The following is a 1,153,433-nucleotide window of genomic DNA, read 5'->3' on the forward strand; positions in this document are numbered from 1 at the left end:
AAGATGGCGGTCGGCGGGAACGCCTCTTTATAGCCCCTGTGACGTCGCAGACAGCAAGCCAATCACTGCAATGCCCTTCTCTAAGATGGTGGGGACCAGGACCTATGTCATCACGCTGCCCACACTCTGCGTTTACCTTCATTGGCTGAGAAATGGCGCTTTTCGCGTCATTGAAACGCGACTTTGGCGCGAAAGTCGCGTACCGCATGGCCGACCCCGCACAGGGGTCGGATCGGGTTTCATGAAACCCCGACTTAGCCAAAAGTCGGCGACTTTTGAAAATGTTCGACCCGTTTCGCTCAACCCTAGTGGTTACAATAACAGGATATAGAGAGTACATCACATATCAAATGTTCATAATAAGTCCCCCAAGTAAACAGAGTATATAGTCATGAACCGAAGGTGATCAGCCTCCAGGCCTTGAGAGGTGTCAATATGACAAATAAATGAAGAGACCCTCAAGTTGTTAAACTAAATAGTGGAGAGAACATATGTACATAAATGAAGACAATCCTCAACAAAACAAATTGCTATCAATAGAGCTAATGCTCAAAGAGTGACCCAGAGATATAGCCGAGCACTAACAGAAGTATACAGGGCTCCCTCACAGCCAGATGCATGCTAGTATGTAGGGCTGAAATAGATGCAAATAAGAGAGAACCCCCTCAGCTGTGCAGAGCAAAATACTGCCACAGTTTTACATACAAAAATAGTGGTGCTGCAAATACAACATGACCAGGATACCTATCCCTACAGCGGTCCAAGGGGCCAAAGCCCAACGCGTGTCGCCACAAGAGTGGCTTCGTCAGGAGCAGGTGCCGCAATGTGTGGCCGACCAGATCTTCCCGGAATAAATTTCACAGAGACAAATCGGACTTTACTAACGGAAGAGCCTATAGATGGACTCATCGGGGGAATAAAAGACCTCTCTTTGATGATTTTTGTAGGGTGGCCGAGAGTCATACCGGCCCAGAAATGTCCTCCAGTGATTTTTTATCCTCAGACCCCAGCGATGGGGAAGGTGCAGTCGGAGGGGTCGCAGAAAAACGAGGAGTAAACACAAGAAGGGGGAGAGGTTACAAGAATTGGTCACCCACGTACAGGAGAGAAACCAGGTTCAACAAGAGGAGATGATGGACGATACAGAGGGAATGGCCCAGTCAGGTAATCTACAGATAGTTAATCTATCATCACACGTACTGTCAGAACCAGAAATTAAGGTTCTTTCGAGGGGCCTTTCGTTTTCGCCTATGAACACTCTAAATAAATTTGTATTGGTGAAAGACCTCTACCTTTTTTGTCGTCAACTGACTTTTAGGTTACTCTATGACCAACCCACCTTGTTGGACACATTCCCGGACAACGAGAGACAGGTCTTTCAGGACCTCTTGGAACTTTTGCAAGAAAATGAGACCCCACCATCCCGGGGTAGATTTACCAGACGGCTCCCATCACAAGCAACTCCATCTTTTTCTTTGTTCCCTGCGGTCCAGATATTTTTTGAGAAAACATGTCGGGATATTGAGAATCTGAGACTGGACCCCCATAAGGCGAATAATCTTAGTAGAGAAGAACTTGGGGCTCTGCAAGATCTAAAGAGGAACGATCAGTTCGTGGTACGTGAGGCTGATAAAGGGGGAAATGTTGTCTTGTGGCCACATGATCAATATCTCAAGGAAGTCACAAGACAACTTAGCAATAACAACTGCTATACTATCCTACCCTCAGATCCAACGAGTTTCTTTAAGGATCAGCTCGACAGTATCATTAATGGGGCCTTTCGGGACCATATTGTGACCAAGAAGGAATTGGATTTTCTTTTAACACCGGTTCCAACCATACCTACCTTCTATGCTCTACCGAAAATTCACAAGTCTCTTGAGGAACCACCAGGTAGGCCTATTGTTTCAGGGATAGGGAGTATTTTTGAACGCCCTTGTATTTATGTTGACCATTTTTTACAGCCATTGGTTACTTCCCTGAAATCATTCACTAGAGACTCTACCCACTTACTACAACTCCTTGAAGAATGCGACATCCCTGGCAACACCTTGCTAATTAGTATGGATGTGGAATCCTTGTACACCAGTATCGCACATTGTTCAGGTATGCAGGCAGTATCTTATTTTTTTGAAAAAACTACGGAGAGATATATTGAGCATGATAATTTCATCTTGAGATTATTATACTTTATACTGGACAAGAACTATTTTGTCTTTGATAGAAAGTTCTTCAGACAAGTGTCCGGCACTGCCATGGGGGCTCGTTGTGCCCCCGCCTACGCCAACCTATTTTTAGGTTGGTGGGAGGAGACAGTGGTGTATCAACACCATTTGTTTAGCTCAAGGGTGCATACCTGGCAACGGAATATTGACGACATCCTGCTGATATGGATGGGATCGGTAGAGGACTGCAACCAATTCATTGGGGATCTCAATGTTAATAATCTTAACATTAAACTTACATCTGTGATTTCAGAGACTACGATTGATTTCCTGGATCTGAGACTTTCGATTATGGACTCTAGAATTGTAAGTGGTTTACATCGTAAGACTACGGCTACTAATAGTCTTCTCCACTTTACGAGCTTTCATCCTTTCCATCTTGGAAAGGGTATTCCGAAGGGACAATTCTTACGTGTTAGAAGAAATTGCAGCACAGATGAAGAATTCAGGCATCAAGCAAGAGACCTTTCGGCCCGCTTTAAGAAAAGAGGATACCTACAGAGACTCGTTTCAGGGGCCTTTCAACATGCCCTCCCACAGGACCGGAAACATCAGTTTGAGAAAAAGGTACGTGCCTCTACACGCCCTCTGGCAATTATTACCACCTTTAATAACCAGTGGGCGGACATACGGGACCTTCTCAGTAGGAATTGGGACATTCTCATGACTGACAAAAAGATTCCACCAGTAGTTTCCACTTCACCCTGTATGGTGGCAAGAAGGGCGAAAAATCTCAGGGATGACCTTTGCCACAGCCATTACCAACGACCTGTTATGAGGCTCAATCGAGGGACCAGAATTTTCGGTTCCTATCCTTGTGGGGGGTGCAATATTTGTCGTTTTATGATCTCTCAGGATGGTTTCTCTATCTCAACAGTACCATGTCGGATTCAACCAAAGGAATACTTTAATTGTAGATCCAGGAACGTGGTATATGCTATTTTCTGCGATTGCCCAAAGGTGTATGTGGGGCAGACCACACAGGAATTAAGGAGGAGAATGCAACAGCATCTTTCAAGTATCTCTACGGCATCAAGGGACCGGGCGAAAAATAAGACTCTATCCTCTGTGGCAGCACACTTTTTGGACTATCATCGGTGCAACATCTCCAACTTCAAGGTAATGGGACTGGAAGGAGTGCACCTCAACATCAGGGGTGGGGACATTACCAACCGCCTTTTGTGCTGCGAAACCAAATGGATATACAACTTATAGAGCATGGCCCCAAGGGGCCTTAACGAGGAATTCCTCTTCACCGGGTTCTATAAACAACTATGATACGATTAATCTGGACATTTATGGTTCTCCCTCTCTTTCCTTTATTGATCCTCCTCCTCTGCGTTTTGGTTTCATCCCTCTCCCCCCTTCTCCTCTACATGGGGTTGTGTTACTTTTGTCATCTGTGTCATTTTATGTGATCTCAGGTACTTGGCATGCATTCTTTGGATGACATAAGATATTCTTAGCGTCAGTTCTCTGGGCCTGGCACCAGCTCGCATGTCTCACGTGTATTATATACTTTGAAAATGTTGACATCTTATCTAGGCCCTTCTTTTCCGTAGAATTCATGCTAGGTGGGTAATAATAATTAGACCCATAATTAGACCTGACTTTATCTGGGGTGAGCAATTGGTCATCTGTAAAATTCTGGGTCTTATTGTAATAATTGCAAATATGGGCGGTACTTTGGAGTGATCCCCTCTTTCGGCATTTTGGGAAAGGGGCTCTTTCATTCCTGTCTCTTAGATGTGATGGTTACTTATTGAATAACTCATACGTCTCAGAGGGTCTTTTTGTCATATGGCATTTTCCTGAGGTATCCCCCTGTGGTGGTATATATATATGTGGAAATATTTCCATAAGATTTATTAATATATATATATTTTCTCTTTCCAGTAATTGTCTAGTGTCGTTTATGTATATATACCTATCTCTATTTATGTATATGTTATTATGGGTAATAAGATCGCGGCGACTTTTAATAGTTGGATTAGGGCATATGGTACCATATGTGATATACATACACCCGGCCCAACATTATGGCTATGCTCACATGGCCATCTGTTGGGACCGTCTTACCTTCTTTCAATATACCGATTTAGGTCTATGTGAGCCTGCTGGGTACCATTCTTATGCCTCACATTTATCTTGGCGCAGCGGTCTTGCATCGCATTGTATCATTGTTTGAATATCATGTTCATATAAAAAATGTCCCTTTTTGCTCATATTGGTATCTTCGGCGGCGACACTACCTACTGTGCCTCTCATATACTTATGGTTATGGTTTAAATTTATTTATCACTAGCGGAGCCGCGGCTCCCTGTGTGGTGGGTGTGTTTATCTTTAGGCTTTAGCCCGTGCATTATGCGGGCCACGTCAGTAAGCATTATTACGTTTTTTGGCTCATTATCTCTCCCCAGCAGGGGATTAAGTGCGCCCGGCGCCTGCGCAGTACGTTTTCACTGTATCCATCTTTGTACTCACTGACCTAGGTCCGCGCATGCGCGTTAGGGGCCTATTCGGCCATCTTGGTACTCCCGGATGCACGGGTGTATTTTGTGATCGCATCCGGCATGGGGAACGCCGCTCTCCTGCTCCACCATAGCAAGTTCATGATGCCGCTCTACAGCTGCAGCGGATCCAGTAATTGGGGTATGTGCTAGATGTGTATATAAATAATGGTCGGCCACACATTGCGGCACCTGCTCCTGACGAAGCCACTCTTGTGGCGACACGCGTTGGGCTTTGGCCCCTTGGACCGCTGTAGGGATAGGTATCCTGGTCATGTTGTATTTGCAGCACCACTATTTTTATTTTTGTATGTAAAACTGTGGCAGTATTTTGCTCTGCACAGCTGAGGGGGTTCTCTCTTATTTGCATCTATTTCAGCCCTACATACAAGCATGCATCTGGCTGTGAGGGAGCCCTGTATACTTCTGTTAGTGCTCGGCTATATCTCTGGGTCACTCTTTGAGCATTAGCTCTATTGATAGCAATTTGTTTTGTTGAGGATTGTCTTCATTTATGTACATATGTTCTCTCCACTATTTAGTTTAACAACTTGAGGGTCTCTTCATTTATTTGTCATATTGACACCTCTCAAGGCCTGGAGGCTGATCACCTTCGGTTCATGACTATATACTCTGTTTACTTGGGGGACTCATAATGAACATTTGATATGTGATGTACTCTCTATATCCTGTTATTGTAACCACCATTTTGTACAATCCTTGGCGTATATTTAATACTATATCAATTATGTGCATGTTCATAGAGATATATTCCCCTTCAGTATTGCGAGCTGGGCCAGATACTCAGGTGACCTTTCAGACTTGTAACTACTCATTGTCTGGTTAGGCCAGCAAAATCACACCTGACCTCATTTCAAATTGGATATTATACCTTTGGTAATTATACTAATAAGCATATTTGTATGATACCTATTATACTACATGTCCAAGGGGGGGTTCCTTATTTGGAACCTCTGATGTCTTATTTCTGTTTTTAAATGTTTTTAAAAGTGTGGTGTGTCGCTTTGTGTTTTTGGTTGACATAATAAAGAATTTAAATGTGATTTATATACTACTTGTTTGGTGGTCCCCATTATATATAGTGTGATGTCTTTTTCTTGTTCCTGTTGATGTTTTGTGCACATGATGCGTTTTTTTCCACGAAAAAACGCATCGCGGTAAAAACCGCAGCATGTTCATTAATTTTGTGTTTTTTTTGCGGATTTCCCACTACAAAATGCATTGGGAAGTGTCCGGAAAAAAACGCTGCAAAAACGCATCAAAACCATGGCAAAATCGCGGCAAAAACGCATGTGGTTTTCTTGCGGTTTTCTTGCAGAAAAAGTCTGTTTTTTCTCAGGAATTTTCTGCGAGAAATCCTGAACGTGTGCACATAGCATATAGTGTTTTTTTGGAGTGAATTGTCAGAGAGATAGGTTTAGGGAGTCGGGAGGAGTCGGGACTAGTTGTAATATCAGCCCTTTTCAGGGTAGGCTACAGCAGTTCATAGCACTGTTTGCCAGGCAGGTCTGTGCCAGTGCTGTGCAAGTGTTTGTCACAGCATTTGGTGTAATCTAGCTCAGCCAATCCTTTTGGGCTAGTAGCATTGTCTGATAGTCATCTGAGTAGCCCGCCTGTGAAGCTAGCTATACCGCCTGTGTATCTCAATTTTCACTGCATCTAAGGGCAGTCTCACGCGTCCAGATAATTCCGGTACTGGGTACCACACGCACCGTGCGGGAGAGAGCTAAAGTTTAGCGCTGTCCCCTGCTTCTGGTGCTGAAGCCGCGATTCATATCTTCCCTGCAGCAGCGTTTGCTGTAGAGAAGATATGAATAATCGTGTTTAAAATAAAGCTCCATGTGCCCACCCCCCTCCCTATGGGAGGTGGAGCCGCATATTCATGATTGTAATGGGCGGCCCCACGTGACCGCTCATACAGTAGAAGGTGCGGCCAGGACAGGAAGTAGCGCCAGCCAGCGAGGGAGCTGGGTGAGCTTTTTAATAACAGCAGGGGGTTTGGGGGGGGTTGGGGGTGGGGCGCACAGGGGGTGGGAGGGGGTTGGGCACATGGAGCTTTATTTTAATCACAATTATTCATATCTTCTATACAGCAAACGCTGCTGCAGGGAGGATATGAATTGCGGCTTCAGCACCAGTGGGGGGGACAGCGCTTACAGTAGCGCTGTCTCCTGCACGGCACACGGACTGCACACGGACAAAGTCCGTGTGCGGTACGTGTTTTACATGGACCCATTGACTTTAATGGGTCCGTGTAATCCGTGCGCTCCCATGAACACTGACATGTCTCCGTGTTTGGCACACGGAGACACGGTCCTCAAAAAATCAATGACATCTGCACAGATGCATTGATTTAACTGTGTCTACGTGTGTCAGTGGCTCCGGTACGTGAGGAAACTGTCACCTCACATACTGGAGCCACTGACGTGTGAAACCAGTTGATAGTTTAGGGCCTAGGAGCAGTGTCTGCACGTCAGCAGAGTAGCCTGCCTGTGAAACAAACTACACCGGCTGTGTATCTCAATTTTCCTTTTGATTTACTTTTATAGCGGGATATTTAGCAGATTTTTATGATTGGCAGCTGTCACACACTAAAAGACACTTTTCATTGCTAAAAATAGTTCTGCGTCTCCACATTTTGAGAGCTATAATTTTTCCATATTTTGGTCCATGTGAGATCTTGTTTTTTGTGGGACGAGTTGTCGTTTTTATTGATACCATTTTCAGGCACGTGACATTTTTTAATCGCTTTTTATTCTGATTTTTGTGAGGCAGAATGAACAAAAACCAGCAATTCATGAATTTCTTTTTTTTTTTGGGGGGGGGGGGTGTTTATACCATTCCACATTTGATAAAATAGATAAAGCAGTTTTATTCTTCGGGTCAGTACGATTACAGCGATAGCTCATTTATATCATTTTTTTATGTTTTGGCGTTTTTATATGATAAAATCTATTTTATATAAAAATAATTATTTTTGCATCACTTTATTCTGAGTGCTATAACTTTTTTATTTTTTTGCGGATGATGCTGTATGGTGGCTCGTTTTTTGCGGGACAAGATGACGTTTTCAGCAGTTCCATGATCATTTATATCCGTCTTTTTGATTGCGTGTTATTCCACTTTTTGTTTGGCGGTATGATAATAAAGCGTTGTTTTTTGCTTTTTTTTTTTTTACGGTGATCACTGAAGGGGTTACCTAGTAGGAAAGTTTATAGGTCGGACCGCTACGGACGCGGCGATACTAAATATGTGTACTTTTATTGTTTTTTTATTTAGATAAAGAAATGTATTTATTGGAACTATATATACATATATTTTTTCATTATTTAGGATTTTTTTTTTACACATGTGAGGCTGGTTTCACATTTGCGTTTTTTGCCGCTGCATTTTAGCGCAAAAAAAGCATGCGTTTTTTTTCCTATACTTAACATTAAAGATGAATGCGATTTTTTGCATGCGTTTTGCTGCGTTTTGACAACGCATGCGTCGTTTCTATGCATGCGTTTTGTTGCAGAAATGCAACATGTAGTAATTTCTAGCGGCGTTTTTTTGCCGCAAAAAAACGCATGCTTTTTTTGCGGCAAAACAACGTATTGCTGTCTATGTAAACACATGCATTTTTAAGCACATGCGTTTGCATGCGTTTTAATAGAAAAACACAAGAATACACACTGATAAGCCACCCCCCAACCCTAACCCTAAGCGCCAACATATTCCGCAGCATTTTACAATTAAGCGGAGAAATGTACAGACAATAAATTCAGTACAAGTTACGACAAATTAAACAGTGACATTAGGGGTGAGGTCCCTGCTCGCAAGCTTACAATCTACAAGGAAATGGGGGTTTTTAAATACATCAGATAGGGATTGCATACATTAGTTAGGACTGCTCTGATAAGGGTATACCGTGAAGATTGGTAGAGCAGCTTAGTATACATTTTTTGCAAAAAACGTATCAACCAAATACCCTGTTTTTTACATCTTTTACTAGCACTTGCGGATTACTGCAACATTTTTTCAAACTGAGTGTTTTTGGTTTTACTATTCTCTTTTGTCTTCAGGTTTCTTGGTGGTGTGTGAACATGATCATACAGACTTGTTCACTGTGCAAGTAGCCCATGTGTTCCTGTTTCCATAATTGTTCTCTTGTGTCTACAAGACTGGGGAGTTCCACCACTCCTCTTGGGCTATCTGCACAAAAGCTGTTCTACCCTGTATGCACACATGGATTTTTCCTCTCTGAACCCTGTTCACACAGGTTATATACAGATGATCAGGTTTTTAAATACATCAGATAGGGATTGCATACATTAGTTAGGACTGCTCTGATAAGGGTATACCGTGAAGATTGGTAGAGCAGCTTAGTATACATTTTTTGCAAAAAACGTATCAACCAAATACCCTGTTTTTTACATCTTTTACTAGCACTTGCGGATTACTGCAACATTTTTTCAAACTGAGTGTTTTTGGTTTTACTATTCTCTTTTGTCTTCAGGTTTCTTGGTGGTGTGTGAACATGATCATACAGACTTGTTCACTGTGCAAGTAGCCCATGTGTTCCTGTTTCCATAATTGTTCTCTTGTGTCTACAAGACTGGGGAGTTCCACCACTCCTCTTGGGCTATCTGCACAAAAGCTGTTCTACCCTGTATGCACACATGGATTTTTCCTCTCTGAACCCTGTTCACACAGGTTATATACAGATGATCAGGTTTTTAAATACATCAGATAGGGATTGCATACATTAGTTAGGACTGCTCTGATAAGGGTATACCGTGAAGATTGGTAGAGCAGCTTAGTATACATTTTTTGCAAAAAACGTATCAACCAAATACCCTGTTTTTTACATCTTTTACTAGCACTTGCGGATTACTGCAACATTTTTTCAAACTGAGTGTTTTTGGTTTTACTATTCTCTTTTGTCTTCATGTAGTAATTTCTAGCGGCGTTTTTTTGCCGCAAAAAAACGCATGCTTTTTTTGCGGCAAAACAACGTATTGCTGTCTATGTAAACACATGCATTTTTAAGCACATGCGTTTGCATGCATTTTAATAGAAAAACACAAGAATACACACTGATAAGCCACCCCCCAACCCTAACCCTAACCCTAAGCGCCAACATATTCCGCAGCATTTTACAATTAAGCGGAGAAATGTACAGACAATAAATTCAGTACAAGTTACGACAAATTAAACAGTGACATTAGGGGTGAGGTCCCTGCTCACAAGCTTACAATCTACAAGGAAATGGGGGGACACAATAGGTGAAAAGTGCTTGTTATTTCAGGTCTGGCAATTATAATAAATAGGGATTTTCATATAAAGCTGCATGATACGGTCATCAGCCCGTGTGTTTAAGTGCAATAGTCAAGTATCAAGTGTAGTTATCGTGTGCATGGAGGGTGTGGAGACAGATGAATAGTAGGGTGCAGATTCACATGCAGATAATATTTGGAAGGAGGTAACAGGACAAAGTTAGTTTACTGAGTAGTTGATGTGGTAGGCTTGATCGAAGAGATGGGTTTTTAAAGCGCGCTTGAATAGGTCAGGGCATATCTAAAGAAAAATATAATGCTGTCTACAGAACCTGCAGGGCATGAATCAGATTATCTAAAGCTGACAGTGAATTAAGGCTTGCAAGAGACGTCAAAAGCAGTAAAAAAGTATTTTAGGGATATGTCAAAAGTAAAAGAAAAGTCAAAGGTGCTATAGGATTTTTACAGGATGAAAATGATGAAATTGTAAGAAAGGATGTTGAGAAGGCCGAACTTTTAAATTCCTATTTTGCATCTGTTTTTTCTCTCAGAAAGGAAATGAAACATCAACTGATCTTCACTGTCCTATTAAAGGAGTAGAAGAATCCGGGCTATCTATAAACAGAAAGATAGTGAGGAAACACTTAGCTAACATAAATTAATTCAAGTCTCCAGGCCCAGATGAACTACACCCCAGAGTACTGAAGGAGATAGCAGAAGAAATTTTTGAACCACTCTCCATAATCTTTGAAAAGTTCTTGGAGAACAGGAGAAGTCCCTGAAGACTGGAGAAGAGCAAATGTCGCTAATATCTTCAAAAGGGGAAGAAGGTGGACCCAGGGAACTATAGGCCAGTGTGTCTGACTTCCATATCAGGAAAGATCTTTGAGCAAATTATTAAACAACATGTATGTAAGTACCTGGATAAGAATAAAGTGATTAACCAAAGTCAGCATGGGCTTGTAACTAATAAGTCATGTGAGACTAACTTAATTTCCTTCTATGACAGAATCACTGACTGGGTAGATCAGGGAAATGCTGTAGATATAGTATATCATGACTTCAGCAAAGCATTTGACAAAGTATCTCACACCATCCTTACTGAAAATATTACTAAGTATGGAATGGACAGGGCAACTGTTAGGTGGATTCATAACTGGCTTAGTGATCGGACCCAAAGAGTGGTCGTAAGTGGCTGCACATTCAGTTGGAAGAATTTGTCAAGTGGGGTACCACAAGGTTCTTTCCTGGGCCCAGTTTTGTTCAACATCTTTATCAATGATTTAGATGAAGAAATCGAGGGCACACTAATTAAATTTGCTGATGACACAAAGCTAGGAAGGATAGCTAATGCTAGAGAAGAAGATTCAAAAATATATAAATAAACTGGAGCAGTGGGAAGCAACTAACAGAATGGTTTTTATCAAGGAAAAATGCAAAGTACTACATCTGGGCAATAAAATTGAAAAAAGAATTTACAGAATGGGAGGCATAGGGCTAAGTAACAGCACATGTGAAAAAGACTTGGATATACTAATAGATCATAAACTGAACATGAGTCAACAGTGTGATGCAGAAGCAAAAAAGGCAAATGCAATTCTGGGATATGTTAAGAGAAGCATACAGTCTAGATCAGGGGTGTCAAACTGCATTCTTCGAGGGCTGCAAACAGGTCATGTTTTAAGGATTTCCTTGTACTGCACAGGTGATAATTTAATTACCAACTCATTATTTGTGTAGGTGATTAAATTATCACCTGTGCAGTACAAGGAAATCCTGAAAACATGACCTGTTTGCAGCCCTCGAGGAATGCAGTTTGACACCCCTGGTCAAGATGATGCAAAAGTCATTATTGCCCTCTATTCCTCTTTGGTCAGAGCTCACCTGGAATACTGTGTCCAGTTTTGGGCACCATATTTTAAAAAAGATATCAACAAACTGGAGCAAGTTCAGAGAAGAGCGACCAGAATGATGACCGGTCTGCCAACCATGTCCTATGGGGAACGGTTGCAGGATTTGGGAATGTTTAGCTTGCAAAAAAGAAGACTGAGAGGAGACTTAATAGCTGTCTACAAATATCTCAATGGCTGTCACATTGTAGAAAGATCATCTTTATTCTCATTTGTACAAGGAAAGACTAGAAGCAATGGGATGGAACTGAATGGGAGAAGACACAGATTAAATATTAGAAAAAACATTTTGACAGGGTGATCAATGAGTGGAACAGGCTCCCATGAGAGGTGGTGAGTTCTCCTTCCGTGGAAGTTTTCAAACAGAGGCTGGACAGACATCTGTCTGGGATGATTTAGTGAATCCTGCTTTGAGCAGGGAGTTGGACCAGATGACCCAGGAGGTCCCTTCCAACTGTATCATTCTATGATTCTATGGAATATTTCATTCAGTGATATCTAGGATGTGAGATTTTAGTGTTCCCTTTATTTTTTTTTTGAATAGTTTAATGACTAATAGTATGAGGTAATGCAGTCAGGCACAGTATTTTTGGCCTTGTCAACTAGGGTGTCTGTTCTCATGGGATGCACTTAGTTGGTACTGGGCAGCCTTCCTAACCTAATAGTATGGCAGTCACTAATAGGCTGTAAGCCAGATCCTGAGCATTAACTGTGTGTAACCAGCCACTTTTGTGCAATCAAACTCTCCATGAATTAGTAGGTTATGCAAAATACTGATGAGACAACCACTCACCTGTGTTGCTGCCATCTTTACTATTTGGGTTTGCAGCACCCTGAGAGTGCATTAGTTCGAAGACCTGGGCAGGTAAATACTACTGCCCCCTTTTTTGCTTCAATGGAATAGGCATAAGATGAGCACAACTATGATTTTTTTTTATTCAAATAAAGGTATGTGTCTTTCTTTCAAATAATGGATTTTATTACTGCTTTGTCATTTTGCAATCTAACTATGGGTGAGTCTTATAGACGCTTCTCCATTACTAACCTGTGGTGTTGATGTCAGCCTCCATAAAACAGCTGACATCAACCCCACAACCATTACCACACTTACCACCATCCTAGGGCAAGAGGGAAGTGCAAAGAGCCAGAATTGGCGCATCCAGTAGATTCGTCTTTTCTAAGGCGTCTGGGGGCTACTAGTTTTTGGCTAGGGGAAAGCATTTATGGCTCCTTACCAGCCTGGGGGGCAATATTTATGGCTCTTTACCAGCCTGAGAATACCATCCCCAGTTGTCTGCTTCAGCTTGACTGGTTGTCAAAAATGGGGGTACACCCATCCATTTAAACAAATGGTGTGGGGACCCCTCTATTCTTGATAACCAACCATCATAAAACTGACAGAGGGTTGCTGCCCGCAGCTGTCTGTTTTGCCTGCTCTGGTTATTAATCTGGTTATTATTTATATATTTATAGCACAGATGCCAGCTGATGAATACTCCCATCAGCAGTGTCTGCTCTCGCTGTTATCAATGACAGCAGGTGTAGGCTGGTGGTAGTAGTACTCTCTCATCAGCTGATGCCTATGACCAGAGGTAAACTTTTTGCCATCAGTCACAATTGCAGTCATTTGGTGTGGGAACCGCAGCTCTCTGACCAGCGGTAATGATTGTACCACCGATCAGAGCCGATTTTTGCCATGCTGTTATGCAGATGATAGGGTGGAAACAATGGATGTTTGGGACCCCAATTAATTTTAATGAGGTCTCGGCAAAACTTTTTTTAGATGTTCACTCGAACCCGTCAGACCCGAACATCCATGATTTTGCCCATCACTGTTTTTCTGCCATCCATGATATTGATAACATCATTCTCCAGCATCGCATGTATGAACTGAGTCTTAGTTACCAGTGAAAGGTTCCTCGATTTGAAGACCTTGTTCAGTGACTTCATTGTTGATTTGCCTATAGCTATTCTAGTAAATTAACAAATGATCACTTGAAATGATGAAATAAAATGACTGTATGTCTCCTATACATTGTGATTAAACTAGTCCAGGAGTGAGATTACCAGCCCCCATTCAATTTCTTCTGACAGTAAAATTATAACGTTATTACTTTAATCTTTATTTTACATGGATTTAATTTGTTCCAGTGGTAACTTTGGTTTACTGTAATAAAATGACTAACATTGTTAATTTGCATTTTGTTGAGCCAGCTGCTTCACGGGCACTAATCTCTGTCACAGTGAAAGAATCCGCACAGCATTGAACCAAGGTTAAATAAAGAAAAAAAATAACAGCTGTAAGTCTATGCGCTTCCCAAATACTTCGAAACTGACATTTCTTTTTAGATGCAATGTATTGTGCCTGATAGTCTGTTGGCTTTTGCTCACACAAAACCATACAGATTTCCTCAGGAGATTAGCACATGCTATTTTTGGATACAATTGGTGGCAGACTCTGGAATAACGCGCAGGGTTGTGTCACTAAAAAGAAAATATAGCTGTGAGTCATGATGTGACTCTGTAAACATTTATAAAAGTAAGGATTACATATTAATATTGACTTAGGTTAGTAAATTTCAGAAGTACTTTGTGACATAACCAAAGATTAGAGAAATGTAATGAAAATTAAAATGATCTTTAAAAGGAATTTGTCACCAGGTTTTCGCTACCCCAGCATAATATAAGGGCAGAGTCCCCGGATATCAGTTATGTATCACTTACTGGGCAGTTTTGATAAAATCCCGGTGTAACAGGCCAGATTAACCCCCCGCCCAGAATATACCCGGGGTTAAAGTGGCCTAGGCCAGATTATACCCTGGGTATATTCTGGCCTAGCCCAAACTATACCCCGCTGCCTGTGGCCCCTGCGCGCTGCCTGGGGCCCCATGTGCTTCCTAGGGCCCCTGTGTGCTGCCTGGGGCCCCTGTGTGCTGCCTGGGGCCCTGGGTGCTGCCTGGGGTCCCTGTTATTAAGAATGTCACTCAATGGTTCTCAAAAGCCTGAAAAATCTGATCTACAGTAGCTGGGGTATATTCTGACCTGGAGGGGTATAAACTGGACTAGTCCAATTTGTACCCCGGGGTATAGTTTGGGCTAGGCCAGAATATACCCGGGGTATAATTTTGCCCAGAGGGGTATAAACTGGACTAGTCCAATTTATACCTTGGGGTATAGTTTGGGCTAGGCCAAAATATACCCGGGGTATAATCTGGCCTACGCCACTTTAACCCCGGGTATATTCTGGGCGGGGGGTTAATCTGGCCTCTTACACTGGGGTATAATCTGGCCCAGAGGGGTATAAACTGGACTAGTCCAATTTATACCCCAGGGTATAGTTTGGGCTAGGCCAGAATATACCCGGGGTATAATCTGGCCTAGGCCACTTTAACCTCGGGTATATTCTGGGCGGGGGGTTAATCTGGCCTGTTTCACTGGTTTTATTTTCTGCAGATGTACTAATTCTCTGCATGCTGAGTTTTGTATAAACCCACCTACCTCATCGATCGGCAGCTTCTTTTTTACACTGTGCATAGGCAACAAAGCTGCGAATCAGTAATGGGGACAGGGCTATACAGAGCTCACTGGAGGACTTCATAGCAGCAGATTTACTCGTCTTCTAGTGATAATCTCCTGCTAATAAAAACGATTCTAGCAAAGCTGCAGAAAGTGACACATTGCCGGTGTCCATAAGAAAACTTGATAGTGAAAAGGGGAGAATATACTCAATGCAAATTTAGCCCAAGATAGCTAAAGTACACAATAGTGCTCGTCTATTCTAGATGCTAACCATAACCCTAGGCAATAAAGCAGTTAATAGTCACACAGGAGGAAAGAATAATATACAGACTGTAATACCATTGCTTTCTTCCTAGGGTGGTTTTACAGGATATTTCAGGTAACAATACTGTCACGGGAATAATACATACACTGCAGACTTGTTAAATGTTAGATTCTTCAAAGCTGATGTCTGACCCGTGTACTTGGCAGTTTAGATTTCAGATCAAAGCTAAAAGACTGCCAGAGTAAGTGAGTAGCAAGCTCAAGCCAATCTACCGGAATTACTCGAGTCATGCAACATACTGTATCAGCGCTCATTAAAAGTGCAATGCTCATCTACAGTAGGTTTACTACATTCAGCCGATGATTGTGTAACTAAAGAAATACGTCTTAACTCTTTTAATGCTAAGACATTCATTAAAGGGAATCAGTCAGTAAAATCAGCCACCTCTACTCCTGCTTCAAACCGCATATACAGTGGGTGAAATAAGTATTTGATCCCTTGCTGATTTTGTAAGTTTTCCCACTGACAAAGTCTATTATTTTAATATTGAGAGACAGAATATCAAAAATAAAATGCAGAAAATCACATTGTATAAATTATATACATTTATTTGCATTTTGCAGTTAGAAATAAGTATTTGATCCCCTACCAACCATTAAGAGTTCTCAATTAATCAGTCAGACTTCAACTTCTACAACATGGACAAGACCAAAGAGCTTTATAAGGATGTCAGGGACAAGATCATAGACCCGCACAAAGCTGGAATGGGCAACAAAACCATAAGTAAGATGCTGGGTGAGAAGGAGACAACTGTTGGTGCAATAGTAAGAAAATGGAAGAAACACAAAATGGCTGTCATCGATCTGGAGCACCATGCAAAATGTCACCTCATGGGATATCCTTGATCATGAGTAAGGTGAGTGATCAGCCTTAAACCACACAGGGGGAACTTGTTAATGATCTCAAGGCAGCTGCAACCACAGTCTCCAAGAAAACTATTGGAAGCACATTACGCCATAAAGGTTTAAAATTCTGCAGTGTCCTCAAGATCCTCCTGCTCAAGAAGGCACATTTGCAGGCCCATCTGAAGTTTGTCAATGAACATCTGGATGATTCTGTGAGTAATTGGGAGAAGGTGCTGTGGTCAGATAAGACAAAAATTGAGGTCTTTGGTAATAACTAGTGATGAGCGAGCACTAAAATGCTTGGGTGCACATTGCTCGGGTCGAGCAAATTGGTATCCTCTGGTACTCGGACAGAACAACGACCCATTGTAAGTCTATGGGAGACCTGAGCATTTTTACCACGATCCCCCGAGGGGTCCTTTTAAGGTCTAAAAATGTCTGAAAATGATGGAAACACTGCTGAAATTACATGGGAACATCATGGGGATCACCCCTGGAAGCATTTGTGTCTCTAGGTCACAGCTGTAAACAATGCTGTCAGAGTTTCACAACATTTTTACATGTCCACCAAAAGATACACAAAAACAAAACCAAAATGGATTTTGCTGGGAAATATGTTAAGGAACATCCTTTCCAGGGTAATGACTTGTATATAAGGCAAAATAACTAACCCCAAACAAAAATGTTCCTCCACCACTTGGGCTATGTTCACACGCAGCATTTTTGATGCATTTTTCAACTTTAGCATTGCTTTCAACCAATAGAAATGCATTCACTGGAAAATGTAATTGTAACATTTAACAACCCTAGCTGGCCATGTGTTGTGTGACACACAAGCAGACACATCTTGTTTCATTTATGGAGGTGGGACTCTTAAAGTCACAGAGCCTATTTTTAGAGGGGCATCAGGCGGCATTAATCTTCTTAAAGGTCCATTAAACAGTGGGTCTCCTATACTGTTATTGCCTATGCAGTGAGTGGCTAGGCTGCTAAAATTAGGATGCACCCCAATACCCCTTTCATGTGACGTACAGGAGGGCCTCCTGAAGAAATGTTGCATTGAATGCAAGGCCTGGCCTGACCCAAAGTTACATGCAACCCAATTACCCTTTCAGCAGACGTACTTAAGGCATCATGACAAAATTGTTCTCATTAGAACAAAGTGTGTCTCTCATACTTTTTGTTTATGCATTGAATGCAAGGCCTGGGCTGCACCAATGTTACATACACCCCAATTACTATTTCAGCAGACGTACTTGAGGGCCTCAGGACAAAATTGTTCCCATTAGAAGAAAGTGTGTCTCCCAGACTGTTTGCTTATGCACTGAATGCAAGGCCTGCCCTGCACCAAAGGTACATGCACCCCAATAGCCCTTTCAGCAGACATACTTGAGGGCATCATTACAAAATTGTTCCCATTAGAAGAAAGTGTGTCTCCCATACCGTTTGCTTATGCAGTGAATGCAAGGCCTTGTCTGTCCCAAAGTTACATGCACCCCAATAACCCTTTCAGCTGATGTACTTGAGGGACTCATGACAAAATTGTTCCCATTACAACAAAGTGTGTCTCCCATACTGTTTGCTTATGCACTAATTGTAAGGCCTGTTACATGCACCCCAATAACCCCTTGAAACCACGCACTGGATGGCCACATGAAACAAAAGTTTCCATTATTATTATTTTTTTTTATTACCATAAAGTTTGTCCATGAAGTAAATGCAAGGCCTGGCCCTAATTTGCACGCACCACAATCCCCCTTGTAAGAAACGAGGAGTGTTTCATAAAAATTTTTTCACATTACAAAGGAGTGGTTCACCTATACTTGGAATGCCCATACACTAAGCGGATGGGCTGACAAACATTTCCCCCTGGGGGGTACATATCAACATAGTGGGTAATTTTTTTTTCATGGGCATCATAGACACTTTGGAAAACAGTAACATGGTTTCCTACACAGTTGCTGCTGGGAAGGTGCAGGTTTTTAGTAAAAATATGGTGGATGAATCATTGGATGAAGTGATCAAGAAAAGGGGCATGGTGACGACAGGAATGGTAACGTACAGGATTAATAACAGCAGTGGCTATGGGAGGTATGAGATCCAGGATACAGCCTACAGTGATTAGTCGTTTTTAGCCGGCCCACCACCAATTACCAAAATGTGTTTCATGCTAGTGAGAAGATTGGTGAAACAGATGCGTATGTGAAGCTCGGTATACAAAATGCCATTAAAAATATGTTGTCAAAGATGCACGTGTCCATATAAAGGGCAAAGCACAATGTGTTCGTGAGATGCTGAATTAGAGAAAGCAGATCAGTGTTGGAGGAAAACCAAACAAACTGAAGGATGTTCGTGAAAAATTAAGTTTAAACAGGAGTGCACCACCCGCAACTATCAACACACCCGTGGCACAAGGTTCTTCATCTTCACCTTCACCCATACATATTACCAATAATATCCAAATGTCACAGACGAAAATTATTTGTTTTAGTGTAAAGAATACTGTTAAAGGAATGCCACTAAACGTAGCCTGGGAAACACCAGATTTCCTCTGTATAAGATATGGATGATAATGGTATTGATGACGATTTTATTTTGAAATTTACCACATCCCCACCAAGAAGATAAAAATCACAGCTACAAACAATGTTCAAAAAAGGACGTGAATGTCTGGAAATTAATTTTCTCTTTGGCGAAATTTCCCTCTTACTAAATTGGTACCGAATGGTGCATACACAGCTCTCATGTCTACTCAGCGTGAGATGGTTGAAAGATGATGTATTCCATTTTGTCCATGTGCACTTTCTGAAAGCAAGCAGAAAAGAAGGATGAAATAGTGAGAAGACATGTGATTTTGGTCAGTAAGGAGGTGATGTCAGGTACAGATAGGTAGATCTTTGTGTCATCGGCGTACTGATGATATTGCAAACTATGCCATTACATGAACTGACCCAGGCCAAAGGTGTAGATGGAGAAGAGTAGGGGTCCTAAATCTTAGCCTTGGGGAACACCGAAAGACAGGGGTCGAGGTGAGGAGGTGGTGTGGGAGATGAAGACACTGAATCTGCTGAATGGCAGCAGAGGTCACTGAAACAGTTTGTTGGCAAAGCAAGGAGTACAGGTGAGAGAGACACAGCTCCAATCCAGCAGAGGCAGTGGAACACTGGCAAAGTTCTGGGAGAGTTTTCTCAGACCCTCTCATCTCCCTAGCCTTAAGGCACGGGAGACTCTCACAAGGAGTGCAAAGTTTGGGAAGATGGTGAGGGAGTACCTTGCTGACCATACCAATGTTCTCTGCCATTTCTCTGTGCCTTTTAATTATTGGTTAGCAAAGCTGAACACGTGGCATGAACTGGCTCTCTCTGATGCGCATGTGTGCTGTACTCATGGTCATGGAGCGCACGGCACCTAGCTCTCTGGCGGTCACTGGGCACACGGCGCCTCACTCTCTGGCAATAATACTTTTAGTGATGGGAGCCAATGGGAATAGTCCTTAGCAGCAACAGTGCTCTAAGGATGGAGCACACTGCTCAGCCTCCTATGCGCTGCTTGTCCACACCAAAAATCTCTGCTGTCATGCCCGCTGTCTCTTAAGCTGGTCCCCCTGCCTCTAGGTCACCAGGTCTGTCTGCTGCAGTTCATCGTAGTGCCAGCACTTCCGGTGCTTAGTACACTGTCCCTCTTGCTGTTCACAGGCTGACAGCTGGGGACTCACTCCTGCTATATGTGTTTTTTCCATCAGCTTCTGGTTAGGTTCCCTGTCTAAACATGCCCCCTCTTCCTGGGTAATGAGGCCTGTCTGTTCCCCTATTCCTTCCACTGGGAAACAGGGGATGCAGCCTTGACATTTCCGGACCCGGCGCAGCACAAGTGCCCGCAGCCCGGTCACCCTGAGTCCATACATACAGTGGGGCAAAAAAGTATTTAGTCAGTCAGCAATAGTGCAAATTCCACCACTTAAAAAGATGAGAGGCGTCTGTAATTTATATCATAGGTAGACCTCAACTATGGGAGACAAACTGAGAAAAAAAAATCCAGAAAATCACATTGTCTGTTTTTTTAACAATTTATTTGCATATTATGGTGGAAAATAAGTATTTGGTCAGAAACTAACAATCAAGATTTCTGGCTCTCACAGACCTGTAACTTCTTCTTTAAGAGTCTCCTCTTTCCTCCACTCATTACCTGTAGTAATGGCACCTGTTTAAACTTGTTATCAGTATAAAAAGACACCTGTGCACACCCTCAAACAGTCTGACTCCAAACTCCACTATGGTGAAGACCAAAGAGCTGTCAAAGGACACCAGAAACAAAATTGTAGCCCTGCACCAGGCTGGGAAGACTGAATCTGCAATAGCCAACCAGCTTGGAGTGAAGAAATCAACAGTGGGAGCAATAATTAGAAAATGGAAGACATACAAGACCACTGATAATCTCCCTCGATCTGGGGCTCCACGCAAAATCCAACCCCGTGGGGTCAGAATGATCACAAGAACGGTGAGCAAAAATCCCAGAACCACGTGGGGGGACCTAGTGAATGAACTGCAGAGAGCTGGGACCAATGTAACAAGGCCTACCATAGGTAACACACTACGCCACCATGGACTCAGATCCTGCAGTGCCAGATGTGTCCCTCTGCTTAAGCCAGTACATGTCCGGGCCCGTCTGAAGTTTGCTAGAGAGCATTTGGATGATCCAGAGGAGTTTTGGGAGAATGTCCTATGGTCTGATGAAACCAAACTGGAACTGTTTGGTAGAAACACAACTTGTTGTGTTTGGAGGAAAAAGAATACTGAGTTGCATCCATCAAACACCATACCTACTGTAAAGCATGGTGGTGGAAACATTATGCTTTGGGGCTGTTTCTCTGCAAAGGGGCCAGGACGACTGATTCGGGTACATGAAAGAATGAATGGGGCCATGTATCGTGAGATTTTGAGTGCAAACCTCCTTCCATCAGCAAGGGCATTGAAGATGAAACGTGGCTGGGTCTTTCAACATGACAATGATCCAAAGCACACCGCCAGGGCAACGAAGGAGTGGCTTCGTAAGAAGCATTTCAAGGTCCTGGAGTGGCCTAGCCAGTCTCCAGATCTCAACCCTATAGAAAACCTTTGGAGGGAGTTGAAAGTCCGTGTTGCCAAGCGAAAAGCCAAAAACATCACTGCTCTAGAGAAGATCTGCATGGAGGAATGGGCCAACATACCAACAACAGTGTGTGGCAACCTTGTGAAGACTTACAGAAAACGTTTGACCTCTGTCATTGCCAACAAAGGATATATTACAAAGTATTGAGATGAAATTTTGTTTCTGACCAAATACTTATTTTCCACCATAATATGCAAATAAATTGTTAAAAAAACAGACAATGTGATTTTCTGGATTTTTTTTCTCAGTTTGTCTCCCATAGTTGAGGTCTACCTATGATGTAAATTACAGACGCCTCTCATCTTTTTAAGTGGTGGAACTTGCACTATTACTGACTGACTAAATACTTTTTTGCCCCACTGTATCTGGCCAATCAGTTCTTTAATGCAAGCATCATAGAAGGCATGTTCTAATTTTCAAGAGCAAATTGTACATTACATCCAGAACAGTTTCACTTTGAAGGACTTTGTGGCTCATATCAATCCACAAGATGACACTAGTCTCAAACTTCAAAATTTCAGTGGTAAATCATTTTTCCACAGATAGTTTGTGTATTTTCTGACTTCTGTAATATCATTTGGGTGATAATTATTCATTCCTATTTGCTTCACATTTGGAATATAATGTTGTAAAAGTAAAAGCAAGTTGATGAAGTGTGTGTTAACTCAAATGTGAAACTAATTGTCATCTTTACTATTTCTCCATTGCTTGTGCGGTTAACCACCTCATTGATCTTATTTTGTTTCTTTGGCAAGAAAACAACAGCTTCTTCAATACCACGTGCTTTTCCTATTAATTCATCATGCTGGTAGTAGAGGTGAGATTAGGGATCTACATAACATCTGTGGACTGTAGTCAAGATGACACTGTGACAAAACTCACTGGGGTCTAGCTACCAATTTGACATAGTTTGTGCGCAGCTGAACAGAGTTGTGAGAAAAAAAGATTTTGATTCAATAACATGTTGGATGGATTGTCTAGTGGAAACACCTATATAGTATAAGTCACATCTACGACCACCACGCTCTCCAATTGACACCTCTTGAAATAAAGCCGAAGCGTAAAAATCTCTAGCTTCTGAACTAGAAATTGCAGGGGCTTCTTTTTTATGTCCTAATCCAACAAGTTCAGAATTAGTAGGTGATGGATTTTCAAAATCCGGCCCAGGAACACAAGGCTTCAGTAGTTGCGAGTCCTTACCCCGTGTTCTTCCATGTGCTCTTGCTCTGGCTCTTCCAGTCATGACTTAATCTAAAAGATTTCTCCTTTGTAATCCAGAGGCAGAGTACAACACAGCCCAATCATTCACCCTCTGCTCCTCAGACTTTCTATCTGCACAGTAACTGCCTCTAGGCAGAAGATGATGATGGTGGTAGTAGTTGATGCATTTAAGACACAGTCCTGAAGCAGCCATAACTTGAAACAGAAGCATTTTTACAGAGATATCACACTGTAAAATATGTGGCCCGTGTTTTTATTTTCTCACAAAAAATAGTGTATAGAAGTAAGGTCACAGACAGCAAATACAGTGGTATGTAGCCCTGAAATTACACAATTTGTAGGCCACAGATACATCTGTCATTTGACTGAGATACCAGTCAGTTTAATATGTGACCTGTATGTTTAAAATTTGTACCCCAAAATAGCGTACAGAACTAGGGTAACAAACAACAAAGACAGTAGAATGTAGGCCTGAATTGCCAGAATTTGCAGGCCACAAATAGATCAGATGTCTGACAGCAATACCAGACTGTTCAATACGTGGACTGTATTTTTTTATTTTTTACCACAAAATAGTGTATAGACCTAAGGTAGCAGACAGCCAAAAAAGTGGAATGTAGGCCTGAAAAGCTACTATTTGTAGAGCACAGATAGACAATGAGTCTGACGGAGATAATAGACTGTTGAATACGTGGCTTGTATTTTTTTATTTTTTACCACAAAATAGTGTATAGACCTAGGGTAGTAGACAGCCCAAAAAGTGGAATTTAGGCCTGAAAAGAAACTGTTTGTAGAGCACAGATAGACCAGGAGTCTGACGGAGATAACAGACTGTTTAGTACATGGCATGTATTTTTTTATTTTTTACCCCAAAATAGTGTATAGACCTAGGGTAGCAGAGAGCCAAAAAAGTAGAATGTAGGCCCGAAAAGATACCATTTGTAGAACACAGATAGACCATGCATCTGATGGAGATAACAGACTGTTCACTACGTGACCTGCATTTTTTTTATTTTTTACCCCAAATAGTGTAAAGACCTAGGATTGCAGACAGCAAAAAAGTGGAATTTAGGCCTGAAAAGCAACTGTTTGTAGAGCACAGATAGACCAGGAGTCTGATGGAGATACCACACTCTTCAATATGTGGCCTGGAGTTTTTTATTTTATACCCCAAAACAGTGTACAGAACTAGGGTAACAGATAGCAAAGACAGTGGAATGTAGGCCTGAATTGCCACAATTTGTAGGACACAAATAGATCTAGCGTCTGACAGTGATACAAGATTGTTCAATACATGGCCTGTATTTTTATATTTTTTACCCCAAAATACTGTATACACCTATGGTAGCAGACACCAAAAAAAAGTGGAATGTAGGTCTGAAAAGCAACTATTTGTAGAGCACAGATAGATCTGGTGTCTGACGGAGATAGAACACTGTTAAATATGTGGCTTGGATCTTTGGGGGCCCACCAAAATTGTGTCAATAACTAGGCTATGACACTAAAAAAAATGTTGTAATACTATAATTGTAAAATATTTAGCGCAATGATATGTGATGTGTGTGGGGTACAAAACAGAGTGATAAATATAAGAACTGTAGCTAAATATTTTTTGGCCAGATAAAGATTTTTTTGGTCAGCAAAATAGTGTCCAAAAATGTTGTAAGACACTCCAAAAAATACTACAGTTCCAAAAAAAGGCAAAATTTTTCTGCGCACTCACATCTGATGCCTGGGATGGAAAAAACAGTTTTAAATTGCTAGATTGTCACGCTGTTGTATTAAAATTACCTGGCTGTAGTCTGCAGTGTGACCAAGCAAATAAATGTAGCAAAAAAGGGGGATTGCTTTGTAATAAAATTAGCAGGATTCAGGTGCCAAAAAAATGAATCCTAGCCACAGATACCTCCAGCTAGGTGTATATAAAATAGACATCAGCAGACAGTAATGGACCCTCTTGATGTATGCAGTGAGATTTATATACTCTCATACAGTGCCTGCATGCCTTGCACTGATGTGGATATGTGCACATAGACTCCCCTGCCTACCTAGCACTGCAATCAATATACCCCTTAATTAGCCCTAAAAAGGATTGTTGGTTTACCTGGCTTTGTGGATTCTGTGATGGTAGACCCACACTAACTAATAAAATAACTAATCTGACCCTATCTCAGCAGCAGGTCTAACTACACTAGCTGAGTCCGGACCTGAATGTGCCAAGCAGAGCAGCGTCCGGTCTCTTATAGACCTGATGACGCTGTGCGGCCAGCCAATCACTATAATACAGCAACAAAGGTGGCTGCGGTTTTACAGTGCATGGCAGACAATCCCTGCATGTTTTAAAGAGCCCCATAATTGCAGGGTAGAGACCAGAGCTCCCGCCGAATAATCGCAGAAATGCTCGGTCCTCGACAAGTACACCGAGTAGAGTGATACTCGGGCAAGTAACGAGTAGTAGCGAGCACATTCGCTCATCACTAGTAATAACTCAACTCGCCATGTTTGGAGGAAGAGAAATTATGCCTATTACCCAAAGAACACCATCCCCACTGTCAAGCATGTAGGTGGAAATTACGTTTTGGAGGTGTTTCTCTGCTAAGGGCACAGGACTTCTTCACTGCATCAATGGGAGAATGGATGGAGCCATGTACCATAAAATCCAGAGTAACAACATCCTTCCGTCTGCCAGGAAATTGAAAAAGGGTGATGACTGGGTCTTCCAGCAAGACAATGACCCAAAACATACAGCCAAGGCAACAAAGAAAGTGGCTCAAAAAGAAGCACATTAAAGGTCATGGAGTGGCCTAGCCAGTCTCCAGACCTTAATCCCATAGAAAACTTATGGAGGGAGCAGAAGCTCCGAGTTGCCAAGCGACAGACTCAAAATCTTAACCCCTTCATGACCGAGCCTATTTTGATCTTAATGACCTGGCCATTTTTTGCAATTCTGACCAGCGTCCCTTTATGAGGTAATAACTCAGGAACGCTTCAACGGATCCTAGCGGTTCTGAGTTTGTTTTTTCGTGACATATTGGGCTTCATGTTAGTGGTAAATTTAGGTCGATAATGTTTGCATAGATTTGTGAAAAAAATGAAAATTTGGCTAAAATTTTTAAAATTTTGCAATTTTTAAATTTTGAATTTTTATTCTGTTAAACCAGAGAGTTATGTGACACAAAATAGTTAATAACTAACATTTTCCACATGTCTACTTTACATCAGCACAATTTTGGAAACAATTTTTTTTGCTAGGAAGTTATAAGGGTTAAAATTTGACCAGCGATTTCTCATTTTTACAACAAAATTTACAAAACCATTTTTTTAGGGACCACCTCACATTTGAAGACAGTTTGTGGGGTCTATATGGCTGAAAATACTCAAATGTGACACCATTCTAAAAACTGCACCCCTCAAGGTGCTCAAAACCACATTCAAGAAGTTTATTAACCCTTCAGGTGCTTAAAGGGACTCTGTCACCTGAATTTGGCGGGACTGGTTTTGGGTCATATGGGCGGAGATTTCGGGTGTTTGATTCACCCTTTCCTTACCCGCTGGCTGCATGCTGGCTGCAATATTGGATTGAAGTTCATTCTCTGTCCTCCATAGTACATGCCTGTGCACGGCAATCTTGCCTTGTGCAGGCGTGTACTATGGAGGACAGAGAATGAACTTCAATCCAATATTGCAGCCAGTATGCAGCCAGCGGGTAAGGAAAGGGTGAATCAAACACCCCAAAACTCCGCCCATATGACCCAAAACCAGTCCCGCCAAATTCAGGTGACAGGTTCCCTTTAAGAGCAGCAGAAGCAAAATGGAAGGAAAAATGAACATTTAACTTTTCAGTCATAAAAATTATTTTTGGCAACAATTTTTTTATTTTCCCAATAGTAAAAGGCGAAATTGGACCCCAAACATTATTGTACAATTTGTCCTGAGTACGCCGATACCCCATTGGTGGGGCGAGCCACTGTTTGGGCGCACGACATGGCTCAGAAGGTAAGGATCGCCATTTGACTTTTTCAATGAAAAATTGGCTCCAATCTTTAGTGGACACCATGTCGCATGAGCACTTTGAACCCCCAGGCGCTTCACAAATTGATCCGTAAAAATGAAAAAGTACTTTTTTTTCACAAAAAAATTATTTTAGCCTCAATGGTTCATTTCCACATAAGCAACACTATAAAATGGATCCGAAAATGTATTGGGCAATTTCTCCTGAGTACACGGATACCTCACATGTAGGGGTAAACCACTGTTTGGGCACACGGCAGGGCTCGGAAGAGAGAGAGCGCCATTTGACTTTTTGAATGAAAAATTAGCTCCAATTGTTAGCGGACACCATGTTGCATTTGGAGAACCCCTGTGTGCCTAAATATTGGAGCTCTCCCACAAGTGACCCCATTTTGGAAACTAGACCTCCCAAGGAACTAATCTAGATGTGCGGTGAGCACTTTAAACCCCCAAGTGGTTCGCAGAAGTTTATAACGCAGAGCCGTGAAAATAAAAAAATAATTTTTCTTTCCTCAAAAATTATTTTTTAGCCCGCAATTTTTTATTTTTATAAGAGTAACAGGAGAAATTGGACCCCAGAAGTTGTTGTCCAGTTTGTCCTGAGTACGCTGATACCCCATATGTGAGGGGGAACCACTGTTTGGGCACACGTCGGGGCTCGGAAGGGAAGTAGTGATGTTTTGGAATGCAGACTTTGATGGAATAGTCTGCGGGCATCATGTTACATTTGCAGAGGCCCTGATGTGCCTAAACAGTAGAAACCCCCCACAAGTGACCCCATTTTGGAAACTATACCCACCAAGGAACTTATCTAGATGTGTGGTGAGCACTTTGAACCCCAAAGTGCTTCACAGAAGTTTATAACGCAGAATCGTAAAAATAAAAAATCATTTTTCCTTTCTCACAAATTATTTTTTAGCAAGCAATTTTTTATTTTTACCAGGGTAACAGGAGAAATTGAACCACAATAGTTGTTGCCCAGTTTGTCCTGAGTATGCTGATACCTCATATGTGGGGGTAAACCACTGTTTGGGCACATGTCATGGCTCGGAAGGGAAGTAGTGATGTTTTGAAATGCAGACTTTGATGGAATGGTCTGCGGGCGTCACGTTATATTTGCACAGCCCCTGATGTGCCTAAAAGGTAGAAACCCCCCACAAGTGACCACATTTTGGAAACTAGACCCCCCAATGAACTTATCTAGATGTGTGGTGAGCACTTTGAACCCCCAAGTGCTTCACATAATTTTATAAGGCAGAGCCGTGAAAATAAAAAATATTTTTTTCCCACAAAAATCATTTTTAAGCCCCCATTTTTTATTTTCTCAAGGGCAACAGGAGAAATTAGACCCCCAAAGTTGTTGTGCAATTTTTCCTGAGTACGATTATGCCCCATACATTTGGGTAAACCACTGTTTGGGTGCACGTCGGGGCTCGGAATGGAGGGAGCACCATTTGACATTTTGAACGCAAGATTGAATCAATGGTGGCGCCATTTCGCGTTTGGAGACCTCTGATGTGCCTAAACAGTGGAAACCCCTCAATTCTAATGCCAACACTAACCCCAACACACCCCTAACCCTAATCCCAACTCTAGCCATAACCCTTATCACAACCCTAACCCCAACACACCCCTAACCACAACCCTAATCCCAACCCTAACCCTAATCCCAACCCTAACCCCAACTCACCGCTAACCCTAATCCCAACCCTAACCCCAACACACCCCTAACCCTAATCCCAACCCTAACCATAACCCTAACCACAAACATAACCCTAACCCAAACACAGCCCTAATCCTAACTCTAATTCCAACGCTAACCATAAGGCTATGTGCCCACGTTGTGGATACGTGAAAAGGCACTGCGTTTTACCTGCAGATTTACCACGGATTTCCAGTGATTTTTGTGTGGATTTCATCTGCAGATTCTTATTGAGGAACAGGTGTAAAACTCTGCGGATTCCACACAAAGAATTGACATGTTGAGGAAAATACAATGCAGCGTTTCCACACGGTATTTTCCGCACCATGAGCACAGCGGATTTGGTTCTCCTTAGGTTTACATGGTAAGGATTGGCCGCTGCGGATCCACAGACAAATCCGCACCGTGTGCACATAGCCTAATTCTAACCCTAACCCTAATTCTAAACCTAATTGCAACCCTAACCCTAATTCTAACCCTAACCCTAATTGCAAACTTAACCCTAATTGCAACCCTAACCCTAATTGCAACCCTTACCCTGGTTCTAACCATAACCCTAGTTCTAACCCTAACCCTAGTTCTAACCCTAACACTAGAGGAAAAATAAAAGTAAATATATTTTCTTTATTTTATTATTGTCCCTACCTATGGGGGTGATAAAGGGGGGGTTCATTTACTATTTTTTTTATTTTGATCACTGTGATAGGTTTTATCACAGTGATCAAAATGTACCTGGAATGAATCTGCCGGACGGCAGATTCGGCGGGCGCACTGCGCTTGCGTCCCCCATTTTGGAAGATGGCGGCACCCATGGAGAAGATGGATGGACACCGGGAGGGACACCGGAGCTGGGTAAGTATGTGGGGGTGGGATCGGAGCACGGGGTGGTGGGATCTGAGCACGGGGGAGCAGACAGGAGGGGAGCAGAGCACAGTACAGGACAGGATGGAGGGGAGGAGATCGGTGGCAGTGGGGTGGGCAGATCATGGTATCCAGCCATGGCCGATGGTATTGCAGCATCGGCCATGTCTGGATTGTAATATTTCACCAATTTTCATTGGTGAAATATTATGATTGCTCTGATTGAAAATGAAAGTGAAAAAGTCACTTTCAACAGCCAATCAGAGCGATCGTAGCCACAGGGAGGTTCGAAGCCACCCCCCCTGGGCTGAAGTACCACTACCCCTGTCCCTGCAGGTCGGGTGAAATTACAGTTATCCCTTTCACCCGACCTGCAGGGACGTGATCATTATGTGACACAGCATATGCGTCACAGGTCGGATTGGCACCGACTTTCATGACGCAAACGCTGTCTCACAGGTCAAGGGGGTTAATGATTTAGAGATGATCTGCAAAGAGGAGTGGACCAAAATTCCTTCTGATATGTGCGCAAACCTCATCATCAACTGCAAAAAAGTCTGACTGCTGTTCTTGCCAACAAGGATTTTGCCACCAAGAATTAAGTCTTGTTTGCCAGAGGGATCAAATACTTATTTCTCACTGCAAAATGAAAATAAATTTATATAATTTATACAATGTGATTTTCTGGATTTTATTTTTGATATTCCGTCTCTCAATGTTAAAATCAACCTACCTTTAAAATTATAGACTGTTCATGTCTTTGTCAGTGGGCAAAAGTACAAAATCAGCAAGGGATCAAATACTTATTTCCCCCACTGTATGGGCATGCAGATCTTTGAAATGTTAATCCAGTGACACCATTACATCTTCTATTTGTTTCTGCATTCCTAAGTAATTGGCATTAACATCATATGCCAATGAGGTGTTAAGTGTCCTGGTTGTATCAGAGGACTTAAGAAGCCACTCTTTCATAAAAATGTTTCCCCACCCAGGATAAGCCTTTTTAGCTTCATTGACAGCTCCCTTCCTGGTTTCCTTGCCAGGCACCTGATGTTTCACAGGAAGTGAGCCATCAATCAAGCTGCTAGGCTGGTGCTGGGTGAGGAAATCAGTTTGGAAGGCAAAGGCTTCAGAAAAGCTCTATCAAGCTCCAGAGCACTTTTCAGGGGTTTGCCACTACTTTTGTGTTGATGGTCTATATTTAGGATAGGCCATTGATATCTATTCTGTGGGATTGCGACATATGGCACCTCTGTCAATCAGCTGTTCCTGGCACTAGTGCAGGACGGAATTTATTGCATGCTGCTGGAGCTAAGGAGCTCCAACATCATTTCTATAGTGGCTACTACCATGGAGAGTGGAACTGTAATACCCAGCCATGGCCACAATAATTCTGATGGCGCTAATGTCTTCTGGCAGAATCTGAGCACTTCAAATGAATAGAAGGTGGATATGTAGTACCCTGACACGGGCACTATAGTTCTGACAGAGCTGCGTTTTCTGGCAGCATCCAAGAACAGCTGTTTTAAAGTAGTGGCCAACCTCTTTAACACATGATGTGCATATGAATTCAAATGCTAATTATTCAGGAATGCAGCAATAGATAGAATTTATAAAGGTGCAAATTTACAATTCAAAGACCTGCATGCACATACAGTATATGCAGTTAGGGATGGTTGATCTTATTGACTTATTCAATTTAATGGATCTTTCCTCATTTAAATAAACTCTTTTTCATTTTTATCTGCAAAGGTGTGTTCTGGTTAATTTAGCATGACAGTAAAAAATCTTTACAGTTATGTAGCTGTAAAGTCTACTGCATTTCAGCATCTTTCAGCCACCACTAGTGAGTGGGAACACTAGGAAGTAATTGCATACAGATTAATTATTGGGTTCAAAGAGAGCCGTAAGCTTCTGATCTGCTCCTTGTGCTGCCTGCAAGCATCAAGATTATTATAACTAAGGTTGTATAGTAGTATGTTGTATACTAAGGCTGTATGAAGGAAAGCATTGAATTAGAATTAAAGATAAGGGGATAGTTTGAAATTCGGCTTCGCCAAATTTCCTCCTTCACTGAATCAGCCACGTACACTAACATTTTCAAAATATTAACTGTATGAACCAAGCCTTGTATGAATGTTCATCTAGTCTGATCGCTACTTGGGATCAAGAATGATTTTCCCTCTTTTAGATCTGATTGATTAATTGTCACGAGGCCACTGTTCGTTTTCCCCTGACAGCTTTAAAATGGCTACTATGAACATTCTTGGCAATAGCTACTCCATTTACTATTGTCAATCCAATAGCTGCTACTGCACAGGTGGCGGTGGCACCATCTTGCCAGAGAAAAAAATTGCCTCCTGCAAGACGCCAGCGCAGTAGCATCTATCAGATCGCTGATAGCTGCTACTGCGCAGGTGCTGGCAGCGCCATCTTGCTACAGAAAAAAAAATTGTCTTCAGTAAGATGCCACCGGCTGCAGCAGCTGTCAGATGGCCTGCAGAAGGGAATTTTTTTATTTTTTAACCCCTTCATGACCCAGCCTATTTTGACCTTAAAGACCTTGCCGTTTTTTGCAATTCTGACCAGTGTCCATTTATGAGGTAATAACTCAGGAACGCTTCAACGGATCAGATTTAGGTCAATAAATTCTGCGTTTATTTGTGATAAAAACGGAAATTTGGCGAAAATTTTGAAAATTTTGCAATTTTCACATTTTGAATTTTTATTCTGTTAAACCAGAGAGTTATGTGACACAAAATAGTTAATAAATAACATTTCCCACATGTTTACTTTACATCAGCACAATTTCGGAAACAAAATTTTTTTTTGCTAGGAAGTTATAAGGGTTAAAATTTGACCAGCGATTTCTCATTTTTACAACGAAATTTACAAAACCATTTTTTTTAGGGACCACCTCACATTTGAAGTCAGTTTGAGGGGTCTATATGGCTGAAAATACCCAAAAGTGACACCATTCTAAAAACTGCACCCCTCAAGGTACTCAAAACCACATTCAAGAAGTTTATTAACCCTTCAGGTGCTTCACAGCAGCAGAAGCAACATGGAAGGAAAAAACGAACATTTAACTTTTTAGTCACAAAAATTATTTTTAGCAACAATTTTTTTATTTTCCCAATGGTAAAAGGAGAAACTGAACCACGAATGTTGTTGTCCAATTTGTCCTGAGTACGCTGATACCTCATATGTGGGAGTAAACCACTGTTTGGGCGCACGGCAGGGCTTGGAAGGGAAGGAGCGCCAATTGACTTTTTGAATCAAAAATTGGCTCCACTCTTTAGCAGACACCATGTCACGTTTGGAGAGCCCCCGTGTGCCTAAAAATTGGAGCTCCCCCACAAGTGACCCCATTTTGGAAACTAGACGCCCCAAGGAACTTATCTAGATGCATAGTGAGCACTTTGAACCCCCAGGTGCTTCACAAATTGATCCGTAAAAATGAAAAAGTACTTTTTTTTCACAAAAAAATTCTTTTAGCCTCAATTTTTTCATTTTCACATGGGCTACAGGATAAAATGGATCCTAAAATTTGTTGGGCAATTTCTCCTGAGTACACTGATACCTCATATGTGGGGGTAAACCACTGTTTGGGCACATGGTAAGGCTCGGAAGGGAAGGAGCGCCATTTGACTTTTTGAATGAAAAATTATCTCCATCGTTAGCGGACACCATGTCGCGTTTGGAGAGCTCCTGTGTGCCTAAACATTGGCGCTCCCCCACAAGTGACCCCATTTTGGAAACTAGACCCCCCAAAGAACTTACTTAGATGCCTAGTGAGCACTTTAAACCCTCAGGGGCTGCACAAATTGATCTGTAAAAATGAAAAAGTACTTTTTTTCACAAAAAAATTCTTTTCGCCTCAATTTTTTCATTTTCACATGGGCAATAGGATAAAATGGATCATAAAATTTGTTGGGCAATTTCTCCCGAGTACGCCGATACCTCATATGTGGGGGTAAACCACTGTTTGGGCACTCGGCAGGGCTCGGAAGGGAAGGCGCGCCATTTGACTTTTTTGAATGGAAAATTAGCTCCAATTGTTAGCGGACACCATGTTGCGTTTGGAGAGCCCCTGTGTGCCTAAACATTGGAGCTCCCCCACAAGTGACCCCATTTTGGAAACTAGACCCCCCAAGGAACTTATCTAGATGCATATTGAGCACTTTAAACCCCCAGGTGCTTCACAGAAGTTTATAACGCAGAGCCATGAAAATAAAATAAAAAATAATTTTTCTTTCCTCAAAAATGATTTTTTAGCCTGGAATTTCCTATTTTGCCAAGGGTAATAGGAGAAATTGGACCATAAATGTTGTTGTCCAGTTTGACCTGAGTACGCTGAAACTCCATATGTGGGGGTAAACCACTGTTTGGGCGCACGGCAGGGCTCGGAAGGGAAGGCACGCCATTTGGCTTTATAAATGGAAAATTAGCTCCAATCATTAGCGGACACCATGTCAGGTTTGGAGAGCCCCTGTGTGCCTAAACATTGGAGATCCCCTAGAAATGACCCCATTTTGGAAACGAGTCCACCAAAAGAACTAATCTAGATGTGTGGTGAGGCCTTTGAACCCCCAAGTGCTTCACAGAAGTTTATAACGCAGAGCCATGAAAATAAAAAAAAAAATTATTTTCTCAAAAATGATTTTTTAGCCTGCAATTTTTTATTTTCCCAAGGGTAACAGGAAAAATTTGACCCCAAAAGTTGTTGTCCAATTTCTCCTGAGTACGCTGATACCCCATATGTGGGGGTAAACCACTGTTTGGGCACATGTCGGAGCTCGGAAGTGAAGTAGTGACGTTTTGAAATGCAGACTTTGATGGAATGCTCTGTGGGCGTCATGTTGCGTTTGCAGAGCCCCTGATGTGGCTTAACAGTAGAAACCCCCCACAAGTGACCCCATTTTGGAAACTAGACCCCGAAAGGAACTTATCTAGATGTGTGGTGAGCACTTTGAACCCCCAAGTGCTTCACAGAAGTTTATAATGCAGAGCCGTGAAAATAATAAACACGTTTTCTTTCCTCAAAAATAATTATTTAGCCTAGAATTTTTTTATTTTCCCAAGGGTAACAGGAGAAATTTGACCCCAATACTTGTTGTCTAGTTTCTCCTGAGTACGGTGATACCCCATATGTGGGGGTAAACTACTGTTTGGGCACATGCCGGGGCTCGGAATTGAAGTAGTGACGTTTTGAAATGCAGACTTTGATGGAATGCTCTGCGGGCGTCACGTTGCGTTTGCAGAGCCCCTGATGTGGCTAAACAGTAGAAACCCCCCACAAGTGACCCCATTTTGGAAACTAGACCCCGAAAGGAACTTATCTAGATGTGTGGTGAGCACTTTGAACCCCCAAGTGCTTCATAGAAGTTTATAATGCAGAGCCGTGAAAATAATAAATACGTTTTCTTTCCTCAAAAATAATTATTTAGCCTAGAATTTTTTATTTTCCCAAGGGTTACAGGAGAAATTGGACCCGAAAAGTTGTTGTCCAGTTTCTCCTGAGTACGCTGATACCCCACGTGTGGAGGTAAACCACTGTTTGGGCACACGTCGGGGCTCAGAAGGGAAGTAGTGACTTTTGAAATGCAGACTTTGATGGAATGGTCTGCGGGCGTCACGTTGCGTTTGCAGAGCCCCTGGTGTGCCTAAACAGTAGAAACCCCCCACAAGTGACCCCATTTTAGAAACTAGACCCCCCAAGGAACTTATCTAGATATGTGGTGAGCACTTTGAACCCCCAAGTGCTTCACAGACGTTTACAACGCAGAGCCGTGAAAATAAAAAATCATTTTTCTTTCCTCAAAAATGATGTTTTAGCAAGCATTTTTTTATTTTCACAAGGGTAACAGGAGAAATTGGACCCCAGTAATTGTTGCGCAGTTTGTCCTGAGTATGCTGGTACCCCATATGTGGGGGTAAACCACTGTTTGGGCACACGTCGGGGCTTGGAAGTGAGGGAGCACCATTTGACTTTTTGAATACGAGATTGGCTGGAATCAATGGTGGCGCCATGTTGCGTTTGGAGACCCCTGATGTGCCTAAACAGTGGTAACCCCTCAATTCTACCTCCAACACACCCCTAACTCTAATCCCAACTGTAGCCATAACCCTAATCACACCCCTAACCACAACCCTAATTCCAACCCTAACCCTAAGGCTATGTGCCCACGTTGCGGATTCGTGTGAGATTTGTCAGCATCATTTTTGAAAAATCCGCGGGTAAAAGGCACTGCGTTTTACCTGCGGATTTTCCGCGGATTTCCAGTATTTTTTGTGCAGATTTCACCTGCGGATTCCTATTGAGGAACAGGTGTAAAACGCTGCGGAATCCGCACAAAGAATTGACATGCTGCGGAAAATACAACGCAGCGTTTCCGCGCGGTATTTTCCGCACCATGGGCATAGCGGATTTGGTTTTCCATATGTTTACATGGTACTGTAAACCTGATGGAACACTGCTGCGAATCCGCAGCCAAATCCGCACCGTGTGCACATAGCCTAATTCTAAAGGTATGTGCACACGCTGCGGAAAACGCTGCGGATCCGCAGCAGTTTCCCATGAGTTTACAGTTCAATGTGAACCTATGGGAAACAAAAATCGCTGTACACATGCTGCGGAAAAACTGCATGGAAACGCAGCGGTTTACATTCCGCAGCATGTCACTTCTTTGTGCGGATTCCGCAGCGGTTTTACAACTGCTCAAATAGAAAATTGCAGTTGTAAAACCGCAGTGAAATGCGCAGAAAAAACGCGGTAAATCCGCCATAAATCTCAGCGGTTTAGCACTGCGGATTTATCAAATCCGCAGCGGAAAAATCTGCAGAGGACCAGAATACGTGTGCACATCCCGAACCCTAACCCTAGCCCTAACCCTAACCCTAGCCCTAACCCTAGCCCTAACCCTACCCCTAACCCTAACCCTAACCCTAACCCTACCCCTAACCCTACCCCTAACCCTACCCCTAACCCTACCCCTAACCCTAACCCTACCCTTAACCCTACCCCTAACCCTACCCCTAACCCTACCCCTAACCCTATTCTAACATTAGTGGAAAAAAAAAATCTTTATTTTTTATTGTCCCTACCTATGGGGGTGACAAAGGGGGGGGGTCATTTATTATTTTTTTTATTTTGATCACTGAGATAGATTATATCTCAGTGATCAAAATGCACTTTGGAACGAATCTGCCGGCTGGCAGATTCGGCGGGCGCACTGCGCATGCGCCCGCCATTTTGGAAGATGGCGGCGCCCGGGGAGAAGACGGACGGACCCCGGCAGGATCGGTAAGTATGATGGGGTGGGGGGAGCACGGGGGGGGGGGATCGGAGCATGGGCGGGTGGATCGGAGTGCGGGAGGGGTGGAACGGAGCACGGGGGGGTGGAACGGTGCACGGGGGGGTGGAACGGAGCACGGGGGGGTGGATCGGAGTGCAGGGGGGGTGATTGGAGCACGGGGAGGGTGATTGGAGCACGAGGGGAGTGGACAAAAGCACGGGGGGAGCCGGAGCACAGGACGGAGGGGAGCCGGAGCAGTGTACCGGCCAGATCGGAGGGCTGGGGGGGCGATCGGTGGGGTGGGGTGGGGGCACATTAGTATTTCCAGCCATGGCCGATGATATTGCAGCATCGGCCATGGCTGGATTGTAATATTTCACCAGTTATAATAGGTGAAATATTACAAATCGCTCTGATTGGCAGTTTCACTTTCAACAGCCAATCAGAGCGATCGTAGCCACGGGGGGGTGAAGCCAACCCCCCTGGGCTAAACTACCACTCCCCCTGTCCCTGCAGATCGGGTGAAATGGGAGTTAACCCTTTCACCCGATCTGCAGGGACGCGATCTTTCCATGACGCATATGCTGCGTCATGGGTCGGATTGGCACCGACTTTCATGACGCAGCGTATGCGTCAAAGGTCGGGAAGGGGTTAAATATATATAATATTCATAATGTAAAATAGGCGGCAGGTCACTGAGGAATCAGTGACCTGTCAGAAGCGATCACTATGAATACCTAATCAGAGCATTCACCACATGAAGACCTCCCCACAGGCTGCCCCGGAACACGAGCATATCATTAACTAAAAACTGAAAATAAAGATTAAACAACAACCACAAGACGGATTTCATCAACCCAGGTATCATTTTAATCAGTATAATGGCGCTGACCTGACACTGTGTGTAGGTTACTGTGCACAATCCTGCTGACAGATTCCCTTTAAATAGTGACCAGCCTCACTCAGTGCTAACAGCAGGAAGATACACAACCTTGTAGAATTGAACCCCATAGTTTCTAGACTGACCAGAGCCTCAAATTCCAGGAATAAACAGGGCTACTGAAGAGCCACTCTGCAAAACCAGAGTAGAGGCGATGTTACAGATGGCACAGCTGTCTCACAGTAATGCTTTGAGAATCAGTGTGGGGAAACAAACATCTAGCTGTAACCTTCCTCTCTCTTGTCTTTCCCAGTTGAACTTAATGAATGTTCCATTTCCACTATAATAACTATGTAACTAAATATAAGTATATAATTTGAAATTCAAATTTACCAGCTTCGCCAAACTTTGCAAAAATATTTGATTTGCGGGAAATAAATCTGGTGCAAATTGCAATACTAAAAGCCCCTAAATCAGAGGTCCCCAACTCCAGTCCTCAAGGCCCACCAACATGTCATGTTTTCAGGATTTCCTTAGTCTTGTCCAGGTGATAATTGCATCACCTGTGCAATGCAAAGGAAATCCTGAAAACATGACCTGTTGGTGGGCCTTGAGGACTGGAGTTGGGGACCTCTGCCCTAATGACTGAAAGATATACAGTATGTATAACACTATGAGGTCTCCTGGATGTGTATTGAACTCATTTTGAGCTTTGATCTCTGTAATGATAACACAGCCTTATTAGTGTTTGGGTGACTTCAACCAATCTGGCTAGGGGAAAATGGTGTGTAACTGGTCATAAACAGCAGCCTATTTAACTAAACATTGCAGTTTCATATTTTGTAGGCTACTTTAATTGTATAAAAGAATGCAAAAATTATTCATTTTTGGGGGCAGATGTCTATCTTCCTGATGTTTACACTCAAGTGGTCTAAATTGAAAAATCCTGGCTTTTTCACATGGGAAATGCAAAACGTATTCCTATTTGGGGAGTGTCAAGAGCTTTGTTCTTTGTTGAAGACAAAAGAGATGTACTGTTTTGAATGTCAAGAAGTAGTGACATCTCAACTAGGAATGAAAAAAATATGAATTTTTGATGATCTGCAACAGGTTTTATATTGTCAAAAATAATTAAACAATTGCAAAGTCTTTATATGAAGCTGTCCAAAAATGTTACTTTTTAGGGAAGACAAGCAAACTAGCTGTTTTGAAAATAAAGAACTAATGGCTTGTCATTAAGCCTTTCCAAAAATCAGCCCTATTTTTTGAAATGTTTCATGTGAATGTAGATTCAGGAAGTATATTTCCAAGAATTTATATTGCCTAGCATTACACCATGTTCCAAATTATTATGCAAATTATATTTTTCTCGGATTTTCCTAAATGGTCGGTGCAAACGACAGTCAGTCTAATAAAAGTCATCACCCGTTAGAGTATACATCGAATTTTATTGAAGAAACCTCCCAATGATAACAGTATAATCTCCAAAATTTATAAAAACTCAAAATGCACTGTTCCAAATTATTAGGCACAGTAGAATTTCTAAACATTTGATATGTTTTAAAGAACTGAAAATGCTCATTTGTTGAATTTGCAGCATTAGGAGGTCACATTCACTGAACAAAAAAAGCTATTTAACTCCAAAACAACCTAAAAGGCCAAGTTACATGTTAACATAGGACCCCTTCTTTGATATCACCTTCACAATTGTTGCATCCATTGAACTTGTGAGTTTTTGAAGATTTTCTGCTTGTATTTCTTTGCACAAAGTCAGAATAGCCTCCCAGAGCTGCTGTTTTGATGTGAACTGCCTCCCACCCTCATAGATCTTTTGCTTGATGATACTCCAAAGTTTCTCTATAGGGTTGAGGTCAGGGGAAGATGGTGGCCACACCATGAGTTTATCTCTTTTTATGCCCATAGCAGCCAATGACTCAGAGGTATTCTTTGCAGCATGAGATGGTGCATTGTCATGCATAAAGATGATTTTGCTCCTGAATGCACGATTCTGCTTTTTATACTATGGAAGAAAGTTGGCAGTCAGAAACTCTATATGCTTTGCAGAGGTCATTTTCACACCTTCAGGAACTTTAAAGAGCCCTACCAGCTGTTTCCCCATGATTCCAGCCCAAAACATGACTGCTCTACCACCTTGCTGATGTGGCAGCCTTGTTGGGACATGGTGGCCATCCACCAACCATCCACTACTCCATCCATCTGGACCATCCATGGTTGCTCGACACTCGTCATCAGTAAATAAGACTGGTTGAAAATTAGTCTTCATGTATGTTTGGGCCCACTGCAACCGTTCTGCTTGTGAACACTGTGTAGGGGTGGACGAATAGTAGGTTTATGAATCAAAGCAAGCCTTTGAAAGATCCTACACCTTGAGGTTCAAATGACTCCAGAGGCACCAGCAGCTTCAAATATCTGTTTGCTGGTTTGTAATGGCTTTTTAGCAGCTGCTCTCTTAATCCGATGAACTTGCCTGGCAGAAACGTTCCTCATTATGGCTTTATCAGCAGAAACACGTCTGTGCTCAGATTCAGCCACAAATCTCTTAACAGTACAATGATCACGCTTAAGTTTTCAGGAAATATCTCATGTTTTCATCCCTTGACCAAGGCATTGCACTATTTGATGCTTTTCGGCAGCAGAGAGATGCTTTTTCTTTCCCATGTTGCTTGAAAACTGTGGCCTGCTTAATAATGTGGATCACTCAACTGTCCAGCTCATGCAAATATTAAATGGAGATGAAAATAGAATAAAATTTTGTCCTTTATTAGTGCATCATAAAAATAAGCTGACGCGTTTCAGGCAGTACTGCACTTAATCATAGCTATGACTAAGGGCAGTATTGCCTGAAACGCATCAGCTTGTTTTTATGATGCACTAATAAAGGACAAGATTTTATTCTGTTTTCATCTCCTCCATTTAATATTTGCATGAGCTGGACAAGTGAGTGATTTGTATTTTCATCTGGGAGTTGGCCGGCAGGAACTTGGTGGTGATCTGTGCTCTGCACATGTCTATTGAGAATTGGACTCTAATATGTCTGGTTGGGTGAGCTGATGAAATTCTAGTATTTGCAAGTTAATAATGTGGAACATCATTTTAAAATAGTTTTTTTTTTAATTAGAATCACCTGGAAAATTAATTATCACATGTGTTTGATTGATTTCAGTGATCCATTGAGCCCTGAGAAACAATACCATCCATGAGTATATTTGAAAAACAAAACAATTAAATCTTTATGACACTTAAATCCAATTTGCATAATAATTTGGAACACGGTGTATAAAACACAGTGGGTAGTAAACAGATTTGTTGCTTGTATGGCTCATCAGTGGTGGTCGAAAAAGTTGCATGGTAGAGAATAGGGACTGGACAGGTACAGAGGTGTAGCAGTTTCTGGGCAGCAATGCTGCGTGCACATGAACAAGTGGTGAATGTCACATTCATGCCGCCACATCGACGCTGAATTCACTAAGGACCCTTGAGGCCATACCACCAGACATTGTGTCTTTTCTACTCATAATTTACCAATGTGTACTCTGATGAAGGTCCTTGCTGACTGAAACGTCACACTGTACTACTACACTGTAAATAAACCTGTATATTTCTACTTATCTGTGAGCCAAGTCCTTTGTAATACTATATGGTTTGGGATCCTATTTGTGCATCAGTTCTTGGAGTGCCACTATTATTCTTACCCAGGCTGTATTATGGACACGCTACACCAAGCTGTATTACAGGTAAGGTACACCAGGCTGTATTACGGGCATGCTGCATCAGGATGTATTACAGGCACTCTACACCAGGCTGTATTACAGGTAGAGTACATCATTCTGTATTATGGGCATGCTACATCAGACTGTATCATGGGCACGCTGCACCAGGCTGTTTTACGGGCACGCTATACCAGCTTGTATTACGGGCACGCTACATCACGCTGTAATACTGGCACACTACACAAGGCTGTATTATGGGCATGCTGCACAAGCCTGTATTAGTGGCCCGCTACACCAGCCCTTATTCAAGGCACTCTACATGAGGATGTATTATGGGCACGCTACATCAGGCTCTATTATGGACATGCTACATCAGGCTGTATTACAGGCACGCTACACCAGGCTGTATTATGGGCACGCTGTGCCAGGTTGCTGTGGCACTCTATAAAAGGCTGTTAGGACACTCTAGATAGGGCACCAGACTTTGAAGACAGAATGGCGGTGCAACACATGATCCAACCTCTATACAGGCTGCGTAATGTGGTGCTCCGGCCAATCACAGCCATGCTATTACTTGGCATGGCTGTGATTGGGCTGGGCGTGCCCACAACCTTAGAACTTGTTGATTGGCTGCAGCCTTTTAAAAAGCTTTATTAGACTGCCAAACCCGAAAAGTATCACGGACTTCCGTGACTGGTATGAACCCCGAGCTTTGCCATTCAGGTTCACTCATCCTTAACTGTGGAGTCATCTGTCCATTGCTTTCATTACAGATTTGTCGCTATCTAATAAGAAATCTGTTATTTGGGTGATGGTTGACCGATCAGCAAACAGGTTCATTTTGTTCCTTTAACAGAGTTAATTAATGCTGAGACAGTCTCCAGGTTTTTCATTTCATTTGTGTGATTGCATGGCATTCCTTTTAACATTGTTAGATAGAGAAGTGCAACTAGTCTCCAAATTCTGGAGAGCTTTTTGTAGGAAACTGGGGATTGACTTGTCCTTTTTCTCTGCCTAGCACCCTGAATCCAACGGTTAACAGAAAGGACAAATTAGTCTTCGGAACAAATATTCTAGATTAAATATTCAGGTGTATTGTTGCTGCTTAGCAGGAGGACTAGTATTCATTTTTACTTATTCCTGAGTTTGCTTTTAACAGTTGGGTTAATCAGTCCAGTGGAACCTCACCATTTTTTGTAAACATGGTTTTCATCCCCATTATGGTCAATTTTGTAGGATAAGTTCTAAATGTCCTGGGGAGGTGGCGACCATACCAAAACTTGGGGATGTCTGGTTGGAGATACAAATGAATATTGGGGCTGTTGAGATTTGCCAAAAACTGAAGGCTGGTAGAAAGCTTTCGGTGGGTCCTATCTTTAAAGTAGGTTATAAGGTTTGGTTTATATCCAAAAACATCAAAATTAAAGTACTGTTGGCAAAGTTGTGTCCCAATTTTATTAGTCCTTATGAGATTCTGGAAGTAATCAATCTTATGGCTTTTAAGTTGAAGCTTCTTCCATCTCTTCACAACCCTAACATCTCCCACAAATCTCTGATAAAGGAGTGTGTCCCTTCAATTTTATCTCCCTCATTCCAACCTTGAAATGATCCAGCTGGAGGTGGAGGCAGTTCAGACTTTGTGAGACTTTATTAGACAACTAAAGCGATAACAAGTTCTTCAACAAGAAAAATCTTTACATAGCAAACACCTGGCACACCAGTGAGGAGGATCAATGCGTTTCAACTATGAAGTCTTACTCATGATCTAAGACTGGTAGATCATGAGTAAGACTTCATAGTTGAAACGTGTTGATCCTCCTCACTGGTGGGCCAGGTGTTTGCTATATAAAGATTTTTCTTGTTGAAGAACTTTTTATCGCTTTAGTTGTCTAATAAAGTCTCACAAAGTCTGAATTGCCTCCACCTCCAGCTGGATCATTTCTCTTTTTGTCTTCATTTGCTGTGGGCGCTCACCCCGAACCGTGCTGGGCGTTGGCAGGTCTGGGGATTTCGTCTAAGACCGGTAAGCTGACTACATTCCTTTTTTCTTTAGTCATTCCAAACTTCTCCAGTTTCTGTCAACGGCAGTACAGAGTACAAGGTAGAGAAAGCCGCGGATTCTTGCTGAGTCCAAAATTCCCTCCAGTGCCTTATCCATTCGAAGGACTATGGCCCATAGGAGAGATCCTGGATTCCAGTCCAACCCGTGAAGGCCAAAGGTCTGGTCAGCTCCTTCTATTCTAGGTTTCCTGGGTAACCTGTGGTTTCGGTTGGCACCCCTAGAAGAGGGGGTATTGTCATGATTCCACCATGCTGTGAGTGACAGCTCAGCTTATAGGAGTGTGCTGAGCTGTCAGTATGGTGAGTAACAACCCAATCACCCAAACTGAAACGGGCATGCTGGACTGTCAGCATTATGATTGCCAACCAAGATGCCCAATCTGGCCAGGCCTGCAGAGTATTCTAGGTAGAGCAAAAACAAAAGGAAAAGAAACCCCTTTAATAATTAACCTTTAATAGTATATATTAAAAAATATACTAAAGCTTCAGGTTAGTCGACGGGGAGAGGGAGCGCCATTTCGTTAACGAAAGGTGCCAACCTCCGCTGTTAAGAAGGGTCATTTAGGGTAATATACACTCTATCTTCCCTAGACCTTTACAATTTGTTACTTGCGCCAAATCCTAGGCATACATGGTAAACTTCACTTTTTTATCCCAGATGGCATTTTTCTGGGTTAACCCGTTATAGACCCTCCTATGCCAATTTCATTTTAAAATAGGTTGTTGTTGGTATCTTTATTTATATATATATATATATATATATATATATATATATATACACAGTACAGACCAAAAGTTTGGACACACCTTCTAATTTAAAGTTTGTTCTGTATTTTCATGACTATGAAAATTGTACATTCACACTGAAGGCATCAAAACTATGAATTAACACATGTGGAATTAATTATATACGTAACAAAAAAGTGTGAAACAACTGAAATTATGTCTTATATTCTAGGTTCTTCAAAGTAGCCACCTTTTGCTTTGATGACTGCTTTGCAGACTCTTGGCATTCTCTTGAAGAGCTTCAAGAGGTAGTCACTGGGAATGGTTTTCACTTCACAGGTGTGCCCTGTCAGGTTTAATAAGTGGGATTTCTTGACTTATAAATGGGGTTGGGAACATCAGATGTGTTGTGCAGAAGTCTGATGGATACCCAGCTGATTGTCCTACTGACAAAAATTTGTATTATGGCAAGAAAAGCAGCTAAGTAAAGAAAATGAGTGGCCATCATTACTTTAACAAATGAAAGTCAGTCCAAAAAATTGGGAAAATTTTGAAAGTGTCCCCAAGTGCAGTGGCAAAAACCATCAAGCGCTACAAAGAAAAAAACTGGCTCAGATGAGGACCACCCCAGGAAAGGAAGACCAAGAGTCACCTCTGCTTGTGAGGATACATTTATCCGAGTCACCAGCCTCAGAAATCGCAGGTTAACAGCAGCTCATATTATAGACCAGGTCAATGCCACACAGAGTTCTAGCAGCAGACACATCTCTACAACAACTGTGAAGAGGAGATTTTGTGCAGCAGGCCTTCATGGTAAAATAGCTGCTAGGAAACCACTACTAAGGACAGGCAACAAGCAGAAGAGACTTGTTTGGGCTAAAGAACACAAGGAATGGACATTAGACCAGTGGAAATCTGTGCTTTGGTCTGATGAGTCCAAATTTGAGATCTTTGGTTCCAACCACCGTGTCTTTGTGCGACGCAGAAAATATGAATGGATGGATTCTTCATGCCTGTTTCCCACTGTGAAGCATGGAGGAGGAGGTGTGATGGTGTGGGGGTGCTTTGCTGGTGACACTGTTGGGGATTTATTCAAAATTGAAGGCATACTGAACCAGCATGGCTACCACAGCATCCTGCAGTGGCATGCTATTCCATCCGGTTTGCGTTTAGTTGGACCATCATTTATTTTTCAACAGGACAATGACCCCAAACACACCTCCAGGCTGTGTAAGGGAATTTTGACCAAGAAGGAGAGTAATGGGGTGCTACGCCAGATGACCTGGTCTCCACAGTCACCAGACCTGAACCCAATCAAGATGGTTTGGGGTGAGCTGGACCGCAGAGTGAAGGCAAAAGGGTCAATAAGTGCTAAGCATCTCTGGGAACCTCTTCAAGATTGTTGGATGACCATTCCCGGTGACTACCTATTGAAGCTCATCAAGAGAATGCCAAGAGTGTGCAAAGCAGTCATCAAAGCAAAAGGTGGCTACTTTGAAGAACCTAGAATATAAGACATAATTTCAGTTGTTTCACACTTTTTTGTTAAGTATATAATTCCACATGTGTCAATTCATAGTTTTGATGCCTTCAATGTCAATGTACATTTTTCATAGTCATGAAAATACAGAAAATCTTTAAATGAGGTGTGTCCAAACTTTTGATCTGTACTGTACGTACTACATACATACAGTACATACATACTACATACATACTACATATATACTAAATACATACTACATACAACATGCAAAATACTACATACATACAACATACTACATACATACTACATTCACACTACATGCAATACATTCATACATTACATACAATACATACATATAGACATACAGTACATATAACATAGAGTACATAATCACCAACACTTGTCACCTTGTTCCCCGAAGCCAGTGTCATCTGTAAAAAAATATGAAAATAACAAACAATCAATATACTCCCTGATCCGCAGAAATCCACGAGTGTCCCACGACGATCTCACGTGGAGAACGGCAGCATCCGCTGATGCGACCGCTCTCTAGGGGCTCCAGGAATACAATGACCGGAGGAAGCTATCCTTCTGCACTGTATTCCTCCGCCGCTGTAAAAATATAGTCCCTAGTCACACTTTTGGCATTGCTGTGTGAGAAAACAGAGAAAAACGGCGTGGGCTCCGGTGCAATTTTCTGCGCCAGGGTGGAAAAGCCGATGGCCAGGGGCCAATATTTGTAGCCTGCTATGAATATCAGCCCGCAGCTGTCTGCATAGCCTTTACTGGCTATTAAAATAGGGGAACCCCCCAAAAAATGACGTGGGGTCCCCCTATATTTTATAGCCATAAAGGCTACGCAGACAGCTGCGGGCTTATATTCATAGCCTAGAGAGGGGCCATGGATATTGGCCCCCCGGCTACAAATACCAGTCCACAGCCGCCCCAGATCTGGCACATCTGTAATATGCTCCAATTCCGACACTTAAACCCTCTCTTCCCACTCCCGTGTAGCAGTGGGATATGGGGTAATAAGGGGTTCATGTCACCTTGCTATTGTAAGGTGACATTAGGCCGGGTTAACAATGAAGAGGCATCAATAAGACGCCTATCCATTATTAATCCTAGTGTAGTGAAAGAGTTAAAAAAAAATAAAGACAGCCAGAAAAAAGTATTTTAATATTCTTCATTTAACCATACTTACCATACTTCAACGCCTGCAAAACAACGTAAAATAATAAACCATATACTACCTGTCTGCCTTAGTCCAATTAATAACGAGTGTCCTACGATGATCTCCCCTATAGAACAGTGACATTGGGTAATGTCACTGCTCTATAGGACCTTCAGTGACACACTGACAGGAGACCATGGCTCCTGCAGTGCAACAGTGAGAGGTTACTATGGTTCAGAGTCTCACTTTATGGCAATTGCTGCGTGGGAAATTTCTCACACAGCAATGCCAAAAGTGAGACTAGGGACTATATTTTACAGCGGCGGAGGAATACAGTGTGGAAGCATACCTTCCTCCCGTCATTGTATTCCTGGAGCCCCTAGAGAGCGGTCGCATCAGCAGATGCTGCCTTTCTCCACGAGAGAACGTCGTGTGACACTCGTGGATTTCTGCGGGTCAGGGAGTATATTGTTTGCTTGTTACTTTCATATTTTTTACAGAGGACACTGGCTTCAGGGAACAAAGTGACAAGTGATGGTGAGTATGTACTCTATGTTATATGTACTGTATGTCTGTATGAATGTATTATATGTAATGTATGAATGTACTGTATGTAGTATGTATGTATGTAGCATGTATGTAGTATATATGTATGTTGTATGTATGTAGTATGTATGTTGTATGTATGTATATAGTATGTATGTAGCATGTATGTTGTATGTATGCAGTATGTAGCATGTATGTAGTATGTATGTAGTATGTATGTAGTATGTATGTATGTTGTATGTATGTTGTATGTATGTAGTATGCAAGTAGTATGTTAGATGTATTTATGTAGTATGTATGTAGTATGCATGTAGTATGTATGTTGTATGTATGTTGTATGTATGTTGTATGTATGTAGTATGTTGCATGTATTTATGTAGTATGTATGTAGTATGCATGTAGTATGTATGTTGTATGTATGTTGTATGTATGTTGTATGCATGTAGTAAGTTGTATGTATGTTGTATCTTTGTATGTAGCATGTATGCATTTTGTATGTATGTTATATGTATGTAGTATGTATGTAGTATGTATGTAGGTTGTATGTATGTTGTATGTATGTAGTATGTATGGATTTATGCAGTATGCATGTAGTATGTATGTAGTTTGTATGTTATATGTACTATGTATGTTGTATGTATGTATGTATGCAGTATGTATGTATGTATGTTATATGTATGTGGTATGCATGTTGTATGTTGTATGTATGTTGTATGTATGTATGTATGTTGTATGTATGTAGTATGTATGTAGTATATTGTATGTATGTATGTAGTATGTATGTAGTACGTAATATGTAAATTTGTGTTTTTTTTTACATTCAACACATTAGACGGATGATGGGACTACTACTGTCCCATCATTGGCTAATGTGTCAATCACTGCCATTGTAGCAGGCATAGCTCGATGGGACTTGTAGTCCCATCGGACGATGCCTGCACACAAACACAAAGACCCCTGAGAGGCCCGTACAGACCCCCGGCAGGCCACACAAACCCCCGGCAGGCCACACAGACCCCGAAAGGCCCATACAGACCCCCGGCAGGCCACACAGACCCCCGGCAGGCCTCACAGACCCCCGAGAGGTTCATACAGACCTCTGGCAGGCCGCACAGACCCTTTGCAGGCCGCACAGACCCCCGAGAAGCTCGTACAGACTCCCGACACACCGCACAGACCCCCGGCTGGCCGCACAGACCCCCAAGAGGCCCGTACAGACCCCTGGCAGGCCGCACAGACCCCCGAGAGGCCCATAAGACCTGCAGCAGGCCACACAGACCCCTGGCAGGCCGCACAGACCCCCGAGAGGCCCGTAAAAACCTCCGGCAGGCCCGCACAGACCCCCCACGGTCCCACACAGACACGCAGTCTCCGCCCACGCACTGCCCACACTTTTCCCCTTTCTGGAACTGGATGTCCAAGGAAAGAAAGGGTTTATTTTCATTCAGATATTTGTGTCCCATTGACTTGCATTGGTTTCCGGTATCGGTATCGGCGATATCTGATATTTTCTGGATATCGGCCGATCCAATCCGATCCCGATATTTCCCAATATTGGAAGGTATTGCTCAACAACACTACTGTTAAACATTAAGTAGCCATTTACTCTTTCCCCTTGGTGGTCCACTTCATTACTTATTTCTAACTTTGCTGGGCATCCCCTATATGGCATTTCTGTCTTTCATTTTAACTTGATTTTGTGGCTTTTAAATGGATGAAATAAATTATTATAATTGTTGGGTCTCTTCATGTACCCTTTATGTTTGTGTGCTATACGTTGTTTCACTGTGGGACATGTGCAGTGGGTATGGAAAATATTCATTCCTCTTTAAATTTTTCACTCTTTGTTTCATTGCAGCCATTTGGTAAATTCAAAAAAGTTCATTTTTTCTCATTAATGTACACTCTGCACCCCATCTTAACTGAAAAAGCAGAAATGTAGTAATTTTTGCAAATTTATTAAAAAAGAAAAACTGAAATATCACATTCAGACCCTTTGCTCAGTATTGAGTAGAAGTACCCTTTTGAGCTAGTACTGCCATGAGTCTTCTTGAGAATGATGCAACTAGGGTTGAGCGACCTTGACCTTTTTAGAGTCGAGCCGTGTTTCGCGAAACCCGACTATCTTAGAAGTCGAGTCGAGTGGAATCGGCCGATTATCGCGAAAAGTCAGGTATCGCCCGAAACACGAAACCCAATGCAAGTCAATGGGGGAGCATAGTCGGCAGTGAGTGGAGGCCAGGAAAACACCTACACTGCCCATTTTAATGGCAAAAACATCCATTCTTGTTACAGAAGCTTGTCAATCGTAATTTACCTTATAATAATTGGAAGGCATTTGAAATTGGGGGTCATTTGGCTAAAGTTGTGGGGGGTAGGGCTGGTTCAAGTAATTAGTGGGCCCAGGAAATCTGGAACACGTCACGGCAGTGGAGCAGGGAGAGGTAAGTATTTCAACTTTGCAAGTGCTTTGAAAGTACAGCGGTGTGTTTGCACGGCGGGGGCGCCTCCCACCGGCAGCAACACTTTTGCGTACTATGAGAGGCCCTGTGCCAGTGACGTCGCCAACTAGTATTCCTCCCCTCACCTGATGAAGGAACCTGCACTTTCATCTGCACCTTCCTCTTTGTCCCCGTGTAAGGTGGTATGGTATGCGGGAAGAGGAACCTGACTTTCAGCAGGGTCACAATCTTGCTGTGTAGCGTGCACGGGGAATTTTGCGTTATGGGTCAATGTACCAGCAGACTCATCTATCACTGGCTGGGCAATGGGCAGGATGAGGAGGAAACACAGATATAGGCCCAAAGAATAAAGTTGGCTAAATGCAGTTCAAAATTGGTAACACAGGACTAACCAGGGGGCATTGCAGTGGAGGACAACTGGAATGAGAGGCTGACACAGAGAGTAGGCCCAAATCAGTAAGTAGTCGAAATGCAGTTCAAAATTGGCAACCGTAGTAAACAGGCGGCACAGCTTTGTTCAGTGGAGGAGAACAGCAAGGAGTGGCAGAAACGGATAGTAGGCCCCAACCCAACTAGTAGGCCAAATGCAGTCTAACATTAACAACTACTTAACGAGAGCCTGAAAATGGAATTTCAGGACAGGAAACCAGGAGAACAGCAAGGAGCGGCAGACACTGTTAGTAGGCCCCAAACCAACTAGTACGCCAAATGCAGTTGTTCCATTTAACCACTATTTAACAAGAGCCTGAAGATAGAAGCTCAGGAAAGGCAACCTGGAGAACACCTTGGAGTGGAACACACCGTCTCTACACCCCATACACAATTTGTAGGCCTAATGCAGTGTAGTTTCCAACAACTACTAAACGAGAGCCAGAAGATCGAAGCAATGGAGAGGAAACCTGGGGAACACCTTGGAGGGTAACACACCATCTCTCTACACCCCATACCCAATTTGTAGGCCTAATGCAGCGTAGTTTCCAACAACTACTAAACGAGAGCATGAAGATCGAAGCAATGGCGAGGAAACCTGGGGAACACCTTGGAGTGGAACACACCATCTCTCTACACCCCATACCCATTTTGTAGGCCTAATGCAGTGTAGTTTCCAACAACTACTAAACGAGAGCCTGAAGATAGAAGCTCAGGAAAGGCAACCTGGAGAACACCTTGGAGTGGAACACACCATCTCTCTACACCCCATACCCAATTTGTAGGCCTAATGCAGTGTAGTTTCCAACAACTACTAAATGAGAGCATTAAGATCGAAGCAATGGCGAGGAAACCTGGGAAACACCTTGGAGTGGAACACACCATCTCTCTACACCCCATACCCAATTTGTAGGCCTAATGCAGTGTAGTTTCCAACAACTACTAAACGAGAGCCAGAAGATCGAAGCAATGGAGAGGAAACCTGGGGAACACCTTGGAGTGTAACACACCATCTCTCTACACCCCATACCCAATTTGTAGGCCTAATGCAGCGCAGTTTCCAACAACTACTAAACGAGAGCATTAAGATCGAAGCAATGGCGAGGAAACCTGGGGAACACCTTGGAGTGGAACACACCATCTCTCTACACCCCATACCCATTTTGTAGGCCTAATGCAGTGTAGTTTCCAACAACTACTAAACGAGAGCCTGAAGATAGAAGCTCAGGAAAGGCAACCTGGAGAACACCTTGGAGTGGAATACACCATCTCTCTACACCCCATACCCAATTTGTAGGCCTAATGCAGTGTAGTTTCCAACAACTACTAAACGAGAGCATTAAGATCGAAGCAATGGCGAGGAAACCTGGGGAACACCTTGGAGTGGAACACACCATTTCTCTACACCTCATACCCATTTTGTAGGCCTAATGCAGTGTAGTTTCCAACAACTACTAAACGAGAGCATGAAGATAGAAGCTCAGGAAAGGCAACCTGGAGAACACCTTGGAGTGCAACACACCATCTCTCTACACCCCATACCCAATTTGTAGGCCTAATGCAGTGTAGTTTTCTACAACTACTAAACGAGAGTCGGAAGATCGAAGCAATGGCGAGGAAACCTGGGGAACACCTTGGAGTGGAACACACCGTCTCTACACCCCATACCCAATCTGTAGGCCTAATGCAGTGTAGTTTTCTACAACTACTAAATGAGAGTCGGAAGACCGAAGCAATGTAGACGAAACCTGGGGAACACCTTGGAGTGGAACACACCGTCTCTACACCCCATACCCAATTTGTAGGCCTAATGCAGTGTAGTTTGCAACAACTACTAAACGAGAGTCGGAAGACCGAAGCAATGGAGACGAAACCTGGGGAACACCTTGGAGTGGAACACACCGTCTCTACACCCCATACCCAATTTGTAGGCCTAATGCAGTGTAGTTTTCTACAACTACTAAACGAGAGTCGGAAGACCGAAGCAATGTGGACGAAACCTGGGGAGCACCTTTTAGTGTAACACACCATCTCTCTACACCCCAAACCCATTTTGTAGGCCTAATGCAGTGTAGTTCCCAACAACTACTAAACGAGAGCATGAAGATCGAAGCAATGGAGAGGAAACCTGGGGAACACCTTGGAGTGCAACACACCATCTCTCTACACCCCATACCCAATTTGTAGGCCTAATGCAGCGTAGTTTCCAACAACTACTAAACGAGAGCATGAAGATCGAAGCAATGGAGAGGAAATCTGGGGAACACCTTGGAGTGCAACACACCATCTCTCTACACCCCATACCCAATTTGTAGGCCTAATGCAGCGTAGTTTCCAACAACTACTAAACGAGAGCATGAAGATCGAAGCAATGGAGAGGAAACCTGTGGAACACCTTGGAGTGGAACACACCATCTCTCTACACCCCATACCCAATTTGTAGGCCTAATGCAGTGTAGTTTCCAACAACTACTAAACGAGAGCATGAAGATAGAAGCAATTGCGAGGAAACCTGGGGAACACCTTGGAGTGGAACACACCATCTCTCTACACCCCATACCCAATTTGTAGGCCTAATGCAGTGTAGTTTCCAACAACTACTAAACGAGAGCATTAAGATCGAAGCAATGGCGAGGAAACCTGGGGAACACCTTGGAGTGGAACACACCATCTCTCTACACCCCATACCCAATTTGTAGGCCTAATGCAGTGTAGTTTCCAACAACTACTAAACGAGAGCATGAAGATCAAAGCAATTGCGAGGAAACCTGGGGAACACCTTGGAGTGGAACACACCATCTCTCTACACCCCATACCCAATTTGTAGGCCTAATGCAGTGTAGTTTCCAACAACTACTAAACGAGAGCATTAAGATCGAAGCAATGGCGAGGAAACCTGGGGAACACCTTGGAGTGGAACACACCATCTCTCTACACCCCATACCCAATTTGTAGGCCTAATGCATCGTAGTTGCCAACAACTACTAAACGAGAGCATTAAGATCGAAGCAATGGCGAGGAAACCTGGGGAACACCTTGGAGTGGAACACACCATCTCTCTACACCCCATACCCATTTTGTAGGCCTAATGCAGTGTAGTTTCCAACAACTACTAAACGAGAGCCTGAAGATAGAATCTCAGGAAAGGCAACCTGGAGAACACCTTGGAGTGGAACACACCATCTCTCTACACCCCATACCCAATTTGTAGGCCTAATGCAGTGTAGTTTCCAACAACTACTAAACGAGAGCATTAAGATCGAAGCAATGGCGAGGAAACCTGGGGAACACCTTGGAGTGGAACACACCATTTCTCTACACCTCATACCCATTTTGTAGGCCTAATGCAGTGTAGTTTCCAACAACTACTAAACGAGAGCATGAAGATAGAAGCTCAGGAAAGGCAACCTGGAGAACACCTTGGAGTGCAACACACCATCTCTCTACACCCCATACCCAATTTGTAGGCCTAATGCAGTGTAGTTTTCTACAACTACTAAACGAGAGTCGGAAGATCGAAGCAATGGCGAGGAAACCTGGGGAACACCTTGGAGTGGAACACACCGTCTCTACACCCCATACCCAATCTGTAGGCCTAATGCAGTGTAGTTTTCTACAACTACTAAATGAGAGTCGGAAGACCGAAGCAATGTAGACGAAACCTGGGGAACACCTTGGAGTGGAACACACCGTCTCTACACCCCATACCCAATTTGTAGGCCTAATGCAGTGTAGTTTGCAACAACTACTAAACGAGAGTCGGAAGACCGAAGCAATGGAGACGAAACCTGGGGAACACCTTGGAGTGGAACACACCGTCTCTACACCCCATACCCAATTTGTAGGCCTAATGCAGTGTAGTTTTCTACAACTACTAAACGAGAGTCGGAAGACCGAAGCAATGTGGACGAAACCTGGGGAGCACCTTTTAGTGTAACACACCATCTCTCTACACCCCAAACCCATTTTGTAGGCCTAATGCAGTGTAGTTCCCAACAACTACTAAACGAGAGCATGAAGATCGAAGCAATGGAGAGGAAACCTGGGGAACACCTTGGAGTGCAACACACCATCTCTCTACACCCCATACCCAATTTGTAGGCCTAATGCAGCGTAGTTTCCAACAACTACTAAACGAGAGCATGAAGATCGAAGCAATGGAGAGGAAATCTGGGGAACACCTTGGAGTGCAACACACCATCTCTCTACACCCCATACCCAATTTGTAGGCCTAATGCAGCGTAGTTTCCAACAACTACTAAACGAGAGCATGAAGATCGAAGCAATGGAGAGGAAACCTGTGGAACACCTTGGAGTGGAACACACCATCTCTCTACACCCCATACCCAATTTGTAGGCCTAATGCAGTGTAGTTTCCAACAACTACTAAACGAGAGCATGAAGATAGAAGCAATTGCGAGGAAACCTGGGGAACACCTTGGAGTGGAACACACCATCTCTCTACACCCCATACCCAATTTGTAGGCCTAATGCAGTGTAGTTTCCAACAACTACTAAACGAGAGCATTAAGATCGAAGCAATGGCGAGGAAACCTGGGGAACACCTTGGAGTGGAACACACCATCTCTCTACACCCCATACCCAATTTGTAGGCCTAATGCAGTGTAGTTTCCAACAACTACTAAACGAGAGCATGAAGATCAAAGCAATTGCGAGGAAACCTGGGGAACACCTTGGAGTGGAACACACCATCTCTCTACACCCCATACCCAATTTGTAGGCCTAATGCAGTGTAGTTTCCAACAACTACTAAACGAGAGCATTAAGATCGAAGCAATGGCGAGGAAACCTGGGGAACACCTTGGAGTGGAACACACCATCTCTCTACACCCCATACCCAATTTGTAGGCCTAATGCATCGTAGTTGCCAACAACTACTAAACGAGAGCATTAAGATCGAAGCAATGGCGAGGAAACCTGGGGAACACCTTGGAGTGGAACACACCATCTCTCTACACCCCATACCCATTTTGTAGGCCTAATGCAGTGTAGTTTCCAACAACTACTAAACGAGAGCCTGAAGATAGAATCTCAGGAAAGGCAACCTGGAGAACACCTTGGAGTGGAACACACCATCTCTCTACACCCCATACCCAATTTGTAGGCCTAATGCAGTGTAGTTTCCAACAACTACTAAACGAGAGCATTAAGATCGAAGCAATGGCGAGGAAACCTGGGGAACACCTTGGAGTGGAACACACCATCTCTCTACACCCCATACCCATTTTGTAGGCCTAATGCAGTGTAGTTTCCAACAACTACTAAACGAGAGCATGAAGATAGAAGCTCAGGAAAGGCAACCTGGAGAACACCTTGGAGTGCAACACACCATCTCTCTACACCCCATACCCAATTTGTAGGCCTAATGCAGTGTAGTTTTCTACAACTACTAAACGAGAGTCGGAAGATTGAAGCAATGGCGAGGAAACCTGGGGAACACCTTGGAGTGGAACACACCGTCTCTACACCCCATACCAAATCTGTAGGCCTAATGCAGTGTTGTTTTCTACAACTACTAAATGAGAGTCGGAAGACCGAAGCAATGTAGACGAAACCTGGGGAACACCTTGGAGTGGAACACACCGTCTCTACACCCCATACCCAATTTGTAGGCCTAATGCAGTGTAGTTTGCAACAACTACTAAACGAGAGTCGGAAGACCGAAACAATGGAGAGGAAACCTGGGGAACACCTTGGAGTGGAACACACCGTCTCTACACTCCATACCCAATTTGTAGGCCTAATGCAGTGTAGTTTTCTACAACTACTAAACGAGAGTCGGAAGACCGAAGCAATGTAGACGAAACCTGGGGAACACCTTGGAGTGGAACACACCGTCTCTACACCCCATACCCAATTTGTAGGCCTAATGCAGTGTAGTTTTCTACAACTACTAAATGAGAGCATGAAGATCGAAGCAATGGAGAGGAAACCTGGGGAACACCTTGGAGTGCAACACACCATCTCTCTACACCTCATACCCAATTTGTAGGCCTAATGCAGCGTAGTTTCCAACAACTTCTAAACGAGAGCATGAAGATCGAAGCAATGGAGAGGAAACCTGGGGAACACCTTGGAGTGCAACACACCATCTCTCTACACCCCATACCCAATTTGTAGGCCTAATGCAGCGTAGTTTCCAACAACTACTAAACGAGAGCATGAAGATCGAAGCAATGGAGAGGACACCTGGGGAACACCTTGGAGTGGAACACACCATCTCTCTACACCCCATACCCAATTTGTAGGCCTATTGCAGCGTAGTTTCCAACAACTACTAAACGAGAGCATGAAGATCGAAGCAATGGAGAGGAAACCTGGGGAACACCTTGGAGTGGAACACACCATCTCTCTACACCCCATACCCAATTTGTAGGCCTAATGCAGCGTAGTTTCCAACAACTACTAAACGAGAGCATGAAGATAGAAGCTCAGGAAAGGCAACCTGGAGAACACCTTGAAGTGCAACACACCATCTCTCTACACCCCATACCCAATTTGTAGGCCTAATGCAGCGTAGTTTCCAACAACTACTAAACGAGAGCATGAAGATCGAAGCAATGGAGAGGAAACCTGGGGAACACCGTGGAGTGGAACACACCATCTCTCTACACCCCATACCCAATTTGTAGGACTAATACAGTGTAGTTTCCAACAACTACTAAACGAGAGCATGAAGATCGAAGCAATTGCGAGGAAACCTGGGGAACACCTTGGAGTGGAACACACCATCTCTCTACACCCCATACCCAATTTGTAGGCCTAATGCAGTGTAGTTTCCAACAACTACTAAACGAGAGCATTAAGATTGAAGCAATGGAGAGGAAACCTGGGGAACACCTTAGAGTGGAACACACCATCTCTCTACACCCCATACCCAATTTGTAGGCCTAATGCAGTGTAGTTTTCTACAACTACTAAACGAGAGTCGGAAGACCGAAGCAGTGTGGTCGAAACCTGGGGCACACCTTGGGGCGGCAGACACCGTTAGTAGGCCCTACCAAAGTTGTACCCCCAATGCACTTTTAAAATTCCTAGAGGCTGAAAACAAGACTATTGACGCTCAGCTTTTTTCAAAGGAACACAGCTGAATTGAGTGGCGCAGACAGACACAGGTAGTAAGCCTTAAACCAAAAATGTGGCTCACTGCAGCTTAAAAAAGTTACAGGGGTACACAGGCAGCATTGCTCTGGGCAGTGGAGGACAATTTCAATAGTGGACCGCAGACAGACTTTGTACGCCTAATATTAAAAAAATGATGCTCTATGCAATTAAAAATTGGTTCCAGGGGTCCACGGGCAGCAGTGGTGTGGTCAGTGGACGAGTATTGGAAGGAGGGACCGCAGACAGGCATAGTAGGCCTAACATAACAAAATTAGGCTGTAGGCACTTTAAAAATGGTTCCAGGGGTACACGGGCAGCAGTGGTGTGGTCAGCGGAGGAAAATTTGAATTAGGGACTGCAGACAGACTTTGTAGGCTGTCCCCTGTGGACCATGCATCCAACACATTAACCCAGGTGCACCTTTCAACTGTTTGATTGCCTGAGTGCTATGACAATGCAGACCTTTTCATGCCGGTGGAGGGCTGGGATGGCTTTTCTCGCAAAAGAAATGTCGACTGGGTAGCTTGAGCCGTGGTACAGCGTAGTTCATCTGGGCTTTCTAAATATAAAACAAAGAAAAAAAGGAGGCTACATGCACTTTCAGCTGGGTTCCAGGGGTACACGGCCAGCATTGGTCTGGTCAGTGGAGAACTATTGGAAGGAAGGACCGCAGACAGGCTTCGAAGGCCTAACATAAAAAAATTGGGCTGTAGGCACTTTATAATTGGTTCCAGGGGTACACGGGCAGCAGTAGACAGGTCAGTGGAGGCCTAGTGGAAGGAGTGACCGCAGACAGGCATCGAAGGCTTAACATAATAACAGATGGCTGTAGGCAATTTTAAATTGGTTCCAGGGGAACACGGGCAGCAGTGGCCTGGTCAGTGGAGGCCTAGTGGAAGGAGTGACCGCAGACAGGCATCGAAGGCCTAACATAATAACAGATGGCTGTAGGCAATTTTAAATTGGTTCCAGGGGAACACGGGCAGCAGTGGCCTGGTCATTGTAGTAGTAGTAGAAAGAACGGACCGCAGACAGGCTTCGAAGGCCTAACATAAAAAAATTGGGCTGTAGGCACTTTATAATTGGTTCCAGGGGTACACGGGCAGCAGTGGTCTGGTCAGTGGAGGCCTAGTGGAAGGAGTGACCTCAGACAGGCATCGAAGGCCTAACATAATAACAGATGGCTGTAGGCTATTGGTTCCAGGGGAACACGGGCAGCAGTGGCCTGGTCAGTGTAGTTGTAGTAGAAAGAACGGACCACAGACAGGCTTCGAGGCCTAACATAAAAAAATTGGGCTGTAGGCACTTTATAATTGGTTCCAGGGGTACACGGGCAGCAGTGGTCTGGTCAGTGGAGGCCTAGTGGAAGGAGTGACTGCAGACAGGCATCGAAGGCCTAACATAATAACAGATGGCTGTAGGCAATTTTACATTGGTTCCAGGGGTACACGTGCAGCAGTGGTGTGGTCAGTGGAGGCCTAGTGGAAGGAGTGACCGCAGACAGGCATCGAAGGCCTAACATAATAACAGATGGCTGTAGGCAATTTTACATTGGTTCCAGGGGTACACGGGCAGCAGTGGTGTGGTCAGTGGAGGCCTAGTGGAAGGAGTGACCGCAGACAGGCATCGAAGGCCTAACATAATAACAGATGGCTGTAGGCAATTTTACATTGGTTCCAGGGGTACACGGGCAGCAGTGGTGTGGTCAGTGGAGGCCTAGTGGAAGGAGTGAACGCAGACAGGCATCGAAGGCCTAACATAATAACAGATGGCTGTAGGCAATTTTACATTGGTTCCAGGGGAACACGGGCAGCAGTGGCCTGGTCAGTGTAGTAGTAGTAGAAAGAACGGACCGCAGACAGGCTTCGAAGGCCTAACATAAAAAAATTGGGCTGGCTGTAGGCAATTTAAAATTGGTTCCAGGGGAACACGGGCAGCAGTGGTCTGGTCAGTGGAGGCCTAGTGGAAGGAGTGACCGTAGACAGGCATCGAAGGCCTAACATAATAACAGATGGCTGTAGGCAATTTTAAATTGGTTCCAGGGGAACACGGGCAGCAGTGGCCTGGTCAGTGTAGTAGTAGTAGAAAGAACGGACCGCAGACAGGCTTCGAAGGCCTAACATAAAAAAATTGGGCTGTAGGCACTTTATAATTGGTTCCAGGGGTACACGGGCAGCAGTGGTCTGGTCATTGGAGGCCTAGTGGAAGGACTGACCGCAGACAGGTATCGAAGGCCTAACATAATAACATATGGCTGTAGGCAATTTTAAATTGGTTCCAGGTGAACACGGCCAGCAGTGGCCTGGTCAGCGGAGGATGATTGTAATGAGTGTCTGCCAGTTAGTAGTCCAAAACAATACATAAATGTGAATGTCTCACATTAAAATCCAGCGAAAACACTAAAGGGTGCAATCTTTAGGTACAGGGGTGGGATCCTCTGCGTTGTTTCAGACCTACTAATTTGGCGCAAAGTTTTTACTTGGGTAAATAGAGGACACTGCCCCTGACTATGTTAAGTACCATTATACATGTCAACACAATGGTATTGTCAGTGGCAGGAATGGAAGGATGTCAGTGCATAGTCTAAACATTGGTGGATGTGTGAGAGATAATTGTGGAAGTGGCAGAGCAATGTTTGACCTGGGGGTGGGTGAACTCTCTTGTGGACGGCAGTACAGGCCCAGGGCCCCTCATGTTACAACAGTGTGTCTGACGTTGGGTGCGCACCACCACCGCCAGAGACAGTTTATTGTACTATGAGGGACCCAGTGGCAGTGCCGTCGACCAAAAGCGGGCACACCCACCTCTTCAGACAAACAGCACTCTCACGGGTGCTTGCGCCAAGTCGTGATACCATGGCCCCGTGTGGGGTTTTTGGCCATTTAGGGAGGTGTAAACATGTCGTATGCTGGACAATCAGCTGCAGCAAATTAGACATTAGAAAAGTAATTCACAGTAGTCCACAGGCAAGAGCTTTTCGTAGGAAAGCTAGGTGTCTGCCGGGCAAGGTGGGGCAAAAGAATTCGAAATCCAGTTGTGGTTCATTTTAATGAATGTTAGATCATCAACATTTTGGGTAGCCAGACGAGTCCTTTTTTTCGGTTAATATTGAACCTGCAGCACTGAATACTCTTTCTGATAGGACACTAGCTGCCGGGCAAGCAAGCTCCTGCAATGCATATTCTGCCAATTCTGGCCAGGTGTCTAATTTTGATGCCCAGTAATCAAATGGGAATGACGTTTGAGGGAGAACATCGATAAGGGATGAAAAATAGTTAGTAACCATACTGGACAAATGTTGTCTCCTATTACTTTCAATTGATGCAGCAGTACCTGTCCTGTCTGCGGTCATAGCAAAATCACTCCACAACCTGGTCAGAAAACCCCTCTGTCCAACGCCACTTCTGATGTGTGCACCCCTAACACTCCTGGTCTGCTGCCCCCTGGAGCTCGTGTGAGAACGATCACGGGCGCTGTGTGCTGGGAATGCCTGAAGCAAACGGTCAACAAGAGTTGATTGTTTGGTTGCTAATATTAGTTCCAAGTTCTCATGTGGCATAATATTTTGCAATTTGCCTTTATAGCGAGGATCAAGGAGGCAGGCCAACCAGTAATCATCATCGTTCATCATTTTAGTAATGCGTGTGTCCCTTTTGAGGATACGTAAGGCATAATCCGCCATGTGGGCCAAAGTTCCAGTTGTCAAATCTGCGGTTGTGATTGGTTGAGGGGCAGTTTCAGGCAAATCTACGTCACTTGTGTCCCTCAAAAAACCAGAACCCGGCCTTGCCACGACACCAATTTCCAGTGGCCCCGGAAAAGCTTCCTCATTAAAAATATACTCATCCCCATCATCCTCCTCGTCCTCCACCTCCTCTTCGCCCGCTACCTCGTCCTGTACACTACCCTGACCAGACAATGGCTGACTGTCATCAAGGCTTTCCTCTTCCTCTGGTGCAGACGCCTGATCCTTTATGTGCGTCAAACTTTGCATCAGCAGACACATTAGGGGGATGCTCATGCTTATTATGGCGTTGTCTGCACTAACCAGCCGTGTGCATTCCTCAAAACACTGAAGGACTTGACACATGTCTTGTATCTTCGACCACTGCACACCTGACAACTCCATGTCTGCCATCCTACTGCCTGCCCGTGTATGTGTATCCTCCCACAAAAACATAACAGCCCGCCTCTGTTGGCACAGTCTCTGAAGCATGTGCAATGTTGAGTTCCACCTTGTTGCAACGTCTATGATTAGGCGATGCTGGGGAAGGTTCAAAGACCGCTAATAGGTCTGCATACGGCTGGAGTGTACAGGCGAACGTCGGATATGTGACCAAAGTCCACGCACTTTGAGGAGCAGGTCGGAGAACCCAGGATAAGTTTTCAATAAGCACTGCACCACCAGGTTTAAGGTGTGAGCCAGGCAAGGAATGTGTTTCAGTTGGGAAAGGGAGATGGCAGCCATGAAATTCCTTCCGTTATCACTCACTACCTTGCCTGCCTCAAGATCTACTGTGCCCAGCCACGACTGCGTTTCTTGTTGCAAGAACTCGGACAGAACTTCCGCGGTGTGTCTGTTGTCGCCCAAACACTTCATAGCCAATACAGCCTGCTGACGCTTGCCAGTAGCTGGCCCATAATGGGACAACTGGTGTGCAACAGTGTCAGCTGCCGATGGAGTGGTTGGTCGACTGCGGTCTGTGGAAGAGCTGTCGCTTCTGCAGGAGGACGAGGAGGAGGGGGTGCGAACACCTACAGCCAACTGTTTCCTAGACCGTGGGCTAGGCACAACTGTCCCGAAATTGATGTCCCCTGTGGACCCTGCATCCATCACATTCACCCAGTGTGCCGTGATGGACACGTAACGTCCCTGGCCATGCCTACTGGTCCATGCATCTGTTGTCAGGTGCACCTTTGTACTCACAGATTGCCTGAGTGCATGGACGATGCGCTGTTTAACATGCTGGTGCAGGGCTGGGATGGCTTTTCTGGAAAAAAAGTGTTGACTGGGTAGCTCGTAGCGTGGTTCAGCGTACTCCATCAGGGCTTTGAAAGCTTCACTTTCAACTAACCGGTAGGGCATCATCTCTAACGAGATTAGTCTAGCTATGTGGGCGTTAAAACCCTGTGTACGCGGATGCGAGGATAAGTACTTCCTTTTTCAAACCAGAGTCTCATGTAGGGTGAGCTGGACTGGAGAGCTGGAGATCGTGAAACTTGCGGGTGTGCCGGTGGACATGGCAGACTGAGAGACGGTTGGAGACGGTATTATTTCCGCCGGTGCCCTAGATGCAATATTTCCTCCTACAAAACTGGTGATTCCCTGACCCTGACTGCTTTTGGCTGGCAAAGAAACGTGCACAGATACTGCCGGTGGTGCGGAAAATGGTGGCCTTACAGTGACGGAAGGGATGTTGCGTTGCTGACTAGCTTCATTGGCCGAGGGTGCTACAACCTTAAGGGACATTTGGTAGTTAGTCCAGGCTTGAAAATGCATGGTGGTTAAATGTCTATGCATGCAACTTGTATTGAGACTTTTCAGATTCTGACCTCTGCTTAAGCTAGTTGAACATTTTTGACAGATGACTTTGCGCTGATCAATTGGATGTTGTTTAAAAAAATGCCAGACTGCACTCTTCCTAGCATCGGATCCCTTTTCAGGGATTGCAGACTGAGCTTTAACCGGATGGCCACGCTGTCCTCCAACAGGTTTTGGCTTTGACACGCGTTTTGGGCCAGATACGGGCCCGGCAGATGGAACCTGTTGTGATGTTGATGCCTGCTGCGGCCCCTCCTCCACCTCCGCTTCTGAACTACTGCCGCCTGCACCCTGTTCCCCCAGTGGCTGCCAATCGGGGTCAACAACTGGGTCATCTATTACCTCCTCTTCTAGCTCGTGTGCAACTTCGTCTGTGTCACCGTGTCGGTCGGTGGTATAGCGTTCGTGACGGGGCAACATAGTCTCATCAGGGCCTGATTGTGGATCAGTACCCTGAGAGGGCAATGTTGTGGTCTGAGTCAAAGGACCAGCATAGTAGTCAGGCTGTAGCTGTGCATCAGTGCACTCCATGTCAGAATCTACTTGTAATGGGCATGGCCTGTTAAGTGTTTCACTTTCTAAGCCAGGGACGGTATGTGTAAAGAGCTCCATGGAGTAACCCGTTGTGTCGCCTGCTGCATCCTTCTCTCTTGTTGTTGTTTTTGCTGAAGAGGACAAGGAAGCGACTTGTCCCTGACCGTGAACATCCACAAGCGACGCGCTGCTTTTACATTTACCAGTTTCAGAAGAGGAGGCAAAAGAGCTAGAGGCTGAGTCTGCAAGGTAAGCCAAAACTTGCTGTTGCTTCTCCGGCTTTAAAAGCGGTTTTCCTACTCCCAGAAAAGAGAGCGTTCGAGGCCTTGTGTAGCCAGACGACGAACCTGGCTCCACAGCTCCAGACTTAGGTGGAATATTTTTTTTCCCACGACCACCAGATGCTCCACTACCACTACCATCATTACCAGCTGACAATGAACGCCCACGGCCACGACCTCTTGCACCAGACTTCCTCATTGTTTTAAAAACTTAACCAAAGTAACTTTATTTGTTGCTGTCAAACAACTTACACGGTGACCTATAACTTTAATATGATTTCAATATCCCTTTACAGGTTGGTGAGACCACAAGGAAAATCAGGCACAATGTTACACACTCTGTTTTCTGTGGCACCAAATCACAGAGATGCCACACACGCAGGACTGTCACTCAAGCACAAATGTCAATATTAATCTCCCACTGTTTTATTTATTTATTTATTTTTTTCAGGGAGACTTTAGAAACAAAATTAAAAAAAACGATTTTTTCAGGAAGAATTTAGAAACCAAATAGAAAAACAAAAAAAGGCTTTCTATGGTCCACTGAGTGAGAGATGGCACACACAGGAGTCAGGAGAGGCACACAAGCCCAGAGGCCAATATTTTTCTCCCACTGATTGATGTAGTGATTTTTTCAGGTAGATTTTGGAACCCAAATCAAGCAAAAAAATAAATAGGCTTTCTATGGCCCACAATTTGAGAGAGAGAGAGAGAGAGAGAGAGAGATGCCACACCCAGGAGTCAAGACTGGCACACAAGCAGAAAGGGCAATATTAATCTCACACTGTTTTATTTATTTATTTTTTTTCAGGGAGACTTTAGAAACAAAATAAAATAAAATGATTTTTTCAGGAAGAATTTAGAAACCAAATAAAATAAAATGATTTTTTCAAGGACAATTTAGAAACCAAATAAAAAAAAAAGGCTTTCTATGCCCCACTGAGTGAGAGATGGCACACACAGGAGTCAGGAGTGGCACAAAAGCCCAGAGGCCAATATTTTTCTCCCACTGATTGATGTAGTGATTTTTTCAGGTAGATTTTAGAACCCAAATCAAGCAAAAAAATAAATAGGCTTTCTATGGCCCACTGAGTGAGAGATGGCACACACAGGAGTCAGGAGTGGCACACAAGCCCTGAGGCCAATATTTTTCTCCCACTGATTGATGTAGTGATTTTTCCAGGTAGATTTTAGAACCCAAATCAAGCAAAAAAATAAATAGGCTTTCTATGGCCCACTGAGTGAGAGATGGCACACACAGGAGTCAGAAGTGGCACACAAGCCCAGAGGCCAATATTTTTCTCCCACTGATTGATGTAGTGATTTTTTCAGGTAGATTTTAGAACCCAAATCAATCAAAAAAATAAATAGGCTTTCTATGGCCCACTGAGTAAGAGATGGCACACACAGGAGTCAGGAGTGGCACACAAGCCCTGAGGCCAATATTTTTCTCCCACTGATTGATGTAGTGATTTTTCCAGGTAGATTTTAGAACCCAAATCAAGCAAAAAAATAAATAGGCTTTCTATGGCCCACTGAGTGAGAGATGGCACACACAGGAGTCAGGAGTGGCACACAAGCCCTGAGGCCAATATTTTTCTCCCACTGATTGATGTAGTGATTTTTTCAGGTAGATTTTAGAACCCAAATCAAGCAAAAAAATAAATAGGCTTTCTATGGCCCACTGAGTGAGAGATGGCACACACAGGAGTCAGGAGTGGCACACAAGCCCTGAGGCCAATGTATTTCTCCCACTGATTGATGTAGTGATTTTTCCAGGTAGATTTTAGAACCCAAATCAAGCAAAAAAATAAATAGGCTTTCTATGGCCCACTGAGTGAGAGATGGCACACACAGGAGTCAGGAGTGGCACACAAGCCCTGAGGCCAATATTTTTCTCCCACTGATTGATGTAGTGATTTTTTCAGGTAGATTTTAGAACCCAAATCAAGCAAAAAAATAAATAGGCTTTCTATGGCCCACTGAGTGAGAGATGGCACACACAGGAGTCAGGAGTGGCACACAAGCCCTGAGGCCAATATTTTTCTCCCACTGATTGATGTAGTGATTTTTTCAGGTAGATTTTAGAACCCAAATCAAGCAAAAAATAAATAGGCTTTCTATGGCCCACTGAGTGAGAGATGGCACACACAGGAGTCAGGAGTGGCACACAAGCCCTGAGGCCAATATTTTTCTCCCACTGATTGATGTAGTGATTTTTTCAGGTAGATTTTAGAACCCAAATCAAGCAAAAAAATAAATAGGCTTTCTATGGCCCACTGAGTGAGAGATGGCACACACAGGGATGGCACTCTAGCAGAAATGCCAATCTTAATCTCCCATAAAAAAAAAACAGGGACTGTCCTACAATTACTATCTCCCTGCAGTAATCTCAGCCAGGTATGGCAGGCAGCAATAAGGAGTGGACTGATGCACAAATTAAATAAAAAGTGTGGACAAACAAACAAGATAGCTGTGCAGAACAACAGGATTTGTGCTTTGAAAAAAGCAGTTGGTTTGCACAGCGGCGTACACACAGCAATGCAGCTATCACGGAGCCTTCTAGAGCAGCCCAATGAGCTACAGCGCTGAGAAAAAAAAAAGTAGCTTCCACTGTTCCTGCACACCGAAGGTGGTGTTGGACAGTGAAAATCGCTACAACACAAGCGGTTTGGTGGTTAATGGACCCTGCCTAACACTATCCCTGCTTCTGACGAAGCGGCAGCAACCTCTCCCTAAGCTCAGATCAGCAGCAGTAAGATGGCGGTCGGCGGGAGCGCCCCTTTATAGCCCCTGTGACGCCGCAGACAGCAAGCCAATCACTGCAATGCCCTTCTCTAAGATGGTGGGGACCAGGACCTATGTCATCACGCTGCCAACACTCTGCGTTCACCTTCATTGGCTGAGAAATGGCGCTTTTCGCGTCATTGAAACGCGACTTTGGCGCGAAAGTCGCGTACCGCATGACCGACCCCGCACAGGGGTCGGATCGGGTTTCATGAAACCCGACTTTGCCAAAAGTCGGCGACTTTTGAAAATGAACGACCCGTTTCGCTCAACCCTAGATGCAACAAGTTTTTCACACCTGGATTTGGGGATCCTCTGCCATTCTTCCTTGCAGATCCTCTCCAGTTCTGTCAGGTTGGATGGTGAACATTGGTGGACAGATATTTTCAGGTCTCTCCAGAGATGCTCAATTGGGTTTAGGTCAGGGCTCTGGCTGGGCCAGTCAAGAAAGGTCACAGAGTTGTTCTGAAGAAACTCTTTGTTATTTTAATTGTGTGCTTAAGGTTATTGTCTTGTTGGAAGGTGAACCTTTGGCCAAGTCTGGAGTCCATAGCTCTCTGGAAGACGTTTCATCCAGGATATGTCTGTACTTGGCCGCATTCATGTTTCCTTCAATGACAGCCAGTCATCCTCTCCCTGCAGCTGAAAAACACCCCCATATCATGATGCTGCCACCACCATGTTTCAATGTTGGGATTTTATTGGGCAGGTGATGAGCAGTGCCTGGTTTTCTTCACACATATTGCTTAGAATTGTCACCAAAAAGGTCTATCTTCGCCTCATGAGACCAGAGAATCTTATTTCTCATAGTCTGGGAGTCCTTCATGTGTTTTTTAAGCAAACTCTATGTGGTCTTTCATATGTCTTGCACTGAGGAGAAGCTTCTGTCAGACCACTCTACTATAAAGGCCCAACTGGTGGAGGGCTGCAGTGATAGTTGACTTTGTGGAACTTTCTCCCATCTCCCTACTGCATCTCTGAAGCTCAGCCACAGTAATCTCCAACAATTGCTCAGTTTGGCTGGACAGCCAGGTCTAGGAAGACCTCTGATGATCCGAAACTTCTTCCATTTAAGAATTGTGGAGGATACTGTGGTCATAGGAACCATGAGTACTGCAGAAATTCTGTTGTAACCTTGGCCAGATCTGTGCCTTGCCACAGTTCTGTCTCTGAGCTCCTTGGCAAGTTCCTTTGACCTAATGATTCTCATTTGGTCTGACATGAACTGTGTGCTTAAGGTACCTTCACACATAACGATATCGTTAAGGATATTGTTGCAACGTCACGCTTTTTGTGATGTAGCAACGATCCCGCTAATGATATCGTTATGTGTGACAGCGACCAACGATTAGGCCCCTGCTGGGAGATCGTTGGTCGCTGGGGAATGATCAGGACCTTTTTTTGGTCGCTGATCACCCGCTGTCATCGCTGGATCGGCGTGTGCGACGCCGATCCAGCGATGTGTTCACTTGTAACCAGGGTAAATATCGGGTTACTAAGCGCAGGGCCGCGCTTAGTAACCCGATATTTACCCTGGTTACCATTGCAAAAGTAAAAAAGAAACACAGTGCATACTCACATTCTGATGTCTGTCACGTCCCCCGGCGTCCACAGGGTTAAAACTGCTTTCGGCAGGAGCACTGCTAATGCACACACTCTGGCCGAGAGCTTCCCTGCACTGACTGCCAGTGCCGGCCGTAAAGCAGAGCACAGCGGTGACGTCACCGCTGTTACTGCCGGCGCTGACAGTCAGTGCAGGGAAGCTCTCGGTCGGAGCGCATGCATTAGCAGCGCTCCTGCCAAAAGCAGTTTTAACCCTGTGGACGCCGGCGGGGGACGTGACAGACATCAGAGTGTGCGAATGTAGTATTTTTTTTTTTACTTTTACAATGGTAACCAGGGTAAATATCGGGTTACTAAGCGCGGCGCTGCACTTAGTAACCCGATGTTTACCCTGGTTACCCGGGTGCTGCAGGGGGACTTCGGCATCGTTGAAGACAGTTTCAACGATGCCGAAGTCTTTCCCCGGATCATTGGTCACTGGAGAGAGCTGTCTGTGTGACAGCTCTCCAGCGACCACACAACGATTTACCAACGATCACGGCCAGGTCGTATCGCTGGTCGTGATCGTTGATACATCGTTTAGTGTAACGGTACCTTTAGAGGTCTTATATAGACAGGTGTGTACATTTCCAAATCCTGTCCTATCAGTTTATTTAAACACAGCTGGACTCCAGTGAATGTGTAGAACCATCTCAATGAGGATCACAAGGAAATGAACTGCATGTGACTTAACTATGAGTGTCTGATTAAAGGGTCTGAATACTTATGACCATGTGATATTTCAGTTTTTCTTTTTTATTAAATTTGCAAACTTTTCTACATTTCTGTTTTTTTCAGTCAAGAGGAGGTGCAGAGTGCACATTAATGAGAAAAAAAATGAACTTTTTTGAATTTACCAAGTGGCCGCAATGAAACAGAGTGAAAAATTTAAAGGGGTCTGAATACTTTCTGTACCCACTGTATAATTTTTATTTTGATTACATGGTGTCATACACTGCTGTACTCATGTACTGCCATGCATGAGGCTGTCAGTGTCTTGCTGACACTCACTGACTGTGACTGTGAGACTCAGTTTATAGATGGATCTCACAGGCCACAGTAACTTGGGGTCATCACAAGACCTCAGGGAACCATGGTAACCATCGGGACCCGCAATTCTCATTGCAGGGGTCTGATAGTTACTAAATGAGTTTTGTGACCTTTTTGTAAAACTCTGTCACATACAGCTGACACCCGCAGGAATCGCCACTTGGCAGCGCTATACTCTTATTCCTCAACATCATTATAAAGCGGCGCTGAGGAATAAGGCCCCTTTACCTCTGCTGTTAAAAGGCGTATAAGCGGTTGTTAAGGGGTTAATCAGGGCCGGCCCGAATGTATAGGCGAACTAGGCGGCCGCCTAGGGCGCTGACCCAAAGGGGGCGCCAGAGAAAAAATAGAAATAATTATAAAAAATCTTTTCAAAAGGCAAAAAGTTTTATGGATGGAAAGAAAAGTGTACATAAATATTTTTACCATAAATTTAACCCCTTCAAGACCCAGCCTATTTTGACCTTAAAGACCTTGCCGTTTTTTGCAATTCTGACCAGTGTCCCTTTATGAGGTAATAACTCAGGAACGCTTCAACGGATCCTAGCGGTTCTGAGATTGTTTTTTCGTGACATATTGGGCTTCATGTTAGTGGTAAATTTAGGTCAATAAATTCTGCATTTATTTGTGATAAACACGGAAATTTGGCGAAAATTTTGAAAATTTCGCAATTTTCACATTTTGAATTTTTATTCTGTTAAACCAGAGAGATATGTGACACAAAATAGTTAATAAATAACATTTCCCACATGTTTACTTTACATCAGCACAATTTTGGAAACAAAATTTTTTTTTGTTAGGAAGTTATAAGGGTTAAAATTTGACCAGCGATTTGTCATTTTTACAACGAAATTTACAAAACCATTTTTTTTAGGGACCACCTCACATTTGAAGTCAGTTTGAGGGGTCTATATGGCTGAAAATACCCAAAAGTGACACCATTCTAAAAACTGCACCCCTCAAGGTACTCAAAACCACATTCAAGAAGTTTATTAACCCTTCAGGTGCTTCACAGCAGCAGAAGCAACATGGAAGGAAAAAATGAACATTTAACTTTTTAGTCACAAAAATTATCTTTTAGCAACAATTTTTTTATTTTCCCAATGGTAAAAGGAGAAACTGAACCACGAAAGTTGTTGTCCAATTTGTCCTGAGTACGCTGATACCTCATATGTGGGGGTAAACCACTGTTTGGGCGCACGGCAGGGCTTGGAAGGGAAGGAGCGCCATTTGACTTTTTGAATCAAAAATTGGCTCCACTCTTTAGCGGACACCATGTCACGTTTGGAGAGCCCCCGTGTGCCTAAAAATTGGAGCTCCCCCACAAATGACCCCATTTTGGAAACTAGACGCCCCAAGGAACTTATCTAGATGCATAGTGAGCACTTTGAACCCCCAGGTGCTTCACAAATTGATCCGTAAAAATGAAAAAGTACTTTTTTTTCACAAAAAAATTCTTTTAGCCTCAATTTTTTCATTTTCACATGGGCAACAGGATAAAATGGATCCTAAAATGTGTTGGGCAATTTCTCCTGAGTACACCAATACCTCACATGTGGGGGTAAACCACTGTTTGGGCACATGGTAAGGCTCGGAAGGGAAGGAGCGCCATTTGACTTTTTGAATGAAAAATTATTTCCATCGTTAGCGGACACCATGTCGCGTTTGGATAGCTCCTGTGTGCCTAAACATTGGCGCTCCCCCTCAAGTGACCCCATTTTGGAAACTAGACCCCCCAAGGAACTTATTTAGATGCCTAGTGAGCACTTTAAACCCTCAGGTGCTTCACAAATTGATCTGTAAAAATGAAAAAGTACTTTTTTTTCACAAAAAAATTATTTTCGCCTCAATTTTTTCATTTTCACATGGGCAGTAGGATAAAATGGATCATAAAATTTGTTGGGCAATTTCTCCCGAGTACACCGATACCTCATATGTGGGGGTAAACCACTGTTTGGGCACACGGCAGGGCTCGGAAGGGAAGGCGCGCCATTTGACTTTTTGAATGGAAAATTAGCTCCAATTGTTAGCGGACACCATGTCGCGTTTGGAGAGCCCCCTGTGTGCCTAAACATTGGAGCTCCCCCACAAGTGACCCCATTTTGGAAACTAGACCCCCCAAGGAACTTATCTAGATGCATATTGAGCACTTTAAACCCCCAGGTGCTTCACAGAAGTTTATAACGCAGAGCCATGAAAATAAAAAATAATTTTTCTTTCCTCAAAAATGATTTTTTAGCCTGGAATTTCCTATTTTGCCAAGGATAATGGGAGAAATTGGACCCCAAATATTGTTGTCCAGTTTGTCCTGAGTACGCTGATACCCCATATGTGGGGGTAAACCACTGTTTGGGCGCACGGCAGGGCTCGGAAGGGATGGCACGCCATTTGGCTTTTTAAATGGAAAATTAGCTCCAATCATTAGCGGACACCATGTCACGTTTGGAGAGCCCCTGTGTGCTTAAACATTGGAGATCCCCCAGAAATGACATCATTTTGGAAACTAGACCCCCAAAGGAACTAATCTAGATGTGTGGTGAGGACTTTGAACCCCCAAGTGCTTCACAGAAGTTTATAACGCAGAGCCATGAAAATAAAAAAAAAAATTATTTTCTCAAAAATGATCTTTTAGCCTGCAATTTTTTATTTTCCCAAGGGTAACAGGAGAAATTTGACCCCAAAAGTTGTTGTCCAGTTTCTCCTGAGTACGCTGATACCCCATATGTGGGGGTAAATCACTGTTTGGGCACATGCCGGGGCTCGGAAGTGAAGTAGTGACGTTTTGAAATGCAGACTTTGATGGAATGCTCTGTGGGCGTCACGTTGCGTTTGCAGAGCCCCTGATGTGGCTTAACAGTAGAAACCCCCCACAAGTGACCCCATTTTGGAAACTAGACCCCCAAAGGAACTTATCTAGATGTGTGGTGAGCACTTTGAACCCCCAAGTGCTTCATAGAAGTTTATAATGCAGAGCCGTGAAAATAATAAATACGTTTTCTTTCCTCAAAAATAATTATTTAGCCCAGAATTTTTTAATTTTCCCAAGGGTAACAGGAGAAATTTGACCCCAAAAGTTGTTGTCCAGTTTCTCCTGAGTACGGTGATACCCCATATGTGGGGGTAAATTACTGTTTGGGCACATGCCGGGGCTTGGAATTGAAGTAGTGACGTTTTGAAATGCAGACTTTGATGGAATGCTCTGCGGGCGTCACGTTGCGTTTGCAGAGCCCCTGATGTGCCTAAACAGTAGAAACCCCCCACAAGTGACCCCATTTTGGAAACTAGACCCTGAAAGGAACTTATCTAGATGTGTGGTGAGCACTTTGAACCCCCAAGTGCTTCATAGAAGTTTATAATGCAGAGCCGTGAAAATAATAAATACGTTTTCTTTCCTCAAAAATAATTATTTAGCCCAGAATTTTTTATTTTCCCAAGGGTTACAGGAGAAATTGGACCCCAAAAGTTGTTGTCCAGTTTCTCCTGAGTACGCTGATACCCCATATGTGGGGGTAAACCACTGTTTGGGCACACGTCGGGGCTCAGAAGGGAAGTAGTGACTTTTGAAATGCAGACTTTGATGGAATGGTCTGCGGGTGTCACGTTGCGTTTGCAGAGCCCCTGGTGTGCCTAAACAGTAGAGACCCCCCACAAGTGACCCCATTTTAGAAACTAGACCCCCCAAGGAACTTATCTAGATATGTGGTGAGCACTTTGAACCCCCAAGTGCTTCACAGACGTTTACAACGCAGAGCCGTGAAAATAAAAAATCATTTTTCTTTCCTCAAAAATTATGTTTTAGCAAGCATTTTTTTAGATTCACAAGGGTAACAGGAGAAATTGGACCCCAGTAATTGTTGCGCAGTTTGTCCTGAGTATGCTGGTACCCCATATGTGGGGGTAAACCACTGTTTGGGCACACGTCAGGGCTCGGAAGTGAGGGAGCACCATTTGACTTTTTGAATACGAGATTGGCTGGAATCAATGGTGGCGCCATGTTGCGTTTGGAGACCCCTGATGTGCCTAAACAGTGGTAACCCCTCAATTCTAACTCCAACACTAACCCCAACACACCCCTAACCCTAATCCCAACTGTAGCCATAATCCTAATCACAACCCTAACCCCAACACACCCCTAACCACAACACTAACCCCAACACACCCCTAACCCTAACCACAACCCTAATTCCAACCCTAACCCTAAGGCTATGTGCCCACGTTGCGGATTCGTGTGAGATATTTCCGCACCATTTTTGAAAAATCTGCGGGTAAAAGGCACTGTGTTTTACCTGCGGATTTTCCGCGGATTTCCAGTGTTTTTTGTGCGGATTTCACCTGCGGATTCCTATTGAGGAACAGGTGTAAAACGCTGCGGAATCCGCACAAAGAATTGACATGCTGCGGAAAATACAACGCAGCGTTCCCGCGCGGTATTTTCCGCACCATGGGCACAGCGGATTTGGTTTTTCATATGTTTACATGGTACTGTAAACCTGATGGAACACTGCTGCGGATCCGCAGCCAAATCCGCACCGTGTGCACATAGCCTAATTCTAAAGGTATGTGCACACGCTGCGGAAAACGCTGCGGATCCGCAGCAGTTTCCCATGAGTGTACAGTTCAATGTAAACCTATGGGAAACAAAAATCGCTGTACACATGCTGCGGAAAAACTGCACGGAAACGCAGCGGTTTACATTCCGCAGCATGTCACTTCTTTGTGCGGATTCCGCAGCGGTTTTACAACTGCTCCAATAGAAAATCGCAATTGTAAAACCGCAGTGAAATGCGCAGAAAAAAACGCGGTAAATCCGCCATAAATCCGCAGCGGTTTAGCACTGCGGATTTATCAAATCCGCAGCGGAAAAATCCGCAGAGGACCAGAATACGTGTGCACATTCCTAACCCTAACCCTAGCCCTAACCCTACCCCTACCCCTAACCCTACCCCTAACCCTACCCCTACCCCTAACCCTACCCCTACCCCTAACCCTACCCCTAACCCTAACCCTACCCCTACCCCTAGCCCTAACCCTAACCCTAACCCTAACCCTACCCCTAACCCTAACCCTACCCCTAACCCTAACCCTATTCTAACATTAGTGGAAAAAAAAAATTTCTTTATTTTTTTATTGTCCCTACCTATGGGGGTGACAAAGGGGGGGGGGGTCATTTATTATTTTTTTTATTTTGATCACTGAGATAGATTATATCTCAGTGATCAAAATGCACTTTGGAACGAATCTGCCGGCCGGCAGATTCGGCGGGCGCACTGCGCATGCGCCCGCCATTTTGGAAGATGGCGGCGCCCGGGAGAAGACGGACGGGACCACGGCTGGATCGGTAAGTATGATAGGGTGGGGGGGGACCACGGGGGGGGGGATCGGAGCACGGGGGGGGAATCGGAGCGCGGGAGGGGTGGAACGGAGCGCGGGGGGCGTGGAACGGAGCACGGGGGGGCTGGAACGGAGCACGGGGGGGTGGAACGGAGCACTGGGGGGGTGGATCGGAGTGCAGGGGGGGTGATTGGAGCACGGGGGGGTGATTGGAGCACGGGGGGAGCGGACACGAGCACGGGGGGGAGCGGAGCACTGGACGGAGGGGAGCCGGAGCAGTGTACCGGCCAGATCGGGGGGGTGGGGGGGCGATCGGAGGGGTGGGGTGGGGGCACACTAGTATTTCCAGCCATGGCCGATGATATTTCAGCATCGGCCATGGCTGGATTGTAATATTTCACCCGTTATAATGGGTGAAATATTACAAATCGCTCTGATTGGCAGTTTCACTTTCAACAGCCAATCAGAGCGATCGTAGCCACGAGGGGGTGAAGCCACCCCCCCTGGGCTAAACTACCACTCCCCCTGTCCCTGCAGATCGGGTGAAATGGGAGTTAACCCTTTCACCCGATCTGCAGGGACGCGATCTTTCCATGACGCCGCATAGGCGTCATGGGTCGGAATGGCACCGACTTTCATGACGCCTACGTGGCGTCAAAGGTCGGGAAGGGGTTAAAAGAAAAACCGTTGAGCTTCAATTTACGCACAGAAAGGAGGCGCTAAACTACGGACGTGAGTCGTTTGCATCGTCTGCTGACAGGTGTTTGATCCCGCGCGTTTATTTTGCTCCTAAGTCTTCAAATGTGGGCAAAGCAAAGCAAACAACCAAAAATGCACACTTAGCACACACTACACTAAGGGGGCGCCGGGACAAAGAGATTCATGTACATTATTTGGGAAAAACAATACAGAATGAGATGATTCAACTGCTAAGTAATGGTATTCAGGAAAAGATTCTTGACGATGTCAAAACTGCAAAATACTTTTCTGTAGTGCTGGATTGTACTTCAGATGTGTCTCATGTTGAACAAATGACTATCATTGTTCGGTTTGTTTCCACATCAGAAGACAAAAAGTTTCAAATTAAAGAGCACTTCTTAGGATTCATTCCTGTTTCTCATACAACTGGAGGTGGTTTGACAACCGCTGTCTTGAACAAATTTGAAGAACTGAAGGCTACGACAATGGGAGCAACATGAAGGGAAAAAACATTGGACTACAAAGACCAATTTTGGCTTTGCTGCTCCCATTCTCTAAACTTAGTCGTCAACGATGCCGCTAAATGTTGTTTTGGAGCAACAACTTTTTTCCTGTTAGTTCAAAATCTCTGCGTATTTTTCTCTTCGTCAACTCAGCGTTGGGAAGTACTCGTGCGTCATTTGCCATCTCTGACTCTAAAAACCTGTAAGCGAAACAAGGTGGGAAAGTAGAATTGATTCTCTGGCCCCCCTCCGTTACCAATTGAGCGAAGTCCATGATGCCCTAATGGACATAGCAGAAAATATTAGTCTCACAGGAAGCTCTGGAAATGTCTCCTGGCTAGAAGCTCAAGGTCTTGCTAAACAAGTTGGAAACTTTTCTTTTGTTACATCTGTTCTAGTATGGTTCAACATTTTGTACGAAATCAATTTGACAAGTAAGTTACTTCAGTCACAAGAATTTGATTTAGCTACTGCTTCTCCACACCTTGACAAAACAAAGAAATATCTGCAATCATTAAGAAGCGATGAAGAGTTTGAGAAGCTGTTAGTTGATGCGAGGGAAATCGCAGAAGAGCTTGGCATACCAGCTAATTTTGAGTCAAGTTCTGCGCCAAAACATTTAAAGAAAAAAACCAGACTGTTCTCCTATGAAGGGAAAGATGAGCCCATAAGAGATGAGAAACAGAGTATCAAAATTAAATTTTACGTTGCGATCTTAGATATTGCTATAAATTCAGTTGATGAGCAGTTCACTCAGCTGAAAGAAATGGAATTGAAATTTGGATTTTTGTACCACATCCGTTCCCTTGAGGGAAAACCAAGCAAATTTGTTCTGGATAAGTGTAAAGCTCTGGAAAAGTATCTTACACACAACGAAGTCAAAGACATCAATGCCATAGAGCTATGTGGTGAACTGCAGGCAATGTCAAGACGTGTTCCAGAAGATTCATCACCAAAAGAGGTTCTTGAACTTTTGCTTAAATCTGACTTGAAAGAAAGTGTCCCCAACCTGGTGGTGGCTCTAAGAATTCTTTGGACTCTGCCTGTGTCCGTGGCCTCAGGAGAGAGAAGCTTCTCAAAACTAAAGCTAATTAAAACATATTTAAGGGCAAATATGATGCAAGAGAGGTTGGTTGGGCTGGCAACAATTTCGATAGAATCTGAAGTTGCTAAACAAATTAATCTTGGTGACTTAGAGTTATCCTTTTAAAAAAAGGCAAGGAAACAAAAATTTTAATTACCTATGGTCGTTTTTGTTTTGTGTTATTGATTACTTCGTATATGTTTGTCCTATACAACTTCTCAGAAGATTAAAGAGTTAGGAGAGAGTTAATTAATCATTGTTGTTGTGGTTTATTTTGCTCCTAAATTTATATCCCAAGTTTTCATCTACTGCCAAGAATAGTAGGGGCGCAACAAAATAGTTTCGCCTAGGGCGCCGTAATCTCTCGGGCCGGCCCTGGGGTTAATTTATGATGGCGCAGTCTGTAACTAATGGTAATGTTTGAGAATGTCGTCTCCACTCAATTTAAGTCATTGACTAGGTCTTCACTTGTAGTTCTGGGCTGAATCCTGGTCTTTCTGAGAATCATCCTTAGGCCGGAGTCACACTAGACCGTAATACGGCCGAGTGCAATGCGATAAAAAATCGCATAGCACTCGGCTCAATGTTACTCTATGGGGCAGCTCCTATTATCCGTTGTTTTCCCGGCTGTATTCAGGATCCGAGTGAAATAGCAGCATGCTGCGATTGTCAGCGTATCTCAGCCGAGAATCGCCAATGAAAGTCTATGGGGGTGAGAAAAAATCGGATTACACACGGACCATCAGTGTGACTTGCGAGAAATACGCACCGGTGTTCTATAGAATAGCCAGCAATTCAGCGCAGTGTACAGTAAAATCACACTGACAGGCTAGAATAAAACAGATAAAATTAATGTCTACACATAGTATAAGGTATCTAATATATAAAGCTGAATGTGTGTGTGTGTGTATGTATGTATGTCCGGGATTGGCATCTGCACCGTCGCAGCTACAGCCACAAAATTTTGCACAGTCACACGTCTGGACCCCGAGAGCGTCATAGGCTATGTTGTGAGGCGAAATTTTAACCCTGTGCTTTCCAATTCACCAAACAATTTTGCCCCTATCTACATAATGGGGAAAAAAGTGAAAGGAAAAGTGTTGGAGGCGTCGAAGCTACAGCCACAAAATTTTGCACAGTCACACGTCTGGACCCTGAGAGCGTCATAGGCTATGTTGTGAGGTGAAATTTTAACCCCGCGCTTTCCAATTCACCAAACAATTTTGCCCCTATCTACATAATGGGGAAAAATGAAAGGAAAAGTGTAGGAGGCAAATTGACAGCTGCCAGATGTGAACAAGGGGGACTTAAAGAATGAGAACGATGGCGCCAAAGAGTATATACCGTACAGTTGCTAAGGTGGGGCCACGACATGGGATACTCACCACACACGGGGATATGAACACACACACAAAATGCGCCACACACTACCACGTGCTTGAACACATATTACCCTCAGCACACATTTCACCACAAATACACCAACCTCGCCACATAAAAGTCGAAACACAAAAGTCGCCACTCAAAACTCGCCACACGCAGAACTCGCCACATGCAAAAACTATGCTCTTGCAAAACTCACCACAAGTGCAAAACTCACCTCATGGAAAACTCGCCACGTGCAAAACTTGCACACGCGGAAAAATTGCCACATGCACAAAGTTGCAACACAAGCAAAAGTTGCCTCACACAAAACTTGCACATACTCAAAAGGCACCACACATAAAACTCGCCATGCGCAAAACTCGCCATGCGCAAAACTTGCTGCACACAACTTGCTACACTAACCTGTCACATGCAACTCGACACACAAAAAGTGGCTACACGCAAGTTGCCACACAAAACTCATCTCAAAAAAGTCGCTACATGCATGTCGCCACACGCAACTCAACACACACAACTTGACAAACGAAACTCGCCCTAAAACACACACAAGTCTGGTATTATCCTTCAAAAATAAAAATCTGATTAATAAGCAGACAAACTACAACAAATGTACCATATAGGAAATACAGCAGCTGTCAGTCACATGACCTGTCTATTATGTGTATGTGTGAGCTAATATATACTGCCAGGGGGAGGGCTTCCTGTTGGCTGGGGATTTATCAGGCTGCCAATTTAGCTTACAAATACTGAGGTAAAAATACTGAGCAAATAACGTGTGAACGAGGTCTAATACAGGAGGAGATGACACACAGGCATATACTATATACAGGGGAGATGACACACTGATATATACTATATACAGGAGAGATGACACACAGGTATATACTATATAGAGGAGGAGATGACATACAGGTACATATATATACAGGAGGAGATGACATACAGGTATATACTATATACAGGAGGAGATGACACACAGGTATATACTATATACAGGAGGAGATGACATACAGGTATATGCTATATATAGAAGATGACATGCAGGTATATACTATATACAGGAGGAGATGACACACAGATATATACTATATACAGGGGAGATGACACACAGGTATATACTATATATAGGAGGAGATGACATACAGGTATATAATATATAGAAGGAGATGACATTCAGGTATATACTATATATAGGGGAGATGACACACAGCAGGTATATACTATATACAGGGGATATTATATACAGGTATATACTATATACAGGAGATGACATACAGATGTATACTATATATAAGGGAGATGACAAACATGTATATACTGAGGTGATGAGGTGAAAATGAGAGGTGTGAGGTGAAAATGAAAAGGTGTGAGTGCAAAATGAGAGGAGTGAGGGAAAATAGTAGAGTGATCAGAAAATAACAGATGTGAGGTTGAAATGACAAGTGTTAGGGGGGAATGAGGGGAGTGAGGGAGAAAATGAGAGGTGTGAGGGAGAAAATGAGAGATGTGAGGGGGAAAATGAAAGATGTGATTGGGAAAATGAGAGGCGTGATGGGAAAATAAGAGAGGTGAGGTGCTATAACTAACCACAGATATTTACTATGCCCAGGCAACGCCGGGCTCTTCAGCTAGTATATATATATATATATATATATATATATATATACAGGTCCTTCTCAAAAAATTAGCATATAGTGTTAAATTTCATTATTTACCATAATGTAATGATTACAATTAAACTTTCATATATTATAGATTCATTATCCACCAACTGAAATTTGTCAGGTCTTTTATTGTTTTAATACTGATGATTTTGGCATACAACTCCTGATAACCCAAAAAACCTGTCTCAATAAATTAGCATATTTCACCCATCCAATCAAATAAAAGTGTTTTTTAATAACAAACAAAAAAACCATCAAATAATAATGTTCAGTTATGCACTCAATACTTGGTCGGGAATCCTTTGGCAGAAATGACTGCTTCAATGCGGCGTGGCATGGAGGCAATCAGCCTGTGACACTGCTGAGATGTTATGGAGGCCCAGGATGCTTCAATAGCGGCCTTAAGCTCATCCAGAGTGTTGGGTCTTGCGTCTCTCAACTTTCTCTTCACAATATCCCACAGATTCTCTATGGGGTTCAGGTCAGGAGAGTTGGCAGGCCAATTGAGCACAGTAATACCATGGTCAGTAAACCATTTACCAGTGGTTTTGGCACTGTGAGCAGGTGCCAGGTCGTGCTGAAAAATGAAATCTTCATCTCCATAAAGCATTTCAGCCGATGGAAGCATGAAGTGCTCCAAAATCTCCTGATAGCTAGCTGCATTGACCCTGCCCTTGATGAAACACAGTGGACCAACACCAGCAGCTGACATGGCACCCCACACCATCACTGACTGTGGGTACTTGACACTGGACTTCAGGCATTTTGGCATTTCCTTCTCCCCAGTCTTCCTCCAGACTCTGGCACCTTGATTTCCGAATGACATGCAAAATTTGCTTTCATCAGAAAAAAGTACTTGGGACCACTTAGCAACAGTCCAGTGCTGCTTCTCTGTAGCCCAGGTCAGGCACCTCTGCCGCTGTTTATGGTTCAAAAGTGGCTTTACCTGGGGAATGCGGCACCTGTAGCCCATTTCCTGCACACGCCTGTGCACGGTGGCTCTGGATGTTTCCACACCAGACTCAGTCCACTGCTTCCTCAGGTTCCCCAAGGTCTGGAATCGGTCCTTCTCCACAATCTTCCTCAGGGTCCGGTCTCCTCTTCTCGTTGTACAGCGTTATCTGCCACATTGTTTCCTTCCAACAGACTTACCATTGAGGTGCCTTGATACAGCACTCTGGGAACAGCCTATTTGTTGAGAAATTTCTTTCTGGGTCTTACCCTCTTGCTTGAGGGTGTCAATGATGGCCTTCTTGACATCTGTCAGGTCGCTAGTCTTACCCATGATGGGGGTTTTGAGTAATGAACCAGGCAGGGAGTTTATAAAAGCCTCAGGTATCTTTTGCATGTGTTTAGAGTTAATTAGTTGATTCAGAAGATTAGGGTAATAGGTCGTTTAGAGAACCTTTTCTTGATATGCTAATTTATTGAGACAGGTTTTTTGGGTTATCAGGAGTTGTATGCCAAAATCATCAGTATTAAAACAATAAAAGACCTGACAAATTTCAGTTGGTGGATAATGAATCTATAATATATGAAAGTTTAATTGTAATCATTACATTATGGTAAATAATGAAATTTAACACTATATGCTAATTTTTTGAGAAGGACCTGTATATATGGCAGTGAGACACACATATATATATATATATATATATATATATATATATATATATATATATTTATATTTCACATAGCGTTAGATAGCAGAAAAGCCTGTAATTCAATTGCTGGCTTTTGCTATTTCCTTCCCAAACCCGACAGGATATGAGACATGGTTTACATACAGTAAACCATTTCATATCCCTTTTTTTTCATATTCCTCACTACTAATGTTTGAAGTGTATGTGTGCAAAATTTGGGGACTCTAGCTGTTAAAATAAAGGGTTAAATCACAGAAAAAACTGGTGTGGGCTCCCGCGCAATTTTCTCGGCCAGAATGGTAAAGCCAGTGACTGAGGGCAGATATTATTAGCCTAGAGAGGGACCATGGTTATTGGCCCCCCCCCCGGCTAAAAACCGCTGCCCCCAGCCACCCCAGAACAGTCACATCTGTAAGATGCGCCTATTCTGGCACTTGGCCACTCTCTACCCACTCTCGAGTAGCAGTGGGATATGGGGTAATAAAGGGTTGATTCAACCAGCGGCGGACACCGCGTTGATGTACACCACCTGCCCATCTTATATTGGAGCGGACTTTACAAGTGTGCCCACTCTATGAGGACTAGTGTTGAGCGATACCTTCCGATATCGGAAAGTATCGGTATCGGATTGGATCGGCCGATATTCAAAAAATATCGGATATCGCCGATACCGATACCCGATCACAGTACAAGTCAATGGGACCAAAATATCGGAATTAAAATAAACCCTTTCTTTCCTTGTAGGTTCATTCTACATGAAGGAAAACAACTAAGAATAATGCAGGATGTATTTGGGGAGGTGGCGGAGACATTAAAGGCATAGAGGTTTAGCCCAATCAAATAGAATAGCAGGAATTTTATTTATTTTTAAAGACGTTCGGAGTTACAAAGATATTGACTATGTAAAGTTCTATTTTATTTTGTCAGATATTGATGTTTCACTATTCCACGCCCTTCCCCTTCTTTTTTTTTTACTTTTCCCACACTTTCATCTTCATCATCATCTTTGACATCATCTTTGACATCAACTTCATCTTCACCTTATTCATCTTCTTCTTCATCTTCTACATTTTTTTTTATTACATTCTTCATATTAATTTTCTTCAACTATTATTATTCTTCCTATTCTACTTCTTCATCATATTCTCATTTGTGACAGGCATTCCCGTAGTTGTTATCTATAAAAGTTTGAAGATTACACCTTCCGTTCTGCCTGTCACAAAAGTTACATTTGTCCGCGTTCAGTTTGGCCTGCAGCATCAGGCTTTATCCAGGGGCACCACGAGGAGGAATGGACTCACTCCCATACACTGGTTAGTCTTCTTCTGCATATAATTTAGATAATATCTTTTGCTCTGATATTAAGTGTTATGCTTAATGTTCTTCTGCTCTTTGGTCTGCAGCCTCTTGTTCTTCTGCTTCTCGGTCTTCCATGTCGTCGTCTCCAGGGTCGTCGTCTCCGCCGTAGTCATCTCCGCCGTCGTCGTCATCGGGGTGGTCTTCAAGGTCGTCATCTCCAGGGTTGTCGTCATCTCAGTGGTTGTCGTCTCTGGTGTCGTCGTCATCTTAGGGGTGGTCTTCCGGGTCGTCGTCTTTAGGGTCTTGAACTTGGAAATGTAGCAGAAGGTACAAGAAGGCTGAGAAAATGCCGAGAACCAGCTGATGGAACTGGAACTCGGATGGCTACCCGAAGGTCAATGAGCCAATGGAACTACCGAGGACCAGCTGACGTTACTGGAACCCGGTTACTAAGCAGGAGGTACCCGTGCTAAAAAGCACTACCAAGGACCGCCTGACGTTGGCGGAACTCGGATACCCAGAAGGAGGCACCTAAGCCAAAGGCTCTGCCCGGAACCAGCTGACGTTACTGGAACCAGTATGGGGAGCAGAAGGTACAAGAGCAAAAGACACTGCCGAGAACCAGATGACGGTACTGGAATCCGGATGGGTAGCCGAAGGTCCAAGAGCCAATGGAACTACCGAGGACCAGCTGACATTACTGGAACCCAGTTACTAAGCAGGAGGTACCCGTGCCTGAAAGCACTACCAAGGACCACCTGACGTTGGTGGAACTCGGATACCCAGAAGGAGGCACCTAAGCCAAAGGCTCTGCCTGGAACCAGCTGACGGTACTGGAACCAGGATGGGGAGCAGAAGGTACAAGAGCAAAAGACACTGCCGAGAACCAGCTGACGGTACTGGAACCCGGATGCGTTGGCCAACTGTGCAAGAGCCAATGGCACGACCGAGGAACAGCTGACGGTGCTGTAACCCGGTTACAAAGCTGTAGGTACCCGCGCTTAAAAGCACTACCAAGGACCGCCTGGCGTTGGCGGAACTCGGATACCCAGAAGGAGGCACCTAAGCCAAAGGCTCTGCCTGGAACCAGCTGACGGTGCTGGAACCAGGATGTGGACCAGAAGGTCCACAGGAGAGGAGAGATCAGCTAGGCCGCGAGGCTGCCGCAGTTACCGAACACCAACAGTCCTACAGGGGGAGCTTGGCCTACTGGCACTACAGAACCAGCCTTGATTGCCAATTCCCGCAGCCCACATAGGAAGCTCCTAAACTGTAGGCACCATGGAGTTGGCTAACCCGACCGCAACACGACGGGGCAACGTATAGGCATCTAAGTGACCTTGACACTACCCGGAACCAGCTGACGGTGCTGGACCCAGGCTGGGCATGAGGGTGTACCCGTGACAAAGACACTGCCGAAAACCAGCTGACAGTACTGGAATCCGGATGCGTTGCCCAAGTGTGCAAGAGCCAATGGCACGACCGAGGACCAGCTGACGGTGCTGGAACCCGGTTACAAAGCTGTAGGTACCCGCGCTAAAAAGCACTCCAAAGGACCGCCGGGCGTTGGCGGAACTCGGATACCCAGAAGGAGGCACCTAAGCCAAAGGCTCTGCCCGGAACCAGCTGATGGCGCTGGAACCAGGATGTGGACCAGAAGGTCCACAGGAGAGGAGAGAACAGCTAGGCCGCGAGGCTGCCACAGTTACCGAACACCAACAGTCCTACAGGGGGAGCTTTGCCTACTGGCACTACAGAACTAGCTTTGATTGCCAATTCCCGCAGCCCACATAGGAAGCTCCTAAACTGTAGGCACCATGGAGTTGGCTAACCCGACCGCAACATGACGGGGCAACGTATAGGCGTCTAAGTGACCTTGACACTACCCGGAACCAGCTGACGGTGCCGGACCCAGGCTGGGCACGAGGGAGTACCCGTGACAAAGACACTGCCGAGAACCAGCTGACAGTACTGGAACCCGGATGCGTTGGCCAACTGTGCAAGAGCCAATGGCACGACCGAGGACCAGCTGACGGTGCTGGAACACGGTTACTAAGCTGTAGGTACCCGCGCTTAAAAGCACTACCAAGGACCGCCTGGCATTGGCGGAACTCGGATACCCAGAAGGAGGCGCCTAAGCCAAACGCTCTGCCCGGAACCAGCTGACGGTGCTGGAACCGGGATGTGGACCAGAAGGTCCACAGGAGAGGAGAGAACAGCTAGGCCGCGAGGCTGCCGCAGTTACCGAACACCAACAGTCCTACAGGGGGAGCTTGGCCTACTGGCATTACAGAACCAGCCTTGATTGCTAATTCCCGCAGCCCACATAGGACGCTCCTAAACTGGAGGCACCATGGAGTTGGCTAACCCGACCGCAACACGACGGGGCAACGTATAGGCGTCTAAGTGACCTTGACACTACCCGGAACCAGCTGATGGTGCTGGACCCAGGCCGGGCACGAGGGAGTACCCTTGACAAAGACACTGCCGAGAACCAGCTGACGGTGCTGGAACCCGGATGCGTTGCCTATTCAAGATTGTCTTCCTAGAGCCCCAACTAGCGGCGTTGGAGGAAAGGGTAAGCAGGGGGAGCAGAGTGTAGGCCGAAGCCTGCACTGGAGGCAGCTTTGTGTCTGCGTTGCGTTTGCAGGACACATTGCCGGCTACACAGCGGGGGAACAGCTGGCATTGCTGAACCCCAATGACACAATGGCGGGTGTTTTTCTCTGTGCAGCCTGCACTTCCAGGCACCAACTGGCGGTGTTAGAGCCCAGGGTCTGCAGGAGGAGCAGAATGTAGGCTGAAACGTAGTAGAACCAATTTCAAAGGTAGCCTTTAACCCTCCCTCAGGTGTTAAAATGTAGAAGAGCCACACCTTGTGCAGCAGTAATGCTCCACAAGTGAAAGGTTGCTCTTTAAATTTTGCTCATTGCAGACGCTGAATGAAAGACGTACACAATTTTGTCCATTATACAGTAAAACTGTATTGGAGGCGTGACTTGTCTTTTTAAGAAAATGCAGCACAGGTGTCCAAAATAACGCCTTGGTGCTGGGCGCAGCCTCCTGAGCGTTGTTATTTGCTGTACAGGAGTCTGCGCTCTTGTTATCCCTTGGCCATGCGCTGTGAGCGCTGCCTGTCTTCTGACCTCATTTCATGTTGGCCGGTGCGGTTAACGATGGCCAGGAATCCCAGACCCGCAGTGTCTTTTCATAAAGTCACACTGCAGGGCTGGGATTCTTGGCCTTGCGCAGTAAATATGTTTGCCGCTCACTCATGTCCTTATACCTGCTTCAGACTGGGCGGCCTCAGCTGATCCCTTATCGCATGCCACGGCCATGAGGCCGCACAGTCTGAAGAAGGCGGAAGGAGGGGAGTGAAGACAGGCGAAGATATGCACTGCTCGTGCCCATCAATCACACCCTCGCAGTCAAAATAAGTAAGACAACGAGGGGCGTTGTGTCGGGCAGGGCAGACGCACAGGCACAAGCAGCCAACCAATGATGTCAGAAGACGGGCAGCGCTACCAAGGGAGGTGCTGCGTGTCATTAAAAAGGAAAGTCACACCTCAGGGACAATGTAATGGTCTGTAATGAGACACATTTTGTAAGTGTTGCGTTCCACGTGGGCAAGGAGAAAAAGTTAGCCACCTTGTACAAATGCAGCATTACTGCTGTACAAGGTGGCTGTTATACATAGAAACACCTGGGGGGGGGCAGGTTCCCTTTAATTTCAGTTCAGTGCATGACGTTTGCAGGACACGTTGCCGGCTACACAGCAGGAGAACAGCTGGCGGTGCTGAACCCCACTGACACATTGGCGGGTGTTTTTCTCTGTGCAGCTAGCACTTCTGGGCAACAACTGGTGGTGTTAGAGCCCAGGGTCAGCAGGAGGAGGAGAGGAGCAGAGTGTAGGCCGAAGCCTGCACTGGTGGCAGCTTTAGGTCTGTTGTGTCTGCGTGGCGTTTGCAGGACACGTTGCCGGCTACACAGCAGGGGAACAGGTGGCGGTGCTGAACCCCACTGACACATCAGCGAGTGTTTTTTCTGTGTAGACAACACTTCCAGGTGACAACTCACAGTGTTGAAACCCAGGGAAACAAAGAGGAGCAAAGTGTAGGCCGAAGCCTGCACTGGAGGCAGGAAAATGTCTGTTATTGTGCCAGCGTGGCTTGTGCTGGACACGTTGCCGGCTACACAGCAGAGGAACAGCTGGCGTTGCTGAACCCCACTGATACATTGGTGGGTGTTTTTCTCTGTGCAGCTAGCACTTCCGGGCAACAACTGGCAGTGTTAGAGCCCAGGGTCTGCAGTAGGAGCAGAGTGTAAGCCGATGCCTGCAGTGGAGCAAGTTGAAAGGGAACCTTTAACCCCCCCCCCAGGCATTTGTTGCTGAAAGAGCCATCTTGTACAGCATTAATACTGCAAATGGAGAATGGTGGCTCTTTAAATTATGCTCCTTGCAAACGCTGAAGTACACACTCATATAATGTGTCCCCTCACACCGTTAAACCATCCCGGAGGTGGGACTTTCCTTTGTAATGTAACACAGCACAGCCGTCATTCCAACCCCCTTGGTGCCGTGCGCCACCTCCTCAACGTTGTTTGATTCTGTCATGGAGCCCGCGCTGTAATGTTATCCCTTGGCCATGCACACTTAGCGGTGCCCATCTTCTGACATCATTTAGATGTCAGGCTGGCAGTGCCTGTGCGTCCAAGCTGCCCGAGAACCAACCTCGCAGTGTCATCTAATGTAATCCCACTGCGGGCCTGGGATCCATGGGCATACGCAGTGCATATCATCGCCTCTCACTCCCCTCCTTCCTGCTTCTTCAGACTGTGCGGCGTCACGGCTGTGGCATGCTATTAGGGATCAGCTGACGCCGCCTAGTCTGAAGAAGCGTGAAGAAGGGGAGTGAGAGGCTAGTATATGCACTGCGCATGGCCATGGATACCAGGCCCACTGTGGGATCACATTAGATGACACTGCGAGATGGGATTTCGGGCAGCGTGGACGCACAGGCGCAGCCAGGACGACAACAAATGATGTCAGAGGACGGGCAGCGCAAACTGTGCATGGCCAAGGGATAACATAACAGTGCAGGGTCCGTGACAGAATCAAACAATGCTAAGGAGGCGGCGCACGGAGCCAAAGGGGTAGGAATGACGGCTGTGCTGCGTCACATTACAAAGGTAAGTCCCACCTCCAGGACGGTTTGACGGTGTAAAGGGACACATTACATGAGTGTGTAGTTCAGCGTTTCCAAGGAGCATAATTTATAGAGCGACCTTTTCCTTGTGCAGTATTAGTGCTGCACATGGTGGCTCTTTCAGTAACAAACGCCTAGGGGGGGGGACAGGTTCCCTTACATTTTAGTTGTGCCAGCGTGGCAGTCGCATGACACGTTGCCGGATACACAGCTGGGGATCAGCTGACATTACTGAACCGCAATAACAGAGGAGCGACTGTTGACTGTGCAGACAGCACTTCCAGGCACCAACTGGCGGTGTTAGAGCCCAGGGACAGCAAGAGGAGCAGATTGGAGGTATTGCCGCACACACAGCTGGGGATCAGCTGACGTTACTGAACCCCAATAACAGAGGAGCGACTGTTGACTGTGCATACAGCACTTCCAGGCACCAACTGGCGGTGTTTGAGCCCAGGGACAGCAGGAGGAGCAGATTGGAGGTATTGCCGCACACACAGCAGGGGATCAGCTGACGTTACTGAACCCCAATAACAGAGGAGCGACTGTTGACTGTGCGGACAGCACTTCCAGGCACCAACTGGTGGTGTTAGAGCCCAGGGACAGCACGAGTAGCAGAGGAACAGAGTGTAGGCCGAAGCCTGATTGGAGCAAGTTGAAAGGGAACCTTTAACCCCCACCAAAGACGTCTGTAGCTGAAAGAGCCATCTTGTGCAGCACCAAGGATGCAAAAGGAAAAGGTTGCTCTTTTAATTATGCTCCTTGCAAACACAGAAGTAAACACTTAAAATGTGTCCCGATACCGTAAAACCGTCCCAGAGGTGGGAATTTCCTTCGTAATGGGACGCAGCACAGCTGTCATTCCTATCCCCTTGGTGCCGTGCGCTGCCTCATCAGCGTTGTTTTAAGCTGTCACACAGCCTGCACTGTTATATTATCCCTTGGCCATGCACACTTAGCGGTGCCCGTCTTCTGACATCATTTAGGTGTCAAGCTGTCAGTGCCTGTGCATCCACGCTGCCCGAGATCCCACCTCGCAGTGTCGTCTAATGTAATCCCACTGCGGGCCTTGGATCCATGGGCATGCACAGTGTGCCGTCTGGGAGTACAGTAAGAGGGCAAGACATGTAGTCTGTCACCATCTGATGGAACCATTGCCTCCTGCTGACTGGAGCCGCCGGTGATGGTGTAGACATTTGGGGCGGGCACACAAACGTTTGCCACAGTTGTGCCATACTGGTCTTGCCATGGGCAGAGGCACTGCTTCTGCTCCCTCTTTGTGCAGAGCCTCCTCCACTGCCTCGACTCACTGGGCTGCTTTGTAAAGCACTAGCAGCACTCCTCTCAGTTGGACTGGAGAAGATGATGGAATTCACCAGCGTGTCGTGGTACTCCCGCATTTTACCCTCCCGGGTCAACGCTGGGATGAGGTTTTTGACGTTGTCCCGGTAGCGAGGATCGAGGAGGGTGAACACCCAATAATCAGGCATGTTGAGAATGTGGTCGATGCGGCGGTCGCTTCTCAGGCACTGCAGCATGAAATCAACTATGTGCTGCAGACTGCCAACTGGCCCAGAAATGCTGTCCCCTGCTTGAGACATGATCTCTGCCTGCTCGTCATCACCCCACCCTCGCTGTACGCACTGACCACTGGACAATTGTGTAACTCCCTCCTCTGGACAGAGCTCTTCCTCCTCCATTGACTCCTCCTCATCCTCATCACAAAGTGGCCCCTGCCTACCCCTTTGTGAGGAACCACGTGGCGCTGACTCTCCAGAAGCTGATGGAAAAGGTGACTCCTCATCCTCCACCTCTTCCACAACATCATCCCTTAACGCTTGCAGTGTTTGGTGAAGCAGGGAGATAAGGGGGACAGTCATGCTGACTAGTGCATCATCTGCACTTGCCATCCGCGTGGAATAATCAAAAGGACGCAAAACCTGGCAGACGTCCTTCATAGTGGCCCACTCTGTGGTTGTGAAGTCTGATCGGCGCTGAATGCGACTTCTTTGCGCCTGATGCAGCTGGTACTCCATTACTGCTTGCTGCTGCTCACACAACCGCTCCAACATATGTAATGTGGAATTCCACCTGGTAGGTAGGTCACATATGATGCGGTGTTCCGGAAGGCGGAATCGGCGCTGCAGAGCAGCAATGCGGGATCTTGCCAAGCTGGAACGCCGCAAGTGAGCACACTCTAGGCGGACCTTGTGCAGCAGTGCATCAAGATCCGGATAGTCCCTCAGAAAACTCTGCACAACCAAATTCAGCACATGTGCCAGACATGGGATGTGAGTGAGGTTGCCAATGGCCAAAGCTGCCACCAGATTTCGGCCATTGTCACACACTACCATGCCTGGCTGGAGATTCGCTGGCACAAACCACACATCGCTCTCCTGCTTGACGGCATTCCAGAGCTCCTGCGCTGTGTGGCTTTGATTCCCCAAAGACACTAGTTTCAAGACGGCCTGTTGACGTTTGGCCACGGCTGTGCTCATGTCGGTCGTAACAGGTAAACGTTCACGGGTTCATGTGGAGGTGGACTGTGACGGCTCCTGCAACGATGATTCTGAGGAACTTGTGTATGAGGAGGAGTCAATGCGTCCAGACTGGATTCCTGCAATCCTTGGAGTGGGCAGGACACGTCCTGCGCCACTCGCACGATCTGTACCTGGCTCAACAACATTAACCCAATGGCCAGTGAGGGAAAGGTATCGCCCCTCTCCATGTTGACTGGTCCATGCATCGGTGGTGAGGTGGACCTTGCTACTGACGGCGTTCAGTAGCACGTGTTTTATGTGTCCCTCCACATGCTTGTGCAGGGCAGGGACAGCTTGCCTGCTGAAGTAAAAGCGGCTGGGCACCTTGTACTGTGGGACTGCCAATGCCATCAAGTCACGGAAGCTGTCAGTCTCCACTAGCCTGAATGAGAGCATTTCCAGTGACAGAAGTTTGGCAATGCCTGCATTCAGAGCCTGTGCTCGGGGGTGGTTGGCCGAAAATGCCCACCTTTTCTCCCATGCCTGTACTACCGATGGCTGTAGACTAGGCTGGTAGTGTGAGGATGACTGGGAACGTGGTGCTCTGGGTGGAATTACACTAGGTCTCTGGACAACAGTGCCAGAGGTTCTTCCATGGCGATCCTGGGAGGAAGCCGGACCAGCTGTGTGTGAGCTGGAGGAAGAGGCAACACGAACTGAAGAGGTGGTAGCTGCCGCTGTTGGTTGGCCTAGGTCTTCAGTGTGTTTTTGTAACTCCACCGCGTGCCTGATCCGCCCATGTTTCCACATATTTGTGGTATTGAGGTTGCTGACACTATTACCTCTTTTGACTTTCTGATGACACAGCTTGCATTTTACAAAACAAATGTCATCTGCAACTGTGTCAAAAAAGGACCAGGCACTGCAAGTCTTGGGAGCGCCCTTTTTGGCTTTTGGAAGAGACAGGCTCCTAACGGGTGCCAAAGTGGAGGCTACAAGCTCCGCAGTCTTCCCCCTCCCTCTCCCTCTTTGGCCCGTTAGGGGAATCTCTTCCTCAGAGCTGCTCCCGCCACCTTCCTGTTCCTCACGCCATGATGGGTCAAGGACCTCATCATCTCCACTACCCTCTGTCACCAACTGCTCCTCCTGGGTAGTCTCGGCAGCACAGTACGCACCAGAAAGCGGCACCTGAGTTTCATCATCAGATGCATACTGTGCTGTGTTCACCGGAGGCACTGGCCCACCCGCCTCTTCAGAGTCAGAGAGACAAAGCTGTTGGGCATCACTGCACACTGCCTCTTCTTCCATTTCTCCAATGCTGCTTGGCTGGCCCCCTGTTTCCAAGCCAAGAGATTCAGAGAACAGAAGTAGAGACGACTCCTGTACTGGGCTCTCTGACTGCCTGGCCAATTTGGCAGGTGGTGAAGAGACAAATGGCTGCTCTCCAGTGGTCTGTGCCTGAGAGGATGTGGCACTAATTGAAGTCGATGCCGATGCGTTAGCTGCCATCCATCCGACAAAGGCTTCAATTTGATCTTCACGCAGCAGCGGTGCACGGCACTCTCCGACAAAGCTGCGCATGAAGGACTGTTCCCTGCTGAAACTGAGTGATGATGAGTCACCGGTGCACGCAGCAGGCACAGAATCACCACGTCCTCTCCCTGCTCCTCTCCCTGCTCCACGCCCACGCCCACGTGCCTTACTCCCTGCCCTCTTCTTCTTGGTTGACAGATAAAGAAAAGCAGAAAAGTACTAAGGCCTTAGTGTGCTTATTCCTGAAATGCTCCTCCTAACAGGTGTAAGAAACACTAATTTTGTAAAGTGTGGACTAGACTTTATTATTGATAAAATGTGGCCTACACAAGTGTTAAGTGGTGTTTGGTGAACTTTACTTTTTTTTTTCTGCAGATCGGGCTACAGAGCGAGTTTAACTCACACGGGGACCGTGCAGACAGCCGTAAGCGGTGCTGCAAGGCCCAAAAACACTCCTCTAGGTTATCCTATGTAGTGTTTTTCCACAATTTAGCTGGAGACGAGTGGAAAGACACTAATAGGAAATTTTAGAAAAAATTTGCAGCAGGCTGCACTATTTGCAAAAAAAGGACAAGTTATTTAACGGTATGAGGCAGTGACGCACCCTGAGCTGAATACAACCGGCTGTGGCTGCACACAGACTACAGGGCGAGCTGCGCTCACACGGAGACCATGCAGACAGCCGTAAACGGCGCTGCAAGGCCCAAAAACCCTCCTCTAGGTTATCCTATGTAGTGTTTTCCACAATTTAGCTGGAGACGGGTGGAAAGACACTAATAGGAAATTTTAGAAAAAATTTTCAGCAGGCTGCACTATTTGCAAAAAAGGACAAGTTATTTAACGGTATGAGGCAGTGACGCACCCTGAGCTGAATACAACCGGCTGTGGCTGCACACAGACTACAGGGCGAGCTGCGCTCACATGGAGACCGTGCAGACAGCTGTAAACGGCGCTGCAAGGCCCAAAAACCCTCCTATAGGTTATCCTATGTAGTGTTTTTCCACAATTTAGCTAGAGACGGGTGGAAAGACACTAATAGGAAATTTTAGAAAAAATATGCAGAAGGCTGCACTATGAGCAAAAAAGGACAATGGATAGAACAGTATGAGGCAGTGTGAACCCCCTCTGAGCTGAATACAACCGGGTATATGGCTGCACACAGACTACAGAGTGAGCTGCACACACACACACACACACACACACACACACAGAGTCCTTGCAGAACGCTGTTAAAACAGCACTGCAAGGCAAGAGCAAGGTGAACACACAGCGTTTGCTAAATTAGACTTGGAAAAGCGCAATGAAGCAATTCGCTATTTCAACTGGCCCTCAGTTAGAACACAGCGTCCTGTCCCTAACTGAAATCACAGCAGAGTGAGCGCAAAATGGCGGCAGCGTTTTTTATAGTGCATCGTGACATCATTTCAGCAGCCAATCACAGCCTTGCCAGTAGTTACATGCCCACCATGCTAAACAGGATGTGCCCACACTTCCATTCATTCCTCATTGGCTGCTGCTTGCAGTTTTGAATTCTGGGAACTTCCGATTCCGGTATCCGATATGTGGGAAATATCGGAATTCGGTATCGGAATTCCGATACCGCAAATATCGGCCGATACCCGATACTTGCGGTATCGGAATGCTCAACACTAATGAGGACTCCTAAAGAGCTCTAAACAATAGATTTAAAACCATTACTCCAGCATTTTATGCCAGTATATACGAGATCCAGTCTTTTCTAAGCCATTACATTGGGTATCACCCTATTTCTTCAAACTATGGTGCAGATACCCAGCTTCTTGCTCACGTTCGAGCTACCTATGCTAGCCATGATTTCTACCACAAACCCGGACCGCTAGGCGTACACGTTAAGTTTACCATTCTCTTACCGGGAATTAATTTCACCTTAGAGGTTCGTTTGAAACCACATCATAGGACCTAGTCTACATCCAGTGATATTCTACACTTGCCGTCATATAAGCAGTCAGTTTACTGAAGAAGGTCTAATGTTTGACAGAAACGTTTAAACTGGACTGCTATTCAAGTAGTAAATATCCATTTCTTAATATCATCACCATTTACAAGTTGAGTGCCAAGTTATTTATCTATTATATGTTTACTGGTGTGGGAAACCTATCTTGAGCACTGACGCAGCTGTGCCACGATATACTTCACTAATAAAGGGTTAATGTCTCCTTGCTATTAACCTGGGTTTAAATAGGGGTTAAATAATTTTACAAGCAGGAGCCTGCTAATGCAGCCGCCCCTGCCTGTAAAAACTGGGGAATGAATGGGAAGCATGGGAACTGTTGTGAATTCTGTTATCGAACTCCCTCCTGTGGTCATGAATGGTACTTCGGCGAGTTCTGTCCATGGACTCCCTCTGGTGGCTGTGAGTGGAGCTGCTGCTTCTGAGGTTCCTTCCACAGGTGACAAAGTTTATTCTTTGGCTGGCTGCTCTATTTAACTCCACTCAGATCGTTACTCCATGCCAGCTGTCAATGTTCTTGTACTGGTTCAGTTCACTCTTGGATCTTTCTGGTGACGTGTCTACTCCAGCAGAAGCTAAGTCCCTGCTAGTTAATTATTTGTTCATTGTTTCCTTGTCCAGCTTGCTATCATGATTTTGCCTTGCTAGCTGGAAGCTCTGGGATGCAGAGTGGCACCTCTGCACCGTGAGTCGGTGCGGAGGTCTTTTTGCACACTCTGCGTGGTCTTTTTGTAGTTTTTGTGCTGATCGCAAAGATACCTTTCCTATCCTCAGTCTGTTTAGTAAGTCTGGCCTCCCTTTGCTGAAACCTGTTTCATTTCTGTGTTTGTGACTTTCATCTTTACTCACAGTCAATATATGTGGGGGGCTGCCTTTTCCTTTGGGGAATTTCTCTGAGGCAAGGTAGGCTTTATTTTCTATCTTTAGGGCTAGTTAGCTCTTAGGCTGTGAAGAGGCGTCTAGGCAGAGTTAGGTACGCTCCACGGCTATTTCTAGTTGTGTGATAGGATTAGGGGTTGCGGTCAGCAGAGCTCCCACTTCCCAGAGCTTGTCCTGTGTGAGTTTAACCATCAGGTCTTTCCGGGTGCTCCTAACCACCAGGTCCATAACAGGGAACGTAGCTACCTAGACTTGCGCTGATGCCCCCCCTGCTGGTATAAACTCATATGAACTCGAGCGTGAGAAAAGATTCAGAAAAATTCCCACGCTGGAGTTCATATGAGTTTATGTCAGCAGGGGGCGCAGCACCGCAAGTCTAGGTAGCTACATTCCCCTGCTTCCAATTCATTCCCCAGTTTTTACAGGCAGGGGTGGCTGCAATAGCAGGCTCCTGCTTGTTAAATTATTTAACCCCTTCTGATGGATTTACATCATGGGACTTGACTGTAATGCCGGAGAGGTATGGGATATTGTTGTTTTCTTATTTTAACTTTGTTTCAGGTGACAAGGGTCTTCAATTGGATTGAGCGTTTAATAAACTATTACAACACCCTGTGTCTTTATTTCAATAAAATATTTTTTTCCTAATGTGTGTGTGTTTTATTAACCATTTACTACTATTGGAATAATAATGGATAGGTGTCTTATTTACGCCTCTCCATCATTAACCTGACTTAATGTCATCTTACAATAGCAAGGTGACATTAATCCTTTATTACCCCATATCCCACTGCTACTCGGGAGTGGGAAGAGAGTGGCCAAGTGCTAGAATAGGCGCATCTTACAGATGTGCCTCTTCTGGGGTGGCTGGGGACAGATGCTTTTAGCCGGGGGGGGGGAGCAATAACCATGGTCCCTCTCTAAGCTATTAATATCTGCCCTCAGTCGCTGGCTTTACCACTCTGGCAGAGAAAATTGTGCGGGAGCCCACGCCAGTTTTTTCCACGATTTAACCCTTTATTTTAATTTTGCACACAGACACTTCTAACATTAGTGGTCAGAAATATGTAAAAAAATAAGGGATCTGAAATGGTTTACTGTATGTAAACCATGTCTCATATCCTGTCGGGTTTGGGAAGGAGATAGCAAAAGCCGGCAATTGAATTACCGGCTTTTCTGCTATCTAGCGCTATATGAAGTATAAATATATGTATATATATGTGTCTCACTGACATATACAGTACAGACCAAAAGTTTGGACACACCTTCTCATTTAATGATTTTTCCGTATTTTCATTATTATGAAAATTGTAAATTCACACTGTAGGCATCAAAACTATGAATTAACACATGTGGAATTATATACTTAACAAAAAGTGTGAAACAACTGAAAATATGTCTTATATTCTAGGTTCTTCAAAGTAGCCACCTTTTGCTTTGATGACTGCTTTGCACACTCTTGGCATTCTCTTGATGAGCTTCAAGAGGTAGTCACCGGAAATGGTTTTCACTTCACAGGTGTGCCCTGTCAGGTTTAATAAGTGGGATTTCTTGCCTTATAAATGGGTTGGTATAAATGGTTAGGACCATCAGTTGTGTTGAGCAGAAGTCTTGTGGATACACAGCTGATTGTCCTTCTGAATAGACTGTTAGAATTTGTATTATGGTAAGAAAAAAGCAGCTAAGTAAAGAAAAACGAGTGGCCATCATTACTTTAAGAAATGAAGGTCAGTCAGTCAAAAAAATTGGGAAAACTTTGAAAGTGTCCCCAAGTGCAGTGGCAAAAACCATCAAGCGCTACAAAGAAACTGGCTCACATGAGGACCGCCCCAGGAAAGAAAGACCAAGAGTCACCTCTGCTTCTGAGGATGTTTATCCAAGTCACCAGCCTCAGAAATCGCAGGTTAACAGCAGCTCAGATTAGAGACCAGGTCAATGCCACACAGAGTTCTAGCAGCAGACACATCTCTACAACAACTGTTAAGAGGAGACTTTGTGCAGCATGCCTTCATGGTAAAATAGCTGCCAGGAAACCACTGCTAAGGACAGGCAACAATCAGAAGAGACTTTTTTGTGCTAAAGAACACATGGAATGGACAATAGTCCAAATTTGAGATCTTTGGTTCCAACTATAGTGTCTTTGTGTGACCCAGAAAAGGTGAACGGATGGACTCTACATTCCTGGTTCCCACCGTGAAGCATGAAGGAGGAGGTGTGATGGTGTGGGGGTGCTTTGCTGGTGACACTGTTGGGGATTTATTCAAAATTGAAGGCATACTGAACCAGCATGGCTACCACAGCATCTTGCAGCGGCATGCTATTCCATCCGGTTTGCGTTTAGTTGGACCATCATTTATTTTTCAACAGGACAATGACCCCAAACACACCTCCAGGCTGTGTAAGGGCTATTTGACCAAGAAGGAGAGTGATGGGGTGCTACGCCAGATGACCTGATGGTTTGGGGTGAGCTGGACCGCAGAGTGAAGGCCAAAGGGCCAACAAGTGTTAAGCATCTCTGGGAACTCCTTCAAGATTGTTGGAAGACCATTTCCGGTGACTACATCTTGAAGCTCATCAAGAGAATGCCAAGAGTGTGCAAAGCAGTCATCAAAGCAAAATAGTTTTGACGCCTTCAGTGTGAATTTACAATTTTCATAGTCATGAAAATACAGAAAAATCTTTAAATGAGAAGGCGTGTCCAAACTTTTGGTCTGTACTGTATATATATATATATATATATATAAATATATATATATATATATATATATATATATATATATATATATATTTATATTTAGACTGTATATATGTTTTTACTAATATTTGAGGCCATGGATCCATTCTATGTCCGTTTTGCAAGCCGGCGAGAAAATCTCGCCATACAGATGCCATACGTATGCCATACGGATGTCACACGGATAATTTGATGCAAGGAAATCGCATCCTCGCACTGCACACGGATCACTGTTTTGTAAACATTTGTGCGATTCTCGTCCGTGTAAAACGGACCGTATTTATACGTTGTGTGTGTCCCCGGCCTTACCCCACGAGATCCTGCATTGTGCCCCAGAGCAAAGAAGATTGACAGTAATCCTGTGTTTCTTACATTTTCTAATAATGCCTTCTCACCCAGCTGCTTGCCTATTGTCCTGTAGCCCATCCCAGTCTTGTGTAGGTCTACAATTTTGTCCCTAGTGTCCTTAGACAGCTCTTTAGTCTTGGCCATGGTGGAGAGGTTGGAGTGTTATTTGATTGAGTGTGTGGACAGGTGTCTTTTATATAGGTAACATGTTTAAACAGGTGTAGTTCATATCTATATATATAATTGTCTAAGGGTCACTTCCATCTTTCTGTCCTTCTTTCTTTCTGTCACGGATATTCATTGGTCGCGGCCTCTGTCTGTCAAGGAAATCCAAGTCGCTGATTGGTCGCGGCCGTGACCAATCAGCGACGGGCACAGTCCGGAAGAAAATGGCTGCTCCTTACTCCCGGCAGTCACTGCCCGGCGCCCGCATACTCCCCTCCAGCCACCGCCAACACATGGTTAATGCCGGCGGTAATGGACCGCGTTATGCCGCGGGTAACGCACTCTGTAACCGCCGCTATTAACCCTGTGTGTCCCCAACTTTTTACTATTGATGCTGCCTATGCGGCATCAATAGTAAAAAATGTAATGTTAAAAATAATAAAAAAACAAAAAACCTGCTATACTCACCCTCCGTTGTCCGCCGAGCCGGCCGCCATCTTCCATTCCCGGCGATGCATTGCGAAATTACCCAGACGACTTAGCGGCCTCGCGAGACCGCTAAGTCATCTAGGTAATTTTGCAATGCATCCTGGGAACAGAAGATGGCGGCAGTCGCGCGCTACAAGGGGCCCTCGGATCGGAATGTGAGTATGTTAGAACTACAAGGGGCCCTCGGATCGGAAGGAGAGTATGTTTATTTTTTACTTTTTAACCTGTGACATACGTGGCTGGGCAATATACTACGTAGTTGGGCAATATACTATGTGACTGGGCAATATACTATGTAGCTGGGCAATTTACTACGTAGCTGGGCAATATACTACATGACTGGGCAATATACTATGTGGCTGGGCAATATACTACGTGGCTCTGTGCTGTATACTACGTCACTGGGCAATATACTACGTCACTGGGCAATATACTACGTGGCTCAGCAATAAACTACGTGGCTGTGCAATATACTACGTCACTGAGCAATATACTACGTGGCTGGGCAATATACTGCGTGGCTCTGTGCTGTATACTACGTCACTGGGCAATATACTATGTCACTGGGCAATATACTACGTGGCTCAGCAATAAACTACGTCACTGGGCAATATACTATGTGGCTGGGCAATATACTACGTAGCTCTGTGCTGTATACTATGTCGCTGTGCAATATACTACGTCACTGGGCAATATACTACGTAGCTGGGCAATATACTACGTGGCTCTGTGCTGTATACTACATCGCTGTGCAAAATACTACGTCACTGGGCAATATACTACGTAGCTGGGCAATATACTACGTGGCTGGGCAATATACTACGTGGCTGGGCAATATACCACGTGGCTGGGAAATATACTAAGTGGCTGGGAAATATACTACGTGGCTGGGCAATATAGTACGTGTCTGGGCAATATACTACGTGGCTGAGCAATATACTACGTGGACATGCATAATCTAGAATACCCGATGCGTTAGAATCGGGCCACCATCTAGTATAGGTAATAAGTGCAGAGTAGGAGGGCTTTTTTAAAGAAAAACTAACAGGTCTGGTAGAGACAGAATTCTTGCTAGTTGGTAGGGGATCAAATACTTATTCAATACAATAAAATGCAATTTAATTACCGTATATACTTGAGTATAAGCCGAGATTTTCAGCCCACTTTTTTGGGCTGAAAGTCCCCCTCTCGGCTTATACTCGAGTCATACCCAGGGGTCGGCAGGTGAGGGGGAGCGGGGGCTGTCTAATTATACTTACCTGCTCCTGGCGCGGGCCCTGCAGGTCCCTGGCTCTCCGGCGCTGGCAGCTTTCTCCTGTACTGAGCGGTCACATGGTACCGCTCATTACAGTAAAGAATATGCGGCTCCACCTCCCATAGAGGTGGATCTGCATATTCATTACTGTAATAAGCAGTAACGGTGACCGCTCACTAGTCACTACAGAAAGAAGCAGCAGCGCCGGGGAAGCAGGGACTGCACAGCGCCAGGAGCAGGTAAGTATAACGGGGAGGGGGAGCGCTGCGCTGTGCGATACTCACCTGCTCCTCGTTTCGGTGTTGCTCTATCTTCAGCAGTGGCGCACAGGTCAGAGGGTGTGGTGATGTGGTTAGTGCACGCCCTCAGCCTGAATGCCAGTGCTGAAGATGGAGCGGCACCGGAACGAGGAGCACGTGAATATTGAAAGTGCCGGGGGCCTGAGCGACGGAGAGGTGAGTATGTGATTTTTTTTATCACAGCAAATGGGGCAAGTGTCTGTATGGAGCATCTATGGGGCCATAATGTTTGTGCAGCACTATATGGGGCCATAACGTTTGTGCAGCACTATATGGGGCCATAACGTTTGTGCAGCACTATATGGGGCCATAACGTTTGTGCAGCACTATATGGGGCCATAACGTTTATGCAGCACTATATGGGGCCATAACGTTTGTGCAGCACTATATGGGGTCATAATGTTTGTGTGGCACTATAAGGGGCCATAACATTTGTGCAGCACTATATGGGGCCATAACGTTTGTGCAGCACTATATGGGGCCATAATGTTTGTGCAGCACTATATGGGGCCATAACGTTTGTGCAGCACTATATTGGGCCATAACGTTTGTGCAGCACTGTATGGGGCCATAACGTTTGTGCAGTACTATATGGGGTAAGTGTCTGTATGGGACCATAACGTTTGTGCAGCACTATATAGGGCAAGTGTCTGTATGGGGCCATAATGTTTGTGCAGCACTATATGAGGAAAGTGTCTGTATGGGGCAATAACGTTTGTGCAGTACTATATGGGGCAAGTGTCTATATGGGGCCATAACGTTTGTGCAGTACTGTATGGGGCCATAACATTTGTGCAGCACTATATGGGGCAAGTGTCTGTATGGGGCCATAACATTTGTGCAGCACTATATGGCGCAAATATCTTTATGGAGCATCTTATGGGGCCATAATCAGCATTTGTGCAGCATTATATTGGGCAAATATGTCTATAGAGCATCTTATGGGGCCATTATTAACCTTTATGCCGGAATATATGGGGCATGTTTTAATATGGAGCATCTTATGGAGCCATCATAAACTTTATGGAGCATCATATGGGGCTCCTGATTCAATATGGATATTCAAAAACACTTAACCTACTGATGTCTCAATTAATTTTACTTTTATTGGTATCTATTTTTACTTTTGACATTTACCGTTAGCTGCTGCATTTCCCACCCTAGGCTTATACTCGAGTCATTAAGTTTTCCCAGTTTTTTGTGGCAAAATTAAGGGGGTCGGCTTATACTCGAGTATATACTAATATTTAATTTAATATAAATATAATATTTAAATATTATACAATGTGATTTTCTGTTTTTTATTTTTAGATTCTATCATTCAGAATTGAAGCGTACCTACAATAAAAATGATCTATTTTCCCAACTCTATGTATACGGTATATATATAAATATACATATATATTTACTGCTCAAAAAATAAAGGGAACACTTAATCAACACAATATAACTCCAAGACAATCACACTTCTGAGAAATCAACCTGTCAAACACCAATTAGCAAGACAACCCCTACAAAGGAGTAGTTCTGCAGTTGGTGACCACAGACCATTTCACTGTTCTCATTGTTTTTGGTTGTTGTTTTGGTCACTTTTGCATTTTGCCATTGCTCTCATCCCTATTGTTACAGTAGCATGAGGTGGTGTCTACAGCCCATAGAGGTTGCTCAGGTGGTGCAGCTCATCCAGGATAACACATCATTGCGTGCTGTGGCAAGAAGTGTAGCTGTGTCTGTCAGCACAGCGTCTAGTAGGTGCTGCTGGAGAAAATAGCACAAATAGGGTCTTATCCAAAATGCAAGTGGTTTAAAACAATCAAATTGCACTTACCAGATGGAGCTATAAATGAAGCTTATAGGAGATATTCGCTGCAGCAGATCCACAGATCCAGTAATGGCCGCCAGATAAATAGAAATTGGTAAGAAAGTGGACTTATTCTGTGCTGCTGAGGTACTGAAGATCCAGGTATAATAAATAAAATGTGGTCTTATTTAACGCGTTTCAAAGTACTGAGACTTCTTTATCAGGAAATATGTAGAAGTCCACTTTTTTCCTCAATTTCTATTTAGCACAATGTCTAGACCATGGAGCAGATATGGTACCAGGAGACAGTTCAGTTCACCTCGAGACATGGAGGGGGCTGTAGGAGGGCAACAGCCAAGCAGCAGGTTCCCTACCACCTCTGCTCAAACTGACAGAAACAAACTCATTGAGGGTGATATGGGGGACCGATGCTTACAGCCCAAACTGCGCAGGTTGATTGACATTTGCCAGAGAACAACAAGATTGGCAAATTCGACATTGGCGCCCTGTGCTTTTCACAGATGAGAGGAGGTTTACTCTGAACACATGTGACACGCCCCCGGATGAAGATACTATCGAAACGCGCGTAGGGGTTTCTGTGGTGTGTGCTTTAGCAAGGTGAATATACTTTTTATACTTACCATCTTTATGTTCTAATCAGGTACGTGCGGATTATTAAGGGATTGTTTATTAAGGCATTATCCAAGGAAGTAGTGTTGTATTTACTACTCCTATATTTATAGCAGCATTGTAACAGTGGATCTCGGCCGAAAAATCCCAGCACACAAATTGATATTTAGGCACATTGGCACTTTAAAAAAATATTTTTTTAATTAAAGTATTCACCCTGCAACAATAATTTAGAGCCTGCATAGCATTGTCTTGCAACAAACTGACTTATAACAGGTTATTAGATCAAGGTCAGCAGCATGTATGTCTCAGGTGCAACTACTAAAAGCACATATCAAATTGTTTTTTTCTTGGATTGGAGGTACTTGCATAATTGTTGTATTATATATGTTTTTTATAAAGTTTTTCTTATGGATCAATAAAAATTTTCATGTTTTGAACTAAACATTCTGTGCCTTGAATAATATTCGTGGAGGCCTTTTTTGGGGGTAACACATGTGACAGAGTCTGAAGACACCATAGAGAACCTTCTGCTGCCTGCAACATCCTCCGGCATGACTGGTTTGGCAGTGGGTCAGTAATGGTGTGGGGAGGCATTTCTTTGGAGAACCGCACAGCCCTCCATTTGCTAGCCAGGGGTACCGGGACTGCTATTAGGTACCAGGATGAGATCTTCAGACCCATTTTGAGACCATATGTAGGTGCAGTGGGCCCTGGGTTCCATCTGATGCATGACAATGTGTTACAACTCTGTTGTCGGGTGTCCCGGGACCAGGGCCTCCTTCCCTTTCCCTTATGCTAGGGGTACCCTAGCTCGCCCTGTTCCCTGGATTACTTATGTTGGTGAAGATGCCAGGGCCATGAACCTTGCCTTAACTCCTCAATTTACCCTCATTATGTACCCTTCCCCCACCCTGGGAAGAGGGGAGTAGTAGTGTACTACAATACACCAACCAGGCTAACAAAGTAATATGAACAGGGGTAAAGAAGAACACCAGACGTACAAATATACACACAAATAACAGAGGGATGCTCCGGGGAGTGGAAGATATGGTTAAACCAAAGTAGAAGAAGAAAGAGAATTATCACACACTCAAAACCTAGCACAGTCACAGATAAATCCACCAACTGCCTACTCTAATAACCACCAACTACCTGCAACCATGCAATGTAGCCCCCTCATAGAGTATGATGCAATCACCCCTCATAGAATATAAAAAATGTAATACATAGAATAAATTTAACACATAGATTATAATGTAGCCCCCATAGAATATAATACAGCCCACCTCCCCATAGAATATAACGTTGCCCCATCAAAGAGTATGATGCAATCCTCCCTCATAGAATATAATATAGTCTCCCTTAGAATACAATGTAGCCACCCAGAGAATATAATACAGCCCACCTCCCCATAGAATACAATGTAGCCCCATCAAAGAGTTTGATGCAATCCTCCCCCATAGAATATAATACAGCCCCCATAGAATATAATACAGACCACTATAGAATATAATATAGCCCCTCCATAGAATATAATGTAGGCCCCCGTACAATATAATACAGCCCCCATAGAATATAATACAGCCCCACCATTAAATATAATGCAGCCCCCATAGAATATAATACAGCCCCCATAGAATATAATGTAACCCCCATAGAATATAATACAGCCCCCATAGAATATAATACAGCCCTTCCATAGAATATAATGTAGACCCCCATACAATATAATACAGCCCCCCATAGAATATAATACAGCCCCACCATAAAATATAATGCAGCCCCCATAGAATATAATACAGCCCCCATAGAATATAATGTAGCCCCCATAGAATATAATACAGCCCCCATAGAATATAATACAGCCCTTCCATAGAATATAATGTAGACCCCCATACAATATAATACAGCCCCCATAGAATATAATACAGCCCCCCATAGAATATAATGCAGCCCCCATAGGGAGTTGACGCTGACAGCAGGCGACTGGCTGGAGGCCCCTGAGGGCCCTAGGCAGCTGCCTGGTCTGCCTGCCACTAATGCTGGCCCTGTTCCTTGCCCATTGTCTCCTACCAACAATTTGTACTGTAGATTATAAGCCCTTGAGGGCAGGGTCTTCTTCCCTCTGTACCAGTCTGTCACCATTAGGTTATATATTTTGAATGTAAACCAGCTTCAAATGTACAGCACTATGAAAATAATGCTGCTTTAAAAAAAAATAATAATACGCATATGCAAAATGCACACAGCAAAAATGCAGGAATGAGTAAAAATAACTAGACAATGGAAACTGTGAACTTGATGAGAATAATATTAGCAGTTGTTCCATTTAGAATTATGCAAATTATTCTGATAAGTGATTATATGTCCATTTGTACTTTGTCTGTTATACATTTCATTAAACTCTTTTTTGTTCTTTTATTAATTTAAATTTATAAGAAGTGTTTCAAGATTGGAACCACTGAGATAGTAATGCAAATGATCTGCTCATTGTGTTGGAGTATTGTGCTCTGTAATAATATAGTATACCAGAATTAATTTAACCCCATTGCTTAGTATTTAATGTGTGCATCTATTGTTTCATTTTTTAATCTAAATTAGTCCATAATTGTTTCTTGAATTATTTACTATATCAAGAAGAGTAGTTCCTATTAAGCAACTGGAAGAATTTGGAGAATTGCTAGTGTGAATTTTATGCAATTACTTTGTGAAAAAAATAATTTATTTTTCTCAATAATAATGATAATTATATCATTGGGAAAAAAAGAGGAAGTCCCTTTAACATCAATGTCCACAATTATATTGTGTAAATCTTTACCAAGTATTTTTCAAAAAGTAAACATTAGACAAACATAAAAAAGGCGCATCTGCCAGGCTGTTCCCACTTGCCCTGTGGTGGTGGCAAGTTGGGTTTATTTTTGTGGGGTTGATGTCACCTTTGTTTTGTCCAGTGACATCAAGCCCACAGCTTAGTTATGGAGAAGCATCTATAAGACACCTATCCATTACTAATCCTATAGTTATAATGTAAATAAACGCAGCAGGAATAAAGTATTTTATTTGTAATAAAAAGAAAACACAATTTTCCTTTTTTATTTAAAAATAACAAACATAGTTATACTCACCTAACATTCATTCTATTGAAGCCCTCATCTCCAGTAATAAAACAAAAACAACCATATCCTTCACCTGTCCAACGTTCTGTCTCACACCGTAATCTTTGTCAGGGGATAAACAGTTTTCAACCTGGACGGTGCCAAGATGTAGCACTCCATTACTAAGCCATGGGCTTAATGTCAATAGACAATACAAAGGCGACATCAACCCTTCAAATATGAACTCCACTTACCACCACCATAGGGCAAGTGGGAAGAGCAAGGCAAAGCACCAGAATTGGCATATCTAATAGATGTGCCTTTTCTGGGCAACTGAGGACTGCTAATCTTAGGCTGGGGACCAATATTCATGGCCTGTTACCAGCCTGAAAATACCAGCCCCCCAGTTGTCTGCTTTAGCTTGGCTGGTTGTCAAAAATGGGGGGACCCCTTGCCATTTTTTTGAAATCATTATTTAAATAATTTTAAAAAGTGGCATGGGGACCCCTATATTCTTAATAAACGGTCTTGCTAAAGCTGAGTGCTGCAGCCCATAGATGTTAGTTTTGCCTGCTGTTTATTTTTCATTATTTATTTAGAGCGCAGGCATGAGCCGATGAGTACTTCATCAGCCGCCACCTGCTCTTACTGTATTTAGTGGCAGCAGGCATAGGCTGATGGGAGCAGTAGCCCCATCAGCCCGCACCAGTGACCGGAGGTAAACTTTCTACCTCCGATCATAGCTGCGGAATCAAGCTGTCATTTCACAGCGTTGTAACAGCGTTGTAGCTGTCTGATTTAATAAAGTAATGATTTTACTGACGATCAGAGCCAGTGTTTGCGGTGCACATAACAGCGTGAGAAAAACCTGGTGTTCGGGGAGGCCAAATTTGAACAGTAACACGAACTTCCTGGTGAAGTCTATGTTAGGGGCTGTGCCCGAACAGTAGCTGTTTAGTACGGACCCCGAACTTTACTGTTTGAGTTCGCCTATCTCTGCACGTAATACTCTATGGATGACAAATTCAATCCAGAAAAAAATACAGTGCTTTTTTGGAGTATTATATACGAGTATCACCAAGCACATTCGCTTATCCCCACTCTGTGTTTGAATCCAACTATGGGGGTTTTATTTTTTTTTTTTTTTGTTAATTCTGGTGTGATGAACTTTGACTCAACCCAAGTATGTCATTTCTTTTCCAGTCTGTTACAGTAATTTGGTCAGAGGAAGGAATTTATTCTATGCCAAACCCCATAGTGTCCTAAATAGCATCCGGAACAAACCTAACAAAACTATTCTGGCTGTCTCCTTAACATAAACTTGTCATATCATGAAATTCTAATACTGTTACTTTTCAATAGTAACTCTTGCCAAGAAAACATCATGTTTGCTTTTAGTATTTACATCCTGCCTAATGATTGGCCCACTTCTAATTCTTGTAACAAATCTGGCAATTGACACGTGCAATATTCTACTCTATAACCTCCAGCTTCACAATTGATCTACGCTTTCTGCAGTAGACTATGGTGAAGATGGAGCCACTCCAATTTATTTACTGTCAATGGAGGACAGTTTGACATCTTCATGCTCTCGAGGAGCATGAGTAGCACGACAGTGAAGATTAAGTAGAGAAAGCTCAGGCATGGGATTTTTTGGGGGACTTAGCAGTGAAAATGGGTGCCAATTAAGCAAGAGGGGTGTATTTAACTGTGAGAGCAGGAAAACAGTGGCATCAACTATGCCCATTAATATACAGCATGGAAAATGATTAGGGACTGATTTTGCATTTATTACCAGTATTATACATATAAATTGGCATCTGACTAACATGATTTTGTTAAGCAATGTTGAGTTTTATTTCTAGATTAGGGGTACAAATTTCACCTACAGGTTCTCTTTACAGTTATGCGTCCCAAGAGCTGCTTGAATTCTGCGATTTTGCTTCAGCTGATTAACAAATTATTGGTCTTGAACCAGTGTTGTGCCTGGAAGCACCACTTCTTTATAAGGTTTGCATAAACCCTTATGCCTCTGAAGTTCTATTTCTATAATATAATGTGGTACATTTATTCTTACATTACGTATCTTTTTATATCTCAAACTAAGTCACACATCTCCAGAGGTAATTAAAAAATATATTTTTTTTATAATATTAAAAAATAAAATACAAGCTCTTGATAAAAAGGAAAATGAAAAGAAGTCAAAAATACAAATTACAGTACAAAAAAGAGGAGGATGAGGAAAAGCAGAAACACTAGCTCATGGGCAGCAAAAAAATTGTGAAAGCAAAAAGTTATTTACAAGCAAGTAGTATGATGACAAATGTCCTAAAGATGTACATTAAGTGTGAAATCACAAATATACATCTATGCATCAAATGTTCACAATAATCACCTTACAAGCTATTTCTATGGTTTATGGATGTACAGGAAGATTAAATTCTCAATAGTGAATATTAATAAATATAACATATTACAAATTTCTGGATAAAACATGTACAGTTATAATATATAAACAGCATAGTTACCCATAATGAAGCATAGGCTTCTTCAGGGGTTGTTCTCTGTTCATAGTGTTCCCCTGATGAAGCCACCAGCAGTGGCGATACGCGTAGGGAGCATCCAGACCCTGTCTCCTAGTGAGTATATATATCATGTTTATTTTTACATGCAGTGGGTGGTGCCTGTGGCTTTAGTTCTGGCGATATTTTGTCATCATCAAAATGTATTATGATATTGTTTATATGTACTGCTGTACCCACAACACATGAAGGGTTTATTGTTTAGCACTTAGCATACATATAAAGTGGATATCTGCATGCTTACAGCTTGCTATGTATGTTTTTGGTATCATTGTATTACTATATATGACAACTGTCAGATATCTATCTTAGACATTATCAAATTACGCCAGGACTTTGCCATTGGATACCTATCTGCATTATCAAGACTCTATCCTAATACATTACGGAGTTACATTACAGGATTATTTGTCCTAGTGGGTCTGGTTTCTATCATGTCCCCATATACAGAGGACATTGAAATTAGTGTGTGTAGGCATATGTTTTATGCTGTTTTTAATGTATGTTTTTAATGTTTAGCACTGAAGTTTGGTCTCAATAAAGATTTGTTTATGTTGAATATTCTGGCTCAGTGTGCACCTCTTTGCGCTTCTTTTTTCTTTTTCTTCCATAGTATTGTACTTATAAGCGCATTGGTAGCACCGGGCATATATGGTGAGAAGTATTTAGGTGGTGCCCGCTCGACTTTCTTTATCTGTTCATAGTGGTGTCATGTTATAGAATGTCTCCACTAGATGACATCTGGCAAGCAGTGATAAGGCGCAAGCGCAGTGGTATTTGCACCAATGAAAGATGTGTTGCTGTCGGTAGTATTGTTGGTGCGTGAAAGTCAATGGAGTTAGTTTAACATCCCAGGTAACCAGGTGTTACAGTGATGTTGCCTTCCTTTTGGGGAGGGTGTTGTCATGCTTGGAGGCAAGGAAGATTCCCTTTAACAGGTAAAGCACCTACATGCAACACATTCTGAATCCAAGACAGAAGGGGGAGCTCTGAACCTGAATTTAGGGGAGCTTCCCCCAGAGATATGTATTCTGGTCTAGAGGAGGAGTTGGTCAGTTGGTAGGAGAAGTAGAAGAGAGAGGAGTGAGAGCAGAGAGTGGGACCGTGCAGCCACATGTGAGCTGCAGCTCCAGGAACGGAAGATAACTTGAAGGGTTGGAATGTAGTGAGCATCTGAGGAAAGGAGCAAAGGAGAAGGAAAAGGCTTAGAGGGGAACTGTGACCGGGCACCGTCTGAGCCGAAGCGCAGGAATCGGCACCAGGAGCCCGAGGTTGTGCTGAACTCTAGGTCTCACAGCAGAACCAGAGGGCAAAGGACTTTATGCAATTTGCCCACAATCACACCTGAAGGTGCAGCAGTAAATGAAGAGCCCAGGTCTTGATAGAGACCCTATAAAAAGGCTTGCATTGCCCACCATACGGGTAACTGTCCCAGGACAGGAGAGAGAGGACTTTGTTAGGAAGCCACAGGCAGCAAAGACCTTGCATACGAGCACGAGCAGGAAGGCTTATGAACCTCACCTGGAAGAGGGATCCACCATTGTCTTTAATGTCTACTAACAGCTAAATCTATTGGTCACTACTCCATGCTAATTCTCTTGGATCTCTCCGCAACATTCGATACTGTGGATCATCAGCTCCTCCTCACTATGCTCCACTCCATCGGACTCAAGGACACCATTCTCTCCTAGTTCTCCTCCTATCTCTCTGATCACTCCTTCACTGTATCTTTTTCTGGTTCCTCATCTTCTCACCTTTCCCTTACTGTCGGGGTTCCTCAAGGATCAGTCCTAGGCCCCCTCCTCTTCTCTTTGTTTGTCCAATAGGGAAGTATACAATCAGTAGATTTGGGTTCCAGTACCATGTCTATGCTGATGACACCCAATTATACACTTCTTCTCCTGAACTCTCGCCTGCCTTTTTAGAAAACACCAGTGATTGTGTTACTGCTGTCTCTAACACTCTATCTGTCCTCGCTGTATCTGAAACTGAACCTGTCAAAAACTGAACTCCTCATGTTCTCTCCCTCTGATAACCTATCTTTGCCTGACATTGCCATCTCCATGTGTGGTTCCACCATTACTCCCAAGCAACATGCCCGCTGCCTTGGGGTCATACTAGATTCCGAGCTTTCCTTCACCCCCCCACATCCGATCATTGGCTCGCTCTTCTGCATCTCAAAAACAATTCTAGAATTCGCCCTTTTTTTACTGTCGACACTGCAAAAACTCATTCATTCTCGTTTGGACTATTGTAAATCTCTCTTAATTGGCCTACCTCTTACCAAGCTCTCCTCACTCCAATCTGTCCTGAATGCTGCTGCCAGGATTTTATTCCTCACCAACCGTTACACCGATGCCTCTACCCTGTGCCAGTCATTACACTGGTTACCCATCCGCTCCAGAATCCAGCACAAAACTATTACCCTCAATCACAAAGCGCTTCATGGCTCAGCCCCACCCTACATCTCCTCCCTGGTCTCAGCCTTCCACCCTACCCGTGCTCTCCTTTCTGCTAATGACCTGAGGTTAGCATCCTCAATAATCAGAACCTCCTACTCCCGTCTCCAAGACTTTTCACTTGCTTCGCCAATTCTTTGGAATGCACTACCCAGCTTAATATGATTAATCCCAACAGTTTTAAGCGTGCCCTAAACATGCATTTGTTCAGACTGGCCTACCACCTGAACGCATTAACCTAATTATCTCTGTGTGGCCTATTCATATAAGTTAAACTAAAATCAGGTTCCTCGCATCATGTTCTCATATAATTTATGCAGTTAATAGCCCTCTGTGTCTGTACTGCTACATACTTAGGCTTTTAACTAGTTCATGCAGCTTTACATGAACACTAGATCCTTACACTATGGCTGGTCCGAACAACGAAAGCAATTGTTATCATCCACCTATTGTGTCTCCTCTTTTTCCTCATAGTTTGTAAGCTTGCGAGCAGAGCCCTCCCTCCTCTTGGTATCCATTTTGAACTGTGATTTTTATAAGCTGTAATGTCTATTGTCTGTACAAATCCCCTCTATAATATGTAAAGCGCCCCGGAATATGTTGGCGCTATAAAAATAAAATTATTATTATTATTATTGCCTCCATACCGACCAGACCACATCACCACCTATTGCTGGTACCCTGGACTGTGGTCTGATTCAACCAGTAAACCAGGTAAAGACGTTACAACCCTGTGTCCTCCATTTATTTGACGGCATCCACCACACCATCCCTGCCCAGCACACCGGGAGCCCTGGGGGACCCAGCTTCACCTGTGGTAAGCAATACCATCTAACTGCCATACCATCACCCCCAGAGGACCCCTATAAGCAGCATCAGTCACCCCTGACCGAGTACCACAGGTGGTGTCACAAACTTTTATTGCTTTACAACTCCCTTTAAAAACTATCCCTTTTATTTGGGAGCCCAGGGCCACGGACCGGGTCACAGCGACCGTGACATCCCCTTTAAGTACTGGACCCGGTACCGAGTACCCCAAGGCCCTGGCTGGCGACTCATTAGTTACTGTGATGTAGTATGCCCACCCACACCCCAGGGGGTGGGCAACCGTGACATCCCCTTTAAGTACTGGACCCGGTACCGAGTACCCCAAGGCCCTGGCTGGCGACACATTAGTTACTGTGATGTAGTATGCCCACCCACACCCCAGGGGGTGGGCAAGAATAGTGCACAAGTAGTAGAAACTCACCACAAATACAAACAACATTATTATGAAGGCCGTGGAGATATTGTGGAAGACACAAGACTAACTAAAGTGAGAATTGAATATTGGGCTAACAAGGGAAATGTACTGCATATGTTTTGTCCAGATGTCAATGTAGAAAAACAGTACAAAGTATACAAAATACATAAATAAATGCCTCTGTATGTAGAAAATATACTGAGTATAAAAAGATAAGAATTATCATAATTATTAGTGATGAGCAAGCACACTCAGTAATGCTTGTTATTCACTCGAGCATCGCTGTACTCGTGGTACTCGGCGAGCACCAAGAATTTCTGGATTTGCTCGGCGGGAGCTCGGGTCTCTGCTCTGCATGATTGGCGATCTTAGAGTCAATTAACATGCACTGATTGTGTGCCACACAATGCAATGTCGCAGCCATCTTTGTTGTGGTATTACAGTGATTGGCTGGCCGCACAGCATCATCAGGTCTATAAGAGACCTGACGACGTCTTGCTGGGCGCATTCTGCTCCAGACTCAGCTAGTGTAGGGAGCTGCTGCCGAGATAGGGTCAGATTTGGGGATTTATTAGTTAGTGTGGGTGTACCATCATAGAATCCACAAATCCAGCTAAAAAAAACAGTCCTTCTAAGGACTAATTATGGAGCATATAGATTGCAGTGCTAAGTAGGCAGGGGAGTGTATGTGGCCCTATACATATCAGTGTAAAGCATACAGGCACTGTATGTGGGTATATAGATATCATTGCATACATCAAGAGGGTCCATTCCATTACTGTCTGCTGCTGCTGCCACTTATTACATACAGTACAGACCAAAGTTTGGACACACCTTCTCATTTAAAGATTTTTCTGTGTTTTCAAGACTATGAAAATTGTACATTCATACTGAAAGCATCAAAACTATGAATTAACACATGTGGAATTATATACTTAACAAAAAAGTGTGAAACAAGTGAAATCGTGTCTTATATTCTAGGTTCTTCAAAGTAGCAACTTTTTGCTTTGATGACTGCTTTGCACACACTTGGCATTCTCTTGATGAGCTTCAAGAGGTAGTCACTAGGGTTGAGCGACTTTTCTTTTTATAGGATCGGGTCGGGTTTCACGAAACCCGACTTTTTCAAAAGATCCTATAGAAAAGTCGGGGTCGGCCGAAACACGAAACCCAATGCAGTGCATTGGGTTTCTAATGGTTCCCAGGGTCTGAAGGAGAGGAAACTCTCCTTCAGGCCCTGGGATCCATATTTAAGTGTAAAATAAAGAATCAAAATAAAAAATATTGATATACTTACCCTCGGACGCGCCCTGGTTCTCACCGGCAGCCTTCCTTCCTAAGAATGAGCGCCGGAAGGACCTTCGATGACGTCGCGGCTTGTGATTGGTCGCGTGAGCGGTCACATGGGCGTCACGCGACCAATCAGAAGCCGTGACGTCATCGAAAGGTCCTTCAAGCGCTTATTCTTAGGAAGGAAGGCTGAGGGTTAGAACCAGGGCGCGTCCGAGGGTGAGTATATACCTATTAGGAATATACTCACCCTCGGACGCTTCCTTCCTAAGAATTAGCGCCTGAAGGACCTTAGATGACGTCGCGGCTTGTGATTGGTCGCGTGACCGCCCATGTGACCGCTCACGCGACCAATCACAAGCCACGACGTCATTGAAGGCCCTTCAGGCGCTCATTCTTAGGGAGGAAGGCTGCCGGTGAGAACCAGGGCGCGTCCAAGGGTGAGTATATCAATATTTTTTTATTTTTATTCTTTATTTTACAGTTAAATATGAATTCCGATACCGATTCCCAATATCTTAAACATATCGGAACTCGGTATCGCAATTCCGATTCCAGATCAGAAGATCGCCGACCTCATGGCCGACCCCACACAGGGGTCGGGTTTCATGAAACTCAACTTTACCAAAAGTCGGCGGCTTCTGAATCTGGCCAACCCGTTTCGCTCAACCCTAGTAGTCACAGGAAAGGTTTTCACTTCACAGGTGTGCCCTGTCAGGTTTAATAAGTGGGATTTCTTGCATAATAAATGGGGTTGGGACCATCAGTTTTGTTGTGCAAAACTCTGGTGGATACACAGCTGATAGCCCTATTGAATAGACTGTTAGAATTTGTATTATGGTAAGAAAAAAGCAGCTAAGTAAAGAAAACGAGTGGCCATCATTACTTTAAGTAATGAAGGTCAGTCAGTCCAAAAAATTGGGAAAACTTTAAAAGTGTCCCCAAGTGCAGTGGCAAAAACCATCAAGCGCTACAAAAAAAAAGGCTCACATGAGGACCGCCCCAGAAAAGGAAGACCGAAAGTCACCTCTGCTTCTGAGGATAAGTTTATCCGAGTCACCAGCCTCAGAAATCGCAGGTTAACAGCAGCTCAGATTAGAGACCAGGTCAATTCCACACAGAGTTCTAGAAGCAGACACATCTCTACAACAACTGTTAAGAGGAGACTTTGTGCAGCAGGCCTTCATGGTAAAATAGCTGCTAGGAAATCACTGATAAGGACAGGCAACACGCAGAAGAGACTTGTTTGGGCTAAAGAACACAAGGAATGGACATTAGACCAGTGGAAATCTGTGCTTTGGTCTGATGAGTCCAAAATTGAGATCTTTGGTTCCAACCACCATATCTTTGTGCGACGCAGAAAAGGTGGATGGACTCTACATGCCTTGTTGCCACCGTGAAGCATGGAGGAGTAGGTGTGATGGTGTGGGAGTGCTTTGCTGGTGACACTGTTGGGGATTTATTCAAAATTGGAGGCATACTGAAGCAACATAGCTACTACAGCATCTTGCAGCGGGATGCTATTCCATCCGGTTTGCGTTTAGTTGAACCATCATTTATTTTTCATTAGGACAATGACCCCAAACACACCTCCAGGCTGTGTAAGGGCTATTTGACCAAGAAGGATAGTGATGGGGTGCTACACCAGATGACCTGGCCTCCTCAGTCACCAGACCTGAACCCAATCGAGATGGTTTGGGGTGAGCTGGACCGCAGAGTGAAGTCAAAAGGGCCAGCAAGTGCTAAGCATCTCTGGGAACTGCTTCAAGATTGTTGGAAGACCATTCCTGGTGGCTAGAGTTGAGCGACTTTTAGTTTTTTAGGGTCGAGTCGGGTTTCGCGAAACCCGACTATCTCAAAAGTCGAGTCGAGTGAAATCGGCCGATTATCGCGAAAAGTCGGGGATCGACCGAAACATGAAACCCAATGCAAGTCAATGGGGAAGCATAGTCGGCAGTGAGTGGAGGCCAGGAAAACATGTACAGTGCCCATTTTAATGGCAAAAACATACATTCTTGTTACTGAAGCTTGTCAATCTTAATTTATCTTATAATAATAGTAAAGCATTGGAAATTGGGGGTCATTTGGCTAAAGTTGTGGGGGGTAGGGCTGGTTCAAGTATTTAGTGGGCCCAGGAATTCTGGACCACGTCATGGCAGTGGAGCAGGGAGAGGTAAGTATTTAAACTTTGCAAGTGCTGTGATCCTGAGCAAGCAGGGGGGCCCACTCGTTGGCATTGGCACTGGCACAGGGCCCCTCAAAGTACAGCAGTGTGTTCGCACGGCGGGGGCGCCTCCCACCGGCAGCGACACATTTGCGTACTATGAGGGGCCCTGTGCCAGTGACGTCGCCAACAAGTTTCCCCCCCCCACCTGATGAAGGAACCTGCATTTTCATCTGCACCTTCCTCTTTGTCCCCGTGTAAGGTGGTATGGTGTGCGGGAAGGGGAACCTGACTTTCAGCAGGGTCACAATCTTGCTGTGTAGCATGCACGGGGAATGTTGCGTTATGGGTCAATGTACCAGCAGACTCATCTATCACTGGCTGGGCAATGGGCAGGATGAGGAGGAAACACAGATATAGGCCCAAAGAATAAAGTGGGCTAAATGCAGTTCAAAATTGGTAACTGGACTAACCAAGGGGCATTGCTTTGTTCAGTGGAGTACAACTGTAATGAGAGGCTGACACAGTGCATTGTGACCTACCACTGTGGTATGTATAATATACATCTTTTTTACGTCTGACACTGATGATGTTTCTATATGCTGTTAGCAAATTCATTTTTCATATGGACTTTGTCCATGGAAATACCAATACACCTCAGTCCGGTCCCTTTGGATTAGATGTGTATGTGTGGGCTTGTGTGGGGGATTGTTTTAGCCTGCCATATTGTGTACCTGTGTCTTTTTATCAATAAAGTTTTTTCTATATTTGCATAATCGGACTTTTTGGACTGCATTCTTTGCTGCTTGTTTGTGTGGTATATCTACATGCAGTTGTCCATTTATGGTCTAGGTCCATCTTGGTGGTTATGATAGATTTGATTTAATGGGATTATTACCAAGATGGATCATGTATTCTACTGAATTGTAACTACTTAACAAGAGCCTGAAAATGGAAGTTCAGGACAGGAAACCAGGAGAACAGCAAGGAGCGGCAGACACCGTTAGTAGGCCCCAACCCAACTACTAGGCCAAATGCAGTGTAATATTAACAACTACTTAACGAGAGCCTGAAAATGGAAGCTCAGGAAAGGCAACCAGGAGAACAACTTGGAGCGGCAGACACTGTTAGTAGGCCCCAACCAAACTAGTAGCCCCACTGCAGTTGTTAAATTCCGATAGGCTGAAAACCTGATAATTGCAGGCAATTTTTTTAAAGAGGACAGCTGTATTGAGTGGCGCTGCCAGACACTGTTAGTAGTCCTTACACCACAAAGTTGGCTCGACGCAGGTTTAAAAAAGGTTACATGGGTACACGGTCTGCATTGGTGTGCTCAGTGGAGGACAATTTGAAGGAGGGACCGCAGACAAACTTAAGGCCTAAAATTAAAAAAAATAGTCTCAAAGCACCTTCGATTATGTGGCAGGGGTACACAGGCAGCATTGGTGTGGTCAGCGGAGGACGATTGGAAGGAGTGTCTGACACAGTTAGTACTCACAAAAAAAAATAGATGTTAACCCCTTCATGACCCAGCCTATTTTGACCTTAATGACCTGGCCGTTTTTTGCAATTCTGACCAGTGTCCCTTTATGAGGTAATAACTCAGGAACGCTTCAACGGATCCTAGCGGTTCTGAGATTGTTTTTTCGTGACATATTGGGCTTCATGTTAGTGGTAAATTTAGGTCAATAAATTCTGCGTTTATTTGTGATAAAAACGGAAATTTGGCGAAAATTTTGAAAATTTCGCAATTTTCACATTTTGAATTTTTATTCTGTTAAACCAGAGAGTTATGTGACACAAAATAGTTAATAAATAACATTTCCCACATGTATACTTTACACCAGCACAATTTTGGAAACAACATTTTTTTTTGCTAGGAAGTTATAAGAGTTAAAATTTGACCAGCGATTTCTCATTTTTACAACGAAATTTACAAAACCATTTTTTTTAGGGACCACCTCACATTTGAAGTCAGTTTGAGGGGTCTATATGGATGAAAATACCCAAAAGTGACACCATTCTAAAAAATGCACCCCTCAAGGTACTCAAACCCACATTCCAGAAGTTTTTTAACCCTTCAGGTGCTTCACAGCAGCAGAAGCAACATGGAAGGAAAAAATGAACATTTAACTTTTTAGTCACAAAAATTATCTTTTAGCAACATTTTTTTTATTTTCCCAATGGTACAAGGAGAAACTGAACCACGAAAGTTGTTGTCCAATTTGTCCTGAGTACGCTGATACCTCATATGTGGGGGTAAACCAATGTTTGGGCGCACGGCAGGGCTTGGAAGGGAAGGAGCGCCATTTGACTTTTTGAATGAAAAATTGGCTCCACTCTTTAGCGGACACCATGTCACGTTTGGAGAGCCCCCGTGTGCCTAAAAATTGGAGCTCCCCCACACGTGACCCCATTTTGGAAACTAGACGCCCCAAGGAACTTATCTAGATGCATAGTGAGAACTTTGAACCCCCGGGGGCTTCACAAATTGATCCGTAAAAATGAAAAAGTACTTTTTTTTCACAAAAAAATTCTTTTAGCCTCAATTTTTTTCATTTTCACATGGGCAACAGGATAAAATGGATCCTAAAATTTGTTGGGCAATTTCTCATGAGTACACCGATACCTCACATGTGGAGGTAAACCACTGTTTGGGCACATGGTAAGGTTCGGAAGGGAAGGAGCGCCATTTGACTCTTTGAATGAAAAATTATCTCCATCGTTAGCGGACACCATGTCGTGTTTGGAGAGCCCCCGTGTGCCTAAACATTGGAGCTCCCCCACAAATGACCCCATTTTGGAAACTAGACCCCCCAAGGAACTTATCTAGATGCATATTGAGCACTTTAAACCCTCAGGTGCTTCACAAATTGATCTGTAAAAATGAAAAAGTACTTTTTTTTTTCACAAAAAAATTCTTTTCGCCTCAGTTTTTCATTTTCACATGGGCAATAGGATAAAATGAATCCTAAAATTTGTTGGGCAATTTCTCCAGAGTACGCCGATACCTCATATGTGGGGGTAAACCACTGTTTGGGCACACGGCAGGGCTCGGAAGGGAAGGCGCGCCATTTGACTTTTTGAATGGAAAATTAGCTTCAATTGTTAGCGGACACCATGTCGCGTTTAGAGAGCCCCTGTGTGCCTATGCATTGGAGCTCCCCCACAAGTGACCCCATTTTGGAAACTAGACCCCCCAAGGAACTTATCTAGATGCATATTGAGCACTTTAAACCCCCAGGTGCTTCACAGAAGTTTATAATGCAGAGCCATGAAAATAAAAAATAATTTTTCTTTCCTCAAAAATGATTTTTAGCCTGGAATTTCCTATTTTGCCAAGGGTAATAGGAGAAATTGGACCGCAAATGTTGTTGTCCAGTTTGTCCTGAGTACGCTGATACCCCATATGTGGGGGTAAACCACTGTTTGGGCGCACGGCAGGGCTCGGAAGGGAAGGCACGCCAATTGGCTTTTTAAATGGAAAATTAGCTCCAATCATTAGCGGACACCATGTCACGTTTGGAGAGCCCCTGTGTGCCTAAACATTGGAGATCCCCCACATATGACCCCATTTTGGAAACTAGACCCCCAAAGGAACTAATCTAGATGTGTGGTGGGGACTTTGAACTTCCAAGTGCTTCACAGAAGTTTATAACGCAGAGCCATGAAAATAAAATAAAAATTTTATTTTCTCTAAAATGATCTTTTAGCCTGCAATTTATTATTTTCCCAAGGGTAACAGGAGAAATTTGACCCCAAAAGTTGTTGTACAGTTTCTCCTGAGTACGCTGATACCCCATATGTGGGGGTAAACCACAGTTTGGGCACATGTCGGGGCTCGAAAGTCAAGTAGTGACATTTTGAAATGCAGACTTTGATGGAATGCTCTGCGGGCGTTACGTTGCGTTTGCAGAGCCCCTGATGTGGCTAAACAGTAGAAACCCCCCACAAGTGACCCCATTTTAGAAACTAGACCCCGAAAGGAACTTATCTAGATGTGAGGTGAGCACTTTGAACCCCCAAGTGCTTCACAGAAGTTTATAACACAGAGCAGTGAAAATAATAAATACGTTTTCTTTCCTCAAAAATAATTTTTTAGCCCAGAATTTTTTATTTTCCCAAGGGTTACAGGAGAAATTGGACCCCAAAAGTTGTTGTCCAGTTTCTCCTGAGTACGCTGATACCCCATATGTGGGGGTAAACCACTGTTTGGGCACACGTCGGGGCTCAGAAGGGAAGTAGTGACTTTTGAAATGCAGACTTTGATGGAATGGTCTGCGGGCGTCACGTTGCGTTTGCAGAGCCCCTGGTGTGCCTAAACAGTAGAAACCCCCCACAAGTGACCCCATTTTGGAAACTAGACCCCCCAAGGAACTTATCTAGATATGTGGTGAGCACTTTGAACCCCCAAGTGCTTCACAGACGTTTACAACGCAGAGCCGTGAAAATAAAAAATCATTTTTCTTTCCTCAAAAATGATGTTTTAGCAAGCAATTTTTTATTTTCTCAAGGGTAACAGGAGAAATTGGACCCCAGTAATTGTTGCCCAGTTTGTCCTGAGTACGCTGATACCCCATATGTGGGGGTAAACCACTGTTTGGGCACATGTCGGGGCTCGGAAGTCAAGTAGTGACGTTTTGAAATGCAGACTTTGATGGAATGGTCTGCGGGCGTCACGTTGCGTTTGCAGAGCCCCTGGTGTGCCTAAACAGTAGAAACCCCCCACAAGTGACCCCATTTTGGAAACTAGACCCCCCAAGGAACTTATCTAGATATGTGGTGAGCACTTTGAACCCCCAAGTGCTTCACAGACGTTTACAACGCAGAGCCGTGAAAATAAAAAATCATTTTACTTTCCTCAAAAATGATGTTTTAGCAAGCAATTTTTTATTTTCTCAAGGGTAACAGGAGAAATTGGACCCCAGTAATTGTTGCCCAGTTTGTCCTGAGTACACTGATACCCCATATGTGGGGGTAAACCACTGTTTGGGCACACGTCGGGGCTCGGAAGGGAAGGAGCACCATTTGACTTTTTGAATAAAAGATTGGCTGGAATCAATGGTGGCGCCATGTTGCGTTTGGAGACCCCCTGATGTGCCTAAACAGTGGAAACCCCTCAATTCTTACGCCAACACACCCCTAACCCTTATCCCAACTGTAGCCGTAACCCTAACCACAACCCTAACCGCAACACACCCCTAACCACAACCCTAACCCCAACACACCCCTAACCCTAACCACAACCCTAATTCCAACCCAACCCTAACCCTAAGGCTATGTACCCACGTTGCGGATTCGTGTGAGATTTTTCCGCACCATTTTTGAAAAATCCGCGGGTAAAAGGCACTGCGTTTTACCTGCGGATTTCACCTGCGGATTCCTATTGAGGAATAGGTGTAAAACGCTGCGGAATCCGCACAAAGAATTGACATGCTGCGGAAAATACAACGCAGCGTTTCCGTGCGGTATTTTCCGCACCATGGGCACAGCGGATTTGGTTTTCCATAGGTTTACATGGTACTGTAAACCTGATGGAACACTGCTGAGGATCCGCAGCCAAATCCGCACCGTGTGCACATAGCCTAATTCTAAAGGTATGTGCACACGCTTTGGAAAACGCTGCGGATCCGCAGCAGTTTCCCATGAGTTTACATTTCAATGTAAACCTATGGGAAACAAAAATCGCTGTACACATGCTGCGGAAAAACTGCACGGAAACGCAGCGGTTTACATTCCGCAGCATGTCACTTCTTTCTGCGGATTCCACAGCGGTTTTACAACTGCTCCAATAGAAAATCGCAGTTGTAAAACCGCAGTGAAATGCGCAGAAAAACCGCGGTAAATCTGCCATAAATCCGCAGAGGTTTAACACTGCGGATTTATCAAATCCGCTGCAGAAAAATCCGCAGAGGACCAGAATACGTGTGCACATACCGAAACCCTAACCCTAACCCTACCCCTAACCCTACCCCTACCCCTAACCCTACCCCTAACCCTACCCCTACCCCTACCCCTAACCCTACCCCTAACCCTAACCCTAACCCTAACCCTAACCCTACCCCTAACCCTACCCCTAACCCTAACCCTAACCCTAGTTCTAACTCCAACCTTAGTGAAAAAAAAAAAAAATTCTTTATTTTATTATTGTCCCTATCTATGGGGGACAAATGGGGGGGGTCATTTACTGTTTTTTTATTTTGACCACTGTGATAGATTATATCACAGTGATCAAAATTCACATTGGAACGAATCTGCCGGCCGGCAGATTCGGCGGGCGCACTGCGCATGCGCCCGCCATTTTGGAACATGGCGGCGCTCGGGGAAGAAGACTGACGGACCCCGCCAGGATCGGTAAGTATAAGGGGGGGAGATCAGGGCACAGGGGGGGGAGATCAGGGCACGGGGGGGCGTCGGAGCACGGGGGGGGAGGGATCGGAGCATGGGGGAGAGTGATCGGTGTGCGGGCGGGTGGATCGGTGTGCGGGCGGGTGGATCGGTGTGCAGGGGGGGGGGATCGGTGTGCAGGGGGGGTGGTTCGGAGCACGGGGGGGGATCGGAGTGCGGGGGGGTTTGATTGGAGCACGGGGGGGTGTGATTGGAGCACGGGGGAGCGGACAGGAGGACGGGGGAGCGGAGCACAGGACGGAGGGGAGCGGGCCACAGATCGGGGGGCTGGGGGGGCGATCGGAGGGGTGGGGTGGGGGCACATTAGTATTTCCAGCCATGGCCGATGATATTGCAGCATCGGCCATGGCTGGATTGTAATATTTCACCATTTTTTTAGGTGAAATATTACAAATCGCTCTGATTGGCAGTTTCACTTTCAACAGCCAATCAGAGCGATCGTAGCCACGAGGGGGTGAAGCCACCCCCCCTGGGCTAAACTACCACTCCCCCTGTCCCTGCAGATCGGGTGAAATGGGAGTTAACCCTTTCACCCGATCTGCAGGGACGCGATCTTTCTGTGACACAGCATATGCGTCACAGGTCGGATTGGCACCGACTTTCATGACGCATACGCTGTGTCACAGGTCGGGAAGGGGTTAATGTCTCGCAAAACAACAAAACCAAAAAAAAAAGGTGGCATACTTAGGTACAGGGGTGGGCTCCTCTGCTGAGTTTCAGACAGTAATTTGGCGCTAAGTATTTACTGGTGTCAATATAGGACACGGACCCTGACTATTTTAACTAGCATCATACATGTCAACAAATTGGTATTGTCAGCGCCAGGCATTGAAGGATGTCAGCGCATAGACTAAACATTGGTGGAGCTGTGAGAGATAATTTTGCAAGTGGTAGAGCACTGTTTGAGCTGGGGGGGACTCTCTTGCGGCCAGCGGTACAGGCCCAGGGCCCCTCATGTTACAACGGTGTGTCTGACGTTGGGTGCGCGCCACCACTGCCAGAGACACTTTATTGTACTATGAGGGACCCAGTAGCAGTGCCGTCGACCCAAAGCGGGCACACCCACCTCTTCAGACAAACGGCACTCTCACGGGTGCTTGCGCCAAGTGGCGAGACCACGGCCCCGTGGGGGGAGTTAGCCCATTTAGGGAGGTGTAAACATGTCGTATGCTGGACAAACAGCAGCTGCAAATTAAGAGATTGGAACAGACAGTAAGACCAGTCCACAAGAAAGACCTTTTTATAGGAAAGCTAGTTGTCAGCCGGGAAAGGTGGGGCAAAATAATTCGAAATCCATGAGTGGTTCATTTTAATGAAGGTTAGATCATCAACATTTTGGGTAGCCAGGTGAGTCCTTTTTTCGCTCAATATTGAACCAGCAGCACTGAATACTCTTTCTGATAGCACACTAGCTGCTGGGCAAGCAAGCTCCTGCAATGCATATTCTGCCAATTCAGGCCAGGTGTCTATTTTGGATGCCCAGTAATCAATGGGAATGACGGTTGAGGGAGAACATCGATAAGGGATGAAAAATAGTTAGTAACCATACTGGACAAATGTTGTCTCCTGTCACTTTGAATTGATGCTGCAGTACCTGTCCTGTCTGAGGTCATTGCGAAATCACTCCACAACCTGGTCAGAAAACCCCTCTGTCCAATGCCACTTCTGATTTGTGTACCTCTAACACCTCTGCCCTGTTGCCCCCTGCAGCTCGTGTGAGAACCATCACCGGCGCTGTGTGCTGGGAATGCCTGTATCAAACAGTCTACAAGAGTTGCTTGTTTGGTTGCTAATATTTGTTCGAGGTTCTCATGTGGCATGATATTTTGCAATTTGCCTTTATAGCGAGGATCAAGGAGGCAGGCCAACCAGTAATCGTCATCGGTCATCATTTTAATAATGCGTGGGTCCCTTTTGAGGATATGTAATGCATAATCCACCATGTGGGCCAAACTTCCAGTTGTCAAATCTGCGGTTGTGCTGGGTTGAAGGGCAGTTTCAGGCAAATCTACGTCACTTGTCTCCCTCAAAAAACCTGAACCCGGCCTTGCAACGCCACCAGTTTCTATTGGCCCCGGAGAAGCTTCCTCATTCAAAAAATACTCATCCCCATCATCCTCCTCGTCCTCCTCCTCTTCTCCCGCTACCTCGTCCTGTAGACTGCCCTGACCAGACAATGGCTGACTGTCATCAAGGCTTCCCTCTTCCTCGGCTGCAGACGCCTTCTCCTTTATGTGCGTCAAACTTTGCATCAGCAGACGCATTAGGGGGATGCTCATGCTTATTATGGCGTTGTCTGCACTAACCAGCCGTGTGCATTCCTCAAAACACTGAAGGACATGACACAGGTCTTGTGCCTTCGACCACTGCACACCTGACAACTCCATGTCTGCCATCCAACTGCCTGCCCGTGTATGTGTATCCTCCCACAAATACATAACAGCACGCCTCTGTTCGCACTGTCTCTGAAGCATGTGCAGTGTGGAGTTCCACCTTGTTGCAACGTCGATGATTAGGCGATGCTGGGGAAGGTTCAAAAACCGCTGATGGTTCTGTGTTGTGAATTCTGTTGCTGAATTCACTCCTGTGGTCACAAGTGGTACTGCAGCTTCTGGGCTTCCTCCCTCAGGTGTTCTGGTGAGCTCGTTGGCTGCCTTGTTATTTAACTCCACCTGATTCTGTCTTCCTTGCTCCTTGTCAATGTTCCAGTGTTGGATCTGAGCTTCTGGATCTTTCCTGTGGCCTGCTGCTCTGCTTAGATAAGTGCTTCTGTGCTTTTGTTGCTGTTTTTTCTGTCCAGCTTGTCTATTCGTTTTTGCTGGAAGCTCTGAGACGCAAAGGGTGTACCGCCGTGCCGTTAGTTCGGCACGGTGGGTCTTTTTGCCCCCTTTGCGTGGTTTTTGCTTTAGGGTTTTTTGTAGACTGCAAAGTTCTCTTTGCTATCCTCGCTCTATCTAGAATATCGGGCCTCACTTTGCTGAATCTATTTCATCCCTACGTTTTGTCTTTTCATCTTGCTAACAGTCATTATATGTGGGGGGCTGCCTTTTCCTTTGGGGTATTTCTCTGAGGCAAGTCAGGCTTGTATTTCTATCTTCAGGCTAGTCAGTTCCTCAGGCTGTGCCGAGTTGCATAGGTAGTGTCAGGCGCAATCCACAGCTGCCTTTAGTTGTGTGTAGGATAGGTTCAGGTATTGCGGTCTACAGAGATTCCACGTCTCAGAGCTCGTTCTATTGTTTTTGGGTTTTTGTCAGATCACTGTATGTGCTCTGATTACTGGCACACTGTGTTACTGGATTGCCTTCATAACAGTACAAGGAGCCAAAACTAATGATTCTCAATAGAGGGAAAAAAGAAGTTCTGACATCAGTTTTTTTTCTCAGCTCTGTGTTCGGTCTTTTTTTTCCCCTAGACATTAGGGTGCTTCAGGACACAGCTGTGGACATGGATATTCAGGCTCTGTGCTCTTCAATGGATAATCTCGTTATAAATGTACAAAAGATTCAAGATACAATTGATCAGAAATCTATGCTAGAACCAAGAATTCCTATTCCTGATTTGTTTTTTGGTGATAGAACTAAGTTTCTGAGCTTCAAAAATAATTGTAAGCTATTTCTGGCCTTGAAACCTCATTCTTCTGGTAATTCAGTTCAACAGGTTTTGATTATTATTTCTTTTTTGCGCGGCGACCCTCAGGACTGGGCATTTTCTCTTGCGCCAGGAGACGCTGCATTGAGTGGTGTCGATGCGTTTTTCCTGGCGCTCGGATTGCTGTACGATGAGCCTAATTCAGTGGATCAGGCTGAGAAAAATATGCTGGCTTTGTGCCAGGGTCAGGATGATATAGAAGTTTATTGTCAGAAATTTAGGAAGTGGTCAGTACTCACTCTGTGGAATGAATCTGCGCTGGCAGCTTTGTTCAGAAAGGGTCTCTCTGAGGCTCTTAAGGATGTCATGGTGGGTTTTCCTATGACTGCTGGTTTGAATGAGTCTATGTCTTTGGCCATTCAGATCGGTCGTCGCTTGCGCGAGCGTAAATCTGTGCACCATCTGGCGGTATTGTCTGAGATTAAACCTGAGCCTATGCAGTGCGATAGGACTATGACCAGAGTTGAACGGCAAGAACACAGACGTCTGAATGGTCTGTGTTTCTACTGTGGTGATTCCACTCATGCTATTTCTGATTGTCCTAAGCGCACTAAGCGGTTCGATAGGTCGGCCGTCATTGGTACTGTACAATCCAAATTCCTTCTGTCCATTACCTTGTTATGCTCTTTGTCATCGTATTCTGTCATGGCGTTTGTGGATTCAGGCGCTGCCCTGAATCTGATGGATTTGGATTATGCTAAACGTTGTGGGTTTTTCTTGGAGCCTTTGCGGTGTCCTATTCCGTTGAGAGGAATTGATGCTACACCTTTGGCCAAGAATAAACCTCAGTACTGGGCCCAGCTGACCATGTGCATGGCTCCTGCACATCAGGAAGTTATTCGCTTTCTGGTGCTACATAATCTGCATGATGTGGTCGTGTTGGGGTTGCCATGGCTACAAACCCATAATCCAGTATTGGATTGGAACTCTATGTCGGTATCCAGCTGGGGTTGTCAGGGGGTACATGGTGATGTTCCATTTTTGTCTATTTTGTCATCCACTCCTTCTGATGTCCCAGAGTTCTTGTCTGATTATCAGGATGTATTTGAAGAGCCCAAGTCCGATGCCCTACCTCCGCATAGGGATTGTGATTGTGCTATCAATTTGATTCCTGGTAGTAAATTCCCTAAAGGTCGTTTATTTAATTTATCCGTGGCTGAACACACCGCTATGCGCAGTTATGTGAAGGAATCCCTGGAGAAGGGACATATTCGCCCATCGTCATCACCACTGGGAGCAGGGTTCTTTTTTGTAGCCAAGAAGGATGGTTCGCTGAGACCGTGTATTGATTACCGCCTTCTTAATAAGATCACTGTTAAGTTTCAGTATCCCTTGCCATTGTTATCTGACTTGTTTGCTCGGATTAAGGGGGCTAATTGGTTCACTAAGATAGATCTTCGTGGTGCGTATAATCTGGTGAGAATCAGGCAAGGAGATGAATGGAAAACGGCATTTAATACGCCTGAGGGTCATTTTGAGTATCTAGTGATGCCGTTCGGACTTGCCAATGCTCCATCTGTTTTTCAGTCTTTTATGCATGACATCTTCCGTGAGTATCTGGATAAATTCCTGATTGTTTACTTGGATGACATTTTGATCTTCTCAGATGATTGGGAGTCTCATGTGAAGCAGGTCAGAATGGTTTTCCAGGTCCTGCGTGCTAATTCTTTGTTCATGAAGGGATCTAAGTGTCTCTTCGGTGTGCAGAAAGTTTCATCTTTGGGGTTCATCTTTTCCCCTTCTACTATCGAGATGGATCCGGTTAAGGTCCAAGCCATCCAGGATTGGACTCAGCCGACATCTCTGAAAAGTCTGCAAAAGTTCCTGGGCTTTGCTAATTTTTATCGTCGCTTCATCTGTAATTTTTCTAGCAGTGCCAAACCATTGACCGATTTGACCAAGAAGGGTGCTGATTTGGTTAATTGGTCTTCTGCTGCTGTGGAAGCTTTTCAGGAATTGAAGCGTCGTTTTTGTTCTGCCCTTGTGTTGTGTCAACCAGATGTTTCTCTTCCGTTCCAGGTCGAGGTTGATGCTTCTGAGATTGGAGCAGGGGCGGTTTTGTCACAGAGAGGTTCTGGTTGCTCAGTGTTGAAACCATGTGCGTTCTTTTCTAGGAAGTTTTCTGCTGCTGAGCGTAATTATGATGTGGGCAACCGAGAGTTGCTGGCCATGAAGTGGGCATTCGAGGAGTGGCGTCATTGGCTTGAAGGAGCTAAGCATCGCGTGGTGGTATTGACTGATCATAAGAACCTTACTTATCTCGAGTCTGCCAAGCGCTTGAATCCTAGACAGGCCCGTTGGTCGTTATTTTTTGCTCGCTTCGATTTTGTGATTTCGTACCTTCCGGGCTCTAAAAATGTGAAGGCGGATGCTCTGTCTAGGAGTTTTGTGCCCGACTCTCCGGGTTTATCTGAGCCGGCGAGTATCCTCAAGGAAGGAGTCATTGTGTCTGCCATCTCCCCTGATTTGCGGCGAGTGTTGCAAAAATTTCAGGCTAATAAACCTGATCGGTGTCCGGCCGAGAAACTGTTCGTCCCTGATAGGTGGACTAGTAAAGTTATCTCTGAACTTCATTGTTCGGTGTTGGCTGGTCATCCAAGAATCTTTGGTACCAGAGAGTTAGTGGCTAGATCCTTCTGGTGGCCATCTCTGTCACGGAATGTACGTACTTTTGTGCAGTCCTGTGGGATTTGTGCTAGGGTTAAGCCCTGCTGTTCACGTGCCAGTGGGTTGCTTTTGCCCTTGCCGGTCCCAAAGAGGCCTTGGACACATATTTCGATGGATTTCATTTCTGACCTTCCCGTTTCTCAAAAGATGTCAGTCATTTGGGTGGTCTGTGATCGCTTTTCTAAAATGGTCCATCTGGTGCCCTTGGTTAAATTGCCTTCCTCCTCTGATTTGGTGCCTTTGTTCTTCCAGCATGTGGTTCGTTTGCATGGCATTCCTGAGAATATTGTTTCTGACAGAGGTTCCCAGTTTGTTTCAAGGTTCTGGCGAGCCTTTTGTAGTAGGATGGGCATTGACCTATCTTTTTCCTCGGCTTTCCATCCTCAGACTAATGGCCAGACCGAACGAACCAATCAGACCTTGGAAACATATCTGAGATGTTTTGTTTCTGCAGACCAGGATGATTGGGTGTCCTTTTTGCCGTTGGCTGAGTTCGCTCTTAATAATCGGGCCAGCTCGGCTACCTTGGTCTCTCCATTTTTCTGTAATTCTGGGTTCCATCCTCGTTTCTCTTCAGGACAGGTTGAGTCTTCGGACTGTCCTGGTGTCGATTCTGTGGTGGACAGGTTGCAGCAGATCTGGACTCAGGTAGTGGACAATTTGACCTTGTCCCAGGAGAAGGCTCAACTTTTCGCTAATCGCAGACGCCGTGTGGGTCCCGGACTTCGTGTTGGGGATCTGGTTTGGTTATCTTCTCGTCATATTCCTATTAAGGTTTCCTCTCCTAAATTTAAACCTCGTTTTATTGGTCCGTATAGGATTTCTGAGATTCTCAATCCTGTGTCCTTTCGTCTGACCCTCCCGGACTCCTTTTCCATACATAATGTATTCCATAGGTCGTTGTTGCGGAGATACGTGGCACCTATGGTTCCATCTGTTGAGCCTCCTGCCCCTGTTTTGGTGGAGGGGGAATTGGAGTATATTGTGGAGAAAATTTTGGATTCTCGTGTCTCTAGACGGAAACTCCAGTATCTGGTTAAATGGAAGGGTTATGCTCAGGAAGATAATTCCTGGGTTTTTGCCTCTGATGTCCATGCTCCAGATCTTGTTCGTGCCTTTCATGTGGCTCATCCTGGTCGGCCTGGGGGCTCTGGTGAGGGTTCGGTGACCACTCCTCAAGGGGGGGGTACTGTTGTGAATTCTGTTGCTGAATTCACTCCTGTGGTCACAAGTGGTACTGCAGCTTCTGGGCTTCCTCCCTCAGGTGTTCTGGTGTTGGATCTGAGCTTCTGGATCTTTCCTGTGGCCTGCTGCTCTGCTTAGATAAGTGCTTCTTTGCTTTTGTTGCTGTTTTTTCTGTCCAGCTTGTCTATTCGTTTTTGCTGGAAGCTCTGAGATGCAAAGGGTGTACCGCCGTGCCGTTAGTTCGGCACGGTGGGTCTTTTTGCCCCCTTTGCGTGGTTTTTTGCTTTAGGGTTATTTGTAGACTGCAAAGTTCTCTTTGCTATCCTCGCTCTATCTAGAATATCGGGCCTCACTTTGCTGAATCTATTCATCCCTACGTTTTGTCTTTTCATCTTGCTAACAGTCATTATATGTGGGGGGCTGCCTTTTCCTTTGGGGTATTTCTCTGAGGCAAGTCAGGCTTGTATTTCTATCTTCAGGCTAGTCAGTTCCTCAGGCTGTGCCGAGTTGCATAGGTAGTGTCAGGCGCAATCCACAGCTGCCTTTAGTTGTGTGTAGGATAGGTTCAGGTATTGCGGTCTACAGAGATTCCACGTCTCAGAGCTCGTTCTATTGTTTTTGGGTTTTTGTCAGATCACTGTATGTGCTCTGATTACTGGCACACTGTGTTACTGGATTGCCTTCATAACAGTTCTGCATACAGCTGGAGTGTACGGGTGAACGGCGGATATGCGAGCAAAGTTTGCGCACTTTGAAGAGCAGGTTGGGTAACCCTGGATAACTTTTCAGGAAGCACTGCACCACCAGGTTTAAGGTGTGAGCCAGGCAAGGAATGTGTTTCACTTGTGAAAGGGCTATGGCAGCCATAAAATTCCTTCCGTTATCACTCACTACCTTGCCTGCCTCAAGATGTACACTGCCCAGCCATGACTGAGTTTCTTGCTGCAAGAACTCGGACAGAAATTCCGTGGTGTGTCTGTTGTCACCCAAACACTTTATTGTCAATACAGCCTGCTGACGCTTGCCACTAGCTATCCCATAATGGGACACCTCGGGTGCAACAGTGGCAGCTGCGGATGGAGTGGTCGTGCGACTGCGGTCTGTGGACGAGCTCTCGCTTCTGCAGGAGGATGAGGAGGAGGAGGAGGGGGGGTTAACGCCTACAGCCAACTGTTTCCTAGACCGTGGTCTAGGTAGAACTGTCGCAATATTGCTGTTCCCTGTGGACCCTGCATCCACCACATTAACCCAGTGTGCCATGATGGACATGTAACTGTTATGGACCTGGTGGTTAGGAGCACCCGGAATGCCCTGATGGTTAAACTCACACAGGACAAGCTCTGGGAAGTGGGAGCTCTGCTGACCGCAACCCCTAATCCTATCACACAACTAGAAATAGCCGTGGAGCGTACCTAACTCTGCCTAGACGCCTCTTCACAGCCTAAGAGCTAACTAGCCCTAGAGATAGAAAATAAAGCCTACCTTGCCTCAGAGAAATCCCCCAAAGGAAAAGGCAGCCCCTCACATATATTGACTGTGAGTTAAGATGAAAGTCACAAACACAGAAATGAAACAGGTTTCAGCAAAGGGAGGCCAGACTTACTAAACAGACAGAGGATAGGAAAGGTATCTTTGCGGTCAGCACAAAAAACTACAAAAAAACCACGCAGAGTGTGCAAAAAGACCTCCGCACCGACTCACGGTGCGGAGGTGCCACTCTGCATCCCAGAGCTTCCAGCTAGCAAGGCAAAATCATGATAGCTAGCTGGACAAGGAAACAATGAACAAATAATTAACTAGCAGGGACTTAGCTTCTGCTGGAGTAGACAGGTCACCAGAAAGATCCAAGAGCGAACTGAACCAGTACAAGAACATTGACAGCTGGCATGGAGTAACGATCTAAGTGGAGTTAAATAGAGCAGCCAGCCAAAGAATAAACTACGTCACCTGTGGAAGGAACCTCAGAAGCAGCAGCTCCACTCACAGCCACTAGAGGGAGTCCAGGGACAGAACTCGCCGAAGTACCATTCATGACCACAGGAGGGAGTTCGATAACAGAATTCACAACAGTACCCCCCCTTAAGGAGGGATCACCGAACCCTCACCAGAGCCCCCAGGCCGATCAGGACGAGCCAAATGAAAGGCGCGAACCAGATCGGCAGCATGAACATCAGAGGCAAAAACCCAGGAATTATCTTCCTTACCATAACCCTTCCACTTGACCAGGTACTGGAGTTTCCGTCTCGAAATACGAGAATCCAAAATCTTCTCCACCACATACTCCAACTCCCCCTCGACCAACACCGGGGCAGGAGGATCAACGGAGGGAACCATAGGCGCCACGTATCTCCGCAATAACGACCTATGGAACACGTTATGGATGGCAAAAGAAGCTGGAAGGTCCAAACGAAATGACACAGGATTGAGAACTTCAGAAATCTTATACGGACCAATGAAACGAGGCTTAAACTTAGGAGAGGAAACCTTCATAGGAACATAACGAGACGACAACCAAACCAAATCCCCAACACGAAGTCGGGGACCAACACAGCGCCGGCAGTTAGCGAAACATTGAACCTTCTCCTGGGACAATGTCAAATTGTCCACCACATGAGTCCAAATCTACTGCAACCTGACCACCACAGAATCCACACCAGGACAGTCCGAAGGCTCAACCTGCCCTGAAGAGAAACGAGGATGGAAACCAGAATTACAGAAAAAAGGCGAAACCAAAGTATCCGAGCTGGCCCGATTATTAAGGGTGAACTCAGCCACAGGCAAGAAGGACACCCAATCATCCTGATCAGCAGAAACAAAGCATCTCAGATATGTTTCCAAAGTCTGATTAGTTCGTTCGGTTTGGCCATTTGTCTGAGGATGGAAAGCCGAAGAAAAAGACAAATCAATGCCCATCTTAGCTCAAAAGGACCGCCAAAACCTCGAAACAAACTGGGAACCTCTGTCCGAGACGATGTTCTCCGGAATGCCATGCAAACGAACCACATGCTGGTAAAACAATGGCACCAAATCAGAAGAGGAAGGCAATTTAGACAAGGGTACCAAATGGACCATATTAGAAAAGCGATCACAAACCACCCAAATGACCGACATCCTTTGAGAGACAGGAAGATCTGAAATAAAATCCATGGAAATATGCGTCCAGGGCCTCTTCGTGACCGGCAAGGGCAAAAGGAACCCACTGGCACGAGAACAGCAGGGCTTAGCCCGAGCACAAGTCCCACAGGACTGCACAAAAGAAAGCACATCCCGTTACAAAGAAGGCCATCAAAAGGATCTAGCCACCAAATCTCTGGTACCAAAGATTCCAGGATGACCAGCCAACACCAAACAATGAACCTCAGAGATAACTCTACTAGTCCATCTATTAGGGACAAACAGTTTCTCCGCTCGACAACGGTCAGGTCTATCAGCCTGAAACTTCTGCTGCACCCGCCGCAAATCAGGGGAGATGGCAGACAAAATTACCCCCTCTTTGAGAATACCCGCCGGCTCAGGAACACCCGGAGAGTCAGGCACAAAACTCCTTGACAGGGCATCAGCCTTCACATTCTTAGAGCCCGGAAGGTACGAAACCACAAAATCAAAATGGGAGAAAAACAGCGACCATCGATCCTGTCTAGGATTCAACCGTTTGGCAGACTCGAGATAAGTCAAATTCTTGTGATCCATCAAGACCACCACGCGATGCTTGGCTCCTTCAAGCCAATGTCGCCACTCCTCGAATGCCCACTTCATGGCCAACAACTCTCGATTGCCAACATCATAATTGCGCTCAGCAGGCAAGAATTTTCTAGAAAATAAGGCACATGGTTTCATCACCGAGCCATCAGAACTTCTTTGCGACAAAACAGCCCCTGCTCCAATCTCAGAAGCATCAACCTCGACCTGAAACGGGAGCGAAACATCTGGCTGGCACAACACAGGGGCAGAAGAAAAACGACGCTTCAACTCCTGAAAAGCCTCTACAGCCGCAGAGGACCAATTGACCACATCAGCACCTTTCTTGGTCAAGTCAGTCAACGGTTTAGCAACACTAGAAAAATTAGCGATGAAGCGATGGTAAAAAGTAGCAAAGCCCAGGAACTTCTGCAGGCTCTTCACAGATGTCGGCTGAGTCCAATCATAAATGGCCTGAACTTTAACAGGGTCCATCTCGATAGTAGAAGGGGAAAAAATGAAACCCAAAAATGAAACCTTCTGAACTCCAAAGAGACATTTTGACCCCTTCACAAACAAGGAATTCGCACGAAGGACCTGGAACACCATTCTGACCTGCTTCACATGAGACTCCCAATCATCCGAAAAGACCAAAATATCATCCAAATATACAATCATGAATCTATCCAGGTACTTTCGGAAGATGTCATGCATAAAGGACTGAAACACAGATGGAGCATTAGAAAGCTCGAATGGCATAACCAGGTACTCAAAATGGCCCTCGGGCGTATTAAATGCTGTTTTCCATTCATCGCCCTGTTTAATTCGCACAAGATTATACGCCCCTCGAAGATCTATCTTGGTGAACCAACTAGCCCCCTTAATCCGAGCAAACAAATCAGACAACAGCGGCAAAGGGTACTGAAATTTGACTGTGATCTTATTAAGAAGGCGGTAATCAATACAAGGTCTCAAAGAACCATCCTTCTTGGCCACAAAAAAGAACCCTGCTCCCAACGGTGATGACGACGGGCGAATATGACCTTTCTCCAAGGATTCCTTTATATAACTCCACATAGCGGCGTGCTCTGGCACAGATAAATTAAACAGTCGGCCCTTAGGAAACTTACTACCCAGAATCAAATTAATAGCACAATCGCAATCCCTATGAAGAGGTAGGGCACTGGATTTGGGCTCATCAAATACATCCCGGTAATCTGACAAAAACTCAGGGACTTAAGAAGGAGTGGAAGGTGAAATTGACAGCAATGGAACATCACCATGTACCCCCTGACAACCCCAGCCGGACACAGACATAGATTTCCAATCCAATACTGGATTATGGACCTGTAGCCATGGCAACCCCAAAAAGACCACATCATGCAGATTATGTAACACCAAAAAGCGAATATCCTCCTGATGTGTAGGAGCCATGCACATGGTCAATTGAGTCCAGTACTGAGGCTTATTCTTGGCCAAAGGCGTAGCATCAATTCCTCTCAATGGAATAGGATACTGCAAGGGCTCCAAGAAAAAACCACAGGGCCTGGCAAACTCCAAGTCCATCAAATTCAGGGCAGCGCCTGAATCCACAAATGCCATAACAGAATAGGACAACAAAGAGCAAATCAGAGTAACGGACAAAAGAAATTTAAACTGTACCGTACCAATGGTGGCAGACCTAGCGAACCGCTTAGTGCGCTTAGGACAATCGGAGATAGCATGAGTGGAATCACCACAATAAAAACACAGCCCATTCCGACGTCTGTGTTCTTGCCGTTCAGTTCTGGTCAAAGTCCTATCACATTGCATAGGCTCAGGCCTATGCTCAGAGAATACCGCCAAATGGTGCACTGCACAGCTTTGCGCTCACGCAAGCGCCGATCGATCTGAATGGCCAAGGACATAGACTCATTCAGACCAGCAGGCGTGGGAAATCCCACCATGACATCCTTAAGGGCTTCAGAAAGACCCTTTCTGAAAATTGCCGCCAGGGCACACTCATTCCACTGAGTCAGCACAGACCACTTTCTAAACTTCTGACAATACACCTCCGCGTCATCCTGACCCTGACACAAAGCCAGCAAGATTTTCTCTGCCTGATCCACTGAATTTGGTTCATCATAAAGCAATCCAAGCGCCAGAAAAAACGCATCTACATCACGCAATGCAGGATCTCCTGGCGCAAGGGAAAATGCCCAGTCTTGAGGGTCACCACGCAACAAAGAAATAATAATTTTTACTTGTTGAACGGGGTCACCAGAGGAGCGGGGTTTCAAAGCCAGAAACAGTTTACAATTATTTTTGAAATTCAGGAACTTAGATCTATCCCCAGAAAACAAATCAGGAATTGGAATTCTAGGCTCTAACATCGGATTCTGAACCACAAAATCTTGAATGTTTTGTACCCTTGCAGTGAGATGATCTACACAAGAGGACAGACCTTGAATGTCCATATCTACACCTGTGTCCTGAACCACCCAGAGGTTAAGGGGAAAAGAAAGACAAAACACACTGCAGAGAAAAAAAAATGGTCTCAGAACTTCTCTTATCCCTCTATTGAGATGCATTAATACTTTGAGCCAGCTGTACTGTTATGGACCTGGTGGTTAGGAGCACCCGGAATGCCCTGATGGTTAAACTCAAACAGGACAAGCTCTGGGAAGTGGGAGCTCTGCTGACCGCAAACCCTAATCCTATCACACAACTAGAAATAGCCGTGGAGCGTACCTAACTCTGCCTAGACGCCTCTTCACAGCCTAAGAGCTAACTAGCCCTAGAGATAGAAAATAAAGCCTACCTTGCCTCAGAGAAATTCCCCAAAGGAAAAGGCAGCCGCTCACATATATTGACTGTGAGTTAAGATGAAAGTCACAAACACAGAAATGAAACAGGTTTCAGCAAAGGGAGGCCAGACTTACTAAACAGACAGAGGATAGGAAAGGTATCTTTGCGGTCAGCACAAAAAACTACAAAAAAACCACGCAGAGTGTGCAAAAAGACCTCCGCACCGACTCACGGTGCGGAGGTGCCACTCTGCATCCCAGAGCTTCCAGCTAGCAAGGCAAAATCATGATAGCTAGCTGGACAAGGAAACAATGAACAAATAATTAACTAGCAGGGACTTAGCTTCTGCTGGAGTAGACAGGTCACCAGAAAGATCCAAGAGCGAACTGAACCAGTACAAGAACATTGACAGCTGGCATGGAGTAACGATCTAAGTGGAGTTAAATAGAGCAGCCAGCCAAAGAATAAACTACGTCACCTGTGGAAGGAACCTCAGAAGCAGCAGCTCCACTCACAGCCACCAGAGGGAGTCCATGGACAGAACTCGCCGAAGTACCATTCATGACCACAGGAGGGAGTTCGATAACAGAATTCACAACACGTAACGTCCCTGGCCATGCCTACTGGTCCATGCATCTGTTGTCAGGTGCACCTTTGTACTCACAGATTGCCTGAGTGCATGGACGATGCGGTCTTTTACATGCTGGTGGAGGGCTGGGTTGGCTTTTCTCGAAAAGAAGTGTCGACTGGGTAGCTCGTAGCATGGTACAGCGTAGTCCATCAGGGCTTTGAAAGGGATGTATGGACCATGGAAGGGATGTAGCGTTGCTGACTAGCTCCATTGGCCGAGGGTGCTACAACCTTAAGGGACGTTTGGTAGTTAGTCCAGGCTTGCAAATGCATGGTGGTTAAATGTCTACGCATGCAACTTGTATTTAGACTTTTAAGATTCTGACCTCTGCTTAAGGTAGTTGAACATTTTTGACAGATGACTTTGCGCTGATCATTTGGATGTTGTTTAAAAAAATGCCAGACTGCACTCTTTCTACTATCAAATACCTTTTCAGGCATTGCAGACTGAGCTTCTTTATCCGGATGGCCACGCTGTCCTACAACTGGTTTTGGTTTTGCCACGCGTTTTTGGCCAGATACGGGCCTGGCAGATGGAACCTGTTGCGATGTTGATGCCTGCTGCTGCTCCTCCTCCTCCGCTTCAGAGCTACTGCCGCATGCACCCTGTTCCCCCAATGGCTGTCTATCGGGGTCAACAACTGGGTCATCTATGACCTCCTCTTCAATCTCGTGTGCAACTTCGTCTGTGTCACCGTGTAAGCCGGTGGTATAGCGTTCGTGACGGGGCACCATAGTCTCATCAGGGTCTGATTCTGGATCAGTACACTGCGAGGGCAATGTTCTGGTCTGAGTCAAAGGAACATCATAGTAATCTGGCTGTGGCTGTGCATCTGTTCACTCCATGTCCGATTCAACTTGTAATGGGCATAGCCTGTTAACTGTTTCACTTTCTAACCCAGGAATGGTATGTGTAAAGAGCTCCATGGAGTAACCCGCTGTGTCGCCTGACGCATCCTTCTCTGTTGTTCTTGGTGAAGAAGACAAGGAAGCGACTTGTCCCTGACCATCAACATCCACTAACGACGCGCTGCTTTTACATTTAGCAGTTTCAGAAGAGGAGGCGAAAGAGCTAAAGGCCGAGTCAGCAAGGAAAGCCAAAACTTGTTCTTGCTGCTCCGGCTTTAAAAGCGGTTTTCCTACTCCCAGAAAAGGGAGCGTTCGAGGCCTTGTGTAGCCAGACGACGAACCTGGCTCAACAACTCGAGACTTAGGTGCTATATTGCTTTTCCCACGACCACTTGATGCTCCACTACCACTACCATCATTACCAGCTGGCAATGACCGCCCACTGCCACGACCTCTTCCACCAGACTTCCTCATTGTTTGAAAAACGTAACCAAACTAACGGTATTTGTTACCATAAAACCAGTTACAAGGTGAACTCAAACTTCTGTTGGATTTATATATCCTTTTATAGGTGGGTGAGACTGCAGGGAAAATCAGGCCCAATGTATAACAGTACACAGCTTCAGTGGCAGACAGATATGCCACTAACAGGACTTACGCAGATGCAGACACTACCAATAAAAATCTCCCCCTTTTTATTTTTTATGGGAGAATATTGAAGAAATGTGGCCCACTCTTATACAGTATATGTTCTGTGGCATAATATGAAAGACAGATGCCACACACGACTGGCACTGAGGCAGAATTGCCAATCTTAATCTCCCACTATTTTTTTTTTATTTATTGGAGAATTGGCAAGAAATCAGGCCCACTGTTAGACTGTATGTTTTCTGTGGCACAAAATGAGAGACAGATGCCACACACAGGACTGGCTCTGAGGCAGAAATGCCAATCCTAATGTCCCACTATTTTTTTTTTCCTGGGAGAATTTTTAAAAAATGTGGCCCAGTATTACACACTAGGTTTTCTGTGGCACAAAATTAAAGACAGATGCCACACACACGACTGGCACTGATGCAGAAATGCCAATCTTAATCTCCCACTTTTTTTGTAACTTTATTGTGGGAGAATTGTCAAGAAATCAGGCCCAGTGTTACACACTAGGTTTTCTGTGGCACAAAATAATAGACAGATGCCACACACACACAACTGGCACTGAGGCAGAATTGCCAATCTTAATCTCCAACAATTTTTTTTTTCCGTGGAGAATTTTAAAAAAATCTGGCCCAGTATTACACACTAGGTTTTCTGTGGCACAAAATTAGAGACAGATGTCACACACAGCACTGTCACTGAGGCAGAATTGCCAATCTTAATCTCCCATTATTTTTTTTTATTTATGAGAGAATTGGCAAGAAATCAGGCCCCCTGTTAGACTGTATGTTTTCTGTGGCACAAAATTAGAGACAGATGCCACACACAGGACTGGCATTGAGGCAGAAATGCCAATCTTAATCTCCCACTATTTTTTTTTCCATGGAGAATTATAAAAAAATCAGGCCCAGTATTACACACTAGGTTTTCTGTGGCACAAAATGAGAGACAGATGCCACACACAGGACTGACACAGAGCCAGAATGGCCAATCTTAATCTCCCACTATTTTTTTTCTGGGAGAATTTAAAAAAAATCTGGCCCAGTATTACACACTATGTTTTCTGTGGCACAAAATTAAAGACAGATGCCACACACACGACTGGCACTGAGGCAGAAATGCCAATCTTAATCTCCCACTTTTTTTGTAACTTTATTGTGGGAGAATTGTCAAGAAATCAGGCCCAGTGTTACACACTAGGTTTTCTGTGGCACAAAATAAAAGACAGATGCCACACACACACAACTGGCACTGAGGCAGAATTGCCAATCTTAATCTCCAACAATTTTTTTTTTCCTTGGAGAATTTAAAAAAAATCTGGCCCAGTATTACACACTAGGTTTTCTGTGGCACAAAATTAGAGACAGATGTCACACACAGCACTGGCACTGAGGCAGAATTGCCAATCTTAATCTCCCACTTTTTTTTCTGGGAGAATTGTCAAAAAATCTGGCCCAGTGTTACACACTAGTTTTAATGTGGCACAAAATGAGAGATTGATGGTACACACAGGACTGGCACTGAGGCCGAAATGCCAATCTTAATCTCCCACTTTTTTTTTCCTGGGAGAATTGTAAAAAAATCTGGCCCAGTATTACACACTAGGTTTTCTGTGGCACAAAATTAAAGACAGATGCCACACACACGACTGGCACTGAGGCAGAATTGCCAATCTTAATCTCCCACTATTTTTTTTTATTCATGGGAGAAATGGCAAGAAATCAGGCCCACTGTTAGACTGTATGTTTTCTGTGCCAGAAAATGAGACACAGATGCCACACACAGGACTGCCACTGATGCAGATTTGCCAATTTTAATCTGCACCCTTTTTTTTTTTCTTCAGGGAGACTAGTGAATAAATCTGGGCCACTGTATTAAAGTATATTTTCTGTGGCAGAAAGTGGCTTGAAGAGATATAACGAAAAAAAAAAGGGACTGTCCTACAATTACTATCTCCCTGCAGTAATCTCAGCAAAGTATGGCAGGCAGCAATAACAAGGAGTGGACTGCTGCACAAAAAAGTCAAAAGTGTGGACAAACAAACAAGATAGCTGTGCAGAAAGGAAGGAGCAACAGGATTTGTGCTTTGAAAAAAGTAGTTGGTTTGCACAGCGGCGTACAAACAGCAATGCAGCTATCAGGGAGCCTTCTAGGGCAGCCCAATGAGCTACAGCGCTGAGGGAAAAAAAATGTAGCCTCCACTGTCCCTGCAAACAATAAGTGGTGTTGGACAGTGGAAATCGCTACAGCACAAGTGGTTTGGGGGTTAATGTACCCTGCCTAACGTTATCCCTGCTTCTGACGAAGCGGCAGCAACCTCTCCCTATGTTCAGATCAGCAGCAGTAAGATGGCGGTCGGCGGAAACGCCCCTTTATACCCCCTGTGACACCGCAGAAAGCAAGCCAATCACTGTAATGTCCTTCTCTAAGATGGTGGGGACTGAGACCTATATCATCACGCTGCCCTCACTCTGCGCCCACCTTCATTGGCTGAGAAATGGCGCTTTTCGCGTCATTGAAATGCGACTTTGGCACGAAAGTCGCGTACTGCATGGCCGACCCCACATAGGGATCAGGTCGGGTTCATGAAACCCGACTTTGCCAAAAGTCGGCGACTTATGAAAATGACCGATCCGTTTCGCTCAACCCTACTGGTGACTACCTCTTGAAGCTCATCAAGAGAATGCCAAGAGTGTGCAAAGCAGGCAATACAAAAGGTGGCTACTTTGAAGAACCTAGAATATAAGACATAATTTCAGTTGTTTCACACTTTTTTGTTAATTATATATTTCCACATGTGTTAATTCATAGTTTTGATGCCTTCAGTGTGAATGTACAATTTTCATAGTCATGAAAATACAGAAAAATCTTTAAATCAGAAGGTGTATCCAAACTTTGGGTCTGTGCTGTATATACCTTGCCCCAGGTATCAGTGGCTAGGAAGAATTTTTTTGGCATCTTAATCCTGATTATTTTATTCCAAAGCAATCCTGAGCCCCCCCTTTTTTTTTTGCTTGTTCACATATTGAAGAGTGTGGTACCTCTGTCAGACGCCTGATCTATCTGTGGGCTACAATTTTAGGCATTTCAGACCTCCATTCTATTGTTTTGGCTGTCTGTAACCCTAGTTCTATTCAGTATTTTGGGGTAAAAAAATACAGGCCATATATTGAACAGTGTGGTACCTCTGTCAGACGCCAGATCTATCTGTGGGATACAAATTTTGGCATTTCAGGCCTCCATTCCACTGTATTTGCTGTCTGTTACCCTAGTTCTAAAGAGTATTTAGTGGTAAAATAAAACAATACAGGCCACATATTGAGCATTGTGGTTTCTCTGTCAGACGCCTGATCTATCTGTGGGCTACAGTTTTGGGCATTTAACGCCTCCCTGCCACTGTATTTGCTGTCTGTTACCCTCGTTCTATACAGTATTTTGGGGTAAAAAATACAAAAATAGAGGCCACATATTGAACAGTGTGGTACGTCTGTTAGATGCCTGATCTATCTGTGGGCTACAAATTTGGGAATTTCAGGCCTACATTAACTTTTTTTGCGGTGTGTTACATTAGTTCTATACAGTATTATTCTGTTTAATTAAAAATGTACAGGCCACATATTGAACAGTGTGGTATCTCTGTTAAACGCCTCCTCTATCTCTAGGCTAAAAATTCTGGCATTTGAGGGCTCATTTGAAATGGTTTTCTTGTGTCTTACACTAGTTCTTAAAAACAGTTTAAAAAAAAAATTACCTACATTCCACATAATTTAAACTGCAGTTTTTACGCACACTGATCGCATATAAGTCTGGTCCAAATTCAGCTATTTGTAGTGAACGTGGAAAATATTTTAGTAGTCCATTTAAAATGGTCAAGGCGCGTGGCAAGGGACAGGGAAATGGATGTGATGCTGATGGTGCATTCAGAGGATGAGGCTGTGGGCAAGCTGAAAGTGGGCCAAAACAAACCCCCACATCTTCTCGATCAACCTTCCTGTCCCAATTACTAGGGGGCCGCAGCACACCTCTATTGAACCCAGTACAGTTTCAAAAGGTTGTTGGTTGGACAGCGGATAATGCTTCCAGTCATTTGCCACCACCAACACCACATCTTCCACATGGTCAATTCTAAGTAGCCATGAGTCTGGACCGCATATTACTCACCCTAATCCTCCTCTCTCCCACCATGCCGAGAGCCCAGAGACAACTGATCCCACACTTGGACACTCTGAAGAGCTGTTCACTTTTCCATTTATAGATTCGGGACTCTCGGCCGGTCCACTTGAAGAAGGGCAAGATGAGATCGCATGTAGCAATGCCCAAATATTTGAGCAGCCTTCGTCACACAAAGGCGACTGTGGAAAAGTGTCACAAGAGGTGGACGATGATGAGACACAATTGCCAGAAAGTCAGTAGAAGGACCAGGGTGCAGATGTGGAAGATGAGGTGGTGGATGATATAGTAACTGACCCAACCTGGCAGGAGGACATGCAGAATGAGGACATCAGCACACATGGGGAAGGAGGCATAGCCCCCCAACAGGCAGGAAGAATCAGTGTGGTGGCCGCAGACAGAAGGCGTCCATCCGTTCTCCGTAACACCAACACGATGGAAGCTGCCATTCCAACTTTTAGGTCTTCCAGAGTCTGGTTGTTGTTTAAAGACTCTGCCGATAACCCCAAACAGGCCAATTGCACTACCTGCCATGCCCGCCTCAGCAGGGGTAGCAAAACTACCAGCCTGACCACCACCAGCTTGATTAGGCACATGGCAGCAAAGCATCTGACTTTGTGGATCAAACCCCAGGCTTCAGGAACTGTGTCTGCGGGTTACAACATTGCTTCTTCCACTGTTTTGCGTGCAAGCCAATCCCCTGTCCACAGTGCATGTGAAGATGCCTCGTGCTCTGCACCTGTCGTTGCCCACAGTCAACTAACACCATCATCATGCACGTCCACATCCTTGTCCCAGCACAGCTTTCAGTTGTCCATACCCCAGTCATTGGAAGGCAAGCGAAAATATGCAGCCAATGCCCCACAGGCCACAGTATTAAGTTCACACATTTCTCTTCTGCTTGCACTGAAAATGTTGCCTTTTATGCTCATGGAGATGGAAGTGTTCCCAAAACTGATGGTGGTGGCCATCCTAAGGTAATCGGCCCCCAGCCGCCACTATTTCTCTCGGTGTGCCATACCGGCATTTCACCAGAATATGTCCCACAACATTACCCATGCCCTCAACAATACTGTTACTGGGAAAGTCCACCTAACCACGGATATGTGGACAAGTGCTTGTGGGCAAGGATGGTACATCTCACTGACGGCACACTGGGCTAAAATAGTGGAAGCCGGGACCCGGTCCAACCTTGGAATGGAACACGTCCTCCCGACACCAAGAATTGCGGGTCTTATGTCAATCAGAGTTGCCCCCACAGTCTAAAGCTCCTGCCCCTCATCCTCCTCCTCTTCAGCCTCCATCTCTGAAATGAGCATATCAGTCACAAGCTGGAAGCACTGCAACACTGCCTCAGCCAAGCAGAAACAGGTTTTTCTGAAGCTATTCTGCTTAGGTGACAAACCGCACAATGCTGAAGAGTTGTGGACAGCTCTGAAAGAGCAGTCAGATTTGTGGCTGACACCACTGAGCCTAAAGCCCGGCATGGTCATGTGTGACAATGTCCAGAACTTGATGGCGGCTCTGAGGCGAGGTAAGCTCACACACGTATCATGCCTGGCCCACGTGTTTAACCTCGTAGTTCAACGGTTTCGCCTGGCCCACGTGCTTAACCTCGTCATTCAACGGTTTCTCAAAAGCTACCCAGAGCTGTCAAATATGCTTGTGAAAGTAAGCTGCCTGTGTGCCCATTTTAGAAAGTCAGCTACATCTTCAGCCGCCCTTGCCGTGCTTCAGCAGCATTTGCAGCTTCCGGCTCACCGACTGGTGTGTGATGTCCCCACGTGTTGGAACTCTGCACCGCATATGTTAGAAAGGATTTGTGAGAAGAAGAGGGCAGTTGTTTACTACCAGCATTAACAAGGTCGTGGATATTCATCTCACACTCCACACATAAGACCTGAGGAGTGGACATGGATGTCAGACATATGTACCATCCTACAAAACTTTGAGGACTTCACCAAGATGATGAATAGCAATGATGCCATAAGTATCGTCACCATCCCGCTTCTCTGCATTCTGAAAAGCTCTCTGCTCACAATGAAAGAGGATGCATTGCAGGTGGAGCATGAGAACATGGAGCAAGGAACCATACAGGGTGATTATGAATACACATAGGGAAAAAGAAAAAGTGATAAAGTTCAGCTCAACAATTTCAGCAGGAGTCCTGTTAAAGGGAACCTGTCATCTGAATTTGGCGGGACTGGTTTTGGGTCATATGGGCGGAGTTTCAGGTGTTTGATTCACCCTTTCCTTACCCGCTGGCTGCATGCTGGCTGCAATATTGGATTGAAGTTCATTCTCTGTCCTCCATAGTAGACGCCTGCACAAGGCAAGATTGCACCTTGTGCAGGCAAGTACTACGGAGGACAGAGAATGAACTTCAATCCAATATTGCAGCCAGCATGCAGCCAGCGGGTAAGGAAAGGGTGAATCAAACACCCAAAAACTCCGCCCATATGACCCAAAACCAGTCCCGCCAAATTCAGGTGACAGAGTCCCTTTAAATAAGCCTGCACAGGGGCATAAGTCTTGATAGATTGTGAATAGAATTCATGCACAGAGTATTGTCCACAGGGAAAAAAATAACTGAACTTTTAATCCAAGTCTTCATGCTGGTGATCTTCCTCTCTTTCTGTGATTTTTTTCCCATACAGGGTGATTACACACAGCCCAGCCTCATGCCGTCCCAACGTGGATTGGTAGACAATGAGGAAGAAGAGGACTAGGAAGAACAGGAGCTACTTTCAGGCGCTATAGATGGTACTACAAGCACAACTGTCATACCATCTTTTCAGTGTGGATGGCCTGAGGGCAGGGAGGAGGAGGAGGATAGCATGGTCAGTCATCCTGTTGGTGATTGCACTGAAGTCTTGCCTGTTAGCAGTCAGGCACTAATGGCTGACTTTATGTTGCGCTGCCTTTCCCGTGACCCTCACATTATTAAAATTTTTGGTGACACTCATTACTGGTTGGTGACACTTCTAGGCCCACGCTACAAGAAAAACTTTCAACCTCTTCTTCCAGAGGCAGAGAGGTGTACTTAAATGGTGCAGTAACAAGGGATCTTGTTGCAGAATTAATAAAAAAATTCCCATCTGAGGACGCTGGCAGCATACATCATAGTTCATTGGACAACTAAGGAATACAGTCGAGAGAGACACAACTCCAATCCAGCAGAGGAAGGGGAACACTGGCAAAGTTCTGGGAGAGTTTTCTCAGACCCTCCCATTGCCCTGACCCAGAGGCGCGGGGTACTGTCACAATTAGTTCAATGTTTGGGAAGATGCTGAGGGGAGTACCTTGCTCATCATTCAAACGTCCACTGTGATTCCTCTGTGCCTTTTAATTGTTGGATATCCAAGCTGGACATGTGGCAAGGACTGGGTCTCTACACCTTGGAGGTCCTGGCCTGCCCTGCTACTAGCGTTTTGTCAAAGCGGGTTTTTAATGCTGCTGGTGGAATTATAACTGATTAGCGCATCCGTCTGTCAACTGAAAATGCTGACAGGCTGACTCACTCTTCTCTTATAAAAATGAACAAGGGCTGGATTGGGCCAGACTTCTCTACACCACCGAATGATAACAGCGAATAATAAACTCCAATACAGTGTCTTTTTTTGGGAGGTGTATTCCTATGCACCTCTTCACACCCACACATGGGTATACGCTTCCTAATTTGGCTACTTGGTGTTATCCTCCTTCTCCTCATCCTCTTTATCCACCACCACTAGAACACCAGGGTGAACGTGTTGCGTGATTCTACAACCACTCTATTTTTTTGCAAGGGTGTTTATGATGCCCGTAAAAATAATTAAAAAAAATGTGTTCCCCCCAGGGGGAAATGTTTGTCAGCCCATGCTCTTAGTGTATGGGCATTCCAAATATAGGAGACCCGCTCCTTTAAATTGGGAATAGATACATGGGAGGACAACCTCCACGTCTCTTCAGACACCACCACTAGAACACCAGGGTGAACGTATTCGATGATGGATGCAACAGTCAGTCTATTTTTTGGCAAGGGTGTTTATGCTGCCCATAAATGATAAAAAAAAATTATGTGTACGCCCCAGGGGGAAATGTTTGTCAGCCCATACACTTAGTGTATGGGCATTATAAGTATAAGAGACCCACTCCTTTATAATAGGAACATTTTTTTACTAGGCCCTCCTCCACATCTCTTTCAAGGGGGATTGGATTGCCTCCTAATTTTTTTCAGGTCTTGCATTCACTGCATAGGCAAACACTATGGGAGACCCACTTTCTTATAATGGGAACATTTTTTCAGGAGGTCCTACTGTACATCTCGTGAAAGAGATATTGGGGTGCATACTAATTTTTGGCATCTCAGCCACTCACTGTATAAGCAATAACAGTCTAGGTGACCCACTATATAATAATGGCCCTTTAAGAATATTAATGGTGCCTAATGCCCCTATAAAAACAGGCTTTGAGACTTTAAGAGTCCCTCCTTTATAAATGAAACAAGATGTGTCTGATGATGTGTCACACACCACATGGCCAGCTAAGGTTGTTGTTATATGTTACAATGAAATTTCCCAGTGAATGCATTTGTATTGGTTGAAAGCAATGCTAAAGTTGAAAACGCTACGTGTGAACATAGCCAAAATGTTGGAGGTACATTTTTTTGGGAGGTCTTTATTTTGCCTTACATACAAATTATTACCCTGGAAAGGATGTTCCTTAAGATATTTACCAGAAAAATCTATTTTAGATTCGTTTTTGTATGTTTTAGTGTGCGCCTGTAAAAGTGGCATCACACTCTGACAACATTGGCCACAGCTGTGACCTCGGAGTCAGAAATGCTTCCAAGAGTCTTCCCCATGATGTTACCGTGTAATTTGAGCACTGTTACCATCGATTTCTAATGTTTTTAGATCCTTAAAAGATCCCAGGGGGGGGGGGGATCACGGCAAAAATGCTCAGGTTTCCCAAAGACTTACATTGGGTTCGTTGTTCTGGTCGAGTACCCGAGTATTCCAATTTACTCGACCCGAGCAATGAGCACCCGAGCATTTTAGTGCTCGTCTATTACTAATAATTATGTGATACATTAGCGGAAAGTGTGATACAGTGAAATACAGAACGCACATATTACCTAGTACAAAATATATTAGACATAACAAAATAATTTACTATGTATCAAGTTATACCCATAAATAATGTAATAATGTAAATGTAGTACTAATAATTTAAAAATAAATAAAGAATAAACATCACAATGTCCTCCAAAGATGATGAAAATGTCCTCAGGGTGATGTCACTGAAGATCTAGAGAAAAGGGCACAATGGAATCAATGGAGATAACACTAACACAATAAAACAAAAAGCACAAAAAGTTAAAAGAAAGAAACAGACATCTTTTTATCTGAATGTGCTGGCAGAAAACCATGTACTGGCTGCAGAAGTCACCGCATTGTTTGCAATAGATGTCTGTAATAGATTGCAGTCACAGAAATATCCGCAATAAATATGTTGTTTAAAAATACATTCTCTAACCTAGCCTGGCTAGATGATAGGCTAATGAAGTCTAACAAATGTCTCAAAGATATCAAAATAATGACTTCCTTTGTATGTTATCTGGTATACAAGGTGAAATAAAAGACAGCAACTATAGAGATAGCTTCTACAGTCCCTTAGGTCTGTCAAATCTATAGATAGTTGAGGAGAAGGCTGCAGGTTTTGTAACTCTTCATTCAATAGCAGCACATCAGGATAAAGAAAAATCTTTTTATGTCTGTTGACCTTTCTTTAGGTTAGGGAAAGAGAATCACCTCTAACCACAGTGTTTCCTGGATGCTACAGAAAGGGACATGGAAGCTCCTCAATGTAATGACCAAGCCGAACCACTTCCTGAAACTCGGCTTACTGGGCCAATGTATGGCAATGCAGGGTAACATTACACAAGGAAAGTCAAGATTTCTGCATGCGTACAGCATGTCACATAAATGGTGAGAAATAGCAAAAGAAAAAATAATTATTTAACTAAGTATAAGAATTAAAAAGAACAGTTTTCCCCAAATCACACTATAGTCTTAACCCCTTTCCGACAGAGTCGGCAATAATACATGCACTCGTCCTGTTACTTATTGACACAAAATGGATTATTACGTTCTCGCGATCGTGCGCACACACAGGCTGTGTGCGAGCGATCGCTACCAGGTGTCAGCTGATTCTGACAGCTGACATCCAGCACTAAGTGCCAGGAGCGGTCACGCACCACTCCCAACACTATAGTCCCCTAAATGCCGTGATCGAACGTGATCACAGCATTCTTGGAGCAGGTAGAGGGATGACATCCTCTCTGCCCTTGGATCAGAGACCCCGCGGCGTGACGCTGCGTCCCGATAGTTGCCATGGTGACCCGATGTCATCATGACGATCAGAGCTAGAGAAGATGCTAGATCCCCTGCAAGCGATCAGCCTGCAAGAAATGATAGTCACACAGAGGGACAAAGTAAAAAAGTAAAAAAATAGTAACATTTTTTTTTAAATAATTGTACAAATATTTTAAAAAATCATAAATAATAATAATAAATCAAAAGATATTGTACCCATAAATAAATATTTGTATGAAAAAAAAAAAAGTACACATATTTGGTATCTGGTTAACCCCTTTAGTGAACATCGTCAAAAGATTCAAAAAAACAATTAAAAAAAAGAATGCTTTATCATCGTAATGCTGAACAAAAAGTGGAATAAAACGGGATCAAAAAGATGGATATAAATAAACGTGGTCAGGGGTGGATTAAGGGTAGCCAGGGCGCCGGGCTGTTCAGACACTGTGGGCCCCCCAGTCATGTGATGGGGGTCATGTGATGGGGGTCATGTGATGGGGGTCATGATATACCAGAACCAGATTATTCCAGAAAAATGGCTGGGCCCTACTCTACTGTAACCTATTAAATATTTGTAAAAATATACAATACAATTTAGGTATATTTTGATTTTTTTTTCAATTTTTAAAATGACCAATATCACATACAAGGAACAAATACCACTGCACCATGACCAGACCACAAATTACAACCACAGTGATCGAATACTATCACATATAAGGAACAAATACCACCGCACCATGTCAAGACCACATATTACCACCACTTGGTGACCAAATAGCACATACAAGGGACAAATACCACAACACCATTTCCAGACCACATATTACCATCACATAGTGACTGAATACTACAATACTGATCAGTAATAAAAAAAACAAAAACACAATACTATCACCATAAGTGCCAGTATTCACAGGAGATTTGTACTTAGTATGCAGTGTCTGTGTAGAGGTAATACCGAGATCACTGGTGGTATTATACACAGGAGCTCTGTATATAATGTATAGGTAATACAGTGATCACTGGTGACATTGTACACAGGACCTCTGTATATAGTACACAGTGTATAGTGTCAGTGTATAGGTAACACTGACTCACCAGTGACGTCTCTAGTAGTGTTGAGCGATACCGTCCGATACTTGAAAGTATCGGTATCGGATAGTATCGGCCGATACCCGAAAAGTATCGGATATCGCCGATACCGATATCCGATACCAATACAAGTCAATGGGACACCAAGTATCGGAAGGTATCCTGATGGATCCCAGGGTCTGAAGGAGAGGAAACTCTCCTTCAGGCCCTGGGATCCATAGTGAGGTGTAAAATAAAGAATTAAAATAAAAAATATTGTTATATTCACCTCTCCGGCGGCCCCTGGAACATCACCACGAGGAACCGGCGTCCGGCAGGCTTCTTTGTTCAAAATGAGCGCCTTTAGGACCTGCGGAATGACGTCGTGGCTTCTGATTGGTCGCGTGCCGCCCATGTGACCGCCATGCGACCAATCAGAAGCTGCGACGTCATTCCACAGGTCCTTAAGGCGCTCATTCTAGGAATTTATCTGAGGAATGATGTCGCGTCTTCTGATTGGTCGCGTGGCGGTCACATGGGGCAGATTGCTGGACACACTGGGGGCAATTCTGGACATACTGGGGCAGATTGCTGAACAGTGTGTCCAGCATTGCCCCCAGTGTGTCCAGCAATCTGCCCCAGTATGTCCAGCATATTACTCCCAATGTGTCCAGCATATTACCCCCAGTGTGTACAGCAATCTGCCCCAGTATGTCCAGCATATTGCCCCAGTGTCCAGCAATCTACCCCAGTGTGTCCAGCATTGCCCCCAGACAGTGTGTCCAGCATATTACCCCCAGTGTGTCCAGCAATCTGCCCCAGTATGTCCAGCATTGCCCCAAGACAGTGTGTCCACTAATCTGCCCCTGTGTGTCCAGCATTGCCCCCAGTGTGTCCAGCAATCTGCCCCAGTGTGTCCAGCATATTACTCCCAATGTGTCCAGCATATTACCCCCAGTGTGTACAGCAATCTGCCCCAGTATGTCCAGCATATTGCCCCAGTGTCCAGCAATCTACCCCAGTGTGTCCAGCATTGCCCCCAGACAGTGTGTCCAGCATATTACCCCCAGTGTGTCCAGCAATCTGCCCCAGTATGTCCAGCATTGCCCCCAGACAGTGTGTCCAGCAATCTGCCCCAGTGTGTCCAGCATTGCCCCCAGTGTGTCCAGCAATCTGCCCCATTGTGTCCAGCATATTACCCCCAGTGTGTCCAGCAATCTGCCCCAGTATGTCCAGCATTGCCCCCAGACAGTGTGTCCAGCAATCTGCCCCAGTGTGTCCTGCATTACCCCCAGTGTGTCCAGCAATCTGCCCCATTGTGTCCAGCATATTTCCCCAGTGTCCAGCAATCTGCCCCATTGTGTCCAGCATTGCCCCAGACAGTGTGTCCAGCATATTACCCCCAGTGTGTCCAGCAATCTGCCCCAGTATGTCCAGCATTGCCCCCAGACAGTGTGTCCAGCAATCTGCCCCAGTGTGTCAAGCATTGCCCCCAGTGTGTCCAGCAATCTGCCCCAGTGTGTCCAGCATTGCCCCCAGACAGTGTGTCCAGCAATCTGTCCCAGTGTGTCCAGCATATTACCCCCAGTGTGTCCAGCATTGCCCCCAGACAGTGTGTCCTGCAATCTGCCCCAGTGTCTTCAGCATTGCCCCCAGACAGTGTGTCCACCAGAAATCTGCCCCAGTGTGTCCAGCATATTGCCCACAGACAGTGTCCAGCATTCTGGCCCACCCGGCCCCCCCGGATTGCCGTTAGCAAAAAAAAAACCTGAGTTCTCCTCACCTGACCTGTGTTCTCCAGTGGCGAGCTCCCTCTTGCAGCGCGCACTCGCCAGTGACTGACAATGACGTCAGACGCCGACGACGTGTGCGCTGCGCCCGCAGCCGACTTCAGCTGCCAGCCTTCAATTGCCTGGCGGATGTTGTTTACTATTGACGTGCGGGCGCGTGCCCGCATGTCAATAGGTGAAACTGCCGCAGTGTCGGCAGGCGCCCGATGAGCAGACGAGTTGGGGCCCAATGCAGGCCCCTTCTGCCCACCGGGCCAATACGCCAGTCAGGGCAGTAATGCCCTGATGGCGGCGGGCAATCTGAGTGGTAGCCCAGGGCCCCCCGCATCACTGGGCCCTGGGCTACCGCCCAGATTGACCCTATTATAATCCGCCCCTGAACGTGGTACCACTGAATACATCATCTTGTCCCACAGAAAGCAAGCCACCCTGTAGCCATGTAGAATTATTATTTTTTCTAGAAAATAGTTTTCATTGTGTAAAAGTGCCAAAGCATAATAAAAATATACATGAGATATCACTGTAATAGTGCTGACCCGAAGAATAAAATTACCTATTCAATTTTACCACACACGGAATGATATAAACACCCCCCCAAAAAATTCTTGAATTGCTGTTTTTTGTTCATTCTGCCTTGCAAAAATCAGAATAGAAAGCAATCAAAACAATGTCATGTGCCCGAAAATGGTACCAATAAAAACGTCAACTCGTCCCACAAAAAACACACCCTTAAATGACTCTGTGTGCCAAAATATGAAAAAATTAAAGGTCTCAAAATATGGTGATGAGTTTTTGCAATAAAAAATTGTATTTTAGTGTGTGACAGCAGCCAAACATAAAACCCAATATAAACCTGGTGTCACTGTAATTGCACTGACCCGAAGAATAATGTTCTTCGAGAATAATGTTGTCTAATCACTTATACCGAACGAGGAATGGTATAAAAGATAAACAAAACCAATTCTTCACCTGCTGTTGATTTTTTCATTCTGCCTCCGAAAGATCGCTGCTATGCTCGGCGCTCTTTTATACTGCTCTCTGCGCTGAGCGCTTACATCGGGGTGTAAATCTCTGAAATACGTGATGCAGACAGAACTCTTGATGGAAAACTCCCTATAATGAGATGGAGGCACTGTGGATGCCGTCTGACCTGTGATCTGTCTTTTTAGGATAGCATAAAAATGCCATAGGCAACAGTTTTGTGCACTTCTGAAAAGAAGGACACCGCTGAACAGAGGCCAGATGGAGTCCAGAGTAACTCTGCTGCCTCATTATAGTGAATGGATCCCTCGGGGGTTTCATCTGAATCACGTCACTCAGAGAATTAGATGGAAACCCCAAAGTAAGTGCTCAGCGTAGTGCTCCGGATAAATGTGATCCCAAACGTTATGTAAAATGTTCCCAATAAAAGCTTCAACTAAATCAACAAAAAAAAGCAAGTCCCCACTCTGGTCTATCATCTGTTAATGGAAATATAGGGAGCTTCCAAGTTACTGGTAGTACAAAGGCTCTGGAAAAGCGAAATGGCTCCTCACCCTCCAAAGGAAATTCAGCAAATTCTCCGCTCACAAATCCAAATGCCCCCTCCCTACTGAGCAGTGTACCTAAACCACATATAGCGTCCACATGTTTGGCATTTCTGAAGTGATGAGAACCCACTTAACTTGGTGCAATTTCTCCTGCTACCCTTATGAAAATGGAGCATTTGGGGCTAAAAACAAATTTGTGAGGAAAACGTGATTTTTTATTTTCACAACTCAACGTTATAAACTTCTGTGAATCATATAAGTTCAATGTGCTCATCACACATATAGATTAGTTTCCTGAGGGGTCTAGTTTCCAAAATGGTGTCAATTGTGGGGGATTTTCCTTGTTTAGGCACACAGGGGCTCTCCAAACACGACATGGAGTCTGTCAATTGTTCCAGCAAATTTTGCATTCATAAAGTCAAATGGCGCTCCTTCCCTTCCGAGCTCTGCCGTGTGCCCAAGCAGTGATTTTCTCCTTCATATGGGGTATCTACATGCTCAAGAGAATTTGCACAGTAAATTTTAGGGTCCATTTTTCCCTTTTACCCTTGTCAAAATAAAAAAAAATTAGATTTGAAGCTAATTTTTTGTGAAAAAAGTAAAATGTTCATTTTTGTTCCACATTCCAAAAATTCCTCTGAAGCACCTGAAGGGTTAATCAACTTCTTGAATGTGCTTTTGAGCACATTGATGGGTGCAGTTTTTAGAATGGTATCACTTTGGGGTATTTTATGTCATATAGACCACTCAAAGTTACTTCAAATGGGATGTGGCCCCTGAAAAAAATGGTTTTGTAAATTTTGTTGGAAAAATGAAAAATCACTGGTCAATTTTTAATCCTTATAACTTCCTAACAAAAAAAATGTTGGTTCCAAAATTGTGCTGATGTAAAGTAGACATGTGGGAAATGTTATTTATTAGCTATATTGTGTGTGACATATCTCTGTGATTTAAGGGCATGAAAGTTTGAAAATTGCAAAATTTTAAACATTTTTGCCAAATTTCCATTTTTTTCACAAATAAACGCAAGTCATATCGAAGAAATTTTACCACTTTCATGAAGTACAATATGTCACAAAATAAATCTCAGAATCATCGGGATCTGTTCATGCTTTCCAGAGGTGTAACCACATAAAATGGCAGTGGTCAGAATATTAAAAATTTGGCCTGGCCATTAACGTGCAAACCACCTTTGCTGGTAAAGTGTTAAGCAATGTAGGCATATTGTAATATATTTCTATACACATCCTCAAAAAACCAATATGAGGAAAGACACGATCATGTTGACATGCAATGATTTAAATAGTGAAGGTGAAAGGAAGCATTTGCGAAACGGCGCTGTTGGGGTGAGAGGACGAGGCATTTGGAACCCTTGCAATTAGCACTTTAGAGGTATTTTATCATCTTTCACCTTCACCATTTAAATCATTACATGTCAACATGATCATAGCAAAACCTTCATTACAAGATACAATACAGACCCAAAGTTTGGACACACCTCATTTAAAGATTTTTCTGCATTTTCATCACTATGAAAATTGTACAGTCATATTGAAGGCATCAAAACTATGAATTAACACATGTGAAATTATATACTTAACAAAAAATGTGATACAACTGAAAATATGTCGTATATTCTAGGTTCTTCAAAGTAGCCACCTTTTGCTTTGATGACTGCTTTGCACACTCTTGGCATTCTCTTGATGAGCTTCAAGAGGTGGTCACCGGAAATGGTTTTCACTTCACAGGTGTGCCCTGTCAGGTTTAATAAGTAGGATTTCTTGCCTTATAAATGGGGTTGGGACCATCAGTTGTGTTGTGCAGAAGTCTGGTGGATACACAGCTGATAGTCCTACTGAATAGACTGTTAGAATTTGTATTATGGCAAGAAAAAAGCAGCTAAGTAAAGAAAAAAGAGTGGCCATTAGGGTTGAGCGAAACGGGTCGGCCATTTTCAGAAGTCGCCGACTTTTGGCAAAGTCGGGTTTCATGAATCCCGACCCGACCCCTGTGTGGGGTCGGCTATGAAGTTGGCGATCTTCTGAATCTGGTATCGGAATTCCGATCCCGAGTTCCGATATGTTTGCAATATCGGAAATCGGTATCGGAATCCATATTTAAGCGTAAAATAAAGAATTAAAATAAAAAATATTGCTATACTCACCCTCTGACGCGCCCTGGTACTAACCGGGAACCTTCCTTCCTTCGAATCAGCGCTTGCAGGACCTTGCGGGGCGCGTCCGAGGGTGAGTATATTCCTATTAGGTATACTCACCCTCGGACGCGCCCTGCTTCTTTCCGGCAGCCTTCCTTCCTAAGAATCAGCGCTTGCAGGACCTTGCGTGACGTCGCAGTGACGTCGCGGCTTGTGATTGGTCGCGCGAGCAGTCACATGGGCGGCCGCGCGACCTATCACAAGCCGCGACGTCACCGCGACGTCACCGCAAGGTCCTGCAAGCGCTGATTCGAAGGAAGGAAGGTTCCCGGTTAGTACCAGGGCGCGTCAGAGGGTGACTATAGCGATTTTTTTATTTTAATTCTTTATTTTACACTTAAATATGGATCGCAGGGCCTGAAGGAGAGTTTCCTCTCCTTCAGACCCTGGGAACCTTCGAGTTTCGGCCGACCCCGACCCCGACTTTTTTATAGGATCGGCCGATTTCACTCGACCCGATCCTATAAAAGTAAAAGTTGCTCAACCCTAGTGGCCATCATTACTGTAAGAAATGAAGGTCAGTCAGTCTGAAAAATTGGGAAAACTTTAAAGGTGTCCCCAAGTGCAGTGGCAAAAACCATCAAGCGCTACAAAGAAACTGGCTCACATCAGGACCGCCCCAGGAAAGGAAGACCAAGAGTCACCTCTGCTTCTGAGGATAAGTTTATCCGAGTCACCAGCCTCAGAAATCACAGGTTAACAGCAGCTCAGATTAGAGACCAGGTTAATGCCACACAGAGTTCTAGCAGCAGACACATCTCTACCACAACTGTTAAGAGGAGACTTTGTGCAGCAGACCTTCATGGTAAAATAGCTGCTAGGAAACCACTGCTAAGGACAGGCAACAAGCAGAAGAGACTTGTTTGGGCTAAAGAACACAAGGAATAGACATTAGACCAGTGGAAATCTGTGCTTTGGTCTGATGAGTCCAAATTTGAGATCTTTGGTTCCAACCACCGTGTCTTTGTGTGACACAGAAAAGATGAACAGATGGACTCTACATGCCTGGTTCCACTGTGAAGCATGGAGGAGGAGGTGTGAAGGTGCTTTGCTGGTGACACTGTTGGGGATTTGAAATCTTTGGTTCCCGCCACACTTTTTTGTTAAGTATAGAATTCCATATGCGTTAATTCACAGTTTTGATGCCTTCAGTGTGAATGTACAATTTTCATGGTCATGAAAATACAGAAAAATCTTTAAATGAGAAGGTGTGTCCAAACTTTTGGTCTGTACTTTACATATGAGCCCTTTGTGGTCATGTGTTCTGTTCCTTGCATTTGTTCTATGGTATCCACTTTAGACTTTTCAACTTAATGGGAATATTTATGTTCTGCTCTATCCACTTACTGATTGATATTATTATGGTGTTTGGATACATATATACCATCCTTGATTGAAGGTTGCTATTTCACTATTTTGAGTATTATATTAGCATGTTCTATGCTGTACATTTTGGCAGTTCCATGTCTTCATCCTCTTTCAATTCCTATTGCTTAGTTCATGCATTTCATTTTATTGTTTAAAATGTAATAAAGACTCATTTTTAAACTTTATATTTGCGATTTATCGTTTTTCCTCATATTGTTTTTTTGAGGATGGGTATAGAAAATTCTTGAATGGACGTTATTGTCTTATTTTCCACAAGACTGTGTTAATTATAATGTAATATATGTCAATATTAGCCATTTTTAAACAAAATGTTCCCTATTTATCCTTAGGTTTCAATTGGAACCATCCTACTGCATGGTTTCAGGGGCCCTAGTTGAACCAGCACAGTGCAATATCAGGAAGCAGTTGTGTGCCTGTGTGCTGGTAACCAAGAGAAAAATTATACTGCTTGATAGGCAGAAAATTTTCCGGGGTGCAGGAAGGAGAGATATACTCCAGTATGGGCTGTATATAGAGGGGATAGAAAGGAGAGATATACTTTAGCTTGTGCTGTTTATAGAGGGGACAGAAAAGAAAGATATGCTGCAAAATGGGCTGTATATAGCAGAGACAGAATGGAGAGATATACTGCAGGATGGGCGGTATATAGAGGGTGCACAATGGAGAGATATACTGCAGTATGGAGCACTGTGCACAGAGGACAAGATAAGTTGAGTTGTATTTGTTGACTGCTACTGAGATTTCAGTGATGTGAAAGTGCAAATGACACTATATTGATACACATTACACAGGATTATCTTCTACGTGAATTAGCAAAACAACATTTTCAGTTTGACATCACTGATCTGTCCGCAGCACAAATCTCTGCACTACAATTGTGAAGAAGCGCAGGACAGTTGTTCTCTGTTAATGATGTAAATCCACACTGCAACTATACTGATGTAGATGGCAGAAGATAACATTGGTCATGCGAGATACTGTACAGGAGCAGAGAATACAGATAGCCGAGAAGGTGAATTCTGCACCACTCATTGTGCCATGTGAATTTGGATGCACAGAAAGGCAAATAAAAATTTAAAAAGACACAAAGGTACAAGAAAGAAATGTTATGTTAGGCTTAGCTAGGATAGTAGCAATAAGTTTGCATGTACTTTGCTTTTAAGAATCAATGTGATTATGTCAATAGTCCTATAACTGTTTCATAGTATGCAGTATATTCTTATTTCTTCATTTTCTGATATTATAGGCTATATGTTATCAGTGTTTGATGTTTTGTACATATACAGCTCATTATCTTTTGAAATTGCCAGGTAGAAGTAGTTCAAAGCAAAAATAAAATGTCTTGTCCGTACTCATAAATGTTTAATACCTTGTGATCGTCTTGCACGTTTGAAGAATAAAATGAGGTGAGCTGGAAGATATTATGGAAAGGATGACTCCAATTTTGTGCATGTTTATTTTTAGACTATCTGAAGTCATCCATCTTTAGGGCTGAAGGTGCAAAGAACATGAAATCATTATGTTCGAAGGAAATTTTCATAGGCAGCATATTTTACTATGCATAATACAAAGATTCTTACAGAATTCCCTTATGTCTCATATATCATCAAAGTCATTGGCCCAGATTTATCATAGCAATTACACCCCAATTCCAGCATAAACCTTTTTGAAGAGTAGCAAAATTTTAGGTTAACTCCTGATTACCCCCAAATATTGCAAATTTTGTCATTTTCGCTCAAGTTTTGACCACTTCTGCCAAAATAAGTGGGGAAGGAGAGAAATTTATGACTAGAGATGAGCGAACCGATCAAGGTTCGTTTCGATTCGCTGAACGTTCAGACGTTCGCCAAACATATTCGCCAAATAGTTTGATGAATGTACTAGAACCCCATTAGATTCAATGGGAGGCTAAACCAAACGTATGTACAACACTATTAGTTGTGACAAAAAACTTCCCAAACAGCTAAAATTAGAGGCAGACACCATGAAAACTGGCATCAATTGACCCACAGTAGAAATTTTCAAATGGCATAGCAGCAGTCAGCCATGGTCCATGCATGAGGTATCAGGGTTTGGGTCAGCATTTACAGCTTTGAATTGAAGTTTAAATGAGGATTAGGTGGTTAAGGGAGCGGTGTCTTCTTAGCTACGAGCCATGATACCTCATGCAACACCTCCATTTTTTTTCAGCCACATTCAGATGGCAGAAACATCAATTTCATACAGTACTATTGATAGAAAAATGTAAGGAAAGTAACACAGATAGTTGACTGAAAGTAAGTGCAAGCCTGCCTGTCTGGAAGCCCTTCTTAAACAAGCAACTCACCAGATGGAGACCAAACTTGGAGTCTCCACATTTCAAAAAATTGTTTGTAACATCTGCAGCAGTAGCAACAGCAGGCATAGAAGCCTCCACAAAGTTGGCACAGACTGCAATAATGGAAGATCAATGCATGACACTAATAACAACACCATCGCCTAGTCTGCCCAGTCTTGGGTGCATAAGTCACTGGAGATCTATGACTTTTTCATTTTGATGAAAGTTAGGCGGTCTACACTTTTCAGGGGACAGACAGATGTCCTTATCTGTCAAGGCACAACCAGCAGCTCTGAAGACACATTCTGTGAGAACGCTGGCTGCTGGGCATGACAAAACCTCCAAGGCTTAACAGGCAAGCTCAGGCCACTCTTCCACTTCTGAGGAAATGCTAAAGTGGCCAGACCCCCTGTGATGGCATAGATATTGAGTTTCAGATACGTCTGCACCATCCTTTCCAGTCATTCGAAACATGTAAGACTTGTAATCTGTTCTGCTGGTGCATGGGCTGGTCTAAAAAATGTGTGAAATAACTCACAGAAATTGCTTATACCACTTACACTACTGCTGCTAATGTTTTTGAAATGACACCTTGGTGTTCCCGCGTTGGACATCTAGAACTGAGATGCACACTGTGTGCCTCACTGCTGCCTTGGGGAAAACCACTCTTAAGATTTTCTACAGGTGTATTTTGATACTTCAGCATGTGCACATCCCTTTCAGGGGGGGAGCATCTGGCAAAATTTGCTCTTGCACCATGGACAGAGTGGAAACCCAGTTTTCAGTACTATTTCTAATCCTAAGAACGCGAGCATGATGTTGAAGATAGTGCAGCAAGAAAGTGCTTATGAAGTCCATGGTGTGTTGGTGGCAGGGTAACACTCAAAGTTGCTTCCTCTATTTCCTTTCACCAACAATGGACAACAGAGAGGAGATCATTATGCTCTTAATCTGCTGGCTGTTGCGCATCCATCACCTGGACCTCCTCCAGTTGTTCCTCGGCTCCAGTACCTTCACTAACAGTTTGTCTGGCACAATGAGCCCCCCTAGATTACTGTAAGTCACCCTCCCTTGGCACCCACCTGTGCAACAGAAGTAAAAAAATGGAGGTATTGTTATACCTTCTGCATCCTCTTCTGCTTCCACCTTTTCCTCTGGGACCAATACCTCACACAGACTATAGTGATAAATAATGATGCTGATGATGGCATTGTCAGCACTAACGGGCTTAGTAGCCATTTCAGAACTGTCCTGAAGGGTGCAGAGTTCCTTCATCTGTACCCACTCCGCAAACGTGATTTGCACCATGTCTGGACTGCGTTGGCCCAGGCTATGCAAAAGGTCATGCTGCACCAGAATTCATGGCTGCTGTCACAATTACTTCAACATGTGCAGAGTGGAATTCAACTATATCGGAACTTCGCAAACTAGACGGTTAACCGGTAGGCTGAAAGATCTCTGTAGCGATGCAAGTTGATGACCTTTGGGGTACGATCGTCGGAAGTGCGCACACGGCAACTGTGCTTTCTGCAGCAGTGCATCCAGGCATGGAAAATGGCAGATAAATTGCTGAACCATCAGGTTGAGGACTTGATCCATGCAAGGCAAATGTTTACCAGCATAGGGCTGCCACCTGGTTTGCATAATTATCGCACATGGCTTTCCCTGGCTCCAGGTAAAGTGGAGACAGTCATTGCTCTAACTCGGCCTGGTTAGCTGTCCACAAATATTGAGCTGTGTGATTGTGATCGCCAAGAAATAATAATTTCAACACTGCCTGATTGCGGTGAGCCATGACTGCACAGTATGGAGGAGGGGGAATTCTATTTTCACTGTTGGGGCAAGGGTTTGATTAAAGGGGAGGTTGATGGTGCAAGTGGAGGCCCCAGAGGAGGTAAAGGCACCAGAAGCAGTGGAGGAACTGTTAGATATACATTTTTTTCCAGCAAATGGGTGATGTTATCTGCGAGATGCTGGTGTAGCGCAGGCACAGCTTTCCTAGTGAAATAATGGCAACTGGGCAACAGGTACTGGGGACTGTGATGGCCATCAACTTTCTTAAACCGATTGTATCCACCAGGTGGAAAGGCAGCATTTTCAAGGCTAACAAATTGGAGATGGTGGAGTTCAGGCTCTTAACTTTGGTATGTGTAGGAGGAAATCTTCTGTTTTGTGACCACAACTATGGGACCAATGGCTGGCTGCTGTGCTGAGAGAGGGTGGAGTACAGAAAACAGGACAAACTGCTGGACTGTGAGTGAGGAGCAGGAGGAGATATTATGGTGGATTGAGAAAGATGTTTTGTGTTAGGTGACACAAAAACAGCAGTCATGTCAACTTCTGTAACAGCTGATGGGCTCTCACTCACCCGAATAAAGGGGGTAATAAGGGGGAATTTTTGTATCTGGAGAACTGTGTGAGAATACTTGACATGGTGATGAATGACAAATAGGCAGCAGGTGTGGTTGATGGGACAGCTGGTGGTTGGCATGGCCTGCTAGTCTTCATTTTAGCACAGTGAGATTCCCACACTAAAGTATTTTGATTGCGCATGTGCCGGTTCATGCATCTATTTGTCGAGCTAATGCGATTTTTGCCTATACTGAGTTTTTTTTTGCAAATTTGGCAGATAACGTGAGTTGGGTCATCCTGTGCAGTTTCAAAAAAAAAGATCCAGGCTAGGCAACCTTTTCAGCCCCAGAGTTGGGGCTGAGGATGCAGTGCTTGTAATGGTTGCATCATTTCCAGTCTGAGTGGGAACCCTCAATGTAACCTCCTCATCTTCCTTCTCACCCTCACCCTGAGAGTCACCCTCCTCCTCTTCCTGCCCTGACACCAAAGTACTGCACCACTGGTATCTGAATCTCATCAAGATCACTTTCACCCTTGGTGGTTAACATCTGGTGATAAGGGTCTGGATTCTGCTGGGACCCTACTTTGTCTGGCCCCAAATCCAACATGAGAAGATTTTGGGCATCGGAGCTGATGCTTTCCTCCTCTGGATTGTGTCAATGTTTTGAGTAGACCTCTGATGAGCATGGAATAGAATGTGTGAACAGCATTGAAGAAAGGCCCATCTGTGGTGGCCCACAGACAGTTGGGTATTTAGAAATTTATGAGGTGGGGGAAACAAGGGTGATTGAGGTACCACCTCTGAGGATTTTACTGTGTGTGATGTTAATGTGGAGGAAGAGGAGGAAAGAGGACTTGATGCAGTGCGTGCCATCCACTGGAGCATATCCTCTTTCTGAGCCTCATCTAAACAAAGCGGACCGCTGTACGACTGCCAAAGAAAGGGAGTGGAGTAGCTCGTCCAGTAAGAGATGTTGTCAGAGGTCTTTGGATAGGACGAGACGGTGTTTGTTTAGTTGAGCTTTCATTAACACCTAACCAACATACACGTCAAACACCAAGCCTATTCTTCCTTCCACCAAAACCTTGCTTTTTCCACTCTTGTTGTGCGTAGCTTTCCCCTCTTGTAACCTGTTGCTTCACAACCTTAAACCCACAGCTGTCTGTCACCTGTTATGACCTGGTGGTCAGGACAATAATGGACCTGGTGGTTAAGAGCACATGGAATGACCTGATAGTTACTGATAATAAAGGACGAGCTCTGGTACGTGGGAACTCTGCTGACCGCAATCCCTAATCCTATCAAACACACTAGAAATAGCCGTGGATTGCGCCTAATGCTCCCTATGCAACTCGGCACAGCCTAAGAAACTAACTAGCCCCGAAGATAGAAAAATAAAGCCTACCTTGCCTCAGAGAAATTCCCCAAAGGAAAAGGCAGCCCCCCACATATAATGACTGTGAGTAAAGATGAAAATACAAACACAGAGATGAAATAGATTTAGCAAAGTGAGGCCCGACTTACTGAACAGACCGAGGATAGGAAAGGTTACTTTGCGGTCAGCACAAAAACCTACAAAAAGACCACGCAGAGGGTGCAAAAAGACCCTCCGCACTGACTCACGGTGCGGAGGCGCTCCCTCTGCATCCCAGAGCTTTCAGCAAGCAAGACAACAATAAAAATAGCAAGCTGGACAGAAAAATAGCAAACCAAAGAAATACAAGCTGGAACTTAGCTTCTGCTGGGAAGACAGGTCACAAGAACGATCCAGGAGAGAACTAGACCAATACTGGAACAATGACAGGTGGCATGGAGCAAAGATCTAAGTGGAGTTAAATAGAGCAGCCAGCTAACGAATTAAAGGGAACCTGTCACCTGAATTTGGCGGGACTGGTTTTGGGTCATATGGGCGGAGTTTTCAGGTGTTTGATTCACCCTTTCCTTACCCGGTGGCTGCATGCTGGCTGCAATATTGGATTGAAGTTCATTCTCTGTCCTCCATAGTACACGCCTGCACAAGGCAAGATTGTTTTGCGCAGGCGTGTACTATGGAGGACAGGAATGAACTTCAATCCAATATTGCAGCCGGCATGCAGCCAGCGGGTAAGGAAAGGGTGAATCAAACACCCGAAAACCCATATGACCCAAAACCAGTCCCGCCAAATTCAGGTGACAGAGTCCCTTTAACCTCGTCACCTGAGGAAGGAAACTCAGAAACACCCACCAGAGGAAGTCCATGGACAGAACCAGCCGAAGTACCATTCATGACCACAGGAGGGAGCCCGACAACAGAATTCACAACAGTACCCCCCCCCTTGAGGAGGGGTCACCGAACCCTCACCAGAGCCCCCAGGCCGACCAGGATGAGCCAAATGAAAGGCACGAACCAGATCGGCAGCATGAACATCAGAGGCAAAAGCTCAGGAATTATCTTCCTGACCATAACCCTTCCACTTGACCAGGTACTGGAGTTTCCGTCTCGAAATACGAGAATCCAAAATCTTCTCCACCACATACTCCAACTCCCCCTCAACCAACACCGGGGCAGGAGGATCAACGGATGGAACCACAGGCGCCACGTATCTCCGCAATAACGACCTATGGAACACATTATGGATGGCAAAAGAAGCAGGAAGGGCCAAACGAAATGACACTGGATTGATAACCTCAGAAATCTTATACGGACCAATGAAATGAGACTTAAACTTAGGAGAGGAAACCTTCATAGGAACATAACGAGACGACAACCAAACCAAATCCCCAACACGAAGTCAGGGACCCACACAGCACCGACGGTTAGCGAAACGTTGAGCCCTCTCCTCGGACAATGTCAAATTGTCCACCACATGAGTCCAAATCTGCTGCAACCTATCCACCACAGTATCTACACCAGGACAGTCCAAAGACTCAACCTGCCCTGAAGAGAAACGAGGATGGAAACCAGAATTGCAGAAAAACGGCGAAACCAAAGTAGCCGAGCTGGCCCGATTATTAAGGGCGAACTCAGCCAATGGCAAAAAGGACACCCAATCATCCTGATCAGCAGAAACAAAGCATCTCAGATATGTTTCCAAAGTTTGTCTGAGGATGGAAAGCCGAGGAAAAAGACAAATCAATGCCCATCCTTGCACTAAAGGATCGCCAAAACCTCGAAACAAACTGGGAACCTCTGTCAGAAACGATGTTCTCCGGGATACCATGTAAACGAACATGCTGGAAAAATAATGGCACCAAATCAGAGGAGGAAGGCAATTTAGACAAAGGTACCAAATGGACCATCTTAGAAAAGCGATCACAAACCACCCAAATGACCGACATCTTTTGAGAGACGGGGAGATCCGAAATAAAATCCATAGAAATATGCGTCCAGGGCCTCTTCAGGACCGGCAAGGGCAAAAGCAACCCACTGGCACGAGAACAGCAGGGCTTAGCCCGAGCACAAGTCCCACAGGACTGCACAAAAGAACGCACATCCCGTGACAAAGACGGCCACCAAAAGGATCTAGCCACCAAATCTCTGGTACCAAAGATTCCAGGATGCCCAGCCAACACTGAACAATGAATCTCAGAGATGACTCTACTAGTCCATCTATCAGGGACAAACAGTTTCTCCGCTGGGCAACGGTCAGGTCTATCAGCCTGAAATTTTTGCAGCACCCGCCGCAAATCAGGGGAGATGGCAGACAAAATTACCCCCTCTTTGAGAATACCCGCCGGCTCAGGAACACCCGGAGAGTCAGGCACAAAACTCCTTGACAGGGCATCAGCCTTCACATTCTTAGAGCCCGGAAGGTGCGAAACCACAAAATCAAAACGGGAGAAAAATAATGACCATCGAGCCTGTCTCGGATTCAACCGTTTGGCAGACTCAAGATAAGTCAAATTCTTGTGATCTGTCAAGACCACCACGCGATGCTTGGCTCCTTCAAGCCAATGATGCCACTCCTCGAATGCCCACTTCAAGGCCAACAACTCACGATTACCAACATCATAATTACGCTCAGCAGGCAAAAACTTTCTAGAAAAGAAAGCACATGGCTTCATCACCGAGCCATCAGAACTTCTTTGCCACAAAACAGCCCCTGCTCCAATCTCAGAAGCATCAACCTCAACCTGAAACGGGAGGGAAACATCTGGCTGGCACAACACAGGGGCAGAAGAAAAACGACGCTTCAACTCCTGAAAAGCCTCTACAGCTGCAGAAGACCAATTGACCACATCAGCACCCTTCTTGGTCAAATCAGTCAACGGTTTAGCAACACTAGAAAAATTAGCGATGAAGCGCCGATAAAAATTAGCAAAGCCCAGGAACTTTTGCAGGCTCTTCACAGATGTCAGCTGAGTCCAATCGTAAATGGCCTGGACTTTAACAGGGTCCATCTCGATAGTAGAAGAGGAAAAAATGAACCCCAAAAATGAAACCTTCTGAACTCCAAAGAGACACTTTGATCCCTTCACAAACAAGGAATTCGCACGAAGGACCTGGAACACCATTCTGACCTGCTTCACATGAGACTCCCAATCATCCGAAAAGACCAAAATATCATCCAAATACACAATCAGGAATTTATCCAGGTACTCTCGGAAGATGTCATGCATAAAGGACTGAAATACTGATGGAGCATTGGAGAGCCCGAATGGCATAACCAGGTACTCAAAATGGCCCTCGGGCGTATTAAATGCTGTTTTCCATTCATCGCCTTGTTTAATACGCACAAGATTATACGCCCCTCGAAGATCTATCTTGGTGAACCAACTAGCCCCTTTAATACGAGCAAACAAATCAGACAGCAACGGCAAAGGATACTGAAATTTGACTGTAATTTTATTAAGAAGGCGGTAATCAATACAAGGTCTCAAAGAACCATCCTTCTTGGCCACAAAAAAGAACCCTGCTCCTAACGGTGATGACGACGGGCGAATATGGCCTTTCTCCAAGGATTCCTTTATATAACTCCGCATAGCGGCGTGTTCTGGCACAGATAAATTGAACAATCGGCCCTTAGGAAACTTACTACCAGGAATCAAATTAATTGCACAGTCGCAATCCCTATGAGGAGGTAGGGCACTGGCTTTGGGCTCATCAAATAAATCCCGATAATCCGACAAAAACTCTGGAACTTCAGAAGGAGTGGAAGACGAAATAGACAAAAATGGAACATCACCATGTACCCCCTGGCAACCCCAGCTGGACACAGACATAGATTTCCAGTCCAATACTGGATTATGAACCTGTAGCCATGGCAACCCCAAACCGACCACATCATGCAGATTATGCAACACCAGAAAGCGGATATCCTCCTGATGAGCAGGAGCCATGCACATGGTCAATTGGGTCCAGTACTGAGGCTTATTCTTGGCCAAAGGCGTAGCATCAATTCCTCTCAATGGAATAGGATACTGCAAGGGCTCCAAGAAAAAACCACAGCGCCTGGCATACTCCAAGTCCATCAAATTCAGGGCAGCGCCTGAATCCACAAATGCCATAACAGAATAGGATGACAAAGAGCAAATCAGAGTAACGGACAATAGAAATTTAGACTGTACCGTACCAATGGTGGCAGACCTAGCGAACCGCTTAGTGCGCTTAGGACAATCGGAGATAGCATGAGTGGAATCACCACAGTAAAAACATAGCCCATTCCGACGTCTGTGTTCTTGCCATTCAGCTCTGGTCAAAGTCCTATCACATTGCATAGGCTCAGGCCCATGCTCAGATAGTACCGCCAAATGGTGCACAGCTTTACGCTCACGCAAGCGTCGATCGATCTGAATAGCCAAGCACATAGACTCATTCAGACCAGCAGGCATGGGAAATCCCACCATGACATCCTTAAGGGCTTCAGAGAGACCCTTTCTGAAGATTGCTGCCAGGGCACATTCATTCCACTGAGTGAGCACAGACCACTTTCTAAACTTCTGACAATATATCTCCGCTTCATCCTGACCCTGACACAGAGCCAGCAAGATTTTCTCTGCCTGATCCACTGAATTAGGTTCGTCATAAAGCAATGCAAGCGCCAGGAAAAACGCATCAACATGACGCAATGCCGGATCTCCTGGCGCAAGGGAAAATGCCCAGTTTTGAGGGTCACCATGTAACAAAGAAATAATGATCTTTACTTGTTGAACAGGGTCACCTGAGGAGCGAGGTTTCAAGGCATGAAACAATTTACAATTATTTTTGAAATTCAAGAACTTAGATCTATCACCAAAATACAAATCAGGAATTGGAATCCTAGGCTCTGACATCGGATTCTGAACCACAAAATCTTGAATGTTTTGTACCCTTGTAGTGAGATTATCCATCCAAAAGGACAGACCTTGAATGTCCATGTTTACACCTGTGTCCTGAACCACCCAGAGGTAAAGGGGAAAAGAGAGACAAAACACACTGCAAAGAAAAAAAATGGTCTCAGAATTTCTCTTATCCCTCTATTGAGATGCATTAGTACTTTGGGCCACCTGTACTGTTATGACCTGGTGGTCAGGACAATAATGGACCTGGTGGTTAAGAGCACACGGAATGACCTGATAGTTACTGATAATAAAGGACGAGCTCTGGGACGTGGGAACTCTGCTGACCGCAATCCCTAATCCTATCAAACACACTAGAAATAGCCGTGGATTGCGCCTAACGCTCCCTATGCAACTCGGCACAGCCTAAGAAACTAGCTAGCCCTGAAGATAGAAAAATAAAGCCTACCTTGCCTCAGAGAAATTCCCCAAAGGAAAAGGCAGCCCCCCACATATAATGACTGTGAGTAAAGATGAAAATACAAACACAGAGATGAAATAGATTTAGCAAAGTGAGGCCCGACTTACTGAACAGACCGAGGATAAGAAAGGTTACTTTGCGGTCAGCACAAAAACCTACAAAAAGACCACGCAGAGGGCGCAAAAAGACCCTCCGCACCGACTCACGGTGCGGAGGCGCTCCCTCTGCGTCCCAGAGCTTCCAGCAAGCAAGACAACAATAAAAATAGCAAGCTGGACAGAAAAATAGCAAACCAAAGAAATACAAGCTGGAACTTAGCTTCTGCTGGGAAGACAGGTCACAAGAACGATCCAGGAGAGAACTAGACCAATACTGGAACATTGACAGGTGGCATGGAGCAAAGATCTAAGTGGAGTTAAATAGAGCAGCCAGCTAACGAATTAACCTCGTCACCTGAGGAATGAAACTCAGAAACACCCACCAGAGGAAGTCCATGGACAGAACCAGCCGAAGTACCATTCATGACCACAGGAGGGAGCCCGACAACAGAATTCACAACAGTCACCTATCACTAACAGTGTTGAGCATTCCGATACTGCAAATATCGGGTTCCGATACTGAGTTTCGATACTTTTGCAATACCGAATACCGGAATCGGATTGGCTGCTGAAATGATGTCATGATGCACTATAAAAGCCGCCGCCACCATTTTGGGTTCACTCTGCTGTGAATTCAGTTAGGGACAGGATGCTGCTGTTCTGACTGAGGGCCAGTTTGAGATAGCGATTTGCTTCATTGTGCTTTACCCAGGCTACTTTAGCAACCACTGTGTGAGAAGCTTTTTTTTGCCTTGCAGCGCTGTTCACAGCTGTCTGCAAGTGTCTGTGTGTGAGTGCAGCTCACGCTGTAGTCTGTTCTGCAGCCACATCTGGTTGTAGTCCGCTCAGCGTGTCACTGTCTCATACTGTTCAATTGTCCTTTTTTGCATTAGTGCTGCTGCACATTTTTCCTGATTTCTCCTATTAGTGTGTTTCTATTTGTATCCAGATAGATTGCGTGCACACAATATATAGGAGTAGATAGAGGAGCTTTTCTGCAGCCTTGCAGCACTGTTCATGGCTGTCTGCAAGGTCTTTGTGTGTGATTGCAGCTCACGCTGTAGTCTGTTCTGCAGCCACATCTGGTTGTAGTCCGCTCAGCATGCGTCACTGCATCATACTGTTCAATTGTCTTTTTTTTCATTAGTGCCGCACACTTAGTGCCACATTTTTCCTGATTTCTCCTATTAGTGTGTTTCCATCCGTATCCAGCTAGATTGCATGCACACACTATATAGGAGTAGATAGAGAAGCCTTTCTGCAGCCTTGTGCCCTGCAGCCCCCGCCAGATTAGTAGTAGCATACTTTTTGGAGCCTCATCCATTGTATTGTAGGTTACCATCCTGCATTGTAATAGCTACAAAAAGTTTGTGATACTATCGATTTTACATCTTTGGGCACATCCAGTGTCTGTCTGTGAAAAAAAACAAAAAGTTAATAAAGTTCACCAAACACTCCACTTTACAGTTGTGTAGGCCACATTAGCTCATATTAAAGTCTAGTCCACACTTTATAAAATTAGTGTTTCTTATACCTGTTAGCAGCTGTTCAGGAATAAGCACACTAAGCCCTTAGTACTTTTCTGCCTATCTTTATCAGTCTACCAAGATGAAGAATGCAGGGAGTAAGGCACGTAGTCGTGGGCGTGGAGTTTCAGCAGGGAGAGGATGTGGGGATTCTGTGCCTGCTGCGGGCACCAGTGACTCAGCATCCCCCAGTTTTACCAGGGAACAGTCCTTTATGCGCAGCTTTGTAGGAGATCGCAGTACCCCAATGCTGCGGGACGAACAAATTAAAGCTGTTGTCGGATGGATGGCAGCTAACGCATAAATTTCAATTAGTGCCACCTCCTCTCAGGCCCAGAGCACTGAAGAGCACCCATCTGTCTCTTCATCCCCCTGCCAAATTGCCCAGGCAGTCAGAGAGCCATGGACAGGAGCAATCTCTACTTCTGTTCTCTGAATCTCTTGGGTTGGAAAGAGGGGGCCAGCAAAGCAGCATTTGAGAAATTGAAGAAGAGGCAGTATGCAATGATGCGCAACTGCTTTGTCTCTCTGAATCAAAAGAGGCGGGTGGGCCAGTGCCTACGGTCAGCACACCTCAGTACGCATCTGATGATGAGACTCAGGTGCCACTTTCTGGTGCATATTGTGCTGCCGAGACTACCCAGGAGAAGCAGTCATTGGAAGAGGGTAGTGTAGATGATGAGGTCCTTGACCCATCATGGCGTGAAGTACAGGAAGGTGGTGGGAGCAGCTCTGAGGAAGAAATTTCCCGAACGGCCCAAAAAGGAGGGAGAGGGAGGGGGTAGACTTGGTTGCCTGTAGCCTCCACTTCGGCACCCATAAGGAGCATGCCTCTTCCGAAACCCAAAACAGGCGCTCCCAAGACTTGCAGTGCCTGTTCCTTTTTGATAATTTTTAAAATTATTTTATGTATTAAATTTATTATATTCTATGAGGTGTGATTGCTTCATACTCTATGAGGGGGCTTCATTGTATTCTATGGGGGCTTCATTATATTCTATGGGGCCTAGATTATATTGTATGGGGGCTTCATTATAATCTATGAGGGGGCTACAGTATATTCTATGGCGGGCTGTATTGTACTATATGAGGAGGGCTACATTGTATTCTATGGATGGGCTACATTATATTCTATGGGGAGCTGAATTATATCCTATGGGGGGCTGCATTATACTCTATGAGGGGGCTACCATATATTCTATGGAGGGGCTGCATTATACTACATGAGTGTGCTGCAATATATTCTATGGGGGTTACACTATATTCTATGGCGGGGCTGCATTATACTCAGGGGGCTACATTATATTCTGTGGAGTGGCTGCATTATACTTTATGAGGTGGCTGCATTATACTGTATCGAGGACTTATAGGGAATACATTATACTAAATGAAGAACTATGGGGTGCATTATATTATGGGAAGTGAATTGTACTACATGGAGAACTATGGCGGTGCATTATACTATATGGAGCACTATGAGGAGTGTATTATATTATATGGAGGACTGAGCAGTGTATTTAATACATGGATGACTATGAGGAGTGTACTATACAATATGGAGGACTGAGGAGTGTATTATACTTTATGGAGGACTGAGTGTATTTTAATATATGTAGGACTATGAGGCGTGTATTATACTATATGGAGGACTATGAGGAGTGTATTATACTATATGGAGGACTGAGGAGTGTGTTATATTATATGGAGGACTTAGCAGAGTATTTTAATATATGGAGAACGATGAGGAGTGTATTATACTATATGGAAGACTGAGCAGTTTATTTTAATATATGGAGTACTATGAGGTGTGCATTATACTATATGGAAGACTGAGAAGAGTGTTATACTATATGGAGGACTAAGGAGTGTATTATACTATATGGAGGACTATGAGGAGTATATTATACTATATGGAGGACTGAGGAGTGTATTATACTATATGGAGGACTGAGTAGTTTATTTTAATATATGGAGGACTAAGAGGAGTGTATTATACTACATGGAGGACTGAGCAATGTATTCGAATATATGGAGGATTATGAGGAGTGTATTATACTATATGGAGGACTGAGTAGTGTATTATACTATATGTGTTATGTTTGCTAATGACAGGTGTTATGAAGGCAATCCAGAGACACAGTGTGCTAAGCGATCAGAGCGCACACAGTGATCTGACAAATACCCAAAAATACAAGAACGAGCTCTGAGACGTGGAAACTCTGTAGACTGCACACCTGATCCTATCCTAAACACAACTAAAAGCGGCTGTGGATTGCACCTAACAACTACCTAGGCAACTCGGCACAGCCTAAGAAACTAGCTAGCCTGAAGATAGAAAAATAGGCCTGACTTGCCCCAGAGAAATTCCCCAAAGGAAAAGGCAGCCCCCCACATATAATGACTGTGAGTAAGATGAAAAGACAAAACGTAGGGATGAAATAGATTCAGCAAAGTGGGGCCCGATATTCTAGGACAGAGCGAGGACAGTAAAGCGAACTTTGCAGTCTACAAAAAACCCTAAAGCAAAACCACGCAAAGGGGGCAAAAAAAACCCACCGTGCCGAACTAACGGCACGGCGGTACACCCTTTGCGTCTCAGAGCTTCCAGCAAAACAAAAGACAAGCTGGACAGAAAAAAAAGCAACAAAATAGCAAAAAGCACTTAGCTATACAGAGCAGCAGGTCACAGGAACAATCAGGAGAAGCTCAGATCCAACACTGAAACATTGACAAGGAGCAAGGATAGCAGCATCAGGCGGAGTTAAGTAATGAAGCAGTTAACGAGCTCACCAGAACACCTGAGGGAGGAAGCTCAGAAGCTGCAGTACCACTTGTGACCACAGGAGTGAATTCAGCCACAGAATTCACAACATATATGGAGAACTGAGCAATGTATTCTAATATATGGAGGACTATGAGGAGTGTATTATACTGTATGGAGGACTGAGGAGTGCATTACACTATATGGAGGACTGAGTAGTGTATTTTAATATATGGAGGACTAAGAGGAGTGTATTATATTACAGTTCAAAACACTAACAATGACATACAAAGCCATTCACAACCTGACTCCTCCATACATCTGTGATATGGTCTCCGTTACCTACCTACACGCAACCTTCGATCATCTCATGATCTCCTGCTCTACTCCTCTCTCATATCTTCCTCCCACAACCACATCCAAGACTTCTCCCGTGCTTCCCCTATACTCTGGAACTCTCTACCCCAACACATCAGACTCTCGCCTACCACGGAAACCTTCAAAAGGAACCTGAAGACCCACCTCTTCCGACAAGCCTACAACCTGCAGTGATCCCCAGCCTACTGAACCACCGCATGACCAGCTCTGCCCTCTCCTAGTGTATACTCACCCATCCCCTGTAGACTGTGAGCCCTCGCGGGCAGGGTCCTCTCTCCTCCTGTACTTGTGTATGCCTTGGTTTACTCCTGTTTATTGTACTTGTCTATATTTGCCCCGTTCACATGTAAAGCGCCATAGAATAAATGGCGCTATAAAAATGTATAATAATAATAATAATAATAATATGGAGGACTGAGCAATGTATTCTAATACATGGAGGACTATGAGGAGTGTATTATACTATATAGAGGACTGAGGAGTATATTCTACAATATGGAGGACTATGGGGAGTGTCTAGTACTACATGGAGGACTAAGGAATGTATTTTAATGTATGGAGGACTATAGAGAGTGTATTATGCTATATTGAGGACTATGGAGAGTGTATGATACTATATTGAGGACTATGGGGAGTGTATTATACTATATTGAGGAATATGGGGAGAGTATTATACTATATGGAGGACTACGGGGCACATTATATTATATGAAGGACTATGGGGTTTGTATTTTGAAATATGGAGGACTGTGGTGCACATTATAATATGTGGAGGACTATGGGGTGTATTATACTAAACAAGCAAAATGCTGCATATTTATTGAGTGATTGGATTTTTTAATGCCGAAACAAAAATCATTGTTCTCAGCAGCACATGGCCGATGTAAACCGTAGATATGCTGCTGATAGCATGATGCTGTATGGGGACAGATTGATCTAATAGTGATTGTTCTGTTCCCATTATTCTTTCTCTGTTGATGTAAAGAGGCTCGGAAACAAGCGAATGACTTTAGTATTGTCGATCACACTTGTTTACGGCCTGAACTCAGCGCATGTAAATACAACAGAAATGCTTTTGCGTGATGCGCAATATGTTAGCATTTGGGTTCCAATTTTAAACTTTTGCCTAGGGTCCCACTTTGCCTAAAACTGGCCCTGCTCATTGGTTTAACCCATCAGGAGATATTTCTTGTGTGGCACCTTGGTAATGAAACACCATTTTATAGGCCACCAATTGAACCAGCCTATATTATTTTTCACGAAGTGGCAGGATTGCTTTCTAAGTACTGATAGATTTAGGGTGGCGTCATGACTTTCCAAAGCTTTTTGCACCTCTCTTTTTTCATGTGTCCAATACTATTTCGCTGTGTCATTTCTCATTATTACACATAACTTCATTTATGGACATCTACGGTTTGATTTCTTGCCTGTGTGGATTACATTGGTTGTTACCCTCATCTGGTGAGAATTTCATGTCAATGGCACCTTTAGAAATGTATTTACTTACAAAAATTGGTGAAGAGTTCAATATTTCCTTTCCCCCAAGTATATATACACACAAATATCTATGTTTATATATACCACCCCAATTTAAAAAAGTTGGAATGCTGCGTAAAATGTAAAGTAAATAAAATGCAATGATTTGAAAATCTACTATAGCCATATTTTATGGACAGCAGACCAATTTTGGGGAGGATTAGGGTAGCTTAGACACACAGGCACACATACATAAGGTTATCTATGCCACCCCAATTCATAAAAAGTTGAGACTCAGTGTAAAATGTAAAGATAATAAGCATGCAATGGTTTGGAGATCATATTTGTCATGTAGTGGGGGGGTTAATTTAAAATGTGCGGGCTGTGACTCATTAGAGGAGAAGTAAAATATAAGGTTAATTTTTACAAGCTAATCCTGTCTATTTGCACTATACAGTGCTCCTCCATGCTTAGCTGTCTTTATCAGATTTCCTTTACCTTATGGAATTCAGGTCATTTTCAAGTATTATGAATGTTAACAGACCGGGAGTATAAATGGATTATTGACTTGATCAGCCCTAAGGTCCCATGCTTCAATAAAGCTAATTAATGTTTAGTGTTTGTATAACATGAGTCTAATATGCATGCCTATAAATTACAGATGCCGTAGCTGGAAATATGTAATTTGTTTTATGTATTTGTAATTTGAAAGTCTAAGGCTGTGTAATAATATTTAGCATGTAATCTCTTACATTTTCATAATATATCATATTATTTCTTAAACTAAGTGCACACTGTTTTTCTGAGCTGACCCTAAAGTACATGTTTTGAAAATAGGCTATGGAATAATAAAGAGTGCACTATAGAGCATTAACCAGATATATGTAGCATTATTGTTGTGATACTCGCTCACCTTGTGGGGTTGAGAGATTGAGAGAAGCACAACTCTGAAAAAATAGTAAAATAATTTCCAGCTGCTGCTACTCTGAGGGTCAGAAGAAATATAACATGGTAAATCAAAGGAAGAAGGACATTACTGCTGCACTACTGGTAAATAAATATTCTAAAAGTGTGGTAAATCTTTTAGTTTAACTCTGTCTGCATTTCAATTTTCCTACTGTTACGCTATGACAGTCTTAGACAGGGGAGGAGGGGCCTCAAACTGTCCCTGGAACTGGTACTCTAACTATCCCTGTCCCGTGGTACTCTTGATGGTAGAGAGGCCCAAGTCTCCAACCTCACTATGCTCCTGTTAATCTGTTGTTTGTCCCTTTCCCCATCACCTGGAGCTTGGGAGAGAAATGTAATGCGAACAAGACACACTAGACAAGACAGGGATAACAGAAACCCTCTATCATACAAAAGCACCAACCAACAATAGGAAAGAGGAAAGGGACAGGGAGGAATAAACTAAATGAGAAAAGGGACCAGGAGATAAACGCACACATACAACAGAATACCTCTACAATGCCATGACTGACTGGCTGTTGCTCTTGTCAATTGATACAAATAATAAGGCTGGAGTCAAAACAGCTGCTTATTGGTATAATGATAGTAGAAGTGCACAAGATGATTTTAAAACCTCTCAAAGAGCAGCATTCCCACAATATAGCCTCTGAATCTATGGCCTTCATGGAAGAGTCATCAGAAGAAAATATCTCCTGCATCCTCACCATAAACTTCAAAGTTAGTTGTATGCAAAACAACATATAAACAAGCCTGTTAAGCTCATGCTCTGACTTTTTAGTACAAGAGTGAATTGTTGGCCCACTATTCCACAGACCAAACTTACCCAAGAGGGGCATGACTAAGCAGCTACCTTGGTCTTCTCTGGAGCCTCTAGTGGTGAGGTCAGGCTTGTACAGCAGGTAGCTGCCAGTTGTGGCACATGGAAGTAGCAGCTGACCCCCAAAGGGACCGGAAGATGTAACGACAGATGCTGGCAGGAATGGCAGGGATACATTCAGGCACTGCTGATTCACAGGCAAGCAGGTACTGGCAAACTTACCTGGTATGCAGAAAGGCAGTTCACGGCCATAATACAAGATGTTGTCAAGCAGGAAATTGCAGATGCAGTCAAGCACAGAAATGAAGGTTCCCACAGGACAGAAGGGTTCGGGTTTGCATAGAACAGACAGGATAAGGATAGGTACAGACAGGACAGACTGGACTAAGTTCACACAGGATGAACTTAGGGACAAGTACACACCAGTCAGACAGAGCCCGATTCCCCCAGTGTACTGTACTTACTATGAAGTAGCAAGTGTACTCACACATGACTAATGTTGCACAGCGACGACATAATTGAAATAGGTACTGGTTCAGACACTGCAGGTTTGGAGATAAGTATTGGTTCAGGCACTGCAGGTTTTAGAGATAGGCATTGGTTCAGACATAGCAGGTGTTAGAGATAGGTACAGGTTCAGACACAGCAGGTTTAGCAATCAGTATTGGTTCAGACATAGGAGGTTTAAGGAAAGGTACAGAGTCAGACACAGCAGATTAGGAAAGGAAGCTGCTACTGCAGGTATAGGGTAAGGTCTGATTCAAACAACAGGATTGGATGAAGGAACAGAATTAAACACAGCTGGTAAGGACACAGGTGCTGATTCAGACACAGAAGGATGCAGAGACAGGTTCAGATACTGACACAGCAGATACAGGGAAAGATGCAGACTGAATACAAACAGAATAAGAGTCAGGTCCTAATTCAGACACAGGTACAGGGGTTCAGTCCTGGGCATACAGACCTAGGGACACCAGTTCAGGCAAGAAAAAATACAGTTATAACAACAAGAAAACGGAGTAGAAAAATCCCAAACAACATAGTAAAATTTCAATAGCTTTATTAAATGCAAGTATACAAAAATTCTATGATCAAAGAATAAAATTTACAATTATGCACCGTAACAGATTGAAAATAAGGAGAGTACTCCAGCAGTACTGGTGTATATGGGGAGCGGAATATGTGTCCGGGGGCAAGAAAAATGCCAGCAGTCAGGAACCTTTCATACTATCCCATTTAATCAGGGTTGATTCCTGCAACCATCCCCGCTGTCCAGGAATAGTACCTCATGGAGTAAATGCTAATGCATAAATCAATGAGTGCTAACCACTATATGCTTACCCATATGGTAATCGGACCGCTCACCCACTGTGCACCAGGAACCCCTTGACGCACGTTTCGCCGCCAAGCTTTTTCAAAAGGGGATGGTGATCGGATGTTCAGATGCCATAATATACACGCTAAACCGGAAATGCCGCTGGGTTCCGGCGCATGCGCACCGGGGTCCGGGCTCCACAACACCAGCGGCCGTCACAGACGTGCGAGTATGGGGCGGAAGTCCGCCGTGTGACGTCATGACATGCGCACACGTCGATTAGCAGACGGCCGCCGGTGGAGTGGAGGAAACCAGACCCAAGGAGCGCACGCGCACCCAAAGCGGCCATTTAAATGAAGGCCACTAGTGGCGGCCATATTGTCAGAGACCTAAATATTAAAATATACTGCCGCGGAAAAAACGGCAGAAATAAATAGATAAAGCACTACTCGTCACCAATCGCAGCAATGCGCTTCAAAAAGTTGTGAACAAAATTACAATAACAACAGGTATTAAGTAGGTGTAAGGTGACAAACCCAGGATGAGAACCTATGTAAATAGGAAAGCCCAAGACGGGCAACTATAATACATAAGAGTGTGCATACGAAGTATAATACAAAATCAACAAAGCAATAAAAAAAGGGGGTATCAAAAAATGATTCCCCAAGAGCAAAAATACTTGTGAATATAAAGATCCAGTGAAAGAATGATGTGCTTAATATATCCACAAAACTTCATCTGTGGTTCTTCAGCAGCGACAAGAAAAGTAGTCTCAAGCAACTTCCGCCAAGCAGCATAGCCGAACTAATTAAAAAAAACAACAACAAACAATCAAAATACAATACACATAAAAATGAAACGGGGGCGCCCCGTATCAATAAATCGAGAGAGGACAGGATGAAGACTCAGACTCTGAACAATACTACAAAATCCTCAGTTGCCACTACAGGCACTATCAACACAGGCGGAGCAAGACTGGCCGTAATTATAAAAAAGGGGCAAAGCTGATAGATTCATTTAGGCCTTTAGGGGCCATGGTATCAAGGGTGACAATCCACCTACACTCACGCTGTGCCAATAATTGGTTAAGATTGCCACCCCTGATACCACCCTGTATTCTATCAATCCCCCTAATCTTAAGGCCACTGGGATCGGAGTTATGGTACTTTCTAAAGTGCCTTGGCATGGTCTTGAGTAAGGACACATCCAAGGCATCCCTACCAGCCATGATGTCACGTACGTGTTCGCGTGTCCTAATTTTCAGTTCCCTAGATGTGAGACCTACATATATGAGGGAGCAGGGACAGGTGGCATAGTACACCACATGAGTGGTATTACATGAAATAAATTCTCGAATTTTGAATTCCCTGCTCCCATCAGATGTTTTGAAGGTCCCACATCTAAGGATATTAGGACACGCGACACACGAACCACACGGGAAACACCCAACGCGAGGGGAGTAGTTTGTAAAAAAGGGTTTTTGTGCTGCCACATAGTGACTACGCACTAAATTATCCCTAAGATTTCTCCCTCTCCGTTGTGTCACCAGTGGAGCCTGTGGCAACTGGGCCGCTAGAATACTATCAGTCTTCAAAATCGGCCAGTGCTTTGTCAAGATTTCCCGCATCCGATCCCAGTGGCAATTAGAGGTAGATATAAACCTAATTTCAGACTTACCCGTAGATCTCTTCTTTTTGGACTGGGTAAGAAGATCCTCCCTTGCTGTAGCTCTTGCTCGTCTATATCCCGCCTTAATACATCTCTGGCTATATCCTCTAGTCCTAAACCTATCAGCAAGGGCCAATGACTGACACTCGAAGCGGGCATTAGTAGAGCAGACCCGCCTCCCCCTCAAGAACTGGCCAACTGGGATGGCTTTAATGACAGAATAGTTGTGTGCCGAGGAGGCGTGCAACAGTGAATTTACAGATGTTTCCTTCCGGTACAAGTCCGTTTCAATAGAACCGTCCTCCGCGACACACAACGTAATGTCAAGAAAATTGATTTTCTTCGGATGCCAAAGGTAAGTGAACTTTAAATTAAAAGTATTGTCATTAAGGTACCGCATGAACGTGGATAGGCTGGTCTCGTCACCGTTCCAGATCATCAACACATCATCGATATACCGATTTTAATTTAAAGTTCACTTACCTTTGGCATCCGAAGAAAATCAATTTTCTTGACATTACGTTGTGTGTCGCGGAGGACGGTTCTATTGAAACGGACTTGTACCGGAAGGAAACATCTGTAAATTCACTGTTGCACGCCTCCTCGGCACACAACTATTCTGTCATTAAAGCCATCCCAGTTGGCCAGTTCTTGAGGGGGAGGCGGGTCTGCTCTACTAATGCCCGCTTCGAGTGTCAGTCATTGGCCCTTGCTGATAGGTTTAGGACTAGAGGATATAGCCAGAGATGTATTAAGGCGGGATATAGACGAGCAAGAGCTACAGCAAGGGAGGATCTTCTTACCCAGTCCAAAAAGAAGAGATCTACGGGTAAGTCTGAAATTAGGTTTATATCTACCTCTAATTGCCACTGGGATCGGATGCGGGAAATCTTGACAAAGCACTGGCCGATTTTGAAGACTGATAGTATTCTAGCGGCCCAGTTGCCACAGGCTCCACTGGTGACACAACGGAGAGGGAGAAATCTTAGGGATAATTTAGTGCGTAGTCACTATGTGGCAGCACAAAAACCCTTTTTTACAAACTACTCCCCTCGCGTTGGGTGTTTCCCGTGTGGTTCGTGTGTCGCGTGTCCTAATATCCTTAGATGTGGGACCTTCAAAACATCTGATGGGAGCAGGGAATTCAAAATTCGAGAATTTATTTCATGTAATACCACTCATGTGGTGTACTATGCCACCTGTCCCTGCTCCCTCATATATGTAGGTCTCACATCTAGGGAACTGAAAATTAGGACGCGCGAACACGTACGTGACATCATGGCTGGTAGGGATGCCTTGGATGTGTCCTTACTCAAGACCATGCCAAGGCACTTTAGAAAGTACCATAACTCCGATCCCAGTGGCCTTAAGATTAGGGGGATTGATAGAATACAGGGTGGTATCAGGGGTGGCAATCTTAACCAATTATTGGCACAGCGTGAGTGTAGGTGGATTGTCACCCTTGATACCATGGCCCCTAAAGGCCTAAATGAATCTATCAGCTTTGCCCCTTTTTTATAATTACGGCCAGTCTTGCTCCGCCTGTGTTGATAGTGCCTGTAGTGGCAACTGAGGATTTTGTAGTATTGTTCAGAGTCTGAGTCTTCATCCTGTCCTCTCTCGATTTATTGATACGGGTCGCCCCCGTTTCGTTTTTATGTGTATTGTATTTTGATTGTTTGTTGTTGTTTTTTTTAATTAGTTCGGCTATGCTGCTTGGCGGAAGTTGCTTGAGACTACTTTTCTTGTCGCTGCTGAAGAACCACAGATGAAGTTTTGTGGATATATTAAGCACATCATTCTTTCACTGGATCTTTATATTCACAAGTATTTTTGCTCTTGGGGAATCATTTTTTGATACCCCCTTTTTTTATTGCTTTGTTGATTTTGTATTATACTTCGTATGCACACTCTTATGTATTATAGTTGCCCATCTTGGGCTTTCCTATTTACATAGGTTCTCATCCTGGGTTTGTCACCTTACACCTACTTAATACCTGTTGTTATTGTAATTTTGTTCACAACTTTTTGAAGCGCATTGCTGCGATTGGTGACGAGTAGTGCTTTATCTATTTATTTCTGCCGTTTTTTCCGCGGCAGTATATTTTAATATTTAGGTCTCTGACAATATGGCCGCCACTAGTGGCCTTCATTTAAATGGCCGCTTTGGGTGCGCGTGCGCTCCTTGGGTCTGGTTTCCTCCACTCCACCGGCGGCCGTCTGCTAATCGACGTGTGCGCATGTCATGACGTCACACGGCGGACTTCCGCCCCATGCTCGCACGTCTGTGACGGCCGCTGGTGTTGTGGAGCCCGGACCCCGGTGCGCATGCGCCGGAACCCAGCGGCATTTCCGGTTTAGCGTGTATATTATGGCATCTGAACATCCGATCACCATCCCCTTTTGAAAAAGCTTGGCGGCGAAACGTGCGTCAAGGGGTTCCTGGTGCACAGTGGGTGAGCGGTCCGATTACCATATGGGTAAGCATATAGTGGTTAGCACTCATTGATTTATGCATTAGCATTTACTCCATGAGGTACTATTCCTGGACAGCGGGGATGGTTGCAGGAATCAACCCTGATTAAATGGGATAGTATGAAAGGTTCCTGACTGCTGGCATTTTTCTTGCCCCCGGACACATATTCCGCTCCCCATATACACCAGTACTGCTGGAGTACTCTCCTTATTTTCAATCTGTTACGGTGCATAATTGTAAATTTTATTCTTTGATCATAGAATTTTTGTATACTTGCATTTAATAAAGCTATTGAAATTTTACTATGTTGTTTGGGATTTTTCTACTCCGTTTTCTTGTTGTTATACGTGATTGTTGGAGTAGCCCTGGTAAACCAGTGTATCTGGTTAATATAAGTGGGAGAGCTTTACTATATTACTCTCAGCCCCATAATATACATGTGCTTCGTGATTCTTTGTTTGAAAGAAAAAATACAGGTACAGGTTCAGGGTCCAGGGCCAAGCATAGAAACCCAAGGAAACATGTTCAGGAAAGGCGTGGACCTGACAATGGACTTAGCAGCTTACAGACAAACTAGACACTAAAGTACATGATGTTGAACATGCACCTCCCAATGGGGAAAGGTGCTCTAAGTACCAGACGCCTCCCAGGTATTGGTTGAGGACATCTCAGGAGCACACTCTTTAAGAACCAGGATGTTATTGTGTATGCACCCTAAGCATGCTGCCAGGAAAAATGCACAGCAAGTAGGGGACACAGAGCTTACAGCATGGCTAGGAGTGGTGAGTAGAGTTGAGCGACCTTGACCTTTTTAGAGTCGAGCCGGGTTTTGCGAAACCCGACTATGTCCAAAGTCGGGTCGAGTGAAATCGGCCGATTATGACGTAAAGTCGGGATCGACCGAAACACGAAACCCAATGCAAGTCAATGGGGCAGCATAGTCGGCAGTGAGTGGGGGCCAGGAAAACACCTAGAGTGCCCATTTTAATGTCAAAACCATCCATTCTTCTTAATGAAGCTTGTCAAGCGTAATTTACCTTATAATAATTGGAAGGCATTTGAAATTGGGGGTCATTTGGCTAAAGTTGTGGGGGGTAGGGCTGGTTCAAGTAATTAGTGGGCCCAGGAAATCTGGACCACGTCACGGCAGTGGAGCAGGGAGAGGTAAGTATTTCAACTTTGCAAGTGCTGTGAACCTGAGCAAGCAGGGGGGGCCCACTCGTTGGCATTGGCACTGGCACAGGGCCCCTCAAAGTACAGCGGTGTGTTTGCACGGCGGGGGCGCCTCCCACCGGCAGCAACACTTTTGCGTACTATGAGAGGCCCTGTGCCAGTGACGTCGCCAACTAGTATTCCTCCCCCCACCTGATGAAGGAACCTGCACTTTCATCTGCACCTTCCTCTTTGTCCCCGTGTAAGGTGGTATGGTATGCGGGAAGAGCAACCTGACTTTCAGCAGGGTCACAATGTTGTTGTGTAGCGTGCACGGGGAATGTTGCGTTATGGGTCAATGTACCAGCAGACTCATCTATCACTGGCTGGGCAATGGGCACGATGAAGTGGAAACACAGATATAGGCCCAAAGAAGAAAGTGGGCTAAATGCAGTTCAAAATTGGTAACACAGGAATAACCAGGGGGCATTGCAGTGGAGGACAACTGGAATGAGAGGCTGACACAGAGAGTAGGGCCAAATCAGTAAGTAGTCGAAATGCAGTTCAAAATTGGCAACCGTAGTAAACAGGCGGCACAGCTTTGTTCAGTGGAGGAGAACAGCAAGGAGTGGCAGACACCGATAGTAGGCCCCAACCCAACTAGTAGGCCAAATGCAGTTTAACATTAACAACTACTTAACGAGAGGCTGAAAATGGAATTTCAGGACAGGAAACCAGGAGAACAGCAAGGAGCGGCAGACACCGATAGTAGGCCCCAAACCAACTAGTACGCCAAATGCAGTTGTTCCATTTAACCACAATTTAATGAGAGCCTGAAGATAGAAGCTCAGGAAAGGCAACCTGGTGAAAACCTTGGAGTGTAACACAACCTGTCTCTACACCCCATACCAAATTTGTAGGCCTAATGCAGCGTAGTTTCCACCAACTACTAAACGAGAGCCGGAAGATCGAAGCTCATGAAAGGCAACCCGAGGAACACCTTGGAGTGTAACACAACCTCTCTCTACACCACGAAAGGGCTGATTCTTAGGAAGGAAGGCTGTTGTAAATAAGCATTGCGCGTCCGAGGGTGATTATATTCTTATTCGGTATCTACTCACCCTCGGACGCGCCATGCTTCTTGATTTGTAATTAATGTTTATTTGCAATGTGCTTTTGACTTACTCAATTATTTTTTTAATTATTGATTTTATTAAATTAATAGTTTAACATCTTATTGGAAATAATTTAAAGGAGACGCGACAGGACAACACTCGGTGGATGCCATATCTGTGTTAACAACTCCAAAAAACTTTCAGTTAACTTCTTGCAGGAGAAAGAAATTGTAGCTGTTGGACCTTTGTAGTACAGTTCCAGATATTTGTTGTGTGTTTGTTTTGATTGTTAAAATGTCTGCATTTGAGATCTCAACACGATCTTATTTTTTATAATCAAATTAATTTTTTAAATATTTTATTAGGTTGGTTCAAGGGGTACACGGGCCGCAGTAGACAGGTCAGTGGAGGCCTAGTGGAAGGAGGGACCGCAGATGCGCCACTGTTTCACCCATACACAATTAGTAGGCCTAATGCAGCGTAGTTTCCAACAGCTACTAAACGAGAGCCGGAAGATCGAAGCTCAGGAAAGGCAACCTGGGGAACACCTTGGAGTGTAACACAACCTCTCTCTACACCACGGAAGGGCTGATTCTTAGGAAGGAAGGCTGTTGTAAATAAGCATTGCGCGTCCGAGGGTGATTATATTCTTATTCGGTATCTACTCACCCTCGGACGCGCCATGCTTCTTGATTTGTAATTAATGTTTATTTGCAATGTGCTTTTGACTTTCTCAATTATTTTTTTAATTATTGATTTTATTAAATTAATAGTTTAACATCTTATTGGAAATAATTTAAAGGAGACGCGACAGGACAACACTCGGTGGATGCCATATCTGTGTTAACAACTCCAAAAAACTTTCAGTTAACTTCTTGCAGGAGAAAGAAATTGTAGCTGTTGGACCTTTGTAGTACAGTTCCAGATATTTGTTGTGTGTTTGTTTTGATTGTTAAAATGTCTGCATTTGAGATCTCAACACGATCTTATTTTTTATAATCAAATTAATTTTTTTTATATTTAATGATGTTGGTTCAAGGGGTACACGGGCAGCAATAGACAGGTCAGTGGAGGCCTAGTGGAAGGAGTGACGGCAGACAGGCATCAAAGGCCTAACATTGGGCTGGCTGTAGGCAAGTTAAAATTGGTTCCAGGGGAACACGGCCATCAGTGGCCTGGTCAGTGTAGTTGTAGTTGAAAGAACGGGACGCAGACAGGCTTCGAAGGCCTAACATAATAACATAGGGCTGGCTGTAGGCAAGTTAAAATTGGTTCCAGGGGAACACGGCCATCAGTGGCCTGGTCAGTGTAGTTGTAGTTGAAAGAACGGGACGCAGACAGGCTTCGAAGGCCTAACATAACAAACTTGGGCTGGCTGTAGGCACTTTTAAATTTGTTCCAGGGGTACATGGGCAGCAGTGTATGGTCAGTGGAAGTCTAGTGGAAGGAGTGACCGCAGACAGGCTTCCAAGGCCTAACATAACAAACTTGGGCTGGCTGTAGGCACTTTTAAATTGGTTCCAGGGGTACACGGGCAGCAGTGGTCTGGTCAGTGGAAGTCTAGTGGAAGGAGTGACCGCAGACAGGCTTCCAAGGCCTAACATAACAAACTTGGGTTGGCTGTAGGCACTTTTAAATTGGTTCCAGGGGTACACGGGCAGCAGTGGTCTGGTCTGTGGAAGTCTAGTGGAAGGAGTGACCGCAGACAGGCTTCGAAGGCCTAACATAACAAACTTGGGCTGGCTGTAGGCACTTTTAAATTGGTTCCAGGGGTACACGGGCAGCAGTGGTCTGGTCAGTGGAAGTCTAGTGGAAGGAGTGACCGCAGACAGGCTTCCAAGGCCTAACATAACAAACTTGGGCTGGCTGTAGGCACTTTTAAATTGGTTCCAGGGGTACACGGGCAGCAGTGGTCTGGTCAGTGGAAGTCTAGTGGAAGGAGTGACCGCAGACAGGCTTCCAAGGCCTAACATAACAAACTTGGGCTGGCTGTAGGCACTTTTAAATTGGTTCCAGGGGTACACGGGCAGCAGTGGTCTGGTCTGTGGAAGTCTAGTGGAAGGAGTGACCGCAGACAGGCTTCGAAGGCCTAACATAACAAACTTGGGCTGGCTGTAGGCACTTTTAAATTGGTTCCAGGGGTACAAGGGCAGCAGTGGTCTGGTCAGTGGAAGTCTAGTGGAAGGAGTGACCGCAGACAGGCTTCCAAGGCCTAACATAACAAACTTGGGCTGGCTGTAGGCACTTTTAAATTGGTTCCAGGGGTACACGGGCAGCAGTGGTCTGGTCAGTGGAAGTCTAGTGGAAGGAGTGACCGCAGACAGGCTTCCAAGGCCTAACATAACAAACTTGGGCTGGCTGTAGGCACTTTTAAATTGGTTCCAGGGGTACACGGGCAGCAGTGGTCTGGTCTGTGGAAGTCTAGTGGAAGGAGTGACCGCAGACAGGCTTCGAAGGCCTAACATAACAAAATTGGGCTGACTGTAGGCACTTTTAAATTGGTTCCAGGGTAACACGGCCAGCAGTGGCCTGGTCAGTGTAGTAGTTGTAGAAAGAAGGGACCGCAGACAGGCTTCGAAGGCCTAACATAACAAAAATGTCAAAACAATGGTATTGTCAGTGCCAGGCATTGAAGGATGTCAGCGCCTAGACTACACATTGGTGAAGCTGTGAGAGATAATTTTGCTAGTGGTAGAGCACTGTTTGAGCTGGGGGGGAACTGTCTTGTGGCCGGCGGTACAGGCACAGGGCCCCTCATATTACAACGGTGTGTCTGACGTTGGGTGCGCACCACCACCGCCAGAGACACTTTATTGTACTATGAGGGACCCAGTGGCAGTGCCGTCGACCAAAAGCGGCCACACCCACCTCTTCAGACAAACAGCACTCTCAAGGGTCCAAGCGCAAAGTGGCGATAGCACGGCCCCGTGTGGGGAGTTTGGCCATTTCGTGAGGTGGAAACATGTCGTATGCTGGACAATCAGGTGAAGAAAATTACGAGATTGGAAAAGTCATTCAGAATAGTCCACAGGCAAGACCTTTTCATAGGAAAGCTAGGTGTCAGCCGGGCAGGGTGGGGCAAAAGATTTTGAAATCCAGTTGTGGTTCATTTTAATGAAGGTTAGATCATCTACATTTTGGGTAGCCAGACGAGTCCTTTTTTCTGTTAGTATTGAACCTGCAGCACTGAATACTCTTTCTGATAGGACACTAGCTGCCGGGCAAGCAAGCTCCTGCAATGCATATTCTGCCAATTCTGGCCAGGTGTCTAATTTGGATGCCCAGTAATCAAATGGGAATGACGGTTGAGGGAGAACGTCGATAAGGGATGAAAAATAGTTTGTAACCATACTGGACAAATGTTGTCTCCTGTCACTTTGAATTGATGCTGCAGTACCTGTCCTGTCTGCGGTCATAGAAAAATCACTCCACAACCTGGTCAGAAAACCCCTCTGGCCAACGCCACTTCTGATTTCTGCCCCTCTAACACCTCTGGTCTGCTGGCCCCTGGAGCTCGTGTGAGAACGATCACGGGCGCTGTGTGCAGGGAATGCCAGAAGCAAACGGTCAACAAGAGTTGATTGTTTTGTTGCTAATATTAGTTCCAAGTTCTCATGTGGCATAATATTTTGCAATTTGCCTTTATAGCGAGGATCAAGGAGGCAGGCCAACCAGTAATCGTCATCGTTCATCATTTTTGTAATGCGTGTGTCCCTTTTGAGGATACGCAAGGCATAATCCGCCATGTGGGCCAAAGTTCCCGTTGTCAAATCTGCGGTTGTGCTTGGTTGAGGGGCAGTTGCAGGCAAATCTACGTCACTTGTGTCCCTCAAAAAACCAGAACCCGGCCTTGCCACGCCACCAATTTCCCGTGCCCCCGGGAAAGCTTCCTCATTAAAAATATACTCATCCCCATCATCCTCCTCATCCTCCACCTCCTCTTCGCCCGGTACCTCGTCATGTACACTGCCCTGACCAGACAATCGCTGACTGTCATCAAGGCTTTCCTCTTCCTCTGGTGCAGACGCCTGATCCTTTATGTGCGTCAAACTTTGCATCAGCAGACGCATTAGGGGGATGCTCATGCTTATTATGGCGTTGTCTGCACTAACCAGCCGTGTGCATTCCTCAAAACACTGAAGGACTTGACACATGTCTTGAATCTTCGACCACTGCACACCTGACAACTCCATGTCTGCCATCCTACTGCCTGCCCGTGTATGTGTATCCTCCCACAAAAACATAACAGCCCGCCTCTGTTCGCACAGTCTCTGAAGCATGTGCAGTGTTGAGTTCCACCTTGTTGCAACGTCTATGATTAGGCGATGCTGGGGAAGGTTCAAAGAACGCTGATAGGTCTGCATACGGCTGGAGTGTACAGGCGAACGGCGGATATGTGCGCAAAGTCCACGCACTTTGAGGAGCAGGTCGGATAACCCCGGATAACTTTTCAGGAAGCACTGCACCACCAGGTTTAAGGTGTGAGCCAGGCAAGGAATGTGTTTCAGTTGGGAAAGGGAGATGGCAGCCATGAAATTCCTTCCGTTATCACTCACTACCTTGCCTGCCTCAAGATCTACAGTGCCCAGCCACGACTGCGTTTCTTGCTGCAAGAACTCGGACAGAACTTCCGCGGTGTGTCTATTGTCGCCCAAACACTTCATAGCCAATACAGCCTGCTGACGTTTGCCAGTAGCTGCCCCATAATGGGAGACCTGGTGTGCAACAGTGGCAGGTGCGGATGGAGTGTTTGTGCGACTGCGGTCTGTGGACGAGCTCTTGCTTCTGCAGGAGGACGAGGAGGAGGAGGAGGAGGAGGGGGTGCGAACGGCTACAGACAACTGTTTACTAGACCGTGGGCTAGGCAGAACTGTCCCAAACTTGCTGTCCCCTGTGGACCCTGAATCCACCACATTTACCCAGTGTGCCGTGATGGACACGTAACGTCCCTGGCCATGCCTACTGGTCCATGCATCTGTTGTCAGGTGCACCTTTGTGCTCACAGATTGCCTGAGTGCATGGACGATGCGCTCTTTAACATGCTGGTGGAGGGCTGGGATGGCTTTTCTGGAAAAAAAGTGTCGACTGGGTAGCTCGTAGCGTGGTACAGCGTAGTCCATCAGGTCTTTGAAAGCTTCGCTTTCAACTAACCGGTAGGGCATCATCTCTAACGAGATTAGTCTAGCTATGTGGGCGTTCAAACCCTGTGTACGCGGATGCGAGGCTAAGTATTTCCTTTTTCTAACCATAGTCTCATGTAGGGTGAGCTGGACTGGAGAGCTGGAGATCGTGGAACTAGCGGGGGTGCCGGTGGACATGGCAGACTGAGAGACGGTGGGAGATGGTATTGTTGCCGCCGGTGCCCTAGATGCAGTGTTTCCTACTACGAAACTGGTGATTCCCTGACCCTGACTGCTTTGGCCTGGCAAAGATACCTGCACAGATACAGCAGGTGGTGCGCTAAATGGTGGTCCTACACTGCCGGAAGGGATGTTGCGTTGATGACTAGCTTCATTGGCCGAGGGTGCAACAACCTTAAGGGACGTTTGGTAGTTAGTCCAAGCTTTCAAATGCATGGTGGTTAAATGTCTATGCATGCAACTAGTATTGAGACTTTTCAGATTCTGACCTCTGCTTAAGGAAGTAGAACATTTTTGACAGATGACTTTGCGCTGATCAATTGGATGTTGTTTAAAAAAATGCCAGACTGCACTCTTTCTAGCATCGGATACCTTTTCAGGCATTGCAGACTGAGCTTTAACCGGATGGCCACGCTGTCCTCCACCAGGTTTTGGCTTTGCCACGCGTTTTGGGCAAGATACGGGCCCGGCAGATGGAACCTGTGGCGATGTTGATGCCTGCTGCGGCCCCTCCTCCTCCTCTGCTTCAGAACTGCTGCCGCCTGCACCCTGTTCCCCCAATGGCTGCCAATCGGGGTCAAGAACTGGGTCATCTAATAACTCTTCTTGTACCTCCTGCGCAACTTCGTCTGTGTCACCGTGTCGTTTGGTGGTATAGCGTTCGTGATGGGGCAACATAGTCTCATCAGGGTCTGATTCTTGATCAGCACCCTGCGAGGGCAATGTTGTGGTCTGAGTCAAAGGACCAGCATAGTAGTCTGGCTGTGGCTGTGCGTCAGTGCACTCCATGTCAGATTCAACTTGTAATGGGCATGGACTGTTAACTGCTTCACTTTCTAAGCCAGGGACGGTATGTGTAAAGAGCTCCATGGAGTAACCCGTTGTGTCGCCTGCTGCAATTTTCTCTGTTGTTGTTTTTGCTGAAGAGGACAAGGAAGTGACTTGTCCCTGACCGTGAACATCCACTAACGACGCGCTGCTTTTACTTTTACCAGTTTCACGAGAGGAGGCAAAAGAGCTAGAGGCTGAGTCAGCAAGATAAGCCAAAACTTGCTCTTGCTGCTCCGGCTTTAAAAGCGGTTTTCCTAATCCCAGAAAAGGGAGCGTTCGAGGCCTTGTGTAGCCGGACGACGAACCTGGCTCCACAGCTCCAGACTTAGGTGCAATATTTTTTTCCCCACGACCACCTGATGCTCCACCACTACCACTACCCTCATTACCAGCTGACAATGAACGCCCCCGGCCACGACCTCTTCCACTAGACTTCCTCATTGTTTTAAAAACGTAACCAAACTAACGTTATTTGTTGCAGTCACACAACTTACACGGTGAGCTATAACTTCAGTATGATTTAGCTACCCCTTTACAGGTTGGTGAGACCACAGCGAAAATCAGGCCCAATGTTACACACTCTGTTTTTGGTGGCTGCAAATTAGAGAGATGCCCCACACGCAGGACTGTCACTGAAGCACAAATGTTAATATTAATGTCACACTATTATTTTTTTTTTATTTTTATTTTTTTCAGGAACACTTTAGAAACCCCAAAAAAAAAAAAAAAATAGATTTTTGCAGGGAGAATTTAGAAAACAAATGTAACAAACTATATGCTTTCTATGGGCACTGAGTGAGAGATGACGCACACAGGAATCAGGAGTGGCACACAAGCCCAGAGGCCAATATTTTTCTACCAATGATTGATGGAGTTATTTTCTCTGGTAGATTTTGGAACCCAAATCAAGGAAAAAAAATATAGGCTTTCTATGGACCACAATTGGAGAGAGAGAGAGAGAGAGAGAGAGAGAGAGAGAGATGGCACACCCAGGAGTCAAGACTGGCACACAAGCAGAAAGGCCAATATTAATCTCCCATTTTTTTGGGGGGTTTGTTTTTTTTTTTTTGTTTTTTTTCAGGGAGACTTTAAAAAAAAAAATAATAAAAAAAATATGATTTTATCAGGAAGAATTTAGAAACCAAATAAAATAAAATGATTTTTTCAGGGAGAATTTATAAAACAAATAAAAACAAAAATAGGCGTTCTATGGCCCACTGACTGAGAGATGACGCACACAGGAGTCAGGAGTGGCACACAAGCCCAGAGGCCAATATTTTTCTACCAATGATTGATGTAGTTATTTTCTCTGGTAGATTTTGGAACCCAAATCAAGGAAAAAAAATATAGGCTTTCTATGGACCACAATTGGAGAGAGAGAGAGAGAGAGAGAGAGAGAGAGATGGCACACCCAGGAGTCAAGACTGGCACACAAGCAGAAAGGCCAATATTAATCTCCCACTGTTTTTTTTGGTTGTTTTTTTTTTTTTTTTTCAGGGAGACTTTAGAAAAAAAAATAATAAAAAAAATATGATTTTATCAGGAAGACTTTAGAAACCAAATAAAATAAAATGATTTTTTCAGGAAGAATTTATAAAACAAATAAAACCAAAAATAGGCGTTCTATGGCCCACTGACTGAGAGATGACGCACACAGGAGTCAAGACTGGCACACAAGCAGAAAGGCCAATATTAATCTCCCACTGTTTTTTTTTTTTTTTTTTTCAGGGAGACTTTAGAAAAAAAAATAATAAAAAAAATATGATTTTATCAGGAAGAATTTAGAAACCAAATAAAATAAAATGATTTTTTCAGGGAGAATTTATAAAACTAATAAAACAAAAAATAGGCGTTCTATGGCCCACTGAGTGAGAGATGACGCACACAGGAGTCAAGACTGGCACACAAGCAGAAAGGCCAATATTAATCCCCCACTGTTTTTTTTGTTTGTTTTTTTTTTGTTTTGTTTTTTTCAGGGAGACTTTAGAAAAAAAAATAATAAAAAAAATATGATTTTATCAGGAAGAATTTAGAAACCAAATAAAATAAAATGATTTTTTCAGGGAGAATTTAGAAAACAAATAAAACCAAAAATAGGCGTTCTATGGCCCACTGACTGAGAGAGAGAGAGAGAGAGAGATGGCACGCTTAGTACTGGCACACAAGCCCAAAGGGCAATATTAATCTCCCTTTTTTTTTCAGGGAGAATTTCTAAAACCCCAAAAAAAAAAAAAAATAGGCTTTCTATGGCCCACTATTTGTGAGAGAGATGGGACGCTCAGGACTGGCACAGATGGCACGCTCAGGACTGGCACAGAAGCCCAGAGGCCAATATTAATCTCCCTTTTTTTCTGGGAGAATTTATAAAACCAAAAAAATATTTAAATAGGCTTTCTATGGCCCACTATTTGTGAGAGAGATGGCACGCTCAGGACTGGCACAGATGGCACGCTCACAACTGGCACACAAGCCCAGAGGCCAATATTAATCTCCCTTTTTTTCAGGGAGAATTTATAAAACCCAAAAAAAAATAAAATAGGCTTTCTATGGCCCACTATTTGTGAGAGAGATGGCACACTCAGGACTGGCACACAAGCCCAAAGGCTAATATTAATCTCCCACTGTATTTTTATCAGGGAGAATTTATACACCCCACAAAAAAAAATACAGAAAAATGAAAAGGCTTTCTATGGCCCACTATGTGAGAGAGATGGCACACACAGGGATGGCACTCTAGCAGAAATGCCAAATTGCCAATCTTAATCTCCCACCAAAAAAAAAAAAAAACAGGGAATGTCCTACAATTACTATCTCCCTGCCTGCAGTAATCTCAGCCAGGTATGGCAGGCAGCAATAAGGAGTGGACTGATGCACAAATCAAATAAAAAGTGTGGACAAACAAAAAAGATAGCTGTGCAGAAAGGAAGGAACAAGAGGATTTGTGCTTTGAAAAAAGCAGTTGGTTTGCACAGCGGCGTACACACAGCAATGCAGCTATCAGGGAGCCTTCTAGGGCAGCCCAATGAGCTACAGCGCTGAGGGGGAAAAAAAAAAAAAAAACTTCCACTGTCCCTGCACACCGAGGGTGGTGTTGGACAGTGCAAATCGCTGCAGCACAAGCGGTTTTGTGGTTAATGGACCCTGCCTAACGCTATCCCTGCTTCTGACAAAGCGGCAGCAACCTCTCCCTAAGCTCAGATCAGCAGCAGTAAGATGGCGGTCGGCGGGAACGCCTCTTTATAGCCCCTGTGACGTCGCAGACAGCAAGCCAATCACTGCAATGCTCTTCTCAAAGATGGTGGGGACCAGGACCTATGTCATCACGCTGCCCACACTCTGCGTTTACCTTCATTGGCTGAGAAATGGCGCTTTTCGCGTCATTGAAACGCGACTTTGGCGCGAAAGTCGCGTACCGCATGGCCGACCCCGCACAGGGGTCGGATCGGGTTTCATGAAACCCCGACTTAGCCAAAAGTCGGCGACTTTTGAAAATGTTCGACCCGTTTCGCTCAACCCTAGTGGTGAGTATGCCAGCATCCCTGCCAGGAGGAGGAGAAGGCATGCAGGGATGCTGGCATTACACTAATGCATTTTAGAAATAAGTCCTGTGGACTGATTAAAATAAGACTCTTTAGTCACAATGATTAAAGGTATGTGTTAGGGCTAGCGGAATGCACCAAATAATAAGATAGAATAAGGTGCGTTCGCAGCCCGGGGTCCAATGTGCAGAGATGGAACCTGCTGCCAAGTAATGACAGACTATATGGCGGTACAATGTGAATACACACACGGGTTAACTTCATCCTGTGTGAAGGAAGCGAACCCTGTTGCGTCACAGGGCCGCAGTACCGCACGTAACAAGACTAATTATTAAATAGCACGAGAGTGCTAACTGTGCCGTACTGGCGGACGCCACTAACCACCCAGACTTGGGCTAAAGAAGCGCACTAATGGCGCGTGGCGCCATACTGGCGGTCACAGCAGTATCGTTTCGTGTGTTAACGCTGTGAGTTCAGCCGGGCGCTAGATTGCAGCCATACACCTTACGCGAACAGTCATACACAAGGGATGGGTTTTTTAAGGAACGACTTGCACTCATCAACACACACACGATTACAATTGTATACTAGCGCATTGCCGTGCGGTCATGCGAACCTTAAATAGCTGCAGCATGTATATGACCTTCCCAGAAGGACCACTGGGAGGCTGCCACAGAAGTTGAGCACCTTCAGGACCTTCCTGGAGGACCAATGGGATCTGCTGCAGTATCTGAGCATGTGACCCTCGATCTCCAATGGGATATCTTGCCCTGGGCATGCTCAGAAGGGGAAAAGCAGGACTTAGTCCCAAAAGCATCTGCTCGCCGCTACCCAGCACTAGCTTCAATGGCAGAAGCAGGAAAAGCAGCAGTAACCCACCCTATTGTTATGAATTGGTGATTCAGAAACACAATGGACCTGGTGGTTAAGAGCACACAAAGTGACCTGATAGTTACTAATAACATAGGACGAGCTCTGAGACGTGGGAACTCTGCTGACCGCAATCCCTAATCCTATCACACCACACTAGAGGTAGCCGTGGAGCGCTCCTGACCAGACCTAGGCGCCTCGGGCACAGCCTGAGAAACTAGCTAGCCCTGAAGATAGAAAAATAAGCCTACCTTGCCTCAGAGAAATTCCCCAAAGGAAAAGGCAGCCCCCCACATATAATGACTGTGAGTAAAGATGAAAATACAAACACAGAGATTAAATAGATTTTAGCAAAGTGAGGCCCGACTTACTCAATAGACCGAGGATAGGAAAGATAGCCTTGCGGCCAGCACAAAAACCTACAAACAACCACGCAGAGGGCGCAAAAAGACCCTCCGCACCAACTAATGGCACGGAGGTGCTCCCTCTGCGTCCCAGAGCTACCAGCAAGCAAGACAAGACATGTTGGCACCAATGACACGGCAAGGAAGGACCTACCGACAATCTGCAAAGACTTTGAAGAGTTGGGGAAGAAAGTAAAGGAACTGGATGCACAGGTAGTTTTTTCTTCTATCCTTCCAGTAGACGGGCATGGCACCAGGAGATGGAACAGGATCCTTGATGCAAACAACTGGCTAAGACGATGGTGCAGACAACAAGGATTCGGATTCCTGGACCACGGTGTGAATTACTTGTACGATGGACTCCTCGCCAGAGACAGACTACACCTCAACAAACCTGGGAAACACACATTCGCCAGAAGACTCGCTACACTCATCAGGAGGGCGTTAAACTAGAAGAAGAGGGGATGGGAAGAAAAACATTAGACTTGAACAAAGAAGATCCAGGAAAACATACTCAGAAGGGAGGTAAGAACATTTCTAAAACAATCCACAGCGAGGAGATTGGAACAAAACAAAATCCTCTAAACTGCATGCTCGCAAACGCCAGAAGCCTGACAAACAAGATGGAAGAACTAGAAGCAGAAATATCTACAGGTAACTTTGACATAGTGGGAATAACCGAGACATGGTTAGATGAAAGCTATGACTGGGCAGTTAACTTACAGGGTTACAGTCTGTTTAGAAAGGATCGTAAAAATCGGAGAGGAGGAGGGGTTTGTCTCTATGTAAAGTCTTGTCTAAAGTCCACTTTAAGGGAGGATATTAGCGAAGGAAATGAGGATGTTGAGTCCATATGGGTCGAAATTCATGGAGGGAAAAATGGTAACAAAATTCTCATTGGGGTCTGTTACAAACCCCCAAATATAACAGAAACCATGGAAAGTCTACTTCTAAAGCAGATAGATGAAGCTGCAACCCATAATGAGGTCCTGGTTATGGGGGACTTTAACTACCCGGATATTAACTGGGAAACAGAAACCTGTGAAACCCATAAAGGCAACAGGTTTCTGCTAATAACCAAGAAAAATTATCTTTCACAATTGGTGCAGAATCCAACCAGAGGAGCAGCACTTTTAGACCTAATACTATCTAATAGACCTGACAGAATAACAAATCTGCAGGTGGTCGGGCATCTAGGAAATAGCGACCACAATATTGTACAGTTTCACCTGTCTTTCACTAGGGGGACTTGTCAGGGAGTCACAAAAACACTGAACTTTAGGAAGGCAAAGTTTGACCAGCTTAGAAATGCCCTTAATCTGGTAGACTGGGACAATATCCTCAGAAATAAGAATACAGATAATAAATGGGAAATGTTTAAGAACATCCTAAATAGGCAGTGTAAGCGGTTTATACCTTGTGGGAATAAAAGGACTAGAAATAGGAAAAACCCAATGTGGCTAAACAAAGAAGTAAGACAGGCAATTAACAGTAAAAAGAAAGCATTTGCACTACTAAAGCAGGATGGCACCATTGAAGCTCTAAAAAACTATAGGGAGAAAAATACTTTATCTAAAAAACTAATTAAAGCTGCCAAAAAGGAAACAGAGAAGCACATTGCTAAGGAGAGTAAAACTAATCCCAAACTGTTCTTTAACTATATCAATAGTAAAAGAATAAAAACTGAAAATGTAGGCCCCTTAAAAAATAGTGAGGAAAGAATGGTTGTAGATGACGAGGAAAAAGCTAACATATTAAACACCTTCTTCTCCACGGTATTCACGGTGGAAAATGAAATGCTAGGTGAAATCCCAAGAAACAATGAAAACCCTATATTAAGGGTCACCAATCTAACCCAAGAAGAGGTGCGAAACCGGCTAAATAAGATTAAAATAGATAAATCTCCGGGTCCGGATGGCATACACCCACGAGTACTAAGAGAACTAAGTAATGTAATAGATAAACCATTATTTCTTATTTTTAGGAACTCTATAGCGACAGGGTCTGTTCCGCAGGATTGGCGCATAGCAAATGTGGTGCCAATATTCAAAAAGGGCTCTAAAAGTGAACCTGGAAATTATAGGCCAGTAAGTCTAACCTCTATTGTTGGTAAAATATTTGAAGGGTTTCTGAGGGATGTTATTCTGGATTATCTCAATGAGAATAACTGTTTAACTCCATATCAGCATGGGTTTATGAGAAATCGCTCCTGTCAAACCAATCTAATCAGTTTTTATGAAGAGGTAAGCTATAGGCTGGACCACGGTGAGTCATTAGACGTGGTATATCTCGATTTTTCCAAAGCGTTTGATACCGTGCCGCACAAGAGGTTGGTACACAAAATGAGAATGCTTGGTCTGGGGGAAAATGTGTGTAAATGGGTTAGTAACTGGCTTAGTGATAGAAAGCAGAGGGTGGTTATAAATGGTATAGTCTCTAACTGGGTCGCTGTGACCAGTGGGGTACCGCAGGGGTCAGTATTGGGACCTGTTCTCTTCAACATATTCATTAATGATCTGGTAGAAGGTTTACACAGTAAAATATCGATATTTGCAGATGATACAAAACTATGTAAAGCAGTTAATACAAGAGAAGATAGTATTCTGCTACAGATGGATCTGGATAAGTTGGAAACTTGGGCTGAAAGGTGGCAGATGAGGTTTAACAATGATAAATGTAAGGTTATACACATGGGAAGAAGGAATCAATGTCACCATTACACACTGAATGGGAAACCACTGGGTAAATCTGACAGGGAGAAGGACTTGGGGATCCTAGTTAATGATAATAATAATAATAATAATTTTTATTTATATAGCGCCAACATATTCCGCAGCGCTTTACAAATTATAGAGGGGACTTGTACAGACAATAGACATTACAGCATAACAGAAATACAGTTCAAAACAGATACCAGGAGGAATGAGGACCCTGCTCGCAAGCTTACAAACTATGGGGAAAAGGGGAGACACGAGAGGTGGATGGTAACAATTGCTTTAGTTATTCGGACCAGCTATGATAAACTTACCTGGAGCAGCCAGTGCCAGGCAGCAGCTGCCAAGGCAAACAGCATCATGGGGTGCACTAAAAGAGGTCTGGATACACATGATGAGAGCATTATACTGCCTCTGTACAAATCCCTAGTTAGACCGCACATGGAGTACTGTGTCCAGTTTTGGGCACCGGTGCTCAGGAAGGATATAATGGAACTAGAGAGAGTACAAAGGAGGGCAACAAAATTAATAAAGGGGATGGGAGAACTACAATACCCAGATAGATTAGCGAAATTAGGATTATTTAGTCTAGAAAAAAGACGACTGAGGGGCGATCTAATAACCATGTATAAGTATATAAGGGGACAATACAAATATCTCGCTGAGGATCTGTTTATACCAAGGAAGGTGACGGGCACAAGGGGGCATTCTTTGCGTCTGGAGGAGAGAAGGTTTTTCCACCAACATAGAAGAGGATTCTTTACTGTTAGGGCAGTGAGAATCTGGAATTGCTTGCCTGAGGAGGTGGTGATGGCGAACTCAGTCGAGGGGTTCAAGAGAGGCCTGGATGTCTTCCTGGAGCAGAACAATATTGTATCATACAATTAGGTTCTGTAGAAGGACGTAGATCTGGGGATTTATTATGATGGAATATAGGCTGAACTGGATGGACAAATGTCTTTTTTCGGCCTTACTAACTATGTTACTATGTTACAAACCAATATAGCAAGCTGGACAGAAAAAATAGCAAACAAAAAGTAACACAAGCAGAACTTAGCTTATGCAGGGCAGACAGGCCACAAGAACGATCCAGGAGAGAGAGCAAGACCAATACTGGAACATTGACTGGAGGCAAGGAACAAAGAACTAGGTGGAGTTAAATAGAGCAGCACCTAACGACTTAACCTCATCACCTGAGGAAGGGAACTCAGAAGCCGCAGCCCCACTCATATCCACCAGAGGAAGCTCATAGACAGAACCAGCCGAAGTACCACTCATGACCACAGGAGGGAGCTTGACCACAGAATTCACAACAGTACCCCCCCCCCTTGAGGAGGGGTCACCGAACCCTCACCAGAGCCCCCAGGCCGACCAGGATGAGCCAAATGAAAGGCACGAACCAGATCGGCAGCATGAACATCAGAGGCAAAAACCCAGGAATTATCTTCCTGACCATAACCCTTCCACTTAAACAGGTACTGGAGTTTCCGTCTCGAAATGCGAGAATCCAAAATCTTCTCCACTATATACTCCAACTCCCCCTCAACCAAAACCGGGGCAGGAGGATCAACGGATGGAACCACAGGTGCCACGTATCTCCGCAACAATGACCTATGGAATACATTATGGATGGAAAAAGAAGCTGGAAGGGTCAAACGAAAAGACACAGGATTAAGAACCTCAGAAATCCTATACGGACCAATGAAACGAGGCTTAAACTTAGGAGAGGAAACTTTCATAGGAATATAACGAGACGACAACCAAACCAAATCCCCAACACGAAGTCGGGGACCCACACAGCGCCTGCGGTTAGCGAAACGTTGAGCCATCTCCTGGGACAATGTCAAATTGTCCACTACATGAGTCCAAATCTGCTGCAACCTATCCACCACAGTATCCACACTAGGACAGTCTGAAGACTCAAACTGCCCTGAAGAGAAACGAGGATGGAAACCAGAATTGCAGAAAAACGGCGAAACCAAAGTAGCCGAGCTGGCCCGATTATTAAGGGCGAACTCAGCCAACGGCAAAAAGGACATCCAATCATCCTGATCTGCAGAAACAAAACATCTCAGATATGTTTCCAAGGTCTGATTGGTTCGTTCAGTTTGGCCATTTGTCTGAGGATGGAAAGCTGAGGAAAAAGACAAATCAATGCCCATCCTAGCACAAAAGGCTCGCCAAAACCTCGAAACAAACTGGGAACCTCTGTCAGAAACGATGTTCTCCGGAATGCCATGTAAACGAACCACATGCTGGAAAAACAATGGCACCAAATCAGAGGAGGAGGGCAATTTAGACAAGGGTAACAAATGGACCATCTTAGAGAAGTGATCACAAACCACCCTTCTTGGTTAAATCAGTCAACGGTTTAGCAATACTAGAAAAATTATTGATGAAGCGACGATAAAAATTAGCAAAGCCCAGGAACTTTTGCAGACTCTTCAGAGATGTCGGCTGAGTCCAATCATAAATGGCCTGAACTTTAACAGGGTCCATCTCGATAGTAGAAGGGGAAAAAATGAAACCCAAAAATGAAACCTTCTGAACACCAAAGAGACACTTTGACCCCTTCGCAAACAAAGAATTCGCACGCAGGACCTGGAACACCATTCTAACCTGCCTCACGTGAGACTCCCAATCATCCGAGAAGACCAAAATATCATCCAAGTATACAATCAGGAATTTATCCAGGTACTCTCTGAAGATGTCATGCATAAAGGACTGAAATACTGATGGAGCATTAGAAAGCCCGAATGGCATAACCAGGTACTCAAAATGGCCCTCGGGCGTATTAAATGCTGTTTTCCATTCAACTCCCTTTTTAATACGCACAAGATTATACGCACCACGAAGATCTATCTTGGTGAACCAACTAGCCCCTAAATCCGAGCAAACAAATCAGACAGCAACGGCAAGGGGTACTGAAATTTGACTGTGATTTTATTTAGAAGGCGGTAATCAATACAAGGTCTCAGCGAACCATCCTTCTTGGCCACAAAAAAGAACCCTGCTCCCAATGGCGACGACGACGGGCAAATATGACCCTTCTCCAAGGATTCCTTTACGTAACTCCGCATAGCGGCGTGCTCAGGCACAGACAAATTAAACAGTCGACCCTTAGGAAACTTACTACCAGGAATCAAATCGATAGCACAATCACAATCCCTATGCGGAGGTAGGGCCCTGGACTTGTGCTCATCAAATACATCCCGGTAATCCGACAAGAACTCTGGGACCTCAGAAGGGGCGGATGACGAAATAGACAGAAATGGAACATCACCATGTACCCCCTGACAACCCCAGCTGGACACAGACATTGATTTCCAATCCAATACTGGGTTATGGACTTGTAGCCATGGCAACCCCAACACGACCACATCATGCAGATTATGCAACACCAAAAAGCGAATATCCCCCTGATGCGCAGGAGCCATGCACATGGTCAGCTGGGTCCAGTATTGAGGCTTATTCTTGGCCAAAGGCGTAGCATCAATTCCTCTCAATGGAATAGGATACTGCAAGGGCTCCAAGAAAAACCCACAGCGCCTAGCAAACTCCAAGTCCATCAAATTCAGGGCAGCGCCTGAATCCACAAATGCCATGACAGAATAGGATGACAAAGAGCAGATCAAAGTAACGGACAAAAGAAATTTCGACTGTACCGTACCAATGGTGACAGACCTAGCGAACCGCTTAGTGCGCTTAGGACAATCGGAGATAGCATGAGTGGAATCACCACAGTAAAAACACAGCCCATTCCGACGTCTGTGTTCTTGCCGTTCAGCTCTGGTCAAAGTCCTATCACATTGCATAGGCTCAGGTTTATGCTCAGGTAATACCGCCAAATGGTGCACAGTTTTACGCTCACACAAGCGTCGATCGATCTGAATGGCCAAAGACATAGACTCATTCAGACCAGCAGGCATAGGAAATCCCACCATGACATCCTTAAGGGCTTCAGAGAGACCGTTTCTGAAAATTGCTGTCAGCGCACATTCATTCCATTGAGTGAGCACAGACCACTTCCTAAACTTCTGACAATATATCTCTACCTCATCCTGACCCTGACACAGAGCCAGCAAATTTTTCTCTGCCTGATCCACTGAATTAGGTTCATCATAAAGCAATCCGAGTGCCAGAAAAAATGCATCAATATTACATAATGCAGGATCTCCTGGTGCAAGGGAAAATGCCCAGTCTTGAGGGTCGTCACGTAATAAAGAAATAATGATCTTAGCTTGTTGAACTGGGTCACCAGAGGAGCGGGGTTTCAAAGTCAGAAACAGTTTACAATTATTTTTAAAACTCAGAAACATAGCTCTATCTCCAGAAAACAAATCAGGAATAGGAATTCTTGGTTCTAACATAGAATTCTGAACCACAAAGTCTTGAATATTTTGTACTCTTGCAGTGAGATAATCCACACAAGAAGACAGACCTTTAATGCCCATCACTACACCTGTGTCCTGAACCACCCAAATGTCTAGGGGAAAAGAAAGACAAAACACAGTGCAGAGAAAAAAAAATGGTCTCAGAACTTCTCTTTTCCCTCTATTGAGAAGCATTAGTACTTTGGGCCTCCAGTACTGTTATGAACTGGTGATTCAGAAACACAATGGACCTGGTGGTTAAGAGCACACAAAGTGACCTGATAGTTACTAATAACATAGGACGAGCTCTGAGACGTGGGAACTCTGCTGACCGCAATCCCTAATCCTATCACACCACACTAGAGGTAGCCGTGGAGCGCTCCTGACCAGACCTAGGCGCCTCGGGCACAGCCTGAGAAACTAGCTAGCCCTGAAGATAGAAAAATAAGCCTACCTTGCCTCAGAGAAATTCCCCAAAGGAAAAGGCAGCCCCCCACATATAATGACTGTGAGTAAAGATGAAAATACAAACACAGAGATGAAATAGATTTTAGCAAAGTGAGGCCCAACTTACTGAATAGACCGAGGATAGGAAAGATAGCCTTGCGGCCAGCACAAAAACCTACAAACAACCACGCAGAGGGCGCAAAAAGACCCTCCGCACCGACTAACGGCACGGAGGTGCTCCCTCTGCGTCCAAGAGCTACCAGCAAGCAAGACAAACCAATATAGCAAGCTGGACATAAAAAATAGCAAACAAAAAGTAACACAAGCAGAACTTAGCTTATGCAGGGCAGACAGGCCGCAAGAACGATCCAGGAGAGAGAGCAAGACAAATACTGGAACATTGACTGGAGGCAAGGAACAAAGAACTAGGTGGAGTTAAATAGAGCAGCACCTAACGACTTAACCTCATCACCTGAGGAAGGGAACTCAGAAGCCGCAGCCCCACTCACATCCACCAGAGGAAGCTCATAGACAGAACCAGCCGAAGTACCACTCATGACCACAGGAGGGAGCTTGACCACAGAATTCACAACACCCTATGCACGGAGTGACACTGAGCAAGACGCTGGGACTGACGTCTCCGTTGAGCAGACTGCACTTCGGCTGGAGAAGAATGGAAGACCGCAGCAGAGATGGTTCGAGATTCCCCCTGTGCAGAGGCGGGAACTCGACACCTAACAGTATGTGTGGAGAAGAAAGGGCACAGACTTTCAGGAAAAAGAATATCACATGAACCTTTAAGCATGGAGGTGGATCAATCAAGTATTGGGGTTGTGTTGCAGCCAACAGCACAAAGAATATTTCATGGGTAGAGGGAAGAATGAATCCTTGTTCACTGTAATTTCTGCAGATTCTTAATGCAAACATACCACCATCTACAAAAGAAAGCTGACGTTTAAAAGAGGATGGTTTCTACAAATGCAAATGATTCTAAACACACATCAAAATCCTCAATACACTGCCTCAAAGGCACAAGCTGAAGGTTTTACAATGGTACTCACAGGCCCCTGAACTGAACATCATTGAAAATCTGCGGCTAGACCTCAAAATAGCAGTGCATGCAGGACAACCATTCATTTCACAGAACTGAAAGAATTTTCCATGGAAAAATGGATTAAAATACCTTAAAGAAAAAATGAAAGACTCTTGGCTGTCTACAAAAAGCATTTACAAGCTGTTTTATTTCAAAAGGCCCATTTTTCTTTTTGTAATTTTTAAAATGTAAAAGATAATATTTTTTTGCTTAAAATACAAAGGAAATATCTCATTTTTAACCTTAAGTCTTTTAGAGATGATTTCATCTTCAACTTGCTTAACTATTCACAATAACAGTAATATTGACAAGGGGTGCTAAAAGTTTTACATGCCACTGTAACTTAGGCACAGCAATAAGTCACAATTGCAATACAGTGAGTATTATGGTAAATGACACACTTAATAACACAAATAAAGTGCATAAAGTACATAAGTGCAAAAGAGAAGAAAGTTATGGAACATGGTCTTTACCTATAGACATTATGAGGACAGTAATTATGGACACCAGAAAGATAACCAAAGGGGGAGGGGCGCGCAGGCACCTCAAATTTTATCTTTAAAGTTGTTACAAATTATAATCACTTTTAAGTAGATGGGATAGTATTTCTGTTTTTAATAGTTTATTAATAAAAGTGATCATTTTTCTATATTTTGGTTGTGACAGAAATAGTTTATCATTTTTAGTCCTACAGACAAGGGTGCTGAAACTCAGCCCTATTTATTCATTCATTTTCTTACTTATTGACACCGTTATGAAATTGTATTGCTCCTTTTTAACATGAGAAAGGCAATAGCCGAAACGCGCGTCGGGGGGGGGACAGGGGTGAGGTGCCAGTCTACGCCGGGATTCTTTCTACACTGACTGGTATGTATATTAGTTTTACTCATTGTGTATGTGCTCTTTTATACAATCCTCTGGACCTGTGTGTTTAATGCAGGTGTTTGAACTTTATTTACTTGCACAGTCACTTTGATTTTTCTGTGATACCTGTCTCGGTTACAATGTGGATATATTTATACTGTAGGCACCTGTCCCCTGTTCATGTAGGTGCGTGCTGAGTACAGCACGGGGATTATTTCCCCCTGTCGTTTTTAAACCTGGAATTATCATTAATAAAGTTTGTTTTACATATTTATCTGGACTTTATGCTGCTTCCTTTCTATTGGTTTTTGTCGATTTGAGTGCAGTGGTCCAATATGGTCCTTTCTTTGGTCCCATTTTTTCTGGATTAAATATACCCTATTTGGGTTCTATTACGATGCTGGTGACCTTACACTGTTCTACCTTAGTGCTCTCCTTTTTAACATGGCAAAGTTATTCAAAATATATTTAATGGACTATTTAATATTTTCAACATTCTTTGAAAAAATATATATTTGATTTATCTTTTTTCTATCATTACCTTAGTATCTATTATAAATGATCTTACCTCAGCTGCGGATAAAATATAAACTGCAAAATAAATGGCAAGATTTTTCAGTTACCCAAGCAGTAAATAAGGACTGACTATAGGAGAATGATCATTTGGAAAGGGATATATTTATGCATTTTTTTGGAGCGAAATATATCTTTACACCGTATCTAAATCCCTTATATAATTAGGAGCCATGGATGAGGAAACAGAGTAAATAATAGTAATTAATCAATTTACAGTTGGGTAAACAGCGATTATTGGATGCAGACTGGCTAATTGCTCACCTTCCAGTTGAATGAAAATAAAGAGCTGGCTGCATGGTACTGACTTAAGGTCAAAAAGATGCCACTGAGTGCATAAGGGTATGTGCACACGTCAGGATTTCTTGCAGAAATTTTCCTGACAAAAACCAGATATTTCTGCCAGAAATCCACATGCGTTTTTTTTTGCGTTTTTCATGCATTTTTGATGCGTTTTTGACGCGTTTTCTGGTGCGTTTTTTGTACGTTTTGTCCCAAATGCTTAGAATAGCGGTAAAAACGCAGAAAATCCGCAAAATTAATGAACATGCTGCTTTTTTTTACCACAATGCGTTTTTTTGCGAGAAAAAACGCATCATGTGCACAAAACATGCAGAATGCATTCTAAATGATAGGATGCATAATGTATGCATTTTTAATGAGTTTTTATCGTGAAAAAAACGCCAAAAAACCTGAATGGGTGCACATAGCCTAAAGCTTCATACATTGGCCTTGGGTAGTGGGAATCCTTACCCATTTTTGGCTTTTAAAAGTTACCAGTAGTGTTGAGCATTCCGATACCGCAAGTATCGGGTATCGGCCGATACTTGCGGTATCGGAATTCCGATACCGAGATCCGAGATTTTTGTGATATCGGGTATCGGTATCGGAAGTGTAAAATAAAGAATTAAAATAAAAAATATTGTTATATTCACCTCTCCGGCGGCCCCTGGACATCAGCGGGAGGATCCGGTATCCGGCACGGCTTCTTTCTTCAAAATGCGCGCCTTTAGGACCTGTGGTATGACGTCCCGGCTTCTGATTGGTCGCGTGCCGCCCATGTGACCGCCACGCGACCAATCAGAAGCCGCGACGTCATTCCTCAGCTAAAGTCCTAGAATGAGCGCCTTTTAGGACCTGAGGAATGACGTCGCGGCTTCTGATTGGTCGCGTGGCGGTCACATGGGCGGCACGCGACCAATCAGAAGCCGGGACGTCATTCCACAGGTCCTAAAGGCGCGCATTTTGAAGAAAGAAGCCGTGCCGGACGCCGGATCCTCCCGCTGATGTCCAGGGGCCGCCGGAGAGGTGAATATAACAATATTTTTTATTTTAATTCTTTATTTTACACTTTAATATGGATCCCAGGGCCTGAAGGAGAGTTTCCTCTCCTTCAGACCCTGGGATCCATGAGGATACATTCCGATACTTGATGTCCCATTGACTTGTATTGGTATCGGATATCGGTATCGGCGATATCCGATATTTTTCGGGTATCGGCCGATACTATCCGATACCGATACTTTCAAGTATCGGACGGTATCGCTCAACACTAGTTACCAGTATGAGACCATCATTGAAGAAAACATTGATTTAATTTAGTTGACTGTTCTTGAAGATTGAATTCATGGACTTAGTAATGAATGGCACTACTGAAACACGATTTCTCTGCCAACACCAAATTTGATGCTGATATGTATTAATCAGGTTTTGTAGCAACACTTTAAGTAGTACACTATCTGCTTCCCACAAAGCACTAGACTCTACATGGATATCAGAGTAAATCAAATTAATATCGTTTACACCTTCATGAAAAATGATCTTGCTTTTATTCTAGTCCTGAATGGCTGAACCTAAACCCATCCCTGCCTCCTTCCCATTAAAGGAGAAAGTGAAATATCAAGTTCTTTTGACTCAGTGAGTTATTTTTATTTCCCTGTATGACAGAATAAACACTTCTTGACATGCATTGCTGCATGTATCTTTTACACCAAAATGAAAAATTATCTTTATTTTATGTCAGTCCTGAAGGGCTGAATCTAAACCCACTTCTGTCTTCCATTATAGGAGATGGTAAAATGTCAAGTTCAGTTGATACATAATGGATGCTTTCCTGAAACGGAAAGTACTTGCAAGCAGCATAATACAAAGAATAGCAGGTTTACCCAGAATCCTTTGCAGTAGGCGGAGCTATGCAAATCATCTCTTTCCACCCCTGTCTAATCCACAGCGCTTGGAACCGCCAAGTGTGCAATGCTGCGGATTAGTTTCTAAATTTACACAGCCAACCAATTCCTACCTGTGGACACGTGTTTCGGGCTTTAGGCCCTCATCAGCACAGGGCTGGAATTGGTTGGCTGTATGGAGTGGGGCTCGGTGAGCAAGCGATACATATATGCTAGCCACCTTAGGGAGAGACCCAAGTTGGGCTAAATGTAGCGGGACGAAAGAGACCGAAAAGCCCTCTACTTAAAGGAAATACATAGTGGATGCTTTCCTGAAACGGAAAGTACTTGCAAGCAGCATAATACAAAGAATAGCAGGTTTACCCAGAATCCTTTGCAGTAGGCAGAGCTATGCAAATCATCTCTTTCCACCCCTGTCTAATCCACAGCGGTATTTCCTTTAAGTAGAGGGCTTTTCGGTCTCTTTCGTCCCGCTACATTTAGCCCAACTTGGGTCTCTCCCTAAGGTGGCTAGCATATATGTATAAGTTCAGTTGAGTCATTCAGTAATTTTTCCTTCCTTATGTGACCATCAGAATAAACACTTCATGACATATACATTTGCGTTGCTATTCGGATAGACAGTGCAGCACCTACATTATGCTCCACCTTTCCTAGTTTTGTTTCTAAGAGCAGACGTATAGTTACTTTGTTTTAATGCTATTAGTATCTGTCTCTGCCCTTATTGTTTGTTATTTACATTACATGTATTGCAATATGGGCAAAGCACCAGAATTGGCATATCTAATAGATGCGCTTTTTCTGGGACATCTGAAGGCTGATATTTTTAGGCTGGGGAGAGCCAAGATTCATGAGACACCTTCCTAGTCTGAGAATACCAACCCCCAGCTCTCTGCTTTACCTTGGCAGGTTGTCAAAAATGGGGGGGACCTCATGTTGTTTTTTAACTGATTTACTTAAATAATTTTAACCCTTTTACCCCCAAGAGTGGTTTACATGTTAATGACTAGGCCAATTTTTACAATTCTGACCACTGATCGTTTATGAGGTTATAACTCTGGAACACTTCAATGGATCCTGGTGACTCTGACACATTTCTTGTGACATATTGTACTTCATGATTGTGGTAAAATTTCTTTGACATGACTTTTTTGAAAACTGCACTTTATCTATTTATTAACCCCTTTACCCCCAAGGGTGGTTTGCATGTTAAAGACCAGGCCAATTTTTACAATTCTGACCACTGTCCCTTTATGAGGTTATAACTCTGGAACACTTTAACGGATCCCGGTGATTCTGACAATATTTTCTCAAGACATATTGGACATCATGGTGGTGGTAAAATTTCCTTGATATTACTTTAGTTTATTGTGAAAAAAATGGAAATTTGGCAAAAATTTTGAAAATTTCACAATTTTCCAAATTTGAATTTTCATGCCCTTAAAACACAAAGATATGTCACACAAAATACTTAATAAGTAACATTTACTACATGTCAACTTAACAAAAGCACGATTTTGGAACCAACATTTAATTTTCTTAGGGCGTTATAAGGGTTAAAAATTGACCAGCGATTTCTCATTTTTACAAAACCATTTTTTTTTAGGGAGCACATCACATTTGAAGTCACTTTGAGGGATCTATATGATAGAAAATACCAAAAAGTGACATCATTCAAAAAACTTCACCCCCCAAGGTGCTCAACACCATATTCAAGAAGTTTATTGACCCTTCAGGTGCTTCACAGGAAGTTTTGGAATGTTTAAAAAAAATGAACATTTAACTTTTTTTTCACAAAAAATTTACTTCAGATCCAAATTGTTTTATTTTACCAAGGGTAACAGGAGAAATTGGACCCCAAAGGTTGTGTTCAAATTTGTCCTGAGTATGCTGATACCCAAATGTGGGCGTAAACCACTGTTTGTGCGCATGGCAGAGCTCAGAACTGAAGGAGCACCATTTGACTTTTTCAACGCAGAATTGACTGGAATTGAGATCAGACATCATGTCGCGTTTGGAGAGCCCCTGATGTGCCTAAACAGTGTAAACTCTCCATAAGTGACCCCATTTTGGAAACTAGACCACCCAAGAAACTTATCTAGATGGTGGTGAGCACTTTGAACCCTCAATTGTTTCACTAAAGTTTATGATGTGGAGCCGTGAAAATAAAAAAAAAACATTTTTTTTCCACAAAAATGATCTTTAGCCGTAATTTTTTATTTTTCCAAGAGTATTCAGAGAAATGGGACCCCAACAGTTGTTGTGCAACTTGTCATGAGTAAGCAGATACTCCATATGTGGGGGGGGGGGAACCACCGTTTGGTCGCATGGCAGAGCTCAAAAGAGAAGGGACACTGTTTTGGAATGCAGACTTTGATGGAATGGTCTGCGGGAGTCACATTGCGTTTGCAGGGCCCCTGATGTACCGAAAAAGTAGAAACCCCCTACAAGTGACCCCATATTGGAAATTAGACCCCAAGGAACTTATTTAGATGTTTTGTGAGAACTTTGAATCCCCAAGTGTTTCACTAAAGTTTATAACGCAGAGCCGTGAAAATAAAAAAATCTATGCTTTTTTACAAAAATGATTTTTTTTAGGCCCAATTTTGTATTTTCACAAGGGTAACAGGAGAAATTGGACAAAAAAACTGTTGTCCAATTTGTCCTGAGTATGCTGATACCCCATATGTGAGAGAAAACTACTGTTTGGGCTCGGAAGGGTAGTAGTGACGTTTTAGAATGCAGACTTTGATGGAATGGTCTGTGGACATCATGTTAATAATAATAATAATAATAATAATAAGAGCCACTGATGTGCCTAAACAGTAGAACACCCCCCAGAGCCTTGAAAATAAAAAATAATTTGGAGAGCCCTTGGTGCACCTAAAAAGTGGAACCCCCCCAATTATAACTCCAACCCTAACCCCAACACGCCCCTAACCCTAATCACAATCCTAGCCATTACCCTAACCACACCCCTAACCCTAATTCCAACCCTAATCACAACCCTAAGCCCAACAAACCCCTAACCTCAATACTCCCCCAACCCTAATCCCAGCTCTAACCATAACTTTAACCACAACCCTAACCCTGACACACCCCTAACCCTAATCCCAACCCTAACCCTAATCCCAACCATAAACGTAATCCCAACCCTATCCCTAATCCAAACCCTATCCATAACTTTAACCCCAACCCTAACCCTAACTTTAGCCCCAACCCTAATCCTATCTTTAGTCCTAAACTGAACCCTAACTCTAATGGGAAAATGGAAATAAACTCATTTTTTATTTTATTATTATTCTCTAACTAAGGGGGTGATAAAGGGGGGTTTGCTTTACTATTTACAATGGGTTTTTATGTTTGGCAGTTGTCACACACTAAAAGACACTTTTTATTGCAAAAAATTGTTTTTGCATCACCATATTTTGAGAGCTATAATTTTTCCATATTTTGGCCCACAGAGTCATGTGAGGTCTTGTTTTTTGCGGGACGAGTTGACGTTTTAATTGGGTGAACTAAAAAATAATTTTTACTATTCCATACATAAAATATCAATCCATATATATCAATTGTTGAGCACACAACCACTGTGTACAGATCTACACGTTTCGATGTGAGTCTTTTTCAAGATCTGAACCATCCTCAGGTTCGAGATCTTATACAGTATAGTTCCTCCAAGCAATGACCGGATCATATGATTTGACTAGGAATAACATAATTTATTAAAAACAACCTGATAAAAATAGGGGGGAAGAGAGAAAGACAACATAGCATATAACTCCTTCAGCACATGTATAGATGTCATTAAATTTCCAAAAATGAAAAATCATCATATAGAATTCAATAACATATTAACCCTTTTCTGACATTAGACGTACTATCCCGTCAAGGTGGTATGGGCCCGTATGACCACCGACAGGATAGTATGTCTAACGCGATCAGCCGCGCTCACGGGGGGGAGCGCGGCCGGGTGTCAGCTGACTATCACAGCTGACTTCCGGCACTATGTGCCAGGAATGGTCACGAACCGCTCCTGGCACATTAACTCCCAGAACACTGCGATCAAACATGATCGCAGCGTTTTGATGGCATAGGGAAGCATAGCGCAGGGAGGGGGCTCCCTGATTGCTTCCCTGAGACCCTCAGAGCAACGCGATGTGATCGCATTGCTCCTACCATCTCCTCTGTCCTCCTCCCTGCAGGCCCCGGATCCAAGATGGCCACGGGGCTCCTTCCGGGTCCTGCAGAGAGGTGGCTTGCAAGCACCTGCTTAGAGCAGGTGCCTGCAAGCCTCCTGCAGTGACTGTCAGATCGCTGATCTGACACAGTGCACTGCAAAGTATCAGAGCAGCAATCTGACACTACAACATGATGCCCCACACTGTGACAAAGTAAAAAAAGTAAAAAAAAATATTTACATGTGTAAAAAAAAAAAGAAAATCCTAAATAAATAAAAAGATAAAAATATTGTTCCAATAGATACATTTCTTTGTGTAAATAAAAGAAACAATAAAAGGACACATATTTAGTATCGCCACATCCGTAACAACCCAACCTATAAAACTGTCACACTAGGTCACCTTTTCAGTGAACACTGTAAAAAAACTAGACAAAAAACAATGCTTTATCATCATACCGCAGAACATAAAGTGGAATAATACACAATCAAAAAGACGGACATAAATAAACATTGTACCACCAAAAACATCATCAAAAAGCGAGCCACCACACAGCATCATCAGCGAAAAAATAAAAAAGTTATAACCATCAGAATAAAGCGATGCAAAAATAATATTTTTTTCTATAAAGTAGTTTTTATTGTATAAAAGCGCCAAAACCTAAAAAATGATATAAATGAGATATCGCTGTAATTATACTGATCCGAAGAATAAAACTGCTTTATCAATTTTACCAAACGTGGAACTGTATAAACACCCCCCCCAAAAGAAATTCATGAATTGCTGGTTTTTGTTCATTCTGCCTAACAAAAATCGGAATAAAAAGTGATCAAAAAATGTCATGTGCCCAAAAATTATATCAATAAAAACAGCAACTTGTCCAGCAAAAAACAAGACCTCACATGTATCTGTGGACCAAAATATGGAAAAATGATAGCTCTCGGAATGTGGTAATGCAAAAATATTTTTTGCAATAAAAAGCGTCTTTTAGTGTGTGACAGCTGCCAATCATAAAACCCCGACATAACAACCCACTATAAATATTACATCAAACCCCCCATTATCACCACCTTAGTTAGGGAAAATAATAAAATAAAAAAATGTATTTATTTCTATTTTCCCATTAGGGTTAGGGTTAAGGTTGGGGCTAAAGTTAGGGTTGGGGTTGGGATTAGGGTTAGGGGTGTGTTCAGGTTAGGGGTGTGGTTAGGGTTGGGATTAGGTTTAGGGGTGTGTTGGGGTTAGGGTTGGAGTTAGAATTGGGAGGAATCCACTGTTTAGGCACACCAGGGATTCTGCAAATGCAACATGTGTCCGATCTCAATCCATACAGTTCTGCGTTGAAAAAGTAAAATGCTGCTCCATCTCTTCCGGGCTCTGTCTTGCGCCCAAACAGTGGTTTGCCCCCACATATGGGGTATCATGGGAAAATACAAAATTGGGGGCTAAAATACCTTTTTGTGGAAAAAAAAGAATTTTTATTTTCACGGCTCTGCGTTATAAACTTTAGTGAAACACTTGGGGGTTCAAAGTGCTCATCACATATCTAGATAAGTTCCTTGGGGGGTCTAATTTCCAAAATGGGGTAAATTGTGGGGGGTTTCTACTGTTTAGGTACATCAGGGGCACTGCAAGCGCAATGTGACACCCGCAGACCATCCCATCAAAGTCTGCATTCCAAAACACCACTTCTTTCTTTCCGAGCTCTGCCATTCGCCCAAAAAGTATTTTTCTCCCACATATGGGGTATCAACGTACTCAGAACAAATTGGACAACAACTGTTGGTGTTCAATTTCTCCTGTTACCCTTGGGAAAATACAAAACTGGGGGCTAAAAATAATTTTTGTGGAAAAAAAAGGGATTTTTTATTTTCTCTGCTCTGCGTTATAGTTTCCAAAATGGTGTTACTTGTGGGGGGTTTCTACTGTTTAGGTACATCAGGGGCTCTGCAAACGCAACGTGACGCCCGCAGACCATTCCATCAAAGTCCGCATTTCAAAACACCACTTCTTCCCTTCTGAGCTCTGCCAGTAACAGTAGTTTTCTCCCATATATGGGGTATCAGCAAACTCAGGAAAAATTGCACAACAAACTTTTGGGGTCCAATTTCTCCAGATACCCTTTGGAAAATACAAAATTGGGGGCTACAAGATCATTTTTGTGGAAAAAAAAAGGATTTTTTAAATTTCACTGCGCTACATTATAAACTTCTGTGAAGCACTTGGGGGTTCAAAGTGCTCAACACACATCTAGATTAGTTCCTTAGGGGATCTACTTTCCAAAATGTTGTCACTTTTGGGGGGTTTCCACTGTTTAGGCACATCAGGGGCTCTCCAAACGAGACATGACGTCCTATCTCAATTCCAGCCAATTTTGCATTGAAAAATCAAGTGGTGCTCCTTCCCTTCCGAGCTCTGCTATGTGCCCAAACAGTGGTTTACCCCCACATATGGGGTATTGGCGTACTCAGGACAAATTGTACAACAACATTTGGTGTCCAATTTTTCCTCGTAACCCTGGTAAAATAAAGAAAATTGGATCAGAAATATTTGTTTTGTTAAAAAAGTTAAATGTTAATTTTTTTTAAACATTCCAAAAATTCCTGTGAAACACCTAAAGGGTTAATAAACTTTTTGAATGTGGTTTTGAGCACCTTCAAGAGTGCAGTTTTTAGAATGGTGTCACACTTGGTATTTTCTATCATATAGACCATTCAAAGTGACTTCAAATATGTTGTGGTCCTTAAAAAAACTGGTGTTGGAAAAATGAGAAATTGCTGGTCAACTTTTAACCCTTATAACTCCCTAATTAAAAAAATGTTGGTTGCAAAATTGTGCTGATGTAAAGTAGATATGTGGGAAATGTTACTCATCAAGTAATTTGTGTGATATATCTCTGATTTAAGGGCTTGAAAATTCAAATTTGGAAAATTGCAAAATTTTCACAATTTTCGCCAAATTTCCATTTTTTTCACAAATAAACTAAAGTAATGTCAAGGAAATTTTACAACTACCATAAAGTACAATATGTCGCGAGAAAATATTGTCAGAATCACCAGGATCCGTTGAAGTGTTGCAGAGTTATAACCTCATAAAGGGACAGTGGTCAGAATTGTAAAAATTGGCCTGGTCTTTAACATGCAAACCCTTGGGGTAAAGGGGTTAATAAATGGATAAAGTGCAGTTTTCAAAAATCAAGCCATATTAGAGTATTCATACATATCAATACTGTTCAATGAGATCCCGTCTTGCATTTAAACCGCACAGAGTGTGTGTATCCAACATGAACATCCAGTAAGTTTCTCTGTCCATTAATTTTTGCTTATATTTACCCCCTCTTTGTGGCTTTATTACTTTTTCAATACTTCTAAAACTGAACCTATTCACACTAGAATGCTGCAGAAGCTGTAATATATTTTGGATTAACCGTATCTGAAAGTTGCCGTCTATCTCTAACTTTCAGTGGACACATAGTATGCCCTACATATTGCAGTGTACATTTAATAATAATCTTTATTTTTATATAGCGCTAACATATTCCACAGCACTTTAGAGACATTATCATCGCTGTCCCCAATGGGGCTCACAATCTAAATTCCCTATCAGTATGTCTTTGGAATGTGGGAGGAAACCCACAGAAACACAGAGAACACATACAAACTCTTTGCAGATGTTGTCCTTGGTGGGATTTGAACCCAGGATGCCAGCGCGAAAAGGCTGCAGTGCTAACCACTAAACCACAGTGCATTGTATCAACTATATCACATTAGAAGTATTGCAATTTATATAATTTTTTATGGAAAAAATCATAGAGTTATAGGCTTTGAAAAAATCATAGCGTTATAGGTTTTAGAGGTATTGGAAAAATATTTTTTTTTCTTTATTTAGGAATGAAAAAAATTTTTTTTTACACATGCTAATATTTTTTTTTTAACTTTTTTACATTGTCCCAGGATGGGACATCACTATCTAAAGTCAGATCGCTTATCTGACACTTTGACCTGCACTGTATCAGATTAGCGATCTGACAGGCAGTGAAGGAGGCTTGCCAGTGCCTGCTCTCAGCAGGTCCTGAGAAGCCACCTCCCTGCAGGACCAAGAAGGACCTCGTGGCCATCTTGGAGCCAGGGGTCTGAAAGGAGAACCTCAGGACAATGTGATCACATCACGGTGCTCTGAGGGAAGCAGGCATGGAGCTCCCTCCCTGCGCAATGCTTCTCTATGCCTCTGCCGGCCTGCGCACTGCAGTATTTTGCTCTGCCCTCAACAGGACAGACAAAGTACACGTGCATCAGAGCCGCAGCAGGAAGACAGGAAGAGGACGTCATCGTATGAAGATAGGAGGTGCTGGACCCGGACCGTGACGCCCATCGGACCCGAACCGCAGCAGGACCGCCCCTGGGTGAGTATAATATGACCTGTTTTTCTTACCTTTCAGGTTACATCGGGGGCTTATCTACAGCATTACAGAATGCTGTATATAAGCCCTTGATGCCAGTGACCTTATCTCATATACGATTTTTGGAGTGACAGATTCTCTTTCAGTTTTACTCTATGTGACTGAAGACTTTTGTATCCTTACAGCACGCACTCTGCATTCTGTCAGGATTAACCGACATTGCCAGTGAGTGATAACAGTTATGGGACAGCAAGTATTTGATCTGCATACATTTCATCATGTGCCAACTAGACATGCTCGACCTCTCAAAATACAAGTAAACTGAGAGAGGCCAAGCATGTCTAGTCAGTATGTGGCAAGAAATATGTAAATTGGTGACTTGCAGTCATGTGATTGGGGTTTCTAGCAGGCAATACTGGTGAAACCTGACAATGTATGGTGCACATGCTGTTAGGATTCAGACTACAGACTTTTATTAGAAGACCGGACAATTTAACAATTTTTTTGTCTTATTTCTGGCCTTAATAATGTGTAAGGAGGAAGACCGGGCTGTGGGTGCTTGCGATATGTCAGGTCCGGAACTGTCCAGTGTTGCCAGGGGAAAAGAATGTGGGACCGGACAGATCCCATGACCCTGGAAGAGAGGAGGTGGCTAAGCCGTGCAGTGAGCAGGAAGCGTGGGAAGTGCTCTCAGTTTCCCGCCAGCGGTGAGAGCAGAGAGAGGTATGCGGCGTGCTTCTCAGTTGCAGAAGCAGTGCTGAGATACGCCCCGGAAGAGCTTAGGTGAACACTCCAGTGAGCCAGTGAGGGATCAGAGCGCCATGAGCCTGGCCAAGCAGAGTGCAGTGTTCACGCGGAGGAACGGGTGCCAGTGGCAGGACCCTAAGGCGCTTTACCCATTGCTGATATATGCACAGCAGCATACGTATGGAACAGAGACTACTGCAATGCTCCCCAGTTTGGCTGCACAGATTTATGGACTAGGAGCTCAGTTGACAAAACTGGTGACCGCCCGTTGCCACCAGATGCTGGACCGTGATTTGTTGGGATCCATCTGGGGACACCACGCCTGCTGTTGCCGGTACTGTCAACTCCGATCAGACTGTATATGGATGAGGATCATAGAAGACTACGATAAGTGCCGTTTAACGATCAGACTGTTGTGTTAACTATTTACTTCCCTTGATTTCTGTTTATTGTCTATTAACTAGTGTTGAGCGATACCTTCCGATATCGGAAAGTATCGGTATCGGATAGGATCGGCCGATATTCAAAAAATATCGGATATCGCCGATACCGATACCCGATCCCAATGCAAGTCAATGGGACCAAAATATCGGAATTAAAATAAACCCTTTCTTGCCTTGTAGGTTCATTCTACATGAAGGAAAACAACTAAGAATAATGCCGGATGTATTTGGGGAGGTGGCGGAGACATTAAAGTCATAGAGGTTTATCCCAATCAAATAGAATAGCATGTTTTTTTTTTTTTTTTAAGACGTTCGGAGTGACAAAGATATTGACTATGTAAATTTTTTATTTTATTTTGTCAGATATTGATGTTTCACTATTCCACGCCCTTCCCCTTCTTTTTTTTCTTTTTTTTTTTTTCTTTTCCCACACTTTCATCTTCATTATCATCAGCATCTTTGACATCAACTTCTTCTTCACCTTATTCATCTTCTTCTTCATCCTTTACCTTTTTTTCTTTTTTGATTACATTCTTCATATTCATTTTATTCAACTATTATTATTCTTCCTATTCTACATATTCTTTTTATTCCACTGTTATTATTCTTCCTATTCTACTTCTTCATCATATTCTCATTTGTGACAGGCATTCCCGTAGTTGTTATCTATAAAAGTTGGAAGATTACACCTTCTGTTCTGCCAGTCACAAAAGTTACATTTGTCCGCGTTCAGTTTGGCCTGCAGCATCAGGCTTTATCCAGGGGCACCACGAGGAGGAACGGACTCACCCCCATACACTGCTTAGTCTTCTTCTGCATATAATTTAGATAATATCTTTTGCTCTGATATTAAGTCTTATGCTTAATGTTCTTCTGCTCTTTGTTCTGCAGCCTCTTGTTCTTCTGCTTCTCGGTCTTCCATGTCGTCGTCTCCAGGGTCGTCGTCTCCAGTGTCGTCATCTCCGCCGTCGTCGTCTCAGCCGTCGTCGTCTCCGCCGTCGTCGTCTCCGCCGTCGTCGTCGTCGTCGTCGTCATCATCGGGGTGGTCTTCCGGGTCGTCGTCGTCGTCATCGGGGTGGTCTTCCGGGTCGCCGACTGTAGGGTCTTCAACTTGGAAATGTAGCAGAAGGTACAAGAAGGCTGAGAAAATGCCAAGAACCAGCTGATGGAACTGGAACTCGGATGGCTACCCGAAGGTTCAAGAGCCTATGGAACTACCGAGGACCAGCTGACGTTACTGGAACCCGGTTACTAAGCAGGAGGTACCCGTGCTAAAAAGCACTACCAAGGACCGCCTGACGTTGGCGGAACTCGGATACCCAGAAGGAGGCACCTAAGCCAAAGGCTCTGCCCGGAACCAGCTGACGGTACTGGAACCAGGATGGGGAGCAGAAGGTACAAGAGCAAAAGACACTGCCGAGAACCAGCTGACGGTACTGGAACCCGGATGGGTAGCCGAAGGTCCAAGAGCCAATGGAACTACCGAGGACCAGCTGACGTTACTGGAACCCGGTTACTAAGCAGGAGGTACCCATGCCTGAAAGCACTACCAAGGACCACCTGACTTTGGTGGAACTTAGATACCCAGAAGGAGGCACCTAAGCCAAAGGCTCTGCCCGGAACCAGCTGACGGTACTGGAACCAGGATGGGGAGCAGAAGGTACAAGAGCAAAAGACACTGCCGAGAACCAGCTGACGGTGCTGGAACCAGGTGGTGGACCTGAAGGCCCACAGGAGAGGAGAGAACAGCTAGGCCGCGAGGCAGCCGCAGTTACCGAACCCCAACAGTCCTACAGGGGGAGCTGGGCCTACTGGCACTACAGAACCAGCCTTGACTACCAGTTCACACAGCCCACATAGGAAGCTCCTAAACTGGAGGCACCCTGGAGTTGGCTAACCCGACAGCACCATGACGGGGCAAGCATAGGCGTCTCAGTGAGCTTGACACAACCCGGAAACAGCTGACGGTGCTGAAACCAGGCTTGGCACGAGGGAGTACCTGTGTCAAAAACACTGCCGAGAACCAGCTGGCGTTGCTGGAACCCAGATGCGTTGCCCCAGTGTGCAAGAGCCAATGGCACGACCGAGGACCAGCTGACGGTGCTGGAACCCGGTTACTAAGCTGTAGGTGCCCGCGCTTAAAAGCACTACCAAGGACAGCCTGACGTTGGCGGAACTCGGATACCCAGGAGGAGGCACCTAAGCCAAAGGCTCGGCCCGGAACCAGCTGACAGTGCTGCAACCAGGTGGTGGACCCGAAGGTCCACAGGAGAGGAGAGAACAGCTAGGCCGCGAGGCAGCCGCAGTTACCGAACCCCAACAGTCCTACAGGGGGAGCTGGGCCTACTGGCACTACAGAACCAGCCTTGACTACCAGTTCACCCAGCCCACATAGGAAGCTCCTAAACTGGAGGCACCCTGGAGTTGGCTAACCCGACAGCACCACGACGGGGCAAGCATAGGCGTATCAGTGAGCTTGACACAACCCGGAAACAGCTGACGGTGCTGAAACCAGGCTTGGCACGAGGGAGTACCTGTGACAAAAACACTGCCGAGAACCAGCTGGCGGTGCTGGAACTCAGATGCGTTGCCCCAGTGTGCAAGAGCCAATGGCACGACCGAGGACCAGCTGACGGTGCTGGAACCCAGTTACTAAGCTGTAGGTGCCCGCGCTTAAAAGCACTACCAAGGACCGCCTGACGTTGGCGGAACTCGGATACCCAGGAGGAGGCACCTAAGCCAAAGGCTCGGCCCGGAACCAGCTGACAGTGCTGCAACCAGGTGGTGGACCCTGAAGGTCCACAGGAGAGGAGAGAACAGCTAGGCCGCGAGGCAGCCGCAGTTACCGAACCCCAACAGTCCTACAGGGGGAGCTGGGCCTACTGGCACTACAGAACCAGCCTTGACTACCAGTTCACCCAGCCCACATAGGAAGCTCCTAAACTGGAGGCACCCTGGAGTTGGCTAACCCGACAGCACCACGACGGGGCAAGCATAGGCGTCTCAGTGAGCTTGACACAACCCGGAAACAGCTGACGGTGCTGAAACCAGGCTTGGCACGAGGGAGTACCTGTGACAAAAACACTGCCGAGAACCAGCTGGCGGTGCTGGAACCCAGATGCGTTGCCCCAGTGTGCAAGAGCCAATGGCACGACCGAGGACCAGCTGACGGTGCTGGAACCCGGTTACTAAGCTGTAGGTGCCCGCGCTTAAAAGCACTACCAAGGACCGCCTGACGTTGGCGGAACTCGGATACCCAGGAGGAGGCACCTAAGCCAAAGGCTCGGCCCGGAACCAGCTGACAGTGCTGCAACCAGGTGGTGGACCCGAAGGTCCACAGGAGAGGAGAGAACAGCTAGGCCGCGAGGCAGCCGCAGTTACCGAACCCCAACAGTCCTACAGGGGGAGCTGGGCCTACTGGCACTACAGAACCAGCCTTGACTACCAGTTCACCCAGCCCACATAGGAAGCTCCTAAACTGGAGGCACCCTGGAGTTGGCTAACCCGACAGCACCACGACGGGGCAAGCATAGGCGTATCAGTGAGCTTGACACAACCCGGAAACAGCTGACGGTGCTGAAACCAGGCTTGGCACGAGGGAGTACCTGTGACAAAAACACTGCCGAGAACCAGCTGGCGGTGCTGGAACTCAGATGCGTTGCCCCAGTGTGCAAGAGCCAATGGCACGACCGAGGACCAGCTGACGGTGCTGGAACCCAGTTACTAAGCTGTAGGTGCCCGCGCTTAAAAGCACTACCAAGGACCGCCTGACGTTGGCGGAACTCGGATACCCAGGAGGAGGCACCTAAGCCAAAGGCTCGGCCCGGAACCAGCTGACAGTGCTGCAACCAGGTGGTGGACCCGAAGGTCCACAGGAGAGGAGAGAACAGCTAGGCCGCGAGGCAGCCGCAGTTACCGAACCCCAACAGTCCTACAGGGGGAGCTGGGCCTACTGGCACTACAGAACCAGCCTTGACTACCAGTTCACCCAGCCCACATAGGAAGCTCCTAAACTGGAGGCACCCTGGAGTTGGCTAACCCGACAGCACCACGACGGGGCAAGCATAGGCGTCTCAGTGAGCTTGACACAACCCGGAAACAGCTGACGGTGCTGAAACCAGGCTTGGCACGAGGGAGTACCTGTGACAAAAACACTGCCGAGAACCAGCTAGCGGTGCTGGAACTCAGATGCGTTGCCCCAGTGTGCAAGAGCCAATGGCACGACCGAGGACCAGCTGACGGTGCTGGAACCCAGTTACTAAGCTGTAGGTGCCCGCGCTTAAAAGCACTACCAAGGACCGCCTGACGTTGGCGGAACTCGGATACCCAGGAGGAGGCACCTAAGCCAAAGGCTCGGCCCGGAACCAGCTGACAGTGCTGCAACCAGGTGGTGGACCCGAAGGTCCACAGGAGAGGAGAGAACAGCTAGGCCGCGAGGCAGCCGCAATTACCGAACCCCAACAGTCCTACAGGGGGAGCTGGGCCTACTGGCACTACAGAACCAGCCTTGACTACCAGTTCACGCAGCCCACATAGGAAGCTCCTAAACTGGAGGCACCCTGGAGTTGGCTAACCCGACAGCACCACGACGGGGCAAGCATAGGCGTCTCAGTGAGCTTGACACAACCCGGAAACAGCTGACGGTGCTGAAACCAGGCTTGGCACGAGGGAGTACCTGTGACAAAAACACTGCCGAGAACCAGCTGGCGGTGCTGGAACCCAGATGCGTTGCCCCAGTGTGCAAGAGCCAATGGCACGACCGAGGACCAGCTGACGGTGCTGGAACCCGGTTACTAAGCTGTAGGTGCCCGCGCTTAAAAGCACTACCAAGGACCGCCTGACGTTGGCGGAACTCGGATACCCAGGAGGAGGCACCTAAGCCAAAGGCTCGGCCCGGAACCAGCTGACGGTGCTGGAACCAGGAGGTGGACCCGAAGGCCCACAGGAGAGGAGAGAACAGCTAGGCCGCGAGGCAGCCGCAGTTACCGAACCCCAACAGTCCTTCAGGGGGAGCTGGGCCTACTGGCACTACAGAACCAGCCTTGACTACCAGTTCACGCAGCCCACATAGGAAGCTCCTAAACTGGAGGCACCCTGGAGTTGGCTAACCCGACCGCACCACGACGGGGCAAGCATAGGCGTCTCAGTGAGCTTGACACAACCCGGAAACAGCTGACGGTGCTGAAACCAGGCTTGGCACGAGGGAGTACCTGTGACAAAAACACTGCCGAGAACCAGATGGCGGTGCTGGAACTCAGATGCGTTGCCCCAGTGTGCAAGAGCCAATGGCACGACCGAGGACCAGCTGACGGTGCTGGAACCCGGTTACTAAGCTGTAGGTGCCCGCGCTTAAAAGCACTACCAAGGACTGCCTGACGTTGGCGGAACTCGGATACCCAGGAGGAGGCATCTAAGCCAAAGGCTCGGCCCGGAACCAGCTGACGGTGCTGGAACCAGGAGGTGGACCCGAAGGCCCACAGGAGAGGAGAGAACAGCTAGGCCGCGAGGCAGCCGCAGTTACCGAACCCCAACAGTCCTACAGGGGGAGCTGGGCCTACTGGAACTACAGAACCAGCCTTGACTACCAGTTCACGCAGCCCACATAGGAAGCTCCTAAACTGGAGGCACCCTGGAGTTGGCTAACCCGACCGCACCACGACGGGGCAAGCATAGGCGTCTCAGTGAACTTGACACAACCCGGAAACAGCTGACGGTGCTGAAACCAGGCTTGGCACGAGGGAGTACCTGTGACAAAAACACTGCCGAGAACCAGCTGGCGGTGCTGGAACCCAGATGCGTTGACCCAGTGTGCAAGAGCCAATGGCACCGAGGACCAGCTGACGGTGGTGGAACCCGGTTACTAAGCTGTAGGTGCCCGCGCTTAAAAGCACTACCAAGGACCGCCTGGCGTTGGCGGAACTCGGATACCCAGGAGGAGGCACCTAAGCCAAAGGCTCGGCCCGGAACCAGCTGACGGTGCTGGAACCAGGTGGTGGACCCCAAGGCCCACAGGAGAGGAGAGAACAGCTAGGCCGCGAGGCAGCCACAGTTACCGAACCCCAACAGTCCTACAGGGGGAGCTGGGCCTACTGGCACTACAGAACCAGCCTTGACTACCAGTTCACGCAGCCCACATAGGAAGCTCCTAAACTGGAGGCACCCTGGAGTTGGCTAACCCGACCGCACCACGACGGGGCAAGCATAGGCGTCTCAGTGAACTTGACACAACCCGGAAACAGCTGACGGTGCTGAAACCAGGCTTGGCACGAGGGAGTAATTGTGACAAGAACACTGCCGAGAACCAGCTGGCGGTGCTGGAACCCAGATGCGTTGCCCCAGTGTGCAAGAGCCAATGGCACCGAGGACCAGCTGACGGTGCTGGAACCCGGTTACTAAGCTGTAGGTGCCCGCGCTTAAAAGCACTACCAAGGACCGCCTGGCGTTGGCGGAACTCGGATACCCAGGAGGAGGCACCTAAGCCAAAGGCTCGGCCCGGAACCAGCTGACGGTGCTGGAACCAGGTGGTGGACCCCAAGGCCCACAGGAGAGGAGAGAACAGCTAGGCCGCGAGGCAGCCGCAGTTACCGAACCCCAACAGTCCTACAGGGGGAGCTGGGCCTACTGGCACTACAGAACCAGCCTTGACTACCAGTTCACGCAGCCCACATAGGAAGCTCCTAAACTGGAGGCACCCTGGAGTTGGCTAACCCGACCGCAACACGACGGGGCAACGCATAGGTGTCTCAGTGAGTTTGACAGTACCCGGAAACAGCTGACGGTGCTGGAACCAGGCTGGGCACGAGGGAGTACCCGTGACAAAAACACTGCCGAGAACCAGCTGGCGATGCTGGAACTCAGATGCGTTGCCCCAGTGTGCAAGAGCCAATGGCACGACCGAGAACCAGCTGACGGTGCTGGAACCCGGTTACTAAGCTGTAGGTGCCCGCGCTTAAAAGCACTACCAAGGACCGCCTGGCGTTGGCGGAACTCGGATACCCAGGAGGAGGCACCTAAGCCAAAGCCTCGGCCCCGAACCAGCTGACGGTGCTGGAACCAGGTGGTGGACCCCAAGGCCCACAGGAGAGGAGAGAACAGCTAGGCCGCGAGGCAGCCGCAGTTACTGAACCCCAACAGTCCTACAGGGGGAGCTGGGCCTACTGGCACTACAGAACCAGCCTTGACTACCAATTCATGCAGCCCACATAGGAAGCTCCTAAACTGGAGGCACCCTGGAGTTGGCTAACCCGACTGCAACACGACGGGGCAAGCATAGGCGTCTCAGCGAGTTTGACACAACCCGGAAACAGCTGACGGTGCTGAAACCAATTTTGGCACGAGGGAGTACCTGTGACAAAAACACTGCAGGGAACCAGCTGGCGGTGCTGGAACCCGGATGCTTTGCCTATCAAACATTGTCTTCCTACAGCCCCAACTAGCGGTGTTGGAGCAAAGGGTAAGCAGGGGGAGCAGAGTGTAGGCTGAAGCCTGCACTGGAGTCAGCTTTGTGTCTGCGTTGCGTTTGCAGGACACTTTGCCGGCTACACAGTGGGGGAACAGCAGGCGGTGCTGAACCCCACTAACACATTGGCTGGTGTTTTTCTCTGTGCAGCTAGCACTTCCGGGCAAAAACTAGCGTTGTTACAGCCCAGGGTCAGCAGGAGGAGGAGAGGAGCAGAGTGTAGGCCGAAGCCTAGTTGAACCAATTTCAAAGGTAACTTTTAACCCCCCCTCAGGTGTTACAAAGTACAAGAGCCACACCTTGTGCAGCATTAATGCTGCACAAGAAAAGGTTGCTCTATTAATTTGTCTACTTGCACACGCTGAATGCAACACGTACACAATTTAGCCCATTCTACAGTCAAACTGTAGTTGAGGCGTGACTTGTATTTTTAAGGAGACGCAGCATAGGTGTCCCAAATAACGCCTTTGTGCTTGGCGCTGCTTCCTGAGCGTTGTTTTTTGCTGTACAGGAGTCTGCGCTCTTGTGTTATCCCTTGGCAATGCCCTGTTAGCGCTGCCCGTCTTATGACCTCATTTCATGTTGGCCGCTGCGGTTAACGATGGCCATAAATCCCAGACCCACACTGCCTTTTCATAAAGTCACACTGCGGTGCTGGGATTCGTGGCCTTGAGCAGTAAATATTTTCGACGCTCACACACGTCCTTACACCTGCTTCAGACTGGGCGGCCTCTGCTGATCCCTTTTCGCATGCCGCGGCCAGGAGACCGCACAGTCTGAAGAAGGCGGAAGGAGATGAGTGACGACAGGCGAAGATATGCATTGCTCGTGCCCATAAACCACACTTTCGCTGACAAAATAAATAAGACGAGGGGCGTTGTTTCACGCAGGGCGGATGCACATGCGCAGCCAGCTAACCATGGTGTCAAAAGACGGGAAGCGCTACCAAGGGTGGTGCTGCGTATCATTAGAAAGGAAAGTCACACCTCAGGGACAGTTGAATGGTCTCAATGAGACACATTTTGTACGTGTTGAGTTCCACGTGGGCAAGGAGAAAAAGTCAGCCACCTTGTACAAATGCAGCAGTACTGCTGTACAAGGTGGCTGTTATACATAGAAACACCTGGGGGTGGGGGGCAGGCTTCCTTCAATTTCAGTTCATGTGCCTGCATGGCGTTTGCAGGACACGTTGCCAGCTACACAGCAGGGGAACAGCTGGCGGTGCTGAACCCCACTAACACATTGGCTGTTGTTTTTCTCTGTGAAGCTCGCATTTCCGGGCAAAAACTAGCGGTGTTAGAGCCCAGGGTCAGCAGGAGGAGGAGAGGAGCAGAGTGTAGGCCGAAGCCTGCACTGGTGGCAGCTTTTGTTCTGTTGTGCCTGCGTTGCGTTTGCAGGTCACGTTGCCGGCTACACAGCTGGGGAACAGCTGGTGGTGCTGAACCCCACTAACACATTGGCTGGTGTTTTTCTCTGTGCAGCTAGCACATCCGGGCAAAAACTGGCGGTGTTAGAGCCCAGGGTCAGCAGGAGGAGGAGAGGAGCAGAGTGTAGGCCGAAGCCTAGTTGAACCAATTTCAAAGGAAACCTTTAACCCCCCCTCAGGTGTTTCAAGGTACAAGAGCAACACCTTGAACAGCATTAATGCTGCACAAGTCTAAGGTTGCTCTCTTCATTTTGCTCCTTGCACACGCTGAATAAAACACGTACACTATTTAGCCCATTATACTGTCAAACAGTAGTGGAGGCGTGACTTTTCTTTTGAAGAAGACGCAGCACAGGTGTCAAAATTTACACCTAGGTGCTGGGCGCAGACTCCTTACCGTTGTTATTTGCAGTACAGGAGAGTGCGCTCTTGTGTTATCCCTTGGCAATACCCTGTTAGTGCAGGCCGTCTTATGACCTCATTTCATGTTGGCCGGTGCAGTTAACGATGGCCATAAATCCCAAACCCACAGTGCCTTTCCATAAAGTCACACTGCGGTGCTGGGATTCGTGGCCTTGTGCAGTAAATATGTTCGCCGCTCACACATGTCCTTACACCTGCTTCAGACTGGGCGGCCTCAGCTGATCCCTTATTGCCTGCCACGGCCATGAGGCCGCACAGTCTGAAGAAGGCGGAAGGAGGGGAGTGAAGACAGGCGAACATATGCACTGCTCGTGCCCATCAATCACACCCTTGCAGTCAAAATATATGAGACAACGAGGGGCGTTGTGTCGGGCAGGGCGGACGCACAGGCACAGCCAGCCAACCAATGATGTCTGAAGACGGGCAGCGCTAACAATGGGGGTGCTGCGTGTCATTAAAAAGGAAAGTCACACCTCAGGGACATTGTAATGGTCTCTAATGAGACACATTTTGTACGTGTTGAGTTCCACGTGGGCAAGGAGAAAAAGTCAGCCACCTTGTACAAATGCAGCAGTACTGCTGTACAAGGTGGCTGTTATACATAGAAACACCTGGGGGTGGGGGGCAGGCTCACTTCAATTTCAGTTCATATGCCTGCGTGGCGTTTGCAGGTCACGTTGCCGGCTACACAGCAGGGGAACAGCTGGCGGTGCTGAACCCCACTAACACATTTGCTGGTGTTTTTCTCTGTGCAGCTAGCAATTCAGGGCAAAAACTAGCGTTGTTAGAGCCCAGGGTCAGCAGGAGGAGAGGAGCAGAGTGTAGGCCGAAGCCTGCACTGGTGGCAGCTTTTGGTCAGTTGTGCCAGCGTGGCTTGTGCTGGACACGATGCCGGCTACACAGCAGGGGAACAGCTGGCGGTGCTGAACCCCACTGACACATCACCTAGTGTTTTTTCTGTGTAGACAACACTTCCAGGTGGCAACTGACAGTGTTGAAACCCAGGGAATCAAAGAGGAGCAGAGTGTAGGCCGAAGCCTGCAGTGGAGCAAGTTGAAAGGGAACCTTTAACCCCCCCCCCAGGCATTTGTTGCTGAAAGAGCCATCTTGTACAGCAGTAATACTGTGCATGGAAAATGGTGGCTCCGAAAATTATGCTCCTTGCAAACGCTGAAGTACACACTCATATAATGTGTCCCCTCACACCGTCAAACCATCCTGAAAGTGGGACTTTCCTTTGTAATGTGACACAGCACAGCCGTCATTCCAACCCCCTTGGTGCCGGGCGCCACCTCCTCAACGTTGTTTGGTTCTGTCACGGAGCCCGCGCTGTAATGTTATCCCTTGGCCATGCACAGTTAGCGGTGCCCGTCTTCTGACATCATGTAGGTGTCAGGCTGGCAGTGCCTGTGCGTCCAAGCTGCCCGAGATCCAACCTTGCAGTGTAATCTAATGTAGTCCCACTGCGGGCCAGGGATCCATGGGCATGCGCAGTGCATATCATCGCCTCTCACTCACCTCCTTCCTGCTTCTTCAGACTGTGCGGCGTCACGGCCGTGGCATGCTATTAGGGATCAGCTGACGCCGCCTAGTCTGAAGAAGCGTGAAGAAGGGGAGTGAGAGGCTAGTAGATGCACTGCGCATGGCCATGGATACCAGGCCCACTGTGGGATCAAATTAGACGACACTGCGAGGTGTGATTTCGGGCAGCGTGGACGCACAGGCGCAGCCAGGACGACAACAAATGATGTCAGAGGACGGGCAGCGCAAACTGTGCATGGCCAAGGGATAACATAACAGCGCAGGGTCCATGACGGAATCAAACAACGCTAAGGAGGCAGCGCACGGTGCCAAGGGGGTAGCAATGACGGCTGTGCTGCGTCACATTACAAAGGAAAGTCCCACCTCCGGGACGGTTGGACGGTGTGAGGGGACACATTACATGAGTGTGTAGTTCAGCGTTTGCAAGGAGCATAATTTCAAGAGCGACCTTTCCCTTGTGCAGTATTAGTGCTGCACATGGTGGCTCTTTCAGTAACAAACGCCTAGGGGGGGGGACAGGTCCCCTTACATTTTAGTTGTGCCAGCGTGGCGGTCGCATGACACGTTGCCGGATACACAGCTGGGGATCAGCTGACGTTACTGAACCCCAATAACAGAGGAGCGACTGTTGACTGTGCACACAGCACTTCCAGGCACCAACTGGCGGTGTTAGAGCCCAGGGACAGCAGGAGGAGCAGATTGGAGGTATTGCCGCACACACAGCTGGGGATCAGCTGACGTTACTGAACCCCAATAACAGAGGAGCGACTGTTGACTGTGCACACAGCACTTCCAGGCACCAACTGGCGGTGTTAGAGCCCAGGGACAGCAGGAGGAGCAGATTGGAGGTATTGCCGCACACACAGCTAGGGATCAGCTGACGTTACTGAACCCCAATAACAGAGGAGCGACTGTTGACTGTGCACACAGCACTTCCAGGCACCAACTGGCGGTGTTAGAGCCCAGGGACAGCAGGAGGAGCAGATTGGAGGTATTGCCGCACACACAGCTGGGGATCAGCTGACGTTACTGAACCCCAATAACAGAGGAGCGACTGTTGACTGTGCACACAGCACTTCCAGGCACCAACTGGCGGTGTTAGAGCCCAGGGACAGCAGGATGAGCTGAGGAACAGAGTGTAGGCCGAAGCCTGATTGGAGCAAGTTGAAAGGGAACCTTTAACCCCCCCAAGACGTTTGTAGCTGAAAGAGCCATCTTGTGCAGCACTAAGGATGCAAAAGGAAAAGGTGGTTCTTTTAATTATGCTCCTTGCAAACACCGAAGTAAACACTAAAAATGTGTCCCCTTATACCATTAAACCGTCCCGGAGGTGCGAATTTCCTTCGTAATGGGACACAGCACAGCTGTCATTCCTATCCCCTTGGTGCCGTGCGCTGCCTCCTCAGCGTTGTTTTAAGCTGTCACGGAGCCTGCGCTGTTCTGTTAGCCCTTGGCCATGCCCAATTAGCGCTGCCTGTCTTCTGACATAATTTGGTGTCAGGCTGTCAGTGCCTGTGCGTCCACGCTGCTCCAGATCCCACCTCGCAGTCTCGTCTAACGTAATCCCACTGCGGGCCTTGGAACCATGGGCATGCACAGTGCATATCCTCGACTCTCACTCCCCTCCTTCCCTCTTCTTCAGACTGTGCGGTGTCACGGCCGTGGCATGCTATTAGGGATCAGCTGACGGCGCACAGTCTAAAGAAGGCGGAGGGAAATGAGCGAGAGCCCGAAGGAAAGATATGCACTGCGCATGCCCATGGATCCCAGGCCCGCAGTGTGACTCAATCAGAAGACACTGCGAGGCGGGATCTCGGGCAGCGCAGCCGCATAGGCGCAGCCAGCCTGACACCAAATTATGTCAGAAGACAGGCAGCGCAAATAGGGCATGCCCAAGGGATAACAGAACAGCGCAGGGTCCATGACAGCTTAAAACAACGCTGAGGAGGCAGCGCATGGCACCAAGGGGGTAGGAATGACGGCTGTGCTGCGTCACATTACGAAGGAAAGTCCCAGCTCCGGGACAGTATAACGGTATCAGTGAACACATTTTATAAGTGTTAAGTTCTGCGTGTGCAAGTAGCTAAAAAAAAAGAGCTACCTTTTCCTTGTGCAGCATTACTGCTGCACAAGATGGCTCTTTCAGTAACAAACGACGGAGGGGGGGGACAGGTTCCCTTACATTTAGGTTGTTGTGCCAGCGTGGTGGTCGCAGGACACATTGCCGGCTACACAGCTGGGGATCAGCTGACGTTACTGAAACCCAATAACACTGGGTCGTATGTTTTTACTGTGCAGCCTGCACTTCTGAGCCGCAACTGGCGGTGTTGGAGCCCAGGAATAGCAGTTCAGGTGGTAGAAAGATGAACACAGCAGGAGACCTGGATGACACCCAATTACTTAATCAGGCAGAGGAGTGGCAAATTCCTGCGAGATCCAAGCCTGGTTCATTTTCAGGAAAGTAAGCCAGTCAACGTTATCGGAGGATAGTCGCATGCGACGGTCTGTTAGTACACCACCTGCGGCACTAAAGACACGTTCCGATAAGACACTAGCCGCAGGGCAAGCCAGCACCTCCAATGCATACTGGCTTAGCTCTGGCCATGTATCCAGCTTAGAGACCCAAAACTTGAACGGGGAAGAGCCGTCTGGGAGTACAGTAAGAGGGCAAGCCATGTAGTCTGTCACCATCTGACGGAACCGTTGCCTCCTGCTGACTGGAGCCGCCGGTGATGGTGTAGACATTTGGGGCGGGCACACAAAAGTGTGCCAGAGTTGTGCCATACTGGGCTTGCCTTGGGCAGAGGCACTGCTTCTGCTCCCTCTTTGGGCAGAGCCTCTCCCACTGCCTCGACGCACTGAGCTGCTTTGTAAAGCACTAGCAGCACTCCTCTCAGTTGGACAGGAGAAGATGATGGAATTCACCAGTGTGTCGTGGTACTCCCGCAATTTACGCTCCCGGGTCAACGCAGGGATGAGGTTTTGGACGTTGTCCCGGTAGCGAGGATCGAGGAGGGTGAACACCCAATAATCAGGCATGTTGAGAATGTGGTCGATGCGGCGGTCATTTCTCAGGCACTGTAGCATGAAATCCACCATGTGCTGCAGAGTGCCAACTGGCCCAGAAACGCTGTCCCCTGCTTGAGACATGATCTCTGCCCGCTCGTCATCACCCCACCCTCGCTGTACACACTGACCACTGGACAATTGTGTCGCTCCCTCCTCTGGACGGAGCTCTTCCTCCTCCATTGACTCCTCCTCATCCTCCTCACAAATTGGCCCCTGCGTACCCCTTTGTGAGGAACCACGTGGCGCTGACTCTCCAGAAGCTGATGGAAAAGGTGACTCCTCATCCTCCACCTCTTCCACAACATCATCCCTTAACCCTTGCAAAGTTTGCTGAAGCAGGCAGATAAGGGAGACAGTCATGCTGACTAGTGCATCATCTGCACTTGCCATCCGCGTGGAATAATCAAAAGGACGCAAAACCTGGCAGACGTCCTTCATAGTGGCCCACTCTGTGGTTGTGAAGTCTGATCGGCGCTGACTGCGACTTCTTTGCGCCTGATGCAGCTGGAACTCCATAACTGCTTGCTGCTGCTCACACAACCACTCCAACATATGTAACGTGGAATTCCACTGGGTAGGTAGGTCACATATGATGCGGTGTTCCGGAAGGCGGAATCGGCACTGCAGAGCAGCAATGCGGGATCTGGCCAAGCTGGAACGCCGCAAGTGAGCACACTCTAGGCGGACCTTGTGCAGCAGGGCATCAAGATCCGGACAGTCCCTCAGAAAACTCTGCACAACCAAATTGAGCACATGTGCCAGACATGGGATGTGAGTGAGGTTGCCAAGGGCCAAAGCTGCCACCAGATTTCGGCCATTGTCACACACTACCATGCCTGGCTGGAGATTCGCTGGCAGTAACCACACATCGCTCTCCTGCTTGATGGCATTCCAGAGCTCCTGCGCTGTGTGGCTTCGATGCCCCAATGAAACTAGTTTCAAGACGGCCTGCTGACGTTTGGCCACGGCTGTGCTCATGTCGGTCATAGGTAAACGTTCACGGGTCCATGTGGAGGTGGACTGTGACGGATCCTGCAGAGAGGAATCTGAGGAACTGGTGTAAGAGGAGGAGTCGATGCGTACAGACTGGATTCCTGCAATCCTTGGAGTGGGCAGGACACGTCCTGCGCCACTCGCACGATCTGTATCTGGCTCAACAACATTAACCCAATGGGCAGTGAGGGAAACATATCGCCCCTGTCTATGCTGACTGGTCCACGCATCGGTGGTGAGGTTGACCTTGCTACTGACGGCGTTCAGTAGCGCATGTTTTATGTTTGCCTCAACATGCCTGTGCAGGGCAGGGACAGCCTGCCTGCTGAAGTAAAAGGGTCTGGGCACCTTGTACTGTGGGACTGCCAATGCCATCAAGTCACGGAAGCTGTCAGTCTCCACCAGCCTGAACGAGAGCATTTCCAGGGACAACAGTTTGGCACTGCCTGCATTCAGAGCCTGTGCTCGGGGGTGGTTGGCCGAGAATGCCCGCCTTTTCTCCCATGCCTGTACTACCGATGGCTGTAGAGTAGACTGGGAGTGTGAGGATGACTGGGAAGGTGGTGCTGTGGGTGGAATTACACAAGGTCTCTGGACAACAGTACCAGAGGTTCTTCCATGGCGATCCTGGGAGGAAGCCAAACCAGCTGTGCGTGAGCTGGAGGAAGAGGCAACACGAGCTGAAGAGGTGGTAGCTGCCGCTGTTGGTTGGCCTACATCTTCAGTCTGTTTCTGTAACTCCACCGCGTGCCTGTGGTATTGAGGTTGCTGACATTTTTCCCTCTTTTTACTTTCTGATGACACAGCTTGCATTTGACAAAACAAATGTCATCTGCAACTGTGTCAAAAAAGGACCAGGCACTGCAAGTCTTGGGAGCGCCCTTTTTGGCTTTGGAAAGAGACAGGCTCCTAACGGGTGCCAAAGTGGAGGCTACAGGCTCCGCAGTCTTCCCCCTCCCTCTCCCTCTTTGGCCCGTAAGGGGAAGCTCTTCCTCAGAGCTGCTCCCACCACCTTCCTGTTCCTCACGCCACGATGGGTCAAGGACCTCATCATCTCCACTACCCTCTGCCACCAACTGCTCCTCCTGGGTAGTCTCGGCAGCACAGTACGCATCAGAAAGCGGCACCTGAGTTTCATCATCAGATGCGTACTGCGCTGTGGTCACCTGAGGCACTGGCCCACCTGCCTCTTCAGAGTCAGAGAGAAAAAGCTGTTGGGCATCACTGCACACTGCCTCTTCTTCCATTTCTCAAATGCTGCTTGGCTGGCCCCCTGTTTCCAAGCCAAGAGATTCAGAGAACAGAAGTAGAGATGGCTCCTGTCCTGGGCTCTCTGACTGCCTGGCCAATTTGGCAGGTGGTGAAGAGACAGATGGCTGCTCTCCAGTGCTCTGTGCCTGAGAGGATGTGGCACTAACTGAAGTCGATGCCGAGGCATTAGCTGCCATCCACCCGACAACGGCTTCAATTTGGTCTTCACGCAGCAGCGGTGCACGGCGCTCTCCGACAAAGCTGCGCATGAAGGACTGTTCCCTGCTGAAACTGAGTGACGACGAGTCACCGGCGCCCGCAGCAGGCACAGAATCACCACGTCCTCTCCCTGCTCCTCTCCCTGCTCCGCGCCCACGCCCACGTGCCTTACTCCCTGCCCTCTTCATCTTGGTTGACAGATAAAGATAAGCAGAAAAGTACTAAGGCCTTAGTGTGCTTATTCCTGAAATGCTCCTCCTAACAGGTGTAAGAAACACTAATGTTGTAAAGTGTGGACTAAACTTTATTATTTTTCAAATGTGGCCTACACAAGTGTTAAGTTGTGTTTGGTGAACTTTACTTTTTTTTTGTGCAGATCGGGCTACAGAGCTAGTTTAAATCACACGGAGACCGTGCAGACAGCCGTAAACGGCGCTGCAAGGCCAAAAAACCCTCCTCTAGGTTATCCTATGTAGTGTTTTTCCACTATTTAGCTGGAGACGGGTGGAAAGACACTAATAGGAATTTTTTTTTTTAAATTTTAAACAGGCTGCACTATTTGAAAAAAAGGAAATTGTTTTTCAAGGTATAAGGCAGTAACGCACCCTGAGCTGAATCCAACCGGCTATAGCTGCACACAGACTACAGGGCGAGCTGCGCTCACACAGAGACCGTGCAGACAGCCGTAAACGGCGCTGCAAGGCCCAATAAACCCCCTCTAGGTTATCCTATGTAGTGTTTTTCCACTATTTAGCTGGAGACGGGTGGAAAAACACTAATAGGGAATTTTTTTTAAAATTTTTAAACAGGCTGCACTATTTGAAAAAAAGGAAAATTTTTCTCAAGGTATGAGCCAGTAACGAACCCTGAGCTGAATCCAACGGCTATGGCTGCACACAGACTACAGGGCGAGCTGGGCTCACACGGAGACCATGCAGACAGCCGTAAACGGCGCTGCAAGGCCCAAAAACCCCCCTCTAGGTTATCCTATGTAGTGTTTTTCCACAATTTAGCTGGAGACGGGTGGAAAAACACTAATAGGGAATTTTTTTTAAAATTTTTAAACAGGCTGCACTATTTGAAAAAAAGGAAAATTTTTCTCAAGGTATGAGCCAGTAACGAACCCTGAGCTGAATCCAACCGGCTATGGCTGCACACAGACTACAGGGCGAGCTGGGCTCACACGGAGACCGTGCAGACAGCCGTAAACAGCGCTGCAAGGCCCAAAAACCCCCCTCTAGGTTATCCTATGTAGTGTTTTTCCACAATTTAGCTGGAGACGGGTGGAAAAACACTAATAGGGAATTTTTTTTTAAATTTTTAAACAGGCTGCACTATTTGAAAGAAAGGAAAATTTTTCTCAAGGTATGAGCCAGTAACGAACCCTAAGCTGAATCCAACCGGCTATGGCTGCACACAGACTACAGGGCGAGCTGGGCTCACACGGAGACCGTGCAGACAGCCGTAAACGGCGCTGCAAGGCCCAAACACCCCCCTCTAGGTTATCCTATGTAGTGTTTTTCCACAATTTAGCTGGAGACGGGTGGAAAAACACTATCAGGAAATTTGAGAAAAAATGTGCAGCAGGCTGCACTATGAGCAAAAAAGGACAACTGTGTGAGGCAGTGTGAACCCCCCCTGAGCTGAATACAACCGGGTATATGGCTGCACACAGACTACAGAGTGAGCTGCACACACACACACACACGCCAGCAGCAGAGCCAGAGTGGGCCCAAGAGATCCAGAAGGAAATACAGCACATGCAAGAAGAGTGGTCCAGCCTAAGAGTAGCCCCTACTGCAACTCCAAATGTGCCTAGAGACTGGACTGCCCCTGAGCCCCACTTGCTAGTTGAACAGCACCAAGGAATGGCACAACACCGCACAGAGAGGAATCTGACTTGTTTCAAGTGTGGGGACCCCTAGCTCGGCGTCATTTAAACTAGTGGGCTCCGTGGCTGGGGGACACCGCCATGAACATGCTGAAAGAACTCAGAACCCTCTTGATAAGCAAGACACAAGATGCTTTTCTGGACCGATGGAGCCCACGCAACCCCCAGAGGAAAGTGTTCCAACAATTGATATGGGTTACCCAGGCCCAAGAAACATCAAGCGAAGGGAAGGTTCTAGAAAAGGAGACAGTCCCTACAGCAGCCAAGCTTGTTCTTGCCTGGTCAGACCATGCTCACGTTGCCAATACGGGCGTGTACGTCTTTCCAAGGGATGGAAGTGCAGATCGAGCCAACCATGGTGGATCAGATACCCTCAGGACTCCTCGTCGCTCAGACATTAGCCACAGTCCATGATGGTAACATAGTGCGGTGCATCAATCTGGGGGAAGAAAATCTCACCCTCTCATCTAAAAGTGGAGTGCTCGGGTGCTGGGAATGCCAGAAGATCTGATACAACCAGACGTCATAGAATTGTTTGCCATGCAAGGGAACTCCTGGACCCTGGCAGTCACGATAACACTGGAGCAAGTTTGAAGCCTGGACAATATCATTGTGTTGAGTTTACAGAAGCATGGCCTGAAAGTGAAGCCCCCAAAATGTCACCTTTTCCATAAGCAAATCGAGTACCTGGGGCACATCGTATCCCCTGAAGGAGTGAGACCTGCACAGGATAATATAGCAGCTGTACAATCCTGGCCCACCCCGAGGACCGTGAAAGATGTTCGGGCCTTTCTGGGGCTTACAGGGTACTACCAAAGGTTCGTGAAGAATTTCACCCGCATCTGTAATCTGCTGTTGGAACTACTAAAGGGAGTGCAGTCGAGTTCAAAGAATCGGACTATCCAATGGGGAGGTTGCCAGGAAGCTTTCCTAGCCTTGTAGATGGCCTTGACTGATGCCCCCATACTCGCCTATGCAGATTTCTCACAGCCATTCATTCTTCACACCGATGGAAGTCTACACAGTCTGGAAGCTGTGCTATTGCAGATGCAGGAAGGGAAGGAATGTGAGCCGGTCTCTCCATGACTCAGAACGGAACCTGGACAATCACAGCTCCGTCAAGCTGGAGCTGCTGGCATTAGTGTGGGCGACGACCGAAAAGTTCACCGAATATCTGTCTGGGTCTGAAGTCTTGGTGCACACTGACAACAATCCCTTAGCACACCTGGAAATTCAAAATTGTGGGCCTTGGAACAACGATTGGTAGCCCACATGGAGAAGTATCGGTACAAGATCGTGTATCAGGCCAGAGCCAAGAACTCGCATGTGATGCTCTGTCGAGAGTGACCCATGAGCGGCCGGGACATGACTGAGATGAAAAGCTAGAGGCAGAGGAGATTCTTGGTTTCCGAGACCTTGCTAGGTCATTGGTGGCAATGCAGGGACAGATCGGAGAGGCGTCTGGGGAACAGGTGCTGGGACGATCTCTGGATGACTGGGTGCAACTCCAGCAAGAAGATAAGGAACTTTCCCAGTTGAGACAGTGGGTGGCTCTGATAAGACTCCCCAGCCGAAGTGAAAGAGACGCTCTGTCCCCGGGGACTCTGCAGATTCTAAGGCAGTGTGAGAGACTCCAGTTGGATGATGGCTTGCTGTGTAGAAAAGTACAGTTGGTGCAGGAGTTGGGGGTCATCTGGCAAGTAGTGCTCCCAGAGAAGTTGAGTGTAGTGGCTATAGAAGCCAATGAGAGAGGGGCTCACTTTTGTCCTGAGAAGATGTTCAAGTGGTTGCAGAAGCTGGTATATCACCCCTGAATGAAATCTGCAGTAGAGGAAGCCTATCAACGATGTCGGAGCTGTGAGCTAGCCAAGCCTCTGGAGCAGGGAACCCCAACGCAGATTATCGTGACTTCAGTCCCTTTAGAGTTGATGATCAACTAAGTGACTGTGGGCCCAGAATATATTGGGTATAAACAATGTTTGGTGATGACTGACCACTTTACCAAGTTTGCTGTGGTGACTCCAACTCGGGATCAGACTACTGAGTCAGCGGTGTAGGCCATCTGCCGAGACTTCATCCGGGTGTATGGTTGTCCAAAGAGGATCCATTCTGACCAAGGTGCTTGCTTCCAAGGATGAGTGATGGAGGAGTTACATTGTCTGTACTGGATTGAGAAGTCCAGGATGATGCCCTATCATCCTCAGGGGAATGGAGCCTGTGAAAGCTTCAATCAGATGCTGATTCAGATGCTCTGCACATTGGAGGAAGATTGGAAAATATGGTGGCCTGAGTATGCGGCTGAATAAGTCTGGGTGTACAACAACCGAGTGCACAGTACAACAGTATACTGTCACAGAGTTACCACGACAGAGCAGTACCAGAAGACCGCAGCATCTGAGGGCTCTTGCGTCACCTCTGAGAAGAAGCACTTCTCCGGTGTATTAAATGTGTTTGTTTTCTTTCAGCAGTACAGGGGTTAATCGGCCATGTGGAAATCCCTGCTTTCAGCTGTGCTTGGTTAGCCACTTCTCTCTCCTATAAAATCTAGGCCTTCTGGCCAGATCCTTGTCTGAGTTAGCACTTGCTAGATAGACCTGAACAGTGAAGAGCGGGTGTCTAGAGAGCTGGAGGAGTTTATTGTGCGACTGTTGCTTGGTTTGTTCGCTTGGAAATTCCTCATCCTTACCTGCCTTATTTTCTTCGCCCGTCCTTCACACCCTGGTGAATACCTCTGTTATTTGTGAGAGTATATTTGTGTGAGTGGAATTTTCTTTTACCCTTGTCTGTGTTTCCCTGTCTGTCGGGTTGGTGTACTGCAGTACACAGTAGCTCCTCTCTTCCCCGGGTGGGGGAAGGGGACAGACCCAGGGCTGCAGTTAGGACACAGGGCAAGGGCTGAGGTCCCGGCATCCTTTCCATCTGATGTTTCCAGGGGAACAGGACGAGTTAGGGCACCCCCTAGTGCCAGGGCCAGGAAAGGTGCCCCTGGTCCCAGTTTACTCACCAGTCCTATCATGACAGATACACTCCGTGTATCCTGCTGTTTGGGCGAAAGGGACAGGAAATCACAGAGCTGGAGTTGGATCCGGAAGAAGACTACCCACGGACGGGGGTGTCTTCCTGGGTCCAAGAACATCAACACCGACTACAGACTCTTCACCGGCTGGTGCAGACTAAGTTTCAGGAACTCCAACACCATGAAACAACGCCTATTCGAGGGACAGCTCTCAAGGCTGGAGATCAAGTGTTTGTCCGAGACAAGCAGCCCCGGGGCAAGTTGAAACATCGACGGGAAAAAAACCATATCGGGTGAAACACAGAGTCGGGTCCTATGGGCCAGTTTATGAAGTTCAACCTTAACAGGAGGAAGGAGCACCTACCCGAATAGTCCATTGCAGCATGTTGCATCCTTGCTTGTTACAGGGTACTGAAGAAGGAGAATGCTGTACACCACTGAAACGTTCATCCCAAGGGTTCTCAACTGTGATGAGGAAGAAACACTCGCCTCGTTCTCAGACTTGGATAGTCCGCCGCCCACCATTCCCAGGGAAGTGTGCAGGCGTGAAACCCCAGAGATCAAGGATTCATCAGATCATGATATATTCCTGTATTCTACCACTCAACCTGAACTACACTGCACTGAGCAGGAGACACCTGGAATACCTCCCACTCATTAAGAACAAAACCAGTATATTTGGCAACAAATTATTCAAGAAATGAAAGAGTGTGAACGTCTGATGAAGGAACGCTCACCAGCGGATTGGTAAGTTAAAGGAGGGTGGAAGTGTAAGGAAGAAGAATGGGTGGCGGGTGCCTGCGTTATGCCGAGTCTGAAACTGTTGAGGCGGCATCCAGTTTTGCCAGGGGGAAGGAATGAGGGACTGGACAGGTCCCATGACCCAGGGAGAGGGGTGTGGCTAAGCCGGGCAGTGACCAGGAAGCATGGGAATGTGCTCAGTTTCCCACTGGCGGTGAGAGCAGAGTCCGCAGTCACAGAGGCAGTGCAGAGTTGTGCCCCAGCAGAGCTTAGGTGAATGCTCAAGTGAGCCAGCGAGAGTTCAGAGCACTGCATGCCTGGCCAAGCAGAGTGCAGTGTTCACGTGAAGGAGCGGGTGCCAGTGGCAGGACCCTGAGGTGCGTTCCCCATTCCTAAAATATGTGCAGCAGCACACATGTGGGACAGAGGCTACTGCAGCACTTTTAGGGACTAGGGGCTCAGCGGGCAAAACCGGTGACCTCCCGTTGCTGCCAGAAGCTGGACCGTGATTTGTTGGGATCCATCTGAGGACACCACACCGGCCGTTGCCGGAACTCCAACTCCTATCAGACTGCATGCGGATGAGGATCAGAGAAGACTACAATAAGTGCCATTTAACTATCAGACTGTTGCGTTAACTATTTACTTCCCTTGATTCCTGTTTATTGTCTATTAGCTCCCTGCGAGGAGATCATTATACAGCATTGTTCTGCAATCCCTGCCTTACTACATTTCTGAGCCTGCTTACAAATGCATATTGATCTTGAAATATACTTACGGTACCTATATAGTCTATAAACTTTTGACTACCTACCATGTGTCCTTACAACTACTTATTTTTCTCATTGTTTGTCATTGTCACCTTTAACCACTTCCTGCAGTGTGACATGCACAAACGTATGTCATATGTGAATATATTGGTTAGGTTTAGTAGCTGTGTTATATTGTTGAATTCCCTCTTCCTGTATCCACTGTGTTAGGAGATGACTCCAGTTTCAGTAGTTTATCCTGAGATGTAGCAGTCAATAGTGACCATGGTTTTGTAATGGAGCCAGTCAGTGACTAATGCACCGAGCATACAGCCATGTGTCCAATTCAACTAGGATGACCTATTAAGACCTTGTCTAGCTTTAGCATCTTCTACCTAGCATTAGAAAGGCTGTAGTAGTTTATACCCTGTACCCCTTGCTAATACGCTTTTGTCTCAGCCTGGGCAAATAGTGCAGTTGCACCCAGACCATTGAGACCAAAGGCCCGAATAGGTCCTTATGTTCCATAGTAAAAGACCATTACAATACATGACACCTGAAAAGGTGAGAGCCCTGTTACCGATGAATGACAGCCGGCCCAAATACCGATACTGCTGTCAGTCAGGTGCCGGCGCCACCCCTATTAGAGAACGCCAAAAGCTGCCGAGAGGAATAAAGTTCATTTCTTCCTGACAGTGGAGCTCTTAGTGTTAGAATTCCTTTAATTTCTTCTCTGTAAGTTATGGCCGCCAGCTGCGTATACAATAGTCCCATATTACATTAGGTGGATCAATCACTTTATCTATGACCAGCTTTACCTCTATCTATCCTTTCACAGGCAGAAAAATAATGACACTTTTTCGTCTAATTATTTATTCATTTGTTCCTTTTATGAAGTTAATGAAATGAATAATAAATGAATGAATACATTTAGGCAAAGTCTGCTATTGAACAAGGCATTTCTTAGCGACTACCTGTAATAACAATGTGTCTGACGACGATTAGAACAGAAAAACTGTTTACGGCGTAGTATAAACAAATAAGAGTAACAATACTTTGTAGCATATTCCCGGGGAATTGTAGCTTCTCAAGGGAAAGGTGCTACTTATTAACTCTAGAATGCATGGGTTCCGCTAGAGGTCAGCAGTGAGCGCTGTCAGTTAATAATAGGAGCAGGCAAGTGTGGCCTGCAGCCATTTGCCTAGGACTAGTGTGTGCCAGCTGAGGACTAGCTCTCCCCCTATCCCAGCCAGCTGCTGGTCCCTTCACTTGCTTGCTTTGCTTCTTAGGAGAGAAAAAGCTGCAGAAGAACCAGGCAATGGGGTTGGCTCTTTCTAAGCTCTTGTGATTGCAAAGAGGGAGGAGGAGTGTGGAGCAGCAGCAACAGCAGCAGCAGCTTCAGCCCATTAAACCAAGGAGACACCAGGAGCTTGTGCTGGCTGCTGCTTATCCTAAGACATTCAAGCAGAAGGGAAGAGGTCACCATCATCACAGCAGGGATAATGCAGGGAAAAAAGACCAGGAGCTCCAGTGGAAGGACAGCTGATGTGCAAGGCAATGAGGCTCAGAGGAAAAAGAAGAAAAAGAAGGCATCTTGCTTCCTAAATATCAAGATCTTCCTAGTATCGGAGTGTGCCCTGATGCTGGCACAGGGCACTGTAGGAGCTTACCTGGTGAGTACAGAGCATGTAGAGGACCTGATGCACAGCCGCCAGGTCAGGTCACTGCATGATGTGATGCCTGTGCACACTCAATACTCTGTCTTCAGGTTTCTAAGTGCTTCATAAGGACAGGGTGACTTGGGGCAAGCAACTATTACTCTGTCTAAAAAGAGACGCATAAGGATGGGTTGGCTGCCAGATGCCACTGCAAAGGCAAGGGGAGTTAATTGAAATTTCTGTGGAAGTATCTGCAGATGGCTATGCAGTGTAGGGGACCCTGGCGTACAACCATATCTCACAGGGCGTAGGGTGAATGTAATGTGATATTTCTAGCATGCTGGCATGAGGCAGCACACTGACTATAGTGTGTACAGATACTTATATGTAGGTCTATTGCCTTGTGTTTGCTGCCTTTGGGACCTCTTCAGTAGTGTCTTCAAAGCCAAGCCTTTCACCTTTTCATACAGGCCATGAAGTAGTTTGCTGCATAAAAGTGTATTCTACGTAGCACTCAGGGTCGCCAACTTGACTTTTTATTTTTTTCTGGTCATCTTTTCAAAGAACATAGACAATATTTTATCACGGACACACTGAATAACCATAATAAATTATTATGATTGTGATACCTGTCTACAGACCATAAATCTGATATGGTGACATCAGCTGCACTCACTGTGTAAAGTGATGATTACCGTCAAAATAATCTGTATAGTTTTTTCAGCTTCAAATAAATCACGGACACCTTAAAAAAAAATGTTTTGGACAGACAGGGCAAAAGAGTGCACTATTTTTGTTGGCTGTCCTGGGATTTCTGGACGGTTTGCACTTCTTATGAGCAGATGAAAAACTGCACCAGCAGCTGCTGCTGTGTAAAGATCTCAGTCCCCCAGTGATGGTCACGGATATTGGCAGACATAGGACATGTCCCTGACTGCAGTGTGCTTATTACTTGTAGGAAGGAGGATTAACAGGAGGAGCGAAGGATGCTAGAAGGATACTGGAACAGCTGCCCGAGTTAGATGCACCTCTGGTACCCAAGAACTTTGCTTATGGCTTTTTTTGACCAAGCTGCAAGCTGATTTCTGCCTGTATGAAGGTACCAGAGGTACCAGAGATGCGATAGTAGTCTTCTTGGACCAGACTGATAATCTTTACGTGTTTTATGACTATTTTGTTTCTTTAAATACATTACAATAGTCCTTATCTTTGTAGTAAAAGAGTCTTACCATTATAGTTTCTCATAAAGGTCACTGCAGTAATGTGAAGGTTAGAATTGTTGGAAATGGTTTTTGGAAAAGCATTGGTGAGGCTACGCATCTGTAAGAAATCTTTTTATGTCTGTGTCCCAAGTTATTGATGGATCTAAAAAAAGTTTTGGTTGATCAAAATAGGACAAAAGTAGTTATTGATTAGGAGTCTTAGGCCACGATCATACTATCGGTATTTGGTCGGTGTTTGTAAGTCAAAACCAGGAGTGGGTGATAAACACAGAAGTGGTGACGTGTCTCTATTATACTTTTCCTCTGATTGTTCCACTCCTGGTTTTGGCTTAAAAATATTAAGGTAAAATACTGACCAAATACTAGTGTGAACATGGCCTTAAGCTAAGGTTATGTGTCAATCAGACCAAATATCGACCAGTTGGATGATAAGTCACCTGCACATATCAGTTATCTGATGATAGCGATAGAAGCTTCTATGAATTATGGGGCTGCAGGTCGTTGAAACACTATTGGGTCATGCCGTCACTTTGACCATATTGTAGATTTCTAAACTAATAGTGCCACTTAATGCCATGTCTGGTAAAGGCTGCATGTAGCTCCAGGACATCAAAAGTCAGGGGTGGGAAACTATTGTTAAACCATTTATATAAAAGTAGAAGGCATTTCTAATACTGAACGAATGCTGCCCATTGCTAAAATATCGGACCCTCTGCATGATATTCAGGAGTAAAGACTAATGTGTGGCAAGCCTGCATGTAGTTATAAACTGTGCCCTGTGTTTCACAGGCACAAAACTACTGTCACTGAAAAAATTCATGGGTGAGGTACAGGACAGATGAAATCCCCAGAAGTATCCCCTTTGTTGATTTGTCATTGCCGTAAGGCCTCTTTTAATACCCTTTAATGCGTCTCTACATGGAAGCTAATAGAAAAAAGGGAATGTGTTAAAGAGAATGCACTTATGATCTGCAAAATTTTGCCAAGTGAGTAGAACTGCTTACTGTAGCTAAATGGCCAGTTTAGTAATTACATAATAAATCTTCGGCCTCGTTGTAAAGTTTGTTAGAATAAAGTCAGACTTTATGTTGGAATGATTCAAGGTAATTGATCTTCCGTATATGCATGATATTCATTAGAGGTGGCCTGTATATTAGCAATGTACTTTATCAATAAACACAAGACTGAGATTAGGCTAAATCACCAAATATTCTATTCCTATAAATACCATAATATTTATTTCTGTATGGCTATGTTCACTGTTGTGAATTCTGTGGCTGAATTCACTCCTGTGGTCACAAGTGGTACTGCAGCTTCTGAGCTTCCTCCCTCAGGTGTTCTGGTTAGCTCGTTAACTGCTTCATTACTTAACTCCGCCTGATGCTGCTATCCTTGCTCCTTGTCAATGTTTCAGTGTTGGATCTGAGCTTCTCCTGATTGTTCCTGTGACTTGCTGCTCTGTATAGCTAAGTGCTTTTTGCTTTTTTGTTGCTTTTTTTCTGTCCAGCTTGTCTTTTGTTTTGCTGGAAGCTCTGAGACGCAAAGGGTGTACCGCCGTGCCGTTAGTTCGGCACGGTGGGTTTTTTTTGCCCCCTTTGCGTGGTTTTGCTTTAGGGTTTTTTGTAGACTGCAAAGTTCGCTTTACTGTCCTCGCTCTGTCCTAGAATATCGGGCCCCACTTTGCTGAATCTATTTCATCCCTACGTTTTGTCTTTTCATCTTACTCACAGTCATTATATGGGGGGGGCTGCCTTTTCCTTTGGGGAATTTCTCTGGGGCAAGTCAGGCCTATTTTTCTATCTTCAGGCTAGCTAGTTTCTTAGGCTGTGCCGAGTTGCCTAGGTAGTTGTTAGGCGCAATCCACAGCCGCTTTTAGTTGTGTTTAGGATAGGATCAGGTGTGCAGTCTACAGAGTTTCCACGTCTCAGAGCTCGTTCTTGTATTTTTGGGTATTTGTCAGATCACTGTGTGCGCTCTGATCGCTATGCACACTGAGTTTCTGGATTGCCTTCATAACACCTGTCATTAGCAAACATAAAAGTACAAGGAGCCAAACTAATGATTCTCAATAGAGGGAAAGAAAAAGTTCTGACATCATTTTTTTTTTTTTTTTTTTTTCTGCTCTGTGTTCACTTTTTTTCCCCCCCCTAGACATTTGGGTGATTCTGGACACAGGTGTGGACATGGATATTCAGGGTCTGTGCTCTTCAATGGATAATCTCGTTATAAATGTACAAAAAATTCAAGATACTATTGATCAGAAATCTATGTTACAACCAAGAATTCCTATTCCTGATTTGTTTTTTGGAGATAGAACTAAGTTTCTAAGTTTCAAAAATAATTGTAAGCTATTTCTGGCCTTGAAACCTCATTCTTCTGGTAATCCTATTCAACAGGTTTTGATTATTATTTCTTTTTTGCGCGGCGACCCTCAAGACTGGGCATTTTCTCTTGCGCCAGGAGACCCTGCATTGAGTAGTGTCGATGCGTTTTTCCTGGCGCTCGGATTGCTGTACGATGAGCCTAATTCAGTGGATCAGGCTGAGAAAAATTTGCTGGCTTTGTGCCAGGGTCAGGATGATATAGAAGTATATTGTCAGAAATTTAGGAAATGGTCAGTACTCACTCAGTGGAATGAATCTGCGCTGGCAGCTTTGTTCAGAAAGGGTCTCTCTGAGGCTCTTAAGGATGTCATGGTGGGATTTCCTATGCCTGCTGGTTTGAATGAGTCTTTGTCTTTGGCCATTCAGATCGGTCGACGCTTGCGCGAGCGTAAATCTGTGCACCATTTGGCGGTACTGCCTGAGGTTAAACCTGAGCCTATGCAGTGCGATAGGACTATGACTAGAGTTGAACGGCAGGAATACAGACGTCTGAATGGTCTGTGTTTCTACTGTGGTGATTCCACTCATGCTATTTCTGATTGTCCTAAGCGCACTAAGCGGTCCGCTAGGTCTGCCGTCATTGGTACTGTACAGTCCAAATTCCTTCTGTCCATTACCTTGATATGCTCTCTATCGTCGTTTTCTGTCATGGCGTTTGTGGATTCGGGCGCTGCCCTGAATTTGATGGATTTGGATTATGCTAAACGTTGTGGGTTTTTTTTGGAGCCTTTGCGGTGTCCTATTCCATTGAGAGGAATTGATGCTACACCTTTGGCCAAGAATAAACCTCAATACTGGGCCCAGCTGACCATGTGCATGGCTCCTGCACATCAGGAAGTTATTCGCTTTCTGGTGTTGCATAATCTGCATGATGTGGTCGTGTTGGGGTTGCCATGGCTACAAACCCATAATCCAGTATTGGATTGGAATTCCATGTCGGTATCCAGCTGGGGTTGTCAGGGGGTACATGGTGATGTTCCATTTTTGTCGATTTCGTCATCCACCCCTTCTGAGGTCCCAGAGTTCTTGTCTGATTATCAGGATGTATTTGAAGAGCCCAAGTCCGATGCTCTACCTCCGCATAGGGATTGTGATTGTGCTATCAATTTGATTCCTGGTAGTAAATTCCCTAAAGGTCGATTATTTAATTTATCCGTGCCCGAACACGCCGCTATGCGCAGTTATGTGAAGGAATCACTGGAGAAGGGACATATTCGCCCATCGTCATCACCACTGGGAGCAGGGTTCTTCTTTGTAGCCAAGAAGGATGGTTCGCTGAGACCGTGTATTGATTACCGCCTTCTTAATAAGATCACTGTTAAATTTCAGTATCCCTTGCCATTGTTATCTGACTTGTTTGCTCGGATTAAGGGGGCTAGTTGGTTCACTAAGATAGATCTTTGTGGTGCGTATAATCTGGTGAGAATCAGGCAAGGAGATGAATGGAAAACTGCATTCAATACGCCCGAGGGTCATTTTGAGTATCTAGTGATGCCGTTCGGACTTGCCAATGCTCCATCTGTGTTTCAGTCTTTTATGCATGACATCTTCTGTGAGTATCTGGATAAATTCCTGATTGTTTACTTGGATGACATTGTGATCTTCTCAGATGATTGGGAGTCTCATGTGAAGCAGGTCAGAATGGTTTTTCAGGTCCTGCGTGCTAACTCTTTGTACGTGAAGGGATCAAAGTGTCTCTTCGGTGTACAGAAAGTTTCATTTTTGGGGTTCATCTTTACCCCTTCTACTATCGAGATGGATCCAGTTAAGGTCCAAGCCATCCAGGATTGGATTCAGCCGACATCTCTGAAAAGTCTGCAAAAGTTCCTGGGCTTTGCTAATTTTTATCGTCGCTTCATCTGTAATTTTTCTAGCATTGCCAAACCATTGACCGATTTGACCAAGAAGGGTGCTGATTTGGTTAATTGGTCTTCTGCTGCTGTGGAAGCTTTTCAGGAGTTGAAGCGTCGTTTTTGTTCTGCCCCTGTGTTGTGTCAGCCAGATGTTTCTCTTCCGTTCCAGGTCGAGGTTGATGCTTCTGAGATTGGAGCAGGGGCGGTTTTGTCACAGAGAGGTTCTGATTGCTCAGTGATGAAACCATGTGCTTTCTTTTCCAGGAAGTTTTCGCCCGCTGAGCGTAATTATGATGTGGGCAATCGAGAGTTGCTGGCCATGAAGTGGGCATTCGAGGAGTGGCGTCATTGGCTTGAAGGAGCTAAGCATCGCGTGGTGGTATTGACTGATCATAAGAACTTGACTTATCTCGAGTCTGCCAAGCGCTTGAATCCTAGACAGGCCCGTTGGTCGTTATTTTTTGCCCGCTTCGACTTTGTGATTTCGTACCTTCCGGGCTCTAAAAATGTGAAGGCGGATGCTCTGTCTAGGAGTTTTGTGCCCGACTCTCCGGGTTTATCTGAGCCAGCGGGTATCCTCAAGGAAGGAGTCATTGTGTCTGCCATCTCCCCTGATTTGCGGCGGGTGCTGCAAAAATTTCAGGCGAATAAACCTGATCGTTGTCCAGCAGAGAAACTGTTCGTCCCTGATAGGTGGACTAATAAACTTATCTCTGAACTTCATTGTTCGGTGTTGGCTGGTCATCCTGGAATCTTTGGTACCAGAGAGTTAGTGGCTAGATCCTTCTGGTGGCCATCTCTGTCACGGGATGTACGTACTTTTGTGCAGTCCTGTGGGATTTGTGCTAGGGCTAAGCCCTGCTGTTCTCGTGCCAGTGGGTTGCTTTTGCCCTTGCCGGTCCCAAAGAGGCCTTGGACACATATTTCGATGGATTTCATTTCTGACCTTCCCGTTTCTCAAAAGATGTCAGTCATTTGGGTGGTCTGTGATCGCTTTTCTAAAATGGTCCATCTGGTGCCCTTGGCTAAATTGCCTTCCTCCTCTGATTTGGTACCTTTGTTCTTTCAGCATGTGGTTCGGTTGCATGGCATTCCTGAGAGTATTGTTTCTGACAGAGGTTCCCAGTTTGTTTCAAGGTTTTGGCGAGCCTTTTGTGGTAGGATGGGCATTGACCTATCCTTTTCCTCGGCTTTCCATCCTCAGACTAATGGCCAGACCGAACGAACCAATCAGACCTTGGAAACATATCTGAGATGTTTTGTTTCTGCAGACCAGGATGATTGGGTGTCCTCTTTGCCGTTGGCTGAGTTCGCCCTTAATAATCGGGCCAGCTCGGCTACCTTGGTTTCTCCATTTTTTTGCAATTCTGGGTTCCATCCTCGTTTCTCTTCAGGACAGGTTGAGTCTTCGGACTGTCCTGGTGTGGATTCTGTGGTGGATAGGTTGCAGCAGATCTGGACTCAGGTAGTGGACAATTTGATCTTGTCCCAGGAGAAAGCTCAACTTTTCGCTAATCGCAGACGCCGTGTTGGTCCCCGACTTCGTGTTGGGGATCTGGTTTGGTTATCTTCTCATCATATTCCTATGAAGGTTTCCTCTCCTAAATTTAAACCTCGTTTTATTGGTCCGTATAGGATTTCTGAGGTTCTCAATCCTGTGTCTTTTCGTTTGACCCTCCCAGACTCCTTTTCCATACATAATGTATTCCATAGGTCGTTGTTGCGGAGATACGTGGCACCTATGGTTCCATCTGTTGAGCCTCCTGCCCCGGTTTTGGTGGAGGGGGAATTGGAGTATATTGTGGAGAAGATTTTGGATTCTCGTGTTTCTAGACGGAAACTCCAGTATCTGGTTAAATGGAAGGGTTATGCTCAGGAAGATAATTCCTGGGTTTTTGCCTCTGATGTTCATGCTTCCGATCTTGTTCGTGCCTTTCATGCGGCTCATCCTGGTCGGCCTGGGGGCTCTGGTGAGGGTTCGGTGACCCCTCCTCAAGGGGGGGGTACTGTTGTGAATTCTGTGGCTGAATTCACTCCTGTGGTCACAAGTGGTACTGCAGCTTCTGAGCTTCCTCCCTCAGGTGTTCTGGTTAGCTCGTTAACTGCTTCATTACTTAACTCCGCCTGATGCTGCTATCCTTGCTCCTTGTCAATGTTTCAGTGTTGGATCTGAGCTTCTCCTGATTGTTCCTGTGACCTGCTGCTCTGTATAGCTAAGTGCTTTTTGCTTTTTTGTTGCTTTTTTTCTGTCCAGCTTGTCTTTTGTTTTGCTGGAAGCTCTGAGACGCAAAGGGTGTACCGCCGTGCCGTTAGTTCGGCACGGTGGGTTTTTTTTGCCCCCTTTGCGTGGTTTTGCTTTAGGGTTTTTTGTAGACTGCAAAGTTCTTTTTACTGTCCTCGCTCTGTCCTAGAATATTGGGCCCCACTTTGCTGAATCTATTTCATCCCTACGTTTTGTCTTTTCATCTTACTCACAGTCATTATATGTGGGGGGCTGCCTTTTCCTTTGGGGAATTTCTCTGGGGCAAGTCAGGCCTATTTTTCTATCTTCAGGCTAGCTAGTTTCTTAGGCTGTGCCGAGTTGCCTAGGTAGTTGTTAGGCGCAATCCACAGCCGCTTTTAGTTGTGTTTAGGATAGGATCAGGTGTGCAGTCTACAGAGTTTCCACGTCTCAGAGCTCGTTCTTGTATTTTTGGGTATTTGTCAGATCACTGTGTGCGCTCTGATCGCTATGCACACTGTGTTTCTGGATTGCCTTCATAACACCTGTCATTAGCAAACATAACAGTTCACATCTAACAAAAATGCTGGAGGTTTGCAGAACACAGTTACAGCAAAGTGGATGACATTTGAACATATCTCATTCATGCACTGAGGAAACATACTGTATCTGTGTGTGAATAGATATGACTTGTGCATTCTAAGGCTGGAGTCACACTCAGCGTAAGACAATACGGTCTGTATATTACGGCCATAATACGCTGAAAAGTCCCCCAAAAAGTGGTCCGTAGCTCCTCCGTAGGCAGGGTGTGTCAGCGTATTTTGCGCATGGCATCCTCCGTATGTAATCCGTATGGCATCCGTACTGCGTGTTTTTCTCGCAGACTTGCAAAACCAACATACGGCTATACAAGGCATCCATGTGTAAAAAAACAAAAAAAAACATATATACTGTCTATATATATATATATATAAATATATATATATATATATATATGTCAGTAGACACATATATGTATATATATTATTACTTCATACAGCGCTAGATAGCTTTAAAGCCGGTAATTCAATTGCCGGCTTTTGCTATCTCCTTCCTAAAACCCGACATGATATGAGACCTGGTTTACATACATACAGTAAACCATCTCATATCACCATTTTTTTTGCATATTATCTGTAACGTCCAACGATGTAAATCCATCTGAAGGGGTTAAAATATTTTGCAGCAAGGAGCTCTGCTAATGCAGCGTTGCTCCTTGCTGCAAAACCCCAGGGAATGAAGGTAAAGTAGGTCAATGACCTATATTTACCTTCATTTGCGGTGAGGCGCCCTCTACTGTTTGTTCCTAGATCGTGGGAACTTTCCTAGAAAGCTCCCAGGCTCGAGTTCATATGAGGACAACCAACAGAGGGCGCCTGCGGAAGGTATGGATATTGTTGGTTTATTATTTTTTTTTTGTTACAGATCGAGGGTCTTCAGTGATTGGATTGAGCTTAGAATAAAATATTACAACAACCTTTGTTTTTATTTCATTAAAATAATTTTTAATAATGTGTTTGTGTATTTTTTAACCCTTTACTAGTATTGGATTAATAATGGATAGGTGTCATAATTGACGCCTCTCCATTATTTATTTGGCTTAATGTCACCTTACAATAGCAAGGTGGCATTAACCCTTTATTACCCCATATCCCACCGCTACACGGGAATGGGAAGAGAGTGGCCAAGTGCCAGAATAGGCGCATCTTCCAGATGTGCCTTTTCTGGGGTGGCTGGGGGCAGATGTTTTTAGCCAGGGGGGGCCAATAACCATGGACCCTCTCCAGGCTATTAATATCTGCCCTCAGTCACTGGCTTTACTACTCTGGCGGAGAAAATTGCACGGGAGCCCACGCCAATTTTTTCTGCCATTTAACCCTTTAATTTAATAGCTAGAACGGCCAAATTTTGCATATACACACTACTAACATTAGTAGTGTGGAATATGCAAAAAAAAAAGTGATATGAGATGGTTTACTGTATGTAAACCATGTCTCATATCATGTCGGGTTTAGGAAGGAGATAGCAAATGCCGGCAATTGAATTACCGGCTTTAAAGCTATCTAGCGCTGTATGAAGTAATAATATATATACATATATGTGTCTACTGACATATATATATATATATATATATATATATACCTATTCTATGTGTACACATTTATTCTACCTATTCTATTGTAAGCTGTCAGTGTGATTTTACTGTACACCGCACTGAATTACCGGCTTTTCTCTCTAACACCGCTGCGTATTTCTCGCAAGTCACACTGCTGGTCCGTGTGTAATCCGTATATTTGGGGCTTCCATAGACTTTCATTGGCTTTTTTTGCGCAATACGGTGACAAACGCAGCATGCTGCGATTTTCTACGGCCGTAGAAAGCCATATAATACTGATCAGTAAAATACGGCAGATAGGAGCAGGGGCATAGAGAATAATTGTGCCGTTTGTTTGGCGAGTTTTACGGACGTATTTTCTGCGCTCTTACGTCCGTAAAACTCGCTAGTGTGACTCCAGCCTAAATTCACAATGTGTTAATTCTTTGATTGGTCCTGAATTTATTGTAGATTTACTCAACTCAATTCAGTAAGGAAGTCATAATTAGAGATGGACAAAACCAAACATTAAAGTTTGCCATCTGTACCAAACACTTACTGTTTGAGCACGGATACCAAACACAGACTTCATCAGGAAGACCATGTTACTGTTCGGTTTTCGCGCATGACAGCGCGGCAAACACCATTTCTGACCAGCGGTGATATTATCCCCGCCGGTAAGAGAGCCGTGGTTCCCATGCTGTCAAAAGACGGCGTGAGCGCTCAGCTGTGATTGTAGGTATAAAGTTTAACTCCGGTCACTTGTGTCAGCGGATGGGACTACAGCTCCCATCATCTGACATCTGCTGCCGCTAATAACAGTGAGAGCAGGAGTGGGTGATGGATGTATTCATTAGCCATTCCTGCGCTGAAAATGAATAATTAAAAAAAAAAACGGCTTGGGTTCCCCTGTATTTTTGATAACCAGGAGTAAGCTGTAACAGCATGCTTCAGTAATCCTGGCTAGCTTCAAAACTGTGACTAAAAGTGTAAAAGAAAAGCACTTGTAAGTAAGTACTATATATGTTCTGGTCACTGGTCAGTCTCCAAGGCAACAAACTATAAACTGTGCTCTGTGGGGTGTCTATGATCTGTAAGACGGCTGTGCTCTGTGGGGCGGCAGTGCTCTGTGCTGGGGCAGTGGGGCTCTATGCTGCGTGGGGGGCTCCACCGGCATTTTGTCAAAGCCCGGAGGCCCCCACAGCTCCATTGCTGCGATGCGGTGGCCTCCTGGAAAATGGCCGCCGGGTGCAGCGCATGCTCAGATTCAGATCTAAGCAACGAGATCTCGTCCCGAGTTCTCATGGAAGTTACCTCCCATCACTGAGGCTGCATTCCCAGCTGGGCTGAACTGCCGTGACCTCAGTGAGATCCCCACTAGAGTTTTTCTCAGGAAGATTTGCATCAAAATCTGCACACTTTAAGAGGGAACATATCAGAAAATGATCCTGTCCCAATGGAATATCGTCTGCACAGATTGCATAAGTCATGCTGCAGAAACAAGTATACCATAGCAAACTCCTGGACAAATTGTGTGCAGTGCTTACAAGCTAAACAGCAGTAGTGGTCTGTCTTCTAGGGAATGAGCTATTAAACACCAGAAAAAGAAAACGGTTAGTATCTCAAAAATGGCTTCAAATTTTGATAAGTATTATGTTGGAAAAGAGCTTGTTTTTAATAAGAACTATCCAGCAGTATTAATCTATAAAGACTCCAGAAATATCCCATGGTGGCTAAGGCCACATCCCCACGTTGCGTTCTGTCCTGCGGGTTCTCCCGCAGCGGATTTGATAAATCTGCAGGGCAAACCCGCTGCGGTTATCCCTGCAGATTTATCGCGGTTTGTCCTGCGGGTTCCGCTGCGGGTTCCGCTGCGGGATTTTACCCCTACTATTGATGCTGCATATGCAGCAATATGCAGCATCAATAGTAATGTTAAAAATAATAAAATAATAATATACTTACCCTCTGACGTCCCGATCTCCTCGGCGCTGCAGGCGGCGGTCCGGTTCCAAAGATGCTGTGCGACCAGGACCTTCGGTGACGTCACGGTCATGTGACCGTGACGTCACCGAAGGTCCTGGTCGCATAGCAAACCTGAGACCGGACGGCCGCGTGCAGCGCTGAGACTTCAGAGGTGAGTATAACATTATTTTTTATTTTAATTCTTTTTTTTTAACACAAATATGGTTCCCGGGGCCTGGAGGAGAGTCTCCTCTCCTCCACCCCGGGTATAACCCGCACATTATCCGCATTACTTCCCGCATGGTGGGCACAGCCCCATGCGGGAAGTAAGCAGATCAATGCATTTCTATGGGTGCAGAATCGCTGCGATTCTGCACAAAGAAGTGACATGGTCCTTCTGTTTTTTTTCCGCAGTAATTCAGCGCGGTTTTTTTCGGGTTTTTCCGCATCATGTGCACTGCAGTTTTTGTTTTCCATAGGGTAACATTGTACTGTACCCTGCATGGAAAACAGCTGTGGACCCGCAGCGGCAAAATCGCCGCGGTTCTGCAGTAAAAACCGCATAGTGTGAACATACCCTAAGTGGTTAGCACTGTAGATCGCAGTGCTGGGGTACTGGATTCAAATCTCACCAAGGCCATCTGCATGGAGTTTGTATGTTCTCCTCATTTTTGCGTGGGTTTACTTCCGAATCCTCTCACACCCATAAGACATAGCAAATTTAGGTTGTGAGCCCCATTGGGGACAATGATGCTGATGTCTGTAAAGTGATGTGGAATTAATGGTGCTATATACAGTCATGGTCAAAAGTGTTGACACCCTTGAAATTGTTCCAGAAAATGGAGAATTTCTTACAGAAAATGATTGCAATTACATATGTTTTGCTATACACATGTTTGTTTGCTTTGTGTGTATTGGAACAACACAAAAACAGAGGAAAATAGGCAAATTGGTCATAATTTCACACAAAAACCACAAAATGTTGGTACCTTTCCAAAATTATAGGCTAACAACTTTGTTTCAAGCACGTGATGCTTATTCAAATTCTCCTGTGGCAAGTGACAAGTGTGGGCAATATGAAAATCATACCCAAAACCAGAAAAAAAGGGAGAAGTTGACTCAATCTTTGCATTGTATATCTGTGTGCCACAGTAAGCATGGAGAACAGAAAGAGGCGAAGAGAACTGTCTGAGGACTTGAGAACCAAAATTATTGAAAAATAACAATCTCAAGGGTATCAGTCCATCTCCAGAGATCTTGATGTTCTTTTGTCCATGAGCCACAACATAATAGAGAAGTTTACAACCCATTGCACTGCAGCTAATCTCCCTGGACGAGAGAGAAAAATTTATGAAAAGTTTCAACGTAGTCCGGATGATGGATAAACTATCCCATTCAAGTTCCAAAGAAATGTAATCTATCCTGAATTTTCAGGGTGTATCAGTGGCAGTGCAAACTATCCGTCGACATTTGAATGAAATGAAATGCTATGGCTGGAGACCAAGACACATAAAAAAGCTAGACTGCAGTTTGCCAAAAAGTATGTGAGTAAGCCAAAATCCTTCTGGGGAAGTGTCTTGCTGACAGATGAGACCAAACTTTTTGGTAAAGTACATCATTCTACTGTTTACAAGAATGGAATGAGGTCTACAAAGAAAATGATTCAGTACCTATAGTCAAATATGGTGGAGGTTTAAAGATGCTTTGGGGTTGTTTTGCTGCTTCTGGCACTGAGTGTCTTGACTTTGTGTAAGGCATCATGAAATATGAAGATAACCAAAAGATTTTGGGTTGCAACATAATGCCCAGTCTCAGAATGCTGGCTTTGCGTTCTATGTCATGTATCTTTCAGCAGGACAATCACCCCAAACATACTTCAAGAAGCACCCAAAATGCCTCAAATAAAAAGGCATTGAATAGTTCTGATGTGGTCAGCAATAAGTCCAGATCTATATCCCTTTGGACACCTGTGGAGAGTTCTTAAAATTGCTGTTGGGAGAAGGTGCCTATCAAATATGAGAAACCTGCAGCAGTTTCCAAAAGAAAAGTGGTCCAAAATTCCAGTTGAGAGGTGTAAGACGCTTGTTGATGGTTATAGGAAGGGATTGATTGCAGTTATTTATTCCAGAGGGTGTGCAACCAAATATTAACCCCTTTACCCCCAAGGGTGGTTTGCACGTTAATGATCAGGCCAATTTTTTCAATTCTGACCACTGTCCCTTTATGAGGTTATAACTCTGGAATGCTTCAATGGATCCTGGTGATTCTGACATGGTTTTCTCAAGACATATTGTACTTCATGATAGTGGTAAAATTTATTAGATATTACCTGCGTTTATTTGTAAAAAAAAAAAAAAATTGGCGAAAATTATGAAAATTTCGCAATTTTCCAACTTTTAATTTTTATGCAATTAAATCACAGAGATATGTCACACAAAATACTTAATATGTAACATTTCCCACATGTCTACTTTACATCAGCACAATTTTGGAACCAAAATTATTTTTAGTTAGGAAGTTATAAGGGTTAAAATTTGACCAGCAATTTCTCATTTTTATAACACCATTTATTTTTAGGGACCTCATCTCATTTGAAGTCATTTTGAGGGGTCAATATGATATAAAATAACCAAGTGTGACACCATTCTAAAAACTGCACCCCTCAAGGTGCTCAAAACCACATTCAAGAACTTTATTAACCCTGCAGGTGTTTAATAGGAATTTTTGAAATTTTTAAATAAAAATGAACATTTAACTTGTTTTACAAAAAATTTATTTCAGCTCCAATTTGTTTTATTTTACCAAGGGTAACAGGAGATAATGGACCCCAAAAGTTGTCATACAATTGGTCCTGAGTACATTGATACCCCAAATGTGGGGGTAAACCACTGGGCGCATGGCAGAGCTCAGAAGCGAAGGAGCGCCATTTGACTTTTCACTGCAAAATTGACTGGAATTGAGATGGGACGCCATGTTGCGTTTGGAGAGCCCCTGATGTGCCTAAACATTGAAACCCCCCTCAAGTGACACCCTTTTGGAAAGTAGATCCCATAAGGAACTTATATAGATGTGTGGTGAGCACTTTGACCCATTATGTGATTCACAGAAGTTTATAACGCAGAGCTGTGAAAATAAAAATTCTTTTTTTTCCCACAAAAATTAATTTTTAGCCCTCAGTTTTGTATTTTCCCAAGGGTAACAGGAGAAATTAGACCTAAAAGTTGTTGTCCAATTTGTCCTGAGTACGCTGATACCCAATATGTGGGGGGGAACCACTGTTTGGGCGCATGGGAGGGCACGGAAGGGAAGGAGCACCATTTGGAATGCAGACTTAGATGGAATGGTCTGCAGGTGTCACATTGCGTTTGCAGAGCCCCTAATGTACCTAAACAGTAGAAACCCCCCACAAGTGACCCCATATTGGAAACTAGACCCCCCAAGGAACTTATCTAGATGTGCTGTGAGAACTTTGAACCCCCAAGTGTTTCACTACAGTTTATAACGCTGAGCCGTGAAAATATAAATCCTTTTTTTTCCACCAAAATTATTTTCTAGCCCTTAGTTTTGTGTTTTCCCAAGGGTAACAGGAGAAATGGGACCCCAAATGTTTTTGTTCAATTTGTCCTGAGTACGCTGACACCCAATATGTTGGGGTAAACCCCTGTTTGGGTGCACGGGAGAGCTCGGAAGGGAAGGAGAACTGTTTTACTTTTTCAACGCAGAATTGGCTGGAATTGAGATCGGACGCCATGTCGCGTTTGGAGAGCCCCTGATGTGCCTAAACAGTGGAAACCCGCCAATTATAACTGAAACCCTAATCAAAACACACCCCTAACCCTAATCCTAACGGTAACCCTAACCACACCCCTATCCCTGACACATGTATAATGTAATCCAAACCCTAACCCTAACTTTAGCCCCAGCCCTAACTGTAGCCTTAACCCTAGCCCAAACCCTAACCCTTGCCCTAACACTAGCCCTAATACTAGCCCTAACCCTAACCATAGCCCTAAAGCTAGCACTAACCCTAGCCCTTACCCTAATGGGAAAATGGAAATAAATACATTTTTAAATTTTTTAATTTTTCCCTAACTAAGGGGGTGATGAATTTGATTTACTTTTATAGCGGGTTTTTAAGCGGATTTTTATGATTGGCAGCCGTCACACTGAAAGACGCTTTTTATTGCAAAAAATATTTTTTGCGTTACCACATTTTGAGAGCTATAATTTTTCCATACTTGGGTCCACAGAGTCATGTGACATCTTGTTTTTTGCGGGACGAGTTGACGATTTTATAGGTAACATTTTCGAGCATGTGACATTTTTTGATCGCTTTTTATTCCGATTTTTGTGAGGCAGAATGACCAAAAACCAGCTATTCATTAATTTCTTTTGGGGTATGTGTTTATACCGTTCCGCGTTTGGTAAAATGGATAAAGCAGTTTTATTCTTCGGGTCAGTATGATTACAGCGATACCTCATTTATATAATTGTTTTATGTTTTGGCGCTTTTATACGATAAGAACTATTTTATAGAAAAATTAATTATTTTGCATCGCTTTATTCTGAGAACTATAACTTTTTTATTTTTTCTTTGATGATGCTGTATTGTGGCATGTTTTTTTAGCGGGAGAAGATGACGTTTTCAGTGGTACCATGGTTATTTATATCCATCTTTTTGATCGCGCGCTATTCCACTTTTTGTTTGGCGGTATGATAATAAAGCGTTGTTTTTTGCCTCGTTTTTTTTTACAGTGTTCACTGAAGGGGTTAACTAGTGGGACGGTTTTATAGGTAGGGTCATTATGGACGCGGCAATACTAAATATGTTTACTTTTATTGTTTGTTTTTTTTATTTAGATAAATAAATGTATTTCTTTAAACTATATATATATATATATTTTTTTTTAGGAATTTAAAAATTTTTTTTTTACACATGTGAATTTTTTTTACACTATAACATTGCCCCGGGGAGGCATCATGTTATAGTTTAAGATCGCTGATCTGACACTTCGCTATGCACTGTGTCATATCAGCGATCTGATGTGCACTCCTGCAGGCTTACTAGCACTTGCTCTGAGCAGGCGCTGGTAAGCCACCTCCCTGCCGGATCCGGATGCAGCCCTGTGGCCATTTTGGATCCGGGCCTACTGCAGGGAGGAGGAGGTAAGAGACCCTCGCAGCAACGCGATCACCTCGCGTTGCTCCGGAGGTCTCAGGGAAGCGCGCAGGGAGGGGGCTCCCTATACTGCCGGAACACTGCGACCATGTTTGATCGCAGTGTGCTGGGGGTTAAAGTGCCGGGGGCGGTCCATGACCGCTGGTGGCACATAGTGCCGGATGTCAGCTGTGATTGCTGACACCCGGCCGCGATTGGTCGCGCTCCCCCCGTGAGCGCGGCCGATCGCTATGACGTACTATCCCGTTGGTGGGCTTACAGGCCCACCCCACCTCGACAGGATAGTACATCTAATGTCAGAAAAGGGTTAAAGGGAACCTGTCAGCAGTTTTAGCGGATATAAGATATGATCATCACTTTTTAGGGCATTCTATAATGCAGTATATCTGCCCCCAACCCGACCTGCAAGATAAGAAAAATTACTTTTATTATACTCACCTGTGGGGTGGTCCGAGGGGTGTCGCTCTTTTTGGTCCGGTGTCTTCCATCTTTTTGCGCTGCCGCCCTCCTGCTTGCCTCTGTATCATCCACACAGTCTCCACGGCACAGCACTCCTGTGCAGGCATTCTTCTCTGCCCTGTTAAGGGCAGAGCAAAGTACTGCAGTGCGCAGGTGACGGGGCTATTTGACCTTTTCCGGCACCAGATCACTGCAGTACTTTGTGCTGCCTTCAACAGGACAGGGAAGTATGCCTGCATAGGAACACAGTGCCGAGGAGACTGTTTCGATACGTCATCAATGCGAAGCAAGCAGGAGGACGGAGATCGTAAGAAGATGGGAGGCGCCAGACCAAGACCAGCGATGCCTCTTACAGGTCGGGTTGGGGGAGGATATACAGCATTATAGAATGCTGTATATCAACCCTGAAAGGTGATTGCCGTATCTTATATCGGCCAAAACTGCTGACAGGTTCACTTTAAGCTAGGGGTGCCAACAATTTTGTTCTTGGGGTTTAGTGTTTTTCTCAGTTCTTTTTGTGTTTTCTACACAAAAAGGAAATAAACGTGTAATTACAATAATTTTAACGGGATAAATATTTCATTTTCTGCATCAATTTCAGGGGTGCCAACACTTTTGGAAATGACTGTGAGTAAAATAATAATAACAATAATAATAATAATAATAATTATTATTATTTATTTATATGGCACCATTGATTCCATGGTGCTGTACATGAGAAGGGGTTACATACAAACAATTTACAGATATCACTTACAGTAAACAAACTAACAATGACAGACTGATACAGAGGGGCGAGGACCCTGCCTGTTGTGAATTCTGTTATCGAACTCCCTCCTGTGGTCATGAATGGTACTTCGGCGAGTTCTGTCCATGGACTCCCTCTGGTGGCTGTGAGTGGAGCTGCTGCTTCTGAGGTTCCTTCCACAGGTGACGTGATTTATCCTTTGGTTGGCTGCTCTATTTAACTCCACTCATATCGTTACTCCATGCCAGCTGTCAATGTTCCTGCATTTGTTCAGTTCGCTCTTGGATCTTTCTGGTGACCTGTCTACTCCAGCAGAAGCTAAGTTCCTGCCAGTTATTATTTGTTCATTGTTGCCTTGTCCAGCTGGATATCATGATTTTGCCTTACTAGCTGGAAGCTCTGGGATGCAGAGTGGCATCTCCGCACCGTTAGTCGGTGCGGAGGTCTTTTTGCACACTCTGCGTGGTCTTTTGTAGTTTTTTGTGCTGACCGCAAAGATACCTTTCCTATCCTCTGTCTGTTTAGTAAGTCTGGCCTCCCTTTGCTGAAACCTGTTTCATTTCTGCGTTTGTGACTTTCATCTTTACTCACAGTCAATATATGTGGGGGGCTGCCTTTTCCTTTGGGGAATTTCTCTGAGGCAAGGTAGGCTTTATTTTCTATCTCTAGGGCTAGCTAGCTCTTAGGCTGTGAAGAGGCGTCTAGGGAGAGTCAGGAACGCTCCACGGCTATTTCTAGTTGTTGTGATAGGATTAGGGGTTGCGGTCAGCAGAGCTCCCACATCCCAGAGCTTGTCCTGTGTCAGTTTAACTATCAGGTCGTGCCGGGTGCTCCTAACCACCAGGTCCATAACACCTGCCCTTGCGGGCTTACATTCTACAGGATTATGGGCAAGGACACAGTAGGTTGAGGGTTGCAGGAGCTCCAGTGTTGGTGAGGCGGTAGCTTCGGTAGTGATGAGGCAGTGGGGGCAGGCTGTAGGCTTTCCTGAAGAGATGGGTTTTCAGGTTCTGTCTGAAGGATCCGAATGTGGTTGATAGTCGGACATGTTGGGGCAAAGAATTCCAGAGGATGGGGGATATTCGGGAGAAGTCTTGGAGGCGATTGGATGAGGAGCAAATAAGTGTGGAGGAGAGGAGGAGGTCTTGGGAGGATCGGAGATTACGTGAAGGAAGATATCGGGAGATTAGTTCAGAGATATATAGAGGAGACAGGTTATGGATGGCTTTGTAGGTCAGTATTAGTAATTTGAACTGGATATGCTGAGGGAATGGGAACCAGTGAAGAGATTTGCAGAGGGGGGAAGCAGAGGAGTAGCGAGGAGAGAGATGAATTAGTCGGGCAGCAGAGTTAAGGATGGACTGGAGAGTTGCAAGGGTGTTAGCAGGGAGGCCGCAGAAAAGGATGTTGCATTAGTCAAGGCGGGAGATGATGAGGGCATGCACAAGCATTTTAATAGATTGACGGTTGAGGAAAGGACGGATTCTGGAGATATTTTTGAGCTGAAGGCGACAGGAGGTGGAGAGAGCTTGGATGTGCAGTTTGAAGGACAGGGCAGAGTCGAAGGTTACTCCTAGGCAGCGGACTTCCGGCACGGGGGAAAGCATGATGTCATTGATTGCGATAGATAGGTCAGGTAAGGAAGATGTATGGGATGGAGGAAAGATGATGAGTTCAGATTTGTCCACATTGAGTTTGAGGAAGCGAGAGGAGAAGAAGGAGGATATGGCTGATAGGCACTCTGGGATTCTGGACAGCAGAGCGGTGACGTCTGGGCTAGAAAGGTAGATCTGAGTGTCATCAGCATAAAGGTGGAACTGGAATCCATGGGACTTTATGAGTTGTCCCAAGCCAAGTGTATAGATTGAGAAGAGTAGAGGTCCTAGAACAGAGCCTTGGGGGACTCCAACAGAGAGAGGGTGGGATGAGGAGGTAGTGTGGGAGTGGGAGACGTTGAATGTGTGGTTGGAAAGGTACGAGGAGATCCAGGATAGGGTGAGGTCTTTGATGCCAAAGGAGGAGAGGATCTGTAGTAGGAGGCAGTGGTCAACTGTGTCGAAAGCAGAGGACAGGTCTAGAAGGAGGAGTACAGAGTATTGTCCATTAGCTTTAGCGGTAAGCAGGTCGTTAGTGATTTTCGTCAGGGCGGTCTCAGGTGAGTGATGGGGCGGAAACCAGATTGTAGATTGTCAAAGAGCAAGTTAGATGTGAGGTGGGAGGAAAGTTCAGAGTGGACGTGCTGCTCCAGAAGTTTGGAAGCGAATGGGAGCAGTGATATTGGGCGATAGCTGGACATAGCAGTTGGACCGAGGGTTGGCCTTTTAAAGGGCCACTGTCACCCCCTCCAGCCGTTATAAACTAAAAGAGCCACCTTGTGAAGCAGTAATTCTGCATTCTAACAAGGTGGCTCTTTTAGTTTTTGGTTCATGTATTCCGAAAATAAAGCATTTTGAAACTTATCCAAAATACCTGTCTTTGTCCATGGAGGCGGGTCCTCACCCTCCCAGCTTGAACCGGTACTCTGCCGTCACTCAAATCTTCAGGGGCTTTTGTTGCCGCCCCCTTCGCGCTGTTTTAGCTTCAAATCCAGCACGTGCGCTGTCTACTACTGTGTTGTGCAGGCGCAGTAAGCTCTGGCCGTCTGACGTCCCAGCCAGGCTTGAAGACTGCGCCTGTGCGGGTATTGCGGCCACCCACCTTGGGAATCCCTGCCCCGCACTGTTTATGCATTATGCACAGTGCGGAGCTAGGATTCCTGGGCATGCGCACTGCGTGTGTCAGCCTGTCACCCAGGTCCCCCGCCTTACAGCGTCTGTCTATTCAGCTGATCGTGCCTCCTCCTCCTAGGAATCGCCGGGAAAGATCCAACCTTGCAAAATTCCTGCACGATCAGCTGAATATATAGACACTGTAAGGCGGGGGACCTGGGTGAGAGGCTGACACGCAGTGCGCATGCCCAGGAATACCAGCCCCACACTGTGCATAATGCATAACACAGTACGGGGCAGGGATTCCCAAGGTGGGTGGCCACAATGCCCGCACAGGCGCAGTCTGCAAGCCTGGCTGGGACGTCAGATGGCCAGAGCTTACTGCGCCTGCACAACACAGTAGTAGACAGCACAGGCGCCGGATTTGAAGCTAAAACAGCACGAAGGGGGCAGTGCCGAAAGCCCCTGAAGATTTGAGTGACGGCAGAGTACCGATTCAAGCTGGGGAGTGAGGACCCGCCTCCATGGACAAAGACAGGTATTTTGGATAAGTTTCAAAATGCTTTATTTTCGGGATACATGAACCAAAAACTAAAAGAGCCACCTTGTTAGAATTCAGCATTACTGCTGCACAAGGTGGCTCTTTTAGTTTATAACGGCTGGTGGGGGTGACAGTGGCCCTTTAACCCCTTTACCCCCAAGGGTGGTTTGCACGTTAATGATCAGGCCAATTTTTACAATTCTGACCACTGTCCCTTTATGAGGTTATAACTCTGGAAAGCTTCAACGGATCCCGGTGATTCTGACACTGTTTTCTCGAGACATATTGTACTTCATGATAGTGGTAAAATTTCTTTGATATTACCTGGGTTTATTTGTGAAAAAAACGGAAATTTGGTGAAAATTTTGAAAATTTTGCAATTTTACAACTTTGAATTTTTATGCAATTAAATCACAGAGATATGTCACACAAAATACTTAATAAGTAACATTTCCCTCATGTCTACTTTACATCAGCACAATTTTGGAGCCAAAAATTTTTTGTTAGGGAGTTATAAGTAGGGTTGAGCGACCTTTACTTTTATAGGATCGGGTCGGGTTTCACGAAACCCGACTTTTTCAAAAGTCGGGTCGAGTGAAATCGGCCGATCCTATAAAAAAGTCGGGGTCGGCCGAAACTCGAAACCCAATGCAGTGCATTGGGTTTCCAATGGTTCCCAGGGTCTGAAGGAGTGGAAACTCTCCTTCAGGCCTTGGGATCCATATATGTGTAAAATAAAGAATTAAAATAAAAAATATCACCATACTTACCCTCTGACGCGCCCTGGTACTAAACGGGAACCTTCCTTCCTTAGAATCAGCCTTCCAGGACCTTGCGGAGACGTCGCGGTGACGTCACGGCTTGTGATTGGTCACTGCGACGTCACCGAAGGTCCTGGAAGGGCTGATTCTTAGGAAGGAAGGCTGCCGGAAAGAAGCAGGGCGCGTCCGAGGGTGAGTATGGCGATATTTTTCATTTTAATTCTTTATTTTACACTTAAATCTGAATTCCGATACCAATTCCCGATATCTTAAACATATCGGGAATCGGTATCGGAATTCCGATTCCAGATTCAGAAGATCGCCGACTTCATGGCCGACCCCACACAGGGGTTGGGTTTCATGAAACCCGACTTTGCCAAAAGTTGGCGACTTCTGAAAATTGCCGACCCGTTTCGCTCAACCCTAGTTATAAGGGTTAAAAGTTGACCAGCAATTTCCCATTTTTACAACTCCATTTTTTCTAGGGACCCCATCTCATTTGAAGTCATTTTGAGGGGTCTATATGATAGAAAATACCCAAGTGTGACACCATTCTAAAAACTGCACCCCTCAAGGTGCTCAAAACCACATTCAAGAAGTTTATTAAACCTTCAGGTGTTTCACAGGAATTTTTGGAATGTTTAAATAAAAATTAACATTTAACTTTTTTTCACAAAAAATTTACGTCAGCTCCAATTTGTTTTATTTTACCAAGGGTAACAGGAGAAAATGGACCCCAAACATTGTTGTAAAATTTATCCTGAGTACGCCGATACCTGACATGTGGGGGTTAACCACTGTTTGGGCGCATGACAGAGCTTGGCACCGAAGGAGCGCCATTTGACTTTTCAATGCAAAATTGACTGGAATTGAGATGGGACGCCATGTTGCGTTTGGAGAGCCACTGATGTGCCTAAACATTGAAACCCCCCTCAAGTGACACCCTTTTGGAAAGTAGACCCAATAAGGAACTTATATAGATGTGTGGTGAGCACTTTGACCCATTACGTGATTCACAGAAGTTTATAACGCAGAGCCGTGAAAATAAAAATTCTTTTTTTTCCCACAAAAATTAATTTTTAGCCCTCAGTTTTGTATTTTCCCAAGGGTAACAGGAGAAATTAGACCTAAAAGTTGTTGACCCATTACGTGGTTCACAGAAGTTTATAATGCAGAACCGTAAAACTAAAAAATCATATTTTTTCACATAAATTATCTTTTTGCCCCCAATTTTTTATTTTCCCAAGGGTAAGAGAAGAAATTGGACCACAATTTGTCCTGAGTACGCTGATACCCCATATGTGGGGGTAAACCACTGGGCGCATGGGAGAGCTCAGAAGGGAAGGAGCGCCGTTTGACCTTTCAATGCAAAATTGACAGGAATTGAGATGGGACGCCATGTTGCGTTTGGAGAGCCACTGATGTGCCTAAACATTGAAACCCCCCACAAGTGACACCATTTTGGAAAGTAGACCCCCTAAGGAACTCATCTAGATATGATGTGAGAGCTTTGAACCCCCAAGTATTTCACTACAGTTTATAACGCAGAGCCGCGCAAATAAAAAATATTTTTTTTCCACAAAAATTATTTTTTAGCCCCCAGTTTTGTATTTTTCCAAGGGTAACAGGAGAAATTGGACCCTAAATATTGTTCTCCAAATTGTCCTGAGTACGCTGATACCTGATATGTGGGGAGGAACCACCGTTTGAGCGCATGGCAGAGCTCGGAAGGGAAGGAGCATCATTTGGAATGCAGACTTAGATGGATTGGTCTGCAGGCGTCACATTGCATTTGCAGAGCCCCATATGTACCTAAACAGTAGAAACCCCCCACAAGTGACTGCATATTGGAAACTAGACCCCCAAGGAACTTATATAGATGTGTTGTGAGCACTTTGAACCCCCAAGTGTTTCACTACAGTTTATATCGCAGAGCCGTGAAAATAAAAAATCCTTTTTTTTCCCCACAAAAATTATTTTTTAGCCCCCAGTTTTGTATTTTCCCAAGGGTAACAGGAGAAATTGGACCCCAAAAGTTGTTGTCCAATTTGTCCTGAGTACGCTGATACCCCATATGTTGGGATAAACCCCTGTTTGGGCACACGGGAGAGCTTGGAAGGGAAGGAGCACTGTTTTTCTTTTTCAACGCAGAATTGGCTGGAATTGAGATCGGACGCCATGTCGCGTTTGGAGAGCCCCTGATGTGCCTAAACAGTGGAAACCCCCCAATTATAACTGACACCCTAATCCAAACACTCCCCTAACCCTAATCCCAACTGTAACCCTAACCACACCTCTAACCTAGACACACCCCTAACCCTAATCCCCACCCTATTCCCAACCGTAAATATAATCCAAACCCTAACCCTAACTTTAGCCCCAACCCTAACTTTAGCCCCAACCCTAACTGTAGCCTTAACCCTAGCCCTAGCCCTAGCCCTATCCCTAACGTTAGCCCTAACCCTAGCCCTAACTCTAGCCCTAGCCCTAACCCTAGCCCTAACCCTAGCCCTATCCCTAATGGGAGAATGGAAATAAATACATTTTTTACATTTTTCCCTAACTAAGGGAGTGATGAAGGGGGGTTGATTTACTTTTATAGCGGTTTTTTTTAGCTGATTTTTATGATTGGCAGCCGTCACACACTAAAAGACGCTTTTTAGTGCAAAAAATTTTTTTTGCGTTACCACATTTTGAGAGCTATAATTTTTCCATATTTTGGTCCACAGAGTCATCTGAGGTCTTGTTTTTTGCGGGACGAGTTGACGTTTTTATTGGTAACATTCTCGGGCACGTGACATTTTTTGATCGCTTTTTATTCCGATTTTTGTGAGGCAGAATGAATTTCTTTTGGGGGAGGTGTTTATACCATTCCGCGTTTGGTAAAATGGATAAAGCAGTTTTATTCTCCGGGTCAGTACGATTACAGCGATACCTCATTTATATCATTTTTTTATGTTTTGGCGCTTTTATACGATAAAAACTATTTTATAGAAAAAATAATAATTTTTGTATCGCTTTATTCTGAGGACTATAACTTTTTTAATTTTTTGTTGATGATGCTGTATCGTGGCTCGTTTTTTGCAGGACAAGATGACGCTTTCAGCGGTACCATGGTTATTTATACGTATCTGTCTTTTTTGATCGCGTGTTATTCCACTTTTTGTTCGGCGGTATGATAGTTAAGCGTTGTTTTTTGCTTCGTTTTTTACCTACGGTGTTTACTGAAGGGGTTAACTAGTGATATAGTTTTATAGGTCGGGCCGTTACGGACGCAGCGATACTAAATATGTGTACTTTTATTGTTTTGTTTTTTTTATTTAGATAAAGAAATGTATTTATGGGAATAATATATATATTTTTTTTTCGTTATTTAGGAATTTTTTTTTTTAATTTTTTTTACATGTGTGGAAATTTTTTTTAAAACTTTTTTACTTTGTCCCAGGTGGGGACATCACAGATCGATCATCTGACAGTTTGCACAGCACTCTGTCAGATCACCGATATGACTTACAGCACTGCAGGCTTCACAGTGCCTGCTCTGAGCAGGCTCTGTGAAGCCACCTCCCTCCCTGCAGGACCCGGATGCCGCGGCCATATTGGATCCGGATGGAGGGAGGTGAGGAGACCCTCGCAGCAACGCGATCACATCGCGTTGCTGCGGGGGGCTCAGGGAAGCCCGCAGGGAGCCCCCTCCCTGCGCGATGCTTCCCTATACCGCCAGAACATCGCGATCATGTTTGATCGCAGCGTGCCGGGGGTTAATGTGTCGGGGGCGGTCCGTGACAGCTCCTGGCACATAGTGCTGGATGTCAGCTGCGATAGGCAGCTGACACCCGGCCGCGATCGGCCGCGCTCCCCCCGTTAGCGCGGCCGATCGCGCTGGACGTACTATTCCGTCCTTGGGAAGTAGGGCCCACCCCACATGGACGGAATAGTACGTCCAATGGCAGAAAGGGGTTAAGGATAGGCGTGATTGTGGCATGTTTGAAAGCCGAAGGGAAGGTGCCAGAAGATAGTGATAGGTTGAAGAGGTGGGTTAGGGATGGGATAAGTGTGGTGGTGAGGTTGGGGAGGAGGTGGGATGGGATGGGGTCGAGCGCACAGGTGGTGAGTTGCGATTTGGAGAGCAGACAATTAAGCGCGCCTTCAGTGATGTTGGATAGGGAGGTTATGGGGTTTGGGCATTCGTCTGGTATAATGCAGATTAAACCCTCTAAGTCTTCTTTGATTCAAGGTACAAAACCCTGGAAAGGATGCTGTGAAGGGCTACTGGTTTATAGTAATATAGATAGGTGGACCTATATTACATTTGGAGAAAGCTTTTGCTCTATGTATCTTTTGAATTACGTGTGTAACTATACAAAGTGCTGTAATAGCAATCATGTGATTGTTACATACAGCTCTGAATGTATAAATGTTTCATGGACAAATTTAAATATTTAATGTGTGGCCTCTTTTATATACATTTGTATATCTGTAGGCTATCATATATCTCTCTTCATGCTATTCCTTTCTAACATATCACATGGCTGTTCTTTTAGCAGACGAGACCAGATGGGAAAAAGTATTTCCCTAATGTGAAAGACAAAGACTGCGGTAATATAATTCTCAAATTCTCCTTATGATTAGAACGTTTCACCCCAATTATCCTCAGGTCTGACAAGATGACTAATGGTTTAGAATAAGGTTATACAATATTTAAATACAGAGCTACAGAAGATTTCGCCTGGTTCACACTGGTAAAGTGACACTTATTGTAGAACAATGAAACTAAATAACTTAAATACTGCTTTCATCATTTTTCCTTTCAGTGCAGTTTTAGCAGTATGTTGTAAGACTATTTTAGTGCTGGAGAGAAAAAGTTATGTTACTATTATGTGTGGACTCTATGGGCCATTGATATTATTTTAGTATTTTTTTGTATGTGTCTCTGTTAGAACAGCAGATTACACACTACGAGACAGACTTTGCAGACACCACGATGATGAAGCATGTGCTTTGATGGTTTTTAATACAATTATTTAACAACGTTTTTGAGGCCTATGGCAATATTTAGAGTCTATGAATTATTGCAGAGTCAACATACTGTAAGTTGCTCTGTTAGTGCTAGCTTTGTAGCTCTAGATAAGGTACCCCTCAACAGGCTTTGCACTAGCTACTCCATCTATCTGGTTTCAGAGGAACCGTTTCTATTTTATGATGCTTTGGTTATATAGTGCCATCATATCCCGCAGCACATTAATGCCATGATCAAGCGACCACGTGTCCCCCAATCATTAAGTTAATGAATATTCACGTTTTTCCACTCCCATAGGCGTGGAGTGACTATTCATTACCGTAATGAGTGGGGAAACGTGATTGCTTGACTGGAAGAGCTGCAAATGTAGCGAGGGTGCGCAGGGAAGGTAAGTAGGATAGTTTTTTTTTTATTGGAACCATTCATACAGGGATAGGGGATAAGGAGCCATGCATACAAGGATGGGGATAAGGAGCCATGTATACAGGAACCGGGAGCGATATATACAAGGACAGGGATGGGGAGCGATGTATACAAGGACAGAGATGGAGAGCCATGCATACCAGGATAGGGATGAGGGGGCAATGCATACCCGGCTTATACTCGAGTCAATAAGTTTTCCCAGTTTTTCATGGCAAATTAACGTGTCTCAGCTTATTCTCGGGTCGGCTTTTACTCAAGTCTATACGGTATTTTGTGCAGATTTTACATGCAGATTTCTAAACTCAAATTTGAAGTTTATTTTTCATAGAAAATCTGCACATACTATGGGTAAAATCATCACTAAATTTGAACATGTCACCTATTTTCTAAGTAAATATAAATCCACAGGTTACAATGTTAGCCTGACATCGTTTTGTCAGACACACTTTAACAATGCCTGTGACTAGTTTCTCCATACTTATATCTGTCATTACCAACAAAGGCTTTTGTAAGAAACATTAAATACATTTCACTAAGTGTGTTCAATAAGTTTTCCTTGTGTCATTTCTCATTATTGCACATAATTTACAGACATCTATGGTTTGATTTCTATGCCTGTGTGGATTGAATGGGTAGTTACTGACATCTGGTAAGAATCTCATGTCAATAGCACCTTTAAAAATATATTTACTTGGAAAATGTGTGACATGTTCAATACTTATTTCACCCTCCATGATTTCAACATGTATTCATGCACTTTTATATGGAAAAATAGACACAAAAAAAATCCCATGACAAAACGATGCCATGCCAGCATTGCAACCTGTGGATTAAAGTGTAATATCTTTTCAACAGAACTTGAAGCAGAATTTGTGGGTCTGCTTCTAGCTCTTTCCTTCTCCTTCCCCTCCTCCTTCCATAGAACTTTATGAGTACCAACTGTTATCGCCTATCCAAGTAATAGAAAAGTTTGTATACACTGAAGAAAGATTTTGCCAGTGAATTGAGAATACTGAGAATGAAAGGTAAGTCCACAAGGAGAAAAGAACAGATTTCTGTAGTGAGATATATTTCTTATTTCCATGTGTACTATTGTTTTATTAAAAAAAGAAAATTAAAACAATGGCTACTTTTGAAGGATCCCTCTTGAAATGTATAGATAAAATCCACACCAAGAAGTTGCATTTCTGCATCATAAATTGGTGTGCTGCAGATTTAAAAAAAAAATGCAAAAAAATCCAGTTTCCTTGTGGGCTTGCACAAAAAAATGTATCTGGATAAGTTGATTGGGTTGATTGTGACATGTAGGATCGCTACTTCCAATAGGTGGCGCTATAGAGTTCAAGTCCTCTTTTTCTCTGAAGAGGCAATTTGCATATCTGGATAAGTTTAAACTCATCCTCTTTACTTTATTTTCCAATTTCCTTTCTTTAAATCCACTATGCAACCTGTGAATTCAGCCTTTGGGCTCGGCTCTCTCGTGTCAGTTTTTCACGCCCCAGTTCTATCCGTGTTTTTCATGGATAGAACTCATACCTATGATAGTCTGTGGGGTAGTTCAAATGTCCAATTTTTTTCCTTGAACTGAGTGGCCAGCACAAAAGCACAGAGACTTGGCCAATATTGATCCAAGTGTTAGATCAAACTTGCCGATACAAGTGTATATGGGTCAGAGGCATAGCTAGGGTTTTGTTTCAGGGGGCGAAGCTTCTGAGTGGGCCCCTAACCAGGTAACCTTGATTATAACTTGGTGACGCACCCTAATAGTGGAGGAGAACCTCAGCAGATGACAGATGTTACTGAAAATAATCTCTATATAAAGACCAATTGTCAGGACTCTGGATTCCCTGTTTTAATTTGTGGTACTTTTCACCCTTTGCCAATATGGTGCCTGCTGCCTCGCTTCTGCTCATGTGATCCACCTTCCTTGTCTTTATAACCCTGGTTCACGTCCAACTCCTTGCTTGTGTATTCTGCTAGAATTCCTGGCTTGTGCTACAAGAGACTTTCCTCTTCAGATACTGCAGCTCCGCCTCCTCTGCAAACCTTCCCAGCTCTCAGTGGGTTCTGTGCTGCAAGCTGTTTTTACTTGTATTTATCTGCAATCTTCTCCTGTCTGCTAGGACACGTAAGCTCTGCCTGCTACAGCCAATCTAGTTTGGTATCCACTGCCAATTTGACTGTTTCTGGACTCGAAGCTCTGCACTGCTTCTGGACTTTTTTCTAGTGACTGCCAAACCTAGTATGAACTGTGTCTTATTATCTGCTTCACCACAGACAGTGCTACACCCATAAGACTTTGCCCGCAGCAAACCTGCAAATGAACTACTCATAAGAAGGACCTTGTTTGCTATTTACTTGAACTGTTGTGCACATGCTGCATCCACGTTTGTGCATATAAACACTGACTCTGCCTGCAGTAGAGCTGCTAAGGCACTTCTCCTGATATCATCTTGTTTGCTGTGTTTGAACTTGCTCACGCCTTGCACCTGTGTTTTATTTTGTATAATACAGACTTTACACTGCCCTTTGGTTCAGCTGCCTTATTTGTCTCAAGCCAAGAGATTTCTGAGTGTACCGCTATAATTGTTACACCAATATTGATATTACTGCCATATGGTCAGTGGTAGATACTAGTCCTACAGAACATACAAGGGATCACTGCACAGTTACAGATGGTGATTTACTGCTGACGTTCTTTATGATGGAATCGTTCATTTTTCCTGTCTTTTCCATTTGGCCCAGACCGTCATGATAACTTCTTCCAGCCACGACTTTGCTGCAGAGAATACACCAAAGACACGTTTCACTTCTCATATTCCAAACATCACCATCTAACCTGCATAACCTCCTCATCCTGCTGATACTCCAATACTGAGCCGCTGCTGCCGTATGTGTTCCTATTACTCCACCTGAAACCTCAATACTGAGCCTATAGACAAAAAAAGCGTCAGTGTAAAAATACCATCTAAACACTGTTGGCGACTCATTAAACAGATATTTACACCAGGAGAACCAAGAGTCAAAACTAGCGAAAATAATTCATAAAAAAATATTTTTTATTGAAAATCAATTACATAAATATAATAATAACCAACATAAATCAATAGTATATGAAAATTATAGCAACTGTATCCTTAAGTACATCCGGTCATCCAGGTACAGAACCGCTAAAGTAACATGACCGTATAATCACAAGTGTCAAGGCATGTATTTACCCACACATGAGCAATGTTACTGTAGATGTGTGGCAATCAACCACAATAGTAAATTGCTGATGGCCGTACATAAAGGTAACCACACATCTCAAAGACGTCAAACAACATAATCTGAATAAAATCAGAATGGTAAATTACCCATGTGTGCAGGACGGTCCCATATCGATCCTGGATCACGTACCCCACGTACGTGATCCAGGATCGATACGGGACCGTCCTGCACACATGGGTAATTTACCATTCTGATTTTATTCAGATTATGTTGTTTGACGTCTTTGAGATGTGTGGTTACCTTTATGTACGGCCATCAGCAATTTACTATTGGGGTTGATTGCCACACATCTACAGTAACATTGCTCATGTGTGGGTAAATACATGCCTTGACACTTGTGATTATACGGTCATGTTACTTTAGCGGTTCTGTACCTGGATGACCGGATGTACTTAAGGATACAGTTGCTATCATTTTCATATACTATTGATTTATGTCGGTTATTATTATATTTATGTAATTGATACTCAATACTGAGCCGCTGCTGCCGTATGTGACCCTATTACTGCACCTACTGTGTGGTTCACTGTGCCCTCTAAATTCTAAAGCACCCCTATTTTTCCCCCTAGAAAGTAATATTGCCATGTGTGCCCCTTTGATAGTCACAATAACCTGAGTTCCCCTATAACAATAAGTGCCCTCCTTACATTTAATAATGTCCCGAGTCTCCGCCCTGTACAGCTCCCTTATACACAGCATGATGCTCTCTAATACACCGTATACTGACTCCTTAGTAGCCTACAAACTGATGGCTCCAACACTGTATGATGGCCCTTTCACTGTAATCCCCACACTGTATGATGGCCCCCTCACTGTAATCTCCACACTGTATGATGCCCCTCTAGATAGTCTCCATATAGTATGATGCAAAAGATCATCCTCAATATAGTATAATACACCAGATAGTCCTCAATATAGTACAATGCACCAGATAGTCCTCAGTATAGTATAATGCACTCCCAATAGGCCTACTCTATATTGTATAATGCACCCCCCTTAGGCAGACTGTGTAGTATAAGGCAGCACCCCATAGGCAGACCCTGCAGTATAAGGCAGCACCCCATAAGCAGACCCTGTACAATAAGCCATTACCCATATAGGCAGACCCTGTAGTATAAGGCCGTACCCCTATAGGCAGATCCTGTAGTATAAGACAGCAACCCCATAGGCAGACCCTGTAGTATTAGGCAGACCCCCCATAGGCAGATCCTGTAATATAAGGCTGACCCCCCATAGGCAGACCCTGTAGTATAAGACAGACCCCCATAGGCAGACCCTGTAGTATAAGGCACACCCCTATAGGCAGACCCTGTAGTATTAGGCAGACCCCCATAGGCAGACCCTGTAGTATAAGACATACCCCCCATAGGCAGACCCTGCAGTATTAGGCAGACCCCCATTAGGCAGATCCCCCCATAGGCAGACCCTGAAGTATTAGGCAGACCCCCCATAGGCAGATCCTGTAGTATAAGGCAGATGCCCCATAGGCAGACCTTGCAGTATTAGGCAGCATCCCATAAAAAATAAATGAATACTCACGTCTCTTCTTCCTGGTTTCTGCGCTGCTCTGAGCGCCCGTTCATCTCCTGGCAGCGGGCAGTGACTTCATCGTACCCGCTGTCAGCATCACGGACGTCAGACGCTGAAATGGGGATGATGGGGGAAGGAGTGCAGCACAGCGCTCCTTCCCTCATCATTGTGGCCAGCTGTATCGGCTAAATGCTGGTACAGCTGACCTTGCAATGACAGGCCCCATAGGGCCTGTGCGCACCGATACAGTTACAGTAGCGTAGCTTCAGGTGGACCCCCTCTGAGGACTGAGCCCGGGGCGACAACACCTTCTGCCCCCCAGGAGCTACGCTACTGATATGGGTAATTGAAAAAATGAGAAAGCAGTTGAATGCCATCCGTGTGCTGCCCATTTTTCACAGACTGTCTGATAGGAGAAGCTGGAGAATTTTATTTCCCCATCCTAGAAAACCTGATGAAACTCAGACCAAACTCTGATGACACTGATGAATATCTGATGAAACTCTGATCAATGATATTCAGTAAACTTAGATCATTTTTCTTATGCGACAAAATATCTGACATCTGAGTGAGCCCTTACAGTGTCGCTCCATTTTCCTAGTCTTCATAGTGAAGGTTTGGTCTCATTTAACAAATGTTTGTTTTTGCACTATACTTCTCATTTTTATTTTTTGAGTCAATTTCTGGTTTTGGCAGTGAACAATGAGCATTGAAAACAATGCCAAGCCGGAATTCATAAAATAATAATTTATCCATTAACCCCTTAACGTCAGCCAATACGCCTTTTAACGGCGGAAATTAAGGGTACTTATTCCTCAGCACCGCATTTTAACAGCGCTGAGAAATAAGGGTATAGCTTCAACCAGCGTTGGAAATTCTCCAAGGTCTTAGCTATTTTAAGTAATAAAATAAAAATATATATATTAATTTCCATTTTTCCATTACGGTTAGGGTTGGGCAAGGGTTAGGGTTGGGCTAAAGTGAGGGTTGGGCTAAAGTTAGGGTTGTGGTTAGGGTTATGGTTGAAATTACGGATAGAGTTGGGATTAAGGTTAAGGGTGTGTTAGGGTTATGGTTAGATTTGGAATTATTAGGGTTAGAGGTGTGTTTGGGGTTAGGGTTGTGATTAGGGTTATGGTTAGGGTTGGGATTAGACTTAGAGGTGTATTGGGGTTAGGGTTGCAGTTAGAATTGGGGGGTTACACTGCTTAGGTACATCAAGGGGTCTCCAAATGCGACATGGCACCGCCATTGATTCCAGACAATTTTGTGTTCAAAAAGTCAAAAGGTGCTCCTTCCCTTCTGAGCACTGCCATGTGCCCAAATAGTGGCTTTCCCCCACACACAGGGTATTGTCATACTCAGTAGAAATTGCACAACAAATTTTGTGGTCGATTTTCTCCTGATACCCTTGTGTAAATAAAAAAAATTGGTTCCAAATGTATTTTTTTGTGAAAAAAGTAAAATGTTCATTTATTCCTTACACATTGCTTTAGTTCTCTTGAAGCACCTGAAGGGTTAATAAACTTCTTGAATTTGGTTTTGCGCACCTTGAGGGGTGCAGTTTTTAGAGTGGTGTCACTTTGGGGCATTTTCCGTCATATTGACCCCCCAAACTCACTTTGATGTGGTCCCTAAAAAAATGATTTTGTAAATTTTGTTGAAAAAATGAGAAATCGCTGGTCAACTTTTAACCCTTCTAAGGTCCTAACAAAAAAGAAATGTTTCCAAAATTGTGCTGATTTAAAGTTGTAAAGTCGACTTGTTGGAAATGTTATTTATTAACTATTTTGTTCGACACCAGTCTCTTGGTGTTAAAACAAAAGGTTTGTTAATTCTAAGCAGATAAATAGTGCATTAGATTGTGCTTATTGATCCACTCAAAAAGGCTCTGTGAACGGGGCATTCAGACTCACCCTGGCCCAAAAGGGAACTGGTAATTCGGAAAACATGGCACTTCTGGAATTCTGGTGGTGCACTAGTTGGATAACCATATCCATCAGCTGTGATGTAGAAATACTTGGCACTCGTATAGGTATGTTCAAAAACTTATTTTTTGAATGAAGAAATTCCAGAAATAAATGAGACGTTTCAGTCAATACCTGACCTTCATCAGTAATCTGGATAGAGGAGATCTGTGTGGCAACACGCTGTGTGGGAGTCTGCAGTGTCCACTGCTAAAGTAGGAAGCGCTTCCTGTCTTAGCAGTGGACACTGCAGACTCCCACTCAGCGTGTTGCCACACAGATCTCCTCTATCCAAATGACTGATGAATGTCAGATATTGACCGAAACGTCTCATTCATATCTGGAATTTCTTCACTCAGTAAATAAGTTCTTGAACACACCTATACGAGTGCCAAGTAGTTCTACATCACAAAAGGGAACTGTAGCATCCCCCAGTGGGTCTCTGAGTAGAAGTGGGCCCCGCACCCTCCTACGTGAGTAGTGCTTGGCACAGTACACTTCATGCACTATATAGTGTCATGTAAAACTTGGGCACCCGTGGTCAAAATTACTGTAATAAAATTGATGTTGGTCCTAATAAATTAACATATGCCTTCAGGGCATTGAACAGAGCCATGACTATAACCTTAGGTGTATTATATACATTTCTCTTTACTAGTTAGCCTCAATTTTGGCAACTTTGCCTTATCTTGTCTTAGGGCAGAATCATGTGTTTGGACAGTTACATTGCTGGATGACCTGAATATTTCCAGACACCAACATGCATGACAGGGCTTGATTTAATGATTGCATGATTTGAACATGTGTATGACAATTTCCCATGCACTATTTATTGTTTTATGCCCACAAAGGAATTATTGATCATTAGGTATGAACTGCTATGCTCATATTATTATTAATATAAGATTTTCTTTGTGAGCATTATATGAGCAGATAAGTCTTCACAGTGACTAATGTCTTTTATGTTTGTACAATACTATGTCACCAAGCACATATCCACTTTGTACTGTATCTGGGCATACTCACCTAGCGCCTTTACCAGTGGTTTTCTCACATTCTTTTATATTTTTATTTTTACTGTTTTTATATATTCATTAAATAAAAATCTATTTTTTGAAACTGGCTTTGTGTAAAGCTTCCTTTTCTTTGGAGATTGTTAATAATCTATAAGCAATCATCCTGCAGAGGAGTGATAAATTATTGCAGTAAGTTCAGCTGAATGTGCTGACGGGTTTTTGCTGGGGCTGTTATGATCACAGTTCTGAGCACATCACTGATCTTGTATTCTCTCACACATTTCCTTTAAAGGAGTAGGCAGTAACGCGACATACAGAAAAGATCTTGACTATTAGCATGCTGAGCAGAAACAGATCACGTGCCGTGCACTTGGAGTTATAAGCCTTATGGGGGTTTCTTGATGTTTCAATCAAGCAACTATCTCACTCATGTAAAAGAACCACAGGCAAGAAGCAAACTGATCATAAGCAGTAGGTCACTATAGCATCCAGCATGTCCTACTGTTTTAATGATAGCAGAGGTTTTGACAGGTGGAAGTGCGAGTGCTGAGATTCCCGATTGTTGAAACAAAGGGCAGAAGTGCCTGGCTGAGCGCTGTACATCTTGTTCATGGTTATGGACTTTGTGTAATCCTTTACTCCTACTGCTCCAGCCTCTGATGAGAAGCGAGCAGAGCTGATCAGAAACAAAGGAGAAAAGAGTTCAGCTGAGCAATTCTGCCCTTCGTTTTAGTGCTTGCTGGGAATCTCAGCATCAAAATCCCCAATGATCAAATATTCTAACATACCACAAATGTTTTAACAAATTTCCGAAACTGAAATTCTTCTGCTCCTGCCGTCTACTAACCTCCCTAAATCTGAAATCTCCCTCTCTGTGTATGGCACCACAATAACGCCTAAGCAGCAGGCGCGCTGACTGAGTGTTATGTTTGACACAAGTCTTTCCTTCACCTCCCATATACAATCTTTTGCCCACTCTTGTCGCCTTCAACTAAAGAACATCTCTAGAATCTGCCCCTTTCTCAACATGGAAACAACAAAAACCCTCACTGTTGTCCTGATCCACTTCCAACTGGACTACTGTAATGCTCTATTAATTGGCCTCCCCCTCACTCGACTTTCCCCTCTCCAGTCCATCCTTAATGCAGCAACCAGGGTCATCTATCTGACTAATGGTTACTCGGATGCCTCTGCTCAGTGCCAGTCATTGCACTGGCTGCCCATTCATTATAGGATCCTATTTAAACTGCTCATTTTCGCCCACAAAGCTCTCCAGTGTGGCATCCCCCTATATCTCCTCCCTCATTTCTGTTTATCAGCCTACCCATTCTCTACGCTCCACAAGCGACTTTCAACTTACAGCAGCACTAATCTGTATCTTTCACTTCCAGCTCCAAGACTTCTCCCAAGTTGCACCAATTCTCTGGAATGCTCTACCACAAGAAATTAGGACTATCCAAAATGTAAACAATTTTAGACCCTCCCTAAAACACATCTGTTTAGGGTGGCCTATCTCATTCACTAATCAAAGTCATCTATCTATATAACCGTCTAAGGGTCACTTCCATCTGTTTGTCTGTCACAGAAATCCCGCGTCGCTGCTGCAACAGGCTTAGTCCGGCCGTGTAACATATGGGCCTCGGAATTTAGGGAGTTGTAGTTTGCTTACCCTCATAGTCCATGTAGTATTCTGCATTTTAACTACATTTCCCAGTGGCAGGGAGTATAGTGTGCAGAGAAAACAGAGAAGTGTCTGCATGGCTGCTATAGGGCAATAATAGTTTCCCTCTATGTCTCGTCCATTTATGGTGGTCTTTGGCGGCCTGCACATGGCACTGAGGTAACTGGGCAGCGGAGTCCCGGAATAAACCCCTGAAGCAGTGGACCCTCATCGTGCACCCGCTGAGCAGCCTGCAAGTGAAGCTGCCGTGTAACATGCGGGTGACACCCCAGGACCCTCTCACCTATCCGAACGCCGACCGGGTGTTCGTCATGGTGAGCGGGTGTCTTCCCTTCTCCCTGCAGAAGACACTGAGGCTGGAAACACACAGCGAGGTTCAGAGTCTAGGAGGTCCAAGTGGCTGATGGGCGAGGGCAGGGTACGGTGTGCAGGGTACGATGGGCAAGGTTCGGTGTGCAGGGTGCGGTGGGAAAGGTACGGTGGGCAAGGTGCGATGTGCAGGGTATGGTATGCAGGGTAAGGTGGGAAAGGTGCTGTGTGCAGGGTATGTTGTGCAGGGTACGTTGGGCAAGGTGCTCTGTGCAGGGTATGGTGTGCAGGGTACAGTGGGCAAGGGGTAAGGTGCTGTGTGCAGGGTATGGTGTGCAGGGTATGGTGGGCAAGGTGCTGTGTGCAGGGTATGGTGTGCAGGGTACGGTGGGCAAGGTGCTGTGTGCAGGGTATGGTGTGCAGGGTACGTTGGGCAAGGTGCTGTGTGCAGGGTATGGTGTGCAGGGTACAGTGGGCAAGGGGTAAGGTGCTGTGTGCAGGGTATGGTGTGCAGGGTATGGTGGGCAAGGTGCTGTGTGCAGTGTATGGTGTGCAGGGTACGGTGGGCAAGGTGCTGTGTGCAGGGTACGGTGGGCAAGGAGCTGTGTGCAGGGTATGGTGTGCAGGGTACAGTGGGCAAGGTGCTGTGTGCAGTGTATGCTGTGCAGGGTATGGTGTGCAGGGTACAGTGTGCCATCTCACGAGGATCTCATCTCCTGATGATTCTACATGATAGGCTCTAGGAGAACTGATCTGTGACTACAGCAGCAGTTGGCATCAATGTGGCTGTTTTTCTCATCCCCCTTTGGCACATTTGTGCCTGTCTGATGCTTTTGTGACCAGATGTGCAATGTTAGTAAAAGGGGATTACTTTTAGGATATGCCGTGTGTATCACATGGGTGAAGGCTATACTGCTGTGGTCTAAGGATGAGCAGATTCTCTCCAATCACCCCGGGAAATTTGGTGAATCAAATGTGCAGTATTATACTCTGAGGTCCAGTGCTATATACCCCTGTGTGTATGGTGGGAGTTCTGCACACCCCTCACCTGCCGCCGTGGTCACAGAGGTTAGTAGGGTGATGGTGCCCTGGGGTCACACTGTGATTACACTGAGGCTAACCCACACTCACAGCACGACGTACATACATACATTTTCTAGAATACCCGATGCGTTAGAATCGGGCCACCATCTAGTTTTATATATATATAGTCCATTCTTTATTTCTATGAACATAATACTTCATCAAACTCCACTGCACCCAAAAGCATTTCAAATACTTGCTGGTGACTACCTCATGCAGCCATTATCTATCCCCCATTACCTCAAGATGGTTGGACCATCATTGCAAATAAACCACTGTACTTTGTGTCACCCCCACCTCATTGTAGATTATAAGCTTTTACGAGCAGTGTCGTCATTACTTTTGCTTTAATTATTGTATTATCTTTAACTATATAACTTATGACTGTCTTTTATGAACCTCTGAATTGTAAAGCGCTGCGGAATATGTTGGCACTATATAAATAAAGATTATTATCATTACTATTATTATTATTATCAATAAATGAGTTACACTTTGGGTTATATTCACCCATGGCAGATATCTATGTGACAGTATTATTTATCTGTATGGAATTTTCTAAATATATATGCTTGCTACAGAAACAATTCAGGTAAATGTAGCAAATGTTTAAGCATGGAAACTTCTGCAACAAATCTGCCACGTGTAAATATACCCTAAAAAATAATATGCAACTAGTAACTTTAAAACAAATTATTAGCAAGAATGTCTCTTTTTTGCTATTGTTACAATATAATGGAGACATGTCTATTTCTTACCTGAATTACAGATCAAAATTTTAAAAAATTGTGCATGAAAAAAACAAAAATAATTTCAATGCATTCCATGTGTCATCTGAGTGCTGTCTGTTTTTTTTACGGTTTAATGGGTAGGAAACGCATACATTTATTATTATACTTATTATTTATTTTTTATTGCATATGAGAAAAATAGTTGTCACACTGCAAGAACAAACGGACTGTCTGTATGAGGCCTAACAAAAACAAGCTGGTGTGCTTGGGAATGTTAGGCTGGAGACACACTAGCGATTTTAACCCCTTCATGACCTTGGGATTCTCCATTTTTCCGTGTTCGTTATTCCCTCCCCTCCTTCCCAGAGCCATTACTTTTATATTTTTTCATCAATATGGTCATGTGAGGGCTTATTTTTTGAGGGACGAGTTATACTTTTGAACAACATCATTGGTTTTAGCATGTGTTGTACTACAAAATGGGAAAAAAATTCCAAGTTCGGTGAAATTGCAAAAAAAAAGTGCAATCCCACACTTGTTTTTTGTTTGGCTTTTTTGCTAGGTTCACTAAATGCTAAAACTGACCTGCCATTGTGATTCTCCAGGTCAGTATGAATTCATAGATACCAAACATGACTAGGTTATTTTTTATCTAAGGCTGGTTTCACATTTGCATTTAAAAACGCAGCGTTTTAAACGCAAACGCATGTAGTGAAAAAACGCATGTAAATGTGTTTAAACGCTGCGTTTTTTAGAAGCATGCATTTTTGCATGTGTTAAAACAAACGTGGCGTTTTGACGCATTTACATGCGTTTTTTCCTGCGTTTGCGTTCTATAAACAGAAATAGCTAGGGTTAGGGTTAGGGTAACCCTAGGGATCCTAACCCTAACCCTAGGGATCCTAACCCTAACCCTAGGGATCCTAACCCTAACCCTAGGGATCCTAACCCTAACCCTAACCCTAGGGACCCTAACCCTAACCCTAGGGACCCTAAACCTAACCCTAACCCTAGGGATCCTAACCCTAACCCTAACCCTTAGGGTTAGGGTTGGGGGGGTGGCTTATCAGTGTGTATTCTTGTGTTTTTCTATTGAAACGCATGCGTTTAAAAACGCATGCAAACGCATGTGCTTAGGCTACGTTCACATTTGCGTTGTGCGGTGCTGCGTCGGCGACGCAACGCACAACGCAAACAAGAACGCATGCAAAACGCATCATTTTGTGACACATGGGTCCTTTTTTGGCATGATTTTGGATGCAAAAAAAATGCAACTTGCTGCATCCTCTGCGCCCTGACGCTTGCGCCAAAAAAGATGCATGCGTCACAAAACGCAAGACAACGCATGTCCATGCGCCCCCATGTTAAATATAGGGGCACATGACGCATGCGTCGCCGCAGCTGCACCCGACGCAGCCCCGCAAAATGCTAATGTGAACGTAGCCGTAAAAACGCATGTGTTTATATGGACAGCAATACTTTTTTTTGCCGCAAAAAAAGCATGCTTTTTTTGCGGCAAAAAAAGCCGCTAGAAATTACTACATGTTGCATTTCTGCAACAAAATGCATGCATAGAAACGACGCATGCGTCGTCAAAACGCGGCAAAACGCATGCAAAAAAACGCATGCGTTTCTAATGTTAAGTATCGGAAAAAAACGCATGCATTTTTTTGCGCTAAAACGCAGCAGCAAAAAACGCAAATGTGAAACCAGCCTAAGTGGTGAAAAAAAATTCCAAACATTGCTAAAAAAAAAAAATTGCGCTATGTTCCGATACCTCTAGCGTCTCCATTTTTTGTGACCTGGGGTTGGTTGAGGGCTTATTTATTGCGTTCCAAGCTGACGTTATTATTGATACTACTTTTGTGCAGATACGTTCTTTTGATCGCCCGTTATTGCATTTTAATGCAATGTCGCAGAGACCAAAAAAACTTAATTCTGGCGTTTCAAATTTTTTTCTCGCTATGCCGTTTAGCTACCAGGTTAATGCTTTTTATAATTGATAGATCGGGTGATTCTGAACGCGGCAATACCAAATATGTGTAGGTTCGATTTTTTTTTTTATTGTTTTATTTTGAATGGGGCGAAAGGGGGGTCATTTAAACTTTTATATTTTTCTTAATTTTTTCACATTTTTTTAAACTTTTTTTTAAACTTTTGCCATGCTTCAATAGCCTCCATGGGAGGCTAGAAGCTGGCACAACTCGATCGGCTCTGCTATATAGCAGCAATCATCAGATCGCTGCTATGCAGCAGAAATGCAGGTTTGCTATGAGCGCCAACCACAGGGTGGCGCTCACAGCTAGTGGGGATCAGTAACCATAGAGGTCTCAAGGACCTCTATGGTTACAATGCAGAAGCATCGCTGACCCCCGATCATGTGACGGGGGTCGGCAATGCGCACATTTCTGGCCTCGCGGATGGAAGCGCTAGTTAAATGCCGCTGTCTGCGTTTGACAGCGGCATTTAACTAGTTAATAGTGGCGGGTGAATCGCGATTTCACCTGCCGCTATTGCGGGCACATGTCAGCTGTTCAAAACAGCTGACATGTCCCGGCTTTGCTGCAGGCTCATCGCCGGAGTCCGCACCAAAGCGGGGCTTCTGACCTCTGACGTACTATCCCGTCCGAGGTTGGAAAGGGCTGAAAATCGGTCCGATTTTGATGTAGGAGAGTCAGAGGACTGCAATTCAAGTGTCATGTGAGTGGCATGCATTTTCTATGCGAGTACAATCCGATTTTTCATACCTGGCATCCGATTTACATCAGCATGCAGTGTCATTGCTATCTGATGGCAATGCTATTTTAACATAAGCTTTTACATACAGCAATTCTCTATGTCATTTGCACATCGTTTTCAAACTAAATATTCATCAAAACTGGGTCATTTACATTCGTTGGTTAAATTGACCAGCTGGTTGAACATTTAACTTTCGATGACCTTTTACTAACCTCCCTGAAAGGATATACTGTATGTACATATATATATATATATATATATATATATATATATACAGTATATATATATATATATTTTTTTTTTTTTTTTTCCTTTTTCTGTATTTTCATGACTATGAAAATTGTAAATTCACACTGAAGGCATCAAAACTATCAATTAACACATGTGGAATTATATACTTTCTATATACTTTATATTCTAGGTTCTTCAAAGTAGCCACCTTTTGCTTTGATGACTGCTTTGCACACTCTTGGCATTCTCGTGATGAGCTTCAAGAGGTAGTCACCGGAAATGGTTTTCATTTCACAGGGGTGCCCTGTCAGGTTTAATAAGTGGGATTTCTTACCTTATAAATGGGGTTGGGACCATCAGTTGTGTTGTGCAGAAGTCTGGTGGATACACAGCTAACAGTCCTACTAAATAGATTATTAGAATTTGTATTATGGCAAGAAAAAAGCAGCTAAGTAAAGAAAAACGAGTGGCCATCATTACTTTAAGAAATGAAGGTCAGTCAGTCTGAAAAATTGGGAAAACTTGTGTCCCCAAGTGCAGTGGTAAAAACCATCAAGTGCTACAAAGAAACTGGCTCACATGAGGACTGCCCCAGGAAAGGAAGACCAAGAGTCACCTCTGCTTCTGAGGATAAGTTTATCCGAGTCACCAGCCTCAGAAATCGGAGGTCAATGCCACAGAGAGTTCTAGCAGCAGACACATCTCTACAACAACTGTTAAGAGGAATATTTGTGCAGCAGGCCTTCATGGTAAAATAGCTGCTAGGAAACAACTGCTAAGGGCAGGCAGCGAGCAGAAGAGACTTGTTAGGGCTAAAGAACACAAGGAATGGACATTAGACCAGTGGAAATCTGTGCTTTGGTCTGATGAGTCCAAATTTGAGATCTTTGGTTCCAACCACCGTGTCTTTGTGCGATGCCGAAATGGTGAACGGATGGACTCTACATGCCTGGTTCCCTCCGTGAAGCATGGAGGAGGAGGTGTGATGGTGTGGGGGTGCTTTGCTGATGACACTGTTGGGGATTTATTCAAAATTGAAGGCATACTGAACCAGCATGGCTACCACAGCATCTTGCAGCGGCATGCTATTCCATCCGGTTTGCGTTTAGTTGGACCATCATTTATTTTTCAACAGGACAATGACCCCAAACACCTCCAGGCTGTGTGTGTAAAGGCTATTTGACCAAGAAGGAGAGTGATGGGGTGCTACGCCAGATGACCTAGCCTCTACAGTCACCAGACCTGAACCCAATCGAGATGGTTTGGGGTGAGCTGAACCGCAGAGTGAAGGCAAAAGGGCCAACAAGTGCTAAGCATCTCTAGGAACTCCTTCAAGATTGTTGGAAGACCAATCCCGGTGTTAGGACTGGCGGAACGCACCAAGTATAAGATGAAATATTAATAGGTGCGTTCGCAGTCCGGGGTCCACCGTGCAGGTGAAAACCTGCTGCTAGTAAATGGCAGCGGTATATGGCGGTGGAAGCGAACCCTGTAAAGCCACAGGTCCGCAATACCACACTAAAGAGTGCAAGCAAGGAGTCAGCGAACTCAATCCCAAGACTCAGGGTTGAAGTCCGTTCAAACTACTTGCGCACAACACCGCAACTGGGTGTGTTAGGTAACTGATAGTTAGAGCACCTGAAGTGCGAACTGTGCCATGCTGGCAGACACCACTAAGCACCCAGACGTAGGTCAGGAAGCACACAGCTGGCACGTGGCGCCGCACTGGCGGTCACAGCAATAGATGCTGATTCGTGTGTGACACATTGAATGGTTATTCGGGCGCTAGATAGCAGCCATACACCTTACGCAAACAGTCATACAATAGGGTAGGGGTATTTAATGAATGACTTGCACTCACTACAAACACACGTATACAATTGTACACTAGCGCATGGCCGTGCGGTCATGCGTTCAGGACCTTCCAATAAAGGACCAATGGGCAGCTGCCACAGAAGTTAGCCCTTTCAGGACCCTCCAGGAGGACCAATGGGAACCACTGCAGCATCTGAGCATGTGACCCTCGATCTCCAACGGGAGATCTCACCCTGGGCATGTGTTGTGAATTCCGCTCTTGGGCTCCCTCCGGTGGTTGTAATGGGCACTTCTGTGAGTTCTGCTCTTGGGCTCCCTCCGGTGGTTTTAAGTGGAATGGCTGCCACTTGGATTTAGCAGTCAGCAGCTGCTTCCACTGATTGTCTATTCTGCTCGGCTATTTAGCCTGGCTCTTTCCTTCAGCTTGTGCCACTTGTCAATGGTTCCTGGTTGGATTCACATCTCTTTGGATTTCCCTGTTATCCTGACCAGTTCAGCAAAGTTAAGTCCTTGCTTGCTCTTTTCTGTCCACAGGTTGTGGACTTATCCGTTCTGTGCTTTCTATGTTTGTCCAGCTTGTCAGTATGAATTAATTCAGTTAAGCTGGAAGCTCTGGGAAGCAGATTTACCCTCCACACCTTTAGTCAGGTGTGGAGATTTTTGTAAACTCTGTGTGGATTTTTTGTAGTGTTTTATACTGACTGCACAGTATTCCATCCTGTCCTATCTATCTAGCTAGACTGGCCTCCTGTGCTACATCCTGGTTTCATTCTGTGTATGTCTTTTCCCTCTCCACTCACAGTCATTACTTGTGGGGGGCTATCTATCCTTTGGGGATTTTCTCTGAGGCAAGATAGTTTTCCTGTTTCTATCTTTAGGGGTAGTTAGTTCTCAGGCTGTGACGAGGTACCTAGGGAGTGTCAGGAGCATCCCACGGCTATTTCTAGTGTTTGTGCTGAGCTTAGGGACTGCGGTCAGTACAGGTACCACTTCCTTCAGAGCTCGTCCCATGTTGCTCCTAAACCTCCAGATCATAACAGGCATGCTCAGAAGGGAAAAAGCAGGACTTAGTCTCAAAAGCGTCCACTCTCTGCTGCCCAGCACTGGCTTTAATGGCAATAGCTGGAGAAGCAACAGCAAGCCTAAGCACAGAGTGAGACTGAACCAGACGCCAGGACCGACGTCTCTGCTGAGCAGGTTTCACTGCGACAGGAGAGGAATGGGAGACCGCAGCAGAAACGGTCCGAGATTCCCCCTGTGCAGAAGCGGGAACTCGACCGCTAACACCCGGTGACTACCTCTTGAAGCTCATCAAGAGAATGCCAAGAGTGTGCAAAGCAGTCATCAAAGCAAAAGGTGGCTACTTTGAAGAACATAGAATAAAAGACATATTTTCAGTTGTTTCACACTTTTTTTTGTTAAGAATACAGTTATAAGAAAAAGTTTGGGCACCCCTATTAATCTTAAGCTTAATGTTTTATAAAAATTGTTTTTTTTGCAACAGCTACTGTATTTCAGTTTCATATATCTAATAACTGTTGGACACAGTAATGTTTCTGCCTTGAAATGAGGTTTATTGTACTAACAGAAAATGTGCAATCTGCATTCAAACAAAATTTGACAGGTGCATAAGTATGGGCACCCCACCAGAAAAGTGACATTAAAATTTAGTAGATCCTCCTTTTGCAAAAATAACAGCCTATAGTCACTTCCTGTAGCTTTTAATGAGTTCCTGGATCCTGGATGAAGGTATTTTTTACCATTCCTCTTTACAAAACAATTCCAGTTCAGTTAAGTTTGATGGTCACCTAGCATGGACAGCCCTCTTGAAATGATCCCACAGATGTTCAATGATATTCAGGTCTGGGGACTGGGATGCCCATTCCAGAACAGTGTAATTGTTCCTCTGCATGAATGCCTGAGTAGATTTGGAGCGGTGTTTTGGATCATTGTGTTGCTGAAAGATCCATCCCCTGCGTAACTTCAACTTTGTCACTGATTCATGAACCTTATTGTCAAGAATCTGCTGTTACTGAGAGGAATCCATTCTTCCCTCAACTTTAACAAGTTTCCCGTTGCCGGCATTGGCCACACAGCCCCAAAGCATGATGGAACCTCCACCAAATTTTACTCTGGGTAAGTGTTTTTCTTGGAATGCTGTGTTTTTTGGCCGTCATGCATAACGCCTTTTTGTATGACCAAACAACTCAATCTTGGTTTTATCAGTCCACAGGACCTTCTTCCAAAAAGAAACTGGCTTCTCCAAATGTGCTTTTGCATACCTCAGTCGACTCTGTTTGTGGCGTGCTTGCAGAAACGGCTTCTTTCGCATCACTCTCCCATACAGCTTCTCCTTGTGCAAAGTGCGTTGTATAGTTGACCGATGCACAGTGACACCATCTGCAGCAAGTTGATGCTGCAGCTCTCTGGAGGTGGTCTGAGGATTGTCCTTGTCTGATCTCACCATTCTTCTCTGCCTTTCTGATGTTTTTCTTGGCCTGCCACTTCTGGCCTTAACAAGAACTGTACCTGTGTTTTTCCACTTCCTTACTATGTTCCTCACAGTGGAAATTGACAGGTTAAATCTCTGAGACAGCTTTTTGTATCCTTCCCCTGAACAGCTATGTTGAATAATCTTTGTTTTCAGATCATTAGACAGTTGTTTCGAGGAGCCCATGATGCCACTCTTCAGAGGAGATTCAAACAGGAGAACAACTTGCAAGTGGCCACTTTAATTAGCTTTTCTCATGATTGCATACACCTGGCTATGAAGTTCAAAGCTCAATGAGGTTAGAAAACCAAAAAAAGTGCTTTAGTAAGTCAGTAAAAAGTAGGTAGGAGTATTTAAAATAAGAAAATGATAAGGATGCCCATAGTTATGCACCTGTCAAATTGTGTTTGAATGCAGATTGCACATTTTCTGTTAGTACAATAAATCTAATTTCAAGGCAGAAACATTACTGTGTCCAACAGTTATTAGATATATGAAACTGAAATAGCTGTTGCAAAAAAAACAATTTTTATCAAACGTTAAGCTTAAGATTAATAGGGGTGCCCAAACTTTTTCATATAACTGTATAATTCCACATGTGTTAATTCATAGTTTTGATGCCTTCAGTGTAAATGTACAATTTTCATAGTCATGAAAATACAGAAAAATCTTTAAATGAGAAGGTGTGTCCAATCTTTTGGTCTGTACTGTATAAATATAGGTCTTTGTATTGCACAGAAAGATAGATAGAAAAAAAGCCGGTAATACATCTGCCGGCTTCTGTAAAATCACTGCAGGAGCCGACAGAATAGAAGAGATGGATTACATACAGTAAATACATTTAGAATAGGTAGATATATAGATGTCAGTGACAAATGCAATTAGTACAGTGTGTGTACAAATTACTGGACATGGATTTAATTAATAAGCGATTATTTAATTGAAAAACGGCGTGTTAGGGTTGGCGGAACGCACCAAATATATAATTTATTAAATGGAATTGGTGCGTTCGCAACCCGGGATCCACAGTGCAGGAAAGCACCTGCTGCTAAATAATGGCGGCTCTATATGGCGGTATATACCAACTCTGTTAGCTTCACAGAGTAACCGCGAGAGGAAAGCTCTGTGCCCTGTTAGACTTTCACAGAGGCACAGGCCAACTACCCAGATGTGAGCAGTGAGTGGTCATGCATGCATACAAAACTCCTCGCCGGAGATGCCAGCATTCTAGGGGCTTATTTCAGCCGGGTCCCTGAACACACTTAAACACAATCTCCTCGCCGGAGGTGCCAGCATTCTAGGGGCTTATTTCACCCGGGTCCCTGAACACATTCAAACACATGACCACATTGGCGCAAAGCATATAGCATAACACGATACTAGCGCATGGCCGTGCGGTCATGCGCAGTTTACATAGTTGCAGCACAGGAAGCTGCTACTGAAGTTTTTGCCCTTTCAGGACCTTCCAGAAGGACCAATGGAAAGTGCTGCAGTACCTGAGCATGTTTTGCCCTTTCAGGACCTTCCAGAAGGACCAATGGAATGTACTGCAGCACCTGAGCATGTGACCGAACATGTGGCCCTCGACCTCCAATGGGAGACCCTGCCCTGGGCATGCTCAGTGTGAGTAAACAAGGACTTAGTCCCAGAGAGGCTCGCTCGCCGCAGATCAGTGCAGGGTACCATAGGAAAGCCAGAAAAGGCAGTAGTGACCCTATGCACCGAATCAGCCCCAGCGAGACGCTGGGAGCGACGTCTCCGCTGAGCAGAGCCCACTGCGGCTGATACCGAATGGGAGACCGCAGCAGACACGGATCGAGATTCCCCCTGTGCAGCAGGGAAACTCGACTCCTAACACGGCGTGGGCTCCCGCACACTTTTCAAAACCAGCAGAGGGAAAGCCATTGACTGGGAACAGATTTTTATAGCCTGGGAAGAGGGTAATACCCATGGAGCTTCCCAAGCTATTAATATCAGCTCACCGCTGTATACTTAGCCTTTACTGGCTATTAAAATGGGCGACCCCCCCAAAAAATGACATGGGTTCCCCATAATTAATAACCAGCAAAGCCTATGCAGACAGCTGCAGGCTGATATTAATAACCTAGGAAAAGGCTAAGGATATTGTCCCCCCCCCCTGGTTAAAACATCAGCAGTCAGCCACCCCAGAAAAGGCGCATCTCTAAGATGCTCCAATCTCGGCACTTAGCCTCGCTCTTCCCACTTGCCCTGTAGCGGTGGCAAGTGGGGTAATAGTTGTGGGGTTAATGTCACCTTTGTATTGTAAGGTGACATCAAGCCTGGCTTTGTAATGGAGAGATGTGAGTAGGACACATCCATTACTAATCCTATAGTAGTTACATGTGAAATAAAGACACAGTCAGAATAAAGTCTTTTAATGAAATAAAACACAACACAGTTTTACCAATTTGTTGTTACTCCTAATCCATGCGACGCCCTCGATCTCCTGTAATAAAAGTAAAATAACAAACCAACAATATACCCATACCTGTACGTAGTTGTGTCCCATGCCGTAATCTATATCTGGGGTATATACAGTTTTCAACCAGGACGAGGCCAAGAGGCGACCGTCCTGGATGAAAACCACTCGTGAATGAGGAGATGCTGCTAGTACAGCTTCAGTGACTGGCGCTGACATCACTGAAGCTGCGCTCCCACACAGCCTGACATGCGCTAAGCTCTGTAGCGTAGGAAAATGCCAGTTCATTTCCCCACGGTCCAGAGGACCACCATGGTCACCACCTATCCTGGAAAGTTTTCCCCCTCCAATATACTAGTGTGCCACAAACAGGAAGTTGATATCACCAACCATTCCCATTTTATTTAGGTGTATCCATATACAGTACATGGCCCACCCTGTATATTATGTAAATTATTCATCTTTTAAGAACATTTACAGTTAAAGAGGATCTGACAGTTGCACAAAAAATTGATTTAAATATCTCGTATAAATCCATCAACCCCCTGAATCTGCTGCTTTTTTACATTTTGTGTTCCGTCACTGCATTGCAGATACAGGTGCTTCTCACAAAATTAGAATATCATCAAAACATTTATTTATTTAATTTCTTCAATACAAAAAGTGAAACTCATATATTATATAGAGTCATTACAAATGGAGTGATCTATTACAGGTGTTTATTTCTGTTAATGTTGATGATTATGGCTTACTACCAATGAAAACCCAAAAGTCATTATCTCAGTAAGTTAGAATACTTTATAACACCAACTTGAAAAATGATTTTAAATTCCGAAATGTTGGCCTACTGAAATTCATGTTCAGTAAATGCACTCAGTACTTCGTCGGGAGTCCTTTTGCATTAATTACTGCATCAATGCGGCTTGGCATGGATGTGATCAGCCTGTGGCACTGCTGAGGTGTTGTGGAAGCCCAGGATTAGGGTTGAGCGACCTTTACTTTTATAGGATCGGGTCGGGTTTCACGAAACCCGACTTTTTCAAAAGTCGGGTCGAGTGAAATCGGCCGATCCTATAAAAAAGTCGGGGTCGGGGTCGGCCGAAACTCGAAACCCAATGCAGTGCATTGGGTTTCAAATGGTTCCCAGGGTCTGAAGGAGCGGAAACTCTCCTTCAGGCCCTGCGATCCATATTTAAGTGTAAAATAAAGAATTAAAATAAAAAATATTGCAATACTTACCCTCTGACGCGCCCTGGTACTAACCGGAACCTTCCTTCCTTCGAATCAGCGCTTCCAGGACCTGGCGGTGACGTCGCGGTGACGTCGCGGCTTGTGATTGGTCGCGCGGCCGCCCATGTGACCGCTCGTGCGACCAATCACAAGCCACGACGTCACCGCGACGTCACCGAAGGGCCTGGAAGGGCTGATTCTTAGGAAGGAAGGCTGCCGGAAAGAAGCAGGGCCCGTCCGAGGGTGAGTATATACCTAGTAGGAATATACTCACCCTCGGACGCGCCCTGCTTCTTTCCGGCAGCCTTCCTTCCTTCGAATCAGCCCTTCCAGGACCTTCAGGGACGTCGCGGCTTGTGATTGGTCGCGTGAGCGGTCACATGGGCGGCCGCAAGACCAATCACAAGCCGCGACATCACCGCGACGTCACAGCCAGGTCCTGGAAGCGCTGATTCGAAGGAAGGAAGGTTCCGGTTAGTACCAGGACACGTCAGAGGGTAAGTATTGCGATATATTTTATTTTAATTCTTTATTTTACATTAAATATGGATTCCGATACCGATTTCTGATATTGCAAACATATCGGGAATCGGGATCGGAATTCCGATACCACATTCAGAAGATCGCCGACTTCATGGCCGACCCCACACAGGGGTCGGGTTTCATGAAACCCGACTTTGCCAAAAGTCGGCGACTTCTGAAAGTGGCCGACCCGTTTCGCTCAACCCTACCCAGGATGCTTTGATAGCAGCACTCATCTTCCTCTTGACAATGACTCATAGATGATGAGGTTAAAGGGCCACTGTCACCCCCTCCAGCCGTTATAAACTAAAAGAGCCACCTTGTGCAGCAGTAATGCTGCATTCTAACAAGGTGGCTCTTTTAGTTTTAGGTTCAAGTATACCCCAAATAAAGCATTTTTATACTTAGCCACAATTCCTGTCTCTAGCCAGGGAGGCGGGTCCTCACTCCCCAGCTCTAACCGCTCCTCTGCCGTCACTCACATCTTCCTGCGCTTTCGGTGCCGCCCCCTCAGTGCTGTGTACGTTTCAAAACCAGTGCCTGCGCAGTGTACTGCTGTGCTGCGTAGACGCAGTAAGCTCTGGCCGTCTGACGTCCCAGCCAGGCTTGCAGACTGCGCCTGCGCGGGCATTGTGGCCAGCCACCTTTGGAATCCCCGCCCCGCACTGTGTTATGCATTATGCACAGTGCAGGGTGGGGATTCCAAGGAGCAGTGAGAGCAGCTGCTGTAATTGCGCATCGGCTCTGACTGACAGCCAGCCCTAATCCTGAGCTGCTGTCAATCGGTGCTGGGGGGGGCGCCATTACAGCTGCTGCTTTAAATATACAGAGTGGTGACTGAAACCATGTTGGCGCCACTCTATGACTGAAAACCGAATACTATCAGGAAGAATAAAGACTCATTTTCTCATGGCGGGTCTAATTGTGGGTGCCAGGCAGATTCTGAACACTATTAAACTGCAGATTAACCCCATATCTGCAGGTTAATAGCGTTTTACCACATGGGAGGTTCCCTTTAATATTTGACATTTATGGCAGATGTACAGGTTGCACCGCACAATTAGGGATATTGCCCTTTGCCAGAAATGAAGTATATACTCGACCCTCTGCATCCATCTGTATGGGATTCCTGAAAACTGCTTAGTAAGCAGGCAACCATTTGTGGGACCACATCTTAGAGACATGACATGGACCAACCTTTTTTACGCGAGGTAGATGTAGAGTTCAGTAAAATAACTGGAACTGTACTACGTAAAGATTTTGGGAATCAAATCATTATGTATAGCAGGAGGCAGTTAAATCCTGTCTTGTGTCTGTCTTTTAATTACACTACATACAGCTGCTAATTCATTGATTAATTAAACCTTCTGGAATCATCGTTTTGTCACCATTTCATAACACAGATGGCGACAGTGTGGCTTGTTCCCTTATTAATATTATTGGAAATAATTCAACAAATAGACTAGACTGCAAACTGTGGATGATTCAACAATCCTGACAAACCCATATGGCATTATTCATCATGTATAGTAGATTAAGCTTCATTTTCAGTTCTTTACTCACCTTCCTCAGGTCCAACACTGAGTTTCTGCCACTTATCTTTGTGTCTGTTAGTGTCTGAAGCGGTGATGTCACATCAAAAGCACTACAGCACATAAATGAGCTTAGCGGATTTGCCTCAATAAATGGCGCCAGCCACTGACCTTATTGATTGGCTACAGGGTTGTTTATGTGAAATCAGAAATGAAAACAGTAAGACACGAGGAGCAGCTGCAGATCCTCAGCTTTGGACCCAGGGTGTGCGAGTAAAGATTTTTAAGCAAGCTGTGCTTGGGGAAAAAGATTTTCTAGAAGCTGAAAACCCCTTAAGGGTGCAGACAGATAGCCATACAACTTGTGAGAGGATCGCATTGCAATCCTCGTACTGGCTGTCTGCTTTTCTGACATGAGCTTGACAGTTGCATAGAAATGCATCACACCAGGCTTGGACTGGCCATTGGGGTAACAGGGAATCCCCCCGGTGGACGCCCAACCTCACAGTACTTTGCATAGTAAACGAGTACAGAAAAAAGCAGCATCTCATCATTCATTAACCAAACTATCCAGTATATTATTACCTAGAGATATAGGTCAATTTGTGAGCGAAGGTAGTGTAATATTTGTATGCAGGTGAAAAGTGGGCCCCAAAGTCAATGTTACTGGTGGGCCCTTGTCACCCCAGTCCAACACTGTATCACACTGTCATGCTCAGGTCAGGAAAAGTGCTGGGCCAGTCCTTGCAGTGTGAAATGATCATCGTACAAGTCATATGGCTGTCTGTCTACGCCGTAAGAATGGCCCTGGCAGAGCTCAGGTGCTCAAGTATTAAGTAGAGTTGTCCATAGTTGCCTCAAGTTTATACGGAATTTGCTGCTCCTTCTCTGGGCTCAGCTCCAGCCGGGTGTCTGTCATCTCCTCAGCTTCTCCAGAAGTCCATGCTACAACCAGGGTTATTTATAACCTCAGTTCATTTTTCTTTGTGTTGTCAGTGCTAACTTCTCAGCAAGTCACCATCTTCTTGCAATTGTTCTCTTTCCCATTCACACCTGGTCTCTGTTGCCTATACTACATTGCTATCCTGTGGTAAATGATTTCCTCGCTACAAATCCCTGTTTGGATGCATTGCTGCCATTAAACATTTTTTCCTGCTCAAATATACCAGACTGCATTTACTTTTCTGTTATATTTGTGATCAGTTATTTCCCTGCTGGAATATCCCAGACTGCATTTACTTCTGTTATACCTTTTATTAACTATTGACTTGCTGGAAGATACCAGCACGGTGGCGCAGTGGTTAGCACTGCAGCCTTGCAGCGCTGGGGTCCTGGGTTCTAATCCCACCCAGGACAACATCTGCAAAGAGTTTGTATGTTCTCTCCGTGTTTGCGTGGGTTTCCTCCGGGTTCTCCGGTTTCCTCCCACATTCCAAAGACATACTGATAGGGATTCTAGATTGTGAGCCCCATCAGGGACAGTGATGATAATGTGTGCAAAAACTGTAAAGCGCTGCGGAATATGTTAGCGCTATATAAAAATAAAGATTATTATTATTATTATTATACCAGACTGAATTCCTCTGATTGTCTGCAGTCGTGCTGAAAGATATCAATTTCCCAAACAGCCAATGCATCCATGTGCATTCACATGCCTGGTCCTGTTTCATCTGTGCTACCTGCTCCACTTGTTTGTCTGTTGTCCTACTTTACACAGTTGTCCTGGTCCTTGCCTATTTACATATCAACTGTCAAGACCCGCTCCGCTGTTCAGTCATCTTTCGTCTCTGTTGCTCACCCGGGCTTATGACTGAAAGAATCCACCTCACCATGTGAGCCCTTAATACATGGCTAGCTGTGGAAGTGACATAACACAAGATATATAGCCAATATCAGAAAAATAGACAACAACATGTTTGTCACCTGAATTGTTGCAGTCATCAGTTGGCAAAAAGAACAGATGTGAGCACTTCATTTGAGTCAAGAAAAGGCTTTTGGCCATGGAGTCCAAAAATGCACTGTTTTTTTCATTATTATTATTATTATTAGCATGCTCTAGTTTTTAGATGCACATTAATGTCCTAAAATAAGCCAACTGAAAGTTTGCTTAAATGTCAAATTCCCTAAGACCAGACCAATGTAACATATGCAGCACACTAAAAGGAAGGTAATAATTGCGTCCCTAAAGAACCAATGAACAAATTGCTGCCAATATCTAATAATGTGTGGAACTAACCACAAAAAATATAATTAACTTTATTCATAACATTATTCATTAAAACATGATTAAAAACAAAACAAGCACATAAACAAGACAATGGGATGAGCCGCAAAGGACTAATTGCACAAAGATACAAACTAAGATGCAGTGCTAATTTGTCAAATACATTGAGGGGTTTAAAATATCCAAAATTCAACAGTCCTGAAAATAAAAAAGCTAATTCACCCGTATCTGAAAATTGTCCACCCACCAAGCCAGAGGAGTGTTTCACACACATCCTCATTAGTAGTTAATGTAACATCTGTTAGGCTAAGTTCACATTAGCGCTTGGGGGCTTTGCGGAGGACTGCATATGTCCTCCGCTAAGCCCCACCTACTTCCACATACTTCTGCATGTGTCTTGCATACTTATCTTTAACATTGGGTATGCAGGACATGCGAATGTATGCAGATGTATGCGGATGCATCGTTTTGACGCGCCCGCCGACCGCACATGAACGCAACAAGTTGCGGTGGAAAATAAGTATTTGGTCGCCTAAAAAAAAGCAAGATTTCTGTCTCTCACAGACCTGTAACTTCTTTAAGAGGCTCCTCTGTCCTCCACTCATTACCTGTAGTAATGACACCTGTTTGAACTTGTTATCAGTTTAAAAAACATCTGTCCACAACCTCAAACAGTCACATTCCAAGTTCCACTATGGTGAAGACCAAAGAGGCTGGGAAGACTGAATCTGAAATAGGCAAGCATGTTGATGTGATGAAATCAATTGTGGGAGCAATAATAGGAAAATGGAAGACATACAAGGCCACTGATAATCTCCCTCGATCTGGGGCTCCGCACAAGATCTCACCCGTGGGGTCAAAATGATCAAAAGAATGGTGAGCAAAAATCCCAGAACCACATGGGAGGACCTAGTGAATGACCTGCATAGAGCTGAAACCACCATAACAAAGCCTACCATCACTAACACACTATGCCACCAGGGACTCAGATCCTGCAGTGCCAGACTTATCTCCCTGATTAAGCCAGTACATGTCTGTGCCCATCTGAAGTTTTCTAGAGAGCATTTGGATTATCCAAAAGAGTATTGGGAGTTTGGATTATCCAAAAGAGTATTGGGAGAATGTCTTATAGTCTGATGAAACTAAAGTAGAACTGTTTGGTAGAAACAAAACTCGTCGTGTTTGGAGAAGACAGAACGCTGAGTTGCATCCAAAGAACACCATACCTACTGTTAAGCATGGGGGTCGAAACATAATGCTTTAGGGATGTTTCTCTGCAAATTGACCAGGACGACTGATCTGTTTACATGAAAGAATGAATGGGGCCATGTATCGAGAGATTTTGAGTGCAAACATCCATCCATCTGCAAGGGCATTGAAGATAAAATGTGGATGGGTCTTTCAGCATAATCCTGGTGGCCTAGCCAGTCTCCAGATCGCAACCCCATAGAAAACCTTTGGAGGGAGTTGAAAGTCCGTGTTACCCAGAGACAGACCCAAAATATCATTTCTCTAGAGGAGATCTGCATAGAGAAATGAGCCAACATACCACCAACAGTGTGTGGCAACCTTGTGAAGACTTACAGAAAACGTTTGACCTCTGTCATTGCCAACAAATGATTTATAACAACATATTGAGATGAACTTTTGTTATTGACCAAATAATTTGCAAAATAAATCTTACCAAATCAGAAAAAGTGATTTTCTGGATTTGTTTTCTCATTTTGACTCTCATAGTTGAAGTCTACCTATGATGTCAATTACAGGCCTCTCTCATCTTCTTAAGTGGGAGAACTCGCACAATTGGTGGCTAATTAAATACTTTTTTTCCCTACTGTATAAGGTAACTGACAGCTACTTGCCAAATTACTAATCATAGTTAATACGCTATGAATAATATATGATAGACAGTCTTGCAGAGTAAAAATGCCCAAATTAGATCAAAAAAAGTTATAGATATGGTATTAAAATAATTTTACCCGAAGACAAAAATGCTGATAGCGTCCACCAGACAGGTAGTACTGTGTCCTTCCACCTTGACCTACATATCGTCTTCCTTCTTCTGGAGGCGCGTGAAGAAAGCTGGGCCTCTTCATAATGCCCTGCAGCTATGACATCTTATGGATGATGATACCTTGTATAGTGGTGATCAGTACCTGGGCCATCACAGATCAGTGACTCCCAGTGGATCACAATTTCTACGGTAGAGTCATTTTCCAACTCCAGAGTCACTTGGTATGTCGCTTTCTTCTAAAGAGTATAAGTTGTTATGATCAGTGGGGTCCTCTCTCCTTATGGCCAGTTTGGTCCTCTCTCTCCTATAAACTATAAGCTCTTATGGTCAGCAGGGTCCTCTCTCTCTCAAACCTGAAGATCAGCTGGATTGTCTTTCTCTCCTCCCCTCCACATGTATTTTATGAGCAACTACAAGCTTTACAATATTGAAATTTTCCCATATTTATTTGCTACAAATAAAATTTGTTGCTGAATTTCTAATTTTAAAACATCATCTCTAGTTACTGTCTTTCTTTTTTTTTGGATTTGACCATTTTGATAGGAGAAGTAGATGGCACCAGATATTCTGGTGCCATTTCAATGTCAGTTTTAATGATTATTCAACTAGTAATATCAGGAAAGCACAAATTTAATTTCAAGAATATTTCACAAAGATATTTCCAAAGAAAAAGTTTAAACTTTTGCAATAAATAGACAAAAAAAAACAACAATTTTTATAAGTAGGGAGGCCTAATTGTCCATGATTTTACACAAGCAGCAACTCAAACATCCGGAAATATTGCCAAATGGAAACCTTTTTCCATTGACTGGTATTTTCACATTTCAATGACTCTTTAGACAGATGTCACTGTTTTAGTGATGAGTTTTGCATCACATTAGATGATGGTTACAAAAGTACTTCACAGCAGGAGAATCTAGTGGAAAGCAGAGTGCTCTTATGGGGGTGCAATTGTCATTATCAGTACATAACAAAGCAAAAGTATGCACAAAGTGTCGTGTGAAAAGCATTACGAGTCTCCTTGAGGTCAACTTCATTTAGAAGATGTGATACAGAACAGCTGTTTTATTTCACGTTTGTTGTATGGTCTCATTACTGAGAGCTACATCTACTTAGAACAGCCCTGCCAGAAAGTCCCCCTGAGGCCAGTACCATTCTATAATATTAAATCCTGTCTCATTGTTAGCGTAATACAAAACAAACATAAAACTGCTGTCCTCGTTTCATAAAAAGGTTAGTGACTAATTTACATTTTCCACTTTTCCTACGATGTTAGCCATTAGAGGAAAGCTGAACTTTTACTCTTCTTCTCTTCTTTGAAACTATTCTTAATGCATGAAGCTCAATTTGTGTGACATTTCCAAGCAAGGTAGCAAATAGTGACGATACAATAAGAGAAAGGGACATCTGTGTTGGATTGGTCTAGACTATTAGAGTAGCCTGAAAGATCATCCCATGTCCCACGGATATGACCTTACAATGGTCCTCAAAAGATCAGTAGAAGAAAACACTATTTGAAGACTTGGGCTACTTTCACACATCATTTTTTTTGTTTCAGGCACAATCCGGCTAATTTTATAAAAAACGGATTTGTCGCAAATAGTGAAAAACTGATACGACGGATCCGTTTTTCTGCTGGATCCATTTTTTGTTTTTCACCCGGGGAAACTTGATCCATTCCCCGGATTCAGCCATTTCTACCTGCGTTTCATACGTTTTTGGCCGGATCAGTCGTTGTGCGGTTTTCCGCCGGACAGGAAAAACGTTGCTCTGGACGTTTTCTCTGTCCTCCGCAAAACTAATTTTTGACGGATCTGGCAAAAAACGGATGACAGCTTGGGACATCAGGCGCAATCTGGCATTAATACAACTCTATGAGAAAAAAAAAAACGGATCCGGCGGAAAAAAAGGATCCATTTTTTTTTTTAATTCACCGGATTGATGCAAAAAACCTGATGTGTGAAAGTAGCCTTAGACTTCATGTCTTGCTGCTGGGAGCAATTTTTATAGGTTAATTCACAACTTATGGAATCAGTATTGAGTTGTTCATTACTGTTTAAAGGCATTTTCCATCACTTAAATATATTCAAGTGTATGGGAAATAAAACTCTGTACTTAGCAACAGCCACTAAACAATGTACATAGCTGCAGTGTTTCAGGCCATTCATTTCTTATATCCATCTGCTGTTAGAGCAAACTCCAGTTGATCAGTGGAAGTGTCGGATGTTGGACCATCATTTATCTCATGTTGATGACCTATTCAATGGATAGTTCCTCAATCTGTAAATCCTTGACAACTCTTTTAATAAAATGACCCAATGAAAACTGAAGTATGCTTTTCATATATAACACTACAGTTTTTGATGTATATATATTAGCCTTTTTCCAGGAGGGAAACAAAACACCTATTGAGGCTATCCACACTATATGGACCAATATTGATCAATATATGAGCCTTGGCGCTTGCCTCAGAATTTTAAGGCAAATCAGTCTCCTCTGCAAGGAAAAGCCTTTGATTTGCAGATAGCTGTTTTACAGTTTTTATCCAGTATCATTATAGTGCAAGTTACTAGTTGGTTGATGAGATTCTTTTGATGGAGATCTACAGGATAAAGTTGTGGAGGGAGCCAAGTTTGAATAGGGAGTCTGACCTCCCAATGGTATATTTACTTCTTGATGTCTTGCCCACATATATGCACACATCTATCTATCTATTATCCATCTATCTATCTATCTATCTATCTATTAAGAGTTAAAAAAGGAAAACCGCACAAAAAACTGAAAAAAGTGGACTTTATTGCCCAAGTGGCGTGGCAAGCAACGTTTCGGATGTAATATCCTTTCTTTTTTCTATCTATCTAACGAGAAAAAGGGGAAGAGCACAGAAATACTTATCTTCGGGTGCAAGGCCCCCAGACAACCAGTCCACCGATCATCCAAGTTTCATAAAATTTCAAAAAAAGAGGCAGCACCCCATTGTTCCAATGTAAAAATGTGCAGGGTTTAATTTACCCACATATTCAGGCAACGTTTCAGTTCACAATGAGCCTTTCTCAAGGCTTTCCCGCAATGTTTCAGTGATGCCAGAAAAAAGTTCACCAAAGATAGGTAAGCTACCAATGGAGTAAGGCATTCTGAAAATGATATTTAATGATTCAAATGTAGAAAAATTCCATCCTTGATTTTAGCTGCAGGAAAAGATTTTGACCAAATCCACTGACAATATGCTTTTGATAGTCCAACAAAATTTGCCTTCTCAGGCAATCTAAGTACTTTACTCCAGCCCCTTAAGGTACCGTCACACTCAGCAACTTTACAACGAGAACGACAAAGATCCGTGACGTTGCAGCATCCTGGATAGCAATCTCGTTGTGTTTGACACGCAGCAGCGATCTGGATCCTGCTGTGAAATCGCTGGTCGGAGCTAGAAGTCCGGAACTTTATTTGGTCGTCAGGTCGGCGTGTATCGTCATGTTTGACAGCAAAAGCAATGACGCCAACAATGTTTTTACATGGGACGTGAACGATAAGTGAGTCACCGTTACGTCACAGGATCGCTCCTGCATCATTCTGGAGCTGCAGTGTTTGACGTCTCTATAGCGACCTAAACAGCAATGCTGCAGCGATCGGCTCGTTGTCTATATCGCTGCAGCATCACTGAGTGTGACTGTACCTTTAGTCAAAGCTTTTACTAACAGTAATCTTTCTTATAGCTTTAGATTATCTAATGGGACCCACCAGGCTGTCCATTGTCCCCACTTCTATTCATTTTAGGTCTAGAACCCCTGTCCAAAATGGTACTGACAAAGGAAGATGGTAGCGGCCTACCGAGATAACCCCCAGCGTAAATAGGTCTGTTTGCTGATTATGTCATTTTAACTTATAGTGACCTCATTAATTCCTTAAGACATGTTAGAACTGTGTTATGAGTTTTCCACTGTATCATTTTACAACATAAACTCTAGAATCATACATTTTAGATTTCAATATGCTTAACCCCTTAGTGACAGTCAATTTGGTACTTAATGACCGAGCCAATTTTTACAATTCTAACCACTGTCACTTTTTTGAGGTTATAGCTCTGGAACAATTCAACGGATCCCACTGATTCTGAGGTTGCTTTTTTGTAACATATTGTACTTCATGTTAGTGGTAAAATTTATTCGATATGACTTGCGTTTATTTATAGAAAAAAGGAAATTTGGCAAAAATGTAGAAAAATTTAGCCATTTTCAAAATTTAATTTTTTGTGCCCTTAAATCAGAGAGTTATATCACACAAAATGGTTAATAAATAACATTTCCCATATGTCTACTTTACATCAGTGTTACGATCGTGGTGCTACGATCCTGGTATGTGTTCTCTGGATTTGAGGAAGTATCCTAAGGACAGTTGTTGCTTCCTGGAGCTGGATACATGTGCAACGGTCATGGCATCTGTCATCATTAGGTGCATGGACTGTGACTATACTGGCGGGAGATACGAAAGCTGTGGGCTAACCAAATGTTGGGAAACAGTATCGCCTAGTACTGGGGCAGGGGGAACAACCAGCCCTGGGTTGTGATCCTGTAGATTGAGGGTATTGCATTGTGGCAATCTAAACGGAATTGCTGTAAGACCATGGACATAAGAAATAAAAAATAGTTGCATCGTCAATCTTCGTAGGTGATTCTTACAACCCACAACCTCAGATCTTTACAAGCACTATTATTTGTCTAAGGCCGCCGTCACACTTACGAGTTTTACGGACGTATGAGCGCAGAAAATACGTCCGTAAAACTCGCAAAACAAGTGGCACAATTATTCTCTATGCCCCTGCTCCTATCTGCCGTATTTTACTGATCCGTATTATACGGCTTTCTACGGCCGTAGAAAATCGCAGCATGCTGCGTTTTTCACCATACTGCACAAGAAATACACCAATGAAAGTCTATGGAAGCCTGAAAAATGCGGATCACACACGGACCAGCAGTGTGACTTGCGAGAAATACGCAGCGGTGTTAGAGAGAAAAGCCGGTAATTAATTGCGGTGTACAGTAAAATCACACTGACAGCTTACATTAGAATAGGTAGAATAAATGTGTACACATAGAATAGGTATATATATATATATATATATATATATATGTCACGGTGCCTGGATATCTATGCTGCAGGGGAAGCTGCACACAGCAGCTGAGCAAAATGCCAAGTTACTAACCTGAACCCACAGGACCTTTGACATGAAACAGAGTGTACAGGTAAGGAACAGGACCTAGACCAAGTGACAGAGTGGGAGGAGGAAAAGGGGGCGGAGCCAGATGCCAGGGAAACAGAGAAGGGACAAGCACTAAAGAATTATCAAACAAGCAGAAGTCGTAGCCAGGAGATTACGAGGTACCAAAACAGAGAGACAGAGGATCGTCAGAAGCAAAGCCAGAGTTCAGTAGCCAGGAACACAAACAGGGTAAAGCACAGAAAGCAACGCTATGCAAACCAGGCACACAATCCAGGAGTCACGCATACAGACAGAAACAGAATCTATAGCTGACAGAGAAACCAGGCTAGGAGCGAGTATAAATACCCCTCCCAATATAGAAAAGAGGCTAGCAAAAATTAACCCTGACAGGACATTAACCATGTCCTGACCATGACAATATATATGTCAGTGAAACACATTAATATATATATATATATATATATATATTTCTTCCAGAGCTAGATAGCTTTAAAGCCGGTAATTCAATTACCAGCTTTTGCTCTCTCCTTCCTAAACCCGACATGATATGAGACATGGTTTACATACAGTAAACCATCTCATATCCCCCTTTTTTTGCATATTCCACACTACTAATGTTAGTAGTGTGTATGTGCAAAATTTGTCCGTTCTATCTACTAAATTAAAGGGTTAAATGGCAGAAAAAATTGGCGTGGGCTCCCGCGCAATTTTCTCCGCCAGAGTAGTAAAGCCAGTGACTGAGGGCAGATATTAATAGCCTGGAGAGGGTCCACGGTTATTGGGCCCCCCCGGCTAAAAACACCTGCCCCCTGCCACCCCAGAAAAGGCACATCTAGAAGATGCGCCTATTCTGGCACTTGGCCACTCTCTTCCCATTCCCGTGTAGCGGTGGGATATGGGGTAATGAAGGGTTAATGCCACCTTGCTATTGTAAGGTGACATTAAGCCAAATTAATAATGGAGAGGCGTCAATTATGACACCTATCCATTATTAATCCAATACTAGTAAAGGGTTAAAAAAATACACAAACACATTATTAAAAATTATTTTAATGAAATAAAAACAAAGGTTGTTGTAATATTTTATTCAACGCCCAATCCAATCACTGAAGACCCTCGATCTGTAACAAAAAAAAACATAATAAACCAACAATATCCTTACCTTCCGCAGATCTGTAAAGTCCAACGATGTAAATCCATCTGAAGGGGTTAAAATATTTTGCAGCCACGAGCTTTGCTAATGCAACATTGTTCGTGGCTGCAAAACCCCGGGGAATGAAGGTAAAGTAGGTCAATGACCTATATTTACCTTTATTTTGCGGTGAGGCGCCCTCTGCTGGTTGTTCCTAGATCGTGGGAATTTTCCTAGAAAGCTCCCAGGCTCGACTTCATAAGAGGCGCCCTCTGCTGGTTGTCCTCATATGAACCCTTGAGCCTGGGAGCTTTCTAGGAAAGTTCCCACGATCTAGGAACAACCAGCAGAGGGCATCTCACCGCAAATGAAGGTAAATATAGGTCATTGACCTACTTTACCTTCATTCCCCGGGGTTTTGCAGCCACGAACAACGTTGCATTAGCAAAGCTCGTGGCTGCAAAATATTTTAACCCCTTCAGATGGATTTACATTGTTGGACTTTACAGATCTGCGGAAGGTAAGGATATTGTTGGTTTATTATGTTTTTTTGTTACAGAACGAGGGTCTACAGTGATTGGATTAGGCGTTGAATAAAATATTACAACAACCTTTGTTTTTATTTCATTAAAATAATTTTTAATAATGTGTTTGTGTATTTTTTTAACCCTTTACTAGTATTGGATTAATAATGGATAGGTGTCATAATTGACGCCTCTCCATTATTAATTTGGCTTAATGTCACCTTACAATAGCAAGGTGGCATTAACCCTTCATTACCCCATATCCCACCGCTACACGGGAATGGGAAGAGAGTGGCCAAGTGTGTTATGGCTGGCAATCAGGCAACACAGCGTGCAGTAATCAGCGCACATACAGAGATCTGGCAAAAACCCAAAACAATAGGACGAGCTCTGAGACGTGGAAACTCTGTAGACTGCAGTACCTGAACTGTCCTCACACAACTGGAAGCAGCAGTGGATTGCGCCTATCACTACCTATGCAACTCGGCACTGCCTGAGGAGCTGACTAGCCTGAAGATAGAAATACAAGCCTGACTTACCTCAGAGAAATACCCCAAAGGAATAGGCAGCCCCCACATATAATGACTGTTAGCAAGATGAAAAGACAAACGTAGGAATGAAATAGATTCAGCAAAGTGAGGCCCGATATTCTAGACAGAGCGAGGATAGCAAAGAGAACTATGCAGTCTACAAAAACCCTAAAACGAAAACCACGCAAAGGGGCAAAAAAGACCCACCGTGCCGAACTAACAGCACGGCGGTGCACCCCTTTGCTTCTCAGAGCTTCCAGCAAAAGATAATAACAAGCTGGACAGAAAAAACAGAAAACAAACTAGAAGCACTTATCTAGCAGAGCAGCAGGCCCAAGGAAAGATGCAGTAGCTCAGATCCAACACTGGAACATTGACAAGGAGCAAGGAAGACAGACTCAGGTGGAGCTAAATAGCAAGGCAGCCAACGAGCTCACCAAAACACCTGAGGGAGGACGCCCAGAGACTGCAATACCACTTGTGACCACAGAATTCACAACAGTACCCCCCCCTTGAGGAGGGGTCACCGAACCCTCACCAGAACCCCCAGGCCGACCAGGATGAGCCACATGAAAGGCACGAACAAGATCTGGGGCATGGACATCAGAGGCAAAAACCCAGGAATTATCTTCCTGAGCATAACCCTTCCATTTGACCAGATACTGGAGTTTCCGTCTAGAGACACGAGAATCCAAAATCTTCTCCACAATATACTCCAATTCCCCCTCCACCAAAACAGGGGCAGGAGGCTCCACAGATGGAACCATAGGTGCCACGTATCTCCTCAACAACGACCTATGGAATACATTATGTATGGAAAAGGAGTCTGGGAGGGTCAGACGAAAAGACACCGGATTGAGAATCTCAGAAATCCTATACGGACCAATAAAACGAGGTTTAAATTTAGGAGAGGAAACCTTCATAGGTATATGACGAGAAGATAACCAAACCAGATCCCCAACACGAAGTCGGGGTCCCACACGGCGTCTGCGATTAGCGAAAAGCTGAGCCTTCTCCTGGGACAAGGTCAAATTGTCCACTACCTGAGTCCAGATCTGCTGCAACCTGTCCACCACATAATCCACACCAGGACAGTCCGAAGACTCAACCTGTCCTGAAGAGAAACGAGGATGGAACCCAGAATTGCAGAAAAATGGAGAGACCAAGGTAGCCGAGCTGGCCCGATTATTAAGGGCGAACTCAGCCAACGGCAAAAATGACACCCAATCATCCTGGTCAGCGGAAACAAAACATCTCAGATATGTTTCCAAGGTCTGATTGGTTCGTTCGGTCTGGCCATTAGTCTGAGGATGGAAGGCCGAGGAAAAAGATAGGTCAATGCCCATCCTACCACAAAAGGCTCGCCAGAACCTTGAGACAAACTGGGAACCTCTGTCAGAAACAATATTCTCAGGAATGCCATGTAAACGAACCACATGCTGGAAGAACAAAGGCACCAAATCAGAGGAGGAAGGCAATTTAACCAAGGGCACCAGATGGACCATTTTAGAAAAGCGATCACAGACCACCCAAATGACAGACATCTTTTGAGAAACGGGAAGGTCAGAAATGAAATCCATCGAAATATGTGTCCAAGGCCTCTTCGGGACCGGCAAGGGCAAAAGCAACCCACTGGCACGTGAACAGCAGGGCTTAGCCCTAGCACAAATTCCACAGGACTGCACAAAAGCACGCACATCCCGCGACAGAGACGGCCACCAAAAGGATCTAGCAACCAACTCCCTGGTACCAAAGATTCCTGGATGACCGGCCAGCACCGAACAATGAAGTTCAGAGATAACTTTACTAGTCCACCTATCAGGGACGAACAGTTTCTCGGCCGGACAACGATCAGGTTTATTAGCCTGAAATTTCTGCAACACTCTCCGCAAATCAGGGGAGATGGCAGACACAATGACTCCTTCCTTGAGGATACTCGCCGGCTCAGATAACCCCGGAGAGTCGGGCACAAAACTCCTAGACAGAGCATCCGCCTTCACATTTTTAGAGCCCGGAAGGTATGAAATCACAAAATCAAAACGAGCAAAAAATAACGACCAACGGGCCTGTCTAGGATTCAAGCGCTTGGCAGACTCAAGATAAGTAAGGTTCTTATGATCAGTCAAAACCACCACGCGATGCTTAGCACCCTCTAGCCAATGACGCCACTCCTCGAATGCCCACTTCATGGCCAGCAACTCTCGGTTGCCCACATCATAATTACGCTCAGCAGCAGAAAATTTCCTGGAAAAGAAAGCACATGGTTTGAACACTGAGCAACCAGAACCTCTCTGTGACAAAACCGCCCCTGCACCAATCTCAGAAGCATCAACCTCGACCTGGAACGGAAGAGAAACATCAGGTTGACACAACACAGGGGCACAGCAAAAACGACGCTTCAACTCCTGAAAAGCTTCCACGGCAGCAGAAGACCAATTAACCAAATCAGCACCCTTCTTGGTCAAATCGGTCAATGGTCTGGCAATGCTAGAAAAATTACAGATGAAGCGACGATAAAAATTAGCAAAGCCCAGGAATTTCTGCAAACTTTTTAGAGATGTCGGCTGAGTCCAATCCTGGATGGCCTGAACCTTAACCGGATCCATCTCGATAGTAGAAGGGGAAAAGATGAACCCCAAAAATGAAACTTTCTGCACACCGAAGAGACACTTTGATCCCTTCACAAACAAGGAATTAGCACGCAGTACCTGGAAAACCATTCTGACTTGCTTTACATGAGACTCCCAATCATCTGAGAAGATCAAAATGTCATCCAAGTAAACAATCAAGAATTTATCCAGATACTCACGAAAAATGTCATGCATAAAAGACTGAAAAACAGATGGAGCATTGGCAAGTCCGAACGGCATCACCAGATACTCAAAATGACCCTCGGGCGTATTAAATGCCGTTTTCCATTCATCTCCCTGCCTGATTCTCACCAGATTATACGCACCACGAAGATCAATCTTAGTAAACCAACTAGCCCCCTTAATCCGAGCAAACAAGTCAGAAATCAATGGCAAGGGATACTGAAACTTAACAGTGATCTTATTAAGAAGGCGGTAATCAATACACGGTCTTAGCGAACCATCCTTCTTGGCTACAAAAAAGAACCCTGCTCCCAATGGTGACGACGATGGGCGAATATGTCCCTTCTCCAGGGACTCCTTCACATAACTGCGCATAGCGGTGTGTTCAGGTACGGACAAATTAAATAAACGACCCTTAGGGAATTTACTACCAGGAATCAAATCGATAGCACAATCACAATTCCTATGCGGAGGAAGGGCATCAGACTTGGACTCTTCAAATACATCCTGAAAGTCCGACAAGAACTCTGGGATGTCAGAAGGAATGGATGACGAAATAGACAAAAATGGAACATCACCATGTACTCCCTGACAACCCCAGCTGGTTACCGACATAGAGTTCCAATCCAATACTGGATTATGGGTTTGTAGCCATGGCAACCCCAACACGACCACATCATGCAAATTATGCAGTACCAAAAAGCGAATAACTTCCTGATGTGCAGGAGCCATGCACATGGTCAGCTGGGCCCAGTACTGAGGCTTATTCTTGGCCAGAGGTGTAGCATCAATTCCTCTCAACGGAATAGGACACCGCAAAGGCTCCAAGAAAAATCCACAACGTTTAGCATAATCCAAATCCATCAGATTCAGGGCAGCGCCTGAATCCACAAACGCCATGACAGAATATGATGACAAAGAGCACATTAAGGTAATGGACAAAAGGAATTTGGACTGTACAGTACCAATAACGGCAGAGCTATCGAACCGCCTAGTGCGTTTAGGACAATTAGAAATAGCATGAGTAGAATCACCACAATAGAAACACAGTCTGTTCAGACGTCTGTGTTCGTGCCGTTCTACTTTAGTCATAGTCCTGTTGCACTGCATAGGCTCAGGCTTACTCTCAGACAATACCGCCAGATGGTGCACAGATTTACGCTCGCGCAAGCGACGACCGATCTGAATGGCCAAGGACATAGACTCATTCAAACCAGCAGGCATAGGAAATCCCACCATTACATCCTTAAGAGCTTCAGAGAGACCCTTTCTGAACAAAGCCGCTAGTGCAGATTCATTCCACAGAGTGAGTACTGACCATTTTCTAAATTTCTGACAATATAGTTCTACATCATCCTGACCCTGGCATAAAGCCAGCAGATTTTTCTCAGCTTGATCCACTGAATTAGGCTCATCGTAAAGCAATCCCAGCGCCTGGAAAAATGCATCAATATTACTCAATGCAGAATCTCCTGGTGCAAGAGAAAACGCCCAGTCCTGTGGGTCGCCGCGCAAAAAAGAAATAATAATCAAAACCTGTTGAATAGGATTACCAGAAGAATGAGGTTTCAAGGCCAAAAATAGCTTACAATTATTTCTGAAGCTCAGGAACTTAGTTCTGTCACCAAAAAACAAATCAGGAATCGGAATTCTTGGTTCTAGCATCGATTTCTGATCAATAGTATCTTGAATCTTTTGTACATTTACAACGAGATTATCCATTGAGGAGCACAGAGCCTGAATATCCATGTCCACAGCTGTGTCCTGAAGCACTCTAATGTCTAGGGGAAAAAAAAGACTGAAGACAGAGCTAAGAAAAAAAAATGATGTCAGGATTTCTTTCTTCCCTCTATTGGAAATCATTGAATCGGGCTCCTTGTACTGTTATGGCTGGCAATCAGGCAACACAGCGTGCAGTAATCAGCGCACATACAGAGATCTGGCAAAAACCCAAAACAATAGGACGAGCTCTGAGACGTGGAAACTCTGTAGACTGCAGTACCTGAACTGTCCTCACACAACTGGAAGCAGCAGTGGATTGCGCCTATCACTACCTATGCAACTCGGCACTGCCTGAGGAGCTGACTAGCCTGAAGATAGAAATACAAGCCTGACTTACCTCAGAGAAATACCCCAAAGGAATAGGCAGCCCCCACATATAATGACTGTTAGCAAGATGAAAAGACAAACGTAGGAATGAAATAGATTCAGCAAAGTGAGGCCCGATATTCTAGACAGAGCGAGGATAGCAAAGAGAACTATGCAGTCTACAAAAACCCTAAAACGAAAACCACGCAAAGGGGCAAAAAAGACCCACCGTGCCGAACTAACAGCACGGCGGTGCACCCCTTTGCTTCTCAGAGCTTCCAGCAAAAGATAATAACAAGCTGGACAGAAAAAACAGAAAACAAACTAGAAGCACTTATCTAGCAGAGCAGCAGGCCCAAGGAAAGATGCAGTAGCTCAGATCCAACACTGGAACATTGACAAGGAGCAAGGAAGACAGACTCAGGTGGAGCTAAATAGCAAGGCAGCCAACGAGCTCACCAAAACACCTGAGGGAGGACGCCCAGAGACTGCAATACCACTTGTGACCACAGAATTCACAACACAAGTGCCAGAATAGGCGCATCTTCCAGATGTGCCTTTTCTGGGGTGGCTGGGGGCAGGTGTTTTTAGCCAGGGGGGGCCAATAACCATGGACCCTCTCCAGGCTATTAATATCTGCCCTCAGTCACTGGCTTTACTACTCTGGCGGAGAAAATTGCGCGGGAGCCCACGCCAATTTTTTCCGCCATTTAACCCTTTAATTTAGTAGATAGAACGGCCAAATTTTGCATATTCACACTACTAACATTAGTAGTGTGGAATATGCAAAAAAAGGGGGATATGAGATGGTTTACTGTATGTAATCCAGGTCTCATATCATGTCGGGTTTAGGAAGGAGAGAGCAAAAGCCGACAATTGAATTACCGGCTTTAAAGCTATCTAGCGCTGGAAGAAATATTAATATATATATGTCTACTGACATATATATATATATATATATATATATGTATAGACAGTATATATATATATTTTTTTTTTTGGTGACACATGGATCCCTTCTATAGCGGTATGTTGGTTTTGCAAGCCTGCGAGAAAAACACGCAGTACGGATGCCATACGGATTACATACGGAGGATGCCATGCGCAAAAAACGCTGACACTCTGCCTACGGAGGAGCTACGGACCACTATTTTGGGGACTTTTCAGCGTATTACGGCCGTAATATACGGACCGTATTGTTTTACGCTGTGTGTGACGCCAGCCTAAGGTGCATTAGCACCTTCACTGAGTGTCTCTTTTAGTTTTAATAATATGCAGGGACTAGAACCATATTGAATTTCGATAATAGTGGTGAGAAAGCTTTTTTCTTTTTTAGCCCCCCACTTTCCAATCAGTCATTTCCTCTGTAGTTATGTTACAAGACACTGATATTATTTTTATTTTGATGTCCTATTCAAAGGTCTCAGAATGTGCATCTCTAAATCAAATTCCTAAGTTTAGCATAACAGCAATGATAGATTTAATAGTGTCCTTTTGCACCTTTCAACATCAATCCTTAAGGTTCTTACTTATACAGGGACTCAATAATTGCTAAAAAAATATATAGACATAATATCACGTTATTAAAAAAAATCCATAATTACAGCTGCATTTCTTTCGCTCCCTAAGCGACTGTCTCCTTCTTTTTGGACATTTCTGCACCTTTGTTGGTGATATACTGTACATGAAATATATGTTATAAATTCCTTTCTATACGATTTCCTGAACATTAATATAGCAGAGGTAACAGCGCAGTACCTAATCCGTGATCTCCGAGTGGAATATAATATTTGTGTTATCTTGTAGCCGTCAGAGATATGTTTATGTACTGATCATTTGGGATGTCCTCTAGTGCCCGCTGGTCCTCTTTCATCCTCCCAGCCTGATATCTGCAGCTAGCGATGTTTGCCCAGTCACTCCTATGCCAGGTTCACTGCTTTCTCTGCAGTGTGAAGACTTTGGTGTCCGTCATGCTGTGGCAGTGAAGTGCGCATGATTCAGCACATTGTCCCAAGCTTGTGTCCCTCAGTAAGCACTCGTTAAAACAATCCCTCTCTTCCTGTACAGTGCGCTGTGCGGAGCCCTCCCCTGTGGAACGTAGTAATGAATGATGTGAGGATCGGGAGCACACAATCATTTTCAGAGTAATGCTGGCAAATAAACAAGAAGTGACAGGAGATTGATGCGGAGGTTTCAGAGCCCTGCTGAATTCTAATGTTCTCTTTTATCTGCCGTAATGAGTAGATTTCCGATCTATCACAGTTTACATCTGCTGGAAATGTTATATGATGTGAATGTTGGAAGCTTATTAAGGCATTTGCTGCAGTGCTAATAGTATTTTTCTGGTCACGGTACATTTTTTCATTCAGCTGTAATACAATTCATAGAAAGCATTTATCTGATGAAGGTTGTTTTTTCAGATCCTTGATGCATGCAGTATCAGTTTATATCAGGGTCGGAAGCTGAGAGCTTGGGGCCTCTGTGCAAGAAGTATGTCTGGGCCCTTCTACTTTTATGGCACAAAGCTGCAGATTATATATACTGTGTGTACAGATAGCTATGTATATATTTATAAATATATATGATTACATAGTTTTATCTCTTATTTATAGTGCCATAACTGATTACATAGCACCCTCCCTTGTTATGTAGCATCTTATCTTGTATATTGCCATCATTACAGAACATACAGTTGTGGCCAAAAGTATTGACACCCCTGCAATTCTGTCAGATAATACTCAGTTTCTTTCTGAAAATGATTGCAATCACAAATTCTTTGGTATTATCTTCATTTAATTTGTCTTAAATGAAAAAAACACAAAAGAGAATGAAGCAAAAAGCAAAACATTGATCATTTCACACAAAACTCCAAAAATGGGCCAGACAAAAGTATTGGCACCCTCAGCCTAATACTTGGTTGCACAACCTTTAGCCAAAATCACTGCGACCAACCGCTTCCGGTAACCATCAATGAGTTTCTTACAATGCCCTGCTGGAATTTTAGACCATTCTTCATTGGCAAACTACTCCAGATCCCTGATATTTGAAGGGTTCCTTCTCCAAACTGCCATTTTTAGATCTCTCCACAGGTGTTCTATGGGATTCAGGTCTGGACTCATTGCTGGCCACCTTAGAAGTCTCCAGTGCTTTCTCTCAAACCATTTTCTAGTGCTTTTTGAAGTGTGTTTTGGGTCATTGTCATGCTGAAAGACCCATGACCTCTGAGGGAGACCCAGCTTTCTCACACTAGGCCCTACATTATGTTGCAAAATTTGTTGGTAGTCTTCAGACTTCATAATGCCATGCACACGATCAAGCAGTCCAGTGCCAGAGGCAGCAAAGCAACCCCAAAACATCGGGAACCTCCACCATGTTTGACTGTGGGAACCGTGTTCTTTTCTTTGAATGCCTCTTTTTTTCTCCTGTAAACTCTATGTTGATGCCTTTGCCCAAAAAGCTCTACTTTTGTCTCATCTGACCAGAGAACATTCTTCCAAAACGTTTTGGGCTTTTTCAGGTAAGTTTTGGCAAACTCCAGCCTGGCTTTTTTTTGGTATCGGGGTAAGAAGTGGGGTCTTCCTGGGTCTCCTACCATACAGTCCCTTTTCATTCAGATGCCGACGGATAGTACGGGTTGACACTGTTGTACCCTCGGACTGCAGGGCAGGTTGAACTTGTTTGGATATTAGTCGAGGTTCTTTATCCAACATCCGCACAATCTTGCAGTGAAATCTCTTGTCAATTTTTCTTTTCTGTCCACATCTAGGGAGGTTAGCCACAGTGCCATGGGCTTTAATCTTCTTGATGACACTGCGCACAGTAGACACAGGAACATTCAGGTCTTTGGAGATGGACTTGTAGCCTTGAGATTGCTCATGGTTTCTCACAATTTGGTTTCTCAAGTCATCAGACAGTTCTTTGGTCTTCTTTCTTTTCTCCATGCTCAATGTGGTACACATAAGGACACAGGACAGAGGTTCAGGGTATGTGCACATGTTGCGGATTCTTTGCGGATCCGCAGCGTTTTTTGCAGTGCAGAAACGCTGCAGATCCGCAATTGATTTAAAGTACAATGTAAATCAATGAGAAAAAAAATGCTGTGCACAGTTCGCGGAAAATCCGCTCCGGAAATGCTGGAGTTTAATAGAAGTAGCATGCCACTTCTTTTTTGTGAATCTGCAGCGTTTTTGTACTCATTCCATTACAGAAAACCGCAGGGGTAAAAAACACACAAAAAACACTGTGGAACCGCACAAAAAACGCGACAAATCCGCAGTTGCGTTCTCTGCCAGGAGAGGCAGAATCCGCACCAGAAATTCCTAAGCCTAATCCACCACGTGTGCACATAGCCTGAGTCAACTTTAATCCATGTCATATATGAACACACTCACAGAAATAACATGGATTCCACATGACACATCTAAGGATATAAGACGTCTGGTTCTATCCATGGAAATGTAAAAGGACAGTAACGTATACTCCTAATACTTGAGACAACAAAGGAAAAAATGGAGTTCCATACGAGAATAATACATACAAATATATTTTATTAATTACATATAAAGAGTAAACCATACATAAACAAAATGGAAGACAGGAGACCCTAGTACAGAAACATCCTAGCCCCAGGCACAAAAAAATAGTGCTAAAACCATGGTATTAGTAAAAAAGCACCCATATATAAATCTAAAGAGAGATATGTTATATACTGTATGTAACTGGCCGACAATAACACACAATACACACCACCATATATCAATACAGCAATTGCTTATATATAGACAAGTGTCACCCACAATAGAGGGAGTATATATACAAGGAAAAATGTGGTGTATACTATATGTAACCAGTCAGCATAAGTGTGCAATATAAATCACCATATATCAATAGCGGTAATTGTCTCCATGTAGACAAGTGTCACCCACATATGGAGGAAACAAAGCCGTTAAAGTGCATATAGAGAGCAAACCATCTTACCCATGGTATGAATGACCAGTGCCTGGGACCCTGGATAAATCCCCCTAACGCGCGTTTCGCGTAGCTTTCTCAAAGAGGGAGTAAAGATATTTCCCAAAGACAGAGTTTTTATAATGGCGCATATACGCCAGCATCTCCAAGTGCGCAGGCGCACCACAGTCCCTGCCGGAAGTGAGTCTCGATCACCCAGCATTCATCAGGGGCGCACGTCAAGGGGAAATCCCCAATTGACGTCACAGACATGCGCACCTGGGAGTCTGAAGCCGGGGATGCGAGGACTCCCAAGCAGGTGTGGAGCGCGTGCGGATGAGAGCCAGCGCGCCACATAGAACATACCCCGCAAGAGCGATCATTCTGCCCATTACTACATCTACGGCCACAGGTGTCAGAGGCTTCAGATAATCCCAAAGCGCATGCGCAAAGAAAGTATTCAATTCGCAGCGCCATATTACTACCAGGGGGCAGAATGAATGAGGAAAAGCACACAATCAAAAACGGCAGGCTGGTCATTAACCCCAAAAGTGCATACTGTAAGGTGAAAATGTGAATGGTAATCAGTAAGTATGACAAATACATGTCATAGAATATATAATACGTACATAAATTATGATAACAATAAGTGAATATAATGATTGCTGTGATGACATAAACTATATGACAACATTAAATAAATATTAAAATACATGAATATTACCAAGGAAACACGTGTATACTATATATAATCAAAAAAAAAAGAAAAAAAGAGAGAAAAAAGCTCCATCAAAAATTTCTTCAAATGTTGTGATGTATCATCTTCTAATGAAAACCGCCAAAACCGCTTGATAGTGTTATTATCCACATTCTTCATTATGTAATATAGCTAAGATGACCATAACGCACAGAATTTGGAAAACAATTCTAGGGATGTAAAAGATAAAGAAAATAGATAAAACAGAAAAAAATAAATTTTTTAAAACATAATTCATAAAAACACAAAAATTATATATCAACCTCTGCACACAACGAGAGGACGTGGGGAAAGGGACCCTCACAGGAAAGGAGCAAAGCTAATTTTCTCGTTTAATCCCACTGGAGACATGGAATCTAATCTCACCATCCATTTACATTCTACCTGTGCCAATAGGCGTTTGATATTTCCTCCTCTATTGCCACCATGTATCTGGTCGATCCCAATAATCCGTAAACCAGTGGGATCGCATCCATGGAAACCGTGAAAATGTTTAGGAATGGTCTTTAGGGCACTCACGTCCGCTGCTTTACGTGCATTCTTGATATCCCTCACGTGCTCTCTCACACGAACACGGAGCTGGCGAGACGTGAGCCCAACATATATTTTGGAGCAAGGACATGTGGCCAAGTATATAACAAAAGTGCTACTACAGCTGATGTGTTGTCGAATCTGGAATTTTTTCTTTGCACCTGATGACTCAAAATGAGTGCCCCTGATCAAATTCTTTTCTTTGCAGGCCAAGCAATCGCCGCACGGATAGCATCCCCAAGTTGGACCTCTATTCGTTGGATTAAGAGGATTACTTGTTTTTGCCACATAATGACTTTTTACCAATAAGTCTCTGAGACTTTTACCCCATTTTGCTGTAAAACTCGGTCTTTGAGGGATGCTTAGTGCCAAAACAGGATCAGTAAGAAGTACTGGCCAGTGTGTTTTAATTATCTCCTGCATACGTTTCCAGTAGCAGTTATACGTAGAGATAAATCTAATATTGTTGTCAGATGTACTTTTTTTCCCTTTTTTATACAGCAGCTGGTATCTCTCTGTTTTTTTGGCTCTGCTATAACCTTGTTTAATGCAGCGATTGCTATAACCGCGGGCCTTGAATCTATCCCTAAGATCCTCAGATTGAGCCTCAAACTTTTGCTCAGTAGAGCAAATCCGCTTCATCCTGAGGAACTGACCAACTGGGATGGCTTTAATAGTATGTGTGGTATGCGAGGAGGATGCATGCAGTAGGGAATTCACCGAAGTGGCCTTCCTAAATACATCTGTATGCAGCATCCCAGCCCCATCCATCTCTATACAGATATCCAAAAAGTCAATTTTATACTTATGAGCCTTATATGTTAGCTTGATGTTATATGGGTTGCAGTTGAGCTGACCCACAAACTCGGTGATACTGCTCTCATTACCATGCCAAATAAAAAAGATGTCATCAATATACCTATGCCAACACTGCACCTGGTCCACAGCAGAGGCCCCATCCTGGTGGAATATGGACCTCTCCCATAGACCGAGAAACAGGTTGGCATAGGCTGGGGCACAAGCTGCCCCCATGGCAGTACCACGTTTTTGCAGGTAATACCTGTCTTTAAAAGTAAAAAGATTGTGGGTCAGAACAAACTGCAACAGAACAATAACAAACTCACAGGTTTGGCCATCCCAGTTGCTGTTCCCCAGGAAGAAGCGGACTGCCTCAATTCCGTCATCATGTGCAATACAAGTATATAATGACTCAACATCAGCTGTTACTAGCCACATGTCCTGCTCCAAAACCATTCCTTCTATCTTTGTCAACATGTCAGTGGTATCCCGAACATATGAAGGTAATGTCTCCACCATAGACTTCAAGTAGAAGTCAATATACTTACAGATGGGATCACACAGGCCATCAATCCCGGAGACTATCGGTCTCCCGGGAGGATTTGTTACATCTTTATGCACTTTTGGTAATAAGTATAAAGTAGGGATTTTTGGAAATTCAACTGTCAATCCATCAAAGATCTTTTTATTGATGGTTCCCTGATCTAGTGCATCCCGTAAAATGCTATCCAGTTCCGACTTGTATGTATCCACAGGACAGTGGGACAGTCGAATGTATGTATCTTTACAATTCAACTGCCTCAGTGCCTCCTTCTCATATTTGATGGTAGGCCAAATGACAACATTCCCTCCCTTGTCCGCCGCCTTGATGACTACGTCATCTAAATTACTAAGTTGTTGCAATGCTCGTCGCTGGGATTTCGTCACATTGTCTTTTGTGACGAACTCTGGGATTTTTTTAAAATCCTCTAAGACAAGTCTGGTAAAAATCTCAACTTGCGGACACAGGAACAAGGGAGGGAACGTCGCCGATTTGGGTAGAATGGATTTTGGGAACATACCTCCGGAATCGGGCTCTTGCTCTTGTAACAACTCCTCCAGGATGGCCAATGTCTCTCTATCAGTTTTGGATGTCAGCCCATGCTCCTCATTTTCCCTTTTATTGTGTAGTCTTTTCAAAATTAACTTGCGGGAAAAGAGGTGAACATCTTTCATGGCTGAAAAATAATTGAATGGATTATTTGGCACAAATGTGAAACCAAAAGATAGCACTTCCAATTGTGCTTCAGTGAGTCTATGGTGGGACAGATTAATTACCTCCAATGTTCCAGATTTCTTTTTCTTATCCTCCGATTGTTGTAATGGAGGTATTTTCCGTTTTGTAGACGCTTTGCCCTTTCCAAATTCTAGTGGTTTAAAACTTGACCTTGTCTGTCTAGCATAGCTTGTTGCCTGTGGAGCATCACTATCCGGATCCTCTCCAGACGTCACAGATGAGAGGGATTCGGTCCGAACTCTAGATACGGAGCGACCCCTTCTCCTATTGTTGTGTCTCCACCTGTAGACTTGATTATTTTGGAAGTCAAGTACATCCCTCTGAAACTTTTTGGTCTTGGTAACCTTAATATCTTCTTCCCATTTGAGAAAGTCCTTTTCTAGATCCTCATTTACTTTTTTAATGGCTTCAGATGTTAGATCTTTTTTCAAAGATGTTTGAATACTATCAATCTCCCTTTCAAGTTCACTAAGCGTAAATTCATTAAATTTAATAAGTAGCTCCATGAAGCCTCTGGAGCAGTTCCCAGCTAATTCCTCCCATCCATTCTTAAACCAAGACAAATCAGTTTCAAAAGAGGGAAAGACCTGCACACGTAGGCCTCTGGGTATGAGTCCCTTGGCAACATATTTTTCTAGAAACCCCTTATTCCACCACGTCCTCATTCGCCTGTGCAGAAGGAGTTTGAGTTTCTGGATCAATTACTGATTTTCTCTGTAGTTACAATTTAAAATCAAACTGGGGTCATCCTTAAAGACTTCATTAATCTGACTGAGCCACGAGGAGTCTCTGGCTCTAAAGTCCATCTGTCTGGAGTCAGCTGCTGTGAACAACACAGAATTAATTAGATATATGAACACACTCACAGAAATAACATGGATTCCACATGACACATCTAAGGATATAAGACGTCTGGTTCCATCCATGGAAATGTAAAAGGACAGTAACGTATACTCCTAATACTTGAGACAACAAAGGAAAAAATGGAGTTCCATACGAGAATAATACATACAAATATATTTTATTAATTACATATAAAGAGTAAACCATACATAAACAAAATGGAAGCCAGGAGACCCTAGTACAGAAACATCCTAGCCCCAGGCACAAAAAAATAGTGCTAAAACCATGCTATTAGTAAAAAAGCACCCATATATAAATCTAAAGAGAGATATGCTATATACTATATGTAACTAGCCGACAATAACACACAATACACACCACCATATATCAATAGCAGCAATTGCTTATATATAGACAAGTGTCACCCACAATAGAGGAAGTATATATACAAGGAAAAATGTGGTGTATACTATATGTAACCAGTCAGCATAAGTGTGCAATATAAATCACCATATATCAATAGCGGTAATTGTCTCCATGTAGACAAGTGTCACCCACATATGGAGGAAACAAAGCCGTTAAAGTGCATATAGAGAGCAAACCATCTTACCCATGGTATGAATGACCAGTGCCTGGGACCCTGGATAAATCCCCCTAACGCGCGTTTCGCGTAGCTTTCTCAAAGAGGGAGTAAAGATATTTCCCAAAGACAGCGTTTTTATAATGGCGCCTATACGCCAGCATCTCCAAGTGCGCAGGCGCACCACAGTCCCTGCCGGAATGTAAGTATGTAGTGTTTGTTTTTTTTTACATTTACACTGGTAACCAGGGTAAACATCGGGTTACTAAGCGCGGCCCTGCGCTTAGTAACCTGATATTTACCCTGGTTACCAGTGAAGACATCACTGAATTGGCGTCACACACGCCAATTCAGCGATGTCTGCGGGAGATCCAGCGACGAAATAAAGTTCTGGACTTTCTGCTCCGACCAACGATGTCACAGCAGGATCCAGATCGCTGCTGCGTGTCAAACTCAACGATATCACTAGCCAGGACGCTGCAACGTCACGGATCGCTAGCGATATCGTTGTGAAGTTGGTCAGTGTGAAGGTACCTTTAGATTCACCATAGGTCTGACAGATTCACCGATAGCAGAGGGTGGATTCTCTGATTCCACTGCTGGGGTGACGCTTGCTGCTTGAACCTGCTGGTGTAAAGTCTCTTCTGGTTCAGGATGGTTCTGAGTCACTTCTTCTGGTATTTCCAACTGGGGAAAAGTCAGGACAGGTATCACTGTGGCCTGATGTATTTGAGTCCAGGACTGGAGAAAATCTCCAAGAACGGTGTGGATTTTCTTGTCTTCTTCCTCCATTGGTTGAGAAGTTTCTGGATTTTCTTCTTTGTTCCTCAGTTTGTCAGGGCATACTTTAAGGTGATCTCTGGATACCGCAGTTGAAGTTCCTCCTCATCTTTACTTATAAGGCATACTTTTGTATTGTCAAAGTTGGATAGTAAGATAGTATATGGTTCTGCTTCCCACTGGTCATCAAGTTCATGCATTCTTTTTTTACGCTTTACCACTTGTTCACCTGGTGACAAGGGAATTGCAGGGGCACATTGGTTATAGTATCTCTTTTGTTTCTGTCTTGCTTGGGACAAGCTTCTTTCTACACACTCATGTACTTGGCGGTACTTCTGTTGTCGCTCATTATCCCAATCTGCATCTGATGAGGTAGTTTCTGGTGTGAGGATTCCCATGTCAAGATCAACAGGTAATTTGCTAGATCTTCCTTTCATCACGTATGCTGGAGTGCAGTTGGTGGAGTTCATTGGAATGTGATTGTACAGCTCTAAAAAGTCTTTCCAACATCTCTGGCCTTAAGTTTCATTCATGCAAAGGCAAGGTTTTCAGTAAGTCAATCATCACTTGGTTCATCTTTTCACACATACCGTTGGTTTATCGGTGGTACCGTGTTGTTCTGATCTTTTTACATCCATACAGGTTGCAGAAGTCCTGGATCACTTCCGCTTCAAAGGCTGGGCCTTGGTCAATAAGCAACTTCTCAGGGTATCAATGTGGTCGGCAAAAGTGTTGCTGGAATGCTTTGGCTGCCGTCTTCGCTGTCTGGTCCTTTACAGGCATGACTACCAGGCAGAGGCGTAGCTAGAGCTTTTGCCGCCCGGGGCTGTTCCCAAGTTTGGCGCCCCCCCCCCCCCCCCGGCTCAATACACACAAAGGTTACCAAAAACGGTTTTCCTGTTTTGTAGAACTTAAACTGGGCCTAATGGTGTCACCCCCACATGCCACACCTGTGACTTAATACCACCACACCATGACCAGGCCACATAGTGACCGAATAATACTACATACAAGGGACAAATACCACAACACCATTTCCAGACCACATATTACCACCACATAGTGACTGAATACTACAATACTGATCAGTAATAAAAAAAAACCACAATACTATCACCATAAGTGCCAGTATTCACAGGAGATCTGTACTTAGTATGCAGTGTCTGTGTAGAGGTAATACAGAGATCACTGGTGACATTATACACAGGACCTCTATATAGTATACAGTGTATAGTGTCAGTGTATAGGTAACACTGACTCACCAGTGACGTCTCTAGGTGAAGTCCTTCATCTTTCATCCAGCACAGACCGCCATCATTCCTTCCAGCCAGGACTCGTTTCTGCAGGAAATAACACAGTTATCTCGAGCTCCGCTTGCAGAACACATTACTTAATTTTTCACAACTTCTACATTACATCACATGAAGAAAAAAAGGTGATATAGTGTCACTCTGCACAGTAACAGGACCGCCCCCCCATTTAAAACAGTATACTCAAAAAATAAAATAAATACATCACTGCAGTAATAATATCCCTTAATTAGCCCCTATGGTAATAATATTCCCCACCCTGGCCCCGTTTCTCATTCCTGGCTCCAGCCATATGTTCTCGCATCCTGCCCTCATGAGTATCCATTCTACCCCATATGATCTCCACATCCTGCCCCACCAGCCTCCATCGTATCCGTCCTGCCCCATGATCCAATCCTGCCCCGTGTCTCCAATCATGCCCCGTATCTACATTCTGCCCATGCCTCAAGTCCTGCCCCCAGTGTGTCCAGCATATTACCCCCATGTTGTCCAGCAATCTGCCCCAGTGTGTCCAGCATATTACCCCCAGTGTGTCCAGCAATCTGCCCCAGTATGTCCAGCACTGCCCCCAGTGTGTCCAGGAATCTGCCCCAGTGTCCAGCCTTTCCCCAGTGTGTCCAGCATATTACCCCCAGTGTCCAGCATTGCCCCAGTGTGTCCAGCATATTACCCCCAGTGTGTCCAGCAATCTGCCCCAGTGTCCAGCATTGCCCCAGTGTGTCCAGCATATTACCCCCATGTTGTCCAGCAATCTGCCCCAGTGTGTCCAGCATATTACCCCCAGTGTGTCCAGCAATCTGCCCCAGTATGTCCAGCACTGCCCCCAGTGTGTCCAGGAATCTGCCCCAGTGTCCAGCCTTTCCCCAGTGTGTCCAGCATATTACCCCCAGTGTCCAGCATTGCCCCAGTGTGTCCAGCATATTACCCCCAGTGTGTCCAGCAATCTGCCCCAGTGTCCAGCATTGCCCCAGTGTGTCCAGAAGTCTGCCCCAGGGTCTCCAGCATTGCCTCAATGTGTCCAGAAATCTGCCCCAGGGTCTCCAGTATTGCCCCAGTGTGTCCAGCAATCTGCCCCATGGTCTACTGTATTGCCCCAGTGTGTCCAGCATTCTGCCCCATGGTCTCCAGTATTGCCCCGGTGTATCCAGCAATCTGCCCCATGGTCTCCTGTATTGCCCCAGTGTGTCCAGCATTCTGCCCCATGGTCTCCAGTACTGCCCCGGTGTGTCCAGCAATCTGCCCCATGGTCTCCAGTATTGCCCCAGTATGTCCAGAAGTCTGCCCAGGGTCTCCAGTATTGCCTCAATGTGTCCTGAAATCTGCCCCATGGTCTCCAGTATTCAGTGTGTCCAGCAATCTGCCCCATAGTCTCCTGTATTGCCCCAGTGTGTCCAGCATTCTGCCCCATGGTCTCCAGTATTGCCCCAGTGTGTCCAGCAATCTGCCCCATGGTCTCCTGTATTGCCCCAGTGTGTCCAGCAATCTGCCCCATGGTCTCCTGTATTGCCCCAGTGTGTCCAGCATTCTGCCCCATGGTCTCCAGTACTGCCCCAGTGTGTCCAGCAATCTGCCCCATGGTCTCCAGTATTGCCCCAGTGTGTCCAGCATTGCCCCAGCCCCAGACAGTCAGACATAAAGAAAAAAAAAAAAAAGTAAAATCCTCACCTCTCCCGTTCCTAGCGCAGGTCCGGTGCGGTGCAGCCAGTCAGCGTCTCTCCGGCTCTGCGACGCTCAGGACAGAGAGGCAGAGCGGCGCGCACAGTAGTGACGTCATCGCGCCCTCTGCTCTGAGACGTCGAAGATTTAAAGGGACGTCTTTTTTTTTTTTTTCTTTCTTCTCCTGCAGCGCCGGCCGCCCCCCGCATTGTGCCGCCCGGGGCGGACCGCCCCCCCCGCACCCCCCTTCCTACGCCACTGCTACCAGGAATCTGGAGTAATGGTCAACAATGGTCAGATCATAGCCATAGCATGACTGGCTTGGAGCTAACTTCACATGATCTAAAGCAACCAGTTCAAGTGGCTGTTTGGTGACTATGGGCTGCAGGGGAGCCCTCTGGCTGTCACAGTCCTTTCTGCGCAGGTTACATGGGCCACACTCTCGGCACCACTTTTCAATGGTTTTTGTCATGCCAATCCAGTAAAACCTTCCACATAACAGGATCTCTAACTTCTTCCATCCGAAGTGTCCTGCTTCATCGTGGTACGCTTCCAGAACCATTGGCGCATCTTGTCTTGGGACCACTATCTGCCAGACCAACTCGTGGGTGCATGGGTCGACATTTCTCCGGCACAGCTTACCGTCGTAAATAAACAGTTTGCCTTTTTCCTTCCATAGCTGTTGAGTCTCTTGTGGAGCATCCGGACCAAGTTGTGAATCTGCTTGCATCAGCAGCTCTTTTACCAGATGGACCGCGGGGTCACTGTTCTGTGTCTCTGCCCATCCATTGTGAGGCAATGGGTTCAGCATGGCTTCTTGTTACTGCGCCTGTTCCTCACATAATGAGAATACTGAGTCGCTCTGGGGCGATGGAAAGCTGGTAACTCTATCTCTTCAAGTACCTCCAGATCTTCTCCCACTTCTAGTAAGTTGGGCATCCTGGACAGCGCATCAGCATTGGCATTCTTGTGCACTGCACGGTACTTGATGGTGAATTCATAGTTGGGCAACCGGGCCATCCATTGCTGCTCCAAGGCATCTAGTTTTGCCGTCTCCCGGTGAGTCAGCGGATTGTTGTCCGTGTAGGCTGTGAATCTTGCTGAGTCCAGGTAGTCCTTGAACCTCTCTGTTACCACCCAGACGATGGCGATGAACTCCAGCTTAAAGGAACTGTAATTTTCGGGGTTTCTTTCCGTGGGACGAAGCTTCCTGCTGGCATAGGCAATTACCCCCTTTTTGCCTTTCTGTACCTGGGACAGTACTGCTCCCAATCCCACGTTGCGGTCATCCGTGTACAGCACAAATGGTTGGTCATTTTCTGGGTAGGCCAGTACCTCATCTCCCGTGAGAGCCAAACTTCAACTGAGTGAAGAATCCCTCCAGTCAAACGGGGTGTTCTTACCCTTGGTTTTCTTAGATTGGCCCACTAACAGGTCTTGCAGTGGTGCGGCTATCTTAGTGAAGTCTTTAATAAATCTTCTGCAGTAGTCTACCAACCCAAGGAACTGTCGGACTTTGTGGATATTGTTGGGTTTCGGCCAGTCTCTGATCACGGTGACCTTGTCAGGGTCTGGTGCTACTCCTTCAGAGCTTACCACATGGCTCAGGTACTGCACTTTGGGTTTCAACAGGTGACATTTAGATGTTTTCACCTTCAGGCCAAAGTTGGACAGCGCTTCAAACACTTCAGCCAGGTGCTTCAGGTGGTCCTCATAAGTCTTGGAGAATACGATGACATAATCCAGGTACAACAAGACAGTTTCAAAGTTCTTGTGCCCAAGACAGCACTCCATCATCCTCTGTCACGTTCTTGGGGCTTTGCACAGTCCGAACGACATGTAATTGAATTCAGAGAAGCCCTTGGTGTTGTGAAGGCCGTCTTCTCCTTATCCACCTCTGCTACGGGACCCTTTTCCATGGTGGAAAAGTAGTTAGCAGTTTTTAAAGCAGCTAATGACTCTTCTATTCTGGGAAACGGGTATGCATCCTTATGTGTAATGCGGTTTATCTGCCTATAATCAACACACATTCTCATGGTGCCGTCCTTTTTCCTGACGAGGACTAATGGAGCTGCCCATGGGCTACAACTATTTCGGATTACCCCAGCCTCCTTCATCTCTCGCAACATACTTTTGGCACACTGGTAATGAGCTGGAGGTACAGGCCAGTACCTCTCCTTAATGGGTGGATGACTTCCCATGGGGATATGATGTTGAACCCCTTCTACCATAATCTAGTGGGTGTTTGCTGAATACCTGCTCATAATCATGGACCACCCGGTAAGCCCCTTGTTTTTGGTGTGGTTGGGTAGAGTCAGTGCCCACATGTAATTTCTGACACCAATCCTCCATTTGTCCTGCAGAGCCTCCGTCCTCTGCCTGGCTGGATGGGAACAAGGGTTCTGTTGCCTGTATTACATTATTATCAACAGTAAACAGTTTGGCAAGTGTGGCATATCTGGTTAGGTGGACTTCTTTGCCTCCACTGTTAAGGACACGTACTGGTACCCTCCCCTTGCAGGCTTCAACCACTCCTTTAGCTGTCAGGATTGTGGGCCTACTATCTGAACACACAGGCTCTATCAGGACCTGGTAATCTTTACCTCTGAGGCCTATTGCTGCCCGACACCATATCAACATTTCACTCCTGGGGGGGTATTGCAATGGGGATTGGATCACTCACTGTGACTCTGCCAATTTCTCCACCAGATAGTTCTACCTGCTGTCTCTGTAGCAGGGCTCTGATTTCTTTTTGCAAGACTCTCTGCTCACTGTGTCTCTGCCATTCCTGCCAGCCCTGTGTCTGTGCCGTACCTGCCAGCCCAGTGTCTCTGCCGTACTTGACAGCCCTGTGTCTCTGCTGTACCTGCCAGCTTTTTTTCTCTGCTGTACCTGTCAGCCCTGTGTCTCAGCCGTGCCAGCCTACTCGTCTGAGTTTCAGCCGTGCTCTTCTGCCAGTCCTGCCTGATGCCTGCACCTGTCCTAGTATTCCTGTTCTCCAAGTGGGATCAGCAGCCACAGCCAGACACCACCCTGGAGTAGCACCTGGCAGCTGCTTGCCGCACAAGCCTGACCTCACCATCAGAGGCTCCAGTGAAGACCAAGGCAGCTGTCATAGTCACGCCCCTTCTAGAGTAGTCTGGTTTGTGGCACAGTGGGGCCACAAACCCCCTGACCTCATGCCCACCAGTCAGGGCATGAGTGTGACATCTTGCAGATTAAGGGCATAGTCCCGTATGCTATCCTGTGTTCTTTGCTTACACCGGAAGAACTTCATTTTTATTTCTGCAGCAGTGCGGGTGTCAAAGGTGATTTTGAGTTTGGCAAAGATCTTCTGCACAGTCCTTTTTTCCACACCTGGCCAGGATTTTACCTCTCTCAGGGCCGCGCCAATCAGTTTGCCAGTTAAGTTGTTAACTTTTTGATGCTCTGTCAGTGAATAGACTTCAAATAGGCTGCAGAGTCTTTCCTTAAAGTCACTTAATGTATGGGACTCTCCGGATTTCTGTGGAAGCCAAGCCGCTCCAGGAATATATGCAGATGCATGTAAAGTAGCTGCGGAAACACCATCACGTGTTTCTCGACTCAAGCAGTGAATAGCCAGGCTTTTCCCCGGGAAGGAACAACCACGGGAAGGGCAGCATCCTATGAAGGAAAGCCACCTATGCCAAGCATGGTATCCATCCACAGACAGCTGTTTCGGGGTTTTTGCCCCTCATCAGTCTGGAGTAGGAATCTGGCTATTAGGAGCAGTGCCTAGTAAAAAGGCTATAAAGGCACAGATGATTGGCCTCGGGGAGACCAAAACATCCAAAACCGCGGAGACACCATCACGTGTTTCTCAACGCAGTGATTCCAGAACACTGCCCCCATCCCTTATGGGAAATATGCAGATGCATGTGGATGGATACCATGCTGGTGTCTCCGCAGCTTCTTTACATGCATCTGCATATTTCCCATATGGGATGGGGGCAGTGTTCTGGATTCACTGCGTTGAGAAACACGTGATGGTGTCTCCGCGGTGTTGGATGTTTTGGTCTCCCCGAGGCCAATCATCTGTGCCTTTATAGCTCCAGGAATATATGGCATGGACAGCGGCATGATGGGTGCCATAGCTGCGGCGGGGTCCGGCCGATTGTTTAGAGCTGCGGGCATTGCAGGACCTGGTAGCGGTATGGGGCCTGCGTTCACCGTGGGTCCTGGGGGCATCATTGGGCCTGCGTGTGCGTCCACTCTGGGTACTATGAGGCCTGCGACCTCCTCCCGGGTCAGACACGACTTTTCCCTCTCGGTAACCTGGTAGAAGCCGGAGTCTGTAGCGGTTCCTCCGGTGGGCAGTCTGCAGCGGTTCCCAGTCCTCCGTCCAGCACTTTGCGGCGTCCTCACTTCTGACTCTGCTGCATGGCGTCTTCACTTCCGGCATTCACCTGGCAGTGTGGCACCCGTTTTTCTTCTTTGCGCTCTTTTCTGCCAGCTCTGCCCACTAAGGTACGTCTCTTCCCCCTTGAGTTACAAGCAGCGCGGCAATGGTAGTTTTCAAACAAACTGTCACAATCTCTGGCACACAGTACCTGGCAATGCCAGGGCACGAAATCCTGTTCATGATGCCAAAAAGATGAGTCGCCCACCAGGGCAGAGTACTCGGTATCAAGTCCGGTCGGCTATTAAAGGGGATGTCAAGGTGGCTGCAACCCGGTCCGTGGCCCTGGGACTCACTGTATAATGGAACGGTCTGTAAAGGGGAATTGTGAATAAGTCTATCGTGACGTCACCTGTGGTGTTCTGTCAATAGGGGGACTGACGCTGCTTTAAAGGGGTCCTCTGGGGGTCGTTGTTGCAGCAATGATTGTGACGCTTCCCACAGGTGAAGCGGGGTCCCCACAGGTCCTAGAGTGTATGGTGATGATGGTGTTTGCCGGTCAATGAGTAAAGGACACAAGTTGTAAAGTCTTTACCTGGTTTACTGTAGTTGGCAGGCCACATTCCAGGATACCGGCAACAGGTACATTAGGAGAAGGGCAGCACGGTGACTCAGTGGATAGCACTGCAGCCTTGCATCACTGGAGTCCTGGATTCTAATCCCACCTTGGACAACACCTGCAAGGAGTTTGTATGTTCTCCCCGTGTTTGCGTGGGTTTCCTCTGGGTTTTCCAGTTTCCTCCCACACTTAAAAAAAAACATACTGATAGGGAATTTAGATTGTGAGCCCAGTCGGGGACAATGATGATAATGTGTGCAAAAAACTGTTAAGCGCTGCGGAATATGTTAGTGCTATATAAAAATAAAGATTATTATTAGGAGTCCAGGCAGCCCGGAAACAAGTGAAATCCCCTGGGCAAGTCAGGTTGGGAGCCTTCCACTGCGTGCTTGCTATAGTCCCTTGCTGTCTGAAATGTCCTAACAAGGTTCTGGTTCTTTCCCCTGTCCTGGGACAGGTACCTGTATGGTAGGCAGCTTGAGCAGTTCGTTCTGGGGTCTCTGCACGGTGACTCCAGGCTCCAGGGTGCTGCTGTACCACAGGCTTAATTTGGGCAGTATCCGTGTAGTTCTGTGCCCTCCGGTTCTGCTAGGTATCCTACAGATTCACACTAACCACGGGCTCCCGGTACCCGTTTTCTGCGCTTTGGCTCCTCAGAGGCCCACTTGTTGCCTCCTTGAGCCCTGAAATCTCTCCTCTGCTCCTTTCCTGTTTGCTATCCAGACTGTCTGATCCAGACTAAACTCACTCCTCCTCCAAACCAGGATCTTTATCCTGGGAAGCTGCCCTAAACAGGGTTTTGAGCTCCCCCTCCTGGCCTGGATTCAGAAGGTGCTGTGTGTGTGATTTACCTGCCAAAGAGATCCCTCTTGTTTCCAGACCTAGCACTACCCTCCCCGAGAGGAAGGCAGCACTACTATATTATCCAAACTCCTGGTGTGACACACTTCCTCACCTCCCAATTCATTATAAGTCCCAGATACTGTCCTCCCCCAATTAATTATAAAGTGTCCTAACCCTTCACCCTCCTCATTATGCTCTTTCAACTGTCTTTAAAAAAAAATTACTTCACCTGAAGATTCCCTTCACTATCACTTCCTTCCTTTTCTAGCTGGGTACTTTCTAAATGTCGCACCTAAGTCATAGAGAAAGTGCCAGGTAGGAAGCTGAAGAAGGCTTCCTATAGCTCCACAGCTATTTTCTACTGTAGGTATCAGAGCTGCAGTAATGCTTCCTATCTGGCACCACTATTGGTGAGAGGGATTGCCTTCATTATAAGCCACCCCTGCACGGCAGGCATGGGCAGCTATTCACCTCCAGGACCCTGTGGAGCAGCACTTGCTACACCAGCAGTATGTCCGCCCCTGGATTGCATCATGGTTTATATTACCAATATGTTGTATAAACTTTTAAATTCTTATTTGCATTAGCGAGTCTAAAAAGCAAGCTCCGTTGCTCATAAGTTCTGAGAGACTAACTTTAATGCTTATGTAACTATATATTCCCTGCAAAGCACATCCAAAAGTATTTTTTTAGAAAGTAAATACTCTGTATTTAACTTAAAATTTATCAATTATTATTTTGGCCGTGAACAGAAGGGTAAATGTGCACATTTTTACCACTAGGATGAGGGGAAAAATGTAATCCCTTCCCGACATGTGTTGTGCACATGTCACAACTCAGGTGCCAGTGTATGGCGCGAGCTCTGGACGTCCAGCCAGCATTTTTCTGGAAAAGCAGCGGGTGGAGCTTGCTCCTATCTCTGTTGTTCAACCATTAAAATGTCTCTTGTCAATCAATGACAGCAACATTTAAATGGTACAATTGCTGCGAGATGTACATGTACCAGCTACCATTGGCCCCATGTAACGTGATTGCAAGGTGCCAATAGGTTATCTTGGCAGCAGAGGGCCTGCTGAAGACCTCTGTCACTGCCATCCTATGAAGCTAGAATTCATAGGATAACGTTATTTTGACTATGAAATAAGGTAGTTTTGTAGAGTATAGAAGAAGCAATCAAAATATTGACTACTAGTAAAAAATAAAAAAGTTTATAAAAATAAAAAAAAAACTTAAATTATGAATTCCCCCCTCCTAGTCTAATCTATCAAAACATAAAATGAATTAACTGGTGTGGAAATTACCTTACGGAGGATGTATTACAATTTCGTTTTATTAGTTAATTGTGATTATGTTTACATTTACTTTATAAATTTAACTGCTGTAATTTTTTTTTCATTAATTTATTCTACAGTCACCTGGGGCTGACATTTTTATTTGCTAGCATTTGAAATTTGGAACATACCCCAAATATCGCAGACACAGGCCATCAGAATCTGGTTGTCTTCTGACTTTATCTCTTATGCTGTGTCCATACAAGCTCTGATCTGTGCATACCTGCAACTTGTACTGGTAAAAAAGTCCTTATAATGTAACGTTGAAGAACAAAATAAGTTATGGCTTTTGGAAGAAGTGAGGAAAAGAAAAAAAGTCACCCAGGAGGGATGGGGTTCTGAAGAGCAGTGTCATGCCTATTTCCAGCTTTTCTTTCTTCATGACAGAATCATGACCGATTGACCACATCTCTAAAGGCAAGAAACTATGATTTAAAAATAGGCGCCTCTGCGCTCTCCCCCTACTGGTTTCCTGTTCATAGGCGGGAGAAGAGGTACATTCTTTCAGTGTCTCAGAAACCAAAGGCTACCAAGTCCCGGCAACATAATGAATTGTGTTACATGAAATTTATTCAATTAAGGCGGGGTTACATTGTGTTTTACCCTCATGTCAGTGGCTCCATCAGGACTTTATATTTGAAGCCTTGGAAAATGAAATTAAGTGATGTGCTGATGGGCAATAATGCAGACTGAGTCATTGACTGTGTTGAACATTATTTTCAGTTGTATCTGTCTATTTGATGTGGGCTTCAAGATACAGTCAACCACATAGTGAGTCTTCCCAATGGTCATAATAAGAAGTGTATTTTCTGTCCAGCACATTTTCCTTGTAATTTATTGCAGATATTTTAGTGACTGAAATTCAATTCTGTTTATGTGAATGGGGCTGTTTCAGATGAATGGGGCGGTTGAAGAATATTCAGTAACAAAATGCACAATGCATGATCTTACCCTAAAAGTGGCACCCATAAAGTATGATGCCAACAAAACTTCCCCCAAAACACAGCATGATACCTGTATAGTAAGTTATTTGTAATGGTTTCAACACTCCAATTAATTAATACTAATTATTGATATATTGATATGGCTTCAATCAGTTATAAAATATGTATACAGTACAAACCAAAAGTTTGGACACACCTTCTCATTTAAAGATTTTTCTGTATTTTCATGACTATGAAAATTGTACATTCACAATGAGTTCATCAAAACTATGAATTAACATATGTGGAATTATATACTTAACAAAAAAGTATGAAACAACTGAAAATATGTCTTATATTCTAGGTTCTTCAAAGTAGCCACCTTTTGCTTTGATGACTGCTTTGCACTCTCTTGGAATTCTCTTGATGAGCTTCAAGAGGTAGTCACTGGGAATGGTTTTCACTTCACAGGTGTGCCCTGTCAGGTTTAATAAGTGGGATTTCTTGCCTTAAAAATAGGGTTGGGACCATCAGTTGTGTTGTGCAGAAGTCTGGTGGATACACAGCTGATAGTCCTACTGAATAGACTGTTAGAATTTGTATTGTGGCAAGAAAAAAGCAGCTAAGTAAAGAAAAACGAGTGGCCATCATTACTTTTAGAAAAATTGGGAAAACTTTGAAAGTGTCCCCAAGTGCAGTTGCAAAAACCATCAAGCTCTACAAAGAAACTGGCTCACATGAAGACCGCCCCAGGAAAGGAAAACCAAGAGTCACCTCTGCTTCTGATAAGTTTATCCAAGTCACAGCCTCAGAAATCGCAGGTTAACAGCAGCTCAGATTAGAGACCAGGTCAATGCAACACAGAGTTCTAGCAGCAGACACATCTCTACAACAACTGTTAAGAGGAGACTTTGTGCAGCAGGCCTTCATGGTAAAATAGCTGCTGGAAACCACTGTTAAGGACAGGCAACAAGCAGAAGAGACTTATTTAGCTAAAGAACACAAGGAATGAACATTAGACCAGTGGAAATCTGTGCTTTGGTCTGATGAGTCCAAATTTGAGATCTTTGGTTCCAACCAGCGTGTCTTTGTGTGACGCAGAAAATGTGAACAGATGGACTCTACATGCCTGGTTCCCACCGTGAAGCATGGAGGAGTAGGTATGATGGTGTGGGGGTGGTTTGCTTATGACACTGTTGAGGATTTATTCAAAATTGAAGGCATACTGAACCAGCATGGCTACCACAGCATCTTGCAGCGGCATGCTATTCCATCCGGTTTGCGTTTAGCTGGACCACCATTTATTTTTCAACAGGACAATGACCCAAAACACACCTCCAGCCTATGTAAGGTGCTATTTGACCAAGAAGGAAAGTGATGGGATGCTACGCCAGATGACCTGGCCTCCACAGTCACCAGAGCTGAACCCAATCGAGATGGTTTGGGGTGAGCTGGACCGCAGAGTGAAGATAAAAGGGCCAACAAGTGCTAAGCATCTCTGGGAACTCCTTCAAGATTGTTGGAAGACCATTTCCGGTGACTACCTCTTGAAGCTCATCAAGAGAATGCCAAGAGTGTGCAAAGCAGTCATGAAAGCAAAGGTGGCTACTTTGAAGAACCTAGACTATAAGACATATTTTCAGTTGTTTCACACTTTTTTGTTAAGTATATAATTCTACATGTGATAATTCATAGTTTTGATGCCTTCAGTGTGATTGTACAACTTTCATAGTCATGAAAATACAAAAAAATCTTTAAATGACAAGGTGTGTCCAAGCTTTTGGTCCATACTGTATATATATATATATATATATATATATACAGTGGGGCAAAAAAGTATTTAGTCAGTCAGCAATAGTGCAAGTTCCACCACTTAAAAAGATGAGAGGCGTCTGTAATTTACATCATAGGTAGACCTCAACTATGGGAGACAAACTGAGAAAAAAAATCCAGAAAATCACATTGTCTGTTTTTTTAACATTTTATTTGCATATTATGGTGGAAAATAAGTATTTGGTCAGAAACAAAATTTCATCTCAATACTTTGTAATATATCCTTTGTTGGCAATGACAGAGGTCAAACGTTTTCTGTAAGTCTTCACAAGGTTGCCACACACCGTTGTTGGTATGTTGGCCCATTCCTCCATGCAGATCTCCTCTAGAGCAGTGATGTTTTTGGCTTTTCGCTTGGCAACACGGACTTTCAACTCCCTCCAAAGGTTTTCTATAGGGTTGAGATCTGGAGACTGGCTAGGCCACTCCAGGACCTTGAAATGCATCTTACGAAGCCACTCCTTCGTTGCCCTGGCGGTGTGCTTTGGATCATTGTCATGTTGAAAGAACCAGCCACGTTTCATCTTCAATGCCCTTGCTGATGGAAGGAGGTCTGCTCTCAAAATCTCATGATACATGGCCCCATTCATTCTTTCATGTACCCGGATCAGTCGTCCTGGCCCCTTTGCAGAGAAACAGCCCCAAAGCATGATGTTTCCACCACCATGCTTTACAGTAGGTATGGTGTTTGATGGATGCAACTCAGTATTCTTTTTCCTCCAAACACGACAAGTTGTGTTTCCACCAAACAGTTCCAGTTTGGTTTCATCAGACCATAGGACATTCTCCCAAAACTCCTCTGGATCATCCAAATGCTCTCTAGCAAACTTCAGACGGGCCCAGACATGTACTGGCTTAGGCTACGTTCACATTAGCGTCGCGTCGCTGTTGCGTCGGTGACGCAGCGGCGACGCAGCGGCGACGCGCCCCTATGTTTAACATAGGGGACGCGTGCGTCTTTTTGCACGCGTTTTCCGACACGTGCGTCGTTTTAGACGCTAGCGTCGGACGCAAGAAAATTTCGTCAAAAAACGACGCACGCGTCGCAAAACGCGCGCGTTTTTGCGCGCGTTTGCGCGCGTTTTTCCGTGCGTCGCCGCTGCGTCGCCGACGCAACAGCGACGCGACGCTAATGTGAACGTAGCCTTAAGCAGTGGGACACGTCTGGCACTGCAGGATCTGAGTCCATGGTGGCGTAGTGTGTTACTTATGGTAGGCCTTGTTACATTGGTCCCAGCTCTCTGCAGTTCATTCACTAGGTCCCCCAACGTGGTTCTGGGATTTTTACTCACCGTTCTTGTGATCATTCTGACCCCACGGGGTGGGATTTTGCGTGGAGCCCCAGATCGAGGGAGATTATCAGTGGTCTTGTATGTCTTCCATTTTTTAATTATTGCTCCCACTGTTGATTATTTCACTCCAAGCTGGTTGGCTATTGCAGATTCAGTCTTCCCAGCCTGGTGCAGGGCTACAATTTTGTTTCTGGTGTCCTTTGACAGCTCTTTGGTCTTCACCATAGTGGAGTTTGGAGTCAGACTGTTTGAGGGTGTGCACAGGTGTCTTTTTATACTGATAACAAGTTTAAACAGGTGCCATTACTACAGGTAATGAGTGGAGGAAAGAGGAGACTCTTAAAGAAGAAGTTACAGGTCTGTGAGAGCCAGAAATCTTGATTGTTTGTTTCTGACCAAATACTTATTTTCCACCATATTATGCAAATAAATTGTTAAAAAAACAGACAATGTGATTTTCTGGATTTTTTTTTCTCAGTTTGTCTCCCATAGTTGAGGTCTACCTATGATGTAAATTATAGACGCCTCTCATCTTTTTAAGTGGTGGAACTTGCACTATTGCTGACTGACTAAATACTTTTTTGCCCCACTGTATATATATATATATATATATATATATATATATATATATATATCATTTCAGGGAGTTTAGTAAAAGATCATCGAAAATTAAATGTTCAACCAAATGGTCAATTTAACCAACGAATGTAAATCATGCGGTCATCTGACACTTATTCTGATGAAGAACCTTTCACATTCAAAGATGAGAGTCAACTAATTTGAACTTTCCCAAAGATGTTATCCTGTTAATTATATGTTAAATGGAGACTGTGAAGTTTCTAGTACGCATAACATAAGCATTTAGAGAAGTTTCAATAGACAGTTTTAGCATATAAAAAGAGGACTGAACTCTTGGGGGGGGAGGGGGGAGCAGACATGCAGCAGGGATTGGAGATGTGATACAGAGATTTCCAGAAAGAGAGAAATTAACACAGAGGCTCATGGACTTGTATCATAATAATGTATGAATAATGCTTGTTTTGATGCACATTTATTTATTTTACTTTATTGCCTTTAGTGACTGTTTTGTTTCTTATCATTTATTAAGTAAATTCAATTTAGTTTACTCAATTTTTGTGTGAGCATTTCTTATTCATCACAATCCTTTGAATCCGTTACAAAACAATACCTCCACTGTGAATTGCTCCATAGTACCCTTTTCGCAAAGAATGATATCCCCACAGTGATCCCAGCACAGTAAGATACCCCCACAGTGACTCCAACACAGTATAATGCTCACCAAAGTTCCTCCACACACTGTATAACGACACAGTCGTTCACTCAATATGTGTGCCCCTGTATAGTCTTCCATACAGTATGATGGCCTGCCACACAGTATAAAAGCCTCTACACAAGCCTCCAGACAGTATTATTGATTCACACAACCTTCCACACTGTATAATCATCCGCACACAGTATAATGGCTCCCGATAGCACTCCCAACAGTTTATGGCCCCCCACATAACCCTCCAAATAGAATAATGTGGGCACATATCCCTCTTAACATTAGCCCTCCAAAGAGAATAACAGCCCTCACAATGTTCTCATTGATTTATAAAAAAAACACCTCCCCCAATCCCCCCGCTGCTCTGGTCTCTGCAGCTTGTGGTCTTAATCTCTGCACAGTTTTGTACAGTGGGAGCAATGTAGTGACATCATCGCTGCACTGCGGTGTCAGAGCTCAGATGCATAGATTCAATGATGGAGGAGTGAGCTGACTTCTCCCTGTTCCATCATTGTACATGAGATGGTGGGCTGGGTGGGCCAAGTGCCGCTCATACACTGCCCCTCCTCCTGACTCGAGGCCCACAGTGGCTGCTTGCTCTGCCCCTATTACCAGTATGTCACTGTTTCTAATTGAAAGTATTGCTCAGTTGTGTTGCATGATGAATGAAAAGTACAAAGGTGTCAAACTAACATGTTCTTTTCTTCTTAGGTTAGTGTCCTGACAACTCTGGAACGAAGGTTCAACCTGCAGAGTGCTGATGTAGGAGTTATTGCCAGCAGCTTTGAGATTGGGAACTTGGCTCTTATCCTGTTTGTTAGTTACTTTGGAGCCAGGGGACATAGACCTCGCTTAATTGGATGTGGAGGAATAGTTATGGCCTTGGGGGCTTTTCTTTCCGCTCTGCCTGAATTTCTTACACACCAATATGAATATGAATCTGGTGAGATTCGATGGGGAGCAGAAGGAAGAGATTTTTGCGCAGTGAATGGTTCCACTACTGAGGATATTCCCGAACAGGATATAATATGCAGGAATACTGCTACTACCAATATGATGTACCTACTTCTCATCGGAGCACAGGTCCTGCTGGGAATCGGCGCTACTCCTGTGCAGCCACTTGGAGTAGCATACATTGACGACCACGTCAGACGGAAAGACTCTTCCCTTTATATAGGTACAGTGAAATCCGTTCATTAAAATCTTTAATTATTGAATACCAATTTGGAAGGATGGTTTTATTTTTTAGAAAAATGTCAAGGGATTCTACTTATTGTTCTCTACTTTTGCTACTATTACAACTCCCAATATTCACTGGTGCAGTACTTTGATATGTACAATTCTTATTGTAATCGCACAAGGTTTGAAATATTGTTCTATAATGTAACGTTTTTTGTTGCCGCATACATATGCTATCAAAAATGAAAGTCAGCAATCTGATTTTTAAATTCGTTGCATTTGAGCCAAATGCTTGCCATAAATTCTGGGAACATTGCGGGTGTATATGCAGAATGTATCAATGTGCCTCAATTCACTAAATGAAAGTCAAAATTGTATGCTTTAAGTATTCATTGATTCAGTAGGCATCAGTTTACTTTTTTAGCATAGTACACTTTCTTGTGGTATTCTTTAAAAAAGAATATTGGAGTTTATGGATGCCACATGCCACTAAAGAAAATACCTACACAATGGTAGAGAATGTAGATATGCACATGAGACGAAGAAAGATCATAATAGATCTGAAACGCGTTGTATATCTATACTCTATATGTTCTTCATATTTGTTGTGGATTATTCAATAAAGCCATATATAATTTTAGTTGGATTGTGGAAGCTGGATATTTTTCTGTTCTCCTCTCTTTACACACAGACCGTGTGGTCCGTACACCTGGTATTGAGTGAGACAGACTTTACTACTACACAGTGGCATGCAACTGAGTTAATATATAGTCCCTATGTACACTGCTGATGGATGGGTCAGACATCATTTAAAAAGAGCCTTACCTGTGTTTTTCTTGCGAATATTATGGTTAGGATTGCAAGTACAAGGTCTGCTTTATGCCTAAGGTGATCTTTGTTACTCATGCTGAATACTATGATTTGCATTTAATTCAAGTAATATTAGACTTTTGCTTTTTCTTTCTTGAGTTAATATAAAATTCTCACAAGTTGCTGGGATTTAGTCCTGCTGATATAAGAAATAGATATAATTTAATTTTACTGAAGCTCTGTTATAGTCCTCTAATCATTTGTATTAAATTGCAAACAATCCATCCTACACAGGTTTATGGTTTGAAACATTGCTATTTTTCATGTCTTGTTTAAATCAATTATTCATTACAGTATTCAATAATAAGATTTGCAGTACAAACAATACTTAACAGAAACAGTGGTGCTAACTGGTGCATCAATTTCTGTTCTTTAACAGGTTGTTGTTTTCTTCTATATGTCTCCTTTATAAAACGTGAATCATACCAAAGTACAGTATGCATCTACTGGAGTTCCAGATAAAGGAAAAGGCCTCCTGGACTTGTGTAGCAGTCAGAAAATTTTTCAGGCCATGTTAAAGCCTTATGGAAATGATCAATTCTGGGAGGTTTCTTGTGTCCCTGAGTCTCGAGGAAGCGGAGACTTATGGAGTTGCTGAAGAATGGGAAGGGCATGGTTGTGGAGCGGGTGAAACATCCAAAGGGTTTGTGTTTGTAGCAGAAATGTTCTAGCGGTCCAGGATGCCGCAGATCTTCCCATCTCCCAGTTGCTTACTGTAACATCTCTTCTTTTCCCTTTTGCACCTGCTTCGGCTACTAGCTGGAGCTACACCTTTGTTTCAGTTCATGCATGCCAGCATTGGTCTTGTTAATTCTTCGGACTATGGTGCCACTAGACCAGGGAGCTTTGGGGTTAATTGTTTGGTTTTTGATTACTCCTTTATGAAAGCCTTGTGATGGGCAGCCTGCTATTTAAGCCCATGAGTCTCTGACATCCACTGCCAGTTAATTAGTTTTGCTATCTGACTTGTGCTCTAGTCTTTGCTTCTGCTCATTTCCTGACTCCTCCTGCTTTCTTACCTGAGCGTGAATTTTGATCATCCTCTTGTATAACATTTCTGGTCCTGATGTGACCCACTGGCTATGACCCTGCTCAGCGACTCTTCCTGCCTCTAGTTCCCTTCTTTGGATGCCAGCCCTCGCAGGAAGCAATCCACTGGACTCCGATGTAATACCAGATCCATGTACAGGGTTTAAAAGGTGAAGGTCCGGGTTACCTATAGAAATTGCCAGATGGAGTGGCTTGTGCCAAGTCTGTTCAAGGCAGCCTTTTTTAGTCTGTGGCCTCTTACAGTCGTGTCACCAAAAGTTGTGAAGTATGATGTACATAATGTTGTCGTAGACAATAGTGGGTGCATTACTAATTCTGTACAAAGCAGAGCTTATATTAGAAATTGTATGAAGACTCAAAGAACATACTTATTAGAGATGATCAAATTGATTTGATACAAATCGAATTAATGTTGAATTTGCAGAAATACGCTGAATGACGAGAATTAGAGCAATTTGCAACTTGATTTGCACAAATGGCCTAAAATGGCTTCAACATTTTACACATTGTAGAGAAATGCATGAGCCAGAAAATGCTCACAGGACTTTGCAGGTGATGGGGCATGGTTCCCCATAATGGCTTGCAGCTACCACATCACATGGCATAGCATAATCAATCATGAGGGACTATTATAGTTTGTATGAAATCAGGAACTATTATGTGGTGAACGTGAATCAAAGGAGGATGGCGCAGCTTACAGCGTAGCGATACAGATGGGGAAATAATGACAGAAAACACTGAATAAATTGAACATATAGAGTATGTGATAGCACAGCAGTGATGAACAGTTACAACCTGTTTACCCATAGACATATATGTTTAGGTTACTTTCATGATACTAAGGCCGTATTAATGAGCCTGAAATGAGTTGGATACAGTCCTAGAGACCTCTTTTTGTCATACATGGCTTTCCAGGGCAAATAAAGTACTTGCAATTTGTGGTAAATTGAATTTCTTCAAACCAATTTTTTGGGAAACATTAGTCGAACTTGGCAACTTCAAATTTTAAAAGATTCGCTCATCTCTACTACTTTTATGTAGGCATTAAATTATGCAGCTCCTTCCATTGTTGACCCTGGTAAATTTCTTTTATATTGGCCAATGAGTTGATTCTTCTTGGCTTCGTGAGAGAATAAGAAAGCTTTATTATGATTGATTTATCTCTTTGAGAAATTAGTGTTTGTAAAGCCTGCTGTTGCTTTCTGTACTAAGTGCAGAATGAGAGCAATTTCCATCATTTGGAATTATTAATAAGAATTGTTCCCCATAGAATGGAACAATTAATATAACAGGGAAAGCTTTTTGTAATGCAGCAGGCGGCTGAACACAAAATAATGTCTCTTTCAGAGATACCGTACTTTTTTTTTCGTTCATTGCAGTTACTTGTTAAATTACAAAAGCCAAACATTAAGTTCAATCTTAATCAGTCTCAAGATTGTTAAGATTATTCCGTCAGCTGTAAAATTTAGATTTTCTTCTTATTTATTTATTTTTCTTTCTTTTTAGCGCTGGAAGAATATAAAAGCTAATGCTCGCTCTTTACAAGACAACACTTTTTTTGCAGTGTTAGACAATTTCTTCAATTACTCAGCTTGTGCTACTACAACGGGCTCTTGCAAATAAAAAAATATTATCATCATGAGGTTGTATGTTCTGTACTTACTTTGCAAACAGCCTTGGAGTGTCTTTGATTATGTTGACATAAAAATATAATTTCTTTAATGTGTATTTAGAGTCTTAGGCATGGCACATAGAGTAACATTGGGCAATGACTACACCTACAGTATTTATATGCTATGATGTAATAGGATTGTGACAGCAATGGCTGTGTGCAAACTGCAGTATTTATACAGTGTGATTCACTTGCTACTTTTCCCAGAAAAATTGCTGTAACTTCTAAAGGAGACTGGACCGTACTGAAATGTGGAGTGTACACACTTTGGATCATGAGAAGTGAGAGTGCAATGATCCTCAGCGACGGTGCTGAGAAACTTCCTCTCTCCTAGTGGTCTGGCCAACTTTTTGCTCCACCGGTCGTTTCCACTACGAGATAGACTTGCTGCACGCCTTTCTTGGCATCAGCAGTTTATGTGTGGTGTTTGTATTTCACTCCTGCTGAATTCCTTCTTCATTTGTTAACAATATACAGATATAGGTTGTAGTTGTGTGTTTTCATTGTAAAAACTTATTCGAAAACTAATCCTTAACCCCTTTACCCCCAAGGGTGGTTTGCACGTCAATGACCAGGCCAATTTTTACAATTCTGACCACTGTCCCTTTATGAGGTTATAACTCCGAAACGCTTCAACGGATCCTGGTGATTCTGACATTGTTTTCTCGTGACATATTGTACTTCATGATAGTGGTAAAATTTCTTTGATAGTACCTGCGTTTATTTGTGAAAAAAACAGAAATTTGGCGAAAATTTTTAAAATTTCGCAATTTTCAAACTTTGAATTTTTATGCAATTAAATCACAGAGATATGTCACACAAAATACTTAATAAGTAACATTTCCCACATGTCTCCTTTACATCAGCATAATTTTGGAACCAATTTTTTTTTTGTTAGGGAGTTATAAGGGTTAAAAGTTGACCAGCAATTTCTCATTTTTACAACACCATTTTTTTTTAGGGACCACGTCTCATTTGAAGTCATTTTGAGGGGTCTATATGATAGAAAATGCCCAAGTGTGACACCATTCTAAAAACTGCACCCCTCAAGGTGCTCAAAACCACATTTAAGAAGTTTATTAACCCTTCAGGTGTTTAATAGGAATTTTTGGAATGTTTAAATAAAAATGAACATTTAACTTTTTTACACAAAAAATTTACTTCAGCTCCAATTTGTTTTATTTTACCAAGGGTAACAGGAGAAATTGGACCCAAAAAGTTGTTGTCCAATTTGTCCTGAGTACGCTGATACCCCATATGTGGCAGTAAACCACTGTTTGGGCGCATGGGAGAGCTCGGAAGGGAAGGAGCGCTATTTGACTTTTCAATGCAAAATTGACAGGAATTGAGATGGGACGCCATGTTGCGTTTGGAGAGCCACTGATGTGCCTAAACATTGAAACCCCCCACAAGTGACACCATTTTGGAAAGTAGACCCCCTAAGGAACTTATCTGGATGTGTGGTGAGCACTTTGACCCACCAAGGGCTTCACAGAAGTTTATAATGCAGAGCCATAAAAATAAAACAAAATTTTTTTCCCACAAAAATTATTTTTTAGCCCCCAGTTTTGTATTTTCCCTAGGGTAACAGAAGAAATTGGACCCCAAAAGTTGTTGTCCAATTTGTCCTGAGTACGCTGATACCCCATATGTGGGGGGGAACCACCGTTTGGGCGCATGGGAGGGTTCGGAAGGGAAGGAGCGCCATTTGGAATGCAGACTTAGATGGAATGGTCTGCAGGCGTCACATTGCGTTTGCAGAGCCCCTAATGTACCTAAACAGTAGAAACCCCCCACAAGTGACACCATTTTGGAAAGTAGACCCCCTAAGGAACTCATCTTGATGTGTTGTGAGAGCTTTGAACCCCCAAGTATTTCACTACAGTTTATAACGCAGAGCCATGCAAATAAAAAATATTTTTTTTTCCACAAAAATTATATTTTAGCCCCCAGTTTTGTATTTTTCCAAGGTTAGCAGGAGAAATTGGACCCTAAATGTTGTTGTCCAATTTGTCCTGAGTACGCTGATACCCGATATGTGGGGGGAACCACCGTTTGGGCGCATGGGAGGGCTCGGAAGGGAAGGAGCATCATTTGGAATGCAGACTTAGATGGATTGGTCTGCAGGCGTCACATTGCGTTTGCAGAGCCCCTAATGTACCTAAACAGTAGAAACCCCCCACAAGTGACCCCATATTGGAAACTAGACCCCTCAATGAACTTATCTAGATGTGTTGTGAGAACTTTGAACCCCCAAGTGTTTTACTACAGTTTATAACGCAGAGCCGTGAAAATAAAAAATCTTTTTGTTTTCCCACAAAAATTATTTTTTAGCCCCCAGTTTTGTATTTTCCCAAGGGTAACAGGAGAAATTGGTCCACAAAAGTTGTTGTCCAATTTGTCCTGAGTACGCTGATACCCCATATGTTGGGGTAAACCCCTGTTTGGGCACACAGGAGAGCTCGGAAGGGAAGGAGCACTGTTTTACTTTTTCAACGCAGAATTGGCTGGAATTGAGATCGGACGCCATGTCGTATTTGGAGAGCCCCTGATGTGCCGAAACAGTGGAAACCCCCCAATTATAACTGAAACCCTAATCTAAACACACCCCTAACCCTAATTCCAACGGTAACCCTAACCACACCTCTAACCCTGACACACCCCTAACCCTAATCCCAACCCTATTCCCAACTGTAAATGTAATCTAAACCCTAACCCTAACTTTAGCCCCAACCCTAACTGTAGCCCCAACCCTAACCCTAACCCTAGCCCTAACCCTAGCCCTAACCCTAGCCCTAACCCTAACCCTAGCCCTAACCCTAGCCCTAACCCTAGCCCTAACCCTAGCCCTAACCCTAACCCTAACCCTAGCCCTAACCCTAGCCCTAACCCTAGCCCTAGCCCTAACCCTAGCCCTAACCCTAGCCCTAACCCTAACCCTAGCCCTAGCCCTAACCCTAGCCCTAACCCTAGCCCTAGCCCTAACCCTAGCCCTAACCCTAGCCCTAACCCTAGCCCTAACCCTAGCCCTAATGGGAAAATGGAAATAAATACATTTTTTTTTATTTTTCCCTAACTAAGGGGGTGATGAAGGGGGGTTTGATTTACTTTTATAGCGAGTTTTTTAGCGGATTTTTATGATTGGCAGCCGTCACACACTGAAAGACCCTTTTTATTGCAAAAAATATTTTTTGCAATACCACATTTTGAGAGCTATAATTTTTCCATATTTTGGTCCACAGAGTCATGTGAGGTCTTGTTTTTTGCGGGACGAGTTGACGTTTTTATTGAAAACATTTTTGGGCACGTGACATTTTTTGATCGCTTTTTATTCCGATTTTTGTGAGGAAGAATGACCAAAAGCCAGCTATTCATGAATTTCTATTGGGGGAGGCGTTTATACCGTTCCGCGTTTGGTAAAATTGATAAATCAGTTTTATTCTTCGGGTCAGTACGATTACAGCGATACCTCATTTATATCATTTTTTTATGGTTTGGCGCTTTTATACGATAAAAACTATTTTACAGAAAAAATAATTATTTTTGCATCGCTTTATTCTCAGGACTATAACTTTTTTATTTTTTTGCTGATGATGCTGTATGGCAGCTCTTTTTTTCGGGACAATATGACGCTTTCAGCGGTACCATGGTTATTTATATCTGTCCTTTTGATCGCGTGTTATTCCACTTTTTGTTCGGCGGTATGATAATAAAGCGTTGTTTTTTGCCTCGTTTTTTTTTTTTTTTTCTTACGGTGTTTACTGAAGGGGTTAACTAGTGGGACAGTTTTATAGGTCGGGTCGTTACGGATGCGGCGATACTAAATATGTGTACTTTTATTGTTTTTTTTTTTATTTAGATGAAGAAATGTATTTATGGGAATAATATTTTTTTTTTTTTTCATTATTTTGGAATATTTTTTTTTATTTTTTTTTACACATTTGGATAAATTTTTTTTTACTTTTTTACTTTGTCCCAGGGGGGGACATCACAGATCAGTGATCTGACAGTTTGCACAGCACTCTGTCAGATCACTGATCTGACTTGCAGCGCTGCAGCCTTCACAGTGCCTGCTCTGAGCAGGCTCTGTGAAGCCACCTCCCTCCCTGCAGGACCCGGATCCGCGGCCATCTTGGATCCGGGGCTGGAGGGAGCAGGGAGGGAGGTGAGACCCTCGCAGCAACGCGATCACATCGCGTTGCTCCGGGGGTCTCAGGGAAGCCCGCAGGGAGCCCCCTCCCTGCGCGGTGCTTCCCTGCACCGCCGGCACATCGCGATCATCTTTGATCGCGGTGTGCCAGGGGTTAATGTGCCGGGGGCGGTCCGTGACCGCTCCTGGCACATAGTGCCGGATGTCAGCTGCGATAAGCAGCTGACACCCGGCCGCGATCGGCCGCGCTCCCCCCGTGAGCGCGGCCGATCGGCTATGACGTACTATCCCGTCCAGGGTCAGATAAGCCCAGGGCACCTCGACGGGATAGTACGTCTAAGGTCACAGAGGGGTTAAAGAGTGGCCAAAGTGAGTTTCTAAAGAAGATTGGGGGGTCGAAATCCACCAACCAAACCATGTATTGAAGCTTTCTTTGATCACAGAGTTATCTCGAAAGGACTGTGACCACAAAGATCACCTGATTTAACCATTTTTCCTTTGGTGCCATTTGAAGGGTCAGGTGTACAGTAACAAATCACGAACATTACAGGTCCTCCGAGAGAAAATACAGCGAGAAATTAGGGCTATGACCCCAGACATCCTGCAGAATACATTCAACAATATGGAATGGCAAGCTTCATTGTGAACGGTGGGCATTTTCAACATCTATTTGAAAACATTAGTTTCTCATGAACCAAGGTATGTACAATCCAAATTTCAGTATGATGGATTGTTTCTTTTAGAAATTACAGCAATTTTTCCGAGTAAAGTAGAATCACCTTATTTAAAGAGAAATATTACTTATTATTGTATGAACTTTAATCATACTGTTTTTATTCTAAATTCAGTGTATATGTAGATTTTACCAGGAAATTTAATTTGCAGCCAGTTTATTTTCTGCGAATTCCATTTTTCTTTTTATCCTTTGTAGAGATTTTAGTGCATAATAAATGTAAGATGTAGAAAAAACCCAACTAATACATTCACAACTCTCCTTCATTGCTCACTGTCCCTCATAGGTTCCTCGGTTCCTCTTGTTACTGCTGCTGTGTGTTGAAACTCCAGGCATCTTCATATATCTTCACACATGAGCCATGACGTCTAGGGCCTACTCGCAACCGAATCTCTCAGCCAAAAATGCGCATCTAAATGGTCACTGTGCACATACTGATGTCATGACATCCCAGGTCTCTGTGCAAGTACATTGTAAGGTCTGACTTCACAATGTACATGCGCAGCAACGTCGAGTGGCCTATTGGTCTTAAAAACCTATGAAATGCATCTAATTGTACTTCAGTAACCATAGAAACATCTGACTAAATGTTCTAAAAACACTGAAGCAGCAGAGTTGGTAAAAAATTTGTATCAGTCTCAAAACTTTTGGTCGTGACAGTATTTTTATGTTCAGTCAGGTAATTATGATGACTCACATTTCTACTTTGCATTGTTTGGTAATTTATCTCTTGCTTGAAAAAAAAAAAACAAAGATCGCTATGTTGACAGATCCTATAATCCTGGGATTAAGGTCAGTTTCACACATCTTTTTTTGCTACGTGTGCTATCTGTCATTTTTATGAAAAGCTCACGGACCCATTACAAAGCCTGTGGCTTTTCACATGCTCTTTTTTTTTTGCCAATCAACTTTTCGCAAAAATAAGAACGATAACAGAGACATGTCCTACTTTGGTCCATGTCACAGATCAAATGACTTTGTGTAAGAAACTGATCACATTTGGATGTCATCCATGTGCTGATTGTATTTTTCTGCTCAATTGGTTGGAGAAGCGAAGGTATGCTTGTTTTTTTTTGTGACGCCCGAGAGACCGGGGTACCCAGCACCGGACCACTGGGGTCTGTCTCTTGAGGGGGATGTCACGGGTGGCTTGACCCGGTGCTGTGGCCTCAGGCAATGCACAGTGTAAAGGGTATCGTGAGGGAACAGGCACTTACTTGATCAGCAGCAGGTTCTCCCAGCGGTGATGAACCCAATCCTGGATAGATGGCTATTGTCCAAATGAAAGACTGAGGCACTGAAACGTTTAACCAGTTTACTTTAACAAAAAAGGATTTACAACCAGTCCTGTCACCGGAGTCTGTATGGGAACTCTGAGTTACTTTGACCCTGCCGGGGTCTTCGCCTCTTATTGTACGCAATATCTGTGTGGCCCTGCTGCTGTATGTGAACTGGCTGCCGGCCCAATCTGTCCCCTCCGGGTCCTGGTTCGACGGGCAACCCGAGTCCTTTTATCGGCTTACCCCCTCCGGGAGTACCGCTGAACTCTGTGTCTGTTGCTGCGTCCGACCCTAGTGAAGCTGATATCACCTCACGTTTTTCCGGTTGCTGTATTATATGTAATGAATACAGCCACGGATCCGGTATCCGTCTTTGTGCCTGTTCTGGGTAGTGATTAATGCTACCCGGTTCTCACAATGTCCTTTTTCTCTATCCCTCTTCTCCTCAGGCCGGTGATTTGGGCCTGGAAACCGTCATAGGGCTGTTAGAAATTCAGCTGTATGACCTCTCACTTTCAGCTCCTTAGCCCAACTGCCCAACTGCCAGTTCTTCTCTCAGACCAGAATGGATCAAGGGGAGTCTCTGGAGCTCCCCCTTCTGGCCGGAGGAGGTAGTGCAGACTTGCTATTTTAGTATTTGTATTCAGTGTCAGTAACTATATTTGTGGCAAATACCTCTAGGGGTGCCACATTCCCCCTTAGTTAAGAACAGTACTCCGGAACTGTGGGACGATAACATTTTGAAATAACAATTAATATGTACAGAGTCTTAAAAATGAAAAGTTACAAAAACCACTCAAGGAAACAAAAATAGAGTTCTGTAAAAAGTCACTTCAAATAGCGTCCATTAATACAGTTCTATCCTTGAAGGTACTAGGAAAGGCACTGCACTTTGTGTCCAAGAATTTAGTTCCATTTTTCCAACGGAGTTATCAATATAACGTCTAAAGAAAGTTCAAAAAGAGCAAAAAGCAAAGTTCAAAAAGCAGTCTTTCCGGATCTTTGATTTAGTGCCTCCGGGCTGATAAAAAGTTCAAGAATATGCAAGAAGTTCATACAGACAAGTCTCTGTAGGTACTGGGCTTAAACGTTGCAGAATGATAACAATGACTATAGTTTTATAGTTGGGAATCTGCATACCTGGCCGGTAATTGACCCTGGGTACTACGCTGTGATCTACGTAACAGCGGTATCTCTCCATGTGGTGTACTACTGTCTACTGCGGATGTAGTATCTGCCCGCTCTGCTAAAGATAATTCCACGACTATGGAGTTGGCAAGTCCACCGTGAATGGGATCACTCTGATCAGGAATCTGTTCTTCCTGGCCTGGAATCTCCTGTAGTACGGGGTTAGCCTCTTCCTGTCTTGGGACTTCTGGTATTGGGTTCGGTGTTGGGTAAAAGGCCACCATGGGAACCACTACTGCACCATGGTATGTTAGTAGGGTTTTGGGAAAGTCTCCTATACAGGTGTGATACATTTCCTCTTCTTTTTCCTTTACTGGTTGGACCTGCATGGGTTGAATAACTTCTGGATCTGGCTGGACAACTTCTGTCTCTTTCAATGCTTCCGGACATAATTTAAGATTGTCTCTTGACACTAGTACAGATGATAAGCCCCCGTTTTTGCTAATGAGACACATTTTAGGATTATCCATTCTTGTTGGTAAAACTGTGTAGGGTACGGCTTCCCACTGATTGTCTAGTTTATTGGTTCGACGATTTCTCTTGAGCACTTGGTCACCCGGTCTTAATGGGGTCGCTAGAGCATTCTGGTTGAAAGTTCGCTCTTGTCTTTCTCTAGTTTGCTGAAGGCTTCTTTCCACACTCTCTTGCACTTGGCGATACTGCTTTTGCCGTATGATATCCCAATTGGAGTCTTGGACTTCTGCGTCTGGTTTCAGAATTCCCATTTCTAGATCGATTGGTAATTGGCCGGGTCTTGCACGCATAAGGTAAGCTGGGGTGCAATTGGTGGAACTCACCGGGACATGATTATACAGATCCACCGAGTCAGGCAATTTCTCTGGCCATTGATTCCTTTCTGCCTCAGGTAAAGTCTTTAGTAGTTCTATTACAATATGGTTCATCTTCTCGCATAAGCCGTTTGTTTGTGGATGATAGGCCGCCTTCCGGATCTTTTTGCAACCATACATATTACAGAATTCTCTGAAGATCTCTGATTCAAAGGCTGTACCTTGGTCGGTGAGAACCTGTTCCGGATATCCATGGGGTCTACAAAAGTACGTTTGGAACGCTTTGGCTGCTGTTTTTGCTGTCAGATCTTTTACGGGTACTACTACCAAGAATCGTGAATAATGGTCCACGATGGTCAAGGCATAGACATAGCCGGACCGGCTTGGTGTCAACTTCACGTGGTCCATGGCTACAAGTTCAAGTGGTTGTTTGGTGATTATGGGCTGCAGTGGTGCTCTTTGGTTCTTTTGATCGTTTCTTCTGAGGTTGCACGGGCCACAATTTCTGCACCACTGTTCGATTGATTTTCTCATCCCGACCCAATAAAATCTTTCTCTTAGAAGTACTTCTAACTTTTTCCAACCGAAGTGACCAGCACCATTATGGTAAGCTTCGAGGACCATCTTGACATCTTGTTTAGGCACGATAATCTGCCAAACCAATTCATGTGTTTTCGGATTGGTGTACCTTCTACAGAGCTTCCCTTGATACAGGAACATTTTGCCTCTCTCTTTCCAGAGTTGATGCGTCTCTTCTGGGGCATCCTCATCGGGATATGCACTTTGCTCAGTTAACAGTTCCTTCACCAACTTCACAGCCGGATTGCTGTCTTGGGTGTCAGCCCATCTATGGTGTGCTAACGGATTAAAATTCACCTCTTGTTGTTTCTGATAGGTACTTTACTGATGATGTTTTGCCTTGGGATGATGGAAGGCTGGTAGTTCAATTTCTTCAAGCTCCCCCGTTTCTTCTTCTACATCTCTCAAGTGTGGCATCCGGGATAGGGCATCGGCATTTCCATTCTTGCGACCTGCTCGATACTTGATCTTGAAGTTGTAATTAGATAACCGGGCTATCCATCGCTGTTCTAACGCACCTAATTTGGCTGTGTCCAGGTGGGTCAACGGATTGTTATCAGTATAGACAATAAATTCTGCAGCAGCCAGATAGTGTTTGAAACGTTCAGTCACAGCCCAAACTACTGCCAGTAGTTCTAATTTGAAGGAGCTATAATTTTCTGGATTTCTTTCAGTAGGCCGGAGCTTTCTACTTGCAAAGGCGATGACTTTCTCCCGACCTTCTTGCTTTTGTGACAGCACCGCTCCTAGTCCCACATTACTGGCATCGGTGTAGAGGATGAAAGGTTGATGGTAATCTGGGTATGCCAGAACCTCTTCTCCGGTTAGTGCCTTCTTTAGTTGTTCAAAGGAGTCTTCCCTTTCATCGTTCCACTGAAAAGGAGGGTTTCGGTTTGAAGGTTTCTTCGTCTGCCCTACCAAGGCGTCTTGCAAGGGTGCTGCCAATTTGGTAAATCCTTTTATAAATCTGCGATAGTAACCCACCAATCCCAGGAATTGCCTCACTTCTTTTGCATTGGTAGGTCTTGGCCAATCCCTTATGGCGCTTATTTTCTCGGGATCCGGTGCTACTCCCTCCGAACTCACGATGTGTCCCAGGTACTGTACCTTTGGCTTGAGAAGGTGACATTTGGATGGCTTGATTTTCATGCCATACCTGGATAAGGCTTCGAACACTTCTGCCAGGTCTATTAAGTGTTGTTCGTAAGTCTTTGAGTAGACGATCACATCATCTAGGTACAGGAGGACGGTCTCGAAGTTCTTGTGTCCGAGGCAGCATTCCATCAGCCGCTGGAAGGTACCGGATGCGTTGCAGAGTCCGAATGGCATGCGATTAAATTCACATAGACCCATTGGTGTGGTGAATGCCGTCTTTTCCTTATCTCTCTCAGCCACAGGGACTTGCCAATACCCGCTTGTTAAGTCTAAGGTGGAAAAATAATTAGCAGACTTCAAAGCAGTCAAGGACTCTTCTATCCTAGGCAAGGGGTAGGCGTCTTTATGGGTGATGTTATTAATCCGCCGGTAGTCTACACACATTCTCATGGTTCCGTCCTTTTTTTTGACAAGCACTAGAGGGGCCGCCCAGGGGCTACAGCTGTCTCTTATTACCCCGGCCTGTTTCATCTCCCTCAGAATATCTTTTGCACATTGATAGTGAGCGGGCGGTATGGGTCTATATCTTTCTTTTATTGGGGGATGGTCACTGGTGGGGATTGTGTGTTCTACCCCCTCTATCCGTCCGAAGTCCAATGGGTGTTTACTGAAGACTTGTTCATATTCCGTCACTAGCCTATACACCCCTTGTTTTTGATGGGTAGGTGTTGAATTTATGCCCACGTGTAGCTGTTGACACCAATCCTCCAATTCTCCGTCTGAGCCGTTGCCTTCCACCTGACAGGTTGGTTCTAAGGGCTCAATGGTTGTGATGGCATTGTTGTCAACAGTATATAGCTTTGCCACTGTAGCATACCTTGGCAAAGTGACCTCTTCCTCTCCACAGTTCAAAAGTCGTACCGGCACTCGTCCCCAGTGTACCTCGACTACCCCTCGTGCTGTGAGTATAGTGGGCCTGCTGTCAGTGTACACTGGTTCTATTAAGGCTTGATAATCTCGTCCCTTAGTACCAATGGCTGCTCTACACCATACCAGAATTTCTGTTTTTGGTGGGATTACAATAGATGTTGGATCACTTACCCTCACACTGCCGATTTCTCCACCTGCAACTTCTACCTGTTGCCTTAACATCAATACTTTTATTTCCCTTTGGAGAACTCTCTGCTGGCAGGACTGGGCAGTTTCAGCAATTTGCTGTAAGACAGAAATAACTTCGGAAAAGCAGTTCTCTAACACATTCATTCCTATCAATACAGTTGGTTCACAGTTCCGCCGGTCAACATCAACAACAATTATACCCTGTTTCTTCAATTCTACTTTACCAATCTTTATGGTCATCTCCCTGAATCCTAGTTTCGGTACCAACTTACCATTACTGGCCCATATATCTAGTTCAACATCAGAGGGCCCTTTATCAATATCTGCATCAGCCCAGTACCTCTTATAAAGGATATACGGTATAGATGAAATCTGGGAACCTGTGTCCAGCAAAGCGTTGAGGGGAATTCCGTCCAGCACGATAGGGATAATGGGTCGTCCTCCGATGTACCTGTCGTGCCAGGGTGTTGGGCCTTGAAAGTTCATTCCTGCGAAGCGGCCCGCATTCACAGGGGATTCCCGTTTAAATCACAATCTCGTGCAAAGTGGCCTGGTTGCTGGCAACGGCGGCAAATGGGCTGTCCATCCGTTTGGTAGCGGTCGCGGGGTCGTCCTCTCCATGTCGGGTATCTCCGGGGTCTCATCCATGGAACATCCTCTCTACGGTTTGCGAACTCTATCTTGGGTACTCTCATCTCCTGCATGGTTTTAGCCATTGAAGCAAAAACATCAGTTAAAGAGTCAAGCTTTTGTTGAAGAGCCTCATTAGTACTGGGCCCCAGGGGCTTAGCAATGGCCCCGGACATAGCTAATGTCACTGGCACTCCCTGTTGTTGAGGTGCCTCTGCCATAGGTTGCGCAGGATCCTGATCCCAAGGTGCCTCTGCCAGCTGGAGACGTATAGCGCTCTCCTTTAATTGAGCAAATGTCAATTCAGGGTTCTTAAAAACAAGCATGCTCACATGCCCCCGGTGAGAAGGGGTGTAGAGTCCCTCCATAAATTGATCTCTTAGCAGTTTATCCGCTCCGGTGTTAAAAATGGGTTCAGCCAGTGTAAGTGATTTAAGGGCTTCCTGCAGGTTTAAGGCAAAGTCTCTCACGCCCTCATTAACTGTTTGTTTGCAATTAAAGAATCGTATTTTAGCTTTGCTGCTGGCAGTGGTTTCAAATGTAGCTTTTAATCCAGCAAATATGCGTTCAACAGTGCCTTTTAGATCAGCTGCCCATGCTGTGACTTCTCACTTAGCATGGCCACTTAACTGCATCATCAGGAGACTAACACACTGAACTTCACCCACGGGGAACATGTTAAAATGGGCCAGCATCTTTTCTCTGAAATCGTCAAGGGTATTAGGCTCACCTTCATACATTGGAAGCCACGGGCCACCTGGGGTATATGGCATCAGCACCGGAATGATGGGCGCCACTCCTTGCACCGCTGCGCTACCAGACGCTCTATCGACACTCTGTCTTTCAGCTGCATTAGCGCCGCCGGGTGCTGCGGCGTCTCCGTGCTGCGACATACTGTGCCCCCTTAGTTAATCCGGACCCTTCCGGTCCTCCGCTTCCGTCGGGACAGTGTAGATTCGTTCTGCTGTGCAGCAGGATTGGTTTTCCCCTTGCTCTGACGTCAGAGCGCTCAGCTTGGTGCCGCCCACAATGACACGCCCCCTGCTGCTCCCGCCCGCCGCGCGCTCTGTAATGGCGGATTCTGAAGTTTTTCAGTTAGACTGGGGCTCAGGTAATGGCGTAGCTCAATTAACAGTCTCGCGCCTAACGGTTATGAGGTGATTACCTCAGGGGATGGCGGCCATCTTTACTCCATTATAACCAATGGGGAAAAGTCACTTTCAATAGTTTTTAATGGGAAATGGAATTTTCTTTAATAAAGTCAATTTTCACGATTTTTCATCCAAGTTTTCAAAGTTTTGGGCTCCAATCACGGCACACAATACCCGGTATATGGGCTGGCTCTATCCTGTTCGTGACGCCAATTGTGACGCCCGAGAGACCGGGGTACCCAGCACCGGACCACTGGGGTCTGTCTCTTGAGGGGGATGTCACGGGTGGCTTGACCCGGTGCTGTGGCCTCAGGCAATGCACAGTGTAAAGGGTATCGTGAGGGAACAGGCACTTACTTGATCAGCAGCAGGTTCTCCCAGTGGTGATGAACCCAATCCTGGATAGATGGCTATTGTCCAAATGAAAGACTGAGGCACTGAAACGTTTAACCAGTTTACTTTAACAAAAAAGGATTTACAACCAGTCCTGTCACCGGAGTCTGTATGGGAACTCTGAGTTACTTTGACCCTGCCGGGGTCTTCGCCTCTTATTGTACGCAATATCTGTGTGGCCCTGCTGCTGTATGTGAACTGGCTGCCGGCCCAATCTGTCCCCTCTGGGTCCTGGTTCGACGGGCAACCCGAGTCCTTTTATCGGCTTACCCACTCCGGGAGTACCGCTGAACTCTGTGTCTGTTGCTGCGTCCGACCCTAGTGAAGCTGATATCACCTCACGTTTTTCCGGTTGCTGTATTATATGTAATGAATACAGCCACGGATCCGGTATCCGTCTTTGCGCCTGTTCTGGGTAGTGATTAATGCTACCCGGTTCTCACAATGTCCTTTTTCTCTATCCCTCTTCTCCTCAGGCCGGTGATTTGGGCCTGGAAACCGTCATAGGGCTGTTAGAAATTCAGCTGTATGACCTCTCACTTTCAGCTCCTTAGCCCAACTGCCCAACTGCCAGTTCTTCTCTCAGACCAGAATGGATCAAGGGGAGTCTCTGGAGCTCCCCCTTCTGGCCGGAGGAGGTAGTGCAGACTTGCTATTTTAGTATTTGTATTCAGTGTCAGTAACTATATTTGTGGCAAATACCTCTAGGGGTGCCACATTTTCATATGTGCAAAATGGATACATGGCTCATATAAACTGATGCAGGGACCAAACATGATACCAACATGCTGAAAAACATGGATAGATTTTCATGTATGAGGCAAAAAGGACATGAAAACCTGGTCTTAAGTTGATGCAAAATCACTAGTTGGCTACATTCACACGTAGTTTTTTAAAAGGAACCTGTCAGCAGGATTGTGCACAGTAACCTACAGACAGTGTCAGATCGGCGCCTTAAAGGTACCGTCACACTAAGCGACGCTGCAGCGATACCGACAACGATCAGGATCGCTGCAGCGTCGCTGTTTGGTCGCTGGAGAGCTGTCACACAGACAGCTCTCCAGCGACCAACGATCCCGAGGTCCCCGGTAACCAGGGTAAACATCGGGTAACTAAGCGCAGGGCCGCGCTTAGTAACCCGATGTTTACCCTGGTTACCATCGTTAAAGTAAAAAAAACAAATGCTACATACTTACCTACCGCTGTCTGTCCCTGGCACTGTGCTTCTCTGCTCTGGCTGTGAGCGCCGGGCAGCCGGAAAGCAGAGCGGTGACGTCACCGCTCTGCTTTCCGGCCGCTGTGCTCACAGCCAGAGCAGAGAAGCACAGCGCCGGGGACAGACAGCGGAAGGTAAGTATGTAGCGTTTTTTTTTTTACTTTAACGATGGTAACCAGGGTAAACATCGGGTTACTAAGCGCGGCCCTGCGCTTAGTAACCCGATGTTTACCCTGGTTACCAGCGAAGACATCGCTGAATCGGTGTCACACACACCGATTCAGCGATGTCTGCGGGGAGTCCAGCGACGAAACAAAGTTCTGGACTTTCTTCCCCGACCAGCGACAGCACAGCAGGGGCCTGATCGCTGCTGCCTGTCACATTGGACGATATCGCTAGCCAGGACTCTGCAACGTCACGGATCGCTAGCGATATTGTCTAGTGTGACGGTACCTTAATACTGATTACAATGATACCTGGGTTGATGAAATCCGTGTTGTGGTTGTTGTTTAATCTTTATTTTCAGTTTTGAGTTAAGGTACCTTCACACTCAGCAACTTTACAATGAGAACGACAACGATCCGTGACGTTGCAGCGTCCTGGATAGCGATCTCATTGTGTTTGACAGGCAGCAGCAATCAGGATCCCGCTGTGCCATCGCTGGTCAGAGCTAGAAGTCCAGAACTTTATTTGGTCATCAGGTTGGCGTGTATCGTCGTGTTTGACAGCAAAAGCAATGATGCCATCAATGTTTTACATGGAGCTAACAACGAGCTACAACGATAAGTGAGTCGCCGTTACATCACTGGATGGCTCCTGCATCGTTCTGGAGCTGCTGTGTTTGACGTCTCTACAGCGACCTAAACAGCAACGCTGCAGCAATCGGCTCGTTGTCTATATTGCTGCAGCATCGCTGAGTGTGACGGTACCTTTAGTGATATGCCCGTGCTTCGGGACGGCCTGTGAGAGGTCTTTATGTGGTGCTCTGATCAGGTATTCATAATGCAGACTGCTGACAGGTTACCGATCCCTCACTGACCTGCCCCCTATTTTGCATAATGAATACCTGTACATACTGAAGAAAAAAAACAAAACTCTTCTGCAGGAAGGTACCAGCCTGCGCAGTAGCAGCTATCGGGTTTGTATAAAGATCCGATAGCTACTATTGCGTCGTCTTGCTGGAGAAGAAAAAAAACCTCCTCCAAGATGCTGCCACCCGTGCCTGCACAGTGGCAGCTCTCAGTAGCAAACACTATGGCTACATGTCACTGGGAGTCTCCGAACTAGCAAAAATTAATCAGTTCATCACTTCACTTCAGCCCACCAAACTTATATCATATGAAACCTAAGATAGAAGCAAAATGAGCATACGCCTTGCTGTAAGTAAATACATAAATAAATAGTAATAATACATATTAATAACATTGGGTACTTAGTAAACACTGTCTTTGAACAAAAAAGCGTAAAAGCCATCCTACTGCAACAAGGTGTCCCTCTATCGGAATGGTCCTATCCTCTATTAAAATCTCACCTTGTGTCAGACCTCGGTTCTGCTCTGCCCCCATCTATATGCATCCCATCTATATTAACCCCTTCACGACATGTGCCGTACTAGTACAGTGCATGTCACGTCTCCTCTTTTGATGTGGGCTCCAGCACTGAAGCCCACATCAAAGCCGCGACCTGTCCCCTGTCTACAGCAGACATGTGCGTGCAATAGCGGCAAGTGGAATCACGATCCACCCGTGCCTATTAACTAGTTAAATGCCGCTATCAAATGCTGACATCGACATTTAACTAGCGCTTCCGGCCATCGGGCCGGAAATGCACACATCGCTGACCCCGTCACGTGATCGGGGTCAGCGATGTGTCGGCATGACAACCTGAAGTCTCCTTGAGACCTCTATGGTTGTTGATGCCGGATTGCTATGAGTGACACCCTGTGCCCAGCACTCATAGCAATACAGGAATTCAGCTATATAGGAGCGATCTGAGCATCTATTCTATGTAGCAGAGCCGCTCGTGCTATGGCAGCTTATAGCCTCCCATGGAGACTATTGAAGCATGGCAAAAGTAAAAAAAAGTTTTACAAAATATGAAAAAAATAAAAAGAAATCTACAAGTTTAAATCACCCCCCTTTTACCCCATTCAAAATAAAACAATAAAAAAATTCAAACCTACACATATTCTTATCACCGCATTCAGAATTACTCGATCTATCAATAAAAAAAAAGCATTAACCTGATCGCTAAACAGCGTAGCGAGAAAAAAATTCAAAATGACAGAGTTGCTTTTTTTGGTCATTGCATTAAAATGTAATAACAGGTGATTAAAAGAATGTATCTGTACCAATATGCTATCATTAAAAACGCCAGCTCAGCACACAAAAAATAAGCTCTTATCCGACCCCAGATCACAAAAAATGAAGACGCTACGGGTATAGGAAAATTGGGCAATTCAGCAAAGTTTTAGAAAAGTTTTTCACCACTTAGATAAAAAAGAACCTAGACATATTTGGTGTCTATGAACTCGTAATGACCTGGAGAATTACATTGTGAAATTGCTGAACACATTAGAAAAGTGAGCATTCCCCTGATGTACTAGAGATTCCATGGTCAACAGGGAGGCTGCCTCATTATTCTTGTCTGTAGTCAGGGATTGGGATATGAAATTGCATGTAGGACTTGCTGATATGTCTTTCTTTGGCATGGTTGGTCGCACTAATGGTAGTTATAAATTAATAGGTAAGAAAAGACTGAAATGCAATTTACTGATGCAATAATACTTAATCTCCCCATTCCTACCAATACCAGAATGCTCAGAGTCAGTTGTAACCAGTGGTAGACCTTATATCGGGCAGACAAAGCAGTGTAAAGAGGCAGTAAAGAATTTCTTGGCATAGTTGTATACCGATGACTTGGCCTTTCCCACTCTAGATACAGTGCTCATACATATGTAATGGTGCAGGGTGGTTAATGTAATGTATTTCATCTGTTAGGGTGGTTTCACATTTGCGTTTTTGTTTTGCGTTTTTGCGGTAAAAAACGCATGCGTTTTTTCCCCTATACTTAACATTAAATACGCATGCGTTTTTTGCATGCGTTTTGACGCGTTTTTGCAACGCATGCGTTTTTTCACTGCATTCGTTTTGTTGCAGAAATGCAACATGTAGTAATTTCAGCGGCGTTTAGCGGCGTTTTTTTGCCGCGAAAAAAACGCATGCGTTTTTTCGCGGTGAAAAAACACATTGATGTCTATGTAAACGCATGCGTTTTATAGAAAAACACAAGAATACACACTTATAAGCCATCCCCCAACCCTAACCCTAAAACACAAACTGTAACCCAAACTGTAACCCAAACTGTAACACAAACTATAACACAAACTCTAACACAAACTCTAACACAAACTGTAACACAAACTGTAACACAAACTCTAACCCTAACCCTAACCCTAGGGATTCTAACCCTAACACAAACCCTAACCCTAACCCTAAAACACAAACTGTAACACAAACTGTAACACAAACTGTAACACAAACTGTAACACAAACTCTAACACAAACTGTAACACAAACTCTAACCCTAACCCTAGAGATCCTAACCCTAACCCTAACCCTAGCCCTAACCCTAACCCTCGGGATCCTAACCCTAACACAAACCCTAACCCTAACCCTAACCCTAAAACACAAACTGTAACACAAACTGTAACACAAACGGTAACACAAACTTTAACACAAACTCTAACACAAACTCTAACCCTAACCCTAGGGATCCTAACCCTAACCCTAACACAAACCCTAACCCTAGGGATCCTAACCCTAACCCTAACACATACCCTAACCCTAACCCTAACCCTAGCCCTAACCCTAGCCCTAACCCTAGCCCTAACCCTAGCCCTAACCCTAACCCTAGGGATCCTAACCCTAACCCTAACACAAACCCTAAACCTAACCCTAGCCCTAACCCTAGGGATCCTAACCCTAACACAAACCCTAACCCTAACCCTAAAACACAAACTGTAACACAAACTGTAACACAAACTCTAACACAAACTCTAACACAAACTCTAACACAAACTGTAACACAAACTCTAACCCTAACCCTAACCCTAGAGATCCTAACCCTAACCCTAACCCTAGCCCTAACCCTAACCTTAGAGATCCTAACCCTAACCCTTAGGGTTAGGGTTAGGATCTCTAGGGTTAGGGTTAGGGTTACGGTTAGAGTTAGCCTTTGTGTTACGGTTAGGGTTAGGATCCCTAGGGTTAGGGTTAGGGTTAGGGTTTGTGTTAGGGTTAGGGTTTGTGTTAGGGTTTGTGTTAGGGTTAGGATCCCTAGGGTTAGGGTTAGGGTTTGTGTTAGGGTTAGGGTTAGGGTTTGTGTTAGGGTTAGGATCCCTAGGGTTAGGGTTTGTGTTAGGGTTAGGGTTTGTGTTAGGGTTAGGGTTAGAGTTTGTGTTAGGGTTAGGGTTAGGATCCTTAGGGTTAGGGTTAGGGTTTGTGTTAGGGTTAGGGTTTGTGTTAGGGTTAGGGTTAGAGTTTGTGTTAGGGTTAGGCTTAGGATGCCTTAGGGTTAGGGTTAGGGTTACGGTTAGAGTTAGGGTTTGTGTTACGGTTAGGGTTAGGATCCCTAGGGTTAGGGTTAGGGTTTGTGTTAGGGTTAGGGTTAGAGTTTGTGTTAGGGTTAGGGTTAGGATCCTTAGGGTTAGGGTTAGGGTTAGGGTTTGTGTTAGGGTTAGGGTTTGTGTTAGGGTTAGGATCCCTAGGGTTAGGGTTTGTGTTAGGGTTAGGGTTAGGGTTTGTGTTAGGGTTAGGGTTAGGATCCCTAGGGTTAGGGTTAGGGTTTGTGTTAGGGTTAGGGTTTGTGTTAGGGTTAGGGTTAGGGTTAGGGTTTGTGTTAGGGTTAGGGTTTGTGTTAGGGTTAGGGTTAGGGTTTGTGTTAGGGTTAGGGTTTGTGTTATGGTTAGGATCCCTACGGTTATGGTTAGGGTTTGTGTTAGGGTTAAGGTTTGTGTTAGGGTTAGGGTTAGAGTTTGTGTTAGGGTTAGGGTTAGGATCCCTAGGGTTAGGGTTAGGGTTTGTGTTAGGGTTAGGGTTAGAGTTTGTGTTAGGGTTAGGGTTAGGATCCTTAGGGTTAGGGTTAGGGTTAGGGTTTGTGTTAGGGTTAGGGTTTGTGTTAGGGTTAGGATCCCTAGGGTTAGGGTTTGTGTTAGGGTTAGGGTTAGGGTTTGTGTTAGGGTTAGGGTTAGGATCCCTAGGGTTAGGGTTAGGGTTTGTGTTAGGGTTAGGGTTTGTGTTAGGGTTAGGGTTAGGGTTAGGGTTTGTGTTAGGGTTAGGGTTTGTGTTAGGGTTAGGGTTAGGGTTTGTGTTAGGGTTAGGGTTTGTGTTATGGTTAGGATCCCTACGGTTATGGTTAGGGTTTGTGTTAGGGTTAAGGTTTGTGTTAGGGTTAGGGTTAGAGTTTGTGTTAGGGTTAGGGTTAGGATCCCTAGGGTTAGGGTTAGGGTTTGTGTTAGGGTTAGGGTTAGAGTTTGTGTTAGGGTTAGGGTTAGGATCCCTAGGGTTAGGGTTTGTGTTAGGGTTTGTGTTAGGGTTAGGATCCCTAGGGTTAGGGTTTGTGTTAGGGTTAGGATCCCTAGGGTTACGGTTAGGGTTAGGGTTTGTGTTAGGGCTAGGGTTAGAGTTTGTGTTAGGGTTAGGGTTAGTATCCCTAGGGTTACTAGGGATCCTAACCCTAACCCTAACCCTAACCCTAAGTATTTATGTTTATAGTGGGTTTTCTAGTTGATTTTGATGATTGGCAGCTGTCACACACTTCTCATTATGCGTTTCAAAAACGCAAACGCAGGGAAAAATGCGTTTAAACGCGTCTAAACGCTTTTAAATGCAAAAAACGCACGCGTTTAAAAACGCATGCGTTTAAACACGTTTAAACGCGTTTTTGCATCAAATGCGTTTGCGTTAAAAACGCTGCGTTTTAAAACGCAAGTGTGAAACCAGCCTTACTGAAACTGACGTTAGAATTAAAGTCGATGCTAATTTTTTAATAAGTCCAAATTTCTGTGCCGATTTACTACTTTATTCATCTTTGTGGTGGTCAGTGGTCAGAGCTCCAAATCTTTTGTATAGATATGAAATTAAATTCTAATTAGTGGCTACCTGCAGTCACCACTAGATGGAGCTCAGCACTTACTGCATACTGTTTAAATGGAATCTGTCAGCTGGTTTTTCCTATGTAATCTGAGGATAGCATGAGGTAGTAGTTGAGTCACTGAATTCAACGATGTGTCACTTTTTCGGGCTGTGTGCTGTTGTTTACTTACAAGTAAGGTTTCATCAGAAGGATATTTTTTACTGCTGGACTGCAGCAGATCATCAGTCCTGGTCCAACCATGTTCCCTCATGTTATAAGAAGCTCATTGTTAATAGACTATGTACATAAAGAGCCTGGTGTTGGCAGAATTAGATTTCTTAGCTCTGCTTCATTATACATCTAAAAGTCCTGATTGTGTCAACCCTGCAATCAGGCTTACTTCCCCTATATTATTCTACTCTCAGATTAAATAGGAAAAATCTGGTCACAGGTTCCCTTTAAATATTAAATGGGTTGTACAATGATCACATATTGATGACATCCAGACCACAGCCAATCACGTGCTATAAACACTGTGCTGGCCGTTGGGAATTGATGATGGTCAGACTCCCACTGATTGGATCGGACAACTCCTTTAAACCCCATTATGCCACACTATCAAGTAAGCTCCTCAGTTCTCTTGAGTGGTTAATGCAGGTAGCAAGGCCTTATTTTACCTTTTTGTTTGATCAATATAGGTTAACAAAAACAGTTATGTTCAAGGGTGAACATTAACTTTATAGGGGGCTTTTTTTTAGTTACATTGCTTTCATTCTAGAAATTTTTGCAACACTGTAAAAAAAATTGTAATAGATGGAAACTTAAAGAGGTTGTCCACTACATTAATATTTATGACATACCCTTAGAATAGGTCATCGATGTCTAATCCAGAGGCCTAGCTAGGGTTTCAGCTAAGGACATCTGAGTGGGCCCCTAAAAGGACGACATATCATTGGTGCAACTTGCGCAGCTGCACATTGGTGCAAGAGGTAAGGGGGCCCATATCTACCTCCAAAAAAAGTGACATTATGCATTTTTAGGAGCTCTTGGGGTGCAAAGGGATCATATATTGTTCTTGCACAGGGGCCCTTTCTGTCTGTGTCCGCCTGTGGCCCCTAACCAGGTAATCATGATTTTAACTTTGGTGGTATAGGGGAACCTCATTAGATGACCGCCCTGTTATTGAAAATAAAAGTCTCTACAAAGACCAGCACTGATATGACCAACTTATGGTGACATATAGTGGTGTATACTGTTATGAAAGGCAATTCAGTACTACAATGGACATAGCGGTCAGAGCACATACAGTGATCTGACAATAACCCAAAATCATAGAACGAGCTCTGAGACGTGGGAACTCTGCAGACCGCAATCCCTAATCCTCTCCAAACAACACTAGAGGCAGCCGTGGATTGCGCCTAACTCTGCCTAGGCAACTCGGCACAGCCTGAGAAACTAACTAGCCTGAAGATAGAAAATAAGCCTACCTTGCCTCAGAGAAATACCCCAAAGGAAAAGGCAGCCCCCCACATATAATGACTGTGAGTTAAGATGAAAAGACAAACGTAGAGATGAAATAGATTCAGCAAAGTGAGGCCCGACTTTCTTAACAGATCGAGGATAGAAAAGGTAACTTTGCGGTCTACACAAAACCCTAAAGAAAACCACGCAAAGGGGGCAAAAAGACCCTCCGTACCGAACTAACGGCACGGAGGTACACCCTTTGCGTCCCAGAGCTTCCAGCAACAAATTAGACAAGCTGGACAGAAAAAATAGCAAACAAATAGCAAAGAAGAACTTAGCTATGCAGAGCAGCAGGCCACAGGAATGATCCAGGGAAAAGCAAGTCCAACACTGGAACATTGACAGGAAGCCAGGATCAAAGCATTAGGTGGAGTTAAGTAGAGAAGCACCTAACGACCTCACCAGATCACCTGAGGGAGGAAACTCAGAAGCCGCAGTACCACTTCCCTCCACCAACAGAAGCTCACAGAGAGAATCAGCCGAAGTACCACTTGTGACCACAGGAGGGAGCTCTGCCACAGAATTCACAACAGTACCCCCCCCTTGAGGAGGGGTCACCGAACCCTCACCAGAGCCCCCAGGCCGACCAGGATGAGCCACATGAAAGGCACGAACAAGATCGGGAGCATGGACATCAGAGGCAAAAACCCAGGAATTATCTTCCTGAGCATAACCCTTCCATTTAACCAGATACTGGACTTTCCGTCTAGAAACACGAGAATCCAAAATCTTCTCCACAATATACTCCACCAAAACCGGGGCAGGAGGATCAACAGATGGAACCATAGGTGCCACGTATCTCCGCAACAATGACCTATGGAATACGTTATGTATGGAAAAAGAATCTGGAAGGGTCAGACGAAAAGACACAGGATTAAGAACCTCAGAAATCCTATACGGACCAATGAAACGAGGTTTAAACTTAGGAGAGGAAACCTTCATAGGAATATGACGAGAAGGTAACCAAACCAGATCCCCAACACGAAGTCGGGGACCCACACGGCATCTGCGATTAGCGAAACGTTGAGCCTTCTCCTGGGACAAGGTCAAATTGTCCACTACATGAGTCCAAATCTGCTGCAACCTGTCCACCACAGTATCCACACCAGGACAGTCCGAAGACTCAACCTGTCCTGAAGAGAAACGAGGATGGAACCCAGAATTGCAGAAAAATGGCGAAACCAAGGTAGCCGAGCTGGCCCGATTATTAAGGGCGAACTCAGCCAAAGGCAAAAAGGACACCCAGTCATCCTGATCGGCAGAAACAAAGCATCTCAGATATGTTTCCAAGGTCTGATTGGTTCGTTCGGTCTGGCCATTAGTCTGAGGATGGAAAGCCGAGGAAAAAGACAAGTCAATGCCCATCCTACCACAAAAGGCTCGCCAAAACCTTGAAACAAACTGGGAACCTCTGTCAGAAACGATATTCTCTGGAATGCCATGTAAACGAACCACATGCTGGAAGAACAATGGCACCAAATCAGAGGAGGAAGGCAATTTAGACAAGGGTACCAGATGGACCATCTTAGAAAAGCGATCACAGACCACCCAAATGACTGACATCTTTTGAGAAACGGGAAGATCAGAAATAAAATCCATAGAGATATGTGTCCAAGGCCTCATCGGGACCGGCAAGGGCAAAAGCAACCCACTGGCACGAGAACAGCAGGGCTTAGCCCGAGCACAAATCCCACACGACTGCACAAAAACACGCACATCCCGCGACAGAGACGGCCACCAAAAGGATCTAGCCACCAACTCTCTGGTACCAAAGATTCCAGGATGACCAGCCAACACCGAACAATGAACCTCAGAGATAACTTTATTGGTCCACCTATCAGGGACAAACAGTCTCTCCGCTGGACAACGATCAGGTTTATTAGCCTAAAATTTTTGCAGCACCCGCCGCAAATCAGGGGAGATGGCAGACACAATTACTCCTTCCTTGAGGATACCCGCCGGCTCAGACAAACCCGGAGAGTCGGGCACAAAACTCCTAGACAGAGCATCCGCCTTCACATTTTGAGAGCCCGGAAGGTACGAAATCACAAAGTCAAAAAGGGCAAAAAACAGCGACCAACGAGCCTGTCTAGGATTCAACCGTTTAGCAGACTCAAGATAAGTCAAGTTCTTATGATCAGTCAATACCACCACGCGATGCTTAGCTCCTTCAAGCCAATGACGCCACTCCTCGAATGCCCACTTCATGGCCAGCAACTCTCGGTTGCCCACATCATAATTTCGCTCAGCAGGCGAAAACTTCCTGGAAAAATAAGCGCATGGTTTCATCACTGAGCAATCAGAACCTCTCTGCGACAAAACAGCCCCTGTTCCAATCTCAGAAGCATCAACCTCGACATGGAACGGAAGAGAAACATCTGGTTGACACAACACAGGGGCAGAAGAAAAACGACGCTTCAAGTCTTGAAAAGCTTCCACAGCAGCAGAAGACCAATTAACCAAATCAGCACCCTTCTTGGTCAAATCGGTCAATGGTTTGGCAATAATAGAAAAATTGCAGATGAAGCGACGATAAAAATTAGCAAAGCCCAGGAACTTTTGCAGACTTTTCAGAGATGTCGGCTGAGTCCAATCATGGATGGCTTGGACCTTAACAGGATCCATCTCGATAGTAGAAGGGGAAAAGATGAACCCCAAAAATGAAACCTTCTGCACACCAAAGAGACACTTTGATCCCTTCACAAACAAAGAATTAGCACGCAGGACCTGAAAAACTGTTCTGACCTGCTTCACATGAGACTCCCAATCATCCGAGAAGATCAAAATGTCATTCAAGTACACAATCAGGAATTTATCCAGGTACTCTCGGAAGATGTCATGCATAAAGGACTGAAACACTGATGGAGCATTGGCAAGTCCGAATGGCATCACTAGATACTCAAAATGACCCTCGGACGTATTAAATGCAGTTTTCCATTCATCTCCTCGCCTGATTCGCACCAGATTATACGCACCACGAAGATCTATCTTGGTGAACCAACTAGCCCCCTTAATCCGAGCAAACAAATCAGATAACAATGGCAAGGGGTACTGAAATTTAACCGTGATCTTATTTAGAAGGCGGTAATCTATACAAGGGCTCAGCGAACCATCCTTCTTGGCTACAAAAAAGAACCCTGCTCCTAATGCTGACGATGACGGGCGAATATGCCCCTTCTCCAGGGATTCCTTCACATAACTGCGCATAGCGGCGTGCTCAGGCACGGATAAATTAAACAGTCGACCTTTTGGGAATTTACTACCAGGAATTAAATTGATAGCACAATCACAATCCCTATGCGGAGGTAGGGCATCGGACTTGGGCTCATCAAATACATCCCGGTAATCAGACAAGAACTCTGGAACCTCAGAAGGGGTGGATGACGAAATTGACAGAAATGGAACATCACCATGTACCCCCTGACAACGCCAGCTGGACACCGACATGGATTTCCAATCTAATACTGGATTATGGGCTTGTAGCCATGGCAACCCCAACACGACCACATCATGCAGATTATGCAACACCAGAAAGCGAATAACCTCCTGATGTGCAGGAGCCATGCACATGGTCAGCTGGGTCCAGTATTGAGGCTTATTCTTGGCCAAAGGCGTGGCATCAATTCCTCTCAATGGAATAGGACACTGCAAGGGCTCTAAGAGAAACCCACAACGCTTAGCATACTCCAAGTCCATCAAATTCAGGGCAGCGCCTGAATCCACAAATGCCATGACAGAATACAATGACAAAGAGCAGATCAAGGTAACGGACAGAAGAAATTTTGACTGTACCGTACCAATGGTGGCAGACCTAGCGAACCGCTTAGTGCGCTTAGGACAATCAGAGATAGCATGAGTGGAATCACCACAGTAGAAACACAGCCCATTCAGACGTCTGTGTTCTTGCCGTTTAACTCTGGTCAAAGTCCTATCGCACTGCATAGGCTCAGGTTTAAGCTCAGGTAATACCGCCAAATGGTGCACAGATTTACGCTCTCGCAAGCGTCGACCGATCTGAATGGCCAAAGACATAGACTCATTCAAACCAGCAGGCATAGGAAATCCCACCATGACATCCTTAAGGGCGTCAGAGAGACCCTTTCTGAACATAGCTGCCAGCGCAGATTCATTCCATTGAGTGAGCACGGACCACTTTCTATATTTCTGACAATATACCTCTATCTCATCCTGACCCTGACAAAGAGCCAGCAAATTTTTCTCTGCCTGATCCACTGAATTAGGTTCATCGTACAGCAATCCGAGCGCCAGGAAAAATGCATCGATATTACTCAATGCAGGATCTCCTGGCGCAAGAGAAAATACCCAGTCCTGAGGGTCGCCGCGCAAAAAAGAAATAACAATCAAAACCTGTTGAACTGGATCACCAGAGGAGCGAGGTTTCATGGCCAGAAATAATTTACAATTATTTTTGAAACTCAGAAACTTAGTTCTATCTCCAAAAAAACAAATCAGGAATAGGAATTCTTGGTTCCAACATAGCTTTCTGATCAATAGTGTCTTGAATCTTTTGTACTCTTGCCGAGAGCTGATCCACAAATGAAGACAGACTTCTAATGTCCATTGCTACACCTGTGTACTGAACCACCCAAATGTCTAGGGGAAAAAAAAGGCAAAACACAGTGCAAAGAAAAAAAAATGGTCTCAGAACTTCTTTTTTCCCTCTATTGAGAATCATTAGTACTTTTGGCTTCCTGTACTGTTATGAAAGGCAATTCAGTACTACAATGGACATAGCGGTCAGAGCACATACAGTGATCTGACAATAACCCAAAATCATAGAACGAGCTCTGAGACGTGGGAACTCTACAGACTGCAATCCCTAATCCTCTCCAAACAACACTAGAGGCAGCCGTGGATTGCGCCTAACTCTGCCTAGGCAACTCGGCACAGCCTGAGAAACTAACTAGCCTGAAGATAGAAAATAAGCCTACCTTGCCTCAGAGAAATACCCCAAAGGAAAAGGCAGCCCCCCACATATAATGACTGTGAGTTAAGATGAAAAGACAAACGTAGAGATGAAATAGATTCAGCAAAGTGAGGCCCGACTTTCTTAACAGATCGAGGATAGAAAAGGTAACTTTGCGGTCTACACAAAACCCTAAAGAAAACCACGCAAAGGGGCAAAAAGACCCTCCGTACCGAACTAATGGCACGGAGGTACACCCTTTGCGTCCCAGAGCTTCCAGCAACAAATTAGACAAGCTGGACAGAAAAAATAGCAAACAAATAGCAAAGAAGAACTTAGCTATGCAGAGCAGCAGGCCACAGGAATGATCCAGGGAAAAGCAAGTCCAACACTGGAACATTGACAGGAAGCCAGGATCAAAGCATTAGGTGGAGTTAAGTAGAGAAGCACCTAACGACCTCACCAGATCACCTGAGGGAGGAAACTCAGAAGCCGCAGTACCACTTCCCTCCACCAACAGAAGCTCACAGAGAGAATCAGCCGAAGTACCACTTGTGACCACAGGAGGGAGCTCTGCCACAGAACTCACAACAATATACCAGTCCTGCGGGACATGTAGAGATTACTGCACAGTTATCAATCTTGCCTTGCGCAGGCGTGTACTATGGAAGACAGAGAATGAACTTCAATCCATTATTGCTGCCAGCATGCAGCCAGCGGGTAAGGAAAGGGTGAATCAAACACCTGAAAACTCCGCCCATATGACCAAAAACCGGTCCCGCCAAATTCAAGTGACAGGTTCCCTTTAATAAGTAACATTTCCTACAAGTCTACTTTACAACAAAAAATCCCAAATGCATATTGTGAGAAGGGAGGACCAATGGAAAAGAGTTTACCATGCACCCCCTAAACTCACTAAATCAGCTCCACAAAGACCATATAGAATTAAGGAGAACAACCCGGAGCATTTGATGAACCAAATATAAACAACGTTTATTCCATAATTGACTACATAAAAAACATACAGTTCAATAGCAATATAACATTAATAGGTAACAAGAGCAACATGACTGTCTATAGAATGCTGAGAAGAGCCCCCATCCCAACCCCACGAGTAGTACTCCACAGAATGGGAGCATACAAGCCCATCCCCCTCAGCAGTAGGGCCTAGTAAAGTGCTGAGTGCAAATAAACGGTCACAAAGAGACCTAGCCCAGGTAAGGCACCGAGTTCCCAAACCACTGTCAAAACATCGGACCCCATCACATGACCACAGAAGTAAGGTGGCTGGTACTGGTGCAGAACTTACCGATCGCAGGGGGAGGGTGGGGAGACGGTCAGGAGGTAAACCCCGACGCGCGTTTCGCGGCAGCACCGTGCCGCTTTCTCAAGGGGATAACCCCTTGCTCTTCTCAGCATTCTATAGACAGTCATGTTGCTCTTGTTACCTATTAATGTTATATTGCTATTGAACTGTATGTTTTTTATGTAGTCAATTATGGAATAAACGTTGTTTATATTTGGTTCATCAAATGCTCCGGGTAAGTCTACTTTACATCAGCATAATTTTGGAACCAAATTTTTTTTTGTTTGGGAGTTATAAGTGTTAAACTTTGACCAGCAATTTCTCATTTGTACAACATCATTTTTTTTAGGGACTACATCATATTTGAAGTAACTTTGAGGGATCTACAGGTCCTTCTCAAAAAATTAGCATATAGTGTTAAATTTCATTATTTACCATAATGTAATGATTACAATTAAACTTTCATATATTATAGATTCATTATCCACCAACTGAAATTTGTCAGGTCTTTTATTGTTTTAATACTGATGATTTTGGCATACAACTCCTGATAACCCAAAAAACCTGTCTCAATAAATTAGCATATTTCACCCATCCAATCAAATAAAAGTGTTTTTTAATAACAAACAAAAAAACCATCAAATAATAATGTTCAGTTATGCACTCAATACTTGGTCGGGAATCCTTTGGCAGAAATGACTGCTTCAATGCGGCGTGGCATGGAGGCAATCAGCCTGTGACACTGCTGAGATGTTATGGAGGCTCAAGATGCTTCAATAGCGGCCTTAAGCTCATCCAGAGTGTTGGGTCTTGCGTCTCTCAACTTTCTCTTCACAATATCCCACAGATTCTCTATGGGGTTCAGGTCAGGAGAGTTGGCAGGCCAATTGAGCACAGTAATACCATGGTCAGTAAACCATTTACCAGTGGTTTTGGCACTGTGAGCAGGTGCCAGGTCGTGCTGAAAAATGAAATCTTCATCTCCATAAAGCATTTCAGCCGATGGAAGCATGAAGTGCTCCAAAATCTCCTGATAGCTAGCTGCATTGACCCTGCCCTTGATGAAACACAGTGGACCAACACCAGCAGCTGACATGGCACCCCACACCATCACTGACTGTGGGTACTTGACACTGGACTTCAGGCATTTTGGCATTTCCTTCTCCCCAGTCTTCCTCCAGACTCTGGCACCTTGATTTCCGAATGACATGCAAAATTTGCTTTCATCAGAAAAAAGTACTTGGGACCACTTAGCAACAGTCCAGTGCTGCTTCTCTGTAGCCCAGGTCAGGCGCCTCTGCCGCTGTTTATGGTTCAAAAGTGGCTTTACCTGGGGAATGCGGCACCTGTAGCCCATTTCCTGCACACGCCTGTGCACGGTGGCTCTGGATGTTTCCACACCAGACTCAGTCCACTGCTTCCTCAGGTTCCCCAAGGTCTGGAATCGGTCCTTCTCCACAATCTTCCTCAGGGTCCGGTCTCCTCTTCTCATTGTACAGCGTTTTCTGCCACATTGTTTCCTTCCAACAGACTTACCATTGAGGTGCCTTGATACAGCACTCTGGGAACAGCCTATTTGTTGAGAAATTTCTTTCTGGGTCTTACCCTCTTGCTTGAGGGTGTCAATGATGGCCTTCTTGACATCTGTCAGGTCGCTAGTCTTACCCATGATGGAGGTTTTGAGTAATGAACCAGGCAGGGAGTTTATAAAAGCCTCAGGTATCTTTTGCATGTGTTTAGAGTTAATTAGTTGATTCAGAAGATTAGGGTAATAGGTCGTTTAGAGAACCTTTTCTTGATATGCTAATTTATTGAGACAGGTTTTTTGGGTTATCAGGAGTTGTATGCCAAAATCATCAGTATTAAAACAATAAAAGACCTGACAAATTTCAGTTGGTGGATAATGAATCTATAATATATGAAAGTTTAATTGTAATCATTACATTATGGTAAATAATGAAATTTAACACTATATGCTAATTTTTTGAGAAGGACCTGTATATGGTAGAAAATACCCAAGTGTGACACCATTCTAAAAACTGCACTCCTCAAGGTACTCAAAAACAAATTCAAGAAGTTTATTAACCCTTCGGGTGTTTCACAGGAATTTTTGGAATGTTTAAAAAAAATGAACATTTAACTTTCTTTACAAAAAATTTAATTCAGCTCCCATTTGTTTTATTTTACCAAGGGTAAAAGGAGAAATTGGACCACAAATGTTGTTGAACAATTTGTCCTGAGTACGCTGATAAACAATATTTGGGGGTAAACCACTATTTTGGCGCATGGCAGAGCTCGGAAGAGAAGGAGCGCCATTTGAATTTTCGATGCAAAATTGACTGGAATTAAGATAGGATGCCATGTCGCATTTGGAGAGCCTCTGATGTGCCTAAGCATTGAAACTCCCCACAAATGACACCATTTTGGAAAGTAGACCCCATAAGGAACTTATCTAGATGTGTGGTGAGCACTTTGACCCACCAAGTGCTTCACAGAAGTTTATACTGTAGAGCCGTGAAAATAAAAAAATCATATTTTTCACAATCATGATCTTTTCAACCCCAATTTTTTATTTTTCCAAGGGTAACAAAAGAAATTGGACCCCAAAAGTTGTTGTGACATTTGTCTTGCATATGCTGATATCCCATATGTGGGGGTAAACCACTGTTTGGGCGCATGGCAGAGCTTGGAAGGGAAAGAGCGCTGTTTGACTTTTCAATGCAAAATTGAGTGGAATTGAGATAGGACGTCATGTCGAGTCTTGAGAGCCCCTGATGTGCTTAAACAGTAGAAACCCCCCACAAGTGACACAATTTTGGAAAGTAGACCCCCTAACCAACTTATCTAGATGTGTTGTGAGAACTTTGAGCCCCCAAGTGTTTCACTACAGATTATAAGGCAGAGCCGTGAAAATAAAAATAATTTTTTTTCCACAAAAATTATTTTTTAGCCCCAGTTTTGTATTTTCCAAATGGTAACAGGAGAAATTGGACCACAAAAGTTGTGGTCCAATTTGTCCTGAGTACGCTGATCCCCCGTATGTGGGGGGAACCACAGTTTGGGTGCATGGCAGAGCTCGGAAGGAAAGGAGCGCTGTTTGGAATGCAGGATTGGTCTGCAGGCGTCACATTGCGTTTGCAGAGCCCCTGATGCACGTAAACAGTAGAAACTCCCAATAAGTGACCCCTTACTGGAAAGTAGACCCCCAAGGAACTTATCTATGTGTGTTGTGAGAACTTTGAACCCCCAAGTGATGCTGTATGGCGGCTCGTTTTTTGCGGGACAAGATGATGTTTTCAGCGGTACCATGCTTATTCCGTCTTTTTGATCGCGTGTTATTCCACTTTTTGTTCGGCTGTATGATAATAAAGCGTTGTTTTTTGCCTTTTTTTTTACGGTGTTCACCGAAGGGGTTAACTAGTGGGATAGTGTTATTGGTCGGGTCGTTATGGATGCGGCGATACTAAATATGTGTACTTTTATTGTTTGTTTTTTTATTTAGAGAAAGAAATGTGTTTATTGGAACAATATATTTTTTTTCTTTATTTAGGAATTTATTTTTACACACATGTAAATATATATATATTTTTTTACTTTGTTCCAGGGTGGGACATCATGCTATAGTGTCAAATCGCTGATCTGACACTTTGCAGAGCACTATGTCAGATCAGCAATCTGACAGGCAGTGCAGGAGGCTTGCTGTGCCTGCTCTAAGCAGGCACTTGCCAGCCACCTCCCTGCAGGACCCAGTAGGAGCCCCACGGCCATTTTGGATCCGGGGCCTCCAGGGAGGAGACGCTCAGAACAACGCGATCACATTGCTTTCTTCCGAGGGTCTCAGGGAAGCATGAAAATAATAAAACGTATTTCTCACCTGTCCGACTATAATCCATTTGTCACACGCCCTAATCCATTTCTGGTTCATCTGAATGCCTTGCTGAAAAGTGGCATGATGTGATCTTTCAGCCTGGCATCCAGGAGACACTGAGCTGAGCATCAGAGCACAGCTTCAATGTCAGGAGGAAACATCAAAGAGGTAACCTCTGCCAGATGTTCCTACTCTCAGCTCACTGTGAGAAGGCCGATTAACTGTGGTAACCTACTGTACATTACGTCACAACTAGCATCGGGACAAATTTCTCTCAGTGTTAGCGGTGATCTAATTGAGGTCACTTCAGTTCATCGGGCCGCTCACAATGAGCTGCTCGTGAGAATCACAGCTTCAGTGACCTGTGGTAACCTCAGTAAAGTCACCGTAGGTCACTGAAGCTGCCCTGTGATGCTCAGCAACATGCCACTATTCAGCAATGCATCCAGTTGTAGCAGAGATGGATTACAGCGTGGGACAAATGGATTATTGTCAGACATCTTGTTCCTCATCTCTATCTTTGAACATCTTTAACCCCTTACCGGCATCGGACGTACTATACCGTCCGATGCCGGCTCCCCTGCTTTGATGCAGGGCTCCGCGGTGAGCCCGCACCAAAGGCGGGACATGTCAGCTGTTTTGAACAGCTGATATGTGCCCGTAATAGGCGCAAGCAGAATCGCGATCTGCCCGCACCGATTAACTAGTTAAATGCCGCTGTCAAACGCAGACAGCGGCATTTAACTACCGCTTCCGGCCGGGCGGCCGGAAATGACGTCATCGCCGACCCCCGTCACATGATCGGGGGTCGGCGATGCTTGTATATTGTAACCATAGAGGTCCTTGAGACCTCTATGGTTACTGATTGCCCGTCGCTGTGAGCGCCACCCTGTGGTCGGCGCTCACAGCACACGTGCAATTCTGCTACATAGCAGCGATCAGCAGATCGCTGCTATGTAGCAGAGCCGATCGGGTTGTGCCTGCTTCTAGCCTCTCATGGAGGCTATTGAAGCATGGCAAAAGTTAAAAAAAAAGTTTAAAAAAATGTGAAAAAAATAAAAAAAACATAAAAGTTTAAATCACCCCCCTTTCGCCCCAATCAAAATAAATCAATAAAAAAAATATCAAATCTACGCATATTTGGTATCGCCGCGCTCAGAATCGCCCGATCTATCAAATAAAAAAAAGTATTAACCTGATCGCTAAAGAGCGTAGCGGGAAAAAAACTCGAAACGCCAGAATTACGTTTTTTTGGTCGCCGCGACATTGCATTAAAATGCAATAACGGCGATCAAAAGAACGTATCTGCACCGACATGCTATCATTAAAAACGTCATCTCGGCACGCAAGAAATAAGCACTCAACCGACCCCAGAGCACGAAAAATGGAGACGCTACGAGTATCGGAAAATGGCGCAATTTTTTTTTTTTTTTTTTTTTAGCAAAGTTTGGAATTTTTTTTCACCACTTAGATAAAAAATAACCTAGTCATGTTTGGTGTCTATGAACTCGTACTGACCTGGAGAATCATAATGGCAGGTCATTTTTAGCATTTAGTGAACCTAGCAAAAAAGCCAAACAAAAAACCAATGTGGGATTGCACTTTTTTTGCAATTTCACCGCACTTGGAATTTTTTTCCCGTTTTCTAGTACACGACATGCTAAAACCAATGATGTCTTTCAAAAGTACAACTCGTCCCGCAAAAAATAAGCCCTTACATGGCCAAATTGACGGAAAAATAAAAAAGTTATGGCTCTGGGAAGGAGGGGAGTGAAAAACGAACACGGAAAAATGAAAAATCCCCCGGTCATGAAGGGGTTAATACATAACACTCCTTAATTTCTATGCTGCATTTCATTCCATAAGTTTTACACTGACAGCGCACTGAGATCACACGTACAAACGGTTAACACATGCATGTCACATATGTACAAATGGATAGCACACAGACTCTGACCACGGATCTCATCAGTACTGGTTTTTCCAGTACCAAAATAACCAGGATGTGTGAAGGAGGCCTTTCACAGTCTAATAAAGAATGACGAGAACACTAAATCAGATAGCCAACATTCAAAACTTGTATTTTAGTGATGTACAGTACCTAGAAAGACTATAACAACCTATTAACAAAAATATTCTCAACTGATATTTATAAATATTGTATTTGATTATATTCTCTCTTCTTGTCTTTTTGCAGTGCACGTTGTGTCTTCTTATTATGAATTATATATCTTACATTATTTATACGTATGTATGGATTCTTCTTGATTTATTTACACATGCCCAGCAACACACCTTTTGTAATGTACATAAATCATTTTTACATACACACACGTAAAACATATTTATTATGTACTAGATGGTGGCCCGATTCTAATGCATCGGGTATTCTAGAATATGCATGTCCACGTAGTATTTTGCACAGCCCATGTAGTATATTGCCCAGTCACGTAGTATATTGCCCAACCACGTAGTATATTGCCCAGTCACATAGTATATTGGCCAGCTACGCAGTATATTGCACAGCGATGTAGTATACAGCACAGAGCCACGTAGTATTCAGTACAGCCACGTAGTATATTGCCCAGCCACGTAGTATATTGCCCAGCTGCGTAGTATATTGCCCAGTCACGTAGTATATTGCCCAGTCATGTAGTATTTTGCCCAGTCACGTAGTATACAGCACAGGGCCACGTAGTATATTGCCCAGCCCATGTAGTATATTGCCCAGCCCACGTAGTATATTGCTCAGTCACGTACTATATTGCCCAGTCACGTACTATATTGCCCAGCCACATAGTATATTGCCCAGCCATGTAGTATATTGCTCAGCCACGTAGTATATTGCCCAGTCACGTAGTATATTGCCCAGCCACGTAGTATATTGCACAGCCCACGTAGTATATTGCCCAGCCACGTAGTATATTGCACAGCCCACGTAGTATATTGCCCAGCCATGTAGTATATTGCCCAGTCACGTAGTATATTGCCCAGTGACGTAATATATTGCCCAGTCATGTAGTATGCAGCAAAGAGCCACGTAGTATACAGCACAGAGCCACGTAGTATACTGCCCAGTCACATAGTATATTGCCCAGCCACGTAGTATATTGCACAGCCCACGTAGTATATTGCCCAGCCACATAGTACCGTATATTGACCAGCCATGTAGTATATGGCCCAGCCACGTAGTATATTGCCCAGTCACGTAGTATATTGCCCAGTGACATAATATATTGCCCAGTCATGTAATATACAGCACAGAGCCACGTAGTATGCAGCACAGAGCCATGTAGTATACAACACAGAGCCATGTAGTATATTGCCCAGCCACGTAGTATATTGCCCAGTCACGTAGTATATAACACTGCCCACACAGTATATAACAGTGGCCACGTAATATATAGCACAACCCACGCAGTATATAGCACAGCCCATGGAGTATATCACACAGCCCACATAGTATATAACACTGCCTATGTAGTATATAGCAGTCACGCGTTATCTAACACAGCTCACATAGTATACAGCAGTGTGGGCACCATATCTCTGTTAAAAAAATAATTAAGATAAAAAATAGTTATATACTCACCCCTGGGATCCACCGAAGCTCCGGCGATATGCGCGCGGCTGCCGCCATCTTCCACTCCCAGGATGCATTGCGAAATTACCCAGATGACTTATCGGTCTTGCGAGACCGCTAAGTCTTCTGGGTAATTTCGCAATGCATCACCAGGAATGAAAGATGGCAGCTCGTCGGACTACAGAGGGTGAGAATAGCATAGGCAGCATCAATAGTAAAAAGTTGGGGACACACACGGTTAATAGCAGCGGTAACGGAGTACGTTACCCGAGGCATAAAGCGGTACGTTACCGCCGGCATTATCCCTGTGTGAGCAGTGACCGGAGGGGAGTATGCGGGCGCCGGGCACTGACTGCGGGGAGTAAGGAGCGGCCATTTTCTTCCGGACTGTGCCCGTCGCTGATTGGTCGTGGCTGTTTTGCCATGACCAATCAGCGACTTGGATTTCCATGACAGACAGAGGCCGCGACCAATGAATATCCGTGACAGACAGACAGACAGACGGAAGTGACCCTTAGACAATTATATAGTAGATTTTTTTTACACATATGTTTTTCATCTACATTATCATTTATGATATCACATTGGTTTATATACTCTTACACTTACCCTCTATTTGTTATATCTTATTTCCTCACTTTATTTATCATGTACTTTATCTAAATAAATGTGTTCATATGATGTCTTGTGCCTTTCCTTTATTGTCTTTTTATTACTGTTCTTTGCCTATGTTTTGTGTGGGCCCGCCCTTTTGTCTTTTGATACTCCACTTGGTTTTCGTTACGCATTTCAACATGGAATACAATCGGATGTAATTTCCTCTTGAAGCATAGCACCGCCTTTCCAATGTGAAATGCAGCCTGGTATTAACTTCCCTCTGGGCATCGCATTCTTTTGAGATGCGCCACCCCGGATGAATGTGACGTCTGCCTCTCTCCTTCCCTGCATTTAGCGTGCCACCAGTGAAACGCAGGCTGATGAACAGCTGGTATTCCATTAATCTATATCCCTTCACATTATCTGATTGGTCAGCTGAGTTCTAGGTAGATCCTGAATCAGTCCATCAAGTAGTTACCTTGTAAAAGCAATAGGCAAAACTTGTATTGGGTTGTAGCATACATGTTATGAGGGTCTGTATCCGATTTGGATTACTTGTATTATATAGTGACTTCAGTGTTCATACAGAATGATGATCTCTGTGATACTATTTTTTAAATATGCATTGCATTATTAATGTTTTTTGCTATTTTAGCACTTTATCATATGTCTTATAGATTTGTTTTTCTCACTACAAAGTTCAAAGTACAAAGTTAATTTTAAAAATCTGGTTTTTCTGTTAGCAGCAATTCCAAATGTTTATATATTATTTTTTTAAGTTTTTATTGTTAACTGGGAAAAAGGAAGATGATTCAAATGTTTTTATTACATTTCTTTTCCTAAGTTTTCATTTTATTTGTTAGTCCCCTTAGGGGACTTGAAGCTGCGATGATAGGATTGCTTGTACTATATAATGCTATACCACAGTATTGCTTTCTATAGTGAAAATCAGGCAGAACAGCACAGAAGAGCCGGGTCGTAATGATCGCTGTTGCAGAGGGTGCAACCGCAACCAGGCCCATGCGGGAAAAGGGTCTGCTGACGCTTGTGCCTATTTCAGTTGGATGTGAGTCTGAGGGTGCACATTCCTGAAATATATTGTGGGGCAGAGACTCGCCTGCTTCCTGTACTGCGGTACACCATTCTGGCCCTCATCCTGGCCTCTTTCTTTAATAATGCCCTCTATCCTGTACTGATGTCTCCCGGTTTGCCACTCTGTTCCATCACATTTTAAAAAAATAAAAAGATTCTTCTTACCTTCCCCCACTCTTAGACGCATGACATCCTCTCCCTCAGCCAAGGAGTGGCATGTGTGCCAAAGTCAACTGCCAGCATCAGCACTGGCTATAGAAGTGGGGGAAGGTAACAAGAAATTAAAAAAAAAATGTGTTGGAAAAGAATGGCAAAGCGGTAGACATTATTACAGGAATGGAGACATTATTAAATAAAGAAGCCTTGCTAAGGGACATTATTACAGAAAGTTGACTAGGATGGGTAGCATTATAATATGAAAAGGCCCAGGGTAGGGGACCTTATTACAGGAATGACCTCAAGAAAGGGACGTTATTGGATGAGTGACATTATTAAATAAAGGGGGGAGGATGGGGTACATCCTTACAGGAGAGGCCCAAGATTGGCTACATTGTAACATAATGGGACGAGGATGTGGTACACTATTACATGGGGACAAACAGTTATGTATTTTTGGAATATAAAATGCTGCAAAGGCCCATACATCTGACTAACCTACAGGTAGGGATCCGGTGGACCATCAAACTCCAGTGGTACCTTTGCAGTAGAGATCACATGACAGGTACAAGTGCATTCAGCAGCCCCAAGCTGTCATAGAAAACCATTGGTTCTTTGTGATCACGTCACAGAGGAACCGATGGATGTCCGGGTTGGATCACGGTGCTTAAATATCACTGTCAGAGGCAGATGTCAGCTATATAATTTGCCCTCTGTGAAGCGATTCTGTGCCCACTCCAAAGGCATTAACATGCTCTATGACGTAATGGTATGTCATGGAGTGTTATGTGGATAAAGGTTGGGACCCAGAGGTATAGCTAGAAGTTCAGCAAATGGGGCCAAAACACATCTGAGTGGTCATCTAGTCTGCGTAACCATGTCTGCAACCCATGCCCTCTAGATGGTAAAATGTCCCCCTAGAAAATATTAATGCCCTCTGTAAATGCTTTAATATGTAATAGTGCTCACATTTTTCCACCTAGAAAGTATTACTGCCCCTTATGTACCCCATTGACAGTTATACCACACTGAGTGTCCCTTTAATGTAGTAATGCCTCTTAAGTGCTCCTTAAATTTTATTATGTCAACTGATGCCTTAACAGTTTCCCCCACAGTATGATGACCCTACAAAGTATGGTGTCCATACAGCTCCCCACAGTACTCCCACATTATATGGCCCACGCAATCCACTATAAAGTATGATGGCCCAGACAATCCATTAAACAGTGTGGTGGCCCTAGAGTAAACACCCTACACACACAAAGTATGATAGACGCCACAGCCCCTACACAACATGATTGCTCCCTCTCAGTGTGATGGCTCACACAGTATGATACCCCCCACATAATACTATGGCCCACACAGTCCATTACACAATATGTTGGCTATACATATATAGTATAATGGCCCAGAGTAGTGCCCCACACACAGTATTATGGATGCCACGGCCCCCCACACAGTATTATTGTTCCTACATAGTACTCCAGCTTTCCCACAAAGTATGATGCCCTTCCACACAGTATGATGAACCCCACATCTTCCCCACACAATATGATGGTATGATGACCCCACAGCCCCCCCACTTACAGCATGATGCCACCACACAGCATGTCAGCATTTAAATTTTCCCACACATTACAATGCCCCCACATTCCCCTATAATTACTGACACTTGAAATTAAGCACTATGAACTCACCCTACCCCAGATTCTGGAGAGTTCTCCGCTACAGTCAGCATCTCAGAGTGGGTGGAGTGCAGTGGCCACACACCAGGACACTGGTGTCTTCTTGTATGTGCTCCTGCCGTTTGGTAGGCAGAAGCCTAAATCATTCTGTGGTCTTCAGAAAGGAGATTGTTAGGGCATAAAGATCATGGTTCTCTGATGTATAGCAGACTTATGCTGTGCATACAGTGAAAAGTGACAGTCACTCCGGGTAGGCCCCACATCAATTGCCCGAGTTGCTTCCCCCCCTAACACCATGATACCAGAGTGCTCAGAGCATTGCAGGTTTTATACATTTTTACATTTTCTATTTGAATCTTCAAATGTTGCACATAATTTCTCATAATTGTGTTGACGATTATAAAGTGGTGGAATTAGTTTTTACCAAACTTTTTTCATTTTGTTGGCATTTTTCCATTTCCTTCCCTAACAATGGATAAAGTGATTCTTTGTTAAAAGACAATGCCCACTCAAATGTTTGTGTTTAAACTCACATTTTCTTACTGTTTTTCACAAAGACTATTTGCAAACATGATAACTAGCTTTTCTCTTCACGAGAAAGAACTTCTATATTCAGATATTTCTCAGTGCTGTACAGCTGTAGGAAAAGAAATCAGATTTTGATGTTTTTTATTAGCTCTTTGCATACAGTATTTGCTCTTTTAAAGATAAATAGGCCCGATTTATCATTTGCATTTTCCGTTAAGAAGACACTTTCCTTTTTTGACTTAAGGTTTTTGGTGACCTTTTTTACACCAAATTAATAAAAATGGGACATATAATTCATGAATTTTGCGTAAAGTTCATAGTTATCTTTTTTGTGTTTTTAACTGTTTGTGACTTTTAAGTGGGAAAAGTCACACGTTTCACATATCACGATGTCATAAAAACTGTGCCAAAATAAGTGGCATAAATAGAATCACTCTAGGGGGAGCTTAATTAAAGTTGCACCAAAGTTTACTCCTTTTTTAAAAAAAAACTCACATTTCAAATATCGATATAAAACATCTGGAAAGGCTTCATTGACGTAAAAATCAGAAAACTAACTAAACTCTAAAAGACAACCTGAGAAAAGGTGCTAATCATTTCATGAATTTATCACAAGTCACTAATTGAAAGTGCAACGATGAATCCGGCCCCTTGAAATTTGGATATTTTAGCCATCATTTTACTTTAAATCTTTGTTGCTTTGAAAATGCAAAGTTCAACTTGACATTCACTTTTTTTCTTTGTTGTGGCTAAAATAGCTCTGTGACTTTGGCAGTTGATGAGTGGATGAGTGACATTTACACATCACAGGAATGCTATAATGGGCATAGTTATCTTCAGTAATAGGAAAATGTTATTTGGAAGCCACGGAGGGGTGTTTATGACTATGGACTAGTTCATAGCTGTGGTCAGTAAAATCTCATTTGCTCTTTGTTTATTGTGTTGTACATTTTGATTCATTCCACATGTTAGCAATTATTTGAAGACATAAGCGCACATGCATAAAAATTATTATTGCATTCAATTTAAGAAAACACAATTCTCTACCATGACACAAATATTAAAATATTTTTCCATGTAGTAGTGTACTGCATTGTTTTACCACAAGACATTAACAAACCTCAAATGGGGTGTCCGGAACTTTATAAAAAAATGTATCTAAGCTCTAACAGGCAGGTAATGCAACTTACCGGCCTGTTGTGTCTGGTGCCATTCTTCCCCAGCACAGATCAGTTACAGACCGCTCCTGCCGGGGATTGAGAAGTCTCTGCTGGCATCACGTCTACAGAGTGGAGGCTTCTTTTCCACTTCACTCTGTCGACAGGGTGGGACTTCCAGCATCTTTCTGATTGACAGCCGGATCCCTGCTTCCTAACTGTGAGCCAGACGTCTATCAAAATGACATCGGAAGTCACGCCCCGTTGCGTCAGCAGGGGCAGCTGAATTCCTGGCATGAGCGGTCTGTGACATTTTGCATCTGGGAAGAATGGCACTGAGCACAAAAGTCAGGTAAGTTGCAATAATTTGATTGAGTTCCCTGGTTGCGCCCACGTCACTGGAATCCCACGCTTGTGTAGTGTGGATTTTGGAGCAGTGTTTGGCGTGGAGCCGACCGTGCCTGTGCAGTGTTGATCAGGGAGCCGCACATGCGCTGTGATGCGTGGAACCCCGCTCAATACTGTGCAAGCGCGGCTGGCTCCACGCTACACAATGCGTAAGCACAGCGCCAAGCGTCACAATGCATAAGTGTGCTCCAAGCACCACGCTGCACAAGCATGGGATTCCAGTGATGTGGGCGCAACCAGGGAACTCAATCAAATTGGGTGGGCATCACACATTAAACAAGACATAATTCAGCAAAAAACTTTATGGTTATCTTGATCTGTTGATGCAAAAACAAATTTGTTGTTAAAATATGCTGTCTTATTAGTTTTACCACAAGGGTGGGTAATGATGAAAATATAAATAAAAGCAAATAATGAATTGCTGCGTTTTGTTCACTTTGCCATCTAAATACCGGGGAAAAATCGTATCAAATAAATGCTATATAGTCAAAACTGGTACTGAAAACTAGAACTCACTGGCTGCTGACGAAGCAATTTTCAGCTGATCGTTAGATTGTCGACACCCCACTTATCTCATATTGATATAGGTCATCAATTGGTAAGTCCCATTCAACAGTTTATGGGATGCATGTCTCCAGAAGCACAAAGCGGGCTCTATGTATAGGCCACTAAAATGACATATTTGCAATTTTCACCTGCAATATCCACTGCACACTAATTGCTAGAAAATGCCAATGGAGTACAACAATAGATACATTTTGTGAATGTCATTTGCAAAATGGGGTCATTAATTGGTTATTTATGCTGTTTTAGCTCTTTAAGGACTGTGAATGGTTCCTACAAACTTGTCCAAGAAAATCTGCATCCTAAAAGCCAAGTGTCATGATTCCACCCCTCAGTGTGTCTGGGATGTAGTTATTGACAGCTCAGCCTTCCAATCTGATACAGGTGTGTGCTGAAGCTGTCAGCGCTTTGATTGACAGCTCAGTCATCCAGTCTGTGTTGATTGACAGCTCGACTATAAAATCTGAAACTGGGAGGTGCTGGCTGTCTCCATCTGTTCATTATCCCAGGTGATTGCAAGGTTGTTCACTGAGTTGTTTTTCCCAGACCTCTGCCTGACATACATTCAGCTAAGTGAAGTTTGTTCTGACCAACCATTTGTTTAACCCCTTCTGCTATGATCGGTTATCCTCCTTGTATTCTGACCTTGGAACTTTACCTGACCACGTTTTTTTCTCTTCCTTCTGTTTATGACATACCCTCCTGGCTTCTGACCTTGGACCCCTTGACTATTCTGACTCACGGCTTGGCTGTGAGAAGTGACTAGGGTCACAACAAGTCCTTTTCTTCTGGCCTTAAACAGCTATTGTATGTGGATATCGGTGTGTTGAAGCGTCACGTCACAGCTTCACATGCAGTCTATTATTGTAGCTGCTCTGTCCAGAGTTGTGTTCGTCCAAGCTTCAGACAAGCTGTCAGCAAATAAAGCATCAATCACCAAATGCATCAGAGCAAGACAGGTGGTTTGAGGAGGTCTCTGCCATCACTCTGCTATCTCACAATCTCAGAGTGTTGAGTGTCCTACTAGGCATTTAAGGGCAATTATGAAAGCAAATACCAAAAAGACGTTTTTGATAAATTTTTGGACAAGAAAAGTGATAATATCAAGATAACCTACTCTAAGGTTCTTATAAGCAACTGAAATTCACAGGAAAAAAACTTAGTATGTTGTAACTGCAAAGCAAAACATACTTTGCATACCATAGAGTCAGACTATGTGGCTGCTATTAATTAGAGATGAGTAAAGCGATTTGATGTAACGTAATTTGAATCCAATTTTTAGGATTTCACTGACCTCGGCAATACAGTATCTAACAATTTGCAATTTATTATTTTAAACATTGGAGCCTGAGAATTATCAAATAATCTTAGGGGTTCCCCATAATGCTTTGCAGCTATCACTTTACACTGTTTAGCACAGCCAGAAACAGGAATCGAGCAGCCATTTTATGGTGAACCTGAATATTTAGAAAATGTCACAGCTCACAGTTTAGCCATAGATCTAGTGAGACAAAACAGAGAAAGAAGATTAGTGTTTGATGAAAAGAGAATAGTGTCATGCACATTTTTCAGGGGAATTGGAGGCTTCGGAGTACTTTTGATTTGTGGAAAGTCAAACTCCCTAGAAAAATTCAGCAAGTCTGGTGAATTTGAACCTAAAAACATGTGCTCATCTCTGCTGTTAGGCTTGGAGCAATGAGGCCCAGCTTAGTTTGACTATATTCCCTTTATTATTTTGTGGCAAGAACATATGTAGGACTTAGGGCTTATTTAAATGTCAATTTTTTGTGTAAGAGTTTCATACATGTTTTTCATGGATAGAACTTGTTACCTACTATTGTCTAAGGGTCTGTTCACATGTCCATATTTGTCATGGACTGAGTGCTCTGTACAAGATCAAGGAAACACGCCTAATTTTGATCCGAGTCAATCTCATAATAATAGTGATGCAAGTCTATTGGTCCGTCAAAAAATTTGTCAGCACTTAATTGCTATCCGTGCGTTGTCCATTTTTCATGAAATATTTTATAGGAAAATCATGGGAACTTTCATCAGTTTTTCTGATATGAAATAAACTGATGAAATTTTGACCAAACTCTGATGGTAAATGCTGATCAAACGCACTGATCTCATAAAGTAAGAGTAAGTTCTCTTGAATCTCAAAATACTGGAACAGTGGGTCCTGTCATGAACTTTGCTATGGTGCCCCTTATCCCCAGTGTCTGCCCTCAAATGTTTTTAATGGCGTATTTATACTACCATTCCATAGAGCAGAAGCTCTAAAGTATACATTATACATTAAATAGCTGATCTCTGTCTCCCAGGGCCCTTTTCCATTTTTTTTGTTTTCAAATTTTCCTATCCTTCTTAAAAAGGTCATAACTTTCTTATATTTACATAAAAATACACAAGTTGTACTTTTGAATGGGACCATTGATTTTACCAAATAATGTATGGGAAAAAAATTCCCAGTGTGGAAGTGTTTTTGTTTTTTTCTATTTACTATGTTCACTTTAGGTAAAACTAACCTGTCAATATGACTCCCCAGGTTATGTCCTTGAGTTATTTTAAGTGTTGAAAATAAATTAATTGGTGGATATAAATTCCAAAATTTGTATGTGGAAAGTTTTTGTCAACATTTTTCGAGGCCTGTAGCATTTCCATTTTTGGTGATCTGGGGCTGGGTGAGGGCTTATTTTTTGTGCCCTGACCAGAAGTTTTTATTGATACCATTTTGGAGTGGATACAATGTTTTGATCGCCTGTTATTGAATTTTATTGCAATACTGAAGCTACCAAAAATGTGATTCTGGCGTTTTGATTTTCTTTCTCGATACGCTGTTTACTAATAAAATTCATTTATTTTACATTGTGATAGACTTTTCTGAATGCAACGATACCAAATATGTGTGTTTTTTTATTGTTTTATTTTCAATGGGACAAAAGGGGGGTGATTTGAACTTTCGTGTTTTTTTAATTTTTTTCATATTTTGAAAAACTTTTTTCTCTTATTACTTTATTTAATAATCCATTGAAGCTGTGATCGTCCAGTTAACTGTGCAACACATAGCAGTGCTGCAGCTGGCATTCACAGGAGTATCATAATGACAGGCATGGTTGTTATCAGTAAACCCTGAGCTGTCATGCCAACTCATCGGTGCCTCGTGTTCATGTGACAGGGCCCCAGATTGGCGACCTTAATGCCACACTTCTGACTGGTTCATGTTAAATCCCGCTGTATAGGACTTACCGTTCCACCGACGGCTGATAAAGGCACATGACAGCTGATTAAATTAGCTGTCATGTCCCAGGAAAAATACGGGCTTAGCGTCGGATCCCACATTAAAGAAATGATGTAAATAAATATCATATGCTGTGAAGGGGTTAAAATCAAAATTTGTATCCGAATAATATATTGCAGTTATAGCATTATATAGCACTGTGTACTTACAATTGCTCATTTTGCCTTTCTAGCCTGATAATTCTTCTTTCTTCCATTAGTTTTATGATATCATGTGATTAAAACCAGATTGGCTGAATTCTTCTAACTTCTATGTAGGAACAGGAAGTCAATTTTCCCTGCATGAGTCATGAGTCACTGCAAAAGTCCCTGGCAAGAGGAGGAGGGAGCAGCTGGGTCAGGAGATAAAGAGGGGGATGATAAATGCAGGGAAAACAGATTTCCTGTTTTTTCATAGAGCAGAGAAAAGAGAAAAATAGCTGGGTAGAAAGGCAAAATGAGCAATTGTAAGTACACAGTGATATACAATGTGATGACTACAATATTTTAAGACAATAAAACTTTGATGGGAGGAGGAAGGCTTCTTTAACAGTAGTGAGCAGATTTACTCCCAATTGCTGCTGTTAACCTTTTGAATGCGCTGTCAATCCCTGATAGCGGCATTTAAGCAATGCCATCCTAATAGAGCAGCACAAACCAATTTTTTAATTCTTTTTACAAAGTTCGGAATTTTCTATCACCAATAAAGTAATAATTTTTCCTTATGCTATATGGTAAAATGAATGCTGTTATTCAAAATTACATCTTGTCCTGAAAGAAAAAGTGAAAACTGTAAAATGAAAATTGGCTGTCTTTAAGGGCTTAATACAAGATGCTCCAACTATGCAACTTGCTCTGCATGGCAATTTTAGATCTTACGTTCGTACCCAAATTACATTAAAGTTTGATGGGCATAATTGAGCAAGAATTGTGACCAGAGAGTAAAAATCTAGCAAGGTTTGACTTCTTGTGGTGGCTAGATCGCGGTTCAAATGTGACCACATAGACATTCACCAGATGCCATGCTTCAGCGTATCACCTCAATCTTCATGTTGTAGTGTAGCCTTCACCAAAGACATTAAGATACAGACCAGTACATTTCTATTGAAGTGAATAAGAACGGTGCAAGGTCTAGTGCAGTGTTCCCCAAGTCCGGTCCTCAAGAGCCACCAACAGGTCATGTTTTCAGGATTTCCTTAGAATTGCACAGGTGATAATTGCATCACCCGGACAGGCAAGCATTCAATGATCTGTGCAATGCTAAGGAAATCCTCAAAACACGACCTGTTGGTGGCTCTTGAAGACCGGACTTGGGGAACACTGGTCTAGGGGTTCCAAATAACAACCATCTGAAACCAACCTAGCATGTTTATAATAGGCTTGTGAAGTTTATATACCTCATTTAGACTCCATTTTCTTCAAAGCATTTCTGAGAAACTATATTCTTTCATAATATAGAAGGAACTGGTGACATAAGCGTCTCATGCCTTGAGTGTATTGTCAAGAACCAGCATTCATCAAAAAAGTGCTGATGCCATTGAGAACTGAACCCTAGGGACTTTGTATGTATGCTGAGGTATTTAACTTTTTTTTTTTTTTCAATAATCTTTGAAGGACAATTATAACTTTGGAAAAATTGTACAGATATAGTCTGGCTTAAAGTTAGACCTTCCTCAGTCAGACAGACTGCAATGTGCACAGGGTTACAGCCAGAAAGGAACGCTCAGGATATGCAGCACATGTTTTCTATAAAGCCCATCCACTTTTCTGAAACTGTAAGAAGCTGGTTTTTTTTTGCACAGCAAAAATATACTGCATCAAAAAGCTACCAAAAACTTTCCGTGGAATCTTATACCAACAAAGATCAACAGTATTTTTCTATTAGGAGACACTGGTTTGCTGGTCTTCTGGTTCTCAGCAGTGAACAATTGCTTTCTAAAGATAAACATTAAAGGCAAGGTCAAAACTGATTTATTCTACTTATTCTTGTATATGTGCTAATTATTCTCATCTGTAAACTGGCAGAGTAATCACACAGATCTGTATCAGCAGAAAAAAATTGTTTCTGATAAAAAAGATCTTTTTTTATATATGTTTCTGTTGGTTTTCTGAATTAGGGAAATATCCAGTAAGATCCAGCTCTTTCTCATTCTATTTGTAATATATCATAAAATATCGTTGTATTTGCTAAGTTATTTCATTCTGTATTGTTTTCCTTTATGCTTACAATTACATGTGTTTCCATAGAAGATTTTTTTCGATCTGAATGCTAAAACTAACTGAAACCATTTGGGCATGAGTGCCGATTCAACACAGGCTTGTTTATGTGAACTGCAAGTTCATTCAGCCCTTGGGATGCTCAATTTCAATGCCAGAACATTGTTTCAGGGCAGTCACTGACACTGTGTAACACTTCATTGAATCGCTGCTGCCTGTTAAGACAGAAAGCATCAATCTTTAGGAGCCTAGAAACAGAATTGTGGGCAGGGGGTGCTTGTAGCTTCAAACTCCAGTCATAACATCATTTTACGTTGCTGAAATATCAAGAAGACACAGATCATGATCAGATCTGAACATCGCAAGGCTAAAATTGGATTTCTATTTTAGTAAGATAATTTATGCCCATATTACTTATTCTACATGATATGTACTTGGGGCATGAATGAATGTTTGCTAGTATGGGAAAAATGCGCAATGAAGAGGTGTCATATGTCCTGACCTGCTATATTGTAGAAACCATACTGTAAGGCCGGTTTCACATGTCCGTATATTTCCGGTGCCAGAAAAAAATGGTACCAGAGATATCCGTGTCTATGTGTCCGTGTATGTACAACATGTGGCAACCGTGTGCCACCCATGTGCCACATCAGTACCACATGGACAGCCACCAGGGAAGAAGCTCTACAGTAATCGCTGTTCCCCGGTGGCTGGTGCTGAAGCCAACTGTCATCATTCTCCCCTGCTCTACTGACGAGCAGAGGAGAATGATGAATATTATGTTTAAAGTACGAATGACAGCAGGTGGTGGCTTTTGGGACTGTTACCCCCATCATCTGACACCTGCTGTCGCTAATAACAGTGACAGTAGGTGCGGATGATCGAGGTATTCCACAGCCGCCAACTGCGATCGTTCGAAAATAAATGAATTAAAAACCCGACGTGGGTTCCCCCCCCCCCTATTTCATTGACCCAACCCCCAGCTGTCAGCTTCTGCAAGGTTGGTTATCAAGAATTAAGGGGTCCCCATTCTGTTTTTTTAATTATTTAAATAAATCATAAAAAAATGGCATGGGGTCCCCCCCCCCCCGTTTTTGACAACCAGCCTTGCTAAAGATCACAGCTGGGGGCTGCTATTCTCAGACTGAAGGGTGTTAGTGACATGCATAGATATGTCAGAGCCAAAGAACGGGCTAAGTAGTTTTCAACCAGGACAGTGCCAACCATCCTGGCTGAAAACCAGAAGAGGACCGCTGAACAACCATATCCCTGACCTATCGGATGTGATGATAAACCATACTGTCCCATGCCCTAATCCATGTCTTCGATATGTGGTTTACAACCTGGACGGTGACATGATGCAACTGTCCAGGCTGAAAACCATGGGAGAATGATATCAGTGACGGGCGGTGATGTCATACAGTTCAATGCCAGTCATTGATGCTGTGTTCCCACACTTTACTGTGAACGGCCCCATGAACTGCTTTGACCTCAAGGAGATCACGGTGAGCACTGTGAGAATTTTGTTACAATAAGACTATAGGGATAATAATAATGAGGGCGTCTTATAGACACCCGCCATTACAAACCTGTGGGCTTGATGTCAACTGACATCGACCCCACAAATATTACCCCACTTGCCACCAGGACAAGACAATCGGGAAGTGAGGCTAAGTGCCAGATCTTATGGATGCACCATTTCTGGGGCGGCTGAGCGCTGATGTTGTTAGCCTGTGGGGGGGGGGGGTCAATATCTCTGACCTATTCCCAGGCTATTAATATCAACACACAGCTGTCTGTTTAGCCTTTGCTGGTTTGAATTTATAGGGTCAAACAGCTTTCTCTTGTATCCCCTTTGCCTATATGACTATACAATGATTGTTTTATCCTAGCCCTGTGATGTTTATTTAATCTATCTGATCTACTTTTGTGAATCTAAATGTAGTCATTGATCTGTATTTGGCTGGTACTTTCTGATGTATCTGGTGCTACTTTTTTCATATCCTCTGACATTTTTTGTTACTTGTTTAGTCACTTATATTGCTACATATTTATGATACATATATTTTGTACTTTCTGTTTTCTTGTGTAAACCTTATATTTTTGCTATCTATTGTATCCTTGGTTTTGAAGAATGCCATATAATTGGCCGAAACGTTAACTCCTTAGTGACTGAGCCGAATTTTTTAAATCTGACCAGTGTCACTTTATGTGGTAATAACTTTGGAACACTTCAACAAATTCCAGTGATTTTGAGATTGTTTTTTCGTGACACATTATACTTTATGATAATGGTAAATTTTGGTCAATATGTTTTGTGTTTATTTATAAAAAATATAAGAAATTTGAGAAAAATGTTAAAAAATTAGCAATTTTCAAACTTTGAATATTTATCCCTTTTAATCTAGATAGTCATAGCACAGCAAAACATTAATAAATAACATTGCTCTCATGTCTGCTTTACATCTGCACCATTTGTAAAATGTTCTTTTATTTTGTTAGCATTTTAGGAGTTTTAAAAATTTAGCAGTAAGTTTTCATTTTTTCAAGGAGATTTACAAAATGTATTTTTTTAGTGACCTATTTATGTTTGAAGTGCCTTTAGGGGTCCCATATATTGGTAAACCCCAAAATGTGATACGATTTTAAAAACAGTACCCCCTGACATATTGAAAACTGCAGTCAGGTAGTTTATTAACCCTTCAGGTGATTTTCAGAAATTAATGCAAAGTGGCATGACAGAAATGAAAATGTGTATTTATACCACGTAAATGCTGCTAACTTCTGAACAGGTTACAACAGCCATCAGACTCAAAGGCCGCTATTTGGCCATGAATTGCCATCGTAACCATCAGGACCACACAATCATGATCTGAGGGAACCAATTTGGATAAAGACACTCTGTTAACCATTTTTATGATGTAGTCACTATTGACAGCAGCATCTAAGGGGTTAAACAGATATGGACGGTGCTAATGCTGATCGTGGCTCATGTAGCAAATTGTCAGCTATAGTGTACAGCTGACAGCTGCTGGATTGTCACCTGTATGCGGAGATTAATCTCTTCTATCTCAGGTCAGTTAAAAGATGTATTGGCGATCATTAAAGGGACACTGTCACCTGAATTTGGAGGGAACAATCTTCAGCCATGGAGGCGGGGTTTTGGGGTTTTTGATTCACCCTTTCCTTACCCGCTGGCTGCATGCTGGCTGCAATATTGGATTGAAGTTCATTCTCTGTCCTCCGTAGTACATGCCTGCACAAGGCAATCTTGCCTTGCCCAGGTGTGTACTATGAAGGACAGAGAATGAACTTGAATCAAATATTGCAGCCAGCATGCAGCCAGCGGGTAAGGAAAGGGTGAATCAAAAACCCCAAAACCCCGCCTCCATGGCTGAAGATTGTTCCCTCCAAATTCAGGTGACAGTGTCCCTTTAAGGGGTTAAAAAATATTGCAAACATTTGATAATCTGTGAAATAAAATTCTAAAATCTCTGTATCATTTTTGAAGTGCCAAATTCACCTTCTACTTATTGTTGCATGGAATCCCATCTGTGCACCATTAATAGGAGTGCCATGCAGCCTTTTTAGGGCAGTCTCACACGTCCAGATAATTCAGGTACCGGAAAAAATCAGTACCGGAATTATCCGTGTCCGTGTGCCCCTACGTTTTTGTGGCACATCAGTGTGGCACACGGGCGGCACACGTGTGCCGCCCGTGTGCCCACTGGGCACCACACGCACCGTGCTGGGTACCACACGTACCAGCATCTGGTGCTGAAGCCCCATTCATATCTTCCCTGCAGCAGTGTTTGCTGCAGAGAAGATATGAATAATAGTGTTTAAAATAAAGATCTATCTTTCCCCCGCCCTCCCACCCCCTGTGCACCCCCCCACCCCCTTTGCGCCCCCCCCCCCCCCCCGCTGTTCTGAAAATACTCACCCGGCTCCCTCGTTCTTCCTGTTCTGGTCGCAGCTTCTCCTGAATGCGGTCACGTGGGGCCGCCGATTACAGTCATGAATATGCGGCTCCACCCCTATGGGAGGTGGAGCCGCATATTCATTACTGTAAATGAGCGGCCCCACGTGACCGCATACAGGAGAAGATGCGGCCAGCAGAGGAAGCAGCGCCGGTGAGGGAGCGAGCCGAGTGAGTATTTTCAGAACAGCGGAGCCACTGACGTGTGAAACCGGCCTTAGCTTGTGTCTGCCCGAGCTTGACACCAAACCCCATTGAAGTCAATGGGGATTCAAACTTTAGTGATGTAAAATGGTTATAGTAAAGGCTAGGGGAATGCAAAAGTCTCTCTCCTGAATTAATATGCAAATTAGGCTTAACTCCTTCACCTTCATGTCATTTTGCGTGTTTTTTTTTAGTTTTTTCCTTCCCTTCTTCCAAAAGCCATAAGTGTATTATTTTCCTTCAATATAGCCATATGAGGGCTTCTTTTTCGAGGGATGAGTTGTCCTTTTGAATGCCACCATTCCTTTTACTATAAAAAGGGAAAAATGAGAGTAAAATTCCATATGAGGTGAAAGTGCAATTAAACAATTGTTTTGTGGGTTATTTATTTAACATGTTTATTATATAGTAAAACTAACCTGGCACTATGATTCCCCAGGTCAGTATGAGTGCGCAGATACCAAACATGTATAGTTGTATAGATTGTTAATAAGTGGTCAAAAAAATTCAGATATTTGTATATAAAATTATTTTGCTTTTGTTGTCATTTTCCAAGACCCATAGTGTTTTCATTTTTTGGGATATAGAGCTGTGTGAGTTTTTATTTTTTGCACCCTGAGCTGACATTTTACTTATACCATTTTTGGGTAGGTACGGTTTTGATTGCATATTATTACAATGTTGCGGTGGCCAAAAGAACTTAATTCTGGAATTTCGATTTTTCTTCTCATTACGCTGTTTACCGGTCGGCCCAACTTATTTGGTATTTTGATAGATCGTACATTTCTGATACCAAATATCTCTATTTTTTTTATTTTTCTTTAATTGCTTTATTTTCTATTGGGCAAAAGGGGGTGATTTGAAATGTTGTACTTCTTTTATTACCTTCACATTTTTATATTAAAAAAAAAAAACTTTTTACCACATTTACCATTCCCCTAAAGGGATGTTAAACTGTGATTATCCGATCACTTGTGCATTCCTACAGTACGGCTATGTATAGCAAAAATCATGATCTCATATGAACGCCGGCCATTGTCCGGCGTTTACAGGGGAATCATAATAATAGGCACAGAGTCTTCCACAGACCCTCGTCTATCATGTCAACCCATCTGTAAAATACGAACATGTCATGAGCACACCGATGGGAGCGTGGAATGACTTGTGCCCTTGTTGGCATGTGTTAAATACTGATTGACAGCGGGATTAAATCAGCCACCGTGTGCAGGGAAAGATTCAGGCTCACAGCGTGTCAGCCCACATCAAAGGCATGAACATGACATATGACGTAAATATAGGTAATATTATGTGGAAGGGTTAAATACAGTATATAAAGGAGCTGGGGAGCAGAAAAAGTGCAACAGGGTCTTACCCGAAATAAAACCTGACAGAATTGTGATCACACAGCAATGTGTGGGTATAAAAACTCGCTGCTGAGGAGTAGATTGTAGATAATAATGCAGTTTTTAATCTATGCATTTCAAAGTATACACACGTCTTCTTCTGGATATAACCGCATGAGGTTCAAAGCTATTGTAGATATGAAACCCCTGTCACTCCAGCTCTATTCCCCGCCCACAGCCACCTCCTCTTGCTTGACTGACCGCCTCTATTCTGTGGGAGGGGGGAGGGAGCACTGGGAGTGGTTTTGCAAACCTACATAAAATATGCTGGTCTCGATATTAGTGAGCAGGAAGGGGGGTCTTCTATTCGACTTTTGTAATGTTCACAAAAAATTCAACACTCTTGGTTATTTTGCTAATGTGAAAATGCAGATTCATGGCCCTGGATGTACCAACACAATTACTGGACAGATGTCGGTGGCACTTGTGCTTGCGGTGCAGTCCTGAGTATTCTGGAGAACTGCACGCTGAAATAGGAAATAACGGGGAGTTCATTCAGCTCAGTTCATTGAGGATCATTTCTCTTGTACGGAGTATATTAGCTCTATGTCTGTTTCCTGTAGCACTTACTAACCATCCGATTCCTGGGTAATGTGTTCACAGCAAATCACATTCCTTTTATTTTAATACATGTCTAATTAAATAAACTAAACTTGTTTTTTTATGCTGGAAGTATTTATCTGTGACCACTATTTCCCAGAAGGGTATTGCTGCGAAGCAGCATGAAATAAAGTGCTGTGGTTTCCTCCATTAGCAGATTAAGGTTTTCCTATTAATTGTATGGATGGAGTATTCTCTTGCCTTGTCAATAAATGGGATTCGCGCTTCTCTATGTGGCTCTAATGTAAACTTTAGCTGAGGCGGCAAATTGTTTCTTTACGCTCATATATTACTATTGAGATACTAACTTTTAAAGAAACACTGACACTTGAATATCTAAGCAAATCGGTGAAAATCTGCTTCATTTCCATTTCATCTTAGGGTACCGTCACACTAAGCGACGCTGCAGCGATACCGACAACGATGTCGATCGCTGCAGCGTCGCTGTTTGGTCGCTGGAAAGCTGTCACACAGACAGCTCTCCAGCGACCAACGATCCCGAGGTCCCCGGTAACCAGGGTAAACATCGGGTTACTAAGCGCAGGGCCGCGCTTAGTAACCCGATGTTTATCCTGGTTACCAGCGTAAACGTTAAAAAAACAAACACTACATACTTGCCTTCAGCTGTCTGTCCTCCGGCGCTGTGCTTTCCTCTGCACTGTCAGCGCCGGTCAGCCGGAAAGCAGAGCGGTGACATCACCGCTGTGCTTTCCGGCTGGCTGGCGCTGACACAGGATGCAGGAGGAGTGCAGAGCACAGCGCCGGGGACAGACAGCTGAAGGTAAGTATGTAGTGTTTGTTTTTTTAACGTTTACGCTGGTAACCAGGGTAAACATCGGGTTACTAAGCGCAGCCCTGCGCTTAGTAACCCGATGTTTACCCTGGTTACCAGTGAAGACATCGCTGGATCGGTGTCACACACGCCGATCCAGCGATGTCAGCGGGAGATCCAGCGACGAAATAAAGTTCTGGACTTTTCTCAGCGACCAACGATATCACAGCAGGGGCCTGATCGTTGGTCGCTGTCACACATAACAATTTCCTTAACGATATCGTTGCTACGTCACAAAAAGCAACGATATCGTTAACGATATCGTTATGTGTGACGGTACCTTAGGGTATGTGCACACGTTGCAGATTTCCTGCAGATCTGCAAGTGATTTACAGTACAATGTAAATCAATGGCAAATAAAAATGCTGTGCTAATGGTGCAGAAAAATCTGCATGGAAAACGCAGCGGATTCAAAAAAGACCATGTCACTTCTTTTGTGCGGATCTGCAGCGTTTCTGCACCTATTAAATTATAGAAATCCGCAGGGGTAAAAACGCATGAAATCTGCACAGAGTCAGCAGTTAGGCTTTGTGCACACGTTGTCTTAGGAATTTCTGGTGCGGATTCTGCCTCTCCTGGCAGAAAACGCACCTGCGGATTAGTCGTGTTTTTTGTGCGGTTCCGCAGCGTTTTTTTGCGTTTTTGGTTTTCTTGCGGATTTGCTGCGTTTTTACCCCTGCGGTTTTCTATAACGGAATGGGTACAAAAACGCTGCAGATTCACAAAAAAGAAGTGACATGCTACTTCTTTTAAACCGCAGCGTTTCCGCAGCGGATTTTTCGCAAAGTGTGCACAGCATTTTTTTTTCTCATTGATTTACATTGTACTGTAAATCAATTGCGGATCTGCAGCGTTCCTGCACTGCAAAAAGCGCTGCGGATCTGCAGATTATCCGCAATATGTGCACATACCCTAAATCCGCAGGAAAACTGCACAAAATCTGCAAGAAAAACGCATCAACTCTGCATCTGCATTTTCTGTAGAATCCGCACCGAAAATTCCAGAGGCAAATCTGCAACGTGTGCACATACCCTTATGAATTTATCCTGTAAGGCAGCTGTATTTCCCCCATAATATCTTTGGTAGAAGGAGCGGATCCATAAAACTAATACTGCTCCCAAATCCGAAGCTCAGCCGTCATAAAAGTGACAGCAAAGCATGCGGGTTTCTGTAGTATAAATTGACTGAGGGTAACTCTTCCCCTTGTAGGATGTCACCTTCACCTTGCTCACTGTGCCACTGACCAGTCAGTAGACACTGTCATAGTAGACCGAGACCATCCCCCATCCCGCTGCAAAGAGAATCATCATATACAGTTGTCAACTTATTCATGCAGTCAAAAGTTTTAAGACTGGCTCAAATTTTGGTTCTCACAAACTTTGATGCTTCAGTGTTTTGGAACTTTTAGTCGGATGTTTCTATCATTATTGAAGTACAATTATAAATATTTCAAAAGTTTTTAAACTTTTAATGATAAATACAAAGACTCAGTGCTGACCTTGATTTTTCAAGACTTCTGCCCTAAGTCCTGACATGCTGGATATCAGCCTTCGGGCCAAATTCTGACTGATGACAGCCCATTCCTGCCTAATCAGTGCTTGAAATTTATCACAAGTTCTGTGTTTTTGTATATCCATTTTTTGAGGCTTGCCTACAGGTTGTCAATAGCATTGATATCTAAAAAGTTTCTGGGCCATGGCATGTCAATGTTTTGTTCACTGAGGCATTTAGTTATCACTTTAGCTTTATGAAATGGTGCATTGTTCATCACCAAATTGCTCTTATATCATTGGGAGAAGTTGGTCTTGGAGGATGTTTAGATATTTATTTATTTTTTTTATTTTTTTTCTCATTTATATAGCGCCATTAATTCCACAGAGCTTTACAAATATTATTGGTACTGTCCCCATTGGGGCTCACAATCTAGAATCCCTATCAGTATGTCTTTGGAATGTGGGAGGAAACTGGAGAACCCGGAGGAAACCCATGCAAACACGGGGAGAACATACAAACTCCTTGAAGATGTTGTCCTTGGTGGCATTTGAACTGAACCACCGTGCTGCCCACGGCCATATCATTCTGTATTTATGACAGTGTACTTAGGCAAAATTGTGAGTGAACCCACTTTCTTGGATGGAAATCATGACATATGAACATCTCAGGGTCTAATTTTTTCTTCTCCAAGCAAGTATTTTTCCGGATGTTCCAAGCAATCTGAAGGGGGCTACAATGTTACTCCAGTCCTCTTGAATCAAACCAATGTACCTTCTACAGAATGCCAGTCTGTCTGTTATTTATGTTTTTCTTGGCGAGAATTGGCTTTTTTCCTGCCCTAAATACCTACACTACTTATATATTAGTCCAAGTAGAGAAAAACAAAAAGTGCACTCACCGGTCTATTTTGCAAAAAGTTATTTATTCAGAACATGTGCGGGCACACTGGGGAGAACGTGGCAAAAGACGACGGCCATTTCGCACTGCTGCGCTTCTACGGGTCTCAATCAACATTGAGACCCGTAGAAGCGCAGCAGCGTGAAACAGCCATCGTCTTTTGTCCACGTTCTCCCCAGTGTGCCGTGTTTATTCTACTTGTTGAAGACATTCTACTTATGTATTAGTAAGTGCATATATCTGCTAAAATAAAGATAAGTGGTCAACCCTTTTTAAGGCTAGTGCAGCATAGCCACTTGTAGTACTAATTGCACAGCATAAAATCACATCACAAGTAATGATAGCAAATATCATCCTATTGAGACCATCAATTAGACAGTCGAACAAATTCCTGCTAGATTGTTGTATGGCCAATTTCATTATCATTATTTGTTTTGTGACATTTGCTATCTTAATGTCATCATGCCAAAGGTCAACATGGTGCCCTAACTGAATAATGTACAGTTGTGCTTTAAATTTGTCTGAGTATCCTTGTTTAAGGTGCACCTGTCAACAGATCAAAAGTGGTAGGTTTTTTGTGCTTACTTTATTACCACTGCTCTCTTGAGAATACAGAATTTTAAATTTTTTATAAATCCACCATGTGGTTCTAGTAATTGGCCTTTTTATTCAGTGCTTTTATGGTCAAAACCAAAGGGTTGTAGCTCACCGGTTCTCTGGGGGTGGGTCTATAGATGGTCTGCAATCTTACCCTGTGAAAAGCGCCCTTTGGTAAAGACTATAAAAATTAACGCTAAGCAAAAAGGCATACATCACTGAGAACATATGGCATATTTAAAAAAAATACCAAAAATCAAATACTCAAGAAGATAGTGGGAATAAAATAAGATCAAAAATTTTACCCTTCTGACCTGGTGACAGGTCCTCTTTAGTGATAGCATAAAAATGTAATGTCCCACAAGTTGATAATGTATGGCCTACAGATGCAACCTTCTGTTTAATACAATTGAACAGATGCAGACAACATTTCTATGGAAGAAATGGCCGAGTCTACTATCTCCGGAAGAACATATGACAAAGCATTTTCAGTAAATATTCTGTTAGCTTAAGTGGTTCTCACAAGGTTTTAAAAAGAGCAGAAAGTGGGATTCACACCAGGTAAAATGAGTTATATTGATCTAGACTGTAAGTAGTGGCTAGCAGCATAACCTCAGATGTATCTGGCACATGCCCTCCAGTTGACTCAGTAATGTGTTTCTATTCCGGTATTACAAATGATAGAAGGTGAGACCTCTCTCATGCCTGATATCCTCTTCTGTCTTGCAAGTCCTGTGACAGATCCCTGCTGAAACAATGTTGTACGTCTCTGTGAGAATCCTTACCTGTGTAATGTGATAATGCAATCACAGCCGTATTTGCTCAGTTTTTATGTAAGCACTGTATTTGCTATAGGTCATGTCTGCCAGCATCTGGTTCCTTTTCCCCTGGGATTTTTACCTGCTCCTGATACAGATTATATCCAAGGCCTCAATATTTGTATCAAAGCTTTCGGAAATTTGGGTTTCAGCATATCCAGATGTGACAATAATTATGTACCATATGATGGCGCTATCATTTTTGCACTAAGAACATTGATATGATGTGACTGGATATCAAATGTTTGGTGACAATTATGTTTATTGGGGTTCTTTTTCCTTACTGTTTCTCACACCATATTTTTGCCTATCAGTTTTTTCTCTTGTAAACCAAAGAACATATAAGACCATATCGTTGAAGTATACCATTGTTTTCTCTGAAAACGTAACGTATAAAACTACAGTCCATTTTTTACAGCCGAGATACGCAGAAAAGTTCCTGAACAGTGCAGAGCTAGTTCATACCGCCATATAGTGCCGCTGTTTGCTAGCAGCAGGTTCTCCTGCATGGTGGACCCCGGGCTGCGAACGCATCAATTACAATAAAACATCTATATTTACTCGGTGCATTCCGCTAGCCCTAACAAGGTGAAATATGCATTGAATTTACTGAAGTTTGTCATTTTGTGATATCGTAATATTAAATGTCGTAAAAAAAATAATCTTTTTAGCTTGTTATATAGTACTGTATATTGTGAAAATCGCCAGGGCAGACTTTGAGTTTGAACAAAATTAGGACTTTTTCCCAAACACAAAATAGGACAAATTTGGTAAGCCAACTTTTCCTGCTAAGGGTGTCCCAGTCAGTTATTAGGTTTAGGGTGCAATCACTTTTTCAAACACGGCTCTCTAGGTGTAGATTTCTTTTTCCCTTAATAATAAAGACCTTAAGTAAAAAACTGCATTTTGTGTTTACTTGTGTTGTCTTGATCTAATATTTAAATTTCTTTTTGTGATTTGAAACATTTAAGTGTGACAAACGTACAAAAGAATAGGAAATCACGATCTCCTATGAACTTCAGCAATTAGCAGACCCCTGGCTATCGTGACAACCCATAGTCGCCGTGCAATCATGTGACAAGCACCAATGGGCATTGTGAACGAAGCGCTCCCGGCCGCCACATCTAAAATACTGCTATCAGTGACTGACAACGTGATTTCACTGGTTAACATCCGTTGGCTGAGCACTGCTCCACCTACGCCTATTAATAATGACTGATTTTTTTCTGCTAGACATGTATATCACAGGCAATCAGATGATCACAGCTTTAAGTTTCCTAAGGGGACAATTATTCTCAGTAAAAAGTGAGAAAAAAAGAGTTTTAAACAAGATGAAAAAATTTGAAAAGCACAAGTTCAAATCACCCCCTATTTGCCCCCCAAAATAAATCAATTTTAAAAAATACACATATTTGGTATTGCTTCATTGCATTAATAAAAGTCCAATCTGTCAAATTTTTTAATTTTTTTATCTGATCAGTAAACATTGTAACGCGAACAAAAATGAAAACTGCAGAATTAAGTTTTTTGGCTGCCACAATATTGCAAATGCAGTAAGAGGTGATCAAAACATCCTACCTATTCCAAAATGGTGTTAGTTAAAGCGTTAGTTCAAGGCACAAATATTGAACCTGAGCCCTCACCCAGCTCAAAGTCCCGAAAAAAATGAAAACGCTACAGATCTTGGAAAATGGTGATACCAGCAAAAAAAATTTCTTACAAATTTCCGATTTTTTTTTTCTCACCACTTAAACAAAAAAAAATAAAAAAATAAAAACGTCATTCAAAAGTATAATCTGTCCCGCATGCGGCTATGGGGATAAAAAATACAAAACGTTATGGCTCTTGGAAGAATCAAGAAAAATCAAAGGCACAAAAACAAAAAAATTGCAAGGTTGTGAAGGGGTTAAAGGATGCGACTTTAATCTTGGCAAACTACCATATGTTTCTGGAATTATTATTTACCAAAAGTTTCCCAAATGTAACGGAGTAGTGATCCCACAGACTGTGCTCGTTATTACTTGTTATAAATCAGGCAGAAGTTCTATATGTTCCATTTCCATAAATTAGACGTCTCTGTTAGTCTGTACAGTCAGATTCTTAGCACTTGAGTGACTTCTGCATCTATCACATCAGTAATTATTGTCTTGATATTGCTGTGTCATGTTTTATATCACTCTAATTACAAAAAAAACTCAGACTTTGTGATCATGGACAAATGTTTCACGCTGTGAGACAGGAAATGAAAAGAAAATTAAAGTTGCACTTATTTCTGTCAAGACCTGACTATTTTGTTCACAGCAGTTCATCTGATTTTAGTGCTGGAGAGATTCTATGAACTTGAATAACCTTTTCCAATTCACAATCATCCAAGCAAGGCAGATGGTATGTAATTCAATGGTTATGGCTACAAGGTGGATTTGCAGATAGGTTGACGGTTCCCTGGCACCTTTTCATCACAGATGAAAGGTCAAAATTTCAATTGACCGGTCACCACCTGTGAAAAATAATTGTGCGCAATGCCTACATTAATTAAATCAAAGTAAACAGTCACCAGAACAAGTGACATTTCTATAGAGAAATAAATGTGTGTAGTTGTCAGGCAATGAGCCCCACATGAACAATCATAACAAAATACTAAAATCACTATACCCTATACACAAGCCCCACACATTACACGTGTAAAAGCACCACTTACAGGTCCTTCTCAAAAAATTAGCATATAGTGTTAAATTTCATTATTTACCATAATGTAATGATTACAATTAAACTTTCATATATTATAGATTCATTATCCACCAACTGAAATTTGTCAGGTCTTTTATTGTTTTAATACTGATGATTTTGGCATACAACTCCTGATAACCCAAAAAACCTGTCTCAATAAATTAGCATATCAAGAAAAGGTTCTCTAAACGACCTATTACCCTAATCTTCTGAATCAACTAATTAACTCTAAACACATGCAAAAGATACCTGAGGCTTTTATAAACTCCCTGCCTGGTTCATTACTCAAAACCCCCATCATGGGTAAGACTAGCGACCTGACAGATGTCAAGAAGGCCATCATTGACACCCTCAAGCAAGAGGGTAAGACCCAGAAAGAAATTTCTCAACAAATAGGCTGTTCCCAGAGTGCTGTATCAAGGCACCTCAATGGTAAGTCTGTTGGAAGGAAAGAATGTGGCAGAAAACGCTGTACAACGAGAAGAGGAGACCGGACCCTGAGGAAGATTGTGGAGAAGGACCGATTCCAGACCTTGGGGAACCTGAGGAAGCAGTGGACTGAGTCTGGTGTGGAAACATCCAGAGCCACCGTGCACAGGCGTGTGCAGGAAATGGGCTACAGGTGCCGCATTCCCCAGGTAAAGCCACTTTTGAGCTACAGAGAAGCAGCACTGGACTGTTGCTAAGTGGTCCCAAGTACTTTTTTCTGATGAAAGCAAATTTTGCATGTCATTCGGAAATCAATGTGCCAGAGTCTGGAGGAAGACTGGGGAGAAGGAAATGCCAAAATGCCTGAAGTCCAGTGTCAAGTACCCACAGTCAGTGATGGTGTGGGGTGCCATGTCAGCTGCTGGTGTTGGTCCACTGTGTTTCATCAAGGGCAGGGTCAATGCAGCTAGCTATCAGGAGATTTTGGAGCACTTCATGCTTCCATCGGCTGAAATGCTTTATGGAGATGAAGATTTCATTTTTCAGCACGACCTGGCACCTGCTCACAGTGCCAAAACCACTGGTAAATGGTTTACTGACCATGGTATTACTGTGCTCAATTGGCCTGCCAACTCTCCTGACCTGAACCCCATAGAGAATCTGTGGGATATTGTGAAGAGAAAGTTGAGAGACGCAAGACCCAACACTCTGGATGAGCTTAAGGCCGCTATTGAAGCATCCTGGGCCTCCATAACATCTCAGCAGTGTCACAGGCTGATTGCCTCCATGCCACGCCGCATTGAAGCAGTCATTTCTGCCAAAGGATTCCCGACCAAGTATTGAGTGCATAACTCAACATTATTATTTGTTGTTTTTTTTGTTTGTTATTAAAAAACACTTTTATTTGATTGGATGGGTGAAATATGCTAATTTATTGAGACAGGTTTTTTGGGTTATCAGGAGTTGTATGCCAAAATCATCAGTATTAAAACAATAAAAGACCTGACAAATTTCAGTCGGTGGATAATGAATCTATAATATATGAAAGTTTAATTGTAATCATTACATTATGGTAAATAATGAAATTTAACACTATATGCTAATTTTTTGAGAAGGACCTGTACACACACATCCCAGGGGTTTGGAAAAATAAAATAAAAATGGCCCATACGTCAAGACGCTATTCACCAAAGGAGACATACTCCTTCCTTGCCTCCGAAACGGATTAATCAAGTGAGGAAGATCCCACATTCGCCTATTACTGCACGTCATCCACCACCTCATCATCAATTGTGGAAGGACCCCCAGCATGGCCCCACTAGGACTCAGGCAACTCCTGCAGCAATCAATCCCATATGGATTTCACCCCCCGAAATTATCAGTCCATCATTCCGGATTTCATTGGCAGCTCAGGAATCAGGTTGGCCACACTGAAATTGACTTCTTCAAATTCTTTTTCAGTGACGAAATTTTAAATATTATTGTGGCCTAGACAAACCTGTATACCCATCAATTATTCACCCAAAATCCCACGTCATCATACTCCAGATGGACCCTTGTAAATGCAGCAGAGCTGATATTTTGTGGAATTGTGCTGCATATGTGCATAATCCGCAAACCAGAGCTTCAATAATACTGGAGTACTGATATACTCTACAGTACACTGGTATTCTGCATTGCCATGACAAGGACACAATTTGAAGCAATCCAAAAAATTTTTACATTATAGTGATAATGTGAAGTGTCCTCCCCGAGACAATCCAAACTTTGATCGTCTATATAAAATTCGGCCAGTGGTTTATCACTTCAGCAGAAAATTTTCTGAGGCATACTACCCCCAAAAGGACATTGCTATAGATGGATCTCTGATTCATGTCAAAGGGAGGCTAAAATTCCGATAATACTTGCCCACTAAGAGTGACAGGTATGGAGTACAACTGTACATACTATGCGAAAGTACCTCAGGGTACACCAACAGATTTAGGGTCTACCAGGGTAAGGACACCAAGAATAACCCCCCTGAATGCCCCCTTTCCTGGGGGTGAGTGGGACAATTAATAATAATCATTTTATTTATATAGCGCCAACATATTTTGCAGAGCTCTAAAATTTGCACACATTATCATTGCTGTCCCCGATGAGGCTGAAAACAGGCTTCAGGGCGAAAGGGTTAAAAAGGTCCGTTAATCTGTTTCAATAGGCTTCACAGTCATGGGGAGGATTGCTGACTTGATAGAAGGCAGTCATTGACATACTCCACAAGGAGGATAAGCCACAAAATGTCATTGCTATAGAAACTGGCTGTTCACAGAGTGCTGTATCCAAGCATTGATGGAAAGTTGAGAGGAAGAGTGGAGAGGCACACAATCCAAGCTGCTTGAGGTCTAGTGTGAAGTTTCCACAATCAGTGATGGTTTGGAGAGCCATGTCATCTGGTCTTGTGTTATCAAGACCAAAGCGAGCGCAACCATCTATCAGGAAATTTTAGAGTACCTTATGCTTCCCTCTGCCTACAAGCTTTTTGGAGATGGAAATTTCATTCTCAAGCAAGATTTGGCACCTGTCAACACTGCAAAAGTACCAATACTTGGTTTAAAAACAACAGTCTCACTTTGTTTGATTGGCCAGCAAATTCACCTGACCTTAACCCCATAGAGAATCAGTGGGGTATTGTCAAGAGGAATATGAGACACCATCTTCAACAATGCAGACGAGCTGATGGCTGCTATCAAAGCAACCTGAGCTTCCATAACACCTCAGCAGTGCCACAGGCTGATCGCCTCCATGCCACGCCGCATTGATGCAGTAATTGGTGCAAAAAGAGCCCCGACCATGTATTGAATGCATTTACTGAACATACTTTTCAGGAGGCCAACATTTCAGATTTTAAAATCATTTTTCAAGCTGGTGTTATATAGTATTCTAATTGTCTAAATGACTTTTGGGTTTTCATTGGCTGTAAGCCATAATCATCAACATTAACAGAAATAAGCACTTGAAATAGATCACTCTGTTTGTAATGACTCTATATAATATATGAGTTTCACTTTTTATATTGAAGAACTGAAATAAATTTACTTTTTGATAATAATCTAATTTATTGAGAAGCACTTGTAGAGTTTAAGAGTGCTGGCCCTACTTTGTATGGGAAAAATATGTTGACAGGTTCCCTTTCAGGATTCAAGAGTCTAATTACTAATAAGTAAAATCAAAGTTGATAGCTTGAAGATGAGGTGAGGAATGAGGGCAAAAGGCTAGTAACTAAACACTATTACTGGCGCTATATATTCATGCTCAGCACATTCTTAGATGTGTGATGTTAGCCTAAGGCTACTTTCACACTTGCGTCGTGCACTGCACGTCGCAATGTGTCGTTTAGGAGAAAAAACGCATCCTGCAAAACTGCTTGCAGGATGCGTTTTTTCTCCATTGACTAACATTAGCGACGCATTGTGACGTTTTGCGACACGTTGCAACTGTCGTGCGACGGTTGCACCGTGTTGTGGCGGACTGTCGGCAGCAAAAAACGTTACATGTAACGTTTTTTGCTGCATTATGTCCGCCATTTCCGACCGTGCATGCGTGGTCGGAACTCCACCCCCACCTCCCCGCAACTCACAATGGGGCAGCGGATGCACTGGAAAAATGCATCCGCTGCCCCCGTTGTGTGGCGCTTGCACAGTATGCGTCGGTACGTTGGGGTGACACAGCGCGACGGCCCTGTACCGACGCTAATGTGAAAGTAGCCTAAGGCCTCTTTCACACTTCCATTATTTGCAATCTGTCGCAATCCTTCGTTTTGGGCAAAAAACGGATCCTGCAAATGTGCTCGCAGGATGCGTATTTTGCCCATATACTTGTATTAGCGACGGATCACGACGGATTGCCACACGTCGCGTCCGTCGTGCGATGGATCCGTCGTGTTTTGATGGACCGTCATCACAAAAAACGTTCAATGTGATGTTTTTTGTACATTGCGTCCACTATTTTCGGCCGCACATGCGCCGCTGAAACTCCACCCCCTCCTCCCCGGACTGCAGAATGGAGAGCGGATGCGTTGAAAAACTGCATCCGCTGCCCACGTCATGCAGTAAATTCACAATGTCCGTCGGTACATCGACCCGACGCATAGCGTCGGACCCGTACTGACTGAAGTGTGAAAGAGGAAAGGGGTTTTCCACTATTCGAACAACCCTATTTCAATCAGTATGTTTGTCCACAGTAAAATCACAGCACTTACACTCACCTCTGGTGCTAGCGGCGTTCCATTGGTGTCGGAACTCGATCTCCTTCGGATTTGTGTCACATTGTTATATGATGTGATCCCTGAGCCCAATCAGCTATGGCTTCACTTTCCACAATTTTGCATTCGGACACATCAGACATAAAGATAAGTGAGTGGCCAACTCTATCTCTTACTTCCTCTTGATATTTCATTCATCTAAAGGTGGGAAGAGTAAAGCCAGTGCTGACTGGCATTAGGGATCGCATGACATAATGATGTGACATGATCCCCGAGAAAGCGAGTGCCGATACTGCTGGAATGGCGCTGACACCAGAGGTGAGTATAGGTGTTGTTATTTTACTGGGGGCAAACATGCTGATTGAGAAGTGGTTGTTTAAGTAGTGGAAAACCCCTTTAAAAAAACCTGATTGTGGAAAATGCTGTTAGGAGATGTATACAGTGATATATGTCTGTCAGCAGTCAAGTGATGGTGATGTAAATTGCCTGACAAAAGGTTTTGCTAGTGTTTCACAATATTGTGTTAAATTTATGTCATGCGAAATTGGAGTCCTGAACCAAATTCAAGAAAAGGTATAGATGAACATATATGTAAATGCCAGTAGCTATTGATTAGCAAATCTGTCAAAAATCAGCATAAATTTGACAAGGAAATTTGATTTATATCAAAGATATTTCATGCAGATTGAATGTTCCTTATTATGATCTATGGACTTTTCAGACCTTGGAGCATAATAAACATAGAGTGAAGAAAAAAACTACTCATCTTGACTCTCACTTGTCCTGCCCCGCGGTCTCTCTACGTCGCCTGGTCCTCCGCGTTTCCTCTTTGGTACAGAAAGAAGTAAGTGGGCACCACTATACTTATATAAATTAAAAATTGAAGTTTGTTGTTCTCTCTAGAGGAAACATGCATATGATGTATTCTCATTTAAACCTCTTGGGGTGATGCAGCTGAAACAATGGATCCATTGTTTCAACTGCATCACCCCAAGAGGTTTAAATGAGAATACATCATATGCATGTTTCCTCTAGAGGGAATAACAAACTTCAAATTTTAATTTATATAAGTATAGTGGAAAATACTCCAATTACAACAAGGTTATGTGTGTGAAGTAAGTGGGCACCACCATAAATCAAGAACCAAATACCGGGGGGTGCTACTAATGTGCCTGAAACATATCTCTCTGGTATATCCATAATTTAGACTAAGAGCTGAGGAACTGACCAAGCTTCAGGCGATCCGTGTTGTTACATCATGAGATCTACTTGGTGCCCATGATTCTTTCAGAGGATGACAAAAGAACAAAGAAGATAAGCAGAACACTGTACAGCACACTGCCAAGATGAACATCAAGGTGAGTATTTAATTTTTTAAGCCGTGTACAATTCAGCAAAATGGTAGCATGCAAAGAAAATTGTTGAAAAATTGGAGAATTTGAAATCTTTGTCAAATTCAAGGTCAATTTAATTCACTTTGAACAGATTAGGTCATCTCAATCTGTATCCCATTTTGCAAGTCAGCAAGGTGTCTCACATACCAGCTTGCCATAGCTTCCAATGATAAAGTCTAATGCAGTTGATCTGAATGTAGAAACAAGATGTCATTCAATTTTTATTGATATTTTTGAAGCAATATTATGATGTCATGTTGGATCAAACACAGCAAACTATAAAAAAAAGGTTTTCTATTGCTTTGTGGGAATGAAGTCATTTAAAAGGCTGAACTGGATGGACAAATGTCTTTTTTCGGCCTTACTAACTATGTTACTATGTTACTATGTTACTATGTAAAAGTCTTCAAAATAACAGTTGGTGACTTGTAAACTTCAGAGAGCAAATAACCGAGAGATTCTATTTATTATCTTCCTTGTGCAGCGGTGAATTTCTGTCACATAATGGAGATCTACAATATCTCATTATCGCTTTGTTTCCTGATTTAATTTTCTTTATTTTTTAATTTTACACAGATATAAAACAGAACATGACTAATCTAATAACCGGAACGACTCAGCATGTCTTGTAGACGAAAGAACACGTCTTTTGTTGTCTGGCTAAAATTATGTTTAACCCTTTCGTAAACGGGAATTTTAGGAAAGAAATATTATTCTTTAATTGTCAGATAATTCATAACACTTATCTTCTTTATTCGGCACTCCTTTGAGGTTATTCGAGACTACTTGAAACTATACAATTGCAGTACGGCATTGCAAGTGGTAGGGTGGCAGAGTAGGATTACTGTACATTCAGTAAAGCAGAGCTTGGTACTTCAATACTTAAAGTGATTCTTTTAATTTTTAAGCATTCTACATTGAATATAAGTAACGTTTCAGCCTCACAGTTTAGACCTTCTTTAGACAAATGGATTGCTTCAAAAAGAAGAATGCAGAAGAATATACTGTAGCAGGTATGGAAACACTTCTGTATTGTGACAAGCGTCATTGTCAAAGGTCTATAATATGAGACCGAAATGTTACGTATGTTTTATTTGGATTGCTTGGAAATTAAAGAAACCCTGTCATCAGGATTTTGCTTAGTAAACTACAGGCAGTGTCAGGTTGGCACCGTTACACTGATTAAAATAATACCTAGGTTGAAGAAATGTGTCTTGTGGTTGTTGTTTAATCATTGCAGTTTTCAGCTAGTGAGATTCTCGTACTTCATTGTCATCCTTGTGGGCTTAAAAGACAGGTCACTGAACCTTCAGGGATCTACCTCTTATCTTAAAAACTGCACTTGCGCAGTTAATATTGTGGTCTTTACAAAAAAAAATGTAACTACAGTAAAATGGCGGCGGCACCTACATAGTAACATCTATTGCTTGCTGATAGATACTATTGCACTACTTTGATAGATGCTACTTCACTGCAACAAAATAGCACCAGTGGTGGCACATGTACAGTAACATCTATCTGCAAGGGATGCTCTTAATCTGGTGGGCAATGCTTGCATAGATTGAGAGCATCGCTTGCCGATAGATGCTACTGCACCTGCGCCTGTGCCATTTTGTTGGAGCAAAAAAAATTTGGCTCCAGCAAATTAGTGTCAGTGGCGGTGCATGCGCAGTAGCATCTATCGGCAAGAGATAGATGCTACTTCTTAGGCGCCGCCACAAGCAACATTTTGCTGTAGTTTTTTTTCTTTTTTTAAAGACCATAATATTAACTGCACAGTATTTAAGATAGGATTGTCATCATTCCAGGCTTAAATGACAGGTCTCTGAATATTCAGTGACCTGTCATTTAAGCCCAGAATGATGATAATCATTTTAATCAGTGTGACTGTGCCATCCTGACAATGCCTGTAGTTTACTTAATAAAATCTTGATGACAGGTTAACTTTGAAAGACTCACATCAGTTTTAACTTTTATACTGCGGTGTGCTTTACTGGGCATACAAATGGTTAACTGAACTTTGTGGTATTAAATGAGCAGAGCTTAGAGCAGTGTTTCACAAACTCCTGTCCTTACGGTGCCCAGGTGATGGAAGAGTCATCAAGGCATTAGGAATTTTCTTACCTGTGCAATACTAAGGAAAACCTGAAAACATGACCTGCTGGGGACTGTGAGTGCTGGAGTTCGGGAAACATTGGCTTAGAAGAATGCATTTGGCTTTTAAACTCTCCCATCAGATCACTGGAATATTCTCATCTAACTCATTTTGTGGCCACAATAGACAATACAGAGATTAAAACAGATAAATGGAGCCATACTTTTAATGAATCCCAATTATAAAAATGTTTTTGGTAAAAATACATATATTTAACCCCTATGCGACATGCGTCGTACTAGTACAGCAGATGTCATGTCTCCCCCTTTGATGTGGGATCAGGCAGTGAGCCCACATCTTTTCCGGCACGTCAGATGTTTTAAACAGTTGACATGTGCCCATACATCGTGATCCACCCACAGCTATTAACCCGTTAAATGCTGCTGTCAAACTCTGACAGCGACATTTATCATGGGCTCCCAGCAATACGCCCAACAGTCACCCCGTAACATGATCGCGGGTCAACGATGCGCTGGCATAACAACGAGAGGTCTCCTGCAGACCTCTATGGTTGTCAATGTCGGATTGCTCTGAGCGTCACCCTATGGTTGGCGCTCATAGCAAGTCAGAAATTCTGCTACATACGGGTGATCTGATCATTGCCTGTATGTAGCAGAGCCAATCGGGTTATGGCAGCTTCTAGTCTACCATGGAGACTATTGAAACATGCAAAAGTAAAAAAAATGCTTTTAAAAATATTAAAGGACTAAAAAATATATAGAAGTTCAAATCACCCCCCTTTCGCCCCATTCAAAATAAAGCAATAAAAAAAATCAAATATGCCAAATATGTGTACCACCATGTTCAGAATCACCTGATCTATCAATATATAAAAAGAATTAACCTCATCACTAAACAGAATTACGTTTTTTGGTCAGCGCAACATTGCATTAAAATGCAATAACAGGCGATCAAAAGTTCTATCAATTCTACAATGGTATCATTAAAAATGTAAGCTCAGCATGCAAAAAATAAGCCCTCATGCAAGCCGAGATCATGAAAAATGGAGGTGCTTCGGGTATCGGAAAATGGTGCAATTATTTTTTTTTTTAACAAACTTTGGATTATTTTTTCACCACTTAAAAAAAAAGAACTTAGACATGCTTGGTGTCTGTGAACTTGTAAAGACCTGAAGAATTATAATGGCAGGTCAGTTTTAGCATTTGGTGAACATGGGAAAGAAAATTCCCCCCAAAAATGTGGAATTGCACTTTTTTTGCAATTTCACCACACTTGGAATTTTGGAATGTATGGAGTGATATATGGGGCTATTATATTTTATGGGGTAATATATGGGGCCCATTATACTGTATGAAGCACTATGTGCCAAAGGGCACGCACTACGAGCTGTGAGGATTCACCAGTTTCTGAGCTATTGTAGAATTTACAATAGATGTCACTCATGTAATGTAAAAAGTATGTGAAATCATTGGAATTATACTATACCTATATTTCTCTGCTGTATCTGTGCATCATGAATCGTGGTATGTGTTAAAAGGGCTCACTGAGACTTTTTTTGCATGGAGCCTAAAAAAGCCTGGAACGGGCCCTGATAATAATACATTATAATATTATAGTAGAGTTTTCAGGAGACAGGTCTTTCCCTAAAGTCAGCTGTATCGTTTGTGTTTTTCAATCCACAGCAAAATACAGATTATTTTGCTCTCGATGCTGTCTTGCAAAATAAGACATAGATAGTAAAGCTTGTAATAATCCTTGCGTTTCTATGGAAAACAGACAGACGCGGTATTATTGATCTGTTGGTTTTATTTACCAGTGTACACCCGTGTAATCTGTCTGCTGTGCAGAAAGCCAGGTCAAGGATAATAATCCGCACCTAATCCACTGTCTAATTTCAGTTTAACTCCTGTTGCTTTCTATCACTTTCCTTAACCTTGGCACAGTCATTTGTCTGTGCTGATCAGGCTTTGTCATAGAGACGCCAGCCATGTCACCATCCCAATACAATTCCTGGAAAGATGTGGTCTCATCCAATTTGTATCTGCGAGGACTCTACAGTGTAAATGGCCTATCAGACAGGACTGCATTCAGCTCCCATTCAGAGCTCTTGTACATTCAGAGGTGTAATAGAATCTTTAGATTGAATGTTCTCATAAGAGAACGCTCTTTGTGTTCTTCATAGGAATTCTATAAAGATGTCTGGAACATTGTTACAAGTTTTAATCAGTTCGTTTTGACTCCTGGAGACTTATTATGCGTGACCAGAGCTGGAGCATTTTCTGTCTCTTGGCTAGAAATTACATTTTCTCAGTCTTGCGACAAGTTTCAGCATCTCAAATTATTATTGACAAGACACACTTAGTCCATTCATCTTTTAAGTCTATGGATCCCAGGGTCCAATATTTTTATGTGTAAAAAACATTTCTCATATTATTGTTGATCGTATTTCATGAATTAAAATTTAACCCAAGAACATAATAAAATATAATAATAAATTCATTTAATAATATATAACTATTTCTTTATTGTAACTAAAATAGTCCCCCAACTTTACGGTAATAATATTAACTTTCGTTCTTCTGCTGTCCAGGAAATTATTATTATTATTATTATTATTTTTATTATACATTTATATAGCACCATTTATTCCATGGCGCTTTATTGAACAATTCGTAAAGGGAACCTGTCTGCAGGATTGTGTTGAGTAACCTACAGACATTGTCAGGTTGGCGCCATTATACTGATGAAAATGATACCTTGTGGATTTTGGCATGCGTTTAGGATCATTTGTAGAAGCCATCCTCTTTTCAACTGTAGCTTTTTTACAGGTGTTATGTTTACATCAATAATTTGTTGAAATTTCATTGAATGAAATGTTCCCCCGTGCCACTGGCTGCAACTCAACCCCAAAGCATAATTGATCCATCTCCATGCTTAATGGTTGGCAAGATGTTCATTTCCAGAAATTCTGTGCTCTTTTTTCTCCACACATAACTTTGATAATTGTGGCCAAAGGATTCTATTTTAAATTCATGGGTCCACAATACTTGTTTCCAAAATGCATAAGGTTTGTTTAGATGTTCTGCATACTTCTGACATTGAATTTTATGGTGAGGAAGCAGGAGAGGTTTTCTTTTGATGACTCTTCCATGAAGGCGATATTTGTGCAGGTGTCTCTGAACAGTAGAACAATTTACCACAGCTCCAGAGTCAGCTAAAACTTTCTGAAGGTCTTTTGCAGTCAAGTGGAGGTTCTGATTTTCCTGTCTAGCAATTCTATGAGCAGCTCTCACTAAAATTTAGCTTGGTCTCCCAGACCTTATCTTGACCTCCACTGTTCCTCTTAACTGCTATTTCTTAATTACATTTCAAACTGAGGAAAGGGCAACTTGAAAACACTTTACTACTTTTTACAGCCTTTTCCTGCTTTGTGGATCTAAATCATTTTCAGTGTGCTAGGCATCTGCTTAGAAGAACCCATGGCTATAGTTTTTTGGCACAAGGTTAGAGGAGGCTGTTTTTGTTTATAAAGCTGGGAAATTTGAATCACCTGGCCTTTCCAAATGACGATAGAAGACCAGCTGTTATGGAAATTTAGTTTGGATAAATCTATCCCTGTGTGTGCTGCGGCCGTTCCCAATTAGACTGAGTATTTTTGAGCACTCAAGAATGAGACTACACAATATTGTGACATTAGTTCAGGACATTTGACCTAAGTTCCTGTTTTCTGGTGTCTGGAAAGTACCAAGGAACCATCTGGCCTAGCTCATGTGGTTAAGTTGAGCAATTGATTATAAACAAGCTGAGTATATAGATATATACGGTATTTGCTTTTATGTGAGTATATATGATTATAAAGGAGTATACATGCAAGTGATATCTATATGATATATATATTTCTATCACAATCCCCTCTTAGATATCACTTGCCCTAATCCTAGCCTCCTCTCCCAGAGCGCTGCAACTATTTTATGCTGCCGGTGAGCTGACGCATGCCTAGCGCATACGCCCCCCTCCTTACAGACTTTTCGCATATAGGTGGCCAGGAGATCTGTCCCTAACGGGGGTTCATTGCAATCAGGTGAAGAGCATGGAAGTAGTGAAACATAAATATCTGACAAAATATAAAAAAAGCTTAATATAGTCATTATCGTTGTAACTCCGAACGTCTTAAAAAAATTGAATTCCTGCTATTCCATTTGATTGGGCAAAACCTCTATGCCTTTAATGTCTCCTCCATCTTCCCCAATACATTCTACATTATTCTTAGTTGTTTTCCTTCATGTAGAATTAACCTACAAGGAAAAAAAGGGTTTATTTTCATTCCGATATTTGTGTCCCATTGTCTTGCATTGGTTTCCGGTATCGGAATTGGCGATATCCGATACTTTTTTGGGTATCGGTCCAATCCAATCCGATCCGATATATCCCGATTTCAGAAGGTATCGCTCAAAACAAGTCAGAAGCTCTTGAATGACTCTTCTCACAGCAAGGAAACTGTAGACATCTGGTCTGGGCAGCAGAGCAAGAGGTCATCCACGTACTGTAATAGTACAATCTGTGGATGAGGTGGTTGCCACTGCTCAAGAATCCCTGCCATCGCTGTTGAATAGATGGTTGGGGAGTTCTTTCCCCCTCTGTGGGAGGACCGTCCAACAGTATTGTGAAAGAAAAAAAGATACTGACAGTCAGAGTGCAGTGGTACAGAGAAAAATGCATTTGCCAAATCAATAACTGTGAAACATTTTGACGTCGCTGGGATTTGTGACAGTAAGGTGTGTGGGTTAGGGACAATTAAGGTCATATTCTCGGTAACATCATTAATAGCTCGTTAGTCATGAACTATTCTGTAAGTGTCAGGGGAACCCTTGGGTCCTTTTTTTCTTAATGGGATACAAAGGGGTGTTGCAGGGGGAATATCTCTGCACTAGAACCCCTGCCTTAACATACTCTTTAATATTCCTGCTCAGGGCCATTGATTTGACTAGACTTAAGGGGTATTGCCTTAACCAAAGAGGTGTGATTACTTCTCTTAATTTATCATGACAGGGGGAATGGGCAGCCGACCCACATCAGATTTTCCCCTTGCCCAAATGGTGTCTGGTACCTGACTCTTTTCCCTGTCCTCAGACATTCTGGTGTCAGGTGTTACTTTCACTACTCTTGCCATATACACCATTTCTGCAATATTACACAAGTGTTTATATAAGTCACACATTAATGTCCAAATATCTATACCCGTATTTGATTGGGTAGAGTATCCCTTAAAAAAAACTAAATTTGATTCACAAAATGTTACCAAAAGAAAATTATATATATAATTACGAAAGATACTGAGTCATAAAATGGGGGAGCACAATGCCATAGGCCACAGCAAAGCACAAGCTTATTCTAAGAAAGTAGCAGCCCTATATAAATCCATAACTAACAGTTCCAAATACAAAAAGAAGGGATCTGAAAAATACCAAATATCAATGCCAGTTGCCTGCAATAAGGTATAAGAAGTGGAAAAGATGAATAAACAGTGACTATGGTTTGAGCCAATATAATGAATGGCTAAAAAACTATATATCATATGAAGACAACCTAGAAATACACAGTAACTATTAGTGTTGAGCATTCCGATACCGCAAGTATCGGGTATCGGCCGATATTTGCGGTATCGGAATTCCGATACTGAATTCCGATACTTCCCGCGTATCGGATACCGGAATCGGAAGTTCCCAGAATTCAAATTGAACGCAGCAGCCAATGAGGAATGAATGAAAGTGTGGGCACATCCTGTTTAGCATGGTGGGCATGTAAGTACTGGCAAGGCTTGGATTGGCTGCTGAAATGATGTCACTCTGCACTATAAAAAAGCGCTGCCGCCATTTTGCGCTCACTCTGCTGTGATTTCAGTTAGGGACAGGACGCTGTGTTCTAACTGAGGGCCAGTTGAGCTAGCTAATTGCTTTATTTTCCTTTCCAAAGGCTAATTTAGCAAAACGCTGTGTGTTCTTCACTGTTCACCTTGCTCTTGCCTTGCAGCGCTGTTTTAACAGCGTTCTGCAAGGTCTCTGTGTGTGTGTGTGTGCAGCTCACTCTGTAGTCTGTGTGCAGCCATATACCCGGTTGTATTCAGCTCAGGGGGGGTTCACACTGCCTCACACAGTTGTTCTTTTTTGCTCTTAGTGCAGCCTGCTGCACATTTTTTCTCAAATTTCCTATTAGTGTTTTTCCACCAGTCTCCAGCTCTATTGTGGAAAAACACTACATAGGATAACCTAGAGGGGGGTTTTTGGGCCTTGCAGCGCCGTTTACGGCTGTCTGCACGGTCTCCGTGTGAGCCCAGCTCGCCCTGTAGTCTGTGTGCAGCCATAGCCGGTTGGATTCAGCTCAGGGTTCGTTACTGGCTCATACCTTGAGAAAAATTTTCCTTTTTTTCAAATAGTGCAGCCTGTTTAAAATTTGAAAAAAAAAATTCCTATTAGTGTCTTTCCACTCGTATCCAGCTAAATAGTGGAAAAACACTATATAGGATAACCTAGAGGAGGGTTTTTTGGCCTTGCAGCGCCGTTTACGGCTGTCTGCACGGTCTCCGTGTGAGCCCAGCTCGCCCTGTAGTCTGTGTGCAGCCATAGCCGGTTGGATTCAGCTCAGGGTTCGTTACTGGCTCATACCTTGAGAAAAATTTTCCTTTTTTTCAAATAGTGCAGCCTGTTTAAAATTTGAAAAAAAAAATTCCTATTAGTGTCTTTCCACTCGTATCCAGCTAAATAGTGGAAAAACACTATATAGGATAACCTAGAGGAGGGTTTTTTGGCCTTGCAGCGCCGTTTACGGCTGTCTGCACGGTCTCCGTGTGAGCCCAGCTCGCCCTGTAGTCTGTGTGCAGCCATAGCCGGTTGGATTCAGCTCAGGGTTCGTTACTGGCTCATACCTTGAGAAAAATTTTCCTTTTTTTCAAATAGTGCAGCCTGTTTAAAATTTGAAAAAAAAAATTCCTATTAGTGTCTTTCCACTCGTATCCAGCTAAATAGTGGAAAAACACTATATAGGATAACCTAGAGGAGGGTTTTTTGGCCTTGCAGCGCCGTTTACGGCTGTCTGCACGGTCTCCGTGTGAGCCCAGCTCGCCCTGTAGTCTGTGTGCAGCCATAGCCGGTTGGATTCAGCTCAGGGTGCGTTACTGCCTCATACCTTGAAAAACAATTTCCTTTTTTTCAAATAGTGCAGCCAGTTTAAAATTTGAAAAAAAAAATTCCTATTAGTGTCTTTCCACTTGTATCCAGCTAAATAGTGGAAAAACACTATATAGGATAACCTAGAGGAGGGTTTCTTGGCCTTGCAGCGCCGTTTACGGCTGTCTGCACGGTCTCCGTGTGATTTAAACTAGCTCTGTAGCCCGATCTGCACCAAAAAAAAGGTTAAGTTCACCAAACACAACTTACACTTGTGTAGGCCACATTTGAAAAATAATAAAGTTTAGTCCACAATTTACAACATTAGTGTTTCTTACACCTGTTAGGAGGAGCATTACAGGAATAAGCACACTAAGGCCTTAGTACTTTTCTGCTTATCTTTATCTGTCAACCAAGATGAAGAGGGCAGGGAGTAAGGCACGTGGGCGTGGGCGCGGAGCAGGGAGAGGAGCAGGGAGAGGACGTGGTGATTCTGTGCCTGCTGCGGGCGCCGGTGACTCGTCGTCACTCAGTTTCAGCAGGGAACAGTCCTTCATGCGCAGCTTTGTCGGAGAGCGCCGTGCACCGCTGCTGCGTGAAGACCAAATTGAAGCCGTTGTCGGGTGGATGGCAGCTAACGCCTCGGCATCGACTTCAGTTAGTGCCACATCCTCTCAGGCACAGAGCACTGGAGAGCAGCCATCTGTCTCTTCACCACCTGCCAAATTGGCCAGGCAGTCAGAGAGCCCAGGACAGGAGCCGTCTCTACTTCTGTTCTCTGAATCTCTTGGCTTGGAAACAGGGGGCCAGCCAAGCAGCATTGGAGAAATGGAAGAAGAGGCAGTGTGCAGTGATGCCCAAAAGCTTTATCTCTCTGACTCTGAAGAGGCAGGTGGGCCAGTGCCTCCGGTGACCACAGCGCAGTACGCATCTGATGATGAAACTCAGGTGCCGCTTTCTCGTGCGTACTGTGCTGCTGAGACTACCCAGGAGGAGCAGTTGGTGGCAGAGGGTAGTGGAGATGATGAGGTCCTTGACCCATCGTGGCGTGAGGAACAGGAAGGTGGTGGGAGCAGCTCAGAGGAAGAGCTTCCTCTTACGGGCCAAAGAGGGAGAGGGAGGGGGAAGACTGCGGAGCCTGTAGCCTCCACTTTGGCACCCGTTAGGAGCCTGTCTCTTTCCAAAGCCAAAAAGGGCGCTCCCAAGACTTGCAGTGCCTGGTCCTTTTTTGACACAGTTGCAGATGACATTTGTTTTGTCAAATGCAAGCTGTGTCATCATAAAGTAAAAAGAGGGAAAAATGTCAGCAACCTCAATACCACAAATATGTGGAAACATGTGCGGACCAGGCACGCGGTGGAGTTACAGAAACACACTGAAGATGTAGGCCAACCAACAGCGGCAGCTACCACCTCTTCAGCTCGTGTTGCCTCTTCCTCCAGCTCACGCACAGCTGGTTTGGCTTCCTCCCAGAGACCTTGTGTAATTCCACCCACAGCACCACCTTCCCAGTCATCCTCACACTCCCAGTCTACTCTACAGCCATCGGTAGTACAGGCATGGGAGAAAAGGCGGGCATTCTCGGCCAACCACCCCCGAGCACAGGCTCTGAATGCAGGCATTGCCAAACTGTTGTCCCTGGAAATGCTCTCGTTCAGGCTGGTGGAGACTGACAGCTTCCGTGACTTGATGGCATTGGCAGTCCCACAGTACAAGGTGCCCAGCCGCTTTTACTTCAGCAGGCAGGCTGTCCCTGCCCTGCACAGGCATGTTGAGGCAAACATAAAACATGCGCTACTGAACGCCGTCAGTAGCAAGGTCCACCTCACCACCGATGCGTGGACCAGTCAGCATGGACAGGGGCGATATGTTTCCCTCACTGCCCATTGGGTTAATGTTGTTGAGCCAGGTACAGATCGTGCGAGTGGCGCAGGACGTGTCCTGCCCACTCCAAGGATTGCAGGAATCCAGTCTGTACGCATCGACTCCTCCTCTTACACCAGTTCCTCTGATTCCTCTCTGCAGGATCCGTCACAGTCCACCCCCACATGGACCCGTGAACGTTTACCTATGACCGACATGAGCACAGCCGTGGCCAAACGTCAGCAGGCCGTCTTGAAACTAGTTTCATTGGGGCATCGAAGCCACACAGCGCAGGAGCTCTGGAATGCCATAAAGCAGGAGAGCGATGTGTGGTTACTGCCAGCGAATCTCCAGCCAGGCATGGTAGTGTGTGACAATGGCCGAAATCTGGTGGCAGCTTTGGCCCTTGGCAACCTCACTCACATCCCATGTCTGGCACATGTGCTCAATTTGGTTGTGCAGAGTTTTCTGAGGGACTATCCGGATCTTGATGCCCTGCTGCACAAGGTCCGCCTAGAGTGTGCTCACTTGCGGCGTTCCAGCTTGGCCAGATCCCGCATTGCTGCTCTGCAGCGCCGATTCCGCCTTCCGGAACACCGCATCATATGTGACCTACCTACCCGGTGGAATTCCACGTTACATATGTTGGAGCGGTTGTGTGAGCAGCAGCAAGCAGTTATGGAGTACCAGCTGCATCAGGCGCAAAGAAGTCGCAGTCAGCGCCGATCAGACTTCACAACCACAGAGTGGGCCACTATGAAGGACGTCTGCCAGGTTTTGCGTCCTTTTGATTATTCCACGCGGATGGCAAGTGCAGATGATGCACTAGTCAGCATGACTGTCCCCCTTATCTGCCTGCTTCAGCAAACTTTGCAAGGGTTAAGGGATGATGTGGTGGAAGAGGTGGAGGATGAGGAGTCACCTTTTCCATCAGCTTCTGGAGAGTCAGCGCCACGTGGTTCCTCACAAAGGGGTACGCAGGGGCCAATTTGTGAGGAGGATGAGGAGGAGTCAATGGAGGAGGAAGAGCTCCGTCCAGAGGAGGGAGCGACACAATTGTCCAGTGGTCAGTGTGTACAGCGAGGGTGGGGTGATGACGAGCGGGCAGAGATCATGTCTCAAGCAGGGGACAGCGTTTCTGGGCCGGTTGGCACTCTGCAGCACATGGTGGATTTCATGCTGCAGTGCCTGAGAAACGACCGCCGCATCGACCACATTCTCAACATGCCTGATTATTGGGTGTTCACCCTCCTCGATCCTCGCTACCGGGACAACGTCCAAAACCTCATCCCTGCGTTGACCCGGGAGCGTAAATTGCGGGAGTACCACGACACACTGGTGAATTCCATCATCTTCTCCTGTCCAACTGAGAGGAGTGCTGCTAGTGCTTTACAAAGCAGCTCAGTGCGTCGAGGCAGTGGGGGAGGCTCTGCCCAAAGAGGGAGCAGAAGCAGTGCCTCTGCCCAAGGCAAGCCCAGTATGGCACAACTCTGGCACACTTTTGTGTGCCCGCCCCAAATGTCTACACCATCACCGGCGGCTCCAGTCAGCAGGAGGCAACGGTTCCGTCAGATGGTGACAGACTACATGGCTTGCCCTCTTACTGTACTCCCAGACGGCTCTTCCCCGTTCAAGTTTTGGGTCTCTAAGCTGGATACATGGCCAGAGCTAAGCCAGTATGCATTGGAGGTGCTGGCTTGCCCTGCGGCTAGTGTCTTATCGGAACGTGTCTTTAGTGCCGCAGGTGGTGTACTAACAGACCGTCGCATGCGACTATCCTCCGATAACGTTGACCGGCTTACTTTCCTGAAAATGAACCAGGCCTGGATCTCGCAGGAATTTGCCACTCCTCTGCCTGATTAAGTAATTGGGTGTCATCCAGGTCTCCTGCTGTGTTCATCTTTCTACCACCTGAACTGCTATTCCTGGGCTCCAACACCGCCAGTTGCGGCTCAGAAGTGCAGGCTGCACAGTAAAAACATACGACCCAGTGTTATTGGGTTTCAGTAACGTCAGCTGATCCCCAGCTGTGTAGCCGGCAATGTGTCCTGCGACCGCCACGCTGGCACAACAACCTAAATGTAAGGGAACCTGTCCCCCCCCCCCCCCCGTCGTTTGTTACTGAAAGAGCCATCTTGTGCAGCAGTAATGCTGCACAAGGAAAAGGTAGCTCTTTTTTTTTAGCTCTTTGCACACGCAGAACTTAACACTTATAAAATGTGTTCACTGATACCGTTATACCGTCCCGGAGCTGGGACTTTCCTTCGTAATGTGACGCAGCACAGCCGTCATTCCTACCCCCTTGGTGCCATGCGCTGCCTCCTCAGCGTTGTTTTAAGCTGTCACGGAGCCTGCGCTGTTCTGTTATCCCTTGGGCATGCCCTATTTGCGCTGCCTGTCTTCTGACATAATTTGGTGTCAGGCTGGCTGCGCCTGTGCGGCCGCGGTGCCCGAGATCCCGCCTCGCAGTGTCTTCTGATTGAGTCACACTGCGGGCCTGGGATCCATGGGCATGCGCAGTGCATATCTTCCCCTCGGGCTCTCGCTCATTTCCCTCCGCCTTCTTTAGACTGTGCGCCGTCAGCTGATCCCTAGCATGCCACGGCCGTGACACCGCACAGTCTGAAGAAGAGGGAAGGAGGGGAGTGAGAGTCGAGGTTATGCACTGTGCATGCCCATGGTTCCAAGGCCCGCAGTGGGATTACGTTAGATGAGACTGCGAGGTGGGATCTGGAGCAGCGTGGACGCACAGGCACTGACAGCCTGACACCAAATTATGTCAGAAGACAGGCAGCGCTAATTGGGCATGGCCAAGGGCTAACAGAACAGCGCAGGCTCCGTGGCAGCTTAAAACAACGCTGAGGAGGCAGCGCACGGCATCAAGGGGATAGGAATGACAGCTGTGCTGTGTCCCATTACGAAGGAAATTCGCACCTCCGGAACGGTTTAACGGTATAAAGGGACACATTTTTAGTGTTTACTTCGGTGTTTGCAAGGAGCATAATTAAAAGAGCAACCTTTTCCTTTTGCATCCTTAGTGCTGCACAACATGGCTCTTTCAGCTACAAACGTCTTGGGGGGGGGGGTTAAAGGTTTCCTTTCAACTTGCTCCAATCAGGCTTCGGCCTACACTCTGTTCCTCTGCTCCTCCTGCTGTCCCTGGGCTCTAACACCGCCAGTTGGTGCCTGGAAGTGCTGTGTGCACAGTCAACAGTCGCTCCTCTGTTATTGGGGTTCAGTAACGTCAGCTGATCCCCAGCTGTGTGTGCGGCAATACCTCCAATCTGCTCCTCCTGCTGTCCCTGGGCTCTAACACCGCCAGTTGGTGCCTGGAAGTGCTGTGTGCACAGTCAACAGTCGCTCCTCTGTTATTGGGGTTCAGTAACGTCAGCTGATCCCCAGCTGTGTATCCGGCAACGTGTCATGCGACCGCCACGCTGGCACAACTAAAATGTAAGGGGACCTGTCCCCCCCCCCCCCTAGGCGTTTGTTACTGAAAGAGCCACCATGTGCAGCACTAATACTGCACAAGGGAAAGGTCGCTCTTGAAATTATGCTCCTTGCAAACGCTGAACTACACACTCATGTAATGTGTCCCCTCACACCGTCCAACCGTCCCGGAGGTGGGACTTTCCTTTGTAATGTGACACAGCACAGCCGTCATTGCTACCCCCTTGGCACCGTGCGCTGCCTCCTTAGCGTTGTTTGATTCCGTCATGGACCCTGCGCTGTTATGTTATCCCTTGGCCATGCACAGTTTGCGCTGCCCGTCCTCTGACATCATTTGTTGTCGTCCTGGCTGCGCCTGTGCGTCCACGCTGCCCGAAATCACACCTCGCAGTGTCGTCTAATGTGATCCCACAGTGGGCCTGGTATCCATGGCCATGCGCAGTGCATATACTAGCCTCTCACTCCCCTTCTTCACGCTTCTTCAGACTAGGCGGCGTCAGCTGATCCCTAATAGCATGCCACGGCCGTGACGCCGCACAGTCTGAAGAAGCAGGAAGGAGGTGAGTGAGAGGCGATGATATGCACTGCGCATGCCCATGGATCCCTGGCCCGCAGTGGGACTACATTAGATGACACTGCAAGGTTGGATCTCGGGCAGCTTGGACGCACAGGCACTGCCAGCCTGACACCTACATGATGTCAGAAGACGGGCACCGCTAACTGTGCATGGCCAAGGGATAACATTACAGTGCGGGCTCCGTGACAGAACCAAACAACGTTGAGGAGGTGGTGCCCGGCACCAAGGGGGTTGGAATGACGGCTGTGCTGTGTCACATTACAAAGGAAAGTCCCACTTCCGGGATGGTTTGACGGTGTGAGGGGACACATTATATGAGTGTGTACTTCAGCGTTTGCAAGGAGCATAATTTTCGGAGCCACCATTTTCCATGTGCAGTATTACTGCTGTACAAGATGGCTCTTTCAGCAACAAATGCCTGGGGGGGGGGGTTAAAGGTTCCCTTTCAACTTGCTCCACTGCAGGCTTCGGCCTACACTCTGCTCCTCTTTGATTCCCTGGGTTTCAACACTGTCAGTTGCCACCTGGAAGTGTTGTCTACACAGAAAAAAACACTAGGTGATGTGTCAGTGGGGTTCAGCACCGCCAGCTGTTCCCCTGCTGTGTAGTCGGCAACGTGTCCAGCACAAGCCACGCTGGCACAACAGAACAAAAGCTGCCACCAGTGCAGGCTTCGGCCTACACTCTGCTCCTCTCCTCCTCCTGCTGACCCTGGGCTCAAACACCGCTAGTTTTTGCCCGGAAGTGCTAGCTGCACAGAGAAAAACACCAGCCAATGTGTTAGTGGGGTTCAGCAACGCCAGCTGTTCCCCTGCTGTGTAGCCGGCAACGTGACCTGCAAACGCCATGCAGGCACAGGAACTGAAATTAAAAGGGAACCTGGCCCCACCCCCCCAGGTGTTTCTATGTATAACAGCCACCTAGTACAGCAGTACTGCTGCATTTGTACAAGGTGGCTGACTTTTTCTCCTTGCCCACGTGGAACTCAACACGTACAAAATGTGTCTCATTGAGACCATTCCACTGTCCCTGAGGTGTGACTTTCCTTTGTAATGATACGCAGCACCCCCCTTGGTAGCGTTTCCCGTCTTTTGTCATCATGGTTAGCTGGCTGCGCCTGTGCATCCGCCCTGCTAGAAACAACGCCCCTCGTTGTCATATTTATTTTGTCAGCGAGGGTGTGGTTTATGGGCACGAGCAGTGCATATGTTCGCCTGTCTTAACTCATCTCCTTCCGCCTTCTTCAGACTGTGCGGCCTCCTGGCCGTGGTAGGCGATAAGGGATCAGCTGAGGCCGCCCAGTCTGGAGCAGGTGTAAGGACATGTGTAAGCGGCCAACCTATTTACTGCACAAGGCCACGAATCCCAGCCACGCAGTGTGATTTTTTGAAAACACACTGTGGGTCTGGGATTCATGTCCATCGCTAACCGCAACGGCCGACATGAAATGAGGTCAGAAGACAGGAAGCGCTCACAGCGCATGGCCAAGGGATCACAATAGCGCAGACTCCTGTACAGCAAATAAGAACGCTCAGGAATCTGCGCCCAGTACCTAGGTGCAAATTTTGACACCTGTGCTGCGTCTCGTTAAAAAGACAAGTCACGCCTCCACAACTGTTTGACAGTATAATGGTCTAAATAGTGTACGTGTTTTAGTCAGCGTGTGCAAGGAGCAAAACAAATAGAGCAACCTTTTACTTGTGCAGCATTAATGCTGCACAAGGTGTGGCTCTTGTACCTTGCAACACCTGAGGGGGGGGTTAAAGGTAACCTTTGAAATTGGTTCAACTAGGCTTCGGCCTACACTCTGCTCCTCTACTCCTCCTGCTGACCCTGGGCTCAAACACCGCTAGTTTTTGCCCGGAAATGCTAGCTGCACAGAGAAAAACACCAGCCAATGTGTTAGTGGGGTTCAGCACCGCCAGCTGTTCCCCTGCTGTGTAGTCGGCAACGTGTCCAGCACAAGCCACGCTGGCACAACCGACCAAAAGCTGCCACCAGTGCAGGCTTCGGCCTACACTTTGCTCCTCTCCTCCTCCTGCTGACCCTGGGCTCAAACAACGCCAGTTTCTGCCCGGACATGCTAGCTGCACAGAGAAAAACACCAGCCAATGTGTTAGTGGGGTTCAGCACCGCCTGCTGTTCCCCCGCTGTGTAGCCGGCATCGTGTCCAGCACAAGCCACGCTGGCACAACCGACCAAAAGCTGCCACCAGTGCAGGCTTCGGCCTACACTTTGCTCCTCTCCTCCTCCTCCTGCTGACCCTGGGCTCTAACACCGCTAGTTTTTGCCCGGACATGCAATCTGCACAGAGAAAAACACCAGTCAATGTGTCAGTGGGGTTCAGCAACGCCAGCTGTTCCCCTGCTGTGTAGCTTGCAACGTGACCTGCAAACGCCACGCAGGCACATGAACTGAAATTGAAGGGAGCCTGCCCCCCACCCACAGGTGTTTCTATGTATATCAGCCACCTTGTACAGCAGTACTGCTGCATTTGTACGAGGTGGCTGACTGTTTCTCCTTGCCCACGTGGAACTCAACACGTACAAAATGTGTCTCATTAGAGACCATTACAATGTCCCTGAGGTGTGACTTTCCTTTGTAATGACACGCAGCACCACCCTTGTTAGCGCTGCCCGTCTTTTGACATCATTGGTTAGCTGGCTGCGCCTGTGCATCTCCCCTGCTCGAAACAACGGCCCTCGGTGTCTTATTTTTTTCGACAGCGAGGGTGTGATTGATGGGCATGTGCAGTGCATATGTTTGCCTGTGTTCACTCATCTCCTTCCGCCTTCTTCAGACTGGGTGTCCTCATGGCCGCGGCAGGCGATAAGGGATCAGATGAGGCCGCCCAGTCTGAAGCAGGTGTAAGGACATGTGTGAGCGGCAAACATATTTAGTGCACCAGGGCACGAATCCCAGCACCGCAGTGTGATTTTTTAAAAACACACTGTGGGTCTGGGATTCATGTCCATCGCTAACCGCAACGGCCGACATGAAATGAGGTCAGAAGACAGGAAGCGCTCACAGCGCATGGCCAAGGGATCACAATAGCGCAGACTCCTGTACAGCAAATAACAACGCTCAGGAATCTGCGCCCAGTACCTAGGTGCAAATTTTGACACCTGTGCTGCGTCTCGTTAAAAAGACAAGTCACGCCTCCACAACTGTTTGACAGTATAATGGGCTAAATAGTGTACGTGTTTTAGTCAGCGTGTGCAAGGAGCAAAACAAATAGAGCAACCTTTTACTTGTGCAGCATTAATGCTGCACAAGGTGTGGCTCTTGTACCTTGCAACACCTGAGGGGGGGGTTAAAGGTAACCTTTGAAATTGGTTCAACTAGGCTTCGGCCTACACTCTGCTCCTCTACTCCTCCTGCTGACCCTGGGCTCAAACACCGCTAGTTTTTGCCCGGAAATGCTAGCTGCACAGAGAAAAACACCAGCCAATGTGTTAGTGGGGTTCAGCACCGCCAGCTGTTCCCCTGCTGTGTAGTCGGCAACGTGTCCAGCACAAGCCACGCTGGCACAACCGACCAAAAGCTGCCACCAGTGCAGGCTTCGGCCTACACTTTGCTCCTCTCCTCCTCCTGCTGACCCTGGGCTCAAACAACGCCAGTTTCTGCCCGGACATGCTAGCTGCACAGAGAAAAACACCAGCCAATGTGTTAGTGGGGTTCAGCAACGCCAGCTGTTCCCCTGCTGTGTAGCTTGCAACGTGACCTGCAAACGCCACGCAGGCACATGAACTGAAATTGAAGGGAGCCTGCCCCCCACCCACAGGTGTTTCTATGTATATCAGCCACCTTGTACAGCAGTACTGCTGCATTTGTACGAGGTGGCTGACTTTTTCTCCTTGCCCACGTGGAACTCAACACGTACAAAATGTGTCTCATTAGAGACCATTACAATGTCCCTGAGGTGTGACTTTCCTTTGTAATGACACGCAGCACCCCCATTGTTAGCGCTGCCCGTCTCCTGACATCATTGGTTGGCTGGCTGTGCCTGTGCGTCCCCCCTGCCCGACACAACGCCCCCCGTTGTCTCATATATTTTGACTGCGAGGGTGTGATTGATGGGCACGAGCAGTGCATATGTTCCCCTGTTTTCACTCCCCTCCTTCCGCCTTCTTCTGACTGTGCGGCCTCATGGCCGCGGCATGCGATAAGGGATCAGCTGAGGCCGCCCAGTCTGAAGCAGGTGTAAGGACATGTGTGAGCGGCGATCATATTTACTGCACAAGGCCACGAATCCCAGCACCGCAGTGTGACTTTAGGAAAAGCCACTGTGGGTCTGGGATTTATGGCCATCGTTAACCGCACCGGCCAACATGAAATGAGGTCATGAGACGGCCTGCACTAACAGGGTATTGCCAAGGGATAACACAAGAGCGCAGACTCCTGTACAGCAAATAACAACGCTCAGGAATCTGCGCCCAGTACCTAGGTGCAAATTTTGACACCTGTGCTGCGTCTCGTTAAAAAGACAAGTCACGCCTCCACAACTGTTTGACAGTATAATGGGCTAAATAGTGTACGTGTTTAATTCAGCGTGTGCAAGGAGCAAAATTAAATAGAGCAACCTTTGACTTGTGCATCATTAATGCTGTTCAAGGTGTGGCTCTTGTACCTTGCAACACCTGAGGGGGGGGTTAAAGGTAACCTTTGAAATTGGTTCAACTAGGCTTCGGCCTACACTCTGCTCCTCTACTCCTCCTGCTGACCCTGGGCTCAAACAACGCCAGTTTCTGCCCGGAAATGCTAGCTGCACAGAGAAAAACACCAGCCAATGTGTTAGTGGGGTTCAGCACCGCCAGCTGTTCCCCTGCTGTGTAGTCGGCAACGTGTCCAGCACAAGCCACGCTGGCACAACAGAACAAAAGCTGCCACCAGTGCAGGCTGCGGCCTACACTTTGCTCCTCTCCTCCTCCTCCTGCTGACCCTGGGCTCTAACACCGCTAGTTTTTGCCCGGACATGCAATGTGCACAGAGAAAAACACCAGTCAATGTGTCAGTGGGGTTCAGCAACGCCAGCTGTTCCCCTGCTGTGTAGCTTGCAACGTGACCTGCAAACGCCACGCAGGCACATGAACTGAAATTGAAGGGAGCCTGCCCCCCACCCACAGGTGTTTCTATGTATAACAGCCACCTTGTACAGCAGTACTGCTGCATTTGTACAAGGTGGCTGACTTTTTCTCCTTGCACACGTGGAACTCAACAAGTACAAAATGTGTCTCATTACAGACCATTACAATGTCCCTGAGGTGTGACTTTCCTTTTTAATGACACGCAGCACCCCCATTGTTAGCGCTGCCCGTCTCCTGACATCATTGGTTGGCTGGCTGTGCCTGTGCGTCCCCCCTGCCCGACACAACGCCCCCCGTTGTCTCATATATTTTGACTGCGAGGGTGTGATTGATGGGCACGAGCAGTGCATATGTTCCCCTGTTTTCACTCCCCTCCTTCCGCCTTCTTCTGACTGTGCGGCCTCATGGCCGCGGCATGCGATAAGGGATCAGCTGAGGCCGCCCAGTCTGAAGCAGGTGTAAGGACATGTGTGAGCGGCGAACATATTTACTGCACAAGGCCACGAATCCCAGCACCGCAGTGTGACTTTAGGAAAAGCCACTGTGGGTCTGGGATTTATGGCCATCGTTAACCGCACCGGCCAACATGAAATGAGGTCATGAGACGGCCTGCACTAACAGGGTATTGCCAAGGGATAACACAAGAGCGCAGACTCCTGTACAGCAAATAACAACGCTCAGGAATCTGCGCCCAGTACCTAGGTGCAAATTTTGACACCTGTGCTGCGTCTCGTTAAAAAGACAAGTCACGCCTCCACAACTGTTTGACAGTATAATGGGCTAAATAGTGTACGTGTTTAATTCAGCGTGTGCAAGGAGCAAAATTAAATAGAGCAACCTTTGACTTGTGCATCATTAATGCTGTTCAAGGTGTGGCTCTTGTACCTTGCAACACCTGAGGGGGGGGTTAAAGGTAACCTTTGAAATTGGTTCAACTAGGCTTCGGCCTACACTCTGCTCCTCTACTCCTCCTGCTGACCCTGGGCTCAAACAACGCCAGTTTCTGCCCGGAAATGCTAGCTGCACAGAGAAAAACACCAGCCAATGTGTTAGTGGGGTTCAGCACCGCCAGCTGTTCCCCTGCTGTGTAGTCGGCAACGTGTCCAGCACAAGCCACGCTGGCACAACAGAACAAAAGCTGCCACCAGTGCAGGCTGCGGCCTACACTTTGCTCCTCTCCTCCTCCTCCTGCTGACCCTGGGCTCTAACACCGCTAGTTTTTGCCCGGACATGCAATGTGCACAGAGAAAAACACCAGTCAATGTGTCAGTGGGGTTCAGCAACGCCAGCTGTTCCCCTGCTGTGTAGCTTGCAACGTGACCTGCAAACGCCACGCAGGCACATGAACTGAAATTGAAGGGAGCCTGCCCCCCACCCACAGGTGTTTCTATGTATAACAGCCACCTTGTACAGCAGTACTGCTGCATTTGTACAAGGTGGCTGACTTTTTCTCCTTGCACACGTGGAACTCAACAAGTACAAAATGTGTCTCATTACAGACCATTACAATGTCCCTGAGGTGTGACTTTCCTTTTTAATGACACGCAGCACCCCCATTGTTAGCGCTGCCCGTCTCCTGACATCATTGGTTGGCTGGCTGTGCCTGTGCGTCCCCCCTGTCCGACACAACGCCCCCCGTTGTCTCATATATTTTGACTGCGAGGGTGTGATTGATGGGCACGAGCAGTGCATATGTTCCCCTGTTTTCACTCCCCTCCTTCCGCCTTCTTCTGACTGTGCGGCCTCATGGCCGCGGCATGCGATAAGGGATCAGCTGAGGCCGCCCAGTCTGAAGCAGGTGTAAGGACATGTGTGAGCGGCGAACATATTTACTGCACAAGGCCACGAATCCCAGCACCGCAGTGTGACTTTAGGAAAAGCCACTATGGGTCTGGGATTTATGGCCATCGTTAACCGCACCGGCCAACATGAAATGAGGTCATGAGACGGCCTGCACTAACAGGGTATTGCCAAGGGATAACACAATAGCGCAGACTCCTGTACAGCAAATAACAACGCTCAGGAATCTGCGCCCAGTACCTAGGTGCAAATTTTGACACCTGTGCTGCGTCTCGTTAAAAAGACAAGTCACGCCTCCACAACTGTTTGACAGTATAATGGGCTAAATAGTGTACGTGTTTAATTCAGCGTGTGCAAGGAGCAAAATTAAATAGAGCAACCTTTGACTTGTGCATCATTAATGCTGTTCAAGGTGTGGCTCTTGTACCTTGCAACACCTGAGGGGGGGGGTTAAAGGTAACCTTTGAAATTGGTTCAACTAGGCTTCGGCCTACACTCTGCTCCTCTACTCCTCCTGCTGACCCTGGGCTCAAACACCGCTAGTTTTTGCCCGGAAATGCTAGCTGCACAGAGAAAAACACCAGCCAATGTGTTAGTGGGGTTCAGCACCGCCAGCTGTTCCCCCGCTGTGTAGCCGGCATCGTGTCCAGCACAAGCCACGCTGGCACAACCGACCAAAAGCTGCCACCAGTGCAGGCTTCGGCCTACACTTTGCTCCTCTCCTCCTCCTCCTGCTGACCCTGGGCTCTAACACCGCTAGTTTTTGCCCGGACATGCAATCTGCACAGAGAAAAACACCAGTCAATGTGTCAGTGGGGTTCAGCAACGCCAGCTGTTCCCCTGCTGTGTAGCTTGCAACGTGACCTGCAAACGCCACGCAGGCACATGAACTGAAATTGAAGGGAGCCTGCCCCCCACCCACAGGTGTTTCTATGTATAACAGCCACCTTGTACAGCAGTACTGCTGCATTTGTACGAGGTGGCTGACTTTTTCTCCTTGCCCACGTGGAACTCAACACGTACAAAATGTGTCTCATTAGAGACCATTACAATGTCCCTGAGGTGTGACTTTCCTTTGTAATGACACGCAGCACCACCCTTGTTAGCGCTGCCCGTCTTTTGACATCATTGGTTAGCTGGCTGCGCCTGTGCATCTCCCCTGCTCGAAACAACGGCCCTCGGTGTCTTATTTTTTTGGACAGCGAGGGTGTGATTGATGGGCATGTGCAGTGCATATGTTTGCCTGTGTTCACTCATCTCCTTCCGCCTTCTTCAGACTGGGTGTCCTCATGGCCTCGGCAGGCGATAAGGGATCAGATGAGGCCGTCCAGTCTGAAGCAGGTGTAAGGACATGTGTGAGCGGCAAACATATTTACTGCACCAGGGCACGAATCCCAGCACCGCAGTGTGATTTTTTAAAAACACACTGTGGGTCTGGGATTCATGTCCATCGCTAACCGCAACGGCCAACATGAAATGAGGTCATAAGACAGGAAGCGCTCACAGCGCATGGCCAAAGGATCACAAGAGCGCAGACTCCTGTACAGCAACTAACAACGCTCAGGAAGCTGCGCCCATGCAAAAAGGTGTTGTTTTCGACACCTGTGCTGCTTTTCTTTAAAAAGACAAGTCACGCCTCCACTACTGTTAAACAGTATAATGGGCTAAATAGTCTACGTGTTGCATTCAGCTTGTGCAAGTAGACAAATTAATAGAGCAACATTTTACTTGTGCAGCATTAATGCTGCAGAAGGAGTGGCTCTTGTTCTTTGTAACACCTGAGGGGGGGTTAAAGGTAACCTTTGAAATTGGTTCAACTAGGCTTCGGCCTACACTCTGCTCCTCTCCTCCTCCTGCTGACCCTGGGCTCTAACAACGCTAGTTTTTGCCCGGAAATGCTAGCTGCACAGAGAAAAACACCAGCCAATGTGTTAGTGGGGTTCAGCAACGCCAGCTGTTCCCCCGCTGTGTAGCCGGCATCGTGTCCAGCACAAGCCACGCTGGCACAACCGACCAAAAGCTGCCACCAGTGCAGGCTTCGGCCTACACTTTGCTCCTCTCCTCCTCCTCCTGCTGACCCTGGGCTCAAACACCGCTAGTTTTTGCCCGGAAATGCTAGCTGCACAGAGAAAAACACCAGCCAATGTGTTAGTGGGGTTCAGCACCGCCAGCTGTTCCCCTGCTGTGCAGCTTGCAACGTGACCTGCAAACGCCACGCAGGCACATGAACTGAAATTGAAGGGAGCCTGGCCCCCACCCCCAGGTGTTTCTATGTATAACAGCCACCTTGTACAGCAGTACTGCTGCATTTGTACAAGGTGGCTGATGTTTTCTCCTTGCCCACGTGGAACTCAACACGTACAAAATGTGTCTCTTTGAGACCATTCCACTGTCCCTGAGGTGTGACTTTCCTTTCTAATGATACGCAGCACCCCCCTTGGTAGCGCTTCCCGTCTTCTGACATCATTGGTTGGCTACTTGCGCCTGTTCGTCCGCCCTGCCTGAATAAAATGCTCCTCGTTGTCTTAATTATTTTGACTGCGAGGGTGTGATTGATGGGCACGAGCAGTGCATATCTTCGCCTGTCTTAACTCATCTCCTTCAGCCTTCTTCAGACTGTGCAGCCTCATGGCCGCGGCATGCGAGAAGGGATCAGCAGAGGCCGCCCAGTCTGAAGCAGGTGTAAGGACGTGTGTGAGCGGCCAAAATATTTACTGCTCAAGGCCACGAATCCCAGCACCGCAGTGTGGCTTTATGAAAAGACACTGTGGGTCTGGGATTTATGGCCATCGTTAACCGCACCGGCCAACATGAAATGATGTCATAAGATGGGCAGCGCTAACAGGGCATTGCCAAGGGATAACACAAGAGCGCAGACTCCTGTACAGCAAATAACAACGCTCAGGAAGCTGCTCCAAGCACCAAGGCGTTATTTTGGACACCTGTGCTGCGTCTCATCAAAAAACCAAGTCACGCATCCACTACAGTTTGACTGTAGAATGGGGTAAATTGTGTATGTCTTTCATTCAGCGTGTGCAAGTAGACAAATTAATAGAGCAACCTTTCACTTGTGCAGCATTAATACTGCACAAGGTGTGTCTCTTGTACTTTGTAACACCTGAGGGGGGGGTTAAAGGTTTCCTTTGAAATTGGTTCAACTAAGCTTCGGCCTACACTCTGCTCCTCTCCTCCTCCTCCTGCTTCAACACGGGCTCTAACATCGCTAGTTTTTGCCCGCAAGTGCTAGCTGCACAGAGAAAAACACACGCCATTGTGTTAGTGGGGTTCAGCAACGCCAGCTGTTCCCCCAGTGTGTAGCCGGCAAAGTGTCCTGCAAACGCAACGCAGACACAAAGCTGCCTCCAGTGCAGGCTTCGGCCTACACTCATCTCCCCCTGCTTACCCTTTGCTCCAACACCGCTAGTTGGGGCTCTAGGAAGACAATCTTTAATAGGCAAGGCAACGCATCCGGGTTCCAGCACCGCCAGCTGGTTCTCGGCAGTGTTCTTGTCACAGGTACTCCCTCGTACCAAGCCTGGTTTCAGCACCGTCAGCTGTTTCCGGGTTGTGTCAACTTCACTGAGACGCCTATGCTTGCCCCGTCGTGGGGCGGTCGAGTTAGCCAACTCCAGGGTGCCTCCAGTTTAGGAGCTTCCTATGTGGGCTGCGTGAACTGGTAGTCAAGGCTGGTTCTGTAGTGCCAGTAGGCCCAGCTCCCCCTGTAGGACTGTTGGGGTTCGGTAACTGCGGCTGCCTCGCGGCCTAGCTGTTCTCTCCTCTCCTGTGGGCCTTGGGGTCCACCACCTGGTTCCAGCACCGTCAGCTGGTTCCGGGCCGAGCCTTTGGCTTAGGTGCCTCCTCCTGGGTATCCGAGTTCCGCCAACGCCAGGCGGTCCTTGGTAGTGCTTTTAAGCGCGGGCACCTACAGCTTAGTAACCGGGTTCCAGCACCGTCAGCTGGTCCTCGGTCGTGCCATTGGCTCTTGCACACTGGGGCAACGCATCCGGGTTCCAGCACCGCCAGCTGGTTCTCGGCAGTGTTCTTGTCACAGGTACTCCCTCGTGCCAAGCCTGGTTTCAGCACCGTCAGCTGTTTCCGGGTTGTGTCAAGCTCACTGAGACACCTATGCTTGCCTCGTCGTGGTGCGGTCGGGTTAGCCAACTCCAGGGTGCCTCCAGTTTAGGAGCTTCCTATGTGGGCTGCGTGAACTGGTAGTCAAGGCTGGTTCTGTAGTGCCAGTAGGCCCAGCTCCCCCTGTAGGACTGTTGGGGTTCGGTAACTGCGGCTGCCTCGCGGCCTAGCTGTTCTCTCCTCTCCTGTGGGCCTTGGGGTCCACCACCTGGTTCCAGCACCGTCAGCTGGTTCCGGGCCGAGCCTTTGGCTTAGGTGCCTCCTCCTGGGTATCCGAGTTCCGCCAACGCCAGGCGGTCCTTGGTAGTGCTTTTAAGCGCGGGCACCTACAGCTTAGTAACCGGGTTCCAGCACCGTCAGCTGGTCCTCGGTCGTGCCATTGGCTCTTGCACACTGGGGCAACGCATCCGGGTTCCAGCACCGCCAGCTGGTTCTCGGCAGTGTTTTTGTCACAGGTACTCCCTCGTGCCAAGCCTGGTTTCAGCACCGTCAGCTGTTTCCGGGTTGTGTCAAGCTCACTGAGACACCTATGCTTGCCTCGTCGTGGTGCGGTCGGGTTAGCCAACTCCAGGGTGCCTCCAGTTTAGGAGCTTCCTATGTGGGCTGCGTGAACTGGTAGTCAAGGCTGGTTCTGTAGTGCCAGTAGGCCCAGCTCCCCCTGTAGGACTGTTGGGGTTCGGTAACTGCGGCTGCCTCGCGGCCTAGCTGTTCTCTCCTCTCCTGTGGACCTTCGGGTCCACCACCTGGTTCCAGCACCGTCAGCTGGTTCCGGGCCGAGCCTTTGGCTTAGGTGCCTCCTCCTGGGTATCCGAGTTCCGCCAACGCCAGGCGGTCCTTGGTAGTGCTTTTAAGCGCGGGCACCTACAGCTTAGTAACCGGGTTCCAGCACCGTCAGCTGGTCCTCGGTCGTGCCATTGGCTCTTGCACACTGGGGCAACGCATCCGGGTTCCAGCACCGCCAGCTGGTTCTCGGCAGTGTTTTTGTCACAGGTACTCCCTCGTGCCAAGCCTGGTTTCAGCACCGTCAGCTGTTTCCGGGTTGTGTCAAGCTCACTGAGACACCTATGCTTGCCTCGTCGTGGTGCGGTCGGGTTAGCCAACTCCAGGGTGCCTCCAGTTTAGGAGCTTCCTATGTGGGCTGCGTGAACTGGTAGTCAAGGCTGGTTCTGTAGTGCCAGTAGGCCCAGCTCCCCCTGTAGGACTGTTGGGGTTCGGTAACTGCGGCTGCCTCGCGGCCTAGCTGTTCTCTCCTCTCCTGTGGACCTTCGGGTCCACCACCTGGTTCCAGCACCGTCAGCTGGTTCCGGGCCGAGCCTTTGGCTTAGGTGCCTCCTCCTGGGTATCCGAGTTCCGCCAACGCCAGGCGGTCCTTGGTAGTGCTTTTAAGCGCGGGCACCTACAGCTTGGTAACCGGGTTCCAGCACCGTCAGCTGGTCCTCGGTCGTGCCATTGGCTCTTGCACACTGGGGCAACGCATCCGGGTTCCAGCACCGCCAGCTGGTTCTCGGCAGTGTTTTTGTCACAGGTACTCCCTCGTGCCAAGCCTGGTTTCAGCACCGTCAGCTGTTTCCGGGTTGTGTCAAGCTCACTGAGACACCTATGCTTGCCTCGTCGTGGTGCGGTCGGGTTAGCCAACTCCAGGGTGCCTCCAGTTTAGGAGCTTCCTATGTGGGCTGCGTGAACTGGTAGTCAAGGCTGGTTCTGTAGTGCCAGTAGGCCCAGCTCCCCCTGTAGGACTGTTGGGGTTCGGTAACTGCGGCTGCCTCGCGGCCTAGCTGTTCTCTCCTCTCCTGTGGACCTTCGGGTCCACCACCTGGTTCCAGCACCGTCAGCTGGTTCCGGGCCGAGCCTTTGGCTTAGGTGCCTCCTCCTGGGTATCCGAGTTCCGCCAACGCCAGGCGGTCCTTGGTAGTGCTTTTAAGCGCGGGCACCTACAGCTTAGTAACCGGGTTCCAGCACCGTCAGCTGGTCCTCGGTCGTGCCATTGGCTCTTGCACACTGGGGCAACGCATCCGGGTTCCAGCACCGCCAGCTGGTTCTCGGCAGTGTTTTTGTCACAGGTACTCCCTCGTGCCAAGCCTGGTTTCAGCACCGTCAGCTGTTTCCGGGTTGTGTCAAGCTCACTGAGACACCTATGCTTGCCTCGTCGTGGTGCGGTCGGGTTAGCCAACTCCAGGGTGCCTCCAGTTTAGGAGCTTCCTATGTGGGCTGCGTGAACTGGTAGTCAAGGCTGGTTCTGTAGTGCCAGTAGGCCCAGCTCCCCCTGTAGGACTGTTGGGGTTCGGTAACTGCGGCTGCCTCGCGGCCTAGCTGTTCTCTCCTCTCCTGTGGGCCTTGGGGTCCACCACCTGGTTCCAGCACCGTCAGCTGGTTCCGGGCCGAGCCTTTGGCTTAGGTGCCTCCTCCTGGGTATCCGAGTTCCGCCAACGCCAGGCGGTCCTTGGTAGTGCTTTTAAGCGCGGGCACCTACAGCTTAGTAACCGGGTTCCAGCACCGTCAGCTGGTCCTCGGTCGTGCCATTGGCTCTTGCACACTGGGGCAACGCATCCGGGTTCCAGCACCGCCAGCTGGTTCTCGGCAGTGTTTTTGTCACAGGTACTCCCTCGTGCCAAGCCTGGTTTCAGCACCGTCAGCTGTTTCCGGGTTGTGTCAAGCTCACTGAGACACCTATGCTTGCCTCGTCGTGGTGCGGTCGGGTTAGCCAACTCCAGGGTGCCTCCAGTTTAGGAGCTTCCTATGTGGGCTGCGTGAACTGGTAGTCAAGGCTGGTTCTGTAGTGCCAGTAGGCCCAGCTCCCCCTGTAGGACTGTTGGGGTTCGGTAACTGCGGCTGCCTCGCGGCCTAGCTGTTCTCTCCTCTCCTGTGGACCTTCGGGTCCACCACCTGGTTCCAGCACCGTCAGCTGGTTCCGGGCCGAGCCTTTGGCTTAGGTGCCTCCTCCTGGGTATCCGAGTTCCGCCAACGCCAGGCGGTCCTTGGTAGTGCTTTTAAGCGCGGGCACCTACAGCTTAGTAACCGGGTTCCAGCACCGTCAGCTGGTCCTCGGTCGTGCCATTGGCTCTTGCACACTGGGGCAACGCATCCGGGTTCCAGCACCGCCAGCTGGTTCTCGGCAGTGTTTTTGTCACAGGTACTCCCTCGTGCCAAGCCTGGTTTCAGCACCGTCAGCTGTTTCCGGGTTGTGTCAAGCTCACTGAGACACCTATGCTTGCCTCGTCGTGGTGCGGTCGGGTTAGCCAACTCCAGGGTGCCTCCAGTTTAGGAGCTTCCTATGTGGGCTGCGTGAACTGGTAGTCAAGGCTGGTTCTGTAGTGCCAGTAGGCCCAGCTCCCCCTGTAGGACTGTTGGGGTTCGGTAACTGCGGCTGCCTCGCGGCCTAGCTGTTCTCTCCTCTCCTGTGGACCTTCGGGTCCACCACCTGGTTCCAGCACCGTCAGCTGGTTCCGGGCCGAGCCTTTGGCTTAGGTGCCTCCTCCTGGGTATCCGAGTTCCGCCAACGCCAGGCGGTCCTTGGTAGTGCTTTTAAGCGCGGGCACCTACAGCTTGGTAACCGGGTTCCAGCACCGTCAGCTGGTCCTCGGTCGTGCCATTGGCTCTTGCACACTGGGGCAACGCATCCGGGTTCCAGCACCGCCAGCTGGTTCTCGGCAGTGTTTTTGTCACAGGTACTCCCTCGTGCCAAGCCTGGTTTCAGCACCGTCAGCTGTTTCCGGGTTGTGTCAAGCTCACTGAGACACCTATGCTTGCCTCGTCGTGGTGCGGTCGGGTTAGCCAACTCCAGGGTGCCTCCAGTTTAGGAGCTTCCTATGTGGGCTGCGTGAACTGGTAGTCAAGGCTGGTTCTGTAGTGCCAGTAGGCCCAGCTCCCCCTGTAGGACTGTTGGGGTTCGGTAACTGCGGCTGCCTCGCGGCCTAGCTGTTCTCTCCTCTCCTGTGGACCTTCGGGTCCACCACCTGGTTCCAGCACCGTCAGCTGGTTCTCGGCAGTGTCTTTTGCTCTTGTACCTTCTGCTCCCCATCCTGGTTCCAGTACCGTCAGCTGGTTCCGGGCAGAGCCTTTGGCTTAGGTGCCTCCTTCTGGGTATCCAAGTTCCACCAACGTCAGGTGGTCCTTGGTAGTGCTTTCAGGCACGGGTACCTCCTGCTTAGTAACCGGGTTCCAGTAACGTCAGCTGGTCCTCGGTAGTTCCATTGGCTCTTGGACCTTCGGCTACCCATCCGGGTTCCAGTACCGTCAGCTGGTTCTCGGCAGTGTCTTTTGCTCTTGTACCTTCTGCTCCCCATCCTGGTTCCAGTAACGTCAGCTGGTTCCGGGCAGAGCCTTTGGCTTAGGTGCCTCCTTCTGGGTATCCGAGTTCCGTCAACGTCAGGCGGTCCTTGGTAGTGCTTTTTAGCACGGGTACCTCCTGCTTAGTAACCGGGTTCCAGTAACGTCAGCTGGTCCTCGGTAGTTCCATAGGCTCTTGAACCTTCGGGTAGCCATCCGAGTTCCAGTTCCATCAGCTGGTTCTTGGCATTTTCTCAGCCTTCTTGTACCTTCTGCTACATTTCCAAGTTGAAGACCCTAACGTCGACGACCCGGAAGACCACCACGATGACGACGACACGGAAGACCACCCCGATGACGACGACGACGACGGCGGAGACGACGACGGCGGAGATGACGACACTGGAGACGACGACCCTGGAGACGACAACATGGAAGACCGAGAAGCAGAAGAACAAGAGGCTGCAGAACAAAGAGCAGAAGAACATTAAGCATAAGACTTAATATCAGAGCAAAAGATATTATCTAAATTATATGCAGAAGAAGACTAAGCAGTGTATGGGGGTGAGTCCGTTCCTCCTCGTGGTGCCCCTGGATAAAGCCTGATGCTGCAGGCCAAACTGAACGCGGACAAATGTAACTTTTGTGACTGGCAGAACGGAAGGTGTAATCTTCAAACTTTTATAGATAACAACTACGGGAATGCCTGTCACAAATGAGAATATGATGAAGAAGTAGAATAGGAAGAATAATAACAGTGGAATAAAAAGAATATGTAGAATAAGAAGAATAATAATAGTTGAATAAAATGAATATGAAGAATGTAATAAAAAAAAAAAAATAGGTAGAAGATGAAGAAGAAGATGAATAAGGTGAAGAAGTTGATGTCAAAGATGCTGATGATGATGAAGATGAAAGTGTGGGAAAAGAAAAAAAAAAAGAAAAAAAAGAAGGGGAAGGGCGTGGAATAGTGAAACATCAATATCTGACAAAATAAAAAAAAAATTTACATAGTCAATATCTTTGTCACTCCGAACGTCTTAAAAAAAAACAAAAAACATGCTATTCTATTTGATTGGGATAAACCTCTATGACTTTAATGTCTCCGCCACCTCCCCAAATACATCCGGCATTATTCTTAGTTGTTTTCCTTCATGTAGAATGAACCTACAAGGAAAGAAAGGGTTTATTTTAATTCCGATATTTTGGTCCCATTGACTTGCATTGGGATCGGGTATCGGTATCGGCGATATCCGATATTTTTTGAATATCGGCCGATCCAAACCGATACCGATACTTTCCGATATCGGAAGGTATCGCTCAACACTAGTAACTATACCATCTTTGTGTAAGGAAACTACTAAAACTGGCAAATGAATGGAATTAAGTGTAACTATAATAGGGCATGATTTACCTGTGGTATAATGTGCACGTGGAAGACCCTGGCGTCCCTCTGCCCCAAGTGTTTATATGAAAGTGGACTTGTGACTGTAATACCCTCAGGAGAGTACTGTATAGTGCCTAGACAGCACTCAACTCTGCTCCCAGCAAATTCATAGGGGTATTGTCACTAACAATAAGTTTGTAAGCACCTCTTGGCTGTCTCGTGACTCTAGTCTTTTCTTGTTTAGTCATAGGGGCTTCAGTCGCTTGTCCCCCTACCCTCACGTATTCCACAGTCTCGTCAGTAATTATGTCTGGCAGTATCAAGTCTTTGTGTACTAGTCCCAGCTGCCCCAGTGTAGGTCAAGAATTCTGTCTATTTCTCTCCCAGCATTGGTATGGTGGTCATCAAGGCAGGACCAGGTCCGGAGGGGACAAGAACAGGGCACACATTTGTCACTGGGTTGTCAGTTTCCTAGTCTGAAGGTGAAGGAGGTGGAAGATTGGTCTGAGTGTCCATTTTCTCCACAATTCCAGCACTTCACTGTTTCTAAGTCCTTAGGTCCCTTACTACGTCTCTACTGTTTTCCTCGTGTTCCAGCATACATGACACGTCGTCTTATTGCCCTAGTTTCTTCAACTCCTGAGCAATCTTCAGGAGGTCTTTGGATCTACATTTCTCCATTTAGGTCTGGCTGTCTGTACTGCGTCTCGTAAGCCTTTTGTCATACCGTCAATGAATGTATTTACAAATATTTTAACATAAAGTGGGTTTACTGGACTGTACCCCATGTCTGCCTTTTTCAGCTGTAACCGTCAGAGTACATCTCTACTCTCTCTCCTTTAGTCACATCTGTAAAAGTCTTAATTTGCATCCTAGTACATCACCTGCTTTGGTGCTCACCAACTCTCTAGGTCTGCTCGGGTGCACTTATACGTCCACCATATTGTCTTTGTCTGTAAAATGGGAAAGGTTTGTTCTCAGGGTCAGCCAATTATTTTAGCGTAGCTAACTAGTCATAGGGCTTCCAGGGATAATACTCCTGTATCTGTCTTACACTACCTGATGTGGTTGGTTCTCTGGTGGTGGGGGTGACATGACATGCTGGTCTACAGCTCCTTCCCAAAAGGATTACTGTCAGCTTACTCCCAAAAGTTAATGTCCCCACTAACCACAATCCTGTGTCAGCTTCTTATGTCACTACATGTGATCTTGTCTGGAGAGGATTCAATGTAATTCACTTAGGTTGGGTTACATCACAGATCATACAAGTATTTCTCCAGTCTGGGTTTGTCTGACCGCAATGTTTACAAGTCCATCTGTCTTGTCTTGGTCTCTGGTTATACAAAGGTATGACCGTAGCAGTAATGTGTCGGTCATAGTTGGACTTTTAAGCATCAAAACATTCATAATACACCTTACTTCTGTCCTGCTGCACTCTCTCAGATGCCATTTATTCACATGCTATTTTCCTCATTTGTCTGTTCCTTTTTGAACATCCAAACATCCATCCACTCACTGGCATTTTCGCCTGTTTCAATATTGGTCTCACATCTTTCACTGCTTCCTTTTTCCAATCTGTACAGCGGTTTTTGGATCCCATTGGGGGCCCTGACTGCACACAGAATAAGTCGCCCATGGCTTCAACTTATCCGCTCAGACACTCACCTCTAAAAATGCCCTTTATTAGTGTGCCTTGCCTTAAACCAGGGTTGCAACACGTGACAAGTCAGAGTGAGTGTCAAGATTTAGCGGGAAAGGTTACACCACCTATTTCCCGATAGACCTAAAGGATTCTAGCGAGCAGGTTACACCACCTACCACTCGGTAGATCAGCTGGCTAGCACAGCTCCATGGAACGGCAAGGTTACACCACCAATTTGCCGTAGGCTGACTGTAGCAGGTTACACCACCTATTACATCAGCCGTGCAGTTGGCTACCTCCTCTGTTGATCCTCAATTTGCTATATCAATCACTCAACTTGAAGCAGGTGAATCTTTTACCAATCTTTTCAATCACTTACAAGCTTCCTCTAAAACTAGGCACAGTTCTTTTCACTTTCAAATTCCAACTTGAACTTACGATATTTCTTTCTACTTCAATACATACAGTACTATTGCTTTAAACACAAATCTCTCAGCGCGTACTGAACCAAGGACAGAATATGCACAGCTCCATATTCTTCAGCGCAGCTGCATGGACCCCCCTTTCTATGGCCCGCAGCACAAGGAGGAGAAAATCAAAAACCATTCGCGCAGGGGTTCGCCCCTCCCATCAAGTATAAACACAGATAAGAGCTTGTCTTACACACACAGAAACAGAATGCAGCATTTTTCAGACTTAATCTCTACAAAACCTTCATTCTCTCGGAATAAAAAACAGTTTCTCTATACAGGCAGATCACTGCATAACTTGAATAAGCTGATTCTGACCGCGTCCAGCCAAAACACATATAGAAACCTATCCAATGTCAAACCACATATAACAAGGGTTTCACTGAATCTCAGATGTAAATTAAATGTACATTAACCCCTTCCCGACCTTTGACGCCACGTAGGCGTCATGAAAGTCGGTGCCAATCCGACCCATGACGCCTATGCGGCGTCATGGAAAGATCGCGTCCCTGCAGACCGGGTGAAAGGGTTAACTCCCATTTCACCCGATCTGCAGGGACAGGGGGAGTGGTAGTTTAGCCCAGGGGGGGTGGCTTCACCCCCTCGTGGCTACGATCGCTCTGATTGGCTGTTGAAAGTGAAACTGCCAATCAGAGCGATTTGTAATATTTCACCCATTATAACGGGTGAAATATTACAATCCAGCCATGGCCGATGCTGAAATATCATCGGCCATGGCTGGAAATACTAGTGTGCCCCCACCCCACCCCTCCGATCGCCCCCCCCACCCCCCCGATCTGGCCGGTACACTGCTCCGGCTCCCCTCCGTCCAGTGCTCCGCTCCCCCCCGTGCTCGTGTCCGCTCCCCCCGTGCTCCAATCACCCCCCCGTGCTCCAATCACCCCCCCTGCACTCCGATCCCCCCCCCCCCGTGCTCCGTTCCACCCCCCCGTGCTCCATTCCAGCCCCCCGTGCTCCGTTCCACGCCCCCCACGCTCCGTTCCACCCCTCCCGCGCTCCGATTCCCCCCCCCGTGCTCCGATCCCCCCCCCCGTGGTCCCCCCCGTGGTCCCCCCCCACCCTATCATACTTACCGATCCAGCCGTGGTCCCGTCCGTCTTCTCCCGGGCGCCGCCATCTTCCAAAATGGCGGGCGCATGCGCAGTGCGCCCGCCGAATCTGCCGGCCGGCAGATTCGTTCCAAAGTGCATTTTGATCACTGAGATATAATCTATCTCAGTGATCAAAATAAAAAAAATAATAAATGACCCCCCCCCCTTTGTCACCCCCATAGGTAGGGACAATAAAAAAATAAAGAAATTTTTTTTTTTCCACTGTTAGAATAGGGTTAGGGTTAGGGGTAGGGGTAGGGTTAGGGGTAGGGTTAGGGGTAGGGTTAGGGGTAGGGCTAGGGTTAGGGTTAGGGTTAGGGGTAGGGTTAGGGTTAGGGTTAGGGTTAGGGGTAGGGTTAGGGGTAGGGTTAGGGGTAGGGTTAGGGCTAGGGTTAGGGTTAGGAATGTGCACACGTATTCTGGTCCTCTGCGGATTTTTCCGCTGCGGATTTGATAAATCCGCAGTGCTAAACCGCTGCGGATTTATGGCGGATTTACCGCGTTTTTTTCTGCGCATTTCACTGCGGTTTTACAATTGCGATTTTCTATTGGAGCAGTTGTAAAACCGCTGCGGAATCCGCACAAAGAAGTGACATGCTGCGGAATGTAAACCGCTGCGTTTCCGTGCAGTTTTTCTGCAGCATGTGTACAGCGATTTTTGTTTCCCATAGGTTTACATTGAACTGTACACTCATGGGAAACTGCTGCGGATCCGCAGCGTGTGCACATACCTTTAGAATTAGGCTATGTGCACACGGTGCGGATTTGGCTGCGGATTCGCAGCAGTGTTCCATCAGGTGTACAGTACCATGTAAACATATGAAAAACCAAATCCGCTGTGCCCATGGTGCGGAAAATACCGCGCGGGAACGCTGCGTTGTATTTTCCGCAGCATGTCAATTCTTTGTGCGGATTCCGCAGCGTTTTACACCTGTTCCTCAATAGGAATCCGCAGGTGAAATCCGCACAAAAAACACTGGAAATCCGTGGAAAATCCGCAGGTAAAACACAGTGCCTTTTACCCGCGGATTTTTCAAAAATGGTGCGGAAATATCTCACACGAATCCGCAACGTGGGCACATAGCCTTAGGGTTAGGGTTGGAATTAGGGTTGTGGTTAGGGTTAGGGGTGTGTTGGGGTTAGTGTTGTGGTTAGGGGTGTGTTGGGGTTAGGGTTGTGATTAGGATTATGGCTACAGTTGGGATTAGGGTTAGGGGTGTGTTGGGGTTAGTGTTGGAGTTAGAATTGAGGGGTTACCACTGTTTAGGCACATCAGGGGTCTCCAAACGCAACATGGCGCCACCATTGATTCCAGCCAATCTCGTATTCAAAAAGTCAAATGGTGCTCCCTCACTTCCGAGCCCTGACGTGTGCCCAAACAGTGGTTTACCCCCACATATGGGGTACCAGCATACTCAGGACAAACTGCGCAACAATTACTGGGGTCCAATTTCTCCTGTTACCCTTGTGAATCTAAAAAAATGCTTGCTAAAACATAATTTTTGAGGAAAGAAAAATGATTTTTTATTTTCACGGCTCTGCGTTGTAAACGTCTGTGAAGCACTTGGGGGTTCAAAGTGCTCACCACATATCTAGATAAGTTCCTTGGGGGGTCTAGTTTCTAAAATGGGGTCACTTATGGGGGGTTTCTACTGTTTAGGCACACCAGGGGCTCTGCAAACGCAACGTGACACCCGCAGACCATTCCATCAAAGTCTGCATTTCAAAAGTCACTACTTCCCTTCTGAGCCCCGACGTGTGCCCAAACAGTGGTTTACCCCCACATATGGGGTATCAGCGTACTCAGGAGAAACTGGACAACAACTTTTGGGGTCCAATTTCTCCTGTAACCCTTGGGAAAATAAAAAATTCTGGGCTAAATAATTATTTTTGAGGAAAGAAAACGTATTTATTATTTTCACGGCTCTACATTATAAACTTCTATGAAGCACTTGGGGGTTCAAAGTGCTCACCACACATCTAGATAAGTTCCTTTCAGGGTCTAGTTTCCAAAATGGGGTCACTTGTGGGGGGTTTCTACTGTTTAGGCACATCAGGGGCTCTGCAAACGCAACGTGACGCCCGCAGAGCATTCCATCAAAGTCTGCATTTCAAAACGTCACTACTTCAATTCCAAGCCCCGGCATGTGCCCAAACAGTAGTTTACCCCCACATATGGGGTATCACCGTACTCAGGAGAAACTGGACAACAAATATTGGGGTCAAATTTCTCCTGTTACCCTTGGGAAAATTAAAAAATTCTGGGCTAAATAATTATTTTTGAGGAAAGAAAACGTATTTATTATTTTCACGGCTCTGCATTATAAACTTCTATGAAGCACTTGGGGGTTCAAAGTGCTCACCACACATCTAGATAAGTTCCTTTGGGGGTCTAGTTTCCAAAATGGGGTCACTTGTGGGGGGTTTCTACTGTTAAGCCACATCAGGGGCTCTGCAAACGCAACGTGACGCCCACAGAGCATTCCATCAAAGTCTGCATTTCAAAACGTCACTACTTCACTTCCGAGCCCCGGCATGTGCCCAAACAGTGATTTACCCCCACATATGGGGTATCAGCGTACTCAGGAGAAACTGGACAACAACTTTTGGGGTCAAATTTCTCCTGTTACCCTTGGGAAAATAAAAAATTGCAGGCTAAAAGATCATTTTTGAGAAAATAATTTTTTTTTTTATTTTCATGGCTCTGCGTTATAAACTTCTGTGAAGCACTTGGGGGTTCAAAGTCCTCACCACACATCTAGATTAGTTCCTTTGGGGGTCTAGTTTCTAAAATGGTGTCATTTCTGGGGGATCTCCAATGTTTAGGCACACAGGGGCTCTCCAAACGTGACATGGTGTCCGCTAATGATTGGAGCTAATTTTCCATTTAAAAAGCCAAATGGCGTGCCATCCCTTCCGAGCCCTGCCGTGCGCCCAAACAGTGGTTTACCCCCACATATGGGGTATCAGCGTACTCAGGACAAACTGGACAACAATATTTGGGGTCCAATTTCTCCTATTATCCTTGGCAAAATAGGAAATTCCAGGCTAAAAAATCATTTTTGAGGAAAGAAAAATTATTTTTTATTTTCATGGCTCTGCGTTATAAACTTCTGTGAAGCACCTGGGGGTTTAAAGTGCTCAATATGCATCTAGATAAGTTCCTTGGGGGGTCTAGTTTCCAAAATGGGGTCACTTGTGCGGGAGCTCCAATGTTTAGGCACACAGGGGCTCTCCAAACGCGACATGGTGTCCGCTAACAATTGGAGCTAATTTTCCATTCAAAAAGTCAAATGGCGCGCCTTCTCTTCCGAGCCCTGCCGAGTGCCCAAACAGTGGTTTACCCCCACATATGAGGTATCGGCGTACTCGGGAGAAATTGCCCAACAAATTTTATGATCCATTTTATCCTACTGCCCATGTGAAAATGAAAAAATTGAGGCGAAAAGAATTTTTTTGTGAAAAAAAATTACTTTTTCATTTTTACAGATCAATTTGTGAAGCACCTGAGGGTTTAAAGTGCTCACTAGGCATCTAAATTAGTTCCTTGGGGGGTCTAGTTTCCAAAATGGGGTCACTTGTGGGGGAGCGCCAATGTTTAGGCACACAGGAGCTATCCAAACGCGACATGGTGTCCGCTAACGATGGAAATAATTTTTCATTCAAAAAGTCAAATGGCGCTCCTTCCCTTCCGAGCCTTACCATGTGCCCAAACAGTGGTTTACCTCCACATGTGAGGTATTGGTGTACTCAGGAGAAATTGCCCAACACATTTTAGGATCCATTTTATCCTGTTGCCCATGTGAAAATGAAAAAATTGAGGCTAAAAGAATTTTTTTGTGAAAAAAAAGTACTTTTTCATTTTTACGGATCAATTTGTGAAGCACCTGGGGGTTCAAAGTGCTCACTATGCATCTAGATAAGTTCCTTGGGGCGTCTAGTTTCCAAAATGGGGTCACTTGTGGGGGAGCTCCAATTTTTAGGCACACGGGGGCTCTCCAAACGTGACATGGTGTCCGCTAAAGAGTGGAGCCAATTTTTGATTCAAAAAGTCAAATGGCGCTCCTTCCCTTCCAAGCCCTGCCGTGCGCCAAAACAGTGGTTTACCCCCACATATGAGGTATCAGCGTACTCAGGACAAATTGGACAACAACTTTCGTGGTTCAGTTTCTCCTTTTACCATTGGGAAAATAAAAAAATTGTTGCTAAAAGATAATTTTTGTGACTAAAAAGTTAAATGTTCATTTTTTCCTTCCATGTTGCTTCTGCTGCTGTGAAGCACCTGAAGGGTTAATAAACTTCTTGAATGTGGTTTTGAGTACCTTGAGGGGTGCAGTTTTTAGAATGGTGTCACTTTTGGGTATTTTCAGCCATATAGACCCCTCAAACTGACTTCAAATGTGAGGTGGTCCCTAAAAAAAATGGTTTTGTAAATTTCGTTGTAAAAATGACAAATCGCTGGTCGAATTTTAACCCTTATAACTTCCTAACAAAAAAAAATTTTGTTTCCAAAATTGTGCTGATGTAAAGTAAACATGTGGGAAATGTTATTTATTAACTATTTTGTGTCACATATCTCTCTGGTTTAACAGAATAAAAATTCAAAATGTGAAAATTGCGAAATTTTCAAAATTTTCGCCAAATTTCCGTGTTTATCACAAATAAATGCAGAATTTATTGACCTAAATTTACCACTAACATGAAGCCCAATATGTCACGAAAAAACAATCTCAGAACCGCTAGGATCCGTTGAAGCGTTCCTGAGTTATTACCTCATAAAGGGACACTGGTCAGAATTGCAAAAAACGGCAAGGTCTTTAAGGTCAAAATAGGCTGGGTCTTGAAGGGGTTAAAAATATCCACAACTCATTCATCCTGGACAATTAACAACAGTTAGATAAGTAATGATACTTATGTGATCACTCATACATACATGCTCATTCAGGGATTGTTGTTTCTTTTCCTTTCACTTTCAGTTGATTTTTACAAGAAGAAAATCCCTTATCTCAATCACTCCACCTAATTCAGCTCAAACTGCGCTGAATAATGTCTTCTGTCACATACAGAGGACCACACCTAACGGAACCCCTAATCAATCAGGCATTTACTTATTTATCCCTTATACTCATTTACTCACCTGTCATCTCATTCAGAGTTCTCATAGACATACATGCATACAAGGTTACATACAAGGTTCACACAGCCTGCCTATTTTGCACTTTGGAATTAACACAACTCTATATAACAAAAACTGCAGCAGTGTCCACTGACACTCTGAAAGCACTTTAAGGCCAAACAACAAAAACCACGGCCCTAATACAAAATACAGCTTCATATAATGTACTGCCAATCCAAAATGACCAAAATAACAACACTGCACAGAGTCTATCCCAACTCTGTATTACACACTACGCAAATACACAACCAATTAGGATACTGACAAATGATACAGATAACAATTATCATCTTATAACTCTATTATTCAACTCTCATACGGACATAAATAGACAAAACACAAAACTCACTGGTGATGTGGATTCTTTGAACCATGCTCGCAGCCTTTTACCCAGAGGTATGGAGAGATCCAGATGAGAGATTGCAAGTGCAAAACAGGTTTGTAAGAATAATATTTCTCACCTTGCTGCAGCTGGTGTTTTGCATGTCCAATCTCCCAGAAGCTCCCCCATATGGATTCCGAATAGGCTGGATACACGGCCCGGTCGGGCGCCAAAACTGTTATAGCTGTTTTCGTTCTGACCAATGTCAGCTGACAGATCACCAGTGAGACCAAATTGTGGAGTTACGCCCGTCATTTTACAAGCGCGCTTGGAGACAAAAAGACACCTCACACATATCCTGTGAGCAAGTCACTTTTATCTGAAGTAATAAAGCAAGAAAGCAATATTTTATACCATTTACAACAAATGTAATTCTCAATGCAATTCATGTAGCCCCCACCATCACCCAGGGTCATGCTGACCTTTAATCTCTCACTTACCAAATAACATGTTGTGACTGAATATGGAGAACATACATGATAAGAAGTATGGTCTCCTTGAAGCGGAGACACTAAGACTACTGCATCAACAGATTCTAGTAATTCTAACAATTAAAGGCAAGAGGCACTTAAAGGCAAACTATTAACCCTTCTATATCACTGTCCTGGGAGTGTGAGGATGACAGGGAGCGTGGTGCTGTGGGTGGAATGACACTGTGTCTCTGTACAACAATGCTAGAGGTACAGCACGGGCAGCACGGTGGGGCAGTGGTTAGCACTACAGCCTGGCAGCGCTGGGGTCCTGGGTTCTAATCCCACCCAGGACAACATCTGCAAAGAGTTTGTATGTTCTCTCCGTGTTTGCGTGGGTTTCCTCCGGGTTCTCCGGTTTCCTCCCACATGCCAAAGACATGCTGATAGGGATTCTAGATTGTGAGCCCAATCGGGGACAGTGATGATAATGTGTGCACAACTGTAAAGCGCTGCAGAATATGTTAGCGCTATATAAAAATAAAGATTATTATTATTAGAGGTTCTTCCATGGTGATCCTTTGGAAGCCGAACCAGCTGTGTGTGAGCTGGAGGGAGAGGCTACAACACGATCTGAAGAGGTGGTAGGTGGCGCTGTAGGTTGGCCTAGGTACTCAGTGTGTCTTTGTAACTCCACCATGGGCTTAGTCCGCACATATTTCCACATATTTGTGGTATTGAGGTTGCTGACTTTTTTCCCTCTTTTCACTTTATGATTACACAGCTTGCATTTGACAAAGCAAATGACATCTGCAACTGTGTCAAAAAAGGACCAGGCACTGCAAGTCTTGGGAGCGCCCGTTTTGGGTTTTGGAAGAGGCATGCTCCTAATGGGTGCCAAAGTGGAGGCTACAGGCAACCAAGTCTGCCCCTTCCCTCTCCCTCCTTTTTGGGCGTTCGGGGAATCTCTTCCTCAGAGCTGCTCCCACCACCTTCCTGTACCTCACACCATGATGGGTCAAGGACCTCATCATCTACACTACCGACTTCAAACAACTGCTTCTCCTGGGTAGTCTCAACAGCACAGTACGCACCAGAAAGTGGCACCTGAGTCTCATCATCAGATGCGTACTGAGGTGTGCTGACCATAGGACTGGCCCACCAACCTCTTCAGATTTAGAGAGACAAAGCGGTTGCGCATCACTGCATACTACCTCTTCTTCAAATTCTAGAATGCTGCTTGGCTGGTCCCCTCTTTCCAAGCCAAGAGATTCAGAGAACAGAAGTAGAGATGGCTCCTGTCCAGGGCTCTCTTACTGCCGGGGCAATTTGGCAGGTGGTGAAGAGACAGATGGGTGCTCTTCAGTGCTCAGGACCTGAGAAGATCTGGAACTAATTGAAGTCAATGCGTTAGCTGCCATCCATCCGACAACGGCTTCAATTTGGTCCTCCCGCAGCAGTGGGGTACAGCGAGCTCCTACAAAGCTGCGCATAAAGGACTGTTCCCTGGTAAAACTGGGGGATGCTGAGTCACTTGTGACTGCAGCAGGCACAGAATCCCCACGTCCTCTCCCTGCAGAAACTCCACGACCACGTGCCTTACTCCCTGCCTTCTTCATCTTGGTAGACTGATAAAGATAGGCAGAAAGGTACTAAGGGCTTAGTGTGCTTATTCCTGAACAGTTGCTAACAGGTATAAGAAACACTATTTTTATAAAGTGTGGACTAGACGTTAATATGAGCTAACGTGGCCTACACAACTGCAAAGTGGAGTGTTTGGTGAACTTTATTTACGTTTTTTTTTTTTCACAAAAAGACACTGGATGTGCCCAAAGATGTAAAACCGATAGTATCACAAACTTTTTTTAGCTATCACAATGCAGGAAGGTAAAGGCCCCGTCACACATAGCGACGCTTGAGCGATTCCGACAACGATACGACCTGTCAGGGATCGCTCAAGCGTCGCTATGTGGTCGCTGGTGAGATGTCACACAGTGCGATCTCCCCAACGACGCAGCAGCGATGCGGCGAACTGTAGCGACCTGTAGCGATCTGTAGAACGATGCTATTTCATGATGATTCAATGGGACGTCCTGTCAGCGAGGTCGTTGGTAAGGTGTCAAACACAGCGATGTGTGCTACCCAGCGGGACCTCAACGATCAAAAAATGGCCCAGGCCATTCCGACACGACCAGCGATCTCACAGCAGGGGCCTGATCGCTGCTACGTGTCACACATAGCGAGATCGCTACTGAGATCGCTGTTGCGTCACAAAACTTGTGACTCAGCAGCGATCTCGCTAGCGATCTCGCTGTGTGTGACGGGGGCTTAACCTACAATGCAATAGATAAGGCTAAAAAAAAAGGCTAATACTAATCTGGCTGGGGCTGCAGGGCACAAGGCTGCAGAAAGGCTCCTCTATCTACTCCTATTTAGTTTTTTGCAAGCAATCTAGCTGGATACGGATGGAACCACACTAATAGGAGAAATTCAGGAAAAATGAGCAGCACTAATGCAAAAAAGGACAATGTATGAGGCAGTGATGCACGCTGAGCTGACTATAACCGGAGGTGGCTGCAGAACACACTACAGTGTGAGCTGCACTCACACACAGAGACCTCGCAGACAGCCGTGAACAGTGCAGAGAACTGTGCACTAGCGCTGCAAGGCTGCAAAAAGTCTCCTCTATCTACTCCTTTATAGTGTTTGCAAGCAATCTAGCTGGATACGGATGGTACCACACTAATAGGAGAATCATGAAAAATGAGAAGAACTAATGCAAAAAAGGATAATGTATGAGGCAGTGACGCATGCTGAGCAGACTGCAACCAGAGGTGGCTGCGGAGCACACTACAGCGTAAGCTGCACTCTCACACAGTGACCTCGCAGACAGCCGTGAACAGCGCTGCAAGGCAAAAGAAAGCTTCTCGCGCAGTGGTTGATAAAGTGGCCTGGGTAAAGCACAATAAAGCTAATTGCTAGCTCAAACTGTCCCTCAGAAAAGCAGCGTCCTGTCCCTAACTAAATTCATAGCAGAGTGAACCCAAAATGGCGGCGGCGGCGACTTTTATAGTGCATCATGACATCATTTTAGTAGCCAATCACAGCCATGCCATTAGTTAATATGCCTAACAGGAATTGCCCACACTTCTTAGGATCCTCATTGGCTGAATAAAATCAAACTGGCTCATTGCATTATGGGAACTTCCGATTCCGGTATTCGATATTCTAAAAAGTATCGGAACTCAGTATCGGAACACCGATACAGCGAATATCGGTCGATAACCGATATTTCAGTATCGTAATGCTCAGCACTACTTCTGACCAATTTTTTTTTTTTGCACATACCGGCTAAAAAAAATTGCATTAAAAAACTCTGTGTGCACAGCCTAATACACTAAGGCAATACATAGAAGCCTTGCCAGAAGTATCATACTTGCAAAGGTCATTCAGGCATTAGCTATCAAATATCAGCTTATTGTCAGATACATTCAACAGGCAGCACGGTGGCACAGTGGTTAGCACAGCAGCCTTGCATTGCTGGAGTCCTGGGTTCAAACCCCACCAAGGGTAACATCTGCAAAGAGTTTGTATGTTCTCTCCGTTTTTGCGTGGGTTTCCTCCCACATTCCAAAGACATACTGATAGGGAACCTGGATTGTGAGCCCCAACGGGGACAGCGATGATAATGTGTGCAACCTGTAAAGCGCTGCGGAATATGTTAGCGCTATATAAAAATAAATATTATTGTCAGATACATTCAACAGGGTAAAGCAAAAGCAGAACTTTTTTCAAGTGAATTACTATTAATGCATTTTTATAAAGGAACAGCTATTGGAATGCTGTTGTTGGAGCCATTCTTAAAAAGTCATTTGCTGGCATCTTGAATTTCTGCCCATGTTTTGGAGAAAAGCTCTTTACTGTAATGCGCTCCCTTCCACTATGCCTGGTTGCTCTGATAGCTTTTAACCTTAATTGGTCCTGTCTTTTCGGAGCTGCTGAGCTGACGCACCTGCTGGGTGTAAAATATGTCACTATCCTTCTTTGGCATCCTTTCTCTCTCACTGAGCCATCTAGTAAAATTGTGTGTAGCAATGAGTCAGGACAAACAGTACGAGCATAATTCAATGGTGTTTCATATGATAACGAATATTTGAACAAAATACATTTTGTTTTATTTGTTCTTCCAATTTTTCACAAAAATCATCAATGCTCACACAAATGTAAAAAACGGCTCTAAAAGTCATCTATTTAAATAGAATAATAGGAGTATGAGATGGATGATGACCTTACAAGGTTATCCCAGCAGGTGATATAATCACAGCTATTTGGCTTTTCTTCAGCAATACACATAATACAGCTCTTACTGTATATGAACAGATATGCAGTTAGTCAATTTGGTGAGGATTATGCTAGAAACCAAATAATGCTATATTTTAAGCATTGTTTACACCAGTTTGTCTTTCTTGGGTTTGTATTAATAAAATCCAATTACAGATGCCATTTACTTCTACGAAATTTATAGAGAATCTGACATGGTGGACATGGTGTTTGCAGAAGAACAGTACAGATCAGAAGTTTCACAGTAGATCAATATATAGTTTTATGAGAAAATATTCAGTATAATTTATGTTCCATTTATCTGCACCCTGCTCTTTTTAGATTTAGGAGTCATAAGGGTGGTCCTATTTATTGATCGACAACTTTCATTACATGACTGTACATTCAAAGATTGCAGCCCAGAAATGTGACGGTCTACACAGGAGCTGGAATAAAACCTCTGCCTATTTTCAGGAAAATAAAAGAGGAGAAGCCAGCGCTGCTTATGGTCAGAACTAGTGTTGAGCAATCCGATACCGCAAGTATCGGGTATCGGCCGATACTTGCAGTATCGGAATTCCGATACCGAGATCCGATACTTTTGTGATATCGGGTATCGGTATCGGATCAATAGGGATGTGTAAAATAAAGAATTAAAATAAAAAATATTGATATTCTCACCTCTCCGGCGGCCCTTGGACATCACGCTGCTAACCGGGAGGCTTATTTGTTTAAAATGCGCGCCTTTAGGACCTGCGAATGACGTCCCGGCTTCTGATTGGTCGCGTGCCGCCCATGTGACCGGCACGCGACCAATCAGAAGCCGTGACGTCATTCGCAGGTCCTCAATTCCTAGAATTAGGAGTTTAGTGAGTGAGAATGACGTCGCGGCTTCTGATTGGTCGCGTGCCGCCCATGTGCCGGTTAGCAGCGTGATGTCCAGGGGCCGCCGGAGAGGTGAGCATATCAATATTTTTTATTTTAATTCTTTATTTTACACATCCCTATGGATCCCAGGGCCTGAAGGAGAGTTTCCTCTCTTTCAGACCCTGGGAACCATGAGAATACCTTCCGATACTTGATGTCCCATTGACTTGTATTGGTATCGGATATCGGTATCGGCGATATCCGATATTTTTCGGGTATCGGCCAATACTATCCGATACCGATGCTTTCAAGTATCGGACGGTATCGCTCAACACTAGTCAGAACGCAAGACAAAAAGTGCACATGCACATATTAATTTCTAACTGTATATCAAAATGAGACATTTAGCAAACAGTTGATCAATTCTTTGTGCCACCCCGCCATGGCATTCTGATAATGGGGCAGTCATACTCTACGTTTTTTATATTCGCTATGCCTTACGGCCTCCTAAATCTGTTGGAAGCAAGACCACATTAATCCTACTTTATAGTATTGTATCTCAAGGCTCAATGGATCACTGAAATCAATCTTAAACACATGTGATAATTAGTTTTCCAGGTGATTCTAATTAAAGGAAAACTACTTAAAAATGATGTTCCACATTATTAAGCAGGCCACAGTTTTCAAGTAACATGGGAAAGAAAAAGGATCTCTCTGCTGCCGAAAAGCATCAAATAGTGCAATGCCTTGGTCAAGGGATGAAAACATTAGATATTTCCCGAAAACTTAAGCATGATCATCGTACTGTTAAGAGATTTGTGGCTGATTCTGAGCACGGAAGTATTCGTGCTGATAAAGGCATAATGAGAAAGGTTTCTGCCAGGAAAGTTCATTGGATTAAGAGAGCAGCTGCTAAAAAGCCATTACAAACCAGCAAACAGATATTTGAAGCTGCTGGTGCCTCTGGACTCCCTCAAACCTCAAGGTGTAGGATCCTTCAAAGGCTTGCTGTGGTTCATAAACCTACTATTTGGCCACCCCCAAACAGTGTTCACAATCAGAAACGGTTGCAGTGGGCCCAGACATACTTGAAGACTCATTTTCAAACAGTCTTGTTTATTGATGAGTGTTGAGCAACCATGGATGGTCCAGATGGATGGAGTAGTGGATGGTTGGTGGATGGCCACCATGTCCCAACAAGGCTGCGACACCAGCAGGGAGGTGGAGAAGTCACATTTTGGGCCGGAATCATGGGGAAACAGCTGGTAGGGCCCTTTAAGGTTCCTGAAGGTGTGAAAATGACCTCTGCAAAGTATATATAGCTTCTGATTGACAACATTCTTCCATGGTATAAAAAGCAGAAACATGCCTTCAGGAGCAAAATCATCTTCATGCATAACAATGCACCATCTCATGCTGCAAAGAATACCTCTGAGTCATTGGCTGCTATGAGCATAAAAGGAGATAAACTCATGGTGTGGCCACCATCTTCTCCTGACCTCAACCCTATAGAGAACCTTTGGAGTATCATCAAGCAAACGATCCATGAGAGTGGGAGGCAGTTCACATCAAAACAGCCGTTCTGGGAGGCTATTCTGACTTCATGCAAAGAAATACAAGCAGAAGCTCTCCAAAAACTCACAAGTTCAATGGATGCAAGAATTTTGAAGGTGATATCAAAGAAGGGTTCCTATGTTAACATGTAACTTGGCCTGTTAGGAGGTTTTGGAGTTAAATAGCTTTTTTGTTCAGTGAATATGACCTCCTAATGCTGCAAATTCAACAAATGAGAATTTTCATTTCTTCAAAACATAACAAATGTTTAGAAATTCAGCTGTGCCTCATAATTTGGAACAGTGCATTTTGAGTTTTTATTCATTTTGGAGATTATACTGTTATCATTGGGGAGTTTCTTCAATAAAATTCGATGTATAATCTAACGGGTGATGACTTTTATTAGACTGACTGTCATTTGCACTGACCATTTAGGAAAATCCAAGAAAAATATAATTTGCATAGTAATTTGGAACATGGTGTATAAAGATGGCTGGGCCATACAAGACAAGCACTTTTATCTTTTTTCACCTTCCGTTCCTTACAAATTGTAAGCTTACGAGCAAGACCCACACTTCTCCTGTACTTGGTGAATTATATGTTCTCTGTTATGTCTGATATTGTCTGTGCATATAATATCCAAATTGTAAAGTGCTGCAGAATTTGATGGTGTTATATAAATTAAATTATTATTATTAGGTGTTGGTAAGGGCTATGTAATGTTATGTTATTTAAAAAAGAGCTTTTAAAACACCACCTTTTATTGCAGCGCTAGAGCTGTACAACTAATCTTCGTTCCTTGAACCTAGTCTCATTCTTACCAGACGCCGTCTTCTTCTGTTCTCAGTGCCGCTCTAGTTGGTCTTCTGCAGTTTGTGACCTGTTTGATCTCTCCAGTGTTTGCTGGGTGATCTGAAGATCACAATTGTATGAGAGCCAGAACAAGGACAGATTGATAGACTTACATTGAGAGCTTGTGATCGTTATCTCTGACTTCTGGTCAGTCAGAAGCTGCAAACACAAGATGGTGGAGCAGGACCAGAGCGGCGCTGGGAACAGCTGAGGACAGCGCATATTGAGAATAATACTAGAGTTAGGATATTAATTTAGGGGCACCACTCCAGCGCTTAAAAAAAAGCTGGAGTAATGCTTTATAATTTAAGACTGAAAAGCTTCTTTTTAGATTATGTTCACACATTCAGTATTTGGTTTGTATTTTACATCAGTATTTGCAAGCCAAAACCACAAGTTGGTAAAAAATGTAGAAGTGGTGCAAGGATGTGAGAAAATAATCAAATAACAGGTACATTCTGCACCACTCTAATGGTCTAGTTGGTCCTTGCTTGCTCTCCAGTCACTTTTTCGTCTTCTTACCATCATTACTGAGGCTTGAGATTGACTCTTCACTGGACAACTAGCAAAGCCAGGGATAGGACTACTAGAGTTGTTGTGCTGGAATAGCATGGAATTATTATTATTTATTATTAAAGCGCCATTTATTCCATGGCGTTTTACATGTGAGGAGGGGTATACATAATAAAAACAAGTACAATAATCTTAAACAGTATAAGTCACGACTGGTACAGGAGGAGAGAGGGCCCTGCCCACGAGGGCTCACAATCTACAAGGGATGGGTGAGAATACAATAGTTGAGGGTAGAGCTGTTTGTGCAAAGGTTTGGTCAATTGGTGGTTACTGCAGGTTGTAGGCTTGTCGGAAGGGGTATGTCTTCAGGTCCATTTTGAAGGTCTCGATAGTAGACGAGAGTCTGATATGTTGTGGTAGAGAGTTCCAGAGTAGGGGTGATGTGCGAGAGAAATCTTGTATGTGATTGTGTGAAGAGGAGATAAGAGGGGAGTAGAGAAGAAGATCATGTAAGGATCGGAGGCTGCGTGCAGGTAACTACCGGGAGAAGGGTTAACACAGATGAATAGAGGAGACAGATTGTGGATGGCTTTGTATGTCATGGTTAGGGTTTTGTACTGGAGTCTCTGGGCAATGGAGAGCCAGTGAAGGGATTGACAGAGGGGTGAGGCCAGTGAACAGCGGGGGGACAGGTGGATTAGTCGGGCAGCAGAGTTTAGAATAGATTGAAGGGTTGCGAGAGTGTTCGAGGGGAGGCCACAGAGCAGGAGGTTGCAGTAGTCAAGGCGGGAGATGATGACGGCATGGACTAGGGTTTTTGCAGATTCTTGGTTTAGGAATGTACGGATCGATGAAATATTTTTGAGTTGAAGACGGCAGGAAGTGGAAAGGGCTTGGACATGTGGTTTGAAGGGGAGATCAGAGACAAGGATTACCCCGAGGCAGCAAGCTTGTGGGACTGGGGAGAGTGGGCAGCCATTTACTGTAATGGATAGGTTCGTTGGGGGGGGTCGCGTGAGATGGGGAAAGATGATGAATTCTGTTTTGTCCATGTTAAATTTTAGAAATCTAGCGGAGAAGAAGGATGAAATAGCAGACAGACATTGAAGGACTCTGGTTAGTAGGGTGGTCATATCTGGTCCAGAGATGTAGATCTGTGCGTCATCAGCATAGAGGTGATACTGAAAGTTGTGAGATTCTATGAGCTGTCCCAGGCCAAAGGTGTAAATGTAGAAGAGCAGGGGCCCTAGGACTGAACCTTGCGGGACTCTGAGAGATAGGGGCAAGGTGAGGTGGTGTGTGAGTGGGAGACGCTGAATGTCTGTTCTGTTAGGTATGATGAGATCCAGGATAGGGCTAACTCTGACGCCAAGGGATAAGAGGGTCTGTAGTATTAGGGAATGGTCCACTGTGTCAAAGGCAGAGGACAGGTCCAGGAGGAGGACAGAGTAGTGTTGCTTGCTATTGGGGGTTAATAGGTCATTGGTAACCTTAGTTAGGGCAGCTTCAGTGGAGTGGTGTGATCGGGAGCTAGATTGTAAGCGGTCGAAGAGGGAGCAAGAAGAGAGATGGGAAGACAGTTCAAATGGAGATGTTATTCCAGTAGTATTGAGGCATAGGGCAAAAGTGATATAGGGCGATAGCTAGATAGAGAGGATGGGTCAAGAGAGGGCTTTTTGAGGATAGGTGTGATTGAGGCATGTTTAAAGCATGAGGAGAAAACACCAGTTGTTAGTGATAGGTTGAAGAGATGGATTAGGGTTGAATTGAAGACTGTGGCGAGGTTTGGGATGAAGTGGGATGGGATTGGGTCAAGTGCACAGGTGGTGAGATGCAATCTGGAGAGTAGAATGGAGAGTCGATCTTCTGTAATGGTGGAGAAGTTGGTTTTGGAGGTGGAGAGTTGGGAGGAAGGGCTCTGGGGGTTGTCGACCAAAACTGTCTCTGATGTTATCAATCTTCTGCTTGAAAAATGAGGCAAAGTCTTCAGCTGAGTTGAGTGGGGAGGGAGGAGGTGATGGGGGACGGAGAAGAGAATTGAAGGTGATGAATAACTGTTTAGGGTTGTGAGACAGGGAGGATATGAGAAATGAGAAGTAAGTTTGATTAGCTGCATCAACTGTGGCCTTGAAAGTAATGAGGGACTGTTTGAATGTGATGAAGTGCTCATTGGAGTTGGATCTTTTCCATCTCCGCTCAGCAGCCCTGGAAGCTCGCCTCAGTTCTTTGGTCAGGCTGGTGTGCGCCAGGGCTGTCTGTTGATTTTGTGAGCTTTGGTATGTGTGAGAGGGGCAACAGATTCCAAAGCTACAGCTACTATGGTGTTATATAGAGCGGCAGCTGCGGCAGCATTGTGTAGGGAACTTATTTCTGTAAGAGGGAGAAGGGATTCAGAGAGTGAGTGTAGATCGAGGTGTTTAAGATTTCTGAGAGGGCGTACAAGTTTGTGGTTGGGGATTGTACCAGATCACTAACTGCTTGGTCATTTTTTACTAAGGTGGTAGTAAAGTCTGCTTCTATGGTAGAGTATCTTTTGGAATATCAGCTACAGTGACATGTAAAAGTTTGGGCATCACAGGTCAAAATTACTGTTATTGTGAACAGATAAGCACATTGAAAGTGAAATGATTTTTAAAAGGTCTAAAGTTAAAGATGACATGGTTCCTTTGTATTTTAGGCAAATAATATTTATATTATAAAATCTTTTTCATTTTAAAAATTACAAAAATAAAAATGGGCTGATGCATATGTTTGGGCACCCTTGGAGATTTGTGTGCTCAGATAACTTTGACCAAGGTTTCAGACCTTAATAAGCCTGTTAGGGTTATAGCTGTGTGACAGAAATATACAGTGTATATATCATATAGATCTCACTTGCATGAATACTCCTTTATAATCATATATACTCACATAAAAGCAAATATATATCTATATACTCAGCTAGTTTATAATCAATTGCTCAACTTAACCACATGAGCTAGGCCATATGGTTCCTTGGTACATTCCAGACACCAAAAAACAGGAACTTAGGTCAGATGTCCTGAACTAATGTCTAAGAATCCTGCTGAATAGCAGGATAAATGTGACAGCTACATTTTAGTTGCTTAATCAGCATTCATATGTGCATTAATCACAATATTCCATATATATATATTTAGATAATCAATAACAGAGGAGCTAGACAATATGGTAATTAACTAACCAGCCCTAACCACCTCCTTTCTATATGCAATTATAAATCCATGTATGTACAATAAATCTTCAGTATTGGTGGAATGTTACTGTCACAATATTGTGCAGTCTCATTCTTGAGTGCTCAAAATACTCAATCTAATTGGGAACAGCCGCAGCACACACAGGGATAGATTTATCCAAACCAAATTTCCATAACATTTGGCGCCCAATGTGGGGCAATGGACGAAATGCACGGGGACCCTGCTGACTGGAGAGACGGAGGTGTTGGCCATGGCCTTGGCTCACGGGACGGAGACTGCGCAGCTCCATAAGTAAGGTAAGAAAATGTTATCATCTTACCTGAAAGTCCCATGTGCCCAATCCAGGGCTATACCTCTTGCCGGTCAGGTGTGGTCACCATCACATTCCCAGGTAGTGTAAAAAGTCCAAGCCTGGGGGGGGCGTTCCCAGAAGTGGATGGAGTAGGACGCATGGTGCCGAGTTCTGCTCCCTGTCAGCCCTAAAATAACGTTTTTTATCTGAAAAGGCAGCCCCAGGACCATAAATTATGGTCAGAAAGACCGCTCAGTGTCCACAGACAAGAATGATGACACTTAATGCCTTCACCATGACCCAGAGACCACTGGATGTTTATTTACAGCCAGACACCTCAGCCTTAGCAACTGCCCATGGAGCAATGGCGCCCAAGGCCACTATACAGGAACAAGAGGACAGCGGCGAGATCCTGGGAGCATTAAAGGGGAACCAGAGGGAATTATGCACAGCGGTGAGTGAAGTATCCCCTGAGACACTGGAGGGTCTTGTGGATGTGAGACAGGAGCAGAAGAGTCTGCAGCCCCCTCAGGTCCACCCCTGCCCCCCTCCCAGAGTTACACATGCAAAAGGAACTTTCCAAGCAAAGCTGTGTACTAGATCAGCCTGCAGCACAGGAGACATCTCCCAACCCAGAGCCAGGTCAGGGCTCTAACTACAGGCAAGATCCATGTGTAGCAGATTCAGAAGGGAATAAAGCTGATGTATCAAATACTCCCTGCCTGTCTCAATTGGCTAGTAATACAGACCAGGAATTCTCTTCAGACTCTGAGTTTACAGCACCTGATGATGCTCATGATAAATGGAGCTCATATATGAAACAACTTCCCACAAAAGCAGATTTTAAATTGCTTATAGCTGAAGTGCGTGATGCATGCAGAGTGGAGATTGCGACTGTAAGGAGGGATATTCAAACTTGTTTCACACAGAGTTGAGACCCTAGAAGATGACAATGATCTAACCCGTACATATAATTCTCAGCTCCATTCCATGGTTATGGCGCAGCATGAAGCAATTTGTGACTATCAAAGACACCTGGAGGATTTGGACAATAGGGGTCGCAGACATAATATTAGGGTTCGTGGCTTGCCAGAACCTCATGGCGAGGAAAATCTTCCTAAGATTTTACAGAATATTTTTAACAAAATAATGGACACTCCTCCTGCTCAACAGATCAAACTTGATAGGGCACATAGAGCACTACGTCCTAAAGGATCATCTCCACTGCCCCGTGATATATGCTGTGTCACAGATTATGGACTAAAGGAAGAAATAATGTTCCATGCCAGGAGAAAACGGAGCATTGAGTTTGAGGGAAATCAACTCCAGATTCTGCCAGACCTGCTGTGTCTGCTACGTCCTCTTCTAACAACATTGAAAGATAACCAAATCATGTACATATGGGGGTTCCCATTCAGCCTTACGGCCAGAAGAAGGCCGCTCATCCACCCTTAGAGTTGCATCTGACCTGCACCAGTTTTGCTCAGCCTTAGAAATTCCGGTCCCAAAACTACCAAACTGGGAACTGACCCCCCTGCTCCACCGCCGTTCCCAGCTTGGCAGCATGTTTCAGCTAAAAAACAGCGTGCCTCCCCCCGGTCCTATCTCAGGAGAAAAACCACCACCCTTCTAGGCGCTGATGGAAAATTAGGAGGATTATTTTGCCATTGTTGTCAACATGAACAGACCCTGGGACTTGTACTACGGATCATGTTATATCTACAGAAATATGACCGCATAAAATAATGCTGCCTTAACCCTGCTGTTCTGTTCGGTCTGGGGAGACCTATTTTGAACTTTGGTATTTTTTGGGGTGTTCAAGATGCTGTTCTGAAACTTGTGGTTGATTGACTTAAATGAGGATGGGTCGGTCGGCCACGGGTTTCAGAGCCGCATCTTGAATATTTTAAAGAATATTGAAGTTCAAAGTCGGTCATTTTTGACCAACAGAACAGCAGGGTTAACTGCAAGGCTGGCAGGGAGTGCAGGAAGGCACTCTAATGGCTCAGACTACTTGAAATCTCCAGAATCTTCTAGTTCGTTTTTTTCCACCCTGTTTTTTGCCCTGTATTGACATTTCCAGTTTCCTGATGTCAGTTCGGGCATCAGAGACGGAATATGGTCAATGGGGGATTTTGACCACGGTTCAAAAAGTAATCAGGCTCTGGACTAGTTTTTGTAGTCTAATTTCAAATGGGGTCACACTTGGTAACGTGACCAAGAGTTTGTTTGTTCCCTACCTTCCCTTCTCCCTTCTTGTCTTCCTTCTTTTCTTTTTCTTCTCCTAGGTAACGGCATCATGTATCTATCCCAGTATGGAGTGGGCAGCTTGGTGGGCCACTACTTGGTCAAGAGAGGGGGTCAGTGGACCTGGGAGGGGGTGAGATATATTGCTTAATCTCGTATATATTGTTTTTTTTGGAGACAATGGCTCTATCATGGTGCGTCTCATGTCATTAAATGTTAAGGGGCTCAACGAGAATTGAAGTCTTCCAAGGCAGATATTGTGTTTCTGCAGGAGACGCACCGTGATGGAACAGGATCCTTCAACTTTGCTAGGGGAAGATTTCCAATAGTATATGCAGCCACCCAAAATAGGAAAAAAGCAGGAGTGGCGATTATGGTAGCTCAAAATTGCCCTTTCCATGTTATTAGCTTGGACTCAGACCCTAATGGACGATATTTGATCCTAACGGGAACTTTGAAGGGAGTCTCTGTGATACTATGTAATGTATATGTCCCCAATTCTGGACAATTACTTTTCCTAAATTGGGTATTGGCTAAATTACGTCAAACCCCATCACATGCGCTATATTTGGGGGTGATTTTAATTTGATTTTTTCAGCATTAAGGGACAGGCTTTCTGTAAGTGGCGCCCCATCCCCATTAACTTTGACTAGACAAATGAAGGTGTTCCGTGCGCTAATTCGAAAGCATGGCCTCTATGACCTGTGGCGTACCTCTAACTCGACAGCCAAGCAATACACATTCTATTCACATCCACACTCAACCCACATGCGGATAGACTCTTTCTTTGGCAATCTCTTGGCTTTGCGAGGAACTGCAACAGCAGACATTGGCCAAATTACGTGGTCGGATCATGCGCCAGTTATACTGGATCTCCACCCGGCCTCCTCACCAAGAAGGGAATGTCATTGGAGGCTAAATTATTATTTACTCAAACATCCAATGCATAAAGCCAAACTCCAAGAACAGTTGGAGGATTACTGTATTCTAAATAAAGACTCTGTCCCTTCACTCTCCTCAGTTTGGGAAGAGCATAAAGTTGTAATGAGAGGGAACTGCATTTCATTAGCATCATACTTAAAAAGAGACAGTAATCTTCAACAGATGAATCTTTTGGCACGTCTCAAAAAGTTGGAACAAAGAATGTCTGTGCAACCCTCTAAACGTACACTTAAAAAAATTGTTGAGGTAAGGGGAGGGCTTAGGGATCTCGCTATCCAGAAAGTTTAAAAAATGATGGTGTATATTAAGCAAAAATACTATGAGAGGAGTGTGGAAAAACGGGGTCAGTGGGTGTCTCGTCCGCTGGCCCGGCTGTCCTTAGCAAGGCTGCATGGACCACGGCTCATACCACTGAATGCCTGCTCTATCTCCCAGTGGGCAATACACTACACAGACAATACAGGGTTAAGGTAAAACAGTGTGGCCATACTTTATTGAACCACAGCACACAATAGCAAACAGAACAATCCCAACATGGCTGGAATTGCTTGATTACATGGGCGCATATAAAAGATCACTGCGTCTCCACGTATTTCCAGTATGACATGATGTCAGAGCTCCCAGGGTCGCTACTTCATCTGTGGATGCACGCACAGAGAAGAGGTAACGACAAGCATAGGGATACGACCAAGAACTGTCCATAGAGTCCATACAAGGTCCAAAGCCAGTTGACACGAGAGTCAGAGCTCCCAGGGTCGCTACTCCATCTGTGGATGCACGCACTGAGAAGGGGTAACGACAAGCATAGGGAGATGACCAAGAACTGTCCATAGAGTCCATACAAGGTCCAAAGCCAGTTGACACGAGAGTCACCACCTGGCTTATCTGACCATCTCCATGGAACCAGGTGAACAGCGGGTCCCAAACCTGGCTTTCTCCAAACATATCCATGGTTCAGAGATGGTCACTGGATCAGATCTGTGTCCTTCCAACCGAAGCCGAAAACCCCTAGGTTGTTTCCTATAGAATCATAGATCAGTGTCCCTCGTGATGGTGCCATGATGAATTGGCTGCAGTCCGTTCTCTTGTCTGTTGGGGTGGTTTGCTCAATGTCTGGCTGGTAGCTCTGTGTTACTTCAGTCTCCCAGGATGTGATCTCTGAGTCTTTTTATACCCAAGGCATGTAAGCTATTTTTAGATTTACCCAGGGTCCTTCAGTCCAACATCAAGAAAAGGTAAACAATGGTGATGGGATTAAGTAGCACTATTAGCATATAAGCACACATCACTAAACAAAGCTTAACACACCCTATGTACAGTCACTATTACAGACTTAGGGTACCGTCACACTATACGATTTACCAACGATCACGACCAGCGATACGACCTGGCCGTGATCGTTGGTAATTCGTAGTGTGGTCGCTGGAGAGCTGTCACACAGACAGCTCTCCAGCGACCAACGATGCCGAGGTCCCCGGGTAACCAGGGTAAACATCGGGTTACTATGCGCAGGACCGCGCTTAGTAACCCGATGTTTACCCTGGTTACCAGCGTAAAAACAAACAAACAGTACATACTTACATTCCGGTGTCTGTCCCTTGCCGTCTGCTTCCCGCACTCACTGACTGTCGGCCGTAAAGTGAAAGCACAGCACAGCGGTGACGTCACCGCTGTGCTCTGCTTTCACTTTACGGCCAGCAGTCAGTGAGTGCGAGAAGCAGACAGCAAGGGACCTGACGGACACCGGAATGTAAGTATGTACGTTTTTTTTTTTTTTTTACATTTACGCTGGTAACCAGGGTAAACATCGGGTTACTAAGCGCGGCCCTGCGCTTAGTAACCCGATGTTTACCCTGGTTACAAGCGAACGCATTGCTAGATCGGTGTCACACACACCGATCTAGCGATGACAGCGGGAGATCCAGCGAGGAAAGAATGTTCCAAACGATCTGCTACGACGTACGATTCTCAGCAGGATCCCTGATCGCTGCTGCGTGTCAGACACAGCGATATCGTATGGATATCGCTGGAATGTCACGAATCGTACCATCGTAGCGATCAAAATGGCACTGTGTGACGGTACCCTTACACAGTATGTTAGATAGTATATCAGTTGGCAAGTATGTCTTCTTGACCCACCAGACATAAAGACTTAAATTCACAATTCACAAGCCAATATACAGATAAAAAGCCAGTTCTTTTGGTTTGAAAAAAACATGGTTGTCTGAGAAATTAAGATACAATCTGGTTTCTTCACAAGGGGTAATAAGGCCCACTCTCTCTTGGCAGCTCATTTGAGGGAGAGATTGGTTCAGGCGTCCCCCTTTGCCATCAAAAATAAACTGAGACACCTCATATATGACCCACAGAAACAAGCAAACATATTTCAGGATTATTATTCCCGTCTATATTCATTACCCTCAACTCTGCCCATAGACCAGATTGATAGATCTGAAAGAGTCAAAACTTACTTGGACTCCTGACAATTACCAACTTTGAGTGCAGAAGCACTTTTAACACTAAACAACATAATAACCGAAGAAGAACTGGAGAATACAATTAAAAAATTGCCCCAGGGTAAAGCCCCAGGACCTGATGGGTTCATATAGTTATACTACAAAACATTCCAGAAAGAATTAAAGGCTTTCATGTTACCGCTCTTTAATTCCTTCATGTCGGGTTCTCCCATTCCCCCCTCTATGCTGAGTTCACATATCACAGTATTACATAAACAGGGGCTGATTGCGCCAGCTATCCTATGTGCCTACTAAATGTCAATCTTAAAATATTTACTAAAATCCTGGCTAATAGATTGAGTTTGCTTCTTCCGGATTTAATCCATAAAGATCAGGTCGGTTTTGTGGCAAATAGGCAAGCGGGTGATAACACTAGACGTACTATAGATCTTGTTGATGTCCTTGAAAGAAATGGGCAATCTGGTCTTCTGCTCAGTTTAGATGCTGAGAAGGCATTCGACTGACTGAGTTGGCCTTTTTTATTTGCGTCTTTACGCAGGTATGGCCTATTGGGTCCATTTCTTCAGGCTATACAAGCTTTATATTCCTTGCCCAATGCTGTGGTTAAACTCCCCCATGTGTCTTCCTCTTGTAGCAATATCTCAAATGGATCTAGACAAGGGTGTCCTCTCTCTCCCCTGCTGTTTGTCCTCTGTATAGAGCCCTTGGCTTCCAAAAAAAGGAATAATCCAGATATCCAGGGCATTAAGGTACAGGAGAGAGAGTTCAAGTTGTCTCTATTTGCAGATGATATTCTCCTAACCATCACCAACCCACACATTTCAATCACTAATCTCCAATCTACCTTGACAGAATATGGACTACTCTCAGGGTACAAGGTAAATACAACAAAGACTGAAGCTCTCCCAATTAACTTACCATGCACAATGGTGGATGCTCTGAAATCAAAGTTCAAATTTGCTTGGAAGGACACCAAAATTAAATATTTGGGTATTTTCCTGACTGGCTCTTACAACTCCCTTTATAGACATAATTTCCCAGCCTTCTTTCAAGAGATTAATGGGTTACTTTCTAGATGGTCTAAACTTCCTCTCTCACTTTTTGTCAGAGCAAATGCGATAAAGATGTCTATTATACCTAAGTTCTTGTACATGGTGGAGGTTTTTCCAGGGCCGATCGCACGAGCGGTGTTGAGGAGGTTTCAGACTGTGCTTCTTAATTTTTTGGTGGGTCAGAGACGACATCGAATATCTAAATCAGTCCTCACATCTCCAAAAACGCAGGGGGGTATTGCCTTTCCAGACATCTGGAGATATTACTTGGCCGTGCACCTTAGAAGGATACCAGCTTGGGCCTCCTTGCGGTTCTTATAGCAAATGGGTAGAAATCGATAAACTTTGGATGGCTCTAGCACATCCCAATTCATTGCTATGGGGAGATGGGAGTACATGCCCCTCAATGCCTCTGCTGGGCTCTATGGCATTTGCAATGAAAATTTGGAGGATAAGCAGCAAGGCCTTTCCATTGATCTCTCCCAATTCCTCTATGATCTCCTTCCTTTTTACACCCTCCATACCTGATAGTCTTACTGCAGGTATGACAGAACCATGGCTTCAAGCACAATTATTTTATTATGCGGATATTGTAGACCCCTTTAATAGAAATATTCTTCCTTTTCAGACTCTTAGAGAGCAGTTTAAACTCCCACATAGGACCTACTTCTCATACTTACAAACCTGCCACCAGGCCTTAACTTTATATAAAAACACAACTTTCTCCAACCCCACTCCCTTTGAGCGACTCTGTAAAGGGAATCCCTCTACAAAGGGTTTGATCACAGACATTTATAGTATACTGTTCACTCCGCCATCAGACCCCCCTCCTAAACATGCTTACATGATAAAGTGGGAGAGATACCTGGGGAGGAAACTTATGCTTCCTATCTGGCAGGTCATATGGTCTAAGGCAGCTAAATTGTCACCATGCATAACACGAAAGGAAAATCAGTACAAGATACTGATGCATTGGTATCATGCGCCGGAGGTTTTACATAATATTTACACTGCCACGTCGGCTAAATGCTGGACATGCCTGGGGGCTATGGGCTAATTGCCACATATATTATGGGATTGCCAGACTATATCCCCATTCTGGAAGAGAGTACTGGGGTTGATTTCTCATGTGTTAGATGTAGAGATTCCTCTGGATCCTGTGACTTTTTTGCTTAATGTTCCCCCCGTGCCCATGACAAAGGGCCCTGCCAGGCTGCTCCTCCATATCCTAAGATCGGCGAAGTGTCTATTAGTCTCATACTGGAAGAAAAGATCAGCTCCCTCCATGAAAAAACTCCGGATGAAGATTAAAGAAATGAGACGTATGGAGAATCTTACGGCCTGTATTAATAATCAACTTGATTTGTTCAATCACATCTGGGCTCCATGGGATGACTATGTAACTAAGCTAACCAACTGATGTTACGTGCCTTTTTTCTTTCTGTGTCTTTTCCCCTCCCTGACTTTTTCCCTATCCCTTCCCTGTACCCCACCTACTCTTAGATGATGCATTAGGTGTTTGCCCTAAGTTTAGTAGGAGCAGCAGTGCAGCGCTTCTCCTCTGCTGCTAGCAAAGATATATCCATTGTAAATCACACTGTCACATCTGTTTTTGCAGTTTCCTGTTTCTGCATTCTGAATAGTGCTAGCTACAGTGTAGCAATTTTTGAAGAAGTGAAACTAAGTGGTATCTATCATTTTTGCTGTGACCTACTTCTTTTCAGATACGTGATTTTAGTGACTTTGGATACAGCAGCATAAGAAAGGGGAAGTTTGTGTGTCTGACTGCGTTTTTAGTTTCAATTTCTTGTACCAACTTTTTAAAGGTTTTCTTTTTGTTTTTTTTGTGTTTTTATATACCAATCTTTTTGAAGTTTTTGTTGTTGTTTTTCCATTTTTGTTTGTTTTTGTTTTTGCCATGGGAAACAAGGTGGCCAAGCAACAGGAGGGTCTTTTACTTTCTGAAGAGAAAACGGCCCCCCAGATAGTGGCAGAACACGAAGGTGTTAAGTACGTGAAGAATTTTAGAAGTTATAAAGTATGTGGGATTCATGAGAATGGCAGAATTCAAGCTGCGGAGTGGCATGATGTTGAAAGCAAAATAAGGGAAGTTAGCTGATGTTTAATTGCTGAATACTAATACATGGTATAAAGTAGCAGCAGAGCTTACATCATTTAGGTGGTGCAGAAAGATATGTGAGCAACCCAGGAAGTGATTTTTATGTGTATAAGACGGGAGATATTAGACATGTGCAGTCTGCTCTCAACAGAATCCATGGTATAGGGAGTTTTTGCACAGTACGTGGCGCGCCCCATCCCTCCCTACAGGGAAAAGGCATCATTGTTCCAACCATGCCCTCCCAGACTGCACAGAGGGGAGGAATTCTCTTCTCTATCCTCCTCTTTCTCTGTCACTCTTTCTCTCCTCCTTCTTCTCTTTCACTCTCCTTTCCTCTCCTCCTCCACACTTTTTGCTTCTCTCTCTCTCCCCCACACCTCTCTACTCCTCCTTCTCCTTCTCCACACCTCTTTCCTCCTTCACTCACCCTTTTTATCTCCTCCTTCTTCATTCTGAAAATCCCACACACACAATGCAGTAGGAAGCCCCCAGACACATCAGGCAGCAGACAGCTCAGCCCTGGGAGCAGAGGGGGGAGGACTGATATCATCATCTGCTGATAATGTACAACTTCAGCACTGGTCAGAGCTGCCTACATTCACACCAACATAGAACTATAAGCCTATGCTTCAGCAAGGGGGAGACCTCCTCACACAAAAATGCAACTTATAAGTCCAAAAATCAGCCAGTGTATGACCCCAGTACATGCTATCACAACTGCTGCTTAGTTCTAGGAAAAGAAACCCAAAGGCACCAAGAATGCAGGTGCAGATAGAGGCACCACCATTACACTATGTGCACTTCACCCCAAGTCAGGTGACAATCTTCCAGACCCAGGGATGCATCCCATGCCATTTTACCGAAGAATGCAGCAGAACCAGCAAACATATGCAGCCACCTGGAATGATCTCTGGGCCATAAATGGAATTAAAAGCAGGTTATGCACTCTGGCCAATCATGAAGGAACAATTCACACTTCCAGCAGAACTAGATGTACACGCTTGGGAGTCAGGGCCACAGCTAATTGAACAGCTCAGAGAGTGGGCCAAAGGCAGATTGGTAGGACAAGCCCTCAGCTTACATGACATGAGCCAAGACAAGACAGAGTCTGTAAAGAAGTTTCATGGCAGAGTAATGCAAGTATTCCAAGACTTGGGCTTTACCATTCATGACCAGATACACAGGCAAATGTTGGCACAGGCCTTTGTGCATGGACTAAGTGAGCCAGTCAGGAAACCACTGATGGTGGTTAGGCCCGGGAACAGGTCAATAGCAGTAGACTGATCCAGCAAAATGGGTCATGTGCACCTAAGAGACTGTTTATTGCCAAATTGCCACCAAAACTGCCGCCAATGTAGTACCACGAAGGGCGCGAGGGAAGAAGAGGCGTACCTTCGTGGGCAGAGCCAGCTGGAAAGAGTGCGAAAAAGGAAACGCGTGCAGCGCTGCTGAGAATGCCGGAAGGGGAGCCAGAAGTAAAGATGCTGCAAAGTGCCGAGCGACACACCGGAAGAACCGCTGCAGACTCCGGAGAGGAGACATCAACCTCAATAAGGTTCGCAAAGTGGAGAAGCTATGTCAGAACAGAGGGAAGAAGTGATGGCAGATGCAGCCACAACCCCTGTAATGCCCCAAGACCTTGGGTTGGTCTCATGGCACCCACAGGCCTTGCCACGTACACACCTGCAGGCCCCATCTTACCACCGGGCCCCGCAGGGCCCACAGTTTCAATCAGCATGCCGGACCCCACTGCCGCTACAATGTCCATCATGCCATTGTCCACCGTAGCCAAACGGATTGAGTCCCAACCAGGAGTACAGAAGACAGCCCCTCTCATGGTGACCACTGACCAGGAAGCGCAACCACACTACAAAGACAGAAGAAGTATCAAGTGTTTCAACTGTGGCAAGTTTAGCTATTTACGGAACCGGTGCAGAGCACCCATGCAACCTAAGTGTTGGTGCAGAGAAACAGGTCAAGGAAGAAGTACAGAAAGCAGTGAAGTACCCTGTCCATAGGACAGGGGTAAGCAAGCCAGGTCCGCAAGAGATTACGCTCCTGACATGCAAAACCCCATCTCCAGGACCAATACCTCAAATTACCCTGAAAGTGGATGGCGTTGTGAGATCTTTTCTTCTGCACACCGGTGCAGCCAGAAGTGTGATGAGACCTGTAGAACTCCCCGATCCCACCTGCCTATCAGAATTCTCTGTGTCTTACATGGGCATTGATGGTCAAGTCAGACATTCCCAGCCTACAAAGCCTCTGAGCGTGTGTACTCAGCCAGGACACCCTATCCTGTCCCAGTTGTGGTGTCAAGGAACTGCCACTCAACCAGCTGGGAGCGGACCTACTGCAGAAGCTGAAGGCAACCACAGTGTATCACTCAAGCCAGGCACTCCATAACCTCGTAAGGCCGAGTATTCCCTGTCCATCGCCTAGAGTCAAGCTGTCTCAGACCAATTGAAGATTTTCCTGGACATAGGTCATATCCCCTGCACATCTCCTTGCAATGCCCCGCTTTTCCCTGTCAAGAAAAAGACTATAAATGGAAAGCCAGCCAAGTTCAGAATGGCACATGACCTGAGAGCTGTGAATGACGCCACGGTGTTTGAAACTCCAATTGTGCCGAATCCGCACACTCTGCTCTCAAATGTGCCTGCCACAGCAAAAGTGTTCACAATGACCGACCTGGCTAATGTTTTCTTCAGTGTTCCCCTTCACCCGGATGACCTTAACGCACCAGGAGGCACAGCACACATGGACAGTGATGCCACAGCGGGGGCAGAACAGCCCTTCACAGTTCACCAAACCAATGTCCACAGTCCTCGCCAACTGGGTCACAGAACACGCAGAAGTAACCCTGCTACAATACATGGATGATCTACTAGTTTGTGCAGTTGACTTTGACATGTGTAAAGCCCATTCCTTGTCTCTCCTACTCTACCTGGCAGAGCAGCACTGCAAGGTCTCCAATAACAAAGTCCAGTGGTGTCTGAAGCGAGTTATGTTCCAGGGACACTGTGTTGCTCACCAGATGAAACACCTGACAGATGACCGAAAGAACACAGTGGAGAAGATGGTTCCTCCAATAATTACAAACGTGCTACAGGCCTTCCTTGGTCTGGTTTTGTATTGCAGAGCCTGGATCCCTGAAGTCTCAGTCCTAATGCAGCCTCTGAATGGTTGCGTCAACGTAACCCTGTTCCTCCTGACAGAAGCAGCCTTCAGCTCGTTCAAGAAGTTAAAAGGCTCTGTAGTCTCAGCGCCAGCACTATGCTTACCTGACTACGATAAGCCATTCCCTCTCTTCCTGATGGAAAAAGAAGGCCTTGCTACTGGAGTCCTGACGCAGCTTCAGGGGGAAAGCAGAGACCTTTAGGCTACTTTTCAGCTCGCCTGGATTCAGTTGCAAGGGGAGCTCCCTACTTCATGAGAGCAGTATTTGCAGCACACGCCCCCCTGGACAGGACTGCTGACATCATTCTTGGATATCCATTGGAAATCCTGGCTCCACATGACATCTCAGCAATCCTCAACCAAACCCAGCAAAAACATCTCTCCACTGCCAGGCATTTTCGCCTCCAGTGCTACTCCTGCCCGACAATGTCACCATCTCCAGTTGCACAGTCCTCAACCCGTCCACTCTACTCACACTCCCAAGGGGGATACAGCTATGGACCCTCAGATCAAAATTCTGCTAAAAATCTGCATGATACCTTCCACAGGGATCTGGATTTGCTCCGGATGGATGACCATGATTGCTTCAGCATCATGCAACAGGAAACAGCAGGACTACCCAAGGTGGCAGAAGAGCCACTGACCCACCCAGAGTTGATCCTCTATGTGGATGGCCCCAGATTTGCAGATGATGAAGGAAGATTCCACATGGGATGTGCAGTGACCAGCAATCAAGAGATCCTGTGGTCCAGAAGTCTGCTGCCTAGTCTGTCAGCCCAGGAAGCAGAACTGATCGCACTGACAAAGGCCTGCCAGATTGCAGAAGGCAAAACTGCGAACATATACACCAATTCAAGGTTCTTGCATGGCATAGCACATGACTTTGGACCCATCTGGCTGCAAGAGACTTCATAACAGCAAGCGGAACAACCGTGAAGCATCATGGAGCCATCAAGGACCTGCTGGACGCACTCCAACTTCCAAAAATGGTAGCAGTACTAAAAGTCAAAGCACATGGAAAACTGAACACAGTAAAGGCACGGGGTAATAACATGGCGGATATGACAGCCAAAGAAGCAGTCAAAGGAAGACAATATGGAGAAGTGGGAGGGATCGTAGAGCCGAACGGCTACTACATGACGACTGAAGACAAGAAAGCTGACCAGATGACATCCTGGAATCTGCTCAAAAAGCTGCAAGAGCAAGCCCCAAAATGACAAGAAGGAATGCTGGATGCGGAAGGGAGTAACACATGAAGAAGGAAGGGTATATTGAGTGGACTACAAACCCTGTTTACCCCAAAGCATGTACCCTATGGTGGTCCAGTGGGCACATGGGCCCACACACAGATAAAAGACACAGATGAATGATCTGATTGGTGCTTACTGGTTCGCTCCAGGGATCTCCACCCTAACAGCCAAGTTCACTAGCAGCTGTTTGACCCTGGAAGAATGGAGATAGTTCCCACACATCATCTTGCCAAACCACTGTACCCCTTCCAGAGGATCCAGATAGACCACATCCAGACGCCGTCAAGTGGGGAATTTGAATAAGCCCTTGTGGTCGTGGACATGTTCTCAGGATGGCCAGAAGTTTTCCCATTGAGGAACCAGTCAGCAAAGACTACTGCAAAGAAGCTACGCTCAGAGATAGCATGCAGATATGGGGTCCCAGAAGTGATAGAGATTAACCAGGGACCCGCATTCACAGCAAATCTCGAACGAGAGATCTGGTCAGCAGTGGAGTCATTACATTTGTTGTAAATGGTATAAAATATTGCTTTCTTGCTTTATTACTTCAGATAAAAGTGACTTGCTCACAGGATATGTGTGAGGTGTCTTTTTGTCTCCAAGCGCGCTTGTAAAATGACGGGTGTAACTCCACAATTTGGTCTCACTGGTGATCTGTCAGCTGACGTTGGTCAGAACGAAAACAGCTATAACAGTTTTGGCGGGAGGACCAAATTGAAGCCGTTGTCGGATGGATGGCAGCTAACGCATTGACTTCAATTAGTTCCAGATCTTCTCAGGTCCTGAGCACTGAAGAGCACCCATCTGTCTCTTCACCACCTGCCAAATTGCCCCGGCAGTAAGAGAGCCCTGGACAGGAGCCATCTCTACTTCTGTTCTCTGAATCTCTTGGCTTGGAAAGAGGGGGCCAGCCAAGCAGCATTCTAGAATTTGAAGAAGAGGTAGTATGCAGTGATGCGCAACCGCTTTGTCTCTCTAAATCTGAAGAGGTTGGTGGGCCAGTCCTATGGTCAGCACACCTCAGTACGCATCTGATGATGAGACTCAGGTGCCACTTTCTGGTGCGTACTGTGCTGTTGAGACTACCCAGGAGAAGCAGTTGTTTGAAGACGGTAGTGTAGATGATGAGGTCCTTGACCCATCATGGTGTGAGGTACAGGAAGGTGGTGGGAGCAGCTCTGAGGAAGAGATTCCCCGAACGCCCAAAAAGGAGGGAGAGGGAAGGGGGAGACTTGGTTGCCTGTAGACTCCACTTTGGCACCCATTAGGAGCATGCCTCTTCCAAAACCCAAAACGGGCACTCCCAAGACTTGCAGTGACTGGTCCTTTTTTGACACAGTTGCAGATGTCATTTGCTTTGTCAAATGCAAGCTGTGTAATCATAAAGTGAAAAGAGGGAAAAAAATCAGCAACCTCAATACCACAAATATGTGGAAATATGTGCGGACTAAGCCCATGGTGGAGTTACAAAGACACACTGAGTACCTAGGCCAACCTACAGCGCCACCTACCACCTCTTCAGATCGTGTTGTAGCCTCTCCCTCCAGCTCACACACAACTGGTTCGGCTTCCTCAAAGGATCACCATGGAAGAACCTCTAATAATAATAATCTTTATTTTTATATAGCGCTAACATATTCCGCAGCGCTTTACAGTTTTGCACACATTATCATCACTGTCCCCGATTGGGCTCACAATCTAGAATCCCTATCAGTATGTCTTTGCAGTATGTCTTTGGAGGAAACCGGAGAACCCGGAGGAAACCCACGCAAACACGGAGAGAACATACAAACTCTTTGCAGATGTTGTCCTGGGTGGGATTAGAACCCAGGACCCCAGCGCTGCAAGGCTGTAGTGCTAACCACTGCCCCACCGTGCCCCACCGTGCTGCCCGTGCTGTACCTCTAGCATTGTTGTACAGAGACACAGTGTCATTCCACCCACAGCACCACGCTCCCTGTCATCCTCACACTCCCAGGACAGTGATATAGAAGGGTTAATAGTTTGCCTTTAAGTGCCTCTTGCCTTTAATTGTTAGAATTACTAGAATCTGTTGATGCAGTAGTCTTAGTGTCTCCGCTTCAAGGAGACCATACTTCTTATCATGTATGTTCTCCATATTCAGTCACAACATGTTATTTGGTATGTGAGAGATTAAAGGTCAGTATGACCCTGGGTGATGGTGGGGGCTACATGAATTGCATTGAGAATTACATTTGTTGTAAATGGTATAAAATATTGCTTTCTTGCTTTATTACTTCAGATAAAAGTGACTTGCTCACAGGATATGTGTGACGTGTCTTTTTGTCTCCAAGCGCGCTTGTAAAATGACGGGCGTAACTCCACAATTTGGTCTCACTGGTGATCTGTCAGCTGACGTTGGTCAGAACGAAAACAGCTATAACAGTTTTGGCGGGAGGACCAAATTGAAGCCGTTGTCGGATGGATGGCAGCTAACGCATTGACTTCAATTAGTTCCAGATCTTCTCAGGTCCTGAGCACTGAAGAGCACCCATCTGTCTCTTCACCACCTGCCAAATTGCCCCGGCAGTAAGAGAGCCCTGGACAGGAGCCATCTCTACTTCTGTTCTCTGAATCTCTTGGCTTGGAAAGAGGGGGCCAGCCAAGCAGCATTCTAGAATTTGAAGAAGAGGTAGTATGCAGTGATGCGCAACCGCTTTGTCTCTCTAAATCTGAAGAGGTTGGTGGGCCAGTCCTATGGTCAGCACACCTCAGTACGCATCTGATGATGAGACTCAGGTGCCACTTTCTGGTGCGTACTGTGCTGTTGAGACTACCCAGGAGAAGCAGTTGTTTGAAGACGGTAGTGTAGATGATGAGGTCCTTGACCCATCATGATGTGAGGTACAGGAAGGTGGTGGGAGCAGCTCTGAGGAAGAGATTCCCCGAACGCCCAAAAAGGAGGGAGAGGGAAGGGGCAGACTTGGTTGCCTGTAGACTCCACTTTGGCACCCATTAGGAGCATGCCTCTTCCAAAACCCAAAACGGGCGCTCCCAAGACTTGCAGTGCCTGGTCCTTTTTTGACACAGTTGCAGATGTCATTTGCTTTGTCAAATGCAAGCTGTGTAATCATAAAGTGAAAAGAGGGAAAAAAGTCAGCAACCTCAATACCACAAATATGTGGAAATATGTGCGGACTAAGCCCATGGTGGAGTTACAAAGACACACTGAGTACCTAGGCCAACCTACAGCGCCACCTACCACCTCTTCAGATCATGTTGTAGCCTCTCCCTCCAGCTCACACACAGCTGGTTCGGCTTCCTCAAAGGATCACCATGGAAGAACCTCTAATAATAATAATCTTTATTTTTATATAGCGCTAACATATTCCGCAGCGCTTTACAGTTTTGCACACATTATCATCACTGTCCCCGATTGGGCTCACAATCTAGAATCCCTATCAGTATGTCTTTGCAGTATGTCTTTGGAGGAAACCGGAGAACCCGGAGGAAACCCACGCAAACACGGAGAGAACATACAAACTCTTTGCAGATGTTGTCCTGGGTGGGATTAGAACCCAGGACCCCAGCGCTGCAAGGCTGTAGTGCTAACCACTGCCCCACCGTGCCCCACCGTGCTGCCCGTGCTGTACCTCTAGCATTGTTGTACAGAGACACAGTGTCATTCCACCCACAGCACCACGCTCCCTGTCATCCTCACACTCCCAGGACAGTGATATAGAAGGGTTAATAGTTTGCCTTTAAGTGCCTCTTGCCTTTAATTGTTAGAATTACTAGAATCTGTTGATGCAGTAGTCTTAGTGTCTCCGCTTCAAGGAGACCATACTTCTTATCATGTATGTTCTCCATATTCAGTCACAACATGTTATTTGGTACGTGAGAGATTAAAGGTCAGTATGACCCTGGGTGATGGTGGGGGCTACATGAATTGCATTGAGAATTACATTTGTTGTAAATGGTATAAAATATTGCTTTCTTGCTTTATTACTTCAGATAAAAGTGACTTGCTCACAGGATATGTGTGAGGTGTCTTTTTGTCTCCAAGCGCGCTTGTAAAATGACGGGCGTAACTCCACAATTTGGTCTCACTGGTGATCTGTCAGCTGACATTGGTCAGAACGAAAACAGCTATAACAGTTTTGGCGCCCGACCGAGCCGTGTATCCAGCCTATTCGGAATCCGTATGGGGGAGCTTCTGGGAGATTGGACATGCAAAACACCAGCTGCAGCAAGGTGAGAAATATTATTCTTACAAACCTGTTTTGCACTTGCAATCTCTCATCTGGATCTCTCCATACCTCTGGGTAAAAGGCTGCGAGCATGGTTCAAAGAATCCACATCACCAGTGAGTTTTGTGTTTTGTCTATTTATGTCCGTATGAGAGTTGAATAATAGAGTTATAAGATGATAATTGTTATCTGTATCATTTGTCAGTATCCTAATTGGTTGTGTATTTGCGTAGTGTGTAATACAGAGTTGGGATAGACTCTGTGCAGTGTTGTTATTTTGGTCATTTTGGATTGGCAGTACATTATATGAAGCTGTATTTTGTATTAGGGCTGTGGTTTTTGTTGTTTGGCCTTAAAGTGCTTTCAGAGTGTCAGTGGACACTGCTGCAGTTTTTGTTATATAGAGTTGTGTTAATTCCAAAGTGCAAAATAGGCAGGCTGTGTGAACCTTGTATGTAACCTTGTATGCATGTATGTCTATGAGAACTCTGAATGAGATGACAGGTGAGTAAATGAGTATAAGGGATAAATAAGTAAATGCCTGATTGATTAGGGGTTCCGTTAGGTGTGGTCCTCTGTATGTGACAGAAGACATTATTCAGCGCAGTTTGAGCTGAATTAGGTGGAGTGATTGAGATAAGGGATTTTCTTCTTGTAAAAATCAACTGAAAGTGAAAGGAAAAGAAACAACAATCCCTGAATGAGCATGTATGTATGAGTGATCACATAAGTATCATTACTTATCTAACTGTTGTTAATTGTCCAGGATGAATGAGTTGTGGATATTTTTAATGTACATTTAATTTACATCTGAGATTCAGTGAAACCCGTGTTATGTGTGGTTTGACATTGGGTAGGTTTCTATATGTGTTTTGGCTGGACGCGGTCAGAATCAGCTTATTCAAGTTATGCAGTGATCTGCCTGTATAGAGAAACTGTTTTTTATTCCGAGAGAATGAAGGTTTTGTAGAGATTAAGTCTGAAAAATGCTGCATTCTGTTTCTGTGTGTGTAAGACAAGCTCTTATTTGTGTTTATACTTGATGGGTGGGGCGAACCCCTGCGCGAATGGTTTTTGATTTTCTCCTCCTTGTGCTGCGGGCCAGAGAAAGGGGGGTCCATGCAGCTGCGCTGAAGAATATGGAGCTGTGCATATTCTATCCTTGGTTCAGTACGCGCTGAGAGATTTGTGTTTAAAGCAATAGTACTGTATGTATTGAAGTAGAAAGAAATATCGTAAGTTCAAGTTGGAATTTGAAAGTGAAAAGAACTGTGCCTAGTTTTAGAGGAAGCTTGTAAGTGATTGAAAAGATTGGTAAAAGATTCACCTGCTTCAAGTTGAGTGATTGATATAGCAAACTGAGGATCAACAAAGGAGGTAGCCAACTGCACAGCTGATGTAATAGGTGGTGTAACCTGCTACAGTCAGCCTACGGCAAATTGGTGGTGTAACCTTGCCGTTCCATGGAGCTGTGCTAGCCAGCTGATCTACCGAGTGGTAGGTGGTGTAACCTGCTCGCTAGAATCCTTTAGGTCTATCGGGAAATAGGTGGTGTAACCTTTCCCGCTAAATCTTGACACTCACTCTGACTTGTCACGTGTTGCAACCCTGGTTTAAGGCAAGGCACACTAATAAAAGGCATTTTTAGAGGTGAGTGTCTGAGCGGATAAGTTGAAGCCATGGGCGACTTATTCTGTGTGCAGTCAGGGCCCCCAATGGGATCCAAAAACCGCTGTACAGATTGGAAAAAGGAAGCAGTGAAAGATGTGAGACCAATATTGAAACAGGCGAAAATGCCAGTGAGTGGATGGATGTTTGGATGTTCAAAAAGGCACAGACAAATGAGGAAAATAGCATGTGAATAAATGGCATCTGAGAGAGTGCAGCAGGACAGAAGTAAGGTGTATTATGAATGTTTTGATGCTTAAAAGTCCGACTATGACCGACACATTACTGCTACGGTCATACCTTTGTATAACCAGAGACCAAGACAAGACAGATGGACTTGTAAACATTGCGGTCAGACAAACCCAGACTGGAGAAATACTTGTATGATCTGTGATGTAACCCAACCTAAGTGAATTACACTGAATCCTCTCCAGACAAGATCACATGTAGTGACATAAGAAGCTGACACAGGATTGTGGTTAGTGGGGACATTAACTTTTGGGAGTAAGCTGACAGTAATCCTTTTGGGAAGGAGCTGTAGACCAGCATGTCATGTCACCCCCACCACCAGAGAACCAACCACATCAGGTAGTGTAAGACAGATACAGGAGTATTATCCCTGGAAGCCCTCTGACTAGTTAGCTACGCTAAAATAATTGGCTGACCCTGAGAACAAACCTTTCCCATTTTACAGACAAAGACAATATGATGGACGTATAAGTGCACCCGAGCAGACCTAGAGAGTTGGTGAGCACCAAAGCAGGTGATGTACTAGGATGCAAATTAAGACTTTTACAGATGTGACTAAAGGAGAGAGAGTAGAGATGTACTCTGACGGTTACAGCTGAAAAAGGCAGACATGGGGTACAGTCCAGTAAACCCACTTGATGTTAAAATATTTGTAAATACATTCATTGACGGTATGACAAAAGGCTTACGAGACGCAGTACAGACAGCCAGACCTAAATGGAGAAATGTAGATCCAAAGACCTCCTGAAGATTGCTCAGGAGTTGAAGAAACTAGGGCAATAAGACGACGTGTCATGTATGCTGGAACACGAGGAAAACAGTAGAGACGTAGTAAGGGACCTAAGGACTTAGAAACAGTGAAGTGCTGGAATTGTGGAGAAAATGGACACTCAGACCAATCTTCCACCTCCTTCACCTTCAGACTAGGAAACTGACAACCCAGTGACAAATGTGTGCCCTGTTCTTGTCCCCTCCGGACCTGGTCCTGCCTTGATGACCACCATACCAATGCTGGGAGGGAAATAGAATTCTTGACCGACACTGGGGCAGCTGGGACTAGTACACAAAGACTTGATACTGCCAGACATGATTACTGACGAGACTGTGGAATACGTGAGGGTAGGGGGACAAGCGACTGAAGCCCCTATGACTAAACAAGAAAAGACTAGAGTCACGAGACAGCCAAGAGGTGCTTACAAACTTATTGTTAGTGACAATACCCCTATGAATTTGCTGGGAGCAGAGTTGAGTGCTGTCTAGGCACTATACAGTACTCTCCTGAGGGTATTACAGTCACAAGTCCACTTTCATATAAACACTTGGGGCAGAGGGACGCCAGGGTCTTCCACGTGCACATTATACCACAGGTAAATCATGCCCTATTATAGTTACACTTAATTCCATTCATTTGCCAGTTTTAGTAGTTTCCTTATACAAGATGGTATAGTTACTGTGTAGTTCTAGGTTGTCTTCATATGATATATAGTTTTTTAGCCATTCATTATATTGGCTCAAACCATAGTCACTGTTTATTCATCTTTTCCACTTCTTATACCTTATCGCAGGCAACTGGCATTGATATTTGGTATTTTTCAGATCCCTTCTTTTTGTATTTGGAACTGTTAGTTATGGATTTATATAGGGCTGCTGCTTTCTTAGAATAAGCTTGTGCTTTGCTGTGGCCTATGGCATTGTGCTCCCCCATTTTATGACTCAGTATCTTTCGTAATTATATATATAATTTTCTTTTGGTAACATTTTGTGAATCAAATTTAGTTTTTTTTAAGGGATACTCTACCCAATCAAATACGGGTATAGATATTTGGACATTAATGTGTGACTTATATAAACACTTGTGTAATATTGCAGAAATGGTGTATATGGCAAGAGTAGTGAAAGTAACACCTGACACCAGAATGTCTGAGGACAGGGAAAAGAGTCAGGTACCAGACACCATTTGGGCAAGGGGAAAATCTGATGTGGGTCGGCTGCCCATTCCCCCTGTCATGATAAATTAAGAGAAGTAATCACACCTCTTTGGTTAAGGCAATACCCCTTAGGTCTAGTCAAATCAATGGCCCTGAGCAGGAATATTAAAGAGTATGTTAAGGCAGGGGTTCTAGTGCAGAGATATTCCCCCTGCAACACCCCTTTGTATCCCATTAAGAAAAAAAGGACCCAAGGGTTCCCCTGACACTTACAGAATAGTTCATGACTAACGAGCTATTAATGATGTTACCGAGAATATGACCTTAATTGTCCCTAACCCACACACCTTACTGTCACAAATCCCAGCGACGTCAAAATGTTTCACAGTTATTGATTTGGCAAATGCATTTTTCTCTGTACCACTGCACTCTGACTGTCAGTATCTTTTTTTCTTTCACAATACTGTTGGACGGTCCTCCCACAGAGGGGGAAAGAACTCCCCAACCATCTATTCAACAGCGATGGCAGGGATTCTTGAGCAGTGGCAACCACCTCATCCACAGATTGTACTATTACAGTACGTGGATGACCTCTTGCTCTGCTGCCCAGACCAGATGTCTACAGTTTCCTTGCTGTGTTTTTGGCAGAAAAGGGTTGCAGAGTCTCACGTGATTGCAAACAAAAGGTGACATTTTTAGGACATTGTATTGCTGAAGGTACAAGACACCTGACTGAAGACAGAAAACAGGCAATACAAATCTCCCTTTACCCAGGTCACACCAGCATCTACGCACTTTTCTAGGTTTGGTGACCTACTGTAGGCCTTGGGATAAGGTCTGCTTCACAAATGATGCACCCACTCTATGACTGTTTGCCATCAGACCCCTACAATCTCACTCAAGAAGCAATTGATTCCTTCCACTCTCTCAAGCTGCTCATTGTGTCAGACATTCCAAACTATGATCAGCCATTTTTCTTATTTTTCACAGAGCAGGGTGGACATGCTACCACAGTACTGACACTACAACATGGAAAGAAACAGAGACCGATAGCTTACTACTTAGCACAATTAGACCCCGTGATTAGAGGGTCTTCTACATGTGTATATGCTGTAAGAGCTGCTGTATAACTGAAAGGCATGTGAGATCACACTGACTTTTTCTTTTTGACAATTTGTTCCCCACGTGACATTAACCCCTTTACCCCCTATGGTGGTTTGCACGTTAATGACCGGGCCAATTTTTACAATTCTGACCACTGTCCCTTTATGAGGTTATAACTCTGGAACGCTTCAATGGATCCTGGTGATTCTGACACTGTTTTCTCATGACATATTGTACTTCATGACAATGGTAAAAATTCTTTGATAGTACCTGCGTTTATTTGTGAAAAAAACGGGAATTTGGCGAAAATTATGAAAATTTCGCAATTTTCCAACTTTGAATTTTTATGCAATTAAATCACAGAGATATGTCACACAAAATACTTAATAAGTAACATTTCCCACATGTCTACTTTACATCAGCACAATTTTGGAACCAAAATTTTTTTTGTTAGGGAGTTATAAGGGTTAAAATTTGACCAGCAATTTCTCATTTCTACAACACCATTTTATTTTAGGGACCACATTTCATTTGAAGTCATTTTGAGGGGTCTATATGATAGAAAATACCCAAGTGTGACACCATTCTAAAAACTACCCCCCTCAAGGTGCTCAAAACCATATTCAAGAAGTTTATTAACCCTTCTGGTGCTTCACAGGAATTTTTTGAATGTTTAAATAAAAATTAACATTTAACTTTTTTTCACAAAAAATTTAATTCAGCTCCAATTTGTTTTATTTTACCAAGGGTAACAGGAGAAAATGGACCCCAAACATTGTTTTACAATTTGTCCTGAGTATGCCAATACCCCACATATGGGGGTAAACCACTGTTTGGGCGCATGGCAGAGCTCGGAAGCGAAGGAGTGCCATTTGACTTTTCAATGCAAAATTGACTGGAATTGAGATGGGACGCCATGTTTCGTTTGGAGAGCCCCTGATGTGGCTAAACATTGAAACCCCCCACAAGTGACACCATTTTGGAAAGTAGACCCCCTAAGGAACTTATCTAGAGGTGTGGTGAGCACTTTTACCCACCAAGTGCTTCACAGAAGTTTATAATGTAGAACCGTAAAAATAAAAAATCATATTTTTTCACAAAAATTATCTTTTCGCCCCCAATTTTTTATTTTCCCAAGGGTAAGAGAAGAAATTGGACCCCAAAAGTTGTTGTACAATTTGTCCTGAGTACGCTGATAGCCCATATGTGGGGGTAAACCACTGTTTGGGCGGATGGGAGAGCTCGGAAGGGAAGGAGCGCCGTTTGACTTTTCAATGCAAAATTGACAGTAATTGAGATGGGACGCCATGTTGCGTTTGAAGAGCCACTGATGTGCCTAACCATTGAAACCCCCCACAAGTGACACCATTTTGGAAAGTAGACCCCCTAAGGAACTTATCTAGAGGTGTGGTGAGCACTTTGACCCACCAAGTGCTTCACAGAAGTTTATAATGTAGAACCGTAAAAATAAAAAATCATATTTTTTCACAAAAAATATTTTTCGCCCCCAATTTTTTATTTTCCCAAGGGTAAGAGAAGAAATTGGACCCCAAAAGTTGTTGTATAATTTGTCCTGAGTACGCTGATACCCCATATGTGGGGGTAAACCACTGTTTGGGCGGATGGGAGAGCTCGGAAGGGAAGGAGCGCCGTTTGACTTTTCAAAGCAAAATTGACAGGAATTGAGATAGAACGCCATGTTGCGTTTGAAGAGCCACTGATGTGCCTAAACATTGAAACCCCCCACAAATGACACCATTTTGGAAAGTAGACCCCCTAAGGAACTTATCTAGAGGTGTGGTGAGCACTTTGACCCACCAAGTGCTTCACAGAAGTTTATAATGCAGAGCCGTAAAAATAAAACAAAATTTTTTTCCCACAAAAATTCTTTTTTTAGCCCCCAGTTTTGTATTTTCCTGAGGGTAACAGGAGAAATTGGACCCCAAAATTTGTTGCCCAATTTGTCCTGAGTGCGATGATACACCATATGTGGGGGGAACCACTGTTTGGGCACATGGGAGGGCTCAGAAGGGAAGGAGTGCCATTTGAATGCAGACTTAGATGGAATGGTCTGCAGGTGTCACATTGCGTTTGCAGAGCCCCTAATGTACCTAAACAGGAGAAACCCCCCACAAGTGACACCATTTTGGAAAGTAGACCCCCTTAGGAACTTATCTAGATGTGTGCTGAGCGCTTTGACCCACCAAGGGCTTCACAGAAGTTTATAATGGAGAGCCGTAAAAATAAAACAAAAATTTTTTCCCACAAAAAATATGTTTTAGCCCCGAGTTTTGTATTTTCCCAAGGGTAACAGGAGAAATTGGACCCCAAAAGTTGTTGTCCTATTTGTCCTGAGTACGCTGATACCCCATATGTTGGGGTAAACCCCTGTTTGGGCACACGGGAGAGCTCGGAAGGGAAGAAGCACTGTTTTACTTTTTCAACGCAGAATTGGCTGGAATTGAGATCGGACGCCATGTCGCGTTTGGAGAGCCCCTGATGTGCCTAAACAGTGGAAACCCCACAATTATAACTAGTGTTGAGCATTCCGATACCGCAAGTATCGGGTATCGGCCGATATTTGCGGTATCGGAATTCCGATACCGAATTCCGATACTTCCCGCGTATCGGATACCGGAATCGGAAGTTCCCAGAATTCAAACTGAACGCAGCAGCCAATGAGGAATGATTGGAAGTGTGGGCACATCCTGTTTAGCATGGTCGGCATGTAAGTACTGGCAAGGCTTGGATTGGCTGCTGAAATGATGTCACTCTGCACTATAAAAAACGATGCCGCCATTTTGCGCTCACTCTGCTGTGATTTCAGTTAGGGACAGGACGCTGTGTTCTAACTGAGGGCCAGTCGAGCTAGCTAATTGCTTTATTTTCCTTTCCAAAGGCTAATTTAGCAAAACACTGTGTGTTCTTCACTGTTCACCTTGCTCTTGCCTTGCAGCGCTGTTTTAACAGCGTTCTGCAAGGTCTCTGTGTGTGTGTGTGTGTGCAGCTCACTCTGTAGTCTGTGTGCAGCCATATACCCGGTTGTATTCAGCTCAGGGGGGGTTCACACTGCCTCACACAGTTGTCCTTTTTTGCTCTTAGTGCAGCCTGCTGCACATTTTTTCTCAAATTTCCTATTAGTGTTTTTCCACCAGTCTCCAGCTCTATTGTGGAAAAACACTACATAGGATAACCTAGAGGGGGGTTTTTGGGCCTTGCAGCGCCGTTTACGGCTGTCTGCACGGTCTCCGTGTGAGCCCAGCTCGCCCTGTAGTCTGTGTGCAGCCATAGCCGGTTGGATTCAGCTCAGGGTTCGTTACTGGCTCATACCTTGAGAAAAATTTTACTTTTTTTCAAATAGTGCAGCCTGTTTAAAATTTGAAAAAAAAAAATTCCTATTAGTGTCTTTCCACTCGTATCCAGCTAAATAGTGGAAAAACACTATATAGGATAACCTAGAGGAGGGTTTTTTGGCCTTGCAGCGCCGTTTACGGCTGTCTGCACGGTCTCCGTGTGAGCCCAGCTCGCCCTGTAGTCTGTGTGCAGCCATAGCCGGTTGGATTCAGCTCAGGGTTCGTTACTGGCTCATACCTAGAGAAAATTTTTACTTTTTTTCAAATAGTGCAGCCTGTTTAAAATTTGAAAAACAAAAATTCCTATTAGTGTCTTTCCACTCGTATCCAGCTAAATAGTGGAAAAACACTATATAAGATAACCTAGAGGAGGGTTTTTTGGCCTTGCAGCGCCGTTTACGGCTGTCTGCACGGTCTCTGTGTGAGCGCAGCTTGCCCTGTAGTCTGTGTGCAGCCATAGCCGGTTGGATTCAGCTCAGGGTGCGTTACTGCCTCATACCTTGAAAAACAATTTCCTTTTTTTCAAATAGTGCAGCCAGTTTAAAATTTGAAAAAAAAAATTCCTATTAGTGTCTTTCCACTCGTATCCAGCTAAATAGTGGAAAAACACTATATAGGATAACCTAGAGGAGGTTTTTTTGGCCTTGCAGCGCCGTTTACGGCTGTCTGCACGGTCTCCGTGTGAGCCCAGCTCGCCCTGTAGTCTGTGTGCAGCCATAGCCGGTTGGATTCAGCTCAGGGTTCGTTACTGCCTCATACCTTGAGAAAAATTTTACTTTTTTTCAAATAGTGCAGCCTGTTTAAAATTTGAAAAAAAAAATTCCTATTAGTGTCTTTCCACTCGTATCCAGCTAAATAGTGGAAAAACACTATATAGGATAACCGAGAGGAGGGTTTTTTGGCCTTGCAGCGCCGTTTACGGCTGTCTACACGGTCTCCGTGTGATTTAAACTAGCTCTGTAGCCCGATCTGCACCAAAAAAAAAGTTAAGTTCACCAAACACAACTTAACACTTGTGTAGGCCACATTTGAAAAATAATAAAGTTTAGTCCACAATTTACAACATTAGTGTTTCTTACACCTGTTAGGAGGAGCATTTCAGGAATAAGCACACTAAGGCCTTAGTACTTTTCTGCTTATCTTTATCTGTCAACCAAGATTAAGAGGGCAGGGAGTAAGGCACGTGGGCGTGGGCGCGGAGCAGGGAGAGGAGCAGGGAGAGGACGTGGTGATTCTGTGCCTGCTGCGGGCGCCGGTGACTCGTCGTCACTCAGTTTCAGCAGGGAACAGTCCTTCATGCGCAGCTTTGTCGGAGAGCGCCGTGCACCGCTGCTACGTGAAGACCAAATTGAAGCCGTTGTCGGGTGGATGGCAGCTAACGCCTCGGCATCGACTTCAGTTAGTGTCACATCCTCTCAGGCACAGAGCACTGGAGAGCAGCCATCTGTCTCTTCACCACCTGCCAAATTGGCCAGGCAGTCAGAGAGCCCAGGACAGGAGCCGTCTCTACTTCTGTTCTCTGAATCTCTTGGCTTGGAAACAGGGGGCCAGCCAAGCAGCATTGGAGAAATGGAAGAAGAGGCAGTGTGCAGTGATGCCCAAAAGCTTTATCTCTCTGACTCTGAAGAGGCAGGTGGGCCAGTGCCTCCGGTGACCACAGCGCAGTACGCATCTGATGATGAAACTCAGGTGCCGCTTTCTGATGCGTACTGTGCTGCCGAGACTACCCAGGAGGAGCAGTTGGTGGCAGAGGGTAGTGGAGATGATGAGGTCCTTGACCCATCGTGGCGTGAGGAACAGGAAGGTGGTGGGAGCAGCTCTGAGGAAGAGCTTCCCCTTACGGGCCAAAGAGGGAGAGGGAGGGGGAAGACTGCGGAGCCTGTAGCCTCCACTTTGGCACCCGTTAGGAGCCTGTCTCTTTCCAAAGCCAAAAAGGGCGCTCCAAAAACTTGCAGTGCCTGGTCCTTTTTTGACACAGTTGCAGATGACATTTGTTTTGTCAAATGCAAGCTGTGTCATCAGAAAGTAAAAAGAGGTAAAAGTGTCAGCAACCTCAATACCACAAATATGTGGAAACATGTGCGGAACAGGCACGCGGTGGAGTTACAGAAACACAGTGAAGACGTAGGCCAACCAACAGCGGCAGCTACCACCTCTTCATCTCGTGTTGCCTCTTCCTCCACTGTTGTCCAGAGACCTAGTGTAATTCCACCCACAGCACCACCTTCCCAGTCATCCTCACACTCCCAGTCTACTCTACAGCCATCGGTAGTCCAGGCATGGGGGAAAAGGCGGGCATTCTCGGCCAACCACCCCCGAGCACAGGCTCTGAATGCAGGCATTGCCAAACTGTTGTCCCTGGAAATGCTCTCGTTCAGGCTGGTGGAGACTGACAGCTTCCGTGACTTGATGGCATTGGCAGTCCCACAGTACAAGGTGCCCAGCCGCTTTTACTTCAGCAGGCAGGCTGTCCCTGCCCTGCACAGGCATGTTGAGGCAAACATAAAACATGCGCTACTGAACGCCGTCAGTAGCAAGGTCCACCTCACCACCGATGCGTGGACCAGTCAGCATGGACAGGGGCGATATGTTTCCCTCACTGCCCATTGGGTTAATGTTGTTGAGCCAGGTACAGATCGTGCGAGTGGCGCAGGACGTGTCCTGCCCACTCCAAGGATTGCAGGAATCCAGTCTGTACACATCGACTCCTCCTCTTACACCAGTTCCTCTGATTCCTCTCTGCAGGATCCGTCACAGTCCACCTCCACATGGACCCGTGAACGTTTACCTATGACCGACATGAGCACAGCCGTGGCCAAACGTCAGCAGGCCGTCTTGAAACTAGTTTCATTGGGGCATCGAAGCCACACAGCGCAGGAGCTCTGGAATGCCATCAAGCAGGAGAGCGATGTGTGGTTACTGCCAGCGAATCTCCAGCCAGGCATGGTAGTGTGTGACAATGGCCGAAATCTGGTGGCAGCTTTGGCCCTTGGCAACCTCACTCACATCCCATGTCTGGCACATGTGCTCAATTTGGTTGTGCAGAGTTTTCTGAGGGACTATCCGGATCTTGATGCCCTGCTGCACAAGGTCCGCCTAGAGTGTGCTCACTTGCGGCGTTCCAGCTTGGCCAGATCCCGCATTGCTGCTCTGCAGCGCCGATTCCGCCTTCCGGAACACCGCATCATATGTGACCTACCTACCCGGTGGAATTCCACGTTACATATGTTGGAGCGGTTGTGTGAGCAGCAGCAAGCAGTTATGGAGTACCAGCTGCATCAGGCGCAAAGAAGTCGCAGTCAACGCCGATCAGACTTCACAACCACAGAGTGGGCCACTATGAAGGACGTCTGCCAGGTTTTGCGTCCTTTTGATTATTCCACGCGGATGGCAAGTGCAGATGATGCACTAGTCAGCATGACTGTCCCCCTTATCTGCCTGCTTCAGCAAACTTTGCAAGGGTTAAGGGATGATGTGGTGGAAGAGGTGGAGGATGAGGAGTCACCTTTTCCATCAGCTTCTGGAGAGTCAGCGCCACGTGGTTCCTCACAAAGGGGTACGCAGGGGCCAATTTGTGAGGAGGATGAGGAGGAGTCAATGGAGGAGGAAGAGCTCCATCCAGAGGAGGGAGCGACACAATTGTCTAGTGGTCAGTGTGTACAGCGAGGGTGGGGTGATGACGAGCGGGCAGAGATCATGTCTCAAGCAGGGGACAGCGTTTCTGGGCCAGTTGGCACTCTGCAGCACATGGTGGATTTCATGCTGCAGTGCCTGAGAAACGACCGCCGCATCGACCACATTCTCAACATGCCTGATTATTGGGTGTTCACCCTCCTCGATCCTCGCTACCGGGACAACGTCCAAAACCTCATCCCTGCGTTGACCCGGGAGCGTAAATTGCGGGAGTACCACGACACACTGGTGAATTCCATCATCTTCTCCTGTCCAACTGAGAGGAGTGCTGCTAGTGCTTTACAAAGCAGCTCAGTGCGTCGAGGCAGTGGGGGAGGCTCTGCCCAAAGAGGGAGCAGAAGCAGTGCCTCTGCCCAAGGCAAGCCCAGTATGGCACAACTCTGGCACACTTTTGTGTGCCCGCCCCAAATGTCTACACCATCACCGGCGGCTCCAGTCAGCAGGAGGCAACGGTTCCGTCAGATGGTGACAGACTACATGGCTTGCCCTCTTACTGTACTCCCAGACGGCTCTTCCCCGTTCAAGTTTTGGGTCTCTAAGCTGGATACATGGCCAGAGCTAAGCCAGTATACATTGGAGGTGCTGGCTTGCCCTGCGGCTAGTGTCTTATCGGAACGTGTCTTTAGTGCCGCAGGTGGTGTACTAACAGACCGTCGCATGCGACTATCCTCCGATAACGTTGACCGGCTTACTTTCCTGAAAATGAACCAGGCCTGGATCTCGCAGGAATTTGCCACTCCTCAGCCTGATTAAGTATTTGGGTGTCATCCAGGTCTCCTGCTGTGTTCATCTTTCTACCACCTGAACTGCTATTCCTGGGCTCCAACACCGCCAGTTGCGGCTCAGAAGTGCAGGCTGCACAGTAAAAACATACGACCCAGTGTTATTGGGTTTCAGTAACATCAGCTGATCCCCAGCTGTGTAGCCGGCAATGTGTCCTGCGACCGCCACGCTGGCACAACAACCTAAATGTAAGGGAACCTGTCCCCCCCCCCGTCGTTTGTTACTGAAAGAGCCATCTTGTGCAGCAGTAATGCTGCACAAGGAAAAGGTAGCTCTTTTTTTTTAGCTCTTTGCACACGCAGAACTTAACACTTATAAAATGTGTTCACTGATACCGTTATACCGTCCCGGAGCTGGGACTTTCCTTCGTAATGTGACGCAGCACAGCCGTCATTCCTACCCCCTTGGTGCCATGCGCTGCCTCCTCAGCGTTGTTTTAAGCTGTCACGGAGCCTGCGCTGTTCTGTTATCCCTTGGGCATGCCCTATTTGCGCTGCCTGTCTTCTGACATAATTTGGTGTCAGGCTGGCTGCGCCTGTGCGGCCGCGCTGCCCGAGATCCCGCCTCGCAGTGTCTTCTGATTGAGTCACACTGCGGGCCTGGGATCCATGGGCATGCGCAGTGCATATCTTCCCCTCGGGCTCTCGCTCATTTCCCTCCGCCTTCTTTAGACTGTGCGCCGTCAGCTGATCCCTAGCATGCCACGGCCGTGACACCGCACAGTCTGAAGAAGAGGGAAGGAGGGGAGTGAGAGTCGAGGTTATGCACTGTGCATGCCCATGGTTCCAAGGCCCGCAGTGGGATTACGTTAGACGAGACTGCGAGGTGGGATCTGGAGCAGCGTGGACGCACAGGCACTGACAGCCTGACACCAAATTATGTCAGAAGACAGGCAGCGCTAATTGGGCATGGCCAAGGGCTAACAGAACAGCGCAGGCTCCGTGACAGCTTAAAACAACGCTGAGGAGGCAGCGCACGGCATCAAGGGGACAGGATTGACAGCTGTGCTGTGTCCCATTACGAAGGAAATTCGCACCTCCGGAACGGTTTAACGGTATAAAGGGACACATTTTTAGTGTTTACTCCGGTGTTTGCAAGGAGCATAATTAAAAGAGCAACCTTTTCCTTTTGCATCCTTAGTGCTGCACAAGATGGCTCTTTCAGCTACAAACGTCTTGGGGGGGGGGGTTAAAGGTTTCCTTTCAACTTGCTCCAATCAGGCTTCGGCCTACACTCTGTTCCTCTCCTCCTCCTGCTGTCCCTGGGCTCTAACACCGCCAGTTGGTGCCTGGAAGTGCTGTGTGCACAGTCAACAGTCGCTCCTCTGTTATTGGGGTTCAGTAACGTCAGCTGATCCCCAGCTGTGTGTGCGGCAATACCTCCAATCTGCTCCTCCTGCTGTCCCTGGGCTCTAACACCGCCAGTTGGTGCCTGGAAGTGCTGTGTGCACAGTCAACAGTCGCTCCTCTGTTATTGGGGTTCAGTAACGTCAGCTGATCCCCAGCTGTGTATCCGGCAACGTGTCATGCGACCGCCACGCTGGCACAACTAAAATGTAAGGGGACCTGTCCCCCCCCCTAGGCGTTTGTTACTGAAAGAGCCACCATGTGCAGCACTAATACTGCACAAGGGAAAGGTCGCTCTTGAAATTATGCTCCTTGCAAACGCTGAACTACACACTCATGTAATGTGTCCCCTCACACCGTCCAACCGTCCCGGAGGTGGGACTTTCCTTTGTAATGTGACGCAGCACAGCCGTCATTACTACCCCCTTGGCACCGTGCGCTGCCTCCTTAGCGTTGTTTGATTCCGTCATGGACCCTGCGCTGTTATGTTATCCCTTGGCCATGTACAGTTTGCGCTGCCCGTCCTCTGACATCATTTGTTGTCGTCCTGGCTGCGCCTGTGCGTCCACGCCGCCCGAAATCACACCTCGCAGTGTCGTCTAATGTGATCCCACAGTGGGCCTGGTATCCATGGCCATGCGCAGTGCATATACTAGCCTCTCACTCCCCTTCTTCACGCTTCTTCAGACTAGGCGGCGTCAGCTGATCCCTAATAGCATGCCACGGCCGTGACGCCGCACAGTCTGAAGAAGCAGGAAGGAGGTGAGTGAGAGGCGATGATATGCACTGCGCATGCCCATGGATCCCTGGCCCGCAGTGGGACTACATTAGATGACACTGCAAGGTTGGATCTCGGGCAGCTTGGACGCACAGGCACTGCCAGCCTGACACCTACATGATGTCAGAAGACGGGCACCGCTAACTGTGCATGGCCAAGGGATAACATTACAGCGCGGGCTCCGTGACAGAACCAAACAACGTTGAGGAGGTGGCGCCCGGCACCAAGGGGGTTGGAATGACGGCTGTGCTGTGTCACATTACAAAGGAAAGTCCCACTTCCGGGATGGTTTGACGGTGTGAGGGGACACATTATATGAGTGTGTACTTCAGCGTTTGCAAGGAGCATAATTTTCGGAGCCACCATTTTCCATGTGCAGTATTACTGCTGTACAAGATGGCTCTTTCAGCAACAAATGCCTGGGGGGGGGGGTTAAAGGTTCCCTTTCAACTTGCTCCACTGCAGGCTTCGGCCTACACTCTGCTCCTCTTTGATTCCCTGGGTTTCAACACTGTCAGTTGCCACCTGGAAGTGTTGTCTAGGGTTGAGCGAAACGGGTCGAACATTTTCAAAAGTCGCCGACTTTTGGCTAAGTCGGGGTTTCATGAAACCCGATCCGACCCCTGTGCGGGGTCGGCCATGCGGTACGCGACTTTCGCGCCAAAGTCGCGTTTCAATGACGCGAAAAGCGCCATTTCTCAGCCAATGAAGGTAAACGCAGAGTGTGGGCAGCGTGATGACATAGGTCCTGGTCCCCACCATCTTAGAGAAGGGCATTGCAGTGATTGGCTTGCTGTCTGCGACGTCACAGGGGCTATAAAGAGGCGTTCCCGCCGACCGCCATCTTACTGCTGCTGATCTGAGCTTAGGGAGAGGTTGCTGCCGCTTTGTCAGAAGCAGGGATAGCGTTAGGCAGGGTCCATTAACCACAAAACCGCTTGTGCTGCAGCGATTTGCACTGTCCAACACCACCGTCGGTGTGCAGGGACAGTGGAAGTTTTTTTTTTTTTTTTTTTCCCCTCAGCGCTGTAGCTCATTGGGCTGCCCTAGAAGGCTCCCTGATAGCTGCATTGCTGTGTGTACGCCGCTGTGCAAACCAACTGCTTTTTTCAAAGCACAAATCCTCTTGTTCCTTCCTTTCTGCACAGCTATCTTTTTTGTTTGTCCACACTTTTTATTTCATTTGTGCATCAGTCCACTCCTTATTGCTGCCTGCCATACCTGGCTGAGATTACTGCAGGCAGGGAGATAGTAGCTGCCTGCCATACCTGGCTGAGATTACTGCAGGCAGGGAGATAGTAATTGTAGGACATTCCCTGTTTTTTTTTTTTTTTTTTTTTTGGTGGGAGATTAAGATTGGCAATTTGGCATTTCTGCTAGAGTGCCATCCCTGTGTGTGCCATCTCTCTCACATAGTGGGCCATAGAAAGCCTTTTCATTTTTCTGTATTTTTTTTTGTGGGGTGTATAAATTCTCCCTGATAAAAATACAGTGGGAGATTAATATTGGCCTTTGGGCTTGTGTGCCAGTCCTGAGTGTGCCATCTCTCTCACAAATAGTGGGCCATAGAAAGCCTATTTATTTTTTTTTTTGGTTTTATAAATTCTCCCTGAAAAAAAGGGAGATTAATATTGGCCTCTGGGCTTGTGTGCCAGTCCTGAGCGTGCCATCTGTGCCAGCCCTGAGCGTGCCATCTCTCTCACAAATAGTGGGCCATAGAAAGCCTATTTAATTTTTTTTTTTGTTTTATAAATTTTCCCTGAAAAAAGGGAGATTAATATTGGCCTCTGGGCTTGTGTGCCAGTTGTGAGCGTGCCATCTGTGCCAGTCCTGAGCGTGCCATCTCTCTCACAAATAGTGGGCCATAGAAAGCCTATTTAAATATTTTTTTGGTTTTATAAATTCTCCCAGAAAAAAAGGGAGATTAATATTGGCCTCTGGGCTTGTGTGCCAGTCCTGAGCGTGCCATCTGTGCCAGCCAGCCCTGAGCGTGCCATCTCTCTCACAAATAGTGGGCCATAGAAAGCCTATTTAATTTTTTTTTTTGTTTTATCAATTTTCCCTGAAAAAAGGGAGATTAATATTGGCCTCTGGGCTTGTGTGCCAGTTGTGAGCGTGCCATCTGTGCCAGTCCTGAGCGTGCCATCTCTCTCACAAATAGTGGGCCATAGAAAGCCTATTTAAATATTTTTTTGGTTTTATAAATTCTCCCAGAAAAAAAGGGAGATTAATATTGGCCTCTGGGCTTGTGTGCCAGTCCTGAGCGTGCCATCTGTGCCAGCCAGCCCTGAGCGTGCCATCTCTCTCACAAATAGTGGGCCATAGAAAGCCTATTTAATTTTTTTTTTTGTTTTATCAATTTTCCCTGAAAAAAGGGAGATTAATATTGGCCTCTGGGCTTGTGTGCCAGTTGTGAGCGTGCCATCTGTGCCAGTCCTGAGCGTGCCATCTCTCTCACAAATAGTGGGCCATAGAAAGCCTATTTAAATATTTTTTTGGTTTTATAAATTCTCCCAGAAAAAAAGGGAGATTAATATTGGCCTCTGGGCTTCTGTGCCAGTCCTGAGCGTGCCATCTGTGCCAGTCCTGAGCGTCCCATCTCTCTCACAAATAGTGGGCCATAGAAAGCCTATTTTATTTTTTTTTTGGGTTTTAGAAATTCTCCCTGAAAAAAGGGAGATTAATATTGGCCTCTGGGCTTGTGTGCCAGTTGTGAGCGTGCCATCTGTGCCAGTCCTGAGCGTGCCATCTCTCTCACAAATAGTGGGCCATAGAAAGCCTATTTAAATATTTTTTTGGTTTTATAAATTCTCCCAGAAAAAAAGGGAGATTAATATTGGCCTCTGGGCTTCTGTGCCAGTCCTGAGCGTGCCATCTGTGCCAGTCCTGAGCGTCCCATCTCTCTCACAAATAGTGGGCCATAGAAAGCCTATTTTATTTTTTTTTTGGGTTTCAGAAATTCTCCCTGGAAAAAAAAAGGGAGATTAATATTGCCCTTTGGGCTTGTGTGCCAGTACTAAGCGTTCCATCTCTCTCTCTCTCTCAGTCAGTGGGCCATAGAACGCATATTTTTGGTTTTATTTGTTTTCTAAATTCTCCCTGAAAAAATCATTTTATTTTATTTGGTTTCTAAATTCTTCCTGATAAAATCATATTTTTTTTATTATTTTTATTTCTAAAGTCTCCCTGAAAAAAAAAAAAAAAAAACAACCAAAAAAACAGTGGGAGATTAATATTGGCCTTTCTGCTTGTGTGCCAGTCTTGACTCCTGGGTGTGCCATCTCTCTCTCTCTCTCTCTCTCTCTCTCTCTCTCTCCAATTGTGGTCCATAGAAAGCCTATATTTTTTTTCCTTGATTTGGGTTCTAAAATCTACCAGAGAAAATAACTACATCAATCATTGGTAGAAAAATATTGGCCTCTGGGTTTGTGTGCCACTCCTGACTCCTGTGTGCGTCATCTCTCAGTCAGTGGGCCATAGAACGCCTATTTTTGGTTTTATTTGTTTTCTAAATTCTCCCTGAAAAAATCATTTTATTTTATTTGGTTTCTAAATTCTTCCTGATAAAATCATATTTTTTTTATTATTTTTTTTTCTAAAGTCTCCCTGAAAAAAAAAAAAAAAAAAACAACCAAAAAAAACAGTGGGAGATTAATATTGGCCTTTCTGCTTGTGTGCCAGTCTTGACTCCTGGGTGCGTCATCTCTCAGTCAGTGGGCCATAGAACGCCTATTTTTGTTTTTATTTGTTTTATAAATTCTCCCTGAAAAAATCATTTTATTTTATTTGGTTTCTAAATTCTTCCTGATAAAATCATATTTTTTTTATTATTTTTTTTTCTAAAGTCTCCCTGAAAAAACAAAAAAAAAAACAAAACAAAAAAAAAACAGTGGGAGATTAATATTGGCCTTTCTGCTTGTGTGCCAGTCTTGACTCCTGGGTGTGCCATCTCTCTCTCTCTCTCTCTCCAATTGTGGTCCATAGAAAGCCTACATTTTTTTTCCTTGATTTGGGTTCCAAAATCTACCAGAGAAAATAACTCCATCAATCATTGGTAGAAAAATATTGGCCTCTGGGCTTGTGTGCCACTCCTGATTCCTGTGTGCGTCATCTCTCACTCAGTGGCCCATAGAAAGCATATAGTTTGTTACATTTGTTTTCTAAATTCTCCCTGCAAAAATCTATTTTTTTTTTTTTGGGGGGTTTCTAAAGTGTTCCTGAAAAAAATAAAAATAAAAAAAAAATAATAGTGTGACATTAATATTAACATTTGTGCTTCAGTGACAGTCCTGCGTGTGGGGCATCTCTCTAATTTGCAGCCACCAAAAAAAGAGTGTGTAACATTGGGCCTGATTTTCGCTGTGGTCTCACCAACCTGTAAAGGGGTAGCTAAATCATACTGAAGTTATAGCTCACCGTGTAAGTTGTGTGACTGCAACAAATAACGTTAGTTTGGTTACGTTTTTAAAACAATGAGGAAGTCTAGTGGAAGAGGTCGTGGCCGGGGGCGTTCATTGTCAGCTGGTAATGAGGGTAGTGGTAGTGGTGGAGCATCAGGTGGTCGTGGGGGAAAAAATATTGCACCTAAGTCTGGAGCTGTGGAGCCAGGTTCGTCGTCCGGCTACACAAGGCCTCGAACGCTCCCTTTTCTGGGATTAGGAAAACCGCTTTTAAAGCCGGAGCAGCAAGAGCAAGTTTTGGCTTATCTTGCTGACTCAGCCTCTAGCTCTTTTGCCTCATCTCGTGAAACTGGTAAAAGTAAAAGCAGCGCGTCGTTAGTGGATGTTCACGGTCAGGGACAAGTCACTTCCTTGTCCTCTTCAGCAAAAACAACAACAGAGAAGAATGCAGCAGGCGACACAACGGGTTACTCCATGGAGCTCTTTACACATACCGTCCCTGGCTTAGAAAGTGAAGCAGTTAACAGTCCATGCCCATTACAAATTGAATCTGACATGGAGTGCACTGACGCACAGCCACAGCCAGACTACTATGCTGGTCCTTTGACTCAGACCACAACATTGCCCTCGCAGTGTGCTGATCAAGAATCAGACCCTGATGAGACTATGTTGCCCCATCACGAACGCTATACCACCGAACGACACGGTGACACAGACGAAGTTGCGCAGGAGGTACAAGAAGAGTTATTAGATGACCCAGTTCTTGACCCCGATTGGCAGCCATTGGGGGAACAGGGTGCAGGCGGCAGCAGTTCTGAAGCAGAGGAGGAGGAGGGGCCGCAGCAGGCATCAACATCGCCACAGGTTCCATCTGCCGGGCCCGTATCTTGCCCAAAACGCGTGGCAAAGCCAAAACCTGGTGGAGGACAGCGTGGCCATCCGGTTAAAGCTCAGTCTGCAATGCCTGAAAAGGTATCCGATGCTAGAAAGAGTGCAGTCTGGCATTTTTTTAAACAACATCCAATTGATCAGCGCAAAGTCATCTGTCAAAAATGTTCTACTTCCTTAAGCAGAGGTCAGAATCTGAAAAGTCTCAATACTAGTTGCATGCATAGACATTTAACCACCATGCATTTGAAAGCTTGGACTAACTACCAAACGTCCCTTAAGGTTGTTGCACCCTCGGCCAATGAAGCTAGTCATCAACGCAACATCCCTTCCGGCAGTGTAGGACCACCATTTAGCGCACCACCTGCTGTATCTGTGCAGGTATCTTTGCCAGGCCAAAGCAGTCAGGGTCAGGGAATCACCAGTTTCGTAGTAGGAAACACTGCATCTAGGGCACCGGCGGCAACAATACCATCTCCCACCGTCTCTCAGTCTGCCATGTCCACCGGCACCCCCGCTAGTTCCACGATCTCCAGCTCTCCAGTCCAGCTCACCCTACATGAGACTATGGTTAGAAAAAGGAAATACTTAGCCTCGCATCCGCGTACACAGGGTTTGAACGCCCACATAGCTAGACTAATCTCGTTAGAGATGATGCCCTACCGGTTAGTTGAAAGCGAAGCTTTCAAAGACCTGATGGACTACGCTGTACCACGCTACGAGCTACCCAGTCGACACTTTTTTTCCAGAAAAGCCATCCCAGCCCTCCACCAGCATGTTAAAGAGCGCATCGTCCATGCACTCAGGCAATCTGTGAGCACAAAGGTGCACCTGACAACAGATGCATGGACCAGTAGGCATGGCCAGGGACGTTACGTGTCCATCACGGCACACTGGGTAAATGTGGTGGATTCAGGGTCCACAGGGGACAGCAAGTTTGGGACAGTTCTGCCTAGCCCACGGTCTAGTAAACAGTTGTCTGTAGCCGTTCGCACCCCCTCCTCCTCCTCCTCCTCGTCCTCCTGCAGAAGCAAGAGCTCGTCCACAGACCGCAGTCGCACAAACACTCCATCCGCACCTGCCACTGTTGCACACCAGGTCTCCCATTATGGGGCAGCTACTGGCATACGTCAGCAGGCTGTATTGGCTATGAAGTGTTTGGGCGACAATAGACACACCGCGGAAGTTCTGTCCGAGTTCTTGCAGCAAGAAACGCAGTCGTGGCTGGGCACTGTAGATCTTGAGGCAGGCAAGGTAGTGAGTGATAACGGAAGGAATTTCATGGCTGCCATCTCCCTTTCCCAACTGAAACACATTCCTTGCCTGGCTCACACCTTAAACCTGGTGGTGCAGTGCTTCCTGAAAAGTTATCCGGGGTTATCCGACCTGCTCCTCAAAGTGCGTGGACTTTGCGCACATATCCGCCGTTCGCCTGTACACTCCAGCCGTATGCAGACCTATCAGCGTTCTTTGAACCTTCCCCAGCATCGCCTAATCATAGACGTTGCAACAAGGTGGAACTCAACACTGCACATGCTTCAGAGACTGTGCGAACAGAGGCGGGCTGTTATGTTTTTGTGGGAGGATACACATACACGGGCAGGCAGTAGGATGGCAGACATGGAGTTGTCAGGTGTGCAGTGGTCGAAGATTCAAGACATGTGTCAAGTCCTTCAGTGTTTTGAGGAATGCACACGGCTGGTTAGTGCAGACAACGCCATAATAAGCATGAGCATCCCCCTAATGCGTCTGCTGATGCAAAGTTTGACGCACATAAAGGATCAGGCGTCTGCACCAGAGGAAGAGGAAAGCCTTGATGACAGTCAGCGATTGTCTGGTCAGGGCAGTGTACATGACGAGGTACCGGGCGAAGAGGAGGTGGAGGATGAGGAGGATGATGGGGATGAGTATATTTTTAATGAGGAAGCTTTCCCGGGGGCACGGGAAATTGGTGGCGTGGCAAGGCCGGGTTCTGGTTTTTTGAGGGACACAAGTGACGTAGATTTGCCTGCAACTGCCCCTCAACCAAGCACAACCGCAGATTTGACAACGGGAACTTTGGCCCACATGGCGGATTATGCCTTGCGTATCCTCAAAAGGGACACACGCATTACAAAAATGATGAACGATGACGATTACTGGTTGGCCTGCCTCCTTGATCCTCGCTATAAAGGCAAATTGCAAAATATTATGCCACATGAGAACTTGGAACTAATATTAGCAACAAAACAATCAACTCTTGTTGACCGTTTGCTTCTGGCATTCCCTGCACACAGCGCCCGTGATCGTTCTCACACGAGCTCCAGGGGCCAGCAGACCAGAGGTGTTAGAGGGGCAGAAATCAGAAGTGGCGTTGGACAGAGGGGTTTTCTGACCAGGTTGTGGAGTGATTTTTCTATGACCGCAGACAGGACAGGTACTGCAGCATCAATTCAAAGTGACAGGAGACAACATTTGTCCAGTATGGTTACAAACTATTTTTCATCCCTTATCGACGTTCTCCCTCAACCGTCATTCCCATTTGATTACTGGGCATCCAAATTAGACACCTGGCCAGAATTGGCAGAATATGCATTGCAGGAGCTTGCTTGCCCGGCAGCTAGTGTCCTATCAGAAAGAGTATTCAGTGCTGCAGGTTCAATACTAACAGAAAAAAGGACTCGTCTGGCTACCCAAAATGTAGATGATCTAACCTTCATTAAAATGAACCACAACTGGATTTCAAAATCTTTTGCCCCACCCTGCCCGGCTGACACCTAGCTTTCCTATGAAAAGGTCTTGCCTGTGGACTATTCTGAATGACTTTTCCAATCTCGTAATTTTCTTCACCTGATTGTCCAGCATACGACATGTTTCCACCTCACGAAATGGCCAAACTCCCCACACGGGGCCGTGCTATCGCCACTTTGCGCTTGGACCCTTGAGAGTGCTGTTTGTCTGAAGAGGTGGGTGTGGCCGCTTTTGGTCGACGGCACTGCCACTGGGTCCCTCATAGTACAATAAAGTGTCTCTGGCGGTGGTGGTGCGCACCCAACGTCAGACACACCGTTGTAATATGAGGGGCCCTGTGCCTGTACCGCCGGCCACAAGACAGTTCCCCCCCCCAGCTCAAACAGTGCTCTACCACTAGCAAAATTATCTCTCACAGCTTCACCAATGTGTAGTCTAGCCGCTGACATCCTTCAATGCCTGGCACTGACAATACCATTGTTTTGACATTTTTGTTATGTTAGGCCTTCGAAGCCTGTCTGCGGTCCCTTCTTTCTACAACTACTACACTGACCAGGCCACTGCTGGCCGTGTTACCCTGGAACCAATTTAAAAGTGCCTACAGTCAGCCCAATTTTGTTATGTTAGGCCTTCGAAGACTGTCTGCCGTCACTCCTTCCACTAGACTTCCACTGACCATACACTGCTGCCCATGTACCCCTGGAACCAATTTAAAGTGCCTACAGCCAGCCCAATTTTGTTATGTTAGGCCTTCGAAGCCTGTCTGCGGTCACTCCTTCCACTAGACTTCCACTGACCAGACCACTGCTGCCCGTGTAACCCTGGAACCAATTTAAAAGTGCCTACAGCCAGCCCAAGTTTGTTATGTTAGGCCTTGGAAGCCTGTCTGCGGTCACTCCTTCCACTAGACTTCCACTGACCAGACCACTGCTGCCCGTGTACCCCTGGAACCAATTTAAAAGTGCCTACAGCCAGCCCAAGTTTGTTATGTTAGGCCTTGGAAGCCTGTCTGCGGTCACTCCTTCCACTAGACTTCCACTGACCAGACCACTGCTGCCCGTGTACCCCTGGAACCAATTTAAAAGTGCCTACAGCCAGCCCAAGTTTGTTATGTTAGGCCTTGGAAGCCTGTCTGCGGTCACTCCTTCCACTAGACTTCCACTGACCAGACCACTGCTGCCCGTGTACCCCTGGAACCAATTTAAAAGTGCCTACAGCCAGCCCAAGTTTGTTATGTTAGGCCTTGGAAGCCTGTCTGCGGTCACTCCTTCCACTAGACTTCCACTGACCAGACCACTGCTGCCCGTGTACCCCTGGAACCAATTTAAAAGTGCCTACAGCCAGCCCAAGTTTGTTATGTTAGGCCTTCTAAGCCTGTCTGCGGTCCATTCTTTCAACTACTACTACACTGACCAGGTCACTGCTGCCCGTGTACCCCTGGAACCAATTTAAAATTGCCTACAGCCAGCCCAATTTTTTTATTTTAGGCCTTCGATGCCTGTCTGCCGTCCATTCTTTCAACTACTACTACACTGACCAGGTCACTGCTGTCCGTGTACCCCTGGAACCAATTTAAAATTGCCTACAGCCATGTGTTATTATTTTAGGCCTTCGATGCCTGTCTGCGGTCACTCCTTCCACTAGGCCTCCACTGACCACACCACTGCTGTCCGTGTACCCCTGGAACCAATTTAAAATTGCCTACAGCCAGCCCAATTTTTTTATTTTAGGCCTTCGATGCCTGTCTGCGGTCCATTCTTTCAACTACTACTACACTGACCAGGTCACTGCTGCCCGTGTACCCCTGGAACCAATTTAAAATTGCCTACAGCCATGTGTTATTATTTTAGGCCTTCGATGCCTGTCTGCGGTCACTCCTTCCACTAGGCCTCCACTGACCACACCACTGCTGTCCGTGTACCCCTGGAACCAATTTAAAATTGCCTACAGCCATGTGTTATTATTTTAGGCCTTCGATGCCTGTCTGCGGTCCATTCTTTCAACTACTACTACACTGACCAGGGCACTGCTGGCCGTGTACCCCTGGAACCAACATCAGAAAATATAAAAATAAGTATTTTGCTTATAAAAAAGAAAATACTGGTGAGATATCAAATGCCGACATTTTAACATTAAAAACAAACACACAACTCTAATCTGGTACAGTACTAAAAATGGCCACCAGCTACAATTACTTTCTCCTGCAAGTAGTTAACTGAAAGTTTTTTTAAATTGAAAACACACATATGGCATCCACCGAGTGTTGTCCTGTCGCGTCTTCTTTATATTATTGCCGAGAAGATGCAAAATAATGAAAATAATAAAATCATTAATTACCAAAATAATAGAGAAAGTCAACACCACATTGCAAATAAACATTCATTCCAAATAAAGAAGCAGGGCGCGTCCGAGGGTGAGTATATACCTAATAAGAATATAATCACCCTCGGACGCGCAATGCTTATTTCCAACAGCCTTCCTTCCTAAGAATCAGCCCTTCCGTCGTGTAGAGAGACGTGTTACACTCCAAGGTGTTCCCCAGGTTGCCTTTCCTGAGCTTCGATCTTCCGGCTCTCGTTTAGTAGTTCTTGGAAACTACTCTGCATTAGGCCTTCAAATTGGGTATGGGGTGTAGAGAGATGGTGTGTTCCACTCCAAGGTGTTCCCCAGGTTGCCTTTCCTGAGCTTCGATCTTCCGGCTCTCGTTTAGTAGTTGTTGGAAACTACGCTGCATTAGGCCTTCAAATTGGGTATGGGGTGTAGCGAGAGGGTGTGTTACACTCCAAGGTGTTCCCCAGGTTGCCTTTCCTGAGCTTCGATCTTCCGGCTCTCGTTTAGTAGTTCTTGGAAACTACACTGCATTAGGCCTTCAAATTGGGTATGGGGTGTAGAGAGAGGGTGTGTTACACTCTAAGGTGTTCCCCAGGTTTCCTTGCCATTGCTTCGGTCTTCCGACTCTCGTTTAGTAGTTGTAGAAAAGTACACTGCATTAGGCCATACAAAATGGGTATGGGGTGGAGAGAGATGGTGTGTTACACTCCAAGGTGTTCCCCAGGTTGCCTTTCCTGAGCTTCTATCTTCAGGCTCTCATTAAATTGTGGTTAAATGGAACAACTGCATTTGGCGTACTAGTTGGTTTGGGGCCTACTATCGGTGTCTGCCACTCCTTGCTGTTCTCCTCCACTGAACAAAGCTGTGCCGCCTGTTTACTACGGTTGCCAATTTTGAACTGCATTTCGACTACTTACTGATTTGGCCCTACTCTCTGTGTCAGCCTCTCATTCCAGTTGTCCTCCACTGCAATGCCCCCTGGTTATTCCTGTGTTACCAATTTTGAACTGCATTTAGCCCACTTTCTTCTTTGGGCCTATATCTGTGTTTCCACTTCATCGTGCCCATTGCCCAGCCAGTGATAGATGAGTCTGCTGGTACATTGACCCATAACGCAACATTCCCCGTGCACGCTACACAACAACATTGTGACCCTGCTGAAAGTCAGGTTGCTCTTCCCGCATACCATACCACCTTACACGGGGACAAAGAGGAAGGTGCAGATGAAAGTGCAGGTTCCTTCATCAGGTGGGGGGAGGAATACTAGTTGGCGACGTCACTGGCACAGGGCCTCTCATAGTACGCAAAAGTGTTGCTGCCGGTGGGAGGCGCCCCCGCCGTGCAAACACACCGCTGTACTTTGAGGGGCCCTGTGCCAGTGCCAATGCCAACGAGTGGGCCCCCCCTGCTTGCTCAGGTTCACAGCACTTGCAAAGTTGAAATACTTACCTCTCCCTGCTCCACTGCCGTGACGTGGTCCAGATTTCCTGGGCCCACTAATTACTTGAACCAGCCCTACCCCCCACAACTTTAGCCAAATGACCCCCAATTTCAAATGCCTTCCAATTATTATAAGGTAAATTACGCTTGACAAGCTTCATTAAGAAGAATGGATGGTTTTGACATTAAAATGGCCACTCTAGGTGTTTTCCTGGCCCCCACTCACTGCCGACTATGCTGCCCCATTGACTTGCATTGGGTTTCGTGTTTCGGTCGATCCCGACTTTACGTCATAATCGGCCGATTTCACTCGACCCGACTTTGGACATAGTCGGGTTTCGCAAAACCCGGCTCGACTCTAAAAAGGTCAAGGTCGCTCAACTCTAGTGTTGTCTACACAGAAAAAACACTAGGTGATGTGTCAGTGGGGTTCAGCACCGCCAGCTGTTCCCCTGCTGTGTAGTCGGCAACGTGTCCAGCACAAGCCACGCTGGCACAACAGAACAAAAGCTGCCACCAGTGCAGGCTTCAGCCTACACTCTGCTCCTCTCCTCCTCCTGCTGACCCTGGGCTCAAACACCGCTAGTTTTTGCCCGGAAGTGCTAGCTGCACAGAGAAAAACACCAGCCAATGTGTTAGTGGGGTTCAGCAACGCCAGCTGTTCCCCTGCTGTGTAGCCGGCAACGTGACCTGCAAACGCCACGCAGGCACATGAACTGAAATTAAAGGGAACCTGGCCCCACCCCCCCAGGTGTTTCTATGTATAACAGCCACCTAGTACAGCAGTACTGCTGCATTTGTACAAGGTGGCTGACTTTTTCTCCTTGCCCACGTGGAACTCAACACGTACAAAATGTGTCTCATTGAGACCATTCCACTGTCCCTGAGGTGTGACTTTCCTTTCTAATGATACGCAGCACCCCCCTTGGTAGCGTTTCCCGTCTTTTGTCATCATGGTTAGCTGGCTGCGCCTGTGCATCCGCCCTGCTAGAAACAACGCCCCTCGTTGTCATATTTATTTTGTCAGCGAGGGTGTGGTTTATGGGCACGAGCAGTGCATATGTTCGCCTGTCTTAACTCATCTCCTTCCGCCTTCTTCAGACTGTGCGGCCTCCTGGCCGTGGTAGGCGATAAGGGATCAGCTGAGGCCGCCCAGTCTGGAGCAGGTGTTAGGACATGTGTAAGCGGCAAACCTATTTACTGCACAAGGCCACGAATCACAGCCACGCAGTGTGATTTTTTGAAAACACACTGTGGGTCTGGGATTCATGTCCATCGCTAACCGCAACGGCCGAAATGAAATGAGGTCAGAAGACAGGAAGCGCTCACAGTGCATGGCCAAGGGATCCCAATAGCGCAGACTCCTGTACAGCAAATAACAACGCTCAGGAATCTGCGCCCAGTACCTAGGTGCAAATTTTGACACCTGTGCTGCGTCTCCTTAAAAAGACAAGTCACGCCTCCACAACTGTTTGACAGTATAATGGGCTAAATAGTGTACGTGTTTTAGTCAGCGTGTGCAAGGAGCAAAACAAATAGAGCAACCTTTTACTTGTGCAGCATTAATGCTGCACAAGGTGTGGCTCTTGTACCTTGCAACACCTGAGGGGGGTTAAAGGTAACCTTTGAAATTGGTTCAACTAGGCTTCGGCCTACACTCTGCTCCTCTCCTGCTGACCCTGGGCTCAAACACCGCTAGTTTTTGCCCGAAACTGCTAGCTGCACAGAGAAAAACACCAGTCAATGTGTTAGTGAGGTTCAGCACCGCCAGCTGTTCCCCTGCTGTGTAGTCGGCATCGTGTCCAGCACAAGCCACGCTGGCACAACTGACCAAAAGCTGCCACCAGTGCATGCTTCGGCCTACACTCTGCTCCTCTCCTCCTCCTGCTGACCCCGGGCTCAAACACCGCCAGTTTCTGCCCGGAAGTGCTAGCTGCACAGAGAAAAACACCAGCCAATGTGTTAGTGGGGTTCAGCACCGCCAGCTGTTCCCCCGCTGTGTAGCCGGCATCGTGTCCAGCACAAGCCACGCTGGTACAACTGACCAAAAGCTGCCACCAGTGCAGGCTTCGGCCTACACATTGCTCCTCTCCTCCTCCTGCTGACCCTGGGCTCTAACACCGCCAGTTTTTGCCCGGACATGCGAGCTGCACAGAGAAAAACACCAGTCAATGTGTCAGTGGGGTTCAGCACCGCCAGCTGTTCCCCTGCTGTGTAGCTTGCAACGTGACCTGCAAACGCCACGCAGGCACATGAACTGAAATAGAAGGGAGCCTGCCCCCCACCCCCAGGTGTTTCTATGTAAAACAGCCACCTTGTACAGCAATACTGCTGCATTTGTACAAGGTGGCTGACTTTTTCTCCTTGCCCACGTGGAACTCAACACGTACAAAATGTGTCTCATTGAGACCATTCCACTGTCCCTGAGGTGTGACTTTCCTTTCTAATGATACGCAGCACCCCCCTTGGTAGCGTTTCCCGTCTTTTGTCATCATGGTTAGCTGGCTGCGCCTGTGCATCCGCCCTGCTAGAAACAACGCCCCTCGTTGTCATATTTATTTTGTCAGCGAGGGTGTGGTTTATGGGCACGAGCAGTGCATATGTTCGCCTGTCTTAACTCATCTCCTTCCGCCTTCTTCAGACTGTGCGGCCTCCTGGCCGTGGTAGGCGATAAGGGATCAGCTGAGGCCGCCCAGTCTGGAGCAGGTGTTAGGACATGTGTAAGCGGCAAACCTATTTACTGCACAAGGCCACGAATCACAGCCACGCAGTGTGATTTTTTGAAAACACACTGTGGGTCTGGGATTCATGTCCATCGCTAACCGCAACGGCCGAAATGAAATGAGGTCAGAAGACAGGAAGCGCTCACAGCGCATGGCCAAGGGATCCCAATAGCGCAGACTCCTGTACAGCAAATAACAACGCTCAGGAATCTGCGCCCAGTACCTAGGTGCAAATTTTGACACCTGTGCTGCGTCTCCTTAAAAAGACAAGTCACGCCTCCACAACTGTTTGACAGTATAATGGGCTAAATAGTGTACGTGTTTTAGTCAGCGTGTGCAAGGAGCAAAACAAATAGAGCAACCTTTTACTTGTGCAGCATTAATGCTGCACAAGGTGTGGCTCTTGTACCTTGCAACACCTGAGGGGGGTTAAAGGTAACCTTTGAAATTGGTTCAACTAGGCTTCGGCCTACACTCTGCTCCTCTCCTGCTGACCCTGGGCTCAAACACCGCTAGTTTTTGCCCGAAACTGCTAGCTGCACAGAGAAAAACACCAGTCAATGTGTTAGTGAGGTTCAGCACCGCCAGCTGTTCCCCTGCTGTGTAGTCGGCATCGTGTCCAGCACAAGCCACGCTGGCACAACTGACCAAAAGCTGCCACCAGTGCATGCTTCGGCCTACACTCTGCTCCTCTCCTCCTCCTGCTGACCCCGGGCTCAAACACCGCCAGTTTCTGCCCGGAAGTGCTAGCTGCACAGAGAAAAACACCAGCCAATGTGTTAGTGGGGTTCAGCACCGCCAGCTGTTCCCCCGCTGTGTAGCCGGCATCGTGTCCAGCACAAGCCACGCTGGTACAACTGACCAAAAGCTGCCACCAGTGCAGGCTTCGGCCTACACATTGCTCCTCTCCTCCTCCTGCTGACCCTGGGCTCTAACACCGCCAGTTTTTGCCCGGACATGCGAGCTGCACAGAGAAAAACACCAGTCAATGTGTCAGTGGGGTTCAGCACCGCCAGCTGTTCCCCTGCTGTGTAGCTTGCAACGTGACCTGCAAACGCCACGCAGGCACATGAACTGAAATAGAAGGGAGCCTGCCCCCCACCCCCAGGTGTTTCTATGTAAAACAGCCACCTTGTACAGCAATACTGCTGCATTTGTACAAGGTGGCTGACTTTTTCTCCTTGCCCACGTGGAACTCAACACGTACAATATGTGTCTCATTGAGACCATTCCACTGTCCCTGAGGTGTGACTTTCCTTTCTAATGATACGCAGCACCACCCTTGTTAGCGCTGCCCGTCTTTTGACATCATTGGTTAGCTGGCTGCGCCTGTGCGTCTGCCCTGCTCGAAACAACGCCCCTCGGTGTCTTATTTTTTTGAACAGCGAGGGTGTGATTGATGGGCATGTGCAGTGCATATGTTTGCCTGTGTTCACTCATCTCCTTCCGCCTTCTTCAGACTGGGTGTCCTCATGGCCGCGGCAGGCGATAAGGGATCAGATGAGGCCGCCCAGTCTGAAGCAGGTGTAAGGAGATGTATAAGCGTCAAACATATTTACTGAACAAGGCCACGAATCCCAGCCACGCAGTGTGATTTTTTGAAAACACACTGTGGGTCTGGGATTCATGTCCATCGCTAACCGTAACGGCCAACGTTAAATGAGGTCAGAAGACAGGAAGCGCTCACAGCGCATGGCCAAGGGATCCCAATAGCGCAGACTCCTGTACAGCAAATAACAACGCTCAGGAATCTGCGCACAGCAGCTAGGTGTAAATTTTGACACCTGTGCTGCATCTCCTTAAAAAGACTAGTAGTCACGCCTCCACTACTGTTTGACAGTATAATGGGCTAAATAGTGTACGTGTTTTATTCAGCGTGTGCAAGGAGCAAAATTAAATAGAGCAACCTTTGACTTGTGCATCATTAATGCTGTTCAAGGTGTGGCTCTTGTACCTTGCAACACCTGAGGGGGGGTTAAAGGTAACCTTTGAAATTGGTTCAACTAGGCTTCGGCCTACACTCTGCTCCTCTACTCCTCCTGCTGACCCTGGGCTCAAACAATGCCAGTTTCTGCCCGGACATGCTAGCTGCACAGAGAAAAACACCAGCCAATGTGTTAGTGGGGTTCAGCACCGCCAGCTGTTCCCCTGCTGTGTAGTCGGCATCGTGTCCAGCACAAGCCACGCTGGCACAACTGACCAAAACCTGCCACCAGTGCAGGCTTCGGCCTACACTTTGCTCCTCTCCTCCTCCTGCTGACCCTGGGCTCAAACAACGCCAGTTTCTGCCCGGACATGCTAGCTGCACAGAGAAAAACACCAGCCAATGTGTTAGTGGGGTTCAGCACCGCCAGCTGTTCCCCTGCTGTGTAGTCGGCATCGTGTCCAGCACAAGCCACGCTGGCACAACTGACCAAAAGCTGCCACCAGTGCAGGCTTCGGCCTACACTTTGCTCCTCTCCTCCTCCTGCTGACCCTGGGCTCAAACAACGCCAGTTTCTGCCCGGACATGCTAGCTGCACAGAGAAAAACACCAGCCAATGTGTTAGTGGGGTTCAGCACCGCCAGCTGTTCCCCTGCTGTGTAGCTGGCAACGTGTCCTGCAAACGCCACGCAGGCACATGAACTGAAATTGAAGGGAGCCTGCCCCCCACCCCCCCAGGTGTTTCTATGTATAACAGCCACCTTGTACAGCAGTACTGCTGCATTTGTACAAGGTGGCTGACTTTTTCTCCTTGCACACGTGGAACTCAACAAGTACAAAATGTGTCTCATTACAGACCATTACAATGTCCCTGAGGTGTGACTTTCCTTTTTAATGACACGCAGCACCCCCATTGTTAGCGCTGCCCGTCTCCTGACATCATTGGTTGGCTGGCTGTGCCTGTGCGTCCCCCCTGCCCGACACAACGCCCCCTGTTGTCTCATATATTTTGACTGCGAGGGTGTGATTGATGGGCACGAGCAGTGCATATGTTCCCCTGTCTTCACTCCCCTCCTTCCGCCTTCTTCTGACTGTGCGGCCTCATGGCCGCGGCATGCGATAAGGGATCAGCTGAGGCCGCCCAGTCTGAAGCAGGTGTAAGGACATGTGTGAGCGGCGAACATATTTACTGCACAAGGCCACGAATCCCAGCACCGCAGTGTGACTTTAGGAAAAGCCACTGTGGGTCTGGGATTTATGGCCATCGTTAACCGCACCGGCCAACATGAAATGAGGTCATGAGACGGCCTGCACTAACAGGGTATTGCCAAGGGATAACACAAGAGCGCAGTTTCCTGTACTGCAAATAACAACGGTAAGGAATCTGCGCACAGCACCTAGGTGTAAATTTGTACACCTGTGCTGAGTCTCCTTAAAAAGACTAGTAGACTAGTCACGCCTCCACTACTGTTTGACAGTATAATGGGCTAAATAGTGTACGTGTTTAATTCAGCGTGTGCAAGGAGCAAAATTAAATAGAGCAACCTTTGACTTGTGCATCATTAATGCTGTTCAAGGTGTGGCTCTTGTACCTTGCAACACCTGAGGGGGGGGTTAAAGGTAACCTTTGAAATTGGTTCAACTAGGCTTCGGCCTACACTCTGCTCCTCTACTCCTCCTGCTGACCCTGGGCTCAAACACCGCTAGTTTCTGCCCGGAACTGCTAGCTGCACAGAGAAAAACACCAGTCAATGTGTTCATGGGGTTCAGCACCGCCAGCTGTTCCCCTGCTGTGTAGTTGGCATCGTGTCCAGCACAAGCCACGCTGGCACAACCGACCAAAAGCTGCCACCAGTGCAGGCTTCGGCCTACACTCTGCTCCTCTCCTCCTCCTGCTGACCCCGGGCTCAAACACCGCCAGTTTCTGCCCGGACATGCTAGCTGCACAGAGAAAAACACCAGTCAATGTGTTAGTGGGGTTCAGCACCGCCAGCTGTTCCCCTGCTGTGTAGTCGGCATCGTGTCCAGCACAAGCCACGCTGGCACAACTGACCAAAAGCTGCCACCAGTGCAGGCTTCGGCCTACACTTTGCTCCTCTCCTCCTCCTGCTGACCCTGGGCTCAAACAACGCCAGTTTCTGCCCGGACATGCTAGCTGCACAGAGAAAAACACCAGCCAATGTGTTAGTGGGGTTCAGCACCACCAGCTGTTCCCCTGCTGTGTAGCTGGCAACTTGTCCTGCAAACGCCACGCAGGCACATGAACTGAAATTGAAGGGAGCCTGCCCCCCACCCCCCCAGGTGTTTCTATGTATAACAGCCACCTTGTACAGCAGTACTGCTGCATTTTTACAAGGTGGCTGACTTTTTCTCCTTGCACACGTGGAACTCAACAAGTACAAAATGTGTCTCATTACAGACCATTACAATGTCCCTGAGGTGTGACTTTCCTTTTTAATGACACGCAGCACCCCCATTGTTAGCGCTGCCCGTCTCCTGACATCATTGGTTGGCTGGCTGTGCCTGTGCGTCCCCCCTGCCTGACACAACGCCCCCCGTTGTCTCATATATTTTGACTGCGAGGGTGTGATTGATGGGCACGAGCAGTGCATATGTTCCCCTGTCTTCACTCCCCTCCTTCCGCCTTCTTCTGACTGTGCGGCCTCATGGCCGCGGCATGCGATAAGGGATCAGCTGAGGCCGCCCAGTCTGAAGCAGGTGTAAGGACATGTGTGAGCGGCGAACATATTTACTGAACAAGGTCACGAATCCCAGCCACGCAGTGTGATTTTTTGAAAACACACTGTGGGTCTGGGATTCATGTCCATCGCTAACCGTAACGGCCGACATTAAATGAGGTCAGAAGACAGGAAGCGCTCACAGCGCATGGCCAAGGGATCCCAATAGCGCAGACTCCTGTACAGCAAATAACAACGCTCAGGAATCTGCGCACAGCAGCTAGGTGTAAATTTTGACACCTGTGCTGCATCTCCTTAAAAAGACTAGTAGTCACGCCTCCACTACTGTTTGACAGTATAATGGGCTAAATAGTGTACGTGTTTTATTCAGCGTGTGCAAGGAGCAAAATTAAATAGAGCAACCTTTGACTTGTGCATCATTAATGCTGTTCAAGGTGTGGCTCTTGTACCTTGCAACACCTGAGGGGGGGGTTAAAGGTAACCTTTGAAATTGGTTCAACTAGGCTTCGGCCTACACTCTGCTCCTCTACTCCTCCTGCTGACCCTGGGCTCAAACACCGCTAGTTTTTGCCCGGAACTGCTAGCTGCACAGAGAAAAACACCAGTCAATGTGTTAGTGGGGTTCAGCAACGCCAGCTGTTCCCCTGCTGTGTAGTCGGCAACGTGTCCAGCACAAGCCACGCTGGCACAACAGAACAAAAGCTGCCACCAGTGCAGGCTTCGGCCTACACTTTGCTCCTCTCCTCCTCCTGCTGACCCTGGGCTCAAACAACGCCAGTTTCTGCCCGGACATGCTAGCTGAACAGAGAAAAACACCAGCCAATGTGTTAGTGGGGTTCAGCACCGCCAGCTGTTCCCCTGCTGTGTAGTCGGCATCGTGTCCAGCACAAGCCACGCTGGCACAACTGAACAAAAGCTGCCACCAGTGCAGGCTTCGGCCTACACTTTGCTCCTCTCCTCCTCCTGCTGACCCTGGGCTCAAACAACGCCAGTTTCTGCCCGGACATGCTAGCTGCACAGAGAAAAACACCAGCCAATGTGTTAGTGGGGTTCAGCACCGCCAGCTGTTCCCCTGCTGTGTAGCTGGCAACGTGTCCTGCAAACGCCACGCAGGCACATGAACTGAAATTGAAGGGAGCCTGCCCCCCACCCCCAGGTGTTTCTATGTATAACAGCCACCTTGTACAGCAGTACTGCTGCATTTGTACAAGGTGGCTGACTTTTTGTCCTTGCCCACGTGGAACTCAAAACGTACAAAATGTGTCTCATTGAGACCATTCCACTGTCCCTGAGGTGTGACTTTCCTTTCTAATGATACGCAGCACCCCCCTTGGTAGCGCTTCCCGTCTTCTGACATCATTGGTTGGCTTGTTGCGCCTGTGCGTCCGCCCTGCCTGAAACAATGCTCCTCGTTGTCTTATTTTGACTGCGAGGGTGTGATTGATGGGCACGAGCAGTGCATATCTTCACCTGTCTTAACTCATCTCCTTCCGCCTTCTTCAGACTGTGCAGCCTCATGGCCGCGGCATGCGAGAAGGGATCAGCAGAGGCCGCCCAGTCTGAAGCAGGTGTAAGGACGTGTGTGAGCGGCCAAAATATTTACTGCTCAAGGCCACGAATCACAGCACCGCAGTGTGACTTTATGAAAAGGCACTGTGGGTCTGGGATTTATGGCCATCGTTAACCGCACCGGCCAACATGAAATGAGGTCATAAGACGGGCAGCTCTAACAGGGCATTGCCAAGGGATAACACAAGAGCGCAGACTCCTGTACAGCAAATAACAACGCTCAGGAAGCTGCGCCAAGCACCAAGGCGTTATTTGGGACACCTGTGCTGCGTCTCCTTAAAAAGCCAAGTCACGCATCCACTACAGTTTGACTGTAGAATGGGCTAAATTGTGTACGTCTTTCATTCAGCGTGTGCAAGTAGACAAATTAATAGAGCAACCTTTCACTTGTGCAGCATTAATACTGCACAAGGTGTGTCTCTTGTACTTTGTAACACCTGAGGGGGGGTTAAAGGTTTCCTTTGAAATTGGTTCAAATAGGCTTCGGCCTACACTCTGCTCCTCTACTCCTCCTCCTGCTTCAACACGGGCTCTAACATCGCTAGTTTTTGACCGCAAGTGTTAGCTGCACAGAGAAAAACACACGCCATTGTGTTAGTGGGGTTCAGCAACGCCAGCTGTTCCCCCACTGTGTAGCCGGCAAAGTGTCCTGCAAACGCAACGCAGACACAAAGCTGCCTCCAGTACAGGCTTCGGCCTACACTCTGCTCCCCCTGCTTACCCTTAGCTCCAACACCGCTAGTTGGGGCTCTAGGAAGACAATCTTTAATAGGCAACGCATCTGGGTTCCAGCACCGCCAGCTGGTTCTCGGCAGTGTTCTTGTCACAGGTACTCCCTCGTGCCAAGCCTGGTTTCAGCACCGTCAGCTGTTTCCGGGTTGTGTCAAGCTCACTGAGACGCCTATGCTTGCCCCGTCGTGGTGCGGTCGGGTTAGCCAACTCCAGGGTGCCTCCAGTTTAGGAGCTTCCTATGTGGGCTGCGTGAACTGGTAGTCAAGGCTGGTTCTGTAGTGCCAGTAGGCCCAGCTCCCCCTGTCGGACTGTTGAGGTTCGGTAACTGCGGCTGCCTCGCGGCCTAGCTGTTCTCTCCTCTCCTGTGGGCCTTGTGGTCCACCACCTGGTTCCAGCACCGTCAGCTGGTTCCAGGCCGAGCCTTTGGCTTAGGTGCCTCCTCCTGGGTATCCGAGTTCCGCCAACGTCAGGCGGTCCTTGGTAGTGCTTTTAAGCGCGGGCACCTACAGCTTAGTAACCGGGTTCCAGCACCGCCAGCTGGTCCTCGGTCGTGCCATTGGCTCTTGCACACTGGGGCAATGCATCTGGGTTCCAGCACCGCCAGCTGGTTCTCGGCAGTGTTCTTGTCACAGGTACTCCCTCGTGCCAAGCCTGGTTTCAGCACCGTCAGCTGTTTCCGGGTTGTGTCAAGCTCACTGAGACGCCTCTGCTTGCCCCGTCGTGGTGCGGTCAGGTTAGCCAACTCCAGGGTGCCTCCAGTTTAGGAGCTTCCTATGTGGGCTGCGTGAACTGGTAGTCAAGGCTGGTTCTGTAGTGCCAGTAGGCCCAGCTCCCCCTGTCGGACTGTTGGGGTTCGGTAACTGCGGCTGCCTCGCGGCCTAGCTGTTCTCTCCTCTCCTGTGGGCCTTGGGGTCCACCACCTGGTTCCAGCACCGTCAGCTGGTTCCGGGCCGAGCCTTTGGCTTAGGTGCCTCCTCCTGGGTATCCGAGTTCCGCCAACGTCAGGCGGTCCTTGGTAGTGCTTTTAAGCGCGGGCACCTACAGCTTAGTAACCGGGTTCCAGCACCGCCAGCTGGTCCTCGGTCGTGCCATTGGCTCTTGCACACTGTGGCAACGCATCTGGGTTCCAGCACCGCCAGCTGGTTCTCGGCAGTGTTCTTGACACAGGTACTCCCTCGTGCCAAGCCTGGTTTCAGCACCGCCAGCTGTTTTCGGGTTGTGTCAAGCTCACTGAGACGCCTATGCTTGCCCCGTCGTGGTGCGGTCGGGTTAGCCAACTCCAGGGTGCCTCCAGTTTAGGAGCTTCCTATGCGTGCTGCGTGAACTGGTAGTCAAGGCTGGTTCTGTAGTGCCAGTAGGCCCAGCTCCCCCTGTCGGACTGTTGGGGTTTGGTAACTGCGGCTGCCTCGCGGCCTAGCTGTTCTCTCCTCTCCTGTGGGCCTTGGGGTCCACCACCTGGTTCCAGCACCGTCAGCTGGTTCCGGGCCGAGCCTTTGGCTTAGGTGCCTCCTCCTGGGTATCCGAGTTCCGCCAACGTCAGGCGGGCCTTGGTAGTGCTTTTAAGCGCGGGCACCTACAGCTTAGTAACCGGGTTCCAGCACCGCCAGCTGGTCCTCGGTCGTGCCATTGGCTCTTGCACACTGGGGCAACGCATCTGGGTTCCAGCACCGCCAGCTGGTTCTCGGCAGTGTTCTTGACACAGGTACTCCCTCGTGCCAAGCCTGGTTTCAGCACCGCCAGCTGTTTCCGGGTTGTGTCAAGCTCACTGAGACGCCTATGTTTGCCCCATCGTGGTGCGGTCGGGTTAGCCAACTCCAGGGTGCCTCCAGTTTAGGAGCTTCCTATGTGGGCTGCGTGAACTGGTAGTCAAGGCTGGTTCTGTAGTGCCAGTAGGCCCAGCTCCCCCTGTAGGACTGTTGGGGTTCGGTAACTGCGGCTGCCTCGCGGCCTAGCTGTTCTCTCCTCTCCTGTGGGCCTTGGGGTCCACCACCTGGTTCCAGCACCGTCAGCTGGTTCCGGGCCGAGCCTTTGGCTTAGGTGCCTCCTCCTGGGTATCCGAGTTCCGCCAACGTCAGGCGGTCCTTGGTAGTGCTTTTAAGCGCGGGCACCTACAGCTTAGTAACCGGGTTCCAGCACCGCCAGCTGGTCCTCGGTCGTGCCATTGGCTCTTGCACACTGGGGCAACGCATCTGGGTTCCAGCACCGCCAGCTGGTTCTCGGCAGTGTTCTTGTCACAGGTACTCCCTCGTGCCAAGCCTGGTTTCAGCACTGTCAGCTGTTTCCGGGTTGTGTCAAGCTCACTGAGACGCCTATGCTTGCCCCGTCGTGGTGCGGTCAGGTTAGCCAACTCCAGGGTGCCTCCAGTTTAGGAGCTTCCTATGTGGGCTGCGTGAACTGGTAGTCAAGGCTGGTTCTGTAGTGCCAGTAGGCCCAGCTCCCCCTGTCGGACTGTTGGGGTTCGGTAACTGCGGCTGCCTCGCGGCCTAGCTGTTCTCTCCTCTCCTGTGGGCCTTGGGGTCCACCACCTGGTTCCAGCACCGTCAGCTGGTTCCGGGCCGAGCCTTTGGCTTAGGTGCCTCCTCCTGGGTATCCGAGTTCCGCCAACGTCAGGCGGTCCTTGGTAGTGCTTTTAAGCGCGGGCACCTACAGCTTAGTAACCGGGTTCCAGCACCGCCAGCTGGTCCTCGGTCGTGCCATTGGCTCTTGCACACTGGGGCAACGCATCTGGGTTCCAGCACCGCCAGCTGGTTCTCGGCAGTGTTCTTGTCACAGGTACTCCCTCGTGCCAAGCCTGGTTTCAGCACCGTCAGCTGTTTCCGGGTTGTGTCAAGCTCACTGAGACGCCTATGCTTGCCCCGTCGTGGTGCGGTCAGGTTAGCCAACTCCAGGGTGCCTCCAGTTTAGGAGCTTCCTATGTGGGCTGCGTGAACTGGTAGTCAAGGCTGGTTCTGTAGTGCCAGTAGGCCCAGCTCCCCCTGTCGGACTGTTGGGGTTCGGTAACTGCGGCTGCCTCGCGGCCTAGCTGTTCTCTCCTCTCCTGTGGGCCTTGGGGTCCACCACCTGGTTCCAGCACCGTCAGCTGGTTCCGGGCCGAGCCTTTGGCTTAGGTGCCTCCTCCTGGGTATCCGAGTTCCGCCAACGTCAGGCGGTCCTTGGTAGTGCTTTTAAGCGCGGGCACCTACAGCTTAGTAACCGGGTTCCAGCACCGCCAGCTGGTCCTCGGTCGTGCCATTGGCTCTTGCACACTGGGGCAACGCATCTGGGTTCCAGCACCACCAGCTGGTTCTCGGCAGTGTTCTTGTCACAGGTACTCCCTCGTGCCAAGCCTGGTTTCAGCACCGTCAGCTGTTTCCGGGTTGTGTCAAGCTCACTGAGACGCCTATGCTTGCCCCGTCGTGGTGCGGTCAGGTTAGCCAACTCCAGGGTGCCTCCAGTTTAGGAGCTTCCTATGTGGGCTGCGTGAACTGGTAGTCAAGGCTGGTTCTGTAGTGCCAGTAGGCCCAGCTCCCCCTGTCGGACTGTTGGGGTTCGGTAACTGCGGCTGCCTCGCGGCCTAGCTGTTCTCTCCTCTCCTGTGGGCCTTGGGGTCCACCACCTGGTTCCAGCACCGTCAGCTGGTTCCGGGCCGAGCCTTTGGCTTAGGTGCCTCCTCCTGGGTATCCGAGTTCCGCCAACGTCAGGCGGTCCTTGGTAGTGCTTTTAAGCGCGGGCACCTACAGCTTAGTAACCGGGTTCCAGCACCGCCAGCTGGTCCTCGGTCGTGCCATTGGCTCTTGCACACTGTGGCAACGCATCTGGGTTCCAGCACCGCCAGCTGGTTCTCGGCAGTGTTCTTGACACAGGTACTCCCTCGTGCCAAGCCTGGTTTCAGCACCGCCAGCTGTTTTCGGGTTGTGTCAAGCTCACTGAGACGCCTATGCTTGCCCCGTCGTGGTGCGGTCGGGTTAGCCAACTCCAGGGTGCCTCCAGTTTAGGAGCTTCCTATGTGGGCTGCGTGAACTGGTAGTCAAGGCTGGTTCTGTAGTGCCAGTAGGCCCAGCTCCCCCTGTAGGACTGTTGGGGTTTGGTAACTGCGGCTGCCTCGCGGCCTAGCTGTTCTCTCCTCTCCTGTGGATCTTCAGGTCCACCACCTGGTTCCAGCACCGTCAGCTGGTTCCAGGCCGAGCCTTTGGCTTAGGTGCCTCCTCCTGGGTATCCGAGTTCCGCCAACGTCAGGCGGTCCTTGGTAGTGCTTTTAAGCGCGGGCACCTACAGCTTAGTAACCGGGTTCCAGCACCGCCAGCTGGTCCTCGGTCGTGCCATTGGCTCTTGCACACTGGGGCAACGCATCTGGGTTCCAGCACCGCCAGCTGGTTCTCGGCAGTGTTCTTGTCACAGGTACTCCCTCGTGCCAAGCCTGGTTTCAGCACCGTCAGCTGTTTCCGGGTTGTGTCAAGCTCACTGAGACGCCTATGCTTGCCCCGTCGTGGTGCGGTCGGGTTAGCCAACTCCAGGGTGCCTCCAGTTTAGGAGCTTCCTATGCGTGCTGCGTGAACTGGTAGTCAAGGCTGGTTCTGTAGTGCCAGTAGGCCCAGCTCCCCCTGTCGGACTGTTGGGGTTTGGTAACTGCGGCTGCCTCGCGGCCTAGCTGTTCTCTCCTCTCCTGTGGGCCTTGGGGTCCACCACCTGGTTCCAGCACCGTCAGCTGGTTCCGGGCCGAGCCTTTGGCTTAGGTGCCTCCTCCTGGGTATCCGAGTTCCGCCAACGTCAGGCGGGCCTTGGTAGTGCTTTTAAGCGCGGGCACCTACAGCTTAGTAACCGGGTTCCAGCACCGCCAGCTGGTCCTCGGTCGTGCCATTGGCTCTTGCACACTGGGGCAACGCATCTGGGTTCCAGCACCGCCAGCTGGTTCTCGGCAGTGTTCTTGACACAGGTACTCCCTCATGCCAAGCCTGGTTTCAGCACCGCCAGCTGTTTCCGGGTTGTGTCAAGCTCACTGAGACGCCTATGCTTGCCCCATCGTGGTGCGGTCGGGTTAGCCAACTCCAGGGTGCCTCCAGTTTAGGAGCTTCCTATGTGGGCTGCGTGAACTGGTAGTCAAGGCTGGTTCTGTAGTGCCAGTAGGCCCAGCTCCCCCTGTAGGACTGTTGGGGTTCGGTAACTGCGGCTGCCTCGCGGCCTAGCTGTTCTCTCCTCTCCTGTGGGCCTTGGGGTCCACCACCTGGTTCCAGCACCGTCAGCTGGTTCCGGGCCGAGCCTTTGGCTTAGGTGCCTCCTCCTGGGTATCCGAGTTCCGCCAACGTCAGGCGGTCCTTGGTAGTGCTTTTAAGCGCGGGCACCTACAGCTTAGTAACCGGGTTCCAGCACCGCCAGCTGGTCCTCGGTCGTGCCATTGGCTCTTGCACACTGGGGCAACGCATCTGGGTTCCAGCACCGCCATCTGGTTCTCGGCAGTGTTCTTGTCACAGGTACTCCCTCGTGCCAAGCCTGGTTTCAGCACCGTCAGCTGTTTCCGGGTTGTGTCAAGCTCACTGAGACGCCTATGCTTGCCCCGTCGTGGTGCGGTCGGGTTAGCCAACTCCAGGGTGCCTCCAGTTTAGGAGCTTCCTATGTGGGCTGCGTGAACTGGTAGTCAAGGCTGGTTCTGTAGTGCCAGTAGGCCCAGCTCCCCCTGTAGGACTGTTGGGGTTCGGTAACTGCGGCTGCCTCGCGGCCTAGCTGTTCTCTCCTCTCCTGTGGGCCTTGGGGTCCACCACCTGGTTCCAGCACCGTCAGCTGGTTCCGGGCCGAGCCTTTGGCTTAGGTGCCTCCTCCTGGGTATCCGAGTTCCGCCAACGTCAGGCGGTCCTTGGTAGTGCTTTTAAGCGCGGGCACCTACAGCTTAGTAACCGGGTTCCAGCACCGCCAGCTGGTCCTCGGTCGTGCCATTGGCTCTTGCACACTGGGGCAACGCATCTGGGTTCCAGCACCACCAGCTGGTTCTCGGCAGTGTTCTTGACACAGGTACTCCCTCGTGCCAAGCCTGGTTTCAGCACCGCCAGCTGTTTCCGGGTTGTGTCAAGCTCACTGAGACGCCTATGCTTGCCCCGTCGTGGTGCGGTCGGGTTAGCCAACTCCAGGGTGCCTCCAGTTTAGGAGCTTCCTATGTGGGCTGCGTGAACTGGCAGTCAAGGCTGGTTCTGTAGTGCCAGTAGGCCCAGCTCCCCCTGTAGGACTGTTGGGGTTCGGTAACTGCGGCTGCCTCGCGGCCTAGCTGTTCTCTCCTCTCCTGTGGACCTTCAGGTCCACCACCTGGTTCCAGCACCGTCAGCTGGTTCCAGGCCGAGCCTTTGGCTTAGGTGCCTCCTCCTGGGTATCCGAGTTCCGCCAACGTCAGGCGGTGCTTGGTAGTGCTTTTAAGCGCGGGCACCTACAGCTTAGTAACCGGGTTCCAGCACCGCCAGCTGGTCCTCGGTCGTGCCATTGGCTCTTGCACACTGGGGCAACGCATCTGGGTTCCAGCACCGCCAGCTGGTTCTCGGCAGTGTTCTTGTCACAGGTACTCCCTCGTGCCAAGCCTGGTTTCAGCACCGCCAGCTGTTTCCGGGTTGTGTCAAGCTCACTGAGACGCCTATGCTTGCCCCGTCGTGGTGCGGTCGGGTTAGCCAACTCCAGGGTGCCTCCAGTTTAGGAGCTTCCTATGTGGGCTGCGTGAACTGGTAGTCAAGGCTGGTTCTGTAGTGCCAGTAGGCCCAGCTCCCCCTGTAGGACTGTTGGGGTTCGGTAACTGCGGCTGCCTCGCGGCCTAGCTGTTCTCTCCTCTCCTGTGGACCTTCAGGTCCACCACCTGGTTCCAGCACCGTCAGCTGGTTCTCGGCAGTGTCTTTTGCTCTTGTACCTTCTGCTCCCCATCCTGGTTCCAGTACCGTCAGCTGGTTCCGGGCAGAGCCTTTGGCTTAGGTGCCTCCTTCTGGGTATCCAAGTTCCACCAACGTCAGGTGGTCCTTGGTAGTGCTTTCGGGCACGGGTACCTCCTGCTTATTAACCGGGTTCCAGTAACGTCAGCTGGTCCTCGGTAGTTCCATTGGCTCTTGGACCTTCGGCTACCCATCCGGGTTCCAGTACCGTCAGCTGGTTCTCGGCAGTGTCTTTTGCTCTTGTACCTTCTGCTCCCCATCCTGGTTCCAGTACCGTCAGCTGGTTCCGGGCAGAGCCTTTGGCTTAGGTGCCTCCTTCTGGGTATCCGAGTTCCGCCAACGTCAGGCGGTCCGTGGTAGTGCTTTTTAGCATGGGTACCTCCTGCTTAGTAACCGGGTTCCAGTAACGTCAGCTGGTCCTCGGTAGTTCCATAGGCTCTTGAACCTTCGGGTAGCCATCCGAGTTCCAGTTCCATCAGCTGGTTCTTGGCATTTTCTCAGCCTTCCTGTACCTTCTGCTACATTTCCAAGTTGAAGACCCTAAAGTCGACGACCCGGAAAACCACCCCGATGACGACGACGACGACCCGGAAGACCACCCCGATGACGACGACGACGACGGCGGAGACGACGACGGCTGAGACGACGACGGCGGAGATGACGACACTGGAGACGACGACCCTGGAGACGACGACATGGAAGACCGAGAAGCAGAAGAACAAGAGGCTGCAGAACAAAGAGCAGAAGAACATTAAGCATAAGACTTAATATCAGAGCAAAAGATATTATCTAAATTATATGCAGAAGAAGACTAAGCAGTGTATGGGGGTGAGTCCGTTCCTCCTCGTGGTGCCCCTGGATAAAGCCTGATGCTGCAGGCCAAACTGAACGCGGACAAATGTAACTTTTGTGACTGGCAGAACGGAAGGTGTAATCTTCCAACTTTTATAGATAACAACTACGGGAATGCCTGTCACAAATGAGAATATGATGAAGAAGTAGAATAGGAAGAATAATAACAGTGGAATAAAAAGAATTTGTAGAATAGGAAGAATAATAATAGTTGAATAAAATGAATATGAAGAATGTAATAAAAAAAAAAATAGGTAGAAGATGAAGAAGAAGATGAATAAGGTGAAGAAGAAGTTGATGTCAAAGATGCTGATGATGATGAAGATGAAAGTGTGGGAAAAGTAAAAAAAAAAGAAAAAAAAAGAAGGGGAAGGGCGTGGAATAGTGAAACATCAATATCTGACAAAATAAAAAAAAATTTACATACTCAATATCTTTTTCACTCCGAACGTCTTAAAAAAAAAAAAACATGCTATTCTATTTGATTGGGCTAAACCTCATTGCCTTTAATGTCTCCGCCACCTCCCACAATACATCCTACATTATTCTTAGTTGTTTTCCTTCATGTAGAATGAACCTACAAGGCAAGAAAGGGTTTATTTTAATTCCGATATTTTGGTCCCATTGACTTGCATTGGGATCGGGTATCGGTATCGGCGATATCCGATATTTTTTGAATATCGGCCGATCCTATCCAATACCGATACTTTCCGATATCGGAAGGTATCGCTCAACACTAATTATAACTGAAACCCTAATCCAAACACATCCCTAACCCTAATCCCAACAGTAACCCTAACCACACCTCTAACCCAGACACACCCCTAACCCTAATCCCAACCCTATTTCCAACCGTAAATGTAATCTAAACCCTAACTGTAACTTTAGCCCCAACCCAAACTGTAGCCCTAGCCCTAACCGTAGCCCTAATCCTAACCCTAGCCCTAACCCTAGCCCTAACCCTAGCCCTAACTCTAGCCCTAACCCTAACCCTAACCCTAGCCCTAACCCTAGCCCTAACCCTAGCCCTAACCCTAACCCTAACCCTAGCCCTAGCCCTAGCCCTAACCCTAACCCTAACCCTAGCCCTATCCCTAACCCTAGCCCTAGCCCTAACCCTAGCCCTAACCCTAACTCTAACCCTAGCCCTAATGGGAAAATGGAAATAAATACATTTTTTTAATTTTTCCCTAACTAAGGGGGTGATGAAGTGGGGTTTGATTTACTTTTATAGCAGGTTTTTTAGCGGATTTTTAGGATTGGCAGCCGTCACACACTGAAAGACGCTTTTTATTGCAAAAAATATTTTTTGCGTTACCATATTTTGAGAGCTATAATTTTTCTATATTTTGGTCCACAGAGTCATGTGAGGTCTTGTTTTTTGCGGGACGAGTTGTCATTTTTATTGGTAACATTTTCGGGCACGTGACATTTTTTGATCGCTTTTTATTCCGATTTTTGTGAGGCAGAATGACTAAAAACCAGCTATTCATGAATTTCTTTTGGGGGAGGCGTTTATACCGTTCCGCGTTTGGTAAAATTGATAAAGCAGTTTTATTCTTCGGGTCAGTACGATTACAGCGACACCTCATTTGTATCATTTTTTTATGTTTTGGCGCTTTTATACGATAAAAACTATTTTATAGAAAAAATAATTATTTTGGCATCGCTTTATTCTCAGGACTATAACTTTTTTATTTTTTTGCTGATGATGCTGTATGGTGGCTCGTTTTTTGCGGGACAAGATGACGTTTTCAGCGGTACCATGGTTATTTATATCTGTCTTTTTGATCGCGTGTTATTCCACTTTTTGTTCGGCAGTATGATAATAATGCGTTGTTTTTTGCCTCGTTTTTTTTTTTTTTTTTCTTACGGTGTTTACTGAAGGGGTTAACTAGTGGGCCAGTTTTATAGGTCGGGCCGTTTCGGACGCGGCGATACTAAATATGTGTACTTTTATTGTTTTTATTTTTTTTATTTAGATAAAGAAATGTATTTATGGGAATAATATATATTTTTTTTTCATTATTTTGGAATATTTTTTTTATTTTTTTTTACACATTTGAAAATTTTTTTTTTTACTTTTTTACTTTGTCCCAGGGGGGGACATCACAGATCAGTGATCTGACAGTGTGCACAGCACTCTGTCAGATCACTGATCTGACATGCAGCGCTGCAGCCTTCACAGTGCCTGCTCTGAGCAGGCTCTGTGAAGCCACCTCCCTCCCTGCAGGACCCGGATCCGCGGCCATCTTGGATCCGGGGCTCGAGCAGGGAGGGAGGGAGGTAAGACCCTCGCAGCAACGCGATCACATTGCGTTGCTGCGGGGGGCTCAGGGAAGCCCGCAGGGAGCCCCCTCCCTGCGCGGTGCTTCCCTGCACCGCCGGCACATCGCGATCATCTTTGATCGCGGTGTGCCAGGGGTTAATGTGCCGGGGGCGGTCCGTGACCGCTCCTGGCACATAGTGCCGGATGTCAGCTGTGATAGGCAGCTGACACCCGGCCGCGATCGGCGGCGCTCCCCCCGTGAGCGCCGCCGATCGCGCTGGACGTACTATCCCGTCCATGGTCATAGGGGCCCACCCCACATGGACGGGATAGTACGTCCGATGTCAGAAAGGGGTTAATGCCATACTTGTACAAGTTCAACCAAAATACCTGCCTAAGGAGAGACAGATCAGACTTAAATGTGCTCTAATACTAATTCCTGAATATGTCACCCTCAAAAGACATAATGTTCTGAATCCAGCCACTCATCTGCCTGTGGATTCAGAAAAGGGGGAATTGGTGACAGCATTGGCAGGTGGGAAAGAGAACATGACATGACGTTGACATGACGCACGAACATGACTGCATAGGAACTGATGAGTCAGGAGACAGTGGGTTTTACATATGTTCATGGGAAGAAAAAAACCTGTTCCTAATGCATATTTTGAGGTTTTTTATTTTTGTAGATGGCTTCAGATACCACCAGAATGGGTGACTCTACATTGGATATGCAGTAGTATCCTCACATAAGGTAATCCGAGCTGAACCACTCGCTCCTCACATGTAGGTGCAGGAGGCAGAGTTGAAGGCACTCACTGAGGCGTGTAGAGCTGCTGCAGGTAAAGTCGCTAATAGTTACACAGATTCGAATTGTGCATGGGGAATATCCCATGATTATTGCCCTATCTGGAGAAGCAGAGCGTTTCTTACATCAGCCGGTAAGCCCATTAAAAACGTAGAGCTGGTGAAACAATTAGTGGAGGCATTGACGTTATCAGTCCAGGTTGGCATCGTCAAGGTAAAAGCACACACGGACGGTGACTCTGTGGAGGAAAAGGGCAACAGGAGGACAGACGAGGCTGCTAAAGTAGCAGCAATGCGGCCTAGGGAGCAGTGGACGGTGGCGGGGAGTCAGCGTATTCCAGCCACACTGAGCCTAGATGTCCTGAAATCCCTCCAGCTGCCCAAACAGAGAAGGAACACTGGGAGAATGGGAGCTGAGCTGAACTCAGAAAGAGTATGGGAGAATCAGGATAAATCGTATATACCAAGATCCCTGCTCCCAATCATGGCGCAAGCAACACAAGATGCCTTCTGGATCGCTCCTGGTTTCAGTTACGCAGCCGCAAAGCTCGTACAGTCATGCCTCATCTGTGCACAGCACAACCCAGGTAAAACAGTAAAAATCCCTAAGAAAGCGACACCCAGGCCTCTCTACCCGTTTCAGAGACTGCAGACTGGCTACATACAGCTACCCAAGGTAGGAGTGTGTGAAAAATGTCCTAGTATGTGTAGATCTCTTCTCTGGTTGGCTGGAAGCCTATCTGGTAAAATGTGCAAATACTAAAGCGACTGCAGACAAACTGATGAAAAAAAACTGATCTGCAGGTATGGTGTCCTAGAAACCATAGACAGCGATAGGGACACACACTTCACGGGAGAAATAATAAGGGAAGTCATGCAGGTCCTGGGAGTACAGCAAGCATATCATGCACCATATAGACCACAAAGTAGTGGGAAAGTGATGAGACTAAATGGGACACTTAAACTGGAAAATCAAAGGCCATGGCAGACAAAGGAAAGAGCGGGGTAGAGTGTTTGTCTCTTGCACTCTTTTCAGTCACACACACTCCAAATAGAAAGACAGGCTTGTGTCCTTTTGAAGTCCTGTTTAGTAGTTTGCCAGAGGCTGGTCTGTACTTCCCACAGGTGCTACAAAAGCAACACGGTGCTATGACAGCCCATGTCCAGGCCTTACAGAAAAGACTTAATGTGGTGCATAAACATGTGTTTTCATCCATTCCAGATCCTAATGCCAGTGCAGATGTATATCAGCTGAATCCAGGTGATTGGTGGTCATACACAGACGTACATCAGCTGAATCCAGGTGATTGGTGGTCATACACAGACACGTCAGAAGGAGCCTAGATCCACGGTTTGACGGCCCATTCTAAAGTCCAGCTGACCACATTCACCTCAGGGAAACTTGAGGGAAAGCCCACCTGGATCCTTGCCAGTCACTGCAAAAAGATCTTTTCACCAGCAGAATGACTGTTGTCCTAATCACCTTGCTGGCTGTGGTAGGATGTTTGCATCTTACAGAGACACTGGATAAACAAACTTATTCAACATCTTGCTTTTCTTATAAAAGACGCGGAAGGACAAAAACTGCTGGACTGTTGGATCTGTGCACACAGCCCAGTATCTGCAAGGACTATGCTGTACTTAGCCTTACCCCAAGACCCAAGGAAGGTATTAACACCACACTGCATGCACAAGTGAGACTTGGACTCAGATTTTCGTGGTTCCTTAAGGCTCTTAATGAGACTAATACAATATAGAGACTCCTTTTTAAATCCAGCCAATTGGCTTAGCGGCCTAGCGGGATGGATTATTTTTGGTATTTTACAGACTTGTATGCAAATTTTGTTGCTTTGCTTATTGTTTTATGTAGCCATAAAAGCGCTAATATATGTATTACCTAAGCTATGGAATAATGTATGTGTAGAAAAAAACCCTAAGGCTGAACCTTCTGTAGTATATCATAGGCCCCGTATGGCCACTGTTGACTGGGGAGGTGAGTGACCAAACTGAGGGTGGATGGGTGAAGCAGGTAGGAAGTCCCCTTGTGGGTATTAGACCCATGAGACAGTAGCTCCTTTGTGAACATCATCTGACCCCGTAGCAGAGGTTATACCATTTACAAAAGGGGGAAATTGATATAGAAGGGTTAATAGTTTGCCTTTAAGTGCCTCTTGCCTTTAATTGTTAGAATTACTAGAATCTGTTGATGCAGTAGTCTTAAGGTACCATCACACTAAGCGACGCTGCAGCGATACCGACAACGATCCGGATCGCTGCAGCGTCGCTGTTTGGTCGCTGGAGAGCTGTCACACAGACAGCTCTCCAGCGACCAACGATCCCAAGGTCCCCGGTAACCAGGGTAAACATCGGGTTACTAAGCGCAGGGCCGCGCTTAGTAACCTGATGTTTACCCTGGTTACCATCGTTAAAGTAAAAAAAACAACCGCTACATACTTACCTACCGCTGTCTGTCCTCGGCGCTCTGCTTCTCTGCTCTGGCTGTGAGCGCCGGGCAGCCGGAAAGCAGAGCGGTGACGTCACCGCTCTGCTTTCCGGCCGCTGTGCTCATGTTATTTGGTACGTGAGAGATTAAAGGTCAGTATGACCCTGGGTGATGGTGGGGGCTACATGAATTGCATTGAGAATTACATTTGTTGTAAATGGTATAAAATATTGCTTTCTTGCTCTATTACTTCAGATAAAAGTGACTTGCTCACAGGATATGTGTGAGGTGTCTTTTTGTCTCCAAGCGCGATTGTAAAATGAGGGGCGTAACTCCACAATTTGGTCTCACTGGTGATCTGTCAGCTGACGTTGGTCAGAACGAAAACAGCTATAACAACAGTCTACAGTCATTGATAGCACAGGCATGGGAGAAAAGGCGCCCATACTTGGCAAACCACCCCTGAGCACAGGATCTGAATGCTAGCATTGCAAAACTACTTTCCCTTGAAATGATATAATTCAGGCTGGTGGAGACTGACACCTTCCGTAACTTCATGGCATTGGCAGTCCCACAATACAACATGCCCAGCCGCTTTTATTTCAGCAGGCAAGCCGTCCCTGCCCTGCAAAAGCATGTGGAGGGAAAAATTAAACATGCGCTACTAAACGCCATCAGTTGCAAGGTCCACCTGACCACCGATGTGTGGACCAGTAAGCATGGACAGTGATGATACCTATACCTCACTGCCCATTGGGTAAATGTTGTGGAGCCGGGTACAGATCTTGAGAGTGGCGCTGTACTTGTTCTGCCAACTCCAAGGATTGCAGGAATCCAATCTGTACACATTGACTCCTCCTCATACTTCAGTTCCTCTGAATCAGCGCTGCAGTAGCAGTCACGGTCTACCTCCACATGGACCCATGAACGCTTACCTGTTATGACCAATATGAGCACAGCCATGGCCAAACGTCAACAGGCCGTATTGAAATTAATTTCTTTGGGGAATCGAAGCCACACAGCGCAGGAGCTCTGGAATGCCATCAAGCAGGAGAGCGACGTGTGGTTTGTGCCAGCGAATCTCCAGCCAGGCATGGTAGTATGTGACAATGGCCAAAATCTGGTGGCAGCTCTGAGCCTAGGCAACCTCACTCACATCTCATGTCTAGCACATGTGCTCAACTTGGTCATGCAGAGTTTTTTGAGGGACTATGCGGATCTTGATGCACTGCTGCACAAGGTACGCCTAGAGTGCGCTCACTTGCGACGTTCCAGCATGACAAGATCGTGGATTGCAGCTCTGCAGCAGTGATTCCGCCTTCTGGAACATCACATCATATGTGACCTACCTACCAGGTGGAATTCCACATTACATATGTTGGAGCGGTTGTGTGCGCAGCAGGCAGTAGTAATAGAGTACCAGCTGCATCAGGCGCAAACAAGTCGCACTGTGCACTGTTCAGACATCACAACCACTGAATGGACAACTATGAAGGACATCTGCCAGGTTTTGCATGCCTGCGATTATTCCACGTGGATGGCGAGTGCACTGCAAGCACTAAGGGGGGAGGTTTTGGAAGAGGTGGAGGATGAGGAGTTACAAATGCCATCTGCTTCTCGACAGTCTGCGCAATGTGGTTCCTCACAAAGGCCTAGGCAGGGGACACTGTGAGGAGGATGAGGAGGAGTCAATGGAGGAGGAAGACATCTTTCCAGAGGAGGAAGGTACACAATGCTCTAGTAGTCAGTATGTAGAGCGAGGGTAGGGTGATGCAAGCAGGCAGAGATGATGCCTCAAGCAGGGGACAGCATTTCTTGGCCAGTTGGCAGTCTGCAGCACATGGTTGATTTCATGCTGCAATGCCTGAGAAACGACCGCCGCATCGCCTACATTCTCAACACGGCTGATTATTATGTGTCCACCCTCCTAGATCCTCGCTACCGGGACAACTTACAAAGCGTCATAACACCGCTGAACCAGGAGTGTAATATGCGGGAGTACCAAGACACACTGGTGCATTCCATCATGTTCTCCATTCCACCCGAGAGCAGTGCTGCTAGTGCTTTACAAAGCAGCTCAGTGCATCGAGGCAGTGGAGGAAGCTCTGCACAAAGAGAGAGCAGAAGCAGCGCCTCAGCACAAGGCAAGACCACAAGACCAGTATGGCCCAATTGTGGCAAAGTTTTGTGTCCCTGCCACAAATGTCTACACCATCACAGACGGCTCCAGTCAGCAGGAGGCAATGTTTCCATCAGATGGTGACAGACTACATGTCTTGCCCTCTCAGTGTACTCCCAGACGGCTCTTCCCCCTTCAAGTTTTGGGTCTCTAAGCTGGATACATGGCCAGAGCTTAACCAGTATGCATTGGAGGTGCTGGCTTACCCTGTTTGCTAGTGTATTATGGGAGCGCTTCTTTAGTGCTGCAGGTGGTGTACTAACAGACTGTTGCATGTGACTATCCTCCAATAACATTGACCTGCTCACTTTTCTGAAAATGAACAAGGCCTGGATCTCGCAGGAATTTGCCAGTCCTCTTCCAGATTAAATAATTGGTTGGCAACAGTATCCAGGTCTCCTGTTGTGTTCATGTTTCTACCACCTGAACTGTAATCCCTGGGCTCCAACACTGCCAGTTGCTGCTCAGAAGTGCCGTCTGCACAGTCAACACTTGCTCCTGTGTTATTGGAGTTCAATAACGTCAGCTGATCCCATGCTGTGTGTTTCTCCTGCTCTGTCCACATTCACACTACTAATGATTTTAAACTAGTTCCAATTAGGCCTCTGGCTCCACTCTGTTTTTAGTATTTACCCTGGGTTCCAGCACTGCCAGCTGTTTCCCAGCAGTGTCTTTGGCACGGGTACTCCCTCCTGCCTAGCCTGGTTCCAGCACGCCAGCTGTTTTCGGGTAGTGTCAACGACACTTTGCCTCCAATACGTTGTCCTGTCATGTTGCAGTCGGGTTAGCCGACTCTATGGTGCCTGCAGTTTAGGTGCTTCCTATGTGGGCTGCGGGATCTGGCAATGAAGGCTGGTTCCATAGTGCCAATAGGACAAGCACCCCCTGTAGGACTGTGGGTTTCGGTAACTCCGGCCGGCTCGCGGCCTTGCAACTTTTTTTTTCATGTGTACCTTCTGCTGCTAATCTGAGTTCCAGTACCATTAACTGGTTCTTCGGAAGTCAATCTTGAATATATCCCCCTGGGTTCCAGTAACATCAGCTGGTTTCAGGCAGTGCCTTTGGCTTAGGTGTTTCCTTCTCGGTATCTGAGTTCCACCAATGTCTGCTGGTCCTTGGTACCTCCTGCTTAGTAACCGGGTTCCAGTACCATCAGCTTGTCCTCGGTAGTTCCATTGGCTCTTGTACCTTCTGCTACCCATCCAGGTTCCAGTACCATCAGCTGGTTCTCAGCAGTTCCTCAGCCTTCTTGTACCTTCTGCTACATTTCCAAGTTCAAGCTTTTTTAAATGGTTTTTGGTAATCACTCTGGATCTCCCTGATGACGACCCTGAAGATGACGACCCTGAAGACCATCCCGAAGAAGACGACGACCCCGAAGACGACGACCCTGAAGACGACGACCCTGAAGACCACCACAAAGAAGACCAAGAAGATGACCCTGAAGAAGATGACCAAGAGGACAAAGAACAAGAAGACAACCACCAAGATACAGAACAACAAGAGACAGAAGACCAAGAAGCAGAAGAACAAGAAGCTGCACAACAAAAAGCAGAAGAACATTAAGCATAAGACTAAAAATCAGAGCAAAAGATATTTTCTAAATTATAAGCAGAAGAAGATTAAGCAGTGTATGGGGGTGAGTCCGTTCCTGCTCGTGGTACCCCTGGAAAAAACCTGCTGTTGCAGGATAAACTGAATGCGGAAAAATCCTGTTGTAAATCTTTTGTGACCTGCAGAACGGGAGGTGTAACCTTCAAACTTTTATAGATAACAACTACAGGAATGCCTGTCACAAATAAGAATATGATGAAGAAGAATATGAAGAAGATGAAGAAGTAGAATATGAAGAAGAATATTAGTTGAATAAGAAGAATATGAAGAATGTAAAAAAAAAAAATAGGAAGAAGGTGAAGAAGAAGATGAATAAGGTGAAGAAGAAGTTGATGAAAAAGATGCTGCTGCTGAGGATGATGAAGGAGAAAGTGTGGGAGAAGTAAAAAAGAAGGTGAAGAGCATGGAAGTAGTGAAACATAAATATCTGACAAAATATAAAAAAAGCTTAATATAGTCATTATCTTTGTAACTCCGAACGTCTTAAAAAAATTGAATTCCTGCTATTCCATTTGATTGGGCAAAACCTCTATGCCTTTAATGTCTCCTCCATCTTCCCCAATACATTCTACATTATTCTTAGTTGTTTTCCTTCATGTAGAATTAACCTACAAGGAAAGAAAGGGTTTATTTTCATTCCGATATTTGTGTCCCATTGACTTGCATTGGTTTCCGGTATCGGAATCGGCGATATCCGATACTTTTTTGGGTATCGGTCCAATCCAATCCGATCCGATATATCCCGATTTCAGAAGGTATCGCTCAACACAAGTCAGAAGCTCTTGAATGACTCTTCTCATTTATTTCTAGTGTAAACTGACTTGTAGGTTATATGTTCCGTCTTTTGGCATTGTTCTTCTGCTTAAGGTTTGAAAAACACCAAGAAACTTTTAAGAATGTGAAAGTCACTTATTTGATGCATCTCCTGATGCAAAACACTCCAAACTAAGCACTGTACATTCAAAAGCTCCAAATAAGCACTGCAGGACATAAAACTCTGCAAAAACACTTAAAAAACCTACAAAAGCTCTGCCTGAAACAAAAACTCCTCAAAATCCCACAAAGGGTATGTGCACATGACATCTTTTTCAGAACAACTCGCTGTGCACATGTTTAATTTTCTATCACTTCTGTTATCCACTTAAGGCTTCAATATTCAGGAAACGGCTAACAGAAGTGACCTGACCATTCTTCTGGAGGCTCCTTTTTAAGAAGCTCATTAATTATAGTTTAGTTGATCAAAAAATGATGATGTTAGTGAAGCCACCACAAAAATCATTAATAAGACACTCGCTGCATAGAACGCTTCTTGAGGCGTTCTGTCAGTGTCTTAAAGGCGTAATGTGTACATAAAGAAAGGAGATATTCCTGAAGAGATTCTTGTGTTCACACACCCTTATGTCTCCTTTTTTGTTCTGAGTCATTAGAGGAACCCTGTAGATGTGCATGGTGCCTTATTATAACTCTGTGGGTCTCCAAATTCCAGGGGGAGTGGGGGGGGGGTGATGATTTTGGTTAAATATGATTTTTTTTTACATTTTCCATTTGTTTTAGGTAGTTTACCATAAAGGTACTACCCTTTTTGTTAGGACCACCCTTGCCTTTTCTTGAATTTATTTAATGACTCTAGATTCTCACAAAACAATTTCAATTCAATATGACATTGCAAATTATTGTCAGTAATATGCAACTATCCAACTTACATAATAGTTGCACACACATAGACATCTCCTGACTGAGTATTGCAAAACCATATATAATTTTTTTTTAAATCTGTACATCTCATGCCATATATCTCTGTGTAGGATTAGCCAAAAATAAAGGTATGAAAGGATACAGGAAACATTTTCATGTATGGAGAAACTTGTTTGGTTATTGGTCCCTCAATGGTAATAAGGGCAGACATATCAAGAAAATTCTGCAAAAGCCCGGAGCCCTAGGAGAAAGAAAGCTGGATGAGCTATCCTGCTGCTATCTATAATCTTTAAGTATTTCTCTATTTATTATCATGATTATTGTTTTTGAAACAAAATAAATTGCAAAACCATTTTTGAGCTTGCCATAAATCAGTCAATAGTTAGAACATCATACAGTTGAATCTCATAACCATAACATTCAGTGGAACATTTTCATTGCTCAAGGGTCCAGAACAAGTCGGTTTAACGCCTGGAAACTACAGTAAATTATTCTTCTGGAACCCAAAGTGTTATCGGCAATGGAAAATACAATTTCGGGACCAATATAATTTTTTAACCCCTTCATGACCCAGCCTATTTTGACCTTAAAGACCTTGCCGTTTTTTGCAATTCTGACCAGTGTCCCTTTATGAGGTAATAACTCAGGAACGCTTCAACGGATCCTAGCGGTTCTGAGATTGTTTTTTCGTGACATATTGGGCTTCATGTTAGTGGTAAATTTAGGTCAATAAATTCTGCGTTTATTTGTGATAAAAACGGAAATTTGGCGAAAATTTTGAAAATTTCGCAATTTTCACATTTTGAATTTTTATTCTGTTAAACCAGAGAGTTTTGTGACACAAAATAGTTAATAAATAGCATTTCCCACATGTCTACTTTACATCAGCACAATTTTGGAAACAAAATTTTTTTTTGCTAGGAAGTTATAAGGGTTAAAATTTGACCAGCAATTTCTCATTTTTACAACAAAATTTACAAAACCATTTTTTTTAGGGACCACCTCACATTTGAAGTCAGTTTGAGGAGTCTATATGGCTGAAAATACCCAAAAGTGACACCATTCTAAAAACTGCACCCCTCAAGGTACTCAAAACCACATTCAAGAAGTTTATTAACCCTTCAGGTGCTTCACAGCAGCAGAAGCAACATGGAAGGAAAAAATGAACATTTAACTTTTTAGTCACAAAAATTATCTTTTAGCAACAAATTTTTTATTTTCCCAATGGTAAAAGGAGAAACTGAACCACGAAAGTTGTTGTCCAATTTGTTCTGAGTACGCTGATACCTCACATTTGGGGGTAAACCACTGTTTGGGCGCACGGCAGGGCTTGGAAGGGAAGGAACGCCATTTGACTTTTTGAATGAAAAATTGGCTCCACTCTTTAGCGGACACCATGTCACGTTTGGAAAGCCCCCGTGTGCCTAAAAAATGGAGCTCCCCCACAAGTGACCCCATTTTGGAAACTAGACGTCCCAAGGAACTTATCTAGATGCATAGTGAGCACTTTGAACCCCCAGGTGCTTCACAAATTGATCCGTAAAAATGAAAAAGTACTTTTTTTTCACAAAAAAATTCTTTTAGCCTCAATTTTTTCATTTTCACATGGGCAACAGGGTAAAATGGATCCTAAAATTTGTTGGGCAATTTCTCCTGAGTACACCAATACCTCACATGTGGGGGTAAACCACTGTTTGGGCACATGGTAAGGTTCGGAAGGGAAGGAGCGCCATTTGACTTTTTGAATGAAAAATTATCTCCATCGTTAGCGGACACCATGTCGCATTTGGAGAGCCCCTGTGTGCCTAAACATTGGAGCTCCCCCACAAGTGACCCCATTTTGGAAACTAGACCCCCCAAGGAACTTATCTAGATGCCTAGTGAGCACTTTAAACCCCCAGGTGCTTCACAAATTGATCTGTAAAAATGAAAAAGTACTTTTTTTTCACAAAAAAAAATTTTTCGCCTCAATTTTTTCATTTTCACATGGGCAATAGGATAAAATGGATCATAAAATTTGTTGGGCAATTTCTCCCGAGTACGCCGATACCTCATATGTGGGGGTATACCACTGTTTGGGCACTCGGCAGGGCTCGGAAGGGAAGGCGCGCCATTTGACTTTTTGAATGGAAAATTAGCTCCAATTGTTAGCGGACACCATGTCGCGTTTGGAGAGCCCCTGTGTGCCTAAACATTGGAGCTCCCCCACAAGTGACCCCATTTTGGAAACTAGACCCCCAAGGAACTTATCTAGATGCATAGTGAGCACTTTAAACCCCCAGGTGCTTCACAGAAGTTTATAACGCAGAGCCATGAAAATAATAAATAATTTTTCTTTCCTCAAAAATGATATTTAGCCTGGAATTTCCAATTTTGCCAAGGGTAATAGGAGAAATTGGACCCCAAATGTTGTTGTCCAGTTTGTCCTGAGTACGCTGATACCTCATATGTGGGGGTAAACCACTGTTTGGGCGCACAGCAGGGCTCGGAAGGGAAGGCACGCCATTTGGCTTTTTAAATGGAAAATTAGCTCCAATCATTAGCGGACACCATGTCACGTTTGGAGAGCCCCTGTGTGCCTAAACATTGGAGATCCCCCAGAAATGACCCCATTTTGGAAACTAGACCCCCAAAGGAACTAATCTAGATGTGTGGTGAGGACTTTGAACCCCCAAGTGCTTCACAGAAGTTTATAACGCAGAGCCATTAAAATAAAAAAAAAAATATTTTCTCAAAAATGATCTTTTAGCCTGCAATTTTTTATTTTCCCAAGGGTAACAGGAGAAATTTGACCCCAAAAGTTGTTGTCCAGTTTCTCCTGAGTACGCTGATACCCCATATGTGGGGGTAAACCACTGTTTGGGCACATGCCGTGGCTCGGAAGTGAAGTAGTGACATTTTGAAATGCAGACTTTGATGGAATGCTCTGTGGGCGTCACGTTGCGTTTGCAGAGCCCCTGATGTGGCTTAACAGTAGAAACCCCCCACAAGTGACCCCATTTTGGAAACTAGACCCCGAAAGGAACTTATCTAGATGTGTGGTGAGCACTTTGAACCCCCAAGTGCTTCACAGAAGTATATAATGCAGAGCCGTGAAAATAATAAATATGTTTTCTTTCCTCAAAAATAATTACTTAGCCCAGAATTTTTTAATTTTCCCAAGGGCAACAGGAGAAATTTGACCCCAATATTTGTTGTCCAGTTTCTCCTGAGTACGGTGATACCCCATATGTGGGGGTAAACTACTGTTTTGGCACATGCCGGGGCTCGGAATTGAAGTAGTGACGTTTTGAAATGCAGACTTTGATGGAATGCTCTGCGGGCGTCACGTTGCGTTTGCAGAGCCCCTGATGTGGCTAAACAGTAGAAACCCCCCACAAGTGACCCCATTTTGGAAACTAGACCCCGAAAGGAACTTATCTAGATGTGTGGTGAGCACTTTGAACCCCCAAGTGCTTTATAGAAGTTTATAATGCAGAGCCGTGAAAATAATAAATACGTTTTCTTTCCTCAAAAATAATAATTTAGCCCAGAATTTTTTATTTTCCCAAGGGTTACAGGAGAAATTGGACCCCAAAAGTTGTTGTCCAGTTTCTCCTGAGTACGATGATACCCCATGTGTGAAGGTAAACCACTGTTTGGGCACACGTCGGGGCTCAGAAGGGAAGTAGTGACTTTTGAAATGCAGACTTTGATGGAATGGTCTGCGGGCGTCACGTTGCGTTTGCAGAGCCCCTGGTGTGCCTAAACAGTAGAAACCCCCCACAAGTGACCCCATTTTAGAAACTAGACCCCCCAAGGAACTTATCTAGATATGTGGTGAGCACTTTGAACCCCCAAGTGCTTCACAGACGTTTACAACGCAGAGCCGTGAAAATAAAAAATCATTTTTCTTTCCTCAAAAATGATATTTTAGCAAGCATTTTTTTATTTTCACAAGGGTAACAGGAGAAATTGGTCCCCAATAATTGTTGCGCAGTTTATCCTGAGTATGCTGGTACCCCATATGTGGGGGTAAACCACTGTTTGGGCACACGTCGGGGCTCGGAAGTGAGGGAGCACCATTTGACTTTTTGAATACGAGATTGGCTGGAATCAATGGTGGCGCAATGTTGCGTTTGGAGACCCCTGATGTGCCTAAACAGTGGTAACCCCTCAATTCTACCTCCAACACTAACCCCAACACACCCCTAACCCTAATCCCAACTGTAGCCATAACCCTAATCACAACCCTAACCACAACCCTAATTCCAACCCTAACCCTAAGGCTATGTGCCCACGTTGCGGATTCGTGTGAGATTTTTCAGCATCATTTTTGAAAAATCCGCGGGTAAAAGGCACTGCGTTTTACCTGCGGATTTTCCGCGGATTTCCAGTGTTTTTTGTGCGGATTTCACCTGCGGATTCCTATTGAGGAACAGGTGTAAAACGCTGCAGAATCCGCACAAAGAATTGACATGCTGCGGAAAATACAACGCAGCGTTTCCGCGCGGTATTTTCCGCACCATGGGCACAGCGGATTTGGTTTTCCATAGGTTTACATGGTACTGTAAACCTGATGGAACACTGCTGCGAATCCGCAGCGGCCAATCCGCTGCGGATCCGCAGCCAAATCCGCACCGTGTGCACATAGCCTAATTCTAAAGGTATGTGCACACACTGCGGAAAACGCTGCGGATCCGCAGCAGTTTCCCATGAGTTTACAGTTCAATGTAAATCTATGGGAAACAAAAATCGCTGTACATATGCTGCGGAAAAACTGAACGGAAACGCAGCGGTTTACATTCCGCAGCATGTCGCTTCTTTGTGCGGATTTCGCAGCGGTTTTACAACTGCTCAAATAGAAAATCGCAGTTGTAAAACCGCAGTGAAATGCGCAGAAAAAACACGGTAAATCCGCCATAAATCCGCAGCAGTTTAGCACTGTGGATTTATCAAATCCGCAGCGGAAAAATCCGCAAAGGACCAGAATACGTGTGCACATACCGAAACCCTAACCCTAGCCCTACCCCTAACCCTACCCCTAACCCTACCCCTAACCCTAGCCCTAACCCTAGCCCTAACCCTACCCCTAACCCTACCCCTAACCCTAGCCCTAACCCTACCCCTAACCCTAACCCTACCCCTAACCCTAACCCTAACCCTACCCCTAACCCTATTCTAACATTAGTGGAAAAAAAAAATTCTTTATTTTTTTATTGTCCCTACCTATGGGGGTGACAAAGGGGGGGGGGGTCATTTATTATTTTTTTTATTTTGATCACTGAGATAGATTATATCTCAGTGATCAAAATGCCCTTTGGAACGAATCTGCCGGCCGGCAGATTCGGCGGGCGCACTGTGCATGCGCCCGCCATTTTGGAAGATGGCGGCGCCCAGGGAGAAGACGGATAGACCCTGTCAGGATCGGTAAGTATGATGGGGTGGGGGGGAGCACGGGGGGGGGGTATCGGAGCATGGGGGGTGGATCGGAGCGCAGGAGGGGTGGAACGGAGCGCGGGAGGGGTGCAACGCAGCACGGGGGGTGGAACGGAGCACGGGGGGTGGAACGGAGCACGGGGGGGATGGATCGGAGTGCAGGGGGAGTGATTGGAGCACGGGGGGGTGATTGGAGCATGGGGGGAGCGGACAAGAGCACGGGAGGAGCGGAGCACAGGACGGAGGGGAGCCGGAGCAGTGTACTGGACAGATCGGGGGGCTGGGGGGGCGATCGGTGGGGTGGGGTGGGGGCACATTAGTGTTTCCAGCCATGGCCGATGATATTGCAGCATCGGCCATGGCTGGATTGTAATATTTCACCAGTTTTAATAGGTGAAATATTACAAATCGCTCTGATTGGCAGTTTCACTTTCAACAGCCAATTAGAGCGATTGTAGCCACAGGGGGGTGAAGCCACCCCCCCTGGGCTAAACTACCACTCCCTCTGTCCCTGCAGATCAGGTGAAATGGGAGTTAACCCTTTCACCCGATCTGCAGGGACGCGATCTTTCCATGACGCCACATAGGCCTCATGGGTCGGATTGGCACCGACTTTCATGACGCCTACGTGGCGTCATGGGTCGGGAAGGGGTTAATTACTGTCCAATTCACTTCCAGTTTACGTATCTTAACTTACTCTATTTAGTTCTTCCATCATCTTTCAATTGCTTCTTGACTAGTGTTGACTGTTGAGCGATACCTTCCGATACCCAGAAGTATCGGTATCGGATTGGATCGGCCGATATCCAAAAAATATCGGATATCGCTGATACCGATACCCGATACCAATGCAAGTCAATGGGACACAAATATCGGAATGTAAATAAGCCCTTTATGTCCTTCTATATGCTGTTACGGAAGGGGGAAGAGTGTGGGCGGTGCATGGGCGGTGCATGGGCGGTGCTTGGGCGGACACTGTGAGTGTCTGTGTGGGTGGGGTCTGTGCGGGCCTGCCAGGGATGTGTACCTGCCTACCGGGGCTCTCTGGGGTCTGTGCGGCGTATCTCTGTGCGGCGTGCCTGGTGTCTCTGTGCGGCGTGTGGGGTGACTCTGTGGCGGGCGGGGTGTCTCTGTGTGGTGGGCAGGGTCTCTGCGGGGCATGCAGGGGTCTCTGCAGGGTGTGTGGGGGTCTCTGTGGGGCGTGCGGGGGTCTCTGCGGGCATGTGGGGTGCCTGTGTGGTGGGCGGGGTCTCTGTGCAGCGGGCGAGGTCTCTGCGGGGCGTGCATGTGTCTCTGCGGGATGTGCGTGGGTCTCTGTGGGGCGCGCGGGGGTCTCTGTGGGGTGGGTGGGGTCTCTGCGGGGCGTGCGGGGGTCTCTGCGGGGCATGCGGGGGTCTCTGCGGGGCGTGCGGGGTGTCTGTGCGGGGTCTCTGCGGCGTGCGCCGTGTCACTGTGCGGGGTGTCTCAGTGCGGGCATCGTGGGACTACAAGACCCATCGGACGATGCCTACTACACTGACAGTGATTTACACATTAGCCAATGATGGGACAGTAGTAGTCACATCATCCAACTAATGTGTTGAATGAAAAAAAAAAATACTCCATACATACTCCATACATACTCCATACAGTACATTCATACATTACCTACATGACATACAGTACATTAAACATAGATTACATACTCACCATTACTTGTCATTTTGATCCCCGAAGCCAGTGTCATCTGTAAAAAAGGTGAAAAAAACAAACAACCAATATACTCCCTGTCCTCAGAATGTACTGAATGGAGTATGTATGGAGTATTTATTTAATTTTATTTTTTTCATTCAACACATTAGCCGGATGATGGGACTACTACTGTCCCATCATTGGCTAATGTGTCAATCACTGTCTGTGTAGTAGGCATCGTCCGATGGGACTTGTAGTCCCATCGAACGATGCCTGCACTGAGACACCCCGCACAGAGACACGTCGCACGCCGCAGAGACCTCGCACAGACACCCCGCACGCCCCACAGAGACCCCCGCACGGCCCACAGAGTCCCCCGCACGGCCCACAGAAAACCCCACCCACCCCGCAGAGACCCCGCATGCCCCACAGAGACCCCCGCACGCCCCACAGAGACCCCACCTGCCATGCAGAGACCCTGCCCACCATGCAGAGACCCCACCTGCCCCGGAGAGACCCCCGCACGCCCCGCAGAGACCCCCTCACACCCTGCAGAGACCCCCACATGCCCCGCAGAGACCACGCCCAATGCAGAGACCCACACACACCCCAAAGAGACCCCCACACTCCCTGCAGAGACCCCCCCGCTTGCCCCACAGAGACCCCCGAACGCCCCGCAGAGACCCTGTCCGCCGCATAGACACCCCGCCGCTCAGAGACCCCGCACGCCGCACAGAGACCCCGCACGCCGCATAGATCCCTAGCACACACGCAGAGAGCCCCCCGGTCACTCACAGACACCGCCCGCACACACCCAGTCTCCGCCCATGCACTGCCCACGCACTGCCCACGCTTCCTTATACTGCATAATTGCACTATAGGAACTTCCGATTCCGATTTCCAATATCGCAAAAATATCAGAACTCGGTATCGGAATTCCGATACAGTGAATATCGGCCGATACCCGACATTTGCAGTATCGGAATGCTCAACACTATTCTTGACACATAAAATTCCATTTAATGCTACATGAAAATTTTAGTAGCAAGGTAAATACGCAATTTTAAAAATAAGGATAGGGGTTCACTATCAATATAATTAGGGTTACTGACAGCCGGGATAATGAAAATACATGACGCCTGGACTTTAGTCATGGGGAAGAGGAGACCAGTGAATGGATTTAACAGGGAGACTGATCTGCTATCACTTGCATCTTTATGCCAACTTAACTCCATTGGGAATAAGCAGATTTTAAGATCTACCTCTTTCCATCAGAATAGCTAATTTTCATACTTCCTATTGGACTATTTGAATATAATAGTTGGATATGACATCTCTATTAACTCATAGCAGACACCAATTACATTGATTGCTCATGTTCACAAGAGTGAAAAATCTTATCATTTAAAGGGGTTGTCTTGGACTTTAACATTCATGGCCTATCCTTAGGATAGGTCATCAATGTCTGATTGGTGGAGTTGCAACACTTGGCAGCCCTGCCTATCAGCTGTTCCGGATGTAAGCAGCCGGAAATGCTCAGTTATGGAGCTGCACAGCTCCATTGGCTATGCAGTGGCCGCAGCAGGGTACTGCACATTCACACCCTATTCATATCAATAAGGGGTGGATGTGCAGTACATAATAATAATAATAATAGCCATGGATACTATTTTGTCGATGGAGCTGTGCTGTGCAGCTCTGTGACTGAGCAGTTCCGGCTGCTGCTGACACATAGATCGACGGATGTGGTGGGTGTCACAACACCACCGATCAGAAATTGATGATTCATCCTAAGAATATGCCATCAATGTTAAAATCCCGGACAACCCCTTTAAAGAGGATTTAAACTTAAAAAAATTGACCAGTTTCTTTTAAATGCTACCTAGCACAGTATAGTGAGTATAATGACATACATGTAAATAGTCGTAAAGTTCAAATTTATAGACATTTATCATCCTAATTAGAAAACAAAAAGTAAGATATTGTTTGGTCATATTTCTATTTTGTATTTTTTCTCTGTCTCTTTCTACTGTCCAGAAATACTTAATAAGTGTTCAGTTCTGCTACCTGGAAATTTTCAAAAATTAGGTGAATTCAGATGAAATTCTACATTGGGGCTGCTTCATAATGAGTGCTGAGATTTTCTGGAATGTTGAATGAACAGCTAAAATAATTTTATTTCAGAGTCTGTTACACAAGGAGAGACAGACATTGAAAGCTGAATATTACAAGGTTTTTCAGATTTATTGGTTGACACCTTAGAACAGGTCAGTGAACCATTACACATATGCTTTTTTGCTTGCTGTCAAGTTATTGCTCACAGCCAATGTCGCTATATATGAGAGAATGAGCTTTTAGACTGCTCTTACATTTTAGGAAATAGATTTATGCACATAAACTGTAGCTTTAAATGAAATTACTTGTAGTAATTTCATTTTGTAATGTATTTTTCTTATAAATAACTTATTATTATTTATTTATATAGCACCATTGATTCCATGGTGCTGTACATGAGAAGGGGTTACATACAAATGACAGATATCACTTACAGTAAGCTAATAATGACAGACTGATACAGAGGGGCGAGGACCCTGCCCTTGCGGGCTTACATTCTACAGGATTATGGGAAAGAGACAGTAGGTTGAGGGTTGCAGGAGCTCCGGTGTTGGTGAGGCGGTAGCTCCGGTGTTGGTGAGGCGGTAGCTCCGGTGTTGGTGAGGAGGTAGCTTCAATAGTGATGAGGCGGCAGCGGTGTCAGTGCAGGCTGTAGGCTTTCCTGAAGAGATGAGTTTTCAGGTTCCGTCTGAAGGATCCGACTGTGGTTGATAGTCGGACGTGTTGGGGCAGAGAGTTCCAGAGGATGGGGGATATTCGGGAGAAGTCTTGGAGGCGATTGGATGAGGAGCGAATAAGTGTGGAGGAGAGAAGGAGGTCTTGGGAGGACTGGAGATCACATGAGGGAAGATATCTGGAGATTAGTTCAGAGATATATGGAGGAGACAGGTTATGGATGGCTTTGTAGGTCAGTATTAGTAATTTGAACTGGATACGCTGAGGGAATGGGAGCCAGTGAAGAGATTTGCAGAGGGGGGAAGCGGAGGAGTAGCGAGGAGAGAGATGAATTACTCGGGCAGCAGAGTTAAGGATGGACTGGAGAGGTGCAAGGGTGTTAGCAGGGAGGCCACAGAAAAGGATGTTGCAATAGTCAAGGTGGGAGATGATGAGGGCGTGCACAAGCATTTTAGTAGATTGGGGGTTGAGGAAAGGACGGATCCTGGAGATATTTTTGAGCTGGAGGCGAGAGGAGGTGAAAAGAATTTGGATGTGTGGTTTGAAGGACAGGGCAGAGTCGAAGGTTACTCCGAGGCAGCGGACTTCGGGTACGGGGGAAAGCATGATGTCATTGACTGCGATAGATAGGTCAGGTAAGGAAGATTTGTGGGATGGAGGAATGATGATGAGTTCAGATTTGTCTACATTGAGTTTGAGGAAGCGAGAGGAGAAGAAGAAGGATATGGCTGATAGGCACTCTGGGATTCTGGACAGCAGAGCGGTGACGTCTGGGCCAGAGAGGTAGATCTGAGTGTCATCAGCATAGAGGTGGTACTGGAATCCATGGGACTTTATGAGTTGTCCCAAGCCAAGTGTATAGATTGAGAAGAGTAGGGGTCCTAGAACAGAGCCTTGGGGGACTCCAACAGAGAGAGGGTGGGATGAGGAGGTAGTATGGGAGTGGGAGACGCTGAATGTGCGGTTGGAAAGGTACGAGGCGATCCAGGATAGGGCGAGGTTAATATGTTTTTCTAGCTGCCAGTTTGATATATTTAGATTTACAACATACTATAACTAAAATTACATGTGTGAAAAATTCACCTGGCTTCTGATAATGGATCTTGATGGGCTAATAGATATTTATACATTCATGTAAGGTTGTAATGATGACATTTTGAAGTTATGTGAAATATATATCCCTAAATTATCCCTTGCTGTGTCTAGAAGGTAATTTAAGCTTTTGGTAGTGAAGCTTTGATCTTTCATTCTTTATGGTTAAGCAATAAGCAATGCATCAATTAAAATTGTGAAAAAGAATCCCATGGAAAAAGTGTGTTTGCCATTTTGGATATTTGAAGTGAATGTACATTAAGCAATTAATGTAAGAACTGTCACTCATGTTATTGAAACGATTTTCTTAAATTGCCTCTGTCATTTGACTGGAAATGTGAAAAATAAAAAAAATGTAATCCTAAGTGTGCTTTTGTACTACTGTAACGTTGTGCGGGGTGGTAACTGTGGGCAAAGTACTTGTCTGTTGCACCCTGACATTTTACATGCAGGTGGCGGACCTGACTAGGAATGTGGACTTGTGCTGTAGGGGCAGTACACCTATGCAGGCTACATGTAACCGATGATGCTGTTTTGCCAGGACCAAATATTAAGCAGTTCATGAAAGCAGACCATCAATTACCGCCGTTCACAGGCGTCAGCCTGTTAAGAGAATACTACTCTCATCAGCCTATGCCTGCTGTCATTGATAACCGTGAGAGCAGGCACCGCTAATGGGAGCATTCATCAGCTGGCGCCTGTGCACTATAAATAATAAGTTAAAAATATTTTTTTTTCTATTTTTGATAACCAGCACAGGCAAAACTGACAGTTGCAGGCTGCAACTCTCAGCTGTCAGCTTTATCATGGCTGGTTATCAAGAATAGAGGAGTTCCAAGCTGTTTTTTTAATTATTTATTTAAAGGAATAATAAAAAAAAAAACTGTGTGGGATCACCGCTTCTTGGCGTTCAGACAAAAATGGGACTGGTATTCTCAGACTGGTAAGGGGCTATTGATAATAGACCCCCAGCATAAAAGTGGAAGCATGCAGCCACCCCAGAAAAGGTGCATCTATTAGATACGTCAATTCTGATGGTTTGACCAGCTCTTCCCACTTGTGAAGTTGCAAGTGGGGTAATGGTTGTGGAGTTGATGTCAGTTGTTTTATGGCTGCCGACATCATGGCCACAGGTTAGTAATGTAGAGGCATCAATAAGACATCCCTATTACTAACCCTAGAGTTAGATTGTAAAAAAATGTTCTACTCACCTTGATGCCTAATCCATTGAAGCTTATGTCACCTGTAAAAGACAGAAAATAACAAACAACCATAATTCTCACCTTTACGCCTAATCCACCGATGCCCATGTCCGCTGGAAAAAAAGAAAAGTAATAATCAACCATATCCCTCAACTGTCTAACGTGAAGATAATCCATACTGTCAATGACAATCTGGATTATTTAGATGGCAGTCACATCAGTGACCGCTCCCCCAGCCAGGCTTGATGTCATCGGTCATAAAACAACTGACATCAACCCCACAACCATTACCCCACTTACTACTTCTCCAGGGCAAGTAGGAAGAGCTGGGCAAAATGTTAGAATTGGTGTTTCTAATAGATTTGCATTTTCTGGGGTGGTCAGGGGCTTCTATTTGTAGACTGGATGGTCAATATCTTATCCATACCCCTTTACCAATCTGAGATTACCAGCTGTTTGCTTTAGCTTGGCTGGTGGTCAAAAATTGTAGGGGTCCCACGCTTCTTTAATTAAACCTATGTCCCATTCCCTGATGACACCGCTAGTGTGGTGAAACATGTTGGGGGGACACTGGTGCTAAAATTTGTTGTCCTATTCTGCCAATATGTATTAGCATACAGGATGCTATACAGTTTCTCAATATAAATTAGCAGGAATACTGTATAAAATAACTGAAGACTTCTGAGACAGATTAGGGACAAAATATTTCATACCCTTTGTATATACTTTATTTTGATTAATAGAAATAAATGTTAAATTTTATTGTCTTAATATGGTATTTTAGACATTTGTGGATAGATACCATGCCAATCATGAAAAAGTTGTCACTGACTGTTAATGCTAAATTATTAATTTCTTGGTATTTACTTATGTTTTAGTGTCTTTCTTGTTATTTTTTAAGGGTCCTGTAGCTTGGGTTACAGCTTTCATTTTTCTACACGTCCTGCAGATGTCATTGTCAATAAGCAATGGCTGCCAAAAGCATTCTAATATGCAAGATGAAGGGGTACATTAAACTGTAACCCAATGATATCAGTTGGCCAGCAACTTCAAATTATATTACTGGTCTTCTAGAGCAGAAGCTGCTGTTAGTGGTAAATCTCCACTCCTATCGAAGGATGGGGATTCTGATAGAGTAACCTTCTGTTAGGCGTCGGGATTCTCCCTCTGCACGGGATAGATCCCACACATTGCCTGGTGCTGTGGCCTCTCATACTGGCGCGGCAGCTGCAAGTGCTGCTCAGCACGGGTGTTGGTCTCAGCTTCTTGCTCAGCCTCATGGTATTTGTTTGTTTACTGTTGGCTTTCTAGTTAAGCCTATGGTAGACAGCGATATGTAGGTGCAGCCTGATGCTTAGGAGTCCAGAGATCTCCCTACTGAGCATATCTGTGATGTGGTGTCTGCTAATTGGTGGTCAGACTCTTGTTGGACCGGTGACGTGCAGCTTCGGATTGGCCTGCAGATGATGCCTCTGCCAACTGGGTGTGAGTGTATTAAAGGCCCTCAGTCGCACACGCAGGCGTGCTAGTATCATACCGCTCTGTATAGGTGGATGCTCTATCACTCTGTCTGCATATGCGGTTTTGTTCCTTTGGTTCTATGCCACTGTCTCTAGTCTGCTACTGTACACGCTTTGGGTTCTGGCTAGGCACAGGTTCGTTAGTGACAGAACTGGGGTAACCAGCCGCTTGGCTTTGCATCTGTTTCATTCATGTGTGCGGTTAGCACAGTTTAGTCACAGAGCAAGCTCAACCGTCAAAGGCTGGGAGTAACAGATCGCACACCTTGAGCAGCTCAGAGCAGGACAAAGGAATGTATGCCATGTAGCATCCTGCTGAAGCTGCAGACACTTTCTAGAACATTCCAGAAACATAATTTCATAAAGATTTATGGAGATACTATACGTCTTAGCCGTGCATTGTGCATACTGTATTTCCAATGCCACATCTTCTCACTCCCCATGACTTCCTGAGCCCGTGTGGAAAGGGAGCGTCTGTGTTAAATTGTACCAAACTGAACTTGTGTGTCCCCAGGGGGTGCGGAACGTAACATTGGTGAAGGTGGGGAAACTACATTACGTGATCCGTCTGATGAAATAGTGACACAAGGCTGGATGGTCAGGTGTGGGTTAATCACACCTTTAATGGAGAAATTTACATCATTAGAAGGTTTGCTTTTTAATTCCTTCATGCATTAGAGCAGCACTGTGGGGCAGGACTTTAAATAGGGTCTTCAGCTTTGCCATTGCCCATCCACTGCATTTTGTGTATTCATCTTCTTCCTCATTTAAATTTTGCACTGGCGTGGTTCTAGCTGCAGTGGCACTTGTGTAGATTGATCTGTTTGTGGGCTTCAGATAAATGGCACGATGGTGGAGCATGTGCAGGTGATCACTGAGTTGGTCATCAAAGAGTAAATGGTATCCATGAAAACTGAATAAGGTTATGTGCACACGCTGCGGATTTTGCTGTGGATCCGCAGCGTTTCCGCAGCTGCGGGTCCACAGCGGTTTCCTATGCGTTTACAGTACAATGTAACCCTATGGGAAATGCAATCCGCAGTGCACATGCTGCGGAAAAAAATGAACGGAAACGCACCGGTTTAGATTCCGCAGCATGTCAATTCTTTGTGCGGAATCCGCAGCGGTTTTACACCTGCTCCATAATAGAAAACCGCAGATGTAAAACCTCAGTGGAAACCGCACAAAATCCATGGTAAATGCGTGATAAATCCGCAGTAAAAACGCAGCATTTTTGCACTGCGAATCCGCTGCGGAAAAATCCGCAGTGGACCACTTCGACGTGTGCACATACCCTAAAAATCATTTCTGTAGTCCTCCTGCATTGGTATAAAACCTGTACAACTTATTAAACAGTCCAGTAACACAGTGGAAGCAATTCAATATGAACCTTCATTTTTACCCCAGGCAAACAGTCTAGGTCCAGACAAGTTGTGAAATTCCTGGCCCAATATGTGGAAAAACTGGCTGAATGCACTGCCTGGTAAACGAACCACTGCCCTGTTATTCTCTTGTTCCCTAGGATTTTTTATGTTGGATATAGGAAATTTTTGGTTGCACTTGAAAAAGCTTGGAAGTGGAATGTAATGCTATTTACACCAGACCTTACAGGACATCATTGAAATAGCAATATTGTGACAGCTCAGTAATGCACAGTAATGCTCTGTGCGGTTGTAAAATACATGAAGTATTGCCAGCTCGCATTTCTAATTCAAAATCAAAATAACAGCAGGCTCCCTTTTAAGGCTTTACTCGTGCCCTGGTAATAAGTAGCATTAATTTTACTTTTAAAGGACACATGGGAATAGCTCAGGGTATACAGCATGCATCTCTTTGCTGCTACAATTAATGTATGTAATTATGATTAAGGGATTGAAAGTCATTTATCATACTAGAGTATACTAAAAAAAGACTAGGACTACTTAATGAAAGTGGGAAGAATGAAAAGAAGCCCCCGTTTGGCTTGTTACCTCTTTTTTTACATTGCAACCTGCGTTTAAATATTTTTGTAATTCGATTTGTGTGTGATGCGAAAGTACTAAATAGTCTAAGTTGGTTAAATGAAATGAGGAAAATATATGCAAAAATTAAATTTCTGTGATAAAATAAATTAAAATTTACTTGTGCATATGTATTCACCCTTTTTGAATCCCCTAAAATTATGGTGCAAGCTATTGCCTTCATAAGTCACATGCTTACTGAAAGGAAATCCACCAGTGTGCAGTCTGAGTGTCACACGGTCTGTCAGTATATACGCACCTTTTCGGAAATGCTACAAAGGCTGAAACACCACTAAGCAAGAGGCACCACTAACCAAACACCACAAAGACCCAGGAGATCTCCAAACAAGTCAGGGACAAAGTTGTCGACAAGTCAGAGTTGGGTTATAAAAAAATAACTCAATCTCTGATGATCCCAGAACATAATCAAATCCATTATCATCAAATGGAAAGAACATGGTACAACAACAAACCTGCCAAGAGATGGTCACCATCAAAAGACTCAACCCAGGCAAGGAGGACATTAATTAGAGAGGTGGCACAGAGGCCAAATCTAACCCTGATGGAGCTGCACAGTTTCCAAGGAGAGGCTGGAGTGTCTGTCCATATGACAACAATAAGCCATACACTCCATAGAGGTGGCCTTTACCGAAATGTATGTAATCTATGTAATCCAAAGGAAGAGTCTTGCCTTTTTCTTGAAATGCAAGAAAGTGGTGGCTGCCTCCATACTTTGCCTTGCACTCCTTGCATTAGTCTGTCTAATATCTATCTATCTATCTATCTATCTATCTATCTATCTACCTATCTATCAATTTCTGAAACATCTGTAAAACAGTGTCCTCTCCTATTGCTATGGATATCAAACCAATTCGATAAGTATCTAACCAACTATCTACGACCTCCGATATTATTTTCTCTTTGGTGTTTATTGAGTCTGTATTTTCCATTCTCTATTTAATATGCCATTTATCTGTTTTACTTTCATTTTTATTAAGAGAAAAAGAGTCAGATGTGATTAGAAGCAGATACTGGGTATTATTGAATGTAGTCAGAGAATTGACAGGCTGAAATACGGCGCCAGTTAATTAAGGTGTTTTGTTTTAGTGTTGTCCTGTCTGTATTTGATGTAACTCTGGATGCCAATAAATGGAGATAGGAGGATGTACAGATTTATGGATTTTATTGCATTATGGAGGACTATCTATCACTTTTCCCTTGTGTTTGCAGATTTCAAGGGACTTTAATCTTCATTTAAAAATCTATCCCATGTGTTTAATACATTTCTTACAGATGACACTGAACTGATTGTGTTGGAAATTCAAAGAACATATTTTTCGATCGTAACTACAAGTATATAATTTAAAAGTTATATTGTTTTTCAGCTTCCAGCATATGGATGTTAGCAAAACAGGTGTATATGCAACTCATCTAGGAAATGGGTACACGGATACAATGCGACATCGCTGACAATGAGAAGAAACAGGAGAAATCCAGCACTCTTGCATATTCAGTAGTGGATAAAATCACTTTTTTTTATTTTCAAAGATAAAATATATAAAAAAAACTCAGCATATGGAACAGCGAAGAGACTCTTATGCGTTTCGAGCACTGCTTAGTCTGCTTACTCATAGCAGAGAATACAATTCCCAAATGACACACAAATATAATACAAACAAACCAATTAAAAGCGACCATGATGCAACACTAGAGACAATCAAGGAAAAGCAATGACAAAATGCAAAAAAAAATCAACCAGTGAAAAATATATTAGCAAAAAATAGGAAAAAACAATAATGTGTTACATTTCTTAACTATTCAAAAATAAATTCTGCTTACTGTGGAATCCGAATGGCTTCACGACTGAATAACTTCCGACGATGGTCACCACCTCGGGCAGGTGGGTGTACTTTCTCTATCCCCTGCATAGAAAAACCTGTCTGGCTGGAATTATGTACAATAGTAATATCATTCCCCTTGTCAGTATGAGTACGCATATACTGCACATGTATAGTTTATATTTTACTTACGTAGTGACATTTTTTTTCTAAATTTGCCCAAAAAAAGTTTTTTCTTTTGCAGCCATTTTTCGGGATCAGTAAACATTTTCACTTTTTAGAATCTGGGGCTAGTTTATTTTTTGCACCATGATCAGACGTTGGGATTGATAGCATTTTGGGGTATACAGCTCTGGCAAAAACTAAGGGTCCACCACAATCATGGTTATTCCACATAATATTGATTTCTGAACTCTTCCTGAGTTAAAACATTAGTATTGTTGTTTCTAAATCATTATGAACTTGTTTTCTTTGCATTATTTGAGGTCTGAAAGCACCAGGTTTTTTTTCTTTAATTTTGACCATTTCTCCTTTTCAGAAAATAAAAAATGTATTGCTTGGAAATTCGGAGAAATGTTGTCAGAAGTTTATAGAATAAAAGAACAATTTACATTTTACTCAAAAACATACCTATAAAGAGAAAAATCAGGCAAACTGAACATTTTGCAGTGGTCTCTTAATTTTTGCCAGAGCTGTGTACAAAATTTTGATCATCATAATTCTGGAGTTAAGATTTTTGTTTTTGTTACGTCATTAACTGTTCCTATTAATTTATTTTATATTTTGATATATTAGACATTTCTGAATGTAGCAATACCAAATATATGTATTTTTGCTTTATTTTTAGTGGGGTAAAAGGGATATGATTTAAATTTCTGTGTTTTTTTTTCAGATCTTTTTAACCTTTTTTTTCATTTTTTACTTTATTTAACTCCTTTACCACCCAAGCCTCTTTTCACCTTCTTGACCAGGCCAAAGTTCACAATTCTGAGAAGTGTCATTTCATAAGTTAATTATTCTGGAATGTTTCAACAGATCCTACTGATTCTGAAACTCTTTTTTCATGACATGTTGTACTTCATGATAGTGGTAACACTTTTTTGATATGACTTGCATTTATTTGTAAAAAAAAAAGGATATTTGGCAAAAATGTTGAAAATTGTGCAATTTTCAAATTTTTATTTTTATACCCTTAATCCAGAGAGTTATGTCACACAAAATAGTTAATAAACAACACTTCCCACATGTCTACTTTACATCAGCATGATGTTTTAATCATATTTTTTGTCAGAAAGTTATAAGGGTTCAAAGTTGACCAGTGATTTCTCAGTTTTCCATCAAAATTTACAAAACCATTTTTTTTAGAGACCACATCAACTTTTAAGTGAATTTGAGCATCTTGTATTACAGAAAATCACCAATATTGACACAATTTTAAAAACTGCACACCTCAAGGTGCTCAAAACCACATTCAAGAAGGTCATTAACCCTTTTGTTGCTTCACAGGAATTTTTGCAATGTGGAAGGAAAAAATGAACATTTAACTTTTTCAAAACAATTTTTCTTTAGACCCAAATTTCAATATTTTCGTAAGGGTAAGAGGAGAAATTTGACCTGAAATTTTGTTGTACAATTTCTCCTGAGAACGCTGTTACCACATATGTGGGGGAAAAATACTGTTTAGGTGCACGGCAGGGCTTGGAAGGGAAGGAGATCCATTTGACTTTTTGAATGCAAAATTGGTGAAATTGAGTGTGGACGCCTTATCGCGTTTGGAGAGCCCCTGATGTGCCTAATCAATGGAACCCTCCCACAAATGACCTCAAGGTTCTTCACAGAAATTTATAATGTTTGGATGTGAAAACAAAAACATCACATTTTTTTCACAAAATTGTTCTTCTAGAATAATTTTTTTATTTTCACAAGTGTAGCAAGACAAAAAAGGACCCCAAAAATTGTTTTGTAATTTCTCCTGAGTATGCCGATGCCCAAAATGAAGGGGGAAATTACTGTTTGGGTGCACGGCATAGCTCAAGGGAAAGACTTTTGACTTTTTGAATGCAAAAATGGCGGAGATCATTAGCGGATACAATGTTACATTTAGAGAGCCCTTTATGTGAAAACTGTCACAAGTTGCCCATTTTGGAAACTAAACCCCTCAAGGAATGTATCTAAATGTGTGGCGAGCACCTTGAACATCCAAGTGCTTCACAGAAATTTATAATATGGAGCTGTGAATATAAAATAAATATTTTTTTCCCACAAAAATTTTGTAGCCCCAAATTTTATGATTTTAACAAGGATAGCACGAGAAAAAGGACCCCAAAAATGTTAGTTTAGCCCCATTTTTATTTTCACAAGAGTAAGAGGAGAAATTGCACTGTAAAATTTTCAATTTTTCTTGAGTATTCTGATATGGAGCATGGCATGCCTCGGATGGGAAGGAACGCCAATTGACTTTTTGAATGCAAAATTTGCTGAAATGATTAATGGATGTCATGTCCCGTTTGCAGAGCCCCTGATGTGCATAAACAGTAGAAACCCCACAAACTATCCCATTTGTGAAACTAGACCCCTCAAGGAATTTATCTAGACATGTAATGAGCACCTTAAAACCTTAGGTGCTTCAGACTTTTACAAAATGTATCTGTGAAAATGAAAAAAATATTTTTTCCCACAAAAATGTTGTAGCCTCAATTTTTTTTTTCATTTTCACAAGGATAGCAGGAGAAAATGGACCCCCAAAACTATGGGGCCACAAACCAGCGTTCACAAAAGTATCATAATGATGGGCACGGGGTCTTCAACAGTCTCTCGCCTGACATGACAACCCATCAGGGGCCCCACGATCGCGTCAAGAGTGCACTAATGGGAGCATGGAATGATGCGCATCTTGTGTGCCACATGTTAAATCCCATTGTCAAATTGACAGTGGGATTTAACAACTTAACTGCTGCGGGCAGAGCACCACTCTGCTGGTGGATGTTAAAGGCACATGACCGCTGTTTAAATCTGCAGTCATATGTTGGGAAAGATGTGGCCTCAACGTTGGAGCCTGCTTTAAAGTCAGAGTTAAACATATTTAATATGTTGTGAAGGAGTTGCATTGTAATTGATTGCATTGTACGACCATATTGCATTCATGGTAAGGACATACATAAAATTCATGAGGCTCCATAGGAAATTTTTTTATTGGGCCTCTCCTAAAAAAATTAACAAAAAAAACAGGGAGCTAGACCTGTATTGTGCCCTCTTTTCCCTCTTTAATTATATGCTTGCCAGAGGCAAAGGACACCAATTGTGAGCTGCAATTGTTGGTAGTATCTAGACAGCTGATGCCAATGGTTTTGGTTGTTCTTATGCTGCTGCTTGCAACTACATTAGACTCCACATTTTCTATGCATTTTTTAGTAAAAAATTGCTGGGATTTTGCACTTCAAAATTAAAAGTTTGTTTTACATTTCTTTTTTAACCCCTTTCTGACCTTGGACGGGAGAGTACGTCCGAGGTCAGAAGCCCCGCTTTGATGCGGGCTCTGGCGGTGAGCCCGCACCAAAGCCAGGACATGTCAGCTATTTTGAAAAGCTGACATGTGCCCGTGATAGGCACGAGCAGAATCGCGATCTACCCGCGCCTATTAACTAGTTAAATGCCGCTGTCAAACGCAGACAGCGGCATTTAACTACCGCTTCCGGCCGGGCGGCCGGAAATGACGTCATCGCCGACCCTGTCACATGATCTGAGGTTGGCGATGCTTCTTCAATGTAACCATAGAGGTTCTTGAGACCTCTATGGTTACTGATCGCCGGTAGCTGTGAGCGCCACCCTGTGGCCGGCGCTCACAGCACACCTGATTTTCTGCTACATAGCGAACAGCAGATCGCTGCTATGTAGCCGAGGCGATCGTGCTATGCCTGCTTCTAACCTCCCATGGAGGCTATTGAAGCATGGCAAAAGAAAAAAAAGAAAAGAAAAAAAAAATGTGAAAAAAATAAAAAAAATATAAAAGTTTAAATCACCCCCCTTTCGCCCCAATCAAAATAAATCAATAAGAAAAAATAAAATCTACACATATTTGGTACTGCTGCACTCAGAATCGCCCGATCTATCAAGTAAAAAAAAGCTTTAACCTGATTGCTAAACAGCGTAGCGAGAAAAAAATTTGAAAAGCCAGAATTACGTTTTTTTGGTCGCCGTGACATGGCATTAAAATGCAATAACGGGCGATCAAAAGAATGTATCTGCACCAAAATGCTATCATTAAAAACATCATCTTGGCACGCAAAAAATAAGCCATCAACTGACCCAAGATTATGAAAAATGGAGACGCTACGAGTATCGGAAAATGGCACAATTTTTTTATTTTTTAGCAAAGTTTGGAATTTTTTTTCACCACTTAGGTAAAAAAATAACCTAGTCATGTTAGGTGTCTATGAACTCGTACTGACCTGGAGAATCATAATGTCAGGTCAGTTTTAGCATTTAGTGAATCTAGCAAAAAAGCCAAACGAAAAACAAGTGTGGGATAGCACTTTTTTTGCAATTTAACCGCACTTGGAATTTTTTTCCCGTTTTCTAGTACACGACATGCTAAAACCAATGATGTTGTTCAAAAGTACAGCTCGTCCCGCAAAAAAATAAGCCCTCACATGGCCATATTGACAGAAAAATAAAAAAGTTATGGCTCTGGGAAGGAGGGGAGTGAAAAACGAACACGGAAAAACGAAAAATCCCAAGGTCATGAAGGGGTTAAGGATCCACATAGAAGCCTATAGAGAAATGCATAAAAAGGCACAATTCAACAGCTTCTTTAAATGCAAAGTGTGTATGAGTTTTTATGAAATCACATACATTTTGGTTATAACTCTAAAGTGCTATAAATTTTCTTCACAAAAATCCGTAAGACCTTATAGTTTTTATGGTATCAGCCTAGTTAGTGCCATGTAAGCATCCTCTAGTTGGACTTTAAAAGAAAAGTGTCAAATGGAAACAAAAATCTAACAGGCTCCCTTTTAACTTAAAGGAGTATTCTGGAGAAAACATCTCTTATCCAGTGCGCTAGGCAGTACCAGTCACTTCTATACAGTGTAGGAAAGGGATTCTAATGAGTGCTGGTGGAACCCATTAGTCCAACCCCAGGTATTTAAGCAAGATTCAATGAGGGTCATGCAGGTAATTTGCACGCCGTCTCAGCGATGTCCTAATCCCCTGGGCTGCCTCATGCATTGCTCCCCAGCACTGCTGCAACTTCCTGCTGTTTCCACATGGCTATAGGTAGGTGTGGACAGAGTTTGCAGGCATTTAACCCCTCTGTGTCTTGCAGAGTTCTTGTTCCCTGACCTACTCCCTGTTAGCAGGGAATATATCAGGCAGCTGCTCTCTCCATTCCTTGCATAAGATTAGGTTCCAATTTGCAGCAAGCTTCTAGCTTCCTTTCTATTTTTTTCCTGTTTCTCTCTTCCATTACTGATCTGTCTTGTATACCTGTTCTGTCTGATTTGTCTTCTTCTTACCTCAGCTTTGTATCCTGAATATATGCTGCCTGCCCTGACCTCATACTGTCTAACTATGTCTCTGCCCGTACCACATATCCCTGCCTTCACCCGTTGGACAGCTACTGCAGGTCTGGAAACTGCCATGGAGTGGCACCTGATAGCCACCCTGTGGCTCAAGCCTATCCTCACCATCAGAGTCCCTGGTGAAGGCCAGGTAGCCACGTAGTTACGCCCCTCCAGGGTAAGCACAGCCAGTGGCACAGTGGATCCACACACACCGTCGTCACAATGAGAGATAGGTTGCATTCATAAACCTAGAATGGAAATGAGAAAATGTTCTTGTAATCCAGTCTCATTCACTACTACATTTTTTTGTATCATGAAAAAGTATAGACATAAACACTGGCGCTCAGCAAATGACTGACCCAAGGGTAAAATTTGTATAAAGAGCTGCTGGTGATTGAAGCGGGTTCACTAAACTAAGTGGCACTCATCAGATCCGTCCCTTTGGCATAACCGCAGTAAGTTTCTCTTCATTTGCATATTTAACATCTTCACAATTTGGCTTTACACATGTGTGGAGTAGCGCGGTGGTGATATATTCTTGTTTTTTTATCATATTTAATTGTATTTCTCACGTTGGTTGTAAGCTGTGTGAGTACTGAAAAACGTGTAACTGGAAGATGTAGGATCCTGAATGTATTACAGAGAGAACCACACTCAGTCACACATTTGTAAAACCAAATCAATTAACCAAACAGCTTGAATGCAAATGAGATCTGTAAGCTAGGATAAAATTAGCTATGTTAATTATTGCTGATCAGAGTTTCTGCCAGTGGGTTGCTTTCCCATTAGCAATATGAATCTTGTCTGCCGAACTCTAACATCTTCAAACAGAAAATGTATGCCAAGCAAATCTCTAATAGTAGTAACCAAGTCAATGTATTTTATCATATTATTAATATAGATGCATAATATAGGGAAGGCATTTGGAGAGTCCGCTCACCAATTGTCAGTTCACCTGTTCTCAAGAAGGTGTCTTTGCACAGAAACGCCCAAGTTGAGGCTCCAATAGATAATGAAGAATGAAGGTAGAAAATCCAGCAATGAAAAAAAATATGTTGAAACTTCAAATGAGTTGTAGATATGAAAAAATACTTCATGATAAATACAGACTAATCCACATGGAACATACGCAGTTTGGGGTATAGCTTTAATTATGGACTTTATATGTCGAAACACGTAGGTATATTGTCCCAAGAGGGTTAGTCTGTATTTATTATATAGTATTTTTTACTATCTACAAATAAATGTGAAAATGTAATACATTTTTTTAATCGCTGAATTTTCAAACTCCTTTTATGATTCTATTTGTATAGCAGTTATATATTCTGTAGTGCCACTCATGCCAGCTCTTCACTCACTATATAATTTCCCAAAGGACGGTTTCATTTGTCCAACATTAACAGTCCGAGGAACAGACTAAAATGTCCAGAGCAGCGACAGGTCTCCTGGCCAGCACTAATATTCTCATATATGCTTATGAGACTGTTGAGTAGGTCCCAACGTAGATCACTAATTGTACTCAGGCTTTGAATCCATGAATGATGGACATGAGGCCTACTTAAGACAGGACCATGCGTGACCAGTTTCATAACAAACCAATTGATATCTGAATATGTTTTAGGAGTGCAAAACTAAAGGACAGAAAAAATCTCGAGAAATCTTGACCCTGTTTGGGCTGATATCCAGGACCTTAATATTGCAGTGATTCAGTAGTTTTAATTGAACTATCCTGCACCCCAAAGGTGTACTACCTGAGAAGGTGATTCTCTGGAATATAGCATTGCTTTTTGACCATGGAGGCCTGCCTGGAGGGTGACTGATTCTCAGAATTAAGGGGTGGCATCATTAGACCGCTAAAAATGTCCCTCCAGTGTGATAGGGCCCCTTCTCACTTGCGAGAAATACGTCCAAGTCTCGCAGGTTAAAACCCTGCTCTGGCGTCGGCACTCCAGAGCGGAGTGTGCGGCCGCACAGCAATACATGGAGCTGCACGCTTTGCTCTGGAGTGCCGGCGCCAGAGCAGGGATTCAACCTGCGAGACTCGGACGTATTTCTCGCAAGTGAGAAGGAGCCCTCACTCCCATTAACCCTGTGTACAAGGAATGGTGACTCATCAATAAAACTGGATTGCAGTTCCCTTTGGAGAAAAAGAATGGGACTTACGATATCTGGAAAAATCATTGAAGGGCTTCCTTCCTGGGATTGGCAGGGATTTATCAATATTCCATTATCTTATTAGGTGAGTAATGATCTCATGACGTAATGATATTAAACAATGATCATGGGGATCACAAATAAATTGCCTCATTTCAAACTTCCAAAGCTCTGGTATATACCGTACATATTTTTGAGGATGAAATACCTATAATGTGCTCTGTGTGTATTGCGCAAATCCGTACAGGTGCCAGCATAACATCATTACTTAGTGGTAGATTATAGTAATCCGGTGTTACCCGCTGGGAGTCAGGGAAAGGCAATGGGTTTTTCAGAAGCAAGTTATCTTTCACTTAAGTGAGCACAGCTAGATGTAAACTTGATGTATACTACACCTGTACAGTATTGCTATGCTGCCATAAAACGCTGTTTAACTTGAGGGAAAAAAAGATTTCCCTCAGTCTTAATCATTTGTACAATCAGTTCATGGAAACAGTACATTCAGAATCAGAAAAGCAATTCTTCTCCAGTGTTAAGAGGCTACTACATCAATGTTAGTAAGACTTATCAAATTGTTATTTTTATGCCATGGTAATTAGCTCAATGAGAACTGCAATAAAATTGGTCAAAACACTTGTCCAGCCTCTGAACGTATTCATGATGGTTTCTACTCACTAACAACAAGCAGAAATCTGGAAAATAGTGAGGAGTTTAAATGCACAGAATATTCTAAGGATCACAATTGCTATTTAACACTCCATAACTTTTTATTTTCCCATCTATTAAGCAGTATGACGGCTTGATTTTTGCAGGGCGAGTTGTACATATGACATCATTCATTTCACCATGTGATGTATTAGAAAGCAGGAAAAAATTTGAAGTGTTGCAAAATTGTACAAAAATAATATTATAATAATAATACAATAAAATATATAATGCAATAAACCACAATAGTTTGGGGCGGGTTCTATTTACATGTTCACTTTATGGTAAAAAGTACTTGACAGTATGATCCTCTGGGTCACTACAATTATGGAGATACCAAACATGCACAGATTTTTTTTAGTTGAGTGGCAAAAAATAAAATTGAAAATTTGTGTAAAAACTGCCCACATTTTTGTTTATGTTGCCGTTTTTTGAGACCCATAACATTTTCAATTTTTAGTCGATGGGGCTGTGTGAGGGCTTACTTTTTTGTGCTCCTGAATAATGTTTTCATTGATACCATTTTGGGGTAGATATAGTGTTTTGATCACCTCATATTGCATTTTGTGTGCAGTGTAGCAACGTCTGAAAAAATATAATTCTGGCAGTAAGTTGTTTTTTTTTCTCTCATTACACCTTTTACCGATTGGTTTAATCCTTCTATATTATTTCAAAACAATCTTTTTCAGTGATCACTTTGTATCTCCGTTCCACACACACAAATGATACACCATTTGAAAGGTAAACTTGCCCCCTTCAGCAAGAAAATAGCCAAACAAACCACACATCCACAATGTGGTCACAAAATACATTTAAATATTTCATAAATCTGCAGTAAGGAAAAATGACCTGCAGGTGGCACCACACTACCCCAAAGCATACTACAACAAAGCTGAAACAAATCCTAACATTTGCCTTGGGGGCTTTCCAGCTTGCCGAACTCCTTGCCCAGCCGATTTCAGGCAGGTACATATAAAATATTTGCTATATATGTGGAAGTAGAATAAAATTAAAACTTTACCTGTTTAAGACTTCAGCTTTAACACTGAATATATAAATGAATACAGCCTAAAAGGGACCAGACATGTTCTGAACCATCAGATTTTCCATATTATTGGACAGTCATTGAAAAGTCTATCTTCCTTCTAAGGTTGCAGCTTATTGGTGACCTGGGGTCACCTCTGGTTCCAAGTAAAAAACTAAAGCGTTGACATAACTCAGACTGTATATCGTTTTCCAATGGGAGAGATTGGTGGAAACAACCTTGCAAAAATTGAAAAACAAATCCAATCGTAGGGAAAAAAAGAAAAAATAATCTGCAGATATTACTTTTTTTAAAGGGATATTCCCAATTTTTATACAATGGTGTAAATATGCTCAGTTAGGCTACCGAATGTTAAAGATAGGGTACGCAGGATGCATGCCGACGAAGGCGGAGCTGAAGGAAGAGGTGTGGAAATGGGCGGGGCTTCATGAAGGAAGAAGGCTTTTGTCCACAGCCCTGCCGAAAGCTAGTGCAAAACTAGCCTTTTGGGGTCAATTCAACTTCATCATTATTACTGTCAAAGTGGCACTGCTGTACAGGTAGCTGCTCCGTTCACATACATAGGGCTGTTTTGCACTTCCCTACACCGCAGATAGATGGCAGTGCTGCTGTGGAGGGGGGAAAAATGCTTTTGCAAGGTCCTGACAATCAGACCCCTTCTCATCAGTAAGTAAAATGCCATTATGTTTAATGTTGGTGGGGTCTCCTTTAGACTGGAGTCACATACAACATATAAAAAATCGGTCTGTTTTACACGGACGAGAATCATAGAAATGTTCCCTGAGCAGTGATCCGTGTGTCATCCGTGTGCAGAGCGAGGATGCGATTTTCTCACATGTAAGCATCCGTGTGACATCCGTATGCTGAGATTTTATATAATAGATCCATGGGCTCAAATATTCGTGAAATATATATACGTAATCGTGACATATATATATATATATATATATATATATATATATATCAGTGACACACATACCTCTCTGTGTTCATCATCTCATTAAATACATTTACATTTGACCAGCTTAATTTTCCTGAAATTGCCTGCGCCCCGACAACCAATTTGCGAACATTTCGCATGGGCCAACTAGTTTATTTTATATTTTGATACATTTTACAAATGTAACCATACCACATGTGTATTTTTGTATTTATTTTTAATAGGAAAAAAATCAGTCTTTTATGAACACCAGCCAGGAGCTGGCGTTTAGAGGCATACCATCATGACCTCAGCAGACCCCCGGCTGTCATGACAGCTCATCGGCACCTCACAATCGCATCACAGGGCGCTGATGAGTGCATAAAATGACGCGAGTCACCCCTTTTCCCAGGTCAACAGCTGCGAATGGAGTTCCACATGGCTGTTAGAGGCAGTTGATGGCTCAATATCACATCCATCATCTGTTGGGAAAGATGCGGGATCAGAATCTGAACCTGCATTAAAGTCAGGGTCCGGTATAACTGTATGCCATTTGTTGATAAGGGGTTAGTACTGAACAACTATCCTTAGGACAGGTTATCAATATAATATTGGTGAAGGTCCACACCTTACTAATCAGCTGATATCTGGAGCCTTAGCAGGCGAATATATACACTATACAGATTCGTAAAAGCACAGCTCTGAACACTTTGTTGTGTCTGTTCATGAATATGGCAGTTCAGCTTTTATTCATTTCAGTGGGAGCCAAACTGCAGGACCCATGAATGTCCACGAACCAGTGTGTGGAGCTGTTCTGTGCCAGCTCTATATCCATTGTATATCTGAGAGTAGTGCGGGTGCGGGGGTTTCGGAACCTCAATGATGACTTGTCCTAAGGATGAGTCATCAATATCAAATTCCTGAGCAACCCCTTGAATCACTCTTATATCGTATAACATCATACTAAATTATTGTATTAAATTAAACAAAATTCTTGTCAGTTGCGATTCCTGCTCTGTGTTACTGGATGTCAATTTCTTAATAATACATTGTCCATGATAAATGCCTTTGTAAAGTGCCATGAGAAGTCAGCAGTTAAGTAGGTGAAGAAAAATCATCCTGTAAATCACATTTCTGAATGTCATTGGTTAAAGAACTGTATATTGATATTATCTGTCATTTAGCTGGCACCTTGTAGTCATCACAGTGTAGATACATTACTGAGCTTGATCAATAGCAAGCCTTGCCTAGGATAATTGTTGTACCTGGTGAATCCTATGATTATGTAAGAAATGAACATCTCTGATTGATGAGTTTTGAATATGAGTGTGAATGTGTGATGTGTACTAAGCCGTGAGTGATAATTAACTCTAGGTCTCGGTAAATGTTTCAGATTTTAGATTCTCACTTGTTCATGTGCATGACAGTGTTTACATCATTGTGATTCATTGCTTCATTTGTGGAACTATCATTGCACATGGATCAAAAAATATGATGGATTGTCTATCACCGTTATGTTCATGAAATGGCCACTGTATGCAAAGGGCCAATCATGTATGGCCCCCATTATATTTGATTTATTAATAATGTCACATGTGATGTAGAGCACTGGTGGGGGGTTCAGAAGAAGCCAACGTTGGAGGCACCATGGGTTGCTTGTGTTCAAGGGCTTGGAAACCAAGACTTGTGGCTGGTCATCTGCTGGGGGGTTCAAAAGAAGCCAATGTTGGAGGCATCATGGGTTGCTTGTGTTCAAGGGCTTGGAAACCAAGACTTGTGGATGGTCATCTGGGAAAACTTGTCTGTAGTAGGTAAACTGGGGGGCATTTGATGTTGGCTGTTTAGGTGGCAAGGATTCTGTAAAGTATTTTTGCAATTATGGGGCATTTAAAGCTTAGACAGTTGTTGGGCTGAGACTAAGATGCTGATGTGTGTGATACATTGTTAAGTGTAAGGGTTAATACATTTATTTAATGGGGAACTGTACTTTCAACAAACTCTGCTTGAATCAATGGTACAAGCAAGTATAAGAAAGTTTATAATACTAAGATATGGGGGCACCACAGAGTATACAGCAAAGGGATCCAGCCCCGACCTGAGAATATGAACATATACAAGAAAAAAGAAAAAGCACAGGCCATATAGAAAGGGGGATCACCAGTAAGCAATATAAATTTCAAAACACAGCTTTATTAAAGTACAACACAGGAAAAAAGAGAACATTAAAAACATCTAAAACACATTAGAACTACTGCCTAAGAAATGGCATATGCCTGTATACACGTAAAAGGGGAGACATAATAATAGTAATGACTGACATAGATGTGCAAATACTCCTCACACTACTATATGGACAGCATATTTACACTAAACATAGTGTCAAAAAACGCACATAACGCAGATACATCGTATAAAGCACACAAATAAATGCGATGGTAAAGATGAGTATATGCAATATAGTATCAGGGCTCAAGATGAACTCAGAATAAGTCATAGGTAATGCACATGCAATAATCGTACTCAAGTCAATGCAGCCAAAGGAAGCTTAAATCACAATATACGCCCCAGACTCCCATTTCCCAAATAGTGCGAAACAGGACAGGCACAATAGCCCTGAATAACCCAGAACTAATACACAAGCATGGCACTCTAAGTGAGCACTGAAATTCCGTGCACAGCCAACAGAGCATGCACAACAGTCATCTCCCCAGAAAAGTTTAGCGGGTATAATAACCCATGTGTTCCAACAGGCAAAAAGAGAGCGAGTACCCTACGCGTGTCGCCACTGCGGTGGCTTCATCAGGGGTGTCACGTGGCGACACGCGTAGGGTACTCGCTCTCTTACGATTATTGCATGTGCATTACCTATGACTTATTCTGAGTTCATCTTGAGCCCTGATACTATATTGCATATACTCATCTTTACCATCGCATTTATTTGTGTGCTTTATACGACACTATGTTTAGTGTAAATATGCTGTCCATATAGTAGTGTGAGGAGTATTTGCACATCTATGTCAGTCATTACTATTATTATGTCTCCCCTTTTACGTGTATACAGGCATATGCCATTTCTTAGGCAGTAGTTCTAATGTGTTTTAGATGTTTTTAATGTTCTCTTTTTTCCTGTGTTGTACTTTAATAAAGCTGTGTTTTGAAATTTATATTGCTTACTGGTGATCCCCCTTTCTATATGGCCTGTGCTTTTTCTTTTTTCTTGAGTATAAGAAAGTTTGTAATATATCTTATCAGAGAAATTATCTTCTTACTGCACTTAGGAGCCTCTTCCTCACTTCTAAACTCGTCAGTTACTCTGAAAAAAAAAGCTCTGTCTTCCTAAAGACAAGATTCACTGCTAACATGATAAGTTGTCATGTTACACATATTGAAGTCTATAGAGAGGAGGAGATCACGTAGATCCTAGCTAGCTTATCTCAGAGCTGGATTCACTACTCAGTACTGCTGTATGATTTCCTCCATGCCTTTACAACTTCTGTCTGTGTGCTGCCAAAAGGAACCGAAGTAGGAATCCCGCTTTCTGTGTGTTTAGTTATACAGGGTGGGCCATTTATATGGATTCACCTAAATAAAATTGGAATGGTTGGTGATATCAACTTCCTGTTTGTGGCACACTAGTATATGGGAGGGGGAAAACTTTTCAAGATTGGTGGTGACCATGGCGGCCATTTTGAATCCAACGTTATTTTTTCCAATGGGAAGAGGGTCATGTGACACATCAAAATATTATTGAGAATTTCACAAGAAAAACAATGGTGTTCTTGGTTTTAACCCCTTCACCCCAAAGCCTGTTTTCACCTAAGTGACAGGGCCAATTTTTACAATTCTGACCACTGTCACTTTATGAGGTCATAACTCTGAAACGCTTCAACGGATCTTGGTGATTCTGACACTGTTTTCTCATGACATACTGTACTTCATGAAAGTGGTAAAACTTCTTCGATATGACTTGCATTTATTTGTGAAAAAAACAAAAATTTGTCAGAAATTATGAAATATTAGCAATTTTCAAACTTTTAGTTTTTATGCCCTTAAATTAGAGAGTTATATCACACAATATAGTTAATAAACAACATTTCCCACATGTCTGCTGTACATCAGCACAATTTTGGAAACATAATTTTTTTTTGTTAGGGAGTTATAAGGGTTAAAAGTTGACCAGCGATTTCTCATTTTTGCAACAAAATTTGCAAAACCATTTTTTTTACGGACCACCTCACACTTGAAGTGACTTTGAGGGGTCTATATGACAGAAAATGCCCAAAAGTGACACCATTCTAAAAACTGCACCCCTCAAGGTACTCAAAACCACATTCAAAAAGTTTATTAACCCTTCAGGTGCTTCACAGGAATTTTTTGAATGTTTAAAAAAAAATTAACATTTAACTTTTTTTCACAAAATTTTTACTTCAGGTCCAATTTGTTTCATTTTACCAATGGTAACAGGAGAAATTGGACCACAAAAGTCGTTGTACAATTTGTCCTGAGTATGCCGATACCCCATTTGTGGGGGTAAACCACTGTTTGGGCACATGGCAGAGCTCGGAAGGGAAGGAGCGCCATTTGACTTTCCAATGCAAGATTTGCTGGAATTGAGATCGGAGCCCATGTCACGATTGGAGAGCCCCTGACGTGCCTAAACAGTGGAAACCCCCACAAGTGACACCATTTTGGAAAGTAGACCCTCTAAGGAACTAATCTAGATGTGTGGTGAGCACTTTGAACCTCCACGTGCTTCACAGAAGTTTATAATGTAGAGCCGTAAAAAAAAAAATTAATTTTCACAAAAAATGATCTTTTTGCCCCCAATTTTTTTTCCCCAAGGGTAACAGGATAAATTGGACCACAAAAGTTGTTGTGCAATTTGTCCCGAGTACACCGATACTTCATATATGGGGATAAACCACTGTTTGAGCGCATGGCAGAGCTCGGAAGGGAAGGAGCGCCATTTGACTTTTCAATGCAAAATTGGCTGGAATTGAGATCGGAACCCATGTCGCATTTGGAGAGCCCCTGACGTGCCTTAACAGTGGAAACCCCCCACAAGTGACCCCATTTTGGAAAGAACACCCCCTAAGGAACTTATCTAGATGTGTGGTGAGCACTTTTAGCCCCCAATTGTTTCACTAAAGTTTAGAATGTAGCGGTGTGAAAATTAAAAAATCATTTTTTCTTTCCACAAAATGATGTTTTAGCCCGCAATTTATTTTTTCGCCAAGGGTAACAGGAAAAATTGGACAGCAAAAGTTATTGTCCAATTTGTCCTGAGTACGCTGATACCCCATATGTTGGGGGGAACCACCGTTTGAGTGCATGGCAGAGCTCGGAAGGGAAGGAGCGCCGTTTGAAATGCAGACTTAGATGGATTGGTCTGCAGGTGTCATGTTGCATTTGCAGAGCCCCTGATGTACCTAAACAGTAGAAACCCCCCACAAGTGACCCCATATTGGAAACTAGACCCCCCAAGGAACTTATCTATATGTGTTGTGAGAGCTTTGAACCAACAAGTGTTTCACTACAGTTTATAACGCAGAGCCGTGAAAATAAAAAAAAATTTTTTCCACGAAAATGATATTTTAGCCCCCACGTTTTTATTTTCCCAAGGGTAACAGGACAAATTAGACCCCAAAAGTTGTTGTCAAACTTGTCCTGAAAATGCTGACACCCCATATGTTGGGGGGAACCACTGTTTGGGTGCACGGCAGAGCTCGGAAGGGAAGGAGCGCCGTTTGAAATGCAGACTTAGATGGATTGGTCTGCAGGCGTCATGTTGATTTTCAGAGCCCCTGATGTACCTAAACAGTAGAAACCCCCCACAAGTGACCCCATATTGGAAACTAGACCCCCCAAGGAACTTATCTAGATGTGTTGTGAGAGCTTTGAACCAACAAGTGTTTCACTACAGTTTATAACGCAGAGCCGTGAAAATAAAAAATATTTTTTTTTTCCACGAAAATGATATTTTAGCCCCCAGGTTTTTTTTTCCCAAGGGTAACAGGACAAATTGGACCCCAAAAGTTGTTGTCCAACTTGCCCTGAGAACGCTGATACCCCATATGTTGGGGGGAACCACTGTTTGGGCGCACAGGAGAACTCGGAAGGGAAGGAGCAGTGTTTTAGTTTTTCAAAGCAGAATTGGCTGGAATTGAGATCGGACGCCATGTCACGTTTGGAGAGCCCTGATGTGCCGAAACAGTGGAAACCCCCCAATTCTAACTGAAACCCTAACCCAAACACACCCCTAACCCTAATCCCAATGGTAACCCTAACCCTAGCCCCAATCCCAACCCCAACCCTAACCCTAGCCCTAACCCTAGTCCTAACCCTAGCCCTAACCCTAATGGGAAAATGGAAATAAATACATTTTTTTTACATTTTTTTTATTTTTCCCTAACTAAGGGGGTGATGAAGGGGGGTTTGATTTACTTTTATAGTGGTTTTTTGGCGGATTTTTATGATTGGCAGCTGTCACACACTAAAAGACGCTTTTTATTGCAAAAAATAGTTTTTGCATCACCACATTTTGAGAGCTATAATTTATCCATATTTTGGCCCACAGAGTCATGTGAGATCTTGTTTTTTGCGGAACGAGTTGTCGTTTTTATTGGTAACATTTTCGGGCAGATGACATTTTTTGATCGCTTTTTATTCCGATTTTTATGAGGCGGAATGAACAAAAACCAGCAATTCCTGAAATTCTTTTAGGGGGGGCGTTTATACCGTTCCACGTGTGGTAAAATTGATAAAGAAGCTTTATTCTTCAGGTCAGTACGATTACAGCGATACCTCATTTATATCATTTTTTTATGTTTTGGCGCTTTTACACAATAAAAACTATTTTATATAAAAAAATTATTGTTTTTGCATCGCTTTATTCTGAGAGCTATAACTTTTTTATTTTTCTGCTGATGACGCTGTATGGCGGCTTTTTTTTTGTGGGACAATATGACGTTTTCAGGGGTACCATGGTTATTTATATCCGTCGTTTTGATCACGTGTTATTCCACTTTTTGTTCGCCTGTATGATAATAAAGCAATGTTTTTTGCCTTGTTTTTTTTTTTTTTTTTGCGGTGTTCACTGAAGGGGTTAACTAGTGGGATAGTTTTATAGAGCAGGTCGTTACGGACGCGGCAATACCAAATATGTGTACTTTTATGGATTTACTGGGAAATTTTTTTTTTTCTTCATTTGGCGATTTTTTTTTATTTTTTATACATTCTATTTTTTTTTTTTTACTTTCTACCATTGTCCCAGGGTGGGACATCACTGTATTAGATCAGATCGTTGATCTGACAGTGTGCATAGCACTCTGTCAGATCAACGATCTGACAGACAAGCTTAGGTGGCTTTCCGGCGCCTGCTCTCAGCAACTCTCAGCAGGCGCCGGCTAGCCATGTCATTTCATGACCCGGAAGGAGTCCGGCGGCCATCTTGGATCCGGGGACTCCTTCCGGGTCACTGGAGCAACGCGATCTCATCGCGTTTCTCCGGTGGGAGAGCGCAGGGAGCCCCCGTCCCTGCGCGATCCCCCTTTATGCCGCTGTCACTACTGACAGCGGCATCAGAAGGGTTAAATGCCCGCGATCGGCGCTACCACCGATCGTGGGCATTGCTGCGGGGTGTCAGCTGTCATATACAGCTGACACCCGCACCCGATCACCGCGGCGCTCAGCGCGAGACCGCGGTGATTGGTGCGCCGTACTAGTACTGCTGCTGGCACAAATGGTCACAAATTTACAAGTGGTCATAAACTTGTAAATAACTCATGTAATATTCCTATGGCCCACTCTGTAGTTACATAATTACTGCTAGTTTCCACCTGCTTGCTCATAGACAAATGCAAATTAGTGATAGAGCCTACAGAGGCAAAACCTGATGAACCATGCAGAATAAAAGTCATATTATGCCCAGAAATATTGTTACTCCTCATGCATACCACTCGACAGCCTATTCTGAAAAGTTACGTGAAAGTATAGTTCTCCTTGGAGAAATGTTCTTACATAACTTTAGCTCACATAAAGAGGGGAAGAAAGTGTTTAAACTCTTTTTCCAATGGGTGAAATTGTCCCATGTCTATGACCAACTTTCCTCGCCCTTCTGTTTTTGGTTTCTCTTTCATAGTATTGGGTATATTCATATAGCTTACTTGCACAAAGTTTTCTATCTATATCAATAGGTTTGTTATTAACACCTTTCTGATGCTGGACGTAATAATACACCCACGTCAGACTCACTCCCTTTGATGTGGGCTCTGATGCTCAGCCCACATCTTTCCTGGCATATGCTGACATGTGCCTCTAACAGCCGCAGGTGGAATAGCGATCCACCCGTGGCTGTGGACCCATTAAATGCTGCTGTCAATCTCTGCTTTTTTTAACACAGTTTTGAACTTTTTTTTCACCACTTCAATAAAAAAGAACCTAGACATGTTTGGTGTCTATAAACCTGCAATTACATGGAGAATCACATTGGTCGGTCCATTTTAGCATTTAGTGAACATGGTAAAAAAAAAAAAAAAAAAAAAAAACAACTGTGGAATTGCATTTTTTTTTCAATTTCACTGTACTTGGAATTCTTTTCCTTTATTTGAGTACTTGATATGTTAAAACCAATGGTGTCATTAAAAAGTACAACTTGTCCTCCAAAAACAAGCCTTCACATGGCCATTTTGACCAAAAATAAAAAAGTTATGGCTCTGGGAAGAAGGGGAGCAAAAAACAAAAATGGAAAATTGCCCAAAGGTTAACGGGTTAAATGAATATTTACCAATAAGCACTGGATAAATGAAAATCGTAGTGGGATTAAGTAACTTTTATTTTCAAAATTTTTCTCAGTTATCCAAATCCACTTTCAAATCTAGCAAAAAACCATCTGACATGACAATCATAGCCTCTAAAGTCTTTAATATGAGAACAGCTGCCTCCACTCAGTCTGAAGGGTTTATGGCCTTGTGGTGTGTAAAATGAATTCAAGAGATCATACACTGAGTCGTCTGCAAAAGCGTTGACAGGGTATTGCTTCTGACGCTATAACAGATATGTGGCCAATGTAAGCTTTCTGCTCAGCGACCCTTAAATGTCAGAACTGAGCAGATTAAAGAAGCAAACCTTTAGATATTTTATGCTGCTGTGACTTGTCAGTTAAGCATTTAGTTGTGATTCTGAAGCATCAGAAGTGGAGAACGTCATTAAAAACCTAATAGTTTTGTAAATATTCTGTGTAGCAAGTGCAAACCTATTCTAAAAAACGTCGACATGCTGAGTAAAACTTAAAGTAAACCAGAATTGAATTATTTAAAAACTCTTATAGCCATATTTTATTCACAACAGAACATAGAACACAAAACAGAAGTTTTAAGTTAGAAATTTTACAATTTCATTTGAAAAAAAAAAAAACTAATTTAGAATGGCAGCAGTACAAAAAAGAACTAAAAAATGCTGGGATATTATTAACTAAAGATCTAAAAAGTAAGCAGTACTATTTAAAAAAAAACTGCTGGAAGATCAATTTTTACCTAAGTTTTATGACTCTGTATAAAAATAGCATGTTAGAGACGTTGAATCTTTCAGAAGCAAAGATGGTCCTAGGTCTAATCTGTGATGTGTATCTAAAAATTGTAGAACAGTTTAACCCCTTAACCCCCGGAGCTTTTTCGGTTTTGCGTTTTCATTTTTTGCTCCCCTTCTTCTCAGAGCCATAACATTTTTATTTTTCCATCAATATGAGCATGTGAGGGCTTGTTTTTTTGTGGGATAAGTTGTAATTTTACTAGAAAACTGGAAAAAAATTCCAAGTACGTTGAGATTGCAAAAAAAGGGCAATCCCACACTTGTTTTTTGTTTGGCTTTTTTACTAGGTTCTCTAAATGCTAAAACTGACCTTCCATTATGATTCTCCAGGTCATTACAAGTTCATAGACACCTAACATGTCTAAGTTCTTTTTAATCTAAGTGGTGAAAAATTTTTTAACCTTTGTTTAAAAAAACAAATTGGGCTATTTTCCGATACCCGTAGCGTCTCCATTTTTCATGATCTTGGATTGGGTGAGGGCATATTTTTTGCGTGCTGTGCTGATGTTTTTAATGATGTTTTGGTGCAGATACGAACTTTTGATTGTCTGTTATTGCATTTTGATGCAATGTCGCGGCGACCAAAAAACGTAATTCTGGCGTTTTGACTTTTTTCTCACTACGCCATTTAGCAATCAGGTTAATCCTTTTTTTATTGATAGATCGGGCAATTATGAACACGGCGATACCAAATATGTGTATGTTTGATTTTTTTATTGCTTTATTTTGAATGGGGTGAAAGGGGGGTGATTTGGATTTACATTTTTTTTTTCTGATATTTTTTAAAGCTTTTTTATATTTTTTGGCACCCTTCAATAGTTTTCATGGGAGACTAGAAGCTGCCATTACCCGATCGGCTCTGCTATGTAGAGGCGATGATCAAATCTCCTCTATATAGCAGAAATGCTGACTTGCTATGACCGCCGACCACTGGGTGGCACTAACAGCAATCCGGCACTGACAACCATAGAGGTCTCCAGGAGACCTCCGGTTGTCATGCCAACACACTGGTGACCCACGATCACGTGACACAGGTCACAGGTGGGCGTATTGCCAGCGCGATTTCTGAAAGCGCTTGTTAAATGCCACTGTCAGAATTTGACAGCGGCATTTAACTGGTTAATAGCCACAGGTGGATCACGATTCCACCAGCGGCTATTGCGGGCACATGTCAGCTGTTCAAAACAGCCAACATGTCCCGGAAAGATGTGGGCTCAATGCTGGAGCCCACACCAAAGGGAGGGTGTGCTACAGTGGTGTAAATGTATGCTCTATCATTCAAAGAAGAAGCCATATATCAACACAATCCAGACATTATGATGTATTCTTTATTATTATTATTATGTTTTTGCTTATATGTCGTCATCATATTCTGCAGTGCTTTACAAACATTATCATCATGTTCCCTATTGGGGATCACAGTCTAAATTCCCCATCAGCATCCCTTTGGAGTGTAGGACGATACTAGAGTACCTGTAGCAAACCTACGCAAACACAGGGAAAATGTGCAAACAGTGCCTATGGAATGGGCAGCTAAAGCATTTTGAAAGGCAATATCAATGTTGAGCATTTTAGAAGACCACATGCTCCAATCCAGACAATGTTTATTTCAGGAAAGGCCTTGCATATATCAGCAAGACAATAGAAAACCACATTCTGCATTCATTCCTAAAATATAGCTTCACAAAAGAAGAGTTTGAGTGATGAATTGGCCAACTGCAGTCCAGACCTTTCACAAGATGAAATCATTTGGGGCATAGTGAAACCAAAAATACATCAAAGAAGACCCAGTACTGTTGAACAACTGGAATCCCACATCAGACAATTATTTGTCAACATTCCTCTCTCAAAACTGCAACAGTGGATCTCATTGCTTCCCAGATGTTTATGGACTGTTGTAAAAAGAAGAGGGGATCCAAAACAACGGTAGAACGTGGTTCTGTCATGAATTTTATGAGATGGTTTGTTAGGTGTCAAGTTCTCGCCTCTGCACAGGGGGAATCTCAAACCACCTCCACTGCGGTCTCCCATTCTTCTCCAGCCACAGTGGAGCCTGCTCAGCGGAGACGTCGGTCCCAGTGTCTGGATCAGGCTGATACTGGGCAACTGGTTACTACTGTTCTTCCAGGCTCTGCCTTTGTAGCCAGTACTGGTCAGCGGCGAGCAGACGTCTCTGGGACTAAGTCCTGCTTTTCCCCTTCTGAGAATGCCCAGGGTAAGTCCTCTCATTTGAGGTCGGGGGTCACATGCTCAGATACTGCAGCAGCCCCCATTGGTCCTCTAGGAAGGTCCTGAAGTTGCTCAAGTACTGTAGCAGCTCCCATTGGTGCTCTAGGAAGGTCCTGAAGTTGCTGCAGCTATAAAAGGTTCACATGGCCGCACGGCCATGCGCTGGTATCAAACCAATATCTATGAGCTCAGCGCCAGTGTGGTGATGTCTGGATGTGGTTAGGGTTTGGCTGAAATAAGCCCCTAGAATACTGGCACCTCCGGTGAGGAGTTTGTATGAGTGTATTCAGGGCCTTGGCTGAAATAAGCCGCTAGAGTGCCAGCACCTCCGGTGAGGAATTGTTTGTCTGTTTTCTCTGACTGCATGACCACAGTTTGCTCTGGTTGGTAGCTATGTATCTCTGTGAGGTTAACAGGGCACAGCATCATGTTCCTAGCGACTCTGTGGAGTTAACAGAGTTCGCTTATACCGCCATATAGCGCCGCCATTTGCCTGAAGCAGGTTCCTCTCCTGCACGGTGGCCCCCGGGTTGCGAACGCACCTAATAATACATATATATATATATATACTCAGTGCGTTCCGGCAACCCTAACATGGTTTGCTGCCAGCAATTTCTAAATGAGTTAGACCATTTTCCATTGTAGTTGAAAAAACTTATGTTCACCTGACCTGTGCTTTATGTTGTGATATGAATAAAATATGGCTATAAGAGGTTTTCAAATCATCGCATTCTTGTTTTCTCTACATTGCACAGTGTCCCAACTTGTTTGGAATTGGGGTTGAAATACTAAACAGGAAAATATTTCATTCCAAATATATTGATAAACTATTCAGTTTCAAATATGGTTTCTATAAATCTACAACCACTTTTGTGGAAAAATAGTGCCCAAAAGTTTTATTCTAACGTTGACCCAATTGTGTTTTACTTAAAAAAAAGTTTTAGTTTTTTTAAATATTAGAAAAAAAAAATTCATGCAGTCTCTTGCATCGTTATCTAGCATTGTTTATTATTCTATTATCCCATAGAATGTAAGTCCGCAAGGACAGGGTTCTCTCCCTTCTGTACCAGTCTGTCACTGTAAATTTGTTTACTGTAAACGATATCTATATGTAACCCCTTTCTCATGTACAGCACCATGGAATTAATGGTGCTATATAAATAAATAATAATAATAATAATTATTATTATTATTAGGCTATAGCGTTTATATATGATCAGCAATCTTGCTGAGATGTAATACTTTAATGAAGTAATGGGAATGTGTAATCAGAAAATGACCTATTGTTTAAACCAGTCTTTTAAAAAGTTTTGGACATTCCTTTTATTATTATCTATTAGGGATGAGCCAATCTTTTGAAATTTGAAATCACCAGTTTGCTCAGATGCTCAGATGGGGATATGAAATATGAAATTCAATTTGCATTATAGCTATTTGTTAAAAATCAAATGTTCCATTTTTTTCTCTTGGGCTTTTACAGGCTACAGATCATGACAGACATGGAGCTAAATATACATATACATATACATATCCATGTATATATATATATACATATATACATATATATATATGTATATATATATATATATATATATATATATATATATTACATTCAACACTCACCTGTTTGGCCTCCACAGCCCCAATCCAATTCTTGGTAAAGCTCCTTTTGACATCTGCCCTTCAGAGTACTATGTCCTCTACCGTTATACTCAGACTGTGCTGGCTGGATTTTCAGTTGCTATTTAGGCCTTTGACATCATTAAGAATGTTATGAAATCACAACATCATGATATGCGTCATCAGAGGCATCAGTGGCCTAGTCATGATATCTGAAGCCTATTCAGATCCAAAGGCCCCCGAAGTGGACAAAGTGGAAAGAGCCATACCATTGGTTACAGTACATCAAGAAAGGGGGAAAGAGAAGCTATATGCCATAAAAAATCAGAAGTTTATTAGTATGTATTAAAATAACAATATAGTAAAATGTAAAATCACTAGGGACAATAAATGCAAAAAAGACAGCCACAAAAAAGGAAACAGTGCCAGTGTAAAGTGCTGATGGCACAATAAATCACAATCCCATAATGTTGCCCCAGACCCAAAATCATGTGCAGTACAAAAAACAAGCAGGTATATGTGTTCTCAGAAGTATGGTGCAAAAGGATTTTGCTTCCAGGTAGGGATAAATATCTACTTGAATAAAATAAAACAATGCATTGAGGTTTGAGAATGTCCAAAAAGGTACTGACGGCTGCAATTCTTGTTGAAAGACCAAAGGGAAGGGATAGGTGTAAGATGTATGTAAGGCACTTTACCTTAAAGCGGCTATGGCACCCCGATGCACGTTTCGCATGTAGCTTTGTCCAGGGGAAGCGTGTGAGGAATAAAAGGTGATGAAAAGGTTGTATGTACGGTACTCCAAAATTGTATAAATAAATACATTTTTGCTGTGCAAAAAATAAGCCCTCACACAGCATGGTCTCAGAAAAAAATTCACGTTGATCAATGGCATGGAGTGATAGTACCAGAATCTTTCAGTAAAGAACAATATAACTGTAAGTTCATGACACCATCAATGAAATATAGTTCCCCTATACCAGGAGCACTCATGTAGCCCCACATAAGGACACCGCCATCACCATGTTTCAGTGAGTGCATCATGTACTTTTCTAAATTATTTTCTTTATGTGTTTGGTCCCTACAGTGAAACACGAGGGTGGAACTATATATAGAGAGAGAGAGAGAGAGAGATAGAGAAAGCCAACCAGCACTTCCAATGTGAACACATGCAAGCTGTATCATATAGATATAAAAGAACACAGCAGCACATGTACATGAATCTAGGCCATGTGAAAACACAGACAAATGTTCGATATGAATCATACTTCTGAAAAATATTTTTTCATAAAAATTTTCTCAAAAAATGTTTTTTTCATAAAACTTACAGTTATAGATAAAATGAAGATTCTTAGCACATAAATTGGCCAATTCATGTGTGCCCCATGACTACTACTGGTATATTATTTCCAACAGGCAGAGACAGAAAGGTGGTTGTGCACCTTAACCGCTATGCTATAGCAGCCACCGAGGGTAGCTATAATAGTGAATCATGGTGTTAGGAGTCTTTGGTATGTCATTTATTTAATTTATTTTTCCACAGGTAAGATTTGAACCCCAATTTCCCTTGTCATAGACAGTGCACTTAACCATTACACTATATCAGCACTGAAGAAGTGCGGCCGGTTGGTAATGAAGAGAGGCAAGGTAGTCAAGACTGATGGAGTGGAATTACCAGCAGGGCACATAGCAGATGTGCAGACATGCTGAAAGTACCTCGGCATCCCACAGGGATATGGTAACCATGATGAGGAGCCAAGGAAAGCAGCAACATCCAACAACCATCAAAGGGTAAGACAGGTCCTGAAGAGCCAGCTCAATGAGAAGAATAAAATCTGCACCATCAATACATATGCCCTGCCAGTTATCAGATACCCTGCTGGCATAGTGTGCTGGCCAAAAAAAAAGAGATTGAAGCTGCATATGTGAAGACACGAAAGCTCCTCACAATGCATGGAGGTCTCCACCCTAAGTCTAACACAAAAAGATTGTATACCAACAGAAAGGAGGGTTGTCAAGGCTTGATAAGCATCCAAGCCACCATCACAGATGAAACAAGGAGAATCCAGGAATACATCAGGAAATGGCACCAAAAGATGAGATGCTGTGAGAAAGCCTAAGACAACAACAGCAAATCTGGAAGGAAGAACAGGAATATGAAGCATCATGGCAAGACAAGTCTCTGACAGCCATTGACAGATAATGGAAGTGGCTGACATGGAGAAATCCTACCAATGGCTGGAGAAAGCAGGATTCTGAGACAGCACAGAGGCACTAATCATAGAGGCACAAGAGCAAGCACTAACTACCAGATCCATAGAAGCAGGAATCTACCACACAAGGCAAGACCCAAGGTGCAGACTATGCAAAGAAACCTCAGAAACCGTCCAACACATAGTGGCAGGATGCAGAATGCAAGCGGGAACAGCGTATACCGAACGCCACAACCAAGGAGCGGTGATTGTATACAGGAACATTTGCACAACATATGGCCTAAGTCCCCCTAAGTTCCAGTGGGAGATCCCAGAAAAAGTGGTGGAGAATAAAAGGGCTAAAATCCTGTGGGACTTCAAGATCCAGACGGATAGGTAGGTGTTGGCTAACCAACCAGACATTGTGATAGTAGACAAGAATCAGAAGACAGCAATGATAATAGATGTGGCAGTGACACGTGACAGCAGCATCAGAAAGAAGGAATGAAAAGCTGGAGAAATACCAGGGCCTCAAAGGAGAACTGGAGAAGATGTGGAAGGTGAAGGCAACAGTGATTCCAGTGGTGATAGGAGCACTTGGAGCAGTGATTTCTAACTTGTAAGAATGGCTACAACAGATCCCAGGAGCAACATCTCAGCTCTCTGTCCAGAAAAGCTGGGAACAGCCAAGATCCTGTGCAGAACTCTCAAACTCCCAGGCCTCTGGTAGAGGACCCGAAAATGAGAAAGGACAACAAAGACCTCTCCCATTGGGGGTGAGAAGGAAGTTTTATTCATATTTGTAGTGAAAAATGTGTTTGTATACATGGAAATATATACAGTATATGTGTGACCAGGCCTGCAGATTATGATACTTCAGTATGTGATACTTTATTAAGCAGCTAAGGCTTTGCTGAAGCCTCCAGAGGAGCTGGTTGCAATGTAAATTAATGTGAAGTATTGACTAACATTTTGTAAATGCAAGAGGGGATGTTGAGAGTTGTCAATAAGTTCCACATAACCCAATGAAAGTATTTCTTCTGTCAGCGATGGATTGTCCTGTGTCTATGCAGGGAAATCACAGCGCTCCTCAGGCTTTCTTGTCGATAATGAAAGGAGACAGGTAGCTGATGTTTCGCTATTCTTGGTTCTTTACATATACAGATAGTCAAATAAATTTTTCTAATGATTTACATAGCATTTATCTATTCGTTATAAACCACAGAATGCAGGTCTGCAGTGCAAAATCTATTTTAATAATGTAAGAATGCAGAGGGCTGTAGGACAGCACATTTAAACAATAAGTCCACACATTAAAACAACTTGTTTTATATGCCTCTTTAATGAATATTCCCAAAGAGATTATTAATATACTAGATTGTGGCCCGATTCTAACGCATCGGGAATTCTAGAATATGCATGTCCCCGTAGTATATGGACAATGATGATTCCAGAATTCGCGGCAGACTGTGCCCGTCGCTGATTGGTCGAGGCAACCTTTATGACATCATCATCGCCATGGCAACCATTATGACATCTACGTCGATACTGTGCCCATTGCTGATTGGTGGAGGCGAATTTGCGGCAGACTGTGCCCGTCGCTGATTGGTCGAGGCAACCTTTATGACATCATCGTCGCCATGCTGTGCCCGTCGCTGATTGGTCGAGGCCTGGCGGCCTCGACCAATCAGAGACGCGGGATTTCCTGGACAGACAGACAGACAGAAAGACAGAAAGACAGACAGACGGAAAAACCCTTAGACAATTATATATATAGATATATAGATATATATATATATACTAGATTGTGGCCTGATTCTAACGCATCGGGTATTCTAGAATATGCATGTCCCCGTAGTATATGGACAATGATGATTCCAGAATTCGCGGCACACTGTGCCCGTCGCTGATTGGTCGAGGCACCCTTTATGACATCATAGTCGCCATGGCAACCATTGTGACATCTACATCGATACTGTGCCCGTCGCTGAATCAGAAACGTGAGATGTCTACGTCCTTTATGACATCATCGTCGCTGTGCCCGTTGCTGATTGGTCGAGGCCTGGCGGCCTCGACCAATCAGACGCGGGATTTCTACGTCGAGGCTGTGCCGGTCTCTGATTGGTCGAGGCCTGGCGGCCTCGACCAATCAGAGAGCCGGGATTTCCAGGACAGACAGACAGACAGACAGAAAGACAGACAGACAGAAAGACAGACAGACAGACAGACAGATGGAAAAACCCTTAGATAATTATAAATATAGATATTTGTGTTAATTAACCCCTTTCCGACGTTAGGCGTACTAGCATGCCCACGTCGTAAACTCTCCCTTTGATGTGGGCTCCGGCACTGAGCCAACATCTTTCCCGGCACATTTTAGCTGTTTTGAACAGCTGACATGTGCCTCTAACAGCTACGGGTGGAATCGCGATCCACCCGTGGCTGTTAACCTGTTAAATCTCTGACAGCGGCATTTAACTCGTGCTTACCTGAAGCGTACCAGAAATACCACCCATCGGTGACCCCGTCACGTGTTCGTGGGTCACTGATTGGTTGGCATGAAAACCAGAGACCACAGGAAAGGAACATTTCTGGTGCACACAGGCGATTTGTGTGTAGTCATGGAGACTATTGAAGCATGCAAAAAGAAAAAAAGTTTTAAAAATATTAAAAAAATATAAAAGTTCTAATAACCTTTCTTTTGCCCCATTCAGAATAAAACAATAAAAAAATCAAATATACACCTATTTTGCATCACCCGATTTATCAATTTTACCCCTCACCCAATAACCCCTTAACCAACCCCAGATCACGAAAAATGGAGATGCTAAAGATCTCAGAAAATTGATTTTTTTTCACCACTTAAATAAAAAATAACCTAGACATGTTTGGTATTTATGAACTCATAATGACCTGGAGAATCATAGTGGACGGTCAGTTTCAGCATTTAGTGAACATGGTAAAAGGAAAACCCCACAACTGTGGAATTGCACTTTTTTTGCAATTTCATCGCACTTGGAATATTTTTCCTGTTTTCCAGTGCACAGTATGTTAAAAACAATGGTGTTGTTCGAAAGTACAACTTGTCCCGCAAAAATCAAGCAATCATATGGCCATTGTGACCAAAAAAAATGAGAAAGTTATGGCTCTGGGAAAAAGGGGAGCAAAAAACAAAAATGCAAAAACGAAAATACTTCTGGTCATGAAGGGGTTAATGTTCCCCTGAATAATGTTGACCAATCATAAGCAGGAAGCCTCATTCAGGGAAAAAAAATATGCTCCCTATGAATGTCAGATCCTGCTTTCTCTGTATGAGACATATAATAACACAGCCAGTGACGGACACAGACAGAAAAGGGCCCCTGTGCAAGAACAATATATGGGCCCTTTGCAGCATAAGAGCTCCTAAAAATGCAAAATTGCACATGCTTGAGAGGTAGAAATGGGCCCCCTTACCTCTTGGGCCCCTGTGCCACTGCACAGATTGCACCAATGATATGTCTGCCCCTGAACACAGCCTTGCATTCCTCATAGATCTGAATTCCAGCACCTACGTTGAGCGGGGGTGCCAGCGTGTGGGGTTTAGGGTGGCAACCTCCGATGCAAGGCTGCATAAGTCTAGCAATCCGATAGGTTCAGGCATCTTCTGGTTCCTATTTTTCTTTTTAAAATGGTGATGGTGGTATTCTTTTCATGTATTTCGCGATAAGTTAAGACTTCAATAAAGGTTACATTGCAAATTTATCAGTAATTATGGAGGTTACACGGTGATCCAGTTTTTGCTATATACCTGTACAGAGATAATCTCTCTATCTGTGAAATAAAACCAGTACCTACATTGACTATAAATGTGGAAGAGGAGTAGCGCAGAACAGTGAATTATTATAAAAACTTCTTGCAGCTCTCATCTCACAGTACTGTCAGTGCAGTGGAATGGAGAGTAGAGCAGAGCCGACAGTGCTGCAAGATGAGAACTGCAGATGCAGAAATGTTTGCAATAACACACAGTTCTGCCTCACTTATAATTACAGTAGGTGCCTGCAGTGAGATTAGAGTGGAGGGCATGGCTGTTTGTCATTACATCTCAAACAGGAAAAGCCTGTTCTAAGTTTCTCTGTGGGTGTGTACATTTTTTCCCCTGTATGACACTTCCTAATTTTGATTGCTCAACATTTTGAAGTAGAAAAGTGAATGCCCTCAGAGCAGAATCTCTGCTAACGCCCCTTTGCTGGAAGGGAAAATTAGAAACTAAACCTTACAAGCTAATATCTCCACTGCAAAGATGAGAAATTTAAAAGTGAAAATTTACATTTTATTCAGCTCTGCTGCCACTGTTCCATTATGTGGCCGGTTTAACATGATCAGATGATGAAAAGGTTCTTTTTAAACAAAGTTTATTTGATAGCGTTCTGTATTCAATTGTTATGAATTCACATCAATGGAGGATATTTGCTAAGTAAACAACCAATCTAATTAGCTAACAGTAATAACAGTCTAATGGGCCATAGCTATAGGGGGAACAAGGATAGCTGATGCTCCCAGTCACTTGGTGGTACCTAAATCTCTCTAAAAAAAAGAGAAGACTCCAGAATATTAACACATGGTAGATGGTTGCCCAGTAGCAAATTTTATATTGGAGCCCAGTAGTTTCAAGTTATACCTCTAGGTTAGGAGTTTGCCCATTATATGTATTACTGTATTGTTATCTTCAAATCTTATATATCTTTCATGTTCACTGTTGGGCAAAGCTGGAGAGTTTTTTATGGGGTTTTCTCTAACTCCCAACAATTCTCGATATGATCAGATGTTCTCATTTGGGTTTAACTACCAGTATTCTGAATATAACTTCTATATTATGTCAAGCTATATTAGAAATTAGAGATTTCTCTGATCTGTTGAATTAGACAGGATTGTTAGAAGTCCATTTAAACTTTCTGATAGGTCAATGATTTATTTGATCTATAACAGAGAATCCTGCTAGCATATTGTACATTTTTCTTTGTTTCTGCGCTGTCAAACCAATAAAAGAAAGCTGTCACCAGGTTTTGGCTGCCACATCTGACAGCAGCTGTTATGTAGGCAATCCAGTGACACAGTGTGCCAGCAATCAGAGCACATACAGTGATCTGACAATAACCCAAAAACAATAGAACGAGCTCTGAGACGTGGAATCTCTGTAGACCGCAATACCTGAACCTATCCTAAACACAACTAAAGGCAGCTGTGGATTGCGCCTGTCACTACCTATGCAACTCGGCACAGCCTGAGGAGCTGACTAGCCTGAAGATAGAAAAACAAGCCTGACTTGCCTCAGAGAAATACCCCAAAGGAAAAGGCAGCCCCCCACATATAATGACTGTTAGCAAGATGAAAAGACAAACGTAGGGATGAAATAGATTCAGCAAAGTGAGGCCCGATATTCTAGATAGAGCGAGGATAGCAAAGAGAACTTTGCAGTCTACAAAAAACCCTAAAGCAAAAAACCACGCAAAGGGGGCAAAAAGACCCACCGTGCCGAACTAACGGCACGGCGGTGCACCCTTTGCGTCTCAGAGCTTCCAGCAAAAACGAATAGACAAGCTGGACAGAAAAAGTAGCAACAAAAGCAAAAAGCACTTATCTAAGCAGAGCAGCAGGCCACAGGAAAGATCCAGAAGCTCAGGTCCAACACTGGAACATTGACAAGGAGCAAGGAAGACAGAATCAGGTGGAGTTAAATAACAAAGCAGCCAACGAGCTCACCAGAACACCTGAGGGAGGAAGCTCAGAAGCTGCAGTACCACTTGTGACCACAGGAGTGAATTCAGCCACAGAATTCACAACAGTACCCCCCCTTGAGGAGGGGTCACCGAACCCTCACCAGAGCCCCCAGGCCGACCAGGATGAGCCACATGAAAGGCACGAACAAGATCTGGAGCATGGACATCAGAGGCAAAAACCCAGGAATTATCTTCCTGAGCATAACCCTTCCATTTAACCAGATACTGGAGTTTCCGTCTAGAAACACGAGAATCCAAAATTTTCTCCACAATATACTCCAATTCCCCCTCCACCAAAACCGGGGCAGGAGGCTCAACAGATGGAACCATAGGTGCCACGTATCTCCGCAACAACGACCTATGGAATACATTATGTATGGAAAAGGAGTCTGGGAGGGTCAGACGAAAAGACACAGGATTGAGAATCTCAGAAATCCTATACGGACCAATAAAACGAGGTTTAAATTTAGGAGAGGAAACCTTCATAGGAATATGACGAGAAGATAACCAAACCAGATCCCCAACACGAAGTCGGGGACCCACATGGCGTCTGCGATTAGCGAAAAGTTGAGCCTTCTCCTGGGACAAGGTCAAATTGTCCACTACCTGAGTCCAGATCTGCTGCAACCTGTCCACCACAGAATCCACACCAGGACAGTCCGAAGACTCAACCTGTCCTGAAGAGAAACAAGGATGGAACCCAGAATTGCAGAAAAATGGAGAGACCAAGGTAGCCGAGCTGGCCCGATTATTAAGGGCGAACTCAGCCAACGGCAAAAAGGACACCCAATCATCCTGGTCTGCAGAAACAAAACATCTCAGATATGTCTCCAAGGTCTGATTGGTTCGTTCGGTCTGGCCATTAGTCTGAGGATGGAAAGCCGAGGAAAAAGACAGGTCAATGCCCATCCTACCACAAAAGGCTCGCCAAAACCTCGAAACAAACTGGGAACCTCTGTCAGAAACAATATTCTCAGGAATGCCATGCAAACGAACCACATGCTGGAAGAACAAAGGCACCAAATCAGAGGAGGAAGGCAATTTAACCAAGGGCACCAGATGGACCATTTTAGAAAAGCGATCACAGACCACCCAAATGACTGACATCTTTTGAGAAACGGGAAGGTCAGAAATGAAATCCATCGAAATGTGTGTCCAAGGCCTCTTTGGGACCGGCAAGGGCAAAAGCAACCCACTGGCACGTGAACAGCAGGGCTTAGCCCTAGCACAAATCCCACAGGACTGCACAAAAGTACGTACATCCCATGACAGAGATGGCCACCAGAAGGATCTAGCCACCAACTCTCTGGTACCAAATATTCCAGGATGACCAGCCAACACCGAACAATGAAGTTCAGAGATAACTTTAGTAGTCCACCTATCAGGGACGAACAGTTTCTCCGTCGGACAACGATCAGGTTTATTCGCCTGAAATTTTTGCAACACTCGCCACAAATCAGGGGAGATGGCAGACACAATGACTCCTTCCTTGAGGATACTCGCCGGCTCAGATGAACCCAGAGAGTCGGGCACAAAACTCCTAGACAGAGCATCCGCCTTAACATTTTTAGAGCCCGGAAGGTACGAAATCACAAAATCGAAGCGGGCAAAAAATAACGACCAACGGGCCTGTCTAGGATTCAAGCGCTTGGCAGACTCGAAATAAGTAAGGTTCTCATGATCAGTCAATACCACCACGCGATGCTTAGCTCCTTCAAGCCAATGACGCCATTCCTCGAATGCCCACTTCATGGCCAGCAACTCTCGGTTGCCCACATCATAATTACGCTCAGCAGCCGAAAACTTCCTGGAAAAGAAAGCACATGGTTTCAACACTGAGCAACCAGAACCTCTCTGTGACAAAACCGCCCCTGCTCCAATCTCAGAAGCATCAACCTCGACCTGGAACGGAAGAGAAACATCTGGTTGACACAACACAGGGGCAGAACAAAAACGATGCTTCAACTCCTGAAAAGCTTCCACAGCAGCAGAAGACCAATTAACCAAATCAGCACCCTTCTTGGTCAAATCGGTCAATGGTTTGGCAATGCTAGAAAAATTACAGATGAAGCGACGATAAAAATTAGCAAAGCCCAGGAATTTTTGCAGACTTTTCAGAGATGTCGGCTGAGTCCAATCCTGGATGGCTTGGACCTTAACCGGATCCATCTCGATAGTAGAAGGGGAAAAGATGAACCCCAAAAATGAAACTTTCTGCAAACCGAAGAGACACTTTGATCCCTTCACAAACAAAGAATTAGCACGCAGGACCTGGAAAACCATTCTGACCTGCTTCACATGAGAGTCCCAATCATCTGAGAAGATCAAAATGTCATCCAAGTAAACAATCAGGAATTTATCCAGATACTCACGGAAGATGTCATGCATAATAGACTGAAACACAGATGGAGCATTGGCAAGTCCGAACGGCATCACTAGATACTCAAAATGACCCTCGGGCGTATTAAATGCAGTTTTCCATTCATCTCCTTGCCTGATTCTCACCAGATTATACGCACCACGAAGATCTATCTTAGTGAACCAACTAGCCCCCTTAATCCGAGCAAACAAGTCAGATAACAATGGCAAGGGATACTGAAATTTAACAGTGATCTTATTAAGAAGGCGGTAATCAATACATGGTCTCAGTGAACCATCCTTCTTGGCTACAAAAAAGGACCCTGCTCCCAGTGGTGATGACGATGGGCGAATATGTCCCTTCTCCAGGGATTCCTTCACATAACTGCGCATAGCGGCGTGTTCAGGCACGGATAAATTAAATAATCGACCTTTAGGGAATTTACTACCAGGAATCAAATTGATAGCACAATCACAATCCCTATGCGGAGGTAGGGCATCGGACTTGGGCTCTTCAAATACATCCTGATAATCAGACAAGAACTCTGGGACCTCAGAAGGAGTGGATGACGAAATAAACAAAAATGGAACATCACCATGTACCCCCTGACAACCCCAGCTGGATACCGACATAGAGTTCCAATCCAATACTGGATTATGGGTTTGCAGCCATGGCAACCCCAACACGACCACATCATGCAGATTATGTAGCACCAGAAAGCGAATAACTTCCTGATGTGCAGGAGCCATGCACATGGTCAGCTGGGTCCAGTACTGAGGTTTATTCTTGGCCAAAGGTGTAGCATCAATTCCTCTCAACGGAATAGGACACCGCAAAGGCTCCAAGAAAAACCCACAACGTTTAGCATAATCCAAATCCATCAGATTCAGTGCAGCGCCTGAATCCACAAACGCCATGACAGAATACGATGACAAAGAGCATATCAAGGTAATGGACAGAAGGAATTTGGATTGTACAGTACCAATGACGGCAGACCTATCGAACCGCTTAGTGCGCTTAGGACACTCAGAAATAGCATGAGTGGAATCACCACAGTAGAAACACAGACCATTCAGACGTCTGTGTTCTTGCCGTTCAACTCTGGTCATAGTCCTATCGCACTGCATAGGCTCAGGTTTAATCTTAGACAATACCGCCAAATGGTGCACAGATTTACGCTCGCGCAAGCGTCGACCGATCTGAATGGCCAAAGACATAGACTCATTCAAACCAGCAGGCATAGGAAAACCCACCATGACATCCTTAAGAGCCTCAGAGAGACCCTTTCTGAACAAAGCTGCCAGCGCAGATTCATTCCACAGAGTGAGTACTGACCACTTCCTAAATTTCTGACAATATACTTCTATATCATCCTGACCCTGGCACAAAGCCAGCAAATTTTTCTCAGCCTGATCCACTGAATTAGGCTCATCGTAAAGCAATCCGAGCGCCATGAAAAATGCATTGACATTACTCAATGCAGGGTCTCCTGGCGCAAGAGAAAATGCCCAGTCCTGAGGGTCGCCGCGCAAAAAAGAAATAATAATCAAAACCTGTTGAATAGGATTACCAGAAGAATGAGGTTTCAAGGCCAGAAATAGCTTACAATTATTTTTGAAACTTAGAAACTTAGTTCTATCACCAAAAAACAAATCAGGAATAGGAATTCTTGGTTCTAACATAGATTTCTGATCAATAGTATCTTGAATCCTTTGTACATTTGTAACGAGATTATCCATTGAAGAGCACAGACCCTGAATATCCATGTCCACACCTGTGTCCTGAAACACCCAAATGTCTAGGGGAAAAAAAAGACTGAACACAGAGCTGAGAAAAAAAAATGATGTCAGAACTTCTTTTTTCCCTCTATTGAGAATCATTAGGTTTTGGCTCCTTGTACTGTTATGTAGGCAATCCAGTGACACAGTGTGCCAGCAATCAGAGCACATACAGTGATCTGACAATAACCCAAAAACAATAGAACGAGCTCTGAGACGTGGAATCTCTGTAGACCGCAATACCTGAACCTATCCTAAACACAACTAAAGGCTGCTGTGGATTGCGCCTTTCACTACCTATGCAACTCGGCACAGCCTGAGGAGCTGACTAGCCTGAAGATAGAAAAACAAGCCTGACTTGCCTCAGAGAAATACCCCAAAGGAAAAGGCAGCCCCCCACATATAATGACTGTTAGCAAGATGAAAAGACAAACGTAGGGATGAAATAGATTCAGCAAAGTGAGGCCCGATATTCTAGATAGAGCGAGGATAGCAAAGAGAACTTTGCAGTCTACAAAAAACCCTAAAGCAAAAAACCACGCAAAGGGGGCAAAAAGACCCACCGTGCCGAACTAACGGCACGGCGGTGCACCCTTTGCGTCTCAGAGCTTCCAGCAAAAACGAATAGACAAGCTGGACAGAAAAAGTAGCAACAAAAGCAAAAAGCACTTATCTAAGCAGAGCAGCAGGCCACAGGAAAGATCCAGAAGCTCAGGTCCAACACTGGAACATTGACAAGGAGCAAGGAAGACAGAATCAGGTGGAGTTAAATAACAAAGCAGCCAACGAGCTCACCAGAACACCTGAGGGAGGAAGCTCAGAAGCTGCAGTACCACTTGTGACCACAGGAGTGAATTCAGCCACAGAATTCACAACAAGCAGCATGATGTAGGGGACGAGACCCTGATTCCAGTGATGTGCCACTTACTGGACTGCTTGGTTTAATTTTAATAAAATCAGTGATTTATCAGCAGAAGATCACCACTAGAAGACTAGTTGTCTCGTGCCATGTAGTCTTCTTGCTTTGTGTAACTACACCTCCACTCCCTCACTATTGATTAGGAACTAACTGCCAATGCACAGTGTGCACAGACATATGCCAATCAGTGGTAGTGGTGGGATTATACAAAGGTTAGCATTCAGATCTGTAGCAGAAAAAGAAGTGATTTTATCGAAATTGCATCAGTAAATGATACTCTCAGATGGAGTAGCAAAAACCTAGCAACAGATTCCTTTAAAACAAAAAAAGTAAATATTATACTGAAAACTGACATTCTTGAATCCGCCTGATTCCTAGTCCATTTATTGAGACTGATAACACCACTATATAACTGGAGAAAGAGTGAGAATTGTTTTTTGGTTTGTTTATTTATGGCAGACACTGATGAGGACCTTAGTGGTAGGTGCTGATATAGGCATCCAGATGTACTAGTGGGAGAGTCTTAGGCTTAAAGGGGTATCCCCACCTCCAATATCATATCCCAATATGTAGTAGGTGTAATAATAATAATAATAATAATAATAATAATAGCAAATACCTCTAATTAGAAATTTTGTATAGTTCTTCTGATTCACTATGTCGCTTGCCCCATGTGCAGGGCATTGCAGAAGCTTAGTATCCATTTAGATTTTAATGGGTTAGGAAAGAGGGTTTGAAAGGTCCAATGGCTGAATGTTCTAAAGGACAGAAATTCAATAATGCAGCTGAAAAAGGGGCAGCACTGCTTACTTGCCCAGGTTTCTGAACAAATGCACTACAGGATGCAGCCCACCCATATAACAAAGCTGTTGCAAAACACAGGTGTAAAATACTAAACAGAGAGACACTCACAACCTACCAGTTCATAGAGGGGGTGACTGCTTAGTATACATTTGCACATTAGAGGCCTGTATAAGGCGCTGTTCACATGTAGGTAATGCATAGTCTGGTTCTCAACCTTTTAGTCCCGCCCATACTATTCAATTAGGTGGGCTGGCCAGCACTCTCTCAAAGCATTCCATGTGGACACCCTTGTATTCAAGACATAACATGCTGGGCTTGGCTGCACCCTGAAAATGAAAGGACAGAAAGGTCCAAAAAGGATGAGACATTTTGCTAAATAAAATTCTCATAATCTCGAAAAGAAGGAAGAATTGGAAGCATTTAAAGGGACCAGGATGGATGAACATAGAGCTTAATCACTTGTTAAAAGGAAAAAATATATATATCTAATGGAAAGGAGGGGGCAGTGACATCTAAAGAAGAATATAAAGCGGTCAGCAGGAACTGTAAAGCAAGCGTTAGAAGAGCTAAAGCCGATAATGAAGTGATGCTTGCACAGTAGACCGAAAGCAGTAAAAAATGATTTTTTTTTTGGGGGGGTGGTATGTCAAAAGAAAAAGAAAAGTCAAAGATGCTATAGGATTTTTACAGGATGAAAAGGGTGAAGTTGTCAAAAATGATGTTGAGATGACCGAAGTTTGAAATTTTTATTTTGCATCTGCATTCTCTTGGAAAACAATTGTAAAATCAATTGATCTTCATGGTGCCATCACAGGAATAAAGTAATCTATACTATCTATAAAAAGAGAGATTATGAGGGAGTACTTACATAATTTAAATGAATTTAAATCTCCCAGTCTATATGAATTACATCCTAGGGCACTGAAAGAGATAGCAGAGGAAAGTGCAGAAGTAAGAAACATCTCATGTGGACAAGACTTGGATATATTAACAGATCACAGACTATACATGAGTCAACAGTGTGATGCAACAGCAAAAAAAGGCAAACACAGTTCTAGGATGTATTAAGAGAAGCATGGAGTCTAGATCACATGAAGTAATTATCCCCTCTTCTCCTCCTTAGTCAGGCCTCATCTGGAATACTGTATCCAGTTCTGTGCACCACATTTTTAAAAAGGCATTGAAAAACTGGAGCTAGTTCAGAGAAGAGCAACCCAGATGGTGAGTGGACTGCAAAATATGTTCTAAGAGGAATGGTTAAAGGATCCGGGAATGTTTAGCTTGCAAAAAAGAAGAATAAGAGGAGATTTAATAGCGGTTAACAAATATCTGAAGGGAAGTCACTGTGCAGAGGTGTCATGGTTGTGGTCTGGGTTCTCTCCCCGTCCTCAAGGGGTTAATTGTCTTTGGCCTCCTTTTGGACTTGGGAGGGACATATATACCCACAACAGGCTTAGGTTCCCTATCAGTTATATGTTCGCCCTCGGCTGAGTGTGTTGACCCTCATGTGCCTTGTGCTTCGTCCATGCTCTTGTGCTTGATCTTTTTGCTCTGACCCAGTTTGTCCCTTTGTTTGTGATTTGGTATTCTGTCTCGGTACTGTTTGCTTGCTTGTTTGGTATATTGACTCTTTCCTGGCTTTTTGACTTCCCGCTCAGTCTTTCCCCTCTGGTATGGCAACGACATCTCTGGTTCTGACCCCGGCCTCACGCTGAATATGTCACTGACTGTCCCCTCTGGTAACTGTGTCATCCTCTGGTTGTGACCTCCGCCTGTCTGCCAATTCTCCTTCTTTCCCCATTGGAGCCTAGCTCTTCGGAGCTCCGGCAGTGGTCTCCGCCCCCGGCCATTCCCCCGGCTGTCACGTGCTTCAGGTCCTGTCCACCTAAAGCACATCTCTTCACCACCACCTCACCACATCTCTGGGATCCTAAACTGACCCCATAATCTGTCATTCAGGGCACTCGCACCGGGCTAGTCTGCAAGTACCGTGCAGAATGCATGACAAGAGGGATCATCCTTATTCTCATTTGCACATGGAAACACAAGAAGCAAGGGAATGAAACTGGAAGGGAGAAGATACAGATTAGATATTAGAAAAAGTTTTTGACACTGAGGGTGATCCAAGAGTGGAAGAGGTTGCCACAAGAGGTGCTAAGCTTTCCTTCAATGAAAGACTTGAAATAGAGGCTGGACAGACATCTGTCTGAGATGGTTTAGTGAATCCTGCATTGTGCAAGGAGTTGGACACAATGACCCTGGAGGTCCCTTCCAATGCTAACATTCTATTATTCTATGATTTAAGGGGCTCTAATAATGGTTGATAATTCTGGAGGTATACGCTTTGAATGTTTGAGGCTATTGTATTGGAAAAACATAACTTATTTCCTTAATGTTGACTAGTAGTATGCAGTTCACTTTTATTATTAGATATGGGAAATAATGTGAAATTACTGACATCAGCTGGAGTAAAGGTTTACGTATGTAGACTGAAACAATATAATAATTATACAGCATCCCTAATTTACTGTGAAAAAATGTTCTAATTAATGGTGCCATTTAGAGTTTATATTTTAGCTCAGTTATAAAAAAAAAAAGTGATAATTTGTCAGCTTGGGCTGTTGGTAACCCATTCTTTTTTACCTGCTTTAGTCCAAACTCATCGTATTTTATTGACAGAGATGTCTGTGCATACGATGAATTTCTTTCTTTCGGACATGTCACTTCCCTTCTCACCTCTCCCACCGCTGTAATAGGGCTATCTTTATGTCTTCTTTCTATAGTTTCTGCATGTAGTGGTGTTCTTATATTAGATTTCAGTTCCCTGGAATAAGCCTGCAGCAGACAATTTGCACTTGGCCGTCTATGCCTTCACAGCTATGGATAGTAGCAAGTGTTTCTCAGCCTGACAGGTTATACTGCGGATTAGGCCGGGATCACACATACACGAGATACGGCCGAGTCTCGCAGGTGAAAACCCAGCTCTGGCACCGGCACTCCGGAGCGGAGCGTGCGGCCGCATAGCAATACATGGAGCTGCACGCTCCGCTCCGGAGTGCCGGTGCCAGAGCTGGGCTTTCACCTGCGAGACTCGGCCGTATCTCGCGTATGTGTGATCCCGGCCTTAGGCAGAGACTTAAAAGCATCACTGTAGCCGAAGCTTCTGCCGTCTCAGGAAACTTTTCACATACTACAGAGCAGTTGTCAGAATTTCCTAAATTAGAAAAAAAAACTAGTATATAATAAGTATAAAGTTTTTATTGTAGGAACATTTATATGTCCTGTACGTGTCCTGCGAGCTGCAGAGTAAATAATACTGTGACTTCACTATTTCCTTGGTTTAGCAATTTGTTCACATTTTGCTTTTGTTTTTGCATTCTAAATGCTGGAATATTTTGTTACATGTTACTTCTTTTGTATTATTTTTTCTAAAAACAAAAAGGTTTAATGTGGCAGCATGGTGGCTCAGTGGTTAGAGCTGTTGGCTTACAGCACTGGGGTCTTGGGTTCAAATCTAACCAAGGACGACATCTGCAAGGAGTTTGTATGTTCTCCCCGTGTTTGCGGGGGTTTCCTCCGGGGTCTCCGGTTTCCTCCTTCACTCCAAAGACATACTGATAGGGAACAGTGATGACAATGTCTGTAAAGTGCTGCCGAATACGAGGGCTCTATAAGCAAAGCATAATACTAATGTGATAGTCTGAGATTTTTAGAAAGTGATGTAACAGCAGAAAATGGGATAACATACTGTATATCAATAGCCATAAATCATCTTTAAAATTCTTCATCCCTCAAACACCAAAGCTCTGGTGGTCTCTGCCAGTCTATGTTTACTTGTCTCACAGTGATGTGATGACATGTTGTACATACAGTGTACCACTGCAGCCAATCGCTAGCGGCATTGTGCTGTACAAACAGGTACCTCTAGTCAGTGATTGATTGCAGCGGCCATGTGGGCATGGACACAGTGGGGAGGAGATAAGTTATGGTTTTAATTTGTGAATATTGGTTATTTTTTTCTTTTATTGCATTTGCTAGTGAAATATTTAAAAAAAGTTGTCCAACTCCTTGAAAAAAAAAACATCTATTCACCCACCAATAGTGATACATGGCCTTAAAGGGTTTAAGCCCTACATGAAGGTTTACTCACTGTAATATAGGTAGGTGTCAGTGTAGTATACCCGGTCTTTCAATTAACATAGTAACATAGTTAGTAAGGCCGAAAAAAGACATTTGTCCATCCAGTTCAGCCTATATTCCATCATAATAAATCCCCAGATCTACGTCCTTCTACAGAACCTAATTGTATGATACAATATTGTTCTGCTCCATCCAAAATTCTTGACCGATTTTTTGTATTTTAGTATATTTAAAGTTATATATGTCATATTTTACATTTATAGCATCCTAGTCTAGAGCTGTTTACACCGATATGAGTGCGAAATAATATCTATATAGGTGCACGCTATTAGCTGGGTGTCCAAGGCAGGAGAGAGGGTTTGATACTGCTTTGCTTTATTACAATAAGATTTACTAGACTGATACATTGTAACAAACCAAGCAGAACTAGGTCAAAACCGGCCTTGCTTGTCAATGTAAGCAATAAATATTTCAATTCACTGGCAGCCAGCAGAAACCTTATTGAGGAGTTGAGATGCAAAGTATGTTAGAACGTTGTATAACTTTATTACGGCTGAACTACCTGTTTAAAGCCTTAACGTGGATTATTACCCTGAATATCTATCTACTTATTGTAATAATCCAATCGCTTTTCGAATATACTTTTATCAAAAAAGTCTCTACAATACCCTCATTACTAATAATAATAATAATAATTTTATTTACATGGCGCCAACATATTCCGCAGAGCTTTACAAATTATCTAACTGCTTTATTTATTTATTTATTTATTTTTTTTTACCTATTCTCGTTTTTATGACATTTCATTTGAGAATCCCCAGTGCATGCTGCTGTCCCCACCCGGAAGCGGAACGTCATCAGTGAAGTCCATTTCAGGGTTAGGCTACTTTCACACTAGCGTCGTACGACGCACGACGCAATGCGTCATGGCAACGTACCGACGCATGCTGTGAAAGCGCAGCACAGCGGGGGCAGCGGATGCATTGTAAAACTGCAATTGTGAGCTCCTGGGAGGAGGGGGCGGAGTTCCGACCGCACATGTGCGGTCAGAAATGGCGGACACAACGCACCAAAAAACATTACAAGCAACGTTTTTTGGTGCCGACGGTCCGCCACAACACGATGCAACCGTCACACGACGGTTGCGACGTGTGGCAATGCGTCGCAATGCGTCGCTAATACAAGCCTATGGAGAAAAAACGCATCCTGCAAACAACTTTGCAGGATGCGTTTTTTTCTGCAAAACGACGCATTGCGACGTGCGTCGTACGACGCTAGTGTGAAAGTAGCCTTAGTTGTAAGTTGTGGCTAACATATCAGCAAATGATAAGTATTGCTCGAGTGCTGATGTCTTGGTTAATCATTTGCCTGTGATTTACAATGCATTGCCGATATTTGCAGCAGCAATAACCTTGAGGTCTACAGGATGTTTCAAAATAGGTTGCATGTCATTCATCGAACAAATCGGTTTTGGGTTGGTCTAGGTTGTGATCTCATAATTGAACAAACACTTATAAGGTTACTTAAAACCTCGAATGGTTTAACTCATGGAAGCAAGAAGACGGAAGATCAGTAAGCATAATGTCTGACTACAATATTGCCATGCAGGACTTTAACCCCTTAGTGATGAAGCCAATTTGCAGCTTTATGACCTGGCCAATTTGTACAATTTTGACCACTGTCACTTTATGAGGTTATAACTCGGGAACACTTTAACAGATCCTGGTGATTCTGAGATTGTTTTTTTTCGTATATTACTTGTGTTTTTTTAAGAAAAAAAGGAAATATAGTGAAACTTTTTAAAATTTTGCAATTTTCAAACTTTGAATTTTTATGCCCTTAAATCAGAGAGATATTTTACACAAAATAGTTAATAAATAACATTTTCCCACATGTTATGAGGCAGGGATAATTAACCTCTCAAGGCTCTAGTTAGAAGGCAGCACATTATGGCTATAATTGCCAAGAATCTATACATTGACATTGCATCTTGGTCAGAGATTTCCGCTGTCCTTCATTGCCTATGTGTCCATGCATGTAAGAAGATACAGAACACACAGGTTAATCGCCGTTACATTTCCTTCTGTCACCTTTTAGCAGAGAATGATTAATAGAGACCTCTTATATTGTGACTTTACAAGTATCTTCTGAGTCTGCCATCATCATGTCATGTTCCACTCTTCATCTCACATCAATTATCATGACAGGCCTGATCCGTCCTACACCTCGAATGTCAATGTAGATTTGTACAGACTCAATAAGGTCTTCTAGATATTTTTGGTACAGTGTCTCCGGGATGAGGCGCTATTCATTTTGTGCTGCCTGCTGTTGCTATAGACACTATGCGAATCTTCAAATGTGGGTTTAAACTCAAGACTTTGGATGTAATCTTAAGACTTTTGGGCTGTCACAAAAAATCTAACTAGGTTTGACTCATTCTCTGAATATTGAACTCTGTCTCATTAATTCAAGACCTGATAATGAACCTGGAGAACGGGAACAGGGCAGGGTCATCCATGAAATGAAAGAGGTCATTGACTGTGCTAGCGGTCAGAAGATTATTAACACTGTGGAAATCATTTGCCAAAGATTTGCTTAAAAAGAAAGAACAATAAAATAAAGGCGTTTCGCTGTCACGCTTGATTTTTAATATATTTTATTTTGTGCCACTAAGGTTAGGGATAGGACAATTAGTTCAATAGCATTCACTCTGTAATGGAATTAAGAAATGATATTCAAGATGTGGAAAATGACTTGCAGGAGGGTAAAATGTCAAATCTATATTTAGCGGAGCATGGTATATATCAGTAAGAGAAAGAACAGGAAAAATTCTATTTCTCGCTATGAGGGATGCTATGACACACATAATTACACGTTGACCTGTAAGATGCATGCACAAGAGGCATTCCTAACATTTCTCATCTAATTAATTCCTGGAAATATTATGGCTGGCCAGAGTGTAACGGTACAAATGCTTATTTGACATAGAGATAAATGTAGTTCTGATATAGTGTAATTGTAACCCATTATGTTGCCTATAAAATTTGCAATTATGGTCATTGTTAAAGCACCACTCCAGTATTTTTTTCTTATTTCAGTGCTGGAGTGGTGCTACTAATCTAAGTTCCCTGCCCCTAGTATTCTACTTAATAGCCACCATTTTGAGCTCTTCCCAGTGCTGCTCAGGTCCCGTGCCGCCATCTTGTGTCCCCAAGTTTTGACTAACCGGAAGTCAAAGGTAACAATGTACAGTAAGTTTATGAGAGCTTTGTTCTAGCTATCATAGACTTCCATTGAGTAGTAATTTCCTTGTCGCCCTGCAAACACTGCAGTGCAGGTCACAAACTGCAGAAGACAACTGAAGCAGCACTGGGAACAGCTGAAGACTGCAACTGGTAAGTATGAGACTGGGGGCAGGAAACTTAGATTAGTAGCACCACTCCAGCTCTGTAATAAAAAATCAAAAACTCTGGAGTGGTGCCTTCAACATAACCATCCATTTCATACGTCCTGCTTTAATTGTCTTGCAATCCTGCTGTTTCTACAAGGAGTCCAAAAAACGTATATCACGTTGGTAAATTAGCATAAGTGGGATGAGCTAATATTTTATTTTCTAACTTAAAATTCTACACTATAATTATAATATTTATTTTACTTGCTTATTTAGCCCAACAGCGCTTTACAGGCATCATCATCACTGTCCCCTTTGGGGCTCACAATCTAAATTTCCTATCAGTATGTATTTGGAGTGTGGAAGGAAACTGCAGAACCTGAAGGAAACCCATGCAAACCCGGGGAGAACATACAAACTTAAGCTTTAAGGTTACAATGCTAACCACTGAGCCACCTTGCTGCTCAATATACAAATACTTGTACTCATTTTACACTTTTCCTTGCTGTTACCTAATTGCAGTTTCTTTGAAAACGTCTAACATAGTAACATAGTAACATAGTAACATAGTTAGTAAGGCCGAAAAAAGACATTTGTCCATCCAGTTCAGCCTATATTCCATCATAATAAATCCCCAGATCTACGTCCTTCTACAGAGCCTAATAATTGTATGATACAATATTGTTCTGCTCCAGGAAGACATCCAGGCCTCTCTTGAACCCCTCGACTGAGTTCGCCATCACCACCTCCTCAGGCAAGCAATTCCAGATTCTCACTGCCCTAACAGTAAAGAATCCTCTTCTATGTTGGTGGAAAAACCTTCTCTCCTCCAGACGCAAAGAATGCCCCCTTGTACCCGTCACCTTCCTTGGTATAAACAGATCCTCAGCGAGATATTTGTATTGTCCCCTTATATACTTATACATGGTTATTAGATCGCCCCTCAGTCGTCTTTTTTCTAGACTAAATAATCCTAATTTCGCTAATCTATCTGGGTATTGTAGTTCTCCCATCCCCTTTATTAATTTTGTTGCCCTCCTTTGTACTCTCTCTAGTTCCATTATATCCTTCCTGAGCACCGGTGCCCAAAACTGGACACAGTACTCCATGTGCGGTCTAACTAGGGATTTGTACAGAGGCAGTATAATGCTCTCATCATGTGTATCCAGACCTCTTTTAATGCACCCCATGATCCTGTTTGCCTTGGCAGCTGCTGCCTGGCACTGGCTGCTCCAGGTAAGTTTATCATTAACTAGGATCCCCAAGTCCTTCTCCCTGTCAGATTTACCCAGTGGTTTCCCGTTCAGTGTGTAATGGTGATATTGATTCCCTCTTCCCATGTGTATAACCTTACATTTATCATTGTTAAACCTCATCTGCCACCTTTCAGCCCAAGTTTCCAACTTATCCAGATCCATCTGTAGCAGAATACTATCTTCTCTTGTATTAACTGCTTTACATAGTTTTGTATCATCTGCAAATATCGATATTTTACTGTGTAAACCTTCTACCAGATCATTAATGAATATGTTGAAGAGAACAGGTCCCAATACTGACCCCTGCGGTACCCCACTGGTCACAGCGACCCAGTTAGAGACTATACCATTTATAACCACCCTCTGCTTTCTATCACTAAGCCAGTTACTAACCCATTTACACACATTTTCCCCCAGACCAAGCATTCTCATTTTGTGTACCAACCTCTTGTGCGGCACGGTATCAAACGCTTTGGAAAAATCGAGATATACCACGTCCAATGACTCACCGTGGTCCAGTCTATAGCTTACCTCTTCATAAAAACTGATTAGATTGGTTTGACAGGAGCGATTTCTCATAAACCCATGCTGATATGGAGTTAAACAGTTATTCTCATTGAGATAATCCAGAATAACATCCCTCAGAAACCCTTCAAATATTTTACCAACAATAGAGGTTAGACTTACTGGCCTATAATTTCCAGGTTCACTTTTAGAGCCCTTTTTGAATATTGGCACCACATTTGCTATGCGCCAGTCCTGCGGAACAGACCCTGTCGCTATAGAGTCACTAAAAATAAGAAATAATGGTTTATCTATTACATTACTTAGTTCTCTTAGTACTCGTGGGTGTATGCCATCCGGACCCGGAGATTTATCTATTTTAATCTTATTTAGCCGGTTTCGCACCTCTTCTTGGGTTAGATTGGTGACTCTTAATATAGGGTTTTCATTGTTTCTTGGGATTTCACCTAGCATTTCATTTTCCACCGTGAATACCGTGGAGAAGAAGGTGTTTAATATGTTAGCTTTTTCCTCGTCATCTACAACCATTCTTTCCTCACTATTTTTTAAGGGGCCTACATTTTCAGTTTTTATTCTTTTACTATTGATATAGTTGAAGAACAGTTTGGGATTAGTTTTACTCTCCTTAGCAATGTGCTTCTCTGTTTCCTTTTTGGCAGCTTTAATTAGTTTTTTAGATAAAGTATTTTTCTCCCTATAGTTTTTTAGAGCTTCAATGGTGCCATCCTGCTTTAGTAGTGCAAATGCTTTCTTTTTACTGTTAATTGCCTGTCTTACTTCTTTGTTTAGCCACATTGGGTTTTTCCTATTTCTAGTCCTTTTATTCCCACAAGGTATAAATTTCTAGAAATTTCTAGAAACCTTAGAAAAGTAAAATGTTTGATTGAATAAGCCAAACTAAATGTTATATAAGAAAACATTGATTAAAACTTAGATTTCCAAGCTGAGTATACCAAAAAACCCTTAAAATTGTTGAGTCGTTGCTATGCTAACAGTGCTCACTAGGGAATAGAAAATGCTCATGCAGGAAAATTATGTGAGAGTAGAGCTTTCCTTTAAGTTAATTATCAAGTGACTATGCTTGTCACTTGTTAAGTAATTGATTTATTCATGGCTGTTAACTTGACCTAGAATAACCCTGATTATGTGTTCACTGTCAGCGAAGTGGCTTTCTACATTAGTCTTTATAAGGTATAAGACTGTTCCATATCATATTGTCGTGTAACTGGGAGAAGCAGAAGAATTGTGAGAATAGTTTTTCAGAGTTTTTCTTTGAAACTATATTAGAATATTAGTCTATTTTTATTGTATTTGGATATTTAGTTTTCACTCTGTTTAGTGTACACTGTTTAGCCTGAACACTATATAGTGTACATTGTTAAGTGTGTGCCTTGTTTAGTGTGCACCCTGTTTGGTGTGTGCCCTGTTTGGTGTGCGCCCTGTTTAGTGTGCGCCCTGTTTGGCGTGCGCCCTGTTTAGTGTGCATCCAGTTTAGTGTGCACCCAGTTTAGTGTGCGCCCAGTTTAGTGGGCACCCAGTTTAGTGTGTGCCCTGTTTAGTGTGTGCCCAGTTTAGGCTAATTTCACACTGGTGTCGGTACGGGGCCGTCGCCATGCATCAGCCCGACATACTGACGCACGTTGTGAAAGAAATGAACAACGGGGCAGCGGATGCGGTTTTTCAACGCATCCGCTGCTTCATTGTAATGTCCGGGGAGGAAGGGGCAGAAATGTCGAACTCGACCACATAAAAAGTTACATGTAACTTTTTTTGTGCCGAGGGTCCGCCAAAACACGATGCATCCATTGCACGACAGATGCGACGTGTGGCCATACGTCGCAATGCATCGCTAATACAAGTCTATGGAGAAAAAACGCATCCTGCGGGCACATTTGCAGGATGCATTTTTTCTCCAAAACGACGCATTGCGACGCACACGCCAAACAGCGCTAGTGTGAAAGTAGCCTTAGTGTGTGCCCTGTTTAGTGTATGCCCTGTGTAGTGTGCGCCCTGTTTAGTGTACTCCCAGTTTAGTGTGCACCCAGTTTCGTGTGCACCCTGTTTAGTGTGCGCCCTGTTTAGTGTACTCCCAGTTTAGTGTGCGCGCTGTTTAGTGTGCGCCCTGTTTTGTGTGCACTCTGTTTAGTTTTCACTCTGTTTAGCGTGCTCTCTTTTGCCAACTAACATACTTATGTACTAATTTATTTAAATGCTTGTATAAGAACATATACTTTTTTTTCATCCACATATAAGTGAATGTCGAGAAGCTTTGATAAATGTACTATATTTTAAAGTATATTTATAGTACGTTGTTCTGTAGTATATGTTATCCTGTTATTCTTGGCATTCTCAGAATCCAACATTAAAACTTTTCCATAGGTTAACGGGTAACTTACCTATCACTGGCTGGATATCTGATGGTTGAGAACCAGGGTTGCCAGCTTGATTTTTTTTTTCTGGGCAGCTTATCAAAAAATCACGGACAGATAATATGTTTTAAAAAGTACATCATTATGACTATATGTGATACCTGTCTACAGCCCATAATTATGATCTGAAGGCATCAGCTGCTTTCACTCTAAGTGTAAAATAATAATTACAGTCACAATAATCTTTAAAATTTCCTCTGCTTCAAAAAAAAGCATGGCAATGTTAATTTTTTTTCACAGACAAAAGCAAAAAAGTGCCCTATATTTATGGACTGTCCTTGAATCTCTGAGCAGTTGGCAACCCTGTTGGGAACCCTAATAGTTTTGTGAATGGGGTTCCTGAACCTTGAGAATGAGGCTTTGCAATAGTTTGACCTACACTCCATGTACTCAGCTTTTTCCATCAGTCTCAAAGATAGTGAATGGAGCAGAAGGAGCTGTAAACTTTGGATTCTGGGAATACCTCTTTAAAGGGACGTTCTGAAATACAACTTAATTTTCATCCTAAAACTCTATCTATTTAATGCCATAATCTAAACTATTTTCTAATATACTTGAATTAAAAATTCCTTAATCTAACTGTTTTTGTTCTTTTTTTCACAGCTTCCTTTTTGATGACGCGTTGAGTTTCTCAAGGCATGCTGGGATACTCAAACAAAGCGTCATCAGGGGGCAAAGGCTGTGGTCACTGCCACAGCCCCTGCCACTTACCCTCCTGTGTATGTCCTCTCCCTGTAATGAAGACTTTTTCAGGTCCTGGGCTAATCCCTGCACTGTGTGATGTACACAATTACAGTGCTTTGTGTTGTCGGCTCATCAGTAAAAACTAGCCGACAACAGAGCGCACTTTTAGTGTGTGCCGTAAGACGAGTACATGGCTTACACAGACCACCTAGGCCCCCACAAGTGATGTCACTAGCTGGGATGGCACTGGTCTCTTCACACCTTGCAGCACACACTAAGGCTACTTTCACATTAGCGTCGTACGACGCACGTCGCAATGCGTCGTTTTGGTGAAAAAACGCATCCTGCAAAGTTGGCTGCAGGATGCGTTTTTTCCCCATAGACTAACATTAGCGACGCATTGCCACATGTCACAACCATCATGTGACGGTTGCGTCGTGTTGTGGCGGACCATCGGAACAAAAAAAACTTTACATGTAACTTTTTTGTGCGTCGTGCCCGTCATTTCCGACTGCGCATGCGCTGCCGGAACTCCGCCCCCTCCTCCCCGCAACCCACAATGGGGCAGCGGATGCGTTGTAATAATGCATCTGCTGCCCCCGTTGTGCTGCGTTATCACAGGATGCGTCGGTACGTCGGCCTGACGCACTGCGACGGGCCGACGCTAGTGTGAAAGTAGCCTAACAGTTCACTCTGTTTCCGGCTTGTTCCTACAGATCTGAACCGGCAGGAGAGCACATTGTCATTGTTGACATTGCACCGTGCACATCATGCAGGGACTAGTCCAGCCCCTAAAACGAGTGTAACCCATGATGCTTCATTTCAGGGAGGGGCAGGGGCCGCAGCCGCTATGCTCTGATCATGCATTGAGTGTCCGAGTATGCACTGAGATTCTCAAAGGAATGTTATCAAAAAGGAAGTTGTAAAAAAAAGAAAAGCAGTTACATAGTGCAGTTAATGAAAGATAGAGAATTTTTTATTCGAGTATATTAAATTATAGTTTAGATTATGACATTCAACATACGTTTTTATATGCAAATGTAATAATAAAATTTTAAACTTCTAAAAAAAGTTTCTTTCCTCAACTCCCTAAACTGTTTCTATTAAGACATTCAGCGCTTCTAGGATATGGTCATTTACCCAGGTCCCAAGATCGCTGCACATCCATTCATTTTTTAGACAGGATCCGACTTAGCAACCTTCCTATAACAGCTGATTGCATACTCTGCAAGATGAAAACCCTTCTATGATCTTTTTGGGCTCGTTATAAATTCGATAGTAATATTGAATCTGCCTTGATTTTCAATGAAAGTCCAATCAGATGTATTTTCTACTTTATTAATAGAACAATACGCCTTGTTAAAGTATCTCAGTCCCAGTGATCGCTTTGTCATTAGGCTATAAAGTGATCCACAGAAGCCAGTGTAACCGACCTACATCAGTATAACTACTCTGACAGTAATCAGAACGGTACAAGTCGTATCAGACAGTCACGTCCTGAAAATTACATTAAATATTGTGTGGATTTGTCTGGTGTAGAATTGATTTAAATGTGCACAGACTGCAGTAGATGTAGCTATCTTATTAGCAGGCTTGTGTTTCTTAATAAATTATGTGCATTTTAATTTAGCGGCTAGTCTGGCAGTGTTAAAAATTTTTGAAGACTGAGAATTGTAATCATTTGATGTGATAAACATTTGAAGATTGTTCTTAAAGGAAATCTGTCACCAAATTTTTGCTACCTAATCTAAGAGTAGTAAAATGTAGGAAAAAGACCCTGATTCCAACGATGTATCACTTAGTTTATTGGGTGCAGTAGTTTTTAGATATAGAATGTAGCAAAGCTCAGAAAGCTGCCCACACCTACTCCACAGCTCTTTATTTACATTACATATTAACAGTGAGCTGATTATCACAGGAGGAGGCGTGGTTGGAAAACTTGGCAGGAGGCACCTAGTCCCAGCAATGATAATGTCCTAGTGATAAAACCTTCATTGTAAGTAAACAACGGCCTAATAAATGATACATTGTGGAATTCAGAGTCATCATGCTGTCCTCAGATTCCATAGCAAAAACCTGCTGACAGATTCCCTTTAACTTCCTCAATAATATGGATGTAAGGGTATGTGCACACGTTGCAGATTTGCCTGTGGATTTTTCCGCAGCGGATTTGTGAAAACCGCAGGTAAAAGGCACTGCGTTTTACCTGCGGATTTCCTGCAGAATTACCGTGGATTTACCTGCGGTTTTCTATTATGGAGCAGGTGTAAAACCGCTGCGGATTCCGCACAAAGAATTGACATGCTGCGGAATGTAAACCGCTGCGTTTCCGCACGTTTTTTTCCGCAGCATGTGCACTGCGGATTGCGTTTCCCATAGGTTTACTTTGTAATGTAAACACATGGGAAACTGCTGCGGACCTGCAGCAAAATCCGCAGCGTGTGAACATAGCCTTAATGGTCAACGTCTTTCCACCAGTAAGTAATTTAAACCAGTAACAAAAAGTCAATGAAAGCTGCATCTTTTGTGATCTTTCTATTCCTACCCAAATAACTCATATTTTATTTTGTTTTTGTTTTTTTAAAGGGCTGTCTAGGGTAAAAAAAATGGTAGCTTTTTTTTAGGTACAATGTTTGTTTATTAGTTGTATCATGTATGTATGTATGTTTTGTATTATCCCAACTCAAAAACAGGGCACAAATGTGGAGTTAATTCTGGATTAAAAAAAACCCAACCCCTTTTTTTCTAATCCTGGACAACTTCTTTATTGATATGTCAAAGTAAAAGTAGACATTGGCAGCCTTTATGAGTGGCTTCTTAAATTGAGGATACGAATGAAATATATAAATATCCAGCACTATCATATTCATTATTCTGGGCCAAATATAAAGTTTCCACCCCATGTAGACAGAGGAGAACCATAAGACCATCACAAGTAAATGAGCTTTTCGATCTTAAAGCATACAGTATGTTACAAGAGGAGTGAAGTATGACAGCCACCATCTGGTCACACAGAACATTACCTGAGCTCTGGCTACAAGAGCTGAGACAATTTATACAAGTAGAATTGAATTCTACTCTAATTTGACAAAAATCTACATTCACCAAAATGAGGATTTTAAAAAAATTTGTATTCATCAAAACAGAGCCTTGTGGCCACCATCAAAAAAGTTAAAAATAATTATACTCACCTCTTACGCTCACCTCTCCAGCCAACCCATTCCTTGTCGTCCTAGTTGATTCTTCGTTTCACCGCCATGAGTATTGCTACTCTTCATAATAGGTGAGGACTTCCAGATTTGATGAGGCCTGGGACGGTTCTGTGCATTGTCACACAAGGTCTCACAATGTTTGCTGCAGTTTTACGAGTTGCACATGCAAAACTTCCAGAGACCAAAACAGTTCCCGAAGTCCCTGAGGAGGTTCAGGATTTCAGAACTCATATCGGTAATAAGAAGATACAACGATGACAAGGTGGGGACGTGATGAACAGAGGGGCTGTAGGAGTGAGTGGTAAGGTGAGTATAAGTATTTTTCTTATTTTTTACATATTACATTTATTATGCTTTAGGGTCTAAAGAGACCCCAGAGCATAATCATTGGTCATTCAGTTTGTTCAGAATAATTTCACCATGAATCAAATTTCCTTGGGGATTTACAATTTTGCCAGATTGGCTCATCTAGAGTGATTACTCTTACAGCTTTGTTGCGAACATGAACTATGAAGGCATATGGTTTATGAGATCATACTGTAACCCGAGCAATTTAATTGATTCATTTCACAGTATTTTCTTTCTCCCACCTTTCTTCTCCTCAATATATTTCTATATCTCATCTCAACATATCTGTATAAATCTTCAAAACTTGGTAACTTGCCTAAAACTAAACCCCTGTTCACGTTTGTGTCATGGATTTCAACATGGTGGAAATGACAATGCATTAGTCCATCAATTTCCATTATGTTATCATAGCCAAAAGGGATTCTGTGCATGATACTTTTCAACAGATATGCCAACTACAGACACCATTTAATTCCCATTAATTATTAATATATCAGATATACATTAATTACGTGCGTCTTGGAAACTTTGCACAAACCTTGAATGACTTATCAATGGCTTTCTGTTTACTGCAGTCTGATGGTCCAATACAAGATTGCTTTTTTTGCTTGAGGCACTGCAACAATTATAGGTGATGTGATGTAACTGGCAAAAGTTCATGTGCTGCCACTATTGGAAGCAGCATATGAGGGGTTAAGCTGTGAGAACACTCATTCAAGCAGTTACATTAGGAGCCCTGCTGTGTACCTCAGTCAGGCTCCTGAAGCTGATTACACTGATACAGAAGAATGAAGGGGATTTTTATTTTTTTCTTTAATGTTCATTAGAGATGAGTGAGCACAAAAATGTTCCGATGCTCGTTACTCGAACTGAGCAATTCCTAATGCTTGAATGCTTGTTTCGAGTAGCGAGTAAAATGGGAGTAAATGCTAAATCCAAGCATTTTTCTGTCACACCCTACAAAGATGTCTGGGGGGGCAGTGAAAATGTTGAAATGGATGAAAGAATTACTGAATAGAAGAGGAACAGTATGGGGAAGACCCCTACTGAGTACAGTACTTTTACTATACTTTAAAGACTGATAAAAATGCATTAAAAATCAACAAGAAATAGGGATTTCCTAGAAAAAAAATGTTAAGAAACATTTTTTCTTGTATAATGACTTTTTTATAAGGCAAATTTTAAACAGATTTTTAAAAATAACACTTTAAGTAACCAAAATTTAAATTTTTTGTAACAAATTTGAAATGTCAGTGTAATTAATGAAGAACGTAAGAACTGCTAAAAAAGTGATGGTAGAGCAACTCAGATACACCCTATATTAGACATACAAGAAGGGCATAATACAAATTCTGTTCAAATTGACATGTAATGGTAATCCAAGATTCATAAAGGCTATAAGTGCAAAGCCTTACAAAAATTACAAGGAGGGTCATCCATACATCCTTGAAGGCACCAATTGTATTGCCTCATTCAAATGTTGTGAGTGAAGTATAGTTGCTATGGTACTACTACACTCATAAATATTCTGCACAGTTTAAAGCCTGCCAAGAATTAGAAGCAGGGTCATGTATACACCCTTAAAGACAACAACTCAATGGCCTCATTAAAATTTTTAAAAAGTGTACATCTGTAGCAGGTCAATTTTGGTTTTTATTTCAAACCAACAAAATTTCACACAAAGCAGGTTATACAGTATATATGACAATAGTCACAATAGTCAATTTTTTGCCCAAAAATATTTTGTGAACTGTAGTAGGCCCGACAGTTTTGAAAAATGTTAACCCACCATAGTTTTACACAAAGCATGTTAAACTGTATGCATGAATTATTGAATCCATAAAAAAATTTGGAAGCCTTTGTTAGAGTTTAATATACCAGCGAAATGCATCAATAACCACGTTACAGTGTATGGATGAATCACTGGATCTATAAAAATTTTTGGAAGATTTTTTGTGAGTTTTATATACCTGCAAAATGTAACATGACCCACATTATAATGTATGGATGACTAATTGAATCCCTAAAAAGTTTTGGAAGGGTTTTTCGAAGTTTAATTATATACTAGCTAAATGTAACAAGTTTTGGGGGATTTTTAAATAACACTGACATGTAGTAGAAAGCAGGTAATAATGTATGGGTTAGTAATCTATATATATAATTGCCTAAGGGTTTTTACGTCTGTCTGTCTTTCTGTCTGTCTATCTGTCTGTCTGTCTGTCCTGGAAATCCCGGCTCTCTGATTGGTCGAGGCCGCCAGGCCTCGAACAATCAGAGATGGGCACAGCATCGACGTAGACATCCCGCATCTCTGATTGGTCGAGGCCGCCAGGCCTCGACCAATCAGCAACGGGCACAGCAACGATGATGTCATAAAGGACGTAGAAATCCAACGTTTCTGATTCAGCGACGGGCACAGTATCGACGTAGATGTCATAATGGTTGCCATGGCGACGCTGATGTCATAAAGGTTGCCTCGACCAATCAGCGACGGGCACAGTCTGCCGCAAATTCTGGAATCATTATTGTCCATATACTACGGGGACATGCATATTCTAGAATACCCGATGCGTTAGAATCGGGCCACAATCTAGTTGAATCAATAAAACACATTTCAATGTTTTTTTTTTTTCATTTTATACAACATTGAAAACTAACAGAAAACACATAAAACTGTGTGGATGATTAAATTAATCCAGACAAGTTTCTCACTACTTTTGTATATATACCACCAAAATGTAGTACTGTATGGATGAGCAATATAATACCAAAAAAATTTGACAACTTGTTTCGAGGGCTATATACCATCGAAATGTACCCAAGAACATGTAATCCTCTATGGATAAGCAATCGAATATTGATCCTTTTTTTAACAATTTTTGGGAGGGTTAAATAGCCCCAAAATGTACCCAAGAAGACATAAAACTTTATGGATGAGCAATATAACACAATACATTTCTGAACAATTTTTTTGAGAATCATATACCACTGAAATACCCAAGATGATGTAATACTGTAAGGATAGGCAATATAACACCGATACATTTTTGAACAATTGTTTGAGGGTTATATACCACCAAAATGTACCCAAGAACACGTAATACTGTGTGAAATGGCAATGTAGTAATAATACATTTTTGAACAATTTTTTTGGAGGGTTATGTACCATTTAAATGTACTCAAGAAGACGTAATACTCTAATGATGATCAATATAATAACAATACATTTATTACCAATTTTTTGAGTGTTATATAACACTGAAATGTACCCAAGAATATATTCTACTATGTGGATGAGCAATATAATACCAATACATTTATAAGAAAGTTTTTGGAGGGTTACATATCACCAAAATGTACCCAAGAAGACATAATGCTGCACGAATGAGCAACATAATACCAATAAACTTTTGATCAATTTTTTGGAGGGTTATATACCAACAAAATTCACCCCAGAACACATTATCCTCTATCCTCTTTATGGCTAATTTAATCCAAGTACATTTTTGAACACTTTTTTGGAGTGTTTTATACCACGACCACAGAATACTATATTGGTGAGTAATTTAACCCAGAAAAAAATTTAACGCATTTTTGGAGTGGTAGATAAGACAGTAATGTACCCCAGACCACGGAATACTGTGTGGGTGAGTAATTTAGCCCCGTAATATTTTAGATGCTTTTTGGAAATGTTAGATATCACAGTAATGTACCCTTGACCACATAATGCTGAATGGGTGATAAATTTAACCCAGCAACAATTTTAATGCTTTTTTGGAGTGGTAGATATCACAAAAATGTACCCCAGAGCACAGAATACTCTATGGCCATTTAATCAAGAAGAAAGCATGAACACTTTTTAGAGTATTATATAGCACCAAAATGTACCTCAAAGCACATAATACTTGATGGATCACACAATATATTCAATTTTTTCACAAAAAATAAATATGCTACAGCTCTATATTTTGCAAGGGACTGCACAGCTAAAATCCCTGTCTACAGACTGTATTATGCCACTGTCCTTTCTCCTGTCACTCTCTCTCCCTGCCTAGACTAAATGCAAAATGTATGTGATTCAAACAGAAAAACAAACAATTTGCCCTTTAAAGGGTTGTTAGTAGTGTTGAGCATTCCAATACCGCAAGTATCGGGTATCGGCCGATACTTGCGGTATCGGAATTCCGATACCGAGATCCGATACTTTTGTGGTATCGGGTATCGGTATCGGATACATAGAGATGTGTAAAATAAAGAATTAAAATAAAAAATATTGATATATTTACCTCTCCGGCGGCCCCTGGACTCAGCGCGGGTAACCGGCAGGCTTCGTTGTTCAAAATCAGCGCTTTTAGGACCTGAGAATCACGTCCCGGCTTCTGATTGGTCGCGGGCCGCCCATGTGACCGCCACGCGACCAATCACAAGCCGCGACGTCACCGCAAGCTATTAGCGCGCTCATTTTTCAAAAATGAGCGCGTTAATGACTTTCAAAGACGAAGCGGCTTGTGATTGGTCGCGGCCACGCGACCAATCACAAGCCGCGACGTCACCGCAAGCTATTAACGCGCTCATTTTTAAAAATGAGCGCGTTAATGGCTTTCAAAGACGTAGCGGCTTGTGATTGGTCGCGGCCACGCGACCAATCACAAGCCGCGACGTCACCGCAAGCTATTAACGCGCTCATTTTTAAAAATGAGCGCGTTAATGGCTTTCAAAGACGTAGCGGCTTGTGATTGGTCGCGGCCACGCGACCAATCACAAGCCGCGACGTCACCGCAAGCTATTAACGTGCTCATTTTTAAAAATGAGCGCGTTAATGGCTTTCAAAGACGTAGCGGCTTGTGATTGGTCGCGGCCACGCGACCAATCACAAGCCGCGACGTCACCGCAAGCTATTAACGCGCTCATTTTTAAAAATGAGCGCGTTAATGGCTTTCAAAGAAGTAGCGGGTTGTGATTGGTCGCGTGGCCGCGACCAATCACAAGCCGCTACGTCTTTGAAAGTCATTAACGCGCTCATTTTTCAAAAATGAGCGCGCTAATAGCTTGCGGTGACGTCGCGGCTTGTGATTGGTCGCGTGGCGGTCACATGGGCGGCCCGCGACCAATCAGAAGCCGGGACGTGATTCTCAGGTCCTAAAAGCGCTGATTTTGAACAAAGAAGCCTGCCGGTTACCCGCGCTGAGTTCAGGGGCCGCCGGAGAGGTAAATATATCAATATTTTTTATTTTAATTCTTTATTTTACACATCCCTATGGATCCCAGGGCCTGAAGGAGAGTTTCCTCTCCTTCAGACCCTGGGAACCATGAGAATACCTTCCGATACTTGATGTCCCATTGACTTGCATTGGTATCGGATATCGGTATCGGCGATATCCGATATTTTTCGGGTATCGGCCGATACTATCCGATACCGATACTTTCAAGTATCGGACGGTATCGCTCAACACTAGTTGTTAGTATGATGGTCCAGCTTCAGCATCAGTATCAACATTACAGGACTCTGATTTGTTATACTTTGCACACACGCGCCTGGACAAGCACTCACTTCTTCCAACATGAACTGTCACAAAGCTGTGTAATGGCGTCAGTGTGCCAAGCCGGGTGGCTCCTGTTCTTTTATAACCCTTGATGATGTTACAGTAATCACAGTAATGCCACAACCAAGATGACTACGGCATTACAGTGACGCATAGGCAATCCCCGCATGCTTATTGGCTGTGTAACAGGTGCCAAACATGCAGTTCAGAGATTTGAGTGTTAAATCAAGCATTGCCCAATGCTCGTCAAGTAATGAGTACATCTGAGCACCCAGATACTCAAGTGATATCCATGTATCACAAAGCGCGTTCGAAGATCTCTACTGGTCATGTCTAGGTTACTGTCCATCTTTGCAGTTTATCAGTGGTTGATGGTGCCTTGAGCAAGGAGCTAGCACTTGTGAGTTAATTACTATAGAGCTTACAAATGCTTGTCTGAAACTGTCGGAACAACTGGATTCTGCCAGCTTCATTGCAGCTGCGTTCCTCCGATGCTGGAAAAGCAAAACTGCCTCTACAGGGTGAGCCATGTATATAGATACACCTCAATAAAATGGGAATGGTTCGTGATATCAACTTCCTGTTTGTGGCACATTAGTTTATGGAAGTAGGAAAACTTTTGAAGATGGGTGGTGACCATGGTGGCCATTTTGGATCCAACTTTAATTTCTCCAATGGATAGAGGGTCATGTGACACAAACTTATTGAGAATTTCACAAGAAAAACAATGGTGTGCTTGGTTTTATTGTAACATTATTCTTTCATGAGTTATTTACAATTTCTCTTTGTTTACAGCCATTGATATGTTGTAGAGGTTAAGACTTGAGGAGAGGATATAAATTATATTGATGTCTGGTGAATGCAGTAAACTGGTCATTGCAGCAGATTTCAATGCAAGACACCCTACGCAAGAAAAGTGTCCCCATTCCCATATTATTTAGGTGTATCCATATAAATGATCCACACAAAAACGTTTGCCTCATCACTGAATGTTTAAACTGAGGGTCCTGTTCCAATTTTTGTTTTGCCCATTCTGCAAATTCAGCACGCTGATCTGGGTCATCCTCGTTGAGATGCTGCAGCAGCTGGATTTTGAAAGGGTGCCATTTATGAGTAGATAATATTCGCTGAAGGGACTGATTGACTGATGCCAGATTGGCGCGCTGAATTTACAGGATGGGCAAATCAAAAATTGGAACAGGACCCTCAGTTTTAACAGAGCATTATGTTCAGTGATGAGGCAAACTTTTTTGGGTCGGCCATTTATATGAATACACCTAAATAACATGGGAAAGGTGACAGTTTTCTTGTGTAGGGTGTCTTGCATTGAAATCTGCTGCAGCGACGCGGGTACTTCGCTCACCAAACATCAACACAATCTCTATCCGCTCCTCACGTGTTAACCTCTGTGACATGTCAATGGCTGTAAACAAAGAGAAACTTGTAAATAACTCATAAAAGAATAAAGTTACATTAAAACCAAGCACACCAATGTTTTTTTGTGAAATTCTAAATAAGTTTGATATGTCACATGACCCTCTTCCCATTGGAAAAAATAAAGTTAGATCCAATATGGCCGACTTCAAAATGGCCACCATGGTCACCACCCATCTTGAAAAGTTTTCCCCCTCCCATATACAAATGTGTCACAAGCAGGAAGTTGATATCACCAACCATTCCCATTTTAGTTATGTGCATCCATATACATGGCCCACCCTGTACTTGTGGCATGGGGGAGCACACACTTGGACCAGCAGATTGACCATAGCACTGGTCCAAACTGTCAATCAATCAGGAGTCCGCTGCTCGCTGGCAAACATGAAGCTGGGAGGTAGGGAAGTGGTTCATTCATGTTCATGTAAAACAACTGGAGACAACCCTTTTTTCATCATTGCCTATTGGGCCTGCTTTTTGTCTAGTTTTGTTCCTTTTTTCCATTTTTGGAGTCTATTTTATAAGTGTTCACAAGTTTTTTTTTTAAGTTTATCAATTCCAGAAGTTTTGGCCTGACTAACCAATTAAAATTTGGTATAACTTTACTCCGGTCTCCCCTGATGTACCCCTGAGTGCTCCAGTATTTTGGTGCAATTTTTGCACCATTTTACTAAGTGGGCTACATTTGTTGTCAACAATATGCAAAAACAGCTCAAGACAGAAAAAAAAAACATTTTTTACTTTCTGCCAAATTCATGAATCACATGCCCTGATTTGAAGAAATTGGCTCCCAAAAAATGGCAAGTAATGCCACAAGAGAAAAAGAAAGTGACAATAAAAACACAAATGACGGTTGGGGCCACAGATGTATAAGTCATGCATCTAAAATGTACATCTTTGATATACTGGAGAAGTTAGGTGTGGAGAAAACTGATATGCTGACAAACTTCAAAGGATGTGTAGTGACAACAGAGGAGGATGCTGTCAGTGTCAGGAGGAAGGAGACAGAAGGAGAGAGAAAAAGAGATTTGCCGTTTCAAGAATTAATTTCCTCTGCTTGTTTTTCTTGTTTGATACTGCACACTGTTTCTCTATTTCTTTGACTGATCTATAACATTGTAAAGTATTTGCTTATTTGCATCTACTTTGGCATGATTGGGGGAGTGGATGATTTATGAAAACTGGGGGAAAGTGGAATTGGCATATTAGGTAATCATATTGATCATTTTTTTTAAATCACCTCTGTGAAATGAGAGACTGAATCTGATTGGTTATACTCGACAAGTTCTGCAATTTTCACTTCCACCAGTTTTCATTAACACAGTCGGTACATAATGTGGTTACTTGTTTCCTTCATTGCACTCTACATGTATTAGATATGTAATTGCTTAGTAAGATTTTGGAACCTTTATTATTTGTACAGGTGCTTCTCATAAAATTAGAATATCATCCAAAAGGTAATTTATTTCAGGTCTTCAATATAAAAAGTGAAACTCATATTATATAGTCATTACAAACAGTGATATATTTCAAGTGGTTATTTCTGTTAATGTTGATGATTAAGACTTACATCCAATGAAAACCCAAAAGTCATTATCTCAGTAAATTAGAATAATTAACAAAAACACCTGCAAAGGCTTCCTAAGTGTTTATAAAGGTCCCTTAGTCTGTTTCAGTAGGCTCCACAATCATGGGGAAGACTGCTGACTTGACAGATGTCCAGAAGGCAGTCATTGACATAGTCCACAAGGAGTATATTGAGGAAATAATCCAGACATTTTTTAAAAGCTGTTATAGTGTCTGCCATTACTACCTCTTGTGGTAGGGTATTCCACAGTCTGACTGCTCTAACTGTAAAGAACCCTTTCCTGTTTAACTGTCAAAATCACTTTTCTTCCACCCGTAATGAGTGCCCCCTAGTCCTAAGAATGGTCTTTGGAAGGAATAAGTCATGTGTCAGTGTTTTGTACTGTCCACAAATATATTTATACATGTAAATGAGATCTCCTCTGAGGCGTCTTTTTTCTAAGCTAAACAAACCAAACTTTTCCAACCTCTCATCATGTGATAGTCCTTCCATCCCTTGTAATAATCTAGTTGCCCGTCTTTGAACCTACTCTAACTTCTGATTATCCTTTTTAAAATGTGGAGCCCAAAACTAGATCTCATATTCTAGATGTGGCCTCACCTGTGATGTATCTCTCTTTTCATACATTCTAAAATCTTGATCGAAGAAACAACCGAGTTTAAAACCCAATAGTGTGAAAAAAAGGATAATTTTTATTAATTCAACACAATAAAAAATGGAAGTAGGAGTGGAAACAAATGTTCATAATGACAATGCCATCACCAAAGTACAAATGATAAGGCAAGTGTGTATACAATGAATAAGCAAAATGCTGCTAGCATATCAAAGATTTCATTAAGTATAGAAAAAAAGGCCCACATGAAAAAAAAAAAAAAAAAAAAAAAATATATATATATATATATACGGTATATATAAATATGCAGTGTAGCAAACAATTGATATGATTTACAATAGATAAATAACTAAAGTACAAGTGCATATACTCTCATTTCAATACATACCCCTGGACAAAGCATTTCATGCGAAAGGTGTCAGGTGTAGTGGGTGCCTGGACTGCTATTGTCAATTAGGTAAGGTATAGGCATCCTCCCTATTGGCGCCTAGCCACCACGCGCGCCGGAACAGTAAACAAGCGGCGTCCTGGCCAAGGGCGCCGCTACACTACAGCCCATGGCCGTGCCCCGTGTTTGGAGGTAAAACTGGACATCATGGGTAAAATAATTACCCAGGACGCTCCCCTCAGGCCTGCCGCTTCACGCCGCCGTCCGGACCTTTCATCTCGGACACACGGAGGAGCGGCTGTTTTCATCTACTCAGCGCTCCACCAAGTCCCCACAGACATAGCATCGGCACTTCAGCTACGAAGCCTGCCGCTTCACGCCACCGTCCGGACCTTTAATCTCGGACGCACGGAGGAGAGGCTGTTTTTATCTACTCAGCGCTCCACCAAGTCCCCACAGACATAGCATCGGCACTTCAGCTACAAAGTAAGTGCTCATTTTATTCCTTCTGTGGGAACCTTTTAGTTTACTTAATCCACCACTTAGGAGCTAGGTAGCGTGGTGACCTAATTTCCACTTTATTAGTTCTTTTTACATCTAGATAAGTTCCTTGGGGGGGTCTAGGTTCCAATATGGGGTCATTTGGGGGGGTTTCTACTGTTTAGGTACATCAGGGGCTCTGCAAATGCAACGTGACACCTGCAGACCAATCCATCTAAGTCTGAATTCCAAATGGCGTTCCTTCCCTTCAGAGCTCTGCCATGCGCCCAAACAGTGGTTCACCCCACATATGGGGTATCAGCGTACTCAGGACAAATTGGACAACTTTTGGGGACCAATTTCTCCTGTTACCCTTGGGAAAATACAAAACTGTGGGCTAAAAAATAATTTTTGTGGAGAAAAAAAAGATTTTTTATTTTCATGTCTCTGCATTATAAACTGTAGTGAAAAACTTGTGGGTTCAAAGCTCTCACAACACAACTAGATGAGATACCTATGGGGTCTACTTTCGAAAATGGAATCACTTGTGGGGGGGTTTCAATGTTTAGGCACATCAGGGGCTCTCCAAACGCAACATGGCATCCTATCTCAATTCCAGCCAATTTTGCATTGAAAAGTCAAATGGCGCTCCTTCCCTTCCGAGCTCTGCCATGCACCCAAACAGTGGTTTACCCCCACATATGGGGTATCAGCGTACTCAGGCCTAATTGTACAACAACGTTTGGGGTACAATTTCTTCTGGCAACCTTGGGAAAATAAAAAATTGGGGGGCAAAAATTTCATTTTTGTGAAAAAAAATATATTTTTTATTTTTACATTTCTACATTATTAACTTCTGTGAAGCATTTGGTGGGTCAAAGTGCTCACCACACCTAAGTTCCTTAGTGGGTCTACTTTCCAAAATGGTGTCACTTGTGGGGGGTTTCAATGTTTAGGCACATTAGTGGCTCTCCAAACACAACATGGCATCCCATCTCAATTCCAGCCAATTTTGCATTGAAAAGTCAAATGGCACTCCTTCCCTTCTGAGCTCTGTCATGCACCCAAACAGTGGTTTACCCCCACATATGGGGTATCCGTGTACTCAGGACAAATTGTACAACAACTTTTGGTGTCACTTTTTTCCTGTTACTCTTGGTAAAATAAAAAAAATTTGGAGCTGAAGTAAATTTTCTGCGAAAAACAATTAAATGTTCATTTTTTTTAAACATTCCAAAATTTCCTGTGAAACACCTGAAGGGTTAATGAACTTCTTGAATGTGGTTTTAAGCACCTTGAGGGGTGCAGTTTTTAGAATGGTGTCACACTTTGGTATTTTCTATCATCTAGACCCCTCAAAATGACTTCAAATGTGACGTGGTCCCTAAAAAACAAAGGTGTTGTAAAAATGAGAAATTTCTGGTCAACTTTTAACTCTTATAACTCCCTAACTTCCAAAACATGTGGGATATGTTACTTATTAAGTATTTTGTGTGACATATCTCTGTGATTTAAGGGCATAAAAATTCAAATTTGGAAAATTGCAAAATTTTCTAAATTTTCGCCAAATTTCAGTTTTTTGGACAAATAAACGCAGGTAATATCAAAGAAAGTTTACCACTATCATGAAGTACAATATGTCACAAGAAAACAATGTCAGAATCACCGGATTCGTTGAAGCGTTCCAGAGTTATAACCTCATAAAGGGACAGTGGACAGAAATGTAAAAATTGGCCCGGGCATTAACGTTCAAACCACCCTTGGGGGTAAAGGGGTTAATAAAGAGGATAAAAAGAATTGGTCCTAGCACACATCCCTGCGGTCCCCACTGCTGACTATATCCCATTTGGAGAACGTACCACTTATAACAACTTTGTTTACTGTCATTTAGCCATTTCCTTACCCATCTGCATATAGTTTTCCCCAGTCCTTACTTCTGTAGCTTCAGTATCAGGCTATTATGTGGTCCAGTATCAAATACCTTTGCAAAGTCTAGATAAATCACATCAGCCGCATTATCTACATCCAGATGTGCACAGCCATGCATGTTGAGGTTGCTTTGACCTTTATTAAGGCTGTGGTTGTGTTAGAAAGCTTGAAAGTGAGTGGATTCAGCCCTAGGAGACCTCACAACATTATACACGTATTTTCAGGTTGATTTGCATAATAGGGATTCATGGCTGATTTGCAATTTGTTGCAAATCTATTTTTTTAAATAAAATTTGGGGAAGTTGGCAAATTTTAATTTCAAAAGATTCGTTCATCTCTAACTTTTATACGTGTCTGCCTATAGCAATTCCTTAACCACTCTTTTGGTTAAAATATTATATACAAAGTAGTCAGTTGATGTACAGTATAAGACATATGTGACAGCTATTTTACCATTTTCTGAAGAGGGGTTTAAACTTTCTATCTTACTATGAATTAATTTATTTAGTAGATGCATGAACTGTGTAATTATGAAATGGGTGGAAGTTTCCTTTAATTTCCTTCTGGCTTTTATCCTATGTCTCCGTAACATCTGATTCCTGGTTGTCATAACTCCATAAAGAAATAGTACTATATATTCTTTGAAGTCTATATTTAGCTGTGTATTAGTGCGCTGACCTTTTATAATTGTAATTTCATCCCCAACAGCGAAAGAACTTTTTCTATTAAAATAACCAGAACGACTGTGAATGTCTATTATTTTTTTTCCTTATGTAAAATGCCACCAACGTCTGGGTCATATTATGCACAGGATATGCAAAGGCTTATTCACATCATATTGTTGATTTAATTTTTTTTGCAATCCATCCAGCTGCAACCCCCCGGGAACCAGCATGTTGGGCACATGCCATAATGCCCCTTGTAGCTACGCCCTTGCAATTTTGACCTGATGTGTCCATTTTATTAGTACTTAATACATTTGCAACTTAAAGAGAATTTATAAGTTCATTCTACCTCTCTAAAATAATTACATTTGTGTGTAGGTTACAAGAATACAAGTACACCAATAAAAAACTGCTCTGTGGCAGAGAGGTTGACATTAGAAATGACAAGCAAAAGAGGCTGTGAGTGTTCTGGGTGCATGGAGGGAGAAGTGCAATGAAAGTCACTGCCTTGGTTCACAACTCCTTCATCAGCATAACTCCACCCTTTGCTAGGTGATTGACAGTTAGATAGCATTGCTGCAGCATGTCAATCACCAAGTGGAGGGCCGAATTAGGCCATATTCACACATTCAGTATTTGGTCAGCAATCAGCATTTTCCAACAGAAACAGTAAGCCAAAATCAGGGCAGCTGTGAAAACAAGCAAACAAACAAAAAAAGGAGCGCCAGCCGAAGAGCACAGTAGGTCCACACAGGAAGATGGGGAGTTGAAGGATTGAAGCTCCACTTACAGTCATTGCCAAAAGTATTGACACCCCTGCAATTCTGTCAGATAATACTCATTTTCTTCCTAAAAATGATTGCAAACATAAATTCTTTGGTATTATTATCTTCATTTAATTTATCTTAAATGAAAAAACACAAAAAGAATTGTCCTAAAGCCAAATTGGATATAATTCCACACCAAACATAAAAAAGGGGTGGACAAAAGTATTGGCACTGTTCGAAAAATCATGTGATGCTTCTCTAATTTGTGTAATTAACAGCACCTGTAACTTACCTGTGGCACCCAACAGGTGTTGGCAATAACAAAATCACACTGGCAGCCAGTTGACATGGATTAAAGTTGACTCAACCTCTGTCCTGTGTCCTTGTGTGCACCACATTGAGCATGGAAAAAAGAAAGAAGACCAAAGAACTGTCTGAGGACTTGAGAAACCAAATTGTGAGGAAGCATGAGCAATTTCAAGGCAACAAGTCCATCTCCAAAGACCTGAATGTTCCTGTGTCTACCGTGCGCAGTGTCATCAAGCCACAAAGCCCATGGCACTGTGGCTAACCTCCCTAGATGTGGACGGAAAAGAAAAATTGACAAGAGATTTCAACGCAAGATTGTGCGGATGTTGGATAAAGAACCTCGACTAACATCCAAACAAGTTCAAGCTGCCCTGCAGTCCGAGGGTACAACAGTGTCAACCCGTACTATCCATCGGCGTCTGTATGAAAAGGGACTGTATGGTAGGAGACCCAGGAAGAGCCCACTTCTTGCCCCGAGACATAAAAAAGCCAGGCTGGAGTTTGCCAAAACTTACCTGAAAAGCCTAAAATGTTTTGGAAGAATGTTCTCTGGTCAGATGAGACAAAAGTAGAGCTTTTTGGGCAAAGGCATCAACATAGAGTTTACAGGAGAAAAAAAGAGGCATTCAAAGAAAAGAACACGGTCCCTACAGCCAAACATGGCGGAGGTTCCCTGATGTTTTGGGTTTGCTTTGCTGCCTCTGGCACTGGACTGCTTGACCATGTGCATGGCATTATGAAGTCTGAAGACTACCAACAAATTTTGCAGCATAATGTAGGGCCCAGTGTGAGAAAGCTGGGTCTCCCTCAGAGGTTATGGGTCTTCCAGCAGGACAATGACCCAAAACACACTTCAAAAAGCACTAGAAAATGGTTTGGGAGAAAGCACTGGCGACTTCTAAGGTGGCCAGCAATGAGTCCAGACCTGAATCCCATAGAACACCTGTGGAGAGATCTAAAAATGGCAATTTGGAGAAGGCACCTTTCAAATATTAGGGACCTGGAGCAGTTTGCCAAAGAAGAATGGTCTAAAATTCCAGCAGAGCATTGTAAGAAACTCATTGATGGTTACCGGAAGTGGTTGGTCGCAGTTATTTTGGCTAAAGATTGTACAACCAAGTATTAGGCTGAGGGTGCCAATACTTTTGTCTGGCCCATTTTTGTAGTTTTGTGTGAAATGATCAATGTTTTGCTTTTTGCTTCATTCTCTCTTGTGTTTTTTCTTTTAAGACAAATTAAATGAGGATAATAATTTGTGATTGCAATCATTTTCAGGAAGAAACTAAGTATTATCTGACAGAATTGCAGGGGTGTCAATACTTTTGGCCATGACTGTACTTTGTAGAGGGGCAAAATATTCCTATCCCCCTTCCTCCAGGTCAGCCTCGCCTCCTTGCACATAGAACAATGCAGTGGACGTTAAACCATATAAGGGAGTGATTGCCAATCTAGCAAGAGAGTCACAGAATTAATTTCATAGATAAAAAGACATAAAAATAAAAACTACAAAATTGCTATTTCACTTTGGAACTGTTTTCTTCACATAGCATCGTGGTACACTCTGAAGCGTCAACTCTCCTTTTTCTATTAATCGATATGCAAAAGAGGGTTTACCTTCATTTGCTGACGTGACTGCAGCAGCTGTAATATTAATGGGCAATTATTGGAGTTGTGACAATCTCACCCCTTTCGGCTGAGCAACTCCATAACTCCCTTTTCATCCATACTTTTGAATATCACCCTATCTTCGCTTGTCCCCCCCCCCCTCCCTATTTTATTTTCTTGTCTTGCCTATAAACACTTTCAGCCTTATTTAGGTTTCATTTTTAAAGTCAATTTATCTGTCACAAAGCAGGGTTTAATTTCAGAAAGGCTACCATGGAAAGACTTGGCACAAAAAATACGCCTATGAGGTTTATCTCTGCTGTAGAGGTCCCCGGTCTGTGTCCAAGTAGAGCTGTGGAGCAAGTTGAGAAAAGTCTGTTCGCTGGGGTAAAACCAGAGAGATGCAGACAGTGATAGGATCAATAATTAAAGTGCTGTAGATAACTGAGTTCAAATCCAGGGAGTCAGGGAAAGGAGTAATCAGACACTCCTTAGGTCAACTCTAAACGGTTTTACATGGGTTAAACTGAGAGTAATCGTAGAGCAAAGCCATTGAGCAAAACCAGCCCAAAGGGTCAATGAACAGCAGCATGATATCAAAAGTAAACAGTGCAATAACTGCCCAGGGACATGTGCAATATTTTGAATAGAGGCAGAGCCCCTTTATTGGCCACAAAACTCTCCTTGGTCTATTGGCTAGCCTCAGTGATTGGTGGCGAGTGGGTAATTAATTAATGTGGTAGCCTCATGTAGTGTATGACAGAGGGTTGCACTCCTGGTGGTCTATATTGTGCCTCATTGTGGCCAATATTTCTACCACAATGAGCCTCCTTCCCTTCTCAATTACAGACACATAAAGTCACACAATATATAAAAGGAAAAGGGTTATAGCAGTGGTAGATAGTTTATGAGTGCACTGGATGTGTATCAGAACATCTGACATGGGCTCCTGTACATAAGACTGATGGTGAATTCCAAATCTGCACACATTAGAACGGGTAATGTAAAGAATGATGATTTGTCGCTTTCAGTACAGAATGATTGTGGTGATATTAGTTTGTGCAACTCATCCCCATTCATGAAGAAGCAGTATGAACTTGAAAAGAACAGTTTCTTTACTAATGATAATGGGTCAAGCAATTATATTCAAACTAGATGGTGGCCCGATTCTAACGCATCGGGTATTCTAGAATATGCATGTCCACGTAGTATATTGCCCAGTCACGTAGTATATTGCCCAGCTACATAGTATATTGCCCAGTCACATAGTATATTGCCCAGACACGTAGTATATTGCCCAGCTACGTAGTATATTGCACAGCGATGTAGTATACAGCACAGAGCCACGTAGTATACAGCACAGAGCCACGTAGTATACAGCACAGAGCCACGTAGTATACAGCACAAACACGTAGTACATTGCCCAGCTACGTAGTATATTGCCCAGTCACGTAGTATATTGCCAAGTCACGTAGTATACAGCACAGTTCCACGTAGTATATTGCCCAGCCACGTAGTATATTGCTCAGCTACGTAGTATATTGCCCAGTCACGTAGTATATTGCCAAGTCACGTAGTATACAGCACAGTTCCACGTAGTATATTGCCCAGCCACGTAGTATATTGCCCAGTCACGTAGTATATTGCCCAGTCACATACTATATTGCCCAGTCACATAGTATATAACACTGCCCACGACGCAGTATATAACAGTGGCTACATAATATATAGCACAGCCCACTGAGTATATCACACAGCCCACATAGTATATAACACTGCCTATGTAGTATATAGCAGCCACGCGGTATCTAACACAGCCCACATAGTATACAGCAGTGTGGGCACCATATCCCTGTTAAATAAATAATTAAATAAATAAATAAACAATAGTTATATACTCACCCCCTGGGATCCACCGAAGCTCCGGCGATATGCATTGCGAAATTACCCAGATGAGTTAGCGGTCTCGCGAGCTAAGTCTTCTGGGTAATTTTGCAATGCATCGCCGGGAACGGAAGATGGCGGCAGGCGCGAGCGGATGAATATCCGTGACAGACAGACAGAAAGCCAGACAGACTGAAGTGACCCTTAGACAATTATATAGTAGATAGTAGGTAATTGGTGGTCAGTTTTACACTCACAGTTGAAGATTGACTCATATATTCAGACATACTAATCTCTGTGGGAAACTTGCTTCATCAAATCAGGGTATTTCTTCCTTAGGACTGAGCCATGCTTCTGTCCTGAGACAGCTGTTTCTCCTAGAGATGCAATAGGAATCTTCCCAATATGAAGGCTCTCAGCTCCCCTTGTTTTATTGGTCTTTTCTAGACCCAGCAGTAAGGGGAAGAAAAATTCTCCTGCAGGTATCCTTCCTCTTTTCACTCCTCTCTAATAACTGGTTAACCCTTCCAGCTGACTCAATTCTTACTGCCTCACAGGAATTAGCTCCTTCCACTCACATGTGACTCATACAGCTGCAGTCATTGTCTGTCTGCCCAGGGGAGTTTGTTCCAGCTCTTTCCAGAAGCTATTGCATACCAGGCAGAGCTGGGTCACATGATCAAGATTCTGTGGTGAAGATTAACCATTTTTGTACTGCCTGACAACAGGTGTCACAATGTGTTGTATCCTTACAGTTTACATGGAAATCACGGTATTTGCATGGAACACCCAATACATCCGGTATCCCATGGAGATAGCCATTTTGTGGGACACCTGTTTATCATGTATAAAACATTACTTTTCATAGTTCATTAGTTTGAGTGGCAGCCACACCGCCCAACATAAGTGGTGAATCCTCCCTCTCCAAAAAGGTAAACACAAGAGTGCGCTGGGCAGCAAGAGCACCACCAAATACTGATACTACCACTGCCTCACCACTGTCAGCATGACTCACGGAATGTGATGGGCCACTGAATTAGTTGAGGAAGCAGAAAGTAAAGAAGAAGGCAGTAGGCAAGAAATCTATCTAACTCCTAGCTTAACTTTGGTTTTTGGACTATTTTTAGGACATATGTCCACTTTGACCTAGAACCAATATACAATACAGTGAGTACTGAAAGTATTCAGACCCCTTAAGTTCATTTTTTTCACATCAATGTACACTCTGCACCCCATCTTGACTGAAAAAAACAGAAATGTAGACAATTTTGCAAATTTAATAAAAAAGAACTGAAATATCACATGGTCATAAGTACTCAGACCCTTTGCTCAGACAATCATATTTAGGTTACATGCTATCTATTTCCTTGTGATCCGCCTTGAGATGGTTCTACTCCTTGATTGGAGTCCAGCTGTGTTTAATTAAACTGATAGGACTTGATTTGGAAAGACACACACATGTCTATATTTGACCTCACAGCTCACAGTGCATGTCAGACCAAATGAGAATCATGAGGTCAAAGGAACTGGCCAAGGAGCTCAGAGTCAGAATTGTGGCAAGGGACAGATCTGGCCAAGGTTATAACAGAATTTCTGCAGGACTCAAGGTTCCAAAAAGCACAGTGGCTTCCATTATCTTTAAATGGAAGAAGTTTGGGACCACCAGAAGTCTTCCTAGACTGAGCCAAACTGAGCAATTGTGGGAGAAGAGCCTTGGTGAGATAGGTAAAGAAGAACCCCAAGATCACTGTGGCTGAGCTCTATGGATGCAGTAGGGAGATGGGAGAAAGTTCCACAAAGTCAACTATCACTGCAGCCCTCCACCAGTCGGGACTTTATGGTAGAGTGGCCCGACGGAGCCCTCTCCTCAGTGCAAGACATATGAAAGCCCACATAGAGTTTGCTAAAAAACACATGAAGGACTCCCAGACTATGAGAAATAAGATTCTCTGGTCTGATGATACAAAGATAGACCTTTTTGGTGATAATTCTAATCGGTATGTGTGGAGAAAACCAGGAACTGCTCATCACCGGCCCAATACAATCCCAACAGTGAAACATAGTGCTGGCAGAATCATGCTATGGGGTATTTTTCAGCTGCAGGGACAGAACAACTCGTTGCCATTGAAGGAAACATCAATGTGGCCAAGTGCAGAGATATCCTGGATGAAAACCTCTTCCAGAGTGCTCTGGACCTCAGACTTGGCTGAAGGTTCACCTTCGAACAAGACAATGACCCTAATCACACAGCTTAAATAACAGAAGAAGTGGCTTCAAAACAACTCTGTGACCATTCTTGACTGACCCAGCCAGAGCCCTGGCCTAAACCCAATTGAGCATTACCATCCATCCTGATGGAACTGGAGAGGATTGGCAGAGGATCTCCAAATCCAGGTTGCATCATTCCCAAGACGACTCATGACTGTACTAGCTCAAAAGGGCCCATCTAGTCAATACTGAGCAAAGGGTCTGAATACTTATGACTTATAAATTTGCAAAAATTACTACATTTCTGTATTTTTTTCAGTCAAGATGGGGTGCAGAGTGTACATTAACGAGAAAAAATGAACTTTTTTGAATTTACCAAATGGCTGCAATGAAACAAAGAGTGAAAAATTTTAAGGGATATTAATACTTTCTGTACCCACTGTATTTTGTGATAATGGAATTTCTTTCCTTTCTTTGTAATACATTGTAGCTGGTCAAATATCATCTTCATACATTCTATACTTAAACTTGTCACTCATGTCTACATTCACTGCCAAGAGCTGGGATATTTTTAACTCTAGATTATCACTTTACCAAAATGAAAAGAAAGCACCATGTGTTGCCTTGGCATTAATGACATATAACACCTCAGTTTATCCAGTAATACATTTAAATGTCGTTGTGTACATGTCACTAGGGTCAGGGCTAGTGATGGATCCTACATAAGGCTGGATGCTGGTAATAGTAGTTTTAGAAGGCACAAAATTCAACCTATTTTTTTTTGCTTTTACGCTAATTAATATTGTGTTTTTTGAGTATTTAGACACAGTGTTACAATATTACAGTTATTTCGTCCATCCATACTAGGTGTAATATTATTGGACATGACAGATGTCTTTCACTATTCTGCATGGATGATTTCTCAGACTGCCGTTTAATCATAAGGTTCATTTTTAGCAATCTACACTTACAAATCTCCCAGCTGTTCTAGTCCATGAACTACAGCTGAAATGAGGCCTGTCATGACTGATCCTCTGGGTGCAGGTGTCACTATGCAGACACCTTAGACCTAATGGTCCCATGTCTTCAGCATTAGAACAAAGCCCTGTTTGGAAATGCTTCGGTCATCATAGTAGTGAACTGAGGAACTGATTAACTATTCAGTCCGTTATGTAATTTTAAACTAATAATAACTATGCAATAATCTCTCCTATTTATATTATTTTGGAAAATACTTGTTTTATCCTTGAAATAGCAATTCTGTAGCGTTAACGATGAGTACAGTAGATCTTTTGAAATTTAAATTTACTCGCTTCGATGGTTTTTCCAAAAAAAAAACAAAAAAAATTGATTTGCAGCTAATACATTTGTGCAAATCTCTACACTGGAAAGCTTGAACCCCACTGACCACTCTGCAAGAGAGCACACCCTGCTGAGCATAAGAGCTTACACTCTATAGGAGAGAGCACCCTGCTGAGCATAAGAGCTTACAAACTCTATAGGAGAGAGTGTGCAAGAAAGAGTGAAATGGTCCTGTTGACTCTAAGAGCTTGCACTCTATAGGAGAGAGAGACTTACCCAGTAAATCTGGAGATGGAAACAACTCCGCCATACAAACTGTGCTCCACTGGGAACCCCTGATCTGTTGTGTCCCAGGTACTGACCACCTCTGTACAAGGTATGATAATCCATAAACTGTCAGGCCATTGTGAGGAAGCCTTCACTGCTAAGCAAAAAGACATTAACACGCACTCTGATACTTCAGCAGGGTAATAGTGCCGGGCAAGTTTTTTTGCGAACCACAAATCGAATCTCAAAGTGTTTAAATTCACATGAAGCTACAAATTTCAGGTAATAAAACTCAAACTCGATTCTATCTTGATATCTTCGATATCTAAAACAGAACATGTTCTAGGACCCCTGCTCTTCTCAATCTATACATTTGGCCTGGAACAAGTCATAAAGTCTCATGGTTTCAAGTACCACCTTTATGCTGATGACACTCAGATCTACCTTTCGGGCCCAGACATCACCTCTATGCTGTCCAGAATACTGGAGTGTCTATCAGTCATATCCTCCTCGTTCTCCTCTCGCTTCCTCAAACTCAATGTGGACAAACCTGAATTCATCATTTTTCCTCCATTCCATAGAACTTCCTTACCTGACCTATCTATCGCAATTAACGACATCACGCTTTCCCCGGTACCAGAAGTCCGCTGCCTCGGAGTAACCTTTGACTCTGCCCTGTCCTTCAAACCGCACATGCAAGCTCTCTTCACCTCCTGTCGCCTCCAGCTCAAAAATATTTCCAGAATCCATCCTTTCCTCAACCGTCAATCTACTAAAATGCTTGTGCATGCCCTCATCATCTCCTGCCTTGACTACTGCAACATCCTTTTCAGTGGCCTCCCTGGTAACACCCTTGCACATCTCCAGTCCATCCTTAACTCTGCTTCCCGAATAATACATCTCTCTCCTCGCTACTCCTCCGCTTCCCCCCTCTGCATATCTTTTCACTGGCTCCCGTTCCCTCAGCATATCCAGTTCAAATTACTAATACTGATCTTCAAAGCCATCCATAACCTCTCTCTTCCATATATCTCTGAACTAATCTCCCGATATCTTCCATCACGTAATCTGTGGTCCTCCCAAGACCTCCTTCTCTCCTCCACACTTATTCGCTCCTCATCCAACCGCCTCCGAAACTTCTCCCAAATATCCCCCATCCTCTGCAATTCTTTGCCCCAACACGTCTGACAATCAATCACATTCGGATCCTTCAGATGTAACCTGAAGCCTGCACTGACCCTGCTGCCTCCTCATCACTACCGGAGATACTGCCTCACCAACACCGAAGCTCTGGCAACCCTCAACCTATTGTCTCCTTCCCCATAATCCTGTAGAATGTAAGCCCACAAGGGCAGGGTCTTCGCCCCTCTGTACCAGTCTGTCATTGTTAGTTTGTTTACTGTGATATCTGTAATTTGTATGTAACCACTTCTCATGTACAGCACCATAGATTCAATGGTGCTATATAAATAAATAATAATAATAATAATAATAATAATGTTTTAGACTTATTACCGCATGTACATACGCCCCTGGAAGAAGAATCTATCGAAACACGCATAGGGGTTTGAGTGGATCTCGTGTGGTGGCACGAAGGTAACTATGACCAGATAAACTTAGTTGTAGTGGCTGTATAAGCCCATAATTGGCATATGCACTGAGGCGCTTTGGCAAGGGTATCTGATCAGGTTATTTAACCGGGATATTAACTGGGAATATTATTGTAGTGTCTACAGAAACGCCATTTGAGGCTTATTTGGTATGAGCCTTATAGGTTGTATTTTATAACTAGCCATGTATATGCACTAAAGCACTTTAGTAGGGGTTTCTTTTTAGGCCAAGAATGTTATGTTATGTTATGTAATGTTTTTAGAAGCACCACAGTTGCCACATAGGTTATCTATAATATAGCGCTGGGAGCGTCACTCTGTCCGAAGCCTTTATAGACTGCGCAAGCGCAAGCACCGACGCAGTCTGGACCCCACAGAGTGACGCTCCCACTGAACGCACACTGCGATCTCCAACGGAGAGGCAGGGACGCGCCAGGAGGGTAAGTATAAAGCTATATTCACCTGTCTGTCCCGTTCCAGCGCTGCGTGCGGCTCCGTGTTCCGGGTCCTCTGCCTGTGACATTCACAGTTCAGAGGGCGCGATGACGCGCTTAAATGCGCACCGCCCTCTGACTGAACAGTCACAGCCAGAGGTCCCGGAAGAAGCAGCACGCAGCGCTGGATCAGGGCCAGGTGAATATAGCAAGTGTCGGGGGCATGAGCTAGTGGCGACTCCGGCACCTGACCCCCACAGAACGCCGGTGTCTCCGCCTGCTCAGGCCCCCCCAGCACTTGGCGCCCAGCGACGATAGGTGAGTATGTTATTTTTTTTATATATCGCAGCAGCATACGGGGCATGTAATACTATGGAGCATGTTCTGGGGGCCATCAACCTTTATGGAGCAGTGTATGGGGCATATACTATGGAGCATCTTATGGGGGCCATAAACCTTTATGGAGCAGTGTATGGGGCATATACTATGGAGCATGTTATGGGGACCATAAACCTTTATGGAGCAGTGTACGTGGCATATACTATGGAGCATCTTATGGGGGCCATAAACCTTTATGGAGCAGTGTATGGGGCATATACTATGGTGCATCTTATGGGGGCCATAAACCTTTATGGAGCAGCGTATGGGGCATATGGATGGGAGCAGCACATGACAGAACGGGGGCACAGGATGGGAGCAGCACATGACAGAACGGGGGCGCAGGATGGGAGCAGCACATGACAGAACGGGGGCGCAGGATGGGAGCAGCACATGACAGAATAGGGCAGCACATGACAGAACGGGGGTGCAGGATGGCAGCAGCACATGACAGAATGGGGGCGCAGGATGGAGCAGCACATGACAGGATGGGGACGCAGGATGGAGCAGCACATGACAGGATGGGGGCGCAGGATGGAGCAGCACATGACAGGATGGGGGCACAGGATGGAGCAGCACATGACAGGATGGGGGAGCAAGATGGAGCAGCACATGACAGGATGGTGACCATATCTTCTATATATATAATTGTCTAAGGGTTTTTCCGTCTGTCTGTCTGTCTGTCCTGGAAATCCCAAGTCTCTGATTGGTCGAGGCCGCCAGGCACAGCGACGATGATGTCATAAAGGACGTAGACATCCCGCGTCTCTGATTGGTCGAGGCCGCCAGACCAATCAGCGACCGGCACAGTATCGACGTAGATGTCATAATGGTTGCCATGGCGACGATGTCATAAAGGTTGCCTCGACCAATCAGCGACGGGCACAGTCTGCCGCGAATTCGCCTCGACCAATCAGCGACGGGCACAGTATCGACGTAGATGTCATAATGGTTGCCATGGCAATGATGATATCATAAAGGTTGCCTCGACCAATCAGCGACGGGCACAGTCTGCCGCGAATTCTGGAATCATCATTGTCCATATACTATGGGGACATGCATATTCTAAAATACCCGATGCGTTAGAATCGGGCCACAATCTAGTACCAATATAAATGCTCACCACCCGGGCGTAGAACGGGTTCAATAGTTAGTATTATATAATTATCTGTGTAGCCACAGGATTGGATTGGAGGCATTTCTACAATTGTTTGTGTATTTGAACTAAGGTTTTATCCTTCTGATATAAATAAAAATATTTGTTTTAAAACAAAACATTATGTGGCCTGTCTAATAATTTGGGGGGCCTTTTTGTGGTTGTTGTTACTCAATATGTTTTGAAATTTGGTTATTGGACTAATATGTATACATATTCATCTGAGAGCAGCATAATGTAAGGCAAATACCCTGATTCCAGTGCTGTGTTACTTACTGGACTGCTTGCTATAGTTTTGATAAAACACTGTTTTATCAGCAAGAGTTTCTCACTGAGAGGACTATTAAACCTGCAGAAAATGTAGTCTTTGATATGCTTTAGCTCTATATATCCCCAGACTCCACCATTATAGGCAAAAAAAACCTCCAGAATAATCGCTCTTCTACACAAAAAAAAAGGAGTTCCGAAAGTGATGATATGGACCACCCAAAGCCCTGATCTCAACTTCATTGAATCTGTCTGTGATTATATAAATGTGCCAAGTGTCCTGTGCTGCTGATTAAATGACAAGCCACGATGAGATGAAAAATTGCTGGCTTAAGGCGTTTCGGAGTTACTCCGACTCCTTCTTCAGGACAACCAACAAAAGAAGGAATCAGAGTGACTCTGAAAAACGTTGACATTAAACCAGCAATTCTTCATCTCATCGTGTCTAGTCATTTAATCAGCAGGATACTTCTATCACCCTTGGACAATTTGGAGATAATTCATTTGGAAGCTGCTGCAGCTGTTAGGGTACGTTCACATTAGCGTTTTGCAGCCCCGACGACGCATGCGTCATGCGCCCCTATATTTAACATGGGGGCGCATGGATATGCGTTGTCTTGCGTTTTGTAACGCATGCGTCTTTTTTGGCGCAAGCGTCAGGGCGCAGAGGACGCAGCAAGTTGCATTTTTTTTGCGTCCAAAATCATGCCAAAAAAGGACGCATGCGTCACAAAATGATGCGTTTTGCATGCGTTCTTGTTTGCGTTGTGCATTGCGTCGCCGACGCAGCACCGCACAACGCAAATGTGAACGTAGCCTAATTTGAGCAATTTTTGTGGTTGCGTCTCACACAATCTCATAAGGTGAGCACGTCCACCCTTTTGTTTTATCTTTATTACTTGGATAAGACCCTATTGAGCTTTTGAATCTTTTATTCTAGCTGTGATAACTTATAGATTAGAAAAAGATTTGTGCAAGTTTGCATACAAAGAAGATCTGTTGTTGGTTCTCCAAGATGTTTGGAATAACCTCTCTGCCATGTTCCTTCAAAAACTGTGTGCATATGTACATAGAAGAATTGATGCTTTGATCCTGTTTTGAAGGCAGGAGTGGGTCGCACCAAATATTAATTTAATTCATATCTTTCAATAAAACAAACACACTGGCGCTAAGATAAACACCCCGAAATAAAGCTGCAGGCACCTGGGCGGACTGTGTGCAAAACCCTGCCAAACAAGAACTAAATCTGTAAAACAAACAAACAAGAGGTGCCGCGCTGCACAAAGGCTATAGCTGTATGGTGAGTGAGTTCCAATGTCCTACCTCACAGACGGAGGCTGATGAATGTCCTCGGTTAGAAAGTAGCTGCCACAAAACTGTATCCTCCGAAGTATGAGAGGGCTGCGGCAACAGCAGTACATAACTTAAAAGGGAGCGTCCTCCTGTGGTGCAATAGTCCCCTCGGCCGATGGCGCCGCCGAACAGTAGCGAAGCGAAAAGGGGGCGTGGCTAAATGGTGACATCACCAGTCCGTGAGACGGACACAAACAAGGGCTAATCCTGACGCGTTTATATGTGGGTGGGCTCTGTTGGAGGTGGGCGTTATGCTGTGCACGGCACTGAGTGTTTGTGGCTATATAAACCCTGGTTACCAGCAAAGACATCGCTGAATTGGCATCACACACGCCGATTCAGCGATGTCAGCGGGAGAGCCAGCGACCAAATAAAGTTCTGGCCTTCTAGCCCCGACCAACGACATCACAGCAGGATTCTGATCGCTGCTGCGTGTCACACTGAACGATATCGCTAGCCAGGACGCTGCAACGTCACGGATCGCTAGCGATATCGTTTAGTGTGAAGGTACCTTAATGCCTTGTAAATGTGTTTTCTACCTTTCTCCTGACTGATAATGTTCAATAATATTATCCCTTTGCTGTGTTATCAGCTATTTACAAACCATGTATTTTGCAGTAAAATGCAGCAAAGAAAATATTAGGAAAATCCCACTATAACAGATAACTTTTATATGGAGGCAATCAGAATCGCTGTAAATGTCATGAGGATAGTTGTGGTTAGCTAATTGTGAACGAAACCACATCCCATACTATATGAGGGTGTTAACATTAATGCAACAACATTATTTTAGTTTTGTTATTTTTATTTTCCTCATGAAAATGATTTCACATTTTTCTTAATGGATTTCTGTAGATTATGGGTGACTTTAGCGGTGGAAAATGTTCTGAAATTTTTCTTCTGGATGTTTTTTTTTTACACAAAAACCTGCCGCTTTAGTAGGGATGTGTATAGTTTTTACATCCACGATATATAAATATATAATGAATATATACTGTACATATACTGTATATATATAGAGAGAGATTTTTGTTATAAAGTACCACACATTGATTTTTTATCTATTTTGGTTGAAATCACCAGCAGAAGTCTTTGAAGTGTTACTGAGCTTTTATTGCTATGGTCTCATATAAAATCTACAGCTTATAACTATTTTATTGTAGCTTTAAGAGCTTTGTATGATATTGTCCTTCCTTTATAAACTAATGATTATAAAAGAGAATTGAATACTCAAGGTTTTATCTCCGGCACAATGATGAGTCCAGTGAAATTGCAGCTAGTAAATCCTGACAGAGATAAGTAGCTTCTTTAATTCACTGCCATAGGGTTGTGACAAATGAGAGCAGACTGGGGCTGAATATTATTGCTTTAACAATGTGTAAAAAAGTTCTTTTAGCTGCTAACCAATTTGAGAATTTAATGAACCTCTTTGCACTTTGTACTTCTTACTTTACCCCTGTAATCCCGGATGAATTCTACGCTCAAATGGTTCCTTGCGGGACTTTACATATGTGAGTAGTCAGCATCGTCTACTAGGGAAATTCAGGATGGAAATGTGCAGGTGATATTCCCCTGATGCAACAAGAGCGTCTATTCATTGAAAATGAATGCGTGATATTGTATAAGATATGTCTGCGGGATATCAGAATGAACACAGATAGAAAAAACGCTTTTTGTTTGGGCAAGTGAAGAAAAGCGTATTTTCAGTTTGAGAGTGATCCATCAAAACATTGAATGTACTCGGACCAATCTTAGTTTTTGGGTCTGTGCACATGTCCATTTTTTTCCTCAAACAGTTTGTCCGAGCAAAAAAGTCACAGCATGCCCGAGTCTGATCTACTATTCGGGCATGTAAGTAATTGAGTCCGTGAAAAACACTCGAATGAGGAAAAAGGTCCAGCTCCAAGAATCTCCTAAAATGAAATTTATTGAAAATTCATAAAATCCATAATAACAGCAAAATCATCACAAATCCTATGGGGGGAAATTTCACTATTGCAGACGCGTTTCAGACCCCAAGGTCTTTAGACATTAGTCATACTGATAACCCCATTTTTCTAGAGAGATCAGTATGTCTGCTTCACCGAACCAAATCCTCCGTCTAATATAAGGAGTTTCATGGACTTAAGAATAGGGCCGCATGGGTTTTAAGTGGCAAATTACTGAAAAATTGTAAGATCATCACGGTATTGATTTTGCTCCCTTCCAGTTCTGCACTTCACTTCCAGGCCTCTTCTTCATCAAAAACAATGCAATTTCCATATATAATGATTTTGTACAAACGGCTCACAATGTCATCACATCACCTTGGGATCACAAATGGCGAATTCTGATGAATGAAATATACTTCCTGAATAATTCCTCATGGTTTCTAAGATCTTGGCTTGAGGTCATTTATTTGGAGCTTTGATTGTTTTATTCCAGAGGGTACAAATCTGATCTGGTCCTGTGGATAAATTCACAGGCCTGGGTGAGAATCTAATGCAATTATTAGGGCTATTTCTCCTAATGGTGATAGGCAATCTGAGCCACTTGTTTGGCCATATTACACCAAATTATTCAGTGGAGGAGTCACAACATAAAACATTTGGCCGAAAGACTTATTAAGCATATTTATATCAAGGTTGTTATCTTATGTACCGTTTATACTCGAGCATAAGCCGACCCGAGTATAAGCCAAGGCACTTACTTTTGCCACGGAAAGCTAGGTTAGCCTATTGACTTGAGTATAAGCTGGGTATGCATTGTCCCCTCATCCCTATTCTGGTATGCATGGCTCCCCCTTCCCTGTCCTAGTATGAATGCCTGCCCATCCCTATCCCTGTCTGCATGCGTCCCCTGTCCATGTTATTGTATGCATGCCTCACCCTTCCCTGTCCTGGTATGAATGCCTACCTGTCCCTGCCCCTGTCTGCATGCCTGCCCTGTCCAAGTCATTGTATGCATGCCTCCCCATCCCTGTCCCTGTCTGCAGGCCTCCCCCTTCCCTGTCCTGGTATGAATGCCTCCCCCTTTTTGTCCCTGTATTTATGCCTCCTTATCCCCTCTCCGTGTGTGCATGTTTGCTATTGAAAAAAAAAAAAAAATCATGCAGTGCCAGCACCGAGGGCACGCAGGTAGGTGAGTATGGTGTGTGCACAAACTCCTGGCACCCGCTGCTTTACCCCCCTCCCCCACCGACTTTCTGTACCGTGATTCGTGTATAAGCCAAGGGGGACATTTTCAGCACAAAAAAAGTGCTGAAGAACTCGGCTTATACACAAGTATAACGGTACATCCTTTATACCAGTAATGTGTGAAAAAAACAGATAAATTTGTGGCACCAATAAAACAATGAAGCATCTTTATATAGGGAACCTGTCAGGACATTTTTATATATTGAAGTATTGGTGTGGCCTTATAGGCGTTTGTCCCTTAAAGGGACTCTGTCAGCACAGAATAAAAATCCCCTGTGATGTCTAGTAAAAGAGGCCTATGGGATCACGTTGCTGCCACCTCTTCTGCCCCTTCATCTCATTCTCCTTTTTTATACATTTCTGGCTCCTATTCCTTTCTTTTAGTTGGTAATGATCTCTTTCTCTCATCCCGCCCCATTTCCTCTCTTCCTGTCTCTTTAAGGGTAAGTTAGGGTTATTATTAATCATTTAAGATTGGTTTGAAGGTCACGTGTTCTAACCTTTGACTGGCAGCAGGGTTGGAAGTGAGGATTTTGGGGAGCTGAGCGCAATTATTTAACCCCTATGTGCTAGCTGAGTGGGCAGTGTTACCTTAAGATTATGAAGAGGAGCATCATCCCACATTCCTGCTCCTGTTTCTGTAAATATATGTTTGTTGTGGTGCTTATCTGTGGGAGCTGGGTCATTGTTTGGTTTAAAGGGAACCGGTCATCCCCAAAATCGATGACGAGCTAAGCCCACCAGCATCAGGGGCTTATCTACAGCATTCTGTAATGCTGTAGACAAGCCTCTGATGTAACCTGAAAGATGAGAAAAAGAGGTTAGATTATACTCACCCAGAGGCGTTCCTGCTGCGGTCTGGTCCGATGGGCATCCTGGTCCGGTCCGCGGCCTTCCATCTTCTTACGATAACGTCCTCTTCTTGTCTTCACACTGGCTCCAGTGCAGGCGTACTTTGCCTGCTCTGTTGAGGGCAGAGCAAAGTACTGCAGTGCGCAAGCGCCGGGAAAGGTCAGAGAGGCCCGGCGCCTCCACACTGCAGTACTTTCCTCTGCCCTCAACAGAGCAGGCAAAGTACGCCTGCACTGGAGCTGCAGCATGAAGACAAGAAGAGGACGTTATCGTAAGATGGGAGGCCCCGGACTGGACCGCGATGCCCACCGTAGCGGGACCGCCCCGGGGTGAGTAATCTAACCTCTTTTTCTTATCTTTCAGGATACATCGGGGGCTTATCTACAGCATTCCAGTATGCTGTAGATAAGCCCCTGATGCTGGTGGCCTTAGCTCATCGTCGATTTTGGAGGTGACAGGTTCCATTTAATGAGTTTAATATGTTATTTATTGGTGGATTTCAATTGAAGGTTTACGAATTATTTACTAAAAGTGTTTGCTTATTGAGAATAAATACCATGGCCTTTTACTGCCAAGCCCTGTGTGGTCTTTTAGTCTTTACTTCATTGGTTGGGGGTTCACAACTGTGATCCCATGACTGTTCAAACAAAGAACACCACGTTTAGGCACGGAAGTGTCAACTTCTACCACTGTGCCACCAATGGATATCGACAGCTCCACACCAGAACCTACTGTGTGGAACCTTCTTTTGTCAGCACCTGTGAAAAGATCCCAGATATACAATATCATATAACATGAAATACTACCCAGCAGGGATAATAACTATCTTTGACATAAGATGCTTCATTAAATGGGCGACTATATGATCAAGGCTATTAACTGGCCGAAACATCATTTTGCCTGTCGCTTCAGCAATCACCAATCACTATTAATATATTCTCACTTGAAGCATAATTTTCAACTCGTACGTGTGCAGTGATTTTTTTGAACTACAAACAAAGTACAGGCGCTCAATGCATCAAAACGGAGCCAGTCATATATATAAACCTTCCTACCTGCTTGTTTCCATCTATCTTTGCCCTTCTCTGGTCCTATTAAGCCAGAGCTGTCAGTCAAAGAAGAGGCGGAGTATAGATAGAGGGAAAGCAAGCAGGTGGGAAGGTGAATTTAAATGATTGCCACCGAATGGGGTGACTTATTTTGAACAGTCATCCTCTGCTGACAGAGTCCCTTTAATAAACATGGCTGGGAGGGCATTGTGGGCATGTTATTGGACTTTGGCTGTATCTTCTAAGCACAATGACACGCCCCAAATGCACTTCCAGCCTAATTTACATATGTAGTAAAAAGCACACAATCAGCACATTGGCGTTCCCAAGTACGTTAAAATTAAAGCTGCTGGGAGTTAGACAAGTTCTGTGTGCTAGCCTCTGAATACTGATTAAAATGGGAATAGAAGGTAAACTCCTGCGCCATGGCACCTGATAGCAACAAATGCCCTATAAATGTAAACTATAGCACCCAAAAATACGATCAGAAAAGGTACTGTGATGTACCATATGAGACTGGCGTAAAAAGTGGCAGTATTTGGAAATCCCCTGTTGTATTATAGGGCTGCCAATCATAAATAAAAATATTAAATAAAGCCCAAATATAATAGGCCGACCCATAAAGCTCACACTAAAGTAATATGTGTGTTAGGAATTGTGTCAGATAGCTGCAGGCTAGTATGTACAAGTATGCATGCTTCACACATATAGTGCAAATATGTTTCTTACTATGTTGGGCCAATTGTAGCTTCCGTCCTAGCTATAGATGCTGGTGAGATTCTGATGGAACGGGCGACATGCTGTGGGAGCGTCCTCCCGTTAGCATGTCTCTCCAAGGCTTGCTGAAGTGTTTGAATGTGGTGCGCTCTGGCTGGAAACAACGCCGCTGACTATTGTGACAAGAGCTAGCCATGCCCCCTCACAAGCGCAGAGCTACGGGCTCTTGGAGTGGCCAAAAAGATGCAGTCCTTCATCATCAGTGTATGTGCTATCTGTGTGAAGCATGCATACTTGTACATACTAGCCTGCAGCTATCTCGCACAATTACTAACACTCAGATTTCTTCAGCGTGAGCTTTCTGTTGCTATCAGGTGCTATAGCGCGGGAGTTTATTTGCTATTCCTAATTTATATATGGTTCCTATACTATATTTCTCATGACTGACTTTGGATCTCTACTGCATTAAATACTGTAAAGTCTGTACCTAGTAATGCAGTTTGTTACAGGTGACCTGAAACAGGCATTGAAAGGATTCCAGTGAGTATGCCTGTGTCATGTTTTTACCTCTTAGAAATTGGATAAGGCATGACAAAATATATGGCTTAATTTGAGTGTTCATTTAACCCCTTACTGACATCGGACAGTATAGTACGTCCGATGTCAGCTCCCCTGTTTTGATGCAGGGCTCCGCGGTGAACCCGCATCAAAGCCGGGACATGTCAGCTGTTTTGAGCAGCTGACATGTGCCCACAATAGCAACGGGTGAAATCGCGATTCACCCACCGCTATTAACTAGTTAAATGCCGCTGTCAAACGCAGACAGCAGCATTTAACTACCGCATCCGGCCGGGCGGCCGGAAATGACGTCATCGCCGACCCCCGTCACATGATCGGGGGTCGGCGATGCATCAGGATGGTAACCATAGAGGTCCTAGTGACCTCTATGGTTACTGATGACCGGTGGCTATGAGCACCACCCTGTGGAAGGCGCTCACAGTACACCTCCATTTCTGCTACATAGCAGCGATCAGCAGATCGCTGCTATGTAGCAGAGGCGATCATGCTGTGCCTGCTTCTAGCCTCCCATGGAGGCTATTGAAGCATGGCAAAAGTTAAAAAAAAGTTAAAAAAAATGTGAAAAAAATAAAAAAATATAAAAATTTAAATCACCCCCCTTTCGCCCCAATCAAAATATATCAATAAAAAAAAATCAAATCTACACATTTGGTATCGCCACATTCAGAATCGCCTGATCTATCAATAAAAAAAGCATTAACTTTATCGCTAAACGGCATAATGAGAAAAAAAATCAAAACGCCAGAATTACGTTTTTTTGGTTGTCGCGACATTGTATTAAAATGCAATAACGGGCGATCAAAAGCACGTATCTGCACCCAATTGGAACCAATAAAAACGCCAGCTCGGCACGCAAAAAATAAGCCCTCATCCGACCCCAGATCATGAAAAATGGAGACGCTATGAGTATCGGAAAATGGTGCAATTTTTTTTTTTTGCAAAGTTTAGAATTTTTTTTCACCACTTAGGTAAAAAATAACCTAGTCATGTTAGGTGTCTATGAACTCGTAATGACCTGGAGAATCATAATGGCAGGTCAGTTTTAGCATTTAGTGAACCTAGCAAAAAAGCCAAGCAAAAAACAAGTATGGGATTGCACTTTTTTTGCAATTTCACCGCACTTGGAATATTTTTCCTGTTTTCTAGTACACAACATGGTGAAACCAATGATGTCGTTCAAAAGTACAACTTGTACCGCAAAAAATAAGCCCTCACATGGCCAAATTGACGGAAAAACAAAAAAGTTATGGCTCTGGGAAGGAGGGGAGTGAAAAACGAACACGGAAAAACGAAAAATCCCAAGGTCATGAAGGGGTTAAAGAAGTGCTCCTCCTCCCATTATAGTTTGTATCCTCTTCTGTATATTGCAGTCATTGTATTATATAGCACTGTGTACTTACAGTGACTCGTTTGCCTTTCTAATTTGTCTCTATTCTATTCCATGCATTTATCATTCCCCTCTTCAAATCCTGACCCAGCTGCTCCTGCCCCTGCCTAGGACTTTTGCAGTGACTTATGACTCATACAGGGAAAATTGACCTCATTTCTACATAGAGCTTAGAAGGATTCAACTCATTAGATTTTAATCATATTATGGTAGCTGGGTAGAAATGAAAAATTAGCAATTGTTAGTACACAATGCTATATAATATGACAAAATAATATGATAAAATGCTATATAATATGACAACTGCAATATATTAATGTTTTATGGGAGTGCTTCTTTATTTTATTTTTTAAAACTTGCATTAATCGCCGGAATGCAATTATATATTACTTATTTACTGTGCAATGCACCAGTAAAATTATAGCATGTAATAGTTCAGAATCCACCAAGAAGTACCAGGGAGACAAAGCTCTAATACTAATAATCTTATCATCAAGTTAATGAGGCAGTGTTCTCCAAGATCCCACAATGGTGTCAGGCTGTGTTTGAAGAGAGCGTACATCATTTGTTAAAGAGGATTTTAGACACGGGTACTTCTAGTCTTTTAGCTGCATGAAGAAGAAGAGTGAAGTGGTGCCTGTGCACTCACCATATTTCATATAATTTAGGTTAGGACTTTATATCTGACAAAACGCATACTTGCCAACAGAACAGATATTTTAGGAACAGTTCTGTAAAACAAGCTGCAAAAAGGTAGGAGTTAGCTCACATTTAGGTTTATTTTTTACTATTAGGGGGCGGAAGTGAATGTTTTAGGAGGGTTTTCCTGGGCTGTCCTTAAATCTGTCAGTAGTATTAACAGTCCTTTTCTTTTCAATGTTTTTTTATTTATTAAGAAAAACATGTGCATATACATATGACAAAGCCAAAAACCAAAGAATAGTTGCAAAAATAAACAAACTCATAGGTGATTAAAGAATAAACCGAAGGGTATGTTAAGGTGCACCCCTTCCAACACAACTGGAGGTCTTTTAATAACATATATACAGTATATATGGAGTGCCCCCATGGGGCTGTGGGGTACTCGGTACCCGGTGCTGCGGTTCACAGGGGGATGTCACGGTGGCTGACCCGGTCAGTGGCCCTGGGACGTCTGTGTAAAAGATTAAAGGTCTTTAAGGGAAATGTTCATGATGTCACCTGTGGTATTTGATCAGGGTGACCTACGCTGCTTTAAGGGGTCCACTGGGGTGATATTATGGTAGCTAGATAGTATACCTTCCCACAGGTGAAGTAAGTCCCCAGGGCTTCCCGGTGTGTAGATGGTGGTATAGTGAGAGGCGCAGAGAAGAACGAGGACACAAGGTTGCAATCTCTTTACCTTTACTGAAGACTTCAGCAGCCACAGTCCAGGGCACCAGATCATAGAGCAGGCAGAGTTCGACCAGTTTGGAGGCAAGTCCAGAGTTCCCTTGTCCAGGTGGAAATCAGTAGCCTTCCCTTGCGCTGCGGTGGTGTAGTCCCTTACTGTCTATGACTTCACATAAGGGTCTAAAAGATGTGGTGTTCCTCTCTCTCTGTCCCCCGTAGTCGGATAGAACAAATTCCGTATGACTGGTGGCTTGAGGCTGTTTATAGGGACTCTAGCATGCCCCAGCCTCTGAGAGTGCCACCGTGCCTCCTGGGTGTAGTGGTGGACAGGTAACCTGCAATTAGCTGTCATGCCCGTCTCTGGAGCAAAGCATAAAGGTCCTTACTCCCTCGGTGTTCCGGCTAACGGGCTTTTGCCCCTCAGAAGGAGGCAGCCTGTGTAGGGCTGGTCCCTTCTGGTATCATCTCCTTTGCTGCGACTCCCTTCATGCTCGCTGCAATACAATCCTCCTTCTGAATGTCTCTTTCTGGGAGCTGCAGTTCTGAGCGCATGCACAGCTCCGTGTCCTTTCTCCTTCGTTCGCTGACAGGATCCCACCCCTGTCAGGGACCAACTAACTGAGCTGATCTCAGCCAGCAACTAACTAACTTTCCCTACAGGCGACCAGTTTTACCTATGTGGGGAGTGACCTAATAAATAGGAGCAGGAGCTCCCCCTGAAGTGTGAAATGTGTTGCATGTTTGTGATACCTGGATGCACTTATCCTTCTTTGCCTCCAAACGTAGCATCACTCTCCCCGAGAGGAAAGCAATACCACTGCGATGACCAGGACCCAGGGGCGCCGCACTCCCCCCGTTAAATCCAGTACTCTCGGACTGGGAAAATAAAACAACAGGTTAGCAAAAAGACATACACATTTTTGAAATGCTATAAAGCACATTTTTTATAACTGATGCTTCCCTTTATGGGAGGTGAAGACTCTTGAATGTTGCATAACAAAAACATATTTACATTGTGTGCACACTTTTAATAAGAGTGGAGAACAGTTACTAACTATGAAATATGATTACCTGAACGGGTATACTATCTGTTAAGTGCTAAGGCAAACGTTCTATTTTTATTCAAGTGCAAAGTTTTCATCCAACCCCTGAGGGTTACTTTATTCTTCTTCATTTTATCAAAAGTGCATCAGGATATCAGTACTCACTATCCCTATATTGAAACATCATTCTGGCTAAATTCAAACTTCAGCTTTCATTACTATATTTACTATTAACTCTTTAATATATTCTGTCAAAGTGCAACTATGAGCAGATGATACAAAACTATGTAAAGCAGTTAATACAAGAGAAGATAGTATTCTGCTACAGATGGATCTGGATAAGTTGGAAACTTGGGCTGAAAGGTGGCAGATGAGGTTTAACAATGATAAATGTAAGGTTATACACATGGGAAGAGGGAATCAATATCACCATTACACACTGAACGGGAAACCACTGGGTAAATCTGACAGGGAGAAGGACTTGGGGATCCTAGTTAATGATAAACTTACCTGGAGCAGCCAGTGCCAGGCAGCAGCTGCCAAGGCAAACAGGATCATGGGGTGCATTAAAAGAGGTCTGGATACACATGATGAGAGCATTATACTGCCTCTGTACAAATCCCTAGTTAGACCGCACATGGAGTACTGTGTCCAGTTTTGGGCACCGGTGCTCAGGAAGGATATAATGGAACTAGAGAGAGTACAAAGGAGGGCAACAAAATTAATAAAGGGGATGGGAGAACTACAATACCCAGATAGATTAGCGAAATTAGGATTATTTAGTCTTGAAAAAAGACGACTGAGGGGCGATCTAATAACCATGTATAAGTATATAAGGGGACAATACAAATATCTCGCTGAGGATCTGTTTATACCAAGGAAGGTGACGGGCACAAGGGGGCATTCTTTGCGTCTGGAGGAGAGAAGGTTTTTCCACCAACATAGAAGAGGATTCTTTACTGTTAGGGCAGTGAGAATCTGGAATTGCTTGCCTGAGGAGGTGGTGATGGCGAACTCAGTCGAGGGGTTCAAGAGAGGCCTGGATGTCTTCCTGGAGCAGAACAATATTGTATCATACAATTATTAGGTTCTGTAGAAGGACGTAGATCTGGGGATTTATTATGATGGAATATAGGCTGAACTGGATGGACAAATGTCTTTTTTCGGCCTTACTAACTATGTTACTATGTTACTAACTAGCAAACATTCCCTTTAAGGGTGAACTCAAGTCTTTCTTAATGAGGTAGTGCAAAGTATTAATACTCAAGTCAGTCAATAATGCTGTAACAGCAGGAGCGAAGCGAGGGACCCGTTATTACCCCCGACGTTGGACTTAGGCGGGCTACATGGCATGTATCCAGATCAGGAACCCTGCCGTGCCAAACAGGTTTTCTTTCAGGTCTCTGGAAAACAAAGCAGTTCTCACAACAAGGTTAGAAACAGTCTCTTTTAGAAGCAGTCTCAGTAAAAGCTTCCTTTTGTAAAACCAATAGGGGGCACCTTTAAGACGGTGCAAAATTTATACAGCAAAGTTCAGATCATGCACAGTTCATGATTCCCAGTTCGTTAAGGCAACTTGTGCAAACATGTGTAAAACTTATGCAAAACATAGGATCCTCCTGGAACTGAGGACCCCTTTAAGAAATAACCCTGGTCGGGTTCAATAAACTTTAGCAGCAAAAGGCAAACAGTTAACTATTTACAGTCATTTCGGATTTCACCTATTTGAGTAGTTCTGGAGATAGCACAGGTAATGGCAGTCCCTTAGGGTACAGGCGGCTACCAGGTGTTACATATGGGGCTCCCTCACTCCAGACGGGGATCTGAGTGCCCACTGACTTCTGTTCCGCAACAGCTTGGGTGCAGGTGATGGTTGGTCCTTTGTCTACTGCAGTCTCCGTAGTAGTGATGGCACATACTGTCGTTTTGGTAAGGGTACAAGCAGGAGTGACTGTAGGGGCGGTGAGGGCTGTGGCCGCTTTAGCACAAGGGGATGTTGTGACTGCACGAGGTGGTACGGTTGGCATCTTGTTGCTAGGTGGCTTGCTGACAGGGTCTTGGTATTTATGCACAATCAGAGCGAACCACCCTTTGGCACCAAAGTGTCTGGTATATGTGACACAATCGCCTGGATACAGATCCCTATCGGGGTGTCCTTCACAAATGTGGGTCTTCACATCACTCCTATTAACAAAGATCTCTGCATAGAGTCCCTGCTCTTTGATGAAGCCCCAGCCTCCATTCAGTTTGAATGTCACTACTATGCCCTGCCTACGCGAGGCCTGGTTAATAGAGCGGTCCTTGTGGGCTGGTGCCTTAGCCTGCACATCCCTTTTGTCAAATGCTCTGCGCTGGGCCTGGTGTTCTTCCTCCCTTTCCTCCCATTGGCAGGTTAGCTGTCGCTGGTACTCATCCCAGCTCAGAACCTCTAGGGTTTCTCCCTCCTGCTTAGCGGTCCTGGGGAACCCCATAAGGTCAGTCCAGGGTTGACCCAGCGATACACGGTCTTCTCCGCATATAGTTCACCCGGGAAGTTAGTAGGTACAATCGGGGCCTTCATGAAGCTCTCCATCCCCGTGACCTGGTCCCATTCCCCCAGGATCTGGAGTGGGGTGGACCCACGGCAGGGTGGTGCATCTACAGGGCCCACTAAGAGATCTTCAGCTACTGAGGCAGGGGTGTCGTTCCTACCTTCCGCAGTATCTCCGGTGCCGGGCTCCTCCGAGGTTAAGGGCTGCTGGATGGGACACGGCTCCTGCACGGCTTCCGCTGGTGCTAGCATGCGGGTGGTCCCAGCGTTTAGCTGCAATTGCAGGAGCTGATCGATGAACTCCTCCACTCTGGCCTGCAGGAATTCAGGGCCGACTGGTGATGCCTGGCCGCAGAGTCTTATCAGGTGGCTGGAGAGTCCTTCGCTTCCACCCCATGCTCTGGTTCCGGGCTGCTGGCCATGGCGTCTTTCACATGGCTCTCTCCGTCCAGGTCTCTTTCCCGCTCTCTCCTCTGGGGGTGGTTCCTTCTTCTTGGTCTCCTCCCGCCATTTAGGATCAGGAGGCGGATCTCAGCTGCTGATGGACACGTCCTCAGGGTGCAGAGATATTTGGACTGGGCGGCCATTATTTTTCACGCTTCTCAGTTAGTTCATGCCCACGATGGCACGCCCTTCTTCTCCGATGCTCCTCGTGGTGCTGTAATGGTGACGGTTTTGGCAGGAATTTTTGGAGGCAAATCATGGTTCATTAGTCATACAGTCTTTTAGCACAAATCACGGTTAGGCACAATTCTGGCACAGTCTTTAGATGCACATGACCCGATTCACGGGGTTTAGTAGATTCTGTTCGTGACGCCAAAATTGGAGCACCCCCATGGGGCCGTGGGGTACTCGGTACCGGGTCCTGTGGTTCACAGGTGGATGTCACGGTGGCTGACCCAGTCTGTGGCCCTGGGACGTCCGTGTAAAAGGGAAAAGGTCTTTAAGGGGAATGTTCATGACGCCACCTGTGGTATTCGGTCAGGGTGACTGATGCTGCTTTAAGCGGTCCGCTGGGTTGATGTTATGGCAGCTAGATGGTACACCTTCCCACAGGTGAAGTATGTCCCCAGGGCTTCCCGATGTGTAGATGGTGGTATGGTGTGAGGCGCAGAGAAGAACGAGGACACAAGGCTGCAGCCTCATTAAGTTAACTGAAGACTTCAGCAGCCACAGTCCAGGGCACCAGATCACAGGGCAAGCAGAGCCTGGCCAGTTTGGAGGCAAGTCCAGAGTTCCCTTGTCCAGGTGGAAATCAGTAGCCTTCCCTTGTGCTGCAGTGGTGTAGTCTCTTACTGCCTATGGCTTCACATAAGAGTCTCACAGATGTGGTGTTCCTCTCTCTCTGTCCCCCGTAGTTGGATAGGATAAAACCCGTATGACTGGTGGCTTGAGGCTGTTTATAGGGACTCTAGCACACCCCGGCCTCTGAGGGTGCCACCGTGCCTCCTGGGTGTAGGGGCAGACAGGTAACCTGCAATTAGCTGTCATGCCGGTCTCTGGAGCAAAGCATAAAGGTCCTTACTCCCTCGGTGGTCCGGGCTTTTGCGCCTCAGTAGGAGGCAGCCTGGGTAGGGCTGGTCTCCTTCTGGTATCCTCTCCTTTGCTGCGACTCCCTTCACGCTCGCTGCAATACAGTCCTCCTTCTGAATGTCTCTTTCTGGGAGCTGCAGCTCAGAGTGTATGCACAGCTCCGTGTCCTTTCTCCTTTGTTCGCTGACAGGATCCCACCCCTGTCACGGACCAACTAATTGAGCTGAGCACCGCATCGTATTCATAAACTGAGTTATTTATCTTGCGGAGATGGAGCATCTCTGCAAGATAAATAGACATGCTGCAGTTTGGAAAGACGCGTCGCATGTCCAGTTACGCAGGGCCCCTGGATGGGGCCCTGCATGCATAGAAAGATGGGATTTCATATAATCCCCTCCACTATGCTCTAACAGCTGGATGCTGCGGATTGGATGCTGTAGCTGTACGCAATGTCCAATCCACAGCAAATCCTTAATGAAGCATTAACGTGGAAACATACCCTTAGGGCCTCTAGAGTCTGATGGATCAGGGATTTTTTATGTTGTGTTTCCAGTGATGCAATATCCTCATATAGGTTTTGAATGACTATTTTACATAGTGGGTTAATGTGTGATGAATGATATAGAAATCAATTCTCCACTGACGACCGCCTTATGTACCTCCCAAATTATTGGGCAGCTAACTTTAGGCATGGCATTACAGTCAAATAATTGGTTAATGTAGCTGTGACCCATTCTCTATTTCCATTAGAGGTGAGATTTAATTCATTCATTCTCCATGTGTGAAAAATTTTATATGGTTTGAGGAATGAAAAGCTGGCAGATACTATTGAATGATGAGTGTACCGTCGGAAGTATTTCTGCCTTAATGGTCTCAGATAGCAGGAACCTTGAAATTAAAATACAGTCTATCCTATGGTAGGAGTTGTGAGGGTGAGAAAAAAAAGGTGTAGTCTTGGTCAGAGGGATGAAGGTGTCGCCAGACATCCACAAGTGACAGAGAAGGTAGAGAGATTTTGACCCTAGATAAGTCACGTAAGAGAAGGTAGTGAGATTTTGACCCTAGATAAATCGCGTAAGGATGTATGACTCTTTTTGGACTTGGAATCCAACAGAAGATTAAGTGAAAGGTTGAGATCTCCTCCCAATATTAGAGGGCCCTCCATAAAGAAACAGAGTTTATTTAGTGATGATAGTATCCATCAGATTTGTTTCTTATTAGGGGTGTGTGAAATGGGACCAGGTAGCCGTGGCCGAGAGCAATCATTGTATCAAACCCTGGCCCACTCTCTCTATACAGCAATGTCCCTTTCCTTTTCTCCCTCTCACTAAGCTCGTTCCCGGGACGTATCATACTTTTCGGTCCCTCAGCGTCTTCTCTTTCCATATTCCTTACCGCGTGTGGGATTTCCTCAGCCTCTTCACCCCGGATCTAAGGACCGCTGCCCACGCAAAAATCTGCCACATGATGAGTGACCTGCCTGTTTTGCTTAGTCTCCTTCTTAGCAAATACAGTCCCAGTAAAACTGCATCCTATAGCACTCCTACTCTTGTTCCTTAAGATGATAACCGGTCCTGAGATGCTATAGGCTGGGTCTCACTCTCCTTGAGCATTGTGTGGCATGGTGTAGCCCTGGGCTAGCCAGCCCACGTGAGCTACACGGGCGCACGGCCCCAACTGACTACACCAGGAAGCCCTCTCTGTCTTAACCCACTGTGCCCCTCCTATATTAACTATTTGCAAGACCTAATTGTTGAAACTGAAGTGTGCCCCATCTTGTGACAAAATGTGGGTACTACTCTTTCCCTGGTCGCCACCTCCGACCAAAGCTTCCTGATCGCGCCCGCCTCGCGGCTGCCATATCTCTCCGTGGAGATTACACAGATGGGTCTCACAAAAAGAGGGTCCAGTTCAAGCCTAGGTTCCGGTATGAGCTCCTCCGGCATGGCCGCTGCTTCTGCTACCCTGGCTCTTGGTTCCCGCTACCAAGGTTCCGACTCCTGGTGGTATGAAGACTCCGGTTTCACAGTGGAAGATGATGGTCCCGACGAAGGTCTTGGCGCAGAATCCTGGGATCTCCGTTGACGTGGTTCCCGCTCTGCTGAGCCCTGTTCCTTATCATCTTCCGGACATCGGCCCATCTCCAGCAACCATCGGTATCCTCTGCCTTCGGGTGAGGGCGATATTTCCCACACCTTGCCACCTCGCTGCGCAGGTTGGGTCCTCTCCCGCTCTTTCCACCAGCTCCATTCTATGTGGCCCACTCCTTCACAGCGCAGCTTGTAGAAACGATGCATTGTCGTTGGTGCTGGGTCGCATAATGACACCACGCAACCGCACCTATGATTTTCTTCTGGGCCCCACCCATTCCAGGGCAGGGTCACTTCCAGCAGTTCCACCCATTATCTCTTAAGCTGTCTTAGAAAGTGCCGCCTAATAGATCTTTGCGCCATCTCAGCGCTGACACGCCGACGAAGAGTGGAACCATAGCAATGTTCTCTCTTCTTGGCCTGATCCCTCTCTACTTTCGTGGCCGCCATCTTGGTGTCAGTCCCATGTCTGTTGTTAGTCTTATCCAGGTTATCTGTCACCTCCAGGGATTCTGTTCCTCCTGGAGTCTCAATGTTAGTAATGTCCATTTTGTATGCAATCACTGCTCTCAAAGCATCATTCGCTTCTCCTTTTGCGGTCTCCCCGCAGCACTAAGTAATGGCATCTTGCTTACTATGGGGCCAGGGAGGTAGCCATGGCCGAGAGCAATCCCTGTATCACACCCTGGCCCCCTCTCTCTATACAGTAATGTTTTATTCCTCTGCATAACTGGGTACTGCATCTCTGTGCCATCAGGGTACCCCTGAGATGTATTGGGCTCCTTTCTGGCAGTTTCGCAATAACAGAGACACAGTACGGCTTTACTTCAACATCAACAGTTTTACTCAGCACATCCAAGACATTTCCAGTATCATCTTCAGGCTTCACAACAGGCAATGCTCTTTCTGTCCCTTTCCTTTTCTCCTCTCATTAAGCTCCTTCCTGGGATGGACCATACCTTTCGTTCCCTCAGCATCCTCTCTGTCCAGATTCCTTGCCTTGTGTGGGGGTGTCCTCAGCCGCTTCGTACCAGATCTAAGGACCGCTGCCCACGCAAAAATCTGCTACATGATAAGCAATTTTCCTGTTCTGCTTAGTCTCCTTCTTAGCAAATACAGTTTCAGTAATACTGCATCCGCTAGCACTGCTGCTGTTGTTCTTTCAGATGAGAACCGGCCCCAGGATGCAACAGGCTCCGTCTCACTCTCCTTGAGCATTACGTGGCACGTTGTTGCCGTTGCCCTGGGCTAGCCAGCCCATGTGAGCTACGCGGGTTCCCGGCCCCAACTGACAACACCAGGAAGCCCTCTCTGTCTTAACCCACCTTGCCCCTCCTATGTTAACTATTTGCAAGACCTAATTCTAGAAACTTAAGTGTGCCCCATCCTGTGGCAAAATGTGGGTACTACTCTTTCCCTGAATACGACAATGCAAACATATATGCAGTTATAAATTACAACGTTATAATACAGCAGTAACATTAAATATACTTAAAGGGGTTGGGAAAGTGCTATATATATATTCAACACCTTACAGGTGTATAGATTGCTCAGTGTTACCATGGACCCTGCTAGGAGGCCTTTTACAAATATGTAGCATCCTTCTGGATCAACAAGATGCACCGAGTAGATACCCCTATAGAGACCTTCTGAGGAGAGGTAGCATGGTACCACTGGTTATAATGTGCTTTTTCAAAAGAGGGGAGTTTATCTGCCTGAAAGTGGGTTTCTTGGAGCAATAGTATATCAAAACTTTCCTTCCGGAATCTGGCCAGTATCTGCAATATCGGGATAGGGAGTTAAGGCCATGAGCATTGAAGTTAGCTAACTTGAATAGTTTTTGTTTAGACTAAATGACTAATGGAATGGTGTGGACAATGTCTGTCATATGATATTACTATTTTGAGCCAGGATTTGGGAAGGAGAGGAAGGAGTGTAACATTTAAAACATGCAAAACATATCCAATTTGTAGTAACATATAACATCTTATTATAGGTGTGTTCATAAACATATCAACCGGTAAGTATATAAGAATATCAGGAATGAAATGAATGGCAAAGGTGTGAGCACTTCTGTGTGGACGTTGACCCAGTCCAAGCAAACTTCACTGAAACAACCACACAACAGGTAGAAGGTGAGTATTCACCTCCCATACAGAAAAAGCACCGGAAACACTGACAATCCCCCCAAAATCTCTAATATACAGTATGTGGTTTTACCAACTCCAGACCTCACAAAGATGGGTCTAGAAAACTGTGTGGCAGTCAGCCCCCGCGCTGTACTCGAGGACGGGAGTCCGCCCCCCGCCAAGAGCCCTGCTAAAGAAGAAGAAATAAAGTCATAGAGAAATAGTTCACCCCAACAGGGCAAATCAGTTCCAACAAGGCAAGGTTTCATCATAGTGAAAAGTCAAGTTCTTTAAACAAATCAAACTTGGCTCAACTGAGGTCACTTTCTTGATTAGTGGTAGACTGCCTTAGCATCTTGCATTTGATGCAATGGGATCTTGGAGCAGGCATAGTGTTCCATGATAACACCTGAGACAGGTGGTTCAAGGAGGATGCCGAGTGGGAAGCCTCCAAGTCGGGGTACTTCTCCAGAGTAGTTCCTAGTTCCTTGCATGCTTTCTGAATCTCAGCCAATGTTCAGGCTTGCATGCATTTTTCCTTAGCAGAGACCACTATGCCAAAGGAATAAAGCCAGCAGCATTGATATTGTTTTTGATGCAGAGCTTCCATGAAAGGTCTCAACAAACACCTTTTGTTGAGGGTAGCGGATGCTAAGTCCTGAAAAATCAGAATTATTGTATCTTCATAGGTGATGGTACCCACTTCCTTTGCTTATTTTAGTATTAGATGCTTTACACAAAAATCAAGCAGGTGGCATATGACATTTTTTTGGAAAAGCTCTCCATCAGAGCTGAAGTGAGGGCTTCGGATGCCGCAGATTCAAGTATGCCATATATTCATAAATTCTTCCACCATTTTCTATTTTCTTGGTCTTCCAAGATATAATATACAGGTGCATCTCACAAAATTAGATTATCATCAAAAAGTTAATTCAAAAAGTGAAACTCATATATTATATAGAGTCATTACAAACAGAGTGATGTACTTCAAGTGTTTATTTCTGTTAATGTTGATGACTATGGCTTACAACCAATGAAAACACAAAAGTCATTATCTCAGTAAATTAGAATACTTTACAACATCAGCTTGAAAAAATGATTTTAAAATCCGAAATGTTAACCTACTGAAATGTATGTTCACTAAATCCTTTTGCATCAATTACTGCATCAATGCGGCGTGGCATGGAGGCCATCAGTCTGTGGCACTGCTGAGGTGTCATGGAAGCCCAGGTTGCTTTGATAGCAGCCTTCAGCTCGTCTGCATTGTTGGGTCTGGTGTCTCTCATCTTCCTCTTGACAATACCCCATAGATTCTCTTTGGGGTTAAGGTCAGACGAGTTTGCTGGCCAATCAAGCACAGTGATACTGTTATTTTTAAACCAGGAATTGGTACTTTTAGCAGTGTAGACAGATGCCAAGTCCTGCTGGAGAATTAAATTTCCATCTCCAATAAGGTTGTCGGCAGAGGGAAGCATGAAGTGCTCTAAAATTTCATGGTAGAGGAAGATGAGAGACACCAGACTCCACAATGAAGACTAGCTGAATGCTGCTATAAAAGCTACCTGGGCTTCCATAACATCTCAGCAGTGCAACAGGCTAATCGCCTCCATGCCACTCCACATTAATGCATTAATTGATGCCAAAGGAGCCCCGACCAAGTATTGAGTGCATTTCCTGAATATACATTTCAGTAGGCCAACATTTCAGATTTTAAAATCATTTTTTCAAGCTGGTGTTATAAAGTATTCTAATTTACTGAGATAATGAGTTTTGGGTTTCATTTCACATACACATCAAGCTATTTGGACGCTTTATTTTCTTTTTAAATCACTTTAAAATCTCCAATTTTGTATTTCAGAGCAGAATTAAATCTTCCTGAAGTAAATCTGTATGTCGGCAGCATTGCCTATCGAGAATATTTAGAAGGATAATATTTTGGCCCTATTATTGAAAGAAATATATTTTCTGTTCCGACTTGTTCTCCATGTGCTGTAAAGAAATATCCTTTGGCACAAAAGGCTACTTTTTCAGCTATCTCTGGTTAACACAATTTGCCACTTATTGGTCTTATGTCCATTGGTGTCATTTTCATGGATGAATTTCTTATTCCTTTGGAAGGTAATGATATTTTTATGAATGCTTTTGTGGACAGCATGCTGGAAGCCATTGAATTTCCTCAGCAGCTCTCTGGCTGGGTGCCCATTACTTTGTGTTGCAGTTTGCGGTGGCACGTGTCAGGGCTACGCAGCATGGCCACTACTGAGTGCCTGTTACTTCAGTATGCTGCTGTCAACATCAGAGTTAATTAACTTCATTTTGGGAACATTTACAAATTATAAAAGAAGACAATTTCGTATTGTATAGTTAGATGCCTTGCTTTTCATGGTAAATTCTATAGAGTTTGTGCAGCTGGACTCTATTGTTTTTAGGGGCTCTGTACACCTGGTGCTCAGGTTGCATTTTCAGCACATGATGCAGCAAAGAGCAATCACCACTTTATATCTATTTATCTGTCAAGCCAACTGTCTTGATATTTTTATATCTAAAAAAATAGGAAGATCTGAATTTTGCCTACAACAATTGTTATTTCCCATAGTTTTGTGATAATAGTTCACATCAGCAAATCCTTCTTTTTATGACAAATATTTGTGTGGATTATCCTTCCTACTTCGATAAGGTTACAAATAGAAATCTCTTTGCGGAGGAATAAACATGAAAATGATAAATATATTATCAGTGAAAAAAAATCAAATGAAAATAGTTTATGTTAAAGAATCATCCTGTAACATAATCAGTAAAACCTGGTCAATAAATTATTACGTTTTTTTTTTATTTCAGCACCGAAGTGGTATCACAAATGGGTTTTCCCTATTTGTAGTGAAATATTTGCCAGTTACCGTCTTCTGCAGTTCCCAGTGCCTCTCCAGTCCTTGTGACTGGAATTGCGACTAGCTTCAGCATTTGCTGGTTGGTCTGGAAGTCACTCCTCAATATTGTAAAGGTACCGTCACATTTAGCGACGCTGCAGCGATCTAGACAACGATCCCGATCGCTGCAGGGTCGCTGTGTGTTTGCTGGAGAGCTGTCACACAGACAGCTCTCCAGCGACCAACTATGCGAAGTCCCCTAGTAACCAGGGTAAACATTGGGTTACTAAGCGCAGGGCCGCGCTTAGCAACCCGATGTTTACCCTGGTTACCAGTGCTAATGTAAAAAAAAAACACTACATACTTACATTCCGGTGTCTGTCACCCGTCTCTGTGCTTTCCTGCACTGACTGTGAGCGCCGGTTGGCTGTAATCTGCTTTACGGCCGGCCGGCGCTTACACAGTGCAGGGAAGCAGAACGCCGAGGGACGCGACAGACACCGGAATGTAAGTATGAAGTGTTTTTTTTTTACATTTACACTGGTAACCAGGGTAAACATCGAATTACTAAGCGCGGCCCTGCGCTTAGTAACCCGATGTTTACCCTGGTTACCAGTGAAGACATCGCTGAATCGGCGTCACACACGCCGATTCAGCTATGTCTGCGGGAGATCCACAAACGAAATAAAGTTCTGGACTTTCTGCTCCGACCAACAATGTCACAGCAGGATCCAGATCGCTGCTGCGTGTCAAACACAACGATATTGCTATCCAGGACGCTGCAACGTCACGGATCACTAGCGATATCGTTGTGAAGTTGGTCAGTGTGAAGGTACCTTAAGTCTGTGAGACTCATAACGTGGTTCTCATAGACTCACATTGACAGCTATTGACTGTTAGATGGGATTTCTGACCAGTCACAGCTGCGTTCTCGAGATAGCAGATAGGGACTAGAGCAGCAATGGCACCAGTAGAAAATAGTGACTAGTAAGTATTTTACTACACATTGGGAACAGGTATTAGTGATATCACTCTGGTATTGAAACACAAAAATACAAAAAAAAAACTTTAACACATTTCGGGCGCTCAGGAAATGATCAAGCAATAAAGCAAAACAAGCAAACAAACAAAAAAGCCCAACAGCATTGCAATAAAATTTGTAGTTCCTATTTTATATGATTAATAAAAACATACTGTATCACAATTTTACATGAAACCTAAAATAAACTCAAGATCACATACAATGTTCCAAAAAAAAATTAATAAATAATAGCTCTCAGCAAATTCAATATGTCACAAACTGAATATTGTGCTGTGTCCTTCAGGCCACAATCAGCTGCTTTATGGAGGTATTAAAGATGATCTGCCACTATGATCAACTGTCTATATGAGCACAAAGGTCATCGAAAGTTGACTACAGTGATACCTTGTTATCTGCGATTCGATGTCATATTAAAAGAGATATCACAGGTTTCTTGTTATACAAACTAGTTGTTAAGATCTATGGGCCAGACGTAGATTTAGATGAGAATCTGCCCCCAGAGCTTATTTCAAATGGGGCATTACCAGTGTGAGACATGTAATGATGACTGATAGTTTGCTTTCCTAATCTACAGTGACATGTCAAAGTTTGGGCACCCCTGGTTAAAATTACTGTTAATGTGAACAGCTAAGCAAGTTGAAGATGAAATGATCTCTAAAAGGCAAACGTGAAATAAAATATATATATTTTTTATATTTTTTTTTAAAAAATTACAAAAACGACAATGGCTAAAGTTTTGGCAACATTGGAGATTTGTGTGCTTCAATAACTTTGACCAAGGTTTCAGATCTCAACTAGCCTGTTAGGGTTATGGTTTGTTCATTATCACTATGAAAGGCCAGGTGATGCAAATTTCCCAATTTAAGATAAAAAAAGCCAGCCACTCTAACTTTGTGCCAAAAAACAGCAGTCATAAGTTGTTCTAAGCAGCTGGCATGAGAAGGTTGTGAGAAGATAACAAAGCATTTTCCGTGCCCATACACCCATCACACATCCTCCATCCCATAGTCCTGTGCCCATATACCATCACACAGCCTCCATCCCATAGTTCCGTGCCCATATACCCATCACACATCCTCTATCCCATAGTCCCATGCCCATATACCCATCATGACATCATCTTCGCCATGGCAACCATTGTGACATCATCATCGCCATAGCAACTTATTGTGACATCATTGTCACCATGGCAACCATTATGACATAACCATCACTATTACAACCTATTATGACATCATTGTCACCATAGCATGCCCATATACCCGCCTGCATCCCATAGTCCCATGCCCATATACCCATCATATATATCCTGCATCCCATAGTCCTGTGCCCATATACCCATCAAACATCCTTCATCCCATAGTCGCGTGCCCATATACCCATTATGACATCATCTTCGCCATGGCAACCATTCTAACATCATCATCGCCATGGCAACTTATTATGGTATCATCGTCACCATGACAATCATTATGGCATAACTGTCACCATTACAACCTGTTATGACATTATCGTCATCATGGCAACCATTATGACTTCATCGTTGATACACACACATACACTCATTTTTATATATATAGATATTATAGACCATATATAGTCCATTACAAAAGACAAACCCCAGACCACCCAACCTGAATAACGGCGACCACAAAAAAAGTCCAATTTCCAATGTAATTCTCTTTCCTCTCATATAATCTATCATGCCAGATAAGATTGAAAAGAGGTCCATGAAGCCCCCACCAGTACCTCTGGTGTCCCTGGACTCTCTGGTTCTGTCCCCCAGCCCTTGGTGTCTTCTTCCAGTAAGAAAATGACGGGCTCATGCACAGTGCGTCTGCCGAGACCTGCCAGCCGGCAGCCGGCAGCCGGCAATAAGGTGGTGTTGAGGTTAGGGGTGTGTTAGGTTAGGGTTGTGGTTATGGATGGGATTAGAATTAGGGGTGTTTGGGGTTAGAACTGTGTTAGAGTTGGAGTTAGAATTGGGGGCTTGCACTGCTTAGGTACGTCAGAGGGTCTACAAACACGACATGACGCCCCCCATTCATTCCAGACAATTTTGAGCTCAAAAAGTTAAATGGTGCTCCCTCCCTTTTGAGCCCTGCAGTGCGCCCAAACAGTGGCTTTCCACCATATACGGGGTATTTGTATACTCAGGAAAAATTGCACAACAGATTTTCGGGTCCATTTTCTCCTGTTACCCTTGTGAAAATAAAAAAGTTTGCATCTAAAGTAAACTTTTGTGAAAAAAGTAAAATGTTCATTTTTTTCCTTCCACATTGCTTTAGTTCTCGTGAAGCACCTGAAGGGTTAATAAACTTCTTGAATGTGGTTTTGAGCACTTTGAGGGGTGCAGTTTTTAGAATGGTGTCACTTTTAGGTATTTTCTGTCATATTGACTCCCCAAACTCACTTCAAATGTGATGTGGTCCCTAAAAAAAAATTGTTTTGTAAATTTTGCTGGAAAAATGAGAAATTGCTGGTCAACTTTAACCCTTATAACGTCCTATAGAAAAAAATCATGTTTCCAAAATTGTGCTCATGTTAAGTAGACATGTGGGAAGTGTTATTTATTAACTATTTTGTGTGGCACGACTCTCTGATTTAAGAGCACAAAAATTAAAAGTTTGAAAATTGTAAAATTTTTGCCAAATGTCAATTTTTTCATAAAAAAACGCAAGTCATATCAAAGAAATTTTACCACTAATATGAAGTACAATATATCATGAAAAAACAATCTTCGAATCATTGGAATCCGTTGAAGCGTTCCAGAGCTATAACCTCAAAAAATGGCAGTGGTCAATATTGTAAAAATTGGCTTGGTCCTTAAGTACAAAATTGGCTCGGTCACTAACGGGTTAAAAGATGACACTTTCCCTTTAAACAGCAACAAACACTCCTAGCTAAAACTGCTTAACTATGAATGGCTGCTGCCTAAGGAAACAACACAGTTCACTGTTGGAGCCAGGATGCCCTGGATGATGGAGCTCTTGAAGTCATTGTTGGTGCACATAACAAAAACAAAACTTCCTTCACAGATACTCTTATTATAGCTTCAAGTGTGTGGAACCACAGGTCTCAGCAAGGTTCACTTATAAAAAGTTTTTATATATTTATCCACAGTGGAGCCACAAGCCCCAACAAGCTGCTCCCTCAAGAAAGCGATCCCCAGAAGGCTAACTAGTCAGATGACGAATTGATGACCTGATAATCTAGCCTTAGCCACGCAAGTCCTTAAAATTAACCTGTCACCAGGTTTGGCCGATAAGAGATACGGCCATCACCTTTCAGGGCCGATATACAGCATTCAGGTTCACTTTAAGGCACTGATGCATGTCCTTGATTTGTAGTGATCCATTATTGAGAGTCACCTCCATCTCGAATTGGATGCAACCACCAGGAATTATGGAGCCTTTCACCAGAGTTTGGCTTTAGAGGTGTCTGCAAAAAAACAAGGGGAATTTTCAGCATTCAGTAAATGGAAAAAAGAATGACCATATGAAATGTGATACAGGAAAGATATATATCTTGGTACCGTGTTAGCCAATGGATAGAAAAATATTTAGAATTGAGAGTCCTCAGTGGTTGATACCTTTTAATGGCTAACTGAAAAGATGGTAACAATTTGCAAGATTTCGAGACTACTCAGTTCTCTTCATCAGGCATAGACTAATATAAATTCTGAAGAATCACATATTTATGCACAACACAGCACAGAAAAATGCCATAGATAAGACAGGTGATGTTAAGCAGAATTACCATTATGTGAGTGATAAACAGTTATGTTCATAAATATTGGAACAGTTCATAGATAAGGAGTGTGAATGTTTTATTGTCCTCTGGTTGGGGTCTAGTTCTATGTTATGATGACCCCACATGGTCTGAGGAGCAAATTCCTTCGTTAATATAAAAAGACATAAATCCATTCATTCCTCAATTAGTTCTAAATATTTTCATATGAAATGTTAAACCGACTTGCTGTGCTTGCTAGGCTTTTCAACTTCCTATAACTGTTTCAGGTTTCTAAACGGAAAGTACTTGCAAGCAGCATAATACAAAGAATAGCAGGTTTACCCAGAATCCTTTGCAGTAGGCGGAGCTATGCAAATCATCTCTTTCCACCCCTGTCTAATCCACAGCGCTTGGAACCGCCAAGCGTGCGGATTAGTTTCTAAATTTACTGCAAAGGATTCTGGGTAAACCTGCTATTCTTTGTATTATGCTGCTTGCAAGTACTTTCCGTTTCAGGAAAGCATCCACTATGTATTTCCTTTAAGTAGAGGGCTTTTCGGTCTCTTTCGTCCCGCTACATTTAGCCCAACTTGGGTCTCTCCCTAAGGTGGCTAGCATGTATGTATCGCTTGCTCACCGAGCCCCACTCCATACAGCCAACCAATTCCAGCCCTGTGCTGATGAGGGCCTAAAGCCCGAAACACGTTTCCACAGGTAGGAATTGGTTGGCTGTGTAAATTTAGAAACTAATCCGCACGCTTGGCGGTTCCAAGCGCTGTGGATTAGACAGGGGTGGAAAGAGATGATTTGCATAGCTCTGCCTACTGCAAAGGATTCTGGGTAAACCTGCTATTCTTTGTATTATGCTGCTTGCAAGTACTTTCCGTTTCAGGAAAGCATCCACTATGTATTTCCTTTAAGTAGTGGGCTTTTCGGTCTCTTTCGTCCCGCTACATTTAGCCCAACTTGGGTCTCTCCCTAAGGTGGCTAGCATGTATGTATCAGGTTTCTAAAGGCACAAAGCAGTTAAATAAGTGACCAGTTCATTCGTCAAGCAGCTGCAACTTTAAAGCTGCTGTCTAGTTTATATATGCAAGTAAAAAAAAGAACAGCAGAAAAGTCGCTGCAAAATCGACCAACAAGACGCTAAAAAATATGCTTCAGGAAAAAGACCTCTGGTATTTTCCGTTTTGCTTTACAACTCAGTGGGTACCACAAGATCAAAAAGATTTTTTGTGCAAATACCATAATATGTTAATCCTTAAAACAAATTTATTTGCTTAAAACTCAGCGGGCATTCCCTCAGATGCATGCCTTCCATGTTCCATGCTGCGTGCCTGTAAAACTTTACCTTTTCTCTCTCACACTATGGTTGTGCAAATTTATGTCACTGAACTTACCTTAGTCATTAGTAGGAGTTTAGCAGGAAGGCTGAGACAGCGGTATATTAAAGGGAACCTGTCACCTGAATTTGGCGGGGCCGTTTTTTGGGTCATATGGGCGGGGTTTTCGGGTGTGTGATTCACCCTTACCTTACCCGCTGGCTGCATGCTGGCCGCAATATTGGATTGAAGTTCATTTTCTGTCCTCCTTAGTACACGCCTGCGCAAGGCAATCTTGCCTTGCGCAGGCGTGTACTCCGGAGGAAACAGCATGAACTTCAATCCAATATTGCGGCCAGCATGCAGCCAGCGGGTAAGGTAAGGGTGAATCACACACCCGAAAACCCCGCCCATATGACCCAAAACTGGTCCCGCCAAATTCAGGTGACAGGTTCCCTTTAATGCAGCATCAAACTTCATTCAGAGTTTGCACGTAGTTATTTGCAGGAGATATATGACAAAAATGTCACTTAGAATCTGTACAATTCAATAGAAAAAGAAACTAAAATATTTTTGGATGGAAAAAATAAAATAGAGAATTAAAATAATGTGGCTGCATAAATATGCACTTAGTGCTGTAATAAATTCAATGTATTTGAGTCATTTTGGATAGCAGTCTATCAGCATGGCACATTTAGAATTAGCAATCTTTGCCAGCTGGAACTGACAGGTAGTTGGTTACCTCTGTTAGCAACTACTTGCCTGTTCATTTTTAGGTCCATAGTAAAAAAATAGTCATCGACAACTGAATTGCATTGAATATTAAACAATCCATATTGTCTACTATATTTATAATAATAATTTTAGTAATAAGAATAATAATAATTTTATTTATATAGCGCCAACATATTCCGCAGCGCTTTACAAATTATAGAGGGGACTTGTACAGACAATAGACATTACAGCATAACAGAAATCACAGTTCAAAATAGATACCAAGAGGAGTGAGGTCCCTGCTCGCAAGCTTACAAACTATGAGGAAAAGGGGGACACATGAGAGGTGGATGGTAACAATTGCTTTAGTTATTTGGACCAGCCATAGTGTAAGGCTCGGGTGTTCATGCAAAGCTGCATGAACCAGTTAACTGCCTAAGTATGTAGCAGTACAGACACAGAGGGCTATTGGCTGTATAAAGTGTATGAGAACATGATGCGAGGAACCTGATTATGGTTTAAGTTTTTTTTTTTAATGGGCCACACAGATATAGTTAGGTTAATGCATTGAGGCGGTAGGCCAATCTGAACAAATAAGTTTTTAGAGCACGCTTAAAGCTGGGGGGATAGGGAATTAGTCATTAACCTGGGTAGTGCATTCCAAAGAATCGGCACGTGTAAAGTCTTGGAGACGGGAGTGGGAAGTTTTGATTATTGAGGATGCTAACCTCAGGTCATTAGCAGAGCGGAGGGCACGGGTATGGTGGTAGACTGAGACCAGAGAGGAGATGTAGGGTGGTGCTGAACCATGGAGTGCTTTGTGGATGAGGGTAGTAGTTTTGTACTGGATTCTGGAGTGGATGGGTAACCAGTGTAATGACTAGCACAAGGTAGAGGCATCAGTGTAATGGTTGGTGAGGAATATGATCCTGGCAGCAGCATTCAGGACAGATTGGAGCGGAGAGAGTTTGGTAAGAGGGAGGCCGATTAGTAGAGAGTTACAATAGTCCAGACGAGAATGAATAAGTGAAACAGTAAGAGTTTTTGCAGAGTCGAAAATAAGAAAAGGGCGAATTCTAGAATTGTTTTTGAGATGCAGATAAGAAGAGCAAGCCAGTGATCGGATGTGGGGGGTGAATGAAAGGTCAGAATCAAGGATGACCCCAAGGCAGTGGGCATGTTGCTTGGGAGTAATGGTGGAGCCACACACGGAGATGGCAATGTCAGGCAAAGGTAGGTTAGTAGAGGGAGAGAAGACAAGGAGTTCAGTTTTTGACAGGTTCAGTTTCAGATAGAGGGAGGACATGATGTTAGAGACAGCGGTAAGATAATCACTGGTGTTTTTTAAAGAGGTCGGCGTGATATCAGGAGAAGAAGTGTATTATTTGGTGTCATCAGCATAGAGATGTACTGGAAACCAAATCTACTGATTGTTTGTCCAATAGCGGCAGTATACAAAGAGAAGAGGAGGGGGCCTACTGACTGATCCTTGAGGAACCCCTATAGTAAGGGGAAGGTGAGAGGAGGAGGAACCAGCGAAAGATACAGTGAAGAAGCGGTCAGAGAGATAGGAGGAGAACCAGGAGAGAATGGTGTCCTTGAGGCCGATGGAGCGGACCATAGTGAGGAGGAGCTCATGATCCACAGTGTTGAATGCTGCAGAGAGTTCCAAGAGAATTAGCATGGAGTAGCGACCATTAGTAGGTCACTAGAGACTTTAGTGAGGGAAGTTTCAGTAGAGTGTAAAGAGCGAAAACCAGATTGAAGAGGGTCGAGAAGAGAGTTATCTGAGAGATAGCAGATAAGACGGGAGTGGACCAGGCGTTCGAGGAGTTTAGAGATGAAGGGAAGATTAGAGACATAATTAGCAGCACAGTTTTGATCGAGGGATGGTTTTTAAGTAATGGATGTATGATGGTATGCTTAAGTGAGGAGGGAAAAATAGCGGAAAAGAGAGAAAGGTTGAATATTTTTGTTAGGTGAGAGGTGACATCCGGGGAAAGGGACTGGAGGAGATGTGACGGAATGGGGTCACTGGTGCAAGTGGTTGGGCGAGAAGATGCAAGGAGCCTGATTACATCTTCTTCTATAACTGGTTCAACATCATAGAGTGAACTAGATGCAGTGGGGGGGGGGGACCGTGCATGGTATGAAGGGATTGGGAGATAATTTCCTGTTGAATATGGTCAATTTTTTCTTTGAAGTAATTGGCCAGATCGTCAGCGCGGAGATCCATGGTTGGGGCCTGCACTCTTGGGTTGAGTAGGGACTAGTGTTGAGCATTCCGATACCGCAAGTATCGGGTATCGGCCGATATTTGCAGTATGGGAATTCCGATACCGAGTTCCGATATTTTTGTGATATCGGGAATCGGTATCGGGATTTAGATTAATGTGTAAAATAAAGAATAAAAATAAAAAAATACTGATATACTTACCCTCGGACGGGCCCTGGTTGTCACCGCTGCAATCGCCATGTTTTCCTTCCTATGAATGAGCTTGTTAACTACCTTCGATGATGTCGCGGCTTGTGATTGGTCGCTGAGCGGTCATGTGACCGCTCACGCGACCAATCACAAGCCGCGACGTCATCGAAGGTTATTAACGCGCTCATTCCTAAGAATGAGCGCGTTAAGGACCTTCGATGACGTCGCGGCTTGTGATTGGTCGCGTGAGCGGTCACATGACCGCTTAGCGACCAATCACAAGCCGCGATGTCATTGAAGGTCATTAAAGCGCTCATTCTTAGGAAGAAAAGCATGGCGATTGCAGCGGTGACAACCAGGGCCCGTCCGAGGGTAAGTATATCAATACTTTTTTATTTTTATTCTTTATTTTACACATTAATATGGATCCCAGGGCCTGAAGGAGAGTTTCCTCTCCTTCAGACCCTGGGAACCATTATGGATACCTTCCGATATTTGCGTCCCATTGACTTGTATTGGTATCGGATATTGGTATCGGCGATATCCGATATTTTTCGGATATCGGCCGATACCATCCGATACCGATACTTTCAAATATCGGACGGTATCGCTCAACACTAGTAGGGACTGGAAACTGTAAAAGAGCCGTTTAGGGTTATTGGACAGCAAGGTGATGAGGGTGTTGAAATAGGTTTGTTTGGAGAGGTGAAGGGCAGAGTTGTATGTTTTTAGCATGAACTTATAATGGATGAAATTTTCAGGTAGATTAGATTTTCTCCACAGACGTTCGGCTCACCTGGAGCACCGCTGCAGGAAACGTGTTTGCAGCGTTTGCCAAGGTTGTCACCGTCTGTGCCGAGTTGTTCTATGTATAGGAGGTGCAGCTTCATCCTGGGCACTTTGCAGAGTTTCATTGTAATGCTTCACAGCAGAATCAAGACATGAGATGGAGGAGATTGGGGCCAATGAGGACTGCAAGTTCTTCATAAATTTCTGGGTGTTAATGGCCTGTATGTTTCTATAAGTGTGGAAAGTGGGGGTGACCTGAGTGGGATGGCAGTTCTTGATAGAGAATGAAAGAAGGTTGTGGTCAGAGAGCAGGAGAGGGGAGTTTGTGAAATCATCCACTGAGCAAAGCCGGGAGAAGACCAAGTCGAGGGAGTTTCCATCTTCATGCGTTGGAGAGTTAGTATGCTGCGAGAGGCCAAAAGAGGAGGTTAGAGATAAAAGGTGAGAAGCAGATGGTGAGAGGGGAGAAGCAATGGGGATGTTGAAATCACCCATGATGAGGGTGGGGGTGTCACAGGAGAGAAAGTGCGGAAGCCAGGTGGCAAAGTTATCCAGGCACTGATGAGAGGGGTCGGGAGGACGATACACCACCGCCAATCGCATGGAGAAGGGGATGTAGAATCTGAGAACATGGACCTCAAAGGAAGGGAAGACAAGTGAGGGTACTTGGGGGATAACTTGAAAGGTACATTTGGATGAAAGGAGCAGACCAACGCCTCCACCTGCTCTGTTGTCCGATCTTGGGATATGAGAAAAGTGTAGACCACCATATGAAAGAGCAGCAGCAGTGGTGGTGTCTGACTGCTGGATCCAGGTTTCAGTAAGAGCCAGGAGGTTAAGAGAATCAGAAAGGAAGAAGTCATGGATGAAAGGGAGTTTATTACACACAGAGTGCGAATTCCAAAGGGCACAATTGAAAGAGACAGAAGGCATGCAGGGAATATTAATAAGGTTAGAGGGGTTTCTGAGTGTAGCAGTTGGGAGGTTTGACTGGCTATAACATGAAGGGCCGGGGTTGGGAGAGATGTCTCCAACGACTAGGAGAAGGAGGATAGAAAGAGTGAGCAGATGATTAAGTGATTTGTGAGAGCGTCCCTTGTGTTGGATGGTGGGACTGAATTAGTCATTAACCTGGGTAGTGCATTCCAAAGAATCGGCACGTGTAAAGTCTTGGAGACGTCTCCAACGACTAGGAGAAGGAGGATAGAAAGAGTGAGCAGATGATTAAGTGATTTGTGAGAGCGTCCCTTGTGTTGGATGGTGGGACTGAATGGATCTGCGCTGTTAAGCAATGTGAACAGAGCATGAGTGCTATACATAGGAGAGGCAAGGACAGAGGGGCCGATATGGATAGAGTGTAAAGAGTTTATGCAAGGGCGGTGAATGTGTGAGAGTGCAGTAGCAAGAATATAGATTATACAAATACATATGGTGAGTATTTGTTCTGTTTCAAATGAACAGGGTTTAGATTTAGATAGTCTTACCTGTCTCCTGCCATGTTATAACTGCCAGTACTTAGAAAATGTACTTTGAATAATTGTGTGTTCTACTGGTGATGTTTAGTAGAGCAGGTGGTCTACTGGTGATGTTTAGTAGAGCAGGTGGTCTACTGATGATGCTTAGTAGAGCAGGTGGTCTACTGGTGATGTTTAGTAGAGCAGGTGGTCTACTGGTGACGTTTAGTAGAGCAGGTGGTCTACTGGTGATGTTTAGTAGAGCAGCTGGTCTACTGGTCATGTTTAGTAGAGCAGGTGGTTTACTGGTGATGTTTAGTAGAGCAGGTGGTCTACTGGTGATACTTAGTAGAGCAGCTGATCTACTGGTGATGTTTAGTAGAGCAGCTGGTCTACTGGTGATGTTTAGTAGAGCATTTGGAGACTTTTCACATAATTCCTTTCCATCATAGCCAAAAATGATTGATCATGTAATTGCAGAGCCTCATTTCTAAGGAATAGCTAAATTTCAAATTTGCTAACATACCGTATGTATTCAAATAACTCCAAAGGCCAAGACTTACTTTATTCTAAACCTTAGCATTATCATAATAATGCGTAGATTAGAGGTGGCCCTACCTAGCAGTCACTCTAGATTACAGTGACAAGTAACGCTGCATATCCTATACTTTGTGTAATATTCCCATTAGAACCTTTCCCTTTAATCTCTGCAATCCCTTTTCTCTGATGCTGGGGATGTAATGCAAAGAGAAGACTTGGTTAACAGATCTCGCTCTCTCTCCAGTGCAGAATTGGCATGTTCACCTCAGTGAAGGAGAATGGCCTCCATTGTGTACCAGCTTTATCCCAGCACTTGCTGTGCCTCAAGCATTGTTCTGACAGGAAACAATGGGCTGAAGAACAAACATATGGTTCATTATGCCATGGTAAACAATCTCATCTATTCTGACATACCGGAGCTTTTAATAGAAATACAGCATTTACGTTTCTGGGGCTGTCTTACCTTTTCTTTACAGATCATTAAAAATGATTTCAGCCCTGGTCTTTCATGTTATATAGAGATACAGTATAAATGCTTGTACAGCCAACAAATATTTACTTGTTGGTTCTGTTCTGTTTTATAAATAATGACTTTAGTTGTAATGTACTATATACTTTTTATTTTAATTCATCCACACCTATCAATAATCATGCATGATTTTCTTCTACGTTACAAGACATGAACGCAAAATATTACTTAGCTTGGACTGAAACACCACATTTAAACCCAACGGAAAGTGTGATAACTTTAGCGCATTAATTAGTTCACGGTTGCCATAAATATGACGTGTGGTAACAATGATGATAAGCTTTTCTTTTCCCTCGATTTACAGGCCAAAAGTAGGTGACTATTGTTAGACATTTTAGCTTTTGTAGGGCTACTTTTTTTATTGCATTACCGGGCAAGTAAACCTAGTCTATGATACACTACAAACTCATGTACTTTAGATTGAATGTCTAATATGTAAAACGTGATCTAATATAAAGCAATGCAAAAGGGGAGAACCCTATGTTGGAAACCCTCACTAATAAGCTATAAGACTTAACTTTTATTAATTGATTAAAATACATACAAGGTATATCTAAAATATCCCTAATCTGCCTTCTATTTATGTAGTTTGAGGAAAAAATTCCTATTGTATGCTTTCAATGGATGGCACCACAGGGAATCATCACTATCTAGCAGAACAGGATATAAATTAGGGTACCGTCACACTATAACATTTTGATCGCTATGACGGTACGATTCGTGACGTTCCAGCGATATCGTTACGATATCGCTGTGTCTGATACGCAGCAGCGATCAGGGATCCTGCTGAGAATCGTACGTCGTAGCAGATCGTATGGAACTTTCTTTCATCGCTGGATCTCCTGCTGTCATCGCTAGATCGGTGTGTGTGACACCGATCTAGCGATCTAGCGATGCGATCCAGCGATGCGTTCGCTTGTAACCAGGGTAAACATCGGGTAACTAAGCGCAGGACCGCGCTTAGTTACCCGATGTTTACCCTGGTTACAAGCGTTAAACTAAAAAAAAACAAACAGCACATACTTACATTCTGGTGTCCGTCAGGTCCCTTGCCGTCTGCTTCCCGCACTGTGACTGCCGGCCGTAAAGTGAAAGCAGAGCACAGCGGCTGTGCTTTCACTTTCACTTTACGGCCGGCAGTCACTGAGTGCGGGAACCAGACTGCAAGGGACCTGACGGACACCAGAATGTAAGTATGTGCTGTTTGTTTTTTTTTAGTTTAACGCTTGTAACCAGGGTAAACATCGGGTAACTAAGCGCGGTCCTGCGCTTAGTTACCCGATGTTTACCCTGGTTACCCAGGGACCTCGGCATCGTTGGTCGCTGGAGAGCTGTCTGTGTGACAGCTCCCCAGCGACCACACTACGATTTACCTACGATCACGGCCAGGTCATATCGCTGGTCGTGATCGTAGGTAAATCGTATAGTGTGACGGTACCCTTAATGCATAGGTTCCACGAACATATTTTACCACATGTGCATCATCATCAGGGAATGTGACAATGGCATGAATTTCTGGGATAAATATTAATTTCTGTTGGGAGTGACAGCGATCAGAACTATACTTGCCACTGAAATTTAGGATACTGAATGGAACACTATTGGATCCCATTATAAGTAAGTGTGATTCAGAAGAGTTTGTATGGATCCATTTAAAGAAGCACTCCCATCAACGTTTTTATCCTCTTCATATATTACAGTCATCCTATTATGTAGCAATGTGTACTTTTACTCATTTTGCCTTTCTATCCAGTTAATTCTTCTATTTTCTCTGCTCTATGTAGAAACAAGAAGTTTCTTGTCCATGCATATATCTTCCCCCTCTTCAACTCCTGTCCCAGTTGTTCCACTCCTCCTACCCTGCCAGAGACTTTTGCAGTGACTCATGAGTCATACATGGAAAATTTGCTCCCTTTTTCTACATAGAGCTTAGAAGGATTCAGCTGGCCAGTTATTAATCACGGGATTTCATATACCTAATGGAAAAGAGAAGAATTAGCTGGATAGAAAGGCAGAAATAAGCAATTGTAAGTACACAGTGCAATATAATTATCATGAATGTACCACACTCATGGGTAACGAAAAAAAAGAAGACCTACTACAGGAAGATGTTAGACCCACACCCAGCTGTTCCCTGTACAGACTAAAAAGACCCAAACCACAAAACTCAAAAACACTACCTCGGACCGGGCTTCCAAAAAGGTAATTGAGGGTTTTTTTGCACCGCCTGAGTAGAGATGAACAAACATGTTCAGAAAATGATCACCAAACATATATTTGGCATGAATATAGCATATTTGGATTTGTGATTGTAAACACGAGCATTTTATCTTAAAATTGTAAATAATCAGTAAAATTTGGTAAAAGTGCAAGAAAGTAATTGTGTTGCCACTAAACTATTTTAAAGATAGTAGATAGATAAAAAGCCAGCAATTCAGCAGCCGCATACTGTAAAATGACAGCAGAACCCTACAGGATAGAATAGATGGATTACATACAGTATATATACATAGAATAGAGAGATATATAGATATCAGCGATCTATATAATTAGTACAGTGCATGTACAGCATACTGTACATGTATTTAATTATTAGATTATTTTTCTGAAAAAAAAAACATGGCGTGGGCTCCTGCGTAATTTTCTTAGCCAGCAGAGGGAAAGCCAACAGCTGGGGCAGATGTTTATAGCCTGGGAAGGGGGTAATACCCATGGAGCTTCCTAGGCTATTACACTCAGAGCTGTATGCTTAGCCTTTACTGGCTATTAAAATGGGAAACTCCCCAAAAAATGATGTAGGGTCTCCCTACAATTAATATCCAGCAAAGGCTAGGCAGACAGCTGCGGGCGGATATTAATAGCCTAGCTAGGGGCCATGGATATTGTCCCCCCTAGGCTAAAAACATCAGCTCTCAGCGTCCCCAGAATAATTATGACTATATTATATTTCAATTTTTCTTTTTATTAAGTTTGCAAAAATGTCTACATTTCTTTTTTTTCAGTCAAGAAGGGGTGTAGAATGTACATTAATGTGAAAAAAATTAACTTTTTTGAATTTACCAAATGGCTGCAATGAAACAAAGAGTGAAAAATTTAAACAGACAGGGGATCCAACTATGCAGCAACAGGTCAGCTGATCTGTGATGGTCACAGTATCAGACTCACCACCAGAGCTGTACGCGTATCCAAAGATGTGCTAGCGAACCCAGGAACTCCAGCAGTGGAAAGTGGACACAGCAGAAAGTGTGCTGCAGGAGGAACAGGACCTGCAATCATGAGAGCACTATGGGCGTGTTCGGGGGTGGAGCTAGGTCCCGGACTCCTAGCAGGGATAATGGGACCCAGCAGAGCCAGGAGAATAGTCAATAGAGCCAAGGTCAGACCAGAGAGCAGCACGGTAACAAGCGTGTAACATGAATAGAGTGGTAAGGAGCAAGCTGGGGGTCAGAAGCCAGAGAAAGCAACGCAGTATCAGGGGAACAGATAGGTGGGAAGTCAGGGACGTAGCCGGGGTAGAACCAAGAATAACACAGAAAGTACAGAATCAGCAGATGAATATCAAATGGGAAATAGACTGGGTCATACACAGAGCAATCGTACAGAAGCAGGCAATATACACAGGTATACAAGGGTCAGCTACTCAGCCAGGAATGGGCGTATCACTGACAATGGGCATAGCACCAGTGCGGTTACTTATAGCCCTCCCCAAATCACAGAGAGGCCATGTAGGATTAACTCTAGAAGGAGCGTAATAGAAACTCCAGGCAGGCCATGACATGATTCAATCCCTAATCTGAGCTATGACAATAATATGATTATTGCAATATTTAAGGGGATACAAAGAGAACCAGTCACTTGCTCAAAAAATGAGTTTGATACATTGTAAATACCATGGAGCTTCCAATTCCATCGCTCTTTTCCATTTTGTGCCACATCATTGCATTGTAGGAAAATTCACATTTGTAACTTTTGGAGTGCAGAATGTGAAATCTCTTCTTTTTGACCAACTGAGCATTTCTTCAGAGTCTTCTCTGGGTGTGAGGGCTTTCACCGTCCCTCACAGATGCTAACAATCACAGCTCAGAAACTGATCTTGCAGTTTAGTCATGTCTTACACTGCCATGTGTTGTGATCAGACTTTTATCATTTTCAATTCTTAAAAAAAAATGTTACCCATTCACACCTCATTGTCCTCCCATTGATTTACAACACCAGACTCTAATTCCCCTTTTAAATTAACTGCTAATCTTAAAGGTTTGGACACTTTTCCCATTTACAGACATGTGATATTGGATCATTTTCCTCATTTAAAAAATTTCAAACAAAGTTTAACATTTTGAGTTATTTGTTTGATTTTGTTTTTCTATATCTACTTTTAGGACTTGTGTGAAAAACTGATGTAGTTTTTGATCTAAATTATGCAGACATGTGGAAATTTCTGAAGAGCTCACAAACTTTCAAAAAAGAGTGTACCTTGGATGGATCTTTCAAAATAATTGAGCAATGTAAATGCATCTTTAGGCATGCATGTCTGATTTTACAAAGAAGTGTTTATATATGCAAACTACTCGTATATGGGCAATACGGTGGCTCAGTAGTTAGCACTGTTGTCTTATACTACCATGCTGCATGATTTGCCTTTGTAGTATAGTAGGGAAGGAAATTCAGCTTAATAGATAAAATCTTCAAATTTATAGATGCAGCACTAAAATATCATTACAGCCTTTAATGAGTTTCTCGTTCGAGCTGCATGTATAAGTAAAAATGCAGCATACATCAGAAACGCATTGAAGTTCCAGTCAATGGATATAAACTTTAACTTCATTGATGCATCACTAAAACATCATTATATCCATGTATACTCTATAAACTAGAACATCAACGCGTTTCTGGTGTATGCTGCATTATTACTTATTCATGCAGCATGTATCAGAAACGCATTGATGGCTGTAATGATGTTTGAGTGCTGCATCAATAAATTTGAAGATTTTTTTTCCAATGAGCTGAATTTCCTACCATGACTGCAGAGTGAAACAAAATGAGTTGTTTTTTTTTTTAAAGGGAACCTGTCACCTCAAATTGGTGGGAAATGTAAATGCCTTTTTTCCGGTCCGATGGGTGGCGTTTCATCTTCATTTCTCCACCCCATCCGTCCCTGTTGTCTGCAATATGTTCGAGAATTAGAGTACTTGTCCTCCATAGTTTGCGCGTGCTCAATGCAATCTTCGCTCGCGCAAGCGCAGCATGCTTTGTCCAACTGCGGGCAAAGCTGAAAAGCATTACTGTGCATGTGCCCACGCACTATCTCCCAGAACACAGCAAAATACTTCTGGGGCAAGGTGCGCGGGTGCATGCACAGTAATGCTTTTCGGCTTTGCCCGCAGTTGAGAAAAGCATACTGCGCGTGTGCGAGCGAAGATTGCATTGCGCACGCGTGAACTATGGAGGACAAGTACTCAAATTCTCAAACATATTGCGGACAACAGAGATGGATGGGATGGAGAAATGAAGATGAAACGCCGCCCATCGGACCGGAAAAAAGGCATTTACATATCCAGCCAATTTGAGGTGACAGGTTCCCTTTAATTCCTCCCAAGTATTTGGCACCTTATGAGTTAAATTTTGTGAAGTCCATGTGAGTGTCACCAGATACCAACTCATACATGAAGAAGCACATGCCCCCAGTGGAAACACCCATTTTGACTTAAATTAACTTATTAGATACCAAATACTTTGATTGCTAATATCTCTGCAACAGAGAGGCGAAATGAAAAACAAGCAAAAACGTATTATTCTGCTCTGCAGTCACTATTAAATGGTGTGGCTGGTTCAACATGAAAAATCTGGTGAAAAGTCCTCCTTAAGTATTCCTGCTTTCATGTATTCTTCAGTTTCAGCATGATATGTTCTTAGCTGTAACATTATATGGTTAATATATTTCAGAAAATAACATGCATAATGAAAGGCGATGACTGTATGACTGCAACTATTTGTTAGGCTGTATAATATATAGCATAGCAAATAAGTGCAGTCAAGCAGTCACCTGGCCATAAATTTTCTCCAGCCATTCGGCTTTTGCTTTTCACTGATTTTCTCATTTAGTGAAAGCACATGCCGTAAAAGATATGTCATGATTCATGGTTTGCAGAAGTGGCTTCTCTTCCTTTTAAAGGATTAACTAACTGATTACAGGTTGATGTTGTAACTAGGCTTGAGCGAAACGGATCGGACAAATTCAAAAGTCGCCGACTTTTGGCAAAGTCGGGTTTCATGAAACCCGACCCGATCCTAGTGTGGGATCGGCCATGCGGTCGGCGATCTTCGCGCCAAAGTCGCGTTTCGTATGATGCATTTGGCGCCATTTTTTCAGCCAATGAAGGAGCGTGGGCAGAGTGATGACATAGGTCTTAGGGGCGTGGACGCCTATCGCCATCTTGTCGCTTGTGGATTTGCAATGTGTAACACCGGCTTTTCTGTTCAGGGACGGAGGGGAGAGAGAGAGAGAGAGATTTCCCATTGACTTTGCATTGGGTTTCGTGTTTCGGTCGATCCCCGACTTTTCGCCATAATCGGACGATTTCACTCGACTTGACTTTTGAGATAGTCGGGTTTCGCAAAACCCGACTCGACCCTAAAAAAGTAAAAGTCGCTCAACCCTAGTTGTAATGCAATATGTTTAAATTTTAGTTAAAAAGTTTCCAATTCTTCCTTAGGCACTTGTTAATGAGCTCAGATCTTGTAGTGTACCCGGCATATTGGGTGTCTTTTCTTCCATTTTATAGGGTTGTATAAATGTGTTATTATTATTTTTATTATTAGACTTGGACAAGCCCAATAAAGAGATAGTAAATACCCTGGAGGGCTCCCAAACCAGCAAGTGGTCCTTCTAATTGAAAAGCTATTTTGCACACTCTGCAAATAATCTCTGCCATGACTCTGATGCTTGTGAGGTTGGGGAGAAGATTGCTGAGGGCAACTGCTCTAAGTAGGTTGGAGGCAGCAGAATCAGCAGCCAATGCTGGATACTGAGCAGAAAGATGGAGGCCACTGAGGTCCACATACTCTACTTCTGGCTACACAGGAAGCACAGGACAGTGAAGCTCCACCTGGTGCTACTGCAACCTGTGAAGATGCAAGGAGGTAATTTCTCCCTGGAGTGGTACTGTTCGAATGTATGTGTGTATGAGATCTCCTTCTCTACTCCCCTCTTGACTTCTCTTCAAGATCTACTTCTCTACTCCCCTCTTATCTCCTCTTCCCACAATCTCATACAAGATTTCTCTCGTACATCAACCCTACTCTGGAACTCTCTGCCACAACATATCAGACTCTCGCCTACCGTGGAAACCTTCAAAAAGAACCTGAAGACCTACCACTTCTGACAAGCCTACAACCTGCAGTAACCACTAATTGACCAAACTGTTGCACGACCGGCTCTACCCTCAACTACTGTATCCTCACCCATCCCTTGTAGATTGTGAGCCCTCGCGGGGAGGGTCCTCTCTCCTACTGTATCAGTCGTGACTTGTATTGTTTAAGATTATTGTACTTGTTTTTACTATGTATATCCCTCCTCACATGTAAAGCGCCATGGAATAAATGGCGCTATAATAATAATAATATGTGTCTTTACACAATTGTGCTTGTGCTGATGTGTTTCTGTGTGCAGTGGTGGTCAAGAGTTTTAAGAATGACAAATTTTTTTTTTTTACAAACTTTGCTGCTTCAATGTTTTTAGATCTTTTTGTCAGATGGTTCTATGGTCAGTGAAGTGCAATTAGCATTTCATGAGTTTTTAAACTTGTTTTGACAAATACATCAAGTTTATGAAGTTTATGGAAACTCTCAATATGTATGGTGTTGACTCTTATTTCTTTAAGACTTCTGTCCTTTATCCTTACAATCAGGAAATCAGCTTCTGATTCAATTCCTGATTGATGTTAATATATTCTTACTTACCAACTTGTGCTTGGAATTTATCTCAGTCTTTTTGTTTTTGTTTGGCCAATTGCTTTTCGAAGGATTGACACAAGTTCTTAAGGTACCGTCACACATAGCGACGCTGCAGCGATACCGACAACGATCCGGATCGCTGCAGCGTCGCTGTTTGGTCGCTGGAGAGCTGCCACACAGACAGCTCTCCAGCGACCAACGATCGCGAGGTCCCCGGTAACCAGGGTAAACATCGGGTAACTAAGCGCAGGGCCGCGCTTAGTAACTCGATGTTTACCCTGGTTACCATCCTAAAAAGTAAAAAAACAAACGCTACATACTTACCTACAGCCGTCTGTCCTCGGCGCTCTGCTTCTCTGGTCTGGCTGTGAGCGCCGGGCAGCCAGAAAGCAGAGCGGTGACGTCACCGCTCTGCTTTCCGGCTGACCGACGCTCACAGCCAGAGCAGGAGGAGTGCAGAGCACAGCGCTGGAGGACAGACAGCGGTAGGTAAGTATGTAGCGTTTGTTTTTTTACTTTTAGGATGGTAACCAGGGTAAACATCGGGTTACTAAGCGCGGCCCTGCGCTTAGTTACCTGATGTTTACCCTGGTTACCAGCAAAGACATCGCTGAATCGGTGTCACACACGCCGATTCAGCGATGTCTACGGGGAGTCCAGCGACGAAATAAAGTTCTGGACTTTCTTCCCCGACCAGCGATCTCCCAGCAGGGGCCTGATCGCTGCTGCCTGTCACACTGGACGATATCGCTAGCGAGGACGCTGCAACGTCACGGATCGCTAGCGATATCGTCTAGTGTGACAGTACCTTAAATGGAATTGATATCTGGGGAGTTTATTGGCTATAGAAACAATTTTTTTTCTTTTTTAACTGAGCTCCTTAATCATCACTTTTCACTTTGGTGCTACATCGTGCTGGAAAAAAGCATTTTACATCACTTAATTTTTTCCTGGTCATTTTGAGCCATTGCTCTTGTACGATGTTTAAAGACTGTTCTTTATTCCTGGCAATGATCTTTGGCAAATTGGCACATCATGGCTCAGAGTATATGCCTGGGAATAGATGCAGTCTGAATACAACTGAACCTGGCTATGGAACCAGTGCACCTCTTTTGCTAAAGTGATCTGGGGTGTTGCAATAACAGACAAAACATCTGGTCCATCATGTCAAATATACTATGGGCATTGCTACCCCTGCTGCCTCAGCTACTCATTGTAACACTAATGCAGGCGCAGGCACGGGAGTTATCTGGGGACTGCAGAGTGTTCTGCTTGGGGGTAACAGGCGCCAGTTAAAAGCAAAGATTTTTTTCTTGTGTCTGATGACGTTTTTAAAATAAATTTTTATCAAAAGTGGCCAAAGTTGTTGATAATGCCCTCTATAGACCCTGACTTCCAAGTTGTGAGATTCCTGCATGCAGAGCAGGATTCCACAACCCTTTGCAATATCCCTCACTTTGAAAGTGTTATCACAGTGTTATCTTAGTGACATAACTGTTACCAAACTGTAACATCATTAGATTGGTTATCGTTCACGCTTGTGCAAAGCATGAGATCCAACAATGACATTTCAGATCTCACTTATTCAATGAAGGAGTCCCACGGATGGTTAATAGATTCCATCTAGCGTGTCATGATCCCACAACCTGGCCACATTTGATGTCTGGCCACATTTGATAACCTATATTTTAAAAATCAGTCTTTCACAGTGTTATTAAATAAAAAGGGTAGCCATAGACAGATTATAGTTACTCTTTAAAGAGTTGTATACCCCTGAATTTTTATTTAAAGGGAACCTGTCATGTAAAATAGTGCTTTTAACCTGCAGATAAGGGGGTTTAATCTGCAGGTTAATAGCATTCTGACACCGTGAAATGCCTTCACTGAGAGCCCCGCTGCCAGGAAGAAATGAACTTTAATCCCAACAGCAGTGTTCAGGATTAAGTCATGGGGTTGACGCCAACACGGTTTCAGTTACCTCTCTGTGTATAGAGAGCGATGGCTGTAACCACACCCCAGCACTAACTGATGGCAGGCTCAGCATTAGGGGAGAAAAGTTCATTTCCTCCCAGCAGTGTGGCTCTCAGTGCCAAGGCTGGACAGTGACAGAATGCTATTAATCTGCAGTTTAATAGCGTTTTTATATATAACAGGTTCCCTTTAAGTACTGTAGACATTTGTACTCACTCACCTGCAGTTGAGGTAGGCACAAGAAGCAGTATTACTGAAATGTCCAGGAAAGTTTATTTAAACTTCATAAACCACTCAGGATAGCAAATAAAAGAACAGCCTGTTTTCGGCACAAGGTGATAACACAAAGTAAAAAGTCCATACAATGCAGAGGGTCCGCCCACTCAGGATAGTGTCTTGTTCTTTAGGTCTTAACATAGACCAACACACAGGAGGTCCACACATCTCCAGATCCATACACTGAATGAGACATTCAGTCTCCATTTTAGCTGCCAAATGACACCACTGGGGTAAGGATAGCCGAGTAGTCATTTCCGCCCATCTCTTATGACTGCTCATAAAACCCAGCCCTGGAATGGCCTAATAACTCTCTCAGCACTATAATTGCTGGAGCATGTTTCTGAGCTCACATCACCATAGCTAATAACTGCGAATATACATATCTCCCTTCAAGAACCCGTCCAGCGGCCATCTTACATACCCCCCTTTGCCCAAAGCTGGGGGGCTTGGCACCTTCTGCCATCAAACAGTGGATTCTCGACAGAGCATCAGCATTGCCATGTAATTTCTCTGGCCTATGTGCCACATGGAAGTTAAAATTCTGAAGTGCTTGGAACCACCTGGTCACTCGGGCATTGTTCCCTTCTTCTTCCTCATTCACTTCAGTGGGGCATGATCTGACACTAGTCTGAACTTCCTGCCTAAGAGGTAGTATCTTTGAGTGTCTAACACCAACTTGATGGTCAAACACTCCAAATCCACTAAGGAGTAATTCTTCTCCAATAATGATGATGACAACTTCCGACTCAGATACATTATGCGGTAGCCATCCCCATTCATTTCTTGAGGTAAGACAATGCCCAGCCTGACATCCGTTGCATCCATCTGGACCACAAACTCCTTGGAGAAATCTGGTGCCACCAGCACCAGGTGTTTACACAGGGCTAGCTTCAGTTCCTTGAAGGTCGTCTCAGCTTCTGGAGATCACTTAGCCATAGCCTACTTTGTCTCTTTAAGGAAGTCCATCAGAGAGGCAGCTACATTGGTGAAGTTCAGGATAAACCAACAGTAATAGCCCACAAAGCCCAGGAACGCTCTGACCTGCTTCTTTGAGAAGGGTTGTGGCCAACTCTGGATCGCCTCAACTTTATCTGGGGCATTATTTTGCCCCTGCCTAAAAGATAGCCAAAGTATTTAGCTTCCTCCATTCGCAAGGCACATTTCTTCGAGTTTATGGAAAACCCCGCCTTCCGTAGAGCATCAAGTATCGCCTGCACCTTGCTCGGATGGCTTTGCCAAACCTGGCTGTAGATCACAATATTGTCCAGGTAGGCCTCTGCGTACCTCTTATGTGGAGCTAGGATCCAGTCCATGGCTCTCTGGAATGTGGCTGGAGCCCCATGTAACCCAAACGGCTTCCTAGTGTATTGGAAACATCCATCTGGCGTTGAAAAGGCAGCCTTCTCCTTGGCATCTTGTGACATGGGAAATTGCAAATACCCTTTTGTGAGGTCAGGGGTAGTAATGTACTGACCCGGTCCTATCCTCAATTAATTCATCGACACCGGACGGGCATGTATCAAACTTAGAGACCTCATTAAGATTCCTTTAGTCATTACAAAACTGCTATTCTCCATCTGGTTTCGGTACTAAGACTGACTGGACCAGCCACTCTTGTTCTCTTCAATGACTTCCAGGCTCAGCATCCGCTTTACCTCTTTCGAGATCACCTCTCAGCGGGCTTTGGGAATCCAATATGGCTTCAAGTTTACCCGGACATGAGGCTCTGACAGAACCTTATGCTCTATCACCTTTGTACAACCGGACATATCCGAGAACTGGTCTCTGTGACACTGTAGCAACTCTCAGCACTGTTGCTTTTGGGCACGTGACAGCATCTCTGCCACCTTAACTTCTTCCACGTTAGCTTCAGGCTTGGCCATCAAACACAGAGCTTCCATGGGCTCCCTATCTTGCAATGGCTTAATCAGGCTGATGTGATATACATCGCAGGGCTCCCTTCTCCCTGGTTGGTGGACTTTATTGTTGACATCACCAACCTTTTCAAATATTTCGTAGAGTCCCTGCCACTTGGTCAGGAATTTGCTCTCAACCGTAGGTACAAGCCCCAGTACACGGTCTCCAGGTTTGAAGTGTCTCACCCTCATCAACCTATTTGTACACCCTTGATTGTGCTTCTTGTGCTTTAAGGAGGTGTTCACTCATGATGGGCATCATCTTGGCAATGCTCACTTGCATCTGGGCCACATGCTTGATTACACTCCAGTAGGGGGTATACTCCACCTTCCATGTCTCTTTTGCTACGTCGAGGAGCCTACAGGGATGTCGGCCATACAAAAGTTCAATAGGGGAGAACCCAGTAGAGGCATGTGGGACTTTTCTGATTCAGAATAGAAAGTATGGTAGTAGAGAGTACCAGTCCCGGCCTGACCAGTCTCAGGCATTGTTCCCCTTCTTCTCCCTCATCCACTTCAGTGGAGCATGGTCTGACACTAGTCTGAACTTCCTGCCTAAGAGTTAGTATCTTAGAGTGTCACTGTCTAACACCCACTTGATGGCTAAATGTTCCTTCTCCACTGTGGAGTAATTCTTCTCGCAGGATGACAACTTCCAACTCAGATACATTATGGGGTGCTCTTCCCCATTCACCTCTTGAGATAAGACGGTACCTTGTCCGATGTCTGATATGTCTGTCTGGCACAAAATCTTGTGCCACCAGCACCGGCTGTTTACACAGGGCTAGCTTCAGTTCCTGGAAGGTCATCTCAGCTTCTGGAGACCACTATGGCGAAGTTCGGGATAAACCGGCGGTAATAGTCAAGTGATAGATCAGGTACCCAGGGTCCCTGGCTTAAAAAACTTCCAGGGGCCTGGATGCTCTTAACCCAGCCCTGTCTATTAGTGATCGTTCTGCGGCCATCATTTTTCATCATTCTGTGTAAGGAGGCCAGTAAACAAGCACCAAGTGACTTCTGTATTGTCAATGGCACTTATTTAACAACAGCTAAATGCAGCCTAAATGTTTGTATGTGTTAGGCATTATTTTATCATTTGAGGCCTCACTGTAAACCTTTGATCAGGGCCCCAACTTCATCTAATACTGGCCATAACATCAAGTATTATAACTGTATGATTAATTTATCACAAGTCAGTGATTGGTAATGGAGATTGATTTGTTGAGTATTGTTATGTCTGTAAAATTACAGAACAGTAGTGATTTTAAAGTGCCCTTTGAGTTGCATCACATTACACATTTTTGTCTCTGAGCGCATTATCTGCTCTTTAAGTCATTAGTTAAATCTCCTGACAGTTAAATAAACACATTTTGTAGCTGTAAATTTGTGTAATAGATCATTAATAATAAAAAGAGCAATACTATAATATCACAGCAATCAATGCAAAACTAAACCGGAGAATGCCTTTGATTAATTTTCTCTGTGGTTCAATGATCTGTTTTGAAATTACTCGACGCAGCAGATAACAGCGCTATTGTTATTTACCCATTAATACAAGCGGACATTAAGACGACAACAATTAATCTCCATCTTTGTTGTAAAAAAAAACATTTCAATAAGCTGTTGATGAAGCGCTGCTGATCTTGAAGCTTTTCCAACATCCACGTGTGGTGATGAGAGATGGATGCGGAGTGTGATGCATTGCCCCAGGTACATGAGATTACTTGGTGGGAAAAGTTGTTCCATGTTTGAAATGCACAAGTGCCGGGAATACTAAACGCCAGTGCTGTCAGATGATAATATGATTAACCAATGTGCAAATAAATGTATTTTCAGATAGAAAAGTGATTATACTATAGACAATTTTTATTGACCTGAAATGGCTGATAGCAGGGAAGACATTTATCACATTAATTCCTTTCTTAATTATACAACCACATTTCTCATATATATGATAGAATTCACGATTTGTAAACCTAAATATGCTGCTGAAATCTCTAAACCTAAATATGTAGGATGTACTAAACGTACATTAAAAGTTTGCATCTGGGAACACGTGTGATGGTGGCAATGCACTTCTCATAGTCGGAGCACAGAGCTACAGACAGACCCCGCAAGTTGTGGATCAGACTAGTCTTGGCCGTACAACGGCTGTCAAAATTTGACCTTAGACTGTGTCCACACAGACTGTGAGAACATTGCCTTACATAACATCAGGGGCACACTCTTAACTTTCCTGAAGCAATTTCCATCTATGCAGCCATCAGTAGTTCATTTTTTTATTAAATTATTTTATTACCTTGTATATAGCCATTAATTCCACAGCACTTTACAGGCATTATCATGACTGTCCCATTGGGGCTCACAATCTAAATTCCCTATCAGTATGTCTTTGGAGTGTGGGAGGAAACCGGAGTACCCAGAGGAAACCCACACAAACTCGAGGAGAACATACAAACTCCTTACAGATGTGGTCCTTGGTGGGATTTTAACCAAGTACCCCCGCAATGCCAGGCTCCACCACTGACCTGAGTTGATTCATAGTAATATACAAAGTATATATGAAATAACTACTTTTCATATTTCACTTCTGTGTTTTACTGTCAGTTTTATAGAGAATAGCAGCTCAGCTGCCTGGTAATCTGTAGACTCAGCTGCTCATCCAATGTTTCAGGCGAGCTCCATACAACATAGGTGGCAGTTTTAATCTTGGCCTTTGATACATTTCGGAAGTGCAGTGTTTGAATTAGATGCCACATTAAAAAAGCCCTTTGTACGCGCTTGAAGCGTTTGCATGGCTGAGATACGTATGATCCTGTCATAAAAGGCACTGAACATTAAAGTGAATCATTCCGATATTGCCCCTCATTAATTAACAGCTGCAGGCGCTTTGAAACATCTGTCAGTATTGCTTTAAAATTCCCTTCGCTCCAGTGAAGCTACTAAAAGAGCGTAACAAATCAATATGAGACAGCGCTCCCACTACACCTGAGTCAGTGTCTCCTCCATAGGAATCACGAGCTCTGCCCCCCTGTGATAAATGGCTCACTGTGTGCAAGAGGACAACGTAGAAGACAGGCTTGGAGAACACATTGGCTCTCATTCCTAGGAGGTTATCCTCACTTTGACTTTGTGAATATGCTGCTACGTAGATGGATAGACGTAATATTTAAAGGGTTCTTCCAGGATTTCTTTTTGCACCAATTCGATATACTTGTGAGGCCTCCAGTAAATTCCTTATAACTGTGGGTCAGGTTTCTCTTTGTGTTATGCCCTCGCAATCACATCAGATACTCAAATGACTGCTATATGGCAAGCTCAAAAGTATTACCATACACTGTGAATCTTCGGGACTTGTGCATGTAACCCAAGACTTGGCGGATGATGGACTCATGTTGCTGTAATCACCAATCATATGCAGAGATTTTCTGAGTTGTGGAAACCTCATCCACATATATATTGTTCTGCATATTGGAATCTGTACTCAACAATCCTCAAGATGCAGCAAAAAATTGTCATTTGAAAAAGAGAAAAAACGGTGTCCAAAAGTTTTACAAAACTCCTTGCGAAGGTATTATTCTTTAACCACTTCTACTCCAAAGTATTTGTCTGTCTCAAGTCTTGTGCACATGACCGTCTTTTCGGTCCCAGTGCAATTTGACAAAACATCGGATCGCACTTGGACCAGTGTTATGCAATGAGCCACGCACATGTCTGATTTCCTCTGCTCGGTCCAACGAAAAAAAATCACAGCATGTCTGAGTTGGATCTGATTATCGCCCATGAAAGTAAATGGAAAACATCAGACCACAATAGAATGAAGTCGAAGTTCAGTTCGATTTTCCAGGACTGACAGAATGGAGAAGATGGAGGACGTTTTTGCCCATCTTCTCCTCATCCAAGAGAATCGGATCACACTGTGATCAAACTCTAACTTGAATAATCGTCCCGATTCTCTCAGATGAGAGTGTATACGCTTGTGTATCACAAGTCTTAGTGTGTAAATGACTGTGTGACTGCAGTCCTCAAGTGCCAGAATTTCTTCTGAGGAGAAAGAGGGATAAAAAGTGTTGGCACCCTTGAAAATGTTCCAGAAAATGAAGTAACAAATTTGGAAAATTATTGCAGTTGCAGATGCACAAAAAAAATCTGAGAAAAAAAGACAAATTTGACGTAATTTTCCACAAATCTCCAAAAGTGATCAGGACAAAATTATTGGCACCCTTAACTTAATATTTTGGAATAAATAACTGCAATCAATCGCTGCCTATATCCATCAACAACCTTCTTATATCTCTCAACTGGAATTTTGAACCATTCTTTTTTTGCAAATGATCCAGGACTCTGATAGTCAACTCGATCATTTACCAACCTTTGGCCAAATTTTAGGAAAAACGCTTGGGAATCCGAAACCGAATGTGCAACATTTGTGCCGAATTTGAAATTTTCCGAACGAGTTCACTCATCTCTAGTGCCAAAGGGAAGAAAACACCATCATTTTGTCCCTCATCTTAAATCCACCAGCCACCACTGACCTTCTCCTCATACCCACTCTGCTTTGTGGCGAAGTCCAAACTATGTGAAGCGGATGATAAAACTGGTTATGTTTCAGTTACATACATTTCTGCGGTACAAAGTCCTCATGGGTTTTCCCATCAGTCTAAACCACGGCTCAGTCGGATTATGGAGATGATACCCAGAGCATTGTGATGGGGAGATAGTAAAGGGAGATCCAAAGTTTTAGGCTGCCGTCACACTAGCAGTATTTGGTCAGTATTTTACATCAGTATTTGTAAGCCAAAACCAGGAGTGGGTAATGAATACAGAAGTGGTGACGTGTTTCTATTATACTTTTCCTCTGATTGTTCCAGTCCTGGTTTTGGCTACAAATACTGACGTAAAATACTGACCAAATACTGCTAGTGTGACGACAGCCTTAGGCTATGTGCACACGTTGCGGAATTGCAGCAGACATTTCAGCAATTCCGCAACTCCCTGCGGCGAGAAATACGCATGCGGAATTGGAATGCGTATTCCCACTAAACACTAGCGTTTTGCTAGCGTAATTAGCTTGCAGAATGCTAGCGTTTTCCAAGTGATCTGTAGCATCGCTTGGAATTATGATTGACAGATTGGTAACACTTGTCAAACATAGTGTTTGACAAGTGTGACCAACTTTTTACTATTGAATGCTGCCTATGCAGCATCAATAGTAAAAAGATATAATGATAAAAATAAGAAAAACAATTGTGATATTCTCACCTTCCGGCGACCCCCGCAGCGTTCCCCATCCTTGTGATGCTCCCGGTAACTCCCGTTCCCAGCGATGCCTCGCAGCAATGACCCCAGATGACGTAGCATCACACGAGACCGCTACATCATCACAGGTCATTGTCGCAAAGCATCACTGGGAATGGAGCATCGCGAGCATCGCTAAGGCCTGGGCTAGATCCAGGGGCCGCCAAAGGTGAGTATATAACTATTTTTTATTTTAATTCTTTTTTTAAAGGCCTGCAGGAGAGTCTCCTTTCCTCCACACCCGGGTACCATCCGCACATGATCCGCTTACTTTGCGCATGGTGGGCATAGCCCCATGTGGAAAGTGAGCAGATTAATGCATTCCTATGTGTGCGGAATCGCCGCGATTCCGCACAAAGAATGAGCAAAAAAATGCGGCAAAAACGCATACAATCCGCAACGTGTGCACATAGCCTAAGGTATGATCCCACAAGACCTTTCAACTGTGGAATTTCTGTCATCCGAAATTCTTTAATAATCAGCTGCTATTCTGCAGGTAAATCCACAGCAATAACTCCCCTGAATATTCGTCCTGTGTGGAATTATTTTGGGGATTTTTTTTTTTTTGCTTTTTCTGTGCAGTATGTAAGGCTTGCATTGTCCGATAGCTGTACAGTTATGGAAATATTGGATCAGTCTGAACAATACGCAGTTTCTCAGTTTATAGTACAATTTCGCAAAGGCTCCCAATCCTAAAAAGTAGCAAATTAGAAGAACAGTGCCATCATACCCTGTGTACAGGCCTAGCAGATGGTCGTCATAACACTGGGCAAAACATGACTATGTGTTAAATATATCTCTGTAATCCCTCCACAGACACACACAGACATGTAAAATCCTTCAGCCCGGCACTAGCCAGAAATGTGGGACAAGCGAGGCTTTAAGATTATCCACACTGGTGCTGTGACTTTCCTGATGGATCTTTTCCAAATTCATCCCTGGAGTGATCCATCAATACCAAATGACAGCGTATACAGTATCTATATATTTCATGATCTGGTTTAGCCGATACGTTTTATGCGCTTTATTCCAGTTTGATATGTATGTGGCCTGTTTCTATAATAATTTAATGCCTGGTTTCCATGTAGGTAATGCATGAATGAAGGCTTGCTGCTATTGTGGTTAAATATGATATAGGCCGCCACATGCTTATCTGAAATATAGATGGTTTTGTTATTATCGATTTTTGAAAGGTTGAAAATAAAGCTAGAAATTTAGTCTAAAGGATAGTGTGATGTTAGACTGCCATCTAGTGGAAAACTGAGTATTAGCAATTAACTCTAGAAAAAATATAAAGCAATTTAATATATAAATATAAAACAATAACATATAATTATGAAGCAATCTAATATATACAAATATAAATAATATGTCACATAAAATTTTTGGGTATAATATACAGATATATAAAGCATTGTCTAATCTAATATATAAATATATGATTGCTCATAATATAATACATGAATATAAAACAGTTTATAACACATTGTACAGTATAATATATTATATAAATGTAAAACAACTTGTAAGATAATGCATTAAAAGAGGTCTGGATACATGATGAGAGCATTATACTGCCTCTGTACAAATCCCTAGTTAGACCGCATATTGAGTACTGTGTCCAGTTTTGGGCACCGGTGCTCAGGAAGGATATAATGGAACTAGAGCAAGTAGAAAGGAGGGCAACAAAATTAATAAAGGGGATGGGAGAACTACAATACCCAGAGAAATTAGCAGAATTAGGATAATTTAGTCTAGAAAAAAGATGACTGAGAGGTGATCTAATAACCATGTATAAGTATATAAGAGGACAATAGAAATATCTCTCCGAGGATCTGTTTATACCAAGGAAGGTGACGGGCACAAGGGGGCATTCTCTGTGTCTGGAGAAGGTTTTTCCACCAACATAGAAGAGGATTCTTTACTGTTAGGGCAGTGAGAATCTGGAATTGCTTGCCTGAGGAGGTGGTGATGGCGAACTCAGTCGAGGGGTTCAAGAGAGGCCTGGATGTCTTCCTGGAGCAGAACAATATTGTATCATACAATTATTAGGTTCTGTAGAAGGACGTAGATCTGGGGATTTATTATGACGGAATATAGGCTGAACTGGATGGACAAATGTCTTTTTTCTGCCATTCTAACTATGATAATATTAATATAACACAAACAAGTAGACCACTAAAAGACCAACACATTTTAAAAAAGAGAATCTCTTGCTAGGATTACCTCCCCCAAGCCGCATATAAGGTCATGTATGTCTTTGAAAGATGAATCTATTGACACCTTTATATTTTCTATCTGAATTCAGCATTTTAGTTGATATCCTAATGATGCATTATGTACTCCAGGTGTGACAGAGCACTTCCCCATCCTCTGCCACCTGAGGTTGTTTCCCTGCCTAGTAGCGGCCTGTTTCACTTGCTTGATAGCACACTGTGTTATTTCCGTACTTCTGACTTCACACAGTGAGTTATAAGCTGATCTGCGGTGAGGAAACAAATTGGGGAGGGAGAGGCTCAAGAAGTGCTCCTTCATTCTCATAGCACTTAATTTGTCATTAGCGTAATAATTGAAACACTGATTTCTCAGGAATGCAGCAACAGCTATAAAATATGAAGGTGTCAATGCATTTGGGTTCCAAAGACCATGTATGTGATTTGGGGGTTTGATCTTAAAGACAAGTTCTATTCTGCCATAAATAGCAATTTCAGCACAGATTACAGGTATTATAGGTATTCATCATATATTATATATTTGTTATATTGGCAATCGGTTCAATATTCTAAGCATAAAATAAACAATAGCCATAAATGAGTTTCACTCAATGATTAATAAAGTTACATGACTTTTTTGACATAAGATTTTATGCATAAGCTTTTTCAGGGTTGTCAGCCGCACAAAACTAAGACAGTCTGTAAAAATAGGGCATTTTTGTCCTATCTGTAAAAAAAATTAAGGCGTGTGTCATTTGTTTTGACCAGGAGAAACTCCTACACATTATTTTGTCAGTAATTATCATCATTTTACAGTTTATAGTAAATGTAGCTCATGTGTTCGCATCAGATTTATGGGCTGTAGACATGGATCACTTATAGTATATTGATTTATTAGTGCTTTCAGATGTGTCCTTAAACATTTTCGTATGTCTGTGATTTTTTTGTAAACTGTCCAGAAAAAAATAAACAGTCAAGCTGGCATCCCTGGACTCCATATTTTTTTTTTCAGTATAATCCCTACAAATTAGAACTATAAAGAAGACTATTTAGAGATTCCAGGGTTGAGTTTGTAGATGCAAACTTGGATGGAAGTGGATGAAAATTTGCGCTGCCAGAGGATCAATATGCGATAGGACCAAGGGTGTTTTGATGTGAATTTTTATTTGTCATTGCGTTTTGAAGTATTCATACTTGTTCAACAGTACAGGTTTGTCCTCATGAAGAGGTTTAAACACCTCGAAATGCGTTGACTAATAAAAACCGCATAAAAACCCCATTGCGCTTACTGTCGTTCCAGCTTTTATTTCACTCAAGGTTGAGTCTATGGTAGTCTCCAAATTACACAATACCAGTTGCCACATAAAAAAAAAATATGGATATACTAATACAAAAAGTACAAATACTGCACAAGTATCCGATGGACAAACTCACAATGGAATAGAAGAAGTACAGTATATACATACAGTGTTTGTGCCAAATATGAAGTTAGATACGGCTGTTTGGTTATATGTGATAAAAAGATATAAAGGTATTACTTTATAATATATCATGTGGAATGTGTTCTGAAAAAAAACAATTCCCATGAAACATCCATAATGTTAGTAAAGTAATCATACAGACATTTCTGTTGTGCAGGTAGACATAATAACTAAGTTGCTGCTATTTCAACTTTATGAGAATAGAGTTATGGATAAAGCTCCTTAGCCTGATTTGTAAAATTACCAAGGAAACAAATAGATTCTAGAATGACCCAGCAAGCAGTTTTTCTTAGGGTTTTCAATGTTAGAAATTTGAGGCCCTTATTATTTTTTTAACAGCCTTCAGGTCACTCTCGAGTCATGGCGATTTGATGGATGAACGCTCTGTAGAAAGATCGACCTTTTTCAAGCCTAGATAGGTCCATCAGGGTCTTACCGACTGTTACAGCTAAGTATTTAGAGATTTCGTCTAGTAAAAAAGTTTTCATTGTTTTGTAGAGTTTCTAAAAAAAGTTCTATATCACTTCCACACATGTATGTTATACTCTTTAACCTAAAGGACCTCTATGTACTGTATTTTGTTAGAGGGACAGGTAATGGGAAAATAGAGTACATACAGCACCTAGATAATGCCTCACGGAACCTATGTATATCCAGTACCTCACAGTATATACAGTATAAAGTGTCATACCCCAAGTTAAATAAATGTCCTAAAGTCACCCTATGACTAGTGATATACAGTGGGGCAAATAAGTATTTAGTCAGTCAGCAATAGTTCAAGTTCCACCACTTAAAAAGATGAGAGGCGTCTGTAATTTACATCATAAGTAGACCTCAACTATGGGAGACAAACTGAGAAAAAAAATCCAGAAAATCACATTGTCTGTTTTTTTATCATTTTTTTGCATATTATGGTGGAAAATAAGTATTTGGTCAGAAACAAACAATCAAGATTTCTGGCTCTCACAGACCTGTAACTTCTTCTTTAAGAGTCTCCTCTTTCCTCCACTCATTACCTGTAGTAATGGCACCTGTTTAAACTTGTTATCAGTATAAAAAGACACCTGTGCACACCCTCAAACAGTCTGACTCCAAACTCCACTATGGTGAAGACCAAAGAGCTGTCAAAGGACACCAGAAACAAAATTGTAGCCCTGCACCAGGCTGGGAAGACTGAATCTGCAATAGTCAACCAGCTTGGAGTGAAGAAATCAACAGTGGGAGCAATAATTAGAAAATGGAAGACATACAAGACCACTGATAATCTCCCTCGATCTGGGGCTCCACGCAAAATCCCACCCCGTGGGGTCAGAATGATCACAAGAATGGTGAGCAAAAATCCCAGAACAACGCGGGGGGACCTAGTGAATGAACTGCAGAGAGCTGGGACCAATGTAACAAGGCCTACCATAAGTAACACACTACGCCACCATGGACTCAGATCCTGCAGTGCCAGACGTGTCCCACTGCTTAAGCCAGTACATGTCCGGGCCCGTCTGAAGTTTGCTAGAGAGCATTTGGATGATCCAGAGGAGTTTTGGGAGAATGTCCTATGGTCTGATGAAACCAAACTGGAACTGTTTGGTAGAAACACAACTTGTCGTGTTTGGAGGAAAAAGAATACTGAGTTGCATCCATCAAACACCATACCTACTGTAAAGCATGGTGGTGGAAACATCATTCTTTGGGGCTGTTTCTCTGCAAAGGGGCCAGGACGACTGATCCGGGTACATGAAAGAATGAATGGGGCCATGTATCGTGAGATTTTGAGTGCAAACCTCCTTCCATCAGCAAGGGCATTGAAGATGAAACGTGGATGGGTCTTTCAACATGACAATGATCCAAAGCACACCGCCAGGGCAACGAAGGAGTGGCTTCGTAAGAAGCATATCAAGGTCCTGGAGTGGCCTAGCCAGTCTCCAGATCTCAACCCTATAGAAAACCTTTGGAGGGAGTTGAAAGTCCGTGTTGCCAAGCGAAAAGCCAAAACATCACTGCTCTAGAGGAGATCTGCATGGAGGAATGGGCCAACATACCAACAACAGTGTGTGGCAACCTTGTGAAGACTTACAGAAAACGTTTGACCTCTGTCATTGCCAACAAAGGATATATTACAAAGTATTGAGATGAAATTTTGTTTCTGACCAAATACTTATTTTCCACCATAATATGCAAATAAAATGATAAAAAAACAGACAATGTGATTTTCTGGATTTTTTTTTCTCAGTTTGTCTCCCATAGTTGAGATCTACCTATGATGTAAATTACAGACGCCTCTCATCTTTTTAAGTGGTGGAACTTGCACTATTGCTGACTGACTAAATACTTTTTTGCCCCACTGTATATACAGGTCCATTACTGCTTTACAATATCATTCATGTGCATTCTTGTTCTCTTACACTATGTCAACATGTTCAGACTTATGCTCACCCATTTAAATAGGACAGCTATTATTGAATAATAATGAGTACATATAGCCCTCTTTTCACACCCTGAAAGCAGATAATCTTAAAGACCTACAACTGAATGGAAGGGCTGGCTTCATGATTGCAATCATGGCAGAACTTCACCTGGTGGGGAATTCCTGTGAGTTGAGATCTCCAGCTCTGGTTAAGGACCCCACTGTATAGCTGAGACTTCTAGTTAAATTATTCTTTTAATCTGTGTCTTACCTAGTGACACTTTTTGCAAAATAATGAAATGACTTCAATACATCAGTCATACTAGTGCAGGATTCATTTATTAGCATGAACATCACGAGTTCCCAAATTTGGACAAGACACATTAAACCTTTGATTACGGCATAATCTTTAAATTTGTATAAATTGGGGATATACAACATACACAGCTGACTATAAAAAGTACAAACCAATGAAAAACTATAGAAATAAGTGTAAGAAATAAAATACAATTTCAGTTCTTGGTAACTGAAGAGCATAGTCAATTATTCCATCTTCTGGAGTATTCTGTTTGCCTGTTGTGACAGGTTAGGGGATTAGCTGACAAGATCGCCGTCTTCTCGATCAAACGGGACGCTTCAGTCATTCCAAAACACTCTTCACCCCAGTTTGATACAACTGGCCACAAACAGTTATACTGGCTCCATATATAATAAGGCGAGATAAATCCTAGCTTGCGTAGCCACAATCTATGCGGGGAAGTCCTCACTGAAAAGAGCTGGGCCTAGTGACAACATCCCAACCAAACAATTTACTCACAACAATTTTCCCCGGACAGAGACTCATCCGCTTGTGGTCTCCCATCCATTTTATGCCATATCTGAGCATTGCAGGTGATTAGCCACAGTCATCACAAGCACCTTGTGTGGCTAAATGGAGCAGGGAATATACACAGTCCCCTGATACCAAACTGCCAATTTACACAGCAGGATACAGGAACGTCAGGGAAATGGACTCCATTCTCCTGATCCTGGGACACTGTATTTAGTAGCAGTTTGTATTAGTTTGCTGAGCCAAGAACGTATTTGGATATACAGTAATGCAAACTTTGTTATCTCAGGTATAAAAACAATGACCTGATCTGTAAGATATTAATATATGAAATGTTAATATATTAATTCAATAAATTGTACAGTATATTCCTTTGATATCCAGCGCTTTCTATCATCTAAATGATAAAAGTGTATTGCTGATGGCCGTTTTTTACAATTTAATCGACATATTAAAAAAGGTTGTGAGAGTTTTATGAGCAAACCAAAAATGCCACATGCTGTGAAGAGTACATTAAAGTGAAAACAAGAGGCATTCGCCGTTGTTTTACACATTTAAGAGTCTATTAACAGCATCATAAATTCAGGTTTAATAGCAGCGGGGCTTTTTATGATGGTTAATCAGGAGCAAGGTTGCATTACCATGCTTATGTATAAATACAGAGCTATTAATTTATAGTGGTCGTATATCCATCGGTGGCTATAATTGTCTGTGCATACAGAAGTAAGAAATAAGGATACAGATGGCATTGAGATTTGCAGCAAAACTGCTGTAAGAGGTCAGTCAATTTAAAGTATGCCTGTCATTTCACATAAAACCTGTAGAAAGCATGATTTTTTGATGCACCTGCCGGTATAAGATGTCCAGCAACTGTCCTGATTCTCATGCTCTGGAACTGGCTATTCATTCCTTTTTAGTGGACTGTTCCTTTTCATCAGCTTTTTGTCAGAACTTTAGTTGCCAGAGCTTCTTTTCCCTTCCTAGCATGTTCTTCTTCTGGAAAAGTCCAATGGCTTACTTTCACTTATCTGAAGGCCTGCATCTCTGTGATGCTTGTGTGAAGATTGACAGGAGAGCAAGAGCTGACAGACAGGAGAGTGGGAGCTGACAGACAGGAGAGCAGGAGCTGACAGACAGGAGAGCGGGAGCTGACAGACAGGAGAGCAGGAGCTGACAGACAGGAGAGCGGGAGCTGACAGACAGGAGAGCAGGAGCTGACAGACAGGAGAGTGGGAGCTGACAGACAGGAGAGCGGGAGCTGACAGACAGGAGAGCGGGAGCTGACAGACAGGAGAGCAGGAGCTGACAGACAGGAGAGCAGGAGCTGACAGACAGGAGAGCAGGAGCTGACAGACAAAGGCTCTCCACCGCCTCCTATTGTCTGGCCCAGTTTCCTTCTTGCTAATGACGGATTACACTTGATGACAGGCAGTGGACAGCAAGATAGATACAAAGAAGATAGGTTGGGAATTACCATTATTCACTCATAGATCAGTGTTCCCCAACTCTGGTCCTCAAGAGCCACCAACAGGTCATGTTTTCAGAAATTCCTTAGTATTGCACAGGTGATAATTGCATCACCTGGCAGGCAAGCATTCAATCACCTGTACAATACTAAGGAAATCCTGAAAACATGACCTGTTGGTGGCTCTTGAGGACCGGAGTTGGGGAACACTGCCCTAGATAGATGAAGAACCTAAACATCACTCCTGATCTGTTATAATATCAAGGTACTGTATATTCTATGAATACATATATCCTTCTATTTTTCTTGGATCATCACAACCTAAGATTTGTTGTATCAGATTGTTTGTGTTTGTGATACTCTGTCAGGAGATGTGAATGTTTTATATGTCTATGAGTGGCCACTCAGTGGTTGTGATGCAAGTTGCAACCTGTCAAGGGATTAGATAGCATAGTAAGGTAAAGTACGGATGGATGCATCTGTATTTCATAAACTATGATAAATGTTTTATGTCATGTTAATACAGTGGGAATGTATACAATCCAGTCTAAAATCCTAAATGAGTTATAGCTACATCTGCCTAACTTGATAAATATACTACCCCCAAAATTGTATTTTGTGATACATATATAAACTTTATGCTATTGTTGCTCTGCTGGTTACAATTCTGCAAGATCTTCCCCCTCATTGCCTTAGAAAAAGATTTATAGTAGCTATTATAATAGACTCTTCTTGCCTATGGCATAAACATTACTTATAATTACTTGTCATAATTCCACACAACGTCTACATCACAATCTAAATGATCTCCCATCTACTAGAATACTTGTTATAATGAGTACTGACACACTGCCATTATTGTAACAGCTGAAAATAGAAAATAGAGTGGGTGTCCATTTTCTAATCATTTCAGAATATTTTCTATTCCCAGGTTGCATCAGATACATCACTATTTGTAATGCTCATAGTTTGCATCTAATAGATGGGTACGTCATGCCACCCAGCCAGGATTTCTAGTGAAATTGCCATGTACAGTCTGAACTGGCAGAACAAATCCTTATCAAATTGGTGGAGGTTAAAGCAGTTAGACCCCCATCCATAATGTTTTTCTGAGGGAGACAACTATTGTTATTTGCAGAGGTTTCAAGGTTTCGTGCCCTCGAGTTTCTCACAGGGTAATTGCACCGTGACTGACACGTAACGAAAAGTTACCATTAATGTGGCTGTCCACTACTGGAGAACCCCTTCATAAATACAAAATCATCCCCCACCCCACCCAGATTTAAAAAGAAAAAATATATATGCTTACCTCCTGGACAGCAATGTCAACTCCGTGTCTCTCAGCGGTCGTGTAGCATTGGCTACAGTGGGTGTTTAATATATAACAATCAGTGGCAGCTGATCGGCTGCCGCCTTCACACTTCCTCAAATGGAACATTTTTGTCTGACAGAACTGTTTGGGCTACATCCCATTAGCAGCATCATAGGCAGCAGTGCTCGCAGGACAAAACAATGTTACGTGGCCACTGAGAAACACAGCGCTGATATCGCAATAAGGCCGGGGTCACACTGGCGTATTGCATCCGATGCGAGATCATCGGATGCGATATGCTAATGACACTCGGCTCCTGCTCGCAGCAGAGCAGGAGCTGAGTGTCATACGTCTGTGCTCTGATTCTCTCGCACAGGGAGGATCGGAGCACAGCTGCGGAGGAGACGGAGAAATGAATTTCTCCATCTCCTCCATTGCTGGGGTCTGCTTATAGCGCACATCACGCAGATGTTATCCGAGTGGTGTGCGCTGTCTCACTCGCACCCATAGGCTTATATGGGTGCGAGTGAGCCGAGTTTTCCTCGGTCCGAGACAATCGCAGCATGCATTTAGATATACATCACTGACATGTATTATCTATTTATACTGTATATAGTTACCTTAAATTGTCATCCACTTCGGTCTGGACGTCCTCGAATCCCACAATCCACCATGCTACACCGGAAGAACGCCGACCGTCATATTGGAATACCCAAGTGATTGGTATTCCAATATGGCACCCGCTTGTGATACCAGGCCCTTGCGCAGTACCACCAACGGGTTATTGCCAGACCCCAAGCTGCTGGGACTCCCCACCGCAAGAACCCCACGCCGCAAGGACCCCTCCCCACCGCTAGGATCCAGGCCACCGCTGGGATCCCGGCTGTCAGTGGGATCCCGGTGGCCGCTCGGATCCAGACTACCGGGGCACCCTTCCCACCGGGCAGCCGTCTCAGTGCTGCAAAGCCTGCCCCCATCGGGACGTCACCAGCTCCCGATGCAATAGCATCGGGCCTCCATCTAGTAGTAAAATAAAATCTCAACCTTAAGAAAAAAATAAACTTTATTATAGGAAGTAAGTTCTTTGTAATATTTAGAATGGCATTTTATATTAAGAGGAGTTGCTTTTTTGTCACTTAATATCGCAGGTTATTTTACAATGTGGAAATTTCCCATAGTCAGTTTTAATAAACCAGTCCAAGAGCAGCATTATGTCTGTCGATGCTCCTTTACGTATAGTTTTCATTTACACAGATTCTGTATATGTTGCTTTTGGCTATTGGAGGCTGTTACCATGTCATATACTATATATCTTTATATGCTGTGCAAACATTGCAACTATTTAATTGCCCTGTGCTCAATAATCTTAAGGATATTGTATATTAGGCCTCACCCGAATGGCTCGGAGACAAATTTGTCGCCATTACTGTCCTCTCTAGATGGAGAAGGCTCCAGGCTCATGCACTGTTGACAGCATTTTCCTGCTATGAATATGTATGAATTTAAATCAAAAGAGCTTCATTTTATGATATTCTAATGATGCTGAAGAAGTGATGGGATTCACAAAGGAGCTTGCATTTTAAGCAGGGCATTTGATGATTTTGCTAATGAACATTTCACTTTCATTGTATGCAGGCAGCTTGAATATAATTCAGGGTCTAAATTTTATTACATGGCTCCTCTTAATTAAATATATTTTGATTTCTTACATTATAGATTACAGCAAGAGCCATCTGATTCTTTTGTTTTTGATCCGTTTTCCGATGGATGTATATATAGATCAGAGGGACAGATAGATAAATAGATAGATAGATAGATAGATATGATATAGGTGATAGAATAAGATAGATAGATAGATAGATAGATAGATAGATACTTAGATTGTGTGAGATATCGATCAGTATGTCTTTGGACTGTGGGAGAAAGTCAGAGAACCTGGAGGAAACCCATTCAAACAAGGGAAGAACATACAAACTTGTTTCAGATGGATTTGAATGCAGGAACCCAGTGGTGCAAGACTACAGTGCTAACCACTGTGCCACCATCGTTCCTTAGATAGGCAGACAGACAATAAAGTGTCCTAGTATCTTACAACCTAGCACAGTTACTTCAAATAGAAAAATATTGTCATCACCACGAAAACAGATGAAATATAACTGAGTGCTCCACTAATGTGCAACCCCAATTCCCAAATTGTTGGGACACTGAAAAATGGAAAGAAAACAAGAATGAATTAATTTAGAATTCTCTTCTAGTATAATATTTTATTCTCAGCAAAGTATAGAACACAAATTGTAAGGTGAAAGTTAGACAATTTTACATTTCATTTGAAAAATATAACTATCGGTAACTTAGGAACTAATGGCAGCAACACATCTAAAAAAAAAGTTGGGACATGGTTATAAGAAGGCTTGAAAAGTAAGTGGTACTAATGAAAATCACCTAGTGGCTCCTTTTCAACAGGTTGACGAGACTGTGTATAAAAAGAGCATGAGAGAGAGGCAGAGTTTCTTGGAAGCAAATATGGTCAGAGGTTCACCAAGCTCTTCACAACTCTGTCTAAGAAATTGGGGAACAATTTCAGAAAAATGTTCCTCAATATAAAATTGCAAAGACTATGAAAATCCCATCATCTACAGTGCATAATATCATCAACAGATTCGGAGATTTTGGAGCAATCCAGGTGCACCAGGGATAGGGCCAACAGTCAATACTGGATACTCGTAATCAAGCGGCACCGCACTAAAAACAGGCATGAGTCAGTCATGCAAATCAATGTTTGGGCTCAGAAATAATTACAGAAATCTTTGTCTGTGAACACAGTTCGCTGTGGAATCCACAAATGTAAGTTAAAGCTCTATCATGCAAAGAAGAAGCCATGTATCAACACAATCCAGAAATGCTACCATCTTCTCTGGGTTAATAGGAATTTAAAATAGAGTGAGACAAAATGGAAAACTGTTCTGTGGTAAGAATCACAATTTGAGATTCTTTATGGAAACTATGAACATTGTGTCCCTCAGACTCAAGGGTAAAGGGACCATCTAGCTTGTTATCAGAACACAGTTCAAAGGTCTGCATCTCTCATTGTATGGGAGTGCATTAGTGCCTGTGACAATGGTAGCTTATACATCATAAAAGGCACTATGAATGTTAGGCCTTATATAGAGGGATTAGAACATCATATGCTCCCATCCTGACATGCTCTATTTCAGGTAAGACCTTGCATATTTCAGCAAGACAATGTGTAATGCAGGAAATTGGAATCAGCATCACAGATACACAGAGCAAAGGTTAACAGGGGTAACAATGGTTTGATTTATTGATTACAGGGAGAAATCTCCTCGCAGGGAGCAACAGGGGTAGATCAGATTTAAGCTAGAATCACAAAAGAACTGAGTAACTTAAGGTGACAGTTTATGAGCATTTCTGTTACATTTATCGGGAGTCTGACGCTTGTCACAGGTTTAGGGGTGAAAGCTGGATGCCAGCTGAGGCTGGTGCTGAAATCTTCAAGTTTCCCCACCTAACAGGTTAGTCTTTCCTCTTCTGGTGGCAACGGTCAGCGGTTCCACCCGTTGAGCCCCTAGTCCATCACACTGCTCTCCAACCAGGAGCTTCTCGCAACAATCTCCCGTTCGGTGCACTCTGCTGTCGGGAGCCTCACACAACAATCTCCCGTTCAAAGTGCTCTGCAATCAAGAGTCTCGCACAATTCCTCGCTCGGTCTTCCCTGCACTCATTTCCACTCACTTCTGCACAGACTAACCGCAGCGTGTCACAGGTCTGCTTTCTTGCGTCTCCCCGGCGGGAACTCTCCCTGTCTTCCCATGCATAAATTTTTGTCCCTGCCACTCTTACCACACCCCCTCTCTGCAGGTCATGGATGCCCTCCATCCTCGATTTCCTTCCCCCTGCATCAATGGGAGTGGCCCCAGCAGTTCCAGACCCGGTGCTCTGTCGGCACCGCCTGTCTTCTTCCTTACAAATGCTAAACCTCATACTGCATCACCACAACAGTCTGGCTTTGCAGAAGAAGAATTTGGTGATGAACAGGCCGCCTGCAATCCATTTCTTTCACCAATAGAAAACATTTGGCACATTATAAAATTAAAAGTCTAGCAAAGAAAACCCAGGACTACAAACAAGAATGGGACAATTTTCCTCTCACAAAACTCCAGCAATTAATCTCCCCACTTCCCAGTCACTTACAAATGAGGAGGGGATGCTATACAATGTTAGACTTCGCCCCATTCCAAGCTTTTAGAGATGTGGTGCTGCCGTTCATTTCTACATGAGTTCATTTTTTTCAAATGGAAAATGTCTAACTTTAAGCTTTTGAGACTAACCAGGTCTCTTCATCAGGCACAGAAGAAATGATGAAGAGACCTGAGTAGTTTCCAAAGCTTGCAATTTGTGATCATCTTTGCAGTTAGCCATTAAAAGGTATCAACCACTGAGGATTCTAAAATTTAAATATTTTTCTATCTACTGGGTAACAGGGTAACTTTCCAGCCTTTGTCCCACCCTTGATGATGCCGCAGATGCAGTGAAAGATTTCCAGGTGACAAGTGTGCTGAATATATGTCCTATTCTGCCAGACAGAGGTCAGCACCCCAGGGTGTTACCCACTTGCATAAAAGAGAACAGAAAGCTACCGTATATACTCAAGTATAAGCCAGGATTTTCAGCCCATCATTTTAGACTGAAAGTGCCCCTCTCGGCTTATACTTGAGTCACCCCCACCGGTCTGTCTCCCTTCACCCCCACCGGCTCTCCCTCCCCTCTCCCCCGGTTCGTCTCTCTGTCACATCATCCTCATCTGCTCCCGGCGCGGTCTCTGCTTCTCCGATTAGTCTCCAGACACCGGCAGCTCTTCCTGTGTTCAGCGGTCACGTGGTACCGCTCATTAAAGTAATGACTATGGACGCGACTCCACTCTCATAGTGATGAGTGCATATTCATTACTTTAATGAATGGTACCAGTGATCACTGAACACAGGAACAAGCTGCTAGCGCCAGAGAGACCATTGCATCAGCAAAGCAGGGACATGCAGACCGCACCAGCAGGGTGAGTATGATGGGGGAGGGTAAGCCATGTGATATTCACCTGTCCTCGTTCCACCGCCGGGCTCCGTCTTCCGTGTCCTCTGGCTGTGACATTCAGGTCAGAGGGCGCATGACATGTTTAGCGCACCTCTCTGCCTGAACAGTCACTGCAGAGAGCCAGTAAATGGAGTGGCGCACAGCGGTGGAACGGGGACAGGTGAATATCGCAGGCGCTGGTGTCCCGCCTGCTCAGGACATGAGGTGAGTATGTCATTTTTTTTTAAATCGCAGCAGCAGCATATGGGGCAAATGTTTTTTTATGGAGCATCTTATGAGGCCATAATCAACCTTTATGCAGCATTTTATGGGGAAAATGTTTCTATGGAGCATCTTATAGGGCCATAATCAACCTTTGTGTAGCATTATATGGAGCATATTTTTGTATAGAACATCTTATCGGACCCATCATAAACTTTGTGGAGTATTATATGGGGTGTATTTTGTATGTAGCATTATATGGGACCCATCATGAACTGTGTGGAGCATTATATAGGGCGTATTTTGTATGGAGCATCTTATGGGGCTCCTGATTCAATATGGATATTCAAAAACACTTAACCTACTGATGTCTCAATTAATTTTACTTTGATTGGTATCAATTTTTATTTTTGAAATTTACCAGTAGCTGCTGCATTTCCCACCCAAGGCTTATACTCGAGTCATTAAGTTTTCACTGTTTTGTTTGTGGCAAAATTAGGGGTCTCGGCTTATACTCGAGTCGGCTTATACTCAAGTATATAAGGTATATAATGATTAGATGAATAAGCAGGGAGATTAGGGACTTTCTTTTTTATACCATACCCTCTCTGAATTTTAAAGCCTATATGTCCTCAATTTTTTTATAGTGGTACAAAGATATGTATTTTTCCTGTAACTTTCAACTTACAATTTATATTCTATGTTTTGTTGTGAATAAAATATGACTATAATTGACTTCCAAATTACTGTGTTCTTCTTTTCTTTATATTTTACGACAGTGTCCCAACTTTTTTTGATTTGGGTTTGTCTATTAGTGGAGCACTAGTTATATTTCATTTGTTTTTGTGATGATGACAATAGTATTCCATTTGAAGTGACTGTGAGGGTGCATTTTAGAGAAATCTTATTATGTTTGTTATATAGTTTTTTGTGGCTAACTATCAAAAAAGAAAAATATTTAGAATTGAGAGTCCTCAGTGGTTGATACCTTTTAATGGCTAACTGAAAAGATGGTAACAAATTGCAAGCTTTCGAGACTACACAGGTCTCTTCATCAGGCAAAGACTAAAACAAATTCTGAAGAATCACATATTTATGCACAACATAGTATAGGAAAAAAAAAAAAAAAAAAAAAAAAACCATGGATAAGCCAGGTGACATGAAGCAGAATTACCATGGGTGATAAACAGTTACGTCCATAAATATTGGGCCAATTCTTAGATAAGGATTGTTTTATTGTCCTGTGATTAGGGTCTCTGTTTTTATGACCCTTCATGGTCTGAGGGGCAAGTTCCTTAGTTGATGTAAAAAGACATAAATCCATGTGACACATTCATTCCTGCATTAAGAGTGTCAAAGGTCGTCATCAGTTTATATTCCCAGACTCTCCTGTCTTTCTGCGATTTGAAGTTTCCTTTCAATACAAGTAATTTCATGTCCATAATGTTATGATTTGGGAGACAGAAATGTATTGCCACCGGTAGATCCATTCTTTTTTCTCTTATTGTATGGCGATGGGAGTTCATTCTTGTTCTAAGCTTCTGCCCTGTCTCCCCCACATACAGACCCCCAGTTGGACATTTAGTACATATAATTAGGTACACCACATTAGAAGTGACGCAGCTGAAAGTACCTGGGATCTTGTAGTCCTGATGTGAATTGGGGATCTTTATCTTGTCTGTGGTCATTATAAATGGACAGGTTTTACATTTTTTCTGGTTGCAAGGAAAGGTTCCTGCAGCTGTTGGAGAGGACAGGGAGCTCCTGACACAGGACAATAAAACAATCCTTATCTAAGAATTGGCCCAATATTTATGGACGTAACTGTTTATCACCCATGGTAATTCTGCTTCATGTCACCTGGCTTATCCATGGTTTTTTTTTTTTTTTTTTTTTTTTTTCCTATACTATGTTGTGCATAAATATGTGATTCTTCAGAATTTGTTTTAGTCTTTGCCTGATGAAGAGACCTGTGTAGTCTCGAAAGCTTGCAATTTGTTACCATCTTTTCAGTTAGCCATTAAAAGGTATCAACCACTGAGGACTCTCAATTCTAAATATTTTTCTATCCACTGGCTAACACGGTACCAAGATATATTTCTTTCCTGTATCAAAAAAGAGATATTAGTGATAGAAACTTAAATGGTTAAAGAGTGGAAAAAAGAAAAGCTGGCTTATCCTGTGTAACTCATCATTTGTTATATATACATTCTGCTTTTGGAAACAGTTTTGTTGCTTTTGCTCTAAATTACTTGGAAGATTAAATGATTATAACAGAAGAAATCTCAATTCTAAAATGTTGCAGAATGAGGCAATCCAACGTATTTTCAATGTATGACATAGAATCTAGGGCCGCATGGATCACAAAACATAGTGTAACAGTGACACTAATAAATATTGAATTTAAAAGTATGTATAGAATGGATCCCAATTTTATGATAGGTGAGACAAAATATATCACAATACTGGTTGCCCCACTGTTTAAGTGACCCTGTATGATGCCAATCAATGTCACAGGACAGTGTCACTAATTACACTAATTATCATTAGATTTGCTGTGTGATTTTTACATTCCAAATGGAAGAGGTTAATATTCTACCAATCATATCTTTATTATTGTGATCAATGGAATCCCTGATCTTTTGTCTAAAGTCCTAATTTATCAGCTGCATTAACTCCTGTGTTGCGAAAGCTTTTAACAGCATTAATTGTAAAAGAATAAAGTAACCTATCAAGAAAAGACGTTGAATATATCTGTTCATTCCGAATGGGGTCCTAAAATGACCTTTAAAACTAAATATTTGTTTTGCTAAGTTTAAATAATGTCTATGCAACATTATATCTCTAGTGTGATAAATCAAACATGTCACCATGAAAATATTGTTCAATCTGCCAAAATAATGTTATACAGATAGAGAAGCTGAGAAGAGTCTGCTCATTTTAGGAATCTGGTGGGTGGTCTCACTCAAGGAGCTTTCCATGTATGAATGTGCATGCAGAGATAGTAGCCTGCAATTATTAAAATAATTATACTGACTATTTTACTAGAAAACTAAACTTGTATCATTTATAAACCCAAACACTTGATAGGTTTTATAATTATGAATGTAACACATTTCATGCTTTGATTAATTCAGGACAATGCTCCAGATTACTATCTCGTTATTGTTAAATTCAAAACTAGTAACGTTTAATATTGAAACAGTAATAACACACACTGAATTGTCCCCACAACATGTTTCACTACAGCTGCACCTTCATCAGGCCAGTCAGACTGATGCTTCATCCCCTGATGAAGCCATAACTGTGGTGAAACAATTCTAGAGTGTTATTATTGCCTCAATAAAAAATGATGTAGTTTAGCCATGAATCAATTAATAAATGACAATCCAGAGCATAGCCCTGAACTAGTCAAAGCATAAAAGGTGATAGATTTATTTATTTTACTCTCTATGGCACTATTAATTCCACAGTGCTTTAACAGACTTTCTCATCACTCCATTTTGGCTCACACTCTAAATTCCCTATTAGTATGTCTTTCGAGTGGGGTCGGTATGTAAGGGGGTGTGCAGGTGGCTGATTTGGGCCCTGCATTCCTGCTTGTGCTTACCTAGTGAAACTGGGTACGTTTGCATGTGTTATTTTAGTGTATTGATTAATGTGATGTTTTTAAGTGCTAATATCTTATGTTTTGCTTACATAAGTATACCTGTAGTGGTAGGGACTGAGATAGGGACAGTTAGTAATCTAGTGTTTAGTATAGTATGGGTTATGTAGTGCTTGGGACAGTAAAGGGTGCTATGAAATTAGAAAGTAAGATGTTAGATTTAGATTGAGATAAGATAGAAACTGTTAAATAGTTCAGCCAATAGGAGGGCTAGTGGGAGGAGCTAGAGCTGTGTGAGAATTGTTCCAGAAGAAGTGACAGTTGTGACAGAAAGCTGAACAGAGCAACAGTATAGAATTGAGAGAGTGAGGCAGCCTGGAAGAATCAGTGGCTAGTCTGTGGGTTGCCTTCCCGTGATGTCCAAGACTTACGGTCCAAACAGGAATTGCGGAGGCAACCTGAATTTTCGCCCAAGATAGGGAAAGTGGACGGGAAGCACTCAGTATCAGCTAGCTGGATGGTTCAGGAAGCTGCGGGCCTGGGAACCACGGTGCAGGAAGAAAAGCTGAGGGAGCAGACCAGGGAATACGCAGGAGATGGATTACTCATGTATTGTGAAAATGGATGGACTGTAACTGTCATGAAGAGGCCCGAGTCCAGTAAAGTTTCATTGGAAAAGAACAAGGACTCTGATTATATTTGTATGTGTCTGGAAAGGACTGAAGCTCCTTATCCTGGATTTCTGACCCACAGGTTGGCGAGACACTTGACACACACAGCACACCTCAAGATAAACATTTTATTAATGCAGTAGGGTGCCGGAGTGTGATGGAAATACAGCAGCCCCTCACCCTGGCCCCATTACAAAGTGGCGTAGTTGGCAGGATCAGTTTTCCTCCCATAAAAAATGGAGAATCCCCTGAAACGGCAAACATGGTGGCCGTGAGTAACTTTAAAATGGCGGATGATGGCACAGAAGCTGGAGATAGCTCCGCCCATCGTGAGCATTGTAAACTGAAAAATGCATGAAAGCCCGTCTGGAGGGGATAGTGCCTTGTACCTAGGCCACATCCCTTTGTGAGTGGTGCCCACTGCTGTGGGCACGGCGAAGAAGAAAATTTACCTCCACAGCGGATTCCTGAAGAGCAGGAGGAGTCCCATGCTAAATGGGAGGAGCGGCAAAAGTCGGCACCGCCCTGTCCTGGATGGAGCTAGGAAGAAAAAAATAACGTGCATGGCTGGATGGTGCCATTACGGGAGGGAGAGGAGGACACTGAGAGTTATGGAACAGCTGTATTAAAGCTGCTGGTGAGTGTTCTCCGGCCCCTGACCCCAGAGTCATGGCCCTCGACTTCTGATCCCGGGAACCACGACCCCCTTTCCCAGCTTGTATCTCTGCCTCGGCTGGCTGCACATCCTGTGATCCCTCGCCGCAACATTGGGGTGAAGGGCCATTTCCATCCCCTGGGCATTCGGCCTGGGTGGTGGGAGTGGTGGATGATGCAGAGATGCAGGCATTCTTGGAATGGGACCAGGTGCGAGAAACGCTCCACCTGAGGCCTGCAGAATTGGTGAGGCCTAGGTCTGTTTGCTCTGGCCCACCAGAAGATGCGGTGGCCAGAAGGTTGCCAGAGCCTGCAGGAGCACGGACACAGAGCCCTGCTTATAATGAACATGATCGGAGGGAGAGTGGAGCATTGGGTGCTAATGGGTGCTCCTCCGGTACCCGCTTAGAGGAAGGACAGTAACTGCAACTTGTCCTATGAGAAGCTGAGTTGCGCTAGTTGCACCTAATGGATATGGGACTGTTCTGCATCCCTTTGGTCAGAAGCCCCGAAATGTGAAATTGGGAAAGTTTGGCGTCCCTGAGGACAGGAGTCCTGAAGATAGCGCTGTTGGAGCAAATGCTGTTGAGAAAAGTTTAGAAGTTTTTGTTTTCCTCCATCCCAAGTTATGTTGTGCCCTTTGCACTTCCCCTGCTGGATTGCAGGACTCAGACCCTGCTGGGGAGTTGGTGCCCTGTGGACTATGTGTGGCTGCTTCAAGAACTGTAGTGTAAACTGTGAAATTATCTTTGCTTAACCTGAATGGTATTTGCTGGAGGTTAAAAGAACCATGGTCTGGAATTAAGAGGGAGGGGGGACATGTTCAGGAGGACCTGATGAGTGAGCCGGGTCAGAAGAAAATGGACTGTATGTCCCTAGATGGCTGGAGCTGTAGTAATTTGGCCTTGCGGGCCATGAAGAACAGTGTGGAAATTCAAGTCAGTTAAGGACTGGTCAGTGGACCTGGAGGTCCTGTGGAGAAATCTGTCTTTCTGGTTCCCATAAGGAGAGAGCCCAGGGTCAAGTGGATCTGTGACTTCCTGGAGAACCTGAGGATTGAGCTGAGTTATGCAAAGACTGTGTTCATGTGATGGAGAGCTGGAGAGAACTGTTGGCCCAAACTTGGGTTGTGTTTCTAAAAGAACTGAACTGTTTGTTCCGGGGTCCCAACCAAGTGGTACTGACCAGTCCTGACTAGGGGTCAAACATGATTAACTCAAACAATGTTCTTTTATGTAGCGTGTAATAAATGTTATAGTTATTTATGTTTTAATAACTTGTCTTAACATTACTAGGTGTATATTCTACTGTTAACACATGGTCAGGGACGACCATTGTTTTAGGAGGGAGGTATATAAGGGGGTGTGCAGGTGGCTGGTTTGGGCCCTGCATTCCTGCTTGTGCTTACCTAGTGAAACTGGGTACATTTGCATGTGTTATTTTAGTGTGTTGATTAATGTGATGTCTTTAAGTGCTAATGTCTCATGTTTTGGTTACACAAGTATACCTGTTGTGGTAGGGACTGAGATAGGGACAGTTAGTAATCTAGTGTTTAGTATATTATGGGGTTATGTAGTGCCTGGGACAGTAGTGGGTGATATGGAATTAGAAAGTAAGATGTTAGATTTAGATTGAGATAAGATAGAAACTGTTAAATAGTTCAGCCAATAGGAGGGCTAGTGGGAGGAGCTAGAGCTGTGTGAGAAGAATTGCTCTAGAAGAAAGTGACAGTTGTGACAGAAAGCTGAACAGAGCAAGAGTGTAGAGTTGAGAGAGTGAGGCAGCCTGGAAGAATCAGTGGCTAGTCTGTGGGTTACCTCCCGTGACGTCCGGAAATTACGGTCCACACAGGAATTGCGGAGGCAACCTGAATTTTCACCCAAGATGGGGAAAGTGGATGGGAAGCACTCAGTATCAGCTAGCTGGATGGGTCAGGAAGCTGCAGGCCTGGGAACCACGGTGCAGGAAGAAAAGCTGAGGGAGCAGACCAGGGAAAACGCAGGAGATGGATTACTCATGTATTGTGAAAATGGATGGACTGTAACTGTCATGAAGAGGCCCGAGTTCAGTAAAGTTTCATTGGAAAAGAACAAGGACTCTGATTATATTTGTGTGTCTGGAAAGGACTGGAGCTCTGTATCCTGAAGGAATTTCTGACCCACAGGTGGGTGAGACACTTGACACACACAGCACACCTCAAGATGGACATTTTATTAATGCAGTGGGTGTGATAGAAATATAACAGCCCCTCGCCATAACTACTACCCTGGCCACCGTTACAGAGGAATCTAGAGTGCCCAGAGGAAACCCACGCAAACATGGGAAGAATATGCAAACTCCTTACAGATGTTAAAAAACCACAAAATTGAGCTTAAATTAAGTTGGTACGCATGTTCACATTGGCCACAAAACATTGAAACCTACAAGAGAAAAAAGTCAACGAAAACCCTGATGTTACTAAGTAAAAAAGCAAAAGTGCATTTAAATAACACAGAGTTTTTAGTAATACTGTTTCTTGATAAAAAAAATAGCACAAAAGCCATCCCACCTCGTCACGTTAACTCTGATCGGGACAGTCCTACACTGTCTAATATTAAAACCTTACATTGTGTCAATATTGACCTCAGTGTGAATAAGAATTACAGATGTTGTCATTGGTGGGATTTGAACCCAGTACCCCAGTGCCTTAAGGCTGTAGTGCTAACCACTGAGCCACCCTGCTGCCCTAAATATTTCATTAGTAATTATTATACCTTCCAAGTGTTTTTAGTTTTTAATTTCAAGATCATCACTATATGTACATAAATCCCATTCTTCATGTTTTCATGTATACATAATAAAAGTTAAGTTTTACAGATGTTAAAGAGAAGCTGTCCTGCTAGTGGGGCTTAATGCCCTTTTCGTAATTTTTCTTGCATTGCTGATTCCATTCCGCTCATATTTTCTCTTTCCTCCTGGTTATTTTTGATTCTCATATTGACAGTTTTCACTGGGAACACAAGGTGGCACCACAGGTCTCAAGAAAAGTGACTTGTTTCAAAATATCCTCATCATTCTCAGTGAATGCTTTCTCTGCAGTTCTCCTTGCGTTGTCTTTTGCATGTGTGTAAACACTGTCTCATGATATGATTGTCTTTATGAACACAAAACAAAAGCAAATCTTCCAGAAGTAAAATGTGGGCATTTCAGGTCAAATCTTTTTGAAAACCTGGTTGTTTTCCTCTACAAAGCAGTGCTCTACATCCCAGCATGTCCAGTACGCGCAGAGCGATTTTGTTCTTTGTGAAACAATTATGCCAACAATTTATTTTAATTATTAATATAGAAATCTTGTGTTTGTATTGCAGGTATCCTGTTCACCATGCTGGTATTTGGACCAGCCTGTGGGTTTATCCTGGGGTCCTTCTGTACCAAGATTTATGTTGATGCTTTACTTGCTGATACCAGTAAGTCCATTATTATTCCATAATGACAATTATTACCAGTATCTGTAGCCCAAACTCCCAGTGATATACCATAGCTCTTCGATACACTGTTCTGATAAAGTGTCATTATGTTGCACACAATTTATAAATATATTCCCACTTTCAACCCGTTTGGTTCATATTACTTTAAAAACTGAGACAATTTTAACCAATTCTAAATTTTTTAGCCAATTTCTATTTTTGTGTTTCCATTTTTCCCTCCCCTTCTTCCCAGAGCCTTAACGCTTTTCTTTTTCTGTCCACATAGACATATGAGGACTTGTTTATAGCGAGACAAGTTGTACTTTTGAGTGACACCATTTATTTCACCACATAGTGTACTTGAAACAAAATCCAAGTGCGATGAAATTGTAGAAAAAGAAACACTGACATATTCTGACATATTATTTGTCATATTATGACAAATTCTGACATATTTTTTAGGGAATTGTTTTTATGATGTGCAAAAAATGACCATGCAATATCATTCTCCTCATCAATACGATTTCGGTGATACAAAACATGTCCAGTTTTTTTTTTATTATTATTTTAGTGGCGAAAAAGAATCAGAAGTTTTTTGTTTTTTTTAAATTTGGAGGGTTGTGGTGCCATTTTCCGAGACAGTAACATTTTTATTTTTTGGCCGATGAAGTTGTGTGCTGGCTTATTTTTTTGGCGGGGAGAGACAACGTTTTTATTACTACCATTTTGCGATTGATGAGGCTTTTTGATCACTTGTTATGGCATTTTGGGTGGAATTATGATGACCAAAAAAACTAAATTTTGTCGTTGATTACATTTTCCTGTTTACAGAGTTTACCGATTGGGTTAATTTTAAAAATATTTTAATAGATTGGACTTTTCTGAACTTGGCGATACCACGTATGTGTATCTTTTTTCTTGTTTAAATATGTTTATTTTTTTTTTTAAATTCTTTGAAACGTTTTTTAAAAACATTTCACTGTTCTTGCTTAGCCCCTTTAAAGATGCAATCGTACGATTGCCTGTGCTATATGTAGTGATGCCACAGTATCGCTGCATATAGCAGAAATCACGGTCACCTTTGATGCCTAGCCACAGAAAAGGTTTCAAAGGAGCTCCATAATGACAGGCACGGTGGTCATAAGCTGACCACTATCTATCATGACAACCCATCTTTGACCTGCGATCACGTCTTGGGCGCACCGATGGGCGGAGTTGATGACACACACTCACATTGGCACATGTTAAATACCACTTCAGAGATTGACAGTGGCATTTAACAAGTTAACAATCATGGGAGGAGCACTGCTCCACCTGCAATTGTTAGGTTCAGGTCCTGGCTTTAATACACAGCCACCACCTGCCTGGTATAGGGTGGGTTCACTGTCTGAGCCCGCTGCATACACCTGCTTCAGACATGTGCCATGTATACTGCGGATGTCATGAAGGGGTTAAAGAAATATTCAATTATTTCTCAAATTTCGTTTTCATAATCATACATCTGGGATCAGCATGATGACTGTCAATTGCTGTGCCTGCCAAAAGAGACCCTATGCCCTTTTCCATGGAGGATGATCAGCTGATCAGGTCATCCATGTTGACTATCAGCCACCGGGTGGTCATTTCCTGAGGAAGAAGCACTTGGCACTTTGAAATGTGTTGAATAAAAACCACTTGAATGAATCACTGAGATTTGATGTCTTCTGTACACAGCAGCATGGGAGATATCCTCAAATGTTTCTTGTCTTAATGCTATTGTTATTTTAGAACATTCTAAGCTGGTTTTCAATAAAATTTATGACAGGAAAGCCTCTTTATATATATATTTATCGCTGTATATAGACATGTTAGTGTAATCCTTGGAAATCTGCTATAATGCTACTAGCTAACCTAATGCAGAGCAATACAAGAGCTTTGTAAATGTGTCCGTGTCCAAGGTGCTGAAATGTGCCTTCAGGTTCTTTTACATCATGAAAGACAGGAAAACAGTGGACCATTATCAATTTACCTAAATGATATATTGTAATCTATGTACATATAGATGTGTAGACAGTCCAAAATATAGCATTTTTAATCAGTTTTTGTGTTTTGTTGTAGGTAAGTTGGAAATAACACCTGAAGATCCACGTTGGATTGGCGCATGGTGGGCTGGTTTTCTGCTTTGCGGTGCCTTACTCTTTTTCTCTTCTCTTCTGATGTTTGGATTTCCTCAGTCTCTCTCTATCTGCAAGGATGATTCTGAGGAGAGTGAGCAAACTATGCTACCAGATCGAGAGTACGAGAGACCGAAACCGAGCAATGGTGTCCTGAGACATTCCTCGGAGTCAGGAGAAGGAATGTCCTGCTTCCAACAGCTGAGAGGTAACCACATCTAAATTTCAGATTAAGCTTTCATGTTATACATCACTTCATGTTTTCTTGTTAGAATTATTCTACTGGTTCTTTGTTAATAATCATGGACATAGTCAAAATGATGATAATTAACAAAAGTATGGTAAGTAAATCAATTTAAAGACATTGTGAATTGATATATCACATAGTGGAACATTTATGTGTGGGCTTTATTGGGTGTATTCTATTTAAGTGGCTTTTGGCTAGTTTAATGATGATTCACGGTGATTCACTCACTACTTTACCGAGAAAAATTGCTGCAACTTCTATCCTGAATTTTGGACTGCACATACTTTGGTTCATGAGAAACTGATGTTTTAAAGTAGGTGTTGAAAATGTTCACCTTTCAAATCCAAGCATTCCTGAATGTATTGCGCAGGACGTCTGGGGTCATAGTTTGAATTTCTCGCTGTATGCTCTCTCAGAGTGACTGTAATTTTCGTGGCTTGTTACCGAACATCCTACCCTTCAAATGACCAGAAAAGGAAAAAAACAGTGGTGTTAAATCACTACAGTGACTCTGTGCAGGTGAAAACAACCTTTCTTGGCCACTTGTTGACACCTGGAATATGACCTCCCTGTTTCCTGGGAAAACCTGTGCAATGATTTGCATGCAGATGGCAGAAGTTGTGGTTTGAATTGTTTCCTCGGATATTTTTGGCTGTCCTCCATCATGCCTATGCTGTTATGTTCCTGTACTTTCCAGCTTATTCACCAATGATAGATTACACCGTTTGAACGGTGGATTTTGACCTTCAAGCTTATTTAGAAACTCACTTTTGGCACCTTTTTAAGGACTCAGTTTTCAATAAGTTTTCACAATGAAAACACGCAACTTCAAACTATATCAGTATTTTTAACGAATGAAGAAGGAATTCGGCAGGAGTATAATGCAAGCACCACACATAAACTATCGTACCGATGTGCAGAAAGGCATGCAGCAAGTCTCTCATAGTGAAGACGACCAGCCAGATGACTAGTTGACAAGACCAGTCGGCGTGAGGAAGTTTCTCATCGCTGTAGCTGAGATTCATTGCACTCTCACTTCTCATGAACCAAAGTATCTACAGTCCAAGTTTCAGTACAGTTGACCATCTCTTTTAGAAGTTACAGGAATTTTTCTGGGTAAAGTAGCGAGTGAATGGCTCTAGAACAAATTTACTATAATGGATCCTAGGACACAGGCGTAGGATATATGAGAAATCTACTCCAGCTCAAGCTCATAGATCTCATTTTCTGGTGCAAACACTGCCCAATAATGCACCGAATTTATTAAGAGGCATGGACCTTTTAATAAATTTGGCACATCTTTTACCATCATGCTTTTTGTTTAGGATTTGAATATGAAATGCCTGTATTGAAAAATTCTTCCTTATGAGAATCATTAAAAATAAAGTTTTTAGTTTTTTTCACCGGTAAATGTATATATCTTACAAAGATGTTGATTCATTTTTGGTTATAATAAATAAAAGATTATATACACACTAAGAAAGGTGAATATACACCCGCGCTACGTCCTACGTTGCTACCAGGAAATAACACTACTTGTATAATAATTATTATTACCTGCTTTAACAGATGGAATGGGGCGGATAGTTTTGATAGTGTCGCAGATCAGATTTGAAAAAATGATGCGGATATTTTCGCTAGTGGAAAAAAAGTAAGGACGTTAGCGGAGATGTTTTTTTTAAATACAGCATTCATATTTATAGTGTCTACTGGATAAAAATAATTTACTCCGGATAGCAGCTTGACAGGAAAAGAGATAACCTATATGTCACCATTAATTAAATAGCACAATCTCAACTGAAAAGATGGTGCACTCAGGATAGTATCTTGACAAAAAACATAACCTGTATGTCACCATTAATTAATAGCACAATCTCTAGCAGTAATACGGTATTCAATATTATATATACCTCTTCCTTTTGCCTCTAATACAGAGTCCACAGGGCTTATGTAGTAACTATGCCTGTATAGTATAGCTCAGAAAAGTCAGAGGTCTCAGACAGCGCTGAGAAAATAGATGCTGGAACAATAATGAGTCAGAGCAAAGGTACTTAGCTGGCGGATTCCTACTGATTCCTTGAGTTGTTGTGAGTAGAATATCTTCTGTGCGCGCTGTCCCGGCCGGTGACAAACGTGCGCGTTACTCCACGAGTCTTCACCGGAAGTAGAGAAGGACCTTCGGAAAAGACCTTTGGTATCCCGGTAACCAGATCACGTGATGATCAGTCACGTGATGCTTCCTTCAGAAAGTACGGAGCGTGGTGGGAGCCAGAAAACCAACGCGTTTCGGAATTCCTACGGATTCCTTCATCAGGGTTGGCTCCCCCACGCGCTGGTCATTCTTAAATACATGTATGCTAATTAGTATAATTTATTCGAAGGCAAATAGCTCCACCTCATTGTTCAAACCTTTCGGTCTCAAAGTATCTAATTCAAAGATCATGCGAGTTTCTTCACGTGACATGCGCTTAATAAAATCACCATTCCGCCAGTCTTTTTTAACCACTTTAATCCCTGTTATTTTCACTCCCAGCGTAGATCCTTTGTGACACTTTAAGAAGTGTCTGGACAAAGGGTGTAGGTCATATTTGTTACGAATGTTCCGTAAATGCTCATTAATCCGTTTATGTAGGGGCCGTTTTGTTCGACCCACATACTGTTTTTTACATGGACATTCGATCATATAGATTACACCTTGTGTCGTGCATGTTATAAAATCTGTGATGTTAATTTGTGTACCGCTATGGGATAACATGAATTCCTGTTTGGTTGGGGCTACGGATTTACACATTTTGCATTTTTTGCATGGGAAAAAGCCTTTCAATATCTGATTGAATGGTCCCTTTATGGTATTTTGTAGTTTGGGATTTTTTACTGTTGGTGCAATTGTTAGTCCCAAATTGCGTGCTTTTCTGTAAACAAATTTAGGTTGTGTTGATATTTTATCCCCAATTATCTTATCATCTTTCAAGAGATCCCAATGCTTGTTCACAATCTTTTTTAATAATCCGATATTAGAATTATACTGGGTAATGATTGGTATAGAGATCTGATCCTGTTGTGTAGGGGGAATTTCATTATTCACCACAACTTTATTGCATAGAAGATCTTTCCTTGGTATTTCCTGCACGTTGTCCCTTGCTTCAATTAAAAATTGATGGTCATAACCTTTATTCAAAATTTTTTTTATTAAGATGTCTGTTTCCCTAGTGTAATCCAGGGAGCTGGTACAATTACGGCGTGACTTAACAAATTGGCTACGGGGCACATTCAGCAGCCATGTTGGAAGATGACAACTGTTTACAGATATAAAGCTGCTAGAATCCGTCGGTTTTAAATAAGTGCATGTCTGAATACGGTCCTCTGAAATAAAAATATTAAGATCTAAAAAATGTACGTCCTCTCTGCTTGTAATAGCTGTAAATTCTAAAAAGAAATCATTTTTATTTATATCGATTAAAAACTGATGTAGAGAGTCGTCATTACCCTCCCAAATAAAAAAGACGTCATCAATAAAACGTAAGAATAAAATGAGCACAATCTTGAATAAAAGTCACCTTCTCTGGAGAGAGAGATTGTGAGACAGAGAAGGTGACTTTTATTCAAGATTGTGCTCATTTTATTCTTACGCACAATTGTTTTAAATACAAGGAGTACTACTATACCCAGCAGTGGGGTACAGCCATGGGGACCAGATTCGCGCCCAGCTACGCAAACCTGTACGTGGGTCGATGGGAGACTACCCACATCTATCCGGGTGGCGAGCTGCGCGCGGGTCTGGCCCTATGGCTGCGTTTTATTGATGATGTCTTTTTTATTTGGGAGGGTAATGACGACTCTCTACATCAGTTTTTAATCGATATAAATAAAAATGATTTCTTTTTAGAATTTACAGCTATTACAAGCAGAGAGAACGTACTTTTTTTAGATCTTAATATTTTTATTTCAGAGGACCGTATTCAGACATGCACTTATTTAAAACCGACGGATTCTAACAGCTTTATATCTGTAAACAGTTGTCATCTTCCAACATGGCTGCTGAATGTGCCCCGTAGCCAATTTGTTAGGTCACACCGTAATTGTACCAGCTCCCTGGATTACACTAGGGAAACAGACATCTTAATAAAAAAAATTTTGAATAAAGGTTATGACCATCAATTTTTAATTGAAGCAAGGGACAACGTGCAGGAAATACCAAGGAAAGATCTTCTATGCAATAAAGTTGTGGTGAATAATGAAATTCCCCCTACACAACAGGATCAGATCTCTATACCAATCATTACCCAGTATAATTCTAATATCGGATTATTAAAAAAGATTGTGAACAAGCATTGGGATCTCTTGAAAGATGATAAGATAATTGGGGATAAAATATCAACACAACCTAAATTTGTTTACAGAAAATCACGCAATTTGGGACTAACAATTGCACCAACAGTAAAAAATCCCAAACTACAAAATACCATAAAGGGACCATTCAATCAGATATTGAAAGGCTTTTTCCCATGCAAAAAATGCAAAATGTGTAAATCCGTAGCCCCAACCAAACAGGAATTCGTGTTATCCCATAGCGGTACACAAATTAACATCACAGATTTTATAACATGCACGACACAAGGTGTAATCTATATGATCGAATGTCCATGTAAAAAACAGTATGTGGGTCGAACAAAACGGCCCCTACATAAACGGATTAATGAGATTTTACGGAACATTCGTAACAAATATGACCTACACCCTTTGTCCAGATACTTCTTAAAGTGTGACAAAGGATCTACGCTGGGAGTGAAAATAACAGGGATTAAAGTGGTTAAAAATGACTGGCGGAATGGTGATTTTATTAAGCGCATGTCACGTGAAGAAACTCGCATGATCTTTGAATTAGATACTTTGAGACCGAAAGGTTTGAACAATGAGGTGGAGCTATTTGCCTTCGAATAAATTATACTAATTAGCATACATGTATTTAAGCATGACCAGCGCGTGGGGGAGCCAACCCTGATGAAGGAATCCGTAGGAATTCCGAAACGCGTTGGTTTTCTGGCTCCCACCACGCTCCGTACTTTCTGAAGGAAGCATCACGTGACTGATCATCACGTGATCTGGTTACCGGGATACCAAAGGTCTTTTCCGAAGGTCCTTCTCTACTTCCGGTGAAGACTCGTGGAGTAACGCGCATGTTTGTCACCGGCCGGGACAGCGCGCGCAGAAGATATTCTACTCACAACAACTCAAGGAATCAGTAGGAATCCGCCAGCTAAGTACCTTTGCTCTGACTCATTATTGTTCCAGCATCTATTTTCTCAGCGCTGTCTGAGACCTCTGACTTTTCTGAGCTATACTATACAGGCATAGTTACTACATAAGCCCTGTGGACTCTGTATTAGAGGCAAAAGGAAGAGGTATATATAATATTGAATACCGTATTACTGCTAGAGATTGTGCTATTAATTAATGGTGACATACAGGTTATGTTTTTTGTCAAGATACTATCCTGAGTGCACCATCTTTTCAGTTGAGATTGTGCTATTTAATTAATGGTGACATATAGGTTATCTCTTTTCCTGTCAAGCTGCTATCCGGAGTAAATTATTTTTATCCAGTAGACACTATAAATATGAATGCTGTATTTTAAAAAAACATCTCCGCTAACGTCCTTACTTTTTTTCCACTAGCGAAAATATCCGCATCATTTTTTCAAATCTGATCTGCGACACTATCAAAACTATCCGCCCATTCCATCTGTTAAAGCAGGTAATAATAATTATTATACAAGTAGTGTTATTTCCTGGTAGCAACGTAGGACGTAGCGCGGGTGTATATTCACCTTTCTTAGTGTGTATATATACTTTTATTTATTATTTGCTGTTTACCCTAATCGTGATATAGGGCCTTCACCCGCTGCAGTCCATTTTTTCCACATGTAACAGCGCCGCTACTCTTTACTCATTTTTGGTTATACTTAGTTTACTTCATAGCAACCTATACATGCAAAGGATTTGTGTTTAGTCTGTGACCATCAATGCACACGGGTCTGCAACGGAACTGAACAAGAAAAAAAATATTTTTAATTGAGACGTTTTGCAAAGTTGCTTCATTGTATTAAAGATCTGTAGACTGCAGCAAAGAAAAAGTGGTGGAAGAGTTGGACATACCAATTAATCTGTTGACATGACATAGACTGGTTATTCACTTCTACCTTTTTTTTAATGTATACAAATATCCAATTTTCGTCAAGGAACATATGTGGTTTAGGGTTGAGGACAGCAATATCTTTTTCCTAAAACAGAATAGTTGTGTTGAAATCAGGACATATTTTTTAAGATTAAACTCATGCCCCAGAGAAATCATAACGGATCAAGGAGCAGCAAATGAAAACTTGTGTAAGTTGCCTGAGAAGGTTCATTTCAGTACACTGCTTGTTCAACCTGCTGCTTTCCCTATCATAGAAAAATATCGCAAAAGATATCTTCTAAATGAAATGGGTAAGTTTTCAGATGAGTTATTACAATATTAGTTAGATATTTTAAAGGGGTTGCCTCAAGTTCTGTAACGAGTACATTTGCCTGTAAAAACAAGCTACATTGCGATTTATGTCTTATTAAAAATTCTGTTTTTACGGATGGAAGGATTTTTTATTCTATAGTTTACAGCTCATTGCCTAGGCTATCGGCCACACAGCTGTCTCTGTGCCGCTTGGAGGCTCTGTGCTGTAGATCCTGCAGTCGTCACTCTGAATCTGACCAGTCTCAGTCCCCCTGCACCTCTCCCATGCTACAGAGGCAAAACTGCTTTTTTTTTTTTATACACTCTTTATTTAGAAAATTTCAATAATATAACAGGAAAGGAAAAAAAAGGGTAAATATTTTCAGAAATAGTAAAAGTATATAAAAACAAACAAACATAAATACAATCGTAATAAACCACAACGATAACATTACAAGACTGCGAATTTGCAAACCAAAATGGTTGTAAGAAGAATTTATAAAAAAAAAAACAACAACAAAAAAAAAACAGGGGGCAGTTGTGGGGAGGGACATGGGAAGGAATGTAGGGTAGGGAGTCTGAAAGTCCTGCTTAAAATATAGAGATTAACTAAGCGATTTGGGAGATCAAACTCAAATTGAGACATCAACATTACAGAACAGACTATATGTGAAGAAAAAAGAGAAAAAGGGAATAACAAAAGTAATTTGTAGGGAGACAGAAATCAAGGATTACCGGTTGTGCTTATTTGGTGGTCCTCTGAGGCGTTCAACCAGGCTATCCATGCGTTTAGAGTCTTCAGGTTTTTAGATCCTGAAAGTCTAATTTTCTCATATATACCGATTTGGTTGGATTCTTTTATCCATTCTTTGCAAGTAGGGGTTTCTATATCTTTCCAGTGTCTTGCGATAATTATTTTAGCGGCGTTGAGGTATCAGTGAGCCTTTTTCAAAGTGTAAATTTGAAGGATCCAGATTGAATAGAATCAAACTTGACGTTAATGAGATGTCTATGTTTAAGGTTTTCTTTATATGCTCACTAACTCTTTCCCAGAAACTTTTAATTTTTGTGCATTCCAACCAAAAATGAGATGGAGAACCCTTCTCTTTGTTGCATTTTTACAGGAGAATGACACCACTAGCAACCAGTAAGCTAGGAAGCAGAGGAGCAGTGTGCTTCTGAAGATTGAAGATTATAATACTTCTTGAAAATAGTAATATTTAACTAGGAGACTGTATTGTAGATGATAAGGTAGAGGCAAAACACACATTAAGGCTCAGTGCATGGGTCTCTTCACACTAAAGTGTAATTATTATGCATTTTGTTAGAAATTCATTAAGCGTTAGTAAAAATGCTTCAAAGTCCAGTCTTGGTACTTACCACCTTGCTTAACATGTCCCGAGGACCCCATAAAGGAAGCGTGGTTATTGCTGCATGAGCTTTTGGGTTACATCCACAGAGTAGCTCCTTTTCGGTGGAGCATATTGAAAGAATTGTGAACAAGCCAAGTTAGATCCCAAAAACAGAGAGCCAAGGGCAATGACAATTTTATATACTGTATATAACCAATGGTGTAGTCAGAGAATAGTCAAACTCAAGTTCAGATGCTCACACAGCAATGTCGGGCAGATACAGAAATCAAGCAGTCCAAGGGTTAAATATTCAAAAACATCCAAGAGTTCAAAAGTGGCATAGCTGTAGAACAAAGCCGGGGCAGATACAATATAATAATATGTGTATCAGGGTAGTATAGTAATCCATTTCACAGGGAGTGATATGCAGAATCACTTAGGGTGTACAGTGCCCCAATGGCCATCACACCCATCCTGCTGTTGGTCCTCTCACTGGTCCTACATCTACCAGCAGGATCATTATCAGCACCAGTCAATTCAATAACCTTTTAAAATCTGCCCTAGTGATCTGCTCATTGCAAAAGAACATACTCCTGGATCTCCTAGGCTACTTTCACACTTGCGTTTTTATCAATCCGTTGCAATCCGCCGTTTTGGGCAAAAAACAGATCCTGCAAATGTTCCCGCAGGGTGCGTTTTTTGCCCAAAGACTTGTATTAGCAACGGATCGCGACAGATGGCCACACGTCGCGTCCGTCGTGCGACAGATCCGTTGTGTTTTGGCAGACCGTCGGCACGGAAAAACGTTCAATGTAACGTTTTTTCGTACGTCACGTCCGCCATTTTCTACCGCGCATGCGCAGCCAGAACTCCACCCCCTCCTCCCCGAACTTTAGAATGGGCAGCGGATGCGTCGAAAAACTGCATCCGCTGCCCACGTTGTGCACAAATTTCACAACGTGCGTCGGTACATCGGCCCGACGCTTAGCGACGGACCTGTACCAATGCTAGTGTGAAAGTAGTCTTAGCCATCAAGCATTAATGGTGGGGAAGTTTCATTCCACACACACACTTCTCCCTAAGTGCAATATCACTTGTTACGTATAAAAACCAATGGGCAACAATGTCACTCATAGCTGAGCTGTAGAAAGAGTCACCTTAAAGGAGTATCCAATACCTAAAATATCCTTTCTAAATATCTATTTTTACAATTTTACCACTGTCGAAATTTGCTCTATTATAAAATACCCTACACTACTCCCTATACAGCTAATCCCTTTATGTGATTTTACTTTTCTTCCTGTGACCTTTCATTTGCGATGAGTCACAAATAAGGCATCACAGGAGGCTGGGGCTGCACTTAATTCCCCACAGCGTCTATAACTCCAGCTGCAACAGGACATATATCCTGGAACAGGCTGTGGTCACTTACCATAGTGTTTTTCAACAGTGCCATTTGAAGGTGTCCTGAATGCATGGCACTTAGAGAAGCCGTGAAAGAAGTGACTGAGGTGCTGACAAGCGGCTTCTGTCCCAGCCGGCTGCACTTTTAGTGTCTTGCTGTAAAAGGAGATGTCATCACTGGGTGGTAATAGAAACAGGGTGAGTGTCATCAGCGCCGCGCCACAGTTTCTCTCATCATCTTCAAATGAAACGTCATCAAGGCGTGGCACTGCTGTGACTCACATGGCTTTTATCACTATTCCTCAACGATGTCTTGTTTCAGAGTGTAAAGCTGCGGTGGTGGAGACAGAAGCAGATTAACCTCAATCACTTTTCCCACAGAAAATGCGAGTGCAGCCCCAGCCTCTTGATGACGCCTTGTTTGAGACTCCTCTTAAACAAAACACAGGAAATGAAGTGAAAAAACACATAGAGGGATTAGAGGGAGAAGGAGAAGTGTAGGGTATATAACAAAGAGATAGTTAGAATAGATATTTATAAAGAACATTTTAGGCTTCGAGCTACCTGTTAAAGGTATAATTCAGGTGTTCATCTTTTTTTTCTTGTACGTGAAAAAGAATGTTCTCCCTCAGTGTGCCTGATCAGATTTTCATCACTGTTTGGTCAGCGTGTCGATTTTTATCATAAGTGAATTTCTTGTGTGCCAAAAAAAGTTTCAAAGCTCCTCCTACCCAGTACAATGTTAAAAAAGCACTCCTTCCATCGAAGTTTTTATCCTTTTAATATATTGCAGTCATCATATTATATAGCACTGTGTACTTACAATTGCTCATTTTGCCTTTCTATCCAGCTATTTATTATCTTATCTTTGCTCTATATAGAAACAGGAGGACTCTTGTCCCTGCATTTATCATTCACCTCTTTATCTCCTGACTCAGCTGCTCCCTCCTCTCCCTGCCAGGGAGTTTTGCAGTAACTTATGACTCGTTCAGGGAAAACTGACATTCTGTTTCTACATAGAGCTTTAAAGGATTCAAATAGTCAGTTTTTAATCACATGATGTCATAGACCTAATGGGAAAAACAATAATTAGCTCGGTAGAAAGGAAAAATGAGTAATTGTAAGTACACAGATCCATATAATATGATGATTGCAATATAGTAAGAGGATAAACATTTTGATGGGAGTGTCTCTTTAAAAATAGAGACCACATGGATTGCATCTGTATACAATCTGTAATTGTCATGGACCTAAAGATATATATGAGTGATATTGATCTGTGACTCTGATCATAATCAAACATTTCTGTGCAAAAATAAGCAGAAACAAGTGATCAGCCACTTACATTATAGTGAGTATCTGTTCTATCCTTAAAAAAAATGGATACAACATACCTGAAAAATAAAGAAACGAATGAGGCCTAACTTAGCAGCTTTCTGCTTCGGCCTATAGTGGAGGACTCTATTGTATGATAGACTACCTTTAATAACCCATATGTACAGACAAGACATGTAAGACAATGAAGGCGGATTTATATTGTGGAAATATGCTTCGATAACTTGGCAGTCAGAAATCTGCCATGAACAGATGAATTTGCTTTTATTTTTCACATTGCACCAGTCCTCTAGGATGTGCTGCTTTGCATGTTGATTTCCACAAGTTCTACCTTTACATGGACCCTCTAGACTTCTTTTTTTCAACCTTATTTATTAGCCATTTTCAGGAGAACCCTTTATCCACAGCTTACTAATTTTGTAAATCTGAATTATTAACAACGGCCTGCTCTCTAGACTGTTTTCTATCCATTTACAAGTGCCTTTATTGAGAGCACTTCATCAATACTCGTTGTGAAGACCTTTGCTTTTTAGATTCTGTGAATTACTATTGTTTTCATTTCAGCCCTGGTATTGAACCTTTATGCTGCTAAACAGTGGGGAAAATAAGTATTTTATACACGACCGATTTTGCAAGTTTTCCCACATACAAAGCATGGAGAGGTCTGTAATTTTTATCGTAGGTACACTTCAACTGTGAGCAACAGAATCTTAAAAAAAATCCAGAAAATCACATTGTATGATTTTTACATAATTAATTAGCATTGTATTACATGAAATAAGTTTTTTATACAATAGAGAAACAGAACTTAACCCCTTCATGACCTTGGGATTTTCCGTTTCTCCGTGTTCATTTTTTGCTCCCCTTCTTCCCAGAGCCATAACTTTTTTATTTTTCGTAAATATGGCCATGTGAGGGCTTATTTTTTGTGAAACAAGTTGTACTTTTGAACAACATCATTGGTTTAAGCATGTCGTGTACTAGAAAACGGGAAAAAAATTCCAAGTGTGGTGAAATTGCAAAAAAAGTGCAATCCCACACTTGTTTTTTGATTGGCTTTTTTTTACTAGGTTCACTAAATGCTAAAACTGACTAGCCATTATGATTCTCCAGGTCATTCTGAGTTCATAGACACCAAACATGTCTAGGTTCTCTTTTATCTAAGTGGTGAAAAAAAATTCCAAACTTTGCTAAAAAAAAAACAATTGCACCATTTTCCGATATCTATAGCGTCTCCATTTTTCATGATCTGGGGTAGGGTGAGGGCTTATTTTTTGCATGCTGAGCTGGCATTTTTAATGATAGCATTTTGGTGCCGATACATTCAATTGATCGCCCGTTATTGCATTTTAATTCAATGTCGCGGCGACCAAAAAAATGTAATTCTGGCATTTCTAATTTTTTTCTCGCTACGCCATTTAGCGATCAGGTTAATCTTTTTTTTATTGATAGATCGGGCGATTCTGAATGCGGAGATACCAAATATGTGTAGGTTTGATTTTTTTATTTTATTGATTTATTTTGAATGGGGCGAAAGGGGGGTGATTTAAACGTTTGTTTTTTTTCACATTTTTTTTAACCCTTTTTTAAACTTTTGCCATGCTTCAATAGCCTCCATGGGAGGCTAGAAGCTTGCACCACTCGATCGGCTCTGCTACATAGCAGTGATCATCAGATTTAAGGACCTCTATGGTTACCATTCTGAAGCATCGCTGACCCCCGATCATGTGACGGGGGTCGTCGATTTGCTCATTTCCGGCCGCCTGGCCGTCCGAGGTCAGAAAGAGGTTAATATTTGGTACAGAAAACTTGGTTTTGCAATTACAGAGGTCAGACATATCCTGTAGTTCTTGACCAAACTTGCCCACACTGCAGCAGGGATTTTGGCCCACTCCTCCATACAGATCTTCTCCAGATCTTTCAGGTTTCAGGGCTGTTGCTTTGCAACATTGCGTTTTAGCTCTGTCCAAACATTTTCTACTGGGTTCACATCTGGTTCACATCAGAAAGTCCTTTTTGAATCAGGGCTACCATCCGAGAACAATTGAAAACAAGATTACAAGAGCCATCAGAATATCAAGGAAACATTAAAACATTACAAAGCTAAAGAAGAAAATAACCGGGTACCTCTAGTAGTTACCTACAATCCAAATCTGGAGGAGCTAAGGGGAGTTGCGTGGAAATTACAACCTTTACTACATAATGATGCCCGCTTACAATCCATTTTTCCAGACCCCCCACTACTGTGTTTTAGGCAGCCCCCAAATCTAAGAAGCATCATTGTCAAGAGCTCCCTGTCCTCTCCAACAGTTGCAGGTACCTTTCCTTGCAATCAGAAAAAATGTAAAACCTGTCCATTTATAATGACCATGGACAAGATAAAGATTCCCAATTCACATCAGGACTACAAGATACCAGGTACTTTCAGCTGCGACACTTCTAATGTGGTGTACCTAATTATTTGTACTAAATGTCCAACTGGGGGTCTGTATGTGGGGGAGACAGGGCAGAAACTGAGAACAAAAATTAACTCTCATCGCCATACAATAAGAGAAAAAAGAATGGATTTACCTGTGCCAATACATTTTTGTCTCCCAAATCATAACATTTTAGACATGAAATTACTTGTGTTAAAAGGTAGCTTCAAATCTCAGAGAGACAGAAGAGTCTGGGAATATAAACTAATGACGACCTTTGACAGTCTTAATGCAGGAATGAATGTGTCGCACGGATTTATGTCTTTTTACATCATCTAAGGAACTTGCCCCTCAGACTATGAGGGTCATCATAACAGAGACCCTAATCAGAGGACAATAAAACAATCCTTATCTAAGAACTGGCCCAATATTTATGGACATAACTGTTTATCACTTATGGTAATTCTGCTTCATGTCACCTGTCTTATCAATGGTTTTTCCTTTTTTTGTTTTTTTTTCCGGTGCTATGTTGTGTTTAAATATGTGATTCTTCAGAATTTCTTTTAGTTTTTGCCTGATGAAGAGACCTGTGTAGTCTCGAAAGCTTGCAATTTGTTTCCATCTTTTCAGTTAGCCATTAAAAGGTATCAACCACTGAGGACTCTCAATTCTAAATATTTTTCTATGTACTGGCTAACACGGTACCAAGATATATATCTTTCCTGTATCATCTGGAAACTCATCAGGCCTCTCAAAGACCTTGAAATGCTTCTTACAAAGCCACTCCTTAGCTACCCTGGCTGTGTGTTTTTGGTCATTAAAATGCTGGAAGACCCAGCCACTACCCATCTTTAATGCTCTTACTGAGGGAAGGAGGTTGTTGGCCAAAATCTGACGATAAATGACCCCTTCCATACTCCCTTCAATACAGTACTTTCGTCCTGACACCTTTGCAGAAAAGTATGATGTTTCCCCCACCATACTTCATGGTTGGGATGGTGTTCTTCGGGTTGTACTCATTAATCTTCTTCCTCCATACACAACCGGTAAGAGTTGATACCAAAAAGTTCTATTTTGGTATCATCTGACCACATGACCAATATAACATGTTTGAAAAAATGTATTATTACATGTATAATAAAATTTTAAATATTTTACAATAAATGTATTAATTTTACTTTTTGGATGAAGTCTGCGAAGTGAAATATTTATAAGATTACATAATTGTGATACGAACCCTGACTCACATACACAAGATTTATAATTTTTCTCCCAAATAAATTTGTAGCCTCTTAAAACATCACCAGATGTATAATCATTTAACCTATCAATATAAAGTCCAGATGCGCGATATAATAGTCGTGTCGTTTTTGTATACTGGACTATATATATACAAAGGAAGCAATAGAATAATCTGTATATATCAAAAAGTAACAAACTTTATTAATTAGATCAGGTAATAGACAGAATCACATTTAACATTATACGTGTGAGATGCACAATGGACAAGCTGAGACAAAAACAGCCACAACAGCAGGGCTACATTAGGGCAACCACTGAACCATGGGTACTAGAGATGGCAAGTGTAAACATCCTCAGTTTGAGGATATATATATATATATATATATCTATCTATAATAGGACATGTAGGTAGCCATGAATGTATTTGAGACTTTAAATTATATAACAGGTCTAAAAGAGTGACTGTACCAGGAGACAATAGTTTATATCGGACAATGCTATTAGGAGAAAATAATCATTAGTATTTTTGAACCATTGCCCAGGTTCAATCACCAGCCTGTCTAAACACAGTGGCTAAGCATGCTATCTAATGCATACATCTAGTACCTGTAGTCATGGCTGGAACGGTGGATATCCCTTGTTGCCACTCTGTCGGGCACCTCAAAGAGATATAATTTTAAATCTCAAATAAATTCATGGCTACCTACATGTCCTATTATAGATATATATCCTCAAACTGAGGATGTTTACACTTGCTATCTCTAGTACCCATGGTTCAGTGGTTGCCCTAATGTAGCCCTGCTGTTGTGGTTATTTTTTGTCTCAGCTTGTCTTTGTGCATCTCACATGTATAATGTTAAATGTGATTCTGTCTATTACCTGATCTAATTAATAAAGTTTGTTACTTTTTGATATACACAGATTATTCTATTGCTTCTTTTGTATTTATATAGTCCAGTATATATGAACGACGCGACTATTATATCGCGCATCTGGACTTTATATTTATAGGTTAAATCATATACACAAGAAGACTGTAATTTTGGGCAAGAAAAAATGTATCCACCAAAAATATCTTTTCAATAGACTATACTGCTGGAGATTACTGGAATTGAAAGCTCTATATTCATGGGGGTGTTTATCGAGGATGTTGGCCTCAAACTTGTTTATTTCTCGTTTCCAACATCATTTTCATAGATTATTGCTAATGGCTGCACATTGGCGACTACTACTTTTCTTTGAGATTAAGGTTTTAAATGTTAAGAAAGAAAACGGGCAAAAGAAACAAACCTACTACTTTTCACCATTAGTAAAAAAATGTGCCAATATTGAGTCTCACAGAAAGCAAGCAACTCTCTTCCTAAGCAATTACTGGTACTGCCCTCCGCAAACAACATTTTCAATATTGTTTTGAATTTGGCAGCATTTCACCACCGCCTGTTCGAAGACAAACATTTTGGCTGAAGATTCTAGCGTCCTTGATGTTTTATTTATATTCTCATTTCTTATTGTGTTGGAGCCAGGCAGCTAGAGTACACTGCAAGATAGAGGGATTATTGTCTGTGTAGTCCACATCTCGCTGTGTCTCTGCGCACTTTATGTGCAGGCAAGAAGTGTATGTTTAACTCCCACTGGGATTTCAACTTTCCAGTTTGAGAGCACAAAGGATTCTGCAATTCATTGATGTCCCGGGAGGATACAAAATAACAACGCAAAGCAATAATACATACAAAACACATACTTGAATCAAAAGTGGTTGTACTTATTACCTACATATATAATCATGGTATCCAAAGAAAGGGTTTTTGATAGGAAAATATAATCTGCACAATCAGATATGCATATCTGTAAATATATTGCGTATATAAATGTACATGCCACATAAAGATGAGTATTTTCACCCTCATATCCATTTTATTCCATATACCATAAATGTCCTATTGGTGAAAATCTCACCTCTGGGAACAGACACTGCAGTCTACACCAGCAATCCTCAACCTTTCTTACCTCATGAGCCACATTTTGCTCCTAGAGAAAGTAGGGCCACATCCAGAGTTCCTGAATAATGACATCTAGTTCCTGCCTCCTCCACAGTACTGACATTCCAGAGCCCCCAATACTGGTATTATGACAGCCAAAGGTTCCCTATTATTTTTATTTATTTATATAGCGCCATTGATTCCATGACGCTGTACATGAGAAGGGTTACATACAAATTACAAATATCACTTACAGTAAGCAAACTAACAATGACAGACTGATACAGAGGGGCGAGGATCCTGCCCTTGCGGGCTTACATTCTACAGGATGGTGGGGAAGGAGACAATAGGTTGAGGGTTGCAGCATCTCCGGTGTTGGTGAGGCGGTAGCTCCGGTAGTCGTGAGGAGGCAACGGGGTCAGTGCAGACTGTAGGCTTTACTGAAGAGGTGGGTTTTCAGGTTCCATCTGAAGGATCCGAATGTGGTCAATAGTCAGACGTGTTGGGGCAAAGAATTCCAGAGGATGGGGAATATTCAGGAGAAGTCTTGGAGGCGGTTGGGTGAGGAGCAAATAAATGTGGAGGAGAGAAGGAGGTATTGGGAGGACCGGAGATCACGTGAGGGAAGATATCGGGAGATTAGTTCAGAGATATATGGAGGAGACAGGTTTTGCATGGCTATTTCCCTATAGAAAACACATCAAGGCAGTAAATTTAGATCTATGGATTCCCATGTTATCCTAATTTAGTATTCTTGTTATCAATCACTCCCTCTTTCTGGCAGTTTCATCCTATATCCAGTTTAGCACTTAACTTTTTCTCTCCAACCTCATGGCCAGTTTATGAGCATGCAGATCTTCTCTTCTATGTGGCTCTGCTCACAAAAGTCACCATCTGGAGACATTTTCTTCATAGCTACTTGGAAGAGCTGGTGATAATACACCAAACTGGCAGACAGCCATGAGCAACGCACCACGGGCCTGTGAGTCACATGTGGCTCCTGAGCCACATATTGGGGACCCCTGCTCTATACAGTTCAGTGAAGAGGTGGCTGGTCTTGTAAGATAGGAATACCCCTAATATATTTATAAAGTGTCCATGCAACAATGGAATCTACATTCACCTGTAATACGCCTAAAAAAGTGCCACAAAACATTCCATGAAATGAACATAATGCTGAACAATGTGCAAATAACATTGCTGTGCACAGGTTTCATCTTATGTCTCTTCTTTTAACTGCTTCAGGGTTTGGGTTTGGTTAAAATAAGTGGCATTCTCATTCTCCACTCTGCTCCCTAGTAGAACCACAAAGGCAAAGCCGCCTCAAGAAGATGACCCCCAGCGTTTTCCTGAAGTGGCTTCTCTTGGGAAAGCTTGGTGGCTGCGTTAACACTAAAATTACAGCATGTGCATATACCCTTAGAGTAGAGTGAGTCCTTGAAATATGATTTAAATTTTTTGTAAGTTGTCTTCATTAAATTTTATACATTTGGAAATTCCTTCAGACCTTTTTGTGCATCTAAAAAAAAGACACAAACAGAAGGAATGCGCATTGGAAATCTTTTCACATGCATATCTGAACAAGCTGCTGAAACCGCTGCTGTTGGTGTTTAGGTTTTGGACTGCTGAGACTGTTTCCCTTTTGTTTTTAATATGAGTTTTGCTGCAGTGAGCTGAGAGTTAATTAGTAAAGATGAGCAATCACTAAAATGCTCATTACTCGATTCAAATAAATTCTAATGCTCGGGTGCTCTTTTCGAATAACAAATATAATGGGAGTCAATGAGAAATCCAAGTATTTTTCCAGCGACCATAAAAAGAGGTCTGGGGAGCTGCGAAATTTTTGAAATTGATGGAAGAAGTGATAACTGGAAAAGAATATATAATTTAAGCAAACCAAAATTAAATTTATTAAAAGATCAGAAATGTCAGCATAATTTATGAAGGCAGCAAGAAGTGTCAAAATTAGGGACTCAGAGGGACTTACAAACACCCTGTAATAGACATAAAGAAGGACCTCATACTCATTTTGTTTAAATTGTAATGTATTGGTACTCCTAGTCTTATAAAGGCTATTAACTAATTGCAAATGCTGCCAAATATTACAATCAGGGTGATCCATACACCTTTAAAGGCATCAACTGTAGTGCCTCATTTAAATATTGTGAACAAAGTGTAGTTGTGTTACTCCTACACTCATAAAAGCTCTGCGCACATTGAAAAGTCTTGCCAATAATTAGAAGTGGGATCATCCATACACTCTTGAATGAACCATTAATGCCTCATTAAAAGTTATGAAATTGTAGTTGTGGTACTTCTACACTCATAAAGGCTTTGTACAAAGTGCAAATCACAGAAAAAAATTATAAGTGGGGTCATCCAGTCATCCCTAGTCCTCAGAAGGAAATAACTGGTGGGCCTCATTCAAATGTTAAACATTAAAAAGCACTTTATGTGCTGCTGTTATCTGGGGGTGTGGAAAAGTAAGGTCTAATCCAGGGTTTGTTCACTGTTAACAGAGTGAGCCTATCAGCACTTTCTGTTGACAGGCGAAAGCACCTGTCTGTTATGACCCCCCTGTGACACTAAAAACCTACTCAAACCAATTAAAGACCTAGCAGAAGAGCAGCACAACACCTCCAAGACACAGAGGTTATGCATGGCTATTTCCCTATAGAAAACACATCAAGGCAGTAAATTTAGATCTATGGATTCCCATGTTGAAAGCACTGTTTTTTTTTTTATTTTGACCATTTTTCTTTGTTAGAAAAAAAATACAAAATGTACTGCTTGGAAATTCAGAGACATGTTGTCAGAAGTTTGTAGAATGAGAGAACAATCTACATTTTACTCAAAAATATACTTATAAAGAGAAAAATCAGACAAACTGAACATTTTGCAGTGCTCTCTTAATTTTTTCCAGAGCTGTATATGACAATGGTCAATTTTTGAACAACAAAATTTGAACACCTGTAGCAGGGCAATTTAGGTTTTCATTTCAAACCAACTACATTTCACACAAAGCAGGTTCTACAGTACATATAACAAGAGTACATTTTTGGAACAAAACTTTTTTGCAAACTGTATTTGGCAAGCATTCTTTTTAAATTTTAACCCACCGTAATTTTCCACAAAGGATGTTAAACTGTATATATGACTAATATATGTGAAGTAGAATGAAATTTATTGGTTGTTTTAAATTTTTGTGGAAATTCAAAATCTGAAAAGTGGGGCATGCAATATCATTCGGCCCCTTTACTTTCAGTGCAGCAAACTCACTCCAGAAGTTCATTGTGGATCTTTGAATGATCCAATGTTGTCCTAAATGCCTAATGATGATAAATATAATCCACCTGTGTGTAATCAAATCTCCGTATAAATGCACCTGCTCTGTGATAGTCTCAGGGTTCTGTTTGAAGCACAAAGAGCAACATGAAGACCAATGAACACAACAGGCAGGTTTGTGATACTGTTGTGGAGAAGTTTAAAGCTGGATTTGGATACAAAATGATTTCCAAAACTTTAAACATCCCAAGGAGCTCTGTGCAAGTGATCATATTGAAATGGAATGAGTATCATACCACTGCAAATCTACCAAGACCCGGCCGTCCCTCTAAACTTTCATCTCAAACAAGGAGAAGACTGATCAGAGATACAGCCAAGAGGCCCATGATCCCTCTGGATGAACTGCAGAGATCTACAGCTGAGGTGGGTCAGTCTGTCCATAGAGCAAAAATCAGTCGTACACTGCACCAATCTGGCCTTTATGGAAGAGTGGCAAGAAGAAAGCCATTTCTCAAAGATATCCATAAAAAGTATTTTTTACAGTTTGCAACAAGCCACCTGTGAGACCCACCAAAAATGTGGAAGAAGGTGCTCTGGTCAGATGAAGCCAAAATCAAACTTTTTGGCAACAATGCTAAACGATATGTTTGGTGTAAAGGCAACACAGCTCATCACCCTGAACACACCATCTTCACTGTCAAACATGGTGGTGGCAGCATCATGGTTTGGGTCTCCTTTTCTTCAGCAGGGACAGGAAAGATTGTTAAAATTGATGGGAAGATGGATGGAGCCACATACAGGACCATTCTTGAAGAAAACCTGTTGGAGTCTGCAAAAGACCTGAGACTGGGACAGAGATTTGTCTTACAAAAAGACAATGATCCCAAACATAAAGCAAAATCTACAATGGAATGGTTCACAAATAAATGTATCCAGGTGTTAGAATGGCCAAGTGAAAGTCCAGACCTCAATCCAAACGAGAATCTATGGAAAGAGCTGAAAACTGCCGTTCATAAACGACCTTCATCAAACCTCTCTGAGCTCAAGCAGTTTGCCAAGGAAGAATGGGCAAGAATTTCAGTCTCTCGATGTATAAAACTGGTAGAGACATAGCCCAAGTGACTTGCAGCTGTAATCGCAGCAAAAGGTGGCGCAACAAAGTATTAAGTTAAAGGGGACGAATAATATTGCACGCTCCACTTTTCAGTTTTTGAATTTCCACAAAAATTTAAAATAAGCAATACATTTCATTCAACTTCACAATTGTGTTCCACTTGTTGTTGATTCTTCCCCCAAAAATTACATTTGGTATCTTTATGTTTGAAGCATGATATGTGGGAAAAGGTTGAAAAGTTCCAGGAGGCCGAATACGTTCGCAAGGCACTGTGTCCACTAATGTGATCACAGACTGAAATATTTGAACCAAATTCCCCAATAACTATAAAGATCGCTTTTTCTGAATGTATGGTATGATGGAAAGGAACTAACACCCATTATATTACACCAGATGTGCATGACTTACATTTGTTTCTTGAACTAGTAGAATATTATAAGCAGGTTGCCGGATGCAATGATGGACAGGAGGTAGAGCAAGAGTTAACAAGTTTAATAACAGGGGAAAAACTCCACGCAGGGAGGTAAAGGGTTAAACAGGAAATAAACAGTTCAGTTGTAAATAATATGCAGATATAATGAACAAGGTAATGGCAGTTCTGTTGTACACTTTTCGTGTCAGACGTATCTCCGACTGTAAATGCTCCTTGAAAGTCAGTAGTGCCGACAACAGCTGGCACGGTGCTTGTCCAAGAAGGTCCTGCTGGTAATGGTGATCTGTCTTCTGGTGGCAGTGGTCAATTTCCGGTACCTTCCACTGGGCTCCTAGTCCATAGGTGGCTGCGGCCAAAGCAGACAAGGCCACAATGCTGTCAGGGTCCTGGTCAAACGGCGTGGCAACATCCGGCAATGTAGGCAGCAACAAACAGTCCTGCACCCTATCTGTCTCTAGCAGCATGCACACAGTACTCACTAGCCTTGTACGTTCGACACCTTGCTCTGTGGTGACCAGTGGGTACCCTGCAGGTCTCTCCACACAGTCTTGTGGCGGTGGCGTGGGCCACAGTCCTGCACGAGCTCCACGTGGCTCGGCAAACATATACTGGCAAAGTCAGGGTGCAATTGTCTGTCTCATCCCCGGTCCCTCTAATGAGGCACATGTGCTGTACTCACAAGTCCAATGCATTGGGCACCTTGTTCTCTGTAGTCACCGGCACACTGCACCTCTCTCTGTAGTCACTGGGCACACACTGCACGTTCCTCTCCCTCTCTGGTCCCCACTGCTGGTGGCGGGAGATGGCAGATGTTGGCCTGTGCGATGCTGATGCTCCCAGGATGGAGCAATCCTCTCCCTGACTGCTGATGAACATGCAACTTCCCTGAGCGCAGCAGTCCCTCTCTCTCTCTTTCGTTTGCTGCAGCACACCTGGCTACACTTCTGGCTGCGGTCCCTCTGGAGATGGTGGAGCCCTGTTGCAGCACTGGTACTCAGTGGGGAGGGGAAGCGGAATGCGCTGACCACCTGACTGCGTGCTGCCCTCTGTTCACACCAAACTGCGTTGCTGCACGCGTTTTTTCCTTTTATCTCCCCGCTTCCCTTTGTCAGGAGGAAGGTCCGCCTCGCTCAAACTTTCCCCAGGGAACAGAAGATGCAGCCTCGACAGTTCTGGCCCCAGCAAGCAGGCACCCGCGGTCTGGTCACCCCCCTTACAATATCATGCATTTTATAGCATTGGATAACCATTGTTATTCTATTTTATAATAGTAAAAATATAATCATCATACAGTATGGATGATAAACTCAGCATTTGATTGAACTGGTCAGTGAGTGTCTCAGCATTGGATTGCATTGGTCTGCGAGTGTCTCAGCATTGGATTGCATTGGTCAGTGAGTGTCTCAGCATTGGATTGCAATAGATTGGCTGCTGAAATTGGCTGATTACTCAGTTTTGGATTTCACATGATTGGTTGCTGAGTAAGCAATAGATTGCACTTGTTTGGCTGCTGATTCAGCATTGGATTGCTCTGACTTGGTTTATGATTATGCATTGGATTGCACTTCATTTATTTTAGTCGGCATTGGATTGGTTCCTTTCACTGGATTGCAATGAATTGGTTGATGACTAAGTATTGCATGGCACAGTATTAGTAGCTGACTCAGCATTGGCCTTCACTTGTCTGACTGCTGACTCAGCATTGAATTGCACTGGATTGTTTGCTAAGTAAGCATTGAATTGTACTGGACTGGCTACTGACTCAGCATTGGATTGCACTGGATTGGTTACTATTTATCCTTTGATTGGATTGGTTACTAACTCAGCATTAGATTGCACTGGATTGGTTGCTTACTAAGCATTAAACTGTTAATTCTTGATATCTTGTTTAATACGAACAGTTTTTTTGTTACCTAAAACTGCCGTTGTACAATTTTCATCATAAAATAAACATATTTGTACCTTCTACCTAGTATCCACCATTATTGCATACATTGCCACACTGAATACACAACAAACTTTCCCTTTATATTTTAGAATCCTTTGTAAATATCGAGGTTAATAAATTCGATTTTATATTCTGAGTCGTTTGCAGCAGAACAAGCATGAATATCCCTCCTGTGGACCTCTAAAAAGTCTTTCCTTGTCCTCCAGCTAATTTCTTGTTTAATATTCTCATAGACTTGTGCATCCTACACTAATGTTGGTGCATTCTGAAGGGCAAGTCAGCAGGAGATCACCTAATGACACTGGGTACCAGCAGGTTATCAGTGGGACTAATGAGGGTCTCGCCAGCCATGTCTTTTTCTCATGTCTGTTTGACCGGAGTAGAAAGTTGTCTGTGTCCTCATTATAATAACCCCTGAAGGAACACAAAGGGAATATTACTCTCTACTGATGTGATGGTGGTTTATGTTGGTCACACCATGCTCCAGAAGCAATTGAAAATGGCATGAAAGCTGGGGGCATTTTATTTTTCAGGGAAATTTCTTGCTTAACCTCAGCATGGGTTTCACTGCTGCAATTAACCTACGTTATGCTCTTGTGCATATTAATATAATATACTTGTGTCATAGTCAATGGATTAAAACTTTAGGATTCCTCAAATGGAGTTTGCATTTCACAGAACATACTGATGTAGCCGAGGTGGTGTAGTGCAATTTCAAGGTGTTTTCTTCGGTAGGCATACAGAAGTTGTAATTAAAGGATATTATATGCAAAAAAGGGGAGAGATAAGGAAACACTCCATAATGAGATACCGTTAGGTCAAATGAGAGAAGAGAAGACGTATATGTCTGGTCTCAACTTGTGACATATGTACAGTAAGTATTGCACAGTTGTATTCAAGGCAGATATTTATTACTGGATACTAAAGAAAGTATTAAGTTACAAATTCAGCTCCTCAACATCAGCTTATAATGTTCATTTATTACGAGAAGCACGCCACACTCCGTTGTGTAGGTAGGCGAAAAGGAACCTTCTCAAGACAATACATTACGTAAAGGTTTGCTCTAGCAGAATTGAGAACACCGTATCTATATTTTTTCAAGTTTACGTAAATGCCATTTACTGCATTTTCGAATTATTAATTTAGTTTTATTGATAATTTTTGTACTTTACTTTCTGCTTTGTTCTGTTGTCATAGCTGCTCTTCCATACAAATGGCTTTATATGATTCTGCATCCCATTGTAACCAGTGTTTTAGCTAAAGGATGACAGGAAATGGGTTATTACAGCTTAAGGCTTAAATTTATGATGCCACCTCACCTACAATATACATAGCTCCCAGTCGTACCAGATCCAGCGACACAGTCCCAATTTGGGGGAGCTGTCCTGGCAGGTCAAGGTTGTGTCTTGACTTTAACTCTGTCTGTCATGTCTTGTCTCCTGCAGTCTTCACAGCTTTTGTCATTGCTTTGTGGATTCTCCTCATCCCCTGATTCCAGGAGAGGGGCTGACATCTCTTTGCTCTCTGCATACTTACAGTCATTTAAATAATTTATCACTTTATTTGAGATCTGGTCTCCTCGGGATTCGAACTCCCAACCTGTAGCACTGGAAGCAGCAGTAAAAGTTGTGAGTCCCAGGCTGCGTTGTCAAGTATAATAAATGTCCATTAAATTCTGTTTTCTTACAAGTAGACTATACAGGTACATAGAGATTCATTTCTACATATCAGTGCTTTTCTATATACCTTGTAACAAAGCTACATGAGGTATCACAGGAACCGTTTCTATTTAAAAGTCCGGCTGGTTTATTTCATTCCTCATAAACCGCATCACAGGAAAACTTAAATACAGCTCTTGTTTGGTATAAAGTGAATCATAAATATATATCATAAATCATAAAACATAAAGAGTCCATACAATAGTGTTGGTTCAACCGCTTGGGTTACCATCCAGCTTCTCAGGCATTTAACAAGGGCACACAATCCTAAAAGTCTGCATACCTACACACACAGACCATCAGTGAGACAAAGGCACATTTGATAGTGTGAACCACACTCAAAGGGTGAAGATGTGGTGAGCAGCTGTCCCATCCAACTTTTCACTGCTCACATTAAACCCAGCCCTGTCTAGCCAATTAACTCCTCTGTGTGTTCGAGAACATAACTAAAGGTTTAGTTTACAGAGGACATCCACCTCTGTGATACATATCTTCCATCCACTATGAGTTTGGCAGCCACCCTACAACCTGTATATTTTAATTTCTTCCCATAAAATTACTAAATTACTAAACAATAATGAAAACAATTACAATAAGGACATTGTTATTGCACTTTTTATAAAAAAAATAAATATCGCTGATCGCCAATCAACACTGACATATTTGGTATTCCTGTAATCATAACAAAGTGAACAGATTATTAATGGTGATTGCTAAAAAGTATTAAAAAAATTACACAAATGATTATTTTCTCCATTAAATCCATAGAAAATGTAAGGAAAAGTTAATGCTTAGGACATGTTCACAAGTGGTATACCGTAAATGCTTCACATATTCTACTGCTTTATAAATGCACAATTTCTGCAGGTGTCCGCACAACGCTATACAATAACTAACTTGTCTGGTTATTGCATTTTTGCTACATTCATTAATGTTTTTTCACCCCGATGCATTTTTAGTGCAGGTTTGAAGCAGAGGTTTTAATGCTTTTTATAGCACAGAAAAAAAGATTTGATTCTATTCTTAAAAAAAGAAACTGTTTTTTTTTTAGCTTTCTAATAGAGAAATAATGCATCAAAACCGCACAGTTCAACACCATCTCCTACCAGCTCTGTGAGCATAAGTTTTCATGAAATCACTTCCACTTTGCTTGACAGTTAGACTGTAATCTTGCACAGTGTAAATGCTGCATTTTTATGCTTTTTTGTGTCCAGAAATTATGCTGCGTTTAGCTGTCCAAGCAAAGAGGATGCAATTTCATGAAACAAAAGACTATGTTAAACTGTGCAGTCTAGTGCTTTTTTTCTCTTTAGGCTTCTATGAGGAGGCTGAAAAAATGCATGTAAAAAAAAAAGCAACACAAGTCTATGGGTTCATGAAAAACACATACAGCACACGGATGGCATCTATGTTTTATCCTTGTGCTATCCTTGTGCCGTGTTTAACATTGCAAAGTAGAGAAGAATTTTTGTCATTTATTTTTTTATCCATTGTGGCAGAGTCACAGTAGTTTCCTCCTGCACACTATGTGTTGAGAGGATGAAATGAGAGTTATGTTATGGGATGGTTTTAGTGTACCTCCATAGAGCGGGAGGGAGAGGGTCCACAGAATCTCCACATGCAGAGTCCTGACAAGTGATGTCAAGATCATGTGATCAGTCACATGATGGAGGAGTCACAAGATCTGGGCTTGCATGGCTGAAAGTCAGAGCTTTCAGTGTTCAGTATGTGCCTGGAGAAGAAGCACTCCAGAAAAGTGTTGCATGAACTTGTGAAGCTGAACAGTGAGTGTTCTGCCCACTGTACGCGGAAGGAACCCCACTCACAGGACTGTGTTTGTTCTGCCACCATTTTGTTTTGTTTTCCTGTTTTGCCCAGAGGACTGTATTTTCTTTACCACACCTTGGTTTATGCTGCCTACAATAAACCAAAGGAAGTTCTTAAAGCCACAGTGTACTCGTGTCTACCTCGGTGTGCAGCTGAGAGAGCTGATCGACCACAGGTGGTGTTACAAGTATAGGCAGTGTTTCCACTGAAGACGAGGGATGGCCACAAGCCAGTGTACGACATCAGGCAAGATGGAGGACCTGCTGAAACATCTGCTACAAGCACAACAGCAACAACAGCACCAGCAGCAATTACAGCAGCAACAGATGGCACAGCAAGAGACAAGTAAGCTGCTTATGCAGCATATGCAACACCTCTAGCAACACCAGAAGCAGATTGACTTGCTTACAGAGGCAGTTTGTGGAAGACCGGCAGCTCCTCCCCCAAGTCCAGGTGACGACACATATGTCCAGAAGGTGATAAGACAAGCTCTGCAAAAAATGACCCAGGCTGATGATGTGGACGCATATTTTACTGTATTTTTAAGAGTAGTGGAGCATGAGAAGCTACCATTGGAGCTGTGGGCAGAGGTGCTAGCCTCGTATTTGACTGGTGAGCCCCAGAAGGCCTATTATCATCTGGCATTACAGGATGCGTAAGAGTATGCCAAGTTAAAAATTGAAATTTTGGCACTTGCGGGAATGACTTTGTCTGCACACAAAGTGTTCACCACTGGGCATATTGTGAGGATAAACTGTCTCGGTCCCAAATGTTTGACCTACTGCATCTTGTGCAAAAACGGCGGCAGCTAGATTCCTCCACTCTAGCTCAGATGGTCGAGTGGGTTTTCAATGACAGATTCATGCACTCCCTTCCTAGGCCAGTGCAGACCTGGGTTGTCCAGTGAGATCCCCGAAATGTGGATGAACTGGTGGGCTTAGTGGAACGATTCCAGGTGGTCGAAAAGTCCCTAAGGAAACATGCAGTGATGCATCCTCATACTGTGGTACCCAGTGGAAACCTGAGCCCCAAAAGAGGGGTAGTAGAGCCACTACTGGTGAGAGTCCTAGATCCCAAGTGGTTGCTGAGGATTTGTCAAAGGCCACTGAGAGAGACTTGCTTTACTGGAGATGTTGCAATCCAGGATATATAGCTACATGTTGTCCCTTGTCTCCCAAAGAGATGCAGCCTAGGGAGGCACTGCTCGTACTATGCATATCCCTCCAGCAGTGTGAACTATCAGCCTGGAGAGGGCAGCAGTCATTTCCTGTGACCATAAGCTGTGTGCTGGTGTCAAGACTGTTGGACTCAAGGAACTTTGTGACTCTGATAAGAGCCACACTCCCCCACCAGTTGGTCCCAGGGGAAAACGTGGGCATCCGCTGTATCCACAGGTGTTTGACTTCTCAGTGTAGCGGGCGTGACGTCACTACATAGCACCCGCAGCACTGAGGTGTGCAGGCACTTCAGAATGCTCGCTGCAGAGACTGGAGCAGCAGGGGAATGAGGAGGAGAGGTGAGTATTATTTTTTTTTTTTTAAATTAGCGACTATGACCATAATACTGTATGGAAGACTATGGGGTGCATTATGCTATTTGGAGGACTATGGAAAGTACATTATACTACATGGGTGACCATTATACTATATGGAGGATTATTGAAAGTGCATAATACTATGTAGATGACTTTGGGGGGTGCATTATACTATATAGGGGACTATGGAGACTGCATTATACTATATGGAGATGTATGGGGAGTGCATTATGTTATACGGCAACATGGGGACTGCATTTTACTATATGGAAGACTATGGGATGGATTATACTACATGGAGGATTTTAGGGAGTGTTATATACTGTATGGAGGACTATGGCGTGCAGTATAATGTATGCAGAATTATGGGGTGCAGTATACTATATACAGGACTATAGGGCCAATTATACTACATGGAGGGCTATTTCAATATTTGGAGTGCTATGTTGGAGCCTTTATACTTTTATGAAGGGCAAGGTGGGGGCCATTTTACTGTATGCAAGGAATTATACAGTTGGAAGATTTGTGTGGAGTCCATCATACAGTGTGGAGGGCTGTGTGGGGGACATCATACTGTTTGGAGAGCTAGTGACCTCTATTATACAATGTGGTGAGGTGTGGGGCCATTATACCTTATGCAGGCCCATCATGCTGCATGGAGTGTTGTGTGCGGGTCACAGTTGGGGGATCATACTGCGTTGTGGTCACCATGTTTTGCCGGGAGTTGAAGTTGAATTGAAGTATGGTAGGGTCATCATACTGTGCGTGTGGAGTGTACAGTGAAGAAATTTACTTTGGGGGTATCATATTGTGTTTGTGTTGCACTTTTGTTGGCATCATACTTTATGGGTGCAATAAAAGGGTAATCTAAGGCTTTCTTTATAAGGACTGACAAATTGTGAGATATGCTCTTCAATGACCCAGCCGAATATTTTTTTTTTTGGGGGGTTCAACTATAACTTCTGCTATAGGGTCCCATAATTTTTATGTACGCCCCTGGTTCAAGGGTCACATTATGCTTTGAAGGACATAGATGTACAGATACCCACAGTGGTATTTCGTGTATTATAAGCTCATTTCCTTTGCCTTCTTTGCGTCGGGGCGCACAAGGAGGGATCGGTGGACTCTCACCTGTTTGTTACCTGGGCATCGGGCTCTGCTGGCTCTCACTGGAAGCTTGGCTCCATAGGTAATTATGGCATTGAACATAGGCGGCCGCATATGCTGGTTTGATTGATAATATTTGTCTGCTATATGCATTATAGGCGAAATATGTAGGACCTTAGAGGCACAGCAGCTGCATATACAATACATCTAAATGTATTCAATTGCCACTGCAAAGAAGACTTGATATGTTTCATTATAACCTATTTGTGTTTGGGGGCCATTGAGATTTATGACAATATATGAACAGTATTTGTGACACTCTATTTTGGCTATATATTTGTATATATAGATAAGAACGGGTGGGAGGTGCATCCATCCTTCCTCTGGACACTTTGTAAAAAAAATATGTTTTTCTAGCCTTGTTTTGTTTTTATGTATTGGAGTATTAATAAATAATAGATTTTAAAGATATTTATGCGTCTCTTCATGCGGCTAAAGTGATTTAAGTCCGTAATAGATAGAATATATTAAGTTATATTAGGAAGACCCGTAGAAGCACTGTTTAGCGCGAAGCGGCCGTCGTCGGCACTGGCTCTCACACTCCTTCATCTGTTCTCCTGGCCATGATGTTTTAAACGTTGAAATAAAGTATGCATTTTAGGATCAGTGAGTGCTATCCATTTTTTTCTATTTTTGCCAATTATATTAAGTGCAATGACTCCATTAGGGAAATCTGCTTTATTTCACTTTTTAACATGCTGCGCTGATGTAACTAAGTCCTTACCGTCACATTACTGGAAAAAAAATGTTAAGCAGATAGATTATCACATTTAATTCTGTGCAGAATTAGTCACTGCATATTAAGACAAAGGAGCGCGGGCATGTGTTATCATAAAAATAATTAAGATGTTTACTGATGTGGAAAATTTGATATAGGATCCATTAATTCAAGTTCCTGTTAAAAGTCACCACTTACTAATATATGCGCACAATTAGACTGCAATGCTTGCAAGGGTTAAGCTACTGTATGTAGCAGAAGCCCTTCTACTGCCCCTTTCCATGCTGTGGTTCTCTGCAATTATAGAGGCCTGTACTTCTGCAATGGTAAAAGCTTCCTTCCTCTAAGGCAGGGTTTAGGCTACGTTCACATTAGCGTTCCGCTAATGTGCGTCGCTGTTGCGTCGGCGACGCAGCGGCGACGCGCCCCTATGTATAACATAAAGGACGCGTGCGTTTTTTTGGTTGTGTTTTTTGACACGTGCGTCGTTTCCAACGCTAGCGTCGGACGCAAGAAAATGCAACAAGGTGCATTTTTCGTGCGTCCGATTTTCGTCAAAAAATGACGCACGCGTCGCAAAACGCAGCGTTTTTGCGAGGGTTTTTTGTGAGTCGAGCGTTGCGTCGCCGTTGCGTCGCCGACGCACCGGCGCGCAACGCTAGTGTGAACGTAGCCTTAGTAAAAATTTCCTGTGCATTGCTCCCCGACACATTATATAAATGGAAAAAATATTTATTAATATTACCTAGAATGGAAAGTCTTTGTTTTTTGAGTTTTGCCTGTGTCTTGTTTTCAGCCTATTTCTAAAGGTATTGTCACATTGCGTTCTTGCCCACGCCATGTCCGTTGGTCCCATCGGGACTTGTGTCTGAATGTCCCGCAAAACGGGAATCAGGCACATGAGCCGACAGAGCCTTTTACTATAAGGCTCTGTGCACACGTTCTGGATTTTTCGTGTTTTTTCGCTATAAAAATGTGATAAAATCGCGAAAAAAACGCTCACATTAAGCATCCTATTAAAAGAATGCAATCCGCATTTTGTATGCACATGCTGCATTTTTTTCCTGAGCGGAAAGGCATTCTGGAAAAAACGCAGCATGTTCATTAATTCGCGGAATCGCGCACATAGGAATGCATTGATCCACTTACTTCCCGCATGGTGGGCATAGCCCCATGCGGGAAGTAAGTGGATCAGTGCATTCCTATATGCGCGATTCCGCAAATTAATGAACATGCTGCGTTTTTTCCAGAATGCCTTTCCGCTCAGGAAAAAAATGCAGCAAGTGCATACAAAATGCAGATTGCATTCTTTTGTAAGCGGATCATGTGCGGATGGTACCCAGGGTGGAGGGAGGAGACTCTCCTCCACGGACTGGGCACCATATCACTGTTAAAAAAAAAGAATTAAAATAAAAAATCGTGATATACACACCTTCTGGCGGCCCCAGATTCTTCCCGCCTCTCAGCGGTGCATGTGGTGGCTTCCGTTCCCAGAGACGCTGTGTGCGAAGGACCTGGGATGATGGGGTAACATTAGATCTTTTACTATTGATGCTGCATAGGTAGCATCAATTGTAAAAAGATGGTCACACTTGTCAAACACTATGTTTGACAAGTGTGATCTGATCAACCTGTGAATCAGTTTTCCAAGCGATGCTACAGATCGCTTGGAAACGCTAGCATTCTGCAAGCTAATTACGCTTGCAAAACGCTAGTATTTAGCGGGAATTCGCATGCCAATTCCGCATGCGATATACCCACGGCAGGAGTTGCGGGATTGCCGCGGAAATTTCCACGGCAATTCCACAACGTGTGCACTTAGCCTAATGGTGTCGACAGTGTAAACTTGTGCTCTGTCGTGCATCATTTTTGGGCATATACAGGGCAGTATTTAGAGTTTATGCTGCCCTAGGCACTTTTAGTGCTGTCTCTCCCATTGGTGAGTATGACTAATGCAGATACTGTCGGCAGTGACTTAGGCTACTTTCACATAAGCGATTTTTGCCATTTGAGTTAGATCACTTATGGCAACACTGTGTTCGGCCTCATTCATTCCCTATGTGAGTTGCGGACATGTGCGGCACTTGCGGTTTTGCCGCGATCTGGCAAATGCGGTACTTGCAGCAACGGAAAAAAAACGCTGCTAACAGTGTTTTTTTTATCACACCGGAAGTGCAAAACCACAAGTACCGCACATGTTCGCAAGTAGCCATCACTACCTGTCCTGGCTCCTTGCTAGCTCATCCGTAAACATCCCCTCTGACCTAAAACTACACTATAAAGCATTAGAAAAACAATTTATTAACTTATGCATTCTTATATATGGGCCATCTGTGAGAAAAAAACGGTCCGATTTCCGGAGCGTGGGAGAATGAACTGGCATTTTCCCACGCCTCAGAGTTCAGCGCAGGTCAGGCTGTGAGGGTGTGCAGCACCAGTGATGTCACCGCTAGTCACTGATGCTGCGCCGGCAGCATCTCATTCATTCCCCAGTGGTTTACAGCCAGGGCGGTCGCTTCTTAGCACCGTAACATTTGCAATCTGTATATACCCCACATATGGATTACTGTGTGGGACACAACAACGGACAGGTATGGTACATTGTTGGCTTGGTTTTTTTTGTTTTTTTTAATTACAGGACAACGAGGGTGTCACATGGATTAGCTGTATTATAAAGATGGGAAACTGTGTTTTGTGTTTTATTTCTTTAAAATACTTTATTCTGGCTGTGTCTTTATTTAACCTCTAACAACTAAAGGATTAGTAATAGAGAGGTGTCTTATTGACATCCCTCCATTACTAAGCCGTGGGCTTGATGTCACCTTACAAAACAAAAATAACATAAACCCCCCCAACTATCACCCCTCTTGCCACTGCTACAGGGCAAGTGGGAAGTGAGAGGCTAAGTGAAATGCGCCATTTGTGGGACAACTGTGAGCTGGTGTTTGTAGACAGGGGGTGGCCAATATCCATGGCCCCTTCTGAGGCTATGAATATCAGCCTGCAGCTGTCTGCATAGTCTTTTCTGGTTATTAATTATAGGGGGACTCCACGTCATTTTTTGGGGGGACCCCCTATGTTAATGGCCAGTAAATCCATGGGTATTAACCCTTTCCCAGGCTATAAACATCGGCCCCCAGTAGCTGGCTTTCCCTGTTTGGTTTGAAAAATTGCGCTGGAGCTTACACACCAAAATCATCTTTTATTATTTAAAAACAAGAACTGTAATTTGCACGCAAACTATACTAATTGTATTTGTCACACACATCTATATATCTACCTATTCTGTATGTTTTTACTGTATGTAAACCATTTATTTTACCATTTTCCCAAGAAGATGGGAAGGGCCGGACCCGGACCTGCGACACCCATCGGACCGCCCCCTGGGTGAGTATAATAAAACTTATTTTTCTCATCTTGCAGGTACATCAGTATTTGTAGCCAAAACCCGGAGAGGAACAAATAGAGGAAAAGTATAATTGAAACATATCACCACTTCTGCATTTATCACCCACTCCTGGTTTTGGCTTACAAATACTGATGTAAAATACTGACCAAATATTGCTAGTGTGACGGCAGCCTTAGAGTCATGGAAATTGAGGAGTCAGAGGTTTGGCTTACCGACTCCACAGCCCTGGTATCCTCAGGTCATTGATGGGTTTTCGGCTATAACAGTAATAAAGTTACTTAAAATGTAGATTTAATGAAACGTAAGAGAAAACAACAAAAACACACAAACACAGCGCTGCAGCCCCCGAACGCTCAGGGACGGGGAGAGCGGCACATTTTGGAGGGAGAAAATGAGAAATATTGTAAAAAAGAAATAATAGAAAAAGCACGTTAGTAATGCATCTCATATTCCTCCATCTATAAAAGCAGCATGACCCCAGAATGACGTCACTGAGCATAACAGATGCCCAAACATATAGAGACTAAACCCTGTGGTCCTGGAAGGGTTAATTTGGATAGATAGGTTGGGGCTCCTGTCCTGGGGATCACAGCCGGGGTCCTCAACAGCAGATATGGCTGCGCTGCCCAGCACACCTTATAATGGAGACTGACCCTCCTCAGGTCTCCTGTGAGGATTCCCTTTGTGACTGCCGCCGCCAGGACACTGAGCACCCGCAGTACCGCAAGCTCCTTGCCCACCCCCAAGGAGCGGCTCACCTGCACCCAGCCCCTCCCGGCTCCAAATTCACAGACAAGGCACGCCCGACATGACGTAGAAGCACTGTACATGCCAGGACCTAGTGGACTGAAGGACCTTTGATGATGTCATGAGTATGTGATCGATCACATGTGTTGCAGGAGTCCAGAGGCTGCAGACACAGGGGATATGTGTGTAGTACTTGTAGCTTTCCTCCTGCACCACAGAGACACCTGCAGAAGCTGGAAGACTGAAATGGGTGGGCGGGCCAACCCCCAGACTTATAAAAAAAAACTTTGCTCATGTGCCACCCCCCCCCCCGCTTCTTGGCTCCCTAGGAGAGTGCCCTCAAGTGCCTAGTGGCAAATACAGCCCTGAGTGTATACGCCTACTGGAGGTGGGCACTCACACGCAGTCTACTACGTCTGATTGGTAGAATTTCTACAAAGTATACCTATAGTGAAAAGTTGTGACATGACTCTCGAAACCTACTTAAATAGGTAAATAGTGAAATATGCACCCAACAGAACTGTATTATTAATCCTATCCTGACATGTGCCGTACATGTACTGCTCTGTGGGAGATGCGCAAACAGCAGTACATGTACGGTGGCACGATGGCACGGCCTCATGCTGAGCCCCACCGGTCATGGGCATTTAACCTCTGTGATGCTGCTGTCAGTACTGACCGTGACATAAAAGAGCATCGCGCAGGGCATGAGTTTCCTGTGCACTTCCATCAGAGCAATGCGATGCGATATCGTTGTGCTGATGGTCTCCATGGAGACCACTGGCCACAAATAAACGTAAGTCCTATCAAAGAAATTTTGCCTATCAGGAAGTACAATATGTCACAAGAAAACAATCTCAGAATTAGTGGGATCCATTGAAGCATTCCAGAGTTATAAAGTGACAGTGGTCAGAATTGTAAATATTGGCTTGGTCAGGAAGGTGAAAACAGGCTTCGTGACAAAGGAGTTGTGGTAGTTGGGGATGAGGTTCTTTATTTTCTCAGATTGTAAAGCTGCCCACTCTTCTTGTCAAAAAACCTCCAGTTCCTGTAAATTTCTGGGCTGTCTAGCATGAACTTCGCACTTAAGATCTCCCCAGAGTGACTCAATGATATTGTGGTCAAGAGACTGAGATGACCACTCCAGAACCTTCACTTTGTTCTGCTGCAGCCAGTGACAGGTCATCTTGGTCTTGTGTTTTGGATCATTGTCATGTTGGAACGTCCAAGTGCGTTCCAAGGGCATCTCCTGGGCTGATGATTGCAAATATGCATTCATTTACTTGGTGATAGCGTGCTTCATTCTTCTTTCCTTCATGTTTGACCATGTTTCCTGTGCCTTTGTAGCTCACACATCTCCAAAACATCAGCGATCCACTTCTGTTGCTTTACGGTAGGAATGGTGTTCCTTTTATCATAGGCCTTGGTGACCTCTCTCCAAATGTAACATTTATGGTTGTGGACAAAAAGTTCAATTTTTGTCTCATCACTCCAAATTACCCTATTCCAGAATTTTTGAGGCTTGTTTCTGTGCTGTTTTGCGATTTTTAGGAAAGATACTTTGTGACTTTTGCTCAGTAATGGCTTTCTTCTGGTGACTCGACCATGCAGCCCATTTTTCTTCAAGTGCCTCCTTATTGTGCATCTTGAAACAGCCACACTGCTGTGTCCTGTATTTCAGCTAATGTTATTTGTGGGTTTTTCATTGCATCCCAATCAATTTTCTTGGCAGTTGTGGACAAAATTTTTGTTGGTCTACCTGACCATGGTTTTGTTTTTACAGAGCCCCTGATTTTACATTTGTTAATCACAGTTTGAATGCTGCTGACTGGCATTATCAATTCCTTGGATATCTTTTTGTATCCCTTTCCTGTTTTATACAGTTCAACTACCTTTTCCCGTAGATCCATTGACAATTCTTTTGCTTTCCCCATGACTCACAATCCAGAAACGTCAGTGGCTGATGAGGATGTTACCTTTAGTAGCCAGTCAAACCCGTTTGTGTGAAGTTCTGTGCATGCTATCAGGCCAAAATCACCAGGGTATGTGAACTGTTGATCAAGGGCATTTGAATGTTTTGGGTTGTGATTATGATTTAAAAAGAGAAAACACAGTAGTTTTAGAATAAATAGCTTCACCCAACTTCTAACCATGAGTGGAGAAAAAGTTTTGGTTTTATCATTCATATTCTCTGAAAAAAGGCCAAGAAAACAAAAATTCTGCAGGGGTATGTAAAGTTTTGGGCACAACTGTACATTTATAGCTTTCCTTAAACTAATAAAGGAGATATCACAATTAACTATGTTAACTCTTACCTGTGGCGGACACAGACAGAATATTGTCCCTGTGCAAAGACTGTATATGAGCTCTTTACAGTACTAGAGCTTATGATCATGCACAATTCCACCCAGGGGTGAACTCTGAAAATGCAGGGCCCCTGTGCAGGACTTGTGTTTGAGCCCCCATAATCAAGCCTCACCCATATAAACACACACACTTAGGTCTTGCTCACACTGGCGTATAACATAACTGAGTGTTCTCCGATGTTTTATCTGATAACACTTGGCCCAATGTTATATTATGGGGCAGTGCAAATCCGCAGTTATTTTCTCATGCATGAGAAAACAATATCAGCTTGCGGGTGTATCCGATTATCGTATCACACGCACCTATATAGGTTTTTGGGTGCATGTGAACCATCGGACTGCACTCAGATGTCATACAAATGCAGTCCAATGTGCACTCACAGAGACAATGCAGAATATGGAGAATTTAAGTTTTCCATCTTCTCTGCACCTGTGCGGCAATTCTCTCATGTGAGAGCAATGGATCACACTTAGATGACATTTGGATTGCCCTCTGACAAAGTTTGAGCCTAGTGTCCCAAGCCTAATCATCCTGATTTTCTCGAATGAGAGGATATACCCCAGTGTGAGGGAGCCCTATGAAGTATAATCACATAAAGCATAATATAATAAAGTATGCACATACCCATTTACATATTATTATTGTACATAGTATACAACCCCATAAAAAAATCATGAATAGTGATGAGCGAGTGTACTCATGATTTATGGCTGCTAGCCAGCCTGAGTACATGTGGGGGTTGCCTGGTTGCTAAGGAATCCCCACATGTATTCAAGCTGTCTAGCAGCCACAATCATGCAGCTGCGTCAACAAAAGCGAAATCTCCGAGCACTCATAAATACTCAGAGACCACCCGAGCGTGCTTGGGAAAACCTGAGCAACGAGTACACTCTCTCATCACTAATCATGATGAATTAAAAAAAGCAAAGACGAGCACATTATACGCCTGTATGTAAAAAGCATGTCATACAGACACACTGACCAATGCATGTCAATCTTGTAGTTGACATGATCATGTTTATTTATGTTTATTTCCGCAATATTCACTATTTTGATCCCTTCTGTCATATGGACACATCCATATCTACTGTCATTATTTAAGGGAACCTGTCACCGTTTGGAGTTAATCTGCAGGTTAATAGCGTTATTAACCTGCCCGCCATCCTCACACAGCCGAATACTGCAAGGAGAACATTAACTTTATTAACTCTGACAGTGTTCCAGTTTCAGTCATGGGGGAGGCACAGACGTGGGTTCTGAACTGCTCTGAGAATACAGAGAAGTGGCTGCAATCACGCCCATGGCCCTGACTTACATTGGCTCTGGATTGCGGCGGTGGTCGGTCAGGGCCGGGGACGCGACGGTTACAGCTGCTGCTCTGTATTTTCAGAGCAGTGACTTAACCTGCGCCGATGCCAGTGAAACTGGAACACTGCTGGAAGAAATGAAGTTCATTTTCTCCCCGCAGTGATCAGTAGATGCAGGCCCTGGGCAGGTTAGTAACACTATATTATGTCCGCCCCTGACTCTTAGTATTATTTGCCACCATTAATTCCACATCTCTTCACAGACATCACCAACACTATCCCCATTGGGGCTCACAATATCATTTCCCTCTCAGTATGTCTTTGGATTGTGGGAGGAAACCAAAGTACCCAGAGGAAACCGACACAAAAACAAGGAGAACATACAAGCCCCTTGCATATGTTATCCTTGCTGGCATTTAAATGTAGGACCCCATCGCTGAAAAGCAACAGTGCTATCCACTGAGCCCCTGTGTTGCCTTTAACATAATCATCACCATTGAGTTTATATAGTTATATTCTGATTAGACAGGCCGGCCGCACTTCCCATGTGCACAAAACAATCGGTAATTGATTGTTCTCTGCACATAGACTGCAATTGTTTTTGACAGGAAGATACGCTGCTGGTTTTTAAAAAAAACTTAAAAATAATTTCACCTGGTGAATGAACATTTTATTCATTCCAGTGATTGGCAAACTGATTATGACTATTAAGAATTTCCACCACTTTACCTCAAACCAGTTAGAGGGGTTCCACTACTAGGACAACCCCTTCTCATACCCCACGCTTGGCTCCAATAAAGTAAAAAAGCCTATGCTCACCTCCCGTGTCGGTGCCGTTTCCATGGTGTGGGTGCTGCGGTCGTGCGGACCGTGGTAGTCGATAGCCAGGCAGGCAGTCAATCAGGGATGTCACAGTGATGATCGCTCAACACTATGGCCCTGACCGGACAAATGAAAAGGGAATATTTACAGGGGATAATAGTTTATGGTTGTATCGTGACGCCAGCTGGGTGTCTAGCCAGGGATGGCCAGTGGTGCAAGTGGGGTCCCCAGGGGATAGATGGTAATGCAGCAAGATGGATCACTTCCCTCAGCAGGAGCATGTCCCTGGGGCAATGATGGGAGTTGTAGTGAGCAGTGCAGCAGTAAGAAGCAAGGAGGCAAAGGAATTCAGTCTTTACCTCTACTGATGATGGATGCAGGTGTACGTCAGGGGTACTGGTCACTAGGTACAGGCTCTGGCCAGTCTGGAATCAACTGGAGTCCACTCCACCAAGTGGGTAGGTTAAGCCTCCCATTATGTGCCTGTCACTTTGGAGATTTAGCAGCTTATGAGCTGATGTGTACTGTGTCCTGTAGCAGCTACAGCCAGCATACTGTACATTGCGAACCCCTTTAGAAGCTGTTCTCTTGGTCCCAGCTCTGAACGCTCTGTAATGCGGTGCTTCTTGTGCTGCAGGGGTATCCAGAGAACCTGCAGTCCCTCAGTCTCCAGATTCTACTCTCAGGCTTTAAAATCCCTGATAGCCCAGGGCTCTGGTGTCCTGTTCTCCTCTTATCCTAGGGTGAGTTTTTCCATAACTCCAAACCCCTGGAAACTCCATGTGCTCCTTCCTCCCTCTCTTCCTCACACTACACTGCACTACTCTGCTCTCTCTCTTACTACTCCCTCAACCAAAAAAGGCAGTCACCCTACAAACTAGGGGCTTGTGCTCCCTCTTCTGCTCAGGGATGGGACTTCTGTGTGGATGTGTGGTTAACTTAGTGTAGGGAGCTCCATTTACCTCCAGACATGGTACCACCACTGGTTAGGGAGGAGGATACCATTGTGGCATCCAGAACCACAAGGGCACCACTGGTGCACTTGCGGTCCCGGAAATCTCGTGTGGTTGCATGAAATATGGTGCACGGCGCCCAATCAATGCTGATTTCACTGTCCCTGCCTTTGAACAAATTGAACACAAACAGGAATTTAGGGATCAGCTGGAGCCTGGACTTTCTCTCCATAAATCAATTTATGGACTTTCTCTCCATCAATTTGTGCAAAGGCAGGGAGGGTGACTACAGAACTGATTGGGCGCTGGAGTCACATGTCACACCAACCGTATGGGAGCCCTGGGGAGAGCAAGTGCCGACACTGCAGAAAAGGCGCCGACACGGGAGGTGAGTGTAAGTTTGGGGTATGACAAGAGTTTGTCCTAGTAGTGGACAACTTACTTAAAGAACTGTGCCTGAGCAAGGTGTGGGATCCTCTTTGCCATTAGAGTTCAAAGCAAATGGTGAGGAGTCCACATGAAATATACTGATAATAAGGAACAGCAGAATGGACATGGAATACAAAAAGTATGTTTGAGAGTGCTTTAATTCCCTGCCTAAAAATAGAGTTAAAATACAAAATTATGTCTTCTTACAACTACCACTAGGGGGAGCAGACAAGCTTACTGTTTATACACTGAACGCTGTGATAAAACAGTATGAAGATCCCCCTAGTGGTGGGTGCAGGCTGCTTAAAGGTTTAGATTTTGGACCTCTGACAAATAGAATGACATGTTACGAATTTATTCAGCATATAATATTTGACCTATTATTTTAAAATAAAAATGGTGTTCTTATTTTTTTTTTTATCTAAAAGAACCACTAACTAACTAAAGGAGTGAGTGCTGACACAGTAAGACAGCGACTCTTTAATAGGCTCCATTGTGTTTTACTGATGGGAGACCTTCTGGGTCAGGCTATAACAGTTTTCGTAGAATTAAGCACAATGCAATATGTCAGGTTAAAATAAAAGTCCAGACTATATAATTGCACCTTATTATTTCTGTGAATAATGTAAGAAGCATTTCCATTTGCTATAATTGGTTTCTGTTTCAGGGATTTTATCTGTCTAAAGGTCCAGTGCGGTGTTTTTCTTTGTAATTTTTGCTACAGATTACAGTTGGATGCATTGTTCCATAGGTCTTTGTAATTAACCGGTTGAATCTCCATTTATCTTCCTGCTCAGTGTTAAAGAACATCCAATTTTTGAACGAGCTTGTGATTAAAAGTGTAATAGGCTGGGTACCCTCCTGAGTCCTTGTGTTCGAAGTAGAGGATTATTATATGATTTGTTTATTACCCCTGGTATTTTAATGTATTATCGGTAATTTGATTTGTTACAAATCTACCAGGTAGATGCACCAGGTACCAGACCAGGTAATCAATGGGATTGCTACTTCTGATAGCCTGGGGGCAGTTTACCGTTGGGTCTGTTATTTCAAGATATTATAATTCTGCAAGTAAAATCATGTACAATAAAGACACATTGCAGTTTTTGAAGGTCTCTTCCATGTATAATAACCAATTCTACCAGTTCCTACTATATTTTGTATTTGAACTCTTAAGGCTATTTTCCCACAAAGAGCTGTTGGCGAGTTTTTGATGTTGCATATTTTCTGCACTATTTCTGCACTCATTAAGTAAAATAGGTTACTTGCATTTTTTCACAAATACACAGCATAAAAACCTCACCAGAAACTCATCATGGGAACTTAGTCTTAGTTTCAGGATCTTAATAACCTGCTAAGATCAAGAACTTCCCATAGTTGATAGTTTGCATGATAAATCCAGCATTTCTCCGTAGACCAGTAACATAGACTCCAGTCTTATAATTGTATTTGGTATTTCATTTGATACAAGGCAGAAATCCCACAGGACAAGACAAATGTGTGTTTATCTCACTGAGGATTACTAAGATCAGGTACATAGTAGACCTTTATATATTTAAGATACCTGTCGGCCAACAGCTATTCTCATCGACAGCCAAGCATATATCATCTGGTGATGAAGGAGAATGATCTCCATGATAACTAGATGGTCAACTAAAACTGACAAATCTGTGTATTTTTGATTGTAATAAGTATTTAAATGAATGGATCCAGGGTGCATGTTTGGCTACAACTCCAGTCAAATTCCTCATCACTATCTCAATGTGGTGTGGAAGAATAGATGATTGAAAAGCCATTTTTTTTTCATGTTCTGTGGTGGTTTCAGGGTTCAATCCTTCAATAGTTAGATACTTACGTTTAATCTACTTCAAAGGTAGTAAAGTTGATTCCTGAAAAAAAAGCTTTATTATTATAACTCACATTATTGAAATGTATTTAGCTATAAAGAAACATTTCTTTCAGTCTCCTTAACAATACTCTTGGAGTACTTTCACGAACGTGAAAGCACTCCAAACATGTTTTATTCTCTTTCAGTCATTCCCAAAGTCACAAAGCACTTGTTATCCAATCCGGTGTTCACCTGCATCGTTCTCGCAGCTTGTATGGAGATAGCCGTGGTTGCTGGCTTTGCAGCATTCTTGGGAAAATATCTAGAACAACAGTTTAACCTGACAACCTCATCTGCCAATCAACTGCTAGGTAAGACTAATGAGTGATCAATGAGTAACCCACCCAACTCCCTCCCTCCCCACCAAAATTAAATGCATTACTCAATAGAAAAAATATATGTAAGATTAAGAGATCCTCCAAGAGTCGTATCGACTTAAATTTTCTGTAGGACACTGGCTTTGACTCATAAATGTCAAATATCATATTTAATGACTTGGTGACATAATGTTATGACGCTGATGCATCTGGAGTGCCAGACTAAATGCTTTATAGTTGGGTCATGTTTTAATCTAGGTGACTGACCCCTCTTCACTGCATATTTTAAGACGTGAGATAAAGGGAACTAAACAGACATGACTTTGACTTCCTTGTCTACATTTGGCTTAATCTAGCAGAAATAATCGTGAGGTGCCTAGGTGTGAATTGGATATATTCCAGTGACACTTTGTCATTTGGCTAATTAGATATTTCATCTCATCATTCATCCATTGGGTAAGTCTTATATTAAAATATAAAGTAGACAAGCCATGAGTCATGGTGCAAGATAAATGAAGAGACAGGTTACAGATGGAAGCTGCAGAGAGTAGTTAATGAAGTGCAAGTCTGGTATAAACTGAGAAAGTTTTATAATACGGATAAGTGTGCAATAGAAGAAAACAGTAAATATATGAATCTATGTATTATGTCTAAGGGATACTTCCGTCTGTCTGTCTGTCTGTCTGTAACGGAAATCCTGCATCGCTGATTGGTCGCGGCTGCCAGGCCACGACCAATCAGCGACGGGCACAGTTCGGCCGAGAATTAGTCCCTCCCTACTTCCATCCAGTCAGTGCCCGCTCCATTCTCCCCTCCAGTCAGCGCTGACACAGGGTTAATGGCAGCGTAACGGACCACGTTATGCCGCGGGTAACACACTCCGTTAACGCTGCTATTAACCAACTTTTTCTATTGATGCTGCCTATGCAACATCAATAGTAAAAAGATCTAATGTTAAAAATAATAAAAACACAAAAACCCTGCTATTCTCACCTTGCGTCGTCTGCCGATGCGCGTGCGGCTGCCGTCAGCTTCCGTTCCCAGAGATGCATTGCGAAATTACCCAGAAGACTTAGCGGTCTCGTGAGACTGCTAAGTCATCTGGGTAATTTCGCAATGCATTGCTGGGAACGGGTGCTGGCGGCAGCAGCACAAGCATCGGGACAGCTTCGCTGGACACCGGTTGGTGAGTATATAACTATTTTTTATTTTAATTCTTTTTTTAACAGGGATATGGTGCCCACAGTGCTATATACTACATGGGCAGTGTTATATACTACGTGGGCAGTGTTATATACTGCATGGGCTGTGTGATAAACTGTGTGGGCTGTGTTATATACTGTGTGGGCTGTGCTATATATTACATGGGCTGTGTTATATACTGCGTGTCTGCTATATACTACATGGCTCCTATATACTACATGGCCTGTGTTATATACTATGTATCTGCTATATACATACATACATACATATTCTAGAATACCCAATGCGTTAGAATTGGGCCACCATCTAGTCTATAATAATAAAATGAATAGTTTGTTAAATGAAAGCTGATATGCTGCCCTTGTCTGTACATGTATCATTAAGTGTACTGTGCCAACCGCAGCTTTTGTAGGGAGTTAGTGGTCCAGTCCTGCCCAGTATCCTACTGGAGGATTCACCAAGCCTGGGCCCCATACAAAATGATTGAATTATACCTTGTGTTCTGCAACTATGCTGACACTTCCTGAGCTTCAGTCTCAAAGATCCCCAAAACCAGCCCCCTACCATACTCTCCCAAGATCAGTGGATCTTTCTGTCCTTCTCTCCATCCAGCAAATAGAAATCTTTGGATTTTTGATCACTTGGCTGCTGTGATGATCTCTTAATGCAGAAAGTCATGCAGACTGCTCAGGTGCCATTCTTTAGTTACCAACCGTGAACCAATCAGGCCTATATAAGGAATTGAAGTTCAAGCATATGTAAGGAGATGAACAAATGAGGCCACAGGTTGAGGCCTAATAGAGTGTCTGCAAGCAAGCACCGCCATCTGCTGGTCAGAAGTTGTAGGATATGAGAGAATGTAGCAAGAACTACATCAACCGAAACTCTAAGGCGAAGTACATGGTTCCTGAGTGGAAGAGATTGGAGAAGACACCAGCACAGGTGACAGCTGTGGTGAAGTTATTAAATATAAAATGCCTAAGAGGGTGCAGAAGAGGAGTAGTTGGGCCTGAACCTGTAGCAGGACGGATGTGCGGTGCAGAAGGGTTGGCTTATAGCTACCTTTGCCAGTAAACAAATCCGAATGTGGACCCAAGTAACCAGAACCAAGTAAAGAACCGAGTAACCAGATTTAAATGAGGAACCGTGTGACCATAACAGGAGATGAGAGACCAGAGCTGGGAGACCCGAGCCAAGTACACAGAGCCAGGACAGAGAGAGATGACTAGGCAACAGAAGAGGGACATTCGTGTAAGCTGTAACTTCTGATGTAGATGTACGGTACAAAGGTGAGTAGAGCCATTCTTCAGGGTAGTACAGCAGCCAACACAATGGGTGTGTAAAGTGACAGATTGATAAGGGTATTGCATCTTGCGGTGTAGAATTGTAGACTTCCTAATGATGGTTTGTATTGCCTTGGAGAGTGAAGACGATCTTGGGCCCACTAGTACTGTGACAACTTTCTGGTCAAGGTATTAGGTCGGAGACATCCAGAATATGGCTGAAAAGCTGGAAAGGGATGAGACACCCAGATTTCAGACTTTTCGCCACAGCTCTCGTAACCTCTCAAGAAGTAGGAGGTGAATATTGACCGAATTGTCTACTGGGACAGACCTCTCAAATAATTTGATTTACATAGAATTTACAGATGGCAGGTGGCAAGAGGTCCTGTGGCCCACTCATACTTCAGCATCTGGTCAAATATAACTGCTGGAACCACTATGCTTACTGTATATAACTATGCAGAAAACTTTAATTTGACACATAACAAAGCACAAGCCATTGAACATCCAGGGTTGGTTTTAGTCAAAGTATATCCCTGGGCAAAAATTTAAAATGGGTCCAGAAAGATTAACATGTTTGTACCAGCACACAAAAATATTTATGGTACAAACTGATTTCATACCATGAAATAATCTCTGTTTGACTGCATTCAGGCTGTTCGGCACGTATTTACTGACCTCTTCGCATTTGCTGACAAAGAATAATGGGAGCGATACGATCACTAGCAGATTTCTCTGTTCCCATATATATCATGTTATTGACATTTTGTTAAATGATATACAAAAAACAAGAACAATATTACTGCTCTATGATGACTGTGGGATAGATACCAGCCTAAAGTTCATGTAAAGAGCTTTCAGTGTAGTTATACATAGTGACTTACAGCTGCCATTCTCTCTCATAGAATCATTCACTTTTCTGACTTTTCCATCTGGCTCAGACCGACATAACTTTTCAAACAACTTGCGTCTGTAGCGTTTACCAAAAAGGCATTTGACTCCTCACTCATCTTTTCCAAGTCTACAAAAACTTCTAACCCTATTGATATCCCAATGCTGAGCTGCTGCTCTGTTACTGTACCATCTGTTTGACATGGTAAAAGTGCTCCACGTATTGCCCTAAACAGTAATGTCCACCACTATATCACTTGCGTAAAAAAAAACTCAAAATGACATTTAGATGGCAAAATTGCTCCCTAGAAAATGTCAGTTATTTGTGAATGCCCCAAAAATAATAGTGTGTATAATTTTATCCTAGAAAGTTATAACTCCTGTTTGCCCCTCTGATAGTCAGAACACCCTAAGTGTCCCTATAATCTAATGATGCCTCTTAAGGCAGTAGTATATAAAAGTTTGGACACCCCTGGTAAAAATTACTGTTATTGTGAACAATGTTAAGCAAATTCAAGATGAAATGATCTCTAAAAGGGCTAAAGTTAAAGATGACACATTTTGTTGGTATTTTAGGGAAAAAAATCTGGTCTTTTTTTACATTTTAAAAATTACAAAAAGGAAAATGGGTCAATGCAAAAATTGTGGGCACCCTTGTAGATTTGTGTGCTGAGATAACTTTGATCAAGGTTGCAGACCTTAATTAGTCTGTTACGGTTATGGCTTGTTCACGCACATCTTTAGGATAGGCCAGGTGATGCAAATTTACCAGCTTTATAAAAACCCAGCCTCCTCTAACATGGTGCCAAAAGCAGCAGCCATGGTTTGTTAAGAAGCTGCCTAGCACTCTGAAAATAGAAAGGGTGGAGACCCACAAAGCAAGAGAAGGCTATAAGAAGTTAGCAAAGCATTTTCAAGTTGCCCTTTCCTTATTTCGAAATGTAATTAAGAAATAGCAGTTAACAGGAACACTGGTAGTCAAGATAAGGCCTGTAAGACCAAGTAAAATTTCAGTGAGAGCTGCTCTTAAGGTACCTTCACACTCAGCAACTTTACAACGAGAACGACAACGATCTGTGACGTTGCAGCGTCCTGGATAGCGATCTCGTTGTGTTTGACACGCAGCAGCGATCTGGATCCCGCTGCGCCATCGCTGGTCAGAGCTAGAAGTCCAGACCTTTATTTCGTCGTCAGGTCGGCATGTATCGTCATGTTTGACAGCAAAAGCAACGATGCCAGCAATGTTTTACATGGAGCTAACAACCAGCGAGAACGATAAGTGAGTCGCCATTACGTCACTGGATCGCTCCTGCATCGTTCTGGAGTTGCTGTGTTTGACATCTCTACAGCGACCTAAACAGCGACGCTCCAGCGATCGGCTCGTTGTCTATATCGCTGCAACTTCGCTTCGCTGAGTGTGACGGTACCTTAGGACTAGAGAGGCAAATCAAAACCCCCGCTTGACTGCAAAAGACCTTCAGAAAGATTTAGCAGACTATGGAGTTGTGGTACATTGTTCTACTGTTCAGAGACACCTGCACAAATATGGTCTTCATGGAAGAGTCATCACAAGAAAACCTCTCCTGTGTCATACCTGTACCCTAAAATTCAGCTTCAGAAGCATGCAAAAAACATTTACATGAGCCTGATGCATTTTAGGAACAAATCCTGTGGGCTGATTAGGTTAAAATAGAACTATTTGGCCACATTGATTAAAGATATGCGTGGAGAAAAAAGGGCACAGAATTTCAGGAAAAGAATATCTCGCCAACCAGTAAGTATGGGGGTGGATCAAAAGACAGACTGTTCCATTACTGAGATAGGAGATGACAGTTGCTAGTGATGAGATTCGTTGTAGACAGGAAGAGGAGGGAGGAACTCTGTCTCTATCTCCTCCCTCCTTCCACCAGCATAGATTTGTATCCATAAGAACTGCCATCTTCTATCTCAGTAATGGAAAAGTCTGTCTTCAATGAACACAAATTTGACATCAGAATTGAGAATTTTGATAATGATTGATCGATTCCGGCAGAGAAGAAGTAGATTTCTCTAGTGAAATATGTTATAAAGTTTCTTATTTTCATGTGTACTATTGAGTTCTGAAATAAAAATTGAAATGGTAATTACTCTTTCACTGTATCGACGTGCTATATTTCTAAGTTACAGTCACTCCGGGTGGGCCTCACCATGTGGATAGGTTACCACTAGTGTTGAGCATTCCGATACCGCAAGTATCGGGTATCGGCCGATATTTGCGGTATCGGAATTCCGATACCGAATTCCGATACTTCCCGCGTATCGGATACCGGAATCGGAAGTTCCCAGAATTCAAATTGAACGCAGCAGCCAATGAGGAATGAATGAAAGTGTGGGCACATCCTTTTTAGCATGGTGGGCATGTAAGTACTGGCAAGGCTGGGATTGGCTGCTGAAATGATGTCACTCTGCACTATAAAAAAGCGCTGCCTCCATTTTGCGCTCACTCTGCTGTGATTTCAGTTAGGGACAGGACGCTGTGTTCTAACTGAGGGCCAGTTGAGCTTGCTAATTGCTTTATTTTCCTTTCCAAAGGCTAATTTAGCAAAACGCTGTGTGTTCTTCACTGTTCACCTTGCTCTTGCCTTGCAGCGCTGTTTTAACAGCGTTCTGCAAGATCTCTGTGTGTGTGTGTGTGTGCAGCTCACTCTGTAGTCTGTGTGCAGCCATATACCCGGTTGTATTCAGCTCAGGGGGGGTTCACACTGCCTCACGCAGTTGTTCTTTTTTGCTCTTAGTGCAGCCTGCTGCACATTTTTTCTCAAATTTCCTATTAGTGTTTTTCCACCAGTCTCCAGCTCTATTGTGGAAAAACACTACATAGGATAACCTAGAGGGGGTTTTTAGGGCCTTGCAGCGCCGTTTACGGCTGTCTGCACGGTCTCCGTGTGAGCCCAGCTCGCCCTGCAGTCTGTGTGCAGCCATAGCCGGTTGGATTCAGCTCAGGGTTCGTTACTGGCTCATACCTTGAGAAAAATTTTCCTTTTTTTCAAATAGTGAAGCCTGTTTAAAATTTGAAAAAAAAAATTCCTATTAGTGTCTTTCCACTCGTATCCAGCTAAATAGTGGAAAAACACTATATAGGATAACCTAGAGGAGGGTTTTTTGGCCTTGCAGCGCCGTTTACGGCTGTCTGCACGGTCTCCGTGTGAGCCCAGCTCGCCCTGTAGTCTGTGTGCAGCCATAGCCGGTTGGATTCAGCTCAGGGTTCGTTACTGGCTCATACCTTGCGAAAAATTTTCCTTTTTTTTCAAATAGTGCAGCCTGTTTAAAATTTGAAAAAAAAAAATCCTATAAGTGTCTTTCCACTCGTATCCAGCTAAATAGTGGAAAAACACTATATAGGATAACCTAGAGGAGGCTTTTTTGGCCTTGCAGCGCCGTTTACGGCTGTCTGCACGGTCTCCGTGTGAGCCCAGCTCGCCCTGTAGTCTGTGTGCAGCCATAGCCGGTTGGATTCAGCTCAGGGTTCGTTACTGGCTCATACCTTGCGAAAAATTTTCCTTTTTTTGAAATAGTGCAGCCTGTTTAAAATTTGAAAAAAAAAAAATTCCTATTAGTGTCTTTCCACCAGTCTCCAGCTCAATTGTGGAAAAACACTACATAGGATAACCTAGAGGGTTTTTTTGGGGCCTTGCAGCGCCGTTTACGGCTGTCTGCACGGTCTCTGTGTGAGCGCAGCTCGCCCTGTAGTCTGTGTGCAGCCATAGCCGGTTGGATTCAGCTCAGGGTGCGTTACTGCCTCATACCTTGAAAAACAATTTCCTTTTTTTCAAATAGTGCAGCCAGTTTAAAATTTGAAAAAAAAAAATCCTATTAGTGTCTTTCCACTTGTATCCAGCTAAATAGTGGAAAAACACTATATAGGATAACCTAGAGGAGGGTTTTTTGGCCTTGCAGCGCCGTTTACGGCTGTCTGCACGGTCTCCGTGTGATTTAAACTAGCTCTGTAGCCCGATCTGCACCAAATAAAAGGTTAAGTTCACCAAACACAACTTAACACTTGTGTAGGCCACATTTGAAAAATAATAAAGTTTAGTCCACAATTTACAACATTAGTGTTTCTTACACCTGTTAGGAGGAGCATTACAGGAATAAGCACACTAAGGCCTTAGTACTTTTCTGCTTATCTTTATCTGTCAACCAAGATGAAGAGGGCAGGGAGTAAGGCACGTGGGCGCGGAGCAGGGAGAGGAGCAGGGAGAGGACGTGGTGATTCTGTGCCTGCTGCGGGCGCCGGTGACTCGTCGTCACTCAGTTTCAGCAGGGAACAGTCCTTCATGCGCAGCTTTGTCGGAGAGCGCCGTGCACCGCTGCTGCGTGAAGACCAAATTGAAGCCGTTGTCGGGTGGATGGCAGCTAACGCCTCGGCATCGACTTCAGTTAGTGCCACATCCTCTCAGGCACAGAGCACTGGAGAGCAGCCATCTGTCTCTTCACCACCTGCCAAATTGGCCAGGCAGTCAGAGAGCCCAGGACAGGAGCCGTCTCTACTTCTGTTCTCTGAATCTCTTGGCTTGGAAACAGGGGGCCAGCCAAGCAGCATTGGAGAAATGGAAGAAGAGGCAGTGTGCAGTGATGCCCAACACCTTTTTCTCTCTGACTCTGAAGAGGCAGGTGGGCCAGTGCCTCCGGTGACCACAGCGCAGTACGCATCTGATGATGAAACTCAGGTGCCGCTTTCTCGTGCGTACTGTGCTGCTGAGACTACCCAGGAGGAGCAGTTGGTGGCAGAGGGTAGTGGAGATGATGAGGTCCTTGACCCATCGTGGCGTGAGGAACAGGAAGGTGGTGGGAGCAGCTCAGAGGAAGAGTTTCCTCTTACGGGCCAAAGAGGGAGAGGGAGGGGGAAGACTGCGGAGCCTGTAGCCTCCACTTTGGCACCCGTTAGGAGCCTGTCTCTTTCCAAAGCCAAAAAGGGCGCTCCCAAGACTTGCAGTGCCTGGTCCTTTTTTGACACAGTTGCAGATGACATTTGTTTTGTCAAATGCAAGCTGTGTCATCATAAAGTAAAAAGAGGGAAAAATGTCAGCAACCTCAATACCACAAATATGTGGAAACATGTGCGGACCAGGCATGCGGTGGAGTTACAGAAACACACTGAAGATGTAGGCCAACCAACAGCGGCAGCTACCACCTCTTCAGCTCGTGTTGCCTCTTCCTCCAGCTCACGCACAGCTGGTTTGGCTTCCTCCCAGAGACCTTGTGTAATTCCACCCACAGCACCACCTTCCCAGTCATCCTCACACTCCCAGTCTACTCTACAGCCATCGGTAGTACAGGCATGGGAGAAAAGGCGGGCATTCTCGGCCAACCACCCCCGAGCACAGGCTCTGAATGCAGGCATTGCCAAACTGTTGTCCCTGGAAATGCTCTCGTTCAGACTGGTGGAGACTGACAGCTTCCGTGACTTGATGGCATTGGCAGTCCCACAGTACAAGGTGCCCAGCCGCTTTTACTTCAGCAGGCAGGCTGTCCCTGCCCTGCACAGGCATGTTGAGGCAAACATAAAACATGCGCTACTGAACGCCGTCAGTAGCAAGGTCCACCTCACCACCGATGCGTGGACCAGTCAGCATGGACAGGGGCGATATGTTTCCCTCACTGCCCATTGGGTTAATGTTGTTGAGCCAGGTACAGATCGTGCGAGTGGCGCAGGACGTGTCCTGCCCACTCCAAGGATTGCAGGAATCCAGTCTGTACGCATCGACTCCTCCTCTTACACCAGTTCCTCTGATTCCTCTCTGCAGGATCCGTCACAGTCCACCCCCACATGGACCCGTGAACGTTTACCTATGACCGACATGAGCACAGCCGTGGCCAAACGTCAGCAGGCCGTCTTGAAACTAGCTTCATTGGGGCATCGAAGCCACACAGCGCAGGAGCTCTGGAATGCCATAAAGCAGGAGAGCGATGTGTGGTTACTGCCAGCGAATCTCCAGCCAGGCATGGTAGTGTGTGACAATGGCCGAAATCTGGTGGCAGCTTTGGCCCTTGGCAACCTCACTCACATCCCATGTCTGGCACATGTGCTCAATTTGGTTGTGCAGAGTTTTCTGAGGGACTATCCGGATCTTGATGCCCTGCTGCACAAGGTCCGCCTAGAGTGTGCTCACTTGCGGCGTTCCAGCTTGGCCAGATCCCGCATTGCTGCTCTGCAGCGCCGATTCCGCCTTCCGGAACACCGCATCATATGTGACCTACCTACCCGGTGGAATTCCACGTTACATATGTTGGAGCGGTTGTGTGAGCAGCAGCAAGCAGTTATGGAGTACCAGCTGCATCAGGCGCAAAGAAGTCGCAGTCAGCGCCGATCAGACTTCACAACCACAGAGTGGGCCACTATGAAGGACGTCTGCCAGGTTTTGCGTCCTTTTGATTATTCCACGCGGATGGCAAGTGCAGATGATGCACTAGTCAGCATGACTGTCCCCCTTATCTGCCTGCTTCAGCAAACTTTGCAAGGGTTAAGGGATGATGTGGTGGAAGAGGTGGAGGATGAGGAGTCACCTTTTCCATCAGCTTCTGGAGAGTCAGCGCCACGTGGTTCCTCACAAAGGGGTACGCAGGGGCCAATTTGTGAGGAGGATGAGGAGGAGTCAATGGAGGAGGAAGAGCTCCGTCCAGAGGAGGGAGCGACACAATTGTCCAGTGGTCAGTGTGTACAGCGAGGGTGGGGTGATGACGAGCGGGCAGAGATCATGTCTCAAGCAGGGGACAGCGTTTCTGGGCCAGTTGGCACTCTGCAGCACATGGTGGATTTCATGCTGCAGTGCCTGAGAAACGACCGCCGCATCGACCACATTCTCAACATGCCTGATTATTGGGTGTTCACCCTCCTCGATCCTCGCTACCGGGACAACGTCCAAAACCTCATCCCTGCGTTGACCCGGAAGCGTAAATTGCGGGAGTACCACGACACACTGGTGAATTCCATCATCTTCTCCTGTCCAACTGAGAGGAGTGCTGCTAGTGCTTTACAAAGCAGCTCAGTGCGTCGAGGCAGTGGGGGAGGCTCTGCCCAAAGAGGGAGCAGAAGCAGTGCCTCTGCCCAAGGCAAGCCCAGTATGGCACAACTCTGGCACACTTTTGTGTGCCCGCCCCAAATGTCTACACCATCACCGGCGGCTCCAGTCAGCAGGAGGCAACGGTTCCGTCAGATGGTGACAGACTACATGGCTTGCCCTCTTACTGTACTCCCAGACGGCTCTTCCCCGTTCAAGTTTTGGGTCTCTAAGCTGGATACATGGCCAGAGCTAAGCCAGTATGCATTGGAGGTGCTGGCTTGCCCTGCGGCTAGTGTCTTATCGGAACGTGTCTTTAGTGCCGCAGGTGGTGTACTAACAGACCGTCGCATGCGACTATCCTCCGATAACGTTGACCGGCTTACTTTCCTGAAAATGAACCAGGCCTGGATCTCGCAGGAATTTGCCACTCCTCTGCCTGATTAAGTAATTGGGTGTCATCCAGGTCTCCTGCTGTGTTCATCTTTCTACCACCTGAACTGCTATTCCTGGGCTCCAACACCGCCAGTTGCGGCTCAGAAGTGCAGGCTGCACAGTAAAAACATACGACCCAGTGTTATTGGGTTTCAGTAACGTCAGCTGATCCCCAGCTGTGTAGCCGGCAATGTGTCCTGCGACCGCCACGCTGGCACAACAACCTAAATGTAAGGGAACCTGTCCCCCCCCCCCATCGTTTGTTACTGAAAGAGCCATCTTGTGCAGCAGTAATGCTGCACAAGGAAAAGGTAGCTCTTTTTTTTTAGCTCTTTGCACACGCCGAACTTAACACTTATAAAATGTGTTCACTGATACCGTTATACCGTCCCGGAGCTGGGACTTTCCTTCGTAATGTGACGCAGCACAGCCGTCATTCCTACCCCCTTGGTGCCATGCGCTGCCTCCTCAGCGTTGTTTTAAGCTGTCACGGAGCCTGCGCTGTTCTGTTATCCCTTGGGCATGCCCTATTTGCGCTGCCTGTCTTCTGACATAATTTGGTGTCAGGCTGGCTGCGCCTGTGCGGCCGCGGTGCCCGAGATCCCGCCTCGCAGTGTCTTCTGATTGAGTCACACTGCGGGCCTGGGATCCATGGGCATGCGCAGTGCATATCTTCCCCTCGGGCTCTCGCTCATTTCCCTCCGCCTTCTTTAGACTGTGCGCCGTCAGCTGATCCCTAGCATGCCACGGCCGTGACACCGCACAGTCTGAAGAAGAGGGAAGGAGGGGAGTGAGAGTCGAGGTTATGCACTGTGCATGCCCATGGTTCCAAGGCCCGCAGTGGGATTACGTTAGATGAGACTGCGAGGTGGGATCTGGAGCAGCGTGGACGCACAGGCACTGACAGCCTGACACCAAATTATGTCAGAAGACAGGCAGCGCTAATTGGGCATGGCCAAGAGCTAACAGAACAGCGCAGGCTCCGTGACAGCTTAAAACAACGCTGAGGAGGCAGCGCACGGCATCAAGGGGATAGGAATGACAGCTGTGCTGTGTCCCATTACGAAGGAAATTTGCACCTCCGGAACGGTTTAACGGTATAAAGGGACACATTTTTAGTGTTTACTTCGGTGTTTGCAAGGAGCATAATTAAAAGAGCAACCTTTTCCTTTTGCATCCTTAGTGCTGCACAAGATGGCTCTTTCAGCTACAAACGTCTTGGGGGGGGGTTAAAGGTTTCCTTTCAACTTGCTCCAATCAGGCTTCGGCCTACACTCTGTTCCTCTGCTCCTCCTGCTGTCCCTGGGCTCTAACACCGCCAGTTGGTGCCTGGAAGTGCTGTGTGCACAGTCAACAGTCGCTCCTCTGTTATTGGGGTTCAGTAACGTCAGCTGATCCCCAGCTGTGTGTGCGGCAATACCTCCAATCTGCTCCTCCTGCTGTCCCTGGGCTCTAACACCGCCAGTTGGTGCCTGGAAGTGCTGTGTGCACAGTCAACAGTCGCTCCTCTGTTATTGGGGTTCAGTAACGTCAGCTGATCCCCAGCTGTGTGTGCGGCAATACCTCCAATCTGCTCCTCCTGCTGTCCCTGGGCTCTAACACCGCCAGTTGGTGCCTGGAAGTGCTGTGTGCACAGTCAACAGTCGCTCCTCTGTTATTGGGGTTCAGTAACGTCAGCTGATCCCCAGCTGTGTGTGTGGCAATACCTCCAATCTGCTCCTCCTGCTGTCCCTGGGCTCTAACACCGCCAGTTGGTGCCTGGAAGTGCTGTGTGCACAGTCAACAGTCGCTCCTCTGTTATTGGGGTTCAGTAACGTCAGCTGATCCCCAGCTGTGTATCCGGCAGTGTGTCATGCGACCGCCACGCTGGCACAACTAAAATGTAAGGGGACCTGTCCCCCCCCCCCTAGGCGTTTGTTACTGAAAGAGCCACCATGTGCAGCACTAATACTGCACAAGGGAAAGGTCGCTCTTGAAATTATGCTCCTTGCAAACGCTGAACTACACACTCATGTAATGTGTCCCCTCACACCGTCCAACCGTCCCGGAGGTGGGACTTTCCTTTGTAATGTGACGCAGCACAGCCGTCATTGCTACCCCCTTGGCACCGTGCGCTGCCTCCTTAGCGTTGTTTGATTCCGTCATGGACCCTGCGCTGTTATGTTATCCCTTGGCCATGCACAGTTTGCGCTGCCCGTCCTCTGACATCATTTGTTGTCGTCCTGGCTGCGCCTGTGCGTCCACGCTGCCCGAAATCCCACCTCGCAGTGTCGTCTAATGTGATCCCACAGTGGGCCTGGTATCCATGGCCATGCGCAGTGCATATACTAGCCTCTCACTCCCCTTCTTCACGCTTCTTCAGACTAGGCGGCGTCAGCTGATCCCTAATAGCATGCCACGGCCGTGACGCCGCACAGTCTGAAGAAGCAGGAAGGAGGTGAGTGAGAGGCGATGATATGCACTGCGCATGCCCATGGATCCCTGGCCCGCAGTGGGACTACATTAGATGACACTGCAAGGTTGGATCTCGGGCAGCTTGGACGCACAGGCACTGCCAGCCTGACACCTACATGATGTCAGAAGACGGGCACCGCTAACTGTGCATGGCCAAGGGATAACATTACAGCGCGGGCTCCGTGACAGAACCAAACAACGTTGAGGAGGTGGCGCCCGGCACCAAGGGGGTTGGAATGACGGCTGTGCTGTGTCACATTACAAAGGAAAGTCCCACTTCCGGGATGGTTTGACGGTGTGAGGGGACACATTATATGAGTGTGTACTTCAGCGTTTGCAAGGAGCATAATTTTCGGAGCCACCATTTTCCATGTGCAGTATTACTGCTGTACAAGATGGCTCTTTCAGCAACAAATGCCTGGGGGGGGGGGTTAAAGGTTCCCTTTCAACTTGCTCCACTGCAGGCTTCGGCCTACACTCTGCTCCTCTTTGATTCCCTGGGTTTCAACACTGTCAGTTGCCACCTGGAAGTGTTGTCTACACAGAAAAAACACTAGGTGATGTGTCAGTGGGGTTCAGCACCGCCAGCTGTTCCCCTGCTGTGTAGTCGGCAACGTGTCCAGCACAAGCCACGCTGGCACAACAGAACAAAAGCTGCCACCAGTGCAGGCTTCGGCCTACACTCTGCTCCTCTCCTCCTCCTGCTGACCCTGGGCTCAAACACCGCTAGTTTTTGCCCGGAAGTGCTAGCTGCACAGAGTAAAACACCAGCCAATGTGTTAGTGGGGTTCAGCAACGCCAGCTGTTCCCCTGCTGTGTAGCCGGCAACGTGACCTGCAAACGCCATGCAGGCACAGGAACTGAAATTAAAGGGAACCTGCCCCCCACCCCCCCAGGTGTTTCTATGTATAACAGCCACCTAGTACAGCAGTACTGCTGCATTTGTACAAGGTGGCTGACTTTTTCTCCTTGCCCACGTGGAACTCAACACGTACAAAATGTGTCTCATTGAGACCATTCCACTGTCCCTGAGGTGTGACTTTCCTTTCTAATGATACGCAGCACCCCCCTTGGTAGCGTTTCCCGTCTTTTGTCATCATGGTTAGCTGGCTGCGCCTGTGCATCCGCCCTGCTAGAAACAACGCCCCTCGTTGTCATATTTATTTTGTCAGCGAGGGTGTGGTTTATGGGCACGAGCAGTGCATATGTTCGCCTGTCTTAACTCATCTCCTTCCGCCTTCTTCAGACTGTGCGGCCTCCTGGCTGTGGTAGGCGATAAGGGATCAGCTGAGGCCGCCCAGTCTGGAGCAGGTGTAAGGACATGTGTAAGCGGCAAACCTATTTACTGCACAAGGCCACGAATCCCAGCCACGCAGTGTGATTTTTTGAAAACACACTGTGGGTCTGGGATTCATGTCCATCGCTAACCGCAACGGCCGACATGAAATGAGGTCAGAAGACAGGAAGCGCTCACAGCGAATGGCCAAGGGATCACAATAGCGCAGACTCCTGTACAGCAAATAACAACGCTCAGGAATCTGCGCCCAGTACCTAGGTGCAAATTTTGACACCTGTGCTGCGTCTCCTTAAAAAGACAAGTCACGCCTCCACAACTGTTTGACAGTATAATGGGCTAAATAGTGTACGTGTTTTAGTCAGCGTGTGCAAGGAGCAAAACAAATAGAGCAACCTTTTACTTGTGCAGCATTAATGCTGCACAAGGTGTGGCTCTTGTACCTTGCAACACCTGAGGGGGGGTTAAAGGTAACCTTTGAAATTGGTTCAACTAGGCTTCGGCCTACACTCTGCTCCTCTCCTGCTGACCCTGGGCTCAAACACCGCCAGTTTCTGCCCGGACATGCTAGCTGCACAGAGAGAAACACCAGCCAATGTGTTAGTGGGGTTCAGCACCGCCAGCTGTTCCCCTGCTGTGTAGTCGGCATCGTGTCCAGCACAAGCCACGCTGGCACAACTGACCAAAAGCTGCCACCAGTGCAGGCTTCGGCCTACACTTTGCTCCTCTCCTCCTCCTGCTGACCCTGGGCTCAAACAACGCCAGTTTCTGCCCGGACATGCTAGCTGCACAGAGAAAAACACCAGCCAATGTGTTAGTGGGGTTCAGCACCGCCAGCTGTTCCTCTGCTGTGTAGTCGGCATCGTGTCCAGCACAAGCCACGCTGGCACAACTGACCAAAAGCTGCCACCAGTGCAGGCTTCGGCCTACACTTTGCTCCTCTCCTCCTCCTGCTGACCCTGGGCTCAAACAACGCCAGTTTCTGCCCGGACATGCTAGCTGCACAGAGTAAAACACCAGCCAATGTGTTAGTGGGGTTCAGCAACGCCAGCTGTTCCCCTGCTGTGTAGCCGGCAACGTGACCTGCAAACGCCATGCAGGCACAGGAACTGAAATTAAAGGGAACCTGCCCCCCACCCCCACCGGTGTTTCTATGTATAACAGCCACCTAGTACAGCAGTACTGCTGCATTTGTACAAGGTGGCTGACTTTTTCTCCTTGCCCACGTGGAACTCAACACGTACAAAATGTGTCTCATTGAGACCATTCCACTGTCCCTGAGGTGTGACTTTCCTTTCTAATGATACGCAGCACCCCCCTTGGTAGCGTTTCCCGTCTTTTGTCATCATGGTTAGCTGGCTGCGCCTGTGCATCCGCCCTGCTAGAAACAACGCCCCTCGTTGTCATATTTATTTTGTCAGCGAGGGTGTGGTTTATGGGCACGAGCAGTGCATATGTTCGCCTGTCTTAACTCATCTCCTTCCGCCTTCTTCAGACTGTGCGGCCTCCTGGCTGTGGTAGGCGATAAGGGATCAGCTGAGGCCGCCCAGTCTGGAGCAGGTGTAAGGACATGTGTAAGCGGCAAACCTATTTACTGCACAAGGCCACGAATCCCAGCCACGCAGTGTGATTTTTTGAAAACACACTGTGGGTCTGGGATTCATGTCCATCACTAACCGCAACGGCCGACATGAAATGAGGTCAGAAGACAGGAAGCGCTCACAGCGCATGGCCAAGGGATCACAATAGCGCAGACTCCTGTACAGCAAATAACAACGCTCAGGAATCTGCGCCCAGTACCTAGGTGCAAATTTTGACACCTGTGCTGCGTCTCCTTAAAAAGACAAGTCACGCCTCCACAACTGTTTGACAGTATAATGGGCTAAATAGTGTACGTGTTTTAGTCAGCGTGTGCAAGGAGCAAAACAAATAGAGCAACCTTTTACTTGTGCAGCATTAATGCTGCACAAGGTGTGGCTCTTGTACCTTGCAACACCTGAGGGGGGGTTAAAGGTAACCTTTGAAATTGGTTCAACTAGGCTTCGGCCTACACTCTGCTCCTCTCCTGCTGACCCTGGGCTCAAACACCGCCAGTTTCTGCCCGGACATGCTAGCTGCACAGAGAGAAACACCAGCCAATGTGTTAGTGGGGTTCAGCACCGCCAGCTGTTCCCCTGCTGTGTAGTCGGCATCGTGTCCAGCACAAGCCACGCTGGCACAACTGACCAAAAGCTGCCACCAGTGCAGGCTTCGGCCTACACTTTGCTCCTCTCCTCCTCCTGCTGACCCTGGGCTCAAACAACGCTAGTTTTTGCCCGGAACTGCTAGCTGCACAGAGAAAAACACCAGCCAATGTGTTAGTGGGGTTCAGCAACGCCAGCTGTTCCCCTGCTGTGTAGTCGGCAACGTGTCCAGCACAAGCCACGCTGGCACAACAGAACAAAAGCTGCCACCAGTGCAGGCTTCGGCCTACACTTTGCTCCTCTCCTCCTCCTGCTGACCCTGGGCTCAAACAACGCCAGATTCTGCCCGGACATGCTAGCTGCACAGAGAAAAACACCAGCCAATGTGTTAGTGGGGTTCAGCACCGCCAGCTGTTCCCCTGCTGTGTAGCTGGCAACGTGTCCTGCAAACGCCACGCAGGCACATGAACTGAAATTGAAGGGAGCCTGCCCCCCACCCCCCCAGGTGTTTCTATGTATAACAGCCACCTAGTACAGCAGTACTGCTGCATTTGTACAAGGTGGCTGACTTTTTCTCCTTGCCCACGTGGAACTCAACACGTACAAAATGTGTCTCATTGAGACCATTCCACTGTCCCTGAGGTGTGACTTTCCTTTCTAATGATACGCAGCACCCCCCTTGGTAGCGTTTCCCGTCTTTTGTCATCATGGTTAGCTGGCTGCGCCTGTGCATCCGCCCTGCTAGAAACAACGCCCCTCGTTGTCATATTTATTTTGTCAGCGAGGGTGTGGTTTATGGGCACGAGCAGTGCATATGTTCGCCTGTCTTAACTCATCTCCTTCCGCCTTCTTCAGACTGTGCGGCCTCCTGGCTGTGGTAGGCGATAAGGGATCAGCTGAGGCCGCCCAGTCTGGAGCAGGTGTAAGGACATGTGTAAGCGGCAAACCTATTTACTGCACAAGGCCACGAATCCCAGCCACGCAGTGTGATTTTTTGAAAACACACTGTGGGTCTGGGATTCATGTCCATCGCTAACCGCAACGGCCGACATGAAATGAGGTCAGAAGACAGGAAGCGCTCACAGCGAATGGCCAAGGGATCACAATAGCGCAGACTCCTGTACAGCAAATAACAACGCTCAGGAATCTGCGCCCAGTACCTAGGTGCAAATTTTGACACCTGTGCTGCGTCTCCTTAAAAAGACAAGTCACGCCTCCACAACTGTTTGACAGTATAATGGGCTAAATAGTGTACGTGTTTTAGTCAGCGTGTGCAAGGAGCAAAACAAATAGAGCAACCTTTTACTTGTGCAGCATTAATGCTGCACAAGGTGTGGCTCTTGTACCTTGCAACACCTGAGGGGGGGTTAAAGGTAACCTTTGAAATTGGTTCAACTAGGCTTCGGCCTACACTCTGCTCCTCTCCTGCTGACCCTGGGCTCAAACACCGCCAGTTTCTGCCCGGACATGCTAGCTGCACAGAGAGAAACACCAGCCAATGTGTTAGTGGGGTTCAGCACCGCCAGCTGTTCCCCTGCTGTGTAGTCGGCATCGTGTCCAGCACAAGCCACGCTGGCACAACTGACCAAAAGCTGCCACCAGTGCAGGCTTCGGCCTACACTTTGCTCCTCTCCTCCTCCTGCTGACCCTGGGCTCAAACAACGCCAGTTTCTGCCCGGACATGCTAGCTGCACAGAGAAAAACACCAGCCAATGTGTTAGTGGGGTTCAGCACCGCCAGCTGTTCCTCTGCTGTGTAGTCGGCATCGTGTCCAGCACAAGCCACGCTGGCACAACTGACCAAAAGCTGCCACCAGTGCAGGCTTCGGCCTACACTTTGCTCCTCTCCTCCTCCTGCTGACCCTGGGCTCAAACAACGCCAGTTTCTGCCCGGACATGCTAGCTGCACAGAGTAAAACACCAGCCAATGTGTTAGTGGGGTTCAGCAACGCCAGCTGTTCCCCTGCTGTGTAGCCGGCAACGTGACCTGCAAACGCCATGCAGGCACAGGAACTGAAATTAAAGGGAACCTGCCCCCCACCCCCACCGGTGTTTCTATGTATAACAGCCACCTAGTACAGCAGTACTGCTGCATTTGTACAAGGTGGCTGACTTTTTCTCCTTGCCCACGTGGAACTCAACACGTACAAAATGTGTCTCATTGAGACCATTCCACTGTCCCTGAGGTGTGACTTTCCTTTCTAATGATACGCAGCACCCCCCTTGGTAGCGTTTCCCGTCTTTTGTCATCATGGTTAGCTGGCTGCGCCTGTGCATCCGCCCTGCTAGAAACAACGCCCCTCGTTGTCATATTTATTTTGTCAGCGAGGGTGTGGTTTATGGGCACGAGCAGTGCATATGTTCGCCTGTCTTAACTCATCTCCTTCCGCCTTCTTCAGACTGTGCGGCCTCCTGGCTGTGGTAGGCGATAAGGGATCAGCTGAGGCCGCCCAGTCTGGAGCAGGTGTAAGGACATGTGTAAGCGGCAAACCTATTTACTGCACAAGGCCACGAATCCCAGCCACGCAGTGTGATTTTTTGAAAACACACTGTGGGTCTGGGATTCATGTCCATCACTAACCGCAACGGCCGACATGAAATGAGGTCAGAAGACAGGAAGCGCTCACAGCGCATGGCCAAGGGATCACAATAGCGCAGACTCCTGTACAGCAAATAACAACGCTCAGGAATCTGCGCCCAGTACCTAGGTGCAAATTTTGACACCTGTGTTGCGTCTCCTTAAAAAGACAAGTCACGCCTCCACAACTGTTTGACAGTATAATGGGCTAAATAGTGTACGTGTTTTAGTCAGCGTGTGCAAGGAGCAAAACAAATAGAGCAACCTTTTACTTGTGCAGCATTAATGCTGCACAAGGTGTGGCTCTTGTACCTTGCAACACCTGAGGGGGGGTTAAAGGTAACCTTTGAAATTGGTTCAACTAGGCTTCGGCCTACACTCTGCTCCTCTCCTGCTGACCCTGGGCTCAAACACCGCCAGTTTCTGCCCGGACATGCTAGCTGCACAGAGAGAAACACCAGCCAATGTGTTAGTGGGGTTCAGCACCGCCAGCTGTTCCCCTGCTGTGTAGTCGGCATCGTGTCCAGCACAAGCCACGCTGGCACAACTGACCAAAAGCTGCCACCAGTGCAGGCTTCGGCCTACACTTTGCTCCTCTCCTCCTCCTGCTGACCCTGGGCTCAAACAACGCTAGTTTTTGCCCGGAACTGCTAGCTGCACAGAGAAAAACACCAGCCAATGTGTTAGTGGGGTTCAGCAACGCCAGCTGTTCCCCTGCTGTGTAGTCGGCAACGTGTCCAGCACAAGCCACGCTGGCACAACAGAACAAAAGCTGCCACCAGTGCAGGCTTCGGCCTACACTTTGCTCCTCTCCTCCTCCTGCTGACCCTGGGCTCAAACAACGCCAGATTCTGCCCGGACATGCTAGCTGCACAGAGAAAAACACCAGCCAATGTGTTAGTGGGGTTCAGCACCGCCAGCTGTTCCCCTGCTGTGTAGCTGGCAACGTGTCCTGCAAACGCCACGCAGGCACATGAACTGAAATTGAAGGGAGCCTGCCCCCCACCCCCCCAGGTGTTTCTATGTATAACAGCCACCTTGTACAGCAGTACTGCTACATTTGTACAAGGTGGCTGACTTTTTCTCCTTGCACACGTGGAACTCAACACGTACAAAATGTGTCTCATTGAGACCATTCCACTGTCCCTGAGGTGTGACTTTCCTTTCTAATGATACGCAGCACCCCCCTTGGTAGCGTTTCCCGTCTTTTGTCATCATGGTTAGCTGGCTGCGCCTGTGCATCCGCCCTGCTAGAAACAACGCCCCTCGTTGTCATATTTATTTTGTCAGCGAGGGTGTGGTTTATGGGCACGAGCAGTGCATATGTTCGCCTGTCTTAACTCATCTCCTTCCGCCTTCTTCAGACTGTGCGGCCTCCTGGCTGTGGTAGGCGATAAGGGATCAGCTGAGGCCGCCCAGTCTGGAGCAGGTGTAAGGACATGTGTAAGCGGCAAACCTATTTACTGCACAAGGCCACGAATCCCAGCCACGCAGTGTGATTTTTTGAAAACACACTGTGGGTCTGGGATTCATGTCCATCACTAACCGCAACGGCCGACATGAAATGAGGTCAGAAGACAGGAAGCGCTCACAGCGCATGGCCAAGGGATCACAATAGCGCAGACTCCTGTACAGCAAATAACAACGCTCAGGAATCTGCGCCCAGTACCTAGGTGCAAATTTTGACACCTGTGCTGCGTCTCCTTAAAAAGACAAGTCACGCCTCCACAACTGTTTGACAGTATAATGGGCTAAATAGTGTACGTGTTTTAGTCAGCGTGTGCAAGGAGCAAAACAAATAGAGCAACCTTTTACTTGTGCAGCATTAATGCTGCACAAGGTGTGGCTCTTGTACCTTGCAACACCTGAGGGGGGGTTAAAGGTAACCTTTGAAATTGGTTCAACTAGGCTTCGGCCTACACTCTGCTCCTCTCCTGCTGACCCTGGGCTCAAACACCGCCAGTTTCTGCCCGGACATGCTAGCTGCACAGAGAGAAACACCAGCCAATGTGTTAGTGGGGTTCAGCACCGCCAGCTGTTCCCCTGCTGTGTAGTCGGCATCGTGTCCAGCACAAGCCACGCTGGCACAACTGACCAAAAGCTTCCACCAGTGCAGGCTTCGGCCTACACTTTGCTCCTCTCCTCCTCCTGCTGACCCTGGGCTCAAACAACGCTAGTTTTTGCCCGGAACTGCTAGCTGCACAGAGAAAAACACCAGCCAATGTGTTAGTGGGGTTCAGCAACGCCAGCTGTTCCCCTGCTGTGTAGTCGGCAACGTGTCCAGCACAAGCCACGCTGGCACAACAGAACAAAAGCTGCCACCAGTGCAGGCTTCGGCCTACACTTTGCTCCTCTCCTCCTCCTGCTGACCCTGGGCTCAAACAACGCCAGTTTCTGCCCGGACATGCTAGCTGCACAGAGAAAAACACCAGCCAATGTGTTAGTGGGGTTCAGCACCGCCAGCTGTTCCCCTGCTGTGTAGCTGGCAACGTGTCCTGCAAACGCCACGCAGGCACATGAACTGAAATTGAAGGGAGCCTGCCCCCCACCCCCCCAGGTGTTTCTATGTATAACAGCCACCTTGTACAGCAGTACTGCTGCATTTGTACAAGGTGGCTGACTTTTTCTCCTTGCACACGTGGAACTCAACAAGTACAAAATGTGTCTCATTACAGACCATTACAATGTCCCTGAGGTGTGACTTTCCTTTTTAATGACACGCAGCACCCCCATTGTTAGCGCTGCCCGTCTCCTGACATCATTGGTTGGCTGGCTGTGCCTGTGCGTCCCCCCTGCCCGACACAACGCCCCCCGTTGTCTCATATATTTTGACTGCGAGGGTGTGATTGATGGGCACGAGCAGTGCATATGTTCCCCTGTCTTCACTCCCCTCCTTCCGCCTTCTTCTGACTGTGTGGCCTCATGGCCGCGGCATGCGATAAGGGATCAGCTGAGGCCGCCCAGTCTGAAGCAGGTGTAAGGACATGTGTGAGCGGCGAACATATTTACTGCACAAGGCCACGAATCCCAGCACCGCAGTGTGACTTTAGGAAAAGCCACTGTGGGTCTGGGATTTATGGCCATCGTTAACCGCACCGGCCAACATGAAATGAGGTCATGAGACGGCCTGCACTAACAGGGTATTGCCAAGGGATAACACAAGAGCGCAGTTTCCTGTTCTGCAAATAACAACGGTAAGGAATCTGCGCACAGCACCTAGGTGTAAATTTGTACACCTGTGCTGCGTCTCCTTAAAAAGACTAGTAGTCACGCCTCCACTACTGTTTGACAGTATAATGGGCTAAATAGTGTACGTGTTTAATTCAGCGTGTGCAAGGAGCAAAATTAAATAGAGCAACCTTTGACTTGTGCATCATTAATGCTGTTCAAGGTGTGGCTCTTGTACCTTGCAACACCTGAGGGGGGGTTAAAGGTAACCTTTGAAATTGGTTCAACTAGGCTTCGGCCTACACTCTGCTCCTCTACTCCTCCTGCTGACCCTGGGCTCAAACACCGCTAGTTTTTGCCCGGAACTGCTAGCTGCACAGAGAAAAACACCAGCCAATGTGTTAGTGGGGTTCAGCAACGCCAGCTGTTCCCCTGCTGTGTAGTCGGCAACATGTCCAGCACAAGCCACGCTGGCACAACAGAACAAAAGCTGCCACCAGTGCAGGCTTCGGCCTACACTTTGCTCCTCTCCTCCTCCTGCTGACCCTGGGCTCAAACAACACCAGTTTCTGCCCGGACATGCTAGCTGCACAGAGAAAAACACCAGCCAATGTGTTAGTGGGGTTCAGCACCGCCAGCTGTTCCTCTGCTGTGTAGTCGGCATCGTGTCCAGCACAAGCCACGCTGGCACAACTGACCAAAAGCTGCCACCAGTGCAGGCTTCGGCCTACACTTTGCTCCTCTCCTCCTCCTGCTGACCCTGGGCTCAAACAACGCCAGTTTCTGCCCGGACATGCTAGCTGCACAGAGAAAAACACCAGCCAATGTGTTAGTGGGGTTCAGCACCGCCAGCTGTTCCCCTGCTGTGTAGCTGGCAACGTGTCCTGCAAACGCCACGCAGGCACATGAACTGAAATTGAAGGGAGCCTGCCCCCCACCCCCCCAGGTGTTTCTATGTATAACAGCCACCTTGTACAGCAGTACTGCTGCATTTGTACAAGGTGGCTGACTTTTTCTCCTTGCACACGTGGAACTCAACAAGTACAAAATGTGTCTCATTACAGACCATTACAATGTCCCTGAGGTGTGACTTTCCTTTTTAATGACACGCAGCACCCCCATTGTTAGCGCTGCCCGTCTCCTGACATCATTGGTTGGCTGGCTGTGCCTGTGCGTCCCCCCTGCCCGACAAAACGCCCCCCGTTGTCTCATATATTTTGACTGCGAGGGTGTGATTGATGGGCACGAGCAGTGCATATGTTCCCCTGTCTTCACTCCCCTCCTTCCGCCTTCTTCTGACTGTGTGGCCTCATGGCCGCGGCATGCGATAAGGGATCAGCTGAGGCCGCCCAGTCTGAAGCAGGTGTAAGGACATGTGTGAGCGGCGAACATATTTACTGCACAAGGCCACGAATCCCAGCACCGCAGTGTGACTTTAGGAAAAGCCACTGTGGGTCTGGGATTTATGGCCATCGTTAACCGCACCGGCCAACATGAAATGAGGTCATGAGACGGCCTGCACTAACAGGGTATTGCCAAGGGATAACACAAGAGCGCAGTTTCCTGTTCTGCAAATAACAACGGTAAGGAATCTGCGCACAGCACCTAGGTGTAAATTGGTACACCTGTGCTGCGTCTCCTTAAAAAGACTAGTAGTCACGCCTCCACTACTGTTTGACAGTATAATGGGCTAAATAGTGTACGTGTTTAATTCAGCGTGTGCAAGGAGCAAAATTAAATAGAGCAACCTTTGACTTGTGCATCATTAATGTTGTTCAAGGTGTGGCTCTTGTACCTTGCAACACCTGAGGGGGGGTTAAAGGTAACCTTTGAAATTGGTTCAACTAGGCTTCGGCCTACACTCTGCTCCTCTACTCCTCCTGCTGACCCTGGGCTCAAACACCGCTAGTTTTTGCCCGGAACTGCTAGCTGCACAGAGAAAAACACCAGCCAATGTGTTAGTGGGGTTCAGCAACGCCAGCTGTTCCCCTGCTGTGTAGTCGGCAACGTGTCCAGCACAAGCCACGCTGGCACAACAGAACAAAAGCTGCCACCAGTGCAGGCTTCAGCCTACACTTTGCTCCTCTCCTCCTCCTGCTGACCCTGGGCTCAAACACCGCCAGTTTTTGCCCGGACATGCGATCTGCACAGAGACAAACACCAGCCAATGTGTTAGTGGGGTTCAGCAACGCCAGCTGTTCCCCTGCTGTGCAGCTTGCAACGTGACCTGCAAACGCCACGCAGGCACATGAACTGAAATTGAAGGGAGCCTGGCCACCACCCCCAGGTGTTTCTATGTATAACAGCCACCTTGTACAGCAGTACTGCTGCATTTGTACAAGGTGGCTGATGTTTTCTCCTTGCCCACGTGGAACTCAACACGTACAAAATGTGTCTCTTTGAGACCATTCCACTGTCCCTGAGGTGTGACTTTCCTTTCTAATGATACGCAGCACCCCCCTTGGTAGCGCTTCCCGTCTTCTGACATCATTGGTTGGCTACTTGCGCCTGTTCGTCCGCCCTGCCTGAATAAAATGCTCCTCGTTGTCTTAATTATTTTGACTGCGAGGGTGTGATTGATGGGCACGAGCAGTGCATATCTTCGCCTGTCTTAACTCATCTCCTTCCGCCTTCTTCAGACTGTGCAGCCTCATGGCCGCGGCATGCGAGAAGGGATCAGCAGAGGCCGCCCAGTCTGAAGCAGGTGTAAGGACGTGTGTGAGCGGCCAAAATATTTACTGCTCAAGGCCACGAATCCCAGCACCGCAGTGTGGCTTTATGAAAAGACACTGTGGGTCTGGGATTTATGGCCATCGTTAACCGCACCGGCCAACATGAAATGATGTCATAAGATGGGCAGCGCTAACAGGGCATTGCCAAGGGATAACACAAGAGCGCAGACTCCTGTACAGCAAATAACAACGCTCAGGAAGCTGCGCCAAGCACCAAGGCGTTATTTTGGACACCTGTGCTGCGTCTCATCAAAAAACCAAGTCACGCATCCACTACAGTTTGACTGTAGAATGGGGTAAATTGTGTATGTCTTTCATTCAGCGTGTGCAAGTAGACAAATTAATAGAGCAACCTTTCACTTGTGCAGCATTAATACTGCACAAGGTGTGTCTCTTGTACTTTGTAACACCTGAGGGGGGGGTTAAAGGTTTCCTTTGAAATTGGTTCAACTAGGCTTCGGCCTACACTCTGCTCCTCTCCTCCTCCTCCTGCTTCAACACGGGCTCTAACATCGCTAGTTTTTGCCCGCAAGTGCTAGCTGCACAGAGAAAAACACACGCCATTGTGTTAGTGGGGTTCAGCAACGCCAGCTGTTCCCCCAGTGTGTAGCCGGCAAAGTGTCCTGCAAACGCAACGCAGACACAAAGCTGCCTCCAGTGCAGGCTTCGGCCTACACTCATCTCCCCCTGCTTACCCTTTGCTCCAACACCGCTAGTTGGGGCTCTAGGAAGACAATCTTTAATAGGCAAGGCAACGCATCTGGGTTCCAGCACCGCCAGCTGGTTCTCGGCAGTGTTCTTGTCACAGGTACTCCCTCGTGCCAAGCCTGGTTTCAGCACCGTCAGCTGTTTCCGGGTTGTGTCAACTTCACTGAGACGCCTATGCTTGCCCCGTCGTGGTGCGGTCGGGTTAGCCAACTCCAGGGTGCCTCCAGTTTAGGAGCTTCCTATGTGGGCTGCATGAATTGGTAGTTAAGGCTGGTTCTGTAGTGCCAGTAGGCCCAGCTCCCCCTGTAGGACTGTTGGGGTTCGGTAACTGCGGCTGCCTCGCGGCCTAGCTGTTCTCTCCTCTCCTGTGGACCTTCGGGTCCACCACCTGGTTCCAGCACCGTCAGCTGGTTCCAGGCCGAGCCTTTGGCTTAGGTGCCTCCTCCTGGGTATCCGAGTTCCGCCAACGCCAGGCGGTCCTTGGTAGTGCTTTTAAGCGCGGGCACCTACAGCTTAGTAACCGGGTTCCAGCACCGTCAGCTGGTCCTCGGTCGTGCCATTGGCTCTTGCACACTGGGGCAACGCATCTGGGTTCCAGCACCGCCAGCTGGTTCTCGGCAGTGTTCTTGTCACAGGTACTCCCTCGTGCCAAGCCTGGTTTCAGCACCGTCAGCTGTTTCCGGGTTGTGTCAACTTCACTGAGACGCCTATGCTTGCCCCGTCGTGGTGCGGTCGGGTTAGCCAACTCCAGGGTGCCTCCAGTTTAGGAGCTTCCTATGTGGGCTGCATGAATTGGTAGTCAAGGCTGGTTCTGTAGTGCCAGTAGGCCCAGCTCCCCCTGTAGGACTGTTGGGGTTCGGTAACTGCGGCTGCCTCGCGGCCTAGCTGTTCTCTCCTCTCCTGTGGACCTTCGGGTCCACCACCTGGTTCCAGCACCGTCAGCTGGTTCCGGGCCGAGCCTTTGGCTTAGGTGCCTCCTCCTGGGTATCCGAGTTCCGCCAACGCCAGGCGGTCCTTGGTAGTGCTTTTAAGCGCGGGCACCTACAGCTTAGTAACCGGGTTCCAGCACCGTCAGCTGGTCCTCGGTCGTGCCATTGGCTCTTGCACACTGGGGCAACGCATCCGGGTTCCAGCACCGCCAGCTGGTTCTCGGCAGTGTTCTTGTCACAGGTACTCCCTCGTGCCAAGCCTGGTTTCAGCACCGTCAGCTGTTTCCGGGTTGTGTCAAGCTCACTGAGACGCCTATGCTTGCCCCGTCGTGGTGCGGTCGAGTTAGCCAACTCCAGGGTGCCTCCAGTTTAGGAGCTTCCTATGTGGGCTGCGTGAACTGGTAGTCAAGGCTGGTTCTGTAGTGCCAGTAGGCCCAGCTCCCCCTGTAGGACTGTTGGGGTTCGGTAACTGCGGCTGCCTCGCGGCCTAGCTGTTCTCTCCTCTCCTGTGGACCTTCGGGTCCACCACCTGGTTCCAGCACCGTCAGCTGGTTCCGGGCCGAGCCTTTGGCTTAGGTGCCTCCTCCTGGGTATCCGAGTTCCGCCAACGCCAGGCGGTCCTTGGTAGTGCTTTTAAGCGCGGGCACCTACAGCTTAGTAACCGGGTTCCAGCACCGTCAGCTGGTCCTCGGTCGTGCCATTGGCTCTTGCACACTGGGGCAACGCATCTGGGTTCCAGCACCGCCAGCTGGTTCTCGGCAGTGTTCTTGTCACAGGTACTCCCTCGTGCCAAGCCTGGTTTCAGCACCGTCAGCTGTTTCCGGGTTGTGTCAAGCTCACTGAGACGCCTATGCTTGCCCCGTCGTGGTGCGGTCGAGTTAGCCAACTCCAGGGTGCCTCCAGTTTAGGAGCTTCCTATGTGGGCTGCGTGAACTGGTAGTCAAGGCTGGTTCTGTAGTGCCAGTAGGCCCAGCTCCCCCTGTAGGACTGTTGGGGTTCGGTAACTGCGGCTGCCTCGCGGCCTAGCTGTTCTCTCCTCTCCTGTGGACCTTCGGGTCCACCACCTGGTTCCAGCACCGTCAGCTGGTTCCGGGCCGAGCCTTTGGCTTAGGTGCCTCCTCCTGGGTATCCGAGTTCCGCCAACGCCAGGCGGTCCTTGGTAGTGCTTTTAAGCGCGGGCACCTACAGCTTAGTAACCGGGTTCCAGCACCGTCAGCTGGTCCTCGGTCGTGCCATTGGCTCTTGCACACTGGGGCAACGCATCTGGGTTCCAGCACCGCCAGCTGGTTCTCGGCAATGTTCTTGTCACAGGTACTCCCTCGTGCCAAGCCTGGTTTCAGCACCGTCAGCTGTTTCCGGGTTGTGTCAAGCTCACTGAGACGCCTATGCTTGCCCCGTCGTGGTGCGGTCGAGTTAGCCAACTCCAGGGAGCCTCCAGTTTAGGAGCTTCCTATGTGGGCTGCGTGAACTGGTAGTCAAGGCTGGTTCTGTAGTGCCAGTAGGCCCAGCTCCCCCTGTAGGACTGTTGGGGTTCGGTAACTGCGGCTGCCTCGCGGCCTAGCTGTTCTCTCCTCTCCTGTGGACCTTCGGGTCCACCACCTGGTTCCAGCACCGTCAGCTGGTTCCGGGCCGAGCCTTTAGCTTAGGTGCCTCCTCCTGGGTATCCGAGTTCCGCCAACGCCAGGCGGTCCTTGGTAGTGCTTTTAAGCGCGGGCACCTACAGCTTAGTAACCGGGTTCCAGCACCGTCAGCTGGTCCTCGGTCGTGCCATTGGCTCTTGCACACTGGGGCAACGCATCTGGGTTCCAGCACCGCCAGCTGGTTCTCGGCAGTGTTCTTGTCACAGGTACTCCCTCGTGCCAAGCCTGGTTTCAGCACCGTCAGCTGTTTCCGGGTTGTGTCAAGCTCACTGAGACGCCTATGCTTGCCCCGTCGTGGTGCGGTCGAGTTAGCCAACTCCAGGGTGCCTCCAGTTTAGGAGCTTCCTATGTGGGCTGCGTGAACTGGTAGTCAAGGCTGGTTCTGTAGTGCCAGTAGGCCCAGCTCCCCCTGTAGGACTGTTGGGGTTCGGTAACTGCGGCTGCCTCGCGGCCTAGCTGTTCTCTCCTCTCCTGTGGACCTTCGGGTCCGCCACCTGGTTCCAGCACCGTCAGCTGGTTCCGGGCCGAGCCTTTGGCTTAGGTGCCTCCTCCTGGGTATCCGAGTTCCGCCAACGCCAGGCGGTCCTTGGTAGTGCTTTTAAGCGCGGGCACCTACAGCTTAGTAACCGGGTTCCAGCACCGTCAGCTGGTCCTCGGTCGTGCCATTGGCTCTTGCACACTGGGGCAACGCATCTGGGTTACAGCACCGCCAGCTGGTTCTCGGCAGTGTTCTTGTCACAGGTACTCCCTCGTGCCAAGCCTGGTTTCAGCACCGTCAGCTGTTTCCGGGTTGTGTCAAGCTCACTGAGACGCCTATGCTTGCCCCGTCGTGGTGCGGTCGAGTTAGCCAACTCCAGGGTGCCTCCAGTTATTATTATTATTATTATTTATTATTATAGCGCCATTTATTCCATGGCGCTTTACATGTGAGGAGGGGTATACATAATAAAACAAGTACAATAATCTTGAAAAATACAAGTCACAACTGGTACAGGAGGAGAGAGGACCCTGCCCGCGAGGGCTCACAATCTACAAGGAATGGGTGAGGATACAGTAGGTGAGGGTAGAGCTGGCCGTGCAGCTCCAGTTTAGGAGCTTCCTATGTGGGCTGCGTGAACTGGTAGTCAAGGCTGGTTCTGTAGTGCCAGTAGGCCCAGCTCCCCCTGTAGGACTGTTGGGGTTCGGTAACTGCGGCTGCCTCGCGGCCTAGCTGTTCTCTCCTCTCCTGTGGGCCTTCGGGTCCACCACCTGGTTCCAGCACCGTCAGCTGGTTCTAGGCAGTGTCTTTTGCTCTTGTACCTTCTGCTCCCCATCCTGGTTCCAGTAACGTCAGCTGGTTCCGGAAAGAGCCTTTGGCTTAGGTGCCTCCTTCTGGGTATCCGAGTTCCGCCAACGTCAGGCGGTCCTTGGTAGTGCTTTTTAGCACGGGTACCTCCTGCTTAGTAACCGGGTTCCAGTAACGTCAGCTGGTCCTCGGTAGTTCCATAGGCTCTTGAACCTTCGGGTAGCCATCCGAGTTCCAGTTCCATCAGCTGGTTCTTGGCATTTTCTCAGCCTTCTTGTACCTTCTGCTACATTTCCAAGTTTAAGACCCTAAAGTCGACGACCCGGAAGACCACCCTGATGACGACGACCCGGAAGACCACCCCGATGACGACGACGACGACCCGGAAGACCACCCCGATGACGACGGCAGAGACGACGACGGCGGAGACGACGACGGCTGAGACGACGACGGCGGAGATGACGACACTGGAGACGACGACCCTGGAGACGACGACATGGAAGACCGAGAAGCAGAAGAACAAGAGGCTGCAGAACAAAGAGCAGAAGAACATTAAGCATAAGACTTAATATCAGAGCAAAAGATATTATCTAAATTATATGCAGAAGAAGACTAAGCAGTGTATGGGGGTGAGTCCGTTCCTCCTCGTGGTGCCCCTGGATAAAGCCTGATGCTGCAGGCCAAACTGAACGCGGACAAATGTAACTTTTGTGACTGGCAGAACGGAAGGTGTAATCTTCCAACTTTTATAGATAACAACTACGGGAATGCCTGAGGCTGTCACAAATGAGAATATGATGAAGAAGTAGAATAGGAAGAATAATAACAGTGGAATAAAAAGAATATGTAGAATAGGAAGAATAATAATAGTTGAAGAAAATGAATATGAAGAATGTAATAAAAAAAAAAAATAGGTAGAAGATGAAGAAGAAGATGAATAAGGTGAAGAACTTGATGTCAAAGATGCTGATGATGATGAAGATGAAAGTGTGGGAAAAGGAAAAAAAAGAAGGGGAAGGTCGTAGAATAGTGAAACATCAATATCTGACAAAATAAAAAAAAATTTACATAGTCAATATCTTTTTCAATCCGAACGTCTTTAAAAAAAAAAAAATCATGCTATTCTATTTGATTGGACTAATCCTCATTGCCTTTAATGTCTCCGCCACCTCCCCCATACATCCTACATTATTCTTAGTTGTTTTCCTTCATGTAGAATGAACCTACAAGGAAAGAAAGGGTTTATTTTAATTCCGATATTTTGGTCCCATTGACTTGCATTGGGATCGGGTATCGGTATCGGCGATATCCGATATTTTTTGAATATCGGCCGATCCAAACCGATACCGATACTTTCCGATATCGGAAGGTATCGCTCAACACTAGTTACCACCCCCTCTACTCCGCTACGGCTGGAGGCGCTCTCGAAAATGGGGATTCAGGTCAAATGTCCAGTTTGCCCCCCTTCCCAGTAATGCCAGCCCTGTTTGCATCAAAACATTTTGTGGTACAGTAAGTAAAATGAGTTTAGCTGAAGGTCACTGGGCTCTGTAGGCTATGAGTCCTACTATGCTTACAAATAGTTTACAGTGTTCGCTCCTATAGTTTGCAGGTATGTATAGTTGGCTTATTAGCTGTTGGAATCCAGTGGATCCCTATACATTTCTGCACAGAGGCTCATTGCATTCATCACAGGGCTGTAAGAAGTTGCCATTAGCTATTGGGCCATTCAAAAGGGTCCCAGTTGGGATAGACAAAACAGTGAAAAGTTACTGTTGTGCTGTAAGTGTATCATAAGGTTTCAGTTGTTTGATTGGGAAAACTCCTTTAGGAATGTTTAGGTTTAAAAAAAAAAGCCAAAATTATTTGTATGAGCCTTCAGTAACAATATTATGTCTTCTCCTAGGAATGACAGCAATACCTTGTGCATGTTTGGGCATTTTTCTTGGTGGACTTCTTGTGAAGAAATTAAGTCTGTCTGCCCTGGGAGCAATTAGAATGGCGATGCTGGTAAACCTGGTTTCCACTGCATGCTACGTGTCCTTTCTCTTCTTGGGCTGTGATACTGGTCCAGTAGCCGGAGTGACTGTTCCCTATGGAAACCTGTGAGTACTATTCCTTTCATTGTAAATCATGTTTATTACCTTCCCTGTCTATCAGCTACTTGGCGATGTATTTTTACAGTTACTTTTAAGGTCAAGTTTACGTAATTCATTAGATGGAACAGATGTCACTAAATTACTTTATATCCATGTCGCTGTATAATGTAGGCTAGCAGAACAAGCTGTGAAATACAGGCAGACAATGTTTTAGGAGATTCTTTATGAAATAGCAGAGTTAAAATTGACACAATTACTCTACTCATTGCTAAGCTGACATAAATCTCTTCCATGCTGCAGTCTGGACACGCCACGTTTAGTCATCCTAAGTTATGTAGATTTTATTTTTCAGCAGACAACTGAGATAAACAAGCCACGAGACAAACGAAAAACACAGGCATTTATCCTATTTATTCCCTCACTTGTATTAAAGGACAAAAAAAGATCTTAACGGTAAACATAAAAATGTATCCTGTTCCATGTTCCATCACAGACACATGAATCCGGGCAGCACATCATGACTCACTGGCCCATATATTTTGCACTTTTTAAGTATCAGTTGTAAATTCTCACTTTACAGATAAGACATCTCTTACCCTTCTGGGAATTTTATTACATACTCCTATTTCTCACAATAAAAACTCAATGCATTTTGATGTAGAGAAATATTGTTGCATACAGTTGAAACTAGAGATTACATACACTATATAAAAAGACAGATATTCATGTTTTTCTCAATATCTGACATGAAATCAGAATAAACCCTTCCCGTTTCAGGTCAATTAGGATTACCATAATTATTAATATTTGCCAAATGCCAGAATAATGAGAGAGAGAGAAAGCTTTAAGGCATTTTTATTACTTACTGCAAAGTAACATGAGTGCATTCATTTCATTAGTATTTAGTTCCATTGCCCTTAAACTGGATGACTTGGGTCAAACCTTTGAGATATCCTTCCACAAGCTTCTCACAATAGTGGGTTTGAATTTGGGTCCATTCCCCCTGACAAAACTGGTTTAACTGATCCAGGTTTGTAGGTCGCCTTGCTCGCACCTGCCTTTTCAGCTTTGCCCATACATTTTCAATAGGATTGAGATCAGGGCTTTGTGATGGCCACTCCAAAACATTGACTTTGTTATCCTTAAGCCACTTTGTTACCATTTTGGCAGCATGCTGAGGGTCATTGTCCATTGTTGAGACCCATTTCTGCCCAAACTTTAACTTCCTGACTGATGACTTGAGATGTTGCTTCAGTATTGTCACATAATCTTCTTTTCTCAGGATGTTATGTATTTTGTGAAGTGCACCCACCCCTCCTGCAGCAAAACAACCCCACAACATGATTCTGCCACCCCCGTGTTTCACAGTTGGGATGCTGTTTTTAGGCTTCAAAGCTCTCCCTTTTACCTCCAAACATAATGATGGTCATTATGCCCGAAAAATTCAATTTTAGTTTTAACAGACCACAGGACATGTCTCTGTAAATTAAGGTTTTTGTTCCTGTGTTCATTTGCAAACATTAACCTGGCTTTTTTATGTTTTTTTTTTGAGTAATGGCTTCTTTCTGGCAGAGTGGCCTTTCAGCCCATGTTGATACAATACTCGTATCACTGTGGATATTGACACAATCTTACACAATCTTACTAGCTTCCTCCATCATCTTCACAAGGTCTTTTGTTTTTGTCCTTGAGTTGATATGCACATATCGAACAAAAGCATGTTTATCTCTGGGACAGAGAACCCATCTCCTTCCTGAGCGGTATGATGGCTGGACATTCTTTTGTCTCATCTGCAATTGTTTGTACAGATGAATGAGGCAACTTCCAGTATCTTAAAATTGTACCGAATTATGAGCCAGAGGTGTGCAAGTCTACAATTTTCTTCCTGATATCTTGGCTAATTTTTTAGACTTTCCTATGATGCTACACAAGGAAGCAGTGCATTTTAGGTGTGTATTAAAATGCATCCATATGTGTATCTGTAATTAACTCAGATGTTGCAAAAAAACCATCAGAAGCTTCCAAACACTTGACATCAACATATGGGCAGTTCAGAATTGTTTAAAGGCATAGTAATCTTAGTGTATGTAACTTTTGATTTAGCAGTAAGTAATAAAAATGCCTTAAAACATTCTCTCTCTCATTATTCTAGAATTTGACAAATATTAACAATGATAATCCTAATTGACCTAAAAAATGAAAGGTTTATTCTGATTTCATGTCAGATATTGAGAAAACATGCATATGTATCTTTTTATATAGTGTATGTAAACTTCTAGTTTCATCTGTACCTACTAGAATCTTTCCAACAATGTCTGCTTCCATTGCCAGGTGCCATCATATCCACTCTGCAGGCAGTACTGTTGCTGGAGGCAAAATAGTACTGAGGGCACCAACATTGCCAGCCAGGCATATCAGTATGGCTGAGACTTGTGTTGTAGCACCCAGCCAAGCACAAATGAGTATTTGTGCTGTCCAGAAGCTTAGCAGATGTAATTAGTTCCATGCTATGACCAATTGGGACAATACCACACCCTATTAAAACTCCTATATTACTGCTTGAAGATGCTAGTTATTGTGCTTGGATTACTACTTCTACTCTGATGCAATTCTTCTGCTGTTTAATTCTGATCTTTACATAACTTGTTACTCTAACTACGTCTGACTTATTGATTATCCATGTATTTTACATTGCCAATTCTTGCTTTGCTTATTTTGAACTCCTGGTATCTGACCTCGGCTACTCATCTGACTCAGTTTTTCCTCTCTTATCCTGTCTTTGGTTTTCTTTCTTCTGTTATTTACCCTGCCAGTTCTACTATCCTTGCTTCAGGCTCACTCCACCAAACAACAGCTACTCTGTACATAAAATCCAAAGAGCCTCCTTGTATGTCCAGATCTCTGCATAGGGGATAAAGGGTTAAAGATGGGTTTTCTACGTGGCCTGCTAGATGGAGTGGCTAGTGCCTAGTATGTCCAAGATAGCTTTCTGAGCTGACAACTTTTGACAGACTTAACACACATGTAAAAGTCAGGGCACCCCCTGGTCAAAATTACTGTTATTGTGAACAGTATAGCAAGTTGAAGATGAAACAATTTCTAAAAGGCCTAAAGTTAAAGATGACATATTTCCTTTGAATTTTAGGTATATATATATATATATATATATATATATATATATATATATATATATATATGTATATATATATATATACAAAAAGGCAAAAGAAGGCAGCACTCCAATAATATCCAAAGTGAAAAAAAGTGAGGTTTATTCAGCCCACATCTTTATGCAGTGACGTTTCGGCTCACACTGAGCCTTTCTCAAGGCTTGAGAAAGGCTCAGTGTGAGCCGAAACGTCGCTGCATAAAGATGTGGGCTGAATAAACCTCACTTTTTTTTCACTTTGGATATTATTGGAGTGCTGCCTTCTTTTGCCTTTTTGTATACAATTGGGGATAGAGTGGACCACTTGACCCAGGAGGCCAGGCACCCATCGGTGAGCATTGTGCTGTTCCAATTTTGCTCTCGCTATATATATACTAGCTATTGAACCCGTTCTACGCCCGGGTGGCGAGCATCTATATTGATATATGGTCTCCATCCTGGTATGTGCTGCTCCATCCTGCATCCCCATCCTGTCATGAGCTGCTCCATCCTGCGTCCCCATCCTGACATGTGCTGCACCCATCTTGCGCCCCCATTCTGTCATGTGTTGCACCCATCCTGCGCCCCCATTGTGACATGTGCTGCTCCCATCCTGCGCCCCCATTCTGACATGTTCTGCACCCATCCTGCGCCTCCATTCTGTCATTTGCTGCTCCCATCCTGTCATGTGCTGCTCCCATCCTGCGCCCCCGTTCTTTCATGTGCTGCTCCCATCCTGCGCCCCCGTTGTCATGTGCTGCTGCCATCCTGTGCCCGTTCTGTCATGTGCTGCTGCCATCCTGTGCCCGTTCTGTCATGTGCTGCTGCCATCCTGCCCCCGTTCTGTCATGTGCTGCTGCCATCCTGCGCCCGTTCTGTCATGTGCTGCTCCCATCCTGCTCCCCTGTTCTGTCATGTGCTGCTCCCATCCTGCGCCCGTTCTGTCATGTGCTGCTGCCATCCTGCGCCCGTTCTGTCATGTGCTGCTGCCATCCTGCGCCCGTTCTGTCATGTGCTGCTGCCATCCTGCGCCCGTTCTGTCATGTGCTGCTCCCATCCTGCTCCCCTGTTCTGTCATGTGCTGCTGCCATCCTGTGCCCGTTCTGTCATGTGCTGCTGCCATCCTTCCCCCGTTCTGTCATGTGCTGCTGCCATCCTGCGCCCGTTCTGTCATGTGCTGCTCCCATCCTGCTCCCCTGTTCTGTCATGTGCTGCTCCCATCCTGCGCCCGTTCTGTCAGGTGCTGCTGCCATCCTGCGCCCGTTCTGTCATGTGCTGCTGCTATCCTGCGCCCGTTCTGTCATGTGCTGCTGCCATCCTGCGCCCGTTCTGTCATGTGCTGCTGCCATCCTGCGCCCGTTCTGTCATGTGCTGCTGCCATCCTGCGCCCGTTCTGTCATGTGCTGCTGCCATCCTGCGCCCGTTCTGTCATGTGCTGCTGCCATCCTGCGCCCGTTCTGTCATGTGCTGCTGCCATCCTGCGCCCGTTCTGTCATGTGCTGCTGCCATCCTGCGCCCGTTCTGTCATGTGCTGCTGCCATCCTGCGCCCGTTCTGTCATGTGCTGCTGCCATCCTGCGCCCGTTCTGTCATGTGCTGCTGCCATCATGCGCCCGTTCTGTCATGTGCTGCTGCCATCCTGCCCCCGTTCTGTCATGTGCTGCTCCCATCCTGCGCCACCAGTGTATTATATGCCCCCCATAAGATGCTATATTATATTTGCCCCGTATGCTGCTGTCATATAAAAAAAAAAAATACCATACTCACCTATCGTCGCTGGGCTCTGAGTGCTGGGGGCCTGAGCAGGCGGGGACACCGGCGCGCTGTGGGGGTCAGGTGCCGAAGTCACCGCTAGCTCAGGCCCCCAGCACTTGCTATACTCACCTGTCTGTCCCGTTCCAGCGCTGCACGCCGCCATCTTCCCGGCTCCTCTGGCTGTGACTGTTCAGTCAGAGGGGGGCGCCGGCGCACATTAAGCGCGTCATCGCGCCCTCTGAACTGGGAACGTCACAGCAGAGGACCCGGGAGATGGAGCCGCACGCAGCGCTGGAACGGGACAGACAGGTAAATATAATACTCACCCTCCTGGCGCGTCCACGGTCCCTGCCTCTCCGGTGAAGATCGCGGTGTGCGTTCAGTGTTTACGCATACCGCGATCTCCTGGGAGCGTCACTCTGTGAGGCTCAGACGGCGCTTGCGCAGTCTATAAAGGCTTCAGACAGAGTGACGCTCCCAGCGTTATATTATAGATAGATATATATATATATATATATATATATATATATACAGTACAGACCAAAAGTTTGGACACACATTTAAAGATTTTTCTGCATTTTCATGAATATGAAAATTGTACATTCACACTGAAGGCATGACAATTATGAATTAACGCATGTAGAATTATATACTTAACAAAAAAGTGTGAAACAACTGAAATTATGTCTTATATTCTAGGTTCTTCAAAGTAGCCACCTTTTGCTTTGATGACTGCTTTGCACACTTTTGCTATTCTCTTGATGAGCTTCAAGAGGTAGTCACCGGGAATGGACTTCCAACAATCTTGAAGGAGTTCCCAGAGATGCTTAGTACTCGTTGGCCCTTTTGCCTTCACTCAGTGGTCCAGCTCACCTCAAACCATCTCGATTGGGTTAAGGTTTGGTGACTGTGGAGGCCAGGTCATCTGGCATAGCACCCCATCACTCTTCTTATTGGTCAAATAGCCTTTACACAGCCTGGAGGTGCGTTTGGGGTCATTGTCCTGTTGAAAAATAAATGCTAGTCCAACTAAATGCCTTCATGGAAGAGTAATCAGAGAGGACCTCTCCTGCTTCAGCATCAGAAGTATGCAAATTAGCATTTAAACAAGCCTGATGCATTTTGGAAACAAATCCTGTGGACCGATGAGGTTAAAATAGAACTCTTTGTCCACAATGATCAAAGATATGTGTGGAGAAAAAGGCACAGAATTTCAGGAAAAGAACATCTTGCCAGCTATTCAGAATGGCTCAATCATGCTTTGTGGTTGTGTTGCAGCCAATGGCATGGGGAGCATGTCACAGGTAGAGGGAAGAGTGGATTTAATGAAATTTTAACAAATTCTTGATGCAAACATAACACCAACTGTAAAAAAGCTGAAGCGTAAAAGAGGATGGGCTCAACAGATGGATAATGATCCTAAACATGTGAAATTTCACAGCAGACTACCTCAAAAGGTGCAGTCTGAAGGTTTTACAATGTCCCTCAGTGTCCCATGATCTTAACAGCATTGAAAATCTGTGGCTACATGTCAAAAGAGCAGTGCATGCAAGACAACCCATGAATCTCACAAAACTGGAAGAATGGATGAAAATCCCTCAAACTAGAATTGAAAGACTCTTGGCTGGCTACAAAAATCATTTACTAGCTGTGTTAATTTCAGAAGGTGGTGCTACTAGGTACTAACTATGCACGGTGCCCAAATTTTTGCGTCTGCCCATTTTCCTTTTTACCTTGTAATGTCTTCACTTCCTGTTCCGTCCAGATGTGTCCGGATCCCAGAATTCCAAGTGACGGAAGTTCAACGACTGCCATATAGGGACACCCAAGTGATGGGTGTCTCAATATGGAAACTGCTGGTGGTACAGGCCTCTTACGCGGCACCACCAGCGGAACACCGTCGCACCACACACACACACACACACACACACACACACTTTATACGCCGTTCGCTCCACACACACATACACTGTATATGCCATACGCAGCCTCTTGCGCGGTACCACCAGCAGAACACCATCGTGAACACGCCACCATCGGGATCAGCAGAATCATTCACTAACCGCCACCATATTTGTACAGGAGTAATGCATGCACAGTTTTAATGTGACCCCCGCTATCTGTCTGCACAAAGATGGTGGCGGTCTAATTTACTGCGCCTGAGTGAACTCTGAGCAGGTGCAATGAATCATTCGGCTGATCCCGGTGGCTGAAGCGCAACATGTCTACAGGCAGAGGAAGCCGGTCAAGTTAAAGGGTTTTTTCCACGAACAAAAGTTAATTTTAAAAATTGTCTGTGTCTGACTGTGTACGGCATACCACATCTCCTTGGCAGGGGAGGAAGCAAAAGACAATACTGGCATTACAGCAGGGGCTCACCGAGGATTCATTTTGTCAGGCTGTTTTTAAACAATATTTTACCTCACAAAAGGTATCCTCTGCGATCTCCTGCTGTACACAGTCAGACAGACAATTTTTAAAATGAACTTTCATTCATGGGAAAACCCCTTTAAGAAAACAGCGGATGGGGGAGAAAGAAAGCGCACAGGGGTGAGAAATGGCCGCCATGGTCACCACCCATCTTGAAAAGTTTCCCCCCTCCCATATGATAATGTGCCACAAACAGGAAGTTGATATCACCAACCATTCCCATTTTATTTAGGTGTATCCATATACATGGCCCATAGTGTAGGAGAGTCCTGGCAAATTTGGAACCATAGTGCCCCTGTTCAATATGACTACACATATAACAAAGCCGAAACCTAATCTAAAGAAAAGCATACTCCGCAAATACAGAGTCGAAGGAATATTACAATGGCTGCATAAATACCAGACGTGGCCACCTTAAAAAATCTCTAAATAAATTTCAGCCTGTCCTATCATTCATTCATGTACAAAACACATAGGACATTAAAAAAATGTCACTGCATGAATCAGAAATAAATGGCATACCTGCTGTTTTATAGCTCTGGAGTACTGTATGCTGCTCTTTTGCTACAATGATTGTTCAGCACAATGGAACTTGGTAAAGTGACAGATCATAAGCAATGTACTCTTGGACTCATTCCAGCTGAGCTCTTACTCTATAGGTGAAGAAACTAATGTGGATCATCCCAGCTGGTTTATAAAATGACAATGAAAGACCGAAGCTGTCCATGTCAGACTGATAATGAAATAGTAATAGTTAGTTAAAAGGTGTACAAAGCTTTCCGTAATTTTAGCAGTGATATTATGGTCATGGACATTTGATTCAGGCAGTTACATACAACAGATATAGAAATACACAACTTTTAATAGAATCCATCAAATGAATGGAATGCGGACATTACTGCAGTGGCCTGACCTAAAGGTACCGTCACATTAAGCGATGCTGCAGTGATATAGACAACGATGCCGATCGCTGCAGCATCGCTGTTTGGTCGCTGGAGAGCTGTCACACAGACAGCTCTCCAGCGACCAACGATGCCGAAGTCCCCGGGTAACCAGGGTAAACATCGGGTTACTAAGCGCAGGGCCGCTCTTAGTAACCCAATGTTTACCCTGGTTACTATTGTAAATGTAAAAAAAAAAAACACTACATGCTTACATTCCGGTGTCTGTCGCATCCCCCGGCGTCAGCTTCCCTGAACCTTTTTTTATTAAAGTGTAAACCTTTAATAAGTTGAACCTTGAATGTTCTAAAGAATCCATAGCCTAGATATGTGTGAGCCTTATGAGTGATAAACATATTTTTATTAGTTATTTCTGGGACTCATCGCCCGTGTATTCGATGAGTGGTGGCAGAGTGTATGAGCGGGTGTGTGGCCTGGGTCGGTGTGTGATTTATGCTCCCTTTACAGCATAGGACAGAGGTTGAATGCTGGACTGAGAGTGGGGAGATAGATTAACCCTTGCAGGCACAACCCCAAGTCACGTGTGAGAGCAGGCACGTGACGACTAAGTGACACCATGGAGCAGCGATCCACTGAGCCATATGGAGGAGACAGGTTATGGATGGCTTTGTGGGTCAGTATTAGTAATTTGAACTGGATACGCTGAGGGAATGGGAGCCAGTGAAGAGATTTGCAAAGGGGGAATCGGAGGAGTAGCGAGGAGAGAGATGAATTAGTCGGGCAGCAGAGTTAAGGATGGACTGGAGAGGTGCAAGGGTGTTAGCAGGGAGGCCACAAAAAAGGATGTTGAAGTAGTCAAGGCGGGAGATGATGAGGGCATGCACCAGCATTTTAGTAGATTGATGGTTGAGGAAAAGATGGATTCTGGAGATATTTTTGAGCTGGAGGGGACAGGAGGTGGAAAGAGCTTGGATGTGTGGTTTGAAGGACAGGGCGGAGTCGAGGGTTTTTCCGAGGCAGCAGACTTCCGGTACAGGGAAAGCGTAATGTCCTTTAATGCGATAGATAGGTCAGGTAAGGAAGATCTATGAGATGGAGGAAAGATTTACACAACTTTTTTGCAGAAATTGCAGCAAATGAGACATTTATTTCAATTGGACAAAATAAAGTATGCCCAGTTGTCAATTTATTCATATACTTAGTCTCTTTTCAGGCTGCATTTTCAGTTTTTATTAAATGCATATGTCAGAAAATAATGGATTTGAGATTATTATTTTTGGAATTATTTATTTTATATGACAAAAGCCTGACATTTTACCAAGGGTATGTTGTCTTTTTATGTTCACTGTACATGTTTTTTTTTAAAAAAAAAAACATGTCACTGTATATTCTTCTGAACTACATTATAAAGTAAAAAGAAGAAGGCCTGATATAGAAGCTAAAAAGAAGCTAAATTGGCCTATGTCGGGTAAAAGGTGGTCTATGGATGAATTTAATAAATGCGCCAGGTGCTTCTCAATAGCATACAGTAAGCAAACAATGCCATCAAAGTATGACAAGACCCTTAGGGTATATGCACATATTAATTGCAAAAATGTGGCAGGAAAACTACTGTGTAAAGTGGGCATGTTTTTGGTACATTTTTGATGGGGGGTTTTACATGCGTTTATAGTGCAGATTTTTCCCCACTCGAGCGAAATCTGTAGCAAAAATAAGAAGTGAAATGCCATAGATTTGTAGATATAAATCTGCACCAAAATCTGCAAGTCATAAATAAACAACGAGTGCATAAGACTTCAGGATTCTCATTCACTTTTATGGCATCAGGAAACCCTTTAGGTTTTTGACAAATCTGCACAGAAAAAAATGCTACAAAAAGACGACAAATCTGCAGCTTGTGTACAGGCCCTTAGTGAAGAAATAATGATTGTTCAGCACAGAGTTGTTAGAAAATTAGCACCAAAATTATTGTTTCATTTTGTAATATTTCCTAAATTGGTAAAGGAGACCAATCGTCCTTTATAGGAAGACAATCACAGGAAATTACGTAGCTTTCAATGTTTGCAATGTTGTTCTAGCATCAGATTACTTTAGAGGACAGAATATCATGTGAGCCTGCAAAAATGATGTTCTCCTCACAAACAGTAAATTACACAGAATTCAGCCTAACATTGAATCCTATAATTGGCCTCTGGAGGCTTTATGTTTTCTAATTAAACTAATATTTAGAAACAAGTAAGAGAACATCAATCCATCTTTGCTCCATCATTTCTCTAAATATTCATTGTTTACTGTGAAATTCTGACTTTTGTTCTTGTCATTCAGCTCTTCTACAGGGTCCGCATTGGATCACCCCCCTCCCTGCAATACTGGCTGTGAATGTCAAAATGACTCATTTACTCCTGTCTGTGGAGCTGATGGAATCACCTACATGTCTGCTTGTTTTGCCGGCTGCACAAAGGCAGTAAGTTTACATTCAAGAGTTTTATATCATTAATTGCACTGCTAAATATACATCTCCAATTCCAAAAAAGTTGGGGCACTGGGCGTAATGTAAGGAAACAAGGAAAACAAGAGTGCAGTGATTTGGAAATCTCTTAGGCCATGTGATATTTTGTGAGTTTTGCCTCAGCGTTTGGTCAGTTTTTTTACCTCAGTATCTGTAAGCCAAAACCAGGAGTGGGTGATAAATACAGAAGTGGGGACGTGTTTCTATTATACTTTTCCTCTAATTGTTCCACTCCTGGCTTTGGCTTGCAAATACTGAGGTAAAAAACTCACCAAATACTCACTGTGTGCACGTGGCTGCCATAACTTATTCACACCAGAACATAGAACGCAGATCAGAAGTTGAATGTAAGACATGTTTCCATTTCAATTAATAAAATGAACACATTTAAAAATTGATGGCAGCATCACATGTCATAAGGAAGGAACAAAGTTAACAAAAGGTTGGAAAAGTAAGTGGTATTAGTAAAAAAAACAGCTGGAGGGTCAATTTTCAACTAAACAAGAAGTAAAGATGGTCAGGTGGTCAGATAAACCAAAATTTGAAAGCCTTTATAGAAACAACAGATGCAGCATCATGTGAACTAATGAGAAGGACCATCCAGCTTGTTATCAGCGCAGAGTTCAAAAACTTCCCTCTGATGGTTATAGTATTGCCTTTGTTATGGGCAGCTTACACGTCTTGAAATACACTATCAATGATGAGCACCATATAGAGGTTTTAGAAGAAACTATGCATCCATCTTGACAAAACATATATTTCAGGAAAGGCCTTACATCCTTCAACAAGAAAGATATATATCTCGGTACCGTGTTAGCCAGTGGATAGAAAAATATTTAGAATTGAGAGTCCTCAGTGGTTGATACCTTTTAATGGCTAACTGAAAAGATGGTAACAAATTGCAAGCTTTCAAGAATACTCCGTGCTACCATCTTTTCAGTTAGCCAGTAAGAGGTATCAACCACTGAGGACTCTCAATTCTAAATATTTTTCTGTCCTTCAACAAGATACTTCTAAACCACTACTGCATCCATCACAACATCATAGCTTAACAGAAGAGTTCAGATAATGGACCGACCTACCTGCAGTCCAGACTAGTGATGAGCGGATCGCTTTGCACACCCCTGGTCCATGGTCCACTTCAGTGCTCCCTGGTGCTGGACAGGAGCTGGGCAAATTTCCAGAGCTTCCCCAGCGTTTGACATGCTGGCGTGATGTCATCTGTGCAGTTTATGATGTACAGGTGGCATCTCCCTACCCAGCTACGGTTGATGAGATCCCAGAGGGTAAGGAAATTCCCATAGCTCCTCTGCACAGCCAGACAGCATTGACCAGGACTGTGGACCATAGTTAGGACAACATTTCAGTCTTAAAACTCCACCATCTCCTCATTTTCCAGATGAGTACACACTTTTGTAAAAAGAAAAAGGGATGCTACACAATAGTAGTCATGGCTGTGTCCCAACTGTTTTGAGGTCTGGTTCTGCCATTATTTTCTAAATGACTTTTTCGAATGAAATGGAAAAACATCTAATTTTCAACTTCTGATATATCTTCTGTGTTCTGCTGTGAATAAAATATGTCCATAAGAAATTTTCCAATCATTGCATTCTTGTTTTCATTACATTTTACACAGGGTCCTAACGTTTGAGGAATAAGATTATATCTATATCTATTTATAGCAATAACAAATATTCATATACACTGTATCACAGATTCCAGAGGTAATCTCCAATCTTGAACTCTGTTTATTCTTAGAATATAGGAAAAATGCCACTGAACAAATAGCTTATGTAAAACGTAGCATTAACCCCCGGGGAAGCAATTTCCCACTTCCCAGGTCTTCATCATATTGAGACAATTACAGACAGGGAATAAAATGCATGCTGATTCATTGATAATTTTCTCATCTTCTATTCATCAACAACTGACTATTTGCCTTCACGGCACACATACATTTCTCCTGGTGCTAATGCACATACAATTTACTGGCTCCTCATTACCTCCATAACAGAAATATTCAAAGGTGTGTTGAATATTGCTGTAAGGTGACACCGGTCTGTAGCAGCATATTTTATAGATTGTATTCTATTTTAATGTATTAGGAGGTACCTTATTGAAATGTGAATTTCACCAACAATTTTTCATCTGCAAAAATGTTGCATTTTGTATGTAGTGTGTGCCAAGTTTTAAAAAAACATGGATTTTCATGCAAATGTGTTCAAATTTTCCAACTACGCTGTACGTCTTGTCTGAGACAACTTCTGTAACAGAATTTTGCTACCCACCTGTTTATCCAAGTTTTATATCTAGAGATGAAAAAATGTGGCCTTTATAATTCTTTCACATGTAACCTGAACACACCATCCATCTTATCACAGAACAATATAGGAACATATTTAAATTACTGCAGCCCTTTACTGCTGCTTGACAAAGATGGTGTAAATAAAGCCCCATCTAACATTTATCTATGATTATTTGCTTATTCTTTTCATTGTCATACTTTATGCTTGGATTTGGGGCTTAGTATGCTTCATGTGTTTGCTCCAAAGTATAATATTTCACATTTATGTTAACTTTTGAAAACTGATGGTCAGGTAATACATAGAGAGGCCAGTCATATGCCGTAGAAATGGGTCTCTTTTCTGAACAAATAGTGCAGATACATTCAATATGTATCATTGTTTTCTGCTATTATACTACAAATTTGCTTATGTTCTTGAATTATGCAATTCATTTGGTGAATATATGCTAAAAATCATGTAACGTAAAATAAAAAATAATCCTATAAAGTTAGAATAAGAGTTACTCAGTTCAATGAATTTTTTTTTAGAAAAAATTTATAACACCAAATTAAAATAATTAAATGCACATTATACAGGCACCGCAATCTGCCTGATGAATGTGAATTTTTTTCCAAAACATATTAAATTCAGTATGTAAATTAGGGGGCTGGTCACTGAGGGATCAGAGACCTGTCAGAAGCCCTACAGATGCATATGTAAGCAGAGCACCACATAAAGAACCCCACAGGTCCACCCCGGACCAAGAGAATCTCATTAACTGAAAACTGTAAATAAAGATTAAACAACAACCACAAGACGGATTTCATTAACCAAGGTATCATATTAAAGGGAACCTGTCACCCCCAAAATCGATGGTGAGGTAAGCCCAACGTCATCAGAGGCCTATCTACAGCATTCTGTAATGCTGTAGATAAGCCCCCAATGTATCCTGAAAGATGAGAAAAAGAGGTTAGATTATACTCACCCAGGGGCGGTCCGATTGTCGCGTGGGCGTCGCGGTCTGGTCTGGCTCCTCCTATCTTCTTATGATGATGTCCTCTTCTTGTATTCATGCTCCGGCTCCAGCGCGGGTGCACTTTGTCTGCCCTGTTGAGGGCGGAGCAAAGTACTGCAGTGCGCAGGCGCCGGGAAAGGTCAGAGAGGCCCAGCAACAGGGCCTCAACAGGGCAGACAAAGTACACCCGCGCCGGAGCTGCAGCATGACGACAAGAAGAGAATGTCATTGTAAGAAGATAGGACGCTCCGGACCGGACCGCGATGCCCATCGGACCGGACCGCAGAGGGACCGCCCCTGGGTGAGTATAATATAACCTCTTTTTCTCCTCTTTCAGGATACATCGGGGGCTTATCTACAGCATTACAGAATGCTGTAGATAAGCCCCTGATGCTGGTGGGCTCAGCTCATCTTCGATTTTTGGGGTGACAGGTTCCCTTTAATCAGTATAATGGTGCTGACCTGACACTGTGTGTTGGTTACTAACCACAATCCTGCTGACAGGTTCCCTCTAATACTTGAGTAACTGTAAATCATTTATTTTCTAGATATCTTTTGTCTGTTTTCTATTTGTTCAGTCATCAGAGAGTGAGCAAATACATATTTTATATATGTTTTATTTTATATGACGGTATGAGGGTATTTTTTTTGCTACATGGTGAGCCACAAAAACTCATTGTCATTGTAAGAATTGGATCGCAGACAACCATTTGGACCCTCTGTAAAACATTAGATGCTTTATTGGACATGATAAGTTGTGGTTCTGTGTACTTGGGTGTGATGATTTGCAGAATAATATGCACTGGCACAAAGAAAATTAATAGGGTCCAATCTGTATTTGTATAATATAGCAAACACAAACTTACCTCCGGCTATTATACAGCACACTATGCGTTAGCGTATCCAACAAACACAAGAAATTGAATGCAGGCAAAACAAAATTATTTTATGTAATCTACACATTATTTAATGAAAAATGTTGCACCCAAAAAACAAAGACACATAAAATATGGAGGGGGAAAAAAGCAGGGGTGGATAGCATTGAATATCATGGGAATGAGTACAACTCATATAGCTACAAAAGTAATATAAACTCAAACAGTATTGATGATTCAAAAATGATTGAAGCCAAAAAGGATGGTTCAGTCAGTCGTACAGGGAAGAATGCATGGGATTAGAATGCGGAGTATCGATTTTGAAAACGGTGTTTAATTTCAGAAAATATCTAGTTATGGAGGTTTAATATCAATGCTTGTTATTTTATAATCTAGGCTTTAATTTTACATGTCAGTGCAAAAATTGTAATGACTTCCCAATGTTCAAAATGTCAAATATATTTGGCATTGAAAACAATCCTGCCACATCTCACTTAGGATAGTATAGGGTGCTCAGGGTTCAGCAGCATGTGAGCGAGGAGCTAAGGTAAGGTAAGTTATTTATTTAAAAAGTTACTTGTTATTAAACTATGCAAGGAATGGCCAGTATTGCAGCAGTGTCCAGTGATATCCAGACTTTCCCCTTCCTCCAAAAGCTGATTGACAGCTTCCTTTGCAGCAAAGTATAGCTTGGGATCAAACTCACAGAAATTACATGGGTGCCATGTAACTGAAAGTACAATAATCTAATGTTTATATTTGCCCATGTAAGTAAAAAGATAGTGGGTGTATACTCCCAATCTAATAAGAACCTAAAAAAATGGTGTTATATACACAATTTAAAAAGTAAAAAAATATACTTTATTAAATATAATACAAAAATCTAATTTAATGAAGCACAAACACAGGACATAAACCCTAGTGAAAAACACACAGGTCCAAGGCATATGGGAGAGTAGTAAACATCATCATGATATTGGGAAAAAGGCACTTTAAATTATATCAATGTGTCGTATCAGCCGTTTATGTTAGTAACTAGATTTGGACATCGTGTAGTCCCGTGATGCTGACACCCATATGTGAAAGCTCCTTAGGGCTGCCATAGTGACAGTAACGGTGACAGTAAGCCCCCACAAGAGAAAAGGAATGTACCCTTAACAGCTGAATTGCTTACCCATGATGGAAGTAACCAAATGCCAAGGAGCCAGGTTCACCCCCCTGACACGCGCTTCTCATGAGCATTGTCAAAAGGGAATGAAAGGTGTCTCTTTCATGTATGGGTGTCAGCATCACAGGATTAATTTAATAAAGTATCTTTTTTTACTTTTAAAATTGTGTATAGAACTCGATTTTTTTAAGTATAGCTGCATCTTGCTGAGTCCTCACTATCTGCTGTGTACACATTGTTAGATTTTGGCTTAGCTTTGCGGTTCCAGTGGTCACCAAGTGACCACAGGTATGTGATTTGCATGCTCACTTTGTTGTGCCAACTAGAGTCTCAGCACATCTTGCAATGTTTTTTTGAGAGATGCGGCTGAGACTGTATTTAGCATGTGACAACATTTGCATATTGCATACTTCCAGTCATGTGATGACCGCTGGAAACGGCAAGGGGCGCAGAATCCTGATAGTGTGTGAATTACACACTGGTAAGATTTGTCAATCTTCTACCATATTTGGCAAGCTGCAGTGCTTGCTGAAAATTTCACCAGGGTTGGGCAAGCCCTATTATTCAGCGCTACCCATGAGCTGCACAGTTTAACATGCAAGTTCTCAAAAATTATCTTACTTTACTTTTTCAAAGTACAGTCTCTTAAAAGGGGACCTGTCATCAGCAAAAACACTATTAACCTGCAGATATGAGGTTAATCTGCAGGTTAATAGTGTTACTGTTAGTGATGAGTGAGTATAATCGTTGCTTGGGTCTTCCTGAGCACGCTCGGGTGACCTCCGAGTATTGTGCCTGAGTACATGTGGGGGTTGCCTGGTTCAGTCACCGCTATGAGTATACAGAGCAGCAGCTGTTACCGTGCCCCCGTCCCTGACTGACCCTGCTGTCAGCAAGGGTCCCGGGGCGCGTTTACCGCCACTGCTTTGCATACTTAGAGTGGTGACTGAATCAGCGGCGTTGCCGTCCCTATGACTGAAACCAAATGCTGACAGGGAGAATGACGTTAATTTTCTCCCAGCAGCGTTCAGGCCCTGGCAGGTTAGTAATGCTATTATCCTGCAGATTAAGCCCATATCCGCAGGTTAATAGCGGTTTTGCTGTTGACAGGTTCTCTTTAGGATCATAGAGTTGTTTCCCTTCTATGCTGTCTTTCCTGGCAGGATCTATTTAGCATTCCAAAATCCCCACCATCTTATATCCCACCCGTTTCCCCACCACCATTTTACTGGCACTACTCTGTTACAATGTTGCAGTTGTCATTTTTTAGATATAACAGGATTCTACCTAAATTACTGAGAAACCTGTATGGGGTAAAGTAGAAAAGTAGAGATGACAACAGAGAAGAAATGTATATTGTGAAATGATAGTGGTATAATCAGGTCATCTGTATCGGGTATTTGTTCAATGTTCGTAGGTTCTGTTGCCAAATGTGGAAAGTCATTGCAGTTTTCATAAGCTGACAACAAGTGGTGCTGTGTTTCTATTGGAATTCACAGCTGTAGCATTTTACGAAACAAAAAGAACATTTCTGTTGGTCTATATTGCTGCAACTCCTTAATACTCTAATGTTATAAATGATGATATTTATTTACAGTGATTTGTAGGACTCACCCTCTGGCTTCTAGTAATACCATCCAAGGCCTTCTAGATGCTACAGATCTGTTTCACTCTCATAGAAAATTGTTCTAAAGGATTATAAAGATCTCTTTTTTTTCCAAATGAGTCGACACCATGACATGGAGGTGAATAATGTCCAAGACGATGTGTTGGATATCGTGTACTGTTAATTACGAGCTGGCAGATGAGATTAACGAGTTACCGAAATTGTTGCATTTACTGAAATAGAAAAACCCTGCATTGCTTCTATAACCTCTGTGTGGTTTCTTTTTTATGCAGAATTTGACTGGCTGTTTATGTGTCACATCTGTCCCCTTGGAGAATAACACCGTAATTCCTGGAAAATGTCCCAGCCCTGGATGTCAGGAGGCTTTTCTCACATTCCTGTGTGTGATGTGCGTCTGCAGCATGATTGGAGCAATGGCCCAAACTCCATCTGTTATCATCCTGATCAGGTGAGACCACTGTCCGCGCCACTGGTATCATGGTCCTCTGACTGGTATAATCAGGGCTCATTCACATGTCTGATGTTCTCCGTCCATGGTTTTCACGGAGAGCGCTCGTACCTGTGATAGTCTATGGTGCCATCCACATGTTCATGATTTTTCTTGGAGCGAAATCAGGCGTGCCTTAAAAGTGGCGCTCTCTTCGCCACTAATCTTACTTCAGTCGTCTTCATGCCCCATGTTGCCCCCAGTCCCCCCAGCTCGACCCATTTTGGCGCAGCTGACCAAATCTGGAGAGATAAGGGCAAAAGTCACAACATTTTTGCGCAACCTTACTTTCTGCAAACATTTTGCAATTTTTCAAAGGGTTTTACTCCAGAAGACAAAAACACTTTGATGAATCAGAGCCAAGTAATTTAGTTTTTGTAATATTTATAGATAGAGCAAACAGATAATTACGGATGGTTTGTACTAATAAAGGAGTAATTTCACGTGAAGTATATAATTGTGTATAATCGCCTTAGAGATGGCAGCGGTGCAGGGGATGCAGTCGCACCTGGGCCCTGAGAGGTCAGAGCGATAGAAAGAAAACAAAGAAAGAGCAATATCCTGAAAGGGAATGTGTCATCTCTAATATTTTGCCATAATTAAAACCAACGAGTGATTTGTCAGTATTTAATCAGGGATTGTAGTGAGCAGTGTAGAAAGGTGTGATATGACTGTCGCCAACTGTGAATAGTGTGATACATTTATCTGTGATTTACCTGCCTGTGATGATTAAGATAAAGCCATAACAGGCCATTGGCCAGTGTGAAAATTGCAATATTTTAAGATCTTTTTAATATAGATAGTTTTTAATATGACTATCACCAAAATGTATTTTTTTTTATTATAATAAAGTAAACAATACGTTCTTTTTAATGGTGCATTCTCTTTATAACTGACGGACTGGAGCTGAGTTAGAATAGTTGGAGATCTACAGTGTCAGCTGCAGTAGAGAAATTCAGAAGGATAGGTAAAGAATAGCTGCAGCTACATTTAGCTGTCAGGACACCATTTGCGCCTTTAGAAAAGCCTCACTTTCTGCCCTGTGATTTTTTTTTGCAACATAAAATGTAATAAAGTGAAGTTTTCTTGCTTGACTTTTCACTAAGATAGCAGGTTTGTTGATGCAGTCTAAAATACCAGATTGGTTTTTTTTTGCTGTCAGTGCTAAAACTAGATGTGCTGTAACTTTCTGTAGGCTTGCCACAAAATGTTATCACAAAGACTGCAGACGTCTCCACAAAAGCAGAATACATGCATAGTAAGATCAGTAACACGCAGGTAGACAAAGTCCGGCACTTGTGGGTTTGTGCCAAAATTGTATACATTTCTTAAATATGCAGAATTGATTACTTGTACAATAGAAAAAAGAAAAGCACCCACCGATCTGAAAAATCCTTAGCTTTACTGAGTCTTCATTAAAAAGAGTCCATGGCCGGGAGAGTGAGGAAAGGAGTTAGTGCGAGCAGGTCAGAACGATGGCCGTTTCGCGCTATGCCAGCGCTTTTAAGGGTAAACTGAATACTCAATAAAGCTAAGGATTTTTCAGATCGGTGAGTGCTTTTCTTTTTTCTATTGTACAAGTGGACGGATTTGTTTTTTCTGGATATAGCACCCGAGATCTTGGAACATAGCGTCCTATCATACCGGCTTTGAAGCCGTACCTGTGGTTATCAGTGGTCTGCACCTTCATGTTGGCAGTGGTGCCGCCCCCTGTCTTTCTTTTTTGTTGTTTGCATAATTGATTAGATCAGGGGTGCTCAACCGTTTTTTTTTTTTGTAAAAGGGCCTTATCGTCATACTGAACCAACGCAGGGACTGCACTAAAAATATCTTCTGTATTATCTTCTAAGATATTTAAGGCATATTAGAAATATACAGTCATGGCAGAAAGTGTCAGCACCCTTGAAATTGTTCCAGAAAGTTAAGTATTTATTTAAAAAAAATTATTGCAGTTAAACATGTGGAACAACACAAAAATAAACATGCAAAAAAGGCAAATTGGACATAATTTCACAAAAAAAAACCAAAATAGGCCAGACAAAATAGTTGTCACCCACAACTTAATATTTGATGGAACAACCATTGGAATAAATAACTGCAATCTCTAGCTTCTTATAACCACCAACAAGCTTTTTGCACCTGTCAACTGGTATTTTGGACCACTCTTCTTTTGCAAACTGCTCCAGGACTTTCATATCTGAAGGGCACCTTCTCCCAACAGCAATTTTAAGATCTCTCCACAGGTGTTCAATGTGATTTAGATCCGGACTCATTGCTGGCCACTTCAGAACTCTCCAGCATTTTGTTTCCATCTATTTCTGGGTGCTTCTTAAAATATGTCTGGGGTCATTGTCTTGCTGGAAGAACCAAGGCCTCGGACAGACACTCAGCTTTCTGAAACTGCACAATACATTGTGACCCAAAATCCTTTGGTATTCTTCAGATTTCACAATACCTTGCACACAGTCAAGCTACCCAGTGCCAGAAGCAACAAAACAACCCCAAAACATCTTTGAATTTCTACCATATTTGGCTGTAGGTACAGTGTATTTTTCTTTGCAGGCCTCATTCCCTGAGATTGTTGATATTTCTCAACAATTTTAATTCTCAAGTCCTTTGACGGCTTTCTTCTCCACTTTCTGTTGTCCATGCTTAGTGTAGCACACACAGACACAAAATGCAAAGAATGGTATCATTTAGAGGGAGGAAGTGATGTCAGATGCCTTCTATAGATGGTCCGCCCATCAAAAAATGAAATATAGATAAAAAGTAATTCGGCAATCAAATTGTCAGAAAAAAGAAGCATGTGGTCAATGAAGTAATGTTTAAGTGGCCAATATTATGAGTCACGCTGTTATGTATGCGATCACGTGACCAACAATGTGTTGACCACATAATCGGAAGTCGTATGCTAATGATGGTGTAATTTTCCTATCCAAAATGAGCAGCACATTCATTGGTTGTCCGGGGGTCTCACAGCCATGTGACTGATGACACAGGTGCCAGGTGAGCGGCAGCATTACAATCTCATGATGTCTTAGTGTGGGGTACATCAATGCACTTCTTGGATGCAAGAGAAATAACCATAGAAACGGTCACGTGATCACCAAGTTGATATTCATAAGGGCACATAGAATGAAGGAGATATATATAACAATAAATAGGGACAAAATATGCATATGGCATTAAGCAAGTACATATAAACATGGAACTGATAGTATAATATAATTAAATTACAACTGCAGTGCTAAATACAGTGTATAATACACAATATCAATTATATAAATGACAAAAAAAGTACATATATAAGTGAAAAAATGGAACATGATGACTACAAAAATATGATAAAGGTATAAATTGATAAAATATATACTTACATACATTGGGGGAAATAAGTATTTGATCCCTTGCTGATTTTGTAAGTTTGCCAACTGACAAAGACATGAACAGTCTATAATTTTAAGAGTATATTATTTTTAAAATTGAGAGAATATGAAAAATAAAATCCAGAAAATCATATTGCATAAATTATGTAAATGTATTTGCATTTTGCAGTGAGAAATAAGCATTTGTTCACTCTGGCAAACAAGACTTAATACTTGGTGGCAAAACTCTTGTTGGCAAGCACAGCAGTCAGATGTTTTTTGTTTTTGATGATGAGGTTTGCGCACATCAGGAGGAATTTTGGTGCACTCTTCTTTGCAGATCATCTCTAAATCATTAAGATTTTGAGGCTGTCGCTTGGCAACACAGAGCTTCAACTCCTTCCATAAGTTTTCTATGGGATTAAAGTCTGGAGACTGGCTAGACCACTCCATGATCTTAATGTGCTTCTTTCTGAGCCACTCCTTTGTTGCCTTGGCTGTATGTTTTGGGTCACTGTCTTGCTGGAAGACCCAGCCATGATCAATTTTTAATGTCCTGGCAGAGGGAAGGAGGTTGTCACTCAGGATTTTACGGTACATGGCTCCATCCATTTTCCCATTGATGCGGAGAAGTAGTCCTGTGCCTTTAGCATAGAAACACCCCTAAAATGTAATGTTTCCACCTCCATGCTTGACAGTGGGGATGGTGTTATTTGGGTCATAGGAAACATTTCTCTTCCTCCAAACAAGGTGAGGTGACTTAATGCCAAAGACCTCAATTTTTGTCTCATCTGACCACAGCACCTTCTACCAATCACTCAGAATCATCCAGGTGTTCATTGGCAATCTTCAGACGGGCCTGCACATGTCCCTTCTCGAGCAGGGGGACCTGGCGGGCACTGCAGGATTTTAAACCTTTACAGCGTAATGGGTTAGTAATGGTTCTCTTGGTGACTGTGGCATCAGCTGCCTTGAGATCATTAACAAGTTCCCCTATGTAGTTTTAGGCTGATCTCTCACCTTCCTCATGATCAAGGATACCCCACGAGGTGAGATTTTGCATGGTGCCCCAGATCGATGTCGATTGACAAGTCATTTTGTGATTTTTCCATTTTCTTACTATTGCACCAACAGTTGTCCCCTTCTCACCCAGCACCTTACTTACGGTTTTGTAGACCATTCCACCTTTGTGCAGGTCTATGATCTTGTCCCTGACATCCTTACAAAGCTCTTTGGTCTTGCCCATGTGGTAGAGGTTAGAATCTGACTGATTAATTGAGTCTGTGGACAGGAGTCTTTTATAAAGGTGACAATGTAAGACTGCTCTCTTTAATGCAGGTGACGAGTTGATTAGGAGCATCTAACTGGTCTGTAGGAGCCAAAACTCTTAATGGTCGGTAGGGGATCAAAGGCCGCTATTTGGTCATGAATTGTCATGGCACACATCAGGACCACACAATCATGATCTGAGGGCACCAATTTGGATAAAGAGGAAGCCCCCACAGTCTGTTAACCATATATAATGAAGTAGTCACTATTTACAGCAGCATCTAAGGGGTTAAACAGATTTGGATGGTGCAAACACTGATCGTGGCTGATGCAGAAAGTTGTCAGCTATAGTGTACAGCCAACAGCTGCTGGATTGTTACCTGTATGAGGAGGCTATTCTCTTATAAGTAAGGTCAGTTAAAAGGTGTATTGGCTGTCATTAAGGGGTTAACACTGAGCACAAAAACAGTTATATAGATAAACAAAGAGTATGTACCTATTAAAAAATAATTTTTGTTTGTTGTCACATATTTAAAAACAGAATAGAAACAAACAAGCAACCTACTGGACAGTAAATATTGGGGGATGCTAAATAGTGCAAATAGAGCATAGTAAAGTGCTTATCACATCATGTAAATCAACATGGACAATAGTACAAGGGGTAACACATCCACCAAGGTTTAGCCAGATAGATTACAGCATGAGAGCATTACTTACATAGGATTTAGGTTACAAAAGCGTCCCCACCACCCCAACGCACGTTTCGACTCAGTACTTCATCACCATTACCACTTGCCAGTAGAGATAAGCGAACCTTTCAAGGTTTGGTTTGGATCACAAACTTTCCGATGTTGGTCAAACAGTTTGGTAAACAGTTCAGCAAACATAACTGAACCCCATTGAATTCAATGAGAGGCAAAACCAAATGCATAGACAGCACCTTCGGAGGGGGCCAAAAGCTGCCAAAACAGCTCAAATTAAGGGCAGACACCAGTACATCTATTGACCCACAGTAGAAATTTTACAATGGCACAATAGCAGTCAGGCATGGTCCATGCATGTGACAGGGTCTGGGTCAGCATTAACAGCTTTGAATTGCAGTTCAAATTAAGATGTGGGTGACGGACTGGTGCTGTGCTGGGGGCCCTGATACATCATTCAACAGCTTAAACTGTTTTTCTGCTCAGGCACACTCAGGTTTCACAAATATCAGCTTTGTAGAAAAATTTAAAGATAGTAACACAGGTAGTTGACTGAAAGTAGGTACAGGCCTACTGGTCTGGGAGCCCCACTGCTACAGGCACCACACATTAAGGAGACTCAACTTGGAGGCCAAACATTTTAAAAAAATAGGGACATACACCAGGAAAAGTGACATCAATTGACCCAAAGTAGAAATGTTATGGCACAACAGCAGTCAGGCATGGGTCATGCATGATAAACGTCTGGGCCAGCATTTACAGCTTTGAAATAACCGCATATCCTCTAGTATAAGCCGACCCAAGTATAAGCCAAGGCATCTAATTTTGCCACAAAAAACTGGGAAAATGTATTGACTCGAGTATAATCCGGGTATACATTGTCCCCTCATCCCCATCCTGGTATGCATGGCCTCCTCATCCCCATCCTGGTCAACATCCTGGTGTCTGGATGACACAATCAGTGCAAATGATTTAGATGTTGAAATGTGGACCGCTGGCTGGACCACACAATTAGCAGAAAGGATTTATATGCTAAAATGTGGACTGGTGGTGGGACCTCACAATTAGCACAATGGATTGATATGCTGGAAGAAAAATTACCCTATTAAAATATAACCTTTATTAAGTGAACATAATAAAAGAATCCCAACAGCAGGATTTGTTCATTATAATTAAATTACCTAGGAAAAACCGGGCTAGTAAAAACACAAGAGAGCAGACCAAAAAATAGAAGCTCTCTACCTGACTATTCAATGTAAATAATGATATCCCGGAAAAGACTAGAAAAAATGTTAGGAAGGAGACCCCTCTAACATGATAGAAGTATACCCAGTCAAAAAATGGCAGCCTCATTTCTATCATGATCCTTTACTGCCAAGAGACAAGTAATCTCTCCTGATGAACCCAGGTGGGGAAACGCGTCAAGAGTGTGTTGTGAGCCTATCCTCTTCATCTAAGGATCTAGGCTATCATCATTTCCAGATATCTGCATTAAGTTCCACACTATGTCAGATGAGTATGATGTACAGTTAGGTCCATATATATTTGGACAAAGACAACATTTTTCTAATTTTGGTTATAGACATTACCACAATGAATTTTAAACAAAACAATTCAGATGCAGTTGAAGTTCAGACTTTCAGCTTTCATTTGAGGGTATTCACATTAAAATTGGATGAGGCTTTTAGGAGTTTCAGCTCCTTAACATGTGCCACTCTGTTTTTAAAGGGACCAAAAGTAATTGGACAGATTCAATAATTCTAAATAAAATGTTCATTTTTAGTACTTGGTTGAAAACCCTTTGTTGGCAATGACTGCTTGAATTCTTGAACTCATGGACATCACCAGACGTTGTGTTTCCTCCTTTTTGATGCTCTGCCCGGCCTTCACTTCAGTGGTTTTCAGTTGCTGTTTGTTTGTGGGCCTTTCTGTCTGAAGTTTAGTCTTTAACAAGTAAAATGCATGCTCAATTGGGTTGAGCTCAGGTGACTGACTTGGCCATTCAAGAATATTTCACTTCTTTGCTTTAATAAACTCCTGGGTTGCTTTGGCTTTATGTTTTGGGTCATTGTCCATCTGTAGTATGAAACGACGACCAATCGGTTTGGCTGCATTTGGCTGGATCTGAGCACACGGTATGACTCTGAATACCTCAGAATTCATTCGGCTGCTCCTGTCCTGTGTCACATCATCAATAAACACTAGTGACCCAGTGCCACTGGCAGCCATGCATGCCCAAGCCATCACACTGTCTCCGCCGTGTTTTACAGATGATGTGGTATGCTTTGGATCATGAGCTGTACCACGCCTTCGCCATACTTTTTTCTTTCCATCCCTCTGGTAGAGGTTGATCTTGGTTTCATCTGTCCAATGAATGTTCTTCCAGAACTATGCTGGATTTTTTAGATGTTTTTTAGCAAAGTCCAGTCTAGTCTTTTTATTCTTGATGCTTATGAGTGACTTGCACCGTGCAGTGAACCCTCTGTATTTACTTTCATGCAGTCTTCTCTTTATGGTAGATTTGGATATTGATACGCCGACCTCCTGGAGAGTGTTGTTCACTTGGTTGGCTGTTGTGAAGGGGTTTCTGTTTACCATGGAGATTATTCTGTGAGCATCCCCCACTATTGTCTTCCGTGGGCGCCGAGGTCTTTTTGCATTCATCAGTACACCAGTGCTTTCTTGCTTTCTCAGGATGTACCAAACTGTAGATTTGGCCACTCCTAATATTGTAGCAATTTCTCGGATGGGTTTTTTCTGTTTTTGCAGCTTAAGGATTGCTTGTTTCACCTGCATGGAGAGCTCCTTTGACCTCATGTTTACTTCACAGCAAAACCTTCCAAATGCAAGCACCACACCTCAAATCAACTCCAGGCCTGTTATCTGCTTAATTGAGAATGACATAATGAAGGGATTGCCCACACCTGTTCATGAAATAGCCTTGGAGTCAATTGTCCAATTATTTTTGGTCCCTTTAAAAACAGGGTGGCACATGTTAAGGAGCTGAAACTCCTAAATCCTTCATCCAATTTTAAAATGGATACCCTCAAATGAAAGCTGAAAGTCTGAACTTCAACTGCATCTGAATTGTTTTGTTTAAAATTCATTGTGGTAATGTCTGTAACCTTAATGAGAAAAATGTCTCTGTCCAAATATATATGGACCTAACTGTATGTTATGATCCGGTGACCTTGGAGCAGCATGAAAACTTTCACTGGAGTAGGTGGTAACTATACTGACCGCAAATCCTGATCTTAACATCGCAACTAGAAGTAGCCGTGGGGTGTACCTAACAAACCCTAGTCACCTCGTCACAGCCGGAGGACTAAATACCCCTATAGATGGAAATAGGAATTCTACCTTGCCTCAGAGCAGAACTCCAAAGGATAGGCAGCCCCCCACAAATATTGGCTGTGAGTAGGAGAGGAAAGACACACACAGGCAGAAAACAGGATTTAGCACAAGAGGCCACTCTAGCTAAAATAGGAAAGGATAGGACAGAGTACTGTGCGGTCAGTATGAAAACCCTTCCAAAAATATCCACAGCAGATTATACAAAAAATTCCTCCATCTAACTAAAGACGTGGAATGTATATCTGCAACTCCAGAGACTCCTACACTCAGAGCAGGAATACAATCAAAAAACAAGCACACAACTTGTGTGCCATAGAAAAAGAAACAGACACTTATCTTTGCTGAATTGGCAGCTAAGCAGGAGAAGCCAGACAGAGGTCCAACACTTCCCAAGAAACATTGACAACTGGCAAGGACTAATGAGTCTTGCAAACCTAAATACCCCAGTCAGAATTGCAATCAGCAGATACACCTGTCCAGGACTGCAGCCCAGGGACAACTGCATTACCACCTGCAACCACCGGAGGGAGCCCAAAAGCAGAATTCACAACAGTAACCCCCTTGAGGAGGGGTCACCGAACCCTCACCAGAGCCCCCAGGCCGATCAGGATGAGCCAGATGAAAGGCACGAACCAAATCAGCGGCATGGACATCAGAGGCAAAAACCCAAGAATTATCCTCCTGGCCATAACCCTTCCATTTGACAAGGTACTGAAGCTTCCGCCTCGAAAAACGGGAATCCAAAATCTTCTCAACAACATATTCCAACTCCCCATCAACCAACACAGGGGCCAGAGGATCAACAGAGGGAACAACGGGCTCCACATATTTCCGCAATAAAGATCTATGGAAGACATTATGGATCGCAAAAGAGGCCGGAGGCGCCAGTCGAAAAGACACCGGATTAATAATCTCAGAAATCCTATAAGGACCAATAAACCGAGGCTTAAACTTAGGAGAAGAAACCTTCATAGGAACATGACGGGAAGACAACCAGACCAGATCCCCAACCCGAAGCCGGGAACCAACACACCGACGATGGTTAGCAAAATGTTGAGCCTCCTCCTGAGACAACACCAAATTGTCCACCACATGAGCCCAAATCTGCTGCAACCTGTCAACCACAGAATCCACACCAGGACAGTCAGAAGGCTCAACCTGCCCAGAAGAAAAACGAGGATGAAAACCAAAATTACAAAAGAAAGGCGAAACCAAAGTAGCCGAAGTAGCCCGATTATTAAGGGCAAACTCGGCCAATGGCAAGAAAGCCACCCAATCATCCTGATCAGCAGACACAAAGCATCTCAAATAAGTCTCCAAAGTCTGATTAGTTCGCTCGTATACCAGGTCCTACGCTTGCCTTACCTCGCTGAGAATAAACGTCTCCATCTGAATGGGTACATGTGAAACCTCTTCCTAGACTAAAATTCTCTCTCTCTATGGAGGGGTATTGGACCTGCTGTAATTAAAACACCTGTGGCTAGAAGGCGGAGTGCACGATCAGAAGGCTAGAGAATACATTTCAAAAACCTGACCTGCACATCCAAACATAGACTAAGTGTGAACAGGTGCTGAACCTAGAGTTGCCAACTCGTATATAGTTAAATAAATAAGGCAGCACACTGCAGCGCTAGAACATACAAACTTGAAATACGAAATTTGAACTGCATTACTGCACTAGAAATATGAAAAATGAGAGCGTTTAGCGCATAAAAATGGCCAATTTTATGTGTACCTGGTAGCCACTTTACGGCATCTCTCTTATACCAGGTCCTACGCTTGCCTTACCTCGCTGAGAATATGTGGATGTGCAGGTCAGGTTTTTGAAATGTATTCTCTAGCCTTCTGATCGTGCACTCCGCCTTCTAGCCACAGGTGTTTTAATTACAGCAGGTCCATTACCCCTCCATAGAGATAGAGAATTTTAGTCTAGGAAGAGGTTTCACATGTACCCATTCAGATGGAGACGTTTATTCTCAGCGAGGTAAGGCAAGCGTAGGACCTGGTATAAGAGAGATGCCGTAAAGTGGCTACCAGGTACACATAAAATTGGCCATTTTTATGCGCTAAACGCTCTCATTTTTCATATTTCTAGTGCAGTAATGCAGTTCAAATTTCGTATTTCAAGTTTGTATGTTCTAGCGCTGCAGTGTGCTGCCTTATTTATTTAACTATATACGAGTTGGCAACTCTAGGTTCGGCACCTGTTCACACTTAGTCTATGTTTGGATGTGCAGGTCAGGTTTTTGAAATGTATTCTCTAGCCTTCTGATCGTGCACTCCGCCTTCTAGCCACAGGTGTTTTAATTACAGCAGGTCCAATACCCCTCCATAGAGAGAGAGAATTTTAGTCTAGGAAGAGGTTTCAAATGTACCCATTCAGATGGAGACGTTTATTCTCAGCGAGGTAAGGCAAGTGTAGGACCTGGTATAAGAGAGATGCCGTAAAGTGGCTACCAGGTACACATAAAATTGGCCATTTTTATGCGCTAAACGCTCTCATTTTTCATATTTCTAGTGCAGTAATGCAGTTCAAATTTCGTATTTCAAGTTTGTATGTTCTAGCGCTGCAGTGTGCTGCCTTATTTATTTAACTATATACGAGTTGGCAACTCTAGGTTCAGCACCTGTTCACACTTAGTCTGTGTTTGGATGTGCAGGTCAGGTTTTTGAAATGATTAGTTCGCTCGGTCTGACCATTTGTCTGAGGATGAAACGCAGAAGAAAAAGACAAATCAATGTCCAGCCTAGCACAAAAGGCCCGCCAAAACCTAGAAACAAACTGGGAACCTCTGTCGGACACAATATTCTTCGGAATATCATGCAAACGGACCACATGCTGAAAAAACAACGGAACCAAATCCGAAGAGGAAGGCAATTTAGGCAAAGGCACCAAATGAACCATCTTAGAGAACCGGTCACAAACAACCCAGATAACCGACATCCTCTGGGAAACCGGAAGATCGGAAATAAAATCCATAGAAATATGCGTCCAAGGCCTCTCAGGGACCGGCAATGGCAAAAGCAACCCACTAGCACGGGAACAACAAGGCTTGGCCCGCGCACAAGTCCCACAGGACTGCACAAAAGAACGCACATCACGCGACAAAGAAGGCCACCAAAAGGACCTACCAACCAAGTCTCTGGTACCAAAAATGCCAGGATGACCAGCCAACACGGAACAGTGAACCTCAGAAATCACTCTACTTGTCCATCTGTCAGGAACAAACAGTTTCCCCATAGGACAGCGGTCAGGTTTGTCAGCCTGAAATTCCTGAAGAACCCGTCGTAAATCAGGGGAAATGGCAGAAAGGACCACCACTTCTTTCAGAATACCGACTGGTTCTAAGACCTCAGGAGAATCAGGCAAAAAACTCCAAGAGAGGGCATCAGCCTTAATGTTCTTAGAACCCAGAAGATACGAGACCACGAAATCAAAACGGGAAAAAAAACAAGGACCATCGAGCTTGTCTAGGATTCAGCCGTTTGGCAGACTCGAGGTAAATCAAATTCTTATGATCGGTCAAGACCACAATACGGTGCTTAGCTCCCTCAAGCCAATGTCGCCACTCCTCAAACGCCCACTTCATAGCCAACAACTCCCGATTTCCGACATCATAATTGTGATTAGCAGGTGAAGACATACGGGAAAAGAAGGCACACGGTTTCATTAAGGAACCAACAGGATCCCTCTGAGACAAAACGGCCCCTGCCCCAATCTCAGAAGCGTCAACCTCAACCTGAAACGGAAGAGAAACATCCGGTTGGCGCAACACCGGAGCAGAAGTAAATCGACGTTTAAGCTCCTGAAAGGCAGAGACAGCCGCAGAGGAACAATTCGCAACATCACCGCCTTTCTTTGTCAAATCGGTCAAGGGTTTAACCACGCTGGAAAAATTTGCAATGAAACGGCGATAAAAATTTGCAAAACCCAAAAATTTCTGAAGGCTCTTCACGGATGTGGGCTGAATCCAATCATGAATGGCCTGAACCTTATCCGGATCCATCTCTATAGACGAGGGAGAAAAAATAAAGCCGAAAAAAGAAACCTTCTGCACCCCAAAGAGACACTTAGATCCTTTCACAAACAGGGCATTGTCACGAAGGATCTGAAATACCATCCTGACCTGTTCCACATGAGACTCCGAATCATCGGAAAAAATCAAAATATCGTCCAAATATACAATCAAGAACTTATCAATATAAGTCCGGAAAATATCATGCATGAAGGACTGAAAAACAGATGGAGCATTAGTGAGCCCGAATGGCATCACAAGGTATTCAAAATGGCCTTCTGGCGTGTTAAACGCAGTTTTCCATTCATCACCCTGCTTAATACGAACAAGATTATATGCCCCCTGAAGGTCAATCTTCGTAAACCAACTAGCTCCCTTAATCCTAGCAAACAAATCGGTAAGCAAAGGTAAAGGGTATTGAAACTTGACCGTGATTTTATTCAAGAGGCGATAATCAATACAGGGTCTCAAGGAACCATCTTTTTTAGCAACAAAAAAGAACCCCGCTCCCAACGGTGAAGAAGATGGCCGAATATGCCCTTTCTCCAAAGACTCCTTAATATAGCTCCGCATGGCGGTATGTTCAGGCACAGACAGGTTGAAAAGTCGACCCTTAGGAAACTTACAGCCTGGAATCAAGTCAATAGCACAATCGCAGTCCCTGTGCGGTGGAAGGAAACTGGACTTGGGCTCATCAAATACATCCTGAAAATCAGACAAAAACTCTGGAATTTCAGAAGAGGAAGAAGAGGAGATTGACATCAAAGGAACATCATTATGAACCCCCTGACAACCCCAACTAGTCACAGACATGGACTTCCAATCCAACACAGGATTATGTACCTGTAACCACGGAAAACCCAGCACGATAGCATCATGCAAATTATGCAACACCAGAAATCGACAATCTTCCTGATGGGCTGGCGCCATGCGCATGGTCACCTGTGTCCAAAACTGGGGCTTATTTTTAGCCAAGGGTGTAGCATCAATGCCCCTTAAAGGAATAGGGTTCTGCAAAGGCTGCAAGGGAAAACCACAACGCCTGGCAAACTCAAAGTCCATTAAGTTCAAGGCGGCGCCTGAATCCACAAACGCCATGACAGAAAATGATGACAATGAGCAGATCAAGGACACAGATAACAGAAATTTAGGTTGTACAGTACTGATGGTAAATGAACTAGCGATCCTCTTTGTCCGCTTAGGGCAGACTGAAATGACATGAGAAGCGTCGCCACAATAATAACACAACCTATTCTGACGTCTGAATCCTTGTCGTTCCGTTCTAGACAGAATCCTATCACACTGTATTGGCTCAGGAATCTGCTCTGAGGACAACGCCACAGCGTGCACAGTTCTGCGCTCCCGCAAGCGCCGGTCAATCTGAATGGCCAGAGACATAGAATCACTCAGACCGGAAGGCGTGGGAAGCCCCACCGTAACATTTTTAACGGATTCAGAAAGACCCTTTCTGAAAATTGCCGCCAAAGCATCATTATTCCATTTAGTCAACACAGACCATTTTCTGAATTTCTGACAATACAATTCTGCCGCCTCTTGACCCTGAGACAGGTCCAACAAGGTCTTCTCAGCTTGATCCACAGAATTAGGTTCATCATATAATAATCATAAAGCCTGAAAAAAGGAGTCTACATTAAGCAAAGCCGGATTTCCAGATTCCAGGGAAAACGCCCATTCCTGCGGGTCGCCACGCAGCAGGGAGATGACGATTTTAACCTGCTGAATGGAACTCAAAAATTTGGACCTGTCACCAAAAAACAAATCAGGAGTAGGAAATTCGGTTCTAAAACAGGAGTCTGAACAATATAATCAGAAATACCCTGTACCCTAGCAGCAAGCTGGTCTGCACGAGAAGCTAGTTCCTGAACATCCATGCTTGCACAAGACTCCTCAGCCACCCAGAGATAAAGAGGAAAGAGAAGATAAAGCAGACTGAAGAAAAAAAAATGTCTCAACACCTTTCTTCCCTTCTTCTGAGATGAATTTAACTCATTATGGGCTGTTATGAACAGGTAATTCAGAACCACAATGGACATTGAAGTTCAGAGCACACAAAGTGACCTGACAATTACCAAAAACATAGGACGAGCTCTGAGACGTGGGAACTCTGCTGACCGCAATCCCTAATCCTATCACACCACACTAGAGGTAGCCGTGGATTGCGCCTAACGCTCCCTATGCAACTCGGCACAGCCTGAGAAACTAACTAGCCCTGAAGATAGAAAAATAAGCCTACCTTGCCTCAGAGAAATTCCCCAAAGGAAAAGGCAGCCCCCCACATATAATGACTGTGAGTAAAGATGAAAATACAAACACAGAGATGAAATAGATTTAGCAAAGTGAGGCCCGACTTACTGAATAGACCGAGGATAGGAAAGATAGCTTTGCGGTCAACACAAAAACCTACAAACAACCACGCAGAGGGGCAAAAAGACCCTCCGCACCGACTAACGGTACGGAGGTGCTCCCTCTGCGTCTCAGAGCTTCCAGCAAGCAAGAAAAACCAAAATAGCAAGCTGGACAGAAAAAATAGCAAACAAAAATAACACAAGCAAAACTTAGCTTATGCAGGATAGACAGGCCACAGGAACGATCCAGGAGGCAGCAAGACCAATACTAGAACATTGACTGGAGGCCAGGATCAAAGCACCAGGTGGAGTTAAATAGAAAGAAAAAACATTGTATTTCAGCTCAACCGCATGGCAGAATTTATCATAGTCCAAATGTAATCCGAGCACGGAAAGCGTCTCTGTCCAACGCTGAGGTAAATGAGCAAAAAAGAAAAAAAATCCAGCTCCAGGAGTAAAATTAAACAAAATTTTTTATTAAATATCTTTAAAAATTGGAAAGCTGCTTACCAAAAATATAAATCACAAAATAAGGATGAAGACAAACATTAATTCGCTGGACGCGTTTCGAGCGCCAAAAGCGCTCTTAAATTTCAGCATAAGAATGAACAGAAAAGTCCCGGATATAAAAAGCAATACAACAGGTGAGTATAATCAGTCTAATGTGAATCATTATCAAGCCGACACAGCGGCGAGAGAGAGATCCAGGACCAACTAAAAAAAAAAAAAAAAAAAAAAAAGGGGCACTGTGCATGACAAACATATGAAACAAATCCAAGAAAACATTGTAAAACACAAGTTAATGCAACATCGCTTCCTTCCTCAGATTTAATCCTGTGGGTACACGGGTATTAAGCAAATAAATCCAAAATGCTTCTTTATCGTGTAATTTCCTTTCTCTGTCTCCTCCTCTGTTGTTCCTATAGATCTGTTCAATCGCATAGACTTTTAAACTTTTGGTTTGCCTGTTATCAATTTTGATGAAATGATTAGAAACATTTGATACATGTCTCAATGTTGGTTGTGTGATATCATAAAGATGTTCACGAAATCTGTCCTTGAGTCTTCTAATGGTAGATCCGATATACAATAGTTTGCACTCAGTACATTCAATTACATAAACAATAAAATTTGTGTTACAATTAAGAAAGCTTTTGATGGAAAAAATTTTTTGATTGTCAGAACAAGTGAATTTAGCAGTTTTTTTGATATATGGACAAGTTTTGCATGGGTGTGAACCACAACCATAAAATCCCTTAGTGGATAACCAAGTAGTAGAATTTTTACTGATTTTGGAATCTAAATAACTGGGAGATAAGACGTTGCCCAAAGTGGGGGCTCGTCTTGGTACAATTTTAATACCGTTTTGAAGAATGGTATCCATGATGTCATCATCTCTGAGAATATTAAGATTACGAAAAACAATATCCGAAATGGATTTAAAATATGTACTATATGTAAGTATTAAAGTTGGTGGATCCACAGATGTTTTGTTACTATTTCTTTTACTGTTTTTTTTGGAGCTAGTATTTATATTAATAAGATCTGATCTTTGTTTGGTATCCACTATATTAAAGGCACGTTCTATGCTCCAATTCGGATAATGTCTGGTATTTAAACGTTTCTTAATGGTGAGTCTTTCTTGTTCAAAGGCTTTATTATTGTTGCAATTTCGTTTGGCTCTAAGTGCTTCACCCAGTGGAATGGATTGTATGGTGTGAATGGGGTGAAAGCTTTTAGCATGTAAAATGGTATTACCTGCAGTCCTCTTACGATAGGTATGGGTTTGAATTGGTTCATCATGTGTGCCTGTGAGAACTAAATCCAAAAAAGTTATACATGCTTTGTCACAAACATAAGTAAATTTGAGATTAAAAGGATTATTATTGATGTAAGAGACAAATTGTAACATGGAGTTATGATTACCAGACCAAACCAGCAATAAATCATCTATAAATCTAGAATACCACTTAATGTGTTCAAAAAATGGATTATTGGAAGAATAAATATAGCTCTCCTCCCACCAAGACATTACCAAATTTGCTACGGATGGGGAAAATTTCGCCCCCATAGAAACTCCATTGTTCTGAATGAAATATTTCCTGTCAAACATAAAATAATTATGTGATAATAAAAATGCGAGCACAGAAATGATAAATGATTGAAACTCCTGAGAAAAGTCGCTACATTTAGCCAAATGAAATTGAATTGCATATAATGCGACTTTATGGGGAATTGAAGTGTACGATGCAACAATATCACAAGACAACCATGTCCACTGTGAATCCCATACAATGCCCTCAAACATATATAAGACATCCCTAGAGTCTTTCAAATAACCCGGGACTCTTTGCGCCAGAGGTTGCAATATAGTATCCAGCCATTCACCTAGGTGCTCACTATATGAGCCAATTCCCGAGATTATAGGTCTCATGGGAGGTGGAAAAATGTTCTTGTGTGTTTTAGGTAGAGCATGTAGAAAAGGAATCATAGGATTGTCAATGTAAAGGTAATCAGCCTGTTTTTGAGAGAAAAAACCTTGATTGAGACCATTGTCAATGATTTTTTTAGATAATGCTAAATATTCTGTGGTTGGATCAGATTTCAATTGACTATAGTCATTATTCGCTGATAACATGCTATAGATGGCTTCAAAATAATCACTTTTATTCAAAATAACAACAGATTTGTCTGACTTTGTCTGACATTTTTATAACGATGTCAGAATTATTTTTGATTTTTTCCAAGGATTCCTGTTCCAGTTTAGATAAATTAAACTTGTGAAATTGATGCGAAGAATTAGACATGAGTTTACGAATATCCCGTTCAATGTTCTCCTGAAACCGATCCATGGAATCCGTTCGTGTGTGTACAGGGTAGAACATTGGATTTTTTGTTTTGAAAAAGGATAAACAGTTAATATCCTGTTTTTGTTTATTTTCCGTATCCAACTCTAAAAGAGACGATAGACAATTTTGTTCGGAGAAATCCATTCCTGAAAATTCATTAGTAGTTGAAGATGAAGCATTAGGTGTGACCAATTCTTGTTTTTCTGTAGAAAAAAATGCTTCTTGACTGTTAGATCTCTGACAAATTTATTTATGTCTTTAAGAGTGGAAAAAATATTAAGACTCATATTAGTTGGAGTAAAGTTCAAACCACGTGACAAAAGTTTTATTTCTATGTCCGAAAAGGTATACACAGATAAATTCAGGACATCTAATGTGGTGTCCTGTTGTGGCTCCTCAGTCGATTCTGAAAGACGGGAGGAAAAGGAGTGTTTGTGGTGTTTCCTGCCGCTCCTCCTCGTGCGTTTCTTGATCCGTTTTTTGAAAAACCAGAGCGATTTTGTCTAGGCTTGCGATAATAGCTAGAGCCTGTCTGTGTGGCCATATCTGGTAGACTTGTATCCTGATGAGATGAATCCCCTGAAGCGTCAGAAGTTTCCACATCAGAGGAAGAAAAAGTAACTTGATTGCGATTGCTGGAAAAAAAAGTGCGATTACGTTTCTTCAAAATTGGCTTTGGAGTAAATGGTTGTTTGTCCCATCTGCCCCACTCATAGATCTGATTGTTGGTGTAATCAAATATGTCTCTGTTAAATTTCCGTTTCTTGACCACTATAATAGATTCTTCTAAAGCATGAAATTTTGCTTTGAGGTCTTTTTTAAAGTCTTTGAACTCTTGGTCAGAAACAGCAGATTTATAGGATGTAAGATCTTTATCCAGACTGCTTTTAATTGTTAATAATTCCTCATTTTCATATTTGGTTATAAGTTGCATGAGTTGTAAGGAACATGTGGATAATATTGATTTCCACTCCATTACAAACGTATCATTATATACAGTAGTTGGAATTTTTTTAATTCTCAGACCCCTTGGAATTATATTTTGTTCTAAGTAATTTTGTAAGGTGGTGTAATCCCACCAAATACGTGTCTCGTTCAGAGACAATTTCTCAATGTTATACATGAGATTCAATGTGTCCGTCGAGGTGTCAACATTTTTGTTGGCTGCTTTGAACACCTGTGCAGCCCGTTCCTTCCTCAAGGGGTCAATGAGAGAATTCATGAGTGGGAAATGAAGATTTATCAAGGAAAAACTTGTGAAAAAACTTATACAAAAAAAAAAAAAAAAATTATAAAAGGTTATAAAAACAAGAAAAAACAGTAGTCCATCCAAGAAATCAAAAATCAATACTAATATTTGTAAGGTAAGCAGCATAAATCCATAACATCAAATGGATAGAAATAGAAGTGTGCGGGGGGCACGAAAAAACAGAGCATAAATGAAAAGAAAAAACATTGTATTTCAGCTCACCCGCATGGCAGAATTTATCATAGTCCAAATGTAATCCGAGCACGGAAAGCGTCTCTGTCCAACGCTGAGGTAAATGAGCAAAAAAGAAAAAAAATCCAGCTCCAGGAGTAAAATTAAACAAAAATTTTTATTAAATATCTTTAATAATTGGAAAGCTGCTTACCAAAAATATAAATCACAAAATAATGATGAAGACAAACATCAATTCGCTGGACGCGTTTCGAGTGCCAAAAGCGCTCTTAAACTTCAGCATAAGAATGAACAGAAAAGTCCCGGATATAAAAAGCAATACAACAGGTGAGTATAATCAGTCTAATGTGAATCATTATCAAGCCGACACAGCGGAGTTAAATAGAGCAGCACCTAACGACTTAACCTCATCACCTGAGGAAGGAAACTCAAAAGCCGCAGTACCACTCTCATCCACCAAAGGAAGCTCATAGACAGAACCAGCAGAAGTACCACTCTCGACCACAGGAGGGAGCTTGGCCACAGAGTTCACAACAATGGGCCAGTTGTACCGTTATGATTCGGTGACCTTGGAGCAGCATGAAAACTTTCACTGGAGTAGGTGGTAACTATACTGACCGCAAATCCTGATCTTAACACCGCAACTAGAAGTAGCCGTGGGGTGTACCTAACAAACCCTAGACACCTCGTCACAGCCGGAGGACTAAATACCCCTATAGATGGAAATAGGAATTCTACCTTGCCTCAGAGCAGAACCCCAAAGGATAGGCAGCCCCCCATAAATATTGGCTGTGAGTAGGAAAGACACACACAGGCAGAAAACAGGATTTAGCACAAGAGGCCACTCTAGCTAAAATAGGAAAGGATAGGACAGAGTACTGTGCGGTCAGTATGAAAACCCTTCCAAAAATATCCACAGCAGATTATACAAAAAATTCCTCCATCTAACTAAAGACGTGGAACGTATATCTGCAACTCCAGAGACTCCTACACTCAGAGCAGGAATACAATCAAAAAACAAGCACACAGCTTGTGTGCCATAGAAAAAGAAACAGACACTTATCTTTGCTGAATTGGCAGCTAAGCAGGAGAAGCCAGACAGAGGTCCAACACTTCCCAAGAAACATTGACAAATGGAAAGGACTAATGAGTCCTGCAAACCTAAATACCCCAGTCAGAATTGCAATCAGCAGATGCACCTGTCCAGGACTGCAGCCCAGGGACAACTGCATTACCACCTACAACCACCGGAGGGAGCCCAAAAGCAGAATTCACAACAGATGTATTTTGGGGTTGTATCTTTTTTTGCCCCTATTTGTCATTTTGTGAACTGGAATATTTTGAGGTTGAAGCATGTGTGTGGTAACATCTATGCATTTATATTATGCTGACTGTTATTTTGGATATTTGCTGGAATATTTATCAGGGTCATTGTGTGTCAGTACTGTTAGCAATACTAAATCCATAAGCCTCAGCACTATATCATTTTTTTATCTTCACTGCCCACCAGTAAATTATATTTTAATATTAACTGTGGCTACATAGGGTAGCAGACAATAAGCCTTATATACTGAGTGAGCATAATAAATCAGCAGTACAATACTGCAGTGGAGTTTATAGAAAAATGTTCTTGCAGTTATTCTATCAGGGTCATAACTATGCAACTGTGAGGGGGCAAGGGTGGTAGTCATGGCGAGAGGCTATTGTGTTCTCACACCCTGCAAAGAAAAAATAATGTTTGATATGTGGTGTGGGAGTATTGCACAAAACTCATGTTTCGTTTCCAAATCCTGCTGATCCCATAGTTTTGTATCCGGACGACATCACACACTCAGGAACAGACACCGTATTCCACTTTAGCAGTGCAACTTTACTTGATAACAAACAATGTATGGCAGTTTCAGTACAGCACAAGTTCATGTTTTCAGTCTGAGCTTTCCTTCCCAATGCTGGCTCCTCTAGCCTCTGAGATGCTCTTCCTGGTTCTGCGGTCCCATTTTCAGCCTGAGCTTTGCCTCTCAGTGCTGGCTCCTCTAGCCTCTAAGATGTTCTTCCTGGCTCTGTGGTCCTATTTTCAGCCTGAGCTTTCCCTCTCAATGCTGGCTCCTCTAGCCTCTGAGATGCTCTTCCTGGTTCTGCGGTCCCATATTCAGCTTGAGCTTTGCCTCTCAGTGCTGGCTCCTCTAGCCTCTGAGATGTTCTTCCTGGCTCTGTGGTCCTATTTTCAGTCTGAGCTTTCCCTCTCAATGCTGGCTCCTCTAGCCTCTAAGATTCTCTTCCGGGCTCTGGGGTCCCCGTATTCCTGCACCCACTTTCCCTTACTGGTTCCCACTCTGACTCCCCTTCACTGGGAGATGAAAAAGGTTGCTCTGTCCTGATTCGAGCCATAGTCCCTGGATTCTCTAAGGGATACCATCATACCAAGTGGCGGCCGACCGCATTCTGCTTTTTCCACGTGTTCTGTGTTATGTAGGCAATCCAGTGACACAGTGTGCCAGCAATCAGAGCACATACAGTGATCTGACAATAACCCAAAAACAATAGAACGAGCTCTGAGACGTGGAATCTCTGTAGACCGCAATACCTGAACCTAACCTAAACACAACTAAAGGCAGCTGTGGATTGCACCTGACACTACCTATGCAACTCGGCACAGCCTGAGGAGCTGACTAGCCTGAAGATAGAAAAACAAGCCTGACTTGCCTCAGAGAAATACCCCAAAGGAAAAGGCAGCCCCCCACATATAATGACTGTTAGCAAGATGAAAAGACAAACGTAGGGATGAAATAGATTCAGCAAAGTGAGGCCCGATATTCTAGATAGAGCGAGGATAGCAAAGAGAACTTTGCAGTCTACAAAAAACCCTAAAGCAAAAAACCACGCAAAGGGGGCAAAAAGACCCACCGTGCCGAACTAACGGCACGGCGGTACACCCTTTGCGTCTCAGAGCTTCCAGCAAAACGAAATGACAAGCTGGACAGAAAAAGTAGCAAAAAAAGCAAAAAGCACTTATCTAAGCCGAGCAGCAGGCCACAGGAAAGATCCAGAAGCTCAGATCCAACACTGGAACATTGACAAGGAGCAAGGAAGACAGAATCAGGTGGAGTTAAATAAAGCAGCCAACGAGCTCACCAGAACACCTGAGAGAGAAAGCTCAGAAGCTGCAGTACCACTTGTGACCACAGGAGTGAATTCAGCCACAGAATTCACAACAGAACCCCCCCCCTTGAGGAGGGGTCACCGAACCCTCACCAGAGCCCCCAGGCCGACCAGGATGAGCCACATGAAAGGCACGAACAAGATCTGGAGCATGGACATCAGAGGCAAAAACCCAGGAATTATCTTCCTGAGCATAACCCTTCCATTTAACCAGATACTGGAGTTTCCGTCTAGAAACACGAGAATCCAAAATTTTCTCCACAATATACTCCAATTCCCCCTCCACCAAAACCGGGGCAGGAGGCTCAACAGATGGAACCATAGGTGCCACGTATTTCCGCAACAACGACCTATGGAATACATTATGTATGGAAAAGGAGTCTGGGAGGGTCAGACGAAAAGACACAGGATTGAGAATCTCAGAAATCCTATACGGACCAATAAAACGAGGTTTAAATTTAGGAGAGGAAACCTTCATAGGAATATGACGGGAAGATAACCAAACCAGATCCCCAACACGAAGTCAGGGACCCACACGGCGTCTGCGATTAGCGAAAAGTTGAGCCTTCTCCTGGGACAAGGTCAAATTGTCCACTACCTGAGTCCAGATCTGCTGCAACCTGTCCACCACAGAATCCACACCAGGACAGTCCGAAGACTCAACCTGTCCTGAAGAGAAACGAGGATGGAACCCAGAATTGTAGAAAAATGGAGAGACCAAGGTAGCCGAGCTGGCCCGATTATTAAGGGCGAACTCAGCCAACGGCAAAAAGGACACCCAATCATCCTGGTCTGCAGAAACAAAACATCTCAGATATGTTTCCAAGGTCTGATTGGTTCGTTCGGTCTGGCCATTAGTCAGAGGATGGAAAGCCGAGGAAAAAGATAGGTCAATGCCCATCCTACCACAAAAGGCTCGCCAAAACCTTGAAACAAACTGGGAACCTCTGTCAGAAACAATATTCTCAGGAATGCCATGCAAACGATCCACATGCTGGAAGAACAGAGGCACCAAATCAGAGGAGGAAGGCAATTTAACCAAGGGCACCAGATGGACCATCTTAGAAAAGCGATCACAGACCACCCAAATGACTGACATCTTTTGAGAAACGGGAAGGTCAGAAATGAAATCCATCGAAATATGTGTCCAAGGCCTCTTTGGGACCGGCAAGGGCAAAAGCAACCCACTGGCACGTGAACAGCAGGGCTAAGCCCTAGCACAAATCCCACAGGACTGCACAAAAGTACGTACATCCCGTGACAGAGATGGCCACCAGAAGGATCTAGCCACTAACTCTCTGGTACCAAAGATTCCAGGATGACCAGCCAACAGCGAACAATGAAGTTCAGAGATAACTTTACTAGTCCACCTATCAGGGACGAACAGTTTCTCTGCCGGACAACGATCAGGTTTATTCGCCTGAAATTTTTGCAACACTCGCCGCAAATCAGGGGAGATGGCAGACACAATGACTCCTTCCTTGAGAATACTCGCCGGCTCAGATGAGCCCGGAGAGTCGGGCACAAAACTCCTAGACAGAGCATCCGCCTTCACATTTTTAGAGCCCGGAAGGTACGAAATCACAAAATCGAAGCGGGCAAAAAATAACGACCAACGGGCCTGTCTAGGATTCAAGCGCTTGGCAGACTCGAGATAAGTAAGGTTCTTATGATCAGTCAATACCACCACGCGATGCTTAGCTCCTTCAAGCCAATGACGCCATTCCTCGAATGCCCACTTCATGGCCAGCAACTCTCGGTTGCCCACATCATAATTACGCTCAGCAGCCGAAAACTTCCTGGAAAAGAAAGCACATGGTTTCGGCACTGAGCAACCAGAACCTCTCTGTGACAAAACCGCCCCTGCTCCAATCTCAGAAGCATCAACCTCGACCTGGAACGGAAGAGAAACATCTGGCTGACACAACACAGGGGCAGAACAAAAACGATGCTTCAACTCCTGAAAAGCTTCCACAGCAGCAGAAGACCAATTAACCAAATCACCACCCTTCTTGGTCAAATCGGTCAATGGTTTGGCAATGCTAGAAAAATTACAGATGAAGCGACGATAAAAATTAGCAAAGCCCAGGAATTTTTGCAGACTTTTCAGAGATGTCGGCTGAGTCCAATCCTGGATGGCTTGGACCTTAACCGGATCCATCTCGATAGTAGAAGGGGAAAAGATGAACCCCAAAAATGAAACTTTCTGCACACCGAAGAGACACTTTGATCCCTTCACAAACAAAGAATTAGCACGCAGGACCTGGAAAACCATTCTGACCTGCTTCACATGAGAGTCCCAATCATTTGAGAAGATCAAAATGTCATCCAAGTAAACAATCAGGAATTTATCCAGATACTCACGGAAGATGTCATGCATAAAAGACTGAAACACAGATGGAGCATTGGCAAGTCCGAACGGCATCACTAGATACTCAAAATGACCCTCGGGTGTATTAAATGCAGTTTTCCATTCATCTCCTTGCCTGATTCTCACCAGATTATACGCACCACGAAGATCTATCTTAGTGAACCAACTAGCCCCCTTAATCCGAGCAAACAAGTCAGATAACAATGGCAAGGGATACTGAAATTTCACAGTGATCTTATTAAGAAGGCGGTAATCAATACACGGTCTCAGCGAACCATCCTTCTTGGCTACAAAAAAGAACCCTGCTCCCAGTGGTGATGACGATGGGCGAATATGTCCCTTCTCCAGGGATTCCTTCACATAACTGCGCATAGCGGCGTGTTCAGGCACGGATAAATTAAATAATCGACCTTTAGGGAATTTACTACCAGGAATCAAATTGATAGCACTATCACAATCCCTATGCGGAGGTAGGGCATCGGACCTGGGCTCTTCAAATACATCCTGATAATCAGACAAGAACTCTGGGACCTCAGAAGGAGTGGATGACGAAATAGACAAAAATGGAACATCACCATGTACCCCCTGACAACCCCAGCTGGATACCGACATAGAGTTCCAATCCAATACTGGATTATGGGTTTGCAGCCATGGCAACCCCAACATGACCACATCATGCAGATTATGTAGCACCAGAAAGCGAATAAATTCCTGATGTGCAGGAGCCATGCACATGGTCAGCTGGGTCCAGTACTGAGGTTTATTCTTGGCCAAAGGTGTAGCATCAATTCCTCTCAACGGAATAGGACACCGCAAAGGCTCCAAGAAAAACCCACAACGTTTAGCATAATCCAAATCCATCAGATTCAGGGCAGCGCCTGAATCCACAAACGCCATGACAGAATACGATGACAAAGAGCATATCAAGGTAATGGACAGAAGGAATTTGGATTGTACAGTACCAATGACGGCAGACCTATCGAACCGCTTAGTGCGCTTAGGACAATCAGAAATAGCATGAGTGGAATCACCACAGTAGAAACACAGACCATTCAGACGTCTGTGTTCTTGCCGTTCAACTCTGGTCATAGTCCTATCGCACTGCATAGGCTCAGGTTTAATCTTAGACAATACCGCCAAATGGTGCACAGATTTACGCTCGCGCAAGCGTCGACCGATCTGAATGGCCAAAGACATAGACTCATTCAAACCAGCAGGCATAGGAAAACCCACCATGACATCCTTAAGAGCCTCAGAGAGACCCTTTCTGAACAAAGCTGCCAGCGCAGATTCATTCCACAGAGTGAGTACTGACCACTTCCTAAATTTCTGACAATATACTTCTATATCATCCTGACCCTGGCACAAAGCCAGCAAATTTTTCTCAGCCTGATCCACTGAATTAGGCTCATCGTAAAGTAATCCGAGCGCCAGGAAAAACGCATTGACATTACTCAACGCAGGGTCTCCTGGCGCAAGAGAAAATGCCCAGTCTTGAGGGTCGCCGCGCAAAAAAGAAATAATAATCAAAACCTGTTGAATAGGATTACCAGAAGAATGAGGTTTCAAGGCCAGAAATAGCTTACAATTATTTTTGAAATTAAGAAACTTAGTTCTATCACCAAAAAACAAATCAGGAATAGGAATTCTTGGTTCTAACATAGATTTCTGATCAATAGTATCTTGAATCCTTTGTACATGTGTAACAAGATTATCCATTGAAGAGCACAGACCCTGAATATCCATGTCCACACCTGTGTCCTGAAACACCCAAATGTCTAGGGGAAAAAAAAGACTGAACACAGAGCTGAGAAAAAAAAATGATGTCAGAACTTCTTTTTTCCCTCTATTGAGAATCATTAGGTTGGCTCCTTGTACTGTTATGTAGGCAATCCAGTGACACAGTGTGCCAGCAATCAGAACACATACAGTGATCTGACAATAACCCAAAAACAATAGAACGAGCTCTGAGACGTGGAATCTCTGTAGACCGCAATACCTGAACCTAACCTAAACACAACTAAAGGCAGCTGTGGATTGCGCCTGACACTACCTATGCAACTCGGCACAGCCTGAGGAGCTGACTAGCCTGAAGATAGAAAAACAAGCCTGACTTGCCTCAGAGAAATACCCCAAAGGAAAAGGCAGCCCCCCACATATAATGACTGTTAGCAAGATGAAAAGACAAACGTAGGGATGAAATAGATTCAGCAAAGTGAGGCCCGATATTCTAGATAGAGCGAGGATAGCAAAGAGAACTTTGCAGTCTACAAAAAACCCTAAAGCAAAAAACCACGCAAAGGGGGCAAAAAGACCCACCGTGCCGAACTAACGGCACGGCGGTACACCCTTTGCGTCTCAGAGCTTCCAGCAAAACGAAATGACAAGCTGGACAGAAAAAGTAGCAAAAAAAGCAAAAAGCACTTATCTAAGCAGAGCAGCAGGCCACAGGAAAGATCCAGAAGCTCAGATCCAACACTGGAACATTGACAAGGAGCAAGGAAGACAGAATCAGGTGGAGTTAAATAACAAAGCAGCCAACGAGCTCACCAGAACACCTGAGAGAGGAAGCTCAGAAGCTGCAGTACCACTTGTGACCACAGGAGTGAATTCAGCCACAGAATTCACAACAGTTCTGTGCTTTTCCTTACTGTGGGGCCCTCTGGCCTGTTCTGCCTTCTCCTGAATCACTCTCCAGCACTTTCTTAACCCATTACTTGCCAAATTAAATTTTTTACAAGTATGGATTTTTCAGAAAAGGGCACCCCAATATTATTTAAAAATGACAATGACATGATTTCCTATTTTGAAAACATTCATTTTACAAACACAACTAGTGTTGAGCGATACCTTCCGATATTTGAAAGTATCAGTATCGGATTGTATCGGCCGATATCCGAAATATAGGGTTGAGCGACTCTTCTTTTTATAGGATCGGGTCGGGTTTCACGAAACCCGACTTTTTCAAAAGGCGGGTCGAGTGAAATCGGCCGATCCTATAGAAAAGTCGGGGTCGGGGTCAACCGAAACACGAAACCCAATGCAGTGCATTGGGTTTCTAATGGTTCCCAGGGTCTGAAGGAGAGGAAACTCTCCTTCAGGCCCTGGGATCCATATTTAAGTGTAAAGAATCAAAATGAAAAATATTGATATACTTACCCTCGGACGCGCCCTGGTTCTCACCGGCAGACTTCCTTCCTAAGAATGAGCGCCTGAAGGACCTTCGATGACATTGCGGCTTGTGATTGGTCGCGTGAGCGGTGACATGGGCGTCACGCGACCAATCACAAGCCGCAACGTCATCTAAGGTCCTTCAGGCGCTGATTCTTAGGAAGGAAGGCTGCGGGTTAGAACCAGGGCGCGTCCGAGGGTGAGTATATACCTATTAGGAATATACTCACCCTCGGACTCACCCTCGGACGCTTCCTTCGTAAGAATTAGCGCCTGAAGGACCTTAGATGACGTCGCAGCTTGTGATTGGTCGCGTGACCGCCCATGTGACCACTCACGCGACCAATCACAAGCCGCGACATCATCGAGGGCCCTTCAGGTGCTCATTCTTAGGAAGGAAGGCTGCCGGTGAGAACCAGGGCGCGTCCGAGGGTGAGTACATCAATATTTTTTTATTTTTATTCTTTATTTTACACTTAAATATGAATTCCGATACCGATTCCCTATATCTTAAACATATCGGAACTCGGTATCGGAATTCCGATTACAGATTCAGAAGATCGCCGACCTCATGGCCGACCCCACACAGGGGTCGGGCTGGGTTTCATGAAATCCGACTCAACCTTACCCGATACCAATAAAAGTCAATGGGACACAAATATCGGAAGGTATTCATCGATGGTTCCCAGGGTCTGAAGGAGAGGAAACTCTCCTTCAGGCCCTGGGATCCATATTCATGTAAAAAATAAAGAATAAAATAAAAAATATCGATATACTCACCCCTCCGGCGGACCCTGGACCTTAGCGGTGTAACCGGCAGCCTCAGTTCCTAAGAATGCAGGGTGAAGGACCTTTGATGACATCGCGGCTTGTGATTGGTCGCGTGACCGCTCATGTGACCGCTCACGCGACCAATCACAAGCCGTGACGTCATCGCAGGTCCTTCACTTGCTCATTCTTAGGAACAGAGGCTGCCGGTTGCAGCGGTTACAACCAGGGCGCGTCCGAGGGTGAGTATATCAATATTTTTTATTTTTATTCTTTATTTTAGACATGAATATTCATCCCGATATCGCAAAAATATCAGAACTCGGTATCGGAATTCCGATACTGCAAATATCGGCCGATACCCGATACTTGCGGTATCGGAATGCTCAACACTAAACACAACACAAAAAATTGGACCTAATTATAAAAATTATAAAATCTTAGTTGCTAGAAGCTAAAGATTAGGCGTCCCAAAAAAAGGACATTGGTAGATATTGGGTTAATGTTATAACTATAATACACTACTTTACACTGCTCCCAATGACTGACTGAGAATCAGGAAGTGTGGCAATGACAAACTCACTCACTCCAACCCCACCCAACTTGGAAATCGCCTATTTTAACTATTCTTATACTGGCACCCTTGGTTCCTGACTCTATTGTACCCCATTATACTAAACTCAATCTTATCCTAATTTATAGCTACTCTCTTATCTTATCCTTTACATCTTTCCCTAATCTTGTAACAATATCAAAACACATAATTTTAGATGTAAAATGCTTATGCAATATAAGAACCACATTATGTTTTCTGGAACCCAGGGCAAGAATTCATATTGGCGTCCCTCACGTCCCTTCCCCCCCCCCCCCTTCCTGAGGACATGTGCGATTTGCACACTTAGGGCTCACACTCACATGTGAGAAACTCGGATGAGTCTCGCACGTCAATTCCCGGCACTCAGGAGCAGAGCATGCGGCTGCATGTATTGCTAAGCGGCCGCATGCTCTGATCCGAGTTTCTAGCCTGTGAGAATGAGCCCTTAGTTATGTACCCACCAGCTCCTTCTGAATTCTCACAACTAATGCACTGCACACTTTTCGGATTCTCCCTTGCCGGTGGACAGTCATGTCAACACAAGCATGTGATTTGTATACCTCTGACCACATTCCAACTAGATGTGCCCGGCCTTATTTTCATTGAGTGAGGCCACACATGTCTAGTCAGCGCATGACTGCATGTAAGTAAATCGCCAGCATGAGAGAATCCTGACAGCATGCAGTGCACACTGTGAGAATTCAGAAGTCTGCAGTCACAAAGAATGACTGCAGACTCATTACAAACCTTGACAACCCCTTTAATGCTCCTAACATAAATAAAAACATGAGAATTAGTTAGTATCACAAATAACATTTACATCCAGGTACCTTATAGATGATGTCTTCTCTGAAGTTGTTCTCCTTTTCTTCATCTTGTCCAGACCCCATGATGAGTTTTCTCATACACAGCATGTCTCTGCAAACTTCCATCTTCTCTGCTCTTTTGCAGAAAATCTCCACATGATGCCCTTAAAGATAGAAGTGTGATTATAATGCTCCTGAATAAAAAATTGCCCCTCACTATATTGTCTCCACAAGACCCCCACACTGTCCCTCTTATGGTACATGCTCTTCACAATGACCTCTCCTTTCCATTCTGGCCCCCTCTTCATACTGTCCTCTCATACGGTGTCCCCCCTATAGGGCCAAGTATTTATACTGTACTATCATCCCACTCCCCCTCCTTGGCATACTGTGCCCTCCTGGCTGTGCCCTTACACTGCCCCTCCATGCTACGCCCCCACTACTCAGTTTCTATTCTGTGCCCACTTACTTTTCTCCCCCCATACTGTCTCCTCACACTATTCCCCTCTCACATCCCCCCTGTTCACCATACTGTCTCCACATATATTTACCCCCTCATGTTCTATACTGCCTGCTCACCTGACTCCCCATAATGTGTCTGTACACATCCCATCACACTCACTCCCCGTACTCTATCCACATACATTTTTCACATCGCTACTTATACTGTGTCCGCATACATTCCCCCGTTCGCTCCCCATACTGTCTGCACCCATCCCCCATACTGTTTCCTCATATATGCCCCTCATTCCCTCATACCTTCATCATTGCCTTTTCCACCACCACTATCATTACTTTCTCCTCCACCACCCCATATCATTGCCCATTCCACCACCGCCATCATTTCCTCCTCCCCCACCATTGTCATTTCACCCACCACTCCCATCAATGCCCATTCCATCACCTCCACCATTTCCTCCTCCCCCACCACACCCATCATTGCCCTTTCCACCACGTCATCATTTTCTCCTCCCTCACCATCCCCATCATTGCCCTCTCGCCATAAGCCCCATCATTGCCCTCTCCTCCCCCTACACACACAACACCATTTACCCCTCTGCACATTCCCCTGCAGCCCTACACATGAACACACACACACAACACACACACACGCACACACAGACACACATACAGCACCTCTCACCTGTCCGCATGCTCTCCCGCACCTGAAGCATCACCGTCGACAGCTTCCTCTCTCTGGCATAGCCGGCCACTGAATGATGATGTCATCCAGCGGCGCTGCTGTCTGTGTGAGAGAGAGGATGCCTGGGCAGGAAGCAGGACAGATCGTTGCACATGCGGTTTGTCTGTCCATGTCCCTGTCAGCTTGACAGTCGACAAAGAGAATAGCCGACTGTGCCCCCCTGCCGGCTGTGTCCAGGGCACATGCCTGGCTGCCCCCCTAGACACTCCTCTCTTTATTAGTAAGGTACACATAAGCATAATTTACATTATCACACATTAATTGTATGCACATATGCACATGAACACTAGGGGGAGAGGCGCATGACAGGTTGAAAGGTTCAGATCATAAACTCATTGCAAAACTAAGGGCAAGGTTATAGCTCTCTTGCTATGGTCAGTTTTGGATATTTAACCTCTTAACCCCCAGAGCTTTTTTCGGTTTTGCGTTTTTGTTTTTCTCTCCCCTCCTTCCCAGAGCAATAACCTTTTTATTTTTCCATCAATATGGCCATTTTAGGGCCTATTTTTTGTAGGATGAGTTGTACTTTTGAACGACACCATTGGCATTACCATGTCGTGTACTAGAAAACAGGAAAAAAATTCCAAGTGCGGTGAAATTGCAAACAAAGTGCAATTCCACACTTGTTTTTTATTTGGCTTTTTTGCTAGGTTCACTAAATGCTAAAACTGACTAGCCATTATGATTCTCCAGGTCATTATGAGTTAATAGACACTAAACATGTCTAGGCCCTTTTTTATCTAAATTCCAAACTTTGCTAAAAAAAAATTGTGCAATTTTCTGATACCTGTAGTGTCACTATTTTTGTGATCCGGGGTGAAGGCTTATTTTTTGCATCTCAAACTGATGTTTTTAATTATACATTTTGGTGCAGATATGTTCTTTTCATCACCCGTTATTGCATTCTAATGCAATGTTGTGGCGATCATAAAAAAGAAATTCTGGCGTTTTGACTTTTTTTTACTCGCTACGCTGTTTAGTGATCAGGTTAATTATTTTTTTATTGATAGATTGGGCGATTCTGTATGTGGCAATACCAAATATATGTAGGTTTTATTTTTTTTACTGCTTTATTTTGAATGGGGCGAAAGGGGGTGATTTGAACTTTTATTTTTTTGTATTTTTTCATATTTTTAAAAACATTTTTTTACTTTTTCCAAGCTTCAATAGCATCCATGGGAGGCTAGAAGCTGCCTCAGCTTGATTTGCTCTGCCACATAGAGGTGATAGCAGAATTACAGACCTGCTATGAGCGCCGACCACAGGGTGGTGCTCATAGCAATCTGGCATCAACAACCATAGAGGTCTCAAGGAGACCTCTGATTGTCTTGCCGATGCACTGATGACCCCAATCATGTGACGGGGTCACCGGTACATGCATTTCCAGCCAGATGGCCGGAAGCACTTGTTAAATGCCACTGTCAAAGTTTGACAGTGGCATTTAACTAGTTAATAGGCACATATGGATCGCGATTCCACCCACGCCTATTGCGGGCACATGTCAGCTGTTCAAAACAGCTGACATGTCCCGGCTTTGATGCGGGTTCACCGGCGGAGCCCACATCAAAGCGGGGGATACTGCCATCGGACGTACTATTCCGCTCTCTAACGAATGATAATTCTCTACAGACAACACTTGAATCAGCATTTATTTAAGGTTTCATTAACCCCTTCATGACCCAGCCTATTTTGACCTTAAAGACCTTGCCATTTTTTGCAATTCTGACCAGTGTCCCTTTATGAGGTAATAACTCAGGAACGCTTCAATGGATCCTAGCGGTTCTGAGATTGTTTTTTCGTAACATATTGGGCTTCATGTTAGTGGTAAATGTAGGTCAATAAATTCTGTGTTTATTTGTGATAAAAATGGAAATTTGGCAAAAATTTCGAAAATTTCGCAATTTTCACATTTTTAATTTTTATTCTGTTAAACCAGAGAGCTATGTGACACAAAATAGTTAATAAATAACATTTCCCACTTGTATACTTTACATCAGCACAATTTTGGAAACAAAATTTTTTTTTGCTAAGAAGTTATAAGGGTTAAAATTTGACCAGCGATTTCTCATTTTTACAACGAAATTTACAGAACCATTTTTTTTAGGGACCACCTCACATTTGAAGTCAGATTGAGGGGTCTATATGGCTGAAAATACCCAAAAGTGACACCATTCTAAAAACTGCACCCCTCAAGGTGCACAAAACCACATTCAAGAAGTTTATTAACCCTTCAGGTGCTTCACAGCAGCAGAAGCAACATGGAAGGAAAAAATGAACATTTAACTTTTTAGTCACAAAAATGATCTTTCAGCAACAATTTTTTTATTTTCCCAATGGTAAAAGGAGAAACTGAACCACGAAAGTTGTTGTCCAATTTGTCCTGAGTACGCTGATACTTCATATGTGGGGGTAAACCACTGTTTGGGCGCACGGCAGGGCTTGGAATGGAAGGAGCGCCATTTGACTTTTTGAATGAAAAATTGGCTGCACTCTTTAACGGACACCATGTCACATTTGGAGAGCCCCCGTGTGCCTAAAAATTTGAGCTCCCCCACAAGTGACCCCATTTTGGAAACTAGACGCCCCAAGGAACTTATCTAGATGCATAGTGAGCACTTTAAAGCCCCAGGTGCTTCACAAATTGATCTGTAAAAATGAAAAAGTACTTTTTTTTCACAAAAAATTTCTTTTCACCTCAATTTTTTCATTTTCACATTGGCAATAGGATAAAATGGATCCTAAAATTTGTTGGGCAATTTATCCCGAGTACGCCGATACCTCATATGTGGGGGTAAACCACTGTTTGGGCATACGGCAGGGCTCGGAAGGGAAGGCGCGCCTTTTGACTTTTTGAATGGAAAATTAGCTCCAATTGTTAGCGGACACCATGTCGCGTTTGGAGAGCCCCTGTGTGCCTATGCATTGGAGCTCCCCCACAAGTGACCCCATTTTGGAAACTAGACCCCCCAAGGAACTTATCTAGATGCACACTGAGCACTTTAAACCCCCAGGTGCTTCACAGAAGTTTATAACGCAGAGCCATGAAAATAAAAAATATTTTTTCTTTCCTCAAAAATGATTTTTTAGCCTGGAATTTCCTATTTTGCCAACGGTAATAGGAGAAATTGGAACATAAATCTTGTTGTCCAGTTTGTCTTGAGTACGCAGATACCCCATATGTGGGGGTAAACCACTGTTTGGGCGCACGGCAGGGCTCGGAAGGGAAGGTACGCCATTTGGCTTTTTAAATGGAAAATTAGCTCCAATCATTAGCGGACACCATGTCGCGTTTGGAGAGCCCCTGTGTGCCTAAACATTGGAGATCCCCCACAAATAACCCCATTTTGGAAACTAGACCCCCAAAGGAACTAATCTAGATGTGTGGTGAGCACTTTGAACCCTCAAGTGCTTCACAGAAGTTTATAACGCAGAGCCATGAAAAAAAAAAAAAAAATTCTTTTCTCAAAAATGATTTTTTAGCCCGCAATTTTTTATTTTCCCAAGGGTAACAGGAGAAATTTGACCCCAATATTTGTTGTCCAGTTTCTCCTGAGTACGGTGATACCCCATATGTGGGGGTAAACTACTGTTTGGGCACATGCCGGGGCTCGGAAGTGAAGTAGTGAAGTTTTGAAATGCAGACTTTGATGGAATGCTCTACGGGCGTCACGTTGTGTTTGCAGAGCCCCTGATGTGGCTAAACAGTAGAAACCCCCCACAAGTGACCCCATTTTGGAAACTAGACCCCGAAAGGAACTAATCTAGATATGTGGTGAGCACTTTCAACCCCCAAGTGCTTCACAGAAGTTTATAACGCAGAGCCGTGAAAATAATAAATACATTTTCTTTCCTCAAAAATGATTTTTAGCCCAGAATTTTTTATTTTCCCAAGGGTTACAGGAGAAATTGGACCCCAAAAGTTGTTGTCCAGTTTCTCCTGAGTACGCTGATACCCCATGTGTGAGGGTAAACCACTGTTTGGGCACACGTCGGGGCTCAGAAGGGAAGTAGTGACTTTTGAAATGCAGACTTTGATGGAATGGTCTGCGGGCGTCACATTGTGTTAGCAGAGCCCCTGGTGTGCCTAAACAGTAGAAACCCCCCACAAGTGACCCCATTTTGGAAACTAGACCCCCCAAGGAACTTATCTAGATATGTGGTGAGCACTTTGAACCCCCAAGTGCTTCACAGACGTTTACAACGCAGTGCCGTGAAAATAAAAAATCATTTTTCTTTCCTCAAAAATGATGTTTTAGCAAGCAATTTTTTATATTCTCAAGGGTAACAGGAGAAATTGGACCCCAGTAATTGTTGCGCAGTTTGTCCTGACTATGCTGGTGCCCCATATGTGGGGGTAAACCACTGTTTGGGCACACGTCGGGGCTCGGAAGGGAGGGAGCACCATTTGACTTTTTGAATAAAAGATTGGCTGGAATCAATGGTGGCGCCATGTTGCGTTTGGAGACCCCCTGATGTGCCTAAACAGTGGAAACCCCTCAATTCTAACGCCAACACACCGCTAACCCTTATCCCAACTGTAGCCGTAACCCTAATCACAACCCTAACCCCAACACACCCCTAACCACAACCCTAACCCCAACACACCCCTAACCCTAACCACAACCCTAATTCCAACCCAACCCTAACCCTAAGGCTATGTGCCCACGTTGCGGATTCGTGTGAGATTTTTCCGCACTATTTTTTAAAAATCCTCCGGTAAAAGGCACTACGTTTTACCTGCGGATTTACCGCGGATTTCCAGTGTTTTTTGTGCGGATTTCACCTGCGGATTCCTATTGAGGATCAGGTGTAAAACGCTGCGGAATCCGCAAAAAGAATTGACATGCTGCGAAAAATACAACGCAGCGTTTCCGCGCGGTATTTTCCACACCATGGGCACAGCGGATTTGGTTTTCCATATGTTTACATTGTACTGTAAACCTGATGGAACACTGCTGCGGATCCGCAGCCAAATCCGCACCGTGTGCACATAGCCTAATTCTAAAGGTATGTGCACACGCTGCGGATCCGCAGCAGTTTCCCATGAGTTTACATTTCGCTGTACATATGCTGCGGAAAAACTGCACGGAAACGCAGCGGTTTACATTCCGCAGCATGTCACTTCTTTCTGCGGATTCCACAGCGGTTTTACAACTGCTCCAATAGAAAATCGCAGTTGTAAAACCGCAGTGAAATGTGCAGAAAAACCGCGGTAAATCCGCCATAAATCTGCAGTGGTTTAACCCTACCCCTAACCCTACCCCTAACCCTACCCCTAACCCTACCCCTAACCCTACCCCTAACCCTACCTCTAACCCTAACTCTACCCCTAACCCTACCCCTAACCCTAACCCTAACCCTACCCCTAACCCTAGTTCTAACTCCAACCTTAGTGGAAAAAAAAAATTCTTTATTTTATTATTGTCCCTACCTATGGGGGGACAAAGGGGGGGGGTCATTTACTGTTTTTTTTATTTTGATCACTGCGATAGGTTTTATCACAGTGATCAAAATTCACATTGGAACGAATCTGCCGGCCAGCAGATTTGGCGGGCGCACTGCGCATGCGCCCTCCATTTTGGAACATGGCGGCGCCCAGGAAAGAAGACGGACGGACGGCTCGGTAAGTATAAGGGGGGGAGATATGGGCACGGGGGGGGGCGTCGGAGCACGGGGGGGTGGATGGGAGCATGGGGGGGTGGATCTGTGTGTGGGCGGGTGGATCGGTGTGCGGGCGGGTGGATCGGTGTGCGGGCGGGTGGATCGCAGCGCGGGCGGGTGGATCGGTGTGCGGGGGGGTGGATCGGTGGGCGGGCGGGTGGATCGGTGTGTGGGGGGGTGGATCGGTGTGCAGGGGCCGGGGGGGTGTATTGGAGCACGGGGGGTGGGATTGGAGCACAGGGGAGCGGACAGGAGGATGGGGGAGCGGAGCACAGGACGGAGGGGAGCGGACCACAGATTGGAGGGCTGGGGCGGCGATCGGTGGGGTGGGGTGGGGGCACAAAAGTGTTTCCAGCCATGGCCGATGATATTGCAGCATCGGCCATGGATGGATTGTAATATTTCACCAGTTTTTTAGGTGAAATATTACAAATCGCTCTGATTGGCAGTTTCACTTCCAACAGCCAATCAGAGCGATCGTAGCCACGGGGGGGTGAAGCCACCACGCCTGGGCTAAACTACCACTCCCCCTGTCCCTGCAGGCCGGGTGAAATTGGAGTTAACCCTTTCACCCGGCCTGCAGGAGCCCAATCCGGCCATGACGCATATGCTGTGTCACAGGTCGGATTGGCACGGGTTTTCATGACGCATACGCTGTGTCAAAGGTCAGTAAGGGGTTAATTTTTCACGCACGTGTTCTATGCATGGTTTTCCCTGATAGAAACTCATGAAAGTCCATAGTGCTCTTGACATTTCCATGTTTTCCTGTGGACCATGTGTGCCCTGAATTAATCCAAGGAGCATTGTATGGCAAATAAGCCTCCTTACCTTGACAAGCCAGAGCTGGAATGTCACTCGCCACAAGGAGAAACCTTACCCCTTAGTCTCCAGAATTAATCCGACACTTGTCCGGTTTTGACCGGAGGTGCAGATGAAAATTACCCATACGAGTCTAAGGGTCGATGAAAATCAGGGATGACACATAGATGTCATCCTTGTGCTATCCACAATTAATATTGTATAGCAATATTTCCAATGTATTTATTTACATTTATTTATTTAGAAACTTTCCAATGTATTTATTTATTATTTTAAATGTGAAAATCACTGATAAAATATTGATGGTAAGAACTTACACAATGGCCAAACACTAGTGAAAATCACACTCAAAAGGCTAATGGTACTCGCACTATTTTTTGGCATATATGAAAAATCATTGACGTCTGAATGAGGCCTTATGGTCAAGAACCAGAACTAATTATGATAGTAAAATTAACAACCAAATTGACATTATTTGGGGAGATATTTCTATGTTTTCTTACATGCCATCTCTTCATCTATTATTACTGTGGTATTGTACTTAACAACCCAGAAAATAGAAAATGATGAGTACAGCAGCAATTGTAACCATTGGAAGTGAAAGATGAATACAAAGAATAGCCTCCTCACAGCTATCAATGATGTATTGTTATCAGGTAGCTGACCCAGATGCAGATGCTTTTATATGTGCTAGCAGGGTAAAGAGAATATGAATGTTTACTGCATCACTTTGGATAAAACATTAATTATCATAATCAGCCATAATATTATTAGATATACTGACAAGTGATGTTACTAACAGTGAAATTGCCACTTTTCAAGGGGTGGGATAAAAATGTCAACAAGTAGATATGTTGTAAGAAGAAAAAAATGTCAAGCAGAAGGATCTGATTGACTGACAATAGTTGGCCTGTGATGGAAAAATTACTGTCAGAGCCAAGATGGGCTTTATGAAGTGTTTCTTGTATGCAGTGGTGTATGCCCAGCAAAAATGATCAAAAGAAGGATAAAGGTGAACTAGTGACAGGTTCATGTGCACCCAACACTTGAGGTCCATTTTCACTGCACAATCATTGTGAATGAGATTCCCTTAGAATGTTGTTGATCACCCAACAAACGTTCAAAACGCTCGTTCGTCAGGTGAAATGATCTTTTTTTGCATCACAATATATCATCATTCTCAACGGTGCAGCAAACAGTATAAACAGGACACATGGTGCCGAGAACAATCGCAGCCTGGGTGTACTGGACCATCTATTACTCATCATTTACTGCAAATCTGAATTTTGGTCAGCCTGTGCAAGAAAGCTATTATATACTACTATATAACTGCAAGCATGTTTCCGATTGGCAGTCATTTAACACTAAAATTTAAAAACATGAATAAGTTAAAGGGGTTTCTGACCGCTAAAAATATATAGAACTGGACCTAGATAAAAACAAGGCAGACCTAGATGAAAAAAAGTTTAACTTCTGCTATGTCTCAGCAGTCAAGTTGTTGGCTGCCATACATGTCCATTTTATGGTTGAGATTCTTTGTCACTTACAATGGGATGAAACTGTTCCTTGTGTTACTGACTCAGTCTCACCACTCTTTGCTCCTGTACTTTCTATGAGAAAGTGCCACTGCCAAAGGCATAACTTGATGTTTGTGGGTATAGATGAGCGAATTTGACCAGGTCAGGGCTTATTCGGCAAGCTATAAGGATTACTGAATAAGCTGCAGAGGGAACCCGGCTTCCTGGATCGCTCTGGCAGATCAGCTGTTCGGCTCCACATCTCCATGTGTCGCGGCTGTGTGAGTCACAGCACATGCATGGAGAGTCCAACAAACAGGCTACACAGCCACGACACATGCAGCTGTGAAGCCGAAAAGCTGATCAGCCATACCGATGCAGGAAGCCGGGTTCCCTCTGCAGCTTATTCAGTAATCCTTATAGGTTGCTTAATAAGCCCTAACCCGATCAAATTCGCTCATCTCTACTCGTGAGCACCACTGCAAAAGCTCAAACGGGGCTTCCAACTATTCCAAATCTTTAATAGTAATAATCTTTTCATATGGGCCAAAGAGACCTTTTGGGCACCCTTGGATTCAGGGCCCAGCTGATTGCAAGCTCTGCACCTATTATAGCTACTACCCTAGTCGCTGCTTAAATGCAAAGTGAGGCTTGAATTACCTCTTCCTATGTATGTAAGTTGTAGGTCATGTCTTGTTCAGCATATAAATAAATTCAGAATCCATACACATACTAGGTAATCTATGGAGACAATTTCACCATATATGATGTGAATTCACAGATGAGCAATCCTTGTAGACATATGGCCATATGGAAATATGTGTGTGTGAGTTAGAAATACCATAACAACACTGGCTTCATGTCCAGAATGTACAGTACTTCATCCAGACAGTATATGGAGCTAAAAAATGTTGGTTATTGAGGCTTAGACCACGTTCACACGTTTAGTGTTTGGTCAGTATTTTACATCAGTATTTGTAAGCCAAAACTAGGAGTGGGAGAAAAATGCAGTAGTGGTGACTAGTGATGAGTGAGCGTACTCGAGTTTTCCAAGCATGCTCGGGTGTTCTCCGAGTATTTTGGATGTGCTCAGAGATTATGTTTGAGTCACCGCAGCTGCATGCTTTTCGGCTGCTAGACAACCTGAACAAATAGGCAATCCCTACATGTATTCAGGCTGTGTAGCAGCTGCAAATCATGCAGCTGTGGTGAGTGACTGAAACATAATCTCCGAGCACGCCCAAAATACTCGGAGAACACCCGAGCATGCTTGGAAAACTCGAGTAAAATAAAAAATGTTTTGATTTCCAAAATCCACTACCATAATAGAAGCCCCAGCTAGATGTCGCTCTGGTATCTCCTCTCTTCTGTGAACTATATGCTATCCATGAATGAAAAGAAATTAAAACAACCCCCAATCTGTTAAAACCAAAGGAAAAAGCTTATATTAATCAGAACTAATCACATGTAACGATGATCATTTTCTAATCATTGATAGGAAATGTCATTATATCATTTACACTTGTTTTCCTTCATTGAGTTAAAAATCAAAGTTTTTGAAATGCACCCATCGATCTTCCTTGATTTTGTCTCTGCCTGTCACCTATTGAACTAATGAAAGTGAACTGGAGAGAGGAGACAATTGAAAGCTGCCGCAGCAGAGCACTGTGCCTCAGCGTATGTTTCTATAAGATTGGAAAGAATTACTCTCCCTGTGGGAAACATTGGAAAATAAACCGTGCCTGCTCTACAACTCAGACACAGGGACAGTTACAGAAATGCACATCCTCTGGGTATGTGCACTGCACTGACTTCTAAAAAGAATCAATGGAGGGACTCTTTAAAAGGTTAGAGCACCCCTGGGAAAATTGACTCTCTGGTTAGGATTCTCTGTTCTAAGAACAGTGTTTCAAATATGATGCCGGTTTTAGACTACAAAAAAAATGAATGTATTACTCAAAAGTGTCAGATCATGATGACAAACAGATCAGGAAAAATTCTAGAGTAAGATGATGATGATGATGAATATGGCCACTGAGCTTCATTTGTTTCTAGGTTAATGGAGAGACACCATAAAGGAACCCAATAACAAACATTAGGCATGTATTGTATCAGAAAAGGTGTATCGCATAAACCTATAAATTGTGAATGTCCTATGCATTGTGTGAGATTGATGATTAATTTTCAACTACTACTGGCGCTGGAATACATGGAGAGCAAATTGGACACATATGTCAGGGCCTTCAACTACTTTGGGGACCTAGAGGATCTACACCAATTGTTAATACCAAATATTTTACCTGCTGTCCATCACTAAACTTAAATGGTTATTATCATTATATTGAATTGATAAAAATTGCAAAATGATTGTAAATACAAATAACTTTGCTATTTACTTGTTATTAAAATCTTCTCTGCTCTCAAACATGGAAGGATTTATCATTTTAAAGGTTACTGCTCATTTCGTAAGTTAGTGGCCACCTCTGTAGTTCATCATCAGTAGCCAGTCCCCTAGGTAAGGAGTATGATGCTTCCAAGCTGCATGGAAGAAGCCAACTTCAGTGCCCCAGCCCTTCTCCATTGATGAAAAAGCAAACCTACCTCTGTTTGCAGCTCTGAAGAGCATGCACTTTGGACCAGCAGCTAGGAAGCAGTGAGCTCCTGAAGAAAGATCCACTCCTTTAATTGGGAACTAAATATTATGAAACGCTAAAATGTAAAAATTATTCTGAAACTGCACAATAAAAGACTAGATCTGACGATGCAACATTCTGATGTCAAAGGAAAGCACTACTAGAAGTGCAGGAGGTGTTTCCTTTTTATGGAGCCTAGTGGTGATTTGAGGACAATTGGTGTTTTTGAATAACAGTGTTGGGAGTTCATACGTTGATTTACATTAATATTATGACTCCATTACTAGACTGTTTGCGTAAGGTACTTGAGACTCTGTTTCTAAGAATATTTCTATGTACCAGTACTCACATGAACAGATTTCATCAGATAGCTTGACTCGACTGCAGGAGGCATGTATTTAAGATTCCATAATAAGGTTTATTTTTAAGCTGAATTTTTGCAGTTATGCATGACTACAGTACGTAAAATAGACTATTCTGAACCAGAGATTAAGACTTGAGGCTCTAAGATGGCAGACTTTCAGAGAATGAGGAAGAAGAAGGAAGAGGATACTGACATCAAATCTAGGCAGGCAGACAGAGAGAGGGAAGACAAACTTCTACAAGGCAAACTTTATTGCATAGCATCACAGCGATACAGTGACAATATAATACTGTATGTGCTGGGTTCCACCCCTCAGTGTTTCTGGGATGCAGATAGCGACAGCTCAGCAGTCCAATTTGGTACAAGGGCATGCTGAAACTGTCAGTACATTGATTGACAGTTCTATCAACCAGTCTGGTGATGGGGTGTGCTGAGCTATCAGTGTGTTGATTGATAGCTCAGCTGTCCGGTCTGAGACTGGGAGACGCTGGCTGTATCTAGGTGTTCATTGTCTCAGGTGATAGCTAGGCTACTTAACTGGGCTGTTTCTCCCAGACCTCTGCCAGACATACATGCAGCTACTGTGTGGTTTGATCCTCTGTGCCTTGCATTCTGCTTGTAGAAACTCGTTCTGACCATCTGTCTGTTTAACCCTTTCTGCTCTGTTCTGCTATCCTCCTTGTTTTGTGACCTCAGAATATTAACTATGTCTTTGTCTCTTCCTTCTGTTTTTGACGTACCCTCCTTGCTTCTTACCTTGGACTTCTCGACTATCCCAACTCATGGCTTGGCCGTGAAAAGTGACCCAGCGTCACAGTATCATTCCAAAGTCGAGGGATATGACAATTAACCAACCATATATTTTAGAAGAAATAGTTCTGTTGCCCTACAACAGTGATCATATTAGCCATATTTGCATTACCAACTATTAGCCTCGTTATTGCAAATATTGCCTCAAGAAGAAGAGCATTTCATATTGTGTCACTCATGAGCAATGCTCAAAAGGTGCTTGATTTGGAATGTTTTAGAGAAAATCTGCTATTGTTCTAAAAAGAGAACTGATGGACGGAATGTAGCTTGTCTCTGGCACTGCAATAGTTAAGTCTAATATAATGTAAGACTGCTACATCATACGAGATCGCTATCATTAACCAAGGTCTAGACTGATTTGCTTTCAAGTCTCTAGGGAAGAAGGATGATTACATGGGCGTTGAGGTCTGACACACTCCCCCATTCCGATTGAAAGCCTCTGCAAATCTCCTCTTATGAAAAATTGTGTCTACCTGCCCACATGATATTTCAAACCACATTAGCTGTGCTGATTCAATAGAGATTTCCAATGACAAAGACTTGTCAGGGCTACAAAGCTCTCCCATGCTGACATTTCACTCAGGATTTCAATGGCTCGCATTGGATTCACTGCATGCCGTGTTGTGTTTCATTGCTGTTATTATTATGGCACTTACTGCATTCACAACACTCCACAGTTTAAAGAGGGACAAAGTTGAAGGAAGATCATGTGTCAGAGCTTTCAAAAATGCTTGGAGTGCACATTACAGAGAGCATTACTACGTTACTGGCATGGATGGGCTGCGAGGAATCCATTTAAACATCTGATGCTATACTTTTAAAAAATACCTGCATTTTGTCTTATCATATCAGCAGAGTGTATGTTTCTGTGAATTTTTCTTCATTTATAATAATGAAAGCTGAAGAGTTTCTATTTGGTTTATATTAATATGCAAATTTCCAAATGTGTAAATCTACAAACTTTTAAAAAAGGTATCCTTTTGCCATTGAAGGAAATTTTTGGTTTGACATGGACTTTACAAATTACTCCAGTATATAGGCAAAGATGCTTACCTGTTTAAGGCCTCCAACAATTGCACTAACCAGGGTGCAGCGGACCCAAGTTAAGATGGCAAATACACAGGTGCAATAATACCGATAATGCAGCCACCCTACAATGAGGAATTGGCCGCTTGGTGCACCTGTGCAAACAAATAGTCTGTATGTGGCGTGTTCACACAGGAATGCAAAGTATATGGCTCAAAGCCTATTAATGATGCCATATAGCGGGCTTACCATAATGCATCCTGTGCGAACAGAGGCCACAGTGTACAGAGCCATCTAGGGCCCAGCCACACCCTGGAAAAAATATAGTGCACCAAAAACATAACAATGTATGCAAGGTATTGGTTGATATTATGGCCACAATATTTAAGCTGCCAACCCACGTCAAGGGTCCTTACATATTGGCAGTCCTAATCTAAAAAAAACACCATAAGAGGAAAGACCTCCACTATTCTAAACAAAAAAACACCAGTATACAGGCAAATATGCTTACCTGTTCAAGGCCTCCAACAATTGCACTAACCAGGAATCTATGTGATCTATGAATGAATCTGAAAGACTTGACATTGATTGACCCACCACACAGGAGAACTGTAGCTACCAGCACTAAGTAGCTTTATATCTGAGCAGAATCAATTTGGTACTCCATAGGTATTTTGCATGCTCGTCATTGGCCTACTGCATGTGCTCATTTTTGTTTTTATACTCACGGTGTTGGGGTTTAGGATTCCCTATGTATAGGTGTGTTATCTGTCTAGCCTATTAGGGGTACCTTTAGCATATCATCATTGTGTGGGTAGAGGGACCCATTGGTAATATTAGGGCTATCCAGGGATCCTAGGGTAAGCCGTTGCAGAGCGGGGGTGCCATAACGTTCCCCCTAGGGCGCCAACCCCCGCTGTTAGGCAGTAATCAGTACAGATACATTCTAGGGACTTCCTTTTCCTCATACACTAGTTTTTCACGGTGTGTTTTTTGCCTTGTCTGGTGTAGCCACAGGTTGGTGGCCTTTTAAATATTTATATATTCAAATAAAATTTCTTGGGGTTTTATATGATTTAGTCTTAAGCATCCCCTACAGAAGCGATAAAACGTTAGGAACTCTATAGGTGTAGGAGTAAAAAATTATATAAAATGGGAGATTGTGATTAGAGATAAGCGAATGTCCCCTGGGGCTGCAGTTAGCTGGTATGGGGTTAACGGAAGTGGCCAGCCCAGATGGGAGGATGGAACTAAGTGCTAGAGACAGGGGCAGGAAGTGACAAGTCACTTAATGCAGGGACAGGATTGCATATGCATCAGGAATAGTGGGCTGCTAGGGACAACATGAAATCAATATTCGGGACAGTAGATTGCCGTAAATGCCCTTCATGTGGTTCCATCTAATGGCCAAGGGCAACCTCGAGATGGACATTGGGGTCCAGGGGCACACTCAGCTTGCGTAGCAAGATGACAGGATGGACTCATACTACATGAGGTGGAAGGTATCACAATCCAGAAATACTGCTAGAGGTGAGGAAGATCCCCAAGGGCTAGGAAAGCCAGGAAGAGCGATAGGCAACCTATCCCAAGAACCAAGGCTAAAGTATCTGGTTCCTGTGGGAAAGATGACAATTTATTGGGCCTTATCCTTTAAACCTGCTTGTAAATAGTGTACAGACTGCCATTCTGAAAATAAAATTTTGTTTTTCATTAGCCACGTGTCTCCTGAATTGTTTGCTGCCTTGGTTCCAGAAGAGGGATTCATGGACTCAGAAGAGGCCTGCAGGCTGAAATAAGTGGGAAGTACAGCATACACAGCAGCACACCAGGACTGAAACAGGCCTTGTATGTAGGATGCCAGAACGAGTGGGGACTGCAGCACATCAATGACTACCTTGTATGGGCACCTTACATTTGGCATAGTCGGCGGGATGCAACTACCTCGCACAAACAAAGCAGGGAAGATATGGCACATGGTGCAGATGGAAGAGAGCCGGAATACACACGGCCCAAGATGGCGGCCCAAAGCATGGATTCCAAGATGACGATGGCGGTACTGAAGAGAAGAACAAACACCGCCTATCGTGGGTATGGATGATTTTCTCTACAGCATGGTAAGGGTGAGATGCCTCGATGAGAGCTTCTGGTAGAAATGGCTTGCTACATACCAAGCCCCAGTGAGAAGTATCGGAGTTCAGGAAGAGGCAGTGATGACGATATGGAGGATATGGAGGAGATCTTCACCCCTGGGGCCACTGCAAGCAGTCAACCAACAGGAAGGGCTGGACTGGAGCTGGTGCTGCCACCACCGGTGTTGCTCCAATGGTCAGTGTTTTGCTGTATCCAGATGTGGGGCTACTGACACATGAGTAGTGTTGAGCATTCCGATACCGCAAGTATCGGGTATCGGCCGATACTTGCGGTATCGGAATTCCGATACCGAGATCCGATATTTTTGTGATATCGGGTATCGGTATCGGAAGTGTAAAATAAAGAATTAAAATAAAAAATATTGTTATATTCACCTCTCCGGCGGCCCCTGGACATCAGCGGGAGGATCCGGCGTCCGGCACGGCTTCTTTCTTCAAAATGCGCGCCTTCAGGACCTGTGGAATGACGTCCCGGCTTCTGATTGGTCGCGTGCCGCCCATGTGACCGCCACGCGACCAATCAGAAGCCGCGACGTCATTCCTCAGCTAAAGTCCTAGAATGAGCGCCTTCTAGGACCTGAGGAATGACGTCGCGGCTTCTGATTGGTCGCGTGGCGGTCACATGGGCGGCACGCGACCAATCAGAAGCCGGGACGTCATTCCACAGGTCCTGAAGGCGCGCATTTTGAAGAAAGAAGCCGTGCCGGACGCCGGATCCTCCCGCTGATGTCCAGGGGCCGCCGGAGAGGTGAATATAACAATATTTTTTATTTTAATTCTTTATTTTACACTTTAATATGGATCCCAGGGCCTGAAGGAGAGTTTCCTCTCCTTCAGACCCTGGGATCCATGAGGATACATTCCGATACTTGATGTCCCATTGACTTGTATTGGTATCGGATATCGGTATCGGCGATATCCGATATTTTTCGGGTATCGGCCGATACTATCCGATACCGATACTTTCAAGTATCGGACGGTATCGCTCAACACTACACATGAGCTCTGCATAATGTGTTGGAGCTGGATACCGGCAGGAGAGGTATGTTCGGCGGGAGAGGAAGATTCCCCAGGGGGTGTGCTGGTGATCCGCACAAAAAGTGAAACTTTTCCGTTCTGTCAGAGGACGTTGAGGAACCGATCCCCATGGAGGAGTCAAGAAGTTCTGAGGACAACAGCACGTCAGGACCTGGGACAGAAGCAGAGGAGGAAGCTGGGCAAATTGACTGGTTGTGAGTCGAGCATAGTCTAATGAATGACCTAATGGTTTCTGACTCCCCTCTGAGCCTAAGCTGCAGTGTATGCCGGCGCCGTATTCATCTACGGACCCCAACCACCTCTATGGGCATGAACTGCGGTGGATTACCCACCCAGGGACCGAAGGAAGAAAAAAAGTTTACTGACACCTTCCTGAGGGGGTGTTTGGAGGGATGCTGAGTCAGTACAAATTTCCGACACCAGGGGCCGAGTTCTGGAGTTCCACATTAAAGAAGGTTACAGGTTCCTATTTACCTTCCCACCTGCATAGCGTGTATGTGGGGGAGATTGTGTATTTCATAAAATGCAAGTGCCAGAAAGAATGGTACGCTGCAGCGGTGGAAAGGTCCTATACATGGGAGGACACGTTAGAGCTGGATTGAGATTTGTTCCCCTGAATGGCCCGGTGGGAGGCCCTGCAGCAGAAGGCCAAAGAGGCAGAAGCAGCTCATCAAAAGTGGCTAGAGAGGCCCCAAAGGGTTTGGACCAACTGTAGGAGCCAGCGCTTTTGGCACTAAGGAAGTGGAACTGGACCAGCCTGATGAGAGGCTGGGGACCAGAGATTGGCTGGCTAGAGGACATAGACCCATCTTGGAAATGCAGGGGTAAAAGATTTGACTTCACTGGGTCTGAGGTAGGAACTCGAGCTGCCACCATGCAGCTCACTCAAGAATTTATCCTGGTGAGCTATGAGCCCACCTAAGTGGGATGTGAAAATGCGGCCGCAGCAGAAGTTGACCCTGGTCCAGAAAAGTTCCCGGACCAGCCATGGAGATGGAAGAGACCACCATCTCCCACTACTTGGGCCGCCTTTGTGGAGGAGAGGAGGGAGGCCTGAGTCAAGCCTTAATAAGCTGACTAGGCAACCAGTCGCATTTAAAGCAGAGCTGGAGGAAGCTGCTGAGGTTGTCAGTTGCAGGTAATCTCCATTGGGGCAGTGTCCCTATCCTGAAATGAAGACTGTTATGGACTGTTTTGGTTAAGCCAAAGAAACATGGACTGTTTCTTATCCCTCTGGGCCAGAGGAGTCCGATGTTTAGCTAACTGCTTGTTTTGAGTGACTGTTTACATATTGTTTTGTTCTTGTTTTGTTGCACCTGTTGCACCTTTTTCTGCTGGAATAGCAAAAGCTGGCACTCTTAGCGGGTTGTTACAATCTTTTCCAACAGTATTGTACCGCTCTGGGCTGTATTTGAACCAGAGGCAACACATGTGTTGTCCTAAGGGCCTTATTAATTAATGAACATGGAAACTACATTACACTATGTTTCGGGGTCATTACCAAGAAGGACATGTATTATTAAAGAGGTTAAATAGACTGTCATAACTGCTGTTCCAGGGCCCTAAAGCGAGAAGGGCCAGTTTTAAGAAGGAGACATTGAGATCAACTCGCCCTCTGTGGTTTATAAACTTAATGATGTTTAAACTGCCTTGTGTTTGTACAAAATTTTCTTTTTGAGTTCTGGCATGGTCAGGGACGACCATGATTAAAGTGTGGGGGAATGTATCCATGATGGGAGTTAACGGGTTACTCACTAACACCTAAGGGTTAAGATGTATTTTAATGCATTTTGTGTGGCAGTAGTATAATATCCCCTGGGGCTGCAGTTTGCTGGGATGTGGTTAACTGAAGTGGCCAGCCTAAATTTGAGGGGAGAACTGACTGCTAGTGACAGAGGCAGGAACTGACAAGTCAGTTGATGCGAGGGCAGTAGTGCATATGCAGCAGGAATATTGGGCTGCTAGGATGACGTTAGCTCAATATTTGTGACAGCAGATTGCTGTAAATAACTTTTGTGTGATTTCGTCTAATGGCCAATGGCAACCTCAATATGGACATCAGGGGCCAGGGGCACACTCAGTTTGCAAAGCTAGATCACAGAATGGACTCAGACTACATGAGGCGAAAGGTATCGCAATTCTGAAATGTTGCTAGAGGTGAGGAAGAGACCCAAGAGCTAGGAAAGCCCGGAGGGGGGATATGCCAACTACCCTAAGAACCAGGGCTAAAGTTTTATCCTTTATCTGTGGGAAAGATGACAACTTTTGGGCCTTATCCTTTAAACCTGCTTGTAAATACTGTACAGACTACAATTCTCTAAGTAAAAGTTAGCATTTTATTAATCATGTGTCTCCTTGATTGTTTGCTGCATTGGTTCCGGAAAAGGGATTCCTGGACTCAGAAGAGTCCTGCAGGCCAGAAGTAAGTGGAAAGCACCACATACACAGTAGCACACCAGGACTGAGACACCCCTTGTCTGTAAGATGCCAGAGCGACCTAAGCCCATCCACAACTACCTCACTTGGGCATCTTATAAACGTTCGCTAATCTCAAATTCGGCATGAACGTAGCACATTCGGATTCATGCTTGGTTTCTTGAGCATTTTTACTCAAAGTCGACAATATTTGGTCATGGTTCGGTAAACGACGTGTTTCCACTAATGCTTTTTTTTTCACTTTGTTTACGATAGTGGTGCTGTATGATGAGTGGAGGGAAATGGCAGGACGTGTTTGATGAAGGGAGAGTTGTGTGAAATCGATCTTCCAGCATCTAATTAGATTATGATAAAACTGTGTTTCAGTTATGAGGGCTCATTTGCTAATTCAAGTCCTTTGGGATAACACTGTGTTGCAAGGAAGAATCAGAAGGCCAGATTTCCTCTTAAAAATCGTAAGCCTATTATAGAATTTCAGCCAGGAGGACATATTTGCTAATCCAAATTGTTTGGGATAAAACTGTGTTGCAGTGAGGAATCAGAAGGCCAGATTTCATCTTAAAAATTGTTAAGCCTAATATAAGGGTTGAGCAAGGATGCCCTATTTTCTAATCCAAATTGTTTAAGATAAAACCGTTTTGCGGTGAGGAACCAGAAGGCCAGATTTTCTCTTGAAAATCAGACCTAATATAGTGGTTCGACCAGAAGGCTCTATTTGCTAATCTAAATCGTTTGTGATCAAACTGCATTGCAGTGAGAAATCAGAAGGCTAGATTTCCTCTTAAAAATCGTTAGGCTTAATTTAAGAAATTCAGCCAGGAGGCCCTATTTGCTAACCTAAATCATTTGGGATAAAACTTTGCTGCAGAATGAGGAGGCCCCATTTGCTCATCAAAATCGTTATGTATAAGAGTGTTGTTCAGGCACACTATCTAAGAAATTAAATAGAAATTATTCATTTAGTGAGAGATGATTGACAGGTGTCAGCCTAAGGTTGTTAAACAGCAGGTTAAATGAGGGAAATTGTACATACATCATGAGTGGGAAAAAGCGAGGTCATGGTGGAAAGGGGGATAGGCTTGGTGTTCGACGTGTATATGGGTTAGGTGTTAATGTTAATGAAAGCTCAACTGAACAAACACCGTGTCCTCCTATCCAAAGACTACTGACAACATCTGTTACTGGCCGGGCTATTCCACTCCCTTTCTTTGGCAACTGCACAGCTGTAAGCCTTGTAGATGAGGGCCAGAAAGAGCATGTGCTTCAGTAGATGGCAAGCACTGCATTAAGTCACTTCTCCTCCTCTTCCTCCACCTTAACATCACACACAGTACAATCTTCAGAGGTGGCACCACAATCACTCTTGCTTCCCACAGTGTCACAAATTTCTAAATGCCCAACTAACTGTGGAGAACCACAGATAGGCCATTCTGCAGAGCTGTTCACACATTCTATTCCATGAGCATCAGAGGCCTGCTCCAAAGATTCACAGAATCCAGAGGAGAAAGGTGTCTGCACCAATGCACAAAATGTTTTCATGTTGGATTCGGGGACAATCGAAGTAGGGTCCGAGCAGAATCCAGATCCTTGTAACCAGACGTTAACCCTGGGGGTGGAGGTGATCCTGATGAGACTCAGATACCAGAGGTATATGTGGACTGTACTGTGGTGCCAGAGCAGGAAAACGAGGAGGGTGACTCTTAGGGTGAGGAGTGTGAGAAAAGAGTTCCTACTAGGTGTGAACCCAGAGGCACACAGCTGAGTAGCTCAGCAGATGAGGTGGAGGAGGAGGAAGACATTATGGATTGCTGCACAGACACGGAGTGATGCATCCGCTACAGGCACTGCATCCTCAGCCACAAATGTAAATGTGGGTTTGGCAAGCATAGATCGTGAGTCTGCAGTTCGCAGAGGCAGCAAGTGTTGCCTAGCTTGGGACATTTTTGATACAACAAAGGATGACCCAATTCACGTTATTTGCCAAATTTGCAAAAAAAAAGACTCAGTAGAGGCAAAACTTGCAATCATTTGACTATATGCATGAACTGGTACATGCGGGATTAACATGCCTTAGTCTGGGAATCTCACTGTGCTAAAATGCCTACTAACGGGCCACGCCAACCACCACCCGTTCCATCCACCACATCTGCTGCTTCTTCTCAATCTGTCACCGTGCCAAGTGTTCACATACAGGTCTGGGTGTGTTGCCCGTAGTGGAAGGTGTGTCAGAGGCCTATTATACTGTTTCCAGTCTGTAAAAACTGATGACACTTTAATGGTGTGTGACAATATTTTTTTTTAAATGGGGAGAATCCAAGTTGGATCTCCATTTGGTAGGTTGCTTGCAGTGGAAGATGTGTCAGAGGCCTGTTATACTGTTTCTACTCTGCGGAAATTGATGCCATTTTAGTGGTGTGCGACAATATTTTTTGAAATGTGAAGAATCCAAATTCGGTCTCCTTCATGATTGTTGCCTGTAAAGGTACTGTAGGTCTCCCAGACAGTCAGGCTTGCACTTTCTTTCACTAAACTACCTCTGTTACCATCCTTACATTTTTATACCAATAATACTCTATATGAAACTGATGTTTGTGCCATCTGAGTGTGTCTGGAGAAAAAAAATGGAACTGTTGCATGAGGTATCAGGGCTCCCAGCAAAGAAGGCTTACATCACTCACTTATTCACCACGTCTTCTTTGAAACTTCAATTCAAAGCTGTAAATGCTGGGCCAGACTCTGATACCTCATGCATGGCCCATGGCTGACTGCTTCTGTGCCATTCATAAATTTCAACTGTGGGTCAATTGATGCAACTTTTCATGGTGTCTGTCCCTAATTTAATTTGCTTAGGAAGCTTTTTATCACCCCTTAAAGGGAAGGTGCCACCAATTTTCTTGTAGTTTTTTTTTGTGAGATTAAGCTTAAAATAGTAATTAAAATGTGTTAATGCAATGTTTGCACACATTTCTATATGAAAAATATGACATATTTTTTACAAATATATATAATTGCTACTAGGGGAGCATTTTCCATTTTAGACTTTCAAGCAGCTATAGTGAGACTTGCCAGCTTTACTGTTAGCTGGAAAATTGGGGCAGTAACTGCTGACATCACCATTTGCCTCCCCTTTTGGGTGGTCTAGTATCCCTGGGGCAGAATGAAGAGTAGCATCACAGGGCAGCGCCATTTTGTGTGTGACTGCCCTGTGAACTGCTATCACCAGCAGTTACTGCATCAGAGGCACAGCTTGTTTACAGAGGAGCAGAACACAGTGGACTCAGCAGCATGGACCTGAGGAAGAGTGGAGACATCTGGTGTTTATGGAGCATTTTCAGAGCAGGAGCTGTCTGAGCCTCATCCCTCAGTAAGATAAGAAGGAACTCCAGGTCTGCAGTGAATGGCCAAGCATTGTGGAGGGGGGTGAGAGAATCATGTAATCGGGCTGAGAGAGACTGATGGGAGAGAGAGAGAGACATGTAGTATGATGAGTGAGACACATATGGAGCATGATGGGGAGAGAGATGGACATGGAATAGCAGGTGTGAGCCACTTGAGCTACGTGCACACATTGCGGATTTTGATGCGTTTCTGCAGCGTTTTTGGATGCGCGGATTTGTATTAAATCCGCAGTGTAGTGCACAACCAATGTTAGTCAATAGGAAATTGAGAATTGGTGTGCACATGCTGTGGAAAAATATGCTCAGATTTGCAGCGTTTTATTTTCCACAGCATGTTAATTCTTTTTGCGGATCTGCAGCGTTTCTGCACCCATTGACTACCATTGAATAAGGAAAATCTGCAGCAAAACCACAGGTTTAAAAATCTTTTGCTGCGAAGTTGCGTGCGAGAAATGCTGCAGATAGGGAGGAGGAAGAGTGTGTGGGCAGAGTTTGGATGGAGACTGTGTGTGAGTGTTGTCAATGTGTGTGTCGGTGTGCGGGTGTCTGTGTTTATCTGCATGAATATGTGTGTGCAGGGGTCTGCGTGGATTTGATGCGTTTTTGATGCAGATTATCATGCTTTTTTCATGCGGATTTGTATGCATTTTTGTAGGCTAAATAAAGATCTACTATTTAACAAAAAACAAGAATTATGATGTCATTTCCTTGTCCAACCTCTTCTTTTACATACTCCATTGAAGAATAATGTTTAAACACACATAGATAGATAGATAGATAGATAGATAGATAGATAGATAGATAGATAGATAGATAGATACTGTACAACTATAGAAAGATCTATAGATAAATAGATCTATTGTCTCGCTGCAGCAATGCAAGTATGTACAGACTCCACGATGGGGAGTGGGTGAGAGCAAAAGAGGTCGCACTTGCCACACCGCAGCACAGTGCAAGCTGCACTGCGCCACCAGGTGGTGACAGAGAGTGGTCAAAACGAGTCAAGTCAGTAACGGTTGATAAGCGTATAGTTTAAAGGCGAAAACAGAACTCGTAGTCAAAGCCGAGGGTCAGAACCAGCAAGGAGCAAAGGTACCAGAAACGTGAGACAGAGAACAGAGTCAAAGTAAGCCAGTAGGTCAAAACCCAGACAGACGTGTGGTAACAAAGACAGGAGACGAAGTCAGAGTTCAAGCCGAGTCAAAAAAGGGGGGGGATATACACCAGAGTCACACTAGGTCAGGTACAGGAGACAGGTCAGGCACCGGTAAGGAAGGTCAGAGGCAAAAGGAACACTGGAATCTAACAGGTTAGTAGCCCCAGCAAGCCTAAAACTATAATTGACACAATCTGCCAGCAAGAGCACCTAGAAATATTCACTCCGAAATCAGAGAGGCAGAAATAGTTAACCCCACCATGACCAGGCTGGAGTAGAAGAAACAGAAAGCAAAGTCCGACCCAGATCATGACATCTATAGATATATCTATCTGTCTATAAATCTATCTATCTATCTATCTATCTATCTATCTATCTATCGATATGTCTATCGATAGATATATCTATCCATCTATGTATAGATAGATTTATCTATAGATAGATCTATCTATTGCGTTGCAGTGACCCATGCTGCAGCTAGGGGGCGCTGTTTGTGCTCCTCAGGATACGCATGGGGGCGTAACTGTAATGGTGATAATGAGATAGTGGCTGGCATTATTGTAAATGGCGGTATGTGTTGCAGAGGGAGTCTGCGCTGTAAGCCAGTAATGTTGTTGTTCTGGGGCCTGTTGTCTCACAAGTTTTAGTATAGTTGTAAAGGGAGGTTTGCAGTGTTAGTTGGATAGACTAACCACACACCTCACATCTATGGGATTGGTTACTACTACATAATGTGACCATGGTTTGGTCACATGAGAGAGCGTGTGTAGGTACTGGAAGGCTTGTGTGTTGGGAGGTCCTGTGTGGACCGAATCCCTGAATAGCACACTGAGAGGCCGTGGACCTGAAGACTTGTGCGTTGGGAGATCCTCGGAGTAGGATCAGATCCCTGAATAGTGCACTGAGAGACTTGTGTGTTGGGAGATCCTGAGAATAGGACTTCCTTAAGAGCCCATGGAAAGACATGTATGCAGTCTGTGATGGCACTGCATTGGGGGAGCTGCAGCCTGTCTGAGGATCTGGTCTGTCAGGTGGCCTGGTGAGCAAGGCATTCTCCGGGATGGTGATCCTAGTTCAGCAGCTTCCCTGGGAGAGAGAGAGTACTGACAGGAGTCAGTGTGAGGAGCAGGAGCTCCTGGAAGGTAACCACAAAAAGAGGAAAAAATCAAAACAGGCAGAGATGCTTACCTGTCTAACTGGGCCTCAATACAAATGCACTAACAGGGTGCAGCGGACTCAAGTAAAATGGCAACTGCACAGGTGCAATAATACCAAATGAGACAGCCAGCCTTCAATCAGGGATTGGCTCTATGGCACACCAGTGCAAAAAAATGTAATCTGTATGTAGCAGTGTTCATACAAGGAATGCAGAGCATCTAGTTCTCAGCCTGTTAATGACGCCCCCTGGCGGGCTGCCCAGTGCTAGCTATTAGGGTTGAGCGACCTTTACTTTTATAGGATCGGGTCAGGTTTCACGAAACCCGACTTTTTCAAAAGTCGGGTCGAGTGAAATCGGCCGATCCTATAAAAAAGTCGGGGTCGGGGTCGGCCGAAACTCGAAACCCAATGCAGTGCATTGGGTTTCCAATGGTTCCCAGGCTCTGAAGGAGCGGAAACTCTCCTTCAGGCCCTGGGATCCATATTTAAGTGTAAAAGAAAGAATTAAAATAAAAAATATACTTACCCTCTGACGCGCCCTGGTGCTAACCGGGAACCTTCCTTCCTTCGAATCAGCGCTTCCAGGACCTTGCGGTGACATCGCGGTGACGTCGCGGCTTGTGATTCTTAGGAAGGAAGGCTGCCGGAAAGAAGCAGGGCGCGTCCGAGGGTGAGTATACACCTAATAGGAATATACTCACCCTCGGACGCGCCCTGCTTCTTTCCGGCAGCCTTCCTTCCTAAGAATAAGCGCTTGCAGGACCTTGCGTGACGTCGCGGTGATGTCGCGGCTTGTGATTGGTCACATGGGCGGCCGCGCGACCAATCACAAGCCGCAACGTCACCGCGACGTCACCGCAAGGTCCTGCAAGCGCTGATTCGAAGGAAGGAAGGTTCCCGGTTAGTACCAGGGCGCGTCAGAGGGTAAGTATATTTTTTATTTTAATTCTTTCTTTTACACTTAAATATGGATCCCAGGGCCTGAAGGAGAGTTTCCGCTTCAGAGCCTGGGAACCATTGGAAACCCAATGCACTGCATTGGGTTTCGAGTTTCGGCCGACCTCGACCCCGACTTTTTTATAGGATCGGCCGATATCGGAAATCGGGATCGGAATTCCGATACCACATTCAGAAGATCGCCGACTTCATGGCCGACCCCACACAGGGGTCGGGTCGGGTTTCATGAAACCCGACTTTGCCAAAAGTCGGCGACTAGGGTTGAGCGAAACGGGTCGGCCACTTTCAGAAGTCGCCGACTTTTGGCAAAGTCGGGTTTCAAGTGCTCTTGACCGATGAGTCAAAATTTGAAATATTTGGCGGCAACAGAAGGCAGTTTGTACAATAATGAATGTGTGCAGGTAACAATGATTTATGGAGGAGGTTCACTGCACATTTGAGGCAGTATTTCAGTATATGGAGTTGGGGATTGGTCGGGACTAACCCCTATCTGACCTCGGACGGGATAGTACGTCCGAGGTCAGATCCCCTGCTTTGATGCAGGGCTCCGCGGTGAGCCCGCATCAAAGCCGGGACATGTCAGTTGTTTTGAACAGCTGATATGTGCCCGTAATAGGCGCGGGCAGAATCGCGATCTGCCCGCACCTATTAACTAGTTAAATGCCGCTGTCAAACGCAGACAGCGGCATTTAACTACCGCTTCCGGCCGGGCAGCCGGAAATGACGGCATCGCCGACCCCCGTCACATGATTGGGGGTCGGCGATGCTTCTCCATTGTAACCATAGAGGTCCTTGAGACCTCTATGGTTACTGATCGCCGGTGGCTGTGAGCGCCACCCTGTGGTCGTCGCTCACAGCACACCTCCATTTCTGCTACATAGCAGCAATCAGCAGATCGCTGCTATGTAGCAGAGGCGATCGCGTTGTGCCTGCTTCTAGCCTCTCATGGAGGCTATTGAAGCATGGCAAAAGTAAAAAAAAAAGTTGAAAAAAATGTTAAAAAAATAAAAAAAATATAAAAGTTTAAATCACCCCCCTTTCGCCCCAATCAAAATAAATCAATAAAAAAAAATATAAAATCTAAGCATATTTGGTATCGCCGCGCTCAGAATCGCCTGATCTATCAACTAAAAAAAAGCATTAACATGATCGCTAAACAGCGTAGCGGGAAAAAAATTCAAAACGCCAGAATTACGTTTTTTTGGTTGCCGCGACATTGCATTAAAATGCAATAACGGGCGATCAAAAGAACGTATCTGCACCGAAATGCTATCATTAAAAACATCATCTCGGCACGCAAAAAATAAGCCCTCAAACGACCCCAGATCTCGAAAAATGGAGACGCTACGGGTATCGGAAAATGGCTTTTTTTTTTTTTCTTTTTTAGCAAAGTTTGGAATTTTTTTTCACCACTTAGATAAAAAATAACCTAGTCATGTTAGGTGTCTATGAACTCGTACTGACTGGAGAATCATAATGGCAGGTCAGTTTTAACATTTAGTGAACCTAGCAAAAAAGCCAAACAAAAAACAAGTGTGGGATTGCACTTTTTTTGCAATTTCACCGCACTTGGAATTTTTTTTCCCATTTTCTAGTACACGACATGCTAAAACCAATGATGTTGTTCAAAAGTACAACTCGTCCCGCAGAAAATAAGCCCTCACATGGCCAAATTGACGGAAAAATAAAAAAGTTATGGCTCTGGGAAGGAGGGGAGTGAAAAACGAACACGGAAAAAGGAAAAATCCCAAGGTCATGAAGGGGTTAATGGTGCCTACAATGCTAAAAGGCAGGAAACTACTTATCCATCATGCAGTACCTTCAGGGAGACTTCTGATTTGCTCCAAATTCATTCTGCAGCAGTGTAATGACCCACAACCATTCATCCAATGTCATTAAGAACCATTATTGGTGTAAAGAAGAACAAGGAGCCCTAATCTCAACATCAGCAAGTCTATCTGAGATTACATGAAGAGACAGAAGGATTTGAGCAAGTCTGCATTCACAGAAGATCTGTGGTCGATTCTTCAACATGTTTGGAACAATCTCCCAGCCGATCCCTCGAAAACTTTGTACAAGATGATCCTTTCATGCTATTTTGAAGACAAAAGTTTGTCATTTGAAGGGTGGTTAAATGACGTGTTGCTATTCCATATCCACAACACATAAAGTGTTTGAGATGTGTCTTCTTTCTAAATCACTGCGTGTTTACCACGTTTTTAAAAAATCATGGAAAAAAAAAAACACATCTCAAAAGCATCATCCATACATTGTTTAAAATCTCATCCACAATGCTGATTCTAATTGTGGATAATCTTGTTGATTTTATATTTCCTATTTTAAGTCCATTAAATATGAAAAATAATATGGAGACTTTTTTTAAATAATTAAACACCAAAATGGCTTATTTGCAAAGTAACAAAAACCATTCAGTTTCCAAAGATAATGACTCATTTTATTTCCCAATGACACCATTAGCGAGTGTTAACAATGCTGCTAAATTCCAAAGTTATTATGCAGCTGCAGATGTAATTATCTCTGAGTTGTGCAGCAGTCACATGTAAAATCTAAGTAGTGAATTTTGAAGAGGTTACAGTAGCACCCTGATTGGCAGCACAGTGTCACTGAGGGGTCCATTAATTACAAAATGGTGATAATAATCAATGTTCTGCTGCTCCAGAATACCTGTTTTAGGCCCTTTGGTTATTGAGAAGACAAACAGGCAATAGATATACCTTGCATGACGTAAACTAAATTTCTGGGAACACCAATAATAAAAGTTGAGTCTTTAAAATGGACTTATTGGAGTTCATTCATGTTGAATATTTAGAATTAAGGAGTACTCACAGCCCATTCGCTCCTACTATGCAAAAATAACTAAATTAACATTTCACTTCTAGGTTCAGATTTGTCACCAGGTTTTTGACACCTAATTTGAAAGCAGAATAATGTAGAGACAGAGAACACGAGTCTTGCAATGTGTCACCTGATGGGCTGCTTGTTGTAGTTTTGATAAAATAACAACTTTAACAGTAGCAAATTATGATTATTGGGCTAGTAAACCTGCTGCCATGTAGTCGTCCATATTCATAAGCTCTGTATAACCCAACCCCCACCACGGATTGGCAGCTTTCTGCCTATGCATGGTGCACACAGAAAGCTGCCAATCAGTGGTGTCAGTGGGATTGCACAGAGCTCAAAATTCAGACAACTGATAGCTCTGTAGCAGATTAAACAGTGATTTTATCAAAACTACAGCAAGTAGCTCAGTAGTGATCCATCACTGCCACTACATCATGCTGTTCTCGAATACAGTAGCAAAAACAATGATGTCAGATTCCCTTTAAGAACAGCAGTGCTGCTATGCAGGTAAAAACTGTAATAATATGTTTCCACGTTGTTACTTCACATGTAGGAATTCATGGCAATATCCACAATGGCATTTACCACTGATACCATTACAATGCAGGTGTGGGGGAGCCAGACATTTTACTCTTTGCACTGCAAATGGGGAAACTCAGACCAACATCCACAGCATAAATTGACTTTCGGTTGATTTCAAGGCCACAGGACTTGTCAATTCACAGTGTGCATATATTTTGCAGCATGTGCATGAGATTTAAAATCTCAAGCACCATGTTGACAGAGCAAAATGTAGAAGATTTTCTACAAACTAACCCTAAGGAAGCAATAAGACTCCAAGAAGTTGAACCAAAAACAATTGTATCACTTGTCCATAGAAAAGGTGAATAATGTGCCTGAGGTTTCTCTATCTGGGACTATAAAGGAACATGCATCCTGTGGATAGGTGAAAATTGGAGTTTGCAGTCTAACATCTTTAAAGGGACACTGTCACCTGAATTTGGAGGGAACAATCTTCAGCCATGGAGGCGGGGTTTTGGGGTTTTTGATTCACCCTTTCCTTACCCGCTGGCTGCATGCTGGCTGCAATATTGGATTGAAGTTCATTCTCTGTCCTCCGTAGTACATGCCTGCACAAGGCAATCTTGCTTTGCGCAGGCGTGTACTATGGAGGACAGAGAATGAACTTCAATCCAATATTGCAGCCAGCATGCAGCCAGCGGGTAAGGAAAGGGTGAATCAAAAACCCCGCCTCCATGGCTGAAGATTGTTCCCTCCAAATTCAGGTGACAGTGTCCCTTTAACTACTTCAGACGGTTCTCCGTTCTCTGAATCATTGATTAAGAAAAAATGGCATATGCTCTACCATCATATATAATAGCGGAAAAAAATTATTTACTGTACTTGCAGACAGTAAATCAATAACACAATGAGGAAGAAGTTGATCTATGTAAGCTTCAGGAACAGTCTACCATATAATCAACCAGTATTTGACAAACCGTACAGCATTGGCGAATTTGCATACTAGACATCCTTTGTTGCTTTTATACATTATTCTATATAAAAGTAAAATTGTATGGGGAAAAAGGTTGGTTAAATGGGGTGTGACAGAGTCACTGGCACTGATTGTGAGGGGAGATACAGTGGGCACGTAAAACATTCAGACCCCTTTACATTTTTCACTCTTTGTTTCATTGCAGCCATTTAATTAATTAAAAAAGTTCATTTTCTTACATTAATGTACACTCTGCGCCCCATCTTGACTGAAAAAAACAGACATGTTGTAATTTTGGCAAATTTATTAAAAAAGAAAAATTGAAATATCTCATGGTCATAAGTATTCAGACCCTTTGCTCAGACACTCATATTTAAGTCACATGCTGTCCATTTCCTTGTGATCCTCCTTGAGGTGGTTCTATTCCTTCATTGGAGTCCAGCTGTGGTTAATTAAACTGATAGGATTTGATTTGGAAAGGCACACAGCTGTCTACATAAGACCTCACAGCTCACAGTGCATGTCAGACCAGATGAGAATCATGAGGTCAAAGGAACTGGCCAAGGAGCTCAGAGACAGAATTGTGGCAAGGCACAGATCTGGCCAAGGTTACAAAAGAATTTCTGCAGTACTAACATCCTGTAGAATGATACCAGTAACAGAGACAGGGCCCTTTTATAACCCTCAGCTCCTATTTGAGGGCATTGTCCCAAAGGTTTGGGGGAGGCAGTCATCGGTGTTCCTTTAGGGTATGTGCACACGTTCAGGTTTTTTCGTTTTTGTTTCATGTTTTTTCGCGATAAAAATACCATAAAACCGCATTAGAAACTGCAAACATATGCATCCTATCATTTAGAATGTATTCTGCAATTTTTGTGCACATGATGCGTTTTTTTTCCGCGAAAAAAACGCATCGCGGTAAAAAAAAGCAGCATGTTCATTAATTTTGCTTTTTTTCACGTTTTTCCCATTATTCTATGCATTTGGAAAAAACGCAAGAAAAAACGTATCAAAAACGCATCAAAAACGTGCAAAAAACGCGAAAAAAACGCATGCTGATTTCTGGCAGAAATGTCAGGTTTTTGTCAGGAAAATTTCTGCCAGAAATCCTGATGTGTGCACATAGCCTTATTGTTCAATTAGACCTCATAATTGTCATGGACAATGGACACTTACATGGACACTTTGGCAATCATGTATGTGTTTGTGGAGCATTAAAGATAGCTATCTAAGGTGTATGGCCAGCTAAACTGTTTTTACAAGTTCCATGATCTGTAATATCAGCAGGTTGAGTTCTGTTAGACAAGAAATTGCGAGGAGCATTCAACTCTGTAGTACAAAATGAGAAAGTCTAATTTATTTTCCCTATGTCCATTAAACTAAAATAAAATACATCAAACTAATGCTGCATGTCAACACTTTCTCAGAAACAAAGAATAGTTTGACTCTTTCTAAAGAGTTCACTATAATCTCAAGAAGCAGTGAGACAAATATCAGTGAAATATTATGGGTCTGACTTTTGTATCATACTATGATATCCTTGTTTCAGCAGTACCATGGTTGCATGGCAATCATGATTTTTAGTAGTTGGTAAAGTTTAACAAAATGGTTCATAGGACTCTCATCTAGCGGCTTTATTAGTAGTACATGACCGCAGAAATAGAATGTTGCAAACATCCAACCTGCTGTATCCCCATTGCCTCTTATGATTAGATTCCCCCATTGTTGTGTTGTGTCGCAGGTCCTACTAATCAGAAAAGATGTAGGGGATGCTGTAGGTAGTAGGAGGGTTGAATTGCTCAGGAGGAGCAACGGACTACCAACATGGCCCCTAGACCAAGGCTGTGAAAATCTTTTTGCTCAACTTTTGTAGCTAGTTATAATTGTATAATGCTTCCCTTAAACTGGTATTCTCATTTTCAAGATCCAATCCCAATATATATTAGGTGTAAAAATAATAATATTAGCACATACCTTTAATTAGAAAGGTAGCATTGTTCTTCTGATTGGCTATGTAGCTTACCCATGTGAAGGGCATTGCAGTAGCTTTTCTATCCATGGACATGACGACTCATATTATGACAGTTAGTTGTTACTGGTCTTTTTTTTTATAAATGTAACGTTTATTAAGTTTTGAAAAGGAAAAACAAATACAAGTCATAACAGAGGCCTTAATTGTAACATCAGTAGTGAATCAAACATAACCAAAAAGAGGAAAGTGTATTCCACTTTATTATTGCAAATTGTACATTGATTCAACGTTTTTTTTTTTAGAATAAAACAACGGGTGGATGACTCGTACTAATGAATCACTATCTGCCCAAATAAATTAACAAAGATGAGTTACAGAGAAAGAAGAAAAATAAATAAAAACTAAAAAACACAGGAAGACAGGGGAAGAGGGAAGAAGGGAGGTATGAGGGGAAGAGGACGAGGAGTGGGGAACATCGGAGAGCACCCTGAGGTGTAAGCTTATGCTTCCCCCATAAGGTTAAATTTGTCCTGAGGGTTGTTGAATGTGGAGATGAGCTACTCCATCAACATGATCTCGTTTATTTTAGAAAACCAAAGCGATACTGTCGGGGTTGTGTCACTTTTTCATAGCAAAGAAATACATGCTCTAGCAGACATAATCAAATGCCCTAGAATCGAGTTTTTGTACTTTTATAATAGGATGTCAGTGTGCTGAAGGAGAACGACAGCCGGGTCAAGGTCTGAATTGAGATCCATGACTCTACGAATTACTAGTTGTACTTTTTTCCAGAAAGGCAACAAGAGTTTGGAGGACCAAAAAATATGAAAAAGGCTGGCTTCCTCCTCCCCTCACCTCCAACACATAGGACTGGCCTCTGGAAATGTAGAGTGTAGGCCAGTTGTCATGGTTATGGATGGGGTTCCATCCCTGCCATCATGGGGTTAATGTTGTGTGACCCCTTTTGGATCTGGGAGGGACATATATACCCCTTCCTGGCTAAGATTCTCTGTCAGTTATATTTTCATTCTGACTGTGTGTCTGACCCCCTGGTGTGCGAGTATACTGCATTGCTTGATTGCCCAGGGGGTTCCATCAGGAGGGAGTATAAAAATGGCAAAGTGTGTCTTAAGGGGCTGGTATTTGAACATTCTGTCTCGAAAATTGTTTTCTTATTTTTATAAAGGGCTCTAGGTGGCAGAGAATGAAAAAAAAAGTAAGTTGCCCAATTATCCAGTGTCCTAATGGCGGAGCAAGTACGAGACTCTGAAGATGTTCTTTTGATGGCCTTATGTTTCCTAGTCTGAAATGTGACACTCTAAAATTGCCCTTTTCAAACCAGGAGTGAAAAAAATCTCGTCCTCTATTCCCGGGAAAAAGTGGATTACCCAAGATAAGATACATGAAGGAATATAATGGCAGAATGGACAATCTAACCGAACGATTTTTGCAGCATGCCTGAGTAATCCCAATTAAAGGATGAGTTTTCAGTCTAGAGACAGTACATTGTGCCAAGGGATAGTGATTGATGGGGTGTTTGTAAAGCTCTGTTCAATCCCAAGCCATGATTTCCCAGACCCATTCCTGCACCAGTCCAGGAGAGGAGAGAGGCAATATAATATGATCTGAAATCTTCAAAACACTATACACCCTGAGGATTGTGGATGATATATTGTGGCCATACCTATACGTGGAAGTTTCCCCATCCAAATGAATTTAGTCTGGACCACAAAAAGACTTCTAAAGAAGGATGAGGGAATGCTTATCAGGAGTGCCTAAATGACATATAAGATACGAGGAAGATTATTCATTTTTAAGATTGTACTTCTTCCAAACCATGTAAAAGCACTCCTTGTCCTTCTCACACAGTCTCCTAGTACTGATTTAAGTAGTCTAGGAAAATTAGGAAAGTATGTCAATTTAATATCCTTTGGTAGGAATATCCCTAAATATTTTATAGCTGTTTTAGTCCATCTAAAACTAAAGGCTGCCATCAAGGGCGTCAGGACAGAGTTTGTAATGTTCAAGGCTTCAGATTTAGAAAAGATAATTTTGAAGTTTGAGAGGCTATTGTATATGCTGAATTCTGTCATTAATTTGGGTAAGGAAATAGTTGGTTTATTAAGGAAAAAAAGGAGATCAACTGCATATGCTGCAATCTTGTTCGGAGAGCCTCGAATGCAGGGACCACTATGTTGTTAGCGCGGATTCTCCTTAGAAAGGGTTCGAATGTGAGTATGAAGATCAGCAGGGGCAACAGGTTGCTATTGGTCTTAAACGTGGATACCTAATCTACTGAAATGGGGTAAGCAATATAGTGATGAAGAACAATGCTATATTTCTAATTGGAGGTATTTGCTAACATTATTATTACACCTTCTACATATTGGGATGGGATCTTGGAGATGGAAAAACACCTATAATGGAAACTCCAGTTGATGCTTTGGTAATACTGTGCCAAATGACAGGTTATTGGCACCAAAAAGTTAAAGTTAAAATGAATTTGACTTAAAGGCATTGAAAAAAGTTTTTAAGTTATCTGCTGTCTAATTGTTGTGGATCTGAACATTCTTGAACTTCTCTATAACATGTCAATTCTTTGTGCGGAATTAATTTTGAATTGCACCTTTTCAAATACAAAAGGTAAAATGCATGACAAAGTCCTGATCAAACTTGCCATGTGACACTTGGATTTTTGCTATAAGCATGCTGCAGAAATGCAGCAGATATGCTGCAGAAAATCCACGCAAAATCCACAATATGTGCATTTACCCTTTTGATCAAATCCACTAACATTTTGATGACAGATCCATATTCTGCATTCTGTGGATTTTAATTTCTTGTATGAGCAAACCTAATATTTCACTAGTATCTAGTCCCATTTTGCTTCCTATTAAAGTTTCATGTATAGTCTTACAGTTAGCTTCCTACTATGTATTGTGGCAGATTGCACTTCCTTCATGACGTGTGACCATTTTCTTGATGAAACATCCTTTTCTTCAGTAATTTCCAATAGGTTGCACCACTGTATACATTTTTTATTCACTGAGTCTGTTCTTGTCTCTTCACAGGGCAGTGAGTCCGGAACTGAAGTCATATGCACTGGGTGTTCTCTTTCTTCTTTTGCGTTTGATCGGTAAGTCTCAGGATGTAAAGCTCTATTATCTGTTCTGTACTATAGCCAACTGAAGCAGTACATAAAGTGTTTCACCTCTTCACATACAACCAAATATAAATACTTTGGCTGAATCCGTTTTATTAAAATCTTTTTGGAGACAAATATAATAGCCTTCCACTATAAAGCCAGTGAGATTTTTGTAGACTTCATAGTTTTCATCTGTACCATACTATTGGATCACACCATGGTAATCTCAGTATGTTGGACCGTAATTCTTCTGCACTGTCAGTTCACAGTTGCAAAGCATTTTCTGAAGTTATAGCACAGCAAGCTGTTTCATAGTTTTTTTTTGTTACAATTTATTTAATCTCCCTTCAAGCAATTTTTTTGTTATGAAAAGAAATGGCTAGTAAATCCTGCAGTGCCTTTAGCCATCTGTACTAGAACATTTATGAAGTGATAAAACTCATCAACTTTATGAAAATTTATGTCCCTGAATGCTGGGAAAAATAGTACATTGGCCAGTCACATAAAGATCCCTATGTCCATGTTCCTGGTCCACAGTCTGGGGAATATTTTATATTTTTAATATATTTTTTAACTATAGATATCTCCATGTGCTCTATTTTTTTATTACAAGCTTCTAAAATATGTGTCCCCACTTCCAGGTTATCTTCACTCAAATTAATATTAAAGAAAAAAAAATGTAATATGATATTCCTACCAAAATGTGTTGCCTTCTTTCCCAGACGCCATGCCAAGCATCTTGAGGCTTGTTGACATCAAGTTACGAACCCTACTGAAAAAGTAACGGACCTTGCCTATGTCTTCTGGGGAATTTATGACCATTGTTTTTAGGTATTGCCATTAGGTCATGATTTGGGAATATCCCTTAGAAAGAACATTAATGGCATTTTTTGAGGCATTAACAATAATTACATCACTTACAGGAAGCAATTTCAAGGAAATCCTGATAACCTAACAACTTGTTGGAGGTACTTTAGGGCTTGAGTTGAGAGACATTTATCTGTGCCGTTCATACTAGGTAGGGGAGTAAAACTCTTTGGATTGTGTTATGGTTAAATAGTCCAATAACACCGCAAACTGTCTCCAGGTTGCGACAAAGCCCACAGGCACAATAGCTAGAGGGAACAATAAATACTGTAATATTACCACTTTCATGTCAAAGTAATATGACATCAAGCACATTTTCATATATTTAATAAACAAATCCATCCACATTTTTGTAAGATCACCTGTCATAACATTTAATGTAAACACTTCAAACACATCTTGATAATTTAAAGAGGACCATTACTTAGACACCCCCTTTTTAATCATCATATTTCCCCCTTATAAAATAGTAACACCTCTCCCGGGGCTCGTGTGACTTTTTTATGTCATGTGATTCCAGCAGCCAATCAGCAGCCTGTTTAGTCTTCCTTCATTCAGACAAACTAGACATCTAGAGGAAGTGAGAGAGTTTCCTCAGTGTCATGTGAGCCTAGGTGTGCTGAAGACAGCATCACACCGGTGTTATTATTTTATATGTGGAAAGCATGGTGATTGACAAAGGGTTGTCCAAGTAATAGACAACCCCTTTAATTTTAAATATATTGTGCTCCTATACAGAGACTAAATTATGAAAATGTTTGTCTAAATAATTCTAGATCCCAATTTTTTATTTGGGGTGCACTAAAAAAAAAAAAAAATATATATATATATATATATATATATATATATATATATATATATATATATATATACAGTACAGACCAAAAGTTTGGACACACCTTCTCATTTAACTATTTTTCTGTATTTTCATGACTACGAAAATTGTACATTCACACTGAAGGCATCAAAACTATGAATTAACACATGTGGAATTATATACTTAACAAAAAAGTGCGAAACAACTGAAAATATTTTCAGTTGTTTCGCACTTTTTTGTTAAGTATATAATTCCACATGTGTTTATTCTTATATTCTAGGTTCTTCAATGTAGCCACCTTTTGCTTTGATGACTGCTTTGCACACTCTTGGCATTCTCTTGATGAGCTTCAAGAGGTTGTCACCAGGAATGGCTTTCACTTTACAGGTGTGCCCAGTCAGGTTTAATAAGTGGGATTTCTTGCTTTATAAATGGGTTTGGGACCATCAGTTGTGTTGTGCAGAATAGGGTTGAGCGACTTTTGTTTTTATAGGATCGGGTCGGATTTCACGAAACCCGACTTTTTCAAAAGTCGGGTCGAGTGAAATCGGCCGATCCTGTAGAAAAGTCGGGGTCGGGGTCGGCCGAAACACGAAACCCAATACAGTGCATTGGGTTTCTAATGGTTCCCAGGGTCTGAAGGAGAGGAAACTCTCCTTCAGGCCCTGCGATCCATATTAATATTTAAAATAAAGAATAAAAATAAAAAATATTGCTATACTCACCCTCGGACGCGCCCTGGTTGTAACCGGGAGCCTTCCTTCCTAAGAATCAGCGCTTGTAGGACCTTTTGATGATGTCACGGCTTCTGATTGGTCGCGTGAGCGGTCACATAGGCGTCACGCGACCAATCAGAAGCCGTGACGTCATCGAAAGGTCCTTCAAGCGCTGATTCTTAGGAAGGAAGGCTGTGGGTTGCAACCAGGGCGCGTCCGATGGTGAGTATATACCTATTAGGAATATACTCACCCTCGGACGCGCCCTGGTTGTAACCCGCAGCCTTCCTTCCTAAGAATCAGCGCTTGAAGGACCTTTCGATGACGTCACGGCTTCTGATTGGTCGCGTGAGCGGTCACATGGGCGTCACGCGACAAATCAGAAGCCGTGACGTCATCGAAAGGTCCTTCAAGCGCTGATTCTTAGGAAGGAAGGCTCCCGGTCACAAGCAGGGTGCGTCCGAGGGTGAGTATAGCAATATTTTTTATTTTTATTCTTTATTTTACACTTAAATCTGAATTCCGATACCAATTCCCGATATCTTAAACATATCGGGAATCGGTATCGGAATTCCGATTCCAGATTCAGAAGACCGCCGACTTCATGGCCGACCCCACACAGGGGTCGGGTCGGGTTTCATGAAACTCGACTTTGCCAAAAGTCGGCGACTTCTGAAAACTGCCGACCCGTTTCGCTCAACCCTAGTGCAGAAGTCTGGTGGATACACAGCTGATAGTTCTACTGGATAGACTGTTAGAATTTGTATTATGGCAAGAAAAAAGCAGCTAAGTAAAGAAAAACGAGTGGCCCTCATTACTTTAAGAAATGAAGGTCAGTCAGTCTGAAAAATTGGGAAAACTTTAAAAGTGTCCCCAAGTGCAGTGGCAAAAACCATCAAGCGCTACAAAGAACCTGGCTCACTTGAGGACCGCCCCAGGATAGGAAGACCAAGAGTCACCTCTGCTTCTGAGGATAAGTTTATCCGAGTCACCAGCCTCAGATATCGCAGGTTAACAGCAGCTCAGATTAGAGACCAGGTCAATGCCACACAGAGTTCTAGCAGCAGACACATCTCTACAACAACTGTTAACCCCTTTCTGACATCAGACGTACTATCCCGTCGAGGTGGGGTGGGCCCCCATGACCACGGACGGGATAGTACGTCTAGCGCGATCGGCGGCGCTCACGGGGGGAGCGCGGCCGATCGCGGCCGGGTGTCAGCTGCCTATCGCAGCTGACATCCGGCACTATGTGCTAGGAGCGGTCACAGACCGCTCCCGGCACATTAACCCCTGGCACACCGCGATCAAAGATGATTGCGATGTGCCGGCGGTGCAGGGAAGCATCGCGCAGGGAGGGGGCTCCCTGCGGGCTTCCCTGAGCCCCCCGCAGCAACGCGATGTGATCGCGTTGCTGCGAGGGTCTTACCTCCCTCCCTCCCTGCTCCAGGCCCAGATCCAAGATGGCCGCGGATCCGGGTCCTGCAGGGAGGGAGGTGGCTTCACAGAGCCTGCTCAGAGCAGGCACTGTGAAGCCTGCAGTGCTGCAAGTCAGATCGGTGATCTGACAGAGTGCTGTGCAAACTGTCAGATCACCGATCTGTGATGTCCCCCCCTGGGACAATGTAAAAAAGTAAAAAAAAAAATTTCCAAATGTGTAAAAAAAAAAAAAAAAAAATATTCCTAAATAATGAAAAAAAAAAATATTATTCCCATAAATACATTTCTTTATCTAAATAAATAAAAAAAAACAATAAAAGTACATATATTTAGTATCGCCGCGTCCGTAACGACCCAACCTATAAAACTGGCCCACTAGTTAACCCCTTCAGTAAACACCGTAAGAAAAAAAAAAAAAAACTACGCTTTATTATCATACCGCCGAACAAAAAGTGGAATAACACGCGATCAAAAGGACAGATATAAATAACCATGGTACCACTGAAAGCGTCATCTTGTCCCACAAAAAACGAGCCGCCATACAGCATCATCAGCAAAAAAATAAAAAAGTTATAGTCCTGAGAATAAAGCGATGCCAAAATAATTATTTTTTCTATAAAATAGTTTTTATCGTATAAAAGCGCCAAAACATAAAAAAATGATATAAATGAGGTGTCGCTGTAATCGTACTGACCCGAAGAATAAAACTGCTTTATCCATTTTACCAAACGCGGAACGATATAAACGCCTCCCCCAAAAGAAATTCATGAATAGCTGGTTTTTGGTCATTCTGTCTCACAAAAATCGGAATAAAAAGCGATCAAAAAATGTCACGTGCCCGAAAATGTTACCAATAAAAACGTCAACTCGTCCCTCAAAAAACAAGACCTCACATGACTCTGTGGACCAAAATATGGAAAAATTATAGCTCTCAAAATGTGGTTAGGGCTAGTGTTAGGGCTAGGGTTAGGGCTAGGGTTAGGGCTAGGGTTAGGGCTAGGGCTAAGGCTAGGGTTAGGGCTAGGGCTAGGGTTAGGGCTAGGGTTAGGGCTAGGGCTACAGTTTGGGTTGGGGCTAAAGTTACAGTTAGGGTTTAGATTACATTTACAGTTGGGAATAGGGTTGGGATTAGGGTTAGGGGTGTGTCAGGGTTAGAGGTGTGGTTAGGGTTACCATTGGAATTAGGGTTAGGGGTGTGTTTGGATTAGGGTTTCAGTTATAATTGGGGGGTTTCCACTGTTTAGGCACATCAGGGGCTCTCCAAAAGCGACATGGCGTCCGATCTCAATTCCAGCCAATTCTGCGTTGAAAAAGTAAAACAGTGCTTCTTCCCTTCCGAGCTCGCCCGTGTGCCCAAACAGGAGTTTACCCCAACATATGGGGTATCAGCGTACTCAGGACAAATAGGACAACAACTGTTGGGGTCCAATTTCTCCTGTTACCCTTGGGAAAATACAAAACTGGGGGCTAAAAAATAATTTTTGTGGGAAAAAAAGATTTTTTATTTTTACGGCTCTGCGTTATAAACTGTAGTGAAACACTTGGGGGTTCAAAGTTCTCACAACACATCTAGATAAGTTCCCTGGGGGGTCTAGTTTCCAATATGGGGTCACTTGTGGGGGGTTTCTACTGTATAGGGACATTAGGGGTTCTGCAAACGCAATGTGATGCCTGCAGACCATTCCATCTAAGTCTGCATTCCAAATGGCACTCCTTCCCTTCCGAGCCCTCCCATGCGCCCAAACGGTGGTTCCCCCCAACATATGGGGTATCAGCGTACTCAGGACAAATTGGACAACAACTTTTGGGGTCGAATTTCTCCTGTTACCCTCGGGAAAATACAAAACTGGGGGCTAAAAAATAATTTTGGGGGGAAAGATTTTTTTTTTTAATTTTCACGGCTCTGCGTTACAAACTGTAGTGAAACACTTGGGGGTTCAAAGCTCTCACAACACATCTAGATGAGTTCCTTAGGGGGTCTAGTTTCCAAAATGGTGAAACTTGTGGGGGGTTTCTACTGTTTAGGTACATTAGGGGCTCTGCAAATGCAATGTGACACCTGCAGACCATTCCATCTAAGTCTGCATTCCAAATGGAGCTCCTTCCATTCCGAGCCCTCCCATGCGCCCAAACAGTGGTTCCCCCCCACATATGGGGTATCAGCGCACTCAGGACAAATTGGACAACAAATTTTGGGGTCCAATTTCTCCTGTTACCCTCGGGAAAATACAAAACTGGGGGCTAAAAAATAATTTTTGTGGGAAAAAATGTTTGTTTTATTTTTACGGCTCTGCATTATAGTTACATAGTTATTAAGGTTGAAGGAAGACTATGAGTCCATCTAGTTCAAACATTATAAACTTCTGTGAAGCCCTTGGTGGGTCAAAGCGCTCACCACACATCTAGATAAGTTCCTTAGGGGGTCTACTTTCCAAAATGGTGTCACTTGTGGGGGGTTTCTACTGTTTAGGTACATTAGGGGCTCTGCAAACGCAACATGGCGTCTCATCTCAATTCCTGTCAATTTTGCATTGAAAAGTCAAATGGCGCTCCTTCTCTTCCGAGCTCTGCCATGCGCCCAAACAGTGGTTTACCCCCACATGTGGGGTATTGACGTACTCAGGACAAATTGTACAACAATGTTTGGGGTCCAATTTCTCCTGTTACCCTTGGGAAAATTCAAAACTGGGGGCTAATAAATAATTTTTGTGGGAAAAAAGATTTTTTATTTTTACGGCTCTGCGTTATAAACTGTAGTGAAACACTTGGGGGTTCAAAGTTCTCACAACACATCTAGATAAGTTCCCTGGGGGGTCTAGTTTCCAAAATGGTGTCACTTGTGGGGGGTTTCTACTGTTCAGGTACATTAGGGGCTCTGCAAACGCAACATGGCGTCTCATCTCAATTCCTGTCAATTTTGCATTGAAAAGTCAAACGGCGCTCCTTCCTTTCCGAGCTCTCCCATCCGCCCAAACAGTGGTTTACCCCCACATATGGGGTATCAGCGTACTCAGGACAAATTGTACAACAACTTTTGGGGTCCAATTTCTTCTCTTACCCTTGGAAAAATAAAATATTGGGGGCGAAAAAATAATTTTTGTGAAAAAATATGATTTTTTATTTTTACGGTTCTACATTATAAACTTCTGTGAAGCACTTGGTGGGTCAAAGAGCTCACCACACCTCTAGATAAGTTCCTTAGGGGGTCTACTTTCCAAAATGGTGTCACTTGTGGGGGGTTTCAATGTTTAGGCACATCAGGGGCTCTCCAAACGAAACATGGCGTTCCATCTCAATTCCAGTCAATTTTGCATTGAAAAGTCAAATGGCGCTCCTTCTCTTCCGAGCTCTGCCATGCGCCCAAACAGTGGTTTACCCCCACATGTGGGGTATTGGCGTACTCAAGACAAATTGTACAACAATGTTTGGGGTCCATTTTCTCCTGTTACCCTTGGTAAAATAAAACAAATTGGAGCTGAATTAAATTTTTTGTGAAAAAAAGTTAAATGTTCATTTTCATTTAAACATTCAAAAAATTCCTGTGAAGCACCAGAAGGGTTAATAAACTTCTTGAATGTGGTTTTGAGCTCCTTGAGGGGTGTAGTTTTTAGAATGGTGTCACACTTGGGTATTTTCTATCATATAGACCCCTCAAAATGACTTCAAATGAGATGTGGTCCCTAAAAAAAATGGTGTTGTAGAAATGAGAAATTGCTGGTCAAATTTTCACCCTTATAACTCCCTAACAAAAAAAAATTTTGGTTCCAAAATTGTGCTGATGTAAAGTAGACATGTGGGAAATGTTACTTATTAAGTATTTTGTGTGACATATCTCTGTGATTTAATTGCATAAAAATTCAAAGTTGGAAAATTGAGAAATTTTCATAATTTTCGCCAAATTTCCGTTTCTTTCACAAATAAACGCAGGTACTATCAAAGTATTTTTACCATTGTCATGAAGTACAATATGTCATGAGAAAACAATGTCAGAATCACTGGGATCCGTTGAAGCGTTCCAGAGTTATAACCTCATAAAGGGACAGTGGTCAGAACTGTAAAAATTGGCCCGGTCATTAACGTGCAAACCACCCTTGGGGGTAAAGGGGTTAAGAGGAGACTTTGTGCAGCATGGTAAAATAGCTGCTAGGAAACCACTGCTAAGGACAGGCAACAAGCAGAAAAGACTTGTTTAGGCTAAAGAACACAAGGAATGGACATTAGACCAGTGGAAATCTGTGCTTTGGTCTGATGAGTCCAAATTTGAGATCTTTGGTTCCAACCACCGTGTCTTTGTGCGACGCAGAAAAGGTGAATGGATGGACTCTACATGCCTGTTTTCCACCGTGAAGCATGGAGGAGGAGGTGTGATGTATGGGGGTGCTTTTCTGGTGACACTGTTGGGGATTTCTTCAAAATTGAAGGCAAACTGAACCAGCATGGCTACCACAGCATCTTGCAGTGGCATGCTATTCCATCCAGTTTGAGTTTAGTTGGACCATCATTTATTTTTCAACAGGACAATGACCCCAAACACACCTCCAGGCTGTGTAAGGGCTATTTGACCAAGAAGGAGAGTGATGGGGTGCTACACCAGATGACCTGGCCTCCACATTCACCAGACCTGAACCCAATCGAGATGGTTTGGGGTGAGCTGGACCGCAGAGTAAAGGCAAAAGGGACAAGAAGTGCTAAGCATCTCTGGGAACTCCTTCAAGATTGTTAGAAGACCATTCTGAAATTATATCTTATATTCTAGGTTCTTCAGAGGAGCCACCTTTTGTTTTGATGACTGCTTTGCACACTCTTGACCCCCAAAACACCTCCAGGCTGTGTAAGGGTTATTTGACCAAGAAGGAGAGTTACGTTAGATGACCTGGCCTCCACAGTCACCAGACCTGAACCAAATCGAGATGGTTTGGGGTAAGCTGGACCGCAGAGTGAAGGCAAAAGGGCCAACAATTGCTAAGCATCTCTGGAAGCTCCTTTAAGATTATTGGGATACCATTCCCAGTGACTACCTCTTGAAGATCATCAAGAGAATGCCAAGAGTGTGCAAAGCACTCATCAAAGCAAAAGGTGGCTACTTTGAAGAACCTAGAATATAAGACATAATTTCAGTGGTTTCACACTATTTGTTAAGTATATAATTCCACATGTGCTAATTCATAGATTTGATGCCATCAGTTTGAATGTACAATTTTCATAGTTATGAAAATACAGAAAAATCTTTAAATGAGAAGGTGTGTCCAAACTTTTGGTCTGTACTGTAAGTGTTGCCAGATTATGTAAAACGTTGTTTTCACATACTGAAAATGGAAGTTTATAATAGTTACTAATATGTATTAAGTACGAAATGCAAGCAATCCATTGATTTCAGATCCCCTCTCATGATCAAGAAGTTTCACTTACATATTTTACATAATTTTCTCCTATGTCTGTGTATTGCCGCATGATAAAAGGGGCTGAATGAGTGGCTCAGTTCATTGCCTAATTCGTAGTTTTATAGTTTTTAAGAATGAAGGTAGACATAAGTCCATCGAATACAACCTGTAACTGAATATGTTGATCCAGAGGAAGGTAAAAACTATGTTAATTGTCCATAGTAGGGCAAACATTTCTTCCCAGCACTACAAATAGTAATCCAGGGATCAACCCCTCATCACAGAATTTAGTACCCATAACCTGTAATAGTATACCTTTCATGAAAGGCCTCAAGGCCCTCCTTAAATTTGTTTAGTGAATCAACCATAATAAAATCATGTGGCAGAGAGTTCTATAGTAAAGTCTGTAATTATGATAAAACCTTCTTTCCTCTAGATAAAGAGGATGACCTCTTGTCATTATTGCATGCCTAGGTGTGCAAAGATCATTAGAAAGTGTACTGTGCTTTCCCTTCATATACTTGTGCACTGTAGTAAGATTGCCCTTAAGTCTTTGTTTTTACAAATTGTATAAGGCTACTTTCACACTAGCGTCGGTAAGGGCCCGTCGCAGTGCGTCAGGCCGACGTACCGACGCATACTGTGAAATAAAATCCCAGTGGGGGCAGCGGATGCAGTTTTTCAACTCATCCGCTGCCCCATTGTAAGGTCCGGGGAGGAGGGGGCGGAGGTCTGGCCACGCATGCGTGGTCAGAAAAAGCAGAACCGACGGACAAAAAAACGATGCATGGAACTTTTTTTGTTGCGACGGACTGCAAAAACACGACGCATCCGTCGCACGACGGATGCGACGTGTGGCAATCTGTCGCAATGTGTTGCTAATGAAAGTCTATGGAGAAAAAACGCATCCTGCAGGCAACTTTGCAGGATGCATTTTTTCTCCAAAACGACGCATTGCGACGGAGGCCAAACGATGCTAGTGTGAAAGTAGCCTTACTCCAAGTTTGATAACCTGTCTTTCCTTCCCTCAACTCTAAGCTTTTTAACCATCCACTGACCTCATAACCTTAGTTGCTCTTCTCTGAATCTGCACCAATTCAGTTACTGTATGCCCTTCATATACACTGGAAACCAAAATCGTACAGAGTACTCTAAATGTGGCTATATAGAGGAAAACTATGTTCTTGTAATGAGCATAAATTCCTTTTTAATGCAACTCATGATTTTATTTGCCTTGGCAGCAGCTAAGTGGCACTGGCCACTAAAGTTCAGTTTGCTGTCCACCCTTACATAAAAGTTTTTACAGTGACATTTTTACCCAGTGTTTTACATTTAGTACATAATTATACATTTTATTTCCTCTGCCCAAATGCATCACCTTGCGTTTATCTACATTTTTACTTCAATTACCATTTCTCAGCCCTAACTTTCCAGTTTACATAAATCTCCCTGTAACATTAAGAGATCCTTCTTTGTGTTAATTACTTTGCAGAGTTTAGTATATTCTGTGAATATTTAAATTATACTCTGCATGCCCTCTACAAGGTAATTAATAAATTTGTTAAAAAGAAAAGGGCCCAATACTGACCGATGTGGCACCTCATTGTCTACTGTTACTCAGAGTGTGGTCCACTGATAACCACAGTGGAACCACACTGAGCCATTAGTTAATCCAATTACACATATTTTCCCCAAGTCCCATTACTCTCATTTTATGTACATACTTTTTTGTGCCAATGTATCAAATGTTTTTAAAAAGTCCAGGTAGACAACATCCACAGCATCCTGTACAGCCTGGAATTTACCACCTCTTAGAAGCTGATCGAAATAGTCTGACAGAACTGATCCATCATAAATAGTTTTGAGCATTCCGATACCACAAGTATCGGGTATCGGCCGATACTTGCGGTATCGGAATTCCGATACCGAGATCCGATACTTTTGTGGTATCGGGTATCGGTATCGGATCCATAGGGACCGCCACGCGACCAATCAGAAGCCGCGACGTCATTCTCATTCACTAAACTCCTAATTCTAGGAATTGAGGACCTGCGAATGACGTCGCGGCTTCTGATTGGTCGCGTGGCAGTCATATGAGCGGCACGCGACCAATCAGAATCCGCGACGTCATTCGCAGGTCCTAAAGGCGCTCATTTTAAACAAAGAAGCCGGCCGGTTACCAGCGTGATGTCCAGGGGCCGCCGGAGAGGTGAGCATATCAATATTTTTTATTTTAATTCTTTATTTTACACATTAATATGGATCCCAGGGTCTGAAGGAGAGTTTCCTCTCCTTCAGACCCTGGGAACCATGAGGATACCTTCCGATACTTGGTGTCCCATTGACTTGTATTGGTATCGGATATCGGTATCGGCGATATCCGATACTTTTTGGGTATCGGCCGATACTATCCGATACCGATACTTTCAAGTATCGGACGGTATCGCTCAACACTAATCATAAACCAATGTTGATTTTGGGTCATGAGGTTATTCTTATTGAGATACTTCAGGATTGCATCTCTTAGAAAAGCCCCTAAGATGGAGTGGGCAACCCAATCCTAGCGAATAGACCCACCGACGATCCTAGGTTAAACTCAGCGAAGACCTATAGATAAGGGGAAAGAGGTCCCTAAAAGATCTAAGGACTGTGTATTAAAAACAGGTCACCTCCTAATAGGAAACACAGAGAAGGCTGCAGAAACCAACTGAAAACAGAAACTAAAGATAGCAGAACCAGAGGTCCTAGAACTGCATAAAATCCAACACAGAAAGCTTTCAAAGCACCTAGCCAGAACTCTAGCGGATTAACACTGTTGTCCAGCAAGGAATGGGAGGCAGGTGCTGCTGGGTAATAAAGGGTGATACAATCACCTGACCTAAGACAACCCAGCATCAGGGGAAAAAGACCATCAGCAAGAAAACCACAACAAGATGGCAGAAGGTCAAAGCAAAACAGATTCGAACACTACCTCCCCTTTTACGAGGATCCTCCGGATCCTCTTGGCCGAGCCTTATTCGGAAATCTCTTGTGAAAAGCCTTAATCAGCCTTGAGGCGGAGACGTCCTCAGCTTTCACCCAGGAATTATCCTTGGGACTGAAACCCTTCCAGGACACGAGATACTGCAAACTTCCTCTGTGCCACCTGGAATCTAAAATCCATGAAATTTCAAACTCGCCATCGTCATCAACTGTGGGAACAGTTGGCATCGCCTCCTTATCTGGTGTGTCAACTTTCTTCAGTAAATATACATGAAAAACTGAATTAATTCTCCAGGACGAGGGGATGTCTAATCTCACCGCTGCCAAGTTGACAACCTGAACCACTTTGAAGGGTCCTACAAACTTAGACCCCAGTTTTTTAGAAGGGATCTTCAAATGCAGATTCCTAGAGGACAACCAGACTATGTTACCAACTGCAAACAACGCCTCACTTCTTTTCTTGTCAAAATATTTCTTTGACCACCTATTTTCCTCTTTCAGATTATGACGTACATTGGTCCAAACCTTGTCCAAATTTCCAGAAAAACTCTCCTCCTCAGGCACCGTTGCCCCAATCTTTGAAAATGGACCAAAAGATGGATGCCTTCCTGTACAGCAAAAAAAAGGAGAACAACCAGCTGACGAAGACGTATGATTATTAAGAGCAAACTCAGCTAGTGGTAGATATTCCAACCACATCTCTTGCTACAAAACAACTCAAAAAATGCTCAACGTCCTGGTTCTTCCTTTTGGTCTGTCCATTGGACTCCGGATGATAACCAGATGAAAATGACAAATGAACCTTTATTCTGTCACAAAAAGCATGCCAAAAGTGAGCCACAAACTGTGATCCTCTATCAAACACAATATCCATGGGAACCCCATGGAGCCTGACAATCTCTTTCACAAATGCCTTAGCTAGAGTCTTGGCGCAAGGTAATTTATTGAACGGGACCAGATGACACATCGTACTAAACCGGTCCACAACAACCCAGATGAGAGAAAAACCCTCAGAGACTGGCAGATCGGTGATAAAATCCATAGCAAGATGTGACCATGGCGAACTAGGAACCTCCAAAGAACACAGCAACTCTGCAGCAGAACCATGTGAGGCCTTTGACCTAGCGCACACAGTACATTGACGCACCCACTTGATGATTTCTCTTTGCCACCCTGGCCACCAGAAGCTTCGACCGATCGATTTTCTAGTTTCCAAAATCCCTGGATGACCCACCAACCGAGACTCATGACATTCAGCAAACAAAGCTCTCCGCAAGGCTCTAGGCACAAATAATTTACCATACGGAGTGTTAGTTGGTGCAGCATTCTGGGCCTCTAGGATGCTACTCTCCAACTCAGAACCCAATGCTGCCACTACCACCGCTCTCTGCAAAATACATTCCTCCTTCTCAGTGTTAACTGCTGGAGAGAAACTACGAGACAAAGCATCCATTCTTTGTCCCAGGGATATATGTGATGGAGAAATGAAACCGGGCAAAAAACAGTGCCCACCTAGCTTGACGGGCATTTAAATGTTTAGCAGCATCCAGATATTTCAGATTCTTATGATCAGTAAAAACCTGTATCGGAAGTCTAGCCCCCTCCAAAAAATGTTGCCAGTGCTCAAATGCGAGTTTAATAGCCAGCAACTCTCTGTTCCCAACATCATAGTTGAGCTCAGTGTCTGAAATTTTTTTAGAAACGAAAGCACAGGGATAAACCCCATCCTCTTCCTCCTGGGACAGAACTGCCCCAACCCCTACTGAAAAGGCATCAACATCTACCAGAAATGGCTTGGTCTCATCTGTCTGGCCAAAAGGCATCACTAGATACTCAAAATGACCTTCCAGGGTATTAAATGCTGGCTTCAATTCATCACCCTCCTTCACCTGCAGCAAATTATATGCCCCACGAAGGTGAATCTTAGAGAACCACTTCGCTCTGGTTAGTTGGTTAAACAGATCCAGAATTAGCGGCAACAGGTAAGGCTTGCGCACAGTGATCTTATTAATCTCCCAAAAATCCAGACATGGCCTAAGGCCCCCTGTTGTGAATTCTGTTGTCAAGCTCCCTCCCGGCTGGTTCTGTCCATGGGCTTCCTCTGGTGGCTGTGAGTGGAGCTGCTGCTTCTGAGTTTCCTTCCACAGGTGACGAGGTTAATTCGTTAGCTGGCTGCTCTATTTAACTCCACCTAGATCTTTGCTCCATGCCACCTGTCAATGTTCCAGTATTGGTCTAGTTCACTCCTGGATCGTTCTTGTGACCTGTCTTCCCAGCAGAAGCTAAGTGCCTGCTTGTTTTTCTCTGGTTTGCTATTTTTCTGTCCAGCTTGCTATTTTGATTATTGTCTTGCTTGCTGGAAGCTCTGGGACGCAGAGGGAGCGCCTCCGCACCGTGAGTCGGTGCAGAGGGTCTTTTTGTGCCCTCTGCGTGGTCTTTTTGTAGGTTTTTGTGCTGACCGCAAAGCTACCTTTCCTATCCTCAGTCTGTTCAGTAAGTCGGGCCTCACTTTGCTAAATCTATTTCATCTCTGTGTTTGTATTTTATCTTTACTCACAGTCATTATATGTGGGGGGCTGCCTTTTCCTTTGGGGAATTTCTCTGAGGCAAGGTAGGCTTTATTTTTCTATCTTCAGGGCTAGCTAGTTCCTTAGGCTGTGCCGAGTTGCATAGGGAGCGTTAGGAGCAATCCACGGCTATTTCTAGTGTGTGTGATAGGATAAGGGATTGCGGTCAGCAGAGTTCCCACGTCCCAGAGCTCGTCCTATATTATCAGTAACTATCAGGTCATTCCGTGTGCTCTTAACCACCAGGTCCATTATTGTCCTGACCACCAGGTCATAACAGTACAGGTGGCCAAAAGTACTAATGCATCTCAATAGAGGGATAAGAGAAGTTCTGAGACCATTTTTTTTTCTTTGCAGTGTGTTTTGTCTCTCTTTTCCCCTTTACCTCTGGGTGGTTCAGGATACAGGTGTAGATATGGACATTCAAGGTCTGTCCTCTTGTATGGATAATCCCACTGCAAGGGTACAAAACATTCAAGATTTTGTGGTTCAGAATCCAATGTTAGAGCCTAGGATTCCAATTCCTGATTTGTTTTTTGGGGATAGATCTAAGTTTTTGAATTTCAAGAATAATTGTAAATTGTTTCTTGCTTTGAAACCTCGCTCCTCAGGTGACCCTGTTCAACAAGTGAAAATTATTATTTCTTTGTTACGTGGCGACCCTCAAGACTGGGCATTTTCCTTTGCACCAGGAGATCCGGCATTGCGTGATGTTGATGCGTTTTTTCTGGTGCTCGGATTGCTTTATGATGAACCTAATTCAGTGGATCAGGCAGAGAAAATCTTGCTGGCTCTGTGTCAGGGTCAGGATGAGGTAGAGATATATTGTCAGAAGTTTAGGAAGTGGTCTGTACTCACTCAGTGGAATGAATGTGCCCTGGCAGCAATTTTCAGAAAGGGTCTCTCTGAAGCCCTTAAGGATGTCATGGTGGGATTTCCCATGCCTGCTGGTCTGAATGAGTCTATGTCTTTGGCCATTCAGATCGATCGACGCTTACGTGAGCGTAAAGCTGTGCACCATTTGGCGGTATTATCTGAGCATAGACCAGAGCCTATGCAATGTGATAGGACTTTGACCAGAGCTGAACGGCAAGAACACAGACGTCAGAATGGGCTGTGTTTTTACTGCGGTGATTCCACTCATGCTATCTCCGATTGTCCTAAGCGCACTAAGCGTTTCACTAGGTCTGCCACCATTGGTACGGTACAGTCTAAATTTCTTTTGTCCGTTACTCTGATCTGCTCTTTGTCATCCTATTCTGTTATGGCATTTGTGGATTCAGGCGCTGCCCTGAATTTGATGGACTTGGAGTTTGTTAGGCGCTGTGGTTTTTTCTTGGAGCCCTTGCAGTATCCTATTCCATTGAGAGGAATTGATGCTACGCCTTTGGCCAAGAATAAGCCTCAGTATTGGACCCAATTGACCATGTGCATGGCTCCTGCACATCAGGAGGATATTCGCTTTTTGGTGTTGCATAATCTGCATGATGTGGTCGTTTTGGGGTTGCCATGGCTACAGGTCCATAATCCAGTATTGGATTGGAAATCTATGTCTGTGTCCAGCTGGGGTTGCCAGGGGGTACATGGTGATGTTCCATTTTTGTCTATTTCGTCATCCACCCCTTCTGAAGTCCCGGAGTTTTTGTTTGATTACCGGGATGTATTTGATGAGCCCAAATCCAGTGCCCTACCTCCTCATAGGGATTGCGATTGTGCTATCAATTTGATTCCTGGTAGTAAGTTTCCTAAGGGCCGACTGTTCAATTTATCTGTGCCAGAGCACGCCGCTATGCAGAGTTATGTAAAGGAATCCTTGGAGAAGGGTCATATTCGCCCGTCGTCGTCACCATTGGGAGCATGGTTCTTTTTTGTGGCCAAGAAGGATGGTTCTTTGAGACCTTGTATTGATTACCGCCTTCTTAATAAGATCACAGTTAAATTTCAGTACCCTTTGCCGCTGCTGTCTGATTTATTTGCTCGGATTAAGGGGGCTAGTTGGTTCACCAAGATAGATCTTCGTGGTGCGTATAATCTTGTGCGTATTAAACAGGGCGATGTATGGAAAACGGCATTTAATACGCCCGAGGGCCATTTTGAGTACCTGGTTCTGCCATTCGGGCTTTCCAATGCTCCATCAGTGTTTCAGTCCTTTATGCATGACATCTTCCGAGAGTACCTGGATAAATTCGTGATTGTATATTTGGATGATATTTTGGTCTTCTCGGATGATTGGGAGTCTCACGTGAAGCAGGTCAGAATGGTGTTCCAGGTCCTTCGTGCTAATTCTTTGTTTGTGAAGGGGTCAAAGTGTCTCTTTGGAGTTCAGAAGGTTTCATTTTTGGGTTTCATTTTTTCCCCTTCTACTATCGAGATGGACCCTGTTAATATCCAGGCCATTTATGATTGGACTCAGCCGACATCTGTGAAGAGTCTGCAAAAGGTCTTGGGCTTTGCAAATTTTTATCGTCGCTTCATCAGTAATTTTTCTAGTGTTGCTAAACCGTTGACTGATTTGACCAAGAAGGGTGCTGATGTGGTCAATTGGTCTTCTGCGGCTGTGGAAGCTTTTCAGGAGTTGAAGCGTCGTTTTTCTTCTGCCCCTGTGTTGTGCCAGCCAGATGTTTCGCTTCCGTTTCAGGTCGAGGTTGATGCTTCTGAGATTGGAGCAGGGGCTGTTTTGTCGCAAAGAATAACCTGTAATAGTATACCTTTCATGAAAGGCCTCAAGGCCCTCCTTAAATTTGTTTAGTGAATCAACCATAATAAAATCATGTGGCAGAGAGTTCTATAGTAAAGTCTGTAATTATGATAAAACCTTCTTTCCTCTAGATAAAGAGGATGACCTCTTGTCATTATTGCATGCCTAGGTGTGCAAAGATCATTAGAAAGTGTACTGTGCTTTCCCTTCATATACTTGTGCACTGTAGTAAGATTGCCCTTAAGTCTTTGTTTTTACAAATTGTATAAGGCTACTTTCACACTAGCGTCGGTAAGGGCCCGTCGCAGTGCGTCAGGCCGACGTACCGACGCATACTGTGAAATAAAATCCCAGTGGGGGCAGCGGATGCAGTTTTTCAACTCATCCGCTGCCCCATTGTAAGGTCCGGGGAGGAGGGGGCGGAGGTCTGGCCACGCATGCGTGGTCAGAAAAAGCAGAACCGACGGACAAAAAAACGATGCATGGAACTTTTTTTGTTGCGACGGACTGCAAAAACACGACGCATCCGTCGCACGACGGATGCGACGTGTGGCAATCCGTCGCAATGTGTTGCTAATGAAAGTCTATGGAGAAAAAACGCATCCTGCAGGCAACTTTGCAGGATGCATTTTTTCTCCAAAACGACGCATTGCGACGGAGGCCAAACGATGCTAGTGTGAAAGTAGCCTTACTCCAAGTTTGGTAACCTGTCTTTCCTTCCATCAACTCTAAGCTTTTTAACCATCCACTGACCTCATAACCTTAGTTGCTCTTCTCTGAATCTGCACCAATTCAGTTACTGTATGCCCTTCATGTACACTGGAAACCAAAATCGTACAGAGTACTCTAAATGTGGCTATATAGAGGAAAACTATGTTCTTGTAATGAGCATAAATTCCTTTTTAATGCAACTCATGATTTTATTTGCCTTGGCAGCAGCTAAGTGGCACTGGCCACTAAAGTTCAGTTTGCTGTCCACCCTTACATAAAAGTTTTTACAGTGACATTTTTACCCAGTGTTTTACATTTAGTACATAATTATACATTTTATTTCCTCTGCCCAAATGCATCACCTTGCGTTTATCTACATTTTCACTTCAATTACCATTTCTCAGTACTAACTTTCCAGTTTACATAAATCTCCCTGTAACATTAAGAGATCCTTCTTTGTGTTAATTACTTTGCAGAGTTTAGTATATTCTGTGAATATTTAAATTATACTCTGCATGCCCTCTACAAGGTAATTAATAAATTTGTTAAAAAGAAAAGGGCCCAATACTGACCGATGTGGCACCTCATTGTCTACTGTTACTCAGAGTGTGGTCCACTGATAACCACAGTGGAACCACACTGAGCCATTAGTTAATCCAATTACACATATTTTCCCCAAGTCCCATTACTCTCATTTTATGTACATACTTTTTTGTGCCAATGTATCAAATGTTTTTAAAAAGTCCAGGTAGACAACATCCACAGCATCCTGTACAGCCTGGAATTTACCACCTCTTAGAAGCTGATCGAAATAGTCTGACAGAACTGATCCATCATAAATAGTTTTGAGCATTCCGATACCGCAAGTATCGGGTATCGGCCGATACTTGCGGTATCGGAATTCCGATACCGAGATCCGATACTTTTGTGGTATCGGGTATCGGTATCGGATCCATAGGGATGTGTAAAATAAAGAATTAAAATAAAAAATATTGATATGCTCACCTCTCCGGCGGCCCCTGGACATCACGCTGGTAACCGGCCGGCTTCTTTGTTTAAAATGAGCGCCTTTAGGACCTGCAAATGACGTCGCGGATTCTGATTGGTCGCGTGCCGCCCATGTGACCGCCACGTGACCAATCAGAAGCCGCGACGTCATTCTCATTCACTAAACTCCTAATTCTAGGAATTGAGGACCTGCGAATGACGTCGCGGCTTCTGATTGGTCGCGTGGCGGTCACATGAGCGGCACGCGACCAATCAGAATCCGCGACGTCATTCGCAGGTCCTAAAGGCGCTCATTTTAAACAAAGAAGCCGGCCGGTTACCAGCGTGATGTACAGGGGCCGCCGGAGAGGTGAGCATATCAATATTTTTTATTTTAATTCTTTATTTTACACATTAATATGGATCCCAGGGTCTGAAGGAGAGTTTCCTCTCCTTCAGACCCTGGGAACCATGAGGATACCTTCCGATACTTGGTGTCCCATTGACTTGTATTGGTATCAGATATCGGTATCGGCGATATCCGATACTTTTCGGGTATCGGCCGATACTATCCGATACCTATACTTTCAAGTATCGGACGGTATTGCTCAACACTAATCATAAACCAATGTTGATTTTGGGTCATGAGGTTATTCTTATTGAGATACTTCAGGATTGCATCTCTTAGAAAAGCCTCAAAGATTTTGCCTGCCGTAGAGGCTAAACCTTTAATTTACAGGCTCAGATTTTGTTCCATTGTTGAATATTGGCACAACTTTTGCCATATGATTTTCTGTGGTACAGATCCTATTATTATGGATTCCTTGATGATCGAAGAGTACAAATAATGGTCCATTTAAGCAGCTGACATTTAATTTATGGTACCCTAATAAGGCCATCTGTCATTGCATTTTTCTTGTGTAAATAGTGTAGAGAAGAAGGTGTTTAGCAATTTGGCCTCTCTCTCTTCCTCCTCTACCATTTCATTTGGATTATTTTTGAGGGCCCTATCACTATCATTTTTTATTATCTTACAGTTTATGTAGTTGAATAACATTTTGGATTTTTTTCTGCAATGACATTCTAAAAAATCACTGTAGTGTAAGCAGCTGTGTGAGTACAGCTACAGTACACAATGAGTCCACTGTCAAATACAGTCGCAACTGCAATGGAGAAGACAGAGATGATGTATTATTATCTCTGCCTTCCTGATCACTTTATACTGAACATTAAACAAGAGTGTGTGTATACAAATTAGGAAACAATGACTATACCTCCTACTCTGATCCCAACAATCTTGTGATCACTAGGTGCTGGGAGGAAGCAGGAGCTGCTGGGTCCTAATAAACCCAGATCAGATCTGCTGTTCAGGCATGGGGCTGAATTTACCCAGTAACAGGTGATAATTGTTAGGGAACTGCAGCACAGAACTAGGATAGAGAGGGCAAAACTGACCCTGCACTGAGACTAGGCTGATACCCTAAGATGGAGTGGGCAACCCAATCCTAGCGAATAGACCCACCGACGATCCTAGGTTAAACTCAGCGAAGACCTATAGATAAGGGAAAAGAGGTCCCTAAAAGATCTAAGGACTGTGTATTAAAAACAGGTCACCTCCTAATAGGAAACACAGAGAAGGCTGCAGAAACCAACTGAAAACAGAAACTAAAGATAGCAGAACCAGAGGTCCTAGAACTGCATAAAATCCAACACAGAAAGCTTTCAAAGCACCTAGCCAGAACTCTAGCGGATTAACACTGTTGTCCAGCAAGGAATGGGAGGCAGGTGCTGCTGGGTAATAAAGGGTGATACAATCACCTGACCTAAGACAACCCAGCATCAGGGGAAAAGACCATCAGCAAGAAAACCACAACAAGATGGCAGAAGGTCAAAGCAAAACAGATTCGAACACTACCTCCCCTTTTACGAGGATCCTCCGGATCCTCTTGGCCGAGCCTTATTCGGAAATCTCTTGTGAAAAGCCTTAATCAGCCTTGAGGCGGAGACGTCCTCAGCTTTCACCCAGGAATTATCCTTGGGACTGAAACCCTTCCAATACACGATATACTGCAAACTTCCTCTGTGCCACCTGGAATCTAAAATCCATGAAATTTCAAACTCGCCATCGTCATCAACTGGGGGAACAGTTGGCATCGCCTCCTTATCTGGTGTGTCAACTTTCTTCAGTAAATATACATGAAAAACTGAATTAATTCTCCAGGACGAGGGGATGTCTAATCTCACCGCTGCCAAGTTGACAACCTGAACCACTTTGAAGGGTCCTACAAACTTAGGCCCCAGTTTTTTAGAAGGGATCTTCAAATGCAGATTCCTAGAGGACAACCAGACTATGTTACCAACTGCAAACAACGCCTCACTTCTTTTCTTGTCAAAATATTTCTTTGACCACCTATTTTCCTCTTTCAGATTATGACGTACATTGGTCCAAACCTTGTCCAAATTTACAGAAAAACTCTCCTCCTCAGGCACCGTTGCCCCAATCTTTGAAAATGGACCAAAAGATGGATGCCTTCCTGTACAGCAAAAAAAAGGAGAACAACCAGCTGACGAAGACGTATGATTATTAAGAGCAAACTCAGCTAGTGGTAGATATTCCAACCACATCTCTTGCTACAAAACAACTCAAAAATGCTCAACGTCCTGGTTCTTCCTTTCGGTCTGTCCATTGGACTCCGGCTGATAACAAGATGAAAATGACAAATGAACCTTTATTCTGTCACAAAAAGCATGCCAAAAGTGAGCCACAAACTGTGATCCTCTATCAAACACAATATCCGTGGGAACCCCATGGAGCCTGACAATTTCTTTCACAAATGCCTTAGCTAGAGTTTTGGCGCAAGGTAATTTATTGAACGGGACCAGATGACACATCGTACTAAACCGGTCCACAACAACCCAGATGAGAGAAAAACCCTCAGAGACTGGCAGATCGGTGATAAAATCCATAGCAAGATGTGACCATGGCGAACTAGGAACCTCCAAAGAACACAGCAACCCTGCAGCAGAACCATGTGAGGCCTTTGACCTAGCGCACACAGTACATTGACGCACCCACTTGATGATTTCTCTTTGCCACCCTGGCCACCAGAAGCTTCGACCGATCGATTTTCTAGTTTCCAAAATCCCTGGATGACCCACTAACCGAGACTCATGACATTCAGCAAACAAAGCTCTCCGCAAGGCTCTAGGCACAAATAATTTACCATACGGAGTGTTAGTTGGTGCAGCATTCTGGGCCTCTAGGATGCTACTCTCCAACTCAGAACCCAATGCTGCCACTACCACCGCTCTCTGCAAAATACATTCCTCCTTCTCAGTGTTAACTGCTGGAGAGAAACTACGAGACAAAGCATCCATTCTTTGTCCCAGGGATATATGTGACGGAGAAATGAAACCGGGCAAAAAACAGTGCCCACCTAGCTTGACGGGCATTTAAATGTTTAGCAGCATCCAGATATTTCAGATTCTTATGATCAGTAAAAACCTGTATCGGATGTCTAGCCCCCTCCAAAAAATGTTGCCAGTGCTCAAATGCGAGTTTAATAGCCAGCAACTCTCTGTTCCCAACATCATAGTTGAGCTCAGTGTCTGAAATTTTTTTAGAAACGAAAGCACAGGGATAAACCCCATCTTCTTCCTCCTGGGACAGAACTGCCCCAACCCCTACTGAAAAGGCATCAACATCTACCAGAAATGGCTTGGTCTCATCTGTCTGGCCAAAAGGCATCACTAGATACTCAAAATGACCTTCCAGGGTATTAAATGCTGGCTTCAATTCATCACCCTCCTTCACCTGCAGCAAATTATATGCCCCACGAAGGTGAATCTTAGAGAACCACTTCGCTCTGGTTAGTTGGTTAAACAAATCCAGAATTAGCGGCAACAGGTAAGGCTTGCGCACAGTGATCTTATTAATCTCCCAAAAATCCAGACATGGCCTAAGGCCCCCTGTTGTGAATTCTGTTGTCAAGCTCCCTCCCGGCTGGTTCTGTCCATGGGCTTCCTCTGGTGGCTGTGAGTGGAGCTGCTGCTTCTGAGTTTCCTTCCACAGGTGACGAGGTTAATTCGTTAGCTGGCTGCTCTATTTAACTCCACCTAGATCTTTGCTCCATGCCACCTGTCAATGTTCCAGTATTGGTCTAGTTCACTCCTGGATCGTTCTTGTGACCTGTCTTCCCAGCAGAAGCTAAGTGCCTGCTTGTTTTTCTCTGGTTTGCTATTTTTCTGTCCAGCTTGCTATTTTGATTATTGTCTTGCTTGCTGGAAGCTCTGGGACGCAGAGTGAGTCGGTGCGGAGGGTCTTTTTGTGCCCTCTGCGTGGTCTTTTTGTAGGTTTTTGTGCTGACCGCAAAGCTACCTTTCCTATCCTCAGTCTGTTCAGTAAGTTGGGCCTCACTTTGCTAAATCTATTTCATCTCTGTGTTTGTATTTTCATCTTTACTCACAGTCATTATATGTGGGGGGCTGCCTTTTCCTTTGGGGAATTTCTCTGAGGCAAGGTAGGCTTTATTTTTCTATCTTCAGGGCTAGCTAGTTCCTTAGGCTGTGCCGAGTTGCATAGGGAGCGTTAGGAGCAATCCACGGCTATTTCTAGTGTGTGTGATAGGATTAGGGATTGTGGTCAGCAGAGTTCCCACGTCCCAGAGCTCGTCCTATATTATTAGTAACTATCAGGTCATTCCGTGTGCTCTTAACCACCAGGTCCATTATTGTCCTGACCACCAGGTCATAACAGCCCCCATCCTTCTTTTTGACAAAAAAGAATCCTACAGCCACAGGGGACTTAGAGGGTCTTATATGACCTGCAGCTAAACTAGTCTGTAGGTATTCCTTTAAAGGGATTCTGTCACCTGAATTTGGAGGGAACATCTTCAGCCATAGGGGCGGTGTTTTGGATGTTTGATTCACCCTTTCCTTACCCGCTGGGTGCATGCTGGCTGCAATATTGGATTGAAGTTCATTCTCTGTCCTCCGTAGTACATGCCTGCACAAGGTAATCTTGCCTTGCGCAGGCATGTACTACGGAGGACAGAGAATGAACTTCAATCCAATATTGCAGCCAGCATGCAGCCAGCGGGTAAGGAAAGGGTGAATCAAACACCCGAAAACCCCGCCCCTATGGCTGAAGATTGTTCCCTCCAAATTCAGGTGACAGAGTCCCTTTAAGGCCTCCCTCTTGGGAATCATCAGATTAAATAAATGACTCTTGGGAAGCTTGACACTTGGGACGGACTCAATAGCGCAGTCGTAATCTCTATGGGGTGGTAGAGCTAGCGACTCAACCTCCAAAAATACCCTCCAGAAATACTGAATGGCTTTAGTTAGCTCCTTCTTCACAACATCAGCAATGTGAACATTACAACAATTACCATAACACCCCTGACTTCAGGACCTTATAGTACTAGACGAACAGTCCAGCAAAGGATTGTGCATTTTTAACCAGGGTAAACCCAGGACGACTGGGCAAGGTAATTTAGCAAGTACAAACAAGTCTATACACTCCTGATGTTCCATATTCACAATATGTGGGAACCCGGTAACCTTTTGAGAAATACACCCATGTTCCAGAGGAGTGTTATCAATAGCCACAACAGGAATAGGACATGACAATGGTTCAGAATCAAACTTATATTTGTCTAGGAATTGTTGATCAATCAAAAGTGCAGAACCACAATCCACCATTACCTGAAAGTCAATGGAATGACCATGATATGTGGTATTACTAGAAAAAAACTCCTGCAGACCGTAAAAATGCAATATGAACTGGAGTGTTACTCCTACTGACCTTTTTTTTCTTTCCTTATGCGAACCTCACATTGCTTAATAAAAGGCTGACCGCCTTACCACAATACAAGTGTAGCCCTTCAGAAAACCTCTTCTCCCTCTCCTGGGAACGAGAGGACATCGCCCCAAGTTGCATCGGTTCCCCGGTGTCGATGGGGCTATCCTGAAAGACTCGGTCCAGCATTTTAAGAGCCTTCTCTTCATTTTGTCTGCCTCTCAATCTTCTATCCACACGGATAGCTAACTGCATAGCAGTTGCCAAAGTATCAGGTGCAGGATATGCAATGAGCAAATCTTTAACTCTTTCCCTCAAACCTGCTAAAAACTGACTCTTGAGCGCTAGGTCATTCCACATGACCTCTACACACCATCGTCTGAACTGGGTGCAATACCTCTCAGCATCAACAGAACCCTGTTTAAGCCATCTGAGCTCTGCCTCAGCTGATGTGACCCAATCTGGATCATCATATAACAACCCCGTAGCAGAAAAAATGCTTCTACTGATGTCAAACAAGGATCATCAGAATGTAATGAAAATGCCCAGATTTGGGGTTCACTTCACAATAAAGACATAATAATCCCAACACGCTGTAATTCACTCTCTGAGGATCTAGATCTAATCCGATCTAATTCCTGCCATTTACCAGAAAAAAACTCAGGTAATCCTACCTTATGTTCTTCAGAGCGTGCTCCAGAGTAATTACTCACGTGCTGTTGCAGGTTGACTACTTCCAAAGTTAACCCTTGCAAGCGTTGAGTAAGTTCCTGGACGCTGCACATATTGAAAGAATCAGGGATTTATTTATTTTTTTATATGTGTGGATGGACAAACTGTTACGGAACTGCAGCACAGAACTAGGATAAAAAGGGGAAAACTGACCCTGCACTGAGACTAGGCTGATACTCCTGTCAAACCAATCTAATCAGTTTTTATGAAGAGGTAAGCTATAGGCTGGACCACGGTGAGTCATTGGACGTGGTATATCTCGATTTTTCCAAAGCGTTTGATACCGTGCCGCACAAGAGGTTGGTACACAAAATGAGAATGCTTGGTCTGGGGGAAAATGTGTGTAAATGGGTTAGTAACTGGCTTAGTGATAGAAAGCAGAGGGTGGTTATAAATGGTATAGTCTCTAACTGGGTCGCTGTGACCAGTGGGGTACCGCAGGGGTCAGTATTGGGACCTGTTCTCTTCAACATATTCATTAATGATCTGGTAGAAGGTTTACACAGTAAAATATCGATATTTGCAGATGATACAAAACTATGTAAAGCAGTTAATACAAGAGAAGATAGTATTCTGCTACAGATGGATCTGGATAAGTTGGAAACTTGGGCTGAAAGGTGGCAGATGAGGTTTAACAATGATAAATGTAAGGTTATACACATGGGAAGAGGGAATCAATATCACCATTACACACTGAACGGGAAACCACTGGGTAAATCTGACAGGGAGAAGGACTTGGGGATCCTAGTTAATGATAAACTTACCTGGAGCAGCCAGTGCCAGGCAGCAGCTGCCAAGGCAAACAGGATCATGGGGTGCATTAAAAGAGGTCTGGATACACATGATGAGAGCATTATACTGCCTCTGTACAAATCCCTAGTTAGACCGCACATGGAGTACTGTGTCCAGTTTTGGGCACCGGTGCTCAGGAAGGATATAATGGAACTAGAGAGAGTACAAAGGAGGGCAACAAAATTAATAAAGGGGATGGGAGAACTACAATACCCAGATAGATTAGCGAAATTAGGATTATTTAGTCTAGAAAAAAGACGACTGAGGGGCGATCTAATAACCATGTATAAGTATATAAGGGGACAATACAAATATCTCGCTGAGGATCTGTTTATACCAAGGAAGGTGACGGGCACAAGGGGGCATTCTTTGCGTCTGGAGGAGAGAAGGTTTTTCCACCAACATAGAAGAGGATTCTTTACTGTTAGGGCAGTGAGAATCTGGAATTGCTTGCCTGAGGAGGTGGTGATGGCGAACTCAGTCGAGGGGTTCAAGAGAGGCCTGGATGTCTTCCTGGAGCAGAACAATATTGTATCATACAATTATTAGGTTCTGTAGAAGGACGTAGATCTGGGTATTTATTATAATGGAATATAGGCTGAACTGGATGGACAAATGTCTTTTTTCGGCCTTACTAACTATGTTACTATGTTACTATGTTACCCTACGATGGACGACCCAATCTTAGCGAATAGACCTACTGACGATCCTAGGTTAAACTCAGCGAAGACCTATAGATAAGGGGAAGGAGGTCCCTAAAAGATCTAAGGACTAGGTATAAAAAACAGGTCCCCTCCTAATAGGAAACACAGAGAAGGCTGCAGAAACCAACTGAAAACAGAAACTAAACATAGCAGAACCAGAGGTCCCAGAACTGCATAAAATCCAACACAGAAAGCTATCAAAGCACCTAGCCAGAACTTTAGCGGATTAACACTGTTGTCCAGCAAGGAATGGGAGGCAGGTGCTGGGTAATAAAGGGTGATACAATCACCTGACCTAAGACAACCCAGCACCAGGGGGAAAAGACCAGCAGCCTGAAAACCACAACAAGATGGCGGATGGTCAAAACAAAACAGATTCTAACACTAATATTCCAGCTGCAGTAACATGTGAAATCAGCAATAACAAAATTGTATTTAATTGTTGAAATGCCCCCCAAGGTCTTTTATCAGTATGAGGGTACACAGTGTGCAAAATAAATAAAAATATAAATAAATAAAAAAGCAGGAAAAAAATAAATTAAAAGAAAACCATTGCCAGTTCAAATCTCTCTTTCCAGCCCCACCTCCTTTTTAAAATAAATCTATATAATATATAAAAATAATTGCTGCAGATTTTTTTTTGCAGATATCTAGATATTAAAAAGTGACATACCAATTAAGTCCCATGCATCATGACAGAAAGAAGAGGAAAAAATGTAGATCTCTTGAAACAGCATGTACGAAAAACTAAAAAAAAGTGCCAGGTAATGAAAGAATGGAAATAGTAATGGAAGAATGGAAACTCTTCCAAAAATGATATGGATTTATATTCATCCATAGAGTTTAACACAATTGTTAACCTACAGTGGTATATAAAACTACAAAAAATGTTCCAAATTTTTTTATGAATTCATACATACAGTTTAATGCGGTTCATGTTACATTACGGTGGTATATAAAACTACAAAAAAAATTCAACATTTGTTATCAATTTAATTAGTTATCTATACAGTTTAACACAGTTCTTCATACATTATGATGGTATATAAAACAAAAAAAAAAAGCTTCCAACATTTTTTATGAATTCATTTAGTCATTTATACAGTTTAACATGCTTTGTATAAAATTACATTGGGTTCTAATTTTTAAAAACCGCTTAGCCTGGTACTGTTCACTAAATATTTTGGTTAAAAAAATTGACTATTGTCAGATATACTTTTGACTAGGTATTTTTGACAAGGAGGGAAATATTTTTAAAGATGGTCAAGCAATTCCTTGCCCACAAAACCAGCGTAATCCCTAATTGCTCTGCTACCTTCAGGTATTGGGTTTGCAGCTTTACACCTGGCATGAACTGTCTCTCTGTGCCTTGGAGGTGTTGTGCTGCCCTACTGTTAGGTCTTGTCTGAGCGTGTATTCAGTGCTGCTGGGGAGCTCAAAACAGACAGGCAATTTTGCCTGTCAACATAAAATGCTGACAGGCGCCCTCTGATAAAGATGAACAAAGCTTGAATTAGCCTCAACTTTTCCATACCACCAGATGATAGCAGCACATAAAGTGTTTTTAATCTTAAATATTTGAATGTGGCCGTCTAGTTGTTGCCTTCAAATAGATGACTGGATGTTAGGTGTCGAGTTCCTGCCTCTGCACAGGGGGAATCTTGAACCACCTCCGCTGTGGTCTCCCATTCTTCTCCAGCCACGGTGGAGCCTGCTCAGCGGAGACGTCGGTCCCAGCGTCTGACTCAGGTTGATACTGGGCGACTGGTTACTACTGTTCTTCCAGGCTCTGCCTTTGTAGCCAGTGCTAGGGTTGAGCGACTTTTACTTTTTTAAGGTCGAGTCGGGTTTTGCGAAACCCAACTTTCTCAAAAGTCAAGTCGAGTGAAATCGGCCGATTATCGCGAAAAGTCGAGGTCGGGGATCGACCGAAACACGAAACCCAATGCAAGTCAATGGGAAATATGTAATCCGTATGACATACGGACATACAATGGATCCATGTGCTCAAAAAATCATGAAAACATATGTACTGTCTATGTCTATATATATTTATATATACAGTCATGGCCAAAAGTATTGACACCCCTGCAATTCTGTCAGATAACACTCATTTTCTTCCTGAAAATGATTGCAAACACAAATTATTTGGTATTATTATTTTCAATTAATTTGTCTTAAATGAAAAAACACAAAAAGTATTGTCCTAAAGCCAAATTGGATATAATTCCACACCAAACATAAAAAAGGGGGTGGACAAAAGTATTGGCACTGTTCAAAAAATCATGTGATGCTTCTCTAATTTGTGTAATTAACAGCACCTGTAACTTACATGTGGCACCTAACAGGTGTTGGCAATAACTAAATCACACTTGCAGCCAGTTGACATGGATTACAGTTGATTCAACCTCTGTCCTGTGTCCTTGTGTGTACCACATTGAGCATGGAGAAAAGAAAGAAGACCAAAGAACTGTCTGAGGACTTGAGAAACCAAATTGTGAGGAAGCATGAGCAATCTCAAGGCTACAAGTTCATCTCCAAAGACCTGAATGTTCCTGTGTCTACCGTGCGCAGTGTCATCAAGAAGTTTAAAGCCCATGGCACTGTGGCTAACCTCCCTAGATGTGGATGAAAAATAAAAATTGACAAGAGATTTCAACGCAAGATTGTGTGGATGTTGGATAAAGAACATCGACTAACATCCAAACTAGTTCAAGCTGCCCTGCAGTCCAAGGGTACAACAGTGACAACCCGTACTATCCGTCGGCGTCTGAATGAAAAGGGACTGTATGGTAGGAGACCCAGGAAAACCCCACTTCTTACCCCGAGACATAAAAAAGCCAGGCTGGAGTTTGCCAAAACTTACCTGAAAATGCCTAAAACCTTTTGAAAGAATGTTCTCTGGTCAGATGAGACAAAAGTAGAGTTTTTTGGGCAAAGGCATCAACATAGAGTTTACAGGAGAAAAAAAGAGGCATTCAAAGAAAAGAACATGGTCCCTTCAGTCAAACATGGTGGAGGTTCCCTGATGTTTTGGGGTTGCTTTGCTGCCTCTGGCACTGGACTGCTTGACCGTGTACATGGCATTACGAAGTCTGAAGACTACCTACAAATTTTGCAGCATAATGTAGGGCACAGTGTGAAAAAGCTGGGTCTCCCTCAGAGGTCATGGGTCTTCCAGCAGGACAATGACCCAAAACACACTTCAAAAAGCACTAGAAAATGGTTTGAGAGAAAGCATTGGAGACTTCTAAGGTGACCAGCAATGAGACCATACCTGAATCCCATAGAACACCTGTGGAGAGATCTAAAAATGGCAGTTTGGAGAAGGCACCATTCAAATTTCAGGGACCTGGAGCAGTTTGCCAAAGAAGAATGGTCTAAAATTCCAGCAGAGCATTGTAAGAAACTCATTGATGGTTAGCGGAAGTGGTTGGTTGCAGTTATTTTGGCTAAAGGTTGTGCAACCAAGTATTAGGCTGAGGGTGCCAATACTTTTGTCTGGCCCATTTTTGGAGTTTTGTGTGAAATGGTCAATGTTTTGCTTTTTGCTTCAGTCCCTTTTGTGCTTTTTCATTTAAGACAAATTAAATGAAGATAATAATTAAAAATAATTTGTGTTTGCTATCATCTTCAGAAAGAAAATGAGTATTATCTGACAGAATTGCAGGGGTGTCAATACTTTTGGCCATGACTGTATATGTCATTGAGACACATATATATATATATATATATATATATATATATATATATATATATATATTTACTTCAGCGTGATATAGCAGAAAAGCCGGTAATTCAATTGACGGCTTTTAATTTCTCCTTCCTAAACCCGACATGATATGAGACATGGTTTACATACAGTAAACCATGTCATATTCCCATTTTTTTTGCATTTTACACACTACTAATGTTAGTAGTGTGTGTATGTGCAAAATTTTGGCGCTGTAGCTATTAAATTTAAGGGTTAAATCGCGGAAAAAATTGGCGTGGGCTCCCAAGTTAAAAGTTAGTGCGAATATTGTCCCTGACGGAGGATTAATCTGGTTTAATGTCACCTTACAATAGCCTGGGAACTTTTCTGAATATTTTCCCACACTCGAGGTCATATGAGGACATCCAGCATCACCGCGAATGAAGGTAACTACAGGTCATTGACCTACTTTCCATTCATTCGCTGGGGTTTTACAGCCATGGGCACAGCTGCATTAGCAGAGCTCCTGGGCGTAAAATTATGTAACCCCTTCAGATGGATTTACAGCGTGGGACGTGACAGATCATCGGAAGGTATGGGATATTGTTGTTTTTTTATTTTTCCTTTGTTACAGAGCGAGGGTCTTCAGGTGGATTAAGAGTCTAATAAAATATTACAACAACCTGTGTCTTTATTTCATTAAAAGACTTTGTAATAATGTGTGTGTGTGTGTGTTTTAACCATTTCATACAATTGGATTAGTAATGGATAGGTGTCATAATTGATGCCTCTCCATTATTAATCTGGCTTATGTCACCTTACAATAGCAAGGTGACATTAACCCTTCATTACCCCATATCCCACCGCTACACGGGAGTGGGAAGAGAGTGGCCAAGTGCCAGAATAGGCGCATCTTCCAGATGTGCCTTTTCTGGGGTGGCTGGGGGCAGATGTTTTTAGCCAGGGGGGCCAATAACCATGGACCCTCTCCAGGCTATTAATATCTGCCCTCAGTCACTGGCTTTACCACTCTGGCGGAGAAAATTGCATGGGAGCCCACGCCAATTTTTTCCGCGATTTAACCCATAAATAGCTACAGCGCCCAAATTTTGCACATACACACTACTAACATTAGTAGTGTGTAATATGCAAAAAAAATGGGAATATGACATGGTTTACTGTATGTAAACCATGTCTCATATCATTTCAAAAACCTGACCTGCACATCCAAACATAGACTAAGTGTGAACAGGTGCTGAACCTAGAGTCGCCAACTCGTATATAGTTAAATAAATAAGGCAGCACACTGCAGCGCTAGAACATACAAACTTGAAATACGAAATTTGAACTGCATTACTGCACTAGAAATAAGAAAAATGAGAGCATTTAGCGCATAAAAATGGCCAATTTTATGTGTACCTGGTAGCCCCTTCACGGCATCTCTCTTATACCAGGTCCTACGCTTGCCTTACCTCGCTGAGAATAAATGTCTCCATCTGAATGGGTACATGTGAAGCCTCTTCCTAGACTAAAATTCTCTCTCTCTATGGAGGGGTATTGGACCTGCTGTAATTAAAACACCTGTGGCTAGAAGGCGGAGTGCACGATCAGAAGGCTAGAGAATACATTTCAAAAACCTGACCTGCACATCCAAACATAGACTAAGTGTGAACAGGTGCTGAACCTAGAGTCGCCAACTCGTATATAGTTAAATAAATAAGGCAGCACACTGCAGCGCTAGAACATACAAACTTGAAATACGAAATTTGAACTGCATTACTGCACTAGAAATATGAAAAATGAGAGCGTTTAGCGCATAAAAATGGCCAATTTTATGTGTACCAGGTAGTCACTTTACGGCATCTCTCTTATACCAGGTCCTACGCTTGCCTTACCTCGCTGAGAATAAACGTCTCCATCTGAATGGGTACATGTGAAACCTCTTCCTAGACTAAAATTCTCTCTCTCTATGGAGGGGTATTGGACCTGCTGTAATTAAAACACCTGTGGCTAGAAGGCGGAGTGCACGATCAGAAGGCTAGAGAATACATTTCAAAAACCTGACCTGCACATCCAAACATAGACTAAGTGTGAACAGGTGCTGAACCTAGAGTCGCCAACTCGTATATAGTTAAATAAATAAGGCAGCACACTGCAGCGCTAGAACATACAAACTTGAAATACGAAATTTGAACTGCATTACTGCACTAGAAATATGAAAAATGAGAGCGTTTAGCGCATAAAAATGGCCAATTTTATGTGTACCTGGTAGCCACTTTACGGCATCTCTCTTATACCAGGTCCTACGCTTGCCTTACCTCGCTGAGAATAAACGTCTCCATCTGAATGGGTACATGTGAAACCTCTTCCTAGACTAAAATTCTCTCTCTCTATGGAGGGGTATTGGACCTGCTGTAATTAAAACACCTGTGGCTAGAAGGCGGAATGCACAATCAGAAGGCTAGAGAATACATTTCAAAAACCTGACCTGCACATCCAAACATAGACTAAGTGTGAACAGGTGCTGAACCTAGAGTCGCCAACTCGTATATAGTTAAATAAATAAGGCAGCACACTGCAGCGCTAGAACATACAAACTTGAAATACGAAATTTGAAATGCATTACTGCACTAGAAATATGAAAAACGCTCTCATTTTTCATATTTCTAGTGCAGTAATGCAGTTCAAATTTCGTATTTCAAGTTTGTATGTCTCATATCATGTCGGGTTTAGGAAGGAGAAATGAAAAGCCGGCAATTGAATTACCGGCTTTTCTGCTATATCGCGCTGAAGTAAATATATATATATATATATGTGTCTCAATGACATATATATACAGTGCCTACAAGTAGTATTCAACCCCCTGTAGATTTAGCAGGTTTACTGTTATGAACAGGTAATTCAGAACCACAATGGACCTTGAAGTTCAGAGCACACAAGGTGACCTGACATTTACCAAAAACATAGGACAAGGTCTGAGATGTGGAAACTCTGCTGACCGCAATCCCTAATCCTAACACACCACACTAGAGGTAGCCGTGGATTGCGCCTAACGCTCCCTATGCAACTCGGCACAGCCTGAGAAACTAACTAGCCCTGAAGATAGAAAAATAAGCCTACCTTGCCTCAGAGAAATTCCCCAAAGGAAAAGGCAGCCCCCCATATATAATGACTGTGAGTAAAGATGAAATACAAACACAGAGATGAAATAGATTTAGCAAAGTGAGGCCCGACTTATTGAATAGACCGAGGATAGGAAAGATAGCTTTGCGGTCAACACAAAAACCTACAAACAACCACGCAGAGGGGCAAAAAGACCCTCCGCACCGACTAACGGTACGGAGGTGCTCCCTCTGCGTCTCAGAGCTTCCAGCAAGCAAGAAAAAACCAATATAGCAAGCTGGACAGAAAATATAGCAAACAAAAATAACACAAGCAGAACTTAGCTTATGCAGGATAGAGAGGCCACAGGTACAATCCAGGAGGAAGCAAGACCAATACTAGATCATTGACTGGAGGCCAGGATCAAAGCACCAGGTGGAGTTAAATAGAGCAGCACCTAACGACTTAACCTCATCACCTGAGGAAGGAAACTCAGAAGCCGCAGTACCACTCTCATCCACCAAAGGAAGCTTATAGACAGAACCAGCCGCAGTACCACTCACGACCACAGGAGGGAGCTTGGCCACAGAATTCACAACAGATTACACATTTGGAATTAACTTGGCATTGTGACATTTGGACTGTAGATCAGCCTGGAAGTGTGAAATGCACTGCAGCAAAAAATAATGTTATTTCTTTTCTTTTTTTTTTTTAAATTGTGAAATGTCTTTTCAGAGGGTCATTTATTATTCAACCCCTCAACCCACCAGAATTCTGTTTGGTTCCCCTAAAGTATTAAGAAGTAGTTCAGGCACAAAGAACAATGAGCTTCACATGTTTGGATTATCTCTTTTTCCAGCCTTTTCTCACTATTTAAGACCCTCCCCAAACTTGTGAACAGCACTCATACATGGTCAACATGGGAAAGACAAAGGAGCATTCCAAGGCCATCAGAGACAAGATCGTGGAGGGTCACAAGGCTGGCAAGGGGTACAAAACCCTTTCCAAGGAGTTGGGCCTACCTGTCTCCACTGTTGGGAGCATCATCCGGAAGTGGAAGGCTTATGGAACTACTGTTAGCCTTCCACGGCCTGGACAGCCTTTGAAAGTTTCCTCCCGTGCCGAGGCCAGGCTTGTCCGAAGAGTCAAGGCTAACCCAAGGACAACAAGGAAGGAGCTCCGGGAAGATCTCATGGCAGTGGGGACATTGGTTTCAGTCAATACCATAAGTAACGTACTCCACCGCAATGGTCTCCGTTCCAGACGAGCCCGTAAGGTACCTTTACTTTCAAAGCGTCATGTCAAGGCTCGTCTACAGTTTGCTCATGATCACTTGGAGGACTCTGAGACTGACTGGTTCAAGGTTCTCTGGTCTGATGAGACCAAGATCGAGATCTTTGGTGCCAACCACACACGTGACGTTTGGAGACTGGATGGCACTGCATACGACCCCAAGAATACCATCCCTACAGTCAAGCATGGTGGTGGCAGCATCATGCTGTGGGGCTGTTTCTCAGCCAAGGGGCCTGGTCATCTGGTCCGCATCCATGGGAAGATGGATAGCATGGCCTACCTGGAGATTTGGGCCAAGAACCTCCGCTCCTCCATCAAGGATCTTAAGATGGGTCGTCATTTCATCTTCCAACAAGACAACGACCCAAAGCACACAGCCAAGAAAACCAAGGCCTGGTTCAAGAGGCAAAATATCAAGGTGTTGCAGTGACCTAGTCAGTCTCCTGACCTTAACCCAATTGAAAACTTGTGGAAGGAGCTCAAGATTAAAGTCCACATGAGACACCCAAAGAACCTAGATAACTTGGAGAAGATCTGCATGGAGGAGTGGGCCAAGATAACTCCAGAGACCTGTGCCGGCCTGATCAGGTCTTATAAAAGACGATTATTAGCTGTAATTGCAAACAAAGGTTATTCCACAAAATATTAAACCTAGGGGTTGAATAATAATTGACCCACACTTTTATGTTTAAAATTTATAAAAATTTAACTGAGCAGCAAAACTTTTTGGTTTGTAAGATTTATGCATCTGTTAATAAATCCTGCTCTTGTTTGAAGTTTGAAGGCTCTAACTTATTTGCATCTTATTAAACCTGCTAAATCTGCAGGGGGTTGAATACTACTTGTAGGCACTGTATATAAAAACGAAACCCGACTTTGGTGCGAAGATAGCCGACCGCATGGCCGATCCCACACTAGGATCGGGTCGGGCTTCATGAAACCCGACTTTGCTAAAAGTCGGCGACTTTTGAAATTGTCCGATCCGTTTCGCTCAACCCTAGCCAGTGCTGATCAGCAGCAAGCAGATCTTTCTGGGACTAAGTCCTGCTTTTCCCATACTGGGCATGCCCATGGGACGACCTCCCATTGGAGGTCGGGGGTCACATGCACAGGTCCTGAAGCGGTTCCTGTTGGACCACTAGGAAGGTCTTTGAGTGCTAAAACTATAAAAGGTTCGCAATGCTGCACGGCCATGCGCTAGTATCAAACCTATGTTATGAGCTCCGTGCCAGTGTGGTCATGGTTGTATGTGGTCAAGGTTTGGCTGAAATAAGCCCCTAGAATACCAGCACCTCCGGTGAGGAGTTTTGTGTATGTGGATTCAGGGCTGGCGTATAGTCATTAGAATACCGGCTCCACCGGGGAGGAGTTGCTTGTGTGCTATTCTGACTGCATGACCACTGATGGCACTGATGGTAGCTGTGATCTCCTGTGAGGTTAACAGGGCATGGCGTTCTCTTTTCATAGTGAATCTGTGAAGTAACAGAGTTTGCTTATACCGCCATACAGTACCGCCTGTTACTAGCAGCAGGTTTCTCTCCTGCACGGTGGACCACGGGTTGCGAACGCACCTACTGTCTCATATATATATATTCAGTGCGTTACACCAACCCTAACACTGGATGAACTTACTTATAATTTTTTCCTAGCTTGGCATTTTGTGCAAAGCCTTTATCAGTGTAGCAGTACATCAACTACACATTCAAAATATTTTAATGAGGCCCTCCAGTTGTTGCCTTCTTGGGTCTATGGATGACCCTGCTTATAATTTTTCCTGGCTTTGCACTGTGTGCAGAGCCTTTATGAATGTTGGAGTACCACAACTGGACTTTGCTCACAATATTTGAATGAGGTACTACAGTTGGTGCCTTCAAGGGTTTATGGATGACCCTACTTGTAATTTTTGGAAAGCTTTGCACTGTGCATAACTTTTATGAGTGTAGGAATACCTCAACTATACTTTGTTCACAATATTTGAATGAAGTACTACAGTTGATGCCTTCAATGGTTTATGGATGACCCTGCTTGTACGTTTTGGCAGGCTTTGCACTTTGTGCATACATAGCCTTTATGAGTCTAGGAGTGCCAGTACATGAGAATTTGAACAAAGTGTGTATGAGGCCCTCCTTTATGTCTAAAACAGGGTGTTTCTGAGTCCCTCTTCCTTCACATTTTGGCAGTTCTTGCTTCCTTCATAAATTACACTAAAATTTAAATTTTTTAATAAAATGGCAATTTTGGTTTATTTAAATTATTATTATTTTTTAAATCCTTTTTAGATTTTACCTTACATACAAGTCATTTTATTGGAAGGAATGTTTCTTAATTTTTTTTTTCCTGTAAACTCCAATTTCTTTTGAAAGCTTTGTTGTAAGTCCTTAAATTGATTTAAAGTGTGAAACCATTGTTCTCAGCAGTGATCTGGGAGTCAGAGATGCTTCCAGGCAGGACCAGACTGGCCCACCAGAGAACTGGAGGAATCTCTGATGGGCCCAGGCACTGACATTTGCTGGCATTCAAATCCAGCAGCTCTTAACGGTCCCTGCTGCCCCAGGATTCCCCAGCCAGTGGCTAATAGCAGCCCATCATGCAGCTTCTATGGGGCCCATGAGTCAAGGGGCCCGATCAGTCCCAGCAGCAGAGCAACGGGTGACAGAAGGCAGGAGCCGGCTGCTAGGCTAAAGCCTGTGCCACTGCTAAAGGGACATGAATATTCACTGCTCACCATGCCCATGGGCATGGAGAGCAGTGAATATACATTTCACTTTAATAGTGAGCAGCAGTGCCGGTGTCAGTCCCCAAACAAGTGCCAGGGCCCTGGCAAATCACAGCTGTCATCAACCCCAACTACAGTGGGGCAAAAAAGTATTTAGTCAGTCAGCAATAGTGCAAGTTCCACCACTTAAAAAGATGAGAGGCGTCTGTAATTTACATCATAGGTAGACCTCAACTATGGGAGACAAACTGAGAAAAAAAAATCCAGAAAATCACATTGTCTGTTTTTTTAACATTTTATTTGCATATTATGGTGGAAAATAAGTATTTGGTCAGAAACAAAATTTCATCTCAATACTTTGTAATACGGTATATCCTTTGTTGGCAAAGACAGAGGTCAAACGTTTTCTGTAAGTCTTCACAAGGTTGCCACACACTGTTGTTGGTATGTTGGCCCATTCCTCCATGCAGATCTCCTCTAGAGCAGTGATGTTTTTGGCTTTTCGCTTGGCAACACGGACTTTCAACTCCCTCCAAAGGTTTTCTATAGGGTTGAGATCTGGAGACTGGCTAGGCCACTCCAGGACCTTGAAATGCTTCTTACAAAGCCACTCCTTCGTTGCCCTGGCGGTGTGCTTTGGATCATTGTCATGTTGAAAGACCCAGCCACGTTTCATCTTCAATGCCCTTGCTGATGGAAGGAGGTTTGCACTCAAAATGTCACGATACATGGCCCCATTCATTCTTTCATGTACTCGGATCAGTCGTCCTGGCCCCTTTGCAGAGAAACAGCCCCAAAGCATGATGTTTCCACCACCATGCTTTACAGTAGGTATGGTGTTTGATGGATGCAACTCAGTATTCTTTTTCCTCCAAACACGACAAGTTGTGTTTCTACCAAACAGTTCCAGTTTGGTTTCATCAGACCATAGGACATTCTCCCAAAACTCCTCTGGATCATCCAAATGCTCTCTAGCAAACTTCAGACGGGCCCGGACATGTACTGGCTTAAGCAGTGGGACACGTCTGGCACTGCAGGATCTGAGTCCATGGTGGCGTAGTGTGTTACTTATGGTAGGCCTTGTTACATTGGTCCCAGCTCTCTGCAGTTCATTCACTAGGTCCCCCCGAGTGGTTCTGGGATTTTTGCTCACCGTTCTTGTGATCATTCTGACCCCACGGGGTGGGATTTTGCGTGGAGCCCCAGATCGAGGGAGATTATCAGTGGTCTTGTATGTCTTCCATTTTCTAATTATTGCTCCCACTGTTGATTTCTTCACTCCAAGCTGGTTGGCTATTGCAGATTCAGTCTTCCCAGCCTGGTGCAGGGCTACAATTTTGTTTCTGGTGTCCTTTGACAGCTCTTTGGTCTTCACCATAGTGGAGTTTGGAGTCAGACTGTTTGAGGGTGTGCACAGGTGTCTTTTTATACTGATAACAAGTTTAAACAGGTGCCATTACTACAGGTAATGAGTGGAGGAAAGAGGAGACTCTTAAAGAAGAAGTTACAGGTCTGTGAGAGCCAGAAATCTTGATTGTTTGTTTCTGACCAAATACTTATTTTCCACCATAATATGCAAAAAAAAATGATAAAAAAACAGACAATGTGATTTTCTGGATTTTTTTTTCTCAGTTTGTCTCCCATAGTTGAGGTCTACCTATGATATAAATTAAAGATGCCTCTCATCTTTTTAAGTGGTGGAACTTGCACTATTGCTGACTGACTAAATACTTTTTTGCCCCACTGTATAATTACCACAATTGCCACCACACCAGGGCAATCAGGAATAGCGGGGCAAAGCGCCAGAATTGTGATGCGCCAATTCTGGGGTAGCTGTGTTATGTATTTTTAGGCTGGGAAAGGCCCAATAACCATTTACTTTCAAAATCTGAAAATATAAGCACACAGCTGTCTGCTTTACCTTGGCTGGTTATCAAAAATAGAAGGGACACCTTTTAATTTTTTTATGTTTATTTATTAAACCCAGGCTACAAAACCTCCTGAGTAAATGCACATACAACGCATGTGTTTTTTTAAATTGCGTATTTATCTGCATCTAATGAAAGTCTATGGGGAAATTCTGCACAGAAGACTCAGCGTTCCCGCAAGAGAAATTGACATGCTGCGGCTTGGAAACCCGCACCGCAGGTGAGTTTACACAGTGTAAAAAAGAAGCACAGTGGGGATGGAATTTCTATTAATCCCATCAACTGTGTTTGTATTGTACAATGCAGCATTTGGGACACTGCAAAAATATGCTGTGTCCAGAACGCTAATATTACTGATCGTGGGCACACAACCTAAGAGGTGGAGGAGATTTTTTTTCTCTGTTTTTACTTTTACCTATATACAAGATTATACAGGAAATAAAGTTTCCTAATATATTTTCCTGTACAATCCATTTTATCTTTGGTTTTGTACGTTTTATTGTCAATCCATAAAAGTGGAGTAATGTTCTGACAACATTGCTCCCAGCATCAACCTGGGAGTCAGAGATGCATCCAGGCATCTTCCCCATGCTATTCACATTGCATTTGAGTGCTGTTTCCATCCATTTTAGTGATTTTTCTGCCTCTCCAGTCCTTCTGTTAGGGTCTTCCGGAAAAATGCTTGAGTTTACATTTACTTCCATTATACTTTGTACTCAAGACGAGTCCGTCCAAGGGTCCAACCTGCTCAATTCGAATACAGAGCACTTTAATACTCGATCATCACTGTCTATGACATATGTTTAGACAATGCTCTTGTCACTTAAAGATTGACACATGTTCAGATTGTTAGACTCAGTTCCAAGATTCAATCAAATATGGTTTTAAACAGTGACTGGCATGGATGGGTATCTTAGCTTTAGCTATCATGGAAACATAAGAGAGCGAGGTAAAGACCCTTTGTGAGGCTAAAGGACAGAAATCCCATCAGTTATGGCTGACAGTGATCTCTGACAGACAGCTACTTTCTATTTGAAAAACTAAAGTCTGGAAAGTTTAGAGTACAAATAACTGAGAGGACAGCACATTTAGTAGAAATAAGGATTCAATATTTTTGGCTAAAATTAAGTAATTAAATTTATCTTTTATAATAGAAAATATGCAAATTGTGTTTTCAGAGAGGAAGAGGACTTGAACTCTAGCGCCACTTATTGGATGTAGCAATCCTAACAGTTAATATCGACCCTTTCAAGAGCCTTGCCACTTAGGAAAAAAGCCAAGCCACAATCTCAATTTGCAGATACTGTGTTTTAGGATATTGCCCCTTTTCAGTGCAAAGCAAATTATTTGGTTTGAGAGACCTCTGAATGTGATTTAAGGGGCAGCATTTCTTTTTGCAGAGAGTGACATGCCTGTCATGCCACAGTAAAGAAACTTAAGATACCGTCACACATAACGATATCGTTAATGATATCGTTGCAACGTCATGCTTTTTGTGACGTAGCAACGATCCAGCTAACGATCTCGTTATGTGTGACAGCGACCAACGATCAGGCCCCTGCTGGGAGATCGTTGGTCGTTGGGGAATGATCAGGACCATTTTTTGGTCGCTGATCACCCGCTGTCATCGCTGGATCGGCGTGTGTGACGCCGATCCAGCGATGTGTTCACTTGTAACCAGGGTAAATATCAGGTTACTAAGTGCAGGGCCGCGCTTAGTAACCCGATATTTACCCTGGTTACCATTGTAAAAGCTAAAAAAAAAAACACTACATACTCACATTCTGATGTCTGTCACGTCCCCCGGCGTCCACTGTGTCAGCGCCGGCCGTAAAGCAGAGCACAGCGGTGACGTCACCGCTGTTACTGCCGGCGCTGACACAGTCAGTGCAGGGAAACTCTCGGCAGCAGCGCGTGCATTAGCAGCGCTCTTGCCGAAAGCAGTTTTAACCCTGTGGACGCCGGCGGGGGATGTGACAGACATCAGAATGTGAGTATGTAGTGTTTTTTTTTTTTACTTTTACAATGGTAACCAGGGTAAATATCGGGTTACTAAGCGCGGCCCTGCACTTAGTAACCCGATGTTTACCCTGGTTATCCGGGTGCTGCAGGGGGACTTCGGCATCGTTGAAGACAGTTTCAACGATGCCGAAGTCGTTCCCCTGATCGTTGGTCGCTGGAGAGAGCTGTCTGTGTGACAGCTCCCTTATAGGCTCCTCTGGGAAATTAAATATGCAAATTGCCTCTTCAGAGAGGAAAAGAACTTGAACTCTACTGTAAGAAGAAATCCTAAAAGTCAACATCAACCCTTTATAATGGAAAAGTAACATAAGAGAACAAGTTACACAGTGAGGAATGGAAATTGTAATCTCCAACAGGGTTCTAAGTCTTCTCCACTTATAATCTTCATTATTTTATGCTTTATTATACATTTCCAAAATGCATTTTCTTTTTCATGTTAAAACATTATTTGTGGTCTACAATAACCTGTGTCCTTGCCTGTACTGAAGAAGTGAAAATCACAGCAGACTTTTTTTTATACATTTTTCCTGAGCACAGTGTATCCTAATCCATTGTTGACCACTGGCTGATTTTTTACAATGAGGAGTCCTGGGCTTTATTCCAAGTGTTGTCTTTTTATGGCAACGACATCCCGAGACTTCAGATTGGTGTCAGGACTGAATGTCATACTAGGACACGATGTTAACAATAAAATAGCATTAAATAACTTCATAGCAAAATGTTGTGCTTCAATTGCATAATAATATGATTAATAAAATATTTTAATTTACATCTGCAAGAAAAGAATGCTTTTTGTTTCAATCTAAGTGGGTATAAAAATGCCATATTAGTTACTTATGTGGGAACTTTCATGGATGAAATTACAAATTAAAGAACATTTCTCCAGAAAATAGAACCTGTAAAAGCTAAATGCTCATTTTAACCATTTAGACAAGTGATCCTAGTGACATCTAATAAGGCTGCTACTATAGCTTCCAACTATGTAGAGGTAGGATTCATACTTTGTACCTATGGCCCATCTCCCACATGAAAGCTTACAAAGCGCATGGCATACCAGGTAGTGGTTGGGCCTGGTACCGATTTTACATTGGGACCAATGTTGAGTTCAAACCTGTATACCATCTATAATTAGCCTGTTTTATATTTTATGAGTCTTATAACGGTTGCCATATTAGTTGTACACCAACTTTACCAAACACTGATATAGCTAAGATGTGACTGAATAAAATAAATAATATAAAACATAGGAAAGTAACTCAAGAATTTACATCTCTCTATATATTTTTAAAGCAAACACCCTGTTAAAAATTATTATGCAAATGCTATTTTTCTCTGATGGTCCAAAATGATCAATGCAAATGAGTATAATGTTCAAATCATCAACCCCTAGAGTATAATGTTCAAATCATCAACCACTAGAGTATAAATCAAATTTTATTAGACAAACCTCCCAATGATAACAGTATTTTACTCAAAACTAAAAACACTTAAGGTTTAATCTCCAAACACACAACAGAGAAAAAAAACAGTGACATCCAGCCAGCCTCTGACCTACTCACCTAAAAAAAACCTCCCTTATCAGGACTGATTAACCCCTTCAGCACACAGCATGCAGGAGAGAAACTTATGGGTTTCTACATTACAGAAGAAAGCAATTTTTGTGACACATATCTCCCCTCACATAGTGCTGGTGACCCTGCCACAGACCCCTTCACAATTCTTGCATCCAATGAACTTGTACTTTTTGAGTAGTTTCTGGTTCAATTTATTTGCAGTATGTCAGAATAGCCTCCCAGAGCTGCTGTTTTAATGTAAAATGCCTCCAACCCTCATAGATCTTTTGCTTCAGGATAGTTCTCAATAGGGTTGAGGTCTGGGGAGGATGAGTTTCTCTCCTTTTATGCCCATAGCAGCCAATGACTCAAAGGTTTTCTTTGCGGCATGAAATGGTCATGCATAAAGATGATTTTACTACTTATGCGACAGTTCTTCTTTTTGTACCATGGGAGAAAGTGGTCAGTCAGAGACTCGATATACTCTATATACTTTGCTGAGGTCATTTTCACACTTTCAGGGATAGGGTCAACAGAAGTGCGAGCGGCTTCTTGTTCCCAAAGTACCCTTGCCATCTTCAATATAAGATCAGAATATCCACTGATATGTCTTCCTACATGTAAAGGGCTATTTGGATACTATTATCTAGCAGTAACAAGAGTGTTACAGTGAACAGGCACAGTCATATATACAGACGTACAGTGGGTATGGAAAGTATTCAGACCCCTTTACATTTTTCACTCTTTGTTTCATTGCAGCCATTTGGTAAATTCAAAAAAGTTCATTTTTTTCTCATTAATATACACACTGCAACAGAGGGCAACACGGTGGCGCAGTGGTTAGCACTGCAGTCTTGCAGCGCTGGGGTCCTGGCTTCAAACCCCACCAAGGACAACATCTGCAAGGAGCTTGTATGTTCTCTCCGTGTTTGTGTGGGTTTCCTCCGGGCACTCCGGTTTCCTCCCACATTCCAAAGACATACTGATAGGGAATTTAGATTGTGAGCCCCATCGGGGACAGCAATGATAATGCGCGGAATATGTTAGCGCTATATAAAAATAAAGATTATTATTATTATTATGACATTGGGCTGTCAGCAGATCCTAAGGCTTAATTTATGACTTGGAAGTCATCTATGCTCCACTGTGGGTGATGTTTGCAATTATAATAATTGAACAATAATTTTTACATGTATTTCCAAGAGAAAATAGAAAAACATAATGCTACAGAATAATAGTTGAACGAGATTTAAGCCCTTGAATATTACTTTTCAACAGCAGGATTAAAAGTAAATTATTGTTCAATCATTTCATACCCATTATGGTTCTGCAAATAATCCATGCACCGTAAATATACAATTATATGTCAACTTGTTTTGTTGCCAGTAGTGTTGAGCGATACCGTCCGATACTTGAAAGTATCGGTATCGGATAGTATCGGCCGATACCCGAAAAATATCGGATATCGCCGATACCGATATCCGATACCAATACAAGTCAATGGGACATCAAGTATCGGAAGGTATTCTCATGGTTCCCAGGGTCTGAAGGAGAGGAAACTCTCCTTCAGGCCCTGGGATCCATAGGGATGTGTAAAATAAAGAATTAAAATAAAAAATATTGATATATTTACCTCTCCGGCGGCCCCTGAACTCAGCGCGGGTAACCGGCAGGCTTCTTTGTTCAAAATCAGTGCTTTTAGGACCTGAGAATCACGTCCCGGCTTCTGATTGGTCGCGGGCCGCCCATGTGACCGCCACGCGACCAATCACAAGCCGCGACGTCACCATAAGCTATTAGCGCGCTCATTTTTGAAAAATGAGCGCGTTAATAACTTTCAAAGACGTAGCGGCTTGTGATTGGTCGCGGCCATGCGACCAATCACAAGCCGCGACGTCACCGCAAGCTATTAACGCGCTCATTTTTAAAAATGAGCGCGTTAATGACTTTCAAAGACGTAGCGGCTTGTGATTGGTCGCGTGGCCGCGACCAATCACAAGCCGCGACGTCACCGCAAGCTATTAACGCACTCATTTTTAAAAATGAGCGCGTTAATGGCTTTCAAAGACATAGCGGCTTGTGATTGGTCGCGTGGCGGTCACATGGGCGGCCCGCGACCAATCAGAAGCCGGGACGTGATTCTCAGGTCCTAAAAGCGCTGATTTTGAACAACGAAGCCTGCCGGTTACCCGCGCTGAGTCCAGGGGCCGCCGGAGAGGTAAATATATCAATATTTTTTATTTTAATTCTTTATTTTACACATCTCTATGTATCCGATACCGATACCCGATACCACAAAAGTATCGGATCTCGGTATCGGAATTCCGATACCGCAAGTATCGGCCGATACCCGATACTTGCGGTATCGGAATGCTCAACACTAGTTGCCAGGCAATAAGTATCATGGTGGCTAAACTTTCAAATACACACTCAAGTTATCATGTATTTTATAAACGGCTATTTAAATGAGTTGCCCAATGCTGTTTTTTTTAACTTAATAAAGGGAACTTAAAGAGTATCTCATATCATGAGTTGCCCATTGTATACAATATATAACTTAATAGCCTGACAATTATCTGGAAAGGGAAACACCTGGAGGAAACCCAAACCCAACCCTGACAATCTAACACGCCACTGCTATCGATAGGGTGGGTGACCTGTCACTCACAGCACTGAAAGCTCAACACACCCCTGCTATTCATAGAGTGGCTGAACTTTGACTCACAGCACTGATAGCCTAACATGTCCCTGCTATGTATAGGCCGGCTGAGCTGTCACTCACAGCACTGATAGCCCGACATGCCCCTGCTATCCATAAGGTGGCTGAACTGTCCCTCACAGCATTGGCAGCCTGACCAGCCCCTGTTATCCATAGGGCAGCTGAACTGTCATTCACAGCACTGATAGCCCGACATGCCCGTTATCCATAGGCCGGCTGAGCTGTAAAACAGCACTGATAGCCCGACATGCCTCTGCTAACTATAGGCCGGCTGAACTGTCACTCACAGCATTGGCAGCCTGACAAGCCCCTGTTATCCATAGGGCAGCTGAACTGTCATTCACAGCACTGATAGCCCGACATGCCCCTGTTATCCATAGGGCAGCTGAGCTGTCACTCACAGCACTGATAGCCTGACAAGTCCCTGTTATCTATAGGCCGGCTGAGCTGTCACTCACAGCACTGATAGCCTGACAAGCCCCTGTTATCTATAGGGTGGCTGAACTGTCACTCACAGCATTGGCAGCCTGACAAGCCCCTGTTATCCATAGGGCAGCTGAACTGTCATTCACAGCACTGATAGCCCGACATGCCCCTGTTATCCATAGGGCAGCTGAGCTGTCACTCACAGCACTGATAGCCTGACAAGTCCCTGTTATCTATAGGCCGGCTGAGCTGTCCCTCACAGCACTGATAGCCTGACAAGCCCCTGTTATCTATAGGGTGGCTGAGCTGTAAAACAACACTGATAGCCCGACATGCCTCTGCTATCTATAGGCCGGCTGAGCTGTCACTCACAGCACTGATAGCCCGACATGCCCCTGTTATCCATAGGGCAGCTGAGCTGTCACTCACAGCACTGATAGTCTGACAAGTCCCTGTTATCTATAGGCTGGCTGAGCTGTCACTCACAGCACTGATAGCCTGACAAACCCCTGTTATCTATAGGGTGGCTGAACTGTCACTCACAGCATTGGCAGCCTGACAAGCCCCTGTTATCCATAGGGCAGCTGAGCTGTCACTCACAGCACTGATAACCTGACAAGCCCCTGTTATCCATAGGGCAGCTGAGCTGTCACTCACAGCACTGATAGTCTGACAAGTCCCTGTTATCTATAGGCCGGCTGAGCTGTCCCTCACAGCACTGATAGCCTGACAAGCCCCTGTTATCTATAGGGTGGCTGAGCTGTAAAACAACACTGATAGCCCGACATGCCTCTGCTATCTATAGGCCGGCTGAGCTGTCACTCACAGCACTGATAGCCCGACATGCCCCTGTTATCCATAGGGCAGCTGAGCTGTCACTCACAGCACTGATAGTCTGACAAGTCCCTGTTATCTATAGGCTGGCTGAGCTGTCACTCACAGCACTGATAGCCTGACAAACCCCTGTTATCTATAGGGTGGCTGAACTGTCACTCACAGCACTGATAGCCCGACATGCCACTGCTATCTATAGGCCGGCTGAGCTGTCACTCACAGCACTGATAGCCTGACATGCCCGTTATCCATAGGGCAGCTCAGCTGTCACTCACAACACTGATGGTCTGACATGCCCTTGCTATCTATAGGGCAGCTGAGATGTCACTCACAGCACTGATAGCCCGACATGCCCCTGCTATCTGTAGGCCGGCTGAGCTGTCACTCGCAGCACTGATAGCCTGACAAGTCCCTGTTATCTTTAGGGTGGCTGAGCTGTCACTCGCAGCACTGATATTCTGACATGCCCCTGCTATCTATAGGCCGGCTGAACTGTCACTCACAGCACTGATAGCCCGACATGCCACTGCTATCTATAGGCCGGCTGAGCTGTCACTCACAGCAGTGATAACCTGACATGCCCCTGTAATCCATAGGGCAGCTGAGCTGTCACTCACAGCACTGGCAGCCTGACATGCCCCTGTTATCCATAGGCCAGCTGAGCTGTCACTCGCAGCACTGATAGCTCGACATGCCCTTGTTATCCATAGGGCAGCTGAGCTGTCACTCATGGCACTGATAACCTGACATGCCCCTGTTATCCATAGAGCATCTGAGCTGTCATTCACAGCGTCTCTAGGACACAGCAAGTGGTGAAATCATGAGTTGTTGCTTGCTATGGGCAACAAAAAGTTTTTATTTTAGATGGTTTCATAAGTCTCCCCCTACAATTTTAAGATTGGGTAACTTTGCTTACCTTATATTTTCTTGAGTTGTCCTTATCCAGAATTCTAGGAGGTTTAGGTGTGGACCAAAGTGATAGCTTAATTGGAGGCCATACTTGTTCTTATCTAGAAATAGATACAAAGAAGTTATTCAGTACATTTTTAAAGAACTTTGCAGAAGATAATGACTCATGGCCTGAGTGGTTTTCTGTTCTTGTCGCTAATACACTGTCTAAATGCTATCTTTTAATTTTCCAATGTTAGATAAATCTGTAGAGGCACTCTAATATGTTAAATTGTACTATTCTTATTGCAAGCTAAGGTAAAAATCACCATCAAACCCACAACTTTGCCCAAAAATCCATTAATATGAGATTTTATGTGTTTGGCACAACATAGTGAGAAAATGCCAACTTTCATAAGCAACTGCATGATGAGTACTGAATGCAGAAATTAGTGATTCTGAATCGAAATCATAAAGACTTAGTGCATATTAATGAGACTTGGCAGGCAAGACACCACAAGTAGCTGGTTTATCTGGCAGTTGTGACAACTAGGTCACCTACTTCCAGCTTCACAAATGTACTCTGGAGACCCTCTGATATTTAATGGATTATGAACTGAGTTTAGGTCTTTTATGAGCAAAGGAATTCCTTAATTTTTCTACTCATCAAATACCTTTCTCATAAAGCTCCCTAAGGTTCTCCGTGGTGTGATCTAAATCGCTGACAAACCATGCATTGTTCCTATCTCAGGGGAAAGTTTAGGGTGGAAAATACATATTGACTATTCAATGGACAATATGAAAATGTGAACGCTCCTCAATTTAGGATTGTGATCTTTACAAATAATTAATATAAGGCTAATAAATTGCATTCTACTGTGTGCCTCTCTCATCTTCTTTACGGTGCTAAGCCACAGGCAGAACAATTTTAATAAGCTAATGTGAATTTCGCCATTATAACTTAATAGCTGTATTTCTGCAGGGCATGCATATAAAGAGTAAATGTAAAGGCTTTTGGGAAATTAACCTGTTTGCTTAGCAGTAAAAGTGTCAGAAGTGCAAACATTAATTGACTGTGGAATAAAAGCATTGTAGTTATTTAGTACCTTTGTGACTTTTGATATCTACTTTGGGACAATACATGATGAAGAGAGAACATCAAAGGCAAAGAGCTCTTTCTCTAAAGCAGTGATGGACCCTCCTAGATTAAAGATTCTGTTGGTTCGTATTCTTTCATTGCATTGCCAAACTTGAAAAAACTTGTCAGGGGCGCAAAAACAAATGACTTCTGTATTCTGTTATTCTGTGGTGGCCAGACCTTGTGTATATTACCTTGTTCTACACAAAAGTAAACGAGAAAGCAGAGGACATGCCAAACTGTGGTTTTCCCACCACGAGTAAACTGAGTGCAGGTATTGAAAGCCAAAAGGGCAAAGAACTGAGAGGAAAGCCACAGTAATCTCATGTTCATGAAAGGTAAAGAATAATGCTATAGATCAGTCCAAAATGTATGTGACAACAAAGCCTCTTTAAGGAAAACTTTAGATTTGCAACTGTTGGGCAAATCTGCCGAGATTGGAATTTGCCAGTTTGCTTATATTTCGATTTACATTTAAGTTATTCAATGCACTTTGAATGTTCTCTATTATTCTCTTAGGTTTCACCAGATCGCGGAGTATAATAATTCTTGAGTGTGAAAAAAAAAATAATACTCACCTTGCCGTTCACCTGTCTTGCTTCCACCACTGGCCACTGTGTGGTCCTCTGCTGTGTCTTTTATCCAGCATGTAACATCCTATTTGGGCATTTTCACCCTCTACTGGGTCTTCCAGCATTGAGCATCACAATGCACATCATGACTTTACAACGTCACGATATGCATCGTATGAGGAGCTAGCTGGGCTGCGAAAAACGGAGGATCTGACTGTAGGCAGCTTAAGCAACAAAACTTTTGCACCATGAGGGGAGTATCAATTTTTTCTATAAACTCCTTTACAACCATTTACAATTCTTCAAATAATGGCCAGTCAGTAAACATTTTTCTGAATTCATATAAATAAAATTTTGCCTGTGAAATGGCCACAGAGTGAACGTGCCCTTACGCATTGCATGTATACCAACTTATGATCCAGCTCATTTCTTTGGTTGTGAACTCGAATACAGCAAAACGCAAAAAAACTCATGTAATGCAATTTTTTATGTGGTTTATCTCACACTTGTTTGCTCATCTCTATTCTCTATTTGCAACGTACGTAGTTTTGACATTGTGAAGGTAGACCCCAGTATTAAACAACATCCTAAAACATGTTCATACCGTTATTTATGTCTTTCTATCTCTATTTTGCAGGATTTATACCCCCGCCACTCATCTTTGGAGCTGGGATTGATTCTACCTGTTTGTTTTGGAGCACGTTTTGCGGAGAGCAGGGAGCCTGTGCCCTGTATGACAATGTTGCCTATAGATATCTTTACGTCAGCATTGCTATAACCCTGAAGTCCTTAGCTTTCATCCTGTATACCACATCATGGCAATGTCTAAGAAAAAACTATAAGAGATACATAAAAAATCATGAAGGAGGGCTCACTACAAGTGAATATTTCTCGTCAACATTGACCTTAGATAATCTTGGCCGAGACTCTATCTCCCAAAATAAAACGAACAGGACAAAATTCATCTATAACCTGGAAGATCACGAGTGGTGTGAAAATATGGAGTCTGTTTTATAGTAAAAGATGGATGACGTGACTCTATCTGCTGACCACGCAAGAGATTCTTTATTTTTTGAAGGAAAAACAAATATATATCTATAAATATATAAATATAATTTGTTTCTATTGCATTGGACATTGGATGGCACCAGGTTTACTGACCTAGAGAGAAAGCAGTCAGAGGTGCAGCTGTTAGTTCTCAGGTCTTCAGCATCTGATCTTCCAGCATGTTGGATACTGCAACAAGTCCCTCGGCTTGTCTAATAGGAAACCCAACCAGCTCACAAGGGTGGCTCGTAAACTACAAAGCTGGCAAGGCTCCAGCATCGAATTTAGTGGCATCATGCATCGCTGCGTATTGATTGATACAAGTGCAACTCATTTGCTGGATAATGGCTGACAGCATCCTAGAAATACTCTTCAAAATAAGCTCTCTCATCGCTGGGAATGGCAACCGGGCCCAGGCTTTAGTAAATCCTAATAAATCTTATGACTTTTAAGACACTAACAGAGCTCTGAAAAATCCTCCATGTTTTTATTCCTGTTTTTCTTTTAATTATTTTAAATAGATCATTGATTGAGTTGTTACCCTGTACTGTCACGGAAGCTCGTATCCCATGTACAATGGTTCATAGATCCCTGTTCAGTAGAGCGTGCCTTCCATTGTCCTGCAGGATATGAGAATAGTTGCCAGCAGAGAAAAAAATTCACAAAGTCTGTTTAATACATTAATGAAGAGCGATCTTTAACACTTCGTGTCCTTGTCATCAGACAGGACATAGAATTTCAGTACAAACTGAGTCTTGTACATCTAATCCATTTTCCCTGGTATATCCACACATTCTCAGTGTATGATGGGTCTGTAGGTCCTCTAATGACATTGTGTGGGGCATTTATGGAGTTACTCTTGTTTCACTTTGGTATGATACAAAGCAGTTTTATATTTTTGGGGGTGAAATTTGTAGGTATTCTCAATTATTTTATATATATATATATATATATATATATATATATATATATATATGAGAATATATGTATATATATAGAAAAAAAGAGAATATATTTATCTATATATCTATATCTATCTATCTATATATAGATATATATATATATATATATAGGTAGATAGATATAGATATATATACCCCTCCCCCACAAAAAAATTGTAATCATTTTTACCTATATTGAGAACCCTTTCCATGTTTCCAATTAAGAAACCAATAGCCTGACTTCATCTATTTTGCATCAGATATTCAGAGGAGATTTTAACGAACAATTAAGGCACTCTTTGAATGACACTGGGCCAATTAAGCAGCATGTTATGCTTTTTGGGATTCTCCACAAATTATGCAAGAAGAGGGATCAGGTGCCAACATTAAAATTTCATAAACTTACTTTGACTGTGATAACTTTTTTATTGCAAGAAATGTCAGTGGAGCCTTGAGAGGGATTGAAGGGAAATTCATTGGTTGATGATAGTGATGTGGTCTACGGTTGACTCATGCATCTATTTTCATAAATGCCCCTTTATATACATACCAAATCGAATGCAAAATGTTGCAATAATGGTAAACCGAGCACTTTAAATATGTTTACTTTCTCCATCCACTATTGCTTGTAGTAGAGGCAAAGCTGTGCAGCCATTTCCTAATTGTTCAAAAAGCTAATTCACTAAAACATGACATGTTAACAATCATAGAAATACACACTTTAAAAAGCATATCCAATGCGGTAAAGAACGTTTTCTAGATGTCATTTAATATTTCATAATGGTTTCTTAACTGCATTTGTAATGTAATGTTAGGAGAAGGGAACCCAATAAACATGTAAATCAGTTTCTACCTGTTAAAGGGAATCTGTCCGCAAGTTTTTGCTATGTAACGTAAGGAGAGCATAACATAGCAGCTGAGACACAGATTTCAGGGATGTGTCACCTATTAGGCTGTGTGATGTTGTTTCTATACAATGAAGGTTTAATTACCTGGAGATTATCGCGGCCCAGATTCAACCCTGGTCTGCCCACGCCCCCAACAATGATTAGCAGCCTACTGTCAATAGCCAATGTACACAGAAAGCAGTGGTGTGGGCAAGGTTATCTTTCTGATCCTCATTCCATACATCCTTGGAGTCAGAGTCTCTTTTCCTACATGATGATGCTCTCAGATGAGGTAACAAATATCTGGTGACAGATTCCCTTTAAATGGATTTTCCCATTTTGGTGAACCCATTTCTCAAGGTTGCAGTTTATTTAAAAACAAACAAACTGATCCTTACTCACCCTTCCTGGATCCAGTGCTAAGTCTCACCTACTGCTCCCAGTGTCTATTATTACCTGCAATTATGAAGTAATGTTGACAATGTTGCAACCAATAACTGATCTCAGCGACTCTGAGCAGCTCATGCTGACCACTTGGGCAAATCTGCTTAGCTCAGTTATGGTCCATGATTGCTGTGGTCACTGATTGGATGTGTTGGTCACATGGCTGCCATCTTAAAGGGAACCTGACATGTGAAAAGATGCTTTTAACCTGCAAATATGGGGTTAATATGATGGTTAATAGGGTTCTTACGCCTTGGGCCTGCCACACTGCAGCCCGGCTGCATGGAGAAAATGAACTTTATTCCTCTCAGCAGCCTCACTCTTTCAGTCATAGAGGCGTGGCTGGTACAGATTTAGTCACCCACTCAGTGCATAGTAAGTGGCATCCGTAATCACGCTCTATCACTGACTGACAGGTAGCTACTGATGAGCCAGCTGTTAGTAAGTGGTAGGGTGGGGTTACAGTTGCAGCTCACTATGTACTGGCTGAAGCTGTGCCGGCCATGTCTTTATGACTGAAAGCCCTAGAATGCCAAGAGGAATAAAGGTAATTTCCTCCTGGCAGCCGGACTTTCAGCGTAGTGGCCGCATAGGTTCAAAATGCTATTAACTGGCAAATTAGCCCCATATGTGCAGGTTAACCCCTTTCTCACCTCTGATGGGATAGTATGTCTGAGGTCAGATCCCCTGCTTTGATGCGGACTCCGGCGGTGAGCCCACATCAAAGCCGCGACATGTCAGCTGTTTTGAACAGCTGACATGTGCGTGCAATAGCGGCGAGTGGAATCGCAATCCACCCATCGCTATTAAATAGTTAAATCCTGCTGTCAAACACTGACAGCGGCAATTAACTACCGCTTCCAGCCACGCGGCCGGAAATGCGCTCATCGCCAACCCCGTCACATGATCGGGGGTCAGCGATGCCTCGACATAGTAACCAGAGGTCTCCTTGAGACCTCTATGGTTGCTGATGCCAGCTTGCTGTGAGCGCCACCTTGTGGTCGGCGTTCATAGCAAGTATGTAATTCTTCTACGATCTATGCTTCGCCTCTATGTAGCAGAGTCAATCGAGTTGTGCCAGCTTCTAGCCTTCCATGGAGGCTATTGAAGCATGGCAAAAGTAAAAAAAAAAAATGTTTAAAAAAATATGAAATAAAAAAAAAAAATATGAAAGTTTAAATCACCCCCCTTTCGCCCCATTCAAAATAAAACAATAAAAATAAAATCAAATATATACATATTTGGTATCGACACGTTCAGAATCGCCCGATCTATCAATAAAAAAAGGATTAACCTGATCGCTAAATGGCGTAGCGAGAAAAAAATTTGAAGCACCCAAATTACATTTTATTGGTCGCCGCGACATTGCATTAAAATGCAATAACGGGCGATTAACATATCTGCACCAAAATGGTGTCACTAAAAACTTCAGCTCGGCGCGCAAAAAATAAGCCCTCACCCAACCCCAGATCATGAAAAATGGAGACAATTTTTTTTTTAGCAAAGTCTGGAATTTTTTTTCTCCACTTAGATAAAAAAAAGAACCTAGACATGTTTGGTGACTATGAACTCATATTGACGTGGAGAATCACAATCACAAGTCAGTTTTAGCATTTAGTGAACCTAGCAAAAAAGCCAAACAAAAAACCCGCATGGGATTGCACTTTTTTTTGCAATTTCCCCGCACTTGGAATTTTTTTTCCCGTTTTCTAGTACACGACATGGTAAAACCAATGATGTCTTTCAAAAGTACAGCTAGTCCCGCAAAAAATAAGCCCTCACATGGCCATATGGACGAAAAAATAAAAAAGTTATGGCTCTGGGAAGGAGGGGAGTGAAAAACGAACACGGAAAAATGGATAATCCCAAGGTCATGAAGGGGTTAATAGCGTTAATTTACATGACCGTTTCCTTTTAAGTATTAGCACTGGAACTACCTGGGAGTTGACAACTTGAGTGGTGTTTCTTCCTTTGACTTACCATATTTGCTGGTAGTTTTATGTATTTTGACATTTTAAGTCAGGTAACCTCTTGAAATTGGAAGCAAGGCATCTGGAGCCCTATGTCACATAACCAGAGCTCCTTTGGAGATATAATTGTAAATTAATTTACTCACTTTTTTGTATAGTTTAGAAAAAATGAAAGATAGAAACATTGCAACGTTTGGATCTTTTTTTACAGGTTACCTTTCCTTACAGTTGCATTAACCTAAATTGTAAATGAGAGTTCCTTGGAATTTTTGTTTCCCGAAAATTTCCCAGTGTAAACACGCTGCCAATGAAATGACTTTTAAGCTGTTTACAATAACCGTCTATGCACACAGCACGATCTATTACTGATAGGACGTTCAGTCAACCTGTCTAAACGGGATAGTAAATGGCTGTTGATTGGCTTTCATTTAGCATTCGGCTAGTGTAAACCCACCTATTGTATTTGCTATCCGACTCCCTGTCTGTTGTATTGATATTTTGGATGTCCACCTCAATTTATGGCTTCCTTCTAATTTTCTAAAGCCCCCCATATAAATTAGACTTACGTTGGCCAATCCCGCTCATAATGACAGGTTCAGCCGACGGACTTCTGTGTATACGGGCTCCAAACAACTGATTGTCAGGGAAGATGTCGATAGGGCATGTCAGACTTTGGATTGACTGCACAAGGGAAATGGCTGCCATGTTGAGCCTTATTTGGTTAATATGGGCAATAATTATATATTGGTGGTATGAGAAACTATATGTACTGTATGACTATGAAGTAAACTGCTTTCCATTAAGTGGTGTATCTCAATAGCTAAAATCTGTAGTGGTCTTGGAGTTTGTGAACAGAAATCCATTTAGTAATTTTAAAAAGTAAATTGTACTGTATAAACATTGATATTTCTGCTGCCTTGTGATGCAATACTTTTAAAAGAAAAAAACACAATGACCCCGAATAATCAGTTTGGGGAGTTTAAGTCATTTTCCTTATTTGCTTTGTGCTATTAGTTGTTGTTTTTGGTGCCAAGTACATACAAATAGTGCATATAATATATGAATTTAGCGTATTATAAAAAAAAGGCCTTTTCCTCTTTCTTGAATGTTTTAAGCAATGTTTTAGCACCAAAAGGCACGTTTCACAAAATGGTGTAAAAATTGCTCAAAATACCGGTGTACTCGAAAAGACACCTAAGGGGGGGGTGGGGGAAGGGGGGACGACTGGAATGGAGTTGTGCCAAATTTTGCAACTTTTTTAAACGTCTCAATTGATGAATCAGGTGAAAAGATCTGAAATCGCTAAATTCCACCTCTAGAAAACATAAAACAATACGGGTGAGTGCTAGAAAATAGACTTCTAAAAAAGACTCACAAAACCAAACAAAAAACAGATGCAAAGGTAATGATGAATCAGAGCGATTATTAATTGATTGTGATGTGAGTCATAGGAAGGTACGGAGAAGTTTCTGGAAACCCTTTCTTATGTAGTTCAGATGCCTTTGGATGTTGTGCCCTGAGGCCACTAGAAAAATCTACTCTGAGGGCAAACACCCAATCTCTACTGAGCATACGCAAGCCCATTTGTAGCTACATCCAAAATGATGCTAGTATTATTGTGCAATTCGGGTATGTCTTTGAACAAATTATTATAGGTTATTGGTGACTAACGCTGAGTATTGCCTGTGTTAGCAAGTCACAGGAGCCTTACAATCTAAGGACTGAAATTTTCTTCTGATGAACCCATGGCATACATGATTGTGTTAAACCATAAGTTCACTGAAGAGTCCTCTGATGTCTGGAAGGCAAAAATGAACATCTCCATCATTGTGATCTAAGGCCTATGCATGTAAGTTTATTCAGGGAAGGATGCAGTCCATATTCATATGAACAGTGGTGCTTGAAAGTTTGTGAACCCTCAGAATTTTCCATTTCCTTATAATTTTCACTTACTCTACATCAGATTTTCACACAAGTTCTAAAAATAAAAATAACCAAATCGGACTAGTCAATAGAATTTGTCATACTATAAATGAGAAAAATCATCCAATATCACATACAGTCATGGCAAAAAGTATTGACACCCCTGCAATTCTGTCAGATAATACTTATTTTCTTCGTGAAAATGATTGCAAACACAAATAGTTTGGTATTATTATCTTCATTTAATTTGTCTTAAATGAAAAAAACACAAAAAGAATTGCCGAAGTCCCCAGGTAACCAGGGTAAACATCGGGTTACTAAGCCCAGGGCCGCGCTTAGTAACCTGATATTTACCCTGGTTACCATTGTAAGTGTAAAAAAAACAGTACATACTTACATTCCGGTGTCTGTCGCGTCCCCCGGCGTCAGCTTCCCTGCACTGTGTCGGCGCCGGCCGACCGTAAAGCAGAGCACAGCGCTAACACAGCGCTTAGTAACTCGATGTTTACCCTGGTTGCCCAAGGACTTCGGCATCGTTGGTCGCTGGAGAGCTGTCTGTGTGACAGCTCTCCAGCGACCACACAACGACTAAACAGCGATGTTGCAGCGATCGGCATCGTTGTCTATATCGCTGCAGCGTCGCTTAATGTGATGGTACCTTAACATTTGTGGCTTAAAAAAACACTATTGATGGAATTGACAGGCAGGTATACCCACATCCTGTCCCACCCCAGCTTTTCCCCAGCTTCACCCATTTTGTAAATGCAAAAGGCACAATGTTTTTAACAACTCAGCATTGTGCAAATATTTTGTCATTTTTCAAAGTGTTTTACGGCAGTTTTCTCATGTAAACACTTTGATTAATCATGGCATTTAACTTTATTCTTTAGCCATTCTTTTGTAGAACAACTTGTGTGCTCTGAGTTGTCCTTTTGCTGCATGACCCATGTTCTTTTGAGACTCTGCTCATCTGACTTGACATTTTCCATTATATTTGCGGGTATATTTCAGAATGTACGTTCCCTCAATGATGGCAAGTCGTCCTGGCACAGATACAACAAAACATGATACTACCAGTAGCATGTTTCATAAATGGTGTGAAATTTCTATGCTCTAATGAAGTGTTTTATTTTGTCCAAATATAACACTAATCATTTAAAAAAAACGCTTTATTTTCATCTCATCCGCACACCAAACACTGTTCCATTAGCCTTCTGATTTGTGATGGTGAACCTTAGCAAACTGCAGATGGGCAGTAATGTTCTTTTTGGAGAGCACTAGCATGCTTCTTACTATCCTACCATGCACACCTCTATGCACCATGCACACTACCATGCACCTCCATTGTTCTATATTAATAGTGGACTCTTTAAAATTAACAATAGCTAATGTGAGAGAGACCTTTAGTTGTTGAGAGGTTACCTTGGATTTCTCTGTGACCTTGTTGAGTATACTACGCCTTGACCTTGGAGTGCTCTTTGTTCATCAACCACTCCTGAGGAGGTAAAAATGGTCTTTAAGCTCTTCTTTTTGTACACAAACTGTGGACTGATGGAGTTCAAACACTTTATAGATAGTTTTGTAACTTTTTACTGGTTAATGAGCATCGACAACACTTTTTCTGATGTCATCAGAAATCCCCTTTGTTCGTGAAATGAACACAAGCATGTGATGTAAAGACAAAACTTTAGTAGATTCTTTTTCTTCAGATGAAACAGGTTGCCCACTCACCCTTTATTGTCATCCTGTTGATTGAAAGCATCAAATTCTAATTACACCTTCAAAATACCTGTTAATCCTAAAGGTTTGCAAAATGTTTTCATTTACAGACCTGTGATATTGGATCATTTTCCTCATCCAAAACAATACAAATGCAGCACTAATTTTTTTTTATTTATTTGCCTGATTAGGCTCTTTTTATCTACATTTAAGACTTTTGGGAAAATTTGATATTGTTTTAGGTAAAGATTGTGCAGAAATATGGAAATTTCTGAAGGGTTCATACCCTTCCAAACACCATTGTAACTTAATATCTACTTATAAACTACTAAACCACAGTACAGATGACAAGACAGAAGGATATCCAGGCAGGTGCCAGGGAAAGGCTACAGAGGCTACGTGTTGTTGTGGGGTATAAATTGAACTGCAGCAAACAATACAAAATTATATTAAAGGAATAATCCCATCCTAAAATTGTATTCCATTTTTGGTATTTTCTCCCATACTATTGCCTTCTCTACTCAAGTATTCTGAGCTCTGTGCTTTGTAATTCCTCTTGACCTCAATGAAGAGGGACCTATAAAAGCTCAGTCCCTTGCCAAGTCTGTGTGTTATTGACATAGTCTATGGAAAGCAATAAATTACTTGGCACTCAGGAGAATTTTTTCTTGATAAGAAGTGAACAATTCGTTTATTAGGTGCATCCAGTTCAAATTTAAACATTTTCGGTCTAATCACAAGACCTTCATCAGAAATCGTTTGAGAATACTCTCTGCGCTGCGGGATCCGGGATTGTGTTGCGCGCACAGCGCTCGGCGGACTCTGCGCTCCGTATTCTCAAACGATTTCTGATGAAGGTCTTGTGATTAGACCAAAAACGTTTTCCAGTATTCTCAAACGATTTCTGATGAAGGTCTTGTGATTAGACCAAAAACGTTTTCCAGTATTCTCAAACGATTTCTGATGAAGGTCTTGTGATTAGACCGAAAACGTTTAAATTTGAACTGGATGCACCTAATAAACGAATTGTTCACTTCTTATCATGAAAAAATTCTCCTGAGTGCCAAGTAATTTATTGCTTATATCTGACAGGTTGGGTACCTAACTTGTGCACCTCCAAGAAGCCATGAGTGCCGTGTCCACTATTGCTATAGTCTATGGAAAGGACAGTAATTCATATGATTGGAATACTTCTTTAATTAAAGGTTAAAGCAATGCAAAAAAAAAAACAACAGAGCAATATATGACTAATTCAGCTGTGCTTCATGAATACATTTTCATTGTAGATGTGAAAATGGCAAGATCAATGTTTTAAAATGTCTTGAGAGGACATCAATTGGATTTTAACATGTGTCGTATCTTTAGATTTCACCAGCTATATCTATATAATGTGAATCAATTTACTGATAGCCACAGCCAACCTTGTTAGATCTCAAATCTTGGTACCATGTTTGTAATTTCCACCATAAGGCAGCAGAAAATACCATAGATATAAAAATGGATTGTGTTAAATTTAAAGGGTCTCAAAATAACCACCGCTGACTTACGTGAGTTACTTAGCTAGAGAAATGTGTTGCTGTACATTGCCTAAAAAATTCTGTAGGTGGATGATTTTTGTCCTAAATGTCAATTTGACAAATTACGATGTGTATGAATGGGGCCAGAGAGGCATTCTTCTGTAAAAACAGCAATAATGTATATTTATTTTGTTCAAATTTGTGACTGGTAAAGTCTGTTGATTGTGTGATTGTAACTTCCACATTTATTCCGAGGAAGCCGTGAAAAAAAAAAAAAATCAAGTCTTTTTTTTTTTTCAAATCACTATAACGGCACCCTGAAATATTCTATTTCTATACAAGAAATCCAGGGCGACTACGATTGTTTCTTTATAATTTTTCTGATAAATTTGTACATGATCATTGAACTTCCAATACAGTTCATTTTCTGAGCGCTCCACACTATTTCTCCAGATCATTTGTTACAAACTGGGAAATAATTTGGAGCTGCATTCCTGCAGAAGAGGGATCTGACTCTCAAGGGTTAACAGGCCATGTTTTATAATTTATGAAAATTTATTAAGACTATTGTTTATTTTTATGTTGAAACAAGATATGACTTGACATTTTTATTTGCAAAATGTTTTTTTTTATATGTTCTCAGATGCCATTTTTAATTCTTTTGTATTCATTTCACACATCGGATGCATATCTTGTTTCCTGCAACAAATATTTTCTTGACATATTTCTATCTTCTAAACTCATAAAGTGATACAACATTTCTATTGTTTATTCTACATTTTTTTCCATACAGTTTTATTTGAAACAAATAAAGACAAATAGCTGCTGCGAAGCTATCATTGTATCTAGGAGTGTCACTGACTGTTAAGCGTTTCAGTGCTAGACCATTTTATACTGTGTTCCGTACAGTAGGTGGATGTTAAATACTTGAGCACATTCATGCAGCTTAATGGATTAATAGCAAGCACAACTCGTCATTATTGCATTAACAATACTGGCAAAAAGTTAATAAAATCTTACATTATAAGTAGTTTGATGTGGAGTCTAGAATAAATTCTTTAAAATATCTCCTATAACAATAATGGTTTTCAGCTGATAGTTTACTTTGTATTTGATAATTTTATGAACCCTTAAATAATGGTATAGCTAATTATATACAGTATATTTTCAACCTACGGTACTGCTTTTCAACTGTTGCAAAATGTAACAATATTTAGTAAGGCTCACAATCTTTAGCAAGCGCAATAACCTATAAGCGCATCACACAGAGATGTTGTGTTATCGAAGTGCATGCGCTGCTGTTAACCTGCGTGTGATACTTTTATTGCTCTGTTATCAACCGTGCCTCTACTACATGTAATATCTATATGTACTGCATGTACTGAACTGCAAGCTACCTGTACTACATGTACTCTTCGGGTTTCAACAGTAGCTGTGCTACATTTATATATAATATCCTCCACTCTTACTACATATATTACATGTACTCTTCTATTCTCTACCTGGGCTACATGTACTTAGTAACATAGTAACATAGTTAGTAACATAGTTAGTAAGGCCGAAAAAAGACATTTGTCCATCCAGTTCAGCCTATATTCCATCATAATAAATCCCCAGATCTACGTCCTTCTACAGAACCTAATAATTGTATGATACAATATTGTTCTGCTCCAGGAAGACATCCAGGCCTCTCTTGAACCCCTCGACTGAGTTCGCCATCACCACCTCCTCAGGCAAGCAATTCCAGATTCTCACTGCCCTAACAGTAAAGAATCCTCTTCTATGTTGGTGGAAAAACCTTCTCTCCTCCAGACATGTACTTGTAGTACGTGTCATATACTATCCTCTACCTGTATGACATGTAACATACTACCCTTTACCTGTACTACATGTAGTACATGTACTCTTCTGCGGGGGCGGACATAGTACTCTTCGGCAGGGGCAGACATATAGTCGTGCAGCCAACTTATAGTCGGGTGATAATACTAAGAGCAATCTGGCCTGTTGCTCAGAACTTGAGGCTTCGGGGGGGCCCGTGACCAGATTGCCCTCATCATATGCAGAAGCCAGGGAGCGATACCTGCAGCTCCACTTCCTACAGGAGAAAATGGCAGTGGAGCTGCAGCAATCCGTCCTCTGCTTCCTGTCTGGTGGTTTCTCTCTGACATAGGCGGGTGCGTCTTGATGGCATCAGCATGCTGCATGCCCCTGTGTCAAAGAGAAAGTTGCTGGTGATGAAGAAAGAAGCTGCGATACCTCAGGGGAATTGACAGAGAGGGGAGTGTGTGTTTTTTCTTTCAATCCACTGGAGAGAAGACAATGAGGGGGATGGGGAATGTGAGAGGAGACACTGATGGGATGTGTAGGAGAGGAAAATGATGGGATTTGTGTGAGCGAACAATGATGGGATTTGTAGGAGAGGACAATGATGGATGTGGAGGGGAGGACAATGATGGTATGTGTCAGAGAGGACAATGATGGGATGTGGGGGAGAGGGCAATGATGGGATGTGGGGGAGAGGGCAATGATGGGATGTGGGGGAAAGGGCAATGATGGAATGTGGGGAGAGGGCAATGATGGGATGTGGGGGAAAGGGCAATGATGAATGCGTAGGAGAGGACAATGATGGGATGTGGAGGAGAGGACAATGGTGGGATGTGCTTTTGTTGCATATTTTCCCCGTTAGTAAGGGTGAAAAGCGATACAAGAATTGACATTATGCAGATTTTAATCTCTTGCAGATCTGCAAGGAAAAAATAAGCAATGTGTGCATGAGACTTCAGGGCTATCATTCATTTTGCTTGTACTGTAAAATTTTGTATATTTTCCACAACAAAAACATAGCATCTGAACATAGCCTTACAGTTAACTGGGGAGAGTCACAGATGGAATAATTTATATTTATTGGGGAGCGGAGATTATAGTTAATGGGGGGGCACAGTGCTCCTTATCATTTTTGTATTTTAATTTATGTGTGGCTAATAGCATAGTAATGGTGGCGAACATATCTGTAGTCAGGGGCGCAGTGCTGGGGACACACATGTATGTATAGAGTATATGTGACCTTGTTATTTTCAGGGCTGTGGTGATCATCACGACGATTCGTGTCAACATGAGGGTGCAAACAGGAGAAGAAGCAGCATATAATGACTCAGATATCATAATAAGATGAGAAGTTAGCCGTAAGTTACTGGATGTAAATATTATTCTGCATCTGTTCTGTATGACTAGGAGTGATAGTGTTTTTTGTAAAATCTCTTAGGCGGCATTTTCACATTTCGGTGATATGTCTGTGTGATGCTAGTTTTTTTTTATCAGATGGCACACGGACCTGTAAAGTTTTATAGAACCATTTACACATCCATGACAAGGCAGCATCAATAGTAAAAACAGAGAGAGAGAGCGAGAGAGAATTTCCCTGACTGGAAATTCTTCCACGCATGCTCAGTTTCAAAAGATGACATCCGTCGCTGGATTTCTACTTTTGACAGTCAGCAACGGATCCTGCGTCCATAGGCTTCTATTGTAGCCAAAGACTGACAGTGCAGGATCCATCGCTGAGCGATTTTCCGACATACAGGAAAAACGTTCCTCTGTGTGTTGTCTCCGCCCAACGGACAGCAATTTTACGACGGATACAGTACACGATGGATGAAATGGAAGTCCATCCATCACAATCCATCGCTAATACAAGTCTATGAGAAATAAACGGATCCAGCAGAAACATTTGCTGGATCCGTTTTTTCACAAAACATCGCATTATGACAGAAAAAGAAAGATAGAAGTGTGAAAGAGCAGCAGTTGTACATTTTTGTCTCTTTCTCCCCTAATGGACAGCGCCAGTGTATAGCAGCTTGATACATGCAACATACTATACTCTAGCTGTAGTACATGTACTACATGCAATATACTATCATCTACTGTACTACAGGTATTACTTGTATTGTACTCTACTGCTGTCTACTGCTGCACTGATTATACATGTAATATATTTACCCTACTGCTGTCTCACTACTCTTTACCTGTACTATGTAACATAGTTACAGAGTAACAAAGTTAGCAAGGCCGAAAAAAGACATTTGTCCACCCAGTTCAGCCTATATTCCATCAGAATAAATCCCCAGATCTACGTCCTTCTAAAGAACCTCATCACTGTAAGATACAATATTGTTACGCTCCAGGAAGACATCCAGGCCTCTCTTGAACCCCTCGACTGAGTTCGCCTCCCCTGGAAAGTACACTTGTACCTGTACTATATACATGTGCTGTTCTGATTGCAACAGAACATGTGCTATGTGGGGTGTACTGCTTTCTATATGTACTGCATGTATCCTCCGGTGCTCTATGTATTATACTACTCTTTATTGGGGCTACATGTACGACACTCTTCTCCACCTGTGCTACATGCTGTACTATCTGCCTGTGCTATTACTATTGTATTGCTCTCCCCCTGGGCCAGGACAATCTGCCAGGACTTTTCACAATTAATATAATGAAGGAGTTGGGAAGCTTTATTATTATTTTTATTTCATAGCGCCATTTATTCCACGGCGCTTTACATGTGAGGAGGGGTATACATAATAAAAACATGTACAGTCATCTTAGTCTTAAACAATACAAGTCACGACTGGTACAGGAGGAGAGAGGACCCTGCCCACGAGGGGTATACATAATAAAAACATGTACAGTCATCTTAATCTTAAACAATACAAGTCACGACTGGTACAGGAGGAGAGAGGACCCTGCCCACGAGGTCTCTTAATCTGCTTCAGGTGACTTTCTAATTTTCACGACTACATCAGGTTTTCCATGCATCTTGTTGTGCCTGGTACTGCATTTAAGTGCTATTGTTTTTAGACTTATAGTGTTTCTAGGCGTTGGACACCTTCCACTCAAGTTTGTCTTGAGGAATGTTTTACTCCTAGAAACCTCCTTTTATGTTGTGGAAGCAAGTATAGTAGTGTGGTAAAGTGGAAAATGTTGACTTTCTAATAATTATTGGCATCTTGGGCCTAGAAATACGTGTTGTGTAACTATAACATGGGTGATCAATTGGGGCCTTGGTCTAGTAAGTAAATAAACATCATAAAACAGAATCTAACATTTTATCTGTGAAGACTTTCTTACATCTTAAGTTTAGTATGAAGAAACATCCTCATTTGAACTTGGGGCTCCAGTGAGTTTACAGTCTTAGAGATTTCATTTCAATGTGTTCTGTGCCAACTTCACAGCCAGCATTGCTGTTCCCAAGACAAAAACTTCAAATCAGTAAACTATAAATATATAAAATAAACCTTCTGGCCAAACTTAAGACTTATTGTACATGACTGTTTCAATTTCCAAATTTTCATAGCGTACAAACAAGGGAGCGATCACTGTGCTCGTAAGAACTTTCACAATAATTTCATAATATTGCATTTGTGTTACAAAGTATTCTCTTATTTCAGTTCTCACGTTCTCTTTTCATTTACAGTAATTGGGAAAGGGATGTAAAATTGTGTTTTTATTGCTTATAAGAAAAAAAAATCATAATGAAAGATATCATAATGCCTGTACTCTATAAAACAGAAAGAAGGGACATAACTTACATTTATTATTTTTGTCCTTTTATTTGTTTTTGTTTTTTGTTGTTGTTTTGAAGTTTCTTTATGTCATTACAAACATAGGTTCACTTAAAGTTAATCTGACAGACAGATTATGTATGCTAAGCCTCTTATAGCACTTGGTAGGGGGAAATTTGACATGTTCAAAGATACATATATGGCTGCAAATTGAATTTGCAATACATATATTTAAATGAGTTGGCAAGTGCTGAGAGGGCTGCCTCACTTTTGTTAGTTTTTGTTTCACTGAATAAACGTCACCTAACTCTCAAGCCCTTGCCTCAATTGAAAGTTACACTATTAGGCTGGAGTCACACTCAGCGTAAGACAATACAGTCCGTATATTACGGCCGTAATACGCTGAAAAGTCCCCAAAATAGTGTTCCGTAGCTCCTCCGTAGGCAGGGTGTATCAGCGTATTTTGCGCATGGCATCCTCCGTATGTAATCCGTATGGCATCCGTACTGCGTGTTTTTCTCGCAGGCTTGCAAAACCAACATACGGCTATACAAGGGATCCATGTGTTAAAAAAAAAAAAATATATATATATATATATAGACAGTATATACTGTCTATATATATATATATATATATATATATGTGTGTCATTAGACACATATATGTATATATATATTATTACTTCATACAGCGCTAGATAGCTTTAAAGTCGGTAATTCAATTACCGGCTTTTGCTATCTCCTTCCTAAGCCCGACATGATTTGAGACATGGTTTACTGTTGTGAATTCTGTTGTCGGGCTCCCTCCTGTGGTCATGAATGGTACTTCAGCTGGTTCTGTACATGGACTTCCTCTGGTGGGTGTTTCTGAGTTTCCTTCCACAGGTGACGAGGTTAATTCGTTAGCTGGCTGCTCTATTTAACTCCACTTAGATCTTTGCTCCATGCCACCTGTCAATGTTCCAGTATTGGTCTAGTTCACTCCTGGATCGTTCTTGTGACCTGTCTTCCCAGCAGAAGCTAAGTTCCAGCTTGTATTGCTTTGGTTTGCTATTTTTCTGTCCAGCTTGCTATTTTTATTGTTGTCTTGCTTGTTGGAAGCTCTGGGACGCAGAGGGAGCGCTTCCGCACCATGAGTCGGTGCGGAGGGTCTTTTTGCGCCCTCTGCGTGGTCTTTTTGTAGGTTTTTGTGCTGACCGCAAAGTAACCTTTCCTATCCTCGGTCTGTTCAGTAAGTCGGGCCTCACTTTGCTTAATCTATTTCATATCTGTGTTTTTATTTTCATCTTTACTCACAGTCATTATATGTGGGGGGCTGCCTTTTCCTTTGGGGAATTTCTCTGAGGCAAGGTAGGCTTTATTTTTCTATCTTCAGGGCTAGCTACTTCCTTAGGCTGTGCCGAGATGCATAGGGAGCGTTAGGCGCAATCCACGGCTATTTCTAGTGTGTTTGATAGGATTAGGGATTGCAGTCAGCAGAGTTCCCAAGTCCCGGAGCTCGTCCTTTATTATCAGTAACTATCAGGTCATTCCGTGTGCTCTTAACCACCAGGTCCATTATTGTCCTGACCACCAGGTCATAACAGTACAGGTGGACCAAAGTACGAATGCATCTCAATAGAGGGATAAGAGAAGTTCTGAGACCATTTTTTTTTCTTTGCAGTGTGTTTTGTCTCTCTTTTCCCCTTTACCTCTGGGTGGTTCAGGACACAGGTGTAAACATGGATATTCAAGGTCTGTCCTCTTGGATGGATAATCTCACTACAAGGGTACAAAATATTCAAGATTTTGTGGTTCAGAATCCGATGTCGGAGCCTAGGATTCCAATTCCTGATTTGTTTTTTGGTGATAGATCTAAGTTCTTGAATTTCAAAAATAATTGTAAATTGTTTCTTGCCTTGAAACCTCGCTCCTCAGGTGACCCTGTTCAACAAGTAAAGATCATTATTTCTTTGTTACGTGGTGACCCTCAAGACTGGGCATTTTCCCTTGCGCCAGGAGATCCGGCATTGCGTGATGTTGATGCGTTTTTCCTGGCGCTTGGATTGCTTTATGACGAACCTAATTCAGTGGATCAGGCAGAGAAAATCCTGCTGGCTCTGTGTCAGGGTCAGGATGAAGCGGAGATATATTGTCAGAAGTTTAGAAAGTGGTCTGTGCTCACTCAGTGGAATGAATGTGCCCTGGCAGCAATCTTCAGAAAGGGTCTCTCTGAAGCCCTTAAGGATGTCATGGTGGGATTTCCCATGCCTGCTGGTCTGAATGAGTCTATGTCCTTGGCCATTCAGATCGATCGACGCTTGCGTGAGCGTAAAGCTGTGCACCATTTGGCGGTATTATCTGAGCATGGGCCTGAGCCTATGCAATGTGATAGGACTTTGACCAGAGCTGAACGGCAAGAACACAGACATCGGAATGGGCTATGTTTTACTGTGGTGATTCCACTCATGCTATCTCCGATTGTCCTAAGCGCATTAAGCGATTCGCTAGGTCTGCCACTATTGGTACGGTACAGTCTAAATTTCTATTGTCTGTTACTCTGATTTGCTCTTTGTCATCCTATTCTGTTATGGCATTTGTGGATTCAGGCGCTGCCCTGAATTTGATGGGCTATGGGTATGCTAGGCGCTGTGGTTTTTTTCTTGGAGCCCTTGCAGTATCCTATTCCATTGAGAGGAATTGATGCTACGCCTTTGGCCAAAAATAAGCCTCAGTACTGGACCCAATTGACCATGTGCATGGCTCCTGCACATCAGGAGGATATCCGCTTTCTGGTGTTGCATAATCTGCATGATGTGGTCGTTTTGGGGTTGCCATGGCTACAGGTTCATAATCCAGTATTGGACTGGAAATCTATGTCTGTGTCCAGCTGGGGTTGCCAGGGGGTACATGGTGATGTTCCATTTTTGTCTATTTCGTCTTCCACTCCTTCTGAAGTTCCAGAGTTTTTGTCGGATTATCGGGATGTATTTGATGAGCCCAAAGCCAGTGCCCTACCTCCTCATAGGGATTGCGATTGTGCAATTAATTTGATTCCTGGTAGTAAGTTTCCTAAGGTCCGATTGTTCAATTTATCTGTGCCAGAACACGCCGCTATGCGGAGTTATATAATGGAATCCTTGGAGAAAGGCCATATTCGCCTGTCGTCATCACCGTTAGGAGCAGGGTTCTTTTTTGTGGCCAAGAAGGATGGTTCTTTGAGACCTTGTATTGATTACCACCTTCTTAATAAAATTACAGTCAAATTTCAGTATCCTTTGCCGTTTCTGTCTGATTTGTTTGCTCATATTAAAGGGGCTAGTTGGTTCACCAAGATAGATCTTCGAGGGGCGTATAATCTTGTGCGTATTAAACAGGGCGATGAATGGAAAACAGCATTTAATACGCCCGAGGGCCATTTTGAGTACCTGGTTATGCCATTCGGGCTTTCCAATGCTCCATCAGTATTTCAGTCCTTTATGCATGACATCTTCCGAGAGTACCTGGATAAATTCCTGATTGTGTATTTGGATGATATTTTGGTCTTTTTGGATGATTGGGAGTCTCATGTGAAGCAGGTCAGAATGGTGTTCCAGGTCCTTCGTGCGAATTCCTTGTTTGTGAAGGGGTCAAAGCGTCTCTTTGGAGTTCAGAAGGTTTCATTTTTGGGGTTCATTTTTTCCCCTTCTACTATCGAGATGGACCCTGTTAAAGTCCAGGCCATTTACGATTGGACTCAGCCGACATCTGTGAAGAGCCTGCAAAAGTTCCTGGGCTTTGCTAATTTTTATCGGCGCTTCATCGCTAATTTTTCTACTGTTGCTAAACCGTTGACTGATTTGACCAAGAAGGGTGCTGATGTGGTCAATTGGTCTTCTGCAGCTGTAGAGGCTTTTCAGGAGTTGAAGCGTCGTTTTTCTTCTGCCCCTGTGTTGTGCCAGCCAGATGTTTCGCTCCCGTTTCAGGTTGAGGTTGATGCTTCTGAGATTGGAGCAGGGGCTGTTTTGTCGCAAAGAAGTTCTGATGGCTCGGTGATGAAGCCATGTGCTTTCTTTTCTAGAAAGTTTTCGCCTGCTGAGCGTAATTATGATGTTGGTAATCGTGAGTTGTTGGCCATGAAGTGGGCATTCGAGGAGTGGCGTCATTGGCCAAGGAGCCAAGCATCGCGTGGTGGTCTTGACAGATCACAAGAATTTGACTTATCTTGAGTCTGCCAAACGGTTGAATCTGAGACAGGCTCGATGGTCGTTATTTTTCTCCCGTTTTGATTTTGTGGTTTCGTACCTTCCGGGCTCTAAGAATGTGAAGGCTGATGCCCTGTCAAGGAGTTTTGTGCCTGACTCTCCGGGTGTTCCTGAGCCGGCGGGTATTCTCAAAGAGGGGGTAATTTTGTCTGCCATCTCCCCTGATTTGCGGCGGGTGCTGCAAAAATTTCAGGCTGATAGACCTGACCGTTGCCCAGCGGAGAAACTGTTTGTCCCTGATAGATGGGCTAGTAGAGTTATCTCTGAGATTCATTGTTCAGTGTTGGCTGGGCATCCTGGAATCTTTGGTACCAGAGATTTGGTGGCTAGATCCTTTTGGTGGCCGTCTTTGTCACGGGATGTGCGTTCTTTTGTGCAGTCCTGTGGGACTTGTGCTCGGGCTAAGCCCTGCTGTTCTCGTGCCAGTGGGTTGCTTTTGCCTTTGCCGGTCCCGAAGAGGCCCTGGACGCATATTTCTATGGATTTTATTTCAGATCTCCCCGTCTCTAAAAAGATGTCAGTCATTTGGGTGGTTTGTAGTCGCTTTTCTCAGATGGTCCATTTGGTACCTTTGTCTAAATTGCCTTCCTCCTCTGATTTGGTGCCATTGTATTTCCAGCATGTGGTTCGTTTAAATGGTATCCCGGAGAACATCGTTTCTGACAGAGGTTCCCAGTTTGTTTCGAGGTTTTGGCGATCCTTTTGTGCAAGGATGAGCATTGATTTTTCTTTTTCCTCGGATTTCCATCCTCAGACAAATGGCCAAAACGAACGAACTAATCAAACTTTGGAAACATATCTGAGATGCTTTGTTTCTGCTGATCAGGATGATTGGGTGTCCTTTTTGCCGTTGGCTGAGTTCGCCCTTAATAATCGGGCCAGCTCGGCTACTTTGGTTTCGCTGTTTTTCTGCAATTCTGGTTTCCATCCTCGTTTCTCTTCAGGGCAGGTTGAGTCTTCGGACTGTCCTGGTGTAGATACTGTGGTGGATAGGTTGCAGCAGATTTGGACTCATGTGGTGGACAATTTAACATTGTCCCAGGAGAAGGCTCAACGTTTCGCTAACCGCCGGCGCTGTGTTGGTCCCGGACTTCGTGTTGGGGATTTGGTTTGGTTGTCATCTCATTATGTTCCTATGAAGGTTTCCTCTCCTAAGTTTAAGCCTCGTTTCATTGGTTCGTATAAGATTTCTGAGGTTATCAATCCTGTGTCGTTTCGTTTGGCCCTTCCTGCTTCTTTTGCCATCCATAATGTGTTCCATAGGTCGTTATTGCGGAGATACGTGGCACCTGTGGTTCCATCCGTTGATCCTCCTACCCCGGTGTTGGTTGAGGGGGAGTTGGAGTATGTGGTGGAGAAGATTTTGGATTCTCGTGTTTCGAGACGGAAACTCCAGTACTTGGTCAAGTGGAAGGGTTATGGTCAGGAAGATAATTCCTGGGTTTTTGCCTCTGATGTTCATGCTGCTGATCTGGTTCGTGCCTTTCATTTGGCTCATCCTGGTCGGCCTGGGGGCTCTGGTGAGGGTTCGGTGACCCCGCCTCAAGGGGGGGTACTGTTGTGAATTCTGTTGTCAGGCTCCCTCCTGTGGTCATGAATGGTACTTCAGCTGGTTCTGTCCATGGACTTCCTCTGGTGGGTGTTTCTGAGTTTCCTTCCACAGGTGACGAGGTTAATTCGTTAGCTGGCTGCTCTATTTAACTCCACTTAGATCTTTGCTCCATGCCACCTGTCAATGTTCCAGTATTGGTCTAGTTCACTCCTGGATCGTTCTTGTGACCTGTCTTCCCAGCAGAAGCTAAGTTCCAGCTTGTATTGCTTTGGTTTGCTATTTTTCTGTCCAGCTTGCTATTTTTATTGTTGTCTTGCTTGTTGGAAGCTCTGGGACGCAGAGGGAGCGCCTCCGCACCGTGAGTCAGTGCGGAGGGTCTTTTTGCACCCTCTGCGTGGTCTTTTTGTAGGTTTTTGTGCTGACCGCAAAGTAACCTTTCCTATCCTCGGTCTGTTCAGTAAGTCGGGCCTCACTTTGCTTAATCTATTTCATCTCTGTGTTTGTATTTTCATCTTTACTCACAGTCATTATATGTGGGGGGCTGCCTTTTCCTTTGGGGAATTTCTCTGAGGCAAGGTAGGCTTTATTTTTCTATCTTCAGGGCTAGCTAGTTCCTTAGGCTGTGCCGAGTTGCATAGGGAGCGTTAGGCGCAATCCACGGCTATTTCTAGTGTGTTTGATAGGATTAGGGATTGCGGTCAGCAGAGTTCCCACGTCCCGGAGCTCGTCCTTTATTATCAGTAACTATCAGGTCATTCCGTGTGCTCTTAACCACCAGGTCCATTATTGTCCTGACCACCAGGTCATAACAGTTTGCATACAGTAAACCATGTCATATCCCCATTTTTTTGGCATATTCCACACTACTAATGTTAGTAGTGTGTATATGCAAAATTTGGCCGTTCTATCTGCTAAATTAAAGGGTTAAATGGCGGAAAAAATTGGTGTGGGCTCCCGCGCAATTTTCTCCGCCAGAGTAGTAAAGTCAGTGACTGAGGGCAGATATTAATAGCCTGGAGAGGGTCCATGGTTATTGGCCCCCCCTGGCTAAAAACATCTGCCCCCAGCCACCCCAGAAAAGGCACATCTGGAAGATGCGCCTATTCTGGCACTTGGCCACTCTCTTCCCATTCCCGTGTAGTGGTGGGATATGGGGTAATGAAGGGTTAATGCCACCTTGCTATTGTAAGGTGACATTAAGCCAAATTAATAATGGAGAGGCGTCAATTATGACACCTATCCATTATTAATCCAATACTAGTAAAGGGTTAAAAAACACAAACACATTATTAAAAATTATTTTAATGAAATAAACACAAAGGTTGTTGTAATATTTTATTCAACGCCCAATCCAGTCACTGAAGACCCTCGTTCTGTAACAAAAAAAAAAAATAAACCAACAATATCCTTACCTTCCGAAGTTCTGTAATGTCCAACGATGTAAATCCATCTGAAGGGGTTAAAATATTTTGCAGCCACGAGCTTTGCTAATGCAACGTTGTTCGTGGCTGCAAAACCCCGGGGAATGAAGGTAAAGTAGGTCAATGACCTATATTTACATTCATTTGCGGTGAGGCGCCCTCTGCTGGTTGTCCCTAGATCGTGGGAACTTTCCTAAAAAGCTCCCAGGCTCGAGTTCATATGAGGACAACCAGCAGAGGGCGCCTCTTATGAAACCATGTCTCATATCATGTCGGGTTTAGGAAGGAGATAGCAATTACCTGCTTTAAAGCTATCTAGCGCTGTATGAAGTAATAATATATATACATATATGTGTCTCAATGACATATATATATATATATATATATATATATATACATACCTATTCTATGTGTCCACATTTATTCTATCTATTCTATTGTAAGCTGTCAGTGTGATTTTACTGTACACCACACTGAATTACCGGCTTTTCTATAGAACACCGCTGCGTATTTCTCGCAAGTTACACTGCTGGTCCGTGTGTGATCCGTATTTTTCTGGCTTCCATAGACTTTCATTGGTGTATTTTTTGCGCAGTACGGTGACAAACGCAGCATGCTGCGATTTTCTACGGCCGTTGAAGCCAGTATAATACGGATCAGTAAAATATGGCAGATAGGTGCAGGGGCATAGAGAATAATTGTGCCGTTTGTTTGGCGAGTTTTACGGACGTATTTTCTGCGCTCCTACGTCCGTAAAACTCGCTAGTGTGACGGCAGCCTTAGTTTGAGGTGTTATGGTATGTGCACACGTTCAGGAATTGGCAGCGCTTTGGACGCAACACATGTCCGCTGCATCCAAAGAGCTGTCGGCTATTGAGCGCTGGTGATTTCGCATGTGGTCATTCAAAAGTGCAGATTCAAAGCGTCCAATATATTGCACATATAAAATTTATCTTGTGAACGCTCGTGTCTCCGCAAGATAAATAGACATGCTGCCATCTGGAAAGATATGACTCATGTCCGTCTTCGCGAGTCAGACAGTGAGCTGTGCACGCATAGTGGGCATGGGTTTTCTTGAAACACCATCCACTATGCTTTAACATCTAAACGCTGCAGGTTGGACTCAACATCCAACCCGCAGCGTTTACTGATCATGTGCACATACCCTAAGTGTACCGTCACACAGTGCAATTTAGATCGCTACGACGGCACGATTTGTGACGTTGCATCGTCGCTTAATTATCGTTTCAAACATCGTAGACTGCGGTCACACTACACGATGCACGACGCTGAAGCGATAAATTCATGACGTATTTGCGATGTAGAAGTCGTATGGGACAGTCGTACGGGTAAGACAGGGTTTTGATTGTTAGAGCTGGAGCTCTTACCACAACCAAAAATTGCCTTCAGAGCACTTTCCAGCTCAATTACTTAAAGAAGCCCTCCTATGAATTTTTCCCCCCTAAGCCTGTGTATATGTGTATGAACTGTATTGTCAGTATGTTAATATACTTATCTACCTCAATCTTCTCCTGTATCCTGTGCCATTCAAGTCTTCTTCTGAGTAATGTCACCACTCTTCAGATTCTCCAGAGTAAAGATTTGAGAATTACAGCTCTTTAACAACTTAGTGACGGAGCTAATTTGCATCTTAATGACCAGGCTAATTTTTACAATTGTGACCACTGTCATTTTATGAGGTTATAACTCTGGAACTCTTTAAAGGATCCCACTGATTCTGAGATTATTTTATCATGACATATTGTACTTCATGTAGGTGGCAAAATTTCTTCAATATTACTCGTGTTTATTTATGAAAAATACAGAAATATGGTGAAATTTTTTTAAATTTAGCAATTTTCAAATTTTGAATTTTTATGCCCTTAAATCAGGGAGATATGTCACACTAAATAGTTAATAAATAACATTTTCCACATGTCTACTTTACATCAGCACAATTTTGGAAGGAAGGAAGTTATAAGGGTTAAAATTGACTAGTGATTTCTCATTTTTACAACAAAATTTACAAAACCATTTTTTTAGGGACCATTTCATATCTACTCAAAAGTGACACCATTCTAAAAACTACACCCGTCAAGGTGCTGAAAACCACATTCGAGAAGTTTATTAACCCTTTATTTGCTTCTCAGGAACTGAAGCAATGTGGAAGAAAAAAATTTACATTTAACTTTTTTTTACAAATATTTTACTTCAGAACCATTTTTTTTTTAATTTTCACAAGTGTAAACAGAGAAATGGAACCTTAAAATTTGTTGTGCAATTTTTCCTGAATACGCCGATACCCCATATGTGGGGGTAAACCACTGTTTGGGTGCACGGCAGGGTTTGGAAGAGAAGGAGCGCCGTTTGACTTTTCAAGGCAGAATTGGCTGGAATTGAGATCGGACGCCATGTCGCTTTTGGGGAGCCCCTGATGTTCCTTAACAGTAAAAACCCCCCACAAGTGACAACATTTTGGAAACTAGACCACTTAAGTAACTTATCTAGATGTGTGGTGAGCACTTTGAACCCTCAAGTGCTTCACAGAAGTTTATAACGCAGAGCCATGAAAATAAATAATCATAATTTTCCCCCAAAATGATATTTTTGCCCCCAAATTTTTATTTTCACAAGGGTAACAGGAGAAATTAGACCTCCAAAGATGTTGGGCAATTTGTCCTGAGTACGCCGATACCCTACATGTGGGGGTAGACCACTGTTTTGGCGCATGGCTGAGCTCGGAAGGGAAGGAACGCCGTTTGACATTTTCAATGCAGAATTGAGCTTATAAATACTAAGATAAAATACTGGCCTAATACTGAGCGTGTGAATGTCGCCTTATACACAGCCTCCACCTGCAGCACCTCACTCTTCTCTATAAACAGCCTCATATTGCAACTGCAGCAGCACCTCAATTCTCTCATTTTCCCCCTCACATCTCTATCCATGAGGCTCCTCCCTTTCCCTTGACATCATGCCTCACAGGAGCAACTCCATTCTAGACACAATGGCACTAGATGTGGCCTGTGTCGGCTATGTACAGTTATATAAAGAAACTCGGCACTCAACTTAAATGATCAAGTGGTGATTTATTGTTGTCCACTGTAGTAGTAAAACGCACTTACTTACTTCAGACCTTCTTCAGTTACAGATTACAGTGCGTCTATTGGAATAGCTGGACCAATAGGTTCAGTAGAGAAATGCTTGATCAGTCTGATTATCCATCAAAAATAGTAATGGCGGAGACATTAGAGCCTGTACTTCAGTGGAGACAGTGCGGACAGCAATACGTACCTGGAGGTCAAGTCGGCCACACTTGGGAATAATTGGTAAAATGTATCTATACCCACTTCTGAAAGCAACTATGGATCCATCAAACCATCAAGACTTGGCTGGCCCCATTCATTTACTGGATGTGATGGAAAACAAAGTTATCATTGTCTCCAAATGTAACTACTTTTGTCAATTACTGCCTTTCAGGATCCCAAGACCTTTTCTTTTTGTTACACGCTAAATTGATTTTTATTTCAAATATACTGTAATATCTTGACTTACGAGTTTAAGTTGTTCGGTGACAAAGCTCCTCCTAACTCAATTTGCTGTTATAACAAATTATATTTCCCCATTAAAATGAATTTAAAAGCTATTAATCCATTCCAGCTCTCCAAAAACCACACCAATTTTTTTGTCAGGTGTTTTTAAATAAGAAAAATGTACTTTCTTAATAACAAATACAGTAATGTACAGTATGAAAAACAATTAAGCATGTAATAAACTATTGCTGTCTCAACTCTGTTAACACGTGTCCCGACACCACAGGCTCTCTACCTGTCCCTAACCCTAAGGGCGCACTAGCTCGCTCTGTTCCCCGTTTTACTTCTGATAGTGAAAATGTCGAAACAACATACCTTGCCTAAGCTCCTGAATCCACCCTCAGCCTGTACCCGTCCCTCACCCAGGGAAGAGGGGAGTAGTAGTGCACCGTAATACACCAACCAGACTAACAAGGTAATACGAACAGGGGTAACGAAAAATGTAAAACGCACAAATATACCCACACATATAACAGAAGAATGCATCTGGGAGTGGAAGATGGGGCTAAAGCAAAGTAAAGGAAGGACCTACCGACAATCTGCAAGGACTTTGAAGAGTTGGGGAAGAAAGTAAAGGAACTGGATGCACAGGTAGTTTTTACTTCTATCCTTCCAGTAGACGGGCATGGCACCAGGAGATGGAACAGGATCCTTGATGCAAACAACTGGCTAAGACGATGGTGCAGACAACAAGGATTTGGATTCCTGGACCACGGTGTGAATTACTGGTATGATGGACTCCTCGCCAGAGACGGACTACACCTCAACAAACCTGGGAAACACACATTCGCCAGAAGACTCGCTACACTCATCAGGAGGGCGTTAAACTAGAAGAAGAGGGGACGGGAAGAAAAACATTAGACTCGAACAAAGACGACCCAGGAAAACATACTCAGAAGGGAGGTAAGAACATTTCTAAAACAATCCACAGTGAGGAGATTGGAACAAAACAAAATCCTCTAAACTGCATGCTCGCAAACGCCAGAAGCCTGACAAACAAGATGGAAGAACTAGAAGCAGAAATATCTACAGGTAACTTTGACATAGTGGGAATAACCGAGACATGGTTAGATGAAAGCTATGACTGGGCAGTTAACTTACAGGGTTACAGTCTGTTTAGAAAGGATCATAAAAATCGGAGAGGAGGAGGGGTTTGTCTCTATGTAAAGTCTTGTCTAAAGTCCACTTTAAGGGAGGATATTAGCGAAGGGAATGAGGATGTCGAGTCCATATGGGTTGAAATTCATGGAGGGAAAAATGGTAACAAAATTCTCATTGGGGTCTGTTACAAACCCCCAAATATAACAGAAAGCATGGAAAGTCTACTTCTAAAGCAGATAGATGAAGCTGCAACCCATAATGAGGTCCTGGTTATGGGGGACTTTAACTACCCGGATATTAACTGGGAAACAGAAACCTGTGAAACCCATAAAGGCAACAGGTTTCTGCTAATAACCAAGAAAAATTATCTTTCACAATTGGTGCAGAATCCAACCAGAGGAGCAGCACTTTTAGACCTAATACTATCTAATAGACCTGACAGAATAACAAATCTGCAGGTGGTTGGGCATTTAGGAAATAGCGACCACAATATTGTGCAGTTTCACCTGTCTTTCACTAGGGGGACTTGTCAGGGAGTCACAAAAACATTGAACTTTAGGAAGGCAAAGTTTGACCAGCTTAGAGATGCCCTTAATCTGGTAGACTGGGACAATATCCTCAGAAATGAGAATACAGATAATAAATGGGAAATGTTTAAGAACATCCTAAATAGGCAGTGTAAGCGGTTTATACCTTGTGGGAATAAAAGGACTAGAAATAGGAAAAACCCAATGTGGCTAAACAAAGAAGTAAGACAGGCAATTAACAGTAAAAAGAAAGCATTTGCACTACTAAAGCAGGATGGCACCATTGAAGCTCTAAAAAACTATAGGGAGAAAAATACTTTATCTAAAAAACTAATTAAAGCTGCCAAAAAGGAAACAGAGAAGCACATTGCTAAGGAGAGTAAAACTAATCCCAAACTGTTCTTCAACTATATCAATAGTAAAAGAATAAAAACTGAAAATGTAGGCCCCTTAAAAAATAGTGAGGAAAGAATGGTTGTAGATGACGAGGAAAAAGCTAACATATTAAACACCTTCTTCTCCACGGTATTCACGGTGGAAAATGAAATGCTAGGTGAAATCCCAAGAAACAATGAAAACCCTATATTAAGGGTCACCAATCTAACCCAAGAAGAGGTGCGAAACCGGCTAAATAAGATTAAAATAGATAAATCTCCGGGTCCGGATGGCATACACCCACGAGTACTAAGAGAACTAAGTAATGTAATAGATAAACCATTATTTCTTATTTTTAGTGACTCTATAGCGACAGGGTCTGTTCCGCAGGACTGGCGCATAGCAAATGTGGTGCCAATATTCAAAAAGGGCTCTGAAAGTGAACCTGGAAATTATAGGCCAGTAAGTCTAACCTCTATTGTTGGTAAAATATTTGAAGGGTTTCTGGGGGATGTTATTCTGGATTATCTCAATGAGAATAACTGTTTAACTCCATATCAGCATGGGTTTATGAGAAATCGCTCCTGTCAAACCAATCTAATCAGTTTTTATGAAGAGGTAAGCTATAGACTGGACCACGGTGAGTCATTGGATGTGGTATATCTCGATTTTTCCAAAGCGTTTGATACCGTGCCGCACAAGAGGTTGGTACACAAAATGAGAATGCTTGGTCTGGGGGAAAATGTGTGTAAATGGGTTAGTAACTGGCTTAGTGATAGAAAGCAGAGGGTGGTTATAAATGGAATAGTCTCTAACTGGGTCGCTGTGACCAGTGGGGTACCGCAGGGGTCAGTATTGGGACCTGTTCTCTTCAACATATTCATTAATGATCTGGTAGAAGGTTTACACAGTAAAATATCGATATTTGCAGATGATACAAAACTATGTAAAGCAGTTAATACAAGAGAAGATAGTATTCTGCTACAGATGGATCTGGATAAGTTGGAAACTTGGGCTGAAAGGTGGCAGATGAGGTTTAACAATGATAAATGTAAGGTTATACACATGGGAAGAGGGAATCAATATCACCATTACACACTGAACGGGAAACCACTGGGTAAATCTGACAGGGAGAAGGACTTGGGGATCCTAGTTAATGATAAACTTACCTGGAGCAGCCAGTGCCAGGTAGCAGCTGCCAAGGCAAACAGGATCATGGGGTGCATTAAAAGAGGTCTGGATACACATGATGAGAGCATTATACTGCCTCTGTACAAATCCCTAGTTAGACCGCACATGGAGTACTGTGTCCAGTTTTGGGCACCGGTGCTCAGGAAGGATATAATGGAACTAGAGAGAGTACAAAGGAGGGCAACAAAATTAATAAAGGGGATGGGAGAACTACAATACCCAGATAGATTAGCGAAATTAGGATTATTTAGTCTAGAAAAAAGACGACTGAGGGGCGATCTAATAACCATGTATAAGTATATAAGGGGACAATACAAATATCTCGCTGAGGATCTGTTTATACCAAGGAAGGTGACGGGCACAAGGGGCATTCTTTGCATCTGGAGGAGAGAAGGTTTTTCCCCCAACATAGAAGAGGATTCTTTACTGTTAGGGCAGTGAGAATCTGGAATTGCTTGCCTGAGGAGGTGGTGATGGCGAACTCAGTCGAGGGGTTCAAGAGAGGCCTGGATGTCTTCCTGGAGCAGAACAATATTGTATCATACAATTATTAGGTTCTGTAGAAGGACGTAGATCTGGGTATTTATTATGATGGAATATAGGCTGAACTGGATGGACAAATGTCTTTTTTCGGCCTTACTAACTATGTTACTATGTTACTATGTAAAGTAGAAGAAAGGGTATTATCACACACTCATAACCTAGCAATAGTCACAGATGAACCCGCCAAACGTCTTCTTCTATAACAACCAGCAACAACCTCCAGCCATCCAGCATAAGCTAACTCTGACAATGAGTGCTAGCCAGGGCCTAGTTTAAATAGGAGACCGGAGTGGTTAACAGTGCCCAGCTGAGAGCCTAAATGCTCCAAGAGCTCCTAAAAGAGCAGAATATCCCTTGCACTGCCAATATAAATTTACACCATTTAATAAGAAGGTTAAGTGCTTCTAATCAAACACTGCGGTCTTCTGGCTTCTCTCTGTCACGGTAAACCAGTGACAATTGCACTGTACTTTTTTTCTTGTTAATTGTTTTAATTTTTATCTTTTTTTAATACAGTAACTTCACTTACCGGTAATCAAATTTACTTAATCATCTTCTTCACTGACATTTTCTTTTTCAACACACTTTCATTGCTTTTATTTATATAAAGATATTTACATATGGAGTCAGCACTATAATTCAGAAAATAAATGTGCTCATAAATAAATAAAGCAAGTAAGCAAATGGCGACATACAATATAAATATAGCAAATATTGAACGATGAAGCCAACACTCCAAAGAGTCATAGAGTGCACGTAAGGCCGGGGTCACACTAGACCGTAATACGGCCGAGGGCAATGCGATAAAAAATCGCATTGCACTCGGACCAATGTTACCATATGGGGCCGCTCCCACCAGCCGACTTTTTGTCGGCCGTTTTCCTCGGCATGCTGCGATTGTCTGGGACTGAGGAAAACTCTCGGCTCACTCGCACCCATATAAGCCTATGGGTGCGAGTGAGACAGCGCACACCACTTGGATATCATCCGAGTGATGTGCGCTATAAGCGGACCCCAGCAATGGAGGAGATGGAGAAATTCATTTCTCCGCCTCCTCCGCAGCTGTGCTCCGATCCTCCCTGTGCGAGAGAATCGGAGCACAGACGCATGACACTCGGCTCCTGCTCTGCTGCAAGCAGGAGCTGAGTGTCATTAGCATATCCCATCCGATGATCTCGCATCGGACGCAATACGCTATTGTGACCCCTGCCTAATAGTGCAGTATACTCTACCTGACTTCGCTTGTGAAATAACGTATTGCCATAGAAAAAATAGCAGAAGCATAAACCAAAAAATAACCATTATCCTATGCACAGCCTCATGTCAAATGCATGCAGCATACAATACTAAACTAGAATCCACCCTGGAAAATGATTTGCAAGAAAAGGTTAAAAGTGCAACTGACAGGGCACCTCATTTTCTTAGGACCCATGGTGACTCGCTGGTTACTCAAATTTTGTCTAGCATCATAAAACAACAAATCAACCAAGTGACAGCTAGTATATCAGAAAATTTGTTAGTGGATGCACTCATTTGTCAATGTATTACTGTATTTGGAATTACACTAGATGTCACTTAATCTTTGAAATACAATCGCTCCCTAAAATCCATGAGGCGTGAGTGATCCAAACCTTTTTCTTTATCATCAAGAAGCCATCCTTTCGACAGCTATAGATTAGCTAAGAAACTCCAACCAACAAGCTGTTGATTTCAGTGCAAGAATATAATAATTCTACCCCACAACGACCGCCGATACGCCTTTTAACGGCGGCAGTTAGGGGTACTTAAACCACAGCGTCGTTTTTTAATGGCTCTGAGAAATAAGTGTATAGCACCCCCTAGATTCGGAATTTCTCTGGGGTCTCGGCTACTGGGGTTAGTTGAGACCCCAGAGAACATGAGTTGGGTCTGTTTTTACTGAACCCGGTGTTGCGATCGCCGCTATTAATGTTATAACGACGACCGGAAAAAAAGTCAGATTTTCCATTTAACTTCTCTCTTATCTGATGTGATCGCACATCAGAGGAGAGAGAAATATGGTCCCCCGATCACCCCCCGGAGCCTGTGGCGCCCATGCATGCCCCTGTGAAGTCCCAAGCCTGCCGGCATCTTCTTTCGGTAGAAAATCGTGGGCGCATGTGCAGTGCGCCCACCTAGATCTGCCGGCTGGCACCTGGCAACAATAGGAAAAATGTTCCAATTGGTTCATTTTGATCACTGTGATAGACACTATCACAGTAATCAAAATAAAAAATAGTAAATAAAACCCCCTTGTATCACTCCCTTTGTTAGGGAAAAATAATGAAATAAAAAAATTATTTAAATTTTTCCATTAGGGTTAGATTTGGGCTAAAGTGAGTTGGGCTAAAGTTAGGGTTAGGGCTAAGGTTAGGGCTATGGTTAGGGCTATGTCGAGGTTAGGGCTAAGGCTAGGTTAAGGGCTAGGGTTATGGCTAGGGTTAGGTCTAGGGCTAGGTTTAGGTTTAGGGCTAGGATTGGGATTAGAGTTAGGGGTGTGTTATGGTTAGGTTTGTGGTTAAGGTTATGGTTAGGGTTGGGATTAGGGTTAGGCATGTGTTGGGTTTAAACTTGTGGTTAGGGTTATGGCTAGAGTTGGGATTAAGGTTAGGGGTGTGTTGGGGTTAGGGTTGGAGTTAGAATTGGGGGGATTCCACTGTTTTGGTACATCAGGGGGTCTTCAAACATGACATGGCACCACCATTGATTCCAGCCAATTTTGAGTCACACCGCGATCAAACATGATCGCGGTGTGCCGGCGGTACAGGGAAGCATCGCGCAGGGATGGGGCTCCCTGCGTGCTTTCCTGAGACAATCGGTACAAGGTGATGTACTCACCTTGTACCGAGCGTCTTCTCCCTGCAGTCCCCGGATCCAAAATGGCCACGGGGCTGCATCCAGGTCCTGCAGGGAGTACTTCCGGGTCGACTGCAGGCGCTGGTAAGCCAGGCTAAGCCTGCAGCGATGTGAGTGAGATCGCCGATCTTACAGAGTGCTGTGCAAACTATCAGTAAAGTAAAGTAAAAAAGTTAAAAAAAAAATTTCCATATGCGTAAAAAAAAAAAAAATCCTAAATAAATAAATAAAAAAAATATTATTCCCATAAATACATTTCTTTATCTAAAAAAAAAAAACAATAAAAGAACACATATTTAGTATTGCCGTGTCCGTAACGACCCAACCTATAAGACTGTCCCACTAGTTAACCCCTTCAGTGAACACCGTAAGAAAAAAAAAACGAGCCAAAAAACAACGCTTTACTATCATACCGCCAAACAAAAAGTGAAATAACACACGATCAAAAAGACGGATATAAATAACCATGGTACTGCTAAAAACATCATCTTCTCCCACAAAAAACGAGATGCCACACAGCATCATAAGCAAAAAAATAAAAAAGTTATAATCCTCTGAATAAAGCGATGCCAAAATAATTATTTTTTCTATAAAATAGCTTTTATCGTATAAAAGCGCCAAAACATAAAAAAATTGATATAAATGACATATCGCTGTAATCGTACTGACCCGACGAATAAAACTGCTTTATCAATTTTACCAAATGCGGAACGGTATAAACGCCTCCCCCAAAAGAAATTCATGAATAGCTGGTTTTTGGTCATTCTGCCTCACAAAAATCGGAATAAAAAGTGATCAAAAACTATAACGTGTCCGAAAATGTTACCAATAAAAATGTCAACTTGTCCCGCAAAAAACAAGACTTCAGATGACTCTGTGGAAAAAAATATGGCAAAATTATAGGTCTCAAAATGTGGAGACGCAAAAACTTTTTTGCTATAAAAAGTGTCTTTTAGTGTGTGACAGCTGCCAATCATAAAAATCCGATATAAAAAAACGCTCTAAAAGTAAATCAAACCCCCCTTCATCACCCCCTTAGTTAGGGAAAAATAATAAAATTAAAAAAATGGATGTATTTCCATTTTCCCATTAGGGCTTGGGTTAGGGCTAGGGTTAGGACTAGGGTTAGGGCTAGGGTTAAGGCTAGGGTTAGGGTTAAGGCTATGGTTAGGGCTAGGGTTAGGGCTAGGGTTGGGGCTAGGGTTGGGGCTAGGGTTAGGGCTAGGGTTAGGGTTAGGGCTAGGGTTGGGGCTAGGGTTAAGGCTAAGGTTAGGGCTAGGGTTGGGGCTAGGGTTAAGGCTAAGGTTAGGGCTAGGGTTGGGGCTAGGGTTAAGGCTAGGGTTAGGGTTAGGGTTGGGGCTAGAGTTAGGGCTAGGGTTAGGGTTAGGGTTGGGGCTAGGGTTGGAGCTAAAGATAGGGTTAGGGTTGGGGCTAAAGTTAGGGTTAGGGTTGGTGCTAAAGTTAGGGATAGGGTTGGAGCTAAAGTCAGGGTTAGGGTTTGGATTACATTTACGGTTGGGATTAGGGTTGGGATTAGAGTTAGGGGTGTGTCTGGGTTAAAGGTGTGGTTAGGGTTAACATTGGGATTAGGGTTAGGGGTGTTGTTGGATTAGGGTTTTAGGTAGAATTGGGGAGTTTCCACTGTTCAGGCACATCAGGGGCTCTCCAAATGTGACATGGTGTCTGATCTCAATTCCAGCCAATTCTGCGTTGAAAAAGTAAAACAGTGTTCCTTCCCTTCCGAGCTCTCTGGTGCGCCCAAACAGGGGTTTACCCTGTTCTCTGGTATCCTTGGGAAAATAAAAATTTGGGGGGCTAAAAATCATTTTTGTGGGAAAAATAAGATTTTTTTTTATTTTCACGGCTCTGCGTTGAAAACTGCAGTGAAACACTTGGGGGTTCAAAGTTCTCACAACACATCTAGATCAGTTCCCGGGGAGGTCTAGTTTCCAATATGGAGTCACTTGTGGGGGGGTTCTACTGTTTGGGTACATCAGGGGCTCTGCAAATGCAATGTGACACCTGCAGACCAATCCATCTAAGTCTGCTTTCCAAATGGCACTCCTTCCGAGCTCTGCCATGCGCCCAAACAGTGGTTCCCCCCCACATATGGGTTATCAGCGTACTCTGGACAAATGGGACAACAACTTTTTGGGTCCAATTTATCCTGTTACCCTTGTGAAAATACAATACTGGTGGCTAAAAAATCATTTTTGTGAAAAAAGAAAAGAATTTTTATTTTCACGGCTCTGCGTTATAAACTGTAGTGAAACACTTGGGGGTTCAAAGTTCTCACAACACATCTAGATAAGTTTCTTGGGAGGTCTAGTTTCCAATATGGGGTCACTTGTGGGGGGTTTGTACTGTTTGGGTACATCAGGGGCTCTGCAAATGCAACGTGACTCCTGAAAACAAATCCATCTAAGTCTGTATTCCAAATGGCACTCCTTCCCTTCCGAGCTCTGCCATGCGCCCAAACAGTGGTTCCCCCCACATATGGGGTATCAGCGTACTCAGGACAAATTGGACAACAACTTTTGGGGTCCAATTTATCTTGTTACCCTTGTGAAAATACAAAACTGGGGACTAAAAATCATTTTTTTGAAAAAAAAAGAATTTTTATTTTCACGGCTCTGCGCTATAAACTGTAGTGAAACACTTGGGGGTTCAAAGCTCTCAAAACACATCTATATAAGTTCCTTAGGGGGTCTACTTTCCAAAATTGTGTCACTTGTTGGGGGTTTCAATGTTTAGGCACATCAGGGGCTCTCCAAACGCAACATGGCGTCCCATCTCAATTCCAGTCAATTTTGCATTGAAAAGTCAAATGGCGCTCCTTCTCTTCCAAGCTCTACCCAAACAATGGTTTACACCCACATATGGGGTATCAGCATACTCAGGACAAACTGCACAACAACGTTTGTGGTCTAATTTCTTCTCTTACCCTTGGGAAAATATAAAATTGGGGGCAAAAAGATCATTTTTGTGAAAAAATATGATTTTTTATTTTTACGGCTCTGCATTATAAACTTCTATGAAGCACTTAGTGGGTCAAAGTGCTCACCACACATCTAGATAAGTTCCTTAAGGGGTCTACTTTCCAAAATGGTGTCACTTGTGGGGGGTTTCAATGTTTAGGCACATCAGGGGCTCTCCAAACGCAACATGGCGTCCCATCTCAATTCCAATCAATTTTGCATTGAAAAGTCAAATGGCACTCCTTCCCTTCCGAGCTCTGCCATGCGCCCCAACAATGGTTTAGACCCACATATGGGGTATCAGTGTACTCAGGACAAATTGCACAACAACTTTTGTGGTCTAATTTCTTCTCTTACCCTTGGGAAAATAAAAAATTGGGGGCAAAAAATCATTTTTGTGAAAAAATATGATTTTTTATTTTTACGGCTCTGCATTATAAACTTCTATGAAGCACTTGGTGGGTCCAAGTGCTCACCACACATCTAGATAAGTTCTTTAAGGGGTCTACTTTCCAAAATGGTGTCACTTGTGGGGGGTTTCAATGTTTAGGCACATCAGGGGCTCTCCAAACGCAACATGGCGTCCCATCTCAATTCCAATCAATTTTGCATTGAAAAGTCAAATGGCACTCCTTCCCTTCCGAGCTCTGCCATGCGCCCCAACAATGGTTTAGACCCACATATGGGGTATCAGTGTACTCAGGACAAATTGCACAACAACTTTTGTGGTCTAATTTCTTCTCTTACCCTTGGGAAAATATAAAATTGGGGGCAAAAAGATCATTTTTGTGAAAAAATATGATTTTTTATTTTTACGGCTCTGCATTATAAACTTCTATGAAGCACTTAGTGGGTCAAAGTGCTCACCACACATCTAGATAAGTTCCTTAAGGGGTCTACTTTCCAAAATGGTGTCACTTGTGGGGGGTTTCAATGTTTAGGCACATCAGGGGCTCTCCAAACGCAACATGGCGTCCCATCTCAATTCCAATCAATTTTGCATTGAAAAGTCAAATGGCACTCCTTCCCTTCCGAGCTCTGCCATGCGCCCCAACAATGGTTTAGACCCACATATGGGGTATCAGTGTACTCAGGACAAATTGCACAACAACTTTTGTGGTCTAATTTCTTCTCTTACCCTTGGGAAAATAAAAAATTGGGGGCAAAAAATCATTTTTGTGAAAAAATATGATTTTTTATTTTTACGGCTCTGCATTATAAACTTCTATGAAGCACTTGGTGGGTCCAAGTGCTCACCACACATCTAGATAAGTTCTTTAAGGGGTCTACTTTCCAAAATGGTGTCACTTGTGGGGGGTTTCCATGTTTAGGCACATCAGGGGCTCTCCAAACGCAACATGGCGTCCCATCTCAATTCCAGTCAATTTTGCACTGAAAAGTCAAATGGCGCTCCTTTCCTTCCGAGCTCTGCCATGCGCCCAAACAGTGGTTTACCCCCACATATGGGGTATCATCGTACTCAGGACAAATTGTACAACAACATTGGGGGTCCATTTTCTCCTGTTACCCTTGGTAAAAAAAAACAAATTGGAGCTGAAATAAATTTTGTGTGAAAAAAGTTAAATGTTCATTTTTATTTAAACATTCCAAAAATTCCTGTAAAACATCTGAAGGGTTAATAAACTTCTTGAATGTGGTTTTGAGCACCTTGAGGCGTGCAGTTTTTAGAATGGTGTCACACTTGGGTATTTTCTATCATATAGACCCCTCAAAATGACTTCAAATGAGATGTGGTCCCTAAAAAAAAAATGGTGTTGTAAGAATGAGAAATTGCTGGTCAATTTTTAACCCTTATAACTCCCTAATAAAATTAAAATTTGGTTCCAAAATTGTGCTGATGTAAAGTAGACATGTGAGAAATGTTACTTCTTAAGTATTTTGCCTGACATATCTCTGTGATTTAAGGGCATAAAAATTAAAAGTTGGAAAATTGCAAAATTTTCAAAATTTTTGCCAAATTTCCGTTTTTTTCTCAAATAAACGCAACTTATATCGAATAAATTTTACCACTACCATAAAGTACAATATCTCAAGAGAAAAAAATGTCAGAATCGCCAAGATCCGTTGAAGCGTTCCAGAGTTATAACCTCATAAAGGGACAGTGGTCAGAATTGTAAAAATTGGCCCGGTCATTACCGTGCAAACCACCCTCAGGGCTTAAAGGGACACTGTCACCTGAATTTGGAGGGAACAATCTTCAGCCATGGAGGCGGGGTTTTGGGGTTTTTGATTCACCCTTTCCTTACCCGCTGGCTGCATGCTGGCTGCAATATTGGATTGAAGTTCATTCTCTGTCCTCCATAGTACACACCTGCGCAAGGCAACATTACCTTGTGCAGGCATGTACTACTGAGGACAGAGAATGAACTTCAATCCAATATTGCAGCCAGCATGCAGCCAGCGGGTAAGGAAAGGGTGAATCAAAAACCCCAAAACCCCGCCTCCATGGCTGAAGATTGTTCCCTCCAAATTCAGGTGACAGTGTCCCTTTAAGGGGTTAAGGACATAAAAATAAAAATTTTGAACATGGCAAAATGTTTAAAATTTTTGCCAAATTCCCATTTTTTCACAAATAAACGCAGGTAATATCAAAGAAATTATACCACTATCATGAAGTACAATATGTCACGAGAAAACAGTCTCACAATCAATTAGATACATTGAAGCGTTCCAGAGTTATGACCTCATAAAGTGACAGTAAATTTTGTAATAATTGGCTTGCTCAGGAAGTTGAAAACAGGCTTTGCAGTGAAGCAGTTAAATATGTAATGTGATATGGAAAATGGAAAAAAAAACAATTAAAATACATTTAACATAAAAACTTGATGTAAATGATAGATAATTTTTTGAAGATTCATTCCCTTTGAGGAAAATCTTTCAGGAGCGTTTTACTACTTCATCTGAAATCAGCATGATGTAGGAAAAGACACCCTAAATCCAATTATGTATAGCTTAGTTTACTGGGTGTACTGGAACAGTTGTGACTAGGGTTGAGCGAAACGGGTCGGCCACTTTCAGAAGTCGCCGACTTTTGGCAAAGTCGGGTTTCATGAAACCCGACCCGACCCCTGTGTGGGGTCGGCCATGAAGTCGGCAATCTTCTGAATGTGGTTCCGGAATTCCAATCTCGATTTCCGATATGTTTGCAATATCGGAAATCGGTATCGGAATCCATATTTAATGTAAAATAAAGAATTAAAATAAAAAATATCGCTATACTTACCCTCTGACGCGCCCTGGTACTAACCGGGAACCTTCCTTCCTTCGAATCAGCGCTTCCAGGACCTTGACCTTGCGTGACGTCGCGCTGACGTCGCGGCTTGTGATTGGTCGCGCGGCCGCCCATGTGACCGCTCGCGCGACCAATCACAAGCCGCGACGTCACCGCGACGTCACGCAAGGTCCTGCAAGCGCTGATTCGAAGGAAGGAAGGTTCCCGGTTAGTACCAGGGCGCGTCAGAGGGTGAGTATATACCTAATAGGAATATACTCACCCTCGGACGTGCCCTGCTTCTTTCTGGGAGCCTTCCTTCCTAAGAATCAGCGCTTGCAGGACCTTGCGTGACGTCGCGGTGACGTTGCGGCTTGTGATTGGTTGCGCGAGCGGTCACATGGGCGGCCACGCGACCAATCACAAGCCGCGACATCACCGCGATGTCACCGCAAGGTCCTGGAAGCGCTGATTCGAAGGAAGGAAGGTTCCCGGTTAGTACCATGGCGCGTCAGAGGGTAAGTATAGCGATATTTTTTATTTTAATTCTTTATTTTACACTTAAATATGGATCCCAGGGCCTGAAGGAGAGTTTCCGCTCCTTCAGACCCTGGGAACCATTGGAAACCCAATGCACTGCATTGGGTTTCGAGTTTCGGCCGACCCCGACTTTTTTATAGGATCGGCCGATTTCACTCGACCCGACTTTTGAAAAAGTCGGGTTTCGTGAAACCCGACCCGATCCTATAAAAGTAAAGGTCGCTCAACCCTAGTTGTGACATAATCAGACTTTTTAGATGTAGTATGAAGCAGAGATGAAAAAGATTACCCTGCCCACACCAGGTTCTGTATATACATTGTCTATTGACAACAAGCAGTTTATCAAAGAAGGGGGCATGGTCAGACCAGGGCTCACGAGGTAGCAAGTCACAGCAATGATAATGTCATGGTGATAAAACCTTCACTGTAAGTAAATAAGAGCACACAGCCTGATAGTAAATGACGTATCACTGAATTCTGTGTTTTAACTCCTAAAACATACTGTTCGTAGTTTACATAACAAACACTTGCTAAAAAATTACCTTGAATTATAAAATACTTGTATCTACTTTGATGTAATCATTCAGTGGTTAAATGGGCCCCAGAACAAATTTTGTACTTGGTCCCAAAAATAAAAAAACTGATCTCACCCTCCCTGTTCACGTCTTCCACCTACACCCTGTACAGACATCAGCGATCATATTATAAACAACACAGCCACTATTGCCCTTCAGCTCCCATTCTTGCAGCAGTGGAATTCAGATTGCAGTGCTTGCATGTGAGCACCCTACTCCACTTTTAACTCAAAAGTCACTTCTTCTCTGGTGCGCACAGCGCTGCACTAGACTTCAGAGCTGGACATTGAAGGCTCAAGACAGTGCTACCCCTTTCTGTCAGTTTGTCTGCGAAACTGGGGCACCCTGCACCTCTCATACCCGGGTTGCTGAAATACCATGAACATTACATTCCTGTCACTATTCCTTCACATGTGTATCACGTCCCTTAGTTCATTGTATAGTTTTTGGTTGACAATATAGGAAAGCATTTAGTAGTCTTAGACTTGGAGAAGCGCCTGAGCAATTTTTTCACCAACTGATTTCAATTAACCCCTTAACCCCTAAGGGTGGTTTGCATGTTAATGATGGGCCAATTTTTACAATTCTGGCCACTGTCCCTTTATGAGGTTATAACTCTGGAATGCTTCCATGGATCCCGGTGATTCTAGCAATATTTTCTCATGACATATTTCACTTTATGATAATCATAAAATTTCTTTCATATGACTTGTGTTTATTTGTGAAAAAAATGGAAATTTTGCGAAAATTTTGAAAATTTCTCAATTTTCCAACTTTGAATATTCATGCCCTTAAATCACAGAGATATGTCACACAAAATACTTAATAAGTAACATTTCCCACATGTCTACTTTACATCAGCACAATTTTCAAACACATTTTTTCATTTGGTATTTGTAGCTGGGGGGCGAATATCCATGGCCCCTCTCTAAGCTATGAATATCAGCCCGCATCTGTCTGCGTAGCCTTTACTGGCTATTAAAATAGGGGGACCCAAAAAAAATGACGTGGGGTCCCCCTATATTTTATAGCCAGAAAGGCTACGCAGACAGCTGTGGGCTGATATTCATAGCCTAGAGAGGGGCCATGGATATTGGCCCCCCGGCTACAAATACCAGTCCGCAGCCGCCCCAGAAATGGCGCATCTGTAAGATGACATTAAGCCGGGTTAATAATAGAGAGGCGGCAATAAGACGCCTATACATTATTAATCCAATAGTAATAAAGGGTTAATAAAACACACACACATTAGGAAAAAAGTATTTTAATATTCTTCATTTAACCATACTTACCATACTTCAGCGCCTGCAAAAAATGTAAAATAATAAACCGTATACTACCTGTCCGCCATAGTCCAATTAATAATGAGTGTCCCATGACGATCTCCCCTGTTATGATAGGCAATTCAGTAACACAATGTACATAGCGATCAGAGCACATACAGTGATCTGACAATAACCCAAAATAATAGAACGAGCTCTGAGACGTGGAAACTCTGTAGACCGCAATTCCTGATCCTCTTCAAACACAACTAGAGGCAGCTGTGGATTGCGCCTAACGCTCCCTATGCAACTCGGCACAGCCTGAGAAACTAACTAGCCTGAAGATAGAAAAATAAGCCTACCTTGCCTCAGAGAAATACCCCAAAGGAAAAGGCAGCCCCCCACATATAATGACTGTGAGTAAGATGAAAAGACAAACGTAGGGATGAAATAGATTCAGCAAAGTGAGGCCCGATATTCTAGACAGAACGAGGATAGGAAAGATAACTTTGCGGTCTACACAAAACCCTAAAGAAAACCACGCAAAGGGGGCAAAAAGACCCTCCGTACCGAACTAACGGCACGGAGGTACACCCTTTGCGTCCCAGAGCTTCCAGCAAAACAAATAGACAAGCTGGACAGAAAAAATAGCAACAAATAGCAAAGAAGCACTTAGCTATGCAGAGCAGCAGGCCACAGGAATGATCCAGAGAAACACAAGTCCAACACTGGAACATTGACAGGAAGCATGGATCAAAGCATCAGGTGGAGTTAAGTAGAGAAGCAGCTAACGACCTCACCAGATCACCTGAGGGAGGAAACTCAGAAGCTGCAGTACCACTTTCCTCCACAAACGGAAGCTCCCAGAGAGAATCAGCCGAAGTACCACTTGTGACCACAGGAGTGAACTCTGCCACAGAATTCACAACAGTACCCCCCCCTTGAGGAGGGCTCACCGAACCCTCACCAGAGCCCCCAGGCCGACCAGGATGAGCCACATGAAAGGCACGAACAAGATCGGGAGCATGGACATCAGAGGCAAAAACCCAGGAATTATCTTCCTGAGCATAACCCTTCCATTTAACCAGATACTGGAGTTTCCGTCTTGAAACACGAGAATCCAAAATCTTATCCACAATATACTCCAATTCCCCCTCCACCAAAACCGGGGCAGGAGGCTCAACAGATGGGACCATAGGTGCCATGTATCTCCGCAACAATGACCTATGGAATACGTTATGTATGGAAAAAGAATCTGGAAGGGTCAGACGAAAAGACACAGGATTAAGAACCTCAGAAATCCTATACGGACCAATAAAACGAGGTTTAAACTTAGGAGAGGAAACCTTCATAGGAATATGACGAGAAGATAACCAAACCAGATCCCCAACACGAAGTCGGGGACCCACACGGCGTCTGCGATTAGCGAAAAGTTGAGCCTTCTCCTGGGACAAGGTCAAATTGTCCACTACCTGAGTCCAAATCTGCTGCAACCTGTCCACCACAGTATCCACACCAGGACAGTCCGAAGACTCAACCTGTCCTGAAGAGAAACGAGGATGGAACCCAGAATTGCAGAAAAACGGCGAAACCAAGGTAGCCGAGCTGGCCCGATTATTAAGGGCGAACTCAGCCAAAGGCAAAAAGTACACCCAGTCATCCTGATCAGCAGAAACAAAGCATCTCAGATATGTTTCCAAGGTCTGATTGGCTCATTCGGTCTGGCCATTAGTCTGAGGATGGAAAGCCGAGGAAAAAGACAAGTCAATGCCCATCCTACCACAAAAGGCTCGCCAAAACCTCGAAACAAACTGGGAACCTCTGTCAGAAACAATATTCTCTGGAATGCCATGCAAACGAACCACATACTGGAAGAACAAAGGCACCAAATCAGAAGAGGAAGGCAATTTAGACAAGGGTACCAGATGGACCATCTTAGAAAAGCGATCACAGACCACCCAAATGACTGACATCTTTTGAAAAACGGGAAGGTCAGAAATAAAATCCATAGAGATATGTGTCCAAGGCCTCTTCGGGACCGGCAAGGGCAAAAGCAACCCACTGGCACGAGAACAGCAGGGCTTAGCCCGAGCACAAATCCCACAGGACTGCACAAAAGTACACACATCCCGCGACAGAGAGGGCCACCAAAAGGATCTAGCCACTAACTCTCTGGTACCAAAGATTCCAGGATGACTAGCCAACACCGAACAATGAAGTTCAGAGATAACTCTATTCGTCCACCTATCAGGGACAAACAGTTTCTCCGCTGGGCAACGATCAGGTTTATTAGCCTGAAATTTTTGCAGCACCCGCCGCAAATCAGGGGAGATGGCAGACACAATTACTCCTTCCTTGAGGATACCCGCCGGCTCAGATAAACCCGGAGAGTCAGGCACAAAACTCCTAGACAGAGCATCCGCCTTCACATTTTTAGAGCCCGGAAGGTACGAAATCACAAAGTCAAAACGGGCAAAAAACAACGACCAACGAGCTTGTCTAGGATTCAAGCGCTTGGCAGACTCGAGATAAGTCAAGTTCTTATGATCAGTCAATACCACCACGCGATGCTTAGCTCCTTCAAGCCAATGACGCCACTCCTCGAATGCCCACTTCATGGCCAGCAACTCTCGGTTGCCCACATCATAATTTCGCTCAGCAGGCGAAAACTTCCTTGAAAAGAAAGCGCATGGTTTTATCACTGAGCAACCAGAACCTCTCTGTGACAAAACAGCCCCTGCTCCAATCTCAGAAGCATCAACCTCGACCTGGAACGGAAGAGAAACATCTGGTTGACACAACACAGGGGCAGAAGAAAAACGACGCTTCAACTCTTGAAAAGCTTCCACAGCAGCAGAAGACCAATTGACCAAATCAGCACCCTTCTTGGTCAAATCGGTCAATGGTTTGGCAACACTAGAAAAATTGCAGATGAAGCGACGATAAAAATTAGCAAAGCCCAGGAACTTTTGCAGACTTTTCAGAGATGTCGGCTGAGTCCAATCATGGATGGCTTGGACCTTAACCGGATCCATCTCGATAGTAGAAGGGGAAAAGATGAACCCCAAAAATGAAACCTTCTGCACACCAAAGAGACACTTTGATCCCTTCACAAACAAAGAATTAGCACGCAGGACCTGAAAAACCGTTCTGACCTGCTTCACATGAGACTCCCAATCATCCAAGAAGATCAAAATGTCATCCAAGTACACAATCAGGAATTTATCCAGGTACTCACGGAAGATGTCATGCATAAAGGATTGAAACACTGATGGAGCCTTGGCAAGTCCGAACGGCATCACTAGATACTCAAAATGACCCTCGGGCGCATTAAATGCAGTTTTCCATTCATCGCCTTGCCTGATTCTCATCAGATTATACGCACCATGAAGATCTATCTTAGTGAACCAACTAGCCCCCTTAATCCGAGCAAACAAATCAGATAACAATGGCAAGGGGTACTGAAATTTAACAGTGATCTTATTAAGAAGGCGGTAATCTATACACGGTCTCAGCGAACCATCCTTCTTGGCTACAAAAAAGAACCCTGCTCCTAATGGCGACGATGACAGGCGAATATGCCCCTTCTCCAGGGATTCCTTCACATAACTGTGCATAGCGGTGTGCTCAGGCATGGATAAATTAAACAGTCGACCTTTTGGGAATTTACTACCAGGAATCAAATTGATAGCACAATCACAATCCCTATGCGGAGGCAGGGCATCAGACTTGGGCTCATCAAATACATCCCGGTAATCAGACAAGAACTCTGGAACCTCAGAAGGGGTGGATGACGAAATTGACAGAAATGGAACATCACCATGTACCCCCTGACAACCCCAGCTGGACACCAACATGGAATTCCAATCCAATACTGGATTATGGGCTTGTAGCCATGGCAACCCCAACACGACCACATCATGCAGATTATGCAACACCAGAAAGCGAATAACCTCCTGATGTGCAGGAGCCATGCACATGGTCAGCTGGGTCCAGTATTGAGGCTTATTCTTGGCCAAAGGTGTAGCATCAATTCCTCTCAATGGAATAGGACACTGCAAGGGCTCCAATAAAAACCCACAACGTTTAGCATAATCCAAGTCCATCAAATTCAGGGCAGTGCCTGAATCCACAAACGCCATGACAGAATACGACGACAAGGAGCATATCAAGGTAACGGACAGAAGAAATTTTGACTGTACAGTACCAATGGCGGCAGACCTAGCGAACCGCTTAGTGCGCTTAGGACAATCAGAGATAGCATGAGTGGAATCACCACAGTAGAAACACAGCCCATTCAGACGTCTGTGTTCTTGCCGTTCAACTCTGGTCATAGTCCTATTGCACTGCATAGGCTCAGGTTTAATCTCAGGTAATACCGCCAAATGGTACACAGATTTACGCTCACGCAAGCGTCGACCGATCTGAATGGCCAAAGACATAGACTCATTCAAACCAGCGGGCATAGGAAATCCCACCATGAAATCCTTAATGGCTTCAGAGAGACCCTTTCTGAAAATGGCTGCAAGCGCAGATTCATTCCATTGAGTGAGCATGGACCATTTTCTAAATTTCTGGCAATATAGCTGTATCTCATCCTTTCTGCCTGATCTACTGAATTAGGCTCATCGTACAGCAATCCAAGCGCCAGGAAAAACGCATCGATATCACTCAATGCAGGATCTCCTGACGCAAGAGAAAATGCCCAGTCCTGAGGGTCGCCACGCAAAAAAGAAATGACGATCCTAACCTGTTGTGCTGGGTCACCAGAGGAGCGAGGTTTCAAAGCCAGAAACAGTTTACAATTATTCTTGAAACTCAGAAATTTAGTTCTATCTCCAAAAAACAAATCTGGAATAGGAATTCTCGGTTCTAACAAAGAATTCTGAACCACAACATTTTGAATATCTTCAACTCTTGCCATGAGCTGATCTACACATGAAGACAGACCTTTAATGTTCATTGTAACACCTGTGTCCTGAACCACCCAAATGTCTAGGGGAAAAAAAAGACAAATCACAGTGCAAAGGAAAAAAAAAATGGTCTCAGAACTTCTTTTTTCCCTCTATTGAGAATCATTAGTACTTGGGCTTCCTGTACTGTTATGATAGGCAATTCAGTAACACAATGTACATAGCGATCAGAGCACATACAGTGATCTGGCAATAACCCAAAATAATAGAACGAGCTCTGAGACGTGGAAACTCTGTAGACCGCAATTCCTGATCCTCTCCAAACACAACTAGAGGCAGCTGTGGATTGCGCCTAACGCTCCCTATGCAACTCGGCACAGCCTGAGAAACTAACTAGCCTGAAGATAGAAAAATAAGCCTACCTTGCCTCAGAGAAATACCCCAAAGGAAAAGGTAGCCCCCCACATATAATGACTGTGAGTTAAGATGAAAAGACAAACGTAGGGATGAAATAGATTCAGCAAAGTGAGGCCCGATATTCTAGACAGAACGAGGATAGGAAAGATAACTTTGCGGTCTACACAAAACCCTAAAGAAAACCACGCAAAGGGGGCAAAAAGACCCTCCGTACCGAACTAACGTTACGGAGGTACACCCTTTGCGTCCCAGAGCTTCCAGCAAAACAAATAGACAAGCTGGACAGAAAAAATAGCAACAAATAGCAAAGAAGCACTTAGCTATGCAGAGCAGCAAGCCACAGGAATGATCCAGAGAAACACAAGTCCAACACTGGAACATTGACAGGAAGCATGGATCAACGCATCAGGTGGAGTTAAGTAGAGAAGCAGCTAACGACCTCACCAGATCACCTGAGGGAGGAAACTCAGAAGCTGCAGTACCACTTTCCTCCACAAACGGAAGCTCCCAGAGAGAATCAGCCGATGTACCACTTGTGACCACAGGAGTGAACTCTGCCACAGAATTCACAACACTCCCCTATAGAACAGTGACATCGGGTGATGTAACTGCTCTATAGGACCCTCAGTGACACACTGACAGGAGACAATGGCTCCTGCAGTGCATTACTGAAGTTACTATAGTTCAAAGTCTCACTTTATGGCAATTGCTGCGTGGGAAAATTTCTCACACAGCAAAGCCAAAAAGTGAGACTATCAAAGTCAAAGAAGGCTTGTCAGGAGCACTACTATTGTCAAGCGAAACATGAACCAGAGTGCTACACAATGCGTGGAAATACAAATACTTAGAAAGGAGAAAAAGACACTGCTGCTCTTTGAACTTTCGCTGTGGGGATTTGCCCTACTACTACCCCCTAGCACAGGGTCTGGTGTGGTTATTTGGTAGCAACTTTGGGTACGCCCTCATGTTGTAATTACTTGTGGCTGCATTTATGCACATATATATATGGTACCAGGAATTTTACCTCAGGCAAAAGTATATACCTTATTTTGCATCTAATCTTTGGTATGTGTACATATAACTGTGATTGCACTCGTATTTTTTCTTTTTTTTTTTTTGTGTTTTGGTCCAGCATTATATAAGTGTTTCTGATCCTCACTGATCATGTTTTAAATGGTTTTATATTTTGTATGTCCTTTGCTTTCATATAATAAAGTTGTATTTCATATCTGTGTATATACAGGTGTGCGCACATCTATGCAGTGTCCTTTTCTCCTTTCTAAAAAAAGTGAGACTAGGGACTATTTTTTTATAGCGGCAGTGGAATACAGTGCAGAAGGATACCTTCCTCCCGTCATTGTGTTCCTGGAGTCCCTGGAGAGCGGTCGCATCAGCTAATGCTGCCATTCTCCACTGGAGATCGTTGCGGGACACTCGTGGATTTTTGCGGACAGGGAAAATATTGGTTGTTTGTTATTTTAATATTTTTTACAGGTGACACTGGCTTCAGGGATCAAAATGACAAGTAATGGTGAGTACGTACCTTATGTTTAATGTACTGTATGTCTATATGTGTGTATTGTATGTAATGTATGAATGTACTGTATGTAGTAATTGTGACGCCCAGGAGACCGGGATACCCAGCACCGGACCAATGGAGTCTGTCTCTTGAGGGGGATGTCACGGGTGGCTTGACCCGGTGCTGTGGCCTCAGGCAATGCACAGTGTAAGGGGTATCATGAGGGGACAGGCACTTACTTGATCAGCAGCAGGTTCTCCCAGCGGTGACGATCCCGATCCTGGATAGATGGCTATTGTCCAAATGAAAGACTGAGGCACTGAAACGTTTAACCAGTTTACTTTAACATAAAAGGATTTACAACCAGTCCTGTCACCGGAGTCTGTATGGGAACTCTGAGTTACTTTGACCCTGCCGGGGTCTTCGCCTCTTATTGTGCGCAATTTCTGTGTGGCCCTGCTGCTGTATGTGAACTGGCTGCCGGCCCAATCTGTCCCCTCCGGGTCCTGGTTCGACGGGCAACCCGAGTCCTTTTATCGGTTTACCCCCTCTGGGACTACCGCTGAACTCTGTGTCTGTTGCTGCGTCCGGCCCTAGTGAAGCTGATATCACCTCACGTTTTTCCGGTTGCTGTATTATATATAATGAATACAGCCACGGATCCGGTATCCGTCTTTGCGTCTGTTCTGGGTAGTGATTAATGCTACCCGGTTCTCACAATGTCCTTTTTCTCTATCCCTCTTCTCCTCAGGCCGGTGATTTAGGCCTGGTAACAGTCACAGGGCTGTTAGAGATTCAACTGTATGACCTCTCACTTTCAGCTCCTTAGCCCAACTGCCATTTCTTCTCTCAGACCAGAATGGATCAAGGGGAGTCTCTGGAGCTCCCCCTTCTGGCCGGAGGTGGTAGTGCAGTCTTGCTATTTTAGTATTTGTACTTACTGTCAGTAACTATTTTTGTGGCAAATACCCCTAGGGGTGCCACATTCCCCCTTAGTTAAGAACAGTACTCCGGGACTGTGGGACAATAACATTTTGAAATAACAATTAGTATGTACAGAGTCTTAAAAATGAAAAGTTACAAAAACCACTCAAGGAAACAAAAATAGAGTTCTGTAAAAAAGTCACTTCAAATAGCGTCCATTAATACAGTTCTATCCTTGAAGGTATTAGAAAAGGCACTGTACTTAGTGTCCAGGAATTTAGTTCCATTTTTCCAACGGAGTTATCAATATAAAGTCTAAAGAAAGTTCAAAAAGAGCAAAAAGCTAAGTTCAAAAAGCAGTCTTTCCGGAGCTTTGATTTAGTGCCTCCGGGCTGATAAAAAGTTCAAGAATATGCAATAAGTTCATACAGACAAGTCTCTGTAGGCACTGGGCTTAAACGTTGCAGACTGATAACAATGACTATACTACATTTTCTGTTTAACTATATACGGCATAACATATATACAATTCACATTATGAGCTTTATAGTTGGTAATCTGCATACCTGGCCGGTAATTGACCCTGGGTACTACGCTGTGATCTACGTAATAGCGGTGTCTCTTCATGTGGTGTACTACTGTCTACTGCGGATGTAGTATCTGCCCGCTCTGCTAAAGATAATTCCACGACTATGGAGTTGGCAAGTCCACCGTGAATGGGATTACTCTGACCAGGAATCTGTTCTTCCTGGCCTGGAACCTCCTGTAGTACGGGGTCAGCCTCTTCCTGTTTTGGGACTTCTGATATTGGGTTCGGTGTTGGGTAAAAGGCCACCATGGGAACCACTACTGCACCATGGTATGTTAGTAGGGTTTTGGGAAAGTCTCCTATACAGGTGTGATACACTTCCTCTTCTTTTTCCTTTACTGGTTGAACCTGTATGGGTTGAATAACTTCTGGTTCTGGCTGGACAACGTCTGGCTCTTTCAATGCTTCCGGACACAATTTAAGATTGTCTCTTGATACTAGTACAGATGTTAAGCCTCCGTTTTTGCTAATGAGACACATTTTAGGATTATCCACTCTTGTTGGTAAAACTGTGTAGGGTACGGCTTCCCACTGATTGTCCAGTTTATTGGTTCGACGATTTCTCTTGAGCACTTGGTCACCCGGTCTTAATGGGGTCGCTAGAGCATTCTGGTTGAAAGTTCGCTCTTGTCTTTCTCTAGTTTGCTGAAGGCTTCTTTCCACACTCTCTTGCACTTGGCGATACTGCTTTTGCCGTATGATATCCCAATTGGAGTCTTGAACTTCTGCGTCTGGTTTCAGAATTCCCATTTCTAGATCGATTGGTAATTGGCCGGGTCTTGCACGCATAAGGTAAGCTGGGGTGCAGTTGGTGGAGCTCACCGGGACATGATTATACAGATCCACCAAGTCAGGCAATTTCTCTGGCCATTGATTCCTTTCTGTCTCAGGTAAAGTCTTTAGTAGTTCTATTACAATATGGTTCATCTTCTCGCATAAGCCGTTTGTTTGTGGATGATAGGCCGTCGTCCGGATCTTTTTGCAACCATACATATTACAGAATTCTCTGAAGATCTCTGATTCAAAGGCTGTACCTTGGTCGGTGAGAACCTGTTCCGGATATCCATGGGGTCTACAAAAGTACGTTTGGAACGCTTTGGCTGCTGTTTTTGCTGTCAGATCTTTTACGGGTACTACTACCAAGAAACGTGAATAATGGTCCACGATGGTCAAGGCATAGACATAGCCGGACCGGCTTGGTGTCAACTTCACGTGGTCCATGGCTACAAGTTCAAGTGGTTGTTTGGTGATTATGGGCTGCAGTGGTGCTCTTTGGTTCTTTTGATCGTTTCTTCTGAGGTTGCACGGGCCACAATTTCTGCACCACTGTTCGATTGATTTTCTCATCCCGACCCAATAAAATCTTTCTCTTAGAAGTACTTCTAACTTTTTCCAACCGAAGTGACCAGCACCATTATGGTAAGCTTCGAGGACCATCTTCACATCTTGTTTAGGCACAATAATCTGCCAAACCAATTCATGTGTTTTCGGATTGGTGTATCTTCTACAGAGCCTCCCTTGATACAGGAACATTTTGCCTCTCTCTTTCCAGAGTTGATGCGTCTCTTCTGGGGCATCCTCATCGGGATATGCACTTTGCTCAGTCAACAGTTCCTTCACCAACTTCACAGCCGGATTGCTGTCTTGGGTGTCAGCCCATCTATGGTGTGCTAACGGATTAAAATTCACCTCTTGTTGTTTCTGATAGGTACTTGACTGATGATGTTTTGCCTTGGGACGATGGAAGGCTGGTAGTTCAATTTCTTCAAGCTCCCCCGTTTCCTCTTCTACATCTCTCAAGTGTGGCATCCGGGATAGGGCATCGGCATTTCCATTCTTGCGACCTGCTCGATACTTGATTATGAAGTTGTAATTAGATAACCGGGCTATCCATCGCTGTTCTAACGCACCTAATTTGGCTGTGTCCAGGTGGGTCAACGGATTGTTGTCAGTATAGACAATAAATTCTGCAGCGGCCAGATAGTGTTTGAAACGCTCCGTCACAGCCCAAACTACTGCCAGTAGTTCCAATTTGAAGGAGCTGTAATTTTCTGAATTTCTTTCAGTAGGCCGGAGCTTTCTACTTGCAAAGGCGATGACTTTCTCCCGACCTTCTTGCTTTTGTGACAGCACCGCTCCTAGTCCCACATTACTGGCATCGGTGTAGAGGATGAAAGGTTGATGGTAATCTGGGTATGCCAGAACCTCTTCTCCAGTTAGTGCCTTCTTTAGTTGTTCAAAGGAGTCTTCCCTTTCGTCGTTCCACTGAAAAGGAGGGTTTCGGTTTGAAGGTTTCTTCGTCTGCCCTACCAAGGTGTCTTGCAAGGGTGCTGCCAACTTGGTAAATCCTTTTATAAATCTGCGATAGTAACCCACCAATCCCAGGAATTGTCTCACTTCTTTTGCACTGGTAGGTCTTGGCCAATCCCTTATGGCGCTTATTTTCTCGGGATCTGGTGCTACTCCCTCCGAACTCACGATGTGTCCCAGGTACTGTACCTTTGGCTTGAGAAGGTGACATTTGGATGGCTTGACTTTCATGCCATACCTGGATAAGGCTTCGAACACTTCTGCCAGGTCTATTAAGTGTTGTTCGTAAGTCTTTGAGTAGACGATCACATCATCTAGGTACAGGAGGACGGTCTCGAAGTTCTTGTGTCCGAGGCAGCATTCCATCAGCCGCTGGAAGGTACCGGATGCGTTGCAGAGTCCGAACGGCATGCGATTAAATTCACATAGACCCATTGGTGTGGTGAATGCCGTCTTTTCCTTATCTCTCTCAGCCACAGGGACTTGCCAATACCCGCTTGTTAAGTCTAAGGTGGAAAAATAATTAGCAGATTTCAAAGCAGTTAAGGACTCTTCTATCCTAGGCAAGGGGTAGGCGTCTTTATGGGTGATGTTATTAATCTTCCGGTAGTCTACGCACATTCTCATGGTTCCGTCCTTTTTTTTGACAATCACTAGAGGGGCCGCCCAGGGGCTACAGCTGTCTCTTATTACCCCGGCCTGTTTCATTTCCCTCAGCATATCTTTTGCACATTGATAGTGAGCGGGCGGTATGGGTCTATATCTTTCTTTTATTGGGGGATGGTCACCTGTGGGGATTGTGTGTTCTACCCCTTCTATCCGTCCGAAGTCCAATGGGTGTTTACTGAAGACTTGTTCATATTCCGTCACTAGCCTATACACCCCTTGTTTTTGATGGGTAGGTGTTGAATTTATGCCCACGTGTAGCTGTTGGCACCAATCCTCCATTTCTCCATCTGAGCCATTGCCTTCCACCTGACAGGTTGGTTCTAAGGGCTCAATGGTTGTGATGGCATTGTTGTCAACAGTATATAGCTTTGCCATTGTAGCATACCTTGGCAAAGTGACCTCTTCCTCTCCACAGTTCAAAAGTCGTACCGGCACTCGTCCCCGGTGTACCTCGACTATCCCTCGTGCTGTGAGTATAGTGGGCCTGCTGTCGGTGTACACTGGTTCTATTAAGGCTTGATAATCTCGTCCCTTAGTACCAATGGCTGCTCTACACCATACCAGAATTTCTGTTTTTGGTGGGATTACAATAGACGTTGGATCACTTACCCTCACACTGCCGATTTCTCCACCTGCAACTTCTACCTGTTGCCTTAACATCAATACTTTTATTTCCCTCCGGAGAACTCTCTGCTGGCAGGATTGGGCAGTTTCAGCAATTTGCTGTAAGACAGAAATGACTTCGGAAAAGCAGTTCTCTAACACATTCATTCCTATCAATACAGTTGGTTCACAGTTCCGCCGGTCAACATCAACAACAATTATACCCTGTTTCTTCAGTTCTACTTTACCAATCTTTATGGTCATCTCCCTGAATCCTAGTTTCGGTACCAACTTACCATTACTGGCCCATATATCTAGTTCAACATCAGAGGGCCCTTTATCAATATCTGCATCAGCCCAGTACCTCTTATAAAGGATATACGGTATAGATGAAATCTGGGAACCTGTGTCCAGCAAAGCGTTGAGGGGAATTCCGTCCAGCACGATAGGGATAATGGGTCGTCCTCCGATGTACCTGTCGTGCCAGGGTGTTGGGCCTTGAAAGTTCATTCCTGCGAAGCGGCCCGCATTCTCAGGGGATTCCCGTTTAAATCACAATCTCGTGCAAAGTGGCCCGGCTGCTGGCAACGGCGGCAAATGGGCTGTCCATCCGGTTGGTAGCGGTCGCGGGGTCGTCCTCTCCATGTCGGGTATCTCCGGGGTCTCATCCATGGAACATCCTCTCTACAGTTTGCCAACTCCATCTTGTGTCCTCTCATCTCCTGCATGGTTTTAGCCATTGAAGCAACAACATCAGCTAAAGAGTCAAGCTTTTGTTGAAGAGCCTCATTAGTACTGGGCCCCAGGGGCTTAGCAATGGCCCCAGACATAGCTGATGTCACTGGCACTCCCTGTTGTTGAGGTGCCTCTGCCATGGGTTGCGCAGGATCCTGATCCCGAGGTGCCTCTGCCAGCTGGAGACGTATAGCGCTCTCCTTTAATTGGGCAAATGTCAATTCAGGGTTCTTAAAAACAAGCATGCTCACATGCCCCCGGTGAGAAGGGGTGTAGAGTCCCTCAATAAATTGATCTCTTAGCAGTTTATCCGCTCCGGTGTTAAAAATGGGTTAAGCCAGTGTAAGTGATTTAAGGGCTTCCTGCAGGTTTAAGGCAAAGTCTCTCACGCCCTCATTAGCTTTTTGTTTGCAATTAAAGAATCGTATTTTAGCTTTGCTGCTGGCCGTGGTTTCAAATGTAGCTTTTAATCCAGCAAATATGCGTTCAACAGTGCCTTTTAGATCAGCTGCCCATGCTGTGACTTCTCGCTTAGCATGGCCACTTAACTGCATCATCAGGAGACTAACACGCTGAACTTCACCCACAGGGAACATGTCAAAATGGGCCAGCATCTTTTCTCTGAAATCGTCAAGGGTATTAGGCTCACCTTCATACATTGGAAGCCATGGGCCACCCGGGGTATATGGCATCAGCACCGGCATGATGGGCGCCACTCCTTGCACCGCTGCACTGCCGGACTCTCTATTGACACTCAGTCTTTTAGCTGCATTAGCGTTGCCGGGTGCTGCGGCGTCTTCGTGCTGCGACATACTGTGCCCCCTTAGTTAATCCGGACCCTTCCGGTCCTCCGCTTCCGTCGGGATAGTGTAGATTCGTTCCGCTGTGCAGCAGGATCGATTTTCCCCTTGCTCTGATGTCAGAGCGCTCAGCTTGGTGCCGCCCACAATGACACGCCCCCTGCTGCTCCCACCCACCGCGCTCTGTAATGGCGGATTCTGAAGTTTTTCAGTTAGACTGGGGCTCAGGTGATGGCGTAGCTCAATTAACAGTCTCGTGCCTAACGGTTATGAAGTGATTACCTCAGGGGATGGCGGCCATCTTTACTCCATTATAACCAATGGGGAAAAGTCACTTTCAATAGTTTTCAATGGGGAATGGATTTTTCTTTAATAAAGTCAATTTTCAAGATTTTTCATCCCAGTTTTCACAGTTTTGGGCTCCAATCACGGCACACAATACCCGGTATACAGGCTGGCTAGATCCTGTTCGTGACGCCAATTGTGACGCCCAGGAGACCGGGATACCCAGCACCGGACCAATGGAGTCTGTCTCTTGAGGGGGATGTCACGGGTGGCTTGACCCGGTGCTGTGGCCTCAGGCAATGCACAGTGTAAGGGGTATCATGAGGGGACAGGCACTTACTTGATCAGCAGCAGGTTCTCCCAGCGGTGACGATCCCGATCCTGGATAGATGGCTATTGTCCAAATGAAAGACTGAGGCACTGAAACGTTTAACCAGTTTACTTTAACATAAAAGGATTTACAACCAGTCCTGTCACCGGAGTCTGTATGGGAACTCTGAGTTACTTTGACCCTGCCGGGGTCTTCGCCTCTTATTGTGCGCAATTTCTGTGTGGCCCTGCTGCTGTATGTGAACTGGCTGCCGGCCCAATCTGTCCCCTCCGGGTCCTGGTTCGATGGGCAACCTGAGTCCTTTTATCGGTTTACCCCCTCTGGGACTACCGCTGAACTCTGTGTCTGTTGCTGCGTCCGGCCCTAGTGAAGCTGATATCACCTCACGTTTTTCCGGTTGCTGTATTATATATAATGAATACAGCCACGGATCCGGTATCCGTCTTTGCGCCTGTTCTGGGTAGTGATTAATGCTACCCGGTTCTCACAATGTCCTTTTTCTCTATCCCTCTTCTCCTCAGGCCGGTGATTTAGGCCTGGTAACAGTCACAGGGCTGTTAGAGATTCAACTGTATGACCTCTCACTTTCAGCTCCTTAGCCCAACTGCCATTTCTTCTCTCAGACCAGAATGGATCAAGGGGAGTCTCTGGAGCTCCCCCTTCTGGCCGGAGGTGGTAGTGCAGTCTTGCTATTTTAGTATTTGTACTTACTGTCAGTAACTATTTTTGTGGCAAATACCCCTAGGGGTGCCACATATGTATGTAGTATGTATGTAGTAAGCATGTATGTTGTATGTATGTAGTATGTATGTAGTATGTCTGTTTTTTTTTCGTTCAATACATTAGCCGGATGATGGGACTACTACTGTCCCATCATTGGCTAATGTGTCAATCACTGTCACTGTAGCAGGCATCTTCCGACGGGACTTGTAGTCCCTTCAGACAATGCCTGCACACACGCTCAGACCCCCGGCAGCTGGCACAGAGCCCTGGCAGCCCGCACAGAGCCCTGGCAGCCCGCACAGAGCCCCGGCAGCCTGCACAGAGCCTCAACAGCCCGCACAGAGCCCCGGCAGGCCTGTACAGACCCCCAGCAGGCCCGCACGGACCCCCAGCAGGCCCGCACAGACCCCCAGCAGGCCCGCACAGACCCCCTGCAGCCTGCACAGAGCCCCGAGAGGCCCGTACAGATCCCCGGCAGGCCCACACAGACCCCGCCTGCACACACAGACAGGCACAGTGTCCGCTCTGCACCACCCACTCTCTTCCCCCCTCCAGAACAGGATGTAGTAGGACAGAAAGGGCTTATTTAGATTCCGATATTTGTGTCCCATTGACTTTCATTGCTATCGGGTATCGGTCTCGGCGATAGCCGATATTTTTTGGATATCGGCCGATCCAATCCGATACCGATACTTCTGGATATTGGAAGGTATCCCTCAACACTAGTCGTTATGGATGCGGCGATACTAAACGTGTACTTTTAAAAATTTTTTTTTTTAATTTACCGTACATAAAGAAATGAATTTTTTAGAAAAATATTTTTTTCTTTATTTAGGAATTTAAAACAAAAATATTTTTACTTTGTTACATTGCCCCAGGGTGGGACATCACTATATAATGTCAGATCGCTGATCTGACACTGCACAGCACTGTGTCAAATCAGCGATCTGACAGGCAGTGTAGGAGGTTTCTCAGTGTCTGCTCTCAGCAGGCACTGAGAAGCCACCTCCCTGCAGGACCTGGAAGGATCCCGTGGCCATCTTGGATCTGGGGCCTACAGGTAGGAGACCCTTGGGACAACGTGATGACATTGCGTTGTTCTGAAGGTCTCAGGGAAGCACGCTGAGAGCCCCCTCCCTGCACGATGCTTCCCTGTGCCACCAGAATGCTGCGATCTTGCTTGATCGCAGTGTTGCCGGGGTTAAAGTGCCCCCAATTGATAATCATCTGATGGTTGGCCACGCTTCCACCGTGAGCGCGGCTGATTGCGTATGACGTACTATTCCATATATGGGAATTAAGTCCCAGGTCACATGGACGGGATAGTATGTCCAATGGCAGGAAGGGGTTAAGATTTCAAAAAAAAAAGTAATGAAAGATACTGGGGAAAGTTTTACTTTGGCTTATGTTTACTGATTTCTTAATTAAGTTATGCAAGCATTATTGTATAGCATGATAAAAATAAGACTTTGTGATACGTGTACATTGTACAGCCATTCAAAAAATAAATTGATAGCAAAGCTCCAGCACAGTGTAGAAAGAGAAGAGAGTGTTAGTGACTAAATATCTTAACTCTTATCCATCTGACCCTGACAGCTCTCTCATTGCTATAGACAGCACTCACTGAGAGCTAGATTAAAGGTACTGTCACACTAGACGATATCGCTAGCGATCCGTGACGTTGCAGCGTCCTCGCTAGCGATATCGTCCAGTGTGACAGGCAGCAGCGATCAGGCCCCTGCTGGGAGATCGCTGGTCGGGGAAGAAAGTCCAGAACTTTATTTCGTCGCTGGACTCCCCGTAGACATCGCTGAATCGGCGTGTGTCACACCGATTCAGCGATGTCTTCGCTGGTAACCAGGGTAAACATCGGGTAACTAAGCGCAGGGCCGCGCTTAGTAACCCGATGTTTACCCTGGTTACCATCCTAAAAGTAAAAAAACAAACACTACATACTTACCTACCGCTCTCTGTCCTCCAGCGCTGTGCTCTGCTCTCCTCCTGCTCTGGCTGTGAGCGTCGGGCAGCTGGAAAGCAGAGCGGTGACGTCACCGCTCTGCTTTCTGGCTGCCCAGCGCTCACAGCCAGACCAGAGAAGCAGAGCGCCGAGGACAGACAGCGGAAGGTAAGTATGTAGCGTTTGTTTTTTTACTTTTTAGGATGGTAACCAGGGTAAACATCGGGTTACTAAGCGCGGCCCTGCGCTTAGTTACCCGATGTTTACCCTGGTTACCGGGGACCTCGGGATCGTTGGTCGCTGGAGAGCTGTCTGTGTGACAGCTCTTCAGCGACCAAACAGCGACGCTGCAGCGATCCGGATCGTTGTCGGTATCGCTGCAGCGTCGCTATGTGTGACGGTACCTTAAGATGCTGTGTGTACTGATTTCCATCAAGTGGGCACCTGGGGGTGTCTGTAAACAGCAGCGGACATCCCCTTTCCAGAAATTGTCAATAGCATTTGACCTATGAGACATACTGTTCAACTAAAAGCTATGTGTCATTTATGTTCCTAGGTCATCATACTTACGTTGTCTATCAAATAGGCCATTAACGATTAGGATGAAAAAAAGACCATCCCGTATGTCTGACTTGTACTGAAACTCCAGAGGTAAAAGCTGAGATTAGTACATGACTTTGAGAAGTAAGGAAATTATAGTTGTTGAAGCCCGGTAAAGAGAACGGATAGTCACAACTTGTTAGCATAATGAGCTCCGAATAAGCTATAATAATGCCAATAAGTACATATGGAAGCTACTAATGAATTACCCAGCAGGTAATCTCCCTAAACTCTTAGCGCCACCATTTCCTCCTAAAAGCCATTGCTCAAAATAAAATTATGGATTTGAACTGTGAGACTTGACAAGCACAAAATGAGTAGAAAAAAGTCATTACTTCTCATAAGAAATACTGTATTGTCACCATAGATAATGTGTAGTTGATCGAGAAAGCTTGCACTTGATGGACCTATGACTTCTTCAATTTATGTAACATCAGCTTTCTGTTGAGTTTCTGATGTAAAGGTAACAATAGACAAGGTTTGTTGTAAAGTCTTCAAGTAACTCATCAGCTTTATCTGCAATATACAAAAAAGGATTGCACTCTATCATGCTAAAGCATGTCAATGTGAAATATATCAAAAATGAATAGCAATATGCTTTTGAATATTAGGAAAAAAATGAGACGCTCAGCATAAAATTTGGCCAAATAATATCTGCCCATCAACCATCGTCAAGGTGGTCTCAAAGACTGATGGGGTCCCTACGTTTGTGAATACATATCTCAGGCTGATGTCTGAATTCCTGGGTGAATGTTGACACCACTCTCAGCAATGCCTGACACCCAAGATTGTGCACCACCACATTATGGGTTTCAGCTCCGAACATTCCTACATGAACAGTTTCCTGGAAAGTGGATTGGTCGTCGTGGGCCAGTTGAATGGCCACCAAGGTCTCCCGATCTGACCCCCTTAGACTTTTATCTTTGGGGTTATCTGAAGGCAATTGTCTATGCTGTGAAGATACGAGATGTGCAGCATCTGAAACAATGGATACTGGAAGCCTGTGCTAGCATTTCTTCTGCGGTGTTGCTATCAGTGTGTCAAGAGTGGGAGAAGAGGGTTGCATTGACAATCCAACACAATGGGCAGCACTTTGAACCCATTTTATAAGTGGTCATAAACTTGTAAATAACTCTTGAAATAATAAAGTTATGTTAAAACCAAGCACACCATTGCTTTTCTTGTGATATTCTCAATAAGTTTGATGTGTCACATGACCCTCTTCCCACTGAAAAAATAAAGTTGGATCCAAAATGGCCGACTCTAAAATGGCCACCATGGTCACCACCCATCTTGAAAAGTTTTCCCCCTCCCACATACTAATGTGCCACTAACAGGAAGTTGATATCACCAACTATTCCCATTTTATTTAGGTGTATCCTTATAAATGGCCCACCCCGTATAATACATACTCACACTGTACATCATTATTTCATTCATATACATGTTGTCAATAAAACAGCATTGTATTATTGCGGAAATTCATTTCATTTGTTTGATCCTGAGGAACCTATACATTTGACTTAAAAATACTGTATTGTATATAGAGATGTCTGCATGAGCCGACAAAACAGTTTTTTATTGATCTGAAATAAAGGGGATGATTTTTAGAAGTGGATGTACTCGTTGATTCATCCCAAAAACTTTTTTCATATGTTGCTGCTGGGCAGCAGCCTGAAACAGATCCTACATGTGATGTGAAACCATTCAACACTTTGTCAGTGAGTTCATTCCTTTTCACGTTGCATATCTGCTTATTGTAAACCTAACATAAGAGAAATCACAGGGTAATGTAGAAAGGTAGCTATATATAATGATGATATCTCACATCTATTATAGTGTGATAAAGAAGACTAAATAATATTATTCAAAAAAGATTATGCAAAATAATGATGCTCATACAAATATAAACAGTGATGACAAAATTAATATAGATACACAACAGACATATTTGGCCTACCCAGTGGTGGGGCCACCGCTTCGCCATATGTTTTGCTTAAGCTTTTACAAGGAATGAGACTCAGATGTAAATATTCACTATTTAGCCAAGACTGCTGTAGCTGATTATTAAAACAATTGAACAGGAGAAGTAATTATACTAATGTGCACCCAATACAGTGGCATGTAAAAGTTTGTGAACCCCTGTTCAAAATTACTGTTATTATGAACAGTTAAGCAAGGTGAAGATAAAATAATCCCTAAAAGGTCCAAGATTAAAGATGACACTTTTCCTTTGCATTTTAGTCAGAAAAAAAAATAAAGTAATTTTTTCAATTTAGAAATAACAAATATGAAAATGTGAATATGCAAAAGCTTGGGCACCCTTGGAGGATTGTGTGCTCAGATACCTTTGACCAAGGTTTCTGATGAAAATTAGCCTGTTAGGGTTATGACTTGTTCACTATCATCATTAGGAAAGGCCAGGTGATGCAAATTTCCCATCTTTATAAAAACCCAAACTCCTCTAACCTTGTGCCAAAAAAGCTGCCATGGGTTCTTCTAAGTAGCTGCCTAGCACTCTTAAAATGAAAATGTTAGAGGCTCACAAAGCAGGAAAAGGCTATAAGAAGATAGCAAAGCATTTTCAAGTTACCCTTTTCTCAGTTCAAAATGTAACTAAGAAATAGCAGGTAACAGGCATAGTTGAGGTCAAGATAAGGTCTGGAAAACCAAGAAAAATATTAAGTGAGAGCTACTCGTAGGATTGCTAGAGAGGCAAACCGGAATCTCAGCTTGACTGCACAAGATGTTCAGAAAGATTTAGCAGACTCTGGAGTTGTGGTACATTGTTCTACTGTTCAGTGACACCTGCCCAAACATGGCCTCCATGGAAAAGTCATCAGAAGAAAACCTCTCCTGTGTCGTCACAATAAAATTCATAAGTATGCAAAAGAACATCTAAACAAGCCTGATGCATTTTGAAAACAAGTCCTATGGACCAATGAGGTTAAAATGGAACTCTAGCCACAATGATCAAAGGAGTCCCAAAAAGGGTCAGTCACCCAAAAAGAGATGGTTGCCCAAAAGGGGAAGGAGTCCAAAAAAGGGGACGGAGTATCCCAAGGCAAAATGGGCAGCAGTTGTGTCTTTGGACTGTTGCCGGGAACAAGGTTCGAACAGTGCATATCCGGTATCCTATACTGATTATCCATCTGAAAAGACATCACAGAGGTGTTCTGTGAGTAGTGTAGCATAACTACTATTCGTCAAACTCAATCTGACAGGTGCCCCGCCCCTATCAAAGTGTATCAAAGTGTGTAACCCCTCCCCTCCCCTTGTCTGACGGCTGGTATCCAGCTGTCCCTCCTTGTTTGATTCCCCCTTTTGATATAGTATAATATAGTTTAATTTGTTGTAGTTTTGATATTATTCCCGTATTTTGTGGAATAACACATGTTTATAATTATAGCCCAGTCGTGTATTTATTTTACACGTGGTTTATAACACCTTTCTCATTTGTTTTATAATAGATTTTATACGTAGCCCCGAGTTTGATTCTGTAAGCTTTTGTTTTATTCACAGTGTATTCATATAGTGGAGAACTTAAAGCTGTTTATATGTGTCTCTACTGAACACTATGGTGAACATTAACTAAATGTTTATTTTCACAAACAGAGAATCTGCTGTGGGTATTTGCAGTGTATTCATATAGTGGAGAACTTAAAGCTGTTTATATGTGTCTCTACTGAACACTATGGTGAACATTAACTAAATGTTTATTTTCACAAACAGAGAATCTGCTGTGGGTATTTGCAGTGTATTCATATAGTGGAGAACTTAAAGCTGTCTATTTGTTTTTGTAAATGGTGAACACTAACTAAATGGTGAACATTACCTAAATGTTTAGGTTAACTGCGGTTCAGAGGTTCATAACACCTAGGTCAATTGTTGTTGTATTTGCGTACCCCATAAATGTTTATTTTCACAAACAGAAGAGGCAGCTTTTTTTGTTTGTACATGTATTGTACCTGAAGGTTATCTGCGGGGCATTTTGGTGTTTCTGTATGCAATCCTACATCCTTGTATTTGCGTACCCCATAAATGTTTATTTTCACAAACAGAAGAGGCAGCTTTTTTTGTTTGTACATGTATTGTACCTGAAGGTTATCTGTGGGGCATTGTAAGCTGTGTTTATTCACATTGTAGCAGATTTTCTCCTTGTGGCTGCCTTATATACACAGAAGCGATATGCACCAATGTCACAACACAAGTTATAATATGACCCAATGTTACAACACAAGTAAAACCAAAGACACGATATTGTAAAAAATTTAAAAAGATTTATTTCTCACGATAAAACAACAGCTCAAATTTTAAGTTAGCTAACAGCATGATGCTGACAAATGCATCATTGCGGTATCTGATAACGACACGATGAACAAGTATGAAAATACACCAATATTAACTATTTTCGCCCGCATTTTATATAAAATCTGCATAAAAAATCTTCTTGGCTGCACCAAAACACGTAAGAAACAAATGTACAACTTTTAGCGCTGCAGCATACGCAGATATTATTTCGGCGTTCTTTAATTCTACATTATTTTATCACACATTAATTTCACAACTTTTATATGATATTTATAACACATTCTCATTTATAAGGGATTTATAGCACAATATTGTAAAATCATTTATTGGTGCGCGGCCTTACTAATATCCTTTGAAAATAAATTCAACATTATTATTCCATGCTGTGACATTTTTATTCTGCAGCAACCTGTTTAGTAAAAATTCAGCATTCTTTTTATATCTTTGGTTTATATTATATTAGCTTTTTGTCATAGGTCAGGGATTTTTTTTTTTTTTGCACTTTATTAATATGCGGTTATTAGTCATTTAGGACTTATGTTATCATGTTTTTTGCACTTTATTAATATGTTGACCACATAGGTCAGGGATTTTTGCACTTTATTAATATGCGGGCCACATAGGTCAGTGATTTTTGCACTTTATTAACATACAACACACACAAGAAATAGACATTTAGAACTTATTTATGATTAATATGCGATTATTAGGCATTTAGGACTTATGTTATCATGTTTTTGCACTTTATTAATATGCGGTTATTAGGCATTTAGGACTTATGTTATCATGTTTTTTGCACTTTATTAATATGCTGACCACATAGGTCAGGGATTTTTTGTGCTTTATTAATATGCGGGCCACAAACACTTCTGCACCCACGGGCGCTTCTCAACCAACCATGCATCCGGTACTCATCAGGCACTGTGAAATAATGCAAAAATACATCTGTGTGCAGCTGTCGGCATCAACATTTTGCTATTATAAGTTTATGGTTCTGTAAAGAACACGCAACACATACAGAACTCACACACACACACAAATACACACAGCACACAACACGCACATATTATGAAAAATGACAACCGTTGTATGTGATTTAAAAGACTTTAGTTAGATTTATCAGGGGTGATTTAGTTTGAAAACACGCAGCTCCTCGGTATTGTCAGGTGTTGGACACGCATTTAACAGTCTTTCATATGTATCGCAGAAAGATTTTAGTTCCAACTGCGGGTCAGCGGCTTAAAGAAAAGTTATTGTGGCCTTGATTCTGGGGTAACACATGTTTATAAATATAGCCTAGGCGTGTATTTATTTTACACATGGTTTATAACACCTTTCATTTGTTTTTGTTGTTTGATTGTCATGTAAGAAGCGTTGTGTTTTATACGAATATAAAAGTGACACATTCCCATATATTATTACAGCTTTCATTAATTCTACATTATTTTAGCACATATTAATTTTACACTATTAATTTTACAGGTGCCTGTGCTGCCTATAATTTGACTCCTTTTTATACAAAGACATCTAACATATACAGACTTTTAATGTTTTTGTGTAAAATCGCGGGCAGACAGGCACAAACACACACACACACACACACGCACACAACACAGAACCACACACACAACAAACACACAGAACCCACACACACAACACATACAGCACACACACACACAAGAAATAGACATTTAGGACTTATTTATGTTATTATCTTTATGCACTTTGGATGTGCTGTCTATAATTTGACTCTATCCTTGTTTTGTTGAAAATAACTGGACATACATAAGAAACCGGGCAATATATCTTTATAGAAATAACACTTCTGTACTCTTTGTGCATTTCTATCAGTTTTATTCATGCATTTATAACACAACATGTTTGATATTGGTAATTTGATTCTGGGAACACATTTTACGTTACTGCTGCACATGTATTACTGTTTTTCTTGTTTTTTGTGTAAAATTTCGTTGTTGGCTTACAAAGACATTTCTTTGAGAAATGTGTAGCATAACCAATTACCCATCACGGCCACTAGATGGCAGAATATCATATTAATTATTCTGGGATAACATTTCTCTTTGTGCATTTCTATCAGTTTTATTTATGCTTTTATAACACAACATGTTTGATATTGTTAATTTGATTCGGGGATAACACATGTTTATAAAAATAACGCTATAGCAAGCGGTAATGTCAAATTCTGAAAATAGCCATTTTATATTGAATTACTAACATTTTACTATTTTAGCGCTGACACAGCCACATATATTATTCCCGCTTTCTTTAATTCTGCATTATTTTATCACATGATGAAAATAGTCATGGGATAACATTTCTCTTTGTGCATTTCTATCAGTTTTATTTATGCTTTTATAACACAACATGTTTGATATTGTTAATTTGATTCGGGGATAACACATGTTTATAAAAATAACGCTATAGCAAGCGGTAATGTCAAATTCTGAAAATAGCCATTTTATATTGAATTACTAACATTTTTTCTATTTTAGCGCTGACATAGCCACATATATTATTCCAGCTTTCTTTAATTCTGCATTATTTTATCACATGATGAAAATAGTCATTTTATATTGAATTATTGCAGCTCGCGGCGCGTTACCACTGGACTCGTTTCTCAATTAATTTCCCAGCTGGCGACGCTATCTATAATTCTGCGTATACCTTAGGCGTGTATTTACATGGCAGTGTAATTATTTCTCACAATAAAACAGCATCTCAAATTTTAAGTTAGCTAACAGCATAATGATGACAAATGCATCTTTGCGGAATCTGATAACGAAACGATGAACAATGGACGGACCCTGACAAATACACACAACACACAACACGCACATATTATGAAAAATGACAACCATTGTATGTGATTTAAAAGACTTTAGTTAGATTTATCAGGGGTGATTTAGTTTGAAAGCACGCAGCTCCTCGGTAATGTCAGGTGTTGGACATGCATTTAACAGTCTTTCATATGTATCGCAGAAAGATTTTAGTTCCATCTGTGCGAGTTTGCTTTGAGCGTACTGCGCAGACATGTCAGTAAACATTTTGACATGGTCAGCATCCCACGAAGGACGACCGGTGTAAGGTGTATGTACAGCAACTTTCTGCTTTCTACCTACACGGCGTCGGGATACGGCTCGTTTCTTTAGAGGTAATACAGGGGCAAAAACGCTAGAAGAGCCTGCAAGAGCAGTATCTGCAGATTGCACAGTCTGGCACACAGGCATATTGAGGGGCTCTGTGGGTGACCACATACCCTCGGAGAGCTGTTCAATTTCTCTGTTTTCAGGCGTAACTTGTGGTATGACGCCTGTGCTATTGGCGGGCCGAGTTATGCGGGGCCTAGCGTTCGGCGCTACACGTTTCTCTCTTGAAACGTTCGTATATTTCTGATGTGAAATCTTGGGGCTTGGATTCCCGGGTTGTTTTGGTGCAGCGTAGCATTCATCGCGATCCACAACACAGATGGGCGAGAGAAATGTTGTTCGCACCGCCGTATTAGCTCTTTGTGGTTGATTCTCTTCAGCGTCGTAATTACGCCGGTGCAAAACTCGTTGCTGAATAGGCGACGTATCTAAAAGAAAAGATACAAGTGGCGGTTAGCCGCGAAACGGCGCAAAATTGGAAAAGCTAAACGGCGACGCATAGCTATGATCATGCGTAATATTTGAAAAGTTAATGGGGACAGGTACCCATGAAATCATTGTAACAATATTTACATAAACCTGTATAGAGCAGTCCAGATATATACTTACAAGTATGAAGCGGGAATTGTCCCACAGCAGCTCCTGGTTTAACGGGCGGCGCAATGCTCAAACTCGCAGAGGCGGGAATATTCTCTTTTTCAAGCTGTATTTTCCGGGCAACTAGATTAGCGGGTGTAAGTAAAAATATAACGATTAGCGAACACAGAATTGATTTTCTACACAAAACTGCAGCGGTGAGACGAATATATATATATATATATATATTCAAAAATGAATTTTCTGACAGTTAGCTAGCAGCTGTAAGTAAATATGAGTATTACACAAAAGTGAGAATCGACTGTATTTCAAGTGAACAGATACCTTTTCTATTCTTGAAACATCGGCGTAACGAGTTGCCGCGTCTTTTAGGAGCATCGGGTTTCGCTGAAGTTGCAGGGTTCTTGACATCTATGATCTCCACGTCTGAACCCAGCGTATCGCGTGGTTCGGGAACACACCAGTTTTCAGCCATATCGTCAGATGTCTCCGTGTCAGTATCTGTATGAGAAATTGCGCGTAGTTCGTGTTTACATACAAAGGATTAAAGCAACTGATATAGTATAATATAGTTTTACGGTATAAACATATTTGCGGTGTAAATTAATATAGCAAGACTTATGCCGCTATATATTAATAATTCAGTATTATATTGGTGGCTACCGCTATTATTTGTTTTATTAATTTAATCATATATTTATTATGACATAATTTGTGTAATACAATAGTTAATAGATGCTATAGTTTTACGCCATAAACAGTATATATTAACATAGATAATATATATATATATATATATATATATATATATATATATATATATATATATTTAGCATTCTTACATGTGATACATGAAAGATAAATATCTCTGTACCGTGTTACAATGACATTTTTCCCTATCTAAAAGCAAAAAGGTGCTCCTAATTACCCATGATGAGATGAAGAGCAGGCCCATTATCGGCTATCGGCGCCACGGCTTCAATGCGCGCATAATTCTGCGTTATGAAATTATTGCGCCAATCGGGCGACATACACGGCTCTTAAATAAGAAAGAATGCATGAATATATAATACTTATAATATAATGACACAATCAGAATGAGTCAATACTCTGTACATTATACGCGTATAATACCGAGTTAATACATGCATTAATTGCATGTATGACTGTGTTCTGGGTGTTAACAGAAGGCGTGTGATGTGGCGTAACTGGGTGTGTTTCTGGGTGTTAACACCTGAGTTGCTTTCTGACACTCAGGATAAATACAGCTGACTGTCCCACTACAGGACAACAGACATCCACCAGAAGCCCGACTAGGTTAAAAAGCAGAGCTATTCTAAATGTAAGTATATAAGACAGTTGTGTTATTATTCGCAAATGCTTAATTATATTTAACTATGCATCTCTAAACCATAATTAAGGATGTTATTTGTTTAATAAGTTAGTGTTATACTGGAAGCTAACTGCATATTTAGTAGCGATGTATAATATAGTTTTTACTGTATAAGCAATATTTGTGGGACATAATTAATATAGAAAGGCTTATGGCTGGGTCATAACAACCATTGTTATCTGACATGTGCGAGCAATTAGTCACGGGTGCCGTATAATGCGGTTTCCTGTAGGTGTGTTCACGGTGGGTGGTAATTTCTCTCTGAACAGTTGCGCTACTCTCTGAAAAGTAAGTATTTACTGTTTTATTTGCGGTCTAATATTATCAATGCCTGTAAAGCATATTTTTTGTAACGTAGTTTTAAACTGTATTTATTGGCAGAGCAGTTATAGATAAAACTTATCCCCTATTTATTTAAGATGGAAGCCCAATACCCTCGCGAGCAATGCAGCCCCCTTCTTGCAAGCACACAATTAGGTATTATACGCGTATAATGTACAGAGTATTGACTCATTCTGATTGTGTCATTATATTATAAGTATTATATATTCATGCATTCTTTCTTATTTAAGAGCCGTGTATGTCGCCCGATTGGCGCAATAATTTCATAACGCAGAATTATGCGCGCATTGAAGCCGTGGCGCCGATAGCCGATAATGGGCCTGCTCTTCATCTCATCATGGGTAATTAGGAGCACCTTTTTGCTTTTAGATAGGGAAAAATGTCATTGTAACACGGTACAGAGATATTTATCTTTCATGTATCACATGTAAGAATGCTAAATATATATATTATCTATGTTAATATATACTGTTTATGGCGTAAAACTATAGCATCTATTAACTATTGTATTACACAAATTATGTCATAATAAATATATGATTAAATTAATAAAACAAATAATAGCGGTAGCCACCAATATAATACTGAATTATTAATATATAGCGGCATAAGTCTTGCTATATTAATTTACACCGCAAATATGTTTATACCGTAAAACTATATTATACTATATCAGTTGCTTTAATCCTTTGTATGTAAACACGAACTACGCGCAATTTCTCATACAGATACTGACACGGAGACATCTGACGATATGGCTGAAAACTGGTGTGTTCCCGAACCACGCGATACGCTGGGTTCAGACGTGGAGATCATAGATGTCAAGAACCCTGCAACTTCAGCGAAACCCGATGCTCCTAAAAGACGCTGCAACTCGTTACGCCGATGTTTCAAGAATAGAAAAGGTATCTGTTCACTTGAAATACAGTCGATTCTCACTTTTGTGTAATACTCATATTTACTTACAGCTGCTAGCTAACTGTCAGAAAATTCATTTTTGAATATACAGTGGGGCAAAAAAGTATTTAGTCAGTCAGCAATAGTGCAAGTTCCACCACTTAAAAAGATGAGAGGCGTCTGTAATTTACATCATAGGTAGACCTCAACTATGGGAGACAAACTGAGGAAAAAAAATACAGAAAATCACATTGTCTGTTTTTTTAACAATTTATTTGCATATTATGGTGGAAAATAAGTATTTGGTCAGAAACAAACAATCAAGATTTCTGGCTCTCACAGACCTGTAACTTCTTCTTTAAGAGTCTCCTCTTTCCTCCACTCATTACCTGTAGTAATGGCACCTGTTTAAACTTGTTATCAGTATAAAAAGACACCTGTGCACACCCTCAAACAGTCTGACTCTAAACTCCACTATGGTGAAGACCAAAGAGCTGTCAAAGGACACCAGAAACAAAATTGTAGCCCTGCACCAGGCTGGGAAGACTGAATCTGCAATAGCCAACCAGCTTGGAGTGAAGAAATCAACAGTGGGAGCAATAATTAGAAAATGGAAGACATACAAGACCACTGATAATCTCCCTCGATCTGGGGCTCCACGCAAAATTCCACCCCGTGGGGTCAGAATGATCACAAGAACGGTGAGCAAAAATCCCAGAACCACGCGGGGGGACCTAGTGAATGAACTGTAGAGAGCTGGGACCAATGTAACAAGGCCTACCATAAGTAACACACTACGCCACCATGGACTCAGATCCTGCAGTGCCAGACGTGTCCCACTGCTTAAGCCAGTACATGTCCGGGCCCATCTGAAGTTTGCTAGAGAGCATTTGGATGATCCAGAGGAGTTTTGGGAGAATGTCCTATGGTCTGATGAAACCAAACTGGAACTGTTTGGTAGAAACACAACTTGTCGTGTTTGGAGGAAAAAGAATACTGAGTTGCATCCATCAAACACCATACCTACTGTAAAGCATGGTGGTGGAAACATCATGCTTTGGGGCTGTTTCTCTGCAAAGGGGCCAGGACGACTGATCTGGGTACATGAAAGAATGAATGGGGCCATGTATCGTGAGATTTTGAGTGCAAACCTCCTTCCATCAGCAAGGGCATTGAAGATGAAACGTGGCTGGGTCTTTCAACATGACAATGATCCAAAGCACACCGCCAGGGCAACGAAGGAGTGGCTTCGTAAGAAGCATTTCAAGGTCCTGGAGTGGCCTAGCCAGTCTCCAGATCTCAACCCTATAGAAAACCTTTGGAGGGAGTTGAAAGTCCGTGTTGCCAAGTGAAAAGCCAAAAACATCACTGCTCTAGAGGAGATCTGCATGGAGGAATGGGCCATCATACCAACAACAGTGTGTGGCAACCTTGTGAAGACTTACAGAAAACGTTTGACCTCTGTCATTGCCAACAAAGGATATATTACAAAGTATTGAGATGAAATTTTGTTTCTGACCAAATACTTATTTTCCACCATAATATGCAAATAAAATGTTAAAAAAACAGACAATGTGATTTTCTGGATTTTTTTTTCTCAGTTTGTCTCCCATAGTTGAGGTCTACCTATGATGTAAATTACAGACGCCTCTCATCTTTTTAAGTGGTGGAACTTGCACTATTGCTGACTGACTAAATACTTTTATGCCCCACTGTATATATATATATATATATATATATATATATATTCGTCTCACCGCTGCAGTTTTGTGTAGAAAATCAATTCTGTGTTCGCTAATCGTTATATTTTTACTTACACCCGCTAATCTAGTTGCCCGGAAAATACAGCTTGAAAAAGAGAATATTCCCGCCTCTGCGAGTTTGAGCATTGCGCCGCCCGTTAAACCAGGAGCTGCTGTGGGACAATTCCCGCTTCATACTTGTAAGTATATATCTGGACTGCTCTATACAGGTTTATGTAAATATTGTTACAATGATTTCATGGGTACCTGTCCCCATTAACTTTTCAAATATTACGCATGATCATAGCTATGCGTCGCCGTTTAGCTTTTCCAATTTTGCGCCGTTTCGCGGCTAACCGCCACTTGTATCTTTTCTTTTAGATACGTCGCCTCTTCAGCAACGAGTTTTGCACCGGCGTAATTACGACGCTGAAGAGAATCAACCACAAAGAGCTAATATGGCGGTGCGAACAACATCTCTCTCGCCCATCTGTGTTGTGGATCGCGATGAATGCTACGCTGCACCAAAACAACCCGGGAATCCAAGCCCCAAGATTTCACATCAGAAATATACGAACGTTTCAAGAGAGAAACGTGCAGCGCCGAACGCTAGGCCCCGCATAACTCGGCCCGCCAATAGCACAGGCGTCATACCACAAGTTACGCCTGAAAACAGAGAAATTGAACAGCTCTCCGAGGGTATGTGGTCACCCACAGAGCCCCTCAATATGCCTGTGTGCCAGACTGTGCAATCTGCAGATACTGCTCTTGCAGGCTCTTCTAGCGTTTTTGCCCCTGTATTACCTCTAAAGAAACGAGCCGTATCCCGACGCCGTGTAGGTAGAAAGCAGAAAGTTGCTGTACATACACCTTACACCGGTCGTCCTTCGTGGGATGCTGACCATGTCAAAATGTTTACTGACATGTCTGCGCAGTACGCTCAAAGCAAACTCGCACAGATGGAACTAAAATCTTTCTGCGATACATATGAAAGACTGTTAAATGCATGTCCAACACCTGACATTACCGAGGAGCTGCGTGCTTTCAAACTAAATCACCCCTGATAAATCTAACTAAAGTCTTTTAAATCACATACAATGGTTGTCATTTTTCATAATATGTGCGTGTTGTGTGTTGTGTGTATTTGTCAGGGTCCGTCCATTGTTCATCGTTTCGTTATCAGATTCCGCAAAGATGCATTTGTCATCATTATGCTGTTAGCTAACTTAAAATTTGAGATGCTGTTTTATTGTGAGAAATAATTACACTGCCATGTAAATACACGCCTAAGGTATACGCAGAATTATAGATAGCGTCGCCAGCTGGGAAATTAATTGAGAAACGAGTCCAGTGGTAACGCGCCGCGAGCTGCAATAATTCAATATAAAATGACTATTTTCATCATGTGATAAAATAATGCAGAATTAAAGAAAGCTGGAATAATATATGTGGCTATGTCAGCGCTAAAATAGAAAAAATGTTAGTAATTCAATATAAAATGGCTATTTTCAGAATTTGACATTACCGCTTGCTATAGCGTTATTTTTATAAACATGTGTTATCCCCGAATCAAATTAACAATATCAAACATGTTGTGTTATAAAAGCATAAATAAAACTGATAGAAATGCACAAAGAGAAATGTTATCCCATGACTATTTTCATCATGTGATAAAATAATGCAGAATTAAAGAAAGCGGGAATAATATATGTGGCTGTGTCAGCGCTAAAATAGAAAAATGTTAGTAATTCAATATAAAATGGCTATTTTCAGAATTTGACATTACCGAATGCTATAGCGTTATTTTTATAAACATGTGTTATCCCCGAATCAAATTAACAATATCAAACATGTTGTGTTATAAAAGCATAAATAAAACTGATAGAAATGCACAAAGAGAAATGTTATCCCAGAATAATTAATATGATATTCTGCCATCTAGTGGCCGTGATGGGTAATTGGTTATGCTACACATTTCTCAAAGAAATGTCTTTGTAAGCCAACAACGAAATTTTACACAAAAAACAAGAAAAACAGTAATACATGTGCAGCAGTAACTTAAAATGTGTTCCCAGAATCAAATTACCAATATCAAACATGTTGTGTTATAAATGCATGAATAAAACTGATAGAAATGCACAAAGAGTGCAGAAGTGTTATTTCTATAAAGATATATTGCCCGGTTTCTTATGTATGTCCAGTTATTTTCAACAAAACAAGGATAGAGTCAAATTATAGACAGCACATCCAAAGTGCATAAAGATAATAACATAAATAAGTCCTAAATGTCTATTTCTTGTGTGTGTGTGCTGTATGTGTTGTGTGTGTGTGGGTTCTGTGTGTTTGTTGTGTGTGTGGTTCTGTGTTGTGTGCGTGTGTGTGTGTGTGTTTGTGCCTGTCTGCCCGCGATTTTACACAAAAACATTAAAAGTCTGTATATGTTAGATGTCTTTGTATAAAAAGGAGTCAAATTATAGGCAGCACAGGCACCTGTAAAATTAATAGTGTAAAATTAATATGTGCTAAAATAATGTAGAATTAATGAAAGCTGTAATAATATATGGGAATGCATCACTTTTATATTCGTATAAAACACAACGCTTCTTACATGACAATCAAACAACAAAAACAAATGAAAGGTGTTATAAACCATGTGTAAAATAAATACACGCCTAGGCTATATTTATAAACATGTGTTACCCCAGAATCAAGGCCACAATAACTTTTCTTTAAGCCGCTGACCCGCAGTTGGAACTAAAATCTTTCTGCGATACATATGAAAGACTGTTAAATGCGTGTCCAACACCTGACAATACCGAGGAGCTGCGTGTTTTCAAACTAAATCACCCCTGATAAATCTAACTAAAGTCTTTTAAATCACATACAATGGTTGTCATTTTTCATAATATGTGCGTGTTGTGTGCTGTGTGTATTTGTGTGTGTGTGTGAGTTCTGTATGTGTTGCGTGTTCTTTACAGAACCATAAACTTATAATAGCAAAATGTTGATGCCGACAGCTGCACACAGATGTATTTTTGCATTATTTCACAGTGCCTGATGAGTACCGGATGCATGGTTGGTTGAGAAGCGCCCGTGGGTGCAGAAGTGTTTGTGGCCCGCATATTAATAAAGCACAAAAAATCCCTGACCTATGTGGTCAGCATATTAATAAAGTGCAAAAAACATGATAACATAAATCCTAAATGCCTAATAACTGCATATTAATAAAGTGCAAAAACATGATAACATAAGTCCTAAATGCCTAATAATCGCATATTAATCATAAATAAGTTCTAAATGTCTATTTCTTGTGTGTGTTGTATGTTAATAAAGTGCAAAAATCACTGACCTATGTGGCCCGCATATTAATAAAGTGCAAAAATCCCTGACCTAGGTGGTCAACATATTAATAAAGTGCAAAAAACATGATAACATAAGTCCTAAGTGACTAATAACCGCATATTAATAAAGTGCAAAAAAAAAAAAATCCCTGACCTATGACAAAAAGCTAATATAATATAAACCAAAGATATAAAAAGAATGCTGAATTTTTACTAAACAGGTTGCTGCAGAATAAAAATGTCACAGCATGGAATAATAATGTTGAATTTATTTTCAAAGGATATTAGTAAGGCCGCGCACCAATAAATGATTTTACAATATTGTGCTATAAATCCCTTATAAATGAGAATGTGTTATAAATATCATATAAAAGTTGTGAAATTAATGTGTGATAAAATAATGTAGAATTAAAGAACGCCGAAATAATATCTGCGTATGCTGCAGCGCTAAAAGTTGTACATTTGTTTCTTACGTGTTTTGGTGCAGCCAAGAAGATTTTTTATGCAGATTTTATATAAAATGCGGGCGAAAATAGTTAATATTGGTGTATTTTCATACTTGTTCATCGTGTCGTTATCAGATACCGCAATGATGCATTTGTCAGCATCATGCTGTTAGCTAACTTAAAATTTGAGCTGTTGTTTTATCGTGAGAAATAAATCTTTTTAAATTTTTTACAATATCGTGTCTTTGGTTTTACTTGTGTTGTAACATTGGGTCATATTATAACTTGTGTTGTGACATTGGTGCATATCGCTTCTGTGTATATAAGGCAGCCACAAGGAGAAAATCTGCTACAATGTGAATAAACACAGCTTACAATGCCCCACAGATAACCTTCAGGTACAATACATGTACAAACAAAAAAAGCTGCCTCTTCTGTTTGTGAAAATAAACATTTATGGGGTACGCAAATACAAGGATGTAGGATTGCATACAGAAACACCAAAATGCCCCGCAGATAACCTTCAGGTACAATACATGTACAAACAAAAAAAGCTGCCTCTTCTGTTTGTGAAAATAAACATTTATGGGGTACGCAAATACAACAACAATTGACCTAGGTGTTATGAACCTCTGAACCGCAGTTAACCTAAACATTTAGGTAATGTTCACCATTTAGTTAGTGTTCACCATTTACAAAAACAAATAGACAGCTTTAAGTTCTCCACTATATGAATACACTGCAAATACCCACAGCAGATTCTCTGTTTGTGAAAATAAACATTTAGTTAATGTTCACCATAGTGTTCAGTAGAGACACATATAAACAGCTTTAAGTTCTCCACTATATGAATACACTGTGAATAAAACAAAAGCTTACAGAATCAAACTCGGGGCTACGTATAAAATCTATTATAAAACAAATGAGAAAGGTGTTATAAACCACGTGTAAAATAAATACACAACTAGGCTATAATTATAAACATGTGTTATTCCACAAAATACGGGAATAATATCAAAACTACAACAAATTAAACTATATTATACTATATCAAAAGGGGGAATCAAACAAGGAGGGACAGCTGGATACCAGCCGTCAGACAAGGGGAGGGGAGGGGTTACACACTTTGATACACTTTGATAGGGGCGGGGCACCTGTCAGATTGAGTTTGACGAATAGTAGTTATGCTACACTACTTCTGTGGAAGTCAATGGAGAAAGCATGTGAGAGAAAACACCGTGTGCACAGCTATACTGTGGTGCTTAGACTAGGTTCCCAGACCTTCAATACAAATAGAAAGAAGTCTAGCACTCAACTTAAGCGGCGAAAGATTTGATTTATTTGTAGCACTCGAAACGTTTCAGTCCATAAGGACTTTCATCAGTCACGTGCCGTTAGAAGCCCGTAGGGCTGGGTTCAGAAAGAGCAGGGATGCACAGAATGTGCAAAAAACGCCGCCACAGCTTGCGTTATAGAGAATGGAGGTTAAATAGAGCTTAGTTAGAGTGCTGTAATGGTGGGGCAATGGCCGCACATCAGGATGTAGCACCCACAAGCTGAAAGCGCTGGTGTTCGGGGTGAGGGGCACTGCCTCCAGACATGGTATCCACCGCTAGTCCAGACTAGCGGCCATTGCCCCACCATTACAGCACTCTAAGTAAGCTCTATTTTACCTCCATTCTCTATAACGCAAGCTGTGGCGGCGCTTTTTGCACATTCTGTGCATCCCTGCTCTTTCTGAACCCAGCCCTACGGGCTTCTAATGGCACGTGACTGATGAAAGTCCTTATGGACTGAAACGTTTCGAGTGCTACAAATAAATCAAATCTTTCGCCGCTTAAGTTGAGTGCTAGACTTCTTTCTAATGGAGAAAGCATGACTGGACTTCTAGACTTGGTGAGCTCGGTGACCCTGGTGAGCGCACACTCCCTGCCTATCTGATTCCTGGGTGGAAGATTGAAGTCCACTGCATCCATGGGGTCGCTAGGGAATATCCGGTGTCCAGGGTAATCATTGAGACACCCACGAGTATTAACAGCCATGACGTCCCTGTAGTCCTGGACTTGCCATACCCTATTATAATAGGTGGAGACTATGAATTGTTTTGGGATTTGGGGGAGAGAGAGTAGGGAAGTGTCTGATTGCTCAGAAGGGAGCCGGAACGACCCTAAGGGAGCCCCACCGCAGCAGGCGGTTGAAGGGGTTCCGGGTAGTGTGATGTATAAAGAGGAGGAGGAATGCCTCCTAAGGTCGATGGCCCAGAGTTAGAGGTGACCGGAAGAAAGTGTTGGTTTGACCAACTCAGGGACTTAGCAGGGGTGACCAACAGTGTGACCGCTGGAAACGGGACAGCTCCAGGAAAAGAGGTCTGACACACGGCTAAGTGGGGACTTGTTGTTTCAGGGTGACAAGGTTAGTGGTGGTGACTCCCATTCATACTGTGAAAGAAAGAAGAAAAAAAGCACTACTGTAAGATAAGCACACTGCACCTGATAAAATGCAATAAAAATTAAACTTTATTGGCACACAATTGCAAAAAGTGACATTAAAACATCAGTAAAAAACACATGAGGGTACAACCACTCAGGTCCCCTGCAAATATTTTTAATATCGGTTAACAGCACAATACAAAGAGTTCAACCCCACAGTTTGTAATATTAATATCAACCGGTAAATAATATTGTGAAACCACCGTGCTTAACAGAGGCTAGAGCGATCATAAATTATTGTAGTTCAATATCAACTCTTGGTGATATCGTGCAGAACTTATTTATATTGTAGCTGTTTTTGTAGTGTATGACCAGGGGACCACTGTGAGTACAGAGTTGCATCTGGCTGCAGCGGCTTGCTGAAAAGTGGAGTGTACAAGATGTAAAATGGATATATAATTTGGGCCGTAAAATGAACTGCCAGGGGTATTGGTAAAATGCACTTACTCTTTTTTAAACTGTGTAAGCTGCACATGAAGCGATCCTATGTGGAAATTAGAATTTAATTTCCATGGTATGATAAACCAATGCTAAAATAAAGCAAAAATTCTAGCAATTAATTAGATCATTTGGTTATTTTTAACCACAACTATCCCCAAAAGGCATAAATAGATGTCAACTGACACTCACCACATCCCACTCAGGTGAGCAAATGCAGGGAAGATAGCAGAGTAATCCAATGAATGCGGTATTGATTGTATCGCTAGATGAGCCCAGCGGTTTGTGATCAGAATTGGTACCAGAGACCGATGTTCCTGGGCGATAGCATCCTAGTGAGTAGCGGGAAGGTACCAGTGCCTCGCGAGCCCCAGCCAGAAGCAACGCTGAGGACACGGCGTCGAGGATGGGGGTGGAGCTAGTGTGATGTCACAAAAAGCAGGGACGGGTGCGCGAGAGAGAGAAGCTGCCAACGCGTTTTGAGGGGTGGCTCCTCTCTTCGTCAAGGCTAACCTGACGAAGTAGCCCTGACGTAGAGGGGAGCCACCCCTCGAAACACGTTGGCAGCTTGTCTCTCTCGCGCACCCGTCCCTGCTATTTGTGACGTCACACTAGTTCCGCCCCCATCTCGACGCTGCGTCCTCAGCGTTGCTTCCGGCCGGGGCATGCGAGGCGCTGGTACCTTCCCGCTTCTCACTGGGATGCTATCGCCCAGGAACATCGGTCTCTGGTACCAATTCTAAACACAAACCGCTGGGCTCATCTAGCGATACAATCAATACCGCATTCATTGGATTACTCTGCTGTCTTGCCTGCATTTGCTCACCTGAGTGGGATGTGGTTAGTGTCAGTTGACATCTGCCCTGTCCTTCAAACCCCACATCCAAGCTCTTTCCACCTCCTGTCGCCTCCAGCTCAAAAATATCTCCAAAATCCGTCCTTTCCTCAACCGTCAATCTACTAAAATGATTGTGCATGCCCTCATCATCTCCCGCCTTCACTACTGCAACATCCTTTTCTGCGGCCACCCTGCTAACACCCTTGCATCTCTCCAGTCCATCCTTAACTCAGCTGCCCGACTAATTCATCTCTCTACTCGCTACTCCTCTGCTTCCCCCCTCTGCAAATCTCTTCACTGGCTCCCATTCCCTCAGCATATCCAGTTCAAATTACTAATACTGACCTACAAAGCCATCCACAACCTGTCTCCACCATATATCTCTGAACTAATCTCCCGATATCTTCCCTCACGTGATCTCCAGTCCTCCCAAGACCTCCTCCTCTCCTCCACACTTATTCGCTTCTCATCCAACCGCCTCCAAGACTTCTCCCGAATATCCCCCATCCTCTGGAATTCTTTGCCCAAACACTTCCGACTATCAACCACAATCGGATCCTTCAGATGGAACCTGAAAACCCATCTCTTCAGGAAAGCCTACAGCCTGCCCTGACCCCGCTGCCTCCTCATCACTACCGAAGCTACCGCATCACCAACACCGGAGCTCCTGCAACCCTCAACCTACTGTCTCCTTCCCCATAATCCTGTAGAATGTAAGCCCGCAAGGGCAGGGTCCTCGCCCTTCTGTATCAGTCTGTCATTGCTAGTTTGTTTACTGTAAGTGATATCTGTAACTTGTATGTAACCCCTTCTCATGTACAGCACCATGGAATCAATGGTGCTATATAAATAAATAATAATACTATAACCAATCTGTAAAATAAGACATACAGGTATACAGTATACTCAAACCGCCATAGATATCCCTAAAAACAAAACATAACTAGGCAACATATTTAGTTTACAGAATACATTTTATTTGCCCTTGGTTCATTCCTGAAGTTGCATTTACAGAAGGCAAAAGTGTTAACTGGCCTTCAGCTTGGATATAACAGCTATAGCTTTTACTGAAAGGTTTAAATGACCTCATTTGTAAGCAGGATTCTGGATTTCTCCCCGGGGAAAAATATGATGGGATTTTCTACCACTGAGCTTCATGACACTTCACTAACTTGATTTGTGACCATCAGCTGCTGTTTTCATATTTTATTTTCCTGCAGATTGCCACTAGTATATCCACTAGTATATTTAAATACATATCCTCAATCAGCCGGCAACAAGACTGCAGAAGACGGAAGAAGAGACATAGATTGTACGTTTGAATAAAGAAAAGAGATGTTATTGAAGCTGTTTCACTAAGTCAGTACTGTAATATGCATAATATGAGGGTGAGTACATCTTTGATAGAATCTGGAAAGAAGAGGAGATAAAGTGATACCTTCTTTTGACTCAAATTAATAGAGCTAAATTGCGAAATTTGAAGCATCCTTGGAGTTTTTATCTATGACGGGATCGTAGAAATGGTACTTATGCCTGACAAGGAACTGTAAAAGTCTCAAAAACATGCAATTGAAATATCTTTCAAGCTTTCATTCCATTTTGTGTGCTGTACACCTCTATTAATATGTTAGAAAGTGTTATGTAGTCTGGGAATAATTATTATGTGTCGGTAAAATGGTAAATCAAATTTAATAAGTGAACTGGAACTCTTTTATAAAACTTTTTAAAGATCTGGCTATTGCTGCTTCAGATTTTTGGAAATGTTGCTTTCCTATTTATAACTACAGTATAAGCATATTTTATTTTTTTCTTTAGATGGAAAATGGAGCATTATGTATTTAGAATACTATTCATTGACAAAAATGTATATAAATGGCTTTAATAGGCTAGATCATCAAAATAAACTTCCATTACAGCATTCAAGGAATAAAATTGTTGGTATGGAAGATTATTATTATTATTATACATTTATATAGTGCCATTTATTCCATGGCGCTTTACATGTGAATAGGGGGAAAGTATAGACCAGTACATTGAACATGAGCAAAAAACAAGGCACTAACAGGTACATAAGGAGGGAGGACCCTGCCTGCGAGGGCTCAATCTGCAGGGGATGTGTGAGGATACACTAGGAGAGGGTAGAGCTGGTTGTGCAGCGGTTCAGTAGGTTGAGGATCACTGCAGGCTGTAGGCTTGTCAGAAGAGGTGAGTCTTCAGGTTCTTTTTGAAGGTTTTTATGGTAGGCGAGAGTCTGATGTGTTGGGGTAGAGAGTTCCAGAGTATGGAGGAATCACGGGAGAAGTCTTGGATGCGGTTGTGGGAAGAAGAGATGAGAGGGGAGTAGAGAAGGAGGTCTTGAGTGGATCGGAGGTTGCGTGAAGGTACTGTAGGTACCGGGAGACCATGTCACGGATGTATGGAGGAGATAGGTTGTGGATGGCTTTGTATGTCATTGTAACATTCTTCAAAGCCTAATAGAAGAAAAAAGTTTTTTTAACTCGCCATCATCTAGAGGTTATTAATTAAATTTAAAGTTTGCCTTAATTTTAATAGTAGCCTTGGAAAGGATAGAAACATTGGAAACTAAGCAATGGCAAAATACAGACAACCTAATGGTGATGCCAAACTGGTTGTGAAGCATTGCTGAAGGTACGGAATAACTACAAGAATGTGTTCAGTAAAAAGACAACTTGTTCAGGAGTTCTGGAGCAAAAAGCAGCAGTATAAAGGGAATTAGGACCTGAAAATTGGGAAAACAAAAGCAAATTTCAAGAGATAGAGAGATGTGCCTCCAAACAGATGGTCTGAAAAAGTTGAGTTTTCTGTAAACTTTCAGCAACGTTTTTTTTTTAAATTAAAGGAGTTGTCTACTTTATATTTAATTTACTAAATATGTCAAGGACATTAGTTTGGATAAAAAAACGAAGGACGATCATCCGTCCTCTACAGCAAACCAGTCTTCATCATATGCCTATCCTCCAATTTTTATAAATTTGTATGCAGTATAAGAGGATTTTCTACCTCCTAGCATGACTGCAGATGGCGATTTTACTACAGACTTATATATCAGCTGCTAACATCTCACCCCCTACCTTACTATACTCTGTCATCCTATGTGTGCTTGTTATTTTCCATTTCTTCTTATGGACTAGATTTTATTACACTTGCTAATATGTAAATATTAAATATTCTGTTTCAACTCTGGTTAGTGCTGACTTCCTCACAGAATCCATAGCTCATGGGTCCATAAAATACCTGGAAGACAATATGACCTGACCAGTCCATCAGTCTCCTTTAATGGATAACCATTTAACTTGGACTGTGAATTTTGACCATGTTAAAAATTAGGGTATGCCCACATGCAAAAATCCATGGCAAGACCATAGCAGTAGAAAAATTTGGATGTGGTTGCTGCTGTGGATTTCACTACAAAATGGCTTTGCAAAAGGTGCAATCCGTTGTGAAAATCTGCAGCATAAAATGACAGCCTTTAGGCGATAAATTTACCGCACTTATCAATTTACTGTGTATTTTCTTTGAAGTATGTGAATGAAATAAACTGCTGTATAGAGATCAGTGTGAATGTAACTTTACAGTTGACAGGTCATCAATATCAGATTGGAGAATTCTGACTTGGTGCACCCCCATCGATCCACTATTATAAGGTATGGAAGCGCTTTATTCACTGTGAAGCAGCCAACAATGAGAATTGCACCTCAGCTTTTATTTAAGTGAGTAAGAGCTGGACACGGCTCAGTTTACTGTTTGGATTCTGCTGCCACCAGAGAATAAAACATTGGTGGAACTGCCGGGCTCGTGCAGATGGCCGTATTATTGATCTGAGTATGATCCAACAAAACATTGGATCACTGTCGGACTAATGTTATGCTATGGGGCAGTGCACATGTCATTTTTTTCTTGGACAGAGAAGGTCCAGGGTAAAAATCTCAGCTTGCCTGAGTTTGATCCTATATTGGGATCATACTTGGCCATGAAAGTAAATGAGCATGAGAAAAACATGTCATCTGAGTACAGTCTGATTTCCACATCTTCTCATCTGATAGAATCGAAGAAAACTATGATCACATTCTGATCAAACTCTGACTTTGATTAGAGTATGATTTGCATAACTGACCACATTATCTAGGATGCATGAATATAAGCTTGTGTGACCCTAGGCTTAGACTAGATCATCAATATAGCAAGCCTTGAAAACCTCTTTAAAGAGGTTTGGATGTGATTTGCAAATGTTTTGTAAATGGGACCTATTTGTTTCACCCAAGTAAACAAGTGAAAGAGGAGTGGTGGCACATAAATGGTGATGAGCACCATCCTTGGGTCCTTTTGCTTTTTGTCTGAACCCCTTTTCCAGTGCCACCTGCTAATACCTACTATTTCCAGATTTTTATCACAGCATAAAATAAATGGAAAACATGAATATGTTATTGTATTCACAGGTCTTATTTTCAGTTCTATGAATATTATGTCTCCTTATATTTTTTTGTGCTTTCATTTACTGACCAGCACTACAAATTAAAAAAGTGAGAAAACTGGTTGAATCGCACGGTGCCAAACCAGAACCATTTATTAAGCATGAAAACTGATATTATTCTTTTGCCTTTTCCTTTCACTTGCAAGCTACCTAATTGAATAAAGCAAAACATAGAATTTCCATAACAGAAATGGTTCCTAGCAGCTATTTCTTTATTTCACTAAAATTAGAAATTCAGACAAAAGCTTGATTAGCAACAAGGATGGCATGTCTTTTTGGGTTCATGCTATTATTAATGCCATGGCCCAGAGATCTTTCCAGTAACAAGAGGTGCAATTTGGTTTGAAGCTTTATTGATCTTTGAGAGGGTAGTGTGATTACATCCAACAACCTTATAGGCCATGATAGTTTATGTAACAAATACCCTTAGAAATGTACACGTTGATTCATTAGAACTGGGAGCAATTATATGCAGCAGATAATAATAATAATTTTTATTTTTATATAGCGCTAACATATTCCCCAGCGCTTTACATTTTGCACACATTATCATCACTGTCCCCCGATGGGGCTCACAATCTAAACAGCAGATGTTGCTGACACCAGTTACACAGAATTTAGTGACATAAAGACTATGCTTTTTGTGTGTACCATTTATCCTTTTAATTTCGTAAGATTAATTATTTTGCTGGGAAGTTTTTTTGTGAAATTCACACTGTGCCCAAAGCTACTGTATGCCTCCAAGGGAGAAATTGTTTAGGGAAAGGTCAAGCTTGATTTATGTATACTGAGTCATATGACTTGTACTCACCAATATAATGCAAATATCTTATTAGAAAAATTGAGGTTTCATGAAAACATGACATTTGTGTATACTGTTGACTGTTACTGTTCTTCTTGGTCAGATTTGTAAAATTCCCTTTTGTGAAGAGCTATCTGGATACCCTAAACACCGGTGATAAACATGGGATCATCTACTGCCCTAACCCTTAAGGTACCTTCACACTAAGCGACGCTGGAGCGATACCGACAACGATGTCGATTGCTGCAGCGTCGCTGTTTGGTCGCTGAAGAGCTGTCACACAGACAGCTCTCCAGCGACCAACGATCCCGAAGTCCCCGGGTAACCAGGGCAAACATCGGGTTACTAAGCGCAGGGCCGCGCTTAGTAACCTGATGTTTACCCTGGTTACCGTTGTAAATGTAAAAAAACAAACACTACATACTTACATTCCTGGTGTCTGGTCATGTCCCTCGCCTTCAGCTTCCCGCACTGACTGAGCGCCGGCCGTAAAGTACAGCGGTGATGTCACCGCTGTGCTTTACGGCTGGCCGGCGCTCACCAGTCAGTGCGGGAAGCTGACGGCGAGGGACCTGACCAGACACCGGAATGTAAGTATGTAGTGTTTGTTTTTTCACATTTACAACGGTAACCAGGGTAAACATCGGGTTAGTAAGCGCGGCCCTGCGCTTAGTAACCCGATATTTACCCTGGTTACCAGAGAAGACATCGCTGGATTGGCGTTACACACGCTGATTCAGCGATGTCAGCGGGAGATCCAGCGACGAAATAAAGTGCTGGACTTTCCCCAGCGACCAATGATCTCCCAGCGGGGGCCTGATCATTGGTCGCTGTCACATATAACGATTTCGTTAACGATATCGTTGCTACGTCACAAAAAGCAATGATATCGTTAACGATATCGTTATGTGTGACGGTACCTTATGGCTAGAGTCAATACGTACTTTCTCTCTTCCGAGAGAATTGGGCCAATTATGCTAATCACATTATAATCAGAATTAGATCAGAGTTTGATTGCAGTGTGATCAGATTTTCTAACATGTGGAAAACATGGGAAAAAAAAATTCTCCATTTTTTCCATTCTGATGTCGATCGAGTGCTGTCCAATGTTTTCCATGGACTTATTGACTAGCATGTGCGAGTGCGATCCAAATATCGGATAAAAATGATGCATACTTTTTTTCCACAAACAAAGTCTGTCCGATGAAAAAATTGGAGTACAAAAATGACTTTACAATGTTTAGTTTTTTTATCTTTTTTTTACAGCTTCAGGTTTCCAAAGACACAAAGTCATTCAAAGAAAAGACCAGACCATTTTTCAGTTTATTGAATACAATTTAAATAAAAAAAAGTTGGAAGAAAAATTAAATAGTTGTGTCAAGACTAGTGTTGAGCGATACCTTCCGATATCGGAAAGTATCGGTATCGGTTTGGATCGGCCGATATTCAAAAAATATCGGATATCGCCGATACCGATACCCGATCCCAATGCAAGTCAATGGGACCAAAATATCGGAATTAAAATAAACCCTTTCTTTCCTTGTAGGTTCATTCTACATGAAGGAAAACAACTAAGAATAATGCCGGATGTATTTGGGGAGGTGGCGGAGACATTAAAGTCATAGAGGTTTATCCCAATCAAATAGAATAGCATGTTTTTTGTTTTTTTTTAAGACGTTCGGAGTGACAAAGATATTGACTATGTAAATTTTTTTTTTATTTTGTCAGATATTGATGTTTCACTATTCCACGCCCTTCCCCTTCTTTTTTTTCTTTTTTTTTTTCTTTTCCCACACTTTCATCTTCATCATCATCAGCATCTTTGACATCAACTTCTTCACCTTATTCATCTTCTTCTTCATCTTCTACCTATTTTTTTTTTTTTATTACATTCTTCATATTCATTTTATTCAACTATTATTATTCTTCTTATTCTACATATTCTTTTTATTCCACTGTTATTATTCTTCCTATTCTACTTCTTCATCATATTCTCATTTGTGACAGGCATTCCCGTAGTTGTTATCTATAAAAGTTTGAAGATTACACCTTCCGTTCTGCCAGTCACAAAAGTTACATTTGTCCGCGTTCAGTTTGGCCTGCAGCATCAGGCTTTATCCAGGGGCACCACGAGGAGGAACGGACTCACCCCCATACACTGCTTAGTCTTCTTCTGCATATAATTTAGATAATATCTTTTGCTCTGATATTAAGTCTTATGCTTAATGTTCTTCTGCTCTTTGTTCTGCAGCCTCTTGTTCTTCTGCTTCTCGGTCTTCCATGTTGTCGTCTCCAGGGTCGTCGTCTCCAGTGTCGTCATCTCCGCCGTCGTCGTCTCCGCCGTCGTCGTCGTCGTCATCGGGGTGGTCTTCCGTGTCGTCGTCATCGTGGTGGTCTTCCGGGTCGTCGACGTTAGGGTCTTCAACTTGGAAATGTAGCAGAAGGTACAAGAAGGCTGAGAAAATGCCAAGAACCAGCTGATGGAACTGGAACTCGGATGGCTACCCGAAGGTTCAAGAGCCTATGGAACTACCGAGGACCAGCTGACGTTACTGGAACCCGGTTACTAAGCAGGAGGTACCCGTGCTAAAAAGCACTACCAAGGACCGCCTGACGTTGACGGAACTCGGATACCCAGAAGGAGGCACCTAAGCCAAAGGCTCTGCCCGGAACCAGCTGACGTTACTGGAACCAGGATGGGGAGCAGAAGGTACAAGAGCAAAAGACACTGCCGAGAACCAGCTGACGGTACTGGAACCCGGATGGGTAGCCGAAGGTCCAAGAGCCAATGGAACTACCGAGGACCAGCTGACGTTACTGGAACCCGGTTACTAAGCAGGAGGTACCCGTGCCTGAAAGCACTACCAAGGACCACCTGACGTTGGTGGAACTTGGATACCCAGAAGGAGGCACCTAAGCCAAAGGCTCTGCCCGGAACCAGCTGACGGTACTGGAACCAGGATGGGGAGCAGAAGGTACAAGAGCAAAAGACACTGCCGAGAACCAGCTGACGGTGCTGGAACCAGGTGGTGGACCCGAAGGTCCACAGGAGAGGAGAGAACAGCTAGGCCGCGAGGCAGCCGCAGTTACCGAACCCCAACAGTCCTACAGGGGGAGCTGGGCCTACTGGCACTACAGAACCAGCCTTGACTACCAGTTCACGCAGCCCACATAGGAAGCTCCTAAACTGGAGGCACCCTGGAGTTGGCTAACCCGACCGCACCACGACGAGGCAAGCATAGGTGTCTCAGTGAGCTTGACACAACCCGGAAACAGCTGACGGTGCTGAAACCAGGCTTGGCACGAGGGAGTACCTGTGACAAAAACACTGCCGAGAACCAGCTGGCGGTGCTGGAACCCGGATGCGTTGCCCCAGTGTGCAAGAGCCAATGGCACGACCGAGGACCAGCTGACGGTGCTGGAACCCGGTTACTAAGCTGTAGGTGCCCGCGCTTAAAAGCACTACCAAGGACCGCCTGGCGTTGGCGGAACTCGGATACCCAGGAGGAGGCACCTAAGCCAAAGGCTCGGCCCGGAACCAGCTGACGGTGCTGGAACCAGGTGGTGGACCCCAAGGTCCACAGGAGAGGAGAGAACAGCTAGGCCGCGAGGCAGCCGCAGTTACCGAACCCCAACAGTCCTACAGGGGGAGCTGGGCCTACTGGCACTACAGAACCAGCCTTGACTACCAGTTCACGCAGCCCACATAGGAAGCTCCTAAACTGGAGGCACCCTGGAGTTGGCTAACCCGACCGCACCACGACGAGGCAAGCATAGGTGTCTCAGTGAGCTTGACACAACCCGGAAACAGCTGACGGTGCTGAAACCAGGCTTGGCACGAGGGAGTACCTGTGACAAAAACACTGCCGAGAACCAGCTGGCGGTGCTGGAACCCGGATGCGTTGCCCCAGTGTGCAAGAGCCAATGGCACGACCGAGGACCAGCTGACGGTGCTGGAACCCGGTTACTAAGCTGTAGGTGCCCGCGCTTAAAAGCACTACCAAGGACCGCCTGGCGTTGGCGGAACTCGGATACCCAGGAGGAGGCACCTAAGCCAAAGGCTCGGCCCGGAACCAGCTGACGGTGCTGGAACCAGGTGGTGGACCCCAAGGTCCACAGGAGAGGAGAGAACAGCTAGGCCGCGAGGCAGCCGCAGTTACCGAACCCCAACAGTCCTACAGGGGGAGCTGGGCCTACTGGCACTACAGAACCAGCCTTGACTACCAGTTCACGCAGCCCACATAGGAAGCTCCTAAACTGGAGGCACCCTGGAGTTGGCTAACCCGACCGCACCACGACGAGGCAAGCATAGGTGTCTCAGTGAGCTTGACACAACCCGGAAACAGCTGACGGTGCTGAAACCAGGCTTGGCACGAGGGAGTACCTGTGACAAAAACACTGCCGAGAACCAGCTGGCGGTGCTGGAACCCGGATGCGTTGCCCCAGTGTGCAAGAGCCAATGGCACGACCGAGGACCAGCTGACGGTGCTGGAACCCGGTTACTAAGCTGTAGGTGCCCGCGCTTAAAAGCACTACCAAGGACCGCCTGGCGTTGGCGGAACTCGGATACCCAGGAGGAGGCACCTAAGCCAAAGGCTCGGCCCGGAACCAGCTGACGGTGCTGGAACCAGGTGGTGGACCCGAAGGTCCACAGGAGAGGAGAGAACAGCTAGGCCGCGAGGCAGCCGCAGTTACCGAACCCCAACAGTCCTACAGGGGGAGCTGGGCCTACTGGCACTACAGAACCAGCCTTGACTACCAGTTCACGCAGCCCACATAGGAAGCTCCTAAACTGGAGGCACCCTGGAGTTGGCTAACCCGACCGCACCACGACGAGGCAAGCATAGGTGTCTCAGTGAGCTTGACACAACCCGGAAACAGCTGACGGTGCTGAAACCAGGCTTGGCACGAGGGAGTACCTGTGACAAAAACACTGCCGAGAACCAGCTGGCGGTGCTGGAACCCGGATGCGTTGCCCCAGTGTGCAAGAGCCAATGGCACGACCGAGGACCAGCTGACGGTGCTGGAACCCGGTTACTAAGCTGTAGGTGCCCGCGCTTAAAAGCACTACCAAGGACCGCCTGGCGTTGGCGGAACTCGGATACCCAGGAGGAGGCACCTAAGCCAAAGGCTCGGCCCGGAACCAGCTGACGGTGCTGGAACCAGGTGGTGGACCCCAAGGTCCACAGGAGAGGAGAGAACAGCTAGGCCGCGAGGCAGCCGCAGTTACCGAACCCCAACAGTCCTACAGGGGGAGCTGGGCCTACTGGCACTACAGAACCAGCCTTGACTACCAGTTCACGCAGCCCACATAGGAAGCTCCTAAACTGGAGGCACCCTGGAGTTGGCTAACCCGACCGCACCACGACGAGGCAAGCATAGGTGTCTCAGTGAGCTTGACACAACCCGGAAACAGCTGACGGTGCTGAAACCAGGCTTGGCACGAGGGAGTACCTGTGACAAAAACACTGCCGAGAACCAGCTGGCGGTGCTGGAACCCGGATGCGTTGCCCCAGTGTGCAAGAGCCAATGGCACGACCGAGGACCAGCTGACGGTGCTGGAACCCGGTTACTAAGCTGTAGGTGCCCGCGCTTAAAAGCACTACCAAGGACCGCCTGGCGTTGGCGGAACTCGGATACCCAGGAGGAGGCACCTAAGCCAAAGGCTCGGCCCGGAACCAGCTGACGGTGCTGGAACCAGGTGGTGGACCCCAAGGTCCACAGGAGAGGAGAGAACAGCTAGGCCGCGAGGCAGCCGCAGTTACCGAACCCCAACAGTCCTACAGGGGGAGCTGGGCCTACTGGCACTACAGAACCAGCCTTGACTACCAGTTCACGCAGCCCACATAGGAAGCTCCTAAACTGGAGGCACCCTGGAGTTGGCTAACCCGACCGCACCACGACGAGGCAAGCATAGGTGTCTCAGTGAGCTTGACACAACCCGGAAACAGCTGACGGTGCTGAAACCAGGCTTGGCACGAGGGAGTACCTGTGACAAAAACACTGCCGAGAACCAGCTGGCGGTGCTGGAACCCGGATGCGTTGCCCCAGTGTGCAAGAGCCAATGGCACGACCGAGGACCAGCTGACGGTGCTGGAACCCGGTTACTAAGCTGTAGGTGCCCGCGCTTAAAAGCACTACCAAGGACCGCCTGGCGTTGGCGGAACTCGGATACCCAGGAGGAGGCACCTAAGCCAAAGGCTCGGCCCGGAACCAGCTGACGGTGCTGGAACCAGGTGGTGGACCCCAAGGTCCACAGGAGAGGAGAGAACAGCTAGGCCGCGAGGCAGCCGCAGTTACCGAACCCCAACAGTCCTACAGGGGGAGCTGGGCCTACTGGCACTACAGAACCAGCCTTGACTACCAGTTCACGCAGCCCACATAGGAAGCTCCTAAACTGGAGGCACCCTGGAGTTGGCTAACCCGACCGCACCACGACGAGGCAAGCATAGGTGTCTCAGTGAGCTTGACACAACCCGGAAACAGCTGACGGTGCTGAAACCAGGCTTGGCACGAGGGAGTACCTGTGACAAAAACACTGCCGAGAACCAGCTGGCGGTGCTGGAACCCGGATGCGTTGCCCCAGTGTGCAAGAGCCAATGGCACGACCGAGGACCAGCTGACGGTGCTGGAACCCGGTTACTAAGCTGTAGGTGCCCGCGCTTAAAAGCACTACCAAGGACCGCCTGGCGTTGGCGGAACTCGGATACCCAGGAGGAGGCACCTAAGCCAAAGGCTCGGCCCGGAACCAGCTGACGGTGCTGGAACCAGGTGGTGGACCCCAAGGTCCACAGGAGAGGAGAGAACAGCTAGGCCGCGAGGCAGCCGCAGTTACCGAACCCCAACAGTCCTACAGGGGGAGCTGGGCCTACTGGCACTACAGAACCAGCCTTGACTACCAGTTCACGCAGCCCACATAGGAAGCTCCTAAACTGGAGGCACCCTGGAGTTGGCTAACTCGACCGCACCACGACGGGGCAAGCATAGGCGTCTCAGTGAAGTTGACACAACCCGGAAACAGCTGACGGTGCTGAAACCAGGCTTGGCACGAGGGAGTACCTGTGACAAGAACACTGCCGAGAACCAGCTGGCGGTGCTGGAACCCGGATGCGTTGCCTTGCCTATTAAAGATTGTCTTCCTAGAGCCCCAACTAGCGGTGTTGGAGCAAAGGGTAAGCAGGGGGAGATGAGTGTAGGCCGAAGCCTGCACTGGAGGCAGCTTTGTGTCTGCGTTGCGTTTGCAGGACACTTTGCCGGCTACACACTGGGGGAACAGCTGGCGTTGCTGAACCCCACTAACACAATGGCGTGTGTTTTTCTCTGTGCAGCTAGCACTTGCGGGCAAAAACTAGCGATGTTAGAGCCCGTGTTGAAGCAGGAGGAGGAGGAGAGGAGCAGAGTGTAGGCCGAAGCTTAGTTGAACCAATTTCAAAGGAAACCTTTAACCCCCCCCTCAGGTGTTACAAAGTACAAGAGACACACCTTGTGCAGTATTAATGCTGCACAAGTGAAAGGTTGCTCTATTAATTTGTCTACTTGCACACGCTGAATGAAAGACATACACAATTTACCCCATTCTACAGTCAAACTGTAGTGGATGCGTGACTTGGTTTTTTGATGAGACGCAGCACAGGTGTCCAAAATAACGCCTTGGTGCTTGGAGCAGCTTCCTGAGCGTTGTTATTTGCTGTACAGGAGTCTGCGCTCTTGTGTTATCCCTTGGCAATGCCCTGTTAGCGCTGCCCATCTTATGACATCATTTCATGTTGGCCGGTGCGGTTAACGATGGCCATAAATCCCAGACCCACAGTGTCTTTTCATAAAGCCACACTGCGGTGCTGGGATTCGTGGCCTTGAGCAGTAAATATTTTGGCCGCTCACACACGTCCTTACACCTGCTTCAGACTGGGCGGCCTCTGCTGATCCCTTCTCGCATGCCGCGGCCATGAGGCTGCACAGTCTGAAGAAGGCTGAAGGAGATGAGTTAAGACAGGCGAAGATATGCACTGCTCATGCCCATCAATCACACCCTCGCAGTCAAAATAATTAAGACAACGAGGAGCATTTTATTCAGGCAGGGCGGACGAACAGGCGCAAGTAGCCAACCAATGATGTCAGAAGACGGGAAGCGCTACCAAGGGGGGTGCTGCGTATCATTAGAAAGGAAAGTCACACCTCAGGGACAGTGGAATGGTCTCAAAGAGACACATTTTGTACGTGTTGAGTTCCACGTGGGCAAGGAGAAAACATCAGCCACCTTGTACAAATGCAGCAGTACTGCTGTACAAGGTGGCTGTTATACATAGAAACACCTGGGGGTGGGGGCCAGGCTCCCTTCAATTTCAGTTCATGTGCCTGCGTGGCGTTTGCAGGTCACGTTGCAAGCTGCACAGCAGGGGAACAGCTGGCGGTGCTGAACCCCACTAACACATTGGCTGGTGTTTTTCTCTGTGCAGCTAGCATTTCCGGGCAAAAACTAGCGGTGTTTGAGCCCAGGGTCAGCAGGAGGAGGAGGAGAGGAGCAAAGTGTAGGCCGAAGCCTGCACTGGTGGCAGCTTTTGGTCGGTTGTGCCAGCGTGGCTTGTGCTGGACACGATGCCGGCTACACAGCGGGGGAACAGCTGGCGTTGCTGAACCCCACTAACACATTGGCTGGTGTTTTTCTCTGTGCAGCTAGCATTTCCGGGCAAAAACTAGCGTTGTTAGAGCCCAGGGTCAGCAGGAGGAGGAGAGGAGCAGAGTGTAGGCCGAAGCCTAGTTGAACCAATTTCAAAGGTTACCTTTAACCCCCCCTCAGGTGTTACAAAGAACAAGAGCCACTCCTTCTGCAGCATTAATGCTGCACAAGTAAAAGGTTGCTCTATTAATTTGTCTACTTGCACAAGCTGAATGCAACACGTAGACTATTTAGCCCATTATACTGTTTAACAGTAGTGGAGGCGTGACTTGTCTTTTTAAAGAAAAGCAGCACAGGTGTCGAAAACAACACCTTTTTGCATGGGCGCAGCTTCCTGAGCGTTGTTAGTTGCTGTACAGGAGTCTGCGCTCTTGTGATCCTTTGGCCATGCGCTGTGAGCGCTTCCTGTCTTATGACCTCATTTCATGTTGGCCGTTGCGGTTAGCGATGGACATGAATCCCAGACCCACAGTGTGTTTTTAAAAAATCACACTGCGGTGCTGGGATTCGTGCCCTGGTGCAGTAAATATGTTTGCCGCTCACACATGTCCTTACACCTGCTTCAGACTGGACGGCCTCATCTGATCCCTTATCGCCTGCCGAGGCCATGAGGACACCCAGTCTGAAGAAGGCGGAAGGAGATGAGTGAACACAGGCAAACATATGCACTGCACATGCCCATCAATCACACCCTCGCTGTCCAAAAAAATAAGACACCGAGGGCCGTTGTTTCGAGCAGGGGAGATGCACAGGCGCAGCCAGCTAACCAATGATGTCAAAAGACGGGCAGCGCTAACAAGGGTGGTGCTGCGTGTCATTACAAAGGAAAGTCACACCTCAGGGACATTGTAATGGTCTGTAATGAGACACATTTTGTACGTGTTGAGTTCCACGTGGGCAAGGAGAAAAAGTCAGCCACCTCGTACAAATGCAGCAGTACTGCTGTACAAGGTGGCTGTTATACATAGAAACACCTGTGGGTGGGGGGCAGGCTCCCTTCAATTTCAGTTCATGTGCCTGCGTGGCGTTTGCAGGTCACGTTGCAAGCTACACAGCAGGGGAACAGCTGGCGTTGCTGAACCCCACTGACACATTGACTGGTGTTTTTCTCTGTGCAGATTGCATGTCCGGGCAAAAACTAGCGGTGTTAGAGCCCAGGGTCAGCAGGAGGAGGAGGAGAGGAGCAAAGTGTAGGCCGAAGCCTGCACTGGTGGCAGCTTTTGGTCGGTTGTGCCAGCGTGGCTTGTGCTGGACACGATGCCGGCTACACAGCGGGGGAACAGCTGGCGGTGCTGAACCCCACTAACACATTGGCTGGTGTTTTTCTCTGTGCAGCTAGCATGTCCGGGCAGAAACTGGCGTTGTTTGAGCCCAGGGTCAGCAGGAGGAGTAGAGGAGCAGAGTGTAGGCCGAAGCCTAGTTGAACCAATTTCAAAGGTTACCTTTAACCCCCCCCTCAGGTGTTGCAAGGTACAAGAGCCACACCTTGAACAGCATTAATGATGCACAAGTCAAAGGTTGCTCTATTTAATTTTGCTCCTTGCACACGCTGAATTAAACACGTACACTATTTAGCCCATTATACTGTCAAACAGTTGTGGAGGCGTGACTTGTCTTTTTAACGAGACGCAGCACAGGTGTCAAAATTTGCACCTAGGTACTGGGCGCAGATTCCTGAGCGTTGTTATTTGCTGTACAGGAGTCTGCGCTCTTGTGTTATCCCTTGGCAATACCCTGTTAGTGCAGGCCGTCTCATGACCTCATTTCATGTTGGCCGGTGCGGTTAACGATGGCCATAAATCCCAGACCCACAGTGGCTTTTCCTAAAGTCACACTGCGGTGCTGGGATTCGTGGCCTTGTGCAGTAAATATGATCGCCGCTCACACATGTCCTTACACCTGCTTCAGACTGGGCGGCCTCAGCTGATCCCTTATCGCATGCCGCGGCCATGAGGCCGCACAGTCAGAAGAAGGCGGAAGGAGGGGAGTGAAAACAGGGGAACATATGCACTGCTCGTGCCCATCAATCACACCCTCGCAGTCAAAATATATGAGACAACGGGGGGCGTTGTGTCGGACAGGGGGGACGCACAGGCACAGCCAGCCAACCAATGATGTCAGGAGACGGGCAGCGCTAACAATGGGGGTGCTGCGTGTCATTAAAAAGGAAAGTCACACCTCAGGGACATTGTAATGGTCTGTAATGAGACACATTTTGTACTTGTTGAGTTCCACGTGTGCAAGGAGAAAAAGTCAGCCACCTTGTACAAATGCAGCAGTACTGCTGTACAAGGTGGCTGTTATACATAGAAACACCTGTGGGTGGGGGGCAGGCTCCCTTCAATTTCAGTTCATGTGCCTGCGTGGCGTTTGCAGGTCACGTTGCAAGCTACACAGCAGGGGAACAGCTGGCGTTGCTGAACCCCACTGACACATTGACTGGTGTTTTTCTCTGTGCAGATTGCATGTCCGGGCAAAAACTAGCGGTGTTAGAGCCCAGGGTCAGCAGGAGGAGGAGGAGAGGAGCAAAGTGTAGGCCGCAGCCTGCACTGGTGGCAGCTTTTGTTCTGTTGTGCCAGCGTGGCTTGTGCTGGACACGTTGCCGACTACACAGCAGGGGAACAGCTGGCGGTGCTGAACCCCACTAACACATTGGCTGGTGTTTTTCTCTGTGCAGCTAGCATTTCCGGGCAGAAACTGGCGTTGTTTGAGCCCAGGGTCAGCAGGAGGAGTAGAGGAGCAGAGTGTAGGCCGAAGCCTAGTTGAACCAATTTCAAAGGTTACCTTTAACCCCCCCCTCAGGTGTTGCAAGGTACAAGAGCCACACCTTGAACAGCATTAATGATGCACAAGTCAAAGGTTGCTCTATTTAATTTTGCTCCTTGCACACGCTGAATTAAACACGTACACTATTTAGCCCATTATACTGTCAAACAGTTGTGGAGGCGTGACTTGTCTTTTTAACGAGACGCAGCACAGGTGTCAAAATTTGCACCTAGGTACTGGGCGCAGATTCCTGAGCGTTGTTATTTGCTGTACAGGAGTCTGCGCTCTTGTGTTATCCCTTGGCAATACCCTGTTAGTGCAGGCCGTCTCATGACCTCATTTCATGTTGGCCGGTGCGGTTAACGATGGCCATAAATCCCAGACCCACAGTGGCTTTTCCTAAAGTCACACTGCGGTGCTGGGATTCGTGGCCTTGTGCAGTAAATATGATCGCCGCTCACACATGTCCTTACACCTGCTTCAGACTGGGCGGCCTCAGCTGATCCCTTATCGCATGCCGCGGCCATGAGGCCGCACAGTCAGAAGAAGGCGGAAGGAGGGGAGTGAAAACAGGGGAACATATGCACTGCTCGTGCCCATCAATCACACCCTCGCAGTCAAAATATATGAGACAACGGGGGGCGTTGTGTCGGGCAGGGGGGACGCACAGGCACAGCCAGCCAACCAATGATGTCAGGAGACGGGCAGCGCTAACAATGGGGGTGCTGCGTGTCATTAAAAAGGAAAGTCACACCTCAGGGACATTGTAATGGTCTGTAATGAGACACATTTTGTACTTGTTGAGTTCCACGTGTGCAAGGAGAAAAAGTCAGCCACCTTGTACAAATGCAGCAGTACTGCTGTACAAGGTGGCTGTTATACATAGAAACACCTGTGGGTGGGGGGCAGGCTCCCTTCAATTTCAGTTCATGTGCCTGCGTGGCGTTTGCAGGTCACGTTGCAAGCTACACAGCAGGGGAACAGCTGGCGTTGCTGAACCCCACTGACACATTGACTGGTGTTTTTCTCTGTGCAGATTGCATGTCCGGGCAAAAACTAGCGGTGTTAGAGCCCAGGGTCAGCAGGAGGAGGAGGAGAGGAGCAAAGTGTAGGCCGCAGCCTGCACTGGTGGCAGCTTTTGTTCTGTTGTGCCAGCGTGGCTTGTGCTGGACACGTTGCCGACTACACAGCAGGGGAACAGCTGGCGGTGCTGAACCCCACTAACACATTGGCTGGTGTTTTTCTCTGTGCAGCTAGCATTTCCGGGCAGAAACTGGCGTTGTTTGAGCCCAGGGTCAGCAGGAGGAGTAGAGGAGCAGAGTGTAGGCCGAAGCCTAGTTGAACCAATTTCAAAGGTTACCTTTAACCCCCCCCTCAGGTGTTGCAAGGTACAAGAGCCACACCTTGAACAGCATTAATGATGCACAAGTCAAAGGTTGCTCTATTTAATTTTGCTCCTTGCACACGCTGAATTAAACACGTACACTATTTAGCCCATTATACTGTCAAACAGTTGTGGAGGCGTGACTTGTCTTTTTAACGAGACGCAGCACAGGTGTCAAAATTTGCACCTAGGTACTGGGCGCAGATTCCTGAGCGTTGTTATTTGCTGTACAGGAGTCTGCGCTCTTGTGTTATCCCTTGGCAATACCCTGTTAGTGCAGGCCGTCTCATGACCTCATTTCATGTTGGCCGGTGCGGTTAACGATGGCCATAAATCCCAGACCCACAGTGGCTTTTCCTAAAGTCACACTGCGGTGCTGGGATTCGTGGCCTTGTGCAGTAAATATGATCGCCGCTCACACATGTCCTTACACCTGCTTCAGACTGGGCGGCCTCAGCTGATCCCTTATCGCATGCCGCGGCCATGAGGCCGCACAGTCAGAAGAAGGCGGAAGGAGGGGAGTGAAAACAGGGGAACATATGCACTGCTCGTGCCCATCAATCACACCCTCGCAGTCAAAATATATGAGACAACGGGGGGCGTTGTGTCGGGCAGGGGGGACGCACAGGCACAGCCAGCCAACCAATGATGTCAGGAGACGGGCAGCGCTAACAATGGGGGTGCTGCGTGTCATTAAAAAGGAAAGTCACACCTCAGGGACATTGTAATGGTCTGTAATGAGACACATTTTGTACTTGTTGAGTTCCACGTGTGCAAGGAGAAAAAGTCAGCCACCTTGTACAAATGCAGCAGTACTGCTGTACAAGGTGGCTGTTATACATAGAAACACCTGTGGGTGGGGGGCAGGCTCCCTTCAATTTCAGTTCATGTGCCTGCGTGGCGTTTGCAGGTCACGTTGCAAGCTACACAGCAGGGGAACAGCTGGCGTTGCTGAACCCCACTGACACATTGACTGGTGTTTTTCTCTGTGCAGATTGCATGTCCGGGCAAAAACTAGCGGTGTTAGAGCCCAGGGTCAGCAGGAGGAGGAGGAGAGGAGCAAAGTGTAGGCCGCAGCCTGCACTGGTGGCAGCTTTTGTTCTGTTGTGCCAGCGTGGCTTGTGCTGGACACGTTGCCGACTACACAGCAGGGGAACAGCTGGCGGTGCTGAACCCCACTAACACATTGGCTGGTGTTTTTCTCTGTGCAGCTAGCATTTCCGGGCAGAAACTGGCGTTGTTTGAGCCCAGGGTCAGCAGGAGGAGTAGAGGAGCAGAGTGTAGGCCGAAGCCTAGTTGAACCAATTTCAAAGGTTACCTTTAACCCCCCCCTCAGGTGTTGCAAGGTACAAGAGCCACACCTTGAACAGCATTAATGATGCACAAGTCAAAGGTTGCTCTATTTAATTTTGCTCCTTGCACACGCTGAATTAAACACGTACACTATTTAGCCCATTATACTGTCAAACAGTTGTGGAGGCGTGACTTGTCTTTTTAACGAGACGCAGCACAGGTGTCAAAATTTGCACCTAGGTACTGGGCGCAGATTCCTGAGCGTTGTTATTTGCTGTACAGGAGTCTGCGCTCTTGTGTTATCCCTTGGCAATACCCTGTTAGTGCAGGCCGTCTCATGACCTCATTTCATGTTGGCCGGTGCGGTTAACGATGGCCATAAATCCCAGACCCACAGTGGCTTTTCCTAAAGTCACACTGCGGTGCTGGGATTCGTGGCCTTGTGCAGTAAATATGATCGCCGCTCACACATGTCCTTACACCTGCTTCAGACTGGGCGGCCTCAGCTGATCCCTTATCGCATGCCGCGGCCATGAGGCCGCACAGTCAGAAGAAGGCGGAAGGAGGGGAGTGAAAACAGGGGAACATATGCACTGCTCGTGCCCATCAATCACACCCTCGCAGTCAAAATATATGAGACAACGGGGGGCGTTGTGTCGGGCAGGGGGGACGCACAGGCACAGCCAGCCAACCAATGATGTCAGGAGACGGGCAGCGCTAACAATGGGGGTGCTGCGTGTCATTACAAAGGAAAGTCACACCTCAGGGACATTGTAATGGTCTCTAATGAGACACATTTTGTACGTGTTGAGTTCCACGTGGGCAAGGAGAAAAAGTCAGCCACCTCGTACAAATGCAGCAGTACTGCTGTACAAGGTGGCTGATATACATAGAAACACCTGTGGGTGGGGGGCAGGCTCCCTTCAATTTCAGTTCATGTGCCTGCGTGGCGTTTGCAGGTCACGTTGCAAGCTACACAGCAGGGGAACAGCTGGCGTTGCTGAACCCCACTAACACATTGGCTGGTGTTTTTCTCTGTGCAGCTAGCATGTCCGGGCAGAAACTGGCGTTGTTTGAGCCCAGGGTCAGCAGGAGGAGGAGAGGAGCAAAGTGTAGGCCGAAGCCTGCACTGGTGGCAGCTTTTGGTCGGTTGTGCCAGCGTGGCTTGTGCTGGACACGTTGCCGACTACACAGCAGGGGAACAGCTGGCGGTGCTGAACCCCACTAACACATTGGCTGGTGTTTTTCTCTGTGCAGCTAGCATTTCCGGGCAAAAACTAGCGGTGTTTGAGCCCAGGGTCAGCAGGAGGAGTAGAGGAGCAGAGTGTAGGCCGAAGCCTAGTTGAACCAATTTCAAAGGTTACCTTTAACCCCCCCCTCAGGTGTTGCAAGGTACAAGAGCCACACCTTGTGCAGCATTAATGCTGCACAAGTAAAAGGTTGCTCTATTTGTTTTGCTCCTTGCACACGCTGACTAAAACACGTACACTATTTAGCCCATTATACTGTCAAACAGTTGTGGAGGCGTGACTTGTCTTTTTAACGAGACGGAGCACAGGTGTCAAAATTTGCACCTAGGTACTGGGCGCAGATTCCTGAGCGTTCTTATTTGCTGTACAGGAGTCTGCGCTATTGTGATCCCTTGGCCATGCGCTGTGAGCGCTTCCTGTCTTCTGACCTCATTTCATGTCGGCCGTTGCGGTTAGCGATGGACATGAATCCCAGACCCACAGTGTGTTTTTAAAAAATCACACTGCGGTGCTGGGATTCGTGCCCTGGTGCACTAAATATGTTTGCCGCTCACACATGTCCTTACACCTGCTTCAGACTGGGCGGCCTCATCTGATCCCTTATCGCCTGCCGCGGCCATGAGGACACCCAGTCTGAAGAAGGCGGAAGGAGATGAGTGAACACAGGCAAACATATGCACTGCACATGCCCATCAATCACACCCTCGCTGTCCAAAAAAATAAGACACCGAGGGCCGTTGTTTCGAGCAGGGGAGATGCACAGGCGCAGCCAGCTAACCAATGATGTCAAAAGACGGGCAGCGCTAACAAGGGTGGTGCTGCGTGTCATTACAAAGGAAAGTCACACCTCAGGGACATTGTAATGGTCTCTAATGAGACACATTTTGTACGTGTTGAGTTCCACGTGGGCAAGGAGAAACAGTCAGCCACCTCGTACAAATGCAGCAGTACTGCTGTACAAGGTGGCTGATATACATAGAAACACCTGTGGGTGGGGGGCAGGCTCCCTTCAATTTCAGTTCATGTGCCTGCGTGGCGTTTGCAGGTCACGTTGCAAGCTACACAGCAGGGGAACAGCTGGCGTTGCTGAACCCCACTGACACATTGACTGGTGTTTTTCTCTGTGCAGATTGCATGTCCGGGCAAAAACTAGCGGTGTTAGAGCCCAGGGTCAGCAGGAGGAGGAGGAGAGGAGCAAAGTGTAGGCCGAAGCCTGCACTGGTGGCAGCTTTTGGTCGGTTGTGCCAGCGTGGCTTGTGCTGGACACGATGCCGGCTACACAGCGGGGGAACAGCAGGCGGTGCTGAACCCCACTAACACATTGGCTGGTGTTTTTCTCTGTGCAGCTAGCATGTCCGGGCAGAAACTGGCGTTGTTTGAGCCCAGGGTCAGCAGGAGGAGGAGAGGAGCAAAGTGTAGGCCGAAGCCTGCACTGGTGGCAGCTTTTGGTCGGTTGTGCCAGCGTGGCTTGTGCTGGACACGTTGCCGACTACACAGCAGGGGAACAGCTGGCGGTGCTGAACCCCACTAACACATTGGCTGGTGTTTTTCTCTGTGCAGCTAGCATTTCCGGGCAAAAACTAGCGGTGTTTGAGCCCAGGGTCAGCAGGAGGAGTAGAGAAGCAGAGTGTAGGCCGAAGCCTAGTTGAACCAATTTCAAAGGTTACCTTTAACCCCCCCCTCAGGTGTTGCAAGGTACAAGAGCCACACCTTGTGCAGCATTAATGCTGCACAAGTAAAAGGTTGCTCTATTTGTTTTGCTCCTTGCACACGCTGACTAAAACACGTACACTATTTAGCCCATTATACTGTCAAACAGTTGTGGAGGCGTGACTTGTCTTTTTAACGAGACGCAGCACAGGTGTAAAAATTTGCACCTAGGTACTGGGCGCAGATTCCTGAGCGTTGTTATTTGCTGTACAGGAGTCTGCGCTATTGTGATCCCTTGGCCATGCGCTGTGAGCGCTTCCTGTCTTCTGACCTCATTTCATGTCGGCCGTTGCGGTTAGCGATGGACATGAATCCCAGACCCACAGTGTGTTTTCAAAAAATCACACTGCGTGGCTGGGATTCGTGGCCTTGTGCAGTAAATAGGTTGGCCGCTTACACATGTCCTTACACCTGCTCCAGACTGGGCGGCCTCAGCTGATCCCTTATCGCCTACCACGGCCAGGAGGCCGCACAGTCTGAAGAAGGCGGAAGGAGATGAGTTAAGACAGGCGAACATATGCACTGCTCGTGCCCATAAACCACACCCTCGCTGACAAAATAAATATGACAACGAGGGGCGTTGTTTCTAGCAGGGCGGATGCACAGGCGCAGCCAGCTAACCATGATGACAAAAGACGGGAAACGCTACCAAGGGGGGTGCTGCGTATCATTACAAAGGAAAGTCACACCTCAGGGACAGTGGAATGGTCTCAATGAGACACATTTTGTACGTGTTGAGTTCCACGTGGGCAAGGAGAAAAAGTCAGCCACCTTGTACAAATGCAGCAGTACTGCTGTACTAGGTGGCTGTTATACATAGAAACACCTGGGGGGGTGGGGCCAGGTTCCCTTTTAATTTCAGTTCCTGTGCCTGCATGGCGTTTGCAGGTCACGTTGCCGGCTACACAGCAGGGGAACAGCTGGCGTTGCTGAACCCCACTAACACATTGGCTGGTGTTTTTCTCTGTGCAGCTAGCACTTCCGGGCAAAAACTAGCGGTGTTTGAGCCCAGGGTCAGCAGGAGGAGGAGAGGAGCAGAGTGTAGGCCGAAGCCTGCACTGGTGGCAGCTTTTGTTCTGTTGTGCCAGCGTGGCTTGTGCTGGACACGTTGCCGACTACACAGCAGGGGAACAGCTGGCGGTGCTGAACCCCACTGACACATCACCTAGTGTTTTTTTCTGTGTAGACAACACTTCCAGGTGGCAACTGACAGTGTTGAAACCCAGGGAATCAAAGAGGAGCAGAGTGTAGGCCGAAGCCTGCAGTGGAGCAAGTTGAAAGGGAACCTTTAACCCCCCCCCCCAGGCATTTGTTGCTGAAAGAGCCATCTTGTACAGCAGTAATACTGCACATGGAAAATGGTGGCTCCGAAAATTATGCTCCTTGCAAACGCTGAAGTACACACTCATATAATGTGTCCCCTCACACCGTCAAACCATCCCGGAAGTGGGACTTTCCTTTGTAATGTGACACAGCACAGCCGTCATTCCAACCCCCTTGGTGCCGGGCACCACCTCCTCAACGTTGTTTGGTTCTGTCACGGAGCCCGCACTGTAATGTTATCCCTTGGCCATGCACAGTTAGCGGTGCCCGTCTTCTGACATCATGTAGGTGTCAGGCTGGCAGTGCCTGTGCGTCCAAGCTGCCCGAGATCCAACCTTGCAGTGTCATCTAATGTAGTCCCACTGCGGGCCAGGGATCCATGGGCATGCGCAGTGCATATCATCGCCTCTCACTCACCTCCTTCCTGCTTCTTCAGACTGTGCGGCGTCACGGCCGTGGCATGCTATTAGGGATCAGCTGACGCCGCCTAGTCTGAAGAAGCGTGAAGAAGGGGAGTGAGAGGCTAGTATATGCACTGCGCATGGCCATGGATACCAGGCCCACTGTGGGATCACATTAGACGACACTGCGAGGTGTGATTTCGGGCAGCGTGGACGCACAGGCGCAGCCAGGACGACAACAAATGATGTCAGAGGACGGGCAGCGCAAACTGTGCATGGCCAAGGGATAACATAACAGCGCAGGGTCCATGACGGAATCAAACAACGCTAAGGAGGCAGCGCACGGTGCCAAGGGGGTAGCAATGACGGCTGTGCTGTGTCACATTACAAAGGAAAGTCCCACCTCCGGGACGGTTGGACGGTGTGAGGGGACACATTACATGAGTGTGTAGTTCAGCGTTTGCAAGGAGCATAATTTCAAGAGCGACCTTTCCCTTGTGCAGTATTAGTGCTGCACATGGTGGCTCTTTCAGTAACAAACGCCTAGGGGGGGGGGGGGACAGGTCCCCTTACATTTTAGTTGTGCCAGCGTGGCGGTCGCATGACACGTTGCCGGATACACAGCTGGGGATCAGCTGACGTTACTGAACCCCAATAACAGAGGAGCGACTGTTGACTGTGCACACAGCACTTCCAGGCACCAACTGGCGGTGTTAGAGCCCAGGGACAGCAGGAGGAGCAGATTGGAGGTATTGCCGCACACACAGCTGGGGATCAGCTGACGTTACTGAACCCCAATAACAGAGGAGCGACTGTTGACTGTGCACACAGCACTTCCAGGCACCAACTGGCGGTGTTAGAGCCCAGGGACAGCAGGAGGAGCAGAGGAACAGAGTGTAGGCCGAAGCCTGATTGGAGCAAGTTGAAAGGAAACCTTTAACCCCCCCCCCCAAGACGTTTGTAGCTGAAAGAGCCATGTTGTGCAGCACTAAGGATGCAAAAGGAAAAGGTTGCTCTTTTAATTATGCTCCTTGCAAACACCGAAGTAAACACTAAAAATGTGTCCCTTTATACCGTTAAACCGTTCCGGAGGTGCGAATTTCCTTCGTAATGGGACACAGCACAGCTGTCATTCCTATCCCCTTGATGCCGTGCGCTGCCTCCTCAGCGTTGTTTTAAGCTGCCACGGAGCCTGCGCTGTTCTGTTAGCCCTTGGCCATGCCCAATTAGCGCTGCCTGTCTTCTGACATAATTTGGTGTCAGGCTGTCAGTGCCTGTGCGTCCACGCTGCTCCAGATCCCACCTCGCAGTCTCATCTAACGTAATCCCACTGCGGGCCTTGGAACCATGGGCATGCACAGTGCATAACCTCGACTCTCACTCCCCTCCTTCCCTCTTCTTCAGACTGTGCGGTGTCACGGCCGTGGCATGCTAGGGATCAGCTGACGGCGCACAGTCTAAAGAAGGCGGAGGGAAATGAGCGAGAGCCCGAGGGGAAGATATGCACTGCGCATGCCCATGGATCCCAGGCCCGCAGTGTGACTCAATCAGAAGACACTGCGAGGCGGGATCTCGGGCAGCGCGGCCGCACAGGCGCAGCCAGCCTGACACCAAATTATGTCAGAAGACAGGCAGCGCAAATAGGGCATGCCCAAGGGATAACAGAACAGCGCAGGCTCCGTGACAGCTTAAAACAACGCTGAGGAGGCAGCGCATGGCACCAAGGGGGTAGGAATGACGGCTGTGCTGCGTCACATTACGAAGGAAAGTCCCAGCTCCGGGACGGTATAACGGTATCAGTGAACACATTTTATAAGTGTTAAGTTCTGCGTGTGCAAAGAGCTAAAAAAAAAGAGCTACCTTTTCCTTGTGCAGCATTACTGCTGCACAAGATGGCTCTTTCAGTAACAAACGACGGGGGGGGGGGGGGGGGACAGGTTCCCTTACATTTAGGTTGTTGTGCCAGCGTGGCGGTCGCAGGACACATTGCCGGCTACACAGCTGGGGATCAGCTGACGTTACTGAAACCCAATAACACTGGGTCGTATGTTTTTACTGTGCAGCCTGCACTTCTGAGCCGCAACTGGCGGTGTTGGAGCCCAGGAATAGCAGTTCAGGTGGTAGAAAGATGAACACAGCAGGAGACCTGGATGACACCCAATTACTTAATCAGGCAGAGGAGTGGCAAATTCCTGCGAGATCCAGGCCTGGTTCATTTTCAGGAAAGTAAGCCGGTCAACGTTATCGGAGGATAGTCGCATGCGACGGTCTGTTAGTACACCACCTGCGGCACTAAAGACACGTTCCGATAAGACACTAGCCGCAGGGCAAGCCAGCACCTCCAATGCATACTGGCTTAGCTCTGGCCATGTATCCAGCTTAGAGACCCAAAACTTGAACGGGGAAGAGCCGTCTGGGAGTACAGTAAGAGGGCAAGCCATGTAGTCTGTCACCATCTGACGGAACCGTTGCCTCCTGCTGACTGGAGCCGCCGGTGATGGTGTAGACATTTGGGGCGGGCACACAAAAGTGTGCCAGAGTTGTGCCATACTGGGCTTGCCTTGGGCAGAGGCACTGCTTCTGCTCCCTCTTTGGGCAGAGCCTCCCCCACTGCCTCGACGCACTGAGCTGCTTTGTAAAGCACTAGCAGCACTCCTCTCAGTTGGACAGGAGAAGATGATGGAATTCACCAGTGTGTCGTGGTACTCCCGCAATTTACGCTCCCGGGTCAACGCAGGGATGAGGTTTTGGACGTTGTCCCGGTAGCGAGGATCGAGGAGGGTGAACACCCAATAATCAGGCATGTTGAGAATGTGGTCGATGCGGCGGTCGTTTCTCAGGCACTGCAGCATGAAATCCACCATGTGCTGCAGAGTGCCAACCGGCCCAGAAACGCTGTCCCCTGCTTGAGACATGATCTCTGCCCGCTCGTCATCACCCCACCCTCGCTGTACACACTGACCACTGGACAATTGTGTCGCTCCCTCCTCTGGACGGAGCTCTTCCTCCTCCATTGACTCCTCCTCATCCTCCTCACAAATTGGCCCCTGCGTACCCCTTTGTGAGGAACCACGTGGCGCTGACTCTCCAGAAGCTGATGGAAAAGGTGACTCCTCATCCTCCACCTCTTCCACCACATCATCCCTTAACCCTTGCAAAGTTTGCTGAAGCAGGCAGATAAGGGGGACAGTCATGCTGACTAGTGCATCATCTGCACTTGCCATCCGCGTGGAATAATCAAAAGGACGCAAAACCTGGCAGACGTCCTTCATAGTGGCCCACTCTGTGGTTGTGAAGTCTGATCGGCGCTGACTGCGACTTCTTTGCGCCTGATGCAGCTGGTACTCCATAACTGCTTGCTGCTGCTCACACAACCGCTCCAACATATGTAACGTGGAATTCCACCGGGTAGGTAGGTCACATATGATGCGGTGTTCCGGAAGGCGGAATCGGCGCTGCAGAGCAGCAATGCGGGATCTGGCCAAGCTGGAACGCCGCAAGTGAGCACACTCTAGGCGGACCTTGTGCAGCAGGGCATCAAGATCCGGATAGTCCCTCAGAAAACTCTGCACAACCAAATTGAGCACATGTGCCAGACATGGGATGTGAGTGAGGTTGCCAAGGGCCAAAGCTGCCACCAGATTTCGGCCATTGTCACACACTACCATGCCTGGCTGGAGATTCGCTGGCAGTAACCACACATCGCTCTCCTGCTTTATGGCATTCCAGAGCTCCTGCGCTGTGTGGCTTCGATGCCCCAATGAAACTAGTTTCAAGACGGCCTGCTGACGTTTGGCCACGGCTGTGCTCATGTCGGTCATAGGTAAACGTTCACGGGTCCATGTGGGGGTGGACTGTGACGGATCCTGCAGAGAGGAATCAGAGGAACTGGTGTAAGAGGAGGAGTCGATGCGTACAGACTGGATTCCTGCAATCCTTGGAGTGGGCAGGACACGTCCTGCGCCACTCGCACGATCTGTACCTGGCTCAACAACATTAACCCAATGGGCAGTGAGGGAAACATATCGCCCCTGTCCATGCTGACTGGTCCACGCATCGGTGGTGAGGTGGACCTTGCTACTGACGGCGTTCAGTAGCGCATGTTTTATGTTTGCCTCAACATGCCTGTGCAGGGCAGGGACAGCCTGCCTGCTGAAGTAAAAGCGGCTGGGCACCTTGTACTGTGGGACTGCCAATGCCATCAAGTCACGGAAGCTGTCAGTCTCCACCAGCCTGAACGAGAGCATTTCCAGGGACAACAGTTTGGCAATGCCTGCATTCAGAGCCTGTGCTCGGGGGTGGTTGGCCGAGAATGCCCGCCTTTTCTCCCATGCCTGTACTACCGATGGCTGTAGAGTAGACTGGGAGTGTGAGGATGACTGGGAAGGTGGTGCTGTGGGTGGAATTACACAAGGTCTCTGGGAGGAAGCCAAACCAGCTGTGCGTGAGCTGGAGGAAGAGGCAACACGAGCTGAAGAGGTGGTAGCTGCCGCTGTTGGTTGGCCTACATCTTCAGTGTGTTTCTGTAACTCCACCGCGTGCCTGGTCCGCACATGTTTCCACATATTTGTGGTATTGAGGTTGCTGACATTTTTCCCTCTTTTTACTTTATGATGACACAGCTTGCATTTGACAAAACAAATGTCATCTGCAACTGTGTCAAAAAAGGACCAGGCACTGCAAGTCTTGGGAGCGCCCTTTTTGGCTTTGGAAAGAGACAGGCTCCTAACGGGTGCCAAAGTGGAGGCTACAGGCTCCGCAGTCTTCCCCCTCCCTCTCCCTCTTTGGCCCGTAAGAGGAAGCTCTTCCTCTGAGCTGCTCCCACCACCTTCCTGTTCCTCACGCCACGATGGGTCAAGGACCTCATCATCTCCACTACCCTCTGCCACCAACTGCTCCTCCTGGGTAGTCTCAGCAGCACAGTACGCACGAGAAAGCGGCACCTGAGTTTCATCATCAGATGCGTACTGCGCTGTGGTCACCGGAGGCACTGGCCCACCTGCCTCTTCAGAGTCAGAGAGATAAAGCTTTTGGGCATCACTGCACACTGCCTCTTCTTCCATTTCTCCAATGCTGCTTGGCTGGCCCCCTGTTTCCAAGCCAAGAGATTCAGAGAACAGAAGTAGAGACGGCTCCTGTCCTGGGCTCTCTGACTGCCTGGCCAATTTGGCAGGTGGTGAAGAGACAGATGGCTGCTCTCCAGTGCTCTGTGCCTGAGAGGATGTGGCACTAACTGAAGTCGATGCCGAGGCGTTAGCTGCCATCCACCCGACAACGGCTTCAATTTGGTCTTCACGCAGCAGCGGTGCACGGCGCTCTCCGACAAAGCTGCGCATGAAGGACTGTTCCCTGCTGAAACTGAGTGACGACGAGTCACCGGCGCCCGCAGCAGGCACAGAATCACCACGTCCTCTCCCTGCTCCTCTCCCTGCTCCGCGCCCACGCCCACGTGCCTTACTCCCTGCCCTCTTCATCTTGGTTGACAGATAAAGATAAGCAGAAAAGTACTAAGGCCTTAGTGTGCTTATTCCTGTAATGCTCCTCCTAACAGGTGTAAGAAACACTAATGTTGTAAATTGTGGACTAAACTTTATTATTTTTCAAATGTGGCCTACACAAGTGTAAGTTGTGTTTGGTGAACTTAACCTTTTTTTTGGTGCAGATCGGGCTACAGAGCTAGTTTAAATCACACGGAGACCGTGCAGACAGCCGTAAACGGCGCTGCAAGGCCAAGAAACCCTCCTCTAGGTTATCCTATATAGTGTTTTTCCACTATTTAGCTGGATACAAGTGGAAAGACACTAATAGGAATTTTTTTTTTCAAATTTTAAACTGGCTGCACTATTTGAAAAAAAGGAAATTTTTTTTCAAGGTATGAGGCAGTAACGCACCCTGAGCTGAATCCAACCGGCTATGGCTGCACACAGACTACAGGGCGAGCTGGGCTCACACGGAGACCGTGCAGACAGCCGTAAACGGCGCTGCAAGGCCAAAAAACCCTCCTCTAGGTTATCCTATATAGTGTTTTTCCACTATTTAGCTGGATACGAGTGGAAAGACACTAATAGGAATTTTTTTTTTCAAATTTTAAACAGGCTGCACTATTTGAAAAAAAGGAAAATTTTTCTCAAGGTATGAGCCAGTAACGAACCCTGAGCTGAATCCAACCGGCTATGGCTGCACACAGACTACAGGGCGAGCTGGGCTCACACGGAGACCGTGCAGACAGCCGTAAACGGCGCTGCAAGGCCAAAAAACCCTCCTCTAGGTTATCCTATATAGTGTTTTTCCACTATTTAGCTGGATACGAGTGGAAAGACACTAATAGGAATTTTTTTTTTCAAATTTTAAACAGGCTGCACTATTTGAAAAAAAGGAAAATTTTTCTCAAGGTATGAGCCAGTAACGAACCCTGAGCTGAATCCAACCGGCTATGGCTGCACACAGACTACAGGGCGAGCTGGGCTCACACGGAGACCGTGCAGACAGCCGTAAACGGCGCTGCAAGGCCAAAAAACCCTCCTCTAGGTTATCCTATATAGTGTTTTTCCACTATTTAGCTGGATACGAGTGGAAAGACACTAATAGGAATTTTTTTTTTCAAATTTTAAACAGGCTGCACTATTTGAAAAAAAGGAAAATTTTTCTCAAGGTATGAGCCAGTAACGAACCCTGAGCTGAATCCAACCGGCTATGGCTGCACACAGACTACAGGGCGAGCTGGGCTCACACGGAGACCGTGCAGACAGCCGTAAACGGCGCTGCAAGGCCCAAAAACCCCCCTCTAGGTTATCCTATGTAGTGTTTTTCCACAATAGAGCTGGAGACTGGTGGAAAAACACTAATAGGAAATTTGAGAAAAAATGTGCAGCAGGCTGCACTAAGAGCAAAAAAGAACAACTGTGTGAGGCAGTGTGAACCCCCCCTGAGCTGAATACAACCGGGTATATGGCTGCACACAGACTACAGAGTGAGCTGCACACACACACACACACAGAGACCTTGCAGAACGCTGTTAAAACAGCGCTGCAAGGCAAGAGCAAGGTGAACAGTGAAGAACACACAGCGTTTTGCTAAATTAGCCTTTGGAAAGGAAAATAAAGCAATTAGCTAGCTCAACTGGCCCTCAGTTAGAACACAGCGTCCTGTCCCTAACTGAAATCACAGCAGAGTGAGCGCAAAATGGCGGCAGCGCTTTTTTATAGTGCAGAGTGACATCATTTCAGCAGCCAATCCAAGCCTTGCCAGTACTTACATGCCCACCATGCTAAACAGGATGTGCCCACACTTTCATTCATTCCTCATTGGCTGCTGCGTTCAATTTGAATTCTGGGAACTTCCGATTCCGGTATCCGATACGCGGGAAGTATCGGAATTCGGTATCGGAATTCCGATACCGCAAATATCGGCCGATACCCGATACTTGCGGTATCGGAATGCTCAACACTAGTCAAGACAAAAGACACCAGTCGTGAAGCATATTTATGTATGCATATAGCCTTACAGTGCACAAAGCCTATAGATTGTAGTTAAAACATGCATATACATTAGATTAAAATTGTCTGTACCCACCAAAATTGAGCAGTTTTGATGACAGTCTAAAGTCCATGAGTTCCCTTGACTGATAATAAGGATCTGGCATGTTCGATTTCGGATTGTGTATCTTTTGATCTCTTAGTCAAGTCATAAATGTCTAGCAGAGGCTCTCTCATACAGTACACATGAGCGCTCTGCAGAGTAAGCGCTTCTGTATGTGGGAGAGTTAAGAAATCCATCAGAAAAATGATCAAACAGCTGTCTAAAGTATATGTGGACTTTAGCTGACATATATGGCCTTGTTCAGATGGCTGTATTTTTAGTCCAGGATACAGTCCCTATAATGAACCTAATGAATGAGAGAATGCTACATTGAAATGACATCAATAGAATTACTGTTGGTACATTAATACATCATCAGAACCAACATTAGTACATGACTTAATCACCTGAACCACCATCAGTAATCAACTACATCACCAAAACCACTGTCAGCACACAACTACTTTGTTAGAACCACTGTCAGCACATGACTACAGTACATACCGAGAACCACCGACAGTACATAAATACATCACCAGAACCACTAGCAATACAGAAATACATCACTAGAATCACTAAAAGTACACTACTACATCATCAGTAGCACCATCGGTGTATAAATACATCACCAGAACAATCATCAGTACATGAATACATGACCAGAACCTTCATCAGTAAATGAGTACAATACCAAGCTTAGTACGGCAGTCAACTGCAACGTCAGGTTAGCTCCTGGTATATGCAAAAGTATTTTCTGAAATTCACACTCACTGAATGTCCTAAACAATGGTAAGGCCCCTTTCACACATCAGTTTTTTGCCATCAGTCACAATCCGTCAAATTTTGAAAAAAAAACGGATCTGGCGGATCAGTTTTTTCTCATAGACTTGTATTAGCGACAAATTTTGATGGATGGCCCCACGTTTCATCCGTCATTCGCCGGATCTGTCAAAAATTGTTTATCCAGCGGCCGGAGAAAATGGACAAAGTAACGTTTTTTGTCTCCGGTGAAAAATTGGACAGTGCTGGATCCGGCATCATCCAACGTTTGCTAGGATGGATTTGCCAGCCCCAATTAGGAAAGGTATATAAAGCCTGCCAGGTAGGGCTTCACTCATCCATGTACCAGCCAGCCAGCAAGCAAGACACAGCTAAAACCTGCCACCAGAGCTAAAACCTGCCACCAGAGCTAAAACCTGCCAGCCAGCCACAGACCCTACCAGGCCAGCCAGCCACAGCCTACAAGGCCAGCCAGCCACAAAGCCTACCAGGCACAGAGCCAGGCCAGTGGGTCTCAATGTCTTCTTCTGGGAGCCCTCCCTCTCATCATCGTCAGCGCTGTGAGGTAAATATATATATATATATTTTCTTTTTGGTGATGTTCACCTAACAATATGCATTAATTTTTGTTTAACCCCTTCAAGCCGCAGCCCCATTTCAGTTTTGCGCTTTTGTTTTTCGCTCCCCTCCTTCCCAGAGCCATAACTTTTTATTTTTCCATCAATATAGCCAAATGAGGGCTTGTATTTTTGCGGGACGAGTTGTACTTTTGAATGGCACCATTAGTTTTACCATGTTGTGTACTAGAAAACAGGAAAAAAATCCCAAGTGTGGTGAAATTTCCAAAAAAAGTGCAATCCCACACTTGTTTTTTGTTTGCCTTTTTTTCGAGGTTTACTAAATGCTAAAACTGACCAGCCAATATGATTCTCCAGGTCATTATGAGTTCATAGACACCAAACATGTCTAGGATTTGTTTTATCTAACTGGTGAAAAAAAATTCTAAACTTCCTGTGGCGTCTCCATTTTTCAGGATCTGGGGTTGGGTGATGGCTTATTTTTTGCGTGCCGAGCTGAAGTTTTTAATTTTAGCATTTTGGTGCAGATGCATTCTTTTGATAGCCCATTTTAATGCAATATTGTGGTGACCAAAAAAACGTAGTTCTGGCATTTTGATTTTTTTGTTTCTCTCTATGCCGTTTAGCGATCAGGTTAATACTTTTTTATTTTATTAACAGATCTGGTGATTCTGAAAGTGGCGATACCAAATACCAAGGTTTGATTTTATTTTTATTTTAAACTTTTATATTTTTTTTACTTTTTTCATATTTTTTAAAACCTTTTTTTTTTTTTACTTTTGCCATGTTTCAATAGCTTCCATGGGAGGCTAGAAGCTGGCATAGTCTGATCGGCTCTGCTACATAGGAGTGATGCGCAGATCGCTCCTATGTAGTAGAATTGCTGCATTGCTATGAGCACCAACCACAGGGTGGCGCTAACAGCAATCTGGCATCAACAACTATAGAGGTCTTCAATAAATCTCTGGTTGTCATGCCGATGCATCACTGACCCCCGATCACTTGACGGGGTCAGCGATGCATGCATTTCCGGCCCGATGGCTGGAAGCGCTAGTTAAATGTCGCTGTCTGAGTCTGACAGTGGCATTTTACTACTTAATAGCGGTGGGTGGATCGCGATTCCACCTGCCGCTATTGCGGGCACATGTCAGCTGTACAAAACAGCTGACATGTCCCGGCTTTGATGAGGGCTCACCGCCGGAGCTGGTATCAAAGCAGGGGTTCTGACCTCGGACGTACTATCCCATACGAGGTCATAGAGAGTTGAATAAAATGCTATTTTGTTATCTATGATCTGATATCTTATTTCAAAGAAATACATATTTTTTTCTTAATAAACAAAGAAGCTGTTAAGATCTATGGGCCAGAAATTGATCTGCCTGAGAATCTGCCAACTGAGCTTTTTTTAAATTAAAGTGAGTATTACTTGTGTGAGAAAAACATCGGGAGAGAATACTGTCAGCCATTACATTACATGTCTCACACTGGTAATGCCTCTTTCATTTAACCCCTTCAACCTGAAGCCTGTTTTCACCTTCCTGACCAGACCAACTTATACAATTCTGACCAATTCTGAATACTGTCACTTTATGAGGTTAAAGCTCTGGAATGCTTCAACGGATCCCTGTGATTCTAATAATAATAATCTTTATTTTTATATAGCGCTAACATATTCCACAGCGCTTTACAGGTTGCACACAGTTTCATTAGGGTTGAGCGAAACGGGTCGGCCATTTTCAGAAGTCGACGACTTTTGGCAAAGTCGGGTTTCATGAAACCCGACCCGACCCCTGTGTGGGGTCGGTCATGAGGTCGGCGATCTTCTGAATCTGGTATCGGAATTCCGATACCGAGTTCCGATATGTTTGCAATATCGGAAATCGGTATCGGAATCCATATTTAAGTGTAAAATAAAGAATTAAAATAAAAAATATTGCTATACTCACCCTCTGACGCGCCCTGGTACTAACCGGCAGCCTTCCTTCCTTAGAATCAGCACGTGAAGAGCCTTAGATAACGTCGCGGCTTGTGATTGGTCGCGCGAGCGGTCACATGGGCGGTCGCGCGACCAATCACAAGCCGCGACGTCATCTAAGGCCCTTCACGCGCTGATTCTAAGGAAGGAAGGCTGCCGGTTAGTACCAGGGCGCGTCAGAGGGTGAGTATAGCAATATTTTTTATTTTAATTCTTTATTTTACACTTAAATATGGATCCCAGGGCCTGAAGGAGAGTTTCCTCTTCTTCAGACCCTGGGAACCATTGGAAACCCAATGCACTGCATTGGGTTTCGTGTTTCGGCCGACCCCGACCCCGACTTTTTTATAGGATCGGCCGATTTCACTCGACCCGACTTTTGAAAAAGTTGGGTCTCGTGAAACTTGACCTGATCCTATAAAAGTAGAAGTCGCTCAACCCTAATTATCATCGCTGTCCCCGTTGGGGCTCACAATGTAAATTCCCTATCAGTATGTCTTTAGAATGTGGGAGGATGCCGGAGTACCCGGAGGAAACCCACACAAACACGGAAAGAACATACAAACTCTTTGCAGATGTTGTCCTTGGTGGGGTTTGAACACAGGACTCCAATGCTGCAAGGCTGCTGTGCTAACCACTGCGCCACCGTGCTGCCCATTCTGAGAATATTTTCTCGTAACATATTGTACTTTTATGACAGAGGTAAAAATTATTTGATATGACTTGCCTTTACTTGTGAAAACAATGGAAATTTGGTGCAAATTTAGAAAATGTTGCAATCTTCTAATTTTTTATTTTTATGCCCTTAAATGAGAGAGTCATATCACACAAAATAGTACTTAATAAATAACATGTCCGACATGCCTACTTTACATCAGCACAATTTTGGAAGTATATATTTTTTTTGTTAAAAATTAAAGGGAACCTGTCACCTGAATTTGGCGGGACTGGTTTTTGGTCATATGGGTGGAGTTTTCAGTTGTTTGATTCACCCTTTCCTTACCCGCTGGCTGCATGCTGGCCCAAATATTGGATTGAAGTTCATTCAATGTCCTTAGTAGTACACGCCTACGCAAGGCAAGATTGCCTTGCGCAGGCGTGTACTACGGAGCACATATAATGAACTTCAATCAAATATTGCAGCCAGCATGCAGCCAGCGGGTAAGGAAAGGGTGAATCAAACACTCGAAAGCTCCGCCCATATGACCAAAAACCGGTCCCGCCAAATTCAGGTGACAGGTTCCCTTTAAGGGTTAGAAGTTGACCACCAATTTCTCATTTTTACAACAAAATTTGCAAAACCATTTTTTTTAGGGACCACCTCACATTTGAAGTGATTTTGAGGGTCCTATATGACAGAAAATACCTCAAAATGACACCATTCTAAAAACTTATGTTTTTTTATAAATATATTTATGAAATATTTTTTTCTGGTGATGCATCGTCCAAGTAAATTGGTAGCTGCAGCCAATCACAAGCTTCAGCTGCTCTGTAAAGGGAAAGTCTTTACTTCCAGAATCGAATAAGACTATCAAGTAGTCTGCCCTGGATCCACAAGAGTGACAGTAGATAAGTATGGCTCTTTTTTTCCAGAATTGTAGCCGAAGAATAAGATTATATATAGCCTAGACAACTCTTTCAACATTGCGCTAGGCAGTTTAATAATACATTCTCTTATTAAATATTTAATTTTTTATGAACTTTTTATGATTTTATAGTCCAGTTTTAGTCACATTAGGGACTTCAATTTGCTGTGATGCTAAGCAACAGGCAGCTTGTTCATTATAAATTTTGAGAACTAGGAGCATACGTCAAGCAATGGGAATCTCCCCTTCATCTGCCAATTAACATATTCATGTTTAACGAGGCAGATGATTAAACTTGTATTCTTCACATACAAATTCACTGGCCTGCTGATCTGCTGCTGAAATTTTACCAATTAATATCTGTCGCTTGTTTATATATAGCTGATCTGAAAACATCAAGCAGATATAAGGCTAGAGTTTCATGGTTGCATGAAATATTGCACTCCTAAATATCAAATAATGATGAACTAGTGGCCGTATTGAAATCCAGCAGGTCTGTATTTTTGGTTACTGTCTTTTGCAATCATATTAAGTGATAAAAGAATTTGCTGGATGATATTTTTCATCCATACACTATTTTGTGGTGAGGGGTACATTTCTGTAAAATATAAAACTAAAAAAGTGTTAAGTTTTTCTGGTTTAAATTTCTCAGCCATGCAGTATTCTGGGGTACATTTCTGTGATATCTAAAACTTCAAAAAAGACAAACATTTTTTATGGGTACCTTTTTTTTGGTATACAATACTCCAAAAAATGTTCACAATGTTTTCCTGATTTAATTCAGTCATCCATACAGTTTAACGTGCTTTGTGTATAGTTACAGTGGGTTAAAATTTTTACAAACCCCTTGTCCTGGCATTCTCAAATATTGTATACTCTACAACTTGATATGTGTGAATTTTCTTTGGTTTGAAATTAAATCCAAAATGGGCCTGGTACAGGTGTCGAAATTTGGTTGCTCAAAAATTGACTATTGCCACATATAGTTTGAAACTTGGTTAGTGTGAAATTATTTTTTTTTTTAAATTAGCCTGGTGCATATGTAGAAATTTGTTTGCTAAAAAATTGACTATTACCATCAAGAGTTTTTTTTTTAACAACAAAGATATTTTGTCACACAGTTTGCTATTAGTAAAATCTTTTCAGTAAAATATGCTTAATTTCTTGCTAACTGTGTGTCCTAAAACCATATCTGTGGGAGTAATGCGCCTATAAGCCACTGTGTGTACTCTGCAACCATGCATGTGGGGGTAATGTGGGCCATTGTTTGAGTGTGCAATTTGTTATTAGCTTTTGTGGGGTACTGTGCCCAAAAGCCTCAATACACTCTGCAATCATATCTGCATTAGTAGTGCGCCTTAAAACATAATTTTTCTCTACCTTTGTGGCCAGACCTAAAGCCCATTAAAGGATTTAACTACTCAATCCAATTAAAGAGCCTCTAAATTGTCATGCATGACTATCCTAGCTTGCAATATCAGCTGTTGAGTAATTTGCTGGACTGCTGTCTTTCTTGGATGTGGTACATGTTTATCAGGTTGCTTCTCCGGATTAGAAACCTGATTCTCCATTATACATGTGTACTCTTCAACCCTGTATGTGGGTGTTTGGAGATTGGATGGCTGAGAGTGCATCCAGTTCCCTCACTTAGTGTTCCAAAGGGTCAATTCTTAATCATGGGCCCAGTTGGAACACACAATAAAAATAGAAACAGAGTAAAATTCCATTATCCCCAGCTGAAGTATTCAGGTGTGGTTACCTGCTTTGAACACTAATTTTATTCAAGGGAAACACTTTTGGGCCCCTGGAACCCTTTGGCAAAAGCATTGGGAAGCGTCCCAAGGTAAAGTGGCAAGCTTAGTGACGGATCACGAGATGTATCCAGAAACAAACTACAAGCTTTATATCTGCGGCTGCTTCGGCGGTACCTACTGGAAGTGAAGTTTTGGAGATGTGGGGGAAATGTGTCAACAATATGCTACATGGGTGACATTTTTAACTTGACTGCCAGTAGCAAGCCTCGCGGACCGCAAGCTCGATCCAAAATCACACCAACAACTTTTCATCGGCAGCATTTGTAACATATGCTACTGGAGCAGACATTTTTGTGGGGGTACTGTGCCCCATTGTTTGGGTGTGAAATTTTTAATCAGTTTTCTCAGAGAAATTTGAAAACATGTTGTGTGGGTGAAATTTATTAGCACCGTTTATGGGAGAAATTTTTCTTCAACATGCTATGTGAGCGAAATTTTTAAGCTGCTAATGTAAGGGTAGGGTGCCAATTGCTCTGTGGGTGAAATTTTTAAGCTGCTAATATAGGGGTACTCTGCCCCATGCTCTTTGTATGAAATTTGTACGCTGCTAATACAGGGCCCAGGGTACTGTGGCCCGTGGTGGGTAAAATTTATAACCGGACTGGAAATAGCAAGCCTCAGTCTCTGTGTGAGCACTATTAAAATTTTTATGATATTCATTTATTTCCTAATTTACCATGATTGCTATGGTGAAAAAAGCCCTTTAAGTTATTTTCCTATCCACATTTGTTTTCAGGGCAATTGTCTTCTCCTAATTTAGCTTCCTTTTGCAGCCCCCTGAGCCCAGACTATGACCATTTTACACAAGTAGCAATAAACCCAGATGACTCAGAATAGTTTGAACGTATTAAAAATGTATTTTGTAAGTCCACAAATTAATGTTGCAGTCTGTTTAGATGTTCATCAGAATTGATTGCTTTGTTTGAACTGTCAGAGTACAACGCTGACAAGGGCAATCCGAATTGCTGTAGAATGCAATTAGATTATGGTTGGAACCCTACTTAGGAACCAGAGTCGCTCAACCAGGAGTGCCGTATATGCCTTTTCTACATATGAGTATTCTACAGCCATTTTCACCCCTTCCCAGCATGTGCCGTAATAGTACTGCTCTGTGGGAAGTTTGTTCCCATAAACTGCAGAACTAGTACTGGGGCACGATCGCATGGCCTCATGCTGAGCGCCGTGGCAATCATGTGTGGATGTCAGCTGTTTTTTACAGCTGACACCTCACATCAACACCCACGATGGGTGCTAGCACCCATCGCCTGCATTTAACCCCTCTGATGCCGCTGCCATCTTGGAGGCGGGGGTTCCCTATTTGCTTCCATCAGGATGCAATTACATTGTTTTGATGATCTCCATGGAAACCCCCGGCTCCAAGATGGCCTCGAGGTCCTTCCGGGTCCTGCAGGGAAGGTGGCTTGTGAAACAGTGATGTCCCATACTGACACAATGTAAAAAAGTAAACAAGAATTTTTACCAAGTGTAAAAATATATATATTTTTTTAAAATCCCTAAATAAATATTTTTCCAACAAATACATTTATTTATGTAAATAATTAAAAAAACAATAAAAGTACACGTATTTGGTATCGCCGCATCCATAACGACCCGCTCTATAAAAATGTCCCACTAATTAACACCTTCGGTGAACCCCATAAAAAAAATATATATATTAACATGGCAAAAAACAATGCCTTATCATCATTGTTCTACCCATTAATGTGCAGCAAGTTAATTCACAATGTACTACCAGTTGTCACCATTAGAGGTCATTAGGTACACATTTATCCTGTTCTGTATTCAGGAGCATATCGCTTTAAGCCTGTGTTCTGACAAGAACCTCCCTCCTGGTTTCCCGGGCAAGGGTAGCCATTTTCCCCCAGACCCTGAGTCTTAGGCCGGCGTCACACTGGCCTATTGCATCAGATGCGAGATCATCGGATGCGATATGCTAATGACACTCGGCTCCTGCTCACAGTCATGCGTCTGTGCTCCAATTCTCTCGCACAGGGAGGATGGGAGCACAGCTGCGGAGGAGGCGGAGAAATTAATTTCTCCATCTCCTCCTTTGCTGAGGTCCGCTTATAACGCACATCACTCGGATGATATCCGAGTGGTGTGCGCTGTTTCCCTCGCACCCATAGGCTTATATGGGTGTGAGTGAGCCGAGAGTTTTCCTCAGTCCGAGATAATCGCAGCATGCTGCGATTGTCTCGGACCGAGGAGAACTGCCGACAAAAAATCGGCTGGTGCGAGCTGCCCCATAGCTTAACATTGGTCCGAGTGCAATGCGACTTTTTTTTTTTTTATCACATTGAACTCGGCCATTTAAAACGCCAGTCTTACACACATGTTCCTGGCTCTCTTCCTGCAGATCATTGCTCCTGATAAGAGGATTCCGGTGAGGCACAAATGTACTTACATGCGTGTGTTATGTAGCCACTGTGTAGCAGAGTGTGTAGTTAGGCATGTTGTGCTTTGTTTCATATTGCTGTTTCTCTGTATGCAGATAGATGTTTGACTGTATAAAGTAATACAATGCTGACAGCCTGAACTTGCCCTAAGAAAGCCATGATAACTGTGTATCTGCCTCATGCTGTGTTAGCTCTGTAATCTGTTATTCATGTTATTGCATTCTGTAACATGCTATAATGTGCCAAGTAGTGATGCACTGTGTTAGGAGTCGAGTTCCCGCCGCTGGACAGGGGGGAATCTTGAGCCATGTCTGCTACAGTCTCCCATTCTGCTTCAGCCACAGTGGAGCCTGCTCAGCGGAGACGTTGGTCCAAGCGTTTCACTCAGCCTGATACTGTGCAATGGGTTACTGCTGCCTTTCCAGGTTCTGCTTTTGTAGTCAGCACTGGTCAGCGGTGTGCAGGCTTTTCTGGAACTAAGTCCTGCTTTGCACACACTGAGCATGCCTACGGGAGGACCTCTCATTGGAGGTCGGGGATCACACGCTCAGACCCTGTAGCAGCTCCTATTGGACCACTTGGAAGGTCCTTGTCTGCTACAGCTATAAAAGGTTCACATAGCCACACGGCCATGTGCTAGTACCAAACCAAAGTCTATGAGCTCAGCGCCAGTGTGGTCATGTCTGGATGTGGTTAGGGTTTGGCTGAAATAAGCCCCTAGAATACCGGCACTTCCGGTGAGGAGTTTGTATGTGTGTATTCAGGGCCTTGGCTGAAATAAACTGCTAGAATACCGGCACCTCCGATGAGGAGTTGTTTGCCTGTTTCTCTGACTGTCATAATGTAATGTAGGTCAATGACCTATAGTTACCTTCAGTCCCGGTGATGCGCCCTCTGCTGGATGTACTTCGAGCGTAGGAAAAAAATCAGACAAGTTCCCAGGCTCGTGTTCATATGAGGACATCCAGCAGAGGGCGCATCACCGCGAATGATTGACCTACATTACCTTCATTCCCCTGGGTTTTACAGCCACGAGCACAGCTGCATTAGCAGAGCTCCTGCCTGTAAAATATTTTAACCCCTTCAGATGGATTTACAGCGTGGGACGTTACAGAACAACGGAAGGTATGCATATTGTTGGTTTATTATTTTTCCTTTGTTACAGAGCGAGGGTCTTCAGGTGGATTGAACGAGCAATAAAATATTAAAACAACCTGTGTGTTTATTTCATTAAAATACTTTTTAATAATGTGTGTGCGCTTTTTTTTAACCCTTTCATACAATTGGATTAATAATGGATAGGTGTCAGAATTGACGCCTCTCCATTATTAATCTGGCTTAATGTCACCTTACAATAGCAAGGTGGCATTAACCCTTCATTACCCCATATCCCACCGCTACACGGGAATGGGAAGAGAGTGGCCAAGTGCCAGAATAGGCACATTTTACAGATGTGCCTTTTCTGGGGTGTTTGGGGGCAGATGTTTTTAGGCAGGGGGGCCAATAACCATGGACCCTCTCCAGGCTATTAATATCTGCTCTCAGTCACTGGCTTTACTACTCTGGCGGAGAAAATTGCGCAGGAGCCCACACCAATTTTTTCCGCGATTTAACCCTTAAATTTAATAGCTAGAGCGCCGAAATTTTGCACATACACACTACTAACATTAGTAGTGTGTAATATGCAAAAAAAAGGGAGATATGACATGGTTTACTGTATGTAAACCATGTCTCATATCATGTCGGGTTTAGGCAGGAGAAATGAAAAGCCGGCAATTGAATTCCCGGCTTTTCAACATTATCGTGCTGAAGTAAATATAAATATATATATATATATATATATATATATATGTGTCTCTATGAAACCCGACTTTGGAGTACAGATCGCCGACCGCCAACCCGATCCCGGAGTGGGATCGGGTCGGGTTTCACGAAACCCGACTTTACTAAAAGTCGGCGACTTTTGAAAAGTGCCCATCTGTTTCACTCAACCCTACATATGGGGCTTTGGGGAACTCAGGAAAAATTGTACAACAAACTTTGAGATCCATTTTCTCCTTTTGCTCTTGAGAAAATACAAACTTTGTAGCTAAAAAATATTTTTGTGGGAAAAATGGGATTTAGATAAGGTCCCTAAGGGGTCTTGTTTCCAAAATGATGTCATTTGTGGGGGGTTTCCACTGTTTAGGCACATCAAGGGCTCTTCAAACATTACATGGCATCCGCTAATTATTTCATCAAATTTTGCATTCAAAAAGTCAAATGGTGTTCCTTCTGTTCCAAGCTCTGCCGTACACCCAAACAGTAGTATACCCCCAGATATGGGGTATCGGTGTACTCAGCAGAAATGGCACAACAACTTGTATGGAGCAATTTATTTTGTGACCCCTACGAAAATGTAAAATTAGAAGCTAACAAATATTTATCTGGGAAAAATTAGATTTTTTTATGTTCACGCCTGAACATTATAAATTTCTGTTAAGCACCTATGGGTTCAAGGTGCTCAATATACATCTAGATAAGTTCCCTAAAGTGTCTAATTTCCAAAATTGTGTCACTTATTGGGTGTTTTCACTGTTTAGGCACATCAGGGGTTCTACAAATGCATGATGGCACGCACTAATTATTCCAGCATATTTTACATTCAAAAACTCAAATGGCGCTCCTTTCCTTCCAAGCCCTGCCATGCACCCAAACTGTTGTTTTCCTCTACATTTTAGGTATCTGCGCACTCAGAAGAAATGACACAACGAATTCTATGGAGCAATTTCTCTTGATACCCTTATGAAAATGCAAAATTTGGAGATAAATAAGATTTATCTGGGAAAAATGTGATTTTTTTTTTTAATTTTCACGGCTTAACGTTATAAACTTCTGTGAAGCACCTGTGGGTTCAAGGTGCTCAATACACTTCTAGTCAAGTCACTGTGCTCTTTTGTGTCTTCAAGTTTATTGGTGGTGTGAACAGGTTCCTACAGACTTGTTCAATGGGCAAGTAGCCCATGAGTTTCTGGTTCTATAATTATTCTCTTGTTTCTACAAGACTGGGAGTCCACCACTCCCGTGTGGGTCATTTGCACTAAAGCTGTTCCATCTAGCAGGTCCACATGGATATTCCCTCTCTGAACCCTGCTTATACAGGTACTATACAGATGATCAGGTTTTTAAATACATCAGATAGGGATTATATACATTAGTTAGGACTGCTCTATATGGGTATACCTTGACAATTGGTGGAGCAGCTTAGTATAGATTTTTTTGCAAAAAAACGTATCAACTAAATACCCTGTTTTTTTCCATCTTTTGACTAGAACTTGCTTATTACTGTGATTTTTTTTACAACAGAGTATTTTTTCCTCACTGTGCTCTTTTGTGTGAACATGTTCCTACAGACTTGTTCAATGTGCAAGTAGCCCATGAGTTTCAAATTCCGTAGGGGGTCTACTTTTCAAAATAGTGTCACTTGTAGGGGGTTTCAATGTTTAGGCACATCAGGGGCTCTCCAAAGGTGACATGGTGTCCCATCTCAATTCCAGTCAATTTTGCATTGAAAAGTCAAACTGCGCTCCTTCCCTTCCGAGCTCTGCCATGCGCCCAAACAGTGGTTTACCCCCACATATGGGGTATCGGCGTACTCAGGACAAACTGAACAACTTTTGGGGTCCATTTTCTCCTGTTACCTTTGGTAAAATAAAACAAGGTAAAATAAAACAAAATGGAGCTGAAGTAAATTTTTTGTGAAAAAAAGTTAAATGTTCGTTTTTTTAAACATTCCAAAAATTCCTGTGGAACACCTGAAGGGTTAATAAACTTCTTGAATGTGGTTTTGAGCACCTTGAGGGGTGCAGTTTTTAGAATGGTGTCACACTAAGGCTAGGTTCAGATTGCGTTAGTGCAATCCGTTTAGCGCCCAGCGCTAGCGGATTGCGCTAACGCAATGTGTTGTAAAGGGCTCGCGTTAAACGTCCCCGCTCTTGCAGATCTCCTGGCTTACACATACACATACTGATGTAAAATACTCACCAAATACTGCTAGTGTGACGGCAGCCTGAGACTTCTGCACCTCTCGACAGGTATTTTGGCCCACTCCTCAAGAGCAAGCTGCTCCAGTTGTCTCTTGTTTGAAGGTTGCCTTTTTCTAGACAATGTTTCAGCTCTTTCCAAAGATGCTCAATAGGATTTAGGTCAGGGCTTATAGGAGCCACTTTAGCCCAATGGTACAAGAACTCAAATCTTTCACCTGTAGGGACAAGAAGGCTTGAACAACCTTTGTAGGAAGAGGTAATGACAAGATTACCATCAACTAAAAGGGAGCTGCATGTCACTGATAAGCATAGAATGAATCGCTAAGCTCTTCTCCACCAGAAAAACTAAATCCATTTTATATGGAACACAAATCACACCATCTCTAAAGAAGACCTACGATTCATTACCTGACTTAACTGTCTAACTCCAAGTCTTCCTGGGGACATCACACCCTCGTGACACAGATTCAATTATTCACCTTGAACATATGCTACATATAAAGCATGATATTTTTAACATTACAAATGAAAACATTAACAATCAAATGTTGTATTCATCCAAGCGCTGTGTTAGGCAACTATTCTTCTTGAGTATTTGTTAAGATTTTTTTTTGTATGAGAAAGTAATAGTTAAAAGATACTATGGCTCAGTCAGTGCAACATAACTTTTTTTCTGAAGAATTGCTTGTAGGTGAGTATACCTCCTTAATTCAACACCCTATAGTGGCACCTTATGGCGTCACATGGAGTTTCTACGGCTCGGTAGTAAAGAACAGCAGGATTCTGTATGCTTCTGTAAAGGCTCACCAATATTACATTGTCAGCTGATACCTATAGGTTGCATCGATGAGTAAACATTACACACAGTTTACTATGTATTGAGAGCAAAAAAAGGGTTTGTAATTGGAATATATCAATTGATTCAATGGTGTCCAAATAAAAGAGATTGATGTCTTGGAAATCTTAGATAAAGCATGGTTTAGTTGACTGTGTGATTAAGACAGAAAATAACTTGGGATGATCGTTTTATTCTTATCATGGAGCTGCTAAGTCTATTTCCTCTCAATTGTACAGAACGCCACTTGCAATTAGGGACCGATTGCCAGGAGAGTGAAAATCAGGAAACAGTTCAAAGAAATATAAAGTGACAACGATTGAACAAATGGGAATTGAGATCAGCTGGAGATTCTGTGAAGCTCTATTTTCAAGACACAGGCTATTTCTTATACAGTACTTCATAAGTAGGACAAATACATACCCATATTTTCAGACTAAATTAAAATTAATTAAAGGGAATCCTTATTACTGTACATGAACTATGATTTTAAAACCTGGAATTATTTGAACTAATTATGCTTTAATCTGTGCATTAAAATTTGGTGATGTGCTTACATGAGTTGTTTAGAATCATAAAAAAATTAGGCAAAGACAACTAATGCCTTAAAATAAGTAAATAAGCATTACTTGTAGAATCCCCCTGTCACTCCAGCATTGCCTCTGGGCTGCTCCCGGCTGGTGTTTATTTACAGGGATTCAGTTGTAAAATTTCATAATACATGACCACTGCAGCTAATCACTGATTTTAGTGGTCTAGTGCCATTTGTCTCTGCTGAGCCCAGTGATTGGAGCAGTGACATCCCTGTATACAACACAATACTTCTGCAGAGAGGCAGTACTGGAGCCCAATCAGATTTCAACAAGTAAGTAAAAGTTATTTGATTATTTTAAAGCATTACTTGTCTTTGCACCAATTTTGTCTGATCCTGTATAACCCCTATAACTGTTTTATCCCTACCTAGTCTTGCTCCACCATCATCGGACCCTATCGCTGGGTGCCATGACCACATTCAATCTGCGTGTGGCCCTGGTGATGGAGGAGGCTGCTTTGCTGGTATCACTGGTTAGGGCAGGCACTATTTATCCAGAAACACTAGTGTGGCTGTTTGCCGCTTCATTTTTTGCCACGCAGAAATGCTGCAGATCCGCAACTACAGTACAATGTAAATCAATAGAAAAAAAAAAAACGCTGTGCTAATGGTGCGGAAATGCTGAGGATTAAAAGAAGGAGCATGTCACTTCTTTTTTGCGGATCTGCAGCATTTTTCTACCCATTCTATTATAGAAATCCGCAGGAGTAAAAAATGCAGTAAATCCGCAAAAAACCTGCAGCAAATCCGCACAAAAAACGTCAAATCCGCACCTGCGTTGTCTGCCAAGAGATGCAGAATCCACACCAAAAACTCCAAAGCCTAATCCGCAACGTGTGAACATAGCCTAAGTGTTCCGGTCTGGAGGAGGAGTTAGTTCAGTTGTTGAGAGACACTGAAGAGTGAGGACTGAGAGCAGACAGTGGAGCTGTGCAGCCAGGACTGAGCTGCATCTCCAGGAAAAGGAAGAGAACCTGAAGGGTTGGATTGTAGTGCTCATCAGAGGAAAGAAGCAACAGGAGAAGGAAAGGGGCTCAGAGGGGATCTGTGACTGGGCACCCTCAGAGCCGAAGCGCACGAATCAGACACCGGGAGCCAGCAGCTGTGTTGTACCCCAGGTCACACGGCAGAACCGGAGGGCATAGGACTTTGTTATTTGCCCGCCCCACCTGAAGGTGCAGCAGCACACTAGGAGCTTGGATAGTGATAGAGATCCTATAAAAAGGCCCACACTGCCCATCTTACAGGTAACTGTCCCAGGACAGGAGAGAGAGGACTTTGCCAGCAAGCTACAGGCAGCAGGGACCTTGCTTACGAATGCGAGTAGGAAGGCTTACGGACCTCACCTGGGAGAGGGATCTACCTTTACCTCCAGGCCGGCCAGACCACATCACCACCTGTTCCTGGCACCCTGGACTGTGGACTGCTATCATCAGTAAACCAGGTAAAGACTGCAAACCTGTGTCCTTCATTTATTTACCAGCAACCCACCATCCTTGCCCACTCCACTGGGAACCATGGGGACCTTGCTTCACCTTTGGGAAGCATCACCATCTATGCTGCAGTAACATCACCCCAGAGGACCCCTTTAAGCAGCGTCGGTCCACTCTGACCGAGAACTACAGGTGGCGTCACGAATACAAACTTTATTACAAAGCCCCTTCAAAGACTTTTCCCTTTTAATTGAGTGCCCAGGTCCATGGACCGGGTCGCAGCCACCCTGACATCCCCTTTAAGTGCGACCAGACCCAGTACCGAGTATCCCCATTGCCCTGGTGGGCGACACAGGTACAGATAGATTGCAGTACATTACATGTAGAATAAGAACAGAGCAGTGCAAAATATGTATCATATCTACAATAGAAAGCAGAACAATAAAGGGGCCTTTAGATGAGCCGAAACATGTAAACTGACTTTTAACAAGTATCGTGTTTACAACAGCCAACAAAATTGATGGTTAAACAATGACCAATAATATGATACAGCATACATACAGCATTATATTGTTGGCAGGACGTCCTGTGGTATATTCCCTGCTGATAACGCTGTATGTTGGCATAAATGATCGGATCACCTAATGAAGAAGCGTTTTGCTCAATAGTAAAACCTTCACTGTTGATCCACAGTATGTTTATCAGTTCAACAGTTTGAAATGAGCTTTCTTACATATGATCGCTTGACCTTTAACCCCTTAACGTCCAAAGATGGAGCCCGTTTGGTGCAAGCTCCGACAATGAGCCCGCACCTCTTCTGGCACATGACAGCTGACATGTGCCCCTAAAAACCAAGGGTAGATTGCGATCCAACCGCAGCTGTTAACATGTTAAATGCCGCTGTCAAACTTTGACAGTGGCATTTAACATGCACGCGCAGGAAGCGCGTCATTACCTCCTCCCATTGGCGCCATGTCACATGACAGCGGGTTACCGGTGGGTCATTATGACAATCAGAGGTCTTCTGGAGACCTCTATGGTTGTCAGTCACTGCCGGATTGCTATGAGCACCGCCTGGTGGTCGCCACTCATAGCAAGTGTGTAATTCTACTACAGACAGGTGATCTGATCTTCACCTGTATGTAGCAGAGCTGATCGAATTATGGCACCTTCTAGTCTCCCATGGAGACTATTGAAGCATGCCAAAGTAAAAAAAAGTTTTTCGCCAAATTCAAAATAAAACAATTAAAAAAAAAATCAAACATACACATATTTGGTATTGCTGCATTCAGAATCGCCCGGTCTATCAATAAAAAAATGGGTTAACCTGATCATTAAACAGCATAGCGAGAAATGAGTAAAAATGTCAAAAATACGTTTTTTTGGTCACCACAACATTGCATTAAAATGCAATAATAGGCGATCAAAGGATCATATCTGCACCAAAATTGTATCAGTAAAAACGTCAGATCGGCACGCAAAAAGTAAGCCCTCATGACCTGGAGAATCAAAATGGCAGGTCTGTTTTAGCATTTAGTAAACTTAGTTAAAAAAAAGCCAAACAAAAAAACAGAAATACCCCTGGTCCACAACAGATAGACAGCAGTATGTGTTGTAAAAGTAAATAGCAGTGTAGTACATGTAATATAGGAGATAATCAGTTAATTACATTTAATAGATTAAAATTAATCCATTATGTATAGTAGAGGCAGGCTGACATCTAGCGCATATAGTACAGAGAGATGACACTGCAGTACATTTACAGTAGTTTAGGTAGTGGTCAAATCAGTGCTGGTAGAACAGATAGATGAGCCCAAACATCTGCTGTTGTGAGGCCCCTGCACACAAGACCTTACAACTAGGGATGAAAAGATCTACTTAGAATTTACTGAAATTTGCAGGTCACCTTGAATTAGAACATTCTGATTCAATTCATGTCAATCGGTCAAAAAAGCACAAAAACGCCATTTCACACACTGCTCAAGACTCAGATAATAGGCTAAAGGCCTTCGCCATGGCTGTGTGGGATTCCCCATAATACCATTCAGCTATCATATCACATGGTCTAGCACAGCCAATCAAAGGGACTATTTAGCCAGTACAAAAGATAGAGGCCAGCCTATGAGCGCCATTGTATGCTTACGCTCACGCAATGTATGGATAGGAAGTCAGTGCACACAGTTCAGTCCACATAGGGACAAAAAAGGCTTACGTACTAGTCTTAGTGATTAGTGATAGTCTTAGTCTGTAAAGATTAATCCAAAGATTCAAGTTATATGTAGAGAAGCTATGTATCTGTATAGTCCCTCAAGTGATCTCAGATACACTGCTGTAATATAAACTTAACCCCTTTCCCACCTTGGATTTATCAATGCGTCCCTGTGACCTGGGACAGATGGATACATGCAGGCGATCGTGCGCACACACAGGCTGTGCGCGGACAATCGTGGCCGGGTGTCACCTGATTCTGACAGCTGACACCCGTTACTAAGTGCCAGGAGCAGTCCTGCACAGCTCCCAGCACTTTAATCCCCTAAATGCTAAGATGAAACTCGATCACAGCATTCTGGGAGCAGCCAGAGGGAAGACAGCCCCTTTGTCCTTGGAGCGGAAACTCTGCGGCATCATCGCGGAGTCCTGATCGTTGCCATTTTGACTCGATGACGTCATTATGACATCCAGATCACCAGAGCTAGAAAAGTTGCTAGATCATGCTCAAAGCATGATCAGCATCTTACTCTGTCAGTGCAGAGCTGACAGCTGGCATAGCACAGGAATGCTCCTACATCCCTATGGTATACAAGCGATCAGCCTGCAAAAAAAAATGAATGTCCCAAAGTGGGACAAAGGAATATAGTTAAAACAAAGAACATTTTTTAAAAAATAACTGTAAATATATTTTAAAAAAATAATAAAAAAAATCAAAATATAATGTACCCATGAATAAATGTTTGTATGAAAAATAAAAATAAAAACTAAAAGTACGCATATTTGGTTTTGCTGCGTCCGGAGTGACACGACCTATAAAACTGTCCCACTAGTAAACCCCTTTAGTGAACACCATAAAAAAAAAATAAAAAACAAGGCAAAAAAATGCTTTATCATCATACTGCAGAAAAAAAGTGTAATAAAACGCTATCGAAAAGACAGAAAAAAAGAAACATGATGCCACTGAAACATTATCTTGTCCCGCAAAAAACATGCTGCCATACAGCTCCATCAGCAGAAAAATTAAAAAGTTATAGCTCTCAGAACAAAGTGATGCAAAAATATTTTTTTTTTCTAGAAAATAATTTTTATTGTGTAGAAGCGCCAAAACAATGTTGCCATGCATGGAAAAACATACCCCCCCCCCTAAAATTTCCTGAATTTCTGTTTTTTGTTCACTCTGCCTCCCAAAAATTGGAATAGAAAGCGATCAAAAAATGTCATGTGTCTGAAAATGGGACCAATAAAATCATCAACCACATAAAACATCCCTCCGATGACTCTATGGACCAAATCCGGGAAAAATATTCGCTCTCAAAATTTGGTGATGCAAAAACTATTTTTTGCAATAAAAATCATCTTTTAGTGTGTGACAGCAGTCAAACATAAAAACCCAATATAAATCTTGTATCGCTGAAATATCACCAACCCGAAGAATAAAGTCACCTAATCACTTATACCGCATCACATTAGGAATTGTGTAAAAATAAATAAAACCAATTCTTCACCTGCTGTTGATTTTTTTTCATTCTGCCTCCCAAAGATCGCAGTATGGCTCGGCGCACATTTATCCTGCACTCTGTGCTGTGCACCTACAATGAGGTTTCCGTGTAAATCTCTGAAATGCGTGATTCAGATGGAACCCTTGGCAGAAGATTCCCTATAATGAGGCAGATGAAGGCACTGTGGATGCCATCTGACCTTTGATCCGGTAGTGTCCATCTTTTTAGGATTGCATAAAAGTGCCGACAGCCAGTTTTCTGCACCTCATCTTTTTGGATCTAGCACCTTCTCTTCATTATGTTTTTATTGGTTATATAAATAAAGATACATTTTATTCGACAAAGTACCAGTGTTGGGGACCTTTTTTTCACTCAGTGGTTTCCATTATGTGATTAATTGTTTTGTGTGGTACATTAACCCTTTTGAGACACGGGTTGAGTTATTTGGGGCAAACTATTGTGATTGGATTTATGAAGCAATCACAGCCTGCCTAACTTACAGAAGCACAGGCTAGGCATAACATTCTGGTGACTGTAATGTAATGGTCACTATAATGACAGTTTGCAATTTTGACTCGGCAACATTCATTACCGCTTGTTTCTGGAAAATCCCATGGAGTCAAATAATAACATTACAGATTCTTGCAAAACATATCTGATGAATGGACTCATTTACTTCTGTGGCCTCCCAAACGAGGAATATGGCAACATCAGCATTAATCTCTTATTATCTAATTATGTTAATTATGTTAATTATTCTGTACAAAATAAGGTGTGGACATTGATGTTGATATGGAATTATATGTATATACTGTATATATAAAAAACTGATTGTTATAATTGCGGTGATAACAATAGATGGATTCATATTGCTGTATAATGAATAATAGACTGCCGGCTATAAGCACATTATATATGTATATATATATGCAATATGTGATGTTGCATCTCTGCCTGTACGCGCGGTCCCACTCGGCTCTTGTGAATCCCCGGGGCTTTCGGCGTCAATAGCGGTGCTGCGCATGCAAGCGGTGCCGACGCTCTGTGGTGTTGCGGTTGCTTTGGGGATGCGCTGGTCACATCCGGTAGTGACGTGACATCCGGGAGGATGTCGCTACGAACTATTGGTGGCTACAGGTGAATTAGTACTATTTAATGCACGGGACATGAGGTGTATATGTACTGTGAATGAGTATCACATTAAGGGGATCCAGACATGTATAAGAAACCCTGAGAAACATTCACTACACTTTAAAGCACTACAGCACATTAGTTAATCTTGCCCTCAACTGCTTAACAAGGGATAGGATAGAGGATAGCCGCTGAGGAGTGGGGCGCCACTGGCGGACTAAAATAGGGTGCCAACTTCCGCTGACAGGTAGGGGCAGGATAGATGCAATTGGAGATTTGCCACTCTGTCAATGTGGACTAAACAAATGATTGGGGTAGAGTATGTATGATTAAGACTGTCTTATCCCATTTCATCAGGGCCTATCAGGGATAGTCGATGGTGAGCGGGGGCGCCATTTGTGCAGGTAGTATGGTGCCAACCTCCGCTGGCAGGTAGGGTGCATGTAGTGGAATGTAGGGTCAGGCATCACACTGGTCTTTTCTATGGTATGTTGTTGTCATGGCGATGGTTCATGAAATGCACTAATTGGGATTTTTTAAAATTTAAATAATAAAAGGTAACTTTTTATCTACTAAGCACTGGGGATTTTCTGTGAGCTCCCTAATAATATATCCCCAAGGATATTTTTTCTTTTCTGTGAATATTTATTTAGCCTTTATGGCAGGTTTTCTTGCAGGGCTGATCAACAGGGAATCATGGGCATTTGACGCCAGAGATATATTCAGTGACTCTTTCTTTTCTGTGAATATTTATCTTGGATTTTAAGGCACCACTCCAGCGGTGAAATACAAAAAAATGCTGGAGTAGTGCTTTAAAGTGATTCTCCCACCCCCTGGGACGTATATGACCTATTAATATGGGCATACAGGTAATAGAAATGTCACACTAGTCCTACCTGTATGCCTTATATTAATGGTCTTGTTGCTGAGAAATGTTATATTCTTTCCTTATGCTAATGATTTTGTTCCAGGCTCCGGGGTGTGCAGTTCTGTAAGAAATCACTGCCTCCTGTCCTCATTGTAATACTACCCCCCTCCCATGTGTGTCAGTTATAGTGCCGGAATCCTGAGCCAGCGCCCTGCGAGTACCTGTACCTCTTCCTTTCCCTCTATGGACTTCATTCAGGGATTTTCTGCGCTGACAAGTCACTGTGACCTCTGGCATGCATGCCGATAATATGCTCTCCCCATTTCCTCCCTGCACAGTCATCACCAGGAACCATGTGTTCATAGCAATGACTATGCAGGGAGGAAGTTGGGAAAGCACCTTATCAGTGTGCACACCGGAGGTCACTGAAGCAGAGGTCGCCAGCGCCTGTGCAGAAGAACCCTGAATGCATCACCCCCTGAAGGGAGGATAAGATATATATTTCTGAGGTAGTGCAGGGCACAGGCTTCCGCGGCCATGACTGAGGTGCATGGGAAGGTGGGGGTAGTATTATGATGAAGTCAGGAGACAGGGATTTCTTCCAGTGACCGCACACTCGGGGCCTGGAAGAAATCATTAGCATAAAGATAGAATATAACATTTCTCGGCATACAGGTAGGATTGGTGTGACATTCTAAGGGTGTGACAGGTAGGACATTGGTGTGATTCTATTACCTGTATGCCCATATTAATAGGTCATACACGTCCCGGTAGGTGGCAGATTCCCTTTCAGTGTGAAACAGCTCATGATTACTATAGGGGGGCTTGTTATACTAATACTTGTAAAGACTCAGCTGTTAAGAATCAAAAGCCCCCGACCTCCCCAAACTGGCCCTAAACTGTCACACATCTGCTTGCTTGCCTGTCCAAGCCTGATTCTCTACCCTGTGGTTTCTGCCGCTGTCACTGCAGAGTCACACATGTTCTCTCTGCCTGCCCACTATGTTTTACAAAAATAGACTGTACTGCTGATGCAAACTGTATTTTCTTGCTTCTTCAATTTGAAAACTGCAAGCTTTTTCCTGCTTACTAAAAAAGGAATAATTTTTGAATGGCTTGATAAAAAGCTGCTGTAATTGCTTAGTCCTTTTGTGCATAAACCTGTTGCAAATCCAAAAAGCGATATTTTGTTTCACTCCTAGTTGAGAAGTTATGACTAGAGTTGAGCGACCTTGACCTTTTTAGAGTCGAGCCGGGTTTTGCGAAACCCGACTATGTCCAAAGTCGGGTCGAGTGAAATCGGCCGATTATGACGTAAAGTCGGGATCGACCGAAACACGAAACCCAATGCAAGTCAATGGGGCAGCATAGTCGGCAGTGAGTGGGGGCCAGGAAAACACCTAGAGTGGCCATTTTAATGTCAAAACCATCCATTCTTCTTAATGAAGCTTGTCAAGCGTAATTTACCTTATAATAATTGGAAGGCATTTGAAATTGGGGGTCATTTGGCTAAAGTTGTGGGGGGTAGGGCTGGTTCAAGTAATTAGTGGGCCCAGGAAATCTGGACCACGTCACGGCAGTGGAGCAGGGAGAGGTAAGTATTTCAACTTTGCAAGTGCTGTGAACCTGAGCAAGCAGGGGGGGCCCACTCGTTGGCATTGGCACTGGCACAGGGCCCCTCAAAGTACAGCGGTGTGTTTGCACGGCGGGGGCGCCTCCCACCGGCAGCAACACTTTTGCGTACTATGAGAGGCCCTGTGCCAGTGACGTCGCCAACTAGTATTCCTCCCCCCACCTGATGAAGGAACCTGCACTTTCATCTGCACCTTCCTCTTTGTCCCCGTGTAAGGTGGTATGGTATGCGGGAAGAGCAACCTGACTTTCAGCAGGGTCACAATGTTGTTGTGTAGCGTGCACGGGGAATGTTGCGTTATGGGTCAATGTACCAGCAGACTCATCTATCACTGGCTGGGCAATGGGCACGATGAAGTGGAAACACAGATATAGGCCCAAAGAAGAAAGTGGGCTAAATGCAGTTCAAAATTGGTAACACAGGAATAACCAGGGGGCATTGCAGTGGAGGACAACTGGAATGAGAGGCTGACACAGAGAGTAGGGCCAAATCAGTAAGTAGTCGAAATGCAGTTCAAAATTGGCAACCGTAGTAAACAGGCGGCACAGCTTTGTTCAGTGGAGGAGAACAGCAAGGAGTGGCAGACACCGATAGTAGGCCCCAAACCAACTAGTACGCCAAATGCAGTTGTTCCATTTAACCACAATTTAATGAGAGCCTGAAGATAGAAGCTCAGGAAAGGCAACCTGGGGAACACCTTGGAGTGTAACACACCATCTCTCTCCACCCCATACCCATTTTGTATGGCCTAATGCAGTGTACTTTTCTACAACTACTAAACGAGAGTCGGAAGACCGAAGCAATGGCAAGGAAACCTGGGGAACACCTTAGAGTGTAACACACCCTCTCTCTACACCCCATACCCAATTTGAAGGCCTAATGCAGTGTAGTTTCCAAGAACTACTAAACGAGAGCCGGAAGATCGAAGCTCAGGAAAGGCAACCTGGGGAACACCTTGGAGTGTAACACACCCTCTCGCTACACCCCATACCCAATTTGAAGGCCTAATGCAGCGTAGTTTCCAACAACTACTAAACGAGAGCCGGAAGATCGAAGCTCAGGAAAGGCAACCTGGGGAACACCTTGGAGTGTAACACACCCTCTCGCTACACCCCATACCCAATTTGAAGGCCTAATGCAGCGTAGTTTCCAACAACTACTAAACGAGAGCCGGAAGATCGAAGCTCAGGAAAGGCAACCTGGGGAACACCTTGGAGTGTAACACACCCTCTCGCTACACCCCATACCCAATTTGAAGGCCTAATGCAGCGTAGTTTCCAACAACTACTAAACGAGAGCCGGAAGATCGAAGCTCAGGAAAGGCAACCTGGGGAACACCTTGGAGTGTAACACACCCTCTCGCTACACCCCATACCCAATTTGAAGGCCTAATGCAGCGTAGTTTCCAACAACTACTAAACGAGAGCCGGAAGATCGAAGCTCAGGAAAGGCAACCTGGGGAACACCTTGGAGTGTAACAAACCCTCTCTCTACACCCCATACCCAATTTGTAGGCCTAATGCAGCGTAGTTTCCGACAACTACTAAACGAGAGCATGAAGATCGAAGCTCAGGAAAGGCAACCTGGGGAACACCTTGGAGTGTAACACACCCTCTCTCTACACCCCATACCCAATTTGTAGGCCTAATGCAGCGTAGTTTCCGACAACTACTAAACGAGAGCCGGAATATCGAAGCTCAGGAAAGGCAACCTGGGGAACACCTTGGAGTGTAACACACCCTCTCTCTACGCCCCATACCCAATTTGTAGGCCTAATGCAGCGTAGTTTCCGACAACTACTAAACGAGAGCCGGAATATCGAAGCTCAGGAAAGGCAACCTGGGGAACACCTTGGAGTGTAACACACCCTCTCTCTACGCCCCATACCCAATTTGTAGGCCTAATGCAGCGTAGTTTCCGACAACTACTAAACGAGAGCCGGAATATCGAAGCTCAGGAAAGGCAACCTGGGGAACACCTTGGAGTGTAACACACCCTCTCTCTACACCCCATACCCAATTTGAAGGCCTAATGCAGTGTAGTTTCCAAGAACTACTAAACGAGAGCCGGAAGATCGAAGCTCAGGAAAGGCAACCTGGGGAACACCTTGGAGTGTAACACACCCTCTCGCTACACCCCATACCCAATTTGAAGGCCTAATGCAGCGTAGTTTCCAACAACTACTAAACGAGAGCCGGAAGATCGAAGCTCAGGAAAGGCAACCTGGGGAACACCTTGGAGTGTAACACACCCTCTCGCTACACCCCATACCCAATTTGAAGGCCTAATGCAGCGTAGTTTCCAACAACTACTAAACGAGAGCCGGAAGATCGAAGCTCAGGAAAGGCAACCTGGGGAACACCTTGGAGTGTAACAAACCCTCTCTCTACACCCCATACCCAATTTGTAGGCCTAATGCAGCGTAGTTTCCGACAACTACTAAACGAGAGCATGAAGATCGAAGCTCAGGAAAGGCAACCTGGGGAACACCTTGGAGTGTAACACACCCTCTCTCTACACCCCATACCCAATTTGTAGGCCTAATGCAGCGTAGTTTCCGACAACTACTAAACGAGAGCCGGAATATCGAAGCTCAGGAAAGGCAACCTGGGGAACACCTTGGAGTGTAACACACCCTCTCTCTACGCCCCATACCCAATTTGTAGGCCTAATGCAGCGTAGTTTCCGACAACTACTAAACGAGAGCCGGAATATCGAAGCTCAGGAAAGGCAACCTGGGGAACACCTTGGAGTGTAACACACCCTCTCTCTACGCCCCATACCCAATTTGTAGGCCTAATGCAGCGTAGTTTCCGACAACTACTAAACGAGAGCCGGAATATCGAAGCTCAGGAAAGGCAACCTGGGGAACACCTTGGAGTGTAACACACCCTCTCTCTACACCCCATACCCAATTTGAAGGCCTAATGCAGTGTAGTTTCCAAGAACTACTAAACGAGAGCCGGAAGATCGAAGCTCAGGAAAGGCAACCTGGGGAACACCTTGGAGTGTAACACACCCTCTCGCTACACCCCATACCCAATTTGAAGGCCTAATGCAGCGTAGTTTCCAACAACTACTAAACGAGAGCCGGAAGATCGAAGCTCAGGAAAGGCAACCTGGGGAACACCTTGGAGTGGAACACACCATCTCTCTACACCCCATACCCAATTTGAAGGCCTAATGCAGAGTAGTTTCCAAGAACTACTAAACGAGAGCCGGAAGATCGAAGCTCAGGAAAGGCAACCTGGGGAACACCTTGGAGTGTAACACAACGTCTCTCTACACGACGGAAGGGCTGATTCTTAGGAAGGAAGGCTGTTGGAAATAAGCATTGCGCGTCCGAGGGTGATTATATTCTTATTAGGTATATACTCACCCTCGGACGCGCCCTGCTTCTTTATTTGGAATGAATGTTTATTTGCAATGTGGTGTTGACTTTCTCTATTATTTTGGTAATTAATGATTTTATTATTTTCATTATTTTGCATCTTCTCGGCAATAATATAAAGAAGACGCGACAGGACAACACTCGGTGGATGCCATATGTGTGTTTTCAATTTAAAAAAACTTTCAGTTAACTACTTGCAGGAGAAAGTAATTGTAGCTGGTGGCCATTTTTAGTACTGTACCAGATTAGAGTTGTGTGTTTGTTTTTAATGTTAAAATGTCTGCATTTGATATCTCACCAGTATTTTCTTTTTTATAAGCAAAATACTTATTTTTATATTTTCTGATGTTGGTTCCAGGGGTACACGGCCAGCAGTGCCCTGGTCAGTGTAGTAGTAGTTGAAAGAATGGACCGCAGACAGGCATCGAAGGCCTAAAATAATAACACATGGCTGTAGGCAATTTTAAATTGGTTCCAGGGGTACACGGACAGCAGTGGTGTGGTCAGTGGAGGCCTAGTGGAAGGAGTGACCGCAGACAGGCATCGAAGGCCTAAAATAATAACACATGGCTGTAGGCAATTTTAAATTGGTTCCAGGGGTACACGGGCAGCAGTGACCTGGTCAGTGTAGTAGTAGTTGAAAGAATGGACCGCAGACAGGCATCGAAGGCCTAAAATAAAAAAATTGGGCTGGCTGTAGGCAATTTTAAATTGGTTCCAGGGGTACACGGGCAGCAGTGACCTGGTCAGTGTAGTAGTAGTTGAAAGAATGGACCGCAGACAGGCATCGAAGGCCTAAAATAAAAAAATTGGGCTGGCTGTAGGCAATTTTAAATTGGTTCCAGGGGTACACGGGCAGCAGTGGTGTGGTCAGTGGAGGCCTAGTGGAAGGAGTGACCGCAGACAGGCATCGAAGGCCTAAAATAATAACACATGGCTGTAGGCACTTTTAAATTGGTTCCAGGGGTACACGGGCAGCAGTGGTCTGGTCAGTGGAAGTCTAGTGGAAGGAGTGACCGCAGACAGGCTTCGAAGGCCTAACATAACAAAATTGGGCTGGCTGTAGGCACTTTAAATTGGTTCCAGGGGTACATGGGCAGCAGTGTATGGTCAGTGGAAGTCTAGTGGAAGGAGTGACGGCAGACAGTCTTCGAAGGCCTAACATAACAAAATTGGGCTGACTGTAGGCACTTTTAAATTGGTTCCAGGGTAACACGGCCAGCAGTGGCCTGGTCAGTGTAGTAGTTGTAGAAAGAAGGGACCGCAGACAGGCTTCGAAGGCCTAACATAACAAAAATGTCAAAACAATGGTATTGTCAGTGCCAGGCATTGAAGGATGTCAGCGGCTAGACTACACATTGGTGAAGCTGTGAGAGATAATTTTGCTAGTGGTAGAGCACTGTTTGAGCTGGGGGGGGGAACTGTCTTGTGGCCGGCGGTACAGGCACAGGGCCCCTCATATTACAACGGTGTGTCTGACGTTGGGTGCGCACCACCACCGCCAGAGACACTTTATTGTACTATGAGGGACCCAGTGGCAGTGCCGTCGACCAAAAGCGGCCACACCCACCTCTTCAGACAAACAGCACTCTCAAGGGTCCAAGCGCAAAGTGGCGATAGCACGGCCCCGTGTGGGGAGTTTGGCCATTTCGTGAGGTGGAAACATGTCGTATGCTGGACAATCAGGTGAAGAAAATTACGAGATTGGAAAAGTCATTCAGAATAGTCCACAGGCAAGACCTTTTCATAGGAAAGCTAGGTGTCAGCCGGGCAGGGTGGGGCAAAAGATTTTGAAATCCAGTTGTGGTTCATTTTAATGAAGGTTAGATCATCTACATTTTGGGTAGCCAGACGAGTCCTTTTTTCTGTTAGTATTGAACCTGCAGCACTGAATACTCTTTCTGATAGGACACTAGCTGCCGGGCAAGCAAGCTCCTGCAATGCATATTCTGCCAATTCTGGCCAGGTGTCTAATTTGGATGCCCAGTAATCAAATGGGAATGACGGTTGAGGGAGAACGTCGATAAGGGATGAAAAATAGTTTGTAACCATACTGGACAAATGTTGTCTCCTGTCACTTTGAATTGATGCTGCAGTACCTGTCCTGTCTGCGGTCATAGAAAAATCACTCCACAACCTGGTCAGAAAACCCCTCTGTCCAACGCCACTTCTGATTTCTGCCCCTCTAACACCTCTGGTCTGCTGGCCCCTGGAGCTCGTGTGAGAACGATCACGGGCGCTGTGTGCAGGGAATGCCAGAAGCAAACGGTCAACAAGAGTTGATTGTTTTGTTGCTAATATTAGTTCCAAGTTCTCATGTGGCATAATATTTTGCAATTTGCCTTTATAGCGAGGATCAAGGAGGCAGGCCAACCAGTAATCGTCATCGTTCATCATTTTTGTAATGCGTGTGTCCCTTTTGAGGATACGCAAGGCATAATCCGCCATGTGGGCCAAAGTTCCCGTTGTCAAATCTGCGGTTGTGCTTGGTTGAGGGGCAGTTGCAGGCAAATCTACGTCACTTGTGTCCCTCAAAAAACCAGAACCCGGCCTTGCCACGCCACCAATTTCCCGTGCCCCCGGGAAAGCTTCCTCATTAAAAATATACTCATCCCCATCATCCTCCTCATCCTCCACCTCCTCTTCGCCCGGTACCTCGTCATGTACACTGCCCTGACCAGACAATCGCTGACTGTCATCAAGGCTTTCCTCTTCCTCTGGTGCAGACGCCTGATCCTTTATGTGCGTCAAACTTTGCATCAGCAGACGCATTAGGGGGATGCTCATGCTTATTATGGCGTTGTCTGCACTAACCAGCCGTGTGCATTCCTCAAAACACTGAAGGACTTGACACATGTCTTGAATCTTCGACCACTGCACACCTGACAACTCCATGTCTGCCATCCTACTGCCTGCCCGTGTATGTGTATCCTCCCACAAAAACATAACAGCCCGCCTCTGTTCGCACAGTCTCTGAAGCATGTGCAGTGTTGAGTTCCACCTTGTTGCAACGTCTATGATTAGGCGATGCTGGGGAAGGTTCAAAGAACGCTGATAGGTCTGCATACGGCTGGAGTGTACAGGCGAACGGCGGATATGTGCGCAAAGTCCACGCACTTTGAGGAGCAGGTCGGATAACCCCGGATAACTTTTCAGGAAGCACTGCACCACCAGGTTTAAGGTGTGAGCCAGGCAAGGAATGTGTTTCAGTTGGGAAAGGGAGATGGCAGCCATGAAATTCCTTCCGTTATCACTCACTACCTTGCCTGCCTCAAGATCTACAGTGCCCAGCCACGACTGCGTTTCTTGCTGCAAGAACTCGGACAGAACTTCCGCGGTGTGTCTATTGTCGCCCAAACACTTCATAGCCAATACAGCCTGCTGACGTATGCCAGTAGCTGCCCCATAATGGGAGACCTGGTGTGCAACAGTGGCAGGTGCGGATGGAGTGTTTGTGCGACTGCGGTCTGTGGACGAGCTCTTGCTTCTGCAGGAGGACGAGGAGGAGGAGGAGGAGGGGGTGCGAACGGCTACAGACAACTGTTTACTAGACCGTGGGCTAGGCAGAACTGTCCCAAACTTGCTGTCCCCTGTGGACCCTGAATCCACCACATTTACCCAGTGTGCCGTGATGGACACGTAACGTCCCTGGCCATGCCTACTGGTCCATGCATCTGTTGTCAGGTGCACCTTTGTGCTCACAGATTGCCTGAGTGCATGGACGATGCGCTCTTTAACATGCTGGTGGAGGGCTGGGATGGCTTTTCTGGAAAAAAAGTGTCGACTGGGTAGCTCGTAGCGTGGTACAGCGTAGTCCATCAGGTCTTTGAAAGCTTCGCTTTCAACTAACCGGTAGGGCATCATCTCTAACGAGATTAGTCTAGCTATGTGGGCGTTCAAACCCTGTGTACGCGGATGCGAGGCTAAGTATTTCCTTTTTCTAACCATAGTCTCATGTAGGGTGAGCTGGACTGGAGAGCTGGAGATCGTGGAACTAGCGGGGGTGCCGGTGGACATGGCAGACTGAGAGACGGTGGGAGATGGTATTGTTGCCGCCGGTGCCCTAGATGCAGTGTTTCCTACTACGAAACTGGTGATTCCCTGACCCTGACTGCTTTGGCCTGGCAAAGATACCTGCACAGATACAGCAGGTGGTGCGCTAAATGGTGGTCCTACACTGCCGGAAGGGATGTTGCGTTGATGACTAGCTTCATTGGCCGAGGGTGCAACAACCTTAAGGGACGTTTGGTAGTTAGTCCAAGCTTTCAAATGCATGGTGGTTAAATGTCTATGCATGCAACTAGTATTGAGACTTTTCAGATTCTGACCTCTGCTTAAGGAAGTAGAACATTTTTGACAGATGACTTTGCGCTGATCAATTGGATGTTGTTTAAAAAAATGCCAGACTGCACTCTTTCTAGCATCGGATACCTTTTCAGGCATTGCAGACTGAGCTTTAACCGGATGGCCACGCTGTCCTCCACCAGGTTTTGGCTTTGCCACGCGTTTTGGGCAAGATACGGGCCCGGCAGATGGAACCTGTGGCGATGTTGATGCCTGCTGCGGCCCCTCCTCCTCCTCTGCTTCAGAACTGCTGCCGCCTGCACCCTGTTCCCCCAATGGCTGCCAATCGGGGTCAAGAACTGGGTCATCTAATAACTCTTCTTGTACCTCCTGCGCAACTTCGTCTGTGTCACCGTGTCGTTCGGTGGTATAGCGTTCGTGATGGGGCAACATAGTCTCATCAGGGTCTGATTCTTGATCAGCACCCTGCGAGGGCAATGTTGTGGTCTGAGTCAAAGGACCAGCATAGTAGTCTGGCTGTGGCTGTGCGTCAGTGCACTCCATGTCAGATTCAATTTGTAATGGGCATGGACTGTTAACTGCTTCACTTTCTAAGCCAGGGACGGTATGTGTAAAGAGCTCCATGGAGTAACCCGTTGTGTCGCCTGCTGCATTCTTCTCTGTTGTTGTTTTTGCTGAAGAGGACAAGGAAGTGACTTGTCCCTGACCGTGAACATCCACTAACGACGCGCTGCTTTTACTTTTACCAGTTTCACGAGATGAGGCAAAAGAGCTAGAGGCTGAGTCAGCAAGATAAGCCAAAACTTGCTCTTGCTGCTCCGGCTTTAAAAGCGGTTTTCCTAATCCCAGAAAAGGGAGCGTTCGAGGCCTTGTGTAGCCGGACGACGAACCTGGCTCCACAGCTCCAGACTTAGGTGCAATATTTTTTCCCCCACGACCACCTGATGCTCCACCACTACCACTACCCTCATTACCAGCTGACAATGAACGCCCCCGGCCACGACCTCTTCCACTAGACTTCCTCATTGTTTTAAAAACGTAACCAAACTAACGTTATTTGTTGCAGTCACACAACTTACACGGTGAGCTATAACTTCTGTATGATTTAGCTACCCCTTTACAGGTTGGTGAGACCACAGCGAAAATCAGGCCCAATGTTACACACTCTTTTTTTGGTGGCTGCAAATTAGAGAGATGCCCCACACGCAGGACTGTCACTGAAGCACAAATGTTAATATTAATGTCACACTATTATTTTTTTTTTATTTTTATTTTTTTCAGGAACACTTTAGAAACCCCCCAAAAAAAAAAAAATAGATTTTTGCAGGGAGAATTTAGAAAACAAATGTAACAAACTATATGCTTTCTATGGGCCACTGAGTGAGAGATGACGCACACAGGAATCAGGAGTGGCACACAAGCCCAGAGGCCAATATTTTTCTACCAATGATTGATGGAGTTATTTTCTCTGGTAGATTTTGGAACCCAAATCAAGGAAAAAAAATGTAGGCTTTCTATGGACCACAATTGGAGAGAGAGAGAGAGAGAGATGGCACACCCAGGAGTCAAGACTGGCACACAAGCAGAAAGGCCAATATTAATCTCCCACTGTTTTTTTTGGTTGTTTTTTTTTTTTTTTTTTTTCAGGGAGACTTTAGAAAAAAAAATAATAAAAAAAATATGATTTTATCAGGAAGAATTTAGAAACCAAATAAAATAAAATGATTTTTTCAGGGAGAATTTAGAAAACAAATAAAACCAAAAATAGGCGTTCTATGGCCCACTGACTGAGAGATGACGCACACAGGAGTCAGGAGTGGCACACAAACCCAGAGGCCAATATTTTTCTACCAATGATTGATGTAGTTATTTTCTCTGGTAGATTTTAGAACCCAAATCAAGGAAAAAAAATATAGGCTTTCTATGGACCACAATTGGAGAGAGAGAGAGAGAGAGAGAGAGAGAGAGAGAGAGAGAGAGAGAGAGATGGCACACCCAGGAGTCAAGACTGGCACACAAGCAGAAAGGCCAATATTAATCTCCCACTGTTTTTTTGGTTGTTTTTTTTTTTTTTTTTTTTCAGGGAGACTTTAGAAATAAAAATAATAAAAAAAATATGATTTTATCAGGAAGAATTTAGAAACCAAATAAAATAAAATGATTTTTTCAGGGAGAATTTAGAAAACAAATAAAACCAAAAATATGCGTTCTATGGCCCACTGACTGAGAGAGAGAGAGAGATGGAACGCTTAGTACTGGCACACAAGCCCAAAGGGCAATATTAATCTCCCTTTTTTTTTCCAGGGAGAATTTCTGAAACCCAAAAAAAAAATAAAATAGGCTTTCTATGGCCCACTATTTGTGAGAGAGATGGGACGCTCAGGACTGGCACAGATGGCACGCTCAGGACTGGCACAGAAGCCCAGAGGCCAATATTAATCTCCCTTTTTTTCTGGGAGAATTTATAAAACCAAAAAAATATTTAAATAGGCTTTCTATGGCCCACTATTTGTGAGAGAGATGGCACGCTCAGGACTGGCACAGATGGCACGCTCACAACTGGCACACAAGCCCAGAGGCCAATATTAATCTCCCTTTTTTCAGGGAAAATTTATAAAACCAAAAAAAAAATTAAATAGGCTTTCTATGGCCCACTATTTGTGAGAGAGATGGCACGCTCAGGACTGGCACAGATGGCACGCTCACAACTGGCACACAAGCCCAGAGGCCAATATTAATCTCCCTTTTTTCAGGGAAAATTTATAAAACCAAAAAAAAAATTAAATAGGCTTTCTATGGCCCACTATTTGTGAGAGAGATGGCACGCTCAGGACTGGCACAGATGGCACGCTCACAACTGGCACACAAGCCCAGAGGCCAATATTAATCTCCCTTTTTTCAGGGAAAATTTATAAAACCAAAAAAAAAATTAAATAGGCTTTCTATGGCCCACTATTTGTGAGAGAGATGGGACGCTCAGGACTGGCACAGATGGCACGCTCAGGACTGGCACAGAAGCCCAGAGGCCAATATTAATCTCCCTTTTTTTCAGGGAGAATTTATAAAACCCAAAAAAAAAATTAAATAGGCTTTCTATGGCCCACTATTTGTGAGAGAGATGGGACGCTCAGGACTGGCACAGATGGCACGCTCAGGACTGGCACAGAAGCCCAGAGGCCAATATTAATCTCCCTTTTTTTCAGGGAGAATTTATAAAACCCAAAAAAAAATAAAATAGGCTTTCTATGGCCCACTATTTGTGAGAGAGATGGCACACTCAGGACTGGCACACAAGCCCAAAGGCCAATATTAATCTCCCACTGTATTTTTATCAGGGAGAATTTATACACCCCACAAAAAAAAATACAGAAAAATGAAAAGGCTTTCTATGGCCCACTATGTGAGAGAGATGGCACACACAGGGATGGCACTCTAGCAGAAATGCCAAATTGCCAATCTTAATCTCCCACCAAAAAAAAAAAAAAAAAAAAAACAGGGAATGTCCTACAATTACTATCTCCCTGCCTGCAGTAATCTCAGCCAGGTATGGCAGGCAGCTACTATCTCCCTGCCTGCAGTAATCTCAGCCAGGTATGGCAGGCAGCAATAAGGAGTGGACTGATGCACAAATGAAATAAAAAGTGTGGACAAACAAAAAAGATAGCTGTGCAGAAAGGAAGGAACAAGAGGATTTGTGCTTTGAAAAAAGCAGTTGGTTTGCACAGCGGCGTACACACAGCAATGCAGCTATCAGGGAGCCTTCTAGGGCAGCCCAATGAGCTACAGCGCTGAGGGGAAAAAAAAAAAAAAAAAAAATTCCACTGTCCCTGCACACCGAGGGTGGTGTTGGACAGTGCAAATCGCTGCAGCACAAGCGGTTTTGTGGTTAATGGACCCTGCCTAACGCTATCCCTGCTTCTGACAAAGCGGCAGCAACCTCTCCCTAAGCTCAGATCAGCAGCAGTAAGATGGCGGTCGGCGGGAACGCCTCTTTATAGCCCCTGTGACGTCGCAGACAGCAAGCCAATCACTGCAATGCCCTTCTCTAAGATGGTGGGGACCAGGACCTATGTCATCACGCTGCCCACACTCTGCGTTTACCTTCATTGGCTGAGAAATGGCGCTTTTCGCGTCATTGAAACGCGACTTTGGCGCGAAAGTCGCGTACCGCATGGCCGACCCCGCACAGGGGTCGGATCGGGTTTCATGAAACCCCGACTTAGCCAAAAGTCGGCGACTTTTGAAAATGTTCGACCCGTTTCGCTCAACCCTAGTTATGACTTCTTCACGTTCAAAACAATACACCTGTTATCTACTATATAATTGTCTAAGGGTCACTTCCGTCTTTCTGTCTGTCTTTCCTTCTGTCTCTCACGGATATTCATTGGTCGTGGCCTCTGTCTGTCATGGAATCAAAGTCGCTGATTGGTCTTGCCAGCTGCCTGTCATGGCTGCCGCGACCAATCAGCAACGGCCACAGTCCGATTAGTCCCTCCCCTGCAGTGAGTGCTCGGCGCCCGCTCCATACTCCCCGGAGTCACCGCTCACACAAGGTTAATGCCAGCGGTAACGGACCGCGTTATGCCGCAGGTAACTCACTCCGTTACCGCCGCTATTAACCCTGTGTAACCAAGTTTTTAATATTGATACTGCCTATGCAGCATCAATACTAAAAACATCTAATGTTAAAAATAATAAAAAAATAAAAAATCATTATATACTCACCTTTCGCAATGCTCCGGTGACCACTCCATGCAAGCGTCAGGTTCCGGTGCCAAGGATGGTATTGGAGAAGGACCTGCCATGACGTCACAGTTATGTGACCGCGACATCATCACAGGCCCTGAGTGCCTGCGCGAGAAGGACCTGCCATGACATCATGGTCATGTGACCGTGATGTCATCACAGGTCCTGCATTCCTGCGCGAACTGCCATGACGTCACGGTCATATGACTGCGACGTCATCACAGGTCCTGCGCGCCTGTGCGAGAAGGACCTGCCATGACATCACGGTCATGTGACCGAACTACAAGGGGTCCTCAGAAGGTGAGTATATGTTTATTTTTTGTTTTTTAACCTGAGACATATGTGGCTGGGCAATATACTATGTAGCTGGGCAATATACTACATGACTGGCCAATATACTGGCTGGGCAATATACTGCATGGCTCTGTGCTGTATACTACATCACTGAGCAATAAACTACATGGCTCTGTGCTGTATACTACGCCACTGGGCAATATACTATGTGGCTGGGCAATATACTACGTGGCTGGGCAATATACTACATCACTGGGCAATATACTACGTGACTGGGAAATATACTATGTGACTGGGCAATATACTACGTGACTGGGCAATATACTACGTAACTGGGTAATATACTACGTAACTGGGCAATATACTACGTGACTGGGCAATATACTATGTGACTGGGCAATATACTACGTGGTTGGGCAATATACTACGTGGGCTGTGCAATATACTACGTGGCTGGGCAATATACTACGTGGCTGGGCAAATATACTACATGACTGGGCAATATACTGCGTGGCTGGGCAATATACTACGTGGCTGGGAAATATACTACATGGCTGGGCAATATACTACGTGGGCTGTGCGATATACTATGTGGTCATGCATATTCTAGAATACCTGATGCGTTAGAATCGGGCCACCATCTAGTAATTCCATAAAGAGGGGGATAATTTTGAATATACTGTGAAAAAGCTAGTTCATAAAGCTAAAAATAAAGCTTTTAATAGTCCTCAAACAGGGATAATTTTAACACTTTCGGTGTGAACAGACCACGTCTTTTTAATTTGTAACGACGGCATATAAAAAAAGCAAGGTTAACATCTAACCACAAAAGGATAATTTTTAGACAATTGATATAAGTTAAGTAGCATAAAAAGTCTGAAACTGCAAGATCATATTAGTGTGTGGATATTTATGGTTTCAATAGAAAAAAGCAGTTTTTGATTTTTCTCCTGTGTATTTTGATGCATTTTGTCCTTCTTCTAATTCATTCAGTTTTTGAAGGTTTAACTTTTTTCAGAGAAAAGTACCCAATGTATAAGTATACTGCTTATTTTTTTAAAAAAAGAAAACATGAATAAAACAACACCTTATGCACTATAGTCATATTTACCAATTTTTTTTATATCAGGAAGCATATTTAAAAAGACTTTGAAGCAGTTTTGACATGGCTTTTGGAGCAAAATCTGCTTTAAAATTCATGTAAAAATAATTAATTTGTGACATACTCTAAGAAAAAAATTCTAGAAATATTTTAAGGTGTATAAGTGTGCAAGTGAATTAATGCAGAGAGTGAAAAAAGATCAAACATAACTAAGATACAGCACGCAGAACACAAGAAGTTCAGTCTTTGAAAGACAGAAATGAAGCTGAATTTGATTTGGAGCAGACAAATTGCATATAATGGATAAAAAAGTTATTCATATTCTGCACTTTCATAAAAAATAAAAACGCAAACAAAAAGAATGCTGTGTAAATGAAGTTGTCTACATAACATAATTTATGATAAAATCAGTACTGGTATAAGGTAGGAAAAAAAAGGACAACTTTCCATGTCATAAGATTAGTTGATTTACTTATGGATAGAAGAAACTTTGAGATTTTAGAATTCAGTAGGATTTTCACATATTGTAGCTCATTGTTTCTTGGGTGCCAAGAGGTCATCATAACATGTTGTCCGAAAACAGGATAGGGATAGGATAGGGAAGACACTAGGCAAAATATACTTCCGTGGTTTTGACAGATACCACTCATTTGTACAGTGGGGCAAAAAAGTATTTAGTCAGTCAGCAATAGTGCAAGTTCCACCACTTAAAAAGATGAGAGGCGTCTGTAATTTACATCATAGGTAGACCTCAACTATGGGCGACAAACTGAGAAAAAAAAATCCAGAAAATCACATTGTCTGTTTTTTTATCATTTTTTTGCATATTATGGTGGAAAATAAGTATTTGGTCAGAAACAAACAATCAAGATTTCTGGCTCTCACAGACCTGTAACTTCTTCTTTAAGAGTCTCCTCTTTCCTCCACTCATTACCTGAAGTAATGGCACCTGTTTAAACTTGTTATCAGTATAAAAAGACACCTGTGCACACCCTCAAACAGTCTGACTCCAAACTCCACTATGGTGAAGACCAAAGAGCTGTCAAAGGACACCAGAAACAAAATTGTAGCCATGCACCAGGCTGGGAAGACTGAATCTGCAATAGCCAACCAGCTTGGAGTGAAGAAATCAACAGTGGGAGCAATAATTAGAAAATGGAAGACATACAAGACCACTGATAATCTCCCTCGATCTGGGGCTCCATGCAAAATCCCACCCCGTGGCGTCAGAATGATCACAAGAACGGTGAGCAAAAATCCCAGAACCATGCGGGGGGACCTAGTGAATGAACTGCAGAGAGCTGGGACCAATGAAACAAGGCCTACCATAAGTAACACACTATGCCACCATGGACTCAGATCCTGCAGTGCCAGACGTGTCCCACTGCTTAAGCCAGTACATGTCCGGGCATGTCTGAAGTTTGCTAGAGAGCATTTGGATGATCCAGAGGAGTTTTGGGAGAATGTCCTATGGTCTGATGAAACCAAACTGGAACTTCCAGTTTGGTAGAAACACAACTTGTCGTGTTTGGAGGAAAAAGAATACTGAGTTGCATCCATCAAACACCATACCTACTGTAAAGCATGGTGGTGGAAACATCATGCTTTGGGGCTGTTTCTCTGCAAAGGGGCCAGGACGACTGATCCGGGTACATGAAAGAATGAATGGGGCCATGTATCATGAGATTTTGAGTGCAAACCTCCTTCCATCAGCAAGGGCATTGAAGATGAAACGTGACTGGGTCTTTCAACATGACAATGATCCAAAGCACACCGCCAGGGCAACGAAGGAGTGGCTTCGTAAGAAGCATTTCAAGGTCCTGGAGTGGCCTAGCCAGTCTCCAGATCTCAACCCTATAGAAAACCTTTGGAGGGAGTTGAAAGTCCGTGTTGCCAAGCGAAAAGCCAAAAACATCACTGCTGTAGAGGAGATCTGCATGGAAGAATGGGCCAACATACCAACAACAGTGTGTGGCAACCTTGTGAAGACTTACAGAAAACATTTGACCTCTGTCATTGCCAACAAAGGATATATTACAAAGTATTGAGATGAAATTTTGTTTCTGACCAAATACTTATTTTCCACCATAATATGCAAATAAAATGTTAAAAAAACAGACAATGTGATTTTCTGGATTTTTTTTTCTCAGTTTGTCTCCCATAGTTGAGGTCTACCTATGATGTAAATTACAGACGCCTCTCATCTTTTTAAGTGGTGGAACTTGCACTATTGCTGACTGACTAAATACTTTTTTGCCCCACTGTATGTTATTTTATGTTGCTGTGTACATACCCGATTTTGTCCTGGGATTGAGAATCGGATGGCACTCGCCAATTCAAGTCTATAGTCCGTGGAGAAAATCAGACCACACTCCGATGCGATCCAAGTGCGGTCCAATTTGCGTGAGGAAGGTGGAAAACTTTTTTTTTCTTCACTTCCGAGAAAATCGAATCCCACTGTGAACAAAATCTGATCAAAGTTTAATTAGCATAAAAGGACCGATTCTTTGGGATGGAGATAAAACGGTCATCTGCACCTGCCCAAAGACAGAGAGGTCAGAGAAGTTAGGTGAGATGCAATACTTTTAGTGAATCCTTAACATGTTGGTCATATTTTGCTGTAACATGTAGAAAGAGACTCGAATGATTCAAAGGGAATAATGCTGCCTTTTCAAAATGCTTAAAATAAAATGCTTGACAGAAATCTTGCATACATGTAAAGGCAGGACCAATCTGAAATGACTTTCATTTGCTGTGTATATTGCTGTTCCTGAGCAGCACTATATTTCCTGTAGTGAAGGTCGAATAGTGGAGCAGTTCAGAGCACGTTTAGGTGCAGACAGTAAGAACATTAATCTTGCTCCTCCAATGAACGGGGTAAGATTGACAAGGTTTACTTTCTTTACACAATCTCAAATGTAATGCAAGGATGTTTGGTTAATTTGGTTCAATAGTGTGAATGCTGCCTGGGGCTCGTAACATGTTATAATCTAAATCTATCCAACATTATAATGCAAGCACACATCAGCCATAAAATGTCCGTGTCCTTCTGAATGAACACAGCCGCCCCAATCATTTGCTGCAACATTCACACTTTATTTCCCTCTGGGCCCCTTGCAGAAATATTTTCAGCCCAGAATATTAATATGATGTAATAAAAGCAGGCAGGTGCCACAAGCAAGTGACTGAACGTCACCAAAAGGAGCTTTTAAGAGAACCTGGAAGGATGTAGGTTGCTCAGATGTGACCTCTGTCTTCTCTGCCTGGCTTTTCATTACTTTGCAGCTTGCAAAAAAAGAATGATGTCCACAAAGGTTAGCTACTCAGGACAGTATGGTCTTTGCATTATGTCTAACTTCTTTACAAGGCTGGATTCGTTTAGTTTTTGCAGCTGTTTTTTGGGAAACCAAAAACTGTCAAAATGACTGCATGTGTGGTTCCAGTCTAAAGGAATATGCTGAGTTGAGTGGAGCCCATGCACCAGAGCTATATGTTCACACTTCGTTTTTCCGTCATATTTTTGCCGTTTTTTTTTCCCTCATTGAATTGAGTACTGCAGTATTTTTAAGCATGGCAATTATTTTAGCGGTTTGCAGGATTTTCACAGCATTTTTTTTTACCCATTTAAAAGAATGAGAAAGATTAAAACATAGCATAATGATTGTGCTGTGATTTTGCTGCATTTTTGGTGAATAAAACTAATATTACTGCACAGTAGACAAATCACACATGTATTCCACCTGAAAAATGCAGTAAAAACAGCTATTTTTTGATACGCAGTGTTTTTTTTTTTGGTCTAGAGTGAATGTTTTGGCCGCTGAAAAGAAAAGCTGTAAAGAGACCAATTGTAAACCAAGCTTTACAATTGAAGGAGTAGGTACAGGCTATGAACAATTCAGCTATCATTTTACACTAGGTGTAAACTGCACGTTTTTGCAATTGCACTCACCTAGTAAGAGGCAAACTGGAGCCTTGAAAAAGGATCAAACAAGAATCCGAGAGGAACGGACTGCAGCTCGGCCAACTGGGCACACGAAAGGCTTCAGTCATCCGTGGTAAAAACAATGAGTAACAGGGAAACACCCAGTTTGTAGCCGGCGCTCCCGTGTAAAGGTTCATGTAGACATTAGATGTAAGCGCGTTTTTGACTTCAACACCCTGGAGTCTTCATCAGGTCATTAAAATATTTTTAATGACCTGATGAAGACTCCAGGGTGTTGGAGTCGAGACTCGTTGTCTTGGATCTTGTAGTTCCTTACTAAAGTGGACGTTAACATCTAATGTCTACGTGAACATTTACACAGGAGCGCTGGCTACAAGCTAGGCGTTTCCCTGTTACTCATAGAAATACATGTTGTTATCCTAAGGTTGGGAGAGCCACCATCCAGTTCAAGCATTGTGTTGTGATCCTCGTCTGAGTTAGGCTGGTTTCACACTTGCGTTTCAAAACGCATGTTTTAAAAAAAAAATGCATGGTGAAAAACGCATGTAAACGCGTGCAAACGCTGCATTTTTTTGATGCATGCGTTTTTGCATGTGGTGAAAAAAATGCAGCGTTTTGACGCGTTTACATGCGTTTTTTCATGTGTTTGCGTTTTTTAAACGCATGCTGAGAAATGTATGACAGCTGCCAATCATCAAAATAAAGGAAAAAACCCCACTATAAACAGACATAGTTAGGGTTAGGGTTAGGGGTAGGGTTAGGGGTAGGGATAGGGTTAGGGATAGGGTTAGGATCCCTTTAGGGTTAGGGTTAGGGTTAGGATCCCTTTAGGGTTAGGGTTAGGATCCCTTTAGGGTTAGGGTTAGGATCCCTTTAGGGTTAGGGGTAGGGTTAGGGTTAGGGTTAGGGTTAGGGTTAGGGGTAGGGTTAGGGTTAGGGATAGGGTTAGGGATAGGGTTAGGATCCCTTTAGGGTTAGGGTTAGGATCCCTTTAGGGTTAGGATCCCTTTATCACCTTTATGGTGGGGGGTGGCATATCAGTGTGTTTTCTGTTTTTTTTAATAAAAACGCATGCTTTTTTAAAGCAAACAAACGCATGTGCTTAAAAATGCATGCGTTTCGATTGACTCCAATGCATTTTTTGACACAAAAAAAACGCATGAAAACGCATGCGTTTTTATGTGTAAAAAAAAAACGCCTCTCAAAAATACTACAAGTTGCATTTCTGAAAAAGAACGCATGCAGCAAAAAACGCATGCGTTTCAAAACGCAACCAAACGCGTACAACAAAAAACGCATGCGTTTTCAATGTTAAATATAGGAAAAAAAACGCATGCTTTTTTTGTGCAAAAAACGATGCAGGCAAAAACGCAAGTGTGAAACCACCCTTATAAGGCTGTCTGACCCTTTAGGTTGTTTTCAGATAATCATATTTTTGGTTCGTGCGCCGTCTATGTGCACAGTAGTTTGAATAATGTTATCCAATGTGCAAGTGTACATGAATGAGGGAAAAATCACTACACATACTAGTCTCATTTGTTTTAAGGCCATGATCAGTGCATGTAATGGGAGACAACTTTTACATTTTGTCCTCTTTGTGGACTAACTTGGAGCTGAACATGAACCAAGTTACATACAGAAATTGTGGACAAGATTATCCCCATATTAGCATTCATTTAAATCAATGCTTATGAAAATTGTGCTCCAGGGGCAGTGACATAACTAGAGTCCTATCAATCCAAGTGTGAAATTTGGACCAGAACCAGCATCAACATGCTGTTCAGATGTACGGGCTGGTGTAGTAATGCCCTTTGTTCTGGCCTGTATCCTGTAATATTGTGCAACATCTTGTAATGACTTCCATTTTAGTAACTATTCTGCAATAATGTCACGCTTCCTGGAATAATTTCCTCCATCCTAGCATCCATCCTGTAATAATGTCCCCCATCTCGAAAATATTATGTAATATTGTTCCTTTTCCTGGCCTCTGTCCTGAAATAAGGTTCTCCATCCAGGGACCTAAATTTAACCCCTTAACAACCTCTGACACGCCATTTAAAGGCGGCAGCTAAGGGGCCTTATTCCTCAGCACTGCTTTTTAACGGTGCTGAGAAATAAGTGTATAGCATCCCCCAGAGTCTAAAAATCTCTGTGGTCTCGGCTAACGGGGGTAGCTGAAAACCCAGAGAACATGATTTGGGTCAGTCTTTACTGTACCCAGCCACGTGTTCACAAGAAAAAGTCTGCTTTTCCATTCATTTTTCTCTCCTCTGATATGATCTAGCACACCAGAGAAGAAAAAAATGGAGTCTTCCGATCCCACCCAATACCTTCGCCATCCCAGGATCCTCCTACTCTGGCCCTCCGCGTCATCTTCCCAGAAGAAAATGCATTCACAATGTGCCCGCCGAGAACTGCCCGCCAGTACCCGGCAACAATAGGAGATTTTTCCTATTGATTCATTTTGATCAATGTGATAGACCCTATCACAGTGATCAAAGTAAAGAAAAATAGTAAATTGAACCCACTTTGTCACCCCCATAGATAAACAAAATAAAAAAATTGTAATATTTTCCATTCTTTGCAGTTAGGGCTGGGCCTAGGGTTGTGTTGGGGCTAGGGTTGTGACAGAAAAAAGACTGGCACATCCAAACTAGTGTGAATAGGTGCATACCAGGAGCAGCTACCTCCATATACAACATACAAGAAAAGGTTGCACTCTATCGTGCCAAAGCATTGTTTAATATGAAATACATGAAATATGAATAGCAAAATGGCTTTTGAACATTAGGAAAAATATTTGAGAGACGCTTTGCACAGGATCTGGCCAAATAGTGTGAGCCCATCAACCATCGTCAAGGTGGTCTCATTAAACAGATGGGTCCCTGACCTCCCTGTCCAAATGTGAACACTTACCGAAGGCTAATGTCTGTATGCCTGGGTAAATGTGGACACCTCTGTCAGCAAAGCCTACATATGGGTTGGCCGGAACCAAGTGTGATTAGATGTAATTAAAAAACACATGGTGAAGGGAGGAGTGCTCAGTCAGTAAGCTAACATAGAAATGACAGAAAATAGACTGGCACATCCAAACTAGTGTGAATAGGTGTATACCAGGAGCAGCTACCTCCATATACAATATACAAGAAAAGGTTGCACTCTATCGTGCCAAAGCATTGTCTAATATGAAATACATGAAATATGAATAGCAAAATGGCTTTTGAACATTAGGAAAAATATTTGAGAGACGCTTTGCAAAGGATTTGGCCAGGGCTGTTTTAGGGTTAGTGATGGGGTTAGGGTTTTGTTATGGTTGTGTTGGGGTTACGGTTGTGGTGCTGGAGTTAGGGTGGTGTTGGGGTTAGGCTTGTGTTATGGTTGGGGTTAGGATTGGGGTTAGGGTTGTGGTTAGGGTTAGGGTTGGGAATAGGGTAAGTGGTGTGTTGGGGTTAGAGTTGGGTTTAGGGCTATGTTAGTGTTGGAGTTAAAATTGGAGGGGTTTCCTCTGTTTAGGCACATCAGGGGGTCTCTAAATGCGACATTGCGCCCGCCATTGATTCCAGACAATTTTGCGTTCAAAAAGTCAAACCGTGCTCCCTCCCTTCTGAGCCCGGCTATGCACCCAAACAGTGGCCTTCCCCCACGCATGTAGTATCGGAGTACTCAGGAAAAATTGCACAACAAACTTTAGGGTCCATTTTCTCCTGATACCCTTGTGAAAATCAAAAAGTTTGGGTCTGAAGTAAATTTTTTTGTAAAAAAAAGTTAAAAGTTAATATTTTCCATTTTGCTTTGGTTCTCGTTCTCTTGATCCAATGCTCTTGTACAATGTCTAGGGAAAGCATTGCGTACGAATAGGTTAATTAGTAGTCAGCACACTGTCAATAGTTAATGTAGGAGGGGCCACTGTGGCATAAGACAGAGAGCTTCATGTTTTTTAGTTTAGTGTAACCTAGGAGCTGAACAGCTCTAGAGGGCCTGAGTGCCCTGACAGTCCAGAGAGGCTTAATGCCCAGGACATCACAGTGGTCTCCGTAACATTCAAGGAGGGCAGCTAAGCCATACAGGACCTGTATTGAGCAACAGAGACTGCAGCAAAGACAGCAGCAAAGACAACAGCAGTGACATTAGTAGGAACTGGAGCTGAACGGAATAACACAGCAGCACAGACAAGCAGGTCTCTCACCTTGTGGCAGCTTATAGCATGGGCAGATACCCTCAGATCCGGCGCAAAATGGCAGAGGGAATTCTCAAGCAAGGTAAGTGTGGACAGAGAGGACGCTGAGGAACCCTATGATATGGTCCGTCCAGGGCACGTGCTGTGTGACAGGTAGAAGATTACAGTGAAAGAGGAAGAAGTGTGCATAAAGGAACCTGTTGATGATGCTGTAATGAATATGGATGTGCTGTGTAAGGAAACCAGTAAAGTTGTTCATTTGAAAGTTGAAATGGACTGTGTCTCGATTTTTACAAAGCCGCCTAAAGGAAGCCTACAGAAACTCAATGGAGACCCTGATGGTGCCGAAAGTGGAGCCACAGTCATGCAGAGTAATGAGAACTGTTTTGATGTGATGGGAGACCAGGGCACGACTATGCATATGCTATCGGCCATGACTATGGCCCTGTTCTTGCCTCTCACACCACCAACATGCTGTGGAGTTGGACCTCATGAAAGAGACCAACTCTTCTGCCTTCTTGCAGCACTATCTGCAACATGATTGTTACTAACATAGTTATGATGTGAAATACTGCTGATTACGGAGTTGCCGATGTGCTCTATACATCAAGGGTGTCAAACTGCAATCCTCAAGGGCTGTAAACATGTCATGTTTTCAGGATTTCCTTGTACTGCACAGGTGATAATTTAATCACCTACACACATAATGATTACAGCACCATGTGCAAAGCTAAGGAAATCTTGAAAACACGCATGGTTTGCGGCCCTCGAGGAATGCAGTTTTACACCCCTGCTATACATGATACAAAAGTCAATTTTTCCAGTTGCTTCCCCCCTGGAAAGAGATGCGCTAATGCTGCAGTATCAAAACATGCTGGAAAAACAATCTTGACAGTGGTTTTCCCAAAGAAAGCAGTGAGGCACACAGTTTGTGTCACAGTGATAGGTTTCCAACTACAGAAACGTTGAGTTGTCAACACAAAAATATTATCAGCCTTGCAGGGATGGAGTCCAACCCCACCAAGCACCGCATCTGCAAATAGTTTATATGTTCTACCCATGTTTGTGAGGGTTTCCTCCCAGTACTTATTTTTCTACCAACACTCCAAAGTTATACAGATAGTACATTATAAGTTATAAAGATAGTACATTTTGATTGTGATTCTCAATGGCGACAGTGCCAGTAATCACCGTAAATTTCTGCAAAGCTAATGTTACTTCATTGGCGCTATATTAGTGACAAAAAAATAATATAAATTGATGTGGAGCGCCCCCAGTCACAGGGCCACGAGTTCTCGGTACCGGGCCTCTCTGGTTCGGTTCTGAGGCTGTCACGGTGGCTAGACCTGGTCCATGACCCTGCTAAGGGGCGTCCAATAAAGGTGGTACAGTCTGTCAGGGATTCGTGACGCCACCTGTGGTGTTCGGCCAGGGTGACCGACGCTGCTGTGGGTTCCGCTGGGGTGATGGAATGGCAGCTGGATGGTATACCTTCCCACAGGTGTTGTATGTCCCCAGGGCTTCCCAGTAAGGTGGATGGTGATGGTGTGAGGTGCAGTCAATAACGAGGACACAAGGTTGCAGTCTCTTTACCTCTTTACTGAAGACTTCAGGATCCTCAATCCAGAGCACGCTTAACAGGGCTTTCTGAGACCGGCCGGTCCGATGGGCACATCCAGAGTTCCCACGCCTAACAGGGACCCCCCTGTGTCTTCTCCCTGCAACACCCCCTGCCATGGGATGTTGCCTGAATCCAACCCAGTCAGCTTCTCACTAACTTCCTATCCAACCCCTAGTTTTACCAGTGTGAGGAGTGGCCCAATAAATAAAGCCTTTTTCTCCCCTAGTGGCCGGAGTGTGAAGTGTAATGTGTGCTGCTGATACCTGGTCAGTAGAATTCCTTCAGTGCCATCAGACGTACCATCAATCCCCTTAGCGGCAGAGTGTCATACTGCAACGACCAGATCTCTGGGGCACTGCACTCCCCCCAGTTAAATCCAGTACTCCTGGACTGGGAAGAAGAACAACAATACCAGGGATTCAAGCTTGAAGAGGCTAATTTGCATATTCCAGGTGCCTTCTGGGAAGAGCGAAGAGTCTCCCTAAGCTAGAAGATCGTTGGGTACAGCTGGGACCAGCTGCTTGAAAAGCATCACCAAACCAAACGAATTTTTGCCTGTAGGACATTATTGCAAGAGAGCTTGGCTGAGTAGATTACACAAGAAGGATAACACACAGCAAGTCAGCAGGATCTAGGAGCAACATGGCAGATGTGACAACCTACATGGTGAGCTGCAGCATGTGCTACATGTTCACAGATCAACCAGAAGAAGAATCAAATTTCACCTGTCAGAAGTGTAGACTAGTGGCCCTTTTAGAAGAAAAGGTGCGGGGTCTGGAAGAAAGAATAGCAACTTTGAAACTCATCAAAGAGAATGAAGACTTTCTAGACAGAACAGAAGCATCTCTACTGGTCACAGAAGGTGAAAAAAGTGTCAGAGAACCTCCAAAAGCAGATGAGTGGAAGCATGTGACCAAAAGAAGCAAAAAGACCATGGAGAAATCACCAACCACACAACTGAAGAACCGATATCAAATCTTTGTAGAGGATGAAGATGGCACACCTAAGGATGAAGCAATACCAGCAAGCAAAAAAGAAAAGGGCACACAGCAACAAGTGACAGCAAAAAGTACAGCCAAGAAGCAACGAAGAGTGGTGGTGGTGGGAGACTCACTACTGAGAGGCACAGAAGCAGCCATCTGCAGACCGGACATAACTGCAAGAGAAGTATGCTGCCTTCCAGGTGCAATGATCAAGGATGTGACCGATAGGATACCAAAGCTCTTCAGCTCCAAGGACGTCCACCCATTTCTTCTGATACATGTTGGCACCAATGACACGGCAAGGAAGGACCTACCGACAATCTGCAAAGACTTTGAAGAGTTGGGGAAGAAAGTAAAGGAACTGGATGCACAGGTAGTTTTTTCTTCTATCCTTCCAGTAGACGGGCATGGCACCAGGAGATGGAACAGGATCCTTGATGCAAACAACTGGCTAAGACGATGGTGCAGACAACAAGGATTCGGATTCCTGGACCATGGTGTGAATTACTTGTACGATGGACTCCTCGCCAGAGACGGACTACACCTCAACAAACCTGGGAAACACACATTCGCCAGAAGACTCGCTACACTCATCAGGAGGGCGTTAAACTAGAAGAGGGGACGGGAAGAAAAACATTAGACTTGAACAAAGAAGATCCAGGAAAACATACTCAGAAGGGAGGTAAGAACATTTCTAAAACAATCCACAGCGAGGAGATTGGAACAAAACAAAATCCTCTAAACTGCATGCTCGCAAACGCCAGAAGCCTGACAAACAAGATGGAAGAACTAGAAGCAGAAATATCTACAGGTAACTTTGACATAGTGGGAATAACCGAGACATGGTTAGATGAAAGCTATGACTGGGCAGTTAACTTACAGGGTTACAGTCTGTTTAGAAAGGATCGTAAAAATCGGAGAGGAGGAGGGGTTTGTCTCTATGTAAAGTCTTGTCTAAAGTCCACTTTAAGGGAGGATATTAGCGAAGGAAATGAGGATGTCGAGTCCATATGGGTCGAAATTCATGGAGGGAAAAATGGTAACAAAATTCTCATTGGGGTCTGTTACAAACCCCCAAATATAACAGAAACCATGGAAAGTCTACTTCTAAGGCAGATAGATGAAGCTGCAACCCATAATGAGGTCCTGGTTATGGGGGACTTTAACTACCCGGATATTAACTGGGAAACAGAAACCTGTGAAACCCATAAAGGCAACAGGTTTCTGCTAATAACCAAGAAAAATTATCTTTCACAATTGGTGCAGAATCCAACCAGAGGAGCAGCACTTTTAGACCTAATACTATCTAATAGACCTGACAGAATAACAAATCTGCAGGTGGTCGGGCATCTAGGAAATAGCGACCACAATATTGTACAGTTTCACCTGTCTTTCACTAGGGGGACTTGTCAGGGAGTCACAAAAACACTGAACTTTAGGAAGGCAAAGTTTGACCAGCTTAGAGATGCCCTTAATCTGGTAGACTGGGACAATATCCTCAGAAATAAGAATACAGATAATAATTGGGAAATGTTTAAGAACATCCTAAATAGGCAGTGTAAGCGGTTTATACCTTGTGGGAATAAAAGGACTAGAAATAGGAAAAACCCAATGTGGCTAAACAAAGAAGTAAGACAGGCAATTAACAGTAAAAAGAAAGCATTTGCACTACTAAAGCAGGATGGCACCATTGAAGCTCTAAAAAACTATAGGGAGAAAAATACTTTATCTAAAAAACTAATTAAAGCTGCCAAAAAGGAAACAGAGAAGCACATTGCTAAGGAGAGTAAAACTAATCCCAAACTGTTCTTCAACTATATCAATAGTAAAAGAATAAAAACTGAAAATGTAGGCCCCTTAAAAAATAGTGAGGAAAGAATGGTTGTAGATGACGAGGAAAAAGCTAACATATTAAACACCTTCTTCTCCACGGTATTCACGGTGGAAAATGAAATGCTAGGTGAGATCCCAAGAAACAATGAAAACCCTATATTAAGGGTCACCAATCTAACCCAAGAAGAGGTGCGAAACCGGCTAAATAAGATTAAAATAGATAAATCTCCGGGTCCGGATGGCATACACCCACGAGTACTAAGAGAACTAAGTAATGTAATAGATAAACCATTATTTCTTATTTTTAGGGACTCTATAGCGACAGGGTCTGTTCCGCAGGATTGGCGCATAGCAAATGTGGTGCCAATATTCAAAAAGGGCTCTAAAAGTGAACCTGGAATTTATAGGCCAGTAAGTCTAACCTCTATTGTTGGTAAAATATTTGAAGGGTTTCTGAGGGATGTTATTCTGGATTATCTCAATGAGAATAGCTGTTTAACTCCATATCAGCATGGGTTTATGAGAAATCGCTCCTGTCAAACCAATCTAATCAGTTTTTATGAAGAGGTAAGCTATAGGCTGGACCACGGTGAGTCATTGGACGTGGTATATCTCGATTTTTCCAAAGCGTTTGATACCGTGCCGCACAAGAGGTTGGTACACAAAATGAGAATGCTTGGTCTGGGGGAAAATGTGTGTAAATGGGTTAGTAACTGGCTTAGTGATAGAAAGCAGAGGGTGGTTATAAATGGTATAGTCTCTAACTGGGTCGCTGTGACCAGTGGGGTACCGCAGGGGTCAGTATTGGGACCTGTTCTCTTCAACATATTCATTAATGATCTGGTAGAAGGTTTACACAGTAAAATATCGATATTTGCAGATGATACAAAACTATGTAAAGCAGTTAATACAAGAGAAGATAGTATTCTGCTACAGATGGATCTGGATAAGTTGGAAACTTGGGCTGAAAGGTGGCAGATGAGGTTTAACAATGATAAATGTAAGGTTATACACATGGGAAGAAGGAATCAATATCACCATTACACACTGAACGGGAAACCACTGGGTAAATCTGACAGGGAGAAGGACTTGGGGATCCTAGTTAATGATAAACTTACTTGGAGCAGCCAGTGCCAGGCAGCAGCTGCCAAGGCAAACAGGATCATGGGGTGCATTAAAAGAGGTCTGGATACACATGATGAGATCATTATACTGCCTCTGTACAAATCCCTAGTTAGACCGCACATGGAGTACTGTGTCCAGTTTTGGGCACCGGTGCTCAGGAAGGATATAATGGAACTAGAGAGAGTACAAAGGAGGGCAACAAAATTAATAAACGGGATGGGAGAACTACAATACCCAGATAGATTAGCGAAATTAGGATTATTTAGTCTAGAAAAAAGACGACTGAGGGGCGATCTAATAACCATGTATAAGTATATAAGGGGACAATACAAATATCTCGCTGAGGATCTGTTTATACCAAGGAAGGTGACAGGCACAAGGGGGCATTCTTTGCGTCTGGAGGAGAGAAGGTTTTTCCACCAACATAGAAGAGGATTCTTTACTGTTAGGGCAGTGAGAATCTGGAATTGCTTGCCTGAGGAGGTGGTGATGGCGAACTCAGTCGAGGGGTTCAAGAGAGGCCTGGATGTCTTCCTGGAGCAGAACAATATTGTATCATACAATTAGGTTCTGTAGAAGGACGTAGATCTGGGGATTTATTATGATGGAATATAGGCTGAACTGGATGGACAAATGTCTTTTTTCGGCCTTACTAACTATGTTACTATGTAATACATTTCAGCAAAAGACATACAAAATTTTTGAAATGCTTAAAACAAGTAAATAGAACAATGCTTCCCTTTATGGGAGGTGAGAACACTTGAACGTTACAAACAAAACAAGGTTAAATATTTTTTTTTAAATAACATCCTATTCTATGTGACTGATGAAAGTCCGTTTGGACTGAAACGTTTCCAGCGCTACCTCTAGTACTATTAATAAATCTACAAAACTAAACACTTAAGTTGAGTGCGAGACTTCTTCATAATTTGCTAGATGGTTTGGGTACCTAGTCTCTGCACCAGATTATAGCAGTGCACACGGTGTTTCTTTCCATGCTTACATTTCAACACATCTCCAACTGCAGTATCAGCAGGCGCAGAAGCCACACTAAACATATCACAGACTGCAACTACGCTAGAACAATGCAGCACACTAAAAACAGATGTACACCCAACCAGGAGTGTTCACATTTCCAAAAATTAGTGGCAGACACCAACAAAGTAGCATCGATTTTATCATAGTACAAATAGTATAATAGGGACTGACAGGTATTCCACTACAGCCAAACCAGCAGATGGACACCCAAACAGCACTGTTCACATTTCCACACATCTCCAGCATCAGTAACAGCAGGCACAGAAGCCCCACTAAACATATCACAGACTTCAATTATGCAAGAACAATGCAGCACACTAAAACTACAACATTTTGTAACAGAAGTTTTCAGTTGTCTTTTTATAGGATGCCATGTTGTTGGTTCACAGTTTTTTTTCTTTCAAACATTAACACCTACCCCACATGCACCTCAAACATCAAGTCTAATCCCCTTTCCACTACAACCTTCCTTTTTCCCAGTCATGTTGGTCAGAGAGTGTTAGCAACTGTATTAGCAACTAAATATTAGATTTTTTACTCTGCACTACCTCTGCACACAGCTGAATTTCAGTGGCACACAATGAGAATGTGAAATATGGCATGATGTATTGCGTTAGTCACAGAAGAATGAATTGTCTCAGTGCGAATGAGGACTGTATGACAAAGAAGATGTGCTCCAAATAATTTAAAATTGAGATCTCCCTTACTGTATGATGTTAGTAAAAAAGAAATAATTATTTTAGTGTAGATGAGGCCTGTTTGACAAAGAATATTTGCTCCAAACAATTTCTGAGTCCTCCCCTACTGTAGGAAGTTTGTAAATGACAACCTTTTGGGGCCTGTGAATTAGGCCTGTATAGCAATGACTATATGCTGCAAACAATTTCAAAGTGAGATGTCTCCTACTGTATTATGCTAGTAATTTAAGAATGTTTTTGGCCTGTCGATTAGATCTGTATAACATTGATTGGATGCTCCAAACAATTTCAGATTGAGATCTCCCCTACTGTATAATGTTAGTAACCAACAAAATTTCAGGGGCCCTGTGGATGAGTCCTATACAACATTGACTAGGTGCTACAAACTATTTCAAAGTGAGCTCTCCCCTACTGTATTACTCTAGTAGCAGAATTTTTTTTGGCCTGTCGATGAGGCCTGTATAACATTCACTTCATGCTCCAAACAATTTTAAAGTGAGATCTCCCCTACTGTATAATGTTAGTAACAGTATAATTTTTTTTTCGCCTGTCGATGAGGCCTGTATAATACATTCACTAGATGCTCCAAACAACTTCAAAGTGGGATCTCCCCTCATGTATGACATTGGTAACAGAAGAAAGAATGTGTGGATGATGTGGAAAGTGTGGATGAGGGCTGTATGACAAAGAAGATATTCTCCAAACAATTTTAAAATTATATCTCCCCTACTGTTAGTAACAGAATAATTTTTTGGGGGCCTGTTGATGAGGCCTGTATAACTTTGACTAGATGTGAGATCTAGTGAGATTCAAAGTGAGATCTCCTTTTTTGTATCATGATAGTAATATTATTTAGTAATATTTTTAATGTGGATGAGGCCTGTGCCATCTAGAAAATTGTCTGTGGCATTGGACTACCTTCTTTAATACATGGTTGCTGTTGGGAAGGTTCCGGTTTGCAGGAGAAATATGGCAAATGTCTCGTTAGATGAACTGATCATCAAAAAGGGCATGATGAAGGCAGGAATGGGAACATACTACAGGATCAATAAAAGGGGGGCTATGGGAGGTATTGAGATTCAGGATCCAGCCTACAATTAGACACATCCCACAATGGACAACAATAAGATGGATCTCACACACATACTAATAGTATAGTGTTAGGGAAAGTACCCGTGCTAGAAATCCTTCAAACAAATCTAGGACACTCCAAAATAGCATAGAAAAACCCGAGAAGAAACACATGGAGTACATGTCCCAAAGTGTAAAAATATAAGTTTTTTAACAATATTTAAAAACACAAGTTCATAAAGTCATAACATATACAGAACATACAATAGGGGAAACTAAGGATAGCACTGAAAGCGTTAAAAAGACAGAAGACCCCCATACGCCGCTAGTACGGCTTTATGATATGAATGCCATTAAGTGCAAGTTCTAAGGTAAGGATGCCACCACATCCGAAAGTCTACAGGTGAAAAACTACATCTCCCCAAGTGGGGTGCCGCTAACCACAGAACGGCCTATATCACATTTAAAGCGGTTTAATGGCTCTTACCCATATACTCAGTCTCCGGTCTAAAGGGGTCACCGCCGCAGCCCCAACGCGCGTTTCGCGTTGGCTTCCCCTGACGACCAGCATTCCTCCCATTTGGCACAGGTAATTTTAATTAGCAGGAGACTGCAAAGTAAGGGGTCTAGCCCATTTTGGCTCTCACTGAAGGGCTGGAGGAAGGTGAGTTTAAGTGCTCCTTTCATTTTGGTGTTGGTGCTGTGTGGCGGCCGTTGTTGCCGTGGCTTTGTGCTGGTGGGGCGGCGTGGTCTGGAGTCATGGGGACTCAGTCTTGCAGCATGGTGCTGTGGGGCAACAGGCCGTCCGCCCTGCTGGTGCATGGCTGCTGTGGCGGTGGGCGCCGCATGGCTCCGCTCCGTTAGGGCGATAGGACCCACTGTAAAGTGGCAGTGGGCTTCATACAGTCTGATCAGAATGTTAAACTGAAAACCTCATGTTCAGTTATATTAATTTTTGCCTAGTGGCTTTAGATCAACGTATGATTTTGGGATGTGCGGTTCATGCTCTTTTTTTTTTTCTTTTTTGCAAAACATTAATATTATATTAACAAACAGCTGTGGAAAATGTGGCAGTTAATACAATTCATAGCATAATTTTCACTCCCCTGCAGTTCTCTAAGCATTGACTGTTAATCAAGGTCAGTGACCACAACTGAAAACAATTGTAGAGTTCGGTGCAATCCAGGCACACATTTAAATATACTTGGTCATATTGCAATCACATTTTCTTTGGCATAGCTTTACCATTGTCGCTTAGTGTTGATGATTTGATCTTGTCAGTGGGGACGGAGGTATATTTTGTAGTGTCAGTAAGGTTATTTTTTATAGAGGAAGTTTAGGATAGAAAACCATGAAAGGTTTTGCCGAAAATTGAGATTTTCCATTTTGGTAAAAAGTCTACAAATAAAAAAAAAATAAAAGTTTTCTAGGGCCACCTACCATAAGTCTGGATTGACTCCCCATTGTAAATATTTTATTATTATTTCATTTTTAGATATAAAAAAAAGCATGTATTTGCTTCTAAGACTTATAGTGAAAGTTTTTGATAGTTGTTCCTTCAGCTTCCAACTTAAGCATCCGGATTGACAGTTCTTTCTGATAACTGTCAATTATGATATTGTGGATGCCATCATGATCAGCATCCAGCATCATTCAAGCAGCTTTTAATACAAAAATATTAGAGAGTACCTGTCATCAGGATTTGATACCATAACCTAATGACATGTATGCAGTGGCTGGCCGGCAAGTTTCTGCTTAGGGGCAGGAATACATCACTGACTCATGCGTAGTGCATAATTATCCAGTTTACCACTGCATTGCCTTCATTATAAAAGTAGCAGCGATATCTTTTAAAAGACATGAAAGGACATATTGTTTTCAAGTTGGGATGCATTTATTTTGTGGCTGCAGAAACAGTGTAAGGGTATGTGCACGCAACATCTTTTTCTGTCGGATTGCGGCAGGCAACCCCCACCTGAAAAAGTGCCTGTCACTAGGGTGTCACATTCCTCTGCAAGTTGTGGAGTTAGGGTATGAGTTCACATTCAGTATTACATCCGGATTAGTTGCGGATTGAACGTTGCATACAGCCGCAGCGTTCAATCTGCAGCATCCAGATGTTTCAGCATAGTGGAGAGGATTTTATGAAATCCCATCTCCACTATGTGTGCGAACTCGCATTCGGCGGCCCTGCGTTAACGGACAGGCGGCACATCTTTTTAGAATGCTGCATGTCTGTTTACCTTGCGGCGACACTCCGTCGCCGCAAGGTAAATCACAGGGCCCTATGTATGGGGTGTGGTGAATTACCACGCATACAGAAGGGAGTTGCGCTTTGGGCGCAGCGGGGTTTCCGCTCCATCCAAAGCGCAGTCATTATGGAACGTGGACACGCACCCTTAGACGGTCATGCTCAATTTAGAAACAGGAAGTTGCTTTTCCATTCAAAATCATTTGCCTCTTCAACTTATGACCCAGCTTCTCCTCCTCCCTGCCAGGGATTTTTGCAGTAACTCATGACGCATACAGGGAAAATTGACCTCCTGTTTCTACATAGAGCTTAGAAGGATTCAGCTAGTCTGATTTTAATCACCTGATGTCATAGACCTAATTGACAACCGAAGATTTGGCTGGGTAGAAAAGCAAAATGAGCAATTGTAAATGCACAGTGCTATATAATATGATGACTGCAATATATTAAGAGGAAAACAACTTTAATGGGAGGAGGAGTGCTTCTTTATTGAAACAGCACAGTATGACGATCCCAAATAAAACATTATCTAACTGTTTTATTAACTGCACACAAGGTGCAATAGGAATGCGCTTCCACACCATACACTACCATGGGTAAAATGTGTAAAAAAGTGAACAACTGTCATATTACAAAAGCAGTTTTTGATATATGGATATCTCCTTGTTTTGCATTTTCGATTCTGAGATTGAAATCAGCATCTTTTTGGTAAATATGGCAGAAAACTACCTGCGAGGGAGCTATTGCTCGATGAAAACTGTGTAATAACATATATGTCTTTCTATAGTTTCCCTGCATGAAATGTATAAAAACTTTACTCTCCAGCAGATGTTGAAGTGGGAAGTAGTAAATCACAAGCTCTGCATGGTGTTAATACAGCCAGCTTGATACCTAGCTGCTGCATAACTTCAATTCCAAACTGCTTCTACAGATTTGTGCATCAAAGCAAATAGTCTCTTATCACAAAGCTTTAACCACTTGCAATAGCAGTAAATAAGAATGGGGCTTTGCCAGTCATATATACCCTCCAATAAATCAGTGGCACTTCATTCAAAAATCAATCTTTGTAGATTAATTTTACTTGCGAGTCAGAAGCCCTTTGTGCGGACTTACAGATCTGCCTTGGGTGCCAGTGACAAACGCATTTGATGGTGCAGTCTTTTATCAATGGCAGAGTTAAGCCGGCAGGAGGCTGGATGTCTTCATTTCTTGCTGTAATTTTATTTTAAACGTGGGCAGAGTAGTTTTCATAATAAGGAGCTAGAAACAAAAGATTCTTCTCATTAAGAAATTTCATCTGAAAACGTAGACTTCTCCCACGAGGATTAGACACATCTTTTCATTTATCCCGCTAATGGAACTCGATTTTTTTTTTTATATCACTAGATAGGGTTTCAATCCCATAGAGAAATAACAGGAGCCTACATTATGTGGAGAGTGTTTGGAGCTTCAATTAACACTTGCTAGGCAGTAGCCCAGCTCTAAGGAATAAGGATAGAAACATAGATACGGCTGAATTAGGGAAGCCAACAAATTTAGAATTTAATGTGTTAGTTGACATAATGCCATTCAATTAGACAATGAGGGCCACTTACTTAGCTGAAAAGCTCATATAAGAAATTGGTAAACAGCTAGAAAACCACTAGGAGTCCTAACATAAGAGTGTTGGGTCAGCAACAATGTGCTTTAATTAGAAAACCCCGTAGGCAATCTCTTGCCTGCATGTGAATTAGGGTTATTTGAACTGCAATCAGCAAATATTATTGCAAATCATTCATATTAATACAACTTTTTACATATTACACTTAATTTATATTATCACATTTCATGTATTTATTTGTTTAGGCATTTGGGAAAATAAATATCCCATGTGTTGAGAGGAGTTGTCAGATAATTTGCCCATAAAAATTTCCACAAAACTTTAATAGCCTGAAAATCTAGATAAAATATTATCATCAATCTTGTAATAAACTTTAAGTCACCCGTGGTAGTCTGGCCGCAGGAAACTCCACCGATCACCAGACTAATGACCACAAATCCTTGACTGCAATATTCTATCCATCCATTTGTTTGTTCAGCAGTCAGGGCATCTTAGCTGTATGCAACCTGAAGTAAGAGCAGACATAAGATAGGTCTCGCGGGAGTTATAGGAGGTGCGAAAAGAACATAAAGTGCCAGTAATATAAAAAGCATGTGGTAGATGAGAGTCCCTTGTAACAGATTTCACAAATGAATCATAAGCAGGGGCACTCTTTGTGTGAAATCGGTGGGATAACACTGAGAAATAGAAACTCAAGAGAACTGCTCACCTTGTAAAGTTATGCAAATTGCAAGCAAAACATTAGGATATGGCTACTGCCCCAACCGCCTAATCTGACCAAGTCAGGCATGGAACCTGATGAAGGAGTTAGAACAACTCTGAAACCCTCATTTTAATCTTATGGTCACCAGGTTTCCTTTGGAACCAGAAGAGCCGCAAACTCTGTATTTTGATTTTTTATTAAAAGCTTTAAAGAGGACTTGTCACTAAGTCAAAAGTGATCACTTTGTGCTCTTATTTCTTTCCCAATGCTCCCCTAGGTATTCCATTTATTTAATTATTTTAGTCCATGGTACGGCTCATCAGGTATGGGGCTTGTTATTTATTTAGCTTGCTCTTCATCAAAGAGAATGAAGACTTTCTAGACAGAACAGAAGCATCTCTACTGGTCACAGAAGGTGAAAAAAGTGTCAGAGAACCTCCAAAAGCAGATGAGTGGAAGCATGTGACCAAAAGAAGCAAGAAGACCATGGAGAAATCACCAACCACACAACTGAAGAACCGATATCAAATCTTTGTAGAGGATGAAGATGGCACACCTAAGAATGAAGCAATACCAGCAAGCAAAAAAGAAAAGGGCACACAGCAACAAGTGACAGCAAAAAGTACAGCCAAGAAGCAACGAAGAGTGGTGGTGGTGGGAGACTCACTACTGAGAGGCACAGAAGCAGCCATCTGCAGACCGGACATAACTGCAAGAGAAGTATGCTGCCTTCCAGGTGCGATGATCAAGGATGTGACCGATAGGATACCAAAGCTCTTCAGCTCCAAGGACGTCCACCCATTTCTTCTGATACATGTTGGCACCAATGACACGGCAAGGAAGGACCTACCGACAATCTGCAAGGACTTTGAAGAGTTGGGGAAGAAAGTAAAGGAACTGGATGCACAGGTAGTTTTTTCTTCTATCCTTCCAGTAGACGGGCATGGCACCAGGAGATGGAACAGGATCCTTGATGCAAACAACTGGCTAAGACGATGGTGCAGACAACAAGGATTTGGATTCCTGGACCACGGTGTGAATTACTGGTATAATGGACTCCTCGCCAGAGACGGACTACACCTCAACAAACCTGGGAAACACACATTCGCCAGAAGACTCGCTACACTCATCAGGAGGGCGTTAAACTAGAAGAAGAGGGGACGGGAAGAAAAACATTAGACTCGAACAAAGACGACCCAGGAAAACATACTCAGAAGGGAGGTAAGAACATTTCTAAAACAATCCACAGTGAGGAGATTGGAACAAAACAAAATCCTCTGAACTGCATGCTCGCAAACGCCAGAAGCCTGACAAACAAGATGGAAGAACTAGAAGCAGAAATATCTACAGGTAACTTTGACATAGTGGGAATAACCGAGACATGGTTAGATGAAAGCTATGACTGGGCAGTTAACTTACAGGGTTACAGTCTGTTTAGAAAGGATCGTAAAAATCGGAGAGGAGGAGGGGTTTGTCTCTATGTAAAGTCTTGTCTAAAGTCCACTTTAAGGGAGGATATTAGCGAAGGGAATGAGGATGTCGAGTCCATATGGGTTGAAATTCATGGAGGGAAAAATGGTAACAAAATTCTCATTGGGGTCTGTTACAAACCCCCAAATATAACAGAAAGCATGGAAAGTCTACTTCTAAAGCAGATAGATGAAGCTGCAACCCATAATGAGGTCCTGGTTATGGGGGACTTTAACTACCCGGATATTAACTGGGAAACAGAAACCTGTGAAACCCATAAAGGCAACAGGTTTCTGCTAATAACCAAGAAAAATTATCTTTCACAATTGGTGCAGAATCCAACCAGAGGAGCAGCACTTTTAGACCTAATACTATCTAATAGACCTGACAGAATAACAAATCTGCAGGTGGTTGGGCATTTAGGAAATAGCGACCACAATATTGTGCAGTTTCACCTGTCTTTCACTAGGGGGACTTGTCAGGGAGTCACAAAAACATTGAACTTTAGGAAGGCAAAGTTTGAACAGCTTAGAGATGCCCTTAATCTGGTAGACTGGGACAATATCCTCAGAAATGAGAATACAGATAATAAATGGGAAATGTTTAAGAACATCCTAAATAGGCAGTGTAAGCGGTTTATACCTTGTGGGGATAAAAGGACTAGAAATAGGAAAAACCCAATGTGGCTAAACAAAGAAGTAAGACAGGCAATTAACAGTAAAAAGAAAGCATTTGCACTACTAAAGCAGGATGGCACCATTGAAGCTCTAAAAAACTATAGGGAGAAAAATACTTTATCTAAAAAACTAATTAAAGCTGCCAAAAAGGAAACAGAAAAGCACATTGCTAAGGAGAGTAAAACTAATCCCAAACTGTTCTTCAACTATATCAATAGTAAAAGAATAAAAACTGAAAATGTAGGCCCCTTAAAAAATAGTGAGGAAAGAATGGTTGTAGATGACGAGGAAAAAGCTAACATATTAAACACCTTCTTCTCCACGGTATTCACGGTGGAAAATGAAATGCTAGGTGAAATCCCAAGAAACAATGAAAACCCTATATTAAGGGTCACCAATCTAACCCAAGAAGAGGTGCGAAACCGGCTAAATAAGATTAAAATAGATAAATCTCCGGGTCCGGATGGCATACACCCACGAGTACTAAGAGAACTAAGTAATGTAATAGATAAACCATTATTTCTTATTTTTAGTGACTCTATAGCGACAGGGTCTGTTCCGCAGGACTGGCGCATAGCAAATGTGGTGCCAATATTCAAAAAGGGCTCTAAAAGTGAACCTGGAAATTATAGGCCAGTAAGTCTAACCTCTATTGTTGGTAAAATATTTGAAGGGTTTCTGAGGGATGTTATTCTGGATTATCTCAATGAGAATAACTGTTTAACTCCATATCAGCATGGGTTTATGAGAAATCGCTCCTGTCAAACCAATCTAATCAGTTTTTATGAAGAGGTAAGCTATAGGCTGGACCACGGTGAGTCATTGGACGTGGTATATCTCGATTTTTCCAAAGCGTTTGATACCGTGCCGCACAAGAGGTTGGTACACAAAATGAGAATGCTTGGTCTGGGGGAAAATGTGTGTAAATGGGTTAGTAACTGGCTTAGTGATAGAAAGCAGAGGGTGGTTATAAATGGTATAGTCTCTAACTGGGTCGCTGTGACCAGTGGGGTACCGCAGGGGTCAGTATTGGGACCTGTTCTCTTCAACATATTCATTAATGATCTGGTAGAAGGTTTACACAGTAAAATATCGATATTTGCAGATGATACAAAACTATGTAAAGCAGTTAATACAAGAGAAGATAGTATTCTGCTACAGATGGATCTGGATAAGTTGGAAACTTGGGCTGAAAGGTGGCAGATGAGGTTTAACAATGATAAATGTAAGGTTATACACATGGGAAGAGGGAATCAATATCACCATTACACACTGAACGGGAAACCACTGGGTAAATCTGACAGGGAGAAGGACTTGGGGATCCTAGTTAATGATAAACTTACCTGGAGCAGCCAGTGCCAGGCAGCAGCTGCCAAGGCAAACAGGATCATGGGGTGCATTAAAAGAGGTCTGGATACACATGATGAGAGCATTATACTGCCTCTGTACAAATCCCTAGTTAGACCGCACATGGAGTACTGTGTCCAGTTTTGGGCACCGGTGCTCAGGAAGGATATAATGGAACTAGAGAGAGTACAAAGGAGGGCAACAAAATTAATAAAGGGGATGGGAGAACTACAATACCCAGATAGATTAGCGAAATTAGGATTATTTAGTCTAGAAAAAAGACGACTGAGGGGCGATCTAATAACCATGTATAAGTATATAAGGGGACAATACAAATATCTCGCTGAGGATCTGTTTATACCAAGGAAGGTGACGGGCACAAGGGGGCATTCTTTGCGTCTGGAGGAGAGAAGGTTTTTCCACCAACATAGAAGAGGATTCTTTACTGTTAGGGCAGTGAGAATCTGGAATTGCTTGCCTGAGGAGGTGGTGATGGCGAACTCAGTCGAGGGGTTCAAGAGAGGCCTGGATGTCTTCCTGGAGCAGAAAAATATTGTATCATACAATTATTAGGTTCTGTAGAAGGACGTAGATCTGGGGATTTATTATGATGGAATATAGGCTGAACTGGATGGACAAATGTCTTTTTTCGGCCTTACTAACTATGTTACTATGTTACTATGTTACTATGCTCTTATGTTAATTTTTATCATTTTTACCAATGGGGCATTGTTCAGAGGATAATTATGCAGAGTAGACTAAAGATACATCCCCACAGACTCCTTTGAGCAACATCCCCATGGTAAAGGCTACAATAATTAGCATACCAAATCAACAGGTACGCTAGATAAAATTAAGTATGTCTCTGGAGCCATATGGCAGGTTTAAAAAAAAACTATTAAAATTCATAATACTCAGGGAAACAGCAGAAATAACATAACAACAAAAACTGTCCATTTTTGACCTGATGAGAGGGCCTCTTTAAGTTTCTCATGCAGATAACCTCTTTAATTTAAATCAACTACTACTGTTGGAATTAAGCCTTATAGTAGTTCTATCTACATTTTTCATCTGAAATAACCAAATGATCAACAAAATTGATTGTAATTATAAGGGTAATATATTCTGCTCAAAAAATAAAGGGAACACCAAAATCCCACATCCTAGATATCACTGAATGAAATATTCCAGTTGTAAATATTTATTCATTACATAGTGGAATGTGTTAAGATTCTGAGAACAATAAAACCTAAAAATGATCAACGCAAATCACAACTAATATCCCACTGAGGTCTGGAGTTGGAATGCTGCTCAAAATCAAAGTGGAAAATGAAGTTACAGGCTGATCCAACTTCAGTGGAAATGCCTCAAGACAAGGAAATGATGCTCAGTAGTGTGTGTGGCCTCCAAGTGCCTGTATGACATCCCTACAATGTCTGTTCATGCTCCTGATGAGGCGGCGGATGGTCTCCTGAGGGATCTTCTTCCAGACTTGGACTAAAGCATCCACCAACTCCTGGACAGTCAGTGGTGCAACGTGACATTGGTTGGTGGTGCGAGACATGATGTTTCAGATTTGTTCAGTCGGATTCAGGTCTGGGGAATGGTCGGGCCAGTCCATAGCTTCAATGCCTTCATCTTGCAGGAACTGCTGACACACTCCAGCCAGATGAGGTCTGGCATTGTCCTGCATTAGGAGGAACCCAGGGCCAACCGCACTAGCATATGGTCTCACAAGGGGTCTGAGGATTTCATCTCGGACCTAATGGCAGTCAGGCTACCTCTGGCGAGCACATGGAGGTCTTTGCGGCCCTCCAAAGAAATGCCACCCCACGCCATTACTGACCCACTGCCAAACTGGTTATGCTGAAGGATGTTGCAGGCCGCAGATCACTCTCCACAACTTAAGCAAACTCTGTCACATCTGTCACATGTGCTCAGTGTGAACCTGCTTTCATCTGTGAACAGCACAGGGCGCCAGTGGTGAATTTGCCAATCTTGGTGTTCTGTGGCAAAAGCCAAGCGCCCTGTACGGTGTTGGGCTGTGAGCACAACCCCCATCTGTGGATGACGGGCACTCAAACCATCCTCATGGATTCGATTTCTAACCATTTGTGCAGACACATGGACATTAGTGGCCTGCTGGAAGTCATTTTGCAGGGTTCTGGCATTGCGCCTCCTGTTCCTCCTTGCAAAATGGCTGAGGTAGTGGTTCTGCTGCTGGGTTGTGGCCCTCCTACAGCCCCTCCACATATCCTGGTGTACTGGCCTGTCACCTGGTCTCCAGCCTCTGGACACTATGCTGACAGACACAGCAAACCTTCTTGCCACAGCTTACCTTGATGTGCCATCCTGGATGAGCTGCTCTACCTGAGCCACTTGTGTGGGTTGATGGGTCCGTCTCCTTCCACTCACGAGTCTGAAAGTGGAGCGCCCCCGTAGGGCAGTGGGGTACTCGGATCCGGGCCCTTCTTTTGTACTCAGTGGGGATGTCACGGTGGCTGACCCCATCCGTGGCCTTCGGGAGGTCCATTGAGGAAATGGTGGGGAAAGGTCTTTAAAGGGATAATGTTCGTGATGCCACCTGTGGTATTCAGTCAGGGTGACCGATGCTGCTTAGGGGTCCGCTGGGGAGATGTTATGGCAGCTAGATGGTATACCTTCCCACAGGTGAAGTATGTCCCCAGGGCTTCCCAGAGTGTAGATGGTGGATGGTGGATAATGCAAGGCGCAGTGAATAACAAGGACACAAGGTTGCAGTCTCTTTACCTTTACTGAAGGCTTCAGCATCCACAGTTCAGGGTAGGGACCTGTTGTGAATTCTGGTCTTGGGTTCCCTCCAGTGGTTGTAGCTGGGAATGCAGTTGTCTCCGAGTCACAGTCCTGGCCAGGTGTATCTGTTAATTGCTGTTCTGACTGGGATATTTAAGTGTGCAGGATTCATTAGCCTTAGCCAGTTGTCAATGTTTCTTTGGAAGTATTGGATCTCTGCCTGGCCTCACCTGCCTAGCTGCCAGTTCAGCAAAGATAAGTGTTTATTTCTTTTTCTGAAGCACACTTGCTGTGTGCTTATTTTCAGTGCTGATCTTTTGTTTCTATTTGCTCCAGCTTTGACTGTGTCAGTTGCTTTTCTCAGTCTGGTTGGATTCTCTGGAGTTGCAGTTATAATCTCCACATCTTTAGTTAGGTGGTGGAGTTTTGTATTTTCTGCTGTGGATATTTTTGTAGTATTTTTATGCTGACCGCTTAGTATCCTGTCCTGTCCTTTTCTATTTAGCTAGAAGTGGCCTCCTTTGCTAAGCCTGTTTTCTGTCTGCGTGAGTCTTTTCCTCTCCAACTCACAGTCATTATTTGTGGGGGGGGGGCTGCCTATCCTTTGGGGGTCTACTCTGAGGCAAGATAGTTTTCCTATTTCCATCTTTAGGGGTATTTAGTTCTCCGGCTGTGTCGAGGTGTCTAGGTTTTGTTAGGCACACTCCACGGCTACTTCTAGTTGCGGTGTTAAGATCAGGGTTTGCGGTCCGTATAGTTACCACCTACTCCAGAGAAAGTTTTCATGCTGCTCCAAGGCCACCTGATCATAACAGGGACCACGAGGTAGGCAGAGTCCGGCTGGTCTGAAGGCAAGTCCAGAGTCCCCTTATCCAGGTGGAAATCAATAGCCTTCCCCTAACGCACAAGAATACGGTAGGTTCCTACCTGCATAAGCTCCAATAAGGCCCTCACTGTTGTTACTCCTCTCACTGTTCCCCGTGGTCGGATAGAACAAAACACGTATGACTGGTGGCCTGAGGCTTTTTATAGGGACCCTAGAGATGCCCCGGCCCCCACAAGTTGCCACCGTGCCTCCTGTTTAAATGGTCGGGCAGCTAACTGTTCTGCCAGTCTCTGAAGTAACGGCATAGAGCTCTTTACTCCCTCGGTGTTCTGGCTACCGGTCCTGCGCTTCAGAAAGAGGCAGCCTGCTTCTAGCTGGTCTCCCTCTGATGTTTCACTTCTGTTGCTATGACTTCGTTGCTCACTCACTGCAACACACTTCCTTTTGTGTCCTTTCCTAGGATGCTGCCGCATGGGATACAGGCGCAGCTCCGTGTACCCTCATCCTCCTCAGACCGCAGACTGGATCTGACTGGAGATCACTCCAGCCAGCTCGACCTGGAGACCTTTCCGTGTTGGTCCCCAGCCAGGGACTCCCTAACTTTCCCTCCAACTACCAGCTTTACCCAAGTGTGAGGAGTGGCCTAGTAGATAGAACCTTTGCTCCCCCTGGTGGAATGGAGTGTGAAGTGTATGTAATGGTTGTGATACCTGGACAGAAGATCTTCTTCATTGCCTTCAGATGTAACATCACTCCCCCTGGTGGAAGAATAACATTACTGCAATGAACCAGGACTCTGGGGCACTGCACAAGCACAACCAACATTCAAAAGTGACCAAAACATCAGCCAGAAAGCATTGGTACTGAGATGTGGTCTGTGGTCTCCACCTGCAGAACCACTTCTTTATTGAGTGTGTCTTGATAATTGCCAATAATTTCCATCTGTTGTCTATTCCATTTGCACAACAGCATGTGAAATTGATTGTCAAACAGTGTTGCGTCCTAAGTGGACAGTTTGATTTCATAGAAGTTTGATTTACTTGGAGTTATATTCTGTTGTTTAAGTGTTCCCTTTATTTTTTTGAGCAGTGTATTTTTCAGTCAGTAGTTATAGGGGCTACAGGGAAGGAGAAAAGTGCATAAATGGAACTGTAAATCTGTAATTACGTAGGAAGATAAAAACATGAGTAATTTATGAAAAATCTTGTGGTCAGGAAATAAAACTGTAAGCTAACCTTATATTGTAACTTATTGGTGAATGGGTGGAATCTGAAAAAGAGAAACATTTGTAAGCACATGAAAATAGTAAACTACCAAAAGCATACTTTTTTGCGACCTCTAATATAAAAATACAATGGAACTATTATTATATTATCCCATCCTAATGAGTGCATTTTCTTTATTTTATCCATAGGTGAAGCATATTTGTTCTCTAGGGGCTGATAGTTAATCTCCAACCTTGTTTGACACCATATTTCAGTGTAATAAATTTGTAAATGCCCATGCTAAGATAATTTTTGCTTTCATAAGACCTTTTATAAATTGGTTTTGATGTCTTTCGCATTACCTTTAATTTCCTTGAATACCACATAATGTAGCTTGTTATACTTAATTCTGCCTCACAAAGCAAGGCATTAGCTAACTGCAAGTGCAGCTCTAGATATAAAGCCCATCATAATCATTATGATAATTGTTATAGTAGTGCTACTTTAATGCCTGTCAGCTAATTCTGGGAAACTCTTGGTCTTTTAGTCTTTAGAGTGTCATAAAGTTAAGATCAGAAAAGTACTTTATAATATGGAAGCTTATCACTTTATTCCATGAAAAGTGATGGATACTAGTAAAGAGAAACTGTCAGCAAGAATGTCCATGTTAAACTACAGGTATGGGTAGAATGGCTGTCATACTGATATTATGAATACCTTCAGTGTAAAATCTGTTGCCTGGTTTTTGTTAAAACAACCTGATAAATTTTGGTTTCCTCATCAATTTGTGCTATTGGGTGGGACTTGTGGGTTAGATGTGAGTAGGGTCTTTGGCTCAAAGGGATGATTTTTCTCACAAATTTGGGGGGGAAATGGGGGTGCGTTTTAAAATTTGAATATAACTTATCGGCCGCGGTGGAGCAGGGTCCCAGAGTCGATGCTGGAGGAGGCAAGAGTCTCGTGTTGCAGCAGGCTGGGATGAGGGGGTATTTGGAGGTGCGACACTGCGAGTGTTCAGTGGTGCAGGCGCCCCGCCGACATTTTGTGAAAGCCCAGGACCCCCACCCTTTAATGATTTAGATTGCGGTGGACTCAGGGAAAATGGCTGCTGGGGGCAGCACATGCACAGATGGAGATCTCGGCACCAAGATCTCGAGAGATGACATCTCAGTGCCAAGATCTCCATCTGCGCATGCGCTGCCCTCGGCAGCCATTTTCCTGGAGTCCACCGCAAAGTAAACCATGGAAGTGTGAGGGGCTCTGGGCTTTCACAATATGTCAGCGGACTCCCACACCACTGAATACCCACAGCGTCGTACAGGGCAGAACTGGGGCTAAAATTCAGCCCTGGCATTTGAAGTTACACAGGCCCTCTTGTCACATGGTGACAGCATAATATCTTTGCACTCTTGTAGGTTACAAGAAGTGAGGGGAGTGTAATATGACTATGTAACATATAGTTACAGCTGTATCAAGCATTACAGCTCAGTCCTATTTAATGCTTTTAGTTGCAGTACCAAGAAAAGCCCCTACTTTACCTATATAACTGGATCTCATAGATAATGAAGAGATTGAGATGACCAAACGCAATGGCACCTCATTCTGATGCTCCATAAACTTTTCCTACAGCCACTTTTGGTTCCGCTGCGCAGCACGAGACACGGTGACTCTGAAGAGCAGTGACATCTGTAACGTCACCGCTCTACAGATATTCCGGATTCTGCGCTGAGCTCGGCGACTGTGAAGAGAGGTATTGTTACTAGCATCACCGCTCTTCAGAGTCGCTGGGTCTCGCCAGGTCTGGGCTAGTAGTGGGGGTGTTCTCCATTACTTACACCAGGGATTGATAACAGCTGACATTATGCAGCTGACATCAACCCTAAAAATCATTACACATACCAGAATTAAATGCTCTGGTGGCTGGGAAAAGCAGTAGAGTTAGCGGTATTCCCAGGCGCCAGGTGCTAACTACAACTGTCATCATCCTTGCCTGGTTTCCCTGCAAAGCATTTCTGCTGTATTTATATGCGCTAATCTCAGGCCGCTAAACGAGTGTTATCGACAATACTGAAGTTGTTCACTTGTTTCCCGGCCTCTTTACTCCAACTGAGAAAGAATGAAGGGAACAGAACAATCACAATTAGATCAATCTGTCCCCAATACAGTATCATATTATCAGCAGCACAACTACAGTTTACACCGGCGATGTGCTGCTGAGAACAAGGATTTCTGTTCCCACATAAGCAATCCAATCAATCGATGAATAGGCTGCATATTGCTTGTTTAGTCTAATACACCCCATAGTCCTCCATATATTATAATGTGCACCTCAGTCCTCCATATAGTATAATACACTCCTCAGTCCTCCATATAGTATAATACACTCCCCATAGTCCTCCATCTACAATATAATTGCCTAAGGGTCACTTCCGTCTGTCTGTCTGTCTGTCTTTCTTTCTGTCTGTCCCGGAAATCCCACGTCGCTGATTGGTCGCGGCCATCAGACGGCGACCAATCAGCGACAGGCACAGTCCAGCCGAGAATTTGTCCCGCTCTACTTCCGTCCAGTCAGTGCCCTGCGCCCGCTCCATACTCCCCTTCAGTCAGCGCTCACACAGGGTTAATGACAGCGTTAATGGACCGCGTTATGCCGTGGCTAACGCACTCCGTTACCGCTGCTATTTACTCTGTGTGACCCACTTTTTACTAATGATGCTGCCTATGCAGCATCAATAGTAAAATGATTTAATGTTAAAAATAATAAAAAAATAAAAAAGCATTATATACTCACCTTCTGTTGGCCCCCCGGATACAGCCCAGGCCTTTCCCGCTCCTCGCGACGGTCCAGTCCATGCATTGCAGTCTCGCGAGATGATGACGTGCGGTCTCAAGAGACCGCTACGCCATCATCTCGCGAGACCGCAATGCACTCTTGGGAGCATCGGGCACAGTTCGGCCGTGAAATGCCCGCTCCCTACAATCGGCGACATTGGCGCGGGATTTAAATCCCGCTTCGCTGATTGGTCGCGGTCAACAGGCGCGACCAATCGGTGACATTGGTGTGGGATTTAAATCCTTAAACATATACAGGTTTATCAACTGCGCTGTGAAGTAGTGCTCCTATAAAAGTGCTGCGGAGTATATACCTGTGCTGTTGAGTAGTTCTCCTATATCTGTGCTACAGAGAGGTATATACAGGCAACACTCAGCATGAAAAAAAGCCTTTAACCCCTTTCTGACATCGGACATACTATCCCGTCGAGGTGGGGTGGGCCCCCATGACCATGGATGGGATAGTACGTCCAGCACGATCGGCGGCGCTCACGGGGGGAGCGCCGCCGATCGCGGCCGGGTGTCAGCTGCCTATCGCAGCTGACATCCGGCACTATGTGCCAGGAGTGGTCATGGACCGCCCCCGGCACATTAACCCCTGGCACACCGCGATCAAAGATGATCGCGATGTGCCGGCGGTGCAGGGAAGCATCGCGCAGGGAGGGGGCTCCTTGCGGGCTTCCCTGAGCCCCCCGCAGCAACGCGATGTGATCGCGTTGCTGCGAAGGTCTTACCTCCCTCCCTGCTTGCTCGAGCCCCGGATCCAACATGGCCGCGGATCCGGGTCCTGCAGGGAGGGAGGTGGCTTCACAGAGCCTGCTCAGAGCAGGCACTGTGAAGCAGCCTGCACTGCTCTCAGATCGGTGATCTGACAGAGTGCTGTGCAAGCTGTCAGATCACCGATCTGTGATGTCCCCCCCTGGGACAAAGTAAAAAAGTTAAAAAAAAAATTTTCAAATGTGTAAAAAAAATAAAAAAAAATATTCCAAAATAATGAAAAAAAAAAAATATTATTCCCATAAATACATTTCTTTATCTACATAAAAAAAAACAATAAAAGTACACATATTTAGTATTGCCGCGTCCATAACGGCCCGACCTATAAAACTGGCCCACTAGTTAACCCCTTCAGTAAACACCGTAAGAAAAAAACAAAAAACGAGGCAAAAAACAACACTTTATTATCATACCGCCGAACAAAAAGTGGAATAACACGCGATCAAAAAGACAGATATAAATAGCCATGGTACCGCTGTAAACGTCATCTTGTCCCGCAAAAAACGAGCCGCCATACAGCATCATCAGCAAAAAAAATAAAAAAGTTATAGTCCTGAGAATAAAGCGATGCAAAAATAATTATTTTTTCTATAAAATAGTTTTTATCGTATAAAAGCGCCAAAACATAAAAAATGATATAAATGAGGTGTCGCTGTAATCGTACTGACCCGAAGAATAAAACTGCTTTATCAATTTTACCAAACGCGGAACGGTATAAACGCCTCCCCCAAAAGAAATTCATGAATAGCTGGTTTTTGGTCATTCTGCCACACAAAAATCGGAATAAAAAGCGATCAAAAAATGCCACGTGCCCGAAAATGTTACCAATAAAAATGTCAACTCGTCCCGCAAAAAACAAGACCTCACATGACTCTGTGGACCAAAATATGGAAAAATTATAGCTCTCAAAATGTGGTAACGCAAAAAATATTTTTTGCAATAAAAAGCGTCTTTCACTGTGTGACGGCTGCCAATCATAAAATTCCGCTAAATAACCCGCTATAAAAGTAAATCAAACCCCCCTTCATCACCCCCTTAGTTAGGGAAAAATTAAAAAAATGTATTTATTTCCATTTTCCCATTAGGGTTAGGGCTAGGGTTAGGGCTAGGGTTAGGGCTAGGGTTAGGGCTAGGGTTAGGGCTAGGGCTAGGGTTAGAGCTAGGGTTAGGGCTAGGGTTAGGGCTAGGGTTAGGGCTAGGGTTAGGGTTAGGGCTAGGGTTAGGGCTAGGGTTAGGGCTAGGGTTAGGGTTAGGGTTAGGGTTAGGGCTAGGGTTAGGGCTACAGTTTGGGTTGGGGCTAAAGTTAGGGTTCGGGTTGGGGCTAAAGTTACAGTTAGGGTTTAGATTACATTTACAGTTGGGAATAGGGTTGGGATTAGGGTTAGGGGTGTGTCAGGGTTAGAGGTGTGGTTAGGGTTACTGTTGGGATTAGGGTTAGGGGTGTGTTTGGATTAGGGTTTCAGTTATAATTGAGGGGTTTCCACTGCTTAGGCACATCAGGGGCTCTCCAAACGCGACATGGCGTCCGATCTCAATTCCAGCCAATTCTGCGTTGAAAAAGTAAAACAGTGCTTCTTCCCTTCCGAGCTCTCCCGTGTGCCCAAACAGGGGTTTACCCCAACACATGGGGTATCAGCGTACTCAGGACAAATAGGACAACAACTTTTGGGGTCCAATTTCTCCTTTTACCCTTGGGAAAATACAAAACTGGGGGCTAAAAAATAATTTTTGTGGGAAAAAAAAAGATTTTTTATTTTCACGGCTCTGCGTTATAAACTGTAGTGAAACACTTGGGGGTTCAAAGTTCTCACAACACATCTAGATGAGTTCCTTTAGGGGGTCTAGTTTCCAAAATGGTGTCACTTGTGGGAGGTTTCTACTGTTTAGGCACATTAGGGGCTCTGCAAATGCAATGTGATACCTGCAGACCATTCCATCTAAGTCCTCATTCCAAATGGAGCTCCTTCCCTTCCGAGCCCTCCCATGCGCCCAAACAGTGGTTCCTCCCCACATATGGGGTATCAGCGCACTCAGGACAAATTGGACAACAAATTGTGGGGTCCAATTTCTCATGTTACCCTCGGGAAAATACAAAACTGGGGGCTAAAAAATAATTTTTGTGGGAAAAAATTTTTGTTTTATTTTTACGGCTCTCCATTATAAACTTCTGTGAAGCCCTTGGTGGGTCAAAGCGCTCAGCACACATCTAGATAAGTTTCTTAGGGGGTCTACTTTCCAAAATGGTGTCACTTGTGGGGGGTTTCAATGTTTAGGCACATCAGTGGCTCTTCAAACGCAACATGGCGTCCCATCTCAATTCCTGTCAATTTTGCATTGAAAAGTCAAACGGCGCTCCTTCCCTTCCGAGCTCTCCCATCCGCCCAAACAGTGGTTTACCCCCACATATCGGCTATCAGCGTACTCAGGACAAATTGGACAACAACTTTTGAGGTCCAATTTCTTCTCTTACCCTTGGGAAAATAAAAAATTGGGGGCGAAAAGATAATTTTTGTGAAAAAATAAGATTTTTTATTTTTACGGTTCTACATTATAAACTTCTGTGAAGCACTTGGTAGGTCAAAGTGCTCACCACACCTCTAGATAAGTTCCTTAGGGGGTCTACTTTCCAAAATGGTTTCAATGTTTAGGCACATCAGGGGCTCTCCAAACGAAACATGGCGTCCCATCTCAATTCCAGTCAATTTTGCATTGAAAAGTCAAATGGCGCTCCTTTGCTTCCGAGCTCTGCCATGCGCCCAAACAGTGGTTTACCCCCACATGTGGGGTATTGGCGTACTCAGGACAAATTGTACAACAATGTTTGGGGTCCATTTTCTCCTGTTACCCTTGGTAAAATAAAACAAATTGGAGCTGAAATAATTTTTTTGTGAAAAAAAGTTAAATGTTCATTTTTATTTAAACGTTCAAAAAATTCCTGTGAAGCACCAGAAGGGTTAATAAACTTCTTGAATATGGTTTTGAGCACCTTGCTGGGTGTAGTTTTTAGAATGGTGTCAAACTTGGGTATTTTCTATCATATAGACCCCTCAAAATGACTTCAAATGAGATGTGGTCCCTAAAAAAAAATGGTGTTGTAGAAATGAGAAATTGCTGGTCAACTTTTAACCCTTATAACTCCCTAACAAAAAAAAAAATTTGGTTCCAAAATTGTGCTGATGTAAAGTAGACATGTGGGAAATGTTACTTATTAAGTATTTTGTGTGACATATCTCTGTGATTTAATTGTATAAAAATTCAAAGTTGGAAAATTGCGAAATTTTCATAATTTTCGCCAAATTTCCGTTTTTTTCACAAATAAACGCAGGTACTATCAAAGAATTTTTATCATTGTCATGAAGTACAATATGTCATGAGAAAACAATGTCAGAATCACTGGGATCCGTTGAAGCGTTCCAGAGTTATAACCTCATAAAGGGACAGTGGTCAGAATTGTAAAAATTGGCCCGGTCATTAACGTGCAAACCACCCTTGGGGGTAAAGGGGTTAAACCATATACTTGTGCACTTACTGGTTGTGGAAGTAGAGGTGGCTTGGAATGTCAGGATATGATAGTCCTCATGTGACTGGCTCCGTTTTGCAGGACCAGAAAGCTGGGGAGTTCAGGTATAAGCTTGGTAGCCTCAAAAAAGAACCTACTTGCTGGGCGTCGGGAGTAGGCAGGAACCGCCAACTTCAAGCGTGCTCCGGCCGGAAGCGATGCCGAAGCGGTGGCGGAGTATGGAGGGGGCGTGCGGGGCAATGTGACGTCACAGCTAATGGGTGGGCGCGTATAGGGATTATCCAATCGAACGCATTTCGAAGGATGCGATCCTTCTTCGTCAGGGCAGTTATTCCCCATAAAGCCCTACCCTTATAAAGCGGTTGTCCGTCCGCCCCCTTCAGAAAAAAGCCTGCCTAGAGAACCTGGATAGTGGGGTTTATAGATGGTATGTGCGTTTTAAATAAATGCGGAGTGTCACACGCATTAAGTAACAGTGAAATACCCTGGTTGCAGCGCATAGAACCATGTAAGGAAAGTTAAAGGAGGAACATGCTTGAATTAAAGGCTGCATGGTTAAACGACTGGTGCCATGACTGCGTATGTAATGAACAGGGATTAATGCCTATGGATTTAATAGGGCATGAGTAGAAAAAGGAAAAGGATTGATGATGGGGAAATAAGAGTTGAATAAATTAAAATTCAGAGATTCTTTATTACTATAATAAACTAAAATGAACACGTATCTAAAAGATCAGGTCATTTGTACCCGATCAAATGTTAAGATAAAATTAAAATCATATCGGGCAGAAAGTGAAGTTACAATAAATTATCACAATACAACACAAACTAAAATATAGGGTCCCAACGGGACCCTAAATAGTCACTAATAAATGGATGACTAGATAAATATATATAGATATATAAGGGTATATTAAAAGGGTATGTTAAAAAACGAATTAAAAGGCATACAGCTCTATTTTGTGATTAAGTCCTTTAGGGGCCAGACTATCCAAAATGAAGATCCATTTGGTTTCCACCCTGGACATTGATCTCAGAAAATCCCCTCCCCTTGGATTTTGTTGAATTATCTGGATTCCACAAAAAAGGACACCCGCACATGATTGCTTGTGTTCTTCTAAAAAGTGGCAGGATAAGGGGTGTCCTTTGAAACACTTCTGAATATTGTCTAAGTGTAATAATAATAATAATAATTATTTTATTTATATAGTGCCAACATATTCCGCAGCACTTTACAAATTATAGAGGGGACTTGTACAGACAATAGACATTACAGCATAACAGAAATCACAGTTCAAGATAGCTACCAAGAGGACTGAGGGTCCTGCTCGCAAGCTTACAATCTATTAGGAAAAGGGGAGACACGAGAGGTGGATGGTAACAATTGCTTTAGTTAGTCGGACGAGCCATAGTGTAAGGCTCGGGTGTTCATGTAAAGCTGCATGAACCAGTTAACTGCCTAAGTATGTAGCAGTATAGACACAGAGGGCTATTAGCTGCATAAAGTGTATGAGAACATGATGCGAGGAACCCAATTATGTTTTTTTTTTGTTTTTTTGCTTTTTTTTTAATGGGCCACACAGGGATAGTTAGGTTAATGCGTTGAGGCGGTAGGCCAATCTGAACAAATAAGTTTTTAGGGCACGCTTAAAACTGTGGGGATTGGGGATTAATCGTATTAGCCTAGGTAGTGCATTCCAAAGAATCGGCGCAGCACGTGTAAAGTCTTGGAGACGGGAGTGGGAGGTTCTGATTATTGAGGATGCTAACCTGAGGTCATTAGCGGAGCGGATGGCACGGGTAGGGTGGTAGACTGAGACCAGAGAGGAGATGTAGGGTGGTGCTGAGCCATGGAGTGCTTTGTGGATGAGGGTAGTAGTTTTGTACTGGATTCTTGAGTGGATGGGTAACCAGTGTAATGACTGGCACAAGGTAGAGGCATTGGTGTAACGGTTGGTGAGGAATATGATCCTGGCTGCAGCATTTAGGACAGATTGGAGCGGGGAGAGTTTGGTAAGAGGGAGGCCGATTAGTAGAGAGTTACAATCGTCCAGACGAGAATGAATAAGTGAAACAGTAAGAGTTTTTGCAGAGTCGAAAGTAAGAAAAGGGCAAATTCTAGAAATGTTTTTGAGATGCAGATAAGAAGAGCGAGCCAGTGATCAGATGTGGGGGGTGAATGAAAGCTCGCAATCAAGTATGACCCCAAGGCAGCGGGCATGTTGCTTTGGAGTGTTCTTTTATTCTGACCCTTAGGGGCCTCTTAGTTCGGCCCACGTATATTTTGTTACAAGGACACTTTAATATGTAGATTACCCCTGCCGTTTCACAGGATATGCTGTTTTTTATGTGAAACTTCTTAGTACCACTAGAGTCTGTGAATGTGGTTTGGACTGATTTCTTGAGGGATGTACTTTTACAGCCTGAACATTTGCCACATGGCCTGAATCCCCATTTCTGGGGGTCCGCTGTTTTTGCAGGTACCCTTGTCTTAGAGAAGACTGGTTTAGTAGTTGGTGCTAGGAGAAGGCTCAAATTCTGTGCCTTAATGTAGACAAATCTAGGGTTATTGGGTAGTAGGTATCCAATGTTTTTGTTGCCCTGCAAGATGGGCCAATGTTTTTTAATGATATTTGCAAATTTTTTGTGCCCTGAATGAAATTGTGTGACTTTAGTTAAAACATTTAATTGTTGTTGAATATCAGGAGGGTTGTTTGTCGTTTCCAATCCTGCTTCGCTGATTGGTCGTGGTCAGCCGGCGCGACCAATTGGCGACATTGGCGCGGGATTTAAATCCCGCTTAGCTGATTGCTTGTACCCAGCCGGCACGACCAATCAGTGACATTGGCGCGGGATTTAAATCACGCTTAGCTCATTGGTCACCCCCAGCCGGCGCTAGCAATCAGCATGATTTAAACCCCGCTTGGCTGATTGCTCGCGCCCAGTTGGCGCGACCAATCAGCGACATTGGTGCGGGATTTAAATCACGCTTCGCTGATTGGTCGCACCCAGCCGGCACGACCAATCAGTGACATTGCCGCGTGATTTAAATTACGCTTCTCTGATTGGTCGCGTCCAGCCGGCACGTCCAATCAGCGACATTGGCGCAGGATCTAATGTTAAAAATAATTAAAAAAATAAAAAAGCATTATATACTCACCTTCCGGATCCATCCCAGGCCTTTCCTGCTCATCGTGCTGCTCCGGTGACCGGTTCATGCATTGCTGTCTCGCGAGATGATGACGTAGCGGTCTTGCGAGAACGCAATGCACTCTTGGGACCGGTGATTCGCGAGAAGTATCGGTAAATGCCTCGGCTGGATCTGGGGGGCCGACGGAGGGTGAGTATATAACTATTTTTTATTTTAATTATTTTTTTAACAGAGATATGGTGCCCACATTGCGATATACTACGTGGGCTGTGTTAGATACTGCGTGGGCTGTGCTACATACTACATCTCTGTGCTGTATACTATGTTGGCTGTGCTATATATTATGTGACTGGGCAGTATATTACGTGGCTGGGCAATATACTACATCGCTGTGCTCTATACTGCATGGGCAGCATTATATACTACGTCTCTGCTATATACTACGTGGCTATGCTATATACTATGTGGCTGTGCAATATACTATGTGGCTGGACAATATACTACGTGTCTGTGCTATATACTACGTGTCTGTGCTATATACTACGTGGCCTGTGTTGTATACTGCATGGGTTGTGTTATATACTACGTCTCTGTGCTATATACTATGTGGCTGTGCAATATATTATGTGGCTGTGCTATATACTATGTGGCTGTGGTATATATTAAATGGCTGGGCAAAATACTACATCGCTGTGCTCTATACTACGTGGCCTGTGTTATATACTGCATGGGCAGAGTTATATACTACATCTCTGTGCTATATACTATGTGGCTGTGCAATATATTATGTGGCTGTGCAATATATTACATGGCTGGGCATTGTACTACGTGTCTGTGCTATATACTACGTGGCTGAGCAATATTCTACGTGGCTGAGCAATATACTACGTGGCTGAGCAATATACTATGTGGGCTGTGCTACATATTACGTGGCTGTGCAATAAACTATGCGGCTGGGCAATATACTACGTGGCAATTTGAACCACGCTTCGCTAATTGCTCATGGCCGGCCAGCCGAATCCTATATGTAAATTGCATTATTCTGAAAACTTTGTAAATAAACTACATACAGATTCTAGAATCTGGGCCCTCACTCCTCCTGGTATCTGTTTTGAACTGTATTTCTGTTATGCTGTAATGTTTATTGTCTGTACAAGTCCCCTCTATAATTTGTAAAGCGCTGCGGAATATGTTGGCGCAATATAAATAAAATTATTATTATTATTATTATAGAATACCCAATGTGTTAGAATTGGGCCACCATCTAGTATAGTATAATACACTCCTCATAGTCCTCCAGATATTAAAATACACTGCAATTCCTCCATATAGTATAATACACTCCTCAGTCCTCCATATAGTATAATGTACTGCCACAGTCCTCCATACAGTATAATACACTCCTCAGTCCTCCAAATAGTATAATACTTTCCTTATAGTGCTCCATATAGTATAATGCCCCGCCATTGTCATCCATGTGGTACAATTCACTTCCCATAGTATAATGCACTCCATAGTTCTTCATATAGTATAATGTATTCCCCATAGTCCTCGATACAGTATAATGCAGCCCACATATAGTAAAATGATGCCACCCCAGAGCATAATGCAGCCACCCCACAGAATATATTGTAGCCCTCTGAGTATAATGTAACCCCCCAGAGACTATAATGCAGCCCCCTCATATAGTATAATGCAGCCCCTGCATATATAATTATTGGTAGCCCCTCATAGAACATAATGCAGCCCCCCCATAGAATATAATGTAGCCCCTCCACTGAATATAATACAACACCCCATAGAATGTAATACAGCCCCCCATAGAATGTATTACAGCCCATCTCCCCATAGAATATAATACAGCCCCCATAGAATATAATGTAGCCCCCAGAGAATGTGATACAGCCCCCCATAGAATGTAATACAGCCCCACATACAATGTAATACAGCCCCCCCATAGAATGTAATACAGCCCTCCCACATAGAATGTAATGCAGCCCTCCCCCATAGAATGTAATACAGCCCATCATAGAATATAATGCAGCCAGCCCCCATAGAATGTAATGCAGCCAGCCCCCATATAATGTAATGCAGCCAGCCCCCCATAGAATGTAATGCAGCCAGCCACCCATAGAATGTAATGCAGCCAGCCCCCATAGAATGTAATACAGCCAGCCAGCCATAGAATGTAATGCAGCTAGCCCCCATAGAATGTAACAAAGCCAGCCCCCATAGAATGTAATGCAACCAGCCCCCATACAATGTAAGGCAGCACAGCCCCCATAGAATGTAAGGCAGCACAGCCCCCATAGAATGTAATGCAGCACAGCCCCCATAGAATGTAATGCACCCAGCCCTCATAGAATGTAATACAGCCCCCCCCAAAGAATGTAATACAGCCCTCCCTCATAGAATGTAATACAGCCCTCCCCATAGAATGTAATACAGCCCCCCATAGAATGTAATGCAGCCAGCCCCCATAGAATGTAATGCAGCCAGCCCCCATGGAATGCAATGCAGCCAGCCCCCCATAGAATGTAATGCAGCCAGCACCCATAGAATGTAATACAGCCAGCCACCCATAGAATGTAATGCAGCCAGCCCCCATAGAATGTTACAAATTCAGGCCCCATAGAATGTAACAAATTCAGGCCCCATAGAATGTAATGCAGCACAGCCCCATAGAATGTAACAAATTCAGCCCCCATAGAATGTAACGCAGCCAGCCCCCATAGAATGTAATGCAGCACAGCCCCCATAGAATGGAATGCAGCACAACCCCCATAGAATGTAACGCAGCACAGCCACCATAGAATGTAACAAATTCAGCCCCCATAGAATGTAACGCAGCCAGCCCCCATAGAATGTAATGCAGCACAGCCCCATAGAATGTAACAAATTCAGCCCCCATAGAATGTAACGCAGCCAGCCCCCATAGAATGTAATGCAGCACAGCCCCCATAGAATGTAATGCAGCACAACCCCCATAGAATGTAACGCAGCACAGCCACCATAGAATGTAACAAATTCAGCCCCCATAGAATGTAACGCAGCCAGCTCCCATAGAATGTAATGCAGCACAGCCCCCATAGAATGTAATGCAACACAACCCCCATAGAATGTAACGCAGCACAGCCACCATAGAATGTAACAAATTCAGCCCCCATAGAAGGTCCTGCACACAAAGCATCTATAGGAACAGAAGCCGCCGCATCGCTGAGTAGATCGGCTGCCTTCGGAAGGTGAGAATAACCATTTTTTTTATTTTTTTTTATTATTTTTAACATTATATCTTTTTACTATTGATGCTGCATAGGTAGAATCAATAGTAAAAAGTTGGTCACACTTGTCAAACACTGTGTTTGACAAGTGTGACCAACCTGTCAATCAGTTTTTCAAGCGATGCTAGAGATCGCTTGGAAAACACTAGCATTCTGCAAGCTAATTATGCTTGCAAAACACTAGTTTTTAGCAGGAATATGCATGCCAATTCCGCATGCGATATACCCGCGGCAGGAGTTGCAGAACTGCTGTGGAAATTTCCACGGCAATTCTGCGACGTGTGCACTTAGCCTTACAATATAATGCCTTACTGTTATTTTCTATTTTTTAGGACTAATGTATTTGTTGTAAGGAGTACTAGAAGTCACCTTTCTGTGTGAAATCTGTCTTCCATGCTCTAAAATGCTTAGTTTTAACAGAAAAAAATGATCACTTCATATGTACAGGATTTCTACATTAGCATTTGTAGTGTTATAATGTGCATGCCGCAGTAGAGGTGAAGACAAGGATTGTAGTAGTTCTCTAGGTCAATTTTTTTGCTATTTTTTCATTTTCAAAGTATAATAGTTCTACTGAGTGATTCTATAACAGCTGTTCATATGATTAGTTGTTGGGAACAGCAATAAAATAATATTACAGGGTAACTTTGGTGTGTCCCAGTGCCCCATCATTGCAGAGTAGATGTGTTGGACACCAACTGCTAGAAAATGATATACTATCTTCCACTAGCGAATTAATGTCTGTCGTAGGTGGTATATTGGGATGAGCGAGCACTAAAATGCTCGGGTGTTCATTACTCGAATTGAACACGTCGGACTGGTCAGGTGCTCAACTCGAGAAACAAGTATAATGGAAGTCAAAGGCAAACTCGAGCATTTTTCCTGTGGACCCTCCGAGGAGGTCTTGGAAGCAGTAAAATCGCTGGGAAAAGTGGTCAAATTGAATAAGAACAGCATGGAGAAGATGCCTTGGTGCATCTCTGATTCACATGTCTTTGCTGGGAACAATGTTGTCAAGGTATTACGCCATTTTTATGGACTGACAATAAAACAACCCAAACCGAAGATAGAATGGATTTTACAGGAAAAAAAGGTTAGGAAATATTCCAGTATAATGAATTGCATATAAGGGAAATTAAAAAAGAGAAAAAAAGTCTCCTCTTCCCCTTATGCTATGTTCACACATAGTTTTTTTGCACTTTCTCATTGCTTTAGGGTATGTTTCCATGTTCAGGAAACGCTGCGTGTTTGACACTGCATATAGACGCAGCGTCAAACACTCAACGTCCAGATGTTACAGCATAGTGGAGGGGATTTCATGAAATCCCGTCTCCACTATGCGTGGTAAGGCTAGGTTCATATTGCGTTAGAGCAATCCGTTTAGCGCCTAGCGCTAGTGGATTGCGCTAACGCAATGTTGTTTTATGGGGTCGCGTTAAACGTCCCCGCTCTCGCAGATCTCCGATCTGCGATAGCGGGGAACGGACCTCGGGTGCGCCGCGGACGCTGCAAGCGGCATCCGCGGTGCGCCACAAAACACTGGCACATCGCTAGCGCGTGCTGAAAATGGCACGCGCTAGTGATGCGCGTCACTATTGCTGTTAATGGGCGCGCTAATGGACGCGTTGCATGGCGTTAATTTCGCCGTGCAACGCTGTCCGTTAGCGCGGTCACATTAACGCAATATGACCCTAGCCTAACACGCATCTGGTGGCCCTACGATTCCGCATGTGGTGCGTCTTTTTAGATCGCAGCATGTCCGTTTACCTTGCGGCGATGCTGCACCGCCACAAGGTATAACACAGGGCCCTATGTGTGGGGTGCGATGATTCCGGATGTGTGCAATGAACACACCCGGCATCATCGCGTCTCCAGAAGGGGGTGGAGCAAGTTTGCCGCTACGTCAAAACCGCCGGCCATCCTGAACGTGGACTTGTATCCTTAGTGGTGAAAAAAACACTGCAAAAATGCAGCAGTTTTCCATTTCAGTCAGGAAAAAAAAGGAATCGTGTGCATGAGATTTCTGAAATTGTTTCCCATTTGTAAAGGATGGAACTCCTTGACTGGTGAAGCCCTGAGGCTTCAAATAGATTGAAGCAGGGGTTTCAAAACATTTTTTTTTATCCTTGGAGACATTTGCCAATGAAAATTAATGAACTATGTGGGGGAAATTTCTCCAACCCATTCTGGGAAAATAACACAAGTCCTTTGTTCATTTATTCACACAAGAGGAGCATTTTGGCCTTTCTCCAACTGTATGAATATATTTTTATTTTTATTTTGCACAGAGTTAAGGCAAATCTGTGGCTCACAAGCCGCAGTCACTGCTTCCTCCTTGCTTTAGTTGACTGCGTGGGTTTTTAGTGCTGCCCTGGGACATAATAACTAATAGACACATTCTCCTGTCAACAAAATATGCTGACAGGATGACTGCTCTCAAAATGAACAAGACCTAGATTGCCCAAGACTTCTCAACCCCACCTTGATGATAGCAGAGGAACATAAAGGCAATTCAAATGTATTTTTTGTCTGGTGTATTCCCATACTCCCCTTCCCACCCCATAAAGGATATATGGAACATGGTTTATTATTTTTCTTGTCCTCCTCTTCCTTGTACACTATATCCACATGGTTACCATCTGGCTGTCATTCAAAATTTTTGGAGGGCCATCAGGCGGCCTTTAGTCATAAATTTTTGAGAGACATCTGGTGGCCTTCAGTCATAAATTTTGGAGGGTCATCAGGCGACTGTCAGTAACACATTTTGGAAGTCCATCAGGAGGCCCTCACTCATACATATTGGAGGGCCATCAGGAGGCCCTCACTCATACAGTTTTGGAGGGCCATCAGGCAGCCCTCATGCAACCTCATGGTGGTGGCCATCCCCCGGAACTCGGTCCCCAGTCACAACCTATCTTCTCGGTGTGTCGTCCCTACCATACACCAGCATGTGTCCATAAAATCACCGGTGCCCTGATCAATGCAGTTACTGGGAAGGTCTAGTTAACACCCGACACGTGGACAAGTGCTTGTGGCAAGAGATGCCATATTTTCCTGATGGCACGCTGGGTGAACCTTGTGGAGGCCAGGAACAAGTAGTACCCTGAGGCAGGACCTGTGCTACTGATGCTGACCATTGCAGGTCCTAGCTCTTTTAGGGTTTTCTCCACCTCCTACACCAGTTTCTACACCCCCTCATCATTCGCAAGTTGGAAGAACTGTTGCACTGCCTTAGTGAAAAGGCAACAGGCTCTTCTGAAACTTTGTTTAGGTCACCACAGAGTTGTGGAATGGTATAACAGACCAGACAGATCTGTGGCTCTCACCATTGAACCCCTAACCAGGTATGGTCGTGTGTAACACTGGCTGTAGCCTGGTGGTGGTTGTGAAGTTTGGCAACCTTGCTCAAGTACCATGTCTGGCCCATGTGCTCATCATAGCAACTTAGCGGTTCAATACTTTCTGAAAGCCAACCCAGATTTACCTAAGCTACTTGTGAAAATACTCCATGAGTGCACTGAGTTCTGCAATTCGGCTACAGTTGCCACTAGTCTGGCAGTGCTGCAGCAGCTTGCAAGTGCCAGCTCACAGACAGTGCGACATAAACATGCACTGGACCTCTACATTACACATGTTAGCAAGGCTTAGTGAGCAAAAGAGGGCAGTATTTGAATACCAGCTACAACATGACTTTGGTATTCCGGTAAGCCTCCGCACATAACAAATGACGAGTGCGCATACATGTATGACATCTGTGAGGTTCTCCAAAACTTTGAGGAATCAACCAAGATGGAGATATATGATGATGCCATAATTAATATAACCACCCTGCTTCTGTGTCTTTTCAAATGCTTGCTGCTCACAATTAAAGAGGAAGCTTTGCATGTGGATCAGGTGGATATGGAGGAAAAAAGTGCACATTGTACACATTGAGGGGGGAAGGGGAGGGAGAGGGGTATTAATCCTCTTCTTCATTGACATCCGGTTCAGCCATGATGTTATAGTCTTTGAGCAGGCTTTGGACCAGCCTGCGGCAGTCCTGGATGGACATATCCCAGTTATGACCAGACGTGTTCTGGTTAGCCACAAAGCATTGGTACAGTTCATAAAATCCCAAGCCTCCTGAATAGCCCATATGGTTTGTTCCCCGGGAAATAGTCAGTAAAACACCAAAGTGTGCTTTAGGTTGCTCCTGAGGACAGAAACTCTAAGGTAGTATTCCAGGGAATCCCACATGGCATGTGTGAATGGGTATTGCCAGAAGAAATGCAAGGGTGTATCTTCAGCTAAAGAGCATCTTGGACAGCATGAAAGTTCTCAGGGATAGATCCCCGAATAGCCATTGATGCCAGGTTCTTATGCCCATTGTTTAATCTACCAACAGCCATGTTTTCTACACAGTCTCAGCTGTGGCCACAGGTAGCCCTGGAATAGACTCCCTGGAGTCCTTGGCTCGGATAAGCTGATGGATGGTCTTTGGTTTCTTTCCACAAGTCGTGCTTGACTCCCTCCAGTTGTTGTTCCCTGACAAAATTGAGCACTTCCTGATAGCACCAGGGGCTGTCCCAGTTGTAACGAAAGGAGCTGTCCGATTTGTCCCATCTGTTCAGCATGGATGGGCAAAAGAGTTCTAGGAGAAAGAGATAGAGGAGAAGATAGAGAGTCATCTACCTGGTGTGGGAAAGTCAAGTCTTGCCTTTTGGGAGTCTGGCACACATAACTGACTTTATGTCCCGCTGCCTTTCCTGGTGTAATATTCCAAAGTGCAAACTTTATTGGGCCATGTTACAGCAACGTTTCGACCCGGAGGTCTTTGTCAAGCATATCTAGACATGCAGGGGAGCGGCCTTAAATAGCGTGGATGCCACACATTGCACCAATCACCATCAGGTCAGCCCCCTGTCTCATAATACCACATAAAAATAACAAAACACACATCAGATACATATCATATAAAAGTCCACCACCGCAGATACAAACACCATAGAGGAGACATGGAAAAGATCTATATTATATACAATACATAAGTTGTTTACCTTTACATCCACCAATAAGATAGATGCATCAATCGTTGCTATAGAGATGTGAACCAATCGTAGATAAAACAGACTCCACCAATGCCTAACTGTTGTAAATGGCGCCTAAATATACAAATAGCCTATCAGATAGTCCCAGCTACATGAGCGTACACCTAACCACCAACCGGCCCCCCTGTTGCATGCCGCACCACTCACGTCATATCCCGCTCTAGTCTCTACAGCTTACTGAGCCGATCACCGTAGCCGGCGATATCAGCGTCATCACAGCAACGCGCATGCGTACATCAAGCCGCAAGAACACCTCGCGGAAAACAGGGAAACCAATCAGCGGAGGTGACCGCCCATACCTCCAGTCACATGACCTGAGGAAAACGTGTAACCAAGGTAACATCAACAAAAACAGTGCTCATAAGCTGCCTCATCCAAAGCAGCCCAGTTAGGAGTCCTATATGCAGCCTCTGCATAAGTGAGTGTACCCGCAACTGGCACTGCCAGTGCACCGCCACCAGACAGTGCAACCCGCCGGTCAGCGCGTGCACCTCCACAGATAACAGAGGCGCAGTAAGGGCACAATCAGGAGCAACAAACGCTAATCTCCTTACTATAGTCAGGAGCCAGATGACTATGACACCCTGGAGAGCTATAGGGGACAAAAAAAACGCCCAACCATACATGATATAAAATCCTCCTCACATCATATAGAATATAGTGGAATTAAATAATCTAAATAGAAACTTCAATCCCGTCATCCATCGTCCATGGTGTATCCAGTCCCCAATGACTATACACAAATGACCACCTATGAAAAAATAGAAGATAAAAAATAAAAAATAAAACACAAACCACGGAGTGGAACATATTAAAGATACATTTAAAAATACACCGATACGAGCTGCACGCACCTCATCAATATGATAGAGCTATACTACACAGGTCTGTAAATTAAAATCTAAGTTCAAACCACCTGGTTGTAAAGATCCCAGCATGAAAATCCACTTCAACTCCTTCTGTTTTAACAACTGCAGTCTGTCACCACCCCTCCTCAGGGTCGGAACACTGTCAATGACCCTGAATCGCAGCTGATTGACAGAATGCTTGTGTTCTAAGAAGTGTTTTGGAACAGGCAACTCAGTAAGGCCAGTTCTCACAGTACTCTTATGTTTGATTATTCGTGCTCTGACCTCCATGGTCGTCTCACCAACATAGGTGAGCCCACACAAACATACAATCATGTACACAACCCAACTGGATGTGCAAGTGTACCTCTCTTTAAGGAAAATCTTTCTGCCAGTATGGGGATGGCAAAAGAATTCACCTTTTAACATGTTGTTGCAGCAAGAGCAACCTAAACACGGAAAATTCCCATGTTTGGCCACACTGAGAGTTCTCTGAATCGAGGATTTCGAAGTCCCTACATCCGAACGAACCAACCTGTCCCTGATATTTTTGTTAAGGAAACTGACAGGAATAGCTTGCTGATGTTTGATAGCAACCACCCAAGGAGTATGGTAAATTCACTGCCATGGAGTCAGTTGTTACGGGTCCGGAGAATTGTGTCTGATGAGAATAAGGTTAATCAACGTCTGGATGAGATGTGCTCGAAGTTTTTACAGAGGGGGTACCCTGGTAGGGAGGTTGTGAGATTTAAGGAGAAAACCTTGAATTGTTCTCGCGAAAGTATTCGCAAAAAGACACGTGTGAAACGGGTGTGTGATCGGATCCCATTTGTGACTACTTATAATCCAGCAAGCAACCAGATTGGTAGAGTGATTAGGAAACACTGGTCACTTTTACAACGTGGTCTTCCATCGATCCCTAGTTTTGTGACTTACCCACTGATGTCCTTTAGAAGGGGGCGTAATCTCAGGGACAGGTTGGTTCGTTCGGATGTAGGGACTTCGAAATCCTCGATTCAGAGAACTCTCAGTGTGGCCAAACATGGGAATTTTCCGTGTTTAGGTTGCTCTTGCTGCAACAACATGTTAAAAGGTGAATTCTTTTGCCATCCCCATACTGGCAGAAAGATTTTCCTTAAAGAGAGGTACACTTGCACATCCAGTTGGGTTGTGTACATGATTGTATGTCCGTGTGGGCTCACCTATGTTGGTGAGACGACCATGGAGGTCAGAGCACGAATAATCAAACATAAGAGTACTGTGAGAACTGGCCTTACTGAGTTGCCTGTTCCAAAACACTTCTTAGAACACAAGCATTCTGTCAATCAGCTGCGATTCAGGGTCATTGACAGTGTTCCGACCCTGAGGAGGGGTGGTGACAGACTGCAGTTGTTAAAACAGAAGGAGTTGAAGTGGATTTTCATACTGGGATCTTTACAACCAGGTGGTTTGAACTTAGATTTTAATTTACAGACCTGTGTAGTATAGCTCTATCATATTGATGAGGTGCGTGCAGCTCGTATCGGTGTATTTTTAAATGTATCTTTAATATGTTCCACTCCGTGGTTTGTGTTTTATTTTTTATTTTTTATCTTCTATTTTTTCATAGGTGGTCATTTGTGTATAGTCATTGGGGACTGGATACACCATGGACGATGGATGACGGGATTGAAGTTTCTATTTAGATTATTTAATTCCATTATATTCTATATGATGTGAGAGGGATTTTATATCATGTATGGTTGGGCGTTTTTTTTTGTCCCCTATAGCTCTCCAGTGTGTCATAGTCATTTGGCTCCTGACTATAGTAAGGAGATTAGCGTTTGTTGCTCCTGATTGTGCCCTTACTGCGCCTCTGTTATCTGTGGAGGTGCACGCGCTGACCGGCGGGTTGCACTGTCTGGTGGCGGTGCACTGGCAGTGCCAGTTGCGGGTACACTCACTCATGCAGAGGCTGCATATAGGACTCCTAACTGGGCTGCTTTGGATGAGGCAGCTTATGAGCACTGTTTTTGTTGATGTTACCTTGGTTACACGTTTTCCTCAGGTCATGTGACTGGAGGTATGGGCGGTCACCTCCGCTGATTGGTTTCCCTGTTTTCCGCGAGGTGTTCTTGCGGCTTGATGTACGCATGCGCGTTGCTGTGATGACGCTGATATCGCCGGCTACGGTGATCGGCTCAGTAAGCTGTGGAGACTAGAGCGGGATATGACGTGAGTGGTGCGGCATGCAACAGGGGGGCCGGTTGGTGGTTAGGTGTACGCTCATGTAGCTGGGACTATCTGATAGGCTATTTGTATATTTAGGCGCCGTTTACAACAGTTAGGCATTGGTGGAGTCTGTTTTATCTATGATTGGTTCACATCTCTATAGCAACGATTGATGCATCTATCTTATTGGTGGATGTAAAGGTAAACAACTTATGTATTGTATATAATATAGATCTTTTCCATGTCTCCTCTATGGTGTTTGTATCTGCGGTGGTGGACTTTTATATGATATGTATCTGATATGTGTTTTGTTATTTTTATGTGGTATTATGAGACAGGGGGCTGACCTGATGGTGATTGGTGCAATGTGTGGCATCCACGCTATTTAAGGCCGCTCCCCTGCATGTCTAGATATGCTTGACAAAGACCTCCGGGTCGAAACGTTGCTGTAACATGGCCCAATAAAGTTTGCACTTTGGAATATTACACCCGGATAGAGCGCTGGTCTTTTGTTTCTCTTTGGACTATGTGGATGATCCAGGAAGGTTCCCTGGATGTGGACCTGGCGCCCCAATAAGTGAGTGCTGTCAGTCTTCTTTTTCTTCCGCTGCCTTTCCTGTGACCCTTGCGATACACACATTTTGTTGAACAATTATTACTGGTTGCTCACCCTTCTCGATCCATGCTAAAAGGAGAACTTTCCATCTCTCCTTCCTGAGGTGGAAAGGGCTAGTTAACTGGTGAAATACCAGAAGGCCATGGTTGAAAAATCTGTGCAAAAATTCTCATTTGACATCACTGTCAGCAAAGGTCATATATACTTGGGCAACCAAAGAGGAGAGATGAGGGAGATGCACACCATGTCCAACAGGAGCAATGGAAACACTATCAAAGATCGAGGACAGATTCATTAGATCCTCCAAGCAAGCAGGCCCTGATGCCCAGGGTAGTCTGACAAGAAGGGAAATGTTTTTGAAGATAGTGAAGGAAAACCTAGCAGATGATACCAGCATCCTCTGTGATTCCTCTGTGCCGTACAAGTATTGGGTATCTAAGCTAGACACATGGCATGAACTGTCCCACTATGCCTTGGAGGTGCTGGCCTGCCTTGTTGCTAATTTTTGTCAAAGTGGATTTTTAATGCTACTGTGGGCATAATAACTGATAGACGCACCCACCTGACAACTGAAAATGCTGACAGGCTGACTCTTATCAAAATGAGCAAGTCCTGGATTGGTCAAGATTGGTCAAGACTTCTCAACCCCACTGAATGACAGCACATAAAGCCAATTCAAACATTTCTTTTTTTTCTGGTGTATTCCAAACATGCATCCCTTCCCACACAAAAAAGGTATATGGTTCATGGTTTCTTCTTTTTCTTGTCCTCCTTCTCTAATCCAAAATTTTCCCTCCTTCAGCATCTATCCCTACACTAAATGCAGTTGACAGCTGTATTAATAGGGACTAGAATAAGGACTGTTGGTTTTAGGTTTCAGCATCAAAAACTGTAAGGCAATAATCCCTTATAGATGCCTCTAATATACTATCCCTACTGCAGCAGCTAACACTACACTAAATGCATATATGAGCAGTATTATTCGAGAATAGAATCTAGTTAAATTGGCTCTGAAAGGACTTTTTGCTGTATGTGGCAGCACCAAGGACTGTAAAGCAATGAACGCTGCCTAAATTCCTCTAATACACGATCTGTACTCAGGCAAACAACCGTACAAATAGCAGATAAGAGTGGTATTATTAGAGAATAGAATCAATCTAAATTGGCCCGGAAACCACAATGCTGTATGTGGCAAAACCAATGACTGTCACTTAAAGGGAACCTGTCACCAGGTTTGGCCGATACGAGTTACGGCCACCACCTTTCAGGGCGTATATACATCATTCTATAATGCTGTATATAAGCCTCTGATCCGACCTGTAAGAGAAGAAAAATAACTTTTATTATACTCACCAGGGGGGCTTTCCAGTCGAAGGGGTGTCGCTCTTCTTGGTCCAGCGCCTCCCATCTTCTTGTGATGCCATCCTCCTGCTTGCTTCATGTGGATGATGCGTCCCTGCATCATCCATACAGGCTCTCTGGAATTGTGCTCCTTCACATGCCTACTTATCTGCACTGTTGAGGGCAGAGCAAAGTACTGCAGTGCACAGGTGATGGGAAAGGTCAGATCGAGGGCATATATATGCAGCATTATAGAATGCTGTATATAAGCCCTGAAAAGGGGTGGCCATAACTCGTATCGGCCAAATCTGGTGATAGGTTCCCTTTAATGAACCCTGCCTAAATGCCTATAATACACTATCCCTACTCCTTCAGCAAACCCTACACGAATGGGAGGAGAGCAGTGTCAGAAAGGATGCAGTCACAAAGTGCTGCTGTGCTTTTTTTTCCGTATGTTATGCAGTCATTGCATCTTGCACCTGATAACATTATATGGAGGTACTCGGCAGGTTTTTTGTTTCTTATAGTTTACTGTTGAAGGTTGTCACTGCCTCCTTTCTGACTCTGCACTCCTCCCATCAGCCCAAAGGTGCTTTTAATTAGTGCTGGTTTCTACCTGACCAATTAAGTTGTAGGCTTATAGCCCAACAGAGGCATGGTAGGATATGTACCATCAGGGGGAGGTCAACTTGTTGCGATCGATGGGCATAACTGAATTGGCCAATTTATGCACTTAGACCCTTCATTTTGTAATACATTTTATTTAGTAACAATGCAATGTATTCAGTGTTTATTTTTTTGTATGCAAATGCCTCTAATATACTATCCCTATTCCAGCAGCTAATCCTACACTAATTGCAGCTAAGAGTCGTTTTATTAAAGAATGGAATCTTTTTGAATTAGCCCTGAAAAGTCTGTTGGTTTAATGTTGCACCAGCAGGTACTGTGACACTATAATAACACACTGTCCCTTCTGCAGCAGAAACTCTCCCTACTACTCGATGGAGCACTAAGATTCTCGAGCACCAGCTGAGGCTATTCATTGGTTAAGACAATTAAATGCTGTGGGCAATGATTGGCTAGGCAGATATTTCCAGCTTTTTCCGGGGTGTGGAGACAAAACCATGGTTCAAATTACAATCTTTTTTTCTTGACCAGTTTCACTTTTAATCCACCGAACAACCACTCTAAAGGGGGTTGTCTGGTCTTAATCTACAAGTCTGCACTCTGTGTGACTGCAGACTTGTTATTCCTCACATTGCATGCAATGTGCATTATAGTACAGTATTTGTGACACTGTCTTATTATTCCTGGTCCCTGCTACATACAAGGATATAATTTAGGTTTAATTCAACTTGGTGGCTCCTTATTAATTCTACAGCACATGCACTTTATTTATGAATTTATAAATATATGTATGCAAATTGCCTGTTCCTGTCTCTATGTATCCTCCTCTGTGTTCTACTTATTAACCATTATTGTATTTTTTAAATATGCTTAAATAAAATACATTTTTAGCCCATTTAGGAAGCGTTGTCCTATCTCAGTGTATGTAAATGTTTCTAATAGCGCATGTGATACACCCCACATATCTAACCCCAGTTTATGATACAGCGAGCAGTATTAACTAACAGAATCGGTGCTGTTTGCCGTCCTCAGTGTTATTGCACAGTTCTGTGAAAAAGTGTTTACCCCTTCTTGATTTCCTATTCTTTTGCATGTTTGTCACATATACCGTATTTTTCGCTTTATAAGATGCACCTGATTATAAGACGCATCCCCAAATTTGGTGAAGAAAAAAATATTTTTTTATGTTAAATATGGGTCTGTCTTATAATGCCAGTGTCTATCTTACAAATCATATGTCCCTCATCCTGGTATCTATATAACCCCCATCCTTGTGCTGGCACATGCCCCCCTGTGCTGCTGTCAGGCACATGCCCCCCTGGTCACTATATGCCCCCCTGTGCTGTTGGCACACTTATTCCCCCAGGTCACTATATGCCCCCTTGTGCTGGCAGGCACATGCCCCACTGGTCACAATATTTCCCCTTGTGCTCCTGGCAGGGACATGCCCCCCCTGTGCTGCTGGCAGACACATGCCCCCCCATGCTGCTGACAGACACATGCCCTTCTGTGCTGCTGGCAGACACATTCCCCCCGTGCTGCTGTCAGACACATGCCCTTCCCCTGTGCTGCTGGCAGACACATGCCCCCCATGCTGCTGACAGACACATGCCCTTCTGTGCTGCTGGCAGACACATGCCCCCTGTGCTGCTGGCAGACACATGCCCCCCTGTGCTGCTGGCAGACACATGCCCACCTGCTGCTGGCAGATATGTGCCCCCCCTGTGCTGCTGGCAGACATGTGCCCCCCCGTGCTGCTGGCAGACACATGCCCCCCTGCTGCTGGCAGACACATGCCCCCCCTGCTGCTGGCAGACACATGCCCCCCATGCTACTGGAGACACATGCCCCCCTCGTGCTGCTGGAAGGCACATCCCCCCTGTGCTGCTGTCAGACACATGTCCTTCCCCTGTGCTGCAGGCAGACACATGACCCCCATGCTGCTGGCAGACACATACCCTTCTGTGCTGCTGGCAGACACATGCCCCTTCTGTGCTGCTGGCAGCCACATGCCCCCCCTGTTCTGCTGGCAGACACATGCCCCCCTGTGCTGCTGGCAGAGACATGCCCCCCCTGCTGCTGGCAGACACATGCCCCCCTGGTCACTATATGCCCCCTGTGCTGCTGGCACACTTATTCCCCAAGGTCACTATATGCCCCCTTGTGCTGGCAGGCACATGCCCCCCTGGTCACAATATTTGCCCTTGTGCTGCTGGCAGACACATGCCCCCCCGTGCTGCTGGCAGACACATGCCCCCCTGTGCTGCTGGCATACACATGACCCCCTGTGCTGCTGGCAGACACATGCCCCCCTGCTCTGCTGGCAGACACATGCCCCTCCGTGCTGCTGGCAGACACATGCCCCCCGTGCTTCTGGCAGACACATGCTCCCATGCTGCTGGCAGACACATCCCCCTGTGCTACTGGCAGACATATGCCCCCCCGTGATGCTGGCAGACGCATGCCCCCCTGTGCTACTGGCAGACACATGCCCCCCCTGTCCTGCTGGCAGACATATGCACCCCCTGTGCTGCTGGAAGAAACATGCCCCCCCTTTGCTGCTGGCAGACACATGCCCCCTTGCACTGCTGGCAGACACATTCCCCCCGTGCTGCTGTCAGACACATGCCCTTCCTCTGTGCTGCTGACATACACATGCCCCCCATGCTGCTGACAGACACATGCCCTTCTGTGATGCTGGCAGACACATTCCCCCCCGTGCTGCTGTCAGACACATGCACTTCCCCTGTGCTGCTGGCAGACACATGCCCCCATGCTGCTAACAGACACATGCCCTTCTGTGCTGCTGGCAGATACATGCCCCCCTGTGCTGCTGGCAGACACATGCCCCCTGTGCTGCTGGCAGACACATGCCCCCTGTGCTGCTGGCAGACACATGCCCCCCTGTGCTGCTGGCAGACACAAGCCCCCCCGTGCTGCTGGCAGATATGTGCCCCCTGTGCTGCTGGCAGACATGTGCCCCCCTGTGCTGCTGGCAGACACATGCCCCCCTGCTGCTGGCAGACACATGCCCCCCGTGCTGCTGGCAGACACATGCCCCCCTCGTGCTGCTGGCAGGCACATGCCACCCCCCTGTGCTGCTGTCAGACACATGCCCTTCCCCTGTGCTGCAGGCAGACATATGCCCCCCGACCTCACATCTGTCATTTTCCAATCACTCCACTATTTTCCCTTACTCCTCTCATTTTGCACTCACACCTTTTCATTTTCACCTCACACCCCTCATTTTCACCTCACACCTCTCATTTTCCCCTCAGTATATACATGTTTGTCATCTCCCTTATATATAATATACACCTGTATGTCATCTCCTGTATATAGTATATACCTGTATGTCATCTCCCCTGTAAATAGTATATACCTGCTGTATGTCATCTCCTCCTGTATATTGTATATACCTATGTCATCTCCTCCTGTATATAGTATATACCTGTATGTCATCTCTTCTGTATATTGTTATGATCTGGTGACCTTGGAGCTGCATGAGAACTTTCACTGGAGAAAGTGGCCACTATACTGACCGCAACCCTGAACTTAACACCGCAACTAGAAGTAGCTGTGGAGTGTACCTAACACACCTAGACACCTCGTCACAGCCGGAGGACTAAATACCCCTAAAGATGGAAATCGGAATACTATCGTGCCTCAGAGAAAATCCCCAAAGGATAGACAGCCCCCCACAAATATTGGCGGTGAGTCAGAGAGGAAAAAACATACACAGGTAGAAAAAACAGGATTTAGCACAGGAGGCCACTCTAGCTAGATAGGACAGAATAGGACAGAGTTCTGTGCGGTCAGTATTAAAACCCTTCAAAAAATCCACAGCAGAATATACAAAAAACTTCCTACATCTAACTAAAGATGTAGGAGCGTATATCTGCATCTCCAGTGAAACCAACCAGACTGAGAAAACACAGACACAGTCTAATCTGGACAAAAGAAAAACAAACGAACAGTACTGAAAATAAGCACACTGCATGTGTGCCACAGGAAAAGAAACAGACACTTATCTTTGCTGAACTGGCAGATAAGCAGGAGAGGCCAGGCAGAGATCCAACACTTCCAAAGAAACATTGACAACTGGCAAGGGCTAAAGGATCCTGCACACCTAAATATCCCAGTCAGAATTGTAATTATCCGATACACCTGGCCAGGACTACGAGTCAGAGACAACTGCATTCACACCAACAACCACTGGAGGGAACCCAAGAGCAGAATTCACAACAGTTTATACTATATACCTGTATGTCATCTCCTCCTATATATAGTATGTACCTGTATGTCATCTCCTGTATGTAGTATATACCTATATGTCATCTTCCCTGTATATAGTATATACAGGGTGGAGCGCGGTAATTTGCTGATTTGGGAATGAAATGAAAAAATTATGATCATTAGAAAAATGTATTTTATATTTTAATTATACTGAACAGTAATGGAATTTTTAAATTACATGGTTTTAAATAGTGTATCTGGCAAATGTCGACCTTCGCTATCCACACACTGCTGCATACGTTTTCTGAAGTTTTCATGAACTCTAACAAGCATGTCCACTGGTATTCTGCCAATTTCAGCTTCAATATTGTTCCTTAGGTCTTCCAAGGTGTTGGGACGGTTGATATACACCTTAGACTTCAGGTAACCCCAAAGGAAAAAATCGCATGGGGCTAAATCTGGTGAGCATGCTGGCCAGTTCACATTTCCCCTCAAAGAGATAAGCCGTCCAGGAGACATTTGCCTCAAACAATTCATGGTAACCCTCGCTGTGTGTGCAGTGGCACCATCCTGTTGGAACCATGTATCCTCTAGTTCCATTGCCTCAAGAGCCGGCTGAAAATAATCCTGTATCATAGACAAGTACCGTTCGGAGTTCACAGTTATGGCACGACCATTATCCTGAAAAAAGTAAGGACCAATGATGCCTACTCGTGATATGGCGCACCACACAGTGACGCGGTCCGAATGCAGAGGTCTCTCGTGAACTTCTCTGGGGTTTGTTTCACTCCAGTAACGCATATTTTGTTTGTTTACACACCCACTGAGGTGAAAATGTGCCTCATCAGAAAAAAACACAATTGCGTCACGGGATATCGTTGCTAACATGTCTTCACAAGAGGTCCGCCGTGTCAAATAGTCCCATGCTGACAAATGTTGGACCACGCACATTTTATACGGGTGAAAATTCAGTTCATCATGAAGAATCCGGTGGAGAGAACGTCTTGAAATGCCAAGAGCAAATGATTGCTTCCGAGCAGAGCGTTTCGGAGATTGCAGTACTGCTGCTCTAACTCTCTCGATGTTTTGTGGTGTTGTAATCCTTCTCTCAGGTCCCCTTCGTACACATGACACATTCCCTGCTGTTCTGAATGCATTCACCCAATTTACAATTGATTGCCGTCCAGGAACACGTCCGCGTGGAGGAACAGCGAATTGTAAACGAAAAGCACGTTGCACTGCAATGATCGAGTGGGCATTTGAAAAATACGCTTCAACACAAAATGACCTCTCCTCACGTGTCCACTGCATGATGGCAACTGAAAGGCAGAGGAATACAAATCTCCCAGCAGCCACTGTAAGCCACACCCACTCTCCCCTCTCTTCGACCGACAGTGCCGCCACAGCATGCAGTGCAAAAAAGCAAATTACCGCGCTCCACCCTGTACTTGTTGCATGTCATCTCCTCCTCTATTTACCTATGTGTCATCTCCTCTTTTATATAATATATACCTGTATGTCATCTCCTCCTGTATATAGTATATATGTGTGTCATCTCCTCCTGTATATAGTATATACTTGTGTGTCATCTGCTCCTGTATATAGTATATACCTGTGTGTCATCTCCTCCTGTATATAGTATGTACCTGCATGTCATCTCCCCCTGTATATAGTATATACCTGTGTGTTATCTCCTTCTTTATATAGTATACACATGTGTTTCATATGCTCCTGTATATAGTATATATCTGTGTGTCATATGTGTGTAATCTCCCCTGTATATAGTATATACCTGTGTGTCATCTCCTCATGTATATAGTATATACCTGTGTGTCATCTCCTCCTGTATATAGTATATATCTGTGTGTCATCTCCCCTGTATATAGTATGTACTTGTATGTCATTTCCTCCTGTATATAGTATGTACCTGTGCGTCATCTCCTCCTGTATATAGTATATACCTGTGTGTCATCTGCTCCTGTATATAGTATATAGCTGTGTGTCATTTCCTCCTGTATATAGTATACACCTGTGTGTCATCTCCTCCTGTATATAGTATATATCTGTGTGTCATCTCCCCTGTATATAGTATGTACTTGTATGTCATCTCCTCCTGTATATAGTATGTACCTCCTGTATGTCATCTCCTCCTGTATATAGTATATACCTGTGTGTCATCTCCTCTTGTATATAGTATATACCTGTGTGTCATCTCCCCTGTATATAGTATATACCTGTGTCATTTCCCCTGTAAATAGTATGTACAGTACCTGTATGTTATCTCCCCTGTATATAGTATATACCAGTGTGTGATTTCCTCCTGTATATAGTATATACCTGTGTGTCATCTCCCCTGCATATAGTATATATGTGTGTGTCATCTCCTCCTGTATATAGTATATACCTGTGTGTCATCTCCCCTGTATATAGTATATATGTTTGTGCCATCTCTCCTGCATATAGTATATACCTGTGTGTCATCTCCTCCTGTATATAGTATATATCTGTGTGTCATCTCCTCGTGTATTAGACCTCATTCACACGTTATTTGCTCAGTAATTTTACCTCAGTATTTGTAAGCTAAATTGGCAGCCTGATAAATCCCCAGCCAACAGTAAGCCCTCCCCCCTGGCAGTATATATCAGCTCACACATACACATAATGGACAGGTCATGTGACTGACAGCTGCCGTATTTCCTATATGGTACAGTTGTTGCTCTTGTAGTTTGTCTGCTCATTAATCAGATTTTAATTTTTGAAGGATAATACCAGACTTGTGTGTGTTTTAGGGCGAGTTTCATGTGTCAAATTGTGTGTGCTGAGTTGCGTGTGGCGACATGCATGTAGCGACTTTTGTGAGATGAGTTTTGTGTGGTGACATGCGTATAGCAACTTTTTTTGTCGAGTTGCATGTGACAGGTTAGTGTAGCAAGTTGTGTGTAGCAAGTTTTGCGCATGGCGAGTTTTGCGCATGGCGAGATTTATGTGTGGTGCGTTTTGAGTATGTGCAAGTCTTGTGTGAGGCAACTTTTGCATGTGTTGCAACTTTTGTGCATGTGGCAATTTTTCCGCATGTGCAAGTTTTGCATGTGGCGAGTTTTCCTTGAAGTGCGTTTTGCACGTGTGGCGAGTTTTGAGTGGCGACTTTTGTGTTTCGACTTTTATGTGGCGAGGTTGGTGTATGTGTGGTGAAATGTGTGCTGAGGGTGATATGTGTTCAAGCACGTGGTAGTGTGTGGCGCATTTTGTGTGTTCATATCCCCGTGTGTAGTGCTGCATAGACAGCATCAATAGTAAAAAGTAGGTCACACACTATATTTGACAAGTGTGACCAGCCTGCCAATCATTTTTCCAAGCGATGCTACAGATCGCATGGAAAACGCTAACATTCTGCAAGCTAATTACGCTAGCAAAACACTAGTGTTTAGCGGGAACACGCATGCCAATTCCACATGCGTATTTCCAGCGGCAGGGAGTTGCAGAATTTCACTGGAAATTCCCGCGGCAATTCCGCAACATGTGAACATAGCCTAAAACTGTCACACTAATTAACCCTTCAATGAACTCCATAAAAAATAAAGAAAAAAACAAGCAAAAAATAATGCTTTATCATCATACCACCTAACAAAAAGTGCAATAAAGCGCAATAAAAAAAGACGAATGTCAATAAAACTGATACCACTGAAAACGTCATCTTGTCCCACAAAATCCAAGCCATGACAAAGCTCCATCAGAGGAAAAATAAAAAAGTTATACCTCTCAGAATAAAACGATGCAAAAATAATTATTTTTTCCATAAAATAGTTTTTATTGTGTAAAAGCACCAAAATATATAAAAAAGATATGAATGGGCTATTGCTGTAATCATACTGACCTGAAGAATAAAGCTGCCTTATCAATTTAACCAGACGTGGAATAGTATAAAAAAAGCCCAACAAATTTTTTTCTAAATTACTGTTTTTTGTTCATTCGACCTCCCAAAAATCATAATAGAAAGCGATAAACATGTCATGTGCCCGAAAATGATACTAATAAAAATGTCAACTAGTCCCACAAAAAAAGCCATCACATGACTTTGTCAGCTGAAATATGGAAAACTTATAGCTCTCAAAATATGGGGATGCAAAAACTAGCTTTTGCAATAAAAAGCTGTTTTTAGTGTGACAGCAGCCAAACATAAGTACATAAAAAAATATAAATCTCACCATAATCACACCGTGAAGAAGTCATCTAATCACTTATACCATACCAGGAAAGGCGTAAAAAATAAAATTAATTCTTCACCTGCTGTTGATTTTTTCCTTTCTGCCTCCCAAAAATCGCAGTTAAGCTTAGCTCACATTTATCCTGCACTCTGCACTGAGTGCTTACACTGGGGTTTCTGTATAAATCTCTGAAATACATGACATGATTCTGACAGAAAACCTGTTAGAAGATTCCCTATAATAAGGCACTTGGAGGTACTGTGGATGCAATAGGACCTGTGATCCGCATGTGTCCGTCTTTTTAGGTGAGCATAAATGTGCGATCCACCACAGTTTTGTGCACTTTTGAAAAGAATGACAACGCTGAACAAAGGCTAGACGGAGTCCATAGTTACTGTGCTGTCTCATTATAGTGAATGGATCCTCAGAGGTTTCATCTGATTCACTTCACTCAGATATTTACCGTGGTTTTCCCCACACATGGGATATCGGCATGCTGAGAAGAAATTGCACAACAAATTGTATGGTGCAACTTCTCCTGTTACCCCTATAAAAATGCAATATTTAGAGCTAAAAAAACATGTTTGTGGGAAAAATTAGATTTTATTTTTTTCATGGCTCAACGTTATAAACTTCTGTGAAGCTTCTGGAAGCTTAATGTGCTCAAAACACACCTAGAAAAGTTCCCTGAGGGGTCTAGTTTCCAATATAGTGTCACTTGTGGGGGTTTCGACACATCAGGGACATGGCGTCCGCTAATTATTCCAGCAAATTTTGTATTCAAAAAGTCAAATGGTACTCCTTCCCTTCCGAGCTCTGCTGTATTCCAAAACAGGGGTTTTCCCACACATATAGAGTATCGGCATGCTCAAGAAAAATTGCTCAACAAATTATATGGTCCATTGGTCCATTTTCTACTGTTACCCTTGTGATAGTAGAAAAAAAAATGATTCTGATGGGAAATTTCTTGTGAAAAAAAGTTAAAAGTTAAATGTTTATTTTTTCCTTCCACATTCCATTAATTTCTGTGAAGCACCTGAAGGGTTATTAAACTTCTTGAATATGGTTTTGAGCACCTTGAGGGGTATACTTTTTAAAATGGTGTCACATTCGCCAGAAGACTCGCTACACTCATCAGGAGGGCGTTAAACTAGAAGAAGAGGGGACGGGAAGAAAAACATTAGACTTGAACAAAGAAGATCCAGGAAAACATACTCAGAAGGGAGGTAAGAACATTTCTAAAACAATCCACAGCGAGGAGATTGGAACAAAACAAAATCCTCTAAACTGCATGCTCGCAAACGCCAGAAGCCTGACAAACAAGATGGAAGAACTAGAAGCAGAAATATCTACAGGTAACTTTGACATAGTGGGAATAACCGAGACATGGTTAGATGAAAGCTATGACTGGGCAGTTAACTTACAGGGTTACAGTCTGTTTAGAAAGGATCGTAAAAATCGGAGAGGAGGAGGGGTTTGTCTCTATGTAAAGTCTTGTCTAAAGTCCACTTTAAGGGAGGATATTAGCGAAGGAAATGAGGATGTCGAGTCCATATGGGTCGAAATTCATGGAGGGAAAAATGGTAACAAAATTCTCATTGGGGTCTGTTACAAACCCCCAAATAGAACAGAAACCATGGAAAGTCTACTTCTAAAGCAGATAGATGAAGCTGCAACCCATAATGAGGTCCTGGTTATGGGGGACTTTAACTACCCGGATATTAACTGGGAAACAGAAACCTGTGAAACCCATAAAGGCAACAGGTTTCTGCTAATAACCAAGAAAAATTATCTTTCACAATTGGTGCAGAATCCAACCAGAGGAGCAGCACTTTTAGACCTAATACTATCTAATAGACCTGACAGAATAACAAATCTGCAGGTGGTCGGGCATCTAGGAAATAGCGACCACAATATTGTACAGTTTCACCTGTCTTTCACTAGGGGGACTTGTCAGGGAGTCACAAAAACACTGAACTTTAGGAAGGCAAAGTTTGACCAGCTTAGAGATGCCCTTAATCTGGTAGACTGGGACAATATCCTCAGAAATAAGAATACAGATAATAAATGGGAAATGTTTAAGAACATCCTAAATAGGCAGTGTAAGCGGTTTATACCTTGTGGGAATAAAAGGACTAGAAATAGGAAAAACCCAATGTGGCTAAACAAAGAAGTAAGACAGGCAATTAACAGTAAAAAGAAAGCATTTGCACTACTAAAGCAGGATGGCACCATTGAAGCTCTAAAAAACTATAGGGAGAAAAATACTTTATCTAAAAAACTAAATAAAGCTGCCAAAAAGGAAACAGAGAAGCACATTGCTAAGGAGAGTAAAACTAATCCCAAACTGTTCTTCAACTATATCAATAGTAAAAGAATAAAAACTGAAAATGTAGGCCCCTTAAAAAATAGTGAGGAAAGAATGGTTGTAGATGACGAGGAAAAAGCTAACATATTAAACACCTTCTTCTCCACGGTATTCACGGTGGAAAATGAAATGCTAGGTGAAATCCCAAGAAACAATGAAAACCCTATATTAAGGGTCACCAATCTAACCCAAGAAGAGGTGCGAAACAGGCTAAATAAGATTAAAATAGATAAATCTCCGGGTCCGGATGGCATACACCCACGAGTACTAGAGAACTAAGTAATGTAATAGATAAACTATTATTTCTTATTTTTAGGGACTCTATAGCGACAGGGTCTGTTCCGCAGGATTGGCGCATAGCAAATGTGGTGCCAATATTCAAAAAGGGCTCTAAAAGTTAACCTGGAAATTATAGGCCAGTAAGTCTAACCTCTATTGTTGGTAAAATATTTGAAGGGTTTCTGAGGGATGTTATTCTGGATTATCTCATGGAGTTAAACAGTTATTCTCATTATCAGCATGGGTTTATGAGAAATCGCTCCTGTCAAACCAATCTAATCAGTTTTTATGAAGAGGTAAGCTATAGGCTGGACCACGGTGAGTCATTGGACGTGGTATATCTCGATTTTTCCAAAGCGTTTGATACCGTGCCGCACAAGAGGTTGGTACACAAAATGAGAATGCTTGGTCTGGGGGAAATTGTGTGTAAATGGGTTAGTATCTGGCTTAGTGATAGAAAGCAGAGGGTGGTTATAAATGGTATAGTCTCTAACTGGGTCGCTGTGACCAGTGGGGTACCGCAGGGGTCAGTATTGGGACCTGTTCTCTTCAACATATTCATTAATGATCTGGTAGAAGGTTTACACAGTAATATATCGATATTTGCAGATGATACAAAACTATGTAAAGCAGTTAATAAACGAGAAGATAGTATTCTGCTACAGATGGATCTAGATAAGTTGGAAACTTGGGCTGAAAGGTGGCAGATGAGGTTTAACAATGATAAATGTAAGGTTATACACATGGGAAGAAGGAATCAATGTCACCATTACACACTGAATGGGAAACCACTGGGTAAATCTGACAGGGAGAAGGACTTGGGGATCCTAGTTAATGATAAACTTACCTGGAGCAGCCAGTGCCAGGCAGCAGCTGCCAAGGCAAACAGGATCATGGGGTGCATTAAAAGAGGTCTGGATACACATGATGAGAGCATTATACTGCCTCTATACAAATCCCTAGTTAGACCGCACATGGAGTACTGTGTCCAGTTTTGGGCACCGGTGCTCAGGAAGGATATAATGGAACTAGAGAGAGTACAAAGGAGGGCAACAAAATTAATAAAGGGGATGGGAGAACTACAATACCCAGATAGATTAGCGAAATTAGGATTATTTAGTCCAGAAAAAAGATGACTGAGGGGCGATCTAATAACCATGTATAAGTATATAAGGGGACAATACAAATATCTCGCTGAGGATCTGTTTATACCAAGGAAGGTGACGGGCACAAGGGGGCATTCTTTGCGTCTGGAGGAGAGAAGGTTTTTCCACCAACATAGAAGAGGATTCTTTACTGTTAGGGCAGTGAGAATCTGGAATTGCTTGCCTGAGGAGGTGGTGATGGCGAACTCAGTCGAGGGGTTCAAGAGAGGCCTGGATGTCTTCCTGGAGCAGAACAATATTGTATCATACAATTAGGTTCTGTAGAAGGACGTAGATCTGGGGATTTATTATGATGGAATATAGGCTGAACTGGATGGACAAATGTCTTTTTTCGGCCTTACTAACTATGTTACTATGTTACTATGTTACTTTTGACTATAATCTGTCATATACATTCCTTAAAGTCACAAATGTGCGGTGCTCCCTAAAAAAATGGTTTTGCAAATTTTGTTGTAAAAATGAGAAATCATTGGTCAACTGTTAACCCTTATAACTTCCTAACAAAAAAATATGCTTTATAAATTGTGCTAATGTAAAGTAGACATGTGTGAATTGTTATTTAGTAACTATTTTGTGAGACATAACTCTCTGATATAAGGGCATAAAAAGTCAAATGTAAAAATTTTCAATAATTTCGCCAAATTTCTGATTTTTCACATATAAACGTAAGTCATATTAAAGAAATGTTACAAATATAACGAAGTACAATATACCACACAAAAGTTCATCTCAGAATCAGTATGATCCATTGAAGCGTTCCAGAGTTATGACCTCATAAACTGGCAGTGATCAGAATTGAAAAAATATGCTAGGCCAGGAACGTGAAAATAGGCTTCGGGGTAAAGGGGTTAAACAGTTACTAAAATATCTTTTATTGTTAATTTTGCCTGTATAGAAAGTTATGAAACTTTGCAAATCGCTTTATTACAGGATTTGTCTTCAATCCTGTAAATAAGGGGCATGTAGATGACTTTCAAATTTCTTCTTTTCTCTAATTTATTTCCCTTAATTCAGTTGCATATTCATTTAAAGTACAGATGATGGCAGTGAAAGGATCAACATGTTTCCTCCTCTGAGTGCCTTGCTTAGGCCGAGGTCACACTTAAGAGTGTGATGCGAGATACTTGTGCGGGTCTCAAGCATCAATACTCGGCACTGCCGACGGGACTAGGGACCGGAGCGTGCGGCTGCATAGAAATATATGCAGCAGCACGCTCCAGTCTGAGTGCCGGGGGCAGTGCCGGGTACTGATGTAAGTTTCGGGCATCACATTCGCGAGTGTGACCACGACCTTATCAGAAAAATCTCCTTCAGCAGCTTATCCACAAAGTCAGTGAGACACAGGTGCTGAGCTGACCCTTTTACTGCCATCATCTGTACTCCAAATAAGTACTTTCTGATATCCGTTCAGCTGAAAGCAGGCAAATTAACTTGGGAGCATTATTTTACAGGAATGAAGACATCCTAATAAAGTGATTTCTAAAGTTTTTTAAAATTTATAACTTTCCATGCTGAACAGAATTATTAAAAAAAAAAAAGTTTGGTTACCCTTTAAGAATGTAACAGTTTAAGAACAGAGGAAAATATAAAGGAAAGTCAGAGCTTAACCTCTCATTTGTCAGTTCTCAAAGATGGAAGTAGATCGTAAGGATCTGAGAAGTTTAAATGTCTAGAACTCACAACTAAAATAAGAAATTCTGCTATGCATATACATGTATAATGATACGTAGCTTCACTATGAATGGATTATGGCAGCGATGCGATACTAAAACGTAATACATCATTTGTTCTGGGGAATTCATGTAAGATTGGAAGGTCATGTTTTAGCCTTCACAAACTTTTTATTAAAATGTATCCTTGAAATTAAGAATGGCTCAATAAAAGATGCCATGCAGAATGCTATAGACTGCAGAAAATAAAAAAAAAATCCCAAGATTTTATTGTGACACCTTTTCAGTGCGGCTGACAAGCATTTGTCCAAGGACTCAATCTTTTCTTTTTCTTTTTTTCAAAAAAGATTCACTATTACAAAATGTTGACATAAAATAAAACATGACACTATCCTGATATGTTGTGATGGGAAAAAAATATGCCCCCCAGGTCTCATGACAGTGAATGCCTTTCTTTAGACATTTTTTAATATAATACATTCTGTAGCTGTATACTTCAGAGAAATAAATCAGGGTATGTCATTACGTACGTACTGCCTATGTACAAATTATTCCCAGGGAAAATAAAAAACAATTTATGTAATTTGTGGAGTCCATTGAATATTTCAAAGTAGTATTCATAGATTGTATTCTCTAGAAATTAAAGTCATTATACATTAAGTATGAAAACTTTATGCTGCAAAATGATAATGTTTATATTCTGATCAGCCATAACATTAAAACCATCTGACTAATATTGTGTAGTTCCATCATGCTGCTAAAACTGCCCTGACCTAACAAGACATGAAATTCACAAGATCTCAAAAGTTGTCCTGTAGTTCCTGGCACCAAGACAGCAATATTTACTTTGAGTCCGTTAGTTGTGAGTTGGGGACTTGATATTCTAGTGCAGCACACAGATAACACAGGTCTACAAAAAATATTTTTTTGTGATCATCACAGGTAACTTTGTACTTTTCTGAATCATCTTTTTGTCCTGATTTCAAAAATGTCCATAGTTTTTCTGTAGCACGTATAGTTTCCATGGAGCAGCATCATTATTATAAGGTGTAGGAAAAATGCTGACAACATTAAGAAAACAGTAATCTACATATCAAAAAAAAATGCTTCAGCTTACAAGACATTTTTAATTGAACCAATATAATTTCACACGCAAAATAGAAGCCAAAATATGAGCAGAAATTAGAAGTGCTTGACATTAGACTGTTGTTGATACGATTTTTCAGGGTTGTCCCTATATAACATCCAACAGTAATCTGCCATCATTGAGTTATTCCAAAAACCCTGATAGCGGTGTTCCATTACTTTAATGTCCTGACGAAACCGCTCGCCTTGTTCATCGCTTACATCCCTAAGATTTTGAGGGAAGAAATCTAAATGTGAATGCAAAAAGTGCATTTTCCGTGACATGCGAAATCCAAGACACTGGTATGCATTTAGAAGTTCCTCAACACCTTCAACATATTCTGGAGATTTTTTTTTCCTAAGAAGTTTTCACAGATTCCCTTGAAGCTTTTCCGAGATCTCAATTCCTTATCATTTAGAGTTCCTTCAAACACATCATCAATCATAAGCTCTCTGATCTGAGGACCAAGAACTACCCCTTCCTTCAGTTTTGCTGGCGACATGCTGGAGAATATTTGTGATATTTACTGGAACCCTTGTGAATTTGTCTTTCCCATGGGTTTCACAAAGTTTTTAATCAATCCAAACTTTATATGTAGTAGAGGAAGAAATATTTTTTGGAGCAACTAAAGGATTATGCTGAACATTGTCTCTAACTAGAGCATAGAGGTTTCTCTGTCCCCAATCATGACGAACATAATGCTCTACTGTATTTCTACTGTCCCATAAACACAAGAAACAGCAATATTTTGTAAAACCTCCTTGTATTCCCATTAGCAGACCAATCACTTTCAAATGTCCACAGATATTCCATTGATAATGCTTATATTGTATAGCATCCAAAGCAACTGACAGATTTTCATAACTTTCCTTTAGATGACATGAGTGAGCAATAGGGATTGAAATTGTAATCACAGGAACATCAAGCTGCTTGGAGATGGTCTTATAACTTTTTCCTTTAACATGTTTGTCTATAATTTTCTTTCTAATCTCCTTTGACAACTCTGTCCTTGACTTCCTCTGGTCCATACACACCATGTCACCAAACAGCACAGTGAGTATCTGTAGCCCTATATACAGGTCCACTCACTCAGTTAGTGGACACACCCTGATTTAACATGTCCCTTTTGTCACATTATAGTCAGGGGTACCATCATTTCTGTCCAGGTCTATTTCATGAGTTTTATTTTTATTTTAACCCCTTTCTGCCATTGGACATACTATTCCGTCCTTGTGGGGTGGGCCGTACTTCCCAAGAACAGAATAGTACATCCTGCGCGATCAGCCACGCTCACGGGGGGAGCGCGGCCGATCGCGGCCGGGTGTCAGCTGACTATCGCAGCTGACATCTGGCACTATGAGCCAGGAGCAGTCACGGATCACCCCGGCTCATTAACCCCTGGCACACTGCGATCAAACATGATCGCAGTGTTTCGGCGGTATTGGGAAGCATCGCGCAGGGAGGGGGGCTCCCTGCGTGCTTCCCTGAGATGATCGGTACAAGGCGATTTGCTCACCTTGTACTGAGCATCTCCTCCCTTCAGGCCCCGGATCCAAAATTGCTGCAGGGCTACTTCCGGGTCCTGCAGGGTGGTGGTTTACCAAGTGCCTGCTCAGAGCAAGCGCTGGTAAGCCTGCAGCCCTGCATGTCAGATCGCTGATCAGCGATCTGTCACTATACAGTGATGTCCCCCTGGGACAAAGTAAAAGAGTAAAAAAAAAATTTTTTTAAATGTGTAAAAAAAAAAAAAAAAAAAACCTAAATAAAGAGAAATCCAAGACACTGGTATGAATTTAGAAGTTCATCTGAAGTTATCTAAAGAAAAAAAACAAACAATAAAAGTACACATATTTAGCATTGCCGCGTCCATAACGACCCGACCTATAAAACTGGCCCACTAGTTTATCCCTTCAGTGAACACCGTAAAAAAATAAAAACGAGGCCAAAAACAACGCTTTATTATCATACCGCCAAACAAAAAGTGGAATAACACGCGATCAAAAAGACGGATATAAATAACCATGGTACCGCTGAAAACGTCACCTTGTCATGCAAAAAACGAGCCACCATTCAGCATCGTCAGCAAAAAAATAAAAAAGTTATACTCCTCAGAATAAAGCAATGCAAAAATAATTATTTTTTCTATAAAAGTTTTTATTGTATAAAAGCGCCATACATGGCATCCGATCTCAATTCCAGCCAATTCTGCATTGAAAAAGCAAAACAGTTCTCCTTCCCTTCCGAGCTCTCCCATGCACCTCAACATACGGGTAGCAGCGTACTCAGGACAAATTGGACAACAACTTTTGGGGTTCAATTTCAACTGTTACCCTTGGAAAAATACAAAACTGGGGGCTAAAAAATAATTTTGGTGGAAAAAAAAGATTTTTATTTTCACGGCTGTGCGTTATAAACTGAAGTGAAACACTTGGAGGTCCAAAGTTCTCACAAAACATCTAGATAAGTTCCTTGGGGGGTTTAGTTTCCAATATGGGGTCACTTGAGGGGGGTTTCTTAGGTACATCAGGGGCTCTGCAAATGCAACGTGATGCCTGCAGACCAATCCATCTAAGTCTGCATTCCAAATGGTGCTCCTTCCCTTCCGAGCTCTGCCATGCGCCCAAACGGTGGTTCCCCCCCACATGTTGGGTATCAGCGTACTCAGGACAAATTGGACAACAACTTTTGGGGTTCAATTTCAACTGTTACCCTTGGGAAAATACAAAACTGGGGGCTAAAAAATAATTTTTGTGGAAAAAAAAAGGATTTTTTATTTTCGCCGCTCTGTGTTATAAACTGTAGTGAAACACTTGGGGGTTCAAAGTTCTCACAACACATCTAGATAAGTTCCTTGGGGGGTTTCCAATATGGGGTCAGTTGTGGGGGGTTTCTACTGTTTAGGTTGCCAGAAGAAAGCCATTACTGCGCAAATGCCACAAAGTATCTTGTTTACAATACGCAAAACAGCACATAGACAAGCCTCAAAACTTCTGGAACAAGGTAATTTGGAGTGATGAAACCAAAATAGAACTTTTCGGCCACAACCATAAACATTACATTTGGAGAGAGGTCAAAAAAGCATATGATGAAAGGAACACAATTCCTACTGTAAATCCCGGGTAGCATAGCTGATGTTTTGGGGATGTGTAAGCTACAAAGGCACAGAAAACTTCGTCAAAGTTGAAGGAAAGATGAATGCAACATGTTATTAGCAAATAATGGAGGCAAATTTGCACTCATCAGCCCAGAAGCTGTGCATGGAACGTACTTAGATGTTCCAACATGACAACGATCCAAAACACAAGGTCAAGTCGACCAGTCATTGGCTACAGCAGAACTAAGTGAAGGTTCTGGAGTGTCCATCTCGGTCTCCTGACCTCAATATCATTGAACCACTCTGGGGAGATCTCAAGCATGCAGTTCATGCTAGACAGCAAAGGAATTTACAGGAACTGGAGGCTTTTTGCCAAGAAGAGTGGGCAGTTTTACCATCTGAGAAAATAAAGAACCTCATCCACAACTAAAACAAAAGAATTCAAGCTGTTATTGATGTTAGAGGGGGCAATACACGGTATTAAGAAATGGAGATGTGAACTCTTGAGCAGGGTCATTTGGATGTTTTGGGTTGTCATTATGATTTAAAAAGAGAAAAAACAGTAGTTTGACAATAAATGGCTTCACCCAACCACTTACCATGAGTGGAGAAAAAGTTTTGGTGTTACCATTCCTATTCTCTGAAAAAAAGCACAAGAAAAAAATTCTGCCAGGGTATGTAAACTTTTGAGCACAACTGTAGGTTCTGATGCATTATGACTAAAATAAAAAGTGTTAAAGGAGCAGAAACAATTCTAAAGAGTTGGTTTAAGATTTATTTTTTCAAACTTGAAAACAATAATATCAGGATTACTTTCCCCCTACTTCTCCAGTGCTTCCTTTCTGCTGCAGTTCTCAGTCTTTGTTAACGCAGCTGCTACGATGACATCAGGTCTACAGCACATGACTACAGCAATCAATTACTGAGCTCAGCTGTGATCTGGATGTGGACATCAATAGACCCCTTATTCCAGTGATAAGATGCAGCACTCACAAGCCTTTCATGAAAACATAACCACTGCAGTCTAGTTAACATTCCATAAACATGGCACACAACTTGTAGTCTTGAAGGTCAGGTGAGCTTTGTGACCATTGCTTAATTTCTTTGTTTTCCATAGAATATGCCTTTAGGTCTGGGGTAAATGACTCCTTTGTCTATTCAAATGCATTTAGGCCACAAAGTCATTTAAACAGGTATATTTCTTTTACTGCATCTATTTCTACTGTTGAGAAAACACCCCAAAAAAACAGATGCTTACCTGTCTAGGCCTCAAATCAAATGCACTATCATCGTGCAGCAGGCTCGAGTAAAGATGGCGACTACACAGGTGCAGTAATATCAAATGAGACAGCCAGCCTACAATCAGGTATTGGCACACCAGTTAATCTGCAGTGACACACAGAGAATGCAAAGCATCTGGATCACAGCCTATTAATAATCATCCTGTGGCGGGCTGCCCAGTGCTAACTATACTGCATCCAGTGTGAACAGAAGCCACAATTTAGAAAGCCATCTGGGTCCAATTGCCACTCAAAAAGTAAAAATAAATAAAGTGCACAAGAACATATCAAAATATGTAAGGTATTAGTTAATATTATGGCCACAATACGTAAGCTGGCAACCCACGTCAAGGGTCCTCACACTTGCCAGTCCTACTCTAACAGCAAAAAACCACAAAAGGAGGGAAAAATGAGGAAAAAATTCCACTATTCTAGAGAAAATACCAAAAAAAACATGCAAAGATGCTTACCTGTTGTGGATTCTGTTTTTGGGCTCCCTCTGGTGGTTACAGATGGTACTGGGTGACTTGTGTTCTCTGCGGTCTCTGGTGTCCACCTGTTCTATCAGGATATGGGAGTTTCCTATTTAACCTGGCTTTCTTGTCATTTCCTCACCGGCTATCAATGTAATCAGTGTGTCTTGTTACCTCTGCTTCCCACTTCTGTATTCTTCAGGACAAGCTAAGTTTTTGATTTTCCTGTTCCACGTTTTGCTTAATTTTTGTCTTAGTCCAGCTTGCAGATATGTGATTCCATTTTGCTGGTTGCTCTAGTGGGCTGATATTACTCCTCATGTTCCATGAGTTGGAACATGAGTCCAAGTAATTTCAGGATGGTTTTTTGTAGGGTTTTTCGCTGACCGCGCAGTTCACTTTTGTATCCTCTGCTATCTAGTTTTAGCGGGCCTCATTTTGCTGAATCTGTTTTCATAACTACGTATGTGCTTTCCTCTCATTTCACCGTCGTTACATGTAGGGGGCTGCTATTTCTGTGGGGTGTTTCTCTGGAGGCAAGAGAGGTCTGTGTTTCTTCTAATAGGGAAAGTTAGTTCTTCGGCTGGCGCGAGACGTCTAGGAATCATCGTAGGCACGTTCCCCGGCTACAGCTAGTTGTGTGTTGAGGTTCAGGATCGCGGTCAGCTCAGTTTCCATCACCCTAGAGCTTGTTTTGTTTTTTGTGCTTGTCCTTTTGTGATCCCCTGCCATTGGGATCATGACAGTATAGCCGGCCAAAAAGTGGTAATCGTATTGGTTGAAGTAGGAGGAAAAGTAGTCTGAGGAAGTTTTTTTTTTTTTTTTTTTTCCCCTCAGAGTTTGCTGCATAGCCTTAATTGCAGCCTGGCTGCGTCTTACCTCCTCTTAATCCTTGAATGGCTCTGACCTCAGCTGTTTATCATGGACGTCCAGAGTTTGGCTTCCAGCCTGAATAATCTTGCTGCTAAGGTTCAAAATATACAAGAATTTGTTGTACATGCTCCTATGTCTGAACCTAGAATTCCTATCCCAGAGTTTTTTTCTGGAGATAGATCTAGTTTTCTAAATTTTAGGAACAATTGCAAGTTGTTTCTTTCTTTGAAATCTCGCTCTTCTGGAGACCCTGCTCAGCAAGTCAAGATTGTTATATCTTTCCTGCGGGGTGACCCTCAGAATTGGGCATTTGCATTGGCACCAGGGGATCCTGCGTTGCTCAATGTGGATGCGTTTTTTCTGGCATTGGGTTTGCTCTATGAGGAACCTAACCTAGAGATTCAGGCTGAAAAAGCTTTATTGGCTCTCTCTCAGGGGCAAGATGAAGCAGAAATATATTGTCAGAAATTTCGGAAATGGTCGGTGCTTACTCAGTGGAATGAGTGCGCCCTGGCTGCAAGATTCAGAGATGGCCTTTCTGAGGCCATTAAAGATGTCATGGTGGGGTTCCCTGCGCCTACAGGTCTGAATGAGTCTATGACTATGGCTATTCAGATTGATCGGCGTTTACGGGAGCGCAAACCTGTGCACCATTTGGCGGTGTCTTCTGAACAGGCACCTGAGACAATGCAATGTGATAGAATTCAGTCCAGAAGTGAACGGCAAAACTATAGGCGGAAAAATGGGTTGTGTTTTTATTGTGGTGATTCAGCTCATGTTATATCAGCATGCTCTAAACGCACAAAAAAGGTTGATAAGTCTGTTGCCATTAGTACTTTACAGTCTAAGTTCATTCTGTCTGTGACTCTGATTTGTTCATTATCAGCCATTTCCGTCGATGCCTATGTGGATTCAGGCGCTGCCCTGAGTCTTATGGATTGGTCATTTGCCAACCGCTGTGGGTTTAGTCTGGAGCCTCTGGAAGTCCCTATTCCTTTGAAAGGAATTGACTCTACACCTTTGGCTATGAATAAACCTCAGTACTGGACACAAGTGACCATGCGTATGACTCCCGTTCATCAGGAGGTGATTCGCTTCCTGGTACTGTATAATTTACATGATGTCTTAGTGCTTGGTCTGCCATGGTTACAAACTCATAACCCAGTCTTGGACTGGAAAACGATGTCTGTGTTAAGCTGGGGATGTCAGGGGGTTCATAATGATGCACCTCCGATTTCTATCGCTTCATCTACTCCTTCTGAGGTTCCGGTATTTTTGTCTGATTATCGGGATGTTTTTGAGGAGCCTAAGCTCAATTCGCTTCCTCCTCACAGGGATTGCGATTGTGCTATAGATTTGATTCCTGGCAGTAAATTTCCTAAAGGTCGTTTGTTCAATCTGTCAGTGCCAGAGCATACTGCTATGCGGGATTATGTTAAGGAGTCCTTGGAAAAGGGACATATCCGTCCATCTTCGTCCCCTTTGGGAGCAGGTTTTTTTTTTGTGGCCAAAAAAGATGGTTCCTTGAGGCCTTGTATAGATTACCGTCTTTTGAATAAGATTACAGTTAAATATCAGTATCCTTTGCCATTGTTGACTGATTTGTTCGCTCGCATTAAGGGGGCTAAATGGTTCACTAAGATTGATCTTCGGGGTGCGTATAATCTTGTGCGGATAAAGCAGGGTGATAAGTGGAAAACCGCATTTAATACGCCTGAGGGCCATTTTGAGTATTTGGTGATGCCTTTTGGACTTTCTAATGCTCCTTCTGTCTTCCAGTCCTTTATGCACGATATTTTCCGTGAATATCTGGATAAATTTATGATTGTGTATTTGGATGATGTTTTGGTTTTTTCAGATGACTGGGAGTCCCATGTTCAGCAGGTCAGGAAGGTGTTTCAGGTCCTGCGGGCCAATTCTTTGTTTGTAAAAGGTTCAAAGTGTCTCTTTGGAGTCCAGAAAATTTCTTTTTTGGGGTATATTTTTTCCCCTTCTACTATTGAGATGGATCCCGTCAAGGTTCAGGCTATTTGTGACTGGACGCAGCCTACATCTCTTAAGAGTCTACAGAAGTTCTTGGGCTTTGCTAATTTTTATCGTCGTTTCATAACTAATTTTTCTAGTGTTGTTAAGCCTTTGACGGATTTGACTAAGAAGGGTGCTGATGTTGCTGATTGGTCTCCTGCGGCTGTGGAGGCCTTTCAGGAACTTAAGCGCCGGTTTTCTTCTGCTCCTGTGTTGCGTCAGCCAGATGTTTCGCTTCCTTTTCAGGTTGAGGTTGATGCTTCCGAGATTGGAGCGGGGCGGTTTTGTCACAGAGAAGCTCCGATTGCTCAGTGATGAAGCCATGTGCGTTCTTTTCTAGAAAGTTTTCGCCCACTGAGCGGAATTATGATGTTGGTAATCGGGAGCTTTTGGCCATGAAGTGGGCATTTGAGGAGTGGCGTCATTGGCTTGAGTGTGCTAGACATCGTGTGGTGGTCTTGACTGATCACAAAAATCTGATTTACCTTGAGTCTGCCAAGCGTCTGAATCCTAGACAGGTCACTGTTTTTCTCCCATTTCGATTTTGTGGTTTCATACCTGCCAGGTTCAAAGAATGTGAAGGCGGATGCTCTTTCTAGGAGTTTTGTGCCTGACTCCCCTGGAAATTCTGAGCCCACTGGTATCCTTAGGGATGGGGTGATTTTGTCGGCTGTCTCCCCAGACTTGCGACGTGCTTTGCAGGAGTTTCAGGCGGATAAACCTGATCGTTGTCCGCCTGAAAGACTGTTTGTTCCGGATAATTGGACCAGTAGAGTCATCTCCGAGGTCCATTCTTCTGCGTTGGCAGGTCATCCTGGAATATTTGGTACTAGAGACTTGGTGGCCAGGTCTTTTTGGTGGCCTTCCTTGTCGAGGGATGTGCGTTCTTTTGTGCAGTCTTGTGAAGTTTGCGCTCGGGCTAAGCTTTGCTGTTCTCGGCCCAGTGGATTGTTGTCACCTTTGCCTATTCCGAAGAGGCCTTGGACGCACATTTCCATGGACTTTATTTCGGATCTCCCTGTCTCTCAAAAAATGTCCGTCATCTGGGTTGTGTGTGACCGCTTTTCTAAGATGGTTCATCTGGTACCCTTGCCTAAGTTACCTTCCTCCTCTGAGTTGGTCCCTCTGTTTTTTCAGAACGTGGTTCGTTTGCATGGGATTCCGGAGAACATCGTTTCTGACAGGGGATCCCAGTTTGTGTCTAGATTTTGGCGGACATTCTGTGCTAAGATGGGCATTGATTTGTCCTTTTCGTCTGCATTCCATCCTCAGACGAATGGCCAGATGGAACGAACTAATCAGACCTTGGAAACTTATTTAAGGTGTTTTGTTTCTGCTGATCAAGATGACTGGGTTACCTTTTTGCCGCTTGCCGAATTTGCCCTTAATAATCGGGCTAGTTCTGCTACCTTGGTTTCTCCTTTCTTTTGTAATTCGGGGTTTCATCCTCGTTTTTCCTCTGGTCAGGTGGAGCCTTCTGATTGTCCTGGAGTGGACATGGTGGTGGATAGGTTGCATCAGATTTGGAGTCATGTGGTGGACAATTTGAAGTTGTCCCAGGAGAGGGTTCAGCAGTTTGCTAATCGCCGTCGCCGCGTGGGTCCTCGACTTCGTGTTGGGGACTTGGTGTGGTTGTCTTCTCGTTTTGTTCCTATGAAGGTCTCTTCTCCTAAGTTCAAGCCTCGGTTCATCGGTCCCTATAGGATCTTGGAAATTCTTAACCCTGTGTCGTTTCGTTTGGATCTCCCGGCATCGTTTGCTATTCATAATGTGTTCCATCGGTCGTTGTTGCGGAAGTATGAGGTACCTGTTGTTCCTTCGCTTGAGCCTCCTGCTCCGGTGCTGGTGGAGGGAGAATTGGAGTATGATGTGGAGAAGATCTTGGATTCTCGTGTTTCCAGACGGAAACTCCAATATTTGGTCAAGTGGAAGGGTTATGGTCAGGAGGATAATTCTTGGGTGGTTGCCTCTGATGTTCATGCTGCTGATTTGGTCCGTGCATTTCATAGGGCTCATCCTGGTCGCCCTGGTGGTTCTCGTGAGGGTTCGGTGACCCCTCCTCAAGGGGGGGGTACTGTTGTGGATTCTGTTTTTGGGCTCCCTCTGGTGGTTACAGATGGTACTGGGTGACTTGTGTTCTCTGCGGTCTCTGGTGTCCACCTGTTCTATCAGGATATGGGAGTTTCCTATTTAACTTGGCTTTCTTGTCATTTCCTCGCCGGCTATCAATGTAATCAGTGTGTCTTGTTACCTCTGCTTCCCGCTTCTGTATTCTTCAGGACAAGCTAAGTTTTTGATTTTCCTGTTCCACGTTTTGCTTAATTTTTGTCTTAGTCCAGCTTGCAGATATGTGATTCCTTTTTGCTGGTTGCTCTAGTGGGCTGATATTACTCCTCATGTTCCATGAGTTGGAACATGAGTTCAAGTAATTTCAGGATGGTTTTTTGTAGGGTTTTTCGCTGACCGCGCAGTTCACTTTTGTATCCTCTGCTATCTAGTTTTAGCGGGCCTCATTTTGCTGAATCTGTTTTCATAACTACGTATGTGCTTTCCTCTCATTTCACCATCATTACATGTGGGGGGCTGCTATTTCTGTGGGGTGTTTCTCTGGAGGCAAGAGAGGTCTGTGTTTCTTCTAATAGGGAAAGTTAGTTCTTCGGCTGGCGTGAGACGTCTAGGAATCATCGTAGGCACGTTCCCCGGCTACAGCTAGTTGTGTGTTGAGGTTCAGGATCGCGGTCAGCTCAGTTTCCATCACCCTAGAGCTTGTTTTGTTTTTTGTGCTTGTCCTTTTGTGATCCCCTGCCATTGGGATCATGACACTTACCTGTCTAGGCCTCAAATCAAATGCACTAACGTGGTGCAGAGGGTCCGAGTAAAGATGGCGACTACATAGATGTCTATTCAAATGCATTTAGGCCATAAAGTCAATTAAGCAGGTATATTTCTTTTACTGCATCTACGTATTTCTAGTGTTGCTGTAAGGTAAATGGTTATGCATATTTTGTTGTGTGTGCATTTGCACCTATTTATTGTATATACACAGTATGGAGCACTATAATATTGTAAGATGTTTAGTCTATATAAAATTGAAATAGCATCTCTATTTATGGAAGATATCCAATGATACACAGAATAGTCCAACCAAGAAACTTAGATAATGGCAATAATCACCTAACCTATATGACAATATAGGTTAATTGATTATACTATATTAGGGGTGTACCATAATTTTTCTATCTGAAGATGAAAACAAAATTTTCTGAGAACATTGAACTTACTACTTTTCACTATAATCCCTTTGATTTCAACACACTTTGTTCACTTCACTTCCAGTGAATGGATCCCCTCAGAATATAAGACTTCTTACAGCTGCAAGAACCTTGTTGCAGCCTATTTGACTGTATTATCATCAGAAAATCATTACCTATACAGAAATTACTTCAGGTTGTGAAATAGAAAGTAATAACAGGCAGGGCTGCCACTAGAAATTTTGGGGCCCCATACTGGCAAAATTTTCGGGGCCCCCTTGAAACTCCGCCCAGGCTCCACCCCAGCCCCGCCTCCAGGCTCCACTCCACGAACTGTCCACAGTCCCACCGCTCTCTCTTGGAAAATCTCCACTTCTCACCTATCACACATTGGCAGTTCCCATCACCAGATCACACATATAGCCGGCAGCTTTTGTTTTGGCCAAAAGATTTTTTAAGCCGCCACCATAACACGGTAGACACTTTTGGCCGGGCCTTACTCTACTGTAACCTACTAAATATTTGTTAAAATATGCAATACAATTTAGGTATATTTTTAATTATTTTTCAATTTTTAAAATGACCTATAATACTACATACAAGGAACAAATACCACTGCACTATGACCAGATGACATATCACCACCATAGTGATCGAATAATATAAAATACAAGGAACAAATACCGCTACACCATGACCAGACCGCATATAACCACAAATGACTGAATACTACAATACTGATCAGTAATAAAAAAAAACCCACAATACTATCACCATCAGTGCCATTATACACAGGAGATCTGTAATTAGTAAGCAGTGTCTGTGTACAGGTAATACAGTGATCACCGGTGACATTATACACAGGAGCTCTGTATATAATGTATAGGTAATACAGGGATCACTGGTGACATTGTACACAGGACCTCTGTATATAGTATACAGTGTATAGTGTCAGTGTATAGGTAACACTGACTCACCAGTGACGTCTCTAGGTGAAGTCCTTCATGTTTCATCCAGCACAGACCGCCATCACTTCTTCCAGCCAGGACTCGTCTCTGCAGGAAATAAAACAGTTATCTCGAGTTCTGCTTGTAGAACACATTACTTAATTTTCCCAACTTCTACATTACACCACATGAAGAAGGCAACATAGTATCACTCTACACAGTAACAGGACCTCCCCCCCATTTAAAACAGTATACTCAAAAATAAAATAAATACATCACTGCAATAATAATATCCCTTAATTAGCCCCTATGGTAATATTCACCATCCTAGCCCCCGTGTGTCTCATTCCAGGCTCCAGCCATATGTTCTCCCATCCTGCCCTCATGGGTATCCATTCTGCCCCATATGATCTCCCCATCCTGCCCCATCTGTCTCCATCATATCCATCATGCCCCATCTGTCTCCAATCTTGCCCCATCTGTCTCCATTCTGCCCCATCTGTTTCCAATCCTGCCCCATCTGTGTCCAGCACTCTGCCCCATCTGTGTCCAATCCTGCCCCATCTGTGTCCAGCACTCTGCCCAGTCTGTGTGCAATCCTGCCCCATCTGTGTCCAGCACTCTGCCCCATCTGTGTCCAATCCTGCCCCATCTGTGTCCAGCACTCTGCCCAGTCTGTGTGCAATCCAGCCCCATCTGTGTCCAGCACTCTGCCCCATCTGTTTCCAATCCTGCCCCATCTCTGTCCAGCACTCTACCCCATCTCTGTCCAGCACTCTGCCCGATCTCTGTCCAGCACTCTGCCCCATCTCTGTCCAGCACTCTGTCCTGCACTCTGCCCCATCTCTGTCCTGCACTCTGCCCCATCTCTGTCCTGCACTCTGCCCCATCTCTGTCCTGCACTCTGCCCCATCAGTGTCCAGCACTCTGCCCCATCTCTGTCCAGCACTCTGCCCCATCTCTGTCCAGCACTCTGCCCCATCTCTGTCCAGCACTCTGCCCCATCTCTGTCCAGCACTCTGCCCCATCTCTGTCCAGCACTCTGCCCCATCTCTGTCCAGCACTCTGCCCCATCTCTGTCCAGCACTCTGCCTCATCTCTGTCCAGCACTCTGCCCCATCTCTGTCCAGCACTCTGCCCCATCTCTGTCCAGCACTCTGCCCCATCTCTGTCCAGCACTCTGCCCCATCTCTGTCCAGCACTCTGTCCTGCACTCTGCCCCATCTCTGTCCAGCACTCTGCCCCATCTCTGTCCTGCACTCTGCCCCATCAGTGTCCAGCACTCTGCCCCATCTCTGTCCAGCACTCTGCCCCAACTCTGTCCAGCACTCTGCCCCATCTCTGTCCAGCACTCTGCCCCATCTCTGTCTAGCACTCTGCCCCATCTCTGTCCAGCACTCTGCCCCATCTCTGTCCAGCACTCTGCCCCATCTCTGTCCAGCACTCTGCCCCATCTCTGTCCAGCACTCTGCCCCATCTCTGTCCAGCACTCTGCCCCATCTCTGTCCAGCACTCTGCCCCATCTCTGTCCCGCACTCTGCCCAGCACTCTGCCCCATCTCTGCCCAGCACTCAGCCCCATCTCTGTTCAGCACTCTGCCCCATCTCTGTCCAGCACTCTGCCCCATCTCTGTCCAGCACTCTGCCCCATCTCTGTCCAGCACTCTGCCCCATCTCTGTCCCGCACTCTGCCCAGCACTCTGCCCCATCTCTGCCCAGCACTCAGCCCCATCTCTGTCCAGCACTCTGCCCCATCTCTGTCCAGCACTCTGCCTCATCTCTGTCCAGCACTCTGCCCCATCAGTGTCCAGCACTCTGCCCCATCTCTGTCCAGCACTCTGCCCCATCTCTGTCCAGCACTCTGCCCCATCTCTGTCCAGCACTCTGCCCCATCTCTGTCCAGCACTCTGCCCCATCTCTGTCCAGCTCTCTGCCCCATCTCTGTCCAGCACTCTGCCCCATCTCTGTCCCACACTCTGCCCAGCACTCTGCCCCATCTCTGCCCAGCACTCTGCCCCATCTCTGTTCAGCACTCTGCCCCATCTCTGTCCAGCACTCTGCCCCATCTCTGTCCAGCACTCTGCCCCATCTCTGTCCAGCACTCTGCCCCATCTCTGTCCAGCACTCTGCCCCATCTCTGTCCAGCACTCTGCCCCATCTCTGTTCAGCACTCTGCCCCATCTCTGTCCAGCACTCTGCCCCATCTCTGTCCAGCACTCTGCCCAGCACTCTGCCCCCCCTGTGTCCAGCTTTACTGCCCCCCGGCCCCCACCCTGTGTCCAGCTTTACTGCCCCCCGGCCCCCACCCTGTGTCCAGCTTAACTGCCCCCCGGCCCCCACCCTGTGTCCAGCTTTACTGCCCCCGGGCCCCCACCCTGTGTCCAGCTTAACTGCCCCCCGGCCCCCACCCTGTGTCCAGCTTTACTGCCCCCCGGCCCCCACCCTGTGTCCAGCTTTACTGCCCCCGGGCCCCCACCCTGTGTCCAGCTTAACTGCCCCCCGGCCCCCACCCTGTGTCCAGCTTTACTGCCCCCCGGCCCCCACCCTGTGTCCAGCTTTACTGCCCCCGGGCCCCCACCCTGTGTCCAGCTTTACTGCCCCCCGGCCCCCACCCTGTGTCCAGCTTTACTGCCCCCCGGCCCCCACCCTGTGTCCAGCTTTACTGCCCTGGCCCCCTCCCTCCCCCCCCGCATCGCCGCTCTCAAAAAAAAAAAAAAGTTCTACTTACCTGCCGCGCTCCTCTCTCCACGCAGCTGCACCGTGCACTCGCCGGCGACTGACAATGACGTCAGACGCCGGCGACCTGCACGCTGCGGCTGGCGGCTGTTAACTATTGACGTGCGGGCGCGGGCCCGCACGTCAATAGCGTACAGCTGTAGCGCCGGCCGCCGCTAAGGGCCCGGTTCAGCCTGCGGCTGCCGGTAGGGGCCCGGTGAGCAGGTAAGAGGGGGCCCGATGCGGGCCCCCTCTGCTCACCGGGCCCCATACGCCAGTCACGGCTGTAATGCCCTGATGGCGGCCCTGATAACAGGTCTGAACTGTGGGGTAGATGGTTAAGCTGAATGAAGCTACAATCTCTAAAGGCAGCTTGTGATTTGCGAGACTTTATGAGCTGGTACATTGCTGTGAAACAGCAATACACCTGTCGTCAACTTCTCACAGCAATTCTCTTTTATTGCATCATATCCTATCTTCATTCAACTCAAGACAACAGTTGATTGTTGTCTTGAGTTGTATGAATTATAATAGTAAAAACACTTTCTGTATTTAAAAAAAAACTGTTAATTTCTCCAACTGATTGCTGAACACATTTCTTTGGAGTTGGTGACCTCTTGTGCTTTCATTGCATGGACTCTTGTTTGGTCTCAAGACCATGATGATGGGCCCATGTTTCATCACTTGTAATAATTTGAGAATAGTCTCCTGGATTTTCTCTAAGTCTGTCTAAATTCTCTTGACTTAACCTCTTTCTGTCATTAGACGTACTATTCCGTCCAAGTGGGATGGGCCCTACTTCCCATGGATGGAATAGTATGTCATAGGTGATCGGCCGTGCTCACGGGGGGAGCGCGGCCGATCGCCGCCGGGTGTCAGCTGATTCTTACAGCTGACATCCGGCACTATGTGCTAGAAGTGGTCACGGACAACTACTGGCACATTAACTCCCTACATCCTACTCCCTGCAGGCCCCAGATCCAAAATGGCCATGGGGGACCTTCCGGGTCCTGCAGGGAGTTGGCTTGTAAGCGCCTCTGCAGGTGCCGGCAAGCCTCCTTCATGGCCTGTGTGATCGCTGATCTGACACAGTTCACTTCAAAGTGTCAGATCAGCGATCTGTCACTGTATCATGATGTCCCCCCGGGGCAATATTACATAGTAAAAAAAATATATATATTTACACATGTAAAAAAAAAAAAAAAAAAACCTAAATAGAGAAAAAAATATATTTATATTGATCCAATAAATACATTTGTTTGTCTAAATAAAAAAAACAATAAAAGTACACATATTTAGTATCGCCGCGTCCGTACGACCCGACCTATAAAACTGTCCCACTATTTAACCCCTTCAGTGATCACCGTAAAAAAAAAACGAGGCAAAAAACACTTTATCATCATACTGCCAAACAAAAAGTGGAATAATACGCGATCAAAATATTGGATATAAATAACCATGGTACCGCTGAAAACGTCATCTTGTCCCACAAAAAAACAGCCACCATACAGTTTCATCAACGAAAAAATAAAGTTATAGTCCTCAGAATAAAGCGATGCAAAAATATTTTTTTTTATGTAAAATAGATTTTATCGTATAAAAGCGCCAAAACATAAAAAAAATAAATGACTCGAGGTATCGCTGTAATCATACGAATAAAACTGCTTTATCAATTTTATCAAATGTGGAACGGTATAAACGGCCCCCCCCAAAAGAAATTCATGAATTGCTGGTTTTTGTTCATTCTGCCTCTCAAAAATCGGAATAAAAAGCGATCAAAAAATGTCACGTTCCCGAAAATGGTACCAATGAAAGTGTCCACTTGTCCCACAAAAAACACGACCTCACATGACTCTGTGGTCCAAAATATGGAAAAATTATAGCTCTCAAAACTATTTTTTCAATATAAACCATCTTTTAGTGTGTGACAGCTGCCAATCATAAAAAGCCGCTAAAAAACCTGCTATAAAAGTAAATCAAACCCCCTTCATCACCCCCTTAGTTAGGGAAAAATAATAAAATTTAAAAAATGCATTAATTTCCATTTTCCCATCAGGGTTAGGGCTAGGGTTAAGGCTAGGGTTAGGGCTAGAGTTAGGCCTATAGTTAGGGTTAGGGTTGGAACTAAAGTTAGGGTTAGAGTTGGGGTTAAAGTTAGGGTTAGGGCTACAGTTTGGGTTGGGGATAAAGTTAGGGTTAGGGTTGGGGCTACAGTTAGGGTTAGGGTTGGGGCAACAGTTAGGGTTAGGGTTGGTGCAACAGTTAGGGTTAGGATTGGGGCTACAGATATGGTTAGGGTTGGGGCTAAAGTTAGGGTTAGGGATGGGGTTAAAGTTAGGGTTAGGGTTGGGGCTACAGTTAGGGTTGGGGCTAAAGTTAGGGTTAGGGTTGGGGCTAAAGTAAGGGTTAGGATTGGGGCTACAGTTAAGGTTGGGGCTAAAGTTAGGGTTAGGGCTACAGTTAGGGTTGGGGCTAAAGTTAAGGTTAGGGTTGGGGCTAAAGTTAGGGTTAGAGTTGGGGCTAAAGTTAGGGTTGGGGCTAAAGTTAGGGTTAGGGTTTGGATAACATTTACAGTTGGGATTAGGGTTAGGGGTGTGGTTAGGGTTATGGTTGGGATTAGGGTTAGGAGTTTGTTGAGTTAGGGGTGTGGTTAGGGTTTGGATTAGGATTAGGGGTGTGTTGGGGTTAGGGATGTGGTTGGGATTAGGGTTAGGGGCATGTTCGGGTTAGGGGTGTGGTTAGGGTTATGGTTAGGGTTGGGATTAGGGTTAGGGGTGTGTTTGGGTTAGGGTTTCAGTCAGAATTGGGGGGTTTCCACTGTTTAGGCACTTCAGGGGCTCTCCAAATGCGACATGGCGTCCAATCTCAATTCCAGTCAATTCTGCGTTGAAACAGTAAAACAGTGCTTCTTTCTTCCAAGCTCTCTCGTGCGCCAAAACAGGGGTTAACCCCAATTTATGTGTATAAGTGTACTCAGGACAAATTGGGCAACAACTTTTGAGATCCAATTTCTCTGGTTAACCATGGGAAAATAAAAGTTTGGGGGGCTAAATATTATTTTTTGTGGGAAAAAATGATTTTTTATTTTCATGGCTCTGCATTATAAACTGTAGTGAAACACTTGGGGATTCAAAGTTCTCACAACACATCTAGATAAGTTCCTTGGGGGGTCTAGTTTCCAAAATGGGGTCACTTCTGGGGGTTTCTACTCTTTAGGTACATCAGGGGCTCTGCAAATCCAATGTGACACCTGCAGACCATTCCATCTAAGTCTGCATTCCAAACAACTCCTTCCCATCCAAGCTCTGCCATGCGCCCAGACAGTAGTTTTCTTCCACATATGGGGTATCAGCGTGCTCAGGACAAATTGGACAACAACTTTTAGGGTCCAATTTCTCCTGTTACACTTGGGAACATACAAAACTGGGGGCTAAAAAATACCTTTTATGGAAAGAAAAATAAATTTTTATTTTCACGGCTCTGCATTATAAACTGTAGTGAAACACTTGGGGGTTCAAAATGCTCACCACTCATCTAGATAAGTTCCATAAATACTTTCCAAAAATGGTGTCACTTGTGGGGGGTTTCAATGTTTAGGCACATCAGGGGCTCTCCAAACGCGACATGGCGTCCCATCTCAATTCCAGTCAATTTTGCAAATGGAAAGTCAAACAGCTCTCCTTCCCTTCCAAGCTTTGCCATGCGCCCAAACAGTGGCTTACCCCCACATATGGGGTATCAACATACTCAGAACAAATTGTACAACAACTTTTGGGGTCCAATTTCTTCTCCTTCTACTCTTGGTAAAATAAAACAAATTGGAACTAAAGTACTTTTCTTGTGAAAAAAAGTTAAATGTTTATTTTTTTAAAAAACATTCCAAAAATTCCTGTGAAACACCTAAAAGGTTAATAAGCTTCTTGAATGTGTTTTTGAGCACCTTGACGGGTGAAGTTTTTAGAATGGTGTCACACTTGGGTATTTTCTATCATATAGACCCCTCAAAATGACTTCAAATGTGATGTAGGCCCTAAAAAAATGGTGTTGTAAAAATGAGAAATTGCTGGTCAATTTTAACCCTTATAACTCTGTGAAAAAAAAAATTGGTTCCAAAATTGTGCGGATGTAAAGTAGACATGTGGGAAATGTTACTTATTATTTATTTTGTGTGACATATCTCTGTGATTTAAGGGCATACAAATTCAATGTTGGAAAATTGTGAAATTTTTAAAATTTTTGCCAAATTTCCATTTTTTTCACAAATAAACGCAGGTAATATCAAAGACATTTTAAAACTATTATGAAGTGCAATATGTCATGAGAAAACAATGTCAAAATCACTGGGATATGTTGAAGCGTTCCAGGGTTATAACCTCATAAAGGGACAGTGATCAGAATTGGAAAAATTGGCCTGGTCATTAACGTGCAAACCACCCTTGGGGGTAAAGGGGTTAATTATTGAAGATGTGTTTTTTGTTCAGTCATCAACAATCGCGTCACCCACAAATGAAAACATCATGATAAAATCATGAATGACTGACTTTGACCTGATGATCTTCCAAAATCTAGTCATGTTTTCATATTCAAAGTATGGAATTTTAGCCACAATTTTTCTATGATCTTCTATGATCCTCTAATTAGGATCCATTGATTAAATTGAAAAAGTTTCCTTTGAAAAGTAAGATGCTTATCAATAATAACATATTGATGAGCAAGCAACCTTGTCAAATATCGATCTACATTAAAGCATACATTTAATTGATGACATGATGAAAAAATGGGACATAATTATTTTAGTTGAATATAGTTCCACTATTCAAATAAAACGTTTTAAAATGAGTGCAAAATCCAATAATATACAACCAAGGTGTTAGGGCTAGCGGAATGCACCAAATGATAAGACAGATAGAGTATGGTGCGTTCGCAGCCCGGGGTCCACCGTGCAGAGATGGAACCTGCTGCCAAGTAATGACGGACTATATGGCGGTACTCATAAGTATACACACGTGGGTTAAACTTCACCCAGCGTGAAGGAAGCGATCCTGTTGCGTCACAGGACCGCAGTACCGCACATAGAGCGCGAGCAAGTAGTCAGCGAACTCAACCCCAACTAGGATTGAAGTCCGATTAGACCCTTGCTGGCACAACACCGCAACTGGGTGTGTAAGGAAACTAAACAACAATATTAAGGCACAAGAGTGCATGCGGTGCCGCACTGACGAACACCACTAACCACCCAGGCTTGGGTAAGGAAAGCACAGAGGAAGTGCACGGCGCCGTACTGGCGGTCACAGCAACTGGACGCTGTAATGTGTGATTCGTGCTGTAGGATAAGTCGGGCGCTAGATAGCAACCATACACCTTCCGCGAACAGACATTCAGTAGGGTAGGGGTATCCAAGGACGACTTGCACTCACAACATACACACATTAACAATTGTACACTAGCGCATGGCCGTGCGGTCATGCGCAGTTTATATAGCTGCAGCACAGGAAGTGGCCACAGAAACTTTGCCCTTCCAAGACCTGCCAAGAGGACCAATGGAATGTGCTGCAGAGCCTGAGCACATGACCCTCGATCTCCAACGGGAGATCTTGACCTGGGCATGCTCAGTGTGTGCAGACAAGGACTTAGTCCCAGAGAAGTCCGCTCGCTGCTGACCAGCACTGGCTTTAATGGCAGAAGCTGAAGAAGCAGCAGTAACTCTCTGTACAGAGTGAGACTGAGCAAGACGCTGGGACCGACGTCCCTGCTGAGCAGACTCCACTGCGGCTGGATAAGAATGGGAGACCGCAGCGGAGATGGCTCGAGATTCCCCCTGTGCAGAAGCGGGAACTCGAGACCTAACATTACCCCCCCTCCTAGGGCCCCCCCCTCCTTGGGCCTCGCCACGCTCGAAGGCAGCAATGAGCTGTGGGGCCCGAATGTTTTCAGCAGGCTCCCATGACCTGTCCTCTGGGCCATAACCCTTCCAATCCACCAGATAGAACTTTTTGCCGCGTACCACCTTGCACCCCAAAATAGCGTTCACCTCGTAATCGTCCGTAGACGAACCCGATGTCCCGGCAGATGACTCAGAAAACCGGGACATGTATACGGGTTTCAAGAGGGACACATGAAAGGTGTCGGTGATACCCAAGCGTGGAGGAAGAGCCAAACGGTAGACCACAGGATTAACCTGTTCGAGAACCTTGAAGGGACCCAAGTAGC

General features: G+C 44.1%; 1 protein-coding gene and 2 long non-coding RNA genes across 3 annotated transcripts; 2 read left to right on the forward strand and 1 right to left on the reverse strand.

Annotated features, from left to right (window-relative positions):
* The first annotated feature begins 240,901 nt into the window (after positions 1–240,901).
* SLCO3A1 (solute carrier organic anion transporter family member 3A1) lies at positions 240,902–917,595 on the forward strand. The gene is made up of 10 exons (XM_069766261.1): positions 240,902–241,166; positions 336,576–337,041; positions 704,695–704,793; positions 706,891–707,154; positions 749,221–749,385; positions 781,120–781,318; positions 791,872–792,010; positions 799,298–799,473; positions 865,471–865,535; positions 916,261–917,595. The coding sequence occupies exons 1-10, from the start codon at positions 240,996–240,998 to the stop codon at positions 916,638–916,640; spliced, it is 2,124 nt and encodes a 707-aa protein (XP_069622362.1). The 5' UTR covers positions 240,902–240,995; the 3' UTR covers positions 916,641–917,595.
* Positions 917,596–983,109: 65,514 nt separating this feature from the next.
* LOC138674253 (uncharacterized) lies at positions 983,110–984,103 on the reverse strand. Its single transcript, XR_011320552.1, has 3 exons — positions 983,997–984,103; positions 983,393–983,569; positions 983,110–983,191 (listed from the first exon to the last, which is right to left on the reverse strand). It is a non-coding gene; the product is annotated as an uncharacterized lncRNA (long non-coding RNA).
* Positions 984,104–984,891: 788 nt separating this feature from the next.
* LOC138674254 (uncharacterized) lies at positions 984,892–987,600 on the forward strand. The gene is made up of 4 exons (XR_011320553.1): positions 984,892–984,938; positions 985,034–985,144; positions 985,532–985,708; positions 987,532–987,600. It is a non-coding gene; the product is annotated as an uncharacterized lncRNA (long non-coding RNA).
* Positions 987,601–1,153,433: the final 165,833 nt, after the last annotated feature.

The sequence above is a fragment of the Ranitomeya imitator genome, chromosome 4 (genome assembly GCF_032444005.1).
Source record: "Ranitomeya imitator isolate aRanImi1 chromosome 4, aRanImi1.pri, whole genome shotgun sequence".
In the NCBI taxonomy this organism is placed as follows: Eukaryota; Metazoa; Chordata; class Amphibia; order Anura; family Dendrobatidae; genus Ranitomeya; species Ranitomeya imitator.

Bases quoted from the DNA above. Each gene is read 5' to 3' on its own strand.
- SLCO3A1 (XM_069766261.1), top strand. From the start codon at position 240,996: ATGCAGGGAAAAAAGACCAGGAGCTCCAGTGGAAGGACAGCTGATGTG. The intron at 337,042-704,694 runs GTACAGTGAAAT...TTTGTATTGCAG, and splicing joins AGACTCTTCCCTTTATATAG to GTATCCTGTTCACCATGCTG. The intron at 707,155-749,220 runs GTAACCACATCT...ATTCTCTTTCAG, and splicing joins CTGCTTCCAACAGCTGAGAG to TCATTCCCAAAGTCACAAAG.